Raw genomic sequence first — 992753 nt, 5'->3', positions numbered from 1 at the left:
AGACAAATAAGATATCAAAAAGTCATGACACAATAATGCCCGTGGGCCATCATTTAAATCGCTCGCAATCAAATCCAGTTTATTAAGGCTACAATTTTACAGCGCATCGTATTAAATTTTACGATACCGTAGAATTTTTATTGGAGACAATAAGGGATGTTCAATAAAACGAGAATCATGAGCTCCTAGTACATAAGAGCGGAGAGAGTAAGAGCGTATTCGCACTATGCGGGTAGCCGCATTGCGGGTAGCCGTCCGGCTGACCGCAAGCACAATTATGTACGTAATATTCATTTCTATGCGCACTGTGCGGTCTGCGGTAGCCGCATCGCAGTGCGCATAGAAATGAATATTACGTACATAATTGTGCTTGCGGTCAGCCGGACGGCTACCCGCAATGCGGCTACCCGCATAGTGCGAATACGCTCTAAAAGGTTCGTAAAACATGCTGTAAACTTGATACAATGTACGAGATTGGGTTTTAATATGCAAAGGCTTATTTTTCCGGCAATAGATAAAACATCTGGGGAAAACGGATATAAACATAAACCGAATTAATATTATATTGTAAACATGTATTATATAATTTACGGAGTCACTTTTTTGTTATCTGTGATGTAACTTATGAAAGAGATCAACCGTAACCCTTTTAAAGAATCTTTCTCATCTGGTGTAGTTTTAAATTAATTCTGTTTTCTTGAATAGTAAAGTTGCACTCTCCTATTTTTTGTAATATGACATTCTATCTTGATTCTAGACTTCCAATTTAAATCATAAAATTATAAATAAGTAATGATTACTTCGTTTCAACCAACATTATTTTTACAGTCTATGTCTGTCTATAACGAAAGAAACAAAAGCACAATACTGGTAATTCCGTCCGTTTTATCAGCTCAACTGACCACATTGACAAATATCGAATTTAGTGGAGAGTTACAGGGATAGTTCGGGTCATTAAACGTGTCTCTGAGCCCGGAATATATCGATTGGTGCCGCATAAAATATATCCGGGAACATGCAAAATAATATATTAGTCTAGCTAGGATATACGGCCAATTTTACGATGAAAAATATGATGGAGTACCTATCTGTACGAAATGAGGATGGAGTTATTACTTCAGCGCTGAGACAGTTTTAAAATTTGTTTCCATTTCGAATGTGAATGGCATTAACGATTTTATATCTTTTGTTTCATCTACTTTTCAAGTACTTATTAGCTTTTTGCTAAGTATGTATAAGTTTACGAATTTATGCACATCTGATGACATACTTACATACTTGTTCGATGGTGCATATTTAATTATTTCTAATCTCTCAGATAAATATCAAAATTAAGTTTACATTTAATATGTATTGGAATTTTAATAACACCAATATAACCATTGATTTAAAAGTGCAATACGATTCGAATTACGTCGATAGGTAAATAAGAAATTTCTTAGAAGAATTGTTTAAATGAAATAAGAATGTATCGTATCTGAATCGCATAAAATTATATACAGATTGGCATGTGTTAGCAATAATGAGTTAGTAACGAAGGCAGATAGAATCGACATTCCAATCAAACAAAATCACTTAAGGCATGGACGCATCTGGTACATAAATAACGTAAAAAGTACCCTATCATGTAATCAGTATGTACAATTCAATGTCGATACTCGTATACGCAGCTAGATAAAACGTAAAATGGCATTTGTTTCGAATCCTTACGGTTTGTAGTGTAGAGAATACGCAGGCGGTAAAATTTATCGTCACCCATGCGACATCTGGTGCCCCCCTCGCGTTTGGTGCAAGTTTGAAAATAGTGGCTTTCGTAAGCTACTACTTTGAATCTATAGTTTTTTGGAGTAACATCCAGTTTTTGGAATCTATAACAGATGTATATGTATTGTATGTATATGTATGTATGTATATGTATTTGTAAAACTGTTCCATCGATAAGAACGATGGAAATCAAATTTTTCAGTACATAAATTAGAATATTTGGTACCGATTTGTTATTTACTACCAATATATTATTTTAAATTGTACGAACTGAGCCGATATTATACTTTATTCTTGCATAAAATACGGGGGAACTCTATAATAATCTAATAATTTTATAACTCAATTTCAATTTCTATCACATAAGACCGGAGTTGGTAATTAAGTATATCGTTAATTTAAGTATATTGAAGTACCTATCGTTAATTTATTGCTAATTTTTATAATTTATCAATGAGATATTTTATAAACATTTCAACCTGAAATCTCTTTAACTCGTATGCTATAATAAAAACGCTCAGCTCATAGCTTGGGCCAAATGACGTTAAGACGTAGGCATACAGTTTGGAGTATCCACTCAATATTCAGAACAATAAAAACCCCTTATTGTATGTATTTTATAGTTACCGAATATAGGATTTCAGTGACGAAACCAGTGACTCGGTGGTTAAGTCGTAAAGAAACCTCTATAAGAATTTAAAAATTATCTATTCATTAATTTTTGTATAGGTAGGTACCTAAATTGCAGAAATCCAAAGCTATAAGATTTTAGGCAATCAATGTTGCATCACAACAGCCAACTACACAGTAGTAGGAAATAATATTGTAATACTGTGGTAGTAGTTTGTAGACATATTTTGTACCACAAAGTCAAACTTTTTGGTTTGGTTTGGAATTCCAATTATTATCATTTCTTTTTTAAATTTTTATTCACAGAAGCAGGAGAACGATAGATCATTAATAAAATAATTAACACGCAATCATTGCCGCAAAGATCTTTCCAAAATAAGTACTATTGCAATTTGCTTAAAGGCTCTCTTTTAAATTAGAAAAAATAAGTGTTCCGTAAAAGAAATTAAGCGAAAACATCCAAGGTATACTTAAAATTTTACGATTCCTCCTGAGGAAGTTGATAAAGAAAACAATCAGGCCTCTCTCGGTTTTGCATATTAATTGAAATAAGAAATGGAAAAAGGTTAATAGAGATTGCACTCTTCATCTTAAAATGTTATAAGTCAGATTTGTTATAGTCACAGGTTATAGTGTTTTGTTATAGTCACTATGGCATAAGCTGTCATGCCCTTTTAAACCGACGTTCCTGAAAATGAATAATTTTAAATACATATTTTGTAGCGTATTTCTTTCTTATTTATATTAAATGTATGTTTAAGTTGATTCCTTTTCTAAAGAAAGTAAATAAAAATTATATTAGAATCGGTTAAAAAGACAATTTCAAATATCACATATTACAAAAATATTATCTACGTTTAAAATGCTAGGTTTTCTAAATCAGATTATTTTAATAAACGAACCACCCATAATAGCTGTATTTCCAAATCAGATTTTCCTTTGTTTAATAAATAAACCGCACATAAGTAAAAACATGTAATACATTACATTCACAGTGCCCTATCGTTACACGTAAATGCCTTAGGCTATTCATTTGATACTCATAATTGGTTTCGGGCATTTTAGATAACGCAGTTAAATGTCGTGTGATACTATCGAAATGTGTTCAAAGATTTATTGTGCAAGTATTTTTGAATAAATAACAACCCCTGAAAGAAACATAGGGCTAAAATGTATAACTTCAAAACATGTTATAACATTGACGTATTTAGGTATAAATTACTTATGAATTCACCTAAATTCTAACACAATACTACTAATTGAAATAAAATATGATGGTATTTAAAAGTGTTATGTAGGTAGTAGGTATCTAGTACGAGATTTCAAATGTTAAAACTGTAGTATGAAACATAGTGAAGAGATGTTTTCCAGGCCAAGGGAATATTATATGTATAATCTATACTTATATTATAAAGCTGAAGAGTTTGTTTGTTTGAACGCGCTAATCTCGGAAACTACTGGTCCGATTTGAATAATTCTTTCGGTGTTAGATAGCCCATTTATTGACGAAGGCAATCATCCATCATCATCTCGCTAAGACCAACAGGAGCGAAGCAATGCGGGTAAAACCGCGGAGCACAGCTAGTGAAGTAATACATATGAATTTAATATGCACTATAACTATTTTTTTGTATTTATTCTCAAAAATATCCAACAGTATATCCCGGTATACGACCCTTTAAAAAGCAAAATAAATTCCCGTCGAGCAAAATCGATATAAGCAAATCAGTGATAAGGTCCCTTCCCCTTATCGCCCCCGATCTACAGATCCAATTTCCTAAAATAGGAATCGATCCGACAAATCATCTGGCTAACTCTATTATACTGTGGCCGTCAACTATAAACTGCGTGAATACCGATTTTTGATCTTTTAATAATACCTGCTTACAGCATTTTTGGATCATTCAATAATATTATTTTGACCATTTTTGTCCTACTGGAAAGAAGTCTATAATAGAATACTGGCTTAATATTTTACATGTAAAATCGTCAAGTGATTTTAGAAGAAAAATTAATTAAACTTTAGAATTGCAAAGGCAAACAAGTAAACTGATAAGACATTATTCAATATCACTGTAGCTTTTTACAGCATCGCATTATTAATAGTCAGTTAGATAAAGTAAACTATTTTTTTTAACAAAGACGTTAATTCAAATGTTCTGATTCTTTTCGTGTGCGTGAAAGTTCTTACTAAATATATTACGCTGACTCTACCATAATTTGCTTTCATCACTATTATTATTTTACTTAAATTAGTTTTAAAATTAAACCGATAAACATAACTTTACAAATTGTCTAAGTTTCCTATTGAAAACGATCCTTGAAACTGAATTCCCGTAAGAAGCGACTGATCTCCTTTAAAATGACTTGCGCACGTGTTTCGACTACAAACCACATCTATTGTTCTAATGCTCTATAAAAACTACTCGAGTAGAAAACTGAAGCTAATTTAGTTTGACTTTTATGTATTTGTAGCGATGAACTTTGTTTGGAGTTAGTTATTGCGTTTTGTGTTTTTAGATTAAGTATTTTCAACTATATTTAGTGTTTGTATTTAGATAATTATTCAATACATTAATTTGCGCATAATGTTACCAATAACTAAATACATAAAGTTTTCGAAAAAGTTATTATAACTACTTACTTAAAAATAAATTTTTATACTAACTGTATAGAGTAATTTTTTTTTTAGTTTTTGTTGGATAATTGATTTTAGGGGAATACTTAAGCAATTAGCGGAATAAATAGCGTATTAAAACTGTTAAAAATTACTTAATTTCTTAATACTATCACTGTTTTTTAACGGACCAAATAAAATTACGACTTAAAATAACCTTTCCTGCGATTTCGTTAGCAATAATTTCCAAACGCAATTCCGCTCTATTCCCGCGCAAATTTCATCAAGATTCAAATAAGTCAGTTAAAATTAGAGCTAATTAACTTTTTAACTGTTACGGCCCGATGGTCGACGGGGTGTAATTAAAACAAAACAAAAGTCATCTTTACGCTGCCCTTAGGAATACGATCCCTTTACTACTTTCCTGTTAAAAATATTAGGGGCATTTATTTGCTGCGTTTTAAATTTTAGCTACTGAAAAAGTAATCTTATTACAAAGCTTATCACGAATCAATATAATATTAACCTCACATAGTTATTTATGAATAGATATTTTTGTACTTTTTACTTTACTTTACATAGTGCTCATTAAACTTTCCCTGTTACATTTTAATAGTGATTAAATCCGTTACAACAAACAACTCATGTAATTATTCGTCAATTAATCTATTTTATCTATACCATCGACTAATTTACTAATATATTCTACATCTATAATATCTATTTAAGGATTTAAAAAACACTTTCTCTACATAAACTTACGAAATTTCCCTTAAACGTGCATTTGTATAAACACACGGGTTTGGTCCCATATGGCGAAGGGACACGTACCATGCTTTATGTCTTATTGCTCCTTTTTGTAAACACCTTACCTTCCGTGCAGATAAGGCTTTTCCAATGTTTTGACAAGCAAATACAACAGAGGATGTATTTTACAAAGGTTATTCTGACAGAATTTTTATTAGTTTTTATAATCCCAAGGCCGGTTTCACAGCTTCCTGATTTTTTTACATAATATAATGTATAAAAATTACGTTAAAAATAACATAAAATAATCCTTAAATAACAAAAAATAGTAGATATTCCCCCTATTTAAAGGTTACTAACGTTTTTGTAATTATTTGTTTCACTCATCTCTAATTACCTAGCTGCTGATAGATTTACCTAAAACTAATAGTAATAATTACCCAAGAACATACTTACCAAACACACTAAACTACGAGTTTTTGAAAACCCACTTCAATAACTTAAAAGTCGCATTAATAAATAACCTTAGGTACCTATATACCTAACGTTTTAACTTGAAGGCAATACAAAGTCATTTAAAAGTTTTTCTTGTTCCGAATTCCAAAAGGATTTGACTGTCATTGCTGGCTACTTGAGTTATATATAATTGTACATAGGCGTGTCCTCGAAGCACGAATTCGGAACTACGCGAGGGGACGCAAACGACTACATCACTAAATCTATGTTGTTGGTATGCAACTTTAATGGCATTTTAGAAAATATACGTGAGTTTACGTTGATAATTAGCTTCTTGTAGTTGGTCACATTTTTCCGAGTTTAACCTGAAAAAAAATAAATTAACATTAATTAAAATACACTTTACATAACTCTAAGTTATAAAAGTATAAAAACTATAGAACAGAGACATAGGTACATATGAATATTAATTATTTACTCCATATATAATCACACTACATACATACATTTATGAATATCACAGTGAATATCGAAGCTCTAAAGCATAGAAGTTCGTCGTATAATATTTTTTCCTGTACGGTGATTCTTTGTACAATAGTCAATGTCATTTAAACGTAAACAAATTTTAAAGTTCGTTTTTGCACTTAAATTTAAAAAAAAATATTTATCAAAATCCTTAAGTTGTACTCATATTGAAAATCTAATTAAAACCAGCCATTTTCCATTCCGTCGAACTCCCAACACTCCCGCAACAAACATTTCTTATACCGTAGTAAGTGCATTATGTGGTTGTGAAAATCTCTCAAACTGTTGTCTCCACATTTGGGGCTTTAAGTGTCGTGCGGGTTCGATTCCAGTTTCGAGCAGCCGTGTTTCGAATTTCAAAGTACACTTTAGTTTTAAGGTGCGGCTCAATGGATCGCCTATATAGCTACAAACGAAAATGCTTTTACCAAAAAAGCTGTTTGCGTCTTTTCAACGATCGATATTGGGTGCTTGAGTATGCCAAAAATGTGTAAGAGCAATCATATTTACTTGCTAATAACCTACACGTGTTTTATAAAGACAGCTGCATATAACTTGCCTTGAGAAATATGTCATAAAACAGTTTATTCATAATTTAATGGATTCAGATTGTATAGGATTACTAGCGGTCCGCCCCGGCTTCGCCCGTGGTACATATTTACGTTTTCTCTACATAAAAACCATCCTCGTACTTCAAGGAATATAATAAAAAAAGAATTATCGAAATCGGTTCAGCCGTTCTCGAGTTATGCGCTTACCAACACATTTTGCGATTCATTTTTATATATAAGATAAATAGTGTATTGAATTCAGAATGTGATCGATGGTATAGATGCTAAAACTATAGAATAATAAGATATATTAACAGTAGCTGATACGAATTATAGAAAGTTTTGACTTCTTCAGAACAATCTTAAAGAAACTTACAGAGAGTACCCATCTTAAAAGTTACACATATAAATATAATTTATTCCCTGTTCAATCTCCTTTGACCTTAAATTATGCTTAGGTACCTATGTATTTTTGTTGTGTGTACAAGTGTACCTACGAATATGCATATGACAATATGTATTGCCATTTTATTCTTTTTTCAGAGATTTTTTACTATCAGATGATTTTAAAATAAGCTTATTATAATATAAACCCTTACGAACCCCTATTCTCTTCCCATAAAATCCTTTAAAAACCTTTTCAAGCGTCTGTGGGCATTTGATGGAGATAACGCCCCCTATGGCGGGGTCTTAATAAAAATAACTATGCTAAATTTATCTTTTTTCATTATTTTTGTAGAATGCAAAATAAAATTACATTGATATTTGAAGCACAATTAATATAATACCTACTAGTATTTAAAGTTTACATCTAATATGATAGGCGCTGTTTGTAATATTTTGATTCATGATACATTTATCAGTAAAATATTGAAATAATCACTCTTGACTCTTCCTGTTTTATGAGTCCATTCTATACACGTCACCATCATAATATTGATTTCATTTAAATCTCGAAAGTAAAACATATATTACCTATACCACACTTAAATACATAACAAAACCAAACACAATATAAAAATATCACTCTACACATTATGTTTACTATATCTAACCCGCGTCATACAGGGCTTTTTAAATTTTCATAAGCGAAACGTTTCTATAAAAAGTGCCACGTCGTGCATTTTACTCTGGAACAAGTTTGACTGACGTTTTAATGGACCCGGAAGAATTATTCAGGACCTTTAGCTTTTGGACGGATGAAGATCTTCCGCGGGATACGGATCTAATCGTTTTTAAAGGTTGTTTGAAGTAAAATAATCTAATATTGTTGACCGTCTTCGTTATAATGTTAGTTATATTATACGTTTACAAATGGCAAATTATTGTTTTAGGATATTTTAAAAATTATTTTTGATTCCAATCAAAAGGATAAGTGACCAGTTAAATATGTATATTACCTACCTACTGATTCTTATAGTTACATATTAAACAATAGCAAACTCAGCCATCATTTTGAATCATAAACTGCAATTATGATTTAAAAAAAGTATCACAAAAAGTTGCGACTCCACAGTTTTCCCTGTCCCACAAAAAGCATAAGTTCCCAGTGGAAAATGCTGATAACGCTTGAGAAGGGTATGCCATATGACGGACCAGCATTGATACTGTCTCTACACCGTCTAGAGTTACACGTATGTAAACCTTTGATATCTCCATTCATTTCATAGTTTATATTAACAGCGTTTTTATTTATTTGCTGTTTGATTTGATTGTTATTGAATGTTGAATAATAATAATGGAGCCTGGAACGTTCTGAAAAAAAATTGGTTGTCTGTAAAGTCGGTTCACTGACGATAGTTGAACGTGACAATGTCCGATTGTGCTTCTTGTCGCTCGTTCCGCGCTCTCGTTTGCACTTCAAGCCTTACATGGAACGCCTCAGAGCGAGGTAACGCCGCATGAGTCATGTTTTTTCGTGCGTGCAGCCGGCTCCATCGAATTATAAGACGTTGTCACGTCAAAAAATATGTTTATAAGCGGTTCGTTGATTGAGCGAGATGCAACATACATATTATAGGAATACCTTCACTAAAAACAATATACAATAATTAAAGATCTTTCACGGATCTTTAAGTTTGAGTAACACACATGAGAAGACATTTCACACCTACATGCTCATAGTAGCTATAAAATTGCCATCCTAAAAACATAAAATTCTCAACGTTATTAAAACCAATTCCTCCTAGATATTAATTAACTTTTAACATGAAATATTCTAGAAATTTCAAAAGCATGTCACAAACTAATTTCGCCGATACCTTTTACAAAATGAAAGCCATCGGTTTCATTAAATAGTTTTACAGAAAATAACTTGTATAGACGCTGAAGTAATACGAAACTCAAACTGCGCCTGACGACACCGGCCTTTCAAACGAAAACTTTAATTAAAACTTATACGCTGATCAAATCACATCTTTCTCTTTTTAATTTTCATGATTTATATCAGATTTAATGTGGGTGTGATACCGTGTCGTTAGTTGAACTAGAAATATTTAAAGGCTTCTTGGAGGCCTTCAATTGCGGTTCAAAGGTTTTCATAGGATCTCCTAGTTAAACATGCCTAGTTTGATGTGAAGGTAAATAAACTTCTCTTGATAATTCGCAAAATACAAACAGAAATTCACTTCAATGACCTTTAAAATTAATCCACGCATTGGCAAATTAAAACATAACTTCCGTTTTAGTCATAAAACTATCGAAACAACGAACAAATCTGAAATTAATTTTAGAATTTTGATTTCCAAATCCCGAAACTACAATAAACGAAGGAAATAACAGTACTGTCCGATACTTAGGCATATTTATTTGAATGTTAACCGCACAAGCCTACGCTATTTGGCGAAGCGTTACTGCGAATTGGCAGCTGAATTGTGCAGAATGGCCATACAATGGCTCGGTATTGGTTATACATTGGCAGCTTTCCTGTTAATGACGAGCTTGCAAACAGGTCTATCTCGTCACCTTATTGAAAGGAAATTTTAAGAGCTGTCACTTATAAATATATGAGCAGAAAGAGCTACTGTGACTTTCAAAATATCTAGTAGATATCTAGAGGTGGCAGATCTTTCCTATGAAGGAATCTTTCCTTCAATTTCTGCAATCGATTGCGTTCAGAATTTATATCCTGATCGTTATGGATTGGAGACTCCACTTTTCAATATCTACTCAGACTTAACGCGGATTATTAGTTAGAATCATGAGTTGGTAGAATTTTTTTTAAGCTGCTTTAGGTCTTTATATTTGTGTATTATTGTAATAATGAAGGCTATATTTTGAAAAAGTTTATTACACACAGTCAGTAAGCTTGATTCTGACTTAAAAAGTTGAAGTATTGAGTTAATTTTATAAAAAAATTTGTGCGTGTACTAGTATACCTACACACGTAAGAAGTGAAATTTCTTTATGACCTTATTTTTCAAGAAATAATTTACTATATGCAACTTTACAGAAATACGTCGAATCACGCGTGGTAGGGATAAGAAAAAGATGGCGAGTAACGGAAAAATGTCACGCGTAACTAAAAATGTTACACTAAATTTTTTTCCAACCCCGATAAAGAAGTTTCACTTCAATAAAATCGTTTGTATGGTCCTTAGTTATAAGGTACTTAGCGAACTTTGACCTAAATGCAATAAAGAATGGAGGATTATAAAAATTAATTTGTTTTATTAAAATATTGCCTCCTGCCTATTTCCCAATCATTATCAAAAGTCTACTATCTAATAAGATGCTAAAAATCTTCACCCGATTTTATACACTTTTACATCGGACATCTCGCGTCACGTTTTTCCCAATTTCGTCTGTAATAGACAATCAATTTCTAAAAAAGCTACATTATTGCGGCACGCGGTTCGCTAACAAATCTAATTTGGGAAACTCGTTGACTGCTGATGGAGGAGTTCTGAAGCACCATTTAGTTTGTCGCTCGTCAGTTTTTAACAAGTGCATTGAATGTTTGATGAAATTTTCACGGCTTAGGTATAGATTATGTTACTGAATCGGATGGAAATGTTTTTGAAATTTTGGGAACGAATTTTTTAACTGAATTTGTTTTGAATAGTTGAATCGCGGATGATTCAATAGATACAATTTAGTTGTAAATACTGAAACGATTTTGTATTTGAATTTTACAATTCACAGATATTTTACAAACAGCTATCTACTATTTGTATTGCATTTTTGTGTAGATATAAAGAGGAATATAATATAATATAGGTCTACTACACAAAACACATACCTACTTTAAATTATTAGTTATTTCAGATAAAACTCTATAAACAACAATTATCATCACTATCATTAAATTATTTATTCAGGTTCCATTTCATCAAAGATTGCCTCATTTATCAATTAATATTATACACAACCAAATATTTAACACAAATCTTTAACAATAATTCAATCTCTTCAACCGTTAGCGACTAATTGACCGTTGGCCGGCGCGATGCATTATTCAGGCAATCGATACCAAGTTAGGATTAGGACAATGCAGACCTTTAGCACAGATAATATAATACTATACCAGTACCTTTAGTATCAGATTAATGCGTATGATATAGGGATAGCTCTATTAGCGAGTATAATGGGATTTACAATGAGCTTCGTATTGGAACAATGGGAGGAACAAATTTTACTGAAATAGCTGTTGTATCATCTAACCTACTATAGTATAAGACTAAAAGAGAGGTTGTAACTATTTTTCTTTTTAAAGCTTTCACCTACTCAGAACGTTCGAAAAAAATTAAACATAATATGTAAATTATTAAAATGTGTAAGTACCTATGTGTAAGTATCTTATTATAAACTAAGCAAATATGTAGATTGTAGATAATACATCCATACTATATATAATATTATAAATGCGAAAGTAACTCTGTCTGTCTGTCTGTTACTCAATCACGCCTAAACTACTGAACCAATTTTCATGAAATTTGGTATGGAGATATTTTAATACCCGAGAAAGGACATAGGCTACTTTTTATCCCGGGAAAATGACGCAATCCCGGAAATCCCACGGGAACGGGAACTATGCGGGTTTTTCTTTGACTGCGCGGGCGAAGCCGCGGGCAGAAACCTAGGACTTTATAATGTAGTCATAAATAATTTCCTTATAATAAAATTCAAATACTGAAGTTTGTTCAAATGTGGAATAATAAAAGGGTTAACAATTTATTTATAATGCAGTTGTCCTACAATACCCATAATACATTATGCGCGATTCTGCATTGCGGACAAAAGTACCTATTGTGTGAAACCTTTACTATGTTTATAAGATGTATTAATATTATATTGGTCTGAAAATTGATATAGTTGCAAAAGTACCAAATGAACGAAGCCGAGTGATAATGAATTTTAATGTTAGGTTTTTAAATAAAACGATTATATTATAAGGAATAAGGCAGTATTTTTGTCACAAATGTATTTCATATTCGCCTAAATAGCTTTATTCATTCCTATACATAAAATAGGTAATAAATAAATTTACTTATTTGCTTTACTATGTTACTTTAGTTTAGAATAACCTGGATGGCTGGATGAAGGTATGTATACATATGTTTGATCCTCTTTCAGGCGCAAATCACTGCACGGATTTTGATGATACATGACAGTTATGAAGCTTATCTACAAGAATAACACATAAGCTAGAACAATACTTGCTTTTGCGGGTTCGTACTCGAGTGAAACCGCGCGGAAAAACTAGTCAATTATAATATATTCCTAACGTACGTTCCTTTACAACCGGCTCCTTTCTTCACTACATATACTATTTATTGCCCGTGGCTCTGGCTAACTAACCAGCCATATTAATTACATCTACAATAGCACGGAATCAAACGGCAAGTACAACTACGAAGTACATTAGCGCGGAGCTTTAACTAATTGACACTGTGATGACTGTCGCGACGGACGGTGTTATTCTGGTAACTGTGCTCATTTTATTTATTTATTTATTTTAATTAAATGACCAAATATTTACACTTAACATCGATAGATAGATAAAACATTTCATTCATTAAGGAAGGCACACAACACACAGGAAACATTTCAAAGAGAATATACAACACACAAGAAACATAGTTAAGAGACAAAGAAGATGAAAGGGAGCAATATATATTCTTACTTTGTTTCCTGAAATAAATATGTCCAGTCCATTTTCCAAAAAGAGTCCGAAATCGTATGCCATAGTCCCATATGCTTAGATAAATAATAAAATAGAATTAATGCTACATAAAAGCTTACCTTATTTACATACGGTGTACTTGCGTTAAATTTCCAAAACTGCTTTCGACTTACTATTTTAGCCTTGCTAGTTCTTGAATTTTGACACATCATTGTGACATCATCCTATGACTATTTGTAATGCTTGTTATAGTTTACTGTGATCTATCATCTAAGTAGTCATTATTTACTACAAGTGATAACTGCGTTAAAAACAACCGACTTCAAACTTGCACTTGCAACATTTACAATTACAGACAAAAATGCTCATAAAATAAAAACTACTGGGCCTATCCGAATAAAATTTTTATGGGACCAATTCGACACCATCCCGCATCGAACAAAAAATCACGTAAATCGGTTCAGAAACCTCGGAGTAATCGGTGTACATACATAAAAAAAAAAAACATACCGGCCGAATTGATAACCTCCTCCTTTTTTTGAAGTCGGTTAATTAAATATTCATATTTATTAAAATAATTAACAGGCGAACACAATGTTCACGTATCTACTAGCTAGATTGCAAGTGAAGGGTGTCGGTTGACAGAATGTACATATATGAAAAACAAAAATTAACATATATATATTTAAACCGTACTTTTACTTTTTTAAGCTAGTCAAATTACTTTTATAGGTACCTACATACTGCATTAATATTAAAAATAATAATTTTGGCAATGCACATAAAATTCTCCGTCGTAACTATAATAATTTAAATAGTTTAAACACATGAATATCATATTCTAATCAATAACATTTGAATTGAAAAGAAAATATTATTCTCAAAACGTTTAACGTACCTTTGGCAAAGATTCTGTATATTTCGTAAATTCTAGAAAGCTTCCACAGACGTATGAAAATACATTTATCTTATAGTCCTTCCAATATTACATTGCAACGTCAAGAATAAGGCTTCGCGCAGGATCAATAGCCATGCCGCTCTATATTTATCATTGGCTACAGTTCAAAATAGACTAAAAAGCCTTTTGTTTAACGTACCTTTGGATTAGTTAAATTATTCCTGAAACATAGTATAAGAGGAAATTAATACTTTACTTTAACTTCAATTACTTCAGGCTTCTTTCAAAAGACTTTTTCATTACCTACATTTTTATAGCAAATATCTTATAGCTATTAACTTTGCATTGTTTGCATTGTTCTAGTAATTAAAATCTGATGTTAAAATCTAATTCGATGTTAATCCAAATTCAAAATTTGGAATTTTAAAAGAAAAAAAAAACGTTTTTTTTTATTACCAGCCTGTGAATGTTGCCATTGCGAATAAAAATACTGAGTCGCAAATATTATAAATAAATGATTAATTCAAATCATAATATTTAAATTTGTTATATAATTACTTATAATTTTTAAAAGTTTTTAACATTAACATAAACAAAAAACTAATTACTCGAAACATTTATCCAATGATGTTTCCTGAAAGAAGTTAAAGTTCCAATTTCAAATATGTTTTTCACTATCTGTGATCGTGGAATCTGTTACCTGGTCGGCGTCAGATTGTGGTCACGAATGTATGCGAAACTTGTTTAAATCAAAGGATATTTAGCCAAGATTCGACTGAAAGGACGAAGGGATAGATACGGTATGCAAATGACATCCGTGGTGCAAGTTACAAATTCGAGAATATTTGAAAATAGGGATTTCTTTGCGTGAATAAGTACATAAGGTATGTATTTTAGTAACTATAATTACTTTATTATTCACTATAATTATAGATGTCCTAGAACTTGGGAATTTTCAATCAATTAAGAAATGCTCGGTTTTTTATTCTAATAATTAAAAATTGGGTAAACTTACAATCATAAAAATTCATTATAAATGGTAAAATCACACACACGGAAAAATATGATGCATTCGTTAGGGTACGTTGTATTGAAACTTAACTTATTAAAACTGAACTTTATTGAAAATTTGCTATGGATTATAATTGAAACGGTACACTTTCATTTCGAATTAAAATTTCAAATCTTAACGTTAAGTGAAATACTTACTCATTTTTATACAAGTTGAATAACATTCCTTAGATACAAAAAAGGCAAAATAATATTCGGTACACAAATCGCTCGTAACTCCTGCCTCACAGAGTCTTCATCGCACGCACTTTATGACCGCAGACTGTCGTCCACGAGTGTGGTTCAACTCTATTTATAATTATTCCACTGTCAACCTGGGACCAGTGGAGACTATTGTTTTATTGGGCTCTCTAGTACTATTGAGATCACGAAATTATTGTGGATAAACCGTGGTAAGTTTCAGCAATAGTTTTCTTAAGGATGATAATATGAACATTGCATAATGCTATAACTTGTTTCGACAATTTCATCGCTGAAAGAAGTGCAAAGTTTCCATGATTCGTGCTGGTGAAAATACAATACTCTTTAATAAAATTGTAAGTAATATGTACTTACTAAATATTATGTAAATCATTCGATTTATATCAACACATAATAATAGATAGTGAACCGGTAGTCAAACCGTGTCTTTTCCCTTTGTTAATAAGAAATAGCAATAACCAATAGAAGAAAATGCTGTCAATATATATAACTATAGAGTTATGAGAAATATTTGAACACGCAAACAGAAAAAATACTAATATTATAATAAATAATCTTCAAACTCCGACAGTAAAATGATATAATAAGAAAATTAAAGATATTTACGCGGAAGTAATATTTAGCATCAAAAGCAGCCAGGAATGGAAACTATTTCCAGATCTTATTTCTGAAGAAATGTAAAGCTAATTGGATGTTGATTCAATAAAGTATTTTATTTATTATTACTGCTACATTTATCTGCTTATTTTGTTTTACTTAAAGATGAAATTAATAATATTTTTGTTGCAAATAGATGCAAAAGCATGGCAAAAGAATATTCAAATGCCACCTGAATAATAATCATCCTAAAACGCAAAGTGCTATGAAATACGGTCAAAAAATTCATGTGTAATGACATCCAGTGAAAGAAATGTTTTCATTTTACGGCATTAAAAACGGGGGTCGGGAGGAAAATTAAAATTTAATATCACAAAACCGCCTTTAGAAATGAAGAAAGTCGAGAGGCGTATTATTTCAAGTGAACGTTAGTCGGAGATATTGCTGTGGGCAATTTACTGCGCCCTATCTTCAATATTAAAGATTTCATTAAATCATACGTTTCGCATTAATACGGGTAGCGATTGACCCGAACGTGGTCTAAGTTTGGCTTTGGAGCGTTTTCTTGAGCAAGATAGTGGGTCAGTAGTAATCTTTGACTTATACAGTCAAAGTTCCTTATTCGCGCTTCCTTCATTCGCGGTTTCACTATTCGCGGGTGGAAAAAATGCGACCTAATTTCTATATTCGCGGCCCAAAATTCTTTATTCGCGGATCAAATTGGTACATCGGTACATACATGTATAGGTATTTACCTAAATAAAAATCAATTGTTATCCTTAGAAAACGCCTGAACTACAACTACGAATTTATAATGTCGACTAAAAAACGAGTAAAAAGTGCTAAGCCATTGCCTAAGCCTGAAGATAATACCTAATTAAATGGTAATTAATAAATATGTATGGTCAAAAACTTCAATAAAACTGATTTCTTTATGTATATTTTGCTTCCTTATTTCGTCACCTAGGAACGTATCCCCTATAACCCATACAAATTACCATTCCATATTCACGGTTTCTCTATTCGCGGCACATTTACGGAACCTATTGCCCGCGAATAAACAACTTTTACTGTACTTCATACTAGCTTACCGCCCGCGGCTTCGCCCGCTTTGTCTAAAACCTAATAAATTATATACTAAAACCTTCCTCTTGAATCACTTTATCTATTAAAAAAAACCGCATCAAAATCCGTTGCGTTGTTTTAAAGATTTAAGCATACAAAGGGACATAGGGACAGAGATAGCGACTTTGTTTTATACTACGTAGTGATGATTATGATGAGGTAATTAAAGTGAAGAACGAATACACCTCTTAAAAAATTTAACGTATCGTTGAACGTCTCTACATTCGAAACAAAAAGCCGTATGATTTCGGCCATTTATGACCTTAAGTAATTAACTTTAAATACAAACATCCTGCGGCAACAATATTTTTGTCTAAATACATATTACTTTACGAAACGAATCAAATTCATTTAAAATTTAATTAACTCAACATGTTTTCTTAGCACCATCAGCGCAACGATTTCTTAAATAAAAACTTAATATCAATTTATATGCAGAGGCCTGAAATATGAAAGGTTTCATTAAATCATGCGTCGCAATAAAACAGTTTGATACCGCAGTTACGTCGAGGCGAGTCGGGTGGCCGACTTAATGACTTGTACGTTTTGACCCTTGGATATTTTGCGTGAGGTGTGAGCTATGGATAGTAGCGAGAGCGATTCTGTTACTGTGTAACACAGCATTCAGATACGCAGATCCACATAGAGCGAACAGATGATCCACGTCCTTTGCTTGCTTAGCTTTAAAAATCTATTGATTCAATAATAGTTGGGTATACTTACACGGAGCGAGCAGCCTTGTAAACAGAACAAGCTGCTTCGAGCAGCTTCGCGAAGCTGTTCGCGTTGTGGGATCCGCCCATCATTGAAGCAATTGAGTTTTTAAAGCAGAGCTACGTCGGTCAACTAGTGGTAACCATAGCACAGAATAATAACTAGTAGACCATAGTCACCATTATTAACACTTGGTTTTGTTAGTGCTTTTCCAACAAAAGTCATATAGGCTCTTTTCTTAAAAGTTCAAAATTCGATATTTATCGGAATCCTAAGTTGTAAAGTTTTTTACTTTCATCCCATCAGACATGCTTTAGTCACACATTTGCTACATAAACAACAAAATCATAACGAATGGTCGAATGAATAAATCGCTTCATTATGCATAACAAAAACATGTAGAAAGTTTAGCGAGTGATGTAAAATCAGACTGTTCGAAGTAGAAGCTAAAGCAAATAGACTGCTCTTCCAGCGCTTGCAAGGTCCACACAAGTACAGTTTTATGTGTATTCTTCGCATTTATATATAACTATCTTGTAAGTTGTAATTCACTTAAGTTTTCGATTTAAAATATCAAGAAAATATAGTTAAGTAGATCGAAAATATACTTCCTAAGGTGTCGTAAATTGTGCCTTTTGGGTATACAGTAAACAGTGGCCTTAGCCATCATTAAAAGTCAGTGTTTGTAAAATCAATAACTAAAAATTTTTGGCCACAACGACGTTCTTTCGTGTTATTTTATTGCCGCCATTCATGCACATGCCTTCTGCTACGTGCTGCTACGCCAGTTACCCCTTTCAAAATCGATAAATAAAGCTATGCCTTATATCATCAGTATTATCTATCCTTTCATGATGTATCGCAATATTCCCTAACTTGTATCACATGAGGGACGTGTTCCATGGTTTATGACAGAATCCGCGATTTGGAATGTAAATTTGTACTTTGACGCTTTACGAGCTAGTGATAAGACTCAAATTACCGTTCCGTTTACGACGCAGGCCTGCACAGATGGTAATGATGTGCCAGTGTGACCTATAATTCTGATATTAGGTGAATTAAAAGCCTGTCGCTTGTCATATTTAATTACGTTGCAAATTAATGAGGTCACCATTGAGATTAATGTTAAATGTACCTACATATTCACCTTGCATGAGTATTAAAAGTGAATATGGAACTTATTTAATTTGCAAATGGTAATTGCTAAATGTGTAGTGTGATTTAAAGAAGTCAAATATTATGTTTTAAAGCTTAATTATTATTGCCCTGACCCATATTTGTCCAATTAAAGTTTTGTAAAATTTACTCAGAGCAATATATTATTTTTCAAATAGCACCCAGATATCTACGGTTAACATTGATATTAATTTAGCATGTTTACGTTTGTTTTGGTAAAACAGTTTCATAAACTTACAAGGTACCTTTCCCTTCCATAATCGAAAATTCAAAAACTCAAAATTCATCAGGTACATTAAGCCCTAGGGGGTATTTATAATTATTACAGGGTCTGCCCAAGGAAGGGCTCCACGGGGACCAAGGGTAGGATTATACTGTATTAATTAATGTTGGGAGAATCTTTGACGTGACGATGCTTCATTCCTTTGGACCCTGGGGTAGTGACACGTTTTTGTAGGCCTAATTGATTTATATGAGAACTCTTGTTTGTGCAATTTTTGATGTCCAGTTTTGCAGAGACGACTGAAGACGACTCGCTACGAATACGAAAATTCATAGCATGCAATGTACTCAAATAAGTAATACAATGTATGATTTTTTTTTTAATCAAATATATAAAAAATATATAATAGTATATTATCAAATCTTGTTTATTATAAATATTTTGTACATTTTGTATCAAATTAGCTGTTATAATTTTTTTTTATCGACATTACTAATTCTTGCAAAAAACTCCAGATATTTAATTTAGTTTAGCTATTTAGTTAATTAAGGAAGCAATAAATACGTAAGTGAATCAGTCTTATGATCAAAGAGATGCTTCATATTGTGAAACCTTATAAATACTTCCATTATATCGAAGTTTTAGAAAAGCTTGTCTAATTTCATCCACAATAGGATAAAAGGAAGAAAAGATCCAATTATTCAAAGTGGAATGACCTATATAAATGGAGTATAATCAGATTTTTTGGCTCCAGACCGACAAACGTTCCATAATATTAACAGTGTGTTCAAACAATAACGTTAACTTTGCAAAACGATTCCAATATAAATTCCAATTAACCGCGCAAAACGAGGAAAACAGAATCTGATTAAATTCATACAAAAGGCCGAAGACTAGTAAAATACACTCGGCGATCTCTATTTCAAGACCAAAACATAGATTATGCGGCTGTAGATGCGTTCTTTCATAACTGTCTAAATCGATACTAATATTATAAATGCGAAAGTAACTCTGTCGGTCTGTCTGTCTGTTACTCAATTACGCTTAAACTACTGAACCAATTTTCATGAAATTTGGTATGGAGATATTTTGATACCCGAGAAAGAACATAGGCTACTTTTTATCCCGGGAAAATGACGCAATACCGGAAATCCCACGGGAACGGCAACTATGCGGGTTTTTCTTTGACTGCGCGGGCGAAGCCGCGGGTGAAAACCTAGTGATGTATATTTCTCATTCTTTATAATTATTATCTAAGAAACAAAAAGAATCGAAAGGATTATGTTTTATTATTTTTGTTCCATATACAACAAAAAATACAGAAAAGATACAAGAAAAATATATCTATTAATTATTCTCAATACTTATTTCGATAGATATATATATGGAATGTAAGATGTGTAAATTTTAATAACATGTGTTACCACAGTTACTTATTCTTTAGCACCAAACTAGCTTGTTTATAGAATTTCTTACGCTTGCTGCTGAACATCATATACTTTGATGCAGTGAAATTACTTCAAAATTGGGTCAGATGGCGTATCTGGTCAGCAGTCTATGGTAAACCTCAGTCTCGGCACTCAATGCGAAGGTATTTTCCAATTACTCTCGAATCCTTCAATTTTCCCCTTGCTGGGAATTTTATTAAGTCTGTCTCTATCTTACTGTGTGTAAATTCACACGTGTAAAAGAGAGAGAGGTAAGGTGTCGGGTCTCACAGCTTAATTTTCATTCGCCCGAGGCCATCTCCGTCTACTGTATGATACGTAAATTGAAAAGGTAATCCAAACTATTTGATATTACGATTCTACTAATTAAATGTTAGTTCTACGTACTTTGTAAGCTTCTGAGTTTTGCATGTCATGCAGTCTTTGGCATCAAATTAAAGCAAGATATTCTGTGAATAGACTTCTGAGAAATGTATCGATAAGAAATGAGTATTTCTACAAGTTATTAAATTAATTGAATATTTAACAATTTCTATAATAAACATTGATTAAAATTGAAAGTTATAATTTATTTCTATAAATGATATTATATTTTATTTTAGGGAAAAAAACAATTCATTATTAATTAGAATCATCAAATTGAATCACTTTTTCGCTAACTGTGTACATAAGTAATAATATAATTATTTGTATCTGCTTAGAGATTTCATTTATCAACTCTAAATACATTGAAATATAAGCAATACAGTGGTGTAGTATTCTTAAGGGTCAAGTGACCCTTAAATACACTAAAGATTTCATCCCGACCTCACTAAAACTAAGACGCACTTGATTGAAACGACGACGATATTAAATTTTATCGGAGGTCACTTTACGCGCCAAGAGTGCCAAAAGGGATGCTACGTAAAGACCTTTGTTTATTTCCTTACAATGAATTGTTCGAGTGAAGAATTGCTTTACTAAATATTTTAAGCATAAACTACTATTGACTAAATAGGTACTCATACAATATTTACATAAAAATACTGAATAGTGATATCCTTTCAATTGTCACTAAAATTTATTGTATATATTATTTTTTATATTGTATGTAATGCTTAATTTATTTATTGAATTGGCGCCAAGTCGCGTTCTAGCATACATTCCTTACCAATCAGGGTTGCCTGGAAGAGATTGCTTTTGAGCAATAAGGCCGCCTTTTAGTACGTATGTGCCGTGTGTTTTCATTGTATTTAATTATAGTATAGCTTATTTATGTTGGTATATTATGTACAATAAAGAATAAAATAAATAAATGAATAATAATAAAATACAGGCGTGTAAAAATCCCACCTATCCTTTTAATTTCGCTTTGATTAAAAAAAATATAGAGACCAATAGGCTACAATGTAATTAAAAGTTCCTTCTATGATTTATTTTAAGCACCTCATTTTCCCGCCAATTCCCCAGTAAATTTTGCTGACATTTGTTTTAGAATGTTTCTCAACATCAAAGGATCCAGGATATCTCGTGAAGAGCTTGGAGGGCCCTCGTGCACTCTGAGGGAGCTCTACAATCTAATAGCACCGATTTACTGCTCACATTAACACAATAGCAACGAGTAGCATGTGAATCCTAAATGATAAGAGGTGATTATTTATGAATCGTTATTCAGTAAAAAAATGTGAATCCAAATCCAAATATTAGATAACTAATTGGCACTATGATTTTGAATTTACTTAATCAATGAAAAGTGCCTCACAGTATTTAACAACAATATAAATACGGAAGCTAATCTTACCAACTTAAAAAAAGAAGTAAATCTACAAAATACAGTTAAATGTCCTGAAATCCACAATACGTTACAATTATAAAATTAATAAAGATCACGATTGTCCCCTAACATTCGCCCAGTGCATCGAGGTCTCCTTCAATTAGGGAAGTTTTCGCTCATTGCATTTCTTGGACAACTTAGCAACACAAATAACCGTTAAAGAAGGGTCCTAATGAATATCTTGGGAATGAACACTAATCCACTTTGAGCACGTGACCTGCTTCCTTTATTCTATACACATGGAGATATATAACCTTATTGGACTATTTTCATGATCCCTGACAATAGAGACATGCATACAAACATAGAGCAGATAAAATACATTAATTGTTAGTAATAGCTAATAGGTTCTATTAGTATTAGTCTAATAGATATGAGATTTATTTATCTTTACACTAAACTAGTAACAATTATTATTACGTAATAATAATAATAGTTAAAAAAAACTAAAAAACACGCTTTTTATAGAAAACCGAACTAAAAAATAGAAAATTTTATCAAATTAGTGTATTGTCATCGGTCCTCAATAAATCTACAAAGTTTGAACGAAATCTGGCCGTTTAAAGTGGGTCAAAAGCGCGCCCAAAGAAGTCGGTTACAAACAAACAAACATACAGGTGAAGCTAATATAAAGCGTGTAAAAATACGGTTTTTACTAACTCAGCATATACTCAACCATTTCATAAATTGCCATATACATAAAAAATAACTAATACCACTTTTAACGTTCATCATTTTGACACATTACACGAATCGTAAAATGTGAATCGCCTCTGCAAAAGATGTGGCTGTGGTAGCAGCGATTCCATTAAAATATATTCCCTACTCAAATAATTAAAATATATTACCAGACATCGACCGTCGTCGTTTCAGGACACAAGAAAAGAATGGTTGCTGGACATAGGGCATAGATTTCCTAAAAAAAAGCGGAGAGGAGCAATCTGCAATCTAGTGTCTATGCGTATCTAGACTAAACATGTGCTGTTCATTGATAAAGACACGATCTGATTTGCTTTTTGCATGATAGAAAATAGAAAAATTCATTCATTTATCGATTCGTCCTCACGAACTTCTTACGTTTGATAAGTTATTTTGACCTTAAAAACAATTTCTTATAATCCTTATTATTATTAACGTGTAAGTTTATAAGAACTTATTGATATTTTATGTTTGTTACGTTTTCGCAAAAACAAATCGAAACCGGACGACCGGATCTGCGTGAAAATTGGTGGTAAAGGCTTCTAGGAGAAGTCTACTTGAATAAATAAATGTTTGAGTTAGAATTGATTGTTATAGTCTCTGGATTAGCACAAACGCTTTTTACCTGGGTATCACGCGAGTAACGCCACATGTAGCTAGAATAAAAGTAATAAATCGCTCAAGTAGCCGCTCTCAGTGTAACCACAACTTTTCCCTCGTAAACAGTTTACGACGAGCTACCAGCGGTGAAGATTACAATCGTGCATTTATTTTACAGTGTCATTATACCATAGCCTGAAGCTTTGTTCCGACGCTTATATTTTCCGTTAATTTTTCCCTTTAAACACCATTTTACATAGTACACATTACAAGGTTTTTGCCCGTAAAACCTCTGTTTACGGTTGTATGTAGCACATCATTTTTCTTTTCGTGAGTAATAAATTTTCCTTCGTTCACTTTTCACCGTGGAAAATTTAAATGGCTTTACGATTTTTGTATAATGTTCTGAAATAATATTAATGACAAACTCATTACATGTAATTTAAAGTTTAAATTATTCAATACCAGGTCCGTTTCATAGCTTATTAAAATAGTAATAATAATAATTAGTAATATAGTCACATAGTAGGTACATTATATTCTAACGTAATAAGTAATAACTAAAATAATAGTAATTAGATTTAGCCTTTAAATGCACTTGTTTATGATACACGTAACGTAGCATAATTAAAAAAAATATTGTACCAATATTACCTATCTTTTAAACTGAAGTTCCATATTTTCAGAAAACAGGAAATGACGAATCATTCAGCATGGACCGGAAGCCAGCCGGAGACGCCGCGTGCGCCCAAAACTAGATTCAATTATTTCTCATTTCTGGTCAAAGAATAATTTGTTTAAGAATAAATTAGATGTATCTTTTGGATGTAATATTATAATACTTTTATTTGTTATTTAATATTTTTAGGGACAAGGAAAATTCTTTCTTGAAAAAAATTAATCATTCTTTTTTTTTTAAGAAAAATTTATTACCTACTAATTATTTGATTCAATAGATGTTCGTATGGCAGAAAAAATTTTAATTCCGTCCCTAGCCATTTTAGTCAAGCTATCACACTTGCAGATAATGTGAAAAATAATCCGATATTAAATTTAAAAATAATAAGGCTAAACTTTTGATACTTTAGGCTTAACAAATATGTATTATAAAAAAAAATACATATGAACGTTAAAAGAATCAACATTATCTACTAATAGCTAATCTTGCACATCTGCAAAATAATCTATGTGCAGAACAAATGACCGTAAAAGTCGGGCGATAAATTGCTTTTGAAAGGAAGTCGCGGCTGAGTAATGAGTAGGGAGGTTTTGTTTAAGAAAATTTTTCGAATGGCGCGAATCCTTCGATTGCAGCGCCGAAGCTTTGTTCGTCTTTAAAATTTCTAAAGAACAATACCGCTTCAAGCGCTAGTTGTGACAAAACTTAAGCGGTCATCATTAAAAAGTTAAAAAGTGAACGATTTATTTTTAATGAGTACTTTTGTGATGTCTTAAAATTTTCTAGATATTTTTTAAATAAAAAGGGATGTTATGGAGCTGGGTTTAGGTATTATGTTTTAAAGTACGAATTAATGATTAAGAAATATATTATTAATCTGTGACACGAAAAGATAAAGACGCTTTGGCGGACTAGGTAGATTTATTCTAATTTTATTTTTGTCTTAGAAGATTAATTATTGATGAATACGTTTGCCTCTGGCTGTAGGTATCCGAAGAGTAACCTGTGTGCTAAGCAGTGGCGGATTTACCAGCAGGCTGAGTAGGCTGGAGCCTAGGGCGGCAAATTTTAGAGGGCGGCAAATTTAGTTCATAAATTTATTATTTCGGTTACAAATTAAAAAAAAAATTATTATACACACACCTAATACGAATTTCGAAAATTGGAGAGAAATTAAAATATTTAACAAAAATCTAAATATTCTCATAATTATTATACATTAATGATTATGAACTTTTAGAATATCGCGATTCGATATTAGGTATAATCGAAATTTAGTAATTGATAACTGCTATAATTTTTTCTCCGTGTACCTAATAATTATGAGATCTGCTTACCCAATTCAATCGATATATTATCGATGGTCTAATAAAAATACTGACCAAAATTGACTAATTTTTATTAAATAAAAAACTAGTTCAATATCTTATAGAGATCATATTAATCAAATAACTGATAGTTGAACGACTGTGACTTGACAATAAAAAAATTCCCCATCAGTAGATTTGATAACAGATAACTTTTTCGCAAAGCCAACTTTTTCAGAAAATGCCAATCGGAATGAATTAATTATAATAAAATAAAACAATACTCAGCTGCAATTTTTTATTCAACGGCTTCTCTCCAGTTAAACAAGTATGTAACTATACCTATTAAAAAAAAATTGAAGTGAAATAATTATTTTTTCGAAAGTTACTTATAGTGTTTCCTATGGACACGATCGTACAAAATCCATACGATATGGCATTAAAATTATTTCCTTTTAAATAAAAAATAATTAATCATAACCGATAAAATAATTTTTATAAGCTCAGTGATCATTTTTCTTTCCGATAAGTTGCTTTTTAAATAATATTCATGTACATCATATGTATTTGTTAGGTACGGTTTAATGTTTAAAATTAAAATTAATTTTAAATTTTAAACATCGGATTTCGATTTTTAGGCAAGAGTAGAGCATACATAGATGGAGCACAAATTATAAAGTTGAAATTTTATTGATAGAAAATTGATATGATTGTGGACTAAGATATAAAAATTTAGAGGCGGCAAAAATTGAATAGCCTACGGGCGGCAAATCTATAAATCCGCCACTGGTGCTAAGTGTGAGTTTTTGCTCGCACTCGATCGCGATAAAGTTAACTCGGATTTCTATGAAATAGAAACAGCGCCGCCTAGCTTCCCCATACGTCCGCTAGGGGCGCTGTTCGATTTCCCATACTAATTCGGCCGTTTCGTACTCGATCAAACTCACACTAGGGGTACTGAACTACTGAACCAATTGTAGAAATACTTTACCCAACGATAGATAATTATTATGAACAAGGAATACTTACTCGATTCAAGAAATCAACAATATAGTTAATTTTGTAAATTTTTATTTCAGGTTAGTGATATAAACAACCGTCGTATAATAGGTAAATGTTAAGTATAATAATATCCACTAGAAAGATGACACACATCGCCTTATAAAACGCCATAAAGTGTAGCTTCCCACATCGTCAGATCTTTGTTATCCCGTATGTAATGCACATATACAAGAATAATGACAGGCACATTATCCACTTGTCTTGCATTCTCCCTGTCCTGAAGTTCCATTAGAGGAAGATGGGAATAAAAGCAAAGAAACGATACACAAAGCATCCATAAGGAATATGTAATATGATGCATTTAAGTAGAATACGATATTATGATGTTAAAATATTTATATCCGGAATGGAATTAGATCGAGATGTAGGTAACTACATAATTGAATGGCTAATAAAATAACAAACATTTTAAAGTAAAGACGAGCATTTAAGTACCTAATAATGTAAGGTGAAAATAAAAATGAAATGAAACACAGTATTGCTTTGCTTAATTTTATAATATTATGTTCTATAATGTGTAAAGTGTAAAAAGACTTTGCCACTTGGCACTTATGCTAGTAACCGAGGCTCTATAATTAGCGGGCAGCAGTATTTCTCTACCAGCTCTCATGCTGAAATTGATATTTTTGGTTTTATGACATTCAAATGCTTTATAAATATAAATTTATAAAGAATCACGACGAAATTCGATCACGACGATCCTTTCGCGCCATTCCAGGGCGGATGCCTGACCAATTCAGCCACTCGTGACCCGCCAGAGCAATCGAATTTATTCTATTCTTCCAGTTTTATGTGTCTAAGGCTCTCATGCTGTATTCCATCAATACCACGGATCAATTTCGCGCTATACTCGCCGTGCATTATGCTGTATGCAATATGCATGTTGTTGGATTGGTACTCTACCAGGCTACAGCACTAGGCTAAGTATAGACTATAGATAGTATTTTCCACTATCTACTTTAGACACCGTAGATGAAGGACATTACTGCAGAATTTCGTATTTTCGAACTCGGATAACTTTAGAGTTTAGACTCTATCAACAGTTCAATAAAAATAACATAAATAAACTGTGTGTACCTGTACAAGGTACATATTTAAACTATAATTATTATGTATTAATGTATGTACTATGTACATCATGAAATCATATTATAGTGACTGGACCGCAGAATAAGTGAACCGGAGTGCGGACACTGGTGCTTGGATGAAAAATAATGTACCGAATATTTCTTAATTATAATCTGTACAAAACCAACTATTAGGTATCTGTACACAGTTGTCACACATTACTAATCTGTGGCTGTCATTGTTCACTTGTCATTTGTCAATTGTCATAAATTGTTAAATTCTCGTCAAATTGTCAAGTTTTTATTTACAATACAATTTTCAGATAAGATAATTGAACGTTTTCCTTTATCCTTTTTCACTGCGGCAAAGATTATATTACAGAATGAGCTGTTTTGAAAATATCACATTGCCCAACTGCGTTTGGTTTGAGAGCGGTGAAAAGCGTAACATTCTGGCATCCATATTTTCTGGTGTATTGGTAAGACTGATGATTCATTTTGTTTCAAGCAAAACTTAAGTAATTTGTACAAAGAAACCTACTCAATTACAATTACCGTGATTTGTATAATTTCAATCAAATTAATGGTGTTCATATTAAAAAAGAAAATTCATAAAATATGAATGTATTACAAATAGGTAATTGTTCGATAAACTTTCACCAGAAACATTGCTTTAATTTGCATTTAAAGAATTTAACAGTAGATCTTACTTGAAATAACAAAAGAAATTATTTACTTTCGGCGACATATAAACGTTAAAAGTGTAAATAAATAAACATAAATGTCTGAAATTGTTGTTGTAATATCGCATACATAATTGTTTGTCCCAAGAATGATTATATTTCTTAAAAATATGCACCATAATGTTTTTAAATGCATGTTGAATGCAAATTTAATTGTCCAATTCATATAAGAATTTATATTTGAAATAAATCGCCTTTCGACGATGAAGTGTCAATATATGCTAACTACAAAAACTACATTTTTCAGTAGAAGAAAAACACGTTTTATTTCTTTTTCGTTACTGTTTTTAATTATTATTTTAGCTTACGTTCATTATCAAAGGATATTACATATCATGGAATCATTTATTAAATGTAACTTCACAGCTTTTTAAAAAAACATGGAGATATTAGATATTGCTTGTAATTGTATTTAAACAGGAAGCCGTATTTTTTAGATACAATTTATTGCCAGTATACTTAGAACAAATTGTTCTTAAGATTACAACATTTTTTTTTTATTTTAATATTAGGTTTTAGTATCAATACTATAGTAAAATGTTGATTTAAAATCCTATCACTACACGTGATTATGCTCGAAGATAGTGATTTGAATATGAAACATTATTTCAATTTGTTCAACTTCATATGGACGAGATTTTCTTGCTGCTTTGGTTATAGTGGCATAATCACTTGGAACGTAAATTTCTTTGTTCTTAAGTTGGCGTTCAAGTCAAGAAATATAAGATTCAGCTACGTGAACACACGTCAGAGCACAACAGCGTCGAAAATTTACTCATCTTCACGGACGGGTCCAAGACTGAAAATGGCACGGGTGCTAGGGTCTTCTCTGAGTAATACAGTGTCTGACCCCTTAATACAGTCTTTCAGGCTGAATGCCTAGGACTTCTTCTTGCAGCTTCAGCCATAATCAAAAGGAACGTAACAACTTTTCGATTCGGATCCTATCGGATAGCAAAGCAGCACTCATGGAAATCAAAAGCCATGAAATCACTGCAGGCTTAATTCTAGAGTGTCACCTATCCCTAACTAGGGTATGTGATCTGGGAAATTCCCTAGTACTACAATGAATAAAAGGACACAGAAACTCACGAGGAAACGATGCTGCTGACATATTAGCCAGAAGGACATCTGAAACACCGGTCATGGGACCTTTCCCATTATACCGCTACCTGCAAGCTGAATCCGTCGGATGATTACCCAGCTCACTAGCACTGCACAAAAAGCAGAATATTCAAGCAGATCTGACTGCAAGCATGCCAGAGAAGCCCTACCAAACATTGACTCTAGACTTGCACGTCAGATTCTCAACCTACGCAGAGTGCAACTACGTGTAATAACAGGGACCCTCACAGGGCACGGCCCCTTCAACAAACATCTCTTTAATTTAGGGATCACAGACAGTCCGCTATGCAGAGCATGCATGGCGTCCGAGGAAAAGGCAGCCCACGTCATCATGGAATGTACGGGGGTTGTGGAGTACAGGGAAAGACACCTGAGGTCTCCCGGGTCCCTCCCTGAAGCCTTCGGCAGCCCTTCCAAGCTGCTTGGCTTCATATGCTCGGGTGGTTTCAGTTTTAGCTGGTTTCCCCCACCTCCCTCTCTCACGCAAAATAGGCGCTTGACCTCGAGTTGCGGAGAAATGCCCGTATATTATTATAAGTTGGCGTTCAATGGCGCTATGAACTGAATCGCATTCCATTTGCGTGTGACCGGGTTCTAAAAACTTTTGAGTTATGGTAATATTATACTTTTAACTAAAATATAATAGTGCGTTCGACATAACTGCGTTACGATTTTGGTAAGTGCATCCGTCAGAAAATATAATAATAGGCAGCTGTTGGCTAACACAATGCTTTTCCAGGTAATTAATTACAAACGAAACAAAAGTGCTAGACATCAGGTCAGTAGCTGTTTCGTCAAACCAGTAACATGTACAATGCTTAGTAATTTAATTGACTCTACGAACAATTTGTTCTTATCTTTACGCGCATAATGCGATGGTAGTTTTGGAAAAGCATCAAAAAACTCATCAAGAATGGCAATTTTTCTATGGTTTGTTGAGTTTGATGGAGAAGCACGTGTTAGGATACTTTCTTCTTGGTTTGAAAGCATGCCAAACTCACCACTTTTAACCCAGGAATAAACTGTAAATGAGCCCAAGGAAAGCGTGAAACATAGAGCGGACGCGTCAGGGTGTAGTTAGAATATATTGCCAGCAAAAATGACGCAACTTTTGTTATAAGGTATTGCTACACTTTAATATTTGCTCAAATTGACTGTTTACAGAGAAATGACCTTTATGGGCCTATGTATTACTCTATTTTAAGTACGAAAATGCAATAAAACGAAAATCGCTAAAATGTTAGTTAGGAGGTATTGATACTTCATCGTCGCTTTGTTCTTACTTTCTAGTCTAGTTTATATTGATACTAGCGGTCCGCCCCGGCTTCGCCCGTGGTACATATTTCGCAATAAAAAGTAGCCTATGTCCTTTCTCGGGTATCAAAATATCTCCATACCAAATTTCATGCAAATTGGTTCAGTAGTTTAGGCGTGATTGAGTAACAGACAGACAGACAGAGTTACTTTCGCATTTATAATATTAGTATGGATGGTTTGAATGTCTACCTCCAAGAAAGAAATAATATCAATTGAATAATAATACAATTCTTTTTCAGTTCTTCACAGGATGGTGGTTTATTATCGACGCGGCAAGTGTGTACCCCGGCGATCTCCCCAACGCTGCACATGTGTGCGGAGTGATGGCGACACTGTCTCTCATTATGGTCAATTCTGTATCTAATGCACAGGTAATTTAAGTAATAGTATTATGGGATAAAAGATAGGTTTTATAAGTAATATTTTTTTTAATATAAGTACTACCTCTAAGAAATATTTACTAGTACTTTCTTTACTTATTAATATTAAAAACTAGCAGTCTGCCCCGGCTTCGCCCGTGGTACATATTCATTGTTTCTTAAACTACTTTGAGAAATAATAAAAAAATAATCATCGAAATGGGTCCACCCGTTCATGCGTGATGCCGTGACCAAGGAAAACGGTAAAAAAGGTTTCATTTTTATATATTATATAGATGGATGCGACAGTGTCTTTGTTTATTTGTTTCACATCACAATAGAGCAATTAATGATAAGATTTTTTTTATCTAGAGATAGAATTTATACTAGAGAGTGATGTAGGCTTTGTTGTTTCTTCGTTCAATAAAACACTATTATACTGTTTGAATATGTTTATTGTGCTAAGAAACAGTTTGACATGAATTATTAATAAGCTATTTTAATATTTTTATTCCCTTTTGCAACCTGGTTCTATTACTATACTAACTGTGCGGTTTTACTTGTACTGCTCTGGTCCTTTTGATCTTAGCGTGATGATACATAGCCTTCCTCTATAGATGGGGAAAATAATTTTTTTTATACTACCCATAGTTTCTAAGATTAGCATGTTCAAACAAAATTTTCAGTTTTATAATATTAATATAGATTAGTTTTGGTTTCTTTGTTGTTGATTGTTAAGATATGTATTTGTTGTTCGTTAAAATAAGATAATAATCACTACATAGTATAAAACAAATCGCTTTCTCTGTCCCTATGTCCCAATGTATGCTTAAATCTTTAAAACTACGCAACGGATTTTGATGCGGTTTTTTTTTAATAGATAGAGTGATTCAAGAGGAAGGTTTTAGTATATAATTTATTATGTTTTAGATAAAGCGCGCGAAGCCGCGGACGGAAAGCTAGTATATTATAAGTATGTTTAGTTGAATAAAAAGTATTTCTCTTGCTTAATTCTATGATATGATTGCAGGTTAGAGGAGAGACATACACAGGAGGGTGTATGGGACCCCGCGGGGCTCGACTGTGGCTTTTCCTAGGATTTGTGGTTGGGTTCGCCTCTCTCATTGCTGCCTGTTGGATACTCTTCGCTAATTATGTTAATTCAGGTGAGTTTTTTGATAAATGTTTGTTTTTAAAAGTTTGTACAATGAGGAAGTTTAAACTTGTATGTGTATTTGTAATTTATGAGCTTATTAATTCTTCAGATAAATGCTTATATTTATTTTATTTTGACAAAAACAACGTATATCTACCACATCATTCTGCTTAGCATTTTCAAGTGTTTAAAATCCGTTATTAAATCGCGTTTAAAATCCGTCAAAAAGTCTTTAATGTCTAAGACTTTAAGCTTTCTTTATTAACAAACTCAGAAATTTTAGTTTCTTCTTTTAAAAAGATATATTGTGATAATATTGTGGCTTAGGCTATTTGTTGGTAATATTTTCATTTTAACATAATGAGGATTTCTCCCATATTAATTCATTTTTTCCACTATTTCAGGTAGCAGCAAGCACACATGGCCTGGCGTGAGCTTATTCCTACAAAACGCATTCATTTTCGCCGGTTCCCTAGTGTTTAAATTCGGACGCACTGAAGATGTCTGGGGATAATTAAAGTTAAATATTTAATTAAATTGAGTATAGTCTAAGATACGGTGTAACCAACGTTATAATCTTTTTTATTTTCGACATTTTTATCCAAAAAAAGCGCGTTATTATTTCTTATATTGCTAGAAAATAAAATATAAGCATTTATAAGTCATATTTCTAGTAAAAAACGAATGAAAACTGAAAATGACCTATCAAATGACAGATGTCACTGTGAAGTAAGAAATAGACCAATAGCCGTTTCCCGCGCCAATTAAAATGTCATATTTGTTACGCGCCTTTCAATTATTACACAGGAAAAAAAATGTGGTAGAACTGTATGATTAATTATTTTAATTGTTAGTTTTGTTTTTCAAGGAATAGTAGGAGCTAGTTGAGATTTTTGAAGTTATAGATATTTTCGAATATAATTTATGATATTAAAACTAACCTTTAGGTTTAATTAACCTTTATTTTCCAACATCTACCTGAAAACTTGTAAAAGTGAATGTGTAAATTAACGTTATATTTATAAATTTAGTTAACGTCGTTATTTCGTCAAAAACTTCGTTATGATAAAGTTATGTTTATGATTTGTCATATTTTTAGAGTAATTGAATTGTTTTGAGACTTAAAATTATCTACTGTAAACAATTTCTATAAAATTTAACTATCTGAATATTAAATTATAGGCTCATTGGTGGATAGATGATAATAATTATTTGTTTATAATTTATATTGTGTAGCTGATTTTGTATCCTGCAAAATAAAGATCTTATTTAATAAATTTCATGTTTTTATAAAAATGTAACATACAACCCTCTAAAAGTTTCAAATCCATTTGTTATTTGTTGCATATCGCTAATTTTTTAACCTGTTCATTGGTTTATAGTTATTGTTCATACTAGTTATAGGAAGAACATTATATAGCTGTGTTTGATCCTGTATTTTTGTTATCATGACATGCGTGAGCATAAAAACTATAGTCGAAGAAGTCGCACGGTCATCGAGAGCATCAGTATGGGAAATAGATAAGCGCCTCTGCCGTGCGTAAATGGAACGAATTTTTATATGTAATAATGACGTCATTATTTGACGACTGTTTATGTGCTCGCGCTTCGGTATTTCAACGGGTTATTTCCTATTGAAAATTATTCTATACATCGGTACAATTTAATTCTATTGTTGTAATTGATCAACCGCTGCAATCGATCAATGCATTTGGATTTTTACGTTTTTTAATCCCACAATTAAGTCGCTATCTACTAATACTTTATAAAGCGTAAGCTTTAATATTTAGAATTGACTGAGTTATTCTTAAGTTTATTTTTTTATTTGTTTGAAGTTTGAACTTCTACCAACGCCAACGGGGTGATGTGTAAACTAATTAAAAAAGGGTTTTTGGAGTAAATTAAACAAATTAGCATATTTTTATGTAATAATATATTTACACCATACATTGAAAGTTTTTCTAATTATGAAAAATATGCATATTATAAATATTACAATCACTTTGGTATTTGACAATGGCAAATCTAGCTATTTTTATATCTTGTGATGTTTCTTAATAATTGATTTTTCCTAGAATATATATCTTAAGTACATCTATTAAAATAAATTAAGGCATATTTACTAGGTTAGTATTAGGTATATTTTTATAGATAAATATATATTAAATATAGCGCCATAACTTACTTAAACTTCTATAACACTCAAGTTATTAATTTACTTTACACCTTATGAAGTTAACGTAAACATTACCCTTCTAAAAGTATTTATTAATAAATTGCATAACTTTGGCAATACCAGCACATACAATTAATATTATTGATAAACTAGGATTGAGCGTGATTCTATAAAATTTTCTGAACACATTTTATCAACATAACGAGTTAAAAAATGTCATAAACTTGTTTTCTAGCAACATTGTATTCTATTGATTTTAACCATAGACTATCGTTAAAAAAAACAGTATTCTAATAGTTTTGACCACTGCTGATTCCCTCCACGCAAGACCTGCCGCCTTGACCATTTGGCAAGCAGATCTGGTTGGCTAAACAGTTGCCGTTCCTGTATTGGCACACGTTGCTCAACGCAGGACACTCCTCTGGTGCCACAGACACGCCGTATAATCTTCTAGACGCAGTCGCTATTGGCACCTGATCTTTTATCTCTGTTAATGTGTCTATGGATTCGATTTTCAGTCTGTGGAATTAAATGTATGTATTAAGATATATTTGAGGTTAGTGAGATAAAAATTATATTACAATGATAGTAAAAGTAAAAACTGCTTAAAAGAGAATAATTATCATAATGTATTTTATTTTTTCATTGTTACGTACGTTTTCCAATCAGTCCAGTAAAACTTGTCACCATTGATAGCTAAACCAAATGGATATGAGCAATTTGCGGCTATAGTATCTCTTTCTAAGTTATCTATGCCCACACATCTAATGGTGAAGAGTCCAGCATCTGCATAACAAAGACGATCTCTGACCCAGTCAATCGCTAAAGAATTAGGAAGCTTCACATCAGACTGGTCGAGGAAAACGCCTCTTTGTGTTCCATCCATGTTAGCCCATTCAATTTTGGGACCCGATCGTTTCCAGTCGGACCAGAAGATTTTGCTGTGAACAGAAGAAAACATAATTAGAAAACCTTATATAAGATGTTAGTACACCCGCAAATGTTCATATAAATTATAAAATACTAGCTTACCCTCTACCAGGATGAACAGCTATGCCTCGAGGATTGAAAATGCCTTCCTTCGAAAAAAGTACCTTACGGACTTTGGTATCTAAATTGGCAACTTCAATAGTGAGTTTCTTCGAGTCTGTCCAAAATATATTCCTAGCGGACCAGTCAACAGCAATACCTTCTGGCGATTGGACATCTACAGAAATAATTATTTGTTATTTACACAACAAGGCAAATAAAACTCAATAATTGTTCTCGTATAATGTACTTACCATTAGACAAGAATGGTTCAAATCCTGATCCATCATACAATGCTCTCTTGATAGTATTACCGACGACATCACCCCAATAAATGTGGCCCGTCAAGCAGTCTACGTCTATTCCCACAGCGATCTGATAAATGGCGCTGTTGAATGGTGTGGCGAAATCTCTCTGTGTAACTTTGAAAGGTACCCGATAAACTGAAGCTCCGTCACTTGCAACTAAGAAATTACCAGTTTGTCTAGGGTTAAGCTCGCAAATACTTCCATTGCCGTTGTACCCAGTATTACATTCGCACTCATATCCATCACTAGTTTTCAAACATGATGCGTGAATATCGCATAACTGAGGATTACTGCGGCAATTCATTTCGGGGGTGCAAGTATATCCATCTCCAATGAAGCCTTCTCTACATATGCATCGATATGAATCTTCAACTGGTGTACACATGGCATCAAGACTACAGTCATCGACAATGTCGCAAGTTCTTCCTTGAGGAACACACTGGGAGATTCCTTCACCTTCATACCCTTCGTCGCAGTGACAGTAACTGACCGCGATTGCATCATCGAAAAGACAAGACGCATGTTCAGCACACACAGCTCCGTTACACAATTGTTTATCAGGAATGCAGGCGTCACTCTGATCTTTAATGAAGCCTTCGATACATTGACACACATATTCATTGGTGTTGGGATCTGGTCGACATTCAGCATTGCGTTCGCAGTCAGAATTGTTGTTACAGCTGAAGTTGGGTCGGCATATGTAACCATCGCCGTGATATCCGGAATCACAGACACACAAGAGATCGCCCGCTGCTGTCTCAATACAATGAGCTCCAAGACCACACGAACAGCTTGCTCCAGTTCTTTCTATGCACTCATAAGCATCTCCTACATAGCCTTCTTGACATTGACACTGTCCTTCCTCCTGATCGTTTACCATGTACATTTCATTCAAATACAAACACACTGCATTTGGTGGGCAGTCAGAATCCGACCGGCATCTTACTGAAAGCAAAAACAATTTTTATATTAACAAGAATCTCCTAGTAGAGAGCATACAGGTAAGATTAGAAAATTTTCCTAACAATTCACACATTGAACGTTAACATTCTCTTTCAAATTCCATAAAGTTAACGAACATAACAATTAAACCAAATTAATAAAAAATTTATTGACATTAAGTACCTAAGATTTGAACACTCAAACACTCGAAACTTCCATAGTATTCAGAACGAAACAATATTTAGAATACAAATAAGCTAAATACGTACTTGATGTATCATTATCTGGAGTCGTAATAGGGTCCCTAAATGAGTCGATTCGACACAAATCGTTATCTCTATCGTCCTTGTAGCTTGAATATCCAGGAGGACAACTGCAGCCAAAAGCGTTGCAATCCGGTAATACGTATGTTTCGTTGTAATCGGCTTCTGAAGGCACGGGTGTTGTTGTTTCGATAGGTACATTAGGCTCTGTAGTTTCACTAACTGTAGCCACAATCAATACATCCCCTGTACATTGTTCACCGTTACCGATATAACCTGGATTACATTGACAATTATAGCTGAAAGTATCTTCAGAGAAGATGCAATGCGCATATGGTGAGCAGTTTGTACAATATGCCTTCCAACATCTTTCTCCATCACCAGTATAACCAGCATTACATAAACAAAACGGTTCTTCCGCTGGATTCTCGATGCACTGAGCGTTTGGATCACATACCCTTGCACTGCAACGTAACTTCAAGCTACATTGAACACCATTACCTTCGAAGCGTTCACGGCATCTGCATTGAAATCCACCATCTAGATTAAAGCAATCGGCATTAATATCACAATTGTGGGTACCAGCGGTGCACTCGTCAATGTCAACACATGCAGTAGTATCATCGTAGGTGTACACACTAGTATATCCTGATTGACAAACACATGAAAATTTGTCATCTTGAGGAATACATGTACTGTGGGGACCGCAAGTGCTTCTTCCCTTAATACATGGATCTTCCTGGCCCATTGACGCTATTTTATTACTTGTTCCATATCTGACGATATTTTCTCTTACTTCATAACCTAAATAGTTTTTCGTTGCTTTAAGAGTTAATGGAATTTTGTCCTCTTCTGAAAATGGTGCAAATTTGCACGTATTAAAGGAAAACGTCTGTGAAACCCTTTGTAAATACTGTTGTCCTGTGAGTTTGTTTATGTATGTACGTGTTGATATACTGTGAACTAATCCAGCCTCTACAGTAGTGTACTGCTCTTCAAATTCGATCACTTCTAATCTACTTCCTTTTGCAATAGTTGGCACAGTTCCTCGTATATCCGCTTCAAGAGTGATCTGGTCAAACACATCATGTCCCATGTATTCTTGCTCGATGATAACTCTGTCATTTGTTTCGGGGAAATAGATATCTGCGGTATGGTTGAATTGAGCGCCGGTGAGTTGGTATCCGTTTTTAGCTGTACCCGATGGCATAGCGAATAACCATCCTACGACTCCACCGAATACACTCAAAAGCTGTAGACTACTGCCGAGTGAAGAGGGAGCTTGAGATAAAGCAGTGTATGAACGTCCGTCGGCCACTACCACGTACGCTTGTACATCTACATCATTCAGATTGACATTATTCAAAACACCCTTGAGTTTGCCATGCACTCTAAGAGGTACATCGTTTTTGATGCATGATTTTCCGTTGCCATAAAAGCCATCGTTACACTGACAACAGATTCCAGCAGGATAATCTATGCAGCGCGCTTGAAGGTGACAAACACTGGGTCCACTTTGTGCACACGTGTCAGATTCTTCTAAAATTTCTATTTCATATTCATTGTATTGATCGGGAACAGCGATTGTTTCATTGGGCAGGATATCACCGACGCGATAAACATACTTACCAGGCTCTCGGACATTAGACCATCTGGAATAAAAAATGAAATTAACTAAATCATTTGTATATAATTTGAAGTTATTGATAATTCTTTTGATATCGTTTACTTTAATTTCATTGATGTTTTCAAGAAAATGTAAGTCGAACTTACGATACAACATTTCTGATCTGATGGCTGCCGGAGCCTCGCAATGTGAACACGCGGCCATCCTCAGCGATGAAACCAGCTTGCGCTTTAGCATCAGGCAAACTGCCCGGAGCGGTTTCCTTCTGAATCCATTGTATTTCCCGCTCAGGGTACAACAGTTCCACAAAACTCTCCGTTCCATTACTTATTACAGCGATTTGGTAACTGTTCTTTCGGTCATCACCTCCCGCGTATGTCACGTCAATCCATGTTGCGATAAACACGCTTTTGGGTTCGAAATCGTAATATTCATTGAAGGAGTTTTGAACACTGTCAGCAGCCTTTCGGATGATGTGTGTATCATTTGACTCCTTGAAGTAAACTGCTCCTGACACTGACGTATCTACATTGGAGTAGAAGGCAGCGATAGACGCATAAGGAAGAGGAAACTCTGCGTTCAAAAAGCTTGGGAAGTCTGCTCTGAATGAAATCAGCCCATAATTGTTGACCTGAAATAGAAGATAAATGTTAATATTATATTTTTTTTATTTTTTTTTTTTTGGATTGATCGAACTCAAAATATGCATATTAAGTAACTATTTTAAATAATTAGTTAGTAACCAAATAATATTATGTTTTACAAACTAATTTCAAATGTTCACAACATAATTTGTGATGCAAGGAGGAATAATTTTGATCAAAAACAATATTTATACAAAGATATTATCAGAAAATTAAGCATGAAACAGTGTGACCCCCTTCCTGATAATACGTATATCCAGAGGCGGCTCGCCCTAAGGAGCGCTGGTGCAGTGAACTCCCATAAATAATTATAATAAAATCATACTCCTTAATTTAATTATTAACATTAATTATTACTATTTAAAATCAATCGTAATCTTTAAAACTACTGTTAATACCAATGAATATATCCATCATTCCATCATCCCATACACCTGTATAATACCTACTGTATTATGTAACGCGCGAAGCGGTGCGCTCACGATTGCGCTCCAATGAAAAAAGATTTAGTACATTTCCTAATACGAAATCCAATAGGAGTGAAAGAGAGGGTTTTGCCAGAGCCCTGCGCGTGAAACAAAAGATTTTCTATGGAAAAGTAGCAAAATTCGGTGCGCCGCACCCGCAAACGTTGCCGGTTCGTTTTTACCGCCCGGCAGGACAGCGATTGCGACGTTGCCAGTTGCTACGTCTATAATATAAACAAACACTCGACTCTCGAGTCAACTTCAATGCACGCGCGCGATTCATGCAATTTTCTAATTAAAATTATAAAATACGTGTTGAAATAGCCTGTACTTATCAGTATTACTTGTGAGTGTTAAAATGAACAATAATTATAATGTGGCGTTCATTAAAAAGTGTGATAAAACGTTACAAATTCGGCTTGAATGTAAAGCTAAGGGACCGCCACGGCCTGAACTTGATCTTACGCAAAAATGTACGACAAAAACGAAAACATATACGCGTGTGTTTAAATCTGAACAATATGTAAAAAAAACCGTGGTTGTGTGGTTGTGATGAAAGCAACAACAGATATTTACGAATGTCTTGTCGCTTTAAGTTATATATATTTTTGCACACCAAAAAGAAAGACGTATGTAGGTATTTCCTTTATAAGTAATTTTTTTGATAAATGTACTGCTTTACACCATGTATTTTCAGTGTTTTATTTCAAGTGAACACCCATAAAATTTTGTCACGAGCCGCCTCTGCGTATATCGACTACTAAAGGTCGGTGTTTGCCGTGAGATAAGAAACTTCTAAAATTTCTAATAAATTGCTTTATGCATAATAGAAAACATTCTCCATCATCATCTTCACTACATAGTATAAAAAGTATCTACCCGCTGTCTGTCTGTCCCTATGTATCCTTAGATCTTTAAAACTACGTACCGGATTTTGATGCGGTTTTATTAATATTTAGATTGTTTCTCGAAGAAAGTTTTATTATAATGTGATTAGTCTGAAATTTGTACAAATTAATTTGTAAGACAACGAGTGTGCCGAGGGCGGAGAGGTAGTATAAAATAATCAGGAATGGATTAAAATGCAATATCAGTCAGTGACCGACGATGTCCTACCCACCCACGTGCGCTTCCGTTGCAAATTGCAACTTATCGCTAAAGTTCATTACTTATCACTTGCAAATTTTCGGAATAATCGACTATCATACACATAAAAATGTGATAGAATATATTTCAACGAATTCTTAGCTTAGCAAATTATTAGTGTTTAAATTGAGTGAGTCAAAAGCTTTCTTGATACTGAAAAGATACCAGGCAGACTCCGTCCTCACTGGGATCAGGAATTGCCATTTAATAAAAAGAAAACATATATTCCACTGATAAAACAGTCATCTAATTTAATTTATAGGTTTTTAAATTAAATTATTTTAATGATGTTAAATTTTGCGCAGAATCTTATTAAACGTTCAGTTAGAAACAAAATGATTTCGTTTAAACCATTGCAAAAGGTCACTTCAATTTTATGTATGTATGCCTTAGTCATGTAATTAATCATACTAACAAATTAAAAGAGTAGTCATTTGAAACTATGTTTTAATGTTATTTCGAAAGGGAAACAATTAGACTTGTTCATTGGAACAACCTTGAATGTGTCATAAATTACATAAGTAATTCAGATAAAACATAAAATATACTTAAATGTATCTTGATAATTTTCTCTCATTATTTAAAAATTGCAACGAAAGCTTTCATTAGATTTATTCTACACTAGCTTACGCCCGCGACTCCGTCCGCGCGGAAAAATTAAGAAAAAATAAAATTTATTTTTTTTCTACGTATTTTTCCGGGATAAAAAGTATCCTATTTTATGCCCAGGATAATAAGGTATAATTGTACCAAGTTTCATCGAAATCGAACCGTTAGTTTTCACGTGATGCCTTCACATACAGACAGACAGACAGACAAAAATTTTTTTAATCACATATTTGGGTTTGGTATCGATCCAGTAACACCCCCTGCTATTTATTTTTTCAATATTTTCAATGTACAGAATTGACCCTTCAACAGATTTATTATATGTATAGATAAACAGTTTATTATTTCCGATTCTTATGAATATATTCTTAATTCTATTGCATTATCGAAAAACAATAGGTGCCATAGAATTAGGAAGTTATTAACCACAAATGAGGCCTGTTGTTTATTCAATAAAACTCATTGTTACCGCGGCCGTTGATCTAATTGAATTTGTTTATAATAAATTTAAAGTATTTGTGGCACGTGGATTGGATTGAATTATTAATGAATGTCAGATGTCACTAAAATCCAAATCTATTGGCTACTGAAGTCCGAACTAAGTACAAATTTGGTAAAACTTCGCTACGATCTACTACCAAAGAGAAAATTGTAATCAAGTTACAACGTACAAAAGTTCTTGTAACGATTACGAGATTACTTACATATTAATGTTTTACTTATTATTATTAAGGTAGAGGATACTGAGGATAGAAAAAATACTATAGTTTAATAAGTGCCTGAGTACTTGTTAATAATTATCTTAATAATTGTCATAATTTAGGTCCCTTTTTATGAGATTTTAGTGTGAAAGCAAGGAAACTTTTTTTTATATAGGTACCTACAAATCTTGTATGTTTCTTCATTGCTTTTTCCAGGATAATGTACCTACTGCCAGATTTTATAACATGTGGCATCCTTAGAACTGTATAAATTACACACAAAATGAGTATACAGTTTAAATTAAATCATTAATCAAAAATTATCTGAACTTCAAACTTTAATGAGATAACACGAAAGCTGCTGAACTTTCAAGTACTTAGGTACTCATCAAAATCGGTTCACTTAGTCGAATTTACGGTTTACCATTGCCTAAATGTAACATAATATCAAAAAAAAAAACTTCCCCGGTATTAAAAGTAACTTAAGTTTATGTTTTAAACTTTAAGCACATTTACATTAAAAGGATTCGAGCGTACGCCTTTTATCATAAACGCCATGCAAATTACAAAATAAGAAATAAAATTTTAAAAATTACGACCATCATCATCATCATCATCAGCCCATATACGTTCCCACTGCTGGGACACGGGCCTCCTATGAGGGTACAGGCCATAATCCACCACGCTGGCCAAGTGCGGGTTGGCGGATTACGACCATCGATATAACGAAATTACGACTGATTCTCTATAGAGTAAACTTTCATTGTCTATTAGTTTAACCACCTAGTTAAGTAGCATGACAATAATTTAGAAGACACATTTATTTATAAATATTCTTCCAATATACTTTCTTCTTTTCTATTTAATTTTTACATATTTAGAATTATTATAGAAATTAGGTACAGTAGGTAGGTAGGTACAATTTACACGAATTAAATATGATCGACTATTTAAAAATACCGATCTTCAGGCGATACCATTCCAGATTAATAGAATGTGAAAAAAAATTGCATTAGAATCCACTCAAATAAATAGAAAACAAATATTATCAAAATTGTTTCACCGCTATATAAAATTGTATACATGAGGAAATTCGTGAAAATCTGACTTTTAATATTAACTACACAATAATTTAATCATTAATTCCTGACAATGCAAATTCGACCATCATCCATAATCACTTCACACAAATACTCACAAAGACGCTTTCATAAGTCTCCCCGAAGAACACGATGGGCACATTCAGGGGCACCTCAGTGGAGGCAACATCCGCGCCCCGGGGCAGGGTCTCGTCGAGCTCGGGCCCATAGGGGTAGAACTGGTCGCGCGTTATAGCGCCCGCGCATGTCACCAGCCACAGGATCGTCGCGACCGTCCACATCGCGAAGCGTCGGAGACTACACTAGCCTTTGTACTAACTGATGGATCGTTGATACGTTATTTGCACATCGAGATATATTACTAGAGAGGTTATTCCATACAAAAACATTCCGCGCGGCCGATGTGGTGGGGTACGTGTGGAACGAGCGAGGCGTGGCTTCAAGTTCAATGATTAAGCAATGCGTGCAGATGCGACACATTGTGCAATCTGTTTACTCGGTACTATCTGGTGGTACTGATACTAGGGAATTAATAAAAAGAGGATTTTATATTAAACTATGTATTTTAATTTCCTTTAAATAATATCAATTTAGTAAGCTTTTGTCGTTTTGTGTAGTAATCAATAGTTTTATCAGTTTTTGCTTCATGATGTTATCGAATTTTGGAGTATTGGTTTATAATAGCCCTAACTAAATGGATACGATGATTCAATGTTGATGGCGTTTACGTATAAGAAACTCACATTTTGAAAAATCTCACGTGAGATTCGAGGATGGGGGAGAGGCTTGAATAAAATCTCACGACATCTCACCAGGGGGGGAGGGAGGGGCAGAAAATTTAAAAAAAAAACCTCACGTAATTTATGGACGCCCCCTTACTCGATCACAATTTTTGTAACGAATGTGAAAGACGAAACAATAAATACGCAAAGTGGCTTTTACTATAAACGGAACTACATTTAAAAATATATTTTATTTATTGAGTTATAAGGTTGCTTCCATTCTGTTTATTTACATTCTCAAAAACATCAATCGCCGCAGAGGCGGCTTGCGACAAAGGCGGCTTGTGTCAAAGGCCTCGGCGATATCATTTAAGAACATAATATACTTTAGGCAAACTTGTAATAAGATCTATTTTACTTTCTTATTAGTCCATTTGACAAGGATATTGGGTAAGATACCTATTGGAATAATTTTATTATTATGTATGTAGTATGTACTTATTAAATCCGCGAATAAAAAAAAAATTAGTCGCGAATATAGAAATTGGGTCGCATTTTTTTAATCCGCGAATAGTGAAAACGCAAATAAAGGAAGCGCGATTAAGGAACTTTTACTGTATTAGTTTCTGTGAATGTTGTGTTTATTTGTAATTGTTGTGCATAATAATTTATAAATCCTATTGGAACAACTGTTGATGAACCTTTTTTTAATAAATAAAAATAGGCAAATAAATAAAATAACCTACCGTTTTACTTTGCGTAGTCGGGTAAAAGTATAAATATTTAGGTACTACACCACGGTAATCTTTCCTAGTATATATTGTATATTCATTATTCATAGTTAAAAAATCCAGTTGCATTTTTTTAACAGACTCATCGATAGTGTCACGTCTGTGCTGTTAGTCTATGAAAAATGGCGCGAAACGCAGAACGCGTGGTGATTTTTCGCAAAATGATAACAATATTAGTAAAATGCATGACTTACTCATAATAAGGAAACTTACTGGTGAAAAGTCACTCCTCGGGCTTTGTTTGTATTATAGGAACTGTTAAAACAATATCTTAGCACACACGAAGGCATTTTGAACAGAGCAATAACACGTGTTGACGCGGCAAGCGGGGAGCACAGTCCGGCACAGACTAATGAGACTCGTGACTTTTGCCTCTAGCGCGTTGTAAAGAGAGTGTAGTAGCGATCGCCTCTCCAGTACGTAGTACATATATCTCGATGTATTTGCATATAATTTTTCTATTTGCTTTTGGCGATGTTGTTTTTGGGAGTTTAGGTTCAAGATGCGCAGCGTTTGTTTATGTTTAATTTTTATCATAATATTTTTTTATTAGTCATTAGAATAGGTAGAGCAAAGAACAATCTTGTATAACATGTCTTAAGCATATCAATAATTTAGACGAAAATATTCTTAATTATAGCAATTTATATGGAATTTTTTATATCAGAAAAAATTGCTCACTATAGAGTTTCAGTTCTATTGCTATATTATATTATAGGTGATAAATATAAACTGTGGGGCAACAGGAATTAACATTTTACGAGTGTTGAAATGAAAACTGGGTTAACATTCCGTGACAAACACTTCTTAAGAAAGTTTGTTTTATGGCTTTTGAAAAGGGATATGGGATCATAGGAAGAGCTTTGCAGAATTGTGTAATGTGTAAGTCGACATAGTCTTGCCAGGAATTAAAATTTACGATAGAGCAGAGAAGTTAAAAAAAGTCATCATAGAAATGCTAACTACAATAATTTTTCAGAGTTACTTAAAAGAGCTATCGCACCTAACAGATTGCGAAATACGAAACAAAGAGTTGGTATGTAAAGTTGGTCAAAAATAAATCTGCTACCTTCTGAAATTTTACATTGATTATCGAAATATAATGAAACTATTAATAACTATTTATTCTTTGTAATAAAAAACTCCTACTACTCCTAATAGCTATCTACGAAATCGGTTAAGACGCTAATTATTAATTAAAGTTTTTAATTAATAATTAGCAATTAATAATTAGAAATTAAATAATTAAAGTTTTCTAAGGTGGATGGGAATCTAACTCGCAGGGATAAAGAGATGTAAAACTAATATGTATCATAAAGTGGTAATGTTTTTAATTTTTGCTTTGTATGACGTGTGATCTTTTCAAATCTTGGAAGTACTGATCCATACATGAAAATTCCGATGATAACCGCTACTTTTTTATCCCAGGTCAATGCGGGCGAAGTCCTGGCAAGCGGCTAGTATAAATTACAATTATTCGTAAGGGTCGCATCTATACTATTATAAAGCTGAAGGGTTTGTTTGTTTGAAGTTTGAACGCGCTATTATCAGGAACCACGGATCCGATTTGAAAAAAAAAATTCACGGTTATAGTCCATTTATAAAAGCTATAAGTAGGATATTATCATCGTAACACTAATAGGAGCGGAGCAATGCTGGTAAAACCGAAGGGCACAGTTAGTATAATAGATAGAGGTATCTTTTGGTTTTGAAGCATGCTGTAAATATGTAATAAAATTGTAGACTTTACATCTTAAAACTATTTGATATAACAACATTTATTATTACTTGTTTATATTTATAGAAACTTTCTATTTCAGACTTAGTTTGTATCCATCGTGTTATAGGTCAAATAGATTAACATCATTTATAAATGTACTCATCATCATTGGCCGTTTACGTCTATTTCAGACGATTATCGTAGTCGGTAAGGAGTCTCTATCTACTGCATTTCTTACGATGGCTATGTAGCCCAATACGCGATGCACAGGTGCGCCCACATTACGGGAAGGTTGCAGAAACCACGATCAGACTTGGTTTTCTAAACTGGCTGATAGAAGACAAAAACGACACGCCCAAACACAACTACCTGTCTCCGCTCAACTCCCTGGAGAACACAGGTGTCCCAAATAAATGTACTACAGATTACAATATACCTAACTACTGAATCGATGAAAGATTAATAAAATAAATGACATGAAATAAATTATATTACACAAAAATTTACAATATAGGTATAATTTTACCTTATACCTAACTACATAGTTATATAAATTCTGAAAGATAGACATAGTGTGCCTTTGCATAAAAAACAAGCATTTGCTTGTTTTTTATTTTTGTTTGTAATTTGCTTCTTTCAAAGAAACAAATAGTGATTCACAAGAGTTGGCATAGGTCAAGAAATCATTGGGAAAATGGCTACAATTAAACAATTTAAAATAATTGTGCAGGAAAAGTCAGTGCTTACGTATTTGCAAGTAAATTTTACATTTCGCCCACGCGCTAAATATTTAAAAGTTTAAAAATATCACAGCATCGAAATACATTAATGCCGAAATTCCACAATTGCATTCATCGCAGACGGATGTTTCGTTATTATTTATATCAAAACTATCTACAAAATTTTACATGATTTGAAAAGATAACACGAATCCGAAATCTTATGTTCGGATTCCTAGCCGGTTTGGTGGTAAGAGGTATCAGGTATCTACTATGCTTAAAGCTTGAAAGTTTTGATATTACTAGTAGGTGTAACTCACAGTAACTAGTTGTTTTAAAAAAAATTACTAGTAGGTAATAGACCGGGAGATACTGACACAAAATTTCGAGTCATTTGTAACAAGGATGGCGTTTCTACAGGGGTCTTAGTACGCAATGACAAAAAGAAAAATGATGGTGTGAACGCTGGTACCGGTGGCTTAGTCGCGTGGGCGTTTGTCGAACTCGTCGGAAAAATAGCGAAAGTCAAACGATTTGTAACACAAAAATTTTAGAATTTACCGATAGCCCATAAAAAAGGAGTAGGCGGTAGTGTCATGCCATACTTTTCCGGTGTGACTTACAGCCCGCCATACCGATGCGAATGTGTTGATTTAAATAAAACAATCATTCAACCATTTGTACCAGGCTAACTTTTGCACAGGTAACTATCGTCGTGCAGCCATTTACGAAAATCGCCATGCCATACTTTTCGGACGATTCCAAATGGTCGCCATACCGCCGAAAATCTGCAAAAAAATTTTATTTCGCCAAACTTTTTGTACCAGTATTGCATTTGGATTTTTGGAGAGTATTTGATAAAATGTGACCACTATTATATTTGCCATACTTCTAGTAGGGGGGAAAAGTGCTGTCATACTTGAAAACTTAATTTACTATTAATTTATATAAGTGAAGATTTCCAACATATAGATCTTTGAAATTTTGTATTTATATTTGTTGATCCTCAAACTTACAGGAAAAATAAGTGCCATACTGTTACAAATCGTTTGACTTTCGCTATTTTCCGACGAGTTCGACTAACGCCCACGCGACTAAGCCGCCGGTACCAGCGTTCACGCCATCGTTTTTCTTTTTGTCATTGCGTACTAAGACCCCTGTAGAACCGCCATCCTGTTACAAATGACTCGAAATTTTGTGTCAGTATCTCCCGGTCTATAATTTATGAAAAGTAAATATGGAATATATAGAATTGTTAACTGTTATAGTTTTTATATACCTATAGTTATAATAATTGATAACGCTGAGAGTATTTTAAGAGCATGTACCTGAGGCGGCAGTAGGAAAAATCGTAGATAATTTTTGTACATTGAATTATCGCAATACAAGATACAAGTAAATGTTTGTGAATGTCAGGGGCACGTTTTTACACCGATAGCGATAACGCGTTGGTTGGTCAACGGCATTTGACCCGCACCTTTTTAACTAAATTCTATTCTTTCTTTTTGTATTTACGCATATTTATAATATAGACGTAGTCATACGTGAAATAAGTAAACTCATAGCATATTTCAGCAAATTTCAAAGAAATCATCCAGTTTCAAACGGATAAAACAAGATAGACCGGATAAACTCTTTAACACAGAAGACGTGTGACAGAAATTGTACGAATTTCTAAAATTTATTTAGTAGTTTTAGTATCAGCAAACTCAAAAATTCTTAGATACAATACATTCGTAACTAACCAAATATTGTGGATTTGTCAAAATAATTTCCGCATTATGTCACCTACCTACCTACCGAAAAGCAAGCGATGCACATTTTTCACAAGAAACCTCACAAAAATATTAAATTAATTGCAAGCGATTTACAACCTAAACCTTAGAATTTAAATAAATTATATGGTAAGGTAATGAACCTCTACATAAATTCTTGCATAGAAGTTAAAACTTTGTCAATTGTTTACGAATGCCTACACAAACTATATTGTTGATAAGAAAACAATGCAATAAGAGCAGTTCTCGCGAACCACATTATCTAATGTACTTGACTGTCCTAATTACATACGCCAGTTAGCATATCTAAATAATTCGTAAATAAACAAATAACTGGACATACTGTTGTCCTAAATCTTGGGTAGCAATTTGTAAAATATTTAATCACTAACAATTTATACTTAACCCCAATTATGTAATGTTGTATAGATGACAATGTGTTTTGTTCGATATTTTATTTAAATTCAATACTTCAAATAACGATAGGAATTGTGTACATTTTGTTATTTTATTTCCAAGGACTTGCATGCGATGGATGGATTTTTATTTATTATTCGTTAGATGCACAATAAACGTTTTATGGCTTGTACGTATCTTGTACGTTATATTTCAAAAGATAACAGCGAAATATTTTTATTCAGTGGCCTGACTCTACATTTCCTATACTCCTATAGTAATATCATAGAGCATCTACCATCTAAATTACCTTTATTTGTAATTTATTATATTCTTAGAAGGATTAAATTGTCTATTTATAAAATTTGGTATAAGTAGGTAGGTACTGTATTTACGCACTGTTTGAAATCTAAAGACTAAAACCGAGTTGTACCTAATAACAATTTTGTTATTAGTGATAAATAATAATATTTGTAGATACCAAATTCGCAGTAAATCGGTCTCGACCGTTCACCCGTCTGATAAATTAAGTGCGAAAATATCTTCCAAAATACGTGAATATATCAGATGGTGGGTCGGCAACCTCGTCATGCAGCGGGCCTGGCAGCTTGCCTGATGCTGCTGATAAAGTATGCGATCTTTATTTAAAAACACTAATAATTCGCAAAATACTCCTGTGGGAAGTACGCATAATTATTGTTATTTTTGTGTCCATGAATACTGCAATCTTCTATCCAATTGTTGTGTCAGTTTCAACGTCAATCGTGTGTTTGGTCATCGTAATATAAGTATCTACTTAAAAGAAAATTCGAAAACATTGTTTTGATGTAAACATTGGGTACTTAGGTAGGTACCCAATGGAATAATTAGGACTTAGGTCCTAATTACTCAGTGAGAAATCGTATCAAATATTTAATAATAATGCAGTATAGATAGTTATTCTAAAATATAGTAAACCTACTAATTATTATACTTGTAGCAGAATAATACAGTAGCAGAACTTGCCCAATAAATATGTCATATAAATAGGTCTATGTCTTTCATAATACTTTGTTAATATAAATGTTGAACTATCTTATATATTATATAAAAATGAATCGCAAAATGTGATGGTAAGCGCATAACTCGAGAACTGCTGAACCGATTTCGATAATTCTTTTTTATTATATTCCTTGAAGTACGAGGATGGTTCTTATGTAGAGAAAACGTAAATATGTACCACGGGCGAAGCCGGGGCGGACCGCTAGTTTAAACATAAAAATAAGTAGGAAAACTTAATAATATACAAAATGTGAGAAAAATTTGTCGGGAGGCTCGTCAACAACAAATTTTTCAATTATTTCTGTGTGTGCTGCAATATAAAACGAGTATTCTACGTATTTATTCTTAACGTGTGAACTAATGGAAGAGTATTTTGTAATTCTAAACTGCATTGTAATTTAATTTTCTCATAAATTATTACACATTATATTGTAACAATTACTCAATATTGCCTTTATAAAAATTGTGACTAAAAATATTTCTAGTTTCTACTACTAAGTAATATTATTTAATAAGTAAATTATATCTATGGTGTTGTTTTTGTTTTATCCTTATCTATATTAATAGACTATCTTTACACTTAGATAATATTATCGATAAATAATAGATATCACTTTCATTCATACCTACTTAATGAATGAAATTAAAATGTTTGAAATAGATAACGTCTATTAATTCATAGGTCAACATAGATCAATATCATTCACATTAACAATTTAATTTTCTTGATTGTCATGCCTTTTTTTTACTCAAATATGGGCTATGTAAATATTTTGGGGCATCGTAGAAGCGAGTTAAAAACTTTTCGAACAGAATAGAACAGTATTTTTTTTTCTAAAAATAAGTTTATTTTGTCGTCGAATTCTGACTACTTTCACGGCTAAAACATAGATAGCGCCAATTTGGATGAATTTGGAAAAGTAATTGAAGAGCGAGAGTAGAACATGGGAAAAATATGTATTATTGAGACAAAAAGGAAAAACAACGTAGTTTGAAAGATTTTGTCCACACCTGAAACCGCGGGCTCAGCTAGTTTATTATAAAGAATACAAAGACGCTATATAGTAGATATTAGTTATGAAATAATATTATATTGATACTTTGTCGGCGTCATAAACGTGTGAATATGGAAGAAAGTTATCACGCATTTCGTAACAATTGAAGGTACCATAATTATACAATAACCTATCGCAGTTAACAAAAACGTCGTGTCGTAAGTATTTTGTATCATTGTGTAATTTAATATTAATTTTATATAAATAGGGCATTGGGTTAGCATTTAATGTCAATATAAAGTGCATACTTATCAAATAGTTCAACATGCGGACCAAAACATTGTTGGTTTTGTGTTTACAAGTTTTGTTTTATGAGGTAAGACATTAAAGTGTCCCATTGCCTATAATAGTGTTGTGTACGTAGTGGGGTATTTTTCTAAAGTGACCCAAGAACGGATGTACCTTCTCTATTTAAAGTAAATAGGTCCTTGAACTATGATTTCATATGATTAAAATTAAGTTATATATAGTTTTCCTATTGTACATTTTTTAAATTTTATCTGAATTGAATATACAATTTTAGTGATCACGATACTTTAGTTAAATTTCGACTACTACAGTAATTTAGTACTAATTCATATATTATGTATTTTCTTTCAGAAAACTTGCGCGCAATGTTACACATACGGACCAACACGCATGGAACGATACGGAATATCACGGAAAAACCCGTACGCGGTTGCCAGAAGCAGTTACCAAGATTTAGCGCCATCTAGCGGTTTTAGCGGGCAACTTTTACTCGAAACTTTATCGAATTTACCGCCGCCATCATTTAGTATTGTGTCTGACGGATTGGTTATAAATGGGGCAGTGTCAGTCTCTGGCACTTTGCCATTCGTCAGCTCAGTGGCAATACAGGGAGATCTGCCAGTATGCGGGATGGGAACTGTCGACTTTAACTCTGCCAGTGGCATACAAGAGATGCCAGTGGCCAGCAGGAGGGACCTGGCATTCCCGTATATAATGCCGTATTATTAATTATTTAAATGTTGTTGACTAAATATATAGCTATTTTCGATTGTGATTCTTTTATTGGATTTTTTTTAAATATTCTTAATTTATTTTCGTAATCATTTCACTAAAAATTGTTTATGTAATCGTCGCACCCAAAAGGATTCTGATGCACCAAAAATGTCAAAAATAAAACAGCACATACAAATATAATAATTATTATTTATTCCATACATCGATAAAATTTTAATACTTAAATAAAAATATAATCTCATAAGGAATTACAGAGAACAATGTCGAATAATTTTAATACTTTTCGCTTCTAAAATATATTTATTTTTTTACATCAATATAAACTTTATTTCGATGCCAATAAGGCGTATTAAGAGCACATTAAAATATGCAAAAAACTTCATGCAATATATATATAAGAAATGTGAGTGAGTATTGTGTTTAAAACTCTATAAAATTACATAAATGCATACTCTAATTTTATTTCAAACTAGCGGTCCGCCCCGGCTTCGCCCGTGGTACATATTTACGTTTTCTCTACATAAAAACCATCCTCGTACTTCAAGGAATATAATAAAAAAAGAATTATCGAAATCGGTTCAGCCGTTCCCGAGTTATGCGCTTACCAACACATTTTGCGATTCATTTTTATATATAAGATATTGGATTTTAACATTGAATAAGTCATAAAATATATTATCTTAATGTATAATTCTTGACTTGAAATTTGTTTTACAAATATAACAGGAATCACAATATCAATGTTTAAAAAAAATACAAATATAATAATTGCTTGGCATAATGAAAGTCTAAAAAAAATTTAAATTGAAAAATGCCAAATCAAATAATATTTAAGACAGTTGACATTAGTAATTCCCGCCATATTTATAAAAGCACAGACAATAAATGATCACAGATAATTAATAGCAGTAACCCTCGTTCTGATAGCACCACTCCGGTTCAAGTGACTCCGCCTTGATTCCCATACGTGTCAGGCGCTCTCTGTAAATAATAGTTAAATTATTTATAATTTAATGTTATACAAGTATGTAGTTATAATAATTGTTGTTTATGTAATGGGAAAATTCTCTAAAATAATTATTAAATTGTTATGTTGGTTTGAGCACAGCTAGGCAAATTTCCTGTGTGTTTTATTTCTAATTTATAATTATCACATTGAAAGACTCTCTGTATGAAAATTTATGAAAACTAATTTATTATTTGGAACGAATTTTCTCTTCGCGCGTTGTGAAAGGGAGCTAGACGGAAAAAATTCTCACGAAAAGTTGTAACGACACTTTTTGCGGTAGAAACACGTGCACGGTGTGCACTTGCTTCTCTGTCTGTCTCTCTCTCATAGAAAGCAAGTCAGCTATTTTTGAAACTTCGTTCCATCCGGGTGTCACTTGACACCTCTCAAAACTTTTTTTTTAATGGAGAATGTAGATTGTAGATCCTTGAATGTTGATCCTTTTGTGACATTCTTATCTCGAAAGCCAATTATTTTTGTTCTGTTTGACCAGTAACGCGTAGCCATTCAAACTAAACTCTTTCCCCACTAAGCCTGTTCCCCCACTTTTTCCATTTAACCCCCCCCTCCCCCCACTCACCGCACATGCAGTATCCGTCTCTCAGCAGCAGCCCACCCCTCGCCGGGCTCGGCCCACAGTCTCTCGGCGAGTGCTGCGGCTCGCGGCCACAGACGCGCGTCTAGTGTTGATGTGTCCGCTTGCTCTGACCATAGAGCTGCTTCACCGCCTGTACGGAAAAAAATTAAAAAATTGGTTGTCTGTAAAGTCGGTTTACTGACGATAGTTGAACGTGACAACGTCCGATTGTGCTTCTTTGTAGCTCGTTCCGCGATCTCGCTTGCACTTCAAGCCTTACATGGAACGCCTCAGAGCGAAGTAACGCCGGATGAGTCATATTTTTTCGTGCGTGCAGCCGTCAAAAATTAAAAAAAAATGTATGCGTGTACTAGTACACACGTAAGAAGTGAAACTTTTTTATGACCTTAAAAATGTCACGAGTATGGCGTAACGCAAAAATGTCACGCGTACGGCGTAACGCAAAAATGTCACGCGTACGGCGTAACGCAAAAATGTCTTTCGTACGGCGCAACGCAAAAATGTTACACTAAATTTTTGTCCAACCCCGATAAAGAAGTTTTCACTTCAAAAATCGGGTGTTACCACAAAACTATTTAAACACTGTCCAACTTTAAACCAAGGATCTGTCACTTTAATAGTTGTATTGTGAAATACGAAAAACCAGATTAATGAGAACCCGCGCTTAAAGTTAAACCTTTCTAAAGTTTTTTGTAGTCAGACAGTTTGTGTCTAGCGCTAAGTGAAATGTAGAGCGGATTGCTGATATATTGCTGAGATTATTATTGTCACGCCCATGACTGGCAATATTTTTTTACTTCTGCGCAAGCTCAAGTCACTGTTAAAAAAAACTAATTAGATTTTTTTCGATGTATATTATTTGACTGATTCATTTTATAAAAGCCGACGTCATAGCTCAGTCTCATGACCTGTTTTTCGCGAGTCTTTCAAATAACTAAGAAAAAAATATTCATTTTTCTATCTAATAACGCTTTGAAGAATATTTTTTGGTTGCAAACCTACTCGTTTAATTATTGCACTTACCAAGGATTTGATCCTGATACTGAGCAGCCATTTTTTTAGGACTGTTATCGTAAACCTTCTGCCAGCCGATGTATGGAGAACACCAGTTGTTGCCTGAAATTTGTTTTATATTATTATTGTAATACATAATAATTAATAATTGAAAGTCATGATGTAATATTAAGTAAGTGATTACACTAAAATAAACAAAAAAAATGGTTGAACATAAAAATATTCATTGTTATTAAATTACCTATATCAACGACATAAAAATTGAAAAAATTACAATTTTAACTTTCAAGTTTCAACTACAAATATAATTTATTTTAGAATTATCAAGTTTGAACTTTGAACTTAAAATATAATTCAAAATGCCAAAAAAATCTTTTTTTTTTTTTTGCCAAATTTTATAATTTTTTACAGTATCCAAAATTCATAAGTACTAAAAAGACATATTTATTGTGTTTCTTACCAGAACCAACCCAAGCTCCATATCCACAATCTAAGTATAGTGCATCATAGTTAGACATGATAAGCCTGTAGCCCTTGCCAAGGAGACCCTTGATCTGAGGGTCCACGCCTGTGGTCCATACCTGGAGAATTTTTTTTTTCACGTTTCAAAACGTATGTATGAATCAATCATCGAACAATTTTTAACAATTCTGTACGTTCGTAAATAATTATTAAAAAAAATCCCTATCATTAGTCATCAGTAACTACAACATCGATTTATTTTTAGCAATTACGGGGCGTTTTTTTTTTTTCATTTTATTTAGAAAAGATTTATTTACAATACTCTCAAAAAAATAAACTATGTATCTATGTAATTGCTTCGCTTTTAACGTTACATTGTTTTTAAGAAATATTCCGAAAAAAACGCAAATATATCGTACAAAAGTGTAATATTACCTGAATGATATAGTCGTCCTTGTTGAGGAAGTTGTCTATATGCGTGTAGTCTGTGAGCGTGCTCGTCCATAGGATCAGTGGTAAACGCTTGCCGAAAGCCTGTAAATTCATTTAAAATTAAATTCTGAATAAAGGTTATGAATATAATATTTTGATTTATTTACTATTACATTTTTTACCGTTAAAAATCATTAAATTTTGTTGTATAGTTTATCAGTTACAATCGAGAGGATTCTCCGAATCGAGACTCTCCGCTCCCGGAGTGCTTTTAGTCTAACTACACCTTTCTCCTTAAATCAGTGGCAGCAACAATCAAAACTATCCACGGTACGGCAACGCCGCGTGACAAACTCATGAGCGGCTGTTGCGACGTTGCCACTCCGTCGATAGTTGTGATTGTTTCTACGCAAAATGTAATGCATGCATTCGCATTCGTCTTATGTCATCAATTGGCGAAACCGTGCACATAGAAGTACTAAAGGAACAAATATGTACACCTTTAGCTACCAGCTCTTCTGGATATCGTCGTTGGCCTATTTAAACTGTGGATAGATTTAATAAATGCAGTAACATTTCAATTTTAAATTTGTCTTCTATTTATGTTGTTAATTTCTTATTAATTTAATAGACTACCTTCTTTCGGGTGTTATGTTTTAGGGTAGTGTCGTTTATGGTTAAAAGAGCCCGATTATGGAGCAACAATAACACCCTATTAAAGTCCTATATATTCTGAATATAATATGTATTTCCATACAAACCTTATAAGCCTTATCCTGCGCTTTCGTCTGGAAGTAATTCCAGAGCTTAAGGAAGGAAGTCTTGTCCAGGTCCCAGCGGTTCTGCACCATGAACTGCTGGATCTCTTGTGATGTGTTCCAGCATCTCTCGGACACCTCGTCACCGCCCATGTGGAACAGGTCCGGGTGGAATACGTCTGGAATGTGGAATGTGTGATAGTTTTTTGTTGAAACTTAGGTGATCGCTAAAAATATATATGTTACAGTCCTTAAATATATATGTACCCTGAACCAGTCAATATCCTTATTGACGGTTATTAAGGTTATTGACTAAGGGCGTCGGTCAATATCCTTATTGACTGATTTAAAGAGCAGACATTCAGTCAATATAGGTTTTAACCAACCTACTGAATAGATTTTAACACTTAAATCTTTCTGTTAACTTAAATGTTTCGGCAAGTTAAACAATAGCGAGTCGGTTCTGGCGTGAGGGTCGCAGTTCAAACCTAACCTAACCTACTGGGTCGAATTTGACACTTAATTAACCTTTCCGTAATGGGCAAGTAAAACTCGCTATTGTTTTACTCACAAATACGGAATATCATTTTACCCTCATATTTAATAATATTTTGTTTTCCTACCCTCATGTAAGAATGTAATATAACTCACCAGCCATATCTGCGTAGATATCACCTAGCACTTCATACAGTTCCTCTCGAACGGGGTTCAGTTGACCGCAAGGTGGCTCCACACAGATGGATGCCCAGGGCTCAGCCTGAATTAAACAATTGGTTTCATAAAAAAATACAAAAACATATCTTAAATACACACGGAACCGAATTGCACTATATTTACAATCACTAAGACACTAAAATGCCAACGTATGAAGACGCGACTAAACATAGACTTTACGAACTTCGGTATCATATTTTAGTGCCTCAGTTCTTGATAGAAACAGATTTTTATTAAAAAAATTGACACTTGCAAATGACTAAATTTCCATACAATTGAAATACCTTAAAGCACACAGTGAGGCCAGTATCCTGCCATCCCTCTCCCACATGCGCAGGCGCATCAAATTCCGGTAAAACACGCACACCGCGCTCTAAACCGAACTGTACTACTTCTTCCATTGCGTCGCGGGTGTATACCTGGAAAAGGAACATTTTTTGACGTGACAACGTCTTATAATTCGATAGCCGGCTGCACGCACGAAAAAACATGACTCATGCGGCGTTACCTCGCTCTGAGGCGTTCCATGTAAGGCTTGAAGTGCAAGCGAGAGCGCGGAACGAGCGACAAGAAGCACAATCGGACGTTGTCACGTTCAACTATCGTCAGTAAACCGACTTTACAGACAACCAATTTTTTGTTTAAAAAAATATATTTTTTACTAATCTCTGCAACAGAAATTTCTCATTGAAAAAAGTATTATTTGTTTACTGATCTTTGCAACAAGATCCGTCCTAACTTGCATTAATCAGGAATATTTTTTAACTGAAACTTCTTTAGGCGCGTTGAGAGTAAAATTTCAAGATCGCGTCACGTCATGGAGTAAGACGATTTTGTTGTCTGAATCTTGCAAAAGTATTTTCACTTCAGACACGTGTGATCGGCACACACGCTCTATTTTTTTCCATGACACACTTAACAATAACATAGTACTTGCTATTTTTATTAATACTTGAACTTTCTATTTCATTAAAAATGTTTTTACTACCATTTTTTTTTTTTTAATTTCTCATTGGAATGTTAAATGCCATTTTTATTGTCTATAATTAATCCATAAATAAGACACATCAAGAACACTATACTGTAATGTCTATATAGTATATACTAATATTTTATTATCATTTTAATAGCACATATTATTGACACTTACCTTGCTGGGGCTATAAGCGCCATATCTAGTCAAGTTCGGTCTCCTCTCAGACACAAAGGGGAAACTCTGACTGTCTGTTATGTGCCAGTGGAAGGTATTCAGTTTTACAGCTGCCATTGCGTCTGAAAATTATTAATAAGTTTTTATTTTAATCTGAAATTACTCTCTATTTTTAACCGACTTCAAAAAAAGGAGGAGGTTATCAATTCGGCCGGTATGTTTTTTTTTTATGTATGTACATCGATTACTCCGAGGTTTCTGAACCGATTTACGTGATTCTTTTTTTGTTCGATGCGGGATGGTGTCGAATTGGTCCCATAAAAATTTTATTCGGATAGGCCCAGTAGTTTTTATTTTATGAGCATTTTTGTCTGTATATTTGTAAATGTTGCAAGTGCAAGTTTGAAGTCGGTTGTTTTTAACGCAGTTATCACTTGTCTTAAGATATTTTTTTCAAAAACGAAATATGCAATAAGTACGGGATGGCCCAGCTTTTCAGTATTTCTGTAATGATTCCTTGCTAGATCGAATATTTGTATATTCGATCTAGCAAGGAATCATTACGCAATTTGTAGGACAATATGTCTGTTGAATTACATAAATATTAACTAAGTGAAAACAAAAAAATCAGCTGGTTAGTACTTAATCATTTATGATGACCTCGTTATCGATATACACATTGGAAAGAGGAGACTCTTTGATCAAACCATAGATTTTGTAGGACAAATATTTTTTCGAATAAAGATATCATCAATATAAAGCTACTCACGGAAAATTAGCACGATAGTAATCACTTGCAAAAATGGGCGAAGGATCCTGGACTATATTCTTTATAAATTTAAACTTAGTGATTATCTATCTATTCTAAGTAATTTATTTAAAAATAAAGCAATCTATCGACAATCGAAAAATGATCGATTAAAATAGATATCAAGTAGAATTCGCGGAATATAATACTAAACAGGGTGACTTGATATAAGTGTAATAGTTTTAAATGGTTGAAGATGTAAAAGAAAACTTGTGTAAACAAGTTAAACTGTACAATTAATATTTTTTAAAAGAGTAGGTACTTGGGGTGTGCTCTACCATAGATACTGAAGCCAAAAATATAGTTTTTCCCACGGGAACTAGGCGGGTTTTTCGGGCGAAGCTGCTGGCGCAAAGCTAGTTTAATTAATATAATATCATAAATATTATTTCAACTTACCAATAGTAGCCTTAATAGAGTCCACAGTAAAGTAATTCCTCGCAGTATCCAAAAGAATACCTCTGTAGGGATACACTGGCTTGTCCGTTATGTAAATATCCCGGACCATCTGAAATTTAAATTAATATTTGCTTTTTCAGTCTTTCATTTGGGAAATAGATTTTATACAAACATAGGTACTTTTTCTAATAGATTTTATATTAAAAAAAAACTTTTTCTAAAGGTTCCATTACTTGAATTGTTTTGATATAATGATTTTTACGAACGGAAATGTTTAGTATCACGCCTTAGGTAATAAAAATTGACTATTACGTCACTATTTTATACAATCTCTATTTAAAAATTCTCAAGTGAAGTTGGTAACGGTCTCCAATGAAATCTCTATAAGATTTTCATTTTACGTATAATAAAAAATAAAACAAATAGATCGAGATGGCGGTATTTTGGCAAGGCAAACTTGTTATTTGTTAATAATATTTGAATCATCCATAGGTATTTTGAAAATATAATTATCTTGACTTTATGATTTTAATCAACCCGAAATCAAACACAAGGAAACAGTCTAATTGTATTTTTAGCTGTATTTATCAACAGTGAGGATCGAACCCAAACTCTCTGGCTCAAAAGTCAGGGTTACCAACTGAGTGTAAGTCTTTAAAAAAATACAAAAAATTAAACCTAAACAAAAATCGATTTTACTATGGTTAAACCACGGCTAAAAGGATGATATTCATTATCGTAAATAATAATCAATGTAGATATGCTATAATTTGCAGATAAGAAAATATTGCCCAACATCGCATAGCCTAGATAAGAAAATATTGTAAAATTAGTGATGTATGGGTTTTTTATTACAATTAGTATAGGTACAAACAATATGTGTACATGACCACCGAGCGCCCCGATCGGGCCACGACACAATAGATTTTCTATTGTGTCTGTGATTCCGGGGACTGATGGATTTTATGACGGGTGACCATTTTAAAGTGTGAATTTTGTGATTTCCCATAATAAATTATAGAAAACAGTTAGTATGAAATTGGTAAATAACGATTTTGAAGATCAAGTTATCAACTATCTTATATAGGTCATTAAGATTCATATTTTACAATCCAACATAGTCTGCTTGAATAAAAAGTGAACGTGAGATGAGAAATCCACATTTTTCATAAGTATTGAGTATTGACTAAAATATATATGTACCTATAGGTGGCGAAGGTACCCTGTTAGATTAGATTATAGATAAGCTGTTGATAGTAATGTGACGTTAATCCTATTTCCTATAAGTTATTAAAACCTACTTTATCTATAAATCAATATTATCAGCGATATTGTATCTACTTTCATATTCCGCGAGCATTCAGGTTTATAAAAATCACAAGTTCATTAACCCGAAAAAAAAAACATTTAAACAAATTCCTATGTTTCTCATAAAAAATACATTAAAGTAAGCAAAACGAATAAACAATATAATCCGAAATAACATATCCCACTAAATATGCCATCGAGCGAGCCGTCCTAAGCAAATGTCCCCATCAAATTAGTATGCAAATAAGTCGGAATAGGGTCAAACGGGTACGAATTATGAGCGTTATCAAATGGAGTTTTTGCTAAGAAATCGGTTTATTTTGGTCCCAGGACGAATGTCAACCAATTTGCATGTTATGGCAATGAGGCGTGATGTCAGCGAACCCGACCGGTTTGAAGCTTGTTATGTTTCGCGTCAGATCAATCGGTTGGATATCTTGGCTAAGGACGAGCGTGTTTAAACAATTTATTGGTAAAACGAAAAATTTTAGTTTACATTTGCGATGTAAACAATTTTTTTAATTTTTTTATTCTTAGTTTTTGCCGACGATCAACATAACCAACTTACTTATTATATTTATGCTCTGCCCTATTCCTCTCCTCAAACTAACTTCCTTTCGTACGTCTGGTTGTCTGGAAGAAATCGCTATTTAGCGATAAGACCGCCATTTGTTTTAATTTATAATTAGATTAAGTTCCCAGTTAAGTTTTGTCAGAGCAATAAAGTATGAATAAATAAATAAATAAATAACCAAAAAAATATTGTTATCATCGATCTGTATTATCAGTTAAAGCCATTTTAGGTCACAAACCATGCTAAATAATCACTCACTCATATACATAAATATTTGTACAGACACGCATTATTTCGCTCTTTGTCAAATAAAATCGATAAGATTTAAATTAAGGATGTTATTTTGAACTAATAAGGGTAGATACGGACCCTATACAATTGAAAATTCTCTTTTGAAGATATAATTTATCATGATATAAAAATTTTCACAAAAACAGTCGCATGAATAATTCCTTTAATTGGACTGTACATAAATGGGGAATGGTCCGGGAGCCAGCAGCAGATTTTATGACCAAGTTCCTCTCAAGCGGTAATTAGTAAAATGCATCAAAGTATAGTATTATGAAGCCTCGTGAACGTCAGCTGGAGCTCGGTTGGGGGGAAGAGCGGTTGTAGCCTCCCGTATCAGCTGACGGTTTTTCCACCAAGATACAGCCAGCTGACATATATATTTATCCACAGTTACATATAAGCTATCATCAGGTAAATTTTTGTTTGAGAGGAAATAACGGAAAATAAATTTTTCTTTAAATTTAACTTTCATGTTCGAGACACCAGCTGACGTATAATACACCATGTTGTAACCAGCTGACTATTTTTTTTCGTTGAGATATTGGGTTAGCTACAATTTGACAAATTTTTAGCTGAGAGGAAATGAATGAATGAATGTATTTTTTTTCCTATGTGCGTGGGAGGCACCCCCCCAACCGAGCGCCAGCTGACGTTCACGAGGCTTTATAATACTATACTCTCATGCGTCTGACGAATTATCTCTTGAGAGGAAATAGTTAACCAAATTTGCACCTGGCTCCCTAACCAGAAGGTTCGTTACAGGATCTCAATTTAAATATATTCTGGTCGAGCACTTTCGTCGTGAATCATGAAATTGTCTATTAGTACCTAATAAATATTTAAATATCTAGTAATATTATGTGCTATAATAATTTATTAACATAATATTAAATTAATTTTAAAGGTCTCCTAAAACAACAAACAAACCAATTTTAAATAGCCCTAGTTTCAACAAGTTCATAAAATACCCACTCATAAAGACAGTAATTAACATTTTGGACATTTATGGTCCATAAAATTAATATATCATTAATTTAAAAGATGTCCTAAATACCAACAGGAAAGTAAATATACTATACATAGAACTAAAAACTGACTAACGTCTAAAATAAGACAGTAATCATATCATTCTATTTTACTGACATTTTAGAAGTACTTAGTACTTACCACAAGATGGTTCCTAATATCATCAAACAGGAACATTTGCGATAGAGTCTCGAGTCCATTCCTAACTCCGAAGAAGTTGTTACCAGTGATGGTTGCGTTTATTTTATCATTGGATACCGCTGAGGCACGAATGGTGTAACTCTCATCCATGTCGAGAGAAAATTCTGGAATTTACACCCATTTTTTTAAAGTAGGAGTTAAAACGCTCATAGGAGGCTCGTGAGTCGTGTCCCAGTGGGAACGTATATGGGCTGATGATGATGATAATAAAGTAAATTGTTTTTTGTAAGACCTCAGTCATAGGACTGAATCAGCGCTGTTTTGAACATGTTTCGAAGTATTTAACTGAATCTGGAATCAGCCTAATCTATCTGAATAAATTGCCTCATTTACTTATGTTTATAATTGTTTTTGGTAATATTTTTTTTCTCTGCTTTCGCGATTGTTTGAACGAACTTTTCTTAGTAAACAAAGGAATTGAAATATTGTTTTTGTATTAGATATGGTCCATTTAGCGAGATGCAAATTGGTGGAAAATGGATGAAATACCTTACCGTTCAAGAATACGTAGGTATATGAAAAATCAAACGGTAGAGTTCTATTGAATTATTATAGAGATGGTAGAGTTCTATAGTATTATTACTTTCTCACTATATTTTCAGAAGTTCACCATGCAAACAATTTTTATTATGAACTATGTTTTTTTTTACTTTTTAAGGAAACGCTTGAAAATTTTAAAGAAATCTTGTGCTTTAACTATACTAACGCAAATATATTTAACATTGATCTAATTACTGCAATAAGCCAACAAAACGAGACTTCAATATATGAAAGGTCATGAATACGATCTAATAAGCATTCAGCATTTGCTCCTATTTTCTACGGCCGCGGCGTGACATTGTAATTCGATACGCTGATGATATGCCTATCAGAGATCAGCCTAAATATATAAGCATCGTTTACCTCTTCTATTAAAATAATAATAAAACTGTTAAAGGTTAGAAAAAAAATCCCCTTTTATTTTTAGAAGGGTTCTCCGTGGGTGTAAAATGGATTATGCCCACTCAATGTTTATTACATATTATATCTTATCTAAGTTTCATAAACGTTTTCCATAATTAGTCTATTTTTAAAAGATAAGTACGACGTTACATAAACGAATAAATCGATCTGTAATAAATAAACAACAAGAAGTTCACTTTACATAAGGAATAGATATATCAGCTATTCCTTATGTAAAGTGAACTAGGAATAGGAATATCAGCGCAAGCTTCCAACTTCCAAGCTCCTATATATTAAATGGCGATCATGAAACCTTCTTTCACTATTAAAAGAAGAACTTCTAAGCTTGAAATATCCAATTCAATTCAGTAATTTAACGATGTAGTCATTTCCAACACATACAGTTCTACTCGTTATTTTATTTTATTTCAATAATTTCTACTCATTTATTCCAACAAAAACTTATTAACAATTCCACAGAACGTGCCAAATTGAATAAAACAGGATCTTAATACTCGATATAGACATAAATTCAACCTCATTTACATTACGAATATACTTAATATCACCAAAATCTTTATAAAGATGATTTATTTAATGTTAACTATACCAGCTACACCCGCAAATTTTATCCGATATCGCGTAAAAGTAATAGCCCGTAGCCATTCCACTTACAATTTTCCAACAGGTAAGAAAATATTATCATCTACCTTCATATTTATCTTCTATCGTCATATTCCTATTTTCTTTTAGTTTTCTTTTTACAATGTCCGATGATATCCTCGCCCCTCGGTCAACTTATGCCTTTGTTCTAATATTCGATTAATTCAGCTTCAAAATAATCAAATTCATGTAGCGCTTCAGGTGTGAAATTTTATCAAACACACTGACAAATTTCAGTATTAATAACATTCGTACAGATGAAGGCCATAACAAAAACTCAATATGCAAATCGAGGCTGGCTAATCAAATTTGAATGCAAGATTTATAGAACTAGTCTAGCTAACTGTATTTACGATCGTATTATATTTGCATAATATTTTTATTCATAAATCTTTTAGAATTTCCATGAATAGAACATTTTAGAACGCACGAATATCTGAGATATACAAAACTCAAAAGTAGCGGAGTACTTGAGAACAATGACAAGAAAGAATTTGGGGTTTCGAAACAAAGAAGATATCGAGGCCAGTACGATGTGCTCACACTTGAAGCAGACAAAATATAAGTGGAAACATGGATATACATAATGTATTTTTATTATTAGCCTTCTCTCAGAAATATAAATTATTCTGACATTATTTAATACAATGATATCGAGTTGATATCAGTCAACATAGAAAGATTCTTAGATAGATTAAAGAAAAACAATGTCAAGTTTTTTTATTGTACGGCATCAAAATTGCAAGCACGTCAAAATTATATTAGCACGATTATTGTGGTTTTAGCTGTGTTGCTTTTTAAAAATTGTTATGAAATAAAAATCTGATAATCGAATTGATTTGAAAGATATGAGATATTGGTACAAATACTATTCGTACTAAAAATTACCTTTATCTATGTTTTAAAATTGGTATCCAAGCGAGAAAAGCCGCGGCCTAAAGTACATAGATCAAGTTAGTATGCAGAAAACTACATAGTTCATAATTTAACCCACAACACTTTAATAGAGTTAAAACTCAAAAATTCATAATATCTGAGACACGTTCCGCAAATTGTCATGACAAACGGAAGGCCAAGGCTAAGTGAGAGCAATCAATAAACGTAGTTGCAAGTTGTATGAATAATCAGTTTGAACTTTCTAATATTCGTACTACTTTACCATAATGAAAGAATGAAATAAGTGTATCAATTAAGAAACAGTAAAATAAAAGTTTATTGTATTACAATATGTAGAGGAAAGTCACCAAATATGGAATACCATTTTGTTTTTGGGATATAAAAATAAAACTTCACTAAAATTAAATCAGTTAATTGTTTTTACTGATCAGTCATACATCTATAAGTAGTAATTAACAGCCTTTAACCAAATATATCAGTAGGTAATCAAATTAAAATCTTACACAAAAAACTTACAAACTTCTAACAAAAAACTAGACTTTCCTCTATTAAAAAATGACGAGATTTGTTTTTGGAACGAAGTTGACTTATCGTGCGGTACGCTGGCTACGGGGGCTAGGCGAGCCGAGCGACACGAAAATTCCTCACAACAAAGAGCAAAAGTGTATTTGCATTTCTTCACCTATTTCATTTCTCATTTAACTCCTAAATAAATAAATATTGTTGATTGTTTAATTTTACCTCCTATAATAATATATCAAAACGAAAGGAACTTCGTTCCAATCGCGTATCCCACATGTGACACCACAGACATTTTTTTTTTGTTTTTAAAATAGGAAATCAAATTATTTTTTTACAAGGTGCTCTCAAAATATATATTTTTGTATAATATTGAAATTACTGCCCGCATAGACTGTAGCGTAATGTTGAAAAGCCTTCTCGATAAATGGACTATTATTTTCAACACAAAAACAATTTTAGCGCGTTTTATTAAACATAAGTATCTAGTTGTAGGTATGCAAAATATATAACAGTGATAAAAGTTGAAACCGATATTTACCTGAGACCCTTTTAATTGATCAGGTAATTTACGTATCAAATATTCAGGTACTATAAATTTATCTTCTAATCGTTTTAATTTTGGGTCTAATAACTTTGACCTTATTAAAAAGGTTAAAGTCAATTTAATATTGGCATAATGAACTTTGATATCCCTTCTTTAGTAATATATTACGATTAGTAGCTGTGCTATAGTTAATTAAGATTTTAAATGTGTATCGAACGTCTGAAGGACGCAATAACTTAGGTTTTATTTAAAAAAATATGAAGGTGAAACAAAATGGATCACCTATGCCTTATATGTATGCGATTAGAAATGATTTATAACATTGCATCCGTAAAAAAATTATGATTATTATAAAAAATAATAAAAAAATACCTACCTAACCACCTAACGACACCGTATTTTTTATTGAGCTGTATTTAGTGGGCTACCAATAGGTACAATTATTACAGTTATGACATATTCGGTCATACATTTTTTTACGTTTTTATTATCTAAAAATAAACAATAAATTTTGTTTACCTACTTCAAACTTCTCGTCTACGACAGATAAATAATTTATAAATAAAAAATAGGCAATAAATAAGCAATAACAACTCACCCTTCATATCAGGATTTTCATTAACAAGATAAACAGTGACAGATTTCCCAGATGCCTTCGGAGTCATCCCTGATGGTATACCAATGGACACCAGGTTTTGGAACCTCTGTTGAGAATAATCAAAGATTTATTATAAGCTAAACACCTTAATAAAATTTATGAGTATGAAACTTTGTGGCTTCTGTAACTGACTCAAATACTAGCCGTAAAAATTTTATTGTAATACTAGCGGTCAGCCCCGGCTTCGCCCGTGGTACCTACATGATTAAACTATCCTATCTCTCAAGTTGGATCGAACTGCACATGGTGTGCGAATTTTATTATAATCGGTTAAGTGGTTTAGGAGTCCATTGAGGACAAACATTGTGACACGAGATTTATATATATTAAGATTTTATCTTGTTTTTAATTCAACTCCATATTTTATATAGGCAAGTATAAAAATTAGACTGTTTCCCTTCTTATTTAAGAATTATACACATCATATTTTCTTTCCGCTCCACAATTCAAAGAAAAAATATTAAAAGATATAAAAGCAATATTTAAACACAAAAAAGCTCTGAAGTCGTTTGCTCTATGAAGGATAAAATGTCGCATTTAAGTCTTAAAAGAAGCCATTCTTTAATAATTACTAAGAGATAATTACGGCTTTTGTTTGTCGAGGACTTCCTGAATAATTTTGAAACAAGAAAAATTTTTACTCATGACTTACTACTTCATAAATATACCGTTTTAACAGAATGTACTGCGTTTTTTGTACATTTATTTTCCCATTTAAAAATGCTATAATATTCTAGTACATTAGTACATAAATTTAATTGAAAGATAAGCAAATGAATTAATAGGTAGCATAACAAATGCATACACTCATTAATACGTAATAGTTATGCTTATACTTTCGTAATAAGTAAACTACAAATAGGTTTAATAAAGAATCTAGCAAGTTAATTAAATTGATAATTAGTATAGATTACAAGGAAATAAGAAAGCCCTCAAAATCGGTCCCGATTACGGCATAGGAACGGCTTCGTTATATTAAAACCTCGGTCTACTTTTGTCTCTTTGAATAAATAGGATAACTTTATCGTTCCTTTTTTATTCGTTGTGATTTTATTACGTTGTTCTTTATAAATTTATTTCGCCTGTACTAGGAGTTTTACAAAATAAAACGTTGCCTGGAAAAGATCTTATGTGATTAAGCCGTACACTGTACTAATTTAATTTAAGATGTCTTTATGGAGCTGCCAACGCGACGCCTGGTATACAGAAACAGGGGGCTACCATTATGTCTTAAAGCAGTATTAATTACAGTGTGGGAAAAGGACAGCGCTATATAGTTCGTCGTAGCGCCATCACTTTCCCACTCTAGAAATAATACTGCTATAAGACATCATAGTAGCCCTGTTTCTGTGTGCAAGCAAAATAAAGTAGAAAAAATAATAACGACATAACTATTTCAAAATATATTCTATTACGATAAACATAAGAGCCAATAAAAAACAATCTTACCCGTCCCGCGGCGTCCATTAAATCGTCAGACCTTCCATGTCTGTCTATCTCCACTTTAATATTATGTATGTTTATTTTGGACAAAAAGTTTCCCAACTCCACTTTTCCAGTTGGTTTTGGCCATAGAAGTCCTGAAATATGTTTTTTTTGGTAATTTTCCGTTTAGATTGCGTATTCTATGAATTCTATTGGCAAAAATAATAATTTGGCAGTGTACAATATACATATTGTTCTTTTCTAATTTTCCATAATTAATGTTTTTGAAGAAAAAGGAAAATTATAAGGTTAGTTCTAGTAGTTAGTTCTAGTAGGTAGAACAAGTCTATCTACTCTACCACAAAAAATACTACAACCAATACGACTATTTTGAAACTATTTTAAAATTCTACAAATTTATCATACAATTAATTTATCCACTACTAATACTAACCATTATCATTGCAGAACATTTTGCAGGCCTCCAAGCAGAGCGCTGGCTCCTTGCTCTGGGGATCGTTCTTGGTCTTCACACACTTGCCATCCTCGCACACCCACTTCCATGGTGACAGCTGATCGTCTGTGCTTGCACTATTGACAATACGAGATTAACAATAAGTAAAAAATAATTTAACAATAGTACGAGAATTAAGAAATCTTTAAGAAATAATCTTGTTGGAAAAATTTGTACTAATCGTATAGGAGCTACCAACGTTGACAAGTGAGAATTTTAGTATAGTTGGTTTTTTGATATATTGTTCCTCTAGCTATTTCGGTTAGAGTCCGCGCAGTCTGGCTGGCCGGAGTGGTTGCGTTCAGTAGTGCGCATCTTATCTGCACAGGAAATTATCCTTAATTTAAAGTCATTTTTTAACGCGTAATTTTTAAACTTTTGCCTTTAGATAGATCCATCAATCATAATTTTATTATTGCAAGACGTTTTTTTCGTTGTTAAATAGGTGCCAGACGCAATTTTTAATTTCGTTTTTATAAAAAATTCAAATTATTTTAGAATGTCTGTAAATTTCATATTATGTTCTTCAAACATAATATAATCTAAAATTAATTAGCCAGACGCTAATTCGATTGTTAAGTATTAAATATGTACAAATAAAAACGTAGTGAAAGTAGGTAAGTATAACAATTTGATGATTGTGTATATGGAGAGATAGTTTAAAGTGCAAGAGTCGGCCGCGAAAATTAAATAACAATAAACAATAACTTTTTTTTTTTCGAAAATATAGAAATTGAATTGTTCCTACTCTAGGATTCCCTGTGTTGTGGGAATAAGTACCTTCCATTGGTACATTTTATTCCTTAGGTTAAAAATAAACTATTAGGGTACATCAACAATCTTCTATACAAAACAATTTTTTTTATTACTCAACTAGCGACCCGCCCTGGCTTCGCACAGATGCGATGCTGATACTAAAATATATATATATAAATCTCGTGTCACAATGTTTGTCCTCAATGGACTCCTAAACCATTTAACCGATTATAATAAAATTCGCACACCATGTGCAGTTCGAGCCAACTTGAGAGATAGGATAGTTTAAACATGTAGGTACCACGGGTGAAGCCGGGGCGGACCGCTAGTATACTAGCTATATAAATTCATGCTAACTAGGGGAGACCGAGGGGAGTTGAAACAATTTTCACGTTTTGTTTAATATAACTTATACTATTATCAGAAATCTTATGGTACTGGTATCAATCGATAGGTTATTCTATACACTTGCGAATGGTTAGCATAAATAAACGGTAAGCGTTGAAAATGGTGGTGAAAAATTGACTTAATCGTAACAAGTCAACTTGTTTCAATTCCCCTCATACCGAGGTAAGATGAAACAGAGGTCGAGGAGAGTTGAAACATAATGATTCTGGGGAGTAATAGGAGCTGCAAAATAAAAATGATGATTGAATTCAAAGGTTTTAATTAAAACTTATAATTTCAAGTAATCAACGACCTTTATAAGTAATATTTTAATAACATATCAGTCAAGAAGGTCTAATACAAATAATAAACACCTAAACTACTAAAAATTAACATGCGTAACATCAATTATAATCAGTCGAATCAACAAAATGTTTTACATTTTTATAAAACTAAATCTTTTATATAAAATAGTTAATAATCTGTCGTTTTTAAAGTATAACAATCAGTACCTACTATAAACTATATAAGGAACAATAATTTAAAAAATGTCAAAGACAAAGTAGACGATTCGGCTTAGACGATAACATAAATAATTCTGACAGTGAGAGGGAAGATGATGATGATGATGATTATGAAGATGGCTTTTTAAATTTAACAATGTAATTGTTTAACCTTCATTGATATAGTTTTTATTCCATTCTTTTTAATGTATGGTAACTTTAATTTATTTTTCACTTTTATGTTTTTTTTTTTCATTTTAACTTTTAATGATTTATAAGAACAAGTGTAAATAATATTGTATTCTTGCAATTATTTCCTGTCGCATAATTAAAATACACTAGCTGATGAGCTGCATGCTTCATTACTTTTTTTTATTTATACTCATTTTTTAATACTTAACAATCGAATTAGCGTCTGGCTAATTAATTTTAGATTATATTATGTTTGAAGAACATAATATGAAATTTACAGACATTCTAAAATAATTTGAATTTTTTATAAAAACGAAATTAAAAATTGCGTCTGGCACCTATTTAACAACGAAAAAAACGTCTTGCAATAAAAAAATTATGATTGATGGATCTATCTAAAGGCAAAAGTTTAAAAATTACGCGTTAAAAAATGACTTTAAATTAAGGATAATTTCCTGTGCAGATAAGATGCGCACTACTGAACGCAACCACTCCGGCCAGCCAGACTGCGCGGACTCTAACCGAAATAGCTAGAGGAACAATATATCAAAAAACCAGCTATACTAAAATGACTTCTTTTTCAACGTTAATAGCTCCCGTACCATAAAACTTAAATTTTGTTGCAGCTCTATAAAATTAAGTAATATATTATTATAAAACAAGATCTTTCTCGTCTGAAGTACAATGTGATATTTAACATACCTAATAATAATTTATTCATTCAATTAAGTACATATATTATGTATAAATTATTTTGCTTCAATATAATATTCCCGTTTTAACTAAATAATAGTAGTTACCTATCTAGAGTTCCTACACAGGAAATTTTTTTAGCGTTTATTTATTAATTCGTTTATTTAATGATTTATTAATAGAACTTCGTTTTTTAGTTGCGACTTGCGATGCTAGAGGACGTACCTAATATCTATCTACTTTCAAAAAAAATATAAACTTATAACTACCCTCGTTTTAACAGTAGAATAAAAAACAATGGTCTTTCTGATTTTCTATCTCCTAACTGAAAGAAAAAACCTTGACAATCATTTGATGAGTTGAACACGCGACTAAGAATGTTAATTAATTGAAGTGTTGTTTCTTTTCTCGAATACAATCTTGTTTCTACAAAATAATTCATATAGCTCTCGATGCCATTCTATTTCGACTAGATATAGTTGTATCAATATCAGACAGTTTATCTGACCATAAATCAATTATGATCAATTTGTGGTAGCTATGGTGCCCCTTCGTTAAAACTAGGGGGCCTAGTACTGCTAGTACCTTCTCACGTACCTACTGTATATTTCGGCTTCCCAAACATTCAAGGCTCATACAAACGTCGATCTTAATCTTCTTATATATAAAAATGAATCGCAAAATGTGTTGGTAAGCGCATAACTCGAGAACGGCTGAACCGATTTCGATAATTCTTTTTTTATTATATTCCTTGAAGTACGAGGATGGTTCTTATGTAGAGAAAACGTAAATATGTACCACGGGCGAAGCCGGGGCGGACCGCTAGTTTTAAATAAACATTTTGTCAAACCATTATTGTTATTCAAGATGTGAAAAAACCTAATAAGTTAATATTTAATGCCTCATTGGAGACTCGAGATCTCTCCATTCATGTCCATTTCTACCGAATATATTAATATTATTAGCGATACGTTTATTCAAACAAGATTTAGAAGCAGCTTATGATCCATAAATCATATTTTTTTTTCTAAACGTAATAAAAATTTATAACGGAATCCTTATTTCTGTGTATTTTTAAGAAATCAACTAAAAGTGGTAATACTCTAGTTATCTAGTATGTCTTTTATGCATGTTTATATAACAAAAACATTTTATAAGGACATCGCACGCTAGCTTGTCTCTCGTCCTTAGAGAACAAAACAAGGATAAAGGACATAGTAAATTATTTACCTCCCACAAGCGGCAAGCCAAAGCATCATTGTGTCGATTCTAATGTGTTTTTATCGTATAGGAGCTACCAACGTTGACAAGTGAGCATTTTAGTATAGCTGGTTTTTTGATATATTGTTCCTCTAGCTATTTCGGTTAGAGTCCGCGCAGTCTGGCTGGCCGGAGTGGTTGCGTTCAGTAGTGCGCATCTTATCTGCACAGGAAATTATCCTTAATTTAAAGTCATTTTTTAACGCGTAATTTTTAAACTTTTGCCTTTAGATAGATCCATCAATCATAATTTTTTTATTGCAAGACGTTTTTTTCGTTGTTAAATAGGTGCCAGACGCAATTTTTAATTTCGTTTTTATAATAAATTCAAATTATTTTAGAATGTCTGTAAATTTCATATTATGTTCTTCAAACATAATATAATCTAAAATTAATTAGCCAGACGCTAATTCGATTGTTAAGTATTAAATAATGTGTATAAATAAAAAAAAGTAATGAAGCATGCAGCTCATCAGCTAGTGTATTTTAACTATGCGACAGGAAATAATTGCAAGAATACAATATTATTTACACTTGTTCTTATAAATAAAAGCTAAAATGAAAAAAAAAACATAAAAGTGAAAAATAAATTAAAGTTACCATACATTGAAAAGAATGGAATAAAAACTATATCAATGAAGGTTAAACAATTACATTGTTAAATTTAAAAAGCCATCTTCATAATCATCATCATCATCATCTTTCCTCACACTGTCAGAATTATTTATGTTATCGTCTAAGGAATTGTTATTGTTTTCCAATATTCCATCATCTGTAAACAACTAGAAAGTTTGTTTCAATATTGATGTACACACGTACACACACACAACACACACACACCACACCACACACGACACACACACGTGAACACACACACACGCATGTTTAAGTTTGTATTGAATTTAACTAAAGTAGTTAGCATGAATTTATATAGGTAGGTATACTAGCGATCCGCCCCGGCTTCGCCCGTGGTACCTACATGTATAAACTATAAACTATCCTATCTCTCAAGTTGAATCGAACTGCACATGGTGTGCGAATTTTATTATAATCGGTTAAGTGGTTTAGGAGTCCATTGAGGACAAACATTATGACACGAGATTTATGTATATATACCTATTAAGAATTAAGATTAATGAATTAATATTGTTATCATAATCACTACATAGTATAAAAAAAGTCGCTTTCTCTGTCCCTATGTCTCTTTAAATCTTTGAAATTACGCAACGGATTTTGATGTGTTTTTTTTAAATAGATAGAGTGATTCAATTGGGAGGTTTATATGTATAATAACATCCATTAAATAGTGGAGAAGTACCTACTGTTATTTTTGAGGTTTCTAATGTGATTACGTAAATAATTACAATTTTTCCACTTACAGTGCAAACGGAGGCACCCTACGAGTTTTATCAAAATAATGTACTAACTACATTGAAAAGGTCTACAGAAAAGTCCGTGATGGTATATGTCTATCTCTTATGGATAACCCACAATAACTTTTTTTATCATTTACTTTTTACGACAAATAATGGCTAATTTTCGAAGCGATTTTAACCAATACAGCATTAATCCTTAACCAATTAAAGACCTTGAATACATTGTTCATTTAATATAGATCCATATGGCCTTTTACACATGGATTTAAGTGAATATTTTCGAAGATATTACAGATTTAAAAATTGCGGGACGTAGCGTTTGCGGCGGTACCAGCCGGCCGCCCGGCTATATCTACACTAATATTATAAAGAGGAAAGCTTTGTTTGTTTGTTTGTTTGATTGTAATGAATAGGCTCATAAACTACTGGGCCGATTTTAAAAATTCTTTCACCATTCGAAAGCTACATTATCCACGAGTAACATAGGCTAGGTTTTATCCCGGAAATCCCACGGGAACGGGAACTATGCGGGTTTTTCTTTGAAAACGCGGGCGAAGCCGCAGGCGGAAAGCTAGTATTTTATACCCGTGCGAAGCCGGAGCGGGCCGCTATGTTTTTATATTCAACGTTCACAGTTTTTCTGTAGTGTATTTAGCGATTATTGCACCCGTGCGAAGCCAGGGCCGGGCGGGTCGCTAGTTAATATTAGATATATATTAGAAAATTTAACTTGTATTGGCAACACTGTATTTTGTTTGTGGTTCTTTTTCTTCTTGTACGCGGTGTGTAATGTGTGGTATTAGGCAATGTGCTATTGGAAACAATATACATAAGTTTATGTAATCGCTGTTTTCATTTAAACCCATAACTTAATAGATAAGTAATAAAAAAATTGTTTTGTATAAAAGATTGTTGATGTACCCTAATAGTTTATTTTTTAGCCTAAGGAATAAAATGTACCAATGGAAGGTACTTGTTCCCACAACACAGGGAATCCTAGAGTAGGAACAATTCAATTTCTATGCATCTTAGGTATATTTTCGAAAAAAAGAAGTTATTTTTTATTGTTATTTAATTTTCGCGGCCGACCCTTTCTATCTCTCTTGCACTTTAAACTATATCTCTCCATATACACAATCATCAAATTGTTATACTTACCTACTTTCACTACGTTTTTATTTGTACATATTTAATACTTAACAATCGAATTAGCGTCTGGCTAATTAATTTTAGATTATATTATGTTTGAAGAACATAATATGAAATTTACAGACATTCTAAAATAATTTGAATTTTTTATAAAAACGAAATTAAAAATTGCGTCTGGCACCTATTTAACAACGAAAAAAACGTCTTGCAATAAAAAAATTATGATTGATGGATCTATCTAAAGGCAAAAGTTTAAAAATTACGCGTTAAAAAATGACTTTAAATTAAGGATAATTTCCTGTGCAGATAAGATGCGCACTACTGAACGCAACCACTCCGGCCAGCCAGACTGCGCGGACTCTAACCGAAATAGCTAGAGGAACAATATATCAAAAAACCAGCTATACTAAAATGACTTCTTTTTCAACGTTAATAGCTCCCGTACCATTATATCCAAATGATTGAGTCATTAACCCACATGCTATAGACTGAATTAATATTATTAAATCGATATTAATTTGTGATTATCTGTTAGTATATTTGTTTACTTAATATTGCTCTTAGAAGTCGAAATATAAGATTCATTTGTTGATATTATGACAGTCAGCATTTAATTAGATTTTTCGATGAATTTTACTTAGCGGAATTTCGGAATAGAAATATTGGAGAGCCGGTAATAGTTGTTTATACGGGATATTATAATTCAACTTTATATAAGTATTCATTAAAAAAAACACTAGTCTAACAATCCCTCCCACAAATCCACACCTTTTTACAAATAAAAATTCATATTAAAATTAGTCCCTGGCGGATGATATCGTGAAATTGTCATGATTGTTCGCCCGCAGTCCATTTTAATTTATGGACATCGAGATAGTATGTAGTAGTACATATATCTCGATGTTTATAGATACGACTGTTAAATGTATGGCGTGAGAGATTTCTCACTTTATTGCAATAAATTGTAGTTTATTCTAATAAGTACTAGATTTCCGTCGGCGCCTTCGCCCGCGTTTGCAAAGGAAAACCCGCATAGTTCCCGTTCCCGTGGGATTTCCGGGATAAAAACTATCCTATGTGTTAATCCAAGTTACCCTCTATATGTGTGCTAAATTTCATTGTAATCGGTTCAGTAGTTTTTACGTGAAAGAGTAACAAACATCCATACATCCATACATCCATACATCCTTACATCCTTACAAACTTTCGCCTTTATAATATAATATTAGAATAGAATATTAGATATTAGATAATATACATAATCGGTACATTGCATAATTTATTATAAGCACAGAAATACTTAACTAGTACATGCATATTGCTTTCTATTCTGAGTATTAATTTTTTTAGTAACTAAAAGTTAGTCAAATTGCAATGAGCTAAACATAAATGAATGAATGAATGAATGAAATACTCAATAATAAATAAATAAATAAATGGTTCCTTATACTACAAATTCGCCTATTTCTATCGTTCGTTAATGTATTTTATTTATTTTTTTTTACTTCAAGCAATCAACCTACATTAGTCCTAGTTTAAAACCTAGCAATTAGGTTGTAGAGAGTACCTAGTACATTTTATGCAACATATCCAATATCCATGACATACAATCCAGCACTTAACCCCATAATTCGTTCAAAGCAAAATACACATTATCCAATAAACCTAATTGGAATAATCACAGTTTGTGTTGCAATCCAATTAAACGGTGGAAGCCGCAGAAGTATTGTCACATTGTCACCGATTTGCACTTCCCCGTTACAGGGATCCGCCATTGATTGTCTATGCCAAAAAATTCCCGCCAAAAATAAAGAATAGAGTGACGATTTTGGCGACAATATTCCGTTGCATTTTTCGTCGCACGATGACGTCACATCTCAACTTACAAGTCTCTTGAAATGTGTTTCAACAACGAAACACAAAGTTAATTAAAACCCTTAATACAAAAGATTCACTATCGTATGAGCGTGCTCAGGCCGAAACCTTTTTATCTAACAAAGTCTCTATGGTTAAGCCAAAACATGTTTATCTGATTCTTTAGCTAATTAAATTTTTGCGTACGCTCTATTTTAGTTACCCTTGTTCTTTATTTTAAATTATACAAGAAAATATATAATTAACCTAGTCAAGCTTTTGTACAGCTATAGGTACTATATTTAAAATCTACACAAAATTTACAATCGCATTCCTATACGTAATTTTACGTAATTTTACGTAATTTTAGTTTAATTTACAAAGAAACTGAAATTTTTAATTCCGCTTGTTTTCATGATTTCTATTTTTTAATAACTGTTAATAAATTATTTTACGTGTAATGAGCAAGTGTTATGAACATAAACTTTAAATACACTAAAGATAAGCTTTTGAGTACCTATTTATTTTATTGCAAATTATTTGAAATAAAAAGTAACCAATTTCGCTCAAAAAATAAACTAAAAAAAAAGCTCTAGTTCAAGGAATTTTACATTTAGTATCGATGCAAACAAACTAACAAAAACATTTCCTCTTCATAATATTTTGGTTGGATAAGATATAGATTTAGTACTAACGAGATAAGATACCTATAGATTTCATTAAAAACAGTATTACGATTGTATTTTCGATACTAAGTATAGGGTTTAAAACCGCACAGTGCAATGTTGGTTATAATCAGCATTATTTTTTTATTAATAACTAGCTTACCGCCCGCGGCTTCGTAAAAATATAGTTTTCCGCATAATGCAGTAGGTAATAGGTACATGTATACTTAAATTATTGGTTTCAACTTTCGACGTCTTACGTACACGGTACTTACACATAGTTTTACACATAATACAGTGATAACAATCGAAATAATTTTTGTAAAATATAATATCTAATCGAATTTTAAATATTGTTAAGTTATGAGGGTACTTACCATTGTAAAATAATTAATAAATATATCACGTTGTAGAAGAATTGATGTAGCCACATCTTTATCTGAAACAAAATAAATAAGATTTGATGAATTAAATCAGTACATTTTCTTTTCAGTTTTTACTTGTACCATACTCTACGTCTTCGCTTACTATAGGTATACAAAAATAATAATTTATAAAACATACATATCAACTTTATTTATAACTAGGTACTTAAGTAAGTAATAGGCATAACTATATTCTATTGTAGTATTCTAAAAATACTTAATAAATTTTTCAAAATAAAATATGAAAAAAATAATTAGGTAAATACCTAACTAATGACAATAACAAACTCAGATGAAGAATTTTTTAAGTGAATCTGAGTTTATAACAAATTATACTAAATATTATAATTTTAAGCAATAACGATTACTTACTTACGTATATCAAAATATTATATCAATTTAAGTTATAAAATTTGCATGATTTATAGGTAAACTTTAAGTGTTAATCATGACCTCATTTATAAAAACCTCGATTAAAAAAATAGTAACATTTTCAAATAAAAGTCCGAAAACTATCTATAAAAGTTAAATTATAAAAAGTTAAACTATAAAATAAAAGTTATACCTTCGGCTTGATTATTAATACAATGTATTTTTATCGCGACGTATTGCGAAACAAACTTTCGTACTTACAAAATAATAGATTCTGTGCGCGTCCACTCAACCTCGCGATTATTGATATAGTGACAATACAAGACGGAAAAACCGGCCAAGTGCGAGTCGGGCTCGCGCACAAAGGGTTCCGTAGCAGCAAATATAATAAATTACAGTTAAATCAACCTATCTCAAAAACTATAAGAGATACTTTGATCAAACCAAAAATCGTTGAAAGAGTTAATTAGCATGCATCACCTCTATTTTTTTTAGAATTTTATACCCCGTAGTTATAAAAATAGAGGGGGGGGGACATACTTTTTACGACTTTGAGAGCTGATATCTCAAAAACCGTTCACTTTAAGAAAAATGTTTTTTAGAAAACTTTATATCATTTTAAAAGACCTTTCCATTGATACCCCACACGGGTATGTACATCGAAAAAAAAAATTTCATCCCTCAGTTACATGTATGGGGGGCCCCACCCCCAATTCTTTTTTTTACTATTTAGTGTCATATTTTTGTAGCGGTTCATACAACACATATTCCCATCAAATTTCATCACTGTAGTACTTATAGTTTCCGAGTAAATCGGCTGTGACAGACGGACAGACGGACAGACGGACAGACGGACATGACGAAACTATAAGGGTTCCGTTTTTGCCATTTTGGCTACGGAACCCTAAAAATGCGGATAACAGGCAAAACTCAAAACTCGCCACTGGGACAAATAATTCCTTCCCGCGCTGCTTTATATTCTAATTTTGAAAACAAGTTTACTTTTTATTTTATTTTTTTAAATTGATTACGTGCCTATAAATAACCATAATTTAGATACACAAAAACGTTGATAAAATGAAGGTTTAATGCTCTAAGACAAAAAACGGTAAACAAACTCCATGCTGGTTTTATTTGCACTTAATTTAAGTCCTATTTTTTTAATTATATAAAACTGAGACATTGCAACCCAATAGTGATAAAAAATATTTTCAAAATGTTATTAATGGATCGTTAAATTAATATTTTCACAATATAATATGATTGAGACTTTTGATTATTAAGTACCAAAAAATTGTGATGTTTTACTACAAAGTATGTAACTAACTATATACGTATAAGTAACTATATACGTATAAGTCTTAATGTATTAATAATAATATAATATTTGTATATTTTTCTATGTGTTTTAGTTCAGCCAAAATTTTTCCGAACGTAACCTTATTTAATGACATCAATTAATACCTTGAAAAAAAAAAGCGCGGGAAACTTTGAACGAGGCGGGAGCGTGTTTTAAATTTTAATTTTAAATTAAACTTAATTTTATGATCAGAGGAGTAATTTGTTGTAAATATTATAGTATTTAGTGTAAATAGTTATAGTTTTATATTATATTGGTAAGTTTTATTGTTAATATTATTTTTATAGGTACATATGTAAATTGTATATTTGAATTGAGTCTCCTTCATAGAAATCTATGAAGGATCCTCCTGATCGTTTGAATGAGGGATCAGGTCTGGGACCTGGTCCCTCCGTCGCTAGCTATGTAACACTATATAGCAATGATGATAATTTTGATAAGGATATACTTGATTGGGAACAAGAAGGTAATAGAAAAAGGAAGCGTGGTAAAAATATGAATACTATTAATAGCCTAGAAAATTTAGATAGTGGTCGCCAGAGTGTTAACTCTAATAGCAACTCTGTATCAGCTAAGGAAAATATTTCAGTTGATTTACAGTCTAACTCTTTAATCAGAAATATATATACTGAACATGACTCTTATCCATTTGTTGTTCATGTCCAAAGATGTGAATCATCACCCGGTGATGGCTCTACTTTGCATCCAATTACATTTGGCAATTTTTTGAAAAAAAATAGTTTTAAAAATATTGTAGCAGGTAGTGTCAAAAGAATAGGCAGGAATAGATGCGTTGTTGCTTTTTCAACTGCTCATGATGCTAACACATTTATTAATAATAAAGCCTTAGAAACATTCAATCTAAGAGCAAAAATACCATCCTTTCATGTTTCTCGGATAGGCTTAGTAAGAGGCATTCCATCAGAATGGTCTCCGGAAGAAATTAAAGAAAATATAGTTGTTCCTAATGGATGTGGCTCTATAATAAAAGTACGCAGAATTAATTATAAAGTTATTATTGATGGTACAGTTACATGGAAGCCTTCACAATCTGTAATATTAACTTTTGATGGGCAAACACTCCCGTCAAGAATATTTATTTGTTATAATTCTTTACCGGTAGAGCTATATATATTTCCAACCATTCAGTGTTATAATTGCTGTAGGTATGGTCACACAAAATCAATTTGTAGATCCAAGCCCCGTTGCTATAAATGCGGGCAAGATCATAGTGGTGAAACTTGCAATGTTGAAGAGGATGGTGCATCATGTATAATGTGTTCTGGTTTACATTTTGCAAATAATAAAAACTGTCCTGAATATAATCGCCAAAAACTAATTAAACTTACTATGGCTCAGAAGAACTTGTCATATGGAGAGGCACTTAAATTACACCCACAGGTAAAAAAACCTTATGCTGAAGTGCTTAACACTTCAACATTACAAGTCTCATCAAAGCATAGTTTACAAAATACAAATATAAATACATCTCATAAAAAGACTGTTTTTAAAAAACAACGTTCGCCACCTAAAAGTAGCCAAGGATATGATAGAGCTGCTCATGAAGCTTTAATTAAAGAATGTCAAATGCCTACACCTGACAATGGTTGTGCCTTCAAGATTTCTCCATCTAATGATACTCAAAATGGTGCTATAATGGAAATTATACTCGCTTTAATCAATTTATTACAACAAGGTAAGACATTAGGACCGTCCAACGTTGCTTTACTTAATAAAATTATTAATAACACAATAAAAAACAATGGCTTCGAACATAGTACATTGGAATTGCAGGAGCATTCTTCCTAAAAAATCTGAATTAATTCATATCATTAATAAATATAATCCAATATTAATATCACTAAACGAGACCTGGTTAAAATCATATTTAAATTTTCGTATTCCCGGTTACATTTGTTTGAGGGATGATAGAACTGACGGATACGGCGGTGTTGCAATTTTAGTTAAAAATACTCTTACTTTCAAAAAATTACAACTTTTCCAACATACCGATAAAAGGTTCAATATTGTCGGAATAAGACTTAATAATACGATTTCCATTGTTTCCATTTATATTCCTCAGTTTTCAAATTTAATTAAGCATGATATACAACATATTTTTTCCACACTTGAAGAACCCTATATTATCTTAGGTGATTTTAATTGCCATCACCAATCTTGGGGATGTAGTATATCGAATTCAAATGGAGTACAATTACTAGATCTTATCGACAATAACAATTTATGTGTAATAAATTCAGGGGAGCCGACACGACGCACTCATGTGAATGAGAACTTGAGTGCAGTAGATTTAACAATTTGTACATCGGATGTAGCTTCATGTTCATCCTGGAATCCCTTACCGTATACGTTTGGTAGTGACCATTTCCCTATTTTAATTACTCTGCCGTTCAAAAATAATCAAACTTATAAACAAAGTTCACGTTTCAAATATAGACTGCAAAATGTAGATTGGGACAAATATAAAAATACAATTGAAAATGAAGTAAGGGAACTTCCTAATGTAAATATCACTAATGGAATAAAATGCTCGGAAGCGTTTGCAAAAACGATTTTGCAAGTTGCTGAGGAGTAATTCCCTGTTAAATCGACCTCGAACACGCTCATGTCTTCTCCACCTTGGTGGGATAAGGATTGTACAGAAGCGATAAAGAAACGAAAACTGGAAGAAAAGAGATATGCGGAAAATATGTCCACGGAGAATTACAATAATCTGATTGCTACAATAAAGACAACACGATCACTACTCAAGAGAAAAAAACAAGAAGGGTGGAAATCTTTTTGCACATCCATTTCACCGAATACTTGTCCCTCTGAAGTGTGGAAAAATTTAAAACGCTTCAGGTCAGCATTTGCTGAGCAACCATATAGATTTCCAGAGTCATTGGCTCGTGATTTTATGAAAAATATAGCTCCCGATACAGTTCCAGAGAATAATATATTACCCGTGACTTCTGTTTCATTTGATCACAACTACTTTCGCATTGATTCCTTTTTTTCTCTATATGAGTTGAAGGGAGTACTGTCAAATGTAAAGGATTCCACCCCCGGCCTAGATGGTATACCTTATTCTTTCCTAAAAAACCTCGGAGATACTGCATTACAATACTATCTTGACATAATAAATAATATAATGCTGTCTGGAAATATTCCGTCCGTGTGGAAGACACAAGAAATTATACCTATACTCAAACCACATAAACCAGCTGACGAGCACTTATCCTATAGACCGGTAGCTTTGTCATGCGTTTTATTAAAGGTAGCAGAACATTTAGTGAAAAATCGTTTAGAGTGGCATATCGAGCATCACAATTACCTATCAAACAGTCAGTTTGGTTTTAGAAAAGCAAAAAGTACAATAGACAGCATAGGCATTCTCACAACAGACATACGTTTAGCCTTCTCGAACAACAAGTACTTAGTAGCTACTTTTCTTGATATTTCATCTGCTTATGATAATGTTATTATATCTATCCTCAATCAAAAACTTTTTAAATTAAATGTTCCTTGTATATTAATCAATTTCATAATAAGCTCATTAGTGGACAGAACTATATGTTTAAATTTAAATGAATCAAAAAACATTTCACGTAAGGTTCACAAAGGACTTCCGCAAGGTTCTGTACTTAGTCCTCTGCTGTATAACATTTATACTTATGATTTGGAAAAGTCACTGAATGATACTGTAAAAATTCTGCAATATGCCGATGATATTGTTATGTATAGTGTAAATAATAGCTTAGAAGAAGCATGCAATTCTTTAAATAGCAATCTAAACATACTTAGTATGTGGCTCAAGGATAATGGTCTTGACTTGTCAGTAGAGAAAAGCTCTGTTGTAGTTTTTTCTCGAAAGAGGTCTTTGCCTCAAGTAGATGTAAGCTATAACGGTAGTATTTTTCCCATTAAAAATGAAGCAAAATTTTTAGGAGTAACATTAGATAGTAAATTAACAGGAATGCCTCACATTGATTTTGTATCAGCTAAATGTGAGCGTAATTTAAATATAATAAGGTGCTTATCTGGCGTGTGGTGGGGGGCACACCCTTTTTGTCTCAAATTAATTTACAATGCTCTAATTAGAAGTAGTCTAGATTACGGAATGTTTTTGTTGGAAGGTGGTAACGTTAGTGCCTTCAGAAAACTTGATAAGATTCAAGCAAAAGCACTTCGAATAGTTGTTGGAGCTATGAAATCTAGTCCCAATAACGCACTTCAAGTTGAGTGTTGTGACGCTCCGCTTCATCTAAGACGACAATTTTTATCCGACAGATTTCTTTTCCGAGCGCTGCAATTTTCCAACCATCCCTTATTTCATAAATTGAAGGACTTGAATGAATATATATTAACATCTACGTATTGGCGCTCTAAAAAAGTTCCATGTCTGATCGAAAGTTTCCGTAGAGTCACATCCATTACAACACGTATATATCGATCTCCACGCTTATCATTGTTTAGTCACAGTTATGATAATTTGTTAACATATCCAGACATTAAGTACGATATAGGAATCATCAAGAATGATCCTCTAGCCAATCTTAATTTTAATACAGAAGTAAATAAGGAATGGAAAGATTGGAACCTCATTTTCACTGATGCATCTAAGACGTCTTTGTCTGGGTGCACTGGAATAGGCATATACCATACACAATACAAAATTATTCAAAAAATAAAATTACCACCTCAAGCATCAGTATTTACTGGTGAATGTTTGGGCATTTTGAAAGCAATTGATTATATATTATTAGCGAAGTTATCACGAACTGTTATTTTTACTGATTCTAAAAGTTCTTTACAAAGCCTTGAAAAATATCCATTTAATAACAAGCCATTTTACCCTTTCATTTTTGAAATTAGAAACAAATTAACACTTTGTAAAAATAAAAATTTAACAATAGTTTTTGCATGGATACCCAGTCACACCGGTATAAAAGGTAATGAAAAGGCAGACGCCTTAGCAAAAGATGCCATAGATAGTGGTGATATGTTTCCATATATCAATTATTGTCACGATCTTAGTAACCTTCCTAAAGTTTACCTCCATGATACCTGGACTAAACTTTGGGAAAGTAGCGGAATGCAAAAGGGAAAACGTTTCTATTCTCTTCAACCACGGATTCCAATGAAGCCTTGGTTTAATAAAACCAAGGGAAGTAAATTAACTACAAGTATAATCATTCGTATGCGACTTGGACATGGTTGTACCCCTCAACATCTTACTAAAATTGGCGTATTAGATAATGAAATGTGTGAGTGTACCCTAGATGTGGGCAACCTGAATCACATATTTTTTGCTTGCCCACTGTATGACCATTCCTCTTTGTATTTATCTCTTGAATCACTTGGTGTACCCTTTCCTATTTCTATTAATTGTCTCTTGCTCAATCCTGCCAAATATTTTGAAGCCATTAACAAATTTATCACTCGAAATAATATAAAATTGTAAATATATTTTTTTTTATCTATATAAAGAAAATGCAGTATGTTTATTTTTAAAATAGAATTGTTTAGTTTTTGATTTATTTATAATTTTTAATTAATAGATTAGTGTTATATAATATATGTAGATTAGTGTTTTAGATTGTATATTGCTACTTCTCTGATTATGCGCGTGCGTAAAATTTTCTGTAATAATTGTAAAAATGTATGTTTCCCTACCTTTTAAAACTTGACACTGGCAAATAGTTTAGTCTTATTGCCATGATAAACGAAAAAAAAAAAAAAAAAAAAAAAATTAATACCTTGACAATTGACAGTTGACACATGACATTTGTCTGCATCGAGAAATCGATTGAAAGTGAAGAAATGAAAATATGGAATGAAAACAAAGAATATTTAACTAGTATATATAATTTTTTACTTACCGTTATCAGTTTATAATCAAATAAATATGGATCCTGCTCTGTTGCGGGAGCGTGAGGCGTTCAGAAAAAAAGCACTTGCGACACCGAGGTATGTTACATACTTGTTGAATGTTCGTAGTCTACTAACTATATGATTTATACATTGTCCAGCACTCAGGGCAACTTTCGCCCGTCTCACTCCCACCTACTGTGCAATTATAATTAAATCCTATTAAACTTCTCAATTTTGCTAAATTTAGGAGGTGATTGTAGTAAATTTACACACTTACAATTGAAAACATCCTCATTATTGTTTTAAATAATAGTTGAAGTAGTAAGTCCTAATATAATGGAAAAGAGAAGTCCTGAGCCTAGTTTACTATTTCATTTTGTACACAAGACTATGATCATTAAAACCTTATCTTTAAATATTTCAGTGTTGAAAAGAAGAAGAAAGATGAGTCCCCTTATAAAGATGACAGCAAAAAGAAGTCTAAGTCTTCTAGCTCCTCAGCTAATGCTGCACCTAAGTTGGATGCATCAAAGTAAGTAACAAATGTCATAATACTTGAATTATTCTATAAATACTTATATCTATTATATTCCTGTTTCTTTTGCAGCATTGAAGCAGTTTTTGTCTACTTATGTTTTAAGTATAAATTTTAAAGAAATTTATAAATATAAACTTATATTTTGCTATCTAAAGAAAATCAGTAAAACACAGTTTCTACATAAAAGATCCGCACATAATAAACTCGTGCAACAATAAAATATTTCAAAAAAGATACATTTTAATAACTCAGGCCCCGGAACCACAGACACAATAGAAAATCTATTGTGTCTGGGACCGATCAGGCCGCTTGGGGCTCAATGGGTTAAAGCACTATTCAATGTTACACCAAATATTTACTTACAAGAATAATTATAAATACAAATTTATTTCAGCTACAAAACCATGGCAGGCAGCTCCTCCTATAGATTTGGAGTGCTTGCCAGGATTGTGCGGCACATGAAGGCGAGGCACCAAGAAGGGGATGACCATCCACTGTCCCTAGACGAGATTCTTGATGAAACCAATCAGTTGGATGTAGGAAATAAGATTAAACAGGTAAATCATACAGAAACAGCAACTGAATATAGGTCTGCTCCATAAGAAAAAAATATTTCATAAAAGATTAGTTTAAATGTTTTTGTTTTAAAATTTGGTAAATATACAGGGTGTCCCACTATTGGTATACTAAGCGCGAAGGGACTTATAGTTTTGCATACACTGATCACGTAAAAAATACTTAAACAACAAAATAACGTCAAAAAAATTTTGCTAAATTTTTCCTGAAAATTCATGTTTTCTTCTCTAGCTTAGCGCAGCCGGCTTAAACCGTTTCTCTAATATGAGCATTTTGTCTATGAAAACATAATCTTAAACGATAGCTCACGTGCTGATGGCAAAGTTGGACGGGGAGCTTGTTATGGGTGTACAACATAGAGTTTTAAAAATACATCTATTTGAAAAAAAATGCGTCTGGAATTTTATAAGTATTTTTTACGTACTCAGCGTATGCCAAACTATAACCTTCTTTGAGCTTAGTATACCAACAGTGGGACACCCTGTATAGTGCATGTTGTAAATAATTGCTGTTGTTAGTATTTTCCTACATATTAAATAACTTTTTAACAGATTTTAAATGCAACTTAGTATATTTTGTAACATTTGACATTTAAATATTAATCTTCATTGATCTTTCAGTGGTTGCAAACAGAAGCACTGCAAAACAATCCCAAAATAGAATGTTCTCTCGATGGAAAGTACATATTCAAGCCTGTGTTTAAAATTAAAGATAAGAAATCATTGCTGAGGTAAGAAAGTATTGTTAGCCAAAGATTATAATTATTATATTATCTGTATGTATCCTTAAATTAAGTTAATATATTACCTACATTTTTTTCTTCCCAATAACACAACATAGAAATAAAATAATATCAAATATATTATTTTTATTTCATAGTTTTTATCAAACATCCTATTTTCATAGACTACAAAAATATTCATTAACAAAACATTCATTATTACTGTTATTTCAACAGATTACTAAAACAGCATGATCTGAAAGGACTCGGTGGAATATTCTTAGAAGATGTACAGGAATCTCTACCTCATTGTGAAAGAGCTCTCAAGAATTTAGCACAAGAAATATTGTACATAACAAGGCCTACGGATAAAAAGAAAATATTGTTCTATAATGATAAGACTGCTAATTTTGATGTGAGTACCATTTTGTGAGCGTACTTATAATTTTAAAGTGTATTTTATTTGGTTAGTTGCAACAAAAAAATAATTTGGAAAATCCAAAAGTGCACGCCTCATAATTTTTTTTTAATAAATATTTATTAATTATTATTTTTGTTTATTTAATAACAATTAAACCACATCGAATCAGACCCTGAAAAATGAAAGGGTTCTATTCCTGAGCATACTCAAGCGTAAGAGAAAAAAAAAGACTCGATTAGTAAAGTATTTCGGTCGCTATCGTGTTAACAAGAAAAAGGATCCGCACATACAGACACACGGACGTCCAAGACAGAACTTTTTTAAACTGTTTTTTAACTAGTTTAAATAACAAAAATGACATCAAAAATATCATGAACGTTAAAAATAGTGTTTTTTCTTAATATGTGTGTGTATGTATTATCTTACAAGTGCAATGTATGATACATAAAGACATTTTAAGTTTGAAAAATCAGATGTTTTGCGCGAAGTGACAGTAGTACCCACCTCAACGCTTCGCTTATGAGGCGTGCAATAATAATTAATAAAAAAGTCTATTCTACACTGTCTTTGCCTAATTCCATAGAGTATTAAGATTTCTATTATAATATCTAACCACTTCAATGGTTGCTTTTAATAATATTCAACATTAACATTACGTATTTTTTATACTCAGGATATTTACATAATCAGATTTTTTTGTATACAGGTTGACGAAGAATTTGTTAAATTATGGAGAGCGACGGCGGTAGATGCTATGGATGACGCGAAAATTGAAGAATATCTGGAGAAACAAGGAATTAAATCTATGCAAGATCACGGCCCTAGAAAACCTGTTGTGCCCAAAAGGAAAAAGGTTTCGCAAAAGCGGCGTCAATTTAAAAAGCCTAGAGATAACGAACATTTGGCAGATGTATTGGAAACTTATGATGATAATACATTAACACAGAAGGGTGTTTCTATTAAATAAATAATTAAATACAAAACTTGATTTTTATTTATAATTAGCAAACCCATTTATAATTATTATCTTTTAACCTTTGGTTAAAAGATTTCAATTATGTTGATATTTCAGTTCCTTTGTCGTGGCTTTATACTATTCATATAAATATTTTTAAATCACTTCTGCGATATCGATCCTAGATATCAATGATAATAATCGAAAAAAATCCTCAAAATCCTAATTCCGCGTTTCCACCTGCAAGTAGACTTGCAAGCTGCTGTCTGACATTTCTCGCGGAAGTTTTTTTGCAGATCGAAACGAGGCCTAATAGCAAAAGGTGGCAAAAGTATGACAGATGCAGAAAAGTCTTTGCGCTATCTACTAAAAAGAACATTAGATGTCAATGTCAATGTCATTTTTTGTTGTACCTATTAATGAATGTAAATAAATATTTGATTCTATTATAATAGAAATTAACAATTATTTTTAAACATAAACATGGCCAAAAACTTACGATACTCCTTGTCCTGGAATGAACATTTAAGTAATATTTCTAGTGGTTTGAGTTCTTTACAGCAGGTAAATATTGTAATAGTTAGTAGTAAGTATATATATCGAAAAATGCTAGCACTAGAGCATAAACAATGAATAATTATGAATTAAAATACTTAAACATTCAGCATATTGTTTCTGTAATAGATTAAATTTTGCAAAATGTTGAATTTTTCCATATTTATATCTATGTACATTGTGCAAATTTTCTTCCTAGAATGTCAGTATAAACTGTAACACTATAACAATTATTATACATAGCATTTTAATTTCTGAACACATATTTTCATTGAATATACAATTTCCTTACTATACCTTAATTTTCTAAGAATGAAGAATTTGTTGATATGACATTGGCAGCCGATGGACACTTCGTCAAAGTCCACAAGGTAATAATGGCCCTCGCTAGTCCATATCTGAAGGAAATAATCTCATCCACCAAATGTGATCATCCAGTTATATTTTTAAACGTAAGTCATAGCTATTTTTATATTTCAGTGCCTTCATAGCTGATATTCCTCCTGGGTTTGATTCCTAGTGTAGGCCATTAAAATCAGTTAGCCTGGCAGAACACAGAAGACTGATCATCTACTTTTCTGTCAATAAAATCTATAAGTGAAACCACAGAACAGTAAAGTAGATAGAAGTGTGATGTGGGCGTGGCCCACGTGTCACTTGTAAGGTAAGATCACCTAACTTGCTCTCAGTTGTGCGCAGAAAAATATTCGAGTCGGTTGTCAGCTGTCAAACCTTTTTTCCGTATTTATTCATTAATTAGGACGTGTTGTTCGGTATAAGAGTGCAAAAATGATAGCAGACGAAATAATATCAGCAATGGAGGCATTTCATACCATCGGTAAGTCTTATTTTTATTTATTTTACATATAATATTTTATGTTATATCTTCGCTTGTAATTTGTCAAAATTGTATACAAATATCTAGTCAAAATGAACCTTAATCCGTAAGAAATTAGTACTATTATAGATTGAACAGCAAACAAGAATTTCTGGAATATTATTGCAATAAACAAACGAATGTCGCTTTAGTGATGCTTGTGGCGCATATCGACAGTATCGATACTTTAGAAAAGACAAACATTATAAATATTAAATTTTATTTTATTTTTCCTTAGCTTTCATTAGTCCAATTTATTTACAGATTTCCCAAAGAGGCTAATTTAAAAGAGAAATGGATAAATGCAACGTGACGAGTTAACTGAATGCCGAACAGCACTAAGCAGTCTAACAAAGGCCATCGATACAGCAAACCTACGGCAGTTCCAAGATTTAAAATAATGCATATTTTCTGTTTGTATTTTGTAAATATAGATTAATACTATTCTATTCCGTTTTTTATTTAATAATAATAATATAAAAAGACGTACTTAGTAGTAATAAACATACTCCAAAATGTGACACATTATACTATACTCGTATAATAGAAAGAAAAAAAATACACAAAAAATATTTATTTGTGAATTATCGATATCTCGATATCGATAACAAGGCTGACATCCCTCAGGGCATAGCATCAGATAAATATCAAGTTAATGTCATTAATGTTGAGTGACACAAATTTCAACCTTATCTCTATGTGTTGAGGTTCAAAGTTATATCTATCGAAAACTAACGCCCTCTGTTGTGGAGTAGCTGAATGTTTTTCGAATTTGGAATTTCTGTGCAATGAGAAACAAAACAGCTAATATACCTAGAGATGTTATACTAAAATAAACCGTAACATGGTGCGTTAGGGTACATATTGAAATGCTGAATTTATAACCTAAGTCAGTTTTTACTCAAATTAAGCTGTCCAATCAAAGGCATAGTTTACTTGTAGTGTACTGTATAACTATCGGTTTAAATGTGTGGGTTTGGCGACACTGGTTTTCATACTAATTATGACATTATCGCACTTCTATTTGTTTTTATTGTTCTGTGAGTGAAACTAATATTAATGCCTATTGCCCCACCTTCCTATGATTCTTACTTGTAATTTTTTTACCTTATTTTTAGTAAAATATTACACCAAGAAATTAATTGCATACGTAGTATATTATTATTAGTCTGTGATTGCATATATAATAAACTAGTGGTCCACCCCGGCTTCGCCCGTGGTACATTTCGTGGTACATTTTCACAATAAAAGGTAGCCTATGTCCTTTCTCGGGTATCCAAATATCTCCATACCAAATTTCATGCAAATTGGTTCAGTTGTTTAGGCGTGATTGAGTAACAGACAGACAGACAGAGTTACTTTCGCATTTATAATATTAGTAAGGATTATCATATAAGAATCAATTGTGAATACAACTTTTGTTACATTATTTCAGAAAATTAGTTATACAACACTAAGCTTAATACTGGAATATATCTACACTGGAGAAGTTTATGTGCATTTTGAGAATATAAATGAATTTATAGTTGCTGCCAAAGATCTTCATATAAGAGGATTACAAGATATGGTAATGGAACTTTCTATCATATTTTTGTGATAACTAAAAAAAGCTTCATATATTGTTCAAGAGTCACTAGGTCATAATGACCTTTCACTGCAATTAAAGTGCTTGAGAACCAAATTGAATTTAAATATTTCTGCACTTTATCAGCAGTCCAATAAATAACAACTTTGTGAAAAACAAAAACATATTGTTAAAAGCCATAAAATATTTTGTGTATGTCTCAAATATATTTAAATTGCATTACTACATAATTTAATTCAAACTTTCCAATACATAACATTAAAAATATAAATTATAGTTTAAATTCTTTTTTGAAAAGAAAAATATTTCTTACAGAACATTGTAAACGCAATACCAACAAGCAATGAGCCATGTACATTAGATTCGACACATCACAGTGTTGAGGCAGACTGTATTATAACATTAGACAATAGTCAAACGGAAGTTATTGATGACGATTTGGAAATGTAAGTTTTTTTTTATCTTTATTAATAAATTAACAATTGTTTGATCAGACTTGATCATGCCATCCTCATGGGCATTACAAAAAAACAACTATCTATGCTTAATAAACTGTAAGTTTTTTTCTGGTCACTATGCTATCTTCTAAATGGATGCACCAATTTGGATATTTTCCGTGTTCAAATTCACATCTTGATTCAATATTTTATTTAGAGGACAACAAGATATACGGGATCAACGATTATTATTATATTATTTGTAAATTATCACTCTTTTAATATCAAGCAATAGGCTATAATAATAATAATAATTACTTATATTTACAGCAATGATTCATACAGCGTAAATGATAGTGTTAAGGGTGTTAAGGCAGAAAATAGAACAGATGTGGACAACGAAGACACAAGCCAATGTGAGTACTTTATCACTTTATAAATGAACTATCTAAACAATAAGTAAAAAATTTCTCATTGTATTTTTATTCAATTCCATAAAGAGGACTGAACACTTTCAGTTTAGTTGTCACTCAAGGGCTAAGCTTTGTAAAGGAATGATTAAGCTTTATGTCAATTTTATTCAATTTAATCCAAACAAGGTCCTAAAAAAACGATTTATTGGAATGGTAAATAACAATTTATAAATAACTAGCTTTCCGCCCGCGGCTTCGCCCGCGTTTTCAAAGAAAAACCCGTTTCCGTAGGATTTCCGGGATAAAACCTATCCTATGTCCTTTCTCGGGTATCAAAATATCTCTATACCAAATTTCATGCAAATTGGTTCAGTAGTTAAGGCTTGATTGAGTAACAGACAGACAGACAGAGTTACTTTCGCATTTATAATATTAGTATGGATTATTTGTTAAATTTCATTATTTTGTAATTGTTTTTACAGGCATACCATTACACTACACAGTATCGAATCGTGGATCTTTACAAATGATTCTCAATAACTTTATGTATTATTTAAAACATACGAATAAGGATAACTCGCGACAATGGCGATGCGTGGACTATTTAAATAACAGAAAGTGCCCTGCATTAATATTTACTAAAGGCGATGTTGTTGTACAAAGGTACAGTTACTTATCTTCTTCTTCTTTTCTTATATATAAAAATGAATCGCAAAATGTGTTGGTAAGCGCATAACTCGAGAACGGCTGAACCGATTTCGATAATTCTTTTTTATTATATTCCTTGAAGTACGAGGATGGTTCTTATGTAGAGAAAACGTAAACATGTACCACGGGCGAAGCCGGGGCGGACCACTAGTTTTTAAATAATTCCTATAATAATTGTGTTTGGAAATATCCTTTAACTTCCAAAAAAAGTTTTATTCTATCATTGCATCTTATCTACTTGACGTAATTTACCTACACAATATAGCAATGAACTATATTCATATTTTATTACAATTTGTCCAGTATCTAATCCAATGAGATATGAGATTTCACTATATAAATAATGAATTGTTTTCACAAGTCATACCGTAAAATACTTATAATTAAGTAATAATATAATTACAGGATAGCAGCACATAACCACGCTGTACATAATGATAAAATATTTAAGAAATTTAGATCTGGAACAGTTTTTGCAGCAATAAAGGATGCCGTGGATAAAGGTCTTAATGTTTCTAAAGCAAGCAAAGAAGATCCTTTAAATAGTGAATAAACAATTATACTGATTAATTATATTGTTTCATTTTCGTCTTTTAAATAAAAATTTTAATAGAAATTGTGTGAGTGATAAAAGAAACAACTTTAATATACAAAATAAAATTTAATGGACCTGATACAACATTTATAAATATATGTAACAACAATGAAAACATTTATAACAGTTATGTATTTGAGCAAACTCATATTTCAGCAGCATATTGCTAAGTTTCGATAAAATTTACACTTAATATAAATATAAAAACAGGAATGTAAATGGAATGTCATTAACATGATTTAGATCTTTCGTGAGTATTCAAGTATAACCCTCAAAAAAAATATAACACTTATCTAGTTTTTACTTAATACATCATATTATGCTTAGAATAAAAATATAAATGCACATCTAAGTACAATATTCGAAATGTGAAAATAATTAGATATGTAATTGATTTTTCACAAAAGTGGGAAGCACGAATGCAGCCTTATGGATGTCACTATTATAGTACCTGAGATTCATAGATAACTCTTCTTGGCGGGAAAAAGTAATGGCGGGCTTGTCGAATTGTACGTCGGGATCGAGTGAACCGATCACAAATCCGATTTGGCCAGAAGGATACGTCGGGACGGAAGTCCACGCGTAAGCTGATTTAGGAAATTGGTTTTTACAAATGTTTAATGTGCTCGAGACTAAATCCATGCTATACCAAAAAGTACCAGCTTGCGAACACACAATTCCGTTGGGTTTTAGAGCACTTTTCATGAGCGCAAAGTAATTCTCTTGGAATAAACTGACGGCTGGTCCTACAGGGTCACTGCTGTCTGTTATAATGACGTCAAATTCTTGACTATGATTCTTCATAAATTCAAAGCCATCGCCAACATGTAATTTTAACTTTTCACTTTCGAATCCTACTGCCATGAATGGTAGATATTTCTTGGACACTTCTATGACTTTCTCGTCAATTTCTACCTGAAATCATAACATAAAAATATTAATAAGTTGTGTGTAATTATTTTTACTGAGTCCTTATCTTAATGCAAGTAAATGGTAAAGTTACGAAGATTAAAAAAATAAATTTAAATAATTTTAAATTATAGAAATTTAATAATGCATGTGCCCTTAGACCCTAGATAAGATAAAATATCACACTCCAATCTTGGCGAGACAATGCCCATTTATTTGTATTTAACCTTCATTTGAAATAATTTTATCTCTCCTAGCAATGATAAGAACCACATTACAATGTTCTGTTGATATACAGTATAAAATATCTATCGGACTAACCAAGATATTATATTTTAAAATATTTTATTACTACATAATATAATATTTTGAAAAATAATTTATACTTTGGAATTAAACATTGAAAAAAATCAATTAAGTCCAATATTACCTTGTATTCCATGCTGGCTAATAAAACAATAACTATTATACTAAAAAAATATTTTATCAGATTTAAAACTTAGTTTTAGCCCAAAATGATGATAAATATTATTACATTTATACATAATTTAAAATAATATGTACCTGCACAATTTCCTTAACTTTTGGGTGTTTAGCCACATCTCTGGCCACACCCCCATCCCCCCCACCAACAATGAGCACCTTTTCAGGATTCTTGTGGCAACACAAAGGCAGAAATGATATCATTTCCTGAAAAAAATAATTAAGAGAAGTGAGGATAGGTTGTTCTATTATATAGTAAGTCTATTTTTAAACTTCTTTAAATCCAACTACCAACCTTATTTAACTTGTTTTAAAACTATTTTGAAACTTTTTGAATACTATATATTTTTTCTAAACAGAGTAGAATATCATTCTTGATATTAACTTCATAATTACCTGATATGAAAATTCATCTTTCTGTGTGCATTGAATGATCCCATCCAAAACAAGGACTTTTCCAAAGCTAGTAGTATCAAGGACCAAAATATCTTGATATTTGGACTTTTCTTTATGAAGGACTTCTTTCACTTCAAAGGAAAATGTGCCACCAGGCCACATCTCACATACTTCAGTGAACCAATTCTTTTTCAATGTATCCATTTTTGTATCTGAAATTAGAACTATGGTTGATAAAACAAATAAAAATCCTTATCATTTAAATAAGAATGTATGAGAAAATAATTAATTGAGTGATACCTATTTAAATATTAATTTCCATAGAAAATATCATTTTTTTAGCTACATAAGTTACGATTCGGCTGTTCTCAATATAAACAGCGGATACAATCAGAATAATTAACTTTTAACTCTCTCTCTAACAAGGTATATATTTCCATAGCGGATAAAGTAACAACAATTACTACAATAATTATTTTAAAATAATTGCTTTCGCTGTAAAATTACCTCGAACTTCAAACCACACTTCAAACACGTTTTCGCTGCAGAAGAACTCGCAAGTAAACTAAATTCCAAGTAAATTCCTTATCGGTGGTATATTTTAATAAATTAAACTAAGTAAATATAATATGAAGTGAACTTCAATAATAATAAACTGATAACGATTTGATTACTACGGTACCTGCTTGTTATACGAAAACAGATAACAACTTATTTATTTTTTGTTTATAAAATATCTTGCGCCTCCAACTTTATAACCGACACCACTTTGACACTACACTCAACGTCAACACTCAACAGTCAACACTGCAACCAGAGTTTCTAGTTCCTACTTTTCTTTTACCAATTAATATGGAATTAAATACAATTATGATTAGGGGACAGGTAGAGGTAGGTTCTTATTTTAGCTTCTCATTATAAAAAAAATATTCATAATTAGTATATAATTATTGTTATTTGCAAATTGCAATATATGTTTTTCCAAATACACAATTTTGAGTACCCCAAGTTTAGGGAAAATTTGGAAAATGGTAACCCTGGACTCCTTACTTGACAGTTGACATGGTTGGTTGACACTGTGGTTGACACCAATTATCAACATTGACGTAAAAATATATCTTATATCATGGAAGTCATGGACACCACAGTGGCACAGTGGACACCCTCATGGAAATATACTACATATTATATTTAAAGTATTTATTACTACTGTAATATATACTCTAATGGCAGCCACACACGATGCTGTATACTTGTGTAAGCTTGGACTTGTACAAATTCACGTATTTCGGAGCCGACCACAAACGGCTCAAGCATGTTTGCACAAATATCATTTCACTGGCATTCGTACAAGTGTGCGTACACAGTGTGCGTATCTGCTCCATTTAAAACAATATATTTTTTTTGAAATTGAGCTACCCGGTTGTGTTGTTTTCTTGTATGGATGATGCAGATGCATTAGTTGGCTTTATTTTAGCTACGAAAAAATGAAAAAATTGAAAACTCACAAGAGAAATCGAACAATATGGACTAAAGACTGGCTAAGAAAAAGAAATCATTATTCGCACATAAATTTATTGAATGAATTGAAATTTGCACCCGTGTAGGTGGCTAGAACAGTACTGAAGCTTGCACGCGCTCCCACACACGTTCATGTAAACTTGCGCGAACGCAAATTTACACAAGTTGAGAATTGAAATTTTTAACTTTTGAAAGAACTTGTGCAAGTGAAAAACTTGCGCAATTATCTTCTATCACACGATAAAATATACTTGCACAAGTCCAGACTTGCGCAAGTATACTGTATCGTGTGTGGCTGCCATAAGAATATAATATACTTAATTCGTGACTTATTTCCGTGCCCATGAGCGTGCCCATAATTTATTCTTTTTTTTTGTTTTTGGCCGGACTGAACTATTTGCCTGTGTCAAGTTTCACAATATATTATGTATATAATTTCATGAATAAATTATTAGTGTATAATTTATATACATAATATGTAATATTAGGTAAATCCATCTTAGAAAATTTACACAGGAACATTAGATATCCATAAAATGTGATAAAATATATTCTCTGTATGATTTTAACATTTTGCATTTTACCAAGTTAGTCTGTGATAACTGATAGATGTCAATATGACAATCCAAAAAATGTTTACATACATCCAAATTCCAATTTGAAAACAAAGAAAGAATTAATTGAAAGCTTAATTAATTTTAGAAGAAACTAGAAATTAGAAATGGATGAACAACTGATAACTCCAGAAAAGTTTGTAATAGCAGCGAAAAATTTTATGAAAATATCAGAGAAAATAAAGGATAAATGGAAACTGCACGAAAATATCGAAGTTCATAAGAGTTATTTGAAAAAAGAAACATTTATTCAAAATAATAACAGAAACCTTCCACTTTTGAAAGCAGAGTTTGTAATATTTTATAATTTAAGTTATGGTGTACCATCATTTAGTTTTAATATTTGGGATGAATCAGGATCTTTCTTAACTTTAGAGGATATTAGACAAATGTCTTTTATAGAGTGAGTATCTTAATATTTTTTGATTTTACAAATTATTCAGTAATTCATCAAGTGATTCTAGATTTATTAAGCCCTATTGTGGCTCAAAATAAACATCAAAGAAATCACAAGAAAACATGCCAGAATCTATGATTAAATAATATCTCAACCATCTTATTGTATTCTTTCATTCATATAATATGCTTTGAATGGGTAACTTTTCAATTTATCTTTTCATGAGAATGAAATTTAAATTGTAAGAAACAAGTAATGTTACATAATATCCCATGATTTTAATTAAATTATAACATATTTTAAGTACTTAATTATTATAATATGAAAGATGCAAAAATAAACTTATTCAAGTTTATCCATGCACCAAAAGCGAACAAACACTACATATATTTTTTATTTACCTTTTATGAGGGTAGATATTAACTTTAAACAAAACTCAACAAGGTTACTATATCTTTAATTATATAAAACCAAATCCAAATCTTTGTATTCAACTATCTGACATTCTTGAATTATAAGTGTAACTAACACCAATTACTTTTATACATAGACTATTGGTCCGCCCCGGCTTCACCCATTGTACATGTTTATGTTTTCTTTCCATAAGAACCATGTTCGTAATTCAAGGAATATTTAAAAAAATATATTATCAATATCGGTCCACCCCTTCACGTGTGATGCCGTGACCAAGGGAATTAGGGATTCATTTTATATATTACTAGCGGTCCGCCCCGGCTTCGCCCGTGGTACATAATATTTACGTTTTCTCTACATAAGAACCATCCTCGTACTTCAAGGAATATAATAAAAAAAGAATTATCAAAATCGGTTCAGCCGTTCTCGAGTTATGCGCTTACCAACACATTTTGAGATACATTTTTATATATAAGAAGAAGAAGAAGATATAGATATAGATAACATAACAGGGTGTTCATTTCAGGATAAGAAAGGAAGATTTCTACTCAGTAGTGACACAACAAGAGCATCCTGTATTGCATCGCCCATATTTCATCATGCATCCATGCCATACACAGACACTGTTATCTAATTTTAAGGAATCTAAGAACATAATTGTTACATTTCTAGGACTTATAATGCCATTATTGAATTTAAAATTGCCATTGGAATATGGTCTATGAAAAGGATTATTTGACTATAAAAGGTGAGTTTGGATATGTTAAAAATAAAGTTTTATGTTCAGTAAATTGATTATACAACACATATGATTTTAATAAAATTATCACAAAGTCATGTTGTGTAGTTTAATTATTTTGCAAGTACATTAACTTCAAAAATTCATTTTTTTTGGATTTTGTTTTAGTTTTATTTGATACTAGCTGTGCTCCGCGGTTTTACCCGCATTGCTCGCTCCTGTTGGTCTTAGTGTGATGATATATAGCCTAAAGCCTTCCTCGATAAATTGGCTATCTAATATCGTACAACAAAATAATTTTTCAAAACGGACCAGTAGTTCCTGAGATTAGCGCGTTCAAACAAACAAACTCTTCTGCTTTATAAAATTTATTTTTAATAATTTATTATTTGATTTGATATAAATAAATTCTATTAAATTATGTTTGAACTGTGAAAGCTTAACAAGATAAAAAGTAGTAAAATATATTGTATATGTATATGTCAATGAAATGTTTAATTTGAGAGCCCCACCTATCTTCCCAACTTTTCTCATTTTGAGTGTTTCGTACCAAAAGATAAAAAAGGGCCCTATTACTAAGACTCGGCTATCTGTCTGTTCATCTTTTTTCTCCTATTTCTTCTTCAATACATGTGTTATGGGCTCTCTTCACAATGGGCAGTGTTGGCCCAGCAAATTATCGTTGATGTTTGCTGCCAATATGGCGATTATGAATAAACAACTATAATGACGGCCGATCATAGACATTTAGGCCCTCTACACTATCGTGATTGCCTCTACGCCCAACGCTGCCCATTGTGAAGAGGGCCCATAACACAATAATCAATTTTCACAAAGCTCAGCCGAATGATAAGCAAAAAAAGTTAAGGTCTAGGCTAATCTGAAACGCACGGTGCGACGTTTTTATTGATATCATATTGTATAGATAAGATAGTTTACGTTCAGTCAGTCATCCATTGTCGTATTTACAGGTTACATTATTTGTGTTTTTTTTTTTTTTAAATATGTAAAGTGTTGTGCCTTATAATGAAGGATTGTGTATCTGTGGGAAACTTTGTGAATCGTCTGCGGGAATGCTTGCTATCATGCTATCAGCTCTTGTACTTTTGGCGCGTAAGTGATTCCAAATATAAATATTTTTTTATTTTTTTCCTGAATAGTGAACGATGTAGTCTATTATTGTCTATGAACGTAATTATGTGTTTTTTATTAAAATAATTCGTATACTTACATACATATTTTTTATTTCACGTGAGTCCGTCTGAAGTCGAGTCAAATTATTAAAATGCAAATGTTTTGAGTTTTTCAACAAAACTAGTTTGTTAATCAATTTCTTATTATAATTGATATAGAATCATATATCTGGGTAATAAGGATCAATTTCGCTTCTTTACAACATGAATACTATCGGTAATATAGTTTTTATGTCACCGAAGATAATAAAATTTAAATTATATTGCGTTAATCTCTTTGATGGTAGTCATTAATTGAGCCAAGGTATAGGTGTAGGTTTGTTTCGAACAGTTAAGGCTGCAGTCTAGCAAAATTGCGTTTTCAACAAGTTATTTGACAATTTTTTCCCGGCTAATGAAATGATAAACTGAATTTTTTTTTCTTGTTTATCAATTAGTGTTATATACGCAATGCGCGTGAATTTTTTCACATTTATAAAGTTACTTTATGTTACCTTAATCAAGCCTTCAAGATAAGTCTCTTTCCCCCAAAATCATTTCGAGCTAAGTTTGTGCACTCACTACGTTGCAACCGATTACAATTTACACAATCTGATCAGCGCATTATTATCCTTATATAGTCGTTATTAAAAACTGCTGAATACAATTGCCGAAAAACTTATGATTTTCTTAATTAGAACGTTATAAATTCATGAAATTTCCCATTTTTTGCCTTACAAAATCTATTGATAAATACTGATAAAAGTTATTTTTTCCATTAATTTATTCGATTTGGTTGAAGACCAATGAGTATTAATCCTTTAAAAATTTTTTTTTTTAATTTTGATAATTCTTTAAATATTAAAAAAATATTTAAAATAATTGGGAAAAATCCTAGCGAATTTCTTTAGTCGCGCTCCTTGGGCCGGAGCGTTCTGACGTGTGCTCTACGCTCGATTTTCCTTCATACCGAAGTGAAAGTTACTCTACTTCATTAAATTTAATATTTTTGTTAATTGATTATTTTTATCTTAGTTTTGTGCAAATATTCGTATTTTTAAACATTTGATTTCGATATGGAAAATAAACGAAAAAAATACGCGTGTAACTACTAGAAAAAAAATTATCTTCGAACATAAAGTTAATGAAACCAAATAGATTGCAAAGGTGATTGGCAACAATTTCTTTATTTTACGGGGTGTCAGTAAAGGGATGTATATTTCTTTAAAACTAAAGTAAGCTCATAAATTTTCTTATAATATAATTTTTTTGAAGTTCCAAAAATGTTTATTTTTCATTTGAGAAATACGAAATATAATATAAACTTGTATTGAGAACTTGATTAGCAAAATGACAATAATAACTTTTTAAAAGTATAACGAGAAATATCTAAAAAATTTACTTTATACACTCCCATATCAAAAAGGGAAAATGGGACTAGTAGAAGTTAAATGTCTAATTCCGGCAAAAGACATGAATGCGGAAGATGTGGTTAAAAAAAATTAATATTTGAAATACAATGCAAAAAATAACACTTTTGTCATAGATAAGAATCATGACTATTTTTTCTAAATTCAGGGACAACTAAACGTTGCAGAAGCAGAAGTCTGCTTATTTGCTGTTTGGACTGGAGTGAATAATTCGTTAAAAATAGAATATATAAAAAAGTATGTAACGTTTAGGCAAAATAAAATGATGGACCATTATCAAGATTTTACATAAATTGCCTACTGTCAGAATTGATTGATTCGAGACTTCAGCATTCGATGCCCATCAAGGACCCATCCTATATCATTCAAGCGATTGAAAAAAAAGAGATAAATCCAGTGCAACCGATAAAGCATCAGAATGCTAGCAAAAGATTTATTAGGTTTATCAATATAAATCTATATATTACACATAATATAATAAATCTGTAGAAGACGCGAAGACTGACATCCGCGCGGACGGAGTCGCGGGCGGAAGCTAGTCAGAAATAAATATTTTTTGTTTTCATTTAACACAAACATTACATTTTTTTTATTATATACAAAATTTGTTTATCCGTTTTAAACAACAACTTTCACTAAGAAACTTAGGTCGAAAAAAATGTATAGAGTTCTGCATTTTGTATGGAAAGCTTATTTTTTTTATATTTCGTCCAAATTTCTTTGTAAAAGTTGATCAGTTATATAAACATGAAGTTGAAGATATCAATAGAAAGTATTCGCAAATTTTGTGTACTGATAAAAAAAAAAATCACCCGGTGTAATTTTCACGAAAATTGTTTCAAATTGTCATTTTTGGTACTTATTACGAATATTAAATTATGCATACGAATGATTTAATTTTTAAAAATTAAGTGGAGCAACTTTCCCTTAGTACATTTGTATTATTTACATATAGGATGACAGGATGCATTTGTTTGCACTACTAGACCAAGCCCTTAATTACAATAGAACTTGTTAGTGTTCAGAATTATATTTTTTTCTCCTTAAAAAAATATTTAGCAAATTAAAAAAATCAGCAATATTAGAAAAAAGTTGTCTGCGTTGTCTTTCGACAGATCATTTAATTAAAAGAAGAGTATCCAAAATCCTACCTGTATCGTATCAACTAATACTTAATATGTGTTAATATTCCTACTAAGTACAGTTTACTAGTGTCAATTATTTTGAAACATTTTGCTTTCAATAAGAAATTTTGGTGTTTAAAAAACATTTTTAAATAAGTTGCAACTGAATTGTACCTCTGAAATGCGCATCTCGGATATAATATTGTCTATAGAAAAGAATAACGTGATAAAAAATACCTATTAGGTACCTACTTATCTCCAATGATTTTTTCTATTTCAGATTTCAGCCTAATAATTTAGGTAGTTACGAATATAACTTTTGAAAATAACAAACTTACAATAGATAGTAATATGAATAAGAATAATATTATCGCATAGTTAAAATAAAAAGCTAAAAATTTCATTGTTGAAGGACAACTGGACAAAGGACATTATAATTTTCAAATATAGTTACAAAGCTATACATAATATTGACACTATATATTTTATTAGCGGGAGATTAGATTAGAACGTAACATTACAGGCTGTGTATGATTTTAAGGAATAGATTATATTATTAATCTTATCGGTATATATTTGAATACGTAAAACAGTCGCAGAAACATCTGTTTCCTTTATTTTGGTAAAACCGCTCACTTATTAATAAAATAATATCATCTTATCTTATAGTGTGCATTTTAGATATTCAGTCTTTTGAATTTCTTTGACTGTCTCCTTGGTATAGCGTCTTGGGTTCAACCACCGAGGGGTCTTGGGTTCGATTCACGGTGGGGAATAATAATGTCGCGGTCGGACAGGATATAGAAGGACTTGTCCATAAGGAAATTGATCAGTGAAACTGTTAAATGTATAATGCAATGCAGCTGCTCTATAGGTACCCTAATCTGCGTCTATACCCCATCATGGTATACGGAAGTTCACTAACTGTTCTTTTAGTCAAATTCGACCTAGCTACTTAGCCTTAAACTACTTTCAATGATTTATTTATTGAGATAAAATCTCCAAATACAGGAGATAGAGAAACAGACAGATTTGAGGGCAGTACGATATCGCGAAAACGATAAAGTCATATATCGGAATAATCTTAACTCACTAAGTACTTATTCTAAGTAATGAGAACACTTCAAATTTCAATACGTCCTGTGTTAAAAAAATGCGGAGTCATATTATATTCTTGGTTATGACCTCATCCAAATATGATTGATTTTAGGAAAAAATTGTGGACATTTAAATGCAAAATAAAAACCGGCCAAGTGCGAGTCGGACAAGCACACGAAGGGTTCCGTACTATGGGGAGGTCCTTAATATTTTATTTTATTTTTTTGTTATAGCGGCAACGAAATACATCATTAATTGTGAAAATTTCAGCTTTCTAGCTATCACGGTTTATGAGATATAGCCTGGAGACAAACAGACAGACGACGAAGTCTCAGTAATAGGGTCCCGTTTTACCTTTTCGGTACGGAACCCTAAAAAGGAAAGGAACCCTAAATGGGATTACGTACTTGGCTGTACGAAAGCAAATCTGGAAAAAATCTTTCGATACGTTTAATTATATTATCTTAAAAAAATTAACATTTAAATACTATCTCGTTTTGTAGCCTTTTATCTAAAGTTGATCGTATTAACTTTGATAAAAGTAATAAAAAAATTGTATATGCTCTTTCTAAAAAAAGGTACATACTCCTAAATATGGTTATAAGTTTATAAAATCTTTATAACGGATTTTAAACGGGATTTATTTAAAAAAAATCACTCTTTTTACTGTTTACTTTCAACGCGATCACAGAATGCTCTAATGATATTACATAATTACATAAATTACATATTTATCCTGACATTTAAAAGGTTCACAGCCAGCGTGGTCACTTACTATAGGGACATGTGAACCTAATCTAGTATGTATAATCACAGGAGTTATAATCTTCTTAAATAGTGAATCTTTTAATTTATTAAATGGTCACTTAAAACCTTAGCTAACATTACATAATGATTTGATAAAAAAAAATTGATTAAAAAATTGTTTGCGTGTACTAGTGTACACAAATAACACACGTAAGAAGTGAAACTTCTTTATATGATCTTATTTTTCAAATATGTATTACTTTACTATATGCAACTTTACAGAAATACTATAATTTGTATACGTAGTATATTATTATTAGTCTGTGCTATAATCATGCGTGGTAGGGATAAGAAAAAAAATGGCGCGTAACGGAAAAATTTTACGCGTAACGAAAAAATGTTGTAAGTACATACTAACTAAATTTTTTTCCAACCCCGATAAAGAAGTTTCACTTCAATAAATAATAAATAATTAACTATTACGTTAAAAAATGGTGTACTTAATAAATTTTACAAAATTTTATTCTTTTACATTGTTTACCGAATGATAAATTCATTCATTAAACAAATATTAATCTAGATATTAATCTTTGTAATCAGATCATTTTTTTATAGTCATTATTGCAAAGACGCTTTTTATAGCCATAAGATGAGAAATTAAATTCATTGCTATTTGTTTGTTGTTGTTATTTATTGAAAAATTATGAAATATCGAGCCAAATACCATGAAAAACTATTTTTTTCATATTTTAGTGTTTAATTCTAGTTCTTGTTATCACTATGATTTTTTTTGAAACGGTATTTAACTAACCAATTATAAAACATTTCCACGCAACAAAAATTTAAAATATTTAAAACAGATATCCTCATGAAATGTAAGTACCTAAATAATAAAGAAAACATATGTTCGTCCACAAATGATTCCGTGAGAACACTGTCGACTGTATTATATTGTTGTCAGTTGCAATGCAGGATATTCAACGTACTGTATTAATATTTTTCTACCTTAAGTTTTGTCCTGTACTGGCTGCGCTCCGTGGTTTCACCCGTGTGGCTCCGCTTCTGTTAGTTTTAGCGTGATGATATGCTTCCGCCTTCTTCGATGAATGGGCTATCTAACACCGAAAGAATTTTTCAAATCGGATCAGTGGTTCCTGAGATTAGCGCGTTCATACAAACAAATTCTTCAGCTTTATAATATTAGTATAGATTCCGGATTATAGGGTAAACCCGCATAATGGTTAGACAGACCTCTACTTCTGATTATAGCTGTTAACCTGCTGCTAACCATTTGTTTGTATTTTAATCGTCGTGTACATTAAGTCACTTTTAGTTAATTGGCTATACTCCCCTTTGAACCTCAATTAGTCTAATTTCACTCGCTAATAAATATGGTAAAGAAGCCATGGCTATTACTACACAGTATACAGATTGAATCTATTTTACAGAATTCTTATTGGGTACTTTTATATTCAGGGAGCTGAAAATTGAAAAGCGCCAACTTTCCTAAAATTGGCAAATGACATAGAGTGATAAACGACGACGAGCGAACGAGCGACGACGCGGTTGGCGCAGTGGTAAAGTAACTGCCTACTGAGCCGACGGTCCCGGGTTCGATCCCCGGTCAGGGCAAATATTTGTGTGATGAACTCAACTATTTGTTCTTGGGTCTGGGTGTTATTATCTATATATGTATTTATTAAATATTATATTTATCGTCGCCTAGTACCCACAACACAAGCCTTAATTGAGCTTACTGTGGGACTAGGTCGATTTGTGTAATAATGTCCTATAATATTTATTTATTTTATATTTATTTTATAAACTGTTCTTCCTTGTCGTTACGTATTTTCATATTTTACAAAATATACATAAGTGCTAATAATTAAGACATTCAGGTGTAATAACACAAGTCGTCGATCGAGCGACATGTGCACACTCCCACGGGGGTGACGCGGTTGACATTGTTCTGCCTGCACTATTCTATCGAACTATATTGTAGTGTACAATGTGTTCCGAGGATCGGGCGCACACATGAGGGTATTCTTTCTTTCATCTACCCTATTTATCTCATTGCCGCGTATGTTGCGCGCGCTCACTCTTTTAATTTTAATTCTTTGGCACATAATATTATCTATATGTTATGGGTTTTTCTATGTCAATACTTTTGCGCGAAATTTTAGTTTGATAAGGTGGACCAATATGATTAATAATTAATATCTAGTTATAGGTATCTTCTGTTTTAGTATGAGAATTAATTATACTACTCATTTAGGTACCAATTCATTTACTTTATGCTTATAAATTTATAAAGAATAGAAAAAATTCGATCACGAGGCGGGACTCGAACCCGCATCCTTCGCGCCATTCCGGGGCGGATGCCTGACCAACTCAGCCACTCGTGACCCGCCAGAGCAATCGAATTTATTCTATTCTTTCAGTTTTATGTGTCTGAAGGGACACACCGCGCGCCATCTATTGAGATGATTAACAACCATTTCAACCAATATGAAGCACTTTTCAGTGAATACAATATTGTAACGATGGAACACGACCTTTTTTGTTGAATTTATATTTGAATTTGCGGTGTGTCCCTTCAGACACATAAAACTGAAAGAATAGAATAAATTCGATTGCTCTGGCGGGTCACGAGTGGCTGAGTTGGTCAGGCATCCGCCCCGGAATGGCGCGAAGGATGCGGGTTCGAGTCCCGCCTCGTGATCGAATTTTTTCTATTCTTTATAAATTTATATTTATAAAGCATTTGAATGCCATAAAACAAAAAATATAAATTCAACAAAAAAGGTCGTGTTCCATCGTTACAATATTGTATTCACTGAAAAGTGCTTCATATTGGTTGAAATGGTTGTTAATCATCTCAATAGATGGCGCGCGGTGTGTCCCTTCAGACACATAAAACTGAAAGAATAGAATAAATTCGATTGCTCTGGCGGGTCACGAGTGGCTGAGTTGGTCAGGCATCCGCCCCGGAATGGCGCGAAGGATGCGGGTTCGAGTCCCGCCTCGTGATCGAATTTTTTCTATTCTTTATAAATTTATATTTATAAAGCATTTGAATGCCATAAAACAAAAAATATAAATTCAACAAAAAAGGTCGTGTTCCATCGTTACAATATTGTATTCACTGAAAAGTGCTTCATATTGGTTGAAATGGTTGTTAATCATCTCAATAGATGGCGCGCGGTGTGTCCCTTCAGACACATAAAACTGAAAGAATAGAATAAATTCGATTGCTCTGGCGGGTCACGAGTGGCTGAGTTGGTCAGGCATCCGCCCCGGAATGGCGCGAAGGATGCGGGTTCGAGTCCCGCCTCGTGATCGAATTTTTTCTATTCTTTATAAATTTATATTTATAAAGCATTTGAATGCCATAAAACAAAAAATATAAATTCTACTTTATGCTTTTAAAAATATCTTAACTCAAAGTAAAATACAAGAATTCAAAATATCCTTGCATCGAGGATATTATTTTACATTTATTGCTGTTACATTATAGGCACCTACTTACCTAACAAACTTTTCAGCTAAACTCGCGTATTTATTATTGTTTGTCTCGTACACTGCTTATTTAAATGCTATTATTACGTTTCTATAATGCTCAAAATTATTACCCACTAGCTTCCGCCCGCGACTCCGTCCGCGCGGATGTCGGTCTTTGCGTGGATGGTTTATTTCTCCATTCTGAGTAACTCTGAAAATGACCTCTTATAAATATCTATTGGATCCAAATACGGATAGGCCTATAATAATACGCAACGTGTGTTCGCGGTTGTACAGAACAACGTCTATGGATAAAACTGAAAAATTAATATTAAGATTTTATCTACGTATTTTTCCAGGATAAAAAGTATCCTATTTTACGCCCAGGATAATAAGGTATAATTATACCAAGTTTCATCGAAATCGAACCGTCACGTGATGTCTTCACATACAGACAGACAGACAGACAGACAGACAAAAATTTTTTTAATCACATATTTGGGTTTGGTATCGATTCAGTAACACCCCCTGCTATTTATTTTTTCAATATTTTCAATGTACAGAATTGACCCTTCTACAGATTTATTATATATGTATATATAGATCAAACGAAACTCATAATCGTTTACAAACAAAGGAGTTAGCTCCTGTGTTTGTAAACAGTAGGTATCTAAATTAGCATTGCTTCAGAACAAAGATTCATGTTAAAATTGCTGGATATATCTTAGTAGTTTTTTGTTACATATTGATAATTTAATTTCTGGTTACGACTATCGTTAAATTCTAGAGAATGTTTTTATCCACAAGATTCGTGGAAACCTAATCGTAAATACAAATAGCAAAACCTTGAAATGATGATACAAGTTTAGTATCATACTATCTTATCACGAACTAGTGGTCTGCCCCGGCTTCGCCCGTGGTACATATTTCGTAATAAAAGGTAGCCTATGTCCTTTCTCAGGTACCAAAATATCTACATACCAAATTTCATGCAAATTGGTTCAGTAGTTTAGGCGTGATTGAGTAACAGACAGACAGACAGAGTTACTTTCGCATTTATAATATTATTAGTATGGATTTATAAACGTGTATACCTACCTATTCCTGCGTTTGGTGACAATCCTGCGTTACACTGATCTCATCGGATTTACATTAAAATTTTAAACTGATTCGCCGCAGTCATCGTATTTTCGCGCCGCACACGGCGAATTGCATCTAACGTTTTAAAAAATTTTTCTTTCAACCTCAATTAGTCTAATTTCACCCGCTAATAAATATGGTAGAGCAGCCATATGGCATTACTACACAGTATACAGATTGTATCTATTTTACACAATTCTTATTGCTCGTCGCTTTCTCTGTCCCTATGTATGCTTAAATCTTTAAAACTACGCAACGGATTTTGATGCGGTTTTTTTAATAGATAGAGTGATCCAAGAGGAAAGTTTTAGTAAATAATTTATTATGTTTTAGACAAAGCGGGCGAAGCCGCGGGCGGAAAGCTAGTAAAACAATATTATGGTTTGATAAACTTTGATCGATATGTTCTAGGTCAAAACATTCCACGTGCAATAATTGCATGCTCTTACTTTTTATATCCAATCTATACTAATATTATAAGGCTGAAGAATTTGTTTGCTTGAATGTGCTAATCTCAGGAACTAAGGGTCCCATTTGAAAAGTTATTTCAGCGTTAGATAGCTCATTTATCGAGAAAAATATAATAATATGCTATGTTATGTATAACATCACGGTAACCAATTAGATCGAAGCCACGCTAGTAAAACCGCGGGGCAAAGCAAGTGATATTTTTGATTAGCAGTTTTTAGGCTGTCTGTCCTATTATCTATTTACACATTACAATGCCATTACACATTATCTTATGAGTCATACAAAATTTTGTAGATTATAATAAAAATAAATTATGGACATATAATATTACTTAACGATTTATCATGCAACAATATGTTAAGTTAAGTGTTATATTACAATATCATAGATTAGCAAAATCATTGATAAAAAAGCAAATGCCACTGTGGTGTTTTTATTTCTTTTACATCCTTTTATTAAATCTGAAAGCGCTCCGGAAGCGGCACGTTGAAATACGGCTAATTAGCCGGTATTGACTTCAGTTGTCTCTTTTTCCCGATAGCTAATAATAAATAAAAAATCTATTTAGAAATCTAGTGTAGATGATACCCACGATCCCCGGGGAGAGGGCTGTGGATTATGTCGGATTTCTACTGACCAAAATACCACTGCAATCCGTCCAATCGTATCAAAGACGGGGCCACCGGTGTTGGTAGAATTCTTCCACGACCCCCCCTGGTAATACAGAATACTTGTAACACCTAATATTGTATTCCCAACAGACGAACAAAGTATCATCCACCGCCGGCACTCGTTTGATAGAAGTGGGCGCGGTGGATACGAGCAAACGGAAACACAACAAGATCCGCACCTCCAAGTATACCCTGCTGACTTTCCTACCTAAGAACCTGTCAGAGCAGTTGAGGAGGATCGTCAATTTCTACTTCCTCATCGTGACTGTTATTTCTGTTGTTATTGGTGAGTATTGGCTAGTTTTATATTTGTAAAGTTTGTATTTGCTGTAATATTCCATGATTCATCCTTCAATGCTTTTATTGCCTTGATAGATATAAATTGCAAAGAAGACACTTAATTTATAACCTATTTAAAATAGGGTATTAAATTGATAGGTATAATCCTTTAATCTCTTCTAGGAAAGCGAACTGATTCAGAATGATTATCTGAAAAACGAGCCTTATATAATCATTTTTGGAACTTATAAAACGCATTATCTAATTATAGGCCAGTGGAAATTAACATTAAATTCGCAAAGCACGATGTAGATTTGAATTTTTGGTATGTTGTTTGGATCAGTTAGGGTGATGTAAATCCCAATTTGCAACTTCGAAAAAGTTGTGCTCGCTGCGCACCACGTGATAAACTGCGAAAATTTTGGACTTTTTTCACTTTTTGCTCTAAAAGTCATAAACTATGCGTTTCCGACAAGTATGATTCAGTACATAAATTAAGGTTATTAAATTTGCAACAATTTAAGCCTAACCGCAGCTCTCTAAACCTTATAACGACTAAACTGTGGCCATTCGAAGATGGTTCATTTTTCCCGAAATATTGAGATTTTAAGTTTGGCTCCCGTTTGAAGCAAAATATTGGCAAAAACCGCTCGTTCTATGAGAAGTTCCTATAATAAAGTTGTAGTGCATTTAATTTTCTTTCATAAGAGCATAGAACAAAGTCTGTGAGACAAATATTTCACACACAATATCTGAAAAACAAAAAGAAGGTAGAAATAGATTTTTAAAGAATTGAAACTGAGAGCATATAAAATCATAAAAAGAATAATACTTTTTCATTTGCAGGATAGGTAATTAACAAAATTACAAAATTTGGGAAAGTAGGAAAAAAGATTATACGCAAATAATAAACTGCGAAAATTTTGGACTTTTTTCACTTTTTGCTCTAAAAGTCATAAACTATGCGTTTCCGACAAGTATCATTCAGTACATAAATTAAGGTTATTAAATTTGCAACAATTTAAGCCTAATTAAAGCTCTCTAAATCTAATAGCGACTAAACTGTGGCCATTCGAAGATGGTTCATTTTTCCCGAAATATTGAAATTTTTAGTTTTGCTCCCGTTTGAAGCAAAATATTGGCAAAAACCGCTCGTTCTATGAGAGGTCGTATAATAAAGTTGTAGTGCATTTAATTTTCTTTCATTAGAGCATAGAACAAAGTCTGTGAGACAAATAGTTCACTCACAATATCTGAAAAACAAAAAGAAGGTAGAAATAGATTTTTAAAGAATTGAAACTGAGGGCACATAAAATCATAAAAAGGATAATACTTTTTCATTTGCAGTATAAGTAATTAACAAAATTACAAAGCTAATTAAATTTGCAACAATTTAAGCCAAACCGCAGCTTTCTTAACCTTATAACAACTAAGCTGTGGCCTTTCAAAGATAGTCAGTTTTTCCCGAAAATTTCAAATTTTTAGTTTTGCTCCCGTTTGAAGCAAAATATTGGCAAAAACCGCTCGTTCTATGAGAAAGTCGTATAATAAAGTTGTAGTGCATTTAATTTTCTTTCATTAGAGCATAGAACAAAGTCTGTGAGACAAATAGTTCACTCACAATATCTGAAAAACAAAAAGAAGGTAGAAATAGATTTTTAAAGAATTGAAACTGAGGGCATATAAAATCATAAAAAGGATAATACTTTTTCATTTGCAGGATAGGTAATTAACAAAATTAAATTTTCTACAACTTTATTTTATGACCTTCTCATAGAACGAGCGGTTTTGCCAATATTTTGGTTCAAACGGGAGCAAAACTAAAAATTTGAAAATTTCGGGAAAAACTGACTATCTTTGAAAGGCCACAGCTTAGTTGTTATAAGGTTTAGAGAGCTGCGGTTAGGCTTAAATTGTTGCAAATTTAATTATCTTTGTAATTTTGTTAATTACCTATCCTGCAAATGAAAAAGTATTATCCTTTTTATGATTTTATATGCCCTCAGTTTCAATTCTTTAAAAATCTATTTCTACCTTCTTTTTGTTTTTCAGATATTGTGAGTGAACTATTTGTCTCACAGACTTTGTTCTATGCTCTTATGAAAGAAAATTAAATGCACTACAACTTTATTATACGAACTTCTCATAGAACGAGCGGTTTTTGCCAATATTTTGCTTCAAACGGGAGCAAAACTAAAAATTTCAATATTTCGGGAAAAATGAACCATCTTCGAATGGCCACAGTTTAATCGTTATAAGGTTTAGAGAGCTGCGGTTAGGCTTAAATTGTTGCAAATTTAATAACCTTAATTTATGTACTGAATCATACTTGTCGGAAACGCATAGTTTATAACTTTTAGAGCAAAAAGTGAAAAAAGTCCAAAATTTTCGCAGTTTATCACGTGGTGCGCAGCGAGCACAACTTTTTCGAAGTTGCAAATTGGGATTTACATCACCCTAACTGATCCAAATAACATACCAAAAATTCAAATCTACATCGTGCTTTGCGAATTTAGGGTTTTTTAGTGTCGATTTCTACTGGCCTATTATCAATGTTTATCAACAACATAGACTAAAGGCGTGTTTATTATCTAAAATATTTTGTTAGGTTAATACCTTACGGGAAGGTACTTCCCCTTTTCAACTATAAATAGGTACTTCAGATTATCAAATGTATGTACAAACTGAGGTCAGTAATAAGTTGCTAGATCATTTCCTCGTGCTTTTCTGTGTAATAAGATTAAAGCTCAGCAGATAAAAGCTCAGTTTCCTAGAGTATTTTCAATTCTATGCTATATCTTCTTATATATAAAAATGAATCGCAAAATGTGTTGGTAAGCGCATAACTCGAGAACGGCTGAACCGATTTCGATAATTCTTTTTTTATTATATTCCTTGAAGTACGAGGATGGTTCTTATGTAGAGAAAACGTAAACATGTACCACGGGCGAAGCCGGGGCGGACCGCTAGTTTATAATAATTATCTTGCGAGTGCTCGACGCTCTGTTCGGTGCAATGCTCATAGCGAGCATTTACCTGTGGTTTCATAGAACCTTGCTTTCAAATTGGAACCTTTTGCAATAGAAAAGAGCGTCATATCAGCGTGTTTTTTTTTAACTTTTTTACGAAACCATGTAGTTACGATTTATTACATTTTGCACAAAATTTGTAACAGACTTTGCTGTTTAAAGTTTAAGGTGATAAAAAAATTGTTTAAGAAGTCTCATTTCACAGATAGTCCAGTATCGCCGTTCACGAGTATAGCCCCACTTACCTTTATGGTCTTCGTGACTGCCGTAAAGCAAGGGTATGAAGACTGGCTGCGACATAGAGCGGATAATAAAGTCAATAATCAAATAGGTGAGTTACCATTTGTACTTTATTGTAGGTATTATTATGTCTACTGTAAAAACACACACTAACAAGAAAACATATCTCCGTTTGACCCTTTGGGTCTTTGAGACCCATAATCTCCATGGTTAAATATATCTGTCTATAAAATGGCTAATGAGTAGCCTTTTGTATTTTTTTAAGCTATTGCATAGCTTCTATCGCGGGCCTTGAGCGCGGGGACCGAATCGAGAAATTCCGTAACGAAAAAACCTCACGCTCCCCACTTCAATAGCTTTACCACAGTATTACCATTATTTCCTACAGTAAGGAATCGCCTTTGATGTCGCGCGATGCCGCCGCCAGCGTAGGTACTTACGCTGCCACACGAAAATACGCTAGGGTTGCAACAAATGGGAAATAGAACAATTGTGATTATTATTTTATTATGATGAAATCTTTATTCATATGTACATTCAAAATAATTGCGATTATTAAATCTGATGTAATTATTTGTTCATAAATATTGCACTGCTAAATATTACAGATATTGCACTGCTAAATATTATTTACGTGGACACTTTATTTTTGGATGTTCTTAATTGTATATTATAACATTTAACTAAGTAATGCATTCGCATTGGGATGTACAATCTGATTAGAAAATAATGAGGACAACATACAGTGCAACCTTAATATAACGTACCTCAATATAACGATTTCCTCGATTTAACGAATTTTTCGTAATCCCCTTGAATTGTCCATAAGATTCAATATAAAATATCCCTTTACATTACGAACATTTTTTGCGAACCACCTCTTTATAACGAATTTTTAACTATCACTAATCATATAAATACCTCTAATTAACGAATTTCGTCAACCCAAAACCTTTATATAAAGTTCAAACCAATGTAATGATTCTTAACCTCATATGTATGTGATTCATGTTGTGACAGGTTTCGACATGCTTTTGTTCGTAAAACGATCATTTTTGTTTAATTTAAATTGGAAAGTAATGTGAACACTGCTGCTCGTCACTATTGTTAAAGATTCAAGTTGAAATGGATCAGAAACGTAAAAAACCTCTTTATAACGAATTTTAGACCAACCTAACCTCAACATAACGAACCTCAGTTCAACGAATTACTTGATATAACGAATATTTATTTGTTCCCTTCAGATTTGTTATGTCGAGGTTGCACTGTATATACATAGCTTTGATTTTAATTCAACAGATACAATTAATACAATCTTTCTGAAATATTGTTTCCTTCTGGGATTTCAATGTAGATTTACATCCGTAAACCGAACAGTTTGTGCGCGCCATAATAGAATATGTAAGTACCTATGTATAATAAAATTATTACACAAAAAATACGACTGCGTCATCCTTTCGCGCTAGGTAAAGCAAACTAACACCTTGGCCACGGACACCGGCGGCGCGACCGACGGCGCGACGGGCGGCGCGACAATTCGCGCGGCGCGGTAAGCACGCCACGGGCAGTTGCGTTCGCCGCCGCGACCAGTGTAGACGAGGAGTCGAGATGGCTTTATCAAAGTTAGCTCGACGTTGTTTGGAGAGTAGCAGCTTTTTTGCTAAAGATTTAATGTTTGGAAGATATAGTGGAGTACACGAATTAAATAGAAATCGTGTTACAGACGGAGAATTCCACCAAAAATATGAAAAATATAGGCATGATGAAAAATTATGTTGCGGGTGGCTAGACTTCCAAATAGCTGGTCTAGCTAGAATTTCTGCAATAAAAGCTTCCGTCTCCATTTTCGCGAAAAAAAAAACAAACTATTTGAAATTAAGTTCGCTCCGGGAGTAGTCGCCGCGTCTGCCGCTCGACTCCGTGGCCTGCGCCGTAATAACTCATACATTTGTTTCGATCGCTAGTCGTGCCGCGCGATTCGCTCGGGGAAATTCGCCGGTCGTCTCGCTGGTCGCCGCTGCGTGTGGCATGCCCAGTACATTTCCATACATTTGATTCATTCGCAAGACGCGCCGCCAGTCGCGCCGCGCGAATTTTCGCTATAGCGAATTGTCCGTGGCCAGCACGTAAGCGTGTTTGCTTTACGCGGCCCGCGTCGCCCGACCCCCGCCAGTTCCCCTCCGTTTCTCTGCACAAGTACATTCGTCGCACTACTGTAGGAAATAATGGTAATACTGTGGCTTTACCTTAACAGTCCTCGAGACTCGAGTACCACACGTCTTATTTTTTTTGTACAGGGTATCCCATTCCCGGGCAGGGTGAAACCCTGTAAGTTTTACACCTACTTGTCTGTTATTTTTACGTAACTCACCGCATTGATGATTTCACAACTGACAATTTTAGACTTCCTTATGATTCAATGCAGAGTAGAGATAAAATTTTATATACCAATGTTTCCTGATCACGGCACGATAAGTATATTGATAGGAAAAACCGCTTTGGTAAAAGTGACGATTCATTCATTTATTCTGTCAAAGCATGGGTAGATTGGTGCAAATACCCACACCCGGTGATAGCCAAAGCAAACAAAATACCTCATAACTAAATGTTGCTGTTATCGTTGTTTTAAGTTTTTTTTTGTTGTATGACAGACAATAATTATTCTTTTTACACAAAATACTACCTTTCGAACTGAACAAAATTTAAGTGGGAGGCCGAAAAATTATCATCAAAATCGGTTCACCAAGTTTGAAGATTGGAGATAGACAACCCAAAAAAAATGCAGTCGAATAGAGAACGTCCTTTTTTCATAGTCGGTTGAAAATGGAAAAGTATTTATCTGAAAATGCCGCCATCTCGTATTTTTATTAATTTTTACCTGTTTTCCGTATATTGAATGATTAATTATGAATAAATTTGAAAAACTCATATTAATGAAAACAATTGAAAATCAGAGTTTGTCATAGATAACGATATCGTAACGATACAGCGTGTACCACGTTTATAAGCACTTAATTTAGTTATCGTTAATTGAACTTGCATTTGTTGTGATTTTATGTGTACTAGATATTAGATAATTATGGTCTCTAAAATGGCGATAATAATCAGGGTTATGTAAACAAAATTAACTTTTGTTGTACTTCAATTTATTAAATATTACTCAGATTAAATTAAAGAATTATACAGAAACTGCATTTTTTGATAATTCAATTCAAAAAAATCCAATTTACGTATCAAATTAATCGATTGTTATCATGTACAAATGATACATTACATAATTATTGCGGATATTTATAGACTATCTCGAATAAAATGATTTCAACATCTTTAAGATAAGTAGAGAGGCCTTTATTGTACCATGTTTTTAAATATTTTGAACAGATTTGATCTGCTTAGTAAGGGTTGATTTGAAAATTTAGGTACGGAATTTTCCTTTGCCACAATACTACGGAATATAAGTTATTATCGCGATTAATGCAACGCAGATACAAGATTTTGTGAGACTTTTAGATAGCTTTATCACCATAATAATTGAAGGTATTCCCGGTTCCTTATCTCAGATTCCGAAGATAAGTCCATTTTTAGGGTTCCGTAGCCAAAATGGCAAAAACGGAACCCTTATAGTTTCGTCATGTCCGTCTGTCCGTCTGTCCGTCTGTCCGTCTGTCACAGCCGATTTACTCGGAAACTATAAGTACTACAGTGATGAAATTTGATGGGAATATGTGTTGTATGAACCGCTACAAAAATATGACACTAAATAGTAAAAAAAAGAATTGGGGGTGGGGCCCCCCATACATGTAACTGAGGGATGAAATTTTTTTTTTCGATGTACATACCCGTGTGGGGTATCAATGGAAAGGTCTTTTAAAATGATATAAAGTTTTCTAAAAAACATTTTTCTTAAAGTGAACGGTTTTTGAGATATCAGCTCTCAAAGTCGTAAAAAGTATGTCCCCCCCCCTCTATTTTTATAACTACGGGGTATAAAATTCTAAAAAAAATAGAGGTGATGCATGCTAATTAACTCTTTCAACGATTTTTGGTTTGATCAAAGTATCTCTTATAGTTTTTGAGATAGGTTGATTTAACTGTAATTTATTATATTTGCTGCTACGGAACCCTTTGTGCGCGAGCCCGACTCGCACTTGGCCGGTTTTATTTGTTCATAAGAAGACTATCAATAAAAAAAAGAAGTGAAACTTCTTTATCGGGGTTGGACAAAAATTTAGTGTAACATTTTTGCGTTACGCCGTACGCGTGATATTTTTGCGTTACGCCGTACGCGTGACATTTTTGCGTTAAGCCACACTCGTGACATTTTTAAGGTCATAAAGAAGTTTCACTTCTTACGTGTGTACTCTAGTAGGTACACGCATACATTTTTTTTACTAGAGTACACACGTAAGAAGTGAAACTTCTTTATGACCTTAAAAATGTCACGAGTATGGCGTAACGCACTAAATTTTTGTCCAACCCCGATAAAGAAGTTTCACTTCAAAAATATTCTAATCAAAAGGTTTTATACCACACCTGCATGTAAAGTAAAAAATTTTCAAATCCAAACTGCAATGTTATCAATTTTCCGATGCTGTTTATATGTGACAAAGTCATTCCTATGAAAATCTTCATAACACCAAGCTTTCATAATTAGTAGCAAGTACATTACAATAACATTGTTCCCAGTGGAAATCGTCCACAAGGGTGTAATAAAGGAGGTCCGTAACTCCACTATCGCACCTGGCACTTTAGTACGAGTGAAGCGAGGTAGGGAAGTACCAGCGGATTTGGTGCTGTTGTGTTCTGCGGGGGAGAGGGGCAAGTGCTATGTGACCACGGCTAACTTGGATGGGGAGACTAATCTCAAGACTTTGAGGGTACCTGCGCCCTTGGTTGGGTATACTGCAGGTTAGTAAGGTTGAAATGGGTTGGAGTAAATAAATAGGGTACAAATTTAATGGATTTAAGTTATCCGATAATAACGTTGTTATTTTCCCTTGTTGATTTCTCATTTGAGAGTTACAGTAAAATAATAAATGTTAAACTAGTAAACTAACATATCTTCTAGTCACTTTCAATTAATGATTGGCATAATATTTATTGCTCTGTAATCTATTCTTTATGGCTCTTTAATTAATGTGTTTAATATTTAATTGAACATAAATTATAGCGACCTGAATTCAATTGATTCCAATTCCCAATGATCCACTAAATTTATACTATAACTAGCTGCTCCGCGCGGTTTCACCCCCGTGACTTCTCTTCCGTTGGTCGTAGCGTGATGATATCTGAATCTCAGGAACTACTGGTCCGATTTGAAAATTCTTTCAGTTCAGTGTTAGATAGTCCATTCATCGAAGAAGGCTATAGGCTATACAGGGTGTAATCGTTAAGTGTGCACAGGCGATTATTCCGTAACTATTACAGATATCAAAAAACTTTAAACTGATATCGAAAGTACTTAACCTAATGAGTAAAATGGCCATAATAAATTTTAAAAAATAATACGAGAAATATCTAAAAAATTTACTTTAAGCCCTCCCATACATTTAGTATGAGATATGAATATCCCATGTACATGGGTTGATCCAAAAGTAATGATAATCAATATTAAACAAGGTTAACATTACAGTTAAAATAATTATGTATTTCTCTAGATAGTCTTCTAACTAATATACAAAATATTCCACATTTCTTCAGCGTCCCAAAAAACTACGGCTTTAATCTATCCCACTAATTTTCACTTTGAAAATCTTCACCGTCACTTTGGAAGCTCGCATCCAGGCCATTGATTGTTTCTTGGTTTCAGCATAAACATGGTGAACCCAGGTAACGCCCATGGTCACAAATCGTGACAAAAAATTATCCTGATCTCATTAAAAATTTAGAAATTCACCCTCTAAATGTCGAATCGTTGTTTCTTCTTTTCGTCGGGAAACATTCTGGCTCGCACTGTTCACATTAAAATTAATGTTAATACTTGGAAATGTGGCCTGTAGATATAATTTTTTTGTGATAACTTAGTGATTACATGAGCAAGCATAAAACATTTATATTATATTTTTATGTGCACAGGAAATACCCAATTATCCTTACTTTTGGATCAACCTATACATTTAATATGAAAGATTTTAGCTTTTTATTTTTGGTTTTTTGGTTTTCTGCTTTAATTACTTCGCAAATTTGGAGGGAAGTTCATTTAGAAACTGTAAATAGACCTCCTCATTGTATTGCACAATAAGGACGTCACTTCGAAAATCTACTATGAATACAAAATGTATGGGAAATAAATTGTATGGGAGCGTTTAATGTAACATTTTTGGTTATTTCTCGTTTTATTTTTAAAAATTTATTATGGCCATTTTACTCATTAGGTTAAGTACTTTCGATATCAGTTTAAAGTTTTTTGATATCTGCAATAGTTACGGAATAATCGCTTGTGCACACTTAACGATTACACCCTGTATATTATCATGCTAAGCTAAGACCAACATGAGCGGAGCCACGCGGGTGAAACCGCGGAGCGCTAGTTATTATAAATATATTGTAGATGAAATTACGCTTTTCCTTTTATCACTGTTAGTTTCGATTAATATTTGCAAAAAAAAGTCTGACTTATCTTACCTATAATAATTTCTTAGATATGATTCCCCCTGGCATACGTATCGAAGTGCCAAACCCAGTGGCTGATTTATATACGTTTTATGGAAGAATAGAAATACCTGGGCAGGATAGTATGCTCTTAAATACTGATAATATCATGCTGAGAGGCTCCCGGGTAAAGAACACGGAATGGGCTATAGGATGTGCTGTGTATACTGGTAAGATTTTAGGGTAATTTGTGGAATTATTAACGAAAATTTTGGTGGGAGGTCAATACATTGATGAAATGTTCTGAACCAAATAAAATTGGTAGAAATTTCTAAATCTTTTAAATAAATAAACAGGATGTTACAAGAATGAATTTCCCTTTGCCACAATCAGTTTTTAGAACATTGTATTGATCATTCTTTAAGCTTTTTATGCTATTAAAAGTTGTAACCGAAAATTCAATAAAAACTGCATATGATAATGTTGTTGCAATGGTAGAAATATATACATTTTTTAACCCATTTTGCAGGAGAAGAAACAAAACTGGCGTTAAATTCTAAATACGCAAGCAACAAATTCTCATCCAGCGAACTGGCAGTGAATTCCTTCATAGTTCTCCTCATTTACATTTTAATTTTCGAAATGACTGGTTCTCTAATAGCAAAGATATTACTAGAAATGTGGAATCCAGAGAGATTAGAATACTTTGGCTTAGACACGAGTTTTCCCTTGACTTGGGGCGGAGTTTTGCAGGACTTATTCTCGTTTCTGCTATTGTATTATTATATTATACCAATGTCGTTGTATGTGACGATTGAGTTGTATAAGTTTATAGGTAAGTTATTTTGACTATTTGTAAAATTTCTTGAAATGAAATGAAAAAATGAATGAAACGAATGAAATGAATCGAATGAATGAAATTAATGAAATGAATGAAATGAATCGAATGAATGAAATTAATGAAATGAATGAAACGAATGAAATGAATGAAACGAAATAAATGAACTTGTTTGTGTCTTTGCGGTGGATAAAGTTTTCGATATAAATATTTTTGATTTTGAATATTTAGACCTCGATGATAACAAGAAAGTAGCTGTACTGATAATAAATGTTAAATTTAAGAACAATACATAATCTCGGAATATCAACTAGTACCTACCATAGAAGTATCTATCATCTATTTATATATCTATTGACTTGTCAATAGTATATTTTATCTTGATACATTAGAACGACCAGAAAAATAAGAATAAGGACAAGTTTAAACGCTGTTTTAAAGTTAAACCATTACTTTATACCCTGAGTTAAAATAAGTTATTTTTTCGACGATTTTGATATCTTTAAACCTTGCCGAAGTAGTTTCACTTCTGACACGTGTGCTCGGCACTCACGCTCTTTAGATGAAAAATTATTACCATTTACCATTTCATTAATTTAATGAATTTAATTCATTTCTATCATTTCATTTGTTTTGGCGGTAATAGTTTAATTTTATATCAATAAAATCACCAAAAAAGGAAAAAAAAATTCACTTTTCCACAGGAGCCCTCTTCATAGGTTGGGACGAAGACCTCCGCTGCGAGGAAACCGGCCGGCCAGCTGTCGCAAACACTTCCGACCTTAACGAAGAATTGGGGCAAGTGGAAGTCCTCTTTTCGGACAAAACTGGCACTCTTACCAAGAACCTGATGGCTTTTAAAGCCTGTTCTATAAGAGGGAGTATGTTCGAGGAAAAGGAAGGGAGATTGTATGATACGGGGAGGTTAGAGGAGCCGGTTGATACGCTTCAGGTCAGTGGGGATTTGTAAGGGAGGGCTTTAAAGGTTTTTTTTTTGCTATTTTTATAAAGTGGGATGTGTGAAAATTTATGTAAAGTTTCAGTGTTGTCCTGGTTTAGTAAATAAGACGCGGGTTTGAATCCCGCGTAGTGATCTAAAGTTTTATATTTATAAATTTATCATTTGGGAAGCATTTGAATGCTATAAAATGAAATATTGAAATGATGTTATTACTATAGTTGTAATTTTTGTAGTGTTACCGTTACGTATAGTATAATTATTTAATTTTTTTATTGTAAGGACTTCTTTTTATTTTTGTTTTAGCCCCCACTTCACTTGTTTGTTTCTCGAGTAAAATTTTATGCTATTAAAACACTAATAATCTATCTATGTATATGTATATATATACAACTATATGTATAGTTAATTTCATACAGACATGATAAAGGAGAAGATACAAATAAACAGTTTATATCCGCATTCGATTATTGTGCAGTGCAATAATAATTAATAATTATCGATTACATATAAAGATTATTATTTCAATGCCAAATACAAATCACATGTCGATTTAATACAAACCACGTTTTTTACAAACAAAAATCAGCTTCCAATGCTTATCAATTGATAAGCGAATGCTATCAAATATTTACTTTTTGCACTATTTTCAATATCATATCAGAATTCTTAAGCGAATTTTGTAGTGCAGAAAAATGTCATACCAATTTGTTTTTCCTTATATAAAACACCTTTTCAGAAATAACACTTTCCCCAATACAAGTACTGTGCTGTTGAAGGCACAGCAAAATTCTGAGTTCCTTTTTGCCAAAGGGCTGCCACACGTTTGTTTTTCTTTATGTAGTTTATCTCTTTTTGTATTTATTTTTTAAATTTTATTTTCTCTTTTTAATATTCTTCAAAATCTTAACACTATCCTTAAGTGACTTTTCTATTCCAGACAGACATTAAATTTTTCTTCAAAATCATCGCTCTATGCCACTCCGTGCAAGTCTCTAACGAGGACATAAAGAAATTGAGTGCCCGTCTCTCTGGGACTGGGAATATGCAATTAATGAATTTCTTTCGACGCAAGAAAATTACTAAAAATAGTGGGAACAGCACAGTGATAGATAGCGTGACTTGGAACGCTATTATAAATGAAAATGGTAGCAAAATGGATTACCAAGGCAGTAGTCCTGATGAAAAAGCCCTAGTCGAAGCAGCAGATAGATTTAAAGTGACCTTTTTAGGAGAGGAAGGAAATAGTTTGGTTCTAAAAGTTGGGGAACAAACAGAAATGTATGAAAGACTGCAGTTAATAGAGTTCTCGTCGGAAAGGAAGCGAATGTCCGTGATCGTGAGAGATAAGGACGGAAAGGTACTGCCCTTGGCTAGTTTGATTGACGTTAGTTAAGATTATATCCGATTGTAAATCTGCAGTTTACTATTGGAGTTAAAATTGATATACTATATGCTTATCTATATCGGCTTTTCTTGTTTCGATAGTTTGTTTGGAAACAAGTAAAAATAAGATAAATTTCGAAAATTATGGCATTGATATTTTACAAAATAATCTAATATTAGTTTTCAATTACGATATTATCGAGGACAAACATGATGTCAAAATATAAAATCATAATGTTACAGATAACGTTTAATAGGCAGATAAACATTAATTCTTAACTAGGTTCTCACGACTTTGATCCTAATTCTTAACATTAAATAGAGTAGACAATTCCCTCAAAACCATCTTAGAACTATTAATTCAAAATATACAGGTTAGAGGAAAGGTTAAATTAAATTAGTTAGTACTAAAAAAGTCAGTTATAGTTTTTTGATGTACCTACAAAGCAATCAAATTAAAAAGCCTATTATTGACCTTCTATTTAGGTATCCTTATTATTTTGCTTGAACCTGGTCATAATAATCTTCGTATTAACGCTAAATTATTTATTTCAAATATCACAGATGATTTTCTATCTAAAAATAATTCAAAATCTTGAACATTGATGGAATCAATTATATTTCTTGTAGGTAGACGTTTTTTGAATAATGTTGTTCCCGCCTTTTTAAGTCTTGTTAATTTTCCCACCTCAATTTAAACTTATTTGTAAAAATTCACTATTAATAACTATTATTTTCTCAATTCAATAAATAATCGATTATAAATCATTTCAGATTTGGTTATTCTGTAAAGGAGCGGAAACATCAGTGTTCCCAATATGCAAGGATTCTGTACTAATAGAGGAAACAGACAGAGATATCAACACGTTCGCCAATAAAGGCTTAAGGACGCTGGCCATTGCGTACAGGGAAATACCTAGGGAGGAATATGAGAAGGTTACAGAATGTGAGTAGAGAACATTTACATTAAAATTTGGCTCAAATTATATATAATCTAAATACTTATAAACACTGCACAAAAATGGTGCAACACGCTTTATTAACCCTTGCAATCAATGGCAATCAATAACAGTTCATTTTTAAATGTTCTCAAAAAAGGTGAAGTAAATCTGTCTGTCTTTTTATATCATAAATCGAAACATTCATTGATTAGTACGTTTTTTCCTCAAAAGTTGGGTTTTTAAGCCTCCATATACAATCACATGTTACGTATGTTAACATTATCAGCTTAATTATCAGTTAAATCTACATTTATTACGTGTATTCAATCTAACAAATAAAGTGTTTTAGGGGTAATCAACAAACATATAGTAAGAAATAGCTGATAAGACAATTAATAATTTATATATTTATGACTTTCTTGTGAATGATTATTTTAATTTACGATTTCATTGAACGAAGAGAGATCCTTCGAGTCAATTGTTATATAATACCTATACTAGATCTCCGTCGTTTGCTCCTCTTTCACGCAAAAACAGCTAATTGGATTTGTAAAAAGTTTTATACAGGGATAGATTGCTCGGGAGTCGGGTATTACGTGAATGATTTCTATGTATTTTACCTTATCTTTTAAACTTATCCGTGAGTCAATAAATTTATCATTATATGGCTTATTTAATTTCGTACACTAATTTCGTTAATTTAATGAGGTGATGATTAAAGATACTAAAGATAATCTTCAAAGTTAAATTTTATGTTTTTTTTTTTTAATTTGTTTTTAGAATGTAGGGAATTAAGACAGAGGGCATAACTTTCTTCACTTGATATGAGATAGAAAAGTACTAAATATCTTTTCTTGTGAGCCTTCTCAAGACTTCTTTTTTATAAAGTTTCAGGTTTGAAAGTCTTATTCTTTGTTTTGGAAACGAATTCAGTTTAAATGATCAATTTAAATGTAATTATTGCTACCTATAGGTGATCAACAAATACCTCTACCTAATTAATAATGTTTCATATGGCTTATAAAATTATTCACGGTACTCGGAATGCTACCTCAAATTATTATAATACCCCTGAGGCTTTTTCACAAAACCCTTCACAATCTTCTGTAAACTCGATGGTACTGTTGAGCATCGAAAATGAAGAAATCCATAAAATTATTTGCAATCTTAAAGACAAATGTGCTGTTGGCTGGGATGGGATACCCACATCTGTCCTTAAATCTGCGAGGCATGTACTCGTCCCTATTCTATGTCACGTTTTTAACCTTTCTATCTCAAAAGGCATATTTCCAACTGTTTTTAAGAGAGCTGTTGTCCACCCGATCTTCAAGAGTGGAGATAGAGATGGTGTCTCTAATTACCGCCCCATATCTGTGCTTTCAGCTATTTCTAAAATCTTCGAAAAAGTGCTAAATAATAGGCTCCTTACTTTTCTGAACTCTAATAATGTACTTTCAAAAAACCAATTCGGTTTTAGACGTGGCCTATCCACAGAAGATGCATTGTTATCTTTGACTAATAGCATTATTAATAATTTTGAACAAAAAATGAAATCTGTTACTCTCTTTTTGGACCTTTCTAAAGCATTTGACACTGTCTCTATCTCTATTCTTTTATCTAAATTGGAACGCTGTGGTATTCGAGGCTCTGTTCTGGATATTTTTACAAGTTATCTTTCTGAACGTACGCAGTGTGTAGTTATTAATGATATTCTTAGTGAGCTTGCACCAGTTACTTTTGGCGTACCACAGGGTAGCGTTTTAGGACCTACCCTGTTTCTCATTTACATAAATGATCTATGTAACATGACTATCAACAACTGTCAAATAATTTCGTATGCCGATGATACTGCTTTGATTATCCATGCCCGAACTTGGGAAGAGGTTCGAAGTGTCGCTGAAAATGCCCTAAATATTATTCAAGAGTGGCTCCGACAAAACCTTCTTACTCTAAATATTGTTAAAAGTAAATACATAACTTTTGCCCCCAAACTTTCTTCTTTGCCCCCCTCAAGTTTCAACATATCCGCCCACGATTGTCTCAAGACCGACCCTTGTGTTCAATGCAATTGTATAAGTCTTGAAAGGGCCACTAGCTTGAGATATCTGGGTGTCACAATTGACCAAACGTTCTCGTGGAAGCAACAGATTGATACTGTATGCTCTAAAATCAGAAAACTAACATATGTGTTTAAACGCCTCAGAGGAGTCCTAGATTTGTGTTACTTAAAAAATGTTTACTATGCATTGATTCAGTCGGTTACCTCTTATTGCATAACATCCTGGGGAGGTTGTGTCAAATCGTTGATGATACGACTGGAACGAGCCCAACGGGCTATCCTCAAAGCTCTCGTTAACAAACCTCTCCGCTATCCAACCACCGAATTATATGCCCTTTGCCAAGTTCTTACCGTAAGACAATTGTTTATTCTCAAAGTTGTTTTGAGGAAGCACTCAGATACCGTGTATGACTCAGACTTCATAAATTCTAGGCGCAGAAACGACAGGGTTTGTGTTATTAAATTTTGAAGAACAGCAGTAGCTAGTCGCCACTATCCTTTCATTAGTTCTTGTATCTACAATAAAATTAATCGGGTCCTTAATATTTACCCACTTTGTCACCATAAGCTAAAGACAATACTTCTTAAATGGCTTTTATCCCTCTCCTATGAAAAAACTGAAGAAATTATTAAAACCACCATCTAAACTTCTACATTCCTCACACACCTCTACACAACTTACATAATCTCGCTCTCACATATACACACACATACATACAATCTCACACTCTCACATATACATATACACACCTGCACATTTATGTCTTTTTAAATTTGTGTAATCGTCTTACTTACTTTTATTGTTTTCTTGTGTTTTTCTTTTGGAATTATTACTGTAAAAATGTTAGTCACTGGAACTTCTAATGTATGGAGGCGGGCGTTGGCATCTGTGCCACAGCTTTTTTAAGCTTTTATAGGTGCCATCGTTCATAAGTTTTTTGTATCTGTGTTTTTATTGTTCCAAATAAAGAATTTTGAATTTTGAATTTTTTTGAATGTAATAAATTATTTAAGCTGAATGAACTCGTGTATACGCCATTGTATTAGTGTAATATAACTTTGCGTGAACACAGGCTCCTGAAAAACAGTTTATAACTATATTAGGAGCCTGGGTCATTGAAAGTAGCTAATTATGGTGGAAAATAAACGATTTATTATTATTCAATACACCATAAAAGATCAAGAAATTAATTCCAGCTATAAAGCTGATCGAGTGCACAACAGCAGCTGGTCTCCAGCAAGTAACCCAGCAGTACCGGGTATTAGAGCAGCAGCTCACACTTCTGGGGGCTACAGCTGTTGAGGACTGTCTGCAGGATGATGTAGCTGATACGTTGGCAGCATTGAGACGAGCTGGTATCAAGATATGGGTGTTAACTGGGGATAAGGTGCGTAATGCGTAAACTTTGTGCTCCTTAAGGAGAAACTGGTTTCCAGCAAGTAGCCCAGCAGTACCGGGTATTAGAGCAACAGCTTACACTTCTGGGAGCTACAGCTGTTGAGGACTGTCTGCAAGATGATGTAGCTGATACATTGGCTACTTTGAGACGAGCTGGTATCAAGATATGGGTGTTAACTGGGGATAAGGTGCGTAATGCGTAAACTTTGTGCTCCTTAAGGAGAAACTGGTTTCCAGCAAGTAGCCCAGCAGTACCGGGTATTAGAGCAACAGCTTACACTTCTGGGAGCTACAGCTGTTGAGGACTGTCTGCAAGATGATGTAGCTGATACATTGGCTACTTTGAGACGAGCTGGTATCAAGATATGGGTGTTAACTGGGGATAAGGTGGGTTATATAGAGCAAATATAGGATACTTTAGCTGGCCTCCTATGTTATTGAAATCAAACTTGCCCCTCCTCATAACTTTTGATTAATAGTTAAAAAATGTCGAGAAGCTGAATAATTTCACTCCAGAAAAGTCAAATAAGTTTGAGGCTGTGTGTCAATAATTAGCATTCTGTTTCAGCATAACGTAATCTTTTTTTTCATACCATTTAAACCGATTTAAATTTTTTAATCCTTTCGCTGTTATTTCTTTCTAAACTTTGAAAATAATATTCCCAAATTCTAAAAATTATACCATAACGACATCAATTACCTTATTCCAGGTGGAAACAGCGATAAACGTGTCCCAATCCTGCGCACATATATCGGAAAACGACCGTCGCATGTTCCTAGTGGGCATAGAAGATGAGGAGGCCCTTAAGGATAGTTTAGCCCTTTGCCATCAAATGGTCACAGAGCCTGGGTACAGAGATCTAACTCTGGTCGTCGATGGCACTAGTATGGCGGCGGTTTTGGATACTGCTCTTGCGGACGAGTTTGTGGATATTTCTATGAAGTGTACTGCAGTACTGTGTTGTAGGCTGTCCCCAATACAGAAGGCTAAGGTAAATAGAAAAAGGTCTAACAAAACATTTTTCTTAGGTCTGGCCCTAAAAAAAATTAAGAAAAAAAATGCCTGTAAACTTTTGACTGTAAACAATTCTCTCTTGTTTTAGCGACCATACTCTATGAATTTTTTATCTACAGTACTTAAACTTCTTTTTTAATTCATCTGTCAAAGTATAAATGCTTACTTCATACGGAATCGGGAAGTCATTATTGCAAAAAAAAAAACATCATATATAATTGATAATTATACATACTTAACAACCCATAATATTGCACTTATAAATAATAAAACTTAATTCCAGATAGTAAAACTAATAAAGAATTGTTCAGAACATCCGATAACAGCGGCTATCGGCGATGGAGCTAACGACATATCCATGATACAGGAGGCTCATGTTGGCTTCGGTATTTTCGGCAAAGAGGGGCATCAGGCTGCAAGGTAAACATGAAAAAAATAATAAAAAAATTTGTCAGTATTTTGGCTTTTCGGTAAACATTTATAGAAATTTCAGCAAATTTTTTAAAGTATTTGAACTCCTTTATTTAAATTGCTTTTGTTAACCTCTGATGCTAAAAAAATATTTAAGTGTGTGTGTCACATTTTCTAGGTTCGAATATAGTTTTACCTTACTTACTTAGTTATCTAAATACGTTTAAACCCAATAGTAGAAAATGCTACCTTTAAAGATTAAAATTGAAATATTGTCCAAAAGCAATCTTACCCTATTTTTCCAGATCAGCTGATTTCGCGTTTACAAAGTTCTCGAAAGTAAAAAAGATGCTCCTAGTGTTAGGACACTGGTATTACCAACGACTTGCCACACTCATACTTTACTTCTTTTATAAGAATTTAATTCTAGGAAATATTATGGTAAGTTTTACACGTTATTCAATATAATATGTTTATTGTTCTTACAGAGAAAGAGATGGAAAGTGGAAAATATTATCTATATTACTGTTTACTAGAATTCTTTAGATTTTTACACTTTGCAATTCTGATGAAACATTAAAACAAAATCCATACAAATTCATCTTCATCTTTGTTAAAAATGAAACAGTTGTAATCACCTATATTGTCCAACTCATTTATGGTTTAATTTTATATTCTAATTTTAAGCATCTGTTCTCTATACCAGCATAGTAAAGTGTAAATAAATAGTCATTTAAATAAACTAATTCTTCCACAGTTATTCTTCCAAATCCAATCGGCGTTTTCTACGCAATCGGTATACGACAGTATGTACTTAACGTTCTACAACCTCGTGTTCACGTCAGTTCCCTGTCTCGTACTGTCTGTTACGGAACAACGGTGGCCTAAAGATTTATTACTCGCGTAAGTATATCTTACTATTTAATACAAATGTATATCTTTTAGACTGCCTCCTTGGTACAGTGGTTCACGCGTGAGCGTAGCACCGAGGGGTAATAGGCTCGAGTCCCGGTAGAGACGAAGAAAAAAATTGTCTCGGTCTGGCAGGACACAGAAGGACACACCTACTTGTCCCTATTGAAAATCGATCAGTGAAACAGATGGATAATGCATCTGCCCCTTACCCCACTAGGGGACATGGGACTTCACTTTATGTCTTTTAAATACTTTTTTTATGTAATTAACTGTAATTAAAAATAAATTCGTTTATCCATATTCGCTTGTTTTGCATATAATTTGTACAATGTTTGTAATTAATGTGTAATTCAAACACAAACTATTTTATTGAAACTGTAATTAAAATCAGGTTGTTATTAATCGGTTGCTGGTTTGTACCTAAGCTCGAAGGACCACTGAGTAAAGTACAATGTCAACATGAAAATTGTTTGATAATAATAGCCAAAAAACTTTAATGGTACTAACTCATTGTATACAGGGTTTCCCAATAATGGTAGATAATCTGTAACGTGCGTGTGGGGGTGGGCCGTGGGGTCACCTCCTCTCACGCAGAAAATTCTAACCCAAACGAGTCGCGATCTATGGCATTTTTTGTAAAGTTTAAAACCTGTAATTTCTCTTAATAATAGAGCCGGGATTTTTTTCTATTGTTTGAAAAATTTTCAATATTTATTTAAATACCATAAATATATACTTTAAAAACCTAAAATTCAATTGCATGATAGGTTCAACAAATATAACTTGGTAATTTTTTTCCAAGATGTTCAATATATATTATTTATTTGTTTCCAGCAACCCAATGCTATACAGGAACATACGGAAGAACCGTCTCCTGTCATGGCCGTATTTCGGCGCGTGGGTTCTATCCTCGTTATACCATTCTGTTGTTATCTATGCCTTCTCAAGATACTACCTGGCCAGTGACGTCATATCCGCTGACGGGAAGACTGTGGATCTATGGTGATTTTCCTTTTTAGTTTTGAGTCTTTTATGTGCAAATTATTAAAAAAGAGTAACCCGTTATTGGGCTAGAAGGTTTATATTGTTATTACTAGCTAGATAAATAAATTGATTCTCAAAGTAAAAGTAAAAGTAAAATACCTAAATACATTCATTTCATTTCATTCATTTTATTTCATTTCATTTATTTCATTTCATTCATTTCATTTTACCTATCTTATTTGTGATTAATATAATATGTATAAATTGGTAAATAATATACCCTAGTTCGGTGGTGTTGTGTTTTTTGTACCTAAAATATATGAAAAAAAAAGACGTGTGGCACTCGGGGACTGCCGCGTTAAAGCCCTGCTATGCCTTCAAGCCACACCTCCGTATTCGTCGGAGTGGGGAGCGTGAAGTTTCGTTACGGAATTTTTACATTCGGTCACCGCGCTCAAGACTCGCGATAGAAGCTATGCAATAGCTTAATAAATTATTTTTTGAAGTGAAAACTTCTTTAGCGGCGTTGAGCACTTTTTCTGTAATAATGGGTATAAAATCTTAAACTCGCGTCAGGACACGTGACCTGATCGAAAAAGCGTAAGTCGGATACCATTCCAAAATATCAAACATGCTCAACGTTAATAATCAAGTTTTCACTTCTGCCGGCACTCCCGGAGTGCAACCCGTCTTTTTTATAATTGATTTATTTTGTTGTCCAGGACGCTCGGGGCGGTGCTGTTCCACCTGTCGATGGTGTCGGTGACGCTAAAGCTGTGTGCGCACGCGCGGCGCGTGACGGGCGCGCTCGCGCTCTCCGCCGCGCTCTCGCTCGCCGCCTACGTCGCCTTCAACGCGCTCTACTCGCTGTTCTACGTGTGAGTACAGGGCTCCACGTTATACAGGACCAGTGGATTTATGTGTGATCTCTCTAATGCTGCTCCACTGTAAGTGCCTCTGTGCAATCTGCCCATGCTGATGGCTCACTCGCTGCAAACATCGCATTCAATGTGCTCTACTCGCTGCTCTACCTATGAATGCTATGGATTGAGCTCTATGCAGAGCATTTTTTACGTAGAGGTGAGGAACATGAGAGGCAAGACACTTTAAGAAGGCGGGAGTATTTAAAGTTATTTACAGGGTATCTAAACAGACCAGCGTTATGTCTAATGGCACGATTTCTTTACCTTTTTTTTTTTTTTTTTTTTTAACGTTGGGAAATGCATTTACGCATCCCCCTTGGCAGTTTTGCTGTCCAAGGGGGTATGTGGGACTCGCACGAAGCCATACCCACTAAAACCCAACGGTGGCCGTCTTTCGTCCTGAGCGGCGGGGGTTAACAGCCAGGCCTTATACCCCCGCTGAGCTGTGGCGACTGCTGCTTCTTCGCAGCCCTTCGAGGCCCGTGAGTGTACAATGGCCGCCGATATTAAATAATATCGCCGTCCATTTCCGGACCTACCCACCTTACGACGCACGATTTCTTTACCTGCGAGTGTCAGTACGCTGAAACACACATGCAAGCGCAGGTACGTGTGTACATAATATGAAAACAAAAGCTACGCGTTTTGCAGAGCGCCAAATTATTTCACGCAAGCGCAAGGACGCTTGAATGAAAGAACTAATAATTGCGCAAGTGCGTACCCACGCTAAAATTGTTCGATTATTTTTGTTTACTCGGCAACATGTCTTTGGTTGAAATCATTTGTAAAAAAATTGGTTGTCTGTAAAGTCGGTTTACTGACGATAGTTGAACGTGACAACGTCCGGTTGTGCTTCTTTGTCGCTTGTTCCACGCTCTCGCTTGCACTTCAAGCCTGGAACGCCTCAGAGCGAGGTAACGCCGCATGAGTCATGTTTTTTCGTGCGTGCAGCCGGCTCTATCGAATTATAAGACGTTGTCACGTCAAAAAAAAAAAAACTTTAATATTGAACTTTAACGTACACAGAAAATTATATCCTTCACATTCTATGCTGTAATACTAAATATTTTTTTTTTTCAGGAAATTAGACGGCGATGTCCTCGGCACATACACTCGCCTGTTAATCACACCATCCTTCTGGATATTGAACTTGCTCGTTATCATTGGCACATTAGCGCCAGACTTCTGTTTGCGAATTATAACAGAGAAATGGGCTCGGAGGAATATACGTATAGATAATAGTGATACTAACGTGTTCACTACTAGATTGTGAATTGTCTATGATTTTGTATATGGTGAAAAAAATGTGCTTAGCTTTCAAGACAAAGTGCTAAGAGAATAGAAAAAAAAGGGTCATAACTTCATTCCCGTCCGATTAGGGCCCTCCTGGCCTCCTCCACTCAAGCGACAGCCCAAGCCGAGGTTCGTGGTCCCCGTGGCGGGGGGACGCCCTTGTGCATGTCGCTACCAGGGTGAACCTTCAGTTCACCCCCGCGTCCGCGTTAAAATGTAGAAGCCCTTCTGGCTAACATTGAGAGACACCACACAAAAAAAAGGGTCATAACTTCGGGATATTATGTTCTGTTTAGCATATATCTGTGAGTTTATAAGGAATTACTGTGAAAAAAGGCGATTTGTACCTCAAAAAGGTCAATGAATATTTTATGTGAACACACGGAGATAATTGAAAAAAAAAAAGATATTTAGATAGCAAAGTGATTTGTGTGAACGTTTGTTCTTATTACATTTTTAAGAAGTTTTATATACATGTATTTTATATTAAAGTGTATTGATAACAATCATTTATTTGATACAATAATTACAAAATCCTACAGTTAATAAAAAACGATAGTTTCAGTATAATAAACAACTAGCTACTCCCCGCGGTTTCACCCCCGTGGCTCCACTCCTGTTGGTCGTAGCATGATGATATATATTATATCCTATAGCCTTCCTCGATAAATGGGCTATCTAACACCGAAATAATTTTTCAAATCGGACCAGTAGTTCCCGACATTAGCGCGTTCAAACAAACAAACTCTTCAGCTTTATAATATTAGTATAGATTTGTTAATAAAACATAAATACATAATTCGTATTAAGTAGATAATGTCTCGAAAGGGTGGAAAAATATATTTCATATTGAACATGACATCATAAAGTAAACTTTATGATTGACTATTTTTGATATTGTATTTTTAATAAGATTTTCAAAGTGGGTATCAGTATATTAGGCATTATGGTTTTGAGCTCTCATCTATAATAATTTATTATGTAAAGGTAGTGTTCTATTTCGCGTTTTCTTAAATTGTTAGTAAAATATTTCTAAGTGATGTGATATGTTATTGTATTATAGAGTGTAAGAGGCCAAACAAAGTTATTAAAACGGCTTAAATATTATTTAATTTATTAAAAATAATTTAATTTAATTGTATACATTTTTTTTAATTTTAATCAAGATACAGATAGACAAATTTTACATAAAATACAAATAATTTAATTGAAATCACGAGATTTATCAATTATTTAAAACAAGGATTTTAAGGATACATCTGAGGGCTCATCTAGAGCTCTCTTTCTATTTCTCTTGGCGGCATATCTTTCTTCCCTCTCATGTAGGTAACGAAATGCCATAATGTCTCAAAGCAGTATTCATTCCAGTATAGAAAAGAGACAGCTAAATAGCTATCTAGCGCCATCACTTTCCCACTATGGATACTGCTTTATGACATCATGGCATTTCGTTACTTGAGAGGGAAGAAAGATATGCCGTCAAGAGAAATAGAAAGCGAGCTCTATATTTGAAAAATTGAATATTACGGTTACTTAAGCACAGATTATATTCAGTTTCAAGTTATTTAAATTAATTTAAATTTTTTGTATGAATATTGTAAAATAATTTTACAATATTCATACAAAAAATTTACGTAAATTTAAATTCGAATTTAATTTTTTCAAATTTCAAATTAAATTCAAAAAATTTAAATTATATTTATTTGCAAGAATGTAGTTACAAATTATTATAGATGTATGTAATGTAATTATGTGTGCGTAAGCCATTATTATCTCAATGGCGTAAGCGCATTACCCAAAGAAGTAGCTATGATTTATTATTAATTTAATTTATTAAAAAAAAGGTATAAATGTCATCAAACTTGCTCGTTTTATCATACGGTAATACATATTAAAAAGCTGTGTGCCAATGAAAAATTAACAATTTGTATTTAATAAATACATGTATTTGTTAATGTTGTGATAAAACTATGAGCTTTTCGTAACAACAGGGAACTATTTTATGCGATAATTGAGTATTCTAGTCATAGCATAGTTTTTAAGATGTAATTCCTAAGTGCGAAGTAAGTAGGCCTAAATAAAAATAAATAAAGCAAAGTTTTTAACAAAACAGTTGAAAATATAAATAAAATATAGTCGTTTATTTTTATAAATAATAAGGTTGTATATTAATAATTATTGGATCAACAAGTTGTTACTCTAATATGTATTTGGTATTACATAAAATGTATTTTGAGAAATATATTTTGTATGTTTGTTATATTATATCGATATTGGTAATTTAAATTGGAATGCATCTATAGTGAGAAATGATAATACAAGAATAATTTAAAAGTGACATTACTTAAACTTGACATTTGCATTTAATAGTTACAGGTGTATATTTTGTAAATAAATAAGTTGAATTTATCAATGCGTTTTATTTTGAAACTGGGTGCCCAAGATTACGGCCAAAAAAAAAAACAAAATTCCATCCCTCATTTTATCTATTAGAATTAGATGATGATTTTTGAAAAAGTATTATGTAGAAGTGGGCGAACGCAAATTTTTTATTTCTTTAACTTAATTATTTAAAAACTGATATTAAAACTTGGACAAAAAATGAGGAATCATAGTTTCATATATTTTACATTATTATAGAGCGAGGAGCAGTAACCGTGCGCAACTCACCGATTTTTTTAATGACGTATTCTGTAAAAATAAAATTGATTCCAATTCTAAAGTGCTTGTATCTAATATGGCTTTATTTATGGATTATGAAATATGTCAAATGTCATAGATGACGTTTGTCAATTGTCACGCGTGTCGGTGTTTGGGTCGCCGCTGCCGCTATTACAAGAAAATTTGATTTGTTTTGACTGATTTTATTACTTATTTGTTATTTACAATACTATCTAGTTTCGTATTCATATAATTATGTTCATTTATCAAGTCTAGAATAAGTTGGATCATAAAACTTATTTATAAATATGAATCTCGAGCTGTTAGGTAAGTTTTGTTTCTTTGACGCGATTTCTGTTGCATTGTTTACTAATATTTCTTATTACCGATTCCTGAATTATCTCTTTCCATTTCAGAATCATTTGGTCAAAATTATCCTGAGGTAAGAATATTGTAACACATATTATTACATAGAAATGTTACATCCAATGCAAACGATTTAAATCTTTTGTTGTTGTTATTGGTGTTCAGAACAAACAAAAATGAAGATATTTCTTCTGTACACATCATAAATTAATAATTAAATTTTTTTATCAATTGTTTTAAAATTTAGAGTATAATTTCGATATCAAAAGCAAAATTGTAATTTTTTGATCCATTTTATCACTAAAACTAACCTAAATAATATTTTGAAGGAATTCGATGGAACATTAGATTCCATATCGCTAGCAGCTACATGCGCGTTCAACCGACGCGGAACCCTGTTAGCTGTCGGCTGCAATGATGGAAGAATATTTATCTGGGACTTTCTGACGAGAGGCATTGCAAAATCTATTTCAGCTCATGTGTATCCAGTTTGTAGTTTAAGTTGGTCACGGAATTGTAAAAAGGTATGAATGTTGTATTTATTTATTTTAGGGCTGATTTTTCAATCATACTTATTCGTCGAATAATGTATAAAACTACCATTTTAAAAACGTATTCTAATTGCTCGTAGTTGACAGTTTATGTGACATTTTAATATTATCGTGTAATACTTTATTGGACGGATAAGTTTTAACCAAGCATTGAAAAATCGGCCCTTAGCAATACTTTTAATTGATACATAACAGTAAAATTTATTAATAGTTTTTATAGGACATCACTATGAACATTTTTTTTAATTATTTGTAGAAAATATTTTTATTGTTTTCTTCAGCTACTATCATCATCAACGGACCACAACGTGTGTATATGGGACGTGCTCTCCGGTGAATGTGAGCAGCGATTCCGATTCCCCACGCCCATACAGAGGGTGCAGTTTGATCCTCGCAATGATAAGCGCTTCCTCGTGTGTCCCATGAGACATGCAGCACTGTTGGTGGATACAGACGGTGCACATAAGATACTGCCGATTGATGATGATGTGAGTAAATATAATACGATTTTATGACACTACTAGGTTTCGCCCGCGCAGTCAAAGAAAAACCCGCATAGTTCCTGTTCCCGTGGGATTGCGTCATTTTCCCGGGATAAAAAGTAGCCTATGTCCTTTCTCGGGTATCAAAATATCTCCATCCCAAATTTCATGAAAATTGGTTCAGTAGTTTAGGCGTGATTGAGTAACAGACAGACAGACAGAGTTACTTTCGCATTTATAATATGTATTAATAAAGTAGAGATTAATTCAATTTTCATTGACTAAATAAATTACAAGTTAGTATGATGGACGGTTATCTCAATAATTTAGCTTGCAAACATCCTGATTTCTGAGCGATGACAAAATAATATTAAAATTAATAGTTTTTGCAAGAAAAAATAGGTGTCTACTGATCTTATACGTGATGATATAAACTTGATGGGAATAAATTGTAAAATTGTACCAATTTTTTCAGGGTGATATAAATGTAATAGCCTCATTTGATCGGCGAGGAGATCATGTATATACTGGCAATGCAAAAGGAAAGATACTTATATTAGACTCACAAACATTAGCTGTTAAGGCAAGCTTTAAAATCACAGTCGGCACATCAAGCACTACTGGTATTAAAAGTATAGAGTTTGCTAGAAGAGGAGAGTAAGTACGATACGATTTTTTTATAAATAAATATGGATAGATATATTTTATTTTAGATTTTTTTTGTAGCTATTACATGTACAAAATGTTATATTTTTTTTAATACTTTACAATTTAATATTTCGTTTTATAAAATTAAAATGCTTTAAAACTAAATATCAAATTGTATGAAATGTCATAGCTAAATGCTAATATCTATAGATTTAATTAAGACAATCTATAGATTGTCTTAATTAGTTTTGATTAAAATACTTTGCATATTTTATCATGGCTTTTGAAGTGAACACTACACACGCGTGTGTACACTAGTACACGCACACATTTTTTTATAAATGTTTCTTTTATTTACATAAAAATATAAATTGCAGTTGTTTCCTGGTGAACACATCAGACCGTGTGATCAGAGTGTATGACACAAACACAGTACTCAAGTGTGGAATCAATGGAGAACCGGAACCTATTCAGAAGTTACAGGATCTTGTTAATAAGTATGTTAAACAGCTATTATTGTTTTTTTTTTAGAATTTAATTTTACATGCCTGTGTTTTCTTTTCTGTCATTTAACATTTGATTTTTCTATTCTTAAAAACACTCAGCATTTGAATGCTTTAAAAGTAAATATTGAATTTATATACTACATACTAGCTTTCCGCCCGCAGGTTCACCCGCGCAGTCAAAAAAAATCCGCATAGTTCCCGTTCCCGTGGGATTTCCGGGATAAAACCTATCCTATGTCCCGGGGTAAAAAGTAGCCTATGTCCTTTCTCGGGTATCAAAATATCTCCATACCAAATTTCATGCAAATTGGTTCAGTAGTTCAGGCGTGATTGAGTAACAGACAGACAGACAGAGTTACTTTCGCATTTATAATATTAGTATGGATAACATCGGTTCAACAACAAATTCTTCTATAGTTTCCATAAAATAATCATCGAAATTTTAACCCCTTCTAGAACAACATGGAAGAAGTGTTGTTTCTCCGGGGACGGCGAGTACATATGCGCGGGGTCGGCCCGGCAACACGCGCTGTACGTGTGGGAGAAGGCCATCGGGAACCTGGTGAAGATCCTCCACGGGACCAAGGGCGAGCTGCTGCTGGATGTTGTGTGGCATCCCGTGAGGCCCATCATCGCCAGCATCAGCGCTGGTGAGTGACCTTTTTGACGTGACGTCTTATCTATACTAATATTATAAAGCTGAAGAGTTTGTTTGTTTGTATGAACGCGCTAATCTCGGGAACTACTGGTCCGATTTGAAAAATTCTTTCGGTGTTAGATAGTTCATTTATCGAGGAAGGTTATAGGCTATATATTATCACGCTCCGACCAACAGGAGTGGAGCCACGGGGGTGAAACCGCGCGGAGCAGCTAGTAATTCGATAAAGCCGGCTGCACGCACGAAAAAACATGACTCATGCGGCGTTACCTCGCTCTGAGGCGTTCCATGTAAGGCTTGAAGTGCGACAAAGAAGCACAATCGGCGTTAAGACGTTGTCACGTTCAAATTTCGTCAGTAAACCGACTTTACAGACAACCAATTTTTTTTAATTTCGAGGTCGCGTCATAGCAATGCCGTCACGTCATGGAGTAAGGCGACCATTTTGGTATCTTTTAATCTCGCCAAAGAACTTAGTTAATATTGTGTTAGGAGGACAATACCCTTAATATAGGTTAACAGAAAACACACAGTTAGTACAATAATTTGTGTTGAGTGACTTCTCGATTGTGATAGCACTTTTTGACTTACTAAAAAAAAATAATAAGAATCTTTGAAATAAAGACCTTCTTGACTCTTCTCAAAATCAACAAATTGTATCTCTCATTACAAAACTCTGCCTTATAGCTTAGGCACACTTTTTGAATGTGATTGTGAGTAAAGTTGTTTATTATACGTTATTATACATAGTACTGAATCATATCTAAATAATTTTTCCTAGGTGTCGTATCGATCTGGGCGCAGAACCAAGTAGAGAACTGGTCAGCGTTCGCGCCAGATTTCAAAGAGTTAGATGAAAATGTGGAATACGAAGAGAGAGAGAGTGAGTTCGATGTGGAAGACGAGGACCGATCTGTGGACCAGGCGGGGGAGAGTCGGAATGATGAGGAGGTTGAGGTAGGATGTACCTTTGGTAACGGTTATTGAAGTGAAACTTCTTTATCGGGGTTGGAAAAAAATTTAGTGTAACATTTTTCCGTTACGCGCCATTCGACGTACTTCTGTAAAGTTGCATATAGCAAATTATTTTTGAAAAATAAGGTCATAAAGAAGTTTCACTTCTTACGTGTGTACACTAGTATACGCACACATTTTTTAAAAGGAAGGGTGTTGCAATAATTAGACTGGTTTTGATTACATTATACGTAACAGGAACAAACGTGTTATGGGCGTGGATTTAAATTAAAGACTTGTTGTATTAATACATTTTATTTAATCATAAAATTGGTCGTGTTGAGCACATTTTGCTTTATAATTAACATTAATGGGAGTTCATTAAATCATCGTGTCATATAAAATAGTTAGAACAATCATTCAACAATCGAAAAAACTATATTTAGTAAAAAAGTGTGGTATTTAAAAATTTTCTAATTACAATATCCGTATGTAACCTCGATTAAATTGAACGCTAGGATAAAAATAAAAAGTATAGAAATGTAATATGACGTGGTTAGGTGGATGTAACGACATGCGAGCCGGTGGCGGCGTTCTGCAGCTCGGACGAGGAGGGCGAGGACGAGGGGCTGCTCGCCTTCCTGCCCATCGCGCCTGAGATAGAGGACCCTGAGGTAGGACACACATACACACATCTATATATATAAAACTCAAAGGTGACTGATATAGTGATCTATCAACGCACAGCCCAAACCATTGGACGTATTGGGCTGAAATTTGGCATGCAGGTAGATGTTAGGAGTTAGGACGTAGGCATCCGCTAAGAAAGGATTTCCCGAAATTCTTGCGGGAACGGGGAAAAACGGGCATGCACCGTGCACGTACAAAGTCGTGGGCTAGGTAGCTAAGCTAGTACTGTATAAATTAATCACACACAAATTTATATCGCAACTGTATTCACACGCATACATACACGCACACCTACAAAACTCGTTCACACATGAAAAAAACGATCACGCATCACGCACGGACACACACACATACTGTATAAATTAATCACTATAATAAAACAACAGAATGAAGTGCAGAACAGAACTGACATGTTTTATTATTTGAAACATATATATGTATATGTTACGGCTAAAGGTAGGTGAGAACATAAACTTAAGATTAGCCGGCTAAACTTAGGTTTATTTTCGACGAGGTGTTAATGTTAGTTTGTTCTATCTTTAGCCGGCTAAACTTAAGTGTAACCGCAGGCCCGTGGCTAAAAATGTCGGGGTGGGTAGATTTGGTTACTATAATACATGTAAGGAACAGGGCGAGTGTTTTCTGGCACTTCGCCGGCTGCTGCCGCAGCACGCTCGCTGCGCTCGCTCGGCTCGTGCGGGTCTTAAGAGTTCTAACCTAACCTAACCTAGCCACCAGCTTTCTGCCCTGAGTCGGGGTGGGTAGATTTGGTTACTATAATACATGTAAGGAACAGGGCGAGTGTTTTCTGGCACTGTGCGGGCCCCTCAAGCCCTCCACCGGCCCGGCGCTAACCAAATCTACCCACCCCGACATTTTTAGCCACGGGCCTGCGGTTACACTTAAGTTTAGCCGGCTAAAGATAGAACAAACTAACATTAACACCTCGTCGAAAATAAACCTAAGTTTAGCCGGCTAATCTTAAGTTTATGTTCTCACCTACCTTTAGCCGTGACATATATACCTATATCACCCAACCAGCCAGTACAGTAAGAAGTTCACATATAACATATTAGATATTATTTTTCTACACCCCCACTATATCTAACAATGTTATATTGATAAGTGTACAATAACAAATAATTCAAACATAAATATGCTGAACCCCCAGTTGTAGTTGTAATCTTCACATCGCCAGAACATAAAACTGACAACTTTTCACTGTTTGCAACGATAATTTCCTGTTTCTGATCATAAGACGCATTCATAACCCAACTTTCATTTGCCGTAAGGTGTACACTAGCTCCAGAGTCAATATACCATGCATTTTTATTGAAATTCCCGCTTTGGAACACAGCACTAAAAGCATTAGACTGCATTCGGGGTTTTTCTTTGGAGTTCGACGCGTTTTCGTTATTTGTACATTGATTTCGATAGTGTCCTTTTTGTTTACATCGGTAACATGTCACCAAAGAGTATACAATTACTACGTAAGACATGTCACTGTCTTCACCTTGACGTTTGATTTTGACGGATCGACAATGTTACCAACATTGACATTTTTTCTTGACGCCATTTTATTTTTCATGTACTTCGAACGAGCTGCGAATGCTCCGCCAACTTCATCATGTTCCTCTATGGTTGACTCCATGTCTAACAATTTCGACTTTATAGAATCAGCCGTTATGTTAATGCCTGAATGCTCTATTGCCATGATCATCGGTGAAAACCGCTCTGGTAATCCTGCTAATAACAATAAGCCTGTCCACTGGTCATTTATTTCAAAACCTGTGCCACTTAATTTTTGAGCCGTGTCAATTATTTGAGTCACATAGGACGTCATTGAACTGCAGTTTTCCAGTCTTATCGAAATTAGATTCCGTAACAGATTTATCCTTCTTGAAAAACCGTTGTCATCGAATAACTGTTGTAATTTTTCCCAGAGTTCTTTTGATGTTCTTACACTTTTTACATGTACAAACAAAGACGGATCGATTGTCATAATCAGCTTTGCCCGGTTTTTTTTGTCATCTGCAGCTCCTACGCTCGCTCCTTCTGGCTTTACACAATGTTTCATGCCTTCAAGGATTAGGAAATTCTCTGCCGCGAAGCACCACTCGCTGTAATTTTACCGTCCACGTAATTTAGGTACATTTATCAAGTAGTTGGCCGCCATCGTAATTCCAAATAAAATTTTATTTCACGAATATCCAACAACATAATGAAAAAACGTGTTGAAAAAAAACTTTTTAACACTCGTACCAAAACGAAATTCTTGTTAAAAAAACTGCTTTTTTACTGATTCTCTGGGCCCATAACCTATAATAAAACAACAGAATGAAGTGCAGAACAGAACTGACATGTTTTATTATTTGAAACATATATATATACCTATATCACCAAACCAGCCAGTACAGTAAGAAGTTCACATATAACATATTAGATATTATTTTTCTACAATCACACACAAATTTATATCGCAACTGTATTCACACGCATACATACACGCACACACATAAAACTCGTTCACACATAAACAAAACGATCACGCATCACGCACGGACACACACACATACTGTATAAATTAATCACACACAAATATACGTCGCAACTGTATTCGCACGCATACATAAACGCACACTCACAAAACTCGTTCACACATATTTAAAATAGTCACGCATCACGCACGCTTTTACAAACGCAAACGCATTCACAGGCTCACACAGACGCAAACATACGGGCGCACACAAAACTCGTTCACAGATACTACAAGGAATGATCTACACAAAAGATATTAATGAAACTAGGCGAACGCATTCGTGCACACACTACTAATATTGATTCTAGTGAACCCACATACACGAGTGATTCACACAAAAACACATAACCCAATTACGTACATATACAACGCATTTATGCTCATAGACACGTGCACACATATAGGTACTAAGTCTTTTAGGTACATCAACGAAATTAAAAAGAATTGGTTGTGTAGTAAAATAACACCAAATATGTTTTCCTCAAGAATTTAATCTATCTTATAAACAATGTTCGAAAAACCAAACAAAAACATCTCTGAAATAATTACAAAAATCATCGTGCGGCATCAAGCATCAGTACGATACAACTTTTTTCGATATAATCTATTTTCTCTCTTATTTACAAGTCTACAACCGTCACTGACCGTCACCAACTAATTATTTCCACATTCCAGGACGGTTGGGCGGCTACATCAGAAGTGGTGACTCCGAGTGCGACGCCAGAAAAAGCTGAACCACCCACCAAGCGAGCACGAGCTAACACTATAGATATCAACTTGAAGATCGATCCGCCTGGTAATTATGATTAAATTATACACCGTATGTTTGATAGAAATCTATAATATCGAAGTAAGAAACCTGTGAATTAATTTTACTCGACCAAAACTAGGTTTCGCGGCTAGTGTAAAATTTAGATTTCACAAAAAAAAATTATTGACACTAATTTTTTCTTACATAAGTAATCGTATCTATATTCTATACAAACTTAAAACATACACAAAGTTTTGTAATTTTTTTGTTTCTATCAACGCGGGTTCGAATCTCGCCTCGTAATCGATTTTTTTCTATTCTTTAAAAAATTCTCAAGTAAAATAACGGAATGTTTAAATTTACAATTTCTCATAGAATGTTTAATTATTTGCAGAAAACCCACTTCCATTTGGAGGCAAAAACAAACAAGCGGCAGGAAACAAGAAAGTCGCCGGCAGACCCAGAAAATGAATTATGAATCGTATTAAATATATATTATATTTTAAATCATTTTGTCGTTTTATTTCTCATTTTACCAAATCCTAGATATGTGTAATATATTCAGTATAATATCAAAAGTTTAGATTAATTTAAATAAAAATTATATTAGCTTCATTTATCATTATTGACAAAAGTGCTCAAAACAAAGTTGGTTATTTCTGTATGATAATTCATGAGCTCGTTTTGTATTTTATGCATTTTTTAACACACATAAATTACATACGACCAGCAGAAAGAATTTTGTTGACATACATAATCTAGTTTGATTGAATTCGGATCTAATTTGGAGTGACTAATTTAGGTTTAACAATTTTGAGTTAGGTTAGGTTAGTTGTTTCTCGTAAAGAGATGTAGTTTCAATAATCTAAAGTTTAAACAAACCATCGACAGTCGTTCTGTGTTTTAGATGGTCTAAGATTTATTTTTCACTTAGTTTTTTTGATCTATTTAATAAAATACAGAATAATCAAAATTTTGATAAAAAATACACAAATAATATTATGCTTGTAATATTACAATTAGTATATAGATACCTGATGCATTAAACTACGTCAATTTCAATATTTTATTCGAAATATTTAGGATTCAGACTATTAACATACATGTTACATGTAGCGACGCCTGCGCCGCAGTCTAAGTACATCATCTAAGCCTATTTTACCTATGTGCAATAATGCAGGCAGTGCACAATAAAAACGGTTTAGCAGTTAAAGTGTTAGAGAAATATAATGTACTTGAATGATTTAAACATAATCTGAGCTCTGAATTATAAAAAAATCTATATGAATTCGAAATGATTGTGGCCACTTGAACATTTGCAAAAAACATTTAAAACGATACATTCAAATGGTTACTGTTTTCTCTTCCCTCATGTATAAAATTAAAATTCATCATTTTTGTAATGAATAAAAAAAATAAAAGTATTAACTTATTTATCTGTTATTAAATGCTGAAAAATTCAGTGATGAAGTATTTTGGGCATATTTTTTTTCTCATCTTTTCACACCACGATTATCATCTTTGTTAAAAAAAAACTATGCGTAGGTATGTAACACTTGCAGTTATGCTTTAATAATAGTCATTCGATAACGCATCTATCCAGAAAAATTATGCCAAAAACAGATTGAAAAAATGTTTCATGCCTGAATGAAAAATTTTCATTTTCATTTTTCATTCAGTCTGTTTGTTTTTGATTTTTACAAAATATAAATTTGTAATTTAAGTAAATGCTTTATTATAATTAATGTTTAATTAGTATAAATAATGTTTTGTTAGTGCAAGAATTTTTTTTTAATAGTATTATAGTGCTTGTAATATATTTGATGCTCTTTTTTCTATTAAATTCTACATATAAAAGATTTTTACGTAGTTCTAAGTAGATTAAAATACCAATCGAATTAGTTCTTTTTTTATGTTTCAAAGAAAGAGGAGCAGGAGGAACATTAAACAAGAAAACTATGTATTAAGATATTTTTGTTTCTGTTTTTTGCAAAATTGAATGGATCATTTAAACACTTTTTATACTGCCTATACTTATAAAGAAATTATACAATAATCTCAATTCTTAAATAATTATGGTGTAGAAGTAAATAGATATTGTCGAGGATAAAAAATAAAACAACATATAGGAGAAAAACATTTATTTGCAAAAAGAAATACCTCTGTAATAAAATTCGTATTTAGAGTATACAATAAGTACTTATCGTTCTGTATATAAATAATCTCACTTAAATGTAAACAAAAATAATAATACATCGTTCGTATTCGAGAACTAGTTCATCGTGAACCGAAATCGTCAATGATAATATCGCGGGATAAATAATTATCTATATATTTACACGAAAAACTAACAACTACGCGTCTATGTCGTCCTCTCTCTGGCTCGAGAAGTAGGACACGAGGCCTCCGAACACGCTGCCTTCCTCGCGCTCCTCCTTGATAGCGGCGGGTTTTAGAGGCAGCTGGCCTTCGAGCTGGGCCAGCTCGGGCTTCCTCTCTGGTGGCGAAGCTGGGGGCTCGTCCTCTCGAGGGGATTCACTCTCTCTCGCTTCTGGAGGCTCATCGGGTTTGGGAGACGGTTTCCTCATGAGCACGGAGTCGCGCGCCATCTGCGGCTTGTCGACCCGGCCCATGTCGTACTGCGGGAACGTGCGCGGGCTGGGGGCCTGCGGGGGGCGGGGCAGGGGCAGGTACGGCCGCACGCCGCGCATGTAGGGGTAGTGCGGGGGCAGGTCCCTCGGGGGCAGGTCGCGTGTGGGCAGGTCGCGAGGGGGCAGGTCCCGCGGGGGCAGCTCGTGTCCCGGGGGCAGGAGCCGCTCAGGGGCAGCTTGTCTCAGCGCGTCGGGCGGAGGTCTTGACATGTCGCGAATCAGATTCCGCTCCGGCGGGTATCGCGGCATCTCATGTACGTTCTTCTCACGTAATATTTCATGCATTCTGTCACCCGGCCGGGACATGTCCGCCATCATGGGTCTGTCGTACCGCATATCCTGAATGTTGCGTTCTGGCCCTGGTGGCCTTTGTAATTGTCTGTCCGGTGTGGGCAGCCGGTGCGGGTCCGGCATGGTGTTCGGTCTGTCAGTCGGCGGCCGGAGCATATCGTGCATTATGGGCCGGATGGGCGCTCTAATCATATCGTGCAAAATTGAACCTTCTGCGGGTCTGATAATATCGTGCATTCTGTCGCCCGGAGGTCTGACGGGCACGTGCTTGTCTGGCGCGGGAGGTCTGATCATCTCGTTCAGGGGCCTGGGTCGCCCGTCCGGCATCATGGGCCGGTCGGGTCGGAGGGCCGGGTCGAAGGGCACGCGCTCCGGGGGCAAGGGGCTCTGGGACGGAGACGGTTTGGGGTCGAGGTAGCCGGGGACAGTGGGCATGCGGAGCGGGTGCTGGAGCCGCGCCTGCAGGCTGTCCGGGGCGGGGGGCGGGGGGGCGTAGGGCCCGTAGGGGCCGTACTGCGGGGCGTAGGGGCCCAGCGGCCGGCGCCCGTCCTTGTTTTCTGTGTGTTTTATTCTATTGCGCGGGAGCTCCGGGGACATCGGTCGCTGGGAAGGCGATCCGGGCGGGGACTGATACTCGGGCTCCGTCTTTACTTCCGCTTTGATCTTAATTGGTAAATTATCAGGCGAGTTTTGACGGCTAGGTGATGCTGATCCTTCAGTGGGGCGAGGTATTGCTTGATTAGGTACGGGCCCGGGTGGTCTTGCGCCCTGTATGAGCCCGGGGGACGGTCCCCGCGGCCCCGGCAGCGGGCCGTGGGGCGAAGCCGCCGGGTGCACGTGCGGGCCGTGCGGGGACGATGCCGGCGGGCCGTGCTGCATGTTCACAGGGCCCTGGTTCTGCCCGTGAGGGACATTAGGCCCGTGCGGCATGCTGGGCCCGGGGGACATGCCGTGCGGGAACGGGACCGAATGACCGTGCGGGTCCGGTCTGCTGCCGGGCCGGAGCGGGAACGGGCCGGGACGGTACGACGGGTGGTGGGGGGAGGAGACCGGCGGGCCGTGCGGGGACGGGCCGGGACCGTGCGGGGACGGGCCGGGACCGTGCGGGGATTGCATTTGCCCGTGCGGGGAGGGGATGGGCCCGTGCGGCGAAGGAATGGGGCCATGCGGCGACTGGATCGGCCCGTGCGGAGATGGTATCGGCCCGTGCGGGGACGGGTTCAGTCCGTGCGGGGATTGGTTGGGCCCGTGGGGCGAGGCACTGGGCGGGCCGTGCGGGGGCGTGGCGGAGGGCCCCGGGGGCCCGTGGGGGCCGGGCGGGCCCCGCGGGTAGTAGTACTGCGGGTAAGCGGGGCGGGCCTGGGCCCCGAGCCCCGGGTGCAGCTGGTACATGACGCCCTGCCCGCGGGGCCCGTAGCCCGACCCGCCCGGCGGGTACATCATCTGACCACTGCAATAAGAACGAACAGTTATAGATATTTTTCACATGCATTTTGTGTAAAAAAGGCTATTGAACACTTTAAAGAATTAGGATTGTGTGTGACATTATATACAATCAATTTAATCTTTTATTTTCACCAATCAAAAAGATACAGAATGCATAATTTACGCAATAGAATAATATAAACAAAATCTAAAACCACTAATTTCCTAAATAATATCACATGAAAATGATACGAATTAAATTGAATGGACAATAAACAACACAAAAGTTTGTATTTTTTCACTAACTAAAGTGTCGTATTAGATCGAGCTATCATTCGCGTGCAACTCACCGATAATGGTTGAGCATGTGCGGCATGCGCGTGATGACGCTGGGCTCCTCCGGCATCGGTGCGAACGGCTGCGGAGAACCTGCCACTGATAACGTGCCTGTAAAATAATAATTTAGAAAATAAGTTTTAAACGGATTTTAAATGCGATTTATTCATTTTAGCCCGACGTATTTTGCACACACACTTTGCAGCGAGCGTTGTCACGGTGTTTAGTTTCAAGAAAATAATTATTAATAGCAATAAAACAATTAATGGCATCTATGCTTTCAGTCAAAATAAGAATGAGATTTGGCAAACAATCTAGCAAAATTTGAGTCAGTATCTCTAATCTCTATGCTATTGCAGCATAGAGATACTGACTGAGTAATGTAGAAAACAATTGAATTACATAGGTACTCCCGACAAAAATACATATTGAATGAAAGAACGAAAAAAGCACTAATATCCTTGCACAATAAGACAACATTCATAATTTTTTTTTCAAAATGAGCACAGCAAACAGCACTAAAATGCTAAATCAACTTCTTTCCAATGTTTTCTTTAAGTTTATACATAATTATTTTTGTTGTTACACACCTTCCCTCAAACCGAGCTGATCCGCTCTCCGCTCGCCAATTACGCCGCGTAACTCGGGACGTACCTGAAGTTAGATAAATATTAAATATGTATGACGATGAAATAAATAATAATCACATAACATTTTAAAAGACACCATATGAAAATTATATTTATTTATTTATTATACTTCATTGTACAAACATGAATGGACAAAGCAGAAAAAAAGAACAATAACACAATAAGGCATCATTTGTACAAAAGGCGGCCTTATTGCTGAACAGCAATCTCTACCAGGCAAACTGGTAGGAAAGGAAATGTAAGAAGGTCGTGGGATAGCGCAAAATAAATGACTATAATTACAATTACACATAACAATACATATATATATATATATATATATATATATATTGTGTATATCGAAACTACGACCTTACTGGAGCTTTTACGGGTTATATTAACTTGACTATAACTACTTCTACAGCGCTTTATCAGTATCATACCATTGGCATGAATAATTAATTTACAATGCCACATCTAAACTAAAGTCTCTATTTGTGAAAACGTTCATTTCGCCAAAATTTTCCAATATTTTTTTTTTAATCTTATTCAATAGAAAAACATAGTAAATTATTTTTTTTCGAACAAACCTGCAATCTCGGCGGCTGTCCGTGCGGGAACCTATCAAACTCGGGTGGTCGACCCCCCGGGAAGGGGTTGGGGTGTCTAACCCCGGGGAACCCCTCGGGCCTGTTACCATACGGCTCGGGAACCCCGGGGACCCCGGGATAACCCTCCCTGAACTCCGGTTTCTCCCGTTTCATACGTTTGCTTTCCTGTAAAGCGAGTTTGGCCAATCTCTTTTCTTCCCTTTCCTTCGCCTTTTGCTCTTTAAGTTTCTCTTTCTCTTCTTTCTTTTGGAGTCTCTCCATTCGTTTCGCTTCCTTTTCCGCTAGCTTCGCTTCGCGCTCCTGTCGTTTTTTCTCACGTTCCATCTGGTTAAAAATATAAGTTATATAAATTCAAATAATATTTTATAAATAACAAATGTTAGTTCATGCAGTCATTCAATAGAAAATTTTCTTTATAACGTAGGTATTAAATTTAAAATCTAGTGATTAAATAATATTAATAGAAGATAAGATGTATATTGATAGGAAATTATCTTGGTTTATTTTACAATGCCAAGCACAAAATATTTACCTGATTTGGTCTTAGTGGTGTACTATCTGGTCGTAAATCTGCAAACAAGTTAAGTCATACGTCAACTAGTAAAATACAAGATAAATTTTACTTATTTTATAAATACATATAACTCATATAAAATAAAAATACAAAAACACGTGATCAAGCCAAATGTATTTCCACGTTTCCATATCATTTCTAGTATGTAAGAAAATAAGCACCATTATATAAAAAAGATAATTTAAGTTTAAAAGTTTTGTACGGATCTATGGAAATGTGTGTATGCGTACGTGTGGATATGCGTGCGCGTATGCGTATTTACGTTTGCGTATGCATTTTTCTTTATTTCACTGGTGTGCATGCTGATCTACATATGAGAGTAAGTTTGCATGTATGTGCGTGCGTGTGTTTGCATGTGTGTGCATATACAGGGTGTCCCACTGTTGGTATGCTAAGCTCAAAGGAGGTTATAGTTTTGTATACGCTGAGTACGTAAAAAATACTTATAAAATCCCAGACGCAGTTTTTTTATCAAATAGATGAATTCTTAAAACTCTATGTGTACAGCCGTAATAAGCAACCCGCCCAACTTTGCTACCAGCACGTGACCTATCGTTTAAGATTATGTTTTCATAGACAAAATGCTCACATTAGCGAAGTGGTATTATAATATGCTGACTGCGCGTAGCTAGAGAAGAAAACATGAATTTTCTGGAAAAATTTAGCAAAAATATTTTGATGTAATTTTGTTGTGTCAGTATTTTTTACGTGATCAGTATAGGCAAAGTTACAAGTCCCTTCGCGCTTAGTATACCAATAGTGGGACACCCTGTATATGTGTGTGTGTATACCTTTAATCTTGACACCGACGAGTTTGGCGAGCGCATCGTCCGTGTGCGGCGAGCTGCCACGCCCACTCGCACTCGCGCCACGACCGCGTCCACGGCCCCTACGAAATTATGTAACAACCATAGACATATTTTAAATATCGAGGATCAAAATTGCCGATTTATAGCTTTGCCAAAACGCGTACTTAGGGCTTTTCAAAGCGTTGTCACTATGTTTGACAGTATATTACCGCGTTGTACAACAGAATTCGGCACAAAGTACGCTTCTTTCTGGCAAAATTTCCAAAATATTCACATTTTATTACATAAACACAATACATAATTAAATTTAAATACGCACCTGCTGCCTCTCCCACCGCGACTGCCGCGGCCGCGTGATGGTCTCGCTGCCGCTAAAGCTGCTTGCGCATCTATAGATAAACGTAACATTATTTAAACACTAAAAAAAAATGTATGCGTGTACTAGAGTACACACGTAAGAAGTGAAACTTCTTTATGACCTTAAAAATGTCACGAGTATGGCGTAACGCAAAAATGTCACGCGTACGGCGTAACGCAAAAATGTTACACTAAATTTTTGTCCAACCCCGATAAAGAAGTTTCACTTCAAAAATTTAAAAATAATTTATTATGTTGTCATTGTATGTGTATTGTATATTCTGAATGACACCAAATAATTAGTTTTTATAAAACGGAATAGTTTTAAACAGACGTAATAATGTTACAATATCTATTTCATTTAAATTTCTAGGGACTAGTTCTACCGAAAAACTATAGTGATTGATAATAAAAAATGCGACAAGAAAATTTTGATTTTGAAATATACGTATTAAAGTTTTATAAATCTCTTTTAGAACAGTTTAGGATTTATCAATTTCCATCATAACGTTACAAACGGAAAGCATAATTTCCAAAATTATCATTTAACTTAAAACTATCAAATCTGGCAAGTAAAAGCATTTCAAAATAACCAAGCAACATACCGAGATGCGCCTGCAACGCTTCCGTCTTGGCCTTTGTGACGTCATCAGGTAACTTCTCCAAAGGGACCACTGCAGTTTTCCTTATTAACTCCGATATAGCTCTCCTCCTTTCAGCACTCGAGTGGGATGCGGGGGAAGGGGGGGAGGCCGGGGAGCGGGGGGAAGGGGGGGAACTGAGCTCAGAGTCGTCCAGTTTGAACTCGTCCGAACTGTCCGGCATGTGCTTGCCGCTCGATTTGTGCATCTCCTGCGGGGTTGGAGACGTGTGTTAATGTGCAGATTAAATAAAAATATAAATAAATTTCATCAAAGTATGGAAAATAACTTATTATTAAAGAGGTTAGTTTTTTTACGTAATTTGTATAAGGTGCACGGCGCACCTTATACAAATTACACGCGGCCGCTAATTTAAAGAAATTAAAAGCCAGATCAGTTCATACTCGTACAGGTATATTAAGAAGAGCTGGAACGTCAACACATTTGCACATTGCACATGTTAGGCCGGGAGATACTGACACAAAATTTCGGGTCATTTGTAACAGGATGGCGGTCTAGAGGGGTCTTAGTACGCAATGACAAAAATAAAAATGATGGTCAGAACGCTGGTACCGGCGGACTAGTCGCGTGGGCGTTAGTCACACTCGTCGGATAAATAGCGAAAGTCCAACGATTTGTAACACAAAAATTTTAGAATTTACCGATAGCCCTTAAAAAAGATGTAGGCGGTAGTGTCATGCCATACAGTTACGATGTGACTTACAGTCCGCCATACCGACGTGAATGCGTTGATTTAAAAAAAACAATTCAACCATTTGTACCGGGCTCACTTTTGCACAGGTAACCATCGTCGTGCAGCCATTTACTAAAATCGCCATGCCATACTTTTCGGACAATTCCAAATGGTCGCCATACCGCGGAAAATCTGCAAATTTTTGATTTTTTTTTCTCGCCACCCACGCGACTAGTCCGCCGGTACCAGCGTTCTGAGTTGTGACCATCATTTTTCTTTTAGTCATTGCGTAATAAGACCTCTGTAGAACCGCCATTCTGTTACAAATGACCCGAAATTTTGTGTCAGTATCTCCCGGCCTATGTATGTGTCATATTTTGCAATTGTTTATAAATACAGGATGATGTAATTGGTGTAGTACGAATATCTAAAAATCTATGAAGAATTTTGTGATACAGTAAATGGAAGAATTATAGACTATTTTACAGTATTTAATAAAATCGTTTAATTTTTTGTTCATTTTCATTAGAAATGTCAATTTTACTCACCAAGGTGGAAATTTGGATGATAAGGATCTTGTTAGAAAAATATAAATTTTGACTAAAATCGGCATTTTTTTTTTCAAAAATCAAATTACTAATTAGTAATCAGAGTTATCACATTATTAAAAAAAATAAGCCAAACTATACACAATTTTTACCTACTTGATGCAATCCTCAAAGATCATGGACATAGTGTATTGCGCCTTCCACCATACCATCCAGAACTCAACCCAATAGAGTTACTATGGGGCATAATTAAAGGCAAAGTAGCATCACAAAATGTGAACTTTAACTTGAAAACTGTGGAAGAATTATTTAGAAAGGAAGCAAATGCTATTAGTCTGGATATGTTTAGTGACGTTTGGAGAAAGACGCGAGAACATGAGGAAAAATATATTCAATTAGAACCAAAAGTAGATAATTACACTGACTCATTTATAATAACATTAAGAAATTCCGACAACGAAACATCGAGTTCTTCGAGCGATGAAAGTTACAGTGAAGTAGAAGATTACGATTATGATTAAATAGATTCTTCTTCTTCTCTATAGATACTGCTTTCTGAATTGGTGGTAAATATTAAAACTGTTAAACTGTTATGACGATTCAAAAGTGCTTCTAGAAGAAGTCTAATTGTATAAATGTTTGAGTTTGAGTTTAAAACCAATAGTGTGAAAATTATACAATAAACATGTAACACATATTTGTTAGCGCGTATTGGTAGGTATTACGTACTTACTACAAATATAATATTTCTTAGATATCTTTACTCGACCAAAGTCAGGAATTTAATTATTATTTGATAATTGAATGATTATTAATACTTTTATCCAATTGATTATTATTAGAATAAATAATTAACTTCATCAATTGATTTACTTTTAAATTATAATTTTACAGGTAAATTATGAGAGCTTTCATAAGTAATTATATTTGCATATATATATCTACAATGCACCCATTTTACAATTCAAGTCTAAAATGAAACTAGAGTCGCATTTATTTTTGAACATACTGTAAGTGAAATTGCATAAGTGTGAGTACTGTGAACATGCCAGCTTTCCCTAATTGACCGATAAACCTGTAAGTATGGACTTTTCTCTTCTATAATATGACGCTAAAAGTGTAGTCATTTTCCTTTTCAAGTATACCCGCTGGCATGTACGTACCATGCTTCAACGATTTTCATAAGAAGTCAGTAATAACTCAGGCCCCGGAACCACAGACACTCTATTGTGTCGTGAAAATCTATTGTGTTCAGGCCCGTGGATCGATCGGGCCACTTGGGGCTCAATGGGTTAAAGCTATACAATTGAATTTGTAGGTATTTTTCGTTGGTTATTTTATGCAATTCGCCGCGCGAGCCAATTCACTAACGACGGGAATCTTCCTAACTACGCGAGCCTAACTACAGATTTTCATTGCTTTTGAAACCAACTTGACTACGTCAGCAAATTTTATTTTTTTGTCTCTAGCCCAGGTATATTCTTAATTGAGGCGATAGTCTTGTCCAAATTGTTTTGTATTTATCCAAATTTCCAAATAAACTATTTGTTTTATTTATTTATCTGGCACACTCACGCCCTCCGACTCCGTGTTGGGCATCTCCGTGTAGTCGATCTTCCTCTGCCGCGTGCGGTGCGGGGGCGAGTCCCCGGGCGGGTCGCTGAGCCCCCCGTAGGTGACGCGTCGCCCCTCCCTCCCCTCGCCCCCCGCCAGCTTGCTGCGGGCGCGACGCTTGCCGCGGTGACGCTTGGGGGGCTTGTGCTCTTTGGATCTGGACAAAATAAATCTTAATACTATTATAAAGGCGAAAGTTTGTAAGTATGGATGTATGGATGTTTTCACGTAAAAACTACTGAACCGATTACAATGAAATTTAGCACACATATAGAGGGTAACTTGGATTAACACCTAGGATAGGTTTTATCCCGGAAATCCCACGGGAACGGGAACTATGCGGGTTTTCCTTTGAAAACGCGGGCGAAGCCGCGGGCAGAAATCTAGTACGCAAATAATTATTGATACTAGAGATGCAACGAATAGTTGTTTGTCCAGATACCGGATACCGGATGTTCGGCCTGACCACCAGCCGAATGTTCGGTATCCGGCCGCCGACATTTTGGGTTTCTTAAGTGCGTGTCGTGCCCTGCAGGTTTTGACTTGTTTCGTAGTGAACGTTCATGCGGTCACAGTTCTTGGTAGAGACACTTTTATCGTGTCAGTCAGCACGAAACAATTTCGTTAAAAAAAATTCGTAAAAAATAATAAAAAGCTTCAATTACAACTGTGTCTTTATTTAGATTCTATTTATAAAATCTACCAAGTTTACTATCCGGTATCCGGCCTGATAGTACATTGCCATCCGGTATCCGGCCGGATAGTAAATAAGGGCCGGATAAGCCGGATACCGGATAGGAACCGAATATTCGGTGCATCTCTAATTGATACATGATTTTTAATGTTTTTACCAAAACTTTAACAATTCTCCTGGGTTGCCTTAAATTAACTATATATTACCTATTACGCTATTTTCTTATAAAAAATCGAGAAAATTAACATTAAATAAGTATCTTTTAAAACTTAACGCTACAAAAATATCGTTCCTATCACTCACTCACAAAATTTACTCAAATAGCAATTGAATACATTTACACATCGAATAAATAAAAATACGTTACTTGTTCGACCACTCCTTAGCGCCGGCGGATTCGCTCGAGCTATCCTCGAAGACTCCTTTCTTTTTCTTCTTTACTTCTGGCGATGATTCGACCATTTTTTTCCGATCTGTAAAACAATATTACATTTGATAGTGAGTTCGATTTAGTGGAAGTAACATGTATGTATGTTTGTATGGAAGAATCAAAGAAATTACTTGAATATGAATGTGCAATGTCACTTATGAAAGAAACATAATATGATTTGAATAGTTAAGTGCAAGTGTGTAGGTTTTGATGTACATGTAGGTGCAAGTGTACATGTCCAGGTTCAAATGTACGTGTAGGTAGAAGTGTACATGTAGATGCAAGTGAAAGTGCAAGCGTAAGTGTAAGTGCAAGCATAAGTGTAAATGCACCTACAAGTTTAAGTGTACACGTAGGTGGCACTAGAAGTGTAAGTGTACATGTAGGTGCCACTACAAGTTTAAGTGTACACGTAAGTGCCACTACAAGTTAAAGTGTACACGTAGGTGGCACTAGAAGTGTAAGTGTACACGTAGGTGGCACTAGAAGTGTAAGTGTACACGTAGGTGGCACTAGAAGTGTAAGTGTACATGTAAGTGAAAGTGTACATGTAAGTGTAAGTGTACATGTAAGTGTAAGTGTACATGTAAGTGTAAGTGTGCTCACCGCGGTGTTCAGGTCTGTGCGGTCGGTGCGGTCTGCGCGAGCGCACAACCGACGAACCGCCCGACGAGGAGCTGTCTCGATCCCCGCTTGACGATACATCGGAGGAGGATGAGTCCATTCTAGAAGAGAATATAATTTTATTATTGTAGTAAAATCGTTGGTTGAAAATTGGTATGACGACAAAATATAAACAAAATGGGAGAGTGAAAGCGCTAGTTTGTTCCAGCATTACCAAAGTTTGTTTTAGGATTGATTAATGTAAACCTTTCTAAAACAATAAAAAATTATCTTCTCCATCTGAAACCAAACTTCTAAATGGAAATATGATTCACAAACACAAATGTAGCTTGTTTGACTTTACCCATATGTATTTTCTTTGTATAAATATTTACCCAGTATCCTTAAAATCTTCATCGGTTTCATCATCATCCTCAGAGGGGACTTCAAGCGAATTGAGCTTGCGCGCCTTGCGGCGTTGCTTGCGTTTCGCTTTCTTCAATTCCACTGGCTTGCCCTATAAAAACATCAATTTTAAAGTGAATTAATTACCTTACCTTAACTTTCAATTCAATTCAATATTTTAATTTATGACAGTATTGCGCTGCCACAATTTTGCCAATGTCCTGTTATAGTGATCAATGTAGTGTAACCTTAATTTTTTTCATGACATTTAGCTCATTGCGTCAAATTTCATTATTCAAAACAAAAATACAATAACAGAGAGAAATAAATTATATTATTGATACCACATTAACCTTATTTCCACAAGTTTTAGATTCTTTGAAAAGTGGTTCAAATTGAGACCTGTATTCATAAGAAAAAAAGAGCGTGTGTGCCGAGCACTCGTTAATTAATTAAATCAACAGGTGGAGGGTTAAAATTTAGTAATCGGATATATAAATAATGTTATTATGTTTTCACACACACCTGTTCAATAGCTTCTCTCTCTGCCTTGAGTTTTTCCTCTTCAGCTGCCTCAATGATAGTGGAGATATCTTTCCCTCGACCCTGATTGCCTGCGCTCGTAGTTGGCTCAACATACTCCTCCTATAAAATGATTACATATTATTATTGACATCTGCGATCAGTCAACGGACTATGAGCAGATATTTGGACAGAATAATTTGGCGATTTGAGAACCAGAACCAGTGCCCTAATTTCCCTTTCTAATGTAGCTCAACATCAACATTAGCTCTTTTCAGACATTTCCTATTAAATGATTAATATAAAAGTTTTATTGAAATGAGAGAATTTATTTGAAGATTTAGACTACTGTATACAAAAATGTGTTCTTAATCGTGTACAGAAATAGTTGATATAAGAAAATTACCGTTCTCACCTACACAATAAAGCCCACGTCACCTTAATCACATTCATTAGAAGCAAAATTCTTTTAACCCCCACATTTTCGGTAAAAACAATAATCACTCTTACTACATACACCATGAAGCTCATAATTGCTTACCTTAATAGCAGAAGATATGAGACGATCATATTCTTGCGCTAGGTACGAGACACGTGCTCAGAAAACATCGTATAATTCGAGCCCCCATACAAACTAAAATCCTCCTTCCCACATACACAATAATGCCTACAATACCTACATCACCACGGAGTACCGACCGAGTTCACATACAATCAGCGCACACGTCACCTTATTCACATTCAAGCAATAATAAACTTTCTCACCTACACAATAAAGTTCACAATTACCTCAATAGCAGAGGATATGAGACGATCATATTCTTGCGCTAGGTACGAGACGGGCAGCTTGTGGCATGTGCTCAGAAAACATGGTATAATTCGAGCTCCGACACAAACTAAAATCCTTCACATACACACAATAATAAACTTTATCACCTACACAATAAAGCTCACAATTACCTTAATAGCAGAGGATATGAGGCGATCGTATTCTTGCGCTCGGTACGAGACGGGAAGCTGTCGGCGTGCACGTAAACGATATACTGCACCAGAGGAAGATGACCAGCTGCTGCTGCCATCTAGAAGAAATAAAAGAGTTATTAATTTTCGTTGTAATGTATACAGTACGTCAAGCTATTGTTTACTTAGCGAAGTTGTTATTGGGAAATGATTTCACAAACAAATTAGTTTTGTCACTTTCTACTGGCGTAAAATGTACATTTACGCGTAGTTTACGCACGGCCGACGTAGAACGATTAAGAAAAGTAAAGCGTCTTTTTCAAAATTATTTAAATACAAATCATTTCATTCACGATTTCATATTTTAACATTATCCTTTTATTAAATGTTCTGCCATTTTATATAAACATCCCATTATAAAAAAAATACGGTTATAGAATTCATGTTAACCTAACAAGTCATTTTAATCTGCTAACTCAACTTCTTACAATATGATACTAATTTTAAAAGCCACACACACTATAATACACTTACCAGAATCGTCATCAGATTTCTCCTCCGATTGTTCTTTCTTCTCTTCTGGGACAATCTTATCTTCGTCTTCTTTCTTCTCCGGCTCTTCTAGAAGCTTTCTTTCTCTTTCTGCCTCCACGGTGGCCAAAAGTTCGTCATATTGCACTAATTCCTTTTCCAGTGATGCTATCAGTCGATTCTAGAAGTGAAATAAACAGAATTAAACATTTAATTCTTTAAAATGTAAAATAAAATTCAAGTGATAACATTAGGATCAATTTTTAATAATCCTTACGAAGTCGAATGTACATACTTTATGTAAGATAATTTATTATGTTTTATATTTATATTGATATTTCACGTTCCTTCCCTACTCCTCCCACCTCATAGTTGTTTCATATAATTTATTGTCCCGTAACCGAATGCAAAAATTTTTCACTACTTACATCTTTTTTATGAAAAAAAAGACGGGTTGCACTTCGGGAGTGCCGGCAGAAGTAAAAACTTGATTATTAACGTGGAGCATGTTTGATATTTTGGAATGGTATCCGTCTTACGCTTTTTCGATTAGGTCACGTGTCCTGACGCGAGTTTAAGATTTTATACCCATTACAGAAAAAGTGCTCAACGCCGCTAAAGAAGCTTTCACTTCAAAAAAAAAATTGGTTGTCTGTAAAGTTTACTGACGATAGTTGAACGTGACAACGTCCGATTGTGCTTCTTTGTCGCTTTTTCCGCGCTCTCGCTTACACTTCAAGTCTTACATGTCACGCCTCAGAGCGAGGTAACGTCGCATGAGTCATGTTTTTTCGTGCGTGCAGCCGGCTCTATCGAATTATAAGACGTTGTCACGTCCAAAAGTCGGGTTACACTCACGTGTTCGCAGGGCGGGCAGTACCAGCGGCCGCTGGGCACGCGCAGCAGCAGCGGCGTCAAGCAGCTCGCGTGGTAGGGGCCGTCGCACGCGTCGCACAGCAGGATCCACTGCGGGTTATACTCACGTGTTCGCAGGGCGGGCAGTACCAGCGGCCGCTGGGCACGCGCAGCAGCAGCGGCGTCAAGCAGCTCGCGTGGTAGGGGCCGTCGCACGCGTCGCACAGCAGGATCCACTGCGGGTTATACTCACGTGTTCGCAGGGCGGGCAGTACCAGCGGCCGCTGGGCACGCGCAGCAGCAGCGGCGTCAAGCAGCTCGCGTGGTAGGGGCCGTCGCACGCGTCGCACAGCAGGATCCACTGCGGGTTATACTCACGTGTTCGCAGGGCGGGCAGTACCAGCGGCCGCTGGGCACGCGCAGCAGCAGCGGCGTCAAGCAGCTCGCGTGGTAGGGGCCGTCGCACGCGTCGCACAGCAGGATCCACTGCGGCTGCTCGCCGCTGCCGCACCGCACGCAGAACCCCTCCGATGCGCCTGCGCACCGCGATACTACAGCGGATGTTACACAGGAAAGTCTCCATAAGAATATCCTTATTAGCAAAATACATTCCATCGCTAGGTAGGAGTAGCGATAATACACCTTTAAGCCCGGATATATTAACGATATACCTAATCTTCAGGTAACAATAACGCTCCTTATATTCAGGTTACAATCATACACTTTTTAGACCGATAACAATGACATGCACAATGATATTAAAATAGATTTGCTATAAAGGAAGGCTATTCTAATAATACACCTTGTGACACCATATTTATTACCAAATCACCATCTACCAGCAATTTAGGTAAGGAGGCAGGCTTCATTCTTGCCCATAGATCTTATACATTTTTTTACAGACATTTAAACAATCAGCACTCACATTTTCTATGAAAAAAATACACTGGATTTATTATTACCTTCTTCCAAGGTCCTGGCTTGTCGAACAGGTTCATCCGTGCCATCTGTTTCCAGATCAGATTCAGGTGAGAATTCATGATCAGACTTGTTAAATTCCACTGAAAAGAAAACATTAATTTATGAATTTATCAAATCAATTATAAAAGCAAATACATAATCCTACTAATAAATGCGAAAGTTTTTGAGGATGGATGTTTGTTACTCTTTCACGCAAATACTACTGAACCGATTACAATGAAGCTGAAGACCCAGAATAAGACAAAGGCTACTTTTTATCCTGGAAGTCCCTGCAAGGTTTTCTTTGAAAACGCGGGCGAAGCATCTGTTTACAGATAATTTTCTTTACTTAAAAATAGGTTCAGAATATGGTACTGCCATGCCACTACTAATTCCCTATCCTTACAGCCCCTACACACTCACGGTCGGGCTCCTCGTGCTCGAACAGCGGCTCCGAGTCCGACTCGTTCTCGGGCTGCGTGGACTCCGAGCGGCGCCACTTGCGCGGGCGACGCTTGACTCGAGACTCGTCCGAACTGCTCCCACTGGCGCGCCATTCTTCTTCGTCGTCTTTGTTCTGTAATATGGGGTACAATTTTATATTAAATTTTAAATTTAAATTTAAAATTTAATATAATTAATATTAAATTTAAATTAAAAACAATTTTCATTGACGAACAATAAACGACTAGCCGTGCAAACGGGGCAAAAAAATAACCAAAGCAAAACTACGTCAATACAATTTAAACATTACTGCCACGACATAACATGCTAATTCGAATGAATCTTTTTATGTTATCTGTATAACTGAATTATTACGTAAACAACGCCGCTGCGACACTTTTGATGATTTCTGATTGTAGTTATTTATAATATTGATATGTCCATGACAACACTCTTTACAAATATGAAGTAAGTACATGAAAAATATATCAGACAGACAACACCCGATATATCATAGAAATAAAACAAATGAATTCTTCTATCTTAAAAACAATCCCACCTTTTTCTTATGTATCATTTTGAGTTCCCTCAAGGCCACCTCTTCCAAATGCCTCCGATCTGCCTCCTCCTTGATCTTCATCTGTGCGATCCTCCTCGATTGCCTCACCGGTGTGAGCTCATCGTCCACTTTGTCAGATTTCGGCTTCTGCTTGTCATTGCGTACTTTCTTTTTCAGTTTCTTCGCTGTTTTCTTACCAGCTAAGAAATATTTTGTTAATTTTATAATATACAATTTATTTTTTATGACTGGTTTATAAAAATTATACTGCAACCTCATTTAAAAAAAACTCATTCCGTTTAGTCCGGGATACATCGCCCATTTTTGCAAGTGATTACTATCAAGCTAATTTTTCGTGAGTAGCTTTATTTTGATGAGATGCCCAATAATTTCATGTACGAAACTCTCGATTGTGGTAGCTTACAGAGGTAACAAGGATAAAAATTTTTGATTTGACGGTTCTCAAATATTTATTACGCAATTTGTAGGACAATATGTCTGTTGAATTATATAAGTATTAAATAAGTGAAAATAAAAAAATCAGCTGGTTAGTAATCATTTATGATGACTTCGTTATCGATACACATTGGAAAGGGGGACTCTTTGATCAAACCATAGATTTTGTAGGACAAATATTTTTTCGAATAATTTAGATATTTATCTTGAGATTGCACAAAAAAAAACATTCAGTTAGTAATTAATATTTGAGAACCATCAAATCAAAATATTTTATCCTTGTTTCCTCTGGTAGCTACCACAATCGAGAGTTTTGTACATGAAATTATTGGGCATCTCATCAAAATAAAGCTACTCACGAAAAATTAGCTTGATAGTAATCACTTGCAAAAATGGGCGATGTATCCCGGACTAGTTCGTTTATACAGTAAATAGTTGTAATTTACAATTTTATTAAAAAGCTGGTAAGAGCTTTATCATGTGTAAAACCAACTTATTTGAAAAATAATAGCTACATTTTGTTTTAAGGAAGCACTTATCTATATTATAGTCTATGCTAGTCATAGAATACACTAACCATTATAAATTTGATATTAATTTTAATTTCATACAACAAATTATTCAAAATACCTAAACTGTAGAGAGACTCCTCCTCCGATTCACTAGAACTTTTTGCCATTAGCTTAGCTTCTACTTTTTTCCTGTAAGCATGTATAAATAACAATATAATATACAATTGCATGAAATCAATTTAAAATTGAAATAAAATAAAAATTTTACCTAGTTGAGGTTATTATTTTCTTAGGTTTAATTTTTAATCTTTTCCCACTACAAAGAGGTTCGTCTTCCTCACTTTCACTCTGAGATTCGGATTTATTTTTATCACTCAATGTCGCGTTCAATAGCGACCTCTTTAACGCCTTACTCCTTTTCTTAACATCATTAACCTTATCACTACTCTTATTAGAATCATCTTTCACTTTCTGAAGGAACTTTTTAGACTTCAATTTACCTTTTCTAGCTTTAATTTTTTTCCTATGTGATATTGAATCATAATTTTCATCTACATTTAAATCTTTATTTTCAATATTATCATTACTAACATCGTTTTTATTGTCTAAAGTATCAGTTTCTTTGGAATGTGATACATTATCTAAATCTGGTGTGGGTTCTAAGCGTATTTTTTTCGAAGGCAAGGGCTCATCTCTTTTCAGTTCACCTTCTGTGCTTTTATCCTTTTCATTATCAGTGTTATATTCAGCTTCATCTTGATCAGATGAAAGACTGCTCTTTCTCTTCTCAATAATACTGGTTTTTCCGTTCTGAACATTCTCACTTTCAGACACTGAACTCACTTTTTCCTTCTGCTTAACACCTTTCCTTAAGATATGTTTCTTTTTCACTTTCCCTTTGACCTTCTTTTTAGTAGTATTATTTACACTATCTTCTACAGCACTATTTTCATTAACACTACTTTCTCTTTTATCACTATCATTATTTACTGCATTTGATTCTGATTGAACCATTTGTGAACCGTTTGAATTTTCTGGTTCCCTTTTACAATGCTTTTTAGAATCCGAATTAGGAATTTCTGCATTGTCTGTTGACTGCTTTTTCAGTGTTCTCTTATTTACAGATTTTAATTTAACACCTTTTTTATTCTTACTAGAATCTGACACATCATTGTGTTCACCATTGCACTCTTCAGGTGGATTTTCTTCATCGGATTTTTCTTTCTCTTCGTCTTGAGGTTGTTCCTCAACCTCAGGATTACCCGTGTCGTTTTCGTAGCCCCAACCGTCACCACATATAAACATAACTGGCTCACTGATTTCTTCACCGAAAAAATAAGAGCTTTCACAGTCCGCACCAGAACCTTCGCCAGTTACAATCATCACAGGCTCTTCAATAGCTTCACTAACTGTGTCATCTTGTGGACTTTCTTTTTCTAGTGGTTGATCTTCTTGTTCTGACGGTTTTTCTTCATTTTCCAATAATTCGTCTTCTTTTTCTAGTGACTGATCTTCTTTATCTGGCTCTTTTTCTTCTTTTTGTTCCTCACTACCAGCAATTGATGAAGGTAATTTGGCTTCAGGAATTTCATCTGAATTTGTTTCATTTAATTCTTCTACTGTTTCATTACATTCAGGTTTACTTTCACTAGTTTCTACGTCTTTTTCCATTTCCTTAGATTCTATATCTTTAACCTCACTATTTATAGTATTTACACAACTATCCTTAGTATCTTTATTTAAATCTTCTGTGCTATTTTCTGCTTCCACTGCATCTTTTGCAGGTTCCTTTTGTTTTTCATTTTGATTATCACTTTCGTGTTCCGATTCCGACTCTGGGCTCAAAAATTCCTCTTCATTTTCTTCTTCATCTTTTTCACTTTTTATTACCTGAAAAAAATACAATAATTATGTAATATGACACAAACGGAAATATCTAATAACACCTATACCCAACCCAAAGATTAAGATTTATGGACACACTGTTATTAGACCTTTAGAGGTGCATAAAACAAACTACTTAATTATGAAAACATCTTCGTCATCATATCCATTAATAACAAGGTTTGAACATGTTTTGATGTACTACAGTTCAGTTATTAGACCAAACACCACTGAATTAATCAACAACAAATTGAACATCTCACCTCATTTTTCTGCTGCACTTCATTCCCACTAGAATCTTCACTATTTACATTGTTCAAATGCGCAACAGATGGTGATATCTCTTCACCACTCTTCAATTGTGCAATGACCTTTACTAGTTCCTCTCTATTCCTGTAGAATCATATCATATCACTTATAACTAAATGTAAACTACAAATAGTAAAATACTAAAAAAAATCTTAATATATATAAATCTCGTGTCACAATGTTTGTCCTCAATGAACTTCTAAACCACTTAACCGATTATAATAAAATTCGCACACCATGTGTAGTTCGATCCAACTTTAGAGATAGGATAGTTTAAACATGTAGGTACCACGGGCGAAGCCGGGGCGGACCGCTAGTTATTGTATAATAAGTGTTTCATCATCTTATCTATACAAAGAAATTTAAAATTTAGTAATTCAAGCACATTCCTCATGAGTTTGTCATCATGATTCATCATTTAAGGAGTGGTATAGAAAATGCCACTAAAAATTAACACATATCTATTTAGATTTCTTATCTGGAATATTTCTGATCCTGTTTCTAGTGCAAAAAAGCAAAATATAATCAAATGTGGCTGAAAAATCATCTACAAAAACAATTCTCTTGATTTTTTTAACACTGGAACCAAATCATAACATTTAGGAGTTAAAATGCCATAGACAGAGTGAAAAAAACACACTTAGGAAGCGTGGACACTTCGGAAAAAACGTGTCAAGTGAATGTCGCTGGCGGTGGTTGGTTGCCTGTTTGTGGCGACCCTTAATCTCAAATATTGCACTTCTTATTCAGAATCATACTAGCAAACCCGGCAAACTCTGTTTTGCCCCCACATTTCATTTTTTCCCGCTTTTCTGTTGAAATTTTTCCCGAATTTTCTTTGCTATAAACCTCATGGAGCCCGAGACCTTTCCAACGAATGCAAAACTGTGGAAATTGGTTCGTGCGTTCTGGCATTATAGCGTCAGGAAGGAAAACCCGACTTCTTTTTTATATAGTAGATTAAAAAACATTAATCACACCATTGTACAATACCTCGCTATCAATTGCCACGTCTCTTCATCTTGGTCTTCCTTATACAGGCACAAGTTAGCCTCATGGTCTACTTGAAACCAGTACACACACCCATTCTTATCTCTGCCTATTGGATCCAACCTCAGATCCTTACAAGAGATATTGTTTACCGCATTCTTAAACTTTGGGTGACATGTAAACTGATATTCTAGAAGAATCTGCAAATTTTTGAAACAGGATTTTTTTTATATTATTATAGGAAAGCACTGATATACAGTGGTGGACGTTTAATTAGAAACTCGTAACACGATGAAGTAGTCATCAAATTCATTTAACATTTACGTATTAACGTATTAAAGATTAAGTATTATTTCGTATGTAATAGAACACCCGTTTATCTAGTTTTATAAGACAATGCTTAATTTTAATCAAACATTAGCTTAAATTAATAAAATTAAACAACTTTAAGTGAAACCTGATTTCCGAGTATTTTCAGTCTGGACAACAAATTAGAAACAACATGCTTCGCGTGATCCAAAGTCAAAACCTGTTGAAATGCCGCCAATATTCTTTCTTCTACAAATATTTTCACCGTTTTTTAAACATTCTATCTAAAAGTTTCTGAAAATTAATTTGCTTTACAGTATAAATGGTTAAAAGTATGATTTGTGACCAATCAACAAGAAAAATAATTTTAAGTTTACATTTTGACAAAAACTAGAGTTACAGGAAAATTGCAAATCATTTAGAGTGTTCGATAAAAATATATTCAATGCTAAGGTTTATTTAAAAGAGCATGGTACTTCCGAAAAAGTGCCTAGAAAAGCTCTATCATGAAAAATCACTGCACGCGAGGATAGGCAAATGATTCTTTTGGCAAAGATGGATCCATTTAAAAGTTCAAATTCTATTATAAAATTAGTTTTTTCCGAAGATGAACCTCGCAATGTGTCGATGAGATCGGTTCGCAGGCGGTAATTTGAGGCAAAATTTTTTGGAGAGACGCCAGGAAAGTACAGCTTCTTACAAGGAAGGGAACAACGTGTTTCATTTACTTAGAAATAATGCTAGTGGACAGTACGCCAGTGAAAAAGTTTTATTTTGGGATGAAACTAAAATTAATTTAATCAATTTTGATGGCAAAGGATACACGCGTCGTTAAGTTAACCAGGCCTTAGATAATAAATAAACAGTTAAGCATGGCGGAGGAAACATTATAGTATGGGCATGTATGGGGTTGTTTTTAGACTGCTATAATCTTTATAGACAACAACGGCTTTACAACGTTGTGCCTTAGATTGTATGAAATTTTAACACGTTTGCAAAAACATATTTTCTAATAGAATTGGAACCTTTAAATGGATCCATCTTTGAGAAAATAATTATTTGCTTATGCTCGCGAGCAGTGGTTTTTCATGGTCGAGCTTTTTTAGGCACTTAATCAGAAGTACCATGCTCTTTTAAATAAACTGTAGCATTGAATATCTTTTTATCAAACACTCTAAGTGATTTTATGCTTTCCTGTAACTCCAGTTTTTGTCAAAATGTAAACTTAAAATTATTTTTCTTGTTGATGGGTCACAATTGTTACTTTTACCCATTTATACTGCAAAGCAAATTAATTTTCAGAAACTTTTATACGGAATGTTTAAAAAACGGTCTAAATATTTGTAGAAGAAAAAAATATTGTCGGCATTTCAACAGGTTTTGACTTTGGAACACTCGAAGCATGCTGTTTCTAATTTGTTGTCCAGACTGAAAATGCTTGGAAATCAGGTTTCACTTAAAGTTGTTTAATTTTATTAATTTAAGCTAACGTTTGATTAAAAATAAGCAATTTATTATAAAACTAGATTAACGGGTGTTCTATTACATATGAAATAATGCTTAATCACTAATACGTTAATACACAAAAGTAAATAAATTTGATGACTACTTCATCCTGTTACGTGTTTCTAATTAAACGTCCACCACTGTATATAAAAGTCATAAAACATGTAATTATAATTTATGTTCATAAAATTTAATGAAATTTCAGAAAAACAGCGTAAATGGGGTTTAGATATTAATATTTAATCACTTGTCTAATAAATTATCACATTCTTGAAAATAACTGGAAAACACAATCCAATCATAATAAGGTTTCTCGTATAAAATTGGCTCAAGAAAGTTTAATGATACTCCATAACAGGAATTAATATTAATAATAAATACCTTCACTGATTTATTTACTTGGTTAACTATGTATTTACAACACTTAGCATAAAGTAATAAAACGTTTCACTCACTTTCAATACTTTCAATTTAACTTGAGTACTAGCTTTCTTGTAAGAAAACCTTTCGATTTCCCAAGCCTCTTGGTGGTGGGCTTGCTGGTGGCAGAACTTGATTAAGCCCTTCTCCCATCTGTTACTCTGAACAGTTTTCAGTGCTCGACGTAACAATCTCAAATGCAACTCCTTTAATGGCTCCAACACTAAAAGAATAAAACACTCCCATCATGTTTGATAAGTTTGTTTATACTTTTCATCACGAACGGACGATGTTACCTTACCTTCCTGCGTATTCTCTATCAGCTCTTGTAATTTTGATATCGTAGGTACTTGTAAACTATACAGTTTTCCGAAAACTTTTAAAAACGAGTAGATAACAGCGAAATTAGGATCATTCGTACATGAAATTTCTCCATCAGACGCCATCGTCGTCACTTATTGTACCTTTTTACTTATCATCGCATATTGATATTCACTACCGGTATATATTTTTTTCTCTTAAAACTAATGGAGTAATATAAAACATGTACATGATTCACGAAAATATCATTATTCTTCCATCACTGAAAGCTTCTATTCTTTTCCAAAATAATAAAATAAAACTTGATGACAGCCATCGCAACATAGACAATATTATTATTTTTTTAAAATTCCTGACAACAAAGTACAGCTTAATAAGCATAGACTAATAAAGATTGTCTAATCTAAAAATGAACGCCCCTCCACTGTGTTTACGCTCACATTCAAAGTACGTGTATAGACGCAATACACACAAATTGGTCTGCCTCATTGGTCGTTCAGTCCTCCAGTCCCGTCCATGCCCGAACGACAGGACCAGTTGGCCAACTAGTGCATAAATGACGCGATGCACGACAGAACGGACGTGTCACTCCCCGCCATACAATGCTAGGCACCTGATCGCCCGATTAGTTGACAAATCAGTGCGCGAGTGTCAAAGTTTGCAGTAGAATCGACGCGCGCACACATATAAAGTGGTTCAATAATTATTTGTCCTCACACATTGAAACAATTAAGTTTAGTGGAGGGGCGTTCATTTTTAGATTAGACAATCTATACCACTTGCATTGTGGTTAATTGAACAGGGAAAAAGGAATTTATTAGATGATCTACGTTTCGGTATTGTTTGCTAATTAATAACAGTCAATGATTTTAAAAATTGTCGTTAAATATTGTTTAGAAGATTGGAATAAACAAAGAAAAAGTTTTAATGTACTGATATTATATTTAAGGCAACTTTTTTTAAATTCAGTTTATCAAATAGCAACACAGCACGCGGCCTGTCACGATAACAGGAAGCCCTATTGAAGAGCGTGTGTGTGTTGATTTCGTTTACTCTGTGAAATTGAGTGGCTGCTTATTTCATAATTTTATCATTTAATTTAATACCTCCCAACATGTCTTCAGTATGGTGTGGAACTAAGAAACAAAAACTTAATAATTCTTATAGCAATCATGTTGATCGACCATTGAATGGTTACAAAGAATCTGTAGCAATTCCTGATATGTGTTACTTTTGTTTCGATGTTTTGTATTGTCAGCTGCACAGTATGGACCCTCCACAAACGCCAAACTTTACAAATGAAGCATAGTAAGTGTTTAATTCAAAGTTATCCTTAACTATAACTATGGTTCTTCAGTGTTAAGTCTGTATCTGGTCATCTTTTGTCTTCGAAGGTGGTTGACCTGCTCTCATATAAGTATGCATAATGTGATGCTCTTTGTTAAAGATATACAGCTTTCGCTATAAACATCCAGTTACTGTTTCAAATGAGTAACCATTTTATTTAAAATAGATTGTTTTACATTAATAGTAAGTTATACTGGTGGTTCAAACCTTTTTCTCAAAATTAAAAACAATAACAAAAGTTTTAAAATTACATGTTTATTATTTCATTATATTTATTATATAAGAATAAACTATAATAAACATTTTAAAATAAAACTTAAATTTTAATTATACACATTTTGTAATGAATTCCTATATACATATTTCTATTTTCTATTATTATTATTACAAGTATGTAGTTTAAATTATATTGGATATTAAGTGACAGTATATTTCCACCACCATCACCCTATCATCCTTTTTTATGTATAGAAAAATGTATTTATCTTGATGTGTATTATTATTTTGTTTTCAGTCCCCTTTTTGTGACATGGAAGATTGGTAAAGAGCATCGTCTTAGAGGTTGCATAGGAACTTTCAATGCTATGCACTTACATTCAGGTATAAAAAACCCCTAATAATCTAGTTCAGTCTAATTCATCGTTCATCAAAGAAATATTGTTCCTATATATGTATCATGTAAACATACTGTGTATGTATCATATAAAATATAAATAATTAATGTTTTATCAATCTAACACTAAAATTCAAATTGGCCATCATAATATAATATGTATTTTTGTGCAGTTGACAAATTAAACATAATATAATGTATTACAATTTTGTATGTGTCTATTATTATATTAATAGTTAAAATTTATAGTAAGAATATAAACCTTAATAAATTTATGGTTAAACTATTAAATTTTTCCAAGAAAGCAATTTTGTTAATATAACTGTTGCTCTGAGCCAATCTTCTTTCAGAGTAATTTTATTGTTAAAAGCATTTCTGTTAGCCAAGTTATAAAATATCAGTAATTAGAAGCAACAATTAGAAGTACATATTTCGCAATAAAAGGGAGCCTATGTCCTTTCTCAAGTATCAAAATATCTCCATATCAAATTTCATGCAAATTGGTTCAGTAGTTTAGGCGTGATTGAGTAACAGACAGACAGACAGAGTTACTTTCGCATTTATAATATTAGTATGGATAACCTGCATTGACAAAATATATATACCCAGTAGAGTAGGATAAAATGACAGTAAAATAACAAGAAATAATGATACAAACTGTTTTGTGTGAATAACATTGTCTTTTTATATTACTTTTGTGTATATGATCTATCTTATAGTGATTTTATATTCCATAATACAATAATGAGTAATAACACACAAGTTATATGTTTTAACTTTTACTGATAAATAGACTCTTGGCTATTAAAGTTAAATTTTAATTAAATAATAAACTTATTATTATTTAATTAAAATTTAATTTACTGGTCTATTTTCCTAATGGGTGTATATGAATAGTGCAGTTATAATTTCAAAGTATTAAAAATATATTAATTTCATTATTTTATTAAAAAACATCACTGACTAAAATAAAATCAACAAAACACTAACTCCATCTTGTAATCATGTCAACTTAACCCGATTTATTAACGCAAAAAAGTTACTCATCCATCTGATAAATTTAAAAACGTTCACTATAGATAAAAATCAATCTCCATTATTTTAAAGGGCTCCGAGAGTACGCAATAACGAGTGCCTTAAAGGATTCCCGTTTCTCTCCGATCACGCGCGAGGAAGTGCCTCGGCTGACGGTCTCTGTTTCCATCCTGCAGCACTTCGAAGAGGCTGAACATTATCTAGACTGGAAGCTGGGCAAACATGGGATTCGTATAGAGTTTATCAGCGAGCGAGGCTCGAAACGCACTGCAACCTACTTACCTCAAGTCGCTACTGAACAAGGTTATATCTTCTTCTTTAACTTTAGTTGTATCTAGTAATATCATTTATTGTATAGTATAAATTCGTTTAAAATTTTGAGGGTACTTTTTAAACTTCTTTGCGTTATAACGTCAGTTGTTGATCAACAATAAACACTTTTTAGTGTAATTAACATAGCTTATCATGTCAGGCTTAAAAAGTCATTTCAAACTTTTGTGTATTTTTATTTATTTTTTCATATAATGTGATTTGTGTTCAGACAGTAAACACTATTAAATTCAACCTACATGGCTAACTCTCGTCAAAATAAGCCAAAGTCTCAAAACCATAACATCTTTCCATAGAAATCTAAATAACAAGACACTAGAAGTCGTAAGCGTGCGTGACCTTGACGCCACTCAGGTGATTTGCACATCACCAGTGCATTCGTCACTGTTCAGTTGCTCTGGAGACGTATGAGTGTATACATGGTGTGTTTCAGCAATTCCCATTGCGGAAATTCTTCCACAAGTTGTAATTATACTTATAAAGGAATAATATTTCATCGGAAAATATTTTTTTTTAGAAATAATGCCGTTTTTCCTTAAAATTATAGAATATTTACAAGTATTACGAGTGTCACCATAGTAATCGAAATAACAATGAATGACACAGTCGACCATTCTTATTATCACATTTGTTCGTATTGGAGCAAAAAGTCTCATATACTTAGGGATGTTATTCTAAAATAAACCGTAAATTCGTGCGTTAGGATACATATTCAAAAGCTTAATTTAATAGATAAGTTAGTTTTCACTTAAATCAAGCTGTCCAATAAAAGGCATAGTTTACTTGTGTGTACTGTTTAGCTTTCGGTTTGAATGTGTTGATTTTGGCGACAGCGGTTTTCATACGAATTATGACATTATAGCACTTCTATGTGTCTTGTTATTTAGATTTCTATGCATCTTTCCTTGCCTTCAAATTACAGAGGTATAACAATGGCATAATCTTTTTTATACATTTAACATACTATAAAATAATTAATCAAATCTCATCAAAATTTTACTTTTAAATAATCTAATTAAATAATCTTAATTTTAAATTATACTTACTGTATAAATTAAAGGCAATATTTTTATGTAATTAGGAAGCAGCGGTGACTGTGGATGACTCCATAGATGTTGCTGCAATATGATGTTCAATGATATTGTTCTACACTAGAAATTATACGGTATCTGATAAATTTAAGCACTTCAAACTTCAATTATATATTTATACCTGTTTGCAAAATAAATTATTTAATGTTAAATTATTTAAAATAAGGTTATGTTTTATACTAATTCAATTATAGTTAACTTAGAATTTAATTTAGAAAAATCCAATGAATAGATACTCAGATAAACAATTAAACAGAGTAATTAAATTAATTTAAAACTAATTTGCATTTAATCTCTTGTTATTTAAATAACTGAATCCCATTAAGTCTTATTTGGGTTTACCTTGTAGTTTATAGATGTATCTGTACTATAAATGGTAACATAGAAACAAATAGTTCATAACCTTGATGATTTGCCAACGCATCTCGTGTTTGAAGCACTTGCGATAAAAGCCCTTACATGTGGCTGACATTAAACATGTAGGTTAAACTAGATACTTCAATGGAAAAAATATAAATGTAGAACATTTTATCGATAGTCCTGAAACGAAAATAATATAACAATAAAAATTGTCATTCTTATGTGTCCGCTTTTTTATCGAAAACTGATCAAAATCGGTACACTGGTTTAGGAGCTAAGATAACTATTACATAATATACTTACAGATTTGTACAACAAACTTATATCATACGTGCGTGCTTGCGTGCGTGCCTGCGTGCGTGTGTGCGTGTGTGCGTGTCTCTTTACTATGTGGAGGATGTAAAAGAGTTTATTATTCCGTGTATATTTACCTCTTCTTATCTACTTTTTACAATTTCCTAAAAAATGATTACAGCATTCCAACTTCATTGTAATTTATTGTTAAATTCAATGACGTTATTACGAATTCCAGGCTAAGAAAATTGTAAAATATTTACATATACTTTACCTAATATTTCAGGTTGGGACCAAATCCAAACGATCGATTCCCTCCTCAGAAAGGGGGGTTACAAGGCGGCGATCACCGCTGATATGAGACGGAGTATCAAACTCACGAGATATCAGTCCGAGGAGGTCTCCGCGACCTACAACGACTATATAAACCAGCGTTGCTAGCAGATGGCCACCCAGCCCTGCCAAGGGTTCCCAAACACCATATTCGCCTATCCACCACCATTTATATATCGGACGAACGCGAGTGACAGTGCTAATGTAGCTTCTAAGCATACATACAGTGTACCCAATGACACGTGGCGTGATATAAGTACAACGGAAAGTCAGAATTATGCTCAAAGTGGTTCCGGCACGCGAAAGAGGTCGATCGTGGATATCGTTTAGCGTCTAATCACTGCCAATGACATTCCTGTCAGGGATACAAGGTGCCATTAAAAGACTTCGGTATTTCGTCTTCGGATTTAAAATAGATTCCTCTAACTTGGTAGAATAGACACGGGATAGTGATAGTGTAGATGCTTACCAGATTAAGTGATTAGGCGACGAGTCGACATAAGCGAGGACATTTCGCGCTTATTTTAACAGAAATGAAATTATATTAGCTGTGACAGAAGTTATGTAAGTGATTATTCGTGACTGCATTATCATAAAAAAATGGATTCGATTTCATTTATCATTATGGCAACTATATCTGGAAAAGTAAATGATAATAGTTGATATATGCCACTAATTTTATAATCCATTGATTTGGGCGCCAAAACTAAGCGCAAAATTTCCTTCGAAGTTACAATCGCTATGTACAGACGAAATATCGCAGTTTTGCCTAAAGTAATATCGCTTTAAATATCATCAGTAAATAATAAAAAGAGTGAATTTTAGTAGTACCTACTAGATGAATACTTGAATAGACTAGGTCAAGAGTGTTTGTTCTAGTGTCTAAATTATTATGGTTATTATTCATCAGGATATAGATGAATGTGAGAAAAAATTACGAGTACATGATTAAATGCAAGAATACAGGGTATCATCGTAAAATAGAAATAAAAACAAATGACTGAATACTGAATTATCTGCATATCTGTGGTCAACATAACTGCACAGATAATTTAAATATTAAAGAACTGTACAATCTTTCATAGACAATAAATCTTACTCTATGATGTAATAAGCTTAACATTAAGTCTACCAAAGCTCTATGTTTTAAAATTGTATGTCGTTTTTGATTTCCGATGTTTTCATGATTAAAATTTTTATTGTTTAGTTATTCTCAAAATTATTGTTGTAAATTATCTTAACTAAACTTAAATACCTACTTTAAGTGTGTACCTATTAGATTGTATGGTTCACCTTATTATAAACTTTGGTAGATAATAAAATATCCTGATGCGTAATAAACTGACGAATAAAGTTTGAATGATAAAAAAAAATCATTTCATTAATGTTTCATTATTATTTTTCCGTGTCATCATGGAGTGTTTGATTCACTTATTAAAATTTAAGAGCGATTCACTAAGACCATAATTTTGACTTTTTCTTTTTAAAAATTATAGCGTCGTATTCATGGGATAAAATGCATCAAATGCATAACAAAAGTGACCTAAAAGAATAATAATGCAGCATTTACTTTACATTGACGTTTTTTCGTGTGTCGTGTTGTTTAAAAATAACAAAACGAGAAATAATTTTCTTGTTTAAAATCAAGTGAGCATTTACAAAGCGCATACATCACTCGTGACTACGACGTTTTCACTAATTTCTTGTTAAAATCTTACATGGATAAGAAAAATGGCGTGCTTATAGTTCACAAATGGATGATCGAATAGGTGATTCATAAATGTATAATTATAATTAGATAGTATTTAAATAAACTGGTTTTGGCTGAATAAGATATATTGCTTGTGTTAATTTTTTTAATCATAGTTTATCTCATTCTAAAGGTTGTAAGGGATTATATAAACTGAGGTTAATTGAAAGTAAATGGGTAAAATTTGTGTTGTTTTTGCAAAAGTTACCATTTGTTACAGATTTAATGTCTGTATTTCCAAAAGGAAAATGCACGAAACAAATAAATTGAAAAGTACGACTTTTCAACGTATAACTTACGTACGGTCTACCTATTTGACAAATTTATTTTAATATTTTTATTTATTTTCAAATTATACAGATATCATGCAAAGCAGCCACTCGAATGTATATGTATTTGTACTTTTAATAAACAAATTAAGTGGGTACCTACTTACATGGCATGATTATAAAAGCAAAATTACCATGTTGTGAATATTTTTTTGAAGTGAAAACTTCTTTAGCGGTGTTGAGCACTTTTTCTGTAATGGGTATAAAATCTTAAACTCGCGTCAGGACACGTGACCTGATCGAAAAAGCGTAAAACGGATACCATTCCAAAATATCAAACATGCTCAACGTTAATAATCAAGTTTTCACTTCTGCCGGCACTCCCGGAGTGCAACCCGTCTTTTTTTTATAATTGAATAGCTCTTCCAATATAAGGGTTTATTAAATTGCTCTCTTTCATTATTAACCTATAGTAACTTTAACCTCAGTTCATACAATCATGATTATTAGTTAAGTTGGTCAATTAGTTAATTTTTGTGAGCTTATGATAATTTGACTCTGTAAGATGGTCTAACCAGCCCATAAATGGCCCAGTTTTCTGCGTACTTAGGTCTATACGTTACGCTGGGAGGTAAAGAATATTGCACCGAATGTTCGGCTAGTCCCCCTCCCTTGATAAACGACCTTTTGGCTTTTACCATTAGGTTTAAATTTCTATGCGTAAGAAGTATAAGCGGGTTTAAGGTTACATTCACTCTACCGTCCAAGGTACATTTATATCTTCATCGTGAATATTTTCGGCTATAGAAATCTCAAGTGATATAAGATCGTAATACCTTAGCGTTAAGGTTTGGTTCCGTTTGTATGTTTTGTCACGCTTATGTTAACACTACTCTTTACCTCTCAGATTGAAGAGTTTCAGAGTGTTATAGAATTAAATTAGATTGAACACTCGGGTTCCTCAATTATAATGATATCTCGGGGTATAGACTAAAGTTATCAAAGCGAAAATTCTAAAAAAAATTATATAAGATGAAAAAATACAAAAAATGTATGAATAAGATATAATTTGTTGTAGGTTAAGTAGCCGTTCTTACTTTATCGATATTTTTAATACGAATTGTTGTTATTTTAATAGACGTTTACGTTGTTGGAGCGTCGAGAATCTTTTAAATGATAATAAAACATCTGCCGCCAATCAAACTTGACTTTTTATAACCCAATATCGATATTCGATGTAAACATATCAAGTAATAATTAAAATAGGTAATAACGCTCATAGTATTACGGAATGGTCAGTAAATAAAACTACATAATATATCATCTATACTTACAAATCTATTTACACTATAACATACATATTTATTGTTCCTGCTCAGCTAACAATTTCTGCTCTATTTCACTTACCTTATTTCTCAGTACGATACTATTTTTCATTTCGAAATAGGTAACAATAGATGAGGCAATAATTTGGATTGTGGCAAGAGTTGTTAATGTTCCTGTAAGTGGCTTGGTGATGGTCCGTAAGAACTTGAATAAAACTTTTGGGCCCTTAATCAGCTCTGGTACCCTGTATGTGTTGTATCTATTTGCCAGCTAAAAAAATTTCACATTCATATGATAAATAGGATTAATAAAATAAAAAACTACTAATAATGCTTTAAAGCCACACAGAATTTATATGAAATATTGTTGCTATTTTTTAGATTGTTAACACAATTTTACGAATCTTAAGGCTTCATTTATATAATACCAGTTGTCTGGCAGACATTCCTGTATGCGTGCCTTTGCGCTTTTATATCATGTCTTTATGACATAAACTGTAGAGGCCGGAAGATACTGACACAAAATTTTGGGTCATTTGTAACAGGATGGTGGTTCTACAAGGGTCTTAGTACGCAATGACGAAAAGAAAAATGATGGTCAGAATGCTGGTTTCGTCGCGTGGGCGTTAGTCGAACTCGTCGGATATATTACGGAAGTCAAACTATTTGTAACAAAAAAATTTTAGGATTTACTGATAGCCCATAAAAAAGAAGTAGGCGGTAGTGTCATGCCATACTTTTCCGGTGTGACTTACAGCCAGCCGAATGGCTGACGTGAATGCGTTGATTTAAAAAAAAATTCAACCATTTGTACCAGGCTGATTTTTGCACAGGTAATCATCGTCCTGCAGCCATGTACGAAAATCGCCATGCCATACTTTTCAGACAGTTCCAAATGGTCGCCATACCGCTGAAAATCAGCAATTATTTTTTTTTCAACATTGTCATTGCATACTAAGCTAAGATCCATGTAGAACCGCCATCTTGTTACTAATGACCCAAAATTTTGTGTCAGTATCTCCCGGCCTAGTATTTAATGACATAATTGTTGTTCACTAATGAATTAAAGTAAATTTAATAAATAAATAAAGTTGAACCCACCATTAAAGCTGAAGTGGGAGCTAGTAGCATTGGATAGGTTGTACCTAACACAACTTGTGTGGCCGCTGATCTGATTTCATAGCACACTGGACATTGATCACCCTTCATTAGAAGCATATCTGTTGATATTAACTGTAACATAAAAACTTTATTTTAATTATTTATTTACTCTTTTTAATACAATTGTTGGTCTTATAAAATAAGAAAATAAAACTATGTCAAAACGCTGGCGACCTTATGGCTCAATAATACATATTAATAATGAAGCGTTCAAATACTATATAACACAATTTTTGAAGATTTTTGGCCCTTCTCCCCACCCTTGTAATGCATTTCTTTACCACAGTGGCGAATTGTAACGTTTTATGATATCCATAGAACTTTCCTATTATGATAACACTAGTTTAAAATTACTTACATATCTATGAAACAACATGGTTAGCATTGCAGGCATAACAGTTACAGGTATAACTGAAGAGAAATGTCCATAAGTGCCAAGTTTCAACTTTCTACGATAGTGTTTGTTTATCACAGCTCCAGATATACCATTAATACCAGCCAATATTGCTGAGCCATAGCGTAAAGCCCATCTAAAATATTAAAAAGCTTTAATTCCATCCGGATAGGATATCAATATGTTGAAGGTATAGGTACATTTAATTAAAAAGATAGATTTAGAATGTATTTGTTTGGAGGTTGTTTTTATTTCACTCAATATTTGTAAGTTGGCGTTCAATTGATTAGAAAAGGTAATTAGAGAAACATTGGTAGTAACAAAACATTGTTGGCTAAGATAGAACGAATTTCTGACTAACTCATAAATCCTAATTAAGCATGGAAGAGGTTATGTATCTGTAAATAATTTCAAACTATATGAATGTTTATGTTATTTTTTTAAGATTACAACATACACATCACTGAGTTCTTTCCAACTGTATACCAAGTCCCAAACAAATTCTGCAGCCTCAGTTTCGTCCATAACAACCGCATCTTTGGGAACTTGAGACTTTGTTGTTACGAAGGCCATATTTCTCGTTAGACATTAGATTTTAACAGTCTCTCACTGAAAAGTATGTTCGAGAAATTAAATTAATAGTCTTTAATTCATAATTTAATGTTTATCTTTACATAGGTATATCTACCAACTTCCAATTTTTAATTGTACTTTTAATGTCAATTGTCATTTGTCAAAAGTCAATTCACTCTACGATTGCTCAAAATTGCTTATCAGCTGTTTTTGACATATTTCTTAGGCCGTATGCTGAAAGAAAGTTCGAAACCATGGACGTATAAAAAAAGACGGACACCGTATTACGAACAAACAACGTGAAGCCACCATAGTAAGCTAGCGATCGTGTAAAGACAATAAACACGCACACACTCTCACCATAGTAAGCTAGTCGGCCGCCATTACGTCGTGAACTACCGACTGATTAACTGCGTCACTGTTTCACAAAAAATATTTAAAATGCCGTCTTGCGTGGTAAATGGTGTCGCAACAGTACAATTTTAAATAACAAAACATAAGGGATTACATTCCACAAGGAAGCAAGTTATTCCTTTTATGTTTTAATGACAAAATTATTACGGCAAAATTTATAGAAAAAAATACAGCCGCCATTGTCATCAACACAGCTGTTGCCATGGCAACATGGCACACACACATGGATGTTTCGCCGCCATTACTAGGCTTCACTCAATGTTTAGGCGATATACCGTCCGTCTTTTTTTATACGTCCATGTTCGAAACATAATGCGTGTTCTACACAAAGGAAACAGGTTGAAGCCATGTTGAAGCAAACCAAGACAAATTTTATTTGGCAGCGCCTTAAGCAGCGCCCAGCGCTGACCAGCGTGTGTTGAAGCTTACGTCGGCACCGTTCAGTGCCTAGGCTGTGGCCTAGGCGAATCAGCGCGCGTCAGTTCTCTGCTCGTGTATTATTCTGATGATCTTAATTAATTAATGTAAAGTTAATTAAATGTAAAGTAAAGTAAGTACGTCCAGTAATTTTTCCGAGAAAGAACAACAAACATCCATCCATCCTCTCATATTGTTTCTCCAAGACCGAAAAGTGAGTCAAAATGTCTTCCAAGATTTTATCAGTATGATATAGTTCGATTCAAACATAATGGCGGTTTGGAAGTTAGGTGCAGGTGCGAGTGCGGGTGCGCACAGGACTCTAACCGTCCCGCTAATACCTAAAATTTTATTCTGCGCATCGGAACACGTACGATGTTCCGAGCCGCCATTAACACAGTTAAAAAAATACACAAAACTACTTAGAAAATGCATACACACTTCAAAACGAATCAATAATTTAAAATATATTCATAATCATAATAACAAGTGCAAAGCTGCGTGGAATCTTATAAAAGAGAATATAAATGAGTGTGAACACAAAAACGATATTAATGTCATTGAAACGAACACATTAACAACTGACCAACCAAATATCATTTGCGAATTATTCAATAATTATTTTATAAATAATATAAATTTACAGCCAGAAGATGACATTAATATTCATAAACAGATTTTTAACAATAATACTAATAATATAATGAATTCAATTTACTTAACGCCCACAGACTCATGTGAAATATCTAAGATAATTATGTCACTAAATAATACAAACGCCGTTGGATATGATGGGTTAAGAACCGGTATTTTAAAGAAATGTGCTGAAATAATAAGCCATCCAATCTCATTCTTAATAAATCTTTCATTTGAAACAGGTATATATCCTACTATGTTGAAATACTCGGTAGTAAAACCAATGTTTAAAAAAGATAATCCCCGAGATCTTAATAACTATAGACCCATAACACTGATACCTATCATAGCTAAAATATTTGAAAAGGCTATAATTAAAAGGTTAAACAGCTTTTTTGAAAAAAACAAAATTCTCTCAAATATGCAATTTGGATTTCGAAACGGTAGTTCCACGACATTAGCTTGCTTTAATATGACGAAACTTATAATGGACAGTCTTAATGACAAAATACCCATTAATGCCCTATTGCTTGATATGTCTAAGGCATTTGACAACGTAAATCATAGCAAGTTACTCTATAAACTCTATAATTATGGTATAAGAGGAAAAGCATATGACTTAATGGATTCGTACCTGAGTGATAGACAACAATGCACTGAAATTACGAAAATTGATGGAAATTTGAAACGCACTTACTGCTCTAAGTACAGAAACATTGAACGAGGTGTGCCTCAAGGCAGTATAATAGGTCCATTTTTATTTTTGACGTATATCAATGACCTGCCAATGTATCTCGACTGTCCATGTGTTTTGTATGCGGACGATACGACTATTTTTGTGCAGTGTACCAATGTTAATACATACGAAACAGAAATAAACAATATACTTCAAAAAACAATACATTGGTTACAATCCAATAATCTTCAAGTAAATTTACAAAAAACAAATTTTATTCAGTTCTGCCCGTATAATGGAATAACTCATAACCTAACAGTAAAATACAAAGAACATATAATACAAGAAGTCGAAACAGCTAAATTTCTTGGGGTAATCTATGATAAACACTGTAACTGGAAGTCGCATATTGATATGGTCTGCACGAAGCTTGATAGATTTGTTTATGTAATAAGGCGGTTAAGACAGACGATATCAAGGGAAGCAGCGATAACGGCCTACTAGTAGGGATGCTCGATGAACATCGATGTTCGATGATCATCGATGTTGAAAGCAAAAACATCGCTGTTTTAACATCGATATTGCTATACGAAAAATATCGTAACATCGATGTTAACGGCATCTGTCATCGATGTTAACTCACGGCCTCACGCACGACACAACCAATGCAACTTACGAAGTTACGAAACAAAATATGTCTTTTATGAACGCATCCACAACACAAATCAAGTTTATTTTGAACTTTGAACGCGTATTCATTCATTCAGGGCGCACCGGTCGTTCCTTTTATCAACAAAGAAATAGATTAAAAGGTTCTTCTTTATCAAAATTACTCTTCCTGCAGTCAATTGATAAAAAATATTGGAATATGTAATCATTTGATCTCTTTCTTAATAAATTTCGAACTTTTACACTGTGTTTTATTTTTTTGTCAGTTATTATTGCATAAATCATCGATGATATCCAACATCGATGTTCAGTTTTCGATAAATATCGAATATCGATGTCGGGCTTTCGATTATGACATCGATGTCAACATCGATGTTTTTCGAATATCGATCATCCCTACCTACTACGGCTATGTATCATCAGTCTTGTCATATGGTATTATAATTTGGGGCAATTCGGTTGAGTTTGACAGAGCATTTAAATTACAAAAAAAGTGCATAAGAGCTATTTGTAATGTTGGGCCTACTGTGAGTTGTAGGGAACTTTTTAAAAACTTGAGAATCCTGCCTCTTGCATGTATATATATCAAAGAAATTTGTATTTTCATAAAAAAAAATCCTCAATATTTTAAACTTAATAAAGAAATTGGAAAATTAACAAGATATCCAAACAAATTGTTTTTACCGAGGCCTAAATTAACTTTGTACAAAAAAAATGTTCCTTACATAGGTATTCAGATATTTAATAAAATTCCAAAAGACCTGCAAGGGGTTCCTCTTCCAGGATTTAAAAATAAATTAATTAAATACTTGTTAGAGAATTGTTTTTACAACTTAAATGAATTTCTGTATAATATGAAAAATGTATAAATAATATAAAATAATGATTTTGATATTTGATTGACTGTATGACTATGATTTATGTATAAAACTAATTTTAACTGACAATACTCCTGACTCGTCTTATTAAATTGTAACTAACTTATCATTCTCATTCATTTTGTGAATTAATAATAATTATTGTATGCTATGTAACTATAGTAAAAACATGAATGTTCCAATTTTCATCTTAATATCTTTGTATGTACCATGTTTTTATGCAATAAATGATTTATTTATTTATTTATTTATTTAAGTTTGAATTGTACTATACTTGTACCGTCTACAAATATTACTTTTATCTAACTTGTTGTTTTTTCTCGATTTGCCTGATATTTCAATTAAACACTTGACCGTAATTTGAAGCTTACTTCATTGAGAAGGTACCTAGCTTTTTCCGCCTATTTTGCCCTCTCTTTCCGTTGTATATATGCTATCTCTCTCGCACACCTCTCCACCAGGTGGCGGGGCGCACGATAATGTGCGGGCGCTGGATGTTTTTTCATTGGCGTCTAGCTTCCGCCGCGAGAAGGTTGTCTACAAGACTACAACCTTGGTGCTATTAAGTATTGCTTAAAGCAAGTGCTAAAAGTGTTAAAAAGTGTATCCCGTCGGATCGGTACAGTGAGTTATTTTTACATCTATTCTAATAATATTTTACTTAAAAATGAGTAAAAATCTTTAAAGTCAACGGTATAATCGTTGGACTTTATTTAAAATGCTGAGGTTTTTAATGAATCCTTCAGCAATAGTTTATTTTTCAATATGCTTAAATACTTAATAGCATGAATAAAGATATTTAAAATTAACGATACAACCGTTACATTTTACTTGAAATAGTAACTTTTCTTTTGAAATATTTCATTATGCAATATGTACTAATTAATATTTGAATTTTTAATACTGTGAGTAAAGCTATTTTAACGGTGTTACCGTTCGGCTTTACTCGAATCGTTAATATTACTTTTGTGATTATTTGATATTACTAGATATATCAAATACCCTCTCTTGTATATAGATATTTTTAATTATTTATGTCATTTTTAATAATGTGTTTTTATTACAAGGTTACAAGTGAATTTTTCTTGGAAAAATTACAATTAATACCTACTTAGTATGGATATGAGCCAACTCAAAGCTTTACAGGCATACAATCCATTGCTACGACTTTATTACATTGTCGTTATCGCTAGGAACGGTTCGGAATTCCTATAATAGTTTATTACTAAAAATTATCGAACGAGATGAGTCAGCTCCAAGAAGTCACGAGTCACGACATGTCAGAACATGTTGTGATATTATTTTATAAATCGTACGGGAGTTACCGCTCAACTGAATAATGATGGATTCGCTCATGTATAGTAGATACGTACCATGAATGTACCACACATTCAAAACTATCCGTAGTCTATACGTGTCCTTTTATGAGTATTATTCTGATCCGTTTTTATGTGAAAATAGACATATTACACACGGCTAATTTGATTGAAAATTACGTTTCCTATGTTTCAAATGATGCAACTTTTTTGTTTAAACGAGTAAGTACCAAAATTTTACAATTAAATTCTTTGGTTTACTGAACTTGTGCTGAAAGGGTTATCGTATAATAATTATCGAGATACCTTAATATAAATTAGATTTAGATACATTTATTTCAAAGGATTTACAATTCACTTCTAACGTTTTAGAATAATATTATAAACTTGTACACCTTGACAAAAAGTAAAAAATTGCGGGTGAGTGGAGAATATTTTGTTCAATTAAATATAACGTCCTACGACGGTATGGTTGCGTTCGTAAGGAATGTTAACGGATATAAAGCAACTAAATGTTACATCGATTGCATGAACAAAAATAAATATGAATCGAAGTTCATTTTAAAATTTAGTGAATTGATTTGAATTATGAATTTATTAAATAGTTAGTTCTTTTTTTATATAAACATAATAATTAATTACCATTGTCAAATCAATTCTTATTCATTCATCCTGGACAGTTGTCGCTAACATTGGAAAATAAGTTAAAGGACCTTGTTAATTGCTATATTATTTAAATGATTATTTACTGCTATTTTTATATTAGCACTAAGGTGTATTCTTGCTCGAAGCAGAATACATAAATGTGGCCACTACTCCTCGCAGGGGTTAGCCAGGTCAAATCCACCCTCGCAGGGTGTCTCTTAAGCATTTTTTGGCAGGCCGTACTTATTTCTAGTTACAAACATCCCTCGCGCAGCTGTCGCTCGCAGGGAAATGGTGCAAATATATATCGGCCCTCGCGGGGCTTTGATTACAACCGTCCTTCACGGAAAAGATGGTGCATTTGCACCATCTTTTATATATATCAGCCCTCGCGGGGCTTTGATTACAACCGTCCCTCACGGAGAAATGGTGCAAATATATATCAGCCCTCGCGGGGCTTTGACTACAACAGTACCTCACGGAGACATGGTGCAAATATATATCAGCCCTCGCGGGGCTTTGATGGCGATTGGTGCAAATATACAAAGGATTGATCATTAAAATGATCATAGATATTTGCTTTCGTCAAAGAGGACCCACGAAAGAAGTTTTGGATATGACCGTATCGGATCTTCACTCTTCTAAGGTAGGTAGAAAAAGGTTTTGAAATCTTCTTCACAGTGGGCAGTATAGTAATATGACCTAATAAATACAATAAAGGTTAGAGACGTCAAATAATGGGCGCATGAAATTGATACTTCGTATCCTAAAAGTTTACGCTTCAGGAATCAGGAAACCACCATTGGTTTACCAATTATGGAAATTGGAATTGAACAAATCGTATTTACCAATGTAAAGCCTATTCACAACAAAGGAAGGCGAGTCGGATCAAATATCATCTCGCAGATGATTTGTGGCGGTGGTTTCGAGGATTGTCACCAAGCCTTGTGTCAACGGTATGTTTGGTATCGTCATTCAATGGCACTAGCCGACCAATTTTCATATAAAAACATCGGAAGAGATTTTTTAATCGCAAAGCGATTGAATGTAACAAATGACGATTGATTCAAAATCAAATTTCAAATTTCAAACGATTGATTACGTATATTTGACCTCTCATAGGCCTATTTTAGTTGCCCGGTCTTGTAGGCAATTTATTTGACTCGTTTTTCAACCCATTTGACCTCATTATTGCACCCATGAGATTTTTCTTCAGGGCTCAAACAATAAATCGCTGAGGGATTAGGATAATCGTTTGTTAGACAAGTTTCTTGTCATCCCACCAGGATTATTTTATTGTATAATAAAGTTATATACAACTATTTACGTAAAACGTTTAAGTACTCAACGAATACTGAGAATACTGACTGTTGAGTTACATAGGATAGAGGATAAATAACGGAAAGTCAATCTATCTAAACAAAAGCCTCTTATTATTAGATATTACTTGGAACCCCTACCCTAACGAGAAAGCTCTGCCAAATGACTGTTCATTTCTTTGCTTTGAGGGGGGGGGGGGGGCAATAAATGAAATGCAGTAGGTACAGACTATACGGCTTTTAAAATATAAGTCTGGTAAGCGAACTAAACTTTGCTAGTTTAGTTCTTGCTATATCGCTGTCCGTGGCTGCCTCGCGTGTTTACGGATGAATAAAGTAATGTCCTGTCTTCGCATCCACAGCTAACTGTCCTATACTGTCATAATCTTAACACAGATTCATTGGACATAGCTCCCCACGAGCTCTGTTCTTCATTTTTGCACTCGCACAACTGTGGACAACACGAGAGCAATGCCTGCATTGGTAGCAGTTACAATCAAGGGCTAGCAAGGTAGGCTAGCCATATTACGGATGTTGGAACAACCGACTATATTTAGGGCAATTTTCTTTGTCCAGTGTAACGTTTAGACTGTCGTAGCATTCCTACGGAACAAAGATGGGATCAGATCTGCATCCTTAATGAAGTTAATCGAAAGGAGATACTTTCAGACGACGATAGTATTCAAAATCCACCATATTCCCGAGCATAATAATGCATAGTTAAGCTTATAATCTCTCTTGCCATTATCCTGCAGCAGAATTCCTTGGCGATAATTTGTTCTCGTAATGCTGGGGCCACACTAACGTCTAACGTCTAATGCCCTTTATCGCGATAATTATTCCGATAATTTTTAAGGCGTTAAGTGAGTGGCTACACTTGAACGGTCAACGTGAATGCCGATTGTTGGCGATAAAAACAGCGTTAATTTTACTAAAATTCTAGCAAGATGGACGTAGTGTGACCGCTTCATTGCGTTAATTCTCGCGATAAAGCTATCGCCTCGCCAAACGGCAATGTTAATGCCGTTGTTAAATAATACTGGCTACACCTAAAGTTAACGTCCATTATCGCGTTAATTAATGGCATTTCCCGTTAGTGTGGCCCCAGCATTAGAACGAGCGAGGTTGTTACGATAATATGAGAAATCCTGTCAGTTAGAGACCTGAACGACGCGATAGAGTACCGCTATTTCAGTAGTAGTAGCACCTAGAAGGGTGAAGGTATTCTGGAAAGCGGAACTGAAGGCCCGGTCAGCAGCACCAGTCACCTAATAGACAGTGTTCAGTGCTGCACCACTATAATCTGCAAAATGACTCTGACGGTATGAAAATGTGGAGTACATTTTCAAAATATCAAATGATATAGTTGGAATAAAAATCCTATTTGCCTCCGTCTACCCAAAAGACGTACGGAGTAGCTAGTAGTAGTTGGTTGAATTATAATAAGTATAGTTAAAATCCTTTATTACTGACTGGATAAATTTGGCTCTTTTCCTATCTGACGTTCGTATAGCTGTTGACTGCCTAGTGTTATGCACAAACACTATTATAAATAAGTCACGTTATGTAGTCCCGAGACTTTCGGTATATAAGTTCTGATGTAAATCATAATTATATCTTAAAACTGAATTGATTAAAAGTAACGTACTTAGCTGTAGTAATTGCAGTTTTGGGACACAGATAAGCTCTTTATCATTTTAGTCTCTTGAGTTCAGTATATTTGTTTCCAGTACAGAGTTTATGACCTATCAGTTTTAAATAAATAATTCATGCATTGTACTGAAAGTACCAGCCATGTTTAGATTATGATTGCGACGTTGGCTCTAAACATTAAAAGATACCGCACGGTTTAGTTGGATGTTAAAAATCTGTATTATAATTTAAACCATTTACCTGTTTTGTTATTTTATTGCCTTATTCAAGGGGTGACCTTTTTTTTTACTTCTGACCCCAAAAGTAAGGACCAAGGTCTCTTCTTGTCCGGTTGTAGCAGGTTGGGTTAAAACTGTGTGAGTTGAGACATTTGGTAATTCTATGTTAAGATGATTCAATGATGCTTCTGCAGAGTTCTAATTGAATAAATAAAGGTTTGAGTTTGAGGTATTTTTGCCTCGTCGGGATCAGCTGTTGCTTCATTTTGTAAGTAAAATCTAAATGCGTAATTGAAAGTCGTTAGGTACTGGCGCTTTCGCAGATTTACGCTAAAGATAGTGAAAATTGTAGTAACTTTAACTTTTCAAGCCCAAAAGGTTAACTAAGGTACGCTTGAACCAATCTCATAAGTTCTAATACTTTTAATCATTATGATTAACTTTTTGGTTCTTATTTGATTAACTTTTCATCTGGGATTGTTAATATATTATATAATATAAAAATTTGTGTGATTTATTAGCTGGTATAGGTACTATCTGCACACCTTACTCTTTCAAATAAAGAAATAAGTAATTACTTATGTATTCAAATTCACATTGGCGTCACATTGTACACCAGGTGGGTAACAAACAGGTCTCAATGAAGTAAGCTTCAAATTACGGTCAAGTGTTTAATAGCTGTGTTTTACCTGAAAATAAAACACATATTAAATACTTACCTATATTTGAAGCTTACACTTAACGTCCACCTGTTGTGGATTTCGACTCAATGAAAAAACATCCAGCGCCCGCACATTATCGTGCGCCCCGCCACCTGGTGGAGAGGTGTGCGAGAGAGATAGCATATATACAACGGAAAGAGAGGGCAAAATAGGCGGAAAAAGCTAGGTACCTTCTCAATGAAGTAAGCTTCAAATATAGGTAAGTATTTAATATGTGTTTTATTTTCAGGTAAAACACAGCTATTAAGCAGATCTTGACTTGTTAATAAGGAAAAAACTTTCTTAGATCGGTTCACAATAATGCTGAAATTTCGGAAAAAGTTTTACAAAAAAAAACGTGTGGGACTCGAGGACTGCCACGATAAAGCTATTGCACCGCATCGCTGTGCTGGTGTTGGAGTGGGGGTGTGTTAGGTTATTTCGTTACGGAATTTTAACATTTGCTCGCCGCGCTCAAAGTCTGAGATAAAAGCGTTGGATAGAAGTGTGGATAAAAGCTATGCAATAGTGCAATGGCTTGGTGGTAATTAAACACTTTAGTAGACTGTAGGGTGTATAATAATGTATTCACAACTGTTATTACAAGTGCACAACTCCTCTTAAACTGTAGAACCTTAGGACTATATAGTATGACGCACACATACAAAACATACATGATACGTTACACACTACATCTCCCCTCATAGAAAATAATAAAAAAAATAGTAATTAACATTTTTTTTAGCTGAATATAATGCAAATTTTTTCTTCGTTTTTGGTTACATATCTTAATATACTTATCATATAAACGAGTAAATAAAATCAAAATTAAAATTAAAACAATAGCATGGATTTCAACTTATTAATAATTACTTATTTTTGAAACTCCAAAAAAGAACATTCTACACGATTACACATTGGCTTACACACTACATAGTAACTGATACTAATAGATTAAAACAAATAATTTTAATTAACTTTTCATGTACGAAAATAATGGAAAAATTATACAATATTAGAAAATATTTTATCGTCATATCCGTATTTAAAAATGTCACAGTCCGTAATTAATTAATAGTCATATCCGAGTAAAATAATAATTATCTTTCAATAAATCTTACAATATATCCTCATAGAATACGTTTATTTATGTGCTTACAGTTTACACATCATACTTAGAAACGACATAATATTCATTATCTGTATTCAATTTTCTTCATATATTTTATTCTTTATGTACTTCCTCATACGTACAACAATATCAAGATACACAATTTCATTTAGGGTAATCTTCCCTCATAATTATAATTAATAACACCGTCGTGTTTTATATTATTCATCTTATTATATTCAATAATTCAAGATACAAGAAATATATTTATTTATTTATAACATTAACATTAATTCAGGCAGTTCTTTTAACACATCATTATAATATTATCATATATTTTATACCTTTATTCATAGGTACCATGTGTCCAAGTTATCTTCACGAGTGGTAGCTCGACCTAATCATGATCAGAATTACAAGGATTCGTGCCTGTCTTGTATCCTGGTGTACCTTGTTTCTAACAATAAATCATATCATTTCACTTTTCAATTGTAGCTCTCAGGCTTACATATTAATTTATTTTTATTTTTCATACAATATTAATTCTTATTTCTTCGAGTAATTAAATGTCACATTATTTAATTTTTGATAGGAATATAAAAGAAAAAACTTAGGTGATCAAGCTAAGATTCCGTCTATATCCTAATAAAAAAAAAACTATCTGAGTAAATTTTTTTTTTGTACTCATAGGTACAACGACAAATATTTACTTTTTCTCTTCGTCTATTCTTCACAAATATCATTAGATATTTATCATGGTAATTCATTTAATCAAATAAGAATATACTTTTACTTTAGTCTCTTTAAATCATGTTTTAAATATTGAAATATAAGTTTCATTACAATCGTTATTTATGAAATTAGTGTGACCCTCCGAATCCAAAATGTTAATTAAAAAAAATTAAAGTTTCACACTCAATTGAATTGACAAGATCGTATTTCATTACGAACATTTTATAAAATGCACAGAACGATGCATTGTGACTACCTAGTTACCTACATGGTAGCACGAAATATGAGACGAAATTACAGACGCTGCATACCATTTCCCTATTTGGTAGCGCTTTATAAAACAAACAATGAACTAATAGAATTATCTGTTACTAAGTACTTTGATTATACATAGCTATATATATATATACATATATATTTATGTATAATAAATATAACACAATAATGGTTTTTGACAAAAAAAAATCTTTTAACTAAAATAATTCGTTACCTTACATTAATGTAAAATACACTGCTTGAACTTTAAATTTCACTTTTAGCTTTTTTTTTTCACGAAATTAAACTTGTATTCCGTCGTCACTCTTGAATTTCGGGACATTCGGGATTCTGGTCAATTTGGGAAAATGTCTGCTATTCACACTGGCTGATCTCCCGGCTCCGGCTGTATCCTTCCAAATCTCCATTTTCGTTTAACAATTTTCTTCATAAATAAGAATAAGAATAAGAATAAGAATAATTTATTTCGCCAAAAGCCAACAACAGATATAAAGAAAAGAATAAGGAATACAAAAAACACAGAAAAAGACAAAAGTGTGGCAGACCTTTAGCAAAAAGGGGACCAACTCAGTATTAAGCTGTGCCTTCAACAGCACAGCACTGATTTTCAGTGGCCCCCAATGTTTGAAGTACAGCTACAGACCGAAGTATAGAGGGATAGAAATTATATTAATAAAATAAACAATATTACACGTTATAAATATTATACATATAAAAAGAAGGCATAGGAATGTACATATACTAGAAAATAATAACGAAAATAAAAAATTAATAAACATACATACAGATAAATAGACACAAAAGAGAGATGCTACATTCTACAGTAGGTTACGGTTGTTTTTTAAAAATAATAGCAGCAACTTTATTTTTGAAGTTATTAATGCAACGAAGGTTACGTAAGGGTGGAGGCAAGTTGTTCCAACACTTCGTAGCATTATAACTGAAACTGCCTCTGAAAGCGGTTGTGTGATGTTTGGGCACAATAAGTAGCTTTTGACTCATACCCCTGGTTTCATTGACAAGCGATTTGCGTCCTTTATCCCTACAAAAATGAAGCCTCTGGTAAAGGTACGTTGGACGCTCATTAATAATAATCCCAAAAAGAAACTCAGAAAAATGCACTTGACGTCGGCTTTCCATATTTAAAATTTTAGCTTCATTCAAAAAAGGACTGACGTGATGGCGCGGAGGAATATTCCAGCAAAATCGCGCGCAACTATTTTGTACACGTTGTATAGCCTTTTTAGTACGTACGAGTAATCTGGAACCATACATACAATCAGTGTAATTGAATTTTGATAAAATTAGAGAATCACACAACCGTATACGAAGCTCAGTGCTTAAAAAGGGTCTAATTCGATATAGTAGTTTAAGCCTGTAAAAGCAATTAGAGATAATAGTGTTAAAATGGTTTTCAAATCTGAGGTTTTCATCATAAATATTGACGATGTTCCAAATTCCATAGTTTTTTTTTTTTAAAAAACTGTCTTCATAAAATACATAATTATGTATGTTCTTTATTTCCACGTTCACATCGATTTTTTATATTAATTTTCCATTTTCCAAATTTAATTTTTAATATAATTCTCTCGTATTAACATATTATTCTCTAGAAATGATCCATAGCTCAGTACTGCCGCGAGGCAGCACTGGCAGGGTCGCCATGCAATGGCTTGGTGGTAATTAAACACTTTAGTAGACTGTAGGGTGTATAATAATGTATTCACAACTGTTATTAAGTTACAAACAGACGTTCGAATTTGGTACGGACCGCACCGTGACCTTGGTGCGCTCCGGACCATATTCGATCATGTGTACAGTGGTCCGCCGGACATAATTATTATTATTGACGGTACGGTTGGTTCGATGGTTTTTTCATCCGAACTTGGTGCGGACCGTACCAAATTCGCGCGTGTGGACGGGCGATCGCACCGGACAGCGCATTAGTCATAGACTATATACTTATTACAGCTTTAGTCACAGTTCTACCGCCAAACAAAACGGACGTCGGTCGATCGTTATCAATGGCGATGGCGTCGGTAGACGTGGCTAATACTGAAAAAAGATTAATAATATAAATTTTAGATCTCTACAAAGATTTATGATATGACTGCATATGTCTGAATGAATCCCTGTCTTTTAAATATAATTTTGCCCATTCTTTTCTCTTCGTTTTCTTCTTTTCAATGGTTGTAACTTGTACTTGTACTTGTACCAAAAGAAGCCTTGAACTGAGGTCTACATGTGAAAAAAATACAACAATCTAACCACGAATTTATTACGAGAAATAGATTTTCAAAGAATTCGGTTTGACTTTTAATGAGATTACTATGATCAATGCTCGATATTCACAAAAAAGGAGATTAATTTGTATTAATTTGATATTATTGAATTGTCTTATAAATCTAAGATATTTTTTTTGTTCAGTTAATTTATTACATATAAAGATTGTAATAAATTAACCTTTTACCTACATATAATAATATATTGAAATATCGACTATAACTAACGACTAAAACATAAACAAAAACTTGGTAATAGATAGATGATATATATAATTTTGTTTACTAGGGACAACCCTGACATTCTTTGAAAATCTATATCTCGTAATAACTTCGTGGCTAGAATGTGGTATTTTTGTCACATGTAGAACTCAGTTCAAGGTTTCTTTTGGTACTAAACAGAGCTTCTACTAACGCCTGCATATAATATAAAAAAATAAAAACGAAAATCAGTAAAAATTACAATACTTTCGCCTCTATCGACAATATCGAAAATTTCAAAAAGGGATAATTTGCGCCTTTAATCACTTCATATATTAGCAACGTAATAAATTATCTAGTCGCTAGTGTATCTATTTTTTTATACGAATTTATTTAGCTCAGTCGGCCGCGAAAATTCCAATATTTTAAATGTTTTTTTAAAAATCGTAAATTTAATCGTAATTTTTAAACAAAGAATATTTTCTTTGTGCGGCAATGCCTGGACGGATAGCCGAAACCGATAGAATATTGAAACTGTAAAGGCGAAGCTGCAAATTAATTGTAATTTTAAATTATCGTGCAAAGATTTTTATACATTCGCTTTAGAAAATGAAAAGCTATTAAAAGCTGTTTCTTCCAACAGCAAATATAAATGCCAAAAATAAATTTTCTCTATTTAACATTGCTGTTTTAATTATCTGCCGTAAAAAATAACTAAAACTCGTATTTTTGATGCTGTTAACCCTTAAATCAAATACTGGCAACCCTAGGTGCGGTGCGGTCGTGTGGCGAGTCGATCGCACCGCACGAGTACGGTGGTCCGGTCGCACCAGTTCGAACGTCTGTTTATAATATTACAAGTGCACAACTCCTCTTAAACTGTAGAACCTTAGGACTATATAGTATGACGCACACATACAAAACATACATGATACGTTACACACTACAATAGTTAAAAAAAAACTGTCTATTAGAAGAATTAAATTAAATCTCTTCCTTTTGTATTTTCTAGGTCGGTTTTTAATTTATTATCTACTTACAAATTACAATAGACATTGACGGAACATTTGACTTGTCAATTTTGGCAGTTTTTTACCTGTTGTAAATAATGAGTACAAATTGCATGTTTTTGTTTAAATTTTAATTATTAAGAACGTAGAGGGAGAATGTACTAGAGATCACATCGGCGTATACCCGAACGAGATGGCGAATCCTTACGTCAATGTTGCCAACTATTACAAAAACTTTTTATCCGAAAAACTGGCAAAATATCTATAAATGTTTGGGTATTTTTTTGTAAGATAGGTTTATGAAGAAAAAGACAGATTTGAAAAGATTTTGTTATTTATTAACTTAACTAGCGACCCGCCCCGGCTTCGCACGGGTGCAATGCTGATACTAAATAGTAAATACACTACAGAAAAATTATGAACGTTGTATATAAAAACATAGCGGCCCGCTCCGGCTTCGCACGGGTATAAAAATATATATAGCCGGGCGGCTGGCCGGTACCGCCGCAAACGCTACGTCCCGCAATTTTTAAATCTATACTAATATTATAAAGAGGAAAGGTTTGTATGTATGTATGTATGTATGGTTTTCACGCATAAACTACTGGGCCGATTTTGATGAAATTTGGCACAACCTTTTATTGCGAAATATGTACCACGGGCGAAGCCGGGGCGGACCGCTAGTATATATATATATATTCACTGTTGTATTGTATTGGTTCTTTTTCCACACCACCTGTGAGGTAAGAACCTTAGGTGCGTTTTTTTTAAAGAGGTATCCCCAGTAGGCCTAGTCCTCCTTTTTGGCATGCATCAATAACAAATATTAAAAAAACATTTCACGATTTTGGGGAAAATTTTACCCTGTACTGGTATCCCTAATGTTAATCACATGATTATACCATAAATTTGAAACTACGTAAAAACAAATGGCGTCCTGAACAACAAGAACACTTCGTAATTTAGTCGGATAACACAAAAAAATGTTTACGTCTATTTCGATGAAAATATTATATATTTGTAGATAATTTCACATTAGAGTTAATGAAAATGTATCAACTATATCCAGTTCTATAAAACAATATACTTCAAATAAGTTTACTTACGTGTGAAAGGTAATATTTGGTAATCTTCGTTCCGGCCGATTTTTACAACCAATCACACTACAACGCACCATATTTTCACTTAAAGTCGGATTAAAACAGATCACTGTCAACGTTTATTAAACTTTGAAATCACTTAACAGCGAGAAAAAACAGAAAACTAGCAAAACAATGGACTGTAGCCGCTTGTTTGGGACAAACTGCCTTTGTCCCCAACAAAAGAAATCGCATAACATGAGAGAAACAAAAAACAATGTTTCTGTCTCGCTTGCTCTTAGCTTTATAGTCATAAGTGTATTTCTCTCACGCATTACTTGTCATTTTAGTGCCTCCTCTATGGTTCATTCTCACTCTACGATTAAGAATTTTCCCTGTTACATGATACTTGTATATTATGTTAATCTGCGTTCATCGTGCTTATTTAGTATGTAAAAATAAATATGCAAATATAAAGTAAAAATCATTTTGAACCATAATAAAATAAAAAGCATTGCATGCTAACATTTGTTAGTGTAGTCAAAAGTGTTTCTAATATCATTATTCGAAAATCAGTGTGTTTACAGCTATGTACAACAAAGTCCCGCTTAATAATATACATACTTCGAAACAGTGCGTCTAAATAACTTATTTTATTGAGTATATCACTATTTATTTTTTGTAATCAACATAATTTTTTAAGGAATTTTAGTTAAGAATTATATTATAATGAGTACAAAAGCAATGTCAATCGATCAAACTTGGAGAGGGGTGCAATTGTCTCAGATATATGGGTCTGATTCTCCATGGGGTTCTCCAGAGTTCCCTTTAGTCAGACCGGGGTTCAACCATGCAGTTTTGTATCACATCCCGAGTCATGGTGATTTGGAAAGACCTCCTAAACCCCAGATAGGCCATGATAAATGGGATCATGACCATGTGAGAATGCCTTGCTCCCAACATAGCTTATATCCCATTGTTGATGTAAGTATTTTTGTTTACAATACAACAACACCCATTCTCGTATTAAAAATAAACTTCCTATTTGTGCTACTGCATTATCATAATCTATTTTGTGAACGTTATTAATTATTTCTTAATAATTTTCTAGATATTGATTCTTAAATATAAATATCTCATATCACCGGTACTCACTGAAAACCAGTGTTACAGAAACACTCTGTAACTTTTGCTGACGTGGGGACCGTTTTGGCATCACACTAATTTTATCTATTTTTTAATTTTAATTTTATTTTGTATTTCTTCTTTTTGTTTGTTTTTATATAATTACCTTATTTCTGTATAATGTGGTGCCAAATAAATGAGTTTGAGTTTGAGTTTGAGTTTGAAATATTAAATAGGTATCTTATGTTTCAAATTTCAATTGATTTTTATTTTTGAATATTGAATATACCTTTGTATTTCGATTTTCCTATAGTACCAACATATGTAATCATTGTGAAAAAAATAATAATGACAAATGTTAAATGGTTTCAGGAAAATGGTCAGAAACAGTTAAAAGAGCGATGGCTGATTATAGAAGAAGCTTTGAGCAAACCAATAAGGAATAGTAAAGAATTGGCCGCAGCAATACTGAAATATAACACACAATTTAAAGATGTCTGGAAATTTTCATCATTACACTATCTTTTGAATGAAGTATGTTTGTGTGTTAGATATGAAGAAATTACAAAAAAGTTTAATTTAAAAAATGAAGTTAGTTTGAGTCCCCATATGTTTGAGTAATTTATTAATTTAATTAATGATAATAATAAATTCTGTTCTACTATATTGACATCTTAGTAGACTCCAAAATGGATCAAAACTATGATATTAATATGGTGATAATGCTTGAAATCTAATGAAGGCATCCATCTCATAAAAATAATTTAGTTATATATTTATCACTTTTTTTATAGTAAATACATTTTTTTAGCATTTAGAAGAGGAGGAATCGAACTATTTCTTTGATGTAACATTGCCACAAATAGCGAAGCTGGCTCTAGCCTTGCCAAAGCTTATACAATCATCAATACCATTATTGAAGTAAGTTTTATTTGTATTCAATTTCAATTTTATTTTACAATTTTTACATTACTAAATAGTAAATACTTAAAACTACAAAAGCTAATGCAGCAGTTGTTCTGTTATTTCTTAAATAATGTTACATGGTTAAGAAATCTGCTTAACTCAATGATATTGTGAGTAAAAAGGTGTAGATAGATGGAAGGCTAATACTTCCAGGAGTGGCACGCCAAAATGTAGCCAATTAGCCTCATTTTACATCTGTTTTTAACTCACAATAGTTACATAAGGCCATCTTACTTGAACCACCATTTTTTGTTCATATTTCAGACAAGAGAAGAATAAATCAATATCCTTAACGCAACATCAAGTTTCGAGTTTGCTGGCGAATGCATTTTTCTGTACATTTCCAAGGAGAAATTCAAGGAAGTCTACAGCAGAATATTGCAATTATCCGTATATTAATTTTTCTAAGTAAGTGAATGTTCATATTAAATATTTAAGGCTCATATTTTTTAAACATAAAAAGAAGTTCATTTTAGTTTGACCATCCATCTTCAGATTTTTGATCATAAGGAATACATTTGTAAGTAAAGTTAAGGTTAAAGTAAATGTAAGACAAAGAAACTATTAATCACTAATATTTGATTTATTAAATTATTATACATATAGATAAGGTTGTTTTTGGTTTAATTTTCAGTTTGTACAACATGATGCCCAAAGATAACATATTGGAGAAACTCAAATGTATATGTCATTACTTCAGAAGAGTTTGTACTAAAGGTGATTGTATATTGTAATTCATTATTAATGTATTAATTGGAAAATATTAAATAAGCTATTGGTGTTGTGAAAATTTAATTTATAGGGAAATTGACCTCCATCTTATGTAATGTAAATCTACCCTCTTTAACATCATTTACTTTATTGCAATTTATGTACCAGTTGCACAATCATTTCAATGGCTTGGTCATTTTGAGAAACTCTTCCATCAACTGTTTTTAAATTCCTTTAAATTTTGCTTCAGTCGCTCAAAATAAGGAGCTTTTCATAAGAAACACTGTTAAAAATATAGTTATTTTGTCTAGTGTCAAATACCAAAGTGTGTAATGTTTTCGATAAATATTTTAATTCTTCACATTTTATAAAAAAAAAAAAAAATTGTTCCGTCACTTTGTATTTACATGTTCCATGACTGTTGCAGTACAGTCCCCACAGGTGTGGTCACGTTCACCCGCCGCTTCGTCCCACCGCGGGACTGTCCCGACTGGGGACTGTCCCAGAGTCCCATAGCTAACGTCCCACTGTATGTGGATAGCGAAACTATCATTGAGGACATGGCTGGACTGATTCAAGTGGATTTTGCTAATAAGTAAGTGGTTTTTTTTATTACTTTGTGATGGTAAAAATGGTTAAATAAAACAAATACAGTACAGAAATAAATATATTTATTTACTATTAAGCAGCTGCATTTTGCTGTATATTTTAATCGCTAATATTTAAACGCTCAGAAATTGTCTGAAGCAAAACTCTGCCTATGTATCTATGAGGCAGTTTTCTAATGAGCATATACAATAGACATTGAACCTTAATGCCTCGCAATAAGGTGCTAATTTGAATGATACTTTTACTAGGTTTTTAGGAGGAGGAGTGCTAGGGGGAGGCTGTGTACAGGAAGAAATACGGTTTGTTATCTGTCCAGAGCTAATTTTGTCAATGCTCTTCACAGAAGTACTCAAGCCTACCGAGACATTATTTATTATTGGTAAATATATTGTATTAAGTACTAGAATAATAAATTATGGGTCAGTAAGAAAAAATAAATACATTTCGCTATGTATTTATTTTTTCTTATTGACCTATAATGTCCTAACCTAACCTACCCTCCTAACCAAAAGGTCAGTGAGTTACTTATTTGACCACACTTATTTATGACTAGCTTTATTAGCTGTTTTGTTATTGTTTGAGAAACAATTAATGAGTAGTTTTTACAATATAAAATTACACAGGTTTTTGATAAATAAAACAACCATTGAAAAATCATACTTGTTTATTAATAACATCATTATAACAATTCTTATAAGCGGTTTATCGATAAATTACATATTAGAATTCTAATAATCTTATGGTTAATTGATAAAATACAGTAGAATATATAACAATCCAGGCAGTGAGAGATACAGTAACTACACGGGCTACGGGTCCAATTTCCAATGGGCAGGAGACCATGTAGACCAGACTCCATACGACTCGTCATGTCGCAGACGATGTGCTGTGCTAGCGATGGACGCCAGGCCTTATTTCAAGCCTAGCTTGGAGTGGAAGAAGGAGGCTATACTGCGGGAACTTAATAAGGTATTGGAAATTTATCTAATACTATATAATTATTCTAGCTACAAACTGTTAATTAAATTATAATAAAAGTTATATAAATGAAAAACTTTACATACGCAGTAACAGCAACACGTGTTTATTTACGCGACATCATTCGTGTTCGACAAACTGAATAAAATAATTGATCATACCTAAGTAAAGTTGTTGATAAGAAAGTAAAAAAAAGTGATTTTTTTTTAATCAAAGAATTGCCATATTTCATCATTTTTTTATAGCATAAATAAATATGGTCCGAGAAAGAAGAACCTTGTGGAACTCCTGATGTAATAATAATATTGTCTGAAAAATATCTTTTGACTGAAATTACTTTTATCAGTAACCAAAGAGGAGAACCATCTCAGAAAGTTCCCACAAATACCGTTAAAAGCTAACATTTGCAACAAATTAGCATGATCAACTTTGTTGAATGCCTTTTTCAAATCCACATGTCTAATTTCTCGATTCGGTATCCACGTTGATAGTTTATATCTCAAATAAAACACACGGTTTCAGTGATAAAGAACGACTAACTTATTTTATTCAAACCACAGATTCAAAAACACATTACAGACACAATAGACCACAGACACATTTGACAACTGTCACTTCTATTTTGATACTTTCAATATCAGAGTGACGTTTAATCCGAGGATTATTCCAGGCATGGGTGGGCTTTTCCACATACACGGATGGCAGTTCCACAGTCCAATACCCGGGTATAGCGACCGGCAACTGGGGTTGTGGGGCGTTCGGTGGGACGGCAACACTAAAGGTTGTTAGATTAAGTAGATTGTAAATACATAAATTGTTAATTTTAATATTGCCTACCTGCTAAAAGAGTTTATTATTTATTATTAAAGTCGCTGCTACAGCTTGCAAGCGCAACGCACGCAAGACGCGGGATCGCTTACTGCACGTTTGGGGACCGGGAGCTAAGAGACCACGTGGGGGCGGTGTACGGAGTGCTGGTCAGGCGCGGCGCCACTGTGGGTGAGTGTGCGGTTTCAGAAGTGAAACTTCTTTGGCAAGATTCAAAGATCCCAAAATTGTTGCCTTACTCCATGATATGACGGTATTGCCATGACGCGACATTGAAATTTTACTCTCAAGGAGTTTCTCTTGAAAAACCAAGCGCATACAATAATAAAACCGTAAATAAGTCGTTAATAAGTAATGATCTTAGTTACAATTCTTTCTTTTTTAGCCATACAGTGTTCCACCATACACCGCTATCTACCCGCATAAGCACTCATAAACATCTAAAATCACCAGTTTCTGTTATTATTTTCAGGTCAGCTATTCAACATGATAGTGAAATATTGCGAAAAGTGTAACGTAAAAGAGACAACGTTACGATCGTTCCTAGAAAAGGAATTAGGTGAGGGGCCCTCTCCACATCATATGTCCGTTGTGAGTTTTTTTTTAAACTAAATAGCCTTTAAAACAAAAATAACAAAACATAATATACATGATCTAGGATAAAATAATGATGTTAAGGATTTCTTTAGTTTTAATCAAACAAAAAATTAATATTGTATTCTTTTAAAATTAAACCTCGCCAGGTATTTGAACAGCCTTACTTTTTCCTCCGTATTTATCTTCAAGCTTTTGGTTATTAGCATATAAAATAAAACAAAACGTTCACAGGATAATTCACAAGCAACAGTTGAGCGAGATAAAAAGCAACTAGATACAGTGGAAAGCAATAAAAAAGATGAGGAAAATCTATTCGAAAGTTTTGAGTTTGATGAAGAAATGTCCCCAGATTTGTTTGAAGACGATGAGCCCAGTGTTGTTGAAACTAGCAAATCTTCCGATCCTAAAAAACTTTTCACTGAATTAGATAAACAAGACGAAGCTAGTGGGAATCTAAATCTGAATGGTCCGGTTGTTGAACTTGATACTAGCAAATCTTCCGATCCTAAAAAACTTTTCACTGAATTAGATAAACAAGACGAAGCTAGTGGGAATCTAAATCTGAACGGTCCGAGATGTTCCACAGAAACAATGGATGTAGAAGTGTCGCCAAAAGTGAAAAAAATTATGACGAAAAAAATCACGGATTATTTCAAAAAAATTTGATGATTAAGTAGTTAAAATGAATTTTGAGTCTGGTCTTTGGTACATTGTTGTATTGTAATTTTTCCATGTTTTGTTAATAAAGAATTTTATGAGAATTAAATTTTTCATATAATAAACTCATGTACTTTAATTATCAATAATGAAACAAAAGTCATCAAAATAATCCATACTAATATTATAAATGCGAAAGTAACTCTGTCTGTCTGTCTGTTACTCAATCACGCCTTAACTACTGAACCAATTTGAATGAAATTTGGTATAGAGATATTTTGATACCTGAGAAAGGACATAGGATAGGTTTTATCCCGGAAATCCCACGGGAACGGGATTTTTTTGAAAACGCGGGTGAAGCCGCGGGCGGATAGCTAGTATTTCATAATATTCATAATGTTTAAAGTATGCGACTGCTACTACTGATAACATGATAATGTTAAAGGGTAACGTAGGTCAATGATGAAGTTCACAAAGATACTATCATTCTCTATGCTTGTTAACAGCATAATATTTACGGTTATGTTTACGAAATCACTTTTGACTTTAAACATGATGCAGTGCTACTAACTTTATTAATCAAGTTACTAAAATATTCAAATCTATTGCAAGCTACACTAGCGCCATCTTGAAAGATTTTTTCAAAAAGCTCTACAAACAGCTTATTCACCCATAATATGAGAGGTGGTAAATTGCATCAAACTCGTCCAGAATATAACAGTGTGATAAAGACTAGAAAACTTCCACTTTGATACGACAAACTTTTGCAAAATTTAAATTAAATTTTAATACATAAAAAAAAGACCGCTACAACAGCAAAGTCCATTTCATATATTTTTTATACCCTCGGTCGGTGCGGGGATTATGAATTGCAAGATATTGGAAAAAAAGGTGAAAAATAAAAGTCATAGATAATATAATTAAAATTATTTATTATCCTTCCTCATATTTCTAGCATACTAAACGTAATAAATGTATAATAATAAATAATTGATTAGTTATTTAGTTTCGAAATATGTCTTGATACATATTTAAATAACTCGATAATAGGTTTATCAACTAAACATGCAAAGTAGGCAAATTATTATTGTATTTGTTTCATATAAAGTGACGTATGCAGTCAATACTCAATTGCCTAGGTAGGTACAGTATGATTTCTCTAATAATAAAAATTAACATTATCTAGCGACGCTTTAAAAAGTGATCATATTTCTCTTAATTTACAATCTTTGGCAAAATATAACAATATTTATGATATACGAATAGCCTAGCTATCAAATGCTTCAAAGGGAACTTTAATTTACAGATTATCTAGTTAGGTTGTGCAGTCTGATAACCATTTAAACGTGTTGCTGTTTTAAGAGGCTCAAAGGATTTTCATTTTAGTAGTTAATATCGTGTATTTTGCCTGTAAAGCGCAACACGTTTGAAATGTCACATAACGAGCGTAGACAATATTATTATAATGACGTACCGAAACAGATTATAAATATTTGTTTGTGCAGTTATGACAGCTGCTAACAATCATTTTCAAATTAAAACATAATAAACTTATAAAAATCTAATTAAATGTAGTTACATTAATAGATTAAAATTTGTTTTATATTACAGACACAGTACCGATGAGAATGGTCTTACATAAAATTTAAACAAGTATTTTCTGTTAAATGGTACAGAATTACAATTAAATTAGGTACTGTGCCCGCATAAACAATCAATCGACTAGCTAAAGTACACCAATTTAATTTAACTACTCAATGTAGCAATAAATCAACATTGCATAACTGTTTGTACTCTCAAAAATATTAAACTATTTTGACAATAGGTAGGTATCCTGAAGAACTTATAATTTTACAATAGAAAAATAAGCACTTCTGTTGTACAATTACAAACGCTTTCATTCAACTGTAGTTGAGGCAAGAAAATGTTTCTAAAAATACAAAAATAATTGTCAATTCTCCAAGCATGATTTAAATAAAATAAAATGCTCAATATTATTCGGCTTATTACAATTCCTGACGTAGAATTCCCCTTTGTCAATCGGATTTCGTTTAAAAATCTATGTGTAATACTATGATTCAATTTCAGTGTACAATTTAGCCTAACTATTCAGTTGGAATAAAACGGCAGAAATATCCAGTTTTCAATTAAAAGGATAAATGCCTTCATGGACGATGGTTAAGCGTATCACCAATACCCACTGAGGTATCTCTTTACCAATATTTATAACTATACGATTTGTTCTCTTTATACTTCATCTACAAGAACTCCTCGAGAACAATACCGTTCTCAAGTATAAAAATGATGTTAAAATTTAGTTGTTAACTGTTGTTTGTTTTAATATAATCGTTTTAAAGCAGAGCAAATCGTATACAGCCTACACTATTACAATATAAGTTATCCAGAACAATGTATGGACAAAAACTACATGCCAATGTTAATTTTGTTAGATAATTAAAATGTTTAATATACGAAGAATTAAAAGTTCATATAAATACTATATTTACAAAACGTTTACTTGAGAATATTATCTCTGAGATTAACACGATTCTTGTAAAACTTTTAGATTTTTTTAACTTATAAAAGTTTTAGTTGACTCAGATGGAATGAGTTCATTTGTTAAGATGACAAAACAATCTTATATTTTGTACGACATCTAATAAGTCGTCGAAAGTGTCAAGTACCTCTACATAGGTTTCTAAAAACGGTTACTGATAATGATTTTCCCTTAGTACAATATAAACAGCGACACCCTGTCACCCGCCCGAGAAGACTCGGGACAAAAGGCTAGTAAGCTCCTAAATTAGATATGATGACATATTATATTATGTTTATTTACAGTTTGTGTATTATAATATTTTTTGTAATCCCAGCTTTTTAATCTTAATAAAAATTGTCTATGGCAATGAATGTTATAGATGACGCGTAAATACGCGCCATTTTTTAATATTATCTGTATGTCAGATATGAACAAAATTGAAATTTCTTTTGTTATGATATTATTTGTTACTTGCTTTTGGTTAGAGACGAATTAGGACGGCGCTTTAATTCTCTTTTCATTTACGCACTTGACCGTCAGCGTTAAACTTTGTTTTTCTCAGAAACTCTTTAGGTTCCGCTAACATTAGGTACTTACTACAAAACCATCACTTACCTTACTCTATACTAGGTACTTCAAAATGTACACGAAACAATATTCTGGATAACTTATTAAAAATAATTTTTATCTTCTTAAACAACAATAATTTAAAACATTCTGGTAAGTATTTAGCGTTATTCGAATATAGAGGCAGCGAATAATCGACATTTTTATTAGCAAAAGAGAGCTAGAAAATAAAAGGAAAGTTAGATACACAAGTAATTTTTGCTATAGATTAAGAGTGCTTGTAGCTAAACTATGCTAAGCGATTGGTAAAAAAAAGAAGGAGATATGACTAGATCGTTTTGTATTTTTACTAGGATCTACATTCATAAAAGCACTATGCGCCTCTCTCCGTATTTAATATATTAATATAAATAGATATATGATTAATTATTTCGAATCCTAAGTTTGTTTTAATTAAAGTATTGGCATTCATCTTAAAATCTAGTATCGAACGGTGGAAAAATAACGTTTATATGTCACGACATTTCATGAGTCCGTAACGACGCGATATTCAATCGTATCGGTGTCTGCCGTTGGCCACGCACCGTTCGATATTTTAATTCATTCTAAGTAACGATCCTTTCATCAATCAACAAACCTATTTTAACTTACGTTTCGAAAAACCACAATCCCACGTTTACGAGCGCTCTTGCATTCCAAAACTGGCATTTACTAATGTTTTATAAAATTTATAAGTGCAATCTTCAAACAGTTCGATTGTATACATTTGTTAGACAACTGGGATTCCTTGAATTATTTTGCAGTACAGTAATGAATAAACTCAATAAATGAATCGCTCTTGCTCGTCGAGGGTCACTACGTTATAGACGGAATTAACTATCTTAGAGTTCGATAATAAGTGTATAAATTACAAATATGAGAGTGAGGATACAATGTAAACGCAAGTTTAAATTTAAGGATGAAGTGAGCGCACTATCGAGAAGCAAGTCCATAAAGTCGCGAGGATAATAAAGATTTGTTACGCTACAATATTTACGACAGAGTATAAAAATTCGCGACAGACTACAGTGGACCCGAAAGTGAAGCGGCGCGGGCGCCGCCGGGAGCCGACACCATAGATAGTACTTCATATACAACGAGTTCATACTAAGTGATTGTCTATAGATCGATATCTATTCCGTGGCCTCGGAAACAGTCAAAGAGCAAGGACCAAAGTTTAATCTCGGCGATATTTGCCTACATGAAAAACATTTAGATACATTTAATTGCAAAGCATACCCTGTATCCTAGAATCACTTTACGGGCGATCGTTTATATATTCAGAAAGGACACACTTTATACTATTACAAAGTTATTAAGTTGCATTATAGCATATATATTTAAGGATTTAAATTTTAATCAATATAAATATTATAAAGTACAGTTAATAATCGTAACAAAGGCGTCGCTACACGGCGAGCCGTCGAGCCCGTCACTCCTACCTTATCCACGAGATGATACTGATATAATTATTATTTACTAAGTATACTTTCCGATTTGGCATCATTTGTTCGATATATAAAGCGACGTAGAGGCGGGAACGCGAGTCGCAAGACAAGACCCCCGCCGCCGTCAGCTGCTCTCTATAACACCTAGAATCGAGCTCGACCAAATTAAATGTAACTTCACCATTCGAATCTCCATTTTCACTCCAACGCCAAACATTTCTTCACACGCTACGAAAAATCGTGTCGTATAAAGCGGCCACAGGTCGTTTCCGTCGTAACACGATACGAGACCACGTCCAATAATTTAAAACGTTAACAGAAATATTAAAGTAATAAATAAAATAGCTTTAGAATAAATAAGAACGCTTAAAACAATTTAAAAAGCTTAACAACGTATTGCACTAATATGAGTAATTTTAAAAGAACTAGAATAACTACATTTACATTTTAATTGTATTTTATTTTGTCGCATCATTGCGCTCGGAAGGAAATCGTATAAGCCGACCAATTTTAATATGTCATATAAATGTTGGATATCATGTTGTGTAGATGTAGGTATTGAAAGCTAATTTGCTAGCTATTTATTTGCTAAAGCGGTATTATTTAATTCAAATTTATAATATTACTAATGTATTCTGTCATTATTTATACATCATATCGAAACTGGTCGGCCTATACGAAATGCTCCCACAATACAGCTTATACGTTAAATAATAAACGCCTAAACCTAGAATACTATATCAATATAATAATATAATAATTATTTTGTGTAAATATAAAAATCTATGTTTGTGGTGAATGAATATTTGACTAGAGGCGGGCGGCGGCGTTACCTCGCTACCGCACGCGGTACAGATATGACATAAACATACGCAAGATTTCCTTATCAAATTCATATTTCATATCGATCGAAATCAATGAGAGAAGTTTAAATATGATTTTAACAATAGATGGAACTAAAGCAATGACTGTTTGCATTTGTTGCAGCCACATTACCCGAATGAAACACCTTCCAACCTGCCGTGTGTTTATGTCATAGAGCCCGAGCACTCGAGTGGTCTAATGCAGAAATAATTATTTATATAATTAATTTACTCTGGTGAAAGAAGCGATTTATTTATGCGTTATACATAAGCGGACGGAAATTTACGGTTTTTAGACAAGAAAGCATTATTTAATTTAGCATTTACTCTTGTTGTAGCTCAAATTGTGTGACTATTCTAGTCAAGCTGAACTTTATGCTATTTCATTCTATACTTATAGGATTCCTCTTCAGTTCATAAAGTTACTTATACATTATGCCTCTCGCTAAATTACGTAACCGATAAATGTCAAGGAAAACTAACGAAATTTGTTAAGCGCTAATTCCTGCATCACACTCGATGGAGCCCGGGTACCTCGTCGTACGTGACGTCAATTACAATTAAGTTTCTTTTAAAAATATTTGGTATTTAGCGTTAGTATTCAAAACTTAGTGTTTTTAAAGACACTATCCATAATATTAATTTTATTTACATTTATACAGCTATCAAAAATGTCTATAAACTTGTTGAATGTACGGTGTACGCAGTTTAGCATTTTTGAGCTGTCGGTGAGAGTGCCCCGGGGGCCGCTCGCCCGCGCGCACGTTTACATCTAAGGTATCTCTGTATATTGGTACATTTTGATTATGACTCTATTTTCAGTAGAAATAACACTAGTTCTGTATCCGCTCTACCCACCGCCATCTCCCCGGACGCGATCGCGACCGTATTTAACACCTTAACACCGACTCTTTATATATGATAATGTATAGGTACACGTTACACACATCCACAAAGTAACGTTGAAGAAGCGCGCCCCCGAATTGACGAAGATCGCTCACACACTCGGCACAAATAAATATTTATATATAGCGGCTCTGGCACCGCGGAGCTTAAACACGGATCGACGTCGCAGCTTGCGAGAGCTTCCCGACGCTGAGGTATTTTGACTAATACATTGAAGGCTATCTACAATGTGCTAAATCGTTCCGCTCTCGCAAGCGCGCGCCGATCGTTAAATAATTTCGTTATTGTCAATGCGAACAGTATATACATATACACAGTAGGAATCTGAATGCGTTCGTCGTTCTGTATCTACAAGTGGTGTGTGCGCGACGGCGGAGCGAAATAAAATATGCATTCACGACGGCCTGTACAATCCATTGATATATTAGTTTTTATATCACAGCCCATTTGGAATTTAACACATAAACGTTTTGAAACGAAGGCCATATTGTGTCTCATGTTGAAGTGCACTTTGATTTGTACACAGCGTTACGACGACGTTATGTTAACGTCGATGCCACGTTAATATAATTAACGTTCACTAACATGTAGGTGGGGTCGCTAGGCTTACCACAAGTGACTATGACGAACTACGTTACTCGAATTAAAGCTGCTCTACTACTACCCTTATTCGTATTTACAATTTTGTTAACCCGTAAATCGTTTGAAAGACACAATTTGAACACTTTCGGTTGGTGATAATTGAGTCTGATTTCCAATTTAGTCCCCCGCTTTGAGCACAACTTTAGAAGTGTTTATTATTACTGTAATAGAGAATTTTTTTATACGGTTGATATTTCAAACTCCGACCGAACGATTATTTCAGTCACCTGTATATTTGGGAAAGTGCTATATACAAAACAATTTTAACAATCCGATAGAGACGCTAGTGTTGTCTATGGTCGGTTTATTTGTTTGCGTATTCGAGTGCCCCAGTGTTATGGTACAGCCTAGCGCGATAGCTTAACAGACACTCACACACAATAAATATAACAAAATATAGGATATCATATTCCCATATGGTATATAGCGGTACTTAATTAATGCGATCACGTCGAAGGGAGACAGAAGTGTTTGCGTGGGTCGGGCGCCATCTTTGTTCGTCAACGGAACGTAGAACGGAACGCGCGTTGGGAACAGCGCCATCTATGCTACGAACGAAACAACACTCCAAAGAAAACCGCCCGACCCGTTACACTACGCAATATACAATAATTAAAATACATTTTTTCTTACATTTTCAACTTACTTAATAAATTCAGTTTGGCTTAGTTCAAGCGAATAACTAGTGTAATAAATTTATGTTAAAAGTTTCAGTTAAACATTTAAGTACTTAGGAGTAGAAGTATGATTACGAATGACGAAATCTTATAACGTGTCATCTTTAATAATAATAATAATTTAATCAAAGTTAATAAATTGTATATAATAATATAATAGAGTAATTTAATGATTAATCGATAATGATAAGAATGAAGCTTTCTACGCGTCGATCGATAGATAATTATTTTAACTAATATAGTATACTCGCCGTGCGGCTTGTAGGTAAGTTGTTACTGATATTTGCTATACATTTGTCGGTTAAATTCATTGAAATGGTTCACGCTCCGTGAACTCGCGCGCCGCGGCCGGAACTGGCCGAGCGATGCCCTCTGCAACATATACACGTCCTATTTTTACATATTTTTAATGTATCTATAAGAATTATAATTGAAATATGCAGTTACCTTAAAATTACAAAATAAAATTGCTTTTAGTATAAATTAATTTTTCTAATAGAAGAAGCTTTACTCCTTCATTCGAACGCGAACGTAAGAAGTCACGATCGAACGAACTACGAATAAACGAACGAACTGTTACACTGTACACAGCTGCAGCGTACAAACGTTGTAACAAAATAAGTGATTGAATTTACGATTCAACGAACAAACGAACGGTTAAGGTGAACGCGATAATACAATAAAACAAACATAAAATATACATATAAATTATAAAAGTATAGAAAAAATTCGATCAAGAGGTGGGATTCGAACCCGCGTCTTTCACCAATAAATTACTCATTTAAGGGGTAATAATAGTACAAACATACGAATGCCTAATAATGCATCTAATTTAAATAGAAATCTAAATATTTAAATAGAAAAAAAGACGTGTGGCACTCGGGGACTGCCGCGATAGAAGCTATGCAATAGCATAATAGTTAAAGCTCCAACTGACCGGTGCGTGTGGGCAGGCGCGCCAGAGCGCGAGCTCGTGCTAGTAGGGGCGGTGCGCGTCCTTGGGCCGCTTCAGCTGCACCTTGAGCCGCTTCATGCCGATCTGGAACCCGTTCATCGCCTGGATCGCCGCTTGCGCCGACGCCGGGTTGTCGAACGATACGAACCCTGCAATTATAATAAAAAGTAATAATAAACTTTTTATTAGCAGGTAGGCAATATTAAAATTAACAATTTATGTACCTACTTACAATCTACTTAATCTAACAACCTACATGCTAAAAGGATTACCGCTCAGCATTTTACAATGAAAAGCATAGGCTTATTGCAGAGCTTTTCAGCGACACCTATAAATGGAATGGATAAGAGTCAAGGAAATAAAAATTAAAAAATGCTTGGATATAAAAATGCATATAAGCGTGTAAAATGTAGGTATCTGTCTTAAACCTGTGCTTAAAGTCCATATACACAGGAATTCGTTTATAAATTAATTAAAAATTTCAAATTAATTGTTTCAAAATACTTATATTATACAATTTCAACATACACAAAACAAAGAAGTTAAGACAGAAAATTATCAAAAAAAAAAGGTTTTCGTAGCAGTATGAAATAAAGCAGTAGAATATAAATGCTACGAATATGAATAGTTTCGTAGCAGTATGAAATAAAGCAGTAGAATATAAATGCTACGAATATGAATAGTTTCGTAGCAGTATGAAATAAAGCAGTAGAATATAAATGCTACGAATATGAATAGTTTCGTAGCAGTATGAAATAAAGCAGTAGAATATAAATGCTACGAATATGAATAGTTTCGTAGCAGTATGAATATTATCACAATAAAATTGAAGGACAGGCAATGAATATAAAGGAATTTTATTTCACACCCACGTTCAGAATAACAACTGTCCCATCGAAGAGGAGCCGGTAAGATAATTAATTTTGGACCGTATATAAAAATCACTGTCGCATCTAAAACTTAGACTACAATGAAACTCACCAAAACATTTGCTCTGATTAGTAGCGCGGTCGATAAAAACCTTGCTGCTGATGACATTCCCGAACGGGAGGAACATCTGCATCAGCTCCGCGTCCCCGAACTCCTGCGGCAGGTGGTAGATGAACAAGTTGCAGCCCTCGGGCCCTGAGATGGAACACCCTGGGAACATAAGAAAATCTTTAAAGAACTCACAAATCTGCCTCTGAACACCAAGATTGTTTGTGATTCTAAAGATGAACTTCTTGGTTCAAATAAATCTGGCCACCAATTCTATGATTATAAATAATCTTTGATTCTTAATAAAGTTTGAAAAGAAGAGCTTGTGTGCCAAGCACACGTGTCATAAGTGAAACTTCTTTGGCAGGATTCAAAGATACCAAAATCCTCGCTTTACTCCATGATGGGACGGTATTGCCATGACGCAACTTTAAAATTTTACTCTCAACGAACCTAAAGAAGTTTCGCTTCAAAATTGTGTTGAAATTTAATATCGTCAATAGGCCATTGGTGCCAAATTTATTTAATTCCAAGAAGTGAATGAATCTACATAAAACATAACATCAATACATTGAACAATGAACAGAGATGCAACAGCAAAGATACAGCAACAGACTTTGTGAAAAGTTCCACAGTCAAGCGATTTTACTGTTTCGTACAAATAACAAAACATAAAACATTAAACCATTAATTTGTATACCTACCAACAAATGGATTGCGGATATTCTTATGAAATATAAATAATGACGATTCCGTTTATATCGAATAATTTTTCGAGCATACAATCGAAATCTTTTTTTGGATAAAATACAATTTTCTCCGCTTTCCATTTATTGGTAGGTGTGTAAACACCAAATCCATAGATTTTAAAACTAAAATGAAATGAGTCGATGGAATGAATACTCCTACTGAGCTAGAGAAAGGTACGAGAACTGATAAAATATTATGACTATGGCAATTGTTTAAGAAATCACGATTCTAAGACAAATATTGTGATTTTATTGATGACTTTGTCTTGCACTGATGAAGTAAAGATGGAACTAAGAAGACCAATATTGTTTTTAATAAACTCCAAGTTTATGTGCTCTAAGTCACAAGTTGCGACGGTATAAAGTTTGTTTATAAAATAGAAAACTTAATATTTTATAACTTTGTCCTGGTTGCAGCTGGTAAATAAGTTTGAGAAGTGGCCAATTTTATAAAATCTTTGATAGGTGAATTTTGATTTTAAACGGGAATAGGGAATAAAATGTGACGATGAAAATAATTTCTTAAGAAATAAGTTCAAATTAAGACGTGGTCTATAAGAATTAGTCCGGGATACATCGCCCATTTTTGCAAGTGATTACTATCAAGCTAATTTTTCGTGAGTAGCTTTATTTTGATGAGATGCCCAATAATTTCATGTACGAAACTCTCGATTGTGGTAGCTTACAGAGGTAACAAGGATAAAAATTTTTGATTTGACGGTTCTCAAATATTTATTACGCAATTTGTAGGACAATATGTCTGTTGAATTATATAAGTATTAAATAAGTGAAAATAAAAAAATCAGCTTGTTAGTAATCATTTATGATGACTTCGTTATCGATACAAATTGGAAAGGGGGACTCTTTGATCAAACCATAGATTTTGTAGGACAAATATTTTTTCGAATAATTTAGATAATTATCTTGAGATTGAACAAAAAAAAAACATTCAGATAGTAATTAATATTTGAGAACCATCAAATCAAAATATTTTATCCTTGTTTCCTCTGGTAGCTACCACAATCGAGAGTTTCATACATGAAATTATTGGGCATCTCATCAAAATAAAGCTACTCACGAAAAATTAGCTTGATAGTAATCACTTGCAAAAATGGGCGATGTATCCCGGACTAAATGTGAATTGCCACTAGCTATTGTAGCTAATTAATATTTAAAATGAGCGGAACTTAAATGAAGTTAAGGTGAATAGAACAGATGAATGCTAACGGATGAACTAAAATTTCACATTATATTGACCTAGTATTTCAATAATATTGAATTAAAATAACTCGAAAATATCGAGAATAAAGCGCCATATCGAGTATTCTTTGCAGAAGACAGAAGCTCAGCTAAGAAGACTTTTCAAAACATAGTGATGAATGATCATGGTCAATGAGGTCCGAAATTTCCCCAAAATCGGGGAAAATGATTGTCATCTCAGGGCTCCACTTACCTTCTCTCTGCGCCGGCGCAATAGTCGACATCGGCGGTGGGATCGGCTGCGGAAACTGCCCATATACCGCTGGGTAAGCTGTCAAACATTAATTTGCACATTTTTCACAATGAACACCTATTATATTGCGTGTACGACATGCATCTACACAATCAAGACAGGTTTGCAAAGGAATGCGTGAGTAGCTATGTGGTTGCTTGTTTCGGTGGTCGTGATTTTGATTCATGATTTGCTAGGGATATTTATTTGAGGTTGTTTGTTTTTGAGAATCTTGATGATATTGAGATTGCCTAATTTAGAGCTACGCGATATGTAATGACGTACAGTATGTGAAGATAATGAACGTGTAAAATGTAAGCAAATAAAAATACATCCACATACGCATTATACAGTAAAGCGAATTGAAATAAAAGAATATTGAAAAATTGTTTAGTGATAGCCAAATTAATATCTCGTTTAAAAAATGCCATAAGACTTTTATCACTTAAATACACTTCGTAAAGTCTGAGTCCCGAAAGTTTTGGCAGTTTATTTGTCTTAGTATTAAAATCGTTTTCCGTAAACGAAAAGTATTTACGTTGATAAACTGCCGCTTCCTTCCCGTCCGTTTCGATTGTAGGGAATTAAAATTCAATTCAAATGAACTGTCAAAGAAGTTTATGGCAACGAGAGAAAGACGATAAAGTCAGTTAGGGGGAAAACAATCCACGAACATTGAATTGTATTCAGATAACCAATACAATGTTTAATTTGTCCGCTGTCAAATTAAGACGTACGTTCGGTGAAGCGATGAGAAATGATTTCTATGGAGTTTCGGTCGATCATTTTACGATTATGTGCAGAAAAAAAAGTGGAATGAAGCACATTGTAAGACACTTAACTAATTGACATGTAATTTGACCAATTATGTAGCGCAAAACAAAGTATAATTAACCAAATCACATTCTTAACCAGAAATTGTTTCAAACTAAATAATTGGTCACAGAACTATAACATTTAGGTACTATAAGCGGAGGCTGCTAAGTTGCCCAGAGGTTCTCGACTTCTCAAGATCTCTTCTGAATTCTTCTCTTATAATCTGGAGCCAAATAACTCTAGTCTCTACAAAGCTGGTAAGCGTTACTCACCGACTCCTGGGAAGGCTTGCATGCCGGGGTAGGCGGCGTGCTGCAGAGCGGCCTCGCCGTTCGGCAAGCCTTGCGCTGTTACCGGCACCGCTGGAAATTTATGGGATACCGTTATTTTGCGGTGTGCGGTCAAGGGGACAAAACTATATATGTCTTTATGTCTTGTCAACACGAGTATTAAGACTAAACTATAATAAACATATTATGATATCTTGAAAACTGTAAAATGTTATGTGCGATTTAGATGAAGTGCAATGGTTTTACTCATTTTCGTTCTGTTAGAGTAACTAGGTTTACTTCGTGTGCTCTACCTGTAGAGATGTTTTTAAAAGTTGCAGATCGTACCTAGACAATGATTAAGTCAAGCTGTTAAATATTAATCTATGCTTAGTAATGATAAGATGATATATCAGACATTTAGTAAAGTATTTATGCTAGTTAACACAAAAACTATGGAGCAGTTGGGCTAAAATTTTGTATGCTCTAGTTTGCACAACATGTAAGTTACTTTTTGTTCGTATACTATGCAAGCAACGTTGATGCATTAATTTAGTATTAATATTTGATCTAAATATAAAGAACCCGGATAAACATAACCAACTGTAAAAAATGTAAATATAAAGATGTTAGTTTGCATTAATTATTATCAACTAGGTACATATTAATATAAATAATATAAATCAAATTTAGTATATACGGAACAAAAAGTAAAACCGGCCAACCACGCAAGCATTTATATATTCAGCAATAATTTGTTACTAAGTATAAAGGAAAAACATTTTTCTCAACTCCCCGTTGGGATCTCCGGGGTCTGGCGTTTTGCCATTCCTCCTGAAGCCCGTGTTTGTGCCAGTTGCGGAATATTAAGTATTAAATAGGAAGCGAATGGGATCAGATCGTGCAAGGGTACTATTAAAGAAATCGTTTTTAAAAAACTTTCGGTCTATCGAATAAAGATTATGGGCTCGGATGATAAATTGATTGAAAATATTGTTTGTGAAAATGAATGTTTTATAAAGAGAATATTTTGTGTGTGTTTTGAGTATTGGATTAACTATGGATTGGGATAAATGTTTAATGATTACTATTATCTTCAAGTTGAGCTGCTTTTCCAGTAAGAGTCTGGTATATTCTACATTACCCATTGCTGCTGCCGGACCAGACTAATATATAACATTAAAAAAAAGTTAAACACTTCAAGGAGTTGTCAACTCACGTCCAGTAAAAGTATTCCGCTATATCCTGCCTCTTGCATCAGCGGCTGATAACCTAAACCTAAAGTTGTAGTATACAGCTTTTTCCTCATTATACTCACGTCCAGTGAAAGTCGAGAGTATCCCATTGGTGTACAGCACCTCCTGCAGCAGTGTCTGATAACCTGAAACCTAAAGCTCTAGTATATATAAAGTTTTTCTATATTATACTCACGTCCAGTAAAAGTCTGGTGTATGCCGTTGGTGTACACGGCTTCCTGCGGTGGAGGCTGGCCGTTAGCGGTCTGCGCGGCCATGTTGAAGCCGGGCATGGTTGGCGAGGGCAGCGAGGGCAGCGCGCCGTTCAGCGGCTGCCCCCCGCCCGTGCCGATGGCGAGGCCCGTGAAGTTCTCTGCGAGAGTTACAGGAATATTTAGAAATTTTGCGTTGTGAAGTTCTCTTTTTTTATGTTTAAGCGCGCAATTGAATCAAACTTGGAGCAACAAATTGAACTAAAGGAGCCGAGTGGTAAGCGATCACTTCCACCCATGAATTGTGTAGAGTTGCTGTTTGTATACAATTACAATTACATTTGGTAGTTACATTTGCAATGTAGCTCTATCGGAGTAATATATTTTATAAGGTATTTAAAATTAGTAGACGAATAAGCAGTTTCATTTTAGAATATGATTGGGTATTGAAAATACTTTCGTGTGTGTGTCTCGTGAAACTGGCGCAGTTTTGACATCGTGTTGTCTAAAGAACAACAATTAAAAACTAAAACGGAGATTTTTTTATGACAAAGTATTTTTTAAAAATTCGACATTACATTTTGTTACAGGACTATAGAAATAAACGTACCCGAAGTAGGTGGTACCACAGAATTAGCCATTCCATTAAGAGCATGGGACGCGAGCGCAGTCATGGGACTGATGTAGCCTTGCGCGGTTGCGGCTACCATCAGAGCTGCTTGTTGCTGTTGACAAAAATACATTTAATACATCATTATCTAATGTTATACTAAATATTAGTATATAAAGCTGAAGAGTATTTTTGTTTGTTTGAACGCGCTAATCTCGAGAACTACTGGTCCGATTTGAAAAATTATTTCGGTGTTAGATAGCCCATTCATCTAGGAAGGCTATAGGCTATTTATCATCTCGCTAAGACCAACAGGAGCGGAGCACTACGGGTAAAACCGCGGAGCACAGCTAGTATATCATAATATGTGACCAACCTGTTCAGTGATGACTTGAGCATAGGTGCCGTAGGTCCCAAACTGGTTGAAAACAAAGGGGTTCAGAAGACTCATGTTGCCTGCCATTTGTTGCATACGCCGCAGTTGTCTTTCCTTCTCAGTGTCAGCGAACTTTACCACTAAGCTAGACGAGGCTCCCTGTAAAGACAAAATTTATAGTCAAAACATTATAATAAAAAAATATATATTCCTACGTATAAGTTGCCCGTGCTTGTATTTTCTACAATGAGGCAACTTTAAGAATAGGCACGTCCGTACATCTAAATCTATTCAGGTAACTTTTTTCCTAAATACAAAAAAAATAGTTCATAATAAAGTAGGCATATGCCTTATATGCAGTCATATAAACCTGAATTTCCTATCCTTCCGGAAATTTACCAGAGCTTTTTAACGGCAATATAATGCGATTTATTTTATTACAACGCAAGTGTTCATATTTATTTAGCAAGAACCCGTAGCGAAGCAACGCGAAACACATACATTCTCATCCGCCGACCTCATCCCGGTCTGTCTTAGCGTCATAAAAACATGTCAAAATATTATGTCACGTTATTCTCAAGTGTTGAAGATGTTACAGCAATTCTTCATTAGCGAGGCACGCAATCTCGCCTCAATGTGAAATTCTCAACAATTTTCGGGGCCATTTTAAGGCATTTTGCGGATGAAACACGCGATAGCGATCGTGTTGAGGCGCCGCAAGTTAATTCAACAGCTTATTTGAGAGAATCTGCAAAATATACTAGAAGTGTAAATTACAACGGGAAATGTATTTGACGAGCTGCCTGTGTTACGCATTTATTTAAATAGGGAAACTTTAGGGTTTCGTTGTATTTCGTTAGATGGGTTTGGTAAAGGAAAATTGGTTCATTCTAGCTGGGAATTTTTTGTTTAGATTGATAGGACATTTCGGTTTACATAACAAGTATAAGTAACTTTAGCAACCCAAATACAAGCATTTTTTAGTTTTTTTTACAGTGTTGTGTTATGAATTGTTTTAAAATTATGCCACAGTTAGCAGTCATTTAACAAGACTTTCTTCTCGAGAAAATTGATCTTATATAAACAATATCACTATCCGCAATATCGACTTATTTTCAAAGCCTTTCTTCTTTCAAAGTCTTTCGGTTTTTATTTAGGCTAACTGTAGAATTATTCTCTATAATTTTTTTATATCTAAATATAAGCCAATCCAATAATAGATTTATGAAATTTGTATACAGGTATCTATAATTAATATAATTTTCACCTGCGCGTATCACACTATATTTTAACATTTTAAGCAAAGTTTTACCTCAAGATTACTGCAATAAACACACATCATAACACTAAAACTGTTTAATGAATGAAAATAGCACCTAAATTGCCCACAAAACGTACAGTAACACGTAGCTACATTACATTTTAATCAGCTAAAACGCCGCACTAAAACTCTCATTACCACTAGAGATCGCTGGGGCTCAATCGTTAAAAATGCAAAGGCCCATAGGCATTCTCGTAAACTACAATACCGCTGCATTCATTATGTATGGCAAAAATACCCTCCGAGCAACAGGTTGGCAGCCTGATGCAACAAGTTCCGGGCGTCAGTCCAAAAATGCAATGAACTTTGTAAGAGGCTCGACGTTTTCTAATTGGCTGTAAAATGCATTCATTGTTCGCGCTAATTAGGACTCTATTTGAGTACTGTTAAGTGTTTAATTAACTTTTTTGAGTATTTTTTATCGATGGTGTAGTGTTACTTTTATTATGTAGTTGGAGATTTTAATAGTTCACGTTCCGTTGAAAAGTATTTTGTATTAAAGTTAGATATTATATAAAGCGTACAAATATTTTTAAGTTTATTACAATAACTATCGACGAAGATGAAGATGATGATGATGATTAGATACCATCTGAGCTAAAATAAAAACTAAGACTCGAATATATTATGTATATTAAGAAATGAAAGAAATTATGAACTTTTTATTCGACAAATACGTAACATTATTTAATTTCAAATTCTTATAAACCAAGCGTGGTCTGGGGTGCCTGACATAAACTATTAATAATTCAACGTAAATACAATGATTCAAATATTAAATATACCACTAATAACTTGAAACGACGAAACTATGAATTATATTAAAAAGGGCCACTTAAATAACATACTTCCAGAAGGTTCTAATTATTTCAATACAATGGTATAGAATGGTATTTAAAGTCGTAATAGCTTCAGTCCTAAGAATACATTTATGAATAACTATCGTTTATATGTTTTTAAAACTGTACTTAAAAGACAATTAATTCTCCACTAAATGCTCTAAAAACGTATATCCTGTTGAGTGTTAATAAATCAATTTCTTATATCATTACAAATATAATGACTCTTCCTCACCTCATTTATCTAAAAGCGCGAAGCGTACACGCCGCCATTAATTCAAACAGTTAATTACACAAAATAAAGAAGTATGGAACAGCCATAACTCCACTTTATCATTGCCAAGACTTAGTCAAAACTTTCCGAATTGCAGGTAAATAGCGATAAATTGTACGGAACTCGGGGTTAACTTGGAATCATGCACAATTTGTAACTGCCTGATATATTTTACAAGTTACGATATTTCGATTAATCAACGCAAAACCGCAGATTTAGTTTCTCTAATTGAAACACAAATAGTGATTGAGAAATTCAGTGTTAAGCCGGTTTACATTGGGCCGACAGAAACTGCTGGAGCGAGTGTATCAATAACGGATTAAGCTGATGCTAAGGTAGAAAGCGCTTTTCGTGTATAGAGATGTCGTCAGATGATGTATGTAAGGAATAGGTACGTGTGCTATCCCTGTATTAAGGCGTCCAAATTTATTAGAGAGGCCTCGGTAAAAGAGAAATATTTTTGACGATTATTCAAATATGTACATGCGAGTTTGGTATGGATTCGAAATAGTGAGTTTATAATGAATTAAATATAAGTAAATTACAATTGTATTGTTTCTAAATCGCTAAAAATATACATAATAAATCTATTACTGACGTTTCCTTAAACATAGAATATGTTCTACTACAAAATTAAATTACAAACGAACCTAAATACAAGTAAATATTGTAAATTGAGATTTATTGTATTAAATATTTGCTTCAAAACTTGGAGAGTTAAATCCAATATTATACTATTAAAACTTGGACAACAACACGAGCTCAAGGTGTGGATTTAGGCCTAATTTGAAGTTTAATTTCGCTTTGATCATTCACTATCGATTGTTTATCTCCAGTTAGATTGCTGCCTCTGTTTAAACAGTGGATGAATTAATCTTAAGTAATTACGCATTGTAAAACAAAAGAAGCGATAAATTGTCAGTTACTTCTGGGAGACGGGATTCATTATTTGAATTAATGATTTGTCACGCTTTGCGATTTCAAGTCACTTAGGAAAAATCAAGTGATTTGTTTGAAAGTGTATTTGGAAAGTAATAGAAATTAAAATAGCACAATATGCACTGCAATTCTGTTTGGAAATGTTTATTGTTTACTCCCTCGTGACTTCCACAGTTGTTTTATTGGTAAACATTGCTGTTTCTATATTTCAATCGACAATATAATTTTGAAACTGTTATTAACATGTTTATAGAAAAATAATTTACTAAAATGTTGTAAGATCTGATAAATTAATAATAATAAATTATTGCAATATTACCAAATAGGTAATGTCTGAATTTTATTTTTATTTTTTTACATCATTGTATTACTTCATCATAAGGAAACTTGTATAAAGGCGAATTTACAATAGCCGAAATCTAATAGAAAACAAGCATATAGTGTAATTCCCTTTTCTGACCTTAACTTACCTAAAATCAGGGCTGTTTAGAGGCTTTTAAGGAACAATGACGCTCCCTTCGACACAAGCAAGCATTTATATGGGATATTAAGAGAACTAGCCTTCTGTAATAAAATGCCGTACGTTGCAATTAGTTTAAGTGATTTGCCAGCAAACGTTTTGTGGAATAAAATCTAAAGTAATTACTATTTGCGTCTTTGATTTGACAAGATTCATTTATTATATTCTTATATTAAATATATTCATATATTAAATAATTGAAAGAAAAGTGGTTCGTAAAATTGTTGAGAAGTTATAAGATACAGGATAAAATGTTTAGTTAGAATGCTTAAGTTTTTAAATGTTAACCTTACATGCTCATTTAATTTTTTACTCAAGTCCCCATTAAAAACAGGCTTACAGACTACAGGGTCTATACTACGGGTGAGGGATAAAACAATATGGAAGACATCACGTACAGCCTGTAACATATATCGCTAATACTAGACAGGAGTCTTCCCCTGCAATTTTGATTCCGCAGTTGCAATCGAGCGGATTCCATTTTATAAGAGACACCTTAATTCCCTCAGAACTTATGAAGAACTTTAAGCCAGAGCGGGCCCGAATAGGTCGTATAAGGCTATTTAAGGCTTACTGGCCTTGAGGTGGAAGTTAATTGAAATCTTTTAAAGTTTATTTCGGCAATAAAGGTCCGGTACGTATAGAGCACGGATTTGTCCCCTGAGCTGGAATGAGATTTTATAGCGTCATTAACTTGATTGTTTTATATACGTTATAGGCTTAGTACGGTGTGTTTTAATTTGGGACTGTTTGTGTGGATGCAGGAACGCTACGACCTGTATTAATCAGTTTACGGGGTAGGAAAAATATGCATGCTAAACGATTTTGTTAAATAATTCTTTATTGCATAATTAACAATTAAATAAATTATAGTGAAAAATGCTCATTAAAGGGTTCTTGGTGACGTAATTAAAACGTAAAAATATATCAAGAAAACTAAAATTGAATTATCAGTTTAAAATGTTAAATTGAAGCAATTAAAACATCTCTTATTACGGCATAAATATGAAAACAACAATGTTTTAACATGAAAAGCGGGCGTCAGTTAAAATATGATGAAATAAAAGAATCACTTATATTATCATACAATTTGTTCAGCAGGAATACAAACACAAAACAGTCCTTACGCAATACACCAAGGGCCAATTCAAAAGGCATTTATTTATTCGAAATTTGGCTTGCAATAACTGGCTTTTGTATTATTCATCACCCAATTATAGTAAAAGGACTTTTTCTTGTACGGGCTAAGGGGGCTTGTTCCAGCGATTGGCCCGTATCTCTCTTTTAATACGATATCAAACGTTGGGATTTATATTTCAAGTACTATCTTATTATTATATTTAGTGGTATTGTTTGTTTTCTTCAACTCCTTTTGTAAATGGTTGCGTATTTAACTTTTATCAAATATTTAACGATTTTGTTTTTTGTGGTATCGCATCGTTTAGATATAATAATATTTCTTGTGCTTTATTAGAATAAATAAGCCTGATGATAATATTTTATTTTCTGTATTATGATATACTTAAAAAATAAGACATATCAGGTATCTTATCCACCCGGAAAGTAATATCTTATAAATTAATCAGACTGAAAATAAATAATACAATAGCGGACGTAAATAATACGGCCCAGGATTACACCGAGCCGTAAGCCCCAATTAGAGGGAGGGCTTATGAATAGTGTTGCCAGATCTTGTACTTAGCTCGCTTTAGTTTTTCATCTAAACAATACGAGTTCCTAGACGCTGGCTGGCTATATTGCCAAATGCTGGCTGGTTAAATGAAAAATAATAGGATAGGCTAACGTTCTGAATTCAAATAAATGGCGCTATTCTGTGGTAGGAAAATCGATGAGTAAAATAGGTAAAGGATACAGATAATAATAAATGTGTCAAAATAAAAAAATACAATACTTCCTTTCAAAGCTATTATGCGTACTTATGTTAAGAAAATTCATGCTTCATTCCATTACCTGGTGTTCCGTGATAAAATTCAAATAATGGCTAAAATTAATTTACAGGGCATAACAAATTTATGGCTGCTTAAAGGCGTGTTTCATTAATATTTAAAACAGCCCCAGCTCCACAACATGCATTTGTCGTAATATAAATTGATTACGGAGCTCTCCAGTTAATAAATGTGAAATTTCAAATCCATTAAGAAAGTTTTGATATTAAATACCTACATTCTAATTTCGTTGATGGAACTTGAGCTTATTTGGATGTTCGAAGAGAAGTTACTTTGCTGTTTTATTAAACAAATAAATTGTTGTATGTGTATGAATAATAATAAATACTTTTTAATTAAATACACGTCTTTCTCTACTAATGTCGCTGTATTTAACAGAGTAAGAAAAGCCGAAGGGATTTATATGATTTAAATTAAAATTGTTGACATTAAACGAAGTTTAGTAAAAAGCCAATTATTTTAATTAGAAGCAAATACTATATTTTCATATAGTTTCCTTCGTGTTTATAGGTTGACCTCTTTTGACCTATAAGGAAGAATACGACATGATATTATATATTTAGAATGTATACTACTTTTAACACTCATTTTCTTTGAAGTAAATAAAAACGAAAATGAATAAATTTACAAAAGCTTTAAGCACACAGGAAGCCAAGTACCGAATCGAATTATTCAACAATTCAAAACACTCATCCCGAGGCGTTGACGAAATTTGACATCTAAATTTCAGATCGCACACCAAGGTTAATCCTGCCAACGCACAGTGCCAACGTACCTTGATATATTAAAGCAGTATTATTTCCAATGTAAGAAGGTGAAGGCGCTAGACGGCCTGTATAGCGCTGTCTTTTTTCCACACTGGAATAATACTGTTTTAAGATGATGGTACGAGGGCTGATCGTTCGGCATAATCGCATAAAAATATGCTCAACAGACGTAATACTTTCGTAAGTCTTGTCAGATATGTTATTATATCTCATCCCGGCTCTAATTCGTTACGCAGCCTCCCTCGGGAAGTGCGGATATGAGCGATGACATGGACAATATATTTTTGATTGAGCTATGTGCAGTCGGGTATAATTATTGCTTATGTGTAGTAACAGCTGTACCTGTGTTTTTTTATTTTACTATAAGATATATAGTTTAATTTTTTAAATATAACTGCACACTGTTTTATAGTTTAATTATAGTTCCTATTTGAAGTTTATTTATTCTGTTATAATATACTTAAGTATCAGAAAAAGTCATTTATTTAAGTATTAACAGAATCAAACAAATAAAAATAAGTCAAATGACAAATGAAGATCAAATAAAATTGCTTTTACTAAACCTCAAACTAAAAAATAGTTTTCTCAGTCGTAAAATAAAACGATTGCAAAACGTTAAATCACATTCATTGGAGACAAAAGAGTCGGTACTTAGAGACGATAGTATTTTTCATCGAAGCCTATTCGATAAGGCTGATTCATGGAAAAAAATTAAAAGAGAATAAGACCTGAATGGTCCAGATAACTAAGAGGATAGAAGTAATTACGTAATACATGGTCCGACGGCTTAATGTCACAGATCCAATTTCGCGTCTATGAAGCATATTAATACTTTTATTGAAAGGTGTAATAAAGGGACGTAATCTGAATTAGGTCATTAATTGAGTTGGGATTAGTTCTGTGCGAAATCTTATTTAGGATATAAAGATTGATGTACATTCCTTTTTAATAAAAGGAGAACTGAACCATAACAGTTTAGAAAATTACTTTAAAGGTACTTTAATATATGTTTAATGAAATGAAATATTACGTGAAATTGAGACGTGAATTCCAGAATGTACAGCCTTTCTGTAACATGCTTAAGAAATAATATACAAAACTTATACGCTACTTACGTACCTTTATAATTCGTAGTACAAAGTAGCTACGCCGTAGCACTTGTAAGAGCTCCGTAGCGTTAGTGCTACGAGCTACACTGGGTAAAGTATTAAATATTATGGAACAGTTTAGTAAGCTATTTCTTTTTTAATTTGAATTCTGAAAGGCAAAGGAAAATAGGTTTAATCATACTATTGATGTTAAAAGACGTATTGACCCTTTATAATTTGTAGTGAAGAGATTTACGACTTATGTTCATGCTATGTACGCTTTTTATGTTTTGGTCTAGCTTTGGCAATATAACATTATAGTCATAAAAAATCAGTGTTTCAAAATATTTTCAACAGTATTCAATTTCACCTATAGTTTGACACACATCTCTTAACCATGAATTAACATTGATCATACAAAATGAAAAGAGGCAAGCCACACTGACCGTCCTTCAGTAATTCGACTATGAATACCCAATGAACATTCCAACCGTTAATATAATGTATCTACCAGGTTCGTACACTATTCATGAGCCTATGATTCCCAGCCATAGTGGCGGTATAGCCAATTATTGCTTTGCAGTTTCAATTTAAATGTCGGGAACATGTACGTATGATAGGAATGTATCTGTTTGGAAGGAATTAGTAACGTTTATTACTTACTATTATGATACTAAAACATTAGAATTAGGTGGAGAGAAATATAAATGAACATATTTAACGTTATGTTGTAACAAATGAGTTGAGACTAAAAATTATAAATTTTCAGTCCTTGTAAACGAATAAAAATATTATTAAAATTTAAAAACGCGTTAGAATGATCGAAATTTGCATTTTCAACAAAAATCAATTTCTTCTTCAAAATATGAAAAACCCTACATAATATTATAAATTCGTATATGAAGTTTCACTATTCAATAGCCTACAAAAAATCTCTTTCGAATTTTATATTAAATATTTGGATAAATATGCAACATTGTAGTTCAGTTGCGGTCAGCGGTCGGATGCGGCGACTCATAATGAGTTTAATGCATTTTAATTATTATATTATGTACTATGTTTGATAAACAACAAAGCTTTTACTGAAAAGGTTTTAATAAAGATAATATTATGAAAAAAATAACTTAAGCAAATATGACCGCTTATATTTGTTGTGAAATGTAGTAATTATATTTATAAATTTTTCCAATTATTTTCTTCTCTAAAAACACGCCACTCATAGCACAAAAATAACGAAACAACTTGAACCTCCACCAAAAATTCTAAAAATAAACACTCCATCAAGCAAAATAAAAACAAAAGCTTCCCTTAGCCGGTTAAACTTCCACGATTTTATAAAACCGCAAAAACAACTACAGCGCTGTTAAACGCTTAGTTTCGTCGCATCGCAGGCACTCATTTTTACCTCATTAATTTTCTTACGCGACATCTCATATAATTTACTCTTGAATGCTTCCATACTTCTAGATAAGAACTCCTTTATACTGAGCGACAGCAATAGGGCTCTTTTTTTATTAAATCCGGCGTCTCTGGAGTGTCGACAACTGATAGCGATGTTGTTTATTTATAAAACAACGCACTTTCCGCTCAAAGAATTTAGGGTATTCTCCGGCGAGGCAGTTCCCGTAATGTCCCTTTCCGTAGGCCGTTGCGACTTTTATTGTGTCGGGTTTAAGCTTATTTTATTTTAATTTAGATCTTTAAATCTTGAGCAATTTTTATTTTAACCTCTAATTTGGGATTTACGCTTTTGTGTGAAATGATATAAAAAATTAACAACGCTACAATAACTGGTTGAGTTTATCTTGAGAATTCCAAGAACCATTTTTTTAAAACATGAAATAATCATATTTATCTGAAAGCGTCAGACTATCTCTTCTCGTTACTGAAACAACACCCATAATGTAATTGCTCATAAACCCGAGGAGAACAGTTAAAACACCCGAACGTAATTCAAAGTCAATTGCATAAATGCACAAATTGAACATTTAAAGTTCGATTGCTAAATGGACTGACCTTATAAATATGTAAATTAGAATTCCAACTAACTCAATGTATACGGTCTATATTTTACGTTAAGCACACCGGTATGATTGGAGCGGCCGACTTGCAAGGATTTTGGGAGAGCTTTCCGCCTGTTATTCTATGCAAATGATTTGAGCAAGCGCTCATAGAAGATGTTTGCGTTGCCAGTATTGTCGGATGCTCTCTTAGCGAGACTACCTATTATAATATCATGAATATAGTGTATTATGCTAAGTGTTGCTGTTTCGTTTGATTTAAGAGATGCTTGGTTTAATGGATTAAAGTATTATGTTTTGTAGATAATTAGAAATATGAAAATAAATTACTTTGTAATAATTGTTAATTGGTGATTAAATATCTATATTATTTTTAATGTGTAAATTACATTGATGTAATTTATTTATTAAATATATTTCAAGTGATTTGAACACATCGTTTCCATACACCATAGACAAGTTCTTCCATTAAAAAAAAAAAAGTGCGAACCTACCAACCGTATAACGGAACGAATCTGTGAACGCGTCCTAAAACGCAAGTTTTTATGCAAACAAACGGGAGTTATTCAAGTGTACTCCGCATGAAACTTGCATACAGAGTCGGCTAAATGTGCCCCGTTTACATTCCCCCTCGTTTATGCACCAGGCACCTACCTGCTTTGTATTTTTAACCACGCCCTAAAAGACTGCATTTGGCAGGAGACAATTAGGACTTTCATTTCGTTACTGCACCCAATTGAGAGAGGAGACGGAATTAAAATGTAGATAGAGGTAATGTAGGGTTTATAAAGGAGTGCAAACAGCTAAATAGGCAAGGCTTTGTAGCGTTCTGGATTTTGCGTTTTATACTGGAGCGCGCAGATTTTATTTTAATTAGAGAAAAAAATTACGTTTAATATAAATATGAAGTACAGGAGTAACTTACTGTGACAATCATAAAGTGTGATGTTTATATATTTATGAAACTGATTTACGAATATATTTCCCAAAATGAAAACTAGGCTAAACCGGTATTAATTTACTTTTCCGAAATAAACATTTTGTTTAAGTTTAACGAGAATTTGATCAGTAAAATTCGTAATCCCTCCCTCCTGAAAATATTTGTGAATAAACAACATTTTAAATTGAGATTTCTATGAAATTTTTATAATAGTCTCTCGACTAATCTGAGCTACATTTTATACTACGAAAAACAATACAACCAAATAAAAGCAACGGCTACATAAACATTGCCATATACAAACTAATATCTCCTACGTTATGTAATTTAGCGTGCGCAAGAGAAGCATAATCTACGAACACCTCAACTGAAACTTGATTAGAAAATAGAAGTTTACGTGCACTTATCTGGCAGCTTGCCAGTTGTACCTTTACTAAATCACTCGCTAAACAAACACCGGGTCATTATCCTCCCGCAAATATTTTGCCAGTGTTGGCATATTACCACGTGACAGATAGCTGAGTCTGCGAAATTTAGTATCATAGCCGTTAATATGATATTTGGTGTACATAAAAATCTATTTGGCACATCTTATCTGTGTGTTTATTTTAGATAGTTCGTTTATTTCAATCTTACTTCATCTTTGTTATTACGAATTAGTATTTGGTTTTCACTTGAGTCATTTAAGGAATATTCCTTGACTAAATCCTGTTTAACATAGTGCGAAAACCTATATAAAATAACATCTTTAAGCTTCATTATTATGATAGTTGATACATTCATTCATTTCATTAGGTTTATTCTCACTATTTTTACAAAAATGAACTAGGTAATACTTAATCAAGCATATGCATCGTTTATAAGCGACAAGCAAGAGAGCAATTCAAATAAGAACATAACCATCAGTAATAGCAATCGTCTAGAATCATATAAAACATAGGTAGTAATTGCGACGTTGATAGCCCATAAAAATATCACCGAGAGCATAAATATCTTCCTTTCCTCTTGCACTTTCGGTTTCTCTTTCACCCTATTTTTTATTACAGTAATGAACCATTTCACAAACATTTCCGCATGGCGTTTCCTTTTGCGTATTTTTCTTTTCCCACCGAAAAGTATATTAGGTAACCATTGTTTACTTCGATACGAGTGATATAGGTTTAATACAATTTCGTGAAAATTTTGCAATGAAGGGTTATATTCAATGTTCTTATCATTGAGTACTTACCTAATTTCATTTTCTGTTTTTACATTTTACAACTTTTTTTTGCTGTTTGAAAAATATATTACATAGCTTTTGTGTAATGCAAGTTAATAATGTTACACCCACTTTTTATGTACCACATTAAATTGCAAATTACTACAAATTATACTAATTAACCTAACCGAATCTCACTCCAACGGTTAACATACACTCCCAACAAAATGAAAAACAAAACAAGAAGCAAGTGAAGTCCTCGCATGAATTTAATCAGTTGAAACAAGGTGTAGAAATAAAACATCCGTCCTTACTGCCGGCGAAATGGATTGAGCTCGGTGGATCGGAGCAATTTTTGTTGAAAGCACTCACTCTCTATATAGATAGCTTAAGGTATTTGTCCACTTTAACGGACGTGCACGCTTAGAAAACACCGTGTTGGAATAAAAGTAATTGAAGAAAGCGTAGATAGCAACCTTTATTTTGTCAGTGAAATGTTCGACGGTTCGAGTTCTTTTTGTTGCTATTTTTGGTTAAATGACGTGGGGAAAGTTTATTTTTGTGGATAAAACTTTTATTATCATAAGTATTTTTGTTATATTTTCAAAATATTGTTAAGATAAGTACATCCATACTTTTGTAGGCAGGCCCGTAAATGGCGTTTTGATCGTATGCATTATGCATGTAATCAAAGTTACATAATCGCCCTGACATTACGTTCATGCGCGCACCTTAATGGGTAATCCTCGTTGCGAATATAAATGACAAATTAATAAAAATATCGTAAAAAATGGAGATTTATTCGAAGTACAAGGTTTTAAACCTGACGTTTTAGTGGGTCTCCTATAGATTGGACCCTCTAACGAATGAATAATTACACAATGATCCCTATTACAAATGCAAAAATGGGGTCTCCTGATGCATATATAATGGTGCCTTTAATTGTGGTCTAAGTGAGAGGGTTCATTTGAATATTCAGGACACTTAGATGGACTTGAATGGGTAGATAATTGGAATGGACCATATATACAGTCTTGGACGGGCTGTATTGATCCGAGCTCGTACTTAAGAGTATGCGTCCTATTGCATGGGTGGTATTTTAATGATCAATGCCGATTTGACCCGCCTTTATGGTCTATTGTATTATTTTAAAAATGTATTGGGTAAAAAGTTCTGGAAAAAGTTCTTTCTATTGCGTTAAGGTCCTTCTAAGTCCTTCCTTTTCCACGTTTAACTTGAAATCTCAAGACTGTCAGTTGACTGTCAGTTTTCTAATAATGAGACATAAAGTGAGCTGATCCTATACTTCTTTCTCTTTCTTCAAGGACAATGTAAATAACGTTCTGTGAAATACTAAAGTAGAGTTCTTGATTTGTTTCAGTTGGTGTAGGTTTTCCCTCTATGAAATTTTAAGCTAAATACCGTCACTAATACCAACAATTATAGTTGGTTTAAAGAGTAAAATTTTGATTAAAAAATAAAAAAAGTCAACGACACCCTAAATGGTTAATCGTAGCGAAGTTAATGTACCGTGTTTTAAGATCGTAATTTATTCCGAGAGCTTGCTCCAAGCTCTCAGGTAGATCACTATTTAGCCAGTCATTATCGACTCCCTTTTTGTTATTACGAGACATTATATTTTAAGTGACCTATGACACTTATCATACATTTAGGAGTTTGTTTTTGGTAAGGACTAGAATATACTTGACACTAGTTTAAGCTTAGTATTCAATTGTAGGAAGAATATTAGCTTAACTAATGCGGAATTAGTGTGGTAATTAGTTAAGAGTATGTGTAATTCTTCTGTACAAAGATACTTCTTACTTTAGTATTTAGTAGTAATTATCGAAGAGTTATTAGACAAAAAATATTATGTAGAGATAAGATGTTCGCGCTTATTATAATCGGAAGACACTGTAAAGTTTTATTAGAAGTAAATCATAAAAGATTGAAGACATAATTTTATCATGAAGATAAATGAGAGTTTGATATCAATTATTTTATTAAATTAACGCGAAGAAGCAGTAACAAAGTACAAAATTATACAACACTAACTGCACAGTATTTATTCAATATAATTATGTCTGTAGTTATTATTGTAATAAAAGAAATTTCATATTCTTGTAAAACAAAAGCATTTTCGTTTCAAGTTAAGATTTAAATGAGTTCCGCCCTGTTTACCTTATTTCGCTTCCCAGATAAAAAAGACGTTACTTTACGTTTGTTTATGATAAAATATTAATGTTGTATAACAGAGTATTTTACGTAACAACATTATTTTTCGACTATTTTAGTCATGAATGTGATTCAAACGATTTATACATTAATAATGTTGTTTGAATAGACTGTTTTAATAGCTTTGGAAATGAAGAGCCCACTTAGGTATATAATATTCAATGGCTGCGTGTATATAATACGTTTAAAATGTTTTGCTGCATCGATTAGCTGAGTTTATTGATGTGTGATCACCAGTGACCACACACTGGTGTTTTGACAGCGTCTTTGTGTTGTTTAAAAGTAAGACTGTTTCTTTGATAAGCGAAAATAGGAATTGGTAAAGTGTTTGGCTACTAACGATGCGATGCTGAGGAGTGTAAGCAATTAATAAAAATTAGAAATTTAGTGGAAATACAGCACAGATAACTAAGGGTATGTGCTTATATGAACCGCATATTGTTTTGTAGTGTTCGTATTAGTTCAATGTATTTATGTACTGCATAGCACTATACTGTACATACTATACAGTTATGAAGAAGCAGTATGTGTATAATAAAGACATAAATGGTAGCCAGGTCGCATGGCCACTCGTAGTAATAAGTTGCACCCGGGGGATCTTTATATAGCAGAATATCATTTTGTTTATATTCACTTGTTACACTTTAATTAGACTGGGGTGTTTTATACTATGTTCATATTATGGAGTTATTCGGGCGAAATAATCTTATCTACATCTTTCGAGTTAATTTTATAGAGACTGTCTTTGATTAAATCGAGTTGATTATGATGAAGCTAAGGTATGGCGCGCGACACTACTTTGTTATAATATTAGTACGTAATAATTTGTGATTATGTTTTATGATGATGAAATTTTTAATTTAGATACGTAAAGCAAAATAATTGAATTAAGCAAAATCACAAAATCTGCTTTGAAGAAAATAATATAATTTTTCTCTAAAATAGTATTATCTGGCGAGTCTCAAACGTCTCCTTTCAAATAACATGATATTACATAGTCAACACAAATAATTATATAATACTAATCAAGTAAAAATTTCATCATAACCTCCAAACAAGCCTTAAAAATTAATCCATACGGATTAAATCTATTCCCATCGAGTTCAATAAAACTTTGTGTAAAGTTGAAACGTGTCTAACATCGGGCATGCACCCAAATTGCTTCGGAAACAAACAAACAAACAGAGGGATATCCCGTAACTTCTGAATGCTTTCAATTCGGGTCCATTTCGTATTTCTTCATAGGCGTATTAGGCGGTTTGTACACAATAATATTGCAAGAGATATTATATAGAGAGATTTTATATAGGTAGATTGAATAGGGATATATTTAGTTAATGAAAAGATACGTGTGAGACTGAAAGAGTCATCAAATCAAATTGCTCGTCTATCAAATTTTAAAGCTGTTACTGAAAAATTTCTAGAGACGATGATGATGTACAAATATGAATTGTTAACTATGTATTTATATTCAATCAAAAGTAACTATTTTAAAAGGCGCAATATTTAATTTGTGCCGTAACATACACAATAACAACAAGACGAGAACGCATTGATATCAAAATATTTGTAAAATTATTGATTCAAATATAATTATTTATAACCGCACAAAGATCTAAAATTATAACCCTCAGTTTGTTTTCGTCGTAGTAAAAATAGACCTTTAGTACGAAACCTTTAAGCTAAAAAGGGTCACGAATTTAAAAATACTCTCATTTGTGTTTTCTAGGAATTTCCAAATACATGTAGTACTGACTAGATTTGCTTTGTGTATTTTGTTTGGAATCCACAAAGGATTCCACAAACTTAGAAGCTTGTTTTAGAACGCGAATCTTAAAGTATTATCTACCTACTATTTTCAAGAAATTGTTGGGTATTCTATGATAAATAAATAAATATTTCAGGACAATTTTCACACACGGCACAATCTGATCCCATACTAAGCTTTCACTTGAGTTATGGGAACCCTAGATGGCTGATAAACATACATATATAATTTTAAATAAATACTTATATAGATAATTAACACCCAGACACAGAGCAAACATCTATGTTCATCACACAAATATTTGCCCCGGGTGGGAATCAAACCCACGACCTCTGGCTTGGAAGGCAGGGCCACTGCCAACCAAGCCAACCGGTCAGTCATATGATAAATATGAGACGTATATAAAGCTTTGATTCATGTGCAATATTCGTATACAAGTATAAATGTATGAGCGGCCTTAACTCCGGATTTGTAGGATGAACTTTTATCGACATCCTAGCCTCTGGACGGCCTCATCGTTTAGATGTTATAGAGGTACGCTAAGATAAAGTTTACGGTTCAATTCTAATTCGCCATATTTTTTATTAGCACTAACTTTTTATACAACGCATGCTTTTTTCGAGGGTTTATTGTTCAGATAAATTGGGGCTCTCGGATATATTGTTTGGATAAACTATGAATATCAATTTTGTTGTTTCTTAGTTTTGTACACGCAAATAATTTTATAAAATGGATGTATATGTGCAGTGAGGCATATAATAAATAATTAATCGGTGAAATGAAATGCTATCAAATTAAAATTGGTCAATTTTAAAAGAAAAAGTGTCAGTCAAACATTCAGGAATAAATTTGAAATTGCCTCCACATCAAACGAAACCAAAACAACATAAATGTGGAAGCAACTTTTAAGCAAGTAATCCAAACAAGAACGTCAGAATTACATCACAAAATCATCCCAAAGCAGGCCCATATAAACAGAGACGTGTAACGTGATTACAGCACGTATGCCTAAACAAATATCAGCTTGTCTGTCTTCATTTTAAATATAATTGAGGCTTTTTGTAAGCGCGAGCTGAAATGTAAAAATCGTAAATGGAGTAAGAACGTTATTGCTTTTTTGTGCTTTTCTTGTCTGGCTAGCCATTTGTAAAATTAATATGATTTTGCAATTTACTGAGTACTATAAAGTCAATTTCGTTTAGACACCTACCTGTAATTTCGTTCACATACATACATACAGGCTTATTCACGTCTTAAAGTTACGTTTTATGATTACGAAAATCTAGTATCGTATTCCTCGCATAATATCTTGTATTACTACATTAAAGTTTTATTAAATAATAAAATCATTTAACATTATTTTTTTGTCCGTTTTGGTTTGAATGTGAAAGCCCACGATATTATATCTGCAGAAAGTCTCTTTTTATTCCGAAATTAAATTCTTTTTTAAACAAACGAATCAAACCGCCGGAACCCCGGCTATATTATGACGTCACAAAAGCACCCTAACCAGGGCTATATAAACACACTTGGTTGTAACGTGATTACAACACGTACGCTGATTCCTAAACAAATACCCTCGCATGTCTTCATTTTAAAATGGCGCCAACGCTCACACGGAGTTAATTAAAACGTAAAATTGTTCTAGTTGTTACTAATTGGATAATTTAGGTTCCGTTGTTGTTTATTTTATGGTTGGAATGTAATACAGTGGTTATTGTAAATTAAATAATAATAAATAAATAAATAAATAAATCATTTATTTGCACCATTAGATATATCTTACAAAAATTTAATGACCCGAATAAATTGAATAAATCAATTGGTTGTTGTTGTTATCACCTTGTTTGAAATTATGCATTATAATATTTTATAATGTATGCAATACACAATTTAATGCATAATATTATGCATAGTTACTACTGCTTGTAATTTCAGATTGAAAAAAACCTCTAAAAATATACGAAGTAATTACATCGATATGATAAATAGGTACATACCATTAATTAATTTCTCATCAACGTATTTCGTATTCCATAGTTCAAGTAGGTATCTGTGCATTCTTACTTCTTAGATGTTAAAAAATGTTAAAATAAGTTCACAAATTGTTAAATTAAAATAAATAAAGAACATAAAGATTTCTGCCAAAACATAAAATACTAAATAACTAAAAAAAAATTCAAATGACAGAAACACTTCGCGCCAAAATCGCGGCACAGATTCAAAATTACGCGTCGAAAGTATTAATGAACAGAGTAAAAATCCTTAAAGTGTGTACCAACAATTTTGCGAGTACACATAGTATTTCATTTGTTTAAACGTTCGTAATTAATACGCAGAACGCGTCGGCTCTGAATGGAAGGCCTTAATAAGGGTCGTTTTATACTGTTTGGACTGTTCGCAATCTCTTAATTTTGCGCCTCGCCCATAAGCTTAGTAAATAGCCTTAAACACTCGAGCGAGATGAAAGTTCGAGTGAATCTTGTTAATGTCGCCGTTTTGATATTTGAGGCTGGTAAAATTTGATTTGCTTCTGCTTTCAAACTACAGATGTAGAGCAATTGTCGAATGTCAATGGAAGACTATAATAATTATTTATAAGAAAATATTTAAAAGAAATTTCCTTTTATTTTGTGTTTATTTTACTAGCTATTGTGTTTGTATGACGAAATAATAACAACCTCCAAAATGTCATTACTAATAGTGGATTCCGTTTCATTTTCTTTTCATGAATTTAGTTTTACTTCACGTTAAAATATATTCTTTTTTTGTAAATTAATGATAAATGGCTATGAATATTATTTAAGTGCGCGCTGTAATAAAATTATAACAAAAAAGATATCCACTTAAAGCCAAAGCACATTAGCATATCCCTCAATATCTGTGTAAAAATTCAGTTAAACTCTCACCGACTTATCGATAATAGCCAGTTATAATAGACTTAACTCGAGTCTAAAGAATTCACTTATAAAATAAAAAAAAAATCGACTTTAAATCTCTTCGGATCCCGAGATCCATCGGCCCTTTTATGGCTGTCAATTTATGGAAAAACGAAAGTTTGCGAATACCTTTTTCTTTGAGTGATTTACGTTTAAATTCATTTTGATGTTAATGCTTTAGCCGTTTGCGATGCTTTGATTGAGGTTTACGTGGTTATGAATAAATTGAAAACCTTAAATCCGAAACATGTTTGTCCGGATATATGAATTCTTGTTGGTTTATAAAAATGAAAACTACAAATTTTTCGAACAAAACTAAAAACAATCGATTATCTTATATGTATATTTTATACTATAAATACTTGATATCATTCAATATTATCATTATATAGTTCTTAGTTTTACCAAGGAAATACTTTAAAAATAGTTTTAGTAAAAAGTCGTTAAAATGTTGAACGTCGGTTGAAACTATTCGACGCACGTGTCCGAATGTCTTTAAATTCCGTTGGGCTAAAAAGTGGAAGTTTAAATTCTACTTTTTAGTCACTTCTGTCCATGTGTTACAAAATTTAGTTGAAAAGATAAAGACAACGTTATTATTTTCGAGGGTATCTTTCCGACGAGAATACAGACTGTTATAAGTAGAGTCATAATCCAGACGAATGTATTTAAATCTTAATATGTAAGTACATACAAAAACTAATAAAGTTGTTTTATATGTGACGTATGTTATTGCACGCCTCATAAGCGAAGCGTTGAGGTGGGTACTACTGTCACTTCGCGCAAAACATCTGATTTTTCAAGCTTAAAATGTCTTTATGTATCATACATTGCACTTGTAAGATAATACATACACACACATATTAAGAAAAAACACTATTTTTAACGTTCATGATATTTTTGATGTCATTTTTGTTATTTAAACTAGTTAAAAAACAGTTTAAAAAAGTTCTGTCTTGGACGTCCGTGTGTCTGTATGTGCGGATCTTTATTCTTGTTACCACGATAGCGACCGAAATACTTTACTAATCGAGTCTTTTTTTTTCTCTTACGCTTGAGTATGCTCAGGAATAGAACCCTTTCATTTTTCAGGGTCTGATTCGATGTGGTTTAATTGTTATTAAATAAACAAAAATAATAATTAATAAATATTTATTTAAAAAAATTATGAGGCGTGCACTTTTGGATTTTCCAAATTAATTACTAGTTTATAGGCAACATTGTGCGCTATTATTAAATATTTCTTTATGAGTCTCTGGATTGAACCCAGAAACATACTTATGTCACTGATAATCCTACTACAACAGAACTGAGCTTAAAGTATAGAAAACTATGAAAATCTGAATAGATTAACCATTTAATTCCATGCCGTCGGCTCTTAAACTAGAACTCATATAAGATCTATAAAGTACGTAGATAGGGAGCGGCGACGGGCGCGTAATCTAGCCTTCTCGTAAAAATACCCCAAGCCTTATTACTTGCAGTTTAGTTTTCATACATGAAGATTAAATAGATTGAAGCTCTGAGATTTTATTATTTCGTCTATTTTACGCTTTATTTACTCAGTTGAAATATTTCAAGGGCAGACATAGATGGTTACAAACAATGATTATGCTACTACAAAAGATAGATTTAAATGTTTAACGTATTCGGGTCTCTTGTTTTATCATTAAAGGTTTTTTATTCATGGCAAAAGTATTAGCTTTACGTAGCACGGTCATATTAATTTTCCTTCGATTATATTATAAAAGATGACGAGTAGAACTTCACAAGTGTCTGGTAACTTGCTTTTCTATAAAAAGAAGTCCATATAAGTAATATTTACCGCGTCTGCATGAAAAATCAGTCAATGAACTTACTCTACATCAAAAGAAACTATTAAAAATGTACGTGTTAGTATTACAAACTCAATCTTATGTATATTCACTGTAACATTATTATCGAGCATCAATGTTGTTAACATAAACTGTGACATGATGATATCAAAGTAACATCAAAAGCACAACTAAGAATATTTTATTTTATAATCATCCATCATAAAGTGAATCAATCACTCGTTCGGATCCATTAGCGAAGTTAATCCGTACACTGTCGGTTACCTTCCATTAACTCTTTTCTTACTAGTTAATGCTACTTTTCAACTTGGCCGAATAATACCATTCTTTGAGATTCGTTTAGCTGCGATAAGTTTGGGAAAGTTTTCGATTATGCATCAAATGGTTTTGTGAATCGGTTTATTTGGTACGATTTGAATTTGAGAAGTTGTAGATTATTACAGTATCGATTATGTGTTTTATATCTGTTGTAAAGAAAATGTTCAGATTATTAGCATTAAACACATCACAGGCAATCTTCAAACTATATAAACGGACATATTTATTTCAGGTGCAGCATTTCTTTAGAGGCGCTTACCGTACAATGTACAATATGTCTAACAAATATTAACAGTAATTATATACAAGTTATTACGTAGCACCTCGTAGCACATAGTAAAGACGTAGAGGCACAAATAAATAAATAATTTAAATTTGTAGAGAGATCGACACTTATTTTATTGCGTAAAGTAATAATATCGCTTAGTTAATGCATTCTTTCAAAATATTGCTATATTCATTATATTTACTTGCTTATAGGTAGTGATAACTATTAAGTAATCTGTGCTTATAGGCTAATTATAATACAACGACTGTTTGCCAACTTTTTGCAGCCAAATTACGTACTCGTACATATGACATCATGTTTATCAGTAGTGCAGGTCTTTTGTTCCATTCGAAGTGCGAATGTGCTCGACCACCGACGAATCAATATTTACACCGAATACAAGATTAAAGCAATGAAAATCGGGCAGACAAAAACGTCATTAAGAGGAGTGCGGAGCAAATCCGACATCGGCTTTTGTGCTCGAATGTTAAGGGAATTATCAGCCGGGTCCGGCTTCAAATTCCATCCTCAATGGGTACCGAATAATCGATTTTTCGGGTAAGTAGCTACGTTCTGATTACGTGACTATTACTACTAATTATTGACATTTTTACGTGTACTTTGGATCTGTGGTTTCTTTACTCTGTGCATGTGTTGGAATTTTTACAAGAGGAAAAGGATGGTTAAGAAATCCTTAGCTTGGTAGAAATTAATAATTGTAATACGTTGAAAATGGTAATTTTCCTTTACAATTTTTTATAAAAAAAGCTTTTCGTTTAATTGCTTACCGATAGCATATAAAACGATAAACAGTATCCAGTTACAGATACTGTATACATGGCACAGATTATAAACGTCTATCCGCCTCTACATTACTCTGTGGAGCTCGTACTCAGGACGTAGTAATTAAAAGTTAAGCGGCTGTTTCGGACACTCAATTTTGGAGTTTTTTGTTGAGCCAACGTATGCCACTTGTAACTACAGTGAAAACATTCGTTTGTCAGTTGCGAATTGATTTCTTTTTTTGTTGTTGTATGTAGAATGCGAAAAAATGCATTGTCATTCGTTTTTCCTGTTGAAAATTAGAATTTTTAAGCACAAATTTCGTGTTTTTTGTGGGGAGCTATTTCTGTTAATTAATGGGCTGTTTTACCTTGTCTTATAAGCCTTTGGAATCCTTGACTAAACTTATCAGCTTTGTATTTTTTCGTAGGCTAAATAACATAAAATAGAAGAGACCAAACGCTACTTAAATTAACCAATAACAATTATTTTTATTTTATGAGATCTGTGGAAAATGTTTGTCAGAATATTGGATGCATTTTTTCAATGGCAACGATTTGTTTTCAATATTTGTTTTATGGTTCTGTGATCAAACGCTAAAACTAGCCTGAACTAACATTGGTGTGTTAAGCATTATTGTTTGAAGCCTCTACCTATATTTATTTCGTATATTTGAACAATAAAGGAGAAATTCATTTTTTTTGTTGCAAATAGGTTTCTATAATATACTAGCTTTACTTCGCGGTTTCACCCGCGTGGTGCGTCCTGTTGGTCTTAGCGTAATGATATAGCCTTTAACCTTCCTCGATAAATGGGCTATCTAACACCGAAATAATTTTTGAAATCGGACCAGTAGTTCCTGAGATTGGCGCGTTCAAACAAACAGCTTTATAATATTAGTATAGATTTTGTTCTCGAGAACGTTCTTCGAACATAAGCAAATAATATGATAAAATAATCGAGAAAATACCACGAGTATACAATAATCGTAACATAAATGAGAAATACTTTCTATATGAAATTGTATACAGATCGATTTAATTAATTGTAACAAATTTTCTTGCCGACTTTTTCTGTAGTCTTGTAGTATATAATTATTAAATAATAGGACCATACTATCCACTTTAAGTTGTTTAGAAATGTAGTCTATATCTCTCTTATAAATTTATATTTAAATGTAGTCTAGTTAGATGAATTTATTTCTCCATTTTTACTTTGATATTTTCTCATTTTAAAAAGTTAAAAATGAAAATAGTTTGTGCTGCATCACCGTGCAACCATAAAGAAATTAACACTTTACAAAACATTCTGGAAAAAACGAAACAGATTTGTATTTTCGTCGACAGTTTGCGAATTTGTATATTTTCGATACAAACCGGTTAGTTTTGCGACTGGCCGCATGTCAAACGGAGTTTGAGCTATTTTATTTTCACCATATTGTTTGGTGCTTGTTATATGCGCTACAAAATGTAACTCATATATGAGATTTTATTTCGGAGCCGGCGTTTTAGTGACGGTTTATGCATTGTTCTAGCGTTATCATTAGGACCGTCATGTGTGAACTCGTATTTTATGTTTTAAAGTTTTTATATTGTTATATTTATTTACTTTATTTTGAATGTGTAGGTTGAATTTGATATTTTTTGTTTTATGGCTCAAATGCTTTTTCAAATATAAATTTATAATGTGTAGGTTATTTCTTTTGGAAGATATATAATATTAGAATTAATAATATATTGAATAAGGTCAAGACGGTTTTATATTAATTGCTGTTGATATAATCAAGGTGAGGTCTAATAACATAACAAATATATTGGCACATATTAAGGATTCTGTTTAGGTTTTCTATTACATTTAATATTGAATCTTCTTCGACAGTAAGTTATCAAAGTTATGACATCAAAATATTTGTATCCTAGGTAGGTAATTAATGCTTTTTGTAATAAATTTATGTGGTAGAGTAATTCATCATCAATTTTCGGTCGCTAAATTTCATTGTATTATATATTATCTCTTATAATATATACAATAATTATTTATTAAACACAATAATACATTCCGGACTATTAAAAGCGTGTTTGTCAGCACACATAAAGTCTAGAACATTCACTTCAACTAACATTAACGACATGAAAACAGTGCGTATTTACAAAATGGCCAACGCAAACACGTTGGATGTCCGCAAATTGTATGCAAACGGACGTCATAATGTTTTTATGGATATCATTGTTGTTGGAACCATAATTATCAACATATCTGTCATTCACGTACTCATTTTGACATTAATGATTGTTGCCATATTATTATGGTTTGCCACATTATTATGTGTGAATTTTTGTACGAATGATATTTATTGCAAGAGTTGGAATTAAAGCAACGTTTTTAAATATATTATGTACTTTGTATGGATAGATGCAAAGACACCCGTCGTTCGTTGATAAAAGCTATGTCCAGTTGTAAGATAAACGACTAAAGCTTACATGTCCATGGGCCTATGAACACAATTTGGACTTAAAGACGCGATAAGGATAAAATATATAGTAATAAAAATTAAAAATAGAATTACAACAATTAAAATTTAATTACCATTGATAAGACAATGCATAGATAACGCTTTGCTTTTGTTTCAAAAATATAGTTCTTTTTATATATGATGATGAATTGCATAAACATTATTTATAGGTAAACCAGAATCTGATGGCAATTAAGGAAATCAAAATTTTGAGTGTGCAACCCTAGGGAAAATGGACTGAACGATCTTGATACTGCTTATTTTTTATTTTGTCCTCAATATCATTAGTCACATTACATAAGTGGACAATACTGTACTTAATAATGAGATATCCACTTAATATTATGTAGGTACATACTTACATGTATAATATACATATTAAGTCCTTTTATACAGGTAATACATATTATTATTTACACATACCTATATTTGTATATTCATAATCAGTATGCCATGTGGAAATATCGATATAATGATAATGTTGATCAAAGCTAGACTGCTTATAATTTTTTATAAAATAAAATAAAAATAAAATAAAACTATGTTTATTTTCGTAAGTATTAACAGATACACACACATATACACACATTATAAAATTGACTTGGACAGCTTGGACTTGACGAATAGCCGTATTGGAAACTCCTGTAATAAGTTTTCATAAAATTATATTCTAATCAACAAACAATATTATAGTTACCTACATATAATATTTTTTAATTTAAAGTATCAAAACGGGTAAGTCCTATTTACCAATAAAATCTTCAAAATTGAAAATTGTGATGTGTTTGACCCTTCTTCATCGAATGTTTTTCTATACACATTATAAACAACATCTCTTGCTTGTGATCACAGCGGCTTTTTCGACATTTTCGAAGATTTTTTAGACAAAATCCTAAAAATTATTCATCAACTGCAAAAAAGACAAATAATTTGACAACCAATTTGATAGTTTTCAAATAAGTTGCCACATGAAAATCTTTTATTTCTTAAATATAAATATGCCATCAGATTCTGGTAGACCTATACAAACGATTTAAAACACCCAAATATTCACAATCTTACTTCCCTTGCAAGGAACAGTGAACACGCAATGAATAGCATTAAGATTTTGAGGTTAGATTTTCAGCAAATTAGCGCCCAAAATGCAGCGCGCCACAGATAAGCGCAACAAATCAAGCGCTGTCAGCGCTCACGAGCTACGAACTCACCGGCATAGTCTGACTTCCGTGCAGCTGTGTGATCGCTTGCTGCGCTTCCTGGTGGGAACTGAACTTGACGAAGGCGCAACCTGGAACAATACGCATTAGATTAGTTACGTCCATATATTACGGATAAATTATCTAGATAGCTTGGTGGTGGGTTCGAATCCGGTTCAAGATAATGTGTTGGAGCTTAGGGATATAATGGATTCCCTGTAGGTATTAGTTTAAATGGTTTAGACTTCAGCCAGATATGTATATTTAAAAATGGAATAGAGATTTTCATTTATTTTTACAGTTTTCATAAAAAAATATCCAACGTAAAAATGTAAAACGTTACTGAAATAAATTTTCATCACTTTTTAAGTGACATGCGTTTCAAAATTATAATAAAATCCTAGAATAAAAATATTTTTCAAATATTAAGTCTGAGTCTGGTTGTAAAATCCCAGCTGTAACCAAAATATTATTACTTATTTACAGCCATTGAACGCAAGTAAAAACACAAGAACCACAAAACGTTTTTATTATGTGTTCATAAAAGCAAAGCATCTGAAGTTCTCGAATCCATCAACCACGAAATAGAATTCCCAATACATTTTCGTTAGAAGCAAACAGAAATCCATTCAATTTCCATTCGTCTAAAAGCGAATGTTGCGAACAAAAAATTTGCACGAAAAAACGAAAATCTTAAACAACACCGCGTGGGGATTATCACTCAATTTTTCAATAACAAGCTGTCAGGCATCGCGGATGGTAGTCAGGTCATATCAATCTTGGTACAGGTGTGCGAGCGAGACAGCACCGCACGGCCACGAGTTGGAGCGGGACGGGCGCCGTGTCCGCCTAATGACGACTGATGGATCCCAGCTTATGATCATAGGATTACCTTTACTCCGAAACTTGGAAGTAAATCAGTTACCGAGATGCGGGCTGAACTTTAAGAAATATTAGTATCAGGTGCCTTCTAAATTAGGGATCGTTTTACGCGGCTCTTTTTTATCCCATTGTCGTAATGTGTAGTGAAACTCTTGATGCGATTTCCACTGACAGTTCCCTTTTGTCGCTAATGATCCCGTCCCTTTTATTCCACTCTTTGACTTTCCCACAGAGTGTAAGTTATTGGTTATTCATTTTACTAGTTTGTTTGATATTGCTCAGCACATTACTACTACTACTTTGGTGCGGATTGCTACTAGATATCTATGTAAATAATCGAATCTTTACTTGGTTAATATTTATATTTGAGATTATAAAAATGAACTCAATAAAAAGGTAACGTTATAACTTTAAATATAGATAGATAGTTCAACTATTTGATTTTTTCATGAATGTTTTTAATCATAGAACAAACAACAATAAATAATAACAGAGTTGCAAATTTTTTAAAAAATTGTTCAAAATATTAACCACCCTTATTACCAAACCGTCGCGGTCGGCCATATTAAAAAATAAAACCCCAAATAGCGCCACAATCCGTTTGACACAATACTAGAAAAGAAATAGGCTCCAATGTCTAACGAAAAGGAAATTAATAAAAGCAGATTTTCCGCAGTGCACTCATGCCTACTTTATGAACGTCGAAAAAAGCCACGGATGAGAAAAAGAGTACAAAAGAAATTAAGGCACCATTGTATCCTTTTGTGAGACATTCCGTAGGAATTATGCCTGATTGGTTGTTCGGCTCGGCTTCGGTGGTTTCGTTTCGACATTTCTACTAACCTAGGATGGGGTTAGTGGGACTAGTATTGCTACATTGTGATATACCTGCTAGATAGGTCGTTTCATTCAAAATATACTTAAAAATATACAGATAAAAAAAAAAAAAACATTTGCAATTTATTGTAACTGAAATATTTCAGTAGTTATTTTATGCTTACAGGTTATTCTTTATATTTTGAAATTACATAATATGATTCTCTATTTTCTTCTGGTTTATCCTCATAGATAAAATTTATAACATATTTTTTTTAAAGTTAAACTATAACGCTCTGGTAATAATCATTAACTGATTACTTTTTTAACTTTATTATATATTAAATAGCATCTTCTTAAAATTTAGTTCTTACATAAAACTAATCTATATACTTCACACTTCCACTGATGTTTTAATACGTAATGGCTCGGTAACTTAAACCGAATAAAGCGCCCTAAATTATCCTTACTAGCATGTTAAGGAACGTAATAATGCTTTATGGGTAGTACTTAAGGGCTCATGTATAAATCTTAAGGGTCTTTGTCATTAACTACCTCCGAGGTGTTGAAGATTTAACCTCCCGGTTCAAGTTGCAGTAATTAGAATATTTTGTGAAAAACTGGGAGGTATGACTGATTTAATTTTGTGTAGATACGAGGCATGAAAGACAGAAGATAAATACAGGTATATAAAGAAGTTATTTTGACAACGTTGATTTGAGGTTAAAAAAAATCTATAATAAATAATATCAAAATAACGTCATGTACTTTAGAAGCATATTTTCAAATTTACACACACATAAGTATAGCTATAGTTAAATCAATAATATAATTACAATTGAACGAAATATACAATGTAGAGTCACGAAAACACTGCCTTAACGTTATAATATCCTGAATCCCTGAGAATAATAATATTATAAATCGTTCAAGTAGCCAAGAAGGCGACTTGCCCTTAAGTAAATCGATCGATAGAATCGATGAAATGCATCACCGACCCCACAAGCGGTTACAGCGCTTCACTTTTATTTCTCATGTAAAAGCCATTAGTCTGTATGAAGCTCGCTCATTTCTTATTTAAATGACATCTAAGTAAGATGAAATCTCCTAAACAAAACCTATTAGGAAAACATCTCTCGTGGGTTTCATAATGCTCTTTTAAACGGCCCTTTAAGTACTTATGCGAAGAATTTTATATTTTCACATAAATATTTTATCCCTCGTTTGATTTGTGCGTAATTCCTTTAAGAAATGTTTATTTGTTTATGTATTTTAGATCAAATACTGAACCATGGACGTTCCATATAATTCATTAAGATTATTTATATTAATTTTACTTAGTTACTTTGTTTAATTTTAATATTTGATACTTATTATTATATAGAAATGAAACTAGAACATAAACTAATCAACATTTTTTATTTCTGTTATAATTCTTAGTGTGATTTGAAAAATCAAACCCCTGAACATTATAAAAAAACAACCCACGAACAGTCGCGAATCCGATTATATCACGGCAACTTATAGAACTCGTCCAAACACAAACGAACGCTGAATTTAAAACAATTTCCCGGGAATTTTTCAGCAATTCAAATAGAAGTAGTTTTAGCTAACATGCAAGTTTACACGATCCTTATTCCGTCGGTTGTTTGCGTATTGGACTGGCGTACGCAAAAGTTTGCGAATTCACATCAAAATGGAGATGAGCAGAAATTACATAGTCATGACATTTTTACGTGCCACCAAGAAATAAGTGCGATTATCATATGTAAGACTTCTTACGATTGATATAGAAATGTTCCCGATTTGGCGGAGCTAAGTTAATGGATTACAAATGTATTTATGAATTGGGTTAGCGATTATCTCGATTTTGTCTAGAAATAATGTTCTGTTTCTCTAATTTAACATTTTCTTTCATACCTTCAGTATTTCTTCTGTATAAATACGCAAAATGCTTATTTTACCTCTCAAATATTAAGTGTTAAGATTTGTTTAACGCTATAAAAGCAAAAATATTGTTCATAAGTATTATATTTTGTAATCCCCAAGCTAGATATAAGAATTGTCTTTGAATCGCTGACGGTAACAGCTCTGTAATATTGTCTATAAAAACAAAGCACTGTTTGAAATTAAGATATAGAAGAAAGGCAGAAAACATTCAAGTTACAATCACCCGCCATGAAAAATTACTACGTCATTACGCACACTGATATCAGAAAGTGACATCAAAATTTCAACGGACGAGCCAAAAGTTTTAAAAATATAATGCTTCCGATACATAAAGCGATTAAATTCGACGGCTACACGGTGTCATGCTTTCAAAGCATGCACAGTTATATTGCACAAGCGGTTTAGTCTGGTAAGTTGAGCTTCAGGTTGAAAGTTTGGATATTTTTTCGAATATTGCAAGAAATTTATTTTGGTATAACATTGTGACTGTGAAGATGAAAGATTATTGAAAGGTTTCAGATACTTGTGCTTAGTCTTTACATACAATTTTTGTTTACAAATTTAGCGCATGTGAGTTTTGTTAACTAGCAAAATCACGATAAATTTACTGTCTATGTTCATATCTCATATGTATCTTATCTATAGTACTGTTTAACAGGATAATTCCCAAGCATGACCCATGCTTCCAAATGCATGTATCCTTGCTTTAAAACATTTTGCTATCGGATGGCCATAAAGGCCTGGTGATAAAAACTGATCTGTAAGTTCGACGGCAACAGGAAAACAATTCTTTGGACACTCGCCAACTTACCTGCACACCCTCACATTGTTGTGACTCTGAAAAACTCCATAAATATTTATATTGTGAGTACAAAATATTTGTTAGGCGTTTGTTGACGGCGCCGGCGACGTTTGGGTTTCAAAAATCTGGCAACTACTATTGAGTAGATGTTTATTAAGATGACTAAAATACAGCCTATATTTCATAAAATACTTCATTCAATATATTCATTTTTGTATCGTTTTTTGCTCTATATTACCCATATCTTTTATTTATGTACAAATTACAAAACAGCTTTATCGAGATGTGTGACCTGTCTGTATGTAATTTGTTAGGATCATCTGGGTTTTGCATACCAATTATGTATGTGTTCCTCAGATAATATGTTCATGGTATAATTATACTCTCGTTCATTCATGGTTTCATGCGCTCGCGAGCCAACATATAGCGTACAAACTGCGGATCGGATTTGATGCAACTTGTGACCGTTAAGGTAATGTTGGCGCCGTCGCGACGAAACCGGTCAAATGCTTGCTATATCGCTTATTCGTACTAAACGAGTTGTTTTCATAAAAATTTGTTAGTCGGTTTAGTAGGGGGAGCGTGCAATTCGATAGTTTTGGGAATGTTCGTTTCTTCCTCTAATAATAATTAAGATAACTTGTCGAGGTATCATCTCTAAAGTAACGTAGTAAGTGATGGGCGGATGAATTACAAGCAAAGCTATTGAAATAAAATGGTTCTATTGCTTTGTCCATATAAAAATACACTCACATTATTTAGCAAAGCGTTTAGTGCATTATTAAATAAAATTCAAATTCAAATTCAAATTATATTTATTTGCAAGAATGTAGTTACAAATTATAGATGTTTTTAATTACAATATTATGTGGCTAATACATTCTACCCATTGATTGGGTGTGCAAATATTGAAAAAGAAAGTTGATTAGTCTAATTATTTAAATGTACACACAATTCAATTTTCACAATTACGCGAACGCACTACGATTAACACGATTATATCACACAATTATCACACACAATTCAGTTTACACTACTTAAAAGTCATAAATTCTTCAATGTCATAAAATTGTTTCACCATCAACCAGTTCGTCAGTTTATTTTTGAAAAAATTTACTGGTAGTTCCTTGAAATTGTCCGGTATTTTATTATATATTTTAATAGCCATAAATATTACACTGTTTTTAGCTTTGTTAATTCTACACGTTGGGAAATGTAATTTGTTTTGGTATCTTGTCAACATATGCGAATTTACTTCTCCTTTCTTCTTAAAGTATTCCGGGTGATATTTTACAAATAAACATACTTCTCTTATGTACATGCAAGTTAAAGTAAGGATCCGTAATTTACTAAACAGAGGTCTACAACTGTCTCTTTGGTTCAAACCGCACAGAGCTCTGATACATTTTTTTTTGTGAGACAAATACCTTCCGCACATCACAAGATTGTCCCCAAAGAATGATTCCATACGAAAGTACAGAGGAAACGTAGGCATGATAAGCATTTATTGCTGCATTCATAGAAACAGTTATTAATTCGTTTTCGTAAAACATTTATTAATTCGATTAATAAGCCCCATTTGTAAATCCCTTATTTTTCTTTTTGCTCTATGGCCTATGCAATACGTGTCGTCCCAAAAAAGGGCACATACGACAAACGCTTTATGACAAATCCGCCCATTAACATTAAGGACAATTTCCGATAACGTTTTGCTCGTCAATACAAGACGTGGTAAGTAACCTCGATCGTGCGTAAATATGCGTATTTCGTGAATAATGAAATGGATGGGGTTAAATGGATTTTATATAGCTACTTATTTAAATGTGTATGGGGTATTTCCGTATGTAGGGATGATAGGAATAATCGATGTTTTATCGATTGATTACAACACTATAGCATTATAGTGTTGTAAATCATACATTTAAATTTCTTGTAATTACCAAACGAATCGATATATGCAATTCACGAAGACTAAAAAAATGTCTAAAAAGAAAACAGTAAAATAATTTCACACATAATATTTTGCGTATCCATTTTTTGGTGAAGTCTACAAATAATGAAATTAGTATTCCCGCCTTATACTGAATTAGTAGTAAGTAAAATATATTAATGGAGTTATTTCAATAATATTTATATTCACATACATTTGAATTGGAATGTTTTATACAGCAGATTGAGAGAGCCGTGATCTGAAAACTGATAAAACTTAAATAACTCCAACTTTGTCCTTATCGGTGACTCTTTGAAATATAAATTCGTGAAATAATGTTATCTATTATTATATCTTTTAGCTTCATAAATTATTTTTTGTTACTAATTTTGGGTGAATAAGTCATTGCTATTGTTAGGAAGTTCAATTGTATAAATTGTTTTAATAATAATTTTTTATCTCGTATTATGATTTTAAAGTAGGTATTATTATTGACTTGTTTTGACAATATAATATTATGTTCTTACGTATTACGTGGTATTACCTATATTGTAAAATATGTGAAGTATAAAAATATGCTATCGATATTATTACTGTATTAAATAGAGAAATATATCAAATAATTTTTAATTACATTATTATACGTACAAAACAAAATCTATTTGTTTCATTCACTAATCTATTACGTATTAGTGAATGAAACAAATAGACGTACGTAACGTACGTTACGTAACAAGCTATCGATACTAAACGGAAACTTAGGAAATGACTAGTTTAACGATAAAGTCATCTTTACTTAAAGCCTAGGCTTGCGTGCTAAACGAACATAGACCTTATCATAATCACTCTCCACAAAATACAGGATGATATCCAATAACTCGCCACACATTTATGACCATTATGTGCACACAATACAGCTGATAATTCCTTGAAAATCTCCTGAAGCTTGTAGCGAGCTCAGCGGACGTCTGTACTTGTTTACACCCTTATCTTTTTACGTCAAGCAATTAGGAGCATTTTATGGTGATCGACTTCAGCGTAATGAAGATAGGTTTTTTAATTATAAACGGATTATGTTTTTTGTTCGCCCTTTAGCGTAATTTGATATTCATGATATAAACCTCGTAAATTATTTATTAAGGAGCCAATTCTTCTTAATTATAATCTCATTGAAGTAGGCTTTATTTTGCGTAAGAAATTAACAAACATTTTCATTATTTTAATCGTTACTTGCGATATTCGGTGTAATGAAACATATACAAATAAGTAATTCATCATATTGCATAATCAAAAATTCAGATTTTCTACTAAACAATCCAATTGGAACAAACAAATCTAGAAAAACAGACTCGAGTGCTGTCAAATGTGCAAAAAAACATTGATTACTTTAAAATTTTGCCGTGTCGTTGGAGGCATGAGAGCTGCCTCATTATTTTCACGGTCTATACTTCCTGAATTCGGTCTAAAAGCGTAGTGCACACCGTTGTAGTGAAACCTGACAACCGACATTATGTACACACCACTATCTAGTATAGTATAATCTGTGCATTGCGATATGCTAGGGAGATTCTTGTATTGTCGATTAAAAATAGAACACGCTTCTATATTTGAAATATTTTTTTCGAGAATCATTTACAGCCAGGGACGCGTATAATGTATCACAGATAATCAAGAATAATTGTCTGTCACACGTTCGCTTCTGGGGTGCTAAATGTTTGGACATTTTTTCTCAATTTTTTATCCAATCGACCATGAAAGTGAGTCATTATTTTAGGAATTAATAAAACAGTATGAAAAATTATGCATCAATAATATGTATCGTTATTCTAAAATATTGATTAAAATATTATGCTCGTAAAGGAAGTATATATACAAGATGGAGGATAAAAATAGTTGTTTGATTTAAAATGCTTGTTCAACATTTCATGACAAAAATAACGAAAAGAGGCCCTAGGAAGGATTATATTTTTCCATAAATCTCTGCTATGCTCTTTTCAGGATTTATGTATTATAAAATAAAATGTGTTTGATATAATTTTTGTGTTTATATATTTTATCCTTTAGGTTGGGAAAAGCAGCTGTTTCACTAATTTTACACTTTTAATTATTATCACATTTATATTATACCTCACATTGGTATTATCGAGCCCAATTTCAAGTTACTGACACTCGAAATAACAAGGCAGATATATCAATAGTCTGTAAGCACCTTAATTCATCGGGTAAATATTTCGTAGGCCTGCAGACCTCTCAACGCGCTTGGTTGCTGTAATTTCACATTACTTCAGCCAGATCTTAATGATCGGTATTGTCTGCTTCGCTCCAGGGATGTATTTACATATTGTAAAGCTGTACGTAGTTATAATTGAGATATTTGTTTGTGAATTGTATTATTTATTTATGTATATTGTAGAGAAAATTAAATGAAATGTAAATTAAATTTAATCTATATGTAGAATGTTAAAGATTTTCTTCTTTAGCTTAAAGATTAATGAATTCAGTTTTTTCGAAATGATATCATGAATTAATTTTAGACGAAGCGAAATATTACATATAATTCAGGTGGTTATGAATCATATTATGTATTATATAGGACCTATCTTTGACTACACTGAAAAAATACAATAAACATTTTTATAAAAATTCACTGAATAATTGAAACAACGGTAGACAATCTTGTTTACAGTTACGACAGTGACCATTAGGTACCAAATTATGACCATTTTGGACGTATAACCCTTTAGGTTTTCGCCTAGAGAAATTTCTTCTCTACATGCTTATTATCTACATAATCCAAAAAAACTATACAAAATCGCGACACATTTGCATCGAGCTTCCAAAAATGGCGTGTCGTTAGTAAACGTAAGCAGAACGTCAATACTGACCTATTTCGCAAGGGTCTGGTCGCCAAGATAAGGGCTGTGTGTAGCGAGGCGCATAATTGGGACCTTCCCGTAAGCTATCGATTGCTTTTGATTACTTTTATGATACAATCGGATTAGACAGGACTTTTTGTAGATGGCAATACCAGGGAAACATAATGCATGCAGGACGAAAGCTTCGAGTTTTGGAAATTGTAACGTAAAACGACTTAATAGAGATAATAGCATGAATAAACTTTATTTTTTAACTTTATTGAACTTTATTATTGAATAGCATGAACCTATAACATTTATCTTTGAAAATTAAACTTACTTAAATATAAGCTTGAATATGAATCCACAAGCTCCTGAATTAGTAAAATACTGTGTCTCAGAATCTAGTGGCTTTTCCCAATTATGCTATTAAAATTGAATTTAACACTTAAATGACATTTAAATAAAATTAGGTATATGTTTTATGATCCTCATATAAAGAATAAATTCAATCTAAACCGTATTAAATGTTTACCCAAGCATTGCATAACGCTTGTTTCTAAGCAATTATACACTTACGAAGAGTAAACACGCCATTTTTCCTCCGTATAAAACTGTAGGAGCTACATAGATAGCGCGTAATCGCTGATAAAGCCACGCATAGACTTGCTGTATAATTGCTTAGGAGCTGCTGCAAGGGATGAGAGAAAGCGGTTCTTTTAAATGTAACATCATTACAATCGTATTGTTATTAATACGAAAACTTGAAGTCAACATTTTTTAAATATTCATTTGCTCTTTTATATTATGCAAGAGAGCTTTCCTGTGTTTCTTCATTGAGCTTAAATATAATGTTTCGAGCGATGTTCCAAGTAATAATATACATATAATTACTTGAATGTATTGTAATATTCATAAGGGATAGCTGTTATGCGAATTTTCCTGAAATTATACAGAAAAATGAACAACATTTATATTAATTTGTTTTTTATTATTTGTTTTAACTATGAAATTAATAAAAATATGATGTTAATTTTAATTAATGATTCAAATAAATAACAACGATTAATTTTTAATTAACATTCTTCTAACAAACTCTATCACCTTCTAACTTGAGCCGCACTTTTTACAAAAGCACGCAATACCACTATTTTTTAAACACTGACAAACAATTTACATTTACCCTTAAATTTCACTAAAAATACGTAGAGCCAGATTAAACCGCATCTAATTTAAGATCCGAGCGAGGCCTCACGAAATTCATTAGCTTGCTTAATTTATAGTTGCCTGTGAACTTTAATTATTTAGGCGCAAGACGTTTACGCAATAAACAAAGGTTTTGGGGAACACAATTTCTTTACTCGAAGGGAAAATGATCGGCTTTTTCTGGTGAATTTCTTGGTGTCATCCATTACATGAAATATGCGAACGAATTCAAATAACTGGATTGGACATGGATGCATTGCATGGAAAAGTTTAAGTAAAATATAAGTAACTAGCTGTGCTTCGCGGTTTTACCCGCATTGCTCCACTCCTGTTGGTCGTAGCGTGTTGATATATTATATAGCCTATAGCCTTCATCGATAAATGAGCTATTTAACACGTTCAAACAAACAAACTCTTCAGCTTTATAATATTAAGTATAGTTGTGTTTTTCAATAGAAAAAAAAAACGTTTGCTTCTGTTTTTAAACCATTAATCGGTCCGCACGATATTTAAACATCCCATTGCTAATTATTATTGGCACTCAAATTCTACAATAATGAAGAACATAGTAAATAATCATATTCAAAATATTATAATATATTCGTAGTGTAGTCACATGTTTTATTTCTTCCTTCTACTAAGTAATTATAATTATGCGTAATAAAATAAATACATTAAATTCAAATTACAATACTAATAAGCTCTTCATCGAAAAAACATAATAATATCATCCTTCCAATAGACCTGTTCACACCATTTCACATTGCAAAAAAAACTAAATCGCCTCATAAAAAGCAAATACAAATAATCAATTACGGCATTTCCTCAACTGAACGAACTGAACGAAGAAAAAGGTTGATAAATAAAAACTCTGAAGCTTTCGCTAACACCTAATAACCGCTCTAAGCGCACCCTGTATAAAGCCAAAGTAATAACTCCGTCCGTCTGTACATTTGTATTCAGCCCGCGGCCCCGCTATATCTTTTTATATCTTTCCACGGGTTTAATAAGGCCGGTAAATGTGACCTCAATGGTCCAACTATATTGGCGGTTATGGGTCTATCGCCACTATACAGAGATAACGATCTGTTAGTTTAAAAATTGATTTTTTTATGGTAATGTTAACTTTTCTGGATATCAATATAGCGTTTTATGTTTATTTTGTACCTTTTTGTATCGTTGGCAAACCAAATTAAAAAGTCGGAATTCCTTTGCATTTTGTCGAATATGTAGCTAATCGTAATTTTAACAAAAGAGCATGAAAAGTTAATCTCTTTATTATTTCACTTATTTAATTAGGTATATTAGATACGTGTCTCTTTTTAATTCTACATGTGATAATCTCTGTTCTGTGTCTAACTTAGTTTGAATAACATAATTATGCATATTATGCGTCCAATCAATAATCTCACGTAACTAAATATAACCACAGCCGAGCTTTTATTTTTTTCTTTTTGTTCCCAATACAAGGTTTCTAGGAGGGTTGGTAGCATTTATAAGCATATTTATCTATACTTATATTATAAAGGTGAAGAGTTTGTTTGTTTGTTTGTTTGTATGAACGCGCTAATCTCAGGAACTACTGGTCCGATTTGAAAAATTCTTTCGGTGTTAGATAGCCCATTTATCGAGGAAGGTTATAGGCCTATATATATCATCACCCTAAGACCAACAGGAGCGGAGCAATACGGGTGAAACCGCGCGGCACCGCTAGTTAATTATAAAAGTCTAAGATATAAAATAATTTATACTGTATACATATTAAATTTTACTCTAATTAATTACTCCACGTAACTCACGAACTCCTGAACATGTTTTGATAATTTAAAGTTTATGTCTTATTTGAATTATCTCCTATTAAATTAGTATATTAGTACCTACTTTTAATTTAGGTATTAAAAACTTTAAAAACATTACAAAACCGAACAGAGCCGGGGCGAGCAGCTAGCGTCTAAAGTCCGATAACCTCACCGCCAACGTCAAACCTAACTCTTTTACGTGCGTTTCACGTTATATGACTCGTTAAGGTGCTACACCGATTAGGCCTGCTTTATGGCGGCTGTGAAATTCCGCCCTTACAATGTTACGGTTATGGTTACCGATATATCACAACCGTTATGTAAATGCTGAAGAAATTACTGTTATTAAATCGGAAAATTATGTCTTTCTTGTCTCTTGATGATTTTTAACTATTTTTAACTCGATTTCCTAACGAAATTTAACAACGTAAATTGTAAAGTGAAAAACAAAACCATACTTTCTTGAGAATATTAGATGATATATAAAAAAAAATCTAGGTGTACCAAGCATCAAACTTTCCTTTACACCAATGGTTTAAACTTTAAGAGATATAAAACTTAAACTATTTTATTTATGACAAAATAATCTATTAGTATTTTTCCTTTTCTTCATAGAGCATCACTAAATCCTTCAGACAAAAATAGATCACTCAAGATACGTTTATTTATATTACACAAGCTTTTATATACTTTTTAATAAATACGTTAAAACATCAAGCAAATGTAACATCAATTTATTCCCAAATATGTCTGACGATATACCAACATACTCGTCATTATTCAAAGGAGTAGATAAAAAGAAATTTTTACATTTAAGATGTTGAACCCTTTGTTTAAACAACATGACATCAAAGAATTGTCTTGTTTATATGTATGTGACGTTGAGAAAATATTCTTTTTTCTTTGACGGTGGATATTGAGCAAATAATGTTAATAACGTTAGGAATGATGTAAGCAGAACTTGAGTTTTTTTGGCAGGGAATAATATGGTCCCTTTGTATGTAATACGAAGTTATGAGTCTGTTTATAATATAGTGGAAAGATAATACTTTGTTGATGTAAATATAAATAGGAAAAGAGAATTATAAATGTAAAACTTAATTAATTTTACTCGAGTTTATAAGAAAATTCTTTAAGTCACGAATGTAATCCAATATTTCGGTGAGTAAAGTGTGAATACAGATTTGCTCTTATCTAAATAACATAGCATATTCATTTACTTATAAATTCTAAAAATATCTTGTTCTACTTCTCTTTCGACCTACGAAATACTTAGAAACAATCCTTGAAGTTCCAAGAATTGAGGTACTCAGTCAAAAGCTATACCTAAGAAACTGGATTACCTTACTCTGTTAATTGGAATTTAACCAAAGTTTAATATGTAATTGATACTCCTTTGAACTTTGGTTTAACGAGTGTTAGTTACTCAGTTGTGTTCAGATAAAGATCACTACACATAAATAAAGACTTCGACCGCGTTTATTCGCGAATAACTTAATAACTACTGCACCGATTTTCATTCTGTTTTCACCATTAGATAGCATCATTCACAAGAAAGGTTGTATACAAAATTTGTAAAGTTTAAATTAGCGCAGGTAAAGCCAAGACCAGATAACTAGCCATAGAATTCCGCCCAAGAAATATTAGTAACAGATTGCACTAATGCTTTCCTGTCTAATAAAAAATTGTAAAAGCTCAACAGTATCAATCACTTATTAATATTAACAATACCACATTGGAAAACAAACCTTACAATTAATGAAATAGAGCCGCAATTTAAGACGTTAGTGTGGAAACAATGAAAAGACGTCCACATAGAATTGCTCACTGCGTTTTAGTTGAGTTTAATTAATTAGACGAAGTGCCGGTATCTCTGGGGAACGGTCATTAATTAGCCGGTTCTTTGGCTATCGACCGGCTAACAAACAGATCGTTAATTTATTACGAATGTGTTTATTATTACACTTTTATAGTTAAAGCGGTGGGATGGACAATGGTTACTCGGTATTGGTATCTTACCGTTTTCGTTAATTTTACTATACTATTTTGTTTGGATATTATTTCTGCATGAGGTTGAACTTTTTAAGCGATTTAAAAAAGCCAAGAATCAATGGCTTTTTCAACATAATATTTTAACAGCGAGCGTGGGTAGGAGCAGACCAAAAATAGTAATAAAACAAAAGTTATGTCTATCTAATTTAGACGTGATCTCAAAAATTATATTCTAGACATTCGTCTAGTATCTATAAGGCTTTGCAGCATAATTGAAAAATATTAATACAACACTAAAATACGAAGTTAACGTTTTTTTATAAATGGTAAAAGAAAAATGATAATAATCACGTTCCAATTACTTCACAATACAATTTATAATCCGTTAAAGAAAGGAGACAAAGCAAAAATACCGTTAACGATTCAGCCTTAACAATTACAATCACGCAAAAATGGTTAACAAAAATTAATAACAAACCAGAATTAATAAAGCCGTGGTCGAAAATGGAACCAAATTATATCTGATTTACATAATTCTTATACAATTTCAATGGGACCATCAAGTTAAAGTATTCGCAGCTATTAAAAGACTCCATTAGGCTGAATTGCTAAAGTTCTGTACCTCTTGGCGGGAAAATTAAAAATTATTAAGATCGCAATTTCAATGAAAGAGCTTCCATTACCGCTAATTAATATTACTTATTGTCTATATTCACATTCTCTTATATATATACTTATGTTATCTTGTAATAAGAAAGAAGAAATAGTGTGAATAATTCATATTTTAATATGATGATAAAAATATATTGTTGTTGTTCACTTTATTTGATTTGTTAACCTTCCACAATTCGCTCTCAAATAAATTGTTTTACGAAGCTGTAGAAACTAATTCTAAGGCTTTAAAGATATTTCATAAAATACCTTATTACATATACCAATGTGATTGCCATTTATCACACAAAACATTTTATAAAAGAACCGTTTAATTTCCACCCGCATAGGGAAATAATTTCAATGCGTTTATATTTGTGAAGGAAGCCCAGAAGATTGGCAGTAAAGCAGTCTTCAAAGTGAATCAATCGAGCGAATTATATGAATTGAAGCCTCAGAAATCTTCGCTAATGAATATAATGCAAAGTTTTATTTTGAGTGGAAAAGGCGAGTCTATTGAACTCAGAATTTGGGTATTTATCGAAGTAATGAAGACGGTTTTAGATATTGGTTTTGATATGGTATCGCGGAAAAAATGCGACGATTGATTTTGATTGTGTAGGACTGTAGTTAAACCACATGATAAATATTTGTGTTAAAAACTTGTTAAGTAGACGTGAATAATTTTTTTTAATCTAAATTAATTTGTGTTTGACATAACTTGATAAACAAACAACTTATAAAAACAAAATGATCATTGAAAAGTACAAAATCTATACATATTAAATATATAACTGTTCACAAATGAAAAAAGGCAATTCAAAGAAATAAGCCCAGGAATACTAAGGACTAAATCTCCAATAATCCATTCTGAATAGGCTTCAAAGGTGTTAGTGTTTATCGTGATCGATTGATCCGCAGCATCCTGGAGTTACATCTTATTAACGCTATGAAAGGCCTGAATAGGATTTGCTATGATCGGTTTATATACTGGCTCACCCGGCTGTGTACAGAACTAATGTATATAAAATTCTTTTGATACTAGCTCAATATAATAATATTATAATTATGACAACAATCATTTTCTAAAAATGGTCTGATTTTAATTAATCTTTATACTTTCTGCAATGTTTTAATAATCATTAGAAGTTTCCCCAGACTTTATTGTAGATAATTTGTTTAGTGTAATTTTTGTTTTAAAATAGTATCTGCATACGGATATGAATGGATATAGTCTATGCCACTTGAAAAATAAAAATTAACTGAAATCTATATTTTGAACGGTTCAAATCTAAATGAGCGATATCTCTGACCTTATCACACTTTAAACACTTTATTTCCACCACTATTCCTACAAATCTATAAGATCAAATTCGAACTAGACATGTGACACTCGACATCCACTGTTCGGAGGGTTGAATTTAAAGGTGGACAAACATACATTGAAACGTAAACGCGTGTGTGAGCGAGTGACAGACGTGTTTCGGTCAGACGAGTGTGGCTTGGCCCAAAGAAAAGATTTCCACCCTTGGCTTCGCCAGTTTGGTCTAAAACCTTATAAATTGTATACTAAAACCTTCCTCTTGAATCACTCTATCTATTTTTAAAAGAACTGTCAAAGTCTGTTGCGTAATTTTAAAGATTTAAGCATAGAGACGCACAGACGACGGTAAGCGAAGCGGTAAGCGACATTGTTTTATACTATGTAGTGAAATACAAGCATAAGCATAATATAAACTACTAAATAGTATAAAACAATTCCGCGAAACCATGGGCGGAAAGCTTGTAATGTATAAAGAAACATGAATCACAGAACTGTTGAATTATTATATTTGAAACTAGGATCGCTCGGAAGTAAAGTCTCTATAAGGGCTCTCACCTGTTTCCATATTATTGCGATGCAACATACTTCAACAAATATGCATTGTATTATGAAAAAAAAATTGGTTGTCTGTAAAGTCAGTTTACTGAAGATAGTTGAACGTGACAACGTCCGATTGTGCTTCTTTGTCGCTCGTTCCGCGCTCTCGCTTCCACTTCAAACCTTACATGGAACGCCTCAGAGCGAGGTAACGCCGCATGAGTCATGTTTTTTCGTGCGTGCAACCAGCTCTATCGAATTATAAGACGTTGTCACGTTAACAAAGGTTTATTAAATGTATTATTATACGTATTATAAATTAAATAAATATGATGATAAGATAAATATACAGCGTTTAACATAAATAATAATATACAATTATTTAACAGTGTCCTATATTGTGAATTACAATTTAAACTAGATTAAGGTAATATATTCAGATTTCGTCCCTTAAATATAAGCTTATAATCGATTCGCCGTATTTCACCGATCTATTCTAGCATTATTACCAGAAATTCATAACATAAATAAACTCACAATTCTAAAACTCAAAAGCTACAATTAGTAATGATTTATAATGAACTTGTTATCAACACAGACAGTGTTATCAGCTACAAAGTACGTCTTCAATATCAGATAATATAATACTAGTACTACAATGTATAAAATTATTGAAGCCATGTATAATATATCGCTCATAACTTGTTACACAGAGGTCCATCGTGCGTTGTGTACACTGAGGACCCTAATTTAACTCTCGGAAAGTCACTGTTTATTTTACTTGGCGAGAGACTCGGCTAACTTGTTTCCTATTCATAATGATATGATACCCTTGTCGGTTAATTAAAAATTTCTGAATTTGTTGTACAATTCAATGAAACATTTTATTAAAAATTACATTTGTATACTTTTATTATTTAAATTTTAGATATTTTAAGTTGAAATGGAACCTATGTCGTAACACATTACTATTTTCAATGTTTAAAATGATTATTTATTGTGGATATTATTAAAGGCAAGTTTCACAAACCAATCCAAGCAATCTAGATTGATGAATTATATATAATACTAGCGGTCCGCCCCAGCTTCGCCCGTGGTACCTACATGTTTAAACTATCCAGCTCTCAAGTTGGATCGAACTGCACATGGTGTGCGAATTTTATTATAATCGGTTAAGTGGTTTAGGAGTCCATTGAGGACAAACATTGTGACACGAGATTTATATATATTAAGATATTTTTTTTAAACTTTGCTAATGAACGTGCCTAGAATTCTGTATTTTTTAAATTGTAGCAATTAACTATTTGGTATCTTATGCAGTATTGCGTTACATGCGTTAGATTTTAGTGACTCATCAAAATATTATAGTCCACATTCCGCAATGTAACCATAATATACAATCTAACTTCTCATTTACCTAGCCAAGATATTTGCAGGACTTTACGACGGTATAAAGCCTCACCCAGGCTATTACTTAACACCATCATTTATGTTTAGAGGGCACACCTTTGTCTACAAAGTCGGTTAATTTATACCGTCACAACCGTGAACTGTTCCAATGGGTATTTTTAATTGCATCATCTGTTTGCTTGCGTGGAACTGCGTGTTTTCAATTCGTTGTTGGAAATCTTTGAGACATAATTAGGTATTATGTACGTGAACATAGTATAGAATCAGGGAAAAGGGATGTATGAAGAGTGTTGAAGTAATCTGTGCATAAAGAAACTTAATTGTGTATTTCAGTTACTATTTGATCTATGAAGAAGTAAAAAATACATCATACTCGTAGTCATCATACATCATAGTCGATTACATTATTCTCACATTAAAAAAAGTAGTAACATTGGTTATACAGTTGAAAATTACCGCTAAAGCTTTATAACCAACGGTAAATTTAATGAACATTATTCGCGTGCTGTTTTAGAAGCAAATATTGAAATAGTATAGAACAAACACGAATACAAAACCACTCTTGAAATCGGGAGTTTCATAGAGTGTTTATTTACCAAGATTCCAATTTAACTCTCGCTCCGTAAAATTTATCTAAAGCAATGTTTGTTTGTTCACAAATCCGCCTTCCCTTTCGTTTTGGCACAAGATCTTGTATACAAATGGGTAGGCTGCTAAACTTTCACTTTTTGGCCGTATTCCAACGGTTTCGATAACCGCCGACTCGAATGGAAACACTGAATAAATATAGTGATTATTTTTGGAAATATTACCTTTAAAGCATTATTTTATGGGATTCATTATATTATGTTGTAAATAAAATAGTAGTAAGGGGTGATAAATAAATAGGAAGTTATAAAACCATGATATTGTTTTGAAATTTATTTTATTTTAGAAGTAATTACTAATTGTACATAATACAATGAGGAGCTACGTACGAATATGTTTATACTCACATATAATATGCAGAGGAAAAAAGCTAGATGTTAAATATTTTTCGATGTGTATCGCATCTCAACGTAAAAAATATCCTAGGGCATAAATCTTTGATTGGTCTGTTACTATAATATAATGGATTATAGAAATAATAAATTTACATAAAATAATATTATGATACATCTTTTTTTGACGAAATTTATATTAATACTGTATAAACGACGCCCTTTGCATGTAAAACTAAGAAAACATAAATTTATTAACGAAAATATTATTCTTTTTATCTTCTTTGATTCTTAATTTTATATTCATGACGCCGTAACTTAAACTTTTGTGATTGAATATTTTGACATTCAAATTAAATTATTCATGTCTGCTTTTGGGTTAAGTTCAAAGAAATTTTTATACCAAAGAATAACTTTAGGCTCAAGTTTAAAAACTAAAAATGGATAATCTTAATCATAAATGTCTAAACAAAATTTAAAAAGCCTTACGAAATAGTGACTACGAGTATTTTACTGTGTTGTAGAAAGCTACGAAAGTGTGGATCACCGTAGCACATCAGTGCTACGAGCTACAATACACGTAGCTATCTCTATGAATAATTGTTGTTTGTTGGTGCTACGTAACTCCACAGTGCTATGAGAGTTAATACGTTATTGTTTAAACGTTGTCTTATAATTTTTGGAAGCTTAGCTATATTGATATGGTCACAATTTTAAAATTTATCAAAATAATCACAAGTAAGTTAAGAAATGCTCTGCAAAATTCATATTAATTGTTGATATAAGACTGCATTTAATTTAAACCTGTTTCCACTTGAAGTGGCTCTTATGAAGACTGTTTTGAAACCAATACGTACGACCCTTTGGGACCTTAAAGGGCGCCCTAAAAGCATCCTACCCACATACTATTTTCGTCCATGTTGAGAAAGTACATTATGCAAATGAGATACTTCAAGCGGTTGCATTTTAAATTGATTTATACGATATACATATAAAATATATACACTTTTGCACTATAAAATTGTTCTCTTGAAGTAATAGTGATAGATATTTTACGGTTGAAGCTATTCGATACTAGATATCGAGTTATTTAGAAGATATCAAGTTTTATCGAAGCTTGTAATATGATATTTGTTATAGATTTAAACTTAGTTGTAGACGAACTGTTGAACTATTCCACGATTAAAGTTTTCTTTATAGATCTTCTTTTCTTTCAAATATATGAGGTTTTGAATCAAACTAATCCTTAAATATCTAATAATAAAAATGTATATTAATTCATCAGAAAATGAAACATAAAGAAACCCGCTATACGTGTAATAGATTAGAACAAAGCAAAAGCGATAAGCCAAGCCGAAATTGCAAAGATAATAGAAAATCACGTAAGCTCAAACAGTTAGTGAAACTAATGAACATAAAATTATATGTTACAAGCGTACGATATTATTGTATAATCCCTAATAACATGTTCAAACTGCTTACGATAACAGAGGTATAGGACAAGCAAATACGCGTTAAGATGTAGGGGTTCATTAAATAGCGTAAGTTACAAATTAATATGTTATGTACATATCCTGGTTTACGGATTGGTATTACAAAAGGGGAGCCTACTTATTACTCTACTAGCTGTTGAAGTGATTATTTTGTTTTTGAAATTTATCAGTTTTATTATAATCCCAGTGGAGATGAATCCCACTAAACAAAGTTTATTAAAATATGTTCAATTGATCTTGAGTTATAAGTGGTGTAACTAACACCACTTTCTTTTATACATATATATAGACTTATGTACTTTAAATGATAGTTTAATTGTATTACGACAGGATAGTAAAGTTGAGGCTAATACGATTTTTGTTTTGAAAATATTGTTGAAAGAGATTTGTTTTTCCTAGTGTTTGCGTCTACCCAATTTAAAACATGAATTTTTATATTTTCATTATATATTAAAATAAGTCGTGATACACTGTCTCCATTGAAACATAACACAAAGTTATCTTTATTACAGTGTGTATCAAGGGGAGTTTGAACATAAAATAGTTTCACTGATAAAGAGCCGTACGTGTACAATTGATGTTTACTAATTTAAATAGTCAGTATTTTGCCTAAATGAGTTTGTGAAGCTTCTAGGCTTTTCAATTGGTGAAACTTGTTGGGTGAAGTTTTCATTTATGTAGCTTGAAATCGTTTTGTTTCCAAAACATTTTATGTGATAATGACGATTCTTTAAATGCATTTTGAATGAATATTGTATAACATTATGTACATATATTTAAATGATATTATTATTACTATAATATCTTCATCTTCAACGCAATAAACGCAACCCAATTCACGAAGATATAATGAGAATTTTACACAATACGAATGTATTTCTTAAGTCCTGTATGTCAAGTTAAATTTAAACTCGATTGTAATTACTTCATCAATATTTTATAAGCCAAATATATAGGCTATCGTATTTTAATATTCCCCCAAAACTTGACGTAATAACTATCCCGTTATGATCATATTAAATTATGTAAATTGTGCGATGCGCAATACGCATACAGGTGTATTTTACAGGGACAATAAACAACATACGTACGTATATTAATTATAATCCAATGCTCCTTGGTTTCGTCAAGCTATAACCGTTTATTTTGTAATAAAGCTGGCAATAATTTACCTATAACAGCGATGTCTCCATACAATAGTGACTATTATAAAGTCGGCTATAAAACGCACGCGTTTCGCACCATTATCGTATACGCAAATATATCGACTGAATAAAATCGCTAGATGTAGTTTGTAAATATAGTTGGATCAAAAATTGTTATTTTTATGTCTATTACGAAGTTAGGGTATACAACTATACAGCTTTCAAATAGTAGACTAGATAAATAAGAATTGTTTACTTTGAAAATTTTAAAAAACATATTTAAATAAAGCAATGCAAGTTACTAAGTTATTTTATATTTGCAGTAAGAAACTACATAATAGAGAGGAGAAAACTTTAACTATATTGTAACATTTGTCTAGGAAATTACTATAAAAATACATGACCAGAGCTAAAAAGAATACATTCAAAGCATTTCCCAACCGTCCTCGAAACGGACGAAAAATATATTCAAACAACAGACAAAGTATTGTTGAAATATAAACGAAAATCTAAAGATTCAAATACACAATAGCATTCGTAAACATGAAAATGGGAGTGCATGGAAATCCTATTCAACCCTTATAGACTCCTTACGAGACGAATTCTAATTCCGCCATTTAGATACTTGTTTGTTGCAGTTTAAATAATGTTATTGCTTTTTATAGCTCACTAGTTTTCGTAAACACGCTTTGTATCGCTTATGTAATCGATTCAGCGGAATATAACGCGATTCGAGACGAGCTCCCTATAAATACTTCTTTATGTTTTGAGAAAATAGAACGAGCGGAGCGGATGTGCGGAATCAATTTAAAATATTTTTCTTCAATTTGTTTTAGCGACCAGTGGCCGGTATTTCAAGAATACTCTTGGAAATCTAACTCAGTTCACGTTAAAATATAAACAATATATATTTATATATACATAGAAATTTGTTTCAGTACAGATTTCAACAATAACATCGAAATGAATACAATAGTTATAATAATACCCATAACATATTATTATATTCACATTAGTTCAAATTGTTATTTGCAATTTAAATTATACACAATAGCAAATAAATAACTCATATTGCGTGCTATGATTTAAAACAAAAACTAGCCATTCCCGTAATATACGCAAACCGTGAAACAACGCTGTTATATAACATTTACAGATTTGATTTACGAGATTCATTTCAACATCATTCATCAAGAGAATAGCTGTTGGCAGTCCTCTGTCTTCTATCAAATTATACCCTACTTGATGAATGTGTAGGCAAATGCTGGCGAAATACATTTATAAGGAACACGAATTTCGTTTTGCGGAGTTAAGTGAGTTAAGCCTCCAAATAAAAGGTAGGTCGTCAGGGAGTGCTGACTCCGCTATGGTAATGAAGTCGTGGTCCCTTTTCGCCCTATTTCGGGGAACAAAACACTCCTTATCAACTATGATCTAAATGTGAGGCCGCGTGATTACCGTCGCCTCCGGACATACGATTGCACTGATAGGCTTGTTTTAAACTAATAAATGTCTGTGCTCAGGTAACTTACGTGACTATTACTTGCGTTAACTAAATTCTGAATTAAAGGCATAAGTTACTTAATGTTCGTGATTCGACCTAATGTCTGCTGGATTTATTCAATTCAATTTCATTCACATTGTGTTATAATTTAAAAGTGTTCAAGGCTTTTTGTTAAATCATTTGAAGGTATACATTTGGCCATTTATTTTACTTTCCTCAGTCCTTTTAGGTGCGCTAGAAAAATCTTATTTCAGAATAAGAAACTGTCGAAGTAAATTAGATCGATCGGTAATGGAGATAAAATTTACGTCTTTTTACAATAGAAACAAACAAAGTTTAAATAAAATAAGTACGATACTATAACATAGATTCTATAAAAATAGGGAATCACAAATCTGTAATCATTATTCTAAAAACTTTGACATATAAGTAAACGGTAACATTTGAATTCGTTTTAGGTGCCTATTAAAGAACTCCGAAAGACGATATCGAAGTCCCGTAATTTATTATGGGGTTTACAAATTTGCAACTTCAGAAATTGTCGACCATTTCTTAAGTTTAAAGCAAATAATTTGTCTCAGATAAAATTTGCTCCACTTTACTTGAAATGAATTAAGCTAATTATATTTATGATTTAACGTAAAGAAAATTCGATTAAAGGTACCTCGACTATCTTCAAATGAGTCCATCAAAGTTACCAGAGATTTCTATCTTTATTTGAAAATGAAATTGGCTAAAAGTTTTCCGAGCTAATGTAATATTATCAAGATGCTCATTCCAGTTTGGCAATAATTTATATTTCTTCAGAGATTCTGATTCGTTTGACGTCTCGCAGTGTAAATTATTGTGGTAATAAGTATGTTTGAGCGCTTTTGGTTCGTGAAAGGAAAATCTAATTTAAATCAAAATTCATTCGTTATCGCGATACAATTATATTTTGAGGCTAAAAACTCAGTGGAATTTTGTTGTAAACAACATTTTTATACAAAACAATATGTTTATAATATCGTTATTCAATTTGTTTATAAAAGTAATCCGCATTGAATATGTCTATTCCGTTTAAATACTGAAGATGAATTATTATAGTATTATGATTGTAAATGGATTTTAGTACACAAACGACGATTAAAAGGCAATTTCAATTCGTATCAAAGGTTGTAAACATTTAGTTAACATAATGAGACTTTTAATAACTGCTATACGTTGCAAAATAACACTTAATATAGTGATAATAACGTCGTAATTTAATATAACGTAGGACGTAATCTTGGCTGAAATACACTTAAGTGAACTACTTATACATAAAAGCTGCTATGTCCTGATAAAATGAGAATAGAGCCTATTTCAAGATAATAACCTATTTTGTAGATATATTGCCGTAATAACTATATTATAAGAAATATTGGCGTTTCGAACACGGTATGAATTAAAATTCGTGAATAATATGCTAAATAAACGGTTTTATGAAGGAGTTTTCATTTTTTTATCATATTTTTCTTACATAGACACTTACATCTATACCTTTTGATGTGTCTGACATTTTTGGAAATATTTCACTAGAGTACTTTTTTATTTATTTGTAAACTAGAGGCCCCGGCTTCGCCCGTGGTACATATTTCGCAATAAAAGGTCTATGTCCTTTCTCGGGTATCAAAATATATCCATACCAAATTTCATGCAAATTGGTTCAGTAGTTAAGGCGTGATTGAGTAACAGACAGACAGAGTTACTTTCGCATTTATAATATTAGTATGGATTTCTGTGCCCTAATACGAACCAATATTTTCTTCAATAACTTTACATAGATTGAAAATAGTGAGTTGATATATTAAGTTTATAATAATTATAATAATGATCTTGTTTTTCAGAAGTATCTAGAGATTCTTATAAATTCTTTTATACGAAATAACATTTGTTTTAACATTAAATATATTATACTGTATTCTGGCTTCCAGTTGTTAGTTAACAGTTACAGCTGCGGCCGATTGAGTGACAGCGGACGGACCAAGGAACATTTCCTGAGTTATGTAGGCCTTGTGGATACACAATTATTTATTGCGTTTATGTTTAGTATGGAGGCATATTGTTTATATTATGTATTTGTTACTTTACTTTATTAAAATATATTGTACTTTGTTTTGTGTTTTGATAACTTTTGTTAATAAAGGTTTAAAAATTTCAGTTGTTTCTGTTATTTCTGACTTTACCGTTTGTCATCGAGAAAAAGTGTTTATGCGCTACATTTATGCATTGTAACTATTAACACATTCAAATAGCTTGTTTTTTTTACTTATTACATATTTTCATTATAATCAACTGACCTATTATTAGACACCAATTTTAACCACACAACCAAGCAATTCCATTAAAAAATTGTGTTTTCCAAAAAAAAAATTAAGCATCCTCCCTTTCAATATTCGTCTTCTATTCCTTTTCTATCAATATCCTCATAGTAATGCAACAATGTGACGTCACTTCACTCAAGATCGGTCCATTGCGCCGAAGACACCACCGTTAAGTTAAGGGGTAATTAAACTGAGAACTTCCTTGTCTCGCCTCCATGGCGCTAACGGTTTGATACGGCCTAAAGTAGGCGAGAAAGCGGTCACATTGCATTCTTAATTATTGTTTTTCTATACATTCTAATGAATTTTAAGAACAAAAGGTTGGTTTTATAGTTGAAGGTAATGAAAGATTCAAGTAGGACGGACTTAAATATTGATTGAAAAATAATTAGGTTTGTTGTATTTTGAACAATTATATTTCTTTGGTGTTGTTATTTAGATTACAGATAATTTATATTGCGTAATAAAACCTATTTTATTATATTTGTCTGATTTTAACGATTTTAATGATAACAATTTTTATATACCTACCTGGCTCATTAAAATAACTCAAAACATATTATGATTAATTTTTCGTCCTCACCCTTTTACATCCCAACTCTCGACAAAGAATAAAAGTTTTGAAAACAAATCTTAAATTTCAAGCGCTTAAAACTGTGAAGTTAAATTTATTTGAAAAGCTATTACAGCCTAAAGAAAACTTGTTGCAACTTGGCGAATTATCAGCTAACGCGATAATTTCATTGAGCAGTTTTGAAAGAATCATTAGAGATTGCAAGTTTGAAAGTTATTGGGCCATTCAATAAACTACGTCTGTGCGTAGTGGGAATGTATGGGCAATTATTTTCGATAGAGGTATGATTAGATGTTATATTTGATGTAATCTTTTAGATTTCGGCGGTTATTTGAGATGGTATTTTTGTTAATGTGTTTGATGATATGTTTCAACAAGAGGTTACTAAATTAAAGTAATTTTTGTAAATAATTATCAGATTGAAGCTATTTTATTTATATCACTTTACGGGCAAATTTCAATATTATTTAATGAATTTCTTTAACTTTAAAATATAATTTGAAAAACTTTGTAAATATTTTACAAGCGACAAAAAATCATAACGTTTAACTCGAAATCAATCACGAGAAGAACAAAAAATTGAAAACAATTTTCTATAATTAAAATAATCTCAAACTCGCTTTTGATATTTCTCCCACACTTTTAATTTTATTGAAAGAAAATTCGAATTCAAATTTTACGGGTAGACAGTAAAATAATACTAAATGATTTAACAACGTAAGTCTTAAATGCCAGTGACCTCTGACAATGCCATATTAAAGTTAACAGCTTGACGAAATAATGTGTTTAATAATATGATATTTGTTGGCTTTTATACATTTTATTTATCACTCACAAGGCATTAACGTAATTATATATATGTATTTTTACCTCTGATAGCAGTGATTTTTATGTGTTTTGTGTGTGTTGTAGAATGTAGACAGCTATATCTTTAAATAAATAAATAATAAATATAGTTAGCTATATCGATAAGATAGGCGATTATTGATTAAAAGAACTGTGACAATAACAAAGCTCCTGACATCTTTAACATTATTTTAACTAGATAAATTTTATTGAACATACATTACAACATTATTTGAAAATCTTATCATTTTCTAGGACCAGAATTCTCTTTTTATTTATCTATAGAATACTACTATTATTATTACATTCATACATAATATATAACACCCAAAAGCTTCCGAATTATTTTGTACTCAATCACAAGTTTGTACCACACGATCGCAATTTGAACTCAGGCAAATTGGCTCCTTTCACGTCAATTTCCGGAATGTCTCGTATTACAATCGCTAGTTCCTTGTTTTGTTCAGACTAGCAGTTAATTAAATCATTACTTGACAAACTCGCTGTGATGAATACGAATACTTTTAACCGTGAAGCTGTAAAGAGTTTTATGTCCTTGTTTATGGTAATGTAGCTTACGTTTGAAAAAATTGCAAAATTTTTTGTATGTCTTCTCTATTAAGAATTTTTGAATTTACGTAAGTCAGCTAGTATAATAATTAATAGGTAAGGCCTTAAAATCAATTTTTTGCATGACTTGCTTTTATTACAATATTCGTGAAAATTAATTCGTAATTATTAAGCAGTTTATACACTTATTTAAGGATGCTTTTAGTTTCGTAATGAATATAAAAAAATATTTACGGTATGATATGATGCACGTATTTTTCATGAAAGTCATAGGAATGTTCTTTTCTGGTACCTATCTATAAAGTTGAATTAAATAGCAATAAAAATAAGCAATCGCCTCATACAAAGATATATACGATAATAAGATATATATTATATCTTTTACATAAGTGAACACCTATGTTTTCATGTTTCTCATTATATTGCAAAGAAATGAAGTCTCTTTTCGTTTAAGAAAATATTACAGAATTCCATTTACCAATACCGTTACCATGGCATTAATAATTGGACATAAAGAAAATAAACACAAAAAGCATTTTTGCGCCAAAAGAAAAAAATGTACAAATCAACCCTTAGCAAAGACGGAATCAAACGTTTGACGGTAACATGTAAATATAAGGAACAAATATCGTAAGAGTGAGGTATTTATAAAACAGTACCTTTGCTATCTTATTTCAATTTAACCGCTCCATTGGTTATAGATGAATTTGAAGTGGAAGCGAGACGCAACGATGGGCGTCTCACCACGCGGGAAAGGGACCTAATCTATATTATTTACGGTGAAAATATCGAAAAAACTTAAATCGCATCGGTCCTTGAAGCTCTCATTAAAAGTGCTTTGTGAAGAATTCTCTCCCAATTTATACGGCAGTAGATTGGTCGGGGTTAAATAAACCTGTTAAAAGCAAGTCGTGTTGTATTACTTGTTAGTGTTCTGTTTGTCTCCAACGTTTGCTATTAGAACAGAATGGAGGATCCACATTTAATAGCTGCTGAGGAAACAAAAGAAGTGCACTGTTCATTTTTAAAACTACCGATTTTATCTGGATCTTTGTTCGCCTTTAAGACTAGTTGAAGGCGACTTTATAACGCTGAAAGGATCTTCCACGGACATACTGCTTACTTATAAAAACGACTTCTTTTCTGGAATATAACCAGTTACCATCTTATAATTTTATTGTTGCAATATATATTTTTATTGCTAGTAGCGCTAAGAATTACAAAGAATCTAAATACTACATTTTCGCAACGTATGTACCTTTTCACAATAAGGTTTTGTTGCCGTAAACTTGATTACGTATGGTTTTCCGCTAAACAATAAACATTGCTCATAAAGTCGCGATTTCAGTTCTGCCGCTTCCCTTCAGAAATCCCAAGATCTGATGCGTTCGCAAAAGTACAAGCACCTACTATCGAAGGTTCAAATCTCCGTTTATTTATAGTCGATCGGTTCTATGAATAGGATCGTCAAGTACACCAAATTTTCGAGTCGCAAGTTAGTCGGAAAATTCTGGAACAAATTCGATTTCCAACATCTCGAAACTTGAGGAGCTGCCACCGTCATCTGTCAATGGCAGAGCCGGATTTACTTTTAAAACATGTCATTATTTTTTTATTAGAGTGCGTGAGAAAAAATGTACTTATTTCGCGCTCCGCTGGTCTGTAAATGTGACATCGCGAGTGTGAAGAGCAAGACGAGCGAATAAGTGTATATGGTGGAATTTACGAGCTGGTATCGCGGCCTCTCAGTTTACGGTCACTGCCTTTTATTTGAGCGACGTATAAAACAACGCGAGTATTAGCTCATATCGGTCGCGCTATAACGGCTAAAAGCTTTGTTATATCTGATTTTATGTGTGTGAAGATTTATCAGTCGTACTTCGGTTTTGCATTATGAGATGTTCGACTGTAATGGCAATGTTACTGATATGTTTTTATTATAATTTCAACCTATAAAAATCATCATCGCAAATAAATCAGAATTTTCACAAAAATATCTATGTAGGTACGTAATTTTCTTGAGTAAATTTTACTTTACAAAAAAAAATAACCCGTTAACCTAAAAGTAGACTTGAAGACAATCTCACTCGAGCAGCACAATAAAATAAAACATGAAATAATTTCAAGTAAATTAAAGAGCTACAAACAGTATTTCAAAATGGACGCCGAAAAGTACGCAATATGTCACTTGAAATTTTATCACTGGCAAGAATTTAAATTATTTCCACGTTTTTATTATGTCCAAGCTAATAGCGACTTATTTTTAAAATAATTCAGCGCCTCTGTACCAGCCAGCCATTATCCAAATTTGTAAACGTTGTGTTGCCTGAAAAACATTAATATTCGCATGAAGCTCTCAGGTGTCAAAGGCGTATTTAATGATGTGGCAACACAACCACTGTGAAACGGTAGAACGCTGTGTCTGTGTTAATTATTGTTATTATGTTCGTTAATTTGTTATTTCACGGCACAGGTTGTTGATTGTTAAAAAGTTGCCAATTATTGTACAGACAATTTCGTATGGTTTTTATTGGACAGATGTTTTGCGAGATTGATCAATTTGTTTGTGAGTATAATTTTAAAATTTATAGAAACCTTTTGTGTATTTTTTTTTGGCTAAAGATTAGTTGGATTTAATATGCCAAGGAACTAAATAAAAATTAATATTTTCGGCGTAATATTATGTAGAAAAATTTTTAGTTAAATGATGCCTTATTCTAATTATACGCTATTTAATTATTTTTTTTTTATTTAATTATTTATTGCACACACAAAATAAATAGAGACACACAAAGTACAGCTAATAGGAAATAATGTGTACAAACGCTAACAAAATAGGCACATTTAATTATAATTTATGAGTGCTTATATAGTTATCGACAATCGTATCCTTACATTAATTTTACCAAACGAAATTATTAAAGCAAAATATCCGGTATTAGGAACGCACTTGTCCCCGTAAATTCGGTGGTTCTACACAAGTCCCCACAGACCGGACCAGTCAAGCGCGAAACGGTCGAAATGATGCCTCGAGGATGTAAACTCACCTTTATTTATCAATATCAATAAGATGATGTGTCCAGGGGATTATATGCTTCGAGAGAGTAGGTATATAACGTGAATGAACACTGGCCTTACATTAAATATGTTTGCGGAAAATGTTTAGCCTTTTAACATTGCATTAAAATTTATAATAAATATTGTCTATTAGAGATTATTATTGATTGCAGATTCAAATTTATTAAGACTTAAATAATCAATTGTTCTTTAATAAGATAAAAATTACAATTCAAGTAAAAGAAATCAAGTGACAAAATTGTCTATATCCAAACTAAAATTGTTACAAAAGTATTTTATTTAATAACTCTTCCATTATCAGATAATTTATACTCATTTAATTTACCGCGCAAATTTAAACTAAGAACACATTTTAAAATCGAAATGTCAAAAGAAAGCCGGAGCCAACGGGAAACTACTTCAGGATTGTTATAAAAAAGCGCACGCTCCCACTTTTACAGCTCAATGCATTATCTTAAAGATCTATAAAAGAGAACATTGATTTTATGGCTTCCCATCTGTGCTAGATAACATCGAAAATAACGACAATAGCAACCCTTATTGCATCGGTTTAAAACTGTGAATTTTAAAGGGAATCGTGCTCTTAAATAAAACGATCTTATCGCAATTGTGTATTATTAGATTTCAGATTTAAGACGACTTTTATGCTGGAGATAAACATGAGTTTAAATTCATTTGATATTACTTGGATTATTAGGATGATATACAAATTTTGTTTTTTTACTTCAGAAACAATTTATAAATAAGTATTTTGGTATTATATGGTTAATCACAATTTAAAAGTTAACTTAACTCTAATTACTTGCTTTAATGAAATAGAAACAGAACGCAGGATGAAATTTCTTCGAATTTAAATTGCGGTTATAAAGTTCTTTATGTCAAGATGTCAGGCTTCCCCGAGTTTCATAATTAGTAAGAACAATGTCATTGTACGCCAAAGAAAAAATCTCTTTGTTCATTTCAACTCAATAACACAATTTACTAAAATTGTTATTGTTTTGCATTTGAATATTAATACTGAGAACTCGTACATGTTCCGATTGTCGTTCGAAATGAATATTTTTAATCTGTGCATTTTATGAAATCTACAATGACTATCAAGTTTCCCTCCAAAAAGCAAACAATTCAAATTTTGAATTCGAACGTCCCCGTCACGAAACGGATAAATAATTATTACCTAGCACTTCATAAATTCGAATCAGTTTAAATTGGGAACGAATTGTGTTGTGTCCACACGGATTCTAAATTCGGGTCACAAAGTTTGAGTCACTATTTTGTGGAGCTACAAAGACCCTTCTTAGCATAGGACGGCTTGTGTAGTCTTGTCTGCCGGTTCATTTCCCAACGCGCCGCGGGCTACGCGCGACCCGAAAGGATCAAATATCAATCTTGAAGCAGTTTTCGTTCAGGATCGGGAATACGCTACGTACCGTGAAATGCTGAATTTTCGATATTCCCAGTTTCTTTTGGCATAGCGACGTAGCTTTGACGAATGAATGGAAATGGCATACGTTTGTTGTTATATATTGTTCGTGTGGGTGATTTATTTTTTATTACAATAGTAGATTAATGAGAATATTGTAGTTGTTTTTATTAAGGTTAATTCTGTGTAATAGATAAGCCATTAATATAATACAGATTTTATATCGTTATGATTGATATCGTCCCTATTTATACTAATATTATAAAGAGGAAAGGTTTGTATGTATGTATGTATGGTTTTCACGCATAAACTACTGGACCGATTTTGATGAAATTTGGCACAGATAATCTTTAGACCCTGAGAAAGAACATAGGCTACCTTTTATTGCGAAATATGTACCACGGGCGAAGCCGCGGCGGACCGCTAGTTTTCTATAAATGAAAATATTTATACATTTTATTAAATTCATGTTAAACCGTATTTGAAAATTCGCAGAGTATCTAAATATTTCACCAATAAGCCCCAGTATTAAGTATAACAGAGCTATTGATTTAAGCGACCAATAAAATGTTTTTATTGAACAATTTGAGTATTGTAACAGATGTTCCGTAAAAATAATTGTCGGACATTTAATTTATTTAATTGAGTAATAAAGTTGCGGAAAAACAATGGTGTACATTGTAAATAAAGGGGAAGGGTGCTTCGTCACAACGGATGATATGTGTATGAAAATATTTAATATTTTTTTTGAACATTGCGTTATGATATTAGGTTATTTAAACTTGTAATTAGTATGTGTTCTGAAGAAGAATATAATAAAGCTTTAAAATTTTGTAACAAGATTTTATACAACTTTGAAATTTGTAATCATAAACTGTTTTTGCTCAAATAAGTAATTCGTTTATAATTTATACATTGTCTTTAGTGTACTAACGTGTATAATGAGATTTTAATTGCAAAGTTTTACGCGAATAATGTTAGAATTAAAAATAGTGAATTTAAGTTAAGTTAAGTTTAATTTAAGTGCTTGATATTCTTCATAATATTCCTCCATCAGCACTCTTGGGATGCTTACCTGTAACAATACATAATTATTTTATTAAAATATTTAATAAATACATAAAATTTTAATTCAATACTAGCGGTCCGCCCCGGATTCGCCCGTGGTACATATGAAAAATAGATGTTGGCCGATTCTCAGACTTACCCGATATGCACAGAAAATTTCATGAGAATCGGTCCACCCGTTTCGGAGGAGTATGCAGACTAACACGAGAATTTTATTATTTTATTATTTTGTTAATTAATTAATTTTATTATTTTATTAAGAAGATTATATTTAATAACATGTGGTATCTACTATCTATCATGAAAATTTGTTTAATTTTTTGTCAATTTATGAGTAGTTTATATTGAATTTATGGGAATAAATTTACTTTGAGAAATAATTGTAATAAAAATTATCCCATGAAGAAAATATATATTATATACTAGCGGTCCGCCCCGGCTTCGCCCGTGGTACATATTTCGCAATAAAAGGTAGCCTATGTCCTTTCTCGTTTATCAAAATATCTCCATACCAAATTTCATGCAAATTGGTTCAGTAGTTTAGGCGTGATTGAGTAACAGACAGACAGACAGACAGAGTTACTTTCGCATTTATAATATTAGTATGGATATATATATATATATATATATATATATATATATATATGGGTCATTATACAAAAATGGGGTAACTTTTGAGGATATTTTGTTTACTATATTTTTTATATCAGATTGTTACAAATTAGGGTGTATATGATAGCTAATCTAATGAATATATTGTTCCAAATCGGGCCAGCCACTTTTTTAAATAGATTGTGAGATATTTTAAATTTTCTGGATTTGGCCTCCAGGGGACTGACGAGGCTAACATGGTACTGATAAAAAACTATAACTTGTAATATTCTTATTTATTTATTTATTTATTTATTTATTTATTATAAGGTACCTTACAGCTAGTGATACAATTTTTGAGATGAATAAATACTAAGCTACGCCAATTAAAAGGTACACCAATTGGTAGTAAAAATAATCTACGTATGTGAACAAATACTAGTATAAGAATTTTACAAATGATAAGAGAAAAGATTTTAATTTTTTGTAGGTATAAGTAAGCATTGATCAAGCCCAATAAGTATTTATAAAGAAAGGAAATGTTTTAAATATCTTCGAATTCAAATAAATTAAAACCAATTTAATGTAAGTAGGATGTGATTGTGTGTGTGTGTGTGTGTGTGTGTGAAAGTGCGTGTATGAGAATATGTGAGTGTAAAAAGCTAATGTATTATATTATTATGTGAGCTGAGCTTCAGTATTAATTAATTGTAAAATTTGCTTTTTAAAACTAGTACGTGATAAATAGAAGGGATCCACAGAAGAAAATTTTTTATTATAAATGTCCGGGAGCCTGTGGAACGGTGACATTTTTAGATAATTAGTTGATGTAGCCGGCACGTGGAATAGGCGTGTGTGGCGAGTACGCTGTGTGGGTACAAGATACTTTATATTTTCCAACGCTGTGGAATAGTCAAACTTGTTGTTCACGATATCGTATAACAACATAATGTCTATTATATCTCTCCTATCCTCCAAAGTATTTAACCCATAATGTGCGCAAGCCTGTTCATAATTTAACGAATAATTTTTTGTTTTATAATTCATTTTGTTCACAAATATTTTTTGTATCGCTTCCAATCTTTTAATGTGACATTTATATTGCGGTCGCCAGATCACACTTGCAAATTCGAGAACACTACGTACGTAGGCAAAATAAAGAACTTTCAAGCAAGTAATGTCGTTAAATGGATCAGCTTGTCGCAAGATGAAACCTAGATTTTTGTAGGCTTTATGAACAATAAAATCCACGTGCGTACGATATGCAAGTTTGACGTCCAGAATCACACCTAGGTCCCTTACTGAAGTAACAGCAGGTATAGATTCACTATTAATTTTATAATCAAAACAAATAATATTATTATTTCTATTACGGGTAAAACTTATTTTTTGGCATTTTTTTATATTAATTGATATTTTATTTAATTTATAATAGTCACTTAATCTATTAAGATCATCTTGAAGACATTGACAATCGTAAGAGGAAGTGACTTTTCTGAATATTTTTTTATCATCAGCATAAAGTAAGAAATTAGAATTTACAAAGCAGTTACCAATGTCGAATAAGTAAATGTTATACAATAAGGGACCGAGATGCGATCCCTGCGGGACGCCCGAAGTAATATCAACAAAATCTGATTTAAACCCCCCTAGAATCACCGATTGACTGCGGTTCCTGATATAAGACTCTATCCATCTGAGAAGATCACCCCTGATACCCACCGCATAAAGCTTACGGATAAGAACATTATGACTTACTCTATCAAATGCCTTCTCGAAATCTGTGTAAATTACATCGACCTGTGCTCCTTCACTCATGTTGTTATTTATGTAATGTGTTAAGTCTAATAAGTTAGTAGTAACGTTTCGTGATTTAATAAAACCGTGTTGTTTAGTTGGAATACATTTAAGTGTATGAGTGTAGATTTTTTGGTATACTAGTTTTTCCAGCATTTTAGCAAATATATTAAGTAGTGATATGCCCCTATAGTTAGTTATATCTTTCTTCGAGTCTTTTTTATGTATGGGCACAATTAAAGCCTTTTTCCATAAGTCTGGAAAAATACCTTCGGTTATGGAACGTTGGAAGAGTATGCGTAAAGGTGTTCTAAGACTAGTTCCACAGTTTTTAATGAAGACAGCCGGTATGCCATCGGCCCCGGCTCCCTTTCTATAGTCCAAATCCCGAAATAGCTTAATAATCTCCTGATCTTTAATTGTGATTGAGCAGAGGCTATCAGCAAGCTCAAAATCGTCTACAGTAGTAATTGGGTCAGTATTATCATCGGATTGAAAAACGGATAAAAAAAATTCACTAAACGCTGAACAAATGTCGTTACCATCAGTAAGGTTGCGTTCACGGAAAATCATACTGCATGGGTAACTAGAGTTATTTCGTTTGTCTTTAATATACGTCCAGAACTCTTTAGGCGTGGTTTTAATAGATTTTTGACAACGTAAAATGTATTTTAAGTACGCTTCGTCCTGAAGTTTTTTTACTCTAGTTCTAAGCAGTGAAAAAGATGCGTAATCGTTTGGATTTTTGTATTTCTTCCAACGAAAGTGAAACTTATATTTTTCTTTTATTAAATTAATTAATGCAGGCGTATACCATTTCGGATATTGACGACGAGATGAAATCCTAACAGACGGTACGTATTTCTCTATTAAAGAATTTAAAACATTATAAAATTTATCGATGGAAATATTAATAGATGCGGAATTTAAAACGTCAGTCCAATTTATTTTACTAATTTCACGATTTATTGCAGTATAATCAGCCTTATAGAATTTTTTTATTTTTGAAAACTGGAAACGTAACGGTTGTATATAAACATCTTTTATTGTAATTACAAATGGTTGATGGTATCGATCAATATTGACTAGGGAATCGGAGGAAATAATATCATTACAATCAATAGATAAATTAGAGAACACGAGATCTAAAATATTACCACAACAGTTAGGTGAAAGGTTGTATTGATTAGCCCCCATTAAGGTTGTTAAATTCATTAGGTCCAGAGAGGCATCTAAAAGATCATTGGTACAGGGATCTGTAATAATAAAAGAGTGATCCTTCAACCAAGTAATAAACGGCAAATTAAAATCGCCCACTATCAAATATTTGTTATTAGGGTAACATTCATACAAGGACAGTAACGCTGCGTTTAAAGATCTTATATTACCAGGCAAATCAGAATTAGGAGGCAAGTACACAGCAACAATGTGAAGGTCACCTTGACTTTTACCAAATTTACAATTAAAAGACTTACCAGGTATAGTTAGCCAGACACTTTCCACGTTACCGCACACAATATTTTGAGTTAAGTAGCCACAAAACGCTTTTTTAACGCATATAACAACGCCTCCGCCTTTCATTTTATGTTTCCTATCAAATCTGAAAACGTCATAGCGAGAATCACAAATCTCTGAGTCAAGAATTCCATCACACAACCAACTTTCCGTTAAGATAATAATATCATAATTGCTTAATACGATATTTTTATGCAGTTCCAGTAATTTAGTTCGCAAGCCGCGAGTGTTTTGGTAATAAATGTTAATAAAATTACGTTTGGAAGTCATTGAGAACAAGTATAAAACAATTTAAATATAAGTAAAGTACAATAGCGAAGTAATCGATTAAATCGAAATAATATCAACTTACAAGTTATATAAAGTATTATCGCGGCAATACATATACCTATCTTAAGTTTTTTTAGTAATATTACACTATTCACATGAATATTATAAAGATAATTATAGAATAAAACTATCGGAACATGACAAAAATTGTTAAAAACATTGCGGGCAGTTCTGAAAAAAGTAATGCAGTACAGGGGAGCGGAACCTTTTATAATGAAGTCGTAATAATAATTATTTATATATGAAGTTGACGTAAAATAATTTATTGAGAGCTCACGTATAATGTAAATTAAAAGGTATTTGTATTGTGTAGTGTATAAGTGTGTTAAAAAATTGTAAGTGGTAGATACTGAAGATATAAAAGCGTATGTAATATTATGTAGGGCATGATCAAAACTTAAAATTAATAACATATCTAAAAGAAGTAAATTGCTATTGAAATAAATGGTTAAGGGCAGGTTTCTAAAAAATTCTTCAGGTCTTCATCCGAAGCTATGACCTTCGCCGGCGCTTTCTCATTAGCGCGTAAATAAATGGTGCAATTTCTGATCCAAACGAACTTGATGTTTCTTTCTTTGGCACGTTGCTTGCAGTTGTTAAGTAATAATTTATTAGCGATTGTAAGATGTTCATTAATAAATATCTTCAGGGAGTTACCCGTGAAACCAAGGTCATGTGATGTTATGCCTTTTACTTTGTTAGACTTTTTAAAGTTATTGATCAAAGTATCCTTTGTGGCTTTGTCTTTCAGTTTGACTATTATCTTACGTGGGCTGTCCTTCTTGTCTCTGAATGATTGAACCCTTGTAATGAATTCAACATCTTCCTGGTTGAGGTTACAGCTAATAGCAGAGGCTAGACGAAGGAATACTTTTTGTAAATTTTCATTTGATTCTTCAGGCACACCGATAATTTCCACATTTAAAAATCTATTCTTTTGTTCTGTGCGACCTTGTTCAAGTTCCAGGGCAGATATTTTCGCTAGAAGAGTATTTATAGTGTTACGACTCTTAGCTGCTTCAACTTCGGACCTTTGAAAACGTTCTCCAAATCCCTTCATATCAGACTTTAACTTCTTCATATCTTCGTTAAGTCTGTCAACTATGGATAACTTGCAGTCTATATCTTCCAGTCTTTTGTATAAATCTTCAATAACATTTGCATTTATTTTGCTCGTTAAGTCGTTCAAATCACTCCTTAACTTTTCAACCTTTTCCGGCAGAGTAGAGAGCGGTGATAGCATTTCCTCAATCCTATTCAAAGATGACTGATAGGAATTAGGCTCAGTACTAGGTTTAACGGCGTCACCGGATGAGACAGAGTTTCTACAGTCAGGACAGCACCAAGAATTTTGTCGTTCAGTGCCAAGTCTCCGCCAGCCAATTTCAGATAACGTCGCACAGTGGAAGTGGTAAGTGTTACGGCAGCTCGAACAAAGAGCGCCATCAGATACTTTTTCGTTGCAGCGCTTACAATTATTCATACCGAAGGTTGGGGACACCACACAAATCTTATACGACGTACGTAGATAAGCGTTCACGTATTTCGCGCGGAGTCTCTTAGCATAAATAGCTGCGCTGTCGTAGGGTCGGACTATCGAATTAGAAATCCGAGTTCTAATCCACACGGGCGCGGTGAGCAAAAACTTTAATTTTAAAAAATTTAAAGACTTCAAACAACAATCAGGAGAATGTCTAGTCACATACGACACCAGATCTAAACTATTCTTAAAGAAATTCAATGAAAATTACTACAAATCTCTCAGTTTTAATAATGGCACATGTCTTTTACGTACTAACATGTTTAAAAATGATAATTAATAATATGTGATACTGGGAAAAACAATCTCTCAATTTTCAAAACAGCCTTCTGACATTTAACGCAACGTGAATATTCTTACTCTCTTACTTAACTTTTACTACTTTGAATTAGTTTTACTTGATATTTTAAGTAATTCACAAACAATAGAAACAAAAAAACGGCCAAGTGCGAGTTGGACTCCTAACAAACCTATTTTTTATTATGTTTGTAACTTAAAATTTACACTTTTAGCAATTTTTCCTTTATCTGTGTTATAAGACGTTGCTATTTACCGAGTAGAAGTAAACTATAGTAGACTGTATACACGGCAAGTATCCTGTGTGTTTTTTTATTCCCTTGCGAATATTGAATTTTGTGGAAATTTGCAGTATTAACGGATGTAGGTATCTTTTGATTGCGTTGCGTTATAAGTTTGATTTTTTTACAGCCCCAAGGGTTCTTAATCTTGAGTATCCAATATAAATTTCAGATTGATACCTCCACGCGTTCCAAAAAAACGTCTTAACAGACAAACGGACTACAAAGTGATCCTATAAGGGTTCTGTTTTTTCATTTTGAGGTTCGGAGCCCTAAAAATCTACCAATATTTATGTTAAAAGTACTAATTATTATAAAATTAAAAACCAAAAGCTCGAATGAAAGTCTCATCTGAGTTTTCATAAGAGCCCCTTGACATTTTTATAATGTTATTAAGTATATTAATTAACTTTTATGTTATTTTGAGGTAATTTTACTTCACAGTATTATACGTTTACGTATTTATCTGATAAATATAAAAAGCTATGCCCTGAAAGCATCAAAATCAATAATTAAAAGAAAATAAGATCTTTTTAATAAAATTATTAGTAGTTTGTTTCAATAGCACTTTTCTTTGCTACTCTTTTTTAAATGTTTCTTCCCTAGTCAAATTCAGTTTCTTTTAGCGTGGCGCATGATGTTTTTAACTGAAATATAATATAGAAATGCTTATACCAATAGCAATCAAGATAAAAGTTCTCAAAAATGATAGAATCATCAGTACTATGGGGCCCCGTCAGTCCTCTGGCGCGATATCTGACAAAGGACTGATGCCAGCGGATTGATGAAAAGGGACTTAATATGAGGTTATAATCACAAATTAGGTTTTTTTGCCTAATTTCTGATATCAACAAACTATATTTTTACAAATCATAGTTAACCATTTATAAATGAACATAAAAATCGGATTAACAATAAAATAACGACTCACCATAGGACTGAAATGTTGGCTGGCGCAGCAAGATTTTAGAGGACAAACACAACCCTAGCGCTGGTACAGTTATGACGGCCGTCAAAATATGCGGTGCACAAGTAACTTCATTACCAACATTAATACTTAGACAGGGATTTGACCTCGACTTGGTGATATTTAGCGAGAATTTCGAATTTAAAAAACACACAACGGACTGACTAGTGAAAACGATGACAAAGTTTAATTTTATTTTTTAAATAAAATGGAAAACATTGCGTTATGAAAGTTGTAGTATATAATACTATGTACATCAAAGATTGTAGTGAATTAGTAAGTTTTCTTAAATCGATGATAATGTTTAAACGATAGTCACTTGATTGTTGGTTTTCGGAGTTGTGACATGCCAAAGTACTGACGTTTGAGGTATTAATTTATTATTTTTATTCATTTGTATTTTAAATAAAGAAGTGAAATTGAGTGACCAAATAAAGGACGCTTCATTGTTTTAAAATAGATTGTTATTTGAATAAAATATAATAAGACTTTGTTTAAATTGGCTGATGACATCGAGTTACCCCATTTTTGTATAATCACCCATATATATATATATATATAATATATTTTCTTTATGTATCGTACAAACGCAAAGCAAACCTCCCCAGGTATAAATCAACATAATAATATATTATAAGCAAAAAGCGAAGAAGAAAATTGTAAGTCAAAGAAAACCGAATCTTGAACTCTTAAATTCTTAGCACCCTAACTTACACCATCTTCCGCGATAAAAAACACTTTACTTTTATTATTAAATTTATGTCTTTATAAAACGAAAAGCAATTCGACTTTTTTGCCGAGTTTCGCAAAGTTTGGAATTTTATAACAATTTTATTGAATATCGCTTTAACGACACAATAAGTAAGGACTTATTACAGTGAACAAAGTAACATTTTACGCTTTTACCTTGTTATTTAAAATATTAATATCTTGTTTTTATTTTTCGCACAATTAAATTAATATGGAATAAATAATATTCAGACAATAAGAATAAATCAACATTCTACCGAATTTTCAACTCAATCTTTAAAACTACGCAACGGATTTTGATGCGGTTTTTTTTAAGATAGAGTGATTCAAGAGGAAGGTTTTAGTATATAATTTGTTAGAAAAGCAGGCGAAGCCGCGGGCGGTAAGCTAGTTCAATATAAAATAATGTTCAGAGAGTAAATAATTTTATCTATCAATAATTCTATTGCGTAGATAGAAGCTGTTTGGTGTTTTCAGTAATATTTTATTTCAAATATTTGAAAGTAACAATATATCGAAAATAATTATATCAAAACCACTCGACCGATTCTAAGTTATTTACCATTAGGAAGCTACATGATTCCCAAGTGACAAAGGTTAGATTTTAAGTCCCTTTTTATCCTAAGGTCAACCCAGGAAAAACCGGGATGAGCGGCTTGTAAGATACATCCTATAAATCATTCATCTAAATATACACTATCATTAGTGGAAAGATTTGTACTTTTGAAAGTAACGAATGAAGTCGAAAACGGCTCTATCGAATTTATAAAATTCTTTCACTATGAGAAACTTTACCGAGTACAAAAACGTGAAAACATTAGTTCTGGTAAATAAAGATCGTTCATTTATTAATATTTAGTAGAACAGCCATTTTTTTCTCGGGTAAACCAGGACGAAGTCATGGCAATCACATGTAAGTTTAAGTTAAGTATGTTATGGCAAAATAAAGATTATTTATTCATATTTTAGTAACAAGGACTAATACATATCAAATATCAACCCGGACGAAGCCGGTACAAACATCTGGTAAAAATCTATGTTTTAGTAACATAATATGCTATTTCAACTCAGGCGAAGCCATAGCAAGCACGTAGTATACAACACGTATTAAAACCCTCTGTGTACTGTAGCACTGAACCTAGCGTGATATCGCCCTCCAATACTCATTTAACTTTGTTTATCCTGACCACCCCGGCTTTGCCGACCATAGTTTAAACATCATTGGCTTTTATTAAAATGCTATATTTAATCTATAGGCCAAGGGTCAGGATAAAATAGTTGTTTTATTGTATTGAAGTACGTGTTTGTTAGATTGAGTAGTTAGGTATGGGGCTGTGATTTTTCATATTTATGAAAATAAATTATCTACTAAATAACATAGATCTAAAGAAAATTTATACTACACTAGATTTCCGCCCACAGTTACGCCCGCGTTTTCAAAGAAAAACCCGCATGGTTCCCGTTCCTGTAGGATTTCTGGGATAAAAAGTAGCTTATATCTCATTCTGGGTCTTCAGCTACCTACATACCTAATTTCATTGTAATCGATTCAGTAGTTTTTACGCGAAATAATAACAAACATCCATCCATTCATCCTCACAAACTTTCGCGTTACTAATCCAACTTGTATTATAATATTAGTAGAATTAGTATCACACATTAAAAGATTGTAAACTGAGATACATGTCATTGAATACCAAATAAAATAATAAAATTCATAATCTCCTACTTAGAAAACACCGTACCACGTATAATTCCCTACATGCACTGCAATAAAAACATATTTCACGTGAAAGCCCTTCACATGTGTTTCATACACATAACAACGTTCAGAGCAATTAGCAAACAATTACTCAATACGAGTACTTGCGAGCCTACAGTACCCCGTTTGTAAACAGCAATAAAACACTTTTGTATGAAGATAATTAAATGCTTCTCATTATGAGTGCATGTGAGTGCAGTACGTTTTATTTTTGTCAGTACATTTCTTTTTGAAAAATGTCAATTTTAAAACTATAATAATAATTAATTGATGACGAGTTTAATTCATAAATGACAAGACTTTTTATAATAATTGAAGACAAAATATTCAGTAAAGATGCTGGTAACAAACCTTATCATAAAATATGATCTAAGTTGTTAGTAATTTAAAATAATTATAAATTTATTGAACTAGTCCAAAGTTGTTAAACGCATAATGAAAATTGGAAATACATCTACATTTTTTCTTTATAATAGCTTGTTTTCCAAAATAATCTATAAGCGGCAGTCTAATGTAGTTCAAGTAGTTTATGTTTAATTAACTTTTTATGGAGCGGAGTCGCGTGCCGACCTATGTTAATTCGTTTAGTTCGCTCTTTCATCAAATGACATAGATAACTAGGGTTGAACAGATTATTTGTTAGAATCCCTGAATGATATTAAATTAAAAAGAATAATATAAAATAATGTTGTGTTGTTTGTTGCTGTTCGTATTTATAAAATTAAAATTTGGTACATATAATTTAGTCTAGAAGTATTGGCTAAATAAATTACACGTTGAAGTCTGTAAGAATATATTGGGAAAAAAATTATAGGTAAATAATATTTTATGTGAAGAAGTAGGAAAATATATCAAAGTTAATCTTGTAACTTTATATCAAATAAAGTTTTACAAAGCATTATATTGCTAGATTTTTCTTTTCACAATACAATAATATTATGAATAACGAACTGAACTGAACTATGTATATATAGTTACCATTTTATTAAGGACTTAAACAACAATTATTAATATTTATAACTAAACAGTGGCAACCCTATTGTCACTAGTAATTAAACAGAACATAAGTTTCGACATAGCGTGTTAGCGTGTTAGGCATCGCTACTAAATTATTGTGACAATACATCAATTAACAGCTTTTAAGTGGTACATGTTCTCGGTTTTTAAGTACCTTTACCTATTCATTAATATCTCTTCTTCTTTCGAATTATTTTTAATTATATTTTATTCAGTATAAAAAAGTTTAATATTATATACCATTTGTTATATCTGTATATAAACTTTCTGAACTTCATAAAAATCAATGAGAACGGGCCTAGAAATATTAGCTAGCTATGTATAATAGAACAATTCGCACCCGGCGACTGAATCCTCGTTAAAACCTTGAATACGTTTAAAAAGAATGTACGCAATCCATTACTCTTTCTCCTAAATCAAAGGGCATAAAGTCTAAACAGTCACTCAATGTAAAACAAGCTGATTTCAGTCGACGGGCCAAAACTATTCCAGTAATCTTTAGAGAGGGAAAGTGGCAAAGTACTCGTAAAACTAAAACTTCATCCATAACGCAGAACTAACGCCACGGTTGGCCAATTTAGAAGTTTGGAGCTGTCTCTAAATCCATTTTAATGGCTCATACAACTTCATATAACCGCAAAAGGGTCGCGATATGTTTTAAGTAAATTAAATCTACGCAAGGGACATTAATTAATAGTGATATATCTGTTATTGTGGAGTCGATTGGTGTTTCAGTGGATCTGGTTAATTCTGGAAAAACTGTTAAATTATAACCCTTGCAGATAAACGTTTACTCTATCAGATAATTCAAAATTATATTTCTATGATGATTATATTAGTAGAAAAAAAAGAATAATTCTATAATGCTACTTATCACAACTAAGTTGATAAACTCAAGTTTTAGAATTCCCAAAATTCTAAATAACGATGCATACATATTATAAATATTAAGTTAAAATTCACGAAATGACGCATTTAATAATTGAAACAAACCTACATAAAACACAAGACATCACACGTAACACATTCCGCCAAGCATGTGAATTATCGATACGTCCCTAAAAATGAACCCAGCGTCTCTAAGGATCCCAATGCATAACTTCAAACCCCTCAGTAAGGAGATCCGTCTTCCGAGTCGTTAGAGCGAATAATGTTGCCAACTATTTATTTAGAACACCCCATTGTGAATAGAGGATCGAATGGCAACACCACGTTTGAAATCTATTTTGTTCCGTCGAGCGTGTGCTCGGAGACAGTTTTGGATAGCCTTGAATTCTCTGTTTTAAATTTTAATGTGCTTTTCATTTTTGTAGGTTCGGCAGAAAGTGGTAAATTCGAAATGTATGCGGATTTGAGGGCATTATGTTTTATGAATTTACTTTTGCAGGTTAGAAATTTAAGGTTATTGTTATGTGTTACCTATGTGTTATGTTTAAAGACACCTTCAGCTCAATAGAATGACTACCTTTGAGATATAATTTACTTCTTTGCGGAGCCCCTTTTTGGTATGGGTTGAAACATTAATTGAGTGAAGAAGAAAAAATTTACTTGCAAAATAATTCCTACCAATAGTATAGTTATAAGAGAACTATAAAACAAGTTTGTATATAGAAATATATCTCAAAAACTCGATACATTAAACGTTACGACAATGTGTTCGCACCAACTGTTGACAGAGTAAATACAAATATTATTTGTACTATGTTACTTTGATTCAACAAGATCGTGTAATATTGTGTGATTGATCTGTTGTGTATTTATTTAATATAAACTATGTAATATACGTAATGAGATTTAGATAAGTCATCTTAAACTATACGTCTACAAAATCCATACTAATATTATAAATGCGAAAGTAACTCTGTCTGTCTGTCTGTTACTCAATCACGCCTAAACTACTAAACAATTTGCATGAATTTTGGTATGGAGATATTTTGATACCCGAGAAAGGACATAGGCTACCTTTTATTGCGAAATATGTACCACGGGCGAAGCCGGGGCGGACCACTAGTATACTATATCTTTTTAGATATTGATATTGATTTAGATATCATGTTTTAAACACCTTTTTATAAGCTTTTACAAACTTTTTAACTTATATTTTACTAATTTATTTTTAGAAACGAGGGCTTGTTACATTTAATACTTTATTTAGAGTGGTACAAAATAAAATTGTAAAACTATGGACTTAGATGATATTATATTATTCAGAAAGGTCGCTTATCACTAAGTATAAAGATCTTTATCAAGCAAACGCGGGCGTGAGAATCGAAATATTGCTACGCGGTTTTACTTGATAAACACACGGCCATTTTCATCCATTTATTTATTTAAAGCCAGTTTTTTTCCTTTTACCTAAATGACATGGACATAATTTTAAAATAAGGGTGTTCTCGTCATTCCCCAAAAGGATAGATTATGTTCTATAAACATGCAACACTTCCTGTCTTCGTTAGAAAATTAGGAAGGAACCATACTGAGCCGTAAAGATCATTTAAAAATGTAACGTTTCGATACCTATAATAATAACCTTTTACGAAAAACTTATTTTGGACTTTTCAATTATATTGAATAATACTCCCTATCCCAATTCCTAGAGTTTTGTTCTAAAAAACTATTTCTACATCAAATCCCGTGCTAGCGAAAAAATCTAACAAAAATTATATGTAAGCATATAACGTCATACGCAAATAAGAGATTATTACATAACATTTTCTTCATACAAACTAGACGAACTGGAGCCCCTAATGAAGAATTTTAATTAAAGTAATATCAACAAGCAACTGACCACTGATATTACCTCGCATATTATATCAAACGATATTAGAAAACTAATTTCCACTCACAGCGTAGACAGGGAGGCAAATATATTCCCATCCCTCTTTTAAACATATTATGGCAAGTATTTATTTCAAGCACTAATGAGTTTGTTTGAAATGACTCTGTTTTCCTAGTGATGAAATCTCATTTATATGAAATTAGTTTTCGCGAAGCCTCTGAATTTGCGGTTTTGTAAATGTGAAATATTATGACGAATTTAAATCTCTTTATCTCGTTGCGGGTAGCTTTTAAATGCTTGTAATGTGAGCTTGAAGGTAGATTGCATAATGTAGTCTATAATGAAGTCGTTTGAGTAAACATTTTGTTGAAAAAGTACAGTCTGTTACTAAAATATTGGTAGGTTTTGTATTAAGAATCTTATTTATAACTATTTAGTAAAATAATTCGGTACACATAATAATAAGCTCATAAAAACAATGGATAGAATGGCAGAAAGGGCTTTAATCCAGGCACATTATGGGCTCCACGTAAAAAGAAAAATCTTCATGAATTATAAATTCGAAAGATGGTAAGGATGCGTGATGTTTGTTGCTCCATAAAATCACATTCGTGTCGTAAATAAGGTATTATTTGTGTACCACCATCTGCACTTAATAAGAAAACATTCCGAAAGAAACCCAGTAAATCTTAAAATATAAAATTCAAATCCCGATTTTAAGACCACAATTCAAAAACAAATCCTCAAATAGAACATGCAATGTAAAATGTATGTTGTAGAAGAATATTTTAAAGCCGTCCGATATCGCGGAAACAAAACGGATCAGGTTGTATCTATCTGAGATCTAGGAATTATACCTTCTAGATGTGCTACGAATAAACTTGATATCTTGAAGATATACTGGGAATAAACTAGTTTGTGTGGAGGTCGAATGGACGTGCCTTGGTCTGGAATACGGTTTCTCGTAAATTTATTTGATGTTGTATTTATTTAGCTGAACTAAAAATGATATGTTATTTAGTACTTTACTGTGTTTAAATGTGTACTAGATTACGTTATTAATGTTATCTATGTCCAATAAAAACATAGCAAAATATTTTTAAATAGTAATAAGGGACACCTTCCAGTACTCTAAAGCCAGGTGCTATCGGGTTACGAGCCGGCGGCGAATGATATGAGCTCCTTATATTTCGCAGTTGTTTCGAACCCATTATATCAAACTTTAAAAGCAAATGCTTTAAAATTGCTCACAGCTGCATCGTAATAAGTACAAGACCGTTTATTTGTTAGTCTCTTTTAGCCGGAATTTTGTCTTGTTCAAGCATGTCCTCAACTTTTGCTGCCATCGAGTTTGCCTCAAGTTAGTTTATTTTTAAAATTTTATCTACATGAGCTTTTAGTCTTTTGACATTATTTTTTACAACTCCGAGAGCTTCCAAAGAGTTGTTTAAACTTTGTGTGTTAATATTGAAATATGTTCCGCTATGCTCTTTACTGGGACTTTATTGGATTTTTTTCAACTTTATATCCTTTTTAAATCTTGTCTTAGTGGTTTTATAAGTTTCATAATTTATCCGCGACGCTGTTTGAGTTTGGTTTGCATTATATCTTTATCCGTATTTTAAATCTGAGTAGCTACAGATAGCAAGATTATAATATGAATGTTTTATCAACAACATTTTGGTTTATATTTTATATGGCTTATTACTGGACTTATGTGTGGACTTATGACTCATATGTGTTGTATACCCAAAACATAGTTGCAAGGAATGCATATACATGGTTAGAATTCAGAATATGAATGTACAATCAAATTAAACGTACATAAAGATGGAATTAGAATCAGCTTGATTAGTATTTATCGTTGGAAGCTCGATATTTGGTATTTAGCTAATTCCCATTTCATTCCGATTCTGATTGAGAATTGTATTATGAACGATTTTAATGACTACTATTGTGTGCTGTGCTTTATAATATTTATCGATTTCCGATAACCTATTTTCGATTTAAATTAATTGTTGTTTGGTTAGAATAAATTGAATGTTTTGGGAATGTATTTTGGATGGTTTAACATTTGAACTAAAGGCATAGGGAGTGAACCTTCTGTACGTAGTACTATTAATGTTAGTGAACTTAGCAGATCATTTTTAGCAGATCAAAAAAAAAAATGTGAGTTCTTATCGCGTGCAGTTGAGTTCTACAGTTCCTGATACTTTTTAGAAATAGTTCTGGCGTTTTTACCTTAAAAAACTACATTTGAAAAAACCCGACCTGGACCCGGCTTAACGTGATGCTAAGACGTAATGCTACGACGTGATGCTACGGCGTGATGCTACGCTGTGATGCTACGGCGTGATGCTACGGCGTAATGCTACGGCATGTGTTACGGCATGTGTTACGGCGTGATGCTACGGCGTGATGCTACGGCGTGATGCTACGGTGTGATGCTACGGCATGATGCTACGGCGTGATGCTACGGCATGATGCTACGACATGATGCTACGGCGTAATGCTACGGCGCGATGCTACGGCGCGATGCTACGGCATGATGCTACGGCATGATGCTACGGCATGATGTTACGGCATGATGCTACGGCATGAAGCTACGGCATGATGCTACGGTATGATACTACGGCGTGATGCTACGGCATGATACTACGGCGTGATGCTACGGCGTGATGCTACGGCATGATGCTACGGCATGATACTACGGCATGATGCTACGGCATGGTGCTACGGCGTGATGAAATATGACATAAATAAATTTTCTAGTGTTTCATTTTACGCGAGTATTTCTAAAAAGTATCAGGAACTGTAGAACTCAACTGCACGCGATAAGAACTCACATTTTTTTTTGATCTGCTAAAAATGATCTGCTACGGGAAGTTGGCAGATTATTTTTTCAAATGTCGTTTTTTAAGGTAAAAACGCCAGAACTATTTCTAAAAAGTATCAGGAACTGTAGAACTCAACTGCACGCGATAAGAACTCACATTTTTTTTTTGATCTGCTAATAATGATCTGCTCAGTTCACTAACATGTACTATTATATATTATTCTGTGCTAAGGGTACCATTAAAATGCTGTATAATTGTGTTGTTTTTATTAGAATAAGACGGAATCATTGTAAGAAGTACATGCAACAATACTATAATAGCAATACCCAAATGTTATTGCAAAAATTACGTAATATTATATGAACTTTAAAAATGTATTTGTATTACAAATTTCAGAGATAAGTAACTACTTACTATATAAAATAGTTCAAGTAAAAGTTTTGCAAGATTTTCCTTTTCTCACAGTGGAGATAAAAGGATTTGTATGTATTAGTATCTAAGATTAGCATTTAGACTACTTTTCGTAGCAGGTACGGTTATAAAAATCGGTGAATTTCTTAAGATATTGTAGAAGCCTGACCGTCATAATTATGCTTGTATGAAATGTTGAAATTCAAAACAAAGAATTCGGCACACTGAAATATATCCAATGTCTTTTATTTATTTATTGAAAGTGTTATGTAATATTATTAAATACGATTACGTAAATTTTAAAACTTTATGTGTAAGTAAGTAAAACTAGAGAATTGTTTTTTCAATTAAGTGAAGTCATGAATAATCTTCTAAAACGCACATCGCATGTTTTACAAAAAGATGCAAGAAGATAACCATTTCCACTTTCAAACTATACTTAAAATAATGCCTGTTTTGCCAAAATTTTTCTTACGTTAAAAAATTCGAAGACTGATTTCATCAATGTCAAATTATACTTAGAAAGTGGCTTATAAAAATGTTATTACAATAAATATTCTTAGATCTAAGTAAATTGGATAATTCCATAAATTAGAATTGTAAAACTAATTGTAACAAAGAAGCAACTAAGAAAGTTTGCGAAGGGTTCGTAGATCTTAAAATGGCGGAATTCTGCGACAGCTGTCAAGGCGTATAATCGCAGTGTAATTTCTGCCTTTGAGACACATTGTGTGTCTCAAAGGAATTAGAAGCTAGGTTATTCGTTTGATTTTAATAATCAAAAATCATAGTAGACCTTATATTCGAAAATATTTTGACTTATTATTTAAACCAATGCATTGCCCTCTTTTTTTCTATCTTGTATTTAACTAGATGGTTAACCTAATGATGATCTTCCAATAATAATATAACTAACTATCGCTATCGATCATCAATGTTAATCAACCCACAGAATAGATGCCTAGTATAAATTAAAATGAACACAAAACTACACATACATTTGACAATACATTTTTACGCTGTATATTTGACGAATCTTCACCTGTACTACAAAGCACCATCAGAACTCAGCCAGATTGTAGATCATACATCAAGTCCCTCTCCAAATGTATTCTACCCTAAGAAATCAATGTTCCCGTGACATGGACCTGATTACTATTCATAACGCGTCTCACATCGCCTCAACACCTCTCCCAGATTCTATTAACCTATTTACTGTACATTTAATTTTGCTGCCTAATCGAATAAGCAGATGATTTTGTTTACGCTGCCGGGAGCTTGTCTTGTTATACTGATGTATTATGAAGCTGAGTTAATTTTAAAAAGTTTAAAACGGAAAATATATTTTATTAATGGATAGAAGTCTTTCTAAAACAAAATTTTACACGCAAACATATTAGGTTTTATAAGGATTGATTTTTTAATCCTTGCTTAATACTTATTCGTCGAATAACGTATTAAACTACCATTTCAAAAATGTATTCTTTGCCCGTCTTTGACAGTTTACGGGTGACATTTTAATATTATCGTGTAATACTTTATTGGGCGAATAAGTTTTAACCATGGATTGAAAAATTGGCCCTAAAAGAGATCGTGATGTTATTTCTAAAATTCCAATGAGACCTATAAAATATTTTGTTGTGTTAAAATTTTATTTCATAAAACATTATTGGCTAATATTGGCCTTATTTAATTTGGTGATTGGTTTTGTTATATTACTTATTTCAATGTTCTGACATCGAAAATCCCGTGAAAAAATTAATCTAATTCAGATACTGAAATTAATCTAATACAGATAGATTTTAAACTATGAACAAGTTTAGAAGCAAAAGCCTTATGTCGTATTTTTTCTGCTTTTTCAATTTGTGTAATCGGTACTCTAAAAAAACCATCATCTTAGTCATGTTAATAATTGAGCAAACTTCGTAACACAGTCATGATATACGATACTTTTAGCACAGATAATAAACACATAATTTGCCTTTCTAGTACATATAATAAATCAATATATTAATACAGGCAACTTTACCTATTACAGGTAACTCACGTACGAAGGGTCGTCTTTCTATTTTTCCCGAAATCCTCCAAGTTGCCGCGGAATAAACTTGATAATAATTTCGCAAACAAAAGCAAAGTGTATGAGAAGTTTTTATGGAGCCCCTTGAACATAATTACCGATGGGTTATTTTATTATAGGTGCTTTATTATAGCGCCTTTGTGTTGTGTAATAAAATGTATTAATTTTGTTTTGTATAGCTTCCTGGGGTAGAAAAATTAAGCTTATGTTTGGATTTATGCTAAACGTTAAGTGATGAGTAGAATTAAATAATATTAAGTTTCAATATCACTTTCTACGGAAAATTGCAAGTAGTAGCTACAACACGACATGACTTTTGAATTACAATACAGCGATTATGCCATGAAACATTAATTCTATTTTAATTTTCTGAAAACTTTTGAAAAAAAAAAAAACTCTCACGACATAGACATAAAAACGTTAAAAAACTATCTATTCCAGTTATAATTTTCAATCTAATATACCCAACAACATAGAGAAACAAAATTTCAATCAAATATACCTATGAATAACATAGAACACGAATCATACAATTACCAATACACGTACATTCCTAAATTCATTACCCTGCATACCATAATAAATAACAATCTCTCACAATAATTCACAACATAATATCGTTATGTAACTCGAGTTTCCTCGCTCCAAATAAAGAAGTTTTTACATCAGAAACTTTCAGATTCGTACGTGAGTCGCTACATGAAATGATTATTCTGTTTTATACCTATTTACAAGTTTCAATGTTATATCTTTTATGAATGAACCTTTTGCTTGAGTTGGATATAAATTTTGTAATTATTTCGCCCGCAATAAACAGGATTGGAAAGGCCTGAAATAATTTTAACCAGAATATGTTTTGAAGGCAAAAATATATGTAAATACTTCACTGTAATTTTGGAAAATCAAAGAAGATAGATCTAAAGTGTTAAGAATAACATGCGATGTGTCTTTTCATTTTACCCTTTCTTAAAACTAAATTCTTATTATTTAGTTGGGAAGAAGTTTAATGTTCTGTGGGAAGAAGCTTTTGTCTCAATATTGATTACTGAAATAGCCCCGAAAACATCAACTAAATAAAATAACTAATTATAATAATTGCACATCCAGCCCTATACATCCACGTTACAATCCAATCATTCGTAAACATCACTATCGCGGACAGTAATTCAATATAACATTTTTTCGACAAAACTTCCCTGATTAATATCAGTATAGTGGTCACGGAATCATTACATACGGTAAAAGCGAGATTTGGTTTGAATACTATTGTATGAACGTCGTTAATGGATTAGTGGGCAGTGGACACAATGGGTTAGAGCCACTGGATGAGGCCAGAATTGGGTCGGATTCGGCCAGTGTGTCCAAATCGGGTCATGCGATTAAAACTTATAGTTCAATGCGGCCCGGTTTAGGCTTTACGAGTTATCTATTATGCAGGATGAATTAAAGTTTCGAACACATTATAGGTATTGTTTTTGAGAAAGTTTTGCATTTGTGTGGAATAAGGATTTTATAGGCGTGTGTGTCATATTCTATTGTAACATGTCACAAGACTTAATATTTTTTGTATAACATGCTCAACTATATAATATATACATTGTACAGTGTACACACATTTTACAATACATTCCAAGAATAAGTATTTGTATTCAACATTAATAGACTGTGATATTATCATAATGCTATAAATACAACTCTATCTTCAGTAATGACTTAAAAAATAAATAAAAGCATACCAAAAATAGGTTAATAGCCCCCAATGACACGTTATATTTATCATTTTGGTCATTTTATATCTATAATAATAAACCACACAATCTAACGATCAACGGGCTTAAAACAAAAGCATCATATTTAATGCCCCATAATAATGCTAAAAAGAATATTAGAATACAATCAATTACCGATCATGAAAATTCATATTCATCACTAATGGATTAGTAGGGGACAAAGAACATAGCTTAACTAGATGTGACATAAATTGTCACGTATGAATTGTGATGTCCATTATTACGAAACCGTGACAGACATATGTGACGTCACGCATGATTTTATTTTGTTCACGGGAGTTGAGTGACGGTATTTTAAGAAACACATTACATACAATTTCTGATCATTATGTTCCTTCCTATTTATTTAATTACTGCGATATTTAACATAATTATGTTTTAATTTCCATTTTACTCGGCGATGTTTTTCCGCATTTTTCATGTGACAAAGAATTAATAAGTGAAAAGTTTAGAGTTAAACAATCATCATTATTATAATTGCTCTACTAGATATTATCTATGAAATAACAATATAGACTACGAATTATGAAAACCATTACAGGCCAGTAATTATGTCCATTGATCGTGTTAATAGCATTCACTTTCCATCTTAATAAGCAACGAAACGAGCCCTTTTAATGTACCGATTGAAAGCTCGCAATTTATTGCTTTTTATAACGTTTTTGGTAAAAAGTTTTGTCGTTTTATAAGTTAACTAGCGGTCCACCCCGGCTTCGCCCGTGGTACATATTTACGATTTCTCTACATAAAAACCATCCTCGTACTTCAAGGAATATAATAAAAAAAGAATTATCGAAATCGGTTCAGCCGTTCTCGAGTTATGCGCTTACCAACACATTTTGCGATTCATTTTTATATATAAGAAGATTACTACTTATATAGTTTGTAATTTGTTAAGAGTTTGTGAGGAGATTGAAACATGAGGATTCATCCTGAAAAAGACATTGACTTTGTGATTCTGATATTTATTAAATTAATTCTGTAACATAGTCAATTTTTATTGCAATTATTATAAGCCTAACGAGTTGAAATTTTCGATAAAATAATACGACAGTAAGTTTAATAATATTTGAAATCGTGTATTTAATAAAGCACCTAAAAATATAGTTAGTATTTAAGAGAATGTCTTTTTTTAAGTATAGGTAGTATTTAAGAGTAATTTTAAAGCAAACATCCCAATAGTTATTATAACATCGTTCCCGTTGACACGCGTCCCGCGTCCCGCGTCACGTAAACTCGCGTCCCAGGTGATACAGACGAATCGTGTTAAAAACAAGGTCGTTCAGGCTTTACTCTCGTAAAAATTATCGTCTTTGACAAAGTCTGGGTATTGATGGTCTGTAGTGTATTTATATTTAAATTAATATAGTTAAAACAATAAACTAAACCGTCTTCTAATTTTCACTCCTAAACCAAATTTAGATGAAACACAACCACTAGCTTTCAAATAAAAAAATAATCAAATTCGGTTCACCCAGTCGAAAGTTCTTTGGAAACAAACCCAAAAAATAAATGCAATAAAATTGAGAGTCTCTTTTTTTGAAGTCGGTTGATAAATACAAAGATGCGTAAATTCACAATTAATCGTGAAACGTAAAGTTTTAACGTTATCAGCGGATCCTAATTGATGAAAGTTTGGGTGTCGGCCAATTATTGGACTGAACTTACTGCTATTTCAATGTAGATTTTGGCCGTACAAGAATATTATAAAAGTTAAATATTGAAAAGAAAAATAATGTTTCTTATATTTGAAAATACTTTCTGTGGCAAATTTTTTTTGTGTTTACGAGTGAATTGTCTTTATATTTCAGTGTTTACATTATTATAATATAACCCATTGACCACCGAGCGGCCCGATCGGGCCGAGACACAATAGATTTTCTATTGTGTCTGTGATCCGAGGACTGACGGATTAAAATGATTATGTAAAAATAAACTTGAGTTGAATAACTGCCATATTTTTTTATTTTTTTTCAAACTAAGTATCGCCAGAATAAAAAAGCAGATAGGTACTTATCGTAACTCTTTACGCTAAGTTACTTAACTAAAGAACTACCATAAAGAGTGTGATGTAAAAGACATTCGTAATATAATGCTATTATGATTTAAAATATAGGCCCATTGAAAACAGTTTGTGAGACGCGTAAATACGAAATATTAACGTTATCCCGCCAAGATTACGACATAAAGGATCCTAATTTCGTTCGCACTTCCAATAATACTAAACTTTGAATGTTTTATTGAATGGAAATGTTTGAAACTCCGTTGTATTGTATTCGATTGAAGGAATACAAGCGTTTAAGGCGCTTATAAACTTTCGCGCTTAAGAAAGAAAACTGTTTTATTGTCACACAAACAATGGATATAGAACATGTATATAGAGTTCCATTCAATACGCGTTTAGGTGTTGAGTCTTATTCGAATTGCTTTTAACGACATTTTAATAATAAATGTTTTGGAGATTTGAGTGCATATTAAGTCTGGTATAAAGTAGGTTAATTATTAAAAATACATATTATCTTCACGCGATATACGCTCAAAAGAATACAACGTTGTAACAATTTAAAGCGATAATAAAACACAGCTTTAAATTTCGTAAACCCAACAAAAAATGACACACAGATAAAATGACCCGCGTTGACACAAAACGATGATTTAACCACGTTTTCTCGCGAGTCTAAAATAAACGGTCATTTGCAACTCGCAAAACCGCTACAATAAAGAGCAAACCGCCCGAAATTCACATGTAAAATTTCGCTTCATTATTTTTAATGGTCTCACACGTCAAAATATAGCAAAACGCGGAAGAATAAAAGGTAGAGACATGACGTTTCATAAACAAAACTCAGGTTTGAAATATGGTCCGATGGGTCTTACGCATCGTGGGGCATGCTAGCGCGCGGAATATTTTAATGTCCCAACTTCGAGCGCCATTCACGGCCCGATGGCCTCCTATGCGCGACGCCTAACTCCTTTCAAACGGTCCGCGAGTGTCCCTCTTTATCCCGAGTCATCCCGGCCGCGTTCTTTGTTAGCGTTTTTCTGTTTTAATTTATGTATGCACCGTTACTTAAGAGATTATAAAGCCTGTAATAAGAAAACCCTCCTTAATTCTTTACATCCGAATTTTCGTGGAGTGGAATTAAACGCGACGGATAATTATAATAGATACTCATTGAGGGCCGAGAGCGAAACGTTATTAAATTTTACATGGTGTTACGTTATTAGATCCATTACCGCTAACATTAATATAGCGATGTGAAATTACGTTTTTTATTGAAGTCTACGCAAAGTTGAGATTGTCTCGGACGGGAAAAAGAAAAACAATCAGTGCTCGTTCCGAACAAGAAAGGGAGTAACAACAATAAAAGCAGACTACGGCTCAATCCCGGCCGGTCGTTACCGAAGTTACACGATCATTGGCAACATCCGAACGTTTCAAATTTCAATACGAATCATTAACATAAAAAGGAAACGATAACCGTTTAAAATTCGTATTGTTGCCTTTTTGTTATTGGTTAAAAATCGCAATTTGCGAGCGCGCCGCGTCGCACGCGATATTGAACCCTCCCCTTATTCTAATTAAAAATATATTGGCGCGGCTCGAATCAGGTTCATCTTACAGCATTCCATTTCTCAAACGTACACACAATTTTGGCTTTTTACCCGACGTAATAAACTAGAAGTTTGCTCGTTCATTTTTGACATATGAGTGTTGGGTACGAAATTTAAATTTGAATTTCCGTCGGTTCGTAGCCGCCGTAATTAGAAGCTAATGAGAACATACTCGGGTCGCTTTGGGCAATTTTGGCCTCATATATTTTTTACCCACGATATTGACAAATACAAAATCTCCATTGTGTTTCAAATTGAGTGTCATACAAGAAAAAATCCCTTTGCCTTTTCAGATTTTATTACAAACACTTTTATGATTATTTGGAATGAATATAATGGGACAAATTCGTTACATGAGTTGTCAACCACCTCATTATTATGTTTATTTATTTATTTTTACAAAGGATAACCAACAATTGTTAACACTTTAGACATACAAGGAAAATACAATTTAACATAATATGTTTGTATAAAAGTGGAAGATATTTTACGAAATTAACACGAATAGAAAAATAACATGTCATAATATGAAAAGGTTAGTTATTAGGTATCGTTTATATAAGAGACAATATTTTAAAAACGAATAAGAGGCATTCATAAAATTAAATTTGAGAAACTAATTTTATGTCTCAGTCTTGCTTTATATTCTTAAGCTGGGTATCGACTTCGCGCTCCTGGCGCGCGCGCCATGAATGACCGCGCCGAGAGTGCGTTCCGCGGAGCGCGTTCCAAATAATTGAAGTATATCAACTAAGCGCGCCTGGCGCGCGTGGCAACTGTTCCAGTGTTTGACCGTTCATCATGGAAGCTAGTCGTGTACGAGCAGCAGCACCATTTTTTTCTTTAAATCTGGCACAGGGACTCCCATTTCACTACTGATTTCTCACCAACCAATAAATCGCTCAGAGAAGATCTCTAAGCGATTTATTATGATACGAAGAAATTTTACTGTTCCACAAAACTTCTTTCGTACCATATAGCTGAATTAATTTACGGCAACTTTGGTTATCCATAATAATTATTACTCGGAGCGCAACAAACACAAAAAATACGACAAACCCGTCTCCATTGGCGCGCGCGCCACGTTTGATGCGCGGTAAAAAACCGACACCCGACGGAACGGACCGCTCCGCGTTCGACCGCTCCAACGAACATTTTGGCGCGCGTTCCAAACTGGTATCCATTTCACGCGGCTGGAGCGCGCGCCAATGTTCGACCTCTTGGAGCGCGAAGTCGATACCCACCTTTATACATTTCACCAAACACATTAATAGATTATAGAATCATGTCTAACCTTATCCACAAATTTGCTATCATAATTACGTCCAAACAAAAATAGCTTGTTTGTTTGTTATTGTGTTGATCATAAATCTCAGTGTTCAGGTAAACAGATCGATCGGGTTACGTGCCAAAAAGGTGTTCGCTCGAATAATAGCAATTTGCTGAGATATTTATAGGTTAGTGTAACGTGGGTGCTCTATTATGGTAAATTGTGTAATGATGTTATTTTCAATATCAATGAATAAAACAGTTGTTTTATGCTTTATTTATGTAAACAATGGTGTTAATTGAGATATGTCATTGAAAAATTGGATTTACTTGAAGGTTTTATATGAAAACTAGCGGTCCGCCCCGGCTTCGCCCGTGGTAGGTACATATGAAAAATAGATGTTGGCCGATTCTCAGACTTACCCGATATGCACAGAAAATTTCATGAGAATCGGTCCACCCGTTTTGGAGGAGTATGCAGACTAACATTGTGACACGAGAATTTTATATAATATAAGAAGAGAGATATCGAACTGAAACTAGTTGAACAAAATGAATTGCAGTTACTAGGTAGGTATATATTTTTTATAATAACTTTCTTTTGTAGAAAAAAGATCGTGAAAATATCTGCCTTACGAGACTTACTATGTATTTGGCGACATGTGACATCTACAAGCATTCGTGGATTATGGCCTAAACCCTCATCAAAAATATCTATCACATTGTATCACTGTAGTGAAAAAAAAAAACAACTTATTGATGATGATATATTTAGAAATTGTATTTATCGATAATTTAATTCGCCATTTTAAAATAATTCTATGGTATGTTTTAATTATAATCCTCTTAGATTCCAGATTAAAAATTAAGAGCAACTATTGAGTTTCTTGCCGGTTCTTCTCCGTAGATACTGCTTTCCGAATCGGTGGTAAATGTTAAAAATATATAATGACCATTCAAAAGTGCTTCTCGAAGAAGTTTAATTGAATAAATAAATGTTTGAGTTTGATTTCAAACTCAAACTCAAACATTCATTTATTCAATTAGACTACTATTTAGTAGCACTTTCGAATCATCATTACATATTAAGTATTTTTAATATTTACCATATAATTTTGATTTTTTTACCTAGTTGAACTTGCAATCACTAATTGAAACACATTGCATGAATGTTTACGTAATCCCTTCAAGCTAACAAAAATATATTAAATAACTTTGTTTTTATATCCCCTAATATATTGCGTCATTACATTTTTACTTTTTTACACAAAAAAGTAATGTTTAGTAATTATCCCCTTTTATTTCTGGAACATCCTTATCATACTAATGTAGCCCGAAACTTAATTATCAAATTGTCGTATAAAATTGTCGTTGAAAGTCAGTTGAGTTTTACCTAGTTTTAAAATGGCTCCAGAGACAACAAGGCTTTTTAAGAATGGTAAAAATTCATACAACGTTTCCAATACTAATTCAGATTTGAGTTTTCTGAATAATTGAGTGATTAGGTGACAATTGTAATTTTAATGTGAACTGTCTCAGAAGTTTTAGGATTCTGTAAGTTTTGTTGACTTCTAGGTAAGTTGATAATTATATTATTTATATTTTGTGTAGTGTGTATTATTTATGCCCACTTTGGCTTCTTAATGGTAGGTATGTTGTTTAAATAAGCATAAATTTATTAGGTAGTATACCTATAGCTCCAAACTTCCACGAACCAAATACCAGTTTTATGTCCTAAATTTCTATTTACGCATATTTCCAGATCGCACAACCCACCAATATATTACAAGTCCATCGAAGAGATTCGCAAACAAAAACAAATTAAACGGCTCTTGGGCAACTAAGCGTGACCGAAGGGCACAATAAATTGGGACAAAAAATTTTCACCAACGTCACGTACCTCACTAATTCGGTGCCTCTGCCAGCTTGGAATCATGCTTGGAATCCACTATATTATTTGGACATAATTTTGCGGGATGAGGCCCTTTACATATTTATTAGGACATAGATTAGGGACGCATTTCAAAGGGACGCTATGCTTTTTTATATTGGGTTGTTTCCTTTTATTAAAAATTTTGCTTTTTATACTTTTTTATGAAGGGAAGCTTGGAAAGTAAAGTAAAACAATACGTTAGTGTTTTTTTTTTGTATTTTGGTACGGCAAGGTTCTTTAGGTAAATCTTGCATTATAAGTTAAAAGCCCGTGAATTGAGAATGATCTACGGTTGATCAAAATGAACATAAATTGGTTGAGGTTCGAAATGACTTCTAGGTGAAACATTTTTACAGCAAGCCTCTACCCTTCAATATCAATGAAATCGAAACGACGATCATAACTCGACTCTGTACCATCATCGTCTTAATCAAATTTTACGAACAAATTTACTACACCATAAATTGTATCCGGAGGAATACCGAGCAATTGTTTTATTTTATTATCATTACTGTATTTTGGCTGTTTTTCAATAAACTATTTCCCGAGTCTATAAAGTTGGTTATGAAAGTAGGTACATGATCCGCATTTTATTTTCCCAGTGTCGTAGTATTGTAAACGTCAATGTTTACGTGACTTGGCTTTATTAAAATTCTTACTTTCGTCCATTTTATTTTTCCTTCTTATTTGACGCCGCTTTATGGTAAACTTAATTAATTTTCACTACGCTTCCTTTTGAGTTGTGTTCGTTTGTAATTTTTTACTGCTGGATTTGGGTACGCGAGATTTGGGCGCGATTTTTGTCGAGTAAAATAGAATTGGTTTTACTATGATTTTAATAGAAATGGGATGTATTATAATTAAAAAAAATGATTTAAATTGCTGTTCCTTAAATTATAAAATTCCAATTTATAAAAAGGGATTGAATTTTCAAGTTTTTTAATCTTTGTTTTTATCTATATTTTTGATTTAACATAATTTAAACATCAAGTTAACCATTGCAATCTCATTTAAATTGTAACTACCGAAAATGTATCAAAAATTCAACATTTAGTACATCGAATTCAAAGTCCTGTAACCTGGTGAAGCATAAACAGGACACATTCAGGGACCTCTGGGAGCGCTTTCTGCCATTTTGTCGAGTATTAGAGATGGCCCTTGCCCGCCAGCTGAATTTTATAATGGCATGAACTCACTAAATATACACATGGGGATGGATATCTAGGAATATACGGTAAAGAACAGGTTATCTAGTTTACGGTATATAATATATAACTAGGTTTGTAGAGAAGGTCTCCACATCAAGTTGTAAGCTCGAATAGTCTCGTGAAGAAAGTATGGATTTTAATTTTTAATTTCAATATTTCCCTGAAACACCTTCTAAAAAACGTTACATATAAATTTATTAAAAGATTAACATGGTTGTTGTGTCATTCTTATCAATATTTTTAAAGTTCTACAAAGCAAAAGTGAAGACAATTCATCAGTTTGATTATCGTTCTTTAAAAGTCAATATTGAACATGTTAAATAACTTCATAAGCATTAAATAACAACGAAAACTATGATCTTGTTAGGCTTGCAATACAGCCACATATTTACATTACAGGTTCCAATCTAGGGCACTCGAGCCTGTCGTACGGCGTGAATTACGAACCTCCTAAATGTCATTATCATTGATGGGGTAAGGGAGACGCAGAAGCGTATTATGGAAAATCAAATATTTTGTGAAAAATGCACCCTGTATTAAAATGTATACGGCATAAAAATGTTTCTAATATCTGACTTAAAAATGAAGAGTAACTTGATGAAGTTAATGCCTTATAATATATAGAAAGAAAGAAAGAAAGAAAAAACATTTATTTCAAGGACATCAATAAAGAACATCAATACAATACAAAAAAAATAAACAAAACTTAACTAAACAACAAAAAAAAAATTACATAAAATTTACACACAAGAGAAAAAGTAAAAGAATTAAAAATAAAGAAAAACAATTGTTAAACAGTGTCCTTGAAAAAGGGAAGCCAACTCAGCGTAATCTATGCTGCAATATTATGCATACACAGAGCTGGTTTTCAGTGGCCCCTAGACATTGTTACGATTAGAGAAACAATATGTGAGTAATATTAAAATACGAAATAAAAATAGAATAAATGCAAAATATAACCACGATACATATAGAAGAGATGGGCAGACAAAAATATTTTCATAAAATAGTTAGGTAAGTATATTAAAAGAAATAAATAATAATAAGTAAAAATATTAGATATATTTACATACATACTATATTTAAGTGTACATATTGCCACTAAGGTTGGATTTGTTGCATTAGTAATACAATTTTGTATTTTTTCCTAAAATTCTCAACTGTTCTAAGGCTGGGAAGTGGTGGTGGTAAGTTGTTCCAACACTTAGTGGCACTGTATTTGAAACTTCCTCGAAAACTAGCAGAGTGGTGCTTGGGAATGGTGAGTTTAGTTGCAGCTTGTCTAGTTTTATATACTGGATTTTGGTCACCCATCCAGACAAGCTTTTCAAAGAGGTACTGAGGAGTTTCGGACTTAATAATTTGAAAAAGGAACGAGGCAAAGTGGAGCCGTCTACGGTTCTCCATATTTAAACAACAGGCTTTATTTATAAATGGTGTTATATGCTCCCGTGGAGGAATGTTCCAACAGAAACGGGCACATGCATTTTGTACCCGTTGTATTAGCTGTTTCGTACGAGCAAGTATCCGCCTCCCGTATACCACGTCCATGTAATTAAATTTTGATAATACGAGACTGTCGCAAAGCCTAACACGTAGTTCCGGATTTAGGTACTTTCTAATACGGTACAGGATTTTGATGCGATAGAAGCAGTTAGCTGCAGTAACACCGATATATTTTTCAAATCTTAGGTGTTCATCAAAGATTATTCCCAAATTTTTTGCTTCACCAACACGGTCCAGAACTTTACTACCTATACAAACAGGAATAAGATGACATTGAATTGAGTTTACTACTTTCGGTGTACCTAGAACCATATACTTGGACTTAGTTGGATTAAGAACTAGTGAGTTACGGTTTGACCATTCGAGTATGGAAGCTAAATCTGAGTTTAACTTATCTATCGCAGAATGTGCTTCATTCGGGTGAAATGATATAAATAACTGAACATCGTCAGCATAAATATGATATCGGCACGATTTTATATGTTTTACAATATCAGCAGTATATAATATAAATAAAAGAGGGCCTAAAATAGAGCCTTGAGGAACTCCTTGTGTAACAGGTTTGCGCTCTGACATCTTATTACTACCGTCTTCCATTGCTACTGACACCCTTTGTGTTCGATTACTTAAATAACTGTTGAACCATTTTATAGTAGAATGACTGAGACCATAGTATGCTAGTTTAGATAATAGTAGTGATGTATTTAATGTATCAAAAGCTCTCGAATAATCCAAAAGCACAAGGATTGTCCCTTTTCCTTCATCTTGCGCACTAAGAATGTCATCCAGCACATCGGCCACAGCTGTTGTTGTACTTTTGCGTTTTCTGAAACCAGACTGACGATCGGGTAGGATGTTATGATTTTCAATAAAATTCATCAACTGCTTGTGCGCCAACTTCTCTATTACCTTTGAAAGACACGGTAGTATGCTAATCGGTCTAAGATCTTTGAAATTTTGTGGATTATTAACTTTGGGTATGGGACGCACAAGCGCGTTTCGCCACAAACTGGGAAATGTATCAGTTGCAAATGATTGATTAATGATATACGTTAGAGTTGATAGCGTCGATGGGATTGTAAGCTTGAACATTTCCAACGAAATATCATCAATTCCAACTGCTTGCGACTTAAGTTCCTGGATAGCATGTAGTACATTGGACTCATTTACAGATGTAAAAGAAAATGTGGCATCTCCGTGTCGATGAAACTCATAATAGGTCAATGCGGACAATGGTAAACTATTTGCTGGAACATCAAGGAAATGATTATTTAAGGAATCAGGATCGCTAAGATGTCCAGGCAACATAGGCTGTTTCTTACGGTTAATTGTAATGTGTTCCTTCAAATGCTTCCACATATCATGAGGCTTATTTAGGTTTTTATTTATATATAAATCAAAGTATGATTGTTTTTCGCGTTCTAATGCCAAACTAACATATTTTTTTAATTCAATATAGTATTCTTTATGAGAATCTATTTTGGTTAATCGCGCTTTATTTCTCGCTTCATCACGCAGTTTAAACATCTTCTTGATATTGTAAGTTATCCATGGCGGCTGTTTATCCCTGACACGTATTCGCTTACAGGGAGCATGGAAATCAAACAGTGATGTAATATACGCGGTTAAGGTAAAAACTAACTCATCTACATTATAGAGTCCAAGCAATGAAGACCAATTTATTGTTCCCAGAGATTTGTTGAACTCATCTTTGTCAATATCTTTTATCGGTCTATATGAGATATACTTAACCAAAGCTTTTTCTTTCGATACGTTAAGCCCACAGGAAAGAAAGGCATGTTGACTAAGTTCCTTGATATAATCAACAACAACATTTTGAACAGACGCATTAGTACAAATTATATCAAGCAAAGTTTCACTAGAATCTGTAAAATGCGTGGGTTGAGTAATGTGTTGGGTTAAATTAAATGTTTGTAGGAAACTCGTTACTTTTTTACTATTTACATGAGAGCTATTCAGTAGGTTTACGTTAAAATCCCCCATTATCACAATACTATCATACCACGAAAATGAAATTATGGAATCTATCAAGGCATCTAGAAACTTATTAATGTCTAACCAGGGAGGACGATATGCTGTACCAACAATAGTTACCTGACCATTTAGGGATAGTTTCATCCACATCTGTTCGATACTCTCAGCGACGGGATGAGGTATTATACGCGCGGACATACCATTCTTAATATAAAATCCAACGCCGCCGCCTCGCGTACGAATACTGGTCGGTCGCGGTATGTGACGCAGTCTGTATCCAGGTACGGCTGGCGCACGCCCATCTTCACCCTCTCGTAGCCAGGTTTCGTTTATGGCCATAATATCTACGTTATGTCGATCCATTGCTATAAGGAACTCATCGTGATTTGTACTGAGTGATCCGGGATTTAAAAATCCAACACGTAATTTATTTTTATTATGCATCATTATATGTTACTTTAAGATACGAAGTAATAAATAAAATAAATAAATAGAAAAAACATACATATAAAAACTTACTATAAAACACGTATAAAAATATATCACACTTTCAAAATATTTAACAGTGTGAAAAATTGTATCGACAGCATTGTATCTAGGAAGTGAACACGGTTATACATAACAGTTAGAGTTATTTTGAAAACGATCTGGTTAATATTGAATATGAAGTAGAAGTAGATAGATAGTATTTGTGTAATGTATTTTCAGTTTCAACATTAACAGCGAATACCATGTTGTGGAGTAGGTATGGAGTTGATGAACATTCCTCAGATTAAAATGTTTGTCAGGTTTTGATTGGTAAAGGTTATAAAGGCTTTTGCTCTGCGTAAGGATGTCACAATGGCCACTTATCTCTACCCAGGTATTCAGTAGTACTACTGATCTTATCTAGAACTACCTACAATATTTATATTCTCAACTAGCTGCGCCCCGCGGTTTTACCCGCATTATTCCGCTCCTGTTGATCTTAGCATGATGATATATAGCCTATAACCGTTCTCGATAAATGGGCCTAACACCGAAAGAATTTTTCAAATCGGACCAGATCCTGGGATTAGCGCGTTCAAACAAACAAACTTTTCAGCTTTATAATATTAGTATAGATACGCTACACTTGTAAACTGATACCACGCACATCACGGCTCGTTGTCACTGCGTCGGTTAATGAACAGGAATCCCCCCTCGGGCGGTAATCAACTGGGAACGTCATCACTGACAAAATTACTCCGCTAATCATAATATGTGTCTTATGATTTTGGAAAATGCGACTCTTTAAAGTGATTACTTATGTATTTGTAATGAAATTAGCAAGGGAATTAGTATAATCTAATTGACGGAAAATGAAGAGGAATTGATCGAAGAAATTCTGTTATGAAAGAATTAATAGAAGTAACTAGATTTCATATTATTTGAAATATTTTTTTTACTTGCATTTTATAACCCACTGTTTTTTATTAAATTATGAAAAAATGTATGTATTATAAATGTTTTCGGGCGGATGTTAACTTAATGTTGCTCTATCATAAAGTTTTAAATATTTTTAACTAGCGGTCCGCCCCGGCTTCGCCCGTGGTACATATTTACGTTTTCTCTACATAACAACCATCCTCGTACTTCAAGGAATATAATAAAAAAAGAATTATCGAAATCGGTTCAGCCGTTCTCGAGTTATGCGCTTACCAACACATTTTGCGATTCATTTTTATATTTTTAACTAGCGGTCCGCCCCGGCTTCGCCCATGGTACTTACGTTTTCTCTACATAAAAACCATCCTCGTACTTCAAGGAATATAATAAAAAAAGAATTATCGAAATCGGTTCAGCCGTTCTCGAGTTATGCGCTTACCAACACATTTTGCGATTCATTTTTATATTTTTAATATAGTTAGGTTATCCGCAGATTATTTCATAATCTGCCTCTTATCCAGTCAATACTCAATCAATACCCCGGGCTAAACACATTCTAAATTCTAAAATATTATACGTTTGTATAATATGCATGGAAATTAACATCTAAAATTCAAATTTAATATACTAATAAACTAAACTAACCAAACGAAAGGTCAATGTAGATTAAATGACGGTTGAATTTGCTCAAATATCATTACGGTAATATAACATGAAATACATAATCGGATAGACGCATTAAACCTGGGTTATAACTAAGATGTTATTTTAACCTGTACAATAGTTTATAAGGAATGGGTTAGCCAGAGGGATAACTTCCATGAATGTATAATGTTAATTTATTGATGAGAATGAAATATAGGTATCTAATAAATGTGTCGTAATTAATGCATAGAAAAATAATAACAAATATTAAATTAAAATAATCGTATTTTATATATTATGAACTATGATTTTATAAAAAAAAAAACTTTCGTAAATAATTTAATTGCATTGCAATCTATTGTACTGTACTGAATTCAACAACTAATTTCTAATTAGTATTTAACCTTTATTCACCACTAGCTTTCCGCCCGCGGCTTCGCCCGCGTTTTCAAAGAAAAGCCCGTTCCCGTAGGATTTCCGGGATAAAACCTATCCTATGTCCTTTCTCGGGTATCAAAATACCTCTATACCAAATTTCATGCAAATTGATTCAGTAGTTAAGGCGTGATTGAGTAACAGACAGACAGACAGAGTTACTTTCGCATTTATAATATTAGTATGGATTCATACACAACGATTTTATCAAAATGTTACATACTATATTATCATCTACTATACGAGAATTTGTTATACAAATACAGTGACCTATTTTATGTAAAAGGAACGTGGTATAAATCCTTGTTCTAAGATCTTACGAGGTGGAGTTTATTTAGCACCATCTTGTTCAAACAATCCGATAAGGACGTTATCTTCAACCCCTTTTTAGCGGGCTGTAGATAGAAGCATATTATTTTCGTACACCTTTTTCGTTGTGAATTTTTGTTACGTTTTAAATTCGGAATTTCACGTTCGACTATTATTAAGAAATGGTTGCTGGTTTTTAAATTAAGTGCCAAGTACGAAAAACAGAGCGTGTGTGCCGACCACACGTGTCAGAAGTGAAACTTCTTTGGCAAGATTTAACGATACCAAAATCATCGTCTTCCTCCATCACGTGACGATATTGCCTTGACGCGACCTTGAAATTGAAGTTTAACTTCACAAATATTTTAAAAAGTGCCAAAGTATGAATAAAATTTTATGTGATTATAAAATTCTAAGAAAGCTTTATCACAGAGAAAACTACCTTGTCTGCGTTGTAATATTTTAATAATAAACGTGTTATACAAAACACACTAGTCTAGATACCAGATAGAGTATAATATATTCAATGTCTATACTGAAAATCTCTTAACCAACAATCCTTAAAACAGACATATAAAAAATAATTTATCACAAGTATCTAATAGAAATAAATGTATCAATAAACAGCTGTCTGTATCAATACATCGGCTATTTGGTTTCGCCGAGAATCCCCCGTCACGCCGCGTCACGATGACGAGACGATTCCGACACGAGCCGTGAATTAATCACCACTCCTAAGATCGCACGCCTTGTTAACTTAAAGATCCTACTGAGTGTTATTTATTATTTGATTTCCGTTTTTAATTATTGCTGTTTGTGTTTGTGGTGTCTTTTGATTTTGAGGGGATTGTCGTTTCAAGCTTTTTTACTAGCTAACTACGTGCAGTTTAATTCCACAATATTTGAGTTACAATGATAATATTTTTTGACGTGACAACGTCTTATAATTCAATAGAGCCGGCTTCACGCACGAAAAAACATGACTCATGCAGCGTTACCTCGCTTTGAGGCGTTCCGTAAGGCTTGAAGTGCAAGCGAGAGCGCGGATTGCGGAACGAGCGACGAAGAAGCACAATCGGCCTTAAGAAAGGCGTTGTCACAAGAGACAAAGCCGAAACCTTGGCAAGTCTCTTTGCGTCAAATTCGACTCTGGATGACGAGGGAAAGACTCCACCCATTATACCACATTGTAATAGTACTATGGCTGATGTGAAATTCACGCAATGTGCCGTGCGAAGAACCCTACTTTCCCTTGACATTCACAAGTCGAATGGGCCTGACGGCATTCCTGCAGTAGTGTTAAAAACATGTGCTCCCGAGTTGGCTCCGGTTCTAACGCGCCTGTTCCGTTACTCATACACCTCTGGTACTGTCCCAAGCAGTTGGAAGACCGCCCTGATACACCCGATCCCTAAAAAAGGCACACGCTCTGACCCATCAAACTACAGGCCGATCGCGGTAACCTCCTTACTCTCCAAGGTTATGGAAACCATAATCAACCGCCACTTGTTGCGTTACCTAGAAGATCGCCAGTTGTTAAGTGACCACCAGTATGGTTTCCGTGGAAGTCGATCGACTGGCGATCTTTTGGTCTTTTTAACGCACAGATGGGCTTCCGCTATTGAGAGTAAGGGGGAAGCTATGGCAGTCAGTTTAGATGTAGCGAAAGCCTTTGATCGGGTGTGGCACAAAGGTCTCCTCTCGAAACTGCCTTCGTACGGGCTTCCTGAGAAACTATGCAGTTGGATCTCCAGTTTTCTCAAGGCACGCAGCATTAAGGTCGTAGTCGACGGATCGTGCTCAGAGCCACAGCCTGTGAATGCTGGTGTCCCGCAGGGGTGTGTGTTGTCGCCTACGCAATTCCTTCTTCATATCAATGATATGTTGCAAATACGTAATATTCATTGTTATGCTGATGATAGCACTGGCGATGCCACATACTCCGGGCACGCACGAATTTCTCAGGTGCAGGTGGATCAGTATCGGAACGAACTTGTGTCCAACATTAATAAAACCCTGGATGCAATCTCCAGTTGGGGTCAGAATAACCTTGTGAAGTTCAACCCATCAAAGACACAAGTGTGCGCATTCACCGCCAAAAAGAAGCCGTTCACGGTGACTCCTCGTTTCCAAAACACTCTCCTCAAAGCCACGCCGAATATCGGGATTCTTGGTGTCGACATTGCGAGCGACGTGCAGTTCAGGGGTCATTTAGAGGACAAGGCCAAATTGGCTTCTAAGAAACTTGGGGTGCTCGCCAGAGCGAGACAGTATTTCACGCCAGCTCACCGCCTGCAACTGTATAAGGCACAAGTTCGGCCTCATATGGAATACTGTTCTCACCTTTGGGCTGGAGCACCCCAATACCAACTACTTCCTCTTGACCGCCTGCAACGTCGAGCCACTCGAATCGTCGGCAAACCCGAGCTAACCGATCGGCTCGATCCATTGGCACTGCGGCGGGACGTTGCGTCTCTGTGCGTATTCTACCGCCTGTACAATGGGGAGTGTTCCGAGGAACTTTTTGGCTTAATACCGGCTGCCAAATTCCACAATCGCACTGCACGACACAAGCTCAAGTACCATCCGCACCATCTGGATGAGTGGCTATCAACAACTGTGCGTTTTTCACGGCATTTTCTGCCCCGAACAACAAAATTGTGGAACAGCTTGCCTTCTTCGGTGTTTCCATCTACCTACGACATGGATGCCTTCAAAAAAAGAGCCTACGCGTCCCTCAAAGGCCGGCAAAACAATCGCAAGGTTACCTAACGTTGCAATTGCTATGGGCGGCGGTGATCACCTTCATCAGTACACCGCCCGCTCCTTTGTCGGTTTTAGTATAAAAAAAAAAAAAAAAAAACTATCGTCAGTAAACCGACTTTACAGACAACCAATTTTTTTTTATCAATGGTTCCGGTAGGTACTAAATGTGTGCACATACAATTTGAACTATGTGAAAATGGGTAATTGTTTGTAGTTTATACTATGTGTTTCCAACAACTCAAATCAACCTGTCCAAGAATAAATGCTTGCCGTTTATAGTATTATTGTAAACCTTTAAAATTCAGTACATTAAAACATAAACAGCCAACAAAACTTTTGAATATTTGTTATGAATTAAAACAGTTGTACATCCAAAATGTTGACTTAAGCCCGCAGTCCCAAACGATAACATTATAATGGAGTAATCCGCCCAACACTTTAATTTATACTGTTTACATTTACGTCCAAGTCGCTTGTTACATGAGGTGTTTGAATAATACCTCATTTCCCGGGGATCGTCTCATTACCGTGATATTGCCTCTGTAATGACGTCACATAAATCGTACCTATGTCTGAAAGCAGTCGTAACGTACAAGTCGCTCATTCTCCTAATGATATTGATGTCCGTACATTTGTGATGGTTTAATTGTATTATTAATAACATTTTAGATTAAAATAGTTTATATATAAATTGTTTTTAATATATGAATTTCTCGGTCCTTATTAACATACTAGCTGCGCTTCGCGGTTTCACCCGCGTGGCTCCGCTCCTGTTGGTCTTAGTGTAATGATATATAGCCTATAGCTTTCCTCAATAAATGGGCAATCCTGAAAGAATTTTTCAAATCGGTCCGGTAGTTCCTGATATTAGCGCGTTCAAACAAACAAACGAACAAATTCTTGGGCTTTATAATATTAAAAATAAATAATAATAAAGTATAAGTATCCTTGATTTATTTTTACTTAGATTATGAGAAGATAAATAACAAGAAGTTCTTTTAAAATGAAAATGAATAAATAACCAATAGTACTGATAGAAATGACCTTTCAGTTCACTTTATCTCTCGTTATCTTAATCTAAAACCACTCCTATTACTTCCCATCCAATGTCTAGATAAAATCTAGATTTTAAACTGTAATTATGAGCATTATCGTATCTGGCTTCAATTATGTCTGTTGAAATTGGGAAAGTTTTAATTTTTGTTCCGATAAAACTATTGCTTTTTCTCTTTAAAGTATTAGTAGAGATAATCACATCAGATTCCTAGTCCAATTATTAACTAACAAAAACTATATGCTATAGCAGAGCAGAAAGCATCGTTTTGATTTTATATGCTTTTTAAATTTTTTTTTAATACTTAGAGCGAGAGCGATCTCTGTTTCATGATTCAAAAATGTAATTGTTTTTAAATATTTGTCGAAATCGAACACTAAATTGGTTGCAATTCTACACCCAACAAGAGCATACTACACGTTTTTACTAAAATCCATACTAATATTATAAATGCGAAAGTAACTCTGTCTGTCTGTCTGTTACTCAATCACGCCTAAACTACTGAACCAATTTGCATGAAATTTGGTAGGGAGATATTTTGATACCCGAGAAAGGACATAGGCTACCTTTTATTACGAAATATGTACCACGGGCGAAGCCGGGGCGGACCTCTAGTAAACAATATGAAAGATATGAAATAAAACGCTATACGCCTTATTTAGTTGGTAGCTACGCCATAATAAAGATCAATGCCTGTTATTACCGCGACTATCTTCAACCCAATCCACACTCATAGGCCATTATTTTTATGAGAAAATTATCTGATTCGATCGAGATGAAATATAGACATGAAGCCAGGTGTTCTGCTGAATTGAGTAATTAATATTCGGGTTAAAGCTTCTGGTAGAAAAAACCTTAATAATGTACTTTAATAATTTATTATCAAGCTTAGTTCCTTCGGTATGACTTTCATAATAATTAAATAAAACGCGATATTAAAGAACATTCTTTTTATAATTATTCACGTAATATCATACTTGAGGAATTTTGATAAAATAAATTACTGCTTTATTAATAATACGAAGATTTCATCTCACATTCTTACATAATCTAAACGATCCAAAATTAAGATTAGTAAACGACAAAGAAGTATCATTTTAAACTAAACGTTGCTTATTTAAGTAACATAATAAAAAATGTTGCGAATACACGAAATTCTAATTTGCTGTTCAATTTCTGTTCCCTTACGAGACTTAATTAAATTCGTTTTTCATATCTCAGCAGCTGGAGCACAAAGCAGTGGGATTATTTTTTCCACATAGTTGAACACCCTGCCCCGGGCAACCTTAACGTTACAAGGCCTGTACCGGGATAAGCCGGAGAGATGGAAAAATGAAACGTATCACTACCTATATTTCATTAAGGAAATCACCGTGAAAAATCACTGTGATTTCAGAATAAATCGCTGTGAAATATCATTGTAATAACACCTCAAAATCGCTGTTACAACGTCTAATGTAAAATGCAAGCGTCGTTCGTTAAAGTTTCGATATGTCAATGTGTCATGTTGTGTTTCGAATATTGGTTGCGAGAAAGGTGCAAACGATGCATTTGACAATGACAATCGAAAAATGTCTAGTTTCAAATGCATGCATGCACTGATCAATTTTTCAGTATCCATGTGTTCTTGACTGTTTTATTAGAAATAAAGAAAAAGACTTATGCTTTTTAAGAGCCACTTGCAATCTTGGATTTGTTTAAACTTAGTTTGTAAAAAAAATTGTTAATGTACTTAATCAGTTCGACCCATTTTTTTTAATTTTTGTGGACTAAACATTTGTAAGACATAAAAATCGATTGAAAAATGAACAGGGATTGTATTAAACAGATTCGGTATCTGTAACAGTGAGTGTACATCCCTTCCACGCAGGAATGTTACGTGGAATGCGTTCGGTCATTACGGAGTAAAATATGGTTCGAATATCCCGGTTAATAGGTATGTAATAACGTCATATTTGTTTAAAGGTGAAGGGAAATTTAATTCTACTTGAGGTAGGATTTTAGTAAAACTTGCAGGAAATAACAAAGTTTGAATAAGATTTTTGTCTGATTTAGACTACGAACTACATACTGAACTATGTTGTACAATGTTTAGTAAAATATAGTAGCCCTTAAGAATTTAGAAAGGAATCTTATTACGTTGAAATATTTTTTTTTCACACACGATAAAAAAGTAAAACACAAAAATAAAACAGAATAGCGGCAAAAAATCAAGTCTCAGCAATTTTGTAAAACCCGCGCTGATTTTCGCTGCCATTCTAAGTAAGACCCACACCTCGTAAAGACACCCAACCCTAATAATGCCCAGTAAAAAAGCAGTGAACTAAAACAGCAGAGCGTCAAACCACAGCAAAGGTACGTCAGTTAGCACGTTGTAATTTTATGTGTGCGTCCACACTGAATGCGCGGTGGCGGCGGCCTAGGCGGGCGCGACGAGCGGGCGCTCGCGGTGGCCACACCAACGCGCGAGCTCAAGTAGCGGTTCGACGTTTTTCGGGTGTTGCAAACTTTGGACGACTTGCTATTTTTACTGGACAGTCCGATTTTGAGATGAGATCATTATAGAAGTTGTACACGAAATAAATAAAACAGAGGAATAACGGGTGAATCTTATATGAAGAATTGAGATTATACCCTACAAAATTACTGTGGTGTATATAAGTGTTTTAGATTGAATCGCACTTATAAATAAAGAAGTTTCACTTCAACAATTAAGTATAATTACCGCTATTTTACGAAAAACAATAAAGGATATAATATAAGAAGTCGAGCGACAAGACCGAACTGGTTTGATACCCCCGCCGTCCGCGCATTGGGTTGCTTGCTGACTAGGCCCGTAGTGTGGCCAGAACGCGCGGATAGGAGAGTTTGAAAACTACGCGCGCTGGCTCGCTCATTACCGTCGCACTAGGCTTCCGCCATAGTCATTTCAATGTGGACGCAAAGGCGCGTTTCATACGTTTGATATTTCGCGCCCGCCGTCGCAACCGCGCTAGGCTCGCAGTGTGGACTTGCACTATGCCCGCGGCACGCGGTTGATTTGCGGCCGGTCACGCTACAGTGACGCACATGTGACACGCCGAAGTGACGGACGCGAAATTGCACGTAATGAGTCACTCGATATGCGATATTGGACTTTCGTTGAATGACACTGGGTGCGTTTTCGACTGACCGAAAGTGTCAATAATGACAGCTCATTGTTAGAACATGCAAAATGAGTGGTGAAGTTTGAATAGTTTTGAGGGTAGGTTGTTTGATGGTAAGGTGGCTTTAAAATATATGACGGTGATAATAATGTATGTAATAGAACTGATAGTGCCATCACGATGTATTCATTGAGAAAAAGATGATATTCAAATTCTCATAACTTTACAAACACAAATAATTTGTCAATTTTTACAGTAATTAAAACAGTAAAAACTTGCTAAACTATTCGGAAACATGATACAAAAATCTAGGTCATTGCTCCATATAATTTACTGAAACCTAAATTTCAACCTGAACCAATAAACCAATCCAATGAGATCCCAATATTAAACTAGATGGGATATTGATAACGTTTCAATAAAACGGCTTATAAAGGTCTAACAGATCTTGAATCACGTAGAGAAATATGGACTCCGATAAGGTGATAATAAAATATCGCGAGTCAGTCACGATCCTTGTCCCACGCAAGATTACAATTTTACCACTCCACAGTCCACATGTTGGGCTTTGCATGGTTGGAATTCGTGTATGATTTATGGGGCTATTATGTTGAAGCTTTTTAGCTTTTTTGTATGTGCATTTTGGGTGTGATGTGACAATTTAGTTGTTAAGTATAAGATGGTCATTGTAGGATGGTATTATGTGATGGATGAAGTATAACTTATTGATTGTATCGCAGTTAATATGCATTTAATTTTTAAGTTGTTGCTGTATGTTTAGTTTGTCAATGAAGTGATATTATTTCTAATATTTAATTATTCCTTAAACTATCATTTAAACACATACAAATAAATATATAGTATAATGCTATTGAAATTAGAGATTTTCTGTAGTTACCGTTAATTTGATAATTTATAAGTGGCCTTTCGAAAATGTTTAGTTGGTTCTGAAAATATGCCCAATCGTACATAAAGATATCTAAAAAACACCTAGAAACATACCGTTCCATTTCATCCATTCACTCGAATTCAATATCGACACAAATTTGTTGACGAAACGACGGAATTCCATACCAAATATTTGAAGGAGCGCCTCCACGCATTTCTCTATCCGAGTTCTCCAAAGGACAATAATATATGTGGGTATCCGTATCTGATATGAGCCTATTCAGCAAATTACGACTCGAAAACCATTTGTTTCGAATCGAAGGAACGAAATGGTATCGAGATTCGGCAATGGCGGCGCTAATGCTGAATTTTAATCTCTTTCATGTTGGATTTTTGTCTTGTCACCTATTTGCATTGCGTGATTTATGCGGGCTTCTTTATTACGCGTAATGTTTGTGGATTGTTCTTGTTCATAATGATTTTTGATGTTGAAAATTGGGGTAACAATTATTTGATTTTTTTACTTATTTCAGTATGTATGATAGAATATTGTATCAAAATCTTATCTATTTTTTTATCTACTATTGTTTACGCATATCATTTTCCATTTTGTTTTTAGTTTCACATTTCATATCGCAGTTTTATTCTGTTTATAATTTAATTGAACCATGTATTCCTGTTAATATAAGATGAGTTAGAATTCTCGCAACAAAAATACTATTATTAGCTTTAAGTTCCACATCTGTGTTTAATTAAAATTATATGCGAACTGACTGACTGTTTTTATCTAATTAACATAAAGCGTTGTTTTATTCGTTCACTTTGTGAAATTCGAATAATTTTTATTGAAGTAGGCTTGAAACGTAAACTTTAATAATTTTAAATTAGCATCCGTAGAGCGAATTCACCGAGAGAGGAAGGAACTTGTTAATTATTCTTCTAAAATAAAATTAATTACAATGTTGAGACAGGCATCATGCTGAAAGGATTCTCATTTGATTCGTGATTGTTACATGGAACAAGGCACTTTGGAAGTACTTTACTTATCCTTTATTGTTAGATACTTTACATGTACGGGTAGGTATAAGAACCTATTAGATATAAACGTATTATATACCGTTATTTCTGCTGAAGTGTATTTATTATGTTTTATGTCGTTTCTACAATTGGAATAAGCATTATGTTTAATGTCTGTAATATAATTAATACTTAGGACAGGAAGCTAGGTTAAATAAAAGCTTTTTTAGTATAATATGTAGTTGGTATGTACTAATTATGCGTTATTCATTCCGCTAAGTATTATTAGTAATTGTTATACCAATAAGTTACACATAGGTATTCATATATTTTGCTATCAATATGTTTTATTTTTTATTTGACTCAACAAGCGCAACTTCGTTTTATGGTTGAAAACAATACGCAAACCTACTAAGTGTGGAGTAAATTGGCAATATTTTACGATTCGCCTGTAACGGGGCAGTAAAGAGGCGGTGGCAATTTAACGATGCTTATTCCGTGACCTGCCCTTCGCTCTGGTGGAATGATGGCAGGTAATGACGGCTGATGAAAAAGGACGAGCGTCAGCTATGGCTGTTCTTCGCTTTTTATTGTTAAGGGGAAGTGGAATAAATCTTTTTAGTTAGGTTTCAGTAGTGTATCGGCTTGTAGCTTGGTGACTGCGCTGCTGAGAATATGATGGTTGCATAGTACATATGAATTACATGTTTACCTATATTGTTGAGGACAGAAGAAATATATCAGCAGAAAAAATATATCATCTTACCTGTTATTTATACTTAATCTTAGCCTCTATATTTTATATATTAGGACATAATATAAACATCTTGGATGTGCGTGAACTGAACAACTCCTGTGCAATTCACGTTATAAAGAATATAGGTAATACTTTCCACAATGATAAGAAATTACAAAATAAACTAATTTAAATAGGTAAAGGTAAATAAATCACTATCGCTTATTCACTATAATATTATCGTCATTACCAATAGAAGTCGCTTGTATACAAATCAATTCCAAAACCCTTAGTAATAAATCTGTAAAATTAAACTATATTTTACATCCCAAATAATAATCTATTCCACCGTTCATAGTGATAAATCACGAATATCTCAGTACGTTTAATACACTCAGTATTCTACTCAATATAAAAAGGATTCTCACCTGATATCACAAAGAGAATATACCTAAAAGCAATTGTGAGATAAATTCCACTCCATCCCAATTTTGTCCTTACGGGAGTGAGGACTCGCGAAATTTGAAAGCCCAATTTGTTCACGTGAAATGGAAAACGCCAAGGTCAGTATGATACGAACAATCTGCAATTAGAGCCTAAAAGGGATAAAAAAAGGATTCATTGTAAACATGCTTTATTGGCCCTTGATTACTCTATAGGTAGAGTACCTACCGTAAGCGTTCGTGGTGACTAGAAGATATCTATTTTTTTATTTTCATGATTTTAATTATTATATTATCATGATTAGCAGTTGCCAATTTGAAAATCTTACAAAAATCTTTTTTTATATTCGAGCGAAACTGAGGTGAGAAGCTAGCATATAAAATTAAGATATTACCTACTAAGCAAAATTTTTTAGATGGATTATTGAAAAACCTTTATTTATTCACTTGCGGTCCGCCCCGGCTTCGCCCGTGGTACATGTTTACGTTTTCTCTACATAAGAACCATCCTCGTACTTCAAGGATTATAATAAAAAAAGAATTATCGAAATCGGTTCAGCCGTTCTCGAGTTATGCGCTTACCAACACATTTTGCGATTCATTTTTATATATATAAGAAAGATTATTATCACACAACATACAACATCGCGCTACAAATTATTCACGTAATTAATTCTCACGTAATCAATCTCGTATCAATCAATCACAACATCCTAAATCTCAACACCAATCTAAATCATGCATTAAATGCCATCAAATCTATACTCAACGAACATTTAAGCAGTTCGCAACCACCGCGGGCGAACTAGCTAAATGTTGCTAATTCAAATTGAAACACGACCACGAAATTCGTCATACGACAGCGCGCAACGTTACGCAACTTTAATTTCATTTTGACGAAATTTCGCCGGATTTTAATCGAGTTTCGGCTCGTAACTCCGACGTAACGGGGCGCGGTTTGATCGCCTAAACGTCTTTATGCTGCTGTTGAGGCAATTCGCTTGCCATCTGTGTATACGCGGTTTATATTATATCGATGCTAGTTATCATTTGACGCGCATTTTTCATTGTATTTGAGAATTGATTTATTTTCTTTTTTCATTATGAAGTCTTTATTTAAGCATTTGTGCAAGTTCTAGTATAATTTTAATCTGTATGTTATGAGAGAGATCCAAGAGAGATCTATAACTGATAGCTTAAAATGCATACAAATCACTATTACGAATAATACCTTCAGAAAAATACTTGTGCCATATTCCATACGTAAGCCATACATACAGCTTACTCTTCATATTTGCCAGTAAGCTTTGTTTCAAAAAATTATAAATCACACCTCCGATTCACCACAAAAATATAATATTGTTAAGATCTAGCGTGCAGGCTAAATTATAATTATTTAATTACCAACGGCGCCTGCGATAAACTCATTTTTACGAACCTTAACAGTTATCGTCGCCGTTTTAATTTTAAATTAAGTGGATTTTACGTTCTGCGAGCCTTTGAGTCTTGGAATTGAGAAAAAAGTGCCTTAAGCCAGTATTTCATTTTGTCCCGTGGGTTTATACAGCTAATTCTTTACTTGAATCTTTTTCAATGATAATAGTGTTGTTCTTTGATATTGTTTAAGTAATTTGATTACAAGTTGCTTTACCTTCACGTTTACGATGTCAATTTTGTTTTATTCATTCTCTTTTACACATCTTTTACGTTATACGCTGATACTACGCAATAATAATGACGTTCATCATCTGTGTTCAGATCTTGTCCTATATAAAAAAAAATCATACATCTAGCACCTAATTAAAGGTCACTTGACACCTACCTTTACTGGAGCCGTCCGGACCGCGCAGTATCGAACACTCCTCTATAGTGCCGAACGGCGTGAACAACTGGCGGACATCCTCTTCGGTCTGTTGCTTGCTAAGCATCCCCACGAACAGCTTTCGATCTGCGACGGAGAGATTTCATTGAATTAATCATATAATACGTCCACACCGAACATTGAGCACCACATAAGCCGAGCGGTGTTGCGTGGCGCGGCGGTATCACCGGACCATGCCAATTACCCAGAATAAACCCAAATTTTTGGCGGTTTCAGCTGCGTGACGGACTACCCTAATTCGTTTGGATTTAGCTCAGGACAAGTCATGGGTGCAGTAAGAAGATAGTGGTAATTAATCTGTGTTTTACGATGAAGTAGCTTTTAATGCAAGTGCCAAAACTCATACACAAGTATTGGACAGATGGTATCATTTATTTATGAATGATATTTAAAAAAGGGCCCGTGAATAATTCAACAGGCATTCGAGCAATGGAAAAACATGGAAGATTAGCATATAATTTTGTACGAATGTCTATCGCGAAAGAATTTATCGCAAAAACGTTGTATTTAAAACAATTTCTTAATGCACTCATGATAACATCGTCCTGCTACTCGCCGCCGCCCCGACACGCGACCGCACCACCGTTATGCCTATAATCACACAGGCTGCGATCCGAAGCGATTATAATTTCGACGTACATTGCTCAATAACTTCGAACATCAACCAGCCGACGCAGTGACGTCCAAACAAAACAAGCAATGTAAGTACAGAAAGCAAAACACGACGGATTCGCCTGCTAGATTGGGCTCCGGTGACACAAAACAACCACAGCCTTCTATAAAACACATATTACACACAGTTTTAGTTAAAATGAAACAACGAACAAAATTCAAACCCAGACCAACACATAATTAGCACAATACACTAAAATGGTCTCCGTCAATTTGAGGTTTTCGTAGCTAACTAATATTTCGATAGAATAAAGTTTCGTAAAGTGAATCTTCTGAATTAAAAGACGATTCACTTCTTGTATTTTAATACTACGAAAGCCTCAACGTATTCATTAGCTTATTACATGATAATTTAGACGACTTCTGATTGAGCATTAACTAATGCTTCCTTCGTATTGAAGGCGATACTAGAACGATCCGAATTTATTACATAATACATTACGTCATTTATAAGAATATCGTGTAACGATTATGTTCCACAACCAGCAATGTACTACGTAATGTTCGGATCGCACCGGACCGCGTTTAAATCAGCCTTATCCGCTCGCGAACCCAATAATCTAACGCTACTAGCGACAAATTTGGTACGTGTTACATTGGCTCTTTACAGAAATCAGATGTTCATATAAATAAACGACAAAATAGCAATAAAACACTAATTACTTCTCGAAAATGAATACGAAAACAAAATAACTGTTACATCACGACGATTACTAAGTGCAGAGTGAGTAATTGCGTTCAATGTCGAATCTAGTCGAGTTCGAGGCGAGGGTGCCTTAGTTTTATTACACAAAATAACCACAAAAACTTTAAAATAACGCCACATAAAACCCAAACAATCTGAAGGCTTTGCTCAAATGGATTTTTAATTCTGCCGCTTTATACGTAGGTATGAACGGCCATTGTATTCTCCATAACGTAGAAAACTTGAAAGAGTTTAAAGACCATTATCATATCGTTATATTCCATTGGATCAAGCCTTGCATTTCATTTCTTTTATACCGAAATTATAAATTTGAAAACATTAAAAATTCAAAACATAAAACCAGAAAACATAAATGGCTAATTTCACCGTAAATTCATTACCACCGAAGTAAGGCTTTGACAAGGATAATCTCATTAAATCATTAATTTTTAGCTTCTCTTGCCTCATCTAACTGTCATTAACATAAAGGAAACTTTTAGAAAAATTCGAGCTGAAAATATTTAACATGCCTTCATCAAACGCCCTTATAAGGTACTGTTTTTGCTAATTAATTTTTTGGTAATTGACGCTTTTAAAAGCCCTTATGGAGCTTCAATATTATATTATAATGCTTCTTCTTTCTTTTAAAATAATTATAGGCATAAAAATACTTATAATAAAGAAACATTTATCAAAAACTCCAATAAAATTTTGTTTCTTATAAGAGTATTTATTGTTTTTAAATTGAAGAACCAGTACACTGAAGATGTACGACAAAAAATCTCGCATTTAACAAAATGCTCAATGTACAATTAGCCTGGTGAAATAGCCGTAAAGGAAAAAGCAAGGCGAACTCGGTAGATTCGACGTGGAACTGTCTCCCTCGCGCTATTTCACAGTGAACAGAACAGCCTATGCACAATAAACGCTACCTTGGTCCGCCTACGCGCGCCGCCTTGTCGCGCCCCCTGCAAAATAAGAACATGCTTCACACGCTTTCCACCGCTTGACTTCTTAGCTCAATGGATATTTGCTGGCGCACTTAATGCGCAATGTATTGCGTGTATTTGGTTTTCATCTTGGCTGGCTATGTGAAGGTGAAAATTGTTTAGGCGGGTTCTCACCAATTTAGGATGTTTTCATATTTTTGTTGTTTGGCGTTTGTGATGAAGAATCATTAGCTACTTTTCATGATTTTTCAAGTGTTTACAATTAAATTTCACGCACGAGCTTTCATAATAAATATCATATCAGCCTTTGAGGATCGAAAATTTCGAATTAACTATAAAATTAATTCCCAAAGGCATGGATATAATACGAACCGGTACAAACATTGGAAATCGATTTGATGACGTAATTGCTTTCATAATAATTGACATTAATTAATTTATGTCAAGTAGTGTTTGCTGTGAAGTTACAAATTCAAATGATTTTCACACATGATTCGATTTGTTTTAGACAAAGGTCAATACGTATTAACATTATTAAATAATAATTATTGTTATTGCATTGTTGACGTATTTAAACAATTGTAAAAGGTTCATTGTTTTAAGGCATCTTATTTTTATATCTTATATATAAAATTCTCGTGTCACAATGTTAGTCTGCATACTCCTCCGAAACGGGTGGACCGATTCTCATGAAATTTTCTGTGCATATCGGGTAAGTCTGAGAATCGGCCAACATCAATTTTTCATATGTACCACGGGCGAAGCCGGGGCGGACCGCTAGTGTATTTATAAATGTTTATTATAAAGTAGAGAAAACGTATTGCACGCCTCATAAGCGAAGCGTTGAGGTGGGTACTACTGTCACTTCGCGCAAAACATCTGATTTTTCAAACTTAAAATGTCTTTATGTATCATACATTGCACTTGTAAGATAATGCATACACACACATATTAAGAAAAAACACTATTTTTAACGTTCATGATATTTTTGATGTCATTTTTGTTATTTAAACTAGTTAAAAAACAGTTTAAAAAAGTTCTGTCTTGGACGTCCGTGTGTGCGGATCCTTTTTCTTGTTAACACGATAGCGACCGAAATACTTTACTAATCGAGTCTTTTTTTTTCTCTTACGCTTGAGTATGCTCAGGAATAGAACCCTTTCATTTTTCAGGGTCTGATTCGATGTGGTTTAATTGTTATTAAATAAACAAAAATAATAATTAATAAATATTTATTAAAAAAAAATTATGAGGCGTGCACTTTTGGATTTTCCAAATTATTTATACTTATTTTAGGTTAATGTGAAAATAGAAGTATTCTATATTCGGATTTCCTTGTACATAAATAATATGCATCATGTGACATTTAAAATGAGGACGATATTTAATTACAGGCTATAGTGCCATGGACTAAATACTTAAAGGTCAATCACCATACTATAAGTGTTGATAAACATTTTGATGATATTTTAATGTTTAGGTGAAGGTACACTTAAGTGTTTAGGAAACGTGTTCTAAATTAGTTTGTTCGTTAAGTTGTTACTTTTGAACTGCTTAGCATTTTAAGATCTTTTGTATGTTTTAGCGATAGGGTTTTTTAACTGGTATTTTAGAGAGAAAATATTTGTATGTACTTTACTTTTTTGGTTACTGATATAATTTACCTATATATTTTTAAAGAAGGATATAAGGCGATGATGAATATGATTATATATTAATCGTGGAGCGGGCGAGCTAGTAATATAAGACAATTAAATTATTTTCTCTGCCATTATACGTAAATTGAGTTTATCATAAATTTGTTATTCCTTCCACAAAAGAAACAATACATATATAGAATCGATTACAATTAACAAGGAAAATATTGCAAATATTCCAGTAAGAAATATCAATAAAATTTGAAGTATCATCATAAGAATAATTCGCTAACTCCGACCCTCTATCCTTTGTCTCAAATTTTAATTCGAAGCAATATCCTTTGGAGGTCCAAAGCGAGGACCAGAGGGCGCACGTCCACAACGTGCTTTACAAATATCTGGACCGGTGGCGGGCGGTCATTAAATTCAGATTTATACCCGGCTACCGGGCTATCTCTCCCGGGCGACTCCGCTAATGACCGGCTAAATTGTGATCATTTCGCAGGGATGTAACAAAAAAGGGGAGTGATTGCCTTTGTTGTACCGTACCTGCAAGTTGTGAATTATTTTGGTGGGGCTTTTGTCAAATTGAATACTATTGAACAAATTGTGAATACACGATACAGCTTGCTTCGGTCATTCGTATGAGTTTGGGTAAAGGTAGTAATAATTTTGGGATATGATATTGTATCTATTTAACATTAAAATATATTTTTATGTAAAGGAGTCAGGTGCCTACAGGAGAACATAATATTATTATCAAAAATAAGAAATTGCGTAGTGCATTTATTTCATACATTATAAGTCCATTTAAAGTAATTTTTAAAACGTATGTTTATGACTCCGTCGCACTAACACCTGAGCCTTAAAAAAGTGATAATTCATACTTCCAAATAAAATATAGTGCTTTTAAAATTCACGTCCTACGTAAAACGCATATATAACGAAAAATGTAGTTTATAATTTAAACAAGGTTAGAAATTTGACAACCCTAGTTCGTAATAGTGTGGGAGTGAGACAAAAGGTGTCGTCGGATAAACAGGCAATGGAAATACATTGTGATTAGCCAGTTATTAGTTATAAGACAATAACTTAGTATTACAGAGTTCAAAGCAGTGTGAAATAGGCTTAATGGCTATATGTAACATGTGATTATAATAATTATTAACTCGCTTATGCCATAATTAAGTGGGTATGGTAAAGTTCTTAATTAGAATTAAGGGTTGTGAGTTTATAGATTTATGTATGTTTGTAATTAATTATAGCGTTGCAATTTATGTGTAGTAGTTGAAATTATTGTGATTTAAATATTATTTATACATATATACACAGTACACACAATATTCTTGTGTTATTAAAATTAAGAATATCAATAGTAACATCTGCTAATTTAAATGAATTCGAATGACTTATTTGACGATTAACAAAATTTCTGTAAATTAATTCGAAAGATTAAATTCTCAGATCGCAAACAATTTTTTTTTGAACTATATCATTTAGTTATTGAACCAGAGTTATTTTATCAGCGCATTTGAGTCGTAATTTTGCGTTTCAATAATTTTACAAAATATCATTCACCTCACTACAATAATTCACTCAACAAACTATAGATAGCTGCAATTAGCCGCAGTCCGGTCGCACCTGAGTCGCAGCGTCAAATCAGTCGCAGCTTAACCCTAACTCCGCCGAGATCCGCCTTAATCCGTCGGAATCGTGTCGTGTCCGCACCGTCCACGTCGCGGTTATTCTTTGAATCATTAAAGAGTTGAAATACTAAGGACTTTAGTAGATTTGTGAAAGCTGTATTAATTGTGTCTGAGAGTTAATTGTAACTTGATTTATTACCAGATTCTATTCATTTGATTTAAGAAAATTGCTATTGTTGTATTTTTTGGATTGCTACGCAATCATGAAAGCCATGATGGATATTGATTTATTTATTGTTGATACTATTATTCTTATTTCATATTTGTGCACGTAGTTTTTGCGTTTATGTATCACGTGATATATATAATATCAGCTAAAAAAGAAAAAATAATCACATAAACTGGTGAAATTAATTTCCAGTTTATCAGTTTATATTAATAAAGAAATTTAGCTATAACACATGTACAGGGAATTGTTCTTTTTTAAACATCAATATGATAATCCTTCTAGAACCGTCTAGAATTCCATACCTACGACAAGACTACAAAAACACATCTAATTCAAATGAAATGAAATGAAATGAAATGAAATGATTTATTTGTATGAATTGTGGTTACAAAGCAAAGTTATAATAAATTTCACGTCCGCACAATTCGCCAACAATTGGCATACAAATATTTAAATTTTATAATTTAAACTAATTCACGTGAGTTATTATTTAAGCAATATATTATTTACATTAGTTTATTTTACATTATAAATTATAATATAGCAATAAATATAATATAGCAAAATAAACATCAATCTCTACCTGTAATACGATATACCTGATTGAATAAGTATAGGTGTGGGTCTCGCATCCATCATTCCAACATATTGTTTGGTTGCAGAATAACAACGCATCGGTTGTAACGTGAATTTATGAGGGTATGCTATTATTGATGAATTTCGTGCCGCATTAGGGGGTTAACGCGACGAGGAAAACGAGCCGGTGCTTTTTATGAATTTTTTAGATCCGCCTCTTGATGTAATTCGATTTTGATTGGATAGTTCGACGATTTTATTACGTAGATGTTTATAGCGTGACTTGGGATGGATTTTCTTTTTCGTTTACAGTTTTAAATTATGGTCATTTGCTTGCAATTTATTTGAAAGCTACGATTTGTGTTGAGGGATTTATACGTTTTTAGATTAATTCGCCTGATATTTTCTCATAAATTTTTTAAATATCTCAATCAATGTAAAACCCTTCTCTCCTATATTAAAATAAATCGTTTTCGACCCTAATCGTTACGATAACATACCTAAACAAATATTTGTTTGCAATATCAACCATCTATTTCCGATATTAGGATATTCCTTTGTGATTAAAGAATTAACGTTGATATAATTATAAAATCTACCTTCTATAAGAAGCTGAGCACAGTTAATAGTAACCATCTAATCTATCCAGATTAGATCCATAGAACCCAGTCAAAGAAGTCCCGTTGAATTTATTAAAAATTCCATTCACAGATTTTCTTTCAACTCAATAGCTTCGTGAATTTCACTCGAATTTAGTTAGTTGCAGGTGCTGTCAGAAAACGTTCACTTGATTCTATTAATTAACGATTCTGTCGCTATATTCCGCTTTGAATAGCCAATTACACTGGTAATTGGAGGTCGGGAGGTCGACGTCTTGGGAGATGCTCCTGGAATGACATATGAAGTACGCTTTTGATTGAGTAATAGGAACGTGTGTGTGTTTTATATAGTGGGAGAAAAACATAATTAAGTCTCATTTATTTGTTCAAAAAGAAACATTTATTACTTGTTTTTAAATTAAGTATAATATTGAATTAGAAATCATTATTTTTTACACTATAAGTATTACAATTGAAGCTCTACATTATTTTAAAAAAGAGTTTATACTGTTTTCTTGATAAACGTAGAAATAAAAGACGTGTATGAATTTTCGTTTCAACTACCATTTATCGAACTCTGAACTAATCATTAAATCCTTAACACTGAATAAACTAAAAACCTATTTCCATATACTAGTTAACGTATACAAAGCGGTTTAAGTACACCCAAATTACGTTTATAATATGTTTGTTTATGAATGCCGACATTGTATTAAGGGTGTTAGTATGTAACAAGGGTCGACTTCGTTAAAATATCTCTATTAAACTGCCTCATGTGTGTATTACCGAATTCCAACACGTGACAGGTACAATATATGTGTTAGGACTCAGGTCTAGTTTATGATTTAATTGTGCTTATATTGGACAGATTAAAGTTAGTAGATTACGCGTACATGAATGTACGTTTTGTGTCGTTTATTTTACGGCTGGTAGAATAGATTTTAATTGTTTTGTTTTTAGAAGGTTCTTATTTATGATGTGATTTACATTATCTACTGAATATATGCTTACTTAAATCTCTTAAATAATTTGGAGCAATGGACTTTGTAATAATACATAGTCGTTTTACGGATAAAGTTATAAAAAATATTTATTAAACTTGTCTCATTCACGCGTTAAACCCCGATTAAATCTAGATTCCGTCAGTTTTAATCGCCGAAAAAAATATTTAATTAACGTAAACAAAACGTTTTAACGCTCAGACAGGTTAAATTGCATCTACGTTGTATACAACGTTTCATTAATGCAATAGATTAATCTGCTACGTGCGTCCGACGCTTGTCATTGTCAGCCTTCGTTAGGAGCTAGCACGCTTCGCTCTGTCGCCACGCTTTCGTGTTTGGTGGGACGGTTTCTTACTGTCAAAACGGAGTTTAATGACGTTTTTGTAAAGTTACGTCCGACGCTTGTCGTCAGCCTAGAGTAAGGCAAATGTGAACTGTATATTTGGTGGTAAGTAATTCATAGTAAATAAAATTTTGAATGGAAATTGTTACTTACCTAACCAATAACATTAAGTAAAAGGTAAAAGAAACAGAGAGTTGATCATTTTTGAAATACCAATAAAACCTCTTTTAAAAGACAGACAGAATTTTCATTGGATCATTTAAAATAACAACCTATACTACTCCTTCTTTGAGCTATTTGTATTTAGCATTAACGTACTATTAACTTTAAAATTTCCTACTTAATCCTAATTACTAGCCACCCTACACTGGACTATGTGCTCTGTGGCTACACAGTACACAGTTCAAACGACAGCTATGGTAATGATGTTATAATACGTCCGTGATGACATATGAATGAAGTAATCATGAAACTGCTCAACAATAAGAGATAATTGACGCTACATTGTTCTATGATGATGGAAAAATGGAATATTATATGGGTGTGGGTTGATTGTGGTAGGAAATGGTATTTTAGTTTGAGTTCATGTTTAAAAGACAGAGATAAGAGCACTTTTTACATTATTAATTTGTTAAATATTAAAAATTCATGTTAAATATAAGAATTCATATTTTATAGCTTATAGCATAGCATCTCGTCAATGTCACAATAATTATCCACAAAGAAATATTTTTATTTTAGTAAAAAAGTACTATTCAGTAAAATAATTAAATCTCATCAAAAAATGTACTCATAATCACATAAACTACTCCACTAAATCAATAAAAATTAACTTCACCTTCACAAACTAAGAATCACCCCCAACATAATCCAGCAACTCTTCTCATTTTCAGTTATTAAAATTCAAACAAAAATGACTAGTCGCGATAAAGATCAGTCATCAGCCCGTTATCGGATTACAGAGGGCCCGAGGCTTAGAAACGGCCATAATGGTGCTAAAAACCGATCCTATCTTTACATTAGGCCTTATAAACGTCGTGATAAACCCTGAAATACGCTTTATGACAGTACCGTAATTAAAAATTTGAGTTCGGCACCATTAGTTTTTATTTGGGCGGGTTATTCTTTGTTTTTTATAAATTATGACCATATCGTATGTGATATCATTTTTTCCTTTTAACACACATACTTTATACAGCTTATACTGTATCTACCACCCACCACATTATTCTACAAATGTAAAAACTTACGCGATATTTTATATGAATTTGAATGTTGAAAAGAATTTAAATATTCCCTGCATGTGAATTTTCTTACGCAAATGGTATGTCACTTGAAAATATATACATACGTATTTTGTAACACATAGATTTTTTCGTAATCGTTTTTAAATAATATTTATTTGAACAACTTTTGGGTACCATATAACTCTTGTAACGCAGAAGTAAAAAAAGGATCTTATTCAAAACTAGCTGCGCCTCGCGGTTTTACACGCCTGGCTTCGCTCCTATTGGTCTTAGTGTGATGATATAATATAGCCTATAGCCTACCTCGATAAAATAGGCTATCTAACACTTTTATATTCTAACAAGAATTTTTCAAATCGGACCAGTAGTTCCTGAGATTAGCGCGTTCAAACAAACAAACTCTTCAGCTTTATAATATTACTATAGATAAAAATTGTACCAAAAAGTTTTTAGATATAAAAAGTCTATCTCCAAAATACATACAAGCTTGCAATTCCATATAAAGAGTTATCCTAAATAATATATGGATATTTCAAAAACAAGAGCGTCATCCAAGGTAAAGCTAGTAACGTTAGCCGTCAAATATGCTATAACAGAACCATAAAGACGATCCACAATATAACACATATGTAGGTTAGCATTAAATTTTACAATCTACGAGTACATGCGAAATTAAAATGCGCATAACCATTTCTAAATGTAAATTATTACACCGTTTTGTCTCGTGAACAATTCTACAACTTTTAATTGTTTACAATAAAAACTTTTATCACGCGCGGTTCCTGTAGGAATGTTCGCTGTCATTTTAAACAATATATGGGTAGCGTTTTTAATGGGTTAAATCTTGCTTGCAAAAGTATGTAATGTTTGAGATGATGGAAACGACGTCTTTTCTGTTTGTTTAAATCCCTACTAATATTATAAATGCGAAAGTAACTCTGTCTGTCTGTCTGTCTGTTACGCTTTCCCGCTTAAACCTCTCAACCGATTTTGATGAAATTTAGCACAGAAAATCTTTAGACCCTGAGAAAGAACATAGGCTACCTTTTATTGCGAAAAAACACCACGCGGGCGAAGCCGCGGGCGGAAGCTAGTAATTCATAATTGTTTATTTAGAATATGGTTCTCGGTGATTTGAGGTATTAAAACCCGTTTTATAAATAGCTCTTGAAGTTTTTATATCTGCAAAACAATGTTTTCCTTAATATATAAAGGTCTATATAAAACGTTCTGCATCAATAATAATTATACTACTAAATTATATTACTTACAGACTTTATAAAAATTCACAATTAATCAGAGCAATTGAACGAAACAATCAATAAAACTCCCTAATTAAATAACACGCCCATTGTAGCAAACAATAATTTTCGATAATCATTACGTTTAACAAAACAAAAGCTCTAGAACATCTCCCTTGAGTCTAAGTGGGTATTGTAGTCAATCTTTTGTTGCTTACCAATAACTTAGCATTCGAGACATTTGTATTGTAGTTCTGTTTAATTCCCCCGCGGTTTCTTCGGAGACCAGGTATTTCTAGCCAGGTGATACTTTTGCTTATATTTTTCAGGTTATAAAAATGCAGTTAGAATCAGAGTGCTGTTTATTTTATTTATATATTAGCACTTTTCTTATGTTTTTGTTTATGTAGGTTAAGGTAGCAAAAAAAAAGACGGGGACTGCCGCGGTAAAGCTATTGCAAGCCACAACCTCCGTGCCCGTCGGAGTGGGAAGCGTGAGGTTTTTCGTTACGCAATTTCTGGATTCGGTCCCCGCGCTCAAGGCCCGCGATAGAAGCTATGCAATAGCTTAAAAATACGTATTAAACGTCTTATTAACAAACATTACACAAAAGAAACTATGATATTTATTTATTTTGAAACAATAATAATTAAACGGATAGGTAATAATTAAAATCCATTTCCACTGTTAGGCGTTTCCAATATTTATTTTTGTCCAACAATTAAAGTCCCTTCAAACGGATCCCTCCAACGATTTACTGTCATAGTTAGTGGAATTTTCATTCATCCGTCATTAAGACGAGAAGTTTGGTCCTCTGTCCCGACTGATTAATTTACGCCTCCCATCATTTACCTAGCAGGAACTCGTAAGTAGGTCAAGGGTGTCTCCCTTATAAGTCGTAATTAAAAAGAAATTAGTTATTCCATGTCATAACAAGAGAACTAACTGCGCATCGTTTAAGTTCTTATTAATATGCTATAATTTCTGCTAGCGGCTTCGCTTACGTTGTGAATGAAGCTTTATAAATTATAATATATTATATGACTATAGTCAAAGCTTATTCTAATATTACTCTATCTACTAAAAAAACCGCATCTGTTCGTTGCGTAGTTTTAAAGATCTAAGCATACACAGAGACAGAACATTGGAAAATTACTTTTGTTTGATACTACGTTTTAGGTATGTTGTGAGATTAAATGAGAAATAGATAAATTATATTTTACACAACATTAAATTCATAGCCATTTACTGAACCGATTGCAGCTATAATAGGTACATAAGTCGACGATGCTTGAAATGTTAATGTTCTGAAGATTAGAACATTATTTTTTGTATATATTTTATTGTCAGAATAAATCTTATATATAAAAATGAATCGCAAAATGTGTTGGTAAGCGCATACCTCGAGAACGGCTGAACCGATTTCGATAATTCTTTTTTTATTATATTCCTTGAAGTACGAGGATGGTTTTTATGTAGAGAAAACGTAAATATGTACCACGGGCGAAGCCGGGGCGGACCGCTAGTAATAATATAAAAGAAGAAGAAAATATATAGAATCAAATATCGTCTAAAATTAAAAGAACTTAAATATAATTTCATGTATTAATAAATCTTACAAATAAAGGATGAATAGCGATAGTTTGGTATTTAATATAAAATGTAGACCTTTTTATCCCTTTAAAAGAAAATTTTCGATTGTTGGACTCGTGATAGACGACCACAATAATAATATATTATTTGTAAGGTTTATTTTTTATTTCCAAAAGAATCCTTTCTCTTTGCGAATCTTGTTGCTGCAAATAGCCTTACCCAATTGAGGGGCCTAAAAAAGGAAAATCAAGGATGACACAGTACGAAATAGAAAATGTAAGGTGCATTTCTGTACATTTATTTATGCGAGGGTCCTTTCAAAGTTCTTTGAAGAATGACTTGCCTCCAGAATAATGTCCGGTGGAGCTCCGGGTCTTTAAATGCGTCCGGGATTTTTGAGGTATTGCTCTGTAGATATATTTTGTTATACATATACTACACATAAATTAGTTTAATGAACAGAACAAAAATGATTTCATTGATACGTAAAGATATGGGTTTACAATTGTTATTGGTCTTAATTTATTGTTATTATTTAATTTTAATTTATTATAATTTAAAATACATAATTAAGGAAGCAGGAAAACATTGAATTTGTTTTTAATAAGTTGTTGCATTTATTATCACGTTAAGGGCTGATTTTTCAATCCTTGGATAAAACTTATTCGTCGAATAATGTATAAAAATACCATTTTAAAAACGTATTCTAATTGCCCGTATTTGACAGTTTACGTGACATTTTAATATTATCGTGTCTTTATTGGACGGATAAGTTTTATCCAAGCATTGAAAAATCGGCCCTAAATTACGAATAGTCTGATAAATGTATCTCTATCTAAATTCTAAACTTATAAACAATTTCATATTTATTTAAACACCTTAAAACCGTTAAAATCCAATAGAATGATACTAAAATAAACAAAATTCAATACGAATCGAAACTCAAGATCGACAATCTTCTTATAATTGAAATTTGTCCCAGGCGGCATCCCGGTCACAAATAAAGTAATTAAACTTGGCTGATAGCAATCGCCCGGGTATCGATGACATTAAACAATCAATGACTTGATTTAATCGCCCGGCTCTATAATGGCCGGCGGTGACAGAGAAGTATACGGGATAGGTTTGAATGTTCGTGGCGGTACTCCTGTATTCGGGTTGAGTTACAATTTTGGTGATGGTACTCATGTATTCGGGTTGAGTTAGAATGTTGGTGATGGTACTACTGTTTTCGGGTTAGGTTAGAATGCACGTGGTGTTAGTGTTTTAGTTATGTGAAGATTTGTAAAATATAATATGTTTAATTGTGATATTATTAGAGCGATAAAGTAAGATTTCAAGTACGGAATCGTATATTTAATGATAAGGTGGGTTATCGAACATTATTTCTACATTATTTTTATAAATAATGTGAGTGATAAACCATATATGAGTTACAAAGAAGTGCACATTAATTGAATTGTAATTTATTGACTGTCATTATTTTAGGTATCAAAACAAAAGGTTGATAAAAATAAAAAGTAGATGAGTTTTTATCACTTTCATTTTAATTACTTTAATAATATGCCTCTACCTTTCTAAATGAAATAAGAATACGATATACCAAAACATATTTATCTAACAATAAATACCAAACCTGAAGATATGTAATGTTACAATAATATCGAATATTAAGGAACCGTTCCTTGTGTGACCAGCGAGCCATTAACTTAGCTATCTACTACTAAATATCTTAAAGAGATCTCGACGATTGTATAACTTATTCAGCTGATAGAAGTGTATGTAATAATAGATGATATGTGACCTTTATCAAACTGGCCGACATGTTGCCATATTGCAACCTTTGCTGTCGGCCATGTCGGCGTAATGTTCAATTTTTACTGAGGGTTCCGGTGGTCTGATTATTGTATGATTGGTTTGACATTGTTAAAGTATTTATTAGAATTAGAATTTTAAATTTATATAGTAAGGACGTTTGGAGCGAGGCTTGTTATAGGTTTTTGTATGGTGATGGTGATATTAAATAAATTAAAATTTATATAATATACAGTTTGTACTCGAATGGAAAGAAATAATTGAACAATTTTTACTTCCTTAATACATAATTTATATCAAATTGGGGATATTATTTTAGTAATTTAATTCAAGCGTGGCATTTTTACACAGATACGAAATGCTTTTATTTTTCTATTCTTTATAAATAATAAAAATGTCACAGTACTATGAGTGTTCTGTGAAATTGAGCCTTTTGACGAGAGGCGTGATAGTTACGTACTAAAGTTCCATTTAAAAGGCATTTTAATGTGTGCTAAGTCTTAAAATCTCAGATAATCGATACCAGGACTGAACCATTAAAGTAGTCGTTAAATCCGCATCAAGTTACAATGACGTCACCGAACGCATAACGCTCCCGATTTATCGCCACCATTAACAGGGAAATAATAATTCCACACTTTATCGTCTATAAAAGCGATTTGATATCTCGTTTGATAAATTATTCAATTTTAACCGACGTACACGGGTGGTATGCGACAGCGGGTGGATGCGTGAATGGTGGATTTATTTTAGGATACGTTCTCAGATTGTAAGAGGTTAAGGGCTATTTTCATCACTAAAGGTACGTACTTTATTAACATTTTCTTTGTTAGTACAATATTATGTTTTGTTATTTTAACTTATCGATGAGACTGTAGCTTTGTATTAGAAAACGTAGAAAACGCAGTTCTCAAAAATTCTTATGATAGTGTAAGGGCCACTTTCACCAGTTATTGATAAATAGTATTATAGCCTATTCAATACATTTAATTTATATTAATTTAACTAACCATAAGATCAACAGAACATATCCATAAGTTGTGAAACTTTAAAAGTCGTATATTAAACACAATAAAGCCAATTGCTAAACGTTCTAGTGTCACTGAAATCACTATATTACGAGCACAATAGAGTCGGAAAAAGCGTTATGAACTATCAAGACATAAAGCGGCCATTCACACCCACAACAATACAGGTAAAGAAAACTTCAGAGTTACCGCGTTTCCGTGAGATGCGGATATATTTCATGAGATACCGTGCACTGGGGTCATTATCACACATAATTTATGAAGTCTTAATACTAAGCATCTATGGTCCAGGAAAGATGTGAGAATTTGATTCAATTACTGATTACATTGAATTAGAGATACACTAGTGGTCCCCCGTCTTCGCACGGACGCATGTTATCTTATCTACCTATACTAATATTATAAAGAGGAAAGGTTTGTAATTATGTATGTATGTATGGTTTTCACGCATAAACTACTGGACCAATTTTGATGAAATTTGGCACAGATAATCTTTAGACCCTGAGAAAGAACATAGGCTACCTTTTATTGCGAAATATGTACCACGGGCAAAGCCGGGGAAAACCGCTAGTATTCTTATATAACATGCATCTCTTGCACTCTATCTATTAAAAACCTACATCAAAATCCTTTGCGAAGTCTATAATTTAAGCAAATGTATGCTATGGGATATAGCGACATAGAGACATGTGGACAGAGAAAGCGTTCTTGGTCTTGCTTTGCTCATCACTACTATTTATCTTACTATCGTATATTATGGTACAACTAACAACTAGCGATATAAGATCCAGCTACAAATAAGAAACAAAATCATTCTATAATGTGTTAATCTAGATTATTAACTGTGTGCTAATTTTATCAAAAACGGTCTAGACAACATGCGTGATTGAGATAACAATTCAAGAATCTCAATACTAGTAATTAATAATAATTTTCATATTTATTTATTTATTTATTTATTTATTTATTTTATTTATAAAAAGGTACCTTACAGCTTATAATACAATAAAGAATAATAAATAATTAAGTAAGTACGCCAATAACAAGGTACACCATTATCCGATCAACGTAAGTGACAATGAAGAAGTTATGTTGAAGGATTAATATTAGACTGAGATTAAGCACTTTTTAACGAAATTAAAAGATCATTTATTATATGCTGGATCGGTAATCGGGTTGGTTTAAATTAAATCAACTCCACCCTCTTTTTTCTTACGAAATATTTAAGTTGAAATTTTGGTAAGTATTTCTATAAATTTATCATCTTTTATATCATTTTAAAAATTAAATAATGAAACCTTTTCAGCGAAATAATATTTTAATTTACTGTTTTAAATTTGTCTCAACTCCAGCTTTTTGCAATAATTCTCAATAAATTAAAACAAAAAAAGCCAAAAGCCTAACACAATTAAATCCCCACACGAAATTAATAATACCTACCTACCTACAGCAAAGAAATCCTTTCTATACCGCATTTGACGAGCTTGTCCCAAAAACCCAAAAACCGTTCTCAGCATTAAGAACCAGTAAATTGAATTACGTAGCTAACGTTCCCTCACTAAGTTGTTTAGGAGTGCCTCAGCCTCTATGCGTCCCATTTGGACGTGGAAAATGAAATCATAATTGGAGTATCGAAACTTATATGGTCGTAATGGACCAAGATTTTGTTGGGCATATTTATTTTACCTATGTGTTTTTAATGTATAAATAAACTTGTTTTACCTATAGAATTATGTTTAGTTTAACAAATCAGTGATTAAAATATATACTAATATTATAAAGCTGAAGAGTTTGTTTGTTTGTTTGTTTGAACGCACTAATCTCGGGAACTACTGGTCCGATTTGAAAAATTCTTTCGGTGTTACATAGCCCATTTATCGAGGAAGGTTATAAGCTATATTTCATCACGCTACGGGCAACAGGAGTGAAGCCATGGGGGTGAAACCGCGCGGAGCAGCTAGTTTCTTAAAAAAGTACCTAGTTATTATTACATTTGTATCAATTCATGATGCATGAATTATATAAAATGCATCTCCATAATATCTTAAGGCCAAATATGTAATCAATATTAACTTAAAAACATAATCATAATACGCTGCAATATAACCCAGCTGCTAAAATTTACTCAACACGCCAGCGGTGTTTTAAAAACCAGGGAGCATTCGTTGTTTGAAAGAGACGCGGTGTTAGCAAACTTTTATATTTCAAGTTCGACGGGTTATTTTGTCGGAATGGTCACCTCCAAAGTTCCACACAGAAGCGTCAACAGTCAGTGTCACTTCTTCGGGAAGTTACTTTAAAATATTTACGACTCGAACTTTATATAGGAAAAAGGGACCTATAGCAAATTTATAGTTGTTAGATAGACGCGAGTTTGAGATATGTTATCTTTCTGCTTTGTCATTTGAAATTTATTTGTGTTAGTGTGTTTCGAGTGTTTCTTTTGGGTTGTTTTGTTTTATCGCTTCTTTATTGTTTTTAGTGAGTTGACTTTTATCTTTGCTTTACTTTATGTGGATACTGTTGAGTTCATCTAAAGAATTACTTACAACGTTCAAAATCAGTTTTAACGCTAAATACTTAAGCGTTCATATACACTTTATTGTATAGTAAATAGCAATACAATTAGAATATTAATTATCTTAGGTATGATTAAAATTCATGAAATGTATTCCAACATTTTAAACTGTAATTATTCATCAGATTCAACTCCGAAATTTGAAAATCCGAGTGTCTGCAAACAATTTGTTTCCAAAGCGTTAGTGAGCCAATTTTATTGTTATTAGCACAGCCTAAGAGTTTGGTTGAATTGTCGATACGGCTTATGTCATTAATTTAAACTTTATTTTTATAACATTAAATCTAACAGAGAGTTTGAATTATTATTAGAACTGCATTACTTCATTCATTCTGTACAAAACATTCGTTCAATTTAAATTCCAAATTTACACAAAAAAAGATTAGCGCCAAAAAGCGCACAGATAATAAAATTCACAGTCGAGTGGCCAGTGAAAATTAACACGCAAAAATATAATAAACATAGTATTTAGTGTTAGAAGGTCGATTTATCAACGTGTCGCCCGCGGTCAGGCCGACAGGCTCAGATAATAAAACAAAGGAACATGTTAGCCACAATCCTGCTGGTTCCATTTTTGGACCTTTGTGCCGCGTGCGTGTGACATACACGTCAAAGATTTTTTGTAACCTTTGAAATTTTATAACGTTGTATTCGTTTTTGAATTTTGGTCACTAACTATAGGTTATTTTACAGTGTTTTTGATAACGTTTTTTGTATCAAAAACATGAAGTTTGTTGTTGTTACCGTATTTTTTATACATATTTTTATTTATAATAAAAATTAATAACATATTATAGAGGTACGTCTTTCCTTTTTTGCGTAAAGGCTCAAAGTCTAATATAAAATATGTTGTTTTAAAATCAAATACCCGTCAAATACATAACAACAATTCCCGTCTTTCCCCTATTACCAGAGTTTTGTAAATAATTACAATTAAATTGTCGTAGCTTGTATTTGTTCGCGTGCAGGATGTCATTACATATTTACATCGCGGTTTGTGGCGTTACAATTATGGTTACAAGTGTACTTAAATGTTGTGATTTGTTATTTTTTAATAAACAATGTGATAAAGGACATTTCTTTTAAGTAAATACTGTATTGGAATAATTTAAATGAGAAAATCAAAAATATCGTTATTGAATTTAAAAATCAGTGTTTCATTCTGTGACCCATTCTTTTTCGTTTTAACATACGTATTCTATGTATTTCTGGGACACATTTCTTCACGTTTTTCTATCAGTTTTAAAAAAAATTAAACAACAATCTATAACTTAAAAAATGTTAAATGAATCCCTTGAAACAGTAAGCAATTAAATCTTGTATCCGAACCGTATAAAAATCCGTTCCATTAATTCAAAAACCAACGAAGGGTAGGCAAATATTTTCCAATCGTCAAAGTAAATAATTTGGTTTCATCAAAATGATTGATCGGAACCCAATTTTCTGTCCAAGTTCGCTTCAGTAAATAGCTTGAAAATGATTAACGGGGTATATTTTTAATTCTCGATTACGAATTATTCGTGTGTGCTTTGTTTTGGTGAGGGTATCTTTTAATGTCACTGATCAAATGGTTTAATATGTGTTCATGTGGCGGTATTGAATTCCATGTACAATGATTTCGATAAGGCTAACACATGCACATGAGCAGTATCATCAAAATTCAAATGCGTGTGTGATGTGTGACATATTTATGCAAAAGTCCTAGTAAGAAATGAAAGGAATATTAGGGATTACAATTCAGTAGAGATTATTTCAATAAAAAATTTGCTCTGCTAATGTAATAATATTATTAATCTGTCAAGTATAATAACAAATCTATTGTCTTTAATGTTCACTCTGTATACAAAGGTTAAATAATATAAGAATGTATCGTGTAACAAATCATAATAGAGCTTTCTAAACCTTATTTAATAATGGTAATCAAACACCAGTTTTTGCTGTAAGTCTTTAAACAAAAGAAAGTATTACTTACACAATAATATACGTGAACATAACACTGGCATTAGGCATGCCTTGACGATTAGACCGTGAGCGCTGACGCAATGTGAATGAATAAATTTTGTTATTCAATTCTCGTTTCCTCGTGAATATCTTTCGAACATTCTATTTCTTTCTTAGTATTTTAATGATGTACAGTACGTTCGCGGAATTGCAATTTTGTTCAGACTCAAAGACTGACTCTTTTTGTTTTGTGAAAAACAACGTTTTATGAATTGCATGAAATTGAGATTTCTCCTTTGGTAATTCTTGTTATTAGTTTCGTTTCTGAATTAGCCTTAGGATAAGTTGTGCAGACGATTTGTTGAAATCTTGTAAAATTACCTGTTACTATGGAAATATTTATGGAAATTAAAATATTCTTTATAAATCAACATATATTTTAACCTTTTGAAGCGCTAATTAAAAGCTTTTGCGTTGATTTAGTAATATGTATATTGGAGAGAGATATGATTTCCTTTACGAGAAGAATTTAATTTGAAAGGTTACATGCCAAAACCGTAAAGACCAGCATCGTTAACATATTAATTATTCATAAAAATGATAAACGGTTTAATAATGTCCCACTTTAGGGTCACAGGTATCTTACGAGGGACAAGGTAATCCACTACGGTGCCCAATTATGGTTTAATTTGGGACGACATAATACATATTCCATCCAACCCGTTAGCATTGCTATTCAATGATCTAATTCCGTCGTTTGGGCGCGAGCCCTTAGGGATCTGACAAAGCAGGTAGGTAAATATTATTTTTATTTGCTGCGTTTGAAAACAAATATTGAATTGACGTACGATTTATGTAGATGTCGAGTATTTTAGGAATGATTCTTAATATAATTTAAATACAATTAACGTAACACATTTTGGCAACACGCCTCAACTTTGAATGAATGAGAATATCGTGCAAGTAACCTAATCTAAAAAACATATAAAAAATCTAACGAATTTCACAATTACTTGCGTTTATAATTAAGTATCTCATAGTGTCTCTGTATCTTAATAAGAATAAATTAAACATTTCTATAAGTACGTCAACCATTCTAGTCTTTTAAAAAATATTTATAAAGCATTTGAATGGCATAAACGAAATATCATACACATCAACCAATCAAACAGAGAATTTGTCGAACATCTAGAACCCAGTAGGTATCGGTCGAAGTGACAACCTCAGCGTCCGATACAATGAGTGTCTTTGAGCATTGGAACCGTTATTAAATAACTTCGTCGAAGTTGTGTAGCTACAGCAATCGAAACTTCCTTCAGCCGATACATTGCTCGCTATATTAGAATGTAAAAGCGAGCGTTAAGGAAAGTTCTTTTGAAAGACGCATTGTATTACGTTCTGAAGGGAATTGTTTACATCGTATTGCTGTGATAGAAATTATTATGTTTAATTTTAAAGGGTTGTAAATTATTCAATATTTTCTGTTTTTAGTAGAGCAGTTTTCTTAATAAACAATACACATAACCAAAACCCAATAGATAATATTATAATAAACTGGGATGATTTTGTAATCTCATTTCAAAGAGCAATAAGAGCTATAATTCCGTGAAACGTTACGCCTATCTCTACAAAATACAAACAGTTGTTGAAACAAAAGCGAAAGCAATTTAGGCTTTAATTTCGTCTAAATATTCAAACCGATGCTTTTAATATATTCTAATATTATTGAAACTGCACCGTAGCAAATCCAAACACGCAAGAACAGAAGGTTCTAGCAACTTGAAACTAACCGCATACATTAATACGGAAACCAAAATATCTTCGTAAGAGAATTCGCACAATATTATTGTAAACTAAAACGCGCTCTAGTTTTTAAATTAACTTACCTTTGAATTTTATGCAAGATAGTAAATGTAACGTTTAAAATGTTTTACTGTTATGTCTGAGTATTTTGTTCGCAACCGGTTTGTATGTAATATCGAGGTGACGTTAAATAGGTTATATTTCCCGTCGAGTTAGCTGAATAGCAGGTTTAACTTGCTTATGGAAGATGTATGTATATGCCCATTATAATCATCTTATTTTTTTAACCGTTAAAAAGAAAACAAATATTAAAATCTTATGCTAACCCTACTTTGCATAATTACTGAATCCAAAGAGTTTTATATAAAGTAAAGAAGCAAAAATAACGCCAGAAGAATTGCATATTTTTATTAAGACTATAAATATACTATATTTACTTACTACTTTTATTTGCACCTTTTATTATGTTTCGCTATGCTCCTTCTACTTTCCAATTGTTTATTTTTATTCAAACTTTTCCTATATCCTAAGGTTGCCTGGAAGGCATCGCTTCTTAGCGATAGCGATTTTGTACCGCTCTATATTACTTTGTTTGTATTGTTTTGTTTGATTTTGTTTTGTTTATGTGTGCAATAAAGTGTTTATTATTATATAACACCAAATTAAAAAAAAAGAAAAAAACGGATATAACACACGAATATTATAGGCATAATATTATAGTTTTATAATATACTTAATGCAAACAACAATAATTCATCGCTGAATAAATTATTATAATATTTAAGAACTGCGTGTTAAAACTGTATTGCCCTTGTAGAGCAATTAAATATCGTGATATGTATCTCAGTTATGTTTACGCGGCGTAAAAAATTACGTGCTCACGTAATTGAATTAGAAGGCGGGAATTACGCGTTTTGTTTAACGTTGTTACGTTGACGTTTTGGTGTAAATCGCGCGTTAATTTTAATAAACGTTATTTACTTTACTACAGCATTGACATAACTCCGTTATATTAATACTAGTGGTCCGCCCCGGCATCGCCCGTGGTACATATTTCGCAATTAAAGGTAGCCTATGTCTTTTCTCGGGTATCAAAATATCTCCATACCAAATTTCATGCAAATTGGTTCAGTAGTTTAGGCGTGATTGAGTAACAGGCAGACAGACAGAGTTACTTTCGCATTTATAATATTAGTATGGATTCTTTATTATATTTAAAGATAACCAAATTGTAATGTTAAAGTTTTATTTTTAACTAGCTTTCCGCCCGCGGCTTCGCCCGCTTTGTCTTAAACACAATAAATTATATACTAAAACCTTCCTCTTGAATCACTCTATCTATTAAAAAAAAACCGCATCAAAATCCGTTGTGTAGTTTTAAAGATTTAAGCATACATAGGGACAGAGAAAGCGACTTTGTTTTATACTATGTAGTGACTTAATCTATAGCTATAAATTTTCGTTTCAAAAGTACGATTTTATATGTTTGACTAGTTTAAGTTAAAGTTAATTGTTTTATTATAGTACAATAAGTAAACACGAGTCAACATTCACTACGTGTGTAATATTCATTCAAAGGAAAATTCATTGAAAACAAACCAAACAACACGTCAAAGCTAGCTTTATTTGAAACTAGTGGTCCGCCCCGGCTTCACCCGTGGTACATATTTCGAAATAAAAGGTAGCCTATGTCCTTTCTGGGGTATCAAAATATCTCCATACAAAATTTCATGCAAATTGGTTCAGTAGTTTAGGCGTGATTGAGTAACAGACAGACAGACAGAGTTACTTTCGCATTTATAATATTAGTATAGATTAAAAACATACGAGTGAAGACACAAGAACCGCAACTGTGACATAGGTAATATAATAAATAGCACAAAAACACGTTTTACGATTTTTCACCATGTCTCCATATACAATTTTAGAATTTCACCAAAGCGAGTGAAGGATACCCAATAATTAAATTCGACTCATCAAAAGCTATGACTAGTGATGTCCGAGTGGCGAGTTATCGATGATACGAATTTATCGATTTTTAAACGAGGATGTTATTATGTAAGTTATATTATGTCATGTCAGGTGAATATGTTGACATTGTTCCATGATTTATTTTTTAATCCTTTTTTTACAGGTACAAATTCGACCATCGCAACGACGAATATGTATAAACGTTGTGAATGTTTTGAAATATAGTACCTATTGTGTAATATTGCTATTTGTTTTTTTTTGTAATAATTATTAAATTTGCTGCATTTATTTTTAACTCGTAGTCAATGATTTTTCAAATAATTTTCCTAAGCATTATTACAAAATATCGTAAAACATTTCAGGGAAACAAACCGCTTTACATAATTTTATCACCACACACGGAAACGGTAGCGCGAAAATTGTAACCAAATGGAATAAAAACATTTCAAAACGCACCAACGTTTCAAATGAATTACAACTTACAATAAAAACGGCTATTAAATATAGATATAGCCGTGTTAACCCTTCGGTACCAATTTTACAAAATGAGGTGTTGTAATAATCGTCACAGTCACGCAACAATACATTTAGTGTTATTAAAACGACTGAATGAAACTTGTTGCGTGGCGTTTGCGTTTTTTCCCTCTTCATTAAAGAACTCTTGAAACTTTTTACCGCGCTTAGGTCTAGTGCTGATAAGAGCAATTATAACGCGACATTTAGGTTTTGCGTTATTTGGATTGAAATGTCTGTGGAGAATAATTGTAAGTATTATTTTATAAATGTTTTCTTACAAACAGACGAAGGGAGACAGTTTTAAAATGTATGTTTTAATGTTTTTTTATGGTCAATTTTAGAATGTTTTTTGTTTTGCTCTACTTTCATGTACAAATTATATATTTGTTAAAAATGAAGCCTTCTTGACAATTAGATTTTTAACTACTACGTTTGTGTAGTAGTTACACACATAACATTATACGTCAATCACTAGTTTTTATGTGAATTTAGGTGAATTTTGATATTTTATATGTAATGTAAACAAACGTTGGTAGACCAAAAATAAATAAATAAATAAATAATCGATATCGATAAAGTAGCCGTGTCCATCACTAAGTGTACCACGTTTAAGTTTCTATAATTTCCTTAGGGGTTAAGTCTGGAATGTATTTGACGATAGCCACCAACTGAATTATTAACCCGTCCCTATTCCAGGGGTCACTTTGGCCACGAAATATTTGTGGTCGATAGATATTATCATTCATATTGCGGGGTCCATTCATTGGGATATTAGTTAAACGTCTATTATTGTATAACTTTCTGACGATTTGAATTGAAGTGATATTATGAACTTCAATTCTGTCTACAAGTTTATAAATATTTGGTGAAAGATTTTCAGTTTCTGTTTATGTAGAAGGAAAGTGGCTGTGTTTATAAATAGAAACACATCTATTCTGCATTGTTGTGATTTGTATTATAGCTAGAACTAATCGAAATGTATATTTTTAACTCGACCAATTTAATATTTGATTGGAAACGGTAACAATTCTGACATAACTCATGATTGACGAAGGTATTGTGGTTGAGGCAATATTTAGTAAGCACTTCAATTGACGTTTGAAATAATAACTTCAATACGAATCGGAAATATCAATATTTAACCAGTCGCCGGTCACGTTTGTGTCCTAGGTCGCCGCAATAATTTTCTATTAGATTTTTAGTCAGATAAGAAATGTGGCTGAGTGAGGTCCGTGAATTGGAGGGTGCAGACGTGTCCCATTACGCTCTTGGAGTTAAAATATTTCTTCAAAGTTCCTTTTTATTAAAGGGCGACGTAAGTTTGTGTGAAATTTTGATTTGGACGTACGTTCTTGGTTTATTTTTGGATATCGTTATTTTTCGTATTCTTGGTTTTAAATTCGTTTTCTCAAACGCAGGTTTTTTATTTGTGAAGTTTATGTTATTTATTGTTCTATATTGAGTAGCTTCATCTTCATCACAATATGTACTTATTTTTGGATATGTTTTAGATTGTCATCGAGGCGCCACTTACAGTTAATTCAGTTATAATAAATTATTTACCTCCTCTATTTTCACTATCTGCTGGTTTAACCTGTATTGCTCGATTCATCTGAAACAAAAAACACATAAATTAGTTATTATACAAAAAACACTCTTCCAAAATGTAATGTCCCTCTCACTTTACAAGAGATAAAAATAATTAGTGAGATCCTTTGTCCGCTTTTTATACTATATACTTGCTGATCTATTGGTGATATTTTCATAGAAGATAGTTTTACAAAATACCCTAATGCATAATCAAGATTCATTTAAAATCAAATATACATTTCCATAACCGTTTCATTAATAACCCAATTAGCATAGTTATTAGCCACTAAATCCAAAATAGGGTCTAATCGGCCACTACATTGCATTAGCGGCATTGGAGTGTTAAATAAGGCTCTTCTCGTTTCATTTTTATAAAACTAGCTAGAGCCTGTGGCATCACTTGCGTGATACTCTCATAAAATAGTAAATAATACCAAAGTACAATTTTATTTATTTATTTAAGTCAAAATGAATATAATTATAAAGAACCTCTAATTGTTACCAAATTATAATATAAACATACATAATTATAATATATACATATTCGATATTATAGTATAATTATCATAAACAGGCTAATCTATCTTTACATCAAATTACATTCAGCAGTTTTTACCCAACAAAGTCACAAAAGTAACATCCTCACAAACTTTCACGTAAGTAAAATACTAGCATAGAACAGGATAGGGATAATATCAGTGGGATTTTGCGCGTTCCGCCACGCTGGATTCCAATAAGGGCAAATTTACGTAGCTATTCGAAAACATTGTACACTGACGAGCTCGCATAATTAAAGTGACTGGCTTAGATGTGGTCGCGCATAGTTGTTGATTACAATTATCATTCGTTATTGAACTACTCATGAAACGAATGAATTATTCATGCGAAATTGTAGGGTTATTATTTTTGTTTGTGTTATAAATTATGATAGAGATCGTGATAATAGAAAACTATAGAACAGCGTTATGGATGTTATTCCTTTGTTATGTATCTAAGTATTTTGAGAGAGTTGGTATGTAATTTTTAGTTTTATAACTACGCTTTTCATTGAAAGTATTGAGTTAACCAAATATATGTTTCGCATGTTTATTTCAGCCCGTATGTCCTGTTTAGTCTGGTTTAATTGAAAACATACTAAACGAAGTTTTTCTTTCATAAATATGTAGTTTATTTCCTCCACTATGCGATACACAATCCCTTTGCTGAAGTGCTATGAACCCAGGTCTTGTTACCTGAACAATTTCTGAGAAACTTTTCTAAAATATAAGCTCTTGCACCCAGTAAACTAGCTTTCTAGGGACATAAAATGAAATTACTCGTGCTTTCTCAACTTTGCTGCAATGAGTGAGAGAGATGCCAGATGGGCGGAGCGAAGGCTCGATAGGTATGTTGTAGATCAAAGAACAACTAGATATTATTGAGTTAAGTGTTAGGCGACACAGGTCTGTTGTAGTGGAAGTAACTGATGATTTTTTAATGGTTTAAAAGTGGTTAAAAGCTTTTTTTATTCAATCATAAATTAATATTGAAATTAAAATAAATAATCGAATTAGTTTTTGTTGTTGCTCCTATATTTTAATCAATTCCATTGCATTCTTATTCTAATAATCTTTAAGGTAATTAAACAATCCGTGTTGGTTATTTAAATTAAAATGATGAACTTAAGCTTAATTCAAACTCTTGTCACAATGTCACAAATCTTATTTCAAATATTATGTTGATGTTCCAGTATTTTACAAAGTCTCAAAAGAATAACTCAAGTCACCCCACTTTGATCTAGACAATGCCGCGGGCCATTGCTAGTCTATATTATAAAATAGAAGCACAAGAAAACAATAAAATGTCAGTTACATTATCAAGACGAATAGGAAAGCGCAAGCTGCTACGATTTTGTGATGTCACGCTACGAGTGCTACGGGTGCTACGACGGCGCTACGAAATTGAACTTGTCACCCTGTCGCCTTCTACGAATGTTAGCGCTTAGTTTTCCGCGATAATATTATTGTTTTATTTAATTGCTTTATTTTTATTTACATAAAATGTAACAAATTTTTACTTGTTTAAGAAAATTTTCAATTCGTTATCGTACTTCGTACTATGGTTTTGTTATAATATTAACGATTATGCGGCTGATTGGATCTTGACGAAATTTATATTTGAAACACGTTACGCTTGTGAGTCTACTTGCTTCAGATCCATTCATTTATTTAACCTTTGTTAAAAGTAATAAACAAAGCCAAACAAAGTCATGAACAATGGCAAAAGCTCTAGATTGAGTTACACAAATAAACATTAAAGTGACTGTTTTCCTCAAAATTAAGTCTATACAAAAATTTTAAAATGTTGTTTAATAAAAATCGTAAACAACTCGCACAATACCCTCTTCATTCAACAATCGGATAAAAACAATTACAGAATCCCCAAAATACATTTCCCGTTTCAACGTGAAGAAAGAATAAGTAGAGGCTCCTTCAGGGATTACAGGAGCGGCATGCTCCGCGTAATAATATTTTTTTTTAATAGCCTCTGAGATGTTAAGGTCTAATTGTTCTTGTAACTTGTGTTGAAGGATATTATCATTTCTTGCTTTTCGCGTGTGTAACTATGGCTGTTGTGACTGATAAGTGTAGCTTTTAGAACATGTTTAGGTTTACAACGAGACTAGAGCGAGTTGTGATTAAGATATGGTGTATATTACTATTGTTTTTGACCATAGTTTTCTGACACACAACAAACTATAACTATTCAAGAACTTACGACAATTATTTGACATTGTTTTTTTAGCATAATCTTAAATGTGAATGTGGTATAAAAATTGAACTTAAAGTTTTAGTTAAAATTCAGACAGTTCAGTATTTGTTTGAAGGTTTTATTTTATAAAATGATTGTATTTTACCAGTCCAAGTAAGTTAACACGCTTGATATTAAAAAGAAAACAAAACTTAAGCTCATAAACTAAAAAAAAACATCATCATTATTATTATAGTGATTACAACATTATCTTCATGAATGATGGCTAAATACAAAAAGGGACATTAAATTATAGTGAAGATAGTATCTCTCGATCGTGTTATCATAAATGACAGGTGCTTTTGTCATACTATTTCAAACCGTAATGCATTGACTAAAGGGTCATAATCGCGTTACGTCCTCGATGGAATTGAATTAGAATTAATATCGTAAATGAATGCTTTGTGTGTGTATTTTTTCTTTAACAGTTCCTGGATGTTTGATAAATTACTGATATGCTATTGATAAATATGTTACATAATAACGTATGTTATTTTCTTTTAAGTTTCATTTGGTAAAAAATACACTACCGTTAAAAATGGGAAATCTCTTCATTCGTATTTTCCCGCCTCCTCCATTTGACAAATCTATCACAAAGCACACATATATCAAGTTTCAGAAGTTGCAAACACAATCAACTTATATTTGTCATCGCTGCAAACTAATGTATCGTAGTTTCCAATTAATATTGTACGATAATCCTAACGTTTGTATCAATTTGTACTCTGCTAATACTTGATTATTGATGGATTCCTGTCTGTGACGTCACTTTGTTTTATTATTCGGGAATTCGTATGCGAATTATCTAGTCTGGTTAGTCTAGTTATTCTGGAACTGGGATTTGACTTTAATAAATGTATTTTTATTTACCTTTTAGGCTATAATAAGTCTGCAATATTTTTATGGTACCATGTTCGTTGAAGTCTGTTCAGTATAGTTATGATAAAATACGAAGATAAAATACAATCTTTAATACATTAAGTATTCTACTTTTAAGAGTGTTACTCTATGTCTGTTACATAAACATACATACTTTGTAGAATGTTACTGTTATTTGACTATACATAACTCTATGTAGAGTTAATAATCGATTATTTATGATGTCTCAGTAAATAAAAAGCTCCTTTCATACAAGTCAAAATAAATCTAACACACTAGACAAAACAAAAATAAACACGCCACATTCCTACGACATTATTACGAAAACACTACCGCCGGTTGGCTGTCAAGTTTGACATATTATTGTTGACAATGAACACAGATAGTGAATGTCACATTAAGGATATTTTTTGTATAATGAGTGTTCGATTGTGATGTGTTTTTAAATATGCATGTTTTTGGACGATTTCTGTTTGTCTGGGATATTTGAAAAACAGATTAATGATAGCAGGAAAAACTACTACATACCTAATATTATGAGGGGGTATATTTATTGATCAAAATATAATGATATTTCATATATAGGTTAAGATCCTGATTTTTATCAGTTTAGTACGGTTGAAAGTTAATATTTGCAATTAATTTAATTTAGCAATGGATACATGTATACTAATAGTAGTATTTATCGATATAAACGGTATAATTATTATTACAATAAACACCTGCCTACTTACATCTTCGTTGATATAATCTTTTTACATCAGAAATGAAAACACAGAGTTCAATTCCTGAGCAGGTCAAATAAGTTTGTACGATATGTTTTTTCCGGTTCGTCTTTCATCCTCGTATTTTCGCAAGATCCAATTTTCTTCTTAAAATGTCTCTGTTTGTCTCAAACGAGTTTGCGAATGTATTGCAACGTGTTTCGAGTTTGCTGTGTGCTATTGTTTGAAGGAGATCATTCAGGACTGACTATTGATGCTATCACGCCAAATATTGTTTGAAAATTTTAATCTCTCAATATAAGGTAAGGTTAAAATATATACACGATTAATTAAAACACAAAAAACAGGAAAATTGGTTGCTTTATTCATTAAAATTTCTTTAGCAAGTAGTGTAGTTAATTTTATTGCAAACAATGTTTGAAGTGTTTAGACTAAATTATTTTAAGAAACGCAAAGAACGTATCTTTTTAAAAATCCCGTATATAGAGCACGCGTAACATTTTGATTTAAGAAATTCAGAGGAGCATAATCATATTATCTGACTACCCAAGTTCGCATATTTATTTAATAATACTCCCTCCTTGTAAAAATCTCGAAGCTCCATTACCTTCACTTAATTCCCTTTAGAGATAAGCCCAGAAAGTTGCCAAGGTCAGCGCAAGTAAGATTTTTTATGATAAATTTCATAATGAAAAATTTTGAATCCATTTAGCGATGATTATATTTTCATGAAAACTTCAAGTATAGAATATTAATTAACTGAGCCTTTAGACCTTTTAAAATATGTATCCCAAAAATTTTATTAACGCTCATTAGCATTGCCGAAAGTAATTTATTAGCGGAGGATATTATGAATTTGGAATTTTTAGAAATATTAAATTTGGACGGCTTCTTATTCGTGGGTACGTTTTGATCGGAATTAAAAATTGTGCTTCGTTGTCTTGGTAATTTTTATAAATTAAATTGGGACTCTTTTATTCTATTTTTAAGATGAAAATTATATTACGGTGGTTATCTTTTCAATTTAACTACTTATCGCACTTTCAGTATTGAATATGTATATAAAACACTAGATTATACACAAAACCTACCTACAAAGTCATAATTTAATTTAAAATCTCCTACTTACATTTTTCAAAGACTTCCAATTAATTAGAATTTATAATTGAAACACAAACCTTAAGGCTGCAGTCTAGCAAAATTGCGTTTTCAACAAGTTATTTGACAATTTTTTCCCGGCTAATGAAATGATAAACTGATTTTTTTTTTCTTGTTTATAAATTAGTGTTATATACGCAATGCGCGTGAATTTTTTCACATTTATAAAGTTACTTTATGTTACCTTAATCAGGCCTTAAAGATAAGTCTCTTTCCCCCAAAGACATTTCGAGCTAACTTTGTGCACTCACTACGTTGCAACCGATTACAATTTACACAATCTGATCAGCGCATTATTATCCTTATATAGTCGTTATTAAAAACTGCTGAATACAATTGCCGAAAAACTTATGATTTTCCTAATTAGAACGTTATAAATTCATTAAATTTCCCATTTTTTGCCTTACAAAATCTATTGATAAATACTGCTAAAAGTTATTTTTTCCATTAATTTATTCGAGTTGGTTGAAGACCAATGAGTATTAATCCTTTAAAAAAATTTTTTTTGGAATTTTGATAATTCTTTAAATATTAAAAAAATATTTAAAATAATTAGGAAAAATCCTAGCGAATTTCTTTAGTCGCGCTCCTTGGGCCGGAGCGTTCTGACGTGTGCTCTACGCTCGATTTTCCTTCATACCGAAGTGAAAGTTGCTCTACTTCATTAAATTTAATATTTTTGTTAATTGATTATTTTTATCTTAGTTTTGTGCAAATATTCGTATTTTTAAACATTTGATTTCGATATGGAAAATAAACGAAAAAAATACGCGTGTAACTACTAGAAAAAAAAAATATCTTCGAACATAAAGTTAATGAAACCAAATAGATTGCAAAGGTTATTGGCAACAATTTCTTTATTTTACGGAGTGTCAGTAAAGGGATGTATATTTCTTTAAAACTAAAGTAAGCTCATAAATTTTCTTATTATTTATAATTTTTAAAGTGAAACTTTTATTACATCGTCTCAAACTTTTTGGTCTGTGTAACGCATGTCGCTCGTCGGTCGGCTGCCGAGTAGGTATACCTACCTACTCGGCAGCCGCGATACACGCGATACACAAAGCAGTGTTCGGAACCGTTCGAACAGTTTCACTTTTACCGTGGTTTCATAAAACCACACAACATTTTTTTTTGAAGTTCCAAAAATGTTTATTTTTCGTTTGAGAAATACGAAATATAATATAAACTTGTATTGAGAACTTGAACTTCCCAAGTTCATCCGGGGAAATCCCCAAGGAAAATGATTTGTTTACTCCAAAATTATATGCCGAGGTGTTTTAATTTTTTCTTCTAGTCATTTTCAACGTAGCGGCATGTTGTTTGATTATTAATTTTGTAACTTAAATACAGGATGTTGGTTTTATATTCTGATCTTACAGACGCGCTGACAAATTTAGTCCGCCATTTCTAGTTTAGTCCACCAACTCTAAGTACCAATATTATAACGAATGGATTATCATCACATCATCAAAACTCAGATGTAATGGAAGATCACAATAACATAGAAAATTCAGTGGGTGTTGAGAACTAAACAAACACAAGTAACAGAGACGCGAAGAATAAAAAAAGAGGACGAAAACGATAATTCGTTGATGCTTTCCCTTTTCGACGTATTGTTAGGGTACATCACCAATCTGCAAAAAACAAAACTGATGATTCCCAATTGCTGATTAAAAATGAAAAACAAATAATCGACAACAGTGGTGAAAATTTGCTGATCACAATGAAACATCCTTCAGTGGTAGCAGATTTACTCATTTAAAATGTATCGGTGAACAGCGTAAAGGAGAGGAGGACAGGAAAACATTATGAATGTGGATGGTGGATTGTATACAGGGTGTAATCGATAAGTATATGCAGGCGATTATGACGTTATTATTGCAGGTATCAAAAAACTTAAGACTGATATCGAAATTACTTTACCTAATGAGCAAAATGACAATAATAACTTTTTAAAAGTATAACGAGAAATATCTAAAAAATTTAATTTATACACTCCCGTATCAAAAAGGGAAAATGGAACTAGTAGAAGTTAAATTTCTAATTCCGGCAAAAGACATGAATGCGGTAGATGCAGTTAAAAATAAAAAATTTAATATTTGAAATACAATGCAACAAATAACACTTTTTTATAGATAAGAATCATGACTATTTTTTCCAAATTCAGGGACAACTAAACGTTGCAGAAGCAGAAGTCTGCTTATTTGCTGTTTGGACTGGAGTGAATCATTCGTTAAAAATAGAATATATAAAAAAGTATGTAACGTTTAGGCAAAATAAAATGATGGACCATTATCAAGATTTTACATAAATTGCCTACTGTCAGAATTGATTGATTCGAGACTTCAGCATTCGATGCCCATCAAGGACACATCCTATATCATTCAAGCGATTGAAAAAAGATATAAATCCAGTGCAACCGATAAAGCATCAGAATGCTAGCAAAAGATTTATTAGGTTTATCAATATAAATCTATATATTATACATAATATAATAAATCTGTAGAAGACGCGAAGACCGACATCCGCGCGGACGGAGTCGCGGGCGGAAGCTAGTCAGAAATAAATATCTTTTGTTTTCATTTGCGTATTTTTCTATTTTATAATTTTTTAACACAAACATTACATTTTTTTATTATATACAAAATTTGTTTATCCGTTTTATTAGTTAAACTGAACAACTTTCACTAAGAAACTTAGGTCGAAAAAAATGTATAGAGTTATGCATTTTGTATGGAAAGCTTATTTTTTTTTATATTTCGTCCAAATTTCTTTGTAAAAGTTGATCAGTTATATAAACATGAAGTTGAAGATATCAATAGAAAGTATTCGCAAATTTTGTGTACTGATAAAAAAAAAATCACCCGGTGTAATTTTCACGAAAATTGTTTCAAATTGTCATTTTTGGTACTTATTACGAATATTAAATTATGCATACGAATGATTTAATTTTTAAAAATTAAGTGGAGCAACTTTCCCTTAGTACATTTGTATTATTTACATATAGGATGACAGGATGCATTTGTTTGCACTACTAGACCAAGCCCTTAAGAACTAAAATGACCAACCGAACAATAGCACAACCTAAGTCAAACAAGTGAAATTAGCTCATAATATTAAATTAATAAAGTTTACGCCCCGAGTTGAGAAATTCGAAACAAATTATTGGGTTTTGTTCTGAAGTAAAACCGATCATAAATTAGGGATCCGCGACCAATCGCTGGAAAGTGCTTTAATAGACGCGTAATTACTAATTGCTTAGCCTTTGAAATATAATTATTAACGGTAGTGGTAGTAGAGAGTCATATTAATCTGTTTATATAATAAATAGGTCAGTAGTGTCTACAAGTCTAGTAACCTACTTCCATATTTTCACAGTATTTTTGTCATAGTCCATTTCTGTACTAATTAAATAAAATTTATTTATTTTATTTATTTATTTAATTCTTTATTGTACACACAAAATAAATGGAGATACATAAATAACATATAAGAGGAAAATATTATGTACAAACGGTGGCCTTATCGCTAGGTAGCGATCTCTTCCAGGCTACCGTAAGTAATGCATAAGGAAAGACGTAAAATTACACATAAAATGCAATTACTACGTATTCAACTGGGAATTACTACTATCAGAGTATTTCATAGTAACTAATAAATACTGAAATACATTTTATTACAAACTCTACCACTTCACTATAAACTTTCTTCATTGTATATTTATGTATTGCAACCATAACCTTACTATTTACGCTCTATAACATAACTGCATTATATATGTTAACCCAGTCATAACCTTACTATTTACGCACTATAACCTGCAATGTATTCGCACTATTTACGTTACAACTTTCCTAACTATTGTGCCAAATTAAGACACGTTCGCGAAACAAATGACGGGCTAACCATATAAGTTAGTCTATCAAACCCTAACAAAAAATGGACTCAACCTTCACGAGTAATGGGGCGTAGAAGGGATTCTTAGAAAGTTCACCAACTGCTGGTTAGGGTATGATAAAACTTTTTATGTTGTGCTTACGAGGGAGCAGTTTCAGCATCGACATATACAGTACATATTTGGGATATTAAGGTTAACGGTGATGTAAACTCGAAGGGTTTATAAGATTTGTTTATGGTCACAGTATGTTTATGAAGATATCTGAATAATGTCCTTCACAGAAACATATTTATATATTTTTTTTTTATAACAAACACATTTATATAACAAACAGAAGCATAGTAGTAAATTTTGAATGCTCTGTAGACTATGTAAATCGTGATCTGATATAAAATCTATGTCTGTAACGTGAATTTACAATATAATTGTCCAAAAAGCTACTAAAATGAAACGATAATATTTCATATCTTAAAAGTGTAAATGTATATCTACTTCACATAATTTATTACAAACATAAATAAAAAAATTCTACATTTTCACGCATAACAAATACTTGATGAATTCTCGTTTAAACTAATAAATCTAACAAACCTAGCACAGCAAATATAAACTAGACAACTTTGCGTGCGACAGCTCATCCAGTTTAATTAAATAACACCCTCAAATCTAACCTCACACTTGTCAGTCAATTTTAATGAAACTTTGAGAATATCCACGGGATTTTGTTAGAGAATTTTCTATAACATAAAATTACTTTATTGGAACATTGCCCTGCCGTTAAATTTAAAGTTAAAGTTAAAGACGCACGGCGTCAAGACGCTCTAGTGTAGGTACTTATAATTATTATGTTACGAAATGGTATTAAAGAGCAGAATCAGCTTAAAAACTAATAGTAAATACTTAAATGAATAGTGATGAAAGTTTAAAGGTGCGGAATAATAATAAAAAGAAAAGAAATCATAAACAAAAGCTTTTATTTATATTTTCAACATTAAATAAAAAAATTAAATACACTGGACACTATTAATGTTTAAAACTGATGTGATTCTATTTAAATACGAGAAACTTCATTAATAAAATTATAGAGAATTTTTGTTTTATTAATTTTATTAACTTTTAGAGGCAATAAAACATCTAAATTATATTCCTCGGTATAGTCGCAACTCGCAACTCTATTGTTGACCGCTCACTCGAATGTAAACAATCGTCGCATCACACCAATGTGGAACATTCACAAAACTTTCTGCCCTTATTCTGTTCGCACAAAACAATATAAAAATTCACCGATGTCTGAAAAAAATAAATAAACAGAAAATAAAAAGTAAAGAAAACAAAAACAAATAATAAATTATTGCTTAAAAATAAATAAACATTACTTACAATAATCGGCGGCGGGTAGTCAACATTCGCCGAGCGAAATATATCTACGAGATGAACCATATGGACTGTTAATTTGGTATCAATTTTAAAGAAATAGATAACGCCGTGAGCGACGGAACGATCGCGTGCGTACGTAAGATTTAACGGAGCGGTGTAATGCTCGCAGGGCCACGGTTCAACGTTGACTGAACGGCGCGCGAAGGAATACGCACGCGGGGAGGGGGTACGCACTCACGCAGCGGTGACAGCCAATCGCGTGCGTGAGTCGCGCGCACCCCCGCTCTTCAGGCCCGCCCCGCGTTCTCCGTCACCTCACAATCGATGCCCTATATTGCATTAATTATTTAGGAAACACGCAATAAGATAACGCAAGGTAACAGATAAGAGTTTGGACTTTAAATCATTGTCCCTCCTTTTTTAGTTTCACAGATTTTCCTTGACTACTTGAAGCGTTGGCGTGTTTGTAAATAGCGGTTGTTTATTTCGTTTTGGACGTTTTGTCAAGTCTGTTATTGTGAACGAATTAGTGGCACTTAGCAGTCGCGGCACGTCAGAAGTTTGCTGAATGGGAAATGTGCCTAATGACATATTTTTTGTTTACCATTTCGTTTCGCAAAACTGATGTTTTAAGCAAAGTTTGGAAATTGAAGAATATTTTGAAGCTTGCATCTTTTAAGAATTTTTCTAGGTTTTTGCGCTTGAAGTTTTTGCTAAAATATATGTCTGTAGCTTATTGCTATTTTATGCATAACTTTTTGTGGTTTTATTGGGCGATTACACTACTTTTATACAACCTACTAAATGTGCTTATTTTTCTACTTTTCTGTCATCCTATCTTTCTTCTTACACCAGCTTATGAATATTCAAATACAGCGTTTAATTGTTTACCCTCTATAAGTAATTACATTTTTTGCAACCTCATTATTAAATGTTTTCATGAAAACAGTTATTTGCCATTCCCTACTCTATCTACTAAGTTTTCCAGTCCGACTAGATCGAGATAATCCACTGCCAATTCCACTATAGCTTACCATAAACCATTAAGGCGTATTTACATGAAGTGACAGATGTACGAGTTTCAGATTAAAATGCATATCTTAATGTTCTGAATCAAGATTCTCGGAGCACGACTCGACGTCACCTGCGACCATCTGACGGACCTGATGTGAATAGTAAGCAGTTCCAAATCTATGTGTGTCAATACTGCTGGTACGTTTCGGGATTATGTTTGATTTTAATTGATATTGTGGGACAGGTGATGAGGAGGTTTTATGGGGTTTTAGATTATATAATGGTGAGTAAAAATATTGTATGGTTTACACCATAGCATTATAGTTTTCTAATCTTTTAATTAGAAATCATGATAGTATTACTATAATTTGTTTAAGTAGGTACTATTATAGGTATGTCGTAAAGTTGAGTTTTTTAAAGTTTCAAATAGTATAAACTACAGTTTGTTTAATTTTATAAACCAACCCGTAAAAATGTATTTGCAACTGTATCAAATTAATTTTGCAAAAATTAATTTTTAAATACGAAATATAATTTTTCATTCAATTACAAGTAAAACGGAAATCTCTTAATAAATTCCGTTCGCATTGAAATCTGGATTGAGTGCACACTCAAGCTTACTGTTTTATTGAAAAATTATATGAAATTAATATGAAATTTAAGGCAGGCTGTGGGCGGGAGTTGGATGCATTCCAAAGGGGTCGAGCCTCGGAGTAGGCAGGTGCTGACTCGCTCATATACCATATAATAGCCTTAATTATTATAGCATTTGCGAAATACCTTTCGCTTTATGAATTTGCTGAATCCCGTAATCTAGTTATCAAATTATGTGAACTTTGAGCGGTTAATTTCAAATTAGGTATCGTTTAAGCTTCTTCGAGTAAGAATAAAGGTATTAATAATTTGTGGTAATAATTATAGAAATATTGACCTATATCTGTTTATTTATATTTTTTGTATCAGGTCAATCCAAATCTCGTTTGGAAGATTTCGAAATTTGCTAAATAATATAAACATTATTCAGTAATCTATGGTGTATATAATCATCAATCTGACCGATGTCCCCAAAAAATAGTAACGTCAGAAAATACCTATCCAACGAATGACCGAAGCAACACACGAGTGGTTTTGATCAGGTAATGAATAAAATATCATGCTCCTGGTCTACCGTGCTCCCGTTCGTCTCAGTGACTTTGAATTAACTGTATTTCCTTGAACTGGTAGCGTCTGCAAAAAAGTTGAGGTGGTAGAGTCAGCATAAAAATGTTTTTTTTTTGTAGAATAGAGCAGTTTTCGTTATTTTCTGTGAATTTTTATGCTTGGTTGTTTATGAATATTTGTTACTTTTTCATGTGGAAACGGATTCTAGATGATATAGTTAACATAAGAGAGGTATATTTTAACGTAAGTATTTCTTCTTGATTATATTGTGAATAAGAGATTGTTGTTGTTGTTTTTGATACATTATCTTTCTGTTTATTACTTGGCTTAATTTATCATCATGAATCACAAACGAAGTAAAATAGCAAATTCTTTAATTTTAATACTTTTAAGTCAGGTGCGTAGTAAAACGTGAATGGAATTCAATTTTAACATATTATGTAGGTAAGTAATAATAACTTCGATCTTCAAAATTATCACGCTCGTCTCTTTTTTAAATTTATTGCAAAAATATTCCCCACACTTTGCACTACTATCAAGTCCGCCCTAAACTCGAGATTGTCAAATGTCTTCCCCATTTAGCCAAGTTGGTTAAACTTTCACCGTCAACTTGGCAAGTAAAAGTTCCACAAATTATTCGAAAGGTTAGGAAGGGATTAGAAAAACACATACCCAAGTAAATGAATTCGGAACTTGGCTAGTTTGTAAAAACATTTCCTCAATGAAAAAAACATGGTGCGCTACGCAAAAAATTACCATTCGTATTATGGGACTCTGGAATGACCATACTCGACCTGATTTTCAGGTTTGTAACAATTGCAATGGTTTGTAAGATTCGGTTGAGTATAGAAAATACTTTCGAGAATAATAAAAATTTTTAAGTTTAGTTTAGTTTTAGAGAAGTCTAACTTTAAAAACACTTGAATAGTTGCTATTTTTTGAATATTACGAAATTACACAAAGTAGAGCCAAAATTTTGTATGCGTAAAAATGTCATTATTTAATATTTTATGTCATGTCTATTTTTTTTTCATAACATAAAAATTATGGATTATTTGAATCTTGAATAGGTCTACATTGAAATCGTTTGTATTCTAGTAGAACGTTCTCAAATCGGTATGACCAGTCAACTCTTAGTTAATTGTTATAGAGAGTGTCTGTGATATGTTATCAATTGACTGTATCTATTGCTTGAATACAGTATGCTGTTTGACAGTCTATGAGTTATATTTTACTTCAGAAGACATTTTAAATCTGAAGAAGTATTTTTATATTCCGTATAATAAGCCAGTAAGTAAACGCAGATCTGCTTTGTATTACTTGTAAATACGGAAAAATCCGTAAAATCCAACAATTATCATGTGAAACGGTATCAATTAATTAAAGAATTAAATAACTAAACCTTCACATACGTTTAAAAGCAAAAAAAACATTCTTTTACGATATGAATTTAGCGCTAAAAAGGTCGAGTACAGACGTTGTAAAGACGAAGGTGGTTTTATAGCCTGCGTAGGACGGGGGAAATTTTGGCGCCAATTCAATGTAAAATGTTTTTGAACGCTTGAGGTGAGACTGAAAAGATTTTTATTTTACGTTTTCTTTCAGATGTGCTTATGGCACCGAAAATTTAATGACTGCGTTTATCACCTCTTCGCTTTCGAGATATTAATAGAGGCTGAGTTATTTGGAGTTTAATTAGCGTTTTTTATAGTCGTGAATTTTATGACTGTGTTGGTTGGTAAATAAATATTACATGTACCTTCTTCGGATGTTTCTACTTTTTGAAAAGCAGGTAAATATAAATACATTGTGTTAAGTATTTGTTAATGAAATAGGTTCGTTCTGTCATTCGTTCGTTTTTGCTACGAACCTGTTATATTTCGTAGCATTTCATTTCTTACACTATCTTGTAGTTGACACAAATAGGCGCTCTACAATCTTCCATCAACATTAATCAAAATGCCAGATAATGTTTATTGTAGATATCTAATAAATTAAATATAGTGTTGCATTATGTAAAGTTGATTATGTTTAAGTTTTAAACACTTTGTAAACGGTTTCATTAAGCCATATAACAAACTGTATATATCAATACATATTATGTATTTTCAGTCACACAACTTCCCAGTTAAAACAATCTGATACAGACCCTTCTATAAATACACACGTATATCACAAATCGGTCTTTGATCGAGTCGCCATAACTATTCGGGATCTTATAACTTTTTTCTATCTGCGAAGTTTTAACAAGCTGAATGATCGATATAGGTCTAACGAGGCTGCGTTGTCATCCCGCGAATCTTTTGGCACGTAAATAATTTTTATTACGTGTACTTACTATTATGGTATACTTGACATTGCTTTTTTGTGAGAAGATTATTTATAGTTTATGGCTGCTGTACACGGGTAGAACGGTAGAGTGAACTAGCATGCTACTCTACCAGTTTTAGTAGAGTTACTATCTACTCTATCAACTTCTTTACTCTACTACTGCTGTCTAGTGTCTACATTAGTATAGTAAATAGAATAGTTAATACTCTACGTACCACTCTACTCTACCGGTTACTCTACCTGTGTAAAGCAGCCATTAGTCATAGGTATTTTGTTTGTAATAGGATAATTTATAGTTTAATAAACATAGAGATTTTCTGTATATTCTGGAACAATGAATACATGTTTTTTTACACATTTTAATACTGTAGATAATGCCAATGGTTTTCTAGTTTAAACTGTATGTATATCAATGTAGTTATTTTTCGACACTTCATCACACAATGCGTGCTTGGTATTCATAGTGTTATGATATAGGCAGGTTATTAATAAAATATTAGCTGAGTATTTATTTTAAGCAACAAAAATACCTGGCTCACAAATAACATTAGTACTCAAACAAACGTAACAAAGGAAATTAAAAAAAGCAATCACAAAAAATAAAATAAATTCGTAGCAGTGCCGCCCATCATTAATCAAATTACAACATCAATGAGCCCATAATTATGTCGCGAGCTATAGCGAAGTTAAATTTGTTTGTCTAAAGAAGTATCGACTGAAAAACTTCGTAGGTTAATTAGATTCTGAAATTTCGGGGCCTTTGAAAAATATTTGTTTTACCCAACATTATTGGGAAACGAACCCACGGCCCGTGTAAAGGGTCAGATATTAATCTGGAAACACTTTATGAATTTTAAAATTATAAGCCCCCGGTTGAAGCGATTAGTCAAATAATATCCAAAGTATTTATAAAGTTCGATATTGCTTCTGAAATTAGTTGTATAATGTAGGCTCGATAGATTTCATCGTGAAAATTTGTAGGTTTTCGTATATGTGGGAATAGGATCAATTAAGATGTATTTCATAACTAGTTTTTATTTTTAGTCTGTGTTTTTCTATTAAGAATCTGTGAATATGTTATCTGTAGATCGATGGTTATCTATGACAGATGACTTTGCGTTTTGGTATTAAGAAATGGAGGATTGTATTTTTATCACCGGTCTAAGGGCGTATTCAGAAAGAAAACTTGAAACTTATAAGCGCTTATCGGCGCTTGTCATGTTCATATATTTTCCTGTCAGTGCTGGTAACCCGCGCAGGAAAATATATGAACATGACAAGCGCCGATAAGCGCTTATAAGTTTCAAGCTTTCTTTCTGAATACGCCCTATGGGTAATAAACTGTTTGGGCTAATTTGGCGTTTTAATTTACACCATCCCCACATATATTTTAGTTTCGTAGAGATTTTCATATAGAAAATAGATTAATTTTCTTGAATACTGTATCTATTTTACTAATTAAGGTTCACAAAGTTCTAATAAAATAGTAAACTACATGCTGAGCACGTAATAATTAGTTTTTAATATGGACGGTCGCACAATATGTGACCTAAATAATAATTTTTCCTTCTTTTGTAAATAGTAAATTACTAAGAATAGATTTATGATAATATCTAAATATTTTTTGTCTATTAGATTGTAGAGATTCCAATAGCAATTTTATATTAATAATTAATCGAGTTTCTTTAGAATCCATATCACATGTGGCATAGGATAGAAGCTGTTTGACCTCTACAAACCTGTCCTATTGCTCCTGCTTGTTCTCTACAGGTTAGTGACCTGACTTACTAGTTTAATTGGCTGTAGAATCAGATGTATAAGTTCCGCACATAGTTCCAATGTAACCATAATAAATTTAAAATCACCTGTCTGAGTGTTTTAATAAAATTGTCGTCTCGAAACACGTGCGCAAGTGGAGTCTGAAATTGCCTTCTTCGTCATAAAATATGTCGCCGTTGTCTGTTAGGCGTAAATATAAAATTTACGAAACACTCCCGTTATTTAGACGGGAAATTTATTTTGCTAGACGATGTCTACTATATTTTATTTGGTGACAAAGTGTCGTTTTGAAGTATAATTTTATGGATATTTGACGTGGATGAGATGAGCGTGCGTGGAGTGTGTGTGTCGCCTGTATGTATACAGTATAGAGTTGTGCCTGTAGTGGTGTAGAACTTTGTTACGTTCTTTCCTGTAGGCACCTGTATGTTTTTCCTTAATTAATTTTTATAGTTATGTGAGTGAAGTAATAATACCAATGTCATCCAAATTTAATTTGTAATGTAAGTTACATAAATGCTTCATAAATGTGTTTAAAAGTAAACTATACAAAGTGTTATTTATTAATTATACTTGTAATACCGATTTGTAACCACAAATTCTGCAATAAATTCGTACCAAACATGAACAAAACCAACATGCATCAATAACATGCTATCAATAAGTTACTTTGTTAAAAATAGAGCCCTAGTTGATGATAGGCAATTATTCAAGTTTCACATTCATAATTATTTTCTTTTATATCTATTTTAAAGTTTCAAATCATTTATTACTTAGTTTAAAACGTTCAAGTTGAATAAATAAAATAACAAAATTACTCAAGGAAAGAGAGGATACCCCACTATAATTTTATTCTATAACAAAACAATTTCTTAAGCTTTCCTTTAATTAGATGCTTTTAAGGTGACTTGGAAAAAAATCTAAAGTGTTTTCTGAAGAAACAACTTTCATCAAAATAGAGGCTTTTAAAATTAATTACTTTTATGTAATTACTTTTTCTAGTCTTTGATCTTTAATTTTTTAGTAACGTCGTTATAATTAAAAGTTAAAACGTCTGTGTTTTTACTGTGGGATTTATGTGATGTGCTCACAATATCACTACATAGTATAAAACAATGTCGCTTTCTCTGTCCCTATTTCCCTGTCTTATCTTTATGTATCTTTCCCTATGTATGCTTAAATCTTTTAAACAACGCAGATGATTTTGATGGTTTTTTTTTAATAGATAGAGTGATTCTTGAGAAAGGTTTTAGACATTGCGGGCGAAGCCGCGGTCGGAAAGCTACTTACTTAAAATTACACATACACTTGACATCATAGTAAATTATTTATGTTACGTATACTCATTTGGAATTGCTATTGTTACAAAAACATAATAACGAAATCGGTAGACATTTATTGTAATTTTTATAAAAGAAGATTTAAATGATTATTATATTATAAAAATAGTGTAGAGATAACATAACGTTAATGGTTAGATTCCTCGTTTCTGCGTTATTTATCAGCGTACACCTACCAATGAAAAAGATTCACGCACTTTAAGGTATATTTTTAATTATCTTCATTTTATCGTGTATAAGATTAGTCTCTATCATTTTAATTAGTCCATCTGTTTAGGTGTGAAAACATTCCACACAAAAGACCTTCCTACTTCGTATTTAGAAAAATTAAATATACAAAATATATAAAACCATATTTGTATATTTAAACGCACATCACACATTATGATAATACGGCCAACGAAGATACGTATTCATTGTAATGCAGCGTCAAGCAAAATTGTAACATCACAATTTGTTAACGTTTTTCAACATAAAAATGGCGCCCGCCCGTGAATGATGGCGCAACTTATTATAGGGACGGATACGAATGTGCCCGTTTTTGTTGTTTACTATTGCAATTTTTGCCTTGAATTTTATTAAATGGCTTAATGCATTCGAGATGTTACGTTTGCAAATGTTTTTCTGCATCTTATATTAAAAAATCCTTTTGTAAAACTCGCATCAAAAGGAAACCTTACCCTTTTTTGTACATAATTAATATCTCACTAATTAATACCTATATTCGATACCGAAATAACGTCAGAACTCATTTCCTTTGAAACTATGTTACATTCTATTTACAGCAGTTATCAAAAGGATCATTGGTTATATAAACGCAAATCTAATTAAATTTGTCTTTATGCTAAGAATTAATCTCGGTGCTGAAAACCGTTGCCATGGCGACGCTGTAGGAACACGGTTTTGAGGTTTGATTCTATTTCAACAGATATTATAAGAGCCTTAAAGGCTTTGTCACTAGCGGACTCTGGGAGCCGCTGGGAATCAAAGTGATTGTATTCCCTGCTTTAGCATGTTTCACGCCACACTGTGAATATGCTTTGCGAGTTTGCATGCTTCTATCATATTGTTTTGCGACTTATTTCTGCCATGTGCTTTTAGACTGGAAAATGTTATAACGTCATTGGATCAGGAACCGTATGGTTATGAAATAGGGTATCTTATTCTTTATTATTAAATTTTAACTAGAACATTTGATTCATGTTTCTAAGATAGTTGTTTAGCTGCTTGTATGGCAGAATATATAAATGCCTAAAATGATATTTTAATTATTGGTTGAAATTTATCTTCTGCTTTATTCTTTGTTACTTTAATTAGTCTCTAGTTTTTAATTTTAATCTTGTATTTTTACACAGACGTTTTCTCTTCGTCTTCATGATGATAACGATTTCACATATACACTAACAGATTATTGTAGAAAACCTTATTCCAGTACAAAAATCGAGCTTATGTACAAAGAGAGAGGATACATATTATATTTTGTATGCAAAATGTTTTTAACTCAATTTTAATCAGCTAAAATGTAATTATACTACACTGGCATTAATCAAAGCGAGTATAATACAAAATTTGAGTGACTTTTTAACGAACATATCGTATTAGGAGACGGAAGTCCAGCGTGTCACACCGGACCGGACCTGCTCACTCCAAAATGAAACCAATTAAGCCTTTGGTCCAAGTTGAAAGTTAAATGTATTGTTTTAATAACACTAGTTTTATAAATTAAAGACTTCAACGGATTTTAAACGCGATCTATACATTAATATTATTAACCGGACTTTCGCACATTTTGTAGCGAGCGTAGTACGAGTCTACGAAGTGCTACGAATGTTGGTGTCAATATATTATTTAATTAACGTCTGTATTATTGAGAAGGAATGGACGCTTTATTTGTAATTAAATGCCCATAGAATGCGTATTTTTTTTAAATGCCTGTGCTTTTATTAAAAAGCGGTTTTTCTTGGTATTTTAATGTCTGCAGAACAGCGTTATAAGAAAACTACCAACATCGTAATATTTTTATAATCATTTATTCGATTTTTTTTTACTTTATTCTGGTAATTAACAATACTTTATCGCTTCTCGGCCTTTTGGCTAAGATAAAAATGTACTATCAACATTATACTATCTCTATCTACTTAGTTTCATAAATTTTATGTGGCTATTACGTTATTGCGTTTTTGATAGAGATTTTATCTATAAAGGACATTTCATGTCATTTTTTAAATTTGAATTATTCTCTTATTGAGTTTATAAAATATCTTTATTATGTGATAAATAATCAAGTATTTCATCATTAGGATTACCGTTTTCGCTTATAAATTACGGCATAATTCATTTTCTTCGCACTTAGTTGGAAAATGCGACTCCGCGACCGGTCGTTAGATGTATCAACTAGTTTCTACGTTTGCCTTCACGTACGTGTTTTTTGTGAAATATGTTCTAAATTGTGAAAGTGAATACTACAAGTTGGTAATTGTTTTAATGTTTCATTCATGAATAGGAATGTATTAGCCGGCTTTTTAAACTAGGTTATTTAACGCGTAAGAACATGAATTTATGATATTAGTGATATTACTATTAATTGTTACCTAGTCATAGGTAATTCAGCTTTTTAATTAATATTAAGAACATACCATAATGACCACATCTCAGCTTTACATCAGGCGAGATTGTGGTAAAGCGCTTCCCTATCTGTACTAATATTATAAAGCTTAAGAAGCTGTTTGTTTTGACAGATTAGATTGATAGCCCATTTATTGAGGAAGGCTATAGGAAGGATATATATAATCACGCTAAGACCAACAGGAGCGGAGCCACGAAGGTGAAACCGCGGGGCACAGATAGTTCACAATAAAAAAATAAAAATGTCTAATGTGGCTTGTTAAAGAAACGAACTTACTACCTACTATATTTTATGTAGACACTTAAATCTGCACATAATAAGTAAACCAATTTAATAAAAGAAACTTAAGGAAGTGACACATTGAATATTATTCTAAGATGCACTGCGCAGCTGAGCCTCAGCATAAAAAGGATTGAACAATGTCATATTTCAGCCATTTTTTCTTTGTCTGCGCATCATTACTTATTCTTATTAAATGTGTATTTTGACATTTCTTTCTTTCAATTATCCCTTGCCATAAGTTAATATCTTTAAAAATAGTAATTCTTTATACTGTTTATGTTATGAACAGTGACAAAATTTTTAACATGCCACAGGAGCAATTTAATTTTTATTTCACATTATTTTTCTAAATGAATTTCATACAAACACTTTCCTTATCTATCTAGCTGTTAAAACACACACAAATTTAATTAAGGTGATACAATATTAAAGAAGAAAAAAATCATTTTAATTCTATAAAACATAAAAAATAATACTTAAAATTTAAATTACTGTGATATAAAAAAATATATATTTCATTCCCTAATTACAACAAACATTATAAACGCATTATAACTTCATTTAGTTCTATTTAACAGTTTCAATTTAAACCATGCATACATACATAACCGAACAGACGGATAATTCCACATAATTCCATGGAATCCGAATTCCAATAGTATTCCATAATTGAGCTTAAACTTACGAGTTCGTAAGAAGATTTGCATGGAGCAAGAGAGCAGCGGACTTGAGTGCTTTCCACACCGCGCAGACTTGTTAGGCTACGGTCACACTGGGCTTCATGAAATATATTTTTGATTGATTTATGATATTGTTAATTAACTTGTAGACTGTGTTATATTCATAGTTCAGGGTAACCTGAACTTAATTTTTTGTAATAGGATTTAGAATAAATAAACAACTGTTAAACGAAATAATTTGTTAGAAGTATAAATAAGATTGCAACATTGGCTTTAAATTCCTAAAACAGATTGCTGTCAAATTAATAAACCGATATATCGAATATCAATAAATTTTTTAAAAGCGTAATTTCTTTAGCCCCCTAAATTCTGGTTCAATCAGACACGTCATGACCACGAAGCTTCCTTTTTGTGACCATTTCACAATGCAAATCCCAATGACATTTCGATCGTTCAGTAAATGGAACCGAATTTCAGTATTAATCTCCATTATGCATATGTCTTTAGGATGTAACTGGTATTATTCATGCCGTCTTTAACAAGCCACTATTGGGAAATGTTGGGAACGGATTTGATTATCTATAACTAGAGCTTAAGGATTACATTTCGGTCGAGTATGATTTTCTTTTATCGATTAATGGGACTCGAAGGATCTTAGTGTGCAAGTTCTGGAAAAATCGACGGCAGGAATATTTTTCAAATGAATGACCTTTTCAGTAGTTCTATTGCATTTTTATTATTTATTAGTATTTATTTTATATTCATAGTTCTAAACTTTGGATTAGTGAGTTGAGTGAGTTTCTTAATATACTCAAATATTTATTTATGAAAGATGGTCTGGCAACTGGCGTAAAATGCACATGTGCCTACGGCGTAGCATCATAAATTTATCGTCTTATATCTTTTTATCCTATTCCTTCTAAAGTGTTTTATAACATTTTCATCGAGGACCTATTTATATTTAAAAAAATCCTATATCAATTATGATAAATATAAAACGACACAACAAAATAAATCAGTTCAGAAATCCCTTAATCTATCAGATGCTGCAATCTTTATGTGTCCATAAAGATAAGAGTCGAATCCCTCCAAGGTCTAAGGTCCCACGGGTCAAAGGAATATTTAAAGTAATTAATAATTTTCGCATTTCATCAATGTTGCCCAACTTTCGCCAGTGCTAATTGCTATTATACAGAATTTTGCACCCTGGTCTTCACTATTACTCCGGATCGCAATTATATAACTTCGAGACAGCGAAATACCTTTTCAACTTTTTCACTTTTTTGTTCTTACAAAGAAACGAATTATGTTTATTTAGAAATTCTGCGGAGAATTTTTTTCAGAGCAAGTGATTTACATTTAAGTTAGTAATTACGAAAGGGTTCGCGCCGGTTCATTTACGAATTGTATATTTTGTCTGCATATTTTCTTTGAGATATTTATTGAATGGTGTTGAAAGGTTGAGTAGAGGTGAAATTATGGTCGCGTTCTTTAATATTTTGAGCATAAATTAAATGAAAGACATTTAAGGTCAAACTGAAATTCGGATAAAATAAAAACTTTTCATCATAAGTAAATTAAAATAAATCGTTCGGCGACGATTAAAGAGAACTGCATTATTCATCACTGATTTTATCACTCGTTTATGTTCGTTTTTTATAAAACTTAGCCAGTGCTAATTCAGAATCTATATCTTCCTGGTTTTATCAGGATCTAATTTAATAACAAAGAATAAATGCATCCTTACACTATTAAAAAAAATCGCATCTATCAATAATATGATTTCCACAGTTTCAGAAATCAATTAACAGTTAAAATCATACATAGTTACGCAATATACTGTAGGTACCAGGCTCACAGAGAACGGAGGCAGTTAATCCTCACACGCAGCGTTCGGTCACGTACAGACAACAGTTGATTCTTTGAGTTAGTTCCATTGTCCATTCGAGCAATTATAGGCTTAATATAGCAATGCTTGCTCTAAAGTGCGACGCAATTCGCTTAGCAAATATTGTTTTATTTGATGTAAGCTTTTTTCATTTCTGTCGATATCGAATTTTGGAATTTTGATAGTGTTTATGAGTCTGTCCTTACTAACATTAAACATTTTGGAATATAAATAATTGATTTTTAAATTATTTTTGTTCCTATTTTTACGTTATAATCGATTATTAATATTGTATCTTCTTATCGTATTTAAAACCTAAACCTATTTTGATCCTCTCCAATCTAGAATTAATGTGTAATTCAAATAAAAATATGTGTTTATTAGTTTCCATTAGTTCACAAAAGTTTTTCCAATGCCAAGTCAAATAGAAGCCATCTGTGTCCATCATAATTCCTGTACTTTCACTTACCTACATAAAAGGCAAGCCATAATATTAGAATTCGGTCACTAGGAATCAATAAAGTCACTGTTTACAAGAGCTACGCGTGTCAATACGACATCGTAAGTAATGAGTCGAGGCAAACATATAGTGTGACTAGGCTGGGCTTAATTGATTGCCGCCACGCCTCACAAATGACCAGCTGTGCTTCGCTTTTTGCTACAAGAAACACGTTTATTAGGTTACACTGAATTTTACGTTTAAATGTGCTCTAAGAATCACCATTACTCATAGAAAAGACGTTATAACGGATTTTAAACGCGATTTATTTTTACTTATTATAAATGCGATAGTGTTTTTGATTGTTTTTCTTCATCGTTGTAATGGAGCAATTTTATGATATGATTTTATGTCCAGAGATAGATAGGAGGCTGGAGAGTTAGGCTATTTTTTTATGGTGCCGAAATTTTTCATTCTTTAGGAATTTGCTTTAACACAAGCGAAGCCACAGACGGCAAGTATGTTATATGAGAGAATTACTGATAAATGCAACCTTTATACATATGCGAACAACAACTTAATAGTATTAATAAATGCATAAATGTTTTCACAAAAACAAGCGCGTCTAACGCGAAATTTAACTGGAAAAAAGGAAAAACAGTGATTCAATAGTAACATCTGTTAGTACAATAGTACACTTACCACAGTGTGCCACAGACAAACAATAGTTCTCTAATTTAATAGGACGCGACGCGGCGTGACGAGCGCATTGTGTGAAAATCCTTTTTAATAACAGATTATAATAACGTGTGACAACATCTGTTTTTAATAAGAGAATTATCAGTATCAATCTATTTCAATATCTGTAAATAGTAATTTATTCTTAAGAAAATGTTGTAGAGCTTGAATTTGAACGATCAATAGACCAATTGTTAAAATTGAATTTTTGTAAAAGTAATCAATTATAACAGAATATATAAAACAGGCATATTATTTATATCACCAAACCATCCACGATCACGTCTAGGGTCGCCTTGTAGAGATCGCTATCTAGCGATAAGCCTTTTGCTAATTTTAAAAGGAATTGTTTGCTGTTATATTTTTATTTTTTATGCAATATAGGATTTTCATTTCATTTAGACCTCATATTACTTATTTTACACTTCTTCTATTTACCAAATTACCTTCTATTACCAGTTAATTGTTCATATTTTCCACCAGTCTTTTATTCACCGCCCAAATCTTCGTCACCACTTACGTGCTGGCCACGGACAATTCGCTATAGCGAAAATTCGCGCGGCGCGACTGGCGGCGCGTCTTGCGAATGAATCAAATGTATGGAAATGTACTGGGCATGCCACGCGCAGCGGCGACCAGCGAGACGACCGGCGAATTTCCCCGAGCGAATCGCGCGGCACGACTAGCGATCGAAACAAATGTATGAGTTATTACGGCGCAGGCCACGGAGTCGAGCGGCAGACGCGGCGACTACTCCCGGAGCGAACTTAATTTAAAATAGTTTGTTTTTTTTTTTCGCGAAAATGGAGACGGAAGTTTTTATTGCAGAAATTCTAGCTATTTGGAAGTCTAGCCACCCGCAACATAATTTTTCATCATGCCTATATTTTTCATATTTTTGGTGGAATTCTCCGTCAGTAACACGATTTCTATTTAATTCGTGTACTCCACTATATTATCTTCCAAACATTAAATCTTGAGCAAAAAAGCTGCTACTCTCCAAACAACGTCGAGCTAATTTTGATAAAGCCATCTCGTCTCCTCGTCTACACTGGTCGCGGCGGCGAACGCAACTGCCCGTGGCATGCTTACCGCGCCGCGCGAATTGCCGCGCCGCCCGTCGCGCCGTCGGTCGCGCCGCCGGTGTCCGTGGCCAAGGTGTTAACTTATAATATTTTACCGATAATAAAAGGTTTTTTTTACCACTTAATTTATGATGTTTTACAGATAGTAAAAGGTTTCTGTTACCACTTAACTAATAATATTTTACTGGTAATAGAGTACTTTCTGCTAGCCGTTAATTTTTGATATTTTCCAGCAGTCTACCAACAATAACACCGTACACAGATTTAAGCTTCTCACCGCAGGTTTTGGCAACGGAACCGTCTCGAACAGCTGTTGCGAGCAGATGTTAAATTTTATTTCACAAGATGTCTGTCAGCTATATTCCCTTGATATTTGTCTGGGTTAAATCGTTTAACATTTTAACCTTTGGAAAAAGTTTTTTAAATCTAGTAATGTTTAAGTTGTTATATAATATATATATATATTATATTGTAGTATATGGTAGGATTAAATTATTAATGTTTAAATCGTTTGCATAATGATCCTTCTTTGTAGTCTTTTCACGAATATTATTGTTTTTTGTTAAGCCTTGAAGTTTTTTTATATCAGAATATCACAAAAGAAAATAGACATTATATATATATTTTATAGTCAAACTAATGTTTTAAAGTGATAGGTATTTTGTTTGTTTTGTTCGATCATATCAAAAAACTATTGATCCAATTAAAAAAAAATAACCATTATAAAGCTATAATCTTTACCGAGTACTATAGGTTCTACAGTTTGTAGGATAATCAAGCAAAGGAGAGCTAAGACAAGCTGCTAGTTAGATATGAAATTAATCAAAATAACCTCCATCTTTTATTATAATATAGAACATATACTTGGAACTACTTCTTTATTAGTTGACATTCTCGTCTCCTCAAGTGTAAAGGCAATTCCTTGTCAAAGAACATAAATTAAAATCAACAGAATCGCCTAATAGCAGGGAATGAATTCCGTGAAGTGCAGTTACAAACAAGAGATAATGAAATACCAAGTAGTAAGTGGAAAATAGTAATTCTGTTCCTTGGAAAAGTTGCGTATTTTATTAAATTCTACGAAGGAATTGCTTTTAAAAATTAGAAATATATAATTTAATTTTTGCTGTTAATTATAATGAAATTGTTTGAGAAATGTTTAATATTAATTTAATTTAAAATTAATTATTTCTCCTGTTATGCTAACACTAGATTCGCTGAAAAAGGAGATAAACAGTATTATATTTTTAAAATTGGCAATTTATATATACGAAGCAACTATTGATCTACGCGAGTCGTCAAACTTTACAAATTTTAAATACAAACAAATCTCAAAACCTATAGGCACTGAAAATATTTCATTATAAAATTTAAATTTCTCCTAAAAAAATGTCTTTTTACTCTTCTAATTAATTGGTTTCAATAAAATAAAGGAAAAACAATTAATTCTGTCAGTTTTGAAAGCGATGCGTTGTTATCCTTCGATTGCTTGTCGAAAACTTGGCGGAATCGATTTCAGTAAACCTTATTGACTGAGTGAAAAATCTAAGCTAAGGCCTTTCGTGACTGTGCGTTTATTTATAAATTAATTATATTAAATCTATGTGTTATTATTAAAATCAAAAGCTCTTTTGAGTGTATGTAAATCTGTTATCTGTAAATAAAGTTCAGTGATGTTAGAATATGTATTTAAACTTAAAACGATTTTGAAATAAGTTCATGAGGTTTTTAACATTATTTTAATAGTTGATCAACAAATTATATATTGAAGTTTCTACCTACGATTTATATTTTAAGTGTTATGACGAGTTCTTAACACAGTAAGAGACGAATTTCTAAACTCTGTATATTACACAACTATAAAACATTTAAAGGTCGTCCATGTACGAACACCTTAAATTCAATTTATCTTATTTAATCAAGCGTAAGCTCGCTATAGGCGAAATTTAACAAGTATCCTAATAAAACTTGCTGTAAAGTTGAAGAGGTGGAAAGTTATCCCAAATATTCTACAAATTCGATACCTCTGTACGGGCTGGTAGCTCGCCGAAATTTTTGTAACGTAAACTTTGTTACCGATTTGGCGTGCATCTTTGAAAACGAGATATTTTTAGTTGTAAACTGTTATGAATAATAATATTATTAACTCTACATAACATACTAACACACATGATATTATATATACTTTTTTTTTTATGAAAGTCTGCAAAAATCTTCACTTTAATAAATAATCAACATAAAACGGGTTAATAATAATTATTATAATGAATAAATCGGGTTAAAACCCCGTTAAAGTCTTTAATTTCTAAACATAAAACGATTCAACTTTCTATATTTAGAAAACTGGTAAAAATAAAAGCAAAGCACCTAGACGATTTTATGATAAACGACGTTAAACGTAAAGAGATCAATATTCATCACTGCAATAACTACAGAACCAATTTATCATAAGAATAGACGTTCCTCAATACATTGAAATATACGGGGACGGTCCACTCCATCCATGTTTGTTGAGCCCTCTTGCGCGGCGCTCACAACATGTGATTTTTACGTATTTTTAGCTATTTCCCCGAATGGATATCGCTTTTTAATGACGTTTGGATTCGAAACTGTTTAGATAACGTTCTATTTTTGTTGGCAAGATTGTTCGTTGATGATACAGTTGCCAGTGGATTTAATTTCTGTAGCGTGTCTTTGGAAATGTTTGTGACTTGCTTTTAGCAAGAAACAGAAGATTGAAATCTATCCTAGTTGCGTAAAAAAATAAATCATTTTTAATATATTATACGCGTACATTCTTTTTTGAAGTATATTCTAGATTTGCTTAGAACCATAGATATCAAGTCTATATCTAAATCGAGTTGCTTGGAAGAAATCGCTCACGAGCGATAGAACCGCTCTTTGTACATCTCTTTTAAAAGCTCTATAATAATCTTAACTATGTAACAAAATTTATTACTGTGTAGATACAATAAAGAGTATTTCATTCATACATTCATTATAAAGTCAAAATATTCATAAAAAAATGTGTGCGTGTACTCTTGTACACACGTAAGAAGTGAAACTTCTTTATGAACTTATTTTTCAAAAAAATAATTTACTATATGCAACTTTACAGAAATACGTCGAATCACGCGTGGTAGGGATAAGAAAAAGATGGCGCGTAACTAAAAATTGTTACACAAAATTTTTTTCCAACCCCGTTAAAGAAGTTTCACTTCAAGAAGTGTAGTGTTTAGCTTGCTAATCGTAGTTAGTTGTCTGTACTGCCATAACCATTCGTAGAACGCCGAAGTTTCTGGAATAAAGTTACATTACATAAACAGTTTATGATTGAGTCCACACATAATATATCATGTCTTCAAACGATATACGTACTACTTTTAATGGTATTAGTTATATAAAAGTTACATCATGCATCGATAGCTTTTATATAAGCGAAACCCGGTCTTCTGGACATAATCCAGCATAATTACTAAAAGATGTACTCACAAACTTTGCTAATAAAGTGGATGGTTAAGTTTAGCGTGAAGTTAAGACTCCGATACGAGTTTGCTACAAAAATGTTGGAAATTTCTTGCTACATGTTTAGGTAAAGGGTCGGTTGTGTCAGGATGATAGGGTTGATCTTGGGTATCGTGATTTGCAAGTGTTAGAAATAGACGAGTGATGGAGCTGAGATTGAAGGTATAAACTTATGTTAAAAGTTTTTTACGTTTTTATTCCGTTTATCAATTTTTAAGCTATTGCATAGTTTAATTATTTCGCGGGCCTTGAGTGCGGGGACCGAATCCAGAAATTCCGTAACGAAAATAACCTCACGCTCCCCACTCCGACGGGCTCGGAGGTGTGGCTTGAAGGCATGCTATGCAATAGTTTTACCGTGGCAGTCCCCGAGTGCCACACGTCTTTTTTTTAAGTAATGAGATAGAACATGAGGTACTGGTATGATACATTTAAAGAATGATGTAAAAAATCCGAATCTGTATTTTTGGGTATATAAAGAAGTTTGCAAGTCTTTTGGAAATTACTAGACTACTAAATTGAATCATTTCATTGAAACCTTGTTTAAAATTGAAACTATTTATAACTTAAATTAAGTTAATTATTGTAAAATTATAAAAATAACAAAGTAAAATAATCAAACTAATTCAGCGAAAATATTGAACAGTGATAAAGTCGATACTTAATTCAATAACCTTGATTAAAAAACTAAATAAATAACACACTCGCTCATGAACAAAGAACAAAGGACTGTAATTACACTTTCTTAAGAAATCGAAGATCAGAACTTTAGCGATTGATCCGGTGTAGCGTTTCTGCTTGAGCACACAGCAATATAGATTACTCGTAATTAACAATACTGTGGACACCGATATGAGCCCTATTACAAGGTGTTATGGAACAAATTACAGTGTACTAAATTGAGGAAAATTTTAGGTACTGTGCGAGGTGTATGCTTTCGTATCTTGTGTAGTGTATTGCAATTATTATAATTAAACACATTTATTTAACAGTCTTGTTAATTGTCGAAGTCTAGATGAAGTTATGGACTTAGACTTCTAAGATGACAAAGTGAAAATTTTAACTAGTTTTATTGGAAACTTTTCTTTAAATGACTAACTTGTCATACCTAACTTAATTATTTAATTTGAATTATAAATAACTAGCTTTCCGCCCGCGGCTTCGCCCGCGTTTTCAGAGAAAAACCCGTTCCCGTAGGATTTCCGGGATAAAACCTATCCTATGTCCTTTCTCGGGTATCAAAATATATCTATACCAAATTTCATGCAAATTGGTTCAGTAGTTCAGGCGTGATTGAGTAACAGACAGACAGACAGAGTTACTTTCGCATTTATAATATTAGTATGGATGGTAAAAGTGGACAAATACTTAATTCATATTATTTGTAAGTGTTTATAGAAAAAAGAAGAGTTAGATTGGCTATTATATCCTAACGTCAAAGGAACATTTTGCCACCAAATTTTCCCAAAAGGTTTTCACCTAAGATCCAAGGAAGTATAAACGAATTATCGATACAATTGTCGTACAATTTAATCAAGAATAATGGCGTAGTTTCGCAAAAGTGTTACATAGTGAATGGTTATAATTGAAAAACGTCAGCCGCAGTGTGGCGCCCCGCGGAGCGGTCCGGATTAGGGTCCCCTGTCAGCCAGCGCTTGTGGTGTGGTGTAGGCGATAGGAAACAAGACATGAATGGGGAAAAAATATTTGGCTGTAGCTAGTGGATAGTAGGATAGGAGGTAGTGGCATTACCTTTAGATCTTAAAAATATCTTAAGTAGCTTTAAGATGGACGGTGGTAAAATATTTGATTGGATGGGGTGAAATATATTTTTTTTGTATTTCATGAGATGCTCTATGATAATAATATTTAAGTTAAAATTTTATGTGAAAATTTCAAAAGTGATTTTTCATAATATTTTACGTTTTTATTATCTATTTCAAAACACGTCAGCTGTTATAAAAACCTTGGAAATTGCTTTACAAACTTGAAAAACAAAATAACAACAAAGTCTAGACTGTGACAAATTACGTGCAGCTTGCCCCTAAATACTACACTTAAACCAAACCCAAAAAGGAAATTATTAGGCCGCACGCTCTTTACAACCTCCGGGATAAAACTAACAGATCAGAGACTTATTTTTAATCATAACCGTCTTGGCCGGCGTTGGTCCGTAATGACACTGTCAACGCCAGACATAAACCAAAAGCACCCAAAAGCCACGTAAATGGGTCTCTTTATTCCGCCTAAACCAATCATACTGAGGGTCTACGCTTAATTTTCAATTTTGATTATAGTGTTTCGATGTCAGGCGCTTGCGACCTTTTGAATTTGTGCGCTTTGTAATTTAGCATGTTTCGTGTTAGTGGAGCAGTTTATAATCAACAATGTTATTATTATTTTGTTCATTAATATTAGATTTTGTGTCATACAGAATTGATTTTCGGAATTTGACAAAGACAATAAGAAGAAGAAGTATTCGACATAAGAATCTTTCATATGGTCTAAACTTAACGGCTGATTAGACTCTATCTCTTTAACCAGAACTGTTAAAAATGTAAAGACTTAAAGAAATAATTTGCATTCAACATTCAATAGTCTCTAATAAAAAGAAGAAAAAATCGGGAACGTTCCAAGTAATTGCAATCAATATCAAATTGGACCATATTCATTAAAGACGCCCCAGTACATTATAAAATGAAACGGTACAATAATATTCAGAAAAATAAACACAAAATTAAAGGTCAAAAGTGATAAACGCGACCCTCGCTACAATTATTGTAGTATCAAAGAGAGATATAATAAACATCTTCCTGTAGTATGCTCTGATTGTTTTATTTCTCTGACACTCGCTTTCCTCTGTTGGAAAATTATAGAGAAATTAAATGTTATTTTTATCTCAGTTTTATTGTCTGTTAAGTATGTAAGTTTGGCTTCGGTGACTGTTTGTTTTGAATGTATTTTAATAGAATAACGTTTCAAATTTACTGAAATTACTACGTTTACTGTTGAAATTATTTAAAGGTAGACGATTATTATTAAATCCTGCATTTTTCAGACGTTGTAGGAAGCTTCAATTCATGAAAGAACGTCCAGAACAATATTTCTACACATTATTGCTATGTTGTGTATTATGTTGCATGTGGTACTTCCATTATATGTATATTATCAGGTTTTCTACAAGTACAACATGTGCATAATAAAGCAGTGATGTTAGTAAGTGCCTCATATTTGTTCAATAAGTGTTTCTTTTTAATTCCAAAAGTCTACACAAATTTTGTCTGTGAGGTTCCATTCGACCTTTAACTTTACCGCAGAACAGCCAGACTCGAGCCTACCTCATAAATCGAATTACTTTTTTCGACTTTGTTAACTGACAGTACTGACATGACACTTAACTGTCAATAATACTTCCATTAAAAATCGAGCATCCGATGAAATACGCGCATAATCGAGTTAGAAAGCGGAAGTTGCTAATGCAAAATTGTGACTGCGCTGGTCAAAGGGCTGCTACATCAATCCAATTTAGTTCTTCCGACTTTCCTGTACTTTTGAGGCTTTTTATGGTAGCCTATTTATTAGAATATATTTTTTAAAGAATAGAAAAATCACAATTACAAGGTACAAGATACATTATTCTGATTAAGCTCTCAGAAACTCGAGAATACCTATATTAAACGATTATTATGTGTTTTATTTTCATTAATTCTACCAAAAATTCTAGTAAAACAGCTGAATGAATTAATTTATACACCCACGCTGAAATCTAGATTAAAACTAATAAAATTTGGAATCTATTTGACTTGTTCCTGTTAGGTCATGCGTAGTCTTTATCCCTTCAGTCCCTTTGGTACGATTGAAACTTTAACTGCTAGTGTTTAAATTAATAGGGTATAGTTTTATATAAAACTAGCATTCTTCTTGCGGCTTCGTTCGTGTTGGTGACTTAACGAATTGTATACTAATACCTTCATGGAGTTACCCGTTGCTGAAAGCAGAATGAAAATTGGTGAGGTAGTATCTGAGTTTGTTGCGAACAGACATACGAATACACATTAATTAAGTAAATAGAGAGATAAATAAGATATGTTATTTACCATTTTGATGTTTTAGATTTTGAAAACAACATAATATTGTGTAAAAAATCTCCATTCTCTCATCTGCATACCTTATTCAATTTTCAATTTTTGAGTAGTGAGGTTAATCGATTTTTACGAGTGCAAATAATGTTCTCATTTAAAGTTATGAGAATTTTATTTACATTTGATTTACAACTTGAATATAAATATAAAACTACTAGCGGTCCGCCCCGGCTTCGCCCGTGGTACCTTCATGTTTAAACTATCCTATCTCTCAAGTTGGATTGAACTGCACATGGTGTGCTAATTTTATTATAATCGGTGAAGTGGTTTAGGAGTCCATTGAGGACAAACATTGTGACACGAGATTTATATATTATATATTATACGATTTAAATCAATTTATTCAATTCAAATGTAATTTTAAAATGTATTCAAAAGCTGTCAGCTTTATTATATTCATTGAAGAGGTTTACAAATTTAAACAAAACATTTCCAAATATGATAACTCCTCAGAGGACACGTACTACATTATCAAAGCATGTCATTTGCTCATAGACTGCTCAGAAATCGAGATAATTATACACTTTATTAAGTTTACCTTCTTTGTAAATCGATGCTTGCTACAGACAGGCTGTTAAGTGCATTCAAGGCGTATCTTTATGAAGCCACTTTGTCTTATAAGGGACTATTTATATATGGCTGTTTATCGAGATTTATACCTTAAGAGCTTTTTAATTGAAAAGAAAGGTGTGACATCAAAACAGGACATTTAAATTATTCAATAATGCATATTTAAAAAAATAGAAAAGTCGAATATATTAAAAGTAAAGTTTTACGTGAGAGTTGATAATAAAATTTAAAATCGCAATCGTAATACATAGTAGGATCTATGTCTATAATACATAGTTTTGTAACTGGTACTTATTTGCTTGCTTTTATAATCCTAACTATAGATTATAGATTTAAATTTTAAATGAATGATTTAATATCTCTACCTTAAAATAAATTGAGTACAAAATTACAAATGAAACACAACAAAACTCGCAGACAAAACATAGTCTCTAAAAATTAAAACGCTTCCACCGTTCAAATGTGAAAGTCCTCAAAATTTCATTTCGTTTTGAAGGAAATTTGCGCCCCCAATTCATCTTAACTTCCATCTTTATATAAGTGTTTACGGAGAACTCGCGTCTGTTTGACTTTATACTTCCAAGGAACTTTATGCCATGTATTTCTTATAATTATGGTTAATTAACTAATTTAAAACTGTGTTCGCTGTTAAGTGTCGCGGAAATGCTTGATTTTATATGAATTTATGAGTAGTAGGTTGGTGATTTTATAGGTGATGAAATGATTAATCGATTAAAAATAATCAAGTACTGTGAATGAGAATTCCATGATTACATTAAGCTTAATAGTGAATATGCTATGACAATATTATTCCAGAAAAAATAAAGAATAAAACAGGCTTGCTTTCTTTAATTTTGGACATATTATTATCATTTGACGACGCGGTTGGCGCAGTGGTAAATTAACTGCCTACTGAGCCGACGGTCCCGGGTTCGATCCCCGGTCAGGGCAAATATTTGTGTGATGAACTCAATTATTTTGTTCTTGGGTCTGGGTGTCATTATCTATATATGTATTTATTAAAATATATTTATCGTCGCCTAGTACCCACAACACAAGCTTAATTGAGCTGTGGGACTAGGTCGATTTGTGTAATAATGTCCTATAATATTTATTTATTTATTTATTTTATTTATTTATTTATTTATTCTATCGCAGTCGTCTCCATAACGATGTCTTACTAGCCCGCTTTTAAGGAAGCTATAATATAACCTCTATTTCATTTATTATAAACCACAACAACAATGAACCACTCAAACTTTTCTAAATCAAATCAAGTGCGTCTGATCCAAACAGACCTTGATAACCCAGCATTAATCTAGACGCGAAGTCAAACTGAAGCCGTAAAACTAAGCTAGGTTATTACTCAAACTTCGCTCGGGGAAGCCTAAAAATTGCCAAGTTTAGGAAACTCGAGGTAATCTAACTTGTTGTGATACCGACGAGGTGCAATATTACTTTGTAACTCTCGTATTAAATGGGTCAACGTTAATCATGACACATTAGAGTGACAGATTAAAGGATCCAAGTTTTGGGTTGGCAGTGCATATTTTAATTTTGTGATTGCTCAGAAGTTTGGTTAATATTCCTGTTTTCTTATAACAGCGACTATTACCTATTTGATTAAAAAAATATAAATTAAAGATGCTTGATTTTAAAATGTGTTAGATCATATTTTTTAAGCTATACCTATACTTAAGTAGTAGCAACTGTGGTAGTAGAATGTCATGCTACGTGTTACATGTACATATTTTGGTAGTTCTAATATATATATGCCAGTAATCTAAAATATTCTTTATCATGTAGCGTATATTTCAAATTCCCGCCAATAATACAGTCACATTGTCATAATGCGCCCGCTACCTCAGTATAATGGCCGAAACCATTTCGCGCGCTTTTTAAAAAATAAAAACTCGCTCCGACTCGGATAAGCGGAAATAAAAAAGGCAACAAACTCGAATGGCGTCTAATAAAGGCGAATCAGCTGTACCCTGTACAAAGAGGTTTTATTACACGAAAATCATAAGTTATGAATGTTGTGAGATGTTATTGTGACGTACAATATTGTCAGCTTTCACATCAAAAAGAACGTCACAGGTATGCTTTGGAAATATGATTATTTGTGGATGTCATTTTGCATATAGCTACTGATTGTATGTAGGTACTTTGTATACTTTGCAATCATTGCAAAAACTTCCTCCTTGTTTGGATGGATGTGTGTATGACAGCTTGTTCTATATTTGCGGTATTGAATTGTCATTTTCTTTATGTGCGAATCCGAATTGAGTGCTCTTTGATAGTGTATCTTTACTTTCAAACTTTATCTTATGGCACCATTAGTCAGTACATACATATATGCAAATGTATATGTAGATATGAATGAGAATGTATGATCGTAGTAATCGTAAAATATTATATTACTCTACGATCTATTCTACGATTGAAACTCTACCATATATAGATGGTACCATATATATATGGTAGAGTTTCAAATTTAAAAAGCTAAATTAAATAGCTTTTTAAACGAATAACTTTTCGTTTTAATGCTATCACATAATTTATATATGCGTATCAAAGTCTCTTTCCGACACTTACCCAACACATTACGTCCACCAAAATAATAAAAAATCAGCTGAATTCCGTATAAAATTCAGTAATTTCAGCTCGAGAGGTCAGATCTTGAAGCCGAAAGCAAATATTTTAGAACTGTCGTATTAGACACCCGCTGTGAAAGTGAAAAATGTCTGAGAACAGACAAGAATTTGTCCGGACTCTTAATTTACTTTTCGCGGCTCCTTTATATCAAAGACTGGGGGGGTCACTATGTCTTATAGCAGTATTATTTCCAGCAGGCCAGCAACAAATGGCAGACGAATAGAATAACGCCAAGGAATAAAAACTGCTATCGCTAATTATTGGCATAAGCTCATGACATTTTAGTAATGGTCAAATGAGGAAATTTAAAATTTTTATTTTTAATTGTGTTTTGCACAATTTTGTTAAATTTAAACTGGATGAAAATTTTGTTCGTGGTCGTCGTCGTCGTCAAATCCTTAGCAAAACATCATGCGTTTATGTCAATTAGCATCGATCGCGGATTCTATTCCTTTACATTCTGACGTTTGTCTCGGCCCACAGTGCGAGAAAGTGATGGCGCTAGACGAACTATATAGCGCTGTCATTTTTCCACTCTGGAAATAATACTGCTTTAAGACAGAATGGTTTGGATTTATTCATGCTTCATTCGAATATAAGAATGTATTCTGCTCGGTGAGGCGAGTGCCTTTCTTGTTTCACAAACGTTTGATTGAATGGCGTTAAAATACTAATAATAGTTTCGTAGCTACTGTTATAAGGTCCAGTGCTATTAGAAAGAGTCTCTGCGTAGGTTTAAGATACATTTCAAACACATTTCAAAACTTAAGACGACTTTTGCAATGATATTGAGGCGGTATCAAATGTTATTTAATAAATTAAATTATTTAAAAATGTGTAAAAAAATAATTTCACTAGAGTGATTTCATATCCATAAGATATTCATACTTAGTAATAATTGCATTAAAATAATTAAGAATACCATTCACAAAGCCTCATGCATCTAAAATCTTTTAAGCCAAGACAGCTTCAATTCGTTCCATACAGGCAATATTAAACTGCCGACCGGCGAATTATTTTTATATATTTTATTTCCTCGGCATCAAAGGACTGCCAGTGGATTTGTTTAAACCGTAATATACTTGAGGCAGAGACATCACATTAAATATTTATCGTTTGCTTTTTAGACGCAAATAAACAGGCTATTTGAAAGGTAGAGGCAATTTTTATTTTAAGATGTTTAGATATACAGACACTTCCTTGTAACGTTACGAATTTACATCCGAATGGATTTGCACGTATTTGAATATGTACATAGTACGTGGGAGACGAAAATAGATTACTTTTCCTTACGAAAAATAATTGAAATTAGTGTAGGTAATAACGTGATATTTTCGCATATATGAGACAAAGATATAGATTGTAGAATTGGAGAGTCAAGAAGTTATTATCATGCGAAATAGACTGTTGGCTAAAGCTAGTAATAGTATATTAAACTTAATCCACCGTTTTACACAATTCGTAATTTTGTAGTGTCTTTTTATTCACTTATTGTAACAAATTTTTAAATTCAGTTCATTCATTTTACACAAACGAAACTATAATAACCAACACACAAAAAAACTGGCAAAACAACACACACACACATAACGCACATTCAAATCATCCACTACCCAAAAACAATACATAAAATCCATCCCAAAATACAGATTAGGCGCAGTTTGGTAAAATAAAATCATGCGAAGCGAACACTCCACAGGGAACGATTAGAGAGATGCCAGCTTAATGCATAAGTAACGATTGCGTGATCCAGCCAGCTCCTTATGGGCAACCTTTTAAGGAAACTCTCCCAAGGCTCACCTGAATGGTATACGTTCATGAGAAGTAACTGCGTATTTCAATTGCATTACTGGTTTCCAGGGTATTCTTAATAGTAGTAGGTATGTGTTGTGGTTTGACTTTTTGTTAGTGTGTAAAGGATGTGTTTTACTAAGGATTTTTGATGTATTAACTAAAAAATAATTATAGCCTATTAACATTAGCTATTCGATGAAATAGGTATATTTTCAGAGAATTAAAATGATTTACATTTGGTAAAATTCTTGAAGCTAACAATATGAGAGCTAACTTCAGAAATAATCATTTAGAAGCAAGTTAAAAACTGATCAATGTTTTATACTAATTTCTAAGCATTATCGACATACATAAAGTCAAGTAAGTCAAATAGAGTGTTGGAAATGGAGAATATTTACTCCCAGTCTTTGTTAAGATTGTATCCCCCCTTTTATACTTTAATGATTTTTTTCTTTTACCCATTAAAAAAACCCACATTTAACTTCATATTTTATTGACCTTCAAAATCATTCAACACATACAATGTAACACGAAAACACACCATCACCCACAATGTCACTTCGGCGCGCCGCGACTAATTCTAAACAGCTGTAGTGTAGTGTCGATGTAGCTGAGGTGTCTCCCGTGTCTCCCCATACAAACAGTCTGTTGCGTCCGCTTAATTAATTAAAATGCAAGCCGACTATGGCACAATTCTACAAACGATTGCCTCTTTTGATTTGAAACGATTTATGTTTTTAAGCGGGTTGTTATAGGCTATAGCGAGTGTTTGGAATTGCATTGTTTTACTTAATTTGAGTGCTAAATTTATACTGCAAGGTGACATTAAAGAATATATGAATCTTGCGACTTAGTCATTACCCAAATAGGAGTTATGCTGTTAGTTTTAAAACTCTATCTATGTTTTTAGTTTGATATGAAGGAAGGATTTGAGTTTGAAATAACATTTTTATGTCTTGCGTTTAATATTTAAATGAACTGCCACTTTAATGTAAAAATGATAATCTTGCAGTTTAGTGACGAACTTTATTTTCAATCACAAAATTATCTACACATGCAAATATGTTAACATAAATTAATCGAATTTAAAAATCTTTTAATTACCTCTATATAGTAAGCTTTATGCAAGCAATACAAGCAGATGTGTTCTGTTGTTCTTATCTTTATGAATTAAAATCATCATGATGATATATTATTAAATAATTTAGTCATGTTTTCATTTGCCTTCACCAGCTTCATAAAATTAACCCTTCAATACAAACTTACATTACAAGCAGACAGGTAACATCAATCTTTGCTATGTGGAATGTGACGCCATTATAAATGTTATTGAAGATATGTCATCTATCACGCGAAGGAAATGAAGTGCCGACTCCGCTACGTGGATGTACTATTGTTTCAGCGACTATTTTGTATGAGCTAAAAGTTTTATGTGTGATGTATGGTTAATACGATTTCAGAGGGATTGAAACTGGTGGTTAAATGTCGATTGCAAAAAACGTTATAAAATTAGTTAAAAATGAGGTACCTATAGGTATTAATATACCTTATCTATTTAAATAGTAAGACATCCACCAGACCAAGCCGCCTCGCTTTTTGTAGACCAACATACATACACACACAACACAACGAGGTAAGTATTCGTAATTTATTTTTGACGTGACAACGTCTTATAATTCGATAGAGCCGGCTGCACGCACGAAAAAACATGACTCATGCAGCGTTACCTCGCTCTGAGGCGTTCCATGTAATGTTAGTAAACTTAGCAGATCATTTTTAGCAGATCAAAAAAAAATGTGAGTTCTTATCGCGTGCAGTTGAGTTCTACAGTTCCTGATACTTTTTAGAAATAGTTCTGGCGTTTTTACCTTAAAAAACGACATTTGAAAAAATGATCTGCCAACTTCCCGTAGCAGATCATTTTTAGCAGATCAAAAAAAAATGTGAGTTCTTATCGCGTGCAGTTGAGTTCTACAGTTCCTGATACTTTTTAGGGATACTCGCGTAAAATGAAACACTAGAAAATTTATTTATGTCATATTTCATCACGCCGTAGCACCATGCCGTAGCATCACGCCGTAGCACCATGCCGTAGCATCACGCCGTAGTATCATGCCGTAGAATCATGCCGTAGCTTCATGCCGTAGCATCATGCCGTAGCATCATGCCGTAGCATCACGCCGTAGCATCATGCCGTAGCATCATGCCGTAGCATCACGCCGTAGCATCATGCCGAAGCATCATGCCGTAGCATCACGCCGTAGCATCATGCCGTAGCATCACACCGTAGCATCACACCGTAGCATCACGCCGTAGCATCACGCCGTAACACATGCCGTAGCATTACGCCGTAGCATCACGTCGTAGCATCACGTCGTAGCATCACGTTGTAGCATTACGTCTTAGCATCACGTTAAGCCGGGTCCAGGTCGGGTTTTTTCAAATGTCGTTTGTTGAGGTAAAAACGCCAGAACTATTTCTAAAAAGTATCAGGAACTGGAGAACTCAACTGCACGCGATAAGAACTCACATTTTTTTTTGATCTGCTACGGGAAGTTGGCAGATCATTTTTTAAAATGTCGTTTTTTAAGGTAAAAACGCCAGAACTATTTCTAAAAAGTATCAGGAACTGTAGAACTCAACTGCACGCGATAGGAACTCACATTTTTTTTTTTGATCTGCTAAAAATGATCTGCTAAGTTCACTAACATTTCCATGTAAGGCTTGAAGTGCAAGCGAGAGCGCGGAAAGAGTGACAAAGAAGTACAATCGGACGTTGTCACGTTCAACTATCTTCAGTAAACGGACTTTACAGACAACCAATTTTTTTTATAAATATTTTCGTTCATAGAGCACGATAACATAACCCCAAAATAAACAATAGGTGTAATAGACGCATTTCACGCATCTATAAACATTGAAATACCATCAAAAACCACAATATTGTAATGTTATTCTAATCAAAACCTACACAAAGTGAATGTGTATCGAGGAAATCCACAATTGATTCCCTTTCATTGTCCACATCGTAATAAATCAAGTAATTTATAATAAAACAAAATTATTGCAACAAAACGTCCTAACAATTACGTAATGAAACCGGCCAATCCAAACTAATCAGGATTCATCATCAAATTGCTAGGGATAATAAAATGGCTTCACAATCACGCCCAGAGGGCAGATTTTCAATTTTAAACGCGAGTGCTCCATAAGCACTTATTATACGCGTACTAATTAATAATCTTTAACAAAGTGAAATGAATATATAAAAAGAAATGAAATAAATGAAAAAGGAGCGATTGTGCTGAGTATTCAGAAGAGAAACTTCTTTGCAAGATTTAATGATACCAAAATCGTCACCTTTCCATGACGTAACGGTATTGCCTTGACGCGACCTTGAAATTTTACTCTCAACACGCCAAATAGGTTTCACTTCAAAATAACAAGCGTAAAATACATTTACTGCTATTAAAAACTAGATTTTTAACTGGAGATTAGATGTTAGCAAACAATTTATATTCTACGTGCATTTCCCCTAATAATTGAAAAGAAGCATAAACAATGCGATCGCTTTTCCGATGTTGCAAACATTAAAAAGAAATGCAACCTTTCTTCACAAACAACGTACATTTAAAGCCAGTATTAACGAACGTTTCTCAGGGAAAAAAACAAGGAACGCTCGGAAAACAAAAACGAGTGGCGCGGAGTTGCATTCGCTCTTAAAACTGGGAACTCGCGTTTACTCGGTGACCAAAGGAAATTATGTTAAGATTACAAAAGCACAAAAGCGGGTGTGGAAGAAAAATTGCTGTGCAGCTCTGAGACATCGGGTCAAAGGTCAAAGTTTTGCACTCAGATTGTGACATTTGACGTCGCAGTCGGTAACTCTAGCTGACTGGAGGTTGGTTTCGTTAAGATGTCTTTCTGTATGAGCTTTATATATTTGACCAATGTAGGAACATTGTTTTAGTGATTCTAGAATAAAGTTTATTATAGATTATGAAATGTTAGTCGTTTCGATTCACTAATAACACTAAATTCATATGAAACTTGTTTACACTAATGAAATACATATATTCCTAAAGTTCTTAATATTTTAAGCTAGTATTTATAGGATTTAAATTTTGTGACCTATTTTGACTCCAATCAAAAATTATCAGCATCAAATACGGATATAGTTACCATTCTAACTAAATAAATTTAATCTTTATCGATACATCAAAACAAACAGTTACAATCTTTCCTCCAGAACCTTATAACGTTGCACATAAGTCGATTTCCTTCCACCGTTATTTCAGTTTCAATATAGTGGGGAAAGAATTCTCCGACATTGCGTTTCCTTATTACCGACAAAGGATGTTCATACAAGTAGGAAATAAGCTAGGTTCACTGAAATTTAGATTTTACTATGTTATTTTGTATTGAATTGTGTTGTATTTTAAACACTATAGACTCAGATAGTAATAAAAATAATAATAAAAAGTTTTGAAGTGAAATATGATTGTTTCTATCTTCATATTAAAAAAAAAAAAAAATAGTTTATTTCCTTTCTAAATTTTACACAGTTTGGAGTAGTAGGGCCCTCCTAGTAAGTTTAAGATAAAACCTGTGTCAGGAGGACCCGCTCTTCCTTAACTTAAAATAGGTTATCTACATGAAAAAAATAAACTGTTAATAACTAAATATTAATAGTTAAGTGTGGAGTGTATGATTGTGTGTGTGTGTGTGATGTGTTTGTGTATTGTGTGTTGTGTGTGTTGTGTGTGTGTGTGTGTGTGTATGTGTGTGTGTGTGTTTGGATTATATTATATTATGTTTGTACTTACTTATTCTATTTCACTGAACATAATACACGCACCTACGTATTCACATAATATTATAGTGATATAACATCGTCAATATGTGGGGCTAAAAGTAAAACTAATAAAATTATTTTCATAATAATTAAATGATAAAATTGGTTTGAAATAATAATATTATAATCACAAAATTCGATGCGACTTTTATACAACTTATAGCTAGAAAAATATAAAGGCTAGACAAAAGAGCGCGTAATAATCCGCAAGAACTCTTAGTACAAGAGAAGATTTGTAACAGTAAATGCGTTTAATAGGTAAAAAGGCTTGTGTATTCACGCTTATATATTATTCAAGCCTCTGAGAACTTGCCGTAATGAATTTTGCGATGCAGCGGTGACATATCTTTATGTTTGTTTCTTTTTAGTGTACTATTGTAAAGCTTTCATGTTGAGTGTGAATTTTACAGCGTTGTATTGTTTTAAGTGCTCGTTTTGTTGATTTTTGTATGATGAGACTCTACAAGAAAGTACCTTATATTTACCTTATGTGTATACCTTTATGAGCTAAGTATATAATGTAAAATTAGGACCTTTTAACCACTTAAAATTGGAACCTAACCTAACCTAACTCCTATCGTTGAACTGGGTTCAAGAGTATCATATGAATACAAAATATCACCTAAATCGAACCAGTACTTCTAGAGATTATTGTGTTCAGAAACATGCGATTTTTTGTAATCATGTTACCTACCTTAAGAAGGATTACTAATTAACATACTAGCTGTGCCCCGCGGTTTTAACCGTATTGCTCCACTCCTGTTGGTCTTAGCGTGATGATAATTCCTCGATAAATGATAGAATGATAGAATAGATAGATAGCCATCTAACACCGAAGTAATTTTTCAAATCGGACAAGTAGTTCCTGAGATTAGCGCGTTCAAACAAACAAACTCTTCAGCTTTATAATATTAGTATAGAAAGATAGGAAATGGAAGAACTCCAGCTGAATCATTCACACATTGTCACTACTTCAACGTTGATCTAGTCTGACCTGATTCGTGCTGAAGCATGCTCATTAATATTTATTTACATATTAATTCGAGCAGGTGTAAATATTGTTAACCAAATAATTAATATAAAATTAGTATTCGACATGAACTGTTTGGTATATTGGTTTTTGTTTAGGCGTTGCTAGAAAAACCGCATTTCGTATATTTTTTTAAGGTGTAAACAACTGATTCCAATACATCTACTTCACTATAAGCTAACATCCAACTTTAAATCATCTTGTAGAGGAAAGTGTTTAAATAACCAACTGTTTTGAAGTAGGTACCTCTATGTTAAATATCTATAAATTGCTTCATATGACAAATTCGTTTCTATAATCCATGTTCATTCTATTATTATCTATATGCAATTGCTAGAGTGGCTAGATAAATAAATGAAACAAGAAACAGCTTAAATTTTACCAAAATAAAAGTTTCCATGAACAATTATAATTATGTACTTTGTTTCTTGTTCTCGAGCGTCAATCTCGGACTATACCAAGACTATACGTACTATAGGCCCATTGAGCGTCACCTAGCAACCGAGCCGCTCAGTTAATTACGTCACGTACCACGGATCTTCCAACTTTGGAGTAAGCCTCCGACACACAGCGCGATCAAACACGCGTTCTTTGGATGTGCGTTAATCCCTCCAACTGTTTATAATCCTTGATCCGGCCTGCATTATGCTTCAGGGTGATACCATCTTGGAATATTCGATGTGGTTATTGGAAAGCTTGGTTTTGTGGCATTTTATGATGCGTAACGATTAGAAGGTTGTCTTCTTTAGGAACGGAGAGTTTTTAATACAATTAGTACAAGGGGTGATGAATTATGATAATAAAACTTATTATTATTATTGCATTACAGTTGGCTCGAGAGTACGATATTTAGCCTTGATTGGAAGTACAAAATTAAAAAAAATCAATATTTACATTAACCGATTGGATTTAAATATATGATATCTCGCTATTCCACGTTTTAGAATGCAAATTTCTAGCTTAGAGTTACAATAGGCTTAAATTAAAGGGTCGCAAAAATTTATTCGCGCTCCAAAAACATCGATAAATCAAACTAAAATTGTAATAAACGGATAGAACTAAATCAAAGCTTGAAAAGCGACGAATTGATGTTGTTTTTGTTTGTAACATGCAAATAAAATGGTATCGGGTGCTAACAAGCTGATGACAAAGCGATCGCCATTTGGAAGAGAACAATTATTTCCACTAAAACTACATAATTAGTCGTTAGGTATAGAAATACATGAAAGTAAAACGATTTATAGAGCATAAAAACAAATTAATATAATATTGAATTATATAGATAGCGATTGGATTAGTATATTTTATTGAAATAAAAACAAGTAAGAGTTTGAGAATTTTTAAGTCCTAAAAGTTAAAAGATGAAAATCTTGACATATTTTTGTCATACTTTCGATGTATGTACTGTAATTGTATTCATTCAAAAAATTATGAAACATAACATAAAACAATTGAATTACGTTTTGCTAGAGGGTTGCCATAAAAACACAAAGTCAAGGGTTAAAAGCAATATTAAACGAGAAAGATTAAACTTTTACATACGTAACAATGGCTAACAGAATTTACAAGGTATGTCGTAACAATGAGACTCACAGATAAAATTAAACTGTACTGTCCGTCTGTAGAACAATACATGGACGTACCTTGCTGTGTTTTGTTTGTCTGATATAACTATATTAATATGTAGCGTTATTAAATGTTGGCCATTGTTTGCCAACAAATTGTTCGTCATGGACATCGTTCTATTCATGTTTACAGGTACAAAGTTTACGGAATGTTTTTTAGATTTCAATTTTGTTGAAATTGTTAGTGACATTCTGTTTGGTACTCGGAATGCATTGTAGCGCTGTTGTAGTGTAAATTATAAACTGAATCTTTTATGAAGTAAAGAAATTTCTATGAAATCACATGAAAGAAAGAAAGAAAACACAAAATGGAATGTGCATAAACATTAATTTAGTAAACAAAATTAACTCAAACTCAAAATGTAAACTAATCTTTAATGACCCAAAAAACAAAAAAGAGCGCATGTGCCGAGCACACGTGTCAGAAGTGAAACTTCTTTGGCAAGATTCAAAGATACCAAAATGGTCTTACTCCATGATGTGACTGTATTGCCATGACGCGACCTTTAATTTTATAAAGAAGTTTCACTTCAAAAAGTAACCATTGAAAAAAAAAACATTTTGCAATTAGCTATAGGTATTATACACACTTTAAAATATTGGGAAATAGCCCCTTTTTTCAAGTCGGTTAAAAATTCATCAGCTGGACAAACGGCGTCAGTTGGATTTAATTATTTGTGAGGTACGTGACCGGCGATCCACACCGCTCCATTTTTCCAAATCTTTTCTACGTGATGTTACATACATTTGCGTTCTATGGATTTTTGATAGACTCAAATGTAGATGCAAATGAGATATTTGGACACATTTTCCGGTATTTTCTGGTATTTTTGAGAAAAATATAATGTAATTGTACATCAAAACTCGAACTTTGAATTTGTAGCTTTTATTTTTATGCATTGTTGTTTCTATTTATTCATAATGTTCATAATATTATTGATAAGAAATGAAGACTTTTATTTTTTATTAAATATCAAATACGACGTGACGTGATAAAGGAAAAACATAATAGATTAATTAACTACAATTTACAAGAACTCGCAACAAAATCGTCACGCCAATAAATAATAATTAACGCTATTTCAAGGAGTCCTGCGTTACAAACTAAGTCAGTTAGACTGAGCAAGTGAGCGGCGAGTGTGGCGCTGATTACATTAACAACTCGTAAGAACATTTCCACTCGGAACTGCTGTGAACCGGTTTCAGCTGGTTTTTCTGTGAAATATTTTCGTATAGTATTGGACTGGATGTGGGTGTTTTTTGTACTTAAAATTGTCTAGAATTTTGGTGGTGATTTTTTTCCTTTCTGATGTTTCAGTGGAATAAAAAGTAATTATGATTTAAAAAAATATTTTCATACAGACATTTGCATTAAACTTTAATTTTAAATTTCTTTCCAGTTTTATTAGTTTTGGTTGTGATACAAACCAATTTAAACAGAGGATAATATATTGCAATATTTAGTTCTCTACAGTAAGTAGAAATTAAATATATGTATGAAACAATAACATTAGTGTCAATAAATAAATCTCTATTCTATCGAAAGATAGAAGCCCCTTACCCTTAAAACCTAGTACTTATAGGCTAAACATTAGTTAAGGTTAAACCTAAAATAATAAAGTTCACGATATTGCACACACCAAAAACGGATAAATCGAAACAGCAGGTAGACTGAATTAGTCCACGTACATCACATGTCGTTGCAATGATGCTGTAATGAAGGCGAACACGGTTAGCGGCGCCGTCGGGCGGAACAATTGCATCTTCAACGATATACGCTGTACCGTTTATCGTGCACTGGAGTGTACGGTCGAACTGCTAAATCACTGTATCGGTACGAAATGTTGGCAGCTTTGGAGTTTTGGTTATGATATCATACACAAGTGTGATTTGGTAACGTGGTAAAGTATAGAATAGATCGTTTTATAACGCTGTAACTTGAGATGGAAGTGATTTCTCATTCTCGTAAGTAAATGATCGGAGTGTGTGTAATTTTACTATAATATATTGAAAATAATTTACGTTTGTATGTTCTAATTTGGCACTGTATTATATAATCAAATAATTAGTAATATCACACTAATATAGTAATAACACGGAGAGCTTTTGAATATGGAATGCCCTTTTTCTACTATCACGATGTATTTTTGTGTATTTATTTACTGTCCAATCAATTTTAAATTATGCCCATATATACTTAATAAATTCTAGTAAAAACAAAACATCTACACATGCATATACAAACTGAAAACTAGCAAGCAAACAAGAATGACGTCACGTGTACGTCACGGAATCAATTTCTCTGAGCCAGTGGAGCGATACATCGGGTTCCCAAGACTGAGGTGTGGAGTGTCAATATGGATATTCGTATGTTTGCATTATTTATTTATACCTAGTGTAAACTGTAAGTTGTTGTTGTTTTTGAGTGTTGTTAAACTTACGTTGCTTGGAGAACACGTAGGGGGTTAAGCTGTTGATTAAATGTAATGTTGAAATTATTTATAGCACATTTTAAATTAAAACAATAAAATCTCTCCAAATTGATAGAGCAATTTTTAGGTTTTGTAATACATCGGATTACCTTGATTATACAAGTTTCAGTATGCATCGGTTTTTTTTTATTTAGTAAAAAGAAGTTATATTTGTTTTAATGTATCTCATGTTTCTTTGTATAACACTATTTCATTAATAATAATAACATAAAAAGTACACGAATGATATTACAAAGAACATTCTAGTAAAGGAGAAACAATTATGTCTAAGTTAAAAAGTTGTATCACTGTAGTTTCAAGTTAGCGACTAACTTAATTAGGCTCCATAACTTGCGTTAATTTTTTCTTAATCACCAATTGTGGAAACTTTGCGCTCGTTTAAAATTGTATTTTAAAATAGAGTGGAGATGTAAAATAATATTTTTTAATAAAATTGGTTTGGCAAAAGTTCAAAGTCTATGCTTTTAACAATTTATTATTATAAATAAAGGTCACAAATAATTATCGTAAATCCTTTTTTAAATATATATCTTCTACAATTTATGTTAAAAATTTGAAAGTTTGTAAGGTTATATTATAAGAATATCTGTTAATGTTACGTTGCATTTACATCAAACGAGCGAATGCTCATTCTAACACTGAATACGAGTTTTTGAGAGAGAACAACACTGAATAGGTACGAGTTTTCTTTTACACTAAAAGATTACGAAAGAATGCTCTTGCTCTAGCTCTAGGTCTAGCTCTATGTTCGTTTGATGTAAATGCACTATTATACGCAATAAAAGCTGATATCTATGAACGGATATAGACTAAGAGTTCAGTTTCCTCCTAATCTAGCTTTACAAGAACCACTCCATCAATCATTCTCAATAAAATCCTTCATACGCGAGAAAATCAACCGCTCCAATCGAATCATTGCCATAAAACATGAAAAATGTACAATTTAGTTGAACAATGTTTATTCGAGCCAAGTTTTTCCGAAGCATCGCTCATAATAACGGCCTCTCATTAGTTACGACTGGGTTTCCTTGTGTTTGATTTTCTTGATCTGAAACTTTGTATGTACTGTAAATTTTGGTTTGGTTATGTTTGTCATTTGAGTTTGTGGTTTATTCCAGGCTAAAGGCCAGTAAACTGTGTATTAAATGTAGTTTTTTTAAGGGCCGATTTTTCAATGCTTGGATAAAACTTATCCGTCCAATAAAGCATTACACGATAATATTAAAATGTCACGTAAACTGTCAAATACGGACAATTAGAATACGTTTTTAAAATGGTTGTTTTATACATTATTCGACGAATAAGTTTTAACCAAGGATTGAAAAATCAGCCCTTAATGTTACTAAGACAAATATATCAATCTTTGTCTATACTTAATATTATAAAGAGGAAAGGTTTGTATGTACATATGTATGTATGGTTTTCACCGATGGTTGTGGACCGATTTTGATGAAATTTGGCACAGATAATCTTTAGACCCTGAGAAAGAACATAGGCTACCTTCTATTGGGAAATATGTACCACGGGCGAAGCCGGGGCGGACCGCTAGTTGTTAATAAACAAGACGATAAATGACACGAACCTATTTGAAATTTTCTTTAGCAACAAAAATAAGTAGTGTGGAAGGATATTAATATATATATTTTTGAGTATGAGGTAAGGTAAAAGATTAAAGAAATACCATTTTATGATGTCCAGATTTCCAATTTTCATTTAAATAATGCTTATAGCAAAATAAATATTTAAAATTATGCAATACATTGAAATTAAAGCTTCATTTTGATGAAACAAAATATTTTATACGCGCTTAATATTTACTCCGAAAATCCCAATTTCCAAGTACCGCAATTGAGTCGAATTTTATTAATTTAAATATTTATAGTGTTCAATGTTATGATTATTAATTTTAATTTTGCTGGAACATAGATAGTCTTTAATATGTTTTTTTGTTTATTTTTGCACTATATTTAATTAAAAACCTTCATCAGTGGAAAGTTGATGCGCCACAGTACTAAAAAAAGAGCGTGTGAATCAAGCACGCGTGTCAGAAGTGAAACTTCTTTGGCAAAATTGAAAGATATCAAAATCGTGGCCTTACTCCATGACGTGATGGTATTGCCATGACCGACCTTCAAAATTTACTCTCAACAAACCTACATAAGTTTCACTTCAAAAAAATCTGTTCAAAAGATTTAGCCTCAAAAAATTATCAAATGCATAATATAAAATATTATACTGTAAATTTTGTATAGAAGTGTCTTTTTCAATAATGTTAAACGTACAAGCGTTTTATAGGTGTAGGCTTTGCCCATTCATCTATGGAATACTTACGAAGCGTTCATTTATGTGAAAACGTTTTCATTTACAAAAAGAGCAACAGGTTTCACATGTCGAGATATTTTTATCCCCTAATGTATCACTACTAGGGTTCGGAACGCCTAGTTTTGTTCGTAATTTATCGATGATTTTAATTGTAGGCATTGGATTGAATACTATTGGTTGTTCTTTTTTTTGTTTCTATAAAAAATGGTTGATTCTTCAACGAGAATTATAGATATCCATTTTGATACCTAATCGTTACTAAGTAAAGTGCGTTCAGAAAAATGCATAATTCCCGTGCAATGATCAGACATTTATCGTTTGTACCAGACTAAAGTAAAACAAACATACACACTGTCATACTAAAGAAGTATAGAGCAGAAAACATAAAAATTATACACTTCTATACCACCATAAAAAACACAGAAAATCAACCATAACTTCCAAACCGACGTAGGCTAGTTACCCCCAATATTCATAGCGCTTGTTCCTCCGAGATATAAGGCTTTTATTACCGGCATTACCTTTTGGTTTTTAATTGAATCGTTAAGTTGGATTGATTTGTAGGCCTGACTAATGCCTCCGCTAGATTGAATTTCCTATTGGCATCATTAATTACACTTTGGTCTAAGTGCTAATAAATTGAAGTTTTATGGCTAAGTTATAATAGTAATTAATTTTGATAAACCAATAAATGTCTAATGTTTATTGTGTATTTAGTATGTTAATAAGTCTACTCAAAGTTAAGGAAAAGAAGATTACTTTTTGGTACTATTTTATATTTTATTGCTTATTTAACAATTGACAATTGACATTGATAAACTTAAAATTGTTTTGAATTGTTAACTTATTGAAACGAATTAAAATAACAAAAAACTAACGCGTTGATTATTTTCGTAAAGTCATAATATTATACCAATTAACTTTATGAATTCACACTTAAATAAACAACAAACTGAGTTCGATTAAAATTTTTGCATAGGTATGTATATTTTTAAATGATCAGATCTCGATAAAACGCGTAATATTCCTGAAGTTGATATAGAAAACAGCTATAAAACTAACATTCAAAAGAGGAAAGAAAAGCTAAATCCCAAAGCAAAAATTTTCAATAAAAGACTTTCTTCTAGTCCAGCCGGAATACATCTAAACATTTTCCTCAAAAGTCACTGAATAATCGATATCTCACAGCCATCACTAAATATGAATTACTGTTTCGTGCGTCTCCCACATCTCATTCGCAAAGAAAGACCCAGTCATTCCATTATTATAAGCGAACAAAGAAAGCAGCCACATGTTACCGATTCAGCTGACGTCATCTCATATTATTGAAGTCAGTAATGCCACAATACACTCGCCATTTTTAGTGCCACGACCGAATTATGAATGCATTTTGAGATGGGATAAGTGAGAAGGGTTGTAGTGTACACGCAGCATATTTTGACGTTTTATTTAATTTCCCAACCGTCCAAATTGGTAAATGTTTGTTTGAAAAGGATATTTCTGGAGAGCTCGTAGCGTTTCTGTGGTCATCCGCGTACTTACCTGTAATAGAAAGAATTAGATTATAACCCTTTGGTAATAAAAATGAGAAATAGGAATATTTCAAATGTCAGATTTACATAATATAATACCAACTGAAACTTTATATAGGTAATTAGGTACTTTGAAATTAGTATTACTTGCAAATTATAATTTTCATTAAATGCTTATAAAAGTAGAACCCCACCAATTGCAATATCGTCTAAATATCCACCAAATGGTCGTCAATGTTAGCATAAAATTATATTATTGAAAATGTATTTCATTCCAGGCGTGAGAGTGAGATAGCAACACCGGAAGTGCCGGAAGTGCATCGCGGCGGAAGTCGAGTGGATGGAAGCAATTTGCGTGGTCCCCAACTGTTACTTTCTTGTGATATTTTGAGATTGCTATTTGATAATAACCGTATTCGAGATCCGGATAGATAGGATATAGGTTTTGATGTTTAGCGTTGAAAGTGTTTGGTAAACTTTAGGGTACTATTATTAAGTACAAAATATAAGGTTAAAATACAAATTTAAGAATTTAGATTATTCTTTTATTTTTGTCATTATATAATATGTATTTTCTTTATGATCTATGATGTTAATGATTGCATGAAATATAATATTTATTTATTTATTTATTTGGAGAACACACAGGTACAATTACAAATATAATAAGATAGCATTATTGTAACATTCGGCTATTAAATCTAAATTGCACCCTCAACGTCTCACTGTGTACATATTAAATACATAAAATAACAATAACAGAAAAAATCAGAATCTATAGCAAACAGTTATCTTAACAACTCCTGCTATTAATTAAATAAACAACTTCTTTAAATTATTCTTAAAACTAATTTGAGAGCATGAAAACATATCAGTGTCATTAAGTAGAGAATTATGCAAATTACACATTCTATGGAGTGGCGCTCGTTGACCGGCATTAGTTCTTGTGTGCCCTACGTGAAAAAGATTTTTGGAACGACAAGGTCTTGTTGGGGCCCGAAAGTACAATGACTCGAGTAGATATGGAGAATCGATTTCACCCAAGCAAATTTTTCTGAGAGTAAGTAATATTCCGTCACTGGCTCTTCTTTTAATTTTTAAGCTTCAACACAAAAAAAAATCTTGTTTAATCTTAACTATTCTATTGGATATTTTAATAATGAAAGATTAATTAGATCTATAAACTTTTGAATAGAGAATCCGAGAAATTTAATAAAATATGCAATGTCGTCTAAATAATACTGCGATACAAGGAGTTTCTCATCCAGAACTGTAACACTGGCACACTATGTCAGACCAATCAATAAACACTGAACCAAACCCTCTTATAATAGACGAAGAACAATAGGATTTCATTTAACACCATAAACGAATTCAGCGAAGTACTTGAAAATAATTTCCGAAACACAGCTAGCTACAATAGCCCGGTCTCCATTGTTTTGGGCCTTTTGGGAAACCGCGTCAATACAAAGTTTAATTATGTGTTTCATAGAAAATCCTGCACGATAAGCAGATTTGCGATATTGATGGCGTCGCTACAGTTAAGGTACGTGAAGGAAATTTTGGTGTGCTTTAAAGAATTTTGATTATGATCTGGGGTTTAAATTATGACAATAATGTGAGGAACTATTGTTTTAATTTTACTCAAGGATTTATTGATTTATCGTGATCGTAAATATAAAATTAACGCGTGTGTGTAAATTGGTAACTGACATTTGTATATTACATAGGTAATATAATAAATACAAATACATCAGTAAACGTAATCGATTATTATAAATACAGCACAATAGTGGTGAAATGATAAAATAAATTGTCTATCTTCAGGTAAAACTAAAGTAATTAAACCTACAGAAACATTTATGTCAATAAAAACAAACCACTATTCTCCGGTATCACGAGAACTTATCTTGAAATAGACAAAAACATTCACAACGTACAAAATAAAATCCAGCAGCGAGTCCATAAAACTTGAACATAAACGTACGCCGCTACAAAAAAACGATTTAACGAAAACAACCCACCGCTTAAAAAATAATCCTATTCTCGTATTAAACAAACTACAGGGGACAGGTGTAAACATGTAACAACAAGACAAAGTGGGTACAGCCGGCCGTTCCCACGCTCCCGACGTTTTTTAGCACACAATCAATTACAAATTGGAATGAAAACAGATAAAAGAAAACGTTGCGGCCCAACGAGTCGTGAACACGAAACTTTGGCACTTGAACCGCTTGAATTATTGTTTTGTTTGGAATTTTCGGTCTCTAATGACGGAGGAGATTCTTGCATGCATGAACGATGCTGATTGTTCGCTGAAATATTGGGGTCCTGGAACGTGGACGATTTTCCGTGACCCAGAAGTTTTTGACTGAAGCTACCAAACAAAAAAATTCGTACTGAAGTAATTTTATAAAAAATAACTATTTTATACTTTAAATTGAATTCAACTGTAAGGCAAAGTGCCTTAACAATAATTACGATATATAGAGATAATATATAGAAACTTAACAATAATAAATATCACTCATAGTCATAACCATCTTATAAATCCTATACTTTACTTCTAATATGATTCGTTCCATTCTAAATTTGCTTTTAATATGCTTCACTATTATTCCCCACAAAAAATCGAAGAAACCTTAATTCCCAAACCACAGGAACTTGTACTGATTGAATGCGGTACGAGAAAATAACCTTAAAGTACAGTAAATTCCGTATACCGCAAATATATCGATCAGTGTAATGGAAATATATCTACTGTTCACAGCGTTAACGCGTGACTCCAATTTATCCGGGAGAGGCATTCTCATTCATTCCCAACGACTTACAATACAACATTACGTGACGCCGTCACCTGTTAAAACTTCAGGCTATAAGGCAAACATAAACATTGAGCATCATAAAAAGAAGTGAAAGTTTTCAAAGATATCAAAATTGTCGCCTTACTCCATGATGTGACGGTATTGCCATGACGCGACCTTGAAATTTTACTCACAACGCACCTAAAGAAGTACAGTACCTACTTCGATACATAAAAAAATCCTCATGTAAATATATTGCTGCATAAGTGCTTAAACTTCAATTTTAGTCCATATCCGAATGAATATTTAAGCCTATCGAGCATTGTTCCCTTGACCCTCCTCTATAAAATCGCTGTCGAACAGTCTTCCTATTGTGAATTCCGTTAACAAATGAGCGTGGCTGTCGATTCAACAGTAACGTGATTAGACGTTTGTGATTTTATCATAAATTTGCTGCGAGACGCGATGAAGTGAACTCCGGATTGACATGAATATTACATGAATCGCGACACACCCCGTCATTCATTTCGGTAAAATCAGAATTGTTATAAGGAATATTTCTTCTGGCACACGTATTTTGCGCGGGAAACGTAGAATATATAATTTTGTGTTAACTTGAACAATCTACGCCGAAGAGTTTTCTAGATGGAAAGGACTTGGGACTTGAAACTGTTTAACCACGTTTGGGAATTATAAATGGTTATTTTTTTCAATTCAGATTCAGATACGTGCAGTATTTTGGCGCTTTAGATAAACACTTCTAACTCTATTATTTCATTCTCTATATGAAGGTCGACATTCTAAATGCAAAAAATTTGAAATATCTCGAATAAAAAGCGTAATAATATTCAGAACGGTTGAAAAATGTTGCCGCTTTTAAATACAGTGACCTCGCCGTTTCTTGCATTGAAATATGGGCAGTGCGTTCGACGTTTGACAGAAATCCGAGCTAGGCTGCAAATAAAATGAATTCCGCTGCAGGCGACTGTAGAAAATTGGAAACATCATTTTCGCCCTTTTTTAATGTTTGGTTCGACGATAGGATTAACGGACACGCTGCCCCCGGCTACCTTGGGGTCTACGAGCTCAGAATAAGCTTTCTAGTTATATTGATCTTGTGCAGTTGTTTTTTTATATAAAGGGTAAGGCTGAGAAGGGTGGTAATTCCAGGAATATAAAACGTGTTTTCATGATGAAAGGAGAGTCCAATAACATTAAAACATGGATAGGATATCATTATTCTGCTAACTGAACAAAATAGAATCAAGCTACAAAGCATGAGCAAAGCATTGTGGTTGCGGCTACAAAATTACTGATGCGTAACTCTAATCTCAATATGCGATAGCTTTCCCTTCAGATGTGTTTACAGTTCACGCCATCTAAGGGCCAGACAGCTACAGTAATTAATACTAAAATCTATACAATATATTTATTCAGCCCATCAATTTATTTTCTTTAAAAGGAAAAAAGGAAAAGGACACGTACAAAATTGAGATACATCATACAGGTGAAGGAAACCGGAAAAAAATGTAAAACAGGTAATTGGTGACCGGTTTAGTTCAGGATGTATCCCAGGAAATAGTAAGCGATATTTAAAGTGCTGAAGAAGTAATATGATGTAAATAAAATCATATAGTATTTTCCACCACGTATAATTTAAATAATGCACCAAAATTTGTATAACTTGTATGAATAAAGCACCATTATATTTATCACGAATCATAAGTATGATCCGATTTCTCGTAACACGTTCAACCTTCACCGCAGATGCTATATACATTGCAATTTAAAACATGGATATAAGAAATAAAGAAGCAAATGGAGTCGCGCATATAAGAAATGATTCATATCTGTGACCCAGTACCCGTATTAGACAAATCCACTCCAGTCAACTGGGTTTCGTATTCATTCGTATTCCTTGACCTCACGACTCCTAGGGATTTTCTTTTTATCTGACTGCACTGAATGGGGTTTAATGTAACGCTGGAAATGCTGAAATTCTTATAGAAATTGTTATTTTAAAATTGCCTTTGTACAATCTTATTAGTTTGCAACATTTTCATTATTGTTTGAGTAAATTATCAATTGCTCCAACTATTCTGAAACTACCGAAATTAAGAATTAATCATAAAGTATGACGAGATATCATAAAGTATGGCCAATAAAATAAGTAGATTTACTAAAATTTAAGAGTCTACTGTTTGCTTCACTATTTTTGAAACAGCTTGTTTCGTCCACCCGTCTCTCTGTTTGCCTCACTGTAAGTTTTATTACACTTGTTGGCAGCAACGCTTACTCCACAAATGACCAAAGAATATGTCACCGGCAGTATAATTATTACACATTCAACATGCAATGCAGCTTCTGCGAGACGCATTGACTTGTAATTAATTGCCAATTAGTCGTGACCTTTGTGCATTAGAAGACAGCCTTAATTGAAACGTGAGTGTGCTGCCATGTTATATATGTACCAACTTGTATGTTCGGGTCAAAATATAACCTACTAGCTCTCCCGCGACTTCGCTCACGCTCGCTGAGGGTTGAAATGCTACAGCTGTTCCTCGTATAAATCTCTATATAATATTTTCACCCTATCAAGTTCTGTTTTGGTATCAAAGAGCTTACCAGAATTGAAATCGGCTCAGAGATTTATGTATCGTATGATACATACCTACAGAATTATACATACTTTCATGAGCACGTTGACTTTTGAAATGTATTTTATCAATGTGAACTTCACTGTCAATACTTTACGACACTAGCCTTCTAATGTCCTTTACGAACTTTTATCGTAGGCTTTTCAATCAGTTTTATTATTGTAATTGTATGCAGTAATGCAGATGGTAGGAAACTAAAACCTTTATTCTTCTTTATTTCGATAACAATTTAAAAAACAAAACATTAAGGATATGCATAAATTAGCCATCCAAAATTAACTGAGAAGGACAACAAAAAATTGCAGGATGCTACATTCGCAAGTTTATTCATTACAATTGAGCAACGTCATAAAGTGTGAATGCGTTGTAACTTGATTATAATGCATTCGTGCTCTTGCTTCTCCATGAACAAGTGTACGACAATTGTCATTGTAAAATATCGAACAATAAACATAATATAACACATATTTTAATGTATTTATAATTCTGTATAGTACAAACTTACAAATAATCAATATTATGAAAACTAGTGTTGAAAATGACCATAATTAGCACAAAAGGCGGCCTTTTTGCTGAACAGCTCTGTCCATCAGCTCAATTTCTACCAGGCAACCTGGCATGGAAAAGTAAAAAGTTATATAACTGAACATTGTCATGTAGAAACAAATAGAAACAACCAACTCCGTTATTCCTAAACTTGACCCAATAAACCACACGTCCACGCCAAATATCCTTTGTTGTAACAAATCATAAATCGTACAATAATCCTCAATTTCCTTTGACTTGTCAAATGTCATAGCAAAGTCTAGCACTACACGTGTTTCCAGTTGTGTAGCAACGTGATTATAGGCCCTTAATTGATTTGCTTTGTACGCGTATTACCAATTAATTAAGGTGTAATGTTAGACGAGTTTCCTGATTATCGGTCTACTGTGACGGCGTTATAACTACCACTGTTTGACCTTAGAAGTATCGTGTGTTCTTCCAGTTGCTATGGGGTTGGGGATAAATATAATTTGTTGGTGCACCTTTTTACGCATGTTTCTCATATTTTGTAGGTATCCTTGGTATTTTTCAAATGAAAATATTCATAATTTTAAGTAATAATACAATGCAGATGAAGACAGTAAAATTATGGGTAAATATAAATTGTTTAATTTGTACAAAAATAGAACAATATGTCGTAAATTAAATCAAACGAATTGATATAAAAGGCCCTTATATCAAGACTAATACAAAAAGATTTTAAAGCTCAACTGTTCCATTCAAAAACCTCTCATTTCTAAAAGCCTGCTAAAAACTCGGTTTCGTATTTTCGTACCAACGAATCGAAGTACATTTGGCTCCCTCCCCCAAGGGCCTCCTAAATTCAATCTGACTCCCACATCACCTGAACTCCGTACATTAGGCTCCCTTGCAAATCTTATTTGGATATATTTACCGTCATTTTACATTATTTTATTTATATATTTTTTGGTTATTAACGTTGGGAATGTTCGATTTTTTTCAATCAGTATCAACTGGAATGTTTTTCTTGAATTTTAGGTTCTAGCTTACTAATTTGCACATCATAGATACAATATAATAGATAATAAGTATAAACATCCGCCCTAGTTTTAGCGGGAAGTTACATCATGTTGAGACCCAATAAGACAACAAGAACATTAATTTTAAAATTTCTAAAATAGCATAAAATGTCTTCAGTAGTTACTAGTTATAAAGACAATTATGGAGATCCTACTTTTAAAACACATAGACAAAAATATATTAAACTGTAATAGGATCAAAATTGTAATTTTATAAACTTTTCATGTTCGAATATTCTACTTTAAAAGAGGGTTATCTTTTAAAGTAGTGTATTTAAGTTTTCTAAAGAAAAATAAAGCTCCTAATTTCACGTACAAATAAAAATATAATATAATCCCCTATTGTGCCTGAACCAAATGCAAGCTTGTCGCCGGGTTTACTTATGTCAAAGGGTATATTCCCGTCGACTACAAAAATAAAAATGTCTAGAGAAAAAGATGAAATGCATTTGCTTCGTAACCCCATATTGTATGGGATTATTCAATTTAAGACCATCCATATTTTGTTTGACATATTTGTCAACGGTTTGCAGTAAACGATAAACAAAGAAGAATGATCCAAATTAATTTTATGCAAAACAATGAACTCTACTGCTGAATATATTTTATTGCTTTCTTCTTAATAACTGTATTTTTTGAATTTTCAATGTTTATTAGGTTTTGTAATATAATATTTACAGACAACAACAAGCACACTACAATACTATGTTTGGTATTAAGCCTTTTTAAACAGAGTATTTTTATCGAAAGTAATTTATAGTATAATACCTACTCCAGTTTATCAGAAAGAACATATCATATTGTATTCACAAATATAAAAACGAAAGCAAACGCCATCGAGTCGAGAACATTACTGAAAATTGCTTGAAATCATTCCAAAAGTTTTCAATGAGTAAATCGTGAGGGCTTGCTCAAATTGAGTGTGTATTGCATTTACAGACATAATAATATATCTTACTTTGTCCTGGTCGATGTAGACGCAACGATGGTAGCATACTAATGCTTTACTTTTAAAATTTATTATTGAGGTTAGGGATGGGCTGGACAAACAAAATATCGATAAAATGATATTGGATACGTGTGCGGAAATAAAACGGATTGTGTTTTGTTTCAATGTGGTAAATATTATTAGAACTTTAAAGATACGTACTTATAGATATTAAACTCTTTTCTTAGAATTTCATGTGGCGATGAAAATTTCAATTATTTCAAGTATACTATGTGTTTAAAAGAAGTATAGTAACTTTTATTTATTGTGTATTATATTAGGTCAGTACACAGATAAATAAAATATCTTATTCAAGGAAATAACAAAATAAATAATGACCCTTACGTACTTTCGCAACCGAAACTAACCCAAAATTTACGTGTAACCAGTGCAGTTTCAGCACATAACACTAAGTCGCGAACTTTAAAGCCGATAGTCGATAAACACGGCACAACACTAGCCAACGTCGCTGAATAAGAAGTAATGAGTTTTCTTTCTCTCGCCACCTGACTCCTGGTCTCGCCTCGACTTTACTAAACAAGATTAAAATCATTTTTTTTGCTTCCATTCAGTAAATTCATTCGGTGCTTTTGATGTCTGGAATGTTGACAAGTGATCAACCCGTTGAAAGATCCTCAATCTCGATTAGGATGTAATGTTTTGTTTATTATAGAAGCTACGGATCGTCAAAGGATATTAATATTTTTTCTGTTTCAAAGGATGTTTCCGAGAATGAAGGATAAACAGGAGTATTTAAAAGCTTGTCTTTTATTTAATTGAATGGATGTTTACTTTGATGATCTCTTATTTTGTTAGTACATGAAAGACGTATATCATTTCAGTTTTTGCTTGTAAATAAATGTATAAAGCGTATAAAATATGTTTACCTAAGTTATTTACATTTGATCAAACAATTTTAGCTTCAATATTTTAAATCACAGCAACAGTTCTGAGATGTAATTCGTTTCTTAAAAACATTAATAAAAACCATTAAAAATATGGATAACTCAGACAGATTTATATTTTTATATTATGGCGAAATATTTTCAATTCTCTGAAAACTTCAATCTTTTCGAATAGTTGGATAAAATACGTTCATGTTCTGCCTCTGTATTCAGCACGATATTGGTAATTCTATAATTTAAAAAATTCGATCAGTTATCTACAATAAACGCGGGCTTCATACATAAAGCGGATATTTGTATGGTCCAAGTCACAAGCGATTTATTTTATTTAATAGTGATATTAAATTGATTAAATTACCCAAATAAGTTGCTATGAAAAATAAGAATTTCCACTTCCTATAGAATTTATAAATTAGTAAAAACATGTAATTAATTTCCAACAACATCGTAAACCTTACAATTTTAGTTAAGTATAATTTACTCATACATGAATTTATGAACTGTGTACTGTACTCTTAAGTATTAAAAAGTCTATTATTTTATCGGATTAAATCAGTAGTTCTTTTGAAAAGCAACTACTAATTTCTTTTCAGTTTAATCTCTGTACTTACTACCAACCGTATCATATGTTTACGTTTCAAAGCTGCTTAAAAATAATCCTACTTAAATTATATTTGATTTTTAGTTTACATTTAACAGCCAGTTCATCTCTCAACACGTGGCATACGACATCGCACGGAACACCATTTGTAAACTATTTGTATGCGGACGAGCGTGCCTGCCTCACTTTTCTTACTTCGGCAGACCGGTGTCTCGAAAAAAAACAACACCCTATATAAGGATATAGGGTGTTGTTTTTTTTTTAGAAAAAGTTTTTTGGAAGACTATTGGTGACATAGTTTTTTTGGTTATCACTTTTATTATGGGTAATATCTTTACCAGTTTTAAATACTGCGTTGTAATTAGTATCCATTACTTGCTATAAACTCAAAATGAAAATGGTTGATTACAATATATTATTATGTTAAAGTATATTTAGTTTAACTAACAAATATTATCTAACTAGTTACCTTCTGATTCTATTGGAACGAATTGTTCCTTATCACGCGTTTTGAAAGGGGGCTAGACGGAAAATATTCTTACGAAAAGTTGTCACGATACTCTTTGCTAGAGTTGTAAGCCGTGCGGCGTGCGCGTGGTTCTCAGTCTGTCTCTCTCTAACTTAACACTTCGTTCCATCCGGTTGTCCCTTGACATCGCTCAAGTTTTTATTTTAATCATTAACCTACTCATTAAAATTCTCTACAATTTTACCCTAGAACTACATTGCCCTATGAAAAACTGTCTCTGACAGACTTATTTCATACATCTAGATTCTAGAATTTCTAGACCATTAGTATTTACCCCCCGTACCTATATCGCAAGTTAAATTCCCGTTCGCTTGATACGTTGATTGAAAGCTATTTTCTCTACGTGTTTTGTTTTCAACAATACCGTTTATTTCAATTGCATTTCACTTTTGATATTCGAAATGATATTTTATCTTTCGATAGTCGAATTTTATCTGCTATCGAATAAAGTTTTTTAATTTTTGTATTCGCAAATATTGAATTTTGTTTTATCTGTGTGAACTTGTTTGCGAATAATATATCTATTTTTTGGTAAATAGATTATATTTCAAATGTTTTATATATGGGATTGGCTTTGAGAATCCTATATGAAAAAAAAACATCTTATCTTCTTATATATAAAAATGAATCCCAAAATGTGTTGGTAAGCGCATAACTTGAGAACGGCTGAACCGATTTCGTTAATTCTTTTTTTATTATATTCCTTAAGGTACGAGGATGGTTCTTATGTAGAGAAAACGTAAATATGTACCACGGGCGAAGCCGGGGCGGACTGCTAGTCTTATATATAAAAATGAATCGCAAAATGTGTTGGTAAGCGCATAACTCGAGAACGGCTGAACCGATTTCGATAATTCTTTTTTTATTATACTTAATCCTTGAAGTACGAGGATGGTTCTTATGTAGAGAAAACGTAAATATGTACCACGGGCGAAGCCGGGGCGGACCGCTAGTATATATATAAAAATGAATCGCAAAATGTGTTGGTAAGCGCATAACTCGAGAACGGCTGAACCGATTTCGATAATTCTTTTTTTATTATATTCCTTGAAGTACGAGGATGGTTTTTATGTAGAGAAAACGTAAATGGTAACCTATTAAAAACTCGAATTTCTATTACCCGAATCTTAAAACCCCGAAAACGGTTGTTAGAACTTTTAAAAGACAGATGTAATGAATGACAAATTTTTAAAATTCCTTTTTTAATTTCCCAGATGAATCAATTTCCAGATGCACCAAAACCAGATTTTTAAAAAGTATTTTTTTGTTTCCCGTATTCTCATAATCCAGATATAGTTATACCAGATTCTCAAAATACTTTTTTTTGTTTCCCATCGTACCATTTTCCAAATAAACTATTGCCAAATTTTCATAATCTTTTTATTTGGTTCCCATATAATCGTATAACAGATAAACTATTGCCAGATTTTCATAATATTTTTATTTGATTTCCATACAATCGTGATTTTACCTTTACTATCGACTGAAAATAAACATTGTCAGTAAGTAAATTTATTGTTTTACTTGTCTATTACAGACCGGTTTTAGTGTCAAAGTCGACTCAGTAGGTTAGGTTTGAACTATGACTCCCACGCTAGAACTGACTCGCTATTGTTTTACTTACCTATTACAGAAAGGTTTAAGTATCAAATTCGACTCAGTAGGTTAGGTTAGGTTTGAACTGTGACCCCCCCCATGCACGAGCCGAGCGAGCGAAGCGAGCGTGCCGCGGCAGCGGCCGGCGAGTGCCAGAACCGACTCGCTATTGTTTTACTTGCCCATTACAGAACGGTTTAAGTGTCAAATTCGACTTAGTAGGTTAGGTTAGGTTTGAACTGTGACCCCCTACGCACGAGCCGAGCGAGCGAAGCGAGCGTGCCGCGGCAGCGGCCGGCGAGTGCCAGAACCGACTCGCTATTGTTTTACTTGCCCATTACAGAAAGGTTAAAGTGTTAAAATCTATTCAGAAGGTTAGGTTAGGTTCGTGCTGCGTCCCCCTGGAAGGATTACGTTTTGCTGGATATCGTTTATTTGAATTTCAAAAATCTGGATATTGTTTGTCTGGATATCAATTAACTGTATTTCAAAAATTTGTGTTTTAAAAATCTGGCTTTCGTGCATATGGATTACGGTGATCTGGATTTTGTGCATTTAGATTTCGTATGTCTGGAACTCATTCGTCTGGATTGTAAAACGTCGTACAAATAAAGAAGTGGGCAAATGAAATTCGGAGTTGCGATTATATGGCAAACAAAACTTCGAAATTTTAAAATTCGGGATTATGAAAAAATGTCCAAACGTTTTCTGGATTATGATATTCGGAATATTAAAATTCGAGATTAAGATAGGTAACCAACGTAAATATGTACCACGGGCGAAGCCGGGGCGGACCGCTAGTTAAATAATAAAACTAAAAAACTTCTTACTTTATTTGGCCGTAGTACAAAATTAACATTTGATTGTTTAAGACTGACTGATTAATTTCGTAGAATATATAGGAAACCCAAGTATTTTCCTTCCTTCGCTTACAGTTCATTGGAATGGAAGATCAGATATGAAATGAGATAGATCAGGTGTAGAATCTATTTTAGTTGACTGTTCTTCTCAGAAGGAGGTAGAAATGGCAATAGGGGGTCCACAAAGAGCAAGCAGCCTTGCGAAGCAATTGCTGCGCGAAGCAGCTCGCTCTGTGTGGATCTGTGTATTGTTATTTCCTATAGATCAAGTTTTTTTAAAGCTTGCTTAGCCCTAAAGTCCTTTTTTGATAAAAATCGTTTATATGTTAAAACGATGTCTTTTATAATATGAATTATTATGGAGCATATGAATTATTTCTCTTGTACTTAACAACGTAAATTTAAAAATGTTAAAAAGCTACTATTTTATATTATAAAATGGATTTATAAAAACAATTTGTCTACATGTAAATGAAAATTGGAATCTGTCGAATAAATTTGGGGGTATTTCATTTATTACGAATTTTTAATGCTGAAAATGTTCACCGATGCATATTTTAATAATTTTCCTGCTATCAAAGGAGAATTAAAATTTCTGCTTTCTGTTATACAGATAACTGTTAAAAAAATCAATGGCTTGCCAAAATATCCGCGGAGTATTTTGAGGTAAAGTAAAAAATATATACCTATTAATATATAAAGCTTAATTTTTGCGTCATCCTTAAAAATATTTGATCATATTCCAATTGGATTATAATTTAATTCTATTAATTTAATAAATCATAGCAAGCTAGGCTTATACATAATTATTCGATATTGTCCTACCCTACCCTAGACACTAAACAACAAAGCTCAACTCAGCACCTACTTAGTTGTAAGCCATTTTATTTATTTTGATCGTTTAAATCCCCAGAAACTTGGCAAAGACATGTCATACAAATAACTTCTCTCAAAGGATGTGCGTGTATGTGGATTTTAACTACGAGTAGTTTCGGGCTGTTTATGGCTGAACATAAAATGCATCGAACAGAGCAATGCTTTGCTTTATTGCGCATCCATTGCTATTTTTGTGGGCTTCCTGGAGACATGTACCGAATTGGGTTAGGATGGCGATGACGTCACTTTACTGGCTATTTAAGTGAAGCGGTCACGTCAAATGGAATATTTGGAAGGTGATGTGCTTTGAAGTAAGAATAGTAATGTTGTCCTGTTTAGGTTTAATCTTGTTAAAATCATGAATGAATGAATGAAAAATACTTTATTGTACACCTTATAGAATACATATTACAAACTTAAAAATACAATATAACAATGTACAGTAGGCGGCGGCGCTGGCAGCGATCTCTACCAGGCAACCCAGAAAAGACGAGGAAAATAAATGAGTCAATAACATGGTGGTGAAAAACAAATAAAAGTGCCAGAATAATAATCATCATGTTATTAGATATTAAAGATTACGTTTCAATTATTACACGAACAACTATTCCGCTCTATGACAGACAGGCTAAAATTGAAACATATTATGTCGTTTGGTTTTTACGTCTCCGACTAGTTTAGTAAATAAGTCGGTATCTTTCTCATTAGTTCGCATAGAAAACTAGGGTAAATATGTATTATGCATCTACTCTATAAACTATAATTGCAAGCACCATAATCACATAGGTATAAATTTCATAAAGCTTATTCTATAAAATAACAATCCACACATCCATACTAATATTATAAATGCGAAAGTAACTCTGTCTGTCTGTCTGTTACTCAATCACGCCTAAACTACTGAACCATTTTTCATGAAATTTGGTATGGAGATATTTTGATACCCGAGAAAGGACATAGGCTACTTTTTATCCCGGGAAAATGACGCGATCCCGGAAATCCCACGGGAACGGGAACTATGGGTTTTTTCTTTGACTGCGCGGGCGAAGCCGCGGGCGGAAACCTAGTTTAATATAAACTCTTATCAACGCATCACCAAGCTCCGTTCCAAGCTTAATTATTCCACATATTTATGTAAAATTTCCTTATCAAAATTCAATTTCGCGTACTTAATTATCGCGAATTATTGATTGAAGTATTTGATTAAACTAAATTAAACAATATTAATTGAATCAGGGTGTAATGAAATGCGTTCCGACAGTTTGCCCGGAATCCTCACAATGAGTTTATTTTATATTACGATTAACGTAAATAATGGGAGATAAAATTGTTCACAGGTTATTGTTTTTATCAATTATTCAAATTAGCGTTTCGGAGAATGGAGTAGCATCTTTCGGAGCGTCTATTCCTTGAATTGTTCTGTTTAGCTTGACTGTGAGTTAAAACAAGAAATAATAAAAATATAGGTAAATGACTGTATCAAAAATTTGTGAAACTGTGACTTAACTAAATTTTTGTTAAGATGAAATGACGTACGATCTTTAAAAGATTTATGTAGGTTATACAAACATCATTTAAATATCCATAATATATTTTATGTAGCCAAATTTAAAACCAATCAATCCCCAGAAAATTGTAATATTATCAATGTTTATTTTCCATTATAAATTCATTCCATACAACGGACTTACGAGTATTATCCCTGTATTCACTGCACACCGAGATTTAACTCATATCGCTTATGACGTACCGTAACAAATTTACAAATCAGATATTCTTAACCTTTCGTAGCAAAATATTTTTTTAGAATAAAATCGATTTATTCATTGACATGCCATTTTCAGTCGAATATAAGAATCGGAAGAAATATTGTAATCATTTAGAACGTTTGATATAATACAGTTCCATACACTATTACTTAAAGCTTATAATCATAATAATTTAAACAATGGCACAGAATACATAAAAGTAGCTAAACGCTACAGAACGGACACTCTCCGCCTCCCGCCAAAATTAAACTTACCTCACCCCGCGCGATCGTGATTAAAATGGGCCACATTTTTCTGCAAGGACGATACGCAACGAAGATTGACAACATTAATCAAATTGACTTAAAGTAATTTTATTATTTTGGATTTGTGATTATCGTTTTTCGTAGAAAATGGTTAGATATTGTGCTGTTGTGCGGATGAAATACATCCGTAGATGTATTTCATCAGAAAAACGCAATTTTTTTTTTACGCTAGTCACAAATGTGCCAACCATAAAGCGTTAACACACACATTTGCAGTCTCTACAGTGTGACTGTCAAAACGATAATTTTGTATGGAGTGTCCGGGGTGTGACAATGGAGTTTGTGTATTTATTCGTAGAGTTTGAGGTAGATGCATAGACCAAGACAAGGAACCAGGCAAAACTTATTCTATTTATTTCAAAGATGAAAGAATTTATTAAAGTCAATAAACAACACAAAACTACAAAACCAATTGTATTTTTGATTGAGCAAATGTATTTTATTCCAATAAACCTACGCTGCAACAATTTCCGTGTAATTTTCGGCTCAGTTCAATTAATTACAATAAATGCTTTGGGTTGTCTGCCGCTGATTTAATCTTTTACAAAATTTCGATATTGATTTTGAAATTTTATATGGAGTTTGGGACATAATTGCAGTACTGCCGGCGATACGAGGGCTCGTCGATGGTTTCAATTCAATCTGATACCTTAAAAACACATGAAATTTATATTTTAATAGCCCCTAACTCGGGAGTTATTAATTTTATTATTTCACTAGCGGTCCGCACCGGCTTCTCCCGTGGTACATAATATTTACGTTTTCTCTACATAAGAACCATCCTCGTATTTCAAGGAATATAATAAAAAAAGAATTATCGAAATCGGTTCAGCCGTTCTCGAGTTATGCGCTTACCAACACATTTTGCGATTCATTTTTATATATAAGATTTCAATCTTTCGTAGCGAAACAATTTGAGGACATTGTTTACATGTTCATAATAATTGTTTGTGTTTTATGAAAGATATGAATAAGTAGGTTCTTTAATACTTTTATGTACCTACCGTTGATGTTATTGAAATAATTAATTGTTAGCGAGTAATATTGAAAATGTTTCATAATTTTCAATAAATTAAAATATTTCACGAAATTTCCAAGGATATTAAAATGTTTTAGACAAGTAATGATAATAAATTTTGTTAAAATATGCGTTAAAAATACTGTACTTTACTGAAACATAATTGGTCCGCTACATTACACAGATGAAAATGACTTTTTTTCGATGGCATCAATAATAAATGATATACTTAAATTAAGTATGTTATAAACAATTATGAACCCCGGGTGAAACTAATAAGATTCCACATCGGTATCCGGGGCTAACCATCACATAATACAGCAAGTTGATTCCAGGGGACCGCGGGAAGTGCTGCACTAACTTGCACAAATGTTTGCTTTGCACTGGGTGACCAGGCGGCTATCTTTTGAGGATAAGTCCCATCTTTCAAGATAGATTGGACCTGGTGGAATTTTTTTGTGGATAACATCCACAAAAACATGTTATCTCAACTTAAAACATAGATATAACTTGAGATTAATGAAAAATGTAAATGCGAAACGTTATTAAAAATATATTGCATGGCAGTCTTATTGCTTAGAATGATCTCTATCAGTCAAATAAGTTAAAATATTAGAAGCTTATGTAAAAGGTGTTTAGTGAATGTACTTAAATACTAAAGTATTAAAGCTTTTCTATCATAGGGTAATGTGTTTCAAATTATTATAATATTTCGATTCTAATGAATTCTATCTTACAATAATACTAAATAGAGCAGAGCACTGCAACACAGCCAAAAAAAATTGCGATGTTTATAAACTTGACATTTGATTCTTTTACTAGAACAATAAATAAAACCATCATCTTTACAACTACTAATTTTAAAAATGCATTAAATAAATAAAATATGGAAAGAATAAGATGCAATTATCCTTTCTTACGCGTGGTCACCCCATAGCATCACGCTTAGAAAGTTCACCGGAGCGAAGCGTGGTCTTACGGTAATCAAACTAAGAGACCGAACCTCTCCGGCCTATGTGTCTAGCTCAATATACATACCTAGGTCTGAGCTGAGACCTAATGTCCTATATAAATCTATGTAATTGTACTTTCCGCTTCAGTTGCTTCTTTCAATGTAGGCATCTGGAGTGAGAAGTGTTTTACGCGATTTTCCTGTCCGATTGTTCGTTCCATGATCCTGTCTGTACTTACTGATAATAATGGCTTTTATAACACTTGATATTATGATTTTGGTATTTATGTAGAGAAATTGAAATATTTCTTACAGAATACACCATAGACATGTATAGAGTCTACGATCGATAAAATAGATTTATAATTACTAGCACAGGTTATTTAATAAACATTTTTAATAGGTATCAAGTTAGTTATTTGTAAAAACAATTAAATAAAGCTTTAAAAATCATAGATGTATTTTATACAAAAAATAATACAATAAGCTTCTGCATAGAGCAGTAACATTGCAAAAACTATTTTTTTCAACAACATACCAAATTCCATACATTCTTCACAAACAAAATTTAGTTCCATTTGCATAAAATGAATATCGTAAATCACGTGGGTTTGGAATCGAACCGGCGACCGTTGAATCGAGGGTAAATTAATAATCTTATTACTTTTCGATGGGGGTGAAAATATTTGTCAGTTTCACGTTTGCATGTGGTGAAATATGGAATATTTAAAATAGTTTTTGTTTTAGCAGACTTTTAAACTCATATTATTATCTTGGCAATACCTTGAGAACTTTAAATAAATAAGTTAAAACTTGATTTTGTTTCTAGTAAAAAATAAACTAAAGAATGCAAAAATGGTTCAGATTATTTTTTGCTCTATTTTATACAGTTCTCAATATAAAATACTTTTTTTGCTGTTTTGAACTTTTATTTCCCTTCTAAATATAATTCTGCTTTAAATCTTCCTTTTCTATACGCAATAAGGTCGAAAGTCGCATCGCAAACATCGAATTACCATAATTGATATTAATGTACTAGGAAAGGTTTAATTACAGGAGTAAGAATCTCGTAAATATTGTATTAGCTAGGGTAAGATAAGGTAAGATGTGAGGTATATTAACATGAATTTACGTAACTCATTGTTTTATTTCACTTATTTTATGGTGAACAGTATTTTTTATTAACGTTTATATATAAATAAAAACTTAATAAACTATAACTAAATATATTATACCTACGACTATCTACAAAAATATTATTACGTACTCAGCCATCCTACATTTTATATCGTAACAGATAATCCCCGGATTGTTGATTGTTAATAAAAATACTAAATTAATTAAAATAGCTCTAACATTTTTCATTCAGGCAGCTATAAGAAAAAAAATGTAAACAAAAAAAATACAGGCCTGCAATAATTAGAACAATATTCGAATTCCAAATTTAAACAGCAATTAGAAAAGGCGCGAAATTGAACAATCCATTGCAATCACCGCTTAACATAACCTAAAAAGGAAGTGTTGGCGCGTGTGAATCGCACTAAATTATTCCCGTGGGTTTCTGTGGACGGTTTAATGAATTTTTAATCGAATTACACCGGCCGGCCCCGTGAGAAATTTAAGATAAATCTTAACGATATTATCGTGATGCAATGCTTGAGTAATTGTTAGCGACGCTGTTCGTAGTAAAACGGTTTATAAAGTGAAGGTGTTTTTTAAAGTTGATTTTTTTGAAAATTATTAATGTGAGATGTATTAGTAGTTAGAGGTGTTTTTAGCGATTTTAATAATGTTCGTATCGTATGTTTTTTTTTATTTTTATAGGTATAGGTAACTTTAAGCTTCTGACGAATTAATTGTACTTTATTAAAATGTTGTTTACGAGATATCAGAAATGTAAATAACAGTCTCATGAATATGTAGTAAGTACATATTTTTCAATAATTATTTATAAATAATACTTTGTAATAATAGCTCATTAAGTGTTTTAAATTTTTCCTTTATGGTAGACATAAATTATTGTACAATTAAGAAATTTTTATTGATTCATTCTTTAATTATAAGCCAATAATTCTATGCTTTAAAGTTAGCTACTTTCAATTTCCAATACATATTAAAATTGATGACCATCATATATTGTCACGTCTGACAGTCTCTGATGAACTGGCCGGTGTCACGTGACGGAGACGTAGTGTGCAATCATTCAGTAATATAGGATCTGCTTCTTGAAACCTATGTTAATAATCTTGTAATAATGAATATACGATGTACTGTTAATTTAGAAGTTTTAAACGTTAGTTTTCCAAGTGACAAATCGAATGAAATAAACTATAACTGTCAAATTCTGCGTGACTCTACCGAATTATATCATTTTAACAGACAGTTTTTAACTACAAGGTACCTAACAGTTTCTTCTTTATTCAAGTACTAGCGACCCGCCCCGGCTTCGCACGGGTGCAATGCTGATACTAAATACACTACAGAAAAACTGTGAATGTTGTATATATAAAAACATAGCGGCCCGATAGATAGCCGGGCGGCCGGCCGGTACCGCCGCAAACGCTACGGTCCCGCAATTTTTAAATCTGTAATATCTTCGAAAATATTCACTTAAATCATACGGTGTAAAGGGCCATATAGATCTATATTAAATGAACAATGTATTCAAGATATTTAATTGGTTAAGGATCAATACTGTATTGGTTAAAATCGCATCGAAAAATAGCCATTATTTGTCGTAAAAAGTAAATGACAAAAAAAAGTTATTGTGGGTTACCCATAAGAGATAGACATATACCATCGCGGACTTTTCTGTAGACCTTTTCAATGTGTATAATACTTAGTACATTATTTTGATAAAACTCGTAGGGTTCAGCCTGCGTTTGCAATGTAAGCGGAAAAAATGTAATTTTTTACGACATCACATTAGAAACCTCAAAAATAACAGTACTTCTCCACTATTTAATGGATGTTATTATACATATAAACCTTCCTCTTGAATCACTCTATCTATTAAAAAAAACCGCATCAAAATCCGTTGCGTATTTTCAAAGATTTAAGCGTACAAAGGGACATAGGGACATAGGGACAGGGAAAGCGACTTTGTTTTATACTATGTAGTGATGATGATCTATATGAATGTACAGAATAATAACTGAGACTATAACAGCCTAAAATTTTCATTTTCCACAATTTAAAATTAATTGTTATGTTCGCTATTATCATTATTTTTTATAAGAAAAAAACATTCAAAAAGACAAAGTAAATGATGACAAAAACATTATGACTTCTCAGTACAAACAGAATACATGCATTGTGAGGTTATTCTGCGAATGTTTTAAATATTAAATGAATTTAAAACAGCAATAAGTATGCATGGCGGCAAGGAACAATATATTGCACAATCTCTTTCCTAGTATTTGTTAAATTTCAATCTGAGAATGTTTGTTTAGCTGTCAGACTTTCAACGGGCTCGAAACGAGCGGGTAATTGAATTTAAACCTTTTTTACATGTACATAGAGTTTATTTTATTTACGCTTTAATAAGTATCCGGTTATAATGGCAGGGGCTTACTGAAACGACCTTTCTCTTTGAAAATCTTTTGAGGACTTTATGTACATTACTCCTAACATATTTTTCAGCCTAATTTGACTTCTTGAGTGTTATGTGGGATGAAATATTAACACCTCTCCAATTCTGGTAATATATTTTTTGATAAATATATTTTCTTTTTGTGTGAATTTTATCGGCGAATTTTGATACTTTTTTATGGAGATTTGTTTTTAATGCCTTAAATTATGATCATTTAGTAGACAAATTATTACTGCTAGATTAACACAGAAGAACAAAGTTACTAAACAATAAATGCTACTAAAAACCATCCTAAAATAAGTAAGAATTATTTGAAACTGCGCATCATTCTATAATCTCAGTGTTACCGCAAAACAAGGAATCACGTTCGTAAAAAAACTGTTAAAACAACGCGAGTTTAACGGCCACATACATTCAGTTTTATTTGCTTAATATTTCGATGTAAGGGCGCACTCAACGGATCTCATGCATATTAAATTATAAATAATGCACGTCTCCGTCTTAACCACTTCCAGCCGTTCATTTTAGTTCCGTGTACGATATTTATCTTCACCGCAGACAGTCAGTCAGAATCTTGGAAGTATAGCGACTGGATGTGACTCTTTTATGATGTTAGCTTTGGTGTTTTTAATTTGAGTGTTATATTATGTATTGATTATATTATTATGTCGTGATGATATTTTTGGTTTATAATATTAGTTTTTAAATTGTTATATTGAAAAGGCAAAAGAGTAAAAAGTTTTATAATACCTATTTCTACAAAACACTCATAATATGTAAGATTTTCACCTCAGAAACCGTTAATAAAATATTGACTGTATTCGAACAACGATTTGTAAAAATTAATAACTTTTTGCAATTATTTTATATGTTAAAAATGTTCTCTGTAAATTTACAAAGTTTTTCCTACAATATTTATTCAAAACTTCCTTTGACTTTATCATATACGAAACATAGGTACGTTACAACGTTAAATGCGCAATCAAACTTCATTTTAGTGGTTTTTATGAAGAACAAAAAGCTTTTTTATGTTACTTATTTATGGGTAAATGTATCCTTTTAGGCCTGGCGTACACATATTATTATGTGTTTTATACGATTATTTAGTTACCGAACTGAATATTTATATTATGTTCTTTGTCTATAGAAAATGGTTGCAAGTCATAGAGGTAACAATTGTGGAAATATAATATGGTCGAGACTTAAAAAACTAGAACAATATTGAGAAATATTTTTTAGGTACCTACCTAGTATAAATATATTGGTACTTGTAATTACTAAGATATAGATTTTCATGAGTAATTTAATTGAACTATCATTAAATAACTCTATAAATAAAGATAGATAGCGTTGAAAATTCGTAGTACATTTGAAATTAATAACAGAAAGAATCCAAAGTATATTCCTTTTATGTACTCAGTATTTAGTATAAAGCATCCAACAAATACAATTAGCAGTGTTCGTCTTGCTAATCTTAGACACCGCAGAACGGATGTAAATGCGGTTTCCATAACGAAGATTATACTACGAGAGTATTATCCCGTCTAATAGGGACAATAATTGATAAGATTAAACTAGAATGCTATTAATGTTGTAATGTAATGCTCATAATTACTAATTTGAATGTTTATTATGTGAGAATGTATGGAGAATTGTCAAATCTCTTGGAACTAACTAAAAGCATCAAAAACATATATAAGGAAAGTAAAGCTAGTGTCCGACTGGAATCAATGGGAGATGTTTTTCCAATTGAAAGGGGTGTCAGACAGGAGGGGTCTTCAAAAGACCCGGGATTTTTATTAAACTCGTTGTTTGGCCCAGAGTCAGTTCTGGAGGTCATAATAAGTCCAGAAGATATTATATCGTTAAAGGCACATATTGCTTTTAATATTTGCCTTTAAACATAGTCAATATCTAAATTTGAAGTAAAATTCGTGTCCCACTCTGTAGCTATAATTAAAGTTCTGTAAATCTGTTAATTACATAAATATTCCTACAAATTTAACTAGTCCCTCCAAAGCGGTGAAACAAAAAAAATACTCAAAAAACGGCCAACGCTAAAAGGATTCTAAGAACTTCAAACAATGGAAACAAATCGTAAAATGTAGCGAAAAAACCTGATATAATACAACATAAAGTTTGGTATATGCGGGAAGCGTGCTTGCGCATTGAGCGACCGGATAGATGTATTTTCCTATTGATATTTGGTAACCGGACTCCGTATAATAGATCCAAGTGTATATGTAGATACGCGATAAAAGTTGAGATTTTATATGAAGTGGAAAGTATTATGGTTTTTATGATATACAGGTGTCCCGACGTCGGTATACTAAGCTCAAAGGAGATCATAGTTTTGCATAATACGCTGAGTACGTAAAAAATACTTAAAAATTCCAGACGCATTTATTTTTCAAATAGATGAATTCTTAAAACTCTATGTGTACACTGTACACCCCTACAAGCAACCCGCCTAACTTTGTCACTCGCACGTGAGGACATCCTGTATAGCGATGTTTATGGTAGTTCATAATATTTATACTTTCTAATAAGTAAGAAGCTTTTTTCAATGATCCTGTCCTATCCTATCTACTAATAGTGCAATAGTGTAATCATTGAAATCTCTGGTAGGAAATGGGAATAGAGAGTTAAATTACTCTTTCACAAAATTATCCTGATCAGATCTTTATGAAATTTGGTACAAATATAGATTAGCATTTAACACAACTGACGGCAAAGAGCCAACGAACGGGCTTAGTGGCGTGCATTAGGAGAGGCCTACGTCCAGCAGTGGACATCGAAGGCTGATGATGATGATGATGATTATAGCTTTCACACTATTATTTCAAATTCATTACTGCAAGAGTAAAGCCATGTATATCAGCTAGTTATAATATGTGATAAATAAACACTTTCTACTCAGAAATGCCATCAGGAAGTTATTGTAGCTCCCCATTTCAGTACTAATTGATATAAATCGGTCACATGTTGCTTATATTAAATAAAAATTTGTAATTTGCTTACGTTTCTAGGAAGGCTAAAGAGCTATGAATTTTACTTGTTAATATAGAGCTCACATGTTTCTGACAAAGAGCTGATTTCCGTGAAATAGAGCTTCCAGTTTAAAATTCCTTTTAACAGTTATTATATCTGTAGGTGTATCAATTTTTTTAAGTATTTCATAAGTACTCTTTATATAGGTAGATACCGTTCGATGGAACCGGGTTAACCCGGTATAAAAACTTATATGAATTAGATATACTGTACATAAAACATAATTGAAATAAAAATATATGAGGTATATTAGAAAATAACTTACTTAAGTATCTGACAAATAGAAATGTAAAACTAAATTCCATTTCCAACTAATGTAATCTTTCTAGAAAGAAATGAGATTTATTGACGATATTATATCTCCTAAATAAGCAGGAAACGTGACGTCATCCACAGAAGGTTGTATTTACCATAATTCTTTGAAGATACTTGCATGCGGATATTGCTTTACGTATAACTTATTATTGCAATAAGAGTTAAACAAGAAATATTTAAAGATATTTCTTTGAAAAAGCTTATAAACATTTCTATGAACTCGATTTTATTTTTGCAATAACGTTATTTGTATAAGTATGAAGTTAAGTTTAGTTTCTGGATAATAAATTGCCCAATAAAATTATATTGTCCTTATTCGCGTAGACATCAGGTACCTATTGATCTTCTTGAGATTAGCACATTCAAACATACAAACTTCAGCTTCATAATAGTAAGTATAGATAATAATTATTTATTAATATTTCAAACCTACTGAATCGTTATGTTAATTTTGAAAATCTACAGGCTCAAGTCAAGTGTATAGTATTATGAGATGCTTTGATGTATCAAAGGGGATGCTGTTTACGATTCAGTGCCATTTTTTATATCTACGTATGTAAGTATATCAACGTGATGATAATATTCTAGCCTTCCTCGATACATAAACTCATGAAATTATTGTATTTTCACCGATCCTTGATAAGTGTACAATGTTAGAATTAAGTTTGTCTGTTTGTCTTTAGGGTGAAAATTGAGTCTAAAGAAGTATGTTACATTCGTACATGTAGGTGAAGCTAATAAAAGTATGTTAAAAACTGTTTGAAGTTAGTCGAAATTGAGTCTAAAGAAATCGGTTATATACATACATACATAGTTATGTTGCTAATAAATGCCACACAATGAGCAATAAGTTTTTTTTGGTGCAATATGAGAGTGCTTGGTCACGATGTGGCCTAAGATGGAGCGCGCTTCCAGAGAATGCACCTATATAAGGAACTAGCTTTCCGCCAGCGGCTCCACCCGCGGTAAAAAACTCGCATAGTTCCCGTTCCCGTGGAATTTCCGGGATAAAACCTCGTTACTCGTGGATAATGTAGCTTTCGAATGGTGAAAGAATTTTTAAAATCGGTCCAGTAGTTTATGAGCCTATTCATTACAATCAAACAAACAAACAAACAAAGTTTTCCTCTTTATAATATTAGTGTAGATAAGTATAAGTACAATTGTGACTTTGGAACAGACCCTTCAAACCTTTTCGTAGAAAACCTAAGCGTACCAATAAAACTCTTTAATGAATCCACTATCAATATCCATTGCCAATTAATCTCAATCAACGAAGACAATGTTTGGATTGTCTGAACTTAATTTGGAACGGGGAAGAAACATCGTAATGAGTTTGTCTTTACTATCTATAGTTTTCTAGACGCTTCTGTTTGTATACAGTCTAATTATTATAACAGTAAGCTGAATTATGGTTATTTTATGAATAGGACGGTACTTATAGGACATTTTTCTTGAATCTTATAAAAAGTAACAGTGATGATCGTCGAGACTGTTAACTATCTTGCACGAAATTAATATTAAAAACGGTTACCTAAGTAGTTTTTAATTCCTAGAAGTATTTTACATTTGTAATAACTTTTATTTTCTACGGCGGTAATAATATAACAACAAACATCTAAACGATACCTGATATCCATAAAATCTTATATATAAAATTCTCGTGTCACAATGTTAGTCTGCATACTCCTCCGAAACGGGTGGACCGATTCTCATGAAATTTTCTGTGCATATCGGGTAAGTCTGAGAATCGGCCAACATCTATTTTTCATATGTACCACGAGCGAAGCCGGGGCGGACCGCTAGTCTTATAAATAAAATTCTCGTGTCACAATGTTAGTCTGCATACTCCTCCGAAACGGGTGGACCGATTCTCATGAAATTTTCTGTGCATATCGGGTAAGTCTGAGAATCGGCCAACATCTATTTTTCATATGTACCACGGGCGAAGCCGGGGCGGACCGCTAGTAATATATAAACTTACTGATTAATACATTTAATTAGGATTGTAACATCTTACTCTACATTGTATACATAATATTTATTACTTGCCCCTTTGTTTATCTACACAGTATCTATTCAAGGAAAATCATTACTAATCCGTAAATTATTTCACACCGAAATATCGCGTAATCCCAAAGTAATATCGATTAAATCTACAACGAAGACCGCGATTTCAAGCATGACTTCACGCTGATAATTGACGGGGCCTTTATAAATATTGACTAAAGGGACGCTCCAGCTGTTTATTCATTGGGGAATACAGATTTGGACGATACAAGAACCGATTAGGTATTTCAGTTAAACTATTTTTCATAAATAATTGAGATGAAATGAACAAGAGGTTTTAAGAACACAAGTAAAAGTCACAGTAAAAGTAAAAATTCAGTATGTCAACACGACTATTATATAGATTGTAGCTATCTGCATAGATGAGAAGGGCAAATTGATTGTATTAATATATTTGACTAATATGTCATCAAAAAAATGCTCAATATCAAAACATCAACTTTACAAGATCAATTCTTTGTCTTATGGTATGGGTTTTTACAAAAGCAAATGACTAATCGACTCGACTTATTACGAACTATGCATTAGGCGCTTGTTACGTAGGTACGTAGCCATTGGCATAACATATTCGTTTGCCTATCAATAAATATCATAAGTGATACTAATTTCCATTTTACGAGCACACATTCATCAACAATCCATCACTCGAACATTTTACACTCCAATCAAAACACTTGAAAAACGATATCAACTCCAGCGATTATATTTAATAACACGAACCGATATGAATCCAGCCAAACGAAACTGTTTGACATCAGAGCGTAAATCGCAAATACAAGGGGGCTTAGGAAATATTGGTCTTTGAATCGACGCGTATAGGCGCAGTGTTTACGTACAAACCGTTTGTACAGTTAATATTAGCCAGCTAGCAATAGATATGTTACCAGCTGGGTAATTTGTTACAGTGTTTGTCTTAAATATCGTTTGCTTTCGATATTGATAGGTTTGTTCGATGTTTTTTCCTTGAGAGATTAAATTTTGAGTTTTGTTTGCGCTGTATTTTATGGATACTTATGGATTATGTTTTTTTTTATAAAATGGAACTCTAGATACTGAATTTTATTAGCTGTGACATTTATGTTGTTATTAATATAATTCAGAATATTGTTTAAAATGTCTTTTTATTCATATTAATAACTAACGTCTACTATTTGTTGTTATAATAATATTAATCTACATAGTAGTCTAGACGACTTATTTACCTATAACATTATTACTTAGTATATTTGACGAAACCTTATTTGCTTGTAAGATTTATCAAACTCGACAAACTTATTATGCCTTTGGTTAATTGAAAGGTTATGTAAACGACGGTAATATAAGCGGACGTCTGAAAGCCTGTTTACACTGTAGTAAATATTTGATATAACAAAGTTGTAATATGGTTAGCATATCTTATTTAGTCTAGTGTAATCTGTGTTTAATTTAATAATAACAGTGTTTTGATACAAGTAACCGATGTTCCAATACGGATCAATAGTATTTATTACACTCGTTCAAGTTTGAAAAAATATTAACATGGGACGAATCATTTTTTTTTCTAATGAATTGAACGTAAATTTAACATCTACGGTTATTTTCAGTTAAAAAAAAAGACGGGTTGCACTCCAGGAGTGCCGGCAGAAGTGAAAACTTGATTATTAACGTTGAGCATGTTTGATATTTTGGAACAGTATCCGTCTTACGCTTTTTCGATCAGGTCACGTGTCCTGACGCGAGTTTAAGATTTTATACCCAGTACAGAAAAAGTGCTCAACGCCGCTTCACAGGAATGGAAAAGTAGAGTTTTTTGTTTACAATTTTTTTTAATAAAATACAAATTCACACATCTTCCTTTTTTGTTTGGTTTTAACGATCAGCGGTAAACGCAAGGGCCACTATTTCAAAATATGCCGCATAAAAAACACAATAACACTAGTATTTCAGTGGACAGCACGAAGCCTCTCGTTATTACTTTTACGAGTATTTTTATAGTACTAATTGGGGTTGACACCGTTCGCCATTTTATAGTTTCGTTTTATCGTGTTTTGTTCGGAATTAAAATTGTTCAGCTTTAACCACAAGTAGTGTTTATGGCTATTGTTTGTCTTTTATTGTTTTTACACTTTCCTGCCGTTTTGGCCGCCATCTTGATTATAAAATCAATCTATGACACATAAATATTAGTCAATATAGCAGTGAAAAGTAGAGAATATTATTATTAAATGAATTTTAACGAGATTTATTAATATATTAATTTAATATTAACACGTTCTACATTTTCATTTCAAATTTTTAAATCAAAGCAAGAAAATACGACATCGTTAAAATGGGACATCTAAAATAGTGGTAAGTTCAGCGGGTTCCTCTCGAAATCTCGAATATCTAGTGTCAAAGATCTCATCTGCCAAAATAGTGTCGCGTTAGCATAAAATTTTATGCATTTATTGTTCAATGGTATGAAAATTTTGCCATCTACAACATTATTATAGTGTAAGGAATGTTGGCGATAGAGTTTTACCTATGGTAATTGCTTAGTACATATTGCGTTTAAGGAATATAAAAACTTTTGTTATAAATTATAAGTATATTAATTCTAAAAACCCTTTCGATTCACATCACCGTGACTATTTTAACTTAGATAGTAAATGCCGTAATTACGCATCTAATGTGCACATTCTTTCTATCTTTTAAATGAAAAAATATGTTGATTTTGATCATCAATAAAGTGTTATATTGTGCAAGAGCCCACGAAGATTTCTGAGTTGGTTTCGACTTTGTACCACAGACAAAGCCAATACAGTACAGTAAGTTCAAACTAAAAACGCGTTATCACCTAATTTAAAGCCACAAATACTAGTTTAAAGCCCTACATTCCTTGTGATACACCCAATAGAAAGTGCATAGAATCAAAAGCCGCAGTCGGTTTGTCGCCCGCGGGTCGGAATGCGCAGCCTATACCAATTTGCGTCTATCAATCAACTGCAATCTCACTGAGTGGATTACGGCTAAATGAAATTTGCATATACCCGCCTACCGACACTGCTGTATTTGTTCCTTGTTTTCCGAATAATGAGTTACAATGGTTACAAATGATTGTAGTGACAGTAGGTATCAATTTGTTTTGTTGATTTAAAAATATTCAATTTAAAAGCAGATAGTAGATATGTACCTTATCACCTATACAGGAATAACTGGGAAATAATTTATTAGATACCTACATCTTACATACTGGTGATTACTTACTAACAAATGGATCTGCGATATCCGAATTCTATGCTAAATAAATAAATAAAAAAATTCTTAAAATTAATTTATAATTTTATTGTTGAATTTAGAATACACGTATTCTAAAATAATACGTGTATTATTTTTGGAAAGAAGTACCTATTTAAATGACTCTATTGATCCTTTTTTGCATCCATACTAATATTATAAATGCGAAAGTAACTCTGTATGTCTGTCTGTTACTCAATCACGTCTAAACTACTGAACCAATTTGCATGAAATTTGGTATGGAGATATTTTGATACCCGAGAAAGGACATAGGCTACCTTTTATTGTGAAATATGTACCACGGGCGAAGCCGGGGCGAACCACTAGTTATAAATATAAGAAAAATCCTAAACTTCAAAAACCGCCAACCATCCAACACAATACTGAAAAAGTTAACATATCAAAAAAGTCATACCAATTTCTAATTACCCAAAAGTCATTAACAAGAATCAGCGGATAATAATTACAACAGGGGTTATAACGATAGTTTTAATGTAGGGATATCGAGGCGTGTTTAACGGGAAATTTTGGCCCTTGAGAGCGGGTCCAATTATGATTTTAATTGACCACCGATGTGGGTTTGACGTCATCAGAGGGTCCTTACGTTTTAAACTTCTGATTTGATACATAACGCTTTGATCAGTGCTGTTTGTGACGTAAGATTGTGAAGTCTGTTTGTTTGTTTAAAATTACTATGCTTAGCTAGAAAATTAAGAAATACGAAAAAATATAAGGAAATCAAGATGACTGTCCTTTAAAATGTTAAAAACGGTCGTGACATGTACACAAAATAAATAATTTCAATTTTAATTTTAAATCCGTTTTTCAATTGTATAAAATTTGCGTGATATTCAACGCAAGTAAACTCTTTTCAATCTTATAATATACATGTGTAAATTACATTTACACAATTCCTATTCATTGACGCTAATCCCAATAAATATAAAGCACGTTTCACACCACACACTAACATCTGTTCCAACCATCGAAACTCACGAAAAACTCGACCAATATTCGATTCCGATATATGTGTAGACAGGTGTCCGTTCGCTCCAGCGATCCGGACCGAAACGTTTCCTACTATTGTATTTCACTTTTATTTTTATCACATAGACCTTTTCAGTCGATTGGGACTGTCCTTAGCTCTTATGGCATCTCATCCGTTTAATGATTGTGAAGCATCTGTGTACTAAGGTTTTGAGCGTTCCGAATTTTACTGTTACTGTTTTTGATGGTTAGTATCGAATTTATGGTTGATATAATGTGCTTTCAAGTTTATGATATTATTGTAATGCCGCAATATGTTTATTTTAACGAATAAATAAGTAAGACATACTTTTTTTATAAAACTTTTATATTGTTTTTTTGTAATGTATGTTATTTAGGGCATGTACATATGTGATGTTTTTCTACTACAAACGGACTTAAAATTGTTTTAATAGCTCTATATAGATACTATTATCTATTAACGAAAGCTACATTGTATATAACGGGAGTATATAAAGCTAATTCAGGAAATAATAAAAGAAAAAATATAACACCTATTTATTAAATACAGTACTTTACAAACGAAACGTCAAATAAATACGTACCTACATTAAAAATAAACAAATTAAAGCCTACAAAATACACATCCCATGTGACGTGTACAATTATTGGGTAATTACCAATGTCTTTAATTTTACACCTGAGTGGACATCAAACTTATAATGAGCGGATCGAAGTGTTGCCGGGTGTAATTGAGATCTCATTCCCTTTGAGAGCTTCGAAGTTAGATTACTGGAGTTATTAGAGCGAGTTTTTATGGTAAGTTAGTTCGTGGTATTTGTGTGTGTGTGTGTAAAGGGTTGTGGATGTGTGCGTAATATAGATAGGCTTTTTTTCATAGTTTACTAGCTATCCCGGAAAACGTTCTGTCGTACTCTACCTGCTCTACCGTACTTAGAGGTATGAGAAAAAGATGTTGTCCGATTCTCAGCCCTATCCAATAGGCTATTTTCATGATAATCGGTGTAGTCGTTACGGAGGAGTATGGCACTTAACTAACGTTATAGTAGCTTTTTTCATTAGATGCTAGATATGTGTTGCGTATAGCATATGATCATTGATCATGTAAGATGATCACTCATATAAGAGTGAATATCTTTACATATATGGGACACATACAAATAAATTATAACTACTTATTGCATATAATTATCTTTCTGTTCATACTAATAACATCAACCGAAGCAAGATTTTACCTGGAACAAAGAAATTATATTTTATTAATAAGATATACTTATTATTAACTAGCGGTCCGCCCCGGCTTCGCCCGTGGTACATATTTACGTTTTCTCTACATAAAAACCATCCTCGTACTTCAAGGAATATAATAAAAAAAGAATAATCGAAATCGGTTCATCCGTTCTCGAGTTATGCGCTTACCAACACATTTTGCGATTCATTTTTATATATAACTAGCGGTCCGCCCCGGCTTCGCCCGTGGTACATATTTACGTTTTCTCTACATAAAAACCATCCTCGTACTTCAAGGAATATAATAAAAAAAGAATTATCGAAATCGGTTCAGCCGTTCTCGAGTTATGCGCTTACCAACACATTTTGCGATTCATTTTTATATATAAGACTAGCGGTCCGCCCCGGCTTCGCCCGTGGTACATATTTACGTTTTCTCTACATAAAAACCACCCTCGTACTTCAAGGAATATAATAAAAAAAGAATTATCTAAATCGGTTCAGCCGTTCTCGAGTTATGCGCTTACCAACACATTTTGCGATTCATTTTTATTATATAACTAGCGGTCCGCCCCGGCTTCGCCCGTGGTACATATTTACGTTTTCTCTACATAAAAACCATCCTCGTACTTCAAGGCATATAATAAAAAAAGAATTATCGAAATCGGTTCAGCCGTTCTCGAGTTATGCGCTTACCAACACATTTTGCGATTCATTTTTATATATAAGATAAGAAGAAGATTGACAAAATCGTTTAACATGAATGAAAATAAAAGTAAATATGATAGAAAAGCTACATTTTAATATGAGACCGTTTTTATAAATTTTTCCAATTCAATTGGTAAACTCCAGGCTTTATTGTGTTTTGAAACGTTGTAAATTCATATACTCAAAGGAAAATACACTCAATTTGTTTACAATATAATAGATATTTGTTTGACAAACATATTAATATTGCAAGTGGTTGTTGAACATGGAACACATCACCTACAAGATCAAATAAGCCACAGATTCGAGACAATATTATATTACGAATTATGGCTCAAGATGATATAACATGTTATGACGGAGATACTTACCTATTGGATAAGATATACACATTACACATACATCACTACATAGTATAAAACAAAGTCGCTTTCCCTGTCCCTATGTCCCTATGTCCCTATGTCCCTTTGTACGCTTAAATCTTTGAAACTACGCAACGGATTTTGATGCGGTTTTTTTTTTAATAGATAGAGTGATTCAAGAGGAAGGTTTATATGTATAATAAGATCCATTAAGTAGTGGAGAAGTACTGTTATTTTTGAGGTTTCTAATGTGATGTCGTAAAAAATTACATTTATTCCGCTTACATTGCAAACGCAGGCTGAACCCTACGAGTTTTATCAAAATAATGTACTAAGTATTATACACATTGAAAAGGTCTACAGAAAAGTCCGCGATGGTATATGTCTATCTCTTATGGATAACCCACAATAACTTTTTTTTGTCATTTACTTTTTACGACAAATAATGGCTAATTTTCGAAGCGATTTTAACCAATACAGCATTAATCCTTAACCAATTAAATACCATGGATACATTGTTCATTTAATATAGATCTATATGGCCCTTTACACCGTATGATTTAAGTGAATATTTTCGAAGATATTACAGATTTAAAAATTGCAGGACGTAGCGTTTGCGGCCGCCCGGCTATGTATTTTATACCCGTGCGATGCCGGAGGCCGGAGCGGGCCGCTATATTTTTATACCTATACAACGTTCACAATTTTTCTGTAGTGTATTTAGTATCAGCATTGCACCCGTGCGAAGCCGGGGCGGGTCGCTAGTATAGAGCAGAAATCATTTCAATTGCAAGGTATCTTTAATAATTTAAATTTTATTAAGTATGAATCTATCAAGGATAGTATTGAGTTACTTTGCCCGATTTTAACTTTGTATTCGACTACTTACCTGTTAATAATCCTACATTTTATATTGATTTGCTTTTTTTCTCTCAAGTCATTTTTTATGTATTTCTTACACAGATATATTCTTAGAACTTAATGGTCACCATAAAACAATATTAAAATTTAATAGCATACAAAATACGTCGTAAATACTGGTCCGAAATGCAAATGCCAGTCTATTGCACACCAAGTTTCGAAGGTAAATGTGCAGAAAATGTTCGGGTCACTATACTTACTCTCACGGCCGATTTGTTCCGACTTAAAAGGGATCTATCCAAAGCCCGTAGGAAATTCAAATACTCCAGCGATAAAAGCATTTCTGATCTCCAATTCTGTTGGCAAGTATGAATTATTATATTTTATGGTTGGTGTACCTGGTAAATATTGGTTGGATTGTTTTTAATGTTTATATATAAACTAGAGGTCCGCCCCGGCTTCGCCCGTGGTACATATTTCGCAATAAAAGGTAGCCTATGTCCTTTCTCGGGTATCAAAATATTTCCATACCAAATTTCATGCAAATTGGTTCAGTAGTTTAGGCGTGATTGAGTAACAGACAGACAGACAGAGTTACTTTCGCATTTATAATATTAGTATGGATAGTTTACAAGCAACAATGCTTTTTTCTTATATACTTATCCCAGAACTGGCTGCTGCCCGCAGCTTTGCCCACGTGGTTTAAATATTTTGTTCAGGGTACAAACTTGCATCCGCTTTTCTATTTGCTTGGCGATAGATTTATTGAAAGCCCTTTCTTCTGCCTACATCGCGTACAATTTTAGGCCGTACGGTCGAGCAGATTTGTTTCAAAGTAAGTTCCTATCTAATTATTTATTTGTATGTTTCCTACATAGCTTTACTCTTCCATCTCTTTCCTTTAACCTTTTATAAATATCTTCTATCTATCAGATTTCCATATAGTATATTATATCCAGCAATTCCAAAGGTCGACAGCCGTGCAATAGTTATATTTACCCAAGTGCATCTTAGCACTGTCCATTTCGCGCAAATAAAGAAACTTTTGTCGAGTCTGTTATCGCAATGCCGTCTGACTCCGCTAAACGGAACACGAAATGTAGTGGAAGGGTGTACTGTTCTTTAAAACGTGCAACGAATTTGGACTGCTTCATTTCCCACGGTTTCATCTGCTTTGTAGATTGGTTGGTTGATTGTGGGTAGGGAAACTCTTTGGTTGTTTAGTCTGTATGTAACGGGTAAATAAATACATAATTAAAGAATATTCGAATATTCGTTTTCCATTAATAGTAAAATATAGAGGCTTTTTCTAAAGTGTACCTTGGAATGCAATGCAATGGAAAGAGCAAGTCGTTAAAGACTTTTTCGAGGATTTTAAACTCGATTTATTCCGAATCGTTAATTTCTAAACTTATAATAATTCTCGAGTAAAATCAAACAACGGAAAATTCAAGGAGATTGTTAAACAAGATTAAAAAAAAACAATCATATTGGATCTTCCGTTTGGACATTACGATATCATAGAATTATAACAGCTGCTTTTACGTGGGTGGTTAAAATATTACAACAATTACCTCACAGCGAGTTAGCTCATAGTAGAGATATAATTTTAAGAACTTGACTCGAGTTTCAAAATTTCAACTTCCACATATTACGAACTCAAAACCTTCCATAAAGATATAAGAAAATAATCCTTAACACAATATCCGACACAAATACGTCAGCAGCAAGGAGTTTGCTGTAAAATTTCAAGCGCGCGTTCGTCGCCGTAACTTAATTAAATTCTATTATACCTTGGCAAAGATAAATAACCCCGGTTACAGAGGAACTGAAATTTAGAAAGAATGAAGCCATTCTTTCGCATAGTCGACTTAACGGCCTTAAATGCCGTAAACTGAGCTTAATGGTCGAGCGGATACATTTGGTTCATTAACAATTGGATTTTAAAGGTCAGATATTTTTCTGCGACATTGACTGTCTGTGGAATGTGTAAGAAGGTCATTGCAGAACCAGTGAAACCGTAGCTCCAACATTTCTAAAAATCGAATCTATTTCCAAACAATATTGTTCAATATTATTAGAAAATGTGGTATACTAAGTTTATATCTTCTATATTTAGTAACAGCTCACCCCGATTCGCTATTTATAGAGTAATATTCTTGAATACCGTCTCACTATAAGCAAGATTATAAAAGATTTAACAAGTCATTTCGCTCGCTAGTAAATTGTATTTAGGTGCGCTGTAGTCAACGTCGTTTCATAGAATTGCTTTATTGTTACCTAATTTCAGCAACTCAATCTTAGTGTTAAGTCTGTGCTTTTATATTATAATACTGGATGACCCGACGGCGTCCTGTCAAATAAATAGGCATGGCAGTTAAGTTTTCTAGAATTTGTTATGTTCCCATGCTTTTTTATTTTAAAATCGTTTTCATAGTGATTTGATTTTGTTTTTTGTAAATATAAACCTCATGATGTATTATTTCCTTTGTGGTAATTACGTAGTCCAAATTATTTAGATGTTGATAGCCGCTAGTGTTAAAAAATTATTAATACTTTGATTTTTTCATTTATTTAACAATCTAATCCGGCGTGGTATCAGCCTTTAGGCTTCTTACACATTCCACAGACAGTCAATGTCACAGAAAAATTAAGATAAGGAACTACTTGGTCCGATTTGAAAAATTCTTTCGGTTTTAGATAGCCCATTTAATGAGGAAGGCTATAGACTATATTATCTATATTATCATCACACTACGACCAACAGGAGCGGAGCACTGCGGGTAAAACTGCGGGACACAGCTAGTATGATATAATGCGAAAACAAATTCTGACACATTTTATATTATATACCGTTATAACATCGCTTGTATACGAGTAAGAACTTACAAATTCATGACTCTAACGTTAACCAAATAAATTTCAAATTAAGTATCAAGCGAATAGATATTAGATTTGCCGTTGCATCTGTTTTACAGACTTGAGTAAATATAAGCTACGATCTCTTGCTAAATTGCAATGCTAATGCCTCAAACTAAGTACGCTGTGGGATTCTGCGTTACCATCGCAGTCAGGTTTCACGATAAATATCTTAGATGTGTGTTCTGTACAACTGAATAAACTGAACTGAAGGAACAGTTGTTTGTGTCTACTTTTATGTGGTTGACTGTATTTAGAAATGATTACGGGGATTAACCTACTTTAGCTTTTACATAGTCTTGTATATATTTCTACTGTAAATGGTAGAAAATAGTTTTTTTTTATAGATTTATCTAACATATAATTAGTAGTTAATTGAAGCAATGGTTATTGATTATAATTAGATATAAATGAATAGATTAACAAATTTTGGTTGAAAATCGCCAGAGATGGAAAAGCTTGAAAATTGAACAACGCATAATAATCACTAGGTAGTAGTTAAAGAAAAATAATATGACACAATAATAATTACAGATCCCTCTTTTCCATCACATAATGATCACTTGTATAAAAATAACATATGAATAATAACGTATGAATAAAAATAACAAATTTTATTTAAATACGACATTTCAGCTAGGTCCGGAGGCGAATGGATTCACGGTTAAAATAGTGTTAAATGAGTTACTGCGTTCCGTTCCGCATTGGAACTCAATTATCCGTAATGTCTAAGTCCCATTCTGTACCTACGTTGCAATGGCTAAAAAGGTAAACAGGATTACAGGAATCTACTTTATATCTTTAATAGGTGTTAAAAAATCTTAATTTAGCACATAACTTAGATTTTACATTTTTATTAGATGTTAGCAAATCTTATGTTTCAAAGGAAATATGCTAATCGAATCATGATTGCTGAATATGAATTATTCTATTTTGAATGGTAAGTATGAATAAATAATAGAATAAAATATATCATTAATTTTTTTTCATCGTTATGCGTAGATTCTCCATACAGGAGGATACACTTTATGAAAGAAAACAGGTCGCCTGTTTTTCCTATATTACAAATTTCAATTATAAAGTCTTCTCTACATTATTAAAAATTCATCAATGAAAAGAACACTAAACCCCCAAACTAATATCCAGATAATACGAATGTATGAAGTAAAACCAAAAAACCAAACCATTAAAAATGAACATAATGGCGGGTGTTTTCGACGTAGACTTATCTGACGTGAAGTCACTCCAAGCTCTAAATTGGAAACTAGAAAAGTGAGATGCAAATTTCTCTTAGAATATTCTAGAACCGAATGTTTTAAATTTGATATTTTCACGTACTGAAATAATGGGATTCGTAAAACACTAAAATGCGCTAAAAGCTAGTTGTTGTGGATTCGTGTTATTGTTTTTGACAGCGTGGTAGAATTGGAGGTTTTTCAATACGTAGAACTATACAAAAAATCTCAAAAATGGTTATTCAAAATCAATCTTTAGCTTAACAAACACTACGAATGTAATAGGTACATATTTAAATACAATAAAACACCTTTGATCGAAAGCTAATAATATTTATTACAATATATAATATTATGTTAATATGTGCCATTTTGTTAATAAATACTGACTTATTCCGAAAAAAAACAAGTTTTTGTTTAACGACCTTTTTCGTTGAGCTTAAGTTTTTTAATTCACAAGTATTTTCAAGCAAAAATGCAAGCAACGCCAGGAGTAAGAACCAGTCAAATAAGCTATTATGAAACTGCCAAAGCATAAATAACTATGAATAAATAAATTCTGTTCCTCATTTCGCGCTATAAAGTTCATAATATTCCATCACGGTTCGAAATAAAATAATGTCACAAGCGAAACTTTAATTTTCGAACATAAAAGAATATTTAATTTTGCCCTACGAAATACATTTTTATTTCCACACGAGAAAATTGAAATTTATTATGAAATTAATGATTCTTTTGTCTATTAATGATGATCATTGTGAGCACAAATTAAATTTCAGCGAAGCGTGAAATAAAAATGGCGGACGAATTCTGTGAACTTTAATCATGTTCTGATCAAATTTCCCGCCAACTATGTAACCGGACGGAGTTACAATGCAGTGTTTACCTATTATACTGAGCAGAGTGACCACACGATTCACTTTTGATGATATTTTGATATTTTGTGAAGCTTTAAAATATAAAATTATATTTTTCAGTTTTCTGTGATGTTTAGGTTGTTTTTAGTATTCTTCTTTTAATATTCTGCATCTGGTAGCTCGTGTTACTATATAATTTTAAATAGTTTTACTTCTTTTTATTCGGTTAGGCAACTTCATAGCTTGCTAATTGTTAATTTTACACAATAAAGATAATTAAAACGAGTGTGAAATAAACATGATGACAATCGACATTTTCAAGAAACACATGGTCGCCCTAATTCTGTCGAAGTTAAGACCACATAATGTGCATGTATGACGCTAAGTCTTAACTCACGAGTGATTAGCTCAAAGTTACTGTGTTACAGGAAAATAGCTTTTATTCGTGCGAGTGCTTGCAATGGGAATGGTGTCCATAAATTTGTGAATAAGTGGACTATGTAAATTAACCGAAAGATATTAAAAAGTGTTTCACGATTAATTTGTACCTATATTTTTATCTTGTGCTTAATATCAGAAAAATCCAAACGGGGAGGAATATTAGCAACTATAAGAATAATTTACCTAGTTTTAAGAAGAATTCTATTCTTCGATTGTAAATACTTATAATTGAAGTAATTATTATTATATAAGTAATATAATTTTTATTTATTTGTTCGTCTACTACGTACTGTCTTAACATAATCATATTACTGCAATTCGATTTAGAATATAAAATAATATCCTCAACTTCAACCGCGTAAGTAAGATTACAATTAAAAATCCACGCGTCTTTCAATCCTAAAATAAGGGTCCAAACTCCTAATTCTCCATTCCTAATCTGGCCGTGTCCTACCGCATCACGTGCTAACATAACGTGGCCGATAAACGATTATTGCTATTGAAAAAGGACCACTTTCCAAGCCACTGAGACCGTACGAACCGAGGTAAGAAATGATATAGAGGTACTAGAAGTGCCTTTTTGTTTCTTATATCTTTTAATTGTGGGTATGGGGAAATATATTGCAAAAGTACAGTGTTCTTGTTGATTGTGCTACTTAAAGTGGGAGTGGAAAAAATTACCATAATTTTTAAATTTCGTGAAAGGTTTCAGTAGACTATAAAATCTAACAACATTTTTCAAAAATGTACTTACCTACTAAAATTTTACTTTACGTTTGGCTTTTATAAGTATATGTATAAATGGTAAAACTTTATATTTTATTATAATTTCCGTACACTTTATCTAATCATTTTCGGAAAAGTAATAAAAAAGTGTAATAACTTTATATTAGCAAAATATTATCTGCTCCATCTAGAAAACTAATATAAGGGTATATTCACATCGCGCGTTCAATAACCCAGTAAAACAATCGTCGCGATGATATGGACGCACCTTTATGTAAATTACTGCTTTTACACCCCTGATATTGTAATTTGGAAGCAGGTGTAATAAATTGTTGGTTTTTTTCGCCTCTCATATTGTCTCATCATTTTATGAATTCGTGGATATTCAATTTTATTGTAGGTAATAAGAACGAATGGATTTTATATCGTAATACTGAATTTTATATCTAGCATACAAAAAGTAATCAATGCTTACAATATCACCTTCAAGATAATTGATCATATAATATTACGTAGTATTGGTAAATATAGTAGTAATATATTCAATATTATGTACAAGTGACAGTTTCACAATTATTTATGGGTTTTTTTCCATTACTTATGAATTTAAAATATTTATTTTATCTTGAATTTTAAGACGTAGACAGTAGACTCAAACTGTACAATTAATGTTTTACAAAACCTAATTAACAGTGAAATACCGCGTATAATCCCATTAAACAAGAAGAACGCATAATTAAAACTTCAAATGCACCTCATACTTTGCATGCACAACAAAGATAAGTGGCTTCACAAAATTGTCTCCCAAACGGTAATACGCGACTAACAATTCAAAAGTACTTAGCGAATAGTTCCCGAGTCAAAGGAACTAGATGGAGGAATGAGTGTCGTGGAAAAGGAGCAAGGGAGGAGCGGAGGAGTTGCCTGAGTGAGAAATGATTGGTTAGTAATTTGTAAAGTCAATAGGCTGGTTCACACAAAGTGACTTTTTTATATTTGATAGGCAGGCGTTTCACCACTATCTCGCCTGATGTAAAGCGGTGATGTGATCTATGTAGGAGCACGTCTGCCAAGAAGAAACCTGTACTGTACTTACAGTACGTATATGACAACAAGACTAATAACAGCTATGAGCTAACCCCACCACTGGAATACGTGAGACAATGTATATATCCATAGATACACTACAAAGCCTATTCACTCTAGACTTGAAGAGCTGCAGATTGTAAAGGTCCAGGAACACCGAGTAGCCACGTGAAGCAATTGCTGCCCGAAGTAGATTGGTCTATGCGGCTGTCCATAGTATGGACTCCATACTGACCGTCTTATAAATGCGTAATCAAACTCTTTTCATCAGAAGACAGGTATATTATTACTGAATGAAATAGGACATTTTTTAAATACCACAAATACATTTTCATACATTTCCGTTTCCCGCCTGTCACTTAACCCACACGTCGAACACTTCAAAGTTTGACAGCTAAACACCGGCGCAAAATTGACAAAATTCGACAACTCGACGTAGGTTCAAACCTTGGTTCAAACGCATTCCTACCGCGTTCTATTTATTGACTCTGGTGCTATTAAACTCTCGTATGACGTTTCTCTTAATTTTCAGCCTTTCAGGTTTGGACCGCAGTTTTATTTTTGATGTCTCTCTGACAAAAATATGGCAATATATTTATTTATTTCCTCTCTAGTCTCCATCATGGATTGGCTATAGGCATTTTTACATACGGGCGATGAATTCACGACTTATGTACGCAAAATTATGTAAAATATTTTTAAAACCTTACAAATTATGTGCACTTTCAGGATTTAATGATAAATTCATAGACTCCACCATTCATCTAATGGTGAATAGAAAACTGCATTAAATTAAACTAGCGGAACCTGCTGGTCCGATTTGAAAAATTCTTTCAGTGTTAGATAGCCCATTCATCGAGGAAGGCTATAGGATATACATATATCATTACGCTAAGACCAAGCCTTTCCATAATTATTATTAGGTTCCCCAATACGTTACATTTAAACGCGTTAAAAATTTGGCATTCGTACATATTTCATATTCACTTAAAAGCTAACACAAGAAGAGATATCTTTATTTCCCACCTTCAAAAATTATATCAAAGCTGTTCATTTAAACTATGTACATTTTTGTGTACATTATATAATCACCGCGAATGGCTTGACACTTCAGCATGTTTTTATTTTACCGTTTGAGAGCACGCTCGCTCGATAAATTCTGTAGTACTCAGTCGGACGTCATTCCCACTACCTCGGAGGTTCGAGTGGCCCTCCGCTAAATTGGGCAGACACGCCTATGGCTTGAACATTCGATAACTCCACTTAGGTTTTGTTTCTTCTGACCTTAGTGAGAGGCTTATTTGTTTTAGAGGTAAAGGCATAATGTGTGACGGTATTGTTTGATATTGTTACATATCGGAAAATTTTTAATAATGTGTTTATTGAAAACCCGTGAAATTTTGGAAGAAATACTACGTAAAAACGCGTTAAATCAGGGAAAAAATATCTAAAACTAGTGACTCAAAGTAGGATTCAAAATGTACTGTCCCACAATATACATAGCTTTCTACGATGGATTAAATATCTCTCACTATCATGTGTTAAGTATTGCATACAGATAGATATTTTCCAAACAATTAATATCTATCAAAGTACACCGGTGTAGGAACCTACCAGACCTACATATTGTTTAATGTTTATAAAATATAATTTATATTGAATCAAAATAACTCTAGCATACATCTCACATTTACCACTTTAACTATCACTAACATAAGCTCCATATCCCTAAACAACCCATCCGATCTCTGACCGCACACATCTACGCTTACCGTCTGATCACGCTTCCGCACTTTTATCGTACCATAATTGAATTCTCTCCCGCTACAAACAGAGACGGTCGGAATATTGCAACTGAATTATTATTCCCTATTTTCCATTAGGTGTATTTTATAGACTTTGATTTTTAAATCAAATCACAGGCTTGGTAAATATAATTGTTCATTTCTTGTTCACTTTTTAAGTCAATGTATTGTTTTTGATACAGATAGATTTACTTTTGCATTATGAATTGAAACAATAGGTACCTACTGACTCGTATTAGGAATATGCAATAAGGTTTGAATTAAATTAGTTAATTCAATTTACTATCCTAAGTAACATAAATCTACATTATTCCTCAATAACATAGACCAAGTTTTTTTATACCTACTAGCCAAAACATAGGAATTCCTCTTTAAAATCTTTTAAAACCTGTATAGTATGTAGCTATAGTCTCACTTTATATTAAAAAAAAACAATACTATCATTTAACTAGATAAAAGACAATTATCTAAAAACTCAATACACTTGAGTAAAATGTATTTGGCACGGCCTCTACTAGATAGCTCTGAGCACTCTGCCAGCGGACAAAGCCTCTTTAAATAGTTTTTGAAGGCTGTATTCGAACCTGCTATGAACTATCTGTGTTCACCTTTATTTACTCAAGGGAACTCGGTCTATTTCATATTTGACCAATGTTTTATATGAAATTGAAATATTTGTTATTTCTGTTATGTTATGTTCGTAGAGTTTTCTACGTGTATTAATATAATAGAAAATAATAATAATAGCGGTGTTAAAAAAAACTGTTAAAAGAAGAGATAGAATATGGAATCTGATCTATTTGGTAAAAGTGTAAAAGCTTAAATGATTTATAAATTTATAATATTCTTTGAGAGAAGACCTATTAACTAAAGTTGAGAAATTTACAAAGGCGATAAATTAAAATAATACAAGTCAAATTATTAATTACTTAAAGTTAAATCAGTTTTAGGTACTCTGTCCTACAAATATTAGTCTATGTTCAACCAGATTACTGAAATCAAATCTAATAAACCATAAAACGTAAATGTAAAAACCAATGTAAAAATAATTAAAAATAAAATCCAACGTCGAGCACGTAACCGCCCGTGCCCAGAGCTCTCGAGGGATGTACCACGGTTGAAAAACAGCAAATAACTACCTTTGCAACTGATAGGCGAAGTACAACCCTATTCATTTCCTTGTTGGCTTTGTGAACCTGCTAATAAAGTGCGATCGATCCTACCTTTGCTTTGTCTTTGTGTTTTGTTTGTCCACTGTTGTTCTGAAGACGCTGCATAAAGAATCTGATAATCAATATCAGTGACAAAGATCTGTATTTCTGTGACTGTTTATTTAAATATTTACGAGGAAATAGATGAAGTGTTAGTATTAACTGCTTTAGATTGGCAGTACCTATGCATTTATTTCGTAATACTATAGTAATTTTCATTCGGACAAAGGCTATAATTATAAAATAATTTGGAAAATCCAAAAGTGCACGCCTCATAATTTTTTTTTAATAAATATTTATTAATTATTATTTTTGTTTATTTAATAACAATTAAACCACATCGAATCAGACCCTGAAAAATGAAAGGGTTCTATTCCTGAGCATACTCAAGCGTAAGAGAAAAAAAAAGACTCGATTAGTAAAGTATTTCGGTCGCTATCGTGTTAACAAGAAAAAGGATCCGCACATACAGACACACGGACGTCCAAGACAGAACTTTTTTAAACTGTTTTTTAACTAGTTTAAATAACAAAAATGACATCAAAAATATCATGAACGTTAAAAATAGTGTTTTTTCTTAATATGTGTCTGTATGTATTATCTTACAAGTGCAATGTATGATACATAAAGACATTTTAAGTTTGAAAAATCAGACGTTTTGCGCGAAGTGACAGTAGTACCCACCTCAACGCTTCGCTTATGAGGCGTGCAATAGGTGCAGGTAAATGCTGAATATCGTTCAGAAGGTATACTTGGTATGTAAGGAACTATTAAATATTACAAATACGATTTTGTTGTAACCAAGTTATACTGGTTAGTGACTAATTATATCTTTGTATAGCAGAACAAAAAAAAAACATACTCGACGAATATTTACACACGATGCTAATTAACATCCGTTTCATGTAACACTCGATCAAACAATATGAATTTCACATCACGCTACATTACGCTACCCAAAAATTTTATAAACCACGGAAACGAGACACAGATTTGAACACGGACATAATAATCACGTAAAGGGAACCTTTGACCGGTCACATGTGACAATGTCTCAATGCTGTGGACTCGAAAAGTTGCCAAATGCCTTCCACTTTGATCCGTGGCAGCCATTCCAATCCGTTTCACCAAGTCTCTCGAGTTTTTAGAATTTCATTAATACCAGACTTAGGTGCGCTTTTTTATGTTATTTGCTGTGTTACACAGATTAGGGGTCATGTAGGTGGCATTGAAAATTTGGTATAAGTTCAATTTACAAAGTTACTATTAATTAGAGATAGCATATCAGCTGATAAACCTATGCTACAGTACCCAATTTTGTCAATTACTAAGTTCTATAGCATATAACTTAAAATCCGCCTAAATCCAGCAAAGTTAACACTTCATAAAGTATCAAAATGCGAGCAAACCAGAAAAATAAGACGAGAAAATCAAAATTAAACCCTTCATATCACGACCCCATTAGCGCTGTATCATCGGTCGAGGGGAGATAAATTTAATGACCTCTATGGTATGCCGAATAGAGTTCAAAGTAGCTAATCTATAAGTTAAATTAAAGTTAAGCGAGTTCGCTATAAAGGGAATTATTAAGCGCGTCTCAACTATAAAACATGTAGTGGAGAGTTTAAAGCGTTGAAGTATAATCTACGAGGGATTTAGGGAAGCACTTTGGATACCTCCGCGAAATGTTTGATCAAGTTTTGCGTAGATTACGTAAATGTGTATTTTGTACTGAGTCTCGACTAAATATATGGGGTTGGTAAACACGAGCTAGAACATTATTGACCTGTGTAATACATTAGTTTAAGTATACAACGTGTGGGTTGGAATGTAGATGGTTAAATAGTAAAAGTAGAACGAATTCGATCAGTGAGGTGGGTTTGTTCAGTTGTCTAGTGATAGTTGGTAAAAACATTATGAATATACGGCTTACTTTTTATGTGAGTTTATAATTCTACTATCAATCTACGTCCGAGTAGACTTGGATGTATGGAGCATTCCAACCAATGTCGATTTTTTTTCCATTCGATATAGTTAAGATCTCAGTTACAAAACATGATACGCTAGATGAAATTGCAATAAATTTAATTTGATTATTACATTTTCATATATAATATATTATTTGTTAACAAACTCAATAAAATTTCCCTTGACGCCAAGCCTGTCAAAACTTGATTCAACTATATGCATTCCCCTAAAAGAAAAAAAGCAATTTAAGCGGTGTTCAGACAATAGCTTTTTCATTTAACGGCAAATCCCAAAGTTTACCAAATCGCGAAACAAATACGAACAAGGGTAAAGAAAATCCACGATTACGAAGACATCCCGGAAGATCCCGGCTGAAATATATAATCCAGACCGTGTGTACCAACTCGTAATAGATTAGAAAGAAAATAAACAAACGCTTTATGCAGTAGCTTCCCGTCCGCGGCTTCGCTTGCCTGTATATTAGGCGGAGTAGCTTGTTTGTGTTTCTATGCAGATTGCCGTCTAGTATTCCAGTCTATTTAGGTTTTATCTGAGCATCAAATATAGCCTATACTGCAGTCATATTTGGTAAATTTAACTCTATCTATATACAAATGTTTATAATTAGAACCGTTAAAGCGATAAATGTTGTTACATTGAACACAGATGAACATGATATTGATCAAACATTCATAATCTAATGTGTTTTCCGAACTGTGTTACAATGTCTCAAACGTCATATTATTTTAATGTAACAAGAAGTTAGAGAAGGACACCTGTCGTAGTGAAAAAAGTAAGCCCACAACCCAAGGGGAAAGAGGGACACATGTCAAACTTCTACCGTCTACCCCACTGTGTTTCCTGCTCCTCTGAGGCAAAGACGTCGCTCTTGATGGAAAATATTGCCTATTACAAACATAAAGCTTCGTTATAGTTTTTTATTCTAATATACTAATTTTGAACTATGTCTGTTTATTTATGAAAAAAAAATAATTGACTATTGTCTCAAACTAAATATTTTCTTATAGGTATCTGACATAAACTTTCTCAAACCTTAATCAAGATAATTTTGAAATCAGGATGTATATTTAGCAAAACTATAACTCGTATTCTTTCAAATAAAAAATATTCACTATAATATTATACAATAATCGATCTGCTATTATTACAGGAAAATATTGAATTCTTTCACACATTGTCAGTATAAGCTTAATGAAGAACGTCACATAAACACTAAGCTTAATGAAGAACGTCAGTTGGCAGCAAATGCGTTAATACTAAGTACATTTCCATGTACAATACCAAAGATTTCTTTTCCCTTCAAAATATTTCTGGTCTGTTATCGTACCGTCATCGCAAAACTCGAAAAGTTGAACACTCAGGGGATTTCGGCTATGTTCGACACAGGTACAGTCGCCAGCAAATGTACAAGTTTTCACGAACAAATATTAAAATTGTTTAGTTGATGTTTTGGCGTTTTGAAAGGGAACTTGTGAAGTATTGAATTAGTGATTGGTTTTGAAGTTAACGTTATTGACTTATATAAATTTTGTTGGTTGGTTAAAATGCTTAATAAATAACAGTATCGGACATAACACACTACAACTGTGACCTGTGTAAAATACACACTAAAAATGTAATAAACATGCTTTAATCTTGTCATTTTTATAACTAGAGTAAAATTAACAAATTGTATTCATATACATATTTTAAAAATTTTAATTGAAATCATATCAAATCATAAAAAATACATAGAGATGTTGCAGGAAAGTAGAACGTACACAATTTATAAGACAACTACTCTAAATATTACGACACGACATAATTATACAATCATGTACAACATTAGTCTGTCATCCATACTCCCAATATGCCGAATACTGACAGAATAATCTTATTCTGGAATTTCACAAAAAAAATACAAAACATTAATGTAACTAAATGTGAAACTGCAGTTGTCAGCGACGGTACACATTGTTACTGCGAGTGAACTAAAGAAGCACTCTTATACCGATAGCGGGCAGTATCATTCAACTTTTATATTATCTCCCGCAGGTCAGCGGAGACCCGAGTTTTGTATCGATTCCGAAACAAAAAGCTGCAGGGTTTTGATCGCTCATATTATGTAATTTTTGCTAAGGTTTATGATGTCCTTCGGTTAATTGGAGGAACTGAAAAGGGGAAGATGGTAATTTAATGCGAGTTCAGTTATTCATATCTACTTTTGTAAAGTATTATATACATATATTATTGGTTCATCTAATGAACTTATGACCTCGATTCGATCTAATTTAACTCAGCATGATACAAAACATATAAATGTTATAAAGTTAGTTATAAAGCTAATCAAATGTTATGATATTCTCTTGTATCCCTATCCAATTTGCCCAAATGAGGCATTTGATTGCACTAAAATGAGTATAATAAGTAAACTGGAGGAAAATTAGTGACATCGTCGTTACATGTAAGAATACACGTGGAAGTAATGTAGCCATTTCGTAGCTTTTAGTTAGTACTGCAGAAACTATAAACTGAACATCTCAAAACATCTTAATGAGATATCATTTGTGAATAATTGCTTTCATTCACTTTTTATTTTCATTTCTTACATGTTACTATACCTAACATGTAAAATGTAACAGGAGTTTCAAGTTTCCCATTCATTTTGCTAAAGAACGTCCAAATAAGTAAGGTCACTATGCTCACAAATCCATTTACCATCAGCGCGTGCTCGCGCCATACGAAATTAAGTTTTAACTCAATTTTTCACTCCAAAATTTTTTCCACATAAAAATTTCAGTAGCCACTTTAAATCTGATTGAGAGCGACATTGGACTGGACTCTAAAATCGTCCATTACAGCAAAGGATAAGCCAATTACGCGAGCCGGGGCCTTGATAGGCTCCGTGCAAATTCAATTTTTCATCGTTTCCACATTTAATTTGTATAATGGATTCAAATAATTGCAATCCGATCCTCTCAAATCTGACAATTTAATTTGGGGAATCGCATCGTGTGTGTCTCCGGTGCCATCGTAATCCAGCTTCAAATGCACTGCCGTAATGCCTTCTGGGTATAAATATTTTTGTACTGTCAAAGGAATAATCTGTGTCTAAATACTCGCGCTACCTAAGCTATGTTTTCGTTTAGGATTGAAAACTGATGGATATTTTGATAGAAATAATTGAAGTGAAACTTCTTTATCGGGGTTGGACAAAAATTTAGTGTAACATTTTTGCGTTACGCCGTACGCGTGACATTTTTGCGTTACACCGTACGCGTGACATTTTTGCGTTACGCCATACTCGTGACATTTTTAAGGTCATAAAGAAGTTTCACTTCTTACGTGTGTACTCTAGTACACGCATTCATTTTTTTTTATTGGCATTATCACGCCAAACGTCTCAATTATTTGTTTTGTACCAATCATATAAACAAGTCAATAACTGCGTTAAAAACAACCGACTTCAAACTTGCACTTGCAACATTTACAAATACAGACAAAAATGCTCATAAAATAAAAACTACTGGGCCTATCCGAATAAAATTTTTATGGGACCAATTCGACACCATCCCGCATCGAACAAAAAAAGAATCACGTAAATCGGTTCAGAAACCACGGAGTAATCGGTGTACATACATAAATAAAAAAAAACATACCGGCCGAATTGATAACCTCCTCCTTTTTTTTGAAGTCGGTTAATAAAGCTGTAAAGGTAAACTTTTTCCTGGTGCTTCTTAACTTTCGAAGTATTTGACCAATTGCTGATAACATTATAAGTAACAATAATGTTAGCATTATTATTTCCCCATCACCATAATAAGAACATGTTTTTATTAACTCCGAAGGCCTTTTTTAATGTAACACAGATATTTTTACCGTCCCTTTCACAGATATAGAACGCAAGGACTTTATAATTACATTTGGAAGTTGGAATCTCGCGAGCGGCGCGAAGTCAACAGTACCTAACACATTATTAGGTACCTACGTGACGAATTTTAAGTTCGTAGGCTTTGCTGCCGAAGATCGTGACGTAGGATTTTGCTATAAACCACGAAGACACGTTGAGATATAATAATAACAAAAAAGGAACTGGGAAATGTTTTGATATGGATAACTATCAGATTCTGACTGATTTTTGCATTTGATTTTTTCTCCTTTCTTGTCATAGAAAAGTAGACTTCAAACTTAGCTTTATTCACATAAACATCTCAGATTATAAAACGTACCAATTGTATTATGTTTCTATTAAAGAATTAGGTGCAGACACAATAAGAATATATTAAACTAGAGGTCCGCCCCGGCTTCGCCCGTGGTACATATTTCGCAATAAAAGGTAGCCTATGTCCTTTCTCGGGTATCAAAATATCTCCATACCAAATTTCATGCAAATTGGTTCAGTAGTTTAGGCGTGATTGAGTAACAGACAGACAGACAGAGTTACTTTCGCATTTATAATATTAAGTATGGATATACGAGATACCGTTGGGACGCCATTCTTTTAATATCATGTGAAGTCCCGTGTCCCCGTAGTGGGGTAAGGGGCAGATGCATAATTCATACATCTGTTTCACTGATCGATTTTCTTTAGGGACAAGTAGGTGATCAGCCTTCTGTGTCCTATCAGACCGAGACATTTTTTTTCTTCGTCTCCACCGGGAATCGAACCCAGGACCCCTCGGTGCTACGATCACGCATCAACCACTGTACCGAGGAGGCGGTCAAATAATAGGCGGTTTAATATCATGCTAGGTGCTAATTACCTACACGTGCTGCTTGCATGATATGCCTATATAAATATTGATAAAATAGATATTATAGTGGAACCAAAGTGGAACTATAACCTCTTGACAGGGATAGAAAGTGCCACATTCATTAGAATTATTAAAGTAGAGAGACATTCCATCCTCTTTTAAATTCAGTAAACGTTGAAATCATATACATTTTATCCAAAAACAGAGATAAAGCATGGCTTAAAACAAAACCATAATCCACTTAAAAATTAATCGTGCCACAAAGTTAAAACCTTTCACCGCATAGTAGACCGGGAGATACTGACACAAAATTTCGAGTCATTTGTAACAAGGATGGCGGTTCTACAGGGGTCTTAGTACGCAATGACAAAAAGAAAAATGATGGTGTGAACGCTGGTACCGGTGGCTTAGTCGCGTGGGCGTTTGTCGAACTCGTCGGAAAAATAGCGAAAGTCAAACGATTTGTAACACAAAAATTTTAGAATTTGCCGATAGCCCATAAAAAAGTAGTAGGCGGTAGTGTCATGCCATACTTTTCCGGTGTGACTTACAGCCCGCCATACCGACGCGAATGTGTTGATTTAAATAAAACAATCATTCAACCATTTGTACCAGGCTAACTTTTGCACAGGTAACTATCGTCGTGCAGCCATTTACGAAAATCGCCATGCCATACTTTTCGGACGATTCCAAATGGTCGCCATACCGCCGAAAATCTGCAAAAAATTTTTATTTCGCCAAACTTTTTGTACCAGTATTGCATTTGGATTTTTGGAGAGTATTTGATAAAATGTGACCATTATTATATTTGCCATACTTCTAGTAGGGGGAAAAAGTGCTGTCATACTTGAAAACTTAATTTATTATTAATTTATATAAGTGAAGATTTCCAACACATAGATCTTTGAAATTTTGTATTTATATTTGTTGATCCTCAAACTTACAGGAAAAATAAGTGCCATACTGTTACAAATCGTTTGACTTTCGCTATTTTCCGACGAGTTCGACTAACGCCCACGCGACTAAGCCGCCGGTACCAGCGTTCACGCCATCGTTTTTCTTTTTGTCATTGCGTACTAAGACCCCTGTAGAACCGCCATCCTGTTACAAATGACTCGAAATTTTGTGTCAGTATCTCCCGGTCTATAGCTTCATTAGAGCCGATGTCATCGGTTTTTCGAGTTCCGCTTCATTTGTGAAATGGATTCTAACTTGTATGTAATTGCTGGTATTTTTATCAATTAATTTAAGGAATTAACTAATAGAAGTAAATTGTTTTCTACTTATTTTGAGGTTGGTTTTAATGGCTTGTTATGTAGTCACTTTAATGCACTTCTTATCTCTTCTTATTTGTAACTATATTTTATTCTTTTTTGTAAATGTGTGTTTATCTTATGTACTGTAAAACGTTGTCTTTATCTTCTGTGAATTGAGTTTTATTTTGTGAATTGAACTGTTTTATTGGTAGTAAGCCTTAAACAGCTAAAGCGCTGAACCAAGGAGGGCAATTAAACGGACAATTAAGTAATGACTAATTTATTTTAGCCTGAATCACGTTTGTTTTCTTATATGAATTACTGTGAAAATGTTTTCATTAAAATTTGATATACCACTTACTCCTATAAATAATTAATACTTATTATAATATAATTATGGACTTTAAATTTGATATCAAAATTTTAATAAATGTGCTCTAAAACCCTTACAAAACTTCTGACCATATGTAAATTCACTAAATAGTATAGAACAATGTCACTTCCCGGTATCTATCTGTCCCTATGTGTGCTTTAAACTGCTCAATGAATTTAAATTCTTTTTAACACATATAGTTCTTGAGATATTATATTATAATTTTTAAGTTTTACACAATGCGGGCGAAGCCGCAGGCCGAAAGAACTTTTTAGATAGAGTGGATCCCGAGGAAGTTTTTGTAAAGTTCTAAACAAAGCGGAAATCTAATAATACATACATACATTGATCAATAACAACACATTCTCATTTGCACTTGATAAGGTCACATCACGGTGCGATGATGCAACTCTGATTGCCGTGATTCATCGTTTGAATGCCCTTTGATGTTTGAAACACGCTTTTGAATTATTACGGAACCCTTGCATTGGGGCGGTTTATTAGGTTTTTCATTAGCTGCTAATATTATTAGCGTGCGTGATATTGCTTGGAGCGATTTTGGGGTTATGAAAACAGAAGTATGTGAATTGTGAAGTCAATTGTACAGATTTGTCAAAGCTATGTTGTCTGTAGATAATCATATACGTATAGAGGCTTTGGATATTATGGTTTTTTAGTAAAATTATTAGGACGGAGGTAGGTACTATATTTGTTCACTTTTGCTTAGTTTGCTGCTTTACTTTGCTGATTGTCAGATAGAGAGTGGAGGTTTTTGAATAAGTGTTGAATAAATAGCAACATTCAACGTTTGAAGCGATTTAGTAGTGTATTTATATCAGATGTAAATTGTATATTAATTACAATTTGAACACATAATTCGTTAATTTAATATATTAGTAGGTACCTATTTATTTTGGATTTGATTAACTCTAGAAAAAAAATGATTAGACTTTGGAAAACGATTTATTAATATAAAATTCTAATAGATAGGTATATTATGAAATAACTACAACTAACGGACAACTCAAAAGTAGTTTTTTATAGAGCAAAACAAATTATTACCATACACTCTGAGCTAATTAACTGCAAGTATCAGGTGACTATAGTAAGCATTAATTACCTGTGATTTATAAACAATGTATCAAATAATTCGTTCATTATTCCGAAAAGAAAAATAAAGTGAAAACATGATTATCTTCATTAAGAGTTTCATAACAAGGGTGACATTTTTAATTGATAATAATTATGTTCATCAAATAAACATCTAAACATTTTTTGTATTATTTTCTTGTTTATTCGTAGAAAGTTTATAGACTACAGGCCCATGTTGAAAAAATTATGGGTCATTTGAACCACCAGGTGACTTATCTAGAACGATATAAGAGCATAAAATAATAAGATTCAGCACTATGCCGTCACTTGTAAGCTGTCCACCTGAGTGCAGATGAGAATTCGAAAGTACAGGTAGAGATTTTTTCCCCTTGTCTCCATGATTTTGGTACGGCGTTGCGGAATAGTGGATTAAAAGCAGTATTGAAATAGTATGACACAGATGCCGTACAAAAATGGTAGTCCACAAAGTCGGAATTTATTTTATTTATTAGTTACCTGGTGGTTCAAATGACCCATAATTTTTTCAACGTGGGCCTGTAGTCTATTAATTATATTACGACACTCTTAATTAATGTACATTTTTTATCTGTATTGCAATTAAAGAAAAAACATGTATTGAATTTGGTAATGTATATTAGCTTGAGCTTGGAATTCGGCTTTGCATACTTGTTATCTTAATAAAGCGCGTAATTAAGTCTGTGTAATATATTAGAATGTCATAATATAATTAAAATTTTTGTGAATAATCTATTTCTAAGCTAAATTTCAACCTTGAGCAAGTGAAAATATCTAAATGGTAACATTTTTCTTTACTAAGATCTAATTTTTATTATTGTAAAAATAAACATATTAATACCAAATAACCCATATTGTCGGTGCCCATAGATAATCAGGTAGATTATTTACTTAAACAAATACTTCAATGAAATACCTACATGTAGGTATACAAAAAAAACCTCCCGTCCACAGAACTTAATTTGGTTTAATACAGTCAGTCCCGGGCTATCGGGCATCAAACTAATGAAACTGATCGAATTAAAAATCCCTACGAGCGTGCCCGCGGGGCGGCTTACACTCTAATTGTAGGGAAAGCCGCGTCACTGGACTAGCTTTAAGCTGTGGTACCTACAATATATTATGTAATATACTTCAGATGTTTATCTATCTATACTTATATTATGTACTTATATAGGTACTTATAAAATTATATTGTTTGTTTGTTTGAACGCGCTAATCTCTGGAACTACTGGTCCGATTGGAAAAATTATTTCGGTGTTAGTTAGCACATTTATCGAGGAAGGCTATAGGCTATATATCATTTTGCTAAGACCAACAGGAGCGGAGCACTGCGGGTAAAACCGCGGAGCACAGCTAGTTTGAAATACATTGTATAATACTCTGTTGTTATTGAAAGAGAACATATTTTAAGATCTAATCACAGGTTTAGGTAATACACTATTACCAAATATGCGTGTCTCTATTTTAATAATAGTCATCATAGTTTATATTGTAGAGTGTTGAAAACTATAAATAAAAATGTAATAAAAATAAATAAAACCATAATAAATAAACGAAATAACAATATTTTCACAACAGAAAAGATAAACATGAAAATTGAAGCTTATTTCAAATGAGTTTGACTATTTTTGGGGGATTAATGTCTATAATATTATATGAACCCTTGCATTAACATTATTACTACCTACGTATTATGTTCATAGAATAATATTTACACCATACCCCAGCCGCGGGGCATTCTGGACTATACTTTAACAAGAGGATTACTAAAACAAACAAATCTATTGGAGTTAACCCTGTAAGTAGAGATTATATTGTAATCTACACAGACACCTTTATCATAGTTTTGAACTGTATAATATCAATCATTAATTTAGGAAGGAAGTAAAGGTATAAGTAATAATAAACCAGTTTTTTTAAGACAAAAAAGTAAGAAAACCGGGATGATTTAATCTAAAGAAGGCAGATATTACGTTAAGTAAATTGAAATTTTCAAAGCTGATTTATTTTACAAAATACGCATCATTATTACTATATAAGTATAGTATAAAACAAAGTCGCTTTTTCTGTCCCTATGTCCCTATGTATGCTTAAATCTTTAAAACGACGCAACGGATTTTGATGCGGTTTTTTGTAATAGATAGAGTGATTCAAGAGGAAGGTTTTAGTATATAATTTATTAGGTTTTAGACAAAGCGGGCGAAGCCGCGGGCGGAAAGCTAGTTACTATATAATTACTAAACGTTTCATGCCATTGGTATGAATAAAACTTTTAATATTAAATAAACTATACCATTACTAAACTAAGTGCACATACCAACACCCGCGTCAAACAACCACAACTAAACTATTTTCGTAGGCTTTTAGTGATTTTTGCCGATGTCAGACCCAATAATTTTTGGTGGGATACACAAGTACAGCAAAACGGACCCTTTTCACTGGTATTTATGATATAAACCGCCGAACCGCGGTTGTTTTCGCAACATTTTACCGTTAAAATGTTTGCCGTAATTACGTTTCAGTTAATAAGTGGGAATTATGAAATCTTAAATTAATGCACTCAAGTGCGGTTAGCGTTGTTTAAAGTGCTCTGTTTTTTATGATCATTTTGTTTTGTTAACGCACAAACGTTGCGAAGTTATAGCTTACGAAGTTATTGCTATGAGATTGCTTTATTATTTTTTTTTGTGTGGTGTCTCTTAATGTTAGCCAGAAGGGCTTCTAAATTTTAACGCGGATGCGTGGGTGAACTGAAGGTTCACCCTGGTAGCGATATGCGCAAGGGCGTCCCCCCTTGACAGGGATCTCGAACCTCGGCTTGGGCTGTTGCTTGAATGGAGGAGGCCGGAAGGGCCCTGGATGGACGGGTATGAGATTGCCTGTGAACATTCATGCACAGGTACTCCTTTCGTAATAAATTTAAATTCCTTTAAAGAAATTTAGATTTCAAAATAAAATTCACTCTCTTTTATGTAATGTACGTAAAAATTGCTAGACAATGCGTGACTGATATGAATGTCACTAAAAGGATGACAAATGGAAAAACCTTTTTAAAACAAAGAAAACTCTAAGATAAAAAGGTAGGTAATCAGATGATACCACGATGATGCTTCTGAAAGCTTTCCTTTTATCTGTTTTCAATGAAAATATCCTTGCCATAATATGCCATCGTCACAAATAATTATTTCATGAAAGCAGTCTAATGAACATAAAATAAATATGTGCATATGTAAGAACATGGTACAACAGTTACATAAAAAAATAAGCCATGTAAACTTGTGCAAACTTATTGTCAGATAGAAATAAAGAACAGCCTTCCACTATGCAACGACCCACGTTGTTTATTTAAATGCACACTAAAACAGGCACTATTACACTCGTCCTAATTATCCAATTACTATGGCAACTTCATTTCCAAAGACAATTTGAAAGCGAGTAAATCCTGTTCACAGTACGAACCGATTTTAATTCGCTTAAAGGAAGCTTCTTTTCTATTTAATTAGACTATTTGTGGCACCTGAGGCGGATCTTAGACGTCTGTCCGCAGAAATTGTCTCCTTCATTTAATGGTGGCTGAGTTTACACGAAAGCGTAATAAACCGTGGAATTGTGTGATTCAAATCAGTATTGTGGCTCTTTGAATTAGATTATGGGGAATTTGGGAGGTATTAAAATTAAAATTTACTGTTATGGAGACTGTTCTGTTTAGTATATGTAGGTAAGTATATAATTATTATCATTATTAAAATGGACAAATAAATTTATTTCATTTCATTAATACGCGACAGATTTATTTTTTAAATTATCATAATATTCTGTAATAAAATTATGAAATAGTTTGATTTTAGTGTACCTAATATAAAACATATCTACATAATAAAAAAAATATCTTGAAAACTTCAATCCAGGAGAATTTCAAATTAGTACAAAACTCAAGTTGTTTCAATTTAATTACTTAATCTCCATGTTGCCGATGTCAAACGTACATCATTTTGCCGAAATATAATCTTCCAATGCTGAATTTTTAGCATTAAATATCACTAAAACTATAATCTATCGCTACCTACTACCTTAGGTACTACTACATACATTGGTAGGTACTCTTGCAATATAGGTACCCTATATTTCATGAAGCTATATACCACGTGACACTAAGACATAGGACCAAATCATATTTCACGTTATAGACTAACTGAAAGGCATCCACAGAGCACAGTGAAGCGTGCTCCGCTCGGTGTAATTGGCGGTATATTGGCAATTTAGCTTACGTCGGCTGATACAGACTGATTATTGCTGTCATTGTTACAGTATTTGAGAAATATGTATTGTGAATTTGATTAAACTGTTGGTTGAGATTATGATGAAAAATTGATCGAAGAGAATACATTTGAAAGTGGTACTTACAAGAAATCGTCCTAAATTCTAAATTATTACGAATTGATTCAATAATAATTGTCAGGGAGTTCATAATATCATACCTATGCATATTATTAAGAGAAACTATGCATATACTATTATGAATATATAAAGAGAAGTTAGAAATCAGTATAAATTTTATAAATTAAAGATATTATAAACATTCTTCAAACTCTACAAATATATTAATTTTATCTTAAATTTGATGTCTTCAAGTTTTTGACTTGATTCAGTCAATTATTCACGCTATAACTTATGCGCTGTTTTAAGACATTATCTATCAACGGGAGCCTATTTAAATCCAAGTGAAATGTATTGTGCCTCTACAATAGCACGTACTCTAATGCGAACGAGAGATGCGAATTGAGAGCCAGCGAAGTTCGTCGAACATAAATAAGCATTTGTCTGACGTTACGCTTCGGTGTGAGTGACGGCCGACAGCGGCACTTACCTGGAAGAGAAAGAAATTATGTTAATTAGACGTTCGTAATTTATGCGGTTTAAAATTGTTAATTTCAAAGAGCAACACGATTGATTTCGGGGAGCCAAAATTTGTTATTGTAAGGAAAATGTTTGAAGCTGAGCGTGTTTTTATAAATGAAAATTTTAAGTCGTTTAATTTTTTTAATATAGTACTAGGTACTTATATAATTAATACTCTAATACACTATAATTAAATCAACGGCTATACATGTTATGGAGAATGAGTTATCTCTTCCTCCCCTAAGGGTCCGTAGATATTATTTAGCTGGCAAGTATTGGCTGAAAAGCAAAGCTTTTTATGATAATAATATAGTTGATATCATAAATGAGTTGAGTAGTCTTTGTAAAAACGGTTATTGGGCCCGCCGTAATACTCCTTTGTTAGCCTTGGTTCATGATTTGTTAAAGGAAAAGCCTATGCATTCTAGCAGTCAGTTGGATATGTTTACTTTACAAACTTGGGTCAGCAATGTGGATCTTTGGGATGTGTTGGAACTGGAAATCAGGGGTATTAATAAACCAAAAATGAGATATCAGCCTCAAATGTTAAAACAACTCGCGATAGAGTATTTAAATTCCAATTACTCAGATTTCTATCATATTTACACAGATGGCTCGAAACTGGGCAACTCATGCGGCCTAGCTATTTATGATCCTCAGTTGAACTGCTCCGTTCAGTTGCACATTAATTTTTCAATTTCTATCATGCACGTTGAACTGATTGCTATTGCAGAAGCTATTTCATATATTAATTCATTGGGAGATGGTAAATTTGTTATATTAACAGACTCTAAAAGTGCTATATATCACCTGGCTCGATGTACCTCGAATTTTCGAGGCACACCGATTGCCTACAGCATTTTGAAAATGCTGTGGAATGGTTCCTGCAATAGTAATCAATCAATTAAGATACAATGGATCCCTTCTCACGTGGGTATTCCTGGCAATGAAAAAGTTGATTCCCTTGCCAGGACCGCAGTTACGGAAGGAGTACCATTCACGTGCCTGCCATTACACACCGATTATTTCTATTGTTTGCGAGAATTTTGTGGTCAGATGTGGAAGGAGCATTTCGACGAGAGATCGTTATCGAAAGCGATTTGGTATAAAACCATTCAGCCGCACATTTGGCAATATCCTTGGTTTACCAGTTCCAATTTAAGTAGATCTGAAATTGTAATTGCTCTCAGACTTCGTTCTGGACATATCCCACTAAATATGTTCACATATCTGATGGGTAAATCGTCATCCCCCAATTGCAGTGTGTGTAACATAGTGGAGGATGTTTACCATATTATGGTGGAGTGTGTCCGGAACGAGGCTGAGAGATCTGCTGCTGAGTTGAACCTTAGATTGTTGGGCAATGTTAATGTTTTTTTGGCGCTTCCTTCTTCAAAGGAAGCTAGATTTATTTACAAAATTGTTAATCTAGGTATTAAGCGTAGATAGTTGTTTTTTGTAATGCCAATGAGGGTGGCATGATCATGTTTGATCAAACCCTCGTTAATAAAATAAAGATTAAAAAAAAAAAAAAATGCTCTAGTCTACATTTGTTCCTGATCATAATGAATTATCAATTATAACCAACGTATCATCACTACATAGTATAAAACAAAGTCGCTTTCTCTGTCCCTATTTCCCTATGTCCCTTTGTATGCTTAAATCTTTAAAATTACGTAACGGATTTTGATGCGGTTTTTTTAATAGATAGAGTGATTCAAGAGTAAGGTTTTAGTATATAATTTATTAGGTTTTAGACAAAGCGGGCGAAGCCGCGGGCGGTAAGCTAGTAATGAATAATCAATTATAATTTGTGTACCAAATTACGGGCGATTAGGCTTCGCCCCGACAAGGCGATAAATGCGGGTTCGAACCCCACCTCGTGATCGATTTTTTTTATATTCTTTAAAAAAATTACAACGTAAAAAAAATATTTTCAACTTTTTAAAAAATTTCCCAATTAAAACGCAAAGAAAATCAACAACCATTTTCACAACACATTTGAGTAAATAAACAGTGTCACACAATCGCTATACTGCTCTAAATTAAGGCAAGTAGGGACACAGCCGAATTAAGACCTACCCCATAATATATGGTTGTGGTGTGTGAGTCATAAATCATAAGCAATTATTTTAAACAATACGCGAGTTAAGAAAGGTTAAGTGATTGCTAGCGGCTTGCCAAATGTTTTGTGATAGGAAAATTGGCTTATCTTTGTTGCTTTTAGGAAAGTGTTAAAATGGAAACAGTTTTTGGATAGAGTATACAATATTTATAATTAGTAGAAATGTTGATAATATATTATAATAAGTCTAATGAAAAATAAATGGAATAATGTTTGTTTGTTTGAGTGTAAAAAATATTTTTTATTTTTGTTTTAATTTCACGTGGCCACGCTCTATGTAAAGTGTTCGAAGCGATAATACAATAACAATTTTTATTATTTGGTATGCGCAAAACATGTATAAAGGAAAGAAACTAACTTTCTTAGTAATAAATAATTAATTAGATACCTACATAAAATTATAAAATCGTTTTATATTGCACACGTCTAAAAAACATAATTTAATAAAATTTACAATATAACATACACAAGAAAACGGAATACGGCAAAGAAAATCCAATACTGAATGTATTGGGTCCATTTTAATATGTGTCGAACCGGAATTGTTATTCAATAGGACTTCATGAAAAATGTATTTATTGTGGCCGAGAAATTCATACGCTTCCACTTGGGGACATTAGCTGTTGTTCTGTAGAAAATTCTACCTCTATATTATATTATGTATTCTACAAATTCAAGAAATTTTATGTTCGTTTGGACATAATAATATGCTTAAAATACGTATATGCTTAGTAATACCCAATTTAAAGAACATAAAATTATCGATTCTAAAATTATGAATTTTGAATGAAAGAATGAAAATATAAATTATGATGACTTATTGAAATAGAGACACGCAAATTTGGTAATAGTGTACTACCTAAACCTGTGCTTAAACTTTAAAACATGTTCTCTTTCAATAACAACAGAGTATTATACAATGTATTTAAAACTAGCTGTGCTCCGCGGTTTTACCCGCAGTGCTCCGCTCCTGTTGGTCTTAGCGAAATGATATATAGCCTATAACCTTCCTCGATAAATGAGCTATCTGACACCGAAAGAAATTTTCAAATCGGACCAGTTGTTCCTGAGATTAGCGCGTTCAAACAAACCAAACAAACAAGCTTTATGATATTAGTATAGATTCACGAATGACTTTTCGAAACGAAACGAAACCTAATCCAAAACTCAATCTTAAGACTTCTTAACCACTACATAAAAATTAAGACGAAGTAACTAAAATATAATATATTCACAATGCAATAGCACTTTTCCCCTGGCAAAACTTGATACGATGCTATGAATTAATTTTACAGTCAGGCTGAGTGCATCACGCGACCTGCATTATAATAGCTGCTATTAAAAAACAATTATGATTCCAAACTTTGATGTTTTGCTCTTTTGTGATAAAATTATAGAATGTGACACTACACTATTATAAGGACGTGAATTTAGTTTTAAAGACGGAAAAAAATATTTTTGCATTTTCGGGGCAAAGTATATTATTACTAGCTGTACCGCGCGGTTTCACCCGCGTGGCTCCGCTCCTGTTGGTCTTAGCGTGCTGATATATAGCCTATAGCCTTCCTCGATAAATGGGTTATCTAACACCGAAAGAATTTTTCAAATCGGACCAGTAGTTCCCGAGATTAGCGCGTTCAAACAAACAAACAAACTCTTCACTTTTAATATATCAGTATAGATTGTAATTTCTAAAAAATTTAATTGCTGCTTTTCGAATAAACTTTTACACTGTACTTTAACTGCATAAATACAATCGAATTTGTACATCTTATCTACATTATTCACTTTAAAACTATTGAATATTATTTAAACTTCAATTTTAACTCATAACAAAATTTTACCTTTTTAACTTTTCCCATGAAAGCAGCTATAATTAACCGTGACTACTTAAGAACACGCGAAATAAATTATTAAAATTCGCTACCAAAAGATAAATGACAAACAAATTAGCATTTGCACATCCAACAATTGCATCGCGTTTCCCAGCAATGAGGTTAATTAATTTGAACTTTCAGTCGGTATGTGAGTTTGCATGAATTTTAATCAGCTACACCTGACTTCTAATGTTACAGAGCTTAGGAGGATTTGAGCAGTTTAGACGATTCCGCTCATTTGTGACTCCTCTCTGCTTCTGGGCTCCTGGTACACGAAAAGTTTCCCGTTTTAAGTGGCTGGCTGAAATTTAAATTTATATTACGAGTTTTAAGTGGCATGTGATACTAGTTCGTCTTATTGTTTAAGTGATTTATGCACATATTTTAGGATGTTTATGCTGTTGTTAGGTGTGTTACTTATGGATTGATGTATTTTTTTTAATAATAGTATTGAAATAATATTATTAATGTTGTAAATGTAAACTATAATAAAATAGGTTATAGTTATTATGTTCTCAAAGAAGTGATGTAGAAAATATTAATATTAAAAACAAAGTTAATCCTATCTCGTGAAATTGCGGGCAATATTTATACATAAATCTTCACTTAATCAAATTTTAAAGACAAACACAAGAAAAAATAATCTTCAACCGATAAGTCATTAATATTAAAAACACATTGTCTTAGATATGCAGCTATTTCGATTCTTAAACCAAAAACAAAAATAAACCAACAGTTAAATTGAGACGTATCTAACCAACTAAATTTTACAAGACATTGAACATTGAAACAGCAAAGAATATTATTCAAGAGGAACAAGAATGCAAGTTTATAAAACCACGATATTCCGTGATATACAGATTTCCGATAAATGTCTTCAGTTTATGAGAAAATAATCGTGATATATACCTCGAGGTAATGCTTAAAGTATTGTTATCTTTAAAATATACGACTGTCAATAATTTTAAGGGGAATTTCCTTTGTGCTTTGTCAAAATTGAAGACGCTTTGCTGTATGGAGATTTATGGTTATTGTGATTCATTTTAAGACGTATTCGAAAGTATAATATTATTGTAGTATAATTATTAGAAAGGGTTATTAATAAGATATCAGTTTATTTGGTCACGTTCTATTTAAGTATCTATATAATTTTCTATCTTTCGTTTCGTATTTTTAATTATTATTTTACTATCATGTTGTTCTAGATATTGTCTGACAAAAGAACAACGAATTTAAAAAAAATATTGTTGTATTTTGGGGTCGTTTACAATAACCGCTTTGATTGTACATGTTCAATTAACTCTAATTATTGTTTGTTCATTATTAAATAAATTAGCCGCATCACATTTATTAAATTAACCACACCAATTAACTCTAAATTTTGTTGGATGCAGTCCACCGAAAATTCTACCAAAAATTAAGGTTATATTATAGTTTAATAATTGATAATTAGTTTGTAATTTTGAAGTTATAGAAACAAAGTTATCTTATATATAAAATTCTCGTGTCACAATGTTAGTCTGCATACTCCTCCGAAACGGGTGGACCGATTCTCATGAAATTTTCTGTGCATATCGGGTAAGTCTGAGAATCGGCCAACATCTATTTTTCATATGTACCACGGGCGAAGCCGGGGCGGACCGCTAGTTATATTATATAAATCAAATATAATACGAGCTTTATAGTGCAAAAAATTAGAAAATTATGTTCATCGATATCCTATTTTGCATCTTTACGTCCCAAAATTTAAATCAAGGCAATCTCAGTTAAATTTAAAGCGAACCTGTTACCTCTCAAACGGGATTTATGCCCAAATAAATTATTAAAAAGTGGGCCCTGGAAATTTATCGCATCAACACTGCATATTTTTAGCGCCAAGCTGCCTCCGTACCATGATGAATTAAAGCAGTATTATTGCCAGTGTGGAAAAGTGACAGCGCTATATAGGTCGTGTAGCGCCATCTCTTTCCCACTCTGGATATAATACTGCTAGAAGACATGGTAGCCAACCTGATTTGTTGCTCGGAAAATATATTGTTACGTAATTCGTCGTTTACAAACCGCGGCTTAAGCTGTCACCTTGGGATTTATGATTTGTTTATTCTTAGAATGTTTTAATTTCTTTTTTAGGGAAGTTGCATGGATAAGGCTTTCACGATTGATAGATTTACTATCTGTAGTGATAGTCCAAAGGGTTCGATGCAGAAAGTTTTTCTATAGAATTTTAAATCTTTAATTGCATAGTGAATTATGCTATATATCCAACGGTTAAAGCACGAGAGAAAAGGTATATTATGTGGATGATTTTATTCATAAATACCTACGAACTGTATGTTATTATAATATGTGTGTATTAACACAAATATTTTGGTGTCAAATCTTATCCCACTATCTAGTTCCCTTACAGAATGTACCTAGTGTAGGCTTCTTCCTTTTATAATTATTATGATATTTAAGAACGTTTTCTTTACATATGAAATAAAAAATTTACTTTTACAAATTTACATATAAATAAATAACTACAAATCTCAATGGAAATTCCCAGAAGCTTTAGTAAAACCTGGATAAAGTACTGCTAATTTAATTACGTTTACTTTCTCTTAGTAGGTATCTGAGTTTTAACAAATATTTGCGATGTGAGTACTGTAAACACTAACGGTAGGAATTAAGTTCAAATACGTTTTACTAATGTTATATTTATGTTTTTGATTTGATATTTGGGTTCATTTCAAATCCCATTCGTTCTTTTATTTAAATTTGCGGTTGGGTGTGAATTTATGGATAAAATAAATAATTTCTTGATAGAGACATTAGTTGTGAAACTAAACATTTTTAACGGATGTCGCAAAACGTTCAGGAGGTTCTCAATTTGTGTTGTTTGTAATATAATATTATATACATATGTACGTGAAAAATGGAAGATACAATCCTGGATCCAAAGTAACAATGCAGCTGATTTGTCGAATGTATGTTTCATCACGATACGTGCAAACGCATGTATGCTATCACTATCACTACATAGTATAAAACAAAGTCGCTTTCTCTGTCCCTATTTCCCTATGTCTCTTTGTACGCTTAAATCTTTAAAACTACGCAACAGATTTTTATGCAGTTTTTTTAATAGATAGAGTGATTCAAGTGGAAGGTTTTAGTATATAATTTATTAGGTTTTAGACAAAGCGGGTGAAGCCGCGGGCGGTAAGTTAGTATAATAATAATATGACTATTGAAAATTATGTGATTACAAGTTACATTGAAACTAGTAAAATAGAGTATGAAACACGAAATACAATAAACTCAATAAGCATGTTATATAATATTAAACCACTAAATATAAACAAGGCGTGTTTAACCAAAATTCGTATTTGAACAACGTACAGAAGTATTATTACATCCCCAGTCCTTAAGCATCCAATATAAGCAAATAAGTTAGTATCGAATACCGAATCAGAATTAAATTTCTAACTAGATATCACGAGGGTTATATTTGTCATAGAAAGTATTTGCCCGATATCTATTGGTCAAAGAGAACTCATTGATTCCCTTACAAGGGACCGCACCCTTTGATATTTGTGTACCCCAGGCCGTAGTAAATATCGCTTATTAAATATTTGTTTTCGATACACCACTTTACATACTATATTTTGGTGTTATTTACGTAGTTTTGGTGTGCGTAGTTCTTTGATATGGGAAATAAGTATAAGATTATAGTAAGGTATAGATGATAATCAAAAGTCTTAGCAAGTTTTATAAAATCAGAATATGAGTTTGTTTGGCTCAATATATTATTTATTCTTAAACTAGAGGTCCGCCCCGGCTTCGCCCGTGGTACATATTTCGCAATAAAAGGTAGCCTATGTTCTTTCTCGGGTATCAAAATATTCTATATATCTATATTATTCTATCTAATAATACCAAATTTCATGCAAATTGGTTCAGTAGTTTAGGCGTGATTGAGTAACAGACAGACAGACAGAGTTACTTTCACATTTATAATATTAGTATGGATTTAATAGGATGTATAATCTATAGATATTAAGTACGTATTTAAATAAAATATGGCTCTACAATACCAAAGATTTTTGAGGGTGTGATTACTTTTGTAGCACGAGGGGGTAGAAATTCTGACCATATTAATTATTTAACTATTGTAAGATAATATTTCTGAAAAAATTATTTGTTTTAAATTAAGTACATATTTTGCGTATACAATTATGAAAAAACATTTAAAAATAATCAAACAATATTTTCATCTCTACAAAATCTCTCGATCATATTTTACTCAATATTATTTTGAAATTCCTCTAAAGATTCTGAAATTCGAACGAAATTGATAAAATATTTTTATATAAAGGCTTTTGGAATTTAAACATTTAAGGCTCGCCGTTAAATGGGACATCCCGGTATTTATTATTATAGGAGTAAAATTCGTGATATGAAATACCTAAGTCCCGTTTTCAATAAAATTAAAAGTGATTTAGGTAAAATATTTTTATTGAATTTCTATGAAAATATAATATTTGTTTTGAAACATGTTGATTATTCAACTGCTTAGTGGAAATTCATATACATAGTATTTTTACAAAAGTTACTACGAGATTTACTTTCATGTACTTAAGAGCAACTATGGAGTTTCTTGCCGGTTCTTCTCCGTAGATACTGCATTCCGAATCGGTGGTAAATGTTAAAAATACGTAATGACGTTTCAAAAGTGCTTCTAGAAGAAGTCTAATCAATCATCAATACATATAATAAAATTCTAGAAAAGTGGTGTCTGTACAATGAAAATATGTAAAAAAAAATTAGCAGGGGTTATTACTTAATCGATCCCAAACCCAAAACTGTTGTTAAAAAAATTTTTTTCTGTTTGTCTGTTTGTCTGTTTGTCTGTTTGTCTGTATGTTTGAACACGCTAATCTCAGAAACGGCTTATCCGATTTAGATGCGGTTTTCACTAATATATTGTGGTAAGCTTCATTTAACATTTAGTGTTTATTTCATGTCAATCGGTTCATAAATAAAAAAGTTATGACCATTTAAGTAATCACAGCGAACATTTGCTAAGGCATTCTATACATGAATTACTTTATTACGTAAATTATACGCTAAAGTTATTCCTTGACATGTCCAGATGATCATATCGAAAGACCCCAAGCGTGTGGGGGGGGGTGGTTATGCTGAGGGGGTAGTAGGGGGGGGTCAAAGGACCTTTATTTAGATTTTTGCTCATAAGTCTAAAACCTGCACAAATAGCATTATGGTTACTTCTAGGTAAATTTTCTATATAAAAGGTCTTTGAAATTATGTCGTAGGTATTATATTTTTAACCCCCGACGCAAAAAGAGGGGTGTTATGACCGCTATGTGTGTATTGCGTGTCTGTCTGTGTCACCGTAGCTCGCTAACGGGTAATACGAATTAGATGCGTTTTTTTGTTACATTAGTTGTTTATTATTATATTATAATATAGGGGTAAGTGGGAATGAAAAAAACGAATGTTAGTTCTTAATGTAGGTTGTTAATGTAGGTTATACCCAAGTGATATATCAAATGAAAATAGACGACATGTCAGAAACAATTAGTCAAATTTTATCAAAATCGGTTCATCCATTTATTTGATATAGGGGTAAAAGTGGGAATAAATAAATGAATTTTATCAAATATACTCAAGTGACGTATCTAATGAAAGACATGACGTGTAAAGTACAATAAGACATAATATTTTATCAAAATTGGTTCATCCATTTATTGGATATAATATGTAGGTATAAAAGTGGGAATAAAAGTTGTCAAATATACCTAAGTGGCATATCAAACGAAAGGGCATGACCTGACGTGAGAAGTATAATGAGGCATATATTTTAATCAAAATCGGTTCATCCAATAAGTATATGTAGGGCAAAAGTGGGAATGAGAAAAACGAATGCTGTCTGTTATACCCAAGTGATATATCAAATGAAAAAAGACGACCTGTCAGAAATAATTAAGTAGTCCAATGTTATCAAAATCGGTTCATCCATTTATTTGATATAGGGGTAAAAGTGGGAATAAATAAATAAATTTTATCAAATATACTCAAGTGACTTATCTAATGAAAGACATGACGTGTAAAGTACAATAAGACATATTTTATCAAAATTGGTTCATCCATTTATTGGATATGGGTATAAAAGTTGTCAAATAATATACCCAAGTGGCATATCAAATGAAAGGGCATGACCTGACGTGAGAAGTATGATGAGGCATATTTAATCAAAATCGGTTCATCCATTTATTGATTTATAGCGGTAAAAGTGGGAATGAATAATCGAATGTGGTCAAATAATATAATCAAGCGGCATATCAAATGACGTGTGAATTACAATTAGTCATGTTTTTTTTTTAGTCAAAATTGGTTAATCTGTTTATTACATATCTAGGGCACCTTAGGGGTGATAGTGGGGATAAATAATCCAAATGGAGTACCAAACGAAAGGATATGACATGTACATAATATATAGGTATGATTAGACATGGTTTAGATCAAAATCGGTTCTGCCATTTACTAGGGGTGAAAGGGAAAAGTTGAACGTCTGTGAAAGTAGAAGGAATATGGGAGCGGGTGAATAACCACATCCTGGAAATTTTGAACTCTTCTGTACCTAAGTTTTATAGCTCAGTTTAGTAAAAAATTTTACTAACAGTTCTTTTGTGTTATTATTTATTTTATTTCTTAACTTTATAATCATGTGTAAGTATGTACTTATAATTTAGTTGTATATGATTAGTACGTGTTTCAAGACGTGTTTACTCAATAATTGTGTGTTAAGTAGTAACTACTATGCAGTCACTATTCCACGCGGACGAAGTCGCGGGCACAGCTAGTTGAATAAATAAATGTTTGAGTTTGAGTTTGTAAATATTATGTTCAAAACTTAATAATTTTATAAATATAACTGTACCTGGATTTTTTTAATAAAGTGCTCTACATGGAAAATACTAATGATTTTTTCAAACAGATCCTGTTAATTTTGTTTTCCTGATAAGATAAATTATTTCTAATTTGCGAATAAATAAAAAATCCTAACATTATTAAAAGCTCACTAACTTCGTCATGTAAAAGTTATGAAAGAGGAAATAGTGTGAATCTAACTCATTTGTATGCGTGGTTCGTCCGGGTGTCCAATCATACATCCATTATGTATAATGTATATCATATTTAGGGCTGATTTTTCAATGCTTGGTTAAAACTTATTCGTCGAATAATGTATAAAACTACCATTTTAAAAACGTATTCTAAATGCCCGTATTTGACAGTTTACGTGACATTTTAATATTATCGTGTAATACTTTATTGGACGGATAAGTTTTATCCAAGTATTGAAAAATCGGCCCTTAGATATACTGGATGTGTCATTATTCATCGTCATTTTCTTGTAATTAAAAGGGGATGTGTTAAGACAATTTTAGTCAGTTATTGTTATATATATAATATTCTTTATTGCACAAAATTTTTAATTTTACAATACCAGGATAATATCACAAGCAATTGGCGGCTTTATTGCTAAATAGCAATTTATTCTTTTAAGTAGATTGTATGCAGATAAACATGTTCCATCTTATAAAACATGTTTTAGCTTTAAACCATAGACAAGGACAACAGATAAGGACAAGTTTAAACATCTGTACTAAAGTTAAACCATGCCTTTAAAATATACTTGAATGACTCTGGTTTTAATTACGTCTCGAAGATGTCCGTCTTGACAGACAGAAACACAGACTAAAAAAGTGATCCTATTAGGGTTCCGTTCTTTCCTTTTGTGGGTCAGAACCCTAAAAATATAAAAAAAATCATAATTTGTATTATTTTAAATATCCAAAATGTACACCACTTGCGATTTTTGCAATACCCTTCAATCCAAAACTTAGTTTAATTAACGTCTGCCATTACCTCACAATTTCACCCATTCATTGTTGGAGGAATTTAAATATCTTACACTCGAAAGCCTTTCCGATCGTTACCTAGGCTTTAATGTCGTTCTCAGCTTCAATTAGATAATATCGGACGTTTCAAGTTCTTTATGCATTTGGATTTTACTTTCGGGAAGATAGCGTTTAATAGCGGTCATTTGTGATTTTGATGGCTGTGTTAAATTTTTGTTTATGAATTTCTGTATGGAGGTCAGTTAAAAATTAAATAATAAAATTACTCGAATCATTCTAAGAAAAAAAAACCAGCATTCAGTTGCAGTGCCAACATAAAAATGTGAAAATGCATTGTAAAAATGTTGGAGGTACTTATTAATATAACTATAGTTAAGGTTAATCCTTACCATTGTTGCGAATGATCATAAATGGTATCGTTTAAAATTAATATTAGATATCCACGCTAATTTATAATCCGTACAGTAATTTAAGAATGATTTTATCTTAAGAAATATTTCCTTCCTTTCATAAAAAAATAATGAATTATGCGTCCAAAATGAGCGGAAGCTTATTAAGAGTCCCTTACAAAATTTAAGACACTGCCGGGACAATTTTGAGAACGTTTAGTGTTTTATATGCCAAAGGGATTTATTACGTCCATATTTCTGAAGCCGCTGAGAGGTCACGAAATCGCTGAAAGCGCTGTCCCTTTCCGATGCGTAACTGTATCCCGTTCGCTCCACCGCTTTAAAGCGATGAATATTATGGTGGGTATTCTGGTCACGTACGAGGCGAGGAACTCATGAACTCCGATCCTTAACAAACGAATGTAACAAAGAAAAAATTTCACGTCAAGGTGGAAGAGTTGCGATGACAAGCCGACAGAAAGTTCCTAATCAGTTGTAACGAATTTATGTTTGGTGCGTGCTGGTTTAGGGTGCGTGTACACTACGGGGAGTGTTTAGCGTACGTCGTGCAGTGTGTAGGTGGCTTTAGGAAGATGTTAAGAAAATTTGAGCGCTTTGATATCGAGATTTGTTAGTTTAATATTATGTTCTCTTACATTAGATAGAAAAAATAACCAACCCACGACCTAATTGTATCTTTTATTATGTATATGCATAGGTATTATGCATATTATGTACATCCAACACGCAGAGATTAAAGATACAAGATTTTTAATTTAATAAAGAACAACAGCTGCAGTCCGTCCATTATTATATTTTAAGACACAAGGTCCTACAGTACAAAAATATATGACAATACATACTGTATATAAAGTTTTTAACACTTTATTCTTTTAAGGGCCGATTATTCAATGTTTGGTTTAAACTTATCCATCCAATAATGAATAAAGTATTACACGATAATACAAAAATGTCACGTAAACTGTCAAATACGGGCAATTAGAATACGTTTTTAAAATGATAGTTTTATACATTATTCGACGAATAAGTTTTAACCAAGGATTGAAAAACCAGCCCTTAGTGACAAATCAAATAACGTAGCAATGATGCTACTATCCATACTAATATTATAAATGCGAAAGTAACTCTGTCTGTCTGTCTGTTACTCAATCACGCCTTAACTACGGAACCAATTTGCATGAAATTCGGTATAGAGATATTTTGATACCCGAGAAAGGACATAGGATAGGTTTTACCCCGGAAATCCTACGGGAACGGGTTTTTCTTTGAAAACGCGGGCGAAGCCACGGGCGGAAAGCTAGTTTTTCTATAATTAATTATTATCCACCCATACATACACAAACAAACCCTTCTAACTCATCAAAATCCAAATGTATCTTATGTTTCTCATTCTCAATATTATAACGTGAAAGTTAAAGGAGGCACTTTGTTTGATTCTAATTTGACTCCAACTTCGAGCCTGAATAAGTTTTGATTTATTAAAATTCTTTGACGTATATTTTATAGGCGTAATCTAATTAAACGTGCGAGTACCATCTTATATATTATTGCGTAATGAGAATTCATTTTAATTCGAAACGTTTATTAGACTAAATAATTAAAGGTCCATTGTTTTAGATTAAATAGATATTTGATGAAGTATTTAAAAGCCGTATTTAACTTGTGTTTATAAATATAATGTTTATATTAAGTTTGTCTGTGCTCTAGATTATAATCTTTACATTCCTATTTTTATAATCCTGCAAATATTGATTTATCATTGAGTCATTTTTTTGTATATTTGTGAGATACGATCTATTTAAATGAAGCACATATTATTATGTAGTTCTTTTGTTCAATTTGAATAAACATTATTAAAGTTGTAGGTATGGATATACATAGCATGGTAAATTATTGTATTTTAATTGTAAAACACATTGACAATATCATAGCAAAACCAAGTATTTCTATAGCATATTATGTGTTATCCTGATATGCTATAATACTCCCAATCGTCAAAATAAGTCTAGTAGGTTTTGCGTGAAAGAGAAACAAACATCCATCGTATCATCCAAAAAAAATTTGATGTAGGATATCAAAATATTTCTATTACATTATTTTACAAGAAATATATCTACATATAACTTTCTAGTTTTAACAAATAAACAAATAAGATAAACGGTTAATACTATCAAGACTCGACTAGTTTTAAAATAACTGAACAACGGGCGAACTCATGCAAAACAAAGTTTTTAGTCTTTAGTAGGTACTATTCTGCTTAGTTTCCCCATTTCTTAATACAACCTTATATGTAGGTGTGAATTGTAAGCAGAGGCGATGTGGCTAAAAGTTAATAGTATTGTTATTATGTAAATTTTAGTATAAAATCAAAAATTGTTTGCAATCATTGAGATAATATTACTATGTATGGAGGAGACACCACGAACAAAATCTGTGCGCCATTTTTTTGCTCTAACTAAGTTTTAAAAATTATTATCTAGTTAGGTACTTAACGATGAAAGTTATTCCTTTGCACTTTTCCGTATTATTTGTATTATTTGTGCAATATCGCAACACACACGAAGGCATGTTTGATGCGTTTCACTTTAAAACCATTAAAAATACCGCTCAACATACGTCACATGACGTATGTTGAGTGGAACATAAGTGATGTAGGCGGTGTCGTCTCCATATTAATATTATCTCAATGTTTGCAATAGGTATTGGAAAATTCCGAACAATTTTTTTTTTTTTAATTAAAAAGCTCACTATTACAATCTTGATTATGTTCCATACCAACGCTTTTTTATAATATAGAGTTGTTATTTTGTACGCAAAAAAACAAGACCCAAAATGCTCGTGATAAATTAGTCATAAAATATTTTTCATATATTTTATTATACTCAATACTCATCCTTGTTGCATTAACTCAACACTAAAAAGAAGAAGAAATACTACGTAAAGCAGAAAAAAACAATTACTTTTTGTAACAAAATTACCGTAAATTAATAAATACAATCGCTATATCCCCAAACTTGTACCACACACAAACTACGGATAAAAGAAACTGCATCTTTAGCGATTACGTGCAGTCAATTTTCGAATGAACTTCTACAGTCGGTTTTGGCGACCTGCGAGCTGAGAATTTATCTTATTAAAACTTTTGTAAATTAGTATTTCAAATAAGCTATTAGAAACGTACTTTAATATTTCTATTTTTGTATGGATTTGTTATTAATTATCTGATTAATATGTTTATTTTATATCAGTTATTTAAGGTAAAATGAGTACGTAATACAGGGTATGTAATACATGCATTTTATTTCTGCTATTAATAAAAATACAGGAAAATTTGAAGATTTTCAGTTTAGTAAGAATAATAATGATACAATTTCGTTATGTACATATTTTGAGAAATTTTAGCATTAAACCGGCTGCGCGAAGCTAGAGACGAAAACATGGATTTTAAGGAAAAATTAAGCAAAAAACTTTGGCGTAATTTTGTTGTTTAAGTATTTTTTACGTGTTCAGTGTATGCATAACTACAAGTCCCTTCGCGCTTAGTATACCAATAGTGGGACACCCTGTATATTATTATAATCACGCTAAGACCAACAGGAGCGAAGCCACGCGGGTGAAACCGCGGAGCGCAGCTAGTTTCTTATATACTTAAGTATTACAAGCTAAAGTGTAAGCTTAGATTATGGTAATATAGATGTAAGCATATGCAGTCAGCTGATAAACAACTAAAATAATCCACAAACTAGAGAAGATACTATGTTTTCTAAGCTAAAAACAATTCGCTTACAAAAATATACCACAATATGCGGAAGATTAGTATGATTTTTTGTTCAACCGCGAAATAGCGACCTGATTTAAATATATTGGTAGGTAGAGTATGTTTAAAGATCTTTTTTATCAACTGCCTAAGTATATTTTGTCCGAAATACTATCATAAAGAGTTTTTTGAAGGTTATATAAGGGTATATAATATAAGGGTATATAACACGAGCAAAATTTCAAGTATAACAGGGTCAAACTAACAAAATATTTATACATGACATTATAAAGTTGCTATCTGACCCTAGATAAAACTAAAGGGCATATATTTTTATTCACAGCTTCCGAGAAATGTAACAAAGATGGATGAACCACGACCCCACGTTGCAGGCTCGACATTTCTTTATATTTTTAGTTTCTTGAAAGGGGTATATTGAAAATAAAAGAGATATATTTTAGCAAGAATCCTGTGTTAAGGGAATTTTGGATAGAGTTGTAGGTATTTACTTCGAGTGTTGAGGGAAAGTGCAGAGCTTCGTTCGTTTTGAAGTTGCATGGACTATGTTGTTTTGGTATGATCTAAGTGGTAAGCAATATAATATTATTAACATATTTGAAGCAAATGTGGTTTTATAATGATAGTTTGCCATTGTTCTTATTATTCGAAATATTAGATTTTTCTCATATTTAACAAATAACATTATAAAAATAATCATGTACAGTTTTTCGTAGTATATTTGTAGGTATATTATTATAATAATTATTTTACTGATTTAATTATGGAATTAAGTTTTGTATTTACAATTTTAAATAAACACTTACAAAATATCTTTAACATTTCTAACGTAGGTACTACGCGACAAAAACAGCAACATCAACATAGCTCGAATATTAAAAACACAGCGACATTCTATAAATTCTCAAGTCGACAATCTTAAGAATGATAAACATGCTTGAAAAAAATCGAAGCGACAGGACGAGGCGTGACAAGCTATTATTGGCTTTAGAACTAATAAATAAGCAAATAAAGTGGACATTAATATTCATAACGGTATTACGGGACGTGTCTGTACAGCAGCTAGTATAGATTCGTTAATTTTGATATTGAGACCGGGTTCAGAATATGATTTTGTCATCTATATTCTGATTTGACGATTGATCTGTGCGATGTTTGACTTCTTTAGTGGTTATAGATATTTTGAAAACATTTTTGTTAAATGTGTTCATGTTTTAAAGTTATGAAAGTTTAGAATTAAGTTGAAATGAAGTGTAGAGCATAATCAGTTGTCGAGTGTATAGTCAGTTAATGATGTCCTTTATCGATTTTACATCCTTCCATATTTTTAGGTAATCTCGTTTTTTTAATTAAATACAATGTAAACTGATTTAACACGTATCAATTTTTACGTTAAAACTCCAACAACTAAAAGCGTAAAATAATTATGAAACATTTTCGCACAAGCACTACATAGTATAAAACAAAATCACTTTCTCTGTCCCTATGTCCCTATGTATGCTTAAATCTTTAAAACTACGCAACGGATTTTGATGCGGTTTTTTTTAATAGATAGAGTGATTCAAGAGGAAAGTTTTAGTATATAATTTATTATGTTTTAGACAAAGCGGGCGAAGCCGCGGGCGGAAAGCTAGTTTAAAAATATAAAAAACAACACATCTAAATAAAAACTGTCTTCCATTCCAAACACTCAAAATTAAAACAGTGTTCCCTCCAAACACGTCAAAAACGATTATTCCAATAGCAAGCAGCAGATCGAAGTTTTCAAGACAATCGCGCAAGATAAACACATTACTCTAAATCCAACAAACAATTTAATGCAAAGTCCTATATCAATTCGAGCAAATTGCGAAAAACAAACTGCTAAATTCAAATACGAAGAACAAATTCACCAGTAAATTACACCATGGACCGGTTGAAACCAGTGCACTATTTGTTTGGATGCAATCTCCTTTAGTTGCGTATATGATTAAAACAGTGAACAGTATCCCTATGGGAAATTATGAAACGCATTGCATAATTAGCAGGCGAAGGCGGTTTATTCCAGTGAGTTTTATTTTGACCAATTTGCTTATGAGCCTTTGAGGAATTGTGTGCTCTATTATCACTTTAAACTTTAAATTAGGTATTATTTAAACTTTATAAAGAAGCATTTTTATAAAAAAAAGGTTTGGTATCAGCGGAAATGGATACTTAGAAAGATGTTAGGTAATACTTGAACCATGTATATTGTACATTTGTAGAGCATAACAAAATAAATACAGAAGGATTAGAAGCATTTCAAATACGCGCGATTAAAACGCATGCAAATTTACTGATAATAAAGAAAAACGAAATATTAAGACATCTCTTAAATATGAAATTCTTATATCATTGTATAAATTATAACATACAAGTACAAATTTCACGCAAAACGCACTCAAAAAAAATATACTTAGAAACATAATAATCTACATAAGAACCTATAAAATGTATTTTATGATACAACACACATCGAATGTTTAATATTTACTACATTATAAATTCCTAAAACGTAATAATAAGGCAAATAAATTACAATTAAAATTTAAACACAAATACGTTGTTCACAATGATGCTAATATAAAATCAAATGGCCCGATTTGATAGGAATAATCTAATAAATTTTATATTAAATATTGATTTGAATGTTGTATTCAATAAACTAGAGAGAACACTAATTATGTACCGTTTAGAATTTATTTTATAGTGATATAAACTTAATTACGGTAATGATAAAATTAACTATTTCTAATTATGATCGAATAATTCAAATATTAACAATTGAACATATTGCAGTTCGTAATATGAGTTAGGTATGGCCGCTGTACATGGGTAGAGTAAACGGTAGAGTAGAGCGGTAGAGTACTAACTATCCTACTTACTATACTAATATAGACACCATTGGTAGAGTAGAGTACTAAAATTTGGTAGAGTAGAGTGGTTAGCACCGTGGCAGTACGACAGTCACCTTACTAAAACTGGTAGAGTATTGAGAACTGGTAGAGTAGTATGCTAGTTCACTCTACTGTTTAATCTACCCGTGTATACATCACTACATAGTATAAAGCAAAGTCACTTTCTCTGCCTCTATGTCCCTTTGTATGCTTAAATCTTTAAAATTACGCAACGGATTTTGATGCGGTTTTTAATAGATAGAGTGATTCGAGAGGAAGGTTTAAGTATAATATAATTTATTGGATTTTAGACAGAGCGGGCGAAGCCGCCGTCGGTAAGCTAGTTAAAGATATTTTTAATGGAGTAACCTAAATTCAAAGAATTTAATTGACATGCAAACGAGGACTAGAAGTGAATACAAAAATTGTTATCAAAAAATAAATTAAAGTTTAATATTACATAAATTATATAGATTTTAGTGTAACTGTGTGTACTGTACTAATCTTTCAACTGTGTATTTTTCACTTATAATACCACAAGAGCTTCAAAATTATCGGGTATTTTCCGATAGGTTCGTTGCAAACAAATGAAGGAGTCAAGTTTTTAGTCAAGGTTAAAAAAACACGAGCGCGAAGCGCGAGTGATTTTTCCTGAAAAACTTGACGACTTTATTTGTTTGCAGGGAACCTTGAGGGAAATGCCAGATAATTTTGAAGCTCGTGTGGTATTCGGGAGATTATTTTTCCGTCCCAAATGTCGGCCTATAATTTCACAATTGAATTGAACCTGTCAGTTTGACGTCAACGACCAGAGAAAATTTTCAAAAAATTATCAGTATAATACCATGTAGGTTGTACCACGTGACGTCGAATGGTGCAATTCTATTGGTCGATATTTGGGTCGGAAAAATAATCTCTTATATTTTAAATTATTTTAAAAAGTCTTGTAAATATTTTGATATTGACCGTCTGATTATATATGAGACCATGATTCTACAAAACTAATAAGCCATTAAAAATACACCAACTGTACTCAGCAAATGGACTCAAAGGACCATACAAAAGTGGGAAAATAAAAGCATACAGTTTTCAACATTCATGCAGTCTCAATTATTTGAAAGTTGCGCACATCTCACTGAATTTAAAATTAATTTTACATTTTTATGAGCGGATGCGGTATAGAGTATAGACGATCGTATGTGGACATTTACTTTGTTTTGTGAATTCAGTATAGTTCCTTTGGCTCGAATGGATTGCGTTGTCATTCTAAAACCGTTAAATGTTCAAATAATGTTGTTAATTGGAGGGAATTTTGTTTCAAATGAGCATTTACAGTTATTCAGGAATGTGTGTGTGTGTGTGAAGTTGGATCTATTACATTGATATAGAAACTTAGTAGTAGTAATTTGGGCGTAAATATTCATGTTAGTATGGCTAAGAATGATTTCATATCATATGAAATAATACATAGAATTTGTTTGACTTTTCGAACGATGATTAGGAGCCGCCAAATCCATATACAGTTGAAGAATATTCTTAAAATGGAAAGATTGCATACACAATGTTAATACAAATTCACTTGATTCAATATTATTAACTAGTGGTCCGCCCCGGCTTCGCCCGTGGTACATATTTCGCAATAAAAGGTAGCCTATGTCCTTTCTCGGGTATCAAAATATCTCCATACCAAATTTCGCCTAAACTACTGAACCATTTTTGCAAATTGGTTCAGTAGTTTAGGCGTGATTGAGTAACAGACAGACAGATAGAGTTACTTTCGCATTTATAATATTAGTATGGATTAGAAATTAATAACAGAGTTGATTATAGAAAATGTATAAGTAGTCCAAGTATATTTCTTCTTACAATATCACGTTAAAACTTTATAAAGTTTGTAGCATCTGAGGATTAAAAAATAAATTTACCTACAGACTCTAGGTCTTCACAAACAATAGCTTTAAAAATTAATAATTAATCGAAATAATTTCCAATTCAGCAATTTTAGCTTGTAATATGGAGTAGGATATAGTTTATGCAATTAACTGAATCAATATCCAAAATTCAACTCTATGGGTAAATGAGACCTAAACTTTAATACGGCTTTCCGTTCAAAGCTGTGCATTAAATTACTATGGGCCGATTTTTCATTGCTTGGATAAAACTTATTCGTCGAATAATGTATAAAACTACCATTTTAAAAACGTATTCTAATTGTCCGTATTTGACAGTTTACGTGACATTTTAATATTATCGTGTAATACTTTATTGGACGGATAAGTTTTATCCAAGCATTGAAAAATCGGCCCTTAGTTGATCATTTTACAAAACACATTCATAAAAAATAATTACATCTTAAATCTTTAATTGTCATTCAACTTCAACCCTTCTTTACGTTTCTAAGAAACGGAGGTAAAATCTAACAAGGAAATACCCTTTTAAAATTCATCAATTGTCAAACAATACTTTTAATGATTTAAATGTTATAGAATGGGATAATTGTTAAGTAATTAGAAAAAAATGTAACTGCGTAAGGGTTCCTAATTTAGAAACGTCAACGGGGATGATTAAAAACTTCTAACAATACTGTCATTACCGAAATCTTGTTTACATTAGACGACGAAAATGTTTTATTTTTACTATTTATCCTGTTAATTAACGGTTCTTCGAATTAAAAGGTTTTTTCAACAACATTTTTGTGCTAATGATGGAAAATTTGCGAAAGTATTTTGGGGGCATAGTAACGCGATTTTTTCTTCTAATTGAAACTGATGAATTTATATAATTTATTATCTGTAAAAAGAATAGACGAAACTTATCGATTGCTGATAGGTAGGTGGAGTACTTATAAAACATGGATGAATTCTTCTTACGATTACAACAATAGTGTTATCTAATGTTTTATTAAAAATAAAATAAAATTTTTGTACTATCACGACTCTGCGTATGTTATCATGTCACAACAGATTCTATAAATGTTGTAATAAATTGTATTGTCTTGTTTTAATTGTAATAAATGATCTTTCTTTCTTTCATTCATATTATTGTTATTTTAACTGTAATTGAAAAGATTTGAATATCCAAATTACCCATTCATTTCCCCGTCATTATATTACCTCCACATTCCGACACGATATCGCGTCGGAACCGAATCGCATCCTATAAACTCATAGTTGGCAAACAAAGTTTTATGATTGATGATGGCCGCAGACAATTTTTCCATTCATCACGGTTAATTTTATTGAAGTGTCGTGTGTGGCGGCACGATAAATTAAAGGTGCGACTTTTCATTACTAATGCAGTGGGAACGATTTGTTTTCTACTAATGGACGTTTTGATTTAAAACTCGCATTGGCAGCGTCTGGTGATAAGCTTTTTAATACGCATAGACTTGAATAGACATTCTGTTTTTATGTATTGGTCTATTTATAGTATGGAGGAATATGAATTTGTTTATAGATATTAAATAATTGAGAAGGTTTGTATATTAGATGTGTTGTTATTTTAACAAAAAGTATGAATGTATTTTTGACTGACGAATAGATTATGTCACGCCCAAGCCTTTAACATAAATAAGCTCTAAAACCAGGTTCTTTGTGCTTTTAACCTCATAGTCGAAGATTGAAAGTAATTTTACATTCATCAAACTGCATCTATGTTTGTATCAAACAAAGCATTCGTTTAAATTTAATGCCAACACCACCAGTAAGGTAAATAAATTAATCACTCCGATTGTCATTTGGATAATAAAACGACCCACCCTCACATTATGTTGATTAGATTGATATATCATCAGTGTTTTATTGCTTTTCAACTATAAGCTGACCTGCCCCTGTACAATAGCAGTATTATTTCCAGTGTGGGAATAGGACAGCGCTATATAGGTCGTATAGCGCCATCACTTTCGCACGCGAGAAATAATACTGTTAGAAGACATCATGGTAAAACCTGGCTTTACATTGGGGTCACTCAAATGCATAGAAAAATTTCAGGATGCGGAAAATTTTGAAAATAGAAAACTTTATTGCATAATTAAAGTATTTAAACCAATTATTAATAGACGACGAAAAAAGATAACAACTGTAAACCTTTGAAATTTATGGGTGGAAAAAAAATTACAGTGCCCAAGTCGGCGCGGCGTGCCACATTCGGCTTGTATGTGTAATATGTCAATTCAATGTAGCTATTTTAATCTTAATATACTATTATAAAGGCGAAAGTTTGTAAGTATGGATGTATGGATATATGGATGTTTGTTACTCTTTCACGTAAAAACTACTGAACCGATTACAATGAAATTTTGCACACATATAGAGGGTAACTTGGATTAACACATAGGATAGGTTTTATCCCGGAAATCCCACGGGAACAGGAACTATGCGGGTTTTCCTTTGCAAACGCGGGCGAAGCCGCGGGCGGAAATCTAGTACAATCTAAAAACAGAACAAAGCATTTAAAATCTGTATAACAATAGTAACTCGTATATAATTAAATATTTCAGTTAAATATCCATCAATCAACTCCACGCGTCGTAAATATAGCCTTAAAGGGCAAAGAAAGGGCCTTAATGAAGATGCTAAGGCCTTCCTTTTGTTCGAGGGCCTGAGTTTTAGAGCTCATTAAATTAAAGGGTTTCAAGTTGTATAGGATTTGTCAGCTGTTTCGTCTTTGTTACTGACTTATTAATGTGCTGGGAGCAAGCAAAGTTGTTGGAACTGCCTCTGATCTCTCCATGTCAGATCTATCCATAGGAATGGAATGATTGAATAGAGACGTCGTTCGTTTTCAGAAATCATATGTGTATGTGGCGAACAATAAGACTTCATAGGCTGTAGATATGGGTATGGTAAGAATTATTAATGTACCTAATTGTATTGTTGTACGTTCCGTGAATGTCGCGCGTTCATATTATTAAAAACATCGTAGAAATGATCTTTCTTAATTGAATAACTGGAAAAAGTCACATACAGAAATAATTAATATCAATATCCATTTATTTGATGATTTTAACATATAATACTTAGCTCTATTGATGAATTTTTGAAGCATTCTGTTATGATTCTTACCTGTAACAAAAAATTATAAATTAAAATTCAATTTGAATCAAATGAAATTAAATTGAAAATCTTCATAGACGCTTCTTTATTCATAACACGCTTAATAGATATTATAAAAATCGTATTTTATTCCATAAAGATCTTTGTAATAAATGAATTATTTCTATTCAATAAATCTCTTACATGCATTTTTGAAGGCCAAATTATAACAATTTGGACTACGTTTATAATAATTTTAAAGATCAGAGTTATCTTATCTTATATATAAAATTCTCGTGTCACAATGTTAGTCTGCATACTCCTCCGAAACGGGTGGACCGATTCTCATGAAATTTTCTGTGCATATCGGGTAAGTCTGAGAATCGGCCAACATCTATTTTTCATATGTACCACGGGCGAAGCCGGGGCGGACCGCTAGTAGTATATAAAATTCCAAAGTTTATACAGTCTGCATGACATTGTAAAACAACATAAAATATTTATATATCATCGCTATAACAAGTTCCTTTAAGAACAGCACAAATAGGACTTAAGTACCTCCTTAAAAGACCGTTTTACATTTTAAGACACAATTTATTCTGCAGAGCGTTTTAAAAAGGTTTTATGTAATAAATAGTTGATGTTTCCTTCCTTTGAAATGTTTTTCTAGAAAGATTTCAAAGGTGAGGATTAAACAGCCTTTCAGGCACTGGGAACATTATATATCTATCTGCCTTTAATCGGATTCCGATATTATACAATTGCTAAGACGCCTTTTGACGGCGCACCACGTAAAGATAAAAGGGAGGTAATTCCCAGAGGGACTTGTGGCAGATGCGATTTTCAAAATACGTAATATCAATATCATTCAAATCGAATATGACAGGTGTGTTGTTTAGAGGTTTCCCCGTAGTGGCTTGATTTTTGAATCAAAGATATAGATGGTATTTTAAATATTTGCCTATCAATTACTAATAATATATTTTATATTAGTAAAATAAATACCTATAGCAATAACACAAGGTTTCAACATCAATCGGAATAAATTCGTTATAGTTAAAAATACAATAATTATTAAATACAATCTAGTTTAATAAAATACTTAATAGATATTTTATAGTTCATGGTACAAAAAAACGATGGTTGACAATTATAAGGAGACATTTTTTAAATTTATTTACACAACGTTACCATCAAAAGACCAATCGAATACATCTGAAGTTCTCCAGAATACTTTAATAAGGTAATGCATCTTGTAAGGACAAACGTGTCTCAAAGCTATGCATTTCCATGTAAATGGGGGGAGGGGGGGACTGATGTATTGGAAAGAGACGTGTGTATCTGTTCTATTTTGATGTATCGTTTACTGAATAGCCGGTTTTGAGAAATATTGGAGAGAATAGCCAATCCGAGTTATCCGCGACAATATGTGTATTCATTGCTTACTTTACTTTTTTAAGCTATTGCATAGCTTCTATCGCGGGCCTTGAGCGCGGGGACCGAATCGAGAAATTCCATAACGAAAAAACCTCACGCTCCCCACTCCGACAGGCTCGGAAGGCATGCTATGCGATAGCTTTACCGCGGCAGTCCCCGAGTGCCACACGTCTTTATTTACTCACTTCTTTTAACTTGGTAAAAAAATAAACCCTGTTATTCCTTAATTGATTTGTACAAGGTCTATAAAAAAATTCAATTAGTCTGTTATTTAGGTCAATGCTTTTTTGTTGCAGCTCTATCTAAAAAAATTTAAGCAAATCTGTTTAGTAGTGTTCTTGCTTTAACGATTACGATATCTTAAAAATAAAACATTAAAAATCTTTTAAACTACTTTTAAATGACTTCGTATTTAGTTGCATCGCTTGCTTCTATTGCGTAGCAATATTCTGATTCTACGCAAACGAATTTTCTCTCAATTTGAATAATATTCACCTACTCTACATTCCTAAACAGTGCAATTCGATTTTCTTAAATTATATTTTACTAGCTGCGCTCCGCGGTTTTACTAGCAGTGCTCCGCTCCTGTTGGTCTTAGCGAGATGATAATATAATATAGCCTATAATATGCCTTCCTCGATGAATGGGCTATCAAACACCGAAATAATTTTTAAAATCGAAGCAGTAGTTTCTGATATTAGTGCGTTTAAACAAACAAACTCTTCAGCTTTATAATATTAGTATAGATAAAAAATACATAAACCTACACCTATTCTACACTTAACTAAATTCTCATGTTGCTATTCACATTTGGAAAACAATATATCGACGACCACAACCGTGACCACAAGCAATCGTCTACCAGCCGCAGACGTTGACGTAACTCGGTCCTAATTATGTCGGCGGTCGTCTTCTCATTTTGGACCTTGATGAAGTGGTGTGATGTTTGATTTGGTCGTGATTTGATTTTGTCGCGAGATATCTAAGTTTGAGGATGCGTTTTGAGGTAAAGTAGCATTGCATTTTTATTTTACGCATTAGTTGAGGAAAGTATAGGTTGGTATTTGATGCTTTTTGTATATGAAAGACATTTGTTAGATGAAAATGTACATAGTAGTAGGGAGTCAAGGTTATGTACACACATTATGGTTAGGAAATTGTAACCAAGGAGCCAAGAAAAGAGTCTTAAAGAAAAGAGTGAACAGGTACCTTCTAGGGAAGCGCGCCCCATCTTAGGCCACATCACAGCTTTCCATCAGGCGAGATCGTGGTCAAGCGCTTCTCTATCATACAATTAAAAAAAAATTTGTGTTGTTTTTTTTTATAATTCAGTCTAGCAATACTTGTTCCAAAAATACTTAATTGGTAATTTAAAATCTGTTTTGATTTATTTAACTAATAAAAAGTAAACAGCAATGCATTAGTTTATACTTTTTATTAATACTTTTGATCGAAAAAAGTGGTTAATGAAATTTTCAGAAAATTAAAAAAAGCAATTATTCAAATGAATAACTTAATCCGATTATCGGTCACACACTTGATGTAACATATTGTACTTAACGTACTGTGGCTTTTAACTATTAAGTGCATTAAACAACTTTACTTAAACCATCCTTTTAGTTTCAATTAGCACTTCTGCTGGGACTAAGTAGGGTAAGTTCACAGTGAATTTATTATTTATTTATTTATATTTTATAGTTAGAAATTATTATGGGTCTTTATACACAAGAGGATGATACATACTGCTACATTGTTTTCGTGTAACAATACAGGTATGTCAATATTTGGTTAGATTTTTGTAGTAAATAATATTCACTACTAGATTTCCGCCCACGGCTTCGCCCGCGTCTGCAAAGGAAAACCCGCATTGTTCCCGTTCCCGTGGGATTTCCGGGATAAAAACTATCCTATGTGTTAATCCAAGTTACCCTCTATATGTGTGCTAAATTTCATTGTAATCGGTTCAGTAGTTTTTACGTGAAAGAGTAACAAACATCCATACATCCATACATCCTTAAAAACTTTCGCCTTTATAATATATGTATATTAGATTATATTAAAAGCTCTACCCAAATGCTAATCAATAGCATTAAATATCATAGAGCAATCCCAAAGCTAGATAGAATACAATCAAAAGACCAATAATTTTGAACATTACAATTTTATAACCTACTCATCTATTTATTATATTTTTGTTTGAATAATTAATTAGCATTTCTGCAGTTTTAACACTAAAGCAAAATACACTTGAGATAAATTTAAAATATTATATTTATAAATTATAAAATGATCATTTTATTCTTAGACCTTCTAAACTCCTGTACACATAAGAAAGATTTATCTTACAATCAAAGATTAAATTGTACGATCACAAATATCCAATATGCACACGTCCTTACGGTCACATCGTGCACCATTTAATAAAGATGTGCATTGCGGGTTTAGTACAAAAATCCCATTTAAAATCAGCTTCTGCACGCGACATGGATTTTAAATTTTATAAGTCACATAACCGTTGAGAATAGAAATGAGGTTTGTAAGCTTAATAAGAAATTAATTCCATTGAATTTAGCTTAAGGGAAAGATGTGCTTGAAGATTCGAGGCCTGGTTTTTAAGTTAAAGTTTGATGGTATCTTAATAATTTAATATTATGTGGGTTAAATATTTGGGTAAAAAGATGATTTAAAAATTATTTTTATACCCGCACGTATGCATACCCATTATTTTTTACACGTGATATTAAAAAAATGTTAACCTTTATTTTATTTAACATTAATTTGATTAATTGATTAAATAATTTCAATATCGCATAAGACTTTAGGTATGGTATACATTATATTGAGACAGAGAAAGAGGATCTATTATAATTTTAAAGACCCTAATTACCTCTTAATCTAACATTCTGTGTAGTTCCATGTTCAACTATTGTCAATGAAACCTTATCCACAAAAGTCACTGTCATATTAATTAAATAACAATACGTAATAAATACACATTCCCATATTAACCATACGAAACCAGACACTTTTCACGTAGACAATACCGTATTGTCAACATATAAATTTTGTTCATTTTCCCTTTCATAATTAAAATTTACTTTGTCGGAATTCTGGATAATAGACAATGCTTCCAATATTGATATGTAAAATGCAAAAATGAATTATGTTTAAATTTTGAAATTCAATTTACACATTCCAATTCAGGATTCATCGGAAATGAATACGAGCTATAGTAATTATAGTTTATATTGGCTATGTTTTATCATTCAGTGTGGAATATGAAAATTAGAGAAGCCCTGATGGTGTTTATATTCTGTTTAAAATATGGTAAATATCTTTAATATTTTTTTCAAGAAGAATAAAGAAGATAATTATCGTAGCAAGCAACGTCTTATAAATAAAATAAAAAGTGATGCCAAGCACACGCGTCAGTAGTGAAACTCTTTGGCAAGATTCAAACACACCAACATCGTTGCCTTACTCCATGGCGTGACGGTATGTCAATCGCGACCTTGAAATTCTAATCTCAACGCGCCTAAAGAAGTTTCACTTCAAATACCGTAAAGTCTTATCGTATTCTCAATAATAATTATTATACAAACATACTAAATCTCAGCAAGTTACAAGTTACAATTTATTCACAACCTAGTTCCATGTATGCCCAAATGTTCAGTTCCAATGGGGTCGTTTACTATTAATATACAAGATTATAACAAGCTTAATTTGGCGGGAACCCCATTATCGTATTAGCTGTTTATTTATGTTTAATATAGAGCATTTATACTAATTATGTTGTGTTATGGGATTATAGTTGTTGCCAATTTTTGTTGGTTATTATTGATGTTGTAAATGTTGGTAGAGTTGTTATCTTAAGGTAAATAATATTGAAATGTTTATAAAAAGGAAAAATTATAATTACTAGATAGTTAAAATATTCTCCAGTCACTAGCAAGTATTTTTAGTTGGTTTTAATAAACTGTAATAAATAACGAAGATGATGATGATTGGGAATTAGGTATAGGCTATAGCTGTGTAGTAAGTTTAAGAATTATATTTTATTGCGACGTGAAAACTTTTTGGGGATCCTTTTTATTTTAAGGTACATTCAATATGCAAATTTACCAAAAATAATTATCAGATAAGAACAACGAACAATCAATAAATTATACATTATTCTTTATCTTAAAAATGTTATCTTTATAAAGTTACGTAAAAAGAAATGCAATCTTTGGAAGCAATGTTCTTTGTAAAGTGCCTGTCGACATGTAATAAGACTATGTCACAAGAAATATAAGTTCTGTGTAATATTCAAAAAGTATATTTTCTTATTAAGCAGAAATATACTTTTAAAGAAAACGTATAATCTCAGATTCACAGAGAACGTTTCGTTTTAACTTGGCGATTTATAACTTTATCAAAGGTAAGCTTTATATTCGCATACAGAGTTAGGGTGATAACAAACTATAATGGTAATATACGTAATGTCTTGTTATTAACAATTTTGCACAATTAATCAATATCCCTAAACTTTAATCAATTAATTTTATTCTAGTAAAACATACAAAGCATTATTTAAACTATAACATTCATTTAATTTTAAATGAAATGTTTGCTTTATGAGCACATTAGGTAAGTTTATAGGCTTCTATTACTATACGTAGAGTTTAATCTAGTTATATTACTAATTTAAAAAAGATCCTGTTCATTTGCATTACAATAGCCATTTGCTTTATACCAATTTATTTTTTAATTTCCCATAAGACTAAGGCAAATCGACCACAAAACCATAACGTAAATTTTACTATTAATCCATGATATCTTTATAGCCCCTTCAACTTTAGAAAAAGTTGCTCCCATCATATCGGCAATTAAAACAGCTCATTAGCAAGGTGCCTATCGCCCGAGTTGTTTCGGTACATAGCTATTACCCCGGAGCACCCTGTATAATTGCATTTCACAACAAATTACAAGTTTGAATAAGGTGGAGACAGGGCCCAGGCGACTTGAAACAAATTGCTAAGGATCGATCAAGTATGAAACTGCATCTTGGATATCTATACTAATATTATAAAGCTGAAGAGTTTGTTTGTTTGTTTGAACACGCTAATCTCAGGAACTACTGGTCCAATTTGAAAAATTCTTTCGGTGTTAGATAGCCCATTTATTGAGGAAGGCTATAGGCTATATATAATCACGCTAAGGCGAACAGGACCGGAGCCATGCGGGTAAAACCGCGGAGCGCAGCTAGTCTTTGAATATGTCCCATCTGAACTGGTCTTCTATCGAAAGATAAGAATGTATCTTGCTAGTGTATAGGTTAAGTTTGAAGCGTTAATAGTGTTTTTAAAACCTGTTTATTACATTTAAGCGTATATAAATCTTCTATTTGGCACATTATGTTGAGAATTTAATGTTGACATTTGTATGAAAGCGATTTTCGACTCTGTTGTGCTAACTATAATCCTCGTATTTACAAACCCTGTAATATACGAGTATGAAACACATGCAATGAAATAAATACTCAAAGGAATGATTAATCGTAACATAAAAAATGAAAATGAATAGTAATAATAAAATTTATAGAAACAACTATCAGTAATCTCGTATATCCGAAACTTCTGACTAGAAGTCTGCATTTAAAACTCTAACAATCATGTAAACTAAACTAAATAATCCCATACTCCACCAAAGAGAAGAAAGTTATATCCAAAATAAATAGCTCTTACATCAATTACGTCTACCCATATCGTATTTAATTATTTACCCGTCTTTTTTCATAAAGCAAATTAAGCCCCAGAAGGGTGAGAATATTTGAAATCAAACAATTATTTTACGTAAATTGCATTCCCTTTGCGCTAACAATTCTAAATTAAAGAGCGGGAGAAGGAGGGGGACTCGCGAATCCTGAGATCAATTAATTAGAATGCCTTTTAAATTAAACCGGCAATTTTTAAGCTCCTACAATTCATATCCTTCTTAAATTGTAAGAAAAGTGTTTGGATGCGGTGCTGTTTGTAGCAAGTATTTTTATTTGTGAGGTACTGTATATTATGCTGCTGCTGTTAGCGACGTGCCATTCAAAAAGTTAATTTCTAAACAATTATTAATATAATATACTACGTTTCTGTCTGTACTTTTTTCATTATCAAATCCGCAATAAAGCCTCCATTTATTCATCTACGCGACTGGCCTTTTTTGAAGTGAAACTTCTTTATCGGGGTTGGAAAAAATTTAGTGTAACATTTTTCCGTTACGCGCCATCTTTTTCTTATCCCTAACCACGCGTGATTCGACGTATTTCTGTAAAGTTGCATATAGTAAATTATTTTTTGAAAAATAAGGTCATAAAGAAGTTTCACTTCTTACGTGTGTACACTAGTCTGTACACGCACACATTTTTTATTTCTGCATCACCACCAAGTACCAACAGCTGCGACAAGATCTAGGCTAGGCTTTTGCGAGCCGTGGGTATCTATGCAAAATTTCTCAACTAAAAAGAAAAAAAAGAATAAAGGCTTTTATCGAAGTTAATCAAATATTCATTTACATTTGCTAAGTGTGATATAACCTAACTTTAGGAGTTATTATTTATTCTACCACGAATGATGATCTAATGACGATCTTTGTGATTTGAATCCTCGTCTTAATAATGTAATTCATCTCATATATGTTAAGAAGTTGTTTTATTTATTTTAATAGTTAATAATATTGGGAACTCTATCATGCGTAAATACTTTGAAATTATTTGACTTCCACACAACATAATACCTATGTATTCTTCATATTATTATAATCTTCACTATAGGTACATAATATAAAACAAAGTCGCTTTCTCTATCCCTATGTCCCTTTGTATGCTTTAAGTAATCTTTAAAAATCCGCAACGGATTTTGATGTTTTTATTAATAGATAGAGTGATTCAAGAGGAAGGTTTCAGCATATAATTTATTAGGTTTCAGACAAAGCGGGCGAAGCCGCGGGCGGTAAGCTAGTTAGTTAATAAATTGTAAATTAATTCAAATACACGACTAAATCATACTGTACCTATATTGAATATAGCAACACCTGGGTGATATATTCAAATGAAGCGCCGAAAGCTGTTGCCAACTTCTTATTTGTATGTTTAAAGTTATGATTTACGTGGTTTGGATTATGATACATACGGGCGTATTTTACGGGTCGAGTAATTCTGTAATATTGTTAGTTTATTATTGTGAATTAAATGATAATTTTGTGTTAGTTCCGATTTTTCAATGCTTGGATAAAACTTATCCGTCGAATAAAGTATTACACGATAATATTAAAATGTCACGTAAACTGTCAAATACTGGCAATTAGAATACATTTTTAAAATGGTAGTTTTATACATTATTCGACGAATAAGTTTTATCCAAGCATTGAAAAATCGGCCCTTAGTGGATTAGTTGGGAGCGCATTTAATACTAGATAAATTAGACGGATCAGAGTGACGATAATTTTCATAAATTAATCTTGTAAAAGCTTCAAGCTACAGATGATAAATATCTTTACAACTATCCTATTGTGTGCTAAACTTTCTTTGCAATTTTTCCTTCAGATCCTTTATATTTAAAATAGCATATTTTAGTTTTATATAGCCCTACGTACAGAGATTTATCCCTATTTTATGTCTATAGGTACAGGTATCTATCTGTAAGGGTATCTATAAGGGTATCTATCCTCATAGGATATATGTGTCCCAGCAGTGGGAACGTATATATTATTTTATACTAATATTATAAAGCTGAAGAGTTTGTTTGTTTGTTTGAGAGCGCTAATCTCGGGAACTACTGGTCCGATTTGAAAAATTATTTCGGTGTTAGATAGCTCATTTATCGAGGAAGGCTATAGGCTTATATATCATCACGCTACGACCAACAGGAGAGGAGCCATGGGGTTGAACCACGCGGAGCATCTAGTAACGTATATGAAGATGTTGACTGTTCATTTTAATATCATTACATCTTTATTTTGCATTTTAATCACGAATTATGAGTATAACGTTTTCATAATCAAAAGCTGTAAGTTTTATAGAATGAAAAATAAATACATAATAATAATTGAGTTCCCGCCGTCTGTATGTCAGTTGTAAGAAGTTTCAGTAATTAGTTCGAAGAAGCAGGTGTGGTTACAGATAATGCGCTTATCTTCTCATTTATCAATTAAAATTTAATTTTATAATTGCTTTTTGATTTATGACAACTTGGACGAATTTTGTGCGCAGAATCGTATTGTGTTATGTTTTAAAAAAGTTAATTTATAAATTAACTAGCTTTCCGCCCGCGGCTTCGCCCGCTTTGTCTAAAACATAATAAATTATATACTAAAACCTTCCTCTTGAATCACTCTATCTATTAAAAAAAGGCATCAAAATCCGTTGCGTAGTTTTAAAGATTTAAGCATACAAAGGGACATAGGGAAATAGGGACAGAGAAAGCGACTTTGTTTTATACTATGTAGTGATGTTGAGTGATTTGAGTGAGTAATATAGTAAGAATGGATTCCTAATTTCGTAGTAATTATTATAATTACTATAGGGCAACTAATCTCTATTTATATTAGCCAAATTTAGAGGAATTATTGTACCTACTCGTAATTACACTGTACACTTAATTACCGTATGATTCTTTATGTGTATAATTTTCGATGTAACTAGGTACCTAACCAGATTTTTATTTATTAGTTTTATTTTGCCATTTATAAGTCACCAACAAATTCCATCAGCAAGATCAAGTGGTTAAAGACCAGGTGAGTACTGAAAATAATTAAACACATCGGTTTAACATATTTATATATTTTCTGATGCATAAACCGTTATTAAGCCGTTTGGGCGGACGAAGTCAGGGTGAAATATTAGTACAGTACAGAGTAAACAGGCTCGCAGATTATAAACAATTGCCTTTTAGCGGATCACAGACGTTAATTAAACTCTGTTACAACAGCCCAAACAAATGTTTAGCTTCTACACTTTGTTATACTGGATTTTATTACGAGAAATATTGTTTCAGTTTATAGTATTTTTTATTTCTTACAACGACAAAAATTATTAATTTCTATTAAATTCTAAGAGATTTGGTACTCAAAATGTAACAACTGTAAATAACTGTACGTATCAAAATAAAAAATGTTTATTGCGCGATTAGCTGGCGTTGGTTTTCATTGTTATGTAATTTAGTTTACACTAGCGGTCCGCCCCGGCTTTGCCCGTGGTACATATTTCGCAATAAATGGTAGCCTATGTTCTTTCTCAGGGTCTAAAGATTATTTGCGGCAAATTTCATCAAAATCGGTCCAGTAGTTTATGCGTGAAAACCATACATACATACATACAAACCTTTCCTCTTTAAAATATTATTAGTATAGATAGTATAGAAGTGTAGATAACATAACTTGATTAGGTAGGTTGTATGTATGCAATGCAAATAAATGTAATTTGTATTTTGTAAGAAATTTAATATTATATTCATCCAAATAACATAATATACAATCAGCTGTTTCATTTCTTATTTTGATCCAGTTGCAAATAACAATTCTTCAATAACATCTCTTGCTCATGAACTATCTTTTTGCTAAATTTCATCTGAATAGTTCAAGTAGTTCTATCAGTTTACTTTAACATTTATTATACGCAGTATTTGGTGTAGCATTTTGTTTGTCTTTTATTTTGACGGTTTTATGAGTCAATTATTGGACGTAATATTAATGAAACCTTACTACTTATACATATTTTTAAACGTCTCGATTTGTTCATTAAATAATATAGAAAGTACATAGATGCAAATGTAAGGTAAAATTAAAGATTTCGTTCCGTATAAGGTTGTATAATAAATCAGTAGTCGCTGCCTCTTAGAAAAGAAAACGGAGTACCTAACAAAGAGAGTTCTTTTGCAATTTTTCAACTGCGCCATACGAAAAATTCAACTTAACCCTAGGGTTGGTGCTGTATAATATTTAAGAATGGTATTTTTAAATTTAAATCTTTTATATTTTTCTTACACTTAACATAACAGTTTCTAGTATGATCCATGGAATATATTAAGCTCTTTTCTTAGGTACAAATAATACCAATTTAATTGTATTTTGATAGACTGTGTTTTAAGTTTAATTCGTAAGGGATCTCCTATTAAAACATGTGATAGGAAAAACGTGTATAATCACTATAAATTAAATTAAAAGAAGAAAAAGAAGTAACATTGCATGTAAGTATATTTTTCACTATTGGAACTTTGTTCATAATAATATTATAATATAGGTAATATTCATATGATATTGATAAAAATATTATAATAAGTAGCAGTTCGACACACAGTAATTTTCAGTTACATGTCTACAATATTTTTTATCATTTCCGAACGATTTTAACATAATGATTATAATAACAATACAACCGCCAACCCTATATAACGTTATTATTTCGAAGAGCGGAAAGTCTGGTTTGTCGCTTTGAGCGCAGTACAATGCTCCGTCTATTGCATGTTGCGTCTTAGCAAAGGTAAGGAATGCTGCAATGTGCAACGTGCACCGTCTGAAGTTGGCCGGTCTAACTTAATAAAAGCTCTCGACTCGGAGATCCGCTGGATTCGCAGATAAACGTATTTGTTAGTTTGGTAATGTGTTTTGACGGTGTACGATTATGTTTGTTGCGGTTGTATTATTAAAATATAATATTTTAATCTTAAGCTTAAATAATACAGAGGTATAACAAATACTTATGATAAAAAATTATTGTATCAGTAGTAGGCAGAAGAATTGAAGTGAGAGTTTTATCTGATTAATATTATTTACTAGATTTCCGCCCGCGGCTTCGCCCGCGTTTTCAAAGGAAAACCCGCATAGTTCCCGTTCCCGTGGGATTTCCGGGATAAAACCTATCCTATGTGTTAATCCAAGTTACCCTCTATATGTGTGCTAAATTTCATTGTAATCGGTTCAGTAGTTTTAACGTGAAAGAGTAACAAACATCCATACATCCATACATCTATACATACTTACAAACTTTCGCCTTTATAATAGTATTAAGATGGCTTTAGAACCTAAATCTTTGTTATACTTATAATTCTATAAAATAGTTAATTTAAGTCCATCGAAATTCATTCAGCGGTTCTCTATCATATTTAAAACAAAATAAAATTAAGATGACAAAAAATATTATGTGCGGAACTCTCTCTATATTTCTACGGCTCTTACTACCTCGTTCCGTAAAAAGACCTTCCTTCCTTATTTGTGTAAAAAGTGACTCTCGCTCGAGTGTTCCCCTAACTGTGTTTGGTTTAGTTTTCTATTTCTATGTTCGTAAATGAAATGTATGCATTTTATAGCATACGTTTATTATAGTAAGAATGTTATTGTCTGTTTGTTGCAATGTGTAAATATGTTAGTTATAGTAAAGAAAAGTTTTCATTTTGTTTACTACTAAACTTTTATGTATTGCAAAAAGAACTGGATCATCGCAGATATATATTTATTAACTAGCTTCGCTATGCGGTTTCACCCGCGTAGCTCCGCTCCTGTTGGTCCTGCGTCATGATAATATATTATAGCCTTATAGCCTTCCTCGATAAATGAGCTATTCAAATCGGACCAGTAGTTCCTGAGATTAGGACATTCAAACAAACAAACTCTCCAGCTTTAAAATATTAAGTATAGATTCGACAATCTGCTTTTTATACAAAATTAAGTAATAAAGTTCCAAATAAAAAAGGGCTGCTATATTTTTTTGTCTGAATAATGCGACTGAATTTTAAAACATTGTTATTCTAGACGTTGATAGAATATTTTTCTGCGAACATTTTCGGATGAAAATGCAAATTCCTTGATAGATATTGAAATACGCATTATAGATCCCTTTAATAACAGTATACTAATTATAAGTTATAACAGTCATTACATTTTAGCTCTAAAGTGAAAAATAAAAATATCCCTATATATGAGCGAGACTATCATAATATTATCTTTTCTCGATACGTAAATTTTCACATATATATTTTACTAGCTTCCGCCCGGGGCTTCGCCCGCTTTGTCTAAAACCTAATAAATTATATAATAAAACCTTCCTCTTGAATCACTCTATCTATTAAAAAAAACTGCATCAAAATCCATTACGTAGTTTCAAAGATTTAAGCATACAAAGGGACATAAGGACAGAGAAAGCGACTTTGTTTTATACCTACTATGTAGTGATGATTATTATCTTTAATCATACGATCACAGATCCCTGAAATCTATCCTTCGGCAATTAAAATATACTACCGATACATTACGCGTTTACAATAGCTTTCAACTGTCAACTGTCAATCCCAATCAATGTAACGAGCGGGTGTAATTAAGTCGCAAATAAGTATCGCTTTCGTTAATTAAAATCTGTTGTTTGGTACCGGTGTCGATTTCCAAATATATTTAAAGTTAGACGTCGTTAACGTGTTTGGTTTGATGTTGTAACGAATACTTCATTGTTTTGTTGTTATTGGATTTGATTTAAATGTTTATGGGATAATCGTGTGATGGTTAAACTTTAGATGTTAGTTTATTATAGCGTCTTTAAAAATATGGACATAAAGTTTTATAGCATTGAAATAAAATTCTCGTGTCACAATGTTAGTCTGCATACTCCTCCGAAACGGGTGGACCGATTCTCATGAAATTTTCTGTGCATATGGGGTAAGTCTGAGAATCGGCCAACATCTATTTTTCATATGTACCACGGGCGAAGCCGGGGCGGACCGCTAGTATACCTATAAAAATGAAACCCGTTTTCCTTGGTCACGGCATCACGCGTGAACGGGTGGACCGATTTCAATAATTCTTTTTTTATTATATTCCCTGAATATATAATTATATGGTTCTTATGTAGAGAAAATGTAAATATGTACCACGGGCTAAACCGGGGCGGACCGCTTGTGCTTTATAAATGAGATTATGTAGGTAAAAGACGCTGGTTCGAATCTCGCCTCGATCGATGTTTTTCCATTCTTTAAAATGTTCTCAAAACAATTAAAATGAACTATGAATTAGATTCATTTTCTAAAAACGACTATTAAAATATTGTAATGTCTAATTACTTTCTTTTTCGATATAAGTTTCTTGTATTCGTAGATTCTACTTACCTATAGTAGGTATCAGGTATGTTAGTTTTCAATTAATTAAATTTGAAAGTTAACTAATGATACTTATGTGTTAAAAAAAAACGATTTTAATAGTTTTCATTATAAAAATATTGGCCATTAATTCAAACGTTTGCTTCATCTATGCCACTAATAATTAAGAAAAAGTATCCTAAATCCACATTTCATATACTTCCAAATACCTTATTTAATTGGGCACTTATAAATGCGGCGGTTATAATTTATAAATGAATCACATCTGCCACAAGGGTAATGTTAATTTTATAACCGGATTTCAAAACGTCTCACAAATCTAAATTGATAAAACTTCGCGAATATTAAAATTAAATTCGACTCTTGTTTCTTTGTCTCGAAAATTATCTCGTTAAAGGAAATTAAAACTCATTGTAGATGTCGATTGTTATTTTTGCTTTCTTTCCGATTCGTCGACTTCTCTGTATTGTGTTTCGATTCGATAAATGTTATAGGAATAGAATTTATTATTTAGATCGTTTTAAATTAGTTGTAAAGATCTGGAGAGTAACATAATACTTAGCTAAATGACCTTTTGGCTCTAGAATAGAGTCGCTAGTTACGATATAAAAAAATATCGAATAACTATAATTCAAGAAAACTATCATGATCGTAATTATCGCTCATTACAATCATAACATTACGAATAATTGCATATATATTTTTAATCATTTTACGGATTTGCTCGAAAATGTTAAATCAATCGAAAATTAGGTATGACAGGCTTCCTAAACTTATTTTAATGCTCCTGGCATCTTCTCTAAACAAAACACCATCATAAGAAAACATCTCCTCTCACACGCTTAAAAACTATTCTACTAATAATGTCCTAAACCGTTCCAACTTTTTCCATCCCGGGATGATTCCTAAATTTCAACGTCACTTGAGCGTCCCATTGTTCCGAGTTCCTTGTTGGAATCTCCCGGCTAGTATCCGTTTCCTTAAAGTTCAATTCAGTTCCCGGACGCTAGTAACTTCATTTCCTAGGAAGGATATTAGGATTAAAAGTTTGTCCATCTCTAATGCCTACGGACTGTGCAGTATTATATTAAATGGAGTTTAAGTCATTGACGGGCTTATAGTTTGTGTGGATAATTCGTTGGGATTATTTAAAAAATGGGTTTTGAATGTGCGTCGTTCTTGTATTGAATCTTATTTGAATTATAGCAACAATCAGGAGACTAAACAAGATGATAGGCTATGTGTCATGTAATAAATTTAAAAATTAAAACGCTTTGTGTATTTGGTTTTGGTCCGGGAGCCAGAAGCAGATTTTATGACCAAGTTCCTCTCAAGCGGTAATTAGTAAAATGCATCAAAGTATAGTATTATGAAGCCTCGTGAACGTCAGCTGGAGCTCGGTTGGGGGGGTGAGCGGTTGTAGCCTCCCACGCACGTAAGAAAAAAAAGTATATTCATTCATTTCCTCTCAGCTAAAAATTTGTCAAATTGTAGCTAACCCAATATCTCAACGAAAAATAATAATCAGCTGGTTACAGCATGGTGTATTATACGTCAGCTGGTGTCTAGAATATAATGAGACATTAACAAAATCATCGAGATACGTGGAATTCCATCAACATAAGTCCCCGTAAAAGATAAGTAATAACTTTATTAATTATATATTATACTATTATTTTTTTAATAATTATAGTTAACTAATGTTTTTAGTGGGTTATTTCATATTTGTTACACTTTTAGGTAGTTATGTGAATTTGATGATGTGATAGTTATTTTTAAATGCAGTTTATAATATTTGTAAAAACATGTTTACCGATGTGGCTGAATGTACGTAGTACCCCGATCATGCGCACAACTAACCACCTCTAAGTACCTTATTACTGTCTATATTATGCTAGCGTGTGTTGCTTGAATTTTTAAAAATAACGATAATAATTAAAGATACGTCATTTCATCTCAGATGAAAATTTGTGAGCTGATTGTTAATATACTGATGCGATAAATAAAAAAAATCAGCTAGCAATAATTCGAGGAAAACCTAGTCAGTTGATGCATATAAATTGGCAATAGATGCTTCTGTCTAACTCCTATGTAATAACTTTTAAAGTATCAGCTGACGGTTTTTCCACCAAGATACAGCCAGCTGACCTATATATATATCCACAGTTACATATAAGCTATCATCAGGTAAATTTTTGTTTGAGAAGAAATCACGGAAAATAATTTTATTTTTTTCATGTTCGAGACACCAGCTGACGTATAATACACCATGTTGTAACCAGCTGATTATTTTTTTTCGTTGAGATATTGGGTTAGCTACAATTTGACAAATTTTTAGCTGAGAGGAAATGAATGAATGTATTTTTTTTTCCTACGTGCGTGGGAGGCTACAACCGCTCACCCCCCCAACCGAGCGCCAGCTGACGTTCACGAGGCTTTATAATACTATACTCTGATGCGTCTGACGAATTATCTCTTGAGAGGAAATAATTAACCAAATTTGCACCTGGCTCCCTAACCATTTCAAAAATTTAAAAAAATAAAATGTTTATATGTGTACAAATTAACTAGGAACTATTTAATAAGTTTTCTAATGTGTATGCGTACATATTATTAAGAAACCCGAAAACAGAAATATGTCGAATCACGCGTGGTAGGGATAAGAAAATGGCGCGTAACGGAAAAATGTCACGCGTAACGAAAAAATGTTACCTACACTAAATTTTTTATCCAACCCCGATAAAGAAGTTTCACTTCAATTATTATAATAAGCTTTTACACATACACATATCAAACGGATACACAATTGTAAGCTAATTTAAACCAGTAACAGTCCACAAATCCGTTTTATAAGTCATAACACTATTTCCTCGTTAATTCAACGCAGTGCATGCAATTCGTCTTATTACTTCAAAGGTATCCAACACCTCTGTAAGGAATAAACAAGCAAAGTTTTCATATTTTGTCGCGAAGATCTGCAGTCAAATTAAAGTTACGAAGTCAAGTAGATTGTGCTGTTTATGTAGAAGATAAGATACAATAAATACATGAAACATTATTTTAATTTATAAAAACATGTTTTGTTTTTAACTTAATAGCTTTTAAATATATGAATTATCATATTAGTTTCCTTCGTAGTCTCTGTTTAGTCTCTTAGATTCAATTATATAAAAAGTATGTATAGCGTAAGATCTTCCTGGAAACTAAACAGAAACCTAGTTAGTTATCCCGGCTAATATCATTCTATCGGGATTCGTAGAACTATGAAATATAGGTTACGACCTATTCCCAGATCTACAGAATTTAAACAAACAGTCATAATTAAGTAATGTCACCGTTCCGTAGGAATGTGGTTACATACTCTGTAAATCGAAAATGTTATACCTACTTGTGCAATGTGCATAACAGCGATAAAATATTGGGTTTTATTGATCACTAATAAACCCATCTATTGCTGTAACTTTACCAATTAAAATCCAAGGTTGTACTTAAATTGTAAATTAATTGCTTATAGGTCCGCTAATATTGGGTCGGCAGTCCGCCATTTTAAACGTTTTTATTTTCAAAGATTTCTATCCATTATTTTTCACTTTTTGTTCAATCTAATATCCTGTGACGTAAGAGTATCGCCTATATACTAAAACAGGCTATAAGTATTCAAAATATAGCGTAAATATTTAGTGAAATAAAGGGTCCAAAGTCCGAGTGTCTAATCCGTTCGCCCTCGCTCTGATTTCTCCGTCCTATTTCTTAGATAAACTTATCTTGAATCTAGAAGTAGCCAACTTTCAGTGTTTACAAGTTGTCTTATTTTTTATTCAACGCTAGATTCAAGGCAACAGATTATACACTGGAGTTTTCATAGCTCAATGAACAGATTTCAATGGAATAAGGGTGTGTAATCAGGGTCGATTAAAATAGGTTTAGAGTATTTGTTTGATGTATATAGAGAAAACTAGTTTACAAATTTAAGGGATTTTGTTGTATCTCAAGTAATGTTGCCTTTATTCTATTTTATTTCTCATAATATCTTAGATTTAATTCTAATGAATATGACGTTCCTTATTTTTTTTGAGAGCTTTAGCAGATTCATTATACGTAAAATAACAATCTTGGTCGGTTCAACAAAAGTAGTCACTGAATTTAAAAATAATTATGATCTTTTTGTCTTGTTGTTTTGTTAATCGATCAGTTTTATTTTTAAGGACTGACTACTAATTATGTCAACTAACACGTAGACAAAGGTACAGAAAACTGGATAAGTGACAATTGTTTATTTTGACCAAAAACTTTCGTTCAGAAATTACTGAATAGTGTTTTATAAGCATTTTAAGACGCCACTGCCCATTGAAGTAACTTTTTGCCATAAAATGATAGATTATAACACCAATAAACGGTAATTGGCGTTCGGATTTGATTAACGTTGTTACATAATAATCTCGGATGGTCATATTCAAATTCAAATTCAAATTCAAATTCAAATTCAAATATATTTATTTGCTCGTATATGGTTCATAAGGGTGTTACACAAAATTTTTTTATTTATTATATTTTGCAATACATCAATGTCATACAAGGGGAGGCAGGGTGACACCAAGCAGGACATCGGGCTAGCATGCTACATAGGTACGTCACAACATTTATCAGTACCTGATGCCTGCAGTCATGTATCTGCACGAGCGAGACGGTAACACGTGCACTAGACAAGGACGCCAAATGCGCGCGTCTTGCGTTCATTCGAGCCGCGTTAATGCATACAAATTGAATTATTTTGAAATTTTCCAATGCGGATCTGATGATGGTTCAGGAATGACTGGCGTGCGTTGGCTCCGGCAGCAACAGGCGAGAGGCGGAGCGTAGGCCGCGGCTGCGTGATGGAGGCCGGTTGCCATGACGACGCCTCCTAGCTGTTTGATTACACCGCTCGTAAGAAACTTATGATTGACGCGGTGTTCGATAATAATTGTATTTGGGTGTCGCTGTTTCGGATTCCATAATGGGTACTCGTAACAAATAACGTTATTAGAACACCGTTTGTAGAGCTTTGTTTTCTAATGAAGAATTGGATGAGATGGGAGAGTGTACAATGTATTTATAATTAAAGTTTTCGTCAATATGATTTTTTTTACTTAATTTTAGTTAAATTTTTGGTACTAAATATATTATGATATAAACCTAGTTAATATTTATTGTTATTAGGTAATTTTAGATACTATTAATAATGTAAAGGGTAAAAAGATCGTGTCATAAAGTTTGGTAATACTTTGACCTAAAGAGGTTATCCCCTGGTGGTCAGAAGCTACCGATCGCGATAGAAGTTACAATATTCAAGAAAATATGTACAAAATTTATGGCTTAGTAAGTAAAATAAACTTAACCCTTTATATATTATTATACTTTACCTTAGAGTATAAAACAGTTTAGGAAAGTTTCAACAAATAAATATATTACCTACTTATGATGTTACAAATAGGAAACGAATTTAAACTTTTGTATAGAATGATGTATTACTAAAAGTTTATAGTTTTAAGTAGAAAAATTACTTAGTTCATTTAGGGCCGATTTTTCAATGCTTGGCTAAAACTTATCCGTCTAATAAAGTATTACACGATAATATTAAAATGTCACGTAAACTGTCAAATACGGGCGATTAGAATACATACGTTGTTAAAATGGTAGTTTTATACATTATTCGACGAATAAGTTTTAACCAAGGATTGAAAAATTAGCCCTGAGATGATTCTTTTTATGTGAGTCGGTTTTTGAGTAGAGTTAAATGTACATAAAATGTTAGATTTGCCATTATAAGCATTTTAAAAAATGTTTGTGACTGACTCTTCTTGCTGTATTCTGGTATAATATTACAAATAATTAGATCATTATAATTATCATGATTTCACACAGAAGAAACCAGAGCGAGAAACTCGTTTATATGTATTTCACCATACCTGTACACACCTGTACACTATTATACTTTTACAAGCAATCAAAAGTTGAATCATAATTGAATTTACAGTGCATCACATAAGTGCAGTTGAATTAGTTAAGTAATGGAAGATTTTACTGCGCAACTTGTGGGGAGCACCGAACAGCTGTGAAAACTTTAATTAATTACATTCTTGAGAGATTCTTTATTATTTCAGGTTCATTTTCAAACTATTATATCACTTCGTTTAAATTATTTCTTGTGCTGCTGTATCTGAAAGGTAAATGGTGTTATGTTGACTTGATGATCGTTGATAAAACTCAAACTCAAACTTTAACAAAGTGGTATATGACTAGCTGTTGCCAGCGACACTGCCCGCGTGGTAAAAGGAAATTTCCAGGGCAATGGGATGTTTAAGCGTGATAAAAAGGTATCATATCACACTCTACCTACTGCCTAAGCTAACCTAATTACCTCAAGACGCAAAATATTACCATAAAATTGCTCCGTTGCAACTTGAAAAAAAGACACACAGACAGACTTTCGCATTTATAATATTAGTAACTTATTAGTAGGGTATAAGCTTGGTGTTAAATTTTCTTATTATAATCATGACAATATACTGAATTCTTCTGAAAATAACAAGTCACTTTTACAGCTCTTACGGACATAGAAACGGATAAACTTTATAGACTTCGATGCGAATGAAACTATTTACCTTAGAGACTGGGTTGAACCTTGCATAAATTGATAGATAAATGGTCTGTAGAATTCAGAATGACTATGGAATATATTAAGACTTATGTCTTCGTCTGAATAATGCTTTTATTATTTTTTGGATATTTCTCTATGGTGACAAAAATGTACATAGGTAAGATAGGTTCTGATGTGAAGATAATATTGAATATCGATAAAATGCACTAATAATTTTTTTCCTTTAGAAATGTTAATATGTACAAATACACAATATTACAAACTATGAAATCTCTTGCTTTTGACACAGGTCTTTATGTAATTTCAAATCAAAAACAACTGAGCCTTAACTACAAACCATACATCTTCAACCGCTCGCGCTTATAACTCGCACCGCTCTATGAAACGGTGTTAAGTGGATAATCCCGGTTCATACTTTCATCTCCTAATGGATGCAGAGATCGCTTATTGCTATTGGTTGTTTTTATGCGAACATCCGAGGTGATATTGGATTGCCGTAATACGCATATAATGGGGTGTTAAGTCACAGGTGACACCGTATTTTACATGAACATGTTGTTCTAGATTAAAGAAATAGACAGTTTTGTCTATGCTGTTTGTGGGCAATAAAGATTCATTGAAAAATACAATAAAAAATATTATAATTTAAAATATATTTTTATACTTGGAAGCTCGCTGCCATCGTGTGTACATTTATGTACGAGGATTAAATATTTCGCGATAACAGTTTTTATTTCTTATTGTTATAATATGTATGACTAAAGGTATCTTGAAAGATATTTTAATCACTGGGCAATCAACATGGTAAATCCTTTGTGCCGGTACAGATTCTTACCTGAAACAAAAGAAAAACAATATCAGAATGTTATATTTTCTACTTAACTATTACAGTTTATTGATTTATGCTAATAATTCAGTCAATGTTTTATAAATATAAACACTATTAATTACACAGTATAGTATAGCTCACAAACAATATAATGTATGAACTTTGACCCCATTTCCCATTAAAATAAGTTCAAATTGCATTCAAAAACATCGTTACCACGAAATTTCATCAGCAGCAAGTTGTTAACATTTTTAATCACACATTAAAGTGAATTATCACAAGACAAGGAGTAGGCAAGACTCGTTTATTATGAAGTAATTCTTATTACATACCCCTAGTATGTGTATCCTATTGTTATATTGACTGGATAAGCCGAATATCATTGAACAAACAAATGATAAATAACGAATAGAGTAAAAAGTTACTATATTATTAAGATATCGTATTTGTAAATTATATTTATTAATCGCAGTGACAGAATACATAATGAGAATTGTCCTGGATGGGTGGAATGGAGGCATATCAATAGGTGGTCGTGTGATATGATAACTTAAGATACGCTGATGATACTACGATTCTTGCTCAAACAAAACAAGAACTGGAAGAACTCTTGAGTCGTCTAGAAACAACAAGCCTGCAATTCGGTTTGACACTCAATAGAAATAAGACGAAGGATAATTGATCGAACTGGACAAGAAAATGAAGGACCACTTTATGTTGCTAATTGTGAAGAGGTAAACAGCTACATATACCTCGGATCCACTATTACCAACACAGGAGGATGTGAAGAAGAAATTGGACGTAGATGCGCTATCACAAGATTTACAGTGGAAAAACTAAATAAAATCTGGAAGGACAGGCGCATCACCAAGAACACAAAAGTGCGACTTATGAAATGTCTGGTATTTCCTATCTTTCTATATGGTGCGGAAACCTGGTCGCTCAAAATGCAGAATCGCCGAAAAATTGATGCGCTGGAGATGTGGTGTTGGAGGCGGATGCTGAAAATACCTTGGACGTCGTTCCGAACCAACGTCTCGATACTCAAGGAACAAAACATCGAAAATAGGCTTTCGTCGATTGTGCAGATGCGAATATTGAAGTTCTTTGGCCACATCACCAGAAATGAGGATTCCTTGGAGAGACTTGTGGTGCAGGGACAAATTGAGGGCAAAAGATCACGGGGCCGCTCACCTACACGTTGGACCGACCTTATCGGTAAAACGACCCAGTCCAGCCTTGTAGAATGTGCTCGCAATGCTACCGATCGTCAGAAATGGAGACGTATTGTTGGACAGGGAGCGAACAAAGAAGTGACCACATCTAACAAGAATAAAGCACCATCACCATAACCACGACCACTCTGGCAAGAGTGTACGACTAAGAAGAAGAATCGCAGTGAAAATAAATGTAAACGAAATGAGATGAAAATTTTATTAATCAGAAATGTGGTAACAATGTTTTATAAAATTATGAGATATTATTTTTTAAAAAATATTAAAGAAACAAGAAAATCGATAACTATTTTTTTCATAATCTGAAGTGACCTACAACTAATATAAAATGCAAGAAAAGTCAAACTAAAACTAGTTCTGTGTTCTACAATGGTTCTACATTATATTTTTATGTATTTACTAATAAGTAAAATTACTTGATAATTTTATCATCTGGTTATCTTTGTATTTATTTATATAAGACTCATGAAAAACATTTATTTCCCATCTTCGTGAGAGCAGAAAAAGTTTCTTAGTAAAAAACCACGTATGAATTTAGATGGTAGCATTATTTCAACATCAATAGAAACAGGTTGTATTTTTAAGGTTTTCAGTTATTTCAAACATTTGTTATAAATGGGTAATGGAGTCTATTATTATTGAGTACTAGCGGTCCGTCCCGGCTTCGCCCGTGGTACATATTTACGTTTTCTCTACATAAAAACCATCCTCGTACTTCAAGGAATATAATAAAAAAAGTATTATCGAAATCGGTTCAGCCGTTCTCGAGTTATGCGCTTACCAACACATTTTGCGATTCATTTTTATATATAAGATTTGTAGGTTTTTATATACTAAACGTTATAATTTAGTAAGTAGTGTAAAATTGCATTTTATCACAACAAATTAAAAAAGAAGCTTATTTGGAGCCTTTAATACAAGAATCCTTAAATTTAATCCGCTTGTTAATAACAATACAATTCAAAGGACACATTGGCTGACAAATTATTATGTTATCAAAATACAACTGCGTAAAACTTCCATACTTTTTATTTGATTGCGAGAGAAAACGTCTTACGAAAGCAAGCGATTCAGATTTAAATAACCAACTACAAAGAAAACTTTTTACATAGTAATGTATACCAATTCTAGAATATTCCAAATGCCGTCTCCAGAAACAACAATCTTCACGAGAATTCCCTTTAGACGCGATTTTAGTCGTATATTGTTCTAATTGGCTGCGATGGGTGCTCGGGATGAAATATACCCTTCAAGATACAATTAACGCGCCAACAATGCTCTGAAGTTAACTCGATCATTATAAACTTGAATAATTGAAGAATGTCTAAATTATAAGCAAACTATGTGTGGTTTATTACCTCAAGAATTAGCTTTGAAAAATATAAATGCGTCCTTATTGGCATAATAATTATGATAATAACAATCAAACATATAAAAGGTCCCTAAAAACTGTCTCAGAATTTATTCTTTCATCTTAACAGGGAAGAAAGAGAAAATTAAAAAAAAACATTAATAACTATTTTACGACGTTTCAAAAGTCGAAAAAAAAGCTTTCAGTTTGAGTTTGAAAAACAATTTCAACTGTAGAACAAAACACAATCCGTTGTACGAGTACAAGAAACCTCGCACACTAAAAATCCAATATAATTCTGCGTGTGCAATGTTTCATTGAAAACATTATAATCCGACCCCTCGTATCCACGGTAACAATCAATTATTATTTATACCGTCGTACATAATCCTATCAAATTTATTTTCTCAACAACTTCCGATTCAATAAGGGATATTCATTTCATCGAATAATATTTATTATTTATAAAGATGGCGCAGTCGAGAGATATTGTGAAGATTTCATTTGAATTGTCGTTTTGATAATATATAACTGCTTGGCTTCCATTTATATTGATACAGACGGTCTTAGAGACGGTATTCACGTGCTTGACAAATCAAATCTTTTTATTATTATAAATTCTAGGGCTTAAGAGCGTTTGTGTAACTAATAAAAGCTTATTGTAATTAATAATGTAAGATTTAATTTAGAGTAATGTTTTAAGACACTATTAATTAATAATTATTATCTTGAATTTAAGTTGTAATTAATGCAATAATTAATTATAACGATAATTGGAAACTTTTGAAATGCTATCTTACTATTTATGAACGTAATGTGTCGAACAAATTATTATTTAAATATGGGTTTAGAGTATCAAGTTTGACTTAAATTTTGAGTTTGAACTTGAGTTTGAGTTCAAGTATGATTAAGAGTTTGTAAAAAGTAAAATTAAGCCCAAATTGACGCGTTTTGTTCCCAAAAACTGTCACAACCGTCGTTAGTCGTCGATATTACACACGCTAACGACAAAATAAAGAGATTCATTACGCGCCACCCGCTGCTCTTGTCATTAAATAGAACCAAATTATCTCCAAGTTTCATAATTGATTTTTTCAGCTCCCATAATGGATCAAAATTAATAATTGTAAGCTGCATCTTTTAGATAATAAAAAATATTATTTATAATTCAATTTTGACTCTACATGCAATTTTTATCTGAATAGGAACGCAAATTTTTACTTCTTGTGCCTTATTTTTATCAAACTGATATGAGCAGATTTTCAATGTAAACTATAGTCATATTCATCTAAAACAGAGCCAACAAAAAAGTAAATAATCCAAAAACAGTACGTATTGTATTTATAAATGTTAATACAAAAATATAAGCACATAGAATTACTCTGTTCACAAATCCTTAAATCTCTATCATAAATATAAAATAATACTCCCTAACATAAGTAAATTAAATACTAATTACTCCCTTACTCAAAGTCAGTATTTGTTAATGAGTGAAACCGTAAAATCCCAGGCAATTCAAGTTTCAAACACCTACGCTGTAAAGGCAAAAACTGGTAAAGGAAAAACGTAGGAAAAATTCGGAGTTGTCGGCTTTTGCGATACCTGTTTTTTGCCGCTCTTTTTCGTCTATTTTCGTCCCCAGGCAACCGGAATCAGTTCCACATTGGCAGGACACAGCAATTTCTCTCTCCGCCTTTTATTTTGTTGTAGAAATGAAATTTGGTTTCACATTTTTGAAATTACATGTGCTGGTTTTTGGTTTATGTTTGGGACGGTGTGAATGTTTTTTTATGTATATTTAATTCTTGCATTAGTGCATTTTGAATTTATTAGACTGAAAGAATAGAAACACAAACTTAGAAACATAAATTTTATTTAAATATAATTAACACTGTAAAAGTTCTAGTTATCCTGCGTGCGACCATTTCTGTTAAAATTTCTCTGTTAACCCGCCATTGGTGACCTCATATGTCTGTGAGACCGGGCAGTTAAAGAAACCCAAATATTTTTGTCACCGTTTATCGAATTGCACTGTGGTTTCGAGTAGCTGCCTAATTTCGCGCCCCCTACCCTACCCCTACCCCACGACAGCGACGCGGGCGCACGTAACTGAGTTTTGGCCCCAACCCGGTGCGTGAGACCGGCGTCACCAACTGAGTAAGTAAAATGGTTATTATGTATTTTTTTTATTTTACTTATTTTGATAAAGCTGTTGTTGTAATTTATAGTTTAATCATATAATTCTATTATTAGTAAGTGTTTTGCTAGATTTGATCGATATTTTACAAGAAATTCCGTGTTTTTTGTTCAAATTGTGAACACTGTTTCAGCATGTCTTACGAAAGTAATCAGTGTCGTCTCGAGGCTCTTTTGCAAGAAGCAGTATCTGATGAGGACAGATTACAAACGTCATCGGAAAGTGAATCTGGAAGTGACTTCGAACCAGATAATTTCGAACCAGATCGCACGTAGTACCAATAACTTGCTCTAGTTGTTTGGCTGTTGAAGATGAGTGATTTTAGTATTGTATATTTTTTTTTTTGGTCGAAGTATTACCATTTATGTTACTTCATTTTATGTTTTCAGTGTCATAAGACTGACTAAGCCTAATTTTACTGTTAAATAATTAAGATTGATGCTTTATTTTTGAGTTTTAAAAAAACATTGTTAAAATACTTGACAATTTTAGTTATTTCAAAGATGTTGTCTTATGCTAATAAAAGAGATTTGATTTATTAAATACCTATGTTTTATTGACAATAAAAGATCAAATTTTATATCTATCCCAATGAAAAGTAGCATGAATCGTAAATTACAGATAAACTCGTAGTCAAAAACCCCGGTGCGTGAGACCGGGGTCACCAACGCTGTAAGTCAAATTCACGTCACCAATGGCGGGTTAAAAGAAATTCAAATATTTTAGTAGTGAATCAAAGTCCAGAGATAGTCAGTATTTTATCTCCAGATATAATAATACTTTTTCTCAGTCTATCAAGAAGATAACTACCAGCAGGCTGATAGGCAGATAGGCTTACAGCAATAATATTCTTTAAAAAAACTAAGTCTCCTGGATATATTTTATGAGCAGTACATTTTCCAAATAGCGCATACGGTTTAACTTGTCCGCTGGTTCTCATATAAAACGTAGTCTACATACTCCGTACATAAAATAGACGTACAGACAGATTTACGATCGGCTAAGTACCCGATGGCCTCACGTTCCCACCATAAAAATGTTTCAATTCAACCTTTGATAGAAGATATAGATGCTTTGGAATATTTTAGAATTTCAGAACGATTTTAAATTCGGTTGACTATCTTCTGTTTTAAAATCGACGATTTTTATTACTTTTCTGTTACGGATAAAAATATTTCATTCGTTATGAGTCTTCTTTCTTAACTGCTAAAATAATTATTACCTTTGCTTGTAGTCAATTAATTTGCCAGAAGAAAAATCAATTGATACATCTCACTCTATCAACATGGCAACTGTCTTTCTCCGAATATTATAAACGTCTCAAGAAAAACGTCTTTGCTCATATTGAAAAATATTTTAAAGTAACAAGAATTCGCGTTTTTAAAGAAATAAGGTAATAACAGGCCCCTTTATAGCAAATCCCCTTTTAATGAAGCCGATGTACGCTCAATACGCTCTCAATTCTATGCAGTTTTATTATTTTTTATGCAGTATTTTAAAAATATTAAAGCTGTCTCGAGTGTTGTCTGTTTTGCGAGTGCCTTTTGTCTTTAAATTGTTATTTTTCTTCGTAGTTGCGATATAGGTATAATAGATACTTAAGTGTCTTGATCGGAACAATTTAATTTATTTTAATATGTTGTTAAGCATTTTTAACGTTTATTAAGAATGATATCGAATTATACTTACTATTACGTTTTTCTAATGAAATCTGCGATAAAATTTAATGACGATACATACAATCCCTAAAATAAAAAAAATAAAAACTTCTTGGATAAAACCTCATAACGTTTTAGTTATCAAGTAAACCACTTCCAGTTAATAATATAATGCATTCAAATGCAATTTGGCAACAGTATCTAGTTAAATGAATAGTAGATAATATGTAAAAAGCTTATTATAAAATTGCAACACTATGTAAATCTTATTTAAGGTTATTATGATCTTGACGCGTGTTCATGTAGTCTATTTTTTATCAATGAATATCAATAAAAACTTAATTAAAATAAGTTTGAAAGAAATTCTTGAATACAAATTATTTCATCCTATTAGTAAGGAAAGTTTATCGATACTCTAGGTATCTTATTTATAGATTTCTCAGAATTATCATGATGAATAATAAGCTAGATTTCTGAAATTCTAGGAATCATTATATTCCAAGTTGCTTTGGATTTAGCCAATTGCTGTTTATTTGATAAACTAATTAGGAGCTTATATATTCAATAGAGATGATCACAGAACATATAAAGAGAGGAGATGATATTCAAATTAAAGGTTCTTTCACACAAGTATTAGGTACATAATTTCAGCAATAAATAATATATATTGCCTTTTCTGTTTTTTATCTTGAATTATACAACCAATTTCTGAGGTCAACCTCTGATTATTTGATGTACGAAATAAGCCACAAAACAGCATCGTTCTAGTTTTTTTTTTTTAATAATTAAGGGACTCAAATAATTAGGTATACTCACAAAGAAACATAAAAAAGTCATTCAACAATGAATAGGCAAAACGTATACTAATTTTGTATAATACCTATCTAACATAATACACAGTAATAAAAAAATATATCAAAACTAGCGGTCCGCCCCGGCTTCGCCCGTGGTACATATTTACGTTTTCTCTACATAAAAACCATCCTCGTACTTCAAGGAATATAATAAAAAAAGAATTATCGAAATCGGTTCAGCCGTTCTCGAGTTATGCGCTTACCAACACATTTTGCGATTCATTTTTATATATAAGACTAGCGGTCCGCCCCGGCTTCGCCCGTGGTACATGTTTACGTTTTCTCTACATAAGAACCATCCTCGTACTTCAAGGAATATAATAAAAAAAGAATTATCGAAATCGGTTCAGCCGTTCTCGAGTTATGCGCTTACCAACACATTTTGCGATTCATTTTTATATATAAGATTAACTGTCCATCAATATTATTTATCTGTACGTTCAAGTTATCGAAAAGTTTAAACCAAAAAGGTTCATTTCCGAAGTTCGCCTGAATTTACGTAATACCCATGTTAATACAGGCCGACGGCTGATCGCATATTAAATTTTAAATATCGAACATTCTTGCTGCTGTCATTCAGTTTACCGCCAAATCTCTGTCATGGCGGACGTTAAGGCATCAATACACAGGCATTAATTTAAATTATTTTTTACCATTGATATTTTTAATTTCAAATTATCTTTACTAAAAAAAAAAAAAAAATTCTATGAATAGTCTGCAGATTTTTTTAAGTATGGACAAAGAAAAGGAATTGTATTTAACGTTATAATAAATAATTTGCACACTCAATCATATAGAAAAACTACGTCTTTACTTGACTGATTGCCTGCCCTTATCTATAATAAGAATAATTGTTATTCCTAACCACACAAAACACAATTTTAATTCAATTAAAAGCCCTCACATCTAAAAGCATAATGACATAAAGTCGACAAGTCATAAAACAGCCATCGATTCAATTTATTCGCGCCGTAAATTTGATGAAAAAACCTATCAAAGTACATTTTTCTCCTATGTAAGGCAGAAGCCATCAAAATTCGTAGCAGTTTCCCCGACTGAGGATATTGTGAGATACCTTATATTAAAATGTAATAAAATTCTCCAACGCTAATATAATTTCGCGGCATGGCCCGTTCGTTAGGTCGGGAACTCATAGACGACAAGTTAATAATTCATTTTATGCGTTTACACGGCGAAATTTTGTAGTTAATTGTTGTTCTTGGGAAGGCAGTTTAAACTGGATGGTTTTAGATTTTCAGGTGAAGTTTTTAATGTCTGTTAAAAGGCAGTATAATGTTATAGTTCTTTACCTAAACGAATAATTCAAAAAACACCTAGGTATATGAAAATTCAGCAAATATTTTGTAAGCTTTATTGGATGAACGAATTAATTAGTCCAACTTTTATCAAAATAGGTCATTAAATTGTATCAATAAATTCCACTTATCAAATGTAGATAAAACTTAACAATTATTATTTGTTAATAAATACAAGTACCTACCATGTAATTACGGGATTATTATTTACCAAACATCATTTTGTTTACTAACAAAACAGTAATATTTACAAAAACGAGCGTCTTATATTTTCAAACATAACAAATCAAGTAATCAAAAACATTGTACACCTGCCCTAGTAGGGGGTGTGGGGGCGCTGTCGGCAATCAATCGATAGGCGACCGTTGCTAGGCAACGATCACGTTGCAAAATAAACAATCCGATCGAGGACCGGCCGTGAGCAAATTTACTTTCTTATTTTATTACTCGTGTCAACATTTTAGATATTATCCGATTTGGTGTATCATGTTTTAATACGTATATTGTGCTATCGAAATGGTATTGTTGCCGCCGTGCGTGCCTGAGCTTTGCGGGAAGGATTTCCGGCATTCGTTGAAGAAGCCGAGTCCAAACTATCCGTATGGACACAAGAAGAGAGTGCGGGTTGTGCCCGCGTTCACAATTCAAGCTATGCAGAAGAACACTAAGGTTGTGCCGCCTCCAAAATGCGGCGTGTTCGACCCGCTGCCGGCGAGACCGACAATGTTCAGGAGATGTTATCAAAGGGGCGAATTTCCCGTCTCTATTGAGTTCACTAGTAGCGGAAAGCGTCTCCAATGGAAGGTAACTGCAATAGATTTATACTTGAATGCTTTACATGCGACGTGAGGATTTATTGCTGTTCTTGTGACTCAGATTTTATTGACTGTTAATGATTTGTTTGTGGAAAACAAACAACGTTTTAGTTTGGGATAAAATATAGTGTAGAGTTTATATTTTCTTAAATGTATTTTATATATTATTATTATATAATATTATGTAATGAATTACAGAGGCTTTTCTAAAGTTATTTTAAAAAAAACCTCGTCATAATAAATATTTCTTCAATTAATGGCTTAGTCATAAACGATCTTGAATGATCGAAATGATCGATTCGAAAATGATCTTGATGTCTGTACATTAATGGACTTACAAATAAAATAAATTACATAAAAGTATTATGAAGATTTGATCGAATTTTCATTATTACACTATTCAAATTCGTGTTTTTCTTTTATAGTAAATTTAAAATTTTACTTCTTTTTTAAGGTGCCTATCGAAAAATTAGATTTCCATCACTATCTGCCCATGTTTTTCGACGGTCTAGCAGAAGGCACATACCCGTTTAATTTTATCGTCGAGAAGGGTATTCATGATCTGGTGACGAAAGGATCTTATAAAATACTCCCGGTTGTACCACAGCTTATTATACCTATTAAAAGTAAGTAAAATACGATTTTGTATAGAATTAGAAATAATTGAATATGTTTTTGTATTTTTCTTTGTATTGGGCCATGCTCTATTGAATTCATTACTTATATACATTAATTTAGAATATGTGCCTAAGACAGGAGACATTGAGTAACCAGTGGATTAGTTACATGCCGTGGCTTTGCTTTTGTTAAACTTGTATAAGAAGGTTTTTTGATTAGTTACATGCCGTGGCATTGCTTTTGTTAAACTTGTATAAGAAGGTTTATTCTTATCAAATTTAACCGATCACATCAGTGAAGCCTCAAGAACACATAGAATTAAATATAAAATATTACAAACCTTAATTTTTAATCATTTAATAAGGATTATATGAATCTCTACAAAATACACGTATACCAAAAAGAAATCATTGAATAAAACTTGTAAAGTATACGTACGCAAAAAATTTAATATCGAGAACGCAATACAATTGAATGATCGTATTACATAGAAAATCTGAGAATTAAAAGGAAATCTTATTATTTTAGATGCTTTCATCTCAATCTAGATATCGAGTTACTTGTCTGTGTAAGCGTCGATGTTTAAATAACATCGCTTTAATAAGTATTTTATTTGAAGAATCTGAATGTTATGTAAACTGATATTCAGTCTTCCACACGAAGTAGTTTTAGTGTCGTATCTCTATATCTGTCGTATATCTATCAACCAGACATCCATTTCTTAACCTAGGTACTTATTAATTTAACCAGAGCCAAATACAGAGAATGCTCCAGAAATATAAACCCAACATTTATTAAAATTCTATCTCCGCTAAGCAGAACTCATACTATTATTATAAAGCTGAAGAGTTTGCTTGTTTGTTCAACGCGCTAATCTCGGGAACTACTGGTCCGATTTGAAAATTCTTTCGGTGTTAGATAGCCCATTTATCGAGGAATATATAGGCTAAAGCCAACAGGAGCGGAGCAATGCGGGTGAAACCGCGTAGCATAGCTAGTGAATGATAAAATCAAATTTGTTCAGATGCACTAGCGACGAAGCGGCCTTCGGTCCTGTGTCACGCGCTCAAGTGTATCCAGATGTTGGTGACTGGCAGTGACCGCGTGGGGGAGGCCCTGGTACCGTACTACAGGCAGATACTGCCGGTGCTCAATCTGTTCAAGGATAGGAACCGTGAGTAAAAAAAATTTAGTGTCCAAAGTCTACCCTGGACTAGGTAACCTATTAAAAACTCGAATTTCTATTACCCGAATCTTAAAATCCCGAAAACGGTTGTTAGAACTTTTAAAAGACAGATGTAATGAATGACAAATTTTTAAAATTCCTTTTTTAATTTCCCAGATGAATCAATTTCCAGATTCACCAAAACCAGATTTTAAAAAAGTATTTTTTTGTTTCCCGTATTCTCATAATCCAGATATAGTTATACCAGATTCTCAGAATACTTTTTTTTGTTTCCCATCGTACCATTTTCCAAATAAACTATTGCCAAATTTTCATAATCTTTTTATTTGGTTCCCATATAATCGTATAACAGATAAACTATTGCCAGATTTTCATAATCTTTTTATTTGATTTCCATACAATCGTGATTATACCTTTACTATCGACTGAAAATAAACATTGTCAGTAGGTAAATTATTGTTTTACTTGTCCATTACAGACCGGTTTTAGTGTCAAAGTCGACTCAGTAGGTTAGGTTTGAAATACGACCCCCACGCTAGAACTGACTCGCTATTGTTTTACTTGCCTATTACAGAAAGGTTTAAGTATCAAATTCGACTCAGTAGGTTAGGTTAGGTTTGAACTGTGACCCCCCATGCACGAGCGAAGCGAGCGTGCCGCGGCAGCGGCCGGCGAGTGCCAGAACCGACTCGCTATTGTTTTACTTGCCCATTACAGAAAGGTTTAAGTGTCAAATTCGACTCAGTAGGTTAGGTTAGGTTTGAACTGTGACCCCCCATGCACGAGCCGAGCGAGCGAAGCGAGCGTGCCGCGGCAGCGGCCGGCGAGTGCCAGAACCGACTCGCTATTGTTTTACTTGCCCATTACAGAAAGGTTAAAGTGTTAAAATCTATTCAGAAGGTTAGGTTAGGTTCGTGCTGCGTCCCCCTGGAAGGAAAACGTTTTGCTGGATATCGTTTATTTGAATTTCAAAAATCTGGACATCGTTTGTCTGGATATCAATTAACTATATTTCAAAAATTTGTGTTTTAAAAATCTGGCTTTCATGCATATGGATTACGGTCATCTGGATTTTGTGCATTTAGATTTCGTATTGTAAATATTGGTTAATGTAGAGAGTTAGTCAGTTTTATGATCTGGTTTATTTGAATACAAGCTATTGGATATTTTAGTCCTTTAGAATCCTAACAACTGAACTGATCAAGTAAAGTTGAACCCATTGCGAACATTAGTTCACTAAAAGACAGACAGATATCTTCGGAAAGAAGCATGGATATACTGCAGCTATAGGACTCAGAAGTGTTGTATGCATGCGTATTGTTTTATTCTTGATGGGCTAACTTTTTTCATTAAAAAAAGTAAAATTAATATTCAAGCAGATCATTTAAGTAAATGAAAGACTGGATGTAACTTTGGCTTCTTTAATTACTCTTTTGTTATATTATTTAAGGAGCTTCATAACTAATTTCAGAAGATAATCGGCTACAAGTTTTGAAAAAATATATTTGTTTGGTAAAAAATTTCAAAACCAACAAAAAATCTTATACATCACATGCAGATAATATGTATATTGCATTATACAGTCTATTTTAATTCCATGGGTATCCAAAATGTTGTATGAGCAGAATACAAAACGAGGTCCAAATTTTGTTCAAAATTAGACATTAATCCCGTAAACGAGAACAAAATGTGTAAAACACAACGTCATCCTATTGTTACATGATACAACATGCACCATAACAAATTTAATCCATTAATACCATACTTGGCTACATAATTTTATCCGATGCCTTCCATAATTTCATCTCCAATGTATCGAAATAACACCACATTATGACAATCATTAATCACGCGTAGCATCAAATTGACGTGTATACGATATTGTTTTCAGTCTAATAGACTTGTCGGTTCAAGTAGATTAATTACGTTGTCAGGGCAGCGCTGTACGTCGGGGCGGCGTGAATTTCTGTCGCCGCGTCGTCACGGCGGTCTGACACTCGACCGCATTGTTACTGAATTGTGAGCGCGCCTCGTTTTACCTAAGCTGGGTGGACGGGCGACTGTGCGACTGGTGTGTAGAGTGCGGATATTTGCGACGATTTTTGGTGATAATTTATTGGCCCTCTTCACAATGGGCAGCGTTGGCCCAACAAAATATGATCGTTGATGTTTGCTGCCATTACGGTGATTATGAATAAACATTTACAGTGACGGCCGATCATAGACATTTATACGTGTGTAAGGTTTTAGGAACTTGATGGTGGTGGAATTGATAGCTTCTTGAATGTTGTTTACATGCAGGTGCCTGAAGGACTCATGAAAACATGATTAAGTATGTTTTGTGTAACATACCTAGTTCGTTATCATGTCACAATGATTGGTCGTTTCTTCGTTCAGTTATATATGATAGTATATTTTAATTTTTGTGGGTCATTCATAATCTTTGAATGAGTACCTATAAAAAAGTTCTGTCACGATGTATGTAAATCAAAATGTTTTAAAATAAAACCACCCACATAATATCGTTGTGCCCTATCCTGCGACTTAAAATTGCACGTCTGCCACACCAGTCGCACCTCATTTCTCGTGCTGTCAAATAGTTGCGGCCGAGGTTTGGCGCGTCTTCCGCAATGTTTTGCGCTGTTTACTTTAGCCGGTCATGTTTGCAAATTACACACCTTTTGAGCTGAGTTTACAAGTCATACTTGAGCTAAATCTCTGCAGCGAGGTGAGAGGCACGTATGCAGGGAATTGTTTAAGGGATTCTGTTTTATGTGACGTTGATAGGACTGTTATTTATGGTTCTTGGTCTATGATCTGGTGGCCGTGACTTGCATTTTGAACGGTGTTATGTTTACAAAACAGTTGATGGTAGTTTGTTTGGGTTGTAGGTATTATCCGATGGGATTTTAATTTCTTCATTTGTTAACTATTTGTAAAAGTTGATTGTACGGTACACACTTTCACAAGAACATTAACAAATCAGAACTCAAATCTACTCGTGAAACTATTTATTTTTATTTTAAAGCAATAACATTTTCAATCACTTCGAGAATTGGTTGTTAAACCAAATTCCATGTAATTTGCATAAAACACTAACATAAAAATTATTTTAAAATCAATAACTTGTATTATTATTTCCTTCAATCGTCCAGTTTCCACAACCATTTGGCTAACAAATTCTATAATTTTACAGGTAACATGGGCTCAGGTATAGACCATACATCATCTCGAGGGGAAAACGTGGCTGACCTGATAGAAGAGACTCTACAAATACTGGAGCGCTATGGGGGACCAGATGCCTTCATTAATATCAAATACATGATACCTACTTATGAATCTTGCGTATTGAATTAGATGCTTTATGCTAATGCTCGTTGAATTTGTTTTGGAATTCTATAGGGATACGAGTTTAAGGGGGGTGATAATTATTTTACAGATTTTCACCTATTAAATACGAGTTACTTTCATTGTAATATTATGTGAATCTTTGTTTATAATGTTAAAGCTACTGCAATACTTTAAAATGCAAATTTCAATAAATTAATTAGATACCCCAATTAGCTTTATTAAAGTTAAGAAACGATAATAGAGTTTCTTAATGCTTTTAGTCACTGAAAAACAAAATATTTTAGAAATTAAAATTGTAGAGAAGTAAATGTTTGTTGTCAAGTCCAAGTCTTCAATTAAAAATGTATACTTACCTAAAAATATTATGATTGATATTGTATTCAACAATCTTATAAATTAATTATAATTATTATGAAATCAACACTGTGCTTTCATCGTTGTTGTAAAAAATTCTTAGCTAGCTTATTGTGATTACAAAATACTCTAAATTATTAATAATTCTTAATTTTACGCTATTTATACAAGTTAAAAATGAGTACTGGTTTTGTTACAAAATAATATACTTTTGTACTTATAAATTTTATTGAGTTTCGTTACGTTTTTGTTATGCTGATGTATTTTTATTATGTTGTTAAGTTTTTTATTAAATTTTGTGTGCGATAAATATGCTTTTTAATTTTTCCCGTATTCCTAAATAAACATTTTCCAAAAACCATAATTTTTAACACATCGCCACACCCCGGACACTCCATACAAAATGATCGTTTTGACAGTCACACTATAGAGACTGCAAATGTGTGTATTAACGCTTTATGGTTGGCACATTTGTGACTAGCGTAAAAAAAAATTCGCGTTTTTCTGATGAAATACATCCGTAAATAGCACAATAACTAACCATTTTCTACGAAAAACGATAATCACAAATCCAAAATAATAAAATTACTTTAAGTCAATTTGATTAATGTTGTCAATCTTCGTTGCGTATCGTCCTTGCAGAAAAATATGGCCCATTTTATGTCTGATCGCGCGGGGGTGAGATAAGTTTAATTTTGGCGGGAGGCGGAGAGTGTCCGTTCTGTAGCGTTTAGCTACTATTATGTATTCTGTGACATCGCTTTACAAGTGACTTAAAAAAAAGTATGAGGATTCAACTGCAGTTTTTTCTTATTTTTTATATCCACTATTCAGTGTAGAAATACGCTGATAAATCATATCTAATTTTAGTCAAATCCCTATATTATAATCGTGCACAGAAGCCAGTTAAATGCACTTAATGTAAATATAAGCATATAGAAGCATCAACATTGAAACAGCAATCATACCTAGAGAGCGTATGTATGTATGTTAATGCAAACAGAGTTTGATCGTGTTATGATCGCCTCACAAGGGAGCGAGGTCAATATTTGGAGCGAGTCAAAGCAATTTACAAGCGGACCGGGGCGGCGAGCTATGCATGTGATTTGCATCGCAAGTAACATTAGTTTGGGTTGTGTAATTTAGGTAGGTTCGTTTTTTAAGGATTTTTTAATCGAAACTGATATTTTGAAGAATAACGTGGTCTATTTACAAATTTAATGTATCTATAGATAGAGGTAGAAAGTTATAAATAATAAATGAACACTTACATTATTTTCCAGGTAATAATTATATAATTACGTAAAGTTAGTAAGAATGTATGACTATTATAATCTTCTTATATATAAAATTCTCGTGTCACAATGTTAGTCTGCATACTCCTCCGAAACGGGTGGACCGATTCTCATGAAATTTTCTGTGCATATCGGGTAAGTCTGAGAATCGGCCAACATCTATTTTTCATATGTACCACGGGCGAAGCCGGGGCGGACCGCTAGTATTATGTAATATTCTACATACTATAGAGAGATTTTGTTGAAAATATGACAATGTTTTTTCATGGATTGGATCAAATCTCTTCAATGGTTCACTGGTAACTTTAATGTGTATTTTTCATGAATTTCAAGTATTACTTGTAGTACGGAAATTTTACTGAACTTATTTTCCAACTTACTCCAGGTAAATCTAATATCATTCTCCAGTGACATAAAAAGCAATATTTTAAAAGGATTCTCTTATGATAAGCGCAATATCTATTTGAACTTAAATGGCAATATTCTGGATGAAGTTATGCATGTAATAAAACTAGTCATATCCAAGTCTTTGATGTTTCATAACGCTCTCAGGTGAAGAGTTTTATGATACATGTTATGAGCCCTGCCCTTACTATCAGTTAGTAATCGAATCTTGCGCTCGATAGCAATATTCACTTGCATTCGATAGCGAGTAAATTACAATCGAAACAGTATTTCTCGAAAGCGTTTTTCACGATAGTATCTCATGGTACCGACTATCTATAGAATACGCTACAAGACGGGACGCGCAATACCGTTACGTCATGGAATGAGGAGACGATTTTGCTATCTTTGTATCTTGCCAAAGAAGTTTCACATCGGACACGTGTGCTCGGCTCACACGCTCTCTTTATTTTAGGACACTACCAAAATAATATTTTTAAGTGACCGCTAAAGGTGCTATAATTTTTCATACAATCTTTTAACGCAGTCGCTAGCGAGTAAGATCATTCCAAGCTCATGGTAGGCCCACTTGTATTAATATTATCCTCGCCTTATGAAATGAGTTTTATGAAGACATCGATATTCAATGATTGTGAGAGGTTTGAGAATACCAAAGTATTTTAATATAAATCCTTGTAATATAAAAGAGAGGTAAGAATGTATGGATGTTTGTTACTCTTTCACGCAAAAACAGCTAATCGGATCTACATAAAATTTGGTACAGAGATTAGATTATAGTCTGGACTAGCTTCCGCCCACGACTTTGTACGCGCATCCCCGTTTATCTCCGTTCCCACAAGAATTTCGGGAAATCCTTTCTTAGCGGGTACCTACGTGCTAACATCTACCTGCATGCCAAATTTCAGCCCGATACGTCCAGTGGTTTGGGCTGTGTGTTGATAGATCACTATATCAATCACCTTTGAGTTTTATATATATATATATATATATACACCACTAGTTTTTAATCAGTACAAAAATTTTTACAGGGTGTTAAGTATCTTTAACCAATCATACTTGTGTAAGAAATAATTAAAAACACTAACAAACAGAAATGTCCCAAAATTGTCCACATAAATATGTAAAAATTGTTAAACCTAAATTTAATCAATGACCCACACTAGGTATTGTGTTGTAATTTTCTAGCGTACGATTTCGAGTAGGTCCGCCGCACAGATCCATTGATAAATCCCGGCAAACTCGCGTCCAAGCTCGCCATTCGCCCATTCCTCACCCCGCCACCCCCTTTCCCTCTGCGGCCTGCGCCCGCGTCGCACCCCAACGGCCCCCCGCCCCAACGCGACAAACAGTGCCAAATTGTTAGCGGTAGTGAAAACTTGTTTTTTTTCGTCGCGTTTGTTTACGTTCTTCCCGGTACGATGTCATATCAATTCACATCACGGGATTATGTACTTATGCTTCGTGCGTTCTTTTTGAGTGGAGAAAATGCGAGTGCAGCAGTACGTATGTACAGATAAGAAGTACCCGAGTCCCGAACGCTCGATCGCCAAATGTACGAACCGTGGTAAATGCTTACCAGCTGCAGGCGTTGTCACAAAATGTTTTCGTGTAATGTACTAGCGTATTTTGAAGAGGATCCTCGACGTAGTACGAATGTCGAATAACGCTGCGGTTCATGAATTTCTCACAGCGGAGTTTGGAAGTCAGTGGATCGGTCGAGGCGGGCCTGCAGCTTGGCCTCCTCGCTCACCTGATCTCACACCCTTGGACCTCTTTTTGTGGAGTGAAATTAAGTGAACAAAAGTGAGCCGGTTAGTGTCGAACAATTAAAACAGCGCATATTGGATGAAGTGAAAAGACAAAAAAACGTAGGTACTTCTCTCGTTAAAAAACAATTTAATAAAACGTTCACGTCTGTGTATTGACAATGGTGGTGGACATTTTGAAGGACAATTGAAATACTTGTAAGGTTAGATAAGATTATTGTAAATACCAGCTGATTCTAACTTCTTAAATACGCCAAAATCGTTTTTTCTTTCATTACAGATTAGGTATTGTAAAAACAGCTGATTCTAACTTCTTAAATACGCCAAAATCGTTTTTTCTTTCAATACCTACAGATTAGGTATTGTAAATAGAGCTGATTCTAACTTCTTAAATACGCCAAAATCGTTTTTTCTTTCAATATGTACAGAATAGCTTTATTTTGATATTGTTTGTTTTGTAATTACATACCTACGTACCTATTTAATTTATTGTAAAAAGTAATTATGCCGGTCCTAAGCCTGGATGAAGTACCTATGAAGGGGAGATTTGAATTTAGGAATTAAACTAAATAAAGTTAGTAACTACCTACATGTCTTGTTTCATTTTACTGTCCAAGGTTAGGTAATACTATCAACGAATAAGTCAATGAACTCTGCAATGTGTCTATGATTTTAGTGAGACTTTCTTAAATAAACAAATGGTTATATCTTTGCTATTTATCGATATTATGGAATTCTTACATCATACATATGATAATAATGTATTCGCTAATATGTCCTTAAAGTTTTTGTACTGATTAAAAACTAGTGGTGTATATATATATATATATATATATAAAACTCAAAGGTGATGATATATATATATATATATATATATATATATATATAGATTAGCACATATTCTACTTTAAATCCGATTCTCGCGCGAGTGAAACCACGGGTTAAAGCTAGTTAAGGCATAAATAGATACACGTGGTTGTGTAATACAATACATGTTTTTGTATAGAGTATTTTGATATTATGTGATTGACAGGGTGGATAGTATGTGTACGTAATTTATAAGTTCTGATTTATACGTAAAACTAGCTGGTGCGTTGTGCGCGGGCTGCAAGCAGCCCGCGAGCCCCTTTTGCCCCTGGGTTGAAGCAATAGGGCAGTCATTTGAAAATGCATTCGAATTTTCTGTCCATTTGTTACATCTGCTAACAGCGAATCTACAATCAGTCGGTAATGCTTATAAATTCCCCATTCAAATATTTTCCACTCCGGGAGGCTGTCCACCTTCGAGGGAGCGTGGTGCGGAAGCGTCCCAGGGCAGAAATATTCAGTCATTTGAAAATGCATTAAAATTCCCCGTCAATTTGTTATTATCTGCTAACAGCAATTCCACAGTCAATCGGAAGTGCTTATAAATTTCCCATTCAAATATTTTATATTCCGGGGGGCTGTCCACCTTCGAGGGTGCGTGGTGCGCGAGCTGCAAGCAGCTCGCGGCTCATCCCAGGGCAGAAATCTTCAGTCATTTGAAAATGCATTCGAATTTCCTGTCCATTTGTTACATCTGCTAACAGCGATTCTACAGTCGGTCGAAACTGCATATATATTACTTATTTAAATATTGGTTAAATTTTTGAAACGTGATCCCGAATTTCATTTATTTGAGGTGTCACAGCGGTGACTTTTCATAATAAACTGTTCAAGACAATAAATGTGTGAAGATGTATAAAACATATTGAAAACTTAATCAAGTCTTTTTAGTAGCGTTGTTTAAAATCAAATTCATTATGCTTTCGGCACTAAAAATATCTAAATGCAAGGCCATAGGACTACAGTCAAAGGGTGTATTGAATAAGATATCGTTACACTATAAAAATAACTACCTACTTTAAAAAAACCGACTTCAAAAACGGAAAAGTAAAAAATAATTAATTACTACATATTATTTAGTTGTGTTATTCACTATATAGGTTTGAAGTTGGTGCCAAGCACTAAGCACTTATTAAACTACGCTATTTTTTGATACAAGAACTACCTACTTACTTGCAATTATTTTAATTACATTATTCGCAATATAAAAAATTTGCTATTTTCTATATAAAAACTACACTATTCTTAGTGTAAGTCCTACGCTTATAAAGCGTGAACGATTGGCTCATTCACTCAATAAATGTGTGAAGATGTGTATATTATTACGTATCGAAAACTTCAGTCTTTTTAGTAGCTTCGTTTAAAATCAAATTCAGTGTGCTTTCGGCACTAAAAATAAGAACCTACTTTTCCGTTTTTGAAGTCGGTTTTTTTAATGTAGTTTTAATAGTTTTTAACCTACGTAGTTTTTTTGTTTGACTGGGAATCGCCCTAAAGTCGCTTCTGTTCAAGAGTTTACTTAACACGCTCGTCGCTTCGCTCCTCGCTACCTATTTGAATATTTACGCCGGCCGCTGACGTGAATTGCTCGCTTCGCTCGCTTGGCTAGTGCGGTAGTTCAAAAGTTAACCTAACTCGCTCGTCGCTTCGCTCCTCGCTACTTCTTTGAATATTTACGCCGGTCGCTGACGTGACTGGCTCGCTTCGCTCGCTTGGCTAGTGCGGTAGTTCAAAAGTTAACCTAACTCGCTCGTCGCTTCGCTCCTCGCTACTTCTTTGAATATTTACGCCGGCCGCGGACGTGACTTGCTCGCTTCGCTCGCTTGGCTAGTGGAGTAGTTTAAAAGTTAACCTAACTCGCTCGTCGCTTTGCTCCTCGCTACTTCTTTGAATATTTACGCCGGCCGCGGACGTGAATTGCTCGCTTCGCTCGCTTGGCTAGTGCAGTAGTTTAAAAGTTAACCTAACTCGCTCGTCGCTTCGCTCCTCGCTACCAATTTGAATATTTACGCCGGTCGCGGACGTGACTTGCTCGCTTCGCTCGCTTGGCTAGTGCAGTAGTTTAAAAGTTAACCTAACTTGCTCGTCGCTTCGCTCCTCGCTACTTCTTTGAATATTTATGCCGGCCGCTGACGTGACTGGCTCGCTTCGCTCGCTTGGCTAGGGCGGTAGTTCAAAAGTTAACCTAACTCGCTCGTCGCTTCGCTCCTCGCTACCAATTATGAATATTTACACCAGCCGCTGCCGTGATTCGCTCACTTCGCTCGCTTGGCTCGTGCGGTAGTTCAAAAGTTAATAAATATTTTCTACTCCGGGAGGCTGTCGACCTTCGAGGTTGCGCGGTACGCGGGCAGCAAGCGGCCCGCGGCGCCGTCTTTTGCCGTTGCTATTCAATTACCCTTCCTACTATGGAAATTTCCATACAAAATTTTCGAAAAAAAAAATTTCGCTTTTTAACAAAAAAAATTATATGCCTGGAAGCGGACCAGGTTTTGAAGCATTTATTACTTCGGCGACCCTGACCTACCTGCCACCAGTTAAGAGAACCATTGAATTTCGTGATGTATGGAAAATGGAAACCGGGGGTCGGAAAGAAATTTTGAGTATGCAGTTTTGTAAATCTGGCCGATTAGAGCATAGAAGTCAATTTTCAGACCGATCGTAAAGTAACCGGCGCCACCATCTTGCTTTGAAAAATTGGCCATTTTTGAAAAAAAAAATTGCGTCCAATTTGAAATTTCTCCATTGCCCTGGTAGCGCCCCATCTTCCTGATCATTTTTTAGTTCTACACCCCCCACCTATCTGGCGCCGTTTCGGAGAGCCGTCGAATTTCGCGTTGTATGAAACTCGGAAACCAGCGATGGAAACTCAATGATGAGTACTCCAACGTAATGTGAGGCTCGATTAAAGCTCCTGTGCCAAGTTTCAGCGCGATCGAACCAGCGATGGCCGTTTTAGAATTTGTATGGCGGCGGCCATTTTTTCCGCCATTTTGAATTTTTTTCACTATCTGTGGTAATTGCTCGAGGTCTACTACAAGTTTAGTTTGAGCACCCCAGATGTAGCTGCTACCGTTTGCGCGGGCCGTTGACCGTCTCCGCGGGCTGTGAGAAAGTTCAAAATTTCGTATTTTTCTGGATATCCTGGGAGCTGGGCGAGTACGAATGCATCATTGGTGTATTTCTCCGTTGCGCCACCTCGTCTAAATTTACGTTTTTATGTTTGCGCCAAAAATGGGAAAATTCCAAAATCGAGCGTCCCACTATGGCTCCCTGGTAGCGTCCCAGGGTGGTGATCATTTTTAGTTCCGACACCCCCCACCCAACTCGCACTGTTTCCGCGGGCCGTTGGATTTTCCAATGTATGAAAGTCGGAAACGGGAGCCCGGAGCCACTCGAACGGGGCACCGATCGATTCGCCGGCTCGAACAGAGCACGTGTGCCAAATTTGAGACGTAAGGATTCATAAACGGCGATTTTGGCAAAGTACGGCGGCCATCTTGTTTTCGCGAAAATCCCCATTTTTCCACCACCCCTGGTAATCGCCACCAGTTCCGAGCATTTTTTCTTCAGACACCCCCCCTCCAGGTGGCACCGTTTCTGCGCACCACCAGGGGTCCACTCGGTATTCGAAGAGGATCGAGATCGCTATATTTTTCCTCTGGTCACTCGGCGCACCTCTACACGATCACGTCGTTATCCCCCCCACTTTCCACGTTGTTTCCGAGAAAACCGATGTCAGTGAGTCAGTGAGTGGTAGTGTAGCTTTATATATATATGATATAACTAGCTGGTGCGTTGTGCGCGGGCTGCAAGCAGCCCGCGAGCCCCTTTTGCCCCTGGGTTGAAGCAATAGGGCAGTCATTAGGAAATGTGTTAGAATTCCAAGTCCATTTATAATTTTCTGCTAACTGCGATTCCACAGTCAATCGGAAGTGCTTATAAATTCCCCATTCAAATATTTTCTATTCTGAAATGCTGTCGACCTTCGAGGGCGCGTGGTGCGCGGGCTGTTAGCAGCCCGCGGTACATCCCAGGGACAAGAATCTTCACTCAATTGAAAATGCATTAAAATTACCAGCCAATTTGTTATTATCTGCTAACTGCGATTCCACAGTCAATCGGAAGTGCTTATAAATTCCCCATTATAATATTTTCTATTCCGGGAGACTGTCCACCTTCGAGGGTGCGTGGTGCGCGGGCTGCAAGCAGCCCGCGAAGCATCCCAGGGCAGAAATCTTCAGTCAGTTGAAAATGCATAAAAATTCCCCGTCAATTTGTTAATATCTGCTAACAGCGATTCCACAGTCAATCGGAAGTGCTTATAAATTTCCCATTCAAATATTTTCTATTCCGGGGGGCTGTCTACCTTCGAGGGTGCGTGGTGCGCGAGCTGCAAGCAGCTCGCGGCTCATCCCAGGGCAGAAATCTTCAGTCATTTGAAAATGCATTTGAATTTCCTGTCCATTTGTTACATCTGCTAATATAGCGATCTGTAGAATCGCTACAGTCAGTCGAAACTGTTTCATCATTTTGAGGTGTCTAATCGATAGCGGGCAGTGACTTTTCATAATAAACTGTTAAAGAGTTTACTTAACACGCTCGTCGCTTCGCTCCTCGCTACTTCTTTGAGTATTTACGCCAGCCGCTGACGTGACTTGCTCGCTTCGCTCGCTTGGCTAGTGCGGTAGTTCAAAAGTTAACCTAACTGGCTCGTCGCTTCGCTCCTCGCTATTTCTTTGAATATTTACGCCGGCCGCTGACGTGACTTGCTCGCTTCGCTCGCTTGGCTAGTGCGGTAGTTCAATAGTTAACCTAACTCGCTCGTCGCTTCGCTCCTCGCTACTTCTTTGAATATTTACGCCGGCCGCTGAGGTGACTTGCTCGCTTCGCTTGCTTGGCTAGTGCAGTAGTTCAAACGTTAACCTATCTCGCTCGTCGCTTCGCTCCTCGCTACTTCTTTGAATATTTACGCCGGCCGCTGACGTGACTTGCTCGCTTCGCTCGCTTGGCTAGTGCAGTAGTTCAAAAGTTAACGTAACTCGCTCGTCGCTTCGCTCCTCGCTACCTATTTGAATATTTACGCCAGCCGCTGCCGTGATTCGCTCGCTTCGCTCGCTTGGCTCGTGCGGTAGTTCGAAAGTTAATAAATATTTTCTACTCCGGGAGGCTGTCGACCTTCGAGGTTGCGCGGTGCGCGGGCAGCAAGCAGCACGCGGCGCCGTCTTTTGCCGTTGCTATTCAATTATCCTTCCTACTATGGAAATTTCCATACAAAATTTTCGAAAAAAAAAATTTCGCTTTTTACCAAAAAATTTTATATGCCTGGAAGCGGACCAGGTTTAGCAGCATTTTTTACTTGGGCGACCCCGACCTACCTGCCACCGGTTCAGAGAGCCGTTGAATTTCGTGATGTATGGAAAATGGAAACCGGGGGTCGGAAAGAAATTCTGAGTATGCAGTATTGTAAATCTGGCCGATTAAAGCACAAAAGTCAATTTTCAGAACAATCGTAAAGTAACCGGCGCCACCATCTTGCTTTGAAAAATTGGCCATTTTTGAAAAAAAAAATGGCGTCCAATTTGAAATTTCTCGATTGCCCTGGTAGCGCCCCATGTTTCTGATCATTTTTTAGTTCTACACCCCCCACCTATCTGGCGCCGTTTCGGAGAGCCGTCGAATTTCGCGTTGTATGAAACTCGGAAACCAGCGGTGGAAACTCGATTATGAGTATCACACCTTAATGTGCGGCTCGATTAAAGCCCCTGTGCCAAGTTTCAGCGCGATCGGACCAGCGATGGCCATTTTAGCATTTGTATGGCGGCGGCCATTTTTTCCGCCATTTTGAATTTTTTTTACTGTCTGTGGTAATTGCTTGAGGTCTACTCCAAGTTTAGTTCGAGCACCCCAGATGCAGCTGCTACCGTTTGCGCGGGCCGTTGATCGTCTTCGCGAGATGAGGGAAAGTTTAAGATTTCGTATTTTTCTGGATATCCTGGGAGCTGGGCGAGTATGAATGCATCATTGCTATGTTTCTCCGTTGCGCCACCTCGTCTAAATTTACGTTTTTATGTTTGCGCCAAAAATGGAAAAATTCCAAAATCGAGCGTCCCACTACGGCTCCCTGGTAGCGTCCCAGGGTGGTGATCATTTTTAGTTCCGGGACCCCCCACCCATCTCGCACCGTTTCCGCGGGCCGTTGGATTTTACGTTGTATGGAAGTCGGAAACGGGGGCCCGGAGCCACTCGAACGGGGCACCGATCGATTCGCCGGCTCGAACAGAGCACGTGTGCCAAATTTGAGACGTAAGGATTCATAAACGGCGATTTTGGCAAAGTACGGCGGCCATCTTGTTTTCGCGAAAATCGCCATTTTTCCACCACCCCTGGTAATCGCCACCAGTTCCGAGCATTTTTTGTTCCGACACCCCCCCTCCAGGTGGCACCGTTTCTGCGCACCACCAGGGGTCCACTTGGTTTTCGAAGATGATCGAGATCGCTATATTTTTCCGGTGGTCACTCGGCGCACCTCTACACGATCACGTTGAAATCCCCCCAACTTTCCCCATAGTTTCCGAGAAACCCGATGTCAGTCAGTGAGTGAGTGGTAGTGTAGCTTTATATATATATGATATTTTCCTTGTTGTAATCAATACGTGAAGATAGAAAAAAACATGGGTTATTCGTAAATAAAATTCATCAAATAGATGTGAAATGCATATATATGACCATATTCCCTTGTGGAATGGACATGGAACTTCACTTTGCTAATCTAGGTAAGTGAATTTAGCTTCTTTTCATTTCATCGATCTGTTATTTTTTGTCATACTGTAGGTCACAGTGATAAATAAAAAAATTAAATGTATTTATATAGATATAAAATATACAATTATTATTTTTTTATTTATCACTTATTAAACCAGTGCCATGCCCCTGCCTGACAAAAATTAAACTTGATCCTTTGTGGCGGTACGATATTATTTATTATTACATTGTTTTATTTAATAATTATTCATTGTTTTTCATGTCTTGTTTTTATATTTTACATTGTCTTGCTAAATAAACGTGTTTTCTTGTATTATTTCTTTCTATGAGTCCAAACCTCTATCGAGGTGACCTAGCCTATCGTTACCTAATACCTATCCCCAAAACATAGCTCAAATATAACTAATAGTTCTAGCAACAGGCGACAAGCGATAGCCCTATAAATATTAATACAAATCGGCCAGATCCCGCGCACTACATTTATCAGTCTCAGACGCCGGGGACCAACACCTTTCGGACGGGTAACATTTATTACCGCTTGAAGTATAGCACCTAGATATGGTATGATTAATGGCTGATTTTGTTTTTAAGTTAATGGAGGTAAAACGTGTTTGTTTTGGCTTTGTGATGGGAAATATTATGGTGATTACGTGGTATGGTGATTAGTTAGTAAGTGTGGAAATTGTACATTGTTTATGTTATGCAATTAACTTTTTTGTGTTTCAAGCTATAAATTAATTATTGGGAGCAGTTATAACGTCATGTAAGCAACCGTTTGCTTTATACCTGTAAATAGCCAAAAATATTATATAGGGAGCTTTAATCTATTAAGCTCAAATAAAGAACGAATGAATACTAAGAAGTTTAAAATATCAATATATCAATTTGCAATTATAACAACCACAAAAACTAAAAATTTATCACATATCCTTAAAAGGTACAAATAAGTTCCATTAAACACATGAACAATTTATAAAAATTTAAAAAATTTAAAACAATAACAAACCTTAGGCTTTTCCAGTACACTATATCTACAAATCGTCTTCAGACTGGAATAATTTATCTTGGGAGCAATCAAGGCGGTAATTTTCGTGAAGAGTTCCCCTTAAACTATCCCGGCCGCTCCCACTCTCCATTGTTCTTTGAAAAATTATAATATTGCATGATACATTCATTATTACGGATTGTTATGTTCAATCTGTTATTTATGAATGATGTGATGTACCTATTTAATGTTATTGTAGTTGTGTATTTAGTTTTCTTTTCATGTTGTGGATACACGCTTTATGATTCGATCTATTTTCACGAGGAATCATGTGCAATCTGTTCTTACACAATTGAGTAACTAAAATACAAGTATCTAGCCTTTTTTCGGATTTGCTATAGAGACGGGATTTTTCATATATATAATAATTATTTTAATTAATAATTTCCCCATACGTATACAATATATCTATTCACTCAAACTCGGCATTTATTTATTCAATTAGACTTCTTCTATAAGCAATTTTGAATTCACCTAGCTTCCTTTTTATTGATGATTACTCCAAACAATTAATCGATTGATTTAATAAATTCAATTGCACCTAAATAACAAGTACATCTACAAACGAATAAACTATCTATATCAAAACAATGCAATACATTTTCATTAACGAAAAGTTCGTATTCCACTCCTGAACTTAAACAATAACATTATGACTAGCTCAGCTGAATAGCATACATTAGTGCAGTTATTAGAACATATCATTTGCATAGCATCTGTAAGGTAAACAGCGAGGAACTTGGTTTTAAAAATACAGTTTTACATAGAGGTTTATGTGGAGTTTAATGTGTAACAAAATTATAGAAATCACGCCTGAAAAATAAGGGAAGACGTCTGGTAAAAATAGTTTTGCTTTAAATCTAACATATATATTAGAAGAATAATTTGTGTGTTTGTTATATTATGTTGTTAATGACTAATCCACTATCCATACTAATATTATAAATGCGAAAGTAACTCTGTCTGTCTGTCTGTTACTCAATCACGCCTAAACTACTGAACCAATTTGCATGAAATTTGGTATGTAGATATTTTGATACCCGAGAAAGGACATAGGCTACCTTTTATTGAAATATGTACCACGGGCGAAGCTGGGGCGGACCACTAGTATACAATAATTTTATTAAACAATGTAAAACTAGAATCCTACATACGCGGAGGATAGAAAAGGGTAAGGAAAATACATTTAATTTGAATACATCAAACATCTATAACTACATGAAAACATCGTTCAGGTGAGAAATTAAGAGCGATCATTAAGCCCTCTACAAAAAATTTAAATACAAATAAATAAAAGCTCTTTCGCCCAGATCCTCAGAAGTCAAGCATCTTTTATTTCGTTCAAATATTATGTTAAGTACTAAATAAAGATCGTTTTATTTCCTAAACCCTCTTCAGTTAGCTATTGTGACTCCAAATATGAAGGTGAACAATTTGAGACATAAAAAATCGATGTCCCGACGCAGACTGAATAAAATATCTTCGTTTTACTCGATCCGATTTCATAGTCATGCCTTCCTTTTAATGAGCACATAATGATGAAAAATATGGCATTACAGTCCTCCCCATAATATTAATCGTTGCAATTTTTCTGCTAGCATTTATTGCGCGGGACGATAGTGCTTTTTACTGTATCTGACTGCTGTCTTTGTATTTTTTCTTTTTATTTTGCGAGCGTAAATTTATTGAATCGTATTAACAACATGTACGGATGTTGGAGTGACCTTTTGGGTTTTATTGTTGTTTGGTAAAAGCACGATGAAATTGATGTTACGTTTTACTGTTTTTTCGTTCGGTTGTGGTTATATTTGTTAGTGCTTTGTGTCTATATTATTTTTGTTGCGTGCGCCAATAAATCAATTATTGCTTACATCGAGTATGAAAAATCTAGGTACCGTTAAAGTGACCCGATTTCTCAATATTTTCTCAAAGATTATTAGAGTTTTAATAATTTCTCATTATAAATTTCCACTGAAGATTTCCCACCACACAGCGAGAAATACGGAGCTCTTTTCAAACTAATTGAATTGCAATAATCAATTTTTCCATTAACTCGTCGAACATAAAATACTTTTTCATAGGCATTGAAAAAAACGACGTGGCTGTTTAATATGGTCTTCATTTTAAATGAAACATTAAAAGACACACATTCATAATGTTGCTGTATCTTATATTAAAATAACTAGCTTACCGCCCGCGGCTTGCTTTGTCTAAAACCTAATATCTCTATCTATTAAAAAAAACCGCATCAAAATCCGTTGCGTAGTTTTAAAGATTTAAGCATACAAAGGGACATAGGGACATAGGGACAGAGAGAGCGACTTTGTTTTATACTATGTAGTGATATTAAAAAAAAACAACACTTATTTCAAACTTTAATATCTGTTGACGGTTGTGTTGATTTTAGGTAGAGATATTTAGCTTTTAACTCGATTTCAATAACAAAACGATAAGTACAAGAATGATTGTAATTTATCATTATCGCAATTCATCCAAATTGTTTTAGTAGATTTCCAAACAATTACTTCGATACAAATCTTCTGAGTTTTACTATTAGAAGTTAGGTTCAAATCAAAATGTTTCTTTTTTAGTTTCAATCTTGTCACAAACCACCATGCTTACAATTGATAAGTAAAGAATAATTGCTCCCAAATAAAATGAACCGAAAGCGTTCAAATTCACTAAACAACTGCAATACTAAATTGTATTGCAATATCGCAAAGCTCTATAAACACGCCCATTAATGTAAATGGTGTAGAAATTGAAATTCTCATTTCATTAGTGAACAAAAACAGGATCCGGTCTAACAAGCGGCAATAACGCCGAGTGCAGCTCAAATAAATCGTGGTTGCAGGCATCTAGGTATCTGCCACTTAAGTGGGCTGCGTGTTACACCGAACTGTAATGTTTTTTTCAGTGCAGCTAAAAAAATGTGCAGAGATATGTAAACGCAGAGGTAGGCATTGTGCTAAGATAGTTTTTAATGAATTATAATTTTAGCTATTTTGAAAGATAAATATATAAAATCCTTTGTTTGAATACGAAGAGAAGACAACAAAATATATATCTCTATATTGGTGACAAGATTTATATTTAACTTCATTTCCTGTAATTTCAGGGGAGCGCACAAAGGTGCACAAAACGTGAGGTGTATCTGTTTGTTTTTATATCAATAGTAGTAAATACACGTAACCTTTTAAAACTTTCTCAATAAACTTTACATCTCACTTAATAAACTTTAAACTAAAAAATCAACAAACCTTATCACAATTCGCTTCGGTGTAACACGGTTTCAGCATCGCCTAGACAAATTTTAACCGAGATAAGAAAGAAACGAGAAAACAGACAGGGACGCATTAAAGCTTGCGGCTTTTAATGCGGATTACGCTACGGCATTACAACCCTTAGTTTCGACCAAGATAATGGTGATTTAATGAATTTAACGCCTTCCAAAACATTAAACTGTAAACCTACAACGAATAAATTGAATAATGTTTCGTCTAAAAAGTTTAGTGCTTACGAATCGATTAATTGGTTTAAATTTAAAGTCTGAATTAAAATCAGTTTGTAAAGCAGTTAATCCTTTTGAAAGTAGACTTACTCGTACATACACGTACCTATTATTATTAATGCCCATCTTTTCATTAAAGTTTCGAATTTCGATTTAAATGAGTTTTTATTGAAAAGTAACAAATAGTTCAGTTTAATTTGGCCTGATTCTACGAAAGTAATTATGCCTATCTATTTACTGGTTATGCCTTTAATTGTATTTAATTTATTTTTATTTATTTTATTTATTTATTTATATTTTAGGAGAATCTACAGCTGTATCCTTAAAGATAGTCACATAATATAATACTTACAATAAGCCATTTACAGATTCTCACGGCTAGAATAATGTTAGTATATAACAATTACAAATGTGAGCGATTACGTACACGAATCAAATGCTTAAAACCAATGCTATTGTAACACTAATCAAATTACATATCAACTTGACCACCAAACTGACGGAAGAACTCATTAGCTAACTGACGCTTAATGGAGTAAGAACTGCTGCAGAATAAGTCAAAATCGAACTGTTTTGATAGCTTGTTAAAATTATTGCTTACGCGTAGAATAAACGAGTTTTGACGATAGTTAGTGTTGACTGCGGAAGTAAAGATAGGATTATATTTACGAGATAAAATTGAGGGTGTGTATAAAGAAATTTTGGCTAGTAGTTCTGGGCAGTCTATTTTATTGGATGTAATGCCTAAAAGTAATAAAATATCAGAAATCTCCCGGCGATATGTTAGGGGTAGGAAGTGAAATTTGCTGCAGACCTCGTAATAATCCTCAGATTTGTACGGGACGTGTAATCGGTAACATAGGAATTTCAAAAATTTCATCTGTATTCGTTCAATTCTAGTTATATATTTATCGTATCGCGGATTCCATATTGGCGACGCATATTCTAGAATGCTACGTACGTAAGCACAAAACAGAATTTTAAACGTTTTCGCCTTTTTAAAATCTGACGAAATTCTCATTATAAAGCCTAAAGCTTTAGAAGCTTTAGCTAGAATATAATCGATATGTTTATCAAACATGAGTTTTGGGTCATGTATCACTCCTAGATCTCTTATGTCAGGGCTAGTTCCAAGATCTTGATTTTTTATTCGATAGTTGAAACGCAGTGTTTGTTTTTTACGACTAAATGAGACGACTGTGCATTTACCAGGGTTGAGATCTAATTTATTTTGAGTACAATAGTAGTCTAATTTATTAAGGTCATCTTGAAGCATAGCAGCATCAGCAGAAGATTTAATAGTCCTAAATATCTTCATGTCATCAGCAAAGCAAAGAAGATTTGAGTGTGTGAAGCAATTTGGAATATCATTTATGAATACGCAAAACATAAGAGGACCCAAAAGGGAACCCTGAGGTACTCCACTTGGTATTACCACCCAACTTGATATATAGTTACTTATTACAACTGCTTGAGATCTATTGTTGATATACGAGGAAAACCATCTGAGTAAGTTACCTCTAATGCCCATTATGTATAATTTATGCAAGAGAATCTTGTGATCTATGCGGTCAAAACATTTACTGTAGTCCGTGTAGATTACATCGACCTGATGGCCTGTCTCCATAGCATCAGTAATGTAATCATTCAGAAGCACCAGGTTAGTCACGGTTGATCGACCTTTAAGAAATCCATGCTGATGACTCATGAATGTGTTTTTAAATACTGCATAAACCTGGTCGTATACTATTCTTTCGAAGACTTTGGCTATGATACACAATTTAGATATAGGTCTATAATTGACAACTTCCAACTTAGAACCTTTTTTGTGGACAGGTGTAACAAATGCTCTCTTCCACATTGAGGGGAATTCCATAAGAGTAAGTGATTTCTTAAATAAATAGGCTAGTGGAATGGCTATTGAGTCGGCACATTTTATAAGAAACAGTGGACTGATTTCATCAGGACCTGCAGATTTCGAAGGATCTAGTTGGGATAATGCCTTTTTTATCGTTTTCAAGTCAATGTTTATCGAACAAAGGTCGAAATTTGATTCAAAGTTACTTAATTCCAGTTCAGATACATAATTTGATAAATTTGTGTCAGTTTTGTCTAGGAATGTAGAATAAAAATATTCATAATTTCAATATTTCAATATTAATTGAATGATTTTAATCAAATTTTTAATTTCAATTTAGAAAACATAACATTTTATTTGGTCAAATTGAATATTTGCTTATAATATGTTCCATCGTGATACCCCCGTGACCTAATTCGTGCCGATGCATTCTAGTTTCACAATTTTATAATAAACTAGAAATAATTTTACTATAAAACTTTTATTAGTTTGACTTTTACTAATTCTGTTACTTATTTAAATTCTGACTGGTTGTTTGTTCTAGTTTTACCACTTACATAATATAATGTATTTGATTAGACGTAGATTTTCATAGATAAAGTGATAAGGCAGATTAAGCCAAACAGAAAATTTCAAGATGTTGGAAAAACTTAATCTTTTATTTGCCTATTCTCGAACGTGACACGTCGACGTGGATATTGTTGTGTCCTTTATATGTTTACTAGGTTTCCGCCCGCGGCTTCGCCCGCACAGTCAAAGAAAAACCCGCATAGTTCCCGTGCCCGTGGGATTGCCCGTGGGATTTCCGGGATTGCCTCATTTTCCCGGGATAAAAAGTAGCCTATGTCCTATCTCGGGTATCAAAATATCTCCATACCAAATTTCATGAAAATTGGTTCAGTAGTTTAGGCGTGATTGAGTAACAGACTGAGTTACTTTCGCATTTATAATATTAAGTATGGATTCAAAAGTTAAATATTTATTTGTTTAGTTTCGTAAAGTTATATACAGTTCAATTGTCATAATTATTATTATGTTTATTTACCAAATTTTCCATCAGAAAACAAAATCTTTAACAATACACCCAGCTAATACTTTAAGAGCGCATATTCTATTTAACGCAAGTCAAAAACTCCGCGATCTATTACGATAGATCGCGGCTTGCGCTATCCTTTTACTATGAACAGCATAGGTCCACAGGAGAGCGCCGAGCAACATGTCCTCTCTCTGGAAAGGCTCGCTGCCGACTGATTTTAATCGGGTCGCGCGCAGTGTTTTATAGTACTTTAAAAAAAATTGTAGAAAAATAATAGAGGTACCTTAGTTGATTTTTTAAATTTTATCTTATAAGTAAGACATTCTTTTATTGCAATATGTATAAATTATATTCAATAAAGTCAAATATCTTGGTGAAAATAATCATTTTGTCGACTATAATTTCTAAAAAAATTCACATTGTTCGGATTTTAATTTCGTAAGTTAGGAGTCCAAAATAAAAAAATCTTTTAACTAACTATTTTAATAAGGATTTTTGCAGTTAGTTAAAAATAATTGTGTGTTAGATCTGTCAGCAATTTCAGATATTTTTAGCTTCGAAATTGACACTAAAAGTGAAATCAAGTAATCATCGGCTCAGTTATCTTGATGGTATTCAGAAATACTGTATTAATTGAAAAAAACTCTTAACTAACCACATAGACAATAAAATTTCCTAAAATTATTAGTAATTCATATGTTTGTAAGATAAGTGGTTGATGGACAATCTGGTTTGAAAAATCACATATTTGAGCCAAACAGCGCACGGACCGCGTACACGGCCTTAAGCACCTACCCCAGGGGAGTGTGAACAAAAAAATAATAATATTACGTCAAAGCGAATAGAATCGAGGCTTACAGCTTGTCCTTTCTAAATAAAGCATAGAGACCTCATAAACTTGGTTCAGAAAACTTAAGCCATAATGGTCGTGGGAACAGTATCATATGCTTTGCAAACGTATATTCTTTTATGCCTTTTATCACAGAATATTATGTCCTTAAGAGTTTTAAATGTAACCCTGTGTAGATCGGATTAAATTTGCCGGTGTGTTGATATTGGGGTAAAACCTTTGTTATATCTATATGAGTTTATTCAGTATTTACGTTCAAATTATAAGAAGATTTGCTAGAAAATGTTGGTCGAAATTGAGTGGAATATTTTGGATATGTTTACTGTTGAAAATTTTCCAATGGAAATTTTTATATCTAAAACAGATTTATTAATTGACAAAATGCTACCATCTACGTGTACATTGGCTTGGATTCGACGTTTTTAAGCCAACTGCAAGAAAACAAGTTACATTATTAAATATCCAACCTGTTATACCATAAACTATACTACTCTTTCATTCAAAGTTCGACGGGAAAGAAGATATTATACATGATAGATACCAGGTATTAGGTGCCGGCATCAAAAGAGGTCAAAAGAAACACCAGCTCAAGTTCAAACATATAATAATATGAGAATCATTAAAATATGTAGGTATCAGTTGCTGCCAGGGAAAATAAATATCGAAAAAATCGACGCCAATTAGTCTTTTTTGATATACCTTTTTAATATAATTGTATCTAAGCAAATAAAAAAGGAAAATAGATCATGAAAAATAAAACTTATTTCGTTTTATGAGTAATCAGATACAAAAGTTACCAAAGCCCTGTCTAAAATACTTCTAGAATTATTCAGGCATTCTTAAAATTACTGGAACCACTAATAAAACAACATACATGATACCCAAGAGTGCTTTTTACCAAATGCATTCTTGCAACATACAAAACCAGAATAAACTCATGAAATTAACGTGCTTTTATCGATCCTTGATACGTTATCAAAGTTTGAATTAAATCTGTCCTTTTAAAGTGGTTCTAAATTGACAAACAACACGTTACAAAGTTAAAAACATACAAGTGAAGCTTAAAAAAACGTGTTAATAGCCCGTGAAATCTTCTTATATATAAAATCCCCTGTCACAAAGTTAGTTACCATACTCCTCCAAAACGGCTGGACCGATTCTCATGAAATTTTATGTGCATATCGGGTAGGTCTGAGAATCGGCTAACATCTATTTTTCATACCCCTAAATGATGAAGAGTAAGGCAGAACAACGTTTGCCGGGACAGCTAATTATTATATAATTATCGATAGGTATATAGGTAATATATAATATTGTGATCAAAGTTTGAATTAAATCTATAGATATAGGTAGGTACAGGAGATAGGTAAAGCTAATAAACGCGTGTTAAACAAATACAAAACACTAAAGAACATAACTAACAAATGCAGTGTGTACACGCTACGCTGACACATCGATTGCAAGCCAAACCTTCCAGAAAGTTCATCACAAATGATCTCCAGACGAGTTGATTCGCTAACAATTCACGCTCCGATTGAACCTCGTTAGAAATTCTTAGACGTTGTCAATATTCGATATAATGTTGTAGCTATTTTCCGTGTCCGTTGGTTTGTAATATTTGCGATAATTGCTTTTAATAAGCTGGTATTTTGTTTCTTAATTAATTACAGCGTAAGTAGTATTTTTGATGATATAAATTCGTTTTGAAAATCAATTTTGGGGAAGCATTTTTTTTCGGTAGTATCGACTACAAAAAGTATCAGATTGTTAAATCTTCACGCTTAAAACAAACTGTATGTAGCTAGCTTATGCTAACAATACCGATACAAAACATGTATGTAATAACATGATTTTTAATAGGTAATAAAATTCATGGCTACAAATAGATATACTTACTTTGTACATGATGGTTGCATATTCAATCTGGCTCAATTGCATTGTTGAAATCAGGTCAGTGGGTTGGACAGTGACCGTGTTATAGAACTTCACGTTTTAACAATTTTATAAAGAAAAAATGTATTTCAAGGTTTATGTTGTTATTTTATGAAATATCGTTATTGTGTCGTTTTTATTTTACTGATTATAAGCTTTTATTAATGTTTTTCTTCAAGTTTAATTAGGAGTAAAAATGAGATATATTTTGATACATATTTTTCATGGTAAAATTTTACTTTTCATGCCGGTCTGTACAATGTACATTACATTATTATTACATTTTTCATTCTGTACTTAGTTTAAAGAGACTTTGTACTCGTAGTTATTTGCCTCTTCTAAACTCGAACCTATACCCTACAATAAAAAAAATATTACCAGAGCTATGTCACGATTTTGCAACATTCGCAGCCCAGTGACAGGCGCTAATAACGTTACGCGTTGTTTACCGTTTTTGCTGACCTACTTCTGACGTCACAGGTCACCTGGTTATATAATATTTCAACCAATAGCATACAGGCGTTTGTCAATTGGCTAACATTATTATCCAATGGTCGGCCTAGGCGTGGCGTGGCAAGCTGCCAGGCCTGAAACGGCTTGAGTTTTACGCCTAGTACTTGTTGATTCTGTTGAAATTTTCAGTGTTTTTGCAAGGAACGGCCCGGTTGGTTAGGGTTGCACCGCCTCTGGTTAAAATTTAATTTCAGGGGTTGAGACTTCAAGGAATAGATGTTTAAACGGAATGTATATGACGCTAAAATAAAGTTCAGGTTTTAATTATTTAAAAAATATTAATTTAAGTTGCATTTCTTTATTGTGTATAATATGTAGGTATTAACATTATCTACTACTGATCGCCCTAATTTAAACGGAATTACTTAATCAATTAGGTACATTTTTATTTAAAACTAGCGGTCCGCCCCGGCTTCGCCCGTGGTACATAATATTTACGTTTTCTCTACATAAGAACCATCCTCGTACTTCAAGGAATATAATAAAAAAAGAATTATCGAAATCGGTTCAGCCGTTCTCGAGTTATGCGCTTACCAACACATTTTGCGATTCATTTTTATATACAGGGTGTCCCACTGTTGGTATACTAAGCTCAAAGGAGGTTATAGTTTTGCATACGCTGAGTACGTAAAAAATAATTAAAAAATTCCAGACGCATTTTTTTTTCAAATAGATGAATTCTTAAAACTCTATGTGTACACCCATAACAAGCGAGCCGCCCAACTTTGCCACCAGCACGTGAGCTATCGTTTAAGATTATGTTTTCATAGATAAAATGCTCATATTAGAGAAGCGGTATATGCCGGCTACGCAAAGCTAGAGAAGAAAACATGGATTTTCAGGAAAAATTTAGCAAAAAATTTTGGACGTAATTTTTTTTTAAAGTATTTTTTACGTGATCAGTGTATGCAAAACTACAAGTTCCTTCGCGCTTAGTATACCAATAGTGGGACACCCTGTATAAGATAGAACATTATTGCTATTATGTATTGCAGATCTATAAATAATTTTATGTAAATAACGTCCTCACGGTACAGTCAGCATAAATAGAGAAAAAGGGAAGCATGTCAAAAAATTTAATTTGAGCTAAAGTGGAGCTGAGCCTTGCATTCATAAAATATTCATACGATAATGGAATGTTAAGAGCCGTAGCACGATTCTTTAATACTCATGTACGGACAGCAAAAAAGTTTTACGGAAAATTTTCTTTTATGTTCAACGAAATTGTAATTTTTTATTGAATTGGGGGATTAATTTGTACTAGTTAATGTAATTAATTAAAAACGGGAATTTCGACTTATTATTATTGACAGCTAAAAATTATTCTTGATTTAACGGGTTTTTAATAATGGAAAATTTAAGAACATTACAGAAATTATTAATTATTATAATAATGAAATGCATATTGCATACCTAAAAGGATGTCTGGAGAAATATTATAATATGTATAGTGTCAAAATATATTACTTTGGTTGCATTAATATGTATTGTATATTGCAATTTATAGGTATACTAGGTTTCCGCCCGCGGCTTTGCCCGCGTAGTCAAAGAAAAACCCCTCATAGTTCCCGTTCCCGTGGGATTTCCGGGATCGCGTCATTTTCCCGGGATAAAAAGTAGCCTATGTCCTTTCTCGGGTATCAAAATATCTCCATACCAAATTTCATGAAAATTGGTTCAGTAGTTTAGGCGTGATTGAGTAACAGACAGACAGACAGAGTTACTTTCGCATTTATAATATTAGTATGGATTTTTTACAAAAAATTGATCCCGCAATTTTTTATTTTCATACTTTGATACTATTATAGTCATAATATTTTACCTTTATCCTTGTTATATCAATTCATTATCATCAATCAGTTTAACAAAAAACATTCCAACATTTATTCTAACAAGTACTGAATTACACGAATTTTTACAATAAAAGCTCACCTCACATCATTTATCAGTGAGCAAACCCACCAACAATAGCTAGTCATAAATACAAGTATTACTGAGCAAGGACCAAAAACATCATAAGGAATATGTATAAAGCTCGGTTTGGCTCGATGCCTGGATAGGGACATTCTTTTGCTAGACTTGGTTAGGTCTGTGGTACAAGTTAAGAGCTAAAGCGATTCAATTTTTTTCTATTAAAATCCAGTTGAGAAGTTATTATGAAATTTTTGTTAGTTATGTAATATGAATGAAAAAAAAATGATGTAACACGTCAGTAAAATTAGCTTTTGGAAAATAAATGCAAGAATCATTTTTCTATCATAATTATTATGAATTAATAAAGTAACAATTCAAATTCAATATAAATATTTTCAATTGATATTGAATCGCCAAATGTGATACTGAGCGCAAAACCGATTTCTTCATTTCTTTTTTTATAACATTCCTTGAAGTACGAAGATGGTTCTTATGGAGAAAAAACGTAAACATGTACCACGGTCGAAGACGGGACGGACTGCTAGTGACAAATATAAAGCATTTAGGTTCCACTTTCATCACTGCAAATTTACTTTTTATACTATCTCACTATCCATCCTTCACATAAAAAATCATGCAACATTAAAATATAATCACACCGCTTCAGCCTGTCCCTTAAACGTATAGCAAGGATCACATGCAAGCAATTTGTAAGGTAAGCTATGGGTTGCAGTTTTTATTGCAAAACCGTCAGATCGAGACGCTCTGGATTATTTTATCCTCCACGATAACTGTCTGTTATTATGATCCAATACGTTGTTCTACGTAATTTATATAAAATTATTATAAGAGAATGTATGTAGGTATATGGAGCATTATACTAATGTTCGAAATAGTTTAATGTAGTTTTAACATTTCTATTTGAGTCGAGATTTTAGTTGCTCTATAGTAAGTTAAAAATCTTAAGGCTCAGAAGTTTAAGGCGAGGTCAATTTTTTCCTTCTTGTACTCAAAGGCTATATATATAAACTTTGAGCTTTTGAGCTCGGATTAGTTAATACATTATTAAAAATTATGCTTCGATACTATTATAACTACATAAACGCGAAGTTTGTAAATTTGTATGTTTGTTACTCTTTCACGCAAACACTATTAATCAGATCTATATAAAATTTGACAAAGCGAAGGATAATATTACATTGCTAGGATACTAAACCACACGAATCCTGTTTAAGCTCTTACAGTTCATGAAAACATTTACAAAACTACACAGTACACAACGCAAAAACAACCATATCACAGTGTCGTTTATTAGTCTAAAATCCAATACTTTGAACGCAAACACGAATTTCATTTCATTCAGCGTGGACGCGTCAAAGTGCTCAGGTAGGCATGAATGGGCGGGTGCTGGCTAGTTGAAGCCTACCCGTGGGCAATGTGCACTCTTTCGTTTTAAATATTTAAATGTATTGAACGTTTTATTCGATGGCTTGAAATTGAGATATTGTTTTGTTAAAACCCTTCCACGTAAGGGACAATCAGATTAAAGAAATGCGAAAATGATATAAGGGTTTAAAACTAATGAAGGTAAAAAGGAAAACGCGAAGAGTAATTGATTATAATATTATGTAGTTTTAATTGTATTTTTTTAATACAGACTGCATAATATTTTTGAGTGAAATTACAAAAAAAAACACTGATGTAAATTTTAAATTATAAACCTGCTGCCATTATAAAAATGTTTAGCAATGAACTAAAAGCAATTGCTATTTTAAAAATTTCCCCAAATCTAACCAAAAATTGCCTCAATCACGAACTCGCACTAAATTTACATCGTACATTTTGTGGTGAAAATATACCAGCTTAAATATTAAAGGGAAATGCAATTTTGTGACGTGTATCTCGCTTCGGGCAACATTCTGATCGGAGAGATAATATTATTATGTTTAATTAAGTTCCAATGGAATTAAAATGAATTTGCGAGCGATTTTGTAGGATATTGGGAGGCAGGAATTTTGATAGAAAGTTTATTGATTTTTTTCTCACTTATACTTTCAAATAACGGCATTATTCTAAATCACTTTTCTTGTTTCAAATCTCCGAATCCATACTAATATTATAAATGCGAAAGTAACTCTATCTGTCTGTCTGTTACTCAATCACGCCTAAACTACTGAACCAATTTGCATGAAATTTGGTATGGAGATATTTTGATACCCGAGAAAGGACATAGGCTACCTTTTATTGCGAAATATGTACCACGGGCGAAGCCGGGGTGGACCTCTAGTTTACTATATTTCCTAAGATCGTGGTTAAACTATAAACTAGTATTAGTATTTAGTATTAGTAGTACAGGTGGCATAGTAAAAGCTCAGTCCACATTTTAGATTTTCAAGTTTAAAATACATAATAGATTTGAAATATCAATACTTCGTAACTAATATTAAAGATGTAATTACATTTTGTTCTAAACTTCAAAGACAGACTTTAATAGCAATTTACGTAATCCAGTATTGAAATCTGCCCAACAAAGTCCTAGTATTCATACCTTAAAGCCCTTTGATATACAAAATGCTACAGCAATATTCCTCCAAATGTTTCTATAGGCTGTATGTTTCGCGCCAAAATATTAAAGTTCACAATATTCGTTTTAATTAACATCGGATTCAAATACGGACAAAAGACAGTCTGACTGCCGCTCGCATTGGTGCGGTGGTACGTTTAGAGTGTACGATATATCGTATAGTATTTTGTATCGTGTCGGACGATGTGATTGAAAATATTGGTCGTGTGGTCTGGGTGATTAAAATGAATGAAAATTTGTTTTGTCTTGTTTGTATTCATGAAGGACTTAATAAAAAAATCAGAATAACATGTCAACGCCAAAAATTACAAAATCTTCTATTAACTTACAATTAAATACGGACATTTTAATACTAATAACATAACTATAAAAAGAACACTCAAGTTATACATAGACCGTAAGAAGTAAGACATACTTAAACTTGTGAGTATTTTATCACGTATTACAGTAAGTATTTTTTTTGCTTTTTCGACTTATGGTTATCTTTCGCTTTTGTACTTCAATATCTTAAAATTACCAAATATGCGAAGACTGATACATTTCACTTATAAACACTTTCACCTAAGACCAAAGAAAACAACAATAAAAACCAAAAATCGTGCGCTATAAACGCGAAACGGGTTAAATTATTCGGCCCTCCTACCGAGGCGTCAATGCTATTGACAAAGGTCATTCATATTGTGCCCAGTTCTCGCTTCGGCGGCCACACTAATTCGGATTATAACCATTGTTCTGTAGCTGTGCGCTGAATGATACACGCTACGTGGAAAGCGAGCATTGTATAGCTAATAATAGATAGAGTTGTATGCTATGATGAGGTCGAGTTTCGTTGTACATTGCTTTTTGTGTGTCTATTGATTTTAAAGGGCATTGTACATCAATTTGAGGTATTAAAAAAGATTTTTCTGTAAGTGGTTTGATACGAAAAAGGACCATGTATGTTTTGAAGATGTTAAAACTCTTCTATTATAATTATGAAAACATATGAATTTCTAATACTTTAGGTAGGTACTTTAAAATGACAATATATAGAAAAAAGTTATCCCAAATCAAAGACAACGCTCGCTTACAAATCATTATATCAATTACCACGGTATTCATTACCGCGGATCACATGCGAATTATTGATAATCCCTGATATTATAATACAATACACGGCTAGACTGTATGTATTATTGTAATGCGATTAATGCGACCACAATTGACGATAATTCGTGGTATTTGCTAATATTGACAGGAGTGTATTGAGTTTTCAGCTTAGAGCTTGTTCCAGGTTTTTAAGGTACTTAATTTGATCTTGTATCCATGGTATCTTATAATCTTATATATAAAAATGAATCGCAAAATGTGTTGGTAAGCGCATAACTCGAGAACGGCTGAACCGATTTCAATAATTCTTTTTTTATTATATTCCTTGAAGTACGAGGATGGTTCTTATGTAGAGAAAACGTAAACATGTGCCACGGGCGAAGCCGGGGCGGACCGCTAGTTATATATATATCATAATATATTACCTATATATTATACATACACAATATATAATATTATACATATAATCACTTAAAAAGATTTTTACACTAGCTAGATTATGTTGTATTCTTTGCTTAGTTTACCAAGCACAGAATATGTTGTTTTTGTACAATATCATAGATACTAAACTAGTAGCGCTTTCTTACCAAATTTATGTTCTATACAGTTTGAAATAAAAAGTTAGTTCTTGTCTGAAACTCGCTTACTTTATATATGTATAATGGAATATAACATACGAGTAAAACACTGACGTTAAAACTTAAAACATAATATAAAAAAGCTAATTAAAAACTCACCTAAAATGTAATTCGATACAACACATAAGCAACATCTATACCAACCTAGTACAGTCAATATTTCAATACAATACATCCCCAACTCAAGTTTAAGCGACCTCTTAACCGTGTAAGTGATCTAACGCTAGTTAGTCCCGTTTCAAAGAGGCTAATGAGCGTCTCAATGCGTGTGTATTACGTGTCGTTATAGCAATGTCTATTGCTATTGTTCTAAACTCTATTATGAGTGAACATTATGTTGGCTTGGTGTTAATGTAAAGCTTGGTGTTATATGATAGCAAGATATGGTGAATATAGAGGGTTATTTTCTATTTGTGGGCCTTTGTTCTTTATTATTATTCTGTGATTATTGTTTTTCAGTAGGTACCTATATGTTTTAGTTAGCAAGTAGCTGAATTAAAGGTTGTTTTGAGTAGTTAAACTTAAAGTTTTTTATGTAAGTATATCGTACATACTAATATAGATCCAATAATGTATTGGTGTGAACTGTGAAGACTGAACATTACAATAGAAATATATATATTATTTTATTAATAATCGTTACAAAAACCGCGTTTGATTATTTTAAATCGATTAAATTTAGGCAATGACGTGTTTAATATAGAATCTAATAAAGAATTTTGTTCATCAACAGTAAAATTGAATAAAAGGATAAATAGTTATAAAAATAATGATTTGACAATGCAATCAAAAACTCGACTACAAAGTACAAAAATAATAGATGAAGAAAAGAAATGAGTCGCGATAAGTAAACGTAATAGATGCGTTTTGTTAAAAGCAAAGTCTTGCTTCAATTAAGAAACTTTCAGAAGCATCTTATTTTGCTGTGATAGTTTATCCAAACAAAGCGGTATTAACTATTAATTAGATTTTAATTAAAACTTTAACTTTATCCAATCCTTTTTAGTCTTAGACACAACACGTATTTTTGAGAATTACTCGAAAATTCCACGGTCAATGCTTTCAAATAATTAGTTGTTTTTCAAAGGTTGTAGGTTAAAAAAATTAATGATATTGTTGACTAAAGTACAACACAGATTATATTATGTGAAACATTAATTTGACAGTTGATTACATTATTTGCCGAAATAAATCATCCGACTTCCGAACTATGAATTGAGCACCCACAAAATCTACCTAATTGAATTCCGATAAAAACATCCACAGTATAAGTTACTAGTTAAAATAAATTACACATTTTCCAGAGAGTGGGGTAACATAATAGAGTGTCATCTTGTAACAAATGATCGTGCTCAGTGCGCCGTAGTGTTTTTACATACCACAGATTACGTAAAGCTTTTTATGCAACAGTATACACCTTTGTAGACTTGACGAGTATTAATATACGTGTATGTTGAGAAATTGAAGCTGCTTTTTATTTTGCTAGTCTGTGGTGTGCATTCATGTACTGTTAGGACTTAATAGTATCTATATTTAATAGGAGTCTAGATATAGTAATTTGGTTGATATTACATTATTAATAGTGCTTAAACGTAGTCAAATTAATAATTCGTGTTTTAAATTCATAAACAAAACGATTTGGAAGTTATTTTGGGACATTCTTATAGGGACGTTTTTTAAAGAATTTCCTTGCCAGAGTTTTTCTTATAATATTATTGTTTGAAAGAGCTTTTAATAAGTATGATTTGATAACATTGTAATGGTTTTTCGAAATAAAATGACACTAACAAAGATGGAAAATACCTAACAGTCAGAACATGTTCACATTTTCTCATTTTTTTATAAATGATCAATTGATCACTTCCTAATAATAGGTATGTCATCCATCTTATTTAAATTTACATAAAAAAGAGGTCGTCACACAAAATTTCCATGAAATCAATCAAAAATAAATCGCGATTTAATTAAAAATATCAGCTAGATCCTATAAAACGAACATTCAATTAAAAGTCTTTCAAATATATTATGTTCAACAGGAAGCCAGCTACAAAGTAGAGGAAATTGCGACTCAACATCACTAAAGTCTCGTACACACTGTATTGATCTGCCTTAGGCTGTGTTCACATTAATTCACTTAGATGGTAATGAGTCAGTTGATACTTGCATATGTTTGAACATAATATAGTTGTAAACAAAAGAACTGAGTTGAGTTGTTTGTTGCAGTGGTGTAGTTCTGATGGTTATCAAGTATTGTTAGGGACGTGTTTTCTTGTTTTTATATACATGATAACATGAATCGTCGCTGCTGTTGTCAATCTTGGAACCGCTAAAAACTATCCATCTTTGATTTTGTAAAGTCTCGTACACACTGTATTGATCTGCCTTAGACTGTGTTCACATTAATTCACTTAGATGGTAATGAGTCAGTTGATAGTTTGATACTTGCATATAGTTTAAAGTTGGTTTAAATCAAATAGTTGTAAACAAAAGAGAGGAGCTATGTCGTATCAAGACATATTGTTATGAACTCGTTTTGGGCGTGCACCTTCATGTTTTTTATATACCTAGGTACATGATAGTATCAATCGTCGTTGCTGTTGTCAATCTTGGTATACAGCTCTGGAAATATATTTAAAAAAACTATGAAACTTTATACTTTAAAGCTCCGTATGCTGTAACTAGAAAATAAAAGCAATAATACTTTTTCAATCAACACAAAACTGTGGTTATAATAAAAATAAAAATAAAAAATAATATTTATTAGCAAATTTTACATATTCGGTTCACAATATTGCTCTGTTTTCTGAACTTGGTGAATAATGCCTCCGACATTTCCCCATGCCTCCACACAATACAAATGCAATAAATAATTAATTACAACATAGAGACTACAGAAAAAAAATAGTTTATCTTCAATATTCCCTCATCAAACATCTCTCTTAACAAAACTTCGGTACCTATTTATGATTCTTGAAGAAAGCGTTTTGAATTCGCTCAGATCTTGTAAGGTTTTGAAGCCGAATAAATGCAATTGACTTTATCAAACCGCCTTTGAACCGAGCGCTTATATTTTGGACTCAATTCTATTTATGGGAACATTAATTATTATGTATTGATAATATAATATTGCTTGAATATAATAGATAGCAATCCATTAAAACCTTTTAAAAATTTATCGTTAGCAAAATTGCGTAAAATTAATTACGTAAACACGTAAGAGCTGTTTTGATGATAGAGTGTACAGAAATAAAGAGAGAACATAATGCTATTAATACTTTTTTTCAAATTTCAGTATTAAGCTATAGGTACAAAAGGTCAAACAATAAATATTCTATTGAAAATGGAATAGAGATACAAGAATTTTAACACTTAGTTAATAGAGTAATACGTTATGTTATGTTTAATTTTATATGACGTTTCTAATATTATACCACCATATGCTACCTTTATAGTTTTAAGTATCTTCAGTAATCTATAATTCTTCTATAATTATTTGCTGGATGGCGAACCGGTCTCTGAGGTAACTTCCTAGACCTCACAGTGGATTGAAGTGTGACCTAGATGTGCCTAGATATTAAAAACTCTATCTGTCAAAATATTAAGGTACTCGTTCTTAGCACATTGACGTCATCATGATGTAATGATAGTAAACATATTTTTTTGTAGTTTAAAGTATTTCACTGGTAATCAAATCAAAGTTAGTAGTTAGTAGTAGTAGTTAGTTAGTAAGAATTCGGTGCCATTCAATCTTCCCGATCGCCGAGTTAATTGACATATAACCAGCTTTAAAAAATTTTTTTTATGATCCGTGGATTATTACGCAGGGGTTTTATTTTATAGTATCAACATAAAACAGAAACAGTACCTATAAAACTAACAAAATTCCAGATAATATTTCCATACAAATGTTTTATTTTTCATATTAAGCCCCATACAGACAAAGCTATTTGATTTTGGGACATCAAGGGAAAAATTTAGTGAATTATTTCGTTGAATATTAACGAACGAATAATAGTGAAGAATGCTTTTGTGTTCGGAACGGCCTCAGATGACATATTGGGTTACATATTCGCTTGTTATTATCTATACTATGGGTTCTCACTCGATTTTCACCAAGTATATTTTCTTAAAATGTCTCGCTCAAAGAAGCTTTAATTTACCACTTTCACCGTAAAATATCTTAATCTTAATCTTATCTTAATACTATTATAAAGGCGAAAGTTTGTATGGATGTATGGATGTATGGATGTTTGTTACTCTTTCACGTAAAAACTACTGAACCGATTACAATGAAATTTAGCACACATATAGAGGGTAACTTGGATTAACACATAGGATAGGTTTTATCCCGGAAATCCCACGGGAACGGGAACTATGCGGGTTTTCCTTTGAAAACGCGGGCGAAGCCGCGGGCGGAAATCTAGTATATCAATGAATATGATAATTACTAAAATTATGAAGTTTTTATGTAAATTTAACCTAACCAAAACCATCATGTCGAAAGTCTATCCTAGAATTTGTCGTTTTTACATTGATACATTATAAATTGCCAATAAAAGTGCGTTAAATTGTAAGCAGTATATTATCCCAATTTTGCGACAGATTATAATTTAACGGCGAAATTTATAAGTTAATACATCAATCAGTCTTTGCGAATCTCAAAGTACAATAAAACGATATAGAATCTATTAACTCACCATATGTTCGAAATCAATTCGAGAACACTTAGTAGCGTTTCGGAATATTCAAATTCTTTGCTATCCGATAATACCGTCCTCATGCAAAATGCATACAATATCATTCTTTACTTTATACACGAATGCTCTCATGTAATTCATGTAAAATTCGCTTTATTTGAATTTTATGTTACAAATTTCTAGTGTGTTCCGGCTTTATTTGAAGTAGGAAATGAGGTATGCAATCGTAATTTATTAGAGCACTAGCACGGGCTTTTATTATTTTTGTATGTAAAGTGGATCATAATTAAAGTTTTATTACAAAGAGTGGTTTAAAAAATATGATAAAAGGAAGTCCAATAATATGAAGGTATCTTTCCAATGTTATTAATTATAATTTATTTTCGATGATCCAACATCCTATGGAAGTAATGTAGCATAAATATATAAATCAATGAACAAGGGAAGCATACCTGCTTACAATTAATTTAAAGATTTAACACAAAAAAAAAAGAATGCGAATATTCTTTCCTATATCTATTGCTGTCTATAAAAACAAAGCTATTAGAATTCGTGACAATCAATACAATATTCTAAAAATAAATTCCTTATCCATATTACCTTCTTACTAATAATACTTACTACTTACTTCTTACTACTTATTATACCCGTTAAGATAAAATACAAATAACTTGCATTCAAATTAAAGCATATTTCTTTCAAAACATATTCAATAAACAACACAATAACCTCATCAGGCCTAAATCACTTCAATAGTTTCGTAGCAAATAGTTAAAGGTATTCAATTTATTCATTATAAAATATGGCGCCGTACCGATGTAACCATGGTGACGGGTTGCTATGGGTTACCGCGATTGCCTTGGCATTCGTGGAGCTTCGAGAAGTAGGGTATAAGATGTAGGCGGATGTTCCTTAGTATTTGAGATATTTTTATTGGAAGTGAGGAAAAATTTTATAATAATAAATAATGGTAGTCTTGTGTTTTGGCTACGGTAGATTTAGATTCAGACTAGCCAAATGCATAGGAGATAATTAGTGCGCAAATATGTACGCAAAACAAGTGCCCTATACCTATCACTTTCATAGTTAATTTAATTGCTCTGTGAAATTAAATTTATTTATTACATGTAGAGCTTATTTCCCACCTGTTTCTATAGGAACTGTACAAAAAATAAGATACGATATTTCACAATAATATTTAGAAATGCAACTGCATGTTTATAATAAAAGCTTATAAAATAGTTTAGGTAACATAATGAACAATTAAAATACATAATTGACTGACGCTGTAGAAAGAGAAGCTTTATTTTTAACACCATGGTCGTCAAACAATTTTATTATAACTTTATTATCTACGTGTAATTTTATAATTAATTAAAATCACTACAATTTAACTTAATCTAAATAATAAAGTCCATGAATTGTACCAACACCTTCGATCTCCAAGTCCTCATTACGAGCTGAACAACAAATAAACAACGTCTACTCCATTTATGAACGATATTTACTGTGCTTCTGACTTTATTACGGTTTTTTCTCAGGAATAGAAAGGTTAGGCTAATAGAAGCTTGAATTAATTTTCGTTAATTTCTTGTTATTTTAAGCGCAGATTATTTTAACACTACATAAAACATTACACACCTAATAACGTTCAATTTTTTATGATAAAAGAAAAAAAATATAGGGCCAATAACGTATATGCAATAAGATCTTAGATAAAAATTTTAATTATGCACAAAAGTAAAAAATAAACGATATTTTACCATCACTGTTGTTGTATAATTTTCAGTAGTTTAATTGTATTTCCAATGCCCTGAATATGTAAAAATAAAAAAAATATATATCACAAAATTTATTTTCACGCCATCTATGAATCCTCCCTGAAACTACGATGCGCCTTGCGAATATCTTTCAGGCTCGCTGTAGTTGCTGAAACCGTACAGATGTCGCTAGTGTTTCCTGAAAACTATAAAGTCCATGTTTAAACTGAAATTTCAACATATTCAGAGATGGCGCTGAGGTATTTAAGTTTGCATTGTAGAGTCTAACAACTTTTGAGCGTGAAATCCATACTAATATTATAAATGCGAAAGTAACTCTGACTGTCTGTCTGTTACTCAATCACGCCTGAACTACTGAACCAATTTGAATGAAATTTGGTATAGATATATTTTGATACCCGAGAAAGGACATAGGATAGGTTTTATCCCGGAAATCCTACGGGAACGGGTTTTTCTCTGATAACGCGGGCGAAGCCGCGGGTGGAAAGCTAGTTCTTTATATTTCTATGGAATATATTATATTACTTTAATTTAAAATACTGGTTTGGACATAATTATCATTCTCTATTTGATGAAATATACGAAATATTGAGATTTAAATGTTTTACACTAAACAATATATAACTATATTTTATATTACACTACAATAATTATTTCAGTTCGTTTGTTTTTAGCATTAGTGTTTGATTATTTTTAAAATGTAACATACGTTAACTTTCCATGTAATATAATTAAAAAAATAAGAGCGATTGTGATATTCATACGAATACGAATTTTAGCAATAATTGGGCTTGAGTTAATTAACAGAAAGTATTTTTTTTAACAAATACAGCATTTACCTCGATCAACCCAGTTTGTACCAAAGTAAAATATATTATGTATTTATCAAAAATAAACATAACACAACAATATCACCTTTCATTCCAATAAATTTTATCAATTACAGTCACGCACGTACCATGATCCGTGCGTCCAATTTGGGCATAAATATTTACATTGAAAACACGCTTCATTCGAGTAATTAAAAAATCCTCACCCCAAAAAACATGTTTGTGTACATGTGTACGGTTCCCACGTAGAAGAACGAATTTACATTCCTGTTCGCGATTGGAGTTTTAAGGGACGGATTTGGGACCTTTTGGGGCCCGAAATTGCCCCTGATTATTATTTTCATTAAATTAATTTAAATATGTTTTGATTGTTTTATAGTGTAATTAATTTATTATTATTAAAAAATATGATTTTTAAAAAGCGGATCACATAAAACAGTGTAATACGTTATATGCATACTGCTTTTTTTCATTTTAAAATGATATAAAATGAAACCTTATAATATGTTATGACAACATTAATAATTTTCCCAATATATTGCTTTTCAAGTGATCTGTTTTGCGAAAATTAATATGTTCATCACAATCATTTACTTACAAGCATATTTTAATACAATCAGTAAATTTATTAAGCCAACCGTATTGCCAGCTGAAAAAACAAATCTACAAATATTATAATATGGAAATAGTTATTTATTTGTTTCTTTAAAACTGCTCGAAAAAAAAAGTATTCCCATTATAAAGCTTCATCACTTCCGAGTAACAGCTTATATTTTTAAAAAGCTGGTACAAGCATATAGTTAAAAACAAAATGCATGCCACGCCTCTTTTTAATGGCTTTATACTCTAGGAGATTATGTATGTAGCAAAAAAAAACTTTCATATAATGTTCTGAAGCAAAAACCCAGAGCCCTTATAATTTCCCACCAAATCCGCCCCAGTGTTAACCAACAGTGAAACACGAGTGCGGTGTCGAAGCGTAGTATTGAACTGCTACAGGCTTCTCTTCATATATTTTTTGCAAGTTTTTTGCAGACATATTCGAATGCAATCCGTGACTGCGAAAAACTGTGACTTTTACAAAAAGTTAACCAATGTGATTTCTTCAGCGTGAAAATTTGATGATTTTTGTTACTGTTTTTTATTGTGTGACAATATTTTAATTGTAATAACTTCCAAAGTAGACTGTTATTTAAAATATCATACATCTAAATATCATTGAATAACTTGAACTACTACAAAATTAATAATAATTATAAAAGTAAAAATTTTCTTACCAAGGCTTGAATAGTTACAATTATTTGAACATCTTTTTGTCATAATAATATTATATTTTACAATATCTCGATTCATAAGTATAATATGATATTAAAAGAGTAAAATAATTAATATTAAATAAAAAAGCACACCTATAAGTCCTATAACATACACAAAGTTAACTAAAAAGCAACCATGAAGCAACCTCAAACATTACAATTCCACATAAAACCGCAGATAACACAGGAAGTGTTAAAAGTATGCAGAATCTAATTTACAATAGCCAAAAAACATGGCGCCTCGGGCCGCGCGGCCACTTGACACGTCCGGTCCGAAATAATATTTGGACACACATAAATTGTGCTAAACACTGCTTTGTTACAGTTTTATAATTAATCGCTTTGCTGCTATTTTGTTGTAGTTTGAATTTTGTGTTCAATTTTAATGTATCCTATTAATATTGTAAATGCGAAAGTTTGTGAGGATGTTTGTTACTCTTTCACGCAAATACTACTGAACCGATTACAATGAAATTTGGTATGTAGGTAGCTGAAGACCCAGAATAAGACATAGGATACTTTTTATTCCGGAAATCTCACAGGAACGGGAACTATGCGGGTTTTTTTTTTGAAAACGCGGGATAAGTGTAGTTACCTATTAAATAATTATCTAGCCATTTAATTCTAGCTTTATTACGGGCAAAGTATATCTTATATTTATTCTGATTATAATTTATCAAGACTGAAGTTCTTAAAATAAGTATAAGCATTTTGTAATAAACAAACATACAAAATTAACACCATCTTAAACAGCCAAAATCGATAAACACGTGCGAAGCTAGTAAGCATGTAATTCGTTAAAGCTTTGCTGTCACTTGCTATCTGCCGCCTAGCATTGCGATTGTGCATTGTTTAAAATCGAATGTTTTGGTTGTTGTATGAGATAAATATATTATGCTAGGTTTTTTATAATTTCAATTGTCCTTTACGTATGTAATAAGCATGTCGGATGAAATATTTTGTTTGTGTGTAATATTTATGAATATGGTTAGTTGACTATTAAACACTTACCTACACAGTTATTTTTTCTTCACAAATTCACAGTTTTTCAGAACATATTGTTTAATATCATGGTTCTTAGTGGAGATCACTGCACAATGCACGATAATAGAGCCAGTTATAATGCACTAAGGGCCGATTTTTCAATGCTTGGATAAATCTTATTCGTCGAATAATGTATAAAACTACCATTTTAAAAACGTATTCTTATTGCCCGTATTTGACAGTTTACGTGACATTTTAATATTATCGTGTAATACTTTAGTGGACGGATAAGTTTTATCCAAGCTTTGAAAAATCGGCCCTAAGTATATTAATATACTATTTTTTGTTATTCGTATTTTGTTTCATGCACAATTGAGCATAATAAATAGAAACAATTAATAATTGGAGTTAGAATTATATCAATATAAATATCTATATTAATGCTAATAGAACGTCCGCTCCGGTTGATCTTAGGGTGATGATATTATATAGCCTATGATGATGATATATTCCTTTCTCGAAATATGGGCTATCTAACACCGAAATAATTTTTAAAATCGGACCAGTAATTCCTGAGATTAGCGGGTTCAAACAAACAAACAAACTCTTCAGCTTTATAATATTATTAGTATACGTATAGATAATATTTCACTAGACATTTCTAATTCTGATGATCAAATCCTCTCATAAAAATACCTCTAAAACTTACCCTTAAAATCATGTTTCCCATATCTATCTATCCTACACCTTTACCTTTCAAACAGTACCTACATCTGCCAATCACATCCTCATAGGTGTGAGAGATATTAATCCATAATACAATTAAAGCGATCCCTAACAATTGAATTCAATACAATTACACCGCGTTAGACCAATTAGTATTAATTAACGGTGGTTTATTAACATTGCGATAGTTAGTTATTAGGTTTAAGCTTAGTTTTAGTTGCATTGATCTTTGAGGTATACATTTTTAAACATACAATAATAGGTATATATTCAACTTATACCCAAGTGTTGAATAATAAATTTTATTATATTTTAATGTGAGTTGAAAATACATCATTTATTAAGTTGTTCTTTTTAACAAATCGATAATCATTTCGAAGATTTTAAAACATACAATTTATCTGAGAACGATCAGGGAATTATAAATTATAAGTGCGCAAAAATGTTTTCTTTAAAATTGGATTTAGCTGTTTTAAATTCAAAGATTTGACGTGAAATACAATTAATATGAACAAAAAATAACAATTTATCGTTCACCTATTTTGCTCTATTAAAAATGCGATTCCTTGCAATATTCGAACCGCAAGGGACTGGAACATGCTTCCTGAATCTGTGTCCCCGACGAGTACAATATGGGGGTCTTCAAGCGAGGAGTGAACCTGTACCTAGGTACTAGAGAAGCGCGTACCATCTTAGGCCACATATTATCAGGCAAGCGCTTCCCTGTGCGCTTCCCTATCTAGAATAAAAAAAAAATAAGCGAAGCAGACGCTATGTAGAAGCTAATACAAAAACACATTTCATAACAAACCTCTGAACAATCAAACGATACAATATTAGCAACAGACAATCGTATTGGGGTTACAATAAACTTCAGTTTTATAAAAATCCATTAATATTTACCATAGAATAGATCATTATTTCTCAAGTACAATATTACATGAGCCAAATGCGTTTGAAACGTAAGCCTTTTATTTGCAATCCACTGTTCTTGGCATACCATTAAAGCCTTTTGTTCGGTATAAACTGAGAATTTCCTATTAAATTTGTCGAATATAATATGTACCTTTGGTATGCGGATTCATTTAGCGAGATCTTATAATGTCCGTAATTTTAATTAGTGTCGAGGAATAGAGAGATATATTAATTTAAAATCAAAATTGGAAGAAAATTATTGTGTTATTTATTTACGGAATATATTTGCAAAAAATGAATGTTAATAGTGTAATTGTTTATGTAGTTTTTATGTATGTATAGTGCAGAGTTGAGAAACAATCCACCAATGAATATTACCTTATTAGATACTTTAAATAGTTTATTATCTATTTAAAGTATGTTATCAGGTTGTGCTTTTTCATTGAATAATAACATACTTTTTTAGAAAACTCACAAAAATTCATCATTAATCAAGTTAGTTTATGATCAACAATAATTTTAAATAAACATGTAATGAACTCTACTTTTAGAAGTTTTTACGAATTATTAACTCTATACATTCAAATTCATGTTTACAATTTTAAAATATGTCGCTATGAAACATACATTTCACAAAACTGCATTGTAATGTGAAATACTTAATATGTATAGTCACGATACGTGGAAAACTCAACCACTATGAAAAACCCACCGTGCCTTATTGTTCTATGTTTATCGAAGAAAATCGGATTAATATATTATATTTTAGTTTAATAGATAAGTCTCCATCAGCATATAAATTAAAAAAAATAATTGAAAACCTTACGAAAAAAACACGGCCATGGCAGGCGGCTAGTTTTGATATAGACAAAGCTAGCTTATATTACTGTACATCTACATTACTACATAAAGAAAAAATACTTAAAACTGCATTTAAAATCATATTAAATAGCGTAATTGTTATTAAACCACACACAATCTTTCAAAATGTATCTACAAGTATCTGTCAAAGCGCCTACAGTCTGCACCCAACACGGATTTAACACATTCCTCTACCAAACCGTGTGTGCGATCGCAAACATTTGTACACTTACCTATGCTCCTTTTGTTAGCCCCTTTGTTGACATCTGCAGACCAGACGCTGCAATGCACTTTCAATCACCGGAATCTTTTGGGACGTCAGGTTTTGGTCTAAGCGTTTGCCAATTTGAATGCTCTGATAGTTATAGTGGCTGTGAATTTGCTTTGAATAAATGAATTGTTTGGTTGATTGTACAGAGATTAATAATATGTTTTGCTTAATAAATTAAATTATGCAAAAAAAGGTCCAAGTAAATTGGTGTTCAATTTGGAATTTTACAAAATACAAGATAAAATATCAACATACCTACTCCTACTTCATATCATATTATTTTTGTTTCTCGTGAATAAAATATCTCCTCCATTAGATATTAATACTTTGAAAATGTTTTAACCTTGAACTGAGTGTATTGATCTCCCAAAACAAGTGAAATTCTGAACTATTACAAACAATGCAATACAATACAAATTAATATCAATTCATAAATTCAATCATTATTTCTAGCTGCAATTTTCAATACACTACCTACCAATAATTATTCAACACATCATTATAACATTATTAAGTAGTGCATGAAAACCGAAAAGGAAAAATATACCGTCTACAAACTGCAAAAGAAAGGTGCAGAGCAAAGTGCTTTTGTAGAACAACTTTGGCGTTGACTTGTGTTGGCCTTACTTACAGCGACAAAGGGCTTTGCTTCGTAATATCAAACGTAACTCGCAAAGATTAAAAAAATAGTGTTGGAATATTTAGGTTCCGATTTACGCTTATTTTCCCCTTTGATAGGCTGTTTCTTTGCTCTTTTGAAAGCGTTTTAGAATGTTCGACATGACGTGCAACATACATAATATAGTAGTAGATTTTATGTGGATTTGATTGCTTCTGTAAGTCATAAGTAACCTGATCCCACCTAAGCTAATAAATACGTAAGTTAATATTGTGTACAATATATAGCTTTCCACCCGCGGCATCGCCCGCGCAGTCAAAGAAAAACCCGCATAGTTCCCGTTCCCGTGGGATTTCCGGGATAAAACCTATCCTATGTCCTTTCTCGGGTATCAAAATATCTCTATACCAAATTTCATGCAAATTGGTTCAGTAGTTAAGGCGTGATTGAGCAACAGACAGATTTATAAGTTTAATAGAGTTATCCTTACTTTATGAAATGACCTTAAAAAATACGTAAATACAAGAAACACGCCCCAACTAACACCAATGCTATACAAAAACTAGCGGTACATCCACACGGGGCGTTATGCAAAATATCTTTTGTTACATGATCGTGAATCCGACGCGCGCCTGAATACAAAACTGGTTAATGTCGATTTAGAAATTTATTAGTCTGTGAAACTTTAAAACAAGACATAGTTTGTGTATGTTTTTTTCGGCTTTGATGTGTTGGAACATTTTATAGTCTTTTGTAATGATTGTTAAACGTAAAAATACAATGATTGGGTTAGATTTTGAAACTGAATAATCCTGACTCTATTTTAATAAATGATGATGTAACGATTGTGAAGTGATATTATATTCAAAGAAGATTATAATACTCGTAAAAACGGTTTATATATTTTACATTTTAATTTCATACAATATATTATACTATTGTATTATCTGCTGATCATTTTGAAAGTAAATCAATTAAATTCTTCAATATCTCGACTTTTTCTTTAAAGAATGACAGTTTAAGTAAAATAACTTTCACTATTTTTATCATTTATTCACGATTCTTTTACTAATTTTAGAAATATTTTAACCTACGGCCTACCTAAGTCCGTAAATAGTATTAACAGTTTAAATAGTAAACAAAAACTCTCACAGACGAAAAGTACAAATCATCCAACCACGAGGTAGACAGAGACAAACAGACGAATCGAATAAACCCTTACTTTGTCCATATTGATGGGTATAATTTGCCAATGTTCAGACACTTCTGTCTTGTGATTCGTCTTTGAATGTGGGTATATTTTCTTGCTGATTTACTATCTGTGTAATACGTGTACATTTTTAAAGATTTAGTTTGTTGATGTGACTATGATTGAGAATGTTTATTTTGGTAAGGAATATTGTGTGTTTAAAGTTATTATAGAAGTATTTAATGTGTGTGCTTATGTATTGTAAAATATTGAGCCCTGTTTGTTCAAAGTTAATCTGTAATGTAATTCTGTTTTATACATCAATGACAGTTTATTACTTTTAACTATTTTTTATTAAATTAGGTGCAGGCTTGTTAACTGTAATATTTTTTATTACATTCAGTCATTAGTTCTTTCTGTGTTTAGATTATTATCACATTTATTTATTTTTAAGCTACTGCATAGCTTCTATCGCGGGCTTTGAGCGCGGGGACCGAATCCAGAAATTTAGTAACGAAAAACCTCACGCTCCCCACTCCGACGGGCGCGGAGGTGTGGCTTGAAGGCATAGCATGCAATAGCTTTACCGCGGCAGTCCCCGAGTGCCACACGTCTTTTTAATTTATAGATAATTATTTATTGTAGAAAACTTGAGACTATTTAAAAATACGTATGCTCACTTGTATTGACTTTTATTGTAATCCGTATTTGTAGTATCCACTTTTTTAACACGTTAGATTCGCATTGCAATAAACGGCATAACTTGTAAACAACCTATATAGCTATACCTACAATAGCTAATCTGTATTACCAGGTGAATGAATGTGTCTAATTACCATTCGTAAACAATGTAATTACTCAAGTCATAGACAACATATTTTATATACTTAATTTAATTTACTTTTATTATTTAAATTTCTTATTGTCATTGTTGCTAGTTTTTGTTACATCTATACCTTTTTTTTTTTTACTTAATTTAAAAACACTGTAATAGTATAAATGGTGCGCCGAAGGTACAGGATAATTAATTACCTTAATTTATTGTTTTTATATTTTTAGTATAATCAGTGTTTATTCGTCTTTTTTCTTATTATTCCTTATTTATATATAGACCGGGATCCCTCGCCCTTTTTCGTAAGTGATTACTAACAAGCTAAATTTTCGTCAGTAGCTTCATTTTGACGAGACGCCCAACATTAGCTAGTACAAAAATTTCGTAAGTGGTAGCTAACAGGGGTAATGAGAACATAATTTGTTGATTTAGTGGTTATCAAAAATTCATTACTAACTGGTTTTTTTATTTATAATTCTTATAATAATAATCTAAATTAGCCGAAAAAATATTTGTCCTACAAAATGCTAGGTTTGATCAACGAGGTCCCATTTTTGCAACATGTACTATTTACGAGGTCATGAAAAATTATTACTAACCAGCTGATTTTTTTTTTGTTGGTTAGTTAATAATTATATAATTTAACGCCCACATTGTCCTACACATTACGTGGAACGTTTTTCTAGTCCGACACTCTTAGGTTGTAGTACATATACTAGATGTAAAAATAATGAGTATCAAGTTGAAACTTCGTGAGTAGCTTCGTTTCAATGAGACGCCCAAGAATTTCCTTTACGAAAATGCTCGATTGTGGTAGCTAACAGGGGTAATGAGGACATAATTTGTTGATTCAGTGGTTATCAAAAATTTATTACTAACTGGTTTTTTAATTTATAATTCTTATAATAATAATCTAAAGTAGCCGAAAAAATATTTGTCCTACAAAATGCTAGGTTTGATCAACGAGGTCCCATTTTTGCAACATGTACTATTTACGAGGTCATGAAAAATTATTACTAACCAGCTGATTTTTTTTTTGTTGGTTAGTTAATAATTATATAATTTAACGCCCACATTGTCCTACAAATTGCATGGTATATTTTGCTGATCCTCCAATGGAATTTGAAATTCATAACAATAAAAATCTATTCATTCTGTACATTTTTCTATTGGAGTTTAGTTATATTAGTACGCATGCGCGCGATGCTGCGTACTGTGTTTAGTTACTCCATGCTGAAGCCGACTATAACCGTGCTGTTTTTTTCTGTTGACCACGTGTTGGACGCTCTGAAACATCGACCACACAACCACTAGACGCCTAATGTTAGCTTGTATGTACTAAGTTCAATCTGTCAAAAGAAAAAAAAGAAAAAAAAGACCTTTCAGTATTTTTAAGAAAAATAAAAATTTTCAAGAGGCTTTTATTCAACTCCTACGAAGTGATCATACAGTATTAACAACGTCAAATGAAATAGTTCGAATTATTGAAGAGTATGTATGTAGAGTGTACTCATTAAAAACCAAAAATGATATCAACAGAGGACGGTATGAACTATTTGAAAAAGGCTATATCAAAAGGTGGAAGTGAAAAAGTATTAAAAAAAAATATTATAGGATATGATCCTTCCAGTTTGCCACCAACAAAACAAGAATTGTTGCAACAAATTAAAAGAACGGTATTCATCAGCAATGTATGGTGTAATGCACACATGCGGTGCCCCACAGATAAAGTACCTGAAAATTATGGATGGACAATAATTGATGGTAAATACGAGTATTATTGGTTTGATGGTCCTCAAAGCCCATCCTTTGAAGAATTATCTTCTCAATTGCAAGGTACCCTATTAATATTATTGAAATTTGGTTTTTAATTTTTCGGCGACATTAATTATTTTTTTCATATTATTACAGATTTAGATACCACGGAAGATCAGAATGAAGAAGATACTGATGAAGATGAGGAGAGTGATGCCAGTAGTGAGGATGAATGTTTTTCTGATGAGTCAGATGAAAATTAATTACTTTTTTATATAAAAATATCTACTTTTTCATGTATGTTACATAATAAAGTTGATTTATTTCAATAAATATATTTTCACTTTACCTCATGTTGCACATAGGAAAAAGGAAAATTACGATTATTGTAGGACTACGGATGCATACCAGTTTTTTTGTAGGACATTGTTTTATTCGGATAAAAAACACACTAATGTATCACGTGATACTTTTGTCCTACAGTTACTAATAAAAAAAATGGTCCTGTGGTATGGACAACTTAGGAGTCTAGGACTAGAAAAACGTTCCACGTAATGTGTAGGACAATGTGGGCGTTAAATTATATAATTATTAACTAACCAACAAAAAAAAAATCAGCTGGTTAGTAATAATTTTTCATGACCTCGTAAATAGAACATGTTGCAAAAATGGGACCTCGTTGATCAAACCTAGCATTTTGTAGGACAAATATTTTTTCGGCTAATTTAGATTATTATAATAAGAATTATAAATAAAAAAACCAGTTAGTAATGAATTTTTGATAACCACTAAATCAACAAATTATGTTCTCATTACCCCTGTTAGCTACCACTTACGAAATTTTTGTACTAGCTAATGTTGGGCGTCTCGTCAAAATGAAGCTACTGACGAAAATTTAGCTTGTTAGTAATCACTTACGAAAAAGGGCGAGGGATCCCGGTCTAATATACCTGAGTATTAATAATTGTTTTATATTTAATAGTATTTATTATATATCTTTCTCATATTACAATATATATACATATTATTTATTTTTATTTACATACTAGCTGTTGCCCGCGACTTCGTCCGCGATTACGTCGTTTTAGGTCATTCGTCGTTTAAAAAAAATACGTGACACTTTATTTTTGAATGTTCTTAATTGTCTCTTATAAAATTTAACTACATTAAAATTGAACACTCTGAAAATCTTAAAATCGGAGAAAATTGAAAATCTGAGGAAAACATGAAGGAATGTGATTAAAATTCTACATTACTTAGTATTTCAAATAATAATCTAAATTAAATGTAGATTAACAGTTTGAGAGCACCGTTATAGAATATGTACCTAAGTATGTACGTTAGTTTACATAGTAACAAAACAAAAACACGATGACTTTCTTTCGCGCTCGGTACCACAAACTAAGCATGTTAATGGTACGTGGCCCGCGTCACTTGACCCCCCGCGAGTTCCCCTCCTTTGCTATGCGAAAATACATTCGTCGCCCTGCTGTAGGAAAAATTGTAATACTGTGGCCTGGGCGTTATACACGCCCAGGGAGTTCCTGAGTGCCGATAGATGTCCGTCTATCGGCATTTATAACAATCTTATATTAATATCACCATCTTGAGGAAAAGCTTCTAATGTCGATTTAAAACTGCATACATACGAATTAACCTGATGAAACATGTTCTAAAATTGTGAAATGAGTTCAGTTTTAAATTCGAGAAATATTGATAATTCTTGTATTCGACTATTCGTTGTAGTCGAATACAAAATATATTTAAAGAAACTTAGGTTGGCCTTCAGGCAAAAGGGATCCTATCAAATGGTAAACTTGACCTTGTATCTTAAAAGTAAGCATGAAAGGACCTTCTGATAATTGTTGAGCACCAAAGGATCATTTGAAACGCACTACTATAAGAGCGAATATTGTCTAAGAACTGTTTAGATTGCACGTCATGTTCCTCTAAGGCGCGGGTCAAACACAAGCGGTGCGGGCGCGGGCGTGCCATAAGCGCGCCTCTTCAATCTGTTTTGCACCACATCCTTCTTATACATTTTGTATGAAAGAATTTTGGACAGGCGTCGAGGCGGCAAGCCACCGTTGCGCCGCGGGCGTACCGCAGGCGTACCGCAGGCGCGCTTCCCCCATCGCATCCAAATAGAGGTCAATTCACGGTCATACACAATCAAAAACAAATCGGGTGGTAGGAGACGGTAGCCTGTCAGTCAAAAATGTGTTCTCTCTGTGTGGAATTATATAGAGCTGCTATTACATACCCTTCTTCGTTTTGTTTTTAAAGGTGAATTGAATTAATCGATGAAATGATTTACACAGGTGATGGCAGTAGGGAAAGTGAAAATGAAGAAGAGCATAATGAAAGTTCCCATGTATTTACAATGTCAGAAATAAAGATAATCCTGATTTTGATTGTGTTTTTTATTTATTTGTAATTGTAATAATATTGTGGAATGATCAGTACTGTAGGTAAATACTTTTGAACTGAGATTTTAATGATAAGATTTATATGGTTTAAATGTAAACCTGTGTTTGAAAACCATATTTTATCTATACTAATATTATAAAGAGGAAAGGTTTGTATGTATGTATGGTTTTCACGCATAAACTACTGGACCGATTTTGATGACATTTGGCACAGATAATCTTTAGACCCTGAGAAAGAACATAGGCTACCTTTTATTGCGAAATATGTACCACGGGCGAAGCCGGGGCGGACCGCTAGTACAATATAAATTTTGTGTTATTTTAACCTTCTTTTCTTCCATCATTACACCAGTACTACTTTAAAATTACTTTAAAAGTACTATAAAATTTTCCAAGTAAATTCCAACATTTTCAACAAAGATATATTTGCAATCGTGGGGTTATCCTCGCTATTTACTTACAAGGAATTATCAAAACAAAATCGTTACTTTCAAATTAATGTTAATCTCTTTTAGCACAAAAAACATAATTTTACTAAAGTATGCATGAAGAAAATGCATTTAACCACTCTATATAAATATCATTTTCGGACGCCAACAGCGCGCCCGATGCGCGCCGGCAGGCGCGCCCGCGGTGCGCCCGATGCGCGCCGCGCCGCTTGTATATGTCCCGCGCCTAAAAGTAGTGATTTCAAAGGTTCCGGTGTATCTTGAAACGAAAGCCGACTCCTTACTCCACTTTAAAGCATTACAAAAATAACATACTACGTTAATATCGCCTATACAGAAGATGATCTGTAATCAATTGTGAGGTTATAAGAAAACCCACTTTTATATTTGTCGGACCCCACCACCGAATTCGTAGATTGATCTTCTATGTTTACCTCTAAGTCATTAAGACTATGCGAAATCTGTCTGCAGTAAGAGGGGCCTCTCGCTATTCGTCCGTTTCCAGAGACCGAATAGTTTCAATTCTTAATCTTTCATTAAACAAACTTAATAATCGTTTTTGTCTCAATTAATTGTAATATTCGCGTCCCTACTCTAGTCATTGCTTATGCTCATGTTCATCTTCAAGAGATCGAATAATATTATGGTGCACCCTATCATTTGTCAAACGGTCTTCATATTGAGTAAAAGTTTCAGATTCTCGAGATAAAATGTGACGGCCGTGATCAGCTGTGAGACGTTATACCCTCTCAGTGAAGGTTTCGGTCTCACGGGATAGTACATGCCGTTCGCGGTCAGCTGTGAGCCGCAATTCTCGTTGTGAAGCGGTTTCAGGTTCTCGGCATAACACGTGTTGTTTTCGGCCTAGAGTATACCTCTAACGATTCTTGAGAACTCTTATTTCTCATTTTCTTAGCTTTGCTCGAATTTCGAGATAAAGATTTTTTAGGTGGCACTGATGCATGAAAATAAAAATTGAGTTAAAACGGACTGAGAGTGTTATAGACAAATATAATCAGAAAGCTTCGAACTCCTAAGCTATCGGAAGTTACACGTGTTATTGTGAGTCAACCATAAAAGATAGACATTTATGATGTCGGGAGATATTTTTTATATAATAAGGAGAACATTTCTTTCATACATGATTTCTGTGTAGCTTTAACCATTAAGGTTGCACACGCGACGAAAGCTTAAAAATGGAGTTACTGCTCTGCTCAGGAATATGAAAAATAATTGTACCAAGTTTCGTTTAAATCCGTCGAGTAGTTTTTGTTTCTATACCGGTTATACGGACAAAAATTTTACTGTTTGCTTCTTTGGCATCAGTGTCGATCCCTAATCACCCCGTGATAGTTATTTAGGAAATATATTTCATGTACAGATTTAATATACCTAAGTATACATAATATATTTAGATTCCAATTTCCATGTAACGTTAAATTCGACTATACAATAACTAACAGACAACGCAGGTTACTCTCGTTTCCGTAAGTTGAGGCGGCTACATATTCGGTCCTCATAACATCACTTTTAGTGAACGAAACGACAGCGCGGTTTAATTCGATGCCAACACCATCAGAAAAAAGGAAATATTTTTAATTGTGAAAAAATATTATGATTTACACTATTTTAATATAAAATATATGGCTGTGAGTGTGTAAAAATAAATCCAGCTAGTTTCACATCACACTTATGTTTATAATTAGCTATACGACATGAAAATATACATATTAATTACCAAGCAATAATCATACAGGTAAATACTGAACAAAAGTATTAACAGTCAAAGTTTATTTTTACTAACATTTAACAACACCCATGTAAATGATGAAGAAATGATAATTATCAACGAACTAACCTTTTCTATAATACTTAACACAGCACATTTTTTAAATTATCTTGCTCAACTCTGCTCAAAAATTTGAGGGTTTTGTTGGAACTGTAATGTGTCAAAACTATGATATATCTAAACTACGATACAACTTGCATGCGGAAATGCTCATTACAATCAGTGAATTTAAAGAATAACTAACAACAACTATTCAATTTTATTGAGCTGATGAATATCTTTTGCCTGGAAGAGATCACCGCCGCCTAATAAATATACTGTGTTTTCTTATAAAATCGTAACATAATTTCTTTTATCTACTAAATTTTAATAAATAAGTTCTTTTTGTTATTTTTATCTAAAAATGATCTTGAGCTTATATTAGGCAAAAGTATACATTAACTTTTTATAATTTCAGGACCGCACCTTAAATGGGGTGCTCGGAAAATATGCCTACGGATTATTAATAGAGAAATGATACCTACACAACAAAGTTATGTTGGTTCCATTTTATTTATAAAATATAATGGAAATGGGCAAATATAAAACATATTATGTAAAATGATTAAAAATAAATAAATGAAGCAACTACGATTCAAAGAAAACATCTTTTTCAGTGTGAAAATGCTCTAAGCAATCCTGGATGATGAGTAGGTATAATATCATGTACTCTCATCCCAGTACGGTCGGTACCTCGATAGCCATAACGATAAATATTATAATCAGATAACAGCAAAGTCAGAATAAAAATCATAACTTGTACAGTTGTGAGTGCAAAATTTATGTTTCATTTGGCAATAACATTTTTTTCGGTACTAAAACGTAGTAGTTTGATATGTGGTTGGCTGCCCCTCCTCTCCTTCCTGAAAAATATCCTCCAAAATTACCCGAGATACTTCCAATGATTGAACCATACGTTGGACATTAACTTCAGTCAAAAATTGACGAAGCGGATGATTACTAATTTCCACTTAATCCTTGCTGCCACTATCTTCATCATCAAATCATCAATTTTCAAGTGGTGTTGTAAAATTGTCAGCAGAAATAGTCTTCCAAAGGCGATATAATTTTATGAACATTGAATCTGTAAATAAAAAATCAAACGTTAATAATTGTAAATCAATAAAAAAAGCTACTTACAAATAAAATTTTATAAACAAACTACTGTTCCCAACGCACCTCAAAATCTTGTAAAAGTCAAAAAGAATTCATCATTTTATTATTTCATTCTAAAAGTGTAATATAAAACCATTATAAAACCAATAAAAAACATGAATTGCTATCATTATAAAAAAAATACCTATAAAAGTAACAACTTACCTTTTGTGGGAACGCATGGTGAAAATTCACAAAACACGAAGATTGAATTTGATATTTTTGGTTTTATGACATTTATTTTAATTTTATTTATTTATTTATTTATTTATTCAAATGCTTTATAAATATAAATTTATAAATAATAAATTTATAAAGAATAGAAACATTCGATCACGAAATTATGTGGGTTCGAGTCCCGCCTCGTGATCGAATTTTTTCTATTCTTTATAAATTTATAAAACACGAAGATTAAAAATGTAACCAATGAACACAATCAATATTAGATTAATTGTAATGGTGTCTAGTTTGACTTAAAATAATAAACATCTACCCTCACTTTTAAAAATGTAGTATATTCACACGAAATATAAGCGCACCTTATAGGGAAGGGAAGATATGGGTTAAAGAGTTAAATAAATAACATGATTATATTTAAATTATTAATTTTCAACAGTTGTTCAGTAGTGATAACATGTAAATTGATTTGATTTTTACGAAATCTCATAGATGGCGCTGTTTCAAATTTGTCTTTATACTACTAAATTCATTAAACTGTTTCTCGGCCCAAATTACGTAAATGACATAGTTTTTATTTTGTAAAGCTAGATAATAGCATGGCTTACTCGAAACCAACATTTAAACATGAGTCTTTAGATTGCACGCTGTCGTAGTACACGGAATATATAAGAAAAATAAAGGTTCACAGCTCCTCCCGCGAAGGTGATATCATGATAATATGTTTAAACTATCCTCACCCGACCCCTTAGGAATATTCATGCAAAATTTGAAGTAAATCTATGCAGTACTTTCTGAGATTAGCCCGGAAATACATACAGACAAACAGACAAACAGACAAACCGACAAACAGACAAAAATTCTAAAAACTATATTTTTGGCTTCTATATCGATTATAGATCATGGATCAAGTATTCTTTTAAAAAAATATTCAATGTACAGTTTTGACTTTCCTACGATTTTATTATATGTATAGATTTTATACCTTTATTATTATTATTTATAATTTTTTTCTATCTTAATTTATAATATGTCTTCCACAAATAATAGTTTTGTTTACAGCAATAATTCCCCGCCTTCGTCTGATAGTGATTCCTTTCACAGCGCTTCCTCTCCTCCTTTAGATTTTACTCTTTCCAATATTTTCCATAACTCTAATAAAAACTTCAACGTAGTTCATATCAATGCCCAAAGCATTCCGGCTCATTATCCCGATATGCTCGCTTCATTTAACTCAGAAAATATCCACGCAATCCTTATCTCCGAAACCTGGCTCAAGCCATCCCTTCCTTCAACTAATTTCTCCCTTCCCGGTTTCCAACTCATCCGCAATGACCGCATCGGTAGAACCGGGGGAGGAGTAGCGATATACTTACGCTCTCATATACCGTACTCGCTACTAAGCGCATCCTCTCAGCCCCCCCCTGCTGATGCGGCCGAGCACCTCCTCCTTGAAATCCTTCTCTCCAACACTAAAATACTCTTAGGAGTTTTTTATAGTCCCTCTTTAACTGTTAATTACTTTCCTTCCTTTCAACTCCTCCTTGACCGATTTATTCCTCTTTACCAGCACGTTTTACTTATGGGTGACTTTAATACCTGTCTGGTAAAAGATGACTCCCGTAGTAAAAAATTACTCTCCCTTCTAGATTCTTTTAACCTTCAAACCTTGCCTTTGAATCCTACACATTTCAGTCCTAACTGTAATCCTTCACTCCTAGATCTCATGATAGTTTCAAATATTAATTTAGTCTCTAACTATGGTCAGTGTTCAGCCGACGCTTTCTCTTACCATGACCTCATCCATTTATCCTACAACCTACGTCCTCCCAAACTCAAGCCTTCCTACCTTTTGCGGCGTAATTTTGGTGGTATCGATTTAGAAATGCTGTTAGACGATGCCAAAAATGTCAATTGGGATATGATTTATGACGTCTGTTCAATAAATGAAAAAATTAACTTGTTTAATTGCTTGCTCCTACAGATTTTTGATAAGCATGCCCCGCTAAGACGTATTAAAGTTAAGCACCTTCCTGCGCCCTGGCTTACTCCCGAATTAAAAACTTTATTGCACAAAAAGAATAACGCTAAAGCCAAGCTCAAAACCGCTAAAACCGATTTTGCACGGGAAAAGTACAGAAATATCCGGAATCGTTGCAATACATTGTGTAGAGATGCACAAAGACGCCATATCCATAATTCCGTCGAGAACGGCGACACATGTAAAATTTGGAAATTTTTAAAAACTTTAGGAGTTGGTAAATCCCAATCAAATAACATACCCCCCAATATAAATATCGAATTGTTGAACAAACATTTTGCATCTTCTTCCCATCTTTGCCCTGATCAAAAAAGGTCAACACTTCAATATCTTTCATCAACTGCAACTCCTACTCATCCACCGTTCTCTTTTAATCAATTCACTGTCAGTGATGTTAAAAAGAATATACTGTCCATTTCATCGAATGCCGTCGGATGTGACTCAGTTAGTCGTAATATGTTTGTCCCCATCCTTGATATAATTGCTCCTGTCATTACTCACATCCTCAACGTTTCCATATCCTCCAGTGAATTTCCTGACATTTGGAAAGACGCTAAAATTATCCCTCTCCCGAAGAAATCTAATCCAAATTCCTTCTCTGATTTCCGACCAATTTCCATTCTTCCTTTCCTTTCCAAAGTCCTTGAACGCCTTATCCACCAACAGTTAAGTTCCTTCTTATACAAAAACAGTATTCTCAGTCCCTTCCAATCTGGTTTTCTTCCAGGACATAGTACGACTACTGCACTTGTTAAAGTCACGGATGACATACGTAATGGAATGGAAAAGAAGCAGTTGACAGTTCTAACCCTCCTAGACTTTAGTAATGCCTTTAACACCGTCGATTTCGACATACTGCTACAACTGCTTCATTCTATTAACATATCTCCTACAGTGGTTGATTGGTTTCACAGTTACTTGCACGGTCGCCGACAGCATGTATTATTGGAGGATAAGTCATCGTCCTGGTGTGATGTTGTTGCAGGCGTTCCGCAAGGTGGCGTTTTGTCCCCTCTCCTATTTGCTATTTTTATTAATTCCATAACTAATAATTTATCTTCTCTCTATCACATGTACACCCAGTCTACCCTCGAGAACCTATCCTCCGCAATCTTAAACACGAACACCGATTTGGAGCGAATTTTGAATTGGAGTCAGAGGTACGGTCTGAATATTAACCCAAGCAAAAGCCAAGTCATAATCATTGGTAGCCCCTATTTAATCTCGCGGATTGACTGGACATACATCCCCAAAGTTCATATAGATGGCTCCGTCATTGAATTTCAAAAATCTGTAAAAAACCTGGGGGTTCACTTTGACACGACTCTGTCTTGGTCGTTCCACGTAAAAGAGACAAGTCGCAAACTCTACGCAGCGGCTAGTTCTCTAAGACGTTTACGGCATTTCTTACCGATTTCTCGGTCGGAAATCCCTACTTCTTCCGCTCCTTGATTATGCTGACGCCTGTACCACTGATCTTAGTGAAGAGCATTTAAATACACTTGAGCGTCTCCAAAATTTCTGCATTCGTTTTGTTTACGGTCTTCGTAAATATGACCACGTTTCCCAGTTTCGTAATAAACTCAAGTGGCTTCCTATAAGACTTCGCCGGAATGCAAATGCGTTGAAGTTGTTATTTTCCATCCTCTTTGATCCCAATTCTCCCTCCTATTTAAAAGAACAATTTAATTTCCTAGATTCAGGTGTTTATACTCTTCGTTCCGCTGATAACCTTCTCCTTAGCTTTCCTTCTCACCACACTAGTTTCCTTGGTAAATCCTTTGTAATAACCGCTATCAGACTTTGGAATTCTTTGCCTATAGCTGTAAGACGAGCTTCCTCGAAAAGTTCCTTTAAAACTCTTTTAAATAAACATTTATCTGATTTAGCTTTTCCTTCAAAATAATAGTATGTATTATATTATCTTCTTTTATTATTCATATAATATGTATTTTATTTACTCTCTTTTATCTTTATTTTCATTGCCACCCGTGTACCCATTTAATATCAATCTTTATCCTTGGGCAGCCTGGAAGAGATCGCTGATAAGCGATAAGGTTGCCTTATGTGCTGTGAATGTTTCCTTTTTTTTGTAAATATTATATGATTGTAAAATTTGTAATGGTACATAAAATTGTTAAATAAATAAAATAAATAAATGAGAAAACATTTATACATTTCGAAAACACATCCTATATTCTTAAATATGTACATACCTATATACATTTATACGTTCAAAGACAAGTAGAACCAAGCCCAATACACATGCCTATAATATTATATTTATATACATTCAAAGCCAGGTAGAGCCATAGTATTACATGTAACATTTTCCTTACTACCCTTGCACATGTGATTGCATTGCAATTCCTTCACAATCTATCTTATTGAATGTAACAAAACGATTCACACAATGACGGTATGAATAAATTGTTTCAATTTCGCGCTTGTAAACCGTTATCTATTACGATGCACACTAGATTTTTCCCGCGGCGATGTTCACGGTTTAGATTTATGTCGTTATTTATATTATGATGTAAAAATTTGAAAAAAACTATACTAATATTATGAAGAAGGAAAGTTTGTCGATTTGGTGGAACGCGCTAACCTCAAGAACTGATTTAAAAAAAGTAAATACTTCATTATGTTGAGTTATATTTATTGAAGAAAGCTATCAATAGGAATTGATCGTAGCGTGATATAATAGAGAGGAGTGGAAAAAATATTGTAAAATATTAGTCGTAGAGCAGACAAAGTTGTGTAAGTCAACTTGTTAATAATTACTAATAATATTACCTATTATGCACGTCTTAAAACCAAGATGATTTTAGTGTCTTTGAAATAAATTCACACTGTTTGTTGTTTTTGTATTTGTTCCTAAATAAACCATTTTTATAGAAAATTGGTGCGAGAAACAGATGTAAGAAACATCTGGCCCTTGCCCTTTTTTCAGTCTCAGATGTCTAGACTTCTTAGATGAAGACAAATGTTCTCTTGGAAAAAAATCGTAAATATCTAATAGATGTATGATTGCCTAGGTACAAATACATAATATTATTTTTTCAGTGTTACAAAAATGTGCTTATTAGACGAATATATTTTTTGAGTGAATACAAAATCAACTCTACTATTTATATACTTTTCAATACTTAAAACTACAGTTTTGTTTGAGATCTATAAAAAATATCATAAATTGTCATAAGTAGCACTCTGATATCACGTACATCCAACGATGAAATAATGTTAGAAATCGTTCGAGTTGTTCCTGATATAAGCTCGTTCAAACAAACAAATAAAAACTCTTCACCTTCATAATTATTATTATTAATAATCAATAACTAGGTACATATTATGAATTTATAGTTAATCATATCTTTTAAAGAAATGAAGAAGTAAGCTAGCATCACGTCTCTAGAAGACCATTTAATAAGAAGTCCCGCGTTAAAAATTTCAATTCACTGATGCTTAACGTACCCAGGGTGGGCGTCAATTTCACGGGAGATTTGCCCGGCTTACTGCTGGCTATGTATTCATAAGAACTATATAATATATGACGGAAGAAGGGGCCCAAAGGCTATTTTTAAAAGAGTAACGTCAGCAATTCTGACGTCACCATCATCAGAGCAGGTGCTCATACTCGAAGTAGAACGCCCGTTGGTATTTTACTGCCTTTTTAATCTACGTGGAAATTATAGAGAGAGCTCCGAACGCTCTGACGGCCGGCGAGTGAATGTGCTCTGTGGTGTCGGGCGATCGCATTTAAAGCAAACCATGACTCACAAGAATTAGTTTGAGTGTTGCCAATCGAATTTTACAATGAATTTTTATCATTTTTAACAAAGATTAATTATTTCGTTAATTTAATTATTTCATTAGTGGTTGATTAATGAATCAACCACTTATTTAAAAAGATCAAAGTGAACTTTAGCTTGTTATAATTATTTAGTAGTTTGAGGGTAATCGTTTATCGTCGTTGCGCCGACATATATATACCTGATATATGAAGTGGTTTTATAAAATGACTTTTACGTTAATATATACAACTAGCGCTCCGCCCCAGCTTCGCCCGTGGTACATATTTTACAATAAAAGGTAGCCTATGTTCTTTCTCAGGGTCTAAAGATTATTTGTGCCAAATTTCATCAAAATCGGTCCAGTAGTTTATGCGTGAAAACCATACATACATACATACAAACCTTTCCTCTTTATAATACCTATTAAGTATAGATTAGAGTATTAGCTATGTTATTAGTTATTTAACGTCGACTTTCATTTGTTTTATATACCTGTTGTAGTTGTAGCTAGTATATGAAGTGGTTTTATAGAACGGTTTGACACGTTACAAGGGTTTTTAATTATTATACAACTAGATCTCCGCCCGCGGCTTCGCCCGCGTTTTCAAAGGAAAACCCGCATAGTTCCCGTTCCCGTGGGATTTCCGGGATAAAATATATCCTATGTGTTAATCCAAGTTACCCTCTATATGTGTGCTAAATTTCATTGTTATCGGTTCAGTAGTTTTTACGTGAAAGATTAACAAACATCCATACAAACTTTCGCCTTTATAATAGTATTAAGATAGAAGGGTTAGTACCTATGAATTATGGTGGATGTTCTTTCGCTGTTTTTATTGATCAAAATAATTCAAGGAATTAAAGATATTTGAATTACTTACATTCAATGACCGAATAATGGCTATTTTGAACAGCATTAAATACATGATATTTAAAACTTTTTAGTAGCTTATTTTACATAGTTCTATTTCTTAATCTCACGTTTAATACTTACAACGTAAGCAAACAATAAACATAACATTATATAAGTTTATGTGAGTAATATGAGAGCAACATTTTATAATACAGCGCGTTATCCGAATCCCTTGCAAATCCAGGCTAGATAGTGACGGGGAGATACGAAGGTCACATGGAATTAAATTTACTGGAAGTTATTTTATAAAACATTTATTTTTAAGGTTAGGTATAAGGATTTCTTTTTATAGTGACAATTAAAGCTATCAGAACTATTTTTATGTAGTGACTCATGAGTTAAAAATTTAGGTAATTTACTGTGAAGACTAACAAAAAATGAAATCATACAATTTTGCAAATAAATTACATTATCAACATTCATACAGAGTGTCCCGCCGTCGCGTCGGTGTGTAAATTTTCAACGAATTATTTCCCGCATTGCAATACTACAAAAACAAACCCGTTGTAATAATAAACTGTTACAAAGTATTTTCACCTAAAAATATTATTAAAACTACCTAATCTAGTCATTCTAAATCCGTGTGCCCGTATCAAACTCTCGTTTGAACGAAGTATGGAGTCAAAGTATATCTGGAATAGCTGTGAACACCAAGAGAAAGGCTTTACGAACACTTTTTCCCTATTTCTGAACGAATAAAAGGATTCCAGCTTCATGACTTTTGTTACGTATCGCTACTGGAAGGCGAAAACGAACCGTTTTATTAGCGACTTTAAGCTGTTTGAATAATGCTTGTGCACGTATGAGCTTGGGTTTTTATGGAGTGTAGATATAGCTTTACCTATATCATTATTAACGTAGTAGTACTGGTAACGCCAATATAATTAAAATAGTAAATGTAGAAATTAAATGTTTATTGTTTTGTGGTGTACTCCTTCATCCTTCCCTACATACGAGCACAACCAATCACCGCGCGCTATTTAGCGCTAATGTCGTATTAGACCTAACGCGACGTAATATGTCGCTAATGTCAGTCGAGTTCGCTCCGATCTCTCGCGGGGATCGGGACTCAACAACCGCCGGAGAGCTTCCACGAGGCTCTCTAGATCTCAGGCATTGTGCTTTTGTAACATCCCCGGGGCATCCCGTGCCCCGGCCCTTGGTCGCGCTCACCGAATGTCGATGATGTACGAATCAAAGAGATTTCACTTCTCTATGCGTTGATTATTGATTTAATTAGAATTTAAGTAGTTTTACTAATACTATAGCGTGAAAATTCACAGTTTTGTTTAGCACTTTAAATAACGCTACTCTATTATTATTTTCAAAACATTTATTACATTTAAACAACGTATGAGACGCGAAGCATTTTCCCATTATACGGGAATGTTCTATTTATTTTCATACCGTCAGTGTTCATATTCAGCGATATTATAAAGAGATATTAGATTGTCTGGTTAAACAGTATTTAGCCAATAAACACAGCGTTAACACATTTTTATTTTCTATACCTATAATAATTTCCACACTTTAAAACTTTAAATATTTATATGAAATAGACATAAAAATAGAGGTAGTCTAAAATAAAGTAGAAGACGCGGCAACTGAGCTACTAGCCTTTTAATATTTAGGTATATAAATAATATATTTCTGAACAATTGATGAATACCAACGGGATCCGTAAGCATCCTCAACAACTACTTGTAGACGTTTTAACATAACGAGGTACCTGAATATAACAAAGAATAATATATTATAATATTATGTATATTATGTATATGCTACAGTCAAAACCCTTAACTAGTCAAAAACCTTATTGACCGGTAAAATTAGTCAATAAGGTTATTGACTAATAGGTAACATAATATTAAGGTGTGGGTTAGGTTAGGTTTGTGTTTTTTTAACTACACAAAAATGGAAGCCCCGCGTCCGTCGCCCCGTCGCCTACACGAGCCTAACCTAACCCACACCCTTATATGTTACCTATTAGTCAATAACCTTATTGACTAATTTTACCGGTCAATAAGGTTTTTGACTGGTTAAGGGTTTTGACTGTAACATATACACAGCCACGTAACTGACCATATTATTTATCAATATAATATAATATATTGTATATAATTATATAATAGAAGAGGTTCCCTTTTATTTGTTTTGTGTCACGGAAAGAATAGAATACATCAATTCTTGTTCTACCACTCCTTCGTTATTGTTACAACTTAATTTGATACTCTCAATGAATACTTAGGTACAACAAATTTCTGAATTAGTTTCTATCACACACATTATGTACATTATCTAAAGAACCTGTCTCATAAATCCAGCTAGCAAACACCCATTAATCCCATACTTAAACTGTACAAGGAAAAATCGAACCCTGCCTAATTAAGCCAGGTGTTTACGGGCACTCAATTAATCTGCACTTAGCTAAGCAGGTATCGGACGTAGGACACCTAGAATCAATTAGCTATCGATTTAATCCTTGGAGACACTAATGTTTGCTTTATATTCAGGAGATTAGTGTGTAGCAATTTGTTGGAAGGTGTTAAGTTTTTGTAAAATACGATTAGTGGGGTAAAAGAAATCTTTATCGAAAATATTGGGGTATTTTGTATGTATTTTATAACTTGTGTATGGTAATTTGTACCTGGTATCGTGGTAAATGGTACATAGATTTTTGTTGTAGAGTGTTTACTCCATTATGTTTTACTAGTTGCGCTCCGCGGTTTCGCCCGCGTGGCTTCCTGTTGGTCTTAGCGTGATGATATATTAATTATGTTAATAATATAGGCTATAGGCTTCCTCGATTAATGGGCTTTCTAACACCGAAACAATTTTTCAAATCGGACCAGTAGCTCCTGAGATTAGCGCGTTCAAACAAACAAACTCTTCAGCTTTATAATATTAGTATATAGTATAGATTATTAAATAGTTCAAAACCTATGTCTTTTTAAAAAGACTGAGTAATAAAAGTGCACACAAGATATTTCTAAAATGTGTAGGATTTAAGTGTGTGAAATTTAATTTTTTTTAAGCTTTTGAAAATAAATTCTCATCCAATAATAATGAGGCAAGAAGAAACCGTTTGGCATTTATAATAATAGGTCTAGATATAATAAAAATCTAGACTTTACTCTTTCAATAGCACGATAAGTAAAGCTAAAGGTCTAACTGCATTGCGCCTCTACAATGTCGATTTGAGGTCAACCCTTCTTAAGATTTAAAATTATTATTAAGAATTACTTTTATATACTTTTTAATTGATGATTTTGGTTAGAGGCTTAACTTTTACATGATAAAATGGTAGGATTTGATTTGATTATGATTTTGCCAGAAATCTCTTGATATATTTTTTATAGTAATATTATGTAATTGTGACGTAGGTATATTTTATATTTACTGCATTTTATAAGTTGTTAGGTAAATATTATTCAAAAACCAAATCTCGAATATTTATTGCTTCGAAATCGGAGATATTTTAACATAATAGGTATCTTCTTGTAATTAAAAATGTTTATAGATAGAATTCAGAGGTTCTTTAAACATTCCAAATATTTTTAAGTTGGTATTTAAAATAATATTTCACAATGTTTTTTTTGTATCATTATTTAAATTTATTTTATACTAGCTTCCGCCCGCGGCTTTGCCCGCGTGGTATTTTGATAAAAGGTAGCCTATGTTCTTTCTCAGGGTCTAAAGATTGTCTGTGCCAAATTTCATAAAAATCGGTTAAGAGGTTTAAGCGGGAAAGCGTAACGGACAGACAGACAGACAGAGTTACTTTCGCATTTATAATATTAGTTTTAAAGTTTTATATATTTAAACTTAATAATATTCAATACTAAAAACAAGGCCAAGAAAATTAAACAACGGCACATAGATTGAGCCATACCGTCTTTATGCTAATCAACTTAATTTTAAAATCATCCCCTCACCCTATTTGATTAGGACGCCAAAATTGTTTCTATCAACGTAACCCGGGCTTTGTATTAAAAGGTTTGTAAATTTAGGTTTATTATGTCTTCATTAAGACAATAATTAAAGGTGTCTTTACTATGGAATATATTTTGGTTTGAAGTTCTACGTTGGCTATGGTTCGTCGTGTGTCGTGTTCGTCGTCGTGTGTTCGGATGTGCGTTTAAAATACTGTTTGATTAAAAATATATTGGATTTTATAAAGCAGTGAAGATTATAGGTAATGATTTTTATACGTAATATTTGTACAGTTGGTTTATAATATTATATAGAGTTATAGTTACAGTCAATAAGACTACATTTTTGCGATTTCAATAAAAAAATTAAAGAGCTTCTAGTTTCAAAAACCATTTCGAAAAAGGTCCCCTTTTTTAGTGCTATAATATAAATTTGCCAAAAACATTAATAATTTTAACATTTGAAACAAATGCCGAATAAAAGGCCTAAAAACTAAAAGGCCACACCACATAACGTTGTTAAGCATTCAGCCGTATAAATATTATATAAAAGCGTGTTTGATAAAAAATGTATCAGTGCTTATTTTTAAGCTCAATTTAGCTTTTTGGGTCTCGTGATATTCAATACAACTCTTTGTGGTAAATTAATTAGAGAGTCCTGTTTATGCGACATGTAATACTTTTAACGTTCAATTTGTTTATTATTTCACAATCTTGTTTTTGTGAATATATTTTTTATAATATCGTTAGTGATCAAATTAAATGTCCATGTATGTTTTTGATCATATTTTTAATATTATTTCGTTAGTAATTAAAATATTCAATTGTGTACGTTCTTGTTAGCTGTCCATGTTTTGATTAGTTTTAAGTAAAAATATAATTGCTGAAATAGTGAAACTGAAATATTGTAGAGCCACTACCAAAAAATGATTTTTAATATTTTTGTGCATTGATAGATAATTTTTTCTCTTCCGAATGATCACAAGAGTACATAATAATACTAGCTTTCCGCCCGCGGTTTCCCCCGCTTTGTCTAAAACCTTATAAATGATATACTAAAACCTTCCTCTTGAATATATATTAATATGCATTAAAAAAACGATGTGTAGTTTTAAAGATTTAAGCATACATAGGGACATAGGGACAGAGTAAGCGACTTTGTTTTATACTATGTAGTGATAATGAATAAATCGCGTCTTAAATGCGGCAAAATGTATTCCTTAAAACCTTTAACTTTAAAACGGTCCCAAAAAATATTCAATACTCCTATAGGTTTACAAAGGCTGACGCGTCGTTTTTTGGGGCCATAAACTTCCTCCCACTTACGGTTCAATACATTTTCATTTTGACGCATCACCCATAATGCCTGGAATATTTTTCACTCGCTTGTTTCGTTATGGAACTCATAAATATTTCGGTGTGACATCCAACATCCATCATTATAAAACGAATGCATAAAAAGCACTTATGGCACGAAATGGATTGATTCTTACTGTTTTATGGTGATGTTATTAACATTATGGAGCGAGGCTTTTGATCGGTTTTAATATTAGGATGAAAGTACAGACATACTTGATCTATAAGTAAACAAATTTTAATAGATTAAGTGGCCTTATATGAAGTGAAAAATAATTCCACATATTTTTTAGTCTTTTCAATTAATCACGCTATATTAATATTGTAATTTGAATCAACTGTCCATGAAAAGTTACTCATATAATGCCTTAATACATATAGTATTATGTGGGTCTTTTTAAATATTGTTTAACCATTAACTGATCGGGATTTATTAAAAATGCTCAGAATGAAATTACTCGTTTAAATCTAGGCTTTAAAGACAACTAATGCCGTTTATTAGGGTTCCGTAGCCAAAATGGCAAAAACGGAACCCTTATAGTTTCGTCATGTCCGTCTGTCCGTCTGTCCGTCTGTCCGTCTGTCACAGCCGATTTACTCGGAAACTATAAGTACTACAGTGATGAAATTTGATGGGAATATGTGTTGTATGAACCGCTACAAAAATATGACACTAAATAGTAAAAAAAAGAATTGGGGGTGGGGCCCCCCATACATGTAACTGAGGGATGAAATTTTTTTTTTCGATGTACATACCCGTGTGGGGTATCAATGGAAAGGTCTTTTAAAATGATATAAAGTTTTCTAAAAAACATTTTTCTTAAAGTGAACGGTTTTTGAGATATCAGCTCTCAAAGTCGTAAAAAGTATGTCCCCCCCCCTCTATTTTTATAACTACGGGGTATAAAATTCTAAAAAAAATAGAGGTGATGCATGCTAATTAACTCTTTCAACGATTTTTGGTTTGATCAAAGTATCTCTTATAGTTTTTGAGATAGGTTGATTTAACTGTAATTTATTATATTTGCTGCTACGGAACCCTTTGTGCGCGAGCCCGACTCGCACTTGGCCGGTTTATATATATACGAATTAAGTAGACCAAATAAATATGCAAATTGAGTGTTTCCCAAACTCCGATAAAGTAAACTTAAGTTTTGTCCGTCGCCCGTAGACTGATTAGCACTTGGGTGGGGGCCACAGAAAGAGCGATTTTACAAGCGCTAGCGTGTAGCGATTTTTGAAAATGTTTATTTTTATTTCTTGCTTGTTGGTATCATTCATAAACTAAATTTCAACTGATGGGAAAGCAGATGTCAGAATTTCAGAATATAAGGATCAATTTTTTATTACAAAACAAGTTCTACAAATAGGCAAAGTAACAATATACATACTTACAGATAATGGTTGGCGTAATGGATATAATTCGATTGCCATAACAACAAATTTCATAATTGCATTCTATTCTTCTGTAAAAATAAGAATTAAAGTAAGTGTTGTGTACTTACACCATTTGTGTATTGTGGGATTTAAACCGGATATTTGAAGCCAGTAGCTCTTTAACACTTGAATTAAACATTAATATTAATATTAAATCTTATGAAAATATATTGTATTCGAATTGAGAGATTTATTTCATTAAAAATGTACTTGTATTATAAAATTATGCAATAAAGTATAGTAATAAACTGAGTAAGAGCCCCAAAGTTATTAAAATCATCATAAAACCGCATTTTTAATGGCCCACCTGAAAAGTTCGCAATGGTTTTAAGTTTAAATAATTTCGTAGACCGCTTCGGGTAAATATACTCTGTGGAATGGAAAGTTCGGGGAAAAACTTAGCCGGTTGAAACTTGAAGCATATCAGGCGTAACAAATTTTTGATTAATATTACCTTGTTAAAGAGAATTCTGTGATTGTGAAACTGAATAGTGTTTTACTTCGTTGGTTGTGGAATCAAAAGATGCTGTTACGATTAAATTGTAGATTATGTTTGTAGTAGAAAATAAAATGTGTGTATTATGATTAGGAATATTATTTAGGTATATTCAAAATTCATAATATCTAGTATCTACTTTTAGTATTAAATCATTGCAGTTTTTTATTTAAAGCTATATTATCAATTTTATGCAATATACTCGCATAAATATTAAGCTTTGGGAAAAAATAGTAAATAATAAAACATAATGTAGGGAATTATTTAATATTACATTTTAATACTCGATTATTTACCAAACGCTTTACTTTTCCTGGTTTTATATCACCACATACAAAAGGTTATATACTCACATCTTATCATACATGTATAGCGCACCATTTCGTATATATAACATACCCATCTTCTTGATTAGTTTCCTCAATCCCAAAGACACAATCCACTTTTAATCTCAACTTACCTGAAAAGAAAAAAAATCAAATTAGTCCTCAAAGAAACTAAAATGAACGTAATAAATTGCTACAGTGAGAGCTTTTCTTTTGTTAAAAGGCTTTTAAGGTTCTTTGACGCGAATCCGCTGTGTCTACCATTGAATTGACTTTCAAATAATGGGATAAGATAGCTAACTTCTCTTGGTACTATAGTTCAGCGGTTTAAATTATCTTTGTGTACAGTAAGTAATATGAAGATTGGTTTTGTGTTTGTTATAGGTTTAGTTAAAATACTCAGTAATTTAGAAAATTCTTTCGCCATTAAAAAGCTTTGTTTCTGAATGAAAGTAACTTGGAAAACTCATTCACCAATAAAAAACTTTGTTTCTTAATGATATTATAAATTAATGATGATACAAATGAAACTTTTAGTAATTCTTATCCTCTATCGATTTATAACATGTTTCTAGATGGTATTCCTTACCAAATTATAAAACACACGACAAAGTATAAAAGAACGTTGTTTCTGAATAACATGATTTATAATTTTTTATCAGATATCTTTTACATGTTTCTAGACGGTTTAAAAGTTGTAAAAAATATATATAAAAATTTAAATGAAGGACAACCAAATTAAACAGTAAATCACAATATAATTATATTCCAGAGAAATCAACTCTCAGATTTTTAAACATGAATTCCCTCAGGCAGTAGGTATTACACAAAAATAATATTATACCTATTTGACAAGTTTATACAAAAGAATAACAATATTTTGCTATTCCCGTGTTGCCTCTAAGCTCTGTATTTCAAATAGAAATTTTTAACACAAAATATTATATTCAAAGTATTAAACAAATACATACAACAACAAATTCAAATATTTAAATTCACACAACTACGATAATTACAAAACATTAGAAGTATTATAAATTACTAGCTTTCCGCCTGCGGCTTCACCCTCTTTGTCTAAAACCAAATAAATTGTACATAATATAAATCTACCTCTTCAATCGCTCTATTAAAAAATAAAAATACGTGTGGCACTCAAGGACTGCCGCGGTAAAGCTATTGCATAGCATCGCATCGCTGTGCCGGTTGGAGTGGGGGTGTTAGGTTTTTCCGTTACGGAATTTTTACATTCGGTTGCCGCGCTCAAAGTCTGAGACTGTGCAATAGCTTAAAAACCTCTTCAAAATCCGTTGCGTACTTTTATAGATTTAGCGCCGATTTTTCAATGCTTGGATAAAACTTATTCGTCGAATAATGTATAAAACTATCATTTTAAAAACGTATTCTAAGAGCGAGCGCGCACGAGCAACTTTGTCTCCGCAACTATTTTGTCTCCGCAACTATTTTGTCTCTTCACCCATGGGCTAGTATGAAAGTGCGCGCACGTGGCGACGCAACTCCCCATACAAATTGATGGGAGAGACAAAATAGTTGCGGAGACAAAGTTGCTCGTGCGCGCTAGCTCTAATTGCCCGTATTTGACAGTTTACGTGACATTTTAATATTATTGTGTTTATACTTTCTTGGACGGATAAGTTTTATCCAAGCATTGAAAAATCAGGCCTTAATCAGACAGAGAAGGGAAAGCGACTGTTTTATACTATGAAGTGAAGCTTCATAATTTCGTATTTTAGTGCTCGATTTATGTTGGTGAGAAATACTAAACACTAAAATAAACCGAAAACCGGTGAAAATCAAAAATTTCGTAACCAAAGAACCATTCCTACACCTTGTAATACCTACTAGGAAAAACATTCGCTATAATTTCAAAACCGCCTATTACACAGAACAACACACATTCCCACCACCGATAAGTTTTTCACCACATTTACGAGTCATAAATTACTTGTAATCGTATAGTGTTTGTCCTGGCTTTACGTCAAAATAGAGGGTTAGATTCACTAGAAAGACTTGGTTTGAGATGTGGAAAATGATGAAGACTTATCGTAGTTTTGATTTATATTAACTTAGGTATATTTTATTGCTCAAAAAATTATAAGAAAGTATAAAGTAATACCGGGGGTCAAATGCTAGGAAGCTAATTCTTAAATAAATTAAATAGGGAGATCTCTTTGTAACCGAACATTACCGTGATTTTAAGTTTGTGTAGTTTTATTATAGAGTAGTAAGTTGTTTATGTTAAGATTAAATTTAAAAACATAAACCTGTTTAAATTATTTCAAATAAAAAGGGTCAAATAACAACGCAAGATAATATTAACTTTAATAAAAGTTATTTCTTCAGGTAAACAATTATTCATTGAATAAACTCTACCAACATTGTATCAAACACCGTGCATTAACCATTGATTTTTATTCATGAAGCGATATGGCGTCACAATCACATCACTGATGTTAACGCAATTAAATTTGTAATGAGTCATGATGTACGCTAATCATAAATAAGAGAATAAAATCAAACTACGGACAACGGCATTATATTATGAATCCTTTTTTTATATTAAATAGGTTATAGACGTTTGACCGCTATCAGTGATGCTATCTATTTAGGAAGACGTCTACGTAGAAGATACCTATTCACTATAGACTTGACTTGCTAACATATAAAGAAAACGTTGTAGACGTTATCCAGGCAAATAATTCGCAATAAAGCGATGTTTACATTGTGATAAACCTTTAATTCATTCCAAGTATTAAGTGCCAAAACCCCGTGTTGTATTAATCAAACTGTTCACAAACAAATACCGCAATGCCTCCAAAACGAAATGTTTAATCAGCCCCGCAAATCGTAAACAATCGCCATATTTGCACAACGCAAAAACCCGTGAAATTCAACCATTACGGCCGCCTATTACACGGTAAAAAACAAACGCAATTTACGTTCAGCACCAACAAAATTGCAATCCCGTTATACAGCCCTAACCACAATTACGTGTAATTGAAATCTGAGTGGTCGTTACAGCTCGGTGTGACGGCGGCCGGCATGCAACTGTGTTGAAAATATTGCACTACTAATGTTTACATTAATGGTTGAAATTTTGATGCTCTCGTTTCGTTTCATAACATTAAGGAAGCATGTTTGTGAAATTGGTTATGGAGCACGCCACGCTAATTATGAAGGTTTATGCTTTTAGTAATATAACAACTTGTTCTGAAATAACTGCTGGAACGACCACTGTTTAGTTTCGAATATTTAGGTGGAATTTCGTGAGGTTTGGGAATTTTTTAGCGTCAATAAATCTTGTTGTACATTTTATAGAAACTGTTTGATAGAAAATTTAGTATTGTAATTATTTTATAACTTGGAATGTGAAATGTTTAAGCGTAAATTAACACCTATATCCGAACTCATTTTCATTTAAAATGTCGTCAAAATACGTTCTTCAAGGGTTCTCGATGTAGAATACTTTGGTGACTTTTAGTAAAATCTACTTTAATATTATAATAATAGGGTTTTGTTTTGGTCAAAGAACTGGTTTTTAAATGTTTTACACGTCTAAAAATTTACATTATTCTTTGGTGTATAGGCTATATTTTTATTAATCTCGAGTCAAACCGGGAAAATATCTAGTATATAAAGATAGTGTGAAATCCAAAACGACTTATTTAGTAAAAAGTGCCTTGAAATTCGCGTATGTAGTTGTAACAGACTGTTGTGAAGAGAGATTGTTCATAAAAAGACCGACTTTGGTACAATTTATAAGCTTAAAATTATTTATTGCATTTATTTAATATTTCGTAAGACGACTAGGAAAAAGAGCACTCCCAAACGTTTCCTATTCAAGTTTTAAAGATAAGTAGATAATAGTAAGTTTAATGTGTGTTTTGATAAATAATAAAACTAGCATTAGTAATTCTATAATTTATTAAAGATAGCATCTAAATTGGAAAAAATATAATTGTATTTATGGATTTACAATTGATATTAATTATGAGTATGTAGAGTTCCAAATTTACATTATACTAGCGGTCCACCCCGGTTTCGCCCATGGTACATATTTCGCAATAAAAGGTAGCCTATGTTCTTTCTCAGGGTCTAAAGAGTATCTGTGCCAAATTTCATCAAAATCGGTCCAGTAGTTTATGCGTGAAAACCATACATACATACATACAAACCTTTCCTCTTTATAATATTAGTATAGATTTACAAGATTGAGGTGATTACAAAACAATCCTTGTCGTAACTAAATAAATGTACTCTCAATGTATGTTACTTGCACTATTGACATACAAAATATTACATTTATATAAAGACAATAATATAGCTAAAACTACAGATATCTTCATAAAAATAAACTTATGAATATAACGCTCTCGCTTCCACCTTATACCACAATCTAAAAACATACTACAGAGTAGCTCGAGCTAGAACAAGCGAAGGGTTTAATTTTCCTCCGCTGAAAAAGTCTAAAAGCAAGCGCTACACTCGAGGGCTTTTGTTTAGAGTATCTAATTTTTTAATTGGATATAACACTTTGTTTATACGCGAATTATATGTATGTTTAATGATAAATCAGAGAAAATTATGGGCACTGATAAGTGCAGTTGTTTAGCTGAAAAGTGATATTGTGTTTACGTGAGAAATTATGTAATGGTCAAAAAAAAATGTAAAACGTATTTATGGTATGTATGTAAGTTTCTTATTTGATTGAGTTTGAGTTTGATTTGCATATGAGGTTTCGTGTACATAGCAAGTTCAATTAGCTGTAAGTTATTGACCGATATTGAATAGTTTATAATATTTTTTCATTAAAATACTTTATAAAAATCGTTGTATGGACAAGTTTTTAGATTGATACATACCTACGTAACAGTTGCTATTACATAATTATAATGTAGATTTTCAACACCACACGTGTGTCGAATTGTTCCTTTCTAACCAGTTAAAAACGCTATCTAAAAACCCGTCCGCCAGATAATAGAATATAAACTATGTGGCATAAATATTTCTAGTGTAGCTTAGCTTCAAGGACTGCCTACATTTTTACCTTTATCGCGGTTATATACATTTTTCTTTTAGCTAAAGCTGGCGTGATGCCAACACAGCTTATTTTCTCCGTGTTTATTCCACTTGCGAATCATCTGATTTAATAAAGTGTCTCGTAAATACGTAGGTATTGTCATTAGGGATAAGATATTATGGTAGTTCATTAGTGGATTAGCTTAAAGGCTTGCGGATATCTTGGGCACAAGGTTACTTTGAAAACCAATTTGTTAATTTCACGTTATTGATATATGTTATAAATCTATTGCAAGTAAAGTATGTTATTGGATAACTTAGACATGATAAGGAGTTATTGTTCGATGAGATTTTAACTGCATTCTAAGTATATTATAAATTTTATACTTTTTCAGCACTATTATATTATATTTAATCGTTTGCTAAAAATAAGGTGTATGTTACATAATCGGAGTCCATAGTAATTACATGTGTGTAAATATGTTAACTTAAATGTATTTTTTTTTTCACACGATAAACTGAATGAAAAATTAAATTCTGGTAAACTCTACAATTGATACAATTCGACACAAATTTACCAGTATAATAAATCTTTTAAAATATAATATCCATATTACCATGATAAAAATATATACGAAAATGCAGAGCTTTGCATTGTTTCATTATTAGTATCTTTTGACCTCTAAAATTAAACTTGAAACGTTGTAGACCCTAATAATCTACCGCAGCACACAAAATTCAACGTGAACCATTGAAAATTATCTCCCTCAAGGCTGAATGAAGTGAAATGTAATAAATCTTTGTCTCAGTATCTTGAAATTGTTGGAGTGAGAGTGACATCGGCCAACGAACCTTGCACCGCTGATAGTTATGGCTTTGCCAGACAGAAAGCGTTTTAGCGCGTCAGAGCGCTGTATAACCCCGTGCTATTAAGCAAACATGTATTGTACTACACGGTAACATAGTACCGTCATTCACGCGGGCGATGCTTATAGCGTTGTTAGTATTGGCGCTCTGTTTCACGGTATATTGCTACGTAGTACAATGGACTTGTCTAATAGAACGAGTTATAAGCGCGCGACGCCCGCGCCGGCGTGATATGACACCGATTGTTTTGCTAATACACCGTCAAACATATGAATGACGCTCTACATATCGCATATAGCCCTGTCACTTTCCCACACTGGAAACAGTACTGTTTTAAAAGCACAAGCTAACCCTAGGCTAGGGTTAGCGCTCTGTTTGACCATATATTGCCGCGTAGTACCGCACGGTGTCATAACGCAGCGTCAGTATAGCGCTCTAACGCGCGCTACGAAATGCTACGAACGCCTTCTGTTAGACAATGCCATAAGACCCCTTTTGGTCGGCGGATTAGCAAGTACGCCAGAATGGCAAGTTATGCCTCAGTTGTTGTTTTGATTTGATACGAATTTCATTAAGTTTAGAGTACAGTTTTGATTGCGTGACCTTGACGGTGGTGAGGTTGAAAAAATGGGTAGGATTTGAGGTCTTTGATAAAATATTAGAAAGCAAACTTTAAAGGTCAAAAGGAATATGTTGGCTTATTAACTGTTATCAAATAATGGACCGTTTCAAATCTATTGACAATTTTGTTATGGTTTATATTTATAGCAATGGATTATCCATAAGAAATACATCAAAGTCGCTTTCTTTGGCCCTATATCTTTGTATGCTTAAAAATCTTTAAAACTACGCTACGGATTTTGAAAAAAAAAAACACGTCGAAAGGAAACCATACGAGAATTTATGTGATGTTAAATTCTATCTCATAAACAAAATACCAAAGATTTACGTATTAATTGGGCGTTAGAAAGGAAAAACGTAATAATAGAATTTCACAAACGAACTGAAACTCGTCTAGTTCGCAAAGTGAGTTACTTTGTTTCAATTAATGACGTCACGTGTCGGATCCGTTTCGTTTACGTTACTAGTAAATGGACGAATGGTTGTCTAAAATCTTACTAGATTTTAGATGTGGCGATTCATTTAATGTAAAAAATGTCCGGTTACTGGACGATTAATAATAATTAGTATATTTTATTCATGCGTTATGGATTGGTTATTTTTATCGGAAGACTAGATATGACGAAAAAAAATAATTAGAAATTTAAATGTCTTTTGAATCGTCTTTATATTATAGACATTATTTGACTCTAGTTTCCGAGAAGAACCGGTTAGTTACCTAGTATTATTAGATGAAAAGCGATTTGTTTTAATGTATTTACACAATAACTTTAAATGCTATTGTTACAATTAATATTATTTTCTAAAAAATCAACGTAAAAAGCCGGTGATTAAAATTATTGTATCCTTCGATTCAAACGAGATTCTAAAATATCGAATTGAATACAGACATAATATTTTAATTTGAGCCTCTATGTTTAAATAAATAATTCAAATTTAATCTCAATATATTAATCAAATTATTTAAAAAACTAATACTTCCTAAATAATAATAAATAATAACTTGAAATCCATTATTTAAAACTGATACCATTTTCAATCTTCTTAAATGGGTAATCGCTTTCAGTTCAGTCGTCTCCAAATAATTTTCCCTGTAAGTTTACACAGTATCAGAAGTTATAAGAAACGTTGCCAAGTCATATTGTATCTAATTTTGATAGAATTTTGGTATAAATTTATGTAACATGGTAGATAATGTATTTGGTAAGTTTTGGTTCATGCATTTACCGATTAAAACTTTAACAAAACATATTCAATTATCAACTGAAGTTTCCTGAGTTAAAATTATTTTATTTATAGTTCGGGTCGGATTCCATGTTAAAAGAAACTACTGACTGAAGCTAGTCAATTAACAAACACAATTATTTTAATGAAAACAAAAAAAAATATATGTTGTTCATACGTGTAATTACCGCCATTGTTTAAATATTTCACATGAAATTATTTACATGCATTAGCCCTTCAAACATCGTTTTTAAATTATTTTTAAACAATATTATATAACTAAAAACTTTAAAAAATCCGTAGTTCTTACATCCCTTAAATCTATTATTATTCATTAACATTCTACAAAAAACATTGAATGTTATTAAGGCTCCGCACATACGTTTTAATAAAATGTCATTTTATTTGTTAATATGGATTGATGAGTCTGTCCAGCACTTTAATATAACGTCCTGGATGATGGATGGTCCGTAAGCACGTGTTCTGGAGCGTGCATCATCCAATATTTACTTATTTTTATCCAAACAAACGGGTTGGTTTGTTTGTTTTGCAAATATTTACGTGGTAACAATAATAATGGTTGCGCCTTAACGATTTTAGTAGAGTGAACTCTATATTGTGACTCAAATAAAAACAAATTGTCTACTAAATTCAATTAATTATCTTTGTTATATTCATTTAACTTTTTTAAAGTACAGGGTAGTTACAATACAGAAATAATTATTATAGAGTGATCGTTCATTTCATAATATTACAAAACATTCTTAATATTGATTCTATTCTTTTAATTTATAATTTTTTTTTATCTTGTTCCGTAGTTCCAATATAAAAACTTTTAAATCTATCTTTATAAGACTTTATCCAGTTATATATAAATCGTTTCAACAGAATAGCATCATCATTTAACACAAATCATGAAAACAAACGCATTCAAAATCATATCACGACCATTAATCTTACATTCATCTCAATGCTAGACTTATTGTTCCAATTTCCTTTCATTCAACACAAATCTGCACTTCAAATGGAAACGAACAATTGGTGAATGTTGCTTTTTGCGTGCATTATCGCTTTTTGTATGATATTTTTCGAAAGTACCAACTTAAGGCACATAATAGTTGCTTAAGATTGAAAGGGTATTAGCGAAAGAGCAAAAAAAAACATATTTCTTTACAGCAATTAAAAAAGTTACTTATTATGTTACACATTAGTTATTAAAACATAAATAAAACGAGAAAAGTGACAGCGACTTGATTCAATTCTTCAAACAATAAAAGCTGTAAGACAACATTATATTTTATTAATATCTGTCCAAATATACGTGAACCCGTTTGTACGGCATCTGTGTCATACTATTTCTATACTGCTTTTAATCCATTATTCCGCAACGCCGTAAAAAAAATCATGGAGACAAGGGGAAAAAATGTCTACCTGTACTTTTGAATTCTCATCTGCACTCAGTTGGACAGCTTACAAATGACGGCATAGTGCTGAAGCTTATTATTTTATTATGCTCTTATATCGTTCTAGATAGGTCACCTGGTGGTTCAAATGACCCATAAATTTTTCAACATGGGCCTGTGGTCTACATAAAAGTGATGTGGTGTCTAATGTTCTAGGTATGTAAAACCCAAATTTTACCCTTTTATTGTGAATTATAACAGTAACGTAAAACCTAACTACAAAACTCAAGCAAAAATAGTGTTCCCAAAAAGGCATTCACTAAAGAAGCTCATTAACTCCATTATACATCATTTAAAACTTCTTGGCGTATTCAACAAAGCTTTTATTCCATTACGAAGTTTAAATGTAAAGGATTAATTATAATTTCCCGCTCGTCTTGTAAATTGTATGCTAATTCGGCAGGTCGGCGATTCTAAAGGGACAATGTCTGAATATTCTGAGGCGACATCTTGAATGGCAAGTCGCAAACTTGATTATTAAGGGGTTAGATTGTACAGTTGAATTACAGCCATAGTTCGGAAGTTTAGTCAGATTTCAGAATAATTCGCTTTCTTTTGACGTTCGGAGTGCTAGAGTTTCGATTTGTTTTTGGACGTTTTTTGTTAAATGGGGGAGCTTTTGAGTGGTGTAATTAGTTTCTTGAAGAATTTTTTTATGGGTGATTGAAAGTCTACAATATATGGTAGTAGAGATGTTTAAATGGAATCTATACTATTTAATATTAAAGAGTTTGTTTGTTTGATTGAACGCGCTAATCTCAGGAACTACTGGTCCGATTTGAAACATTCTTTCGGTGTTAGATAGCCCATTTATCGAGGAAGTATATAATATGATCACGCTAAGATCAACAGGAGCGGAGCAATGCGGGTGAAGCCGCGGGGCACAGTTAGTATTTAATAAAATGCTATAAAAGCTGTATTTTATAGTCAGTAGATTTATTATTGTCTTTATTTTTACGCATGTCATGCATATATGTATAATAAATCATAAAGTAGAACCCTCTAGCATAAATCCCACATATATGCATATTTTGACCCCTCTGCACTCGTCGGCACATTGTCTCCAAATTACATCTTGCACTGTTATTCCGTTCAATTTCCTTTTACGTCCGAATATTGCACAAATTAATTAACTGAGAAAAATTCTGTGAATTTTCAGTATGTCATAGTTTAGAAGTCTTGCCAAATTGCATGCGGGAATCTTACTGTAGAAGATTTGGCACCGTTTACTTCAAATATGCTTTCGTTTGCTTTCTCTATGTTCAAATTAGATTTCGTCCATCATATTTGGTTAATGTGTTTGTATGTTTGTCACAAGTCGGTCATTGATCTTAAAAATAGGTGTGAAAATTAAATCTGTCAAACAGTTGATAAGATATGTTTATTTTTTATGTGAACATAGTCGCATGTGTGTTTAAGTAAGATGTGTTTTTGTTTGTTTTTACGCGAGCAATATTACATGATTTAGGGCCGATTTTTCAATGCTTGGATAAAACTTATCCGTCCAATAAAGTATTACACGATAATATTAAAATGTCACGTAAACAGTCAAATACGGGCAATTAAAATACGTTTTTAAAATGGTAGTTTTATACATTATTCGACGAATAAGTTTTAACCAAGGATTGAAACTCAGGCCTAAATTAAAGACAATTTGATGTATTAATTATAATTAAATAAACTCTAACACTTTAAAATAATAATCGTACCGTCAGATAAAATAATATATTGCGATGAAAATAATCGATAATGATATTATTATGTATTTATTATGGAACCTGCTTACAATAATATATTTTTATTTTAATATACTTTATACTTATATAAATAACATAAACGTGAAAGTTTAAGTGAAGACCCGTGTCCTCTTGAAGTGCCCCAGGCAGATGAAATTCACATCTGTTACGGGAAGGTCTTAAGAATCGATTTTACTCTGAGAAAGTAAGTGAAAAATATGCAGCCGTATTTTAATGCAGAAGTACTTACCATTGTTCACAAAAACTTTGTCTTTATAAAATATCCTGAATTTTAACGTACTTATCTGCTCATATTATATTATAATTTACTAATTTTAACGTACTTTAATATTTACATTAGGAAAGCTCTATTTTTCTCGTAAGTCAAATCTTTAATTTAAAAATAAAAATAAGTCATCTAAATACAGCTATGTTTGTTAATATTTAATCCATAATTATAAAGTACCAAGTTCGTTTTCATACATAATAAGAAATTAAATTATTGAAGTGAAATTATCGGGGTTGGAAAAAATTTAGTGTAACATTTTTTCGTTACGCGTGACATTTTTCCGTTACGCGCCATCTTTTTCTTATCCCCACCACGCGTGATTCGATGTATTTCTGTAAAGTTGCATATAGTAAATTATTTTTTGAAAAAAGAAACATAAAGTCATAAAGAAACAGCGAAAAATTCAAAGAGATTTCAAAGCTACAACAAAAACTAGAAACCTAATTTATCATTTCAAATCCCAATTCTGTTCCCAATACATTTGTTGAAATATCTTCAAACACTACATTTAAGTGAACAGAAATTCATATCTTAATAAATAGGAGGGTAGAATTAATTAGACATGAGAGCAGGTGTGTCTCTCGCTAATTATATAACTTTATCTTCAGTGAGCAGTCTGATGATGCACTATGATACATACGGTCGTTTGTTATGACTATCAGTTAAGTGTTTAATGATTTATATGTATTGTGAGGATTCTAGAGATATGAGTTTGGGTTAAGTTTAGCAGATCACTCTAAAACTTCAACAACAAAAGCGTAGAATGATGTAGTTTTCTTTTAATGAATTTTCATGGTAGTTTTGACGTAAAAAAATTATGTTTTTTCATTCAACTGTAGTATATAAACTTTTCTACATGATACACTACTAAGAAATATTAATAATCTCTTGAAATATATTGTTTTAAGCTGTGATATATGAAGATGGAAATCACATCTGTTTCTTCGACATAAGTAAGATATTGGGTTTTCATAGAGAAGCGCCTTTTTAACAATCAGATTCTTGTCGACGAGTTATTACTTCGAAATGAAGGTGTTTATTAAGTTGTAGACAATCGGACGAAGTCGCTGCAAAGCTAGTATTTTATAAACAACATAGTACATACACAATGCACATACTTCTATGCAAATTACTCGTCAATCCCCAGCACAGTGCAGTAGCTTTCCGCCCTGACAACCTTCATTATAAACGATAGAATAGAAATATACAATCGTATCTTACATACAACACACGTACCTATAATACACTATTTCTATGCAATTTGCTCGCCAATCCCCAGCACAGTGTAACACTTGGCTTTCCGCCCTGACACTCGACTGAAGCTAGAAGAGGGCTGATTCGGATTAAACTTTGAATATACGAGTGTTCTGGAACATCTAGATTTGCGTCTTTGTTGCATTGACCGTCTTGTGTCTTAGTAGGTTTTAACTATTGATATGAATACCTGTGTAAAGTGTAAAATAAAGCCTATATTTTAATGGTAAAATAAATTATTAATCTTGCACTGTATCATTGAAAAATAAGTATTAAACAAGGCATATTGAACTATTAGGTAATGATAATTTACGTAGACGATTCAAAAAGCGGCCATATTGATGATAGGTACCTACCTACTATGGAAAGAAGTAATATTGTTATTATTGTTTTATAGCTGAATAACAAAATTATGTACCAAGTATTTTGTGCGCGTAGCAATGTATAGTTCCACCACATCTTATATATAAAAATGAATCGCAAAATGTGTTGGTAAGCGCATAACTCGAGAACGGCTGAACCGATTTTGATAATTCTTTTTTTATTATATTCCTTGAAGTACGAGGATGGTTTTTATGTAGAGAAAACGTAAATATGTACCACGGGCGAAGCCGGGGCGGACCGCTAGTTATTTATAAATAAAGAAAACATAATCGTATCAACATACTGAAAGAAGGATATAAAAAGATAGTAAAGGAATAAAGCCGGCATTAAATACGACATTAAACAGACCGTCTGTCGTTTACGTTTTTTGTGACAGCTTTTTGATATAATGTTATAGATAAATCCGATTAAAGAATGTTAACTTTATAAACGAATTCCTATGATTTATGAATATTATAAAAGAAAGAATTAATGATTATTGAATTTATTGAATCAATGAATATTGTAAAGATATTCATTGATCTTAAATGTATAAGTTCAAAACAGATTTGGCTAAACTATTATTTTAATAAAATAATATATATATCTTATTATACGATTAATTTTAATAAAATAATATATTATCTTCACTAATAGTATAAAACACGGTATAAAACAAAGTCACTTTCTCTGTCCCTACGTCCCTATGTCCCTTTGTATGGTTAAATCTTTAAAACTACGAAATGGATTTTGAAGCGGTTTTTGACGTGACAACGTCTTATTAATTCGATAAAGCCGGCTGCATGCATGAAAAAACATGACTCATGCGGCGTTACCTCGCTCTGACTCATCTGAGGCGTTCCATGTAAGGCTTGAAGTGCGAGCGAGAGCGCGGAACGAGCGACAAAGAAGCACAATCAGACGTTGTCACGTTCAACTATCGTCAGTAAACCGACTTTACAGACAACCAATCTTTTTAATAAATAGAGTGATTCTAGAGGAAGATTTAAGTATATAATTTATTATGTTTTAGACAAAGCGTGCGAAGCCACGGGCGGAAAGCTAGTGAATATATAAGTTAAAAAAAGATTTAGTAGGAACTGACGATCAATTAATAAAATATCAATTAATAAGAAAACATAATCGTATCCACATACTGAAAGAAGGATATAAATAGATAGATAGATAGATATTCTATAAACGGATACGATTATATTCAATTAATAAAAAAAATAAAACATATTTTTCATCGCAGAATCAAACAAAAATAAGTAATTCAGGAATAAATTAACATTTTCTCTATAACATGTGTAACATCGCTACAGAAACACGTGAACGGGACTAAAAATAAATAATGTATGGTATTTTTAACGTATCTGTACTTATTGCAAATTCATGACTACATAGTCGCTTGTTCCAATGATAAGGGTCAATTCGAATCGATAAACTACTTCGATGGAAAACTTTTTCGAATCGGAATTTACGATGTAAAGGGATTTTATATTAATAATGTATTGCTTAGGAGTGTTGACGGTATTTTCAATGTAACACTATTTTTCAATGTAGAGATTGCGTTTATAACTTTATCTCTTTATGCTATTTTAACTTACTATATGTTAAAATTAAGTGTGAATTTTGAATGGGAAGATCTATCTGGATAAAATTTGTTAATAAGATAAATACCTACCTACTTCAAATGAAAACTCTACGTGAAAACTTTAGGGATTGCAAGAGATGTAGAAGAAAATAATTAATTACTATATCTGGATATGAAATACTTTTAAGGCCCGATTTTACAATGCTTGGATAAAACTTATCCGTCCAATAAAGTATTACACGATAATATTAAAATGTCACGTAAACAGTCAAATACGGGCAATTAGAATACTTTTTTTGAAATGGTAGTTTTATACATTATTCGACGAATAAGTTTTAACCAAGGATTGAAAATTCAGCCCTAAGTGTATTTTAAACACAATATCTCCATTATATTACTTAATCAAGAATTGTTACATCTTAATACGTTTTCTTTAGACGTTAGACTAGATATTTTGGAACAAAAAACACGATACTGTTAAATATACAAATTTCTCAATACGAATATCAACACAAAACGTGACAACACTTGACAAATCTTCCTGACATAACAATATAACTCACACAAAATGATCTCCAAATGGATAGCCATTGTATAAACAAACCATATTTAATCACCCTCACCTCAGAGCCAATTTCCTGCGCCCATCATCGTTAAAATTAATTGAAACATTTGTCTTATCTCTAATCTGGGAGATTAATTTTACAATGTGATATTTTGAAATAGAGCCACTATCGTGGTGGTATTTTATAATTTTCCTATTTATATTTTACGCAATTATTTTGCAATTATTTTAGAGCTTTTAGTTTAGTTTATAACATAATTAAATATTATGATCAATATTGTGAGAAGCCAGTGCTCCTGAGACACAGTATTAAACTAGTTCGGGAGCCGAAGGATTCAATATTTCGACCTGTGTAATCCATACTATATATAAATGCGAAAGTAACTCTGTCTGTCTGTCTGTTACTCAATCACGCCTAAACTACTGAACCAATTTTTATGAAATTTGTTATGGAAATATTTTGATACCCAAGAAACGACATAGGCTACTTTTTATCCCGGGAAAATGACGCAATCCCGGAAATCCCACGGGAACGGGAACTATGCGGGTTTTTATATGACTGCGCGGGCGAAGCCGCGGGCGGAAACCTAGTTATGTCAATAAAGCTTTTTATTATTTTATTTTTTATTTTATTTTAATTAAGTAGGTTTTCATTATTCATAATAAAAATAGGTTAATTAGTAATTACGCCTTTAAGTTGAATACAAAAAGGTAACTCGTTTCCAAAATATAACTGCATAAAATATTATTACAAGGTAATATTAATACGTAATTAGTAACATTAAAACTAAATATTTTCATCTAAAAAAGTATAAAGAAAATGGTACACAATTTAATAGGGAAATGTTTAGATATTATAGAATTAAGGTTAAAAACTTAATACATATTGCTTATTCTACCTACACGAATCAATTAGAATTTAACATAAAAAATGATCCATCAAATTTTTGGAATTTTATTAAACAACAGCGCTCGTCCCACTCCCAGCGTACCGAATATGAATATAACGGGAACCTTGTCTCAGGTGTCGACGCTGTTAATGCTTTTGCTACTTATTTCCAGTCGGTCTTTTTGAAAGATAAACCTCAACTTAGTCCGAATAACATCTGCTCACATCCCGATAAGGATTCCTCGCGTGTATCTATTAGCTACATCTCTAAGTCCGAAATACAAAATGCTGTTCGACGTCTTAAACCACGCTCATCTGCAGGACCCGATGGCATTCCTCCTTATCTCATTAAGGACTGCATATCTGTTTTTTTACAGCCACTTCACTTCTTATTCAACATGTCGCTTTCGTCCGACACATATCCTAATGAATGGAAAAAGTCGCGCATTACACCAATACCCAAAAGTGGCTGTAAGTCCCAAATTAATAACTATCGCCCTATAGCTGTAGCTTCTTGTTTTGGAAAATTATTAGAGATAATTTTAAATAATAATCTGACGAATCAGATTCGCTCACTCTTGTGCGATCCTCAACATGGATTCCGGTCGAAACGTTCTACGACAACAAATCTCATCAATTTTGTCGATTATACTGCAAAAGCACTCGATAAAAAAAGACAGGTTGACGTAGCTTATTTTGATTTTAAAAAGGCTTTCGATCGCGTAAATAATGATGTTCTTTTATCGAAATTTTCTAAATTTGGTTTTACACCCAAGTTGATAAAATACTTCGCTAACTATTTTGATGGTCGCGTCCAATACGTCCAGCTCGGACGTCTACGTTCCGATCCTTATTCGGTGCATTCTGGCGTAAGTCAGGGCAGCACCTTAGGACCTACTCATTTCTTGGTCATGGTAAACGACCTTCCTAATGTACTAAGATCAGCCCAATGTCTCATGTTCGCAGATGACTTAAAACTATTTTTAACTATCGAATCTTATTCCGATTGCTTATCTTTACAAAATGACATAATAAATTTGACTTCTTGGTGCCATGAAAATCAATTAGAATTTAATATTTCAAAATGCAACATAATGACATACACTCGCTCGCGTTCACCTATTGTATATCCATACAGCTTAGAAGGCACAACGCTGCGCAGAGTCGACCACATCCGCGATTTAGGAATACTTTTTGACAAAACGTTAACGTTTAATGAACATATTGAGGCTGTGTGTCAAAAAGCGTACAAATCCCTCGGCTTTATCGTACGGCAATCGGCGAGGTTTCAGGATAGAAACACTGTCGTCGTATTGTACTCAGCCTACGTACGCAGTATATTGGAATACAATGCAATAATATGGAGCCCTCACGAAAAGAAATACACTCTACTGCTCGAGAGGGTTCAAAGAAAGTTTGCTCGTTATTTGTATTTAAAACTTTACGGATATTATCCTTACATGTATCCATCTCTTTTCGTAATAGGCATGGTTGGCTTAAATACACTTGAATTGAGACGAAAACTTGCTCTCTTAATTCACTATTACTTATTATTAAATAATCGCGTCGACAATCCTGTCGCTTTGGGTATGTGCGGGTTGTGGGCGCCGCCTCCCGGCGTGTCGCTGCGCCGCCGGCCGTTGTTCGCGGAGGCCTGTGTGCGGACGCAGGCGGCCGGCACCGCTCCGACACACTCGGCCCTTCATCTGTTAAATCGTGTGCTGGCCTCCGATGCCACAATTGACATTTTTGCTAGCAGTACAAATACTGTCCTAGACCTCTGTATCAGGTACTTGGATGCACATAGTATGTAACTCCATTTTGTTTGTATTTTTGTTAACATATTGTTACTAAATTCTATCATCTATGTATGCTTTGGTATTATTACTGTAAGTACAAAGAATGATTCTGTTTCAATAAATAAATAAATAAATAAATAAATAAATATTGAATTGAATATTGCCTCCCTTTACGTAGGGCAACCACGCTTTAAGCTTCCTAAAGATATCGTAGTTATCTATACATATAATAAATCTGTAGAAGGGTCAATTCTGTACATTGAAAATATTGAAAAAATAAATAGCAGGGGGTGTTACTGGATCGATACCAAACCCAAATATGTGATAAAAAAAATTTTGTCTGTCTGTCTGTCTGTATGTGAAGACATCACGTTAAAACTACCGGTTCGATTTCGATGAAACTTGGTATAATTATACCTTATTATCCTGGGCGTAAAATAGAATACTTTTTATCCTGGAAAAATACGTAGAAAAAAAATTAATCTTAATTTTTCAGTTTTATCCATAGACGTTGTTCTGTAGAACCGCGAACACACGTTGCGTATTATTATAGGCCTAGCCGTATTTGGGTCCAATAGATATTTATAAGATGTCATAGTCAGAGTTACTCAAAATGGAGAAATAAACCATCCACGCGAAGACCGACATCCGCGCGGACGGAGTCGCGGCCGGAAGCTAGTTCTTTAATAATGACTGCTTTCAGGGTTCCGTAGCAAAATGTAAAACAAGACTATTATTGAGAGTTTGCTGTCTGTCCGTCCGTCTGACTGTTGTTTCATTATTATGTTCTTTATATTATCATTCTAAACTATCTATTCTCGTAGATATAAATTCTAATTATGTACCTATTTACAAGTATCTATTAAAGTACGACTTCCTGATTAAACATCGGTACATTTTTAAACCGAAACACAACATAACAAAGGTTCGTGTTACAAAGATTCCCTTCACAAAGCACCACAAAAGAAGCCGATAATACGTAGTTTATCGCACAATTTCTTACATTACATATTCACGAGTCATGCTGGCTATGTTTGGGATATTACATTAGGGGGTATTCGATCAATGTGCACTTTTTTGGTTCATTTACTTCAAGCATACGTTCGTCTGCTCACTTAGTGGTAGTACAAGGGACGGTATAGAGCGATTTAATGGGAGTTTTAAAACATTTTTTTTCTTCAATTCTTTGGTGGACATAATTGAACCCTGTGAATAAAAATAGAAAAGTATTTGAGTAATAATAAAATAAACAAAATTGGTTGCTTGTAAAGTAGGTTTACGATCGAGATGTTTACGTGATAACGTCATATTGGTGGCAGCGCTCGAGATGAGACGGGAGATCGGTCCGTCTCTCTCTCGTTATACCTGCAGCGATCGCGCTCGTGAGGTTTTGATGCGACACAAGTTTTTGAACATGTCACCCGACTAAAACGATTTTAAAAACGTTATCACGTCAATAATATAATAATAAAATAGTACTAATAGTTTTTGACTTACCTTAGCTTGTCTTATAAAAACGTTCCATCGCAAAGAGTTGCGTAAAGCTACAATTTTATTCAAATTAATTAATTACTTGTACAGGATTCTTAACTGATAAATGAATTGAAAATAATATAAGTAGGCATATCATACGATCTGATTTGAATCCGATGTTGATCTTTTATAGTTGATAACCGTCACCATTTTTTCAAATGCGAACGTAAGTGAATTATTCTTTTAGTATGTGGTTAAGTAGTTTCTTAGTTACTTATTAATTTGTAATGTCTACATGTTACAATAGATTATTATTATAAGGAAAAGTCATCGCTGTATCCGCTTCCGCTTATGCCATGTACCACGCCGTTAATGTACGGTTTATGTAAATATTATGAGAGTTTAACTATTCAGTTATTCACTTAGCGTCAGTTCTCTCGGGCCGTCTTTTTGTATCGTAAGTCGAAACCTCCTTTACTTTGAGTTAAATTGTTTTCTTGACTTTAAGTAGATTTACTTAAAATTTGAATCAATTTACAAATTTCGTATTTGATTTGAATACATTTGACTAAGCTCTGTTGACAGGTTCGGATAAGCTGTTTGGGATTTTCGAGTTTTTAATTTTTAAATCGTATTAATGCTGGGAATGGGTGAGTGCAGTTTTAACGGATTTAAAGCGCGATTTATTTATGTATAATTAAAATTTTTGAGCTTTAGTTCTGTATAAATATGTAACTATATATTATTATAAAGTAACATGCTCTCGTATTTAACTGATTCATTCAATTTTAAGAGATAGTGATAAAACATACAAAATAGAGTGTATTTGCATTTATAATACTAATATAAACACTTAACTTTTTATTTATTAGCAAAATACATGAATACTTGAACTAATTTATATTCCAATTATGTTGCTATACTTCCCACATTTCTAATACAATACAAAACGTTACTTTAAAACTATATTCCGTAGATATTGATAAAATCACAGTTACATTGAATTTATTTGATTTATGAATCATATCGTTTGTTTCAAATGCTTTGATTGATTAAATATTCATTGTTAGCGGACTGTTATTGTTTAGATACAAATTTTTACGTTTTGATCAATTCAGTATATCATTTTCAATACATTTAATGCTTTAATGGTTTATAAATAAAGTTAATTGTTGTTTGTATGTGAAGAAATTAAATTGAAATGGAATAGTGTTTTTACATTTTTGTTATTACATATTCACTTTTTTTAAGTCAAATGAGCCTTATATTTTGAAGATTAGGTAACAAGAGAGCTAAAATACAAATACTACATACGAATTGATATGAATCTTACGATAGAAGAGTAAATTTAGTTAAAATAAAAGGATGATGAAATTCATGTTAATCTTAATATATTATCTCTTATATATTATAAAATTCTCGTGTCACAATGTTAGTCTGCATACTCCTCCGAAACGGGTGGACCGATTCTCAAGAAATTTTCTGTGCATATCGGGTAAGTCTGAGAATCGGCCAACATCTTTTTTTCATATGTACCACGGGCGAAGCCGGGGCGGACCGCTAGTATAAAAATAATATGTAATATTAAACTACCCTATTAAACTATTGAATTAAACATATATACGTTACACAAAGTAAAGTTAAACCGATATGAACGTTAGTATTTCGGTCAGGTAGTCCGAATTAACTCAAACACTGGGAACGTGACATTGCTTTTCGGAACTTTGTGGCCATTTATCTGTATAGAAACTAGAGATAACACATAGTGTTCTTGTTTAGTGTTTTAATTATATACAAGTTAAACCTGCCTTTATTATTCTACAAGAACATATTTTGTCATTATGATTAAAGTTTACGACCAAACAGAATAAACACTAAAAAACTCGGTCAGGTAGTTTCAGAGAACATTAATTACAAACAACGTGATACGAAAACTCAAATTTAATTTTACAGCATTTTTTTACATCATCACTACTGTAATAAATAAAACAAAACTTCGTTATAAAACAATCGTCCAATCAAATCGTTTTCAAAGCTTACATCTACCACTCGTAGTATCAACAATGTATGTAGATTATAACCTGAAGATGAAAAAAATACCTAGAGCTTTAAAAATATGCAAGAAGTTTTACGTCCTAACTTCGAGAAACGATAATCTCCAAGTTGAATCTATAATAAATAAAGCACCGACTTTTAAAGAAACTCGATTAGTAAATAAGTATTAAACGCACCTGTACTTTACCCCTACTTCTCTCAAGGATGAGGGGGTTCACTTTTAATATAATACGTATTAACGGAAAAGAAATATTGTCACGTTTTTGAAAATAGATAAATATTTTTTTACAACTCATCAACTATCACGAACTTTCTACAAAGATCAAATACACATAATACATAGCTACGTCAGTATACACACAAAGCAGAAAACACTGGTAGAAAAAAATTAAACATTTAATTTGAAAATTAAATTAACTTACGTACAAAAAAGGTACATTCATAAAAAAACTCGATTCCAATACATTCCTAATTGTACTTATAACCCCTAATTTCATTACAAACATTCCTCAATCAGACAGAGTCACATTACTCTTTAATGAAATCTAAACTACGACATGAAAACTTAATTATGTGTTCGTACTAAACACAAGCACTTACAGCAAGATGTGCACAATACAGTAACAAACATTAGCTGTAGGTGACTAGACGAGACGAAATTAAGACTGCTGAGGCTAGGAAATAGGCGATTTTTGAAAAACATTAGTATTTTTTTTGTAGGCGTATGTTGCATGGATCTTTAAGTTTATTATCTTAATATATTATATTATAAATCTCGTGTCACAATGTTTGTCTTCAATGGACTCCTAAACCACTTAACCGATTAAAATAAAATTCGCACACCATGTGCAGTTCGATCCAACTTGAGATATAGGATAGTTTAAACATGTAGGTACCACGGGCGAAGCCGGGGCGGACCGCTAGTTGTATGTAGAGTTTTGACTTGTTCGACATATTCGACTGCAAATGATACTGAAAACTGTTAATTTTTTTTAAATCACGGTAGACCATGATAGTTGGTTTCTATACCAGTGCGTTTGTACGAAATATCAGCATAATAAGTTTGTACTTATTATATTGATATTTCATATACACAAATATACAAAGTACATGTTAAAACGATTGAAGAAGCAACAATCATGTGTCGCAATTGAAGAATAGAAGAAAAATGTGTATATTTGTAGTTATAGATAATATATTCTTCTGTAACTGAATCACGCTAAATAAGCTTAGATATTACTCTTTAATTTTGTAAAGTATAGGCTTGTTTCAAGTTTACACTTTTTTTTTTTTTTAAAGGCACCCGTCATCACAGGGTGTTCGCGCCACCTCTGGAATATTGTCCAGAGACATTATTTTCATTTTTTATTTATTTACAAATACATAATTTTCAGCCACATAATAAATTAAAAATAAAATTATTACTAAATTAAAAATATTACAAATACAAAGTCAAAGATATTAAAATACTGGGTAAATATCTGTGCCTCCAGTGAATAAGGGAGTAAGACGAGTTATTCCCTTTGGTTTTTATTGCACCATTGGATTCAGCTCGTCAAAATACACAACATATCAAAAGGTCATATCTCTAGCTGCGTCCTAACCCATTTTTTCGAATGACCCAAACGGTATAAGTAGGGTGTGATTAACGGTATAAGTTACCTTATCCATCATTTTAGGCAATCGCAAAGGAACTATTCGTCTCGAGTCAAAAGTACCCACGAACACAAAGACGTATGTGTAGTTATACTTTTTGAATAAAGACTTAATTCATTTTGTTCCATCAGTCCTAACACCATTTTAGTATAAACGCATTTGTGTCATTTTTCTAACATGAGCATAAAGGAACAACTCTTTTAGTGTCATTGGTTCAAGTGACGACATGAGATAGTTTGGCAATAATGCCGTGTTGCTATTGGTCTATTTGAATACTGCACGGAAACAACACACACTATTCCTTATTATTTTTAAATCGTTATTTCAATAAATCTGCAACAACAAATCTTTATATTTTTTAAAAAAGGTATTTATCAGTTAACTTGGGATACTAATATATTTCTATGGAAATTAACTATTTTTTGCAATAGATATTAAAAATACAGTTAACACAATGATATTATACTTTTTGTTTATATAAATACAGAACGATAATTGAATCATCTAAAAAAAGCCAACAAAAATGTTAAACTTATATTTTCTTCTTATAATTGGGTAAGTTTTTAAAAAATAACTCGTTTTTAATCTTTTTTAAAAAAAATCTAACTACAATAATCAAGACAATTATAATACTATAGTCTATAATAGTCGCATAAAAAAAAGTATTTATATAGCGTTTTAGCCACTGTGCTTTGGTAATTTGCCTTTTTTATAGGAAAAAAATCACAACATTTTATGGATACTCTGGTACCACATATTTTGAAAAAATTGGGCTATTGTCACGTAGAGTCTCTTCAAAGTGCGTGCCACAAGTCGTATTTGCATCCAAGGCACGTCCAAATCTGTGCTTAATTTTTTTCATAAAATCTTTGCGGCTCATTGTATTTTCTTTATTTATCTACATTATTTTGATATTATATGATATAGAAATTGTTAAAATTCTATATCATGCCGCCACTGACCAACTATAACTTTTCCTGTATTAACTGAACATTCAGGAATATGGTTTTCGGGCTTCTCTTATCTCTTTATAGTGCTTGTATACTCAATGTCTTAGCTCAATGTATACCACCATGACATTGTGGCGTTGCCACTTTTATTATCTATATTTTATTATCTGTTGCGTTCCGAAACGGAACGCACTTGATCGAATTTTAAATTGATTCGACGATTAATTTTCACTAGGACAATAGTTAGCAGTTGATACGTATTTAATACCAATACTCAATGATTGTCTCCTGCTAACCTGTACAGACTAGACTCATTGTAGTGACTGGTGAAACATTGCATTAACAACATAGTACTGTATTATTGAAAGCTCGATTAAAGGTTTATTTTACAATCTACGACTTTCATTATACATGGGTTATAACAAAACCCCATAACATATTCGGTTTTACTCCGGACAACATCTTCAGCCACCCAATCCCCTTGCTTGAAGTCCAAATCCAGCGGAGGACAATAATCGTCATTTACTAAAATTGAAGGCTTTCGTCCTAGTATAAAAGTTGTCTGGATCCCATTTTATACTCAATCTATAGTATAATACTTTAGATATCATGTGAAACGTGACTTTGAAAAAAATTATTCAAATAAATCACAAAATAAAAATTTGAAACCAATAACAATCTTAAAAGTTACGAAAAGCCCAATTATACGTCAAAATGATGCACAACATCCTCTTTACAACCAAATGGCGGAATTTACCGGGATGAGCCAACTATGTACTGCTAGGTCTCGACGGCTAATAAGTTGGTCCTGGATTTTGCAGCGATTCGATGGTAAATATAGAAGAGTTCATACGTCAAATTTACGTAGATTGGACTTCTAGGGTTAAATGCATAAATACCTAAATGTTGTTTTGTTTTTATTATCTAATAACGATAAAAAACCCGTTGATTTCATTCGTTTTTCAAGCTACGTGCATAGTTTTTCCACTAAAATGCCTCAATTGAGTCATAAAGTACACAAATTTCAAGCATAATAAGTCACATCATTTCTATAAAACCAAAACTGGCAATAATATAAGTCGTGTTGTGCGATTATGAACATAGTGCATAAGGACATAAGTCGTTATATTGCAAAGAGTAAAAAAAAATTATGTGAATACATTGAGTTATTCCATGAAGTACTCGTTCATAAGGCAACAACTACAAAAAAACACGAAAAAAGTATATTTATGGGGTTGTTACAATATGTGTTCATATGTAAAACTATAGTCTAACATCATATCTTACCCATACAAGCTTAAAATTTTAAATTAATAAAGATTTAGTATTGATATATAGTTTTTTGTCTCTCCTGAAAAGCGCTGTTTTTGAGTTATTCCCTTATTCACTGGAGGCACAGATATTATACAGCATAAAATAAATGCTACAAAAATTGAAACTATCCTAATACTAATATCACAGAATCACATCACACGCCATTGTTACGCTTATTGACTACTTCTACAATATATTTACAATATTTAAAGAAAGTATCCCTACACTTGTCCCCCAGGGCGGAAGGCAGATTCTCACCCGTCATCGCCATGCCCAATTTTTGCTCAATAGCATATCTATTGCTTGCAAAAATTGGGCACTCGAGTAACAGGTGAGGAACCGTTCAAGTTTACACTAGGTACATGCGTGAAAGCTTCTGTATTTGAAATTCGTTATTAATATATTAATTACATAAAAAGTCCATTAAAACGCTTTTTTCATAGCTTTACTAAACTTTTGAGTCAGATCACGTGCGCTCTCCACGTCTGCAGTGTCCACCTTGCGCGGATTAACTCGTATTAAGATCTTTGCTACTCATGTTTGCCTGGTAGCTAATTAACTATTGTTACGTTTTTAGTTTTACTTTTATTGTATTTAAATTTGGGATTATTGGCGTATTTCAAACTCAAACTCAAACTCAAACATTTATTTATTCAATTAGACTTCTTGGAGAAGCACTTTTGAAACGTCAATACATATTTTTTACATTTACCACCGATTCGGAAAGCAGTATCTATGGAGAAGAACCGGCAAGAAACTCCATAGTTGCTCTTTTAAATCATATCAGTATTACAATTTAATTTTACAAAATATGTAACTGTATATCATCATAAATTTAATTGAAGGTATTATAGAACAGTTCTGTTAAACAGTCATGAAATGGTTAAATGTCACCTTTTCAATAAAATTTGATAAAGAAAACATACTTGAAACTGTGTAAATAATTCAATAATTTACTGTAGTTATTGTACTTAGTTTATAATACATTAAAATTTGCTCTGAATTTATATAACTATCCTTCCATATTTTGTTTAAAATATGATAGTGTCAAAATATTCATAAAGTTGAATATAAAATTAAGCTTTACGAAGCACACTATTTAAGTTCAATATTAAATATTCGCACCTCTGAAAGTAAATCCCTTTAAGGGAACCTGAAACTTTGCCAAGGTATTGTGGCCGAGAAACGAGTTTAAAAAGGCCAAAACACGTTTTGAATTTTTAAACGGTTTCTTGTAACGCAACACTTCCTTTGTGAGATAAATTGTGTGCTTAAGTGTACAGAGGCTGTTTAGGTAAAAGTTACTGGGAACATTTAAATCTTTGTCAGGGTTCGCTTTGTGCGAGTAATGTAAGGTGGAAAAGTGTTGAGCGCTAGTTTTATATACCTTTATATTATGTTATGGTCGTAATGTGTGGAAATTTTAGATTTAGATGATTATATTTTTATGTTATAAAGATTTAAATACTATTGATTATGTTATATTCTAATTCAAATCATTATAATGCAAAAACGTGGTCGTGAAAATTATGGATGTTATGATTACAATATGTGGCTAGTATAATATACTTAAATAAAATAAAATAAAATAAAATAATATTATTCTCATTATCATTTCACAATTTTGCTCTGCCTTATAATATGTATACTACCCATTGATTGGGTGTGAAAATATTAATATAACTGTAAGCTAATCTAGAGCATGTTTTTCTTTATCAACAGGGTGATCAAAAAGTAGAATTTAAAGTTTATAGGTACTAAACATATAATAATGTGTAAAATTAAGTACTAACTAGTGTAAAACGATATAATTTTTTTCCAATTACAATTTTTCCTTTAAATTAAACAATATTAAACTAAATTACCTTGTGCACTAAAAATAAGGGCTATATTTCACAAAGAAAGCAACATTGTTAAGCATTTAACGAAGGAGTTTTTAATGAATTCATGACAAAGTTTGATGTTCCCGTCTGGATGTTGCAACTTCAATTTTATATTCAAGGGGCAAGCTTCAACTACGGACTAATCTCATTTCTTTAATCTTATGTTACTAGAACTTTCTCTCTAGGACATATTCTTTAATTTTCGTGCAATAAAACTCAGGTATACGTTGTACGTAAGGGTTATGCTGGGTTCAATGGTAAATGCTCGCAAATCTTAGTTTTGTTTCAGAATGAGATTTCTGTTATTTCATATTTATTTTATTTAAATAACGTAGAAAACTATTTATTTTTTACATTTTCCTTTCAACAGGGTAAATGCGAAGTATTTATATGAGTGCCAAATTGAAAAGAATAGAAAAGATCACAAGGCGGGATTCGAAGCAAGTGCCCACCGGTTGGTTGAGAAAATTTGTAGACAGCTTAGATTTTTATTAAACATGTATGTATGATAGGATATTTAATCAAGAACATTTATTGTTCATTATTTACATTACATAATATACTACAATAGGTACGTACATCTACCCCAGTGACTAACATCTTTTCAACAGCACGTAGCAGATTGTCACGTTGACAATATAACACGTTACATGCCGTACATTGTCCCCGAGCCTCTGGGAGAGCCGATGACAGCGTGACAAATGACGTCACGCGTGACGTGACATGCGTGATTTGCAAAATGGCCGCCTAATATACTTAACTCGTCATTGTCTTGTTCATTGGAATACTTTTTATTATGTTTTTAATAAATTGTTTTTGACTAATTTTTATTTAATTGTAAAATTACATTCAATGTTTACTAAGGGGTGTTTAGTACATTTAAGAATAAAATTTGTTTCAAAGTCTATTAATAATATAGTTTCATACGTAACCTTCGTAAAGGTGGTAACTTCGAGGATAATAATTCGAGCTATATTAATTATTAAAAAAACTACACACATAAAATGCACACTACTATTTGAACATCTTAATTTGTATTAACTCAATCCCTAAAACAACAAAATCGTCTGAAAATGGTTTTATATTTTCGATTCATTCAATTTGTAACATGCAAATTTTAACATTTACTGAATTTTACCTAGTTATTAAAGTGAAACTTTTATTACATCGACTCAAACTTTTTGGTCTGTGTAGCGCATGTCGCGTGTATCGCGGCTGCCGAGTAGGTATACCTACTCGGCAGCCGACCGTCACGCGACATGCGCTACACAAAGCAGTGTTCGGAACCGTTCGAACAGTTTCACTTTTACCGTGGTTTCATAAAACCACACAACATTTTTATAAAACACATTAATATTTCCTTTTCACCATGATCTAGTTAAAAGATAACTTGATTAAAATTCCCTAATAAGTACAACGGGCAATATTTACCTATGGTAATGGAAAACTGGAATGTAGATTGCTCTCAGCGAACGTGATTCTTGCATATATTAAAAAAACTCGCTGCGCTAAACTATAACCAATTTTAATCCACACGGTTGTGAACTTTACATTATAGAAAATTGCTGACATGCCGCGATGAAAAGTAGATAAATGGTGAATTTTGCACGGGCGTGTTAAAACGTATTTTTTTTATTTTGTTTTATGAATTTTCAAACCAAAATTAGAGTTCCAATTTTGTATTCGCTCTCGCAACAATTTAGATTTTTTAAATTTAGACTATTTTAATCCTTTTTGCTTTTAAAAAACAGAAATATCCTAATAAATATAATAGTTCAGGTAGCTTTTCTATTCTTTCTTTCAAACTCCTAAGCATATCTGACTTCCTCCTCATAAGTAAAGAGCATAACCTATCTTCAATGTTATTCTGAACCGCCAATTCTGTGTATTTTCTATACTTAGTATAATTTTCCTATAGTACTGTATGGATATATTTACGATTTGTATTAGAATGGTAGCATGCAATTACGCGATCAGCGGCGCGTGTGATCGGAATTAAACACGGCTTGATTGAAGACCCGATGAGGTTACCCACCAATCGTGTTAGTTAACTTTGCTATTTCAATCAAAACTGAATACTATTTTAATGTATGAAATTGTTGTTTGGAATGTTAATTTATATGTCTACTAGCTATCCGCCCGCGGCTTCAGCCGCGTTTTGAAAGAAAAACCCGCATTGTTCCCGTTCCCGTGGGATTTCCGGGATGAAACCTATCCTATGTGTTAATCCAAGTTACTCTCTATATTATGTGTGCTAAATTTCATTGTAATCGGTTCAGTAGTATTTGCGTGAAAGAGTAACAAACACACACACACACACATATGCTCACAAACTTTCGCATTTATAATATTAGTATGATTGTATTGTTTCAAAGCGATTTATAAACAAACTTCTGTAGCAGGTATATTGAAGTTAAACATAACAGATCAGAAGAGCAAGGTAAGAAAATTCAATTCCTCTACATTCCTATTGGTTGGTGCCTACCTATCGGTAAATGGACTGTCCAACATAATAATAAGTGTTATATATTAACTTGTAGATCCTAAGGTTAGCACGTTTAACCAAACAAACTTCAGCTCTATATTATTTACCTGCAGAATATTTACCTATTATCAATTATAGAGTATAAACTAAAACAGAGAGTTTTAACCAATACACAATTCATAATGTATTGAAAAACCCGGATCACAAATACATATTCCCAAGCACCCTAACTATGAGAGTCCCAAGAAGCCGCAGGGCTGAATATATCTATTATAGCAGCCATTTTCTTTTTACGATCTTCGGATAGTAATATTTACATACAATCTGATACTGGCTGCCAATTGATAGAAAGTATATGAACGAAATATTATAGGAACCCTGTCTATACTAGGTTACAATATTATATGGAATTATTTGCATGAAATATACTTTTGTTTTAGGGTTAGGAATGGTTTATTTAGCTTTTTATCAGTATAACTTTTGAATCAGAAATTGTATTTGTGTGTGACCCGTCTTCACGTCAAATCGGGAGAACTAACTTTGACAAATTTTAGCCCATCGATAGCTTTGGAATGCTTAAAGCTTTGGAAGAGCTATACATTTTGTTGAAATAAAAAGTTTCTGCATAAAAGAACCTACTAATTACCTACTAAAGCAGATTCTCAACTTGATAAAAGAAATCTACCTATATCTTTCTATGCTATAAGCTACATAAATTGACACTATTTAATTGTTACTAATGAATTAACATACAATCCTCCCACACACTAGTATAGCCAACATTCATACATTCTGTACATTCTATATGACCATAAATCCTCTACGTCATCCGCACTTGACAGATTTAACTCGGTTCCGGTAACAATATGTCAAAATAATAGATAGTTTCCATAGCATCTGAAGGTAATGTGCATATTATACATTGCTTGAACGTCCGAACCGTTTGTCAGACGGTTAACCGTCTTGTCAACGATATGCAGAGATTTGCCGTCTTTGCCTTACATACATTATGGTAAGAGGAAAATTTTAGGTACTATAGTTGTACTGTACAAGTTTATTCAGGGAATCGTAAGAAGTTTGATTATGATTTTGGTTCGCGAAAATGTTTAAAGAGAAAAAGATTTCAAATCGAATAATCCATACTAATATTATAAATGCGAAAGTAACTCTGTCTGTCTGTCTGTTACTCAATCACGCATAAACTACTGAACCAAATTTCATGAAATTTGGTATGTAGATATTTTAATACCCGAGAAAGGACATAGGCTACTTTTTATGCGGGTTTTTCTTTGACTGCGCGGGCGAAGCCGCGGGCAGAAACCTAGTTGTAAATAAAAATTAACTTAAGTAATATTGTAATTTATTATAGTTAAAATGTCGAAGCTTGAAAATTGTGTGGTTGTAAAACGCTGCTAAAACTAAACATGTTATCACACTACGTTACAAAAATACTTATTGACTTAAATTATATCCTTGAAACGTATCTTTATATTTCCATGTACATAAATACATAATGATCTATATTTAACAAATAATTTCCTCCGATTAAAAGAAACCACATCACTTACAAAAAAAACAAATTTACAAACCTCGTTAACATTTCAGGTAAAAACAACTGAATCTACCAAAAACACCATTATTTAAAATATAACTGTAAATCTGAAACACGAAGCCCCAGTTAAATTTGTCGGAAAGATAATGTGATTTATAGTCGATTGCAGCACCTGTAGCTACTTAATTCGATTGCGATGTGACTAGCATTATTAAATACCTTTGAAAAAGGCTTATGCAAGGCACTGGGGCTTAAGGAAACTAGAGTTATAGAGTCAAGAGTTATTATAAATTGTTAGTATTTGAATTGCTTTTATTAAAAGTTATATGATATCTTCGTGACCACACTTAATAGTTAGTACCTACATAGGTTGTTTTTGTAAATTGATGACATTTGAAAAACATCTTTTAACTTTAAATTTGTAAAATGATGTGTTCAAATAAATTATTTATGATTTTATTATAAGACCGTACCACGTTTAGGGGCTATACAGAAGAAAGCTATACCTAGGTAAACGTTTAAAATCAATTTCCACCTCAAATACAATAGACATTTCATATAGGAAAATAATAAAATAAAGATGGAGGCTTATCTTACCGCATAGTAAAGTTTGCATTGAAATATAAAATGAAATGGTTGTATACTTACTATAAATGTCATACTATTGCAATACAAAACGCTCGCTTCGGTGTGACGACGCTGCTGACAATCGAATCGACGACTATTGAAAATATTATATCGCTTTGTGAGCGATGCGGGTAAATTTACGAATTTTATATTTTGAATGTATATTGGTTCAGAGGGATAATGTTATCTGTTATCTTATTTTTTGAACGGTACTTAATTAAAACATTAGTAAAAGCTTTTTATTAAATCATAATATCTCAAGAAGTGTTAACTTGACTTTTCATGGCGTAATATTATGAATGATGTAAAAGGATTTTTAATACATATTATTGACCCTTATTATTGACCAATTTATTATAAAGGTAAATAGATTTGTTTGATCATCTGTAAAATACAAATTAATAGATATAAGAAGGTTAACAGAAATAGATTTAGAAGCTGGAAACATTTTGTACATAATTTTTATAAGCACTAAATACTTTATCTCATTCTCCGAACGAGTACGATAAACTCGCAAATCCAAACCCAAAACCTTCACACAAAATTTTCACTTAAAATTCGCGGTTGAAGCCAACAGGCAACAAAATTACATCCTAAAACTAGCAATAACACAGACGTAAAAAGACAAATTTGCGAAGACAATTTAACGGCACGTATTATTTTAGCAAGACGCTCGCTTCGGTGTGACAGACAGCCCGTTATGCGACGGCGAACACTCAGTCTAGGAGATTTATGGGCGTCTACTCTGCGGCCGCACGTCTCAGTGATGTACACGAGACGTTGGATTTATGCGACGTATAAATGTATGGTGAATTAAAACTAGATACAGAGATGATGCAACGGTGTGATGGGCGGTGTGCGGTAATGAATAGGCTTTGTTGAGATCTGAAAATACAGTTTCAAGTCAAGATGGATAGCAAAAATTTAATGGATATGAAAATTTGAAAATAAAATTAAACCTTTGTGTAAAACTGTAAAATACATTTTACAGCACTATAGTTTTCAATGTCACAAAATTTATTAAATAGTGTTAATGAAATTATGTTTTTTGCAACGTTACATCTAAAACATAACCTAGGGCAGAGAGTGATTTTATTATTAAAAAATTGCATCACACATGGCCAATAATTTTAATTTATACAACAAAATATAACAACAGCATGCATACCTTTAATACAACTATAAATTCTATAATATTATATTATAGTTAACTAGCGGTCCGCCCCGGCTTCGCCTGTGGTACCTACATGTTTAAACAATCCTATCTCTCAAGTTGGATCGAACTGCATATGGTGTGCGAATTTTATTATAATCGGTTAAGTGGTTTAGGAGTCCATTGAGGACAAACATTGTGACACGAGATTTATATATATTAAGATGATACAATATATTATAGTGTTATAAATAATAACAGAAACAGCAACTCTCCTTCTATATATTAAGTAAGAGATCATCTAAATACCACAATGTATCGCATCCAAAACTGGGAACTAGACAAAAATTATTATATGTGCCTCGTAAAAATTTGTCATAAAAATATTGTCCACAACGACTATAAAATGCAAAGTTTAGGAACAGAATAGAGGAGTTTCTGCTACTTTCGGTAACTGTTTTTGATCGTTGGAAATGTCTGTAATAGCTTTGTTGGCATACAACCAGAAACGAATTTGGAAGCCTTGTAGGTGTTACCGTACCTTGAACAATCGCCATGTGGTTGAATAAATATACTTATCTGGAGAATGTTTAGATGGATAGAAATAGAATAAAAACTAGGAGACTGGTAACTAAATAGTATTGTTTCAAGATCGAATATAATTTTAGGCTTCATTTAGATTAAATTTAGATTAAATTGACACATGTTTGCATCCAAATTAGGTAACAGCAGAAATACACGATCAACAATTAATTACGTACATATTATACTCTTAATAAATGTGTTATGAAAAACTCTGAATATGAAAACGTGAACGAAATTTGGTATCATAACCAAGTAACATAAAATTTAACATGTTAACCAATTACTAAGTTTTGATTAAAGTTGGAGTGCATTTTTTTAAACTTCCGTATTATCAGAAAAACAAAGGTCTGACAAGATAGTTCTTTTCAATGCGTGCTTATTTAATCTCCTTACATAATATTTGTGAAGAATCACTTTAAGATAGCTTTTATTTATTAAGATTTTTTATTTTTTAAGAACTGTTGTTTTGAAATAACAGTTCTTAAACAAAAAAGCACTAAGGTGTGTAGCAGTGTGCGTGTTCAATTAATTATTCCTTCAATTATTTAAGTAGCAATCTCCGTCCCATAAAATTGCCTTGTTTGTCATTCATTTTTAAATTGACTTCTATAAAAGTTTCCACACAATCACCACAATTTACATATTCTATTGGTAAACACAAATTGCCTATATCCTCAAATATCGACACAGTAATGACAGTCACGGCATAAGAACTGTAATCTTATTGAAGGGTTGTTAAGTTTGAAATATTGAGTGCCTCGTTGTAAGCCTGTCGTTTGCAGTAATAGCCGTAGTATAAAAATATGTATGACATGCCCATTGCCCATATATGTAAATTTTCAATTTATTAATGCATACTTATATTATGTTGCCTTTTAGGCTAGTTATCATTATGTAGGTATGGCAGATTAGAATTTTACAGAAATAGTTAAGAAATCTGATAGGAAAAACGATACACAAAAACCAAAAATTCAACATGGCGGAATGTTGGCGCCAAATTTTGAATGCACTCGGGTTTTTTGTTAAAAAAAGTTAGATTGAACTTGCGAATTCAATTAAAATTTAGAAGGTTAAATAATCTTATTTAATATCATTCTATTGGGATCTAAAACAAATTCTATAAAAGTTTACCCATTGTTCTGTCGTCCCAAAAGCCTATTTAAGTGGAATGTACCACAATGGACGCAGTGAACTGCCATACATCAACAATACGCTGTGATATGCAAATTGCTTGACGGTCTGGATAAACTGTCACTGTACAATATTTAAGGATACGTAGATTTATTAATACTGGAGATAAACTTCGTATGACGACGCTTAACTTGTCAAACAAATAAATAAATATTTCAGGACAATTTTCACACACGGCACGATATGATCTGAAGCTTTCGCTTGTGTTATGGAAACCCGATGACTGATAAACATACATATTATATAATTTTAAATAAATACTAATATAGATAATTAACACCCAGACATAGAGCAAACATCTATGTTCATCACACAAATATTTGCCCTGGGTGGGAATCGAACCCACGAACTCTAGCTTGGAAGGCAGGGCCACTACCAATCAAGCCGAATAGTCAGTAAAAACTCAATAAATGTAAACAGTATATTACGCCCGAATCAACATGTCGTTAAATAGAGTGCAGTGTTTACCAAATTCTACAATCTACTATAGGTATTGTAATTCACACATTTTCATATAGACAACATTTTAAATAAGTACATTACAATTGTTAAATTTATTATCTAATAATTGCTTATTGAGCCTGTGGAGTACATTATATATTCTGTGCCTGTGGTTGAAAGTAACTTTAAATGAACGATATGAGCACATATCAAATTACACGCGTGGATCACGTTCAAGATTTTTATCTCCTATTTCATGCATGTATGTAGGAAACTACGGTCAAAACTTTTATAATTACCCGGTATAGCTGAAATGGCTATGCATAATATTTACATTTTAGGACTCGATAATTATTCGAAGGATGTTTGAATACTGTATCATTCTTATCGGTGTCATGGTTAATTCTTGAAATCATAACAGACTTTACATTTATACATTTATAATCCTAATACAGATAGAGAATAATGTAATAAAACAGCCCAGACGTTCGTATTTTACAAGAACGGTAAAATTAGTCACTAACTAGCCACAAGGAAAGTTCGTCAAGCCGTCACTTCCTATCGATTTCGCATTAACAACCTTTCTGTTACCGGTTTTTGTCTTCAGAATTGCAAGTTCTTACGATTGCTTCGCTGAAATTATTCGAGGAAAAAGAATAATGAGAGACGGTTAATTTTGTGGTTTTTGTAAAGTTACAAAAGCTATTAGTAGTTTTTACTTTTGGAGACTTATAGGTTTAGGTCTTTGATTTCGGGACATAAAAGACGTATTTTTTTAGGTTAAAATAATCAGATTTTCAAGATTATAGATTAACTTATATTATTATTTACCGTGTAACTGTACAACGTCGTCAACTATTAAATCAGCAGTGTAATTAAACAACTGCGATTAAAGAGGCGGCTCTTCATTAACCGCATAATTAAGCTAGCTACGATAAATACAAACGTCTCATTTCTATTATCGATATTGCCATACAAAACAATATTTTTCAAAACCCTGAACAATCATCTTATCAAAGATAACATACAAAATTTTAAAAAAACCTACATTAAAACTAAAACCTCAGGTTTAAATAGCCTAGCCTCTTCATTAAACCGCTTAGCTACGAATAACGAAACATACAAACTTGCTTATTTCTATTATCTATATTTCTAAACAAAATATTCATTATGAAACGAAATATTATATTCAAAAACCAACATTAAAACCCCAAACAATCATCTTATCAGACACTTCGTCACACCGCTGAAACAAATATTAAAATCCCCAATCTCAACAGAGGATTATGTCTTAAACCCGGGTTCCTTAATGAAAAGCTGAAGTTAATTCTGCGCAAATATTGCGAAACTTTAGGCCTGGACATAAGGATCCAGTGATTTCCCTGAGGAGGGATTAATGGGGAGTTGCAGGCATTATAGTAACTGGTTCATTTGTTTTGATTTTGTTTTGTTTGCGTTTTGAGTTTTGATTTTACGATTAGATAAGTTTGATATATTGATATATGATTTTGATTGAATTAAAAAGGGAAGAAGTAAATTATTTGTTTTCAAAATATAGTATTTTAAATCGCAATTATTTTATTAGAAGTCGATAGAGCCCATATCGACTTTTTTGTAATTTCCGAATTATTGGTTTAAAAATAATTGTTGTCTTACAAACAATTGAATTATTCAGATTTCTTGTAATTATTTTAATGATTAGTTTTAAAGAAATAAGTTTAGCTCTCTACTTTTTTCACTATCCACTCTCTTAATGAAAAAATTCATTTTAAAATATGAACTACTTATAATATAAAAATAGTCATTGGAAGTTCACAACTACGCTCAAGAATTAACTGGACCGATTTTCCATGTATACAACTCGATGGGTTTGTTATACCATACACTTCTGAGGTGAAAAATCTGGGATTAACCTTTGACGAAATACTATCATGGGTACCACAAGTCAAAGCTGTTTCTAAAAAAGTGTATGCATCCGCAAACAGTTTAAAACGGTTAAGCCACTTCCTACCTATACCTACTAAGGTTATGCTTGCGCAGACTCTTCTTTTGCCACTCCTGGACTATGCTGATGCGTGTTACACAAACTTATGTGAAGAGCAGCTTAATCGACTCGAACGGCTCCAAAATACTTGCATCCGATTTGTTTATGGGCTGCGAAAGTTTGACCATATTTCCGAGTATCGTAGGAAACTTAAATGGCTGCCAATCCGTTCACGCCGGAATATGCATGTCCTCAAACTTCTCTACTCTATTCTTTTCTGTCCTAATTCTCCTTCCTACTTAAAATCTAACTTTAACTTCCTTACAACTGATACCTACTCTCTTAGATCTTCCAACAATCTTTTGCTTAGTTTCCCTATACACTCAACTAAATATTACACCTCCTCCTTCACTGTCACTGCAATCCGTTTATGGAACAACCTACCTGAGAGAATTCGTTGTGCTCAATCAATAAGCTCTTTCAAGAAAATGCTGAAAGATTATTTCCTTTCCCTCTAATTGTAGTATTTATGTAATTATCGTATTGCTGTTTGTATCTGTAAGTATGTGTATGATATTTGTATATGTATGTATGTATGTGATTATTATATTCTATACGTATATAATATTTATGTATATGTGTTACTATATATTTTATTATTCAAATATTTATAAGTTATAACTCATGTTAATTATTGGCTCACACTACCGAAGTTATTATATTTTTATCCTCTACCCGACGGTTGCCTGGAAGAAATGGCTTATAGCCATAAGGCCGCCCACTGTATGCCGATTGTATCTTTTATTTTGTGTCGTCTTAATCTTGTATTTCCTATACAGTGAAGAATAAATAAATAAATAAATAAATAAATAAAATAGCACAAAAATGTATGAAGTATTTCAAAGGCGCTAATGAACCAAAAGAGCGAGACGCCACGTTAGATATTATTTGCATTATAAACAAAACCGCGACTGCCAGACTCATTTTAATATTAAAATAAATAGCAATTGCAATACAGAATTATTTAAAATATGATTGTATTACGAAGAGGCTTAATTAAAAAACGTTGTTTATTATATTGTTTGTGAAAAAATCTCCTTAACTTTATAAAGGTGATTGATAAGTGTTTGTTAATCTGTTAGTACTTTCATAGCTAGTTTACAAAATTTAAAATAACATCATACATGAACAATTACAAGAACCACCGACCCACAAACCACGTTTAATTACTAAACCGATGTTAACACACAACACCCATTATTTTCGAACCCAATAAAACCGAACTCGCCTATCAACATACCAAGCAAATGTTAAGAAAGTAGGTTACATAAACTATTAATAGATGTTTAACCAGAGCTAAGTCTTTTGCAGTAATCGTAGCGTATAGCGATATAACCGGCGATTACCGTTAAAAGAAACTACGTACCACTAAGCGTGTTGTGGATTATGAGAATGGACTTACTTTGCTTAACGGCCGGTTTAAGCTCCGTTTTTAGTGAATGTTCAGATTGGCCTCTATTCGAACGGTTTACAAATTGCTGAACCCCATTTGAGTAAGTGGATCCTGGTTAGTACTAAAGGGAAATAAAATCAACAGATATAAGAGTTGAATTTAACAAAAACATAGGAATGATTTTTATAGAAGGGTTATTAAACCAGCACCTCAGTGCTTAATGGTGCTGAATCTAATCGAGATAAAAAGTTTTAATCCTAATTGTAAAGAATCGTAGTATGTAATGTATTTCATGTTCAAGGCATTCTAATTAAAGAACATGATGTATCTCCTCTTATTACTTAATCACTCTACCTGTGTATGAAAAACAACCCCATAAAAATCAGTTGCGTAATTTTAAAGAACTGAGCATACAGACACACATACGTTGGAATTGGAAACGACTTTGTTTTATACTATATAGGTAGTGATTTATAAAAATGACGATATAAATGAAAATAATAATTTCTTCTAAAAACATGTACCTGAATATCCAAGAATTGCCTCAATTCTGATATTATCTGACATTTATTTTATTGCCAAAGTAGTGTTAATATCAATAAAAAAACATTAATAACAAATTAAGAGCTTAAGTAACCGACAGAGTTAACTCGACAACATGGATGACTGGGGTAAAGAGGCGAAATAATGATCGAATTAAAATATTTAATTCAAGAGCTTTTGACTGTTGACAAGGTTTTTATATTGCACGCCTCATAAGCGAAGCGTTGAGGTGGGTACTACTGTCACTTCGCGCAAAACATCTGATTTTTCAAACTTAAAATGTCTTTATGTATCATACATTGCACTTGTAAGATAATACATACACACACATATTAAGAAAAAACACTATTTTTAACGTTCATGATATTTTTGATGTCATTTTTGTTATTTAAACTAGTTAAAAAACAGTTTAAAAAAGTTCTGTCTTGGACGTCCGTGTGTCTGTATGTGCGGATCCTTTTTCTTGTTAACACGATAGCGACCGAAATACTTTACTAATCGAGTCTTTTTTTTTCTCTTACGCTTGAGTATGCTCAGGAATAGAACCCTTTCATTTTTCAGGGTCTGATTCGATGTGGTTTAATTGTTATTAAATAAACAAAAATAATAATTAATAAATATTTATTAAAAAAAATTATGAGGCGTGCACTTTTGGATTTTCCAAATTATTTTATACTGCAATTGTTTTAAGGCGTAGATATTATATTTAATAGTGAGTTATTTTAAAATTACTTTAGTTTTTGTTGTGAACTAAAAATTATTAACTGAAGAACTATTACAGATATTAGAAAAGTGCACTTAAAGCTTTTTCTATTTTCTAATTAAAATTAAAATCTAACATAAAAATATATTTTATCTTCAACTAAATAAAAATCCATACTAATATTATAAATGCGAAAGTAACTCTGTCTGTCTGTCTGTTACTCAATCACGCCTGAACTACTGAACCAATTTGCATGAAATTTGGTATAGATATATTTTGATACCCGAGAAAGGACATAGGATAGGTTTTATCCCGGAAATCCTACGGGAACGGGTTTTTCTCTGAAAACGCGGGCGAAGCCGCGGGCGGAAAGCTAGTTCATTATAAACCAAACATTATCAACAATCAGTAATTAACGGTCCGTTAAAAACGTGAATATTAAATTCAATAATTTGAAATACAGTTACCTCAATTATACAGTTTAGTTTGAATTTGAAATAATGTTAATGAATAATTTACACGGTTCAAATGATTGCGCAAACATAGCTATGGTATTAACAATGGCCTAAATTCAATTACGCAATTTGGGAATATATTTCATGAATCGATTCTATTTAGTGACAAAGTCTGTGTCTGGTATAATTGTCTTTCCTGTACTTGTAATGTGATAAGGGAAAAATATGTTTAACCTACCTATGTATTAAGTTGATTTTTCTTTAATAAAGTATCTTTTAGACTATGTTTTTTGTTCTTATCAGCGTATAGAGCAGAAGCAGAAGATCTAATTAAAAAATAAACTTTTTTTAATTAGATATTCTGCTTGTTTTGTTGCTCTGAGTAATTTGCAGAACCCACACTATAGTCTATAACATATCAAATTTGATTTGCTCTTACATGCTACACCAAAAATAATATAAATGAAAACATGCGTAGGTAATTGACCAAATTGACTGATTATTATTTTTAACCAGAATAAAAGAAAATTATTTGCATATTTATATTATTCGAATAGAAAAGAAGCTGCGACATCATTCGCGACTTCCACCTTACTCCCAAATTTACCTGGTTTATACCTCTATGAATACATGTTACCCTGGTACCAAGTCCCAATATCCATGCTAATGTCCAGCAGTGGCCGTAACCTATAAATAGATTAGCTGCTTGTCAGCGCTTTGCTGAAGCGAATCTATTAAGCGAGTTATTTCCGACCCTGGATGTATATTGTATGGATGTATGGAGTGAGGAAATGGGAACGCTGATGTATGGTGCGATCGGAACACTGCTTTTTCATAGATAGCGTTTGATGGAAACATAACTGGATCTCGGGCTATTAATAGCGGGGTGGGGTTACGTTCAGTTCTATTTTATTGAAATGAATGGGTCAGATTGATGTAATATTATGTTAATTCATTTGTTTGTAAATTACATTATTAAAATACATTATAGGTAATCAAAACTAAGTATATATTTAAAACTAGCGTCAGACTTCAGTTTTGTCACGTTGTACACAGTACACTGTATCTACATAATATAATATATCTGCTGAACTGTTTGCAGTTGCTCTTTGTGATAGAGAAACACATTTTACATTATCACGCTTATATTTGGATATTTTAGTCTGCTTTAAAATAAATAAATACATAAAATACATTCTTAAATAACCCAAGTTTCTGACTCAAAAACAAAATAGGTAATTAATGTGTTTGTTCCAATTACTTATATTAAAAAAATACCAAAAATACAACATAACACTAAAAAAAGTCCTGCCGCATCCAGTCACCCTACATCCGTGGTGCCTACAATTCGTACGCGAAGCTTCGAAAGCAATCGATTTCCGGCCTATTCGACTTTAAACTGGGAATCAAACCCGATATCCGAGGATTTAGCTACAGTCCATACCGGCTAATGAATAGAGTGCTATTCAATTTGGTCGTGTTATTTAGCGGTCCTCGATAAGACAAAAAACTGTCGTACACTTGAATTATTCAAGGGTAAAAGCTCACTAGGGCTGCAGGGTGATATTATCTCGTTAAGGTCTAGTGGGTAAAGTCACATCAGCGCAAGATGTCTACTTAGAGCGGCAGCGGAGGAGTGTCTTTAGGGCACCAACGGTGGCGTTCACAGGCCGAGTTAGCAGGCTTATTGCGCACCCATCAACACGCACTGGACCAGCGCGATGGGTTATTATTTGTCCAAACCTCTTCCCTCATAAAATACATATTAGAATACAAAATTATGAAAAGTAAACCTAAAAAAACGCCCCAAGTCCCTGGCGGTACTCGTGGGCGTACTGTTGATGACAGTAGGCAGGCACGCCCCGGTCCAAGGGGTGGTAAGAATCTCCAGGTGGGTAATCTAAACTGTCCGACGACCCAGGCTAGCAAAAAGGATATACAGAAACTTAATATTTTAACTTATAACGTTAGAACTTTAAGAACAGAAGAAAGACTTGTTGAGTTAGAAAACGCATTAGAAACCATCAATTACGATATCGTAGGTCTAGCAGAAGTGAGAAGAGAAGGTGAACAAATTATTGAAAGAAAAACGAACACTTTTTATTATAATGGAGAACAAAATGGCCAATATGGCGTTGGATTTTTAGTTTCAAATAGGTGGAAGAATAACATAATAGAATTTATAGGCTTCTCTAATAGAATTGCATTACTTAAATTTCGGATTAATGACAACAAAATACTTACAATCATACAAGTATATGCACCCACATCTACACATTCTAATGATGAAGTTGAAGATTTTTACGACCTACTTAATAAAGCTTGCGATGAACACAGAGGGACCTGGACTATGGTATTAGGCGACTTTAATGCAAAATTAGGCATTCGAAATTCAACGGATGATCGTAACATCTTAGGACCACATGGGTTGGGCATTCGAAATGAACGCGGAGATCGTCTACTACAATTTGCTTTTGGCCAACAATTAAGTATAACGAATAGTTTCTTCTTTAAAAAAATAAATCGTCGATGGACATGGCTTTCCCCTAACGGATTCACACGAAATGAAATAGATTTTTGTCTTTCTTCTAACAAATACATAATAAAGAACACAGAAGCTCTAAATAACTTAAAATTCAGTTCTGATCATCGAGCATTACGTACAACTGCTAGTTTCAATATGAAAATCCTGAGGTATAATAGAATTAAACACGCAATCAAGAAAATAGATAAGAATAGCTTAATAGCAAATACAGAACAGTTTAACTTAGAACTAGATAATTATTTCAACTTATTAGAAACAAACGATACAGAGGATCCAGAAATTACTTACAATAATATCATAAACAGTATCAAGAGAGCAAGTAAAAAAATAAAAACCGTAAAGAACAAAAATAAAAAATTGACAAAAACTACCTTAGATTTAATAGACAAAAGACAAACGATGACACTTTATACTACTGAATATAAAGAAATAGATAAAAAAGTAAAGAAACACATAAGAAAAGATATACGTACATATAACACAAATTTTATCCAAAAGGCACTCGTAAAAAACACATCTCTTAAACAGGCTATACGTAATACACAACCAAGCAAACCATTAATTTTATCATTAAAAGACTCAAATGGAACCAAACAAAGCGCGCGGGATAAAATTATACAAATTAGTACTGAATTTTATAAGAAATTGTATTCTGATGACTCATGTTATTGTATAACCGATAAAAACTATGTACGTTCGGAAGTAGTAAATCCAATCACAATTGAAGAAGTCCATTTAGCCATAAAGAGTATGAAATACAACAAAAGTCCAGGTGAAGATGGGATCACAACCGAATTCCTTAAAATTGGCGAACCAGCTCTTATTCCCTATATAACTCAACTATTCAATAACATATTACGAACGGGTATATTTCCCAAAAGTTTCTGCCATTCTAATATAATCCTCCTCCACAAAAAGGGAAATAGATCAGACATAGAAAATTATCGTCCTATCAGCCTCATATCGCACCTATACAAAGCCTTTATAAAAATCATTGGAAATCGCATCACAAGAGATCTGGATAAACAACAGCCCCCAGAACAAGCAGGATTTCGTGGTGGACTCTCCACTACAGACCATCTTCATTCGATTAACCAAATTTTAGAAAAAAGCCATGAATTCAACCTCCCCCTTTACCTGGCCTTCGTTGATTATTCAAAAGCATTTGATAGCCTGAAACACAATGCCATATTCACAGCCCTCAAACAACAAAATATAGAACCGACGTACATCCACCTTATACAAAATATCTATAGTACCAGTACAGCTTCTGTAAAAATTAATAGCAATGGCCCATCCTTCCGAATAACAAAAGGAGTCAAACAAGGTGACCCATTGTCTCCAAAACTCTTCAATGCTACCTTGGAAGAAGTATTTAGAAGCTTGGCAGCTCGATGGCAGAACAAAGGTTTTAAAATCGGTGAGCATCGATTAACAAATCTTCGCTTTGCTGATGATATTGTTCTCTTTTCCTCCACAGCCTCTGAGCTACAAACGATGCTCGAAGACCTGAGCGATGCAAGCCTCAGGGTCGGACTTCAGATGAACATGACCAAAACAAAGCTTATGACTAACAGCACCAAAACCACCATCGTTGTCGAGGGTGGGTCGGTTGCATATGTCGATAAGTATACTTACCTCGGCCAAATAGTTTCTTTTCAAGCCAGGCAGGATCAAGAAGTTGCCAAACGCATTGAAAACGCTTGGAGAAGCTTTTGGTCGATGAAAGAGCTGATGAAAGGAGACTTGCCTCTTTCACTAAAGCGAAGGCTCATGGACATGTGCATCTTGCCCATCCTCACCTACGGTGCACAGACCTGGTCATTGACTGATCGCCAAAAGTCCGCACTTGGGGTTTGCCAAAGATCAATGGAGCGCAGCATTTTGGGCGTAAAGCTTTCTGATCGCATTCAAAATAGAACGCTGCGCTCAAAAACACAGATTGTCGACGTAGCCCATAAAGCTGCCGAGCTCAAATGGAACTGGGCTGGACATGTTTGCCGGATGTCCGAAGAGTTGTGGGCAAAAATCACCACTATGTGGATCCCCGACAATGGAAAAAGGCTGCGTGGAAGGCCCAAAATCAGATGGCGCGACGAACTGGACTCTCATTGTAAGGAATGGGCTAAAATTGCTCACAATAGGAAGACATGGACGAAGGGAAGAGAGGCCTTTGCCCAGCAGTGGGACAGCCATGGCTGAATAATAAATAAATAATAATAATAATAAAATAATTTAGCGGGGTTTATCACATTATAATAGATGGCTGTCTGCGTTTACGTTTTCTAGAAAGGTATAGTTTAGTGTATTTATTATAGTTAGTATATTTGAATTGAAACTTCTATAGGCACGTTGAGAGTAAAATTTCAAGGTCGCGTCATGGCAATACCGTCACGTCATTAAGTATGACGACGTTTGAATCTTGAGGAAGTTTCACTTCTGACACGCGTGCTCTGTATACACGCCCTTTTTTATTGAAACAGTTTTATGTGATTAAAAGCTTAACAGGGAATCTAAGAATTTTTTCAAAGGGTTTTAATACAGGTCAATGTGTTTTCATTGGTTGAATATCGCTATAGTATATATATAACGATGCAGGTCTTTGAATTTTGAAGCATATACAAAATTATTTATAAATTAAAGTCCTGTAAGGTTAGTCTACAGTATTGTAGAGTCTTAAATCACTCGTGGTTTCTATTGACAAATTATTTACCGTGACTGCAACATCCCTTACTTACCTGGAAAAAGAAATAATAGTTGTATTAACAATTGTATAAACAAGGCTTTACTAATAGTAATAATTTTTATTGTTATAAAATATGTCATTATTATTGAGATAATAAATTTCAATCTTTTAATACATTAATACGTTATAAGATTACAATGAACTACAAAAACAATCTAAAACTACATTTATTTACATCTTCTATTGAGTAACATTCTGAGTAATAAAACATGGATATAAAAAGCTCAAAAATAAATGTAACGTGAAAGGTAGAGTCTCAATTATATTATCTTTTCTAAAAATACATACAAAAGTGTGTTCGTGTGTTTGCCTTTCTTTCACTTTGCAATGGAGCGATTTTATGATTTGAATTGTGTGTCTTAATAATTAATTATTATTTGATTATTCCTAATTAACTGAATAATTAATTAGGAGTCTAGAGAGTGACATAGGCTTTTTACCCGGATGAAATATCTATGGAAATTTCTTCAAATACGCGGGCAAAGCCGCGGGCCGTGAGCTAGTTTTAAATAACGATAAAAATGCTTTTAAGAAACCATTTGTGAGTCAAGTAACTATTCTAGCGGCGAACATTCACAAAGTAAAGCCTGTCCTGAAGCGAAAAGTAAAGGCATTGTTGAAAAAATCTTTTGAAAACTTTGCATCGTTTAATTTTAACTCAAATATGTAAATTTTACGTCTTATATTCGTTTGTTAACCAAGAAACGAATTATACACTTTAATGCTTCACTTTGTTATGTAATATTTAATATATATTATATAATTTTGAATATATTCAATATGTAACTTTCGACATTTATCGACGATATACTTAAAGCAATAAGCCTTTACTGCAGTTAGTTAAAATGCTTGACATTGTAATTAAATAATTATCTACATTAATACTTTTAATACAAAACATCACAAACAATAGCAAAAACAAAACCGCAATACTAAAATCCGAACAATTACGAATTTTACAGAATTACTGCGAAACATCCATTAAAACTGGAAAACTTAATTCATTTGTCAATCGCAGACGCCATTAAAACACACTTAACAATTGCAACAGTGTGACCGTTTTGCCGTCAAAAGCAGTTACATTCATCAGTCCCCTAAAGGATCTACTCATATACCCCGATATTTTGTAAATACAAGTCTATACAAATATTATAAAGAGGAAAGGTTTGATTTTTTGTTTGTTTGTTTGTTTGTATGAATTGAATAGGCTCCGAAACTACTTGGCAGATTTGAAAAATTCTTTCACTGTTGGAAAGCTACATCATTTCTGAGTGACATAGGTTAGGTTTTATCCCGGAAATCCCACGGGAACGGGAACTATGCGGGTTTTTTTTTGAAAACGCGGGCGAAGCCGCAGGCGGAAAGCTAGTATTATATAATTGTGTTTTGAGGCTAATAAATAATAGTATATCTTTACATCAAAACTATGTATCAATCAAAAGCTTTGTAAGCTATTTCGTTGAATTTTAAATTTTGTTTCCATTGATTATAATTATTATATCTTCAACTTCCAATTAATATATTAAATCATCTAATAATTACTATCTAAATAAATAAAAAAACTAAGGTTCATTCGAAAATTACAACTCACATTATAAGTACGGGACAGTTTCATTTATTGCATACTAGCTTTCCGCCCGCGGCTTCGCGTTTTCAAAGAAAAACCCGTTCCCGTAGGATTTCTGGGATAAAACCTATCCTATGTCCTTTCTCGGGTATCAAAATATCTCCATACCAAATTTCATGCAAATTGTTTCAGTAGTTTAGGCGTGATTGAGTAACAGACAGACAGACAGAGTTACTTTCGCATTTATAATATTAATATGGATTAAGTATAATATATTATTAAATAGGGAACATTATATTATGTCATGTAAATGTATAATATGTGTTAATAACTCCAGAAATATGTTTTACTTCAAGATTTGACTATTAAATGATCTTATAATAGTATTATCAGCTAATATTATACGCTATGTTTCGCAAGTTATGAATTTCCCTCTATCTACAATCATCCATCACTTTTATTCTGAATCAATAGTTCCGGTAAATCTTAATACTATTATAAAGGCGAAAGTTTGTAAGGATGTATGGATGTATGGATGTATGGATGTTTGTTACTCTTTCACGTAAAAACTACTGAACCGATTACAATGAAATTTAGCACACATATAGAGGGTAACTTGGATTAACACATAGGATAGGTTTTATCCCGGAAATCCCACGGGAACGGGAACTATGCGGGTTTTCCTTTGAAAACGCGGGCGAAGCCGCGGGCGGAAATCTAGTAGATAATGTTTGTCCTCAACACAATATAATACTATTTTTATAACATAAACATAAACTATCTCTAATATCAAAGCAGTTAAATGGATTTTTGTTAAAAACAATTACGTAAATACTCGATATAATAATATCTCCCATTTTGAATAATTCAATTGCTGTTATAAAAAACTGTTTTATGATTTTCTTCAATAAAGTTACATAAACCATCTAAAATTACTCATTATATTCCGAAAATTAAGAAAATTACTCTAATATTAAGTTCCCTATCTTTTAAATAATAAAAATAAATCTAAAATAGTAGAAAATTAAACTTCCTTGTTTACTAGAAGAGCCATATTCACCTAGCTAACTATAACCAAACACATAAATTTACTGCGGAAGATTTTGAGGTAGGCGTTGATCGAAATTATGTTTGAGTAACGCAATTGCATTAGTGAATGTACGGACTGCGTCGTAGATCTATAAACCAGTCACTAGAAGTGTCTTGGAATAAATAGTATGAAATTTTCTACAAATTCGAACTAGATTACTTTTAATACTTTTTAGATAGTTAATTTTGTGTATTTATAACGAGCTACAGAATGTTGTGAAATATTGTAAATTACAATATGATAGTTCTTTTTAATAATTTTCTAACCATTCTGTATTGTGAAAACTTTGTATGCATTATGTTGTAGCATTGTTGTATGCATCACGTCACTTTCATGAATTCCGAATAAATATTTTTTTAAGTATTATTTGAGTAATGCTGATCAAATTTTATATTTGCGTATGTACAAGTAAGTACTATATTTATTCAAAAAATGTTTTGTGAAGCCAACATAATATTTCATTGATACCGCTTCTATTAGCCGTAGTAAAACATTATAAACAAACTCTACAAGTTTACAATCGCCCACAATTTTCAATTTTCGTGCTATACATCCTTTTGTCGTTCTTGAACAACTTTAATGTGAGAATAATGATTAAATTGTTCCCATCCAGTTCTTTAACTCCACGGCATACTGCGTTAGTCCGCTTGCAACCAAATAATGCACATTTATGGACGTAAATTTCAGAATTCGCTGTAATTGTGATACAGTTTGATCGAATTTGACTCGCGATTGTTACCACAGTCGAAGTTAAATTATTTATGCCATTTGATATGAATGGCTAATAAATATCGAGCGATTTGATTAATTTCGATTTGTACGTCAATACTGTTGCAATCGTGGAATTGTTGATTAGAATTAAATTTATTTGATTTGTCGTTTAGTTTTTACCAATTACTATTGCGTGAGCTTTCAGTCAATGAATACGCTGGTAAATATCTCTAATATAAAAAATTATGTATTTATTTGATAAACATATTTTTAAAAGTGGAGCTACACAATCAGGATGATAAAATGTCATACCAATTTATAAAATTTAGTTTCGATTAGTTATTGCGAAGCATATAATATTTAAATGGATATTTTATCTAATAATATGTATATTACGTATAGGGCTACGAAATAAACTTTTTTTATATATTTTTTTACAACCGCAGCTAAGTATATTCCCGTATCTTGTGACAAAGTAATAAAAGCGACTCGAATTCACGGTAACAGGCAGAAGCACTAATTTATGGTTTGTAATTTACACAGCGTCATTTTGCTACAATATATTAAATTTATACATATTGTTTAGTTTAAAAATAATTTACAATTTTAATTATAAACTATTATTAAATGCATAGCGTGATAACTTGACAGAAACCTTTAATTTGAAATTAATAATATTATTTTTATTAGATTGCATTAGTTAAAAGAAAAATATCTCGGTCTCCTTCTCGATAAACAACTCACGTGGAAAGCCCACATCGAAAAAGTACGTAAAAAACTTACTTCGTTGATAGGCGTGCTACGACCTATTGCTCGTTGTCTACCACAAAAAGTGCGGTATTCAATTTATAATAGCCTAGTCAAGTCACATATTGACTATCTAATCGAGGTTTGGGGTTCAGGATCAGCAACAAATTTGAAAAAATTGCAAATAACACAAAATAAAATTATAAAAACTTTATTTCAATATAAATCTCGAACACCCACGTCACTCATATACAAAAAAACTCGGCTCATGAATCTGGCTCAAACTTATCAATTTAATATATGTCTGTTAATAAAAAAAATCTTGACTAAAAATGTTCATTCTCTAATTAACTTTTCCACCAATATACAACACACAAACCGTATGACTCGGCGCGCAAACAATATAGCCCTGCCCTGTACCAGGACAAGTTACGGGAAAAAGAGTATCTTATTCGAAGGAGTTCAATTGTATAATAAATTGCCTAAAAATATTAAAGAAGCCAAATCGATAACTAATTTCAAGAAATTGTTAAAGAAACATCTTTTAGACTAAATATTTTAATAAAAAAAAAATATATATAAAAATATATAAATAAATATAAAAAATAAACATAAATAAAACCTATAAAATATTATACTTTTACTATTAAAATGCATATTATATATTTAGTAAAAACAAAGTGTTAACAAAAATAAAACTAATTTTATATCTCATGATAATAGCATATCTTTACCTAGAACACAAGCCTTATATCTTTAGAATGTCGTTGGGGTAGTCTGAAATTATGTTTATAAAAATTACCGCCCATTTTTTTTTTGTTATTCTTGTTGAATGTATTCTATTTGTGTTAACAAACTACTTACTACGTACAACGTTAAGCGAGCAAAAATGTTTATAATTTATATTATTATTTCTCTGTAAGTGATTCAATTAATGTAATCTTTTTGAGAAATAAATGTCTTAAACCGTAAAAGTTCAAATATTAATCTATTGAATAGTTTTGATAATGTCCTAAATAGAAATTGGCTTTTAAAATTAGTGTAAAGTGTAAAAGTGTGTAAATAAATATGTAATGTAGTACTAACTCTATTTTACTAATAGATACTATAATATGTGCTATGTGGCCTGATATAAATGAATATTATTATATTATCTATACTAATATTATAAAGCTGAAGAGTTTGTTTGGTTATTTTTTTTTAATATCTGATTTTTCTTGCAATCTGCCTGAAAATTAGGCATTTAGCTAGAGGTTATCAAGGTAAATTAAGTGACTTGAATGGTATTAGTCCAATGACCAATCCATTATATTATGCTAAGACCTCATATTATGAGGTCCTGTGGGGCCTTTATTTTAATTCTTTTAAAATGTCGGATTTCCGTATCCATCAGATTACAGGCAAGTGCGTTTGGATGGTTTTTTAAACGTTTTGCGTAGCTTTTCAGCCTTGTGGATATCTACTGTTTCACTAGGGGTATATTCAGGTCACGATGTAGTTGGTTATTTGTGACATACCATCATCGGGGTATCTGTTATCATCCGCAGCATTTTTGATTGGAACCGTTGCAGGATTTCCAAATTGGAGTTTGATGCCGTGCCCCATAGCTCAATTCCATACGTCCACATAGGCTTCAGTATGCATTTGTAAAGGAGTAGCTTGTTATCCAGCGACAGACCGGACTTGCGCGACAGTAGCCAGTACATCTTCCTAAGTTGTAGCCCAAGAGATTTCCTTTTATTAAAAATGGTTATTTGAACGCGCTAGTCTTGAGAACTACTGGTCCGATTTTTTGAAAAATTCTTTCGGTGTTAGATTCTGTTGAATCATACAACATTTATCGAGGAAGGCTATAGGCTATATAAGCTAGTAAATTAATATAATTTGTTATTAATAATTAAAGCATGCTCAAGCATATATCAGGCTGTCTAATTAAATATTTTTTCTCGTTCTAAGCTCGATGTATTTTTACGGTTCAACAGAAACGTGACCTTATTAACGCGGGTCAAAAATACATTTCAACGTCGCAATAAAACGCTTTACGTAGAAATTATTGTGGCAAATGAAGCGGGTAACACTAGTGTTACCATTGTTCTAGAAATTATGGAATTTGTATTAGTAAGTATTTTTTTTTTGATGTGGTTATTTTTTTGTGAAACATCTTTGTGAAAATATCGGATGTTGATGTCGTAACTAAGAGCCACTGTTGCAATATGCTGCTAATTGCTAAATACACATGAATTGGCCTAATTGAATAATTCATTATTTCATATTATATTAGTTTAATTGTAATTCATACCAAAGTATTTAATTTGTGATAAACATACACAAATAGTTAAGTCAGGATTTGTGATATACATGAGAAAAAAATTGTGCAATCAATTTAAGCATACCCGTAAAATGCAACATTTCCTTATAATATAGCATACATTCCAATGTATTCTTAGTTCTTGCCGTCTCGTATTCTACAAACCCACTTATCATACATTTATTTAACTTTTAGATTACTGAAATTATATGTTGTAGGGATTAAGTGCAATGGCGATAATCCGTTAAGCTCCCGGGTGTATGTTGGCGATTAAGCTTCCGAAGCTCTGCTCCGAACAATGAAGTTGCTTAATTAATCGAACTACTAATTATTTGCAATTATTTCTTTTATTTTGGTACATTTGATGATGGAGTTTTAATGTATATCTGCCGAAAATGATCAGGTTTCTATAATATTTATCAAGAAATGGCAACTTTCGTTCATGTTAGAAAAAGATCGAAATGAAATTTTGAAAGACGGAAGAAGATTTTTAGCAGTAGTTTATAGAACAACTTAAAGACCATTCTATCCTTTAAGGCAGTTATGTAACGCTAAAAGATACTATTTTTTTAAGTAATTATGACATAATCCCAGTAAGATTAGCATTATGGTCACATGAGCTATAACTCGTGTCAAATTGGCATAGTAATTACACATTCTGCGGTTAACAATAATATTCACGTTAAATGAGTGCGCTTTTAATGAAAAATACAGTATTTTATAAATAATGGTTATAAAAGTGACGAAACATATATGTTATGAATTATAAACTTCTCAGGGTTTTTTCACTACTCATTATTATACCATGTTTTTGTACTAAAATTATCTCATTAGAAAATAGATTTACGTTAATTAAATGTTTCCCACTTATATAAAACATTATATTGCTCCCTTAATCGTACTGTATTCCACTATTTATAGTTCCACTATAGGTTTAGTAATATTTTGATTTCATGCAAGCCAATTCACAATACACATAAAATCTAATAAACAAACATTAGTGCTAATTCTATTATAAGACGTTGAAATGAGATCACGACTAAGTCGAACGGCCTCAATTCTTTCATTAAGACTAGATTTCATTTCTTGATGGAAACTTTTATTTTAAATATAATATTTCAAAGTAACATTTAAATATTTACTTGACATATTTATATCAGTTACGAGTTATATATGTTACATTACACCTAAACGGGTGAACAGATTTGGATAAAAGAATAGAAATAGAAGATGATGAGAAAAAAAATCTTATAAATTAAATTACACATATAAAATATATTTTAAACAGTTAAGAGTTATATCTGTCACATTATTACACCTAAACGGATGAACAGATTTGGATAAATTTAGAATATAAGATGAAGTATATTATCGAAAAATATATTCATAAATATTATAAATTAAATTATACATATAAAATATATTTTAGTTGGAATGAATAGGTACGAAGAATCGATAGCCGAAATAGTGGCCTAAAATAGAAACTATTGGATCGTGCCGACTCACTATAACTTTACATCGATTTAGTTACTAGCGCTATTTCTTTCAGTTTTATAAAATTTTTTTGATTATTATTTTTCATTATAAGTTTTTGGACGTAGATATGGATTTTGTTTATTTATCAAGATTAATATAAAATAACATTTCATTATTGTTTAGCGACAAAAAAGCTTTGCATGTAGTTTTTCATGTGTTTAATACGATAAGTGTTAACTTTTACTATGACAAAATCAATATGGTTGGTATCTACTAATTTGAAATAGACAAAACGTATTTGCATAATATATCATCACGTTAAGTAACGGGACCTAACTCCATTTATTAAACCAAAATCAATACTTATCTATGTCAAACTTTAACAATTTTTTAAGCGTTTTTTTTCTTCCGATTCGTAATTACAGTTTTTAAATACCGTTTTGAAATAAAATTACAGTTTTTAAATGCCGAATACAATTTTGTATTCCACTAGCATGCTAGTTATTTACCGCGTCCAAAAGCGGCCACACCTATTCATTACAGACGGTTTCAGATTACCTCGATCGCAATGACTCAGCTCTTTCTAATCTAGATAAACATAATTGCATTTAGATCTTTATTTAGCTCCGGGATTCGCTGTTATTTTTGTAAATGGTTTTGTTGAGGCCATAATATGTTGTTTTATTGGTTTTTGAAGTGTTTGTTAATGGTATACAGAGTTAAAATTTGATTTGATTGTAATTGTGTTTGTACTCAATAAAGTATTAAATTACTTTTTGTTTTCTTAGCTCAGTAAAATAGGATATGAAGCTTATTTTTAGATTCAACGTGGCAAGCGGCTAATTGATTAATGATAAATAGGTATAATAGAACGCAAACAAATAATGTGATGTACCTATAAGAACAATAATAATTTTTGCCTTTTCCAACGAAGATCCATAACCTCTACCTAACGTGCGTTCGCTAACTAGGCCTAAGAAGGGGTCAAGGTTCAAAAACAGTACACTTGAAGTATATTAACACCTTTCATAAGATCCCAAAGACCTTACAAGCAACCTAAATTCAAAACTTACCAAACGTTCGATTGGAACATTGAATCGTATCGTTAATTTGCCCAACCATTCGCAAACATTATATCAATTAAGCATTATTAACACGGAATCGAATGAACGGTTATATTCAGTAGTTAAAATTATTTGTAAAATGGAATACAATGCGTGTTTAACGCTGACAATAAAATTTCAATTGCAATCTGCAGTCGAATTGGCAAAGCGTGACTGGCCGGTGCGTCATCTGTAAAAAATAAATATGGCCATGATTTTCGGAAATGACTGCGAATTAACCATGTGAATTGGACTGTTCGACGCGTTCGCAGTTTTTTTGGGTATAAATAAAGCGGCAGTTTATTGTGGCTCTACTTTGACCGAAAAACTTCTCTCTTTATATCCTCTTTCTGTTCGAACCTAAAATAACATTCGTTCTTTCGTTTTGCAAGAGAATGTAGTAATTGTGTTCAGGTCTTATTTATACCTGAACACCTACCTAAGGTTGAATACGTCTCCTGTAAATTTCTAGGATTAGTAATAATATAATATAATAATATATATATATCTATTATATAATCAAATATGACTTATCAGTCATATTTAATATTTCAAACATTTTTCTATATAACCTTAAGGGTATTCTTTACAACCTTAAGGGTAGGTATCCTACCCTTAAGGTTGTAAAACAATATATTGTTAATTAACCTTCTATTACCATAAATTGAGATGTATTAAATCCTAGCCGCAAAAAAATTTAGATATTTAAACACCTCACTTTTTTTAACAAAATGATAAAATTCATGTAAAAATATAAAAATCCTTACACGAATATAATACTTGCAAAATCGCAGACGAGAAAATGCAAACTATTTCTTTAAAATTGAAGACAATAGACCAACATTAAAACACACAAATCATAACGAACGTTCAAGGAAATATTATTACCTCAGCTTCCATTTACGTCAGATGATTATGAAAATAATACAAGAAATGCTTTCCAAGAATCTCCACAGTAACATTAATAATTCAAAGTGTTCGCAGGCCATTTTTGCTCGCCTTTTGTCCGAAGAGCGTTAGCTTCAAATAAAAATTTCGTTTAAAGCAACGGCACAAAAACGTTGCCGCGAATCTTTGTGATTCGCTTGTAAGTATGCCAAAATTTTCACCGCATCGCCGATTTTTGGAAGTTTAAAGTTATTCTTATAGTTTATTTCTGGGAAAGCCTCTTATCATTTTTGATAAAAGAATAACTTACTTACTTTATTCAACTTTACATAAATTACTATTATTCTCTCAATTTCACAATTCTTAGGTATATTCAGAAACATTGTTCGGAATTATTGATAATTGAAAGTGCAAAAAACTAATGCCTAATTAGTTTAAAAATATTATATTGATTGGCACTTCATAAACGATTATACTTAGATTAAACAGATAAATTATTATTTCTGCAAAAAACTAAGCTATGGGAAATCAAACGAAACACAACTATTTAGTTCAGACAGCTGATAGCACTACGTACTGTATCAGAAATTTAAAACACTACAACTTCCAATTATCTACCTTCTGAATTCTTATAAAAGTACTTTTTTCATCTCCAACAAACATTTCCCCTAATCAAAGTGGCAGTGAAGATGTACGTGTACTAATTTTATAATATTCCTTATTTCGTCGGCTAATTATATCCCACCTTAGTAGCGTCCTATTTCTAGCACTTAATTATTCATATAGCTTAGTGTTCTAAGTGCCAGGCTACAATTTCATGCTACATATTATGTTTTAGTATGTTGTGAGAAATCGTGTTTCTTTTACTAAGGTTTTTGTGGTAATGATATAATGTTTAATAATCCGTTGCACAGAAAATATAAATAATAAATAAATAAATAAACGTATTTTTGTTATAAAAAGGAATCTGAACAAAACTTGGCTTTGAAATCCTGCAAGTGTACTACTTCAATAAAGACACAGCATTTCATTTTTCAAGTATGTCTGAAGAAAATGCATTTACCGGTAAGTCACAATTGAAGTCCATTAAGAAAATCTTCGCCTGAATAACGTCAAAATATCCAGGACGGAGAAAATTAAAAAAATAGTTCTACAATTTATCATTCTTTAAATGCAAAGACAAGGCAAAATCACCTCTATTGCCGTCCAATGTAGCGTGGAACGAGAAGAAAATCCTTTAAGTCATAATTTAAAATTTCTCCATTTAAAAACGCGCCATTTAAACGGAATCTTTCATGAACTTTTCTTTGTAATATTTAAATCTCGTATCATTAACCGTCCGAACTCCATTAACATTACAGCTACATTTTGACGGCCATCTTAAAAAAGAGCAATGAACTTTGTTTTAAAAATATCTCTGATTGCTTACAGTAGAATAAGAATATCTATTTCTTTTGTAATAAAAATATTAAAGAAAAGATTGCAGTCTGTGTGTCCCTAAGGCTAACAAAATGTGAAGTTATATTTTATTGTACTTTGTTTTAATGCATATTATACATTGTGTTTATAACCTCTCCCTGTGTTATCGCCTGAAAAAGACACAAAAAGAATTTACAACACGGTCCTTTTTTACATTTACTTTTTCTATCCGACAATTTAGATTCCATAATTCAATAATACATGAACCTATTTCTTAGCTTTCATGATAAAATGTGATCAACGTATTTTAAATCTGTTGGCAATTAAAAAAATAATCAATTTCCCTAATAACTATTAAAATATCTAAACACGTAATCCACGAATATATTCAACCGATTCAAAATATAATTTTATCCCCAAAATTTTTCTGGAATTACCGGATTAACAAACCCTCATCAACTCCTTAGTACAGACATGAACAATAAATTGTCTGTAGTTCCGTTTGTCGCTTCCAAACTTTGCTATTGTACGTTTTACCGAAAGGGGCGAGTTAACAGTAGCTTTTAGAGTTAATTTGTGGTTAAAGTTATACTCGTGTGTCAGGAAGTCCACACTTATAACGATCCTAAGCCGATGCTATGAAAAATTCCGAGTTATCCATGTAGGTTACTTAATCCTCTATTTTTTTTAAAGAAAGAAGGCGTGTGGCGGGTTGTTTTTCGAGTGTATGTATGTATGTATATTTTTTTGGCACGTCCTACAGCCCAAACAGCTGGACGGATTGACTTATGATGTGTCGTTGTAATCATCAGAATTATGGTAATGACCCCTTATTAGTAGTTGGGCTTTTTTCGGTTTTCATAATAATTAGTGTTGCCGCTCGATAGTCCACTATCGATAGTCTATCGATTAACTATCGATAGTTGGGGAAAAGCAATAGTATCGATAGCACTATCGATACTATCGATAGTGTCGATACTATCGATAGTATCGATAGTCCTATAAGCGTAAATACTATCGACACATAGCAATACCATCGATAGTATCGATACTATCGAAGCTCAATATCGAACGAACTATCGATACTATCGATAGTGTCGATACTATCGAAGCTCAATATCGAACGAACTATCGATACTATCGATAGTGTCGATACTATCGATAATATCGTCCCATCGATAGTGACCTTTTTCTCGATAGTATTGCTTTATCAATAATATTATAGTGGATGACAGAGAACTAGATGTTAGAACTAGATGTCTCTTTATTACAACGATTAAACCAAATACTAGTCTTAACTTTTAAACTGAGTCATAATATGCTGCTGTGGCACTGACTGACCCATTATACCAAGAAATCGTGAACAATACTATTGCACAATTTACTACTATCGATAGCTCAAAACTATCGATAGTATCAGTACTATCGATAGTATCGATTGTAGTTGCAATATTCAGTAGCAATAGTATCGATACTATCGACAGTATCGATAGTATAGCAACTATTGGCAATCAATACTATCGATTTTATCGATACTATTGCAGTTCATCAATAGTATTCCATGATTAACGCTATCGATAGTATCGATAGTATCGATAATATCGATACTATCGATAGTGCTATCGATATTCTGACTTATTTTCAAGGTCAACTATCGATAGTCAAACTATCGATAGTTCGGCAACACTAATAATAATATTAATTTTTGTTATGTGTTTATTTTATAGATATAATATTATGTGGTAAGTATGTCGTCGTTCGAAACAAGATGAAAGAAGAGCAAAGAAAAACAAATACAAAGAAATGAATGAAATACTATGTCACATCGTAATAAAGAATTTCGCAGCTGGCAGAGGATATTAAATCTGACAACCTCACTTTAATAACTTGGTAGATTTGAAAACAAATGAAAAGTAAAGTTGTCATGTCATTTTCTTTAAATTATTTTATCACAAGCTATGCCTCGTGGTTTCTTCCGAAGACATAAGCATGGGTAAAAGCTTCAACTTTTTAACCCATCAGTTAAATTTTAAATTATCCAAATCAGTAGTTTTTTTTTTTTATATTATATATTTTTACCTATTCTTAGATATTATTATCTATTCAAATTTCATATAAATCAGTGATGTGGTATAGCCGTGAATATGTAGACGACAGCATATACGCATTTATGATAACATTAGTGTGAATGTATAATTCATATTGATATTGAATAATTGACCAATAATAACCCAAAATAATAAATGAATATTCTATAATAACATTGCCAGCCTATTTGCATATAAATACATCTAGATTATGGATTTAGACATGTCTCAAAGTATAAAGTGTAGTTTGTGCATTATAATAAATACTAAAACAAAGTACCTGAAGATGATGTAACAAAATCGGTCAGGTTTTTATAATAACAATCTAAATAAAAGTGTCAAGTGAATTGTGTGTTTCTTTAAAAAATCTAAACTATTCCAGCAAGAGGTAACAATACAAAGTGTAAATTATAAAATAAAATACACCTACACTAAAATTACACACGATAAATTTCAGGGAACATCGGAATTATATATTTAAGTTAAGGGCTGCGTTCAGTTGATTAACCGTTTCGAGACTGAACGTTTACGTGAATAATTTACATCCTAAGTTTGTGATTAGTAAAGTGAATATCTTCTTGAAAAAGTTTTTTCGTAGCATTATCTTTAATCTATACTTAATATTATAAAACTGAAGAGTTTGTTTGAACGCGCTAATCTCAGGAACTACTAGTCCGATTTGAAAAATTATGTCAGTGTTAGATAGCCCATTTATCGAGGAAGGCTATAGGCTATAATATATAGTCATGCTAAGACCAACAGGAGCGGAGCAATGCGGTTGAAACCGCGGAGCACAGCTAGTGCACAAGATAAGTGGAATGTGTTATAATGTAGAGTTGATTTAACTATATGGAATGGTTAACTACTTATTATTTGAAACTAGCTGTCCGCCCCGGCTTCGCTCGAGGTACATATTTACGTTTTCTCTCCATAAGAACTATCCTCATAATTCAAGGAATATTATAAAAAAATAATTATCGATATCGGTTGAGCTGTTCTCGAGTATTGCGCTTGCCAACACAATCGGCGATTAATTCTTATATTATAAGATAATGAGCAATAAATGTTGCTTTTAAAGAATATTTTAACAAGTAAATTGACTTATCTGTATCTTACAGTGTCGATTTATACGAATTTTGAACATATATAAATACAGCGAAGCCAGGAGAGCTTAAAGCTTTAAACAAAAAAATAAAACGATCATCATTTTATTATGTCTATTGCACTTTTCTGATATAAATAACTTTTACCAAAACACTTCCAAAGGAAACGCAAAAAATCTAGAACACATATATCAATGGTCTAATAAAGATTTCAACATAACGCCTTCGGCTAATGGACTAAGCTCGCCTTAACGATCTCGCCTAATGTCGGCAAATGCTCCCAGCTAAATGAAATCATATGCGCTGTGAGAATATTTTTAAAACACATAATGTTTTCATGAAAATGTTTTTCACATAATAATCGTAGAGAAAACAGTAGCTAGCAGTGTAAATTATGTATAATACCTAATTCGTAGAAAACAGAAGAGCCTACTCATTTAAAACCTTCTAAAACAGTACAATAATTTCTAAAACGCACATCGAACAATCACTTCAATCGTTAATATACCTTCAATTTCAACCTTACATGTAACTGTAAAAATATATTATAAACTCACAAAGACACAAAGATATAATCGAGACAATTAGCCCCAGCACTATAAATCGTAATACCTAATTCCAAAAGAATCAACCGCGCCTATTCCTAAATGGACAAACACGGGTGCGGTCGCATGCAGTTGTGGTTTGAAGCACGCTATTACGGGGACGCTAATTGGACCTTTTTGTTTTTGCATTTGCCCAAATAAGCTCGGGAATTGGCTGCTTAGTTAGGAACGTGGTTTGCGGTACGATGTTTATGTAACATCTTACTTAATGTTGGACGTTTCTGTAGGAAAAGAGATTTATTAAAAAATTAGCGGTCCGCCCCGGCTTCGCCCGTGGTACCTACATGTTTAAACTATCCTATCTCTCAAGTTGGATCGAACTGCACATGGTGTGCGAATTTTATTATAATCGGTTAAGTGGTTTAGGAGTCCATTGAGGACAAACATTGTGACACGAGATTTATATATATTAAGATAATAATAGTTAAAAAAAACTAAAAAACACGCTTTTTATAGAAAACCGAACTAAAAAATAGAAAATTTTTATCAAATTAGTGTACTGTCATCGGTCCTCAATAAATCTACAAAGTTTGAACGAAATCTGGCCGTTTAAAGTGGGTCAAATCGCGCCCAAAGAAGTCGGTTACAAACATACAGGTGAAGCTAATATAAAGCGTGTAAAATTAGTCGATTTAAAGTAGTAATTCATATTTGGATAGATTACAGAACCTATTCACAATAAGCTATACTATAACGCTTAATTTCATCATCAGTTATCTAACTTAGTTACACAATAATGTGTTAACATGACTTGCTATTTTCGACATTAATAGCACATATAAAGCTCATAAGTTGATTTTATCAAAATTTATCTAGAAGATAGTTCGATATAATTTTTCTGAAATTTAACCCATAATATCGATTTGGTGATGGTTTGTATGATGAAGGATTGACATGACATAAAAATAACTACGTTAAAAACAACCGACTTCAAAAACGGAAAAGTAAAAAATAAAAAAGATTTGATATTATTAATTAAGTACTTAGATACATATTATTCAGATATGCTATTTACTAAAAAGGTTTGACGTCGGTGCACGGGCTTAATAATAAGTGCTTAGTGCTTGGCACCGACTCTTACTTAACCTTTTTAATAAATAGCACATCTAAATAATATGTAGTAATTAATAAAATCAAATCTATTTTTTTGAAGTCGGTTAAAAACGAAGCATATTTTTTTTATTAACATAATTGACTTTAAATATAATTTACTATACTAGTCCTGTCCCTTGGGACCACCATCATACGGGTTCGCACGCAAAAGCTGTTATAACTATAAATTAAAGATAATACCCACTTGGGAAAACTTAGACAAGCAATTAAGTAATGGATATTTTCAATTAGCCGTGCATTTTAAGGTGATGAATTAATTTTTCTAACATTTACGGCCCTTTTTAAACCTTCGTAATTTTTATATTATTAAAGTTGTCGTGATGAAAATTCTTGACAAGAAAGTTCAATAGTAACACAATACGTCTACCGTTTTAGAAACATGATTCCATGATATTTTCTAGATAGAAAAAAAATACAAAGTTCTCATTGTTATTTTTTTATAATCTCTGGCATCTTCAAAATAACAAACGTAAAGTTACGACTTTTTGGATATTAACTATAAAATATACAACCTATACGTCTACCTACTATGTCTACGAGTCATTCCCGCTACGGCCGTCACACGGGGAACTTGTGTCGCTCGCGCCATCGTAAAAAAGGGTGACAACACAATAAGACAAAATGAGACAAATGGGGACAATAAAGAAAATAAGAAGAAGAAACATAAAGGTTGGAGGAAAAAGAATGCTTACAATTGGAACAAATTAATGAAGTAAGTTGGTTTTATTTTAAATTTGATGATAATTGTATTATAGACGATGTTTGATATGTACCCCTGTTTTAAGTACATAACGAATGTGTAAGATTTTTTTCATTTATAGCATAGATAATCTTTTCAGAAATCCGGAATCCAGAAGGAAAATAAACCCACTGATTGTTCACAATGTGAACCCACTCCTTCGTAAGTACCTTTATTCAGCCAAAAATGTATGTTATCAACGCTCTACTGGTTTTATCGCATGATTCCATTTTTAGCAAAAAGCAACAAAGTGCAAAGAAATAAAAAATCATGGTGAACTTAGTGGAAGTATGGTGGCCGTAATATGGAACAGGAGCTCATTGGAGTAGTATTATATTTAAAAAAATACGAAAAAATTTCAAGAATTACATTTCTTAGTAGGTGGTAGATAAGTATATTGTATAAAGAATTTGATGTTGATATTTATTTCATTTATACTTACTACACCTGTGCGGGAAATTGCTTAGTACTAAAACAGGTTTATATTCATATTTACATAGTAATGTGAGTTTTCATTTCGAAAAATTTTGTGTAAGTATATTAAATTGAGTTCCTGGGTGATCTGGAAACACAATTGGGCCCGGAAGATGGCGCTGCAGTCACTCCTCCTAATCACATGAACCGATTTGGATCAATATTTGTGTGCACATTTCATTGTTGTGGGATGATTGGTTGATTCGTTTTCACATTAGCTAATATTATGTATTTTTGTTGTAAACTTAATTTAATGTTTATAATACATTATCATTGGTATAAATAAGCCAGTGTTCGTCTCACATTGCTGTACCTGCCTACCTACCCTACCAGGGCCTAACTTTGTTCTGGCTATTTTATTTTGATTATTTGTAATGAATAATTACAATTATAATAGAGTGCAAAAAATAAATACATGCGTCAATATATTTTGTGTTTTTTTTAAAACAATTTTTTTATTTAAAAAAATATCATTCCGACCGCGGCTTTGCCCGCGTGGAATTAGGTTATATCGTGAATCCTGTTTTTTCCCACAGAAGTGTTCAGTTCGGATAAAAAGTATCCTATGTGTAAATCCAGGCAATTAGCTATATTTTATCAAAATTGGTAATGTAGTCTTGACGTGATTAAGTAACAACTAACAAAAAAATATACAAATTAACATCCAAAGTTTCGCATCAGTTTTACTGTATTAGTGATATCTTCCACTCTTGACTTTGACTGAGAAGAATTAGGGTTTATAACTTCTTTCAGAAATAGTACCTTTCATTTCTGGGCATGATGTAATATCTACGTCAGCATCAAATTCTATCTAAATCAATTCAGTAGTCCGCGTTATTGAGTACCATTTCATTTTTTCAGAGTAACAATATTTTTTGTTATTTTAAAGATTATTTATAACCTGTATTATTTTGTAATAAAGTAAACATTACGAAATTATTAATAATTTATTTATTTATTTATTTATATAAGGCACAGTTACAGGATATAATCCAAGAACATTTACATCAACTTACTAAATTAATAATGTCTAAGTAGTTGTTAAAAAGAAGATTATTTGTTTATAAGCAAGAAAATAAAACCAATAAATCAACAATTAAATAAATGTATGACAATATTATAACTGTATGACGACTCCATACATGTTTGTCCCGAGTCGGCCAGCGGCAGCGCGGCGAGTTTGCAAGAATGACTTCGCGCACACCCGCGTTCGCGATAGCGAGCTTAGACTCCGCCCGCCAAGCAGTGGATTTTTTTTCGTGTATCGTCTTAAGTGCTTTAATATTTTAATTTTTACTTGTCACTGTAACGGCTTCGGTAAGAAAGTTGGAAAAACTTGGAACTTTATCAAAAGCTTATGATACTGTAAGCGTAGATATATTTTTTTCTTTACATCTACACCATTAAAGCTTACAAAATAGAGGGGTATAAATTGATGGTTTGTAGTAGATTGTTTTGCATAATGCATAATCTGGCAATATTTTAATCAAGCCAAATGCATGATTTAGCGGATGACTATGGATATCTTTTTATTTCATTCGCAAACTTATTATTAAACTAGCTGTTGCCCGCGACTTCTTCCGCAATTATCAATCATTTTCAAAAAAGTGTCACGGTAAGAACTATTTTTACAGCCCAAATAAAAAGCACTAGAATAACAAAAACGTAGTAAAAGCATTCATAAAAGTGTATAATCATTTAAACGATAAAACCTTAATCAGCTTAAAAACCTTTAAAATAGCGCACGTAACTCATTACGCACAATTGTGGTACATTATTTTACCCTATCATGGCCGATATGTAAACTACATTAGCCGTGTCCGAAACATAAACGAAACAAGTCACGAACACTGGCTCGCTATTCTGAACTCTGTTGCAAATTAATTGAGTTGGAAGTCCTCTGAAATTGATGGCAGTTATTCCGTTACTCATACATCATGGATTGTACAGGTATCTGTGTTCGAATTCGCATATTTATGACTAACTAACAACGTTTGCATTGAACATTCTGACGTTTGAAACCAAATGGCTTGGAAAGCATGTGTATTGTGTAATATGAGCATTTTTGAATGTCTGTTTTGATAGAACAATGTGTCTGTTTTCTGAACAGGATTGTAGAATATAAAGGGGAATTTTTGCAAAGTTTCCTGCGGATGGTATACGTTGTAAGCAAATTCTGGTAAAGCTCTCCTGAGGCCGAAAGCCATCGAAGTTTCCCAAACGACCAGGAACCCTCTGAATGGAGGGACACTTGCAAAGAAAGCTTATTTTAGAGGACGAGAAACTTTGACCCGGACCGCACTTACAAATATGACTTAGAATTTTAAAGTTGAAGGTGCAAAATGTTCGTGCGGAATGGAGTAAAATATTTTATTCGACAGATGCAGATGATTTGGAAAATTATTTTCGTGTTGATGGAATAGATAGTTTTCAAATTAAGACTCTTATGAACATAAAGTTTAGATTAAAATTTGTTAGAAATATGCTAATAATTATTCGCTTCCGTTTATCCCATATATCTATACTAATACATATTATAAAGCTGAAGAGTTTGTTTGTTTGTTTGAACGCACTAATCTCAGGAACCACTGGACCGATTTGCAAAATTCTTTCGGTGTTAGATAGCCCATTTATTGAGGAAAGCTATAGGCCTATATATATCATTACGTTATTACCAACAAGAACGGAGCCACGCGGGTGAGACCGCAGAGCGCAGTTAGTTTTGTATATACTGTAGTCTTTGTAGTCGTCAAAAATGGTCTTAGTTTACTTTAATAATATTCCAGGCATAATAACAACACACACAATGTGTGATAAGAATAAATATAATTTTTGTAATTCGTTAATTATGTAGTAGGTGTATTGCAAAATTTGTAAAACATGATAAAATACATTTTCACAATGTCACGGTGCAAACATCGCTGGAACATCGTCAAAAACTGAATGTTAACCGTGTTTTATGTAAATGTTACGCCACTGTGGACGCACAATGTAGGTTTGGTAAAAATTAAATTTCAAATTAAAATTGTAATATTTTGATCAACATGATCCGAAGGCCAGCGTGGTGGATTATGGCCTATACTCTCATAGGAGGCCTGTGTCCCAGCAGTGGGAACATATTATATGGGCTGATGATGATTAGAGAATACAGTTTACACAGTTTCAAGAGGCTAGATAAAGTGACGTGATATTGACGTAACAAACCAATTTGCACATTATAATCTTTACTGAAATATGATTGCTCATTAGAAAATACCGTTCATTAACTTGCCACACAAAAAAGTAAATCTCCATTCATTTCACAATTCCAAAAGGTAAGTCGGAGGAACAAGTTTTTGTTCATCCATAAAATTCACAAGTTTCGATACTCGGACGTACTCTAAAACTTAAGTCTGGGTCAAGAGAGAGTTTCCAGTCGCATAAAATAGAAAATTCTAGACGCTTCATTATCCTTTGGATAGAATATACGATTCGACAGTTTAGGTAAATAAGTTTTGTTCTCTTAACGTGTTTTACAGGAGTCAATTGAATTTGTGATGGCGACTTTGTTTTTCAATTTCAAGTATGTGGTTTGCTTTTACATTGTCTCTATCTACCTACACTTAATGGTAAATTTTAATATTGATATATTATTATTTTAGATCAATTATTAATATTACTAACAATGTAAATTTAAATGAATTATGAATAAAGTGTGTTAAATTACATGTAGTTCATATTATAATATTTAGAAACATTTTATTAAGATATTGAAGATTTAGAATAAAATTTAATCACGGTCAAAGTGTCCTCAGTCAGAGGTCAGAGAGAGTCATTTAAGACCGTGTTATAAGTTATAACAACAAAAAAATAATAATTACACCCACCACAAAATTATTATATCAGCGGAAAAACATTTTAATTTATATAATTGAAACAAACGATGTCCAAATGTAAATAGAAAAATGTCAGTTTCGTTTTTAATTAATTAAAACTCGGGGGAGTTGTATCGCAACGGATCTCAGTGAAAAAATATTTTATAAAAACATTTTTGCTACCCGTTCTTTTGGAACTCAAAGTTGCGTTCTGAAATCTTTTAGCATTAAATGACTTGGATAATTATGCTTTGAGTTAATGTCACAAGCTGTCTAATTATTTTATTAAGCTGCGATAAGCTGTAATGAGATTGTGTAGTTTTATTATAGTTTAATTTAAGAGGCTATCTTAAGCTATAATTATACTTGAATTTAAAAATTGTTGAATAATGAAATGTTGTGTATTTCTTTGTGTTTGTCACATGTTATAGTGATGGATACAAGCTTCAAAAGTTAAGTAATAACATAGGTGCATATTACTTGGTGCATTATATAATTTATTGTTGCAAAAATATAGACCTAAAGATTTGCATTAAATTTTACAAGCATGCAGTTGGACATAGCTTACAAGTTATGGTGATTAAGAGATGAAATAAATATTTTTTTTTATAAATAACATTAAGCCACCGGATGAAATATGGATGATTTAATATTTGCCATTACATATAATATCTAAAATTATTCATTTTCAAGTAACTAAATAAAATCAACATAATATCAGATAAAAGAATAACTGAACATTCGTCAAAACAAACTTCCAAATGATACTCCGAATGGAAACCACTCTAACTTCACATTGGTCCATACAGTTGTCGTTATAACAACTTAACATTTGTACAACTTTTCCACTCGTTTTATTGTTAAAGAACATTGACTTTTTGTAAAATCTATTTTTTATGTACACGTTATGTAAATGTTCACGACAACGCAAATAATTCTATACATTATAGGTACGTTAATGTATTTATTGCACGCCTCATAAGCGAAGCGTTGAGGTGGGTACTACTGTCACTTCGCGCAAAACATCTGATTTTTCAAACTTAAAATGTCTTTATGTATCATACATTGCACTTGTAAGATAATACATACACACACATATTAAGAAAAAACACTATTTTTAACGTTCATGATATTTTTGATGTCATTTTTGTTATTTAAACTAGTTAAAAAACAGTTTAAAAAAGTTCTGTCTTGGACGTCCGTGTGTCTGTATGTGCGGATCCTTTTTCTTGTTAACACGATAGCGACCGAAATACTTTACTAATCGAGTCTTTTTTTTTCTCTTACGCTTGAGTATGCTCAGGAATAGAACCCTTTCATTTTTCAGGGTCTGATTCGATATGGTTTAATTGTTATTAAATAAACAAAAATAATAATTAATAAATATTTATTTAAAAAAAAATATGAGGCGTGCACTTTTGGATTTTCCAAATTATTTATATAATACTAGCGGTCCGCCCCGGCTTCGCCCGTGGTACATGTTTACGTTTTCTCTACTTAAGAACCATCCTCGTACTTCAAGGAATATAATAAAAAAAGAATTATCGAAATCGGTTCAGCCGTTCTCGAGTTATGCGCTTACCAACACATTTTGCGATTCATTTTTATATATACGATATAACAATACATTTATTACCATTACAGTTACACGTTAAAAAAAATACATTAAGATTATAAGCACAAACACTACAATTTCTTTGAATAAACGAAGTAATACATTTGCACAGAAAAGGTATGTTATCCTACGTGAACATTTGTAGGAATATAATAATATGATGTATGGATGTTACTATTTCAAGCGAAAGCCACTGAGCAAATTTTGATCATAATTGTCAGCTATACATACTTATTTTTGTCAAAGCTAGTTTATTATATTACTAGCTTTCCGCCCGCGGCTTCACCCGCGTTTTCAAAGAAAAACCCGCATAGCTCCCCTTCCCGTGGGATTTCCAGGATAGAACCTATCCTATGTGTTAATCCAAGTTACCCTCTATATGTGTGCTAAATTTCATTGTAATCGGTTCAGTAGTATTTGCGTGAAAACTTTCGCATTTATAATATTAGTAGGATTTAAAAAATCTCGTGTGATAATATATTATATGCCTAGAGAAAAGCGTACGAAAAGGCTAGGTCGATTTATGGGAAATTCCGCCCCTTTTTAGCATATTCAGAGGTCTGAGAATAGGTCATAAACTATTTTATAGCCCTAAGTGATAAGAGTGGCCCTTAGACCAACGTTTGTCGGGTCAGCTATAAGTAAGGTAAACATATGAAAATGTATTTTTCAGTTTTGTCTCTTATAAATACTTTATAATATAAGAATAATAACGTACGATAACATAACCTACGATAAAGTCTTAGGTATATTTTATTTTAATTGAGATTCGGAAGCCCGCAGTATTCATTAATAATGAAGAGTTATTTTAAAATATAATTATTATTCAATACGATGTATATTGTTTGACGTACCTATGATATGAAAGTTTTTAATTACTTGATTTTGTATTTTAATTCCAGCTTGGAGTCGTATACTGTTACTTATTATGTCCAATTTTCTTACCTATATTAACATACGACAAACTATACCAATAAAGTCTATATTAATCAAGAGATCACACATCAGCGATATGGAAAAATAGACCGCACCTATATATTTCTCGGTCTGACGTATTTGTATAGTTTTACGACCGTATTAGCCGGGCCAATCAGACCACGTTTTATTGCCTTACCCATAAAGATGATGGAATTCGACCTAAATTTATTCACGACTTATACATTTCAGCCGAATTGAAAAGGATCTCGTTTCTTTGCAAAGTCAAGCTAAAGAAAAAGTTTGCTCACAGTCAAACATAATATCTATTAATATTATATTTGTATTACTACAAAGTCAACAAAGATTGTAAAAAAATATTTTAATGAAAGTCATGCTATTATAAAATTCTACCGAAAACTGGCTTAGAAGTGAATGAGATATTATAATTTGAGTGTTCAAAGTAATATTTATTATAATTAAGTTGCATTACAGTTCGTGCAAATAAATCCAATAAGTTTCTGCAATCGCCATCATACATAATTAACATCTAAACATCCATCATCCACACATCTCTATAAGGTTCAGATACATCACAACTATTGATTATTTCTTAAAATATATTTAGGTTATGTTCCAAATATCTATGAATGTTTATTTTAACGGTAAAAGTTAATATGCTATATTTTATATTATCTGCGGTTACTTCTGTATTTTAGTATGTTTGTTTATTATTCTGAGAGCATCTGCAGTTCGCGCTTTGGCGGATCTATGGATGTAAAACATATACAAATTAATTATAGTTCCGATAATGGACTATTTCTATGCTACCTACCTACCTTTAAAATCGGGCTTATTGCAAATTAACAAATCTTTAACTTTATGCCGGAAAAGAAAGATCCGCTGTTTGTCACTAATAGTATGTATAAAACAAAGTCGGTTTCTCTGTCGCTATGTCCATTTGTATGCTTAAATGTTTAAAACTACGCAACGGATTTTAATGCGGTATTTTTTAATAGATATTGATTCAAGAGGAAGTTTTTAGTATAAAATTTATGATGTTTCACAAAGCGGGCGAAGCCGCGGGCGGAAAGCTAGTATAAAATATAATAAAAGGATGCATATTGCACAATGAAGTACTATTGGCCGTTTTCTGAATTGAATATTTGGCGGTAAGAACGTGTCAAATCATGCTGCATATATATTTTCTTGTATGTGACATTTAAACTTTCTCAAACCGTAATAGAAACTGGTTTTTAGGTTTAACACTAAAAGTTTATGTAGTGGTCAAGGAAGCAGTACTATGTAGATATAATATATGTATAGAGAAAACTGCATCATTTTAACACGAAAGCTTCAAAATAAGCTTTTCTCAAATGACACATTTAGCAATATAAATTTTCTTAAAAGGTAGAGATTCACTCTATTTACGCGATAATCCATATGAATGCAATAACAATGTCAATAACTTATATTTCTGCCTACTTGTTTTCAAATACGGAAGCTACTATTGGCTGAACTTGTGTACAGAAATAGATAAATCCTTGAAGGAGAATATAAACTTTATTTTCTAATCTTCTGTGACAATAAAATAAAAAGTGATGGAAAAAAGGGGATTGATAAAACCGATACCTACTTAATAGTATAAAGTTAAAGAGTTTGTTTGTTTGAACGCACTAAACTCAGGAACTACTGATCAGATTTGAACAATTCTTTCAGTATTAGATAGGCTATATATAATCACGCTAACACCAACAGGAGCGGAGCAATGCGGGTAAAACCACGGGCCACAGCTAGTATGTTTAATAGATTTGCATTTAAAGTGTAGCCCATGTCTCTCACTAGCTCCCTAACACTAAAATCATGAAAGACGAACAAAAACACACTTTCACATTAATAATGTTATTACTTGAATATAATATGATAATAGTTAGGATTTGACATGAATTGAAAAACACATAGAATAATCTAAATAATATGTCCTAATTATTTAAAACACACATTATTAATTACACTTCAATATCTAATAGCGTCCTAATGTACTAGATAAATTAATTATGCCATATATCTATAGATATCCCTCCTATTAGAACACGTCGCTTCGAGTCATCTTTCTTAATGAAAACGGCTAAGGAATGGAACTCTCTCCCTAGCTCCATATTTCCCGCACAATACAATCTGGACCTTTTCAAATCGAGGGTTAACAGGCTTCTTCTAGGCAGACGTGCATCCAAGTACCACACACACACACCACATCGCCGCTTCCCATCAGGTGGGATCGTGGTCAAACGTCTGCCTATTCATTATAAAAAAAAAAAAAAAAAAAAAATATCTAGCACGAAGCAACACATGGAATTAGATTTGTGCAAATACAAAATGATCGAAATACATTTGAATTTATGCCTATATCGTAATGGAGTTGAACAAGTGCCAACGATGAAGCAATTGATTATTGATATTGGTATGCTATATTGGTTTTCGAGTTAAGAATTAAATTGAGATAGGGTTTAAGACTTGACTTGTATGTAACTGTTGCGTGCCTTTACATTCAAAATATAAGAGGATTAAAAAATCCTACAGAAAGCCATGGCGATGGTTGATTTTATTTCTTAATAATAAAGCAAGTAACAGAAAGGTATAAAATTTGGAAATTTGCGTTTAAACAAAACTTGAACGTGGTTAATTCATTATATTATTTATTACGACGTTTCGAACACTTCACAGCAAGCGTGTTGACGAGAAGACGACATACACAAAATTTTATTAAAATGCCTATATGTCTACTAACGACTGACCGGTTGGCTTGGTTAGTAGTGACCCTGCCTTCCAAGCCAGAGGTCGTGGGTTCGATTCCCACCCGGGGCAAAGATTTGTGTGATGAACATAGGTGTTTGCTCTGTATCTGGGCGTTGATTATCTATATACGTATTTATTTTTAAATTATATATGTATGTTTATCAGCCATCTGGTTACCATAACACAAGCGAAAGCTTAGTATGGGATCAGATCGTGCCGTGTGTTAAAATTGTACTGAAATATATAAAAAAAAATTATCTGTTTCATAAAATACATATTTAGAAAACACTAGATTCTTACATTAGAGTGCAAACCGAGCCTTGCTGAAGGTTTAAACACATAAACATACTAACAGAATACATATTACATACCTACGTACATAAATAATCATTACACATCATTAAGTTGCACCTCATTTTAAACTCAAACTTATAACGGGTGTTAGAACATTTAAGTGGAATACAGGAAATGAAGGTTGGTAGGCCGCGCAGACGTTCAAATTTATTGCCTACACCGCCCCGTTCGTACAAAGCTTTTTAACAAGCTGCTGTTATTAATCTATTTTGATAATACGTGCATATTTTTAAATTAATAGTCTAAAGGTTAAGTTTATTGTTCTCTCTCTCTTATTGGTCTATAAATTGTGGTTTAGACTTATTAGCAAAAATTAAAAAAAAGACGTGTGGCACTCGGGGACTGCCGCGGTAAAGCTATTGCATAGCTTGCCTTCAAGCCACACCTCCGAGCCCGTCGAAGTGGGGAGCGTGAGGTTTTTTCGTTACGGAATTTCTCGATTCGGTCCCCGCGCTCAAGGCCCGCGATAGAAGCTATGCACTAGCTTAAAAGGGTCCTTTGAACCCCTTCACTCTTAGTTCACCCCTCTTGATTTTCGTATTGTAGCGATTTTCAAAACTACACGAATTATTTCCACTGATTTCAGCTTAATTTTTTCGGGCTTATGACCTGTACTAATTACTATTCTGTGCTATGACTCTTATTTGATATTTAGACATTTTATGCAAATTTGATTTTCATATAGGAATATTTTTAATGACGAATTAATTATATTGTTATATCTTATATATAAAAATGAATCGCAAAATGTGTTGGTAAGCGCATAACTCGAGAACGGCTGAACCGATTTCGATAATTCTTTTTTTATTATATTCCTTGAAGTACGAGGATGGTTCTTATGTAGAGAAAACGTAAACATGTACCACGGGCGAAGCCGGGGCGGCCCGCTTGTATTATTATATTTCAATGAGTAGGCGAGATTTAAACTTGCGTCGTCTTTATGTTTTAGAGTTACCCTTATTATACATAGACTTTGTACAAAGGTTAACTTATAAATCGTTACGTTAGTAGAGTTACTTCTATTTATATCTATACTAATATTATAAAGCTGGAGAGTTTGTTTGTTTGTTTGTTTGTTTGAACGCACTAATCTCGGGAACTACTGGTCCGATTTGAAAAATTCTTTCGGTGTTAGATAGCCCATTTATCGACAAAGGTTATAGGCTATATTTCATCACGCTACGGGCAACAGGAGTGGAGCCACGGGGGTGAAACCGCGCGGAGCAGCTAGTCTATAATAATTATAAATTCAACTTGATGCTTTAATAAATTTTGAACATAAAAAGGTACAGCTTTCAATCTTAATACCCTCCGAATCCTAATCCAAAATGGACGGAGGTTTTAATAGCGTATATAATTATATAGCCTATCCATTAAATGTTCAGAATCCTTAAACTTTTTATTTATTATTTCAAAAGAAAGACACCAAGTAAAGTATGAATTTTACTCTTTAAGCATTTAGCTCCTAGATATTATCCACTTGAAATTTTTAATAATCATGAGATTAAGTATTCTATACATACACATTTTCATTCGCTGCCATTTTATTTGGCTTCTTAGCCCTTTATAAAATACCTTAATAAAGAAAATACACATTTGATACCTACTAAATTCCATACAATACAGTCAGACGATCAATTGCATCCCTAAATTACACCCTCAGAGCTGTCCAGCCCTTTGTCGATGCTACACAATAAAATTTTATCCCGGAAACCTATTCGCAGTTACCTTTTATTATAATGTTGCAGATGCTATCCCGGTATTTCCACCAGGGACCATTGTTGGCCCACATAATGACGTCCAATCTTTTTATTCCGCTCCTGATTTTGAATGTGTACAGTATTAACACATTCGCCGAATCCGTGCACGCGATTCCAACGTTTATTGCGTGTAAGTTGGAGCTATAATTGTCTGATTATTTCTGCTATTGGAACGCGACTTGCCGCCTGATGGGATCGGTTCGTTTTCGCAGTCGGGCTGGTTTTGTTCGAGAGCAATTAATGACCCTCGTTTGGAAATCCGTAGCGATTATAATTTGCGATAATTGGGTAATTTAAAAATTGTTATGTTTCGTGTTAATTGTTTGGTACAGATTTTAATGGATTTTGAGCTAAACGACTAACAAGAAACGGTCAATGTTTAATATTCCATTCCATTTTCCATTCATCCAATCTATGTTCGATTAATTGATCTAGAAAAGTTGTATCTGTGATGTGTCGTTGCGAAGAGAAAGAAGGGCAAACAAACACACTTTTGCATTTAAAATGTATAAATAACAATCTTAAAAAGTTACAGTAAATTGTAAAGTTACGATTACGTTAGACCGTTTTAAATTATATGTTAAAAAACATAAATAGTAAAAATTCAGAAAGGGGAATAAAACATTAATAGAGCCAATAGCGATCTTAAATAATAACTACAGGAATAAATGTAAAAATTCCTTTTGCCACTAAATAGGCCACCACCCTAAATGTTCAAGCGAGTACCTTATTCCCATTACAAAGGACTGAAAAAGTGGCCTTTATCTTTCGTTAGAAAATGAAAAAAGGAAAATATCTTTTTTAATAAAATAAAAGTTAACAAGGCGAGGGTTGGATGTATCAATCAGTTACAAAGGCCGACGCCTCAGGCGATATATTGTAGATAGGGCAAGCCGCACCCGGTAGGAACGAGGTATAGAGTTAAAGCGGTATCAGAAAAGGCATAATATTTACAAGTTTATAGAGAGAGAGAGTCTAAATAGAGTGTTCTTCTTGGTTCGAGTTCCCAGCATTGAGGACGTTGGATATTGAATATGTTTTATGAGGGATCAGGAAAACAAATTGAATATAAATTGTTTGCTTAACTGCATATTGTAAATAATTATTCATGAATATTGGAACTCAATATGTGGCCGTTGGTATCTTCAATAAGTATATTATTAACAAGTTATCCATGTACAAAAAAAAAACCACTTACTAAAAACGCATAGAATACAGTCAGTGATCAAAATTTCAGAATGAAATAAATTGTTTCTTGGCTGCAATAGAAATTATTATCATTATTACATCTCCCTCTACAAATAAAGAAATATCATTTTCATATTATGTTTTCTTTATCTTAATATACATAAATCTCGTGTCAACAACAATGTTTGTCCTCAATTGACTCCTAAACCACTTAACCGATTATAATAAAATTCGCACACCATGTGCAGTTCGATCCAACTTGAGAGATAGGATAGTTTAAACATGTAGGTACCACGGGCGAAGCCGGGGCGGACCGCTAGTTACATATAATTATTTTGAGTGTATCTAAAAAAACGAATCTTTCATTATTCCAAATTACCTCAAGCGACTAATTTACGATTAGTTTTTAATCGCTATCTCTCTCAACTTGTACCACGCGTATATCTATAGCTCGCAGCCTTAATCAATACCTATTCGCCTGTTATTTGCCGACATGACGTTTTTATTAAATAAACGCTCACTGGACTGGTATACAAATGGTCTAGAAGATCCATCATGGTTTGGCACCATGTGCCTTTTTCTAACGTATGCAAAAGCGTAGAATACGGTAATAATATAGTACGAAAGCTTAAGTATCTTATGTATATTTATGCTTTGTATTGAATAAATAATAGAATATACATTGTAATACTAATAATAATTTGTAATAAGAAATATAAATAAAGTGGAACTAGTGAATTGTGTGTTTCTATTACTGTGTCTTATCGTTTTATGGTTGTATTTAATGCTATAAAGGCAGCACAAAATTGCACTTGAAGTAAAACTTCATGAACCACTCAATATTCATAATGATGTATAGTTTGTTTAATTATCGCAAATACATATTATGTCTATTTGTCTCATATTATCTCAAAAATCACTATACCGATTTTGAGGGACTTTCTCTAGCTCCTGATATTATGAAAATTAACAATACATTTATTTGCGAGTATGCAATTGAAATATCAATGCTAGGTTTAAATTTCGAAGTTTAATCCATTGGTAATTTGTGGATTAAAGATAACATTTTCGAATACATAGTTACATACATAGTTTTCGATCGCTTTCTTCTTCATATACATTTAAATAAACAAGCGATGTATAACGAACTATCAATCATGATCTATACTATAAAAGGATTGATATTTATAATATTGAAACCAGCCATACACGTCATAAAGTTTGAATTGTGCACCGCATTGTTTAGCAATTTCAACATGAACGATACAAAATAATCATTTTGTAATCACGTGGTATTAGGTGTCAATATATATTGGAAATGATGGGCTTATCGAAAGGATTACTGGTGATAAACGGGGGCCTTATGCCAGATAATGTTATATTAAATATTTTAGTAAACAACAAATCGTTATACAAAAATATTGCTTAAACTGGATCATACTTATCAATTTCATGGTGATTTATTAAGGCGTATTGTATGCATAGAAATATATACGTAATCGATACTTTAATATTATACTTACAGCTGAAGATTTTGTTTGTTTGAACGCGCTAGTCCCAGGAACTAGTGGTCCAATTTGAAAAATTATTTCTATTAGATAGCCAATTTAACGAGGAAGGCTATACGGCTATATATATCATCACGCTAAGCCCAATAGGAGCCGAGCAATGCGGGTAAAACCACGGGAAACAGCTATTGAATCATAATGTTTATATCCTGACAATTGCTGAAATAACACAATAGCAGCTATCTAAGACTCAATCAGTTTATATTTCTGTAAAGTGGTTACTGCAGAAGACCTAGACCTACCTAGAGATGATTATTAGATACTATCTCAACAAGATTGATAAGAAATCAGTTGCTGCTGAATACAGCTTTGCTTTTATAGAAAAATCGATCAGTTAAACAGGTGTGAAATGCATCTCCACTATAATATGATACGCCTTGAGACAATACAATGCTATTCTTAGACTTATTACAATACCACTGAAGAGAAAATATATTCTTTTCTAACATATATCAATCTGATACAATATTTTCATTGAATGACTGAAAATGTATAATTTTTCCTGCCTGTGTTTGCTTAATGCACCAGTGAAAGTGTCAAGTTTAAATTTAACTTATTAAAATTAGAAGGAAGAAGAAAGAAGGATAATTAAAAATCTCTTCTAAAATATTTCAATAATCTTACAATCCGTGCGTGAAATAACTCGTCAATATATATACATATTTTATAAAGAACAGAAAAAATCGATCACGAGGTGGGACTCGAACCCGCATCCTTTCACGCCAATCCTTTATAAATGTATATTTATAAAGCATTTGAATGCCATAAAAGCAAAATATCAAATTCAACTCGCCGATATTTTATAAGCTTGTACTTACGTAATGACTACAATAATAGCTTAAAACTATCATTAACCTGCATACTCAAACCAACTCAAGACCTTCCTATTATCATTCAAATAGGAATAGAATACGTTCTACAAGTCACGGTCACTAGTAATAACCCCATAATTTCGCATAAATTGAAACCATGCGACATCAGAATTTATTAATACGAAGCTTTGCGGTGTGACATCGGAATTCGCCCCCATTCTTATGTTAATATCATTATGAATATTACTTGACGAACACATTCTACATGTATGATTATCGCTACGCTTTATGGGAGAGCTATTTATATATGGTACTTATTATAAAGCGAGCAAGACATTTACATAGCCCATCGTTTGGCAAAATGTATAGAAATTAGGACATGGATTTCGAGCAGAAGTTCCAATGAGAGCTGAATATCTTCTAGGCGATTGCTTCTATTTTCATTACTTCAATTAAATATATAGCTTAATTTAGTGCAGCGAAGAATTATTTAAGAGACAAGACCCGACTACTAAACAGCACAATTTACATGCACGTACAACAGATTGACTGAAGTTTAAAGGAGTTAAAATTGATCTTTTCTAAATCCAGGTATTCAGTAAAGCATGCACAACTCGCAGCTACGATATTATTTTATCATTTACGTTAATTTCAAAGCATATAATTATTGCAAATATATTTTTTCTCTTTGCACACAACTGCGCCTTAAATGGAGCCCGATTCTCTAAAAAATTGAATTTTCATATAGGACTTTTTGCTACACCGTTCGCAACTTCAAAAAACATTGCTCCCAACCCTCTAAATCAATTTTCGACACACATCTGACATAGACAAATTGTCGAACTAGTTGGTCCATAAATATAATTGTTTTGTCAAAACAAGTGATACTCGCACGTGCAGACAGGTGAGAGTGGGATGACAAATGAAGGTGTGATAAAGTGGTCAAGTGTAAGTCGGTAGGAGTTTTGTAATATTTTAATTTTTAAGTGTAATACTGTAAGGAATTGTAGTATGTATGACAAAGTTAAGAAGAAAAACACGTTACTTTTCTTCAATTCTATTTATTTAAAAACCTTTATTGATATTAAACAATGTTAACATAGAAATGAAATAAAAAAAATGTAATGAAAGTTCAAAAATACGGTTGCAAATAGCTTTTTAAAATTATGTATATCTTCTAATAAGATATGACATACACATTATCAAATATTTCAATTACTTTTCCAACGTAGAAGACGGACTTAGGGCGCTTGTGCACTACAAGGAATTTAACTGTCCGGCATTCCGATTTTTTACGGTATTAACCTAAACTTAACGTAAGCGTGTAGTGCACAAGCGCCCTTACAGAGACGAAGACGGACGAACGGACGGATTATCGACATTTATAAAAACAAATAAGCCCACATAGATGGAGCCTTAACAATAAGGCACAGTTCTCACCTACGGTACCCTATAAATCGGGAAATATCCTCGTAAACATGGCAGTAGAGTTTTTATTGACTACTTCCTTTAGTGAATTGTGAAAAACAAGTCGAATCTGTTAGTTATATAACGCTGTTTGCTTTTTGAGATTAATTGATGGAAATAAATTGTAATATATTTGTCGTATGTGTAATTTGTTGTGTGTTTATTACCTCTGAACAAAGACAGAACAAAAACAAGAAGCTTTATTGATAGCTTTGTAGAAGATAATCAAGCCTCTATCTCCATGACGTATTACGTAAACAATTATAATTTAACTGTCTTACAAATAAAATGTTACCCATTCGCTTTGCAATGGATTAGTTATTGCAATAACCTGTCTTGTTTTTATGATTGACGTTTCATGTAAGCAAGAGCAGGACAAAGCTATGGTAGAAAATGGTAGAAAAATTATCCATTGTTTAACTTATTAGTAAGGCCGTTACTTAGATACTAAAATGTCATTTTACTTAAATAAATAATTAAGCTAGGTATATTTGGTTATTCATTTATAAATAATGAATCACAACTCTTTCATTGATCAAAATATGAGTAGCATGAATCATATTTATTAAAAGAAAATTGAGACATTAACGGAAATTGTAACAAAGTTTCAAAAAATTTACCCATTAGTCACTGCTTGGTATAATAACTATCTATCGAAAAAATATAAGAATGACGTGATTGTTAAATTATCCCTTTTTGTTCACTACGTTTTTAAATGAACAAACTTTCAGGATTAGGTACCTATTTTTTTAAATTGGGCGACTATTTGACTTAAATTGTAACAAAAAAAAGAAACATTACATAGCAAATTAAATAAAAGCTTGAAATTATTCAAATCTTGTCTAGAATGCATAATATCCAATACTTACAAAATCAAAACCATTCCAAACATTTCTAACACTCATCACACAAAATCTAAAACACAATAACGACTAATCCTTCCTGCATCTTAAAAAAGCGTTAACCCTCTGTTCAATTTGCCATTCAATTATCGACCTTAATACTTCGAAATAAGAACACCGTGGAATGTAATTTCAATGAACCATCTATTTATAGAAAACAAATGTTTGCATTCGATTCTACTTATTTACGACTGTTTAAAACCAGAACACCTGAAGAGTTAAATAGTCAGTATATGAAGTTTTTTAATTTTTGAAGTCAGACTTATTTGGGCGCGTTGAGAGTAAAATTTCATGGTCGCGTCATGGCAATACCGTCACGTCATGGAGTAAGGCGACGATTTTGGTATATTTGAATCTTGCCAAAGAAGTTTCACTTCTGACACGTGTTCTCGGCATATACGCTCTTTTTTTGAGATTAGAGCTTTTGATACTGTTATGATAGAGCTTTTATTGAAAGTATAGGTAGTCTGTTCTTTGTTATTTTTTTGTTGTAAGTGTGATAATTTTTCAATTTTTTATAAAAGTATTCTTGTTTATACTTTTGTATTTTTGAAATAGTTATTTATAAAAATATGTTTTGTTATAATTAAATTGGTTATTTTTACAGTTCAAAATTAGATTGTAAGCAACCTTTTGCCTGGCTGAAGTACCTACTAATATTAATTTCATCATTTATGCAATTCCTTAGTACCTAAGTGTATTATTTTACCTACCAAGAAACAGTCATACAAACCAATTACTTTAAACATTAAAATATACAAGAGGCGAAGTAAACTTAGTATATAATTACTCAACACTGACATACGTCGTCACCAGAGTGTATATTCTTCACACGCTTGTGAAATCACCATTTATTTCAAACACATCATTTCAAAGGTTAATTGTATTTTTAGATTGAAGTAGGGGATAACTATTTTGAATGTTCAAAAATATTTTCGGATCTGTTATGAAAGGATTGTTGGTTAGTTGTTGATTTATTGGTTATGTTGATGATAGAGCGTTGGTTTATAAAATTATCTATACTAATATTATAAAGAGGAAAAGTTTGTAAGTATGTATGTAAGTATGTATGTATGTATGTATGGTTTTCACGAAAAAACTACTGGACCGATTTCAAAAATTCTTTCACCATTAGAAAGCTGCATCTTTACTGAGCAACATAGGCTATATTGCATTTTCAAAAAAATTAGAGATCCTTACCAAAAATGCAATAATGTAACCCAAGGTGTAAAAAAATCCTCAATAAAACTTTTGTCATCGCGTGCGCTGCGGAATCTATTGAAGATAGAACAAAAAAATGTTCTACGGTATTATAGAATGGATCAATATCTACAAGAAAGTCCGCGATACCATATGTCCATCTTCAGTAGTTATGTTACTACAACAACTTTTTTACGTTTTCAAAGTAAATAGAAGTGCCGACAGTAATCAAACCATGTTATCCATACACATATATTAATCCTTATCCCATTAAATGATGTTTTATTATAGACTGTTTCAATACCAGCAAAATACTTTTTAAATGAAAAGAATTGGATATTCCATTCAAAAGATATAACGAATTTTTAAAAGTGTCAATCTACAGAAAATAGTAGGTATACTGTTCGAGCAGGCCGTAGTGCGGGGGTCACGGAGGAATTCTACCAATATGCGTCTTGACGGAACACAGTGGGGTTTTGGTCGGTAGGAATCCGACATAACCCACGGCCCCTCCCCCGGAGGCCGTGGGTATCTATGAAAGATTTCCCCACTAAAACAAAAAAAAGGCCGTAGTGCGGGACGGGGTAAAGGTGATTTTCATGTGATTAAAAATTAAACCTATAGTCCGACCTATAGTAGACTTTTCACTGTAACGATATCGCTATCTATGCGTGTGAAACCGCAGGGCATTGCTAGTCAGCTTATAAAATATAGCTTCGCTCGCATATACTATCAACGTTAAATTTTCCATCCCTTACTTCATCATCTCTACTATCGTAAATTTGTAATAATTTTCTCTCCAATGTATGGAACATTACAGAGACCAACTTAATATTATATGAAAATTCAAACTACCAATAAATCAAAATTCAACCCAATGTCCATTATATTTTTTTATGAATTGGAAATATAAGCAAGATATTTATTATATGTTGGGTTCAAAAAAGCGCCTGATCACTAAGCAAAATTATCAGATTTTTGACGTGATAAAGTCTTATAATTCGATAGAGTCGGCTGCACGTACGAAAAAACATGACTCATGCGGCGTAACCTCGCTCTGAGGCGTTCCATATAAGGAAGCGAAGTGCAAGCGAGAGCGCGGAACGAGCGACAAAGAAGCACAATCGGACGTTGTCACGTTCAACAGCTATCGTCAGTAAACCGACTTTACAGACAACCAATTTTTCTTATGAAGAAAAAGTAAGTTGTGTCTTTTTACTTGTAATAATTCTGTTATGTAATATTTTGGTACAACTGTAGTTCATATTATGTTTGATTATTTTGTGTATTGATATGATGAATAATAAATCACAGATGTACTTAAGTAGGTACTCAATAAAACTGACAATGTTCTCTTAGAATTGCCTCTTCATTTATCCATTCTGCATAATTCGCTGAGAACTCACCACTACCGCTAACCAAAGGCACTCATAAACTTAATATAAATAGGAATACAGTTACTTTGTATCTGGCCGGTGGAAACTAAAAATAATTCATACAGACGTAAGCTCTTGAGACCAGGCTGACCTGATTGATTCAAATGCTTTGCTATCCTTGTAATAAATGGTATATTTATTGCTTAGTCTAGTGGTTAGATACGCTGACCGAATTTTGATGGTTGGGCAATATCGTACAAGACTAGTTGTGCAGGATAACCTATAATTATGTTTTGTTTTGTGCCTTAGTAGTTTGAGTTTGAGTATAGCAAAGACAAGTAGAGATTTGCACTCTCTATTGAGCGCGGGAGATAAGTACAACTCCATTACTTTGTGTCTGATAGGACAGGTGAAAAAAATAAGCAGAAAGAAATCAACTCATGATCGTTAACTTAACGTGTTTCCATACAACGGTATGTTTTTATACCACCATCTTCTGCACGCTGATATTGTAATTTGTGAAGTTCCGATACATACATAATACATAAACAAGAATTAAATTCTAATAGTCAAGTTTTCATTGGGTTGTGTGGAATTAGTTACGTACTCAACCTAATAGTAAAATTTAGCCATACTATGTGCTAATCCAAACTTTAATCTCTATGCAAAATTTATCAAAATCTGATTAACCATTTCAGCGTGCAAGAGCAAAGTAACTACCATCCAGCCTCACAAACTTTTTTGAATCTGTAACATGGTATCAATAGTAAATCAAAAGCGTATCGTCAATAATATACCAGATAATTACATCAAATAATTATCGTTGCATTTCGGCAGCAATATTAAATCAATGAAAAATAATGGAGAGCCAACTTAATTAGTATTATGAAGTAAACGGGTCGCGATAAACATAATCCCATTGCTCGATAATTGGACAAACATAACAATATTTATTTTTCATTAATATCCCGCCGTTTCGTATGTTTGAAGATATTATTTTAATTTTGTGTGAATAATTGAGTTGTGATATCACATTACTATCTATTATTTATCGTAATAAATAGGTATCCGTGTATTTTAAGTAGGTACAGATTTTAGCAAATATGATTAACTTTTGAATGAAATTTAGTTTCAACTTTAAACCGGTCACATAATATATTATTACTTATTTCTTTGTATTGTTGCAAAATAAAAACCTCCGTTTACTAATCGATATAAAATTTATTAAAAAAATGTTAAAACATTATATCAGAATATCTAATATAACAGAATATCTTTTCATAGAAAACATTCATACAAAACTACATAAATCCAGTCAATGGAGTTCGAGTACGTTTCTTTTACATTCAGTCTATTTAATCATATTTCTATAAAAAAATTATTAATACAATTTCCTTTTGAATTCATCAATCCATATACAAGTAGCAAGTTAAGTATATGCAATACATTGCAACGAACGGAGGCTATAAAATCTATAAAAAGATTAATTATTGCAACGTGCGCTGCATTCTGTAATATGAAATAGCTTTTTGCTCGTTACGTATACCTATTTTAGTGGTTAATATAGTTTATAGACTGAGATGTTTCAGGTTTAAGTCTTATATTTCGATTCTTATAGATCGCGAGGTTCCAAGTTCCAGATGAAACCAGTGGCTAAAATGTGCTAAGATATTAAGGGCGCGTATAAAGTCAAATCACCAATCAACTTTTAGTTGATACGTGTAATATTCAAGACCAAATATAAAAAATAAAATATATGTAAAACTTGATGATATTTTCGATTATATTGTCAGATCAAAAACATAAAATATTGAAATTGACTCGATAGAAAAAATTCACGAAGTTACCTCTAAATTTCACAATTTTACGTTTTTTACTGGACATGGTAATACTTATTATGATTTTTTTTTCATAAACAATTATATTAAAACATTTGCAATATATTTGTCAGAGCATTTTGTGTAATTACTTTTAGTTTTGCTTTAATCACGATAAAACACTTTTGGCGCTTACTATATTTTTAATTACGCAAGAAATCATCTTCCATCGCACGTTCCGGGAGCTAAAAACATAATTCTATTTCATACATCAGACGCTATCGCTCCGTTGAGACGAGTAGACCACGCTAAAATTGCTGCGCCGTGTTTTATAATTACGCCGAATATTGATTTGTTGAAAATGGTAAACAACAAAATGAAAAGACTTAAGAAACGAGAACTAAAGAAGATTCAAATTGAAAAGATAACTAAATGTCGAAAATAAGTTATAATAGTATTGTTATAATATTAATAAATAATAATTATAATATAAAAAGATAAGTCTTGATTTACCTATTTGAGAAAGTTTAGTTTCTGTAAAATAATTTCCGCGGGCTGAGTATTGACGCGATAGCAGCAGCAACTATAGATAGGTAAATAAAATTCATAGTGGTACCTTATTCTTACAGTCGCGGTGCAATCAATCAAGTCAAGAAAGATTTATATTATTATTATTACTATAGGCAGATCCTATGTTCGCTCCAGTAAATAATAATATCAATAATATGTAAACCGGTTGTGAATAGTACATATATATTATATTTACAATCTGTATTAGATAATCATACATAACATCTATACATAGGTATAACAAATTCGTACGAAAGTCAAAACTGTACTTACATTGAATAGGTATTTTTTTATAATATACATATGTATATGTATTTATATAATATATTCATAATCTGTATTACATAGTAATATGTAGTACATAATATCTATACATAAATATAGTTTTTAGAATTTTTGTATGTCTGTCTGTATGTATGTCTGGGCTCTAATTTTGGTGCAGATATAGCTTGAGACCTGAGAAAGGTCATAGGATGAGTTTTATCCCGTAAATAAAAAAAACTGTCTGTGTTTGTCTGTTTGTTTGTACACGCTAATCTCCGGAACTACTGGACGGATTTGAATGAAAGTTATTTTGTTGTGTAGGTACTATTATATTATCCGGGAAATATAAAATAATAATTTATTTTGAAAACTGAAACACCTGATGCAGAACCGCAACAGACCACCTAAACTATAGATTCATTTGAGAAAGGTTATCCAGGCGAGTTTGGATATTATTATTTGTGTAAATTCTGTAAATTCGTTTCCGCGAGTTGAGTATTCATGCGACGATATTTATAGATACCTACATTCAAAGTGGGTACCTACAATTTACAAAGACACTTTTTATACTTAGTTATGTAGGTACCTAATTCCTACGGTCGCCTTGCAAATGCAATCAATCAAATCGGGAATGTTTTATAATATTATTATTATATATATATATATATATATATATATATATATATATATATATTATAGTATTACTATAGGTAGATTCCTATGTTTGCTCCAGTAAATAACCAATACAAGTTGTGAATAGTAACTACACATTATATATTATATTTACAATCTGTATTAGATAATAATATTACAATCACATAGGTATAAAAAAAAATTGTACGAAAGTCAAAACTGTACATTGAATATTTTTACGGATACCTACTTGGGGCGTGATTTTCAATCGATATAGGAGCCAAAAATATAGGTACATAGTTTATAGAATTTTTGTCTGTTTGTCTGTATGTATGTCTGGCTCTCTAAGATCTAACTTTGATACAGAGATAGCTTGAGACCTGAGAAAGGACATTGGATAGGTTTGTTCCCGAAAATCCTAAAAAAACTCTATGTGTCTGTTTGTTTGTACACGCCAATCTCCGGAACTATTGGACGGCTTTGAATGAAAGTTATTTTGTTGTGTAGGTATTATCTGGGCAATATAAATATACAAATTCGAAGATCTAGAATGTATGATGAGGGACCCTGAGATCACACTCTAACATTTATAGGAGTGACGTCAACAAAAATTGTTGCGTCTGATGGAAATTTTCTGTTGATTAAAAAAAATCAAAGATCTGGAACATCTGATATAGACCCATAAGAGCCCAGCTACACATTTATAAGAATGATTTTATTTTTAGAATAATAATTGCTGAGTCGAAAAATGTCGTACAATCTAATAGTCCATTGAATAAAAAGTTCTAGAGTGCGTGAGTTAGTAACGTAAGATGTTTCTTCGGAAACATGTCAAGAGTCCCTAGGTAATAAACATACTAAAACCCCGGGCCACTAGGAGGAGCCCCGGAGTGGGGGGAGGGGGAAAATGGGTCCATTTTTTCATTTTTCGCTTAAATCTCAAAAACGGTACATGTTAGAGAAAAACTTTCAAGAAAAAGTTGAAAGGCCGTAAAATTATCTACAAGTTGTACCTGAATCATTTTTTCCTATATCCTACCGTTTCTGAGTTATACGCAGTAAAACATGATTTTGGCTCAAACAATTTCCACATCAATCGATCAAAAAATATTTCTTTCTTCCAAAAAACTCAAAAGTGCAACTTGTGACCGGTACTGATAGATTGCTCTTAATTAGGTCTATAATTGGTAAAATAAACACATTCCTCCATGGAAGCCTTTAGGAGGAATCGATTTTCAAAATACTATATTAGGGTAGTTTGAGTTACTGAACTTGATCTTTTTATTTTTTTCTTCCAAAAAACTCAAAAGTGCAACTTGTGACTGGTACTGTTAGATTGCTCTTAATTAGGTCTATAATTGGTAAAATAAACACATTCCTCCATGGAAGCCTTTAGGAGGAATCGATTGTCAAAATACTATATTAGGGTAGTTTGAGTTACTGAACTCGATCTTTTTATTTTTTTCTTCCAAAAAACTCAAAAGTGCAACTTGTGACCGGTACAGATAGATTGCTCATAATTAGGTACCGGTCACAAGTTGCACTTTTGAGCTTTTTGGAAGAAAAAAATAAAAAGTTCATGTATCGTAACTACCCTGATAAAATTCAATTCCCCGTAAACGCCTCCGTGGTGGAATCTGGTATTTTTAGCAATGATAGACCTAATTATGAGCAATCTATCTGTACCGGTCACAAGTTGCACTTTTGAGTTTTTTGGAAGAAAAAAATAAAAAGATCAAGTTCAGTAACTCAAACTGCCCTAATATAATATTTTGACAATCGATTCCTCCTAAAGGCTTCCATGGAGGAATGTGTTTATTTTACCAATTATAAAACTAATTAAGAGCAATCTATCAGTACTGGTCACAAGTTGCACATTTGAGTTTTTTGGAAGAAAGAAATATTTTTTGATCGATTGATGTTGAAATTGTTTGAGCCAAAATCATGTTTTACTGCGTATAACTCAGAAACGGTAGGATATAGGAAAAAATAATTCAGGTACAACTTGTAGATAATTTTATGGCCTTTCAATTTTTCCATGAAAGTTTTTCTCTAACATGTACCGTTTGTGAGATTTAAGCGAAAAATGAAAAAATGGACCCATTTCCCCCCTCCCCCCACTCCGGGGCTCCTCCTAGTGGCCCGGGGTTTTAGTATGTTTATTACCTAGGGACTCTTGACATGTTTCCGAAGAAACATCTTACGTTACTAACTCACGCACTCTAGACCCCCCTTGGAGGGACTCATTCAATGGACTATAACCAAATTAATCAAAATAAAGTTCTGGAGGAATGTGTGTCGTCGACTGCGTATGTTTATTTAAAAATAGTATCTATACTCGCTATTTCGACAGACTTTTTTACGGATTCGTGCTCTATACTGTTTCCCTAATATTGTTTTTTTTTTTATATATTACATACAGACAGTTTTTTTACTGTTTTATAATATGTATAAATTATCATTAATAATTATAAACAAATAATAATAAAAAGACATATTACATAATTTGTGATGATTTCAACTTCACTGTTTTATACAATTATTTTAGACAACATACCTACTAACTACCGAAAATACGCGTTGAACGAGCGAAGAATATTGTGTATAATTTAGCGTGCGATGAACTTTACGTACGTTGGATGAGCCGGGTGTATGAGGGTATTGTGAGGGCGCGCGGCATGGCGCGTAATGTGCGGGGCTTAATCGTAGAATTATCTGGCTTTATACGCCCTCTTAAGCTAAATATGTGCTAGTCCAGCTTTTAAACTATCGTTTTACGATTTAATCGGCAGCTTTTTATAAAAGAGTTATTTTCGGCAGCTTATAATAAAAGAGTAACAATCACACATTCAAACTTTCACGTTTATATCATTTTAGATATTATTCAATTTCAGTTACATTAGCGGAACGGGAAATTCGTCAACACTATGATACGTCAACACCATGATACGGAAATATTTTGGCTCTTGATGGTACCTAACTTGCCTGTAAATGAAGATTCTAATAATCTATTCAATTTCTTATGCTTCTGAAATGTGCCGACGATAATACATTAACCAATCTATATTCTAACCGTGATTTGTATGTTCAATGTTCATACCAAGGGCATTCTAGTATGAAAATTAGTGAACATCGCATTATTATCAATGAAACTCCGAAAACGTTATATAGTAAATATTTCAAATAGCGGCAGTGAGGTGTATTGCCAAGAATTCGTGACAAACATTTATTGTTACATTTTATTTGAAAACAAGACATAACATGGAAGACATAATAATGTTATAACGTTCTGTTATATTATTTAGTTGTAGTTATATAGATGACGTATTGTAATTATTCAAAAAAGCTTCAAATGAAAATATTTAAAGCTACGCATTTCTTTAACCAAATTCTTACTATCACTATCACTACATAGTATAAAACAAAGTCGCTTTCTCTGTCCCTATGTCCCTTTGTATGCTCAAATCTTTAAAACTACGCAACGGATTTGGATGCTGTTTTTTTTAATAGATAGAGTGATTCAAGAGGAAGGTTTTAGTATATAGTTTATTGGGTTTTAGACAAAGCGGGCGAAGCCGCGGGTGGTAAGCTAGTAAATTATAATTTATTTTATTTTTTCCCCTATAATCATGTGGAAATACTTTTGAAATACGCATAAAACAAATTTCTAAAATATCTATCGAAATAGACTTATAAGTATTCTATGAAACAGATATAGGTAGTTTTGAAATTCAAGGTAATGTAGGTATTTTCAAATATCCGCGAATAAATTCAATGCACACAAATATTTACATACATTACGTGTTACAATAATACATTGATCTCGTAATGCACCTTTTTATAGAACAAACAAATCATTGAAGTGTTCTCAATGAAAAATTCACACTTTAGTTTGGTACATCCCACTTTCGCGTAGGCTGGCTATTATTTTTAACAATGTGAGCCAAGGGAATTTAGTTTTATTTTCAACTTTTAAGCAACTCTTCATTTATCAAATAATAATTTGTCGTAAAGATTGGATAAACGGTTTGAAAATTATTTTTGCACGATCATTCATTCTTCGATTAATTTAATTTAATCTATACTTATAATATTATAAAGCTGAAGAGTTTGTTTGTTTGAACGCGCTAATCTCAGGAACTATTTGAATATTTTTTTCGGTTTTAGATAGCTCATTTATCGAGGTAGGCTATATCATCACGCTAAGACCAACAGGAGCGGAGCACTGCGGGTAAAACCACGGAGCTCAGCTAGTGTATTCATATACGTATTTTAAAGCTTTTCTACATATATCGCAATGATATACACACATATCTTCAGTTTGTATTTGAACGTAGATTTGTTCGATGCGTGTTTCATTGCAATTCGTGCAACAACACAAGTTAGAATAAGCATAGAATTTAGATCACTGGGTTATCGTAGTAACAATTCATGTCATATTCAACTATTTTATAAGGTGAGAATATCCCGTTCAAGTGTGTATTTACTACATACTACCTATACTTTTACTATAATTAGATATGTAATTATAACTTATTGTTAAACTACATAGACTACTATTATTATATATATAGGAAGAAGAACCCGAGGAATCTGACGATGACATGGGCTTCGGTCTGTTTGACTAAAAAGCTTTATTTTCAAAGTTTTTATTCCATAAAGCTTCACGAAGCTTAGGCATATAAGGAAAATAATTTTATTTATTTATTTACTATTCAAAATAATATATAATTGGTAAAGACAGATGAAACAAAAATGACAAACAAAAATAAACTTTATAATAATAGTACTTACAAGTATGAATGATAAACTACATGTAAAAAAATTTTTCAAACTAAAAAACATACATAGGAATAAATAAAAATAATAGTTACGTGTCGCTCGAACAAAAAATAATTTACATCCAAAAATCGTGTTCTGAGTTACCCTACGTATATCGGACAGTGGGCATAATTATAAAGTCCATACGAAGGTTCGTCTAATTAGGAGCACAATTAGACGGCCACGATCAATAACAATTAGCGCTATGATTCATAGATTTGGTGTGTTGTTTGGAAATTATGTTACAGTACTGTTATTTTCTATTCATAATTCATAATTCATAATTCTTTATTTACGTTAAACATGGTATTTTTAGATGTTACATTTTTACTTATAGTAGGTACAACATGTTTAGCCGTCATTAAAAACAGCATGCAAATTTTATAATTGTATATAAAACAATGGGTCCAATTAAATTATCAATGTTAATTACAAAATTATTACTTATATCATATTATCAATTAGCTTGTCAATCATAATTTTATTTCTATTCTATTATTTCCTTTCTCGCGGTATATAATTTACAATTTAGTAAAATTGATAGTACGAGTGTGTTCCATTTTATGCGTAAACTAAGCTTTAAGCTAGTACCTACATAGCTTTCCGCCCGCGGCTTCGCCCGCTTTGTCTAAAACCTTATAAATTATATACTAAAAACTTGCTATTGAATATCAAAAAAAGAGCGTGGATTTTATTGAAATTGGGGTTTTGTAACGTTATTTCAATAAATTATTTAAATTAACAACAAACAAACATTTTTTATTAATTTTTAATCAGAAAAAAATAGTTTGTTTAAATCAAAAGCAAGGGTTTAGGATATATTTATTATCGCGATAGATAGAGCGAAAGCTCTACAGTGAGAACAAGTTACTGCATATAATATCTTATATATAAAAATGAATCGCAAAATGTGTTGGTAAGCGCATAACTCGAGAACGGCTGAACCGATTTCGATTATTCTTTTTTTATTATATTCCTTGAAGTACGAGGATGGTTTTTATGTAGAGAAAACGTAAATATTATGTAAGAAGAAAGAAAGAAGAAATTGTAATAAATGTATTTTCTTTCTTTCTTTCTTTCTAAATATTATGTACCACGGGCGAAGCCGGGGCGGACCGCTAGTTATTAATATTAATAGTATTTTATAATAGATTAGTATATAAATTCATATTAAAAGAAACATACATAATACCTAGGTATATTTACAGATTGTTTTGATGTACAAATCCTTAAAGCCGCGCAGTCGAAAGTCGGGGAATACAAAAATAAATTTAAAATTGTAAACATGCTATGCATTGGATTATATTGTTTGAAATAGGAGATAAATGTTTCTATTTATCTTAAAAACACACATTATTAAGGCCAGTATGTCAAACTGTGTCATTTTTGAATAATTATTTAAATAAATATGATTCATAGACATTAGAATGAAAAATATATTTCGTTCTAGCTTCACTTATGAACTGGCAAATTTCATTTAAACCGGTTCAGTGATTTTTGCATGAGCAATAACAAACGATCTATTTCAACAATAATATTATATTAATATAGTTTCAAAATGGAAAACAGAACAGAGCTTTATTGTTCAAAAGCTTAATATTTTTAATAAATAGCATATATTTACTATATAAACCTTACCAATTCATCATAGTAGTTCGCTATTTGCGTGAAGATCAGCGAATCGTAATCCATTTTGCACTCACACGCACTAAGTACACCAAGCAGAGACACTACACTTTTCTCTATTGGTTAATATTACTTTTAACACTACAAAATATAACCGGCTTTATTCTTTAACCCGTAAGATACTATTATCGATAACAGGAATTCTTTTACCGGGGAAATTTTTGGAAAAATTCACTTTCGCGCCCAAAAATACCGGGAAAATAATTTCCTGGTATTTTATCCGGGATTTATTGGTACGTTTCCACGTTCGCCGATGTAAGACGCATTGGCCGAGTAACGTCTGACGTATACTACCGTCTGTAAAGCTAAAATAAGACGAAATTTTAAACACAAATCTTTAGTACGTGGTGAATCTGTATAGAGCTGCTATTACCAACCGAATGTATCCTAAAAGTTAGACGCATTTGGTCTTTGTGGTATTAATATTAATAAGCTCATAGTGAACATAGTTCAATTTATTAAATGATTTTGCTTATTTCATTATTTAATACATCCTACAAGAGAAAATTTAATAAATATTAACCAACGAATAAACTAAATATATCAACAATGATGCAACTAAATCATATCTATTTATAAAAAGCATAAATCTTCATAATATATTTAAAAAGAACGTCGTTTGAAATCACTATTAATAAATTAACTTCCAGCTTGTTTTAACAGCTCTATAAATATATTACACCCGCACTAGAGGAAGCGAGTTATAGCGTATGTTCGACCGTGAGTTACTCCAAACATTTTGTGTTAGTTTGTTTTAAAATTTCTCGAAAACTTTTCTGATTAACATTTGGAGAACATTGAACTACATGTTATCTAAATCTAATCGAAAATAGCTTGATTATGTTGTAGTTACGTTAATAGTCATTTATTTTTTATAGACGTGTTTTAATCAATTCGTATATTATAAAAGTAAAATTGTCTACGTGTTTGTTTGTCATTACATAGAATAAAACAAAATCACTTTCTGCCGTTTGTGTTTCTGTATGCTTCAATTTTAAAAACTTCACAGCGTAGTATTTGATGCGGTGATTCTCGAGAAAGGTTTTAGTATATAATTAATTAGGTTTTAGACAACTTGAAGTCGCGGATGGAAAGTTAGTTTGCTTATAATCGATTGGAATTTACGTACTTTTTAATATTATTCTTTGTTTGTGTTTTTTGTATGTGTTTTCTTGATTGTCTACTATGTTGTGTTACGCTGTCTTGCTAATTAAATAAATAAAATAAATAAATAAATAAATAATATAGGACATTATTACACAAATCGACCTAGTCCCACAGTAAGCTCAATTAAGGCTTGTGTTGTGGGTACTAGGCGACGATAAATATAATATTTAATAAATACATATATAGATAATAACACCCAGACCCAAGAACAAATAATTGAGTTCATCACACAAATATTTGCCCTGACCGGGGATCGAACGTTACTTTACCACTGCGCCAACCGCGTCGTCAATTAATTGTTTTTCGTTCTTTCTTTCTTACATATCTCTTCTTTATTTATATTGGGGGGGCAAGTATCTCGCCTCGCGGCGGTGTTGTGAACAACTCCGGCTGAGTGGCCAGACGGCCGGAGTCTAGGGCGACTGAGTGAGGAACCTACGGACTATCCGAGCGTTGTCCAGCAGGACTGCCCGCTGTATCCCCACTGTCATGGGCTTTACCGGTAAATCCAACCTCCTTAAATATTTATATTGTTGTTGTATTATTGTTGTTATGGATAAGTTGTTGAAGTTAGACGCAAATTAAGCCGTGAGTGAAAGCTAATAAATAAAATGAACGATGAATTAATGGAGGATGAATAATGAACGACGAAGGATTATAATTAACAGTTCATGGATTTTGGATTAAGCTTTATAGAACTTATATTATTTAACGATCTAAAACATTCTACAGTTTCAGCATAGGTTTTTTATGATTAAAGTTTGCTTTTGAGGTATATATAATTCATGAAATCGACGTAGAGTACACAAAAATGTAATGTAGAGAAAAAAATTCAACATCTTCAAAATATATAGCTTCCAGGCGTAAATATACGTTAGCGAAAGCTAATTTACAAAATATATTTTACACAGCTCTAGCTTTCATATGAATATAATATACACACATAATTCATAATGTTGCAAGATTGCAAATTATAATATTAATCCGAGGAATTTATGTATTGAGAAAGCACTGTCTTCTAAATTCTGTGAATTCCCATGTCCCCTATATAATAGTGGGGTAAGGGGCATTATAATCTGTTCCACTGATCGATTTTCTAGGGACAAGTAGGTGATCAGCCTTCTGTGTCCTACCAGACCATAACTTTTTATTCGTCTCCACCGGGAATCGAACCCAAGACCCCTCGGTGTTACGCTCACGCGTCAACCACTGTACCGTCCTATACCTACTGTCTCCTGAAACACAGCAAAAGATATTATAACAGAAATTTCCAGATTTTGGGTATTTTATACGTTCAATGAAGTATTATATTCCGTTTTATGATGCTATAAAATTAAAAGAAAACAAAATTAATACAGATAACAAGTAAAACATTCCAATCGTATCTACTGCTACAGTATAACGTAATTATCTTACTTTATATAACTTCCGTATAATCACATTTAAGAGTGCATTACTCTTAATTTCAGAGAACTGTCACGAAGTTAGGAACACGATCCAAGGGTCGTTACACGAAAACCGTTTTCTTTTTTCCTTTTCCTTTCCAAAGGACAGTTTTATTATTAATATGGTGTATATAGTATACAGTTATATTATGATGTAGTAGTAGGTTTCATAATCTATTTATAAGTATATTATTTCTAATATTTCATGTGTCAAAATGTAGCGCAAATTACGAATGTTAATTTTATTGAATAAACCCTTTATTTAATATTGCTTAAAAAGTATATACCTAGTTTCTCGAATTCAATTTTATATTTTTGTTCATTATGTTATTTTGTAATTACTGTATAATATTATAGTTTCAAAAGCTAACTTTTCATTTTCATCCTTTATTTACATGTTTAAATGAAAATATAGAATTAATTGAGTAATTAAGTAGGTACCTAAGCATTTTATGGAGATGCTAGGCCAAATGCAATACATATAATATGCTACGAAAATACTTTAATCAACCGAACCAAATAAAGTCATTTTAAAGACGCTTTTTAAAAGGCATATAAAATTAAAACACATCCCAAACCGCTGAACAATATGCTTCTTTAAACACTTATACAAAAGCGGCAAAGAGAAAGAAATCCTATTATACGGTAAAACAAAGTACGTAGTACTTGTCGTACCGCGTCACATGCATTTGATAAATGTGCTCAAAGTTTATAAAATAAAAAGTGTTTTCTGTTTGTTAAGGTGTGCTGTATGTTATACAGATTCTATTAGTCCATGGTTATACTGAGATGACGTTCTAAATTTTGTTGAAGTAGTTGGGGACAAATAATTTGTGTAGCTTTACCTTGTGAAAAATATATTTATTTCATACACACAATTTTCAATTACAGAAAATAGATGAGTCCTCCTAGTAAGTTTACAAAAACCTGTGTCAGGAGGACTCGCTCTTCCTTAACTAAAGTTTACAAATATAATACGTGTGCAGCTGTATGTGTGTGAGTGTGTGTGTGTGAGTGTATATGTGCAAAAGGTTTTCACTGATATTGTTATCCTCGGTATTGCCATGACGTGACCTTGAACATTTTTTTAACGCGCCTAAAGAAGTTTCACTTCAAGAGTAATGTGATTATTTTCGACCAACCAAAAGCCACAGTTTATCGTATGTTACGCTCCCATTATTATACTTAAAACTAAAACTAATACATTACTGAAATATTACGTAATTTATCCATTGTCTCTAATCGGACTACCACATTTCTAGATACAGACACAAACTCATGTTCAGTTTTATTATCTCCATACGCGGACCTAGACAGAGATAAAATGAACTAAGCTAGACCACAGCTACAATTTATAATAGCTTTGTGGCTTGTAATGCACGCACAGAACAGAAGTGGCATGGACTGGATTGGTGCTGCAAAAGTTTTAAACATTGTTTGTACTATGAATGATGTTTTAGATTAATTGTTGGGTACTGAAAAATTACTATTGATTAAAGTATTTTCATATGAATTTCAATGCTACAGTTTTGCAATAGTAATTAGGGTTCGTTGTTTTTGTTTGTATGAGCATGTAATAAAGGTTATCGAAATTTATCTGCTCTACGTGTCATCATACTCATTCCGTAGAATCAAAGTTTCTCTAAATTAAATATAAGATTAGATTTAATCAATATAATTTATATTATATTAATGTACATTGTTTCCTTAGATATTAAATTTGTAGCAATAACATCGCCTCCACAGTTTTCCCAATCCAATACACGCACGACCTGTTGCGATGCCGTACTGGATCCTTTCCAGTACTTAAGTGAATTATACTTAAATAAAATTTTAGTTATCATGTATGTTTTTCAATTTTCAGTACAGCTTTGCCAAATTCTCTAACATTACAAACATACGGAAGCTACAAGTGTGTGTTTATTGCTATCAAATTGTTTCATGTTATGTGCATTTTAAATTATCAGTATTATAGTGCATGTCTGTTTGGAAATTGTTTGTTTTTATTAGCTTTTCCTGTATGTTTGTACTACATTTTATAAGCTTCAATTAATGTACATTTAGACGCGATTTTTGACCCACTTTAAACGCGCTTTTGACCCACTTTAAACGGAGAGATTTAATTCAAGATTTGTACATTGTACACTTATCAAATAGCGGTAAATTATTATTTGACTTGATTGAACTCGTGAAATTATTGTATTAACAATAATTTCACGAGTTTATCTTATTAAAGCATGTTTTAATTGTTCAAATATGTATTTATAAATTCTATCTATAACGCAAACAAATGTGCCTGAATTAAACGATGCTACAAACATAACATTTAAATAATGCTGTATAATTTTAGTCTATCTAATAATAGTTCTCATGCCATTTATATAAATCTATTTATAGTATTCGGACAAAATGAAATACAAGATCTATTTCATTTATCATGCTCTACCTAAATTAGAATTTCTAGAAATTCTTTAACAAATAACGTATTGTAATTGATGACATTAATGTCATTAATAAATTGTGCTTCTTAGGGCATTTGTTACTTTTACGATATTCTTGAGAAAATATTTTACAAAAACGTGTTTATAGATTTATGTATTCAACTTGGTTTTATACGACAATACAATCCAACTAAATTGTAACCAATATTTTAAATGCGAAAGTGTCTCTTTTTACGCCTCAATCACTATACCGATTTGGATAAAATTTGGTTTAAATATGAGTTTGAGATCTGATAAAGGACATAGGATAGTTTTAACCAGAAATTTCACGGGAACAGGAACTATACGGGTTTATCTTTGACTGTGGGTCGAACCACGGGCGGAAAGCTAGTACATAATATTACTTTATCCGGTACCAAAGTTTTTAATTAAACTATTTACTCTGTTAATTACAAGCAAAGCCACAGCGCAGAGTCAGTCCAATTTCGTATAAGCCCGGGATTAAACTTCCCTTAACACAGCACGTGGTGAAAATTCTTTGTACTTTTATATGGCTCTAATCTTTATTATATTGTCTGGGTCTTTGACATTGCTGTAATGGCTGACATTTTTCTGTTTTCAACGTTTAATACGTTTTATAGTTCGCAATTTAATATGTCTGTTACTTTTAAATAGTCGTCAGCACCTTGAATTCAAGAAAAATGTGTTATGCAGTTTTATGCCTTGTTCTGATAACTGTTATGATATTATGTTACAAAATAATCCACGCTTTAACAAATGTTAAAAGGCTATAATCTACTATATAAAAATAAGTCGGGTTTTCCTTCCTGACGCTATAACTCCAGAACGCACCAACCGATTTCCACGGTTTTGCATTCGTTGGAAAGGTTTCGGGCTCCGTGAGGTTTATAGCAAAGAAAAGGTGTCTCTGGTGGCGAAACGGAGTTCGCCCGGTTTGCTAGTATTATATAGATCTTAGCACAAATGTCCATTTCTAATCGTTGATACCAAATCGATGTTACCTCTTTACTTTAGTGCATAGGTACATTGTTTAATTTGATGTGTAAATCAATCTAACATACGTATATACTATATATTAAGATATAATACAAAACGATAGATGTATATATTTAAATATAATACAAAACATAAAATTATCAAAATCCATTAGCAAATATTAAGACATCGGAAACCCCATTAAGGAACATAATTCATACGTCGTTAAGCTTTCCATATAACCACGTGATCTCTCGGGAAAACGTATGTAAATATGCAACGAAATTTCATATGAAATATAGCTATCTTTTCTCTCTTTCTGTCATACGTCTTAATTACATAGGGCTTTGAATTTACGTTTACGATTTGATAAATGTTGCAAGAATATGGGATGTAATCAAACAAGCTCCCTGCTCCTGTAGCTATACCTTTTAGATAATTTTAGTGTTGTAAGAATTTATGCTAACTAAAAAACTTATATTATTACTAGCGGTCCGCCCCGGCTTCGCCCGTGGTATATATTTACGTTTTCTCTACATAAAAGCCATCCTCGTACTTCAAGGAATATAATAAAAAAAGAATTATCGAAATCGGTTCAGCCGTTCTCCAGTTATGCGCTTACCAACACATTTTGCGATTCATTTTTGTATATAAGAATTAGGTACATAAATATTACATTGACTGCAAAAATCCAATATCACTACATAGTATAAAACAAAGTCGCTTTCTCTGTCCCTATGTCCCTTTGTATGCTTAAATCTTTAAAACTATGCAACGGATTTTGATGCGGTTTTTTTAATAGATAGAGTAATTTAAAAGGAAGGTTTTAGTATATAATTTATTAGGTTTTAGACCAAGTGGACGAAGCCGCGGGCGGTAAGCTAGTAAATTATTATAACAAAGAATATAATTATGGCTTTTCAATAAGATTCATTCATTATTTATTATTTCTTTTTCATGAATAATATTTTGAATTTGATAGCTTTTGGCGATTGATAAGTTTTTTTATAGTACTTACACACTAATTGTATACAGACAGTCATTTAAATAATTATCTCATATACTCCAAACACTAAAAAATATAAGAAAAGATAAACCTAATACAGAAATATTATTTTCCCCAAACACCCTTAAGACCTCCTATTCACATGACAGGTTTTCGTGTTAGCTCCAAATGCGTTTGGCTTCCGTTAACAATTGTTGGCTTATAACAAGAATCGACTGGAGAGTAGAAAATATAATATTATATGTCTACTAGCGGTCTGCCCCGGCTTCGCCCGTAGTACATATTTCGCAATAAAAGGTAGCCTATCTTCTTTCTCAGGGTCTAAAGATTATCTGTGCCAAATTTCATCAAAATCGGTCCAGTAGTTTATGCGTGAAAACCATACATACATACATACACCTTTCCTCTTTATAATTTTAGTCTAGATGTCTATAGGAGTTTTCACATTTTGGTTTGAATAAATATTTGTGTTATTGTTTTAGTGTGCAATCTAGTCGTAAAATAAAACTTTTTTATCCTAGACCAGCTTTTGATAATCATCATCAACCACTGCTGGGACACGGGCCTAAGGGCTGCGTAGTATCTTTTGATAATAATGATCAATAATTTTATTTAAAAAATTCTAATAAATAATTTACTGATTTGCTTATAATTGAAAAGAAGCGATCATGTAATACAGACGCAATTGAGAACTAATCTGCCACAAAAATCTCACAAAATACCACCACCAAAAGTTACTTTACTAAATGTAATTTTTACATTAATATTTCTATAACATTCCAGATGCCAGTCCCTTCAGGTAATCCTGAATAAGATCTAAAATCAACTATCCTCTTGGCTCAAGTAAGAAAAGGCATACTTCGATACATTTTTTATGAATGATAGCTCCAAAATTTCCCCTCTGAAATATTTAATCTGCCTCTCCATTAGGGTTTTGCGAAATGACACAATTTATATTCAGTATGCAAGTCAAGAAATAATAAAAGACTTGGGTTGAAAATTAAAATGGGAATGTTATTTACATTTGTGATTCTTTTCATATTGTAAATGGCAAATTATCAAGTGAACTGAAATGAATATACTGGTATAAACTATTTGGACTTCGTTATGCGATAATGTTCGGCTTTTCGCAATCGAATATTAGAACAAAAAATAAAATTTTGTTTGTATGTTAATTTTTATACAGGATTTAAATTCAAATTACGAGTGAGAATATACTGATGATGAGATTATTATTATTAATTATTGATATAATGTACAGATAGGATAAGAACCGTAAAACATTCTAGAATCTATACTAATATTATAAAGCTGAAGAGTTCGTTTGTTTGTTTATTTGATTGAACGCGCTAATCTCAGGAACTAATGGTCCGATTTGAAAAATTATTTCGGTGTTAGATAGCTTATTTATCGAGGAAGGCTATTATAGGCTATATAATCACGCTAAGACCAACAGGAGCGGAGCAATGCGGGTGAAACCGTGCGGAACAGCTAGTTAAAAATACGAGGCGTCTTATTTTTGTACATTCACATTTTATCATAATATTATCATGGAAGGGATGTTTTTTTAAATACATTCTTTAAAAAGTGTGACTACCACTGAGGTTAGGAGAAGTATTCCTACTTTACCTGAAAGAAAAAAATACATACTTCTTCCCGTCCTATAATTAATTATTTAATAGGTAGTTAAAAGGACATAAATCAAAAACACTTGTACGAATAAAAAGTAGCATGCATATAATATACATATCAAAAGCAATGTAAGAAGACAATACGCGCTCTATGTTCTTATAATAATTATGTTTTAATGAAAACAATATAAGTTACGTATTAATTATGTATGCAATAACGTTAGCGTATAATATAACTATTGTGTGCAAGATAAGAGAAAAACTTACGATGTAATAATGCTTTCATAATTTACAGAAACCATATTGTTAGAATTAAAACAATTTAGTTACCCGATTAATACATACAGTCTTATATGTTTAAGGGCTGATTTTTCAATCTTTGGTTAAAACTTATTCGTCGAATAATGTACAAAACTACCATTTTAAAAACGTATTCTAATTGCCCGTATTTGACAGTTTACGTGACATTTTAATATTATCGTGTAATACTTTATTGGACGGATAAGTTTTATCCAAGCATTGAAAAATCGGCCCTAATACATACAGTCTTATATGTTTTATTTTAATAATGTATAGACATTTTATAAGGAGAAGTGTAAATAATTTTACGAAACAGTAACTCTTTGCAATGAATGTCGTGCAACTTTACTAATTTGGACGATAAGGATTTGGTATCTTAGTATTAGGACATATTAAAGTGCATGTACCGATTTATTGTGATTTATAAAAGGCTTATTAGTACACACATACCAACGAACACATACAGACACAATATTTAAAAATGTTAACCGATTAAAACGGACACCAAAGTCAAATTAAATTTTCTAACACGAAACACATGGACTTTTTATTGGACATACAAAGTCCATACTCATAATGAAGATAGACATCCTTCCGAGCTATAAACGGAAGGAATAATCTATAAATTTATGGCACAAACACCTTTATACCTGCCAATTCCAACCCTTTCTAACCGTTGATGTATGGTAACATAAAAGGTGTGTGGGCCGAATTAACCTCACCTGAGTCTTTTTTATGACGCACGTGTTTATTTTACATTTAAAATGTGCAATAAAACTCATCTGATGCGTTGGAATAATATTGCAACTCGTTTTCATTTCGGACGTGACTTGGCAGTTATGTCGTTAATAATATATTTCCAAATATAATATTGCTAAATATGTTTAGTTGAAAGATTTATATTTTATTAACAAACTTAATATTATTTAAATTGTTCGTTCTGTTAGCTCGTGAACACTTCTTCTTAGTAAATTTCTTTTACAGAAGACTACCATACAAATTATTATAATATGTTTTACTCATGCTATGTTTATAATACCCCATAGAAGTGAAACGAAAATTCACATTAACTACGACAAATTACATGCGCAAAATTTCAAAATACAGTTTTATTTCAGTCAACAAACTGTTTTACAGTTTGGCAGAGTACTATGTTATTATGTATGTGTTTTTTGTTCTGGAATGAAAATAAATAAATACTCTAAAATAAATTTCCCACAAAAACATCTTCAGTATCAATTCCAACTACAACGAACTCCAAGCAGTCTATTAGCTTATAATTGCTCTAAATACCCGCCAGAGCCTCTTTAAATACGTTAAAAACCTGCGAGTGTGGGCCTGAGTGTATCCAGGATGACACTGTCATTATCCGGGAATCGTTTTATGTTAAATAAAATTACCTTCGTACAAAACTGGACGCACAGAGAATATAAAGTAGTGGTTAATTTTATACCGGCATTAAATTTTGTTAGGCACAATTACTTTATTCGTCGCGGCCGTCTGTACCCTTGCTGAATTATTTTGACAAAAAATGCTAATTTCTTTTTGAGGGTTCATGTGTAATTTGTGATGCGAGCTTTACTCGCGTTTATTTTGTAATGATAACGGAGTAATTGCCTTGGTTTGTAAGAGATTAAGGTTAGTAAAGAAACTCATATAATTACTTTTTTATTATTCTACGATTATTCATGTATGTCCGTCCATATTATAAAGCTTTATTAAAATTTGAACGAAATTAGTATATTTGACTATTCTTACTTCTTATTTCAAACTACTACTTTACTTCAAAAAAATCCACATTAGTATTTAAGTGAAAACTTTCTTTTGACACGTGAGTTAAATTACGTTTAGAATAAACAAAACTAGACCGATAAATAAAATTCTAACAACCGTCGACGCGCATTGCAATTACGGAATAAAAATTAAATGTGTAAAAGATAACATCAAAAGCTATAAAAACATAAACATGCTGAATCTTAATAAATTCGCATAAGCTCGCGACCGTAAATTAACCAGGTGTAGCGAACAATTGGTTCGCAAAAATGATAAATAGCTAGGTGCAGGTGCAAGTCGTGTTTGTACGGTAATCGACCGTTTTATTTATCGAATGTATTTATTTTTAACGGTTTGTATGACTGAACGTTTACTGTTTTACTGTATTGTTTGTCTACGATTGTGTATTTTTGGATGTCGTTTCGTTATTTTTGAGAATTGGCTCAGTTGTTGTGTAAAGTAACGTAATTGTTATGATAAGATATTGCTGAACATATTTATGGTAGATTATCTTATCTAGGTAATATTATAGACGTATAATGTTTTTATAACCCTTTGGTTTTACGTTGAGTTCATAGTTTGATACTTGGTAAAGTTCTCTGTAACATAATCCATGCGGGTTCATTGATATATCGACTTATGGAATTAACACAATTTAGTGATTTGATTAGAATTATTATAATTAAAGAATCAAGAGATATTTTAAAAGATCCAACAAAAATATACATTCTAATCAAAGCTTTGTATACCGTATTGATATACAACTCGCTATACATTGAAATAAAAATCATATATCAAGATACATAAAGTTCAGTTTCAAATGTGGTGTAGCCATCTATATACACATTACACAGGTTAATGGATACAAGTCCGAGAGTATTGCGGTAATTCAGTGGTCAAATAGTTCGCCTCGACAAGGCTCTTCTGTTTGCCAAAGCTTTCGCTTGTGCTATTCATGTTTATAGGATGGTATAGATATATTTAGACAGTATGTTTTATGTTGAAGGGTAATTAGTTATGTCTGTGTGTGTTATGATTCAAGTTTAATATCTATATATTAATGAATACGATTTAAATACATTATATTGAGCGGTATATAAATATAGAGATTATAGAACATAGCTATATTTTAACTTAGTTTCTGCATTTGGTTATTAAAGTAGTAATATGCCAATGTAATTAAGGAGTAGATGTTGATTTTAATAATGCTTACCTTAATAATAATATAACGAAGAAGAGTAGAATGATTACAGTCGATTTACTTTACCTATTTTTAAAATATGTAAATAAAATCCGTACACAACTTCCACCTTTGTAAAACGATGTCGAACATCAACCTTTAATAAAATATCGCTTCACAAATAAATTTAATCAAATTAATGAAAAAGGTTACTCACCCCTGGTAACGTCCGTTTTTCATGGAGGGCTGATTGTGCGCTCGAAGCGCTTTCCGGGTTGAAATATGTGAGGAAAGCGCAGCCTGAAACAAATTCATATTATATTAATATTTATTAAGGCATATTAAGTTGTACGTTTCCGCGAAGGTGAATAAATGTTATATAGAACTTCGAAAATGTACCTTAAGTGAGAGGTGTGGAAGTTCAATTTGTATTATACTCATATAATATAATGTAAATAATACAAGATGGTATCTTCAAATGTTATGAATTGTATCCAATTCACTCTTTACTTATACGAAAGGTATTAAATTATGTAACATTTGTGGTTTGATTTCATCAAAATGCATATTAAAACATATTGTAATGTGAATAAGGCTGATGTAAATATAATCATTGAAACGAAATGAAAAAAAAACAAATGAATGTAGGTTTTTAGTACTTATGTACTAAAAAATATTATCATAAGACTTTGTGTTTCTTTAATCTCCAATTATACTCTAAATTCATAATCGTTAAATACAAGTCAATGTAAAACAATAATGACATACAATTAAGTATAAAATATACAATATTTTAATTACAATTATTGCAGGTATACGTGACCTTTACAATTACAATTCGTTACATTCATTGTTCCCGATTGGAAGCAAGTTATAATGGGAATTGAACCAATTCAGCGAAATGTTATTTACGTTATATTTTATAATTTCATTTGTATTTTATTTAATTTGTTGATTGTTGATTTTACATGTAAATATGGATAATATAAGATAATGCAATGAATACATGTTTTAAATATTTGATTATTATTTTTTATATATTAATGATATAATTTACCGCTAACATGATGTCCCTCCCCCCTTTGGAAAAAGAAGAAATAAGCATAAAATATAATTTTAAATTTTTCTATCGAATTTTCGATATAGCGAAGTATATCTATTATAACATCATGCTTCGACCAATAGGAGTGGATTTACAGTAAAAAAAGTATCAAAAGCCATTCCTTTTAAAACCTTAATAAGTTTCGTGGGTCAAGTATCATCAAAATACAATTCCAACTAAATATAACATATATATATAACACATGTGTAGGTCGTATATGTATACAACATCATCAATTAGTACTCAACACGGCTATTTTACCAAGCAATGCAATCGACTATCAAACAACCATCCCGAGCTAATAATACACTAATAGCGCGTCCAGTAAATACTTGTCCCAGCGGAATGTTCCTCTAATTGCTACATCTCTATCGTGGATGGCATTGCATAGGTTATGAATATATGTAGGTCATTATTATTGCAGTGGATCTGACCTTCTTGATGTATATGGCAATACTAACTGCGTTTCACTCATGATAGATCACGTTATTGTAGATAAGACGAATACCGGAGATGTTTAATAGCTCTATCAAATATAGAGCAAAAACTATGCATTACTTTTTGAAAACAGCAATTTAAAACAGTGACCAAGATGAAAAATAAATCAATAACCCACTCTACAACTCTACATATATCTTAGGGTGGAGTGAAAAAACTTTTTTCGTGTTATTGTTATGTAATAGCGTGAAAAGGGTGCCTTTAGGGTTTAACATAACACACACGAAATATAATTTGAATTAGTTTATAGCATCTGCCTCCGAAAGGTCAATGAACTTTTGAATAAATTGATTTTTAGACCCATGTTTGACGCTTCATAAATATGTCATCTATAAATATTCATTACCTTTTAATTCTGCTATTCGATAGTTACAATAGTCTATTTTGATTGTCAATCATAAAAATTATATTCTTGCGTTGATTTAGGTACTTAAAATAGGTAGAGCGCGGGGGGCATTTCGTTGCGCGGCGCGTACTTTTCGACACCTGCACAATATCAGTGGACAATTTATTTTATAAATTATTACTCGAATTGAAAGGTCGGTCGTTTGTTTTAAAGCATGGAAAAGACTCGCAGTGCATTTAAGTGTCCCCTTTTGGGTGGTGTCGTGGATATTAAAGATAATTCTCTACCTACTTATGAAGATGTAATGAAGTATTATGAATGGACGAGACATCAGTTCAAATTACAATTAGAAACTGCAAAGGAGCCAACATTTACACAAGTAGCAGATATAGTGGTACCTAGGATTGAAGGTATATGGCAAACAGCTTCTATTCCGACTGTAACACGAACGAGAATCATACAGATGTTAAAAGCATATCACTTAAAATACAAAAATTTACTTAAATCTATTAACACTCTTTCTCCAAAAAACTATGAAAGTTTTCGTGAAAATAGTAAGTTGTTCTTTGATATTGCATCTTGCAAATGTAAAAATCTTCCACATGCAGCTGCCCGACTGATAAAAAGGTCCCCAAACAGGAACAACCGTTTTTAATAGATCAACGAACTTCTCGAAATATGTTTATCGGTAAAATTGACATTACAACAACAAAAAAACTACAAAGGATCCTTAAACGGAAACTAGATCGCGAAAACTCCACAAGTAAAACTTTGAAGAACAGTTTAATATCAGCTGATACAGTTTCCATGACATCACCGACATCCCCGACTTCGGAGCCGACTGCCGAGTAGTAGTGAAGCTGATGAATTCCTAAACACTACGAGCGTTGGCGTTCCTGAAAAAAAGAGAAAAAAGAAAAAGAAGGACTTACAGATTAACTTACCTACGTTATCAAAGACAAAAGAAAGAGTGGGTAATTTGTTTACTCCACATGAATGAACTTCCTTTGCGACACTTGTACCTACATATCGACGGAGCCACTTCGGGACCCAAGTCTTAACTAATGGAGAAATTGAACTATTGTTTATACGTCTTCCCTGCCATACCCATGCAGTTGAAAGAGCTGTTAAGTTGACGACAGAAGCTGCCACTTCCATGTGTAAGGACTCATCACGATTGGGAGCCATAATAGCTAAATTGGAGTCACGTAAAGATATGCCGAAATTTGAGGCAAAAAGGGATTTCAAGGCCGACTGAAAACTTGTTTTTTTATAAATTATATCAAAAAAATGTACTTGTTTTCCATTTAATTATTTTGTTTATATCGTTAATATATAATTTCATTTCATTTATACTCCCTATATACCTCTTATAAACTTAATATTGAACCCTAAAAATACTTCATGAATTCAGAAAATCTTAAAGTTTCAAGGCCCAAGCGGAGGCAGAAGATATTATTTTAACGAACTGAAAAAGAACAGTTATTTTAACTTTAACATAAGGCACTAATCCCCCCCTATTAGAATTCAAAACAAGTAAAAAAAAAATTTTCCATACAACCGCGCTCCACCCTAATATATCTCTACCCATTTAAACAAACGACTCTATGTAGAGATGTCATGGTAACTCTATAAAACGTAGAGCGCATACACTACAGAAGATGTAGAGCAAAGATTACATTGTAGAGGCAAACCAATGCAATTTTTGCGGACGTATAAAAGCTATTGCGTGCTATCTGAGCTCTTATCGCACAGTAGTAGATAACGAGGCAGATAGCAGACGAAATAAAACCAACTCTAATTACTGGTCAGCGATGCAAATTCGCCTTTGTTCGTTCTGTTATTATACTTATTTGCGTTATCGAATTAGTATTTTAAAATTAATACTCTGTTGTTTCATGTTGTGTTTATTGAACGATTGTAATCATATGTTGCTATATATGCCCATTAATTACTGTATTTATGTGTGTGTGTGTGTTCATTAATTAGCATGATAACAATCTATATCACGTTGTTTTTGTGTTCTACTGTTTCTTTTTCTTCTTCTATTTTTTAACTGTGTGTCTTTCAAATTATTTAACAATGAGGCAAATACATGTTAATCTATTCATATAATATGTTTTTATATTTGTTTGTTTGTGTCAAGTAACCTCAGAAACTATTTAACTGATTTTGAAATTGATTTTGCCAGTAAAACATATACTCTTTTGACTGCCATGGGGTATATATTTTTATCCGCGAATTCAGGAAGAGACAGACGTCAATGCCCAAATTAACTTTTAAATTTTATTTTTCATCAAATCATCTTTGTTTACAAACATAATTTTTGGTTCGAATCGAAAGCCTTAGTTATTTTAACCATATAGTTATTTTCAAAGGATTTGAGGGTAACATTATAGTTCACTGCAGCGAACTGGTAGGCCTTACAAAGCCTTGATATTTGTAACGAGCACAATACATGCTAAAGGTTAATATGTCGTTTCCATGTCCCAGGCCTATATTTTTCGATTCTATACCATTATTATGTTGAATCAGCGATTTTCACCGACTTCGAAAAGGTTGGGAATGCCATGCCTAATATACAATACTACGACCTATTTCTCGTTAATGTTTTTAATTAAATATAAACTTGGTCGTAAGGTCATTTTATAAATATACGAAGGGATCCAAATTATTCCATTTTAAGATTAATTTTATAATAGGTGTTTAATAAATGTAATTTCATTATATATCTAACTAACTAACAATTAATTATCAAAACATTTGTTTATACCTTTAAATCGGTATAAACATAGGCGTAAAAAAGCCTGAATTACAAAGCAAATAAAGATAATTGTATCAAGCACTTCAAAGGCGCAACTTGTGAACAAATCCTTAAAATTCTTAGAACTTTTCCTTCGTGCTACATTTCTTTGCTCTAACAATAAAAAGTACAACCTAAACTAAAACTGAATTTTTAAATAATATTTCGTTTAATTAATTCTCTCATAATGATATGCCGCCAGAGGGCATTACCAGTCTCTTTGAAGAAAATCATGCCCCCAGGGGACTTGATTATACCCAGGTTTAGACATGCTCGGAAAATTGAATAAGGTTTTGGTTATGTTAATTTTAAAATGTTGCTTACGATTTGGAAATCTGATGATATTTATATTGGAGTGTTAATAATTTGCATGATTAAGAAGATTCATTTTGATCTTAAGAATAAAGTTTCCTAATTTTCCTACGCTACTAATATTATAAATACGAAAGTTTGTGAGGATGGATGGATGTTTGTTACTCTTTCACGCAAATACTACTACAATGAAATTTTTACACGATTACAATGAAATTTTGTATATGTAGGTAGCAAACCTGGAATAAGATATAGGCTACTTTTAGCCTGGAAATCCTACAGGAACGGGAGCTAAGCGGGTTTTTCTTTCAAAACATGGGCGCCAAAAATCAAGTAGGTATTCTTAAAAAATCTATTTCAATATTTGTTGTACTTGGTCAAATTCTCTATTTCTGACTAATATTATAATGTAAAATATTTTTTTAATTACGCCCCATATGTTTATTTTCACATCGCATGACTCCAAATGTAATTTATTATTAAAACAATTATTTATAGTGTTAATCTGACCTTATTACTTGAGGTAATTATGGATACAAAGTGCATGCTTCGTTAAACTGTGACGTGTTTACTTTCAACTGCAGACTTAGGTTAAAAGGGTTATCTGATTAAAAAAAAACATAAACAGTTAATTTTTACATGGATAAAGTCATTATTATTCATATCGAACATTATGGAAATTAACCTTTAAAAACCCTACTATCCTCATTTTACCTATCTCCATCCTTACTATCCCCATCTCCACTACAATAGAGATGAAGCAGTTCAATGTATGAAAAATCTTTTTTAAATAATTATTTATTGGTTTTTTTAAGGACTGAAATGAAGAGTACATTGTTTGAGGTGCTAGGTTGCGTAACCGCGCTTAATTTTCTCAACGATTGTAAAATATAACTTAACGAAAACACTGGAAAGGTCAAAACCTCGTTCTAAAGTTTAAAAATGACATTTTTTTAATTTTCTTATGTGTACGCGAATATTATACATTTAGAAATTATACATTTAAAATCTTTTAATAAATCACGTTTAAAATCTGCTAAAGTCTTTAACTTTTGAATTAAACTAAACCAGCTGATTTAAGAAACACTCAAAATTTCTAAACATTTCCCATTATATTCTAGACATCATCACACTCGAAGACAGTTGAATTTATTTCCAGTAAAACTCAAACTTTTAACTTTATTTAGAGCAAAATGATCGTTTATGAGATGGGCTTTACTTCAAACCTTCATTTCATCCGACTTAATTAAAAGAGTAATTTTAATGACACTAAATGTCATCTCGTTAAGAGTGTGTGTCTATGCGTCTTTCAAACTATTTATAATGTTTTCATTTTTATAAGTGAGATTAATATGTGTTGGAGGTGTTTCGTAATGAGCGAATAATTTGCTTGAGATTAAAGTGAAACAAGTTCTTTTAACGGTAAAAATATGTTTCATGTATAAATCAATTTATGGAGTTATATGGATTGGAATAGAAAATAATGATATTTGTAGCATTTTATATAGGCCTCTACATTACACATATTATATGAAACATGATGTAAGATTTATTTTCAACAAAATTTAAATCCTTTTATAGCGACAAACACAATTTACATCGGTATTTATGACTAGCGGTCCGCCCCGGCTTCGCCCGTGGTACATATTTACGTTTTCTGTACATAAGAACCATCCTCGTACTTCGGGGAATATAATAAAAAAAGAATTATCGAAATCGGTCCACCCGTTCACGCGTGATGCCGTGACCAAGAAAAACATTTTTTTATATAGAAGATAAGTTGTACATTTAATAATTAAATTATTTATAAATAGTTAAAATTTTAAGAAAAACATAAAACCTACATCACTCAGAAGCCTGAAACTTTCACCATACGCATCCAAATTCAATTTTATTCATTCACACATTGTAATAAAGCGCATTATTCTATAACAAACGTATGCTTTTTCATCAACGATTTCCGTGCAGCAAAAAATATGTTAATATAATTTATAGCTTACGAACAGTTTGTACAACTAGTTGTAGATAACTGCGGTCTGGATAATTTATATCAGCAACTTTTGTCTCGTTGGATCACTAATATTGTTTTAAATGCTGTTTGTTTATCTACTTAAATGATTAAATTGTGTGTAGAGTTCGGTTCTGTTTAATGTTTTTGGTGCTCCTTAGATCGGTAAACTGTTGCAATATTGTATGTGTTCTTGACTGTCTGATTGCTTGTCCGTTATAATCTCAGAAATAGGTGATGAAATTTTAGTAACAATAAGATTTTTTAAGGTATTGCATAGCTTCTATCGCGGGCCTTGAGCGCGGCGACCGAATCAAGAAATTCCGTAACGAAAAAACCTCACGCTCCCCACTCCGACGGGCTCAGAGGTGTGGCTTGAAGGCATGCTATGCAATAGCTTTACCGCGGCAGTCCCCGAGTGCCACACGTCTTTTTTTTATTTACTTAATAAGTTTCTTAGCGATATATTTATTTGAGAAAGTGCATTTTACCTTAGGGTCTACTGCACTTTTCATCAATATTAATCATCATCAATTATTATCGTAAAAATATAGCTAAAAAACATCACAAAATGAGTGATTACTGAAATAAATCGGCCAATTCTCTCACACTCATTTTAAACCCCACTTAACTCCAACATTATTACAACCGCAAACAAAATAAATGGAAAAAGGCAACAAATCAGCCTCAGTGAAACCGTAAAGAACAAGGTGAAAATTACAACGTCTCGAAAGAATTCCGTGTAAGTAAGAATTTTAAGCGGTAAAAAGAGTTGCACTTTATGCTACCTTTTGTCCGCTGAATTTAGCGCTTTTGTTTAGAATTTATGCTTTTAAAGTCACCTTGCTAACAGTTTTAAATACAATATTAGAATATACTTTACTAGATTTCCGATCGCAGCTTCGCACGCGTTTTCAAAGAAAAACCCGCATAGTTCCCGTTCCAGTACCTAGTATTTCGGGAATAAAAAGTAACTAATTTCTTATTCTGGATCTTCAGCTACCTACATACCAAATTTCATTATAATCGGTTCGGTAGTTATTAGGGGAAAGAATAATAAACATCCATCCATCCACACAAACTTTCGCATTTATAAAATTAGTAGGATTACATGGGAAAAAGTAACAAAGTACAATATGAAAAAAAATGAACTTCGTAAAGTTGAAAACGCTTCATCGCTAATAAGAAAATGCCGACAAACTTTGGTAGTACAGCAGATATGTAAATAACAAAACCCTTTCAGTACTTTTTACATATAAAAGAGCAATAAACACTTTTACCACACAAACTTTAGTATTTACTTGTTTGATTTTACGCGTGTATTATACATTTAGAAGATAAATATTTTAACGGATTTATAACGCGATTTATTCATTATATTATTATCAAAAGTGTACGTCGGGATAATAATAATTATCTATCATCATCACTACATAGTATAAAACAAAGTCGCTTTCTCTGTCCCTATATCCCTATGTATGCTTAAATCTTTAAAACTACGCAACGGATTTTGATGCGGTTTTTTTTAATAGATAGAGTGATTCAAGAGGAAGGTTTTAGTATATAATTTATTATGTTTTGACAAAGCGGGCGAAGCCGCGGGCGAAAAGCTGGTAATGAATAAATCGCGTTTAAATTCAGACTTTCCCATTTATAACACAAGGTTTATTTAATATTTGAAATATTAAACCAGCAGTCCGCTATAGATTGACTATTATTGAATTTTATTCAACTACGGCTAGTTTCTTGAGTCGAATGGTAAACAATGAATTTCGTATTTTATTTCGTTAAGCAGAAGTTGAGAATTGTTAGAGTCATTCACTTCGATTGGTATTGTAGTCGAGTGAACGGATTTTTCTATGAAACGTTATTGCCGAGTTATGTAGGGTTATTTCGTTTCAATTATATTGTAATACGAAAATCCGACTCGTTGTTAGGAATAATGCAAAGTCTGATTTTCTGTGATCGTTTTCATATCCGGATAAATTGAGGGTTTTTTCTACCGACTTAAATAAATGGAATAATTTCTCAAGTGTGTATATTATGCTTGTTATCTCAAAACTTTCGATTGGGAGAAATTTTTGACGTGACAACGTCTTATAATTCGATAAAACACGCACGAAAAAACATGACTCATGCGGCGTTACCTCGCTCTGACTCATCTGAGGCGTTCCATGGCTTGAAGTGCGAGCGAGAGCGCGGAACGAGCGACAAAGAAGCACAATCGGACGTTGTCACGTTCAATTATCGTCAGTAAACCGACTTTACAGACAACCAATTTTTTATGATTATTTTTATTTGAAATCTGCCCCCCATGTGTTATTAAAATAAGCTTGGTTGGTTCAAAAAAATAAAATGAACCTATAGTCGAAGGGAAACGTACTACACGTTAAAATGAAATTTGTCCATTAGGAAAGTATAATTGGCCCACGTCAACCTAATTTAGGTAAAGTGACGTGCCAATGAGTGACTAATGGTTAATAATGGCTTCACCACTATAATTAGTATTGTTACTTAGTACCTATTACTCGTATTTGTTTAACACGCAATTCTGTGTTTAAATTAAATTTCTATTTGTTAATTAATCAGCTTGAAAAATATAAAAAATTTGAGCATCGATGTACGTTTTGAATTGTTGAAAGAATACCTCATTATAGTTTTAAAACATTTTAGGACTCTTACTACATTTAGTTAAAAAAACTGAAACACTGTAATCTTTATCCTACTAATATTATAAATGCGAAAGTTTGTGAGGATGTGTGTGTGTTTGTTACTCTTTCACGCAAATACTACTGAACCGATTACAATGAAATTATGCACACATATAGAGGGTAACTTGGATCAACACATAGGATAGGTTTATCCCGAAAATCCCACGGGAACGGGAACTATGCGGCTTTTTCTTTGAAAACGCGGGCGAAGCCGCGGTCGGAAAGCTAGTTGTTATATATACTACAAATACTATTATACTACATCTGTAGTCAGAAAGTTTTTAAACAAAACCATATCTTAATTCACAATAATATACAGGTACTTTTCCTCGTAATAAACGTAACTAAAATCAGAGTCACAAACAACAATAAACATAATAGAATAAGTGTTTTGTAAAGACTAAAATAAGTCACTAAACAGTTGCAACTCACTCAGTCACTAAACAACTCTGTGAGTGAATAGTGATGTACCGTAATCACGTGCGAGCAGCAATTAGTGCGGTGTTTGGCAAAATGTCACTTGTACTAGATACAGTACATGTTTAATTATTTTCAGCGCTTGAATTAGACGTGTACTATTTATGTGAACGTAACTTTAACGTTAAAGTGGGAATAATTAAACTAATTTATGTCTTATATCTTTTTATAAAACTGTGAATCATATAAATTTTTGTATTTTAATAAATAGATTGGCGGTGAATCTTAAAATGACGAGTAGAGATAAACTCTATGACGAGTAGAGTCTTCTCTGTCGTGTCAGCCGTGGGACGTCCACTGCTGGACAAAGGCCTCCCTCAGGGTTTTCCACCACGCCCGGTCACCGGCGGCCTGCATCCAGCGGCTCCCTGCCACTCGGACCAGGTCGTCTGTCCATCTTGTGGGTGGTCGTCCCACGCTTCGTCGTCCAGTACGTAGCCTCCATTCGAGAACCTTTCTGCCCCAACGGCCATCGGTTCTGCGGGCTATGTGCCCAGCCCATTGCCACTTCAGCGTGCTAATCCGGCGAGCTATGTCGGTGACACAGTCTTCTCTATATATATTAAATTCGCGTGTTATTTTTAATGTTAGCAATTATACTCCTCCAAAACGACTGCATCGATTCTCATTAAAATTTTGTTCGCCTATTAGGTAGATTTGAGATCGGCCAACATTTACTTTTCGTAACACTAAGTGAGCAAGGCAAAACAACATATTATGCCGGGAGCGCTAGTAGTTGTATAAAACAACACAATAATCCATACAACATGAAAAATTTCATTTCCCGCGTAATACCCAAAAAAATCGATTCCTACCAAACAAAGCTGAAAGCTCCTTACATATTTTTCTAATCATCCATAATCGGATTTCCCGGCCAAACTCCATGATGCAATCCGGACTTGTATAATTACGAACTTTCTAGGCGTTGGACAATTATCCCGGGATTAGGATACTCATAACAGTGTCCGGGAATCCTGTTAAATGCGTATAATGTGCAACGGAAAGTCCGCAGATCATATTAGTCTTAATTGTTCGTTTTACGATTTTATGAGGCTTATCTGCGGGATTAATCCGTTTTAATTAACTTTGTGTGGTAATTGAAAACATTTTTATTGGGTTTATATGTATACAAGAATGTTTTTCTATAAACAGAAGTATAATTTTATATTGATCATTATTTAAAATATTAATAATGTTCATGTGTATTAAGTACCTAAGTACTAGTAAGGTGGCTTTTGATCTCACTGCCTAAAATCTATTTTTTGTGCACAAGAAGTCTAAATTAATAAATATTCTGAACACAGTCCATACGTATTCATTACTCAGAGCCTTTAACAAAGTAGGAAAAAAACAAAGTAATAAAAACGGTATCTATATCAAACCAGCAGACAGACATGAGTATACGCGACACGATAACCAGCTGAGTTAGCACTCGATGACCACTAGTGATGGGATTGTATCGATAAATTGAAATAATATTGAAGTATCGATAAAATATTTCTTGTACTTAGAGTTAACTTTCATTAGCCTTCCTAGCTAAACGGCGATTGTACACAAAAAAGTGATATACGTCGCGTATATTATGTGAATATAATATATTGAAAGGGAGCTTTTTTACAGAAGTTCACTAGAATTTAAAAATACAATATTATTATATTTCGTTTTTTTTTCATCATGGTCTATCAATATCACCGACTTAGAAACCAATTTAATAATAAAATAAAAACACACAAAAAATAAACATTTTATTTTTCTTCCAAAAAGTATCGAATTTCACGTGTACCAAATAAAATTCCACAAACGAATACAACATTTAAAATTTATGAACGTCAAAGATACAGTGTAGGAAAGTTTACCGGTACGAGCGGGAACTCGGTATGATTTTACCAAATCTAATTTACAATAACTCTCTAGGCGACCGCAAGAGGTATGCACGAAAGAATTATTTCACAACTTCTGTTGGGTATCTCAAATATAATATGGTGTTTTTAAATTGTAACGTTTTTACGCGTTGAAAAATATGGGAACTTTTAACTGTTTAAGTTTGTGTACAATTTTATCGTTTGCAATTTATTTTAGATGTATATATGTTATGGACCAGGTGATTAATGCGGGCATTATTTATAATGCCCGAGCATTATGAATAATGTCTAGCTTTATTGGGCTAAGTGATTAATTACTATCTTAACTTCATTATTTATCACATTGCACGGTTATTATTATAATGCTACATGACAATTGGGCAATTTGATAATAAACCAATTTATTATTAGTTTATAACAAGAAACCAATTTACTGTCTGCAAGGAAAGATTTGTTTCGCCTGAAGATGTTCCAGAGACACAGATTTCGCTGAGAGAGTGTTGTAGAATGTCATTCTATATTTAACCAGGACATAGAGAATATGCTGAGTACGTGGTTGGAGGATAACAACACTAAGAAATGGTCGGAAGGATTACGTTTTGTACAATTAATGAAAAATAGAGCCCATCACACAGGTATTAACTGTACTCCATATGAAGCCATGTTTGGAACGAAGTTGAAAGTAGGGCTTAAAAGTTCTTCTATACCACATGAGGCTCTGCTTGATATTAATTCTGAAGAAGACTTAGAGAAACTATTATCTACTGAGAGCACTATTATTGAAAGGAATCAAGTGGTTGTCAACGAAAATGATCAAGAAGAGTCCGCCAAAAATGATCAAGTAGAGTCCGCCAAAAATGATCAAGTAGAGTCCGCCGAAAATGATCAAGTAGAGTCCACCGAAAATGATCAAGTAGAGTCCGCCGAAAACGATCAAGTAGAGTCCGCCGAAAATGATCAACTCGAGCCCATCGAAACTGACCAAGTGGAGTCCACTCAAAATGATTCAAACCCAATACCCACAAACGAAAAGGAAAACCTAGAGCGCAAAAAAGAAAATGTTATGGCAGTTAGGAAACTAGCTTTACAAAATTTGCAGAAACAAGCAAATAAAATGTTGGATGTATCAAGCGCTAAATATCCCATGGCTGCAATTGGTGACACTGTAAGAGTCCGAGTTCCCGATGTTGATCGCGCTCGTAGCGATGGAAGAAATATGCTTGCTACAGTTATTGAATTAACAGCCAATAACCTTTATAAACTGGGAACAAAACAAGGTGTTTTAAACCAACTATGTATATTCAAGAAACCAATTTACTGTCTGCAAGGAAAGATTTGTTTCGTCTGAAGATGTTCCAGAGACACAGATTTCGCTGAGAGAGTGTTGTAGAATGTCATCTAGATGCGGAGGGCAAGGTTATAATAGATGTGGTTGTAAAGGTGGTTGCAAGTCGGATAAATGTAGTTGTCGCAAAGCCAAAAAGTTGTGTACCTCAAAATGTCATCACAGTGGCAGTTGTTCTAATAAATAAACCTGTTACTTGCTACATTTTATTTATTTATAAATAAAATGTAGTTAAACTTAAACTTTAGTTTATTTTATGTTTCATAATTATAAGTCATTTCTATAAAACAAAGGTACGTTGTGAAATTTTTGTTTTAAATTTAATTATATTTTATGTTATATTTTTAATATGACTTTCCTTAAGTTTTAAATGCAAAAACTATTTATTTATTTATTTAACTATTTATTTATTTATTTATTTATTTAACTAGTGGATTTTTAAGGTAGAAGTCCTTGGTAATTAATCCAAATAATGAGCCTGATTGTTTAAGTGGTTTAATATTTAGTTTATTTTAAGTTATATGACAATAACAATAAAAAATAGTAATTAAATATGTTTGTATTACTCTGCCCAAAAGGTGATGGGCAATATGTATAATGCCGGGTCAATTTGATTATTTGAATAATTATTATCAAATTGCACTCTCATATTGGGCATTTTTCATAATGCCCGTGCATTATGTATACTGCCCAATTTATCACTTGGTCCATAACATATATATATAATGCTGTTTTATCTATTCATTAAGAAATAAACAAATTAAAGCTTAATGGAGGCTTTACTTAATACATTATTGTAATATAAATTGATGATGCAAATTGAAACATAAAATGTGTTCATATTTTGGTTCCTACGAGTTTAATTTATAAATTAAATAAATTCTGAACATAGTCCATACGTATTGTAACTAAGATATAGATAACAGCCTTCTGAACTAAAATGCTAAACGCCAACAGTATCTTAAAGGTACGTACGTTCACATGATGAAATTAAACATGCTAAAATGTACTCTATGATTTTGGGAAAAATATTGCTATCGATATTTGCGATTAGAACATCACATCCCTACACCCAGCCTAATGGAACCACGTGAATCAATAACTGCTGACCATCTCATTACAACTCCCAACATTCAATCAAATTGTGACGTAAGATATTCACCTCTCTACCGCCGACATAGAGGCGATTTTCCGTCAAAGCATTTACCATGATACGGCTTTTAATCGGGACAGTTGTAATAAAAGTGTCAAACTGCTATGTAGAGAGAAAACATCGAACGGTTTATAGACTATTACTAATAAAATAAAAAGGATATGGGGCGGTATGACGTCGCAGGGCGTTTAGAGGTCGTACGGGGAAATTCTGATTTTTTCCTCGTACGTGTTTATGCGCCGTTAAAATGTTATTATCTGAGCTCGTATGGATTTCTGAGAATTTGCTACGAGGTTTGCTTGATACGTACCTATTGAAGTGTTAACGAATTACTCATTTGAGAAATTAAACTTTATGTTTTGTTTACAGAAAACAATAAAACAAATCCATCCAATGTCGATATCACTACATAGTATAAAACAAAGTCGCTTTCTCTGTCCCTATATCCCTATGTATGCTTAAATCTTTAAAACTACGCAACGGATTTTGATGCGGTTTTTTTTAATAGATAGAGTGATTCAAGAGGAAGGTTTGAGTATATAATTTATTATGTTTTAGACAAAGCGGGCGAAGCCGCGGGCGGAAAGCTAGTATAGAATAAAAGGGAATAATACTGCCTCGTACATAAGTAAGTACCATATTGGTTATATATTACAGACAAATGAATACCTTAATATTATCATGATATAACGCACCACAAGCGATGTCAAAACATATTGATCAAAGTATCGGTAGTCTACAAATCCATACTAATATTATAAATGCGAAAGTAACTCTGTCTGTCTGTCTGTTACTCAATCACGCCTAAACTACTGAACCAATTTGCATGAAATTTGGTATGGAGATATTTTGATACCCGAGAAAGGACATAGGCTACCTTTTATTGCGAAATATGTACCACGAGCGAAGCCAGGGCGGACCTCTAGTTTTCTTATAAATTGTGAACTACTTGATAACTTAGGTATATATAATTACTAAAAGTGTATCTTGATCTAGATACAGATAATAAACAATAAATCCATCAATATGATCCATATAATCCAACAGATAACACCAATCTCCGAGTCGCATGAATAAAACAATAGTTTAATAAATATACAGATTTCCAACGTTTGAACCATACGCTGTTAAATAATCATGCGTCGAAAATGATATTTAAAAAATACACGTATTTTTTATATAAAATTGAAGTGCTTTAATATACTAAAGGCTTTTGGGCGTTTAAAAGGCCCATCAAGTGAGACTCAAAGCTCCACTCCGGTTGCACAGTTTATAGATTTAATAATAGCTGTATGAAACATTACGGCTTTGAGTTTTTATGTATAAAGAATTTAATTACTCTTTTGTTGTCTTTTCGTGGTAAAAATGTGAATTTCTAGAATTGTTATGAGTTAAACTGTCTGTCAATTGTTTTTTTTTAATCCTTTATTGCACTTATAAATGAGATAATAAAATACAAACAGTTAACTTAGAGATAGCGTAAACAAAGTACAATGGACGGTCTTATCGCTTAAGAGCAATTTCTTTCAGACAACCTTCGGTACAATAGAGTTGAGATAATAACAGTTGTAAGAATACAGATTAAGAAGAATTATTCAAGATAATTTTTTCAAGCATACAAATTGATCACTTTTCAATACAGTTTACACATCCAAAATAACAAAACCTTCGTAACGTTTCTACATATAATCACACATTTAACATTGTCTTTACATGTATACATCTTACTTTAAACCTCATACTTCCCTCACACTCATATACATATGTATAATGTATATATCAAAGGTCATACTTTACATCCATAATAGCGACTGTTCATTTCCCATTGTATTGTGCATGTCTGTCCGCATCGCTTGACCCGTTGAATGCATAATTAAAGCCCCCTGCAATTTTATAGATCCTTGAGCGGGTTTCATAGAGATGCTGTGTTATTAGCCAGTCTACGTTCACGTAAGTCTTCATTTTTGGTTGTAAGTCTTTTCTGTTGTGAAGACGTTTCAGTTTGGTTGGATGTTTTAACTTTTAAGGCAATATTTGTTGGAGTACATATATTTGAACGTATGTTGTGCGAAATTAATGTTCTTTATGAGTATGTTGATTTTAATTTTCTGATTATAATAAAACATTAATATACCAACTCGTAAATAATGTTACGACTATCATTAGATAAGTTAATCGCTTAAGGGCCGATTTTTCAATGCTTGGATACAACTTATTCGTCCAATAATGTTAAGCTACCATTCCGTCGAAACTACCATTTTAAAAACGTATTTGACAGTTGACCGTATTTGACAGTTTACGTGACATTTTAATATTATCGTGTAATACTTTATTGGACGGATAAGTTTTATCCAAGCATTGAAAAATCGGCCCTAAATTGCTTTAATTGTTTTTTTGCAACAAAATAAATAGATAAGTACCTAAATAACACATCTTAACACATAAAAAACCTTTGTAATACGTTAATCAATTTTTATACAACAAATTAATACACTACTTTGCAGTAAAAAAATGCCTTTCATCTAGCAACTTATGCGAAGCTCATATAACGTGATACGTGGTTATAAACTTCATTTTTCATAGTGCGCCTCAAGAAATCACCTAGTTTCAAAGTACACTGCAGTGCAGGTAAGATTAAGAATGGATATTTAAATATTAGTAAGCATATTAATAAGAACAGTAAAAATAAATTTAATATCAAATTGTCTTCTTACTTCTACTTTCGTTCTTATTTTTAACAGTTTCTTGCAGACGTAACCTTTAAAAAACACAGCAACGTGCAATTTGTTTTATAACAATATTAAACATAGATAAATATGCATTATCTGCTTCCGCAAATGCATTATCAATACCCTCAAAAAGGCACAAACTATTGCAGAAAAAATACGCTAACCGATCCTTCAGTGCCAAATTACAAGTACTTAGTAAAACTGTAAAGTTCAAAAAACTAATAAAAGCTGTCGTCTACTGTAGCTCATTCATCATTTGCCACTTCATTATTAAGGGGAAAAAACTAAAACACCGTGAACCTTTCTTCAAAATGTCCGAGCGCGCCTGACGGATTATAAATTTTAAATTGCAATCATTTATCATCTGTGCAAGTTCGGCCCTGTAATAAACAAGAGGAAGAAAATGGGATATTTTAGCGCTTGACTTTCAGGCGAGATAAATGGAATATGTACTTTTATATAACACTAGCGGTCCGCCCCGGCTTCGCCCGTGGTACATATTAACGTTTTCTCTACATAAGAACCATCCTCGTACTTCAAGGAATATAATAAAAAAAGAATTATCGAAATCGGTTCAGCCGTTCTCGAGTTATGCGCTTACCAACACATTTTGCGATTCATTTTTATATATAAGACTAGCGGTCCGCCCCGGCTTCGCCCGTGGTACATGTTTACGTTTTCTCTACATAAGAACCATCCTCGTACTTCAAGGAATATAATAAAAAAAGAATTGTCGAAATCGGTTCAGCCGTTCTCGAGTTATGCGCTTACCAACACATTTTGCGATTCATTTTTATATATAAGATTTAGATACTGTAAACGTAATAAAAGTAAAGAGAAATCTATACATTTTATACAATCGTAGGAAAGTCAAAACTCTACCATCGATATCGAAATATTATATAGCTTTTAGAATGTTTTTCCGTTTGTCTGTCTGTATATCTGGGATAACGCAAAAAGTAGATGTACTTTTTTTTTCATGAATATTACTAACAGGTCGGGTCAACATATACCTAGGCTATATTATATCATCACGCTAAGACCAATAGAAGCGCAGCAATGCGGGTAAAAGCTCAGGGCACAGCTAGTACAGAGTATGATTGTATTGTACCGACACATTTTCTGAATCGCGCTTGTGAAATGTTTTTTTCAAACCATATATACCGCCGACTATTAGTTCGTTGTCAAGTGAGTCATAACTTCTACTAGATTACGAAGTTCCTTGTACTTTACCAATGGAGAAACGAGTGCAAGCACAACGCAAATTTGCCTCTAGCATACCGATCACCAATACTCGACAAGCTCAACAAGCCAGTATGGAAAGAAGAGTAACAATGCCTCAAGAGTTAAAAGTGTATCAAGTACACACCACAGCAAGTTCTATTCTAGATATTGTTTCCTTCCAAGGTATTCACACTCATCAACGAAATGCTGCATCAAAAAGGGTGGAAAAAAACAGCAAGTTACAGCAAGGTCAGTGAAAATAGGAATACTGAACCTCGGTATCAGCTCAGAGGATCAAAGAGTAGGAAACTTTACGATGTTCAAAGGAGTGAAAGCAGATGCTCATAAGAATATATATGAGCATGCATGGTGTTTCCAAGAAGACAACGTCAGATAAAGTCAAAGTCTAGTCTAGAAAGTGTCTGTAAATATAACGCCTCTTCCTGATGTAAGAGAAATAAAGAAGAGATGAAGCCGTGACAAATTTGAAATCTGACGAGGAAGATAATAAAAAAATTTATTCATACTTAGGATAAGATAATTTAGTTTTAGGCTAGTATTGTAATTTAGATTAAAATAAAGTTTTATGTATTATTCTGTATTTTTTTTAACTATCCTTGATTGCTTCAAACATAATTTGTGTAAAAACAATTGTGCACAAAATGAAGACGATATCATTGAATTTGTTAAAAATTAAGAAATTAGATAGATAGAAACGTGCTATGCTTTTATAGCCACATTACTTTTATGAAAAATATCACTTGCTGCAGTAACACTGTTCAGGAAAAAATATTACTAAGATAAATAATTTTAAAAGAACAAGTATAATACTGTCACATTAATTGTCTTTTTATTGGTATTCCTTTTTATTGGCGTATTGTTTTGTTAAAGTTAATAATAAATATTGTAATAATCTATGTATGTAAAAATAAAATATATAAATAAAATAATATACCTGAAGTGACGTGTAAAACTAATAAATTATAACGTTTCATCTATATGCACTCTCGGTATGATATAAAACAATGTTGATCAAAATAAAACGCTATTGTAATAGCTTTTAAATTGCTTTTTATACAACAGCCTGCGGCTAAAGAGTTTCATTATAACCACAATTACTCTCCACGATAAATATTCGGTAGATAAGTGCGCTGAAAGAATTTCCAATATTGATGTGAATATTTTGTAAAATTGTAAACATATTATGGAGCGAATTTTATGCATTTTTGCGGTTATACGAGTAAATTAAAATTATCGATTGATGAAACTGTAGTTAAAAGTTGGAAGAGTTTAAAAAATTATTATAAAACACAATACAAATCCTTTTTTAACACACACATACAGAAGAAAGAAAAATATTAGGTACATGTTGAATAGGTGGCCTTATCGCTTAAAAGCAATTTCTTCCAGGTGAACTTTGGCATATTATGATGTCAATCTAAATAATTTATTTAATTCTCCAAAATAAACCTAACATCCACTTTCTCACCATTCTAAATATTCTCCTTTCAAAGATATCATTAAAAGCTTTTTATCCAGTAAAAAACGCAATATTAATTTAATAACAAAGAATTTACTCTCACAAGAAAACACAGAATAAGCTCATTAGTTGATGTTTATTACGACACGGCGCAGCATGTTCTAAAAGAAGTTAATCATGGTACATTTACATAATGTAGCGTAGTCTTAGGATAAGTTTTAAGAACATTTTCCTTGAATAATTAAAAGTGAGTACATTAGGTTTAAGCGACGGCCTCGTTAGAGGAGATTCATTATTTATTTAAGTATTAAACATGATATTATAGGTAATGCTTTTATCTTTAGCTTTAGGATCGCATATTTTTTGTCTTTCACAACTAATCGTTATGTTATAAGTTGTTTAATTGTTAAGTTTTGAAAGCAAATGACGAGCACGCATACACTAAAATATGTTCAGTTTTTTAATGATGATTACATAATATGATCTCACATTTATATTTTAAAAAATAAGTTTGCCTCAATAAAAATCCAAAAAAGGATTAATGGTTACAAATAAATACGTTGAACTATTAATATAACATTAATTATTGTTAATAGACTAGTCGATTGTCCTGTCTTCAACCGGATTGACATGGGCTAAAGAGTTATCTCAAAGAGCAAAGAGATCACAGTTTCTGCTACTCGGTACAAAAGTATCTTTCTAACCACGTTTACACAACTTCCAATAAGTGTAAACACAGAATCATCCAGACGAAAATAAAACCTTGTATTTCTTGTATTAAATAAATACGTATTTGTACCGTTAGTAATATGTGGCCGGCTGGGATCGTGGATGCGAATTTAATATCTGTCAGGGACAGAGCAGACGAACGGAACTCCCCTTGCGTGCGTCGTACTTGATGCTGGGCTATAAATTATGAGTGTAGTATGTTTGCGATAGAGAGACTTGTGTCTAATGTGATTGGCTTAAAGATGTTTAACTGCTTTTGATTTTCAAAGATGACGATTTGTAATATCATTATAACTGATGAAAGCTCTTTATGTCAGATAAAAGATAGGCCGAATGCAATACAATTCTAAATTTAGATATTATGTATAAGATTTCAGTTTACTAACAAACAAAATAGATATTGCATTGTATTCTGTGAACTGAGAGAAATAAAAAAATAGAGCAGAAGCTGATATATAACCTTTAAAAATAAATAGTACTGAATGCGAAGTCAATACAAGAAATACGCTGAACATATGAGACATCACGTTTCCACTGTTACTACTGTGGATATATGTTAACAAACGGGTTCAATAACAGTTCTACATATTTATATTAATACTATGTGGGCTCCGTGGTTTCACTCGCATTAATGAGAAAATCGTGTTATTTTATAGAGCTCGTCATCCTATATAACGATACCTAATCAACATTTAAAAACACGTTTCTTGATAAAATATTTATTGTTTTAATAAACAGTAAAAAAACTAAACAAATATTATCCTAAACAATAAAAACGTACATAGGTAAAAATCGATCGTTCAATCGCGTTCATATCAAAACTGAACAATATCCTTCTAATTTCTATTATTAAGACGTCACTATCTATCGTATATAGAAGTAAAAATCACTTTTATCTGAAGCTTAAAGCTCTTTTAACTTAGACCGTGGTCACTAAGTTTTTAGTATCATAAGAGCAAAAATCATCGCTGATATAGTTGTTCAGCCATGCCACTTGAAGTCAAAAATAACTTCATAAAGTTTGGTCTAAGTTGAAATATTAAGCGATTATGTTTATCAAGATCACAACGTTTTAGTTAGATTAAGTTATTAAATGAAAACTTTCATTTTGAGATTTACGTTCTTGTGAAATAATTCATTCACAAGCTTTCTCAAATTTTCTAGAAGATATTTGTCAATATAATATTCTCAAAGGTCATCTAATCTAGTTGGTTTTGAAAAATGTAGGTGGTCTTGACGCATAATTTTATGACAGTTTTAAAGTATCACTATCAGCTGCTGAAAATAATACCTTTCACATTCAAGGCAGACTCCTAGTATTAATTAAGGCTTGAGTATTTGACAAAATATTAAATAACTAAACAAACAAAAAAAAAATTGGTTGTCTGTAAAGTCGGTTTACTTACGATAGTTGAACGTGACAACGTCCGATTGTGCTTCTTTGTCGCTCGTTCCGCGCTCTCGCTTGCACTTCAAGCCTATGGAACGCCTCAGAGCGAGGTAACGCCGCATGAGTCATGTTTTTTCGTGCGTGCAGCCGGCTTTATCGAATTATAACACGTTGTCACGTCAAAAACAAAAATGATATCGTCTTTACAATTTTAAACAGATTCTCGTCTCCCCACAAAGGGTGACTACCCCTATTGTTCCCTCAGCGCGTCCTAATGCATGACACTATTACGTAGATGCAAACTAATGTTCCTCATGTCTTTTTATAACGAAATTATTGTTATTTGGACGTGTGGGCTTGGCGTGACGTCACTGGATGATTGGAAGTTAAGTATATGTTGTTACGATTTTTTTGTCTATTATAGAGTAAACTGTAGAGTTTTTTGGCGACTTCTCTCTGTAGAAACTGCTTTCTGAACTGCCCCCCTAGTCAAGTGGCTTTCTGTTAGCGTAGCGTTCAATAGAATAGACTACGAATGTATGAGATTGACGTAGGCTGTAGATAAACGTATCTATATACAGGTTACGTCAATCTCATACATTCGTAGTCTATTCTATTGAACGCTACGCTAACAGAAAGCCACTTAACTAGGGGGGCAGGTGGTAAATATTATAATCAAATCTATGTTTTGTGACGATTCAAAAGAGCGCTTCTTAAAACACTTTAGATGAATTTTATACTCTTAATGCGCTCTAATGCTAGAGAAAGGCTAAGAATACATAAATAGATCGAATTTTTATCATTTTATTATTCAAGTGAAACCTCTATTTGAATTAAACATCACAATATAGGTAATTTTAATCAGAATACAATACTTTTCATAATATTAGTACAATTAATTTTGGAACTATAGACATTCTTATTATTACAATAACTATTTCCACTTTATCTGCACAAGTGTAAAAGTCAGAAAGCTCCCAAAGTGAATTCCAAAGTAAATTAGTCCAGTATATTTAATGTGGAAAAAGTTCCAATATTCCGTTCCTTATTTCCGTTTCCGCAATTGGAATGGAATGCTAATCATCTGTCAGGACCAATGTCGTTCAAAGGTAATTGCTGGTGTATTTCGGTTTTTGTCCTAATTAAAACCCTTTTAGCCGATGATAGAGTTCAAAATTCATTTGCAAATACCTTTGACATTTTCGGGAAGTTAAAAATACGGTGTACTTTGTTTGCCTCAGTTTTGTGCGTTTTTTCATTATCATTGCGTGGAAGTGTTTCGTTGAATTAGATTTTTAGAACATTTACATAAATATTATTCTACTAAACTACTGCAATAACTGCGTAAATGAACAAACAAAAAAATACCGGCCGAATTGATAACCTCCTCCTTATTTGAAGTCGGTTAAAAAATATTCCGAGTTTAAATTTACTTAAGATATCATAGATAAGGTGTGATTATCTTTAAGTATATAAAGATAAAACAACTTTACAAAAATTGTTAATGTAGAGCCCACACCCATAACGATACCCATACCCATACCGGCGAAAAATGCAATAACGGTATAGAAGCATTTAACTCATCGTTCCCGTGTTTATTAAGGAAATCTCTTAAATGCCAAGACGGCAGAAGCGTGGCAGTGCAGAAATGCAGGTGCCATTCGGGAACACGCTGAGGTATTTACGGTATTTGGGTATTTTGAGAAAGATAGTCCAGGAGCTGGCTGGAAATTTCGTGACTTGATTGGATTTTAGTTTTAGTTATTTTGGTGTAGGATATGAATGTTAAGGTTTGTTTTTTTTTTGCAATGAATTATTATATTATGATATTCGATGTAGGTATTAGATGATTATTATGTAGTTAGATATAAGTTACATATTATGTAAATTTATTGACATTATTTAAAAGAGCAACTATGGAGTTTCTTGCCGATTCTTCTCCATAGATACTGCTTTCCGAATCGGTGGTAAATGTTAAAAATACTATGTAATGACGATTCGAAAGTGCTACTAAATAGTAGTCTAATTGAATAAATGAATGTTTGAGTTGAGGTACAGTTATTTTTTGGTTCTATAAATGTAAACGTTTACATTTTCCGCCATTTTAAAGTTGCAAATGGCTCCACCACGTAGTACAAATTATACAAAAAAAATTATATATCAAATTTTTGATTTCTCTATTTTTAATCGATAAAACCAAAATTTAAACTCGTAAAACAAAGTGAAAGCCTCAACACCATTAAAGCGTTTCCACAAATTGCCGGTGAGTCTAAATATCTCACGGTTAGCGAAGTTTTAATGAGAAAGTATGTAACCCGATACCCTCGGAAAAGTTGAACACGTACGTCTACAACTCTTCGTTAACGTTACTAATACCTGGGTTTAAAATTTAAAAGCTTAGTTCTATTCATCAGTATGAAAACCTTATTTTGATAGTAGCTATATATGTATACTAGCGGTCCGCCCCGGCTTCGCCCGTGGTACATATGAAAAATAGATGTTGGCCGATTCTCAGACTTACCCGATATGCACAGAAAATTTCATGAGAATCGGTCCACCCGTTTCGGAGGAGTATGCAGACTAACATTGTGACACGAGAATTTTATATATAAGAAGAAGATATATAAAAATGAATCGCAAAATGTGTTTACCAACACATTTTGCGCATAACTCGAGAACGGCTGAACCGATTTCGATAATTATTTTTTTATTATATTCCTTGAAGTACGAGGATGGTTCTTATGTAGAGAAAACGTAAATATTATGTACCACGGGCGAAGCCGGGGCGGACCGCTAGTATAAGATATAATTGTCTATAACGTGATTTCAGTTCTGTTGGGAAACGTTAGTCTAAATATTATTAACAAAAACATTTACTTTTCACCCACATAAACGCTCTATCTGGATTTGCTTACATTTGAACTAAACAAAATTTTTAATTAAATCGAAAGGTCTCTTTAGAATCTGTACCGTAATTTTAAACAAAAAAAAATCAATTTTAAGAAACTCAATCTGAGGCTCACTGTTTATAGCGTATTGAATTTTAAGTTTTCAGCATATTATGCCGAATTTTACGGATAAACTATGAATTTGTTAATTTAACCCGAAATTGATTTAATATTATAGATTTGGTAATTGTAACTAATTTATATACACATTTTATTAAAATTTAAAGGGCTACAAAATTGTCACTTTCGCAATATTAGATATAAAGCTCGAGGCGACGAGACGATTCTCGGAAAATCCTTGTATTTTACTTTCTTCTTCTGTTTTAAATGAAATCAACAGCTATAATAAATGTTAATACATCAATTGAAAACCAATATACTTTCAATCCCTATTTTTATTGTTTTATAAATTACTTATCCTACTAAAAAACCTAAAAATAATAATCAAAATTTAAACATAGTATAACGTAAATAATAACGCTCTACATTTTCTAAATTAAAACCTCTCTACTAATATAAATATATAATAAAAATATTTCATTATTTAAATAATAACCCTTCAGCGTAAGTAATCCATACTAATATTATAAATGCGAAAGTAACTCTGTCTGTCTGTCTGTTACTCAATCACGCCTTAACTACAGAACCAATTTGCATGAAATTTGGTATAGAGATATTTTGATACCCGAGAAAAGACATAGGATAGGTTTTATCCCGGAAATCCTACGGGAACGGGTTTTTCTTTGAAAACGCGGGCGAAGCCGCGGGCGGAAAGCTAGTAAGGTAATAAATTCCATGACCGGAAATGTAATAACCTACCTATAGGTAAGATTATTTAATAGCTAAGTCTTAATGATCCCGTATTATGATATCCATTACTAACGACGACAAAAACGCTCCAGTCACTCAATATATTAAACGTTAATTGACGCAAAATAAACAAAACTTTTCACTTAACAACATTATCTACTATCTACAGACTATCTCCAACTTTTCTTCCAAAATATCCGTTACTAAAAAGAACTTTTATCAAATCATGTCTCATAAAATTCATTTCTTGATAAAGTAGACGGTCCATTCCTTAAGCGGTGGGCAAATTTACATTGTATGCAATATAATAATTATGATAATGGATAATTTTTAATGGTTTTAATCTTGTTTTTTAATTGTATGATTTTGATTTGTATGTAATTTAATTATAATTAATGTATTACTAACATAGTTTCTAAGTTTAATGTATACTAACACAATTATGGATAATTATCTGAAAATAAATATATATTATTATTATTATAAAAACCTTTTTAAACTGTGCTCCTTCTTAGTGTAATATATTTGTTATATTTTAATATTTTAATCTTATATATAAAAATGAATCGCAAAATGTGTTGGTAAGCGCATAACTCGAGAACGGCTGAACCGATTTCGATAATTCTTTTTTTATTATATTCCTTGAAGTACGAGGATGGTTCTTATGTAGAGAAACCGTAAACATCTACCACGGGCGAAGCCGGGGTGGACCGCTAGTATATTATAAAGGCGAAAGTTTGTAAGGATGTATGGATGTATGGATGTTTGTTACTCTTTCACGTAAAAACTACTGAACCGATTACAATGAAATTTAGCACACATATAGAGGGTAACTAGGATTAACACATAGGATAGTTTTTATCCCGGAAATCCCACGGGAACGGGAACTATGCGGGTTTTCCTTTGCAAATGTGGGCGAAGCCGCGGGCGGAAATCTAGTATTTTATAATGTACAATGGAGAAACGTTAGTGAGGATGATAGTTGTACCATTTTTTTTTCTCAATAAATGATATTATTATGTAATTTTAACAAATATTTCATAAGACATCTATAGTTTTAGTCTAAAGAAAACATTCACAGACTCTTTGCTGATTCTAAAAGCAAAATTTTCGGTTATACAGTATGAGAAAGTCAAAATAAGTAGGGAAACATTATCCTTTTCGGTTATTAGTATAGAAAAACAGCTCTATTAGAAAGTATAAAAAAGTCCTCATACAAAGCCAAACACGACTTTACTATCGTTCAAAGCAAAACCAAACTTATATAAACCACATTTGTAAGCAAAGTAATTCATTTCAAAAATAAACCGTTGCTTCTACTCAATGCAAAAAAATCTTCATACACTCGTATACTAGTGCGTTAATTGAAAAATATGAGGAAACAGTTTTTGCAAGAGAATAAGTGATTTTAAGAGGTTTCTCTTTTATTTTATGAGCTTATGTTCCAGGTTAACAGTGTGAGTACGTTTTCCAATTGAAATGGAAATATTTTTACGGTTTACAAGTTTTTTAAATGCTTATGATATTAAAGTAAGTTCAAATTCAAATTCAAATCGTTTATTTGCAAGTAAACATGGTATACATAGGTGTTAAGACACATTATTAACTGAAGGACTTGTATCCATGGTTACGAATAAATTATTAAAAAAAAGACGTGTGGCACTCGGGGACTGCCGCGGTAAAGCTATTGCATGCTATGCCTTCAAGTCACACCTCCGCGCCCGTCGGAGTGGGGAGCGTGAGGTTTTTCGTTACTAAATTTCTGGATTCGGTCCCCGCGCTCAAGGCCCGCGATAGAAGCTATGCAATAGCTTAAAAAAAGATACATTATTACAATTTACAGCATGTTTAGCCGTCATTCAACGGCATGCAAATTGATACATTATTGATTATATACATTTTACATGTCACATCTTTTAATAGTTTATACTTACTACTTGCAAATAAAGTAAAATTACATTAAGCTTTATAACATAATCGATAGGATCGATTATAATGTAAATAAGTGAACTGGATTTTTATTTATAATAATATCCTATAATATTATAATAACGAGAAATAATAACGTAGAAATATCGACAACATCTCTTTTTCTTCCTCATATTTAACAAAAGAAGGTGAATTTTCTACTATATAGTATTAATACTTATTTATTTCATATTTTTTTCCAGAAGCAGAAACGAGAAACGCCCATTCGCTCATTGAAACATAAGAAATAAGAGAGAAGAAGATAGTATTAAAGCAATTTCCCTATCAAGACAGTAAATAAAAAAAACCAGAAGCATTATCCAGAAGCACAGAACTAAAGGACCCTCAGGAAACAAAGTATCTATCCAAACTTAGCAAAAGTATATCTAAACAAAGTATATCTATACAAAGTATATCTATACAAAGTATATCGATAACCACATCCAAACAATAACTTCCATTTTTATAACAAACAGTTCTGAAATCAAGCCAGTGCCAAGTTAATAAGCGGACATTACCAAAGTTCCCGTTCTAAAACACTGGGCATAACTGTTTGAACTGCATTAACGTTTTCACTGAAACCGTTTTTAGTTGGCAAAAAACCAAACACAACACCGTGGTGAAATTGTAAAAGTTGACATTTCGATTTTTAAGGGATTTTCTTCGCGTTTGTGCTAAACGATTCGGAAGTGTTTGGCTTTATTGTTGAAATATAGAATGAAACTTTATTTATAGGTGTTTAAAGGTTTCGTTTTTTCGTAGACAATTTGTTTAATTTGAAATCGATAAAGACACAGCATTTCTTGAACTTAAGTAGGAGAATTTAGAAAAATACAAACAAAATAAATATAATACAATATTGAGATACTTCATTAAAATGACAATAAATACCAACAAAAAGATTTTGTACACCCATAACAAAAACAACTACATCCATTTATGATAAATAGGTAAGTATAATAAAACAAATCAGATGTTACTTTGTGACGTATTATGTAGTAAGATATTAATTTGCTATGTTACCTCGGTTGAAAAACTAAAAAAAGGGAATTTCGATTGTTCAACGACAAATAAATAAATAATATCTATGAAATACCCTTTTTCAAGTGTGGGCGTCTGGATATTTCAAAGTTTGCTAAATATTTGCTGGACTCGTATTCAAGCCTTTTTGATTAATAGCTCAAGTCGCAATTACTTTGTAACTTGAACTTATAAACACTTTTTAAAAGTGAGAACACTTGCCAAGTACCATGTTCGAGGTGCACGAAAAACAGAAGAAATTAAATTTTTTTTAAGGAAACAAACTAGGTTTGTTTCTGTTGTTTAAAGATCTAGAGAGATGAAAATTCATTCATCAATTGTTTTTTAAGCTATTGCATAGCTTCTTTCGCGGGCCTTGAGCGCGGGGACCGAATCGAGAAATTCCGTAACGAAAAAACCTCACGCTCCCCACTCCGACGGACACGGAGGTGTTGCTTGAAGGCATGCTATGCAATAGCTTTACCGCGGCAGTCCTCGAGTGCCACACGTCTTTTTTTTTAAATTCAAATTGCATTTTAAACCCCTTTAAAAAAAGCACTAAGTTAAGTGTTTTTCTTTTTTTAATTTACAGGTTAGGAATGTTTTTAACACTAAAATATTACAGTCCGTACAAAGAAATATAATCAATAAAAAAACTTAAAAATTATACGCTGTTTTTATTCTTCAGTATCCGGTAGCCCATTTCATGGCACTTATGTTCAAAAATCTTCCATTTACGAAATTTTTAAAGCTCTTCTTACGGAACGCTAAAATAATGCATTCAGGTCATATTACGTGTATAGGGTTGGTATATTGGCACATTTAAATTGATAGAATAATATGCATAATTTTTGTGAACATTTTCCTTTCTCTTGAACATCTTTTACTTATATTAAAAACATAAAGACTTTCTGTATCAACTCGTAGTAATATTAATATGAACCCAGCCTTATAAACCCGCTTTTAAACAAATTTCAATAAAAATGAAAATTTTATTAAACATTCTAACTCTACATAAAGAACCAATAAATTATTTATGTTCCAAATACTTCAAACAACACAAACAAAATATCAAGACGACAATAATTATCCAATACTACACAAAATGCTTTTGCAATACCACAACAATAAACCGCACAATTTCAAACTGCCAACCCTAGCTGCTAGCAGCCACTCATTGAAAATTTGTACAAAGAATAGTAATTGGCGTCCCCGCCTCGTGTAATTAAAAACTAAACAAAAGGCCATACGTTAATAATCTCTAAATGGCTAGCCTAAAGGTGAATAATTAGTTGCTTATTTTGAATGTATGAATAAGAAATTGTAAAACGGTCTTTAGATAGGTTTACCTAAATAGGCCCGTTCGTTCAGTGCTTTTCGGTTTAATATAATTTGGTGTAAAGCCTCTTTACCTACTTTAGTAAGTGTCACAAGATTTTATACATCATACAAAAATATTTAATATTTTTTAGACAGTGCGTACTTAATTGTAAAAAATGATACGCAAATTGAAAAAATATTGTACGTGTATTTATGTATAACACTGAAAATATGAATTAGATAAAACCTATTGTTAATAGATAAAACCTACATAAATAAAATAAATAAGATAAAACCTATGTTCAAGTAGAAGAAAAGTAAAATGTTATATCAGTTTCAATAAGCTCAACACTAACGATAATTTAACTGTTAACTCAATGAATTAGATATTATATTAATGAAAAACCTTGTCACTACACACATAAGTTTTGTGTTTTTAGACACATCATATTATTATTGTTCAAGTTCAGTCTGTTAAAGAATTGTGTATGTCTGTGTATCCTTGTCATTTTAGTGAGATAATTGAGATTTTAAATGTACTGAACCCTAATTATTCTCTTTCAGATCACACTTGGCTACAATACATCAGCTTAGCAAGCTAAAGCGCTAAACAAATAAGCCATGTTTTTAACACGCGAAATAAGCTGTTTGCAAGAGGATTGTATGATTTTTCCACGACTCGCTGATAAAATATACAAAAGTTTAAAATGTCTTACTATTAACATAGTTATTTATGTAACTATAATGAATAATGGATTTATATTAAGTAAGTGTATAAGATAAAAACGATATCATGTGATTCTATGTTGCTAGATATAATTTTTTTAAGCTAGATTAGAATTAATATGATTTTATAATCGAAAGTAACTTAAAGTTTATTTCAGGGAACTTTACATGTTTTAACCTATGTACCTACCTAATAATTATAATTTGCATTGTTATAACTATACCTATAGGGCTCAATCATTGTTATGCGACCAGAATTTTCAATAACTGTCCTATAAATTCACAAAAGAATTCACACTCTTCACACGAATTTAAATGACAATCCGCAAAACTCAATAAACATTAACATAAATTTAAGCTCCCGTAATGTTAATTATCTAACCGCTAACATGGCTCCCCAGAGCGCTTCATACAAACGCATGATGGACCATCATGGCCATCAATTGTCAACTTACAATAAATCGAATGTGGTGATAGATCCCCAGAGCCCTTCATGGCTTCATACATGATCGATGGTCCATGATGGACCATCATGGCCCATCAATTGTCACTCGCTCACAATAAATCGAATGTGGTGACAGATCAATATGAAACCGCAGAATGGCTCTCGGTAGGAAAATAAGACATGCCCATGAGTTATATGGGACTGCTGTTGACATCGTGATAAGCTGGTTTAGAGTGTTTATAATGTACGACACGATATCGGTATCGCGATAAACCTCTATCTTCCCTTAAACTATACGATAATTGAGCCGTTCTTGTTCTGGAAATAGCGCTGTTTTTCTACTGCTGATAAATTTTACTTTACCATATAATATGTAGGTGCTATTATTGCTAAAAGAACGTAATAATACGTTCATTTAGCGAAATCGAAGCCTGAATATATTAATACACAATTGATTTTTTTTATGAATTATATTTCAATTGAAATGCATAAATTGAGAAAACGAAAATCCCGGTTACCGATATCGCATCGTATAAAACCGTTCCAACATGTCTATTCTAAATCTCCTACAGGTGACAGCTTATATATGTATGCTTATATAGGTATGCCAAAAATACCCCTAAATTTATTTAGACCTTCGTAATAGCCCTTGAATTTATTTTGAGATTATACATTTTTGGCTCCTTTTTCCTAAGTATGAATGGATAGGATGCAACAATCGAAGCCGCTCACCTCCAACAAAAGAAACTCGCAAAGAAATGCAGATACAAAATATTCCACAGATTAAGTAGAATATCCCGCTAGAAATATCGCTTGAAACAGACAAGTAAAAGAAGTGAAGTATAAAATTGCTGAATAAGGCAGCCAATTCACGCGCCACTGTGAGCGGCTTCAAATTTTTACTTTACGAAAATTTTATTCCATTTTTCGTCCATTCAAACTTTATTTGCTTAGATTGAAGCGTTTCCACCAAAGCGTATAGATACAAGAGTTGAACACGTTTGAACTGTACATTGAAATGCGAAGTTCAAACATCGATTTAGATAAGAATACTTACAAAGCCGAGCAAACTTCCAACCTTAAGTTAATTATCTTCGATTGGCACGGAATCGATTGCGCTGACTTCAATCGAGATAGCTATTCGATATATGAATCGCTCGTCTGAGGCGCGGACAAATCGCTCGAAGTTTCGCGCGAATTTCATCGATAATCCTGACGTTATTTCCTGTAATAATAGAAATAATAGCACCAACCTAAATAAGAATTGGATTTATGATATTTTCGAATTCTCTCTACACCATAAATAAGTGTTTATATTTACTCATCTATAGGTACTCACCATATAGGTAATGTGATAAACAGTATTCTATTTTATGCATCAAATTTGAAACATATTATAACTTTAATGTATGTGAAAGAGGCACAAATATCTGATCAATCTTAATAGTAGTAAAAGCATCCTTTTACCCATCTATTGTCCAATTATGAATGATAAAACTGAAATAATCAATGGAAATCTACCTATGAAGATTTCTTTAGAGCTGTCCCCACGAAGTCACAAAAGTAATAAAATGGGAGTCTATCTTGAAATCGGGGGAAATTATAAAACGGAATTCCATTTGTGGTTTAATTCAGATGGGAATAAAATCGTAACGTAGAGGCTTTGCAACCTGCGGACGCTTAGGGACGAATATAGGGTAATTGAAATTTTTCTTAATCCCCCGAGAGGTTTTCGATGTTGCGTTTGTCGAAATTCGATTAATGTAATTTTTGCGGCGTGGACAGGATATTTTTAACGCTGTGTACAATTTGTTTAATGTTAAATCTGTACTACTATTATGTATAAGGAATGTTTGTTTGTTTATCTTTGACGTCGTAACGGAGCGATTATCGTGACATTTTGGTTTGGAGATATTTAGTAGGTAAGTTTTTTATGTAATTTTTGCGGAGTGGACAGGGTATTTTTAACGCTGTGTAAAATTTGTTTAATCTTTAGTCCGAGGTAATAAATCCTGTCTATTCGTAGTTCTTTTATGAATGAGGAAATGTCATAGTTTGTCTTTCTTTCCGGTCGTAAAGGAGCGTTTTTAACTGTATGAAACAGCTAGTATTTCATATTTGAATAGTGTATTCAACTAGGCTATCCTTCCTTCTAACGGCTCTCTCTTACGGTCCCCTGCACGTATCGTGAAACATACTTTCGAAAAATCTGCATTGTAATACAAAAATACACATCTATATTCTATACTGTAATATTATAATACTGAAGAGTTTGTTTGTTTGAACGCGCAAATCTCAGTAACTCTTGGTCCGATTTGAAAAACTATTTCAGTGTTAGATAGCTTATTTATCGAGGAAGGCTATAGATGCATTAAGATAAGAGTTAAGACCAACAGGAGCGGAGCCATGCGGGTGAAATCGCGAGCGCAGCTTATATAATAAAAGGACCTGGAAAGTGATTTAAATAGAAAATCTAATATATATATATATATATATATATATATATATATATATATATTATAAAGGCGAAAGTTTGTAAGGATGTATGGATGTATGGATGTATGGATGTTTGTTACTCTTTCACGTAAAAACTACTGAACCGATTACAATGAAATTTAGCACACATATAGAAGGTAACTTGGATTAACACATAGGATAGTTTTTATTCTGGAAATCCCACGGGAACGGGAACTATGCGGGTTTTCCTTTGCAAACGCGGGCGAAGCCGCGGGCGGAAATCTAGTTATAAATACGTAAGAGAAGACGACCTGCGTATAAACATATAGATGAGGAACTAAAGTTGTATTCAATATACTTTTCATTGAGTAGAGATGTCTTTGAAAACTTTAATTTTTAATTTATGTACCTAATTGAGATCTCGTTTATTTAGTTTATTCCATATTTTCCACTTATATAAAGAAAATCCATAACGAAATCCTGCACATGTAGGCATAAAGAAAACGGATCAGTAGGTAAACGGATTCATAATAAATTCAAATTAAAAATACCTACATTTATTTCTCACATCTTACATCATACATTAAGTTACACAAAGTATATTTCGTAGTAATTAAAGTACAGTTAGCATTTTATTCAGTATGCGCAGAAATTATAAATAAAAAAATATGCATGTATCATAATATTATCGCACAACTAAAGATTTACCTTTTTCTAATAACCGAAAAAACTTACTCATATTAAGTACAATATTTGAACAATTTAACTTTGGTTCAAGATGTGGTTTGATTTTGTAAGATTCGAGTTGTTTGTCGAGTGTGTTTGTTAATGTAAGGGGAACGTCTGTGTGCACAGTATTGTCCCGGGAAATTAACTTGAGATGGAACAACTATAGCTCAAATTTGGCAGCCTTTTTAATTTCTATTTTAAGTTAAGAGATGGTTAATGTAGCTTCAAAATGAATAAGACGTCGCTTTATTTTATATAATATCTATAAAAACGGCATATAAATTAAATTCATATGATTAATTAAAAATACAAATTAGTATTATCAACAGTAAAAAGTTTCTGACCAAAAAATACCGAAAATTCCATGAAACATTTGAATTAATTTGCCTTCAAATTATCAAAATGATACATTTTATCTCATCTATTATTAACAAATTCGATCGAATAATAATAGGGCAGATCGGAATTCTAAAGCGGAATTTTCTATAATCGATTAAAGCGGTTTCAAAGGATTTAATAGTATTTATAGTCGGCTTTGTTTGATCTCATTCAATATTGATTCAAATGCAATGGGATCCGAATAAACGGCCTTTTATGTAACTACGCTTAAAGCAGAATCCGATCTCTATTATTCTAGAATAATTCATTTTGTTCTTTATTCAGTTTTGGAATTATTTTTGGGATTGTAGATTACGGTCCTGGTTTCTCATTTGTGTTATTTGTTATTACGTGTATCGTTTGGAAATAAAATATAAGATAGAACTCTATATCATTATTAATTTTATGTTTTATTTGTAAAGAAAGTAACTATTTTTTTTATAAAATATGTAATAAATATAGTCTATATTTCGCTTACTTAAGAAATAAATAATTCACATCAATAAAATAAACGGCCACTTAAAAAAATATATGAACATATTATGTTTAGTCAAAATAAACAGGAAGCGATAATTAATAGATTTCACAGCAATATTTGCAAAATTTAGGTACAAGAAGATGTAGATATTTTAATAGTAAAATCCTAAGAGTTTATCTAACGCTTTAAACAATCTATCAAATAGTTAATTAACAAAATGTACAGATATCAAACTGGACAAACAAACATCCATTTACACTCTACATAAAAACGACGTATTCAATAAAACCGCTGCTCTGATTCCGTTTCAAAGCCTATGGAGTCAGCACAAAGGTGCAGCTCGTTAAGGAAATGACATACGTAACTATGCATTCAATTTGGTGACTTTTAATCAGTTATAGGTATTTAATTTATACTTTGAATGATCTACCTCTATCTATCTACCTGAAGATGATGTAACGCTGGTCGTAGTTTTAATAATAAAAATTTGAATAAAAGTTAATAAATGGAGAACAAGTATTTGTTTTTTAACTAAACTAGTTATAGGTTTATCCCACCAAAACATTTTCATGTACAGTGTTGCCACTATCTTTAACTGTGAAAAAGTTCTCAGACCTAATGTAGAGGCAGATATCAAATTGTAGAGCCAAGCATATAACTCTACACGACTTAGCTCTTATTTAACAAACTATATACCTCAAAATGCGTGACATAATTATTGTATTTACAAATTAAATAAAATAAATCAATTATAATTAATAAATGAATGTCAACGAGTATATGAATATAGATATAAAAATAACGTTTAGTATGTGATAATAATTCTTGAAAATCTTATCACTTGCAGGATGTTTAATGCTTTCATCTACTACAAGAAATATATGACAGCCAATCCCCGTACCGTTTACATCCCTCTTAACTCCATAGGGAAATATTAGAAAAGAAAACATTATCACAACATCCCATAAGATTTCCTATTCATCAATCATTCCATGCGCTAAACCTGTGTTTCACTTGAAAAATGTGTTTTCTATGATCCCTATAACACAGGTTCAACCTAGCATAGAGGTCATTATTTTAACATATAATGTAAAAATGTATATACCTACAAATGTTGTGTAACCCGTTGTCTGTTTTATTTTTTGAAGTGAAACTTCTTTAGACTCGTTGAGAGTAAAATTTCAAGGTCGCGTCATGGCAATACCGTCATGGAGTAAGGTGACGATTTTGGTGTCTTTGAATCTTGGCAAACAAGTTTCACTTCTGACACGTGTGCTCGGTACACACACTCTGTTTTTCTACTGCGAGAGCTTATTTAACCGCGCTCATATAAAACAACTCCAGAGGCTGAATACAAAAAGCCATACATCATACCAATATCGCATACTCCCATACACATTAATCTGAAATTTCTCGCTACATTAACAATATATTAAGTAAAACTCATCCATAACATTGTATTCAATCGATGGCCACAAAATCGTCTGTTTAATCGACCTGTCGTTCAAAATGTTATGCATTGAGTCAACGCTCTGACCGCAACAGAACCACGGCATTGGTCAGTATTATAATACTGATTTATAAGCACACCTCTGATTGGCTATTCACTGGGATTGCATCATCTTTTAAGTCTATATCATATTTGTTTAAAAACGTAGGAGAAAGGTAAGTATTTCGCGTATGTATATTTTTGCTCAGTTGCTATAAAAAATATGTTTTCAAAGCTTATCTATCCGTACTTAATATCAAGTGTAAAAGTGTGGTCGTAACTTTGTCTTTTTCTCACGCTTTATCGAAGCGATTATATGACATAATTTTTTGTGTAGAGATAGTTAGGAGTAGCTTCTATCGCGGGCCTTGAGCGCGGGGACCGAATCCAGAAATTGCGTACCTAACGAAAAAACCTCACGCTGCCCACTCCGACGGGCATGGAGGTGTGGCTTGAAGGCATGCTATGCAATAGCTTTACCGCGGCAGTCCCCGAGTGCCATATGTCTTTTTTTTCTATTATAAAAACTATGAAGTAACTATGAAGTGACTACTATGAAGTAATTAAAAGGCTTATAAATAATTTAAAACACAATACATTTATTAAGTATACAATTTCACTCGACGGCTATTCATTAACTTGATCACAAATAAGAAATAAATCACGTTTTAAATCTGATTTCATATTGTCCTGAAATTTAATGCAATTATTATCAACAAAAATGTTATCAAGCCGTAAAAGTTGTAATAAACACATTTATTAAAAATCTCATTACAAGTTACAACCTAACAATGTAACCTTCTTTGACCGTTATTTTTATAACTTGCGTCTAACTTAGTATGAGTTCGTTAACACCGCTGCTGCATAGCGCAACTTAACAGTAACTTACGATATTTTATAAGAACATTTGTAGGAGTGATTGACCGCCTTTTGACTTTGCAGTTAAAATTATAGAAAACTAGCTTACCGCCCGCGGCTTCGCCCGCTTTTTCTAAAACCTAATAAATTATATACTAAAACCTTTCTCTTGAATCACTCTATCTATTAAAAAAAACCGTATCAAAATCCGTTGCGTAGTTTTAAAGATTTAAGCATACAAAGGGACATAGGGAAACAGGGACAGAGAAAGCGACTTTGTTTTATAGGTAATATATAGTGATGTAGTGATAGTGATGAAAATAATTAATTTTTGAAGTGTATGAAATCTTCTGGAAAATACTTAAATACATAGATAGATACCACATATAGTATGTTTAAAAATATCATAATATAATATTATGTTATTCTACCCTACAATCTATCAGTAGAAACAAGTATCAACGAAATCAGTTCAACAGTTTTCGTGTGACAGAGCTTTTATACGCTTATATTAACTATTTAGATCATATTCAAATGAGATTAAAATTCTAGGTTCAGTCCCCGGCTTCTTAAACCTAGATTAGAAAATAGCCAATGTGTTAATCGTCATAATGATTTTTATTTTGCTTGAAGAAAAAGGTGTGTTTTGCGTTCATTACAATAATCGAAGTACTTAATATTTAATAATCTACTTAATAACTATTGCACAAACTGTATTAAACTAAGTATTTTAATTATCAAGACAGTTTCACACCTCATAGAATAAATGGATAAACTTTTTTTTTTTTTTTTTTATTAACAATAGGCAGAGGTTTGGCCACAATCCCACCTGATGGGAAGCGGTGATGTGGCCTACTAGGTTGCACGTCTGCCTAGAAGGAGCCTATTCACCCTGGCTTTGAAGAGGTCCAAGTTGTATTGTTTAGGAAAAATGGTGTTAGGGAGTGAATTCCATTGCTTAGCTGTTTTTATGATGAAGGAGGACTCGAAGCGGCGACTCGACTCGACTTTAGCATTAAAATTAGAAAGTTTAATAATAACTACAAAGGCACGTCTTCATATTAAAATACTGAAGGTTACTTTGAAATATCAATTATAGTTTAAGTGCATGCTGAAATGTCAAAGGTTTTCTTAGAACTTAGTTCGTTGGATTAATTAAATTGCCTAAAGGGTCGCTGCTATTCATAGATATTATTATGTTCATGTATAATTTTGGTTATAAATGTATGGAATCTTGTGTTTTTTGTTATTAGAAATTAGATAAATGTACTATGTACCTACTACGAATAAAAAATGACCGCAGGGCCCATTTGAACAAGAGTGGCAGCAGACAGGGTACAATGGAAAGAGTTGGAGGAGGCCTTTGCCGTAAGGCATACCGAAATAAGGGATATTTTTGTTTTTAGTTTTAAGTAATCTTTAAATTTTATGTTTAAATGTGTTAATTTTTTTCTGAAATAAAGGCTTTATAAAAAAAAGACGTGTGGCACTCGGGGACTGCCGCGGTAAAGCTATTGCATAGCATGCCTTCAAGCCACACCTCCGAGCCCGTCGGAGTGGGGAACGTGAGGCTTTTTTTCGTTACGGAATTTCTGGATTCGGTCTCCGCGCTCAAGGCCCGCGATAGAAGCTATGCAATAGCTTAAAAATATTACCAAGAAAATACGTAGGAAAATTTATCACATCTTTATACTACATACTAATCAACAAGACTAATTGAAACATCGACACATAAACATGAAGATTTAAAACAATTCCTCTACACAGCTTCAAAAGTTGGTAGCTAATTGATCCGTTACGAAACCGTCTCACCTGTAATTGTCTTATTGTTCACTTCTAATGATAATTGCTGTTCTAGTACAATCCATTTTAGGAACGTAGGTTATCAATAATGACTTTAGACCATTTTGACTCAAATGACCTGGAATAAAAACCAAAATAAAACATTATAACCTACTAGCTTTCCGCCCGCGGCTTCGTCCGCGTTTTCAAAGAAAAACCCGTTCCCGTAGGATTTCCGGGATAAAACCTATCCTATGTCCTTTGTCGGGTATCAAAATATCTCTATACCAAATTTCATGCAAATTGGTTTAGTAGTTAAGGCGTGATTGAGTAACAGACAGACAGACAGAGTTACTTTCGCATTTATAATATTAGTATGGATGAATGAATCCAGTAATATTTAAATTCAGTCCAGTGTATTTGAGTTTATTGCTAACACATATTAAGAGTAGAGAGACATAGAGTAGTACTGGTAGAGCTCGCTACTTAGCGAAAAGGTCGCCTTTTGCTGTTCCTGTTAAGACTTGCCTTTGTTTTATGTATTTATTTTCAAAGCAATAAAGCATTTTCCTTCATTCCTTCATATTTATTAATTTCATCTGAATTATTTTAATATAGACAATTCCTACCTTTTACAAGTAAACAACAATTACATTTAATACTAGATTTCCGCCCGCGGCTTCGCCCGCGTTTTCAAAGGAAAACCCGCATAGTTCCTGTTCCCGTGGGATTTCCGGGATAAAACCTATCCTATGTGTTAATCCAAGTTACCCTCTATATGTGTGCTAAATTTCATTGTAATCGGTTCAGTAGTTTTTACGTGAAAGAGTAACAAACATCCATACATCCATACATCCATAAATCCATACATCCATACATCCATACATCCATACAAACTTTCGCCTTTATAATAGTATTAAGATTAAAACTTGGTTAAATACTTGCTATTCCCATTTCTTTCGATCATTGTTGAATAAAAATGACAGCAATTCTTCAAGTTAATACGCTCATCTGTAGGAAATACTGTTTAATAAGAAATAACAAATAGAGAGCATTTCCTTGCCTTATTCTCATTTATTTATAAATCTATCTATATACTGATACTCAGAATATTATAAAGATCATCAAGAGAAATTAAGACACTGTTAAAAAATAAGGTGTTAGAAAGGGGAATTATACTTTATTAGGCGTTTGAATCTATGTCATTTTCAATAATTATTATGTTAAACTTTATGTAAAAAAAGTTAATTAGGTAATTATCAAATACATAAATTATTTAATATGCCATAAATGTACGTAAAAATCTTAACCGTTTACACCCGTAGGTACACAAGAAAAGAAAAAAAAACACAATCAAAACCCAAAAGCAATGTCAATAAAAATGGCTCCCTGTCAGCAAATAAGCAATTATTTGTATAAAGGGTACTTGTAGGATCTACGTATATTAGTATTATGTCATTAGTGATAAGCGAGCGATAACAATCGATTACATATCAAAGCGTAGGCGATTGACGTGTGAGAATTGTGTAGAATCTATTATATTCAAGTAAAGCCTTTGTCAGACAGAACGCGTTTAAGCGCGCGTCAGAAAGCTAGTCTGACGCTGCGCTATGACGCCGAATTTGTACTACGCGGTATTATAACATCAGACAGAGCGATAACGTTCGTTGTCGCTAGAGTTTATTTCTTCTCCATAGATACTGCTTTCCGAATCGGTGGTAATTGTTAAAAATATGTAATGACGTTTCGAAAGTGCTTCTCGAAGAAGTCTAATTGAATAAATAAATGTTTGAGTTTGAGTTTGAAATATAGATGTTCTCTTCAGGTAAATGGCTTATTTCGTCTTCCAGAGCTCATAATTTTCTGTAAAATAACGTTATAATTATTTATTTCTTCATTAAAAACAAGCTGATCTGCTACGCAGTTCGTGTGCCTTGAAAAATTAAATTAGTTTCATTGATGTGTCGCTTTGGACGGAGCGTGATGTTCTATGTTACTTTGATATTATTCTAAAAGAACAACTACAAAATTTATTTTCAGCTCTTCTCTGTAGAAACTGCTTCCCGAACCGGTGGTAAACGATCAATTTTAATTATTAATCTGTAAAAATAATGTTATGACAATTCAAAAGTTTTTCTAGAAGAAATCGAATAGAATAAATAAATGTTTAGCTTTGAAATTAAAGCTTATAAAGTGCTTATAAACCTTCCTTGATAAATGGCCTCTTTAATACACAAATAATAGAAAACATGTAGTTGCATGATATTCAATGTACATACTAATGATATAAGAAACGAACTATGTCATAAAACATTTATATAAGTATTATAGAATCATAATAATAAATCTTGTTTAAAATCCGTTAAAATCTTTAATTTCTAAATGTATGATACGTAAAATCAAACACAAGAAAATACTATTAGACTACAGGCCCGTGTTGAAAAAATTATGGGTCATTTGACCCACCAGGTGACCTATCTAGAACGATATAAGAGCATAAAATAATAAGATTCAGCACTATGACGTCACTTGTAAGCTGTCCACCTGAGTGCAGATGAGAATTCGAAGGTTCAGGTAGAGATTTTCTCCCCTTGTCTCCATGATTTTTGTACGGCGTTGCGGAATAATTGATTAAAAGTAGTATAGAAATAGTATGACACAGATGCCGTACAAAATCAAATGACCAAATTTACCCCGGCAACTGTCGAAAAATAAAAATAAATTCCGACTTTGTGGACCACCATTTTTGTACGGCATCTGTGTCATACTATTTTTATACTGCTTTTAAGCCATTATTCCGCAACGCCGTACAAAAATCATGGAGACAAGGGGAGAAAATCTCTACCTGAACTTTCGAATTCTCATCTGCACTCAGGTGGACAGCTTACGAGTGACGTCATAGTGCTGAATCTTATTATTTTATGCTCTTATATCGTTCTAGATAGGTAAGGTGGTGGGTCAAATGACCCATAATTTTTTCAACATGGGCCTGTAGTCTATATCATAATTATGGTAAAATTTAGGCATAATAACCATCTCTTCGAGACAAACTCTGCGATTATAATTATTATTATAATTAATTCAAGTATGATAATGATGCGGAAGATTTAGTGGGCTTGTGCCAAATATTGTTGTGAAGTATTTTCTTATACTTATTTCACAGTTTATAAGTATTGGAATAAACAAATGCATGTATTTTTGTATGCTGTAGATACGCATATAAAAAATATAGATTAGGCACTTACCGATAGTCAATTAGCATGTTTTTATTTTTATTCAGTAGATTTTATTAAAAACGGTTGCTTAATACGTGTTTTGGATACTTATTTCAATTTAAACCATGAATGAAGTCTAAAGGTTAAGGCAATATGTAGTTCAATCACAATAATTAGATAGTAAAAGTATAGACTATTCTGGGTATTACTTTATTTTAATTTAACATAAAATCTTATAATAGAAAACAATATACACTTATAATATAATTATAATGTAGGAAAAATAATACTTTACCTGATAAAGGTGATTTGTATAAACTCAAAATTGGCTCAGACATTAGTGGTCCGGCGGCTTCTGAAAATAGATAGGCTATTTTTAAATCCTTAATTCTTCTCTTTGACTAAACATCACTGATTTTTGCCGTGAGATGCTGAATGATACAATTAGTTTATTTTATGTTTGGTGATAGACATTTTTATTTGTTTTTCCTAAAATTTAAATTTGTGAATTTTGTTGGTCAATCTATTAATTTATTACCCTCGTGATTTGTTTTTTTTGTGTTATTAACCGAACTCTATTATTTACTCTATATTGGGATTTATATCCTTAATATCTTTAAATAATTCATTTTATAGTATTTACCACTTAAAGATAAGTTCAATGCGTAGTATTACGTTGCTGAAATAGTCATTTTAAATACGAATTATCACCGATTTTATTACACTGTAGCGTTAAAATTTTGTCAAATTGAAACACTCATTTTACGCACAATAAATAATCTGTATTGCAATACATCTTCACTCAAGTAAACACAGTGATTAGCATGTATCATCCGACCAATAACATCAAATACATCAACACATAAAACATACCTAATCCACCAATAAGAATTAATCTTCCTACACCAATTGGCAAGTACATTTGAACAGGAATTAGGCTAAAGATCCCTCACAGTTTTGGCTTCGTTCTCGACATTTATTTCTTAGATATCCCAACTAATAGCGCTCAAAGTGCCAAGAAATTCACAAATAATTCGACAACTATATGTGCATCTGTAAGTACATTCTAAGGCTCAGGTTATGGTTTTGTTATTTAGCTAAGGTGTGCTAAGGTAAGTACCATCGAAGTTGGTTGTTTTATCTCTGGCTCATATTTATTTGTTATTTACCTCCGTCATATTGCTATGGCTATGTAATTTAGCTAAGGTGTGTAAGGTAAGTACTATCGAAGTTGGTTGTTTTATTTCTGGCTCATATTTATTTGTTATTTACCTCCGTCATATTGCTATGGCTATGTAATTTAGCTAAGGTGTGTAAGGTAAGTACCATCGAAGTTGGTTGTTTTATTACTGGCTCATATTTATTTGTTATTTACCTCCGTCATATTGCTATGGCTATGTTATTTAGCTAAGGTGTGTAAGGTAAGTACCACCGAAGTTGGTTGTTTTATTTCTGGCTCATATTTATTTGTTATTTAACTCCGTCATATTGCTATGGCTATGTAATTTAGCTAAGGTGTGTAAGGTAAGTGCCATCGAAGTTTGTTGTTGACGTTTCTGGCTCATATTTAATTGTTATTAACCTCAGTCATATTGTTATAATACTGTTTTTGTTTCATTTTCATTAGTTGCAAGCTAAATTTGATGTTTTGATCAAAACTCATCATCAGCCTGTTTTGTTACTATTGCAAACTGCCATCATGCTGTTCTATCTAGTATTTGCAGTTTACACATAATGTTATGATCAATGTTTCAATGTTTGATCCAAAACACCGATTAGAAATAAATTAAATAACTCACTTTATTAAGTCCTATTGATTGTCTTCTGGGTGATTATTTATATGAATATGTAGAGTAATCCATTAAACTGTATCAATCAAACTCTACGCCAATATAAAACTAATCAACGTTCAAATATCCCAATACAAACTCTTATAAAATCAAGTTAATTCACTTCACCACAAGATACAAAGGTTGAATTTATAAAACAACTAGCGGTTCGCCCCGGCTTCGCCCGTGGTACCTACATGTTTAAACTATCCTTTCTCTCAAGTTGGATCGAACTGCACATGGTGTGCGAATTTTATTATAATCGGTTAAGTGGTTTAGGAGTCCATTGAGGACATACATTGTGACACGAGATTTATATATATTAAGATTCCACATACCGCTAGTTTGTTGATAGTGTGAATGCTATAGTTTTTAACTTATTTAATTCAAAATGATAGTGTGATTTTTCGCGCCTTATACTGTAACGGTGCATTCACATCAAACGAACATAGAGCTAGAACAAGAGCATTATTTCGTGATCGTTTAGTGTAAATTAAATATTGTTTTCTGTGTAACTCAGTATTAGAACATTTCATAGAATCTTTTCGAACGCATTAAGAACAACGAAAGAATGCTACACCTATTTACACTAAAATAATTTGAAATACCCCCCGTACGAATGAGCAATCGCTCGTTTAATGTAAGTCCACCGTTACACTATAATGAAAACGCGAGAATTATACGCAATAGACATTCAGTTATATTGTTAGTGGTTTTATGCTTTAATGTGTTATAGTTTATGATTTAGCATAAAATTAAAACTGGACCTTGTTACATATTTTTGGCTACGTACCTATACTTATGTAACACTGTGACGGAGATAAATGATTTTATTTTAACTTATTTATTTATTTATAACGCTTTATTGTACAAAAAAGAAAGAAGTCAATCTTATACAAAACTAATATAAATATCTAATACACTTCTGCTATCCCTTTTATTAGGGTTATTTCATAAGTACATAATATCATGGCTCATAATGTAGAGTTTTCTTAACAATTATTCATTTCGAATGGGAAATTGATCTCACATCTTTTATCAATTAACATCACTTTTACTGTAACACGAAAACGTAAACTTGAATAAAAAATTATAAACCCCCGATTGTCAGAATAATAAAATCCCTAATATTCAAAATAAACACACTATAATTCCCGAAGAAATATACCGCATAAGTAAAGACAAAACAATATTTAGATCAAAGATAACAAACTCGTCAACAGATTAGTAAACGACGCATTTTATTTCCCTCCAATTTATAAATACTTTAGTCACATTTATTTTTACAGCGGTCACCTTGTTTGACGTATAGCTGAGAATACTGGAACGTCCTAATTTGTAAACATACGTATTGTAATTAATTTTAATTAGCTGCTTAATGTAGGTATACTGTATTTAAAATATTTAGTGTGTAGTTAACAATTGGACAAATATGGTCATCTATAAATATGGTCTATAAATATCGTACGTAGGTATTTTTAAACACAATACACATGGTATTCGATTTTTAAATCATCTATCTATATTATATTTTAGTTCGTATTGTATTTATTTTTGTTAGAAAATCTTGTTAATTATTATTCACCACACTTTTATTTATTCGCTAAGCGCTGAATAGTAAACTATTTAACACTATCATAAAAATTACCACAACAAACAGTGTAATTTTTTAGAATAATTTTTAGGCTTGGTATTTCAAAAATTAATATTAGTTTTTAAAATCCTAAAATAAATCTATATTTTTATCTTTTCGTTTAGATAATTCTTAAAATTTGAAATCTATCACCAATTTTCCATAAAAAGCCCTGAAAAGCATTACCACACATTATAATTGAACAACCACTATTCTATATTTTGGTTACCAAAAATTTAATTCAAATTCATTGATGTATGCAGTTAAATAACGCGTCCGTTTTATACAAATTCAATATTCACTATTCACTCTCCTTTATAGCACTTAGCGGTCGTTAGCTTCACTTTGATCATCAATTTAGTGTACTATTCGCTCTATTTCATACAAAATATTTAAATTTGTTGCATCACTAATTGAAAGCTTGTATCAAATCAACTATTTTTGTCAAACTAAAAATGTTTTTATTTGCTATCACACAATATTTTAATTTATTCATACCACGTCCCAAAATAAACAATAAAGTTTTGTGAAAATATATCCACGATTTTTTATAAATAAGGACACATCCGACATTCGTGAAATGTTTTTGTAAATTAAGAAATGGTGCCAGATTTTTTTGATGAAACAGGAAAGTGATATTTACACACGATTTATAAACTATTTTCACTATTATAATTCAGTTTTACACTTGATTTAAGAGTACGTCTTCATGAAATGTTATTATTTCGTTTCACTCGATTTATTCGTGATTATCATCATTTTTGTGTCATATTTTATACGAGAGCTAGAGAGCTAGAGAGCATGTAAGAGAACGAAATTGTAAATTGTTTATGATATTTTGTGTATTTTTGGTATTTTCAATATTTAAATTATTATACTTGTTTAGTATATTATCTATAGCTGTATTTATTTACCACACATGTTCATCATGATTACCATTTAAAGCTTTATAAGATTCTATAAGATTGTACTATGTAAAATTTAGAATATTTTATAGTCGTTTATTAATGTTTAATCATAACTGTATTAAATCCTAATGTAAAAAAATCCTAAAAATTTCAGACACAATGTATTCCTCCATAATAGGAATATATTCACATTTATTATTATCACTGACGGAATCCCTATTTTTTTAAAATATCACTCACAACAAGCAAATTTTATTATTCACGTATTAAAAAAACACCAATGATTACATAAATATAATTTATATTATAACAAATCCGCACTCAAATAAAACACGCCACTAAAATCATTTTAATATTTATGCTCCGCGAAATTAGCAAGCGTTCGTTACTTATAAATTATGAAGCTTATAAATCTTTTGTGGAATATTTAGGTTATCTTTTTACTTGTTAACATGTAAGTTTGGACTTTTAGTAATATGATTCGGCTTGTACATGTTTGAAATAGAAATAGATGATGGGTTAGTGGTTATAATGGCTGTTACGTGTTTTATAGTCATGGTTTTTTTAGGTTATGATTTTAACATTAATGTGGATAAGTATTATTTGTATCGTATTACTGAATAATTATTTTTACTGTATATATAAATATATCTCAAGGTCAATACCGCCTTACTAAATATTTCCAAATGAATAAAAAAATCTATAGAAAGCTTTCAAAAAGCCTATACCACTTTTTAAGATAACAAACAATAAAATATAAACACCTTGTTATTAATTATCCAACGTAATAATTGTTTTAATTACTTTGCTCTATTAAGTACACAATTCTCTATAATTAAACATAAATATAGACTGATAGACGTTTATTATTATTCATACTTTCATGAAAACATTATGTAGTAATAATGTTTTTAAATTATAGCGTGCAAGTTCAGGGGCACGCTACGTGGCATATTTTAAAAATAAATAAAACATATAAATATGTCGCCATAAACTTCAACAGTTGGCTTAACTTGGGATTATCATAAATTTCGTAAATTTAAATTCAGCTGTTGTTATTATATTTATTTAATCGTTTTTTTTTTTTTTTCATCTCTATTGTAAGTGTAGATCAGAATAATAATAGTGTTTTGATAATTCTTTATTTATTTTTCGTTATCGAATTGTTTATTGAATGCTTTATTTTTTTTAAGCTTTTGTGTTCGGAAAAATTTTGTTTATGTTAAATTTTATTACAGAACGTTTTTAATATTTTTTTCAGCAATCCCACGGCACTACCTCCATAGAAAGAACTCACCTCCACAGAGTAGCGACATTGTAATGTTTTTATTTAAATTTACTATAATATAAAAACCTTGATCTACCCTAATCTAACTAGCGCGCCTAACTATACTTCAAAAGCTTCCTATAACTATTAGAGGCAAGGCAATGAATTAAACTTTGTACTGGCGATATATTACTAAAAAAATACGTTCACGAAAACACTATTCACGTTAAAAAAATCTGAACTAAATACACATATAATATCGCCTTTGTATCATAAATGGGCGATGTACATTTTGTTTGTTTTCGCGGCGACGCGACGAACGGCCGAGCGCGTGGTGTTGAGCTCGCTTCGCCGGCGCGACTGCACGCTGGCGTGACACGTGACACGCCGTGACGTCAGCGGGACGCATGCGTGACAACTGTCAACACATGCGCCATCGCACCGTGACGGGCACGAGCATGATTATTCATTACCTGTTGATTGGGATTTAGAACTAACTGATATGTTGAAAACTGACTGAACTTAGTGTCAAGCTTTTGATGGGAGCTTTGGTATGGTTAGAGTGAACGATAGAGCAAAGAGGTTATGGGTTCGATTCCCATTGGTGAATGATAAAATTGTTTTAAGTGAGAATTTATGACTTATTCGAACTAAATCAATTATTTAATTAATTAAACCTCTACTAGAAACACTTTTGAATTGTCATTACACAGTTGTCTCATGGTATGATAAATTACATGCCGGTAAATAAAATCATAGTTTGATATCTATGTAGAGTGGTTATTATATTATATTCAATAGGTTATGCATATTTGTACTCCCAAGTACAAGTAAATTTTTTTTCCGTTTCAGATTAAAAAATACTAAAGACGTCTCCTGTATATTTTTGCGATGACAAGAGGTGTTTTATAAGTAACCCATGAGTTTATCATTTGGACAAATGTTAAATAAATTGTATAGAGCGGAAAAAGGTGTAGCTATGCTATTCATCACATTATGTATGATACGACGTATTAAATAAATGTTATAACAGTTTGTTTTGTATTTAATTCCATAATTACTTTTTACCATGCATACATATTTACATACCATATATCTAAAGACATTCAAAAGAATTTGAAATAGCTCTATTTCCAAGCAAACTTTCACAATATTTAATAATACCTTCGCCGTAATCGAACCCACGACCCCGCAATCACAAAAGATTTAATACAGAATATACCCTTCATAATACAAATTGGATGTACAGTATATACACCGAATATATAACAAATGGTTGCTACGATGCTACGAGTTATAATATAGTCTCCGTAGCATTCCGCTACGCCGTAGACATACGTATATCTAACCACGTATGAATATAAGTATCGGATTGCAAATATGTTATCTATACTATAATATTATAAAGCTGAAGAGTTTGTTTGTTTGAACGCGCTAATCTCGGGAACTACTGGTTCGATTTGAAAAATTATTTCGGTGTTGATAGCCCATTCATCGAGGAAGGCTATTATAGGCTATATATATATCATCTCGCTAAGACCAACAGGAGCGGAGCACTGCGGGTAAATACATAAAAAGGTGATCGAAAACTGACATTTTACGAATAAATGGTGTAATGTTAGTCTTTGTGGTATACAATTCATTCTATAATTCATGTACTTACTAAAAAAATAAAAATAAAGGTTATTTTGTACGAAAAGTCAAAACAATAATATAAATAAATAAATAATGCTGTACACGAAACAGTGATGACCTTGAATTACCCATACCAAGAACTCCATAAGGAAAAAGGAATGAACAATTCCAGGAAGCGTAATTGCACAATAATCCTAAAAGCAACATTTTCTAAGAAAACGTGTTTCCAAAATACATTCAAAGTGTATATATTTGTCTCACGGCGCGGTTTCACTACCGAAAAAAAGTAATTATTTCTATGACATATAGGGTATTCTAGCAAAAATTCAGTCATCAAAATTAGTTCGGTGGTTTTTGGCATCCAAACATTTTACCAACGTTCCTACGTTTATCATTTATTATTATTAAAAAGCCCATCATTGTTAGAATTATACCTAGATAGGTTAAATCCTATAGATATAGAATATAAAAGTTGTGTTAGTTACACGATTTGTAACTCAAGAACGGCTGCATGGATTTTAATGATTTTTGAGGTGATGGATTTGTTTCATTCCGGACTAGAATAATAACTCTTAAATATTATACCATTATATCGCAATGCTCTTTTTTTGATTGTTGATGATATGCACATTTTTATCTCTTATATATAAAAATGAATCGCAAAATGTGTTGGTAAGCGCATAACTCGAGAACGGCTGAACCGATTTCGATAATTCTTTTTTTATTATATTCCTTGACGTACGAGGATGGTTCTTATGTAGAGAAAACGTAAACATGTACCACGGGCGAAGCCGGGGTGGACCGCTAGTTTCAAATAAATGAAATCTACTAGCGTATAATATGTATAATAATCATTTATTATTTTATTATACGTTATTATTAATAATTATAAAAAAATATTATTTTATAAACAACATCACTAGTTTTTGGTGTGAACGCAAACGTCATAATTAACTATTTCAAAATAGTTTTTTACGGTTATTACACAATTAGGATTGTGGTGAATCATGTCATCATCATCATCATCAATATTCACGTTCAAAGCACACACACTCTTTCATCCCGCAGTCTCACAGCAATAACAATAACTATAAAACAAAAATCAACTCCATAAAAATCTAATTTAGCGGTGGTAAATACGTCAGGTAGATAAAACGGGACGTTTTAAATTTCCTTAACGCGTTAAATTTTCGTCGGGATTTATAACTTGTGCATAAGTTTGCGTAAAATATTCTACGAAATGAAAACTCCGAAGTATATAATCCAAGAGTAATAATTCTGCGGTTTTCAACGGGTTCGTATGAAATTCGGCTTTCATCTTTGCGATAGGTAAGGTGTAGGAATTGAGTCGCGTGCGTTATATAATGGTTTGCATCTAGTAGTTGTTTTGGATAAATAAATGTTTAGTTGATTGATGATTTGATTTATATGTTTGTTTGTTACACATAAATAATAAATAATATATTCATCACACGTGTCAGAAGTGATACTTCTTTGGCAACTTAAAAACGGTAAAAATCATGTCCTTTTTTGTGAAATTTACAATTTTAAAAAGATTAATTTTTAATGTTTCTTGATTTTTAATGATCATCTTAATATAAAAATAATGTCTATAACTTTTAATAGTTTTAAGGAAATGCAAAAATGCCACCATATTCAGTAAGATTAAACCTTTAAACCGCAAGCAATTTACTTAATATATTCCACCCTAATAAAAGTTATTATCAGAATGTGTGAGAAAGGAAAATATATTAATTGCTTTATCCCTTAAAATATCTCCGTTATCATGGAATCCTTTAGAAATTGTATTTATAATTAACTAGAGGTCCGCCCCGGCTTCGCCCGTGGTACATATTTCGCAATAAAAGGTAGCATATGTCCTTTCTCGGGTATCAAAATATCTCCATACCAAATTTCATGCAAATTGGTTCAGTAGTTTAGGCGTGATTGAGTAACAGACAGACAGAGTTACTTTCGCATTTATAATATTAGTATGGATTCGTATTTATACATATTATACGCGTACATGATATCACAGGTATTGTATTCTGATCTGACAATCTATACTAATATTATAAAGCTGAAGAGCTTGTTTGTTTCTTTGTTTGAACGCGCTAATCTCAGGAACTACTGGTCCGATTTGAAAAATTCTTTGGCTGTTAGATAGACCATTTATCGAGGAAGGCTATAGGCTATATATCATCTCGCTAAGACCAACAGGAGCGGAGCACTGCGGGTAAAACCGCGGAGCACAGCTAGTAATCTGTATTATGTATATTAACTTTAGATTGATATGATCGTATCATTTAAAAAATCTGTTAAATATAAAACGATTTCTTTTTTTTATATCTTCACATTAAGATAATACCGCCAATTGAACTTAGTTTAAGCTATCTGTTACTTAACTGTTTGTATATATTTTCTCTCTTATATATAAAGACAATAAAGAAAAAATAAATAAATTAAATAGGTTATAATACAGACTAAGACACACTACAATATCACGCAAGTGAAGGCTACAATATCACGCAAGTGAAGCCGTGTGTTTCTAGCTAGTCGTAAACTAAACTTCGTTACTACTCTATATTGCATGGAACGCGGATCACCAGGCCGATAAAGGGCAATCAGCCCTTAGGTAGCTTAATTAGGACCCTCTGTGCCCCAATTTAGTATATCGTGTAGTGACACCCCGTTGAATTTATGTTAGGGAATTGTGCGGTGTTGGCTAGATATATAATTTGAAGAGTTACCTTAAAATAACACATAACTAATTGATTTTAACAAAAAAAAGTTCAATAGGTGAGTACTGAACAAAATTTCAATGGGAAAGCACTAGATTTTAAATAGAAAAAGGGTCATCAAAATCAGTCCACCCAGTGGCATGTTCTGAGGTAACAAACCTAAAAACATATTGTCGAATTGAGAGTATCTCTTCTTTTTTAAGTCGTTTGTATATATTTCAATTTCACCTAAATTAATACAATGAGATGTTTTTATCTATTTTTCATTACTCAACCATGCAGCTATAATGTGCCATATGGAGCAGATGCATTTCAAACTTGTTTCACTGATCGATTTTCTTTATGGGAAAGCAGATAGAGCCATATCTAGAGTAATATCCTAATTTTGTGTTATGTTTGACATCAATAATTAATATGAATATAAGGGATATTGTTTGCTTATCATCACATAAATCAAATAAGTCCTAACCCATCATGAATCTGTAAAATTTCATTTGTAAAAACGTCTGCTGATTAATTTTATCACGCGTTTAACCCGGTTTAAAAGTCGTTCGGTCACTTGAGCAATATTTTCGTTCAATCGAGCAGAAAACACGGAACTTTTTTAAGCTTTTTCGAACCGCGTTCCAAACACTCGGTCTTTGAACCGGTCTATTCATTCGTTAACATATTACAACGTCTCGCTTCTTGCACTATGTGTTCTAGTGCAACGTGATAAGATTGCATTTCGTTTAACTACTGCGCACAGAAATTTGGTGAAAAACACACATTTCACCACTTAAATTGTAAAAATATTTCGATTTGTTGCAACATTTTTATCATTTTTAGTTGCTGTGTGGCTGCAGGTTTTTTAAAGTATCTTATTAAGATTAACGTATTTGTTTTTAATAAATATAAACCCAATATATAAATATACAACTCGTGTTGATAAAATATATTCCACGTTCGGAAAGCTTTTTTATAATATACATGAATTTGACAAAATTTTACTATGAAGCATATGTTATGACTTGTCAGCTTGTGTGTATTATATGAGAATAGAAGCTTGTTACATAATATTCACATTCAAGAGCTTTAAATTAATTAAAAACTTAACAATTGCAATAACACCGCACAATCAAACACATTTATGCCACTATTCACATTCACACAGATCAAACAACACAAAAACACACCAGAAAACCCTCAAAACCAAAACACTTGAATACTGAAACTTGATTAACATGCTCTGTTCAAACGCAATCAAGTGACTTCAAAGCGATAAGGTTCAGGACTTGTTATCAAAGCAAATAAAGATGAAGTGAGGCTGATTAGAGCGAAGTGATTTGCGTTGTTTGTGAATTTTCGAGAGTGTTTCTTGTAATTGCTAGGTGTTGCATGTGTGGATTTTTGAAGTGAAACTTCTATAGGCGCGTTGAGAGTAAAATTTGATTCGCGTCATGGCAATAACGTCACGTCATGGAGTAAGGCGACGATTTCGGTATCCTTGAATCTTGCCAAAGAAGTTACACTACTGACACGTGTACTCGGCATACACGCTCTTTTTTTATTTTATACGAGAGCAGTGTAGATAAAGATGTATCTACACAAGCTGTTGATCTTTATAGCATATGATGTTTCAGAGCATTTCCTAGTCATTATTATCATAGACCAATTTTGTACATACATCTAATCTTCTTTAGTTTTTTTGTTGTTTATTTTGGCTTTTGTACATATTGGGTAGAACGATGAAGACTTTTTTAAATCAGTTCTTCCTGTTATTAGTGCGTTCAAACAAACAAACATTTCAGCTTAATATTATTAAGTATGGATAGAGAAGATAGATAGAAAATACCGACTTGTATTCGCATAGATAATATTATATTATGTATTATGCGTAGATAATGTATATTATGTATATAATAGTTTCGTAAGAAAAAACAAACACACAAATTACCGAATATTACTTCAAGTTCCCTAAATATCGTAAAAAGCACATAAAACACTCGTATCATCCAACATAACCTTACCTAATACGTTTCATGTTTGCGTTAATCTTCACGGTCACAACAAAAGAAATGAACAGAAAGGGACGGAGAGTAAAAGCTAAATATTTTTATTTGCTTGTAAATTTGTATGAAGCATTGATAGAATCAATGTAACATTCTAGATGTTCTCTTATTCATTTAATAAATTAACATAATTTTAGTAATCAATGAACTTTTTTATACGTTTAGTAACTGGTAATTTAATATTATGTACTTCATATTTACACGCAATAAATTATCATGAGATTATTGTGTAGGATAGAAATTAGGCTAGAAATGTTTATTTTTGCAAGTATTGAAATAAAGATTATAAATAAAAATCATCAAAGAATAAATACAGTTTATTATTCATATGAATATTCTAAAAATAGTATATTACGCTTGAACAAACTAAATACAATCTAAAAATAATTCCAGGAAATTCGTATTCTTAATACCTCAGAATTTTGGGGTGATCGCAGCTTCGCACCCTTCCGGATTATTGATCGAAAGAGGGATGGATAGGTGCCTAATATCTTGTGCGGGGTTGTATTTCGGGCCTGTGGTTTACTGGTATATTTTTAAACTGGTAGCTTGAATAAATTAATGTTACTAGTAAAGACATGAAAGGTGTGACACGAAATTTATTTTATTTAGATTTAGATAATTAAAGATCAATTCACGCTATTTTGAGGAAAAAGAAATAACGTAAAATTTTATCAATGAATGTCATACTGAATACTTTTTAGCTTTTTCAATAAATAATTATTCATTCGATACAATAGATCGAAAACAATTTAAAAACCTATGAATCTCATGCGAATATAAGTAATATAAGTACATTGAAATGAGAAAGAAAATGATTTATTGCCTACTATTTTATTTCTCTTGCATCTAAAGCGTCGACAAATATTTCAAAAACATATTCCGCGTCAAATTCTACACAGAACATTCAACGCTATGAATTATTGGCTTTCACTTCCGAACGAAATTTCACTTATTTTATATCACAAAATGTTCAGTAGTTTTTAAAGAAAAACCCCAGGCTTGTGGCGGAAGCGTCGAATGTCAAATTTTCAATGCAATTGTGAGAGGGTGGCACGGCAATATTCCGGAATAGGTAATTGTATCAAAAACGATGCATGGTTTGGACTATAAAGTTCAGCTTTTTGGTAGCTAAACACTTTGTAAATATGTGTACCCATCTGTTTAAAAAATATTTAACAAATATACCTGGGTATATAGAAGTATATATGTAATTAAATTATTAATAAATCGTTTGCCTCGCCTGGTATTTATTAAATTTATTTGGCTGATTTAAACAATAATATAGTACTAAATAGTACGGTGTTCGTTGGCTAATTTTATGAATGTTCTTTCACTATCAAGTGAGTCGACCTACAGAAGAAAGAAAGCAAAGCATATATTAGATACACCAATAAATTACTATTTATTTTAAGCATTGGTAGTTTAACTTGGGTTAAACGAGGAAATTGAACGAACCCACGATACCAAGATATATACTTAAGTTAAACTATACTTTAGTTTGTATATAAAACTCAAAAGAACGGGTTAGAAGCAAAGCCACGGGCAAAAGCAAGTGCGCAGAACGTGATTGCAGCTATTAAAGTATATGCAGGTATAATTAAACTTGTAATCGCAGCCATTACTTGTTATTAGTCTTATCTCAAGAATTTTACATTGATTGGAGCAATTAACACGATACGGATTTAGAAGGGCGTATTTCAATTAAACTATACTAATAATACACTCGGCTTCGCTTTCCGTTTCCTATACAAGACTTATATTTCAGTTATTTTATGTGTTTTCTAGTTTCTTACTTAAATATAATATTATCTACTACGCAAATTACTAAAAGCATCTAAAATCATATTATATTAGTTTAGACGTGATCACGAAACAGATAGGCAAAAGTTATAACATTAGCATTGAAGAATGGAGGATACAAAAAAATACAAAAAAAATGTTGAGTTCGATTCGAATCCAAAGCTTTTGCACTATTTTAGCTTATAAGAATGTTGAAATCCCAATGATCGTTGTATTGTAACATTTTTCACCTTTTAAATATTCAAATGTTATTTTTCATTTTATGGATCTTGATAATTATTAAAGAGATAATACCAATGTCCAATATATCTCACTTAAATTGTATGCAGCTTTATTCAACGTCCAATATAGCAAGGATACGATTTACAAACAATTCCAACGTCTCTTTGCTAAATAAAAGCAAAATTTATTTACAACTTTTGTTTCCAAAATATCGGCGAAAATATTAAATGAAATGTATGGACATTGTATTTACGTCTAAGTTAAAATTAAAAATATAATTTTGTTAAATTATCGCGTCGTTGTTAATCAGCAATTAAACACATAGTTTTCTAAATATAATGAGGAAATATTTGCTAAAAAGTTACTTCTCGCTCGTATAAGGTTTGATTATTTTATCTAGTGTGGACTTGGGTGAAGTCGGGGCAAGCAGCCAGTTAATCAATAAACATTTCAATACATTATATTTTGATAAAAGTATAAATTTAACTATATTTAAAAGCTTAACTATATTATAAAATAAATAATGGACGCAATTCAAGCATGATCTAAATCACTGGAATTGTTTCAAAATTGTTTTGATTCGATGAATTCACAGAATTATATGTATTTAAATGCACTTATTTTGATATGTTTGAGCGTACACTCTACAACGCGATATTGCAAAAATATTAAATAATTTTATTTTAAACTAGCTCTGCCCCGCGGTTTTACTCTCATTACTCCTATTGGTCTTAGTATAATAATATATAGCTTATAACCATTCTCGACAAATGAATTATCTAATAATGAAATTATGTTTCAAATCGGATCCGCGATTTCTGAGTTTAGTGTGGACAAGTAAACAAACAAATAATCAACTCTTCAGCTTTATAATGTTGGTATAGACTTGCTATAAAAAGATCAAGATAAAAATAATATATTTTGCATTAATAAATAATAGACTGTCGCTATAAATAAATAAATAATTCAGGCGTTAGCTACAAAACACGGTTGGAAAGAACAATTAAATTTTTAATTTTATGCAATCTTGATGTAGTTCTATAATTTTCAACATTATAATTTGTAAATGTTGGCTATAGCGTTATCTATTCCCTTGATGAATGAGCGTTCTGAATCGTTTACATAGTGTAACCTATTTAGATTAAAATTAATAAGTAATACGTCATATCTTCGATAAATATAGTGGAGGAAAAAATGATTTTATTCCATTTAAAAAAGGACATAAAATAACATAATTATGTATACTACTAGCTTACCGCCCGCAGCTTCACCCGCTTTGTCTAAAACCTAATAAATTATATGAAAATGAAAAATGAAATGAAAAATATTTATTTGGACCCACATTATAAAAAGTTTACATACATGAGACACGACGATCGCCTAAACTAGGTACTAGACCTGTGCTATAGGCGATCGACGCTTTCCACTCCTATGACACAGTGCCATTATAACGTGAGTAAAAACGTAGGTAAAGATAGTAACGTGAGTATGTGTGTGTGTGTGTGTGTGTGTGTGAGTGTGTAGGTGTGAGTGTGTACGAGGATGCGTGCATAATATAGTAATAGATAAGGTTTACATACCTAATACATTTGATTTAAAAAAAAAAAAAAAAAAAAAAAAAGTTAGATTTATACAAATTACATTTTTACACATTAAATTATTACACATTACATTATAATAATATATTATTACACAATTAACATTATTACACATTATTAGTTCATAATTTTAGCAATTCTTCGGTTTCTACGTATGATAAGGTAAGTAACATGCTTGTGGTTTTATTTTTTAGGTTAAAATATGTCATGTTGCGGATATTTAATATTTTATACTAAAACCTCTTGAATTACTCTATCTATTAAAAAAAACCGCATCAAAATCCGTTGCGTAGTTTTAAAGATTTAAGCATACAAAGGGACATAGGGAAATAGGGACAGAGAAAGCGACTTTGTTTTATACTATGTAGTGATAATATAATATTACATAAGGATACAATTGCTATTAGTCCTTAGAGCTCTTATATACGTAGATAGAAGGCACCTCTACCTTGTTTATACTTACGCGTCCATCCTCAACATATTTACTATGCACATACGCATTAGAAAAGCGTTTATTCATGGTTGCAATTTTTTTTCACCTTTTAATAACCTGAATTAAGAATCTAATTCAAACTGAACTATGAGTTCAATCTATTTTCTATATTTTACAAGCTCTATATTACATATAGCCATCTGGTACCATAATTTCGGCAAGCAATTTCTACAGAGAGCCGGCAAGAAACTGTACAGAGTTTAAACTAAGTTAGAGCCCCCTAATGGTGTATAATACAATCACATCCACAGCACTCTATATAAAAGTTATTAAATTACCTATTAGTTCTAGTATAGAGTATCTACTTATAAATATAGGGATGTATTAAGCCTATCAAACTTAGGGAGTGTCATGCCCACTTAGACGTATCATATAGTAAATAAAGTAATAGTCTTATTTGCTGAACCCATCATGATATCTCCCGAGACGAGAAATAAAAATAATCCCAAATATAAGAGGGTATAATCTATCTTATCACCTATTAGCTGAACGAAAGTTTATTTATATTGTGACTATATTTTGGATATATCTATTAGTATAGTCCATTATCTATACTAGTATAAAGTTGTTTCTGCGTAATTTCACATGGTATGTAACTCATTCATATTTCACTTTACGCCAGATCTGTCTTCTGTTAGTACAGAACACTGCTGTAGTCAGCACACTGCTAGAAAACACCAAGTATTGTTACTGTGTACAGTATTGTTGTGTGTTATTTAATCTTAATTTTGATATACATAATTTCATATAATATATAATCACGTTGTAACAAAAACAGTTATGTCTGACAGACCTATTGTTCAATCTTACATTCCTTGTCATAAGACACCACAACAACCAGCTCCAAAATGTTAATCACAACATATAACATGATGAACAACATATACCATATTGAACAAAAGGAACATGTTGAACAACATCTAATACATTGAACAAAATATACTAGGTTGAACAGTATATAACATGTTCAACAAAATATACCAAGTTGAACAATATGTAACAATATGTTGAACACAACAATAGTTACAATCGATATCACAAGCACAGTCAGTAAAGGCTTAACGTGTGTCGACGAGGCACGCCGCAAAATGAATTACAGTTTTTATTGTTTGCATCGCTATCCGTACATAATCCGCGAATAACGTAACTGTATTTATTATTGTTACGTTGATATGCTGAATTACTCGCTGGCCAATGATTAATGACTGCTGTTATGCATTTTTAAATGCTATTCATTGGAAGGCGGTTTTAAAGAACAATGATGTATGAAGGATGGATGTTTGTTGTGACTTTTAGCTTTGGGTGTTTTGTTTTCTTATGTATTGATGGAAATTCATCTTTAATTATATGAATTATATCAAAGGAATAGTTCATGCAAATAATTTAATTAATTATATATTTTCAAATAAATAAGAACTTGAAGTTTTATGCGTTTAATGATAAAAAGGAAACTAACGTGTTAATGAGTATAATCTATATGGTTTTAATATTTCCCTTTAAACTACCTCACACGCTCTTTCACACACATAAACACATTCCAAAAATTAAAGAAAACAATTTTTGTAAAGGTATTGTTCTCTGCCATTGTGGTATAAAAAGATAAAGTCAATTTGACACGCAACAAAATGGCCACTGTAGCAATTCACAGATGGAACTTCGGAAAGACAAATAAATAACACAAAGAGCGGAAACGGCCCATAATTTGAAGGCATATTTCCCGCGAATCGAAATTGAAAGTAAAGTCCGATTCATCAAGAGATTCCGCTCTAAGTGTCGTAAATAATATTTATTCTGTTTGTTTCATTCGAGAAAATTATAACGGCATTGTGCAGTAAATGAAATTTTTTGTCATTTTTCAAAGTTGCGCTATATAATGGGTATCTATGCTCGAGCGGTGTAATACAATATTTGTATAATATTTCAATTAGTAAGTGTCGACAATTGCTGCAAATTGAATTAAATTTCAAAAATTTCATCAGCACTTTAATATATAAATATTAACTTTATACTGTTTAAAATAAATGATATCCCTATAAAATTGATTCAAAAATTCATTATCGATCCCTAAAAAAGCCCATACTGACGTTTATTAAATAAGGTGAGTATTTTTAACTAGGAAATCAAAATGCATGATCAAGAAATGATTAATACCTGCTTTAATTAAAACGATATAGTATATAATTAGACGAAGTTAATTAAGACCTTCCACTATTTTATACACACCTAATAATATAGATACCTATTTATAAATAAGTTATGCATACTGTATACTTAAATATAAGATCATCCATACACCAAAATCACAAGGTCGATATCATCAAAATATGTCAAATATGCACTTCCCAAACTTGTAACGGCTCTACAAAAATCGAAAGGGCTTCAAAAATACGAGAGACATTCCAGCTGGCCAGTGTAATACCCCCTCGACTGGCTCTTGAACGTGCTACGGTATCACATAAAGAAAATAAAAGAGCAATACTTACGCTATTTTTATATACGTAAATAAATTATTTACCTCACTTCCTGGTGAAATAATGTTAAGGTTTATGTTTAGTATAAGATGTAAAAAATACCGTTTATTTACTACATAATTATTATATTGTATTTGAATATAATGCTTTAGAACTAGAATCATCAATCAGGCCTAAGAATATCCAAAGTTAAGTTTTCAATTTTGTTCATGTATCGACGTTGTAATCATCATCAATGTGTAATAATATTTGTAATAATTCATATACAATATTGAAAAAAAATCCACACTAACATCTGTATATGGTAATCAAATAAATATCAAGATTATCCTCACAATTAACTCGCAATGTTTATGTTAAAACAAAACCGACTATACCTAGCACACAACATTAACCCACCTTTATGCATGCCAGTGTGTTTATCTTTCAACACTGTCAGCTCATAAATCTTGCCGAACTCCTCAAACATCGGTCGCAAGTCCTTTTCCTCGAGGTGCCGGGGGATCTGGCCGATGAACAGCTTGACAGCGTCCTTGCCGGCGCCCGGTGGGGCCCCCGTGCGCTCCGCCGGCGTCAGCGGCGACGAGCGCCGGGTCTCCGACGCGCTGTGCACCGGCGTCGAAGGCATCGACGTCACCATACGCACGGGAGCCTCCTGCGTCGGGCTCACCGCCTTCACCAGTTGATTCTGCATGAAGCTCGGAAACAACACCCCCGGCGTACACAGATTCGCACCCACCAACATGTCTATCACAGTATTTAACTTACAATCACAGCGATTTGTACTACGTTTTCTTACTCTATAAATTCGGTTTTGTTTTAAAGCTTTCGCGGGCTATTTACTTTCGGAGGGCGAAGGGTGAACGCGTTAGTGTGAGTGTTTTGTGTCTGTTTGTGTCTCGCTCGCGTAATGCGTAATGTTATCGATCTTTATAGTAGAGGCTCAGACCTCGTATATTTCACCCACTCAATGTTTCACACGTGCTGTGATAAACAAGTTTTCTTGAGACGGATTTTTTTAACACTTAATTTTCTTACCGATATTTACACTAAATATATCTACGAGATTGGCACATAATTAGGTACTGGATAGGTTTGAGCGCGTAAACTATAAATTAAAGTGCACTAGATTTTCAATTCACGAACGAAACTAGTGCGAACCCGTGTGCAGTTAGTGTTTACGTGCCGGAGCGCATGCCGTTCTGTTTACAAACAAACCACGCAAACCACACTATTTTTAATTCCAAATATTCCGTAAAATTCGTAAACACAGCGCGCACAACGTCGTTCACTTAGCACTAAATCTAGAAGCACATCGAATATTTACAATCAACAGCTACGCTATAAAACACTCTACAACGACGAACGAAGACGCGACGCACAAAAACACAAGACATACGAACTAAATTAGGCAACAAATTTGCCGTGTACCCGTCTGTATGTCTACATGTCCACTAACCTAAAATTCCCTCTCGGTCCTTTCATAGCGTACGCTATGGGGAGATCTTGTATTAGTCCTCCCTTTCGCTCGCCCTCAGATATTTAGCTAGGCAAGTGAACTCGCTCACGTTTATTATTACGAATCTTCTTGAGATGTGCGGAATTATTGTTGACATATTTGTGAGTATAAAGTTCAATTGTTGTTGGCTACGTTTTGAGCGTTTTCGTGGGCGCTACGGCGTAGCACGCTTTTAAAATACATTTATTGAATGGGTGTCGTATATTTTGGTGTAATTTGTGTTTCTTTACGTTTTATAATGCCGTTTTTAGTTATATAATAATGATTTATTGTGTATTTATTAGTGGATAACGAGTTATTTTATATTTTTTGTAGATTTGTGTAATTTTCAATTATGTAATGAATCAAATGGTCATAAATTATACATTTAATTATAAATAAGTATTTAAATCTTTATTTGTAAGATTATAAATAATGTAAATGGTTTGATACTACTCTTTAAAATACTTACATATTATTTTTTATGATAATATGTAGCAATATAATATTATCATAAAAACTAATATATAACAAATAAAAAGAAATACATTTTTGTCATTATAATTAATATCTGTGATATTTTTATAAGAAGTATTTATTTTTAATTCTATATTGTCGCTTTGTTTTTATATTTTCTCATTAACCGCAGAAACTATACCCTCCTTAATATTTCACGTATAATACGCAAGTAATACGAAACAATAAACCTCTAAACAGCGATCAATATCAAATAATTCAATAAAAGCCGACCAAAAACTTTGGTCCTGAATTATTTATCCGGCCCTCAGGAGGCAATCGTAAAACGGAACGAGAAATTCGCTAAAAAGGTCTTCAGCATTTGGTCGGACTATAACTCAAGAGCCGAAATAGCAGGGGCTCCACCCCCCGCCCCGCGCCCCGCGCCTCAGAGGAATCCGCCCTTAATAGCTGTTTAGAAAAATATATCAAAAATTTTCGGTACAGCCATGGCGCTGGGACGTAATTTATCATATTTTTTTATGGAAAATTCTCGTAAAATTCAATTATGCCGCGAAGGTTTTAAACTTTTATGGAGCTGGGCTTCCTTCCGAAAGTCGTCAAATTACCGAGATGTGAATGTTGAATAACATAAAATGATTGTCGTAAACATACTGTTAATTAAACATTATTTATTATGTACTTAAAGCCCTTGTTATGTCCTCTAAATCTTCCTTCAATGGATCATTTATTGCAATAAGTAATATCTATCATTCAATACGTAATATCTATAATTCAATATTCAATTTAAATTCAAAGAAAATTTTCTTTTTCAAAATTGGGAAATATTGATTTTCATCAATCGGAAAATACCCATAAAAATAACAAACACCAACAATTCAACCATTTATTGTTTATTCCTTCATTCAAATATATATTAATTGTATTGGTGGCAAGCACAGATTGACATTCGTTGGTTTGGACTACATCCAAGCGTCATTCTACAAACTCGTTTTGTATATTCGAAGTTTATTTTACTAATCTATATATTCTACTAGCGGTCCGCCCCGGCTTCGCCCGTGGTACCTACATATTTAAAATATCCTATCTCTCAAGTTGGATCGAACTGCACATGGTGTGCGAATTTTATTATAATCGGTGAAGTGGTTTAGGAGTCCATTGAGGACAAACATTGTGACACGAGATTTATATATATATTTATTATCTATACATATAAAAAAATCATAGGAAAGTCAAAACTATACATTGAATATTTTTAAGAATACTGGGGGCGTGATGTGCAATCGATATCGAAGCCAAAAATACAGATTTTGAAAATATACAATTTTCAAAATCTGTATTAACGGGTAGATTAGGTCAAGATATAGGCTAAGACCAATAATTATAGGAATGGGAGTAAAACCGCGGGACATAGCTAGTGTTAAATAGTAACTCATCGATATTCTGTGACAATTTATTGGGCAAGTTTCTGTTATTGAAGTCAGAGATTCTCCATCAAACCAAACAATTATTTAGAGTGTGTTATGATGTCAGGAATAAATCATGAATGTTTTTTCATACATTTACTGTATAGCTGATACGAAATTAGGACCTTGTTATATTATTTTATTTTTAAATAATATGCAATTTATGATAGTACGTAAGTCTTACTTTGAAATGTTAAATACTAGGATTGAAAAGGGCTGTTACTAAAAAAAAACATCCTATGCTCTCCATTTCTGTATTAAGTATATTTAACTAATGTTTTAAATCATTTTTATACTATTGGAAGTTCTCTTCTTTTTTTTAATAATGTCATTATTAAATACATAAGATAAAATATAAAATATAATGTACGTTTATAACTAGATGCAGATTCTTACACTACATTGAATAAAAACTCTATATTTAGCTCTATAATAAGTAAAATTAGTTATTTATTACAATTAGTGTGTATCTAATATCTAATATCTTAATTCTTAATACTATTATAAAGGCGAAAATGGATGTATGGATGTATGGATGTATGGATGTATGGATGTTTGTTACTCTTTCACGTAAAAACTACTGAACCGATTACAATGAAATTTAGCACACATATAGAGGGTAACTTGGATTAACACATAGGATAGTTTTTATCCCGGAAATCCCACGGGAACGGGAACTATGCGGGTTTTCCTTTGCAAACGTGGGCGAAGCCGCGGGCGGAAATCTAGTTTAATATAATATCCAGATGTTTATATGGTATAATATAATAATAAATATTGAAACACTGTAAATACAATTATATCAATGTTTTATAATATTCCTCAACAAAATAAAATCTTAATACTTTTATAATGCGTTCTAATAAAAATATAACAGAAATACACACAAATATTCAACTTAAACGGTTTCATTCAAATTCAATTGCAAAAGAAATACCTAACACATTTTTATGCGTCTCTGTATTGATATAGAATGTTCGAGAGAGTTCTAATGTTGAATGGAGGTTCAGGAAATGGCGCGAAGGGACAATGTAGCTGTTACTGTGTGTGTGGGGTGGATATGTGCGTGTGTGTGTAATTTTGGTTCCGTGTTTTTCTTACTATGTGAATGTATGTTAAATATGAAGATGTTGTATTTGAATTGAGTCATATGAAGGTTACAATATGGAGCAATGATTCGATAATTGACTTCTTTTTTTTAATGTGAAACTTTTTTGGGCGCGTTGAGGGTAAAATTTCAAGGTCGCGTCTATCAATAGTAGTAGTCAAGTATATCAATACCGTCACGTCATGGAGTAAAGCGAAACTTTTGGTATCTTTGAATCTTGCCATAGAAGTTTCACTTCTGACACGCGTGCGTACACACGCTCTATTTTTATTTTTCGATAGTTTAAATTTACAGGTATATTTTTCGATTATGGTTTCCTGAAAGAATAAAACTAGAGTTTGTAATAGTAAATTATAACTGTGTTCTTAACTTGTTTATTACAAACTTTCAGTGTAACCGAAGCCTAGAAAAACAAACGTATGTGGGACAATATATATGACACTAACTGTACAATACCTAACTGTAGGGAAAATTTATTTGTTCTGTTTCAGTAATCTTTTAGTTTGGTTATGCAGCATAATATAACAGTTTATTATTTAAGAAATTAAACATTTTCGCAATATTTGTACATGCTATTGAAGAGCATAAGATTTATGAAGAACTCGACCGTGGTACATGTTTACGTTTTCTCTACATAAGAACCATCCTCGTACTTCAAGGTATATAATAAAAAAAGAATTATCGAAATCGGTTCAGCCGTTCTCAAGTTATGCGCTTACCAACACATTTTGCGATTCATTTTTATATATAAGAAGAAGATAAGCTTACTTTTCAGACATGCATTGAATCATTGTTAAGTTGTATTATTTTTCATCATATAGAAATGGGAAAACTAGAACCAATTCTAGGAAATCATTTTGTATACATCTGAATTTTATTTATGATAAAATATAATTATAAATTAGTACTCCCACATCCTGTTAAGCATAGAAAAAGTATTTACAAATAATAATTTGAAAAACATCACACTTCAAGGTGAAACCATCGAACCAAAAAAGTAGAGCACAGAGCGATGGGGGTGCAAGCAATTCTGTATCTATTCATGCAAAATTAAAGCCTATTTTTTCGTGTAAAGGTATAATTTACACTGACCCAGTCAAATACTATTTATGTCCTAGACTTAGTAAACTAGATACCGCTGTTTTTAATTACTATTTATGTGAGTAACATTTTTCCATACATTGAATTATCTAAAATTTTCTTCATCTGTTCCGATTTATGTTAAAATAGCTGGATGTTTTGAAGAAAATTTCACAGCCAAATTAATTAGCAGAAATTTAAAATATACACAGTTTATTCCAGAAAAAGAAATGAATTCTCGGTACAATTACTAAATTGACGAATTTATTGTTACTTTACACAATAATAATTTTCTAAATAATATTTTATATAATTATTTTGCTAATTTCAACTAATCAAACATGAAATTTTTAATAAATATATACAGTTTTTTTATAAATTTACTACTCCTAATTACCTAACTTCATCCAGCATACTATATCGATGGGTCCACAGCATCCTATAGTCGGATACAGTTCCCTTTGTGTTTCTAACATCTCCCAAAAGGACAAAATAGCCCTCACAGTAGCCTGTCTTTGGTTCTGACGTTTAGAACATTTGTTTGTGTTTCTAACGGCTTTGTCAGATAGAAAGCGTGCATAGCGCGCGTCAGATCGCTAAGGTGACGCCGCGCTACGCCAAATTTTTCTCTACTTCGAGGTCTAACAGAGTAACAACGCTCTGATGCGCTAAGTCACATTCTATCTGACAAAGCCATGAACGTGTTAGTACTATACCAGTGTTGCAGAAATTTTCTCTCTTTATAAAAAAAATAATAAAATTTATTAGTAACTTCAAATATAACATTACAACATTGCTCTATATTTTACTGATGTGAGACACTTTGGCATCAATAATATTGCCATTACATGCCTATTTAATTTATTTTTCTTTATTACTGTATTTTTATTTTGGTGCCAAATAAAGGTATGTCTAATGTCTATTTCTACAATATATCTCTACATCTTAGCGTGGCGTCAGGATACCGCTTTGCCGCGCGCTAGGAAAGCATTCTATCTGACCAAGCCAGATAGCGTTGTACAACACAATTCAGCGTCATAGCGTAGCGTCAGTTTGACCGCTCTGACGCGAACTTAGATCACGTTCTAATTCAAACTCAACTATCTAGCAAAGCCTTTACTTGCAGAACATCTCATTCAAAACGAAAATAAATTATGAGGTCGGCTCGAGCGAAATAGTTCGTATTTGTACTTTTAGGCATTTGGAGTAATTCGTTTGTTTCGACATCGGCTCATTTGTTTTAGAAGAACGCTATTTTTTTAAGTTGAGGAATAAGAAAGGAATAATAATTATTGACGCATTGCAAACCTTTAATTTTTTTTCTGTTAGCAACATCATTTAGCCGGGTTATCAGTTAGTTAAAATAATAATAAGTAAGCAGTATCATGAAATACTTGAGTTTGTACAATGTAAGTACAAATGCATATAAAACGTTAGTATACTAAGAAGACTATAAAGCCTAGAACATTTAAAACTTATTAATTATACACATAACTCCTAAGCATATCAAACTTTTGCGTGTACCCGAATTATAACTGTGACATCAGCTAACTCTAACCAACTTTGACGTGCAAAGGTAGCTTACACCCTCGCCATCACTAACCCTAATGCAAATTATATCACACGAAAACAACCTTTATTCCCTGTACATAACAATCAAAATCGCGTAAATATAAACTTGGTTTATACAGTCCGAGAATCCTTTGGGAGTTATAATTTTAGAAGGCGCTTAAGTTATCAGACTCTATACGCGTGAGACAATAAGAGACCTCTAGGTGATTATACATTTTGCAAGAGTTTCCATTAGTTTATTATTGCTGAGGGTATTTGTGAATATGCTTCTAGTGAGATGACGTCATTATTCATTGATGTTATGCGTCTCGTCTTAAATGTATGGAATTGGAGTAAACGCTAGTTGTAGAGCTTGTTCCCATGTGCTCTACGTTCATAAATCATATAAGCAATTATTTTAATAAATTTCATAGTCATCATTAAACCCTAAGATTACAATTAGTGTTGTTTAAATAGTTTTATTTTTAAGCTATTGCATAGCTTCTATCGCGGGCCTTGAGCGCGGGTACCGAATCGAGAAATTCCGTAACGAAAAATCCTCACGCTCCCCTCTCCGACGGGCACGGAGGTGTGGCTTGAATGCTATGCAATAGCTTTACCGCGGCAGTTCCCGAGTGCCACACGTCTTTTTTTTTTTGTTTAACCCTTAACACGGCAAGCCCTGAAATAATGTACCCAGATATTTCAGAATTGGTTTTAGTGATAGTTATTGATTAAAAAATACTATAGTAGAGAAAAAAATAAAACAAATTTTCTGTAAGTAGGTTTTTCAGGATGTCCGTTAAAACGGCCTTTGCCAAGAACCCCGTCTTCATTGCTGTCTCAAAAAACGGACAACGCTGTAATACAGCTTAAAAAATAAAAATGAAAAACAAAAATATTCACTTAATATAACACAATTGAAAACAATTTCAAGTAGCATTTTATTGTTTTATTGTATCACAGTATTTTCATTATCTATTATAACAAAAAAATCTTCAATTTTAACTAAATACCTAACAAATGATAATTGAGCCCTCTCGAGCTCAATCACACTATTTAGTTGTATGGAATGTTAAATAACATTTATTATTTCGTGTCAAGCAACCTTTGGTTTCATGTAATACAGATAATAATGGTTTTTCTCAATGTGAAGTGATATTTGGCCGATGATTAGGACATTTAGCCGAAATGCATGTGGAGGTCGAGGAACTCCCGGTTCTATTGTAGACCCAACAGATTTAAGTGATCTTAGATTATATTCGTCATTTTGAACTTAATTAAAAATAATTCTACATATAATTAAAGACTCTAAAGCAAGAAAATCCCATAAAAGTGATATTTTATTAAAGTACGAATCATGGCAACGTCCGTTTCTTGGGACATTCCAAATGGTTCTTAGTTACCTGTATCTACGGCACTGTCCCAAAAAACGGACCAGCTATATTTCGAATATTTTGTCATAGAATTTTTTGAATATTTCATAATCTTTAGAGCAAAAACAACAGTTTATCTCTCCTGAAAGTTAAATCAATAGAAATCAAACACGGAAACTATTTCATTAAAGCTATTATTGACCAGAAACACAAACCATCACTAATTCCGGGAATCCCTAAATTCAACAGTCACCTAGCACACGAATCAAATGTTCTCTATAATTGGCATGTAGGAGAAAAATAAAGGATTGTTATCGTACTTTCTTCAACGTATTCAATTTTCTAGATTTTTTGGAACGTTCAAGATTTACACGGCTATAAGTACATGTACTAAAAAAGTGACAGAAAAGCTTTAAGGGTTAAGGACTGTCTGTTTAAAATAATTTAGTTTTTACATATACTTTTTTATCCTTTTGCTGAAAGTATCTCCTTATGTTAACGGTCTTTTATACATTTCTCTTCTACTTTTTCAAATCTTTTTGTGAAACATCTTTGAGTTGTTTTTAATTGATTCAGCAGTTGTCTCCATAATTACAAATCCCATGTTAAACGTTAACTGGATAGAAAGTTAGTTTCATGTGGATTCTAACTAAAAGCTTAATTGAAATGTTCGACTGTGTGGTGACTGGGAACTCCAGGATAATACATACGTTCGATAGACGTTATTTGATTAAGGATTAGATTTAGACCATATTTAGTTAGTGTAGGAATTCTTATACCTACCATATAGATAACAACATTTAATTTTATTAAACGTTTTGGAGATTGTTGTTTTCATTTCAATTAGAAGACAAAATGATTATGAAAATATTAATGAAGAAATACTACGAGCTAACCTTTTTTTTTGAAGTCCCGTGTCCCCAAGTGGAGTAAGGGGCAGATGCATTATACATCTGTTTCACTGATCGATTTTCTTTAGGGACAAGTAGGTGATCAGCTTTCTGTGTCCTGCCAGACCGAGACATTTTTTTTTCTTCTTCTCCACCGGGAATCGCACCCAGGACCCCTCGGTTCTACGCTCACGCGTCAATCACTGTACCAAGGAGGCGGTCAAAGCTAACCTACTACTTTGCAATCGAGTAATTTTGTGGTATGTCTCTACATAGTTTATAAGTAATAAAGTACACGAGAAATGAAGTACAGTCATATTTTTGTCCGCCCTTATCTAAAAACACAACAACAACGCACTAAAATTCAAATTCCGTAAGTCCATAACCCCAAAATGTTTACATTTACCCTTAACAGTTTTACAACCCATCGCGACATCGCTATAAAATCAAAACTCAAGCAATATTCATAAACATTTTTCAAATCGTAACAATTGTTATTGCTTATGTTCAATGCTAGGCAATTAGCGAACGGAGGGGGTTGTAATTACAAAATGTAACAGAATACATGGCCGATAGCGAGCCGACTAAATTGAGAATTTGTTTTTGTTTCCGGCCTGCGTTGGTTCTTGAGTGTGGGTTGGGATTTTGGTGATATAAAAGTGGGATATTGTGTAGAAATAATGTATTATACTGGTAAAAAATGATTCTAAGATATTTTTGTGCATTTGAAAATATAGGTAATACATATTATCAAGACTGGCCTGTATGTCTTGATAATATGTATTACCTACTTATAATAATTGCTCAAAGAGTTTTGATTCCATTCTATTACTGCGATGAAACTATTGTGAACGTAGTAATTTTATAATAAAACTAGCAGTCCGCCCCGGCTTCGCCCGTGGTACATGTTTACGTTTTCTCTACATAAGAACCATCCTCGTACTTCAAGGAATATAATAAAAAAGGAATTATCGAAATCGGTTCAGCCGTTCTCGAGTTATGCGCTTACCAACACATTTTGCGATTCATTTTTATATATAAGACTAGCGGTCCGCCCCGGCTTCGCCCGTGGTACATATGAAAAATAGATGTTGGCCGATTCTCAGACTTACCCGATATGCACAGAAAATTTCATGAGAATCGGTCCACCCGTTTCGGAGGAGTATGCAGACTAACATTGTGACACGAGAATTTTATATATATAAGAAGATATATATTAATATAATATTATATTAAATAAGAAATGTAGGCGGACTAAAAAATATCAATATTAATACAGAAAGTAATAATGTAATTATTTTCTGATACGCATATACATGACCAGTGTTGAAATAGCAGTTACGATTGTCCGTCTGCGTGAGGGATTTGAAGGACATTCCCCCCCCACTAAAACTCCTATCCCCTTATACATTACAACAGTAACACGTCCAAAAACAAATGTCTCTTGCATACAAATCCCTTCTCATTAAACACCGAAAATAAAAATCATGCATATAAATTCGTATTCCCTACATTTACGAATATTTTACTACCTGTAAATGTAGATACGATGACATTAAACCTGATGGAAGTATAGATTATACAGAATTAGGTCATTATTACTGTAATTGTTCGAGCTTTGGCTGTGATAAGAATTTGTATGTTTCGAATAAATTATACGCTGGCGAAGTGAATTTGCTTATGATGGATTCATTTGGCACGATAAAACTTTTACGATAGTGTACTTTCAAATTTTTTATTTTTTATTTAGAGAATATATTTACGTACCCTAACACTGATATTACATGGAATTGTAATTCTTAAGAAATTGGTTTCAATACTTGATCATTTAACTTTATTCTCACTCTTGACATTTAGGTTATCCAGTTTGGAAATCAGAGATTTGATTAATACGAAATTTAAAAAATATTGTCAAAAAAGACTTTTATTTGTATGTTTTTTTATTCCGTTTCCGCTTCATTTAAATATCACAAAATAGTTATTAGATGTTTATCAAAGTAAGTGTAGAAATATTTTACTCGTATAACGTAACTAAAATCCCACACAACTTATAATTTAATTTATTCACGTCCACAATTACCAACACCAAATCGAAAAAAATACCAACAAAATCACACCAACAATAAATTGTAAATAAAGGACTGACACCACAATATTACGTACCCATGTCAAGTGCAAAAAAAGTTAAAATGAATTGCACCCTCGCCTCTAGAGATGCGGTTCAATGACCTCGAGCACGAGGGTTATAGATAAATTCGGTTTTGTTAATTTCAATGGATTGGGACTCGTGACATACATAATTATAAGTGGCATTTTTTACCTTTTTATTTTTACCCTTTTTTCGTGATTATTTTTAACCATATTTCGAATTTTATACAGATATGAAAAGTATATAGGTACATATATGTTTTTATAATTTATTATATACGTAGATAATGGTAATGAATGAATGAATGAATATAAATTCTTTATTGCAATAGAAATGTGTAATAAAAAGTACGTAAAAGACAAAATAAAATTGAGAAATGGGCGGCCTTATCTCTTGGTAACGATCTCCACGATGCAACCCTTGTTAATTAAAATGTTAATTAAAACAGTAAAAAAATACTGAAATTATAACATTAACAGCCGTCATAAACACGTAATTTAGTATTAAAATAGATGAAAAAGTATAAATAATACCACACAGAAACATAATTTTTTATTTTTTTTCATTAAATCTTAAAACTAGTTTGTGATTGGAACACGTAAGGACAAACATGCTCGTGTGAAGATGCTACTTTAACTTGACACTATATAATTTTGAAATAAAAGGAAATTCATACTGATCGATAAGCCTAAAATCTGTTATTCACTTTAAAAAACACCTACTTATTATCTATACTCATATTATAAAGAGGAAACCTTTCTATTTCAGGATGTTTGTATTGAATAGGCTCAAAAACTACTGGACCGATTTAAAAATTTCTTTTACCATTACTTAGAGGGATTCTTCCGAATCCGTAAAGGGTATATCCCGGAAAACGTAAATATGTACCACGGGTGAAGCCGGGGCGGACCGCTAGTATAAAATATTTCAAGAATGTTACTCTATCTATAATTTAGACAGAATTAACGACACTTTACGGGAAAGGCGTAGGCAGTATCTTGCTGAATTGCTTCGTTGCGTTATTTTTCCCAAAATGGCACCCATTTGGAGCGTGACGTCACTGTGTTTACGTCATCAATCATGATAAAAGCCGATCCGAACGCTTGTCGCTGTCTCAGCAATATTCGATATTATATTTAAAATTAAGGGATAGTAGTATGAATTTCGGTTATTTTCATGTCTACAAATACTTGAATGTAGTTTTAATAATTTTTATCATCTTTGAGCATACTTTATTATTTTAATAGATAGGATTAAACTCTGTTGCTATAACCATTAACCATTACTTTAACACTACGCCAATCTGGTTCTAAAATCAGTCGCTATATTTCATATTCCTTATCTACACTCTATCCGTGCGTATTTTTTTCTATTTATATTCTACTAGCGGTCCGCCCCGGCTTCGCCCGTGGTACATATTTACGTTTTCTCTATATAAGAACCATCCTCGTACTTCAAGGAATATAATAAAAAAAGAATTATCGAAATCGGTTCAGCCGTTCACACGTGATGCCGTGACAACGCGAAACGGGTTTCATTTTTGTGTAAGTACATATATATATCTATGCGTAATTTTATACTCATAGTATTATCTCATATTATGCTTGCTGTAAGAACATCTTTCCAACAAACATACCTAAGACCAACATAATTCAGTCAGACTTTCAGAATTTAATACGTGCATCAATTGGAAACTCAAGAACATAATAACTATTTCATTTCAAGGCATTCAAGCAATGTCTCGCATTACATAATGGTATCGATAGTCTGCATCGATATTATCAAATCGATTCATTCATTCGTGTCTCATTTGTATCGCAATTTCTTTGTCGCCTTAAGTTGTATTCAGTATTGACTATTCTTCTGTAGATTTTAAATGAGTTTTGTTTATTGAAAATGGTTGTCTGGCTAATAATAGTTTTAGTTTAAAAGGATGTTGTATGAACTAACACATGTATGTATCTGTCTTCGTCTGTATAATTCTCAAATAAATTAAGTACAAAGTTGCTTTTGTTATGACAATTTCATGTAAGGTGAAAACAAAAGCAAGTTGAAGATTTACATATCCTTTCAGATCTACATAGTACAGGTATTTATGCGAAGACTTTAGTTAAAAGTATCAAATTTTGGTTTAGCGTGAGAATAATCAACATATTCCTTATCATTAAAATCAAATACCTATTACTTTTTGTCATAAGTAACCATTAGATAATTTCGCCTGTGAAAGAATAAGTCCAAAAGCTGAAGTTACTTCCAATTTTTTTTTCTTTTACTACACATACCTAGAGAGGTATGGATAAATTTGCCACCTGATCTTACACATATGCTATTGAAAAATACCATAAAAGAGGGTTCTTGAAACACCATTGCCGAAAAATATTTTATTAATAAAATAATAAAACATTTTATTATGCGACGGATTTTATTAACAAAGCGAAATAACAAAAATATACCGTCATTTTCCACAAAACAAGTGTGCGGGCTTTGTCATGTTTATAGCATAAATATAGCACATAAGAAATGATATAAAATAGACATCAAACAGGAGCCCTTGAACAAACGATCGACGCCACAGATAAAAAAATAAGATACCAAAATCAAATAACGTATTTTACTTGTACTATGATTGATTGGTACAGTTGAACGAAAAATAAACAAGTACAACAGCAGAACAAATAATAATCGTTTTTCTGTGGAAACTGGACCAAATTTTCGTAAATATCACCTACATCAAAGTCAATTGCCAATAACTATGATGGATTATGAACACAGAACGAGGGTCTTAAAAAATATAATAAAACGATCAAAGATTGAACAAGACGTGTAAACTAAATAATATACACAAAAGGAAAATGCTCTATATCGAATCTGTACGTCGTCATGACTATCGGCTCAAATATAAGAACAAATATTTTGAATGTTGTCGTACAGTCAGTTACCGTGTAAAATCTTAAAATTTTAAATTGTATAACACAGTATCAATTAAAACTTACATGCGCAAACTTTTCTTTATAATAAGAAGCACTCTGTTACATTACTCCGTCGCGCGTCGTTATGTTATATCTGTGGTTATATGTGATAATTAAAAAAATGCAATTTTGGCTACCGCTTTTTTCTACTCTGTGGAATAGCCTGAGAGAGCAATAAAAGGAAGGGTTCGGTTATCGCGGTGAGATACGCTCGTCAAAATAAGCACAACTATGAATACATGCCTGGATCCTTGAGATTAGATGTACTTGCGTTGGATAGAATTCACGACGACTGTTCTTTGTGAATGTTTTGTTGTCTGTGACACGCGCCAAACTAGGGAAATTTATTGTAGGTTTAGTGTATAAAAAATATTATTGTGTGTATTGAAATTATATGTATTGTTCAAGTTATTCCACGTCAATGTTGGTAAATTATATGATGGGTTAACAACTGGGAAACTAAAACGGGTTTTCAAGTAAGCGCCGTCATATTTCACAAGCCAAAAAAGTGTCTGTAGCATCTGTCGCCCTTGAAAGAAGTTATGTCATGTGGATAGCTAGAACAAAAATGTTGCTAAAAGAGAAATAAACAAGCAGTTTGTGAATCAAATAATAAACATAATGCGTTGCTCTACATTAGCAAATCTCGACTTTTAGTACTTACACTTTCTCTTCAATATAATATTACACTAGCTTTAAGCCCGCGACTTCTCCCGCGTTTTTAAAGAAAAACCCGCATAGTTCCCGTTCCCGTGGGATTTCCGGGATAAAACCTATCCTATGTGTTAATCCAAGTTACCTTCTATATGTGCGCTAAATTTCATTGTAATCGGTTCAGTAGTATTTGCGTGAAAGAGTAACAAACATACATACACATACATCCGTCCTCACAAACTTCTCATTTATAATATTAGTAGGATAGAAAAAAGCAAATCACTTCCTAACTAATGACTTTATAACAGCAACTTATGACTTTATTTGATCCGCCGCTTATCGAATCATATCGCATACATAACAATAAGTGTTTAGCCGACCATCAAATTTCCCGAATACTACAAGGAATACCGCAGACTCATCGCCTTTGCGTATAGGGCTGGGAAAATAAAAACTATTTTTATAGATTATTTCGATTTCATAGAACAGTACCATTACAAGGTAAAAGAGTGCCATTCAGTTTTATACCTACTTAACTAGCTGCTCCGCGCGGTTTCACCCCCGTGGCTCCACTCCTGTTCGTCGTAGCGTGATGATATATAGCCTATAACCTTCCTCGATAAATGGGCTATCTAACACTGAAAGAATTTTTCAAATCGGACCAGTAGTTCCCGAGATTAGCACGTTCAAACAAACAAACAAACTCTTCAGCTTTATAATATTAGTACCTATAGATTAGTATTGATTAATTATCTTAGGATTGTGATTTGCATTTATAACTAATACAATCTAGAATTATATTCCATTTTAAACAAATATAAATTCTAGTGTAAAATACCTTTCGATAATAATTCTGAACAGCTCTGTAAGATCAAGAAATACTTCATTCCGTTTTATACATTACAAAAGTGGCAAGTTATTCCTATGTAATAAACATTTATTTTATAATCGTCCAATCTTCATAATTATTTAGTTACATTTATAAATTTTTATACAAAAAACCGTCACAGCTAATCTTTCCAAACATAGTCTCACGCAGCAACCCTAGCTACACATAAACACTTTTCTGTGAATTCATCGTGATCAAACGACTGGTAATAAAGATAGATTAATGGCGACCCTTCAGCAACTTGGAGTCGAAGAGTGGCCGGCACAGTCACAGCATTTGCAGATTTATTGAAATGAATCGCCTCAAGTTCAAACAGTCTTGGGACAAAATATTTACGAGGATTTCTGGGTTTCGGTGGCTATTTTATAGTGCATTTACATCAAACGAACATAGAGCCAGAGCTAGAGCAAGAGCATTATTTCGTGGTTTTTTACTGTAAACGAAAATTCGTATTCACTATTTTTCAGTATTAGAATATTGCATAGAATCTTGACGAACGCACTAAGAACAATGAAAGAATGTTCTACGCCTGTTTACACTAAAAGAATTTGACATAGTGGGGGAATGAACATACGCTCGTTTGATGTAAATGCACCGTTAGAAATGGTCGTTTGAATTGTCACACTGATGTTGAATAAGAAGCAATTCGAAAAGCTATAGAATGGATAAGATAAAACCTTTCTACGGGACTTTGACATAAAGTATCGACTTCACATATTTTTTTTTAATTGTGTGAAGTCGATACTCGAACTATAACGAGCAATTTATGAACAAACTTAAGTATTACAATTTAATTGAGCATAATATTATTAGCAAATCAGTTAAGACACAAAAAACATTTGAATTAAATACCTATACTAGGTACATTTTTAGATATACCCTGGATAAACATAATGAAGAACCTACAATCGAGGGTGAACAGCTTACTTACATAATTTAAAAGAGGGAAGTGAAGAAGCAATTTATTTAAAGTGTTCTCAAGCTGTTATATTTTGATTAATACAATACACATACAGTAACATAGATATTATAATATTAAACAAGCTTAAAATCACCGCGTATACAAAAACGATAAAAAGCGCCAAAATCTATTGCGTGTTTTTAAAGATATAGACAAACAGACGGCGGAAAGCGACTTTGATATTTTATACTATAGTGATAATACTCCTTATAATATACTAGCGGTTCGCCCCTGGCTTCGCCAGTGGTACCAACATGTTTAAACTATCCTATCTCGCAAGTTGGATCGAACTGCACATGGTGTGCGAATTTTATTATAATCGGTTAAGTGGTTTAGGAGTCCATTGAGGACAAACATTGTGACACGAGATTTATATATATTAAGATGTTACTTCGGGTCCGCCCCGGCTTTGCTCGTGGTACATATTTACGTTTTCTCTACATAAGAACCATCCTCGTACTACAAGAAATTTAATAAAAAAGAATTATCGAAATCGGTCCACCTGTTCACGCGTGATGCCGTGACCAAGGAAAACGGGTTTCATTTTTATATATATATATATATATAGATAACATAGTAAGCTTGGAAAGTGACTCATAATTCGGTCAACGCATTAGCAAAGCTCAGGGATAGCTATATAATATAGTTATGTACTAGTGTTTTAGGTTAAAGAAGGGTCCCTCACGGCACTAATGGGCCCTTTGTGAATTATGTTAATTTGAAGTTTATTTTGCTTGGAATATTTTTTTGTACTTGCCTTTTGTAGGGTAATTAAAATTTATTACGAGGACTTACTTATAAAAGCGGTGTTCTCTTGTCTTGACTAATGCATTAATTTTGTTAGATTATATAAAAAAACGTTAGCCTATAAAAAATAACATAATTTCTATCTCGTCTTCTAATCTTCATCAGCATCTATGTTTCACTAAAATATATTCTTCAAATACAATACAGCAACAACACAAATCCAACAAAATTTACCCTTATATCGTACCTTAACTTATGAAATATATAAATAAATATAAATAAAACTTTAGCATATCTTCATCAGCATCTACATCACCATATTTATAACATCTATTCGTCAAAACTTATATGATTCTTAATATATTTTATCACATATTAATTACAACCAACAAATCAAGTCCTAACAAATTCTGGAACGTTAGCCGCAGGTGAGCCAATTCGCAGCCAATATATGGATGCACAAAAGGAGCGCAGTAAATAATTTGTTCGAGCGACATCTGGGCTCTCCTTTTCCTTGTCGCCTGGTCGCGAGGAAATTCGAGGATAAAACAGTCACACCCATCGCTATTGAGTTTCAGAGGACACACGGCTGCATGGTGCAGCGAGCAGTCGTTAAAGGATATAATTATACTTATAATATAGGACATCAATTTTTTGCACTACATTTTAATTTTAATTTTTGCAATTTATTAATGCTCTCTTTGACGTGACAACGTCTTATAATTCGATAGAGCCGGCTGCTCGCACGAAAAAACATTACTCATGTTGCGTTACCTCGCTCTGAGGCGTTCCATGTAACGTTTAAAGTGCAAGCGAGAGCGCGGAACGAGCGACAAAGAAAAACAATCGGACGTTGTCACGTTCAACTATTGTCAGTAAACCAACTTTACAGAACCAATATTTTCATTTAAGTGGGGCATCATCAACCTAGATGAAACATCAGAAATAGCCTAGATGAGATTGTCTATGTTTAAATTTTCTTTTACGTTAGTAGGTAGTGAGTTAATTGTTATGTATTAAACAATTGCTCATCACAATGACGATATTCAAATTCAAAACATAATTACATACAATTAACGGAGGCTCTTTTAAACAGTTAAAACTGTAATTAAAGCAAACTGGCATCAGTTTAATGTAATAAAATAGTAACTAGATTTACTCAAGAATAGATGATGTATCGATAAATGGCCTTTTCATTGATACATTATCTATCATTCTTTTTCCTCACCTCAACATATGACTCACGTTCCTGTGAGATTTTCGGGATAAAAACTATCCTATGTGTTAATCCAAGTTATTCTATGAGTGTGTCAAACTCCATGATCGGTTCAGCAGTTCTTGCGTGAATAAGTAAAAAACAAACATACAAACTTTATCGTTTAATATTAGAAATATACTTACCATTTTCCCGACCCGTGTGTCCCCGCGAGTTACATCTCACGGCCCAATAAGACCTTGTATATGGGACATAAAAACATCCCCCAGCGTTCCCCTTTGGTAATCAAGAAAAGAATCTTCAGCGCTATTCGCGATTCATTTTTGACAAACACAAAGGTATATTACGCAATCTTACGTTTTAAGGACAAAATTTTTCTGGCATCATCTCGATTGCAATTTTTTACAATTTTTTATAATGACTGCTTTGTGGATTGATGATGAAGTGGGCGGTTTTTTATTATTTTTTATTTTGTATTTTTTTCTCTGTCTTTTATTTATCGACTGTGTCATGAGGAAAATATATTTTTTGTGATTTATATTCCTCATCTTGAATAACGTAAGAAAATGAAAAACGCAGGCCTACATTTGGATTCATAAGCTTGTCATATCTCTTTAAGTTTGTGAAACAAATTCGGGACAAAAATTCCAATTCAAATTTTCTGTAATAGCACTGAAAAACATACTTAGATATATGCATTTAATAAAAATACTTTAAAATCTATTCAAGTGCAATGCACCAAAGAACAAAGGCTATCCTAAAAGTATCAAGTCTAAACCTTAATTTAAACCATCTAGACCAAGCTTATCTAGACTTTTACACCAATACACTGTTATTCCTGCAATCCATTTCGCCCAGCTCATTTTTTATGATATAATCTATGACGCCAGCCTGATTTATCCTGTAAGTATACACTTTACTTGATGGCTGTGAAAGATTTATTATTCTCTGTTTTTTCCTCTTGAAAGGTAAATTGATGCGCGTCTGTCTTTGTTATAAAGAACGATGTTAATTCGTGTTTTGATTGGATGGGCGAACTAGCTTCTAGAAATATGGTTATGAGAATAGGATATACAAAGGTACAAAGGTCTTGTAGTTACTCTATAGAGATGTCTTCTTTTTCGTATTTGTAAAAGTTACCTTCATCGCAGCATATGGAATTAAACACAGCTCGTAGATAAGAATTGGAGGATACAATTTCGGCTAGGTACCAGACGATACACAATGATAAACAACATAATTGACTTGCCTTGTCAAATAATATGTTGTGTATCTTTATAAGAAAGAAAATAACACGTCTCTTTTATTCTGTTTTTCATGACATCTCTCTCCCAATTTATTTTCGTTACGTTGTAATTCTTCGCATTAAAGATTTTCTTTTTTGTAATTTTTTGCTATAACTACAATACGTATATCCAATACTAGTGAAAATAAAAATTTCAATGTACAAAGAGGAGTACTAAAATAATGATGGATTGCTTTCATATTGCTTTACTTCTGGTTTTAAAACTATCTTATCATGTTAAAAATGGTATCACCAAATTCACAAACGGGTCCTCATAACCCTATCACACAGTTAGACGTATCTATCAACCATAACTCTGGATTTCCCACAGGACTGGGTCAAAATCACCCCCGGGTTCTCTCGTTACTCAGATAGCTATCGAGCGTATAGGTACTTCCCTTTATGGTTCCCTACATAGTATGCCTCTTAGATAAGGGTGTAAGCTCTTTATTGGACTACTAGGTGTTTCACCCGGCTTTGGTTTGTTGGAAAAATATTTTTGAGAAAGCAAAAAATTGATGTACAACCAACAAATAAAACTAACATTTAAAATTATAATTACTTTGCGACTCATACGTCCGTTTCTCATTTAATTCATACACTTTACATAATTTAAAATGAAATAGCAGAATTGCATTTGATTTTAACGATAATACATGTACCTAATCAAAAGCTACTTCTTACATAAAAGCTAAAAAGCAACCTATAAATAATATAATCCAATTAAGCTCAAATAGGTAACCTAGTCCTTAATCAATAACTAATCGACCCTGCCCATTGTATAAAACATGGTACAGCGAAATCCACGACCGACAATCGCTAACCAATTGAAAAAAATAGCGCCCGCCAAAATAAAAGCACGGCGGGATTAAAAAGAGAAACATTTTCCACCAGGCACCAATAACACGTGTTTCAGACAAATATCATAAAAACTCGGAAACATAATATTATGTTATGAAATTGTGACCTTTCTTAAGTAAAGTAATGATTTTTTGTTTTTTGGTCTTTTGATTGCTATTTTGAATCTGTGATGATATAATATACTTACTAGTTAATTTAGTTGACCACTAAATAATGGAAATAGTGAAAAAAAAAAGTCTATTAGTTTTCAAACTATAGCTTCGCTGTCATAGACAACTTTATTCGTTCTTTTACCTGCATAAAAAATACAAACTCAAAAGAGAAACAGACAGATAAAGAGCTAGCCGGCTTCCGGCTAGCTAAAGTTAAAAATTCATTTATGGGTCAAGGTATACGCTTTTACAACAGAATTCCTCATAATATTAAAGAGTTTAGTTGTTCTAAATTTAAAACTTATATAAAAAATGTACTAGTTCAGAGAGCCTATTACAGTATTAAGGAATATATGGACGATAAAAACCCATGGAGGGTTGTCGCGTAAAAACCACAGGACAGTTCTTTGGCATATTATGTTAATATAATTATTATGATGTTACATATGTAATTTGTAAAATTGTAAAACTGATATGATTAAAAAGAGCAACTATGGAGTTTCTTGCCGATTCTTCTCCGTAGATACTGCTTTCCGAATCGGTGGTAAATGTTAAAAATATGTACCTAATGACGTTTCAAAAGTGCTTCTAGAAGAAGTCTAATTGAATAAATAAATGTTTGAGTTTGAGTTTTGAGTTAAGATTTATTTGTACTATTACACCAAGTGAGATATAAACGAAAATCTAAAAGCTAGAGATGTTAAAATTAATGAACGTTGATTATGAATAATAAAACGATTACGTACAAGAATACGCTGCATATGAAAATTTCAACCTAGAACCCTCATCATGAACACTAAGCAACTTGTTTGTGTTCAATTTATCGCAGATTAGAGCAAACATGCGGATAGCTTGATTATTATGTTAATATACTTCGCTCGATTCTCACCCGTATCACGTGAGCCATAAGACCCAGTTTCCTATTAATCAATTAACGTACCTACTACCTTGCCGGATCACTTTTATTTTGTTCTTTTTAATTTTAGTCCATAGAGGTTTTACTATGAACACTGGCTGGTAGTAAAATAGAGCGAATATTATGCATCTGTGCTATAAAAAATGATAACGAATGAGCGCGAAATTCGTAAACAAGTATGGGTTGGTTATGTAATAGGCTAAATTCTCTATTTGTAAATTACTAATTGCATATTTAGAAGAATTTTTAATTAGTGTTTTAGTGCTTTACTTTGCATCAACATTGTTATAAAACATTTACTACAGCTTCGATGTAACTTGCAAAAGCGGGTTGGTTTACTATTTTTACCTTACTTTTTATAGCTTAATAAATGCCATGTGTTGAAGTAGGAATTATTCGTATCATCATTATTATATTTGCTACCTTACGTACGCTAAATCAAGACATCGCTCTATATAATCTTTGATAAACTTATATTTATAGTCAAACTACCTTTCCGCCCGCGGTTTCGCCCGCTTTGTCTAAAACCTAATAAATAATATATTAAAATCTTCCTCTTGAATCACTCTATCTATTAAAAAAACGCATCAAAATCGGTGCAGTAGTTTTAAAGACTTAAGCATACATAGGGACTTTGTTTTACACATAGTATATGTAGTGAAGTTTTTACTCATATTCCATGACTTTTATTTGACCTCTTATATACTACCCTATCTTTCGGGTCAAAGAAAAAATTCACCACATTACGTTCAAAATGGAAAGGGCCGAGTTAAGATGCGGCAATCATCTTGCTAGATAGCCTATTGTGCTGAAACTTTATTTCTTTTTTCTTTATAATGGAAACTGCCATCTGGATTTCTTCGGACAGATAATTTTGAATCTTCTATACAGTGAAGTGACAGTATGGATGAATTGATCATACTACCTTCAAGGTCGGTATTTACTTGTAACCATAATATAATTTTTTAGGTAAATCATTAATATTGATATAATATTAACCAAATACTGTTATCGTATGTGAAATTACATTTTTAGCAATGCTTTTGACGGTATTTTAAAAGTTTGTTATGCAAATTGAAGTTCAAGCTATCAAATTTCGTTGATTAAATATGCGTTAAATTTAAAGCGAAATTTAACAAGCCAATTTTGATAGTATTAATATTCAATATCGAAAAATAATACACAAAGGATAGCGTAAAACATAATTAAACCCAACACGTTAATTTATAAAAGAGATTTCATTTTTTGACCCATTTAATTCACGTCAAAATAAAATTGCATAAATTGTAATGACCTCTCCAATTTGCCAAAAAAAGCATTCACAGGGAATTCCGTTAAAACACAACAGTGAGAATCTCGAAATATATAATCTACACAATTCATTTCGGAACTACCATACCAAATATTTACTGTTAGATACGCTATTGAAACCGGCGTACAGGCAAACAGAAATGTTAAAAGCTGAATAATTCCATAGCTGGCCCCTGTGCCTTACTACCTTGACTTAAGGTCGAAAGTTGTTCAAACATTGTCTCGACAATACCGGTACAGTCGGAGGCAAAATGTTTTGAACAAATTCATTGAATGCAAATCCGACCAGTTGGGATTAGATGCGCTATAGTTTATTTGGCCGTAGAAATATAATAATGGTCAGTTTTGCTTCTGAGTGTGGAATATGAAAACTTTGGCAATGCATATGCGTTATCAATAATGGCTTTTCCCTGTTGCATTAGAAATGTTTTGCCTCTGAATTTAAAGTAACAGCTTTGTTGCTTCTTGCACACGGTAATTTGAAATAATAGCATTGTTAGAATATTAGCTATGTTTACTATCAAAGCTTATTGCTATTCCGAATATCTATTCATTTCAATTCAATTTAAATATGAAATGAAATTCATCAATACTACAACGATTCCTTTACATGAGGCGGAGTATTAAAAAAATTGCTCACACGATCATTAACATTAATTAGAATACTAAGAATATTGTGGTGTATAAATAAAATAAATATCCAGACGAAATATTAAGAATAATTAAATTGTATAAAACCACCTTTCGCTTTATCCTAATCACCTATTAACATACAAAATACACCAGATTATTAATTACCATGTTTATTACTCCATTCTATTACACCCATAATAACGAGTAATCAACTCAAGTGAATAGCCGAAGCTTAGGTCCCTAGTTTTTGCTAAAAGCCCTTTGTTGTAATCTTGACACCACTAGATAGAAGCATGCTTATCTCCATTAGAAGGGCTACAAACTATGCCTTTCCCATTATTCAGTTTACCATTCTTTACCATTCTTTCTTTGTCAGTCAGTCAATATCTCTACTTTGTTTACTACTTTCAGTATCTGTTCTAAATAACCTACATACAAAATCGTATTATTAAATAGTTTACTTATGAATAAAATTTAAAAATTGAGATTGGTTAAAAAATCCACATCTTTTTCACAAAAACATGTATTTTTTGCCTACGTTATTTTCTAGCGACCGAATTTCAAATAAATAAAAGATAACTTTTGAATTATTCTCGATAACGTCATACCCCTTTCCAATAATAAACAAATCAAATCCACAAATCATTTTATCAAAATCAACTCAAAACAACCAGAATATATTCCACTGCACCATGAATTACAAAGCATAAATTATGTTTGAAAGCAACGCGTAACGTGTTATAATTTCAAAGAAGGCAACAATTAAGTGCCTCCGATAAATTTTAACATCGGACTTATCAGGGCGGTATGCAAATGAAGAATATAAAAATGTTAAATTCCTACCAACGTTTAGAGTGGAAATTAATCGATGCCCTAACCTCGCAGGTTAAAAGCTTGTAGATATAGAGATAATGTTGGCTCTGTTGGCTCTGTTCTTGGACCTATGTTAATGGCTGTGCACTTGTAGCTTTGGGACATGTGTTCCAATAATGGACAATGTTAAAGGACTTACATATTATGGTACTACTCAAACACATGTACTGTAGATTATTATAAATAATATCATTCGATTGAAAAGAACGCACCACATGAATGTCTACTTATGCTTAAACTATTTGACTTTTTAATGCATATAAATCAGGTTTGTTCTCATTAGCATGTATTTAATCAGAAACTTCCACTATTCCAGACACAATACAGTACTATACAACAACAACATATACAATATAGTAGGTATAAATATCAGTAAACGTAAATAAATTAAGAACTTTGTATATCAACTTGTTTTCCACTTCAAAATCGCTTCACGGAAAAAATTCATCCATAATCACTCAAATCAACATTGTTTGGGCAGCTCAAAACAGATGGGCACTCTGAAACACGTTTTGAAACCCCGTAAGATTTACTGACACGTCGAATCTAACTGCAGGTCAACGTAGCCTTTGGGACATTCGCAATTTGCGAGCGGGAACGCTCCATTTCAGATTTTTACACACCCTTTGCTTTAATTGCGTTTCCCACTAATTCCATTCTCACACCGTCTGCAGCGAGGTGTGTATCATCCACTGGTCGTTTAGCTAGCTGTATATTTAGTGCCAGTTATTCTGAACGAGAGTTGGATACGGATTTTGTGATATCGTCGTTTATTTTTGTGTCTTGGTAGCGGGCAAATAAATGATAGCACCGTTCGGGCGGTCGAAGCGACTGTCTCGTAAACCTCACGCATTCAATTACTCTTCGTGGCGCGTTTTTTCGATGGCCACTGGACAGCAGGTTACAATAGAAGCAATTTGGGAAATTCGCAAAGCTGATGAATCGACTTAACTTCAGACATTATTGTGACGAGATAAGGACTCAAGTGAATGAATATACCTCCTGATTGATATGAACAATTTTTTTCTAAACCTTTCAATAATTTGTAAAACATAAGTAGGTATGTTTTAAATACCCTTATTATAGTTTAAAAGTTATAGTATATCGCAAATAAGAAAAAAGTGCCTACTCAAGTAAAACCTACTTTTTCAGTCGTAATATCTATCCCAAGTACTTGACTAAGTTTATTTAGATAACACATTGCTCAATGTTGTTATACTTTCATCATATCATATTCAATGAATACGACATCACACAAAAATATGAAACACACAAAGACAAAAACTGAAAGCAACGTAGCTCTTTAAATTCGCGCTCAAAATAATTTCCCTGTAACCAAATCCCTCGTGAACTAAAACCCTCACCTCTATTCCGCTTCGTATTTTTCCACAATACATATTTAAATGCAATAAATCTTCTGAGCTGTCTCAGTAAGTTAAGCCTTTTGTTCTGTAAACTTTACGACGGCCCCTAAAGGATATGAACAATGAAATTAAATTAATATGACGTGGACGTAGGCTGGGAACAAAAGAAATTGTAATAATTTTGTCATGTTATGATATAGTGCCCCGCCAAGATTCGCTACGGGGGAATATTTTAAGATTTCCGACTGTATTTATCAAGACGCTGAATTATGTCGAGTTGATTTGTGATACAGAATATTCGAGAAGGAAAAATCAAATTAACAATAGAGCAATAGAGCCTACCTACGGAAAAAATACCTATACGAAAAAATAAAATCAAAATGATATAATATAATACATTATTATTAATTATTTCTATAGTGTGAGATCAGTTTATACACACTATAACAGATTTAATATATAGATACACTGTCAGTTAATGTTGAACGGGAATCTCACTGACATTATAATTAACAATTTATTATGACAAAAATCAAGCTAAAAAAAACCAAGCAACAATCTCAAAAATTATTTACACTTTTTATCTCTACATTTAATAAACATAAGCATTTCACACAAAATGAGCAGCAAATTTTGCAAATTTTCAACTTTCCGTCACATGACACAAATCCTCGTAGTTCATAGCGAGCTAATTGAAGTTAGCTGAATAGCTAAAGTTGTGAACAGCTGAAGATGACACCTATATGTTATGAAACATCGTATGTACGACGCTTGAATTTTAATTGCGCACAAACTAACGAATTTGGCACAATGATAATTGCTACAAATTTATATGGACAAATTTATAGTTGGTTAACTAGTTTAAAATATAATGTATAGAGTTAGGTCTATTAATAGTATAGACTATAGGTAGTTTTTAACATGTACAGTTCTAAATAAATAAATAAAAATATTTTTCAAGAAACAGGTACAGCATTAATACTTTTGCACGTATTATTTTCTAACTAGCGCATTTGAAAATTTGAAACTATAATATTTTTCTGCTTTTAGAACGTGATTAAAGAACCTTGAAGCTTTGTAGCATTATATCATTTAATTTTCTTTTTAATGTTTTAGAGGGGACTTGTCAGGAAGCAAACGGAAGCCTTTGACCAGAAACCACCTATTTACCTACCTATGGCTACAGAATATCTACATTTATGGTTCAGGTAGGTATTTACAATGTATGGAATGCAACTGCACATTCACTTTTTTACACAGTTACTCCCGATTGCTCAATAATTTAAAAATGTTTCACCATGATTGTCTCTTAATCAGTGCCATAAGAGAAACGTATTGTTAATGTTTGCATTTCCAAACGGGGACAAAGGGTATAACCTACCTGAAGCATAAATGTAGATATTCTCTCTATTATAAGTAATTTGTGAAAGCAGGATTACTCTAAACGATTGTATCGAAACTTCCAAAATTTTGAGAATTTCACCGCCCTTTTGCTTGTCTCTTGAAAAAATATAACACACACAATTCCCATACCTACAATAAAGGTAAAAAAAATTTCCTATAAATCGCTATTCAGATGCGCTGAGCACATCCATTTTTCCGTATAAAATTCGCTCGTTTTATTGTTTCCGCGCTAAGAGTTAAGAGATTAGCGCCGAAGCCTATAACTGCGGCAGTAAAAAACCGTTTCGCCGCTCATATATTTTTTCGCGGTACCTTTTTCGGTATGCTTTTCCATTTGAAAAGATACGTTTATTCATTTATTCGTGCCCCAGCGAGAACGGAAAACCAGGCGGGCAGGTTTATGCGTTCCGTCCGTGCGCTTTTGTGTACACTACCTACGCTTGTCGCAAAATTACGAGCTCGTGTGGACGGGGCTTTATTTTCTTTTTCAATTTGTTGCTTTAATTTCAGAATGGTTTGGCCTTTGTTAAGGTGATATTGGATGTGCTGTTTGATGGTAATGTGTACGGATGTGTCAGACAAAAACGTTTGTGGTTATGGCGCACGAACAAATAGACTAACTGTTAAATAGCCAAATAACTAATTTTTTTATGGTATAAGAAATAAAAATATTGTGCACAAACTGGTAAATCGATAAAAATTAATAAAAACATACAAAAATAATTTTGTTCAGGCGATTAAGTATCGTTATTTAGGAGGAACAGTAAATATGGAAATAAATTTTACATTCATAACACTCATCCTTATGGAGATTTTTTACTTTCCATAGAGAGAGAGTTTAAATTTTCAAAGAAAATAAATACTTATAATTAAACCTGTATCTATGTTCGCTTTACCACCAAACACCTTCTGAACAATGTTTCCCACACGTACATGCGATATGTGATATTCCAAGTTGGTACGAACCACCGAATTACCGAAACACAGACTAATCTATTACATCGGTAATTCGGATACCGCTCTCAGATAGCCTCGCTTGCATGCTACACTGTGTGGGATCTACGGTATGCAAGGAACTAGTTTACGAAAAGATTTATTTATTTAGTCTTTCATCAAAACATTGATGAATTTCTTGATAAAAATCTTGTTGAGCAAGTAAGTTTTTGATTAGATCAATAAGCAGCGTTTAATTAATAAATAATAACTACATAGAGTAGATGTTTGGTACTCCGTCTTCTTATAACTTTGAGTCAAACAATATTGTAATTTCGCAGTAGGTACAAGAAATTTTGTTTATTCGTGGGTTTGTTTGTAGGAAATAATCACTGTAATTACTGAAATATATTTTACTTTCACCAGTAAACAAGTACAAGATTAAAAATCCATACTAATATTATAAATGCGAAAGTAACTCTGTCTGTCTGTCTGTTACTCAATCACGCCTAAACTACTGAACCAATTTTCATGAAATTTGATATGGAGATATTTTGATACCCAAGAAAGGACGTAGGCTACTTTTTAATCCGGAAAAATGACGCAATCACGAAAATCCCACGGGAACGGGAACTATGCGGGTTTTTCTTTGACTGCGCGGGTGAAGCCGCGGGCGGAAACCTAGTAACGAATAAAACGATAATCCACTTCAATAACCCTTCAAAAAATTTCAACAACTTAACTATCTTTTCATTAAAAGAAATGTAGATTATTCCGCTTTTTTTCTTTATATCGTTGCAGTAAGCAATATTTTTAACTTATTTTTAATTTAACGACAATTTTTATCAAAAAATGTAATCGAGATCTATTCCAAGCTTTACATTTCCCATCGTAAGTAAACATTCTCACTTCTATGTCGTTTTTCTCTTTCCACAAGGCAAAGAAGTGGTCAATCACTTTTCTAGTACTGAATACATTCTTAGAACCGCTGTGTACGACACCAAGGCGCTATCAGAGCTTCCTCAATCGACTTACGATCAAGCCGATACCATCTTTCTTGGAACTTGCATACAATTGCGGAACTTAGAGTATCATTTATGGTGTTATTGGTACGTTTACGAGCAATCGTGGTTTTGATCTGTGTATGTGCAAGATTTAATGATAAGCAAGTGTGAATGTGCATTATTATTTGTTTTATTCAGCTTAATTTAGAATTTTAATGTATGAATTATTATTATCAAAATATTTAAATGCACTAAAAACTCGTGACACTATGTATATATATATCTAGATCTATAGATCATTGCAATGGTTCTTAACGAATTACTTCTTAAAGTGGGCAAATGATCAGTCGTTTATACTTTTAAGTTCAAACAGAACGAAATGTATGTGACGTTAATGAACTGATCACTGAATGTATTGGTAGACGAAATAATTAAATGTTAAAATTGTATCTTACTTTATTTGAAGCTATCATTAATAGTGTAGTAAGTAGAATAAGGTAAATATTTTGTTCACCTTACACCTTAGTATTTTATGACTTTTACATATCTTAATCTTAATTATAAAGGCGAAAGTTTGTATGGATGTTTGTTACTCTTTCACGTAAAAACTACTGAACCGATTACAATGGAATTTAGCACACATATAGAGGGTAACTTGTATTAACACATAGGATAGGTTTTATCTCGGAAATCCCACGGGAACGGGAACTATGTGGGTTTTCCTTTGAAAACGCGGGCGAAGCCGCGGGCGGAAATCTAGTTAATATAATAAATCTTTCCTCCCATAAAAAGTACTAGTGGATAATTTAAATATTACCATAAAACCGCCCGCTATCTCAAAACACGTAGCGACGCCATTTTCCTTTTTCACGAGAAATTTTAAAGTGTAAAACATGTTAACTGATGTTAACGTGCTCTGACTATTACTGAGATTGCATTTAGTGACTTGTCATTTTTATTAGCACGTGCGTCTGTCTGTACGTGTTCTAATGGGATTATATTGAAGAATGGTGTTTTAACTGCATTTAGTGTTTATTTGAATTTAGCAACCTTTGTTACTAGTGTGGAGGAAGAGATACTCAGTTCGTAGTGTATTTTTGTGCTCTATGTAGCTGTAAGTTATCCTTGTCTTTTGCTTGTTCTTATGCCATACTTACAAAAGCGACGAGAAAGTCAGAGTAGTATATGTTTTACTTTAAACTAGTTTTTAATTATTTCTCTATATAGGCACAATTAATTTCCTGTTATTTCTTAAGAAATGATTGTAAAGTTTATAAATTTTAACTGCATTAATATCTTAAACTTTAATGTACAAATAATAAATTTAAGCCACGTCCACACCATCCACCGTGACCACGCTCGCTGTAAAGTGCAACGTCTTGTTAAATAATAATGAATAGATCGTATATTCTTACGTGTATAACATGTTGAATTTAGAGGAATGTGTATTATGTTTTGTAGGAAATAATAGGAAAACCATTCGTTATTAAACACGAAGTTAGGATATAAAATTTATGTTAAATAATTAAGCATTGTGATGATATCGTTAATTTTTTTTATAATATCAAGACCCCTCTTATGGTAAGTAAAGAACCTACTTACTACTTACCTACTTCGAATAGAAACAAATTGACGGTTAGTTAGTTTGTTAAGGCTGCTGTATGAAATGAAACAGATACAAATTATGCAATTAAAATTTAATCACCATATTAATAATGTAGAGCTAATATATTTATTAAACACAATACATTTTATATTTCAATACTATTAATAATATTATACCTATAAAATATTTTTTGTTGATGATAACTTCATGAACGGCTGAACAATAATTGAGCATATGTGTCCAAAGTCTTGGGCCGGGCATCGAACCGGCTCGTAAATCTGAACTATCTGCGATACACCGCTTGTCTGGAGGGCACTCACGGCTGTCCTCGACTTAAATTTACGGGCCAAAGGATAAACAATAGCGATTTAGTACGTTTTATTATCTTCACCTGTATGTTTGTAAGTTTGTAGGTCTGTATGACTCGTTAGACTCGATTTAGTGGGTCCCTTCTTCTTAGTCGTGCACTCTTGACAGAGTGGTCGTGGTTATGGTGATGGTGCTCTATTCCTGTTAGATGTGGTCACTTCTTTGTTCGCTCCCTGTCCAACAATACGTCTCCATTTCTGACGATCGGTAGCATTACGAGCACATTCTACAAGGCTGGACTGGGTCGTTTTACCGATAAGGTCGGTCCAACGTGTAGGTGAGCGGCCCCGTGATCTTTTGCCCTCAATTTGTCCCTGCACCACAAGCCTCTCCAAGGAATCCTCATTTCTGGTGATGTGGCCAAAGAACTTCAATATTCGCATCTGCACAATCGACGAAAGCCTATTTTCGATGTTTAGTTCCTTGAGTATCGAGACGTTGGTTCGGAACGACGTCCACGGTATTTTCAGCATCCGCCTCCAACACCACATCTCCAGCGCATCAATTTTTCGGCGATCGTGGAGAGTGGGTCCCTAGGGTCCTTTAATTGGAAACATTTAATTCAAACTTTGTACACTTATCAAGTGGTGGGTGGGTGGCAGTACAATAATTTCATGAATTTATTCTTAGTCAAGCGTGTATTTTACTTTATAAATATTATATGAATTGTTGTAAAAATGTTCATCGCTTACGATCAGACGCACCACTAGTTGACATGATAATGTCAACTACTGGTCAGCTATGGATAATGAATAATAAATCGCTTCAGCGCTTACCTCATACCATACCTTCACAATCGGCTATACGGGTTTATGCGCTTTTTAGCACTGAAAGAGAGCGTCTCGGAGGCGCAGCTGCGCTGAAAGCTCTCACGACACGTGAATTATATTACTTGTATTGTTCACGAGGAATTACTGGATGGTATCAACTATTCGTTTAAATTTGCTAATATGAGTATTTAATAATCATTGTGAGCTTCATTTTAGTAAATAGTAAAAATAAGCCTTGTTTGCTTTGTTGTTTGTTGTTTGTGTGTTGGACTGAATTTTAAATCGAAACAATATTACATAATTTATAATTTTAATTTAACAGGGATTTTTAATACTTACAGAGTATTATTAAGATAAAAAGTGAGCTTTCAATCAGTATTTGTAAGTTTTGAGTATTATATTAACCAGGCGATTGTCTGTTAAAACAGAAGTACCTAAATAATTGCTGAAATAAATCCGTAAAAAGTCATTGTTTTCTGCATTGTCAAACATATCGATTATTTACATAAAAAAAATAAAGTGCATAACAAGCCTAATCCCGTACAACACAATTCCCTTACACACCGCGCTTGTGGCCGTTAGGCACGATTCACACTATCGATTGAATATTCAAACAGCCGACACTTGCTACACAGAATATGTCGGTTACATGACAATACCGTAGCGACATTGCTACGGCTTCTATAAGTAGCACTATTGTTCAACTATTTCGTAGAAATCAAAGCTTACTTAGTAGAAACGGTAGAAATTATTTGCTACGTAATGTTGGTACAGTATTATATTCTATCTTTGGAAATATGATGATTCAAGAGTGCTCAAAAAAGGATTCTCGTTAAATACAGAAACATTAGAAATTACAAGTGCAAGAAATAAATGTTTTAAACATTCTTTTTTTATAATTTAGTTGAAGCGAAGAAATTATCAAGTTCAAGCGATGCCATCGATTGATGATAAGAGGATATGCCTATCGTATACTCTACTTGATTCGATTATGGTTATTTTTAAACAAACTATTAATTAAACATAATTTTCATTTTTGTGCAACAATTAAACAATTTAATTAACAATTAAAAGGTTTTGCATGCAAGCCAACCCGCTTAATAAAGCTCGTATAATTATTAAATAATAAAAAAGAGTTTTCACAAAACTTAGTTACATAATTGTCAAAAAAATAAAACGAAGGTGAATCTAGGCTATCCCAACAAAAACATAAACAAAAAAGCTTTGCTGTTTTCATCGGATTTTCTTTCAAATTATCCTGTAGTGGAGGTATAGTTTCTATAATTAAAAGGTGTTAATAGCACCTCGAGCGTCGCTGATCGAATTAAAATGCAAATTACATCTATACGTTACGGCTTGTCGCTCACTGAAAGTAGGAAAGTCGAACAATAAAAATATTCTAATATTCTAGGTTTTATACTAATAACTCGATTTTTATATGTTTATGTGTTAAATTTAAATCTGAATTTTAAATATTTACCAAAAAATATTCGCCACTCTGTTCGTAAAATTACAATGTTAAACATTTCACGGTCCCGCAGGACAGGCATTGCCTAGTGCAGGAACCATTGATTTTATTTACTACATTTTAACGTTTTTCTTTAAGAAACTGTATTAAGCACTATGTAAGCATTATGTCTTAAAGAATAAAGTATTTTTAATTTTATTTTTTATAACTGGATCAATTTCGAAAATTCTTACACTAATGCAGTTGAAGCTCAAGTTCATATTACAAGCTGTTTGTTTTATAATTAATATTATTTAAATGAAAAAATGTATTTTAATTGAAATTACATCTTCAAGAAAAAATATCTTAAAAATGGAATTCAATTTTAATCAAGCTAGAAAATATTCATGCTGTTATTTTCTTATTCTCCTATTATAATATTTATAATGATCCGAAGGAACAGCGCATTCAAGAAAAAACATTAATGAGTTCAAAATCAAAATCAATGAAAATAAATAAAACACATTCAATCAAAAACAAAAAATCAAAATCAAAATTGTTTATTTGGAACACAACAACACATTACAAAAACTTTATGAACGATGGCACCCATAAAAGCTTAAATAAGTTGCGGCACAGGTGCCAACGCCCGCCTCCATACATTGGTAGTTCCACTAACCAAAATTTTAACATTCATATCTCCAAAACAGAAACACAAAGTAATGATAAAAGTAAGTAAGACGATTTATACAAATTTTAAAAAGACAAAAATGTGCAGGTATGTGTTTGTGAGAGAGTGTGAGAATGTTATGTGTGTGAGTATGCGAGAGTGAGATTATGTGAGTTTGTGAGGTTGAGTGAGAAATGTAGAAGTTTAGATGGTGGTTTTAATAATTAGTTCAGTTTCATCATACGAGAGGGATAGAAGCCAATTTAGGAGTATGGTTTAAAACAAGTTTAAAACAAGGCTAAAAGAATACGACGGCAAAATATAACGGCAACACCTGAATTCATTAAATTTATGTGTAAATAGTAGAAGACCACGGTAAAGGTTTAGCTTCACAATTTATTTTGGACTGTTAAACCATATTCATAAATGTGTTTTATTTATTTTCATTATTTATTACATTTTAATATACAATTATATTCCAACAGAATTTCGTCTGCAAATTCACGCCCAGAACTTCAACTTTAAATTTTACAATACAGAAAAATGTTAAATCATCGACCACTTGCTAATACTAGTACTAATATAGGAATAATCGTCATCACAATGGTTGGGTGGTAGTGGTAAGGTAATATCTATACTTAATATTATAAAGCTGAAGTTTTTGTTTGTTTGAACGCGCTAAACTCAGGAACTATAACTGGTCTGATTTGAAAAAATTAATTCGATGTTAAATAGCCGATTCATGTAGAAAAGCTAAAGGCTTATCATCAAGCTAAGACCAACAGGAGCGGAGCCACGCGGCTGGAACCGCGGAGCGCAGCTAGTGAATTATATGGGCCTTGAGTTGCCTAAGATAAATAAACAAAATAAAAAGCCACATTATATGTAGACCACACTTGACTCTCTGATTTTACGTCATCCTACCTTTCTATCGCTATTTCTGTTAGCATCATTTTTTGGTAAACAATAAATTCCATTTTTTTTATTCTCAAGTTAACCGCTCAGTTATGCAACAAGCTTTACACCCGATTCATCCGAGAACCCACGATCTTATTGGACCAACTTTCCGCCATGAATAATACATTACCTGTCATCTGTAATTTTAAACAGGCAACGTCTTGTGGTTTCAATATAACGTTTTAATTCCAGCGTTATGAAAGGCCACAGTGTTTGAGCTAAAACTATATGAAGATATGAAGATTATTTTCCTCTCACTGCATCAATAAGTAACCCAAAACTCTTTTAATTCAATGCGAAATGTAGCAGGCATATATAGACTACAAGCCCGCATAGGACAAAAATATGGGTCAAATGAACCACCATGGGACATATCTAGAACGATAGCAGAGCAAAAAATAATAAGATTCATCACTATGCCGTCACTTGTAAGCTGTCCAACTGAGTGCAGATGAGAATTGAAAAGTACAGGTAGACTCGGTAAATTTTGGTCATATATTTTTGTACGGCATTCTTAACCATCGATAGATCCATTAAAAATAATAAGAAACCGCTCAGTGCCGTACAAAAATGGTGGTCCACCAAGTCGGAATTTTTATTTAATTTCCGAGAGTTACCGGGGGTAAATTTGGTCATTTGACCATGTACGGCATCTGTGTCATACTATTGCTATACTGCTTTTAATCCATTATTCCGCAACGCCGTACAAAAATCATGGGGACAAGGGGAAAAAATCGAGAGTTGTAATCCCCTCTCTTTCCCCACTCCAGGGGGTCATTTGACACAACACGAAATAAATTTATTTTTGAAGTATTTTATGCATAGATAATATTTTTTCATGTGCCGTACATTTTCGTTGGTTCAAAGGGGAAAAATCTGAAAAAGAAAAAAATCCATATAACGAAATATTTGCTTTATATTTTTATAATAAAATATAAATATACATTAATATTAAGAAGCTCGAGGTGGTTAATTATCACCTTGGAAAGTCGGAGTCAGGTGGAATGGACTCCGTTAAATTGATGAACTAATAAAAAAGCTATGAACGAAAAGATGTGAATTATATGCAATCAGTCCATGAATACAGGTAAAGTCACAAACAAATGCTAGTAATATATACATATTCAAAATGTACAAGTAAAGCGCTTTCAAATGATACCAAACACTGCATATTTATCTTAACTTTATTTTTTTACTCTGTATGTTTTGTCCGCTAGAGGGCGCCACATTAGATTTTGTGAAACCCCATATAGCCTTTAGCTAGCTGGTCGTTGGTTATCCAGTGAACAATTCAGACGCCTCTAATGATATGTCATTTGTCGAATTCTGATAAGTAGTTTAGAAGTTACGAGGGAATAGATGAACATACATACATGACCTGTAAACAACCATAACCCTCCTTTTGCTTTGCCGTAGTTGTGTAAAAATATGTTAATGCCGTATCAAATGGCCATAAAGCACTCTTAAAATTGTAGCTTTCGTCGCTTTCATCAGCCTAAAAGATGTGGTCTGCACAAAAATGTACGGCATCGTTTTTTCCTAATTTATCTATGTTAATACTATTTAAAACAACGGATAAAGTGTAGAAAACTATTATATTTCATTAATCTACGATGTTTAAACTTTAACAAAATTTCTGGTTTTGCATTTCTCTATAACTTTTTTTAGAACGGTTTCTTTTGAACGGCAATACTATACAACAATTGAATTTTACAATATCATGTTAAAAAAAAAGTTCCCGTACAGGGTCAAATGACCTTACAGCTCTTTATATCAAGAATTCGATGAAATTAAGATGATTATTGGTATACATTTAAAAGAACAATTATTTTTTGACGGCATTGCTTTTAATAGTACTTTTGAGTGCTAGATAATGTTTTGGAACCGAAGCCGTACTTAGTCAAATGACCCCCTGGAGTGGGGAAAGAGAGGGGATTGCATCTCTCGATTTTTTCCCCTTGTCCCCATGATTTTTGTACGGCGTTGCGGAATAATGGATTAAAAGCAGTATAGCAATAGTATGACACAGATGCCGTACATGGTCAAATGACCAAATTTACCCCCGGTAACTCTCGGAAATTAAATAAAAATTCCGACTTGGTGGACCCACATTTTTGTACGGCACTGAGCGGTTTCTTATTATTTTTAATGGATCTATCGATGGTTAAGAATGCCGTACAAAAATATATGACCAAAATTTACCGAGTCTACCTGTACTTTTCAATTCTCATCTGCACTCAGTTGGACAGCTTACAAGTGACGGCATAGTGATGAATCTTATTATTTTTTGCTCTGCTATCGTTCTAGATATGTCCCCTGGTGGTTCATTTGACCCATATTTTTGTCCTATGCGGGCTTGTAGTCTAATATCGCAGGCAAATTGCATAATCTCGCCGTTTACAAACGCGCGGCATTTTGTAATATGCAGTGTATTTACTTTTTTCAAACGTCCACAAGAAGACGGTTGCGAACCGATAGAGCCCTGGTTTCGCGGGGTTCCTCCACAGAAATCTGTGTGGTTTTAAAAATAAGAATCTAACCTAACCCACCCCCTTAAGACGATACACAAAAAAAAATCCACTGCTTGGCGGGCGGAGTCTAATAGCTCGCTATCGCGAACGCGGGTGTGCGCGAAGTCATTCTTGCAAACTCGCCGCGCTGCCGCTGGCCGACTCGGGACAAACATGTATGGAGTCGTCATACAGTTATAATATTGTTATACATTTATTTAATTGTTGATTTATTGGTTTTATTTTCTTGCTTATAAACAAATAATCTTCTTTTTAACAACTACTTAGACATTATTAATAATTATTATTATTTCGTAATGTTTACTTTATTACAAAATAATACAGGTTATAAATAATCTTTAAAATAACAAAAAATATTGTTACTCTGAAAAAATGAAATGGTACTCAATAACGCGGACTACTGAATTGATTTAGATAGAATTTGATGCTGACGTAGATATTACATCATGTCCAGAAATGAAAGGTACTATTTCTGAAAGAAGTTATAAACCCTAATTCTTCTCAGTCAAAGTCAAGAGTGGAAGATATCACTAATACAGTAAAACTGATGCGAAACTTTGGATGTTAATTTGTATATTTTTTTGTTAGTTGTTACTTAATCACGTCAAGACTACATTACCAATTTTGATAAAATATAGCTAATTGCCTGGATTTACACATAGGATACTTTTTATCCGAACTGAACACTTCTGTGAGATAAAACAGGATTCACGATATAACCTAATTCCACGCGGGCAAAGCCGCGGCCGGAATGATATTTTTTTTTAATAAAAAAATTGTTTAAAAAAAATACAAAATATATTGACGCATGTATTTATTTTTTGCACTCTATTATAATTGTAATTATTCATTACAAATAATCAAAATAAAATAGCCAGAACAAAGTTAGGCCCTGGTAGGGTAGGTAGGCAGGTACAGCAATGTGAGACGAACATTGGCTTATTTATACCATGTACATATTCATCCAAATCGGTTCATGTGATTAGGAGGAGTGACTGCAGCGCCATCTTCCGGGCCCAATTGTGTTTCCAGATCACCCAGGAACTCAATTTAATATACTTACACAAAGTTTTTCGAAATGAAAACTCACATTACTATGTAAATATGAATATAAACCTGTTTTAGTACTAAGCAATTTCCCGCACAGGTGTAGTAAGTATAAATGAAATAAATATCAACATCAAATTCTTTATACAACATACTTATCTACCACCTACTAAGAAATGTAATTCTTGAAATTTTTTCGTATTTTTTTTTAAATATAATACTACTCCAATGAGCTCCTGTTCCATATTACGTCCACCATACTTCCACTAAGTTCACCATGATTTTTTATTTCTTTGCACTTTGTTGCTTTTTGCTAAAAATGGAATCATGCGATAAAACCAGTAGAGCGTTGATAACATACATTTTTGACTGAATAAAGGTACTTACGAAGGAGTGGGTTCACATTGTGAACAATCAGTGGGTTTATTTTCCTTCTGGATTCCGGATTTCTGAAAAGATTATCTATGCTATAAATGAAAAAATCTTACACATTCATTATGTACTTAAAACAGGGGTACATATCAAACATCGTCTATAATACAATTATCATCAAATTTAAAATAAAACCAACTTACTTCATTAATTTGTTCCAATTGTAAGCATTCTTTTTCCTCCAACCTTTATGTTTCTTCTTCTTATTTTCTTTATTGTCCCCATTTGTCTCATTTTGTCTTATCGTGTTGTCACCCTTTGTTACGATTGCGCGAGCGACACAAGTTCCCCGTGTGACGGCCGTAGCGGGAATGTGCAGTGCAGCGATCGGGGTAGGAAGGTACAGGGCGGCTCTCGCTATATTGGCTGGTCGCGCGCTAATTTCAAGTATTTCTTGTTTATTTCAAAACCATCGCATATTTCAAAATTCTAAATCGGTAGACGTATAGGTTGTATATTTTATAGTTAATATCCAAAAAGTCGTAACTTTACGTTTGTTATTTTGAAGATGCCAGAGATTAAAAAAAAATAACAATGAGAACTTTGTATTTTTTTTCTATCGAGAAAATATCATGGAATCATGTTTCTAAAACGGTAGACGTATTGTGTTACTATTGAACTTTCTTGTCAAGAATTTTCATCACGACAACTTTAATAATATAAAAATTACGAAGGTTTAAAAAGGGCCGTAAATGTTAGAAAAATTAATTCATCACCTTAACCAAACCGACATATAACATTTTGATGCCTAGCGTTTGTAAAGTGACAGACGCCGTTTGTAAACAGAAGAAATTGTACAACTTGCCTGCAACATATAATATATTCTTTCGCCGTCTATATCATCAATGGTCAAATAAAACGTATTGAATATTTCACGGAAAATTATATAAAGCTGCGCTACACAGTTTCATTCAAATTATACACGCAAACTTTCCATTTGTCGAAAACTACATAAAAAGATGAAACATTTAGCAGCTAGTTGAAAATTAATCTGAAAGGAATCTCTCATTTCGTTATGTTGCCAAATCTTTCACTTATTCAGCCTCCAGCGAATGCTAAAGCGTGTGTAATAATGTAATATTCTTGTGCAATGTTTGGCCTAAATCCAAAACATTTTATATTTCACTTTAAAAGTCCCCTGACATTTGGATCGCTCTTAATATTCATGTTTATTCACAATTTCAACATTTTTCTACCTACTATTCCAAAGTTTTCTTTGTACATTTTGCGATGGAGATTTTATGATCGTGGACGGGAATTATTTATTTATGTAATACGACTTATACAAATACATTTTCTCGTTTTTTGGATTCTTATACAACGATAGGCGATTTTCTTTTGTCAGGACGAGCACTCTTCATGTTAAGATAGATAGATAGAGAATAGACCCCTCTAGAATATAAGGTGGTGCATTTTAAGCATTTACGTAAAATTTAGTCAAAAATTTTTAATAAATGAAAAAAAAACTTGAAAACCTTTTTTTATTTATTTTTCAGGAACGCTGAAAAGTGGATGATTCAACAGAGGAACGATAAATCACAATTGCCAATTTAAAATACAACCTCGCGGGCAATATTCAACAATTGGAGGAGCAACTGTTTGGAGACTTCAACCATGAACGGTTTAAAGCGAAATGTGTTTGTAAATTTTAAGCGCGAACACTAATTATTTAACACTATTGCCAACAAACAGCTAAAAAAATTTTTATCTATAGATATGGAAGCTGAAGGTTCCAAGTTCTGAAAGTTCCAAGGATTTAGCCAGGAGAATCCATACTAATATTATAAATGCGAAAGTAACTCTGTCTGTCTGTCTGTTACTCAATCACGCCTAAACTACTGAACCAATTTTCATGAAATTTGGTATGGAGATATTTTGATACCCGAGAAAGGACATAGACTACTTTTTATCCCGGGAAAATGACGCAATCCCGGAAATCCCACGGGAACGGGAACTATGCGGGTTTTTCTTTGACTGCGCGGGCGAAGCCGCGGGCGGAAACCTAGTTATTAATATCTAGAGCTTGAACATAGGCACTTAAAATTATCCAAAAAAATGTTCACCGTTCCAATTAACCAAACTTTAATTACAGAATCTGAAAGCATTCATGTAGTTTTCTATAGAAGAAAATACATATATAAAATCTACATGAACTGTAACGACTATCCCAAAAACATTTCCACTCGAAGCTGCCATGCCCCAACAGATAAAGAAATATCCACTTTCACATTAATGACCACCCCCAAAACATTTCCACCAGCTATTCCTATAACAGTTCCTAGATAAAGTCTAGTTCTAGACTGAAGATTCGGGGCGCGTACGAGCAAATCCGATAACGTGAGATGCCCAAACTCACAGACTCGATTTCAAGTGAAACATGATTACAGTGCTGCGAACAGTCGTTGAATTTCTTAGTACCTGAGCTTAAAAATGGAGTTTAGAGTTTCAGACGTGTGTCACGTAAATCGGATTCCAAGTTTTTGGGAATTCCTGTTTGTAAGGAGGTATTATTGCACGTGGGAGGAATGCATGTTGCTCTCGATAGCTGGTTAAATTTTATGTTTTTCTTTACCAATATTAAACTGGAACAATCACCTGGAGCCAGTGTAAAATTGGCACTTTATTCGTTGACTTTTCAGCATTATTCGGTGCTCAAAGGTTGATATCTTATTTTTAAAGATGCAAGATATTAAAGCATAAATTCTAAGAAGTAATAGCGACTTATTAAAATAATTTATTTCTGAAGTCTATTTAAATTAAGGTACAAGGCCTAATGAAAATTCATAAATCTTTGAATCATGATCATTGGATTCCAGAAAGATGTTTAGATTCATAATTTATAAGATGAAATGGGAGAACATTTGCAAATTACTAAAATAAGGCTTAAAAAAGTTTTTACCTATATTATTGTTTACTGTTAGTAATTAAGTTACTATTAGTAAATATATTCTGGTACTAACCAAACGGGTTACAAAATACATTGAAGAATATGGTTCATCCAGGTTCATTTATGAACATTGAGTTACATTATAATATTTTGAAGCCTACTTATGCTTATTGAGAGTCGAGAGAGAGAAAGGTTCGAATCCTACCTCGCGATAGATTTTTTTATAATCTTTAAAAAATCTCATTGATTGAACAAATTATAATTGAAAATAACTGTTGTATAAATAGAAGCTGGTACGTTTTGGCACACCTCGAACGTAATTTCCATTTAACCATAACGTTAAATGTACCAAAACCATGTGTAAATGTTGGCAAATAGAACACAAAATAATGTCCCAATATTCGCCGCAAGATAGTCTAAGTACAAACGACTGTTTGTCTAGTTTCCGCAAATTGTGGGCATAGCTTATTTACGTTCGGTTTTGCACCTGCCTACTTTCTGTTGGCGATTTTCGGTATAGCTCCACTCACTGTGCGAATTTTATTTGTCATTATATGTATTTTTAAATAAAAATGCAACCTGCAGGGAATGAAATGAGTGTATGTTACAGAGCATAGAGGAGATTTACATTTCTATTTCATTTAAATAAAGCACATGTCAAGTTAATTGTAATATGAATATTATGTTGGTTTAATCGACTAAATATTTGATTATGCTAAAGGACATTGCATCCAGTGAATTTGATATTCATTTCTCTTTCAAACGGAACGGAAAATGATATATCACTTCATCTATAGAAACAGGATAGTAATTAGAAGCAATAGTTGCAGTAATCATGACGTGATCTTGATGTGACAATGCGATAATAAATGCTTATAAAAAAAAAAAAGTGTGTGCGTGTAACCTTTACGCGCGATTGAAGTAAAACTTCTTTGGCGTTGACGACATATATCACTGAAATGATTAATTATTAACTTAAATAAATAAATATTATATTATAATTTAATTATATTTATTATTCATGTGCTTTACAAAGATTATTTAAATGTTATATTAATATTATTCATTCGAAACAGGTAATTGAATGTCATCATAATTTCTTACGTGCGAAATTATAGGTTTGTGGTAACTATAATGTGAAACATAAATTTTAATCTCTAAATTTGCTACTTTTCTTGAAAATACAGCATCTATCGTTGTACCGAAACGCGTTGTTGAATGAAGTCGAGAAGTATTCATAGATAAATCAAATTTTTCTTCTAAAAAATCAATTAACGGCTGAGATTCCTGAGAGCGAAAATTAACATTAAAATCTCCAGTTAGAATCATCGGTAATTCATGATAATTACTATTTAAAAGTCGAGAACCTTCAACTGTGAAGTGAAGTAATTGCTGATGAATAAATTTTATGATATTTGTCAGGCTAGTATTTGTAGAAATATAAATAACAACGATAATCACAGGTTGGTCATTCGTATTAACACATCGAACCAAGGCGATGTCACCAATTTGTGAAACCTCATCGGAAATTTGTGATAATATAGTTGGTGAAATATTTTGAATTGGTGTTACATTGTTCAGTGTATCTGTAGATGAATGATATACAGCTACTCCACCAGCAGTTGAGTTGGGTCGTTTGTATTGGGTAACGCAATAAAAATTTTCAATAAGAATTTGTTCGTCATTTTTCATCCAAGTTTCGGAAAATAACAGCAATGTGGACCTTTTTAATACTTTATCATTCAGATCAGAAACATGAGCACGTAAACTTTGGCAGTTGAAGGAAAATAATGTAATGTTACTCTCATTTACAAGGTTATATAATTCTTCCTGGGGCCTTAGACAAAGTAACAATTAAAAAACGATAACGAAGTTAGAAAAGGCAAAAATGTATGGGATTGACATACGCCGCGTTAGATCACGTGGTCTATCTAATGTCAATCCCATACATTTTTCCTTTTCTAACTTCGTTATCGTTTTTTAATTGTTACTTTGTCTAAGGCCCCTGTTGTGTTATTAGGCGAGAATTTGAAAGTCTTTCAAATTCACACTGTAAATCAACTATTCCCCCTGGACGCTTTCTTCCATGATAAAATTTGTTGTCATCGGTGTTTGAGACAATGAACAATCCATTTATATCAGTTACTCGTGATAATGCTACATATAACAGCTGCTGACTGTGACTTTTATTGTATTCATAAACGATTTGATCAAAAGTACCACCTTGAGACTTATGTATTGTAAGCGCACAAGCAGATACTAATGGAAAGTGATTTCTCTTTGCAAATATTGTCTTATTTCTATTAATTGGTACAGATGACGATCTTCGTAAAATTGGGACTGCTGTTCTACTAATGTTTAGAGTTTGAATATGATGGGCAGCTTTTTTCCTAATTTTCTCTCCTATCTTACCAGGAAACTCAAGCCATAAGCGTATGATGTTATCACTGTCATCACGTTCAATATACACTAACTTTCCAACACAACCGTTGGCTAAGCCATCAGATACATCAATATTGGTTGTAATAATGTAAAATTTGTTAAGAACTAATATGATTTCATAAGGCGATCCTCCTGTATCAATAACTGACATTTTATGAAATTGTTGGCGTACATATGCTTCTTGTTCAACTGAATGACAACCTATATACATATCTGTTGCTATGGATACTACTTTGTCTTCAGCAATATTTAAAATAGATTGATTATAATCCGCAACATGTTTATTTTTATTTTTAATTAACTTAATTTAGAAGTAATAAATAAACAAGTATATTTAGAGATTTTCAAAAAATTTTGCAATTTAAAATAATGTTTTTAAAACTGTTGAATTTTTCATTCACTTTGCTATTCACAATTGATCCGTTTGAAAATTTGAAAATAAATAATCCTAATTGATTATGATATTTGCCACTAGCTGGCGTATAAGTCAAGAAGCGTGTAGTATATGACATATACTTACAACCAATCAGAATTATTATTTTTAAATGGCGGAAACTACACAGACTATAGTAAGCGTTACTTCCGTCAGAAAAAAAATCTGAGTTACTCCCTAGTCGCGCCTAAAGAAGTTTTACTTCAAAATTTATAAGCCTCCCTATATTTCCAAGAAATTCTTCGAAGGTAATATAAAAGCGCTATCTTTTCATGGCTATATGAAACAGCGCAGTCAGTAAACAAGTTTATTTCTAAAGAAGCGATTTTCGCTGTTCTAAGGTGATTGTTTACACGCCTGTTCAAGAAAGGAAATGACTAGTATTTTTGTGTAATATCACCTATTTGGGCTTGTAAAACTTACTTTATTTTGGTAACTCAACTCAAGGATATAACGTCGAAAACATTCTTTGATCGTGGATAACAATATTGACTTTGTCTTACAAAAATAACTTGCTTCTCTTCGGCAATACAATAAATAAAAGTCATTTTAGTTATTTTTCCAATATACTTTATGGAATGTTATTGAGTATCTAACGTGGGTACATTGTTTCTAGTGTTATATTCTTGCAATCAAGGAAAAACTGTGTCTAAAATTATCTTTTAGATCATAGGATTTTTTGAAGTAAAACTTCTTTAGGCGCGACTAGGGAGTAACTCAGATTTTTTTTCTGACGGAAGTAACGCTGTGTAGTTTCCGCCATTTAAAAATAATAATTCTGATTGGTTGTAAGTATATGTCATATACTACACGCTTCTTGACTTATACGCCAGCTAGTGGCAAATATCATAATCAATTAGGATTATTTATTTTCAAATTTTCAAACGGATCAATTGTGAATAGCAAAGTGAATGAAAAATTCAACAGTTTTAAAAACATTATTTTAAATTGCAAAATTTTTTGAAAATCTCTAAATATACTTGTTTATTGATTACTTTTAAAATAAGTAAATTAAAAATAAATTTTCTGACAATTGCGACATTTTATAATATTCAATAACAAGGTTATATTGACATGTGCGTTTTACTTCAATCGCGCGTAAAGGTTACACGCACACACATTTTTATATTTTAGAATGATCTCGTTTTCAAATTACTCACTGACTACATATCAATATGTACTGTGTATTCTTTCTATATAATATGAAGTATATGTTTCCTTTACGTTTCGTGACAATACATCTTTGTCATTGTTTTCATATTACAATGCAAACTTATCAAATGTATGTTTCATCGCGATCATAATATAATGTGTTGGGATACAGGTGAGACTTATAGGAAGAGAAATTTAAACAAGGCATATATTTGACATAGAAATGCAAACTTTGTATATAATTATTTATTATACACTAGCTGTTCCCAGCGGTTTCACCCGCATTGCTTCGTTCCTGTTGGTCTTAGCGTGATGATAGCCTATGGTCTTAGCCTATAGCCTTCCTCGATAAATGGGCTATATAAAACCGAAAGAATTTTTCAAAGCGGACCAGTAGTTCCCGAGATTAGCGCGTCCAAACAAACAAACTCTTCAGCTTTATAATATTATTAGTATAGATTTGCTTTTTTCCTTTATTACTCTTCATAATAACTATATTTGCATCGTTTGTGAATTTAATATCTATTATCCGAATATCACATAAAATGCAAATAAAAATATAAAACTTTCTTTCATATCTACTTACTGTATTTTTATTCCACACCAAAAATAACCTTGAAACATTTTGCGTTTACGTTTGATATTTCTTACAAGATATAAGTTGCAAATACCAGTTACGTAAATTGAAACCGCTAAAATATATTTCTGTACATGCCCGTATACATTTGTGAATAACATCTACTTTCCTATATTAAAATCACTATTTGTAGCGGTGAACGTGCCAAAATTTTGAAGAGAATAATCTCTTTTCTGATAGGTTTACTAAAATATGACGTCATCATCAACCAATGAACATTTAGAGCAATGATGTCCTTGATTGGCCAGCCTGTGAATTAAATAAAAATATTTATTTATTTATTTATTTATTTATTTACACTTTATTGTGCTGGCATACAAATTAATCCTTAAAATTAAAACTTAAAAACTAGTCCAGCACAGAAGGCGGCCTTATCACTTAAGAGTGATCTCTAAATATATTCTTTATTTATATTATTAACTATCAAACCTGGCAGTCGTTGTTCCGTCCCTTTTTAGTTTTCGTGTTTTCTCACCATAAAATCCATTCTTATAACAAAAACGATAAAAAATAGCCAAATTGGTCAAGCTATTCTTTAGTTTTACGCTGAGCAACACATTTGGCGATTCATTTTTATACTATACACTTATTTTACCTTAAACATTTGCCCTAATTGAATCAATAATTAAATTTTGACTTAATAAATACTTATTTCAAAATTCTTACAACCATCCAGAAATGGTCGATACACAGAGCCATAAAGAGTTGAAACGTCTTAATAGTTTGTTGGCAGGCAGAATGCGAAGCTTGGAGGCTGCGGCCGTAATCTGCAACACACTGTCCTCTAATTGTGCTCTTAATTGCCCCTGCCTCCCCCTTCTTTATTCTTGTTTTGGATATACTGCTGCGGCGGATGAGATTTAGATGTTTTTGGTCCATCCATTTAGGATAAAAAAGATGGGGTACGAAAACATTTTGTCAATTTGGTCTACAATAGTTACAATTTCTTGTGTTTATTGTATTCACCAACCTTAATTATATAGACACTAGCTTTCCGCCCGCGGCTTTACCCGCGTTTAAAAAAAACCAGCATAGTTCCCGTTCCCATGGTATTTCCGGGATAAAACCTATCCTATGTGTTAATCCAAGTTACTCTCTATATGTGTGCGAAATTTCATTGTAATCGGTTCAGTAGCATTTGCGTGAAAGAGTAACAAACACACACATACACATCCTCACAAATTTTCGCATTTATAATATTAGTAGGATTAGTAGGATGATAAAATTCTAAAAGCAAAAGCTTTAATAATTTAATAAAAATAATTTAAATAACAAATGTCACTTGACTTTAGAGGGCATTTACAGTGCTCCGCCCGGTATCCCTATATCGTCAGCTTCCCGTTTTATTTTGCTCTATTCTCGATTGCGAAAATATAAATTCTTCCTTCTTTTGTTTGTACTATAATATGAATCCATATATTCAAAGATATTTAATTATTAATTAATTTTACACACTCAAAAACAATCTTTCCTTCTTTCACTATAATATCATAGTACACTATTTATTCTATTTTCCACTTAATATTACCATCCATTCTCCACCACTGTATGTCACATTGTGGCGGACACATAACATCTGCCGAGGCCTAACAATGCCGACGCGATGCCTCCATAGCAAGATTACAAATCGCCAACACATGATCATAGTGTGGCGTTACATGCATTGTTTGCTTGGAGTATAAATAACAATTGTTTTGTGGTTTAGAATAGAAAAGTTGGTTGATAAGTTGGTTTAACGTTTGAGTAATAAGGTCAGAGTTTAAGGTAGGTACATATTACCTATTTAACTGAATTTAATGACATGGGTAAAAGTAAAAGTATGAAAAATGTGGCATAGTTTTACCAGGTAAATCGGTTGAATATCAATTTATTTTTCAGTCAGTTTCTTCGTTTTCCTATTTCAATAATTGTGGATCACCAGATTCAGTAGTCTTATTAAACCTGCGATAAAATGTACTTCTCGAAATCAGTGTTTTGTAACGAACAAATTCTTCAACTTCATCATTAATTTTAACTACCTAGTTAATGACGTTTCAAAAGTGCTTCGAGAAGAAGTCTAATTGAATAAATAAATGTTTGAGTTTGAGTTTTAAAAATAAATTACTATACTAACCAAATCCTTGCATATCATTAACAGTATAAATTAATAATATAAACAGCATACACTAAAGACTATACCCATAAAACTTCACGTGTTTATTAAAAGCCACGACGCAAATATTCCAGCGTAGAACAAGAGTCTGGCTGTATACACCCGGAGCGTCCGGTCGCGTCCAGGCAACAGGAAATTAAAGGCTTTTTTCAACATAACATTGCGCTTGGACAAGATGTGGGGAATTTATAGCAGTTTTTTGCTGAGAAATATCGTAAATGACTAGTGAATTAACAATGTTGAGGTTTTGAAATGGTAACTTCAACTTTTTTGACATATCGAAAAAGAGCGTATGTGCCGAGCACACGTTTCAGAAGAGAAACTTTGTAGGAAAGATTCAAAGATATCGTCGCCTTACTCCATGACGTGGCGGTATTTCCATAACGCGACCTTGAAATTTTATTTTCAACGCGTCAAAAGAAGTTTCCCTTCAAAGAATTGAATTATGTTACTTAATATAAATATTAAAGTTGGTACTACTGTGTGTAATTTTTATCTTTTCTTATACATATATTGTTTTGTTCATTCTGATGTTTTTCAATTAGTTAACAAAGTAATTAAACTCTTTCAATATAAACATGCAAAATTAGCAATTAGCAACATGCAGAAATATATTTATAAATATATTTTAAAACAATAACTACAATGTCGTCCACCCAAAATCACAGCAAATCCATAAAACCCACCACCAATTAATTAAAAACAACATTTTATACCAAAATAAACCGAGCATTTCCAAGCCGTACCAAGTTTATCTCTTGAAAACTTAAAGCACACATTTGAATTCGGGATACAAACAGACGGACAGAATCCGCCATAATGTAAACCTCGGTTTTACTGCAACCCTTGTCATATAACTTACGAGAGTATTCATAGAACAGTTTGCATCCACTCCATTTGGAACTTCTGTTGCTATGACAAGTCATAATTTAAGGATAATCTCACTTAGTTACAACTGCTTTTAAATAATAATGAGAAATAAAATAAGGAAGCAATGCATTTCTAGATAATTAACGATTACAGATTGGAAAAAGAACTATCTGATATATTTTAATGGTAAAAGGAGATAGTAACTTTGTATATTATACATGCTTAAGCATGATTTATAACGAATAATATCATAGTGTAGTTCTTTAGTAGAAAAAGACACTAGGAATTTCGTAGATCTGTCAGTCACACAACCACACAACAAAACTTGCCGTCTATTCTCTTTGATACTATTTCAAAAATACTAAAAATCCCCACAAACGTTCCATCACAAAGCTATTGTCTTATTAAAACAAAAGCAAAGTTCCAAACACTCGCTTGTTACCAGCCAATATAAATCATTCTCAAACACTCGGCTCAATAGTTCACGTAGAGAGATGACGTAGCAGTGCTACGGTTTTGTCACGGTAAGCTACGAATTATGGTTCTACGCTGCGTAGCACCGACAAACCGCATGTATTGGCTTATCAGTGGCGTCAGATACGTTGCCATTATTTACCGCTGCTATTTAAAATTCAATAAATTAGAGTATTTGATATTTGTTGCGCATTTAAAATTAATCTTTATTTACATGCGATTAAAAGCCGAATTGAAATATATTTTAGCAAAGCTTTTTAGAATATACTTGCATAAAAGCTTAAAATTTGCCTGCTTCAAATAAATATTTTAATATATTTACGTAATAATAGATATAAGCATAATGGATTAAAAATAGTGACATATATCAAGCTCAATGAATGGAAAAAGGGAAGTCAGAAAACCCCTTTAATAAGGCTTATAACTCAAAACCCTTACAAACTGAACGCTATTCAAAAACATCAAATACAAACATACATAATAACAAGGTTCTTACATAACTTGTCAAAAAAATTATTCCATCCTCTAATAAATGACAAAAGTTACATATCGGATAAAAGGCCGAACGACAAATGCCCTGAGATTTTCAATAATGACACATAAGTATATTCCAAACAATTTTTTCGTTCACGAAAACTTTTCTATTCGTGTCGACTTGTATGGAAAGGGTTCGAGCAAGGTTCGAGTTTATTCAAATGGAGTTGACATATAACCAGTGTAGAAGACCCCTAGTTGCAAAGACTATGTACGGCATAAAGGATCTAGGCCAAGCGGAGAGTTTTTGACAGAAAAAACTTGATTTACATAACAGATAGAAGTGAATTTGAATGGGGCTTATCGAATTTTTAGATCGCTTTCAATGTGGCGCGGATTTAAAGTTATATTTTAAAGTGGGATTCGCGGCCGCTTGCGTAACCTCGTTAAACGTTTTTGTTTTATAAAATAGACAATTTTCTGAAATTTATCACTGTAGAAATGAATTAAGCTATAAGGTAATATTCACAATCAAAACTTATGTATAACCAAATACGTAATTAAGGGCTTGGTCTAGTAGTGCAAACAAATGCATCCTGTCATCCTATATGTAAATAATACAAATGTACTAAGGGAAAGTTGCTCCACTTAATTTTTAAAAATTAAATCATTCGTATGCATAATTTAATATTCGTAATAAGTACCAAAAATGACAATTTGAAACAATTTTCGTGAAAATTACACCGGGTGATTTTTTTTTATCAGTACACAAAATTTGCGAATACTTTCTATTGATATCTTCAACTTCATGTTTATATAACTGATCAACTTTTACAAAGAAATTTGGACGAAATACATATAAAAAAAAATAAGCTTTCCATACAAAATGCATAATTCTATACATTTTTTTCGACCTAAGTTTCTTAGTGAAAGTTGTTCAGTTTAACTAATAAAACGGATAAACAAATTTTGTATATAATAAAAAAAATGTAATGTTTGTGTTAAAAAATTATAAAATAGAAAAATACGCAAATGAAAACAAAAGATATTTATTTCTGACTAGCTTCCGCCCGCGACTCCGTCCGCGCGGATGTCGGTCTTCGCGTCTTCTACAGATTTATTATATTATGTATAATATATAGATTTATATTGATAAACCTAATAAATCTTTTGCTAGCATTCTGATGCTTTATCGGTTGCACTGGATTTATCTATTTTTTTTTCAATCGCTTGAATGATATAGGATGGGTCCTTGATGGGCATCGAATGCTGAAGTCTCGAATCAATCAATTCTGACAGTAGGCAATTTATGTAAAATCTTGATAATGGTCCATCATTTTATTTTGCCTAAACGTTACATACTTTTTTATATATTCTATTTTTAACGAATGATTCACTCCAGTCCAAACAGCAAATAAGCAGACTTCTGCTTCTGTAACGTTTAGTTGTCCCTGAATTTGGAAAAAATAGTCATGATTCTTATCTATGAAAAAAGTGTTATTTTTTGCATTGTATTTCAAATATTAAATTTTTTATTTTTAACTGCATCTACCGCATTCATGTCTTTTGCCGGAATTAGACATTTAACTTCTACTAGTCCCATTTTCCCTTTTTGATACGGGAGTGTATAAACTTATAAAGTAAATTTTTTAGATATTTCTCGTTATACTTTTAAAAAGTTATTATTGTCATTTTGCTCATTAGGTAAAGTAATTTCGATATCAGTTTTAAGTTTTTTGATACCTGCAATAATAACGTCATAATCGCCTGCACATACTTATCGATTACACCCTGTATACAATCCACCATCCACATTCATAATGTTTTCCTGTCCTCCTCTCCTTTACGCTGTTCACCGATACATTTTAAATGAGTAAATCTGCTACCACTGAAGGATGTTTCATTGTGATCAGCAAATTTTCACCACTGTTGTCGATTATTTGTTTTTCATTTTTAATCAGCAATTGGGAATCATCAGTTTTGTTTTTTGCAGATTGGTGATGTACCCTAACAATACGTCGAAAAGGGAAAGCATCAACGAATAGGCATCAGCGCGCCTGTAAGATCAGAATATAAAACCAACATCCTGTATTTAAGTTACAAAATTAATAATCAAACAACATGCCGCTACGTTGAAAATGACTAGAACAAAAAATTAAAACACCTCGGCATATAATTTTGGAGTAAACAAATCATTTTCCTTGGGGATTTCCCCGGATGAACTTGGGAAGTTCAAGTTCTCAATACAAGTTTATATTATATTTCGTATTTCTCAAACGAAAAATAAACATTTTTGGAACTTCAAAAAAAAATGTTGTGTGGTTTTATGAAACCACGGTAAAAGTGAAACTGTTCGAACGGTTCCGAACACTGCTTTGTGTAGCGCATGTCGCGTGTCGGTCGGCTGCCGAGTAGGTATACCTACCTACTCGGCAGCCGCGATACACGCGACATGCGTTACACAGACCAAAAAGTTTGAGACGATGTAATAAAAGTTTCACTTTAAAAATTATATTATAAGAAAATTTATGAGCTTACTTTAGTTTTAAAGAAATATACATCCCTTTACTGACATTCCGTAAAATAAAGAAATTGTTGCCAATCACCTTTGCAATCTATTTGGTTTCATTAACTTTATGTTCGAAGATAATTTTTTTTCTAGTAGTTACACGCGTATTTTTTCCGTTTATTTTCCATATCGAAATCAAATGTTTAAAAATACGAATATTTGCACAAAACTAAGATAAAAATAATCAATTAACAAAAATATTAAATTTAATGAAGTAGAGCAACTTTCACTTCGGTATGAAGGAAAATCGAGCGTAGAGCACACGTCAGAACGCTCCGGCCCAAGGAGCGCGACTAAAGAAATTCGCTAGGATTTTTCCTAATTATTTTAAATATTTTTTTAATATTTAAAGAATTATCAAAATTCAAAAAAAATTTTTTTAAAAGGATTAATACTCATTGGTCTTCAACCAACTCGAATAAATTAATGGAAAAAATAACTTTTAGGAGTATTTATCAATAGATTTTGTAAGGCAAAAAATGGGAAATTTAATGAATTTATAACGTTCTAATTAGGAAAATCATAAGTTTTTCGGCAATTGTATTCAGCAGTTTTTAATAACGACTATATAAGGATAATAATGCGCTGATCAGATTGTGTAAATTGTAATCGGTTGCAACGTAGTGAGTGCACAAACTTAGCTCGAAATGTCTTTGGGGGAAAGAGACTTATCTTGAAGGCCTGATTAAGGTAACATAAAGTAACTTTATAAATGTGAAAAAATTCAAGCGCATTTCTTATATAACACTAATTGATAAACAAGAAAAAAAAATTCAGTTTATCATTTCATTAGCCGGGAAAAAATTGTCAAATAACTTGTTAAAAACGCAATTTTGCTAGACTGCAGCCTTAATACTATTATAAAGGCGAAAGTTTGTATGGATGTTTGTTACTCTTTCACGTAAAAACTACTGAACCGATTACAATAAAATTTAGCACACATATAGAGGGTAACTTGGATTAACACATAGGATAGGTTTTATCCCGGAAATCCCACGGGAACGGGAACTATGCGGGTTTTTTTTGAAAACGAGGGCGAAGCCGCGGGCGGAAATCTAGTAATAAATATTAATAAAAAATCACATATTGAACACAAGTAAATCTTAATACGCAATAATTTATTCTAGGAAAACTAAAACAATACTCATTAAAGATAATAAATACTATCATTCAAACAATAAACTATAACAGTACTTTATTTTATTGTTAGCACGAAACATTAATTCGTATAAGTCAGAGCGTGGGCCAAATCTCACTTCTGAAAAAATATTTTGAGATAAACATAGCTTGTATTTATATTATAAGTATGATTATATTATGTTCACCTTTACAAAACAAAATATGCATCTCTAAAGTATATTCATTAGTTAGTTGTCTTATGCATACACACATTGAACAACTATAACAACAAATCCTAGCAAAGCAAAGCATTTCTTAATTGGATCTACCTATTATTCTCTTATTTTGTTTCTTTCGTATAAACTAGATGTTTATACTCAGTATGAGGCCATTCAAATGTATATATTTATGTGGTGAAAAAAGTTAAAAAGCACGAAGGAGTAGATTCGGCGAAATTCCGGTGCATCGAGCTCTGATTAAATTTGCAGCGGCCCAGCACAGGTGTGCGCGTACACACATAGAGACGAATCGCGATCGAGCTGAAACCATATAAGAACATTGGTTATTGAGAGTGGATGTATTACATGTATATACAATCATCAAATTATCAGGTAAGGTATGCTTTAAAACCATTGCAGTTATTTACATATTGTGAAATATTTATACCTTGGAGTATAATGAAAGGACGTAATTTATTTGCGTTTGAAATATTGTATAAAGATTAAACAACTAGATATGAAAGTAACGGATAAAATTCTCACTTGATCGATTACATATCTATAATTATTAATAATCATAACATCTATTGACACAATATTAAAAGAACTTTGACGGTATAAAAATATTGCTATTAAAAATTTACGCTCGTTGTTCGTCGTCATAGTATGAACGTGAATATAGGGCAAAACTTTAATTAAGCCGGTCGGAATAAATCCAAAGTTTTTCGGAGCTCGGCTGTTGGATCTGGATTTGTATCGTTCTATATACTTTCAATTGCTTCACTGTTCCACTTCATTTATAACTTCGTTGATACGTTTTGTGTCTTATATTTGATGGCAAATGTTATGATATGAATTGAGAAAAAATTGTATTCAACGCGTTACGTTACAATAACGAATACATGTTAAGTTGTAAAAAGTAGAGCTTTAATCGATATTAGAAACTCCAAATCCAATAAAACAATGAAAAAAAGGTATACTTAACATAGTCAACATTATAAATATATACTTTCTAATTTATCTTATTTATAATATTACTCATACAAAAAAAATAATCGTCAATGATATTATAATTGTTGTTAGCATCACTGTAAGCATCGTTAATCGATGACAACGCTTAAATTCCAGAAAAAACGGTTTCACCTGTGTGGTTGTGATATCTTTTACCTACTTACTATTTACTAATACATATTATAAATGCGAAAGTGTAATTGTCTTTGAAAATTATTTCTGAAGGTAGGTAGGAGGCTAGATAGAGATTGACATAAGCTACTCTTTAATTTCCTTACCACACAAGCGAAGCCACGCATAACAACTAGTATAATATACATAATAATATCAAACATTCAAGGCCTGAGGGCAATCATTGTCTCGCACAAGCGCTTCTCAGTCAAAACGTCAAACACACCACAGTCCAATCAAGCTGAGGTACCATTGTGAAAATTTATTGTGCTATAACAATAAATTTAGTTTCATATTTATATACGTGAAATGTATATTGTTTATGTAAAAAAAAGTTAAATGTGTTTAAAATTTAAAGTTTATATTTTAATCAATATTAGGTACATTGCTCCGCTCCTATTGGTCTTAGCGTGATTGTATAAAGCCAGCGAAATAATTTTACAAATTGGACCCGTGGTTCCTGAGATAAACGTCTTCAAGCAAACAAACAAAGTCTTCAGCTTTATAATATGTACTCATATTATATAATATATAGATTGAGATATTTTTATTCTTTGTCATCTAACTAAACTGTATTAAAAAGACTCTTTTAAAACGCCTTTCTTAAGAAGCACTTATTGTAACTCAAATTTTCTTGCCTTTCTTTTAAATTGTTCATATTTCGATATAATTTCAACAGAACAATGTCAAAAAAAATCCAATTTTAATTCCCGAAATTACCAACTTTATAATTACGCCTCGACACTATATTGTGCCCAAAGAAGCAAGTTAAAAGCAAACAAAGAGAACGTTTAATGTCGACTTAAGGCGGGTTAATTTTCCCAACAATGACGTATTTAGTCTTAAGTCTCAATCTACTTTGTATTGGAGTTAGCGAAGTCGTCGAGTGCAAACTCATTAAAATCCCAAACTATTTTGATTTATTTATCGTCTAGCTCCTTAGGTTTAGTCTTGTTTGTGCTAGAATATCTTGAAGCTGTATCTTGAAGCTGTTTTATGCTTTTGTATATCTTAATACTATTTTAAAGGCGAAAGTTTGTATGGATGTTTGTTACTCTTTCACGTAAAAACTTCTGAACCGATTACAATGAAATTTAGCACACATATAGAGGGTAACTTGGATTAACACATAGGATAGGTTTTATCCCGGAAATCCCACGGGAACGGGAACTATGCGGGTTTTCCTTTGAAAACGCGGGCGAAGCCGCGGGCGGAAATCTAGTTCATACATAAAAGTGAGACAAGACTTCGAAATAGAAAACAATGTTTTAGAAAACACGCATTTTAATTTTATTACTATAGCAGTATCAAGTCAATTACTTAATAATCTTGTTTTGTTTACTATTTCAACCACTGATCATGCCTACGTTGCCGATCCATACCATTTACGTATAAAGTCTAAAACTAAACTTTCCAGCAATGACGTCACCAATTCCATTCACCAGAACGAACACAAAGCAAAAACGCTTCAGAAAAGTTAGCAAGGTAACAATTCGAACGGATCACGAACTCTAAACCGGATACAATCGGCGGGATCCGGTCCGAACTGGTTCAAACCGGCCCGCGCCGGTTCGAGCAAAACAATTGACAAGCCGTGCGATTGGGCGCTGTGTCCGGGAGTGGGATTATGGGTTAAGCAAGTTTGTTTGTGTATTGTTTGATATTATAAATCATAGTTTGTAATACTGTGTCTAGTTTTTGTTGCTTGCCGCTCGTGCGCTTCACATTGGTAGCCCATACCTATACAAGTTATGTCACCGTCTCTTTTAATAGCCGTTAAGTTTAGTTTCTAATCTATCCATTAAAAATTATATTTTTTTTTTGTTAATATGCGAAAACTTTGTTTATTTATTTCCATATATTTTCCCAAATATTATTAGCATGCTACGACAAGAATGTCTGTATAACAATCGATTGAAATATGACCATTATATAACTAACACTTCATCAATTTTACAATTAGTAATAGCTAATTAAAACATAAAATACAAACGTGCTTAATCACAAATTAATAACCTCAATACTATCATAATAATCATGCATATCAATGCAATAGTTCCATCACTAATAATCGTACTAATTAGAAATTTGTCGAAATTCAATCAAAATCTCGATGCTGAATCTCGAGTCCACACTCGAAGCGCTCCATTTGAGGGTACTTACCAATAAATTGACCGGTATAGCTTCATTACAAACGCCTAATTGAGTTTCATTAGGCGTAAAGATTTATATATTGGTTTTGACGATTTCTTTTTTTTGTGGAGCTTTTTCATTTATAGAGTGTATTTGTCTGTGTGTTTGTTTTTTTATTCGAAAGATACAAGAATTAGAAAACACACCTAGTGATAATTGTGATAAAAATAAACTTAATATCGGATAAATATTAAGATAACATCTAAAAAATCTGATGTCTAGAAATTAAGTAACGCGCCTAAATTGTGTTTAAAGCTCTCATTTTTTTGTACATAAAGCTCAATTGTATTGAAAGCTCTCATTTTTTTTAAATTAAGCTCAATTGTATTGAAAGCTCTCATTTTTTGTAAATAAAGCTCAATTGTATTGAAAGCTCTCATTTTTTGTAAATAAAGCTCCATTGTATTGAAAGCTTTCATTTTTTGTAAATTAAGCTCAATTGTATTGAAAGCTCTCATTTTTTGTAAATAAAGCTCAATTGTATTGAAAGCTCTCATTTTTTGTAAATAAAGCTCAATTGTATTGAAAGCTCTCATTTTTTGTAAATAAAGCTCAATTGTTTTGAAAGCTTTCATTTTTTGTAAATTAAGCTCAATTGTATTGAAAGCTCTCATTTTTTTTAAATAAAGCTCAATTGTATTGAAAGCTTTCATTTTTTGTAAATTAAGCTCAATTGTATTGAAAGCTCTCATTTTTTGTAAATAAAGCTCAATTGTATTGAAAGCTCTCATTTTTTGTAAATAAAGCTCCATTGTATTGAAAGCTTTCATTTTTTGTAAATTAAGCTCAATTGTATTGAAAGCTCTCATTTTTTGTAAATAAAGCTCAATTGTATTGAAAGCTTTCATTTTTTGTAAATTAAGCTCAATTGTATTGAAAGCTCTCATTTTTTGTAAATAAAGCTCAATTGTATTGAAAGCTCTCATTTTTTGTAAATAAAGCTCCATTGTATTGAAAGCTTTAATTTTTTGTAAATTAAGCTCAATTGTATTGAAAGCTCTCATTTTTTGTAAATAAAGCTCAATTGTATTGAAAGCTCTCATTTTTTGTAAATAAAGCTCAATTGTATTGAAAGCTCTCATTTTTTGTAAATAAAGCTCAATTGTATGGAAAGCTCTCATTTTTTGTAAATAAAGCTCCATTGTATTTAAAAAAAGCTCTCAGTTTTTGTATATAAAGCTCAATTGTACTTAAAGCTCTCAGTTTTTTCAAATTATTATAATTACAAAAGAAGTAAGATAGATAACTGATGTTTTCTAAATATCCGAAACATTTAATTAATTTGCGTAAATCCTGAATTATTCAGAATGAAATTGAATCAAACCTACAAACTTCTAGCCGCTGAACTAGTCGACGAACTAGTCAAAAATGTACAAAATAACTTTACAAGATATCAAACACTATATAATATTATAAAGCTGAAGAATTTGTTTGTTTGTTTAGAAACTACTGGCCCGATTTGAAAAAGTCTTTCATTGTTTGATAGCCCATTTATCGAGGAAGGCTATAGGCTTTATATCATCACGCTAAGACCACCAGGAGCGGAGCAATGCGGGTGAAACCGCGGAGCACAGCTAGTAACATATAATGTAGTTAGTATATCCGTCTTTACGAGCAGCATACAACATTGAATTTGATGCACGCCGGGACTTCAATAAAATTAACAATTCCTATCACTGTGTCCGCTCGTAAAACTTAGCTCGTATATGAGGGAATGATGTCATCTAGTATTATACTATTTGTTTTCGAAGATAACTCGAAATAAAGAAAAACTAGACTTACTACATTGTGCTCTATTTCGAAATAAATCATGGATAATTAAAACCGATTAACAAAGCTTATACAGTGGCAAAGGTTCTGATCAAATGTTGTTTTTTTTTTTTATTATTATAAGATTAAAATTATCTACACTCATTTAATCCACTGTGGAGGAAGGAAGGTGGAATTCCTCCATCGAAAAAGGGAGGATCCTCGACCAGTCTTCTTGACTGGCCGGCCGTGAAGGCCCCGATGGATGATGTCGGAAAGTTGTATATATAGCTCTGTAGCGAAAACATTTCTCTTGCGCGATTCAGAGCGAGGTGTCGCTACACCACCCGCTGTGCCGTGAGGCTGGCCCAACTATCATCAGAGCATGCCTTGCCTGAAAAAATATGATCACTAAAAGCTAAATTACGATTAAAAAGTCATTCTGTTTTCTATATTTTCACCTCGAATTTCATTCACTTCCATATTGCCAGTTTTCACCTCTCACTACTCTATAATACCTCCAATATTCTTTCAATTCGATCGAGTTCCACTAGTTTTCCAAACCGTAAAATCTCACTATCGCGTGTCTAGAAAAAGGCACTTTGACAGCCGTGAAGTTAGGAGCAAAAAAAGCGTCCATCATGGCGGGGCATAAACTGCGTTTTAGCTTTATGTGGATCGTAAAACTTCCTAAATGCGCCTCTCCCTGATTATCTACTCTCTAGTGATTATGATTTGTAATTTGAGTACTCTGTTCTTGTGAGATGAGGCCAGCTGTAATATGTTCATTACATTATGATGCATATAGCTATCATATGTTTCTACATTAAGATGCATAGTGCGAGTTGTAACGTAGTTCATTACATTGTAATAGAGAGACCATGTTGTTGATATAGGTTATGGTTTATTAATAGTAATGTGTATTAAGTACTCGGTTATCGTAATGCAAGTGATATATGAGATGTATGAAATATAAAAAAGGTACGTGTGTTTTTTCTAAACTAGTATAAAAAGCAACCCATGAACAAAGCTTTAATTTTTATTTATAGAATACATAAAGCTGGTCTTCAAATCCAATTTTTTAAAGTTAAAGAAATGTAAATATGATTTATCCATACTAATATTATAAATGCGAAAGTAACTCTGTCTGTCTGTCTGTTACTCAATCACGCCTAAACTACTGAACCAATTTGCATGAAATTTGGTATGGAGATATTTTGATACCCGAGAAAGGACATAGGCTATCTTTTATTGCGAAATATGTACCACGGGCGAAGCCGGGGCGGACCACTAGTATTGAATATAAATTAACAAATATAGATGTTTGACTCAACTAAGAAACCAATATAAGTATTCCAATATAAAAAATAATATGATAGTAATTTGATAGACAGAATGAAACTCGAATCTCAATTAAAATCTCGACATTGCCACAAAACTATACATTTCCCTTCCCATTCAATAAAGCTAAACAATATATAAAATAATATGAATTTTCTTCAATTTCCACTGAACATTTGTAGCTGCAATCGACATAGCAAATCAAAACAACCACACTTCTAACCCGCAGAACATTCAACTCTTATTCAAAGTTCTTTTTGTTATTTACCGAGCTTTTTATTGAGACACGTTTTATAAAACAACTATACAACTATAAAATCATACATGTAAACGCATTTGATATAACGTTTAAGCTTTAATAGTTAAACTATGTAATTTTAAAGAAACTGGCACATACATAACAAATGTTGTTATAATAAGATAATAGTTCTCAACCCAAATCACAAGAATAATATAAAAAGTTATTTGAATGTACTTGTACAATTTTTTGTCAAAAGAAACATGACTCCGGTTCAAATCTCCTTAGGGCTTAGAGAATGAAATGCGTGTTACATATAAATAGTTGCTAGTTATAAATAAAACATACACTCCTCAGTGGTTTGGATTTCAACACTCAACCGCGGTGAATATCAAACAAGACTTAATAATTTACTCCGTAATGTATGCAGGAAAGGTTTTCTTTTCACATTCTTGTCTTATCCCATTGTTGTGGTAACTAGTTGTAAACTTTCATAGAAAGATTCGGGAGTCTTTGTGAAGAATACGCTCTTATTTTAATGCTCATTGTAAATTTATATGTATTTAACATTGAGTTACTATGTACTACGTATTAGAGAGGGCATCGCTACTACACTATTTGTAACACGAGTTGGAGTCAATCGTCCCAAACCAATTGTTTATTTTACATTGATTGGTTTTAATTTATAAGTAATAAGAGGCAGAATATCTACAAAGTGTATGACTCACTGGCCGCCCCGCGCCGCCGCGATTGTCGCACAGATTTTGTTCGTGGTGTCCTCTGTATACGTAGTAATAATACCTCAACGGTATTTAAATATACTGCAACAATGTAAAAAACTGACGCATTTAGTAAAGAAACACTCAAAATATTAACAAAGATTTTCCCTGGGAATCACGGCTCCAAAGCCGGGAATTGTTGAATAATCCTGTATATTCCCCGAATTGTCTCCTTTTTGAGATTTAGTTTAAAAAACAACAGCTCAGGGCATTTTCATTTTAATTAAATCTGTACGCATGCAAATGCAAAGAGCGCCTGTTTTTGCGACTTTCGCCAAATCTCGATTTTCTTTTTTTGTTAAACGTTATAAAGAGGATTTACATATAGAATTAACCTCCTTGGTGCGGATGTAGTCGGTTAAACAGCATTAAAAATTAAATAATTTTAATTTTTAACCTATTAACTAAGCCGTTGAAATTTAAACAGAAAGTTAAACATTATTCTATTGTTCTGGCATAATATGTTCAATGAAATTATTTTATGTACATACTGTCTTCAATTAAATTAATTAAATTTTAAATCTATCTGAAGTTCGTTCGTCTTACCGTCTCACTTAATAAACGCATTAATGTTTTCTATTTATTTTGCTATAATCCAAATAAATAGAAAACATTAAAGTTGTATTTTATTTTCTTTCTAGTTTGTTGCTGAGTAACTATTATTATATAATAATATCTACTCCATTTCTTGGCAATTTTGATTGTGATAATTTCTATTGAAACAGGCTAATTTACTCAACAAGAACCATAATCGCATTGTATTGTATATTCACCGTTACTTGCATTTAATTTTTAGTAATTTTTACGCCAATCATACAGTTTTTATTTGATTTGTCATGCTTCTGATAATTTTATTATTTGTACGTCTATAAATAGGCATCTATAAGTAAATTAGTATTTGCTATTAATTATTAGTTGTACAGAAATTGAACAGTGAATATTTGCAAACAAAATACGACCTAAACAAACTATACCTTTGCCCTTAACAAAAACATTTTATTTTTCGCAATGGTCGCAAAAATCAGAATAGCAAAGATTTAAAAAAGTTCACAAAAAGAAAATCGCACAAATTCCATCAACGAAAACCTTCGGAACGAACCCGGGAGCCGCGGGCATTATGCTTTCATCACAAACGAACGTTGGAAAAAATCCATTCAATTCGTTACATTGCTGTTTTTCTTCCCAATCAGAACTATGACGCTATAACAACCCAGCAATGTATACCATTTTAGGTTTAAAGTTCGTGGAATTGTACGTGTTAGCCTATAAGTTTTTTGTCGAGCTCTGCCCTTTTTTCTTCAATAATAGTTCAGAGGGAAATCGACAAACTTTGCCAACATTGAAACAAGAGCCTTCACTATCGGTTTGAAAGCACAAAAACAATGGGTTTGCCTTAATTGTATAAAACTCGATTATTCTTCTAACGCATTCGAATATTTAATGTAAGGGATAATATGTATTAATATCATAGGAATTGAGTTAAATATCCATAAATTGATATTAAGATATTTAATAACCTAGTTATGTTTATTTTTTGTTTTCTAGGTAAAGGAAATCAGCGTTTAATCAACCTAATTATAACTTTTGGAAATAAATAGTTAGATACAACGAAGTACATGATTCATTCAGTACTTTAATTAACCCAAATAACCGTTTTAATGATCTTCTTCGATGTTCATCTATTTTCGTCATTTTTAATCGCATTATAATTTATATCAAACAACAATCTCAGACAAAAAATAATAATCAATTATTTATAACTAGCTGTGCCGCGTGATTTGACTGGACGAACCCACGTGAAAAACCAAGTATTTTTAAGCTCATGTGCTATTCTGATGTATGTAAAATCTTAATGCGTTCAGTTTTTATGTTAAAGAATAATAAATATCCACACATCCATCTATCCATGCTTACAAACTTTTGCGTTTATCATATTGGTATAATTTTCGAACAAAACAATACTTTTCATTTCAAATGTATTTATTTATTGTATCATTCCTACTCCTAAAACTACTCCACACAATGAGGTGTACATTAAAGCATCAAACAGACGGCAAATTAATTGAATAAATATCCACTAGCCTATTTCCCTTTGATTGGAAAACTATGCGCGATGTTATCGTCCTTTCCAATTTCCTAGACGCAAAAATCTGTGTTAACCAAAATTCAATTTGAAATCAACAAAAATGGATCCCGTTTATTTCCCGGCCGCCAGTCCACTGGGTGACTTTAATTACTTTTTATTTCCGACCAACTATTGTAGATTGCGTATTTTTGATGCGAGTGATTTTTTCATACATTTTTATACGGAGATAGCGCAATGTGAATTAATTTTTGGAGCGAAATAGCTTTTCAGACAGTAATTTTGTACATGACTGATGACTTTTGGATATTTTCATTGACTTTGTAGAGATACAGTGTGTTCTAAACGTTTAGTTAGCAGCTTTATGAAGTGGCTATGTATATTCACAATGTTCATATTGAACACAAGTTCATATATGAACATTGCTCATACACATATACACATTTTTGTTGAAATGTGTTCATGTGTATATACACGGAATGTACTTTCGTCTCATTTGAAAGCATTTCTATTCTGCGTGGCACAGGCAACATTGTCTCTTTCTATGGAAACTTTTATTTTTTAATAATCTCTTAAAATACGAATACGGACACTCAGAATACGGAACTTTAAAAAATAAACGAAATAGATATTTCACTCAACTCTTTACAAATAATTATATTGCCAGGATAATTATGTTAAATATTCAGGTCCCCTAACTATTATACTAAATAGTTAATTATTACTACTAAAATTGATACAACTACTACTCATAATCCATACTAATATTATAAATGCGAAAGTAACTCTGTCTGTCTGTCTGTTACTGAACTACTGAACCAATTTGCTTGAATTTTGGTGTAGAGATATTTTGATACCCGAGAAAGGACATATGATAGGTTTTATCCCGGAAATCCTACGGGAACGGGTTTTTCTCTGAAAACGCGGGCGAAGCCGCGGGCGGAAAGCTAGTCATAAATAACTATTTACTCATATTTGACCATTTCTTTAATCAGCTATAATATTTGACATATTATATTTAGATATATATATATTTATTTATTTATTTATTTACTTATGTATATATATTTATATATTTGCATGTATGTAAGTATGTGTATTATAGTCTATATTTTTGTATTAATATATGTATATAATATAATGTATTAATATCAGTATTTATACCTGTATAAATATATTTTTATTTTTATTTTTAGTCTGTTTTCTTTTTAATTGTATTTAATTAAAACACCACCTATCTCATTCGATTTCTTAAAACTAATCCTATCCAAAGGTTGCCTGGCAGAGATCGCTTGAAAGCGATAAGGCCGCCTATTTAACATGTTGTATCTGTCTTATATGTTTTTTTTTTTTCCTTTTCTTTTCTTTTCTTCTGTATGTGTGTGTTAAATAAAGAATTTTGTATTGTATTGTATTGTATTTAATCATCATTACAACACTAACACAGCTCTATACTCGCAATGTGCCGTAATCCAAAACCCGACCGCTACCAAAGCTGCTTAACCCTGCGAATTATTCAAACAAACTAAAGTAAATTGTCTTAATCGAGTTATGCAAATACAACTGAACAAGTATGTCAGAATTTCGTTGTTAGTTCCAAGTCAGAACTGCCCTCTCTAACCTTATTTAGTTTAACTTGCCCACACATATACAAGTTAGGATTTGCTGCGTTTAGTCTTATTAGTTTAATAATTTAGTAATTAATGGTGTTTTAGTTCTATTTAATATGTCAATCACCTGAGAAGTTAAAATTTTTACGTGTGTTTTATAATAAGTTTCTCCTCAGTTTTAACAATTTGTTTATTTATTGATTTTTTATCTTTCTTTCCATAATACAACTGAAAAAGTCATGTATTTATAAGTCCTATAATGATATTGTAGTAGCATGACATATTTTAAATTAGCACGTTTCAATTTTGAAGATCAAACTAATTCTATAAAATATTACTGAACTGTACAATATAAGGCTCACTAATCAACGCTAATCAGTTCTAAAACAAATAATATCAATTCTCTTGGAATCAGATGCAAAATAGACACTGTAATATTATTAGAGAGTTGTCGCTAAAGCCTCTGAACATCTATTCAGTCCGAATGAATCGCACAAACTCAATTACAGTCTGTTTTTTATTCAACAAACTTCGCCTGTCTTCAGTCCTCACTGCTCCTTGTTTTAAGTTCATTGTTTTAAATGGACAGAGAGCTAGATAACTTTTTGTGTTTTAATCGTGTCAGTAACGTTTTGAAAATAACAAATAGAAATGGTAGCGCATAATATATACTGTATTCTTAAATTATTTTTTTTTACTTAGGATCAATTATTTAAAACAGGTAGCTACGTCATAAAGGAAAAAATAAACGTAGTAGTTTATTTATCAATATTTATTTCCTTTCACTTTTTAGCAGTGGTAATTAACTAATTAATTAATTTGTGTGCAATGAAAGGCACGATATAATATAAATTATATTATATATTAAATTATTTTACAAACATCGAATTCCTCTCTAATTTCTTTACTTTGAATATATTCACTTCAGTGTTCTAAAATAAAATAAATATTAAAAACTTAATCGATATTTTATCTTTGACTCTTGGACTATAATTCCGGTAAAAAGATAGTCCACGGCTGTAGAAAAAATACGTTAAAAATAAACAGATTCAAGTGTATTGTTTCAGGTTTCTTCTGTCTATAAACAAAACTATTTGGAACAAATTTAAAAGAGATTGCATCCATTGAATTCAATGGAACGACTTTTACATTATCATAATTGTAATCGATACTAAGATATTAAATGTAGACATCGATATACAATAAAAATGCGGAAGTTTGATAGTTTGTCTTCTTTCATATCGTTATGGAGTGATTTTATACTGTAATTTTATAAATCCGAAGACAGGACAGTTAATGGTATTATAGAGTGTTTTACGATGGCGAAATACCCTTGCTATTGAAATTTTCTTTCAATATGGGCAAAGCTGCAGCTGCAGCTGCATAAAATCAATTAATATCACCATAAACACAATAATTAACAATCCAACAATTCGATTCATGTTAGTAAGATGTTGATTACCTAATATTTTAATTACGCAATATGTATAATTATTGTACCTCGAATAATAATTACCAAACTATAACAGGTAAGAGGTTATGTTTAGCCATGAGCACTTTTTGATAAGTAAGTTATAATAGGCAAAATTCATAATTATTTTTTACATATTGGTTCATAAGTTATATTTGATAAGAAATCTTCATCTCGATCGATCTCGATCATCGTCTCATCTGATTATTATTAGATGAGTGAAGGTCAATCTTAATCCGGATCTTAGACTATGAATTATTGCGATCTGAAAGCATCATCATTATAAATACCAACTTTTGTAATTATTCTTATCTACATCCAATACTTACCATGAAATAAGTATAAGTACGCATCAACTATATCCAAGCGAAGTTAAAAGACGCGTGCATGCTATTGCATAGCATGCCTTCAAGCCACACCTCCGAGCCCGTCGGAGTGGGGAGCGTGAGGTTTTTTCGTTACGGAATTTCTCGATTCGGTCCCCACGCTCAAGGCCCGCGATAGAAGCTATGCAATAGTTTAAAAAACTTCTAATCAACTAAAATCCAAAAATAACATGTATTACAATGTAACGTGTTACATGAAAAAGCCAAGTGCAGGAAACACGTGACACACAGTCACGTAGACCGGCTCGTGCGTTCCTCGATATTGTTTCAGTACGATTTGTTGATACAATCTTGAAATGATTGCTTTGTTTATTTGTATCTGTGTTTTGTTTGGATGTTCTTGAAGATAGTGATAAGAAACAGTACTTTTAACGCTTTATTTAGATACTTTTGTCTTTTAATGCTTTGAGCACGTAATCTATCATCAAAGCGTATCGTCATAGAAAGCATGAAAAAATTCTTTCCTTTTACGCTTTTAAATTCCCATACAATTACTATCGCTGACAATGCGAATACTCTGAGGATTTGTCCCTGTTTATGAATGCTATATTTCACTTTTGGGTAGTAGGTATATCTAACTAGCCCACATAATATGTAAATAACAGTTTTAACAACTATTCCTCATACCTTATTTTTTTACATCAAATACAAAAAAAAAATGTTGATTTCACACAAATATACGTTCAATTACATATTAAATTCATGCACTTCATCCACCGCAAAGTACCCGCATTTTCACATAAAAGCAACAGTTCATTGATTTTATTCGCGTATTCAGTAACCTGTTCAAACGCGAGCTTAACCTAGCTCTCTTTTTAATTAATACCACTTCGAAACCCGAAAGAATGCTCAAGTCATTAAAACTTTTAATGGCGTCTCTCTTGCTGAGTTACAAATTTTATACGTCAGCACATTTTGTTTTCAAATCTAAAGGGATTTCGCAGATCCCTTGCGGTATGATTGTTTGCTCGTTTTTGTGCTTTTTGTAGAATTAGTGGCTTCTTAATGGGGCTTGTTTTTACTTTTTAGTTGAGTGAAGTTCTTATGATATTCATGACTAAAAAATATGCATATAGCTTCTCAACGACCTTCGCAACTTCATTACTCTCTTGAAAGCAATGAAGGTGTCATACATATTTCAAAAGTTTTTAATACCTAAACATTTTGGCAAATATACACATATTTTATGATTTAAGTGTGTAACTCTATTAATCTTCTAATAATACCAAATCTTACCAATTTACCTCCCATCTTTCGAACAACGATCTCACCTCAACAGAATCACGTCAGAAAACATCTTTAGACGTAAATTCAAAACTTGTAACTAAATTGGATTTTTATCTGCGCCCTGAGCGAGATTGTGAGAACTTTACGTTAAGTTACATTTACTTCATGGCTAAATCAACAGAGAAGATTGCTTCTTGAAAAACAACATGGGAGTACGCCAAGTTTTTAAATGTCAAACTTGTAAAGATGAAAATTGTTTGAGAATTTTGATTAGATAATATTCATTACTATTTAAGATTTAATCCATACTAATATTATAAATGCGAAAGTAACTCTGTCTGTCTGTCTGTTACTCAATAACACCTAAACTACTGAACCAATTTTCATGAAATATTGTATGGAGATATTTTGATACCCGAAAAAGGACATAGGCTACTTTTTATCCCGGGAAAATGACGCAATCCCGGAAATCCCACGGGAACGGGAACTATGCGGGTTTTTCTTTGACTGCGAGGGCGAAGCCGCGTGCGGAAACCTAGTTCAATTAATAAATTATTGGTTTAGAAGGTTGGATAATATATTTTTAACATATTTTTTGTGTATTGCTTATGATGGACTCAATCTCTTCGTTAAACGATATTATTTCAATAAAAGATTAATTATTATTGTTGAAGAGGTATCGTCAAGTTAAAGCTGAAGGCCTATGCATTAAAAAATACATTTAATACTTATTTTTATTTATAACACTATCAATAACAGTTAATTATAGTTGTCATAATATTTACTCGATATCATCACAATTGACAGATATCATGATGAGTTGATGATAAACTACATGTGGGATGGTATGAGGACACGTGCGAGCTTATTGCTATGACCCTATTCGATCTATTGTTATGTCTGTATAATTGTCATGTTTATATTCACTTATTTGTATGCAGTTATAGTTTTGTAAATAAGTTAGATTCGGTATATGATTAGTTATAGTGTTGATGAATTTGCAATGAGGCGTAAATGGTCGAATTAAATAGATTGGTACTTCAAAGCGAGAACATAGTGAATAAAGATACTTTTGTTTTGAATGGCTTTCTTGAATTCTTGGTGAATTAGTTAAGCGTGTTAACTAGTTAATTAAGGATCAAACTCAAACTCAAACATTTAATCATTCAATTAGACTACTTCTAGCACTTTTGAATCGTCAAGGTTCGAGATTCATTACAGCAACTAAGAAAACATTCTACACGTAATTTAAAGAAATTCAATAAAATTAAACACATGTTTATCTGCCCCTTACTGTTCACACACAAGAAATGTAAATTACATACATTTTAACATTACAAACCTGTCACATTCATTATTAAATACATACTAAACAAGCCCTTCATACAAAACGTTAAACATAAATACATATTTAAGACACGTTAGCCGGTACATTCGCAATGCACGTCGGCGCCGCGCTGTCGACTCGCATCCCTGTCACTCGTGTTAATTAAACAATTTTACATTGATATAGAGGTACTGGATGCGTTAAAGTTATTTATTTAATATTGTTATATCATTGAGTTGTAGAGGTGATAAGGTTGAAAGAATAAATAAATGTTTATTTTAAGTAAGAAAGTATAATTATAATTCTAATCTCAGTGATATATCTGTGCCAGGCAATTTGTAAAGTAGTATTTTTAGTATTAGTGTATTTTTAGTAAATTAGTAAAGTTCTAGTTTAGGTAAAGATAATGTTATCATTTATACCATAAAGCAAACTAAATTATAAATATAGTTAACAGCTTTTTTTTATTCTTATCATAAAATTCGTTTTAATGCAGACTAATATAATTATAATTAAATTAGTTAGATGTATTTAATATGTCTTACGAAATAAAGTACAAGTACCTACAATAGTTACATTTTTATTTACATTGTTTATCTACTAATCTTGCAAACGAACATTACATTTCCATAACTACAAATAAAACAAACATTGCCTATCACAATTTAAATTCGTGTCACATCCAGTACACATAAGAGTTGTAATCTCCCATACAAGTACACGAGACAATGTGCCTATATTTATGTTAAATTTTTCCATAATTGGTTTTCGATTTAAAGGCGCCGGTATACAACGCCGCTTACGTCTGCGTAATTTAATAACAACTACGTAATGCCTTTATTAAACCCCGTTTTTATATATTTGTACTGTAATTCAATTAATTTATTCGATCAATGATAATATGGTGTATAGTGGAAGTGTATTTATTACATAGTTTTATGTTATCACTAGCTACGCCCCTCGGTTTCACCCGCGTGGCTCCGCTCCTGTTGGTATTAGCGTGATGATATATGTATAGCCTTCTTCGATAAATGGGCTATCTAACACTGAAAGGTATTTTCAAATGGGACCAGTAGTTCCTGAGATTAACGCGTACAAACAAACAAACTCTTCAGCTATATTATATGTAAGAGTAGATCTGTCATCTGTAGTTTTACTTCTAAAAAGAGAATGTTCAACCGATTGGTTGTTATTGTGAAGTGATAGTGTGAAATTTATTATGTAAATTTAAAAACTTCTGTTAGCGATGACACTAACTATAAATGCTTTTATAACTACTATGTAACCTGTTTTGAATTTATCAATTTATACAAATATTACTAACATTCAAAATTTTTCTACCTATCCAAACAGTGTTTTACAATTAATGCAATTTACACGTGTCAGAAGTTAAACTTCTTTGACAAGATTCAAAGATACCAAAATCGTCGGCTTTCTCCGTGACGTGACGGTATTACCATGACGCGACCTTGAAATATTACTCACGCGCGAAAGTTTCACTTCAAAAAATATATCATGTAAATTATACATATTATAGTCTATTTTTACAGTTTTTACGCTACTGTAATAACTGTAAAAATAGCCCATCTACATGAGATGTAAATCGAAATCCGAATTAAACATCCAGATTCCCCAGTCCGGTACATTAAGCTAATTACTCAATTACGGATAATTTCAACAACCGCGCGCTGCAAGCTCTTACAGTTATTGTACTTAATACTTAGTACTCAGTCGACGGTGTCTATTTGTTACTTTTCTTAAATTGTGGTATAAATGTAGTGATAATTACGATGTTTTATTGTCACTTTGTTCACATTTATACTTGGTTGTTCTCCTGCGAAATTAACAACAAAATAATAATCAATTTTGAATTTACCTCTATCATTTTTTTTTATGTGAAGAGCAGGCAAACGAGCAGACGAGTCATCTGATGTTAAATGATCATCGTCGCCCACTTGCACCCAAAATACCAGGGGTATGGCGAGTGTGTTGCCGGCCTTTAAGGTAGGTGTACGCTCTTTTCTTGAAGGTCCCCAAATCGTAAGTCATTGGAAACACTGCCCGCTGATTCCAATTATTTCGGTAGCACGAGGCAAAAAACATATTATTTAAGGAATGAAATCTTTCTATATTTATATAGAAAAATTAAAAAAAGAATTGTAAAACGCAGCCTTGCTGACCTAAACATCAGATAACCAGATCGATGCAAACAATATTTGCGCACTTGCATTTCCTTAATATTTATAATATGTATTAATAGCATTAAGAACATCACTGACGTACCTATCTTTGAAACATAATACTGAAAAATAACCCAACTACACATTTGACAATATTTTTCAAAACCAGCGCAGTAGTTAAGCTAACTTCGAAATAAATAAAGAAAATCCGCTGTACCTACTCACGAGGCGAGAATATCGATGATGAGTAATATAGCATGCTTCATAGCTTCCAGATTACACTCTATAAATTATTATGAACCAATCAGTGTATGGTAAAGTTTTCGATCCATTTATAGTACACGACACCTACCTATTTACTTGTTGGCGATACGATACGAAAATTATTTGGTTCAAAATAAAATACGCAATAATTTTGAAATACGCAAGATTGATCGACGATCCCGCGAAGGTATGAGCGGAAAACGATCTACAACTAAATCTCTAAAATTGCTTGCTTAGCACAGTTTAGGAACTACTTAATATCTTTATATTTGAAAGTGACTAGATTCCCGCCCGCTGCTTCGCTCGTTAACAACTGTTACACTACTTTAAAGTTTTTTTTTTCAGGTTATTAGAAATCACTACATAGTATAAAACAAAGTCGCTTTCTCTGTCCCTATGTTCCTATGTATGCTTAAATCTTTAAAACTACGCAACGGATTTTGATGCGGTTTTTTTTAATAGATAGAGTGATTCAAGAGGAAGGTTTTAGTATATAATTTATTATGTTTTAGATAAGGGGGGCGAAGTCGCGGGCGGAAAGCTAGTAACAAATATTTTGTTAACCTTAGAGCAACCATTTCAATAGTAACTATCCTATACGCATTTCATATCAATCACTGAAATGTTTTCCTTAATAATTGTGAGTAGATAAGTCTCTTATACCGACATGATATTTTGTTGATTGTAAGTTAAACGTTTTATTGTGTGGACCGTGCCATAAAAAAGATAGTAACGAATTTCATTGGAATACTAAAGTTTTAAGCACTGAGATTTCTGCCCAAGTCTATATTGCCTAACCCTTATTTTAGCAATAAAACCCGCTTGTAATCACCTGTAACCCTTTTCTAGTGATAGCAAATTACCCATGATTATTTTGTTAAAGATTAGGACAATGCTCGAAACAAGAATTAAATCTTTCAGCAAACATAAATTAATAGATAAATGAATCTAGCACACCATGAATAAACAAACTTCACTCATAAAATGTAATCAACCTGCGCTAACCAATTTTCATTTCGGCTCACATGTAAAATTTCAAACGTCATTAAAATTTCCCACGCAAACCTGATTTAGCACTCCACTATCAGTCACTGAGTCAGGAATTAAGGCCTGGCGCAGATAGCTTACTATCTATACGTGTGCTGAAATTTAATTCAAATTTCTATGAATACGCAAACATTATAACGCTTCGCATATTTTTGGATAGGTTAAGGCCCGGCGCCGATATGACAAAGCGTAGCGCAGCGCATTAATCATTGTTAAACTATTTTCGACATTGTTTTCATTGAAATAAAAATGAAAATCAAATAACAACTATTTATTTCAGGGAGCATCGAAGCATCACACGCGAAAGGTAGCGCGCTGCGCTTTTTTGAACGTTATTTTAATGGACAATGTCGATAATAGTTTGACATTGAAAAGTGCGCTACGCTTCGTCAAATGGGCGCCGGGCCTTAACCTATCCAAAAATATGCGAAGCTTTATAATGTTTGCGTATTCATAGAAATTTGAATTAAATTTTAGCACACGTATAGATTGTAAGCTAGGTAAACAGACGGCAATTTTACATATTGCAAATTGGTGTGGTGGCTAATAAAATATAATTTGGTTTACAGAAGGTTAGCTATAATTAAACGTGCATAATGCATATCCAAGGAATTCTTTTGAAATTGTTTCAAATTTATTCTACAACCGAAAATTTTCACCAAACTGACTATTTTAGAATACCCCCATACTTCAAAGAACGCATAAAGCTGAGGGTCTTCACGATATCTCTCCAGGCGTGTCCGATCTTCCGTCTTATTTATCGCACTATAAAAGGGACGGAATGATTATTATCTTTTTTGACTATAAATGTGCTCACACACTTTTGCACTACGATATCTCCCTTTCAAATCTCCCTGAGCAGCCATAGGCAAATTCAGACTTATATATATTTCGGAGATTCCTCGCGATTAATTTCAACGTCCGCCATGATCGTAAATAATAAAAAGAATCAGTGCGCACAACCGGCGCGGTTGGCTGTCGGGCGGCAAGTGTCGTTCGAACTGACACCCCCCAACCTACCAAACTACTGACTCAAGGAAAATGTCATTGTCACTTGTCATTGTCATAAATTCATTCGTTAAAACTTCAAGTCTTACTGCGTCAATATTAAAAATACTCACAACTTTACCAATAGATGGCGTTATTACCAACTGAATAAATCAATACTCCGACACGGCCATTCTGACAATTAGCGCGTTCTCGCGCGATTTCTAAACCTATTTAGCTCTGGTCACAACTTTTCGTCAAGGTTTGTAACGTAGAGCCTACATAAAGCGCGGAGCTTCCCATGTAGAGCCAACATATGAAGCACGGAGCTTCCAATGTAGATTGATTCAACACATGAAGCGCGGAGCTTCCAATGTAGTCAGGGCAAACACATGAAGCGCGGAGCTTCCAATGTAGTCAGGGCAAACAAATGAAGCGCAGAGCTTCCAATGTAGTTAGGGCAAACACATGAAGCGCGGAGCTTCCAATGTAGTTAAAACAAACACATGAAGCGCGGAGCTTCCAATGTAGTTAAAACAAACACATGAAGCGCGGAGCTTCCAATGTAGAGCAAACACATGAAGCGCGGAGCTTCCAATGTAGTTAGAGCAAACACATGAAGCGCGGAGCTTCCAATGTAGTTAGAGCAAACACATGAAGCGCGGAGCTTCCAATGTAGTTAGAGCAAACACATGAAGCGCGGAGCTTCCAATGTAGATAGAGCCAACACATGAAGCGCGGAGCTTCCAATGTAGATTCAGCCAATACATGAAGCGCGGAGCTTCCAATGTAGTTAGAGCAAACACACGAAGCGCGGAGCTTCCAATGTAAATAGAGCCAATACATGAAGCGCAAAGCTTCCAATGTAGTGCCAACACATGAAGCGCGGAGCTTCCAATGTAAGGCCAACACATGAAGCGCGGAGCTTCCAATGTTTAATTTACGCGTGAAGCGCAGGGCTTCCAACGCTAAACTTTCGCATGAAGCGCGGAGCTTCCAATGCTAAATTTACGCCATCAGCTCCTCTTAGGAAAGGAAAAAGAAACAAGCGCCTAGGGATGCGATCCTTTATTAGTATTGATCAACAAAATAAATTGTAAACATTTCTACTAACCAAAACACCAACAACAAAAATAATGGAAAAATCATCATATCGCAACCGTCGACATAATAAATACAATCGTGTATCTCAACAAATGCCGTTTACTTTGGCGACTAATCATTTTATTTTAACATAACTCAATATTTAATTATTAATTTTTAAAGCCGATTAGAAAAATAAAACTCACTCTTATTACAAATCATCAAATTGATTAGACATTTCTGGTAAACTCATAGGATATTAACTCAGCTTTTCATGACACACATATTGCGCACGGTATTCGAATTCAGCTCACGAAAATCAATACACAACCTGTCAGAGCCATCCTTCTTCTTCACGAGGATCGCCGGGCTTGAAAACGGTGACGTACTCTCGCTGATAATGTTTTTAGACTGGAGGTCAACTATTATGTCAATCATGGCCTTGCGTTCGGCGGGGGCCAGGCGATAAGGTTGACGCTGCACTATTTTGTTCGGATCTTATAATCTAATTTCCATCTCACCTGTTGTTACGACCGTCTGTGAGTTCCCCTTTACGAAGTTTTCATTAAAATTTTCAATAATAGCACGTAAACGAGCAATATCTTGGATGTCTGTAAGGTAGGTATCGATTGCTTCTTTATCGGCACTTTGCAAAGCACAAACGTGCGCACGAACATCGCGAGAAACGTGAACGTCTTTATTTTTAATTATTAAGTTTACCCCGAGTCGCGTAAAAACATCCAATTTTTTTTTTTTTTAACATCATCGATCTCTATAGGCAAAGTAATACGGGAAAAAGAATGAGTGAAAGTGGAGCCAATACCAGTTAAACGCATAAATAAAAAAAAAAAATATCGTACACCGGTCCTAATGTCAGCGATAGGTTTACGAATGAGCGAGCAGTTAGATCCACTATCTATGACGGCTTGTAATTGAAATCTACCAACAATAATTTTAACAAGCGGCGATTCTGACTAGACACACATAATAACGGACTTTGTATCATTACTTTTTTTTTTTAATTTTTCGTCTCGTTGTTTAGAGAAACACACCTGCTCTGTATGCAGCAATTTGCAACAATAAGTGCTCTGAACATTTTTATCGACAGGCGGGGAACATTTTAATTAAAACGTTTCCGAATGTGAATGTGACCTTAGTGTGCGGACGGAATTTACAACTTCGCTTATAGTGCCCCATTTTGCCGCAATTGTGGCACATAACATGATCATTTGTTTCAATTTAACGCTGCTTAAAGTCACTACAAAAAGAGCTCGAAGTTGAAGGTCGTTAATTATTTTTATTAATTTGAGGGTAGGTAGCAAGGTGTCTATCTAATGTTACAAAGTCCGTGGCGGTATTTTTTAATAAATCTGATCGTACCTGATTTGTCAGAGATACCTGACATGACGACTTCGATCTCGTTCGCCTCGCTCACGCTGCAGCTGTACGCGCACGTAGCCTGCAGTTGGTGGAGTATTTGATTCGGCGGATTGGTTCGCCGATTCTTGGAAATATGTCTCGCTCGTAGTAGCAGGGTGTCGGTTAAATACACTGGAGGAATGATGGTCAGATCCCACCGCTGCTTTCGGAGATTCCTCGCGATTAATTTCAACGTCCGCCATGATCGTAAATAATAAAAAGAATCAGTGCGCACAACCGGCGCGGTTGGCTGTCGGGCGGCAAGTGTCGTTCGAACTGACACCCCCCAACCTACCAAACTACTGACTCAAGGAAAATGTCATTGTCACTTGTCATTGTCATAAATTCATTCGTTAAAACTTCAAGTCTTACTGCGTCAATATTAAAAATACTCACAACTTTACCAATAGATGGCGTTATTACCAACTGAATAAATCAATACTCCGACATATAGGTATATACCTAATATGTATGTTACAGTCAAAACTCATTGCCAATCAAACCACTTTTGACTGCAAAAATCATCTACAATGACGGCCGATCATAGACATGTAGGCCCCCAACACTATCGTAATTGCCTCTACTCGCTCAACGTAGCCCATTGTGAAGAGGGCCCATAAAAGAGGGATAGCTTATAATATAACTTTACTATAATAATTAACAATTCAGCTTTATTTACCCTGTACTCAGATGTAAAACACTTGCATAAATAATACAGTCATTACATAACAGTTAGACTTGTTCCGCCAAGTTTCTCTACTCAGTCCCGTCTCACGAGTTATATGTTCCACGGTTCTTCATAAACTTTGATATCGCGCACAATATATTAGGGAATAGCTTGTGATGCACCGACATTTGCATTTATAAGTGTGCTAATGTTGGTATTAGTGGAGAAATACGAAATAAAGACTTGAAGTTTCAAGGTGACACTAGAATTAGTGTATGGCCATTATAGTTGCCTTCTACGTGTATTATTTTTCTTTCTGCTGTTATTTTGTTTGATTGCCTTTGATTGCGTTGGCTTATAAGATTGATTCTTTCACATTTTCATGAGACAGTAAATCCAAGTTTTAGCTTTTAGCTTGGAATCTCCATGCGTTCCTGAAAAAAAAAGGATCTTGACATATTATAGTCAGACAGATAAGGGTTCCGTTTTTTCCTTATGTACTTCGGAACCCTAAAAAAACAACACTAATTCTTTCACCTTTTTAACTCGGCATCTTATAGATATAACAACGTTACATGCACTGTGTGTGATTTGTTATAAATCAAAAAGTCCGTCACATGAATTACAACGCCAGCAGATAACAGCATATATAGCAGTGCAACTGCTAACTCAATTTAACAAAACATACGGCACATAATCTCACTGCAGCGCTCTAATTAGTGAAGCTAGCCCGTGATATTCGTCCTACAAGATTCATTCCGTTGCTATGCGTTGTGTTTCAGACTACACCATCGAATTGTGTCATTTATAATTCGAATTGCGGGCTAGAAACCGCCTGTAATGTTTTGATAGTTTGTTTTTAAATAACAGATATGTTTACATAACCAACAGGTTCAGTTTACAATAATCTGGCACTTGCAATAAAAAAAAATATCTAAATATATTCTTTTATAGATTCGACTAAAGAATATACATTGTTGTGAGATTTTTATTTCATATTGCATTATAATTTGTCTTTAATTCAATATTAATTAATGAAAATGTACATGACCAAAAATATTAAAATGTACATGTAGGCAGGTCAAGGTTATTATTTTTGCATTAGAAACTAACTTAATCATATCCGTAAATATCAGAACGCCAAAACATAGCTAGCAATACACGTAGTGATTATTTAGTAATCTATGGTAATACCACAGATAAATAGTTACTGTAATACGCAAATACATTGCAACTAACTCCTATTAGACCCGCATACACATTCAAAAGAACACTGTCCTCCGACAAACTATAGTTTCGTCTTGACCAGACCGAAACTTAGTAAATAAGTACCAAACTAGGTACAACTCTAAGACCTAAGCTTGCCAACTGAGCGTGATGCTAATTGCTCATTGTTTTTGAGTTAGTTTAATTTGTCATGTGACATGAGTTTGATTTGCATAATAATTTGATTTTGATTTTTGCATAAAGATAGAGCTTTGATAGAGCGAAACTATATTTATTGTACTATACTTACTATATTTTACATGTCGCATAATATCAAGGTTTTTGAAATTTTCCCTTTTTTTATAACGAAAAGATAGTTACGAAGTCTAATGATATTTACATTTTGGGTCACAATTTTTAGAATTAGACTTATGGCATTATGAGTGATATTTGAATTGAAATTTGCATCAATTGAATAGTGCATCATAGAATGTAAAAAGAACTACAGACAGATAATTTATCTTTTAATTATACCAAGTGAATACGTAATGCATATGGAAAACGAAAAACAACGCACCGCATGCTTTAAAATAACACTAGAGGTGACCTACCAAGCACTCAGAATTAATATAAAAAGCCTATCAAAAACATTGGAATGTGCCGAACGTAGTTTACGGGAGCCCAACCCTCGTCAAAGATAACGTCGTATCAATGTTATCATGAAATGTGGTTGCCCTGGGACCACTGGATATATAAAATGTACTCTGTTGTCAATGTACGAGCCAATGCGATGATATTTCATACGAAATTTGAATATTTGTAAGCTCTATAGCGTGGTGGAAATGAAAGGCTAATCTCGGTGGAATATGAATCTTTGGTAGTGGTGTGATTGCTACGTCTTGCTGGCTGTAGTTATATATATGGAGAAACTCGTTTTTAATCGAGCTATAGTATATACTGCCATGTGATTTTTATGCTTATTTTTATCAAAATATTGTTTCCAAGCACATTCCAAGTAAATATTATATCTGAAAAAAATGGTATAGTTACGATAAGTCAAAGTACATATATAATTAATAAAGAGTGTTGTTAAATATCTATGTAGTAGCAACCCTAATCACTGAAACCCATCGTCTAGATCTGTCGCAGTAATAGAAACAATTACGCATTTAAATGAATTCATTAATCAAACGAACGCTGCAAAGGCAATTTTATTCCAACAGGCTTAATTAAATCAGCTATCCATATTCCAAATACCCAATCAAAGGTTTGAGAAAAATGGAAAACGTCCAAGTCTTGTAATTAGCTGGGCAGAGGGGAGAGTGGAGGGGGGCAGGGACGGGGGAAGGGGGGGAGGGAATGAATATTCAACCTGTTTGTGGGTAGCTTCTACGGGGGATGAATGGGTAATTTCTGCGGGTACGTTTTGTTAATACACTTTTGCGACATCTATGTTGGTGACGTTAGGAATTGGGTTTATAATGCTTTTCATGAAAGGTAATATATTCAGGTTTTTAAATTGGGTACGATGAAACTGTGTTACATTCAAATATACATATATTTTTTTTAATATTTCTCTTAATCTTAAAATCGGACTTCTTTCTTTAGAGTCGTGCTAATCACTATTTCAACGTTTTCATAATAACAAATAAGATGCGATTGAGTACATTAAATCTTTATCTTAAACTGGCGCAAAGAGAAAAATTGCAATAAGCTTTTTAATATTAGGCGATGCAATTGCTAAAGAATAATAAGTTAATTTAATTTGTCAAAGGTTTAAAATTTAAAATTGTTTTTACAATTTCGAATTTAATTAGAAATTAACCAAAGATATAGCAAAATGCTTCACTCATGTGCATCAGATAAATAAGGCAGAAAATAGCTCATACAAAACTATAAAAGAGGACTGAATAAAAAAGCCACAAAACATAGCTCCAGTACAAGCAATTTATCTTAAGATGGATGCCGTCCCATATTCAAAGGTACTAAAACCACTCAAGCATGTGATTACTTACTAGGTAAAAAAATGTCTTAAGAAATCAGCGAGAAACGAAAAGAAAATTGTTTAAAACCAAAAGCAATTTCTTTTAAAGACCTTTAACGTTAGGACCAAATCTCTCGAGGCCGACATTGATTATTTTCATGTTATTTAAACAACCTCTTTGACTCGAATTAAGCCGTGGAAAATTGCTCCTTGCTTTTTTATTAAAAACGTGTTCAAGATTTACTTCAGATGTTACCTTTTATATAGAGATATAACTCTTTGAGCTGAAGAATATTTTTACAACCGTGCTTGTATCTTCTTTAACAATAAATGCTAAGTTTTAATAATAAACAATGTTTTTTTTTTTCGAATGGGGTTATATTACTGCCTTCGGTAATTAGAATTGTTCATTATAATCTATTCTCCCAGGTACTACATACTTTAAAGTAACGAGGAAGAAACACACGTTAGATTAATAAAAAAAATCATGTATGTACTTACATCTAAATATAAACTAAGAATATGTGTGCATGAAATATTAAAAAATTCAAACATACTCGTACCGTACAGTGTACACTGTTAACATTATATCTCTTCTTAATCAGCGATAAAAATATTTTAGATATTAATCACAACCGCTCTCAAAAAACTAAAAAAATTTCAAAGCATATACACCTGAGATTCAGAATTAATAATGCTCATAAAAGCGATATAAGTTAACATAAAAGCACTTAGTTAAATCGGGCATCGAGGCCCATTCCCCGTAGTGTAAGGAACATTCGTTAGATTAAGCCTGCCCGCTAGCCTGTGATAGCAGTCCTTTGGGAGTACAGCGAATGCTTACATCGATGAGACGTGGTACAAGTCAGAAGTGATAGCGTTGTTGTAAGTAGCTTTGATTAGATAATACATTGGAAGTTAAAGACTTGGTTAGTTCTATAGGAAAAGACTCCAGATTCGCATTCATTTAATTTCGATTTAAACAAGAAATTCAAAGGTTAACACAACAGAATTTGTTTCCATTAGAAATGTTTTTTATAATATCTTCATAAAACATCAGCAATTTAGTGATAGCAATAATATAAATTGAAGAGCAAGACAATGCTTAAAATATTCAAAATGTTAATTCTGCAAATAATGTCTACAAATTTCTGCTTCCAAATGTTGATAAATTATTATGAGTCTTATGATTCATGCATCAATTATTATATTACGAACTTTTGGTCGAACGGAGATATTATTCTTATGACCATCATCTGCATTTCTACAAGGCAATATTATGGAAACAATGACGTAATCCATGGAAGCAATATTATAAAACACATGGCAAAAATAAACCACTGCGCTTTAATACAGATTTCAACGTAATTGCCCTTTATATAGGAGACAATTTATCTTTCAGTAAAATCGCTACCGCCTATAAATTACACCACACGTCAGATGAAATTGGAGTCGAAATGATTGAATGCAGTTGTAAAAGCAGCCCGCTTCAAGCATACAATACCTTTGTCTCCGGCGTATTTATGTAACGATGTATTTAAAGTAACGGTAACTTTAGCATAATTGGAAGCCGCTCTTTATAATGACGTGCTGCTGTGTTCTGGTGCCCTGGTAGTTCAGTTATTTGATGGCACGTTGGTGTAGTGCTTAGCATGATTGACCAACGAGTTTTCCCAGCTTAAAGTTTCTTTTCCGCCAATAATGTGCAAGGATGTGTTTGTAAATAGCCATATCGCTTCATTTAGTTTGAAGTTTGGATAACCACCCTAAATCTTGATCCAAAGAAATGTATTGCCTTCTTTGTTTTAAGTGCAGATAGAAATTCGTTGCTGCAGCAATCTCATGTCTTGAGCAAGTAAGCGAGTCTTACATCTCTACCTGTGTCTCTACGGTATTTCGTTCCATCGCAGAGTGATAGGATTGGAAGAACACGTGTATTTACACAAATAGATAAATTATCCATACAAATATACATGTCTCCTGTGCAGCTTGGCGGACCCACTGTGAATATAAGTCTGTCAGTAGAACCTTTTTCTATTTCACTCGCTAATGTTGGTAGTCGTAATAAAATTACTTCTGTATTTCTTTTTATTAAGTTATATATTAACTGTTCATGTTTATGGGTGGGTTGTGCTATCCCTGATAAATATTTTTCCTTTCTTTCCTTCTTTCTTTCTACTGCAATATAAAAGTGATAACGTGATTCACCAAAATGACTCAAATTCGACATCCATTTCATAGATGTGTGATTCACCTAACTACTGGATTATACGTGTTATTTATATACTTATGGTCCTTGGAGTATTTTAATTGTGTACTTTATACATACAAATAAATAAAATAATAATTACATACTATATGTATATCGTAGATCCTCCAACAAACTTTCCTTCGGAAAGCAATGCTTAACATTAAGACTTAATTCTTTTTAAAATTCAAATATAATTGTCTTTATTTCCGTAATATAATTATGAAATATTTAATGTACCTAATAACTTTTATATTGCCTGTTGTAATTAATCAGAACTCTTTAATGATAAGAGCACACACATTTCTTTTTTGTTTAATTGTATAGATATATTGTGTATAGGAGAAGATATCGCCTAATTTTATTATTAATCTTTGTGAATGTAGTGTTCATCTGTAATAGTTGTGCATAATCATTCTATTAGTCCATGGCATAATAATGTGTAAATCCTATGTTACTGTTTTACGTGAATGATACATATGTAACAACTGGTGATGAACCTTTTTAATAAATAAATAAATAAATAAAAAAAAACAAATTTTTCTCGGAAATATATTTTAACATGTTATTGTCGAATCGTTGCTTACATTGTCCCAAATCCATGTGAGACTCTAAGATGTGAGACATGTTTTATGTTATAGCTTTCTCACTAGTTTCACTCCCAGCTTATATAGATGCCCATAGATCCCTTTCAAATTTGTATTACCTACCTATTTCACACTAATAAATTTTCACTTTAACAGTAACTGTTCACCAAGATTAATATCGCAATATCCACATTCTCGTGAGTGTTTCAAACTTAAAAACAAAGCGGGTACAAATTTTATGCAGTTCCTTTCTTCCATCAACAGAACAACACTAAAATATTTCAAGAAAATTGGCTCAAACTTCATCCACAAAAACTCGCCTTCATTGGGACCTCGCATTACTTTCCCAACTTTACATATCAATGCACACGATACTAGCATGTATACACCTAACAATAGGCCATAGATTCGGTAAGCAGTCATCTGTATTCCGGCAGCGGGCGAGAGGTGTCAACCTCCATACCTTCAATTTGAGAACTCGTCTAAATTGCAAAGGTCCTCCTCACATAAATTGTTCCAATATTCCGCGACGCTATTGGCATGTTAAGGTTAAGTGGAGTTTGTGTTACACCGTGCTTCCCAATTGGGATAAAGTTTTTAATGAACCAACGAGAAATGAACGAACTCTTTATATTGAAATACATTTTCAGGAGTTAATAATCAGGCTATCGTTTATGTCAATGAAACAATTGTTGATATCAATAAAATATTAAATGCTTAAGTTCTGTTGTGTACATTATATGGATTTTATTGATTTATTATTAAAATGTGATGCATCTCTTTATAAATTGATTCAAATAATTGGTCTCCGCGACGGCGCGGCGACCTTATAATTTCCGATTTTGTTTTTAAGTTTCGTGCTGTTTTATAAGTTGAAAATGATTAAATAAGTTTATTATATATTATTATTATCATCTGTGATACTATTTGAGTTTACCTCTATGCAAACATCCGAAGAAATTGCTTGACGTTGTTTCGATTTGATATTTTCTTGTGTGATATTATGTGTGAGTGTGATATTATACATTTATGAATTAAAGACTTTAACGGATTTTAAACGCGATTTATTATTCAGTCTTTCGATCTTTTTTAGTGCTCGCACGCTCGCTTCGGTGTAACACGGTCCATCAGAGTCACGTGCGATGCGTCAGCGCGGATCGATGGAGAATTCCAAGACGTGCGTATTTTTCATTAGCGAACCCACAATAATAGATCGGATATCATCAAGGCATGCGATTCGCTTTCGGTGTTATTGGGTGAGGGATTAATTGGATTAACCGACTTCTAATGTGGAGGATATTGCTTTTTCGTTGAGTTTGATAGCAGCTTGTGTTAGAAAGAAACAAAGTCTTATATAGGTAAAGGCAAAAATGTATTTTATCCGTTATATCTTTATAAATACGAACCCTAAGTCATATTGAGATATATTGTAATCTATACTAATATTATAAAGCTGAAGAGGTTGTTTGTTTGTTTGTTTTAACGCGCTAATCTCAGAAACTACGGTCCGATTTGAAAAATTATTTCGGTGTTAGATAGGCCATTCATCGAGGAAGGCTATATAGTATATAGGCTATACATATATCATCACGCTAAGACCAACCTACGTGGTAATTGATACTTACAAAAGTTTCAATTTATAAAAATAAAATAACATGCAACAGTTCCAAATACATTTTTACTCCAGACAGATATTTTGACAAAAAACTGCAATACATATTTCAAGTCGGTTAAAAATGAAATACAATAAAATTACAATAAAATTGTATGTATTACACCGGACACCACGCTGAATCCTGATAACGTTCGACAGACGGACAATACAGTGACTTATCTATTACAGGGTCACCAGGCTTTTGGTACCGATTAAAATATGGTTCATTATTTTATAGCACAGTCTATGGGTATTTTAAACTGATGTATAAAATTGTAACAAGTTAACATCAATAAATTATGAATTCGTTTTATAAAAATGTTAAACATAACGTTGTATTAATAAGACTTTAGAATTTATTTAAAACGTGATTACCTAAGTGATTATTTTAATTAAACAAGGCTTTATAACGAATAATCAAATAAAACAAAACCAAAGACAAGGTTTTGAGATTATTATTCATCAATTCAATTGGACTATTTAATCAATTATTTCTAAATCAGAAAAAAGCTGTCTAAAACTACGGATTTAATCTAAAACTACACTTGAGTCTGTCTTCTAAACCCCAACCTCCTTGTCACCCTAGCTATAGATCACGGCTGACCAACTAACGATGGGAACAGTGGTTTGTTTCCACACAAAGCCACGATTTATCGGGCTGTGCAGTAATTGATAGGGTTTGCACGGTAACAGAACGCTCGCACACTTGCACTGGACGGCGGTAAATCCTTTGCAGGCTTTTTCATTTCAGCGCTGTATTTATTGGTACATTTAATTGGTTATAGAAAATATGTGTATTACTACGTAGTCTATATAGTATTTGATTCAACTATTTGAAGTGAAAACTTCTTTAGCGGCGTTGAGCACTTTTTCTGTAATGGGTATAAAATCTTAAACTCGCGTCAGGACACGTGACCTGATCGAAAAAGCGTAAGACGGGTGGATATCAAACATGCTCAACGTTAATAATCAAGTTTTCACTTCTGCCGGCACTCCCGGAGTGCAGCCCGTCTTTTTTTTTGAAGCTACGTAGTTTAGCATGAACTCTTTCTTAAGGGTTGCCTGGTAGATATTGCTAACTAGCGATAAGGCCGCCTTCTTGCTAATTTTAAATGTATTATTTGCTTTTCACGTGCTTATTATTAATGCAATAAGCGATTTTCATTTCATTTCGTTTATATGAAGTTGAAAATTTGCTAATGGTAATGGCATGGTCCCTTATATCCTTACAAATTCACACAGACATGGAAACCCTCATTACGTATTATTGTTCTGATTTTTCATATTATAAATTTTTCGTTTTTATTTTGAATATTACTAAATTGGATACCATATTATTGTTTTAAATATACAGCTATAGCACATTTTCAGAATCCTATTTTTCAACTAGCCACACGAACTCATTTATTTTTATGCATTTCAAATTATATAAGTTCTCAAGTGATTTTGTATTCAAACCAAAATGTATGATTTAAATATACTACCTTCCTTTTTGTGAAGTCTACTGTCTAATATAGTCGCCTGGATAAAAAGATTCACGAAATTTGTTGGCTCATGGACCATTATTATCGTTTTTCGATAGAAAATACTATGAACTATTACTAGCAATTAGCAAATAGGTCTGAAAATAAAATAAATATTTAATTAACTAATTACTGGAAAAGAAATAGCACTTTAACTACTTACTTACCTTAACTACTGCTAACTCAGTACTATTTATAGCGCGAAAAGTTCCAAACGCTAAAATATAAATCCATTCAGACGAACATTATCAGTCTCCTATTTACAATCTTGTTCCAATACGTGCCGTTCTGTTACACTTTACATTTAAAGCGTTTTAAGGCATAAGAGACAGCGATAAATTCAATTTAGTTAACGACATGATAGCTAAGAAAAAAAAGAGTAAGCAAAGAGAATACAAATACTACAGAGTAAGTAGCATTTTTTTAACACCAAACATTGTTTCCTATATGTGTATGTGTAGAAAATTATTGCCATATAAATAAATATGTTTTTTTTATCTTACCTGTTACTAGTTTAATAACTAACACAAATTCTTCAATACTGTCCTTGTCCTCTCTCCATAATACACACAAGATATTCAATCAAAGCACCCATTGTTCAAATATTTTTTTTTTATTAATTCTAATCCAATTTAGTTAATACTATATAAATAATGCAAATCTATTGAAATATACTCCATATACTGTGTTATTGTATGCTAATAGCACAGATAAATAAGTAGGTAGTTACAAAACCAATAGATAATTATTAAACTGCCAAATTAAAAATCGCCGTATTCCATCCCTCATACCAACTCAATGCATCTATCGGAGATTGGCCGGGGACGTATTCAATTTTGCACCGTGCCCTATCTACTTGCTATTAGCTAACTTTGATGCCAGACGGTACATTCCAAAGACCCGTTTAAATGAACTCCCTTATTTTATTCTGTATTTTTAAACTCGTTTTTTTTTATTTTCAATTCGAAGATTTTTTATCTGTGCACTGGCTGACATGTCAGTTTAAAAAAAATGCAATTTGAAGTTATCTTTTTTATCTGTGTAGCGTACTGGCTGAAATGATAGTTTAGAAAAAGTATAATTTGAATTTAGAATATGATAGAATTGTATTGGTTGCGTTGTTCATATTGTGTTTTCTAAATTTTAATTGTATTAAATGTGTGCAGTCTTGTTAAATATTGTATCAGAAAATGAAAAAAAGTGTATATTGATGTAACAATGAAGATGATTATGTTCATACTTCATAACATTAATAATAATAATACACAGAGAGAAAGAGGAACATCATTTTCTTAAGATGTATGGAACTACGCAAATAAATTCGACGTATCATCAACTATTAATAATTATAATCATTAACTATTACGCAATTTTAAAGGAAAATAGTGTACGTACGTAAGTAAGTAATTAAATTTACTCCTTTATATTATAGGGTTGATTAATTAAATCAATTATTGTTAAACCCTCCCGCTGTCTCTTAGTGATAGTTTATTAATTCAATTGTTGTTACTGTCTATCTAAACGCTTATAAATTGCTTTTATTAAAAAGACGTGTCTCACAAAAATATCTACCTCTATTTATCGATGTTGGTTATATACAATTATTATTGTTGTTGTTCCACATATTATCATATGAATTCTTCTTTGAAACTGATAACATCGATCACTTCTCAGTGTTTTAGCGATTACGTATTTTTAAATCAAAACAGGAATCAGGTTGCAGGTTTGACTATGTTTGCATTAATCATTTCTGCTAATGAATAGAATAAACCTAGATACTATATTTAGATTCCGTTCCAAACTTTCTATATCTTAGAAATAGTAACAGTAGTAAAATCAACATGATTTCCATGCCGCCAAAAAAACGTAGCCTCACCTTACATGTCAAGTTTTTATCGTTCTCCCGCCAAACTTTTCTCTTTTCCAGAACAAAGTTCCAGAACTTTCTCCTGGCTTATGCCTCATTTGGTTCCCGATGGGTTCGAGACTATTTAAATTTACTGGATGTGTACACAAAGTTTGTTATTTATTGGTTTTACTTGGAAATTCTCTTCGACGTGTATTTTAGATCAGGTTGCGTTGACATTTTTCTTCATCAAACCATCATAATTTATTCAGAGTGAGATACGTGGAATAATAAACTTTAATGTTATGGGGTTAGAATTAAATTTTATTGTGCGAGGAGCCAAGCCAGCGATAATACTGATTGGAAGCAAGGTTAGAAATTCAATTAAAGAATCTATAGGTACATAATTTCATAATAATCTATATGTATACAAATGAATGTTTGTTTGTAGGTAAGTATGTCCTTTGTAGAATCGTAAACTAAGCATTTGATCATGTGATGATCATCAGCAAAGTGTACCAGCATTTTTCTACGGGGCATCACAGGTGATGCCGGGGTGCTTGTAATAAATAAATAAACTTTATAAGGAATGATAACTATGATTTCAATCACTACGTTAACAGTTGTCATGCAAATAGAATAACTGAAACTATACAACAATAGGTTACAATTTACGAGCACCAGTACTATAAATCAACACTTTTTGTATGTTAGACACGCATGACGCAGCATAAATCTTCGTTAGCTTATCTGACTCGTAACTGATTTTAAAAGTGAGTTTGATAAGGATATTATTCTAATATTTTTCTATTGTAGAGAATTTTTGGTTAATTATCAACTAGAGTTTGATGTATGATTAGATTATATTTCGTTAAAAGCGTGAACGACCTATATTAACCACGATACCAACATATAAATTGAAAATATGCAAATATAATATTGCTATGCAACTCCCGATATACTTAAAAAGTGTATTTTAGAAGCAGCTCGCCTGCCACTGAAGTTAAGTAGGTACGACTGTGTTTTCGAAGTTCCACCTAACCAATTCTTAAACTAATAAAAATTATAATTTCGATAGATATTTCGCATCTTAATAGACCTAGTAGAATTTACATATTATACAGATATTGCCAGCATGCATATATATTTTGAAAGATCTTTTGAAGATAAATCTTTTGAAAATATAAAAACGAAAAATATACACAAATTTATTAGAAAAAGAAAAATTGATCAGTTAAACAGATGTAAAATGCATCTGTCTCATAATCTAGTGTGTCCATTCACCATTGTAACATGGGACTTATTTAAATATGCAAATGTCCGAAATTAATTGCATATAAATAATTTGACGTCATTTTTATCCTCCTAAAATTTCCTTTCAATATTTAAAATACATATATAGAATATTTAAATGACAACCAATTCACAAACATAAATTGTACATTTCTAAGAAGATATCAATCAACTACTTGAAATTATATCTACCATTATAACTCGAAACATTTCAGAAGCATTCTTGTTATATTCGTTGGCAACTTTTGTGGCCTGGCTTCAGGGCTTGCCAACGTTTTTGTTTCTACAACTTTCACCAACTTCATGCTTCGTGGTTCGGAGAAATTTAATATATAAATTTTTTGTTCGTCCTCCGAAGGCAATTTTAGTTTGACGGCGTCCTTATTATGGTAGCGTGGGATGTTAGGATTTTATATTGTGCAATAATTTCTTAGTTTAGGTTTATAAATAGTTTTCTAAACCTTTCTTTCGAAATGTGATGAAGTGGTATGTTAACCAATATTGAAATGTTATATTTGTAGAATTAGTTGCCATTCTTTCGTGTGTAAAAATTTATAGACTTAACATAATATTATAATATGGGTCAGTTTTGTTACAAGTTCAAATATAAATTTTAATTTAGGACATTCACAATTCTATTTTTCTATATGTAATATAAATTTATCTATGTATTTATATAATGATTTTGTAGTACATTATGTATGATTTTACATCTCGATTATCTATAGCAATGCCTCTGAAAATCACTCATCTCTACAAATAAAACATAATATCTAGCATGACAATCACATATAAAAACTGCACCAGAATAGTGCCTCTGATTATTGGCTGGAGCGCGCCAAGATCGGCCTAAACGCTATCTCGGGACCACACACCTCCGACGGAATTATTCAAACGGGATTATCTGCCCGAATGGATTCTATATTGATTCCTGGAAATATCTTGCGAGTGCATTGCTATTGGTATACAGACCTAGATTCCGAAATGCCGAAATGAGAAATTGATCTTGTTTAGTTTGGTATATCTGTGCCTTAACCTACACGTTTCTACTTTAATATTACTGGTTCTGGCTTCACCCTCTTTGTCTAAAACTAACTAGCTTATAGTATACTAAAAACTTTCTCTTGAATCACTCACATCTATTAAAATAACTGCATCAAAATCTGTTCAGTAGTTTTAAAGATCTAAGCATACATACACATCTCTTTATATGTTCCGTGATACATACATACAAATATTAGGACAGACGCACGAAGCGACGTTGCGTTTTAATTTATATTATTATGTAGTGTATATTATTTACAGTTTATACTAGAGTATGCTATGTTATGTTTGTGATTGAGAAAGTACTAGTCACAATATAAATTATTAATTCTCCGTACTATAAAAGTAAGCTCGGTTTCACGCAAAATGAATTGATTCAGAAGTTAAGTCAAATTAAGTTAAATCTAATTAAAGACTGATTTAAATATTGAACCTTTTTTCCCAAAATATCGTATTTTCCTAATGCCTCATCAATTCGCATAGATATATGAATACTAGAATAAACCATTTCTCGGTTGCAGTAATCCGATGCGAATTATTCATTGATCACGGAGGCTCTAATGGACTGGTGAGGGCCACTTCGAGTGAATACTGTTTGAGTTTTAATGCAGGAGTGAAGGTCCTGGCTATATCCATTTTTAGTTACAATGCGGTGGTAGTGAGGTATCAAACAATAGAATGGTTATGAGGTAGACATCTATGTGAAACTATAACATAATTATAATCAGTTATTATTGACCATTTACCATCACGAGATAATGTTTTTCAGATTGAGAATTAAAGTAAGACCAAAATTTTAATATTAAATATAAATTACTATACTTATTTAAATAAGTTTATTTTTTATAAAAAGTTTACAAACAAGGTGACTATCTAAGGAATCTTATGATTACGGAAAATTAATTTATTCATTGTTCTGTCTCAAATTTTAACAGCAGTGCAAATGTTAAATATTAATGCAAATGTTAACAGGCGTTGATGAACGATTTATCATCAGGTGAACCACAGCTCGGATACCCTATCATAAAAAAACCTATTCTAATGAGCATAATACAGTTGAACAAAAGTACACTGCAATTACCATTTTTCATAGCACACAAATGCATCAAGAAAAACCGAGTTTAAGAATTACCTTGTCTCAACAACAGTTAGTTTTCCCATTCATGTCGGCGAGTGTTAATTGTTTTTGTTATTCTTTTGTGGATGCCTGTAAGTGGCAGAGGAATGGAGTTTGCGCCTTTTTTTTGCTTACTGCACTTTTGATTATGATAATATGTTAATTAAATATAAGAGTATTATTATTTTTTTAGGATATTATTATCTTATGTTCTTTACCCTTCGAGAAATGAGTCCATTTTTCGAAATTCGGTGGGAAAGTAAAAGGTAAAGTCTGAAACGGCTGATAATAATCGAATCGAAAGCTAGAATATTCCGATAAACAAGCTTTATATGCATATGGTATTTTTTTAGATCAGAGACGATAAGTTTAAAGTTCATCAACATAATTGGAATTGTTTATTGTTACATTCTTGTAGCTCAAACATTGATTCATTAAATTTAACTTTTAAAAGCGCGCTTCATGAAATCCCGGTTACATATAGATTCTATAGATGACTAGAAAGTCTTGAAGTTAAAATGTCCATAAAATTAATCTTTAAACAACCCTCTCGTCGTCAATATTACACAATAAATTTTCTATTAATTTAGTATTTTCAAGGAATTTCCATCACATTTCAGTGTTCAATTGTATCCTTACTTTCTAAATACATCTATCTACCAGTTAGTATTAGTCTGATTGAATCCGTATCAAGATCACGTAGGGGCGATCCCTCTCAGCTCCAATAACCTAGAGCCTGGAGACACCTGTGTTCTTATAGCCTTAGAATTTAGGCGACCTAGGCAACTAGTGCTTAGAAATGATTCTACTAGTATAGCATTATATTATTTTTATTACTAATGTAAGGTAAAAATGTATTTGACTGTACAACTATTTATATTGTTTTAGCTGTGTCCTCTGGTGTTACCTGATTTGCTCCATTCCTACTGGATGTAACGTGATCGTGGCTATAGCCAGGAAGGCTATAAATGGGCTAACACTGAATTTTTTTTTTCATATAAGACCAGTTGCTCCCGAGATTTGCAACGATCAAGCAAGCAAAGAAACTCGTCAGCTACCTATACTAAGTATAAGGGGGATTTTCCACCAGATATGTGCGAGGATGCGTAGCGAAGGATTTGTTTGTAAAGAACCAATAGCCTCAAACGCTAAATGAAGCGATATTATGATAGCCTTAACAATGTGAATGATGGTATTCGTAAATGTTATTTATACCATTTGATTGTTTATTTATCAGTGGTACAATTAAAGTGGTAAATGCAAAAACTATGGTATGACGATTCAACAGTGCTTCTAGAAGTCTAATTGAATAAATAAATGTTCGAATTTGAATTTTACAAGTAAGTATCCATACTACAAGCTACAAATCCGGAAGCGTCAAACACTCTTTAAAGTGATCAGTAAGACCTCACATTGTGCCCCGGTGTTGGTTGCCAAATTCTCCACTCGCTATCTTAGGGTTGCCACTCGAGTCGAGATTTATAACCAAACTTGGCACGGCCTAGCCGAAGCAAACGTGTTCTATGAAAGTTGAGTGTTGAATTTCGCAAGAATTTCCCCTTATCGCCGGTTAAGTTTTTCGATTATGTTTTTGTTTGGTATGCAATGGGTTAGGTGTATAATAGGAATATTTAATTACTTGTTATGTTAGTATTATTTAGTAATATGTGCCGTTAAGATATTTTATTTTGTTGAAAGTTGTACCTAAGTAGTTACACTAGATAAATTAGGGAGGATGGATGAACAAGACTCAAGAGTAACTAAGAGTAGGTACCTAATACATATTATTAATTTTATTTTATTTTAGGTTTTAATAAAGTTTGAATGTGTTAATACGTATATATTACAAAATATTTGGCTAAATGCAGAATTTAATGAAAGCTTTAAAAATTAAAAGCTTCTTTTTCCAAATATCGCTAAAAATTTACAAAAAAACAAACTTCAACAGTCCTTTAATTCACTTTAGTTGTCCAATTACAATAACACTACAACAATATCAAAACTTAATTGAGAATTACAAAATTCATCAGAAGTATGACATCCATATCGCAAACAAAGCAAAACATTATGCCAACCCTATTTCCAAGCCAGACATATTATTCCATCGACTACAGAATATACATCACAATACAATTACCTTATAACAATTAAAAACGATTAACCGTGTGACGTCACGGCCTCGCCGGCGCCGCACGCACAGCGGCGCCTTGCAACGTATGCCTCTCGTCTCAATCACCAATATAGAACTCCTTTGTGGATATGACAGCCTGGTACCTGATTACTAAATGGTTTTCTTTGCGTTGTTTTTTATAAGCATAATTAATTATAAATTAATTATTTATTAAATACCTTATATTGCTACTGAACTAATTTAAGTATCTAAAATCCTACAAATATTATTATAAATGCGAAAATTTGTACGTTTGTTTGTTACTCCTTCACGCAAAAACTGCAGAATCGATTTTCATGTTACCACACACATAGAGGGGTAACTTGAAATAACACGTAGAATATTTTTTATCCCGAAAATCTAGAGGTAGGTATACGGGTTTTCTTTTGACTGCGCGGGCGAAGCTGCGAGCGAAAAGATTGTATATTTATAATACAAGCGGTCCGCCCCGGTTTCACATCTGGTAGGGTACACCTTATATCACTCAGAAAGCAAGTTATTATTGGAGTTACAGACAAAGTAACGTAACTTCTTTGTAACAGTGATTTAATAGCGCCAAATACGTACAAAAATAGAAATACGCCGTTATTTCTATAAAGATAAACCAAAAAAAGAGTCAGCTTTATTTATTTAGTGCTTTCCATTACTGTTTATTCTTATTACCTTACCTAAAATATGTCTTCTTTATTTTCTGTCATGTTGTCTACAAAGGTAGGTGTTCAGTATAAATTATTATCAAGATTAAAAGTTTATAAGAATTTCGAGTAACGAGGCTGTGAAGATTGGATTCGAAATTGGTTGTAAAATTTTTGAACCGTATCAAGTGTCGCGGCGCGTCGCTTCGGGAATATCATTTCCATATCGGAGCTTAAAATTTAATCTTGAAGTTTTTTTACGCTTCAATGTTATGGCAAATAAGTTTTCGGTGTGTTATTCGTATTTTAAATTGACGCGGTGGAGATACCCTAATATTATCTGCAATAAAAACCAGTTAATCTGTATATTTTTTATGACATTGACGAAACACAGCGTTGTCTTATAAAACACTAGCTTTCCGCCCGCGGCTTCGCCTCCTAAAACCTAATAAATTATATGCTAAAACCTTCCTCGTATCAAAATCCGTTGCGTATTTTTGGAGCTTTTAGCATACATAGGGACACAGAAAGCGACTTTGTTTTATACTATGTAGTGATGATTTATGTTAAATTAGTATAGTATTATATTATCTGTGGTAAAACATAGCTCTTATACTTGCTCAAAACATTTTAAATCAATCACAATAACAGTATCGTATTACTTTTTTATTTCCGTAGACCATTCCATTACAAATAAATGTCCAAAAAGCCTCTATATTCCATACGAGAAATTGTAATTGAATGAAAACATTGTGATTTCGATTTGTTTTTTCAGGCCAGTGACCTTGAAGCCGATGTCCACGTCTACCCTTCTCACAGAACATGGCTGAGTTGTGACGTCACGACTTTTGATTATACCTCTCCATCCACGCTTTCAAGGCTTTCTATTTGTGGAATATTTACTGATGGGTAGATCTGGAACATAATTATATGATATTGTAATAAGGTTAGATGTATTGGTAAAACTCGTTACTAAGAATAAGATTTTGTTACACAAATACTATTTCAATTTGTTATTAAAATAAATTAAATGCCAACTGGAATGAAAATACCAAATACTCATTTTTATATTTTTCTATACGGAAATTTGATGTTATATAAATATTTATCTCACATAAAATTCACTAAACCAAAATTGATAATATTTAGTTCCGTTCCGTTATCCTAATAAAATCAAGATATATATTTATTTTCATAAATTCACACTCTAGAAACTTCATGCTCATATTTTTCAAATAGCCTCTATCAAACCTTTTATCTCTTTTATATAGCACTAGCTTTCCGCCCGCGGCTTCGCCCGCGTTTTCAAAGAAACCCGCATAGTTCCCGTTCCCGTGGGATATCCGGGATAAAACCTATCTTATGTGTTAATCCAAATTACCAACAATATGTGTGCTAAATTTCATTGTAATCGGTTCAGTAGTATTTGCGTGAAAGAGTAAACTTTCGCATTTATAATATTAAATTTTAGTAGGACTATTTCACATTGTAATTAAACCACTACATAATTCTTTCACTTGATACAATGAACTGCAATATTGGTAATTATGTGGAAGGGCCACAAATCATAGTGACGTCACAGCATTAATTACGCAGCGCAGATGACATCCAGACGTATATGCACGTCTCGTTAATTACTGCCTTGAGTAATTGCATTTTGAATTTTGCATGTACGAATGTTTTATTGTGTTTAGAAGTTGGGTGACAATGGGTGACGATTTGTCAGTTGTAAACTTCGTTGTAGGAGAAATCAAAAGCGATAAATAAGACTTAGTTTTTATTGTAATATGTGTTCTAGGCACCTATAGATACATTTATTAGGTACTATTTATCTTTGAGGATCGATTAGGCTATGGCTATATTATGGTTTTGTAAATAAAATTAGATATGTAACTGTACTTACTGATTTCTGTAGTGTTATTGAAGTATAATAAATTAAAACATCCTGATTAAATTTAAATCAAATTAATTATTTATTGCACGCCTCATAAGCGAAGCGTTGAGGTGGGTACTACTGTCGCTTCGCGCAAAACATCTGATTTTTCAAACTTAAAATGTCTTTATGTATCATACATTGCACTTGTAAGATAATACATACACACACATATTAAGAAAAAACACTATTTTTAACGTTCATGATATTTTTGATGTCATTTTTGTTATTTAAACTAGTTAAAAAACAGTTTAAAAAAGTTCTGTCTTGGACGTCCGTGTGTCTGTATGTGCGGATCCTTTTTCTTGTTAACACGATAGCGACCGAAATACTTTACTAATCGAGTCTTTTTTTTTCTCTTACGCTTGAGTATGCTCAGGAATAGAACCCTTTCATTTTTCAGGGTCTGATTCGATGTGGTTTAATTGTTATTAAATAAACAAAAAAAAACTCGGATGTTTTTTTTTTTTTTTTTGAAGTGAATTTTTATATTTTTATTGAAATTGATTCCAGAAGATTACTGGGAACTTTAAAAATTCATTTAGTTACTTTTATTAGTAGGTACGATCCTTATAAGTATTTTAGTGTATTCAACCAACTTAAAAAAGTGTGACTATTTTACAACAATTTGAATATGAATTGTATTATTGTATACAATATCGAAGCTTTTTAAGAAATGTATAAAATACTTTTTTAAGAATTATTATCATACATAATATTATGTTACCGGCAATATATTAAAACCGGCATTGTATGCAATTCTTAGTAAGTAAATGTATGTTATTCCGAGAAACAGTCGGAATGAAATAAATTAAATTCGTCACATTAGTACATTACCTACTTATATCTTTAAATCTGAACTTTTCCTAAGTAGCAAACACATTTGCAAATGTGGGTGGTTTTTGGGGTAGCTATTAACCAATATGAGGTCAAAACTAAAATCCAAGATGGCGCCGACGAAAATTTGAAATCTTTTCGTCATGGGTGTCATTTTCATGGTTTTTGGGGTAGCTATTAACGAATATGAGGTCAAAACTATAATCCAAGATGGCGCTGATGAAAATTTGACTTTTTTTCGTGATGGGTGTCATTTTCATGGTTTTTGGGGTAGCTATTAACGAATATGAGGTCAAAACTAAAATCCAAGATGGCGCCGACAAAAAATTTACATCTTTTCGTCATGGGTGTCATTTTCATGGTTTTTGGGGTAGCTATTAAACAATATGAGGTCAAAATTAAAATTCAAGATGGCGCTGACGAAAATTTTACACATTTTCGTCATGGGTGTCATTTTCATGGTTATTGGGGTAGCTATTAACCAATATGAGGTCAAAACTAAAATCCAAGATGGCGCCGACGAAAATTTTACATATTTTCGTCATGGGTGTCATTTTCATGGTTATTGGGGTAGCTATTAACCAATATGAGGTCAAAACTAAAATCCAAGATGGCGCCGACGAAAATTTTACATATTTTCGTCATGGGTGTCATTTTCATGGTTATTTTGTTCTCTTACGCTTGAGTATGCTCAGGAATAGAACCCTTTCATTTTTCAGGGTCTGATTCGATGTGGTTTAATTGTTATTAAATAAACAAAAATAATAATTAATAAATAATTATTAAAAAAAAATTATGAGGCGTGCACTTTTGGATTTTCCAAACTATTTTAATTTTTAAAATATTCTATACCTGATTTATTCTATATTATTAGGCGATCTTATTAACAGTTAATAAGATCGCCATATAACTTCGTTAAGCAGATTAATCGTTAGTGTATAATACAGAGTAAACACATATTTATAAACTGTTTCAGTTTTACAAATGTTTATGTACCTATGCTTTTAAATAATACTTACTCATAACCCATAAACTTCATTCTACATTCTTATAATATATGCACGAATGTTCAAACAAAAGAGATCAAGCAGTAACAATATCGTTCTTTTACCTTTGCTTATCAAATATGAAATCGTAGAAAGTTTTCAAGAGTTTAACACTTTTCTAGACTTCAGCCAATTAGCACGCGACTTGTAAATAACTCATTTTACCACCTTTAATATTTTACCCTGTTTTCTTGTGTTTAAAGGGCTGTTTATAAATACATAGATTTATGTAATATACACATGCTTTTGAAATGTAATTGTAATTTAAATTGTCATTTGAATATGCAACAAATAAAACAATATACCTACATAGTTTAAAATAAAAGCAACCAGTAATGTATTTAAACTGTTTTGATTATTATGATACTGGTATTTTCTTTTTTCAGATGGATATGTGTTTGCATAGCGTCTAATGTACTAAAAAGCTATTAAAAAAATCTAATAATGTGACAACAATTTCTGCATTAAATGTGTTTATGTTACATATTCAATATCCTGAATATCTTTCACCACCATCACTAATCAGGGCACTAAATTCCATCGGACCAAAATTGCAAACTTATCAAAACCCACAGCAGCGAACTGCCAAACCAAGCTATATGTTTGACAATTATCTATTATTAAATTAGCCAGTTGAAGCCTTCCAGCCCTCGAGGCACAAACAAATTCCCCAAAACTCGGCTAACACGAACACAAGATCTAAACTATCGACTATAAGTTCCAAGACATGAGCTAATATATAATTAATTAAAACATAAACTCGTGTTTAGACTGAGATTGTTTCGTGGCTTCGCTGGTTTTGACGTGAATGTTTGAGATGCTCTTAACGATTCGAGTATGTGATGTGCTCAAATTATTGAAAGTAATATGCTTGGATAATTAAGGCGGTATTGTGCTGGGTATTGATCTGTTTAATTTGATACATAACATTGCTTATATTATAATATAATATGATGAGTACTTGACTGATGTCTGAACATAAAAGTTGAAGTAAACACTTACCCCTATTAGGGTAAGTGTTATCTAACTGTTTTTTTTAATAATTAAACCTGAACTAATAAGTTTATTTGAGCAAAGAGAAAGTATCCTATTTCATTACAATCTTTCTCTGTGAATCCTATTTAAAGTACTTAAGCACTTCTTCTTAAGATAGGATGCAATAATTTAAAAGAAACAGAACAAAATGTAACATATCTGTACAATATATGTACAACATAAGTACCTACATATGAAAATTGTATTATAAACATACATAAACTAAATTTTTGTGATACCAACTTGCCCTTTAATAACTAAAAGGTTGTTTCCAGTGCATTTCACGAATCGATATCTGTATAACAAGCGCGGTAATCTCGAGCGATGCCTTGTGCCCAGCGAAGCGACTATAATCTCATAACTAATGCTGATCACCACTCTATTAACCTCAATAAATTCACACTAAATTACATTTCGATCGGATATTTTTGGTAACGTTGGTACTTCTGATTTAATGGTCTGTGCTAATTAGGATGTGTATTGCACGCCTCATAAGCGAAGCGTTGAGGTGGGTACTACTGTCACTTCGCGCAAAACATCTGATTTTTCAAACTTAAAATGTCTTTATGTATCATACATTGCACTTGTAAGATAATACATACACACACATATTAAGAAAAAACACTATTTTTAACGTTCATGATATTTTTGATGTCATTTTTGTTATTTAAACTAGTTAAAAAACAGTTTAAAAAAGTTCTGTCTTGGACGTCCGTGTGTCTGTATGTGCGGATCCTTTTTCTTGTTAACACGATAGCGACCGAAATACTTTACTAATCGAGTCTTTTTTTTTCTCTTACGCTTGAGTATGCTCAGGAATAGAACCCTTTCATTTTTCAGGGTCTGATTCGATGTGGTTTAATTGTTATTAAATAAACAAAAATAATAATTAATAAATATTTATTAAAAAAAAATTATGAGGCGTGCACTTTTGGATTTTCCAAATTTTTTGGTTTAGATTGGTTTATGCGAAATGTTTTTTCAATAATTTAAATTACTTAACAAAGATTTACGTTAGTAAGTAGTTATTTATCAAGATACTAAAAATAAAAACAATGTATTTTCAATTAACATTATTCACTGTTTTACCCGTCAATTAATAAAAGGACGTTTTTCATCAGGAAGAAAAATAGCATGTTAAATAATATTGTATTATATAAATAGCACGAAAAAGTTTTGCTTCAACTACCAAATTACACGTAGAAGTAGCAGCCGTTGACGTGGAAGATTATATTCGAACTACGTAAAGAATAACATTTTTACCATTTTTTTATATTCGTTGTTTCGTTGAATATTCCACATATCAATTATTTGGGACATCATTGACAATAAAAATAAAAATCAAACTTCATAGAAATGTTGAAATAAATTCACTTTGTCTCGGCAATACCGTCAAAATGTCCCCTAATTCAATAGAAAGTCACAAGTTAGTCAGTCCCTGAAGGCTTGTCAGAACTTCCAGCCTGAGAGACACATTATCTATTTAACATTTTTTAATCTAACTTAAAATTGCGTTTGAATAAATAATCTGGCTTTCAAAGTTCCTGTTTATACGGTTCCAAGTTTCTTGGGAGTATTTACATGGCAAGAGTTACGTATATTAAGGAAGCGTTCTCTTTTATCCTTTTGAAATTAAATTCATTTAATAATATAATTATTCATTTAATAATTTAGTACTCGTTTTGCTATGACGTTTTTCACTATGCCTATTGAAGTTTATACTTTTAATTTTGTATTTATCTCTAGAGGTCGCTTATGTATGTGCATTAATTTGGCGACATTTTAATGTTTTTCTATATATTTCTTTCAGATTGAATAAATGGAAATATTTCTTTGATTTCCGGGGGAGCTTAATCAAACCACTACACAGAAGTCAGACATCGATCTCTAACCACTAGACAATAATTGAGTCAAGAAACAGATGTACAATGCACACTATATTCTAAACTATTTTCCCCATTGTAATTCAGAAAATTTCATAACCAGGGGTATACTACATCCTGTAGTCGTTTGAATATCATTAACTTCGTCTTATGGATGTTATTTGACAAAGATTTTGATGGAAAAAACCCGTCACAATACATGATAAAAAAATGTGTGCGTGTACTAGTACATACATAAGAAGTGAAACTTCTTTATGACCTTATTTTTCAAAAAATAATTTACTTTATGCAACTTTACAGAAATACGTCAATCACGCGTGGTAGGGATAAGAAAAAGATGGCGCGTGACGGAAAAATGTCACGCGTAACGAAAAAATGTTACACTAATTTTTTTTCCAACCCCGATTAAGAAGTTTCACTTCAAAAATCACAATACTTGTAACAAATTTTGGCACAAAGGTCAGATTAGTCACCACACGCGATGACAGATCCCGAGTTACAAATCTACCCCTTGGCACATCTCCACCTATTCGCAGAATCTGTTTCCTCGTGTAGGGTTTATTGCTACATTCGGGCTGAAAAAATGAGCTTTTCGTATCACTTGGTAGTTGGTAACTAGAATGTAGGTAATTTGTGATTTTTTAAAGGGTGATGAAACATGAGACTGTAATGTCTGACTGATGATCAGCAACTAACGAGTCGCATATACCTACTTTTGTAAATTAAAATTAAAATTAGTTGCTAATTATTTAGTTAAGAACTTCGTTACTCATTTATGTAGTTTTCGATTGTTTTTAAATAACAATGGTTTTTCTTTCTTCCTGTATACTTTGTTTAAATTCAGGGTCTTTACAACTGATTAAGCTTTAAAAAAAACATATGGAAATATTGATCAAAACTTATCTTAAAAATATCAAAATTTCTGCCTAATTATTACCTTACCATCTTCACATGCAAATTCAGCCATAATTCGCTACCATTTTCCACCACGAGATGGTATCGATTGTAACGGGCCAGCAAGTGACAGATGCAGGGTTTATTGCCCCCGCATGTGTTCGCGACGTTAAGATATAATGCACTGGCTGTGTGAATGTTTTTGACTGACCGAATTTTGCAATTAATGTTAAATGACTGGTATGTTGAAAGAAGTGTGTAATGAAGACTGTATGTAAGTTAATGTGTATGTGTGTGTGTTAATTTTCATGCAAACTTCTTTTATTTATCGATTTAATTTAACAGATATGATTTATTATATCTAGTTGTGGAGATGAAACCTGGTAGTGATACTATTTTTGGTAGTTATAAAAATGAAATTGTTTAAAACACACCAAACCTATGAACTTGTTAACTATCATCTGGTGAACAAATAGCAAAATATACAGTATGTATGTAAGCTGCTATTGATAATATGCAAAAAAATATATATAAAATCAATAAATTGTATATCCTTTTATAGATCTGATTGGTATATTTTACTGCGTTTATATTTTCAAATTTAAATAGAAATTAAAACCATAAGAGTTGTAAAAACTTCTTGATTCTCATGAAAACCATAATAACCCGAGAAATCCACACGCAACATGTAATTCCACAACCAATTTCCTTAGTTATTCAAACTTATAATTACATTTTAATCAACTATTAAACAATCAATGTAAGGGAAATTTGTTACAAGCGTGTAAAAGAATTGAAATGGCCACGCATTCGTAGGTTTATGTGCGTAGACTGCTACGCACCTCTACGCTCTACGCCGTAGCTATGGTAGAGTTATTCACATTTGAAGAGTTAAAATATAACAAGATCAATGCACAAAAATATTTTCGCTTACATACACATTATTTTTTTTTATTGCTCCTTAAATACCTATAATCACACGAAATTCTATCAATCATCTAGTCAATTACTCTTAAAAACATTATTTTGAATCCTTCTGTCACTATCTAATAAAAGAACAATCAATAAATCTAAGAATAAAAATTAATCGAAATAATACTTTCGTAAAGCGTCCGCTTCAAAACCGCTCGTGTATAGAAACCTAAATACACATGGAGTGGCGTGTTAAACAGTGAACCGTTCGCTCGTATTCGTGTTTTCATAATAATTGCTTCACTTTTAATATTGTGTGCGAAAAGCACTTAATTAAAACTGTACTTATGTAACTGTTTAATTGTTTTTTTCTTTTATTATGATGAATGCAATAAATTGGATAGTACAAGGAGCACAAAACTGATGCCGTTTGGCATAATAAGATACAATATGTTACATTGTGTGTATGTTTAAGCAGCAGATGTTAATGTACGTTATACAAACTGAATTAAGTACATTTACTTACGCTACTATATTTTCTACATGCTTCTCTTATCGCTATCGGAGAAGGTAATCTAAATTGACATATCTATAAATATCACTACATCAATACATTCTATACTTGAACTGATATCTGAACAAAATCGTTTAAAAAAAGTTATTGTATTTTATATCTTAATTTTCACTTTATGCTAGTTATTAGTTAGAGTTATTTATCAATATCAATGGCACGTTTGTGTGTTTGTTTATAGTTATATGAATAAATATTTTCTGGAATAACATCGAAATATTATAAAAAATGGGAGAATACACAATGCCACGTAAAATATAAGCAAGTTTACTGGTACCGGAGTCCATTAGTCAAGCAGAGTTTTAGTTTCATAGCCAAAACAAATCATGAATCACTGCCAAAAATTTGTGACGACAGCCCTCTGTGCTATACAACATTAGTGTATTAAAAACCTTTACAGTCCGAATATTAGAGAGGATTTATTGTTGTTGCAGACATTTTTTGCAGAACAAAATAGAGTAAAAGTTTACAAAAATTCGTGATGAAGTTGTGTATGTTTATGTTGGTCTATGAACTGGTTTTGTTATGGACACTATGCACTTCTTTTGGATTAAATGAAAATGGTAAAAAATACTATTCGTAAACAGAGGGAAAGGTTTCCTAAATTACATTAACTTAACAAATCAGTACTGCGTCGACATACATTATTATTAAAACCGAGACAAAAAATAAATAAATAATAGATAAATAGCATAGAATATTATGTTTGTTTAATTGATACTCGCACACAAAAATGAACCCATTTCAATAACCTAATTTCTAGCGGTTAATCACTTATAATACCACAAGAGCTTCAAAATTATCGGGTATTTTCCGATAGGTTCGTTGCAAACAAATGAAGGAGTCAAGTTTTTAGTAAAGGTTGAACCTGTCAGTTTGACGTCAACGACCAGAGAAAATTTTCAAAAAATTATCAGTATAATACCATGTAGGTTGTACCACGTGACGTCGAATGGTGCAATTCTATTGGTCGATATTTGGGTCGGAAAAATAATCTTAATAAAACCTTACATTGAAATACGTATTTAGATAAAACAAATTGCGATCAGTAATTTATTTGAAGGCAATTTCGGGTATTGTCTAATAACACGCACGTCTGGGAATCTCAAAATAAACTAGACAGATAATAGTATCACTAAGACACCATTTTTGTACCAACAAGTACCGCTTTTTCAATGTATTACGATTTATTTTTAACATACATTGGCAACACTTAATATAAATATAAGCATATAAGTATAAGTAATAAGAAATAAGTAATAAGTTATAATATAAGCATAAGTATATTTAAGTATATTTTTAACTAACTTACCGCCCGCGGCTTCGCCCGCTTTGTCTAAAACCTCAGAAATTATATACAAAACCTTCCTCTTCAATCACTCTATCTATTAAAAAAAACGCATCAAAATCCGTTGCGTAGTTTGAAAGATTTAAGCATACAAAGGGGCATAGGGACAGAGAAAGCGACTTTGTTTTATATGTAGTGAAGAAATATACCATTGCAAAGTGCTCAACGGATTTGGATGAATTTTGAAATACAGATTATTATAAGTTTTTTTTTAATCTACTAATAAAAGTTAACCCATATTTAAAAATTATCATTCCAAAGACTAAATTGTGTTTATTTATTATCCATTGTCATACTTATTAAACAGAAACCGGCAAATATTAATTTAAAATGTAATAGAGATTAAAAAATACAATAAAAAATATTTCAGTAAATGTGTGGTATTTTTTACTTGTATATAAAATTATTCTCTTTTATCCACAAGGGATTACCGGGCTATTAAGAGCTGGCTCTTCAAAATTCCGGTATTCCAATTTGAACATATTTTGTACAAACTGTTAAAAATATTTATAGAAGCGAATTCTTTAATAAAAATATTTTCCATGAAGATCAATCAATTTTTATATGAAAAAATTCTATTCTTAAAAGAATTTCTGTTTTCCAATATATTATTTTACAGTGAAAGGCACGTATATTTATACAATAACTTTACGCATAATTAAATAGTACCTAATTACAATAACTCTTTATTTTCTTTCATCAGAGAAGGTTATAATATCTTTAGTATAACACAGATACGTTATAATCAGGTTTTAAAATTTGTAAAAACTCGTTTTGAAATAAACATTCTTTATAATTTTTATTATAACCGTTAAATAAATAATGATAAAACTGGATTGTTTATCACATTGCCGGCACCTAAAACATATTCATGACTGTTAGACAGAATAATAACTTGCTAGACATGAAAATGTCACCATTTAGTTGAAGCACCCACGCACGCTATTATGTAATACTGAATGTGGGGTGTGGTGGTACTGTTATAGGAAAAATGTTTATAAAATAATTTATTATGAACTAGTGACCCGTTAAGGCTTCGAATGGTTGCAATTATGCATGATATATACATTATACGTATATTAGTAATACGTATTACAATAATTATAAAAACACTAGCGGTCCGCCCCGGCTTCGCCCGTGGTACCTACATATGAAAAATAGATGTTGACCGATTATCAGACTTACCCGATATGCACAGAAAATTTCATGAGAATCGGTCCACCCGTTTCGGAGGAGTATGCAGACTAACATTGTGACACGAGAATTTTATATATAAGATTCAACTTTCTAATGTTACTGTATCTATTTAAAAAACTGTATCAAAACCCGTTGTGTAGTTTTAAAGGTCTAAGAATACATATGGACAGACAAAGAGATTATTTCAGTGCATAAATTCAGGCTTTATCGAAACAAGCTCCTAGAAACCGTAATTTCATCAGTTTTTATTACAAAAGTCATTTTATTTTGAAGAAGACTTTCAATGTAAATTTATTCTCTTCATTGCACGAGTTTCATTCGTTTCTTATTTAAAAGCAAAAACATAGTTAAATCACCTTCCAATTGACCACTATTGTAACATTCTTTACACATCCTAAAGCGCATCACACACGGTGAAGATACTATAATATTTTATGTTAAGATTCTCTAATATAAAATATTACAGTATCTTAAGGTATCCGGTATCAGCGTTCTGACCATCATTTTTCTTTTTGTCATTGCGTACTAAGACCCCTGTAGAACAGCCATCCTGTTACAAATGACCCGAAATTTTGTGTCAGTATCTCCCGGCCTATAGATGGCTTATCGCTTGGTATTTTAAGATATTGAAGGTAAAATAAATATATATTATCTTCGTCGTGTTTTATGGCTCATAGGATTTGTATGGCGAGCGATAATCGGGAATATGCTCTAAGATAATATATATTTTACATTATCTTCACCGTGTGTGTTGCGCTTAATACATAATATATTCAATCGCGAAAAATTCCAATTATATTTTTCAACCGCTATCACCGCCACCACAATCCAACGCGACGCGGGCCAGTATTTTAATAGCTATGCTAATGTACAGACAAACTCGTTACATTCCCAAGTTATTATATTCCGATACAACTTTATGTGATGCCCGCACAATATTGAATAATAAAAATGTCGATCCGACGTCTGATATTTACGATAACAGTATTTTTACCTTTTACAGGAAATTAACTTGACATTATGATTCGTAATTTGGCAGTAAATTATGTTGTTTTGTTGTGCGAAACGTAATCACAAATGTAAGTTTGCTATAGTATGCTATATAATATAGCTTTCCGCCCGCGGCTTCATCTGCGTTTTCAAAGAAAAACCCGCATAGTTTCCGTTCCCGTGGGATTTCCGGGATAAAACCTATCCTATGTCCCGGGGTAAAAAGTAGCCTATGTCCTTTCTCGGGTATCAAAATATCTCTATACCAAATTTCATGCAAATTGGTTCAGTAGTTAAGGCGTGATTGAGTAGAAGACAGACAGACAGAGTTACTTTCGCATTTATAATATTATAGTATGGATATCTCTAATATTATTAACGAATAACATAATCAAATTTAATTAGATTCTAGATTCAATTAACTGATATATGAAATTTCTGTATGCAAATAATAAATAAATCAATTCTCTTTACAAATACGTTTTCTGCAAACAAACATCCTGAAAAATATAACAAACCTTTCTTATTTCTCCTTCCTTATAAACAAAATATTAAAATTACCAATAAAATATGACATAATACAAATCACACAAGAAAATAAATGTCTTAAATCACAGTTCATTAATGCAAGTTCGCGAAACATCGTTGAAGCAAACACAATTTGAATATCAAAATCTGTTCAGCCTTAAGTTCCCTCATTACCTGGTGGTTTTTTCGAGCGCCCTTTTCCGATAATTTTTATTGTAATTTATTGAAGACACGTGACTAGGCATCTTTTGTTTTAGGGTTGTCCACTGCTACTTTCCATTTTTCTCAATATTGAAGTTCAATTTTTAAGCACTTAAGGAAACCCAAATCCCAAAATGCCATTTTTCCGATTAGCTAAAGTTAAAAATTCATTTATGGGTCAAGGTATACGCTTATATAATAGAATTCCTCACAATATTAAAGAGTTTAGTAGTTCTAAATTTAAAACTTATATAAAAAATGTACTAGTTCAGAGAGCGTACTACAGTATTCAGGAATATATAGACGATAAAGATCCATGGAGGGTTATCGCGTAAAAACCACAGGACAGTTCTTTGGCATATTATGATATATTATGTAATTAGATATAAGTTACATATTATGTAATATTGACATGATTTAAAAGAGCAACTATGGAGTTTCTTGTCGATTCTTCTCCATAGATACTGCTTTCCGAATCGGTGGTAAATGTTAAAAATACTTATGTAATGACGATTCGAAAGTGCTACTAAATAGTAGTCTAATTGAATAAATGAATGTTTGAGTTTGAGTTTTGAGTTTGAATCAGTCATTTCAATATGAAACAATTAAATAGAATAGAATTTACTATTACAATAAATATCAGGAAATACTTCCATTATTACAACTTTTTATTGAGAGAGTTCCTTTTTAAATTACTCAATAATATTTATTTTATTGGTGTATTGGTACTTCACTCTTTTTATAATTTATACCTTATAGTAATGTGATGTCCATATAATTAAATCGATGGAATAAAATTTAATACATTAAAAAATATTTACGATGCTAACTACACCAGTGTGGATAAATAAGGCATAAAATATAATATACTTTACCTCACCCTATGTTATGTAACAAGCTACAAAACTTTCACCATTATTAATTCTTCTAATTTACATAATTTATCAAAATTTTACCAATCGACAGCCCTAGCACAAAGACACCGTAAGACCCTGTACTCCACAACAGTTGGCGGATGTAAACGGAACTCTTTCTGGCGCAGCCCTAATTAGTGCTCCGAGCTGTCAATAGCTGCTTTTAATTATGTTTTAATTAGTCACTGGTATCTTGCTTTTTGGGTCAAATTCCTCGGCTCATAAGATACGCATTGTTCTTAATGTTTTTTCGGTATTTTTTGAATTTAGGTCCCTTGAATAAAAAAATCTGTAAAAGCTCCTTTGGAAGATTTATGTTAATCTAAGCTGTTTGTATATAAACACATAAATACAATCAATGTTCTTTGAAAATTTTTCCCCAGTTATCTATCTTAATCTTTAAAACCTTCTAGTTTTAACCGAACTACACCTTTTAAATATACTTTAAATACAGGACAAGTACTTTTTCACCTCTGCTATTAGCTATCTTGCATTAAAAATCGCTATTGACTTCCTCATAACTTTTTTCAACTTGGCATCCCCCAAGGGACCCTGGTCCCCTCGACACTGACAATCCCCTTAATAACATTGTAACTTTAAGCGTACACGTTATACCAAACTTAAACAATACATCACGACGCTAGACTAAGGCGACGTTAATAGAAGTCGTTAGCGAAGTCGCTAAGACGCGAACTCTACGCAATAATAAACCTGCATAAGCTGCGAAACTCCATTTAAACGTGTTACAAGTGTCCCGAGAACAGAAATTGCAGTCGAGTTATACATTCGGAGGCGGCGTGTCACAAAAACTTAGAGTTACCGGAACACTCGCAAGTTAGGCGCGGAAATTCCGACGGAAACTGGGCGGCTATTCTTAGAGTGTGCTTTATTCTGTACGTGAAAAAAATGTTAACATATAATATTCTTGTTATAGTGTTCGTCTTATTGGAAGGTGAAGTCTTCACTACATAGTATAAAACAAAGTCGCTTTCTCTGTCCCTATTTCCCTATGTCCCTTTGTATGCTTAAATCTTTAAAACTACGCAACGGTGTTTGATGCGGTTTTTTTAATAGATAGAGTAATTCAAGAGGAAGGTTTTAGTATATAATTTATTAGGTTTTAGACAAAGCAGGCGAAGCCGCGGGCGGTGAGCTAGTATTGCAAAAATAAATGTTTGAGTTTTTTTTTGTGAGAAAAATTGAAAACTTAGGAATTTAAACGTTTAATATTATAAATGTGTATGACGTATATGTGTTCCACAATAAATATTTGTACACCTGAAGAAGGCTTACCTTTAACCTTATATCCTTAAAAATGTATAAAGTATTATTATTAACTACTTTGATGTTGCTGTAAGTTTGAAAAGTAATTGTCGTTAAATTAGGCAGTTCCCGCCCGTGCGACATTATATCGATCGTTAATTAAATCAATTGCCGTAATACACCCCTCGTCGGAGCTAATGTTACAAACTATTTGAACTAAACTGCTATTAGTGAAATGGCTAGACGAGCCCGTTTTATTGAAATCCAACGCTTTCTATGAATTATGGCATTTAACGCGAGATTTCCCCATTAATTTTAGGTAGGTACATGTAATCATTTTCATTTCAAATAAATCCATATCAATGACATATAATTAAACTAGTTATTTTTATTTCAATATATTTATTTTTAGGAAAAAATAAGAACATGATAATGATGTATTGTTATGAACTTCAATTATTTAAATTACGGTAGACAGTTGAAAAAAAAATACGTAACTAAGATACACAATCTTATAATTGAGAAATGATTCTATCTTCTTATTACTAACTAGATTTCCGCCCGCGGCTTCGCCCGCGTTTGCATAGGAAAACCCGCATAGTTCCCGTTCCCGTGGGATTTCCGGGATAAAAACTATCCTATGTGTTAATCCAAGTTACCCTCTATATGTGTGCTAAATTTCATTGTAATCGGTTCAGTAGTTTTTACGTGAAAGAGTAACAAACATCCATACATCCATACATCCATACATCCTTACAAACTTTCGCCTTTATAATATGTATTAGATTGCAAATCGACTATCGACTACCGAATATCGACTATCGACTACCGGAATTCTTAAAAAGTACCTATTCAACTACGTAGCTATTATTGTTTACAGTAGCTTAATCAAATCACTACTGCTTTTATTATTATAGAAGTCATCTACACCCCAAAAGGTAACAAATGTTTACATATAACCCGAATATTCACAAAGAAGCGTTTTTACTACAATATCCCTCCCTCATTAAGTTTTAACGAACCGTTTCATGTAATGCGAGAGTCATTAAGTCTTCAGTTGATCGCGGCCTGCTTCGATATTCGTTTTAAATTTCATTATACTGATAATTCCCGTTTTATTTACACGAATTGTCTTTTAATTAAGGATAATTATGATCAACCGCAGTGCCGCTGTATTTTAATGCAAAGTTTTTGCTACGCTATTGTGGAATAGAGAAATGTTCTTTATGAAATAAACCTTGTATTCTGTATCACTGAGACAGGGTTGTCAACTGGGAGATATTTTCGTTCAAATCAGTAGGTACTCTACTTTTAAATTTACTTTTTCTGGTTCTTTAACTTTAAAAACATCCCACAAATAGTAATTTTATTAGATAGAGTGATTCAAGAGGAATGTTTATGAATATATTATTACATGCATAATTGCACTCGTGAAAAATTACGTAAGTAATTAAAGGCAGTTTCAAAATCAGAATATCACATGTCTTATTAAATAAAATCGTACAATAAACCGTCCCTAAACATGAAAACTTCCACGATCATCCCGCTCACTCCAGTAAGTAAACAAATATTATTTTAAAGCGAGACAAACGTGTAAATTCGCGTAATGTAACCACGAATAGTTGGCACAGCCTCCGCGTACAAGTAGCAATCTCGTCTAAATACTAGCATTATACGGCTTGCCGCGATTTCCAACTGAATTAAAATGACGCTTATTTCGGCGGAGTGGGCTGGAGGCGTTTTTAAATATTTTTATGAAAGAATAAATAAGATTTAGCGCGCAGTGCGCAGAATTCAGTTGAATAGCGCTTAGTGCTAATTGTGTTGTGATTTTTAGCGGCATGAAGAGTTCTTGGATTTAATATTATTTGCGTGTTTGAAAGAATTTTTAGTTGTATGCGTATTGCGTAATTCAAAAAGGTTGCGTTTGATCTTAGTTATACACTCAATTTAAAATAGAGTGATAATATCCCTAATAAGCATACAATTAGATTTGATAGAGTGGAGGTATTTAGGCATTTATTCGGGAAAAATAAAATTAGGATAGTTGAAGAGGGATATTTTATACTGGGTACGAATGCCACGCTATAACATCGCAGACAAAATACTACATAGTTTATAAAACTTATTATTTTCCCCAACTTTTTTGCAAGATCAAACCAAACAAAGCTTTTTCCGCTCCCCGCAAATGCGTGCACGTAATATATCATACTTATTACTTACATACAACCAATAACATTGCATCTTTCATATTTTCAAACTCTGACCAATATATCTAAACTTTATGATTTACGGACTGTGTTTATGACTCTCACCTGCACGCTGTTTGTTCGCGTCTGATACTTTTTCAAAGTTTTTCAAATAACGACATTATAAATCTTGTGTGTCTATTAATATTGTATCTGGTTATCGTTGTGTTTTGGCTAGAATTATTGTAAAAGTTAAGTATTTTTTTTATTTGGTGCAAACTTTTTCGAATGTGAAACTTTGATTATCCATGTGATAATCAAAGTTGTGATGATGATATAATATGGAAAAAAAATGTAATATCAGTCACTACCGGTCATTCTAGCCGATGTGGAAAAATATCCGAATTGAATTTTGCTTAGTGTAATTCTTTTTGTCGGTATATATACAGTTTTGGTCTGATTTTTTTGAACTGATTTTTTAACATAATATTTCTTACCTCATATTTCATCACTTATTATAATCATTGCGTTTCTGCATTTATTTCTTAATACAGTATGATTGACTAATTTATACCGTACCGTATACTAACACGTCTTAACACAACCACAGAGTAATCAAACGTCAATATAAATTTCGCATTCCATACAAGTAGGCGCATGTGCACATATTTCCACAGTTCAATGTATTATGATATAGAGGCCGCTGGATGAAAATTTACACGTCTCTTTATTGTTGTTTATGGCACTCTCTGTTCTAACAGTGATCTGTGGGACGCAGTACGTGATGATATTAAATAAAATCGATGAATCTATAACATATAAATCCGTGATAATGTTATAACTGCGACAGTAACTGCCTGTGTGTTTCTGATACGTTCTCTTACTAAAACTACAGAAAAACATAGGGTAAAAGTGGGATAGATGCCCCACTTTTTGAAATAGCCTCATAATTTAAAAAACATGAATCTTATACGAACACTTTGTATGAATATAGCTAGGTTAATTATCTGTTTTGAATTACTATAAATATTTTTAATCCTATCATTTATAGATAATGTGTAATAAATATTTTTGTAGAACACCTTTTTTGAGGATAGATGCCTACCTAGTTGGATAGTTGCCCCACCATGAAAATACTAAGGAGGATAGATGCCTGCAGAGTGGGATAGATGCCTGACATACTCTATAAACGCGAAATCTAATAAAATTAATATGATAAACCAGCAAATGTCAAGTTCACATAGTTGTTCTGTTGTCCAAGAATATACTTGCGCTCGCACTCCTTCTTTTCTTTTGTATTTTCGTGGCGTGGTTCTCCTACAATCAGTATAAGGGCAGATCATTAATAAGTTAGTAAACATAACAAAAAAAAAGCAAATTAAACGAGTAAAATCGGTTAACATAGAGAAAACCTCTGACGCAATCAGGTAAAAATATAAACAGTACCTGTGATTATCGATACTAACATGTACATATGTATTGAGGGATAGATGCCCTTAGAGGCCCCTAAGGACATCTATCCCTCGAAAAAAAAGGGGCAACTATCCTTTTTGATAAGGATAGCTGCCCCAGTAGTTTTTTTATTAAATAAAAACAAAAGAGCCACTATTTTCACTTAGATTTGTACTTAATGAAACAGTGTATAGACATAATAAGAAATATAGTGAAATTTATTAATACTTATAAAGTTATGCAAAGGCAAATATCAACCTTTTTAAATTTTAACGTGTTCGTGAAGTTCGCCGCCGATATTATAACACGCACTAGCGAAACACGTCTTCACCAAACAACAGCTCATGCGTACACGAGGTGCGGGGTGATAGGAGCTCCTATTTAAATCATTAATTCGTAGTCAGGACTCTGGGAAGTGAGGTTTTTTGAAAATGGGGCATCTATCCTAGTGCGGCATCTATCCCACTTTTACCCTAATAAATTTGCAATACAGACTGATGTGACCTTTCTCAAGATGGACTATACAGTTTTACCATTACAGTAATTAATTTATTAATTAAAGCCTCAAGCGAAAAGCTACTACAATAAAAATCAACGTATGTTCGTATTGTATGTATTTTTTCGCATATTATGCTTGTTATTTACTTACTCTAGTCTTGAGGACTGTGGGCTACATGCAAACTTACAACATACATACGAAGCTAATAAGAATATGTTAAAAAATAAACAGACTATCAAAATCAAAATTATTTGTAAAGATATAAATTAAAACTTTGTGAAGTCACATCCCACGCTCTTCCTACCATAATTTTTACATGAAGTTTTTTATCTTAAATGATTGATGGATGCTGGGAAATGGAAGATGGATGATTTCAACGACGTTTCATTATTAGTATTTTCTTTTTAAATTAGAATAATAAATTTATCTTCAAGATATTTAAATATAAAGCGCGTGTACAATAAGAATAATTTTATTGCGATTTTATTTGAGTCTAGCTGTGCCCCGAGGTTTTACCCGCATTGCTCCGCTCCTTTTGGTTTTAGCGTGATGATAAATAAACTATTACCTTCCTCAATAAATAGGCTATTTAACATCGAAAGAATTTTTGAAATCGGTCCAGTAGTTTCTAAGATTAGCGCGTTTAAACAAACAAACAAACGAACTCTTCAGCTTAATAATATTATTAAAAGTATAGAAGATTTCGTTAATTTAAAAATTACTCACTAACTGAATTTTATTTATTTTATTAATCTCATTTATATTATCAATATTACCATTGCTCTGTGATTCCTACTTTCTGAAACAAACTTATTATGAACTTATTTAGTAGCAAGCGAACTCACAACAAAATGCACGACTGTAATTTTATCAAGTTTATGTCTTTTCTACAACTCGTAACAACCAAATCGGTTCCGACAGTTAGAAGTTACGGTGAAATAAAGATACTCACCTAACTGGACCTTTATAATAATATTATAACACACCTTATAATTGTTTTCCTTTTGTATTTTATAGTAGGTAATAATATTTTTCATTGAGAAATTAAAACCTTAAACAAACTTAAAAGGCAGTTAACTCATTAAATTCTTGTAACAGATATTTAGTATTCAAAATATTCATGAATGAAATCTATATATATAAAAATGAAACCCGTTTCGCGTTGTCACGGCATCACGTGTGAACGGGTGGACCGATTTCGATTATTCTTTTTTTATTATATTCCTTGAAGTTCGAGGATGGTTCATATGTAGAGAAAACGTAAATATGTACCACGGGCGAAGCCGGGGCGGACCGCTAGTAATAAAATAATACGGAAATAAATTGTACTCTTTACAACACTATTCTCATATCCATTCAAAGAATGAAACAGTAACTATAAAGTAAGTCTTTCTGAAAAGGTTGATCATCTCGCTCGTCTTACATACTTACCTATTACATCCCGTAGTTTTCGGGCATTCCAACCCTTGTATTTAATAACAGCACTAAGTGACATATCACACTAGCGGATTGCGAGCGGTTTCAAAGCGGAGCGGGTGCGCAACGAATACGTTGCGGGCGCGCAACGAACACGCCGCGGTTGCGCAGCGAATTCGTTGCGGACGCGTCATTTTGTATACTCTCGCACAAAAGCCAGCCCTTCCGCCTTGCCTAACTTCCATTCAATATTTCCATCGTTTCTGTAGCACTCAATTTTTTAACCGTACTGTGGAAATGCACTTACTTAACAGTTAACTAAAGATGTAATAACAACTGGAGTTGTTAAAAAAAGGTGCTATAAAATTGAATTACTAGGACTTTTAGAATGTACCATACATTCCAAAAGTATGTAACGACTGACCAGTATAATCTCTCCCATAGCAACGTATGTTATAAAGAGATTTTGTGAACCTAATTATGAGCAAAGTGATAGTGAGTTGCTGGTTGCTTGATAAAATTTTCTATTCACTGCTATTTATCTAATAATAAGATAGCCCTGTTTTAGTTAAGGAGCTTTAACATTTATTTCACTAATGAACTTTCTTAATGAGCAATTAAGTTATCTGATTGCATTTCGACCAAGATTTAATAGATAAAACAATACCCTAAACATTAACATGTTATGAAACTCGTAAAAAATAATGATCTCATAATTATTATACTATCACAAGTTATAAGTAACAACCAGCACGGATTCCATTTTGTTAATGAGTGTACATGACTGCGACGTAAACGTTGCGCATCTGCCACGCGTCCGCAACGAATTCGCTGCGCAACCGCAACGTATTCGTTGCGCACCCGCTCCGCTTTGAAACCGCTCGCAATCCGCTAGTGTGATATGTCACTAAAAATCTGAAGCATCACCGCAGCAGACGCTATAAAATAAACGGATTCTCAGATAACCGGCAACTTTTTACGGCCAATAACATCTTTTATAAGTTCGCCAGTAAAACGTTTTTATGTCAAACGATTCGGTATGGCATTAAGCAATTGCCAATCCGAGTGTATGTCAATGTTTTCCACAGATGTTTTCGTTAAGAGCACGCGCCTATTGTAAAGTAAAAACGTGATACAAATGCGAATAATTATGTCTATTTTATGACATAAAATGTTGTTATAGTCGGTTTACACAGGCTCAGCAACTAAGTGCTTAGTCCATAGTAAATTTGTTTAAACTTTTCAAGCGATAGACAACATTTCTTGCAATGTACTTATATCTCCTTTGCCTTTGAAAGTATGTATCACGTTTAGACCTGCGCCTGATCTATCGTTTTGTCAGCTTTTGCTGTACACCGAGTAATAAGATGTATGTAGTTGTTAATAATTATAATCACGTTAAAAATATATTTTTTTTTAATTCATGATGTTTTATTACCTACAAAATCATAGAACAACACAATAAAAAAATTAATACTTATGAAGAAATACTTTGAGCCTAGGTATATAAAATAGCACTTAAATAATTAAAATGCCAAACTAAGATAGGCGACCATGTAAGCATATCGTAAATCACTCAATACTATTTCAATTTACCCTTACGGGAAATCCCCTCATACTTAAAAATAAATCCTATATAAGCCACAAACACGCACAGGAAACGAAATTTTGGCAAGTCCACAGACGCAATAGTAACCATGATTTAATATAAACTATTTAAGTTCGTCCATTCAAAAAAGCAGGAATTTAAAAGGAAACGCCGCTCATAAGTTTGATCGGGAGCCAAGAATAATCCCTACCTGAAAGATTCCCGATTCCCGTCTTTTGGCACGAATTCCTAAACTGTCCCGGGTGAGGTTATACCGTCTATAGTGACTATACGGTATGCTGCGGCGTCTTACTAACTTTTATCGCTACTATGGAAACTCTATTGAAACCTCGTAGCACACCATCGAGTTTAGCTTAGGAAGAAATATTGAAAATTGTTGGTGGCTTTGCTGCTCATAGAGTAAAAAATTCTCGATGTGAGTAAAGATTATTCCGATAATTACTCCGAACAAATTTACTAAACTAGGTATTAACATTTTCAGTTGGAAATGTTAATAATAAATGAGTGACTAAAAAATTTAATATGGTCTTTACCAGATGTAGGTATATCAGATTTTTACAAACCGAACTCAAATACCGAATTAATGGATTTATAGCGTCTACTTATCAGAAAACGAATATTAAAATAAATCAGGAAATTAACATTTTTAAGCAGCCTTTTTTCTTTATCCTAGTGATACGTCATACAATTTTTAAGAACACTCAAAACCTAAATAGATTAAGTCAAACCTATCGAGTTTCAATAGTAAGTGTTTCAAGGAATAATGTACTGTAGAAATTTTGCCTAGAGTCACCGTCAGGTAGGCGCTTGTAGTCAGTAATTAGTCGCTAGAGACGCTTACATGCGCGTAAATATATTACACCTTAGAAATCGCTTACATTTAACGTCTTTATACGGTTTTGGAGTATTTGGACTGTAAAATACGGTAAATGTTTTGTGAAGGAAATGTGAAGGAAATTCGAATAATTTGGAACATAATTTTGTATTTCTATACATAATTAAGAATTTTTGTTCAAAAGTGATTTCATGAATTCTATCGGAATTCATAATAATTAATTTAAACTGATTTTAATTAAAAATCGTTTATTAAGTAATACTTATCTCATTAATATTTCGTATGATAAAACGCGAGCGATGCCACGACGAGAAGCTAGTATAAAATAAATGTTCATAAATATAATATATTCGCCACATATCAGGTGCCATCTGTGGCTTTCTCCAAGAATTTTCTAGCAAAAATTTACATTTTCTTCATACAAGTACAGCATCTTAAACAAGATTAAATATAATATTCATTATTATAATCTCTAAAGCCGTTGCTCATATGGGAGATGAATACGGCTTAAAAGATGATTTAAATTAAGGTTTTCGCGTTTCTATGGTTATCCTTATTAAAATGTTGAATAGAGCGCAAAGGACTGTATTATGTGAAAATGAAGAATACTTCAAAGGATTTTAATTAACTTGCTTTGCTCCCATGACTTTGTGTAGGAAAGTTTTCGTACTAGTAGTCTGTAACAAATAAATTTTTCATCTTAAACTCAAACATTTATTTATTCAATTAGACATCTTCTAGAAGCGCTTTTGAATCTTCATTACATATTTTTTTAACATTTACCACCGACTCGGAAAGCAGTATCTATGGAGAAGAATCTCGTATTATATTTCAGCTACATTGCTTCGCCTGGTAAAAGGGAGTATAATGTTTCAACCTTAGTTCTACACAGCACGTATTACCTTACATAAAAATTATTACGAAATATTTTTCTATTATATCTTCTAATAGATATGAACAGATGGTATGTTATTCATTAGATCGCAAGGTTATATATAAAACTATTATTACCTAGTGCTTATTTAATATAATATTCTAATTGGGGTAAGAAAAATCTATGTATAACTGAAAGTATCTTCTGTTCATTCAGATACTAAGTAATATGATGTTAACAAAGAGCCATATATTATTAAAAGATTTATAGACATTTCTGTGTTTAACACATTACTAATTATTGAAATAATTTAAGTTCTTAAATAAAGTTTTTTTACCATAAAATAATTAAAAATACCTCGTTCGTCGAAAGCTATACGACTGAAAAACACAAATCCATCGAACTTAAAGCCACAGTTGAAACTGCAGTCTCAAAGTAAAACAAAGAGCGGTTTTTATTGCATCTGTCTTCAATCAATCAAGCGCTGACCGACAAAAACCTTAAATCACTCTTTTATAGTTGCAGCGCTGAAGCAGCTAGTATTGCAAGTTGCTAACGAGGTGCGCAAATACGGGTATATATTTAAGCGATGAAAGCAAGAAGATACTCTTAAACAAACAGCTCAAAGGAAGTTACTTTGTTGTGAAATTGTATGCTTTTTTTATTGTAAGTCTATTTCAATGTTGTGCGAATTCTACGGCAATTGAAATTAAGCAGAATTATGTAAGAATTAGACCCTGCAATTTTAAGCTCTTCCATGTCTAAAAAGTTTTATATCTAACTGTATGAAACTTAATCAACCTGTCTTTGACTTGTCTAATCAAAGAAACTTTTTACATGCAAAACAAAGACAACAAAGAACTTTTTACATGCGTACAAAAGCATAAAGACGCTCGTCGTAAAAACCACGGTCACACATCAATAAACTGACCAAGTCTTCAGCTGCTTAATTTCCAAATCTTTTACCAATCACACTATCCATAATATGCAATATGAAGACGATGATGAGAGAATTAGTACAATTAACCATTAGTAACACATGTAATATAAAGCCGAGTTTAAACTATCGATCGTAATCAAGTCCCTTGTAATGCAAACTCGCTTAACATTAAAGCAAGGCAGTGTAACAGACAATTACAAACCCCAAACCGCACACAATACATTAACACGGATCCCGGACCAAACTCGTCAATCCCTGGGCCCTGTGTGTCCCATACATAGATGTAGAGAACTGGATATCGTATTAAGATATTCATTAAAGCGTATTTATTCATTTAGCACTTTTCCGGACACACAGAAAATGTAGCGTAAAAATAATCCTATTTGTGTCGCATTAAGAATTATATTCATAAGCAATTGTAATAATTTAGTTATCTATTTTAAGAATTTATGTGATACAATGCTAAAACAAATCAATGGTGAGCGTCTAATATTAATCAAATATAATATTTTGTAAGTTGTGAGTTGAACTGTGGTATGTGTGAAACTCTGATTGCTCGTTAACTTTATATAAGTAATCAAACTACTTACATATTTTCAAAGAAAAGATATATATTTTCAAAGAAGTGCTTGTTATCTCCGAATGTTAAAACTAAGTTAGGTACTCGATAACTTCATAATTGTATTATGAATCATATAAAACATTTCCTTTCCCATCAGGTTGCCTGGTAAAGATTGCTGCTTAGCAATAAGGCCGCCTCTTGTACAAACTATGCCTTCCTTTTGTATTTTAATGTTATTTTTGTCCTAATTTTGTTTGTGCAATAAAGTGTTATAAATAAATAAATAAATAAATATATAAATAAATAAACCTATACAGATACATATTACATTCAACAAGTACCATCCAGTTCTCTAAATCCATTCCCGTGCATCGGAACTCGCTCAGTCAATGCTGTGGAGATTAATAGTTGGCCTGTAATGGTCTGTCTAGATTGATTAGTACATCCCGCGGGACCGGGACCCCAGCTTCCGTTATGACGTATTGTTTTAGAAATGTAGAAAAATTTCACGGTTATGATAGCTTGGAAGGTTTGAAGGTTTCCAATTTCTACGTCTATGAGCTTTAAAAGCTTTGTAAGATATTTTTTTAAAGTACTATGTAAGTAAGTTAGATCGTAACAACAGAGAAGGTAGAAGTTAGTTTGTTAAAATTTGTACATGACAAGTTTCAATTTATTGATCGAGTAGAATTACAACACTATATTATATTATTGCATGACCGCCTCCTTGGTACAGTGGTTGACGCGTGAGCGTAGCACCGAGGGGTCCTGGGTTCGATTCCCGGTGAAGACGAAGAAAAAAATCTCTCGGTCTGGTGGGACACAGAAGGCTGATCACCTACTTGTCCCTAAAGAAAATCTATCAGTGAAACAGATGTATAATGCATCTGCCCCTTACCCCACTAGGGGACATGGGACTTCACTTATATTGCATAGTAAAATAAAGGAAAAAAAACTTATTTAAAAAAGCTAAATAGCTACAACCCACTACCAGCTCAGAGGCTTAAAGTTTGAAATCTTTTAATACCCAGAAGCTACCAGGCTCGGTGGTCACCTGCCAACTCATAATTGCTAGCCAGCTACTGAGCTCACTTTATTGACAGTTTCTTGGCAAGCACGATTTAATTACGCCATTTTTTCCGTCACCGCTGGCGAGACGGCCAAGCCTCTCGAAATGTAAAATAAAAAGTTGGGGCTCGATAAAGGATGTTTGACTTTGCGCTTTGCAAATCGATTTTTACCCTAGGATTATATTTACCGTGATAGAAGTCATATCAGTCCCATACCAAATTTCATCCCGTAACTAATTCTGCAAAAAATACAATTTTCATAACGTCAGTGCTAAGAATAGAAAGCAAGTAACATGATCAACGTTTCCTTCCACCTTCCTCAATAATTGAACTATCCAACAGAAATCTATATTTTTGAATTTGAAACAATAGTTCCTGAGATTAACATGTTCAATCAAATGAAATATTTCGTTTCTGGAACATGATGTTCTACTATAGATCGGTAAGTAAATCTAATAAAGTTTCAACAAACTATCCTTATCGAACCTCCTTTTAATATAAACAAATCGACAACAGCACGAGCTACGTAATATTTTTACACGGATTATGATAAGCATGAGCACAGCGCTATCGCGCGGCTTTGTCCAACTTGGCTGATACGAGTTTTATGACGCTGTCGCGATTTCGCGGACACACGGACAGACAAAATGATGCACATAATAAAAAATATATAAATTTTAAATTATGTTGATATTAAAAAACACGTTACACGCCATATTATGTTACTGAACATACAGCCGTATATGCAAGTGTGGATTCATTATAGATATCATATTAAGTTACAAAAGTTTGAGTTTTCGAAATTAACCAACTGAAATCAGAAAGTAGTAATCATAAAGTATCTGTGCAAATCGCAGAACTTGATTTGTAACTTCATTTCGATCCATATCCATGTACAACCGTATTTGACATCTCTATTATCTATTATTCCCTTCCAAAAGACACGATAAAGTTCTTTCCTGTCATAACTAATTTCTCATCGCTAAATTAATCAAATTGCATTTAATATTATAAAAAATTTAAATTCATCTAAAATATTAATATGATTGCCAATCTCAGTGTATGTATGTTCACGTTTTCCGCTGCACCCGCTTTTCCATTACACAATGTATTTCCCAAAATACAGGCTCATATTAATGAAAACGTTTATCTAAGTTTATACTAGGAGCTACTTCATTGTGCAGATTTGTTTTAGTTTCATAGTGTCAAATGAAATGGCTTAAAAATAAATAAATGTATATTTCAACTACAATTTTTGCAATATGATTTTAATATAATTTTTTAAAGTTATAAGATGAAACTAATTTCACATCTCACTGAAAGAAATTCAAGAATGTCGATGTCGAAATAAAAAGGGGTAAGGACTAAAGTCCTTCAAGCAAATACTTTAAGGATTTTCACTCGTGTAAAACAGAATCCTTAATGCCAGTAGTTTTTAAATTCTTAGTCAATTGAATTTAACTTGGATGGAGTTTAACCTCTTTTTGTACTGTAGTATAAGAATTATTTTGGGTCATCCATTTCTTCTTCTTCTTCATTTCCTTATATAAATTATTTCTTTTCTTATTAAGTTAAATGAATAACTTACACGACCTCATGGTCCTTCAAATAACGCCTTTATAATAATATTTGCTGAAGAAGTAGTAACAAATATAGATACGGCCAATATATATGCAAATAGCACGTCATATTAAGTACGTTTCGATACATTGCTACAAGTATATTATTTCAGTAAGAAAGTTATTTATGAGATAATATGCAAAGTCGACATCTGCGGGATTTCAAAAGTATCATAAAATACACTAAGCAGAAAACGTATTCATAAAAAATAGGGATGTGAGCGAATCCTTGCTATTATCGATATGATTTAATTAAAATATGTAATAGTTTTATAGGGTTTAGACTAAAATACATTTCCTATACAATTAATGTACATTTTTGATTTGCACGTTATGAAAACATAAAATCAATTTATAATTTATTTTATTTCTTCGTATTTTTGTATATAATGTAGCAAATAGGAGGTGCTACAATGGACAGTTTATATTATGTTTAATTAATGTTCATCGTTGAGTAACATATAATATACTAGCTTTCCGCCCGCGGCTTCGCCCGCACTGTCAAAATTGCGTTATTTTCCCGAGATGAAAAGTAGCCTATGTCCTTTCTCGGGTATCAAAATATCTCCATACCAAATTTCATGAAAATTGGTTCAGTAGTTTAGGCGTGATTGAGAAACAGACAGACAGACAGAGTTACTTTCGCATTTATAATATTAGTATGGATGAGCTATATCAGAAGAATAATATTTATCATAGATAAAAGCGTTTACTAATGCTGGAAAGAGATTCTATATTCATTAAAATCTCTCCAAAAAATCTATTTGCCAACATCTGTAAGATACCTACAACTGAAATATTAAATTAAATCAATCACGTTCATCAAACGAACCATAAATCCATTCCTGAAAAGCATCGATAGCTCCACATCACTACTAGTAGAAAAATTTCCAAGATACGTTTTCGCAGCGTCTGCAGCAAACGACAGCTAAATATGTTAAGGATGGGACGCTCCCAGTCACCACTGACGTTTCTATACTTTGCATCTAGAGTGCCTAGTAATGCGGATATCTAGACTGCTAGTAATAAAAGGAACCCTAGTTGTGCTGTACAAATATTCATGAAGTTCAATCGATATGAGTTAAGCTGGCTGGTTTCTTAGGTTGTTTTTGCAGAGATACAGTAATGACTACAAGTTCTATTTGAATAAGGCAGTCTTATTTGATTTTTTTGGTATGAAAATAAGGGCTAATGAATAAAGAAAACTACAAATTTGCAAAAAAGTAATAATAAATTTATTTTATCATCTTAATACCTGAAATTCTAAAATAATTACATGAATATTATATCGTTCATATCCTAATATATTATGCAGTTTGTTTGAAAACGCTAATCTCAGGAACTACTGGTCCGATGTGAAAAATTATTTCGGTGTTGGAAAGCCCATTTATCAAGGAAGTCTATAGGCTATATATCATCACGCTAAGGCCAACAGTAGCGGAGCCACGCGGGTGAAACCGCGGAGCGCAGCTAGTTATCATAAGGCACAAGTTCTATTTCTTTCTCAAGCTCAAAAATATTCTTACGCACAGCTTCTAACAAATAACACCCAATACAAATTACAAACTTATACACGAAAAATCGACACAAAACACCCAAACGAAGCTTCCAATCGAATTCCTCCGATCAAAAAGCCATAGCGATATCAAGGATAATGATAACATGATCTCCGGATAACGCTGGAGCCACGCCACACGCGCCGCGCCCATTCGCCACTCCGTGACCGGAACACAAAACTTGTGTCACATTTTAAAGACGTAATGTGATCTTTCAGTGTTGTTTGGTAATTAAACTTTTGATGGTAAACTGGGAAAGTCAATGGTGTGAAACAGAAAATGATAACATGTTTTATTTTCCTGTTTTTCTTTACATTATATTACAGTTAAGTATTTTAATAATCTTATTATCTTAAAAAGCCTGCCTATCAACAGACAGACCAAAAAACTATTACAAAGATGACGACGCCGCTGCGGTTCGCAGCTTTTGTCATCGTAATCAAAAAAATTAGTAACTATGTATGTTGTGTCGTTTGATATACAACTTTTATATTTGAGGATTCATTGGATATGTTTACGTATTTTTTTTTTAATAATTTGTGTATAATATCTTATCTTGGCAAGCTGTGGCCTGTGGATAAGTTCTTTTCAACGGCCTCATAGTCGTCAATAATTTATAAATTATTTTATAAACGATGAATTTGTCCCAGTTCGTCAAAATTTCTACTCAGCTAGATGTTATCGACCTTAATCAAATTCCTTACAAAAATTTATTTATATTTCATTGAAGTCTATGCCTTGAAATAAAATCTTAATATTTTTTCTAATATTTTCAAACTCAGTCATTCCAAACTGCTACTTCTTACGTATTCTTGTCTCCCACTATGCAAGTTATATGGCATTCCCCATTTTTCTCAAAAATAAATCTCCCAATCAACCCTGCACGATTGTCTCATAGAAAAGCAGTCTAGAGATCATTTTATAACCGCCGAAATGCATTATCCCCTTTATATTCGCGTGCCGTGCCAGGCCAGAATGGATGCTCTGTCATCGGGCACGAGCTGTGAAAAATGACACACTATTAGCCTGCCTGTCTGGCTATCCTCCTGTGGTATTGTGGAAAGAATTTAGATGCCCTATTATGCAGTTTGTGTGCGACAATCGAACTTATTATAATGTGAATGGTCGTGTAGGACGTGAGAGTTGGAAGTTAGAATTTGTGGTTGAATTGTATTTTCATTGGTTTATCAGATTGAAAATACATGACGTATATCTTAAAACATACGACATACTTAGTAGGTACCAACTACATAAAAAGCTGTATAATTTACACTGTAATAAATATCTTATTCCCAAACCTTAAATTCACAGAACGCAAACAATTATCCCTTTTCCAATAAACACCCAAAAAGAAACCATAAAATTTCCAATCAAAACATAAACACGAGAAATAACAGACGCAGAAATAGCGACAAGTCAAAATGGCTATTCTCAAATTCTCATAGCAATTACTGGCGGATCGTTTTTTCGGCGAGCGGTGCCAAGCTTGCCAAGTGTCATGCGGTGTGTTGCGGCTTGTAATTAAATCGTCGGTTGCCAAGAATCTGACAGGCACACGCTGTGAGATGCTCGATAATTAGCCTGTTATTGGCCAGACGGAATATGCCTGTAAATTGGGGATTTAGATTGTTAAGGAAACTGGCTTAAATAATTTGCTTTACGTGGAAACAATAGTTGTAGATACTGCTCTCAGCTCTGTAGTATATAGACGGGTTACGATATGAGATGTTTGTGTTACAAGCATTTTCGGTGCGAAATATAATACGGCGTTATCATTATTCATCTATTGCAATGTTATAAAATAACTTTGTGTACGTGAAGTGTGAGTTGTTGAAGGTAATCTCTAGATCTACTAAACGAACAAAATTCGAAATTTATTTTACAAATGGACACTCATATTATTAATGAATGTTTAGGATTTGCTTTTTTAACTCGAATCTTCTAGCCAAGAAAAAAGCATTAACTTTATAAAAGTGTGAATACATAACTTGATTGGCTTGGAATAATTGGGGAAATAGACTGTTTAACATCGAATATTCCTATTAAAATACACAATCCGTAATAAATTGCTTTACTTGTAACAATACAATGTTTTCAAACGGTACCATTATACAGATAAAGCTGCCAATTCAACTAAAAACAAACTGGATGGCACGTTATTGATTGTTAACTCTTTTGTCTCACTAATGGAGTCGCTTGATTAATGTACCAGCGAAATTGTCCCCTAATTAGTTGCGATAGCGTTTTGTAATGGCGTCGCTTCATAATTACAATTCTGTAAGTTCCCGATGATAATTTGGCGAGCGTGAATTGTGGTTAAGTTACGTTTTGTTTACAGTTTTATCGTCTGTCAGCTGTTTGTTTGGTAATGAACAGCTTTTTGGTGAAGATGGGAAATAATTAATGCTTTATACGATACGATTGATGCATAAAATGATGGAAGTCTTAGATATCTCCGAAAAGGCACTTGAATCAATAAAGTTAGTATTTAAGTGTAAGTTTTTTACAATAAATATTTTTCAGTTAAAACACGCCATAGTTTGTTAGGCTAATGAGTTTTGGTAATCAGTGCTGGCGTAAGGGCCACTGACACCCCGGGCGAAAATATTGTGGCGCCCACTTGTGAGAAGCAATATCAAGTTGACCAAATTCAGACCTTGGCGCCCCCCAGAATTTGTCGCCCTGGGCCATTGCCCCCTCTCGCCCCCCCCCCCCCCCTAACGCCGTCCCTGTTGGTAATAATAATAACGTATTAAAGAGCATGTCTAAATATAAAAGTTTCATAATGAATTGCATTTACAATAAGTTACAAGCTATATAACTATCCAATCATAAAAATACAGAATGATACAAGTATGGATACAGATATAGCACAAATGAAATCGCAATCCCAACTTTGTTTTAAACTTTAAATTTATATTTTTAATCTGTGCGTTGTCCACACCGTGTATAGTCTATACTCTATACCACATAGCTTGCATCCCGCAATAAGATGTTATGAGTTTAATTAAAACAGTTATTTATCACAAACAATTCCCGCGTTAAATTGGATTTTACGAAGAAACGTGGGCGGAGGTTTTAATTCAAATACTTTGTTGTGAAATATGAAACATATTGCTCGTAATTGGGTGCTTTGTTTGTACAATATATTGTTGTTGTATAGTTTTAGTTGTATTAGATTTTGGTGATAAAGGTCGGGAATTTTTAGCGTGTTTCTGTTTGTTATATTAACGTATTAATGAAGGCGTGCGAGCTCATTATTACCTAGTATCACTACATAGTATAAAACAAAGTCGCTTTCTCTGTCCCTATTTCCCTATGTCCCTTTGTATGCTTAAATCTTTAAAACTACGCAACTGATTTTGACAGGGCCGGATCTACCCATGGGCTTTATGGGCTGCAGCCCAGGGCCCCGAGGTTAAAAGGGCCCCCAAACCCCGATAAAAAAAATAGGCGATAATTTGAAAAAAAAAAAATCTGTAGTTTTCGAAAAACAAATTGATGAAAAATCGCATACCTACTTCAATAACTTTTGCTAACATGTACAAGGATGTTTGCATGTTGTGTTGTGGACTGTATAATTTTGTTGGGTTCGTGGTCGAAATAAAACCCTTCCTTCGACATACATAAGTACATATATTTTCTCTTTACAATTACAATTCCTAATCACTATTACTTATTAACTACTTGTCTGTAATAAGCACTTGCTCGAACTGATCACTATTAGTACTTATTCGCTACTGGTCTGGAGTAAGCACTTGCTCGAACTGAACTGCATTTGAAAATTCGTGCTATTTATATGCGTCGCCGGCGGGGAGATTCAAAGCGGCCGCCCGGCGGCGAGGCACAAAGCGGCGGCGGCATCCAAAAGGCGGCGAGACTCAAAGCGGCGGCGGCATCCAAAAGCGGCGGCGGCTGTCTTGCATTTGCCGCCTAGGCCACGCCTCCTCCACGTGTAAACGCAATACACGTGGCGTACTGAGTACAGCGCGATAGGCGAAACCGCGGTGCGCCTCGTCGAAACCGCGGTGCGCCTCTCTTCCACGTGCAGCGTTAATATCCGCCTCATACACGTGGAGCCGCTGCGCGGGGAGCCCCGTTACCGCCTGCGTGTACTCGTCCTTTACAGTCCTCCCCCCGGCGTAGCTTGCGTAGCCTCCTTCATCACGACGAGCTTGCTGACGGGGCGTCTGAAGATCCCGCTCTTGGTCTTCACTTCGGCTACCCGCACAGCGTCGTCCGGCCCGGCGTGAACGCGCACCACGACCCCCATGGGCCATGTGTTGCGCGGCAAGACGTGGTCCACGATGATGACCACGTCACCTTCCTCGAGGCGTCGCGTGTCCTTTCGCGCCTCCCCCCGTGGCACGAGCGTCGGTAGGTACTCCTTGATCCATCGGCGCCAGAAGTGGTCGGCGAGTGCCTGGCTGGCGCGCCAGGTCCGTCGGTCTGCTTCGTCGCACGGCCCCGTCGTCGGCAGTCCCGTTGAGGAGCCCAACAGGAAGTGGTTGGGCGTGAGGGCTTCGGGGTCGTCTGGGCTCACGCTTACGTGAGTCAGCGGCCTCGCGTTCACCGCGAACTCCGCTTCGGTGAGTAGAGTCCGCAGCACCTCTTCTGGCGGCGCCTTCTCCCGTAGTGTCGCGCCGAGCGCGGTTTTCACCGACCGCACCAGCCGCTCCCATGCACCGCCTTGATGCGGCGCACCCGGCGGTATGTAGCGCCACTCCATCCGGTGGCGCAGCGCTTCTTCTTGTAGCGCCGGCGCCCACTCGTTGTACGCCTTCTTCAGTTCTTGATCGGCACCCCTGAAGTTCGTACCGTTGTCTGAGTACATCAGACGAGGCCACCCTCTGCGAGCTGCCATCCTTCTCAGCGCCATGATGGCTGAGTCCGTTGACAGAGATGCGACGAGCTCCAGGTGCACGGCGCGCGATGTCAGGCATGTGAACAGCGCGCCCCATCTCTTCTCTTTTCTTCGTCCGATCTTGACCATCATTGGCCCGAAGTAGTCGACCCCGCAGTTGGTGAAGGGTCGGTGGAACGGGTCGAGGCGAGCGCGCGGCAAGTCCCCTTTGGCTGGGACCTGCGGCATTGCTCGGCGTACTCGGCACAGCGCGCAGTTCTTCTCCACGGCGCGCACTGTAGGCCGCAGGTGGATGACCCAGTAGCGCTGCCTCAGGTCGTTGGTGACGCGCTCGCGGTTGGCGTGTCCGGCGGCACAATGTTCCTGTAACACTATTAGTCTGGTTATTCTGTGCCGGCCGTCGAGGATTACCGGCTTCTTCATTGTGTCGGGTGCCGTGGCTGCATTTATGCGGCCCCTTACTCTCAGCACGCCGTCTTCCATTACCGGGTCCAATTTGTACAGTCTACTGGATCTGCTGATGGGGCGCGCGTCCTTGATTCGCTTTATGTCTTCTCCAAAGCTGTCGTTCTGTGCGCGCTGCACCAGCAGTCGTTCGGCTTGCTCCAGGTGGCGACATTCTAGTCTCGTCGCCGTGTGTCTGATGCGTATGTCGATGAATGCGAGCACCCTTGCTGTTGCTCCCACCAGTGTGCGGAATTTGGAGAAGCGCTCTGGATCCGGCAGCCATTCCATCTTCCGTGGCAGCTCGCTTACATGCAGTACATCAGCCTCGTCCGTAGTTTCTCGAAGTTCCTTCTCCGTGGGCCACTGGTCCTCCGTCTTTGTCAGGAATTCTGGACCCTGGAACCATCGATCATGTCCCGTGGTGAAACTTAGGCGGGTGGCGTCGTCGGCAACGTTTTCATGAGTCGGCAGCCACCGCCACTCTTCCCTTTGTGTTAGTTCTCCAATCTCACCGAGGCGATGCGCGACGAACGGCGTGTATCTCTTTGCATCGTTGCGCACCCAGTGCACCACCGTCGATGAATCTGTCCAAAACCAAGTACGAGATATGTCATACCTGTGCTCTCTTCTTATCTGATCAGCGAGTCTGGCGCCGATCACCGCCGCCTGCAGCTCTAGGCGCGGGATTGTCTGCGCGCGCCGTGGTGCCACCTTCGCTTTCGCCGAGACGAGTTTCACTTGTACGCTGCCGTCCGTTCGCCGCATACGCCAGTACGCCACGGCTGCATACGCTTGTTCACTGGCGTCGCATAGCACGTGCAGCTCGATGTTTTCGACGTTGTCCGTTGTGTAGCATCGCGGCAAACGTAGCGCGCCGACCGCTTCCAGCTGCGCCAGCCAGCCCGAAAACTGCTCGCCCTCTTCTTCGGGTATTGGTTCGTCCCATGAAATCTGGAGGCGCCACAGGCTCTGCAATATGATTTTAGCACGGATGGTGAAATAACTTAAGAGGCCTAGTGGGTCATAAATTGACATTACCGCACTTAATGCTTCGCGCTTGGTTGGCGGGCGCTTGCGATCTCGCACCTCCACCGGTACCCTGTTCATCGCTGTGTTGAATCCTAGCGCGTCTTGCTCGGCGTCCCAAATTAGCCCGAGGATCTTCGGGGCTGGCTGCGCTCCTCCCAGCTGCGTTGGTGTGCTGGCGTGCAGTTCTCGTGGCACGTCCCTCAGCACGCTCCTATCGCTGGCGTTCCATCCTCGTAGCTTAAAGCCTGCCGCCGCGTGCACCGTCCGTATTTCTTCGATTGCTTGTCTGGCTTCCTCCGCGTCGGCGTAGCTCACCACCAGATCGTCCATGTAGTGGCTCTTCGTTATCGCTTCCAACGCCATTGGATATTGTTCTGCGTGCTGCTGCGCATTATGATTACGGATGTAATGCGCCATAAACGGAGAGCTCGCTGCACCGAATATCATGGACGTCATCTTGTAGTGCTGTGGCGGCGTGTCGCGTCGGCTCCCCCTCCATAAAAACTGCTGCGCTGGCTGGTCTTCGGGTCTTATTTTTACTTGTAGGAACATCTCCTCTATATCTGCCGTGACTGCCACTGCCTTTTCCCTGAATCGAAATAATATACCCGGCAGTGATAGTAGCAAGTCTGGGCCCTCAAGCAGTTCGTCATTTAAACAAGTCCCGTAGCTTTTGGCTGCCGCATCGAAAACCAATCGCTGCTTCCCTGGCTTGTTGGGATTGGTCACAGCGAAATGCGGCAGGTACCAGCACACGCTGCTCTCGCCTTCACTGCCGTCGCATGGAACCGCATACCTTTTCTCAAATAAGTTGTTCATCTGCTTGGTGTACTCGGCTGCGAATTCCGGCGCGGCGTCCATCTTGGCTTCAATCTTCAGAAGTCTCCGCAGCGCGGCATTGTAGCTCGGCGGCATGCGGACATTATCTCTCTTCCATGGCAGGCCGATTTCATACCCGCCCGGCGTCTTCTTCGTAGTCATCTCGACGATTGACGTTGCTCGTCGGTCGGCTTCACCAATGCGCGGTCTACTGGCTATGTTCAATGATTCGATCTTGAAGTGTTCTTCCACCAGGTTGTGCAGCCGTAGGTCCGCTTGCTGCTGTTCTCGGACGTGAAGCACGCAGTCCCTTTCGACGATCATTCGACGCGGCGTTGTCCCATGTATCACCCAGCCGAGATTTGTCTTGGAGGCGGCAGGTTCGTCTGCGCCGCCCGTCCGAAGTTCTCTTGTCACGATATGCTCCCAGTGGTCGGTACTCACCAGGACACCCGCGCGTGCTTGTTCGTAACATACCTCATGTTCCGGTATGTCGCGCAGGTGTCTGTACCGAAGCAGGGAACCCGGGATGGACTGCTGATGCAACTGTAGCCTCTTCATCGTGCGGGCGCGCAGGTCGTGTAGTGTCCCGTCGCTCTGCCCCCGCAGCTGCACCGTCACCAGCTGACTTCCTTCTTCAATCTGCTCCATGTTCGCCCCGTGGATGCGGAGCGTCGTGGTGGGACCTTCGGCGCCGATCTGTTGCGCCAGGTCCTCATCAATGAGGGTGATGGTCGAGCCCTCATCGAGCAGTGCATGCGTCGATACCTCCCCCCGTGGGCCGACGACGGTGACTGGACACATCTTCAGCAGGACGGCGCGGGGCGGTGCGGTTGCGCGGTCAGCAACCGCCATGACGGTTTCTTCGGTCGACGCAGCAGGCTCTTCTCTTCTTACGTCGTGCAGTGATGAATGATGCGGGCGGCGGCACTGGTTCACGCCGCATGGTTTCGCTCGACAGTAGATGCGCCGATGTCTCTTCGTGGCGCACTTGAAGCAGGCGCCCTTTTCCCTCACCAGCGCCCACCGCTCATCCACCGACAGCTTGGCGTAGCGCGGGCAGGCAACCATGGTGTGGTCGCGCCCGCAGCACAGGCAGAAGTCTTCTTTCTTCTCTTCTTTCTTCTCTTCTTTCTTCTCTTCTTTCTTCTCCTCTTCATCACCACTGCTGGAAACTATGGCGTATACTGCCGACTTCCTTCTTGGTGGAGCAGGTCGCGCTGCCGCTGCTGCCGCTGCTGCCGTGGTGTCTCTGCGCGCTGGCGCAGTGCTGCTCGTCGGCGCGTATGTGTAGCGGAGCGCCTGGTCCGCCTCTCTCATCAGGAAGCGGGACAGCACCACAATTTCCGGATCTGCCGTACCTTCCTGTGAATATGCATAGTCGCACCATCTGGACCGCAGGTGCGGACTTAGTTTGTCCAATATCTCCCTTGCTAGCATAGGATTGTATAAATACCCTTTCCTATCTATGGTTTGAAGTATGCATACCACGTTCTGTACCTTCACAGCGAAGCTGTTGATGTCCTTGGCCGCTGCTCCAGGTCGCGGCAGCTTCCTCAGGTCCTCCATGGCCCTGTCGATAATTATCTCGGGCCTCCCGAAGCACTGCTCCAAGGTTTTCATGACTGCTTCAGGCGATGAAGCAGTGTGAAGCAGCGCTGCCACGGCGTCCCTTGCTTCCCCCTTCAGGCATGTACGCAGCCGCTGGATGTTTTCTGCGTCGGACACTTGGTACATGCTGCTTGTATCCCGGTAGGCTGCTCGGAACGGCAGCCACTCTTCAATCGCACCTGAAAATATCGGAAGGTCCGCGTGGCGTAGGCGCGGTCGCGCCATCTTCTCTAGGGACGCCGCCAGCTGCTCTATTCCTGTTCGTCTGGTCGGCGTCGGCGATCTTCCTCTTCTTTGTTCGGATCGCTGGTGTCTGTCATCCTTCGGCACAGGATGTGACTGGAGCCACTCGTCCACCTTGTTTCGTTCTTCTGTCGCGGTGACGGCATCTTCCGGCAGGCCCTCGTCTTCCTGTATGGCGGACACCTCGAACTGTAAGCGTTTATTTATTAGTTCTTTCTCAATTTGTAGTTCTTTTCTCTGGATAGCGGCGAGTCGCTCTGCCGCTTCTAATTCCGCCGCCTTAATCCGCCGCGCCGTACTCGCCGACGACCGCACCGATCTAGCGGATCTCGCTGGCGAATGCCGTCGCGGTTGCGGCGGGATCTCCATTGTTTCTGTGGCTGACGTCAAGCGTGCGTCAGACGGCGATGCTAACGTGTCCAGCATCAGCCGCCGCATTCGTTCTTGCCGCACACGCTCTGACTCCTGGCTCCGGTCTTCAACTTCCACAGCGTCACCCTGGCTGCGGGTTACCACCATGCCTAAAGAGGTGACGCACCGCAGGCTTATACTGGCAGACTCGTTCCGCTGACCAGCACCCCTGATTCCCGGCGCGTACCACTAGGTCACCACTGGCGGCCCGTGTCTGCCCGTAAAAAACCTTACGACTCACCTTATTGGACTAGTACCAATAGCGCGGCCCCGTCGGTAGGTACCTGACTCGCCTGGTGACGATCAAAAACACCAGCAGGCTAGTACCAACGTTACCGGTTTGCCGATATTCGTCCCTCGAAGGTGAGCTCGTTGCCGATGCGTACCTCTCTTCGGCAGGATCTGGTCTTCCACGTGCAGCGTTTCTTCCTTGAAGTATCCGGCGCTCGTTGGATCACACGTTGTTATCCGGCGATCGAAGGGCCACACCTTGTTATCCGGCGATCGAAGGACCACACGTTGTTGTGGACTGTATAATTTTGTTGGGTTCGTGGTCGAAATAAAACCCTTCCTTCGACATACATAAGTACATATATTTTCTCTTTACAATTACAATTCCTAATCACTATTACTTATTAACTACTTGTCTGTAATAAGCACTTGCTCGAACTGATCACTATTAGTACTTATTCGCTACTGGTCTGGAGTAAGCACTTGCTCGAACTGAACTGCATTTGAAAATTCGTGCTATTTATATGCGTCGCCGGCGGGGAGATTCAAAGCGGCCGCCCGGCGGCGAGGCACAAAGCGGCGGCGGCATCCAAAAGGCGGCGAGACTCAAAGCGGCGGCGGCATCTAAAAGCGGCGGCGGCTGTCTTGCATTTGCCGCCTAGGCCACGCCTCCTCCACGTGTAAACGCAATACACGTGGCGTACTGAGTACAGCGCGATAGGCGAAACCGCGGTGCGCCTCGTCGAAACCGCGGTGCGCCTCTCTTCCACGTGCAGCGTTAATATCCGCCTCATACACGTGGAGCCGCTGCGCGGGGAGCCCCGTTACCGCCTGCGTGTACTCGTCCTTTACATGTTGATTTTCAACTTATAGAAAATAAATCTTATTTATTGAAACTATTTGGTTATTTAATATATTATATGCCGTGGCCATATCGTAGATTTGCTCATTTCATGAAATCATTAATCATTACACGAAATGGTCGTATTTCATGAAATGGTTAATTGTCTATTGGCCACAACATGATGTGGTTTGAGCAGATCAATGATAAGAAATCGTTTCTCGATATGGGCAACTAAACGCGCGGTTTTTTCACGAAGTGATCAAAATTATTTGATCATATCGTAAAGTAGGTAGAGGCGCTGCAAGCGCTGTGTTTATGTGTGGAGATGGCGGCCGCTGGCGAAAATTTTATTATACGCAGTTAACAACTTCATAATTCGTTTGCTCGTTCGTTTAATTAAAATATGAAGAAAGTCATACGACGAAGAGGTTCGAGTACTATGGAAACTGCGGATATCTTATATTAAAAAAAATGCGTCTAAAATCCTATAATTATATTTATATATCCCAGTATATTATTGTAATTGTTTCTTTTCTAAAAAGCGATTCGCTTCTGGCACTCGCCGGCCGCTGCCGCGGCACGCTTGCTTTGCTCGCTCGTCTAGTGCGTTGTTTTAACAAAGTCTAACCTAACCTAACCTAACCTAACTATTTCCTATAACAGAAACGATTCGCTTCTGGCACTTGCCGGCTGCCGCCGCGGCACTAACTTGAAAGACAATAAACCAGTTTTTAAAATATTCTGAATAATATTATTAAATATTCTTTTAATATTTTATGGACTCCCTATATTTTATACGATCTGGCCAAATGTGGATGACAAAATCGTGAAACGTTGACGATTCAACGATTTGGTCAAACTATGTAAGCCACATCATGAAATGCGACCATTTCGTGAAATGATCAATCATTACATATAATTCACATTCACACTCACATTCACATTCACATTCACATTCACATTCACATTCACATTCACATTCACATTCACATTGTTCGTTGTTCGTTGTTCGTTGTTCGTTGTTCGTTGTTCGTTGTTCGTTTTTCGTTGTTCGTTGTTCGTTGTTCGTTGTTCGTTGTTCGTTGTTCGTTGTTCGTTGTTCGTTGTTCGTTGTTCGTTGTTCGTTGTTCGTTGTTCGTTGTTCGTTGTTCGTTGTTCGTTGTTCGTTGTTCGTTGTTCGTTGTTCGTTGTTCGTTGTTCGTTGTTCGTTGTTCGTTGTTCGTTGTTCGTTGTTCGTTGTTCGTTGTTCGTTGTTCGATGTTCGTTGTTCGTGTTCGTGTTCGTGTTCGTGTTCGTGTTCGTGTTCGTGTTTGTGTTTGTGTATGTTCACATTCACATTCACATTCACATTCACATTCACATTCACATTGTTCGTTGTTCGTTGTTCGTTGTTCGTTGTTCGTTGTTCGTTGTTCGTTGTTCGTTGTTCGTTGTTCGTTGTTCGTTGTTCGTTGTTCGTTGTTCGTTGTTCGTTGTTCGTTGTTCGTTGTTCGTTGTTCGTTGTTCGTTGTTCGTTGTTCGTTGTTCGTTGTTCGTTGTTCGTTGTTCGTTGTTCGTTGTTCGTTGTTCGTTGTTCGTTGTTCGTTGTTCGTGTTCGTGTTCGTGTTCGTGATCGTGTTCGTGTTCGTGTTTGTGTTTGTGTATGTTCACATTCACATTCACATTCACATTCACATTCACATTCACATTGTTCGTTGTTCGTTGTCCGTTGTCCGTTGTTCGTTGTTCGTTGTTCGTTGTTCGTTGTTCGTTGTTCGTTGTTCGTTGTTCGTTGTTCGTTGTTCGTTGTTCGTTGTTCGTTGTTCGTTGTTCGTTGTTCGTTGTTCGTTGTTCGTTGTTCGTTGTTCGTTGTTCGTTGTTCGTTGTTCGTTGTTCGTTGTTCGTTGTTCGTTGTTCGTTGTTCGTTGTTCGTTGTTCGTTGTTCGTTGTTCGTTGTTCGTTGTTCGTTGTTCGTTGTTCGTTGTTCGTTGTTCGTTGTTCGTTGTTCGTTGTTCGTTGTTCGTTGTTCGTTGTTCGTTGTTCGTTGTTCGTTGTTCGTTGTTCGTTGTTCGTTGTTCGTTGTTCGTTGTTCGTTGTTCGTTGTTCGTTGTTCGTTGTTCGTTGTTCGTTGTTCGTTGTTCGTGTTAGTGTTAGTGTTCGTGTTCGTGTTCGTGTTCGTGTTCGTGTTCGTGTTCGTGTTCGTGTTCGTGTTCGTGTTCGTGTTCGTGTTCGTGTTCGTGTTTGTGTATGTTCACATTAACATTTACATTAACATTAACATTAACATTAACATTAACATTAACATTAACATTAACATTAACATTAACATTAACATTAACATTGACATTAACATTAACATTAACATTAACATTAACATTAACATTAACATTAACATTAACATTAACATTAACATTAACATTAACATTAACATTAACATTAACATTAACATTAACATTAACATTAACATTCACGTTGTTCGTTGTTCGTTGTTCGTTGTTCGTTGTTCGTTGTTCGTTGTTCGTGTTCGTGTTCGTGTTAGTGTTAGTGTTAGTGTTAGTGTTAGTGTTAGTGTTCGTGTTCGTGTTCTCGTTCGTGTTCGTGTTCGTGTTCGTGTTCGTGTTCGTGTTCGTGCATGCTTGGCGAACGTTCATAATTTTTATGCTCATGTACGAAAATAAACTTATTGACGTGTTCCTTAACTGCTACACCATTTTAAAGATGTTTTTAAATCACTAGCTGTGAAGCAGCTCCTTCTCCAAGATGTCATATGTAGAAAAAAAATGTTGTATGGTTTTATGAAACCACGGTAAAAGTGATACTGTTCGAACGGTTCCGAACACTGCTTTGTGTAGCGCATGTCGCGTGACGGTCGGCTGCCGAGTAGGTATACCTACTCGCCAGCCGCGATACACGCGACATGCGCTACACAGACCAAAAAGTTTGAGACGATGTAATAAAAGTTTCACTTTAATAAATATAGGACAACAATCGATGATCGGCTAAATAATTTATCACTTCTTTCCATAAATTGTGATCTAACAAAAGACTTGCAATGTGATGACCAAATAAAAGAATTTGCAGCACAAAAATGCAGAAAGGTTGATTTCTAAATTACTTAGCTAAATTATTATTTAATTATTTAAATAACATAACTGTCTCATACATAATCTGTCAGATTCTTTTACTAATTTATAATCAACTAGCGGTCCGCCCTGGATTCGCCCGTGGTACATATTTCGGAATAAAAGGTAGCCTATGTTCTTTCTCAGGGTCTAAAGATTATCTGTGCCAAATTTCATCAAAATCGGTCCAGTAGTTTATGCGTGAAAACCATACGTATACACACATACATACATACATACAAACCTTTCCTCTTTATAATATTAGTATAGATTAAGGGCCGATTTTTCAATGCTTGGTTAAAACTTATCCGTCCAATAAAGTATTACACGATATGTAATATTAAAATGTTACGTAAACTGTCAAATACGGGCAATTAGAATACGTTTTTAAAATGGTAGTTTTATACATTATTCGACGAATAAGTTTTAACCAAGGATTGAAAAATCAGCCCTAAATAACATTATTTTATTATATTTTTATTATCTCTATATTATGTATAAAAAAATACGTGTCACTTTGTTTGTCCGCGATAGACTCCTGAACTAATGAAACGATTTAAAATAAAATTTGATTATGTTAAAATAACAAAATTGCGAAAGTAAGTATGAAACTAATATGAACATTTCCAAAAAAAAGGCCCCTGGGTAGTTTCAGCCCAGGGCCCCAAGAGTTCACGGTCCGGCCCTGGATGCGGTTTTTTTTAATAGATAGAGTGATTCAAGAGGAAGGTTTTAGTGTATAATTTATTAGGTTTTAGAAGCGGGCGAAGCCGCGGGCGGTAAGCTAGTTATGTAATATTATGTATCTAATAGCCATGTTTCATCAAAATTTAGAATTATTATTGCGTGATAAAAATGTGTGTGTGTGTGTGTGTTATTGTCATTGCAAAAATATTATGTTTTGCCATGGACGAATATAACTAGGTTATATTTGTCTATGGTTTTGCTAAATTGCAGTTACATAATCCTAATCTTTTCTTTCAGGTCGGGCTGGGTGTTTGCGTTCAAATTAATGATGACTTAAGTAGTTTTATAAACAGACTTTTCAATGTTGATAAAATCGATTCAGCTATAGTACGACATAAAAGAGATGAAATTAATTATTTTGGAACTAATTCGTTTTTCATTACCTGGCAACCCTGAATTGGCAATGTAGATGTCAAGTTGAATAAAAATTTGTTGTTTTTTTCGTGAAGTGGAGAATTATTGAGATAAAATTGTTATTTAGAACAAGAAATTTAAATAAAAAAGGAGACATCATGAAAAAGGTTAAACGTAGCGGTGTCCGTGATGTGGTGTATAAAGTTTTTATTCGGTGTTTGTCCGAATTTCAAGCTGGAAATTTATTGACTGATTTGGAATACGTTTACAAACGTACAGCTGAATATACCGGTGAGATTCCATTTATTTTTGCTCAGTACTACGTAAAATAGAATATTCCATTAGTAACGAGTGTTTAATGTATGTATGTATGGCGATTATTACGTTTTCGCAATTTAATTTGAGGTTATTTGTATGTAAACAAAAACTAGTTTTTATAGTGCGACCAGCACAATTTGAGTCAAGAAGTTATATCCAATCCAACCAGCCTCAAATAAAGTACCTAGTTTAGATTTTACTACATAGTATAGTGATAACTGTTTTCATACAGCTATCTATCTATTAATCAATCAAACCATAAGAAAAAAAAACATATTTACTGTATCATATTTACAGATACTGAAGATGCCCCGTACCCTCTTGCCAGTACTTCGAAACAGAGTGATGATCAGTCCTTTGAAGGAGTAGAATATTTAGATTTTGATGAATTATATTAATGTACAAAATTTATCTACAAAAAAAATAAAAATATGTGGTTTTCAAATCGCCTTGTTTTTTTCTACCCGACGGACCCAGAAAGAGGGTAATGTGTTTGAGCTGCATGTATGCTTGTTTGTTTGTATGTTTGATTCTATGTGCGCCTCTGCAGTCTAAACACTTGACCGATTTTTATAAAATAACTAATTCCAAATACATTTAAGTAAAATTTGACCTAGGTAGGTCAATTAAAATACTAATGTATTTTTGTCTTAAATTACACTATTGCTACAATGAAACAATTATAACGGTTTAAATCGCGGTATTTATTTTAGATTATATTATATAGATTTTTGGATTTTTATTCTATAGTATCAAGATCGCTTGCGTCGCAGTATCAGTGTTGCTATATGAGCGACGGTGGCGCCCTCATTTATTTTCATCTCTTTTGTGTCGCACTGTATTTAATATTTATACTTATAATCCTAGTACTTAGTAAATAAAAATAAAACAACATTAATAACAAAAAGGTCTTGTTCACAGGAAAAATGAAACAAATAATTTTAATAATTGTTATAAATTATTAATAACTTACAAAACAATAAGGAATGTCACAACATATTAAATACTTTGTTACAATAGCCGGTTTATCACAATTCTTAAACATTAGAAATAAAATGAACGTTAAATTTAATTTTATAATACTATTCGAAATGCTATATGAAAATAGTAGTTATATAAATACTAAGTATACAGGGTTACTTGTAAAACACCAACAACCTCGCAGGACAAGATTGCTAACATCAATTCATAAGTAACAACATTTGTTCTACGACTATTGGCATAACGCAATAAATTATTTTTAAATGATTTTAAGCTATTGCATTGCTTCTATCGCGGGCCTTGAGCGCGGGGACCGAATCGAGAAATTCCGTAACGAAAAAACCTCACGCTCCCCACTCCGACGGGCACGGAGGTGTGGCTTGAAGGCATAGCATGCAATAGCTTTACCGCGGCAGTCCCCGAGTGCCACACGTCTTTTTTAAGCTTTTATTGTACTCTCCTAACATTTGTAAGTCTATGTTCTATTCATTAACGAAAGGACGACGCGACGCCCCCTTCCCCCTCTCGTTCGCTTCTTGTTTACGTAATTTTTGGGATGCGCGTAGTTTATAATATTCAAATGGAAAATTAAATGAATATTTATTTTTGTTTGAAAATAAAATCTAACAAATTATCAAAAGTCGTAGAACAATTAATGTTGTTACTTATGATGTCAGCTATCTTGTCCTGCGATGTTGCTGGTGTTTTACAAATAACCCGTATAATAAAAAATGTAAATGGATTATGATGTTAGGTAATTTATTTATTTGTACCAATATATAATTTTATAATATCTCTCTAAGTCTAATGTGTCACAATTCTCAGTAATAGATTATTTATTTTCACAATTATTATTAACTAAGATAGTTTTACAGGAGTCATGTTTTTTGATATAATTATCGCCATTACTTTCTCTCTCTTATACATTTATCTGTAATGACCGCTTTCTCATATAATTCTTTTTCTCTCTTAAATAAGCTACCAATTTGAATTTTATCATATTACGTAGATATTTTTAAGCCCAACTTTTTCTTCACCTCCTTATCTCTGTGTATAATTCTTTTTTAAACCGCCTTCAAATTGTCAGAACTAAACCAAATCAGCTTTCAAATTAAAAAAAGAATTATCAGAATACGTTTATCGAGTCGAAAGTTCTTACGTAAAAAATACAGTCGAATCGAACTCTTCTTTTTTTAAGTAGGTTGAAAACTCAAAACTGTGTTGAAAAACAAAGTCTCTTTAAAAATTTCATCAGTCTTAAATATTTACTTATAACTGTCCATCATATTTAATAGACATATCCATCTTCTCATTCTATCTTTTCCACTATTCCTTTGAATTTCCAATTTATAAGGAGGTTATCAATTCGGCCGGTATATATTTTTTTGAAGTGAAACTTGGGGTTGGAAAAAAAATTAGTGTAACATTTTTTCGTTACGCGTGACATTTTTCCGTTACGCGCCATCTTTTTCTTATCCCTACCACGCGTGATTCAACTATAAAGTTGCATATAGTATTTACTTCTTTATGACCTTATTTTTCAAAAAATAATTTTATTTTTTGAAAAATAAGGTCATAAAGAAGTTTCACTTCTTACGTGTGTACACTAGTACATGCACACATTTTTTTTTTCTTCTAAATTTCCCGACTTCATATATCCTTTCCCAATATTTTCCCCCTTCTACATATATTTTACAACAACTTCAGCACCATATTCCTCTCATTAGTAGTAAAATGTAAAACAGCGGCTATAGCATTTAACATGTGCTTTCTTCCCGCGTAATCTGTTGACATTAGATACGCTAACACTACGTTCTTTAGGTATTCTAAGTTTGCACCTTCACGTGATTGGATGCGTCGTAACCTGTGAAATTAAATAAATGATAAGCATATTGTTTTTTCTTTTACCTGAGACATATATAAATATTGACAATAACTTGGTAATAAATTATTTAATAAAACTATTGGACATAAATTTAAATACATACTAATACATATTTTAATTTTACAATATTTTTGATACCTTCAATTGTTTTTACTTTGAATAATTGAATTGAGTATTTTAAAGTGAAACTTTTATTACATCGTCTCAAACTGTTTGGTCTGTGTAGCGCATGTCGCGTGTATCGCGGCTGCCGAGTAGGTATACCTACTCGGCAGCCGACCGTCACGCGACATGCGCTACACAAAGCAGTGTTCGGAACCGTTCGAACAGTTTCACTTTTACCGTGGTTTCATAAAACCACACAACATTTTTCTTGTTTGATTTCGAAAATCGAAGTAGGCGAATAATACAATAAAATTACCTGTCAATTTCTTCCTTCAAAGTTCTAATGACTTCTTTAAATCGTTCCTTCTCTATGGTCGCTTCGCGTTGACATTCTCTGAAAATAATAATAAATTAAGATATGTAAAATATTTTAAACAAGTAGCTTACGAACGTAGTTTGGAATTATTAAATGAGAATTTTAACAGAAAAACTTATTTTTCTCGTCTTCTAGTGAAAGTCGAGTCAAAATCGGTGCTATCTTAGAAGCCATAACAGGTAGAAAATAATTTCTTTATCGGGGTTGGAAAAAAATTTAGTGTAACATTTTTTCGTTATGCGTGACATTTTTCCGTTACGCGCCATCTTTTTCTTATCCCTACCACGCGTGATTCGACGTATTTCTGTAAAGTTGCATAATATAGTAAATTATTTTTTGAAAAATAAGGTCATAAAAAAGTTTCACTTCTTACGTGTGTACACTAGTATACGAACACATTTTTTTTTGCTATAGCAGGGATTTATAATGACTATTTTATCAATCTATCTTATGAAATTTTGAGTATTCGAAAAGTTATAATCGCTTTTGAATCCTCAATATAAATTATTTATTGGTTAAGAAAAATCTACAGAAAAAAAAGACGGGTTGCACTGGGGGAGTGCCGGCAGAAGTGAAAACTTGATTATTAACGTTGAGCATGTTTGATATTTTGGAATGGTATCCGTCTTACGCTTTTTCGATCAGGTCACGTGTCCTGACGCGAGTTTAAGATTTTATACCCATTACAGAAAAAGTGCTCAACGCCGCTAAAGAAGTTTTCACTTCAAAAATCGATAAATTTTCTTTACAAATAACATACAGCAACGACAAATAGTAACAAACAAACACACAAACAATAATTAAATCTATATAATATCCGAATTCCTCACCTATACTGTCCTTCTAGAACATGTTTCTCTCTCCTCAGCTGCGTAATATCTAGATCTTTTCTCGCCAACTCGTGCGCATAGTGCAGCATGTGCGGGAGTGCGCTTTTGTCTTGCTGGCAAATATAAATAAAAAAATATAAAATAAAAAATCTTTTCAACTTGTTTTATAAGAGAACTAGATTTCCGCCCGCGGCTTCGCACGCGCATTCAAAGAAAAACCCGCATAGTTCCCGTTCCCGTGAGATTTCCGGGACTGCGTCATTTTACCGGGATAAAAAGTAGCCTATGTCCTTTCTCGGGTATCAAAATATCTCCATACTAAATTTCATGAAAATTGGTTCAGTAGTTTAGGCGTGGTTGAGTAACAGACAGACAGACAGACAGACAGAGTTACTTTCGCATTTATAATATTAAAAGTATTTTATAAGAGAATTGTTTTAAAACTGTTATATTATGTTTTAAAATAAACAAGGCTTTCCAACTATTCTATAATATGGTTCGCGGTTGAAAATCTTACAATTAACAGTTTATATAATGATTGATTGATAATGAATGATTATTTCGGTGTTAGATAGCCCATTTATCGAGGAAGGCTATATAATATCATCAAGCTAAGACCAACAGGAGCGAAGCCACGCGGGTGATACCGCGAAGAGCAGCTAGTAATTAATATAATGCAAATAGAATACAAATTGAGTAATTATTTTAATGAAAAGCAACAATTTTAAATAATGTTGAGCCATACAAGTGGCCATTATTTTCGCTTCTATCAAATTACGTTAATTACTTGCCCAAAGACGCGGCTTGTTCCACAAAATGATTATTTCTCATATTCAGTCATTACGGAGGACTTCAGTAACAAAAAAAAATAAATATAAATACTATAAACTAGCTGTGCCGCGCGATTTCACCCGCATTACTCCGCTCCTGTTGGTCTTAGCATGATGATATATAGCCTATATTACTCGTGAATAATGCAGCTTTCGAATGGTGAAAGAATTTAAAATCGGTCCAGTAGTTTATGAGCCTATTAATTACAATCAAACAAACAAAGTTTTCCTCTTTATAATATTAGTGTAGACAAAATAAAAATACTCACACTAAGTGCCTGTCCCTCCTTCCAGCCCTCCTCTGAGCTAACCCTCCTCGACCTGTCGTTCCTCGCTCGTATCAAGTTATCCGTCTCTTCCAATAGATTGGAATATCTCTCGCGTTGTGTCTGTACTTGTTTCTCGAGGGTTTGTATGCGATTGCGCAAGTCGGTAACTGTTTCCTTATGGTACTCTTGTTCGCTTTTTAGTTTCTGGAATAAAATACGTATGTATAGTCTGTCCACTATAAGAATTGCTTTTTGACAGCTCGATGGGTGATACCAGAAGTGATGTACAAAAGATTATCGATTGTGATACCATTTCAATTATAAATTTAAAATATTATCATAAATCGAATCAGGTACGTAAATAATAATTACAAAGTAAACATACTAATAAGATATGTAATAATAAAACCACATATCTATGCATTTTATGTTAAAACTAAACTAAACTAATATTTTATTATTTATTGGTTTCTATCTTACAATTTGGTTGTCTTTATGTTTAAATTATATAACATAATAGAAGAATTTTTCTGTATCGGATACATTTTACAGAGTATTTCTATCGATAATTATAATCTATCGACCCATCATTGAATTATCTGTGTAGACATCACTAAGTGGGCGGGGCCTGTCCATGAAGTACAATAATTATTTGTATGACATTTTAACATAGACAATACAATCCTTCATAGGTGTGAAGCTGTCAAAAAGCAAATAATATAATGGACAGAGTATAGTAAAATGTAAGATTGCGATTTATTGTAGCCTAATCGGCTGTTTAACCAGACCTTTAGTTTAGACTTTAAACTAAAGGTCTGGTTAAGGTTATTTACTATGAATTACTGTTAACCCTACTTAACTGCTTCTATTAATTTTTTAGGTTATTTTTAAGTTATAAAGGGGCCGTTCAAGTATTACGTGAGCAGATTTCTTACCATTTTTTACCCCCCCGCCCCCCTTGTCATCAAAAGTAAGCAAAGCACTTACCCCCTCCCCCTATGCTTACGTAAACATTTTTAGTAATAAATGTTTTTTTATATTATTTTTAAAATAGGAAAATTCATGAAAATATTAGGTTTAACTGATACACATAGAGTAAATGACAAAAAAATATAATCAGAAATAAAGAACATATGTAACTAACATAAAGAATATTTTCGGAACAGTTTTTGGTATAACTTGGATTTGTCTATATGATATGACATTCTAATAAGATATTTAAATTTAAATAATTAAAACGTTAAACTTTGGCTAATTGCATCAACATAAACACAAATTATAACTTTCAATGCTTACAATATGTTTAGAATCCAAACAAAACAATACTGATAGATGCGCACTTGCAGCCGGCCGGCACGAGAGTGAATTATTAGACAAGTGAATAGCGCACGGTAATTTCCCTAATGCGCGGTAATTCCCCTAATCAGTTCTCAAAGCGAGTGCCTACGCATAATATGTATTATTTGCAGGAATCCCCGAAAAAACTTAAATTACTAACGATGACGTAATCATCATCTAGACCCCCCCACCCCCCATGTCATCCAAAATAAGCAAAATAGAGACCCCCCCACCCCCCTTTGGTGCTTACGTAATACTTGAACGGCCCCAAAGAAACAGTATTCTTAGATTAAGACACAACAAATAAAATAAGTAATAAAATCTTTTAAAATATTGGTAAGTTCATGATCAATGATCATACAGTATTCGAAACTTAATCTTTTAAAGATTAAAATTTGCAAATTACTATTTTTTCAATTCCTATACAAAACAAATTATCATAAAGAAATCGCCATAAACAACTTTGAAATAGATACAAAAAATATAAAAAAAGATTTCCCGTACCGGGAATCGAACCCGAGCCTCCTGGGTGAAAGCCAGGTATCCTAGCCACTAGACCATACGGGAGTTGAGAGATGCTACGAAATAGATGTTTATTGTTTACAATGTGGCACTATGGGTAAAAGTCGCTATAAATTATTATTTATCTCGCTTATTAATTACTAGTGGTCCACCCCGGCTTCGCCCGTGGTACATCGCAATAAAAGGTAGCCTATGTCCTTTCTCGGGTATCAAAATATCTCCATACCAAATTTCATGCAAATTGGTTCAGTAGTTAAGGCGTGATTGAGTAACAGACAGACAGACAGAGTTACTTTCGCATTTATAATGTTAGTATGGATAGTATGGATTTCTAATAACGAAATTATCCGACATAGGTAAAAGAAGGATAATGTTTTTCGAGCGCATACAACTTTCATGTAACAGAACACTGTATTGTAATTGGAAAAAAATATTTTTAATTAATACTTCTTTTTTCTTTTTTCCAGCTATCAAACAGACTTGCCGATAAACGAGAGCCGGAATATCAGAGTTGCCGATAAAAACAACAATTGAACAACAAGAACAAAATGTATTCTAAGCTAAAGACTTTTGTAAGCTATTGCATAGCTTCTATAGCGGGCCTTGAGCGCGGGGACCAAATCCAGAAATTGCGTAACGAAAAATCTCACGCTCCCCACTCCGACGGGCACGGAGGTGTGACTTGAAGGCATAGCATGCAATAGCTTTACCGCGGCATTGCCACACGTCTTTTTTTTAAGTGGGGAAATCTTCCAAAGATACCCACTGCCCCCGGGGAAGGAGCCGTGGGTTACGTCGGATTCTTACCGACTAAAACCCCACTGTGGACCGTCGAGCCGACTTAATGATGGGGCCGCGGGTATTGGTTGGAATTCTTCCGCGACATTCTAAGCTAAAGCCTGTACTTCTTTATATTATGTTGTCTATTTTATAATAAAAAAAGACGTGTGGCACTCGGGGACTGCCGCGGTAAAGCTATTGCATGCTATGCCTTCAAGCCACACCTCCGCGCCCGTCGGAGTGGGGAGCGTGAGGTTTTTTCGTTACGGAATTTCTGGATTCGGTCCCCGCGCTCAAGGCCCGCGATAGAAGCTATGCAATAGCTTAAAAATTTATTGATAGACTATATTTTTTTTAGTTATTTATTGTTTGTATGTAATGTTTAGTGTTTTTTTGAATAAACTGCTTAGCTCAACATCTGATGCGTTTTTATTTACTCCCATTCTAACAGCTACATAGCGAACATTCATTTTTTATTTTATGAAAGTTAAAATCTTTTTATTAAGTAAATTTACACTGAAGTTACATAATCATTATATGTACTTACATGAAGAAACTACATTTTCGCACCGATTTTGACAGGACTTTTAGCTTATAATTTCATGGGAATAAGGCTACAATTTTAATAACTTGACAGAATTCGCCTAGTCTACAAAAATAATATATCAAACTAGCGGTCCACCCCGGCTTCACCCGTGGTACATATTTCGCAATAAAAGGTAGCCTATGTTCTTTCTCAGGGTCTAAAGATTATCTGTGCCTAATTTCATCAAAATCGGTCCAGTAGTTTATGCGTGAAAACCATACATACATACATACAAACCTTTCCTCTTTATAATATTAGTATAGATAAAATAATTTAGAATCAATACCTCTTCCTGCAATTTCAAAGAATCAGCTTTATCCTGTTGTTCTTGTTCCAACATCAACTGGAACGTTTCAGCTTTTTCCTTCAGCACAACTATCTCGCTCTTCAGACTTGCTATCTCGCTCTCTCTATCCCTAACAAGACTATTCTTCATACTTTCTTTATAAGTATCAAATTCTTTTTTCAATATATCATAGTCCTTTTTACATTTAGAGTGCACATGATCGAATGTATCTATATTCAGAATTGTTGATATATCTATAGGATTGCCGAGTTTCTTGTTTTCGGCTATCAATTCCTTTTTTAGTATGTGAATTTTGTCGATTAGGGTCTGTAGGTATTCCGTGTCTGCTAGCTTTTCGTTGTCCGTTTCGCTTTTTTGCGTGTCCTCTGAAATTTTACATTTCCTTATTAATTAAAAAGTAAAATATAAATAAAATTATATTAGGAAACATAGAATAAGCATGTTTAGAAGTGCTGCTTGTCCTCTACATGTTGCAATATGATAATATAAGAAATTTTTATAGTAACAATAAGTAACAACCACACTTATGCTTGACTTCTCTGTGGTCACACATGGCAATGTGAGAAATATTCTAAAGTATTAATAAAAATTGTTTATTTCGTTTCTTAATTTTACACAATATGGAGTAGTAGGGCCCTCCTAGGAAGTTTAAGCCCTCCTAGTAGTATTAATTATTAAAGTGGAAAATAATACTCATTTACTACCTAGTTCACTTTTAAGCGACAATTTTTTTTTTTTAAATATCAATTAGCATCGTTTAATAAATATATTGACGAAAAACTACAATTATTTTATTCTATTCGTCGAACGAATGAGCATTATGAGCACTTTGGAATTATCCAAAATACGCATTTTCTTTAGGTAAAATTAAACTGGCAGAAACAACCACAATCACCAGGGGCCGTATTATGACCTCTTATTCGCGATCATACTATGAATTTGTCAGTCAGTTCGATTCACGGCGTGAACTGTCTGGAAATAATGGGTCATAATTGGGAAATAATGGGTCTTATTACATGTAAAGCTGTTGGATTACCAAAAATAAATAAATAAATCCTACTACTATTATAAAGGCGAAAGTTTATAAGTATGGATGTATGGATGTTTGTTACTCTTTCACGCAAATACTACAGAACCGATTACAATGAAATTTAGCACACATATAGAGGGTAACTTGGATTAACACATAGGATAGGTTTTATCCCGGAAATCCCACGGGAACGGGAACTATGCGGGTTTTTTCTTTGAAAACGCGGGCGGAAAGCTAGTAAATAAATAATACGGCCCCTGAACCCACCAAACCATAAACATACTCACCAATACTCCGGCTACTAGACATTCTGTCCAGAATCCTGCCATTAACAGAATCTCGTAGCTGCTGTATAATCTGCTGGTCCCTTCGTCTCTGCAGATCATATTCTCCGATGGTTTGGGACAATTCTGCCAATTTCCCCTCTAATAATGCCACTCTTTCTTCTTGCCTTGCGCAGATCTTTCTGGCTGATTCTTCCGCGCGTTTCACTTTTATTTGCTCCTGAAACATTAATTTGTTCAAAAGTTTTCATGAAAATACTAATACTTTTTACAGCATCACAAAAATAATTAATTGCTTCTTTATGAAATTATTATTGCATACATTGTGGCTTTTAATAGTAACATTTTTTTATAGCATTCAAATGCTTTTTACAGAATAGAAAAAAAATCGTTCGATTTTTATATTCTTTAAAAAAATAATATTATCAGGTATCTTAAATCCATTATTATGACAAATTCAAAAAAAAATAACTAAGACCAATATGAACAATACGTTGCTGACGGCGCTGGGAGGCTGGGAGACTGCTGCTTGAGTTTGAGTTTGAGTTGAGTTGGGTTACCTCGCGTATAGCAACAGAGTGCGACTGTTCTAACAGAGCCAGTTTCTGCTGCAAGCGAACAAGCAGAGCTGGTGTTTCCACCGTCCTCGCTTCAGCACGCTGAAGACGACGCTGGGAAGCTTCTAAACTACTGCTCAGGTCACGAACACGCTTTTCTAATTCTGATTGGGATGCTGGAAAGTTCGAAAATAGATATAGACGGATAATTATAGGGAAATGTTAGATTATTTAATGTAATTATTAATGTTAGATTATTTATTTATAAATAATAAATAAATAAATAATAAATAAATAAATAAATATTATAGGACATTATTACACAAATCGACCTAGTCCCACAGTAAGCTCAATTAAGGCTTGTGTTGTGGGTACTAGGCGACGATAAATATAATATTTAATAAATACATATATAGATAATAACACCCAGACCCAAGAACAAATAATTGAGTTCATCACACAAATATTTGCCCTGACCGGGGATCGAACCCGGGACCGTCGGCTCAGTAGACAGTTACTTTACCACTGCGCCAACCGCGTCGTCATTTACTTTGTTATGTTATTCTCATGTTTAATTAGCTTTAAGTCTTTAAATGAGAATAAATGATTCTTTAAACCCAAATCATTCTGAGTTATATAAAGGCAATATAAATCCATCGATTTGTGTATCTCAATGAAATGCAACCTATAACATGTAATGTATCCAAATTTATAAAACAGTAAGATTTAATGAAGGGTTCTTTACAAGAAAAATATGTGAGGAATAGAAGACGGGCGATGAGGGCGTACAGCTACACTATTACTACACTACAAAATAATTTGTTAATCCGTACACAAAATCACATTGCAATGAAGCTGGTAACAAGGATATTTTGTTTTTCTTTATTTGTTGCGGTAAACATACATAAATGTGCTAAAAGTAAAGTCAGCAAGTTTATTGTGATTTTATATAGTTTTAAACATGAAATAGAATTACCTTGAGCTTCACTTGAGTGCACCACTTTATCTTCAAGTTTCTCTTTAGATTTCCTCTCATCATTTATTTTCATGTGGAGTTCTCTAAAAATTGAAAAACAAAATTAATATAGGTTTAAAGTATCAAAAATGTTAAAATTATATTGAAAATTGCTAAAATACAGTCACTGTAGTAATATTGTCACTCTACTTTCTTATTATAAATCTTATTGTATGCTTTTTTCTCCTCTCTCTAAGTTATAAAATGATTATTTCAAATATTTTTTTTAAATATTTTCACTTATTTCTTGCTAACTTTTATAAATTGACATCCTAGTTATTTGCTAATTGTTTAAAAAAAACCACATCAAATCCTAACCTTACATACTTAATATTACATTTTAAAACTATTTATCAAAATTACTTTTAACTCACTTCAACATGGCAGAATGATTAGCCCTCTCTTTCTCTCTTTCCTGAATTTCATATGCGATTTTGGCTTTCAAATTATTCACTTCTGCGATGTGTTGCTGCACCAATGTTTTGGTTTCCTCTCGCATTGACGCTATCATATTTTCGTACTGAAAAATCAAAAGATAATATTAATTTATACTGCATTATGTTTGTGTGCAGTGCAAGTATAATAAGACAATAAAAATATATATTTTATTCGCTTTCTCTGTCCCTATATCCCTATGTACCTATGCTTAAATCTTTAAATCTATGCAATGGACTTTGGTTTTTTTTTTTAATAGATAGAGTGATTCAAGAGGAAGGTTTACGTATATAATTTATGAGGTTTAAGACAAAACGGGCGAAGAAAGCTAGTTTTTTTATAATATTGAAAATGTATGCTCACAGGAAATATGCAGATTAGAAAATCTTCTAATCATAAGAAAACAAAAGTATATTAGCCACCTCTCATCCTGGTTGGACTGACCTGGGATTTAAACGAAATAACACATAGCCTATTTGATGTATAAATAATGCAGTTGTTAGCTGTTGAAAGAATTTTTGAAATAAGTTTAGTAGTTTTTATCTGAAGAGATTATTAATATGTATACATAAACAAAGGTTTCCTCTTTTAAATACAAGTTAAGTTATCGATGCCTAATATGTTACCTTCTCTCTAGTGACTTTCTTGTCTGCCTGAAAAGCTTCTTCCATTCTAGACTTCTCCGCTGAGAGTGTTGATAGTGACAGGGTGAGAGCCGCAACTGAATCATCTGTTGCTGAAACTTGAAACAGGACAATATTATACATTGATAGTTAAAAATACTGCTTACCTCTTTGAAGAATTCATGTGGTTTTTTTTTTATTTAATTTATTGTATGTATGCATCACTTACATCTCTGTAGTTTTTCTGTTTATACAAACTTTAAACAAATTTTCATGTGCTTTTCATATAAACTGTTTTGTATTTAGGTGAGGAAAGAAAGTGCTATCTTACTTCTTAAGTAGTTAAGTTAATAAAAAAACAAATGCTAGTTTGTTTCCTAAATCAAAAAAACTATTTAATTTACCTTCATCATTCTCAGTTTTGTTCAATGCTTTTAAGCTTGTTTCTAAAGCCTCCTTCTCCTTTGCTAATCCCTTATATGCTGCGACAACATCTGGAAACATTTATTTCATTTTTAAATTTCTAAAACTTATTTAGAAGATATTATATGAAGAACATAAATATTCGAGAATTAAAATTGGTTTTACTTTCAGCAATGAGATTAAGTTGTCGTAATCAAGTTAAGTACATAATATATTAACAAGAATGCAACAAAATGACCTCGATTATTGTTGCAATATCAGATTTATTGCACATTTCTAGTTTCTATAACTCAAGATACTAGATTATTAAAGTAATCAATAAATTAAGAATATTATATCACATTTACCTCTTAAACGGGCCTCGTAACGCTTTATTTGGTCAGCTTGTTTTGTAATTGTTGATATCAACTCTTGTTTTGATAATGACTCCATTGTAGCACTTGTTCAATTATTATCAAATATGCATAGCATTCGATGAAAAAAAGGCTAAACCATTAACGATTACACAAACGAGAAAATAAATCGCAATTTACCTCTGTTTAAAAATACTTAACAAAATGTTCAATTGATAAAATATCGCAATGGGTTTCGAGTTGGACAGTGTTTCTATTTTGACGAATGACAATGACATTTGACATGTGTCAGTCAAATTTAGCATTTTTGTTGCGTTCAAAAGAATTTTAATTTTTAAGACTCAAATCTTAAACTGCTATAAAAAATATAATTTAAATTTAATTATTAATGGAATTACAAAAATTATTTTAAAGACTTGATCCTTTTAGACGAATAAGTTTCTTATTTATTTCCTAAAACCAAATAGGTACCGAATATTGCATTCAAAAAAATTTAAACAAATGTTTAGAAGCGATGGTTTAGAAAATCTTCCTCAGAAAATATTGCATTTTATAATGTACCTAGGAGGTGCTAAATTATTGGAATTATTTCAAAATGGAAGCGCTGTTACAAAACTTAATTTACGAGAAACTTGTACCTTTAAAATAAACTAGGTACTAAGTACTAAAACCATGGACTAATAAATATTCGATTGTTCAATTGATTTATTATTAATTCGAATTTCATAGATGGGAGATGTAGGATCTAGATCGTAATAATCGTAGTTGCAACCTTCGAATGGAATGCTTAAAAAATAATAAATCAATCATAGCTACAAATTACAACACTATTGAAGCCAGATGCTTAATACAAATATTGTATTCAGTGTATTCCAGTTCTTTTTTTCCATAATTGAAACATTTGATTACCGGTCAAAGTAGTTACATTGACCGCGTGGTCTAATTTGTCGCAACAAACGAAATCAAAATTAACATTTTAATTCAACAGCTGTTGCTCTACATAAAATATTGTCATATTTTGCATACATGTTTCTATCCCATACCCCTTTTTGCCCAACTGGTTCACCCACCTACTACGATATTGTTATTTTTTTTAATTACACAAGGTATTGTTAGGGTGGACTTCATTATACATTTAAGGGGTGGTTACATGCAATGCAGTCTAAGGGACGAAAGACATTGTATTCACGCACCTAAAAAAACGTTTGCAAGATCATAAAATACAGGATACGAAAACATTGATTTTAAGGAATATTGAACAGAATAATGGTATTGACAAATTAAATAGAAATGTTTGTTGACTAGTAGCTATAATTCTTACTTACTTAATTACTTAGTTAAAACTAAAATTGCACTAAAAAAATCCAAAGATATTATTAAATGTACCTACCGTGAATTTCTATCCATTCTATTCACATTTGTGTTATAAAAATAAATGTGAAATGCATGAATAATAATTAATTCAAAGCTAAAAATAAACCAACCAAATATAAATTAAACAGTTAAATAAAATGTTGTCTGGCAATATTTTAGCGCGCAAATTCGGGTCTAGTCCGAACTCAACTCGGAGATGAGACAACAAATCTGGCACATTGATCTGTTCCTCCCCGTTGTTATAGCAATGTAGCAAGTTCATTGAACCCATGGGGTGACTTCACCCCTCGTCAATCTTCCTTTAATAAAATTGGGCCGCCGAATATCATGTGTTATTGCCCTTTTTGTATGCTTTTCGATATTTTCAAATGCAAGCTACGTGGTGTATCTGCGTTTCTGAATCGATAGCGGATAGATTATACAATAATTATTATACGACGTTAGTATGCAAAAATCGAAACTAGATAAAATACGATTGCCATTACAATTTAAATGAAGTTTCACATCCGGTTCAACAGTTACCGAATTCTTGAGCTTTATGCATTATGATAAAGGTGTGAAAATTGGTCGATATCATTTCTATATTTTCATATGTAGGTACTTCGATTTCGCTAGCGTGACTGAGTATATTTTACAGAGATAGATAATTAACAAAATATATTATTTCATAAAAGTATTTAATGGTACCATCCATAAAATGTCCCTATGTAACTATTAACTAAGTAAGTATTTGCAAAATTGTATGCTGCTAGAGAGTAGAGTTTAAAGTAAAGGCTGTTTGAACTGTTAATTCTTAAATTCCCATAATCACCAGTCATAAGTCCGTTTACAACGTCGCCGGGTAAAATGTATTCATATTTCATACATATAAGACATCAATTCATCGCAAAAGGGAAAGGTCTAAGGTCACTCACCTAGCTTATCGTATAGCTCGTGTATCAACTTTTTAGTATATCGTGTAGGTATAAAACCAAAGGGCTAAGGATATAAATAAAAGAGTATTTAAATACATTATTGCTAATGTCAATATTTAATGTCTATATCAATATTTCCTACATCAGATTACATTCGTTGACATTTCAATAATTAAGTAAGCCAATTAAAACCAACGCATTACCGACGATTTGTACTGTTACTTATTCTATCTATCCTAGGCCAAAACCTTACAATACCCATACCTGCCCGGAAATGAAATTAAATATTTGTGAAATATAGTTAGAATAAATAAACACTTAAAAATATCAACACTAAACACATATAGCACGTAATATTAAATCAGAATTAAAATATAATTTGGACAGGTGTACTGTGTATATTGGTAAAAGTCATCGACCGTCACATAGCAGCTTTCGCTACATTCGTCGTGGTATGAACGAGCGAGTCTCGGATCTTGTTATTACAGGATATTGGTGTCTTTTCGAGGCTTTAGCAAATAATATTACTATTTAAATTACTTTATTAGGTGGGTTTCATTTTGGTATTACATCATTTGCTTTTTATTTCACACGATTACAGAATCAAAGACTTGCTCGTTAGCGAGTAAAAATATAAAGCCCGTCATCAGATCTTATTGCAATTAAATTCTTCGTCTTATATAGCCTCAGTAACAGTCTTAAATAGGCGTTTATTTAAGAGGTAACCCTCAGAAGAGCATGCAACCAGCACATGCTAGGCATATTATACCTTTGTCCTTCTGGGTTAACCCTACCATGTCTGGTGTACAATTTGTACCGAATAGTAAGCACGTGTAATCTTTCAAATGGACAACACAACACAAACTAAACTATTCACTAATCTGTCGTGAATTTTTTTGGTTGTCGACGATACATATTATGCGTTGAAAAGCTTACATTTATCGATCGTATTGAACGCAAGGGTTTGAGACCGGCCCGTCATCGTAGTAATGACTTCTTTTCTATGTAGAGGGTTAGAAATTATATGATATTTACATCGTACGATGCGACATTAATATCGCACCGCACTTCAATAGAACTGATACACTGATTTTCAACTATAAAGCTGCTGGCTCGAGTTACTCGTAAGTGTTACTTGACAGTGAGACGACATTCTCGAGCGGCGAAATGAAAGTATATTTACTGAATTAACCCAAAAAATTCAAAACAGTTTCACAGATTACAATAATTCAAAGGTACATGTTTACCTGTGACTAGTTTATACACACCATTCGTTACTGCCTGCTGTGTTTTATAAATTAAACTAATGTTAAACAAACACCACACCAACATAATTTAAACTCAAATACTAAGCAAAGTTTAAATTACAGAACACAGTAATTCTTTTAATTAAACACTTAAGTTATAAGTAGGTACTTAAATTTAACGTTGCGCAAAAATAACTGACTAGTTTCGTGTAGTTAAGTACTTTAAATAAATAATAATTATTAAACCTTATGAAAGTTTTATCCTTATCAGTAACATAAACTTAAAACATACTGTTCCAAATGCATTTTCGAGCCCCATTCGTTATTATTATGAGATATTCCGACAGCTTTCCTCAATCCTGTGCCAATAAACCAGACATTGAACCCTGGCAGTTACTTGGAGACATTCAGAATGTATATTTTTATAAAATAAGGGTCTCAAATTGAAATACATGGTTTATGAGCACAAATCATTTATAATATGATATGCGTTCACATTTATCTATAATTTTACTACAAAGTGTAAGAAACTACAGACATGAATATTCTGGATTACATAGTCACAAATTTATAACATCAAATTGCTGAGTAAATTTATAAGAACTAATTTCAAACTTACACCTCTAGATATATTACGAAAAGAAATCTATGATAATACATCTATCAACTAGAATAAATTATTAATTATACATTACTTAAATGTAATAATAAATAGTGATTATATAAATTAATAAGAGAGACAATATCATATGGATAATTTTGCATACGCAATAAGCTGGGCTCGCAGCTCGGGTCATACTCAATAAAAAATTTATATTAGTTATAATTATGTATTGCTAATCAGTTTTGTTGTTTGCAACAATATTTTAGATTCAAAATTACCGTTAGAAACGTCCACAATTTACACAAACGTGTTATAGAATTAATTATTATTAATCAATGAGTCAATACAAAATTTTATCCAATAAAATGTTGATCAAATTTTTCTTATAAGATTGTCATGGTCTCAAAAATTCATAATTTAGTCAAGATTCATCAAATTAATGTTGTCAATTGAGATTTTTAATTTTATAACAGAAATGAAACAGCAAAAATATTACTAGGTACTATGCTTTATACAAATAAACGATTTTTATTAGTCCTTTATCTAATGATTTTGTGCATGAGTCAAGCTCAAGATTATAAATACTTTTAATTATATCAATTATAATTAATTTATTACTTTAGTTACTTATAAACGGACAATTCCTACTGTTATAAAAATTTTCATGGAAGATTCTTTGCTAGTATAATATAAGTAAATTTTATCTAGCATTCTGTCATCTTTGGTAGTGGGATGTATTTATCGTAATTTAGATACTATATCATTAATTTTGTTTAAATATATATTGCGGCATTTGAAATATAAATAAATGTATAATTGCACATTTTTCATACAATATAGCTTTTTTCTGTATTACTTATAGTAAAAATTTAATATTGCACTGTCAATAAGATTTGTAAAAATAGAAAATATATTGCTTACGTTTGCGTTTTAACATCTTGGTAAATATAAGCCTTATTTTAAATGTAAATAGGTTGATCTCTTCATGGTTCATTTGAGAGATGATGTAGGTGATCTTAGTCATGTCAAATACTGGATTTACACTTAAAAATGTGAAAATATTGTAATAGAAAATGAATTCACAATAGCAATATAGGATAGGGGTATGATCATGAAAGGGCATACAATGCAATGTCTTTCAGAAATAATTGTCATACAATATAATGGTGATAGCATCAAAGTGGTTTGTACTTCTTCATGAACACTGGTGAACTGTCATGTCATGATTTGTTTTTCTACATAAATACTAAAGTAATTGAATATCTGACGACAAACCATGACAGTTATGATCAACATTTTTGCATTAGCTACAATTTATTGACTAGGTTTTGAAAACACTTAAGATTTACTCTTGTTCGTTTTGAAGCTGACCTGCAATACTTGACCGTTCAGCGAGTACCCATTCAGCGATTGGATGGCGACAACCGCCTCATCGTAGTTTGTCATTGTGACAAAACCGTAACCTTTGCATTTGTTGGTCGCTGGGTCTCTGATGATCTTAACGCTTTGTACTGCGCCAAACGGGCCAAACAGCTGCCAAAGAATGCTTTCTTCTGTGTCAGCGCCAATGTTGTAGACGAAAATACACCAGCCGGAACCACCAAGCGCATTACCTTGTATAAGAGGATCTGCAAGTGGTGAATATCTTTGAAGACCTTTGTTAATAGCTAGTAGAGCCTTACCCGCAGGACCGATGAACCGACGCGCTGATGCTGGAGCCAGGTACGCCGCCAAAGGAGCTAAAGCCTTATTCTGATTGCTAGGGTTATTAGCACACTTCACAGTCATAGGCCCTGTACCCCCTGGGGGCACAGTTCCATTGAGCTCACGTATTGCCGCCTCTGCTTCACATCTCTGGTCATATCTGATGAACGCCACTCCTCTCGAGGGTCCCTGTAGACCCTGATCCTCCATGCCTCCTTGCATGAGGTGTCCAACGTTCACATTTTCGTGAAGAATACGCGAGCTGATAATAGTACCGTACGGACTGAACAATTTCTCTAATTCCTGCTGGGTCATGTGCTTCGGAAGACCAGACACATATAAATTGGCGCCTTTAATGGCATCTGAGCTAGGACGGGCGTAAGATACTTTGATAATCTTATTCTGTAAGCGGAGACCATTCAGGGTATTCACTGCTTTCTCGGCGTCTTCTGCTTTATGGTAATTGACGAAAGCGTAACCTAAGCTCTGCCCGTTGAGAATGTGGTCCGGGAACACGGTCACTTTGTCTCTAATTAACTTGCAGCTCTCAACTTCACCCACACTGGAAAACAACGATCTTATCTCCTCTTGAGTCATGGTCTGTGGTAAGTAATTTACTATCAGATTCGTCTTAGACTCATTATGGCATGGCTGTAACTTACTACCATTTTGAGTGGGCTGATTGGAGTTTACCGTGTCCATCGCATTGGCCATCATCTTTACGTAAATTGTTTACACCAAAAACGGAGAAAATACACTAGTTCGATAACTTAAGTCGGAATTTAACAATGTTCGAGCAAGATCATACAATTATCGGCCGCGATATTGAGTTCGGTTCGCGTTGGTTGAAAGCATATGCATGGAAAGAAAATCAATAAGATGCTGTCCACTCTCGTACTTATCCTGTTTTCGGCTGAACTGTGTCTGATACGTTGAATCAAATAGGAAGCGGGAACACAAATTAACGTTAGTTTATTAGATCTTTTTGAGAATACTAAAGCAAAGTGAAAAGGAAATCAACCAAAAATCTATGCGACTTGCGACCTATTCTCGTAAATTCATTTCTTTCACTTCACTTTCTTTTTAAAATGTTGCCAAGAGTGAACTCATTCCAACATTACCCCACACCCAAATTTTATTTACCAGAAATAAAAACTGGTAATTTTAATGATGTTAAAAACACGTTAAATAAAGGCATAACATGTACGAATAAAATAATATTTTTAATTTTATACAATTTTACAATAGTCAATATAATATTTCACCAAAAAATATTTCTTATTGTTGATTCAAATGAATTAGAAAGTATAAAAATTGAAATGATAGGGATGTTTTGGGTAAAATATTTTTATTGCAGCAACTTAAAACATAATTTACTATTAAAATATTTATACTAATATTAATATCTCGTAAAATAATATTTCAATTTGCCTAAAACTATGTAGTTTTTATGAAATTGCAACATTGGCCACGGTACTACCAACAACACAGGTCCACCAACATAACAATACTATATAACATCGTTCAGAAATTTCTTGTATTTTCATACATATATTTTCTTAACGAAATAAATTGATTTTCCTTTTTATGTTGTGTCAAAATAGTATCTTCATTTTTACTAATTCACTTTCAAATAAATAAAAATATCATTAACAATTTTAATTGTTATGATGAGATTAATTGTAATGGCAACACAAACCGGAAAATAGTTTCCTAGAGTCTGTTTCCGTTTTTCTATTTCAATTTTCAAGTAAATTATTTTTTTATTTTATTCTGTGCTTGGTGTTTTTATTAATTTTTATAATATTTCAAAAGTGAAGTAATCCTTAGTCCGTAGAAATCGTTCTATGAATTTTATAATGTTATGTACATACCTCCTGTATGCATATCATAAAGCGCGTCACACACGGTGAAGATTTTATCTTAAGATACTGTTATATTTTATATTACAGTATCTTAACGCATCCGGTATCAGCGTTCGGACCATCATTTTTCTTTTTGTCATTGCGTACTAAGACTCCTGTAGAACCGCCATCCTGTTACAAATGACCCACAAAATTTCGCGTCATTTGTAACAGGATGGCGGTTCTACAGGGGTGGGTGGTACGCAATGACAAAAAGAAAAATGATGGTCCGAACGCTGATACCGGAAGCGTTAAGATACTGTAATATAAAATATAACAGTATCTTAAGATAAAATATTATAGTATCTTCACCGTGTGTGACGCGCTTTATTCAATGCTTCATTTACTAAATATAAAAATCATTTTAATGTTTAAATTAAAAACCAATTGGTATTATTGTTCATATTTTTCATACAATGATTTTAATGATAAAAAGACAACTACCGGATGTGTAGCGTGCTTGAATCAACGTCCCCTCACAATGTACTGAGTCATCCATCGTTTCTTATAAGTTATGAAAATCATGCGATCTGTGATTATTTTTATGTGTAATATTTTATTAAAGTGAAACTTTTATTACATCGTCTCTAACTTTTTGGTCTGTGTAGCGCATGTCGCGTGACGGTCAAATCGTACGATACCACTTTTACCGTGGTTTCATAAAACCACACAACATTTTTTTTTGTTTTAATTATCATTTAAGTCATGGACGTATAAAAAAAGACGGACGGTATATCGCTTATACATGGAGTGAAGCTTAATAATGGCGGAGACACATCCATGTGTGTGTGCCATGTTGCTATAGCAACAGCTGTGTTGATGACAATGGCGGCTGTATTTTTTTCTATAAATTTTGCCGTAATAATTTTGTCATTAAAACATAAAAGAAATAACTTGCTTCCCTGTGGAATGAATCCCTTGTGTTTTGTTATTTAAAATTGTACTGTTGCGACACCATTTAACCACGCAAGACGGCATTTTAAATATTTTTTGTGAAACAGTGACGCAGTTAATCAGTCGGTAGTTCACGACGTAATGGCGGCCGACTAGCTTACTATGGTGAGAGTGTGTGCGTGTTCATTGTCTTTACACGATCGCTAGCTTACTACGGTAGCTTCACGTTGTTTGTTCGTAAAACGGCGTCCGTCTTTTTTTATACGTCCATGATTTAAGTATACTTATTTTATGATGTATTGTAAAAACTAAAAAATATAACAATATTATTTTCCACTTTTTTTCATACAAACTTAAAAATAGACAAGTCTGTTCACTAAATAATATCTGCATAACTCTATAAAATAATATCGAATTTACTACCTTTCATTAATAAATAGCTTTGTCCATTTATATGGTGAAATTAAATATTTTGTACTTTCAAGAACACTGTAAGTAAATAAGAAATTTCTGAGTTATGAAGGTAGTATTTTAAATTTTGTGAGCTGTTTTCACATAATTTAAGCGTTAGTTAAACATAAAAATGAAAATGAATATTCTTCTATTCTAATAATCTTTCCGCACGGACGTCACCCGCGGCTGCCTAGTAAGGGTAATTCCAATTTCCATAAGTTTCCGCGTTAAAACTTATCGTAAATGTATCGTAAGTCCTTTCTCAGATTTGAAACTATATTTGTATAAAATTTCATTTAAATCGGTTCTGTGGTGAAAGTCAAATCAACAGACATAGTTACTTACTTTGACAATTATTTATTAAAATATTATGGATTATAGAATAAAAAACAACGCTTTTTTTTCAAAGAGAAAATAGTAAAGTAGAATACAACGCAACAATTTGTAACTTGTAAGTTGTACCACACGCCATTTTAAGTACGCCAGCACCGGGTCGATTTCAGTACATTCAGTGCAAGCGTACTCGGGTCGTGCTTTGATACAGTTCGAGTTACGAACCAATCGTCAACCGCCAGTTGAGTAACTTTAGAATGAACCGCTTCGATATTTGAAATTAGGTTATGCTTTCGGAGAATAAACTAAAATTAACTTTTTTAAATTCAATGATTGACACTGAGTTTTTTTTAAGCCCCATGTTTAAACCTTTACTTTTTTTAATAGGTAAGTTTTAAATGAGGACATTAATATTTTAAATACTTAGACCCACAGCTTAGACCGAATTAAATTTGAATAAATTAGTCCGATCCTGTGGTCCGATCTATAGAGCCACGTTTAAAATGAGAAAAATAATACATAATAGCACTATATTTAAATAGTACGCTACGACTTGTTCGCCTTCGAAAGAACTACATTTTTAATAATATTTTCAAACATATATTTTAATTTGTATGATGTAAATCATAAAAATTAAGTACATATTATAGACGAGTAATAATTTATAGTGTTGTCTGGTTGTCGACTCTATATTGCAGAATTTTTCATAAAATTAATGAGTGGCTTGCAAAAAAAATAGTTTCACTGACATTTTTTCATATTGTTATTTAACAATTACGCGTACTGTTTTTAATTTATTGGCCTGAACCCTGAAGCCTTACATTTATTTGTGCGTCATTCTTGTTGACGACGCGGACGTGCTGTGTTTGTAACAAAATATTTGTTATGAACATAATCTCTGTTTATTGAATGATAGCACTCTTTTATAGTTGCAAAAGCAATGATTAATATTCCTTTGTCAGACATTTTAATTGAGAGCGAATTATTCGATATCAGTAAAGAATTAGAACCTAGTTACATAAGATCTGTTTTATTATGGTTTTATTTAAATTTTATGTAAAAAGAAAAAATTCTCACGGAAAAGCCGAGTACATTGAGTACAATACGATAATATTAATTTACTAATGAGTTTTATTTTTAAAGCTATTTTTTGTACCTACATATTATTAAAATTATTAGATACTTCAGTTTGTTCGTGAAATATTTAATCTTGAATAATTTATAAAGAGTAATTTACGCATGTAGATAAAATAAAAAAAAACTTATTTGCATCTTATTTGTATTTTTTTCCATTTCGCGGTATTCTTGGAAATCTTTGTCATCATATTGCCATTCGCTTTTGACTTTTTGTTTGTAGTTTTCTGAATAAGCCCAACGGACGTAACTTTTTCGTCAAAAAATACCTAGTAACAAAACAAACAAAGGTTAAAAAACCTGTTGTTTTTATGAAGTTTTATGCAGGCCATGAAATTAATTAAAGGACTAACTACTTATACCTGCCATCTATTATTATATAGGTAGGTATATACTCGACGATTTATTCACCAATAATTTCGTCTCTAAACAGTGAGCATGACTTTACCTCTATAATTAACAGAAATTAATGATAGTATTCAATGTACCTGCTCTAAATCAAATTTATGATTCTCGTGTTAAATCAAAAACAATGCGAATACCTAATATGCGAAACGAAGCTATTAATTACATAAAAATTGTCATATAGTATCTCATGTAAGTATAATTTTTGTCATAGTAACCACTCATCATTGTCTGACAATTTAAAGAGTACACAGTCAGTGAGGGCTCTATTGTGTTTCCCTCGATTGTTACATGTGTGGCTTCTTTTGTCTTCGCGAGACGAAACGCCGTCAATTTTTCAATATTTCTCTCTTTATTTGGGATTCGCGGAATTAGGAATGATGTAATTCTTTGTTCGAATTAACTTGATATTTTCAAGAAGATTTTGTTGGGATAATAGGGCATAGGACTATAGGATACATCTTATTACTTATACCTGTGCTTATACTATAATTTTCAGTAGCTGGCTATAGGCGTAGGATGTAGTTCATTCTGTAGATTGAACCTACATTTTCTTTTGCCCCAAAATACGACATGAGATTTCACTATACTCAATTGAAAAGAAAAACAAACAATACTAAAGTAAAAAAGTTAAATAAAGTGCAGCGATTTTAATGGAGTGCGAGAGGCTCTGTGAGATTTATGATTAGTTTTTTCATGATCATTATCTTAACATTACCAACGTTGTAGTTTTTATACTATGTTATATGCGTAGCTTCGCTATGTTTTGTTTGTTTTATTTAGATAAAAATTTATGATTAGTTCCGGATAAATATTGTGCGACTGCGGTCTGCGATATACTACTACCTATTCACAGTCATTTGATTTTTCATTACATTACCTACATACCTACAATATACAATTTGAGGTCATATTTATCCGCATCATGCTTCCAATGTAGGTACCTAGAGCAGTTATTACTTTTTGAAATAGGTACTATTGGAATCTATTTATGTCGACGCAAAAGCGTTAGATATATTTTTCAATATGATACTACTGAAACAGATATATAAATGCATCAGTCCCATACGACAAAATTAGGGACTTCATATCAATCTCAATAACATATGAACAAAATTCGCAAATCTTTGTCGGCTAGTAACAGCATGAATAATATGCATACCGCCAACCGGTTTGATCCAAAGTTCAAGCACATTGATAGACGACACGCGATTTAATATGTATTGTTCCGTTTAGTACTTTTTGAGTGCACGCTATTGTATGTATATTTACTATATTTGTAATCTGTTATATATTTATAGTATTGTTGTTATTAAGAAATATCTCCCTCACAGAGCAAATTTAGGTTTTTGGACTACAATAAAAGTCGGCGGTTCGAGACCGTGCCACAGAATACTTAAATACACAAAAATACGACCGTGCGTGGAAAATTAAATAGATTTTTCAGATTATCTACACATTACCAATATATATCTTCATTTTCCCAAAGCATAACACTAGGTTATTTATTATCGTAATAATTTAGCGCTAAATAAATAAAACACAAGTAGGTATTAAAAAAGAAAAGAATAACTTAAGTAGGTTCAAAGAAAATTAATGGAATAGATTCAGTAATATGTAGTTGAAAATTAATTTCAAATAAATATGCTCAAGAAGTATTTACTCATTAAACTTAAGTTTTGCAGAAGTTTAAGATTATGAGTCTGAAAAGATTATACATATTCATTGACCCGAAATTGTAGTTGGAATACTTAAGTTTATGATTTCTTAGTGCCACTGAAATATTAAAAGCATAAGTTTAATTAAATTGACGTCCAAATGATATATTACTAGATTTCCGCCCGCGGTTTCGCCCGCTTTGTCTAAAACCTTTTAAATTATACACTAAAACCTTCATCTTGTATCACTCTATCTATTAAAAAACCGCATCAAAATTGGGTGCGTAGTTTTAACGATATAAGCATACATAGGGACATAGGGATAGAGATAGCGACTTTGTTTTATACTATGTAGTGATAAATGGGGGACCAACTCTATTTGTTTTAAATGTTTTTAACAATTTACACTGAACATAATAGTTATTTGGACCAGTTTTATTTTAAAAAGAAATGGAAAGCATAATTTGCATAATGTAAGGCTCAATAGTTACGTTTATGTAATACCACGTTATTGTAATTTTGTCTTATCTACGTATAATTCCTTAAATTCTCAGATACAAGAACTAGAAAGGATATACAATATACATACTTAGTAAACTTATTTAACTTTATTACAATATCACTGCAAAGTCAAAATCTTTTGATTTAATATTTTTACTATCTGTGCTTCAGTGGCTCCGCTCCTGTTGGTCTTAGCGTTATGATATTCAGCAGCCTTCCTCGATAAATGGGCTATCTAACACCGAAAGAATTTTTCAAATCGGCCAGTAGTTCCTGAGATTAGCGCTTTCAAGCAAACAAAGCAACAAACTCTTCAGTTTTATAATATTAGTATAGATTAGTAGAATAGATGCACGATGCAGCGGTACCAAGGAGAAGATGCCTTATTTAGTAACAAACCAATTGGGATGATTGTAGCCATCTGACTTGTAACAACGAAGAACAATTATTGTCACAATTGAACGGGGACACAGTTCAATCAGTTAGGATCATTAAGTACAGAAATTCTTTTGACAATTAATTTTTTTTGTAGCAAATTATAATTCTGTAAAATTAGTAGATTAATGTGTTCTTATTTATCAATCTAATGTGATTTAATTAAGAATATCTTGGAGAATCAGAGACGATGAAAGCAGGAAAACATACGTTGGCATAAATTTTTTGTGATTGTTAATTGTTGCAAAAATCTTTTTATTTTTTTTATCCATCATGAAAACTTCATAAATAAATAATACAAAATTCATCCTCGTATATATTTTAACAATGAGGATCACCACTGACAGCTATAAATTGACCAATAAGAGCGACCAACAATAATTCCGCCGAAGACGCCGAATCAAATATATTTAATTTGTGATTACACAATCAATTTGCTAACCGCAGATTTTACGGTCAATAAATTTGGAGATAATGAAAGTTGATCTAAACAAATTTGGTTTTATAACGGTACAGTGGCATTTGTTGTAAGTAGGTCATGATGACACATTTGAGAGAAAAAGGAGTAGATAAGAGTTGAAAGTCCACATTCATTATTAATGGCACTTTGAAACGCGTGTGTGCGAAAAGGGCAGCAGACTTATAGTCTTAACTCTAGCCCTTTTCCCAGGCATTGGTTTGTTGGTTTGTTTAATAGAAATAGATACATAGTCTATTGGCTGTGCTATTGGTTTGTCTGTTATTTATCAACGGAAAACCTTCTGATTATTTTTTAGCAATGCCTGATGGATCCCTAGATATTACCTACCTGGAACCAAATGTGAAGACCAGATTATGATCAATTATTATTCTCTAATCATCATCGATGACTGAAATTAGGATACTGCCCGATTTCAAAGGATCTTTCATCTTTACCATCTTTCTTTTCTACATCCAACAAAAACAAACACCTACAGCTTTACTCAATTCAAGTTAGATTCTCGATTTTCCCAAGAAATCCTACCTTATGCATATTTGCAAACTGCGGATAGCTACCTAAGTAGAGAAACAAGCTCAGGATCTTTGCGCACGTGTTCAGTTCAAAGGTCTTCCTTTGTTCAAAAATGCGTCATTACTGCTATACAGCAGATTATTGATCAGCCTGTTTCTATAGCAGATCGTTTGTATCATGGAGAGAAATACAATGTTACAAATTAAAGCAACCAATCGATATATTAGCACACAGTGGGTCATCTCTTATTAACCTGTTTTTCCACGTTCCATGATGATGCATCTAAAATTTCCTGATATGCAGATTGGTCGATTGTACATACGGGTCCTTGAAATAAGAAGGTCGAATTTTGGTTGCGGGGATTTCAGTTTCAAAAAACATCTACTAAGTAATTATAGATCTTATTTATTTAGCAGTAAAATAGGATACCTTATTCTTTACAGAGCATTGTTTAATATCTATTTATTGCTTTGATTAATTTCCTCTTAGGTACAGGGGTGTAACATCAGATATGTCCATGGTTTTATAATTCTCAATCTAGCAGTTGTTCCTTTTCCCTATAAAATTAATCAATGAAACAGATGTAAAATGCATCTGCCCCGTACCCCACAACATGGATGACTTCACTTTTCTTGCATTCTCACTTTTGAATGTAGAGCACCTGTATTATGTCGATTTAAAAATATGTACTACCATAAAAATATCCTTAAAATTTCTTCTATAATATTTGGCATTGAACTTGAAAATAAATTTGTATTCAAGTACGTGCCTAACCTTACAAGGCTGGGTTATCATTGGAACAAGCACGCGACTTATTAGCATAAAATTAATTTAATATGTTTAGCCTGTTTGATGTGTCTTTAGATATTCAGTCTCTATGGAGATGGAAAGCGAGAATACAGAACTTCACTTGAGTAATATAACTTATGACTAATGTTTGGCAAACCGTGTAAACGATCTTTAAATCTAGGTATCTAAAAGCTTTTTTTTTACACTGGTTCAAACAATTATTAAAATAAATAAAAACATTGATTTGATGCTTCATGTTATATTCGTGTAGAGGGCGAAGAAAGAATTCGTTCATCTTTGAAATTCGGAGAATTGGTGGTGTTCATAGAGATCTATTCTGTGATCTGTGGTGGTGTTGTATCAAAAACATACCTATTATGTTCCCGTAAAATATTGAAAAGGAAATACATATCATTTCTAGATATGTATTTCCAACATTTTCTATTGTTTACGCCTTACGGTATTAGGTATATATATTTATAAACGGTTATTATATATATAAACGCCTCGCTCTCTTGTTTTTCTGAAACACGAGCCACATAGATAAATGAAAGATTATAATAATCTTTTCATAATATTGAGGCAATAAATTAGTCACTGTTCTTCGTATTTTACACATTATACCCTGAAATCCTTCGCGTATAGCACAGTTATTCTGCCTATATAATATATATCTCTCATATCCTTCAGCTATCAGCCCTGAAATCTGATACTCTCCAATAATGACTACACAATTGTCAATTACAGTAAATATGAACAAGAAAAATGAAACAATAACTATGGCCTTAACATAATTATTAATGTCATTGATTTGCAGTACAGTTGCACTAAACGCACTGAGATCTTTGTGCTTCTATGTACATATGTTTATCTAAGCATGATAAATATTATTAACAATGAATCATACGGAATTCACCACTGAGTTGAACGCTAGCGATTTTTTAATAGATCACTAGAACAGTAAATTGGAAATTCCTGTAAAGGCAGGAGATTGGCAATCACCCATTACCATTAGGTTCAGCTATGCGATTGAATTTTTGGTGACTTGAAGTTGATTTTTTTTTAGCTTTTCTAGTATGTTGATTAGGAAGAACTGTAGTTAGTAGGTATTTACATGTTATAGGTAGGTACGTAATACGTATACTACTGGTGAAATGGATTTGCAAATCCGTTACGTAGTTATGGGTACTTAGTAGGTATATTATTATTAGTCTGTGGTTAAGGGATAAATAGACATACGTATACAGATAATGTGCAGATTATAGCATCATTTCTTCTTCAAATTCTCTCAAAAGCTAAAATTATTTGTCAAAAAATGGATAGATGCATTAAAATAATCCATGTTACGTAATTCTTACGTAAATATGAAATTATTTTTATAGGTTATCTAAATAGATACATATTAAATCTTATCAAAATTTATTGAACTTATTTCCTATAATTAATACTTTTATGCTTTACCATTTATTCTTATTTCTATCTGATTAATTATCCGTTTTCGATACCTATACGATAGATAGTCGTATTATCTGTGCCCATAGTAACAGACTTTTTCAATCTTCTCAGAAGCGAGAAAGACCTTAAAAAAGGCAAAAAATCACTAATAAAAAAGTTTACAAAACAAGCTATTGAATTTAGCGTCCGGTTTTCAATGTTCGTAGTCGATAATTTTATATGTACCTACTTGTGTAATAATTGTGTAATTGGATATATTCCAATTATTATTATTAACCGACATTCTCAAGAACGACGAAAGTAAAAATTATTAACATAGTGTATGTTTAAGTTTTTTCACACTTATAAAAACAATACTTACATGAACTGAGATTGTACAAAAAACGTTTGCCATAAAATGATTAGGTATCTATATGAATCATTATATGTACCTATTAGGTTTGTAATTTACTGTAGGTACCTATAAAGATAATGTTTTGATACTTTAATTCTGACAAGCTATGTTCACACTAATAAAAATATTATATATAACACTAGATTTCCGCCCGCGGCTTCGCCCGCGTTTTCAAAGGAAAACCCGCATAGTTCCCGTTCCCGTGGGATTTCCGAGATAAAACCTATCCTATGTGTTAATCCAAGTTACCCTCTACATGTGTGCTAAATTTCATTGTAATCGGTTCAGTAGTTTTTACGTGAAAGAGTAACAAACATCCATACATCCATACATCCATACATCCATACAAACTTTCGCCTTTATAATAGTATTAAGATTAAGATATCAACGTTAGGTTCATCTACACTACAAACACAACACAATTTCTTAGTAATCATCATCATCAATCAATACATATAATAAAATTCTAGAAAAGTGGTGTCTGTACAATGAAAATATGTAAAAAAAAATTAGCAGGGGTTATTACTAAATCGATCCCAAACCCAAAACTGTTGTTAAAAAAATTTTTGTCTGTTTGTCTGTTTGTCTGTTTGTCGGTTTGTCTGTTTGTCTGTATGTTTGAACACGCTAATCTCAGAAACGGCTTATCCGATTTAGATGCGGTTTTCACTAATATATTGTGGTAAGCTTCATTTAACATTTAGTGTTTATTTCATGTCAATCGGTTCATAAATAAAAAAGTTATGAGCATTTAAGTAATCACAGCGAACATTTGCTAAGGCATTCTATACATGAATTACTTTATTACGTAAATTATACGCTAAAGTTATTCCTTGACATGTCCAGATGATCATATAGAAAGTCCCCAAGCGTGGGGGGGGGTGGTTATGCTGAGGGGGTAGTAGGGGGGTCAAAGGACCTTTATTTAGATTTTTGCTCATAAGTCTAAAATTTTCTATATAAAAGGTCTTTGAAATTATGTCGTAGGTATTATTTTTAACCCCCGACGCAAAAAGAGGGGTGTTATGTCCGCTATGTGTGTATTGCGTGTCTGTCTGTGCCACCGTAGCTCGCTAACGGGTAATACCAATTAGATGCGTTTTTTTGTTACATTAGTTGTTTATTATATTATATAGGGGTAAGTGGGAATGAAAAAAACGAATGTTAGTTGTTAATGTAGGTTGTTAATGTAGGTTATACCCAAGTGATATATCAAATGAAAATAGACGACATGTCAGAAACAATTAGTCAAATTTTATTAAAATCGGTTCCTCCATTTATTTGATATAGGGGTAAAAGTGGGAATAAATAAATGAATTTTATCAAATATACTCAAGTGACGTATCTAATGAAAGACATGACGTGTAAAGTACAATAAGACATATTTTATCAAAATTGGCTCATCCATTTATTGGATAAAAGTGGCAATAAAAGTTGTCAAATATACCTAAGTGGCATATCAAATGAAAGGGCATGACCTGACGTGAGAAGTATAATAAGGCATAGGTATTTAATCAAAATCGGTTCATCCATTTATTATATAGAGGGGTAAAAGTGGGAATGAAAAAAACGAATGTTGTCTGTTATACCCAAGTGATATATCGAATGAAAAAAGATGACCTGTCAGAAACAATTAAGTAGTCCAATGTTATCAAAATCGGTTCATCCATTTATTTGATATAGGGGTAAAAGTGGGAATAAATAAATAAATTTTATCAAATATACTCAAGTGACTTATCTAATGAAAGACATGACGTGTAAAGTACAATAAGACATATTTTATCAAAATTGGTTCATCCATTTATTGGATATAGGTATAAAAGTGGGAATAAAAGTTGTCAAATAATATACCCAAGTGGCATATCAAATGAAAGGGCATGACCTGGCGTGAGAAGTATGATGAGGCATATTTAATCAAAATCGGATCATCCATTTATTGATTTATAGCGGTAAAAGTGGGAATGAATAATCGAATGTGGTCAAATAATATAATCAAGCGGCATATCAAATGACGTGTGAATTACAATTAGTCATGTTTTATCAAAATTGGTTAATCTGTTTATTACATATAGGGCACCTTAGGGGTGATAGTGGGGATAAATAATCCAAATGGAGTAGGTACCAAACGAAAGGATATGACATGTACATAATATATAGGTATGATTAGACATGGTTTCGATCAAAATCGGTTCTGCCATTTACTAGGGGTGAAAGGGAAAAGTTGAACGTCTGTGAAAGTAGAAGGAATATGGGAGCGGGAGAATAACCACATCCTGGAAATTTTGAACTCTTCTGTACCTAAGTTTTATACCTAGCTCAGTTTAGTAATAAATTTTACTAACAGTTCTTTTGTGTTATTATTTATTTTATTTCTTAACTTTATAATAATGTGTAAGTACTTATAATTTAGTTGTATATGATAGTACGTGTTTCAAGACGTGTTTACTCAATAATTGTGTGTTAAGTAGTAACTACTATACAGTCACTATTCCACGCGGACGAAGTCGCGGGCACAGCTAGTGAAATAATAAATTCATCAATACATGATATATTGATGGCATACGATTAAATTGAGTCACTTCCTACCACGTACACAAACCTTATGGAATAGTTATATTGATATTTCCCAAAGGCTTTGACCTCGTTGCCTATCCAAAGAGCCTGTTGGTTATTTATAATTTAGGAGTCTTCTGTCTTTTTTCAATTTTCTAATATTATGATACCTATATCCAATTTATTTATGAACTATTATTCGTATATTGATTTATTCGTTTCAAATTCTCGTATTCGTTTCAAAGAACTCATTTCTGGCTCATCCCTATCCCCTTACAGTATTATAATGGTTTCTACAAAATAATATACCTATCAGATTTTTCCCATTCCTATTTTTCTAAGATCCATGAGCTTGATCAAATAAACAAAAATATAAGGCAATAAAAAGAGACATATAGTTATCGATGTCGGAGCATCACTAAATATCGATAAACTGGTGGATCTACATTATCCATAAGATAAAAATACAGATAAAAAATTCGGTTAATAATGATATTAGGTAAATGTATTGTACCAATTTAATTAATAACCTCATGTCGCTCATCATTTAGCGAACCATAAATTAATCGTTTAGGAAAGGGACCTCTCACTCAAGGTCCGAGGTCAGTGACATGCCGCCATTTTAGCAATTAATTATGAAAAAAAATGAGCAAATAATCAAAACATGAGTTGAATACCTTGAAATCTTGGTGTTAAAATAAAGTCCTTCAAAGATCTAATGGAGAGATTAAATCATGTACCACTGCAGGCTGTTGTAACTTTTACGATTAGTAATAGCATAACTAGTTAAAATTAAGAACTTCTATAAGCCTAATTGTGAAATGTACATGTCAAATTAAAAAGTTTCTGTAGGTATAAAAAATAAAGTAGGTAAAAGACGAAATTAAAATATTTTAAAAACAGATATAATATTACCTACTTCATTATTAAACTAAATAACTACTTATTTACTCACTAGCTGTGCCCGCGACTTCGTCCGCGTGGAATAGTGACTGTATAGTAGTTACTACTTAACACACAATTATTGAGTAAACACGTCTTGAAACACGTACTATCATATACAACTAAATTATAAGTACTTACACATTATTATAAAGTTAAGAAATAAAATAAATAATAACACAAAAGAACTGTTAGTAAAATTTATTACTAAACTGAGCTAGGTATAAAACTTAGGTACAGAAGAGTTCAAAATTTCCAGGATGTGGTTATTCTCCCGCTCCCATATTCCTTCTACTTTCACAGACGTTCAACTTTTCCCTTTCACCCCTAGTAAATGGCAGAACCGATTTTGATCGAAACCATGTCTAATCATACCTATATATTATGTACATGTCATATCCTTTCGTTTGGTACCTACTCCATTTGGATTATTTATCCCCACTATCACCCCTAAGGTGCCCTATATGTAATAAACAGATTAACCAATTTTGATAAAACATGACTAATTGTAATTCACACGTCATTTGATATGCCGCTTGATTATATTATTTGACCACATTCGATTATTCATTCCCACTTTTACCGCTATAAATCAATAAATGGATGATCCGATTTTGATTAAATATGCCTCATCATACTTCTCACGCCAGGTCATGCCCTTTCATTTGATATGCCACTTGGGTATATTATTTGACAACTTTTATTCCCACTTTTATACCTATATCCAATAAATGGATGAACCAATTTTGATAAAATATGTCTTATTGTACTTTACACGTCATGTCTTTCATTAGATAAGTCACTTGAGTATATTTGATAAAATTTATTTATTTATTCCCACTTTTACCCCTATATCAAATAAATGGATGAACCGATTTTGATAACATTGGACTACTTAATTGTTTCTGACAGGTCATCTTTTTTCATTCGATATATCACTTGGGTATAACAGACAACATTCGTTTTTTTCATTCCCACTTTTACCCCTCTATATAATAAATGGATGAACCGATTTTGATTAAATACCTATGCCTTATTATACTTCTCACGTCAGGTCATGCCCTTTCATTTGATATGCCACTTAGGTATATTTGACAACTTTTATTGCCACTTTTATCCAATAAATGGATGAGCCAATTTTGATAAAATATGTCTTATTGTACTTTACACGTCATGTCTTTCATTAGATACGTCACTTGAGTATATTTGATAAAATTCATTTATTTATTCCCACTTTTACCCCTATATCAAATAAATGGAGGAACCGATTTTAATAAAATTTGACTAATTGTTTCTGACATGTCGTCTATTTTCATTTGATATATCACTTGGGTATAACCTACATTAACAACCTACATTAACAACTAACATTCGTTTTTTTCATTCCCACTTACCCCTATATAATATAATAAACAACTAATGTAACAAAAAAACGCATCTAATTGGTATTACCCGTTAGCGAGCTACGGTGGCACAGACAGACACGCAATACACACATAGCGGACATAACACCCCTCTTTTTGCGTCGGGGGTTAAAAATAATACCTACGACATAATTTCAAAGACCTTTTATATAGAAAATTTTAGACTTATGAGCAAAAATCTAAATAAAGGTCCTTTGACCCCCCTACTACCCCCTCAGCATAACCACCCCCCCCCACGCTTGGGGACTTTCTATATGATCATCTGGACATGTCAAGGAATAACTTTAGCGTATAATTTACGTAATAAAGTAATTCATGTATAGAATGCCTAAGCAAATGTTCGCTGTGATTACTTAAATGCTCATAACTTTTTTATTTATGAACCGATTGACATGAAATAAACACTAAATGTTAAATGAAGCTTACCACAATATATTAGTGAAAACCGCATCTAAATCGGATAAGCCGTTTCTGAGATTAGCGTGTTCAAACATACAGACAAACAGACAAACCGACAAACAGACAAACAGACAAACAGACAAAAATTTTTTTAACAACAGTTTTGGGTTTGGGATCGATTTAGTAATAACCCCTGCTAATTTTTTTTTACATATTTTCATTGTACAGACACCACTTTTCTAGAATTTTATTATATGTATTGATGATTGTAAAATATAGGTAGACCAAAACTTTATAATTACCTAAATTTACAATAAAGGATTACTCTCGCGAAAAATTAATTTTCTAGGGCCTAGGCGGTGAAATATGATATGGGAATTCGTAGCGAGCTAATTGCAATCGTAAATCACAAACTGTATGCAATCAAAACCGCAGGCGCAAAGCTAGCAGATTAATAATTAATTCTAATTACTTAATTGCAAAGAAGGATGAGAGACAAAGCAAAAATGGACTTGAAACCGACAAGATAAAAAAATAGGTTATCATTTGTTTTCAATGCAATTATCGCTAACTATTACAAATGTTTAGAGTAAATATTAATTGCGACAATCTATAAACACATTACAATATCAAAGTTGATATGAGTTTGTATCTGTTTTGTAACTTGATCACGCAAAAACTACCGAACCGATACGGATCAGATGTTGAAGGCGGATCAATTATGTCCTGTAATGAAATACCTCTTTTACCCAGATACTAATAAAGCATAGGTTCAAGCTAATCAGCATAATTTTTGTTGTTATTGTTTATAGTTTAATTTTAACGGAACGAAGGAGGAGAGGAATCCACTTATAATTTTTTTTCAAAATTCAGTAGTAGGTTTATTAGTAGTAGCAAATAGCAATATACATCTAAAAATAAATCTTTTCATTTAGATTTTGGGGTTCAGTCACAGAATACGTAATACTTACCACCTAAAGGTGGACTTCCGACCACCGCGGCTCCGGCGTCACTAACACAGCGACAGTAACGCGGCGACAGAGCGATAGTATTATACAGTACGGAAATGTATGATGGAACGTTCGAGCGGAGCGCCACTGTCGCAGCGACAGTGTCGCCGCGTCAGTGACGCGCGGCTGTAGCGGCCGTGCAATGCTCGCGCAAGCACTGTCGCGTGGCAGGCTGCGAAAGCACGTTGTTTTTAGGTTATTATCTAGTTATTTTCGAGAGAATATCTAAAAAATGGAAGTTAGTAACATATTTACGGATGAGCAAGACGAGGCACTAATAAATTTAGTGTCTCAACATGCAATTTTGTAAATTGGGTCTGCTGGGCTTCGCTCCATACTATAGTAGTAACGAAGCAAAATATCATCATCCTCTTCTTCTTCTAATAATATTTTTTTAATTGATCAGTTCATTCCTACTGTACCGCACAATCGTCAGGTATGGACTAATAATTACTGTGACTGACGCCGGAGTCGCGCTGCTCGGAAGCCAATCTGCGTCTAAGCCGCTGCGACAATGACGCAGCGGCTTAGACGCTGCGGCCGTAGCGATAGAGCCGCGCTGGTCGGAAGTCCACCTTAACGCTAGTTAGTTGAACCTTCGAACTTATTCTTACACATTTCAATAAAAAATTCTTAGAAGGTAATACAACTCATTATAAAATAAATCAGGATTCAGGTATAGTCTTCGTTTGGTCTTTGGTGAAAAAATAATAGTCGTGCCTCCGATTTTAACCGGAAAAGACAGAAAATTTTAATGATACTTAACAATTCTTGTTTTGTATCCGTTAATTCTTTCATAAGTATACATATTTCGTAAAACCTGTTATTTTGACATTACAAGCGGACACTCCGTTATTTACGTTTTTTGTGTTTATACAAAATGTCACTTGTTCTAAAAATAAACTTATCACTTTACAAACTTCACCTTTCTCATTTTTTACTACTGGCAATCAAGCAATAAAGTACGGAGTACCATAGATTAAAAATAATCTTAAATGAAAAAAGTTTTAATTACAGCTGTAAATGTTGTGCCGAGCTGCCGGCTTCGTTTCAGTATCGACGTCCGGTCATTGACCCGCCCTAGGAAACTCCTGTCTGTTGATAACTATTGGCCCATAGTGAAAATGCGATAGACCGTAATTACAGGCTTTCAGGGGCTATTTATTCAATATATTTTCTTTGTTACAGAATCTAGTGTATTTAAACAAAGTGAGAAACTCAATATTTATATGAAAAATGCTGTTATTTCACGCCATATTTGTTATAATTAAAGCCATTTGAAGAGAGAATAATAGAAACATGGCAGCAATATAATATTTAGGATGACATTTATGATTTAGCTATACATATTTAAGAGCTACTTACACAATGTAAGGATAAATAGATAAAAAACAATTACCTACTCGGGTGAAACCGCGGGCTGCAGCTAGTCTTGAATATAAACAGCTGTGAATAGTCTTATTTGTTAACTGACTTACAGAAGGAGGGTAATGTTTCTTTCCAGTTTGTAGTTACTTGTTTAAAATAAATAGCAAAGAAAAGTACAAGCCCTAAATACCTAGTTGCCCAAGCCAAAATAAGTTAGGGCAGTAACTTACAGTTAATTTAGGTACATAAACTAAGTATAATTATATAATGTTAGATATAAAATAAATAACGTATAATAATCGGAATATTGTTATTATTATTGTATTATATATTGTTTTTAATATTAAATACGTCACTAAATTAATAATATTATCATATTAAGTATTTGTTATCATAGTTTCAGTGCGTCAATAATTGTGAACATATTAGTACTTACGCACTTTTTAATAATTAAGTAGTAATTACTAACCTAACTTAATTTTACACAGTGATGAGTTTTATTCATACTAAATTAATTAGTTACATGGAAAAATAGGTTATAACTTATAAGAAGGTTATAACTTATAAGTATTGAAAATATTTTATTTTACTTAGATAGGCTCTACTTATTTATTATGTAAGTATAAAATAAATTAAAGTAGTTTGATTTTTTTATAGAATTATGCGTCATTACCATAAATACTACAAGCGTATTTGTATATTGTATACGTAGTATATAATTATTATTAGTCTGTGCTACAAGCAAGTTGTTGAAACGCATGTTTATGTTTAACTATCTAGGTAGGTATATATTAATTAATTATGTAGGTATTCGTAGACAAAGGGTTTCCTAAAGCACATTCACGTGCGATGACTAATAAGGATGTAAAATATCGCGATTTGAAAGAAAATAGACAAAGCCAACAGGAAGCAAATATACTTCCCTTTTATTTTAGTTGTTTGCATTTAAAAACTCGTACAGAATCTTAAAATAGGGCAGCTATTAACTAAATCCCATAATAACAAACATACCCTATGTCCGCAGTGAGCGAAAAGGAGGTCATAGGATAGAGCGAGAGGGATGACTGTCCGAATCGATGTTAGAACAGCGTGGATATACATCTTTTCTCTCGCTCTCCGCCAGTACACACGCACCAAATGCACTGAAGATTTTTATCAATCGGTAGCTTGGTACAATCGTTGGTATGAAACAAAACCGCTTTTAGCCTGTGCCATTTTTTATATTTGAATTTGAATATAATTACAAAGATTTATATGAAAAGCTTTTATCATTAAGTGTGTACTATAGCGTGGTATAGCTATGAAATATGGTAATTCATTTGTTAACATTTATATTTATCCTTAAATACCTATATTCTATAAATTTTATCTGATTTCTGCACAGGTTGGATTACTTATTGTTTTTAAATGTAAAAACAAAGAATTGATTAAATATAAAACATTGTGAAATACCTAGTTGGCTAAGGAATTGCTACCTATTCTGATTATGTAGGAAGGAATGACGATAAAATTTATTATAATGAATACAAGTATGAAGTAATGTTGATTTTTAGATTCTTATAATACGTTGGTAATTAGAAAGCAAAAGTGTGACGAAACGATGCATAACAACGATAAACTATTTAATATTTATACTATTACATATTTTATGTAGGAGTATGAATCTGAGACGTATTTCTTTACGATACAGTGATAGTTGAAGGTATTAATTACGTCACTATTCATCGACAATCGATTTGCAATGTCTTTCACAAACACAAAACAGCTGTGCAGCTTCGGTATCCATCGCCTTTGTCCGTGGACGTGCCGAGTTCGTTGATACTTTCGTCTGTCTACAGTACACGTATAGTCTGTGACTGTATTATGGTATACGTTTATATGTATTCTATAGTCACTAGTCAGTAACACGTTAGCGTAAGTAGGGAGTAGACGTTTTATTTCTTACGAAAATAAACCAATATCTGTTATCCAGTGTGCTGTTACGTACTTTTTCTCGTGTTTGCACTGTGCTAGTGATTTATTTGCTGTAAATTGTGGATTTTATTTTCATTTAGGTGAGTGTTCCATTTATAGTTTGTTGAAAAAACTTTACAGCATTTTCGCGGAGTGAAAAGATCTGCGAGCGTGCATTTTTAAATAAACAAAGGGTTTGTTAGCTACTGTAAGAAAGCTGAATAAAAAATTCATATTTAGATACATAGGTCTTATTATGTAGGAATCGAAACTCTATGACTTTTTTGTCGCATGGACATTTTCGTCTGGACACTTTTTTCACAGAAAATGTGTAATTAAAGCATGTCTTACATACCTACACTTATTGTATAAACAATAAACATATTGAGTTTGATATAAAAACGAAATAGGTATGTATTTAAAAAAGCATCAGTACCAACCTACATAAATTTAGGTTACGGATAATAAGTGTTAGTTACTGCAGCTATAACATTTTTTATTTATAAAACTGCATCATTTACATAACAATAAGAATGACAATTATGTTTGTGTAATTAAGTACTGCCAAATAGAAGCTTTTTTTCATTCAAATTCGTAATTATTTCGCCAAAAAGAAATAAAAGAAAATGCCCCATCCTTCACAAGGTTACCGAAGGTGCTTTTTATGTTATTTTGATTGACGATATTTTACTTATGTCTGAATCTGGTTTTGCCTCGGCAATACGAGCCAAGACTTAGAATAAAGGCATTGCAAAAAATGATCAGATTTATTATATGCGATGTAGATTTATTCTAAGAAATGCTTGTTTTACTTGTGTTTGCATTGTAATGAGGTTTTTTAACATGTTCCAACGATCGCGATGCAGATGGTAGGTAGGTTCTAAATAAGTTTTTATATTTTTAAATTATTATCATCAGTATTATTTTCATATTACTAGGTACATGTATTTAAATACCTCCTAAGTCCTAAGTCCTAACCCACGTGCTTTGTTTTTTATTTATTTTGGATGTCAATATTCGAAATTTTATTGAGTAGATTTTATGATAAGTTTACAAGTTTCATCGATTAATCCTTTTGATCCTAAGAATCCCAGTGATGATAATAGTTTTCAATTTTTTTGGACAATATAAATAAGAGCGAGATTCGCTCTTATTATATTACTACATAAACTGAAAGACTGAAATGTATGTATGGTTTTCACGCATAAACTACTGGACCGATTTCAAAAATTCTTTCACCATTAGAAAACTGCATCTTCACTGAGCAACATAGGCTATATTGCAATTTCAAAAAAAATGAGATCCTTACCAAAAATGCAATAATGTAACCCAAGATGTAAAAAATTCATTAATAAAATTTTTGTCATCGCGTGCGCTGCGGAATCTATTCCTTGAAGTACCTACGAGGATGGTTCAGATTATGAAAAATAAAACCGGCCAAGTGCGAGTCGGGCTCGCGCACAAAGGGTTCCGTAGCAGCAAATATAATAAATTACAGTTAAATCAACCTATCTCAAAAACTATAAGAGATACTTTGATCAAACCAAAAATCGTTGAAAGAGTTAATTAGCATGCATCACCTCTATTTTTTTTAGAATTTTATACCCCGTAGTTATAAAAATAGAGGGGGGGGGACATACTTTTTACGACTTTGAGAGCTGATATCTCAAAAACCGTTCACTTTAAGAAAAATGTTTTTTAGAAAACTTTATATCATTTTAAAAGACCTTTCCATTGATACCCCACACGGGTATGTACATCGAAAAAAAAAATTTCATCCCTCAGTTACATGTATGGGGGGCCCCACCCCCAATTCTTTTTTTTACTATTTAGTGTCATATTTTTGTAGCGGTTCATACAACACATATTCCCATCAAATTTCATCACTGTAGTACTTATAGTTTCCGAGTAAATCGGCTGTGACAGACGGACAGACGGACAGACGGACAGACGGACATGACGAAACTATAAGGGTTCCGTTTTTGCCATTTTGGCTACGGAACCCTAAAAACGTAAACATGTAGGTACCACGGGCGAAGCCGGGGCGGACTGCTAGTATAATATAATCTATACTAATAATATAAAGAGGAAAAGTTTGTAAGTATGTATGTAAGTATGTATGTATGTATGGTTTTCACGCAAAAACTACTGGACCGATTTCAAAAATTCTTTCACCATTAGAAAGCTGCATCTTTACTGAGCAACATAGGCTATATTGCATTTTCAAAAAAATTAGAGATCCTTACCAAAAATGCAATAATGTAACCCAAGGTGTAAAAAAATCCTCAATAAAACTTCTGTCATCGCGTGCGCTGCGGAATCTATTGAAGATAGAACAAAAAAATGTTCTACAGTATTATAGAATGGATCAATATCTACAAGAAAGTCCGCGATACCATATGTCCATCTTCAGTAGTTATGTTACTACAACAACTTTTTTACGTTTTCAAAGTAAATAGAAGTGCCGACAGTAATCAAACCATGTTATCCATACAAATATATTAATCCTTATCCCATTAAATGATGTTTTATTATAGACTGTTTCAATACCAGCAAAATACTTTTTAAATGAAAAGAATTGGATATTCCATTCAAAAGATATAACGAATTTAAAAGTGTCAATCTACAGAAAATAGTAGGTATACTATTCGAGCAGGCCGTAGTGCGGGGGTCACGGAGGAATTCTACCAATATGCGTCTTGACGGAACACAGAGGGGTTTTGGTCGGTAGGAATCCGACATAACCCACGGCCCCTCCCCGGGAGGCCGTGGGTATCTATGAAAGATTTCCCCACTAAAACAAAAAAAAAGGCCGTAGTGCGGGACGGGGTAAAGGTGATTTTCATGTGATTAAAAATTAAACCTATAGTCCGACCTATAGTAGACTTTTCACTGTAACGATATCGCTATCTATGCGGGTGAAACCGCAGGGCATTGCTAGTATGTATATATATTACGAATATAGTTCCGAAAATATCCGCTAGCACACGTGGCGCATCTGTATCGAAAAAAATTGTGCGTGAAAACCACAGGTGAAAACGCTTTTATATAGGTAGGTACCTACTTATTGATTTATCATCTTTATTTGGATATTTAAATAATATGATGCATTTCTTTGCTTCTTTCGCGGTTTAAGTTTCTTTAAGTATCCTGCATACAAAACAACGTAGGATACAAATTGTTGTTTATTTTAATGTTATTTAGGTATACATATAATAAATCTCTTTATTTTAATCAACGCTTTATCTACCAAGAGTATAATCATCAGAATTCAGAACAAAATATAGGCTTGAGTTTTGCTCCGGTCGACTGCTCCGTCCTCGCGTATCGAGACTATCGAGTTACTTTCATTAGTGATTAATTATTTTGTTTTTAGCTAACATTAGCGAAAGAAAATATTATATAAACAATTAAATACCAGTACATAAGTACATAGATAGAGTCTTTTACTTAGCGCCATCTAGTATTCAAATTAGTACAACTTTTATTAGCTGATAATAATATATTATAGGCACAATATAGGTAAAAGTTAAAACTAATAAATATATTTTTGAAGTGAAACTTCTTTATAGGGGTTGGAAAAAAATTAAGGGTAACATTTTTCGTTACGCGTGACATTTTTCCGTTACGCCGTACGCGCCATATTTTTCTTATCCCTACCACGCGTGATTCGACGTATTTCTGTAAAGTAGCATGTAGTAAATAATATTGAAATGACATTTTCTACTTTTCGTGGCTATAAAATTAAAAATAGATATTTATTTATAAATTATGAACTATAACATTTTTACGAGTGCAAAAAATGATTATTGTTTTTGTTTGTTTGAAAGTTTTGTTCGCTGTTGAAATAAAATATTTAAATAATACTTCAATTTAATTTTACAAAGTCTGATTTTCATTGTATAGATAGGATAAAAACTATAAAAAAATCGAAAAGCTACCTAAAAATTTATCCGTGTCGGGACAAGCAGCTATCATTATCTACAGATCTAGAGCACTAAACGTTCTTTAGTACAATAGCTCCTAAACTAGAGTACTATTTACACATTCGCGCGAATAGCTAGCGAAGCGAATAACGAAAATATTTTACAGCGTTTACACAATCGTGTTCGCCATTCGGTTCGCTATTCGCACGAATGTGTAAATGCGGCATAATGCATCACGTATCACATATTTTTTCAAGCTGCAAACCGTTATGTGAGTCACAAGGATTATCCATTTATTTACGGAAGAGATTTGCTTTAACATTAACTGGATTCTTAGTCAATATTATTGCGTAAGAGGCATTTTTGTATGTTTTAAATAAGGTCTACAATCTACATACCTATTACCTATGTATCGTGGATAACTAAATAAGTACTTACTAACTGCTTTGTCTCCACGATTACCTTGTAATTGCATTAACTTACTACTTAAAGCATTTGAAATAAATTAGCAACGTAATAAATAATTTATTCTTAAATTAAAGCAAGAGTCCTATCAAAACGTGCTCTACCGTTGAGATTGCGCAACAAACAAACTTACTAATATTTGACATACGTTTTCGTAAACATGACATGTATCGTTGGGCGTACTTATTTAATTTATTTGTTCATGCTTTATGACATACCTATTCAAAAGGATGTATCAAAAGTAATAACATATTCCAATCAACCAAAGTCTTCATTGGGTAAAACTTGAACAAATTTCTATCTCCGGGATATGACCTTATCGTAGATAACGTTAGGATTATTGAAAGATTTCAAAGTCATTATCATACCTACATGATTTATTTGGTATCCGATTAAATACTAATTAAATAAAACTAATAGATAACATGGATAAAATACCTACATGATAACAGCGAATCAATTTGAATACGTCAAACTATATGTGTTCTTGCTCTACCATGAGTTTACGCACACGATACTTGCTAATTGCTATAGCGATTGTAGTAAGCGGTTTGTATAAAACTAACATACCGCCCGCGGCTTCGCCCGCTTTGTCTAAAACCTAATAAATTATATACTAAAACCTTCCTCTTGAATCACTCTATCTATTAAAAAAACCGCATCAAAATCCGTTGTTTTAAAGATTTAAGCATACAAAGGGACATAGGGAAATAGGGACAGAGAAAGCGACTTATTTTTATACTATGTAGACTATGTAGTGATTTCGTACAGCGCCCGTCAGGCGTCAACTCATGGTAGAGGTAAACGGAAATTCGTAATTGCTTTTTTTGGTTCATTTGAATTTATTTACGTAAATGAAGCGGTAAATTAGAGTCTGATAGATATATAGGGAAAAATGTGTTTTTTGGTACCTACTACCTAGGTTAATACGGAGAAAGTTAACAACGTGGAATATTTTACGCTTTTCCCAATGGAAAGCTTCTATCAGCGAACAATATTGCCGGTATTATCTAGGAATGGACTTTGCCACAAATCAATTAAAGATTGGACAGTAGAAAATAAATTGTTCACTATTGGCAAATGAATTGAATGAATTAGTCCATCAGTCTAAGCATGAAAATGTGACAGGCAAATTAAAATTAAAATCCCTGGTTCAGATAATCACGGGAACAGTGGTTTCATATCCAGAGAGTAAAATGAAATATACGGTCGATTTATGTGTGTAGCTGATAAGCTACATACATAAATACATGCAGTTTGTCATATAAATACGCAGTTCACTGGGAAATTTCGTTGTTTTTAGGAACGTTGGTTCATATCCCACAATCATTGAAACAGTTGTACAATGCATCTGCCCTATACGATATAAACTACTTGCGTATGTATATATGTACATACATATATTATATAATAAACTAGCGGTCCGCCCCGGCTTCGCCCGTGGTACATAATATTTACATTTTCTCTACATAAAAACCATCCTCGTACTTCAAGGAACATAATAAAAAAAGAATTATCGAAATCGGTTTAGCCGTTCTCGAGTTATGCGCTTACCAACACATTTTGCGATTCATTTTTAGGGTTCCGTAGCCAAAATGGCAAAAACGGAACCCTTATAGTTTCGTCATGTCCGTCTGTCCGTCTGTCCGTCTGTCCGTCTGTCACAGCCGATTTACTCGGAAACTATAAGTACTACAGTGATGAAATTTGATGGGAATATGTGTTGTATGAACAGCTACAAAAATATGACACTAAATAGTAAAAAAAAGAATTGGGGGTGGGGCCCCCCATACATGTAACTGAGGGATGAAATTTTTTTTTTCGATGTACATACCCGTGTGGGGTATCAATGGAAAGGTCTTTTAAAATGATATAAAGTTTTCTAAAAAACATTTTTCTTAAAGTGAACGGTTTTTGAGATATCAGCTCTCAAAGTCGTAAAAAGTATGTCCCCCCCCCTCTATTTTTATAACTACGGGGTATAAAATTCTAAAAAAAATAGAGGTGATGCATGCTAATTAACTCTTTCAACGATTTTTGGTTTGATCAAAGTATCTCTTATAGTTTTTGAGATAGGTTGATTTAACTGTAATTTATTATATTTGCTGCTACGGAACCCTTTGTGCGCGAGCCCGACTCGCACTTGGCCGGTTTTATTATATATAAGAGATAAATGACAGGAATTCCGTTAGGCAATTAAATACTAAAGGCCTACAGTACTCACGCCTACTTTCATATTATGTCCCAATAAAATTGACCTACTTTATCGCGTAACTCTTAACCTAAAAAGCATTTGAACGCTTTTTATGTAACTTTTATTCGAGTGTCCTACTTTTAATGCATTCGATTTTCCATGGATTCCCAGATTTTTATATCTTCCGCATGATGGTACTGTTTATAGAGAGCTAAATATAAAATAGCTATCTGTGAGCTGCGGTTTTACCCGCATTGCTCCGCTCCTCATGGTCTTAGCGTGATGAAAAATTATAGCCTATAGCCTTCCTCGATAAATGGACTATCTCACAAACGCTTCAGCTAATATTGTCATAGATTTACCTACTATAATAATTTCAATTATACTATTTTTTTTTACATTATAATACAGTGTATAAGAAAATATAAGAATTATATACTGTGAAATATTATCAAAATGTTATCGTCATAGAAATCTAAATAACAAGACACTAGAAGTCGTAAGCGTGCGTGACCTTGTCGCCACTCAGGTGATTTGCACAACACCAGTGCATTCGTCACTGTTCAGTTGCTCTGGAGACGTATGAGTGTATACATGGTGTGTTTCAGCAATTCCCATTGCGGAAATTCTTCCACAAGTTGTAATTATACTTATAAAGGAATAATATTTCATCGGAAAATATTTTTTTTTAGAAATAATGCCGTTTTTCCTTAAAATTATAGAATATTTACAAGTATTACGAGTGTCACCATAGTAATCGAAATAACAATGAATGACACAGTCGACCATTCTTATTATCACGTTTGTTCGTATTGGAGCAAAAAGTCTCATATACTTAGGGATGTTATTCTAAAATAAACCGTAAATTCGAGCGTTAGGATACATATTCAAAAGCTTAATTTAATAGATAAGTTAGTTTTCACTAAAATCAAGCTGTCCAATAAAAGGCATAGTTTACTTGTGTGTACTGTTTAGCTTTCGGTTTGAATGTGTTGATTTTGGCGACAGCGGTTTTCATACGAATTATGACATTATAGCACTTCTATGTGTCTTGTTATTTAGATTTCTATGGTTATCGTATTTAATGCTATGCAATTATGAATGTCATAAAGCCAACTGAAGAGCGTACTTTTCAGCGAGGTAACTACTAAGCGGCTTAAAAGTTTCTTGAAGGTTGAGCTTTTAAAATTATTATATTATAATAATAAATATGAGAATATATTTGAAATGTTTAAATGAGTTTACATTAATTAACATCATTCTGCTAATGTAAATTATACGTCGGCTTTTATTTAATTTTAACACTGAAATGTAAACATAGTTATTTATTAAATGTTTATTTGTAAATAATATCTCATATGAAAAAGCGAGCTGCTACAAGGCTGTATTTTATGCATTATTATTTTACCCCATTTAATATTTCCTAGAACATACATTATAAAGAGATAAAACAACATTATGTTAGCATACTTACCTGTGTTTTTACCTTGTTTTTACTAACGTTCTGAAACCGGGTCGGTCGTCGGCCTGTGACTAAATACATTGAAAACATAATATAAACATTGAACAGAAACAGAGAAATCTACATATCAATTGTTTAGATAATTTGTGAGATATGAATGTCACCTTAATTTTTAATAATTTCCCGGTTTTGTCCGGGTTCACGGCATAAAATAGCCTATGAAGTTCGTTAAAGATGTAGATTTCTAATAGTAAAGTATATTCAATAGGATGTTTATGTTTGTGATGAAGACTGTAATTAGAAAAAATAGTAATGAATGTGTATTTTAGGCTAACAAAAAATTAACGGTAAATTACTACTACATAGAAAAACGTTGCTTTTTACGATAAAATATGCATTAACCCTATATAGCTGTAAAAGTGTGAAAAGAACTTCGCAAAAATAACAAGCTCTTATAACCCCACCCACTCTTTATAATACAAATATTTTTGTTAGAAAATGCATGTTTCGGCGCTGTTTCATTTATAAGCCAAGGTTATAAAAAGACGATGCTATCTTACTTCCTTGCGTGAAAATGAACCGTTTATTAACTTCTATTCTATAAAATTGGGTTTTTCTTCACCGACTATAATAAAAAAAAATATCGAGTTATTTGAGTTTTTATGTATATGTATGTTCATCTATGTCATGTCTTCATACAAAGTATAATATAAAATGAAAAACCTGTAAGATAACTATTTTTTAGTGGAAACTAACAGCCGCATATTGTGTAAATAATATAAAAATTGGAATGGCTAATTATAAATTATTATTTATTAATTCTAGATTAATAAATGCATTATAGTATTCATTTACATTTACAGGTGTTCAGTTTTTTTATTTATCATATTATTATCCTCAACGTCAAATCATTATAATAGTATAATATATAATATATAAAATATAAATATAATAAAAACATTTTAACTACAAAAAATATAAATATAAATAGGTTACAATTTATTTACCTAAATTAAAAGACATGAATTTTAATTTTATGTCCATCTGACGTCGAAATAAATAGTTAGATCATATTTTTGAATAAAAAAAACTTTATAAACGGCATATAAATTAGGATTTTTATGCGAAAATATGAATAAAATGAATCATCTGTACATTTACGGTACATATTATAATTGTTTGTTCACGATTTGTGAATGATTCAGTTCATTGTTATCAGCAAACATAACGGAAATCTCAATGTTTTTGTTCTAATAAAACGTTATTAACATATTTTTTTCATTGTTGTGTAATACATACGCACATACATGTTATATGTGTATTGTGTATATATAGGTATATATAGAAAATTTTCGTGTTTTAAGTTTAAACTCCTCCGAAACGGCTTCACCGATTCTCATGAAATGTTGTGCGCATATCGGGTAGGTTTGAGAATCGAATATGTATTTTTCATACCACTAAATGACAAGAGAAAGGCAGCAAGTAGCAACCAATATAAATAGTGATTATAGTCTATAATAATATGTTCATTTTAATAATTTCACACTTTACTACTTTTCTTCCAAGGCTACGCTGAGCGACGTGTTGTCTAAACAAAAAGCTTATTTTGCCAAGGTTCCATAAATCATAAATTCAACCAAATGCGTTCAGAGTTTGTGAATGTCAACGTAACAACAAAATTGGATGAGAATTTTTCAAGTACGGGGTTTCTAGACGTTAATATAAACCTAATAAAAGTCAAAACATATCGGTTGAAAACGCAAATTGTCCTTAATTTATTTTCTTAATTTTAATTCACAAGCTGTTGCTATGCAAATACAATAAACTTAGTAATTATCGAGATGACAATGATATTCATTAAGCCATTGTTATGGAAAAGGTGTTTTAGGCGCGGGACATATACAAGCGGCGCGGCACGCCGCGCGCGGGCGCGCTATTGGCATTTTGTATGAAATAATTTTGGAAAGGCGGCGCAACCTTGGCACAACCGTGGCGTGCCGTCTCGACGCCTGTCCAAAATTCTTTCATACAAAATGTATAAGAAGGACGTGGTGCAAAACAGATTCAAGAGGTGCGCTTATGGCACGCCCGCGCCCGCGCCGCTTGTGTTTGACCCGCGCCTTAATAACATCTGTGTTTTGTTTAATCAATTATCTCTTATCGTAAGAGAAAAATAACCTTATGGTTACGTTTAAATTGTCCTTTGTACTATAATTCAAATTTAAAATTCAAATAATTTATTTCATACCAATACATTTTTACATATAAGCAACCTTATGCAGGTATTGTAATACAATCATATTATATTAAACTAGAGGTCCGCCCCGGCTTCGCCCGTGGTACATATTTCGCAATAAAATGTAGCCTATGTCCTTTCTCGGGTATCAAAATATGTATCTCCATACCAAATTTCATGCAAATTGGTTCAGTAGTTTAGGCGTGATTGAGTAACAGACAGACAGAGTTACTTTCGCATTTATAATATTAGTATGGAATAACATAATATTATAACATGCATTAAAATTTTCCAATAATCAGATTACAAAAATAACAATTATGATAATATTCAATTTAGATATTATGTCCGGCATTATACATAATAATATAATAGAGTGGGTTTTTTTATTCGTCATTTGAATGAAAATTTTATATAGGTACCCATTTTAAGACTAACGAGTTGGTACATCTTACGACAATAAAAGTTTGTCACGCTATTGAAGTAAGAGAAGATGATAAATAATTTGGAAAATCCAAAAGTGCACGCCTCATAATTTTTTTTTAATAAATATTTATTAATTATTATTTTTGTTTATTTAATAACAATTAAACCACATCGAATCAGACCCTGAAAAATGAAAGGGTTCTATTCCTGAGCATACTCAAGCGTAAGAGAAAAAAAAAGACTCGATTAGTAAAGTATTTCGGTCGCTATCGTGTTAACAAGAAAAAGGATCCGCACATACAGACACACGGACGTCCAAGACAGAACTTTTTTAAACTGTTTTTTAACTAGTTTAAATAACAAAAATGACATCAAAAATATCATAAACGTTAAAAATAGTGTTTTTTCTTAATATGTGTGTGTATGTATTATCTTACAAGTGCAATGTATGATACATAAAGACATTTTAAGTTTGAAAAATCAGATGTTTTGCGCGAAGTGACAGTAGTACCACAGACTAATAATAATATACTACGTATACAACAGACGGTTCACTCCATACAAAAAAATATGCACTATAAATTTACGCAATTAAAGCGCCAGTGGGGAATAAACGTACTACATGTTCGATTATATCTCTTGGTATTTTGCTTTTAACACACTAGATGGCACGTTAAACACAGACTTGATGTTCTTTTCCTTCCAGAGCCACTAGATGGCACTAATGTGAAAATTTGTACACGTACCTTTTATTTTCAAGTCTTTGGCGTCACACTTGACAACTGTCAACTGTCAACATAATATTTTGTACAGTGTTGCCAACTCAGTGGAATTTCCACTACATCTGGTGGTTTAGCACCCCCATTTAGCGGACAAATATTGGTTTTAGTGGCTGGTGGATTTTCCTAGTGGTTTAGATGAGTTCAATTAGTGGTAAGGTACGAGTTTCAACCAATAGAAAGATTTACATAAATACTCAAAAAGAACGACTTGAACTATGTGAAACAAGGGTATGATTTTGTGTCATGTTGGTAACAGAACGAACATACGGGAATTCCCCAAAAGTTGTTTGTCTATTGCTTGAATATTTTTGATTATAGACTTTATAACTATTGATCTAAAGTATGATTTGATTCAAAAGGTTATATGTACATTGTACATTCTATATTTGTGTACAAAAACAATCTGTATAAACAATCAGTCGGTATTGGTAATGCCGCGGCCGCGCGGTAGCCTCTAGCTTGTCGTATTTTAATTAATTTTGTGAAGTAATATAGTTTTACCTTAAAAGGGTTTTACATTAAATATGCCGAAACCACACAAAAATTTCTTTCATAGAAATTTATTCTTCACATACTGAAACTCTAGAAGAAGATTCTTCTGAAGATGATCTTTAAATACATATATTGTAACAAAAATAAAAATTACTTAGTTCAAAATAGATGTTATTTACAAATAACTCGCAAAAAATTCGCCAACGGGCATTCAATATTTACATGTCTCTGGATATTTTTTAGTGTTTTTCTGGTGGTTTTAAAGACCGATTACTTTAGTGGATTTCTGGTGGGCCACGAGGCTCCAATATGTGGGTTCGAAAAAAAAAGTTGGCAACACTGATTTTGTACCTACTCGGATTTTTAATTAGACAATGCTGACTCACAGAGTATGTACCTACATTATTATGACTGGTATTTAGTTCAGTTTATTTACGAGATTCTGTCAAAACCAAAACGAGAAGCTTTGTTTGTTTTCGTTTTTAATTGTTGACTAATATTTTAAAAATAAGTGCTAAATATGATTGATGTGAGGAGGAGTGAGGTTATGTAGAATCTACAGGCAGAAAATAAGCTTTATATGGTAAACTGATATTTTCTCTGAACATAAATTTTTACAAACATGATTTTTAATGATTGGTTTCTGGATTTGTAACCCAATATAAGATTGTTTTATTACAGACTTATTGCTTACGTTCGCAATAACAAATTTGTTCAAGAGAGGAGAAGAATTAATCCATCCCAAATGTAAATACGATTCTCCACAAAAACATTGTAGACACAATTATGGATTTATGGATTATGGATTTCTACATTTGCTACTAAGAAGGATATGGGATCATGAAGGATTTCATCTGTTTTAATACCAGTAAAATGGAATGAGCGCCGTGGCCGTGACTGTGTTTGGTACATAAAGAATGACAAACATTCAACTTAAAATTATTATGAGTGCATTACGGGCAAGGGCACAATAAGTTGCCCTTTGACTAAGATGTACTTAATTTTAAGGAACACGAAAATGGATGGCTAGAATAGGTATAATCGCATACATAGTATTTATTTCTAGTCTGTTGTATAAATAATCAAAGACTACAAAATATATAGTGAACTATGTCTTTAATATTAATTCTACAGTTTACAGTGTAGTGTGTAATCTATTGTATGTGTGCGTCTAGAATATATAGTCCTGTTGTTCTACAGTTTAAGCAGTTCAATACAAGCTTACAGTCGAGTCAAGTGTTTCATTAACCACCAACCATTGCATGGCAAGTGGCAACCCTGCCAGTTTTGTAAATTGTAGTCTACCTAACCTGACTGTTGGTTTTGATTTGTATCACACAAAGAATACTATACCAAATTTCAAGAAATAAGAATTAAATATTTGATTAACTTTTACTAATATACAGGAGCTTATACATCAAACAAGACCAAAGCAGGGCTTTGGAGAAAGTGTGTATGGACAAAGACCACAATACATATTGTGCGGACAACTGCATGAAAAGCATGCAGTAAGGGACATTAAATAAATAAATAAATAAAACATATTTATTGTCAAGGTCGATCGACGAGATACATTTATAAACGAAGGAAAAACAAAAAGAAATAAAAAGAAAAATAATTAAATAAAAATAATCTTATTCCTAAGAACTGTAATGTGGCAGTGAGTGACCTGACAAATGGAGCCAACTCAGTATATGATGGCAAGGTGATTAATACCTCACCACCACTGATTTTCAGTGACCCCAAGTGACTATTGGAGTTTCAGTCTAGAATTGTATATAATGATAATTTAACATGAGTATATTATGTGAAAGATATATTTCTATTAATATGATAAATACTAATAAATAAATACATCAGTTAAAACATGATATACATATATATATATATGTATAGGTAGATATAATATCAGTATGTAATTATGTATATACTTAATGTAAATAAATAAAATGAAATTATGTATATGTTACCGGAAATGTATGAAATCAAGGAATTGTATACAAATCCTAGTGGTCTAAGATCCGAATATAAGTCGAAATGCAACGGCGTGATAATAGAATGAGACCAATTTTATAATAAATTAAGTGTATTAAAAATGGTTTGACTGGAAAAATCCTGGACAGGATATTTTTTATTAATTATTAAAAAAAATTATTTTAATATCCTAGTAAATGTATAATCTTCCTGGGAATTATATATAATTCCAATATCGTATTAGGAAATGTATATAAAGTAATTAATGATTTCTGTAATAAAACACGTTGTTATTTTTTTTATTATAGCACTTATTGAGACAATCGGGTAACAGTCTTACCGTAAAATAATAATAATATGTTCATAATATCTTACTAATTAACATTTCTTAAATCAACTTATATTCAATCAAATCAAATTTTCATTTATTAAAAGGTGCTATTACCGATTTTTAACAAAAAACGCTATTTTACGGTACCATTTTAACTCAAAGCAATTACACGTGAGAACAAAGTAATATCTTAATTTAAAGATAATATATTCAGATCTACGATCATCTTATAAAAATTGTACGACGTCATACAAAATTGTCGCTGAAATACGATTTTCCCAGCACAATGATCGCAAATGCAAAAAAATGGGCTCTAAAACGGTACAATTTTAAGAAAATTAAAAGCCTAATCTATCTTTTTGCTAAAGGTCTGCCACACTTTTGTCTTTTTCTGTGTTTTTTGTATTCCTTATTCTTTTCATTATATCTGTTGTTGGCTTTTGGCGAAATAAATTATTCTTATTCTTATTCTTATCTTCTTATAAACCTATAAATTATTGAGGGATATTGTAATATAGTCTTTATAGATTCTGATAATTTTTTTGTATCTAAATCAAAATTTTATTTCAATTATTAGCTAAATTAAAAATACTTGTCGATTTCTTCATACATTTTGCTCTCGCGGGTCGTCAGACCGCGCTCAGAAGCGCTCTTGGAAGGACGGGTGTATCGCTCCTTGTCCCAAAAATAAAACGAATTAGAAAAACATTATTGTGCGTGCACTGTCGTTTTCGTGATTTGAAATATTTGATACTTTTCAGATGCTCTTTTTTATGGGTTGTTGAATAGATTGGTGGGGTAAAACAATTCAAGATGGCGTCGACGAAAATTTGACTTTTTTTCGTGATGGGTGTCATTTTCATAGTTTTTGGGGTAGCTAGTAACGAATATGAGGTCAAAACTGAAATCCAAGATGGCGCCGACAAAAATTGTACATCTTTTCGTCATGGGTGTCATTTTCATGGTTTTTGGGGTAGCTATTAACGAATATGAGGTCAAAACTCTAATCCAAGATGGCGCCGACAAAACTTTTACATCTTTTCGTCATGGGTGTCATTTTCATGGTTTTTGGGGTAGCTATTAACCAATATGAGGTTAAAACTGAATTCCAAGATGGCGCCGACGAAAATTGTACATCTTTTCGTTATGGGTGTCATTTTCATGGTTTTTGGGGTAGCTATTAACCAGTTTGAGGTCAAAACTAAAATCCAAGATGGCGCCGACGAAAAATTTTACATCTTTTCATCATGGGTGTCATTTTCATGGTTTTTGGGGTAGCTATTAACGAATATGAGGTCAAAACTATAATCCAAGATGGCGCTGACGAAAATTTGAGTTTTTTCGTGATGGGTGTCATTTTCATGGTTTTTGGGATAGCTATTAACGAATATGAGGTCAAAACTAAAATCCAAGATGGTCGTCGAATTTCAAGATCGCGTCATGGTAATACTGTCGCGTTATGGAGCAAGGCGGCGATTTTGGTATCTATGAATCTGACACGTTTTCTCGGCACACACGTTCTTTTTTTTATTATCTTCGTTTAAATGTTTTAGATAAACTTTATTTTAAAAAAAGTTTAGCGAATATATTTAAAGTTAATAATATCTGTTAGAATATAAACACAGATGATGATTGCCACAGAGTTGCGTTTTATATTACATTTCTAAATTCTAATATTTAGAATTTAGAAATGTAATATAAAACACAACATTCTATTGTTTTTTTTAAGACTTTCTACAAAACTGTAGTTTTTAACGTTTTAGTTATTTTATTTAAGTTTACTTTAAAGGAGTAAGAAAAATATACCTAATTATCGACGGTTACATTGGGGATTTGGTAATACCTACATAGCTGTCTCAAAAACCTTGATAATGACACCCATGCCGAAAAGATGTAAGAGTTTCGTCGACACCATCTTGGATTTTAGCTTTGACCACATATTGGTAAATAGCTACCACAAAAACCATGAAAATGACACCCGTGATGAAAAGATGTAAAATTTTCGTCAGCGCCATCTTCGATTTTAGTTTTGACCTCATATTGATTAATAGCTACCCCAAAAACCATGAAAATGACACCTGTGTCGAAAAGATGTAAAATTTTCGTCGGCGCCATCTTGGATTTTAGTTTTGACCTCATATTGGTTAATAGATACCCCAATAACCATGAAAATGACACCCATGACGAAAATATGTAAAATTTTCGGCCGCGCCATCTTGGATTTTAGTTTTGACCTCATATTGGTTAATAGATACCCCAATAACCATGAAAATGACACCCATGACGAAAATATGTAAAATTTTCGGCCGCGCCATCTTGGATTTTAGTTTTGACCTCATATTGGTTAATAGATATTAGATACCCCAATAACCATGAAAATGACACCCATGACGAAAATATGTAAAATTTTCGGCCGCGCCATCTTGGATTTTAGTTTTGACCTCATATTGGTTAATAGCTACCCCAAAAACCATGAAAATGACACCCATGACGAAAATATGTAAAATTTTCGGCCGCGCCATCTTGGATTTTAGTTTTGACCTCATATTGGTTAATAGATACCCCAATAACCATGAAAATGACACCCATGACGAAAATATGTAAAATTTTCGGCCGCGCCATCTTGGATTTTAGTTTTGACCTCATATTGGTTAATAGATACCCCAATAACCATGAAAATGACACCCATGACGAAAATATGTAAAATTTTCGGCCGCGCCATCTTGGATTTTAGTTTTGACCTCATATTGGTTAATAGATACCCCAATAACCATGAAAATGACACCCATGACGAAAATATGTAAAATTTTCGTCGGCGCAATCTTGGATTTTAGTTTTGACCTCATATTGGTTAATAGATATTAGATACCCCAATAACCATGAAAATGACACCCATGACGAAAATATGTAAAATTTTCGGCCGCGCCATCTTGGATTTTAGTTTTGACCTCATATTGGTTAATAGCTACCCCAAAAACCATGAAAATGACACCCATGACGAAAATATGTAAAATTTTCGGCCGCGCCATCTTGGATTTTAGTTTTGACCTCATATTGGTTAATAGCTACCCCAAAAACCATGAAAATGACACCCATGACGAAATGATGTCAAATTTTCGTCGGCGCCATTTTGGATTTTAGATTTGACCTCATATTGGTTAATAGCTACCCCAAAAACCACCCACATTTGCAAATGTGTTTGCTACTTAGGAAAAGTTCAGATTTAAAGATATACAGTGAAACTTGGTTAAGTGGGACCTGGATAAGTGAGGAACCTCCATAACTGGAACTCATGCTGAGGTCCCAACACTTTGGCACTGAATTACCTCTGTTAGCGGGACGAGGTAAACCTCTATATCTGGGATTTGTTCTTTCGATTTATCATCATAGTTACCTCTATAACTCAGACAGCAAGTAAATTTTATATGCATAAACCTCTGTAACTGAGATAACATTGTTTGTTTACTCATTCTTATTCAACCCACAAATTCCACACGTAATTCCAAGTACGTAAGTACAAATTTTGAGCTTCAATTACCTTCAGTTTTACTTTCGCTTTACTATCATACAGATGTTTATTTGAAAAATGTCAAAACGAAAGCTACAATCGTTATCACCCCTCTGTAAATGAGACAGATATTTATTTATACCTGTATATCTGAGACACTGGGTAAGTGGAATACCTCTATAAGTGAAACAACATTGCAGGTCCCTTGATATCTCACTTAACCAGGTTTCACTGTAGATAATGTGACGAATTTAATTTATTTAATTCCGACTGTTTCTCGGAATAACATACCTACATTTACTAAGAATTGCATACAATGCCGGGTTTAATATATTGCCGGTAACATAATATTATGTATGATAATAATTCTTAAAAAAGTATTTTATACATTTCTTAAAAAGCTTCGATATTGTACATACAATAATACAATTCATATTCAAATTGTTGTAAAATAGTCCCACTTTTTTAAGTTGGTTGAATACACTAAAATACTTATAAGGATCGTACCTACTAATAAAAGTAACAAAATGAATTTTTTAAAGTTCCCAGTTCTGTATAGTTCTAAAAAACACGAACCTAACCTAACCCATCCCCTTATCCAAACCAAAAAATTCTGATTACGAATTTTCGGCATATTACAAAATGCCGGCCGTTTGTAATTCGGCGGATTATACAATCCGATTGCGACATACATACCCCTCGTCCCGCGTACCTTGACCTTCCAATATCTTAGATGTTTTACATTTCTGACTGTTAGTTAGGAAATGTATGGATTTCCTAGGAAATGTGTACTATAAAATAATTTATTTCACACATTTCCATGCGATTTTAGGAATTACATACATTTCCTGGGAATTTTATACAATGACGGATTACATACATTTCCGTTAACATATACTTACAATGTTTATAATTATAATGATAAATAGGCAGAAAATAACGGTCTATATAATGTTATGTTATATTATAACCAGTAAATAAAATAAATATTTAATTAAAGTTTATGTGTAAACTGTAATTCGATACAAATGCAGGGTTAGAACAGGATTTTAAAATATGTCTCCGGTATTGGAAACGAAAATTATTAATATTTGTCAAACTGGTTAAATGGTGGTGGAATGTTGTTCCAACACTTATGGCATTTTCAATTTATGCGTTTCGTATCGGACCGCTAGTCGCTACAGTGCCGAAGCTGTGCGTTTGTCGTACGGCGCACGGCCGGTCGTTTGTTTTCATACAAAATGCACAGTGCGGCAACAGCGCGGCGTCCGTACCGCGAACGCTCGACAGCAGGACGGCAATCTACAGATCACCCATATTTGGCAATCTCGCTTCACCTAATGGCCTTGTCTGTTCAAGCCGAAATGAATTAATTACCTACTGCAAAAATTAAATAATTTAGATTACCTGGAAAAGACAAGGAAAATAAACTTTAAACAAGTGTTCGACCGATTATTACCAAGTAGGTAAATAAATTAATGACAAGACAAGGTAATTAATGCTAATAATTTCCTAAAGAAAACATTTTTTTCAAAATTTTCACATAATAGGTACTAGTACCTAACTAGACTCAAAAGTTTATGATAAGTCAATGAATGATAAATAGAATAGGTACGTTTAAGTAAAATGAAGTAGTTTATTTTACAATAAATTAATCTTATAAATTTACCAACTTTCATTCTACGGCTTCAACCGTGTGCCTTATTTAATCCCTGTTCCTACACCTTGAATCCTATTTATGCAACAAAATTGAGATGTCCTTTTTCAACGTAGGTATGTACCGTGTATGTATATCGAAATTTCCGTCAAAATCGGTTCAGACGCGTGCGGGAATACCTATTTTCTCGTGGTCCCACTATTTTCTATTTTGTCCTACTATGACGGAGTAACTTTCGTATTTATCTACAAAACAGAAATGATGTGATTGTTTGTTTGTTTGTATTGAATAGGATCCGAAACTACTGGATTGATTTGAAAAATTATTTCACCATTCGAAGCAAAAATTATACCTACCTGATGAACATAGGCTACTTTTTATAACGGGAAAATACTTCATTCTTATGGGAATCGATGTCGAAATATTTAATTTTAGGCGCATAAAGAAAAAAAACGCAAAGGATCATTCAAAACCTTTTCTACGGTTTAAATCTCAAAACTTTTTGGTTCATACTTCATATAAAGGTAATCTGATAGGATTATTTAGAAAATAAAACAAGATGACGTAGGTAGGTATTTAACTTTAGTTTCGATTTATTATCATTATGATGATTTCTTGATATTCTTAACGACGCGGTTGGCGCAGAGGTAAAGTAACTGCCTACTGTGTTGACGGTCGCGGGTTCGATCCCCGGTCAGGGCAAATATTTGTGTGATGAACTTGATTATTTGTTTTTGGGTCTGGGTGTTATCTATATATGTATTTATAAAATATTAAATTATATTTATCGTCGTCTAGTACCCACAACATAAGCCTTAATTGAGATTACTGTGGGACTAGGTCGATTTGTGTAATATTGTCCTTTAATATTTATTTATAATTTATATACTTATAATTAAATGTGACTAGAAATAATATACTTACTACGGTTTAAGTATAGGTTGTATTATGTATATTATTTTGTAATGAGATCTTGCAATCAAATATTCACACAATCTCGCAAGTTTTCCGACAATTCATTTTTCGTATGAAAACGATCAATACACTAGGTCTAAGCACTAGGTACCTACCTAATATAAGCCGCTACAGGAACGCAGTTAGTAATAATTAATAACGGCTTTAACCCATTTACAATATTTTTTATAGGTACTGCAAAGGCAATGAGGTTATGTATTAAAAACGTAGTACATATATTATTATTAGTCTGTGGTCTGTGATATTATTATTAGTCTGTGTTAAAAACGTGAAAAGTAACGTAAAAACGTCTTAGTGCCATCTAGTATTCGTTTAGCATCGCCAAATCGGAGGAGAATAACTTGTTTATAGTAGTTTCATGAGATGGCGTTGTTTTGAATATAAACTTTTCTGTAAAATTAGTTAAAATCGAGTGAAAATTAAATTAAATAGGTAGGTTCCATTTACAAAAGTATGTAAAAAATTATAAAAAGCAATGAAATTGCAATTAAATCTAATTTTATTTTTTGCTGGTTAAAATGATACACTTAGCGGCATCTATTGGTAGACGGATGGCATTAATCGTCTTTTGTATGTAGTGAACCAGACATGGTAGTACCCACCTCAACGCTTCGCTTATGAGGCGTGCAATAACGCGAATACAATATAAATATTGGATAGGATAGGAGAAATAGCATAATAACCGTAAAAGTTAAATGACTTTGATGGTTCGTGTAAAATATTCTTGGCATCTCAAAAGATACTCATATTTTAAAATGTTTATGATTATTTCAATACATATTTCATTTTAGAAACTATTTGTTGGAATTGTTTTAGATTGGCTTTTAAAAGATTATCAAACTGTAGTTAATCAGATGCTAAAACTTTATAAAGAGGCAGTTTTATGGAACTTATTACGTCTATATTTCTATAAAGAACCAGAGCATCTAGGTGCACACTGCACGCACTATTCACTGCAAACGTGAAACTGCGGAGTGATGTAAAATTCACAAAGTACATTCACCTTGGTGAAGGGCTATAGTGCACGTTGTTAGAACAAAGCCGTTGTACATAATGGCAGGTCTATATTATCTTCCTTATCATTTTTTTCTTAATACTTTACAAATAATGTAACTAAGTATCAGTTTGGATGTAGCTACAGAAGTAGGTAGTACCATATTGCATGTCCTTCCGGCTTTTATCAAATTGATTTAGTAAATTCAAAACCCAGTTACATGGAACAAAAGTTTGATCTACGATAAGGATTCGTTTTTCCTTAATACTACATATTTTATTATTTTCATTAAGGGCCGATTTTTCAATCCATAGTTAACTGATAAAATACAAAATAAATAAATACAGCCAAAGAATACATTTTTGAAATGGTAGTTTAGTACGTTATTCGACGAATAAGTATTTAACCAAGGATTGAAAAATCAGCCCTAAAAGCAGTAAGTGTTCTCTGCTTATTATTTGAAACGCGAAGCTTCAATATCTAGACTCAAACGAACTATTGACGAATACGTTTACCTTTTCTGAATTTGCTTCATATTCACTAAGAAAACAAACTTGTATAGGAGACTTAAACAAAATAATAAAAGAGTCATCTTTGTACAGTAACTTAATACCTTTATTCGTTTACTCCACGTCTCTTGTAGTACATCTTTTATGTTTGTATCTTTAAGAGCAAAAGGTTATTCTTTAGACGTCATTTATCACTCAACAACGCCAACTGTTTTAGCCAAAACAATTTCGTAAGGATCCATTTTGAGCCTTTTGTCTGGAAAGAATAGAGTTAAAAATCTTTAAACGGTTCCCTGGTTGTGTTAAAAACTTATTATTCAAAACTAAACTTAACGCTAGTTAATTTATGATTGTATATTCCAAAGTATAGCGGTAAAGATCTGCAATACTTCAAAAGTCTGCAAAGAAAATATTGTGGACACAAGCGTTGGTTTATTTTTATTGAAAACTCGTCTCTCAACCAATAAATTTATGGTCCTAATTCCAAAAGCTTTTGAGCAAACATAGGCAAATCATAAGTGTCCCATAGGCAATCATAAGTGTAACGTTCGACAAGGGAGCTTGTTATGTAAATAACCGGGCTGACTCATAACCTATAGCAATAAGCGAGAGAAAGGTCTGTTCGATTGACAATGTCTCTGATATAACGTTTCAAATCAAATAAAAATAAACATTTCAATCACGTTTTGCTGTTCCCACGCTCAATTTCTTATATAGGTATTATTTAAACTACCTATGAAATATGTATAAAAATTAATGATTTACTTAATAATGTTATGCTCTGGAATAAAATGGAAGCTTATTTCTGCCACTACTTTAAACTAGATCCTTGCTTACGTCCTGTATTTCGTAACTATTTGGTTGGTGGCCAACAAGTTGTCAGACTTTATACGTTTACTTCCGAATGCTGTTTCACTTAGCTAAATAAATTATTCAACAAATTAATTCCATGCAACCGATTCATAGAGCTGGTACGTTCTGAAGAATTGCCACTAAGCGTTTATCTATCTTAACCTGACCGTTCTTTTAGTTGCCCCCACATTTAAAAACATAAAGTGCACATAGCCATGGCCTTACCTCTGTCACATTGAACTATTGAGAACTCCCTTACGAAACAATTTATTGGTGACGTATATCATCGATCAGCTGATGCGAATAAAACACGACTTTATTTACTGAGACTAATGAAATATCACACAGCACAAGTAGCTATTTTTGATTATCAAAATTTCCCTTAATAATCTTGGCGAATTACGTTATCACTAAATCAGTATATGTATAGATACATTGTTGCTTTGTGATAATGCTATTATTTACGAACAGTTATCTTGAGACTTTGACCGATAAACATTGTATCATTCAGTGTTCAGTGAGTAGAGTTTTGGCATGATCATTGTCAGAAGTTCGAATCCAAATTTGTAGAAGTTTGATTTCTGGTCCTTTAACCAACTCCATAATATCACAAAATAATATCAACAATATTTACCCTTCAAGACGTTTCCTAGTCAAACATCTTTCAAAAGTAATATCTTCTATTTTTTTAGTCACAGCTATAATTGAGTATTTGAATAAAAAAAAATTATTGATTTTTTTTATGTATTTTGAAACTTTATTATTAATAATATTGATATTTAATGCAAATAACTTACAAGAAAAAAATTTTCCGTTAATTATAAGCAATTAAAAATTGATGAAATTTAAGTTAGAATCACGTGACTAAAAACGCGCCATGACTGGTCACCACAGTTGTGACGTCATAATGTTATAGCTATTATTAACTGCAGTACATAGCGTTTAAATACGATTTGTTAGTTGGTTCCGAATTAGTTAGTTAGTTACGAATAATATTCTTGATGTTGATATATTTATGATCACCGATTTTTGTCAAGAGTTGCCTTTGTAGTATTCGTACATAATGGTACAAAACGATAACTTTTGAGGTTCGTCATTTTTAATATAAATTTAAATAATATAATTAACAATTAATATAATTAATATTTAATTTAATAATGACAACAAAATTAAATAGATCAAAACACTGTATTTATTATTAACAAGCTTTTATTAGCTTCACCTGTATGTTTGTATGTAACCGACTCCTTTCGAAGTTTCGACTCGATTTTGACCCACTTAAAACCGACGGATTTTGTTCAAATTTTGAACACTTATCAAGGTCCGATGACAATATAATAATATCATAAATTTATCTTGATAAGGATCGCCAGGATCAGCTTAAAACATATGTTTGTATGTAACCAATTCTCCTTTCGATTCGATTTAGACCCACTATAAACCGACGGATTTAATTTAAATTTTGTATACTTATAAAAACCCGGTAACAATACAATAATTTCATAAATTTATCTTTTTATCCTGTTTAGTTTTTCAAACTATATTTAATTTTCTATCAACTGCAATGAGTGAAAACTAACATTATGACGTCACACGCGCTCGGGTGACGCTTCGGGAGTTGTCGGCGTGTCTTCGGTACTGGATTCAAAGACTAATTTTTATTTTGAAATAACTTTTGAATTATTGCAAAAAAAATAAAAATAAAAACAGTTTTGTTATAAAACTAATATATAATCTTTCCATTTATCACAAAAAAAAATTTAATTCAAATACTCAATTAAATAAAAACTACATTTGTTTATAAAATATTCGTTTCAGGATTCAGTTGAATTTAATTTTAAGTACGCATAAATCTTAATAAAGATAAAAGCATATTAGATTAATTTTATCAGAATCAATGCTTTGATTTCTGACTGTATTTCTAATTGCTACGTGTATATCAAAACATTTGCCACAATAACCTTTAAGAAACAATAAGGAAAACCGGCAGCTTCCTAATATGCATGCTATTTTATATGCTTCATCTGCTTATCAAGTCACACTTATACGGCCTGCTCAGGAATCTATAATTAACCATCCTTAATCTATTCAATTAGATCCTTTGTGTATCAGGGACAAAACTGTAGCCATTGATATATTCGTCATAAAGGACAATAATCCTTGATCAGGCCATGTACTTTTACTAGAATTATGAGATATTTCCTCCTGGTAAAATGAATCCTATGTTGTTTTCTATCTCCAGACACAAAAATCATATGATAAAATAGTTCCGTTTTGACGTGAAAGAAAGACAAACAAACACACTTTCGCATTTATAAGGTTAGTAAAGATATCTTAGTTGCTAGTTCGTCCATGATCCTCATAATATATCACTAACTATACATACATATACGTATACTCGTTTGTAGAGCTTGATATAATAGCCACATGAGGTTCTAGTGGTCGTCGAATCCACTGAATTACACTTGAATTATGACAATAGGCTCACCTCAATTGTATAGAACCAGCCAACTTAAGTATGTGTGTATGTTTATTACATAACCTTTGTCCTTTGATATTAACTGTACATATCATGTGTGTCGAGTGTTCAACAAAGTAGGACTTTAGACTTCAGTCACAATACAACGTTTACATTTAGCAACAGATAACAAGGTTTAACTTGATGGTGTCAATTTTATGACCTCTTGTAACACTGTCATTTGTTTATGTTTCATGTTAATAGATATTTAAATCATCATCAATGTTTTACACTTGTTAATCTATGCTGTCGTAATCATAAAATAGAAATTTGATGCTTGAGAGCATATCGATCAATTTCTCAAAATCTTTTTATCTTTTAATTCTTCTTTTAGGTCAAAGTTATTTTTATTATGCTCATTTGAATGCCTACTTGGTGCCAAGAAATAGTTACTTTGGTACTTCTACAATTTCAACAGCCTGAGGTCTGCATCTGCATTTCTATTATTATCTTGTGCATTTGTAACGTTTTTAGTAATCTCAGTTTTATCGAGATCCGTAATAACAATCATGATAGAACCAGATATAAAGCCAAAGGTAGATTTTTTAAAAATCTATTTGATAATAAAGTTTGATCACACTTCGATCATTCATCATATCACTCAACATGAAATCGAAACAAAACTAAGTACTCTGACACAGCGTTATATCTACCTTCTACTTAAATCTAAAGAAAAGTGTCAGATCCACAAACTTTTCCACAACATGACAAAGAAAATCCTAATGAATTTACGTCGCCACGATATCGATCCCCTACCTGTACTAGCTTGGTACGTGAGTACTGATTGCGTCACGACTTATGTAAAACATTGGAGGGTATTCGCTGGTAATCACTTCCTAAATTCAAATGTTGAAGCCCTTGTGTATGATTTGTAGTACTATTAATAACATTCATATTAATATTTATACATCTTCAACGTCTGAAGTCTGATGTATTTTGGTAGGATAGAAAAGTGACATACGATACATTATGCGGGTAGTTGGAGCTTGAACCAATAAATATAAATGGGTTGAATGAACAACGAACGGATTATATTGTGTGTAAAATAGAAAATACAATATTTAAACTTCATAAAAGGACGACTAGACTGATTTTATCGTGCACCAAATTTATCTGTTAACAGTAGTAGCGATTAAAAATGTATATTCTTGTAGATAATTGTAGTTAGGGATTTAAAAAATAAAAAAAATTAATGATACAGACAACGAAAAATAATTTGAGCCGAGTCTAAAAATAACAAGTCCAATTATATCAATCAAGCTCTTATAATGTTTAATTTGCGGCCTTCAGCATTATTTATAAAATAAACAGTCTTAGAAATAATAAGCTAATTTTACAATTATTTATTCATTACAAATTAATATTCACGACTAGAATAATTGTTAAATTGTGATAAAAGGTCGGGCTTATCTTGAAACTAGTGGTATACCACGATGTCATGTGGGTGGCAGGATATTCGGATGGGTAAATACTAAATACATTAATTAAATTTTAAGATTGATCCTTTGCAAGGAGTTTCGAACACTGTTAGTTTATCATATGAAGACAAGGTAACAGCTTTTAATCCTATCACACCTATTGCCCAATCATGTCAATTCTCTGCAGTAATCTATTTTTATAATCAACTAGCGACCCGCCCCGGCTTCGCACGGGTGCAATGCTGATACTAAATACACTACAGAAAAATTGTGAACGTTGTATAGGTATAAAAATATAGCGGCCCGCTCCGGCCTCTGGCATCGCACGGGTATAAAATACCTACATAGCCGGGCGGCCGCAAACGCTACGTCCTGCAATTTTTAAATCTGTAATATCTTCGAAAATATTCACTTAAATCATACGGTGTAAAGGGCCATATAGATCTATATTAAATGAACAATGTATCCATGGTATTTAATTGGTAAAGGATTAATGCTGTATTGGTTAAAATCGCTTCGAAAATTAGCCATTATTTGTCGTAAAAAGTAAATGACAAAAAAAAAGTTATTGTGGGTTATCCATAAGAGATAGACATATACCATCGCGGACTTTTCTGTAGACCTTTTCAATGTGTATAATACTTAGTACATTATTTTGATAAAACTCGTAGGGTTCAGCCTGCGTTTGCAATGTAAGCGGAATAAATGTAATTTTTTACGACATCACATTAGAAACCTCAAAAATAACAGTACTTCTCCACTACTTAATGGATCTTATTATACATATAAACCTTCCTCTTGAATCACTCTATCTATTAAAAAAAACCGCATCAAAATCCGTTGCGTAGTTTCAAAGATTTAAGCGTACAAAGGGACATAGGGACATAGGGACAGGGAAAGCGACTTTGTTTTATACTATGTAGTGATTGCGTTATTACTCCATATATCCTGTTGCTAATGGATTCATATTCCTTGAAATACTCAGTTTGAGACATAATTAATAGTATGTACTTGTTTAAAGTGCAAAATTATAAATGTCAAGTAAACACCTGCGTATAAACAGAAGATAATCTTGTTGCGAGGTTTGGCCGATACTAGCGAGAATCTAGACTTTGATTCATACATAAACAAAAATATATTAGTATTTGTCTATTGGTGCTTTTTAAATCGATCAGTGAAGCGTGTAAAATACAACAGACTCATTACATAGGATAATAACATTTCATGACAATATAACGTATATTGAAACAATTCTGAGAATTAAAAAGTTAAGGCTTAAAGAATTAAAAAGTTAAGGCGTAGTATAAAAATTGTGAGAAACGGTGGGATTGTGAATCGGTTAAACCACAAATTAGATAGGCGCAATTGGAAATTAATTGGAATCGATAAAACCGTCTAGGCATTTAAGTTTAAAACTCGATATATTCGTTGGCTAGACGAGGACTGTAGAGTGTATAGTGAGCGTGGTCACATGCAACTATAACATATTACACCAGGGATTGCATAAAATTCTGGGTATTAATAACAAGAGATGATCTCGTATTTGGTATTGTTAAATACAATTTCGTGTTCGAATATGAGCAGAGTCATCCAAAGGGTTCGGGAGATAAATAGATTTAAGCCGGGGTTGTAAATCGATTTATATATAAAGGGGTATCAACGGAAAGCCTGATCTACTTAACAAAGAGTCAGAATTCTCTGAAATATAGATTGGCGGCGACGTCTCTGCTTGGAATGAACTCGCATTCAGTAATGATAGTACAAATTGATCTAGATTGGAGACAATTAATGTGAAGAACGAATTGTATGCGGACTATCGTGTTGAATTTACCAATCATTTGTAGTCAAGCGATGTTTCGTATACATAATCATGATATATAAAACAATGGATAGACTTTAATTAACTCGATTTATTAGATTTATTGGAATTTCCATTAAGTTTCCAATGCTCCATGCTTTGTGTCTATAAGTACTTTTTAATAATACTTTTGCTATACTAGCTTTCCGCCCGTGGCTTCGCCACTTATATCATTCTTCTTAAACTTAAAAAATTATATATAAAACCTTCCTCTTCAACCTCTCTATCAATTAAAAACACTGCATCAAAATGCGTTGAAGATCTATAATAACATTCAGACAGACACGAGAAACGACTTTGCTTTATTCTATGAAACAAATTACTGAAATACACAAAGAACCCTAATACCCAAAATGATAACAAGAACAAAGTCACGGATACAGTTGAACATAATTACCATATCAAGGACCTTCAGTTTAGAGATGGTAATCTGCTTACGTAGCATCCTATCAGTGATCGATATACAACCCCGCTCACGGCGAAGGCTGAGCATTGCCTGTTTGTTGAAATGTGTCTATCTGTGGTGTGATATAAGATATGCTATAATTGTGTGTTACGATAGTTGAAATGATAATTTACGAATTAATTGTTTGTACTGTAGACAGGAATGATTGTAATGAAATTAGCCTGTATGAGCCTGCAACTATGAAACTAAACAATTTCACACAAATGTTGAAAGCAGCTGATTTTCTTGATAAAATAGTGGATAAAAATGTTCAGAAGATAATGGACATATTCAAAGAGAAATTAAATACTTCTAAAAGCTTTATTGAACTTGAAAATTAAATACATGAGTGACATGAAGATCGCACGAAAAGAACTTTTGTTTTTTGTTTTATTAACGACATTGATTCGTTCATTCTTTCTATTCTTAAAAATTGTAATTGTAATCGGAACTTTCGAAAATTTCATGGTCCAAGATCCCAGTGTTGCCTGATGAAGTGTTGTTTTTACCTGCATTGTATTCTTTGAAATTATACACTCACGCTACTTTAGAAAATTTTAAGTTCTGTTCTCCTGTAAAGTTTTGTTTAGAAAAGCAGTTTTTAGAACACGTGTCTTCTCATAATATTACAATGTCAATAACATAATTGATATATCCTGGAGAAGCAATGCAGCATTTCTCATTGTCCACCCACGTCACGAGTATGATTGTCCTTTTATGTCTCCAATTAAAAATTATTATCAGCAATACATAGTAATAATCGAAAGTCGCTAATGAGTTACTAAGCCGATATAGATAGATTTGATTAAGCAATCAGTATTCTTATTACTCTTTAGTTCGGTGGTCGTGTGTTCTGTGTCTGTGATGTTTGCAAATGTTGGTGGTACGTGGTTGCAGGTATGGTTTCGAATTCAATCATGATCACGATCTCGTTCATTATTAATATGATTAATAGCTTGTTTATAATTACCATCATCATCACTGTTATTAATATCCTTAATTGTTGGAAAGTAGGGTAGTTTGTGATTTAAGAGCTAGGAGTTAAGCACTGCTTTAATTGTTATTTTAAAGACATCGACTGCTTATGGTTGTACGATTAGTAGTCTAGAGATATATTTCTGCTAAGGTACCCACGCTTCTGTGTTTGGTGATTAAAATCAAAGATATTTAAAATATACTTTTAAGAGTAAACATGGATAAGAGGTGACAGGCGTCATGGAAGCCATATATTTATTATCCTGTGAAAGCATATACTCTTCTGCTATGGAAATTTATGGCTTCTCTAATGTTCTAAAGTATTACGATAATGTAGGACTATAAATTATTATGAGCGATGTTGCATATAAAATATGTGAATTAAACATAACCAAAGATTCAGTTACTTTTGAGCATTAAAAATTAAAATGAAATTGATTTGCGAGTTGGATAATTTGATACGCATTAGTTTTGGCTCTATAACGAATTACTAAAGAGTTATTATAATTGGAAATTGGATTTTACCTTTACGGGGTTATTTAAACGACTTTTACTAGCAAAGCAAAATATACATAGACCTCTGCGTATATTACAGAAAGGGAGATTTTTTCAACGTAGGTATAGCAATATTTAAAATAATTTTATCGCGCAAATAATACAGATAATTATGGAAATTAAAATTGTAATGATAAAAGTTATTCTCAAAGGAATTAAATCAAAAAAGAAAATCTGAGATGTTACAAGCGTAATTAGGCATAATCGTGATATCCGCGCTTTATGATACGTTATCACATATTATGTAGATATGCATATTGACGCATAAGGATAAACTACTGAAACCAAGATCTTTTAAAAGTTATATTATTTTTACTTAAAGTCTCTTACTCTGTGGAAGAGTAATAATAAATAATAAATACACTTTATTTAGCACCAAATAAAAACAGACAATATAACAAAAAGAAAAGACAATATTATAATGTAAAGCCAAAAAGGCGGCCTTATCGCTACTGAGCGATTTCTACCAGGCAACCTATGGTAAGAGTATTTATTTACCGGGAAAAATATGCTGTTTCTTTCTTTCCCTCAAAATAGATGATTAAGTGCGTACACAGATTACTAAAGCCCCGCGTTTTTACCTGTTTCTTTGCTCCTATAAGCCTCTCTCGATAAATAGATTATCTAACAGTGAAATAAAACCCGTGGTCACTGAGATTAGCATGTTCAAGCAAACAGTCAAACAAAATAATCTATGTATGTACTTTACAATATTAGTATAGATAAATTAATCTAGTAGATATTAAAGAAATGCACAACATCATGGCATACAAAGACGTCAATGGAATATTGTTTTAAAACATCGCTCTAATTTCCATTCTTTGAATAAATTCTCACTATATCCTTTAATTATAATTGCCCTTTCAAATTCCATTAATTTCGTCACAGATCGTATGTATTACAAAGTTCAAGTAATTATTTCAGTATCAAAGGCTTGAACACTTGAGAAATGTCGAGGGCAATGACCGTAAGCCCAACGACCCAGTCATTAAACGGTATCTGAAAAGTAAATAAAGTAAACTTTAAGATGAATTATATGAAACTAGCTGTGCCCCGCGGTTTTACCCGCATTGCTCCGCTCCTGTTGGTCTTAGCGTGATGATATAATATAGCCCATAGCCTTCCTCGATAAATGGGTTATCTAACACCGAAAGAATTTTTCAAATCAGTCCAGTAGTTCCTGAGATTAGCGCGTTCAAACAAACAAACTCTTCAGCTTTATAATATTGTTTATAGTATAGATTTTTATAAAAGTACTTTGTAGGTACCAATTTTACGCTTGCGCGCACACATGCACCGAAATTTTGCTAAAATACACAATCATTATGATATTGTGTCGCTCTTTATCGCTCTATATTGACTAATAAATAATTAACTGATTTGCATATATTATGTTGGCATTTTATCTTAATTTCTCGATATTTTCCATTATCCGGGATAATATTAGTATTGCAGTTGAACAATTCAAAAATAGTATCTAGTGCTATATTATGTATTGTCGAATGCTTTAATAAAAGTTATTACTACTAGAGTAAAATAAATATAAATAATAAATGAAACAGTTCAAAAATTATAATAAGTAGGTAAAAACTAAAAACCATAAAAAACTCAAATTTTAACACAATGCATAAAATAATGTTCTGCTTTGACGCCTAATTTAAAAATGTAAAACCTGTTATATGTTAATCTTTATAAATATTTTCATTTTTCATCAAAACGGTCTTGATTTTTTTTTTTACAAGTGATAAGGGAACACAGGTGTTTATCTCTGTCATGCGATTTTGAAAGACGGTAATTGTACTGAGATTGTCTCTGATAAAGGACAAGTTCATTGAGAACGAATTTAATTATTCAAAAATAGATAATTTTATTTGAACATTCAATTATAAAAAAAAAGTAATTATTTATGATATTCGTCAAAAATATTCTTGAATTATTCACTTTGAAAAATTCGTCGTTCATATAGAATTTTTGTTTACCAATTCAAAAACTGGTAAAGACTTTTCAACAGAGACATTTAAAAGAGGATTTATTTACCAACTCATACACATTCTAAAGACTCATTTAACGCCAAAAGTAAAGAGGATTAAATGTATCATCCCAAAGAAAAAACGATCTGAAGCCTCCTATATAGTTCGCAGAAAAGCGTTAAGAATTTATCTCCAGGCGTCAGTAAAGAGCTTTTGATAAAAATTCGATTAAGTAATATATGAGATAGAAATTGTCGACCTTCGTCCCTTCTCAACGATGTTACAGGGCCGGCGATCGACCTATGCAGTTTGACCTTTGTGTATTATAATCATATTTCATCTTTTGCAACTTATTTATAATCCCTTGAAGGCGTGTGACATTTTATTAGTCTACCAATATTTATGGCTTATGAATAAATAACTTAAAAACTATATTCGTTAAATTACTTAAATTACTAACTACGTTGTTCTTTCCATAATTATGAAGAAATGTGATTTATATGTATTTATTTATTATGTAGGCAACACCAGAAATAAATACGACTAATTAAAATAATAATGAATACGACTAATTTAACCTTAAAATTGAAACGTATATGGGTGTTAATTATCTATATAAGTATTTATTTAAAATTGTATATTTATCAGCCATCTGGTTTCCATCACACAAGCGAAAGCTTAGTATGGGATCAGATAGTGCCGTGTGTGAAAATTGTCCTGAAATATTTATTATTAAAAAAGAATCTAGCTTACCTTCTATGAAACAGCGTTTATTCTACCTCTTAAATTTAACTCCCTTATCAATTTTCATTATAATAATAAGATTAAAATAAAATGTCAACAGCATTAACGTCTATTTCATAAAAGCGGTCATTAGACTATTAGCAGAAAATATTTTCTTTATAAAACAGTTTTATCGTAGAAAATATTATACGATAAGGTTATCCAGGCTTGTTCCCTCATGCTAGCATATATCTGCCAACGTTCTAATATTCTCAATGGCAGCATCTGCGACTAACCGCAAATTTGTTAGAGTTAATGTTACAAATTTGTTTGCGAATTGTACATAAATAGTTGGACATTCTGCTCGTGAACTGTAATTGCAGTGGCATAATTCATAGTTTCTACCTACAGTGTACACGTTATTTTACGAGTCTACGAGAGAGTGACTTACCACGAAGTATCTCCTCAATTTTCAGATTTACGAGAATGTTATACAAACTGTCTGTATTTCCAAATAGTGGTTAGATTAGTCTAGAAATGGGCTTTACTTAGGTAAAGCCCATTTCTATTTTACTTAGTGACATCAAATAACAAGTAAATGGTGTTAAGGTTTAATCAAAAACTAATATATTTTTATTAGAACATTTTTTGCCTACCATCTTTTTGTGGATCGTGATTGATTGCCCCAAATTCTTGCTTTTCATTGACCAATCTCTTTTTGCTTCATATTAAATGGTATCAATTTTATTGTATTCAGCAACTACAACACGACAACTAATTACATCTGTCTCCTTGACTTGATTAGAATCTAGATTGAGTTTAATTATGTCTAGTGCTTAGCTCTAATCTTAGTTAACTTAGTTCTACTAAATTGCTTGAAACTTGTTCCATAGACGTCGTGGCTTATAGTGCTCAATGTGATTTTAACTAAAGAATTGGTTTTTGAATTCTTAATTCTATCATTTAGTGGATATTATTTGTCTTTGTGAAGTTATCGTTGTATTCAGTAATTTAAGTTCTTCTTGGAAATTAATTTGACAAATTGTCGGTAAGAGATACCTTAAGAAAATATTAAAAAATACAGAATTTAATAACGATGATAAAGGATGAGACGTTAAAACTCGAGCTTAATGTTATGTCATTAGAGGAATAATTACAAAGTTAATTGTTAACAAAGGTGAAAGGGTAAATGTCATGACATTTTTTACAAAGTTAGAATCTCGCGGGACGCACAACACATTAAAATTAAATATGTTGAAAATGTTTAGGACTCTGCGTAAAATATAAATCTAAATTCCAGCAATTAATGCATTATATAGAAGGCTTAAATATGGTTTAAGTTTCATCAACTTTGATGCCATATTTCAGAGACGTGGGCGTCTGTAAACAGACAAAGTACTATAACATTTCTACCCCCGCCTTTTTACCCTCTTGCGTGGGAGCTACCACTCTGGCTATTTTTATCATTGTTACTTCCAACTATGTCAAACTAATTGGCTTTTGACTATTTGAACTAGAATGTATAGCACCTTAATGATGCGTGTTGCTGGAAAAAATCTAATTAGTGCTTGATCTAAATGGAATAATTCTGCATGTATTCCTGGGTGGGTAAATGCTATTTTATAGGACATTGGTAAACCCATTAATGGAGGGTCATTTAAAACTTAGCTGGGATTGTCGTTCTATGTATTTTTTATATCATTGCAAATTACGCTATTTTAAGAATGTCCCGGTATGCAAAATAAATCTATTTTTGGAAATCTATATTGCATAATATTTATAAAATTTACTAGACATCGGAAATGACTTATTTTTAATTAAATGTCAATTTACGTGTTTATGAATAAATTACACTTAATAAGCATAAATAGCTTTTTGGTATTGACTTACAAAAATAAGAGAAATTTTTTTAATTAACAACTACAGTAGATAGACGCAAGTTTTCACGCTCAGTTTTCTTTATTTTATTTATAACTTAGTGTATATGCACAATTTCAAGATAATATAATCCCTATTTCCTAACCCATACGTTCTGTTTTTCCAGAGATATCATCAGGATGGTCCAGCAGCGATGACGTCAGGCAAGAAGATGGAGTCGAAGGGCACCCAGATCCACCTGCCGCTGATCAGCCGAGGGAGCAGGGGCGAGATCAACGACAAGGTCACTTTCTCGCAAGTCAAGTCTCCGGAACAACTGAACAATGGTCAGGTTTTGGGGTATGTACTGAATGGCTGAATTAACAGATATTGAAATGAAATGAAAACATAGAAGAAGCTTGATGGAGTTTCTTGCTGAGTGGTTATAATGTAACAATTGTATGTTTTTGAAACTCTTACTTCGTTAATTTTATTAAAAAAACTATGGGTACTACTATTTTGAAAACTCAAACAATTGCTTTTGATTCAAAACTGGGTAAATCTTTAGCAGTCTAACTTGTTATTAAGAAAAGTAAATACGAGACTAAAAGTAATTTCAAAAACAATACTCGACCTTTCGAGCAAGTTGAGAAAGGGTTAAAAGGTAAACTGAATATTTACGAAGCAATTGTAACAAAACTGTTATGTAATGAGGCCGTTCCATTCGAAAATAGAAATAATACAGTCGAAACCCACGCAAAATCTCATTCTAAAAGTATAACGTTGGCATTCTAAATGTACCGATACCCTTTAACAATTTCAATTATTGGTTTCCATTATCACTCAGAAACACCGAATTAATTACAGCTAGTTCATTAATATTCAATACTACAAAGACAATGTTACGTTAGTCGTTCTTATCTGATGTATTTGTAATAGTTTTAAATAGCATTATGATCTATTGATGAGAGGGTTTGCTCATCATGTTAACTAGTTGTGAATCAAGCGTGTCATTCGTCTTAATTTTTGAATTCTACATTGATCAAATTACATCAATTTATGTACCGCTAAACAGTCCACGTTTAGAGTACCTACTAGTTGTTTGCCTCAGTTCCGTCCGGGTAGATATTCTTTTAAACATTGTATATTATGTTAACCGGGGATGATTTAGCTTTCTAATGGTGAAATAATTCTTCAAAATGATACAGTAGTTCCGAAACCTACTCTATGTAAATAAACAAACAACCAAATGTTTCTTCTTTGTTGACATTTAAAATAGTAAACACGAAGAATCTGAATAGGCTATTAACAAATGTATCCACATTTTCACATGATGCAATCGATCTCGATACACTTCGATACTAATATGGCCATAAAATCACAGAAAGACAATAAATTCAGAACAATCACAAGGAACGTGATATTCGAATGGCATTAGCATTTTTCCGTCCAGCAGATATTATACATTCGGGATTTTAACCTTTCTGTGACGTGGGAAAACAAATCGAGTAACGGAGTGTTATGGATTTACGTCACAGACAATTTGGTACTTAAAATTACCATCCATATGCTAATTTTTGGAAACAAATAAAGAGGTTCTCAGTTAGAACGTATTTTCTATGTGTGTCACTTTTTTCATGGGAAGATCATGTTGATGATTTTTTATTTATTTTTGAAGTGAATTTAGGCGCGTTGAGAGTAAAATTTCAAAGTCACGTCATGGAGTAAGACGAGGTTTTTGGTGTCTTTGAATCTTGCCAAAGAAGTTTTACTTCTGACACGTGTGCTCGGCACACGCGCTCTTTTTTTATTCGAATGGTGATTCTGTTATAATCGTGTTTGAGTTGGATCCATATTAATTATTAAACAGTTCTTAATGAAATTGTTTTGTAAACAATGTTAACTGAAGTACACGATCATCTGTTCATATTGAGGACAGTGGTCAATGTTTAATTAGGTAGAAACATTCTGAACCTTATACTTCTAGTAATAAGGAACCAGGAAAAAATTGTTAAATAAATTCTCGTTCACGACTCCCATTCAAGCCAATCAAAACTCGACAAAAAACAACATTAATTTCTCATTTGGCATGAAAACTGTGATGTTTAGGGAACAGATTTGTACAGAGATCATTGAGAAAACTTATGGGTTGGCGCCAATTTTCTAAAGTGACTTGGTGTGGACAATTTCTGACTAATACATTTCTAAGAAAATTGAATATGTTTTCAAATAGTCGTCCAATGTTTTGGTTTCACTTTTATTGTCAGACTGACTCAAGCAGACAAACATTTTTTATCCCAATAAAATTAAATGTTTACGATCTTTAAATTGAGCATGAAGACTTTCAATCATAAATTACGAAATGAATTCGTGCACTAATTACATTACCAACAGTGATTTTAACGATACGAACCACAACGCACACTCAATAGTTCTGAATAATCTTACCTATAGATTATCCCAAATGTACGATATATTTTCCAAACTAAATAAAACACAATTCTCTCGGAAGTGCTATTGGGAATACGATTTCATTATACTAATTGGATTCGGCCTGAACAAGATTACGTATTTGTGTACTCTGACATTGACTATGAACAGCTTATGTATGGAGAATCGATATATTTTTATTAAGTAGTATTTATGAATGAGAGACGAGAGTAGTTGGATATTTTTAGAACTTCTGAAGTACAGTTCAATAATTGAAATTTATTATTTCATACAGTTTTCTACTATTGGTTAATATAAGATTAATTTGGAGGCAGAAGAAAAAATTAATTTATTCGTTCCTAAAAATCTATCAATAAAATGCCAATGTGATTTTTAGTGCCTAAAATGTTCACTTACGACCAACGACGTCATCTTACGACCTTTTAACATAAGGAAAAATATTGTTACGTCACAATTAGCTTAACAAAACGTTCACCTGAACATTTATTATGGTTCCTTCTAAAAATAGAGATAAATCTGTCCAAATTTATTCAGACAGAATCAAACTATTTAACGATTCCTCAAGAAAATGCGTCACACATTAAGAATGGAATATCCGCTACGTACCTTGGCACAGTGTAATGAATTCCTACGTCATCATCGTCAATGCGACACTTGTAGACTTGAAGCCAGACATACTGTATAACTATAATAGCTACCTGAGTGATTAGGGGAGGTTATGTTTTAAAGCGGCTAAAGAAACTTTATCCTTTAGCGGCAGACCATGTATTCTGTCACCAAAAAATATAGTCCTTTGGTTTTGAAGTGGTTTTGAACCTTGTGGTTTTGAAGTTAAATTGGTAATGTTCTACATCCAGATAATATATTGAACATATCTTATGTATACTTCAATATGTCAGAAGTGAATAATAAGGAAATGAATGGCCATTTATCTCCTAATTTTGATATTGAAACCCCAATAGCAGATTTAATTAAAAGATATCGGTCTGTTTCTTCAGCATTTTCAGTAATAACATTAAAATATTTTGACCCACTTTTAAGATGACAGGCTTGTTTATCATTTTTAAATTGGAGATTCTTCTCCGCCCATCTTTTATATACGCCATGTTTTCATACGTATCAATATTCCATCAATTTAATAGGTACGTAAACAACGACATACATAATATCGTGATAGGTTAGTGCATATGAACACTGGTGTTTTCGTTCGAACAATTTTGATGTACCTATATTGATTAATTTTCAAGTTCCAAGTATCTTTTGTACCAGAAATCTGATCGGAATCATCAGTTATTTTCTGTGTTTCCAGTATACGAGTTATTTAATCATATTATCTTATAAGATCATGTGTTACATCAAATCGTATATGTAATTTTGTAAGTTCCATAAATATCGGCGCATACCGTCTATTTGTATGTACGTTTAGTGCAGGCGGGATGCTGGCAGATTGCCAGAAGTTTCTTCATATAAATTGTCTCGTTTTGTTATTGTATCTATCTTATCTAGGCTAAACGATTCTGATTAGATTGATATTAAAATCGGTTGTATTGTTTAATAGCTTGTTACGTTTTTTATTCTAGTATGTGAAATTAAACGAATCATTCCAAATTATACTGAAGCTTTTTAGCTAGTATTATTAATTTTGTGGCTTTACTTCAAAAGAAAATTGCGTTTGCTTAGAGTTTTGAGACTGCGTTTAATTTCCAATCGATATAACTTTTTAGGAATAATTTCAGTTGACATTAATTGAGTTTCTTTTCATCATATCAAAGAGCGCTACTTATAAAGTTTCAAAATTTGATTACTTCAGTATCTGTGAAAGAAATCTCAGTGGCAGCTTACAGAGTAAATTACAATTTACTTGAAATTAAATATTCGAACCCAGGCATCTATTTCCTTTTGGATACATAAGTGATCCCTAAGTATAGATCTGTAGGCTATAATATACGGGTAAAGTCGGGGCGGACCGCTAGTCTAAATATTCGGGAAGATGACAATTCATTTTTCTAAACTAACCAAATATAAACATGGAAACCGCGTCTTGTTTTCCCAAAATTTCAGCACGGACGTAATGTTTACATTGTCATACCATTAGCATACATAAGCGATCATTTGTGAGGCTAAAATAATACATTTTATTTTTATTACATAGATGTGTACCGTTTGCTGACCTTAACATACTATCGCGAGGTGATTATATAATGTGGGGTGAACCTTTGGGAATAAACGACAAATTGCGTGATACCTCTGAACGAATTTAGCTTGTATTTGCTGTTTATTTGTTGCTGTTGCTTAGAAATGAAAAATTCCGAAGATATCTGATTATAGAGTAATTATTTTTCATGCGGCTTCGTTCGCTTTCATAATAATATAATACTTCATTGTGATCCTGAATATGAGCAAGTTTTAACTAAGTCGGAAAGTAGTTTTGAGCAACAAACATACACACAGACATCGATTTTTCTTACAACATAAATAATGGAAAAGTCTTTATAGGTATTCTACAATAAATTTGCTTGGAATAATAGGGTTAATGATAGCATGGTGTTTTTTTGCTTATAATAATTACTTTTGACCTAATGTATCAGTTTTTATGAGTCGTCTCATAAACTCGCAGTCATCATGTACTATTAGAAGGCATAATTAGGAATGCGTTAGCATTCAATCATAATAAAAAGATCTTATTAGTATTTTACTGCCATGTCTTGTCTCTTCTTAACTATTTATGACTCTCACAAAATATGAGTCATTTTCAAAATAATTGTACATTACTACAAAATGTTTGTCCCCCTAAAAAATCTTCGAAAAAAATATGGTTACGACTGAAATAAATCATTGTTAACGTTTTACAGACTAAACTTAAGCATACTGCATATCATTTCTGATAAAAAGCAATGAATTGCGATTCAAATTCTTACATAAATTTAATGTGAAAATAAAGTAACAAAAAAAGCTCCATACATTTTTTTATTGTCCCCTATGTGGACGACAATGAAAACCAATAATTTTATCAGAATTTTTGTATGAAACTTCCTATTTTTTTGTATCATAATTAAAAAGCAATGTTTGAAGTGTTATATCTGATAGATTAAACTATTTAATTACCTTAAATAAACGAAGAATTACATATTATAAAAATGTCCCTATCAATCGTTACAATTTCGTGACACTGATTTATTGACATAATTAACCAACTTCTTGTATCACAAAGAAGAGGAATCTAACTCTAATCATTGGCAACACTGGTCATGTCACGAAAAGTAAGGTCACATTAACGCGCCGCCATTTTGTTCGTCGTCCAGACATGGAAGAAGTCCAGTAGTGTGCTGTGCAAAAAATTTAGTTACAATTTCCTAACGACGTATTCTCAACAAAAGTAAGTACATTTTGAAGAATTCACCTACCGCAATTGTAATATACTTAAATTATGACTAGAGTAATAGATTACACTTTCAATCTAATGGTAAATGTGATTATGTTTTGTGTAAAAGTATTTCTTAGGTTATTTTTTACATGTTACTGACGAACAATTTCTTGACATTTACTGACGTCAGTAAATTGTAGACGGTAAAGCTGTGGTCTCATGTGTAAAGTATGAAAATAAGATATTAAAATGTGTGTTAAATTAATGTAACGAATAAAAATAAAGGAGAAAAACAATAAATCTCTCAAGATTATTTTTTTGTAACTACAGGCCATACTTTTTTAAACCATGATGTAGGGTTAGTAAAGTCGGGCTTAGGGACTTGACTTTTCCTGGGATCTGATAACTTTTTTATAGTGAAAGCGGATCAGTGAGTCTTGGCCTCCAATTTTACAAGTGGTTTCTGATGGGATAATGCTTGCCTTATTGCATTTAGTGTTGACCGCTTTTCCACCCACACGAGTGATGCTTACTTTTGTTTTTATTTTTATTCAAAATACATATATCCAACAGCTTTTTTTAGTTTCAGAATGCCGCTAACCGGTGCCGAACGGCAAAAAAATACATTGAAAAACTAAAAAAGCAAAACCCTGAAAAAACACCTCGAGAAAGTGAAACAAAGACAAAGAAAAATATCAGATCTTAATGACAGTGAAAAAGAAGCTCGAAGACAAAAATGGAAGAAAAGAAAAGGAAAAGCAAACAGAGAATTATAAAAATTGATTGTTTGTTGATTATTTTGGAACTAAAAATATATATTTTTTTAACTAGTGACTTCTTACTTTTTTATATGTAATATTACCTTATTCTGAATACAGCCTTACTTTTACAACTTCCTGACATTTCCTAACGAAACAGTTTACTGACAATTTCGTGACGTACAAATATTTTGAAAATGACCCATATAACAAAATATAGGCCTATTTATAAGATAAAAATAAAGATGCTATCAAACATAAGTAGGGTTGTCAAGTCAAGAGCTAAGACATGACAATGTGGAGTCAAGAGCTATTACACTGGCAATACTGGGTTCGAACCATTCCACTGTTAGCAATCCATTGCTGGCCACGTATGAAGTTTCTGCACGCGATTCCAGAACATCTAACACGCAAAGCATTGTACTGCATACCACTAGACTGGTTTTGAATTCGTGTTTTGTCTTTGAAAAGTAATGTAATATATGTATATCACCTATGTCTCGGCACGTGCCAACCCTTGACCTTGAACTTGAAGAAATGCTTACGTAACAAGCAATTTTTCGAAGTGGGAAAAATAATGGGCTGCGTATAGTTTTAATTGGTTGTTTCTAAATATTTTATTCGGTCGGTGCGCTAAGGGTCTTCGTGATGTATTTTAATCTAGGTGTGGATGAAATTGTTTGTAGGGTGTATGAATAAATTGTGTTACGAAAAAATGAATATTAAAATTATAACTTAATATTTTCATGTCAGTCATTATATTCAGCGTCGTCTCTCTATAGGTAATTATATACCTACCTCGGGTTTTAAAGGTTTTTAATTTTTATATACTCATTGGTTTCAACTCGAAATGCTATCGATTCTCCAATATAATATTATGCTGTAGTAAAAAATAACGCGTGAATTTCTTATTCATATTATATTCTATTTTTAAGAGCAAATAACCTTCGAAAGATTTTTAACTTCGACGTGCCCAAAAAACTGGTAGAATTAAACAGATTACAGAAAAAAATATTTTATCTCATATTTTCGATTTAAGAAACTACTTTACGATTTCTTCATTAACTTTACCACTATAATAATAAAAACATTTCCTTCCAGAGGCTCCCAAGTGAATCTATGCAACGGCGGGGCTGGTCCCATGGCGCTTGTCCCCAAAATCCCCAACGGGTCAGCATGCCAGAAGAAACCCATGGCCACCCTCACACACTTACCCAAAAGGCCTCCAGTTGACATAGAGTTCTCTGAACTATCCTACTCTGTCAGCGAAGGCAGGAAGAGAGGGTACAAGACCCTTTTGAAGTGCATCAATGGAACCTTTAGGTCCAGTGAGCTGACGGCGATCATGGGACCGTCTGGCGCTGGGAAAAGTACCCTGATGAATATCTTGGCGGGATATAAGTAAGTTGATTATTTTCTGTAGAATACAATATGAGATATAGGAAATGGGCGATTTGGACGTGATTGTTAGTGAAATAAAAGGCCAAGAGACGTTAAGTATTTATTTGATGTGCACGTTTAAATTTACTACTAAAACGAAACTAATATTTATATTTTGCATTCATCGGGAGTTGCCATTTGCTAAAAAGAAGAAGAAGAAGTATATTTTGCATTCAATTCGATTTAGCTTGAAGGTCTTCCATTCCAAAGTTCTGCTTGTTTCCATTCCCTCTTATTGAATAGATAAGGATAGATGCATAATTATTTTCTGCTTCCTTTTATGGGCCTGAAAAAAAGCATACACACGATTTAGTAAATAATTTCATAGATGTATTCGTAAAACATCAAGCCCTTTTATATTTCGTTCCTTTTATTCATGGACACAGTGAATTATGATTATAATGTCATCAGCTACGTCAAACAATGAAGATAATCGGTAATTTTAAAATTTAAATGCGTTTTTATAATAATTACTTTTAAATTATCATTGTATGCTTGATACAATCACAATTTTCATGATAGCATAATTGAGTATTTTAAAAAGACTTCCCTTTCATATTTTGATTTCATAGTTTTAAATTATACAGTAACTACTTCCTTCTAGTCTTATTATGTTTCTATTTTTGCAACATGAATAGCCTTTTCTTTTTAAAATTTTAACTCTTCATCTACTAATGGAAGAATGAAATAATGAAATGAAATGATTTTTATTTTATAATCATATTTCAAAGAGAAAAGATAATTATAAGTATCATATTGTTTACAAACACATTTACCACACTTAATTTTTGTTAATAAATCTTCAAATCCATTCATTCAACATTCAATCTATATCCACAGAACATCAAACGTAAGCGGTTCAATCCTAATCAACGGCAAAGAGAGAAACTTACGTCGCTTTAGAAAGCTATCCTGCTACATCATGCAAGACGACTGCCTACTCCCGCACCTAACCGTTCGAGAAGCCATGACCGTATCCGCGAACCTAAAACTCGGCAAAGACATGACCGTAACCGCAAAGAAGATTGTCATTGACGAAATATTAGAAATGCTTAGCTTGGGAGACGCTAGCGATACCAGAACGATCAATCTGTCTGGTGGTCAGAAGAAACGGCTGTCTATAGCTTTGGAGCTAGTGAATAACCCGCCAGTGATGTTCTTTGACGAGCCTACGTCTGGGTTGGATAGTTCTGCTTGTTTCCAATGTATTTCCTTGCTGAAATCTCTGGCTAGGGGTGGTAGGACGATTATTTGCACGATTCACCAGCCGTCTGCCAGACTGTTTGAAACGTTCGACTTCCTGTATACTTTGGCAGAGGGACAGTGTATATACCAAGGGCCTGTGAGGGAGTTGGTTCCCTTTTTGTCGACTATGGGCCTGCATTGTCCTAGTTACCACAATCCTGCTGATTACGGTAAGAGTTGTTCGTTTGTTATATAATACATAATTCGTTTTAACGTATTTTCTTTACATTTTGGTAAAGTAATTTACACTATTAGACTATAGTGTCAGAAAGTAAGAGGTGTGCCTTTCTACCTGGTTAAAAACTCTTCTTATTTGTATTTTGACAATTCATATTGTACACATTTTATACGAAAGTAGTTTTATTTATGTCCTACAGATAAAAAAATGAAGCTTAATCTTATTACACACTTCAAACTTATCCAGATTTGAAACAATACCTGTTACCAACTACCAACACTCCAGAAAAATATACCTCCCTTATTTTTATTATGCATTATTTTTATGTGAAATAAACACTTATTTATTATATTATTTTCAGTAATGGAAGTAGCCACAGGCGAGCACGGTGAGTGGGTCCACAAGCTTGTAGTAGCTGTGAACAAAGGTCACGCAGAAAGAGGACAAACTACTGCATCTTCATCTGCTCCGAACTGCTTGTATAATAACCTGGCCAAGAATAATATACAGAAGGAGGCTTTGGAGATTGTTATTGGTGAGTCTTTTTAATTTGGTTGGATAGGACGGTTTCTGTCTAAGGAATTTTAACTGCTTATAGATAAACTTTTCAAAGAATTATTTACAAAAGGAAGCTTTAGATATTGCTATGGATAGGTTTTCTTTATTTTGGGCGCATTATCCATCAATTTGGGTGTATAAGTTATTTCAAAGTTATATTAAAGAACTAGCTTACCGCCCGCGGCTTCGCCCGCTTTGTCTAAAACCTAATAAATTATATACTAAAACCTTCCTCTTGAATCACTCTATCTATTTAAAAAAACCGCATCAAAATCCGTTGCGTAGTTTTAAAGATTTAAGCATACAAAGGGACATATGGACATAGGGACAGAGAAAGCGACTTTGTTTTATAGACTACAAGCCCGCATATGAAAAAAATATGGGTCAAATGAACCACCACGGGACATATCTAGTACGAAAGAAGAGCAAAAAATAATAAGATTCATCACTATGCCGTCACTTGTAAGCTGTCCAACTGAGTGCAGATGAGAATTCAAAAGTACAGGTAGACTCGGTAAATTTTGGTCATATATTTTTGTACGGCATTCTTAACCATCGATAGATCCATTAAAAATAATAAGAAACCGCTCAGTGCCGTACAAAAATGTGGGTCCACCAAGTCGGAATTTTTATTTAATTTCCGAGAGTTACCGGGGGTAAATTTGGTCATTTGACCATGTACGGCATCTGTGTCATACTATTGCTATACTGCTTTTAATCCATTATTCCGCAACGCCGTACAAAAATCATGGGGACAAGGGGAAAAAATCGAGAGTTGTAATCCCCTCTCTTTCCCCACTCCAGGGGGTCATTTGACACAACACGAAATAAATTTATTTTTTAAGTATTTTATGCATAGATAATATTTTTTCATGTGCCGTACATTTTCGTTGGTTCAAAGGGGAAAAATCTGAAAAAGAAAAAAATCCATATAACGAAATGTTTGCTTTATATTTTTATAATAAAATATAAATATACATTAATATTAAGAAGCTCGAGGTGGTTAATTATCACCTTGGAAAGTCGGAGTCAGGTGGAATGGACTCCGTTAAATTGATGAACTAATAAAAAAGCTATGAACGAAAAGATGTGAATTATATGCAATCAGTCCATGAATACAGGTAAAGTCACAAGCAAATGCTAGTAATATATACATATTCAAAATGTACAAGTAAAGCGCTTTCAAATGATACCAAACACTGCATATTTATCTTAACTTTATTTTTTTACTTTGTATGTTTTGTCCGCTAGAGGGCGCCACATTAGATTTTGTGAAACCCCATATAGCCTTTAGCTAGCTGGTCGTTGGTTATCCAGTGAACAATTCAGACGCCTCTAATGATATGTCATTTGTCGAATTCTGATAAGTAGTTTAGAAGTTACGAGGGAATAGATGAACATTCATACATGACCTGTAAACAACCATAACCCTCCTTTTGCTTTGCCGTAGTTGGGTAAAAATATGTTAATGCCGTACTGTATCAAATGGCCATAAAGCACTCTTAAAATTGTAGCTTTCGTCGCTTTCATCAGCCTAAAAGATGTGGTCTGCACAAAAATGTACGGCATCGTTTTTTCCTAATTTATCTATGTTAATACTATTTAAAACAACGGATAAAGTGTAGAAAACTATTATATTTCATTAATCTACGATGTTTAAACTTTAACAAAATTTCTGGTTTTGCATTTCTCTATAACTTTTTTTAGAACGGTTTCTTTTGAACGGCAATACTATACAACAATTGAATTTTACAATATCATGTTAAAAAAAAAGTTCCCGTACAGGGTCAAATGACCTTACAGCTCTTTATATCAAGAATTCGATGAAATTAAGATGATTATTGGTATACATTTAAAAGAACAATTATTTTTTGACGGCATTGCTTTTAATAGTACTTTTGAGTGCTAGATAATGTTTTGGAACCGAAGCCGTACTTAGTCAAATGACCCCCTGGAGTGGGGAAAGAGAGAGGATTGCAACTCTCGATTTTTTCCCCTTGTCCCCGTGATTTTTGTACGGCGTTGCGGAATAATGGATTAAAAGCAGTATAGCAATAGTATGACACAGATGCCGTACATGGTCAAATGACCAAATTTACCCCCGGTAACTCTCGGAAATTAAATTAAAATTCCGACTTGGTGGACCAACATTTTTGTACGGCACTGAGCGGTTTCTTATTATTTTTAATGGATCTATCGATGGTTAAGAATGCCGTACAAAAATATATGACCAAAATTTACCGAGTCTACCTGTACTTTTAAATTCTCATCTGCACTCAGTTGGACAGCTTACAAGTGACGGCATAGTGATGAATCTTATTATTTTTTGCTCTGCTATCGTTCTAGATATGTCCCCTGGTGGTTCATTTGACCCATATTTTTGTCCTATGCGGGCTTGTAGTCTATTATACTATGTAGTGATAAAGAAGTCTTAGGAGTGGCCAGATATATGGGTATACATAGAACGGGCTCCATCTTCGTATTTTTAGTAATTTAAGTAATAATTGAGGGAAGAATTTTGTAATCAATGATAATTAATTAAATTCCATATAGTACTCTTAGCAACTATGTAGTAAACCACAACGTAATTCAAAACAATATTGCAGTAATACTGTTTGACCACAAATTATTGCGGTTAGGTAGAAGTGTATGTATTATGAACTATAATGTATTGATATCCTGATGTGAATGAACTATGAACTTTATTACTTCTTACAAGACATTGTGTTCTCTTTAAAAGAACTTTGTTTTTAAGCTATTGCATAGCTTCTATCGCGGACCTTGAGCGCGGGGACCGAATCGAGAAATACCGTAACGAAAAAACCTCACGCTCCCCACTCCGACGGGCGCGGAGGTGTGGCTTGAAGGCATAGCATGCAATAGCTTTACCGCGGCAGTCCCCGAGTGCCACACGTCTTTTTTTTTTACTATATCAAGAATGTTAAAACCGATTTTTAGAACTTTTTAAATTGTCTGCAAAAGAAAGGCGAACTTTAAACATTGTCTATTGCATTTGCATAATTGTAATATGCGCTATCTACCAACACAACAATTCTACTACAAACTTTTCTTGGTATAAAGTAAATGGACTTAAATCTATAAGACCTGCAGCAAATACATTACCCAACTAGGTTATTAATTAATAATATCTTATTTCCAGACAAACCAACCTGCACAGTGATAGATCTCTCCGAACCCACAACCACAGAAAAACCCCCAATCCCAAACACGAACAACCTCGCCCCCGTAACTTGTACCACATCACTTCTCGACTCCAATGAAAGTTTCAACAAAAAACCGCAAAAAACCGGTTTCCCCACATCTGGCTGGAAGCAATTTTGGATCTTATTGAAACGGACGTTCAAGAGCATTTTACGAGACCCAATGTTGACGCACTTAAGGCTAGTTTCGCATACCGTTGTGGGATTGCTGATTGGAATATTGTATTATGATATTGGCACGGACGCAGCTAAAGTTATGAGTAACGCCGGGTGCATTTTCTTCACTGTTATGTTCACTATGTTTACAGCTATGATGCCTACTATTCTTACATGTGAGTATTTTTATTATTTTAGTTTTAATCTAACTAACCGGTTGGCTTGGTTGGTAGTGGCCATGTCTTCCAATCCAGAGATCGTGGGTTCGATTCCCACCCGGGGCAAATATTTGTGTGATGAATGTGGATGTTTGCTCTGTGTCTGGGTGTTAATTATCTATATAAGTATTTATTTAAATTTATATACATATAATATGTATGTTTATCAGCCATCTGGTTTCCATAACACAAGCGAAAGCTTAGTATGGGATCAGATCGTGCCGTGTGTGAAAATTGTCCTGAAATATTTATTTATTGTAAATCTGCATAATAAGTGTTTGAATATCATTATTTTCGAGTTAATAGTTTAGTCATATGAAAGTATGTCTGGTTTTATATTATTTTGTATTGTGATGTGAATTGTGATTAAATTATAAGGGATTTTTCGTAGTTTCCAAATTGTTAAAGAAAAAGTAAACCAAACAAATATACTTGGTTAATTGATCAATCAGATAGTAATCAACCTATTTATAATATTAATTAAGCGATAAAAATTTCTAGATTTAAGTTTGATTTTAGAAATGATAACTGATTGCACAATGCAAATTGCTTCTATTATAAGAATTCATATAATATTACGATACATCATGTTGTATAATTTGTATAAAACAAGACTTAAATTAGGTATTATGGACGATTTAAATATTAATTTATTTATGACTGACCGGTTGGCTTGGTTGGTAGTGGCCCTGCCTTCCAAGCCCTAGGCCGTGGGTTCGATTCCCACCCGGGGCAAATATTTGTGTGATGAATATAGATGTTTGCTCTGTGTCTGGGTGTTAATTATCTATATAAGTATTTATTTAAATTTATATATAACTAGCGGTCCGCCCCGGCTTCGCCCGTGGTACATGTTTACGTTTTCTCTACATAAGAACCATCCTCGTACTTCAAGGAATATAATAAAAAAATAATTATCGAAATCGGTTCAGCCGTTCTCGAGTTATGCGCTTACCAACACATTTTGCGATTCATTTTTATATACATGTATAAGATATGTATGTTTATCAGCCATCTGGTTTCCATAACACAAGCGAAAGCTTAGTATGGGATCAGATCGTGCCGTGTGTGAAAATTGTCCTGAAATATTTAAAATATTTATTTAATTTATTTTGTTTTTATTCCAGTCCCAACGGAGATGAGCGTGTTTGTGAGAGAGCACTTGAACTACTGGTATTCGCTGAAAGCCTTCTACTTTGCTAAGACTATAGCGGACTTGCCTTTTCAGGTAAGAATTACTTATACTCTGTCCATTATATTATTTGCTTTTTGACAGCTTCACGCCTATGTAGGATTGTATTGTCTATGTTAAAGTGTCATACAAATAATTATCGTACTTCATGGACAGGTCCCGCCCACTTAGTGATGTCTACACGGAATTATTCAATGATGGGTCGATAGATTATAATAATCGATAGAAATACTCTGTAAAATATATTCGATACAGAAAAACTCTTCTATGAAGTTATATAATTTAAACGTAAAGACAACCAAATTGTTAGATAGAAACCAATAAATAATAAAATATTAGTTAGTTTAGTTTAGTTTTAACATACAATGCATAGATATGTGGTCTTATTATTACATATCTTATTAGTACGTTTACGTTGTAATTATTATTTACGTACCTGATTCGATTTATGATAATATTTTGAATTTATAATTGAAATGGTATCACAATCGATAATCTTTTGAACATCACTTCTGGTATCACCCGTCGAGCTGTCAAAAAGCAATTCTTATAGTGGACAGACTATATATTATGTTATTACAATTACAAATTTATATTATGGTATTACCAAAAATGTGTAAAGAAAAGGATATAAGTGGAATCTACCATTTACGACAACAACTAGCTTCCGCCCGCGGCTTCGCCCACGTGGTGTTTTTATAAAAGGTAGCCTATGTTCTTTCTCAGGGTCTAAAGATTGTCTGTGCCAAATATCATCAAAATCGGTTGAGAGGTTTAAGCGGGAAAGCGTAACAGACAGACAGAGTTACTTTCGCATTTATAATATCAGTGGGGATTTCATATATAAACGATACTTCACATAAAGTTATGTGTTGCCGTGTAATTAAAAATAAATGAATAAGTAGCAGCAAAATTAAACAGATTCTAGTTTAAAATTAACATCTTTTTATACGGGACTTTATCTGAAAATTTGGTCTTAATCTTATATATAAAAATGAATCGCAAAATGTGTTGGTAAGCGCATAACTCGAGAACGGCTGAACCGATTTCGATAATTCTTTTTTTATTATATTCCTTGAAGTACGAGGATGGTTCTTATGTAGAGAAAACGTAAACATGTACCACGGGCGAAGCCGGGGCGGACCGCTAGTACTAAATACTATTACTTACTAATATTATAAAAATAAATGTATGCCATCACCAATTTACAAACCTATAGATATTCTAATCAAACCACTTGTAATAGCTTTGTTGTCTTAAATCTATACTAATATTATAAAGCTGAAGTGTATGTTTGTTTGTTTGAACGCGCTAATCTCGGGAACTACTGGTCCGATTTGAAAAATTCTTTCGGTGTTAGATAGCCCATTTATCGAGGAAGGCTATAATATCATCACGCTACGACCAACAGGAGTAGAGCAACGGGGGTGAAACCGCGTGGAGCAGCTAGTCTTAAATAAAGTTGTGAATGATAAAACTTAAAAATTGTGTATGAAATAAAATAACTTTTTTATAATTCCAGATCGTATTCAGCGGTGTATACGTGATCATAGTGTACTTCATGACAAGCCAGCCGATGCAAGTCGACCGAGTTCTAATGTTCACAACTGTCAACATCCTCACAGCACTTGTCGCCCAATCCCTTGGCTTGTTAATCGGAGCCGCCATGAAAATAGAAACTGGAGTATATTTGGGACCAGTTACTACCATCCCAGTGGTTCTTTTCTCCGGATTTTTCGTCAATTTCAACGCTATCCCCGAGTATTTGCATTGGCTGACCTATATTAGTTATATTAGGTATGGATTCGAAGGGGCCATGTTGTCGGTATATGGGTATGGGAGGGAAAAACTGAATTGTTCAGTCGCATATTGCCACTTTAGAACGCCCAGCCTCTTTCTCAAGGAAATGAGTATGGACCACGCGAATTTCTGGATAGACGTCGGCGCGTTAAGCGCATTCTTTGTATTTATTAGAGTAATCTCCTATTTAGTCCTAAGGTTCAAGTTGAAAATGATGCAGTAGAGCACAAATCGCTTCGTAATTTCACTGATTAAAGTGACAATGACGATGATTCTATGTAATTATTTCCATTTCGAAGTTCGAGTTCTAGCAACACTGCCGTGTCAGTTGCCGCGTAAAAGTGACAGCTGACGTTTGGCCGCGCCGTGTCGTGTCGTGTCGTATCGTGACGTGTAATGACGTGACGTTTTGACAGCTGTCAGTTTTGCTTATCTAAACGCGCCGGCGCAAATAGTGGTCAACGTAGGTTATATAGTTTTCGAAATAATTAGCTTTATAGTATGCAGTTCGACTTAGTCGATAATTGTTTATACGTATGATTAGGTTAAGGTTTTATAGTTGATCGGGCCCATGACTTAATTTTAAGTTACTTATTGATATTATTTTTCATGTAATCATTAAATCTGTAGCGACACGTACGCTTGTATGTTCTATATTATGATGTCTGTCATTGTTTGGGGTCTGTCAAAATTATGATATTTTAACTGAAGTAACTAACTTATATTAATTAATTATATATTTTTAAATTCTTTGGTGCCCCGGTCATGTTATGATATCCTATACGATGATCTCAAATGTTCAGCTTTAGCTACATTTGCGTTTTAATACGTTAAAACTTTAATTTTTACATCACATTTATAATTTGGTACTTTTAAAAACTGTGATTGTGATTTTCAACTTTTTGATAATTTTTACCATTATTATTATTTGTGCTGTGATTCATCAAAAAGTTGAATATTATGATTTTTTTTAAGAAATTGGTTATCACTTATCACAATATTATGTTATAATTAAAAGTAATCGTTCCAGTGTTTTTTATATAATAATTCCAAGCACATTATGATTAGCATTATAATTAAAATGCGGATCGAAAATTGCAATTCGTAATGTATAAGATTTTCTAATATATAAGAGTATTAATTAAGAACAATATACAATGTGCAGTGATCAATATAATTAACATTTATTTAGTTTAATTTTATCAGCCTGATTGGCCTAAGCAACACAATTTAAATACCTAGGTATAGACTTAAAAATATTATAGTTCGTATCTATTCCTATGAAAAACTTGAAGATGGTTATGTTTGAATTGTATTGATGTCTTTTAATGTTGTAATGTATATCAAACAAAAAAGCATGTAAAGATGCGATTTTATATATTTTTAATCTTTTATGAAACAGTATTATTTTAATGTTGACTTTATTATTTCAGTACAAATACCAGTGTATTTTATGAAAAATAAACTAACTCAGTACCTTATTTATGCTAAAACTAAAAACAAACAAATGTAGAAAAAACAAGAAACACATTTTTTTCCTTCGTTTTAATCTGGCAGCTTAGTTTCATAAAACATGTTATAAATTATAACAATAATTGAACTGTTATTACATATTAATACAATATAATATATTACAAGTTTTACTATTATTTATTATATTTTTGTTTTATCAAAAAACATAAACCAACTTCTAAACGAATACATATTTATAAAGATTGTACAATCAATACATTCTACTTTAGTGTTGAATTTTGTATTTTTATTACTTTATATTAGTCAATTATTTTATCCAAAATATATTATTTTACGTGTGATAATCATGACTGTGTTTTAAAAATTGTATTTATTTTGTATAAGCGCTCCTAGCGGATCAATTGAGAACTACATAATGATTTAACCCGCTATGAGCGTTTCCATTATATATTATTTTTAAGCAAGTATGTATTAAATTGAATTTATTTTAATTTTATAACTTTAACATACATTTAAAATGATTTTATTACACCCGTTTACTACTGACTTTTCGAAAAACTAGCTTTGGGTGTCTTATTTTCATTTTAAATCTATTTTATATATTTAAAAAACGTAATTTTGACAGACGAGGGCACGCAAAGCTGGGCGTACATATCTTATTCACTTCATTCTAGTTGTAATAGGTAAATTCATTGCGCTGTAATTCTCTTGAACGGTCTTCATTACCAGTATTTATGAATTAATAATAAACGACTGTGATTTTTATAGACAATTGTTTGTTTTAATTAACACCCTTATTTACTAAACTACCTGAGAAGTGGAACATATTATGCTGGTCTGCTTATTGGAATCATAGGAGAACCCATTGATTGTTTCCATTCTATTTCCATAGATTAAAAATGTATGTGCTGATTGTAAATTTGTGATGAGAAAATAAATAATAATTCAATAATATTATGATAAAATGACTGAAGCCTCGGGTGAAAGCTAGTTCATACATCTACGAGAATACTAAAAATAATAACTAATTTAAGTATAGAAATAATTAACAGACAAAACAAAAATGTAAAATTCGCGTAAATCAAAGACAAGGAAATATTACCAAAGTCATCTAAAACCACTGTCTAAAACTACTTGAACTTAGAGAAAGTAACTACTCGCGTGATATCCGGGTAAAAAGTATGCCTGAACTCTTCCACTCTATGAAAAGAATTTATGTATGATGTATTTGTTCAAAAATTTAACAAATGGGATAGGATATTACAAATGGGATAGGATGTTTCTTATTAAGTAATAACTATTTCGAACTTTTTAAAGGGATATATTATTTTAAAACAGACGCTATAAAAACGCTGTTTTGAAATTTTATTAAATGTTCACATTCTATGAACCTTGTATAAAGCGCGTCACACACGGTGAAGATACTATAATACATATTTTAATTGCGTACTAAGGTCTAAGACCCCTGTAGAACCGCCATCCTGTTACAAATGACCCACAAAATTTCGGGTTACAGGTACGCAATGACAAAAAGAAAAATGATGGTCAGAACGCCGCGCTGATACCGGATACCTTATGATACTACGTTTTATATTAGAGAATCTTAACATAAAATATTATAGTATCTTCACCGTGTGTGACGCGCAAACACCAAACATTTTATCAAAGACTGTAGTTACGCTCTTATAAAAAAAATATATATTCCTGACATCCTAATTTTACAAATTTATTACCGAAACAAATAATTTTCTGATAATGTGCACACACGATTTAATTTGACAGTTATTAATAAGTTGGACAATAATTAAATTAATGATAATAATTGCTTAAGTATAATTTTTATCATGGACAGCGCCATCTTGTGTTTTAATAACAAATCAGATCAATATTATAGGACTGATGTTGGTGTAGAACTTCGTTAACAGATGACGCTGATATAAATAAAGTGTAGGCTAATAATATCTAATTAATTATATATTATAATATTGTGATAATACATATTATATTTTTTATTTTACAATTTATATTCAAAACAATTTGAAAATTTTAAATTAAGGTAACTATTTCAAATATAACATACGATTGAATTTTTGAGAAAATAAAAATAATCATATCGTTTATTGTGTACAGCGCCATCTCGTGTTACAAGGCGAAATCATAACGGTCCTTAAATTCTTCTCAATATGTTGTTATTTAACTTTATCGATAGATGGCGCTAATAAAAATAAGTAATTTTCCTTTATTTTTTTCATTGATTTTTTTCAGGACATTTTCAGTGTTATTATTTTATATTATCTCCTTAATATTATTGAATTTAAACATTAGACACACTAATATTTCGTTTTATATCACATTTGTAATGAAAAAATAAAACGCTGAATGTTTATTCGTATAATATTTATTTGTCTCCGAATCACAATAAGTAAACAAAATAACCCTTAATATTCCATACTCATAAACTATACAGCATCCAATAGTAACAACGATAATATTGTATCTTCATTATAACAATGCGCACATATCACTTGCCTCCATTACTACCTATTTGTTCCGCAAACACTCAAGTTAATTGGTGTATGAAGTCGGACCAACCACGACCCTTGTATTGTAACGAGAATATAAATTATTGAATTTTCTTATTATACCATAACCACAAACCGAAATATCCAGGGTATAATTGGCCACCTGTAATTCTGTGGTGTTTGGTATATACCTCGTAAGTGCAAAAATGGCCATTTTTTGTTTTCTGGCCATCTATACTGATAAAAACGTCCTCTTTCGTTTGGTCTATGTCCCATAAGCCTACTGATAGTAGAAATGCCTTAAATAGATTGTATCAAAACCCCTTAAGTACAAAAAAAAATATTTTTATTTGATACAAATATATTAATCCATCAGTCCTCGGAATCACAGACACAATAGAAAATCTATTGTGTCGCGCCCCGATCGGGCCTTACGGTGGTCAATGGGTTAATATAACTTAACATAGACTTGTAAAACGAATACTCAATCAACGAACGGCCATTTACAACGTAAGAGCACTTAACATAATTAGACCAAACTTGAATAATTATTATCATCACTTAACTTATTTGTACCAAATCAAATAAAATTATTTGTGAACTTAACAGGTCTTCTCCCTTACTTAAATATTATCTCTTTATTTGGCACATAATTTAAATCTCCAGACATATTAGGTCTGAAGCCTATTACCTATAAAGAAACATGCATGTGATGCAAGATCTCTTAGACTTAGTGTGCTCAGAAACGTTTTCCAATCTTTAAATCGATTTAAAGATTGGTAAACGTTTAAAAAGCCAAGTAACGATACCTACATGCACAAAGTTTGGTGCGGATGAAATCGCATCATGCTTATGGCATTTTATTAACGGTTTGGCAGAAGTAGTAGAGTAGCTTATTTTATATTCAGTGTAGTCCAGGTCAAAAACGGTATAATATCTTGCCTGTTAAGCAGATATTGAAAGATTCATTCAAAAAAGAAACAGCGCCATCTCCGTTCCCCGAGATAAATGAAAATGACCAGCAATCGCCATGATGTAAAATTAATGAATGAATCTGACTTATTTCCATTTTCGAAACTATTGACTGCCTACTCATTTTATCAAAAGAAATACTGCAACAGACAAAACTACA

At 32.8% G+C, this 992753-nt stretch overlaps 19 protein-coding genes, 5 long non-coding RNA genes, 1 other non-coding gene and 1 pseudogene across 32 annotated transcripts; 15 read left to right on the top strand and 11 right to left on the bottom strand.

The window, feature by feature from the left end:
- Positions 1-28349: 28349 nt before the first annotated feature.
- LOC149908753 (transmembrane protein 50A) lies at positions 28350-34147 on the top strand. The gene is made up of 4 exons (XM_090120332.1): positions 28350-28573; positions 31519-31650; positions 32669-32804; positions 33199-34147. The coding sequence occupies exons 1-4, from the start codon at positions 28478-28480 to the stop codon at positions 33306-33308; spliced, it is 474 nt and encodes a 157-aa protein (XP_089976458.1). The 5' UTR covers positions 28350-28477; the 3' UTR covers positions 33309-34147.
- A 681-nt stretch (positions 34148-34828) lies between these two features.
- Positions 34829-44096, bottom strand: Ndg (Nidogen). The gene is made up of 7 exons (XM_090120331.1): positions 43905-44096; positions 39286-39770; positions 37519-39164; positions 36254-37252; positions 36003-36177; positions 35627-35911; positions 34829-35489 (listed from the first exon to the last, which is right to left on the bottom strand). The coding sequence occupies exons 1-7, from the start codon at positions 44085-44087 to the stop codon at positions 35261-35263; spliced, it is 4002 nt and encodes a 1333-aa protein (XP_089976457.1). The 5' UTR covers positions 44088-44096; the 3' UTR covers positions 34829-35260.
- Positions 44097-52190: 8094 nt separating this feature from the next.
- LOC149908751 (chorion class B protein Ld34-like) lies at positions 52191-53043 on the top strand. Its single transcript, XM_090120329.1, has 2 exons — positions 52191-52341; positions 52626-53043. Exons 1-2 carry the CDS (start codon positions 52291-52293, stop codon positions 53001-53003), a joined length of 429 nt encoding a protein of 142 aa, XP_089976455.1. The 5' UTR covers positions 52191-52290; the 3' UTR covers positions 53004-53043.
- An 818-nt stretch (positions 53044-53861) lies between these two features.
- Positions 53862-86925, bottom strand: Hexo1 (beta-hexosaminidase 1). 3 transcript variants are annotated; one of them, XM_090120325.1, is made up of 16 exons: positions 86796-86925; positions 79131-79192; positions 69859-69995; positions 69429-69559; positions 67920-68025; positions 63694-63857; positions 60354-60462; positions 59147-59268; positions 58281-58415; positions 57934-58039; positions 57286-57461; positions 56528-56626; positions 56091-56211; positions 55640-55732; positions 54599-54746; positions 53862-53990 (listed from the first exon to the last, which is right to left on the bottom strand). In XM_090120325.1, the coding sequence occupies exons 2-16, from the start codon at positions 79184-79186 to the stop codon at positions 53909-53911; spliced, it is 1785 nt and encodes a 594-aa protein (XP_089976451.1). In that variant the 5' UTR covers positions 79187-79192; positions 86796-86925; the 3' UTR covers positions 53862-53908. The 3 variants fall into 3 exon arrangements, with proteins under 3 accessions (XP_089976451.1, XP_089976452.1, XP_089976453.1); XM_090120326.1 differs by lacking the exon at positions 86796-86925 and adding an exon at positions 79812-79883; XM_090120327.1 differs by lacking the exon at positions 86796-86925 and adding an exon at positions 79744-79834.
- LOC149908750 (uncharacterized) lies at positions 81071-82719 on the top strand. Its single transcript, XM_090101557.1, has one exon. The coding sequence runs from the start codon at positions 81247-81249 to the stop codon at positions 82717-82719; it is 1473 nt and encodes a 490-aa protein (XP_089957683.1). The 5' UTR covers positions 81071-81246.
- TfIIEbeta (transcription factor IIEbeta) lies at positions 86744-90026 on the top strand. The gene is made up of 6 exons (XM_090120328.1): positions 86744-86883; positions 87212-87319; positions 87720-87882; positions 88522-88631; positions 88860-89037; positions 89750-90026. The coding sequence occupies exons 1-6, from the start codon at positions 86822-86824 to the stop codon at positions 90008-90010; spliced, it is 882 nt and encodes a 293-aa protein (XP_089976454.1). The 5' UTR covers positions 86744-86821; the 3' UTR covers positions 90011-90026.
- A 368-nt stretch (positions 90027-90394) lies between these two features.
- Positions 90395-95143, top strand: LOC149908746 (uncharacterized). 2 transcript variants are annotated; one of them, XM_090101555.1, is made up of 7 exons: positions 90395-90562; positions 90865-91005; positions 92866-92997; positions 93331-93461; positions 93783-93868; positions 94348-94528; positions 94979-95143. In XM_090101555.1, exons 1-7 carry the CDS (start codon positions 90482-90484, stop codon positions 95124-95126), a joined length of 900 nt encoding a protein of 299 aa, XP_089957681.1. In that variant the 5' UTR covers positions 90395-90481; the 3' UTR covers positions 95127-95143. The 2 variants fall into 2 exon arrangements, with proteins under 2 accessions (XP_089957681.1, XP_089957682.1); XM_090101556.1 differs by having other exon boundaries at positions 90424-90562; positions 90896-91005.
- Positions 91158-91879, top strand: LOC149908747 (uncharacterized). Its single transcript, XR_016458650.1, has 2 exons — positions 91158-91391; positions 91695-91879. It is a non-coding gene; the product is annotated as an uncharacterized LOC149908747 (long non-coding RNA).
- A 58-nt stretch (positions 95144-95201) lies between the features above and the next one.
- SpdS (Spermidine Synthase) lies at positions 95202-97735 on the bottom strand. 2 transcript variants are annotated; one of them, XM_090120324.1, is made up of 4 exons: positions 97639-97735; positions 96957-97168; positions 96642-96767; positions 95202-96083 (listed from the first exon to the last, which is right to left on the bottom strand). In XM_090120324.1, the coding sequence occupies exons 2-4, from the start codon at positions 97158-97160 to the stop codon at positions 95547-95549; spliced, it is 867 nt and encodes a 288-aa protein (XP_089976450.1). In that variant the 5' UTR covers positions 97161-97168; positions 97639-97735; the 3' UTR covers positions 95202-95546. The 2 variants fall into 2 exon arrangements, with proteins under 2 accessions (XP_089976450.1, XP_089976449.1); XM_090120323.1 differs by having other exon boundaries at positions 97464-97731.
- Positions 97736-99118: 1383 nt separating this feature from the next.
- Positions 99119-100699, top strand: Atg10 (Autophagy-related 10). The gene is made up of 2 exons (XM_090101554.1): positions 99119-99494; positions 100429-100699. Exons 1-2 carry the CDS (start codon positions 99199-99201, stop codon positions 100625-100627), a joined length of 495 nt encoding a protein of 164 aa, XP_089957680.1. The 5' UTR covers positions 99119-99198; the 3' UTR covers positions 100628-100699.
- A 279-nt stretch (positions 100700-100978) lies between these two features.
- LOC149908743 (phospholipid-transporting ATPase IF-like) lies at positions 100979-135236 on the top strand. Its single transcript, XM_090120321.1, has 17 exons — positions 100979-101754; positions 112086-112281; positions 115509-115634; positions 120230-120451; positions 122185-122364; positions 122664-122969; positions 123677-123924; positions 124871-125290; positions 126091-126262; positions 129514-129704; positions 130426-130707; positions 131014-131150; positions 131447-131582; positions 131899-132044; positions 132891-133058; positions 133763-133918; positions 135044-135236. Exons 1-17 carry the CDS (start codon positions 101668-101670, stop codon positions 135234-135236), a joined length of 3366 nt encoding a protein of 1121 aa, XP_089976447.1. The 5' UTR covers positions 100979-101667.
- Positions 135237-138060: 2824 nt separating this feature from the next.
- On the top strand, positions 138061-146572 carry Rbbp5 (retinoblastoma binding protein 5). The gene is made up of 11 exons (XM_090101553.1): positions 138061-138244; positions 138334-138359; positions 138613-138807; positions 139116-139322; positions 139792-139973; positions 140342-140461; positions 140927-141120; positions 141910-142085; positions 142643-142756; positions 145987-146107; positions 146457-146572. The coding sequence occupies exons 1-11, from the start codon at positions 138226-138228 to the stop codon at positions 146531-146533; spliced, it is 1431 nt and encodes a 476-aa protein (XP_089957679.1). The 5' UTR covers positions 138061-138225; the 3' UTR covers positions 146534-146572.
- A 1616-nt stretch (positions 146573-148188) lies between these two features.
- Positions 148189-171234, bottom strand: LOC149908741 (uncharacterized). Its single transcript, XM_090120320.1, has 25 exons — positions 170893-171234; positions 170627-170814; positions 168360-168556; positions 167321-167450; positions 165442-167063; positions 165292-165362; positions 164206-164405; positions 163626-163779; positions 163205-163303; positions 162621-162778; positions 161391-161568; positions 160857-160975; positions 159900-160019; positions 159365-159486; positions 158973-159091; positions 158304-158409; positions 157204-157399; positions 154351-154597; positions 153708-153777; positions 153371-153468; positions 152538-152575; positions 151985-152329; positions 151356-151419; positions 150780-150876; positions 148189-150454 (listed from the first exon to the last, which is right to left on the bottom strand). Exons 1-25 carry the CDS (start codon positions 171035-171037, stop codon positions 148417-148419), a joined length of 6921 nt encoding a protein of 2306 aa, XP_089976446.1. The 5' UTR covers positions 171038-171234; the 3' UTR covers positions 148189-148416.
- Positions 171235-171910: 676 nt separating this feature from the next.
- On the top strand, positions 171911-179537 carry LOC149908740 (uncharacterized protein CG5902). The gene is made up of 4 exons (XM_090120319.1): positions 171911-172220; positions 172774-172859; positions 173980-174210; positions 176269-179537. Exons 1-4 carry the CDS (start codon positions 172027-172029, stop codon positions 176421-176423), a joined length of 666 nt encoding a protein of 221 aa, XP_089976445.1. The 5' UTR covers positions 171911-172026; the 3' UTR covers positions 176424-179537.
- Positions 179538-179671: 134 nt separating this feature from the next.
- Positions 179672-181981, bottom strand: LOC149908739 (transmembrane protein 126). Of its 3 annotated transcripts, none has more exons than XM_090101551.1 (5): positions 181907-181981; positions 181672-181823; positions 181179-181350; positions 180761-180892; positions 179672-179930 (listed from the first exon to the last, which is right to left on the bottom strand). In XM_090101551.1, the coding sequence occupies exons 2-5, from the start codon at positions 181785-181787 to the stop codon at positions 179697-179699; spliced, it is 654 nt and encodes a 217-aa protein (XP_089957677.1). In that variant the 5' UTR covers positions 181788-181823; positions 181907-181981; the 3' UTR covers positions 179672-179696. The 3 variants fall into 3 exon arrangements, with proteins under 3 accessions (XP_089957677.1, XP_089957678.1, XP_089957676.1); XM_090101552.1 differs by having other exon boundaries at positions 181903-181941; XM_090101550.1 differs by lacking the exon at positions 181907-181981 and having other exon boundaries at positions 181672-181896.
- Positions 181982-198723: 16742 nt separating this feature from the next.
- On the top strand, positions 198724-204587 carry LOC149908738 (poly(ADP-ribose) glycohydrolase-like). The gene is made up of 12 exons (XM_090120318.1): positions 198724-199004; positions 199518-199679; positions 199957-200066; positions 200376-200519; positions 200746-200828; positions 201255-201417; positions 201680-201810; positions 202213-202400; positions 203080-203190; positions 203279-203408; positions 203710-203828; positions 204066-204587. The coding sequence occupies exons 1-12, from the start codon at positions 198750-198752 to the stop codon at positions 204498-204500; spliced, it is 2031 nt and encodes a 676-aa protein (XP_089976444.1). The 5' UTR covers positions 198724-198749; the 3' UTR covers positions 204501-204587.
- Positions 204588-213123: 8536 nt separating this feature from the next.
- bru3 (CUGBP Elav-like family member bruno 3) lies at positions 213124-755566 on the bottom strand. 2 transcript variants are annotated; one of them, XM_090120317.1, is made up of 13 exons: positions 741838-742047; positions 736466-736540; positions 693596-693678; positions 351406-351454; positions 325708-325833; positions 245605-245684; positions 219865-220023; positions 219489-219603; positions 218863-219039; positions 217435-217524; positions 216308-216385; positions 214109-214285; positions 213124-213276 (listed from the first exon to the last, which is right to left on the bottom strand). In XM_090120317.1, the coding sequence occupies exons 1-13, from the start codon at positions 741854-741856 to the stop codon at positions 213149-213151; spliced, it is 1356 nt and encodes a 451-aa protein (XP_089976443.1). In that variant the 5' UTR covers positions 741857-742047; the 3' UTR covers positions 213124-213148. The 2 variants fall into 2 exon arrangements, with proteins under 2 accessions (XP_089976443.1, XP_089976442.1); XM_090120316.1 differs by lacking the exons at positions 736466-736540; positions 741838-742047 and adding an exon at positions 755221-755566.
- LOC149908737 (uncharacterized) lies at positions 361843-362433 on the bottom strand. Its single transcript, XR_016458645.1, has 2 exons — positions 362266-362433; positions 361843-362175 (listed from the first exon to the last, which is right to left on the bottom strand). It is a non-coding gene; the product is annotated as an uncharacterized LOC149908737 (long non-coding RNA).
- Positions 517830-523583, top strand: LOC149908736 (parkin coregulated gene protein homolog). Its single transcript, XM_090101548.1, has 4 exons — positions 517830-518216; positions 518682-518853; positions 519870-520019; positions 523228-523583. The coding sequence occupies exons 1-4, from the start codon at positions 517929-517931 to the stop codon at positions 523386-523388; spliced, it is 771 nt and encodes a 256-aa protein (XP_089957674.1). The 5' UTR covers positions 517830-517928; the 3' UTR covers positions 523389-523583.
- LOC149908735 (uncharacterized) lies at positions 645342-652768 on the top strand. Its single transcript, XR_016458644.1, has 4 exons — positions 645342-645366; positions 651169-651340; positions 651468-651529; positions 651604-652768. It is a non-coding gene; the product is annotated as an uncharacterized LOC149908735 (long non-coding RNA).
- Positions 755567-793931: 38365 nt separating the features above from the next.
- Positions 793932-794724, bottom strand: LOC149908733 (uncharacterized). Its single transcript, XR_016456695.1, has 3 exons — positions 794561-794724; positions 794373-794434; positions 793932-794298 (listed from the first exon to the last, which is right to left on the bottom strand). It is a non-coding gene; the product is annotated as an uncharacterized LOC149908733 (long non-coding RNA).
- Positions 794725-898116: 103392 nt separating this feature from the next.
- Positions 898117-909353, bottom strand: GCC88 (GRIP and coiled-coil domain containing 88 kDa). The gene is made up of 12 exons (XM_090120315.1): positions 909100-909353; positions 908734-908823; positions 908333-908448; positions 907646-907791; positions 907233-907315; positions 906260-906432; positions 905703-905919; positions 904365-904750; positions 900853-901056; positions 899754-899866; positions 898864-898941; positions 898117-898421 (listed from the first exon to the last, which is right to left on the bottom strand). Exons 1-12 carry the CDS (start codon positions 909182-909184, stop codon positions 898250-898252), a joined length of 1863 nt encoding a protein of 620 aa, XP_089976441.1. The 5' UTR covers positions 909185-909353; the 3' UTR covers positions 898117-898249.
- Positions 902686-902757, bottom strand: TRNAE-UUC (transfer RNA glutamic acid (anticodon UUC)). Its single transcript has one exon. It is a non-coding gene; the product is annotated as a tRNA-Glu (tRNA).
- Positions 909354-911480: 2127 nt separating the features above from the next.
- LOC149908730 (ELAV-like protein 1 pseudogene) lies at positions 911481-916030 on the bottom strand (annotated as a pseudogene).
- Positions 916031-935891: 19861 nt separating this feature from the next.
- Atet (ABC transporter expressed in trachea) lies at positions 935892-989257 on the top strand. Its single transcript, XM_090120314.1, has 8 exons — positions 935892-936044; positions 971233-971405; positions 978720-979019; positions 979899-980473; positions 980843-981016; positions 984200-984592; positions 985762-985862; positions 987349-989257. The coding sequence occupies exons 2-8, from the start codon at positions 971260-971262 to the stop codon at positions 987847-987849; spliced, it is 2190 nt and encodes a 729-aa protein (XP_089976440.1). The 5' UTR covers positions 935892-936044; positions 971233-971259; the 3' UTR covers positions 987850-989257.
- Positions 948171-949157, top strand: LOC149908729 (uncharacterized). The gene is made up of 2 exons (XR_016458649.1): positions 948171-948509; positions 948608-949157. It is a non-coding gene; the product is annotated as an uncharacterized LOC149908729 (long non-coding RNA).
- Positions 989258-992753: the final 3496 nt, after the last annotated feature.

Source organism: Colias eurytheme, chromosome 4 (genome assembly GCF_061535395.1).
Source record: "Colias eurytheme isolate Ceu_HAF_F1 chromosome 4, ilColEury1 Martin Lab GWU primary, whole genome shotgun sequence".
Lineage (NCBI taxonomy): Eukaryota > Metazoa > Arthropoda > Insecta > Lepidoptera > Pieridae > Colias > Colias eurytheme.
Note: the sequence above shows the minus strand (reverse complement) of the source record. Positions and strands in the feature narration are given on the sequence as shown.

Bases quoted from the DNA above. Each gene is read 5' to 3' on its own strand.
- LOC149908753 (XM_090120332.1), top strand. From the start codon at position 28,478: ATGAGCTGTTTTGAAAATATCACATTGCCCAACTGCGTTTGGTTTGAG. The intron at 31,651-32,668 runs GTAATTTAAGTA...ATATGATTGCAG, and splicing joins ATTCTGTATCTAATGCACAG to GTTAGAGGAGAGACATACAC. The intron at 32,805-33,198 runs GTGAGTTTTTTG...CCACTATTTCAG, and splicing joins CGCTAATTATGTTAATTCAG to GTAGCAGCAAGCACACATGG.
- Ndg (XM_090120331.1), bottom strand. From the start codon at position 44,087: ATGTGGACGGTCGCGACGATCCTGTGGCTGGTGACATGCGCGGGCGCT. The intron at 39,771-43,904 runs GTGAGTATTTGT...CTTCTATTTCAG, and splicing joins AGACTTATGAAAGCGTCTTT to GTCAACAATTATGGGCTGAT. The intron at 36,178-36,253 runs GTAAGTACATTA...TTATTTCTGTAG, and splicing joins TGAACCATTCTTGTCTAATG to ATGTCCAATCGCCAGAAGGT.
- LOC149908751 (XM_090120329.1), top strand. From the start codon at position 52,291: ATGCGGACCAAAACATTGTTGGTTTTGTGTTTACAAGTTTTGTTTTAT. The intron at 52,342-52,625 runs GTAAGACATTAA...ATTTTCTTTCAG, and splicing joins TACAAGTTTTGTTTTATGAG to AAAACTTGCGCGCAATGTTA.
- Hexo1 (XM_090120325.1), bottom strand. From the start codon at position 79,186: ATGTGGCTACATCAATTCTTCTACAACGTGATATATTTATTAATTATT. The intron at 57,462-57,933 runs GTGAGTTATATT...TCCACATTCCAG, and splicing joins TATCTACGCAGATATGGCTG to ACGTATTCCACCCGGACCTG. The intron at 56,212-56,527 runs GTAATATTACAC...AAAATTCTCCAG, and splicing joins AGGACGACTATATCATTCAG to GTATGGACCACAGGCGTGGA.
- LOC149908750 (XM_090101557.1), top strand. From the start codon at position 81,247: ATGAAGGATCCTCCTGATCGTTTGAATGAGGGATCAGGTCTGGGACCT.
- TfIIEbeta (XM_090120328.1), top strand. From the start codon at position 86,822: ATGGATCCTGCTCTGTTGCGGGAGCGTGAGGCGTTCAGAAAAAAAGCA. The intron at 86,884-87,211 runs GTATGTTACATA...TAAATATTTCAG, and splicing joins AAAGCACTTGCGACACCGAG to TGTTGAAAAGAAGAAGAAAG. The intron at 87,320-87,719 runs GTAAGTAACAAA...AATTTATTTCAG, and splicing joins CCTAAGTTGGATGCATCAAA to CTACAAAACCATGGCAGGCA.
- LOC149908746 (XM_090101555.1), top strand. From the start codon at position 90,482: ATGGCCAAAAACTTACGATACTCCTTGTCCTGGAATGAACATTTAAGT. The intron at 90,563-90,864 runs GTAAATATTGTA...TAATTTTCTAAG, and splicing joins GTTTGAGTTCTTTACAGCAG to AATGAAGAATTTGTTGATAT. The intron at 93,462-93,782 runs GTAAGTTTTTTT...TTATATTTACAG, and splicing joins ATTGATGACGATTTGGAAAT to CAATGATTCATACAGCGTAA.
- SpdS (XM_090120324.1), bottom strand. From the start codon at position 97,160: ATGGATACATTGAAAAAGAATTGGTTCACTGAAGTATGTGAGATGTGG. The intron at 96,768-96,956 runs GTAATTATGAAG...TATTTTTTTCAG, and splicing joins AAGATGAATTTTCATATCAG to GAAATGATATCATTTCTGCC. The intron at 96,084-96,641 runs GTACATATTATT...TTATGATTTCAG, and splicing joins AAGTTAAGGAAATTGTGCAG to GTAGAAATTGACGAGAAAGT.
- Atg10 (XM_090101554.1), top strand. From the start codon at position 99,199: ATGGATGAACAACTGATAACTCCAGAAAAGTTTGTAATAGCAGCGAAA. The intron at 99,495-100,428 runs GTGAGTATCTTA...TGTTCATTTCAG, and splicing joins AGACAAATGTCTTTTATAGA to GATAAGAAAGGAAGATTTCT.
- LOC149908743 (XM_090120321.1), top strand. From the start codon at position 101,668: ATGAAGGATTGTGTATCTGTGGGAAACTTTGTGAATCGTCTGCGGGAA. The intron at 115,635-120,229 runs GTGAGTTACCAT...CATTGTTCCCAG, and splicing joins TAAAGTCAATAATCAAATAG to TGGAAATCGTCCACAAGGGT. The intron at 133,059-133,762 runs GTGATTTTCCTT...TTTGTTGTCCAG, and splicing joins GGGAAGACTGTGGATCTATG to GACGCTCGGGGCGGTGCTGT.
- Rbbp5 (XM_090101553.1), top strand. The intron at 138,808-139,115 runs GTATGAATGTTG...TGTTTTCTTCAG, and splicing joins GGTCACGGAATTGTAAAAAG to CTACTATCATCATCAACGGA. The intron at 146,108-146,456 runs GTAATTATGATT...AATTATTTGCAG, and splicing joins CTTGAAGATCGATCCGCCTG to AAAACCCACTTCCATTTGGA.
- LOC149908741 (XM_090120320.1), bottom strand. From the start codon at position 171,037: ATGGCGTCTGATGGAGAAATTTCATGTACGAATGATCCTAATTTCGCT. The intron at 170,815-170,892 runs GTAAGGTAACAT...TTATTCTTTTAG, and splicing joins GATAGAGAATACGCAGGAAG to TGTTGGAGCCATTAAAGGAG. The intron at 152,576-153,370 runs GTATACACACAC...ACTTGTTTGCAG, and splicing joins CGTCGGTGTCAAGATTAAAG to ATTTACGACCAGATAGTACA.
- LOC149908740 (XM_090120319.1), top strand. From the start codon at position 172,027: ATGTCTTCAGTATGGTGTGGAACTAAGAAACAAAAACTTAATAATTCT. The intron at 172,221-172,773 runs GTAAGTGTTTAA...TTTTGTTTTCAG, and splicing joins AACTTTACAAATGAAGCATA to TCCCCTTTTTGTGACATGGA. The intron at 174,211-176,268 runs GTTATATCTTCT...CTAATATTTCAG, and splicing joins TCAAGTCGCTACTGAACAAG to GTTGGGACCAAATCCAAACG.
- LOC149908739 (XM_090101551.1), bottom strand. From the start codon at position 181,787: ATGGCCTTCGTAACAACAAAGTCTCAAGTTCCCAAAGATGCGGTTGTT. The intron at 181,351-181,671 runs GTATGTTGTAAT...TTAATATTTTAG, and splicing joins TGGAAAGAACTCAGTGATGT to ATGGGCTTTACGCTATGGCT. The intron at 180,893-181,178 runs GTAAGTAATTTT...TTTATGTTACAG, and splicing joins CCATGTTGTTTCATAGATAT to TTAATATCAACAGATATGCT.
- LOC149908738 (XM_090120318.1), top strand. From the start codon at position 198,750: ATGAGTACAAAAGCAATGTCAATCGATCAAACTTGGAGAGGGGTGCAA. The intron at 199,005-199,517 runs GTAAGTATTTTT...AAATGGTTTCAG, and splicing joins GCTTATATCCCATTGTTGAT to GAAAATGGTCAGAAACAGTT. The intron at 203,409-203,709 runs GTGAGTGTGCGG...TATTATTTTCAG, and splicing joins CAGGCGCGGCGCCACTGTGG to GTCAGCTATTCAACATGATA.
- LOC149908736 (XM_090101548.1), top strand. From the start codon at position 517,929: ATGGTATTGTTGCCGCCGTGCGTGCCTGAGCTTTGCGGGAAGGATTTC. The intron at 518,854-519,869 runs GTAAGTAAAATA...AAATTTGTTCAG, and splicing joins GCTTATTATACCTATTAAAA to ATGCACTAGCGACGAAGCGG. The intron at 520,020-523,227 runs GTGAGTAAAAAA...ATAATTTTACAG, and splicing joins TCTGTTCAAGGATAGGAACC to GTAACATGGGCTCAGGTATA.
- bru3 (XM_090120316.1), bottom strand. From the start codon at position 755,566: ATGTTGGTGGGTGCGAATCTGTGTACGCCGGGGGTGTTGTTTCCGAGC. The intron at 220,024-245,604 runs GTGAGTTCGTAG...TTGTCTTTACAG, and splicing joins ACGGAAGTCAGACTATGCCG to GGAGCCTCGTCTAGCTTAGT. The intron at 217,525-218,862 runs GTGAGTATAATA...ATAAATTTCCAG, and splicing joins ACACCAGACTTTTACTGGAC to CGGTGCCGGTAACAGCGCAA.
- GCC88 (XM_090120315.1), bottom strand. From the start codon at position 909,184: ATGGAGTCATTATCAAAACAAGAGTTGATATCAACAATTACAAAACAA. The intron at 906,433-907,232 runs GTAATTCTATTT...CGAACTTTCCAG, and splicing joins GCACTCAAGTGAAGCTCAAG to CATCCCAATCAGAATTAGAA. The intron at 905,920-906,259 runs GTAACCCAACTC...TTAATGTTTCAG, and splicing joins ACTCTGTTGCTATACGCGAG to GAGCAAATAAAAGTGAAACG.
- Atet (XM_090120314.1), top strand. From the start codon at position 971,260: ATGACGTCAGGCAAGAAGATGGAGTCGAAGGGCACCCAGATCCACCTG. The intron at 971,406-978,719 runs GTATGTACTGAA...ATTTCCTTCCAG, and splicing joins AACAATGGTCAGGTTTTGGG to AGGCTCCCAAGTGAATCTAT. The intron at 984,593-985,761 runs GTGAGTATTTTT...TTTTTATTCCAG, and splicing joins GATGCCTACTATTCTTACAT to TCCCAACGGAGATGAGCGTG.